At 41.0% G+C, this 1,153,433-nt stretch overlaps 4 protein-coding genes and 1 long non-coding RNA gene across 13 annotated transcripts; 4 read left to right on the plus strand and 1 right to left on the minus strand.

Annotated features, from left to right (window-relative positions):
* Positions 1–96,974: 96,974 nt before the first annotated feature.
* Positions 96,975–97,472, plus strand: FERD3L (Fer3 like bHLH transcription factor). Its single transcript, XM_073329545.1, has one exon. It carries the CDS (start codon positions 96,975–96,977, stop codon positions 97,470–97,472), a length of 498 nt encoding a protein of 165 aa, XP_073185646.1.
* A 24,553-nt stretch (positions 97,473–122,025) lies between these two features.
* On the plus strand, positions 122,026–129,403 carry TWIST1 (twist family bHLH transcription factor 1). Of its 2 annotated transcripts, none has more exons than XM_073329547.2 (2): positions 122,026–122,849; positions 129,352–129,403. In XM_073329547.2, the coding sequence occupies exon 1, from the start codon at positions 122,246–122,248 to the stop codon at positions 122,804–122,806; it is 561 nt and encodes a 186-aa protein (XP_073185648.1). In that variant the 5' UTR covers positions 122,026–122,245; the 3' UTR covers positions 122,807–122,849; positions 129,352–129,403. The 2 variants fall into 2 exon arrangements, with proteins under 2 accessions (XP_073185648.1, XP_073185647.1); XM_073329546.2 differs by lacking the exon at positions 129,352–129,403 and adding an exon at positions 123,619–124,195.
* Positions 129,404–171,995: 42,592 nt separating this feature from the next.
* HDAC9 (histone deacetylase 9) lies at positions 171,996–876,853 on the minus strand. The gene is made up of 28 exons (XM_073333773.2): positions 876,615–876,853; positions 825,760–825,888; positions 728,266–728,400; positions 526,870–526,932; positions 452,998–453,239; positions 451,807–451,957; positions 449,966–450,086; positions 447,481–447,602; positions 427,135–427,266; positions 421,940–422,055; positions 412,772–412,894; positions 409,981–410,191; positions 409,333–409,550; positions 395,235–395,504; positions 352,044–352,221; positions 342,909–343,042; positions 330,192–330,312; positions 324,138–324,187; positions 305,108–305,215; positions 292,871–292,926; positions 292,539–292,626; positions 288,213–288,332; positions 287,802–287,899; positions 241,422–241,540; positions 201,172–201,305; positions 189,117–189,201; positions 183,648–183,801; positions 171,996–172,773 (listed from the first exon to the last, which is right to left on the minus strand). Exons 2-28 carry the CDS (start codon positions 825,779–825,781, stop codon positions 172,734–172,736), a joined length of 3,411 nt encoding a protein of 1,136 aa, XP_073189874.1. The 5' UTR covers positions 825,782–825,888; positions 876,615–876,853; the 3' UTR covers positions 171,996–172,733.
* An 85,107-nt stretch (positions 876,854–961,960) lies between these two features.
* SNX13 (sorting nexin 13) lies at positions 961,961–1,120,696 on the plus strand. 8 transcript variants are annotated; one of them, XM_073333775.2, is made up of 27 exons: positions 961,961–962,153; positions 1,003,290–1,003,402; positions 1,016,276–1,016,378; positions 1,020,951–1,021,040; positions 1,027,279–1,027,400; positions 1,033,992–1,034,113; positions 1,034,292–1,034,393; positions 1,039,687–1,039,775; positions 1,040,698–1,040,781; positions 1,051,939–1,052,077; positions 1,052,766–1,052,854; positions 1,054,356–1,054,455; positions 1,055,846–1,056,039; positions 1,065,581–1,065,685; positions 1,067,792–1,067,924; positions 1,072,285–1,072,322; positions 1,077,420–1,077,489; positions 1,084,832–1,085,004; positions 1,091,703–1,091,810; positions 1,093,558–1,093,668; positions 1,095,673–1,095,834; positions 1,104,304–1,104,375; positions 1,107,522–1,107,667; positions 1,112,969–1,113,037; positions 1,116,342–1,116,454; positions 1,117,038–1,117,281; positions 1,119,062–1,120,696. In XM_073333775.2, the coding sequence occupies exons 1-27, from the start codon at positions 962,142–962,144 to the stop codon at positions 1,119,159–1,119,161; spliced, it is 3,003 nt and encodes a 1,000-aa protein (XP_073189876.1). In that variant the 5' UTR covers positions 961,961–962,141; the 3' UTR covers positions 1,119,162–1,120,696. The 8 variants fall into 8 exon arrangements, with proteins under 8 accessions (XP_073189876.1, XP_073189877.1, XP_073189880.1 ...); XM_073333776.2 differs by having other exon boundaries at positions 1,084,865–1,085,004; XM_073333779.2 differs by lacking the exon at positions 1,093,558–1,093,668.
* Positions 981,818–988,111, plus strand: LOC140907562 (uncharacterized). Its single transcript, XR_012157540.1, has 2 exons — positions 981,818–982,501; positions 985,007–988,111. It is a non-coding gene; the product is annotated as an uncharacterized LOC140907562 (long non-coding RNA).
* Positions 1,120,697–1,153,433: the final 32,737 nt, after the last annotated feature.

The raw sequence follows: 1,153,433 nt of genomic DNA on the forward strand, positions 1-1,153,433 counted from the left end.
GGCAAAATGAAATGGCAGTTGATAAAAGCACCAGACCATTTCCTCTTTGCAGTCAGCACTCATGTTGTTTAGCAGGTGTCTTTCATACCAATTCCTTCAACAGTGCCATTTGACAATAGCTGCCATTGGGCAAAATCCAGTGACGCCACATGAAAATCTTCCACTAACATTCTTGTGAGATAATTTTGTGTATTCTCTGTACGCCTCTCCCTATGTGTTTCACTATTGGGGACGTTTGTATGGAAACAGGACGTTTATTATTAAAGGCTACATTTTAAAGCATTTTGGCTTGCAGTTGTGTCCCTCATTTATGAATGCAATGACCACCGTTGCATATGCAAATGAGATGATTTTACATGCAAATGGCAGTGTTGATTATTTGTATGTACAATCACCCACTTTTCACATACAGTCATGGTAATTCTACATGCCAGCTAGTCATATAAGTGTTCACACACATTGCCTATGCTGCTGCATGCTTAAATGATTTTAAATTCTGACTTGAGAGTTAATCTTTCCCGGCTGCTTATTCTGCACACAACTTTATATATGAATATTTCTGGTAAGAAAATAATGTGATGTCTGTTTGTGTCTTCATAGTTGTTTTCTGTGAGAGTTATGGTAATGTTACTAATAGAATAATATTGGTCAAATTCACCATAGCCAGTATGAATTAGGCCCTATGACTTTAAGTGAAGAATAAGCAGTGAGGGCAGACCAATCCTTAGTGATAAATACCGTAACTTCACATATGTATCCCTAATAATTTAAAAAAACAAGCAAGAGACATGTAGAAAATATATTAACAGGATTCTTTTGAAATCCATTTGGCTGATATAGAGCCTTGAGATCCTAGGCTGGAAAGGGTTATATAAGTGGAAAGTTTTCTCTGATGCATCAGCAGCTCTTTAAAGCATAAGGTAACAGAAGTGAATAGTTATCTGCAGTGGTGTTGTAGCCGTGTTGGTCCCAGGATATTAGAGAGACAAGGTGGGTGAGGTAATAGCTTTTATTGGACCAACTTCTGTTGGTGAGAAAGAGACAAGCTTTCGAGCTGCTCTCTCTCACCAACAGAAGTTGGTCTAATAAAAGCTATTACCTCACCCACCTTGTCTCTCTAAGAAGTGAATAGTGTCTTTTTAAGGAAGATAAGTGAACCGACTGCATACTTGCACCTGTGACTGCTGCTTGGAGCAATTTCCAGTGCCCCTAAAGGTCAGCCCTGGGTTTTATATCACTCCAATGGCTTTGATGGGGTGACTAGAAAGATTCCTGTAGTCAGGCGATATAACCGACATATATTGGTAGACTTTAAGAGAAATGCATCCTCGACCCTGCAAAACAGGCAAAATGAAGTGGTCTTTCATTACTGTACACTGTGGTCTACTGGGCTAATTGACTGTATTCATAGGTGGTGGTGATAAAGCCAATGTTTCAAACTGGCTGCATTTAATGGTAGCTAAAGCTAAGAACAAGAGACAGACATCGAGGTTTGATGTGAAACTGTAGAGAATGTATACGTCTCGCTGTTTATCCTCACGTCGCAAAGCTGTGGGAGAAAGGCCCAGATCAGATTTCTTTCCTACATTCTACCTGACTTTGAAAGTACAGCATTGCCTTTGAGTCCAAGAATTATAGGGAAAGAGTGGACTCCGTCACAAACACGTAGATTTGATTGTATGCATTCTATTTATCTGGCATACAGCTGCATCTAGGTAAACAGATGGAGAAATACATCATTTCAAACATGCTTTAGAAAACTGAGTTGTAAATACCTAGCATGCCTGTATTCTTTATGCCTTCATGCCTTGTTTTGTTAAGCCAAGAATTTCAAAAATAGGAGCTTAAAGTTCAGCCCCTGAATCCTTATATTTCGACCCCCTTTTTGATTAAAAATGTACTGAGCATCCAACAGCTCCATTGGCGTGATTGGGAGGCAGCATTTTTGAAAGTCAGACAGGTGCCTAGACATAGATTTAGAAGCCTAACTTCAAAGCTTCTAGTTTTGAATATCGTGGTCTTAGAGAACAACGTCAGTTTAGCATTTCTCATTCACTGTTTCATCTAAGGTGGGTGAGCATTGTAGGGTGATTTCTTTCCCCCAGGACTATCAAAGGCAATGGGATTTTAAGACAATCTGACACAGAACTTCCTGCTGTAGATCTCTCCCAAATTTTACTGTATGCAACAAAGGAAAACACTGCATATGCTACACATAAAACATTCGATTGATTTCTGTGGCTGTTCCATGCATGGTACAAGCATAGAGTATGTACTAGAGAGCAACATTATGGTTCACAGAAGAGCAGTTCATTCATAGTATTCACAGCACTTTTGTATGAGATTTTTGGATGCATCTTTTAGTGCTCATGAAAAGCACCATATTGACAGTCCTAGAGATTTGCATATATCCTCTACTTATTAGGCAGAACATGTACAGTATGGGCAAAGTGCAACCAGGCCTGGGTCCATGCTAGCTACCAGAAGCTGAAGGTTCTCTATGCCATTAACAAACTGTCCAGTTTCCCAACATTATTATTTCTGAAAACTTAGTTCTTAAACTGACATATGACGGGGGGTCAGAACCCATAATGAGCATACTGGCACACCTCTCTGCTGCTGCTATAACCAGGCCAAGCCCAATAAATAATTGCTGGGTGTTTTTCTTTTCTAGCCTGGCCGTTGTTTTGTTTTTTAAAATGTACCATGATTAAAGAAGTGTATACTAGAAACTGACTGCTCAGGCTAATTGCAGTGCTGCTCTCCAAGCTGAAGAGGAGGAAGAATAAGAGAGCCAACTGCACGCCTACAAAAATAGCCGAACACCAAACTGTCCTTGAAATATTTCATATGGTGTTTCTTCTAACAAAAGTGAGAGGACAGTTTTCTTAGACTATGCAAGTATGTCGTTTTATATGCATATTTAAAAACCATGTATGAACAGAAGAAACACATGGTGTTGTTGAGATTACTTTTCATGCTCTTTCATTAAAATAACTCAGGTAAATTTATGTAAGAAATCAGGATGATTACCCATTAAACCTTATTGAAATATCTCATTGTATGTACTGTTCTTTACACTGTCTCCTCTCTTTAACTTTCTAATTCTCCCTTCTAAAGCAGAGACCATAGGTGAAATCCTAGCACCATTGAGGTCAATGGGTGTTTTGCCATTGACCTCAATGGGACCAAGATTTCACTCTAAGACCAAGTTCTGCAACGCCCTGATTCCCATGTAACCCCTCTGAAACCAATGGTGATGTAAGTCACTACAGAATCTGGCCCAGTATAAACTCATCATTAAGACCCTGAAGCATGGGGGAGGGGCATTTAGCTTATCTCCTACATATATTGCAGAGGTTTCCCTTTCATGAGACTTACTTGCTCTGAACTACAGAGCTTTTGGTTCTAGTTGGTGCACAGAGTGTAGGGTTCAATGGGCTCTTCATATTTCAACTGTGGTTTAAGAACAAACCAATTAAAATTGTAATCAGAACTCTGTGGGTGGTGTGTTTATTTAATTTTTCCTGACTATTTCCTTTATTCCTTTCCCTCCCAATAGTTTATCATCTTTTTCTTCCCCTCTTCCAGCTTCATTCTGTCACCTGTTCATCCGCACACCAATAGATTATTCTGAAAAATGTGTTTTCACCATAGGGAAAGATTTATAGACTCCTGAAGGGAATCTCCATTGCAGAGCTTGGTCTCCTGGAGAAATCTATCTCTGCACTTTTCAGCTACAGTGACTGTACCTGCTCCTTATTTCCATTGCCTTTCTTCTCTCTACCTTTTGGTTACCTTGTCTCCATAATTTTGAAGCTCTCACTGAGGTGAGACATTTGCTTCCACTCCTGCTATACAATGAATCTCTTTTCCAATGTGTTACATTTTCTGCAGCCGGTGTTTCCTGTCAGTCATTGACAAGGTACAGGACAACTGGACTAGCAGGAACAGCCTTAAAAAGTCACCATACTGTCAGGAACCTCTGCAGAGTGTGTATGGGTGTGGGGACTCAGACACAAAGGACACTTCCAAGTTGCTGAAGTTCTGTTCCTTCCTTGGGAGATAGGTGATGTGGATTCAAATCCTTTCTCTGCATCAAATAGAGAGAAGATTTGAATCCATGTCTTCTACCTCACCAGGCTGTAGAGTCATTCCCTTGCTCACTCTCTTTGGCCAAATTGATATTTATGTTTTCAACAGGAGATACCGTGAGCAGTATAGCCTGGTGATTAGGGCACTCCCCTGCTAGTGGGGGAAACTTGAGTTTAAGTCTATGTTCCAGTGAAATTTTAAGTATTTATACAGCATGGAACAGCTTCAACAGGAGAGACGGAAAGCAGCTCACCCTAGAATGGCCTGGTGGGTAGGCTCTCTTAGGAGGTTGAGTTGAGTTCAAATACTCTGCTTCAGCATGGGGATTTAACCCTGCCTGTCCTGTGACACAAGCAAGTGTCCTAATCACTGAGGTAAAGCTTATAAAGGGACAAACATGGTTTTCTGAATGTGGCCTGGAATGAAAAGTTTTGTATAAGCCAAAATGGATTTTTCAAATTTGCTGACAAATTTTGGACATTTTCCCATTTTTTGGTTTCCTGTCCAAACTGAAAAATCAACTATTCCCCCAGCTCTACTTGAGAGTTCTATAGACTGATGTCCTGCATTCATTCATAGGAAAGCTTCCTCATAACCCTTCTTCCAACTTGACTTGGAGGGAGAAGGTGAGTAAGACTTTATGCTTGTTCAGTCCTTTGCCAAGACTCCCAGGACACTGATTAGGGTGGGGATGGTGCTTTTGGTAAGGTGCCCACTAATGTGTCTACTAAGAAGTGGACTGAGACCACCAAACTTCTTTCACACAGGACCAATGTCTATTGGTTGATAAAACTGTCACCATGTATCATTACCATTGACTTGAATGGGCTGTGGATCAGCACTCTAGGGTTCTGCAGAAATCTATATAGTTTTTAGAGAGTGGTATGTTTTGGGGAGCTTTTTTCCTCCTTGTGCACTTTATTCTGTGCAAATCCTCTGTACATACTGTGAAGAGCCTTTGTATGCATTTATTTTGTCCTACAGGCCCTTGTGTTTTCTTCCATTCTCTCTCTACTTCCAAAGGCTAGCTTTGTTTAGCAAGATTACTACTGTTCACGCAGCTATATTGTTTTGATTACTATGTCATGGTGTATATTCTTTAACACTAAGTCAATTTGTATTAGCCATGCAATACAACAAGCCCAAATACATAGAAAGCTAAACAAAGCCCCCCTCAGCACTCCCACAGATCTCTTTCCAAATGTACCTTAAGGGGAAAAGTCTCTACCCTTCCAGTCCCTCCATTGCCTTCCTGTACTCACTGGTAATGGCCTCGCTCTCCTCATAAACCAAAACAGCTGATCTGCCCTCTCTTTCAGCCTAATAGTTATTTATTTTTCAACAATGGCTACATTTTATCACACTTCCATAGTATAAACGTAGGGAAGGTTTGTTATTTTGCCTGTCTCTATGCTGCTGTTTGATTATCCATTCCCCACTTTTTGCAGCAATTCCATTCCCAGCCTTCACTTTGCCAATGTGTCTATGCTTCAGGGACATACACATCCCTGTTGAGTCAGGAGTCAAGTGTGTTGTCTGTGTTTCTGGAAGGGAGCCTCAAAGGTCCTTTGTATGTATTCTACTGGAAAAATTAGCTCCAGTAGCAATGCCTCTATCTTTGATTCAGCATGGCGAGAGACACACCTCTCAACTCATGAAGGCCCAGAGGTGGGACGCAACGTGGGTGACATGAGAATTTCATTTTTTTTAAAAGAATGTAACTTTCCAGCCCTGTGCAGTAAAAGTTTGAAATTGAGACCCCTAGAGGCTCAGAAACCCTGGCCGATAAAAAGAACTCCAACATTAGTGTTTTTCAAAACGCTATGATTTTAAATCAATCTGATTGTTTTGGGAGGCCTGGCTCATGATTTTTGAACACTTGGGTTTGTCAGTCTTGCAGCACATTTCTCAAGAGCACCTAGCTTGGGGATTTCTTGGTCCCTACTGACACTTCTCAGTGCAGTGTTGTTCTCTTCTAGAAACTTTCCCATCAAGTCTTTCTGGGACTGGGCGGCTAAATTTGGCAGAACCAAGCAACTGCATCTGTAAGGTGGCCATTTTGCAACTGCTGTTTGTGTTCACTCTCTTTCTCTCTTCCTTTCTTCTTTCCTCCAAGCTGGCAAGTGCCAGTTATGTTTCCCTTTCCTATTATTTAGGCAATGGGACCTTGTCGCAAGGAGAAAGTGCCAGAGAGGGAAAGGAAAACAGAGTTATATTTATGTAGTGGGCCTGGCACTGTGGAATACGGCACCCCACAAAAAGTTGGTGCTCAGAAAGGACCTTTTACTTTAATTTAATACTTCATATGAGTTTTATGGGGACTAGTATCTCACTCCCCACTTTGAGGGCAAATACGGGGCCTAACTCATCATGTCCTATTTTCTTTACTGAATAAGGCATTTTGAAGGGAGTTTTGAAATAAGACCATGATCTTTCTACTCTAGCAGCTAACTCTGGATCACCATTAAAATGGTCAATATATATATTTTTATTTTTTCCAATATGCCAATAGAATTACTTCTTTTGTTTTACTAATAAACATCCCATCTGTTCTTCCTGCAGAGGGGCTGCTTTTAAGCATATCAGATGAAAACTGTCCTTTGATTTATTGAGGCTAAAGACAACTCAGGATTCTGATTTCCTTTCCTTGATTGTGTTGTGAAATAAAACAAGGCCCAGTGATCAGAACAGCAGAGGACTTGCAAGTAAATAGAGCTGCAATCCTGCAAACTCACGTGGTTCAGCCTGGGTACCTGGGTCTGTATGTATAGATCTCAAAGCAGAATCGGGGCCTAAATGCCTGTGGAAAAGAAAAATCTTGGCAAGTTACTGAGATATCAGTTGGTAATGAACATCATTCCTCACAGTTCCCTAATTAGAAGTGTCTCCACAAATTAAGTAACAGGATCCCTTGAAAAAATGTATCAGTTTTTAATTTAGTTTGTTAGTTGAGTTTGATACTTTTCTGATTTTATGAAATTGGCATCTGACTCTGGGAACAATAGTACTTGAGTATAAATAGGTTTTCTTCTAAAATCACTGGCTAATCTAATGTTTAATTGAAATTCTGCATTTGTTGACTTCATTAGGTTAATAGATATAATTTTAAAATATTTTCCCCTGTTTTGCTTTGCTGTTTAACAAACCCAAATGAACATTAGATTGACTGGAATTTATTTGCTAGTTTTCAGAAATGTCTGAACTCTCTCTCTCTCTCTCTTTTAATTTCAAATGTAATGCCTCCCCTGATAGCAGACTTTGTAATTCATGGCACCAATTCAAAAAGGTATATTAACTGCCTGCATACTGCTTAGCATCACATCATTCACTGGACTGAATTGTGCTTTGGTTTAATATTAATTAAAATAACTCCTTTTCTCAGTGTGGAGTTATAAGAGATTGAGATGTGATGTCTGTCTTCTGAGCTCCCACACCCAAACTAGGGCAAAACACTAGAGGCCCAGAACAGCACATATATGTCCCTTAAAATCCTATAAGAGACCCTCAAGGAAATGGTTTCTTTCATTCTCAGCCAGCTAGAGATAGATAAACAGGTAAAAATGTGAGGGGGGAAAAGACCATTTACTCACTGTAGCAGTAGGAAATCAAGGAAAGAAAATAAACAGGGCTTGAATTCTGGGCCTTTAACCTGTTTGTCAGACAGTTTTTCTACAGTTTCATTCTGTGTGCATTTGTGTGCTGGTCAATGGTGAAGGGGAGGTAGAGGAACTGAAGGCTTCTGGGATCCCTGGGACTCCCACAGCTACAAGCACAGCTGTACAAACACATGCAAGCTTTGTTAAGGTAGGGTGGGCAATCGGCTGAAACTGCTGAGCCTATCTGACCTACAAATCCCTTGCAAAAGCTCTGCCTGAGAGAAAGCCAGAAGTTATGTGTAAATGTTTTACCCAGCCAATGGTTATTGGTTCTCTTTTAAAAAAACCCAACACACTCTAATGTCCTGGCTAGATAATTTTTATGTACTATATTTTGGTGCTTTAAATAACCCTCTGAATTGCTGATTATCTACCCAGCAGGGGAAGGGGGAGAGTAGAGGAACTAATAACTCAGTGACTCATTCAAATGAATTCAGAGTTTTAAAGGGTATGTGATAAATTACACAAACTGATGCTGGGCCAGCAGTTATCAGAAGTTTATAGAAAGGTAATATGGACATCCAGCAGCTGGTACTGAGGACTAGGTTGGTATGTCATCACATTTAGTAGCAAGAAAATTCTAACATCACCTGATCTGAAATGGACTGATAGCCCCCTGAAATAGCTCTAGTCTGCAGTTACAATTTAGTGCAGGGAAGCAACATTGTTACTCACTGCACACTATTGTGAATGTATATGCCATGACAGAGTATAGCCTGACAACTACAGAATGACAACTACAGTAGAAGTCACATAACTACCCCCCCACACACACACATAGGGTGGTTGTTGGTTTTTTTTTTTTTTACTTTCTCAGGCTTTTTTCCCCCTTTTCCAAACATTTCTGAACTCTGCATGACCTCCTTTAAGACTGAGACCAAGCACCTCCAAACACACAGCAGAGTTAGATGGTAGAAAGCAAGGATAACATGTGAAAAACTGAAGGAAGCTAAATAAAGTAATGGTAAGTGAAACAAACAAAGCTTAAGATGAAAATTGGCCAGTCTAAACTTAAAGAAAGTTAAAATAAAACACATGGAGTGGAGTATTAAAACACTGCAAGCCATGCAGTCTTCCCCATATATCCTCCCTCCACATCCCACTCCAATACAAAACCTTCAAAATATAGGGGGATAACATCACACCTGGGATTTATGAAGCAAAATCAATGAGACCAATGGGAGTAATGTCACCCTCGTAAATGACTGAAATCCACCAGTTACAGGAAGGTGCTAATCCTCATTAGACACTGTTGCTGTGGTGACAGCATCTGAAGTAAAGTCACCCTAGCAGTGTTCAAAGACATGTCGTTCTGGTGGCATTCAAAGAAGTGGAGATATTTCAGTTGAGCCCACTGCAGGCTTTGGAAGAAGAGGTGAGAAGGGAATGGATAGCAGAGAATGAGGGAGAAAGAGGGATTTTTTAAAATGTTAATTCATACATTGTATGAAATAAAAAGTCTAGGAAATGGTGAATTATGGGGCTGGAATTTCATCTCAGGATTCTGGTGCACTTGCTACAGAAACTACCGGAGTTTTTCTCATATGGTTTTTAACATCACCCCATCAGTGGTGTTATTCCTCCATAGTTCAGAGCTGCTGCTTTTTATGCTGTATATTTTATGCTTTCAGATGATGGAACCCTCAGTTAAAGCACTGTTAATTCTGTGTTTGCTACAGAGCACACTGCAGGCATTTCTAGCTTTACTGCCTAAACACCAAAGGTCTTGTATGGCTGACAAATCAGTCTACTACAGTCATCAAGCTCTCTAGCTCCCTGTTTTGTAAACTAATGACTTCAATTGTCATTCCACATGCACGGGGTTTGCAGAATTGGCTCGAAAGGAGAAACAATCAAATAAAAGGCCAGAACATAGTTTCTAAAGGGTTTTCCGCACTTTCTCTTTCTTTAAAATCCAAAATAATTGTGTGTGCTACTCTGTGTGTGTGTGTATATCTGTTTTGTGGTGTGGTTAGACAGTTAAACAAGTATATACTCTTTGCTTTAGCCACAATTAATTTCCCCCACAAAAATTTTTCTGCAAGTGTAAATTGTAGGCAGGATAGAGACTGGATAAAATCCTGGTCTTATAAAAGTCAGTGTCCTCACAAAACTATACGCACCTGCAACATAAATAAAGGAATTCCTTATCTCTGGAGGTACTGTCAAAATATACTTTCTCGTATTAATATAGAAAAAAGACAGCTGGCTGGTCTCCACTGGTCATCTTAAACGATGAGTGGAATTAACTATTGAACTATGGCAGTTCGGGCTCAGATTCACAGAATGTAGGGGCTCACCATATTTAGAGTCAGAAGGAAATTCTGTTGAAATTGATTGGTTTTTAACCATTCCTAAGGGTGACTAGTACATGAGATAGCTGCCTCATGTATCCAAATAAATAAATATATGTAAAAACTAGACTGTGCCCTAAGAAATGTAGTAACACAAATCATTAAAAAATCAGCTAGAATGGTGATAACTTTTATATTGGGATGAGAACTCAGGACTACATGGATCACTGTTCTGTGCTTTTTTCTGAAGATTGCACAACATTCCTCCAGATGGCCTTGGATGAAAATGATCCTCACCATCAGTTGTATCTGTTTAGCAGATTTCTGACTGTAACTCTGCTTTGTGTATTGAATGTGAGAGAGTGCCATAGCTGGAAAAAAATGAAGAGGTAGCTAGTGGTACATTTGGCATGGGATCTCAGCTGTAGCTATTGTAAATCCCTTTGTCTATTTGACATGCAGTAGGTGCCACAAACAAGACAGCTGCTGTGTAACCAACTCGAAGCAGCAAAAGGAGCCAGAACTATGAAGCTGTGAAATTTGAGGACAGAGTTATTGTATATTGGGATAACTTTTATTTGTCAAATATATTTTTTTCTTTTCCTTTCCGATGTAAAGACCATCTTCTCTTTAGGTATTAAAGGAATGAAGAAGATAAATTAAAATGAAAAATCTTAACTTGATTTATGAATGATTTTGGTTTTAGAGGCAATGACTTGAGATTTGTATTAGTTTTTTGAATGCACTGGACACAGTGCATTTTTCCATCTCTGCTGTTCTCTAGTCTCATCATTGTTCGTCCACAGTACAGCACAGCAACACAAAGCTGTGTGCTCTTCTGCAGGCAGTAATTTCATTATAAGAAAATTTGCTGATGGCAAAGTCACATCCTTTCTTTAATCACACTAAAAATATTTTTGTCTTTTCAGAACATCGTCCGTTGGAAGCTTGTGCAACATTAGGAGCAACTGCTGGCTTGCTAGCAGAATGGTTATTATAAACATAGTTGAAATATGAAATTGTGCAAGGTAACAGCTTAAACCATTTAAGCTAAATTAAATGCCATCCAGGAAATAAACCTGGTATGCCAAGTACCTTCAGGCCCTGATTCAGCAAACTGTAGGCACATGAGCAGTCCCACTGACTTTAGTGAAATGACTCCTATGCTTAAGTTAGGCAGGTGCTTATATACTTTCTTGAATTGAGGCCTCACTTCCAACTGAGAGCACTGAGCAATTCACAGGATTGGCCCCTAAATCATAGTAGGCTTTTATGGCTGAGTCTTTGGAACATAAGAATGGCCATTTTAGGCTAGGTTAATGGTCCATCTAGCCCCGTATCCTGTCTTCCGACTGTGGTCAATGCCAGGTGCTTCAGAGGCAATGAACAGAATAAGCAATCATTGAGTGATCTGTCCCCTGTCATTCACTTTCTTATTCACTTTTTCTACAACTGTCATGATTTTATAGACCTCTATCATATCCCCCCTTAGCTGTCTCTTTTCCAGGCTGAAAAGCCCCAGTCTTTTTTAATCTCTCCTTCTGAAGTTAGCTAACGTGCCTATATGAAGCACTGAGTCCCTGTTCCAAATGTATTGGCAGGGTAAAGTAGGCAAGAAATTAAGGACATTTTGTACATTTCCTGCATAGTTCTGTATGCACAATTTTTCACTTTGTATGCTATGTTAGTGAAGCCTCATCTCTATAGTCTGCTGATATATATAATGAAAAAGTATCAAATAACGATAAAATTAGGCTATAGTTTCCTTTTCAAAAGGCAGGTTCAAAAACATCAGCCCAAAGTGCAGTTACAAAGCTGTAATGCTACTTATGCCACCATTGTTTCCATTCCTTTCTGTAAAATGTTATCAAGTATTATCCAACAAAACCATCTGATCTGCTGATGAAAATCAGTGCTATCTGCTAATCTGAAGAAACAAAGATCTAATGAGGGTGGATTATCCCTTTCCCATTTGCTTTTCTCTACTGCACGAAACCAATAACTCTTTTTTAAAATATGAAATAACTTACTGTAAGTATAACATGGTGGCACAGAACATGCTTGTGCCAATCAATGTCCCAAAGATAAATCTTACACCTAGTCTGGAAGACAAGGGATGAAATTCTGATCCCATTGAAGTCAAAGGCAAAATTCTCATTGACTGCAGTAGGACTAGGACTTTACCTGAGGCCTAGCAGTGGCTCTGGTTCTAGGGCTGGTGTGAACACTGCCGCCACACATGCAGCCACTGAAGGTCCCCAGAATATGGGGAATCCAGCCCACCACGTGTTATACCAATAAATTAAAAACCAGCAGGATCTTATTAAAGGGAAAAAGGTAAAATACCACATTTATTGTGAATACAGAAAGAATCATAGTAAGCAGTTAGTTATAGCTATAACATTCCATTCAATCTCATATTTATTTACACATTCATTCCTACAAACACACACACACAAGTTCTGCAAGGTTGTTATCATAGTTACCAGCCTTAGAGTTGCTCCTGCCAAGCCACTGGCCAGGTGGCCTGGACATGAGGAGGGAGCAGGGCCTTGTCAGATGCCCATCTGATGCTCCTGGAAGTTGGTTTGCAGAATCAGACCCCTAAGTTCTCACTTTCTAGAGTCCATTTTTATAGGAATTTCTTCCTATGCCAGTCTATGGGAATTGCTTCATCATGCTGTTGCTGAATCAATCAGCAGATAGCACATTCCTGACGGCTCCGTGCTGCCAGATGTTATCTTGTTCTTTGGTTCTCCCATTCTTTAGGCTGTTGGGTGGATTCCAGTCTGCTCTCCGGGGGTCCTCTGGTTATTTCCACTTGATGCCTTCTTCAGCCGATGGACACTGCATTCTTAGGCTGGCACCTCCCTGATCATTCAGTTATTATCCACACCAAGCATCCATCCACATACATCCTCTATCTCTATTTTAATCACAATTGTTAATACAACAAAAGGGCGGGGAGTCTCTGGGTGCTGTTTCTGTTGTTACAGAGTATTGCTTTGAGTCTCTCTCTGTGTGAATTGCTTTGAGAACAGACTCTGTCTTAGAATGTACTAACGCAATTAGCAGCTTGCAAGTTTCACACATAGAGGGATAGAAACAGTACCAAAAACCAAGAGACCTCTTAATTAGTAATACCCTGGAATTTAAACTATGGGGAATCAAACTCATTTGTGATTTTAATACAGAACTTCTTTAATATGATCCAACACAAGGACAGATGAATATGCTAGTTACTAATCATGCTCCAGAGTTGCTTGGGGTGGAGTACAAACTGCTTAATGCTGACAGTGCTCTGTGCAGATGACTTGAGATCCCTGGAAAAAAATACACACACCATTTCTATACATATACCCTACTGCCATGCCATGATGCCATCCAAAATAGGGTTCACTTTAGTGGCACATAGCCCTTTTGTTGTCTTATGCCCAGAGGTAAATTTCACCCCTTGAGAAAACTCTTGAAATAGGAAAATTCAGTGATATGAACATTCATAAAAACTAATAAAGGGGGTTGTGAATATATTGAAGCAAATTTGTGGTTTTAAATCTAATGAGTATTAAAAAATACTTGATGACAATATTTATCCAGATCTTGTGAAACATACTATTTTTCAAATTATTTCAGTGTTTAGTAATATAGAGAATTATTAACAGTATGGATAAAGACAGTAAAATAGAGATTTTTTTTAACTCGAGAGTCCCTTAAAGATAAGTGACAAAAAAATAGCTACTGCTTTTAGCGTCCCCAGGAAAATGGGGGCTCTCCATTTTTAAAGCCTTTCCCAAGCTACTGTACTGGAATCAAATATAGCAACTGTCATGCTTCATTCTTTCTAAGCAATTGAATAAAGACAGGAAGTAACTATGTTTATAGAAATGATGAATAAGACCCCTAAAAGTGCTGTGAAATGACAGATAGTGAGGTGAGCACATTAAAAATATATTAACGTTTTTCAAGGGTCAAGTTTCATATAAGAAGTGATGTTTTTCTTGGGGAACTTTAGATGGACCAAATCACTTATGCTGTTTGAAGTTCTCCCTGAGATCCATGTGCCTGTCTACACTGTTAATCTCCTGCCTACTTTGATGTTTCACCATGACTAGATTATGTGGGGTCCCCAAGCCTTTTTGAGATCATTCAGAATTCTAATAAAAGATGAGAATGTAAAATGATGCTTTCTCTTGGTAACCTGTTCAGAAATGTGCTGACAGAACAAATGAATACAACATATAGTACAACCCTATTTGTACAAGTACTACTTAAGTAAGACTCTTTCTTTACCAAGTCACAGAAAAGTGCTCCCCAAACCACAGTGTAAGTATCTTTCTCAACTCTTCCCCAAATGATCTGAACCTCATTTGTTTGACCAGGTTTTTTGATGTCCTGGAAATAGACTGGTAAAATCCAAAATCAGAAGAATTCAGTTTAATCATTAAAAAGCTGTAAAATTAATAGAACAAGATCCCCCCGCCCCCGTCCTCCCACTGTACTACAAGCCAAATTCTGGCTGTGGGCATGGAAGTATGGGAGAGGACAAGAACTTCCTTCTCTTGTACTGCTGCCCAGGGCAAGCCAGAATCCCTTTGGGGAGCACAATATCTGCTGCCTGCTAGAGGGTAGCTAAGGAGAGTTTACTGCAAAGAGCTCTTTACTAGCATGTCATATGAATAGCTCCATATAGAAACAAAGACAAACACCAGGAAAAATATTAGAGGCTTAATTCTCCTCTCATACTGATATAAATCTGGAGCAATTACAGTGAAGTCAGTGGAGTTATACTGATATAAAACTATGAGCTGACACTCAGCAGCCTGAAAAGACCAGCGCAAGACTGAAATTAATGGCAGAAACTGGTGGACACCCTGTGTATCCGAGGGTGAAGGAAAAGAAAGAAAGAAAGAAAGAAAGAAAAGTCTGAGTAAATGAGAGGAAAATCAGGGCCCATAATAGTATGTAAAGATGCTATGATTCCCTTTCTATAGATCTGAGGATCTGAACATGTGACATAAGGATCACCTTGGGTTGAAGTTAGTGCAGAACTTTATTCCCAACTCCTCTACTGTGTTGCTAATTTCTCCTCATGCCACTTGCAATTGTGAAACAACCGTCTATGCAAAGGAGTATTGGTGAGAAAGGTGTTTTAATACCAGAAATGCTGATACAATAATATGGAGTCATCAACAATGTGCTGATTCTTCATGAAGTATTTTAAAACATGATGTATTAACTTTGCTGTGTCCACAGATAAGAAAGCAAGGTACCACTTATCCACCAACAGTTAGTTCAGAGTAGCACAATTGTGTGTAATCTTGCAATCTGTAAGGCCTCGTTTACACTACAAATTTAGGTTGACATAAGCCATGTTAAGTCGATCTAATAATGTATGTATCTACACTACCGAGTCCCTTCCACCAACCTCGGTGGCCTGCAAAGTCAACTTCTGTACTCCACCTCTGCGAGAGTATATGCATCTTACTAATGGACAAAGCAGCATACAGGACATCCAGCTTACTAGTGTCAAGGAAATGGAATGATTTAGAAAAGAAATATATTGGGGCAAAAATCAAACAAATGATTGAGACAATAAAAGCCTTGAAATCAATGGGAGTTATGTCTGAGAAAGGTCCGTAGAGCTAGGCCCCACAGAAGTATCAGCTGAGCAAACAAGGATAGGCATAGTCCAGAACTGAATCCTGGTTCAATTCAGAGCGAGTTTGGATAAAGTAAGAAGAGGGCTGACCCTGGATACAAAACTCAGAAATAACTGATTTGAAAAAGTTATATTTATTTTAAAATTTTGGCACAACTCGGAATTTCCTCATTTCTTCTGGAAGCTGAAGTGCTGAAACGCTGCTTAAAAGTCTGTTCCTGAAGTATCTGCAGCCTGCAGAAACTAGCCATTTCTGGAAACCTTAACAGAAAACCTGATCTCATAACAATTGCAGCCCAATTTTCAAATCTAAGGTAAGCCAACGAGTGGGGATATCCAGCTGCCAAATCTTTTGAGGCTCAGCCCTCACCGTTTTGTGTTCTGTTTTTCTTTTGGTGAAGAAGCTCATGACCTGATTCATCCTTCAGTAGCCCCTGTGTATTCTTCCCACACATCTATGGAAGATTTCAGAGTAACAGCCATGTTAGTCTGTATTCGCAAAAAGAAAAGGAGTACTTGTGGCACCTTAGAGACTAACCAATTTATTTGAGCATGAGCTTTCGTGAGCTACAGCTCACTTCATCGGATGCATACTGTGGAAAGTGTAGAAGATCTTTTTATACACACAAAGCATGAAAAAATACCTCCCCCCACCCTACTCTCCTGCTGGTAATAGCTTATCTAAAGTGATCACTCTCCTTACAATGTGTATGATAATCAAGTTGGGCCATTTCCACCACAAATCCAGGTTTTCTCAAACCCCCCGCCCCACACACACAAACCCACTCTCCTGTTGGTAATAGCTTATCTAAAGTGACCACTCTCCTTACAATGTGTATGATAATCAAGGTGGGCCATTTCCAGCACAAATCCAGGGTTTAACAAGAACGTCTGGGGGGGGGGGGAGTAGGAAAAAACAAGGGGAAATAGGTTACCTTGCATAATGACTTAGCCACTCCCAGTCTCTATTCAAGCCTAAGTTAATTGTATCCAATTTGCAAATGAATTCCAATTCAGCAGTCTCTCACTGGAGTCTGGATTTGAAGTTTTTTTGTTGTAATATTGCAACTTTCATGTCTGTAATCGTGTGACCAGAGAGATTGAAGTGTTTTCCAACTGGTTTATGAATGCTATAATTCTTGACATCTGATCTGTGTCCATTTATTCTTTTACGTAGAGACTGTCCTGCACATCCACCAATGTGATATATGCCATCATGTGCTAGCAATGCCCCTCTGCCATGTACATTGGTCAAACTGGACAGTCTCTACGTAAAAGAATAAATGGACACAAATCAGATGTCAAGAATTATAACATTCATAAACCAGTCGGAGAACACTTCAATCTCTCTGGTCACGTGATTACAGACATGAAAGTTGTGATATTACAACAAAAAAACTTCAAATCCAGACTCCAGTGAGAAACTGTTGAATTGGAATTCATTTGCAAATTGGATACAATTAACTTAGGCTTGAATAGAGACTGGGAGTGGCTAAGTCATTATGCAAGGTAACCTATTTCCCCTTGTTTTTTCCTATACCCCCCTCCCCCAAGCTGTTCTTGTTAAACCCTGGATTTGTGCTGGAAATGGCCCACCTTGATTATCATACACATTGTAAGGAGAGTGGTCACTTTAGATAAGCTATTACCAACAGGAGAGTGGGTTTGTGTGTGGGGGGTGGGGAGAGAAAACCTGGATTTGTGCTGTAAATGGCCCAACTTGATTATCATACACATTGTAAGGAGAGTGATCACTTTAGATAAGCTATTACCAGCAGGAGAGTGGGGTGGGGGGAAGTATTTTTTCATGCTTTGTGTGTATAAAAGGATCTTCTACACTTTCCACAGTATGCATCCGATGAAGTGAGCTGTAGCTCACGAAAGCTCATGCTCAGATAAATTGGTTAGTCTCTAAGGTGCCACAAGTCCTCCTTTTCTATCTATGGAAGAATTACCTTTGGCTCCCTGGTAGTAATGTGTAATCAGGTAAATATCTAGGTTGAGCGTCTCTGCTGCACCTCTAAGGAAGGGGCAGCACAAAACTTGCTACCCAGAGGGAGAGATAGCTAAAGTGGCTTTAAGCCACCTTTTGCACTCTTCCAATCTGGATTGTGCTAGGAGTTGGAGAAGCCCCCTGCTGTAATTTAAACAGCCCTAACCACCTATTTAAATTACAGAAGCCTCTCAGTGCTGTCTTCTGGGTTCCAGCACTTCCAAGAATCTCCACATTGCTGCTTGCCAGGGACAGGCAGTGCAGGTTTAAAATCAATACTCTATTTTACAGGTCAAGAGGCAGGGAGGGATTAATATGATTAGTGTTGCTTAAATGTGCTGCTGCAACAAGCCATCTATCTGGTTTAGGTATTTGTACTATGAACCACCGTAGATCCATGTTCTACAATATCTATGCTACCAGTCACAGAAACCATGCTTACACTATGGGTCTCACCTGAGAGTTTCCTCTTGCAGACTTTTCCAGATCATTCTTCTAAAGGGACAATGGAACGTGCATGGGGGCTCAGCTCAAGGAGTCCAATGATTTCCCCAAGATCCATGCATTGTGATGTCGAAGTTGTTCACAGTACGAATGTATCTGATGATCATTACTATTTATTTGTTACAATAGCACCTACAAACATAGTATGCTCCAGTTATTAAAAAATCCAGTAATTTCATATTATCCAACCTAGAAAGTGCATGCACTATCTGCCTTTTTTCTTTCTGTGATGGATCCTGTGCATCACATACAATTGCCCTCCCCCCCAAATTTAAAAAAATCTGTACGCACACAGCAGAACTCTTGCTGTTTTAAATCTCCTGTATTTTTTCAACTGCTGCTAAGTATAAGACTTTACATTTTAGATTTTCAAACCGAAATATACAGTGGCTTTGTGAAAAAAAGATGTGGAGCATGCAATAAAGTGCAGTATGCCAAAAATATAGTGTTTCCTCAGATATTCTTCCCCAGGGACTGCATTTGCATTGGTTCTGGGCTATATTAACTTTGCTTTGTTCAAGTATTTCCCTTTCCACTGTCATTTGACCATTTGTTGAAACGATTTTGATTGGTTGACATCTTTTTTTATCACCACCTTTGCTTGAAGGGATTCCGTTCCAGCTAACACAATACTGGGACACAGTATCAAGAGATTCATAAAACCGTAACTCCACTAATTCTAAGACACTTCAGGCAAATTATATGTACTGGAACATAAAGTAGTATGCTATGCATTATTGGAAAAGGTTTCATTGACCTGGGAAACATGTATATCACTCTAGTTCCTAGTTTCCAGGGTATGACAAATAGCAGCATGGGATATGTTTACAAATGGCATGAAAAATATCAGTTTAAAACTGAACAGGTAAAGCGCACACTCAGCAGCAAGTTCTGGGCTCAGCGCAATTGTTTAACATTCTAAAGCTATGATGTCATTTTTAGCAAATTGTAAGGGAATGGGCTTTGAAGTAAAACTTCAAAAATACTGAGTCATTTCCTGATTAAAATATAAGTGGACTTCCAAAGCTGTCACTACCTAAGTCAGCCATGGGTGCAACCACATGGCAAAAGCAATTCCTTATTTGAATAGATACACAATACAAACAGACACAGCCATGGTGACAGAGTATTTATATTCCAAAATAATATGTTTCAGGCACTGTGACATCAAAGCAGGAAATAGTCAATACATTTTTTGTCAATACACTGGCACAAAGCAAAATACTTCACATTGTGATTTAACAGTTTGGGTAATATGGAGAGATTATTAGTTAATAATACTAACACTGAGGACATATAACAATACTTGGCCTTTTATAGCACTTTTCAACCAATGATTACGAAGCGCTTTACAAATATTGCCTCACACAATACTCCTGTGCTGCAGATACGCAGTATCTTAGAGATGGAGAAACAGAGACATGAGGGCAGATCTAAGGTTGGTGTCAGTTGTCACAGCTTGATTGACTTCAGCAGAGCAGTGACACCAGCTGAGAATCGGCCTCATGGAGAGGTGACGTGGCTTACCCAGTTCCATATGGCATATCAGCGGCAGAGCCAGGATTAAAACTTTTTCCTACTCTCACATCCACAAAGGACCTGATCAAAAGCCTACAGATCTCAATGGAAAGATCTCCGTTAGGCTATGGATTGAGCTCAAAGTATATGACGATTACATTATTTATTGATTAGCTATTTTATGGCTACAGTGACATTATAGGCATCAGTGTTACTAAGATTATTTTATGACTGAAGCAAGTAGTTAGTATGTTTCAAACGGATTCAAATGTAACATCTCTATCATCTTATTAATGTCTACTCTTCTCTTTCTGATTTCTTCTCTGTATTTTCTCTACTGCTCTTAAGGTTGCATTGCATTTAGTTGTTTTGCTATTTGGTTACCTGTATTTAGTTAGTTGTTGACATATCTGTGTCACTAATCATCTTATTATCTAAGGGCCTCACAATATTAAACATGTATTCAACTATCTCTAGACGTGTGTTGCCAGCTTTCATGTTTTTATAATGAATCTCATGACATTTGGTGTTTTTCTTAAAGGCCCAACTCCTGAAATCAAGCGACTATGTGAGAAACTCAGCTCCCTGCTCTTTCATCCCTCCCACCCCCATTTCCAGCCCTTATTCCAGCCTTGGAAACATGAACCCAAAAGGTTCAAAAACCCAAAGGCAAATAAAAGGAACCCCAAATGTAATGTTATTTTAAAATCGCATGAGTTTTAAGCAAATCTCAAGATTTTATGTGACTTGAGTTGTGATTTTTGAATGCTTGGATTTGGTAAAACTGGCAGATTGTTGACCATATATCTCTCTTCTCTTTCTAAGTTTCTTTCTTACACTGCTAGGATGGTTGATATCTTCTCTGTTGGATTTAATTACTACGTGGTTGTCTGACCATTAGCTATAAGCAATCTAATAGTGTTCCCTCAATTCCCATTTTTAAGAGTTATAATATGAATGAATGAACTACAGTAGTTTGGAATAAAAAAGAAAGCCCCCCCCATTTAGCTAATTATCCCTTTCTAAAGCCAAACCCATTTTAAACCAATTGAAATATTCAGTTACCTTATTTTTCATTTTTACACTTCTCCATACAAGAACATAAAATTCTGAAATATAATGAGTGGCAGTTCTTGCCTGATCAAGATAAGGAATTACTGAGAATTGCACATTAGCCTGTTCTCATGAGATTTTGAGCTTGGTTTTGGAGGCCTGAAGGTTTAGTTATCCATGTGAAATTTTGGGTGCTTATGTGAACCAAAACCATTTTCCAATTTTTTACATTCTTCTGTCATTACAGTAGTTTATAAACTGGCCAGAACAATGTCCACCAAGCTCACTGCTGTCATTCATTGGTGAGACCTGAAGGAACAAATAACACATTCAAAATTCTGCCCTGAAATCAAGATGACAGTTCTGAACTCTAATATTCTGCTTTCAAAACTTCAAATGCACATACCTGGGATTCTGTGCATGTTGGACAGCAGACTACCAGCTGGGATCTACTCTGTGGACCTGAGAACAGCAGTTTGTTCTTTGAATGCATTTTTAGTCTGGATATTTCTAATTGAAGGTACAAGTTAGCTAGTGGCATCAGTGAAGCAATTACTGTGAAGACATTACAGGACATGAATGTCTAACAATAAGAGAGAGGCAAAGTAGGTGAAGCAATATATTTTACTGAAACAATTTCTGGTCCAATAAAGGATATTACCTCATTCACCTTGTCTCTCTAATATCCTGGGACTGATATGCCTACAATTGCACTGCATATAAAAATAAGAGAGAAGTATTTGTTGATTAATACCAACATCACAACCGTGACAGAGTCATAAAAATATGCACAGTGAGAAATATTTATTAGACAGGATCTCTCATTTGTATTATCCTAATATATTGTTACTATATTTATTATAATCTATGTTAGTGGTTTTCTGTAGCACGTAGAACCATAATATAATCCTCAATTGCTGCATATTAAGCTTTGCTGGGTTAGGTAAAAGTATCATCCTTCCACAGAGATCAGGAACTTACTGCATCATGCTTTGACTTATCTCTTAGGAAAGCAAAGGGGGCATGGGAGGTGAGGAGGACAGGAAGTAAAAAGCCAATTATATGCTGATTTGCTAATGTTATTTTTCAGATTAAATGCCACTTTGAGTTACAAAAACTCTAGTACTTCAAGCTGTCAGTTTTCTGAATGCTTTCACATGAAGCACTGTCACAGCAAACAGAATGTTGGATAGTCGGGCTCCTTAGGGGAGCAACAAAACTTTGACAGAGGTTTAACAGGCCTTGAAATTATATCCCCAAACCTTGGAAAGCCTGCTGGTTTAGTGGGAAAAGACATAAACCAAGCAAGTTATAAATAAACTCTTTTATCACAGGCAATGGTGTCTTGGTGACTTCAAAGAGCAGGCAAAGGATACTGAGTTCTCTGAAGTTCCATAGACAGTAAGAACTTATTGTACTGCACAGGCAAATCTTTGACCAGAGCTGCAATTTGATCATGCTAAAGTTTTCTCTTTATTTCCCTCCTCTTGTCCTGTTTTGATATCTTAATTTGAATTTCTGGTAAACTGAGATCACAGAACTATTTCAATCTACATTTTATGTCCGATCTGGTTGTGTTAGTTTTGCACTTTGGTTTCCTGTGTAGATTTTCTCTAAACTCAAGGCCAATAAAAAAAATCTGAATGTGTAGTATAAAACAAATCTATAATGCCATACATGACTTCTCACTGTCACAACTTCTTCTATAGGTGAAACTGACATGATGAACTTTACAAGCTATGAACTTTATCTTATGTCATCAGTACCAACACAGGACAGCATTACATGTTCTGGCAAAGAAAATGTAAGCCTGTTACTAGCGTAGCTAATATTACATCCATGTGAAATATTCTTTAATTTCTGTTGGATGAGTTCTGGAGACATTAGATAATATTTGAAATTATCCCAAACTTTCTACTTAACACAATATTACCTGATATATAGGCCAATTGGAATACTCAACAATTCCTGAAAATCAAGCCATTTCAAAGTGTCACAGGTTGAGTAACCAAAAATGGAGGGACCTAAAATCTCATCACTTTTTGAAAATCTTGGCTGTACTATGGGACATTTGTGCTAAAAATATGACACTTGACGTCCATTCTATAGTGCATTTGATTTCTCTAGGCAGGGTCAGATTTTCAGATTTCAGCTCATTTAGCATGTAATGAGCTGAAAAGTCTCTCCCATCATAGATAAATTTGCTTTTTTCTTTCCAGAGTGATGCTGCTTCTGGTCAGTAGGCTATCTTTTCATGAGATGCTACCGTCAATGTGGAAAGGGTCAAATCAAGTAGAGGTATGCATGTCACTTGCTGTTGTCTTTTGTGGGAAAGAACACGTGCTTGTTAACCAGTTGGAGAACTAGCAGGTTTCCACTGAATGCATCCGATGAAGTGAGCTGTAGCTCATGAAAGCTTATGCTCAGATAAATTGGTTAGTCTCTAAGGTGCCACAAGTACTCCTTTTCTTTTAGCAGGACATAAAGACACATAAAAGAGATCAGGACAGCATCAATCTGTGAAATAACTGGTATCAGGGTTCTGTCAAATATGTAGGAGCACATTGTGGTTGATGCAAGAATCCAATCATAATTTGAGAGTTTTGTCCTCCTTCCCTTGTTCAAGAGATCCTGACAAAGGAGAAAGACAATCCTGGATTTAACAAAATGAATTGTGACATCCCCGAGTCAGTCTCTACTGCAACATTAGCTTGCATAATGTCTGCAGGCAACTTGTTTTACTCGTACCAGAGGACTGTGTACTTTTCTCTGTGTTCAAGGAAAATCGTGTCAGACACAAATACACAAAGGAAACAATGAAGCACAGAGTATTGTCATTGGCGAAGCCAAGGAAAGAAGTTGACCATCTGCCAGTATGTGCGGAGAACCAACGGAAGGAGCTTTACTCCAAAGGACACAGGCTGTGGAGTACAGAGGTGCTAGGATCTTTCATGTCAGACAAAGACAAAGAAGAAACATTGCACCTGTTTCTTGTGCCAAAGAAGCAGACCTAATTTTGTTTTGCACAGTGGTAGATAAGTACCAAAGGGACTGTATCTGTATCCTAGACAAATTCATACCCTCTCTAGTACAAACTTATTCCTACCTGCTGAAAACAGCTAATGTCTTATCACAGTAAAAGCAAACTCAGAGATAGACTCTAAAGCAAACAACATAAAATAACATCTGTACAAAAAGCAATTTATTTTGCCAGTAATTTTGTGTTCTCTTTCTTATTGTAAAGATAGACATAGAGATAGATCGATACGGATATATCACACCTTGTCTCCACTGTGTGATCCTGATGTTATGCTTCTTTGTTTATGGTATCATGTTGTGTTACAAAGAAATTATTTGTTTCAGAGTAACAGCCGTGTTAGTCTGTATTCGCAAAAAGAAAAGGAGTACTTGTGGCACCTTAGAGACTAACCAATTTATTTGAGCATAAGCTTTCGTGAGCTACAGCTCACTTCATCGGATGCATACTGTGGAAAGTGTAGAAGATCTTTTTATACACACAAAGCATGAAAAAATACCTCCCCCTACCCCACTCTCCTGCTGGTAATAGCTTATCTAAAGTGATCACTCTCCTTACAATGTGTATGATAATCAAGTTGGGCCATTTCCACCACAAATCCAGGTTTTCTCACCCCCCCGCCCACACACACAAACCCACTATCCTGCTGGTAATAGCTTATCTAAAGTGACCACTCTCCTTACAATGTGTATGATAATTAAGGTGGGCTATTTCCAGCACAAATCCAGGGTTTAACAAGAATAGCTTGGGGGAGGGGGTATAGGAAAAAACAAGGGGAAATAGGTTACCTTGCATAATGACTTAGCCACTCCCAGTCTCTATTCAAGCCTAAGTTAATAGTATCCAATTTGCAAATGAATTCCAATTCAACAGTTTCTCGCTGGAGTCTAGATTTGAAGTTTTTTTGTTGTAATATCACAACTTTCATGTCTGTAATCGTGTGACCAGAGAGATTGAAGTGTTCTCCGACTGGTTTATGAATGTTATAATTCTTGACATCTGATTTGTGTCCATTTATTCTTTTACGTAGAGACTGTCCAGTTTGACCCATGTACATGGCAGAGGGGCATTGCTGGCACATGATGGCATATATCACATTGGTGGATGTGCAGGTGAACGAGTCTCTGATAGTGTGGCTGATGTTATTAGGGCCTGTGATGGTGTCCCCTGAATAGATATGTGGGCACAGTTGGCCACGGGCTTTGTTGCAAGGATAGGTTCCTGGGTTAGCGGTTCTGTTGTGTGGTATGTGGTTGCTGGTGAATATTTACTTCAGGTTGGGGGGCTGTCTGTAGGCAAGGACTGGCCTGTCTCCCAAGATTTGTGAGAGTGTTGGGTCATCCTTCAGGAGGCTCAAATAAATTGGTTAGTCTCTAAGGTGCCACAAGTACTCCTTTTCTTTTAAAGAAATTATTGTGATTTCACCACAACTCCAGCATTATGAGGACTCATGTCAGTGCTACTACAGAAGATTGATGGTGAGAGAGAAGACTTTTATTTAAATACAAAATGCCGAAGATCCATAAAAGCAACTAGTGAGTATGGATACCTCCATACCTGGGTGGCTAATTTGAGACATCTTAAAAGGGGGCGATATTTCAAATGACGGGTGTTCAGCACTTTCTGATGCCCCTCGAAATGTCTCAAATTTGGCACCCAAAAATTTGAGGTACCTAGAGTCACCAGTTACTTTTGAAAATCTTGACCAAATATTTTTTCCTAGCAAAAGGCACAAAAGACACGTGAAAGATGGACTCATGTAATTTTAAAATTCAATGCACCTTGTAGGATTTTCAAAAGCACCATCTGCGTCTTTAGGCATCTAAATACCTTTAAAAATCTGGCCCAGATTTTTAGATAAAAAATATCTAAATATCTGTAATTTGATTAACCTTTCTCAGTTACCTTAATTACCATCTATTTGTCACAGAAGTGGGTCTCACAAGGGCACAGAAGGAAGAGACTTTCCCCAGGCAAAGTAAATACTTTAACTGATAGAGATCAGCCAGAAGTGAAATACTGGGGTTTGGATCTGGATAATGACCCCTACAATGTTTGGAGCTGTTCAGATCCAAGGTCTGGGCTCTTGACATTAATTCCTTTTTTCCTTTCACAAGTTACAGTGCTAAAGGGAGAATTCTTGGTGTTGGCTGCGAACCTTCATACATTGCAGATGGGACTCACCTCTGGTTTATGCTAGTAGCTGCGGGTACCAGTGGCAGCTGTTGGTCCATCGGGGATAGATTAATAACAATAAAAAATATTGCAGTTGGACTTAGAGGACCCAAATGACACTGGGGCCCCACTGTGGTAGGCACGTTGCAAACACTTAGTGAAAAATGTCCCAAAAGGTGGCCAGTAATGTGCTTATTCTTTGACAGCCTCCATTGGTGGGGCTCCTGGTATGAACTAAAGTTGCCTTTTCTTGACATAACCTGTGAGGGAAAGCAGACAGTGTTTGTTCCTGAAGTGCACACTGGTACACAGTCCACACTGGTACACTGAGATGCAGGCTTCACCTCCTTGCTTCAGTCAGAATGAATATGGCCTAATTTCCTTTTTCTATATCCAACTCACACATCTACAGAGAGGAGGAAGATTTATGTCTTAAGGAGAGGCAGTATGGCCTAGTGGATCGCACACTGGAGCGGGACTCCAGAGATATGGGTTCTATTTGTGACTCTGCTATTGGCCTCCAGGATGACCTTGGGCAAGTCACTTAATATCTCAGTCTCCCTGTCTTTAAATGGAGATAATGACACCTTCTTTGTCAAGTACTTTACTTGGAGCTCTACTGCTGCAAAACTCTATGTAAGAGCTATTAACCCCTCCTCAGAGTTGCATAAATATCAAAACTACAATATCTTCTTGGTTTTGCCATGGAGAAGTTCACATTACTAATACACTTATAGACAATTATTACTATTATTATTTATTACATTATTATACTATTCATCATCTTTTTTGAGTGCCTAGAAGGCCCCCTCAAACCATGTAAGAACATCATCCCCACCTTGAAGAATGTCAGTCTAAATTTAACCTGACATTCACAAGTGGATTATAACCATAGAGTCGGGGAAGGGGACAGGAAAGACAAAGGTAGCAACAGTTTCATGGTGTGGTTACTCAGCAAGACCAGCACACAATCAACTGTTCAGAGTGTGCTATGACTATTAACAAATGAATCCTCAGAACGCTGCTGGGTGGTAGGTCAATACACATTACTATGCCTGTTAGACAGTTGGGCAAATGGTGGCAAAGAAATGAAGTGATTTGCAAAAGGCCACACCACACCACAAGTGAGTCGCAGAGCTGGCGTTAGAGCTTGGGTCTGCCTGATTTACAGTCCAGTGCTCATGTGACCAGCCCATGCTGCCACCACTAGCTTTTATCCTTTATTCTCAACGATTCACACCTTGCTTCCGATGGTATCAGCTATGTAGGCCCTGATCCTGCACTGAGAATTGTGCAGAATTTCAGTGTGTGGGGAGGGATGGGCGTTGGCCTTATGGGTCTCAATGCAGAACTGAGGCCTTATTGTTAGAAACAAACAAACAATGAGAATGCTTCCAATAGCACATTGTCTCTCTATCATAGGTACCTATATGGTCAATGTGTCTGCAGGTCTCATAATCATTAATGTGTTTACCTTCAGAACACCCTGGTGAGGCAGGGGAGAGCTATCATCCCCATTTTACAGATGGAGAACAGAGACACAGAGAGGCTAAGAGACGTGCCAAAGGTCACATAAGAAGTGTGTGGCAGAGCAGGGAATTAAATGCAGGTCTCCAGCATCTGAGAATAACAATCTAACTCCTGAGCCATCCTTCCTCTTTTTTCGATCACTTTCCTTGCTTTCACCATTGCTCTCAAATGTTGGGTTTGGAGGGGTGCGTGAGTGGGTTATAATCACAGTTGCCAACTTTCACGCGGTAAATAAGCACTCCGACTTTCACAGTAAGCCAAAAATCAAGCTAATCCCATTTCAAAACAAGGCCAAAACAAGCCAATCCCTAAGAACCCCAACACTATATGTGACTAGATCACCCCTGTCTGGGACTATGGTGGGCCCCCTGTACACTCTTGACTCTCTCTCCCCCTTGTCCCTACTTGCCCCTTGTCCCTGCTTGCCAGGAGCTGATTAAAAAAAAAAAGAAGCAACAAGCCACAACAAGCTACAAGCCAAAAACTAGCCAACAAGCAACTCACAAGCCAATTAAGCCAAAACCAAGCCCAATTTCTGAGGTTTTTTCATGGGTATGGCATGTCTGGTTATAATACTGCTAATTAGTAAAGGAGGTCTCAACATTAATAGTTTCACACTTTCAAGTTCACTTGACTAGTTTGCCCCTGTGGTCCCTAAGAAAATTCTGCCCATTTCTTGTTTATAACTGGCTAGGGGAGTAGCACTAAGAAAGGCTGGTTGGGGTGTGAGGGCTTTCTGACACGTGTGCAAGCTTTATTCATGGAACACTCTGTTTCTCATGTAAGTTCTTTGATGCTGAACAATCCATTTTATTCAGGGGATCACGTTTCACCTCTAATATACTTAAGTTTTGTACGTGGTTCAAGAATCACTGTTAGGGTTGTTGCTTTTTCAGTGTTTTGGTCTTGGAGACCTAACAAATCTGCAGCCAACAAAAGCTCATTCTTTCTGTTTCATGCCCAAAAAATATCATCATGTAACTAACAAATATCATATTTTGGTTACAGTATCAGATGGGCAGAGCTTGTTACCTCCCAGCAGATTAACCTTTGAATCTGTACCGATTCATTAACTGTGCATATCAGTCACCAGATTGTAGTAAAATTTATTGCAATTAAACGTTGCTGCACTGTAGAGGCTGAATAGGATTCTCCGTTATCAGCACTGTTAATGGCTTTCTGAACTGTTGCCAGTTCATTCACCCCACCCAGCCTTCAATAATAAAATAATTTTGACATAGGGCCCATGTTTCAACATTTTTAATAAAAACAAAATAAAAAATCCATCCGTAGCAGAGCAGTAAAGTTTCCCCTCTCTTTCCTCTTTGCCAAAACTAACAGAAAGGAAAATGTCAGCCTGGCCTGACTCCAAAAAGGGAGGAAATTGAATGGTCTTAGTTCTGATTCTTTGACTAGTAGCATTGTGTACATAGAAGACTTGAGTCCTGGGCTCATTTTGATGGATCTGAAACACAGATAAGAACATAGAAGACTAGATGCTGTAATTTATAGCCAATGATTCTGTTTAAGATCTTTCAGTACCACATAACAAATCAATGTGATTTAGAAAATAACATGGTTTCTGCCATTGACATAAGCCATATGTGAACTACTAAGCTACTATGTAAGCCACAGTTATAAATTTTAGTCAGTAGGAGGAGATGCTTTATATTTTTGTGCTCAAAACAATTTAATCCATTATCAAAATTCTGAAAGAGCACTTGCTAAATTGCAGTCTGGAAATGTACTGGAAGTTCTCTCTTACACTAAGTGAAGATATCAGACTGTCTTCCAATCAGTTTCCTATGCAGTTCACTCAGGAGAATATGACAGTAGCATCTGTTTTAACAGCACAACCTTTGTATCGTTCAATATTGTTACTGCTTTATCACAGCACATTAGCAATACAATCAAGAGATTAAATTACATATGGTGTATTTCTGATATGGATGGCAGGGGATGCAGATCTGTAGTGAGTGGGACAGCTAATTAGCCATAGCAAGACTCAAATAGCAGATAAATGGGCCTGAATCTTCCCTGCAGTTATTACCATTTTTTAAAACAGAGTTTTTAGCTCACCCTGAACTTCTTGCTGGGAAGGATCATGACTGCTTGTCCTGATCATGGAAGTCTGACATTTCTGGCAGTTTTGATGGCACAAATGAAAAATTAAAGAGCCAGCCCTCAGTATACTGAACTTGATTTCTGATGTGGTATCATGTCTCTGAGCTTGGGTAAAGATGCTACCAGCTGATTCCTACAGGGCCATGGTTTTCAAAGCACCATGCAAAATTTATGTGCACCCACCATGTAGGCAAAATCCCACACTTTCACATATAAATAGCCATTTGCAAGTGTAGTTGCCTGATTTACACACACAAACATCAAGCTACACAGGCAAATGTGGGATTTTGCTCATTTAGGCCTAGGTTATGAAGCAGTCCTATGAAACTGCACATGAAAGGAAAATGCCATTAGACTAGACTACAAACCTTTGCACCACAGCCCACCCTGCTCTTCATTCAGGGTACGGGAAGAGACCAGGGACTAAGGTCCAGACTTTCAAAGGTATTTTGGCATTGCTTTGTTCAGCATTGCAATGCCTAAGTCTCATTTTCAAAAGTGATGTAGTCATCTAGAAGTCTAAATCCCATTGTCACTGGTGCCGAAATCCCTTTTGAAAATAAGACTTCTGGCATTGCAACTCTGAGTGCAGCAATGTCTAAATACCTTTAAAAATCTGTGCCTAAATGTTCCCTACTCTCCACGTAATGGCTCCATCCCTACTTGTCTCGTTAATGTGCCGGCCAGCAGAGCTCATTGGACTTAAAGGGATCATGTGCCACATCTGGTAGCGGATCTACACAGCATATTCCCCTGCTTGTGCAACAAGAGACCCAGAGGAATTGTCACTCTTCAGAGCTGTCTAAATCATAATTCCTTGGGCACCACACCCTTACTCAAGACCAAGTAAACGTTCAATCTGACTTTTAACATGAACATACACATTCTCCTGCTGCATGAAAAATTGATCTGCTAACTTCTTTATGGAATTAATATAAAATAAACAGCAAATATATACTCAGGGAATATTTGGCATTATATACATTCGTTGTATAACTTCTAAAATATCACAGCTTTTTGACAATGTAAAGTATTTGGAAGCAGATTTAGTGCTAAGGATAGGAGCAGATTTTCAAGGTGAAAAGACTATATAAAAGGAAACGAATCCACTTTTTTGACTGCACTTTTAAACAAATAATGGCAGGAGTTGAACATTTCTCCTTCTCATCATCAGTCTATGAAGTAGGCTTAGAAAAATGTGTTTGGACTGCCCTGCCAAAGTGTTACTACCCCTGACAGTTAGCAAAATACTGGATCTTAAAGTGTGGGAGTCAAGTAGTTTATTAAAATATTTGCATGTGTTATTGAATGTTAACTATGTTCAACTTCAATAGTTCACAAAACCTAAAAGAAAATTAACATTTGTACCTCCTCAATGAGTCTCCCTCCCAGCAAAACTGTCTGAATCACATGCTGTTGTTGACATCATAATTAGTTCCTGTTTCTGCCAAAAAGAGAATTCACCAGGACCAGTAAAGTGGAGAAACTATCAGACTTAGGGTAAAATTTGCAAAAGTACCTAAGTGACTTAGGAGACTTTGTTCCAGTTTCAAAAGTGACTTGAGTACTTAAGGCCAGATTTTTAAAGGTATGTGGGTGCCAAGAGATGCAAATAAGCCCCAGTGGAATTTTCAGAAATACTTAAGAAGTTTAGGTACATAAATCCAATTGAAACCAATGGGAGTTAGGCACCTAACTTGCTTAGACACTTTTGAAAATCCCACTAGATACTAACCTGCATCTTAACTGCCTAAATACTTTTTAAAATGCATCCTTTAGGTGCTTTTGAACATTTTACCGATGAAAACAGATGTGTAAATCTGGAGTAAGATGGTAGGACTTCTGAAACTATTAAAGTTTTAGTTCCTATTCAAATGAACTCCCAAATAATCAATTACACAGCGAAAGTATTTTAATAAATTTGTGACATCCATGCAATGATCCATGCCTGCTGATAGGGGGGAGTCGCAGAGTGAGGGCAGCTGGCTTCAGCAGTGTTACTGAGCATGATCAGTCCATACGAGCATGCTCACTACAAGCCAAGTGTAAGGGGACTGTTGCCCCCTTACTAACATTCAGTGGAGGTGTTTTGGTTGTCTAGCTCCCAGTACTAAGAAGGGGGAAGGGTCAGTGGGGAATCAGGACCCTGAGACTGACAGCCCCCAGGAACAATGTGGAGAGGCCAATGCTCCAGGTCAGCCTGAATGACAGGGCGGGCAGGCTAATCAGGGAGTCAGGAGGCCAGGGAGGTCCCATCCTCCGTGTGAGCTGGATTTGCCTGGGTCAGACAGAGTGGGGCCGAGCTAAGGAGAGAGCAGGGGCCCAAGCTGAGCTGGGGAGCAGAGCTGTGCCAGATCCAGAGGGACCAGAAAAGCAGCCCAGAGAGAGCAGACCCTGTCCTGGGAGCAGAGCTGCAGCCCCACAGTCAGAGGCACAGCCCAGAGAGAGCAGACTTGCCCTGGGAGCGGTGCTGCAGCAACCAGAGGCAGAGGGGCCAGAAAAGCAGCCCAGGACACAGGTCAGTGCTGGGAGCAGAGTCACAGAAGCAGCCTGCAGAGCTGACCTGTCCTGGGAGTGGAGCTGTAGCAACCAGAGCCAGAGGGGCCAGAGAAGCAGCCCAGGGAGCTGGAGGCAGAGCAGCAGCAGCAGTGCAGAGACCGAGTGGTGGAGCTGGGGCTGGAGCGGTCTGGAGCTGGGTGCGGTGAGCAGCTGGGGAGAGCGAGGGGGACCCTGGACAGCGGGCCCAGCACAGGGAGACGCCTCAGCCAAGAGGCTCTGCAGGCCAGGTTTGGATTGTAACCCCAACAGGACGGGGGCGACACTGGGAAGAAGGGGCCTACCACTTAGAGCCTGAGAGCGTGTGGCCACCACCAGAGCAAGTGTCCAACCCACAGCATCCCTGCAGCACAGCCAGGCCTGAGAAGAAGGCCTGGGACTTACAAGGAACAGACTGTGAACTGCCCGGACATTCCAGAGATACTGTTTGTGATGTTCCCTGCCACAGAACGGGGTTATGTGTTTCCTTTAACCTTTCCCATTTTTCCTTATTCTTTTTAAAATTAATTAATTAAATAACTTGCATTTGCTTTAACTTGTATGTAATGGTCAGTGGGTCAAAGAAGTGCCCAGTGCAGAGAGAGTACCCCAGAGTGGGGACACCCTAGCCCCTGTCCTTGGTGACTGCAGCAGGGTTGGGGGTTGAGCCCCCCAGGAATCCTGGGCCCAGCCTTGTTGGGGTTACGAGGACTCTGGCAGACAGGAGAATGGAAGGAAAGTCCTCAAGGGCAGGGAGGCCACTGGGTAAAGGAAGTGGGAGCGAGGATCCTTTTGCTAGCCCACTTCACCGGGGTAGTGCAGAGGCCAGGAAAGTACCCCACCATAGCAGGACTATTTCCCCGCTTACACAAGCAGCAAATGGGGAGGGAGGGTCAGGTGACTCTGCATGCCTCCTCCCACGTCTCCTCTGCATCCATGCTTAAAGAATACTGTATTCATTCTTAATACCATATTTTTTCCCTTTCTTCAATTTCAGCCTGTTTTTACTAGACAACATTCTAATGTATCTCTAGATTTAGAGATTATGAACTTCATTCTCATTTATACTAAGTCTCTTTGACATCACTGTGACAGTGTAAAGGGGCCTTAAAGTGGTCCCAGAGAAGTTTAAAGAGACTTTAGTGAAAATGAAAATCACGCCTCGTGTTTTTAAAAATTTTCTGTTATATGAGAACCTCAAAAGTTGAATGGAGCTACTCTGGATACTCGAACTGGTGTAACAGAGAGCAGAAGCTAGCTCTAGATTACATCAGCCATGACTAAGATAAAAGAATGCTGATGTTCCCCCATTTCTTTGTTGGAATCTGTGGGTACCATGTTTTAGGATCTAAGGGCCAGACCTTTAAAGGCATTTAGGCACCTACATAGGCACCTAATGGATTTTTAATAGTGCCTTGATGCCTGATGCCCGTGAAAATCTGCCCCAAAACCACCACTCCTAGCAGATCCACAATTCTGTGCTTTATGAGCCAAAAGAGAAGACTCCACTGGTCTTACGTTGCTGAGAAGCTATAAAGATAGCTATGTAGCTAACTCTGCCTAAAGAAGGAAGATATTGGGCTACATCCTGCTCTTATTTCAACTATACTAAATCTGGATTAATTCTGTTAAAGTCAGTGGAATTACTCCAGTCTAAGTAAGAGCAGAACTTGGCCCCCGGGTACCATATGTTCTGTATTTACTTCTCAACATGATTAGAACAGAAGTAGAATGTTGATAAAATCTGCCATTTAAATCAATAAGGGACTATAATGACATGTAATTTCTCTAGTAGTCACCAGATTTTCCTAAATACACTTTCCCTAGCTGAAGCGCTACCAGCAAAATGTAGAACATCATGTCATGGGAATAATAGTCAGCTTTCAGGCAGCTGGTAACTTATATCTCCCAAAGTGCCTGCCCTTCTCTCCCACATTGTTTTTAATCCAACTTTAGGTTCTAGACAAGCCAGATAACTAAATGGTTCATCTTAATTACTATTTCATGGTCAATATATGATGTAACAACTGTCTGAAAGTTACAGATTCATGTTTCAGTTTTATGCAGTATTGTGGTCGTTGGCCTCCGTACTAAAACCAAAATAAATGTGAGCATTTTTGGACCCTTTACTACAAGTACACCATGCATTCCTTTCATCTTTCTTTCTGGAGACATCATACAATAGTTTCCTTGTTTTAGACCTTCAGCATTGTTGACATTAATGCAATTATTTTTGACAAGTTGAAAATCTTCTTGTAATTGAGTTTGTATTTGACTTCAATGTTTGCCCCATTTGGAAAGCCCTGTTAACAGATTTCAAGCTGTGATAATAATATTTCCTTCCTCGATTATCAAACATCCTAATCTATTTTTTTCCAGACCAGCACGACTCAAAATGGCTACAAGATATTTTTAAAGGTGGAAAAGGTCTTCTTTTTAAAAAGCCTTTTGGATTTGTATCATCACGTCCAGTGTTTTCCAAACAAAACGAAAGAGAGTATTAGTACCTCAAACTAATAGTCTGTAGTTAGAATTTAACAGAGCTGCGGTCTGTGCAGCTTTACAGAAAGTGTTATATTTTTTGGAAAATACCATGTAATATAAATGTATTATATTTATTAACAAAGATATAAATAAAGATACTTGCTTCTAATTTATTTGTCTTTTCAGCTGGACCTCCTCCTCCCAACCTTTTCTGACTCAGGTTATTTTCTTTGCTTGTTTGAAAAGTCCGACTTCCACACGCAAAGACAAATGAAAGCTTGGAAAATGTAAAGGCTTCAGTCTTACCAGTCTTGAACTGCTTTTCAGAGAAATTACTATTCACAAACTTTCTCATTTAAGGCACACTGACAGTGAAATTATCGTTTTGGTTTCAAATTGATTTTTTTTTCCTGGCAGAACAGTTTCTAGGCATTTATTCTGAGCTATCCATGCCAGGGATCACATTACTCTTAAAAATAGAATCTGGGATTTTTTTTTTTTGAGTATCTGATGGTTTGGATTTAAGAGATAAATATCAGCTTCTAGTTCTCCTTTCAACACTGTTTATATAGATATTTAAAGGCCAAAGTTGCATTCTTCTTGTACCCACTGCTCCTGTCAAAAAAATTAAGGAACAAAAGGCAAGGCATTTATAGAAACTCTGCCAAAACAACCAAACAATGGGAATTTACATGGAGGATCATTTTTAAGACATGCCCCTCTAACCACCTCCATTCTCAGGTTATATCAATTGTCTGCCCCCAAGACCACCAGGTTCGGCAATGATGTCCACTACTGGTCCTCAGATATTGAGGTTAGGGAAGGGTGTGTGCATATGAAGCCTTATTTAAAACATTGTTCCGATTTCATTATAGATTTTTCAGGATGTATAGATGTTAAATTCCGATCAGAGCGATGATAATGGGTGACCTCAGATATTCCTGCGTTGATGTAATCATTGGCAATTGCACTTACATCTTTTCTCTGCAAAACTCAGGGGCAAGTCCTGTCTTTCCCAACTGGAGTGGAAGGCTCAGAACCATAACTACAAGGGCGCAATTAGGTTTATCATCTGCAGTGGAGGGGCTAGGCTTTTGTCATAAATATAAAGGGAAGGGTAAACCCCTTTGAAATCCCTCCTGGCCAGGGGAAAGCTCCTCTCACCTGTAAAGGGTTAAGAAGCTAAAGGTAACCTCGCTGGCACCTGACCAAAATGACCAATGAGGAGACAAGATACTTTCAAAAGCTGGGAGGAGGGAGAGAAACAAAGGGTCTGTGTCTGTCTGTAGTCGTCTTGGCCGGGGACAGAACAGGAATGGAGTCTTAGAACTTTTAGTAAGTAATCTAGCTAGGTATGCGTTAGATTATGATTTCTTTAAATGGCTGAGAAAAGAATTGTGCTGAATAGAATAACTATTTCTGTCTGTGTATCTTTTTTGTAACTTAAGGTTTTGCCTAGAGGGGTTCTCTATGTTTTTGAATCTAATTACCCTGTAAGATATCTACCATCCTGATTTTACAGGAGGAATTTCTTTATTTCTATTTACTTCTATTTTTTATTAAAAGTCTTCTTGTAAAACACTGAATGCTTTTTCATTGTTCTCAGATCCAAGGGTTTGGGTCTGTGGTCACCTATGCAAATTGGTGAGGCTTTTTATCCAACATTTCCCAGGAAAGGGGGGGTGCAAGTGTTGGGAGGATTGTTCATTGTTCTTAAGATCCAAGGGTCTGGGTCTGTAGTCACCTAGGCAAATTGGTGAGGCTTTTTACCAAACCTTGTCCAGGAAGTGGGGTGCAAGGTTTTGGGAAGTATTTTGGGGGGAAGGACGCGTCCAAACAGCTCTTCCCCAGTAACCAGTATTAGTTTGGTGGTGGTAGCGGCCAGTCCAAGGTGTAATATTTTGTACCTTGGGGAAGTTTTGACCTAAGCTGGTAAAGATAAGCTTAGGAGGTTTTTCATGCAGGTCCCCACATCTGTATCCTAGAGTTCAGAGTGGGGGAGGAACCGTGACAGCTTTGCTTTTCCGGAGGTTTTCTGCCCTTGTGCGTAAAGGAAGTGGCACGTTCCCAAGAAGATGCTAGACTGTTAGTTGTGAGACTACACAGATTCCCCCTTAGCGATGGTCAGACGGGTGTTACAACCCTGAGGCTGTGGTAGCTGCTGTGGAGACATTCTGTTGCTGCCTCTTGAGATAGGCACAACCCGAACCACCACCACCAGTTCCCATGGACCTTCTTAGCACACAGGCGCTTTATTAAAGCTGTGCACCAAGAAGAGCATTTGTGCCTGAAGAAGTAACAGTCCCCATACAGATAAGCTATGGGTTGTCTATGGGTTGCAAAAAAATGTAGCTGTGAGACTTTTGATGATAGGTGGCATTGCAGACCTCTTAAGCCAATGACAAAACAGTGTTTCACTGCTATCTGGGTTCCACTAACAGATGTTAATAGAACTTGTTTCCAATTTAAAAAAAATGAAGAATTGCCTATTTACTAGAGCTGGTCAAATAATGAAAAAAGATTTGCAAATATAGTCATGAATAAAATACTCAAAATCAGTTTGCTTCTCTTTGGGGTTCTTGTTATTTGGTATTACCAAATATTCACACTGTGCTCCTGCTGGTACAGTATCCATAAAAAGCTTGATGAATCCCCAAAGTTTCATGAACAGGTGCAAGAAATGTGGTAGCGTTCATTATTTCCTCTCTATTCTCCCTCTAAAAAATATAATTAATCCCAATCAGAGAGCAGGAAATGTGACCAGTTGCATGATATGAATGGCAAGCAGGGGTTTCGCATGCCTGAAACTTGAGGGAATGGAAAGAAGGTGAAAACCTGCAAAGAGCAAAACCATGGAAAAAGTGCAAATGAACCCTGTGTGATGCAAAAATGCTGATTTTCACAGGACTCTAGCATTGGTGCTCAAGGCATTTAGCTTAGAACATAGACAAATATACGAAAGATGTGACTTGTTATGATAGGGGGGTTATTAAATATTTTGTAATTGATAATTTGCCACCATAACTCATTGCCTTGTTCTAAATCAGTCTCTGAGGTGTCATGCTCCCTGCTAAAAGCTCTAACAACATTCAGCTCCAGCTAGCTCTAAATAAATCTATAACTTAGCATTTAACTATAAATTGCATTTAAATATCAAAATTCCTAATACCAGCAGAGACTGCTTTTTGAGCTGAAAAGTACAGGAAGAGCACCTAGACTTGCAGTGTCTGCTCAGAGTCATAGTAGCCACAGCAGCTGTGCTGGCCTGTCATCTGCCCTTCCCATTAAAGGAATACTGCTGTGGGTAATAGGCAACAGGATAAATGGGAATGGATCCCAAGTGAATGAGTATCCGCGTAAATATGATTCAGTGGCAAGTCATCTAGCGCCTTCTAGTTCGCTCAGTTACGGTAATAATATATACATTCAACTGCTTAATCTTTTACTGCAGCGGTTCTCAAACTTCACTGCACTGCAATCCCCTTCTGACAACTACAATTACTACATGACCCCAGGAGCCGTGACTGAAGCCTGACCCCACCGAAGCCCTGCCGCCCTGGGTGGGGGAGGCCAAAGCCCAAGCCCCACCATCCTGGGCACAGGGGCCAAAGACCAAGGGCTTCTTCAGCCTCAGGCAGGGGACTTGTAACCTGAGCCCTGCCACCCTGGGCTGAGATGGTGGGGCTGGGGCTTGGGCTTGGGCCCCAAGCCCCAGCAAGTTTAACACCAGCCCTGGCAACTACATTAAAACGAAGTTGCGACCCACTTTGGGGTCCTGACCCACAGTTTGAGAACCGCTGCTTACTGTCAGGTACTAAGGCGTATGATATGGTTATGTGCTTAACCCTTTTTTATTCCTTTCTTTATATGAATGGTTTGTTTTCTTTTTATATGTGAAGATTTACTGACACAAACTTGAGGGACTGAACTAGAGTATGGATTCCAATTTTGCATCTGTTTGTACTATATAAATTGTCTTATAATGTCATGTGCCTTCTTAGGCACTTTCTAAAATACCCGCTTCTGAGAATCTTATGAGAGGATTCCCTGGGGACGATTCTAGTTCTCATACTCACTTATTTAGTACAAAGAATGAAAGCTGCAAAGCTATTACAAGGCTGTAGTACTTCAAAATTTAATCTGGTGAAATTAAAAGTGTAGGACTTGAAATTCCTGATATCAAGTATTTCAGAGACCCATTTGATGTATTATCAGTCTAATCTTATTATTCAATCAGACTAGGGATTGAAGGTCAACTCATCAACCAGACTGATGAGTCAGCATCAAATTGGGTTTCATATATGAAGGCTTGGAAGGATTAGATTTTTATCTGTAAATGTTGGTAACTATCAGTGTCACCACTCACAAACAGAAAAAAAAAATTCTGTTGATAATAATCAAAATGTGTAGATATGCAAAGTAAAAAAAATGCTTCTTGAGAATTTATTAAAGATTGATTTAAGGATGTGTTGCTTTGTATATTTTGATATGTGATGTTGACAATTTGTGTTTTAATTGGCTATAAAGTTTTAATTTTTTTTAATCTTAACGTCGACTCTCCTTAAATAACTATTGTCTGACTGCCCCACACATAATTTCCCACAACTGTGAAAATTTAAATTGGTAAATTTAAATAGATAAAAATTGTAAAAAATACTTTAAAATAAACAGTTATAATATCAGTCAAAAATATAAACAAATAAAAAATAGAATTCTGCCAATCCTACGTATATGGTCCTGTACATAAAAAAGATAATGTGAACAGAACAAAAAATACCCCACTGAAGTACATTCTCTCTGTTTAATTTTGTGTTATCTGGATGCACGTGAGTGTAGCGGAAACCTAAATGATAATGTGTCAAACAATTGTACTCATTCTGCTGTATTCCATCCTAGAGGAGGCTGCATTTGGTGTTGGATGAATTACACAGCATATATACAAAAATCTGCTTTCCCCCCCTTATTCCCATAAATGAACATGCAAGACAAGGTGTTTTTTAGTAATAGTTTGCTTAGCTTATTTTTATCCTGATGCTCAGACACTAGCTTACTGATATGTGATTTGAAATTAATTACAGATTTAGGTAACGTTTAATGTTTTATATTTTTATAACTGATGCATAGCAATAAACAAGAAATGGAGAGAAGATAAAGAAGGAAACTTTAGAAATGGAGTTCTCTACATATTGTAGCAATGAAAGTGATTTACCAATCTTGCCAGAAAGAAAAGGAGTACTTGTGGCACCTTAGAGACTAACCAATTTATTTGAGCATAAGCTTTCGTGAGCTACAGCTCACTTCATCTGATGCATCAGATAAAGTGAGCTGTAGCTCACGAAAGCTTATGCTCAGACAAATTGATTAGTCTCTAAGGTGCCACAAGTACTCCGTTTCTTTTTGCAAATACAGACTAACACGGCTGCTACTCTGAAACCAATCTTGCCAGAGTAGCACATTTTATTTGATGGGAGGGGGAGCAGGGAAGGTTATGACTGCATTGGTTTAACATTTGTGGGATGGGATGTAATTGCTTCCATTATTGAGCTTTGCCACTACATTCTGACTCATACCTGCACATGCTACTTTCCATGTGTGAAATTTTCAGTCACTCCTCAGCCTCTGTGAATGAACACATGCTGAATGAGCAGATTTAGGACCTCTTTCTGGTAGTCTTAAATACAATAGAGTCCACAGCAAGAACATAACAACGTAAGAATGGCCATACTGGGTCAGACCAAAGGTCCAACTAACCCAGTATCCTGTCTTCTGAGAGTGGCCAATGACAGGTGCCCCGGAGGGAACGAACAGAACAGGAAATCATCAAGTGATCCATCCCCGGTCGCCCAGTCCCAGCTTCTGGCAAACAGAGGCTAGGGACACCATCCCTGCCCATTCTGGCTAATAGCCATTGATGGACCTATCCTCCATGAATTTATCTAGTTCTTTTTTGAACCCTGTTACAGTCTTGGCCTTCACAACATCCTCTGGCAAGGAGTTCCACAGGTTGACTGTGCATTGTGTGAAAAAATACTTCCTTTTGTTTGCTTTAAACCTGCTGCCTCTTAATTTCATTTGGTGACCCCTAGTTCTTGTGTTATGAGAAGGAGTAAATAATACTTCCTTATCTACTTTCTCCACACCAGTCATGGTTTTATAGACCCATCATATCCCCCCTTAGTCATCTCTTTTCCAGATGGAAGAGTCCCCGTCTTATTAATCGCTCCTCATACAGAAGCTGTTCCATACCCCTAATCATTTTTGTTGCCCTTTTCTGAACCTTTTTTTATCTTTTTTGAGATGGGGCAACCACATCTGCAGTCAGTATTCAAGATGTGGACATACCATGGATTTATATAGAGGCAATATGATATTTTCTGTCTTATTATCTATCCCTTTCTTAATGATTCCAAACATTCTGTTTGCTTTTTTGACTGCCACTGCACATTGAATGGATGTTTTCAGAGTCACCATTAAAGACATTGTTTACAAATGGTTACCACACAGCTTGCAGGGATTTCACTTCTGGCACTGTACCTTTTAACTAGCTTCTTTGTTTTTGTGTAGTCTCCCTTTCTGAAATGAAATGCTACAGTGTTGGGCTGCTGTAGTGTTTTCCCCACCACAGGAATGTTGAATTTAATTATATTATGGTCACTATTACCAAGCAGTCCAGCTATATTCACCTCTTGGACCAGATCCTGTGCAGCACTTAGGACTAAATCAAGAATTGCCTCTCCCCTTGTGGGTTCCAGGTCTAGCTTTTCCAAGAAGGAATCATTTAAGGTGTCAAGAAACTTTATTTCTGCATCCCATCCTGAGGTGACACGTACCCAGTCAATATGGGGATAGTTGAAATCCCCCATTATTACTGAGTATTTTATTTTTGTAGCCTCTCTAATCTCCCTGAGCATTTCACAGTCACTATCACCATCCTGGTCAGGTGGTCGGTAATATATCCCTACTGCTATATTCTTATTATTCGAGCATTGAATTACTATCCATAGAGATTCTATGGTACAGTTTGGTTCATTTTAGATTTTTACTTCATGTGATTCTACGCTTTCTTTCACATATAATGCCACTCCCCCACCAGCATGACCTGTTCTGTCCTTCCAATATATTTTGTACCCTGGTATTACTGTGTCCCATTGATTATCCTCATTCCGTCAAGTTTCTGTGATGCCTGTAATATCAATATCCTCATTTAATACGAGGCACTCTAGTTCACCGATATTATTTAGACTTCTAGCATTTGTATATAAGCACTTTAAAAACTTGTCACTTTTTAGCTGTCCTACTTCTTTTATTTATTACTTATTTTTAATAAATTGTACCGAAGGCAACTGGTTCTTCAAAAGGGCATCACCAGTGGTCTGTGGAGCCCTTCATGTTAATCTACCCAATAAAATACGTAGGGAAGTGGAAATGAGAGATTGGCTGGGATGCTCTCCTTGCAGGGACCTGGGACAGATAACCAGCTGCAACCCTAATCCCTCTGACTGATGCAGGTTTCAAAGGCCTCCTTCCCAGCTAGTAAGTAATGATGAACCCTTTGTTGTCCTTTTCTCCTGACTTTCTGCTCTTTCATTCCTCACAATCTCCAGTTGCTAACTGCAACTTATCAGAAGAGAAAAACTTTGCTAGAGGTCTAAATAGCAAACTGGTATAGTGGGGACTTTGTGCTATTTGAAAGAGAAGGAGGATGAATTTGGTGGGATCTTTAGTTTTAGAACTTTGTCATGATTCAGTCAGTTGTGGTGTTGATGGCAATGAGAGACGCTCCTACTGAGGTCAAGGCGGTGTTTGGCTCAGTGTGTTTGTCCATAGAGGGTATAATGGCTTTTTATTACTTTCATTTTTAACAACCTGTTGTTACATTATTGTAAGTGTTCATCTCTCAAAGTGTGACCGAGTGCTGGAAGATAACAGGTGAACAAGCATTCTAATCATTTAGGCACCAGTCAGTTCTGCTGGAGATGGCTGATTGGGACTATGCAGTTAATTAGCCTGCGAGGGCTGATGAACCAATCAGCCATCAGCTGAGGGGTATAAAAGAAGATACAGGCTGCGTGGGGAACTTGGGTTAGCTGGGCCCAGTATGCACTGATAGCTCAAGCAAGGGAAACCTCTGGGCCTGTGGAAAAAGGCTAATGGGCAGAAACGCTGTAAATACTTAGCTGCATGTTACTGTATTGGTGTTAGTGATGGGAATATAAATAAAGTTGCTACCTACTGACAGAACCTGAGAGGTTCCTAGGACATCAGGGGATGGGGATGGTGCATACCTCATTACACAGAGTAGTAACTATTACTATTAGTACTAAATGTTTATATTATGAAAGCATCAAAAGGCCTAGTGGGGACTGGGTGCTGTACAAAGCCCTGAAGTGTTTACTCCCCTTTTAACTTTTCCTATCTCCTCTTATTGGTATTGAGGGAAATCGGTGGAGTGATGATGATTTACATCAGCTGAGAATCTGGCCCAAACTATTTTTGAGAATGGTCTTGCCTTTGGCAATTTACTGTGCCCTTTTGGCAAATATACAAATATTAGACAGAAATGCAGGGCATAGCTTTGAATTTGGATTCTCAAGAATATTTATACTGTTGGTTCAATATAACAATTAGTGCCTAGCTGTAATGCTAAATGGTTAATATGCATAAAATACTGTTATGCACTGTACTCAGGTGCTGATTGCTTATTCCATCACCTCACCTACTTCATAGCTTGAATATCATTGCGAGTCCAAGCAGTGCTCAGTAAGGACATAAGTAGCTGACAATGACTCATAAAATAGAAAGGAGAGAATTCTAACCCTGGAACTGACAGGGGAACATTGCTAATCTTCATGTGTTCCCACAGCTGGAGAGTCAACATCTTACATAACTACAGACTCTGCAAGGATGCCTCATACCCGGTTGCTGAAGTGGCTTTCCTGTAAAACACAGAATGGTTAAAAACACTCTGCAGATCCTGCACAATCAAAGGCCGTTGGCTTTATAAGTTCACTTTACTGCCTGAGTTTGAAGTTTTCATTTTCAATGCCAGACAAGTTCAAAAAGAATGTCTGTTTTCATTTCAACAAGCCTAATCCCTACGTAACATCCTTTCCCACTATTTACTAGACTGCAGCTATCAAATGCAGATATGATGTCTGTGTTTGGGTTAGTTAGTTTAAATTCTAATGACCATGATGTAATCACTATAATCAAGCAGAGCTTGTCTGTCTTTGCATTTTGGTCTCTTTGCCATCAGCCCAATGTGTACTCTCTAGCCTCATCATTAAACAAACCACAATTCTGCCTAATTTTCAATTAGCAGTAAGCTTGCTATACAAAGCTGTGTGGCCCTAATTTAAAGCTTGTTTCTTAGGGTTCTTTGTTCTTTCTTAACAGTTTACTAACATTAGTAGCCCTAGCTGAACTGAGCTTTCACTGATTCCCCTCCCTCACCAAAACCACTCATTAATTCCACTCACATTCAGTGCTGATGAGACTTCTGAGTAGAGTTGCCTAGGAAGGGCTTAATTTAAATCAATACAGAAATGTCCAAGAAAAAGCAAAACAAAGCTCTTTTAATGTGCAATTTACCGTGTGTGTGTTGCTGGTTAATCAGAATTTCCAAAAACACATTGGGGGGAGGGATAGCTCTGTGGTTTGAGCATTGGCCTGCCAACCCCGGGGTTGTAAATTCAATCCTTGAGGGGGCCATTTAGGGATCTGGGGCAAAAATTGGGGATTGGTCCTGCTTTGAGCAGGGGGTTGAACTAGATGACCTGCTGAGGTCCCTTCCAACCCTAGTATTCTATGACCTTTATCTGGGAGAGCAGCAAAGATCAACCCACTGCAGCAGGAACTCTGAAGTGATAGTAACCCCAAAAGGAGGAGAAAGGATAGGGGATTCAAACTGTTATGCTGTTTAGCTAACAGTTTCTTGAGCCAATGGCTAATAATAGATTTCTTACATTTGAAACTGATTAGCTGTATTGTCAAAAGCAATTTTACATTGCTTCCCTCTAGCTTGATCAGTCAGATTGTGAAAGCAAGGTATGACACACAATAGTTTTACATTAGTGTTCTCACCTGGTCAAAAGATTTTAGTGTCAAAAACTATTTATTGTCAAGCCATTGGCTGAGAGAGTTACATGAACCTGTGTCCCAAAGCAGAGAAGGGCAAAAAAGCCCTGTGCTTGGAACATTTATATGTATCTCACAACTTGTGGGGGGGGGGCAGTAATATTCTACTACAAACTTTAATTTTAGTTCAGTTTAGTGGCTCCAATTTATATCTCAGACTGCTCTCATATGATATCACCTACAAAATTCCATGTAATTGTGGGCTCCGTGTGACTGGAAAGATGTAAACAAACCAGAGGGAAATCAGCTAATAGTGGCAAAGGACTTGAGGAAATATTAAAAGTATTAAATGTGTGTGGCTTGGCAGATCTACAGTTAAGGGCATCTTACAGATATTTTCAATGTAAATATCAAGGAGGGAAGAAGGGGTTTGTTTTTAGTGTGATAGAGAGAGGTACAACTAGGACTAATGGGATGAAACTAAATAAAAAAGGCAAATTTAGGCTAAACATAAAGAAAAACTTCCTGACAGTGAAATGTCTGAGGACAGTACAGTAGTCTCCATAGGGAAGCAGGGGAAGCCCAATTTACTGGGACTTTTAAAACTACATTGAAAAAAAGGGACAAAATATGCTGCATGGAATAATCCTACATTAGCATAAACATGGACTGGTTGATATAGTATACTTTTATAGGTGAAAATAATTTCTGTCTATTATTCTATCTACTATATTTATATGCATTCTATATGATCTATACATTAGTGTGATATTTCCTTACCTATATTCTGCCCTTGTGGAGTTCACTAAGCTCCACCTACACCAAGGATGTCATGGTTTTCATAGTAATTATTGTACTTTAAATAGAAAAAATGCTTAGAGAATTTTAAACCTACAAAAAGGGACAAATATGTGGACTAAACAAAGTGTGAGAGGGTGTTATGGTATAAAATTTGTATTGCAACTTGTTTGGGAAGCCCTCCATTATTCACGAGTGAATAATGAGGTCATCACAAACTTATGTGGATTAGGTATTCTCTCAGTATGATAGATGCAGCTTTCTTCAATCTAACCACTGAAAAGTAATACATTTTTAAGGCTATCCGAGGAAGTGAAAAGGGCTTATTTGCCAAAGATCAAATTTCTAATAGTTTGCTTTAACTTTAATTCTGATGTCTGACTGCCCTATATTATCCTTTATCCATGTGAGAAACTGCCATTGATATCAAAAGGATTGTCAGAGTCACTGATACTCATTTATTTGTACACTTAGTAAATTTTGTGTCATCTTTATAGCTGCCTAATAATCTGCTAGAAAAATTAAGAAGCTTGAATATTAATATCAAGCCAGAGGACAGCTGTAATAAAAATGAGCTTCTGAACCTAAGCCAACCTAAAACCCATTAGACCTTTAAAACACATGTGTAGAGAACGGCATCTATATTGACGTTTGTAATCCGCTGTGTGAATTATCACTGATGATTCAGCCATACATTATTGCCCTCATGTCAGTAAAAACTGCACTAAAATGTTCACAGTGAAACCCAACAGTATATGAAACTCATTTGTTTTCGATCTTATTGCTGCAACTGCTCAAAATGTAAACCAGGTTCACAAACCTTTTGAGCAAACATGGGGCCAATTTTTGGTTTTGTATTGAAGTCAAGGAAAATCTGCTGGTTCACATGGTATTGATAAAAAGAAAAGGAGTACTTGTGGCACCTTAGAGACTAACAAATTTATGGTGCCACAAGTACTCCTTTTCTTTTTGCGAATACAGACTAACACGGCTGCTACTCTGAAACATGGTATTGATAGAAATTCAGCAGTTTTGATTAAGTTTTGCATTGCAGTTTTTAGATTGTTCAAACCCCAAACTTAGGAGTGTGAAACCAAATAAAATGTTTGCGCAGAGAGATTTATCCCAGCTCTAGGTATGCAGATGTGGAAAAGAGCAGGAACTAGATGAAGAAAAAACACAATAAACACAAGAGGTGAAAATGATCCATGCAGAGGTCTTTACACTAAGTCAGAAGAGCTGCATGCTGTACATTAATACCATGTAACCATGATTTACTGAACACTTGTTAAGTGGAACTCCCAGTTAACCAAAGCTTTGTAATGCCCCCAAGGGTCATATTGAACTCTTCACTCACTTCTACATTTTCCAAGCCCAGAGCAAAGTGAAGAATTAGAAAGCCAGCCAGCCAGCAAAGAAAGCCTGCGTTCCAGATTACCCGGGCCCAGAGCAAAGTGAAGATTCCAGCCCAGCCAGCCAGTAAGCCTCTGTTCCCAGTTCCTCCCATCTGGAAAGCAGTGAAGATAGTTGCTTTGCAGACTGGCCAACTTTAAAGCAGCTGTACTAGCTGGAATACAGCCCTTTTAAAACTGACCAGAACCCTCTGAAATCAACAGGGTACCTCCCCTGACCTTCTGAATCCCTTCTGTCTGAAAGTTTCTACAGCTCCTGGACACCATAGGTCAATCAGGGTGGTATTGTACATGTATTTGATCTCTTTCGTGTAATGAAGGCATATAGCTGGCTGTACACCTTCTTAGTCTCCTTGTTTTGACTGTGATCTCCCAAGCTTTTGACCTTCTCATGACGTCTCCTGAGCTTTTGTCTCACTGCCATACTCCCAAAGCTGTGAGATGTTTCCTTACATTGTATGTGCTGGCTCCTTTTAGCTCTCCTCTCTGCCCTGCAGAAGTCCGCCATCTACTGAAAGTTGTAAGAGCCGAGAGCACAGCAGCTGGAGCTCTGTGTGAGTGGAAAGGAAGTCAGCTGGGTGGGCTGACTTGACCAGCTACAACTTGCAGTGCCAAAAGCTCCCCACTAGTTATGGCTGCAGTAGTGCAGAGCACAAGAAATTGTGGGTAGCCCCTTTCAGAGTTACAGTAATGGAGAGAAGGATAGTGAGGCAAGGTGGGAATTTGCAATGCTACAGAGGGGGGTGGGGTTGAAGGAGAAATTGCTGGAGGATATTTAGAGCCTCAAGAAGCATTTTTGTGGGACTTACCTGGACCACTTAACACATGCTTTACACATCTTCAAATATAGCTGCCACTCTTCTTAAATAAGCTGTACCTTCCTGCATTATTAATTGGTCTCTTAAAATGTTTGTTTAACCTTTAAAAACTCTTCTCTGGAGCATGCTGTCTCTCTAACTTTGTATTTAATTTTATTTCTCTCTTTTTTTGAGGAGTGAAGTGTAGCTCGGCTCCTATATTTCTAGGAATATAGGCACTCCCATACTGGATCAGACCAGTGTCCTGTCTATTCCAGTATCTAGTCCCCAGCAGTGGCCAGTGCCTACCTATAGGCAAGCACGGAGCAATCTGCCCACACTACAGTTTCTTCCTAGCCCTCCATTAGTTAGAGATTGGCTTATGCCTGTTTCAATCCCACTGTTTTCCTTCTGCCACTTCTAGTCTCTCATGAGGCATGAATTTTTTATTTTTATTTTTTCCTGTTGAAGCTTTAGAGATTCGTGTATGTTGCCTTTTATTCTTCCAACTACCTGAGTCCAAATGCTAATGAGAATAGCTTCCCAAGAGCATGAAATAATTGAACAGAAATGATGTAATGCTGTGTAAATATGTTCAGACTTTCACAGGTCACTGTCCTGCAAAAAAAAAAAGGCTTTCCTCCCAAATTAAAAAATATAGATGATGAAGGCTGCTGCCTACCACCCGCAGCCACCCACCCACCCACCTCCCCAAAAAACTTGTCAACAAACGTTACAGTGAAGTACCTGATGCTTTAACTACTCCAGTAAACAGTAGTGTCCAAGTTGTCTGAAAGGCAGATTGCATGACACTTCAGGTATAAAGCAAATTACATACAAGGCCACTACTTTGCTTTAGGATTATTCTAACATATAAAATGACATGTTGGATGTGGTTAATTAATGTGTTCACTCAAACTTCATTCACCTATGGTCATCTGTTGCATGGAATAACATAACTATAAGCCAAACTAATATGAGGAGGGAAATATGCTCATTCATTTTAGGGAAACCTAAACTTTTTTTAAAAAGAGAAACAAGGAAATACTTACAATTGCTCTCAGTATTAGAGCCAGCAGTAAAAAAACAACAAACCTAAACAATCACAACAACCAAAAATTCAGATGTTAAAACAAAAACTGTGATGTTTATGAAGAATAGCAACTATTGAATGAGCGTAAAAATAGAAAAGAGCAATGTTTAACATTTTTGCCCGTTCTTATTTTAGAAGATGACTGCACAAAGCAAACTTAGAGTGGGATAGGATTTCACATTTTATTGGCATTTGGGGAAACTTTATACTCTGTCTCTGGAAAATCAGAAAGGGAAGTGGTTGCAAGGAATCCACATAATAATGTATGGGAAAGCCAACTAGAATTTACAAGGGAGTGGACTGTGCTGGTAAATCAAAGGGTTGCCAGATCACATGGTTCACAATTAATAATAGTGGGGTGCTTACCAGCAAGCAGCTTCTCCATTTTCTTCTCCTTTATTACTATTTTATTCCCACTAAGCCATTAAATGATTTTTGCTTAACTGTTGGTGCAAAATACATGTTATTAGTAAAACCACATTGTGTATAAAATGGGAAAAAAACAAGCCTATTGCAGTTTCATAAAAAGGCAAAAATGTTCCAAACTGCAGAGTGTTGTGCTTTGTTTTGCTGGGAAATAATATTTTATGGCTGAATGTTCTGAGAGACCAAGTATTCACAAAGACTAGAGTTTCTGTAGCTTGGTTTTGAGGCTCATTTTAGGTATATGGAACTAACTTAAAGTGTTGGCTATTGACTTAGCTCCAGTTTCCCAGCTGTGACTCCCAGTAAAGGAGGTTTATAGAAAACCACTGACAAAACAAGCTTGAAAGTTTTTTTCTGATGTTCTCCAAAATGCCAGATATCACATAAGCTAGCATTGTCTCACACCATGTGACTATACAGCACTCAGCTGAAAAATATGGTAAAAAAAAATTGCCTTATAAAGCAAAAAGGAATGCCAACTGTCTAGGTAATTGACGTCTCAAAACATGGTTTACCCTAAAACCTCCCAATTTTGGTTTGTTAATCCTCTTCCATATTTAATTATAGTATGGCTACCTAGAGGGCTTTGTAAGAGAACAGACTGGTAAAGAGCATTCTTGCCGCTCACATTTAGAGGAAAGAAAGGGAAAGAGAAATTCACCAGAAACTATGCATATCTTTGAACTATCCCTAGAAACATCCAAAAGAACTCGAAGTGTTTTACCAACTAGGAATTATAATGCAGCCACTACTGGGGTAGAATGCTGCAGCTGTGCATAGCAACATCTCACATCAGTTAAGTACAGGAAGCTTCACTTTATAAAGTGTGCATGGTGACCTAGCGATGTATAAGAAGATAAGATGTAAGATTCAGTTTGATTTTCAATTTGAGTTCAGTGGGAGTTTGCCCTGTGAGGATTCAATAAAAAGCAAGTAAGAAGCTCAGGATTTAGTCCATAACCACTAGAGTTGAAGCTTTAATAAATAGGAAGCATGAATATTTTAGGATGGATGAAGTGAATGCAAAATGCCATAAGAAAATTTGATTGCAGTTGACGTAGGGAAATATAGTAAACTATCATCATTAAAGAACAGTTCAAACCCCAGAGGTAGAAGCTTAATATAAGTATAAAGAAGGATTTTAGTCAGAAATATTTCACTCAAAGAATAGTAAATATATGGACTATATTGGCAAGTAAAGCCATTGAAATAAATAGTTAAATGAATCTGAGACATCTAGACACTTTTATGAAGAGAAAAGAGAATAAAGGAGTCACTGACAAAGTAGAGAGGTAAAGCTGAGATAAACTGAAAACATACAGGCCTTGTAAGCACTCATTTTATAGAAATCTTACATCTTATGCATGACTTGCATACCATTCATAGTACTGAAAAGCTATTCTACACAGCTGCTGAAATGAGAATATATATAAATAAGGGAAATTGTTGACTATATGTCCAGAATCTTGTTGGACATACTGTGTAAAAAAAAAGAAAAAAAGTTTATACTCGCACAAAAAACTCAAGAAACCAGGGTATTTGTCTTAAAGGGATAAGACATCGGACAATAGGATATCTTTAAATAAAGCACTTCACTACAATGGTGCATGGCTACCAGCCTTGGGAGGGATTTTCCAAAGCACTCCAGATTGAGCAACTCTGCTCCCATTGAAGTCAGTGAGAGGAGAGCTAAGCTGTGCTGTGTGCTTTGGGGAATCCTACCCCTAATATTCACAAACGCTGAGTGCAAGGCCACATGTCAGAATCCCCTTCCCACTCAGCACAAATAGACGCATCCACAGATTAGCTCAAACCTTCTCCCAAACTGTCTCATTTGATCATCATCCCAGTGCTGATTGCTGGACTTTCCCTTCCTCCCAATACTTCCCTGGTACCTGCGACAGAATCACTTCAGTTGCTGGATGAGGTCTCACTGTTTCCTTGTGCCACCTTGGTTCCTGAAATGCTGCTACTATCTGGGAGGAATGTTTCTAGATTTGTCATGAGACAAGTCTCTTTCACTCTCTTCCCCCTTCACTCTCGCCCTCCATTCTATTCCCCGCTTCCCTCAGCCAGTGCCCTGGACTTGTTTTCCTTTTTCTCGCCTGTGCCTGGATGGCAACCTGTGAGCGATTTGGCAGGGAAAACTCTTCTAATAAGCAGAGGGCCGACGGGCTACCAGGCCCCAATGCAACATTCAGCTCTTTGGGATTCTGCTGAGTTTCAGTTGGTGGGGTTTTGTTCGGTTGCTTAGGTGGTGATGGTGGTTGTGGTTGCTCTGTGTGTGTGTGTGTGTGTGTGTTGTTTTTTTCTCCCTAATGAGGGGAAAGGCAGTAAAAAGTCACCCAAAACTCCCAGAAGCCACAACTTCTAGTGGCTCTGGCTGATCTGAAAAATCATCCCTGGAAAAAAAACATAGTTCCCCTCTGTGCTACCAATGCAGATCCCCTTACTCCCAGTAGATTCTCTCTTTTTCCAGCCTATTTTCCCACCAAGGGCTGCTCCCCACCATTTGTCCCATCTCTCTCCCGTTGCCTGGGCTTCTTTTAGCTCACATAGAGTGTGCAACCCCCCCAGCTCCTCGCAGGCTGCTGCTGTCTACTGCATGCTGAGCCTGGCTTTAGGGGTAACTGAAGGGGATCAAAGCTGACAAAAGCAGACATTAGGGAGTGGAGGAAGGGGCTGCTGAACACCTGCCTTCTGCACATTCCCAGAGCATTGGCTGGGCATAACCTTCACCCTGCCAGGGCCTAAATGTGGGATCCAGTATACGATAAAGACCCAAAATGAGGAACACATACAAAGTATCCATGCAGGAAGCTTGGTGTGCTGTCAGATTAATTCCTTCCTACAGATAGTGCTTTCTGTACCCGCCAATGCAGGAGTCTTCATTTCTGATGTAAATAATTTCAGCAATGAAAATGAGAGGACACCAAATTTGTATCATGGAATGTAGGTAACTCTAGGACTCAGATGAGTACTAGCCTCATAGCCACTTTACAACTTTTATGAGGCTCACTGATATGTCTACGATGCAATAAAACACCTGCAGCTGGCCCATGTCAGCTGACTTGCGCTCCTAGGGCTAGGGCTCTGGAGCTATAAAATTGCAGTGTAGCTGTTTGGGCTTGGGTTGGAACCCATGCAGTGTAGATGTAACGAGGTATTTGGCTAAGAGTGGTTTCCCAGGATGGGTTTTCAAAACCCAGGACTGCCCTGACTGAAACATGACTATTGGTGGGTGTGTTGGTTGCTACCCTTCTCTGCTCCCCCTCAGACTTCCTGGAGGGATCTGTGCTGGGAGACAAAGGGGAAAGATGCCTCTACTGGGTCTTTGGGAAGAAGCAGACTCATGTGCAAAGGGTCTTCATATAATGGCAAAGATTATACAAATCAACAGAGCTCCATTATATTGAAGTTTTAAGTAATAAGAATGAATTATGTCACAATTATAATCCTATCAAACACACCTCTAAGGTGGTTATGGGAAGGAGCTGTCTGAGATCACCTGTTTCAAGTATAAAGAAGGCAAGTGAGAGTCTGCGGGAAAATTTACAAGAAAAAGAAAAGTTCAAATTCAAAAGTTCTTCAGAAACCAGAGGGAATAAAAATTTAGATGGAAATTGGCTGTATATAGGTCGATATTTCGTGCCTCCATCACCAATTCTTCATGCACAGCCCTTTGATTGATAGAGATTTTAGTGCCAAAAATAGGGCTGCTAGCACCCAGTCTCATGATAGCATGGTACAACACATAGCCTCAGCTTAAGTCAAGTAGCTGTTGTTTATGACTTTAAGCCAAGCACACTGGAGTCCTTATTTAAACAGAGATGCAAGTTTTGTGGAATGCTTTTGGCAAGGATAGTGCTTCAGAGGTAAATCTTAATTTCCATGTCGGTGAAAGATCTTACAAATATAACATTTGTGGTAGCTAGTTTACAGCAGAGAACCTTAAGATGCATTTTGAGACTCTTAAATAATACAAAAGGCCTCTCATTCATATGACTATAAATCCAGAAGCTGACCATCTGTATAATGTTCCCACTAGCAATGGCATTCTGTAAGATGACCAGTCCATCATTATGTAGCAAACATGTAATTGTGGGTTACAAACTTGTTTTGACAACACTGCTCGCATTGGTGAGGATTGACGTGCTCCCGAATCTCTTTTCTTCAGATGGTCTGAAAAATTCATAGTGTCACAATATGACAATTCATATTCAATTGACAACTTATCTGGGAAACAAAGGCAAATATAAAAAATTTGACACGGTTACCAGAAACCAAACAGAAATTGTGTTGGCGAGCTAGCAGCAGTCCTAGTGGCTTTTGTAGAAGTGGGAAAAAGAAATATAGGTAAGGAGGGATTTCAAAGTTCTATCACTTTGAGAATACAAGAAAATCAGCAAGAGAGTCCAATGTATCAACTCTATCCGAGTCCAAAGTCCTCCAGAGTTACTCAAAAGTATATTTCTACCCACAGTAGATATGGCTCATGCAAGATTCAGTTCTGGCCCCCAAGAAATGCCTAGTGGGGAAGCAATAGATGTGACAGATCTTAATTTTAGTAAGGCTTTTGACACAGTCCCACATGATGTTCTCATAAGCAAACTAGGGAAATGTGGTCTAGATTAAATCACTATGAGTGCAAAGCTGGTTGAAAAACTATATTCAATTATTAGTTATCAGTGGTTCACTGTGATATGTGCATACATAGCTGGTGGGGTCCTGCAGTGGTCTGTCCTGAGTCTGGTACTATTCAACATTTTCATTAATGACTTGGACACTGGAATGGAGTAAAATTTGCAGATGACACCAACGTGGGAAGGGTTGCTAGCACTTCAGAGGACAGGATTAAAATTCAAAATAATCTTGACAAATTGGAAAATTGGTCTGAATTCAACAAGATGAAAATCAATAAGGACAACTGCAGAGTACACTGCTTAAGAAAGAAAAATCAAATTCACAATTACAAATTGGGGAATAACTGGTTAGGTAGTAATACTGATTAAAAATATCTAGGGGTGATAGTGGGTCATAAATTGAATATGAACCAGCAATGGGATCCAGTAGCAAAAAAAGACTAATATCATTTTGTGGTGTATTAACAGGAGTGTCACATGTAAGACACAGGAGGCAATTGTCCTACTCTACTTGGCAGTGGTGAGATCTCAGCTGGAATACTGGATCTAGTTCTGTGTGACACACTTTAAGAAAGACGTGGACAAATTTTGAAGAGAGTCAAGAAGAGAGCAACAAAAATGATAAAAGATTTAGAAAACCTGATCTATGATGAATTGTGGGGTTTTTTTTAAAAAAGGGGGCATGTTTAGTCTTGAGAAAAGAAGACTGAGGGGGAACCTAATAACCGTTTTCAAATATATTTAAGGGCTGTTACAAAGGGGATGGTGATCAATTTTTCTCCATGTCCATTGAAGGTAGGACAAAAAATAATCCGCTTAATCTGCAGCAAGGGAGATTTAGGTTAGCTGTGCAGGAAAACTTTCTAACTCTAAAGGTAGCTAAGGACTGGAATAGGCTTCCAAGGGAGGTTGTGGAATTCTTGTCACTGGAGGTTTTCAAGAATAGATTAGACCAACACCTGTCAGGGATGGTCTAGGTCAGCGTTTCTCAAACTGGGGTCCATGGACCCCTGAGGGTCCATGAGGGAACTCCAGGGAGTCCGCAGACCCCACCGTTTAACCCTTTCCCCTCCCTCCCAGGCAAACTCCCTACCTGCCCCGGTTCTGCACAGCTCCCAGAAGCAGCTGCCAGATCCCTGTAGCTCTAGGCACAGGCGCACCCAGGGAGGCTCCGCAGGAGGGGTCCTCAGGTTGCTAAAGTTTGAGAACCACTTGGTCCTGCCTTAGCACGGCAGGCTGAGCTAGAGGACCTCTCAAGTTCCCTTCAAGCCCTACATTTCTATGTTTCTATGCCACTACTTTGCTTCCACAGTTTTGTGGCCCTGCATGGGTAGAAATAAGAGCTTTTTAATATTGGGAAGGGAAAACCCCCAGATTCTGGATGGGATCCAGCACTCTAGCCCTGGTATGAAAAAATGTATCTAGAAAAAAGCTATTTTGGGTCTTATTTTATAGATTTTCGTTTCAGCCTCTGAACCTTGTATAGTTGGACTTTATAGTAATGAAGGCACATAGCATTACTATAGCCCCCCAAAATTTTTAGACATTTAAAAATATTTATAAAAACCCTTTTTGCCAGCATTGTGGTGTATACAGAATAGAGTAGTGAGGTTGAAAGGTTTTATTGGTACTCATTTGGGATGACTAGAATAATTCACTCATGGTTTTTCTACTCATAAGGAATTTGACCATTCCAAACTCATATCAATAAAGCTTTTATACCACATGACACCATTATGTATTTGCTAGGCATATCATTCTCTTATGGTCACTTGCTTTTTGTCTCCCTCTCATCCGTATGTGTGCATTTAAGCCAGTTCTACTTCTTTGAACAACATACTATGATATGGTAAGACAGTCAGCTTTTAAACCCAGAAGTCACAGTGGCAGGGCTAAAAGTGGCAGCTAGGTCAGTGAAAAAGCAACATCAGAAGATCAAACACACGCACAACTACCATTTCCAATCCTCTTGTCTCCTGAACTGTAAATCGGCTTTCTTACCACATAGGCTGACTCTGAACTGATTTCCTAAAATTCTGTTGTCGCGGTACTTTTTCTGTTTTTGTTTTGTTTACATTATCTGAAGTGAAGTTAGCATCCAGGAAAGCTGCAGGAGATGACATAATTGGAACGTGAAGTCCTGTATTCAATCACAGCTCAGGTGCAGCATAAGAAGCAGCAGCGTGCCAGTTGTAATGGTGTTTTTCATAATGTGGACGTATTTTTCTGGGAGGAACTGAAATGGCCAACTGACTTTAGATCAGATTACAGAAAGTGATGTGGTTCTACTGACTTATGCCAAGCCATCATTTTGACCTCCTCTCCTTTTCCAAGCCTTCGTTGTTAACAAGCTGCTTTCTCCTAATGAAAGATACCCCACAAAGCCACCTTTATTAGAAAAGAGAACCGTCCATTTAAATGCCCAAAGTCTGTGCTAGCAAAACATATAGACTCCTTTTTCTGAGGAGTCTCCCTCCACTGCTTACTCTGATGTTAGCAGCATCAGGTGGGCTAGTGTTGAAAGTCTCCCATGGATAACACTATTTTGAACACCATGTTGTTTAGACCTTCCTTTAAGCTGGGTTAGATGACATGGTGTTAAAAACAATTGCAGCTCTGACAGCTTTGCCTACACTAAGGCTCCCATATGCAAACATTGATGGAGTGGCACCAGTATTAGCAATGATGGGAGATATTTCAGGGTAATGCGTACTGCAGCCCCCCTTCCCCAAAGAGTTTTCTTGGCTAGCAACTAGAAAAATACCAGTTTTCACTTTGTGCATATTCCTTTGCAAAATCTAGTGTTTTTGCAAGTATTTTTATAAGATAGATAGTCTGATAAAGTACCTAGATAATAAAACATAACAGGACACTTAACTATGGCCATAGTATCATGATATGTCTCTCAGATCTTGCCAATTATACTATATATACACTCAAGTTCTTTTTTACACTACAAAATTAAGATGCACGTGTTAATGTAGCACTCTGGTAAGTACTTTAGAGTTGAGTATACCTCTGTTCGTGGAAATGTTATTCTGTATTGTCCCTTGTGTATTCCTATTGAAGACACTTGTTAGGTAGCATGACCTAGTGGTTACAGCTTGAGCTTGCGAGTCAAGAGAGCTAGGTTCCAATCATGCCCTGCTACTGCCTCACTACGCAGCTTTGGACATACCATCTAAGCTCTGGCTCAGTTACTAAATCTGAATTATATAAAGATCATAAGAGAAAACTGTATCACTGGGGTGTTGTGTGAATTTGGTTAATTTTGCAAAGCATCTGGAATGTGCAATTCAGTTATTATTGTACCTAAGCATGGTACATGTACCCTGCTAATTATTATTTCATTATCAGTTTGGCCCATTAACAGGTGTGTAACTGCCACCCCTCCAGCTGCATGGTGCTAGAGAAATGGGAGGCCCAGCAGGAACTGCAAGGGTTGGAGGAGGGTGAGGAGCCAATCTGACTGGACTGTGATGTTGTGTGGAACGAAGCAGGACGACGTAGGCAGGCATGGTGTCACAAATACCCAGAGGCAAAGGGAGCAGCAGTGGGTAGAGAATGCTGCCAAATCCCTTCCTCTCTCCCTTGGAGAATAGCTCCCATTGCTGTTTGATGGTCTGAAGCAGGGGAGCTGAGAAAAGCAGCTGTTCTTTGAAAGGGCTCAAGCTTCTTGCCTGGGAGCAAGCATGGGAAGCTACCACTTGCCTAGCCACCAGAAGTATTAAATGGGAGTCTTGAACAGCTGGAAGGTTGGCAAAGAGGAGAGGTTGCCACAAGTTAGTAACTCATTGTGACATAATGGCAGCCATCAGCTACAGGGGAGAGGAGGAGGAGGGCAAAGAGAGAAGGTGGTAGCAAAGTAGCGATGAATCTGGCAGCCACCTGGTGGGAGGGGAAATGGAAATGGAGGGTGGTAGCCTCTATGACAGTCAGAGTTGCATGGGCTAGGATAGACATTTTGGGTGAATGAGGAGAAAGGGGCAAACTCTGGGTTGGGGAGCAGTGTGAAGTTGTGTAGGGAGAGGGACCTACTTTTAAATTTTGCTTGGATGGGTTCATCCAACTATCATTTTGCTCTGGCCCATTCTGTCTGTTTAGAGACTCATTCTCTTATATATTAATTGGTCTTCACTCTACCTCAGGCACCGAGCATTAGTAGGTAACCAGAAGGGTGAGTGAACAAGTTGAGAAGCTAGTAACATTCAGACATAGGGAGAGAACCTGGACATGCAGGCACATCTTGATAGCTTTGAGGAAGACAATGAGAAGCCCTGAAGTAAAGACCCCACATTTTGGCCAAGAAGAGGTGGGTAGTTATTTTAAAGCTACAGGCTGGAGCAAATGTGAGCACGGCAAGTTATGAAGTGATGCAGCTGGGGTGCAGAACACAGGCACGACCAGCATTGATGACATAACAGGGAGTTTCTAAAGTGTAGCTGTAACATATCGGATTCTACTAGCTAAGTTATCAGAATGCATGACATAAGACAATGCACTCCAGTGTAGTCCTGGGAAGGAGTACTGTACTTACGCAGCCATGTTACCATTACCCTCTACATCATGGTGTTCCATTACAAATGAGAGTGGAAATTAATTAAAAGACCTGGTGGTCCAAAATGTGCACAGAGAGCAGTCACAGAAGGAATTACTTTTATTAGGAGTAAAATTTTTGGTGTAATGTAGTATTTCCTAGCCTCATTACCAAAAGGGCAAATTGAGTCCGAGTGGAAAACACAACTATATGCTGTGTGTATACATCTGTGTGCCTCTGCATGTGTGTCATATCTTACCTGCACACATACAGAAATAGGTTATTATATAGTAAATATACAGTATAAAAAGGATGTCTGTAACGGTTGCTCAAAATCTATGGGAAATTTTGTCAAATCCTGCAAAATTTGGGGGCTTGGGGTTTTTCTTCAGATTCTGAAGAATTTTTTTTGAAAACGGGCAAGAAAATCAATGTAACTTTTTTTCAATTGTGTCCCAAAAATATAATTCAACAGCACAAAAGGATCACAAAATACACATATTACAATCTACGTGTTCTATAATAAAATAGAATACATCACCACGAAGATAAAGGGGCTCAGTCTTGCTGCCACTGAATTTAAGAGAAAAACTCCCATTGACTTCAGTGAGAGCAGGTTCAGTACCAGGAAGGATACATTTTTCATGCACAGCCCAGTCACAGTCCTTTTTCCCACCTCACTCCTCCTTTAGTTCATTGTATTTCAGTATTTTTCAATATTGACATATGAGCAGCAGGATCAGCACTAATGTAACTACAGTCCTAGCGGGCTCCACCATCACAAGGCCTCTTCCAGCTGCCTCCTATACCACCCTACCCATCACAGAGTTTTAAAGGCCCTCACCCAACCCCAGTACTCCTGGCAACCCATTTTTACAGTCTCTAACAGTTTTCTTGATGTCAGAGGCTGCATCATTCACCCATGATTCTCTGGATTTGATCAACTAATTGATTTTGTAGCTGCATTTTTTATTTTTGTTTAATTAATTCATTACTTTCTTGTATTGTATTCAACATAATCAAAAAGAGGAATGGTTACATAGGAATCTGAATGTACCCCATGTTGGTATATCAGAAAGCAGAAGTCAGTGGAAACTGTTTTACATTATGAGGTACTCAGCTTATATGTCAATGCTTAGTTTTATTTTTCATTTAACTAATTAACAATATTTATCACAATTTAAAATCCTACATAGATGGATGTCAAGGAATCCTATTAATCTTCAGTATAAATCTAAATATCAGATCATAATATTATTCTTGGAAACCAATTGATTGGCTTGAACACCCCTCAGGTATCTTTAGAAGTTAAAAGTGGTAGTCAATTGATTTACTGTTTTGTGAAGTCCCAGGAGTCTGCTGGGTATATTTGTGTTTATAGAAGCTTTCTTTTTTGGTTTTGATATAGCATGTTTTTTTCAGTAGGTAAAGGTAGGTTCTGAGTTCATGTCTGCAAATCTGTAATGTGGACTTTGTTGGTACAGTCAGTAGATTTATGATAAGCATTTTTTTCAGCATAAACATTTTATTCTGTACTTAATTTTTTTCTTATCAATGCCTGCATTTTAAAAATAGGCTTTTTAGAATTTTATCTCATGGTCAGTCACCTACACTTCTCACACCCACACATACATTTATCATTGCCTTGAGATGGCTCTTTGTTGCAGGCGGAAAATGTGTCATGCCTATCACCAGTTAAGGTTAAAGCCCTGCAGAAATGCCTGAAAGTACTGGATATTTCATTTTCCATTATCTGTAGTTCTCTGTTGATAGCAATGATTCTGTCTCATCCTGAATATGTTTCTGTCTTGGTATCTTACTGAAGAAAGGATAAAGGTCTTTTATTTTTGGTGAAGGGGATTGGGTGGGGGAGGTTAAGCAATTACAAAATACAGTAGTTCAATTAACAGCAATAAAGAGACTTGTGTTTTTGGACTAGCAGTGTGCAAGCCTTAGGGCTCTCCTTTCAGTCTCCCTCAAGATGACCAGAAGGCAACTAAATTTCATGTCCTTCCCTCCTCAACAAAATGAAAAGGGTAGTTATTTGTGAAGTCCTTTTGTAATAAGGGTGCCATCTCCTCTTGGCTGACTGTTTCTCTATTTCACTGTGCCTTAAAGAAGAGTGTTCCTTTGTCAAGAAAGCTGGAGTAGCTCTGTGGGGATTATGAAAACTGATGGGCAATTTATGAGAGACAGGCCCAAGAAGAGAGGTATACCTAGAAAGTTTATGTCTCTGTATCCCAAAAGTAAGCTCAACCCTTTTATTTAGGTGGAAATCCCTTAAGAAAAGGGCTCAAGATTTTCCAAAGTGATTAGTGACCTTAGTTGCCTCATATTGTAGGTCCCCAACTTGAGTCAGTTTAAAGGGGCCTTGTTTTCAGAAAGTGCTGTGCACCTATTCTCTGAAAATCAGCCCACTTTAAGGAATTCTATCATGTGACTAGCCAACTCTTCTCAGACCAAAAAATGCTATATATTAAACTGGTGCATTCTGGGATATAAGGGAAAGTGTTAATTTATTCAGTAAGTCATCCTGACACAACACTCCGAGATTATATTATTTTTTTTGGAAGCAACTTGGTTATAAAATTAGTTGAAAATGCATTTTGGAGCAAATATTCATTTTAACAATTTTCAAAAAGGTATTGAAGTGGAAAGGACCTACTGGGCTAACTGTACAAATACATGAAGCGAATTTGGGCATGCAAAACAGGCAATTTGGTGTGCAAAAGGAGACAATTGGGAAGCCAGTTACAAATTCCACAATAAAAAAGTGTAGATTGAGGAGCTAAATATTCTGTATGTGAAGTTGGATCTTTTGCATGTGCACCTTAGATACATATTTCTTTAAACTCAGCCCACTAAGTTATCTGTTCCATTATCTTGTCAATAAAAGATTGGGTTATTTGTATGACCCCAATCTAGCAACATAGGTGCTGAAATTAGGTTGTGGTGGATGCTGCACCACCACCCCCTGGCTTGAAGTGGATTCCATTATATACAGGAAAAAGAAAAGGAGTACTTGTGGCACCTTAGAGACTAACAAGCCCTCCTTTTCTTTTTGCGGATACAGACTAACACGGCTGCTACTCTGAAACCTGTCATTATATACAGGGTTTCAGTTTGGTTCAATGGCTCTCAGCACCTCCACTATACAAATTGTTCCATTGACTAAGAGTCCTGAAGCGAATCACAAAAGTCACCCAATTTGCTTAAAGTTACAACAAAGCACATGGGTGTATCAGGTCTTTCACTGGTATGTACTTTATCAAGGACAGTTCAATACTGGATGGAAAGGGACTTCCTTATTTTCCTTCATAGTGCAAATTTGAATAAAAGATTTTTTGGTGTTGATGCTATTGGGGTTGGGGGTTGGTTTTGCTTTTGCTTTTTGCTATGGTTCAGTTTTCAGTATTGAAGTTCTACAACAGCCAAATGCATTATTAATCACAAAACAGTGGAATGTTTTGAGGTGCCTACCTTTTTAGCTTTAATTTGCTGTATTTTTTTGCCAGCACTTTGCCTTCATTGTTTCAAATAGCAAAATGATGATGATAATAATAATGGCTTTCACATAATTCTTTCTTTAAAACATTCTGAAGGCTGAATCAGGATATGGGAGATCTGCTTCTGGGTCACTGTGGCATGAGGGGAGAAAGAAATGCCATGATAACTAAGAATGAAAGTCCTACACAAGTAGGTGAGCCCAGAAAAGATAACTAAGAATTCATTTTGAAATGAAAGTTTGCTTTTCATTATGATTGTATCTGGAGGAGTTGGGGACGGATTCAAAGTTTGCTACAAGGCTGCACACTGTCAGACATGTAACTAAAACCTACTCCCGCTCCTACTGAAGTCACCAGGAGTCTTGACATTGACTTTACTATAAGCAGGGTCACCATGCCTCTGGTGATGACAACCACCCTACCAAGCTTTCATCTCTGTTTAGTCTCCTTTTGGGGGATGAGGGTACAAAGAATGCATATTCCTTTCAGATGATTTAGTTAATTATTGCTGCTTGCCTTTACAAAAAAAATACCATTGTGCTTGGGAAAATACGCCAAGTAAAAGCCTGAGACAAATCTGTTTGTTAAAGGCATACAGGGAGGTGACTTTGTTTAATTTAATAAACTTTATTTTATTATATTTCAGAATTAGAGAATTCAGTAAATCTAGAAATAAATCAGAACACATGATGATTGTTCATTTGTCCCTTATAAAGCATAGGTGCTATGGTTAAGTTTTTCAAAAGCACTAGGCTCCTAAGTCACTTAAGTCTCATTGAAAGTCAGTGAGAGTTTGGCTTCTAAATCCCTCAGTCACTTTTGAAAATGGAACTTAGGATTCTAAATCACTTAAGCGCTTTTGAAATATTAGCTCATGCTTATGCATTTCTTTTAATGTCTGTGTCTCCTGGTGAACATGACAGTACATAACTCAGTTAATTCAGTTCCTCTTTTTCAAGTGATTTATATTACTTTTCCAGTGCTCCTTTAGCTGTGTTTTTGTAGAGAAATATGTCTGCATATAGAGACAAGTAAGGACTTTCACAAATACGTAATGTCTAATCCTCTACCCAAATTCCTTATTGCCTACTTAAAAATCTACATGTGAATTGTTCTCAGAATCCTATATACAGTAGTTCTGAAAGAAACTCAGAAAGAATCTTCACCCTGACATTTAATCTGCAAATTAGTGGAGTCTAATCATTTGCTAACCATATAACAAAGGTTCACAGATCTTAAGTGGGAGAAATTTCCTGGGACACTCAGTCCACCTCCGTACTTGAGCATTCATCTGTCCTGTTCTTCTGATTTCCCCTTGGACTCCGCAAGTGTTAGTGCCTTGATGACTTCCCTGGGTATATTATTCCATATAATCCTCATGCCTGTCTAATTTCAGGCCATTATTACTGTTCTTGCCTTATTTCTCTATCCTGAATTTTGTCCTTCAATTTACCCGCAGTTCCAACAAAAACCTGCCTGGTTTATTGCCAGTTTGCTCACCCCAACTTCTAGGCAGCAGATACCCCAGGGCTTCCAGGTCCACAGCTCTGAGGCAACCCATCAGCTGGGCTGCCTCTGAATCAGAGACCCTAGGGCATCCAGGAGCTGTAGGTCCAGGACAGCATACCAGGTTGACTGCCTCAGGCCAGGGACCCCCATGCAGGGTCATGGCTCCAGGGCAGCCAACCATGCAGACAGCCCCAGACCTGGGACACCACCCTCTTTCACAGGAAATTTCAAAATTTTGGGGTTTAATTCCAAATCAGAACAAAACCATATTTTGAAATAGCAAAATACTCCACAAAACAGAATACATCTCTCCGCCCATCTCTACTTTTCAGTTCTTGGTTTTGCTATCTTAATAATATTCTTTTAACATAGCTGTTTTGGGTGTAATTCGTATTGAAGGGCCCTAGTAGCATTTAGGAAACATGTAGACTTCCTTTCTCCTCCAAAGGGGCCCAAGCCACTGCCCATTCTCCTCTTCATCAGATCTCTCTTTCCGTTACCAAGTCAAGCCCTGCTTACTTGCAGTAACTTGTCACCTGGACGGGGAGTTCTGATGGCCTTTTAATCTCCTTCCAATAAGAGTTCTGCTACTTTCCTCCATTAATTTTGGATGAATAGAGCTGCGTGAGTAATAGGATAAAAATACAAAAGACAGACGAAGCTCCATTAGATCTGGTTCTGAAAGTTCTTCCAACTTAGGTGGGGAGTGGAAAAGATCTCCTGCGTTGGCAAACCCCAGTGTTTTCACAGTATATGTGTTTTGCCAGAAAACCTTAAGGTCTACTTGAAAAAGTGCTGGGGTTGGCCTGGGAAGACTTGGGTTCAAATACCAGCTCAGCCACTGACTTCCTGTGTGACCTGGTGGAAGTCACTTAACAAACCCTGTGCCTAGGCTCCTGCTCTGTGTAACTGGGATAATAATCCTTCTCTTCCACACAGGGGTGTCAGGAGGTGAAACTGTTAAATCTACTGATGATTGTGAGGGGCTCAGACACTGAGGGCAGATGGTGGCTGCCCCTTACACAGCTGTGTGGGGAGGCTGGCATAAGGAGCCTGGATAGGGGCCAGCTGCAGCTGAAGTCTCTGTGCTCAGGGGAGTGCATGAGCTGCTTTAACCAATTCACTCCCGGTAGTCCCCAGCACCCCCAATGTCATGGGGAGGAGATGTGGACACAACCTCACCCTCCTTTACGCTGGCCCCTAGAACAGGCTACACTACACTAAAGCATAGTGACCTCTACTCATCCCCTGTGCACGCCGGGGAATGATTGTGCTTCCCTTGTATTTGGGTGGTTCTGCACTATAGCAATGCAGGGTTGTCCGTTAACTACCTGTCCTAGCCGTAACTGTGTGGTGCTGACCAGAAACTTTTATGTTCAGAGGTCAGGACTCAGACAATTAAACACAAATTAAGTGTTTAAACTTGGGGCAGAGGGATGGGGGAGAAATCATTGTCATCATATAAATTCATGAAACCCCATAAATAGTATTTACACGTCACAGCTAATCTAACTTTTTTTGGCCCTTGACTAACTCATCATTATAATGAAGTATATTTTTGGATACTTTATTTTAGTTTGCTTTTTTACAGTTCATATTTACCAAGTCTCTGGGGCCTGAAATTACCTCCGTCTTTTCCTTCAGATCTACCGCTGCAGTTTCTTGCCATCACTATAGCAACGCTTGGAATGCAAGCATTGTGTTTGCTTTTCTGTTAGGAAAATAAGTGAAGTTAAAGTAGCAACTACCACCAGGAGACAGATAAATGCCTTTATAAATGACTGTAATTAAGAATTTAAAGTTGCATGGTTATGTGGAATACAAGAATGACTTCTGAGTACTTTGATATTCTAACAGGCAGTAAGTCAGCTACAACACATGGCATATTCTGTCGTGCCCTCAAAATAGAAATTCAGCTAGGTTTATCATGTAAACATCAGCCAAGATTAGTTTACAGAGTTTGTATGGAAAAGAATTATTGGCTTTTCAGAAGTGACTAGTTATTTTTGGGTTCCTCAATCTTTAGGTGTCCAATTTAAAAAGCCTAAAAGGGAACTGAATTTCAGAGGGTGGGCAATCAAGTTTAGCCTCCAAAAACTGAGGCACCCACAATCACTATTCACTTTGAAAATCTTGGCCCTTGTCTTTTTTAGGATAGAAAAATCTCACAAGAAGAATAGAGCTTTTTTCCTGCTGAGCCAATAATCATATCTTTTGGATCATGCCAAAAAGTGAGGTGGAAGGAATTGAAATAGCTTGAAGGCCTGGAGCTGATAGGATTTGGCTTTGGATAGTCCTCTAGGGTCAATCACATTTTGTTGTTGTAGTGCCATATGACTAAAAAACCCTGTAAGTATAGTGTATTGATAATTATCAATGGTGCTTTACTTCTTCATTTGTGTTGCCTTTGCTGTGCATGTATTTAATGTCAAGGTCAAACAAATAGTAGTGTCAAGTTTGTTATTAGTTGGACAGAGGAGATATTGTTCATACTTTGCATTTGAAAACAGAGATAAACTAATGATCACATCTCTGTTGTTAGCATGGCTCAGCTAATATTACTGTTCTCTTTGGACTGACAAGGTCATGGGCTCGAATTTGAAACCAGGCCTTGGACACAGTAAATGCTGACATTGTAGCACAGAGGATACCAACCCCCTAGGAACACAAAATGTAACACCGACAGACCCCAGTCATCAGGAAGTAGGATTGGACCTCTAGAGCTAAATGCTTGAGCCTCTACTGCATGAGCTAAAAGACACATAGCTCTTAGCTAAGGCTGTGGCAGACTCATTTATCTCTAAGTGGTCTTGGTGTGGGACAGAACACCACACCCAGGAGGTGTGTGGGTTACATACTTCCCCCTAGCTGAGGAAGCATGTCCTGAGCTTCTGAGACTTCCCAGTTGATATCCTGGGCAAGCTCCCACTTGTAACACAGCGGGCGGGATTGAACCTGGGAACCTCTGATGCTAAATGCATGAGCATCTACTGAATGAGTTAAAAGGCAAGGGGCCATTAGCTAAGGTTGTAGCAAACTCATTAATCTCTAAGTGGTTCAGTGCCACTAGAGAGGACAGAGTAACACTGGTTATTTATCTAGTTTTGAATTTTAATAATCAGCAATGACATCTGTTAACAATCTGAAAATCGTGTGTCCATTTGATGAACCTGATTGGGCTGCTAGAAGAAATGTGGAGAAAACACCATTACATTTAGCATCACTTGGCCATATATAGAGATGGGCCTGAGCTGCAAAGCTGGTCACAGCACTTACAACTTCCTCAAAGTTCAAGGATTATTTGGATCCAGGGGGTTGGTATGGTCAATTACAGGATTAGGGCATCTCCACACAAGTCAGATCTGCATCCAGATCCAAACTTCCCCATAGATTGGGGCTGTTTGGATCCAGAGATTTGTTTCAGGCCCACCTCAGTCATATCAGCGTTGGCTTTACCATACATACCAAACAGAAAGCTATCAAGGCAATCAAATATGCAGGGCAGCACAATGTTCAGTAGCTCTTAGACGGTCAAATTTTTCTGGAAAGGGACTGTCTTTTACTATGTCTCTTACTAGCACCATAGGGCCCAGATCCTTTGGAGCTGTTGCAGTTCAAATACATACATATTAATTGATAATAATTCATAATACATGTTTGGGTGTGGGGCAAATATTTTATGGATTACTTACAACAGCATCTACAACTTGCTCAAAGCCACAACATTGATAAGGGAAACAAAATTATATATTCGAACCCCTCCCCCTCCCATTGACTTCAATGGCAGCAGACCTTAGATCTTTTAATTTATAACTACTATATGAAAGTAAACAACACAGAATCATGCTTAATTCCAGGTGACAGCTTACTAGACCCCTTCCCTTTGCTGACAGGAAGAATAGAAAATAGTTATTAAAATTACATCCATTTGCTTGGCATATCATGTCTTCATTCAAAAAGGCTGGGACAGACAGGGTGAGGAGCAGGGCCACGACACACACACACAAGGCTAAATTCAGATCTTATTTACTCCATTAACTTCAATGGTATTACTTTGCATTTATGTTGGTGTAAATGAAATCAGAATCTGGTCTTGTGGGGCCATTGTTAATTAATATTTTTTTTTGTCACTGCTGGACCATGTCACCATTACAAATTGCAAATAAGGTGGAAAAGAATTTACTTTCCCCATAGTTCAAGTGGGTAAGTATTTACATATCCATGCCAGCAAATAAATTAAAGAGGGAAGCCAGCCACAGTATTGAGTACTAAGTCAGCTGGATCAGATAACTCTGCACTCTATGATAAACCTATCATAAGGGACTTACTTACCTATGATGCCTAAAGTACTGCCAACCATACACTGATTCTAATCACTCTTTAACTTGGTTCCCAAGAATGTTTGAAGAATTTGTTTTGTAATGTATAAGATCTTAGTTCAGGGGAAAAAAATCAGACTGTCTCTTAATTTTCAGAGAGACAAGGTGGGTGAGGTAATATCTTTCATTAGACCAACTTCTGTTGGTGAGAAAGACGAGTCTTTACATAACAGAGCACTTCTTCAGACCTGGGAAAGGTACTCAGAGTGTCACAGCTAAATACAAGTTGAAACAGATTGTTTAGCATGAGCAGTTAATACATATTCTTAGGAACCATTCAAGGTGAAGTGGCCTGTTAACACCCCTGTAGTCACTGGACAAAAAAGGCAGATTAGTGGGTTACAGATTGTTGTAATAAACCATAAATCCAGTGTCTTTATTAAGGGCATGACTACATTTGCAGATGTAGAGCGCTTTGAGTTAAACCAGCCTTTGGAGAGTCCAGTAGGGAAAGCGCTGCAATCTGTCCACACTGACAGCTGCAAGCACGCTGGCGTGGCCACATTTGCGGCACTTGCAGCGGTATTGGGAGCGGTTCATTATGGGAAGCTATCCCACAGAGCACCTCTTCCCATTCTGGTGCTGTGGCTTGTGGGAATGGGGTGGGGGAGGGATTTTGGGTCCTGTCCCAATGCCCCGTGATGCATCGGTTCGCATCCCAGCAATCCCTGTCCACATTTGGCACCATCTTTCAATGTTTTTTGTACTGTGTGCTCTGTCTTCCCTTTTGGTCTGTGGGAATGGAGCCCGAAGTGCTGAGGAATATGCTGACGAGTCTTGCCAGCACATCACGTTTGGCAGTCAAGTTACTCCTTTAGATCCAAACTGACAGTGAGGACTCTGACGATGATATTGACTGCTTGTGGCATTCACGGACATGCTCACCACAGTGGATCACCACTTTTGAGCTCAGGAAACAAGCACTGAATGGTGGGATTACATCGTCATGCAAGTCTGGGATGACGAGCAGTGGCTGCAGAACTTTCGGATGAGAAAAGCCATTTTCATGGGACTGTGTGATGAGTTCGCCCCCACCCTGCGGCGCAAGGACACAAGATTGAGAGCTGCCCTGATGGTGAAGAAATGGGTGGCTATTGAAATCTGGAAGCTGGCAACTCCAGACAGCTACTAATCGGTCGCTAACCAGAAAATCTACCGTTGGAATCGTGTTGATGCAAGTTTGCAGAGCCAATGATCGCATCCTGCTCAGAAGAACAATGACTCTGGGTAATACGCATGACATTGTGGCTGGCTTGGCACAAACGGGTTTCCCTAAATGGGTTTCCTTAACTGCGGAGGGGTGATAGATGCAGCGCATATTCCAATGCTGGTACAAGCCCACCTAGCCTCTGAGTACATTAATTGGGAGGGGTGTTTCTCTATATAGTTCTCCAAGTGCTTCTGGATCACCATGGGCATTTCATTGACATTGGCACAGGCTGGCTCGGAATTGTGCATGATGCACACATCTTTCGGAACACTGGCCTGTTCAGGAAGCTGCAAGCTGGGACTTTTTTTCCAGACCAGAAGATCACCATAGGGGAAGTCGAAATGCCCATTGTGATCCTTGGAGACCCCGCTTATCCTTTAATGCCATGGTTCATGAAACCCTACACTGGGAGCCTTGGCAGCAGCAAGGAGAGGTTCAACAACAGGTTGAGCCAGTGCAGAATGACTGTGGAGTGTGCTTTTGGCCATATAAAGGGCCGCTGGTGCTCTCTTTGTATGGGAAGCTGGACCTGGCCGATGACAACATCCCCGCGGTTATATCTGCGTTCTGTACTCTCCATAATATTTGTGAAGAGAAGGGTGAACGATTCACTCAGGCATGGAACTCGAAGGTTCAACACCTGGAGGCTGAATTTGAACAGCCAGAGAGCAGGGCTCTTAGAGGGGCCCAGCGCAGGGCTGCAAGGATTAGGGATGCCTTGAGGGAGCAATTTGAGGCTGAAAGCCACCAGTAATGTTTGGTGCCCTGCACGGGAGTGAAGTGCAGTGATTCCAATGTTAGTAGGAATCTGTGTTTGCAACGTTGACTTGCAGTGCCTGTTGCTTTTCTGGGCTAAGGTATCTTTTACTTTATGGAATAATAAAGAATGTTTTCAAAGCCAAAAAATCCATTTATTGAAAAGAAGATGCATTTATTGAAAAAAACACAACTGCCTGGGAAACAGAAAGGGCAAGGGGGTGGGGTGAGGAATGGTACAATCACAGATTTGCGTATGTCCTGTTATCATACTCAATCTTCCTGTCTGGAGTGCTGTGCAATAAGTGCTGCACTTCAGGATGGCTATACTGCATGGTGATGGGGGTTGAGTGCAGTGGGTAAGGGTCATAGTTTTCAGGGCTGGATGGTGAAGCTACTGGTGTTGGAGGCAGCTGGTGGCAATAAGAACCTGGCTGTTGGGGAAAGTGGGTTGGAGGTGACATAGGGGCACAGGGGAAAGAGTTTTGGGACAACGGCTGTGGGTGGGGGTGGGGGGAAGCTGGTTGTTTCTGATTATGAGCTTGGTGAGTTTGCGGGGTTGTTTGAAGGCCAGAATAGGGCATTCAGGAAAGCTTTCTTTCAGGATGTGGTCCCCATCAAGTATGGGCTATAGTTGTTTGATGATACCCCATATGGTTTCCAGTGAGAATTTTGGTGACAACTAGGGGTGTGCAGTTGGACTGAGGGTGGGAGGTTCTGTATTGAAGCAGGTTCTCTTGGGGTACTTGGGTGCCCGGTTCCATGATGCAATCTACTTCTCTAGTAGAGTGTCCTTGTTTGGTGAAGGTGGTTTTAAGTGTGTTAAGGTGTGTATCTCTGATTGTCTCCTTGGAGCATATTCCATGTATCTGAGTGCCTGGCTGTAGGTAACAGATTTCTTGGTGTATTTGGGATGGTTACTGGATCTGTGAAGGTAGGTGTGGAGATTTGTGTGTTTCTTGTATATAGTTTTCTGGAGGGTTGAAGCTGATTGTGGTGTCCAGGAAGTTGATGCTAGTGCAAGGGGGACATGCAGGGTATGATTCTGTTCCCACTGAAGTCAATGACAAAAACCTCTAATTGATTTCAGTGAAAGCAGGATCAGGCACATACTCTGCAGATGTATCTTTAACTAGATATCAGCTTTCTAAAACTTTGGTGAATAATAAATAACTGGCAATTATTCTATATCTCCAAAATGGCATACAAACATCAGTTAAACCTCACAACACCCCTTTGGGGTAAATGTTCTTACCTACATTTTTAGATGGAGAAACTGAAGCAGGGAGCTGATCTGATTTACCCAAGTGCACATAGTGTTTCAGTGGTAGAGCAGCAAGTAACTCACAGGAGTAATACAGAAAGATCAGCTTTATTAACTACTCCTTGCTCTATGGAAGCTTTATCTCCTTGTTCAATAAGTAAAACTCCCAGAGTATTGTCTCCCAGCATGCACTGGAATTTAGGTAAAGCCTAGAGTGACTTCTTCAGTGTTTCTAGTTTTGTTTTTCTAATGCCCTTGAATAGAACATAGTGGGGATCTTTCATACATCCCACACTACCAAGATCTCTTCTATCCTCCTACCTTTTGTAAACAGTCCCATTGAAAGTGGAGTCCAGTTCACAAAAAAATCACACACTGAGTAGAATATACCCAGCAAGCTTCAGCTGTCCCTGCCTCTAGACCTTCCTCCACTCTTCTTTGGTTCTGAAGCAAAAATCTTAAGCATATGAAATTCTATTCCTTTACACAGCTCCTTATCACCATTTTCATGCCTAGGAGCTTTGATTACATGACCATGTAGCTCTGGTCAGTGGGACAAATGTTTATTTTACAAATATTCATTAGCTAGGCCAAGAACAAAGACTCATTTCCTACACTAATTTCAGTATGTTATCAGATTGTACAGGTAAATTGACATCTGAGAGGTTCTCTATCAGACAGGCCTATCTTAATATATATTCACAAGGGATCCAAGATAAAGGAGATGTGGGAAGGGAGATGTAAGAATACTGATGGTGGGAGACCAAGGAGAGAGGAGAAATCTTATCTTTGAATTTCCTGACCTCTTTAGGGTTAGATCTCACTCTTAATATTCCATCCGTGTAGCATTTGGGGCTGAATTTCCTTAGTTGTAATTTCATTTTAAGAAAAGAAAATGCAAAATGGTGAGAGAGGAGAAGGAAAAGATAAGAGAGCAAGCAAAGCAGAAGAAAGGTGATAGGAGAGAAGAACGAGACTGATATCTTCCTAAGGGTATATCTGCATTGCAGTTAAAAACCATCAGCTGGTCCCACTGACTTGCACTTGCGGGGCTTGTGCTAAGGGGCTGTTTAATTACAATACAGACATTCGAGCTTGGGAAGCCAGGGCTCTAGCTCCCTGGGGGGTGGAAGAGTCCCAGAGCTCAGGCTGCAGTTCAAGCCCGAATGTCTACAACACAATTAAGCAGCCTCTTAGCCTGAGCCCCGTAAGCCTGAGTCAGCTGACGTGGGCCAGCCGCAGGTGTCTAATTGCAGGGTAGACATTCTCTGAGGCCACGTCTACACTACCCGCCAGATCGGCGGGTAGTGATCGATCTATTGGGGATCGATTTATTGCGTCTAGTGTAGACATGATAAATCGATCCCTGGTCGCTCTGCTGTTGACTCCGGAACTCCACCACAGTGAGAGGCAGAAGCAGAGTCGACAGGGGAATGGCAGCCGTCGATCCTGCACCGCAAGGACATGAAGTAAGTGATTCTAAGTCAATCTAAGATACGTCGACTACAGCTAGGCTATTCTCGTAGCTGAAGTTATGTATCTTAGATTGATTTCCCGCCACCTCAGTGTAGACCAGGCCTAAGTGTTCACAGTAGAGCTACATGCCCCCTACAGAGCGCACAGCTTTTCCTTCTGCTAGGGAATGGTCAGTATGCTTATGCAATAGCAGCAGCGTTGGGAACCCTCTTAAAGGGTTACATCGTGTTGAATTTAATGGCCAAACTTCCATTGGTTTCAATGGATGCAGGATTGGGCTTATCTACGGTGCCTCTATGTACCATGGCCATAATTGGCCATCTTTGTAGCAGTGCAACTGTTTTGCTTTTTTATAGCTAGCATTTAAAAAATTAATGTCACAGACATAACTAGGTGTGAAATTCCACTGTGATCAAAATCAATTTGATGAAGTAAAATAGCCTAGGGAAGGTGCAACCTGTTCCTTTCTCTGTGGTTGGCCAGTCTCCAAGGCCAGAGTAGAGAGGAGTGGTAAGGTGTGTTAAGGCAACCCAGTGAGTTAAACATCAAATTAAGGATTATCTTTATTTTCCAACACTATAATTACCTATAAAAAATGTCCCATCCATCTCAATTGTTTTATGTGGCCCATATGACGTATTCAGATTGTCCAGAATCTCTGCTTTCTTTTTTCTAAGAAGAATACTTTTACCTTATAAAGTGCCTTGCATTCAAGAATGGAAATTCAGGGCCAAATTAATCAGTGGTCTATGTGGGAACGATCTAGTGACATCAATGGAGTTGCACACTTGGTTACATTAATATGAATATGAACCTTAGTGTTTAAACCTTTTCAGAATGAAATCACGCAATCCTGTTAAAATGTTGAGCTGTCACTTAGTAGATGCTGGCAACTTAAATCCCAAGCCGATTAAATCCCAATAATGCCAATGTATGAGCTAAACGTTCCACTCTTTATTCGTGCAAATAGAAAGCCTCAAAGAATGTTATAGAAATTATTGTGCAAGATTTCCATGGCTTATTGTCTCCTAATGCTTAACAACTAAAAAATGGTCGTTCAAATACTTGCAGGGCCAGACATGCCAGCATATGTGAAAGTTAAGGGACAGAAGGGTTAAAGGAAGGATGTCAACCATATCGTTGAAAAAAATAGCTGCAGTGGCTCGCCAGAAAGTGTTATGCCTGACAATCTCCATCATTATCTTATTTCTTAGTATCTCAGGCTGTAATTAGGGTACAGTTGCTGGGCTGAGAAATATTTTTCCACTGTTTACAGAAATCAGGGAAGTACTCCTTCAAAACCTAGTTTGGCTTCCAAATAATGTTTTATTCAAGTTACATGCTAATTTCCCTAGATATTTTTATTAAGAGAGATTTATAGGCTCTTAAAGCAATACTATTTATTAGTATGCATGTATATTTCCATATTTATATTTACCAGTCTCAGCAAGGCATAACATAGGTGCCACTAGGTAAGAAATATCATCCTTGTCTTGTGAAATCCTGAAACTGCTCAGATGCAGCTATAAATTTGTTTTATGTGGCGCACTATTTAAAATTACTTATTTGGCATCGAATTATAAAAAGACATATTTTATGTTACAGCTGGAATGCTACATCTTTGTTGTGGTCTTTCGACATTCATTTGCAGGCATCATTTTTGCCAGGGTATTATAAACCATTTTTATTTATATGAATATAATGTCAAAAGAGTAGCAGCAGAAAAAGCTAGCCTAAAACACCTTAAAGCCCCCCTACAGTACAAGACATGAGATTTATAGTACCAGAGTGAGCTCACATAAACACATTTACCATATGAACTGTCTGACAAGCAGATAGTGTTGCCTAGGACAATTATCAAGGGACTCCTTATATTTTTTTTATCATGTCCCAAACTGTATCATGTCTCACAAATAATGAAACCACAGCAATCCCTGCAGAGTCATTGACGCAAGAAAATAATAGAAGCAGAAAGCATTGGTAAATCCTTTCTGTAAGTTAAAAGTTTTGCAATTTGGCACAGACTTTACAAGCAGTGATATAATGAAGTTTGTACTTACATGATACATGATCTAAAAGAAAGTCCTAGAGTTAAGAGCCTACGTCTTTGGGGGACTAAATTTCTAGGACTTTCAAGACATGAAGAGTGAACAGCCCGACTACTGAAATGTGAAACTTAACATTATCATCATGCATATCCATCACCTTTGTTTGTTAACCTATTTGAAATGAAAGCAATTAAAGGGAGGAGTGGTGGTGAGCATCTGGCATGTACTAGAGTAGCCTAACCATCTTCAAAAGAACCGAATCTTGAAGAGAACATATTGACAGAGACAAACTAGCATGAACATGAACTCCTTTAAGTTATAATTCAAGCATCAAGTGTCCAATTCAGTAAAACATGTGGAGTCTGTTTGTGCCCCTCTGAAGCCCTGATTTTATGATTCCAAGCTTACACAGGCTTTTGAGCCACAAAGACTTGATGTATTAGGCCAAATCCTCAGCTGAATTGGTGGTGGTGAAATATATGCCAATTTATACCAGCTGAAGATCTGACCCAGTATTTGGAGTATATATGGGCTTGGGCCCATGAGAAGTTGAGCACCTCCTGAGAGGTGCTTATTGCCCATAACTCCTACTGAAGTTGAGGGCGCTCAGCACCTCACAGGACTCAGCCCTTTGACCGTATCAGAATATATAGCAAATCCACATGAGCTGTTTCGTTCTTTAAAGCCTATTTAAGGATTATAGCAGAGAACACTTGACTTTCCAAGAGCTCTGTCAGAGGCAAATCCAGCCCCAGTCCACTGTGGAGGCTCCTCAGACTGGGGCAGAGTCAGTGCACAGAGAGGAGGCTGGATGTAGTAGTGCTCATCCCGTGCAGTGTGAGCCTCTGCTCTATGCAAGCCCCTTGAGAAGAAGCATGAAGGCATGAAATAGATGGTGCCACACAAGCCCCTGCTACAGAGACCCTCTGATCTTCTGCCCCACGGAGAAGCCATGGAAAGGCTTATGAAGGCTAGTCCAGCCATTGGAGATGTTGACATTTCAGAGCTGGTTTCACAAGATTTTGGCATCAAACTGCATAAATCTCATTCCACCAGCTGAGCATGTGTGGTTTCTGCTGTCTTGAATTGGGGAAATTGCATGAGCTGTTTCCATGAGATTACTGCATCCTGGAAACTGCATCCATGCTAGAACCAGACAATAAGCTTTTTGGTTTGTATGGTCTGGGATCAAACCCAGAACCAAAACCGTAAGGGCAAGTTCAGATCTAGGGATTCAAACCCAAACCCCCGTTGAATCAAGTTTCAAAGTGTTTGGTTTGACTCATCTCTAGTGCTGAGGAAGCTACTGTTCCTGATGCAACAAAATGTTGATGCAGCAGTAGTTGGTAGGCTCATCAACAGAGCGATTAAGAGGTGCAGGTCAAGTAAGGACTTCTGTGTTACCATTTATGAGTGCTTTGAATGCATACCTAAGCACTGACATTGTCAAAAAAATTAATAAATACTCTGAAACTGAACCCACTTTATTTTACCACTTTGATGTCATGTGGCATCAAAACAAGGTTATACAGGTTGCATGTGTTATGGTTCCATGCTTTACGTACATCTTTTTTATTGTTTCTGATGCCAAACATTGCTAGAAACGTTGCTGATAAGGAATATCATTGCCACTATTTTTGACAATAAATTAGAATCCAGAATAAAGAACATGCCAGAACAGACTCTCAAGAAATCACACATGGCCACTGCAAGCCTATAAAGTTCTTGTGACAAAACTGTAAAGCAATTAATATCCTGAATCACCAACAGGGGTGGATAAAAAGCTCATATTGTAATTATGAATCTCCGTTACTGAATAGGGAGCTCAGATATTGTGGGTGATGGGCACCATAGGAATGAATACATTGGTGACCCTGTTAAATGGCGAAAACACATCACTGTTAGTCCTCAAATAGTGCTCCTCTCCTTCATTGGGATGCAATAAATCTGATGTTATTGTTTTTACGTAACATATACTTCAGTAGTGCCCAGAGGCAGAATCTGAGCCCCACATCTCAGGTGTTGTACAAACACACAAGAGACAGTCCCTGCCCCAAACAGCATAAAATCTATGATAATTTCCAGTGCTGTGACTTGTTGAATAATATTCTGAAGAAAAACATGAATAATGAATAGTTATGTGAACAAAAATGTTATTTGCTTAACAAGTTAAGATAGGTACCAAAAATCTAGCCAAACTAGTAATTACAAATTCCAACCTACCGCAATGATTTACTAAATTATAACTCCTCCTTTTAAGAAACACTTTTAAGTGTTTTAAGAAACACTTTTAAACCGTTTAAGAAACACAGCCCTTCAAGCAGATCTACAACCCATTAAAACTGCAAATTTTTGAGTGAAAAATCTGAAAGGTTAGAATTTTGTCTTCAAGTCAAATATACTGTTCATTCCTTCCTAATGAATAGCTATAGAAACCTTTCATCCACATCTTTATCTCAAACAGTAGTTCTGTTTTCAAGATCTGAAGTGAGAACCTTTTCTACATGTGATTTTATTATGCTTCTGAGCCAGAAACCAAGACATGGAAATACAAGAAATGTTGGTTTCTGTCATAGAAACCTGTTTTTTGTTGCTTTGTTTGTTTTTAAACTATCTTGGATCTAACCCAGTTTGTTTGTGTGCACATCACAGCAGAAACCTTAAGGACAAAAACCTGTTACATTTTTGCCTGGGACCCAAATCTCTGTAGTTCAATTCTTTTAAATATTGATGGGCCACTATCAAAAGTATGAGTTTGATTGGGATAAGCATCCAGAAGTACAAATTCTTAACCTATAGGAACAGACTCCATATGGAGTCCCCTTCCTTTCATGTCACAAAAGTCATCTCCCACACAGGCCCTTCCCTTCTACCTGGGTCAGCCAATTACATAATACCCCCATCCTCTGTTGTTTCCAGCATAGTTCCTTTTTTCCTTCTCTTCCGGAGGGAATAAAGCACTTATCTTACAGAGCCACTACTTTAGCAGAGCAACGTTATACTCTCTGTGCTTTGTGAATTTGTTCTCTTCAGTTACCGGAAAGATGTAATTCATCTTCCCAACAGTCAGCGTGATGTGTAGTACGGTTTTGCACACTGTGCCAGGGTGGCATGCAGTACCCAGGATTCAGTAGGCCAATTTCTGTGCTCTCACATTGCTGTAAATCTGGAGTAATTCCATTGAGATCATAGCTGATATCAGAATCCTGGCCCATTAATGCCATACGAAACTATGGCAACTGAAAGTATTGCTCCTGTGAAAAAGCCAGTTCATTCTTGTGCTCTCTCTGTCTTCTGTCCACAGTATTCTTGTTCGATACATGTCAGAAGCTCACTATAATGTGTTGGTTACAAAGAAAGAACTAAGTGCTTCTCACTGAATTTCATCCTGGACTCTCATGTGCAAATATTTCCTCAGTTAACACATATCCCAACTCCCACTAGGATTAGATCACTGTACCTCTAATATTTCACTGCTGGTTTGATAAATTGAAAAGATGGCATCTTCTTTACCACAAAGTCCTTTGCCCCACCAAAGAACCAGGCTGTAATAAATAATAAATATACAGTACTGCTTCTGTAGCCAGATTCCAAGAATTTTATATGCTGTAATTTAATCCTTAGAAAACCAGAGGATATTAAATGAACTAAACTGTCTTAGCCAGAAATCTCTGATTTGGGCTGCTCTTTGATGTTGGTTTCTGCAACTCTTTGATGTCTTAAAATTGTTTCAGAAATTAGAAAAAAAATCTTGACTTTGTAAATCATTTTGGGATTACAGCAATGGCAATATGATGATGAATGGCAGAGAGTTTGAAAAAAGAATAATTTCTCTGAATGTTATATTAAGCACAAAACCAAGACTGTCTAGCATTAGTTCCTGGTGACTTAGCGATCCTTTGGCATTCCAGATGCACAATGAAACAAAAATAGTCCAACTTTATTATGAGCACCTTTCCACATCTGCAGTCCTGTTATACAATAAAGTCTTGTTCTTTTGTTGCAGGATTGCACTGGCTCTTTATGTTTTTATTATCATTAATTTAAAACATGTGGGCAGAGGGTAATCCAGTAAACCATAGGCATTTCATATCAGAGCTTTCATACAATCATATGTAACATCAACCATCTGGGTGGATGGCTAGATAGAGATTGCCTTGTATAGATAGATCATGAATGATAACAAGGTAGAGAGACAGCAGTGATCAAATGGATATAAAGTATGTATGTGTATTTATTCACTTATATACATTAATTATTACATAATTATAATTCATTTGGACAATGTCCCATATATGGAACAAACAGTTCCTTTCTATTAAATAAAATAGCAAACACATTTATTTATACACATAAACATCTATGGACCCAATTCTCATTTAAACTAAGGCCACTTTATGCTGTTCCAGCAGTATAACGTAGTCTTCAAGAGGATGTAAATTACATTTCTTCATATATTACACAATGTAAAAGGGAATAGGCCTATGTTTGTGTGTGTGTGCACACACACAAGTAAATTATATTTTATATATTTCATAGTGTAAAAGGAGATAGTCCTCTGTATGTCTGTGGTCTGTGCATGTAAAAGAGAAAGAGATTCCTGTAAGCAAAATATTTTTTTTATGATTGGAAAAACAAATTCCATTCTTAAAATTCCACAAATCTTCTGGATGATTCAGCTGACGAGAAATAAGGCAATAATTTTCAGACAGGATCTCTGCTTTAGTTTTCAACAGACAAAAATTATTATCTCTGTGAATACATTCATTTATCACCTATTTCCAAAGAGCACTTCAAAATGACCAAAAAAAAAAGTGATTGGAACAGAGTAAAACAATCATTTAACAGATATCTGAAAGGGATAAGATGTATTTCTCTTTTGCCTTTTTGCAATCACAGGATATCTTACAGCACAGCCTTATGGAAACAAATAAAGGAACATTATTTTTTTATGATTGATAACCCTATTTGGGAGTTTTGTGAAAACCTGGTGAAAATTCAATAATTTGCACATCAACTCAAAATGGACTAAAACTGACCACCAATACAGACATTTTCTACTTCAGTTATTTATAGTACTGTGAAATCCAACCTGCAAATGGGTGGAATCTTGCATATGATTTTAAAAGGGTTGCACATTACAAGGTATGGAAAGAAAATAGTAGTTGTATCTGAAGATTTGTTCCTTTCTGAAGCAGAAAGGAAAAATATATGACCTATGAAGTACCTGCTGCAGCATGGTATGCATTAGTGAGTTTCCAGTGTGTTTTGTAGGTAATATATCATCTAGTCATTAAGTGTACTCCAAGCGGATATGTTGTTTTAATTTTGAATTTCTGATACTCCCTATTTCACTATGGAACCTGTGTCCATACTGGCACCTAAAGTAATGATCTGGACACTAAAGAGATTCTGGCGTGGGTGGTTGAAATGTTTAGCAAACAAGTCATCTCAGTCAGTTCCTGGAGACTTTTTGTCTCCCAAATGACTTGCTTAAATCATTATTGATTTGACTGATTTATTTACTTTTACTCATGAGCTTTGAACATTCAGCCCCGGCCCCCATAGAGAACACACGAGAGAGAGAAACATTTTAAAGAAGGAGTAAGGCAAATCACTTATGCACATGTTTAACTGAAAACTGTTATGGGACTTGAAGTTAATGGGATTACTCATCTGTCTATAGTTAAGCACGTGAATAAGTGTTTTGCTGTATTGGGACCAAACTGCTGGTTTTGAATCTGTGCTAGTAAAGTAGCAGGCACATAATTTTAATCAGTGTCAAAGCCAGTCAGGATTAGAATCCGGGAGTTCTTGGCTTCCAGCGCCCCCATAATAGATGTGTATATATAAACATTCAGAGTTCAGAATTTCCACCAATACCTAGGCACAAAGAGCCAGACCATCTCCACCCAGTGACTAACCCAGGGGAGGGAGACAAAAAGGCTGGCAAACGCCTCAAGGTTCACATGTGGAGTTTCCTTTTAATGCTTCCCGCAGGAGGAAGAGATTTGCAGGGTCCAGAACTTTGAAGCCCACGAATCTAGAGGGAACATTAGCAGTAAGTCTTGTGCAGATATCTGTCAGGAGGGCTCACACAGTGGAATGTGGCTACTCTTGCCTCCCCCCTCTGCTACTTCCTGATCTGCAGAGTTCAAGGCCATGTTTACACTTACCAGAGATGGACACTGCTGTGATCGATGCAATGGGGGTCGATTTAGCGGGTCTGGTGAAGACCCACTAATTCGATGGCAGAGCGCTCTCTGGTTGACTCCGGTACTGCACTGGAACGAGAAGAGTAAGGTAAGTCAATGGGAGAGTGTCTCCCATTGATGCAGCGCAGTGAAGACACCTAAGCTACGTTGACTGCAGCTGCGTTATTCATGCAACTGGACTAGCGTAACTTAGGTTAACTTACCACGGTGGTGTAGACAAGGCCCAAGTGGAGGCAGGGCTTCCATCAGCTTGGGGGCAAGAGGGATAGCTCATCTTGCTATCCCCCCTTTCACAGAGCCACCTGGTGGCTCCTCGCTGCTACATTTTTTAACTGTGGTACCCTATTATGCTGTCCTTGCAATCTATCATGTATTTATCCTCACAACAGCCCTGTAAAAAAGCATTATTATCCTCATTTTACATATGGGGAAACTGAGGCACTACATGACTTGCCAGGGTACCCACAGGAAATCTGTGGCAAAGCAGGGAGTTGAACCTATGTTTCCTGAGTCTCAGTTAGTGCCCTAATCACTGGACCACCCTCCCTCCCTTCCTCTATCACTGTTGGAAAACTTTCTGTTGTAACTGTGAACACTTAGCTTCTGCTGGTTTAAATCAGAACTTCTCTTGCCCCTACATTTTGAGTCCAGCAATTTCAAAAGTGGGAGTCTAAAATGAGCTACCCATCTTTGAATATCTTGGCCAGAAAACTTTGTATTGAATTTTATCTATGACTTGGAAAATATAGCAGGATATGATTTTAATGCAGGTGTTTTTATCCCTGTGCACATAAAAAATCAGGGCTGGTGTATACTAGGAACTTACATCGGCACAGCTACATCTCTCAGGGGTGTGAAAAATTCACACCCCTGAGAGATGCAGCTATGCCAGCCTAACCCTGGTGTAGCCAGCACTGGGTTGATGGAAGAATTCTTCTGTTGACCTAGCTACCACCTTTCAGGGAAGTGGATTACCTATGCTGACAGGAGACCCCCCATGTCAGAGTAGGTGGTGTCTACACTGAAGCATTACAGCAGTGCAGCTGCAGCAATTTAAGTGTAGACAAATTCTCAGTTGCAAAAAGTCCTAATATGTGACCTTGGGATCTGTCATGGGAAAGTATCCTGTATCCACTGATATTAGCCAAAATGTGTCATGAGGAATCTGTTTAATAATAGTACGCAACTTCCTAGGTTTGGGAATGAAGTTGTTTTGTTTTCCTCCATTCATTAGTTTTTAACTTAATTAGTGATGGGATTATTGATTTGAGTATTAAATAGCTTTTGACGAGGACCCTTTGTTCCACAGACTTTTTTTTTAAATACTCGCTGGGTGTGTGACTTGCAATAACAATAACATTAAATTAATACTTTTAACCAAATACGTGATGTAATTAGGAAAAACGAGTGCATTAGTTAAAATGTCCTAAAGAAGTTTCTTCTAGCACTAATGATGAGGGGAAAACCTCACAACTGATATGGATTGCTTCTGAATGCATTAAGAAACTCCCTTTCAACACAGGCTTAAGGGAATGAGTCAAGAAATCCTGGAAAAAAATCTCTCATGACACTAAAGACTAAACCATAACCATCGTGGCTATCTCTAATGTCCTAGGATACTCCGTTTCAATAAACAGTATGTACTGTATGTCAGTAGCTTAATTCACAGGGCTGGTTTTATAAATGTACCTGAACTAAGCAAAATGGATTTCTATTTCTTTCTTTTCTGTTTCCCTGAACGCTGAAATAAATATGTCCATTTTTTGCTGTCTTTCTGGAGCACCAAATAAAATGGGACATCTCATCCCCAAATTTCTTTTTGACTGGATCTGACCTCGCTTTCCAAATCACATAATCCTGCTGAGATTTAGTACCTCAAAGGTACAAGTTACTGATTTCCACTGCAGTTGGGAAGTAGCATTGCCTAGTGATTAAAGCAGCAAACTGATATTCAGCAGCTAGTGATTCTGTTCTCAACTTTGCAACTAACTCATTTGGTTGATGTAAGGTATCATTTAACCTTCCTGGGTCTCAGTTTACCACTTTGTAAAATGTATCATGTACAATATATTTAGGTATTACTCAGAGGCATTGTGGCCTATGAGGTCAGTTTAGATGTTTGAATGAAAGACCCTACAAAAGTGCAAAGTAATGTAATATTATTAAGCTATGTAACTATTTTTATACCAGTCATAACCAAAAGATTCCTATGCTGTCATTAAGGCCCCGTGTATTCCAGGATCATGTAAACTAATGTGTAACTGCAGGTTATTTTTAAACTGCTGCATGGCATTGACATTTTTTAAAAACATATAAGGGCTGGATTCTTCCTCCCATTATGATCCCTGTATGCCAGTGTACGAGGACCAGAGCATCTCTTAGCTGGCCGGGAGAAAATCCCTGCAGTGCGAGCATTGCATAGAACAGCTATAGGTTGTTTTACACAAAACCCCACAAACTCTGGGGTGGGGAGTGTGCTGGGGTGGGTCTAGAGCAGGAGGAGCATGTCCAGGATGGGAGGGAATGCATATAAAGTGCTAGATTCTGGGACAGCTCTGGGTTTTGGAACTGCTCATAGGCAGCACAAGGGAGGCTGCCATAACTTCGAGCAGCACATGGACTGCATAACTTACACCAGGGACCATTCTGGCCCCCAACCAGCCCAGAATCTGGAGATCCTAAAGCTACATTAATGCCACCTTTGCTTGCCCTTCCCTTGGCTGTCTGTGTGTGCTGTGTCTCTTAAAGGGATAGCACGCAATCCCACCCTCAATCTCTAGCCCTTGTGGTTGCAGAGAGAACTTTTGAACTGTGAGCTGAATGTACACTGATGCAGCTATCTCTGCCTGAGCCTGCAAATGGCCTGAAACAATAGCCCTGAGAGAAGTGTGAACAGTTAGTATTATGACAATTCTCAACTGGCTCAATCAAATAATGGGGCAGCCCATTTTGCTAACTCTGTACAAACACATGGGAAGAGATGGTCCCTACCTAGGCGATATTATAATCCAGTGCAAAACAAGAAGCAACAAGGGATTAAGACAGACAAGAGGCAAGATGGAGGGAGGACAAGGCTAATAGAATTAAGTTCAAGCGGTTACACTGGTCAGATATCTGTGCAGCTTGGTGGTCCATTTAAATAAATAAATAATACTCAATTAAATATCAGCTGCCTCTCAGTCTATCCATTACTAGCTGTCTGATTTCTTGTAGGCATTGCAGCAGAAGTGAAGAGCTAGGGGGTAGCTAGTGAAGAAGAAGGGTGTAGTGAGTTTATTAGCCAGTTCAGAAAGAATGTTCCATGTTTAAGTGAAGGAATCTTGGGAGAAAGCACAAAGATAATAATGGGTAGCCAAGACTGGCATCATTAGAGGACTGCAGGGGACGGGACAACACAAAATGGGCCTGGTCCATTGAGGTGCCCATTCACTTCAGTGGGCTTTGGGTCAGGCCTAAAGCGACAACAGCGGATAAATTGTTCGGGGCGGAGCAAAGATGTGAAGGGTCTTGAAGATGAAGGTCACGAAATTTGAATTTGCCCCCAGGGAAACAAGGAGCTAGAGGGTAGAATCAAAGAGGGGACTAATATGGTCAGAGTGATAGGCCAGGCATATGAATTTTCAGATGTCTTTTGTATCTCAATGGGCATTCAGACTGAAGTTTAAAATGCCAATTTAAATGCCACCATTAACTATTTCAATGCAGGTCATTTTAACAAAAATATCAGACTAGGGTGCTAATCCATCATTGTTTGATGTAATGGCAGATTTTGGGGCAGATGTGGTAGGACAGCTAGTTGCTTGGAAGAATTGCCGGTGCGAGGAAAATGAGGAATTCATATTCCCACAAGAAACCATTTAAAGTAACCCCAGGTTTTCTAACTGGGAGAGGAAAGAAAGAAATGTACCTGCCCACCAGTAAGAAAAGCTTCAGCTGCTTCCTGGATAACCAAAACCGCCTCCCAGGCCTCTCTGGGTGCTAAAAGACCCAATTTCCCCCTACTCAGCTGTGAAGACTTCCAGCTTTGTCGCTGGCAACTTCCACAGTGTAATTACTTGTACTTGTACTTTGTGCTTTTCAGTACAAAACTGCAGCACACTGCAAATTTAGAATTTGGCATAATATAAAATAGCAAACTAAATAACATGAGGGGCACTGTACTGATTGGACTGGTGTGGGAAGAAGGAGAGGTCTTGAGATGACTGTGCTGCATAATTCCAGGGTCCTGATCCATAATTTAGGTTTAATGTTCTCTACAGGACATAGTGCATGAGCTATGCTGGTTTGCTATCACCTAAAACAGAGGAAAATTAAAACAGACTAGACACTGTACTGTGTGGATTTCAATCAGGTGATTTGGAGGCAGTTCCATACATTTTCCTTTGCTGAATAAATAATGCAACCACAGGGCCTCCAAATTAGCTGGCAATGCATTTGTAGGGGAAAGAAGGCAAAGGGAGGTCATGAGAGATGTAGACGTGTGAAAGTCTATACGTAAATTCACCAAGAGATAATGAATCATGTAATGGGGTAAGGTGAGCCCAGGCCAGAATTTTAAAAAGCCTGATGCTCCCCTCTCCCGACATGTTTTCCCTCTTCCTTGTCCATCACTGCTGGTTTGGAATGTGGTCCCAATGTACATCCCTCCATTAACCATGCACCAAAGTGGGACTGTCCAATCAAGACAGTGGGGATGAATGGCTCACATGAAAACCAACAAGTCTGGGATCTCGGCTGGATCTACTCGATTTCATTCTGTGCCTCAGGAGGAATAAAGGCAGCTCAGCTGGACTCAGAAAATACTACAGAGCATCCATTAAGAGGTTCATAATACTCTGTCTCAGACAGGGCAGACTCAAGCTCTCTGTGTGTTATTAGCCTTCATTGTTCAATATGAAGAGATTCACACAGGATCTTAGAACATGGTCATAGCTTTCCTGAGGGTAGTATAACATTGAGGCTAGGGGATGAGACTGTAGTGAGATTGAGAATGCACTAAAGAATGTGTGACAAATGGCAATGACAAGGTAGCCTGTGAAGCCATGAAATGGAACTCTTGCCCAACAGCACAGAGTTCAGCCCCCAGAGTAGTACAACCAGCAGAGCCCCTGCACCTGCATTTGAAAGTCGAGACTACTCTCACGAGAAGAATTCAGTCTGTTTTCACAAGCAAATACCTCTGAGTGATATCAAGGCTGCTGCTGGCCTTCAGATCAGGAAGCTGTAACCAGCTCCCTGACAATCCCTAAACCCTCCCCTCCTGCACTGAGCATGGGAGAGAATTTGATCAAACACCTCTTTTGGTCTTCAGAACCAGTAGCAACACCAGAAGTGAGGGTGACCCACGCTTACTGAGACTGATCCTGGGTGCAGCCATTATGTACTTGAATCCTTGAAGATTGAGCATTTTGCAGAATTCGTACACTGTTGCCACCTACGGGGCAGGCCAGTAGGACAAATAAATCTGAAATAGAAATGAGACCATCTCACAATAAGGAAGTACACAATCTTAGCCATACACAAAGATTTTTCCCCTGTTGTTCTTCTAGAATAATAGAGATCCAAATGGCATCCCATAAAAATTAAAGTGAACTTTTCCTTCTTTGGATTGCCACACAAAACAAACCAACAGAAATGTGTCTTTACTACTGACATCAAATTAACCCAACATTTCTTTTTTGTGGAAGGATTTGTCACACAATTAAAGGTGTCGAAACATGTCACAATGAACTATCCTTGGGATCTTCACATACTTATTTTGTAAACCATTTAACAGATCACCTTGTCTCTTGTCCACTCGCTAATTCTAATCAAGTTGCAGAAAAGATTATGCACCCAAAATCTAATGCTTCTACTTTGGCTGGGATTCAATACTTCTTTTTTTATTATTAACAGGTCCAGTTAAAATGAACACATTTCAATTCATATTCTTTATCAAGGAAATGGCTTTTCTTGGCTAATCCAGACATATTAAGCTCATTTTATTTAAAAACTTGTTGTAAAATATTGGCATATACCTATAACTTGTTTTCTGTGTTCTCCCCAGCTGTTACACTCAACTCCTTCTAAATACCTTTTAACCTTACAGACAAAATATTTGTATAATCAGAATATATTAGTATGTAGGGTCTAATCCAAAAGTCCACTGAAATCAGTGGAAAAGATTCCCCAAGGCTTTGGATGGGGTCTGTGGAGACTAACGATGATATAAATGTAGCATTGATTAGTCAAACATTCAGAAAACTACAAGGTCAGAAAGTAATTATTATTTGATAAAAGATAAATCCAGTACAAAAAATAATATATTTCTTAAATGCTGTTGAGTGCAGTACAAGCTGAATGTATTACAGGAAGCATGTGAGTACATACATACAAAATAAACTATATTTCCATGGTGATTTCAGTATTGCCAACCCAAGCCAGTCAAATATTATGAATCAGTCAGGCCTCTCAAAATTGTGCAGTTGACTTAAATATCATTATATTTTTTAAACAACACATTTGGGGGTTCTTGTCATTTATCATCTGGTTTCTGAGCCTGTAGGGTGCACTTGGATAACATTTTCCAGTTTTTCTGTGCAGTAATGAGGGCTAGAAACTTACTTTAAAAAAAAAGAAAGCTGAGATTCCCATGACTCCGAGAGCTGGGGGCTAAATCCATAAAGGGACTTAGGCACTGTAAGGCTGAACATTGCAATACCTAACTTCTACGTGTCTAGCCACATAGTGAAATCCAGCGCCCCATGTTAGGTGCTGAGGCTCTCTATACAACACATGGGGACAATTAGGCACCTAAGAATGGGAGCTACAAAAGCCAGCACACTGAGCAGGGAGCTGGTTAAGCAAGCCAATAGCTCCACCCCTCAAAGGGACTTAATCACCTAAATCCAAGATGGAGGGAGGTGCCTATCTTTGCTTGGGATTCCTAGCTGTGAACCCTCTCCTGGAATTAGGTAACTAAGCAGTTCCTTGCAAAAAATACCAGAGGAAGAGGTAATGGTGCCTCCTCTTATAAGTTTTAGCCCAGCGGCTAGAGCACTCACCTGGCATATGGGAGACCTGGGTTAGATTTCCCCCCTCTGTCTGATGTAGAGAAGATCTTAGTCTCCCCCCTCTCAGAATACTGCCTTAACCACTGGGCTATGGGATATTCTGTGATATGTTGCTCTTAAACTCTCATGTTGAAGCTGTTGCACCATGTACAAAAAAACAAAAATGCATTAGGCCTTTGAGAATGAATGTATATCCCAATGGTCAGAGCATCCACCTGGGATATGGGGTTCCAATTCCCTTGCTCCAGACTGGGACTCTGCAGAGGTGCTGAAACTAGGACTTGTGGACGAGGCTACTGGGACTGGAATGAGAAGTCTGAGGAGTGGAGACTAGGACTAGTGAGGTGAGGTGAATGGGACTGGGATGAAGAGCCATGCAGGATTGGGACAGGGAAAGGTTGTGGGGGGGCAAGACAGAAGGAGGCAAGCTTGGAGGGAATGAGTAGAAGACCCTGTGCCCACGAGAACACAGTCCCCTCCAGACTTCAGAATGGAACCCAAGATTTCTGACTCTCGCCATTCCTCGCCATTCCGGTCAGTAAATGCTTGTGAAGCTCACTGACAAAGTGTCCCATCCCCCTCTACAGCTGGTCCACTTAGAGAATAACAACCTACTATTACTCTCATTTATTTCATTAGCTCACGTGGCAGAGGTCTGTGTAGTGGATCTAATGGCTCCTGTTGATGACCCGTGTGGGTGTCAATCTGATGTCACATAATGGAACTTCGGGGTGGGGGGTTAGTTTGCTTTTTAAAAACCTAGGAAATTGCATACACGCAAAACTATATTAAAAGACAGTCTTAATGTTGCAAAGTTAAATATTCAAAAGTTAAGAAACGCCATAATTAAGGTTGCTTGTGTAACCTTAATTCAGCCCCCTTCCCCTTTGTGCATATGCATTATGATACTGTCTTTAATTACATGATCACATACTATTTTTTCCACAAGGCCCTTGCTTGATTCAGTGCACAGGATGAACTTGTTCTGGGGATGAATCAGGGTTGTGTGATGAAAGAGGCCATTGTCTATAGGATCCCTGCCTTATTTGCTGCAGAAGCTGAAAGGTATGTAGTGAATGAAGCAGGGGATATGTAGGGAGAGAAAGAACAACCTCATGGTTAAGGTTATTGAATGCTGCCCTGGAGAATTAGATTCTTTCCTGGCCCTGACACAGAGTTCTTATGTGACATTGAGCAAGTCAGTTTTCACAGGTGGTCAGTAATTGTGTGTTCCTCATTTTCTGGGTGCCTGACTTGAGGCATTGGGCTTTGATTTCCAGAAGTGCAGATCGCTCACAACTATAATTGAAGTTAATGGGAGCTGTGCATTAAACGTATAAAGAGCTTCTAAGTACTCTGAAAAGTCAAATCCGAGATGTGTCAGATTGGGCACCCAAAATTAGTGGATAGTTTTGACAATCTCTTGAAGCCTCAGTTCCCCATCTGTAAAATGGGAATAATAATACCCCTCCATCTCAGAGGCGTGTTGTGAAAAGAAATTAATTAACATTTGTGCAGTACTCAGAAACTATAGTGATGAGTGCCACAGAAAAACCCACTAGAAATTTAATAATTCTTTCTTCAGAGCAGTATTTTAATAGTGTGCAATAAATTGGCCCACATACTGAGTAATAAGGATACAACAAAATATTGAATAGCTGCTCATTAAGTGAGCACTGTCCATTCTGTGCACTGGAATGAGGCATAGTCTAGTGGAAAAAACAGTATGTGATCATGTAATTAAAGACTATATCATAATGTATATTCACCAGGGGACCAAGTTAAGGTTGCACAGACATCCTTAATTCTGGCATTTCATGGTTTTGAGTGCTTGACTTTACAATCTTAATTATATTCTTTTAGCACAGCTTATTTTTGGGGTGGGACTTGGGGGTGTGGTTATGTTTTTATATGTGTGTGTGTTTCAAGAGATGCTTTCAAGGTTTAGGCAGAGAATTTAAGCTAGCTTCATTGCTACAAATTAATCATAAAGGTTCTCCTCATACAAAATATTTTTCTTGAAAAAACAAGTCTACTGGTCCATTGTGAAGAAATAAAAACACCAAAACATAAACAGTCTCTTGTTTTGTAAAACCTCTTCTGCTGCTGCTTCAAAAGGCTAATTCTGTTCCCAAAGCAGGGTGAAAATTGCTGATGGTGCTGTTGTGCATGGATTGTTTGGGATGATTAGGTGGTGACTAAACCAAATGGGATGTCAACCAATAACAGATGTCAGTTTCTGCTCTATTCAAAGCACAAGGAAAACTCCACTCTGAGGCGGTAACTGTGATGTAGTGGACTGAACATATATTTCATTAGGAATTACACATGCACAACTGATGGGACAATCAAACCCTCTGATTCTAATTATTGCTCTGATACTAACTTGCTATGTGACCTTGGACAAGGCTTATTCAAATGAGTAATGTTGTAGGATCCCTAACCTCTCCATGTCTGAGCCTCCCATCAGTAAGATGATGATATGTGTTTATCTACCTACCTCCCAAACATTTTTTAAGATTAAGTGATAATTAGTTAATGTCTGCACACTGCTTTGAAGATGGAAAGTGTTAAGTTTTCCTACTATTATTTTATTGCAGAAGGGAAAGAAGCAAGATGGGCATGGAAAAAATATTTCCAAACTTCTAAGAGGGTATCAAAAACAATGGTGAGTGAGACAACTGGCTGGCTCAGTGGTTTCGCCAAGGAAACAGAACCTTTGTGTCAAATCAGTTCAAATCCCAGCCTACTTTGTTAGTGGCAGAAAGTAAATGCCATGTGATGGATGAAACAAGCTTGTGGTCTTCCTCCCTCCAGTTCTCAGTGGAGAAGTCTCCATATCACACCAAAACAATAATATTGTAACTGTCATATGAGCAAGGACAGTCTCCAAAGAATGACCAGAAATTAAGCTGGTGTAAAGACCCGGTTACCCATTCAGCCTAGAGATGGTCCTACCGGATCAAGGTTAAGGCACATTGGTAGGGTTGGTTGGTGAATCTTTCTCTGCCAGTATTTGTGCTGTACCTGATCTGATGATAGATAAACAAAGGACTTCCATCTCCAGAGCATTCAATCTGGCATTACCCTCACATTCTTTCAAAGGTGAGGGGAGAAAAAAACTATAAAGAAATAATCATTTATATCATAATAAAATTAATTATTATAATAATGACATGGGGAAAAACATTCCACTCTCCTAGGTAAACAATATATGTTTATATTATATTTCAGTTTCCACAAATAACAATATAGAGAAATCAAGATGAATGAAGCTATGTTTAAATTACATCACAGTTTTCACACAACCTGATAAAAAGCTAGGAAATTCAATAATACATGCCCTGTTCTTATTTCCCTCAGCCCCAGGTTACGGACTAAAGAATAAAGTGTCATTCATAAAACTGTGCACACATGATGAATCACATCACACCCCAACCTCAGCTATACAATTAATTTGTCTATGATTTACCCAAAACTGAACTTTTGACATTCATTCTTGGTCGTTCAGTCCCTTCTGGGGAAATATCAAGAAGTATTTTCTTAAAACCTTCCAAATGCTGTGTAATAGAATTGTAAATGGAAATGAATTGAACATTATTGGCAGAATGCTCCCTGCTTTAATTTCTTTTGCCCAGAATGCGCATTTTGCCCCTGGCTTCTTACGTCAGGAAGCTGCACTGTAGTGAATGTCACATATCTCAGGAAACTCCCGATCCTGCAATCTGATCTGTTCAAGCAGATGCCTATATACCCTTATAGAGTCCTACTGACGTCACACTGGAATGTGGTGGTCCATCCGCCATCGGGACTGTGGGATAAGTGCCTAAAATGGTCTCAGGGACCAGACTCTGATGTCAATAAGAGTGTTAACTCCTTTAAGTTCAATGAAGTTATTCTGGATTTAGGCAGAGATCAGAATCTGTCTCCTGGGCTGCAACTCCAATAATTCACTAACTCTGAAAACAGATGGTGCTGAAAAGATATGTCATCAACACAAGGAATTTATACTGCATGTTAGGGTCAAGCTTTTGCAGAAAGCTAATCTGAATCTTGGGATTTCAAGAGGTCTCTTACAGATTCCAAGTTCCAATCAATCCAGTTCAACAAAAACTCTGAAATGGTTGCTTTTATTTTTTTCAATAAGTTGGAATGCTTACACACAAACTCCCAGCTCTGTGTCTCTATTTTGTCTTCCCCAGATGGTGTAGTCAAGCAACTCACTTGGTGTGTGGTGGCAGCTTGCAGAGGGCTAGTTGCTTGAGGCCCAGACAACTCAGCTCTCTCTCTAGACCCTGTCTTTAGGCTGTGTCTCTAGCCTGTGTGCTTCTATTTCCATAACATTTCAAAGGCCTTTTCTGGCTCTCTAGATTGCCAAGGGCCTCCATCATCTTGCATACTGACTTCTATATTCTCCTCTTCTCTGGTCTTTATGCCAGCTACATTGTCTCCTTCACATCCATTCAAAACACTGCTACTAGGCTCATCTTCCTGACTCATTGCTCTGCCCACATCACCTGAAGCTTTTGGTCACTCTAGGCTTCCACTCCATCACTGGATCAAACACAAGCTCTTTGTCTTCGCCTTTATGATCCTTCATCATTTAGCCACTCCCTAACTATCATATCTACTAACTTATGAAGACATCAGCCCTCCCCTTCATTCTTCCAGGAATGCCAGCCCCAATTGCTTGATTTTCTCCATCCTGCCCTCTATGCACAAGAAAAGTTCTGTTAAAATCTATAAAGCTGCCTTCTATCCTCATTTACATCTTAATGCCTACTCTGTGGTGATCCCTGCAAATCACTCCCATCTGCCATTTGTAAGGTGTGTGACGAGCTGAGAGTTCTGCTAGACGCTATTCATCATTTTATTGTAATCTCTAACCCACACCCACCCTTCTTGGCTGTTCTGTCTGTATGTTGCATTCTGTCTGACATGTGAACTGCAGACTGTCTGGAATAGGGGCTGTCTTGTTTATTTGTACATCACCCAGCACAATGGGGCCTCAATTCTTGATAGGGTTCATGAGTACTACTGTAATGTTCAACAACAATAGACAAGACAGAGGTAACATTGGAGAAAGCAACTGGAATATCTAGTGGAGACTACATCAGCCCTCCCAGATTCCAAGAGCGCCCCTAACATTTGATATTCAGGGTCACAGATTGAGAGTTGTGTGAGACCTTTGGCAGATCCTAGATCAAGTGTAGCCAAGGCTACTTTTCTCCATGTGAGTTTAGGAAGAAGGTTGGGGCCTTTTGTTTGGATGCAGAGCTACCTACATTTATCCATGTCTTTGTCACTTTAAGATTAGACAGTTGTAATGCATTCTGTACAGTATTGCACCTTCAAAAACTTAAGGTAGTGCAGAATGCAGCTGCCTGTCTATTAAATTGCATTTCACAAAGAGTGCAGGTAACATGAGAACTTTGGGATCAACACTGACTTGCAATTAGTTTCCAGGTATAATTGAAGGTGTTGGTTTATAGCTACAAATCCCATAATCATTTGAGACCTGGCTCTCTGAATGACCCCTTCCTCCTGGTGCCACACTGTGCCAGTTGTGATCAGCAAAATGGCTGACTGTCAGCATCCTGGTTTAAGAGGGAGGCAGCGGGGGTATTTCCATACCAGTGCCTTGAGCTCTAGAACTCATCCACCCCATTTATTTTGGTTTAAGAGACACCAGATTTGCTGTCTGAGTGAGAAAGCTATAATTATTTTGTTGGGAAGCTATATTTTTTGTAGGTCGGGATGGGTTGGTCAGGCAAGCCAATTTTTTGTGGGTTTTAATCTGCATATTTTCAATGATTCATACAAGCACCTGGACTTGTGGTGTAGGTGATTTTAACGAAATGTGAATAACTAAATGTTTGCACAGTTCTTTGAAGATGTAAACCATCTATCTACAAGTTCTAGATGTTGTTTTTAAACTATGTGGTGTCTGTGACTGAAAAAAACCCAGCCTTTGACACACAACAAGCTGAGGTTCAAAAATTAATGTGAAGCACTGACAAAATTTCAGAGTACTAGTTTAAATGATCACTGAGCAATTACTTTGTCTGGTTCAAACAAACATAGAACATAATAATCTAAGGTTTCATCAACCACAGAGCTGTTCTGGGAAGGTTTCAAAGCAGCTTCTTACAGAAAAGTATCTTCCTCCCCCCACATTATTTCCGTTGAAATGGAATACCTCTATACAGAAGTTTTGCATGGACATTATATATTTCATCCCCTCCATTTCTCTCAAGCTGTTACAATCTGCTGCATTCAAAATGTGTTAAAATATGTCTGAAATGATAGCTCACTGAATTTACTTTATGCATCTTTGAAATAAGAATAAAATTAATATTTTAGCTTACGTTCTTTGGAAAGAGCTAAAAACAATCCTACAGCTGAACAGAAATTGACAACAGGATGCCCTTGGATTATACCCATGTACCTTTTCCATTAGAACTTCTCATTTGTCCAATCAGAATACTATGTTTTTATTCAAACCTTAATAGCAGGTGGACTCTGTAATAATCTTTCCCTGTGTATGTTACTGTATTCTGTACCCATTGTGATGCAAGCATCGGGGTTTGGTTGCTTTCTTGCTTGCTTTGCTCTTTGTGTTTTGTCTCCTAAAATTTTTAATTCAAAATTTGGACCAGAAACCAACAAAAACCTCCAAGAACACCAATCAGTGTTTCAGGAGCCTAGGCTAATCATCTGATACTTCTTCCGATCTATTTTAGCTTCATACGTCAGTGGAAATGTTGAGGAGATGTATATAGTTGAAGATTTTCAATCCCCATCCCGGTTGGTTTCATTTTCTAACGTAAATATATTCCTGATAAGGAACTTTGCAATGGAAATAATTTGTTGTCAGCTATCCCTCTTGCCAAACAACTTTAAACTATTTGTACCTGTATATCTTTAAACAAAACAGATTTGAAACGATGTAAAATGGAAGAGAGCATGGTTAGTTCCTTTTCAGATAAATCGCCCTATGCGTTTAATTGCTCATCTTCGCTCTTCAGACACTCCTGAACAATTTGAACTCTTCAACTTCTTGTGTTACAGTTCCCATAGTGCTCTGTGATGATCTTGGTTTACAGCAAATGTTTACTTAAACATATGCACAATAAATACCACACTGTCGTGGTATGTTCTCTCCTTTTTAATGTAAGCCTCCTAACCACATTAGTGAGAGTGAACAGAATCTCAGCGTTATTTCTGTTTCTTTATTATTAGATATTTAGTTAAGTAATTTAAATGCACAAAAAGCCACTAAACTTTGAAATAACACTACTAATAATGCGGGTGTAATAAGATGCTGAAAAAAGGGGCACTTTAATTTGTGAGTAAAAGGGCAGGAAAAAAAGCACCGATTGATTTGAAAATGGCGCATTTTGCCTCTATTTTATACTAATTGGCACTCAGACGGTGAGTACTTGCAGAAATATTGCTTACCTGTTGGGTCGCTCATGAACGCTCCTGAGTTCCGGGAGCTGTCCAAAGTACCTCTCTCCTTGTCGCTTTACCTTCAGGGTGGTGTCCCAAACTAGGTGATGTACCAGACGCCTCTGTTCTCTCCTGATCACATCTAACTGTGCGGAATAGCTCTTTCCATTTGTCTTTGGAAGCCCTGAATTGCTTCATATAAAATATATGTAAGGAAGAGTGAGAGAGTCATGTGGGAGACATAGTTCCAGCCTCATCGTTCACAGAAAAAGATATTTGGTTTGCAGCAGCTACTCAGTGTGTTGGAAATAGGAGGAGAGCTTTGCCATCGACTGGCAATGTTTGCAGTCCTGTAGCCAAACAGGAAGGATTTTCCCGGATTGTTTGTTTGTTTTTGTTTTGTTTCTGGGGATTTTTTTTTCTGGGGACGTGTGATGGGGTTTGAAATCCCAGCAAAAAATTAAAGGCTAAATAGCTCCAAAGCGGACGTGGTGTGCTGATGATGCATGATAAGCATTAAAGAAAATGCCGATACGTTTGCTTTTCAGAAATAAACTCCAGTCAAGGACAAAAGGTACCCCGTGTACCAACGATGTACAGTAGGAAATCGATAAAGAGATGCAATTCCAATTAAAGAGTGGTGGGTCTCACAAATGATTATACCTCTAGGGGTAGTGTGCATATCTAAATACAGTAGGTGGTGTCTGAACTGAAAAATACGACCCTCCTGCCCCCTAAAAACGCTAACTCGGCAAGTCAACGGTAGTCAGCAGGATTCCGATTTAAAAAATCGTATTGTTCTCATTGCGTGACTTTAGCTGGTTTCGAATATGCCCAGGCGTTGATTAGGATTAAAGCCTATATTCTTCTCAAATGCAGGAAGAAAGAATTTCACATCAAGTGCTTTGAGACTGGCTGAAACAAAATGGGCTTTACAAGCCAGTGTTTTACTGCCCCGCTGGATAGATGTTTGAACTCTAGTTGAAAGGGGGGAGAGGAGGGAGCCGATTCCAACAGTTACTATTGGGAATGCAATATGGGGTCCCCTACAATGCTTGCTTAGGCTAATGGAGGTCCTGCCTTTCAGCTCTCCTTGCACTGGGATACAGGGTAAACATTTCCCCGGTGACCCTTTGCATGCAGGTCCCCTCTTCGGGACATCATTAAAAGCCTACATGTACTTGTCTGACATCAATTGTCAGGCACGGTCGCAAGGTGCAGAGATCCGTGCAGCGAGCAGGGAAGCTAGCCCAGGGGAGAACAATCTTGGCCGCTCGGGCTTGAAAGAGGCTGAAAATCGCTCGGTTGCGGGGGTGTCGGAAGAGACAAAAGCGCGCAGCAGGTAAGAGCTAGGGACGGTTGCCAAGAAGGAACTGCCCCTGATCGCTGTGACAGGATTGAAGCCCTGGGGACCTCTCTCACTGGAACATCCACGCGTCCCCGAGGGGCTGCCTGTCTCCTCTCATCAGCATCGAGGGGAAACAGTTCATAGCCTTCCTCTTTGGTCCAGCTAATCCGGTTATCTGCTGGGTTATAAATATTAATGCCCTCGCGCCGTTGGGCTGGGGATGGTACCAGCCAAGCCCTCTGTGGAGTGAGATATCAGCCTCTTCCCAGCCCGCACACGCCCTGGGAGAATCGATGAAATACCCAGCCGAGCCCAGCAAATGGCGTATCAGGAAGGGCCGGTGGGCGCCTCGGTGCTGGACTTCGTGGCCGATCTCTCCCTGGGGTCTCCTGAGTGCCACCCCCGAGGGGTGCCCAGCCTGGACCTGTACGATTTCTCCTCCGCACCTCCGTTTGGGGAGAGAGCCCTGGCTCTCCGAGAGGGCATGGCCAGGGGGCTGCCGCTGGCCCCCTTTGATGATGGAGACCCCGAGGAAGAAGAGGAGGAAGAGGAGGAGGAGAGAATGAGGGGCACGTCTCTGCTGGACCGACCCAAGAGAAAGCGAGTCATCACCTATGCCCAGCGCCAGGCTGCCAACGTACGGGAGAGGAAGAGGATGTTCAACCTCAACGAAGCGTTTGATCAGCTGAGGAAGAAGGTGCCCACCTTCGCCTACGAGAAGCGGCTCTCCCGGATAGAGACCTTACGCCTGGCCATAGTCTACATCTCCTTTATGACTGAGCTCTTGGACAGCTGCAACAAGAAGGAGGCGAGCTAGAGAGCCGAGGACGCAGGGCTTCTCCATCCAGGGATGGAGGCGGACAGCAGCATCCCAGCCAGGGCAGGGGGAGGAGAAAGGACGGGGGGCGCAGGTTAGCAGGGGCAGCGCTCCTGGCGCTCAGGCTAGTGTCCGGGGTCACGCAGAGGGTTCAGGGGACGATGGGATGAGATCAAATCAAGGGGCACTCCGGGAGGGCGGGGCAGGGAGGAAAGCGCCACCATCTGTACAGTCGTTGATATCTAATGGGACTTTTGGCAAGAAAAAAAGCGACGATGATTTTTGTTTGTTTCTTTTTACTTAAAACTTTTGCAGCCTGCTGCCTTTGGGGGAAAGGTCTGAGGCTCCCCCGCTGACATAGACCTGGTGGCTTTCAAAGGGATTTTCCTTGGAGGCATCCCTGCCTTACAGAGACGGGGAGTAAATGCTTTCCACGTGCTGCCTATGGGCTCAGTTCATGTTAGCGGGGTTCGCCTGTCGAAAGTCCTCACTCTTTTCTCCTAGCCGGAAAAGGCAATCTAATGCATCACATGACAACTCACGCGTCGAATGGACCATTTGAACAGAGCTGGGAATTGGCACGGGGGCTTCCAGCAAGCCCAGCAAAGTTTCTTGGGAAAGGAGTGCTGGGAAAGGACGGGGCCGCGGGTAAGGTCTGGGAGAGAGTCCAGCCGCGTCCAGGCGATGTTGAAAAGTCCCCGAAGGAAAGAAAGAGACAAGGGGGGAGGGGGACGAGCCTGGGGGAGGGGAGCCAATGGCTCCCGGGAAGAACGTGCCCTAGGAGCGATCCGTGCTCCGGGTGAGCAGGGAAACACACGCCCCTGGGCCCGATCCCCGGCTGGCGTCAATCAGCCGGCCTCCCTGGGCTCACCGCCGCTGAGGCACTGCGATGAAGGAGCCGGCCTGGCAGCCAGCGAGCGAGGCAGGCCAGAGGGATCCTGGAGGGGTCCCTGTTCCCCCCGTCTCTGACTCGGCTGCAGAGGCCGGCTCCGTTCGCCTCCCGCGGGCACACAGCTGAGCGCAGCGGCCCGGCGCCCCTAGAAAGCCCGGCGCGTCCTCCGTTGTGCCCAGGCTAACTGGCTTGCGCTAGCCCGCTCGCTGCCGTCTCTCCGCCTGCAGGTGGGGGCGGGCGGAGGCCCCGGCGAGGGGCGAGTTTAATTATTTTGGCATTATCCGAGAGCGCCGCCGGGGTCACCCGCTCCCATGTGCCCGGGACCAGTGGCAAGAGCCAGCGGCGAGTGACGAGATGAGCAGCGAAGGGGAAAAGCCCCCTGTCCTCCCAGCTGCCCCGCCCCCCCATCTGCCCTTGACTCGGGGCTGCTTTCCCCGGCAATAGCTCTGGCCTTTGCCCTGCGAACTGAGTCCCCTGCAGGGGCTCCTGAGTGCTTTCTGAGCTCAGGTCTGGCCTGGCTCTCGCGCCTTATGTGCATTCCAGCTCCTCTGCCAAAGCAATGGGGAAACTGACCGAGATTAGTCACCCCTGGCCATTTTTACATCCAGCCCGGGTGTGTTTGTAAAAGATCTGTCCTAGGAATTATTTTGGCCTGAGTTATGCAGGAGGTCAGACTAGATGATCACAATGGTCCCTTCTGGCCTTGGACTCTAGGAATCTGCCTCCACTATTAGTATCACTGGAATTGCATCTGATCTGGGGAAAGGAGGGTGGGCAAATTGGGGCCCCTGGGAATGAAAATTTGACTTGTCTAAAAATAAATTTGAGATTTTGAAAAGTTTTTTAAAAATTGGCTAGCCCTAAAGGTGATCTGAAAACAGAAGAAAATTGTAATTTTTTTCATTTCATTTCCCCCCAATTTTTAAAAATTTCAGAATGTTGCAATTCAGAAAATTCCAAACACCTATAATCTAAATCTGGAACATCTATATCTACATTGCGGACAAGTTTCTCTCTCTCTCTCTCTCCACATACATTTCTAGTGTTCCTGCTCCCTCTCACCTTCATTTCTCATGGTTTTCCCTTGTTACTTCTTCTCCAGTGAGATAAATAAAACAGGTTTATTTACCCTGACCTTACATCAAAAGCATCTTAATAAACAGGTTAGGGTCTGAGTGTGCCCTCACTGAAGTCAGTGACAGAACTCCCTTTGAATTAAGTGGTATAAATCTGCAACAGTGCCAATCAAAAGAGTGTCTCTGGATTTTTGCCAATATAACTGAGATCAGAATCTGGCCCAAGTATCTATGATTTATAGTCCATGGTTTTGTTAACTCCCATAAGGATTGTTATTGCTGTTTCTCATTATGTTTATTATTTACTATTAATATTGCTATTAACATTTGCATTGCCAGATGCTTATTCCTTACCTGTGCTGACCTTCCTAATTCAGATATCAGTTGCTTTGCAATATATCTGCTTTCTGAGTTGAAATATCTTTTCTAAGAGAGGGTGGGCTGGCTAATACAGGCCAGACCTCACTATAAAACTGGGGTGCTTCCTGTATTAGAATATATTCTGCTAAAAATGAAAAATTTAACTAGAAGTGAAGATTAAACCCCTCAAATCAACAAATGGTCCAGATGTATATTGTTATTACCACTGTATAAAGCATCAACATGAAGATAGATTCTTTAAGGACAATGGAGTGTGCAATTAGATTTTCATTTCTTAAAACTACTCTATATTATAATTTTTATATAACTGTGCTCTCCATAGAAAGGCTGTGTATCTCTTCATGAGTGTTCTTTTCTGTGTCACTGGATAAAATTAGGTCTCTATAACCCATTTTATTTTAAGCTAAGAGCTTCAAAATGTAAACATGTCTGTGTCAGATAATTCAGAAATTATTGGTTTTCTCTTTTTTTGGCTTAATAACAAAACATTGGAACATTTCAAGATCCAAATTGTTTTCATACTTGTGTTAACAATTAGGAAAAAGCAGAAAGCAAAGTCTGTGTTTTATTATTTATGTATGACCCAAAATCCTGATCCATTATAATTAATTATTATTAAAGAATTCACTGGAAATTTAACAATGGTAAGTCAGAGCTATAGTGAAATTCCTGTTTGAATCATTGATTTTGAAGAAAAAAATGCCACTGCAGTTTATGCCAGAGGAGAAAATGTATAAACAGCTCAGGGCAAATGTCAAGGACCTCCACTGGTGTAAATTGCTATCACACTATTGCCTTCAAGGGAGCTCCTCCAATTCTGTGTTGATTTACATGAGGGGAGGAGCTGACAAATGTCTTCCTACAAACCAACTATCAAGTGCAAGTGTCTGGCTTTGCTTGCTTCAATTGATTTATCACTGACTTGGATGACTTTATAAAAAAAAGCATGATCTGATGCAATCGCATCCTTGGTGCAGAGCTCTCTTGGGCTCCCATCAACAACAGTAACTAGATCTGTTCAGGCAGACCCCTTCACCCCTGTGGGACTGCACTGAAGGCAGTGGGATTCCACATGGGCTCATCCATCTGCCCCTGTTGATCCAGTTGCAATACTGGGGCCATGGTGTGCCAGACATGTAAACACATTTTGGAACCATACTGGGCAGGTTTCCAGCTGCAGTATAATCCCTTCTCATTGCAATCAAATGTACAATTGGCCTGATTCTCATCTCACTTACCCTGGTCTGATTCAGGGGTAACACCACTAAAGTCAATGGAGTAGTATAAATCTGGTATATCTGGGATCAGAATGGGATCCAGTGAAATCCTGGCCCTATTGAAGTAAATGGCTAAACTCCTATTAATTTCAATGGGGTAGGATTTTACCCAGTATATTTAAAGGTCTCCAAAACACAGCAGCCTCCAATGCACAAGCTAATCACAGCTATTGGTTCTCCTAAAGGACCATGCCTTTATCACCGCATTAAAAAGAAAAACTGATGGTGTCAATTATTCCTGGGAAAAGATAATAATGGGGTTTTTTAAGTCTTAGAGCTGTTTGAACAAATACCATTTTTAGATCTTGCTCTGAGGCGGGTTTGTTTATATTCTCTTTGCTCACTGAAGGCTGCCTTTTGGTAAAAAGCTGAGTTCCCTCATAGCTATCAGGTTACTCTTAGTATTCAGACATGTAAACCAAAAAATAAGTCTAAATGAAATCATATTTGAAAGACATTACCAAGCTTTCCAAGAGAAGGAAAAATAATCAAAAGACTTTACAATCTATAGTCAGGCTGATCTTGTTTTACAACTTCCCAACCTGAAAGCAGATTTAAGCAAATTAGTGCTGGAAACAGAACAAAATATTATGATAGCATTGAAAACTCCTGCATCCACATTCTGACTAGCTACTAAGGCTCCATGATTGGTGTTTATTATCACATTTGTCAGCATTTCCATTATAAACACACTAGTGTGGAGGGTTTATAACTCAGCTATAAAAATTCCCTCCAGGATGAAACTTGATAAGTGAGGACTTGCCCAACAACTCTTTTTTTTTTCCTTTTGCAAAATTTAAAAGAAATTAGGTTTTAAAGTCACAGGGGTACTAAGCAGAATAGATGGGGTGGAGGCTTAGACTTTTTTTATTTATTTTTTTTTGGTACTTCTTTAACTTCAGATCAGCTGTGTTTCTTAAGATGATTTTCTCTGCAGCTATTTTGCTTCTTAATATGAACTTGAACCCTTTGATATTTTTTTAAAAATTGCAAATAGCTGAGATAATGAGGTTTAAAGGGTGACTGCTCCATATATGTAGGACCGGTTTTCATAAGGATCTTTTTCTGTGCGTTGATATTAGTGAGCCATAATAATGAAAGTGCAGCAGGCCTCAAGAGCACCGGTTTCATATACTAGCCCTGTGCATTACGCCTGCACCATTGGTGGCACAGACTGCCGTTCGAGAATAGGACTTTTTAGCCACTTGTGACACTTCAGCACGTTACCGGGCTTGTCATCACGTGCAGCCCTATAGCAGCACTGCTGTACTGGTGCAGCTGCACCACTGTAGCGCTTTAGTGAAGATGCTACTATGCCGACTGGAGAGCTTCTCCCATCACTGTAGTTAATCCACCTCCCCGAGAAGCAGGAGCTGTGTCAACAGGAGAAGCTCTCCCATCAACATAGCATTGTCTACGTTGGGGCTATCTCAGTATAACTCCATCACTCAGGGGTGTGGATTTTTCACAGCCCTCAGCAACGTAGTTATACCGATATAAGTCTGTAGTGTAGATCAGGCCATTGTAACTGCTTTGGCGCTTGTACCATCATCTTTCGAGAAGGACAGTTGTAATCTAATAGGGCAAACCGTGCTTTTGCTAGTATGCATACACCATAACAGTTGCAAAGGCTGTTGGGTAGGATGAAAAGGTTGTTAACAGTTCTACACAAAACTTTTTAAAGAATTGCTACATCTGAAGCATTCTCATTTAGGCCTTGATGCAAAAGAACAGACTGATCCCAAACAGCCTCGACAATTGACAGTATGCCCAGGTAAAACTACCAGTGACTTCAATGGGATCAAGAATTCAATTGCAATTGCCTTCAAGACTTTGTCTGTTTAAGGACTGTAGGATGGAATCCTTAATGGAATATAGACCTGGTTGATAAAAATTCCTTAGGTAGGTCTTTATGTTAACATGATAGACCTTAGAATGTGATTCAGCTGAATAACATATGACCTTAAATGTTGTCTGAACCTCTTTACAAATACTTTTGTTTCTCACCTTTTTCTCCCCTAATTTCAGAGGTGACTCTCAGGTCTGGTCTACAGCAGGCTTTTATCCTCTAAAATTTTCTACTGTGGCTCCACTGGAGGTAAGAATAGTGAGAGTCCAGTCCAACAATCCTTGGCCATTTGAAATTCCCATTGATTTAACCAAAGAATTCAAAGTTAAAGGGGTGATCCTTAGTTTTGGGATGTATAATGTTAATATTTACATGTGTATATATACTTGTAAGAGAACATATGAACTGTAAAGGTATTCAAATCTTTATGTATATTATCTTAACTTTAGAATTATTTACATACATTTTAATGGCTTTAATTGTAACATTCTGGCATTCGGATCATCTTCTCCCATAGCAAAGCATTTAAGAGGAGGAAATTTCTACAAAGATCCCTTCATGGAATTCCTTCCCATTGCAGGAGCATGGACCTCACTGCCAAGGAGTAGACCAGGGGGTTTAATGCCAAATCTGAATGATCCGAGGATGGCTGGTTCTCAGGAATCCATGGGAGGCCAGGGCCATTCATGCCTCTGCACCAGCTCTGTCACCTGCATATTCTCCCTCCTTCCAGAACTCCACAGAAGATAGAGTAGAGCTTCATGCTGTATCACCTTTCTCACCTCAGCTCATGGGGCCAGAAGGAGACCATGTGTGTCCACTCCCTTTTCTGAGCCACCGAGTCTCTTCCCCCTAACCCTGCATGAACCCAGGACCCCAAAGGTAGGGAGTGATGCTACAAAGGCAGCTGACCTTTCACAGATGTCTACATGGCAGGGGGGAGAACTGTGTGTAGAGGGTCCTTTTCCATGCACAGATCAGAAGTTGATGATCCAAACTTTGATATATATTTTTTCTACTACATGTTACTTAGTGTAGCATCCTTCACTTCGTTAATGGCTTTATTTTTTAAATCTGGAATTCCATAGGTCAGAGGGAAAGGGGGACAATATTTCTTATTAATGATGACTGTAATGTAAATATATAATCTCAAAATCTTGAAGCCAAGCCCCACCAGAGCTTCTTCAACAATTCTGATTCATCCCTAATGTTGCAGATGATTCTTTCTCATTAGATTAAAAAAAAATAGTCAAAATTTTCAAAGGTGACCAGTGATTTTGGGCGACCTCCATTTTTGCATGCCCAACTTGAGATACCTTACAAAAGTCCTGATTTTCAGAGGATGAGTGCTCAGCACTACTTGAAAATCAGGACCCCTTAAAGAGTCCCAAATTGGGCACTAGTCACTTAAGAAAATGTTGGCCTTTATTCCAAATAATGAACACCCTTCTACACTCAGGCTCAAATGGATGTGTGCAGGTACACTTGTACGCTTCTGTATGTGTGTGTGAAATGCCTAGTACATGTGTGTAAGTCAGGCAAATGCTAAAGTGTGCAAACACACTGGAAAGTGTGGGGCTCAGAATCTGTGCATACCGGAGCTGATGTAAATTTCTGCCTTGCACAACAAAGATTCTATGGAATCTGGTCAGCAGGAGCCATCAATCATAGATACTTTTGCTCCACTGGATTAAAGGTTATCATTTCTTCTTCACTCACTGTCACCATTCTCAACGTTTGCTGTTCAATTAACAAACATGTTCAAAATGGATGGAATGCCAGCATGTATTTTACCTTGCCCTAATGAACTACATTAACTAACCCTTCTACCTCCTCTGGAGATCAGGGAGGGAGCAAGCATGGGGTATGTGTAGGGTGGGGAAGAGCCAATGGCCACATGGCTCCTAGAACTAGTGACCTGGAATGATTTGAAATGGAACATTCCATCCTGAGTAGTTGCTCCCAAGCTCCACCGCCTCACCCACAACCCAACACAATGAAACAGAACCTTGGCCAGACACTATTTATCACGGGGAAGGGGAGGCTTCTGCAAGCTCAGGGGACTCATACAGCATAGTCTCCCCTCTTCCAGGGCAAGAGGGTCTTTGAATTTTTTTCCTCACTGCTTCACTCCTCTTTACACCGTCAGCAGAGGGGAGCATAGAGCCCTTGAAGGGTGACTAACGTTAATTGAAATCTTTTAAAATAAACACGAAACCCCTTAGGGCTAAATCCAGCAACAATGCATGAGATCTCATGTTGCAACAGGGGTCAGATGTCTGTGCAAACTGGCATGAGTGCCCACATGCTGCCACTCAGCCCATTCTGTGTAACTGCATTTCCCCCGCCCCCTCATAAGCCAAACAAGTGACGATCTGAAAACAGCCCATTCATTTAGCTGACTATCTGCCAGAAATCAGACATCTTCTAAAATGCAGAGATCCATCTGTTGTCTGCTTCCATGCAGGGAAGTGGATTTCCAAAGAGAAGTGGGTGTTGGCCCCAAATGGCTGGAATTATCCAAATGCCAAAGTACTTCATAGATTATTATGTTTTCAAGGAGCGTTTGGACCCAGTCTTGGCCACCTAAGTTACAAGTGACGTCTTTACAAATAATGTATACAACTGATCTGTGTAGCTAATGGAGCTGCTGAATACATACTTTTTAAGTATCTTTAAGCTGATTCAGAGATCCTAATGTGAGATCTAAGACTCAGGACTATTCCCTGGAACACTTGGGAGTCCTTAAATGTATAAATGGTTTACACTGCGTGGCTTAAAAAGATTGTTGTAATTATATATACAAAAGAAAAAAGTAAAGAGCCATAACAGCAGATCACATATTCATTGAATATACAGAAAAATTGAGGAACCTTTAAATCCCCATTTTAAAAGATGTGTTAGAATATGTATGAATAGCATTAATGAAATGATTCCACAGTATCCTTCAACCTTACAATGAGAATCATTAAATCCAAGAGAAGTTGGAGGAGGGTGAATAACAGGCAGGAAAAAGAATAAAGTGACTGAGAGACAATGAAAACTATATTTTTCAGAGGTCTTCCCTTGTTGTACTAAGGGAAGCTCTGAATTAATTTTATCCTATGTTTGAGTTTGTTTTTAATTTCCAAGTCTTCTCAGATATCTTGAAGCATTGCCATTAAGTTGATATTTTAGCTCTTCATAAAATGCTGTCCTATCCATACATAGACTCCAATTCTTAATTGTGGGTGGAGGTGGATTTCTCCATCAGCCTAACAATGTGCCCTTCATGCCTTGTATTGCAAGAGCAAGCCTTGGTTAGATGCAAAAGATAGTTCAAACCTTTAACATTATTAACAATATCAAGCTATTAGATCTAGCGGTATTTTCCCCACTACTCTGTCTATTATTTTACCATACCAGCTGTACATGCTTCCCCAAACGGTGGGTCAGTTCTCACAATTATATGTTTGATACCATAAGTAACTAACGGGCTTTATGAAGGCCACATTGATTGCCAGCTCAACAAGTGGGCAAACCCCACACCCTGACAACATGGTACCTTGGAAACGCCACAAGTTTAAATGCATGAAGTTTCCGAGTACTGCCTTTGCGAGTTTTTCTGCAGGAGGGCTTGATCTGGCCCCATATTACTGGCAATACACTTGCAGATTTGAAAGTACCTCCAGAGGTATTGTGGAGGTTTAGCATATCTTTCTTGAACATGGCTAAAAACATTAAAGTGTTATCCACATACAAGTCTCATATGCACTTGGGCTCAAATCCCCTCCCCAGGGCATAACCCAAGTAGTTGACTAGGGGTTTCTTTGGGGACAAGGGTTAGAAGTCTTCTCTCCAAGCTGTAGAGCCAAAGCGGATAGTTAGAAGCAGGGGCAGGGGAAGTACTGAGAAGCAGGCCCTACAAACTCTTCACAACCTCCACAGGGCCACTATTTGTGAATATGATTAGAGTTGCCCTCTCAGGGACATCTGAATAGGGAAGAGCTCCTGACACACAGCCCCACACCCTACCCCGCACTAGCACCCAGCATAACCACAGTGGTTCCACTGAGTCTTGGACCTCTGTATGGGTAAGGGTGGAAGGATTTGTGCCCATATTCCTGTCTTTTACATTTTATAAATGTCACTTGCTCTGTTTTTCTCCATTTATTTGAACAAGAGTTGTTCCGCATAGAGAGGTTTAACATTTCTATTAGGTGCAATCCATACAGAGTAAACATACTGCTTGTATTGGGAAGATTTTCTAACTAATGCAGTGAGAGTGTGAGCTATTTTGGCTTCTGTCTCCCTCTAGCATTCCAGTGCTATGATAGTGTCATGTCATGCATGTATTAGTTCCCCTGAACCATGAGGATTTTTTAATGGTGTTTAGTCCAATCTTGACCTCAACCTCACATTTTAAACTGTTTTTTTTAAAATATGTTTGAGCAACTTTTACTTGCAACTTTTTAGCTATATAGTCATTTAGCTATAAACCTGAGTTAGAGGCAATGTCAAACCTCTTTGCTCCAGAACAGTGTCTGAAGAAATACACTACTCCTGTAGCTTCGGGGACTACACAGGGAAAGCATGTGCTGCACTATCCTTTAGAACGGCTCAGCCTGCTCCCCCTTTACAGTGAGCCTCTGCAGATGGTCAGCTTTGCACATCCAAGGTAAAGGGTATGGCCTGCAGAACTGGTTGGCTGAATTGGTTACGGACCCACTCATCTGCATCCCATGGGGGTGTGGTGGATTTGCACTCGGATTGCCCCAGTGTTTGCACAGAATGTTTAGGTGAGTGTGAAGGGCCTTCCCCCTTCCTTGCACAATTAAACTAGGGTTAGGGACTATCTAGCCCAGTGGTTTTCAACCTGTGGTTGGCAGACCCCTGGGTGACTGAAGACTATGTCTAAAGGTCCATGAAAAGTTGTGACAGTGGTTTTCAGCCTGTGGTCTAAGGACCGAGGATACACAGATTTTGTCTAAGATTTCCAAAGGGGTCTTCACCTCCATTTGAAATGTTTTAGGAGTCCACAGATGAAAAAGGTTGAAAACTACTGACCTAACCCATAATTTTCTAAACACAATTAAACTGTGTTTCAAACACCATTTCCCCTCCCCCATTTTCCCCCTTAAATGAAAATTTCTGTGCACAATTTATTGTTGGTTCGAATGGAAACATTTAGACATTTAACTAGCTGACTTCCTCAACAGAACAAGCACTTTGACATCTAGATGGAATCATTTGTTCCTGCAATTAATTGCAGGCGAAAAGAAAAGAAAAGAAAAGAAAAGAAAAGAAAAGAAACCAGGCACAATTATTTAGGGTTGAAAGATTCTGCTTCCAAATTGGAAGCCAAATTCAGCCTCCACTAAAATGCAGCCACCTCCAGAGGAGATTCCAGGAGATGCTTCACCATGCACAGCAACACTACACAGTAATTTAGGACACAAAGTATAGAAAATTACCACGGTTCTTTGAAATGTAAGCCAATTGGACCATACCATAGCTAAGCAACTATTGATGTTAAATTTAAATAGACAAGCTGTATTATCCATAATAGAATTTGGCCAAGGCATTGGGGTTAACACCTTTACTCTTTCAAGGCTGCTCTATGATTTTCAATGACCAAAAGAAGTCTGCTGCTCAGTTTAAGATCTTGACTGATAATGGCTGGGTTGAGGGGCATTTTAAATGGGATTGTATATTTTATCCCGCTTCCTCACTCTTCATATGCTACTTTCCTTTTTAGACTGTAAGGTCTTCCTCCGATGCAGACAGCACCTAGCTGTGCACTTTACTATAATGCAAAGAATATATAATCATCATCAGTGGCACCTCCACAACCATATATTCTACTATCATGTGAGGACATTGAATCAGCACTGACTCAGAGAGGAAATGCCACATCTACTGTATCATCTGTACCACTTCCTCAAGTCCTGTGGATTTTTGCTAGAGGTCACCCATCTAAGTAGAGATCAGTCCTAACCCTCATTAGCGTTTCTGATCCAACAAGATCACAACATGAGTTTGTATGGCTGCAGGCCATGGAAAGCTATGTGACCAGACACATATTTATCTGTAATGAATGACCATAGCATCATAGAAATGTAGGGCTGGGAGGGATCTCAAAAGAGATGTCGTCTAGTCCATCCTCCTGCGCTGTGGCAGTACCAGGTACACCTAGACCATCCCTGACAGGTACTTTCTTAAAAATCAATAAAGGGGATTCCACAACGTCCCTTGGTAACCTATTCCAGTGCTTAACTGTCCTTATGGTTCCTAATATCTAACCTAAATATCCCTTGCTTCAAATTAAATCAATTACTTCTTGTCCTATCTTCACGGAATGTGGAGAACAGTTGATCAGCATCCTCTTTACAACAGCCCTTACCATATGGGAGGATGGTTATCAGCTCCCTCCTCAGTCTTCTTTTCTCAATGCCAAACAATCATAGTTTTTAAAAGATTTCCTCATAGATCAGGTTTTCTAATATTTTTATCATTTTGTGTCCTCTGCACTCTCTCCGATTTGTCCATATCTTTCTCAAAGTGTGGTGTGGACACAGGACTGCAGTTATGGCCTCACCAATCCAAGTAAAAAGGAACAACTACCTCCCATGTCATAGATATGAGGTAATACATATAACACTCCTTTTAGTACACCCGAGAGAGAGATTAGCCTTTTTTGTAACTGCATCACATTCTTAGCTCATACTCAATTCATGATCCACTATGAATCCAAGATCCCTTTTTGCAGTACTACCACTTAGCCAGTTATTTCCCCATTTTGTATTTGTGCATTTGATTTTTCCTTCCTAAGTGTAGTACTTTACACTTGTCTTTACTGAATTTCATCTTGTTGATTTCAGACCAATTCTCCAATTTATCCAAGTACTTTTGAATTCTAATCCTGTCCTCCCCAAAGTGCTTGTAACACCTCTCATCTTAGTGTCATCTACAAAATTTAGACGCATACGCTCCACAAAAAGATGGACTAGTACCAGACCCAGGACAGACTCTCTTATTCGTTATGACTTTCATTGAATAATCAATGTTCAGCAGAAACTCCAGGAGACATGTTTCTTTCAAATTACCCAAACTTTTGGGATAAGGAGTAAAAACAACCAACGTTATGACCCTCAGTCTGGACATGGGACACAATGGGGTAAGTGTTGGGGGGTTGGAATTTGGATTTATAATGGTTTTCTTTTAATATGTGTATTGCTATCCCCTATGTGTCGCTGGGGGGAAAAGGATTACTGACCCAAGAGATGACATAAACTTCACTCTGCTTCATTCTGGAACTCTTAGTACATTCCATTATAGATTATTTACCTTCTAATTATTTACAACATTTGCTATCACCGAGGGCTGTATTAGCCCATTTGCAAAATGTGTAACAGCAAAGAAAAACATTAAATCAGACACTAGAAAACTTCATGACCTGTCTGAGTATGAACACAGACATAAACTTGGAAATATTTCAATGGCAGGAGAATATTTTGGAATGAAGTCCCTGCTCCACCTCTGGCAATCTAGGTCATATCTTACAATTTAGGACCCAGCCCATACACATATCATTGAAATAACACACCCTTTGCACTTACTTGACCAACATACTTTGAAAACAAAGTTTTAAAGCACTAAGGAATTTTCAAGTTCTCAAGAGTGCAGTTGAGCCAGAATTTTGATCAAATGAAACATTTTGTTCACTCCTGGAAATTTCATCAACTCACTTTAACTAAAATTAAAATAAATATTAATGAACAGTGGGTGAGTACTGGATGGACTAATTTGCACCCTGTGCTCCAAAAGGGACCTCTCCAAACATTTTTTCACCAGCATCAGTCACCTATGAGCCCCAGGAAAGCCCCTGTTTCCCTGACTGATCCAGGCCACATGTCATTTTAATTTACACATGCTAGGGCCTGACCTAAAGCCCTTTGAAGCTATTGGAAACACTCTCACTAACTTCAGTGGACTGTGGATCAGGCCCATTATGATCACTGACCGCAAATGTCTTAAAAGAAGAAACAAATATTTCTCTGCTCCTGCTGGTAATTATTTTTAGTGCAGCAAGGTTGAATAATGGACTTGGATATGAAAGTATGTTCAGTACAGTAGACAAATTTCAGGGTAGAATCTGTATTAATATGCTATATATATAGTCATGCTGTCAGGAGTGGTTCACAACCATGAGTGTGAACCTCAGGGCAGACTGTCAAAAAGCAGAGCAGAGACCCCATCGTAGGTGTATGTTCTATAATTGCTAGATTTCACCAACTCAGTAACAAATGTGAACTCCTGATGCACTGTAACAGTCTTACTATGGAATCACAGACTGTGGATATATCTACTCCAATCTGTCTTGCCACCCAAGCAAGATGGATTTAGTGACAAATTGTCACTTGCACCAAAAAACACAAAATATTCAGGTAGCTCCCAGTCCTAAGAGACCAGTTACTCACCCCAGGTCATCTGTACCTTAGATCTCACACCAAAGACAATGCTTGTAGCCAATCTTAGGATTGTAGCCAATCCTAACTAAGGATTTATTAACTAGGAAAAAGGAAATTGAGAGTTATTTACAGGTTAAAGCAGGCAACATATATACACAAATGAGTTACAGTCTATGGTTCCAAAAGATGACAGAGTTGTAGTAATCTGTCAGCACCAAAATGTCTTTTAGGGCTAACCCATGCCAAACAGCATGGGGATTTCTTGCACGTGTTTAGGAATTGTTGCCATCAGAGTCCAGACAGCCTAAAAGATGGAAAATTTTCATGTCAGCTATCTTTATTTCCTTCTTTCAGAATTCAAGCTGATGGGACAAGCTTTCTTGCAGGTGGCACCTTCATGGGTGTGATGGGGCAATTAACAAAGCCTTTGTATTGTAATGTAACACTGGCCAATTTGGATTCAATAGTCCTTCCTGATGAGCTGAAGAGAACACTTTTTGTAAATATTCAATGTTTTGTGTTAGCAAGTTACATAGTTTGGAACAAACATTTTACAGTTATGGAGTAAACACTTAAGCATTACCTGATAGCATGGGGTACAGACACTTCAAGCATTTAATAAAATCTAAACACTAACAACATTGTTTTAAGTCCAGTCTCCATCCTAACTATGCTAACACATAGGTGAGCTAGACTGGTTTCCAACAATACATTTGTCAGCGCTCAGCTGCGGCCTAAAAAGCCTTGGCCAGAGATGGCACATGGTATGCCAGCATCACATATATATAATGCTAATATGCCACTAGCCCTTCTAGAAAACATTTTCTTTTAACTCCTGTCGAACTGTGAGTAGTGAAAGATGGTATCTCAAAATAAATTGTTGTGGATTCATAACTCCAATATAAAATAAATAGAACATATTATTTATGCCCAGAATTAAGCCATAGTCATAAACAAGCTCCATATGCAAAGAAGTTTCCCTGGCTGAGTATCTTTCAAGGACCCTGTGGAAGGAAGTAGGTTCAGCATGAAATAATGTCTGTGTTTGTGCCTCTAAGATGTGCAGCACAGAACTCACAGCCAGGGGGGGTAAGGGTCTTTTTAAAGCGATCTCTGTACCTTCAGTCCTAAACTCCTAAACTCCAGGGGGCTGGAAAGGCCCCTGGCCTTATCTTAGAAAGCCCTTGGGGCCTGTCTAAGTTACAGCAGCCTTCCCTGGCTGTCCTATGGTCGCAGCACTGCCCAGGATCTCCACAGTACTGCATGCTGTGGCCCCAACACTGACATACCTTTCTCACCCCCCCAGCACATCCCCTACACCGGGATGTGTGAGGGTCAGGGGTAGGCAGCCTACAGCTGTCTCCTGCAGTGCGTCTTATAGTGAGATCCTCCCCTCACTGCATAGCAGACTTTCAGGGTCTCTTAATTCGATTCCTTTCAGACAGTGTAAATGGGACAGAGCCAGGGGAGGGTTTCACCTCTTGTCTTCTAGTTGTGTACATCATCATAAACACTTAGGGTTAAATTCGCCTCTGTGCAGAGGGCCAACACAAGGCATATGAACCACTTTTTTGAGGCTAGAGTGGGATTTAAGTCAGACTCCTTTTTCTTCCCATCCTATCAGACACTGTGAAAATCATACTGCATTGAGGGGTAGCAGTTAGTATTCTGTGATGGCTTGGACAATGACAGAGTTGCACTCTCCCATCTACAGAGACTTTATAGCTTCTCCTTTCCACAAAGGATATGTCTACCCTGGCATAAAAGGGATATGTTAAATATCCTGTTACCGAACACATTTATTTACCCACAATTTAAAACCCTAATGTAGACGAGCACGTTGTATTTTGACATGAGTTGGCTCGTGGAGGTGAACTCTGTACTATTGGTCCTAGAATACTAGAGGAAGGTAGCTTGTGATCCCATAACTAAGTGCTGTAGTTATTCCTTGTGCAGATCTCCCACTGGAATCAATAGCAATCTTATATGTAAAGAGGCTGCAGGATTGGGCTCTAATGTATCATGGTTTCTTTTCTTTAAAAAAAAAATCTGTGTTCAACTAATGATTAGGACCTGATCCTTCCAGGGACTGAGCATGCTTACTCCCATTGATTTCAGTGGGATCTGTGAGCACTGAGCTAGTCACAAAAGCTACTTAGCACCCTTTGGGATTGACCCCCTTGAAACGAAGGATGATCTTGTGGCTAGCGCACTGCACAGGGAGCTGGGTAACACGGATTCTGTAACTGACCTACACTAGGCTTCTTGGCTGGCTTTGGGCAAGTTACTTAATCTCTCTGCCGCCATCTGTAACATGGGGATAATAATATTATTAACCCACCTCACTGAAGGTTGTGAGATTAAATTCATTCCTGTCTGTAAAGCACTTACAGATCCTTGGATTCAAGGTGCAACATTACATAGCAATGGCAATTGTTAGCACTCTAGCTAGCGAGCTATCCTCTAAGTTTTTACATTAATAAATAAGATTTCATGCTTGATTAGTGGTAATTATTTACTCACAGAGCATTTGATTACCGCTCCTCTATTCTAAAGCGAGGTGCTATGTTTTGTTAGCATTTGGACTACAGCTGTTATAAACTTAGTCTCTGTCCTTCAATTGTCCAAGACTCTTGGACATTAATTCTGTATTCACTTATTACCATGGTTTATATTCTACAGTGCCCCAGTGGTTCAAACAGATTTAATCGGGTCCCGTATACTCCATTCAGAACACTCTTTTATCACCGTTTGATTAATTAAGATATCAGCATGCTAAGGCAGCAATAGTAGTAATGTAAACATCTCCTTTCTGTGTCCCTTTAAATTGGTGGCAACAGCAAAAGGAAACAAGTGGCTGCACATTCCACTGCTGAACTATGAGGAAACTCCTGGGCATCACATTTGGACATTTCCACTGCAGCACTGAGCAGTGTGGCAGGGTTGCACAGAACACAGGAGAGCAGGAGGTTATACTTTGGTCACCCAATTCAACGCGCTATCCAGAGGCAGGCAAATGAGATCCAGGACCATAAAGTGATAATTGGGTTGCATTTAGAAGTTATGCTCCATTGTAGAGCCTCAAGGTGTCAAAGCAGAAGGCCCTACACAGCACAAAATATTCATGATCTTTTCATCTACAGAAACTTGTTGATCCTGGCACTACTGTCCCAGATAGACCTAAAAGAAAGGATAACCTGACACAGATGCAAACAAAACCCCTTCCCTAGAGCTATTCCGGCCCTAGAAAGGAATCAGACTGTCCTGAGAACCAGGATAACTAGGGAAAGTATGAGGTACATGTTCATTTACATAAGCTTTGACTTCCCCTAATCAACTCCTCTCATCCACAGGGCTATTGTAATCTCCTTTTGTGGTTCCTGGGTGGGAGGAGGAGATGGATGGGATCCAACCTGGCTTCCAATCAGCCAGACTTCCAATCAGGAGAACACTGCTATTGACCTAGGAGAACATACATGTATGGTGGGACAACCTTCCATTCCATCTCACTCACACCCACTTTTGCTGTCTGCTTTAGCAGAGGTGGGGACTCCACTGACTGGTGATCTGCTGCAGAGTCTTCCCAGTCACTGTCCTTTCTTTTATGCCTCCTTTCTTCATCTCCGTATCTCCCTCCGTGCAGCTATCAGCCAGACAGAGAGACCCTTTGGGCAGCAAGTTCTTGATGTTCTCCTGCAGGTGGCTACTGTTGTCTTAGCAAGGGAAGAGACTCTCACCCTCACAATTTGTATGATTCTAACATGAATCCCATGGGCTCTGGGGTGAGTCACAGAATCCACATCTTAAAAGGAAAAAGAAAAGGAGTACTTGTGGCACCTTAGAGACTAACCAATTTATTTGAGCATAAGCTTTCGTGAGCTACAGCTCACTTCATCGGATGCATGCTGTGGAAAGTGTAGAAGATCTTATTATATACATATTTATATATATATGGGGGGGGTGAGAAAACCTGGATTTGTGCTGGAAATGGCCCAACTTGATTATCATACACATTGTAAGGAGAGTGATCACTTTAGATAAGCTATTACCAGCAGGAGAGTGGGGTGGGAGGAGGTATTTTTTCATGCTTTTTGTGTGTATATAATAAGATCTTCTACACTTCCCACAGCATGCATCCAATGAAGTGAGCTGTAGCTCAAGAAAGCTTATGCTCAAATAAATTGGTTAGTCTCTAAGGTGCCACAACTATTCCTTTTCTTTTTGCGAATACAGACTAACACGGCTGTTACTCTGAAACCTATCTTAAAAGGAGAGCATTTGTGCAATGCTATATCCATCATCTGTGCCTAAAAAAGAGAGGAAATTTTTCCTCCTTGGACAAGAAAGTAGCTTCGGTGGCTGAAAAGACCAGGAGTCTCAGGGTGTTTCCAGGAACCCACAACACTGAAGGCTGGGGCCTAGAAATCTGAGTAAAATGTGAGAACAGTCAGAATACAGAAAAGGAAATATATGGTTTAACAGCGGTGAAAGGGAAAAAAACCAAAAAGATTAAAATAGCAAATAAGATGCATTATTAACATAAATAACCATTTTCCTCTGGAATATATAAACTCTCGGCAATTAAGCCAGTTTTTAATTGATACTCTACTAAAATTTAGACATAAAACCACATACATAAGGTTCACAACTATAATTAGGAGTTCTGCCCCAGTGTAAGAACCATTGCCACAGGACTGTGGGCTTAATTGTGCCTGGCCCTACATGAGCTTGCAAGAGAGAGAGGGATGAGAGTGAGAATCTGTAAAGGGGAGAATACACAGATGCTGTTACACACTAGGGCTTTCTTCCCCAGAGAGCAAAGGACATGTGGGAGTGCATGCTCTCCCAAGGCTCCTGTAGCCTTGAATCCTAATGCCTCCTGGAACTGCACCCCCGTCCTGCTAGATATGGCTCAATGCCACAGCTGAGTCCTGTACGTGGAACATAAATCAGGACTGATGGTCAACAAACAGCCCATTATCCTGGTTACCTGCTATAAGCAAATAAAAACAGAGGCAATGTACTATGATATACTCTGAGAAATATGACAAACCAACATTTGGGGGCGGGAGTCCCGCTAAATGAAGCTACGACAGTGTTTTAAAGCAGGATGTCTTCACCCGTAGGGAAAGCAGAGCCCAACACAAATCTGGTTCTGAAAATACAGTGATTGGCTTTTTAAAAAAAATCAAAGTCCCAGAAAAAATAGAGATCAAAATGGAAGGGGAGTGAAAGGGAAATAAACACTGTAAAAGGTAAGCACATGTTGAAATGAAATGATTTCTGTTCAAAGCAGGAGAATCAAAGGTGCAGTAACATTCTATTCTGTACAGTGGATCCACAGCTAGTCAGAATTTTAGTGACTCAAAAAACAGATAGCAGAGTTCCATTTTTTTTAAAGTCCTGTTTTGTTTCTTTTGGCCGTTAACTAAATTAAATGACTTGATTTCCTTCAAATTTTCAACAGGTAAAAAATTACTTTAAGCGAAAGAAAAATATTAGAAATGTCAATGGTTTCATTTCCATGTAGAGGTGTCCGAACATAGATGAACAACTTGGAAATGCCTCATAAGCAATCACTAAAGTCTAGCTCATGGCATCACTCATTGGTACTTGTAAGAAAAAGCAAATTTGCATTTGAAGAGGGCGGTCGTGAGTTTGTGGGACTAAGAAGAAATGGTGGTGGTGAATTAAAATATACCCACTCTGACTTACTGTACCCCTGAGATTTTGATGTTCTTCAAGCCCAATGTTACTAGAAAGGAAAAATACAGGCTCTAACTCTGCCCTCAGACACACCTGTGTAAATCCTATGTAACTCCAATGAAATCAGTGGAGTTACTCTGGATTTACTCAACAGCAAATAAGTATATTTTTGCATATTTTTATACCAACATTTCAAGTAGGAAAGAGAGGTAAATTATTACCATTTCCTCCACTGATGTCCTAGTTAAGCTCTTCCTGAGCTACCTTTATTTAAAACGGGGTTCTATAGGAAATTGTGCCCTCTTGTGGTATTAGCATTACAGCACAATACCTTTGCAAGTAATGTATACTTACAACTGGATAAAAAAAATCACACACTTTTGAGACAGTGTCCCAAGTGAACAGAAGTTGAACTCATGAATCTTTGCTCCTCCAGAGCAATCACGAGACTACCTGAATTTTAAAGTTTATATAGCGATAGTTTCTGAACAACAACAACAATAACAATGGAAAGATTGAAAGGTGGCACAGGGTAAAAGAAGAAAGGAAAAAGAAACTGAAAAATTGTATCTGTCCTGTTCACTTATACTTTACCATATCTCTCTGGTTTGTGCTCCTCTGAATCTGTCTGTACTGTAGCATTATAGAATTTATGCACATTTTCCCTCTACACGCTTTGAACATAGTATTCAATATGAAAGTAGGTGGGTGAAATCCAGGCCCTATTGAAGTCAGAGGACTTTTGCTATTGACTTCAAAGGACCACAATTTCACTCTCTGTCTTTAGGATTAGAATGTATAGGATTGACCACAGTCTATAGAAACCAGTGGAAAGATTTCTCCTGATTTTAATTGGCTTTGGTTCAGGCCCTAAACGTACAAAATATCAGGAGATTCTACATGTAAGGCTTTTCACATCATCATTAATGCAGCCACCTTGTATGTGTGTCATATGTCGCATTACTGGACATCCTGTTAAATCTGTGCTTGCATGTGTGTGTAATGAGTTAACACTGGTAGAAACATTACCTTTCTAATTCATTGACTGTGTGTTTCAATTTGTATGCGCTCTTATTGAATTTCATTGATTTAAAAAAATGTAAACTAGAATTCTCACGGTTCCATAACTTGTAAATGAACACTGAGCCACTACACCTAAAAGCAGTGGGGTTATCTATTAAGCTAAAGGAGAATCTGATTTTATTTTTCAGTCTGGGGTAGTCCTACACTGGATTGTGCCTAAATTGTACACATGTTTCACAGACTCTGTTCCTTTTGAGGCCTTCCATCCAAATACTAGCCATGACCACCCATGACAGTTTTTAAAACCCAAATAAGATCAAGGTCATACTGACCAGCACAGACCTGATCTTTCAACCATCTAGTTGCTGCAAACTCAACTTCCTATGAGCCCCATCATTTATTCATTTCAATATGCACTTATACATCTGTAATATATATTTTAATATTACAGTTTTATAAACTCTGGCTCAATAAGGAAGTCATTTTGCTGCTGTGTGCTAAGCAGTGTTCTCTCTCAGTCTAAGATCCAATCTCATAAATGCCAAGGAACTGTCTCCTTCAGTCCTCGCTCAAGCAAACCTCCCATTGAAACCACACGCTCCTGAATCCCAGTTGGCAGATTTTAAATAAAGATAGTTTCATGTTATCTGAGCACACAAAATGACCAAGATATCTTTTTGAGTGGAAAACCCCCCGCAGTTGCATAATTCGAAAATACTGAACTGATTCTCTTTGAACTTTACACACACAGAGAGAGGAACCTCTCACCTTTGGGCTGAAATCAAGAGAACTTTCAAACTTCAAAAGGCTATTTCTGAAAACGTTAAGACCAGCTGAAAAGAAGGGTTTGGAATGGAAAGTCCTTCCCAGTTTTAACTTGTCTGCCTAGCAGCTCGCTTACAATACTTTCGCATGCTGTGAGAAGTACACATTCGATTTCTAGACTTCTTCTTGTGCTGGCAGTACCTGAAGGGACTTAGCTTAATTCTCTTTCTAGCAACTGATTTGTGGCTTATTAAAAATCAATCTGATGTCGATTGTTGGGTGGTTATAGCAGATCGGAGGGTATAAATTACAGATAATGCAACTGCTGGCTGACAATCCCCTGTGCAGTTAAGAAAACAGGGCATTTCACCCCAGTTGCAATAAGAAAATAACTGAGCTTGGCAGACGTCAGCAACCCCATAGTTAGGAGATTTTCTTTCTTTTCTTTTCTTGACCATGTTTAACATTTATTCTGCGAGCTATGGCCATTTGCTTGCCCTGAGTTTTTCATTAGGTAGAGAAGAGTGACTCCGAAGTCCATCCATCCACAAAGATCACTTTCTCCCCAGCCACTGTTTCCGTTTTCTTTGAGGTGGGAAAGAAAGAACGTTTCTTTAGGCTCCTCGCATGGATTTTCCTCTCACCGTGTCCTTTCGATTAACCAGTAACACGCAGACTAGACTCTCCCGCCCCATCCACCACCGCCACGCGCTACGAAGCGCGCTCGAAGTTCAGTGCTCCGGTGAAGGAAGGGTGCCACTTCTCTTACAACCACGCCCCGGGGATCAGCGATTCCGCAGGCAAGGCTGTTTTGATTGTATCCTTTTAGGCTAAAGCCTTTTACTCTTTGACTAGCTTACTGTGGACTCTCTGCCCCTCCCCACCACCTTCCTTCACCATTTTTTCCTGGCTAGATAATATTTAGGTTACATTTTGCCCTCCGATACCACGCATTTTGCAGTTTTACTGCCTGCATCATAGTGAAAGAAAGAAAGAAAGAAAGAAAGAAAGAAAGAAAGAAAGAAAGAAAGAAAGAAAGAAAGAAAGAAAGAAAGAAAGATGTTATTGTCATCCTAGCAAAGGTTACGCTTGCATTGCCAGCTGCCATCAAAGCAGAAGTACTAGATTACTTCTAATCTAGAAGTTGGGCAGATCTTCCTTTGGGAACAAATGATAAAATGGTGCCACCCAGGCAAGCCCTCATTCTAAGGGAGGGTGACAATGTCAAAGGGGAAAGGCCTATTGGTCACTGTAGAGTGACACACGCGCAAAGCCAATGGCATTATGACAACTAGCGCTTTGCACCTGCACCTTGCCAATGTGTGCGGGGCAGCTCTTGGAGCTGGGTGGCGCCTTTATCGCTTCTCAGTGAGTAACCCATCTGCTTTTCACACCCCATCGATAAAGGATCGAGCAATTTTTTGTTTAAATCAGTGGGGGAAATGCAACCAGGAGACCAACCTCATTGTTCGTAACTATAATAAAACAACAACGAAGTAGCCAGTTTGCACAGTTATTTCGAAACGCCAGCTAGAATAGTATCTAGTATGCATGCCAACGATGAAGATTCAAGCCATGCATAAAGAAATCAGGGCATGGGATTCCGATTTTTATCAATGAAAGCTTCCATCGCAAACGGCCTCAACACACCCAGGAGCAGATCCTCAGCTGGGGTCAATTGCCCCAGCTCCACTGAAGTCAAAGGGACTATGACAATTTACACCATTTGGGGATCTGCTGAGGCTCTCTGTGTTTCTTCATAGTAAACAGTCTGAGACGGGGGGGGGATAAAACTAAATTAAGTCATTAATAAAACAAGTCACCGTTGTCTTCAAAAGTGTGAGCTTTCCCCCTTTCTTGGGATTTTCCCCCATCCATCTTTCCTGTTTAGAACAGCCGTATTAATATTCTGGATTCCTTCAGTCTGTATATTTCATCTTTCTTTTCTTCTTCTAACCCAGTACGTGCGGGGAACAGAGCAATGTAAATTCGGGACTATAACTGTACTGTCCCGTGCTTTGGCTTTCGACAAGGTACCCAGACAGACACTCAAAAGGTTGAGAAGCGAGAGCTAACAAAGTGTTGTGTAAACCCTGCATTAAAGCCTTGCGCTCTCCAGATACCGTGATCTAAAATATTGACTGGCCGCATTGCAACTCCTCGCCTTCGAACTCAGGCTTTCTACGGTTTGCAGCTGAGATGTTGTGAAAAATGCACAGCACCTGCCCTTTTCTGGTAGGGAACTGGGAGGGGAGGACCAAGAGCGGTGTATGCAAACCTAAAAAACCAAATGTAAAACAGATTGGCGCTATGTTCCCCCTCCCCCCCCCTCCAAAACACATCTGGGTGAGGGAAAACTTACTGCCTGATCACCAGTAATGAAATCTCAGCAGTGAGGAGTTATACAACACAGTCTCCTCACTTACTTCCCTCTGTATGCGAAGTGTTGGATTGTCAGTACTATGTCAAATATGTGGGGGGTAGGGGGTTTCCAAGTCAGAAGAAGAACTCCAGGATATGCGTGAAATGAGCTACTATCAGCATTTCTCCATATTTACATAGAAGAAGGCTTCCCCCTTGCAGATTACATCACCCCAATAGGACAGACCGCCCAAGAAACCCTTGGCTCCCCCGGAAATGCAGCCCATACAGCAGAGGTGATGGGAGCGAGCGGTGTGTGTACCAGCACCGCACACTGCGTCTTCTTGTTAATTTCTTCTCCCTCCCTTAGTTCTGCAAGCCGTTGCCCATCGCACGGGGAACTTGGGAGAGGGGCAGACTGCCCCAGCTGGGACAACCCGCCCTGTGCAGCCCGAACAATAAGGGCCGTGCTCCCAATTATTAACGGGGCTCAGGGCGCAGTGGCAAAGCCCTCCCCCCCCCCCCCCCAAGCGGTCGTGTAAACGGGAAGAGCCCGAGCGGGAGGGATGGACGAGGGAGGGGGGTAGATCTCTTGTGAATGGTTTGGAAACATAATTGGGGGAGGGGGGGAGCGGAAACGTCCCTATAAAGCTCAGCAAAGTCCCTCCTCTCCACGTCAGGCCGATGACACCGCCGCTGCCCCAAACTTTCCGCCAGCAGGAGCTATAAGAGCCTCCAAGTCTGCAACTTTCTCCCAATCCCAGACACCTCGAAGGGGCTCCAAGGAGGGATCGGGAGGGGTGGGTTGTGGTGGGTTTTTTTTTTCTCCTGGATCCTGATGCCATCCCCCCACCCCCCGAACTGAGGTCCTCCTCCCTCTCCTCCTCCTCCTCGCAGGCCCGCAAGCCGCGATCCAGGGGGAGCTGGCGGGTTAGGTGCCCCCCTCTTCTCCCTGCCCCCCTCCGGGCCCGCGTCGTGTGTCCCCCCCCAGAGATGATGCAGCAGGACGAATCGAGCTCTCCAGTCTCCCCGGCCGACGACAGCCTGAGCAACAGCGAAGAGGAGCCCGACCGGCAGCAGCAGCCCAGCGGCAAGCGAGGGGGGCGCAAGCGGAGATCCAGCCGGCGCAGCACAGGGGCGGCCGTCGGAGCCGGGGACGAGCCGTGCAGCCCGGCCCAAGGCAAGCGAGGCAAGAAGTCCGGCGCCGGGGGAGGCGGCGGTAGCAGCAGCGGCGGAGGCAGCCCCCAGTCCTACGAGGAGCTGCAGACCCAGCGGGTCATGGCCAACGTGCGGGAGCGCCAGCGCACCCAGTCCCTGAACGAAGCCTTCGCCGCCCTGCGGAAGATCATCCCCACCCTGCCCTCGGACAAGCTCAGCAAGATCCAGACCCTCAAGCTGGCGGCCAGGTACATCGACTTCCTCTACCAGGTCTTACAGAGCGACGAGCTGGACTCCAAGATGGCCAGCTGCAGCTATGTGGCCCACGAGCGGCTCAGCTACGCCTTCTCCGTGTGGAGGATGGAGGGCGCCTGGTCCATGTCCGCATCCCACTAGCAGGGAGGGGCCCCCACCCGCACCCCCAGGGAAGGAGACCTAGGTAAGGGAGGACGCGGCACGGGGGCGAGCCCATCCCTGCGCGCGTGGGGCTGGGAGGTGGGGGGGCGGGGGGGGGGGGCGGAGAGCGTGGGGGGATGGAGCCGTGGGGCAGAGCTGGGAAATATCAGGGCTTGGGCCTGCACCGAGGGAGCCCAACGCTAGTGAGCGGAGAGGGCTCCGCTTGCTGGGTGCCCAGCGGGAGACGTCTGGAAGGGGCCTGCTGTTCAGCCAGTGCCCAGCCAAGCGCCCCCCGGCCAGGCCCCTGGGAGAGGGCTCGAGCCGGGCACCAGAACCACTCGGTACATTTGCAAGGCGTGGGCGGGTGTAACATACAGACGGCTTCCCGTGCGGGGGGCGGGGAGGGGGGGGGGACGCGGTCGCTTCGGCCAACGTTGCATGAGCGAAGGTGGGGGTTCGGATGGTTTCCTGTCCTTGCTCTGTGTGTGTGTGTGTGAGAGAGAGAGAGATTATTCGTCCACCAAACCTTCATTGTAAATTCGCTTTTTAAACAGAGGAATCGGTGTCTCTGGTACACTTCCCAGTGTGCGTTTCCCAATTCCTTTCCCCCCTGCTATGGTCCCCCCTACCCCACCCCCACCGCCGGGTGCTTTAATTCCTCCTGATTGTTTTGCTGTGGTGGATCACGGGCAGTTGTGTCGCATGCAAAACAGCACAGCTCACTCGCTCTCTTTCCCCTTCTGCATACATTTTTTTTTTTAATAAAAAGAATCAGTAACAAACCTTTCCTCCCCCTCTCTGGGTTTTTGCAGATGACATTGTTTCCAAAGAAGGAGAAAATGGACAGTCTAGAGACTCTGAAGTTGGATACCATTTTTTTAAAAAATAAAAAAAAAATATGCCAAGGATTTTCTTGGAAATTAGAAGAGCTATATCCAAATTCAAAGCAGGGCGTGGGGAGCACTTAAAGAAAGAAAGAGGCAAGGGTGCTTGGACAGTGACCACCCAGATAGGCATCTGCACAATCCACACCTCTCTGCATTCTGATAGAAGTCTGAACAGTGGTTTGGGTTTTTTTTTAATTTTGACGAAGAATGTTGGAATTTAATTTTTTTTTTTTGCATGCATGCATTCCCAAGAGGTCGGGCCTATGATCCATTGAGAAAAGGAAAATACATTATTGTGGACTTTCGCCGTTCTTGAATGGTCATAATGAAAAACAAAACAAACGTTAGAGACGAACACTTTTTAGGGGGAAAACAAACTGGGCTCAAACTGTTATACACAAACCTACCCGGTTCCTACTTTTTATTATTATTTTTTCCTCTGAGAAAAAAAATAAACATTTTATTTATTTATTGATGACCCATGTTAAAATGCAAATAGATCCGGTGTCTAAATGCATTCATATTTTTATGGTTGTTTTGTAAATATCATTGTATATTATTTTTCTGCAATAAATAAATATGATTGAAATTTTAAGAACCTTAAAGTTTGGTCTATATGAAAACGCTGGGCTGAAGCTGGAGATAAATACCTGCTTGTAGAGCTGTAAAGACACCCAAGAGAGAGGGGGCACTAATATAAACAAAGGGGGCGAAAAACGCAAATAAACTAGCTACTGGCAGACACCGGGAAGTTATTTATAGAGACAGCTTTATTATTCTACTTTAGTGCTCATTGGACTTTGGGGTCGGAAATTCTCTGTGTCTTTTTATTTTAATCAGAACTCCAAATAATGTTACAATAAGTGAAGAACGGAATTGTTTTAGCCACCGATCTAAAGTAATGGCATTCTTTTTCCAGACCATTTGCCTCCGACATGTAAGCCAGAAAGATGGCATATGCCCCCTGCCATCGCTCTGTGCACAGCAAATTGTATTGATTTAGCTAAAAAAGAGTCGAGGACAGAGAGCGCATCCGTTTTAAAGAGGCCCATAAACAGACAAGGCGAAGGCAAAGAGAGGCTGGAATAAGAAACCAAATGGATATTTGGGTTTTATGAAGAAGGTGTTGTTTTAATATTTGAATTGCAAGGCTTACAAGCCTTATTTTTGGTTGTAAAAAGGGGTGGGATACAATAACCTCACGCTGGTTTCCTTTTCTAACTATAAACAGGAGGGCTTCGCCATTTAGGAAGCATTTTTGTCTCTATTTTTCTCCGCTTTTATGGTTTAAAATCTAATGTAGGGTAAAACTGCAATTGTAAATATCTTCGGGCTTCAATGATCAAAGTAATTGTGGAAGGGGCAGCTATTTAAAATACTAAAAACAGCCAGTCTCTCTAGTATAGTCATCGGTACCATTGTATTTGTATTGTATTCCACAGATTAATATACACAGCTAGCTATAGCTGTTGTTTTTATTTAAAGCAAACCACAAAACTGACAAGCAATGCTTCGTTTATTTTATTTTGTAAATTACAGGTTGTGATCAATATGCTCATACTAACAGGAAAGTGGGCGGTCACTGCTTAGCTCCTAAATAAGACTCTAGATCAAATCGTAGTAACTCACAAAAGGCGTGTGGGTTGCAAACTATAAGTTCCTTTTGCTGAACAGATTCAGTCAATGTCTAGGGTAAATAAGATGGTGTGTTTACTCAAAACAAGTCATGTTTGCTTAGCCCAGGTTGAGTTTACTTTATTGCCTGACTGTTTTTGTTTCCATATCCACATATTACCATATATTGCTGACATAACAGTATTATGAATTTAATATCGTGCATATTTTAGACCAGCGCGCAATGTTTACAGTAGAAAGCCTGCAGCGTTTGTTTATATTAAAGGATTAGCGAGGACTTTGAAAATTGGATTTGGGTTGTGGTGGTCCCAGCACTAAGCATCGGACAGAAGGGTGAAATTTGTGTGTGTGTGCTAGAGAGGGATTCGCTATTTTTGGTGGTCCTACAAGTGGATTTCTGACTCTCTCCATCAAGGTCTGATCGCTTGATATTCAGATTTCTTGAAAAGCTCCAGCAATGATGAGAGCCCACCATCAAGGAGAAGGTAATGCTTATCTCTGCTACCTTTGCTTACGTAAAGAGATGGTGAAAAGAGGAATGTCTTGTACCTTTTGCTGGTTTTCTCTTAGAGAGGGGAAGGCTCACCAGAAAATGTGTTCAGTATCATGACAAATGCTAAAGAATAATTTGTCCTAAATTTGCAAAAGAGAGAAATAGGTAACTAACTGCTGGGTAATTTTGAAGGAAAGGGGAATTTACCGAACAGATTATTTTATTACTAAATATAAAAAAGCAGACCAGTGGATAATAACATGGGGGAGGAGGGGGGAAGAGCAAATTCTGCTCCCATTTTACTGGTGAAAAATCCAGACTAAATCAGCTGAGTTGGACGTCGTTTGTCCTGATTGACACCATCATAAGTGAATGCAGAATTTGGCCCAATCTACATCAACTCTTTCCAGCAACTTGCAATACGCTGAGGAGGGGCGGGGGATCAAGTCACTTCCAACATTTTTAATTACTGCATATACTATCCTTACTTGCCTTGTATCTTTCCTAGGAGGAAATTTAATCTGTATTTTGCAGTGATCACTATAAAAAGGTGGCAAATACCATATACCCAATATTTTTATTGTTCCCATTACAAAAGGGGTCTGTTTTATTTGTCTAGTATCAATCGTTATCTTTATTTAAAAAAAATAACAGGAGATGATCCTGATTTAAAACTACAAACGTGACCTTTCCCGTTTGGTACTTTGTTACTGTGTGGCCCCCTACACTTGAGTCAAGAGCTATTAACTCAGATTCAGCCTTACTGAAGAAAAACATGAATTCCTCTTCTGGGAATGTTAAGCACTGCTGCAATCAAAAACTGACTCTGTCTTTGAAAGTTATGATTTCTGATTGATTCTTTTTGCAAGGCACAAAGCTGGACAGTTTATTTCCAGAACAAAATGTAGCATAGATGAGGTTCCCGTGCAGAATGTTCCCATGTTTTGTTACCCTAGCTATGAACACACTAAACGTGTTCTGTTGGCAATCCATGGATAGTTGTGCAGGCTAACAAACCCAATGCCTGTTACAAGGAAAGCCAGGGAACAAGGGGCCGGATCCTGGAACTTTTACTCACGCCTGTAGGCTAATAGAGCGAGGAAAGGTTCCAGGATTCAGGCCCAGATGTATAGCTGGTATCTCTCTGCCCCACGCAACAACCTCACGGCTTTGCAATTTTGAGGTTCAGTTTATTCCATGGAGATTCTTAGGACGCTACCCTCGGCCTTGTGCAAGAGAGTGGAGCATTTTGCACATTCCACGGTTTGGCAAGCTCAGAACTAGCGATTTTCTCTAGTCCAGTATCAAATTCTTCTCAGGCATATGATTTCACTTGAAGTCCTGCCCAGGAATCCTTCAAAGTGAGCGTTTGTCCCGCTCTCATGATATCAGGCGGTTTTCCCTGCATCTGTAATTTTAAGAAAAACAAACAAACGTGTGGGGGAACAAATGTGACGGAAATCCAAACAAAATTCAGTAGAGAAAAGGGGTTCACTTGCGGTGTGGGTAAACAGCACTGCCCCTGCGTGTGGATAGGGAGGACCTGGCGGGTAAATACAGTGCCGATCCCTCCCACATGGGAACCGCAGTTAGCAACCGATGCTGCAGCTGCGACAAGCTCTCGTTAAAAGGAGACCAATAGATACAGGATAAAAGATTGTAAGAGATGGGGAAGGATCCTGGTCCCTTTGCCGTCAAAGAGCGTCTATGGGGAGCAGGATCGGTCCCTGAACCCTCAGAATGTATCGAAAGAGAACTGTAAGGAAACAGAGGCGGAAGCGACTTTGGGGCCATTCTTCAGAGTCCTGTGTGCCCTTGTTCACACGATCAGTCACTTCACCTGCATCCCTGCAAGCTGGGAGCAGACCCCTTGTGAAAAGCGGGCTTTGCCATAAATTAGTATCTTTTGGAAGTCGGGGGGAAATGATCCGAATCAACTGCCATGGGATGCATGTGGCTAAGAGCAAAGAAGGCGCACACATTTAGCTCGCGCCAGAACTTGTTTTATTTGCTGAACAACACACAATCTGCCCGCAGTAAACATTGCACAGGGTGCATTTTACATTAACTTCTGCACCAGTTTCTTTAGACTTCAGTCCGCTTAATGTTCTTAGCAAATCAAAGCACGTGTCCTTTGAAGAAGGTGTGTAATTGGAGTTTAAGGCATGTATGGAATTCCCAGATGTCTATAAAATAAGAAAGAGCATTTGGCAGGTCACTTGAAGGTGGAGCAGGTTAAAATCACTTGCACAAATTCCCCCCCTTGCCCTGTTTTTAAGAGTCTACCATTTAAAAGGGCCAAGTGATAAGAATTCTGGAAGACTTTGCACACGTTTAAAAAGTAGGAATAATAAAGAGCTACAAATAGTAACACACGTTTTAAAAACCCAAAAGAAATAGTAAAATAGTTTGGAACAGCCCAGTGGGAAAACTGCAGTGAGACCCTGCCCTGCCTGTGTCTAATGCCCTCCTTGCTAGGATTATACCGTTTTTATTTCCATCGCTTTGTCGTATATAGTAACCAACACGTCGGTAATGACTTTTATAATGTGATCTGAAACTTAAAGGAACTGAATCAGTTGAACTCGCGCTCTTTGAGAACACCTACAAGAGACTGGGGTTGAGTTTCATTCCCAAACCATCTCGTTGCAAAACAAGTCGAAAACATTATCATTAATAGCAGAATAAAAGTGTCTCGCTTTCGGATTTAGCCGATTAAGCTATCAACACCTGGCCTGCGGAGTGTTTCCTATAAGGAAGAGTGCAGGGAAGATATTAGCATACGCCAGAATTGCAGGGGTGTGTTTTGTTTCGAATTCCGTTATTTGGTCCAGAGCAGAAACCAACGCACAAGGATTGCACTGGGATGGTGTGAGATGTTACCTTTGGTAATCCAAGCAAAAGTTGGAATTTTGGGGGGTCAAAGCGGGGGGGGGAGCGAAAGTATTGGCACTTTAATATTTTAGGGCTAGGATTTATTTTATTTTATTTTTTTTATTTTATTTTATTTTTTGCATTGTGGGGGAAAGCAGCGCACAAAGCAGCCGTGGAGGAAAGGGGAGCTTCAGAGGTGGAGGGCTTTTGACATGTGAAAAGTTAAGCAGGTACCTGAAAGAGGTTTATTTTGACCAGATGTTGGAGCTTTTAGGAAAACGTCACGTGAAGGGAACAGATGTACAATCGCAAATGGAGCCACGCCTTCTAACTACACGGAAGGAAAATCGAACATAAATCAGTCTTGCCTTTTTCCCCCTTTATAAATGGGCTTTATTTAAACATTAATTTTTGTTTGTTTGCGGAATGGAGGACGCCCATGTGTGATCCAGGGGCCCTCTGTCTGAAGATTAGAAGTCTTTTAAACTCCACCTTCTCTCTCTGTTGTTGTTGGGGTTTGGGGTTTGGTTGTGTGTGTGTTATTTTCTCTCTCTCCGCCCCCCCCCCCCCAGCCCCTTTCAGAATCGTTTGATCCTGAGAAAAGTATCGGATCTCGGTTGGGAAAAAGCTGAGACTAATCAATTTTTGTTTCGAAGGTGGGTAGCGGCTGATAAGAAGAGTGGAGGAATGCCTCTCCGGACAGAGCCTAAATTTCAAACTCCAAGGAGGAGACTCCAGGCTGGAAGGGAAGACAGGCTGGTATGCTACTTCCAGGCTGCAGAGCTCTGCCCATTCTGTCGCGCGTTTAGCCTGGCTGCCACTGCCTGCGGTCTGCTTGCCAGGAGCAGATAAATATCTGGCGTGAGTGAACGGCAGGTCTGGGACAAAAGAAGTAACGCCACGACTATGCAGGAAATCAAAAGCTGCCCAGAGGTTGACACTTCAGCAGGGCACTATCTTTCTTTGCCACTTGAAAGAAGTTAAAGGACAAATGCACAAATCCTTCGTTCTAGGCAGAATTCTAACGTTAAAAAATCTAGGTATATTTTAGTGTAAAGGAGAAAGTCCTGTTAAACAGGCACTGTCCTGTAATTTCACAGGGCTTATTACATCTTATGGATGGGGGGAAACCGCAGTTTTTCAGTTGTTGTCGCTTTAAAAAGCTAACAACCTGCAAAGCCTAAACGAGGCGTCAATATCAATTCCAGTCCAGGAAAGGAATCATTCCCTAGATGTGTGTGTCTTCCATAGGTCTGGTACAGCCACGGCTTATTCTTTTGGCGAGTTGCAGAAAATGGCAACCAACTGTCCATACTCCTTATTTATTTCTGCACATATATTCATATACTCAGGCGAGTATCCAGAGCGAGTCTATCTTCTGTCTTCTGCATTTGGGGACAGACGCTCTGTATAATGTGGGTCTCTATTAAATAGTTCTTTGGTTGAACTGCGACATCGGGAGTCTACAGAGGTAGTCATAAATGCGCCCAGATTTACTGTGTCTTTTGAACGATAAAAAAAAAATGTAATTGATCACATTAGCTTTAGGGATGACAATTTAGGTATGTATAATACCAGATGAATAGTCTGCTTTGCTATGCACTGTTTATAGTCTATAGCATCAGTCTAAAAATCCCTCGGGATTCTTAATCTAGATTTATTGCCTTTGAGTCCCTCTCACATGATCTCGTAAAAAGTTTTAAGCGAACGCACATACAAGATTTTGAAAACAAAAGATTAACTCTGGGGTCTTTCTTCCTTGTTATCCACCTCATAATATAAATGATGCACTTCAATTATGCAGTGACGCGAAAGCCAACTTTCCTTACAATACATTATATACTTGACAAAAATATGGCCGAGAAGCTTTTTTTTCTTTTGCCTTTTAATTTAACAAAGAACTAAGATCTTTCTTCGTGCGTAGGTACCGTGCACTCTCCCTCTTTCTCTCTCGGACCCTGGAGCTATCAAACACGTTTAGTGACAGAGTGATGTGCTGTCTATAAAGGGGTTGTTGATGTAGGAGCTAAATTAGTGTTAATTTCAAACAGGCGGCTAATTCTTCCATGGAACCTCAGCACTTTCAAAATGTGTTGATGCGCTTCAAATTTAATTTCTGTCGATGGAAAATATATCCTTTTCCCACGTGGATAGTTACATGGTTAATTATTTAATTTTGCGGTTGTGTTGGCTCTTTCTTTCTTTCTTTCTTTCTTTCTTTCTTTCTTTCTTTCTTTCTTTCTTTCTTTCTTTCTTTCTTTCTTTCTTTCTGTTTTCATGCATCTTGGAGCACCTTTCAACTTTAATTTTTTTACACCAATATAAACCAGATCCAAAACAGAGACTTTCCCCACCCACTTCAGATCTAAACTTAAAACATATATCATAGATCAGTTTTCATCCAACGAATTTAGGCATAGTGCTCGACCTGTACTTTCAAAGAGAATCGAAGCTGGAGTCTGCAATATTTAATCCAGTCAGCTATTAAATGTCCTCCGGCTTGAACCAAGAATTTAAACAGGAATCTGTATCGGGCATAATGACAGTAAAAGCTGGGGGAGGGGGAGGTTGGATTAGGGGGAGCCACAAAAATAAGACAACTTTTGTGCCTTTGATTTGGAAAATCCCTGATTTTAGGAGACCTGTCAGAGTAATAAAGAGAAAACATGAAAGAAAATCCTTTGTTCAAGGATATGGTTTTAATGAAAATTGTCCTATTAATACCTGACAATGCCTGCTTCGGCAACTCCACTTTCTTCCCAGCCCCCAAATTATGATAAAATACGTATTTGGTTTGCCCTCTTCCTCTCTATAAATATTCCGCTCCTTGGAATGCGTGTAACGGTGCGTTTCTCTGATCATTCCCTCATTTCGTTCCCATCAGAAATCCTCCTCTGAGGCCTCGTGTTCCCTCTTCATTACTAGACTCATTTTTCATTTCCAAGGGGCTGCACCTTGAGCTCATCTTGGCGCAGTGTGGGAGTTAGCTCTGTGGCTGAAAGGGGCACTTTAGACCGAGAGGGCATTTTTTCAAACCTGGCAATCAATGTCTAGAGTTACTCTGAAAGATGATTTTAAGAATATGGGGCATTAATAAAATCTAATCAGGCTTCAATGGGAGGGGAATTAAAGGGGGACGTGGGAAAGAGGGTTAGGTTTGGTTTTTATGAAGAATATGTCTGCTCCTGCGGTTAAGACAATTAAAACTCTTTTCTGATCAAAGGGCTGCATAAATCACCAGAAGAAATGGATTGGAAAGAGGCATTTTGTCTGTGTGATTAGGACCCGGGATCAGGCTTTCGTCTGCGCCTTTTGGATACTGCCTTTAACTTACACTGCCCTCAGTGCTTCTCATTTCGAGAGTGGATTTATGGCACTGGTTTTTGTTGTGTTTGTTTGTTTAAAAAACAGCAGCAAGAATGGGAAACCTTCCTGATCACTAGTGATAATAAGACCCTGTGCACAAGGAAGTTTTGTGGGAAAGAAAGAAAGAAAGAAAGAAAGAAAGAAAGAAAGAAAGAAAACCTAAAACTGGCACTGTTGGCTTTTGGATAGAAGATAACAATACTGATAGCCAAGGAAGAAAATACGCAGAAACCTAATTCCCTGGTCCCTTAGAATTAATACCTGCGCCCTGAAATATCTGATATAATTCTTTCTCAGGAGAATAGGGCCATGTATTTGGATTACATTGAACATGTGTAAACCCCTGTGCTGAAGCAGCTTTGTCAGCTTTGTTGACCGCCCCCGCGCCGCCTCCCAACGCACACAACATAGAATAATTTTCTTTTGCCCCATGGAGGGCTTGTTCTGCCCCAGGGCTTTTTGATTCTCCTGGAGGGGTGGAAATCTAAGGCATCTTTAAAACGTGGCTCCTCTGACCGTCAGGGTGGTCTCCTCGCCCAGCTTGTATCTGAGCATAGGGTGGGAGGTGGGCCGAGGGCGAAGCGTATACCTCTGCTGAGTAAACGCGCAGCACCTTCTTACCACCAAGGTCCCTGCAAGGCGAAGGCAAGTTCGCTGCAAGGTCTGTTCTGGGCGTTCGCCGGCTCGTGGCGTTTCCTAGCTGTGGGGTTCTGCGGCTGTAGGTTTCAGGGGGGTAGCCCTATTAGTCTGTATCAACCTCCCTCCCCCATCTTTACTCAATGCACCCTCTCGATAAGTCGGCCTTTGCATATAATAGGTGTTTATGGCTGGAGGGGATGCTCTTTGATCTAGGCATTTGGAGGTGAACCTCTTAGGGGTCTCAAGGCGTTTGTCTGACTTGAATGCTTCTCAGGGTGATTTATGGCTAAAGGCTCCTTCCTGACACCTCCAGATGCCAAACCTCTTACCTTGCAGGAATCGGGGGCGGGTGTGTGTGCGTGTGTTTGTGTGAAAACCTGTTTCCAATAGCCAGGGCGAGTGATGGCTGCTCCTTCAGTAGCTGGGCTGGGTTAACAGGAGGGGCACCAGCTCTGCAACAGATCACTAGCAAGAGTGGTCCGAATAGTGTCTTCCAAACATGCACGTGCTTGGTTGGTGTCTCTTCGGTTAACACCCGCGGAACTGAACCTGTCCTCATGGAGCCATGAAAGACGACGGCCCCTTCACGCATAGGGTGACTTTCCTTAACACTGTTCTGGGCAGTTCATAGCCCTCTCTGGGGCCTGGTTGTGCATTTATGAGTTGTCTACTTTAAAGAATTCGAACCCCATGATCACATTACCACAGGAGTTCCCAAGCCAGGCAAACCCAGGCGTTCTCTGCCCAGCAATCCCTGAGGCAATCTAGTCAGTGCCAACCTGGGCAAAGGAACTGCAGGGGACCCACATGCATTCAGAAGGCACCAGGCAACATGAGGCATGTAGGAATGCTAGTACTGCACTGGAATCCCAGGAGAAATCGATTGTGGTTGAATTACTGATGACCCACTAGTTTAATAGGTTTGTCCAATTGCAGAGAAATGGGTTAGATGAACATCCACAGTAAAACACTGTAGCAGTCCTGCTCTAATGCACTTCACAAAGACAATGAGCAGCAGCTGCATTCCTTGTTCAGCCCAAATTCCCATTGATATCAATGGGAGTGAAGCAAGGGAAAAAAACTCACTAAGAGTAAAGGACATCAGAATCTGGCTCAATATTTGGAAGCTGCATCGGATTTCTTGTAGCGGTGAAAAGGTGGGAGAAGACAGTTGCCACCCACTCCTTGACTTCTCTCAAAGAAGAAGAAATTCTTCCGTCTGAAATGTTATGCATACTACCAACACTGAATAGATCAGAGACAACAAGGAGCCCTGAGTATTGAGAAGAATAGTCCAGGAGGACAGTAATAGCAATATACAGACACTGACAGTTAGGATTTGTAATAAGAAAAGGAGGACTTGTGTGGCACCTTAGAGACTAACCAATTTATTTGAGCATAAGCTTTCGTGAGCTACAGCTCACTTCATCGGAAGCTTATGCTCAAATAAATTGGTTAGTCTCTAAGGTGCCACAAGTACTCCTTTTCTTTTTGCGAATACAGATTAACACGGCTGCTACTCTGAAACCTGTCAGTATTTGTAATGGAAATTCTGGGGCCTGAGCCTTCCCCCATTGAAGTCAATGGAGATTTTGCTAATGGGATTAAATAAAAAGGTTACCAGACGATCTAACGTCTCACGCTGGTATCATCAAATTATTACAAAGCTTAATGCTATAAAAGATAGCTGTCCAGGCACCTAGATAGATACAACTACATTTGATTATAGCGTTCCGAACCTATATTACAAGCCTGTGTAATGTAGCCCATGTCAGTTTACCTGCTATTAGTTTATCTGCAAATTCACAGATAAAGTTTTACTGGGTAGAAGGTAGAGAACAGGTTAGTTGGGAGAGGGGGACAAACAGTCTATATAGATTTAATTTTCTCTCAGTATGCAGATGGACCTGTTTTTTCACCTGGAGGATGATTGCGGGACTGAGTCAGCTTTTACTGGCTTGCGGCTAACAGCTCCTTAGTGTAAAAACCTTAATCACAGGACAAAAGCCAAGTAAATGTAACTAAAAATGGTGTTTGGCCTTAAAGAAAAAGGCTGCTTCTCCCCACCCCCATTCCCATGTTTGCCAACCAGATCAAATGGCTTGGATCACTTTTGTCCTGCTGCATGTATATTTTCAAGAAAATTAAAAGAAACTCCCCTAAACTTCAAACCTATCAAATGTTTAGCAGCTGAAGGATATTCATCTTTAGGAGGTAGGCCAAAATGTCAATAACAATTTAATTATTTCTGAAACATATGGGAGCACTTACAAGACCAAACCCGTGATAGTAAGTATTGATACTGGGAGGAAACTCAACAATATACTCTCATATTTGCTGGTCAAGACCCTGTCCCCCCAAAAGGCAACACAAGCCACTGAAATTGTAATTAATCCTGACAGGGCCTCTAAAGCTGGTACTAAAGATAGATCAGTGACCATGGAGGTTACCTGCATACTGCTTAATGATAGATTGATGCTGAACATCTATGTGCAGAGAACAACATGTGTTTAGCATTTATTAGTATAGTCAATAGGAAAAGAATATTTGCATGGGTGAGATTCTTGCCGTCTGAAATGAGTTATCTCCTTTGTGTATGTGGGCCTAGGAAGAAAGTGAAACCAGGAGACAATCATTTCATAGTGGAATAAAAAGCAAGGCCCAAATTTTAAAGTTAGAAATAGTTTCAACATAATGATTTTTCAAAGGTATTGTCAAGCAGGGGATTGTTTTCCAAGGGCTGGATCTGACGGCTGTTGGAGTCTTCCACTGACTTCTGTGGGTGTTGGATCAGGCCCCTGGAGAGTGACATGGCATAGCTAAGACAAGGCATTGAATAAAGGAAAGAGTTGTGTAAAGTTCTTCTGGCTTAATGTAGGAGGTTGAGATAAAATAGTTTGAGAAGGCCTTCTCAACATTTTCATCCGTGAATTCTTATATGGCTCCTGGGCCTGCCATATTCTTCAGAGCCATTCCACTTCTAAAGAGTCACTCTTTCAAATTTAAGATTGCAATCAGATTATACATGCCAGAATTAGCAGGAATAACACTACATACACATCACTGCTGTCACTGTTTTAACTCCTGTATTTTAATAGACTGCAAGTAAAGCGGGAAATAGTAATATCACAACTGTTACAACATATACATTTGCACCAACACAACCCTTTCCCCCTTTCATCATGTGGTGGAGACATCTATGTGTTAAATTGCAAAGCTGTGTGACAAATTGTTTTTAATCATGTTTCTTTGATTGTCTCACCTTCACTCTGCCCAGTAATCTGTCTACACTGGGGCTGTTTTCAATATTCCAGATATCAGCTTCAAATAGGCATCATTACAAGCAAAAGAAAAACAAAACACTGCCAGACAAATTTGCCTTTCCCTCACTGTCCCCCTCCAATCCCACAAAGATGACATCTAAAACCAATCCAAAACAATGGAATGAGGTACAGTTCAGGAAATAATTAGGCCTGGAGCAATGGCAGGTTTATAGTCTGATATCACTGAAAAACACAGTTTTCCAGCTTTCCAATAGAATACGGCACTTGCTTCTAACCTGGCAGGTCCTGAAATAGTGGACAAATTGTGACATTATGTATGAAAAAAGTTATTTTATTTAGTGTGTCGAGGTTTCTAACATTTATTAGCTATCACCTTTCTCTTCCTTGGAGACCTGTACAGTTGGATTCATGGTAATTAAGGCAGCCTGGCTTCACAGGAGCTGCCTTAATTGCCAGGAATATGAAAAATAGACCCCTCCCCCCCAAATGTTGAAAACACTCTAAAATATCATTTTTATTCCAAACATGTGGAATTAAGGATACATGATGGTCTGGTATGATATAAAGGTTTTATTGATGCCCATTGTGAAGCCCTGCACCAGTCATGCATAGATTCGTCATGCCTGAGTAATGCAGCCATCCCAAATTCATGCCAATAGAATCTTTATACTGTACCATGGCATCATGTATTGTATGGACAAAGAGAAAGGCTAATCTGGTACTTAAGGGAGAGAGTTAGGAATCGTGGGATATGTTTTCCCCCCTCTAGTTCTGCCATAGATTTCCTGCATAACACAAGCAAGTTATTGGGGGCAATACTGATTAATTAGTACTGATTAATCTCAAAGAATGATGCAAGGCTTAATTCATTAATATTTGCAAAGTGCTTTGAGGTCCTCAGCCGGAAGATGCTGTCAGTGCAAGGTATTATTTTACTATTCTCTGTCTCAATATATATTACACCAGTGGGAACATAATCTATAGGTTTTATAACCTATGGGTTATGTACCCATGTGTAGATATTTAGCTAATTTAAAGCAGTCAGCTATTATGAAGATTCACAACAGAAGATGACTATGCCATTCTGAGTACTTCCCTTTATGCCCCCCTATATTATATAGCATGCTTGTGTTACATTAAATATTTTTATTTTCTTCCTAAACTCCTGGTTTGTTTAATTCTTTCTCCTTTCCTAAACTGAAATGAAATCTAGTTCAAGCTGAACCAAACAGCCTGTGTTGATGTTACCTTTATCTGTATTTGCTGTAAGCAAAATATAACATAAGGTACGAGAGGGCAGTAGGGGGGTGTTTCTCTGGTTATTTTATGTAGCCAGTCATGCAGCATGCTATACTTACTGGACCCTGCAGTGACCCCTTTACTCACATTGAGTAGCACCTCACTCCATAAATAGGCCTACTGAAGCCAATTGAGCTATTCATGGAGTCAGGTATGAGGACTGTCTTTTGGTTCTGTATTTGTACAGCATACGGCGTGATGGGGGCCTGATCCATTACTAAGGCTACTACTTGCTACAGTAATGCAACTAAATAAACAAATAATAATTCCACATGGGCAGAGGTCTTGGAATCTGGCCCTTAGAATTTCTTGCTTCTATTTTTTAGAAAAAGAATTAAGATCCACAAGAAATGGCAAAAATTCGCATTTATTGAGGGCTTTTGGCAAGTCAGAATAGGTTTCCAATGCAAGAGGGAAAAAATAGATTCACAAAGTAGAATGTGACTGGTGGAGTGATTTTTGTGCATCACCTTGCCAGTAATAACATGTCTTCCAGTCATAGTAATGATCTTGTAGCATAAAGTGAATAATTCTTGCAAACAGAGGGGTGGCAGGGGGAACGATGACCTTTTTACATTCTTTCCAACAGAAGTAAAAGAATAATTATGGGAGTTCAGCTTCAGCTAGGAATATTGGAACAAGCTCACATGTCATTATTTTAAAATGAACTGTTAATATTTCTAATTAACTTATTCATTTCTCCTGGGAAAACATTGCTAATTCAAGGAAGTGGTGTTTGTATAACTTGTTTAGGCTGGACATCACACAGGCTCATGGCCTAAAGTGAATTTTGCTTTGCAGATGTAGATGGCCCAGAGCCTCAAAGGCATGTAGGCACTCTTTGTTTGTGTGTCTTAGCAATTGTAGTCCCTCCTCTTCCCTTGAGACCATGAAGTTAGGCAGACTCTTCTGACCTGCAGTATTACTTCATTGTCATACACTGTAAGGAAATATGAAAAAACAATGAATGTGACCATCCTCTTCATGCCCATATCTTCCTACTCCTTCACTCATTCCTGGATGGAGTGAGGAAGCTGAATGTTGCTCTTGAACCCAGTCCACCAGACAGTTCAGCCAGCCCACTGTTCTGTGGTTTCCCAGATTGCTTCCTGGACATATTTTGGATTAAAAGCTAGGCTATGATCTTGCCTCTGGATCACTGTGGGTGGACTCTGATGCCTAGTGGAGCTCCTTGAAGTCAATGATTCGATGATATACGCTTTATAAACAGGAAGCTTCTCTTTCTGGTCACAAATTAACAGTGAATGTTTCTAATTGCTCAGCAAATCTATGATGTGAATAATAAAAGGAGCTTTTCAAAATGGCCATGAGAACAAGCCCAGTGTAAACACCTTGATGCAGATTTAGCTGTGCTACTTTTCCCCGCTGTTTTTGCTTCCTGAAAACAGTCTTGTGAACAAACACTCCTTCTCCCAAATGTTTGCAAATAAGCAAAGATATTGCAGGCACCAACAAAGTGAATTATTGGGCTTTATGCACAATGGGTGAAATTCACCTAGGGTGTGGATGGCCCAAACAATATTCTCTGTACCACTAAAGCCCCATTTTCAGCATATGTGGACAGTCTGCTGACAGTGATTGCAGCAGGGATATCTGCCCACCCTCTATGCATCATGGAAAGAGAATGCATTAGTTCCGCATAGGCTGACAGACCAGTCGTAGGTGGGGGCAGGTAGGAAGAGGAGCTATTGATCCACATTTATACAGGTCCAGTAACTTGTTCAGTTGGCATACAGGGGCTGAGGTCATTATTTTAGCCCAGCGGTTGAAACAGCACGCTGCAGAAGGCTGGTCCTTGGTTGGGGAGATAGATTTCACCTCTTCAACTCCCCGGGCTTCACCCACATAGAGTTTGGCTCTCTGCAGGTGGAGTAGGTTTCACCCAATAATATCAATTAGCTCTTTGAAAACTCCATTCACTCAGCTCTAGTAAATTGCAATATCAATTATCAATCTTGTTCTGTTTCCCTTCCATGGGACTGACAAAATACGGATATTTAATTAGCGGTAGAACCAAACAGCAATAGGAGCCTTCTCAGTTCTGTCTTTTCTTCACCACTTGACAGTAATAGGATTTATCCTCACTAGTCAGGATACATTTGTTATTCAGCAGCTCGTTTTTATCTTGTGTATGTATGGGAGGAGGGCAGTGTCTCCGATTGTTTGCATGTATGTGCAGCAGGAGACAAAAAGCTTTTGCACCGACAGGCAGAGATGATGTATTTGGTAAAGTTTATTTGCAGCTATGCTTCATAAAGGTATCAGCCATCAGCTCCACACTGAACTTTCCTTTCCTATGTGTAACATCAAAGTCGAGGTTTAAAGCACTATAACCTTTTCTTGAGAAGCGCACTCTCGAGTATTTCTGTTTCTTGTTTTGCTTTGTGGTCACTAACCACAGGAGAAATTTGTCTTTTTTACATATGCTGGAAATAATTTACTGCCCTTAGAAATATTAAACCACAAAAAAAAAAAAACACCTACATTAAAGTAACGTTAAGGGTCTGCCTAAAACCCACAAAAAGCCAGGAAATTGAGAGTTAAAGCTGAAATGCTGCTCGGATACTCCAGCCTTAATTTACCTCATCATGCCTAGGTACAGCTGGTGTCTCAAGCCAGTGAGTGACTGTTGTCGTGTAGCATACCCTGTATCTTCTGCAACACCTAAACACGACAGGATAAGTTAAATAAATATTTACTCTTCATAACCCACGTATATTCTGGAGTAAGAATGTGAAGCACGCACTCCCTGCAGCCACTGTTAATTCCATTACGAGCAGCACTAGCATCCTTAGCCTGCAACCTGGTTTTGGCCAGCAGATCTGCCCATTTGCAGGTACACAGGCTTCCATTCCAAATCCTACCTCTGCAAGATGCTCAGAGATTTGCAGCTCATGCCCAGAGAGCTTTGCTTCGTTGCACCCAGGGAGTCAGCAATCCCCCTACATGATCTGCCCATGCCCTGTTCTGTCCTGTGCTGCTTTCACTGCATTTTGGATGTTCTACAACCCTTCCATGCCTGAGAAAATTCTCACACAAGGGTCTTACTGACAGGACAGTTATTGATAAAGGGGAAGGACGGATCCCTCTGTGGCTTGTCACCTGCTTTGCTTTTCCAGGACAGCTGCATTTCCTACACCCTAATCTACATCATTGGCCCATCAAAATGACAACAAATGGCTGGATTCTGGTTGATTGTAAGAAGTGGCATGGAACTGCTCTGCCCTGGGGGCAGCTTTGGGAAGGAAAGCTAGACTGGTGCTCATCTTACTTAGCTGAGTAGCCCCTCCCTTGCTTGTCCTATTGGGTTCTTGGTCCTCAGCTCCTGCTGTCTGGATACACTGCCATATGAGCCAGTAGGTAGGGACCGGATGGAGAGATCCCGTGGGTGGGTGGAGCCTTGCTTTTTGTTCTCCCCCCAACTCACTGGCCAGAGTAGCTGGGGAGGAAGAAAGCGGGGACTAAGTTGCACCCTTTCAAGGTGCAAAGGGAAGAATTGTGCCAGAGGGGAGTGTCTCTGAGAACTACAATCTCTTGGTCTGCTTCTGGGGTCATGCAGCTTACATACCAACCCTTGTTCAGGGCCATGCCTGAAAGCACCAGATCGTCCAGAACATTTAGAGTGCAATTCAGAGTGGCCTGCTACAGGGGTTCTCAACATGGGGTCATGAACAGGGCTCACAAGTTACTCACCTTCCCTTTCCCATGTTGCTAAATGGGAAAGAAATCCTGGGTAGACTGGCTAGGTAGAAAGGTGGTTTGAAGGGGTTCTGTTATGAAAAAGATTGAACCCCACTAGTCTTTTACACAGGTTTCATCCTCTCAAACAGGGTTATCCAAAAGGCACCTGTATGCTCCGAATCCTGCTTCCAGTGAGGTCAATGGCAAAATTCCCTTCGGTGGGAGCAGGCTTGGGCCAGCTCAGTAGAATTTTATAATGCCCTAGTGCTAATGAAATGTTCCCGAAATGAGTGGAGCGGGAGGGCTGGTAAGGTATGTAATCAATACTGAATATTTAAAATTACAGCATGTTCTACCCCCAGATGCATTATCTTCTATAATACATTAGGCCACTGATAATGTTACCTCTGCTCCTCCTCAGTGTGGAAAGTTGATCTCTGCTACAGAGAAGCCACCAAGCTGTTGAATCTCTGGGGTCTAACTTGTGCTGTACACAGATAAAAGGCCTTATGAACATATCAGGATTTTAACTCCTCCCACTAGCAGTATCCTGTGAGGGGTTTTTTTTTTTTAAAGCTTTTGAGAGGCAAAAATCCTAAATACCTCGCATGGAAATGATAAACTGCCTGTTGTGCCTTTACGTTGACCGAGTTCTCCTGCAGAGTATCATGTTTAAATAAATTGCCATTGAGTGCAGCAAGCAACACAATCATGCACGTTCAGCTGGAGTCTTTTGATCATATTCTGCAATGCAATCAAGACTCACATGAGGATTCAAGTACACACCGGCCTCATTCTATGCTAAATAGGTGATAGGGAAAAAGGAGTATTAATTGTGGATTATGACTAATTGGCCGATGCATTACATCTGTACCCATAGAACCTTAAACTAGTTACATACAGTGCTGTATAATTGCAAAGGGATCATATTCACAGCGCTGTACTACAAATGTATGGTCATTCACCGCTGAAAGATTATTAACATAGATTTTTGTTCTGTCTCAGCTAAAAAAAGGACTTGGGGGCTTTTAATCCACAAGGCACATTAGGGTCACCAACTGGGAATTGCTAACTGATGGATTAATTGAGGAAACTTATGGATGCTGTTGAACTTCAGCCAATAATTTAGCTGATGGGTTTAAGTAGAGGCAACAGATGTGGAGTGGAACCTTTCAAGGAATGTACTACATTGGTAGAGTGGTATCTCTGCTCTCATTTAAATTACAAATAAGAAAAAAAATCCAGTGAGAACACTGAGAGCTGATGCTGTCTGAAAATATTACCTGCTTGACAAAGATGTGCAGTTTGGAGAACAAATTCTTTGCATGATCACATGGAGATAGGCTCTGCCAGCGATAACAGCCTTGCCTTCCCTGTTTGTCTGCCTTGCATACATTTCTTGGTGTATTTCTTCCATGCTGTCTCTTATGAATGATGTGCCCTCCCTGAACTGATCTGTAAGGCCATTTTTCTCTCCTACCTCTCTTCAAGACCCACTTCTTCCAGGTTTCCTGCAAGAAGTTAGCCAACTAGCACTGGCTTGGGTTGAGGGGCATTTGGAGAATGTTGATGTTTCTTTAATGTTTGAAATGAATACATTTTTACCTCATGTTTTATTCATCTTCTCCATCCCATTCTTTGTCTTCTGAAGCTGTGAGCTTTTCATGGCAGGCTACGGGTCAACTCAATGGCACTGAAGTCCTGTTGAGTAAGTGGCAAAACTCCCCTGGACTTCAAAGGGGCCAGGGTTTCACTCTGTGTCTGGACAGCATCAAGCACACAGGGATACCATGATAGTACAAATAAAGGAGTAATAATGGGCCCAGTTTTACCACTCTTATCCACACTGAGTAGTACTTTACTGTTGGATGGTGCTGGATGCGGGCATGGAGACAACTTTTTCTGGCTCAGTCCTCAGTAGAAGGGGAATCTCTGCCATTCCTGTTCCTACTTAGCCGGGGACAAGAAAAGTGTCTTTCACAGGGCCTTCTCTCATTGCCCTTCAGTGAAGCAGATCTCACTCAGGCTCTCCTTCTTCTCGTGCTGAAAAAGGAAAATGGAAGAGGAAAGATTCCCTGGCTAGCCCAGTCTGGCTCTTGTTTTCCTTCACTAAAAAAGATGGGCCAAACTTAGCCCTGGCATGAATGGGTGCAGCTCCATTGACTTCACGTGGCTCCATCCCAGCAACATGTAATCAGCGCGAACTGAAGGGATAACAACAGCTCTGCTTTTTGCAGAACCAATAAATAATTGTTTGCTATGATGGCTATACACTGCTGTAAACATTTAGGAACAGAAAGCATGACATGGAAAGACTTTTCAGCTACATGGTATTTTTCAAGCATCATTCATGTGTGGGATTCTCCTCGGCTTTACTTTTCTGTGTTTGCTGGGTTTTGGGGGATTGTTTCTTAAGAAAATTCCAACAGCGTATAATAGGCCCTCTCTTTCAAATGGCCCTCATTCCCCAACTCCCAGTGTAACCGCCACTATGGGACCCAATCCCATTGACAGTAATGGGAGTTTTGCCATTGATTTCAATTCAAGCAGGATCAGACCCATAAACAACACTATGTGCAACTTGAAGCCCTACCTTCAAAGCTGAGGAAAAAAAATTGTCTTTTGGAAATGAGTTACCTTGACTTCATCTGCATTTGGTTTCAGGAATGATCAGCAAAAAATTCCTGGGGTCCATGGGAAAGGCACATTTAGTGTCAGAGCTGTAGCATCTCTATATCCTGCCATCAACGCCAAGAGAAAGGAGAAATAGTTGAAAAGAAATAATGTTGTGTTTCTTATTGGTGAGGAGGAAGGAGTAAAACAGCTTGATTTTTTTTTGTTATCCTAAGAGAGATGTATTTAAATGTCTCTGTTGCTGAAGGCTATTTGGCAGGCCCACATTGTTAAATTTACATTTGTTCTTAGACTTAAAAGGGGTTATTTCATATTTGAAATATTATTCACTATTTCTTGAGCCTCCTGAGAAGTTTTTGTTAGATTGTATGATTGCTGTTTTCTAGGTAATAATTCTGCTGCATCTCTCCAGCGGTGAGGTCATTTTCTTTGTAATCTTTATTGCATTTTTCTGGAAATTCTTAGCAAATCAGATCAATTCCCTTGTCTCTCTGTAGTTCTGGGAAAGCATCTTAATTTCTCACTACATCTGATGAACTGATTATCACCCACATTGGACCTGTAGTTCCATGTTCTATGTATGTTAGGTATTTATGTGAACACCTCACAATCTTTGATGCATTTATCTTGAAAACAACTTTGTGAGCTAGGGAAGTGCTATTATCCCCCTTTCACAAATGGGAAACTGAGGCACAACTGGACTGGACTTTTAAAAGTTATTTAGGCACCTAAAAAGGCAGATGGATGCTTAGTAGGATTTTCAAAAGCACTAAAATAAGTTAGGGACCCAATCTGTTCAGGAGCTTTTGAAACTCCCACGAGGTACACATTTAGGCACCTAAATACTTGGCCCTAAGTGACTTACCTGAAGTAGTACCATTGAGTAGTTTGTCTATGTGCTGCCCTTGTACTCAAACCACTAGACCATCCTTCCTCATAGAATCACAAGGGCTTAACTTTGTAAAAGTCCACTTGTACACACCTGCTGGTACACAGGGATGCATGTTCAGTGTACCTATCCTGTACATGACACTGGTTTGCACAGTCCATCCTATCCCCTTCTCAAGTCTGCCTGCAGAGCAGGGAAAAAAATGGTTGTGTTTGGGTGGAAAGGGATGGGACAGGGCCTAAGAAGAGATTCTTCATATGCTGGATGCCAGAACTGGCTGCTGTTAGCTGGGACTGCAAACTTTTAAATATTAAAAATATTAAAAATAATTAAACATTAAAAATAACTGTCCTTATGCTGTTAAGCCCCCACTCCAGTAAAGCATTTAATTGTAAGTATGTGAGCAAGTCCATTGATTTTACTGGCTCATTAAGACTACTAACATGTTTAAAATTATGTTCAGAGGGGTTACTGCATCAGGGCCTTATTTCTGATGGGAGTCAAAATATATATGAGTGTGTGACATTTCCCAGTTCACAGAAATGGGTACACAGGTCCAGGGTTCCTATCTGAGCTCCAAGCTAGAAGGCTTCCTAGAGGCAGCTGGGACAAGCCCATCAAATCTGCAGTCATATAAAGGGAACCCGGGTCAATGTACTTGTGCACACATGGAGCGAATGTGTCTGTCCTAAAAGCATGGGATGAAGTGTTTTTAGTTACCGTCTTACGGCCACACAGCACCCCCTGTACTGCTGATGCTAGTGCTAGCCCTGGACTAGCTGATGGCAAGCCCCCTCCCCCCTCACCTCAGTAGCTTTAAAAACATTTATACCTATTACTTGTGGTGGACATTGTTCTTCTGAACTGGGGCCTGTATAACCTCAGACTTCCTAGCCTGCATCTGGTTCTGTGGCATTGTTTTTTCTGAGGGGATCCATCTGTAATATTGGGGAAGGTTCCATTCTGACCTTTACCAAATGATAACAAAGGAAATGTCTTGAATTTTAAAGAACCAAAAGAATAAAAATCTATATGGGTCTGCCAACCCCTCTCCTGCTAGCTCCAAAACTGTGGTTGGTGGAGGACACACCTTGTTCTGAGAGGGAAAGAGAGAGAGAGAGAGAGAGAGAGAGAGCACATCTTCCCTAGCTAGACAACCCTCCCTCAGGCTTCTCACAGCCAGATGTGCAAATATTAAGCTTCAGAGTCTGATACCCTTGATCACATTGAGTAGTTTCTTACTCCACATTTAATCCAATTGATTTATCACCCATGAATTAAGCTACTACATGTGTATGGAAATCTGGCCCAATAGCTAGTTCTAGGACTTCTGCTGATGGCGATATAGGTAGATGTACCCAAGCACCGGGCTACTTGTTTGTAAGGGAAGTGTTGTTTGTAGGGACTGACAAATCCTGACAGGAACCCACCCCCCAAAAGAAACAAATGAAAAAGCAGCACTTGCTGAAGAACTCATCTTCAACTTTAGCTTCTGAATCTGGGATATCACTGGTGGTCAGCTGTGAAGTTATTTATAAATCCACTTCAGATGACAAAGTCTTGTACTATATGAATGCAATAAACAAAATAAAAGGGAAATGCAGCAGGAGAAGGGCAAACAAATATTTACACCTTCCCCAGCTCTCTGTCAGCTGCCAAAAGTGCTTCTCTAACTGCTTTTTTTGAGCGCTACATCTATCATGCATCCAGCTAAATTTGGAGGGTAATAATTTGTTTCCCCCCTTGATGTTAGAGATGCTAGAAACTTCTTGGAAACTCCGTTTAAGGAAAGGGATCTCTCGGGTGAAACAGGTGTTGAGGGTGAATCATTTTACGTGACAACTTAGATCCCTGTAACCTTGTCTGGGAAAGCGGGATCCAAACATGGAACAACACAATTCTAGATTCATTTTCATGTTGGTTGTTGCCTGCAGGCTGGTTATTTTGTTGTCTTTTAATATTTCCCTCTCAAACAAGTGGTGCAATGAAGAAGTGTCTCTTTTTGCTTGTAGCTAATATATATACAAGGGTTAAACTAAGGGGGCTTTAGGGCAGCACAGATCCCGTCCTCTGCTATAAGCTTCCTTTCTTCTCCTGTGCTTGAGTAAACAGTGATCCCTCATAACTCCCCTTCTTGCTGCTAACGGTACACCTCCCCCTCCTGTTTCAAGGTAATTTAACTACTGTATATGCATACAATGGTGCTAGATTGTGCGGATGCACAAGAATGGGGCCTCCCTTTTACTCCTGCACTAGAGCTGAGTAATGGTCAGAGTCCTGAGACTCACCTGAACAAGGGTAACACTGCTACTGGCTCTAGTTGTTTTAAGGAGGCAAGAAAGAGGCAGGGTCACAGCCCAACCCCCACCTCTGCATATGCCGGCTGCAGAGGGGCGTGTACAGTGCACCTTTTTTAAAGGGTGGCACGACAGCCTAACTATGTTAGACTTCTAATCAGCATGGAGCAGCGCGCACCTGGCATGATCCAGGCTAGTGTACACAGCATCTATGAGCATTTAGATTTGCGTGTGTGTGTGTGTGTTTAGCAAATAAGGGTGTTTAGAACTTTTTTAAGGACTTATTTTCAATGTGGGCAGAAGCAGCTGAAAGCTTTCCTCAAAATTGCAGCTGGCCTAGAAAGCATGGCCCCTCTATTGGATTCTGTCGGAACACTTTCTTTTTCACTTGGCCTCCTTTGGGAGACACGTCACTGCATATTTTGCAGCAGAGCTGTTACTTTTTTGATCAATTGCTTGCATGGCAAAGAATTTTTATTAATTGATCTCTAGCTGTCCTGAACGTTTCTTGGCCCATCCCAGCTGTTTGCTGGGAAAGGCTCTTTCTCCGGGAATTCAGTTTGATAATAGCATAATCATCTTAGCTTCAGCTACAGTAACCCTGAGTGTTACTCTCTGTTCAAAGCTATCATTTGATCTATATTTAGCAGGCCAGATTCACTCTCCCAGACACAGGGGTAGCAATTTATGTGCCTGCCCCTTCCCCCCGCCCCACACACCCATGGAGCAGCTGCACTAGAGAAGGGATTCATTCCAGGTGAGAGCAAATCATGAAGCTATTATTGCTCTTCCCCTGGGCTTCTGTTGGGGGAGGAGAGCTGTAAATTCTAGCCTGGGCTCTTTAGGGGCCCTTCCCACGGAGACTGCTTGGGAGTGGCATGGAGTGAGAGCATCTCCCGTCCCAGCTGGCCTGGGTTTCACCAGTCCTCTGCCATCTCCAACCCATTGTGATGCTATGCAAGTCAGCCACAAGCCCTCTAGCAGAGCTAGTGCGGTGGGTAGTTTACATCATTGTGCTTCTGCTCTAGGTGGATTTTCTGTCACTGAGAGCCCAGAACGTGGTTACCTCTGGCTTGGAGCCATGCAACCCCTGGAGTGAATCTGGCTGTGTTTCTGTTATCAAGCCATCATTTAATCACCTTCAGAACATTGCCAGACTGAGCCGCAGTCTAAACAGGAAAGATGTGAAATGTTATGTGAGACATTCATCCTTTCAAGGACAGATTACTGTAACCCACTGCTGGATCTTCCACAAAGTGTCACTGACAATTTGCTGAGGCTATGTCATGCTGCTGTGGTGCTGTTACTGGCGGTGGGTGATTCGGTCAGATTACTCCACTGGATGTGTGACAGCAGGAGAGAAATGAATACGTGTGCACAGCGATCTGTGCAGGAGAACTTGATATGTGATATGGGCTGCAGTGCAGATCTAACACCAGAACACCCTCCTCTCTTTGCTGGAAGGGTGGGTGAAGACTATAGCATCATATGATGGAATACAGAATTAGATGGCATATAAGCAATGTGTTTGAATTAAGGCTGGCTTTGGAGCTTTAACTAGAAATGTCATGCTCTTTTGGGGACAGGTCCTGGCCCCTTGTTGCAGCTGCTTGGGATTTGGCTTAGCTAGCACCTCAAGTGTTCCTCCAACATAGGGGAAATCCCTGGATTAGCTGATTTAAGGCTACCCTCTCCTGGGCTCCAGTATATGGGATAGTTCAGGAAAAGGGGCTGCATTCTGTGGCCATTATAGCTGAGTGTAAGCTAGAGTATCTCTGAGGTTGCTCTGACTTGTGTTGGGGGCCAAACTGGCTCTAGAATTTGTAGGTGAACAAAGCCCACATACCGCAGCCTTTACCCCACCATTCTTTGTGCCCTGCACCAAACGGAGCTCTGCCAAACCAGAAGATTGAGATATTTGTGTTTAAAATATCTACTTTAACCTTACAATAAGAAAGGATTTTTGCTGTAAGTTTTTTGGGGGGAGTGGTTTTGTCTCTAGGGATTTTCATGTGATTTGGATAAAAAAACTGCCTGGATCTCTTATTCAGATCATATAAAGGCTTATTGCCTTTTTGCCATGTGGCATGCATTCCAAGAAGCTTGGAAGTCACATGAAGGGAGTGTGGATAGTGAATAGAGGTCAGCGATGACATATAAAGGGGGGGGGGAAGTTGTCAACATGAACAAATTGCACGTATTTTCCCCTCTGAAAACGTTCCCAAAATATATGTGCCTAGGGCAAAAGCTTGAGAGAAGAAAGCAAACGATCCAGCACACTTTGTTTCTAATATCTGGCTTTCAAAGTAGATCCAGACGTTGGCCAAAGAAAGTATATAAATTCTGGGTTCTATTCAGTGGGAGGTAGGAATCCCTTTTGGATTCATAACTCAAACTGAAAACCATCACTCATGGAATCTGCTCCATTTTGTGAAAAACATTCTTTCCATCTCTATTTTCCAAAAAAATATTTAAAAAAGCTCTATCCCAGACTATTTTGTATTTACACACCAAAATCCATATGGATGGATTTGAAACAGAAGTGAAACTAGTGAGCAATTATTATGAAGCTCCAGAGCTAAGGGGCAGCATACAATCTTGAGCTATCTTGATTTGGGCCATAGCTTTGTTAGCCTGTCCTTATGAATTTGTGTAAGTAAATTGAACATAGTCTCGTATGTTTATTTTGGAAAATAGAGTTGAAAAGAATTAATTTGCACTAAAAAGGAGGGCATTCTGGGAACTATTGTTTTCATCAGATAAAGTTTTTCTTGGCCAAATTTAAGTAACACAATAAGCTTGGTCACAACACTTAGCATCACCTCACACCATAGCCACTGTATTTATTTAATTAAAATTGCTACTTTATAGGATATTCATTAAAGTTAGCAACAAGTAAAATCACCACCCATTGCCAGAGAAAACAGACACTTATGGGAATTTGGTCAAATTTTCTGAGTGATATTTTGGCACAAATGTTGGAGAGTTCTCTTCTACTTATCCTCAAGCTTTGAAATTTCCATGGGCAATTTTCTTTCTTCTTTTTAATTCCCATTCTTGTTGGTCTCACTAATATCAGAAATCAATACAAGACAGAAAGATTTCAGATATTTGAGGTATTAAATTCAGGTTTTTTAAATTGTACCCTAAGTAAAGATAATCTCTGGGCCAATTGGAATCTATAGGAAATGCTGATAAAACCTGGAGAAATTTCTCAGCACAGTTCTGTGGAATATAAATTTAACAGAATACTCCATGATATTAGAATATTCCACTTCATACAGTGAACTGCTCTGTAGTCATATTTATAATAGATGCAAAAAATTGAATGACAAAGGATAAAGACCTGGTACCACTGAAATCTATGGCAAAATTTAATGTCATGTAAATTTGCCTATGAGGGTCGATCCTCAGCTGGCTTTGACTCTGATGGAGCTATGACAATTTACTCCAGCTGAGGATCTACTCCCTATTGTTTAGATACTGCGATGGTCCAGATAGCACAGTCATTGATGCAGTATGTACAGCTAGACATAGGTAGACTTACATAGAATATTTTAGCACTCTGGGTCCCAAATAAATTGTGATGAATGTGGGTAGCTAACCTAAATGTGCCCAGGGTGGTCTGGCATTTATCCAATAATTCCCTGGTTAATTTGCTTCATTTCCAAGAGAAAAAATTTTTTTTTCTAACTGCCAGACCTGCAAACTCAATTTTGGATCCGAAAGTCAAGCTGTTAGTTCTCTCACATGAATTATATGTAACTGTAATAAAGAGTCAGCAACAGAAAGGCAGAGCTAAATTGTGACCCCTTTACTTCTACTAGTGAGGAGTTACTCCCATGAGTTATCCCACTGACTTCAATAAGATTGCTTGTGGGCTGCTGATCAGTGGGAATAAGGCATTCACAATCTGGCCCTAAGGTAACAATTTTGTCTATGATGCTTGAAGCAGTGTAGAACATAGTTCTGTCTCCCACAGATGTGTTTCTTCTCCAGGGCTGACAGGAATACATATTTTTCAGAGTAGAATAGCACTTTAAAACTAATTCAGCAAACACAGTTTCCCTTCAGAACACTTCAGGCTGGTTCCATAATCAGAAAGGATTAAAAACTGTATTTTTTTTTAAGGCACAACAGTTTCTACAGAACATCCAGGTGGATTTCTATTCTATTATCCCCACACTCTCTACTCACCTCATAACACACTTAACATCCTCACCTTCAGTTTACACTTTTAAAAATGATTCATGTTAATTCCTTTGTGAAGCAACATTTGTACAAATGGAAAATGGGTCAAGACTAATGTCTGCTCTTCAGATTTACTGCAATACATTACCGCAGCCAACCACAGTACGTCTTGAGGCAAAATAATGCATGGAGATATAAACAATAAAAACACAAAACTGGCACATCTGGGAATATCATATTATAGAGGGCACACTCTAAGTAGACCTGATGAAGAAAGCAGACAGCAAACTGAGATAAAAACGATGATGCTGAGACAGAGTGTATAATGCAAGTGATACCGTGACAGAAATAGGGCAATGGACAACAACATATATAGAAATACCACATCCGATGAAGTGAGCGGTAGCTCACGAAAGCTTATGCTCAAATAAATTTGTTAGTCTCTAAGATGCCACAAGTACTCCTGTTCTTTTTGCGAATACAGACTAACACAGCTGCTACTCTGAAACCAGAAATACCACAGTTCATATTGTTACATCCCCATAGAAACTCACATTGTACATAAGAGAGAATACACTTTCTCCTCTTACGTGCACAAATAACTCACCTCCTTGTAGATACAAATAGACATCACGTTAGGCACCTTAGGAAATTACTCAGCAAAATATATAATATGTTAAATTTCATTGACAGCTGCATTCGGTAGTTCTTAAGTCTTTCAATAGCCATGGAAAAGATAGCTATCTGCAGCATTTGGAGACGCAACCCTCCGATCATTTGGGGCCTGATCCAAAGCCCATTGAAGTAATTGGAATAAGACTCCCATTAACTTCAGTGTGCTTTGGATGAGGCCCTTGGCAATACTGTGTACTGTCTCTCTAACAGTAATTCTGCAAGCTCTTACTCTGGCATGTAGCCATGTTGAAGTCTCTGAGATAGTTTGCATGAGCAAGGAAGTTTCTGTCAGTCACACTGACTGCATTCAAGAAATGAATAAACACATAATAAGAATAATGTTGGTTACAGAGATGTGCTAGTGTTACGGGTAAAAGCAATACTCTTAAACACCCTTTTCTCTCTTTTCTCCTTACTTGTTTTGACTTAACTGATCCTTGTGTCTGCGGCAACCATTTTGAAAAAAAATTTATGCAACTGCCCACTTCCTGTTCCCTGTGTTGGCTTATCTGCCATTCACCAGTAGTGATGTGAATGGGTGGAGTTCAGGATCAAGATACATTTCCTTGTTCAAATACAGAGCAAGCTGTAAATTGCTATGGGTTGTATGAAGACTGTGTTGCTACTGCCCAGATCCTCAAAGATATTTAGACGCCTCACTCCCATTGATGTCAAAGTAACTTAAGTAAGAACATAAGAATGGTTACGCGGGTCAGACCAATGAGCCATCTAGCCCAGTATCCTGTCTTCCGACTGTGACTGTGCCAAATGCTTCAGAGAGAATGAACAAAACAGGGCAATTATTGAGTGATCCAGCCCATCACCCAGTCCAGCTTCTGGCAGTTGGAGGTTTAGAGACACCCAGAGCATAGCATTGTGTCCCTGACTATGATGGCTAATAGCCCTTGATCAACCTACGCTCCGGGAACTGAGCTAATTGTTTTTTGAACCCAGCTATACTTTTGGCCACCCCAACATCTCCTGGCCACAAGCTCCACACTTTGACTCTGTGGTGTGTGAAGAAGTATTTCCTTACGTTTCTTTGAAACCTGCCGCCTATTAATTTCATTGGGTGACATCTGATTCTTGTGTTATGGGAAAAGGTAAATAACCCTTCCCTATTCACTTTCTCTGCACCATTCATGATTTTATAAACCTCCATTCACCCTACCCCCGCTTAGCACTCTCTTTTCTAAGCTGATCACCCCCAGCCTTTTTAATTGCTCTTCATGTGGAAGTTGTTCTATGCCCATAATCATTTTTGTTGCCCCTTTCTCTACTTTTTCCAGTTCTAACGTATCTTTTTTCTGATGAGGTGACCAGAACTACATAAACTATTCAAGGTGTGGGTGGACCATGGGTTTATATAGAGGCATTATGATATTTTCTGTCTTATTATCTATCCCTGTCCCAGTGATTCCCAACATTCTGTTAGCTTTTTAAGCTGCCACTGCACATTGAGCAGATGTTTTCCAAGAACTATTCACAATGATGCCAAGAGCTCTTTCTTGAGTGGTAACAGCTAATTTAGACCCCATCATTTTGTATATATACTGGGGATTATGTTTTCCAATGTGCATTATGTCACATTTATCAACACTGAATTTCATCTGTCATTTTTGTTGTCCAGTCACCCAGTTTTGTGAGGTCTCTTTGTAACTCTTCACAGTCCACTTTGGACTTCATTATCTTGAGTAGTTTTGTATTATCCTGCTTCTGATGTACTTAAAAATATTTCGTTGTTAGTATTTGCATCTTTTGCTAGTTGCTTTCAAATTCTTTTTTTGGCCTACCTAATTGTACTTTTACACTTGATTTTGCCAGAGTTTATGCGCCTTTCTATTTTCCTCAGTAAGATTTGTCTTCCAGTTCTTAAAGGCTGCCTTTTTGTCTCTAACTTCAGCTTTTATTCTGTTGCTTAGCCATGATGGCATTTTTTTCGGTCCTCCAATTGTTTTTTTTAATTTGGGGTATACATTTGGTTTGAGCTTTTGTTATGGTGTTTTTAAATGGTTTCCGTGCAGCTTTCAGGCATTTCATTCTTGTGACTGTTCCTTTTAATTTCCATGTACTCATTTTTTGCGTAGTTTCCATTTTTGAAGTTAACTGCTACTGTGGTGGGTTTCTTTGGTATTGTCCCCCCTGCAAGGATGTTAAATTTAATTACATTATGGTCACTGCTACTGAGCAGTTCAGCTATGTTCACCTCTTGGGCCAGATCTTGTGCTCCGCTTAGGAATAAATCAAGAATTGCCTCTCCCTTGTGGGTTCCAGAACTAGTTGCTCCAAGAAGCAGTCATTAAAGGTATCTAAATATTTTATCTCTGAATGGGTACCTGCCACCTCAGGTCAGGAGTCAATGTGGGGATAGCTGAAATCCCCCATTATTATTGGATTTTCTGTTTTTGTAGCCTCTCTAGTCTCCCTGAGTAATTCATGGGCACTGACACTATCCTGGTCAGGTGGTCGGTAGTATATTCCTACTGCTGGGCTCTTATTATTCAAGCATGAAATTTCTACCCACAGAGATTCTATGGTACAGTTTGATTAAGATTTTTATTTTATTTGACTCGATGCTTTCTTTCATATATAGTGCCACTCCCCCACCAGCATGACCTGTCTGTCATTCCTATATATTTTGTATCCTAGTAGTACCATGTCTCATTGATTACCATCATTTCCCCAAGTTTCTGTGATGCCTTCTATATCAATCTCCCCATTTAATACCAGGCACTCAAGTTCACCCACCTTAGCATTTAGACTTCTAGCATTGTACACAAGCACTTATAAAATTTGTCAATATTTAGTTCTCTGCCTTCCTGTGATGTAATTGAATGGGATTCTTTTTCCTTTGACTATTTCTGTTCTGCTTCTACCTGTACTTTATCTATTTCTATACTCTCCTCTTTACTAGGATGTTGAGGATCCGCTTTAATAAATCCTCCCATAAGGGAAGTGTCTGTCTGAGCCATGTGCTCCTCTGCACCTGTTGGCATTCCCCCCAGCCCTTAGTTTTAAAACATCTCTACAAACTTTTTAATTTTACATGCCAGCAGTCTGCTTCCAATTTTGTTTAGGTGGAGCCCATCTTCCTGAATAGACTCCTCTTTTCCCAAATGGTTCCCCAGTTCCTAATGAATCTAAAGCCCTCCCCCAGATATCATCATCTCATCCACACATTGAGATCCTGCAGTTTTTCCTGTCTAACTCATCCTGCATGTGGAAACTGGAAGCATTTCAAAGAATGGTTTTAGAGTAACAGCCGTGTTAGTCTGTATTCGCAAAAAGAAAAGGAGTACTTGTGGCACCTTAGAGACTAAGCAATTTATTTGAGCATGAGCTTTCGTGAGCTACAGCTCACTTCATCGGATGCATACCGTGGAAACTGCAGCAGACTTTATATACACACAGAGAATATGAAACAATACCTCCTCCCACCCCACTTTCCTGCTGGTAATAGCTTATCTAAAGTGATCATCAAGTTGGGCCATTTCCAGCACAAATCCAGGTTTTCTCACCCTCCACCCCCCCACACACAAATTCACTATTCTGCTGGTAATAGCCCATCCAAAGTGACAACTCTCTACACAATGTGCATGATAATCAAGTTGGGCCATTTCCTGCACAAATCCAGGTTCTCTCACCCCCTCACCCCCCTCGCACATTGTGTAGAGAGTTGTCACTTTGGATGGGTTATTACCAGCAGGAGAGTGAATTTGTGTGTGGGGGGGTGGAGGGTGAGAAAACCTGGATTTGTGCTGGAAATGGACCAACTTGATGATCACTTTAGATAAGCTATTACCAGCAGGACAGTGGGGTGGGAGGAGGTATTGTTTCATATTCTCTGTGTGTATATAAAGTCTGCTGCAGTTTCCACGGTATGCATCCGATGAAGTGAGCTGTAGCTCACGAAAGCTCATGCTCAAATAAATTGCTTAGTCTCTAAGGTGCCACAAGTACTCCTTTTCTTATTTCAAAGAATGCTACCATGGAGCTCCTGGACTTTAATTGTTTACCTACCAGTCTAAATGTGGCCTCCAGGACCTCTCTCCTCCCTTTCCCTATGTTATTGGTACCTACATGTACCACAGTCACCAGTTCCTCCTCAATACTGTTTAGATGTTTCAAGAGGTCTGCAATCTTCACACCCAATGGACAATTCACCATGTGGTTCTCCCAGTGATCACAAACTCAGTTATCTATATTTATAATAATCGAATTCCCCATTACCTGTCTTTTCCTAATAACTGCGGTTCCTTAGAGGATATCGTGATGTCATCTGGAAGGAGGTTTCCCTTTGCTCCAGCTTGATGTTCTGCTTCCCCAAGGCTTTCATCCTCCTCAACAACAAAAGGCTGTCAGAATAGGGTGGGACTGCTCTACTATGTCCTAGAAAGTCTCATCTATGTACCTCTGTCTCCCTTAGTTCTGCGAGTTCAGCCCTCTGATCTCAAGAGCCTGTACTCACTCTCTGAGGGCCATGAGCTGCTTGCACCAAATGCACAAATATGCCACCTGCCCACAAGGCAGGTAATCATACATGCTGCATTCAGCACAGTACACTGGATAGCCTCCATTCTGCTGTTGGACTTCTGCCTCCATGATTTTGATTCTTGTAGGGTTCTTTTTGTTTGTTTGTTCTTTGGGATTTTTTTTTGGGTGGGGGTGGGGTTATTGGCCTAAGTTTAGAGTATGTTTGTTAGGTGTATCTGGCTCATGCTCCCTCTCTGAACTCTCTCACAAAACTCCCCTGATTGCTGTTGCTGTTTGCTTGTTTTGCACAGCAAACGAGGCAGCACACAACAAACAATCTAACAGACAACAAAGTCACCCCGAGGGTCATGTGGTTGCTTCTCATTCACTTGGAGAACGTCCTTGCAAAACTGCCCTGTTTGCTGCTTCTCTGATTGCTTAGGAGCTGGCTTTTATTAAACCCATTCTCTCTGAGTTAGACCCGCTCCCTTGTCAAGGGATCCTAAAGGAATTAGGGATCAAATCATAGCGGGCTAGAGCCTCATTAGGAAGCTCTCAGCCTTGCCTAGCAGGTCACTAGGCTCAGCACACAGCCACCAAAACAGTCCAGAATACCAACTTCAATCAAGGAGGCACATGGCAAGCAAGCACAAAACAAACTCATGGACAGGCAACAACATTAGGTACCGAAATAGCTTTGAAGGTCTGGGCCTAAGTCACCAAAGCACTGTGCAATGTGTGTGGTTTTGTATCTCTAGTATCACCTCAAGCAGTAGAAGTGGAAGTTTGTGCAGTGCTGGATCATCAGGAAGAGAGGTTTTAGTGCCAGGGCCTCCTACTGTGGGGTGGCACCCACAGGGAGTATGTTCTAGCTTACCTTCAGTTCTGGGGCATGTAGCTAGCAAAGTAAGGATAAGTGTAAATTGCTTATGTTGATTGATAAAGATAAAAAGTAGGTGTTTTCTTCACCAATTTATGTATTTGTTGGTAAAATGTGCAACGAGATAACTGCATCAATACTTCACCCATTTGTATAATTTACAGTCACAGGGTCTGATTCATTTTTGCCTTACGGTCCCTTAGCATCAGCTATCATTGATGCTAAAGGGCTGGAAAGCAAGTGTAAGGACCCTTCCCAGTGACTACCATTGGTGCAGGAGATCTCTCCACCAGGCACAGAGTTGGTCCTGCCCACCCTGGAGAAGCTCCTAGCACAGGAGATGTCCCAAGGCAAATCAGGCTGAGCAGGGTTTGCGTTAGGTGTTTCTAGGGAGTTCATCTTAGCATCCAAAACAGCTTGCACCTTGATTTCAGCCTAGCAGCCAAAACAGCCCTCCACTGCATCATGACTGGGAAGGTGCAAACCATCCTACTTCTGTCTCTGTAAGGCCTCAGAGCTGGCTCTTTCCCTGAGAGATCAGGAGATGGAGCAGCTGATAAAGTCATCCACAATGAAAAAAGAAAGTTACTCATAAACACACAAAAAACCCAGGCAAGTCTCCTAGTCTTCATGTGTGGCAGAAGGAGATGGAATGAAAGGGAAATACAATACTTTGGTGTATTAAAAGAAGTAATTTTAACTTGGTGCTAAGTTGAGGCAAAAGGCATAATGCCTAACTGAAATTATAGTTCCCCAATTTTGGAATTGTCTTAGATTAAATGCAGCCAAATCCCTGCTGACTTCAACGGGAATAGGAGTTGGCCCAACATCACTATGTAGTTGTTAGGAAACTAAATTTATTTTAGCACCAGATATGACAACCTTCTGTTTGTGATGGCTCTCCATAGAAGAGATTCCCGTAATAATAAGAGCTGACTTTGGTATTTCCATTCTAGCAAAAGTACTAGACACAGTCTACATAGTTCAAATTGTGCTTAAGTCATTTAAAAAAAACAGGATACCACACCCAGTTCATAAACCAAAGATTCTTAACAAGCTACCCTTTTAGGCACTCACAACGATTTTCACTGTGAATAGTGGTTGCTAGAAAGCAGTCCTGAGACTCCTTTTTACTGTTGCAAAATTGTACAGTATTTTAAGAGGTTGAATATAGTGAATTGCGGGAATCATTTGAACATATTTTTGCTGCTGTTGCTATCAAGATGTTGCCTGACATAAAGACTGGTAGAAACTGGTAAACTAAGTGTTTCTAATTTTAGTTAGGGAAGCTTTGTTAAGGCTGTACCTGCAAAAACACACATACAGTACAGTACTTTTCACTGTAGCTTTCTCACTGAAATGATGGGGCTGAGATTCTGAATGGCAGCCCTATGCAGCACTTTACGCAGCCAATAGAAGCCCCAGTGTCCAATATAGTTTCATAGAGTTCCCAGTTAGTGTTTTATAAACATGCAGCCTGTTGGCAAATTAATCTAGCATGATGAGCTGGTAAAGAGTTACTTGAAAAGGTAAATAGACATAAAAGTGAACCTTGTAAATAGTACTTATACAACGGCTTCCTGAAAAGATGTCACTTGGACTTCTCTGGAGCTCTCTACTGGTTTTTTTTGGTGTGCTCTTAAAGGTCTCATGCATTTCCCCAGCCAAAGCCTAGCTCTAAGCCATCTTAGTACTGCAATTTGAGGGCTGCCATAACATTAAATTACACCCACTTAAATAATTACATCTCTTGAGCTACAAATGATAAAATAAACGTATCAGGTTTAGTGCACACCCGTTGCCTGCATTCATACAGCAGTTTACACATAACAATTTTCCCAAAGTAAGTTGTGGGGTGGGGGGGGGGAACCCTTTTGGAAAGCTTTACCAGTCTGTTAACATATTTTATTGTGGGAATCAATAGCTCAAACAAGCCAAAAGTTTTGGTGGAAAAATAAACTAAATCAAATGGGAATAAACTACAGCTAAAAACTGACAAATTTCAGTCAACATGCCCTTTATTTTAATTCGTAACCTCAATTAACTGTTTAAGGGCATCTGCTTGTTAAATGATGTCGTCTGTTGACTTCACAAGGTTTATTATACATGTTTGCCCTTTCAGGGCACATAAGACTTTGTCTCTCATTCAACTTTATGCTTGGGATCATCATTCATTGTACTGAAATATGACAAAAGATGTGTGGGCAGGAGAAAGCAGATGGATAATTGGATGCCTGGCTGTAGTTAACAGATTTTTTTGTATGTCAGGGGTGGTTGCTGGATCTGTGGCGGTAAAGTGTGTTGATCTGTGGATTTACTGTATATACTCAGTTGTAGGGTTCCATTGCTGAAGCTGATCGTGGTGTCCAGGAATTTGATGCTGGCGTGGGAGTGTTCCAGAGAGTTTGATGGATGGGTGGCGGTGGTTGAAGTTGTGGTGAAAATTTATGAGGGAATTCTAGAGGATGAAAATATCATTGATATATCTCAGGTATAGTGGTGATTTTGTGGTGCATTTCTCCCCCCTCCCCCAGAAATTCTTCCTTGAAGTGGCCCGTGAAGAGGTTGGTATTTTGAGGCACCGTCCTAATACCCATGGCTTGCAGAAAGTGTTTGTTGTTAAATGTGAAGTTGTTGTGGATGAGGATGACATAGATGAGTTTGGCAATGTGTTTAGGGTGGATTTCCCAAGCATTGTACATTATCTCGTAGGTATTTGAGACAGACAGTGATGCCATCATGGTAAGGGTAGTGTTCAGAGGGGAAGGGGGAAGTTGGTGAAGTTGCGGTAGTGTATTCAGGAAGCTGGCCTGTAGCTCACGAAAGCTTATGCTCAAATAAATTGGCTAGCCTCTAAGGTGCCACAAGTACTCCTTTTCTTTTTGCAAATACAGACTAACACGGCTGTTACTCTGAAACCTGTCTTTATGTAGTGAGTTGTTTGAGGATGATTTCTACAAGTCCCGATATTCTCTCAGTGCCATGGCCCAGCTATGATGAGGCTGCCTGGGTTCCCTTGTTCATGTATCTTGAGAAGCATATAGATTCATGTGGGATTCATATGGGATGAGGCTATAGAGTTTTTTGTGGCATTGGATTTGATGGTATATTTAAATTCCCATGTGACCTGGAGTGAGGGGTTTTCCCTGAGTTCTTTATAGTAGGTGGTCTCAGAGAGTTGTCCGTTGGCATTATTGACATAGTCATTGTGATTAATTATTTTTTATTATTATTAATTATTCGCTCCTATACTGTCCTTTCCTAAAACATATGCATATTATGGAGAGATGACAATGTCATCATATGTATGGTTTGCAGCCTTATTTTTAGTCCTATAATTTGGTGCTTCCCCTTTTCTCTTGGCCTTCAGAAACCCTTTTACCCCATGTACCTGGGCTTGGAGCTCAGCTGGTCAGGAAGCACCATCTGCTTGCACAACAGTCCATGGTTCCCTCTGGACTGCTTTGATGCCAATCTGCTATCCACACACAGGGTTAATGATTCATTCCTGATTGGAGCTGGCAGAGTATCTTCCTTTTCCCATCGATTCCCCCACATGCCTCCTCTACTAGGGGATCATTCCAAGAAAATACTGCAAGATGAACTTTACAGAATTTCCTGGACTCTCCAATTCTCAACCCGAGTGTTTTACCACAAGACAGCAAGATATTCCCTTTGGAGAGGTTTGGTCTGAGGAGCCAGCTTGTACATAATATGGGCAGCTTAAACAAATGGCATCCTCAGAAATACACAACGCAAAGGAAGCCGAAACAATCAGAAACAGGCATGCGGAGGGAATTCTGCGAAATCAGTTTCCTACAGAGAAACAGGGTTTTATAAAGCTCCTAAGGCCTGATCTAATTTCCAGAATCAACACTCATCCCTAGGGCCTTGCACTACCTTCTACTATGTTGTGATGGTGCATGTAGTTTGTATCTGTTATGACTTGTGCCTGTGTACTGCATCTTTAAGGGTAAAGAGCACCCTTGCCCCGCCCCTCCCCCTCTCCCACTTGTCTGCAGGGGCATTCCCCATAAAACCATTCAAGATGATCTTCTTGCTCTCAATGTAAAATAAAGGCCCTTTGAGACTGAAGGGCTATAGTCTTGCAATATTTAGCGTATATTTGAGCCCAAGCTCCTGGAGTCATGTTATAAAGTGAGAATCTCAGATTTCTTTTTTTTTTTTTAAAGAAAAAAAGCTACTATCTGCAATGGCTGCAAGGAAAAGATTGAAGATGTGAACTTTGAAAGTTCAAAAACCAGAAGGCCAAATAAATAAATCATTTTAAACATTTTATTTTTTATTTTTAAGCCACTCTTGAGATTTTTTTTTGTGTGTGGGGGGGGATTTTTTTCTGAATCATGACTTTTGAATGCTTGGGGTTTGCCCACCTATGGAGATGCAAATAGAGAGGCCATACAGAGGCTGCTTCCCCTTCCCCTCCATCCCTCAAGCTGTGACCCACCATGTGGGAAAGCAGGAGAGGGGGAGTAAGGCAAGTGACAGTCTTGCCCTATTCTCTAATTATATGTACACCTGAAAGGATGCTGTTGATCCAATTTCCTTTCAAATCCCCAAGTGTACTGACAGCAGCATTATAGGAGACCCGAAGTAGTTTGGTTGCCATGATTAAAAACAAAGGCAGTATTTAATTATATGTGTTTGTTCTTCATAACAAAAATTCAAACTATTCCTAACAGTTTATCTAATAAACTGATGGAATTATCTAATTCAGTATATTTAATTCGGTTATTCCTGCATTTCGTACACAGCCCAAATAGTTCTTTTTTGGTTTTCCTGCAGATCATTCTAAAAAGGTGGTAGTTAGAAAAAACAAGAAAACTACAGAATATGATTTATATAAATGCCACATCTTCCCTATAAGCTCTTAAATTCTTCTTTACTCAAGAACAAAAGCTTTATTTTCAATGTTCTAGTTAGCAGTTGGCTACCCTGGCTTTACACATACTAGAGACCAAGGGGGCTCAAAAGGGGGAGCTAAAATTAGAGGAAGAGGAACATTCAGTAGCTAAAGAAACACATCTAAAGACCCATATGAATATATTGCGGTGGAAGGATGGAAGTGGCTTAATTGGGCATTAGATTAGGTTTCAGGATTGGGACTCAGGAGCTTCCTGGATCAGCCACAGACTGACCTTGGACAAGTCCCTTAACTCACCCTATTCCCCATCTGTAAAATGAGGCTAATACTTCCCCGCCTCATTGTGTTGTGAGGATAAAAATCTATTAATGATCGTGAGGCACTTGGGCCGAGAGCCTCACCAGAATTAGGTACCTAACTCACATTGAAAGCAATTGGAGGTAGGTGCCTAAATACTTTTGAGGATCTGGGCCTCGAATACTACAGAGACAAGGGGCATATAAATAGATCAATATGGTCCCATAACTTTTGCCCAATGAGAGCAAATGTAATTGTGACATCATGGCTGTTTTGCTATTCAAAAGAAAGCAAACTACAGGGAATATGAAACTAAGCAACTCCTACTGGTGTTGAACACCAGTTGAGAGCTGGTGCACACTGCCATCGGAAAATGTCTGTTTTGCTACATGAGCTAATAAAATGAGGGAATAAAAGTGATCCATGTGCAGAGGGGGATTGTGGCAGAGGGAGCTGCAAGAGGGACTGGGACTCCCTCCCAAAGGCCAAATTCTGCCGTCACTTACACCTATGTAGCGCCATTGGCACCAAAATTTCCTGTCAGCGGGGTTGAATAGAAATAGGTGTAAGTGTGGGTCGTTTGACTCATTCTGTCACTTCTCAGTCATGCTGACAGTATAGCGCCACTGTTAGGTGAACAGGGCAAAGCGTGGTGGTGAATACTGTACTAAATAACAACCTTTAAAAAACATTTGAAGCTCTTAGTCTGTGATCTTTCCTTCTAGGAATCAAAAGGAATGTTGTCCCCATACAGCAATGTACTTGCTTGGATGCCCTTTGCCACTTGGGGCCCATTTAGAGGTTTGGTAAAACTCGTATGCATCCCTTTTGGCCATGTTTAGCTACACTAAAGAAGAGCGTCAAGACCTGAATGGGGAGGTTTGAGGTGTGTGGTGGATGATGATTCAACTACTCTTTATCTTCCTCAACAAACTGACAGACATAGAAAGAGACACTCCTAAGCAAAAGAAAGGGATGCCATCATGAATAAATACCCCAATTGCCTGTCTACCCACACCAAGAGGATTCAGCAGGACTTAACTGACATCACCTTAGATCCACAGCCCAACTACAGTGCAGGCCTCAAAGGCGATAGTATCAGCTTCAGGTTAGGCCTATGAAGGTGTAGTTTTCTTCCTTGGCATCATATGTGCACCAGAATGTCCCTTAAAGGCTCCAAAACTTACATTTTAGACAAGAGTCTGTCACTGCACTAATCCCAGTCAAGGAGTGATGTGCCTGGACATGCTAAAAGACAACTGGAGTGCAGCACTATTTCTGAAGTTCTCCTCTCCACCTGCTCCCTTCTCACAGATTGCACTGCTGCTGCTCCCATGGTTGGAACTATTATGCCTCAGTATGGGCCTAATCCAAAGTCCCTTACATTCTCAGCTGGAAATGTTTTTCAGGAAGGGGAACTGAAACTATAAAAAAGAGGGCCAAGCACCCAAAGACACCTCTCCCCTCTCTCTCCCTGTCCAGCTCACTCTTTGCACCTGACAAAAGAAGCAGCTATTGGACTCTGGGGAAGGGGTCCTGACCTGAAGAGTTTGGTTAGTAATGCTGTTGGAAGCCTGTGGTGAGAAACTTTGCCTTGAATCTAATATAGTTTGCTAAGTTAGGTGCTAGAAAGCATTTTATCTTTATTTTCTTTTGTAACCATTTCTGACTCATATGCCGCTTTGCTTGTACTCACTTAAAATCTCTCTCTTTGTAGTTAATAGTAGTTGTATTGTTTTAGTTAATCCAGTGTGTTTAAGTTAAAGTGTCTGGGTAACTCTATTTAAGATAATAAGCTGGTGTATGTTATTCCCATTATTATGAAGGAATAATGGACTTAATATATTTGGACTGTCCAGGAGAGGGCTGGGCTGTGCAAGACACATTTTTTGGGAGGGAAATCCAAGACTTGGAGTGTGTTGGGGGTCACCTTGCAGTGTAACCCAGGCTGGTAAAAGCCAAAGTGTAAACCAAGTGTGGCTGGCAGGTTGCAGTTACACACAGACACTCGGGGTGTGGTGGCATGCTGCAAGGGTGTTTGTGAGGGGCCGAGGTGGGAGCTACTGCAGCAACGCATTGTAAGGAATCCAAGGTTGCAGGGTAGGGGTGACATACCCCTTTCCTGGTCTGCATTGTACCCTGGGATGTCACACCTGCTGCAAGTAACTTAAAATTAATGTTCCTAAAATAGTGTTTTCTGTAAGTAAAAACATCATTCATTAAAAGTTGTTGTAGTTAGTTATTAATAGTTGATCATTATTAATTTAGTTATGGTAGTGCTCACCATGTGATGGGTGTTTGCACACTTGTTAGAAGAGAGAATCCCTGTCTCAGAGAGCTCACAGTCTACGGGCAAAGAGGGTGATAGCTGCACAAAACATTGGCACCAATAGCTAGCTCTGCCACATAGGGAATCTCATCCAAGCCTTGTAATTGGGTTTACTCAGAAACTGGCCCCCATGCAAAGCCAACCCCCACATTGTCCCCAGACAAAGTGCAATAAGCATGGAATGTCACACATGGATCCTACATATCTCTTACTTCAAGCATCCAGGCTACCTGTGGGGAAGGCAAAATGACCCATAGTGTCTAGTGAGGGGAAAAAGTCCTTCTCAGCACCCTTTCCTTTCCCCCACCACACACACACAATGATGATTGGCATAATACTCACAGCATCCTCAGAAATTTGATGTCACCTTACTCTGGTTGGAGGGGAGGGGAAAAGCAAGGTATCAAACATGAATGCACAATGTGGACATACACTCCAATCCTTGAAGGGCTATTTATCTCCTCTGAGGAGAAGAAAGGGGCCAGACAATTCCCTCTACCCCTTTCAAAGCAGCTGGTGGGCTGTGATTGTTGAGAAGAAAACCTCTCCCCAGCTAGGAGGAATCCAAGAGGAGGTAGGGAGGAACTCATTCCCAATGGCAGAAGGATCTCAGGAGTGTCTTTTACTTCTGCCAGTCCACCAGAGCACCTCCCTTTTTCAGACAGAGGAGCATTTCTGTGGCAGGTTGGTTTTAAAACAGAATTGGTGTCTGTCTGAAGTTTCTCAGAAGTTTGGAATGTTAGAACTAGTCCATGGGGAGATGGTCTAATGCACAGTGTGCAGGTGAGGCTGCAAAAGGAGACTGATGAGTGTAATTTATCACATAGCTCTGCAGTTTTTCATATGGATATCACTAACTACAGACAACCAGAGAAGCAGATAGATGAGACATATAAGCTGTTTGGGGGCATGGAACATTTTTTTAATATTCCATGTAAATTATATGGCTACAAATATAAATGTTATATAATCACAATGTGTTGTACAAGGCAGATTTCCCCCCACTCCCCCTCATCAGGATGATTAAGAAATAAAAAGACATTGAATTCTGGAGAACTAATTTAAACTGAAATAAGGCTTTTTTTTTGGCTTTTTTTTTAAATGGCCTCTGAAATAGTGCCTGCAAAATCCCCATTTGTGTAGGCAAACAGGGATTTTCCTTTGCAAATCAGATACTTGTGCACCCAACTAGCCATTTGCATGCTAGATTTTCCAATTCTGTGAGCACAAAATACCACACACAGGAACGGATTTCACAGGCCTAAATTCAGAGGCCTCTTTGGATTATGTGAATATGATGAAAATTTATTCCAAGTTAAATATGACATTTTTTATTTATTCCACCCTGGTCTTTAGCTCTTAAATGAAAACTAGTATGCTATCACACAATAGTAAGCCCCCAAATTATAGTAATATGGTAGTACACTGTAGTGTTTGTACTATTACAGTAGTATACTGTATATTTCTTCCCCAAAAGGAGTAGATTCTGAAGACCTTTCAAAACAGGGTGTGTGATAATACATATTTCAATAGTGGGAGAATTGGGCCCACTGCAAATTCCGCAGTGCCTCAGAACAATGAGCAAAATTAAGTACAGAATATGAGCTTGGGTTTTCAGCCTTAATTCTGAGTCTTTTTTGCCTTATGTGGGTTTTAGTCTGACATATAACATTACTTTTACATTAACGTTTGCGGTTCAGTTTTTTATGCACTCCAGCTTCATCACACTCAACCCTTTATGTTTTATTAGTCAAATTCCTCTGATTCAACCAGGGTGGCAAGTTCAGATGCTGAACATCTATTTAATCCAGATTTTTAATAACAGAAAAAAAACCCGCAAAACCAGAGCAGAGTATGAAACAATCTTATTTCAAATAGCCTTTATTCACACTAGAACAAGATTAATAGTCAAATAATTATACAAAACGCAAGACAAAAGGAATTTTCACAACTTGATTGAAGTCTACTTACACCAGTCCAACGCCTATATATCTACAACCAACAAATTTTTGGAGCACAACACTACTCAAAGTCACCCAATGGATGCTTTCAGATACAAAAACGTATCAGGACTAATAATGATCCACTGGCTCCTCTTAGTTGCACAGCAATATTAATATTAACCTTTTATTCTAGAAGAGTTTTGCACATTTGGGATGATCCCACTGCTTTCCAAACAGGTTTGGCAATTTAAATTTTTCTCAGCAGCTCCTACGTTAATGAAGCTGGAAAGATAAATGACCGATGAAACTTTTAAAGCAGAGAACCCAACGTATCGCTTTTATTATAGAAACAGATAGCGAACAACAATTTAAACTAAAAATTGACATTTCAACTGTGCATCTTTAGACCAGAGAAAAAAGCAGCATTGTTGACATACACAGCAACAAGCTTGTTCTGAAAGATTTAACAACAAATGTACCAGGTGTTGCTTTTTGTTGTTCTACTGCATCCTTATTTTAAAATGTTAAACCTAACAGGTAGTTTAACATGGTAATAAATAAAGTAGCAAGGGTGAGGGGTCTGCAGAGCAGGACTGGCTCTAGGCACCAGCAAAGCAAGCACGTGCTTGGGGCGGCACAATTCCGGCCCTCCCCCCGCACCCTTTTTTTCTTTTTTTTTTGCTTGGGCAGATGTGCACGTTCAGGCATGTTTGGATCCAGAGTTTAGGTCTGGATCCAGCGCTGCTTAATGGACCTCATCCAAAGCACATTGAAGTCAATGGGAGATGTTCCATTGTCTTCAGTGGACTTTGGATCAGGCTCCATGCAACTTTGCCTTTGCAGATGTGCCTACAGGCAGCGAATATCCAGAAATACCCTGGGGAGTACCTTAAAATTCAGGAAAAGCATTTGGAGATTTAGCAAAGAAGAATCACCTCTCACATAATATAGTGACAGAGCTCCTAAGGTTTATGGTTCATATTTCTGCGGACCTTATGCACACTCCAAGTACTACATGACTGGACCTACAGTGTTACAGCTTAATCATTCACATTCAGCTTTTAAAACCAAGCAGCCTCATATGCAGAATACTTTATAAATGGTCATAAAATGCAGAGCTGCAGAATCCAGCTCTATGAGGAGGGACTGGAGAGTACATACAGTATATGCAGTACCAGCTGGAAAGTTCTTTTTGTTTTTAGCTTTTCTCTTGTGGTGTGCTAGTTACTAGTGCCTAAAACTTCGCTTCTGCTGAGCTGGTAGCAAGATGCCATGGAACAAAAATCCCCCTTTCGGACCAAATGAAAATATTACATTGCTAGTCCCCAAATGGGCCATTTTTGAGGTTAGAAAGGAATGTTAGTTTCAAAGTCACAACAATCAGCAGACAGACAGTGAAATCGAACTAATAAAATACTGACTCCAGTTTGGATCTGTTACAAAACTAAGCATTTAATTGCAAATAAAGAAGACTGTTTATTCTGTGAGAAGTGACGGAGATAAGTTATTCTTATTCCCACATCAAGCATAGAGGCTTCTGTCAGAACTAACAGATTTTGTACTCTGCAAAATAAAGCATAGTCAAAATGAAACACATAATAAGTGAAGTGAAAAGTAAAAGCTAAAGAAACAACAAAATCCCCAAACCCTTCCAATTCCAGGTAGCAGAGTTAAGAGAAATTCTTTCCCAGGAGGCTTCCCCTATCAACATATTTATTCTCTTTTACCTCCATATGGAGTCTGAAAAAAATAACCAAAATGACCCCTCTCCCCTCCCCCCACACACTTTACAGTGGTTCACCAGGTCCTATGAGCGACCTTTTAAAATAAAACAACTGTGTTTACTGTTATTTAGGCCCTTGGAAGGACCACTGGAGCAGAACCTTCTATTTCTCTATAGTTCTCATGTTAGACAGCATCTCTTCTCGAGGCTTGTGCATTTTAGGTAAGAGGGATGACTACATGGAGCACATTTTAAGGGCAGGGCACCTAATTGTCGCTATTCTTTTTTTACTTTTTTTTTTTTTTTTTTGGAAGGGGAGAGGAATTTTCAGAGGTGTAGATGGCAGTTAGGCACTTTGTGCTACAAGTTAATGGGGCTTAGGTGTCTAATTGCCATTTGTGGCTGTGGCAATCTTCCCCTGGGTTCCTCGTTCCAGACAGATTGCCCTGGAAGTGTTTAGCTGTATGTCTACACAAACTAGTCTGTCTCCAGTTCTTGGTCTCTGCAGTACCTCTGGAGTTGGCTTCAGCACAAACTTTCTAATATTTCATCTCCAATTATGCGTCCCAGCTTCTAAGGGAGTCTGTATTCAGACAAGATATCTGCAGGAAAAAAACCCCCAAGATATTCCAGTCAGAGAATAATTTTGCCACCTTATCCTTAGCTGTGCTTTGTTGGGGTTTTTTTTAATATAAAAGACAAAGTAAGCTTTGCTTATATAAGAGTTATTTTTATTCTCTAGTTATTTTATTAGTTTTATATAATAGAGGTTAGTGGGTTTTTCAGGTTTGATTTCCTCAAACTAGTTTCCTCACTTTCATGGTAAGTAAAATTAAGTTGGTATGCAAGCAAAGGACCCATCCTGCAGTCTTTACATTGGCTAGACTTCTGTGGGCTTAGATTACTTTTATGGGAAGTAAGAACCACAGAATCAGGCCCATAATTGCTGCACCTTGTACTAAAACAAATTAGTACACATATGATTCCCACAAGAAAAGTTAGAAAATGAACCACAGGATACACTGAGTTATTAGCGGTTGAATATTCATCGTTATTTCCACCCCAGTCCAGTAAAGGTATTATAGTGCAGAAAAACAAGTTGGTCTTGATATTATGCTACATGCTATCCCCATCTGGTTTATCAGATACAGGGGCTTGGAATCACTATGAGTTTCGATTCTGAATTTCCTGCAAGGTCTCCCACCTGAACCATGAACACCTATAGAAATGACAGGGGAGTGATTGTCCCCAAAACTGGCTGAGGTTCTGACTTCCATAGTAGGTAAGAGAATCACATGGAGGTCCCAGGCCTCTGTATGCCTCCTTTGACTCCACCTTCTCCATGACATAATGGCTCCCATATGAATGTCCCATTGTATGAATATTTAGGCCCACATTTTCAGAAGTAATCTAATTTTGTGAGCCTCATTTTTTTGGTGGCCAACTTTAGACACTGGGGACTTAATTTTCAGAAGTGTGAGTCATGTCCAACTCAAGTTTAAGTCAATGGTTGCTACAAGTCTGCCATTCCTCTGCAAGTCAATTCTTACATGTCTAAACTTGGAAACTGAAAAATGGAGACACCTAAAATTAGTGAACACTTTTGGAAATTTGGGCTTGATTTCAATTAAAAACAAGCATTTTTAAGTGGGTGGGTGTGATTATTGACCAAGAGATATGGCTAAAATCTGTGCTTAAATGGGAGAGAGTCAAACAGCATCCCATGGGGAGCTATTGTTGGTAATCAAAATAAAAAAAAAAAAAACAATGAAAATAAAACAGCAGCAAGTGAAACTGCCCTCTCAGAAAGCACTGGTTTGTTTTAAAGAGAGTGTTGATATTCTCCATAAGCTTCAGTCATGTCCCACAGGGCTATGCTGTATCTTGTAATGGTATAATCAAAAAGCAATGGTGCTCTGAACTTGCAAATACAGGGCCCAATCTTCCTTCCACTGAAATCGATGAGAGTTTTGTTATTGACTTCAGTGGGAACAAGAGCAGGCACAGTCATATGTCATTAATCCTATGTGTAGTTTATCTGCACATTTGCTTCTCCAAACGATTCTAACTGGAACCAACAGTGTACAGTCTCATATATGAATATCTGTCTATAGGAAAGCATGAATGTGTGATTGCTTTAATAATGTATTTTTAATCCAAATGGTCTTGGAAATTGTAAAATGATTCCAATTACCAAGACTGACTTAGCTGATGCCTGCACATTTCCCCCCATAAATACAGAGTTAAATTAGTGTAGATCAGTCATTCTTATTTGAATATATGCTAGAAAATGCAAATAGATTTTTAGGTTATTTTTAAATCCTCCCAATTATGTATCCAAATAAAATATTACATCACATTGTTTTAAATCAGGACAACTGTTTTAAAATACCCAATCCATCAGCCATGGTTCTTGGTTTCCTTGGAGCACAGTTTCTTTGATGATTACTAGAAAATTGCAATAACTGACAGGTAAGATTGTCATAACTAGCTCCTTTGATAATACAGGACCAAATCCTGATTGCTTTATTCATCTGAATAGTCCCATTCAAGTCAATGGACCATATTCAGCTTTGGTTTAATTCCATGGGAGAGAATTACACCTGAATGAATTTAGCCTGTTGGGACTATTTTCATTAGTAAAACAAGCAGGAATTAGCTCATAAAAGGTGTGGGCAGAATTTTATTTTATTTTAAAAATTAATGAATGGTATATATCCATTTTAACATAACTCTTTCAAAATAGAAGTCTACTTCATGTTATAGGAAATTACATTCCTTTTAGATTTCCTATTTCAAAGAGTGGCTCAAATTTCCAAGATTTCCAAGAGAGTTTTTGTATAAGTAATAAAAGTCTTTAAAATTAAAATGCTAATTGTAAACAAACCTAAATGCATGAAAAATATAGTCTGACTGCATAACAAAAGAGAATTATATAATTCTATTTGAGTGAAATCTTTCATCTTTGATTTACAGGTTTGAGTCCCCTATAACTGAAACCATATTGTTCCATATCTTTCATATCATGGCATTCCCCAAAATCTTGTTTTAATTAAGGTTTCTTTGAGATTTTTGAATAAAAAGCATGACAGTCTTCACTTATGGCTTTAATATATCCTTTGAGTTTGGAAAATATATAAAAAATGAACATCACTTACTTTCAAAAGCAAAGCCAGCTTTCAAATACTGCAAGTAGAATTCTTCAAGGTAAGTAAAACAGCTCCCAGGGTTCACTGGTGTGGGGGTTGGGGGACATTGTAAACAAAACTAAACTTGCTGTATCACAATTTGTGTTCATTTAAAGTATTCTACATAAATGCCCTGTTCCCTTTTACCTTCTGACAATAAGGCAACATGTGTAATAGTTTAAGTGTTCATTATCTGCTAAAGGCACAGTTCTATATTACACTCTCAAACATTAATTTAAGGAGTTAAAGTCACTTTTCAAGGACATTTTGCTACTTTTAAGGATCTAAAATATAGACTAAACCCTTTGAAACTTTTTAAGCAACACTAACTTCTGTGAGTCTGCAGTAATGAAAATAATCTGTTTGCATTCAGATGGTGACGTGTAAAAAAACCTCTCAACAAATTATCACTGCAGAAACACCTGAGCTTCCAATAAGCTCACACAAATACTTAAGCTTTCTCTTCTTAGAGTCAGGATGCAAAACAAACTAAAACAACTTTTGAAAAGTCATCCATTTTTCAGAGACTATATGAGTCTCTAACGCACATATGCTGAAAGCTACTGTCAACTCTGCAGAGTGCAGCATTTTTAAAAAGGCAGAAGATCACTCATTGTAGAGAACCTTGATTATGGTGTTATTGATATAAAATTATACATTAAACATGGATATAATTCTAGAAAGAGAGAAAATAAAACAACACACCACTAAGCACAGGACTTTGGGGGACTTAAAGTACAGCAAGCAGTGCTTTCCTTTTAGCTAAAATTCTCTCATCCTAATTTACACGTCTTTAATTTATCCAAACAAGAATTCAGTACATTGCCTTAAAAAGACACGGTTTATGAACTATCCATTATTTCATTACACAAAGCACAGACAACAAGTTCTATTAACAATTTAACAGTGTGAAAACGATTACCCAGTAAAAAGTTTTTCAGAATGTCAGAAAGAGTGATTCGTGGAGTTTCCCCAGAATTTTGCTGGATGTTGCAATTTTTGTAGCTATCAGTAATCTATCATGTAAAATATTTTAATATTTCTATTTCACAATTTATGTCAGTGAGTGGGTCACACAGCATATTAAAAGCATGCACTAGGCTCTTTCTCTCAAGCCTGATTTATGGTAACTTTAGAATTGTAGCGGTTACATTTAAGGAATCTTTAGGGCCCTTTCAAGTCCATCCAAAGAACAAGTGAAGCTGCTGTTCAGAGGTTTGTGCCCAGTGTTTATGTTCCATCTGATCTGTGCCACCCAAGCAGCAGACAAGACATGTCTGAGGGTGCTTTGGGGGGATACACAATGATGTCACACACAGGAAATATCAGGGAGGACTTGGCACTTCACAAGGCTGGTTCTTCTTCCATGGGCTCGCCAGCAGCTCTGTAAAAATAAACAGGCAATCAGAATACAGCGCAAGAGTACACAATGACATTGTAGATTTTCATGCATAATCAAAGCTGATTTTTCAACTCTCTCTGATGTTTATTTGTGTTATTCAGTTATCCATAAATAGAGTTTCTTTCTTAGGAAGTATAAACAAATGTCAAGTGGAAAAACATTTTAGATCTAAGCAATCACTGCAAATGTTCCTGTTTATATTAAAATATGTCAGAATATTTTATAATGTCAGGTTCAAAAATGTACATGCGTTGTGTCAGCAGAGTCAATTAATTTAATGAAAAAATTAGCTGGAATACTTTTATTTTTCAAGCATTTGCAACTAAAAATTAATTACTCTTCTTCAACTGGGACCATACCATTAAAACCAAATAGTCACCATGTAGTTAGCTGACATGCCAGTCCTCTGATTTTTGCTTCTGCACTTTCGTAACTACAGTGGTTGGTTGCATGCCTTCCTAAAATTTCTAAGACCAAATTCTGAATTTGATTAGCAGATCACTGCCATACAGCAGGCATCTATTAATAATATATAATCAGATTAGACACCTATCCTTTATTAGAAATCATCTGGGAGACATTCCACTCAGGCAAAACCAAAATCGACTGTTAAAGATGTACAGCTGGTATAAACTGTCATAGCTTTACGACAAGTTACACCAGCGGAGGATCTGCCCCAGTATCAGCATCCACTATATAAGGGATTGTCAAAGATTATATTAGAAACCTCATTGTTGAAGATCTTAAGAATTTGGACATGACCATTTTTTTTCCTAAGAAATAATTTGACAAACAATATCTAAGCTTGGAACTTCAATTGAAAAACAAAAAAGGCAGTTCAAGCCATTTTTTTACATGAGAGGAAGGCTAAACCAAAAAGAGGCATTCACCAGTAAATCTCACTTAACGTTTGGATTCAATAAAACCTCCCCCAGGAAGTGGAAGCTCTCATGCAAGCCCTAGAAAATTAATTATTTAGGGCTTGCATAGTCTTACACGGGTTTCTGCAGCAAGGAAGCCAAAGAACTTTAACTGAATCTGGACTTTATTTAAGGCTCCTCCAATGAAAATTCAGCAGTGTCTCTTTAAAGGAATTTATACAGGTTATTAATCCAATCACTAATCACTTCTGGTATTTTGAAAAAAATAAAATAAAACGAGTGTAATATGAAAAAGCAAATATCTTGTAACTGACTACTTTCCATAAAGATTTTTACAATGTGTTTGGATTATTAATTCATAAAGCACAAATCCTTCCCCCTTCCCCACGCTGTGGAGGGTCTCATATGCAACGTAACCACTCACGTTCTGCTGCTCCTGGGAGTTGAAAGGGAATGGAATTTATGGGAGCTCTACAGAAGTGTACTCCCATGCATACAGTTCTGTGAAGGTATGTTTGAAAATGTGGCAGGAGCAGGGCTGGATAGGATTGGTGTATCTATTTCCAGACAGACTATTGCCACACATGGAAGGGGGCATAAGCATATGCCCATGTTCATGGACATTTTAGGGAAAAAGTAGGTTAAATTTTTCAGTGGTATTTTTTAAATGTTTCAATGAGCTACGCAGCCATTCTGTGGCCTGATGAAGGCGTCCCAGTCCCCTCTTGAGATCACTAACACATGGCCCACTACTCAGTGTGGTGCACTGAATTCCAGTGATAGGGTATAAATGCCCCACTGACTCTGTGGTAAATATGCACTCATCACAACATCTCGAAGTGAGTCATCACTGTGTATACAACATGTATATTAAGGCTAACAGACAAAATGTACAAAAATCAAGCTACAGATAGATAAATTATCTTAGGATGGTTGATTTGTGTGAGAGAGTAGGGATGTGTTGTATAACATAGGGTTTTCATAGCATTTGCCCCCAAAAATGCACATCATTGTCAACAGAAATGGGTCCCAGAATAGAAGCTACTAGGTTCTGCCTATCTGCTACCAGTGGAGGTGAAGAGAGAGCCTCCTAGCATAACCTCTCCACAAGGCTTATCATAGCATTCCTATGATTCTATACTTGATGTATTGGCTTTTCTATGATTCTGTGATTCTTGACTGTCTCACCTGAACTCTGCTAATCCATCTCCCCAGAGGATGCATCTAATATTTCAAACTTCTGAGCAGTTTCAAATAGCTGCCATTTTGTGCTACAGACAACAGGCTGGATAAACACAGCCATCTTTCCCACAATGTGAATTCGCCCATATTCTAATTTATCCCTCATCTGGAAGGATCAGAGCCTATACCAGTGACAGGCTACAGGTCTATTAGCTTCCTAGCCTTCAGAGCTTCCCACCAGTTCCAAGGGGAGAGTCCCATCTTTTCACTAAATCCACTTAGAGCCCTGGAAGATCACAAAATATCAGACTATAAAGTCATGCTATTTTTATGTATAGAAAAGTTATTAGAGAATAGTTTTTAGGGATTTTGACAATTGTGTTGATTTTAACAGACCGTTTTCTTTCCTTTATATTCATGCAAACCATTGACTTCAATAGGATTGCAAGGATTAAGCTAAAAGCAGAAATTGACCATATTTTACATATATATATAATATATGTGTCTGTGTATATATATCATTACACACACACACACACACACACACACACACACACTCACCTAAGTAGAAGTGATACCCACATGCCAAATTGAAAATCCATGGATTCTTAAATATATTATCCTGCAACTTTGACCACTTCACCTGGTTTCTCTGCTCACTAATCCATCTTCCTTTGAATTCATTCTCACATCATAATCTAGGAACTGACATACGGAATCAGACTTGAAATCCATCTAGTCCAGTGTTCTGTTTCTGAGAGTGACTGGTAGTAGATCCCTCCAAGAAGGTGAAAGAAGGCGACTGTAGAAAGGTCTGGGATAATCTGCCCACCCCACCTCCACCTCCCAACACACATATACGCACATTAGGTCTCATCCTTGTCTCTTAGAGTTAGAGATTGGCTTGAAACCTGAAGAATGAGGTTTGGAATCCTTTCCAAATTTTGTTATTAATAACGATAATGTTGGATATTCTTGCTATCCATATAAATAAACAATCTCATTTTGAATCTTGTTAAATTCTTGGCCTCAATGACTTCTGTGGCAATGTTTAATACATTTCCTTTCTCAGTTTTCAATTTTTGTCTTTGTTCTTGTATTTTAACAAGGAGAACTGAAGATCCTGATGTACCTTCTCCATACCATCATTGTTTTATATGCTTTATCATGTTCCCTCTTACTCGTCTCCCTCTAAGGTCAAGAGTCCTAATCTTTTCAATCTCTTTTCATACAAGTATTTTTCTGTGCCCTTGCTCACTCTCATCACCGTTCTCTGAGTCCCCTCTAGTTCTGTAATTGCTTTTTGAAGATGGGGTGATCAGCACAGCACACAGTGCTGCAGATAAGGATGCACCACTCATTTATATAAAGGTATTATACTATTCTTTTTATTATTTGCTATCCTACTCCTTATGCATCCTAACTTCTTGTTTGCTTTTTGACTATAGCTGCACATAGAGCAGAGGTCTTCATTGAGCTGTCTATAATGATCCCCATATTTCTTTCTTGAGCTGATACCGTTAATTTAGATCCCTGAAAAATGTCTGAGTAGTTCAACTTTTTCCCTCCAATGTGCACTTTATCAGCATTGAACTTCAGTTCCCATCAAGTTGCTCATTCACATAGCTTGTTTAATTCTCTCTGAAGTTCCACTCAGTCCTCTCTGGTGATAACTAACCTAAATAACTTTGAGTCAAATTTTGCTACTCATTATTCACTCCACTTTCCAGATCATTAATAAACATATTAAATAACACTGAACCTACTACACACCTTTGAGGCACCCTTTGTTAACTTTTGCCATGATAAAAATTACTCTTTACTTTCTGTCTCCGAGCCAGTATTTGATGCATTACAGCACTTTGCCTCTCACCCCATGACTATTTAATATCTTTAGTAGCAGTCAAAGCCCTTTTGAAAGTCTAAACCAATTGTGCCAGCTGTTCTTCCTTATCCACTACTCTACTGACATGTTCAAAGAATTCTAAGCGATTAGTGAGACATGATTTTCCTTTGCAGAATTCAGGCTGGCTAGATCCTAACATCTTATGATCTTTCAGATACTTTGTTATTCTGCCCTTAATGAACAGTCTGGTTTTCAAAAATCAGCCTGCTGAAAAAAAAATCCTCCTTCTGATCCCAAATCTGGAATTAAAACATTTATTTGGAATACTGTTTAAAATGATTTGTTTCTATATTTTTTCATTCACTGTTAAGAATACAGGAGAAAAAAATTGTATGTCACCAAAAAAGTGTTTTCCTCATTTTAGAAATTGGAATTACACAGATTTCTCAGCTCAACATCATCACACTGAGATTAAAAATAAAAGTACAAGGTATGGTTCTAAGCAACAGAGGACTGTCAAATGCTCAAATAGCGTAAGAACATAAGAATAGCCATACTGAGTCAGATTATTGGCCCATCTAGCCCACTATCCTCTCTTCCAACAGTGGCCAATACAGGTGCTTCAGAGGGAATGAACAGAACAGGTAATCATCAAGTGATCCATCCCCTATCACCTAATCCCAGTTTCTGGCAAACGGAGGCTAGGGACACTTCAGAGCATGGTTTTGCATCCCTGCCTGTCCTGGCTAATAGCCATTGATGGACCTATCCTTCATGAACTTATCTGGTTTTTTTTAATGCTGTTGTAGTCTTGGTCTTCACAACATCCTCTGGCAAAGAGTTCCACAGGCTGACTTTGAGTTGTGTGAAGAAATACTTCCTTGTGTTTGTTTTAAACCTGCTGCCAATTAATTTCATTTGGTGATCCCTAGTTCTTGTGTTATGAGAAGAAGTAAATAACACTTCCTTATTTACTTTCTCCACACCAGTCATGAATTTATAGACCTCTATCATATCATATTAATCTCTTTTCCAAGTTGAAAATTCCCAGTCTTATTAATCTCTCCCCATATGGAAGCTGTTCCATACCCCTAATCATTTTTGTTGCCCTTTTCTATACCTTTTCCAATTCCAAAATATATATTTTTTTGAGATGGGGTGACCGGATCTGAACACAGTATTCAAGATGTGGGAGTACCAGGGATTTATATAGAGGCAATATGATATTTTCTGTCTTATTATCTATCCCTTTCTTAATGATTCCCAACATTCTGTAAGCTTTTTTGACTTCCACTGCACATTGCGTGGATGTTTTCAGAGAACTATTCACAATGACTCCAAGATCATCATTTGGTATATATAACTGGGATTATGTTTTCCAATGTACATTACTTTGCATTTATCAACATTGAATTTCATCTGCCATTTTGTTGTCCAGTCACCCAGTTTTATGAGATCCCTTTTTAACTCTTTTCAATCTGCTTTGGACTTAACTATCATGAGTAGTTTTGTATCATCTGCAAATTTTGCCACCTCACTGTTTACCCCTTTTTCCAGATCATTTATGAATATGTTGAATAGGACTGGTCCCAGTACAGACCCCTCAGGGACACCACTATTTAGCTCTCTCCATTCTGAAAACTGACCATTTATTCCTACTCTTTGTTTCCTATCTTTTAACCAGTTACCAATCCATTAGAGGACCTACCCCTCTTATCCCATAACACCTTAGTTTGCTTAAGAGCCTTGGGTGAGGGACCTTGTCAAAGGCGTTCTGAAAATCTAAGTACACTATATCCACTGGATCCCCTATGCCCACATCCTTGCTGACCCCCTCAAAGAATTCTAGTAGATTGGTCAGGCATGATTTCCCTTTACAAAAACCATGTTGACTCTTCCCCAACAAATCATGTTCATCTATGTGTCTGATAATTCTGTTCTTAACTATCATTTCAGCCAATCTGCCTGGTACTGAATTTAGGCTTACTGGGCTGTAATTGCTGGGATCGCCGCTGGAGCCTTTTTAAATAATGGGCATCACATTAGCTATCCTCCAGTCATTTGGTACAGAAGCTGATTTAAATGATAGGTTACAAACTGCAGTTAGTAGTTCTGCAATTTCCCAATAGAAATGCATTCTTAGGAACAGGTTTTCTGGTGTGGTGTGGCTGTTTCAGTGCCCAGCAGAATGTGGCCCTCGTCTAGCTCAGCTGTGGAGGATCACTACTGTGTAAAGGTGATTTCTGGTATAAGGCTCTTATCCTTGCCCTGGAATAGCAGGACAAGATAGGCAAGAAAGGAAAGGGCTTGGCCAGAATACCTTGTGCCATGCCAATCCTAGAGTGTGGTTTCCTCCCACTCGCACTGTTTACAGTTGGCATAAATTAGAGCAGCCCTCACGATACTCTAATTTGATGCAGGTGGATTAGTCCTGCGCAGAGATGACACTAGGGTCAGAGGAGTGCAAAAACCAGCATTATGCACCTCTGCACATACACCCCCCACCATGACTGGCAGTCTACGAAAAACAGCTGCATCTCAGGATCTGGTCCTTAATCTTTCCAAAAGAAATTATAACATGATGAAAATCCCAATCCTTAGTTCAGAAACCACAGAATCCTCTAAAATGGATTTTAATCCAACATCTCGGAATTACATTTCATATCTCAGGTTTCAGAGTAACAGCCGTGTTAGTCTGTCTTTGCAAAAAGAAAAGGAGTACTTGTGGCACCTTAGAGACTAACCAATTTATTTGAGCATGAGCTTTCGTGAGCTACAGCTCACTTCATCGGATGCATCCGATGAAGTGAGCTGTAGCTCACGAAAGCTCATGCTCAAATAAATTGGTTAGTCTCTAAGGTGCCACAAGTACTCCTTTTCTTATTTCATATCTCATTTCTAGTTGGATAAAATCTATATCCAGGTAAACCAGGGGCATGAATTTAAATTCTTTTAAATGTATTCCTAAAATTTATAATGACTTGCTGTAAAACAATTAAGTACCAGATAGCCTTTGCTCCTTAAAAAAAAAGAAGTAAAAGAATCAAGGAGACTATTGTACTGAACTTTTTCAAAACAAAAGATTTGTAAAACAATTGTTGGCCACTACAAAGCTCTAATCAGTTAAATGTGTATCTCATTTAGGTAACAAGTAGTTATCAACACAAACAATGTGTTGTGGTTAAACATGTTTATAGGACCATGGCTGTTTATTTAATTGTCTCTGTATTTAAATTTGTATTTGCATCATTCATATTTTCCCTTCTGTCCTATCCATAAATCACTTCTCCCTTATCTATTCTCTTCTGAAGTCTACAATTTCGTTTCAAATGTATATTAAAATGCATAGAGTATTTTAACAAAAAAACACCAAGAACAAAAATAGCTTTTCATAAAGTCTGTTTCACTCAGCATGTCAGGGCCAATCAAATTGAAACAACTGTCTACTTTGTGTTGTCATTTACCCCCGCAAAAAAAATAAAATAAAATAAAAGGGAAAGAAAGAAAGAAAATGAAAAAAAATACTTAGAATGGTTCTTAGCCAGGAGCATTTTATCCTTTATTCATCAGTGGTAAATGAGTCAGATATGAGTTGGCCAGAAAAAGAGCTGCTTTACCCAAAATCTGAGTTTAAAATGAGTCATCTCACTCCAAACACCAATATATCCTCCAACATAACTGGCAAGAGTTTCCTACAAAGAGACTCTCCTGCTATTGCTCTCTTCATCTGGGAGCCTGATTCTACACAGCTGAAGTCAGTGGGATCTTTACCATGGATTCAGTGAAGCAGGATTGAGTCCTTAGGATGCCCCTCCTAGAAGCACAGCAAAGAAGCTGTAGGCCAGATGCCTGTGTACGTGGAGGGAGGAAGGGAGGGGATTTAAGCCACCTTTGCATCCTCTCCAGTTGCTCTGAGCTGTGGAAAGGCTCTTAGCATAACTTATACAGTTCTGGGGGCCTGTCTAAGTTACAGCACCCTCCCTAGACTGTCATGTGGACTGCAGCACTGTGTGCTTTGGCCCTACCTTCAACATGACCTGGCATACCCTGTGTACCAGGGCTTGCCAGGGGATCCTCCGATGGCAGCCTTACAGTTCTCATCTTTAGTGCCAGTTTCAGTGCAATGCTCACTCAGCTGAAACCAGAGCTTAGAGGGGCCCTCTACATCTGCCATAAACGTCCTGGAGCAGGGGTGAGGCTCTCTTACTTGGTCTGTAATTGTTATATGTGTTACTATCCTGTATGGGTCTGTCTCACTGCAGTGCTCCTTCAGTTTTATGCTGCTGTACTTCACAGAACTTAAGGGAGTTAAGATGGGGTAAAATTGGAGTAATCCAGTGGTAAATCAGGCCCTTTGTTTCTAATACTGCTTTAGAGTTCCTCCATGCCTGTGCTAAGCACACACAGTTCCTCTCAGGAGGTTCCCAGCATCTCAAAGAAAGCAGGCCCTAGAAAGCAGATTTTAGAAGTAACTATTTTTGTTTGTCTCTGTTAAGAGGAAGGTGCGGGTGGGGGGGAGGAAACATGGTGGCCAAAGCTACTGGAGAACCTGGCTATCAGTTTGGTCCAACAGGACAGGTCCAAAGGTGCCCCTGTCATTCACTTATGGAAAGGCTGGTTTTGAGTGACCACTGTCCAGGTTATGAATGTGGTAGTGTAATCAGCAATGTAGGCATGCAAAGGTTTTATTGTGCTGCTGAAAAACCTCTGCAGCACCACAAACGATATTTCAAGTGGAGCCATTTTTCCACAGAACAATTCATGACAGATTCATTCCTATTACCGTCCAGAACTGATGAAGTGTAGTGAACCTGGCAGCCAAATGAATTCCATTTGTATACATATCAGTACATCCGTTTTTCTCACACTCCCTTCAGCTGCACTCTCAATTCATTCCATGTCAAGAAGGGGTAGAAATTGCCACAGGTTATCAGTAGTCAGGTGATATATTTACATAGCATTAAGAATATACGTTGTTCGCAGAAGTACTGCTTTATTGAAGTGATTATAGAATCAATTACTGTGAAGTAGCTATAGTTTTAGATTAATATAGGTTTATAACATGACTTTTAATTACTGATTATTCTAACCTATGTAATTTTATATGCAAAATTAATTACATTTTATTTAAGAGAGCCTAAAACTTGGCTTTATTTCATCATATTAATTAGTTACCAAACTCTAAATTATAGTCCCTTTACATTAGCCCCTCACTCATATGTGGAAAAGGTTTTTACATCCTTGGCTAACAAACGAGAGCACTAATTACCACACACTTAGATTATAAACATTTGGGTTCATTCCTTAGCTGAGGGTTAATTGACAATGTTGTGGATCAAAAATAAGATCACTCATATGGACCAACTGTCTGTCACTGAAAGAAAAAAATGGTTCCTTCCTATGCATTTATGTATTTGTAATAATAATAACAACAATAATCATAAAAAGAAAAGGAGGACTTGTGGCACCTTAGAGACTAACCAATTTATTTGAGCATAAGCTTTCGTGAGCTACAGCTCACTTCATCGGACGCATTCTCTAAGGTGCCACAAGTACTCCTTTTCTTTTTGCGAATACAGACTAACACGGCTGCTACTCTGAAACAATAATCATAATCTATTATTCAAGTGCAGATCACTAGATCTGTGTCTTTGAGTCACAGCTGCTTACTTTACTGAAAAACCCAAGTTTTTACTCTTGTGAGAGCCGATACAACTACAGAAGATTCTACAATATTCTGCTGAGTTCTATAGTTATCCCCCTTGTGCATCATCAGTAATATTGTCAGCTGAATTCAGATTAAAACAGCCAGTGCAGGTTTTGAAGGGACTAGAACCTTACCACTCAGCCCACAGGCAGCAACTGCCAGTACATTCACATAAGTCATGGATCCATTGGCTACACTCCCACTGCTCCTTTGGCCCACCCACAACTCTCTCCTCCCTTCGATGCTCCTGTGGAGAGAGCTGTCATGGAGCACAGCTTCACAGTGCACAGGGAGCTGAGGAGTCCCCTTGTAGGGCCTCCCTATCTCCTGCCCCTTTTTCCTCTTGTCCAGTGGAATCAGAAGGTTCCACTGCATTTTTGGGTCTCCACTGCAGAGAGGCCAGGCGCGTTTGGCGGTGAAGGAGAATAAATAGGAAACTCCATAATGTAATTTTTATAAAGCGACATTTCTGACTCCAACAATTCCTTAAAGAAACATTGTACTGCATATGGCCCTATTCAATAGACATCAGTGCTTCATTTTGAAATACAGTATTGACAAAAGCGCATTGGCAGTTATTGTTCCATTTTATAGAATTGTTACATTCACATCCAAGTCGGTCTTACTGGATCAGTGTGAAATGTCAGCTGACAGGAAGGGAAAATCAGCACTCTTTATTTGATGACCTATCTTCATCGTGGTACACTAAATACAGTTGGCCTGATTCTCCACCGTCTTACTCCCGTTTTACATCATGTCATACACTGAATTCAGTGGAATTACATTAGTGTAAAACTGAAGTAACACAGTGGTGATTTCAGTCTATCATGACTAAGTCTGTCTGAAAGCAGTTTAAATGTATTTTTATAAAGTCAAATCTAAAATAGGTCTGAATGGCCTCTCAGGAGAAGACCATGATCAACTATGCTTTGGCAATTCATGATTTTTTCACATCAGTATTTTGCTTTTTAATTTAGTTTTTGAGGGGGGAAGGGAGGAATTTAGTAACTGTGGATCTTAATAAATATTTATACACACATTTTCAAAGGTGATTCCCTCATATAGGGTGACTCTGTTTTTTGGATGCCCAACTCAATATACTTTCCTAATGGTCTCAAGCTGGCGAGTCAAAACCCAAAGCACCCAAAATTATCAAATGCTTTTCAAAATCTGGGTTCTGGTTCTTACAACACCAGGGTACAAAATTTTGCCATCTGGGTTTCCAACAATGTCCACTTACCTGTTGCCTTCCCGAGAAAAAGACTGTTCAGCACCCACTGACAGTGAGGCCATCGCAGAGACAGTCTCCGTCTCCTCTCTCTCTTGTTTCTGAGTCTCAGCCAGAGCACAACCCACTAGCACAGGATACGGCTTCACTGACTTCCAGTACTTGCCTACAAAAAAAAAAAACCCACACATAATAATTTATGGGAATTTTAGCTAGCATGGTGGTATAAGCACAGTAATCACTTCGGTCCAGCGCAGAGTGATTATAAGTTAAAATCTGTACTGTAAGCAGTTGTAATTGGGATTTCAAGCTGCCACGGATCTAAGAATGCCAAATTGGAAAGTGCTCTCATTCCAAGGACTGTGTCACACCCTTCCCCAGAAGGTAATAAACTAAAGGAGTAACACACAGCCTAACGAACTCTTATTATCAGTCAGACTGTTGGCTATATCTATGGTAGGAGAAGGAAGTTCAGGGCAGATAGGTATGATAGTGCCGGGCAATAGGTGCATTTGCAACAAATGGGAATAGAAAAAGGAAAATAATTGTACAAAATTCTCACATAGCACTGACTTGAGGGGGTGGGGGGTGGAGTCATGAATGCCAGCATGGCCTGCAGTTATGTTGCCAGAACAATCAGGTTTGTTAGTCCTGGATGTTCTTTCTCGTCCAACCTCAGGGTGTGTACTAGAACAATAATTTATTTAAAACATTCATATATGCACTGGCTTTTGTTGGAATGCTACTAGGTATTATAAGAAAGACATTTTTCTGGTTTTGGGGGTAAAAACACACCAGTGGAATAAAAGTGTGAGAGAGTAGTCAGCCTTCTGCCTGCAACAAAAAAGACTTTGAAAAACTTCCCAAGTGAAGCAAAAAATAAAGTGTAGGTGAGTAGGAATGAAAAATAATCACTCAGTAATATGCTATTCAAGAACTGGGGTCAATTAGTGGTAACCAGGTGAACAACTTAAAACTTGCATACATATTCCTCATAGTATAATAATCCATAGAATTCTTACTAAATTCCAGGTGCATGCCACCTGGAAAGTAGGAGCTGGAAGGGGGCTGGAAGGGAGTTTGGGACCAGCACTTATCCAGTGGTTAGCAAGAGGCTTCCAGCCGCTGGGCCAGCGGCAGGGTCAGAGCACTTATTTGGGAATTAGTGGAAGGGTTTCAACAGCTGTGACAGAGGGGGGCTCAAGTAGGGGAACTTTTCCAAGGACTAGGAGGAAGATTTTGGCAGTTGGGAGGTGGGTTGGGTCAAGGTGCTTAGCTGTGGGATAGCTGGAGGGTTTCAACAACTGGCAGGCAGGGCCAATTGTACTACTGTGTATTCTGGACTGAGTGTTAAAAATTCCTTCTTTGATAACATGGCATATAACACCATTCCAGGCTTTTCAAAAGATGAGTGTTTTTAGTCAAATGAGACAGCAGCAGTCAATCAAGATAGCAATAACCTTATTTAAAATATACTCAAAAGATGAAAGCATGAGTCAATCTCCATGATCGATAGGCAGCATGGAAGACGGGTGTTCCTTTGAACCCTAGTACTGTGCATGTTTGAATAGTTAGCAGGATCTTTAAATAATAGGGATGGGGGGGAATAAAATCTAAAGTGTATTAAGTATACTACAAAGTTAAGATTAAGTGTTAGAAGCTGGATTTTCCTCCAGACACATGAGAGCCATGGCTAAAAAACTATGCACATAACACTAAACCAAATGGCTGCGGCCTGGCAAATTCTATAAAAACAAGACAAAAATATTCTATGGAGACCATATTCTCTAGTCTTTAAAATAAAAAAAAATAAAAAAGTTATTTAGGCATTCCCCAATGTTCTCACAGCAGTTATATGTAAAATCAGACTGTGCAATATACATGGGATAATTTATGGGCTAAATGTTCACAAGTGGGCAGGGTTTTTGTTGCAGAAACAGATGTGCAAGAAAATCAGATCTGTTGGCATGGGAATAATACACAGTTTTGCCCGTAAAAGAAATGAACCCATGTTCACTGCTGGAGTTTTCAAGGGCTCCTATTCATAAAATAAAATAGTAGTAACTAGCCACTACTGTGCTGCTCTCCTGCAGCAACAATAAAACAGCATCGGAGAGAACTGCTACATCAAATACACGCCCCCCACACACACACACAGAGCAGCTGCCCCCTGCCCCTGACTTTCTTCTAACACTGAAACTAACAACCAAATTCAAGCATATCTGTTAGCACTGAGTATCCATTTTACCTTCCACCCCCTGTGATCATTCATTACCCTCTCCCCTTCCCTTTCCCTACACTCAATTAACATTATGAGAGGGGGTTTGGAGGTGGAGGGGAATTGCAGAGCAGGGACAGGAAACAGGTGGCAGTATCCAGGTAGTGGTCATCGCATCTAGGTATTGATATCTGGGGGATGGAATGAGCAGTGTTTGGGGAGGCACTTCTGAAGTAGTCCCCATTAGGGACAGCATCCAGTTAGCAGAGGGTACACTAAACAGGCTCATGGACTAAGTGCTCCCTGATAACTTACAAGAAAATATGAGATAAATTTCTTAAAAACACAAAGCTGTATCCTATGCCAAGATGACTCTCTTTGGAAAATGAGACCTGTAGGATTGTTTTTATAACAATGGGATGACCAACACTGTGCACAAAAGGCATGTGTAATTTATCACCTATTTTTCATGCACAACTACAAGTGAATGTACAAATTGGGCCTTTGTGTATTTTTGACTACCTGATTTGCATGAACAGTCTCAGCAATTGTATTTGCATAGTGGAGGCAATTGCACAACTACTTTTGCTAGCAGCCCAAATCAGTATTAAAATCCATCTCTGTCTGAAACAAAAGCACCAGGGACAAACAGCTCACAACTGACATTTTCACTTTCCAAGGCAGAAATGTGAAATCCCCCTAATCTTGTTATATTTTCTAATAAGAACATTTGGGAGTTTATGAAGTGGAATGAAGTGGGTTGCTGGTCCCATACATGCCCAGCTTGTGGCATAGATTACTTCTAAGAATAAACTATGAAACCATATAAGTAATCTAGGTATGCTTTTGTTTGATGTATGAAAAAGTGCTCAAGTCTCCAATAAGGCAATGGGAACATTTCCCATTCACAAAGGAAATAGTAACAGTGAATGTTTATATCATGTAGTTTGGTTACAGACATTTCAAACTTCCTTTAAGTATGTGGGAATGTTGTATGTGGCTTAGGATGACATTTTCCATGTATAAAGAGCTCGGTTCCGGGGTGGTGCCTAAGCGAGTGAGAACAACTTATTTAGAAATACATATTGTATGGTTGTGGGGAATACTACTTCCAGTTGTATCGTATTCCCATAAATACATGATACCATTGTCACAAACAAAGAAGTTTATACAAATTCCATTCTACTTAGAAACAATTTGGGTTTTCTCTTTGTCTGATCTAAAATCTGCAATTTCCAGCCTGTTTTTGAAACAGAGATGGAGCAAAGGCAATCCTTGGACTAAAACACTCATCAGAGGTCGTAACATTTAAATACTTGACATCAGAGCTGTATCACAGAAACATAAGCATTAAGTAATGCACATGCCAAAGCAGAATTTGTCAGTATTTTGTCCTGTCTAGTTTTAAATGTTATATGTGATGGATTTCCCCAGGTTATAATTCTACAGTTTAACACATTTCACCCCCAAAAGTTGTCCCTGATATTCAGCCTATATTTTCCTTCTTTTAATTTCATCCAGTTGTTCCTACTGAACTAACTCCCCCATGTAAAATTCATATTAGTTCCTCTCCATCACTAGTGTTTACTCCTTTCAAATATGAGTAGACTGTTATATCCTCTCAGTCATCTCTTAGCCAAATTATGCAGATTTGGCTCTTTTAAGTCAATTCCTCCAATCACTTCCATATTAATATGGCTCTTCTCTGAACTCTCTCCATTTTGTCAAGATTTTTCTGGTTATAAATTGTACAGAACTAAATGCAAGATTCAGGTCACATCAGAGATCTATAGAAAAAGACTATCGCCTTTGTGCTCTGTGATGAATATGGCACCTAAGTTGCTTTGATATTTTTGCTGCCATATTACCTTGTACATGCATGTCTCATTTTTGTCCACTATCATCTCTAGGTCTCTTTCAGCATAACCGCATTCCAGATTTCTCTTTCCATTCAACTGTTTTCTTTTTCTCAAATATTTTTTCTCTCAAATTGAATTGTGTTTTGTTATTTTTTGTCTAGGTTTCTCATCTCTCTAGCTCTCTATGTATTATTTCTCTGCCCTCATTAGCATTTGCAGCTTACCCAGTTTTGTATGGTATGTGATTTTCATTAACAAGCTGCTTACTGTCTCCTCCAGATCGTTAGCAGAAGATATTAAAGAAGATTGAACCTAGCAGCAGCTCCTGCAGTTCTCCACTACACATATCTCCTCAAACCTGACACTGACATTTATCCTGAAGTCCTGAAGAAAGCTGATTTAACGGCGACATTCATTTACCTGAGTGCATAAGTGGGAGCAGGGTAAACTTATCAGTTATGTCGCTTCACATGAGTTTTCCAGTGTCTCTTCACACGTGAAGAAATATATAAAGAACTAACCAATAATTCTGTATTATGCACATTTTAAAATATGGTGAATCTGCTTTTTTTTATTCACCTAATACTAGCAGAACATCTGGTACTCAAACCAAATCTAAATCTAAATGGCACCAGAGGGTGATGAGAAAGAACTGGCAAATGATAGGTAGGAAACAGGAAGTCTCCCCCACCCACCCACTTAGCATGGCTTGAGGTAGCACATGGTGGCAAGTGGAGGAAGGTCTCTATAGCTGAGTTGAGGCAACTGGGAGCAGGGCAAGTTAGGAAGGAGCAGGTGGAAAACTTAGCAACAAAAACTGGGTGGCAGTAGAGGGCCACAGAGAGTTTATGTGGGGAAGGTTCAGGACTGGTGTGGAGATGCATAAGTAATATGCATAGAGAAGGGGTGGTGGGAGGGAAGCACTGAATATTTTCCATGACTATCCCATGTGGCAGCAGCCATTTTAAATATCCGGATGTACTGTAGTTTTAAACTCACGTCCATCTCAACATGAATACACTGAAAAGATATTTGTCTACAAATTGAATCCAAAGAGACAATGTCATATCCCTAATATACCCACCATATATCTACACACACATATTTCTCTCACTGGATTGCAAGACTAAAATGCTTGAAATGAGAGTTGTGCAAATGAAAGATTTTCAACTATATGGGAATAGGAACACTTTGATTAACGTTAACAACTCAGCATTTTAAGTGTTAAATCATCAATGAAACAAAAGATGCGCCAAAGAAACAAGAGCACAAGCATACATGTGATAAACATATATCGTGAATATGCTCAGATATCATATTTTTGCTTAGTCTTTACTCTGTAGCAAAAGTTTAATCAGTTTTCTCTGACATTAATTAATAATGAGAAAAAACACTGAAACATACTTTGAATTTCAGTGGTCTTTTGTAAAGAAGCCATTGCATTCATATTAGGGGTTTGGTGCAGCATATCTTCTGGGAGAGGCTCCAGCTGCAAGAATAGAACAGAATAATATGAGCAGAATATTATGAATTTACTATAAGACACATGGAAATAAACCAAACTGAAACAGCCTAATCCTCAAGAGAAGCTCAGCCCAAGAACTAGTTAATATTTTGCTGGTATCACTTCTAAAAGTATAGCCACAATTTTGTTTTTTGTTTTTCAGCCATGTAATTGAATTCCAAGGGGCTTTTCTATTGGCTGCAAGACTAATCTATGGAGTCTCTGAAGCAGGTGCATGTCTGTGTATTATTCATTAAAAAAAATGTTAGTTATTTGTGTAATTTTTGTAGGTTCTTCACAAACCAAATTCCATTGCGTCTGTATGTGCAGCTGGGCACTCCAAACAAAACCTTGCTGAAGCCGCATTGGGACTAAAGTGTGCACTCTATTATCTTTATTTTTCTAGTGTTATTACATCTAACCATCTTACACATTTCAACATTTTACAGTGGAAAACTATAAAACACAGCTGCTTTTAGTAGTCTTGCGTTAATTTCAAGTAAAATAGTAGACAAAATGCTTAAGCATATCAACAATAAAAGTCATATAAATTTTATTTGGGCTCCGCTGTACTTTTAACTGGCTACATTTACTTTCAATACCCTTTAGTTTGTTTATGTGTTTGAGTGTGCACATGCATGAAACAAAATGCCAACACTTATATGTTGTTTTCCCTATAATTCCATTTTCAATGGCACTAACTATTCTGAAAGGAGAGCTAGTGCGGTGGTTAGGGGCCTAACCAAAGCCTTTATAAACCTAGGTTCAAGTCCCCCATAAACCAACAGATTTCCTGTATGACCTTAAGCAAATCACTTAGTGTCTTGCTGCCTTGGTTCCCCATCTGTAAAATGGGAATAATAGTACTGCTCTATTTCATACTGAAATGGTAGCTAATAAGTACCTTGGATAGAGAACCTAATATATCAGACATGAATGGATCCTAAATTAAACACTGGGACTTGTGAAATATCAACATGTCATGATATTGAGCACTGACATGATGACATTGTATCATGATGCATGATGATATATCATCACAAGAGCTAAGCAAAAAAGGCAAATCATGTTCCACGTACATTCCTTTCAATTTTTAAATGAATTCAGCTGTGCTTATGCCCCTTTCTGTATACCTTCCATTCTACACATATTAGGGCAATTAAGTTTTACTGGCACAAATACTCACAGCCATCTGTGTGAGTTCTCATGGAAATAGCAGCTGAAATTTGTACACATAGATATTGATGGCAGAAGTATTTGCATACCCATACAGTCAAAGGGCTGGAATAACATCATGTGAGTCATCTGCCCAATCATGACTAAGAAACTAGCTCTTCTTTTGAATATTTGTAAACTAAGTAAACAAATTCAAAAATATATTTGTTGAATAAATCTGTATGATGAATACTCTGGAGAGAATTTCAAACTTATATGGATATTCCGTGGGCAGAAAAAGAGGCAAAATTGTCTCACTTATTCATTGTCAATGATTAGATCAGCTCTAGTCATTAAGTCAAGGAGGTTAGCCTGGATTATAAAGAGGTGACAAACTAAGCAAATTTACCCAAAGTCTCAGAATTGCTGGGATTCAGGTAAAATGATCAGCAGAGAAATATTTTAATGCTGATGAAATTCCAATTATCATCAGGCTTTTGGGTTAATTCTCATGAGATGAATGGTGCTATTCATACTTCTTGTTTTTATCTGCCTATAGTCCTGCATGGGGAATCTACCTGGAAGATTTTCTTTGAAACCATAAGAATTAGCAACATAATTTATATTAAGGTAATATAAATGTTTAAATTCTCTGGAATTCAACAGGACTGCCAGAAAAAGGATGGTACAAATATCAGCCTATACTAACTCCAAAAAACCACTGAGGATGCCAGATTGTAATGGTGGATTGCCGCTATTTTAACTGATGCATTAAGACATGCCAATCCAGCTTTAGGATTAGAGCTAGTTGAATAATAAAAATCAAAGTAAGTGATATATTTGAAATTAACAAGTCAACTTTGCTTCACTGGTCTTCATAGGTCCTAGTATTCGCTTATTTGCAAGCACTTGGATGAAAGCTGAGGATTTGTGAAAATATTCACAAATCACTAATTTCACAAATTTTAGCACAAGTGATTATTCATCTGAAAATTCATACCGGAAATCAGGTGTTTGTTAATAACTATTATTCATTTCTGTCATACATTATTCTCTATTTAAAATGTTTCAGGCATTTAAAATGTTTCAATCCAACCAAGAAGCAGAAAAAATACTATGGGCCCAATGCTCAGGACCAGCTGGGCTGAGCTCAGCACAGGTCCACAGGCAGGAGAACAAAGGTGGCTTAAAGCCACATTCTTACATTCTTCCAATCCTTATGGCTACTGGGACCCAATTTAGCTTCTGGAGTAAGTTAGAACAGAGTCAAGGCTACGCTAACCTGCACCTCTGGGAGCCATCGCACAGGCCGTGGGATTGTCATAGTGCAAGATGCTCCAGCTGTGCCTTGCTCCATCTTCAACATACCCTTCCTGTCCCCCTGCACACTCCTTCTCTTGGACAGGAGCTGGTGATGCAGCCATAGCTATTGTAGCTCTATGCCAACCAGTGTTTCTCCTAATCAAAGGGAATCTCATCCATAAATTGGTTGGACTGGGGTCCAATGACATGGCCTTGTGTTATTTAGGAGGCCAATCACACACCTTAATTAGCCAGCAACGAACAATTAAAGTGACGAGTTCACAAATAACTCATAGGCTAACTCATCTAAAATGTCTGATCAATACTTATGAATACCAAATACATGCACAAAAATCAGGTTAGGTTCATGAATCAACCACAGACAGAAAAAAGGGCCAAATTCGCAATCATTATTATGCAAGATGAACATTTTGGTCAGCTCTTGTAACAGACCAGTATCTGACATGGATTTTCAGTGTTTGTTATCTAAACTTCTTCCTCACCCCACCCAAAAAATAAATTAAAAAAAAAAACCCTCCCTGTAACTATTCCAGCTTGGTTTCAACTGTAGAAATGTGCTCTGTCTCCATATTCTTTGCAGTAGCCAAGCAGAATGCTGGATCCTGTTCCATATCAATAAAACCACATCAGACTCCAGACATAAGTTCATTACATTGTATACCCTGTTCAACCCTGATGCACTATTGTTACAAAAACACTGTAAAAATAAAGACAGTGGATTATTACAGCTATTTCTATACTCCTTTGGAACATGGCCTTCTGCATCAGGGAGAATAATTTCAGTTGGCAGTGATCCACTTTTTGGATATAGCTACATAGACATAGGGGTGTCCCTGGAAAATATCAGGACACAGACCCAACAGTGAACAAAAGAAATCACTCTACACCTGACAGTCATAGCACCATCACCTTCACTCCTACACTTCTTGGCATTCAAATCATGCAGTTTATTAGAACTGGAGCCGAAGAGAATAGAAGTCGTAAAGAGCACTGGAAATATATTTGCAGAACAGAATCTTTCAGAGAGGAATGACTCAGGTCAGTGCAGGACCAACAAAGTCACTTAAGGGGGAGCTTGGATCATTTACAGAAGGCAAAATTTTCAAAGGGTTTGCACCACTAAATTGGGCTTTTTTGTGCCCAAGGGAACGTAATGGAATGTGTGTCCAATAAACATTTTCAAAGGAAAAAAGCAACTTGTGCACCACATACTTTGGGTAGTCAAAAGTTGCCATAACTGAATTGTGTCCTATCAGCAAGTGGCATAAAAATACACCGCCTATCAAATTTTCACATGCTTGGAAGGTGGCGTAAGTGATGGTAAGGGTGTAAGCAGTTTGTCAGAATTTGAGACAACTGTCATCTGCACTGGATGAGCAGCCCAGACTTGGTACCTGACTGCACTGCCTCCTTAGCCCTGCCATGTTTTAAGGAGTAGAAGCTAGATTTATTCATGGGTGTTGGTGAATTTGTTTAGAGAAAAAATGACACCCAGGAACATTTTAGGCAATCTCAGGCTTAAAGCAAGGGTTCTGGAGAAGGAGATGGTGATGGTAATAGATACGGGGTCCACAGATCCCATGGATGCCTGAGAGTCAACCATACACTTCAAAGTGGGTCTACAGGCCATGGGGGGTTTATAGATTTACTGGAGACGGGATTTTTCTTTAGTACAGGTTTGACTTGATAACCATTTTACAGCTCTGTGAAGTGGAGCCAGAAGGGTATGTGGAGACTCACACACATAGGAGCCATGACTGAGGTGGTCAAAGTGGCAAAGAGTCCTGTGGCACCTTATAGACTAACAGACGTATTGGAGCATAAGCTTTCGTGGGTGAATACCCACTTCTTCAGATGCATGTACTCTACATGCATCTGACGAAGTGGGTATTCACCCACGGAAGCTTATGCTCCAATACGTCTGTTAGTCTATAAGGTGCCACAGGACTCTTTGCTGTGTTAGTCTATAATGTGCCACAGGACTCTTTGCCGCTTTTACAGATGCAGACTAACCTGGCTACCCCTCTGGTACCTGAGGTGGTCAAAGTCACCATTGTTCTGGGTAAGTCATAATAGCAGGCTGTTTGCTGCTTCCAACTCCATTCAACAGTTCTGTTAGCAATTCCCAGGAGTTTTAGTAATTATATTGACTTCACTAGGGGCAGACTTGACCAACAGTAGGTTCATGAGAAAGATCTTTGACCCAGCACAGCTCCTATTCCATCCTGTGTAGATTTTGACCTCTGACAATATTCCAGTGATCATAATTTTGCACTTTTGATCATTTAGCCCCTAAATATAGGGGAGGTGATAACAGAACTGAGTACAATATCTGCAGTGAGAATAAACACACCTGAAATTCATCCCCTTTCAAATATAGAAAGCTTATACCCACACTTTTTTTTTTAAAGTGTGACTCTTAATCTCCCCTGTTTCTTCCTCTAAAACGGCTCAAAGCTTCCATTTGAGGTCCTGTTCCTTATACTACTCTTTATTTGGATACCTTCCTTTGCTTGAACCAGCTTTTTAAATATTAGAAAATCCCTGTTAGGAGCCACGCTATGTAGTAAGTATGTAGACATAAAGCTGTGCCCTGATGATAGCTGTAGGTATCCCCAGGTTGTATCAGAATTGGAACAATGCTGTTCCATCTAGTCTTTCAATCTAGGAGAGATTTCATTTAGGAGTCATATATCCTTCTTGTTTTGAATGTTAGGAATTTTCTGAATATTTCTATATTTTAGGTTTATATAGAACTATTTTTAGGTGGAAATTTTTCAGTGATCCATAACTGTTATGTACAACATGAGTAAATCCATTTTCATTAGGGAGTATATTTTAAAGGTCTTAAGGGTGGTTAGGAACCTAATGCCCAAGGACAGTCAATGGGAGTTAGGCACATAACTCCCATTTGTGCATTGGAAAATCTCTCACTAGTAATATATCAATTTTTAAACCAGTTCCTCTTCAGTCTGCTTGGCCAAGCCATCTCCTGGCTAGCACTGGTCACTTCTGGGACTATAATGTCACCCTATTGGCACATACTTTGCACTATTGTAGACTCCTCCCACAGCCGACTTTTCATTTTTGGGCCCCTTCTCCCAGGTTTATGCCAGCCAGAGTTGACATAAACCTCAGGTGAACCAATGATTGTAACTGTATTAATTATTTGGCAATAATAACAAACTCAGATTAACAATGAAGATATGAGCTGTGACCAGGCTTAACTTTCAATTTAAAGTTGATCTCCGGCAATTTTCACTTATATGTATGCTATTTGGGAAATATTTCCATTTTAGAGAGAGAAGCATTTACCTATTCTGGCAAATCACACTCCTCTCCCCACCCCTCCTTTTTTTCAATGCCGTGTCTGCATTCTTAGCAGAGCTCTTTGCATAGCTGGCAAGCTTCCCCAGATTCACACCAAATTCTGCAAAAATGGGGAAATGCCAACTTTTCATCATCTGAATGAAAGCTGCAGAGCACTAATTTTCCATTTAAATGGCCACACACACCCAAACCCAAGATCCACTAATTGCAAGAAAGCAGCACAAATTTCACACTTTACAACAACAGTGTCCAGTACAGATTTTTAAATGCATGTGGTAGCCAACCAATCATGATGTTTTGTCAGATTACGCTTCAGAAGAATAATTCAAGCAGGAAGAATATTTACTAGAAGATGTTAAATTTAGCCATTGAAAAATATTTTCCTACTTTGGGCCAAATCCAGCCTTGGCCAGCACAGTAAGAAAGAGCAGACACACTTCCTGGTGTGTCCTCTGCTACAAGGATCCCGCTGAGTGGAATGCACAATGGACTACACTTTGCTGCTCCCTCTGAGCAGGAGGACATCTGGTACTAGTTAGCATTTGCTACAGACTCTGGGACACTTGCTACAGCATACGGGGCTGGCTACTAGATACCTCCCTAAGCCACAGACCATTTCTTCTTGGGGACAAGGTGCATAGGGTACAAGTTAGCACTTGCTCCAGACCATCGGGCTAATAGTTAACCCAGAGACCATTTCTTTTGTGGGACAGGGTTCGTATTGGTTTGACTGTGAGCTATGGGGAGATCCTGTATGGCTGCTTACAATGGGGGTTGGAAAGGTTGTTGTGGAGAGAAGAATTAAGCCTATGACTTCAAACCAAAGTAGTCTGGGGAAAGAAGGTTTAGCAAATCCGTCACTGCACTGATATATTATTAGCCATCACCTACCAGGGCATGGTAATGTAAGGGCCAGAGAGGCTATTCTAGCTCAATGACTGTATTTGAAGCCATGGTATGGGACCACTTTTACTCCCCAGCCTGGGCATAAGATTCTCACCACTACCACCCTCACAGAGATGCCCAACACCCACTCCAAATACATATATAGTAAGGTAATTCACTTAATCGGTGATGGAAAAATATGGATTAATCCAGGGGTGCCCAACCTACAGCCTGTGGACCATACATGGCACACCAGAGCATTTCATAAGGCCCATGGCCTGCTTCAACACAGTACACTAACAGCTGATTCATCAGTGTTTTGTCCTCATGTTAACATCATTTTAGTTTACACAAGTGTGTATACAGACACTACTGTACATAGAGACAACCTATCTAAATACATACAAAACAAGAGGAACTTAAAATATAAATCGATACAGGTGACTTTAAACCTTATTAAAATATGTAGAATGTGTTTGGCCCACACAAGGTTTGTGCTTGGGTTTGTGTGGCCCTCCTGTGTAATAAGATTGGGCAACACTGAGCTAGTAACGGAAGCCAACAGGGGAAAAGCCACTGTTCACAGAAAATGCGGGAGCTGAATTTTCAGTGTAAGGTATCAACATCTCAACAGCTTCCTGGTTTAAAAGTAATTTCTCTTTTCTAATTAGCTGAAACCATCTTTTCTTTTGTTTTGACAGGTGCCCATGTAATGGATGTGATCTAAAAGCACTAACAGAAGATGTCTAGGACATTTTACAGCAACTTAACCACATCCTTCTTTCTGTACCTGCAGGAAGGATTTCACTGTTTTGATTTTGGATTTCAGGGGAATCCAATTGCTTAATCACTTCTCACCTCTCGGGAAGATTTCCTTCCTAGGAGGCTACCCAGGGTGCTTCTAATTAGCTTTGCATTTAGTTCAGTAAATTGTCCTTAAAAGAAATTCAGGTTTTTCTTTTTGTGTACAAAAATCTGAATGATAAAAACTGAAATCTAGATATATTTATGTCTACAATTATGTCTACATTGTTTAATTTTTGCTTCATTTATTGTCTGTACAAATAAACAACTGCTACGCTAAGTCTTTCTGATTAAAAAAAAATGCCAATGGTGTTTATTTTGTAGAGTTCCATATATGTTTCTGTGGAATTTCCAAAATTAATGGTCACAACACTTCTGTGGAGAAGTTCAAAAGTATTCATCACCCATTGATTGTGCTGATAACTCATTTAAATGTTGAGGTCTTCCAAGAAAAAGAGACCTTCTGAAATGGATTTTTTGGTGAGTCTTCAAAGTCAACATTTGCATGAAGGACTTTCCTTTACCATGCTCAAATTATTTAACAAAGTTAATTCAATAGCATATTATTTCATATTGACCCAACTCATAATTATTAAGGGAAAAGTAAAAGCTATCTTCCTTAACAGATCACTTTCATGAAGGCCACATGTAATTAAAAGCAAGTTTGGGTTTGGGTTTGGAGTTGAGGGATTTCTTTTGGTTTTGTCGTTTTGGGGTGTCAACATGTTTTTCTTGCAGAGAATCAGACACAAATGAGTTAAAGCAAGCATTTCTACTTTGTAAGTCTGTTGTTTCATCTGCATGTCTGACTGGCTCCTCATGAAAGTTGGAAGTTACTGCTAATTTTACGGTTACTCTTTTTGTTAAAAGTTATTCTGCTGATAAGAAGACATACGTAGCAGTGTATTGCTCTACTGACAGGTCCTGGCCAAGAACAACATAGGCAAAGAAAAAAGAATTTAAAAAAACCCTACAAAATGTTTATGAATTCTAATCCTCAGCACATGAATAAATACAACTGACAAACTGCAGAGTACCTTACAAAGGCCTTTCCTGACCTTTCTAATTTGAGTTCAATTGCATGTGCAGTGTTTAGAAGCCAAAGTTGGTCTTGCCAATGTTTTTAAACTACGGTTGCAATACCTATCATTATTTGTAAAAGTGAAGTGCCAGATAATAAGTTATAATTACCCTATTAATCACCTGTAAATAATTGCGTTCAAGGAAGAATGCATCTTCAAATTACAATAATTGGTGACTTAAAGGAACCGATTTTTTCTGTCCTTGACTGGAGGAGACTTTGTAGTTGGCTGTGCAAATCTACAAGTATTCTGTTGAAATGAGGCAGTGTACATCATATATATGCTATGGTCCATATCCTCATCTAGTATTGATTGGCATAACTCCATGGAAGTCAATAGATCTGTGCCAATTTACACAAGGCCCTATATCTATATGCCCTATATCTATATGCCCTTCCTTATCAGCCTACCCATCTCATCAATAACTTTAGTCACAGATTTTCTGTGAGCAGTTTCTTATGGTGGTGATAATGACATAGTTTCTGAATCTTCCATCTCCAAAATTAGCGGGAGCAGTATCTACTCTCTCCTTCCTGTAACATTGTTCAGTTTTGGTTTGGAGATGTGTGTCTGCCTGTTTCCTGCATGTCCCTAGTTAGATTTAATACTTGGAAAATAAGCATGCTTGTATTATAAATCATAATGTAAGTGTACATGGAAGAATATTTCTTGTGTGAGAGGTTTCAAGATCTTAATGTTCATGTCTTTCCTCAAGTGAATTATAATGCACATGCACTCACACTTGTCTTCATCTTCCATTATTAAAAGTCCTTCCTTCATTTATTACGCTATATTTTGCAAACAGATAAACCCATTGAATCACCCAGCCTACTTTATTGGCCTCAGATTACTGGTCTCCCTTAAGTGCCAATAGAGTTAGGTCAATATTTCAGCACACTCACACATAACTCACAGTGAAATACATTTCATGTCTATTTCCAACTGTAGATATTTTTCTGAGAATGCAGAGGGTCAGCAGCTGTAGAAGCAGTAGCAGGGGTGATCCAACATTAAAACAAAACGAGGCCTTTCTCACAAAGAAGCAAAGTCACCAAATGGTCATCGTTGGCTGTAGAGAGTCAGGCCCCTGGCATGGTGGTTGGAGCATAGTTTCATTAGCATTATTTGTCTCCCCACGAGGCTGCAAACCTCAGAGAGATATTACCTTAAATGTGTCCAAGCTAACCAAAGCCAAGCATAAATCAGGCTGACACATCTCCAGGCTAAAGCTGGGCAAGATTGCACCATGAGAACATTGTTGTTGTGGCTGATTTTGGAGGAGAAGGATTCAGAGGATATGCCACCATCACCACCACAGGAAACTGCAGTGTACAGATATGAAGTTCATGAACGATGGTGTGGGTGAGGATGGGCAGGAGGGCAGGCTGATCAGGAGGGGCAACCAAACCTTATGAATAAGATTTTCAAACAGAGGTGCCTGAAGTCAGGCTTCTAAATTCATATTTCAACACCCAAACATTCAAAAGTGTTGATCATCCATCTCAAAAGGAGACACTGGATGTTCAGCACTTTTGAAAACTTTTCTTTATGGGCCATATCATAGGTCACCCAGCATGGAACTCAAATAGGCCTGAATATTCTGTTATGGCACACCTGTTCCCACAGAACGCAATGGGATGGGGAGAGGAGAGACCTTTCCAGCTACTCCAACCCCAACCAGCAACCCCAACCACCTTCACACAAGGTAGCATTTTTCTTTGCTCACCCCTCCATGGTGGCACTCCCTTAATGTATTAATTCCTACACTGTCCCTGGTGCCTGCAAGGGAGAAGGCTGAGGAACTGTTTGGGCTTGCTCAGAAGAGCTTCTTTGCATTAATTTCCTGTTCCCAAGAAGCTCTATAGTTCCTTTTCCTGGAAGAGGTGCCTTGTACCTTCTGAATCAGTCTACTTGTTCTCAAAACAGGCCATTATGATGCAGAGCTAGCATATGCAGCCTGTTGGGGCATACTATGTTGACATGTAAACTAAGTTCAAGACTTGGCATATAGTAGATTTTCCTTAACCTGCAAAGGAAAAAAATTATGAGCTTGTGTCCTTTATTGCTTCTTTGTGATACATAAAGAAAGCCTGAAAGGTTTTGGTTCAAAGTAGGGGGGAAAGGCTTAGGATATGGGGGTTTCCTGCTTGTTTTTAACACTACAAATTCATGTCTTTTCTACTTTGGAAGTTTCTATGGATACTGGAGAATTGATAAAATTGAGACTTCACCAGAGCCAACAGATAGAAAACTGAGCAGCTGAAAGGGGGAAAGGATTTTTAGACAAATTGTTTAACATTGTTTTTTTTTAACATGTATTCAACTCAAATGCTTGAAGAACATTTGAGAGAAAAGATATCTTTGTTAAAGGTTCATTACTATTACCCTTTTGATTTAGGTTTGAGAGCTCCCAATACACATCTCTGAGATGCTCAATAGGTTCTCCAGAAAAACTAGGGAAGGCCTCATGTGACATTTTTGTTATCTATAAAGTAAAACAAGCAGAAAAAAACCCTTTCAGGCATTCTGTATGCATCATAAAAAACAAAACAAAAAAGGGCACAAAGGTCTTTACAAAGTCGTTCATAGGTGATCTTACAGGTTATAAGCAATTTCCACTATAAGAAACAGCACTTCACACCAATCTAATAGACATAAAATGGTGCCCTGAAAAGGAATTAGGAGACTAGTAAGTGAGTAAGTACGCTAAAGAATACTGATTATTGTAGCTGTCTCAGTTTCCAGTAAAAATAATGACTTGCAATACTGCTCCCCACAACAAGATTTCACAGACCACGGCATGAGAACATGTGACAGGGCCACAATTTAAAGTAAAGATATATTGCCTTTATGTATTTGATTCTTGTATGTGCCTTTAGCAGGTTTACCCTTTATCATTTTCACCACAGAGTGAGCATATGCAGAGAGCAGAAATTTGCCAGTGAATGGTGGAAAGAGAAGTTTCAAAACAGGCATGAAAATGTGCTTTTGCTATTTTCAGTCCAAGAAATTACCAACGATCTTGCAAGAAGAGCCTGTTTTTCCATGATAGCTCACTCGAAGACTTGATCAATGATGAGCATCAGTGACCCCCACTGATGTCAAGGCAGGTTCTCAGCAGGTTCTCAGCACAGCATATTGAGTCCTTCTCAGGATCAAGATTAGTTTTGCAAACCCTAGAGATTCATATAAACATCTGATGGTGGGGTGCTTATCAAAACCAAAATAACTTCCAACTCTTTTGCATTTTGCTCATTACTAAGACATGTGCAAAAGGCACTTAGTTCTACACACAGGGAAAATTAAAAGAAAACAAAAAGACAGAACTGTTCGAAAACATGGATTGTCCTCTGAAACTCTAGGACTTGTCTTTTACCTCATTTCCTAGAAGGGCATTTACACAGGCTTCAGACGCATCACAGATGGCAGTAAGGTCATGTCCTCCCTCCAGTGCCAGCACCACACGACCAGCTGCTAGCTTCAGCAACTGCTTTGTTAGGTGACCAAAACCTAGCATGCAAAGACAGTAGTGCAAATTATTAAAGCAGAACAAATATTAATGATGTATTTTGCATCTGTTGTATCAGAAAGTAGGAAACATGAGGCTATTGCACAAAAATATAAGATCAGGACCATGGTTCATCTATTTCAGTAACCTGGCTCCAACATTGGTCAGCCCTAAATGCTACAGAAGAAAGTGTAACTCTGACCCTAGGCACCTCTGTATTCACACCCTACTGCAATGAGATTTGTACAAAATATGCCTTGTGAGGTACCATACGAAAGCTAATAACACACTGGTTATTAATATCATTGTAAAATGATACACATTCACATAGTTATATGTGAAGCTGTGAATTCCCACTGTGTGACATTACTAGAACATGTTTACGACCAGACAGGCTAGCCTAGGTAAAGGTGATGAACAGGTCTGTCCTAGAAAAGACATTGCAGATTTACCCCAGTTTACATATTAGCAGTAAACAAAACCATGAAGCTAAACCAGTGGCATTTATCCTGATCCTGAACTCAAGAGGTAGAGATTTAACACGATTCCTGTATCCCGGAGAACACAGGAGACTAAATCCCCAGGAGGTCTTCCTAACCTGCAAGACATAGACATTCCTTTGGGGATATAAGGAACACAGAGAGAATCCACCTTTATCCTTCACCATAGGAGACAAAAAACAAAAACAAAACCAACAACAAGTGATTTGAGCTCTGTGATGGATCCTGGCCAGGCAGGCTAGTAAAAGCTGAAAATGAGCCTGTGGGTAAGAGAAACTATCTTGAACAAAGACTGTATCTTGCTAAATTAAGTTTTAGACTCTTAGATGCATTTTTCACTTTGTACAGGGACCAGCACAATGGGCCCTGATCTTAATGCACTACCAAAGTGTAAAAAATAAATAATACTATATGTTACATTTTGGTGTTTGTTAAAGCCAGGGCACTAACAACAATCTCTGGAATCAGGCTTAGTGCAGGCTGAAACTGTTCAAGGTTTACCAGACAGCTCTGCTAGTGTTCCTCAGTCCTGATCCACAACACTCTGTTTCCCTGCATCACAACCAGAGGCTCCCAATGGAGTTCCATTGTATCCAGCTTTATGAGGGTATTCAACTCAGGTAACACCACCACTTAAATTTCATCTGAGATTAAAGTTCGGTGAAATTCTTTTATTTTTGTTTAATCAAATTTCATAAAAAGATAGATAATTTGGGGAGGAAAATTTTGAAAATGGTTGTGTAATTTCCAAGGGCAGTTTTTGCTTTTGCTTGACCTCCCTTCCAATGGTTAATGGCAGGTTAGGCCTTGAGACTTTTTAAGCTAAATTCAAAACACACTTGCAGCCTGGGTCTCACACTTCTATCCACTCTGTTCTAGTTGCTCTTCCGCCAGTGGTCCCTACCATCTCCAGAGCACCTCATGTCCCCTTGGTTTAATAAACAGATTGGAAAGACACCCAGGGGTCTAGGGCTCCAGAAAGACATTTTTACTGTGCTCCAGTGAGAAAGGAATGTAGAAATTCGACATTGCAATAAATGAAAAAAATATTCTGGAGAAATGTTCTGAGACACAGCCTGAAGCCCTGACCCTGTAAGCATTTACACAGATGCTTAAGAAGTAAGCACACAAGTAACCCCATTTACTTCAATGGGACATATAGTTAAGCATGGCTATAACTGTTTGCAGGATCGGGTCCTTAATTATTCCACATTTTGCCTAATTGTTCACAAAATTCTACTTGCCGCTTGTCCCAGGGCTGATCCCAGAACACTTGAAGTGAAATGTTAATTCTTTAAACCGTTTCACAGCCTAGTGTAGCTCTGTAAGAACTGCAGTGTTGACTCTACAGAAGCCACTATACTGTGCTTCAAATTACACATGGTTTGAAAAACAAGCAAAAATTTAAATCTCTCATTTAAGCTCAACCTTCACTCACAGTGGGGGAAAAAAAAAAAGCTTTGCAAAAGACCAAATTTAGTAGGATAATAAAAGTGAAGGAAGAAGTGGAATGAGGATAACCTTTGATCATTAGCCAGTTTCCACTTTCTTTTACCTAGAGGATTTATTTCTGTCTGCAGACTACACATGGGATCTTCAGACTTATATCAAGACAGTGCCAGCAGTGGTACCATGAGATGAACACATAGCATTCAAAGGAAATGAAGACGAATGAATAGTTCCTGGGCTCCCCACATCCACATGCTGTGTAACTCTCCCTTCAGCTTTGTGGGAAGTGCAACAGGACTTTGAGATGCGATTATCCCTCACTTCACACAGCTTCTGTCAGGAAGGGAAAGTTCTACTGAATCCAATACCCTGCACAGTTTGAAAACGATATACGAACACAAGGGTCACTGCAGCCACACCATAATTTTCTGGCAATAAATTCAGAGACTCTCCCAATAGATTTTTCTTCTTTTTGAAAATCGTACTCAGTACTTGTGACAGAGATCATTACCAGGTTATTTCATTTGCTTGCTTTCCTCAAACTACTAGCAAATATCAATGTTACAATATTGCCAAATAATGTCAAATAATTAAGGGGTATGGGGGAGGAAAGGGAAACAAGCACTGTGAAAAGAAGCAGTCATCTCTCCTGGTATAAGGAGACTGAGCATGTCTCTAAATTCCCAAGTGACCAGAACTGGGGTGACTGGGGCAAGGAAGGGGTCAGACAATCCAATTTTTAATCCTAAACCTTCAGACTCACCCGAATCCTTAAAAACCAGTGGCAGATTCAATTCTTGGCCTCTTTCCTGACATTGCTGACAATGGTGCCAGTTGTGATGGTGGCTTCAAAAAACAGTTTCAGTTTGGCCTTGCCATACTGTAAAAGGGTCTGCTTTTGTTGCGGTGTGTAAGATGTATAGTATGGTAGCATTTTATGCGAACAGAACAGGTTCCGATAGAGGTTTAAAATGGAAAGTCATATTAAAAATACTAAGAGCTTGATTTGCAGCTTAGCCTGAAATGGGCATCCCTTTTTGAGCCTGCAATTTGGTGGACAGAAATAATTGCAAGGACAACTCAGGCCATTTAGACATCTACGTACATTAATTGGTGAGTGCAGTCCATTACATAGATGCGTAAATGGCTTAATTGTGCCCACAAATACTTGCACCCATGAGAGAGGGTATAAAAAGAGGATGTCATTTTGAAAACATCCATCCCTATGGATGTTAACAATTGATTGTTTCAAGTGGATAAATAATAAGGAAAAGATTAAACACAGGCTGGTATTTCCCAAATGCTACCGTGAATGTGCTGCATCAGTACATTTCTTAATACTTACACACCAGTAGCCAGATTTTTTAGAATAGCCTTTTTTTTTTTGTGCCAGGAAACTGTGAGCATGGTTTTGTGTCAACAATTATTTTCAGGCACCCTGTTTATAATTCATACATTGAAGTACTTGTTTCCCTCTCAAATCCAGTACTTAGATATACAGGGGGTGGTTTGCAAAAGTGCCCAGCATTGGCTAATTATGAGCCTATTGTATTCAATGATAAAACTTCCATTGACTTCAATGGGACCACAGTCAAGATGATGCGGAGCAGTTTCTAGAAGCCTGCCTCCTAACTGCCTTAAATTTTGCCAACAAAAAATCGTGGGTGCCAAACTGTGCCAAATCTCTAGACTCAGAAAGGAAGGATAGATTATGGCCAGGTTGAAAATCAGACTTTATAAACCAAATTTTTTTCTTTGGAATCTGTAGAAATTATAAAAATGTTGAGTAGTAGAACTAAACAGCAATGGTGTAAACAGCAAATTGTAAATTTGACACTGACATACACGGTTAGCAACATACATCAAGGCTATGCACTTGATGGGTATTCTTAACTACAGACCCATGCCTGCAATGATTGATGCACGTTTAACTTCACACACTACAAGTGGCCCCATTGACTTGAACTAAATGTCCATATTACTCCCCCACTCCCTCTCTCCCTTCCTATCCCCCATTTTCTGATTAAATATAGTGCTGGTTGGAATTTTAACAAAATTCCAAATAAAAAAAAATTACAAATTATTTTCCCTTCACCCCCCCCAAGCTTTATATTTTAAAGTGGGCCCTGTTAAGGGGTGCTGGATTCTACTGCACCAGACAGCATACAATCCTAGGCTGGGGTGAACAGCCTGCCGTACTGCTCCATGATGAAGGTCAAAAGCAGAGTATGCAAAGTTACCCCCTGGAGCGGAGACTTGCACAAATGAGCTAGCTACCTGGTGGTCACCCTCAAAGCACTCTGACGTAATGAGTTAGTGAGTAGGGAGCAAAGAGATAAGTCATTTCCTAATGTTAACCCATCCATAGGATAAATCACATATTGTATTCCTAGATGCCTTAAAGTAAAATCTCTCCTATAGTCACTCTGAGAATGAAATATTCAAGAATATATTGTATCATAAATCGTAACCATGGAAGAGACCATAAGGAACACTTGTTAATACACTGTGTTCAGTGCTCCTCTCTCCAAGCAGATGGGAGAGTCACATGTGGAAGGGCTGCTCCAGGCCAGTATTGTGCTACTTATGTTTTCCATAAACTGTAACATGCACAGTCTCTATTCTCTCATCAGTGCACGTGCAAAACTTGTATTCAATAGGCTCTTGGTCCCAAGGCCAAAAGGAACCATTGTGATCATCAGGGAAATCCACTGGTGGGCCGGGACGGTTTGTTTATCGGCAGCGTCCGCAGGTTCGGCCGATCGCAGCTCCCATGGGCTGCAGTTCCCCGTTCCAGGCCAATGGGGGCTGCGGGAAGCGGTGTGGGCTGAGGGATGTACCATTGTCAGGATTCTTTTGTATAATAATACACTTTTTAAAAAATTAATGGGAACTGTGCTTGCATCTGGGAGCATAGCACCTCTACTGTATACAAGGAAGACAGTCCTATCTTGTACAGACATTGCTCCCTGCTAGCTGGGTAAAAAGGTGGGGTGAGGTCAGAGACGTGGTCCCCCGCCTTTCCTGAGGAGGTGGTTGGTGGAAAGAGGAGGGGACAGTGCAGCCACTGAAAGGGTGGTGGAGCTGCTAAGTTACCCAGAAAACCTCTTGAGAGCTCCGCTGCAGCAGGGTCTTTGTGCACTTCCCCCCTCTTCCCCCCCCCCCCGTGCTGCCCCCCCCCCCAGCATAGTCAGTATCTTAAAAGCCACAATCTGACCCTAAATTACTAGCAGACAGCTGGTGATCTCCTCTGGCTATTCAGCACAGTACAGAAAGAAATACTCCCAAAACACAAAAACTCCACAGTCTCTGTCCTGGACCTACAGGCATGCATTTAACTATTATTTACCATTTAATCATGTCATTACTCTCTAATTTACTTGAGAATGTGTTTTCCTCTCATTAAAACTTTTGTGATGGTCACTGCCAAGAATCTACCCACCAGTGTTCTGCACTCTATCCTTGCGGTTCTTTCATGACTATTTGATTATTTTTCATTGATATTCTTCCAACAATCGCATCTAAAATTAAGTGGGTCAGTTTTTACATAACTTCCTGAGTCATCAGGCTACGTGTCCTAAATAAATATCTCCACACAGGAGTCAAATGACAGTTGACCCTTCCAGTGCTGGGCTACAGCTAAAGCACTTTGCAAAGCTTGTCCTCTGTTTGGAGAACAAGTTATTCTTTTAGGGTTTGATCCTTACTTTTACTCAAGCAAAACTTCCTTTGAAGTCCATCAGAGGTTTGCCTGAGTCAATAGGATCTGGACTTTGAGTGAATGAGGGAGAGGGATTCTGCATTTAATGCCAAATACATTCTTATGAAAGGCACTTTCCAAATGGCAGAAGTTCTTAATGCCAGTACTAAAATACCTGAGTTTACAAGACGAATATTTGACCTCCCGGCAGAGCTGGTAACTTCATGGTTTTAATACTACAGAAAGAAGCTCAGCTTTAAATTACATGTCGCATGCAGGCATTTAATTTAGATTAAATTAGACAGTAGTTGTTCATTAAATAAATACCAGCATTCTCAGAAATGCATTTTTTGAGGATTAACAATTTCTATAATAGATGTTTTCCTACACAGTTGTTAGTCCTACAGTAGTATGTTTTTCATAATTAATTGGTTTTTAACTGCTACCGTGTACCTATCTTACGTTATCAAACCTCTATGGTGTACATACTTGAGGAGACACAAGACACCTAACTGAAAGCCAAGTAATATTGACCCGTCTCACCAAATATGTGCTGGAATGAGGGAGAAGAGTGGGGAGTACAGGAGCTAGCCTTCCCCATTGGGCACAATGGCTCGGGCTTCAGAAGCCATGTGCACTGCAATGCCCCCGTCTTTCTAGGTACTTCGACGGTGGCCCACATCCCCTGAATGCCTCCTTACTACTCCTTCTGTAAGAAGCAACTTGTGCACCTCTACCACAAGGCGGCCCCTTTTGGATAGCGCAGACATGTCAGCCAACTTCTCTCCAAGAGGCAAAGGTAGTGCATGAGGGAAGAAGCAGTTCCCCCCACCTCTTCCTTCAATTATCTTTTGCACTGTCTATCTCTATGACTGTAATACATAGATAAAATTAATGGAAAGGTACAAGATAAGGGAACTATTCACTTTTAGTGCTGTTATAACATTTCGTTTGTAACTAAATACAGTGGAATAATGCAATGCATTTTATCGTTATGTAGTATCCAAAATACAGAGTATGGCTACAACTTTCACAGACATATTTATAGGGCTAAAGAGAAAATGAAGGTTTTAAGAAAGTGTTTAAAGAGCAATTGCCGCAGTGGCTAAAAGAGAAAGAGAGTTCTAGGAGGATCAGCCAGAACAAGAGGGAGTGACCTCTGAACACTGAACAAGGGTCCACATTCACAAGGAGGGGAAAGAGTTGCCAGAACTGGAGAAATGTATAGGAAAGTACTGCACGTGGCTGTGAAGTCAGAGAGGTAGAGTGGAAGGGATAAATGGAGAAGGTCTAAATACCAGAAAACTTGGCTCTGTCACTGAGGTCAATAAAGCTTTGGGCTAGATCTTGGATTTTATGCCACAGCTATGTGTAGGGGGATGTTCAGAGCCACACCAGCCCAGGAGAGAGGCAGGCACACTAAGTAAAGTCATTAGGCTGGCACAGATTGCTCCACCCAGTGAATTGGCTTAAAGGCTGGGCTTCCTGCTGGCCCCTTCTCAGGTGAGTTGCTTCTCATGGGGAACCATGAGTGATGTCAATGGAACTACATCAATTTACACTAGCAGAGGATTTGGCTCACCCAAATTACTGGTCTAATCCTGCAAGGTGTTATGTATCCCCTGTGACTTGCCAAGGGACCTCAGCACCCACTTATTTAAACTAGAATTGTAGACTATTATGATCAAGGAGCAGTTAGAGGCAAAAAGGCATCTTTAAAAATTGGCAGTGAAATCATACTGAGGAAAATAGAAAGAAGAATAAACTCCAGCAAGATTTTGTGGTTTCTGAACTGATTGGGATTTTCATCATGTTATAATTTCTGTTAGAAAGATTAAGGGCCAGATCCTGAGATACAGCTGTTTTCCAAAGAGAGCCAGTCATGGGGGGTGCATAACACTTGGCTTGCACTCTTCCACCTACATTAAATTAGAGCAGGGGTTGGCAACCTTCGGCGCAGACCACAGGAACGTGCTGGCTGCCACTTCCCGCAGCTCCCATTGGCCGGGAACGGTGAACTGCAGCCACTGGGAGCTGCAGGGGCCTGTGCCTGCGGACAGTCAATGCAAACAAAATGTCTCACGGCAGTGTATTATCCTGATGGGCCACATGCCAAAGGTTGCCGACCTCTGAATTAGAGCATCTTGAGGGCTGCTCTAATTTATGCCATCTGCAAACAGCTCGACTGGGCTGAAACCACAGTCTAGGATTGGCATTGCACAAGGTATTCTGGCCAAACCCTTTCCTTTGCCCATGCCTCTCTTGTCCTGCTATTCCAGGGCAAGGATAAGAGCCTTACACAAGAAATCACCTTTTCCCAGTAGTGATTCTCCACAGTGGAGCTAGATTAGGGCCACATTCTGCTGGGTGTGTGGCACAAAACAGCCATACCATACCAGAAAATCTGTCCCTTAGAATGCATTTCTATTGTGAAATTGCAGAACAACTAACTGTGGTATGTAACCTATCATTTAAATCAGCAGGTCTATAAAATTGTGACTGGTGTGGTGAAAGTGAATAAGGAAGTGTTATTTATTCCTTCGCATAACACAAGAATTAGGGGTCACCCAATGAAATTAATAGTCAGCAGATTTAAAACAAAGAAAGGGAAGTACTTCTTCACACAATGCACAGTCAACTCGATGCCAGGGGATGTTGTGAGGGCCAAAACTATAACTGGGTTAAAAAAAGAACTAGATAAATTCATGGAGGATAGGTCCATCAATGGCAATTGGCCAAGATGGTCAGGGGTGCAATCCTATGCTATGAGTTTCCCTAGCCTCTGTTTGCCAAAAGCTATGACTGGATGTTAGGGGATGGATCACTTGGTGATTGCCCTGTTCTGTTCATGCCCTCTGAAGCACCTGGCATTGAGCACTGTGGAAAGAGAGGATATTGGACTAGATGGACCATTGGTCTGACACAGTATGGCCGTTCTTATGTATGAAAATTAAGTAAAATACAGAGGGCCAGATCCTCCAGTTAGGCTGAATGGTGCTTGGGGCAGGACTTGTGAAGTGGAGGGCAAAAGGTGACTTGAAGCCAACTTGACAGCCCCAGAGCCTGGGATCAGTCTCCAGTGTCAATCAGATGAGCTTCAAGGCTGCTCCCATCTGCATCAGCTGTTGATGGTTCTCAGGGGCTGCTTTCACAGAGATCCTCAGGAGATAAGGAAAATCCTAGTGTGCCCCTTATCTAAGCATCTGCTAATTTTTTTTCCGTGGTGCTCCCCAAAGATTCTGACTTAAGCCCACGGCTCAGAAATTCAGAACGGATTGGTGCTGACTGGATAAGGTCTACAGAATTCTGCCAAAAAGGCAGAATGGACTAGATATCTTCGATCTGACCTTTTCACAGTGTGCAGATCTATCATTCTGTGAACTAAGGCTCTCACTTTGTCATGTATTTACCCAATCACACCTACATAATCATTAAATTCAGGGACAAATCCTCAGCTTATGTAAAGCAGCACATGCCGATGAACAGTAGCTGAGGATCTGGTCCCCATATGTAAAATAATGCACCATGCTGAGATTACGGCAATACCTACAATGGGTACAGCAAGGATGGGTTTTCAATGATCAGGTAGCTTCAGGGTTAATGTTGAATTTCCTGGCTCAAATTGGCACCCACTCTACCAGTGAAGTCAACATGAGTTGTGGGTGCTTTGCATTTCCTATGAGTTGGTCCCTTATGTTTAATAAACTCGATTTCCTACTAGCAAGAGGAACTCAAGGAAGTGCATTTCTAAGGGATTACTGGGTAGTTAGTCACTTTGTCTCTGGCTTTATGCCTTCAAACACCACCTGACACATGTTATAATAACCCAAAAATGCACTGCCTGTCATTTATTATTGCAGAAGCAGTGTGTAAAATTCAGCAAAAGAGAGGAAACTGTCTTGAAACTGGGTTTGGGTTTCAATAATCGTAATTTCCAAATTAAATACACTGAGCACCATTCTGCTGTAGTCTGTTAAAAAGATATATGAGAATGAAGGGTCAGATTCTGCCTCATACGACAGCACTTTGTGCCTCTCTGAGGGTTCAAAGGGGCTGTAAAGGATGCTCTGAAAGGGCAGGTAAGGATTCCCCCGGTGTGAGGAAAATCATGGATGGCATATGAATGACATAGCTGAATCTATACCACCACCTCCCAGCTCCCCTAATGTAGGAATCATGTTAGAGTCTTGTCAGGTACATTGTTATCAGACAGCAGAGGGAGGAAGAGTCCTGAGGCTGGACTAATTTATGCCAGAGGCAAAACCAGTTCTCAGCTGCCCCAGGGAATACACAAAGGTGGCATACAGCCATCTGGGCTCCAACAGAGGACCTTTGCCCCACAGAGCCAGTCCGAAGAACTGGGACCAAGGTTCAGAATTTACTCCACTTTATTGTGATTCACAGTCAGGTAAACACAGTAGAAAATGACAAGGAGTCTGGTGGCACCTTAAAGACTAACAGATTTATTTGAGCATAAGCTTTCATGGGTAAAAACCCCATTTCTTCAGATGCATGGAGTGAAAATTACAGATGCAGACATAAATATACTGACACATGAAGAGAAGGGAGTTACCTCACAATTGGAGAATCAGTGTTGACAGGGCCAATTCGATCAGAGTGGATGTAGTCCACTCCCAATAATAGATGAGGAGGTGTCCATTCCAGGAGAGCCAAAGCTGCTTTTGTGATGAGTCAGCCACTCCCAGTCCCTATTCAAGCCCAAATTAATGGCGTTATATTTGCAAATGAATCTTAGTTCTGCTATTTCTCTTTGAAGTCTGTTTCTGAAGTTTTTTTGTTCAAGTATAGCTACTTTCAAATCTGTTACAGAATGTCCAGGAAGATTGACAGGTTTCAGAGTAGCAGCTGTGTTAGTCTGTGTCCGCAAAAAGAAAAGGAGGACTTGTGGCACCTTAGAGACTAACAAATTTATCTGAGCATGAGCTTTCGTGAGCTACAGCTCATTTCATCGGATGCATTCAGTGGAAAATACAGTGGGGAGATTTATATACACAGAGAACATGAAACAATGGGTGTTACCATATACACTGTAACAAGAGTGATCAGGTGTTCTCCTACTGGCGTTTGTATGTTACCATTCCTGATGTCCAATTTGTGTCCATTTATTCTTGTACATAGGGACCGTCCAGTTTGACCAATGTACTTGGCAGAGGGGCATTGCTGGCACATGACGGCATATATAACATTAGTAGATGTGCAGGTGAATGAGCTTCTGATGGTGTGGCTGATGTGGTTGGGTCCTCTGATGGTGTCACTAGAATAGATATGGGGACAGAATAGGCAATGGGGTTTGTTTCAGGGATTGGTTCCTGGGTTAGTGTTTCTGTGGTGTAGTGTGTAGTTGCTGGTGAGTATTTGCTTTAGGTTGGGGGGGCTATCTGTAAGCGAGGACTGGCCTGCCTCCCAAGGTCTGGGATCGTTTTCCAGGATAGGTTGTAGATCGTTGATAATGTGCTGGAGAGGTTTTAGCTGGGGGCTGTACATGCTGGCCAGTGGTGTTCTGTTATTTTCCTTGTTGGGCCTGTCCTGTAGTAGGTAATTTCTGGGTGCCTGTCTCCCTCTGTCAACCTGTTTCCTCATTTCCCCAGGTGGGTATTCTAGTTTTAAGAATGCTTGATAAAGATCTTGTAGGTGCTTGTCTCTGTCTGAGGGATTGGAGCAAATTCAGGGGTATCTTAGGGCTTGGCTGGAGACAATGGATCATGTGCTGTGTCCTGGATGGAAGCTGGAGGCATGAAAGTAGGCATAGCGGTCAGTAGGTTTCCGGTATAGGGTGGTGTTTATGTGGCCATCACTTATTTGCACTGTAGTGTTCAGGAAGTGGATCTCTTGTGTGGACTGGTCCAGGCTGAGGTTGATGGTGGGGTGGAAATTGTTGAAATCCAGTTGGAATTCTGCAAGGGCCTCCCTCCCATAGGTCCATATGATGAAGATATCATCAATGTAGCGCAAGTAGAGGAGGGGCACTAGGGGACGAGAGCTGAAGAAGAGTGGTTCTAAGTCAGCCAATAAAATGTTGGCATACTGTGGGCCCATCGGGTACCAATAGCAGTGCCACTGACTTGAATGTATAGATTGTCTCCAAATCTGAAATGGTTGTGGGTGAGGACAAAGTCACAAAGCTCAGCCACCAGGTGTGCTGTGGCCTCATCAGGGATACTGTTCTTGACAGCTTGTAGTCCATCCTCATGTGGAATATTGGCATAAAGAGCTTCTACATCCATGGTGGCCAGGATGGTGTTTTCAGGAAGATCACCAATGCATTGTAGTTGCCTCAGAAAGTTGGTGGTGTCTTGAAGATAGCTAGGAGTGCTGGTAGCATAGGGTCTGAGGAGAGAGTCCAAATAGCCAGATAATCCTGCTGTAAGAGTGCTGATGCCTGAGATGATGGGACGTCCAGGGTTTCCAGGTTTATGGATCTTGGTAGCAGACAGAATACCCCTGGTCGGGGCTCTGGGGGTGTGTCCATGTAGATTTGTTCCAGTGCTGCAGCAGGGAGTTTGTTGAGCAGATGGTGTAGTTTCTTCTGGTACTCCTCAGTGGGGTCAGAGGATAGTGGCCTGTAGAATGTGGTGTTGGAGAGTTGCCTGGCAGCCTCCTGTTCACAATCTGATGTGTTCATTATGACTACAGAACCTCCTTTGTCAGCCCCTTTGATTATAATGTCAGAGTGGTTTCTGAGGCTGTGGATGGCATTGCGTTCTGTACGGCTGAGGTTATGGGGCAAGCGATGCTGTTTGATCACAATTTCACGTCAGTGGAAGCATTCTATGTAGAAGTCCAGTCTGTCATTTTGACCATCAGGAGGAGTCAATGTAGAATTCTTCTTCTTGTAGTGTTGGTAGGAGGGTTCCTTTGGGTCACTGTTCAGTGGTGTCTTGAAAATATTCCTTAAGTTGGAGACAATGAAAATAGGCTTCCAGATCACCGCAGAACTGTATCATGTTTGTGGGGGTGGTGGGGCAGAAAGAGAGTCCCCGAGATAGGACAGACTCTTCCGCTGGGCTAAGTGTATGTTGGATAGATTAATAATATTGTTAGATGAATTGAGGGTACCACTGTTGTAGCCCCCTGTGGCATGTAGGAGTTTAGATAGTTTAGTGTCCTTAGTCCTCTGTAGAGAAGTGAAGAGTGCGTTGTAAATGGCTTGTCTTGTTTTTGTAAAGTCCAGCCACGTGGAAGTTTGTGTGGAAGGTTGGTTTTGTATGGGAGTCTCCAGTTTTGAGAGCTCATTCTTGATCTTCTCCTTTCTGCTATACAGATGGCGATGGTTCCTCAGTTTCTTTGAGAGTGTACGGCACAGTCTCTCACCATAGTCAGTGTAGTATGTCGATCGCAATGGATTTTTTACCTTCAGTCCATTTGGTATGATGTCCATCTGTTTGCACTTGGAGAGTATGATGATGTCTGTCTGTATCTGTGTGAGTATTTTTTGAGGTTGATGGATTTCCACTCCATACGGCTAAATTTAGTGTCTTGCATGGTGTCAAGTATCAGGGGGGTAGCTGTGTTAGTCTGTATCCACAAAAACAACAAGTCCAGTGGCACCTTAAAGACGAACAGATTTATTTGAGCATAAGCTTTCATGGGTAAGTTCTTTCTTGCTACTTCCTGAAGTAAAACATGTGACTGCATCACCTCAGATGCTTTGGATTTTAGAAAATCTAGAGCAAGGGTTTTCTTGCTATTTCATTCAGTAGACATGTACATGAGAATAAAATTCTTCCACAGAACATCCCTCTCCCACCCCCCAATATATGGTGCTCAAATGTTTCATTCTGTGCACTACTGAAAACCAGTGGCTCCAGGGACCACAGTTTGAGGACTGCTATTTTCAGTATTTAGAGCTTTGTCTGGAAATCCTCATCCATTAGTTTTCTGGTTTTCCAAAGGGAAACTTTGAAATAGTGTTGGCATCCAGTTACATATTCCCATAGGACCCCCGCATGAGAAAGGCCTTGAGGCAGATCAGCAATTGTCTGATCCTACCCTCTGGGTCTCGCCACTTGAGTTGCTGCATCTTCCCCACTAGGCTCTGCAGATAGGTTAATGGCCTCTAGCTATCTAGGCCCCTGTCACCATAGTATTGGAGTAGCATCACAGGCAGCTGACAGATCTCTAAAAAGAAATCAGTGGGATGCCTAATCTTCATTCATCAGCAGAAGGATCAATCAACAGTGCAATTTCTGTACCATACCCAGCCCTAAACCCAAACAGATTGGTATTGAGGTGATCCGAGGAATCTAGATATTGCTGCAGCTGCAACCTCATAATCTTCTCAGTAATTCTTCCTTAGAGCAGAAGATTCAAGATGGGGCAATAAACGGAGAGTTTCTCTGTGTTAAGAGATGGTTTCTTCAGCAACAATAACAATAGCTTCCTTAAGGGAAGAAAGCATCTTGTCTGCGGCAATCAATTACAATAATAGCCACTGTGTCTCTCCTGACTTTTACTAACTAGGAGGGACAAGGAGCTAGCTCACAGATCCTGAAGATCTCCAACAACTCCAGGACCTTCTTGAACAGCATGTACTGAACTGCAGCAAAAAAGACTGCATTTGTCCCCTAACAGACACAGCTCTGCAGCCACAGAAGCTGAAAGCTCAATCCAAAGCTAAGCAGTCCTATTTGCAAAGCAACTCCAAAATTCCTGACAGCAAGAAGTCTTTGACTCTCTCACTAGGTACAAACAGACAAGATCAACTGAATTGTTCTAAAACTGGAGCAGTTCCACAGATCACAACTTTTCAGATGTTCTACTGCATGCGGGGAAATTATTTTTCCCTTCTCAGTTTTGGCAGAACTCCTTAGTTTCTTTTTATGAGAAAGATAGGCAAGAACCAAAATTCCAGATCTAAACACCACTCTGCTATTCAGATCCAAATGTCACAGCTGGACCCTAGTGTAAGACAGAGAGGATGTGGATGTGTCAGAAAAGGGATAAGTGTGTGTGGTGTGTCAGTGAATGAGTATGACAATGAATAAGTGTGTGTGTTTGTGCCAAAGAGACAGTATAAGCATGTAAGGGAGAAGACTAGATATCTGAGTTCCTGTGTGGGTGAGCAACAGTAGAAATGAATGTATGTATGGGGCCAGAAGGATGACAAATTGTATTTTCCTGTACTGTATATCCCATCATGAGATTTGGAAGGAGGAGGGAGCAGAGAGGGCTTAGAGATAAATCACTTCCCTCTACAAACAGAGGGGACCTAGAGCCAGAGAATCTCCCCAGGGGGATGAATAAGGGGAGATGCTTTGGTAGCTCCTTTGTAGGTGCTTCACATGGACTGAGTAATGTGTGTTTACAGGAGGTGGGCTGGAGAAGGAGGTGGTGGAACCTGGGAAGGGGTCATGAGTGATGCTTTCTGCAACATTAGATCTCACAGGCCCATGCAGCATCCCAAAGCAGGATAATACTGACCCAATCCAGCACTGTCTTGACAGTGTAGATCACTACACAGTAAATCACACTTTCTGAGGGAGAATTCAGGGGCAACAATCAGCAGGGAAGTCCATGGAGCTGTGCTGCCATAGAGCCTTGAGGTCAGTGTTGAAGTATGGTGCTCCTGTGGACCTCGGAGGATGTGTTTAGGGACCAAACCCCCAGCCAGTTCCATGGGAAGCGCAAATCCCACCTCCCATGAAGACAATTCCAATATAACCTTCAATGTAATCAAGGAGGACGTTCCTGTGAAAGGCTGATGAAAAAAAGAGAAAAAATAAGTAGCAGTGGATCATTTCTAAAACTTTTATGCCAAATATGTAGCTCGGCTTCTGATTTTACACAGCAGAATTTATTGACCATTTTTCTTATTCACTTTGGAAGGGTGAGTTGATATCAGTCATTGTTACCAGTTGTTTGCTCAACTCTCCTTGATATCCCATCCAGTGTGGGGAGTGCTCCTGGACCCAGGGCTTGGCTCATGCTGTCTTTGACCAAGTGTGAGAAAAGTCCTGATCAGATACATCCATTAAGTCTTTAAGGGTACGTCTTTACTGCAGGGTTAGACCGGGCGATCAGCACCAGGCAACCAGGTTAGCCTAACCTGTGTCTGAACAGCCAGACTGCAAAGTCATACCTAAGTCACTGTGTCCTCACCGGTGCTGAGTGATCTTCTGTCTGATTTGGCAGCACTACTGGGGCCATTGTCCATGGTTCTGTGTGCTGCAGTAAGTTGCTCTCTTTGTCCGTGAATTCTGGGAGAACTCGTCTGTCATTCTGGGCACATGGGGGGATTTGGAGGACTGGACTATCAACACTCAAGCAGCTCAGCCTGCATCCTCACTGCAGATTGGGCAAGTTACCAGCCTGAGTGAAAGTGGAACCTGAGCTCTAACCCACACCCCCAGCTGTGTCAACTAGACCTGATTCAAAGCATCTCTTAACGCAGGTGAGGAGTTAGTCTGTGTAGCTAGGAGGCGGGTTGAGGAGAACACCTGAGGAAAAGGCTGCGGTGAAGCCATAGCCTAATAGCCAGGCCCTTGACAAAAAGCATGTGGCCCAAGAGGAGATCTCACCCCTTGTCACTGCTTCAGCTACGTTTAGTATCATTGCTTCAGTCATGTTAGTCAGTGGGGGCCAATGTAAATCTGAAGTAATCCCATTGACTACAATAGAGTTATACCTGTGTAACAGCGGGCAGAATTTAGCCCAATAATTGCAATATCTTCCCCAGTAATCATCACAAAAATAACCCTAGAAATTGTGTGTAACATCTACATTCAAGCCAAAAGGACAGAGATGCATGTTTGGAAGCAGAATACAGACTATAGCAATCACAAGGCATTAAAGATTTTCATAAGCTTCTGTAATTACACCTAAACTAGACAGTACTTAATAGCATCCAAACTGTGGTCCTACAGTTCTGTAGGGCAGCTGCTCTTTCAAACTTGTCATCATGTATGTTTTTACATACTGTGTTTTGTTCTGATGGTTTGTCCAAGTGTTGAGGGCAAGAGGGCAGGAGGTGCAGGGCCAATATGAGGTGAAGCGAATAGTAAGGAGTCATGAGTGGGAGCAACATAAAAAGGGAGAGGGACTGTAAGAGGATGAAAACAGGAGCCTGTGGAGCACAGGGGAGGGCATGTGTAATTTGTTGGGGATTTTTTTAACCTTTTAACCTTGTAGGCACAGCCCCGCACTGGGGCCACATCATCTTCGCAGGAGCTCACACCCCTTTACAGGGTAGAGCACACTACCCCAGCCAGACAGCACCACTGGTTAGCTGGGTGGCTGAGTGTGTGTGTGTGTGCGTGTGTAGTGAGGCTCTGTGGCCCGGTTTCCTCCCGGCCCCCTTTGGGATACTCTAGGTACTCAAGGAAGCAGGGAAGCAGCCGTGCCTGTGCTCTTTGAAGAGGAGGGGGCTGAATTTCTTCCTGGTTCTTATGCCCTCTGTGCTGTGGATATCACCTCATTACCTCATATCCTTGCCCTATTTTGCACCGGGATAAGGCCCAGACAGAATTTTTCTCTTTGATTTGAATATTGTCAGCCCTGCAGGACTAGCACAGGTCTGGGAGAGTGAACGGAGTTATTTTTTGCCTTGCACATTATCAAACATTTTTAACTAAAGTACATTGGCAAGGCCACCTGTGCAGCCCTACTTTCACCTTCAGATTATCACCTCATGGATCTGTGTGCAATTAGACTGTCTTCAAGTTATGCACACAGTTAACCTGGCAACCCCCACAAAAACACTACTAACTATAATAGCTGCTAATAGGAGAAGCCTGTTATCCTAGGGGCGGGAAAGGCCCATTGATACAAAGTCCTGGTGCTGGTTGTGGAGGAATCCAACCTAGCTCTCTCTCCCCCGACCTGTGAGATGGAGGAACTCCTGCCCCCATAGGGGAGAAGGGCTGCTGGGGCCCATGCTGGGTCTGCTGGTTGCTGGGGGGGAAGCCGGCCCAGCATTCATTCTCTCTCTCCCATCCACTGGGAATTGAGGGAACTCCAGCCCCACATGGTGTCCCCAGAGAAGCGGGAGCATGGGCCACTGGGGCACACATGTGCCACTTTCTGGGGGAGCCTAGCTCAGCAATTTCTCCCACCCAAGTCCAGCTGGTCTGGCAACTCCCAATGCAGTGTCTGCAGTTGCTGTTTTAGTGGTAGCATGGGTCTAGCTTTAGGATGTTCATGGGTTTATTTTGCCCAACTGCTAAAATTTTACTGAAGAATGAAAGTGGGAAAAGGGAAATGCCAATTTTTAAGTTATATCTCGTCTGGTATATATTGTCTTAGCTTAATGGATCCACAAGCAGATCTCAGCAAAAGCTGTACGGAATTTTATGGGACAAACAAGAGGCATTTCCCTAGACTGAGGGAGTTTTTGCTGCCAGATATCAAAAGTCTGCTGCAAAGAATGGAGCTGTGAGAGCTTCTCAAAGAAAAGATCAGAGGAATCCTTTATAATGGAAAGTGTTAGGCAACCTAAATAAAGAGGTTGCTGCAGCTCTTCCTCTAATTATGGTATTTATATAAGAACACAAATAATTGTATTTATTCTTTTAAAAGCAGTATTTCAATTAATCTTTAAAATCTTTTCTTTCCTCAGTGCAAGAACATCACTTTCATTACACTGCTAGAAGTTGCGCAAGTGCACTGAAGCAGTGATAGACCTCTCTGTTTGGGTATGGTTCTTCAAGCCCTTACTAGAAAATTTACCATGAATAAAAATGTAGCTGCTAGATCAATAGTGCCCACCAAAAATCTCTAACGGTCCAGGACCAAAGAGAATCTTGGGTTGTCCAGCGGGTTTTACATGGGAGAGGAGAGAAAAATTAGCTACCACATAGTAAATATCTCAAAGTCTGCAATTCACCTTGAGATATGCTACAAATGGTGCCCAGCCTGACAGGCTTTTGTGCAATACGAGCAGCATGCTGTTTAAGGGCCCAATCCTGCTCTCATGGAAGTCAGTGGTAGTTTTTTCCCATCGACTCAATGAGAGCAGGATCAAGCCTTAAATGATTACAGCTGATTAAATGATTCATTTGCAAATAAATTATCTAACACATTTAGCTCCGATTTATGTTCATAAATGGTTTGTGAATGCATTTGTTAGTATTTGCCAAATAATCTGTTCAACAAACTTCAAACTATAGATTGTTTGCTAACTGTTCGCTTTGACCATTCACCAGTAGTAATTCATGGCACATGGGTGATCACCAAACTTACATGGTATTGTTTCTGCTCCCTGAGTGGCGCTTTACACACAGCAGAATAGTGACTAGACAAGACAGAGTAATAAATACAAATATTCCTGTCCACACACATACCCAGGTAGTCATACAAGGAACAGCTGCTCCTCACACATTAAAGGGAACAAAAGCTTGTGCTTGTAACTATTTTTGAATAGGAAATAAAAAGGGGGAAGAAGGTGGCTGGAATGGGCAGAGGTTTGAAACTCAAACACATGTTTGCTGATTAAAAAAAGAGCACTCACATTTAACCAGCTTTAACATTAACCCGTGTCACTAGCCTCCATTTCAATCCACTACCTGATGAAACATAAAGAATGTGCTGATAAAAGTAAAGACAACTTGGCAGAAGAACAGCAAATGATAATTCTACAAGTAAGTACTGTTTAATGAAGGACACACCAAAGGCCCCAACATTGTGATTTGATACATGCAAATGGACTGGTACACCCACATGGAGCCCTTCAAGGTGGAGACAGGCAGATATGTCATTTCCTTTGAGAACAACAAACTGCAGGATAGGTTACAAAGAGAGTAACAGAAAGTGCATCTGTAACTAGGGCTGGTCAAAATGTTTCAAAATTTGAAGGCTGGGGTTTTTTTATACAACACCAGGAAATTTACACAAACATTTTTGTGAACAACTTATCCCATTTTTTTATCCAAATCTATCAGCCTGGAAAACATATTTAAAACCTTGTTTTTAACTTCATTGCTGCACTTCCATTTTTTATTTCAATTCTTTACCCTGGCTACCAAACAAAACCTTGGCAAACTGTGATTTTTGTTCATATTCACAATCAGACAAATCACTGAAAAGCTTCATTTTCTTCCTTATGTTCCTGTCAAACTTCAAAACAGCCAGATACCGGTGTTCAGACATATTCTGACAACGTCTCTTTCTCTATTTTTTTGGTCTTTACCATGGTGAAATTGCCATGTTTGGTAAAGTAAGATCAAACCAATACAGCTGATTTACAAAAAAACAAAATACACACCCTTAAAGGAACTGAATGCATAAAAAAACAATTTGGGGGCCACATGGGAGTTTAAACAGCACATTTATTTACATCTAATTTTTGTGCTGTCACACATCAGCACTGAAGGCCTGATTCAGAACACATGCAATTTCCCTTTGAAGTTTTGGCTGCTTTTTTAACAGTGGCAAAAAAAGATATAGAGAAATTAAAGTACAACACATATTATAAAACTGGGCTTTCGTGCTCTTGATTTACAAGCTGTTATTATCTCATGTTTGTAAATAAACAAACAAATAAATTAAATAAAATAAAAACACCACACCTTTATTCCCAATAATCTTTCACAGGAAAAGTCACTGATATATCTTTCTACATCAAATCCTTCTCTTCTGAACTTAGTTCTCTTCTTTTTTCCTCCCTGAGTCATTCTGCTTTTATTTTAGTTCACTGAAAACAGTTTATTTTAGTTTTCTGAAGACAAAAAGGGAGTAGAAAATCTGCAGCATCTGCACATGTCAAACCCTTATTGTGTCAGTGTTTACTGTACTCCCTGTACGGTGTCCTGACTGAATTTGCGGGGTAGTTGAATGAAAAAATAGTGTACTCGGTCTTCTTGGTCAAGTTACCTAGCAATGGCATTTTCCAAGGCTGTGCATGACAGCTGATATTTATAGCTATTTGGTGTTATTGGTGTTGGCTTAATGATGCCATCTATATGGCTTTGAAGCATATCTACATAATAATAATCTATGTGCCTCTGAAGGCTGAAAATTTCAAAGGGAGAGGAATTATTGTTTAAGGAATATCTATGGAGATATAACCAGGAGCAATTTCAGAATAAATATTAGTTAAGTTTAAGTGGACCACCCTCCCAAAGAAAGTTGTACAAGCACCATGACTAAAATAATTTAAAATGAGAATGGAAAAAGCATTCAGTAATATGGTATATAGAGGAGGGAATAATCCTGCACTAGCAGAACAGATCTTTTCCATCTCTGACTTCTTTGATTATGTCATTATTTATGGTTCTTCTCCAAAGCAGTCTCTTACAAACATGAGTTTTTCTTAAGAGTGATGCAAAAACCTGAGCACAACCCAAATCACATGTGGTATGGCCCTCCCACTGTAAATTTGATAAGGCACAGTGCACCTGCAACCATAACATGCTGACAGTGTTATTCATTGTCATAAACTACGTAGAATTGAGTCAGGTCAACAGGATGAAAAACCAGACTTCCAAGAAAAAAGTGGGTTATTCAGGAAGTAGGGTAGGTGATTTAGTCTGTGGCACTCTTCCCTCTGAATCAGTATTGATTTAATGCCAAAGGTGTGCTGGAGGAGCTGTTATCTTCTGGATGAGATATAACAAAAGCCCTGACTATTAAAGCATTGAAAATATCTCCTCCCAGTTTTTGCTTAAAGTAAGTTTGTATTTACCTTGGTATCCATTTTAATGGTAATGCCATTTTAAATTGCAGAAATTACTCCTCATTTCCCCTCTTTAAAATAATGTGCAGTGTGGCAAATACAGATTGGTTGACATGTACCCCCACAGAGGAGGTTGCTTTACAAAAGTAGCCAAATGCTCTCTGTGTATTATCTGATATGTCCTGTCCTGTTTTCACTGAAGTCAGTTGCAAAACTCCCATTGCTTTAATGCAAAAAAAAAAAAAAAGAAGTCAGGTCAGTGATCTGTAAAGCACTTTGAAAGCTTTCAGAACAAAAGATGCAGCTTATCAATATTTTTTCTTTATTTACTATTGATTTCTATTTTTAACCATGAAAGTCAGACTACATAATACTCTCGGGGGATCTACTTGATCTTTAGTACATTGTTTAGAAGACAAATGGGTGATTCATTGTATGTTTTCAGTGTGTATGTGTGTGTATTTCCCTCCAAACTTTACTATGTCTGCGATAAAGCATTAAATGTGGTCCAGCAGATTTAATTTCCCGTTCTCTTTAAAAGCACTAGGTAAAAACTTATCTTCATTAAGTGCCACTGGGAGTCTGGCACCACATAACTAATCAGAGAATTCAGTAGCTTCATGTCCATGTGATACCTCAAGTTCAAAGGGGACCAAGACATCCTGTTTGGTGTTTTGTTTCACTCAAGCTATTAAAACTGCCCAGGCCTCCTTAAGTGTATTTTTAAGGTAATCTTCTTTACTCCTCATCAATAACACTCACCATTATAAAATCCAATGTCAGCCTAGATAATTTTCAAATTTGCAACATGATTAAAAAAGATCAGTAACCATCAGTGAAATGGAAGGTCAGAAACTCTTGATGGATACTCCCATTTCTATTCTATTATTGTTTTCCATAGACCTCTAAGCATTTTGGTTCAAACGTTGTGACCCTGATGCCGCTACACCAAGATGTAGGTAGGCATGCTGGGAAATTTGCCAGAGATGTATGTTGTATGCAGGAACGAACACATCCAAGAAGGGTCAAACAAAAAAAAGGTATGTGTCAGTACACTTACCCTCTCCTCTAAAGTGCTCTTTTAAAACAACCATTAGTGGTAGCTGATACAACTAGAAAAACAAAGTTTTACACAAAAGGTCACTTTCTCTTCAGAAGGTATAGAAACATCACAATTTTATACACTCTTCCTTTGATCTAGTTACATTAAATTATGAGATTTGAATCAATATGTTATCACTCGATTCACAGATTTACTTCATTCTGTTCCCAGGACCTGATTAATACTGTGTAGCTTTAGCAAACTTGCTCACTTATTTATGTTTAGTTTAATAAGAAAATATTAAATGCATCTTTTTGTGTTAATTTTTATATACTAAAATGCATATATACTAAATGTGAGATTAAATACTATGTACCACTTTTATTTCTTACACTAAGTGTTCTGAAATATTGAAGAAAATGGGTACGTACATGTTAAAGCTGCCCCCAGATGCTGCTTTCTTCAAATCTTACTGAACTTGTTAGCATTTACAGGAATCACGTTCAAACAAATAACTTGTTCTTAAGCTATTTCTCCAGTATATGGAAGTTCAAAAGTTCTCATTTGGAGTAAATTATGAATGGTATTTGAAAATAAAGGATTTAATTTACAAGTCTCATATCTGAGACTATAGGTAATGGCTATCTTACTAAAGGAAAGAAAAAAAGATAGCATTAGTAACATCAATAGTTAGCATGCCAGAAGTTGGAAAGTGTGAAAAAGCTTGAAAGAAACAAAAATTGCTCATTTTTTCAAAAGTTTTTTTGTGGAAATCTTCCATGTCTTTTGATGGAAAAATCAAAAGGGTTTTGTTTTTTTCACTAAAAAATAAAAATATGTACAAGGAACTAAAATTTTCCATGAACATCTTTGATTGGAGAAAAGGCCATTTTTTACTGAAAAAAAGTACTGGATGAAAAATTTTAACTGGATCTACTGGCAGCATGAGAATCCCATGCAGAAGATTTTAAGTTAGGGTTTTTTCCATGCTTTAAACCTGATTTGACATAGAGAAAAAGAACCTTAGAACTGGACTTTTTAAAGAAGAGTCGATGCAGAACTGCACACATACATCGTCTGTGCAATCACACATGTAATGTGCATGACTGCAGGCACAAATTGGGTTATAGTATGTATACAAGTGATTATCTGATTCATACCCAAACACAGTAGTGACATGTGCAGATTAGGCATGCAATTGTGCACTTACCACTTTTAAAATCAGACACTTTATGTACAAGGAAATCATATAAATGTAGGACTGGAAAGCACCTCAAGAGCTCATATAGTCCAGCCTTCCAAGCTTGAGGCAGGACCAAATAAACCTAGACCATTCCTGACAGGTGTTTGTCTAGACTGTTCTTAACCTCCAATGATTGGGATTTCATAAACTCCCTTGGTAACCTCCTATAGTACTTAGCTAGTCTTACAGTTTTTCCTAATATCTCACCTACATCTCTCTTGATGCAGATTAAGCCAATGACTTCTTGTCCTACCTTCAGTGGACATTGAGAACAATTGCTCTCTGTCCTCCTCTTTAGAACAGCCCTTAAAATATCTGAATATCCGCCCCCCGCCCCATTTTTTAATGGTAAAGTCTTGTGTGTTTTTTAAGATTGCGAAGCAAGTACAAGTAGAACTGAGGCTGCTTCACAAACGCATGCATCACCATCAATTTGCACTACCCAAAGGATGGTGTATAGGCAGATGTTTGTTTTGGAAGTTTTTGGCAGTGCAGCCAAAGAGCCATCCTTCCAGGATGTATATAGGGGATGAGGCTGAGAAGGCTACATGATAAAAGAGACAGAGAAAAACTCAATAGATATCAGTAATTAGTAAATATGAGCAACCAGAATGGAAGAGAACTGTGATGGATTGGCAATATTTAGTTGTTTTTGTACAGTATCTTATTCTTGGCTTGCTCTTACTTTACTGAACAATCTTTCAGCAATCTGCCTTTTGGACATATTTGTGCATGTTGTTTGAATCTCAATCAATGGGAAAAACGGAATCTAAAAATGTGCTTCTTTTTTATGCATTTTAAAGTACACTGCTTTTTATTAGGAAAACTGCTTCAGCTGCTTCCAAGTTATCTCCATGAAACTGAGGGAAATATTAAATCATTTTAATATTTCTCATGTGATTTCTCATGTGAGAAGGAATGTGACATTTTCCTCCTATAGTGAATATTTATATATTATATTAACACTTACAAACCTGGTGCCTGTTCCCAAAATTATTAGAGTACTCATTTCAGTAAATCTTAATCATGCTAGTAGAGTAGTCCCACTTAAGTCAGCAGGACAACTCAAGTGAATAAGGATTTGTGGAATCTGACCCTACATTCTAGCACGTCTAGCAGTTTACGGTCGTTCATTGATAGAAGCATGAACCATTTCCTTTTGACAAAATATCTTTTAAATATTGATAAAAAGTAATAATTTTATCATGTTCTGATATTGCCAACTTTCATGTTTTGTTGCAAATCGCATCAAATTTGGTACTTGTATTAATCTCCAACTGCTGGAATCAAGAAATTGCATGAGAATCTCAGCTTTCCTTAAACAGAAAGTTTCGAGTTTTCATGGTTGCAGAGAAAAGCTTGAAAATTGGAGCAAGCATATGTTAAGAGTTCACAAACAAGCAGACAAAAAAAAAAACCTGCCGCCAAATTTCTTATTTTTAATATATCTAATGATTTTGGGGGACTTGACTCAAGATTTTTTAACTTTTGGATTAGCAATACTAATGTTCTATTTTAGTTATTGGTTAAAATTCAAGCATAATGCACAATATTGCACATAAAGTAGATTTCTGCAACTATACTGTCCTGTGCAGGATTGCAGGATTGGGCCCCATCAGCGAATGTTCAACCAAAACAACTCCAATTATAATTCCATGGGTTTTTCTTTTCTATTGAATCTCTAAATGGACACAAAAAACTCCTACACCTTTGTTTTAAATTTGATATCTGTTTGATTTTGAATGTTTTACAAAAATAACAGAAAACAAGACAATTGTTTGGATCAATGTAAATGAGTCTAGAAAATATCATTAGACAATTGAGGGATCCCTGTTGCTGACACCAGTCAAGCATGAAGTGTACTTGATACTGGGACAGTGTGAAAGAGATGAGTTTTCAGACCAGAAAACAGATGGCCCCTTATCACCCCCTGAGGCTAAACACACAGCAGCAAACTTCAGAGATGCCTTTACCTTTACCCTGTCTGTCCCTATCAGGATAGGATCTGTTATATTAAGGGTTATTGCCTCTCTAGCCCTCCCTGTGATCAGCTTTTGAAGTCCATGGCCAAGAGGCCAGTGTGAGAATATCACCACAGATAAGAGGTGTTTGCTTTGTGAAATTTTCAGGACAAGAATCCATGGAACCCTTCATAGTCCAGTAGGGAACCACAAACTCAAGTTAATATCTTCTAATCCCCTGTTGGTTTCAGAACTACCCACCATAAAAAGCATAACTGGCTGTTCATTTGTGCAGCCAAGTGATAACGTCTTAAAGTTACAATCTGCCTTAAGTAGTGGGGATATGAAGCCCAAGAAATGAACCATCCAAGCTCATAATCAAAATTGTGTGTGCTCTCTCCTTCTCTGCCTAATGAAATGTAAACATTTTGGCCACTAATTCTTTTTTTGAATATTAATCAAATATAGTGGTCAAAAATCACAAAGGAGAGCTCTGCCCCCTAATTAAATGGCTTGCGTTGTAGTTTTCTGAAGCTTTGGACAATATGTTAAGAAATGTTCCCATGACACAGCCAAGTAAATACTTGTGGCACATTTCTATTTATTACAAAGAATACTTCAATTCTAAGACATAAGTCATGCTCTTCTAATAAAGGCTTTACAAATTCCCAAAGAGAAGCTGAATTCCCAATGCACCAATGCTGCAAAAGATCAGACCCTTCCTTTTATGTAGAAATTCACATTTTGGAGACTGCTTTCAACATTCTCCTCTCAGACAAATGCCAAGAAACTCATGCAAGTTGCTGAGCACCCTCAACACCCTTCAAATAGGCCCTAAAGCTTAACTGTTATCGGTTTTCTTTGCCTCACAATTTTGTCAAGTTTAAAATATCCTGACTGGAACAAAATCCTTCTCCATCTTCCTCCCTCTTACAATGGATTACCCAAACCTTTTTGATATCAGGCAAAAGTGTGGATTGATTGAGTTTAAGTTACAGAATCTAGATAATACAACACCAAAATATTTATTGCATGGGTTGTATTAGTTATTATCTCATCATCATTCAGTGCCTCTATCATAGCACAAAGGGAAAAATAATGTGAGTGGGAAAAGAGATAAAGGAAGAGCAGTGAGAGGGAAAAATGTTTCTTAATGGTGCAGTGGGTTCTCTTTCCATTGTAATCTATCCTCCTCCCTGTCACCAGCAAACTACCTTAAATCAAGTAACTGGCACCTGATGTATTCTGCAGATGGGTCAGCACTGTATATCTGGAACACAGTATACAGGTGGTTTTTCACTTGTGCTTGTTAGTTAACTAGCTAGAAGACACATCTTCTTTTGGGGGGCTGCGGCACTTGGAAAGGAAAATATCTCCTGGATGATTCACAAAAAGTAAGAGTAAGTGAAGGAGTAGATCCATTGAGTGTTTATCTATTAATACATTTAGTTGCCTTCACTTCCTCCTTAGGCAGACACTTCCTGGAAGCAGTAAGTGACAGTTGCAGCGATAAAATCTAAGTACATTAGATAACCAGATGAATTTTTGAAAATGTGGACACAAAAAATCAGTGCTAAGAAGAGTTATGTATAGTTCAGATATGCTTTGGATAAGTATCCAGTTAGGGGCATGTAGTAAAACCACCAATTTATGAAGTTCTCCCTTCCCTAGTTCTAGCCAATTGTTTACTTCCTTTACCTGAGGATTTCTCTCACCTTGGCATAGTAGGTAAAATGTTCAGAAAGAGCTCTGGCTGTCAGCCCTCGGTGGCTGGGGCTTGTGCTGAAGGACCATGGACACCTGGGAGGTGGGGATAAAGGAGAGAGCCGGAGCCCCGCCATCTGGGTTGGGCTCACCTCTCCCCCAACCCCAATTCCTCACCTGGAAGTGGCGGGGCTCCGGCCGTCAGCCCCGAGGTGATAGCAGCAGTGCAGAAGTAAGGGTGCCAATGGGGCACTAAGTCTGCTGTGAAAAGTGATATTGCTGAATATCACTTTTCACATTAGAGACTAACAAATTTATTTGAGCATAAGCTTTCGTGAGCTACAGCTCACTTTATCGGATGCATCCAATTAAGTGAGCTGTAGCTCAGGAAAGCTTATGCTCAAATAAATTGGTTAGTCTCTAAGGTACCACAAGTCCTCCTTTTCTTTTTGCGGATACAAACTAACACAGCTGCTACTCTGAAACTTTTCACATTGCCACCCTTACTTCTGTGCTGCTCCTGGCACAGCTCTGCCTTCAGAGCTGGGCGCCCGACCAGCAGCCACTACTCTCCACTCTGCCTTCAGAGCTGGGCACCCGACCAGCAGCTGCTGCTCTCCGCTCTGCCTTCAGAGCTGCGTGGCGATACATGTACTTAGGGGGTGTGGGGCTGTAAATGATTACAGACACAAAAAAAGAGGGCCCCGGTCAAATAAGTTTGAGAACCACTGATCTAGTATACAGCTAACTCATATATCAGTTCCACCTCTAAAACATCTAACAGAATATGTTTCTCTGTTCTGATGCAGATATAGTTTTGGAATCTTCTATATTTCAGATGTATTACACTAGAAATGCAGATTACGTGTCTGATCCTACACTCACGGAAATCAACAACAAAGCTGTAACTGATTTCAGTGATGTAAATTCAGGCCTTAGAAATGGAAGGTGTGGATGACTGATGGAATGCTGCCAATAAGCTTGGCAACTGCTTTGATGAGGAGAATCTACCACCCACTCTATAGCATGCAATAATTCAACCAGTATTAAAGAAATCACTGCAAGAGATCTCACAAACTCCCATGGTTTAACATCCCTTTCCTAAGCAAGCTAATGGAGAAGAAGCCAATACTGCAATTATCCTGTATCTTCCTTGAGCACGTCTGGGTATAGTAAAGGAACCAACACTTGTTGCTTTGGTAGATAACCTTCTCCTGTCTGTAACAGGGGAAGTACATCCAAGTCATTCAGGTGGGCCTCTGTGGAGCCTTTGATACCATCAGTTACCAAGTACTCCTGACCCGACTCCAAGAGGCAGCAGGAGTGAATGGAAATTCCCTGGCGCAGCCACCTTCCTCTGAGATTGATATTCACATTATGGACAACTGTTCCTCCACCTCCAAGCTGTCACCTGCAGAGCTCCTGTACATCAAAAGTAAACAGCATTATATGCTTTCCAACCCAACTCATCCTTTGGATGAAAAGCAGCAGGCTAACAGGGAATCCAGAAAAAATGAGGTAATGCTGAACTCTCAAAGCTCATATTTTGTTGGGCTGGCTGTTTGCTTGTAGAGAGAGGAAATTTGATATGGCATCAGTGAGACACAATGACCCTGAAACCCTACAATTTACAAATTTTTGTAAACTAGAACTCCACTTAAAAAGATACCAAACCAACATTCATTTTATATGCTATCTATCATATATTTATATGGGCTTCCCTTGCCTGTCTCCTTTATAATAACATTATGTTATCTGTATATTACAGTAACTCCTAGAAGACCCAACCAGGATTGGAACTCCGTTATGCTAGGTGCTGTACAAACACAGAGGAACACATGGCCCTTGACCTAAAGAGTTTACAATCTATCTAAGGTACTCTGTATCAGACTGTACAACATTCTCTTGTGAGCCCTCTGGACAATGCAAAGTACGTCAAAAGACCACAGAGGATCAGTTATTGGAATAGCCAAATAGTTACTGAGAACAATATATCAATCCTAGTGAAAGCAAGTATCAAAGTCATGCTTATAGAGACAAGCCTAAGTCACTAAGTTTAGCTCCAGATCAAAAGTCCCCCAAAGATTAAGGGCTTTAGTTCAGATCCACCCCTTTTAATCATATTACAAATCTAATGCCACAGACAAACTGAAGAGAACTTCATGAGATGATGTAGCAACTTTGAACCTGGGAAAAAACTTCAGGAGGCCACACATGACTGAAGAGACACAGAGAAAGAACCAAATAATTTATTTTGATGTAAGAAATGAGCACCCAAAAAAGAGCATAAAAATATTATTTACTACTCCCTGCGACTTCATAGTTTCTAATGTCAGAAGGGACCATTATGATTTAGTCTGGCTTCCTGAAGAACATATGCTCCGTAGAATTTCACCAAGTAATTCCTAGAGCAAGTCCATAACTCCTGGATGAGCTAGAGCACACCTTTTAAAAACACATATAATCTTGATTGAAAGGGTTCACGTAATGATGGATCTATCATACTAGATAAGCTGCTTCGAAACATGGGTCTTATTTCTAGTCTGAATTTGTCAACTTCAAACATTCGATTTTAGATTAAAGACCCCTCTACTGGCAGACATATTTTCCCATGTAAAGCATGTACACTGTGATCAAATATCTGAAGAGCAGAACAGAAACTAGGGTTCAAATTGCCCATTCTCCCTCTGAGTTCTGAGAAGCACCACCAGGACCCAAAAAGCATGAGGGCTTGATCTACAGGATGTGAGCACAGCTAATCCAAGAAATGGGAGCTGCAGAGCAACCCTAATTTGCACATTAAGTTTTACAGCAGAAGGCAATATGTCTCTTGGAAAAATATTGCTGCTTAGGATGTTAGTGAATCCTGTGCTGTGATTAATGAGACAGGCCCTGTGCTGTGATGAGAGGGTGCCCCATTCCCTATGCTGTGAATGGTGGGATGCGTTCAGTGCTTTACAACTGATTTTATTAGTCACCATTCAAAGTATTCGATAATGCAATATTTATTTCAACAAGCTTAGAGAAGTCAATTTGATTTTCTTCAAGAAAAAAGCACAAGGAAAGCAAACCAACACATCATGGGCAATATAATGGGCCTGCAGCACATTAACTTAGAGTGAGTTGGAACCCATCGATTCCATATACTTGAGCAACCGTGCGTCACTAATTTGACACAGCAGTAAGTAGGTATCCAACCTGACACTGAATGATTTACTCTTTAAATGCCTGCAGTGGCGTCTTTTCCTACTGCTAATTGTTGATCTCATTTTGCACCCTGGTGTCAAATAGTCTCCCTGGGATAAGAGAGTAAAAGGACAGGAAAACTTCAGCAGATCATTATAGCTCTTAATGAAATGCAGTTGTCAAAGAAGATAACAGACCCCAAAACATCTTAAGTCTTGCTTGACACTTCTCTGTTTACAGTTTTTATGGAATGATCACCATTTAATGACCAATTGCCAATAATCCTTACTTAAGTGGGAAAATGATATAAGGGACTTTAGTGCAGACAGTATACTAAGGACTATACTATAAGACAAAAAGAAAGCAATTCACATAAGGATAATATTACAGGGAGAAATTCTCTATTTATAATCGCTAAATTTGAAATTGTTGCTTTTACTAGATCCAACAAACTGCAAATTTATGACCAGATCTGACAGTCCTTTCTTAGATCTGTGTGCAGAGTACATCAAATGGCATGAAAATATGACCTAGCATAGGCTATAGAAATTAACTATAAAAGAAAGTACAGGACATACCAGCTACATCTCAGCGTTCCAGATAAGGCTCAGCAAGCCAACCCAAAATCTTAGAATACCATACTCTCAGCATCATTTCTCCTTCCTCCCTTTCATCCTTAATGGAGATATTTTCATTACTCCAATATCAAAAATGGTATTTTATGCTCATATATTTTTTTATAATATACTATATATTATACTGATTTTTTTATGTTACATTATTGAAAGTTTAATAAAAGGTTAGCCATAAAAGAGAAATACTAAGATTATTCAGTAACTGATATGGGCTTTCCCCTTAAATGTTTTTGGATTGTATTAAAATGAACACTCATATACTGCACTTGATCCATACAAAGAACTTCCAGTAATATCAATAGTTGCTCTGTATGAAAATCAAAGGCAGCAGTATATGGTCCTAATTTTGGTAAATCTTTTATTGAGTGCTACAGTAAATGGCCAATGGAATATCAATAGTAGTACATTGTGTGATGAAAGGTGCGACAGAAAATGCTCCGATTGTTAGATAACATGTATAAGTTTATACAAGCTGAATAGACAATCTATATGTTTGTTTTGCATTTTTCATACAACTGTGTATTGTGCAACAAATTAATTTAGAGTCAGGCTTCAATATTACTTTTCTTCAACCCAATAATAAATACACACATACATACTTGATGGTGGGGTGTACAGATTTGATTGGCATGTGTTTAGGGCATGTACCTGGTTACCATCTCACCTCTATTTAAGCTTTTGGGCCAGATCCTCAGCTGAGGAAAACTGGCATAGTGCCACTGACCTGGGGATATACCATTTCACCCCAGCTGAGGATGGTGCCCTTAGATGTTTGCACATATATTTACAAGTAGCATCGTTAAAGAAATAATGCCTGTTAAGCCAGTAGAGGCTGTCAGCTGCACAGGAATGCCATTCTATCTGGATCATGATAGCTTGCTGAAAGAACAGCAATACAGAGAGAGAGCCTCCCATTGCACAGGTCCTCTCCACAAACAGTTTTTGTAATTGATTTAACACACCAGTGTGGATATAGTTATACCAGTACAAAGGTGTTTTGTAAACTCTCTGCAGAAACATTATGGGGTTTCACTGATTTAACCAAATGATTTTTCTATCTATCAATTTAGTTGAATTAGTACAAAACTGTGTGCAGACAAGCTTTTAGTAACTTCAGCATGAGAGTAGTGTTCACATGTACCCCGGTTCAGGAAGGAACTAATGCATGTGTATAAGCTCATCCCTGTTCAGGAGAGCACTTAAGCACATACGTATGTATTACATTTAAGTTTAAGGCTTCAATTCTCTGTATATGTGGATTCAGCTCAGAGATAGTAACAAGTGTCAGCTGCAGGGAGCTGGGTGTGGGTCCCTGATCCTCAGCTGCCGGTCCCAATAGAAGCTAGAGAACTATGTGGCCTACTCTAACTTCTACTGCTAACACAAGATCCATAACAGGCCCTATGCCAGTGGAGGATCAGGACCACGGCTTCCCCTTGACCAGGCTCCCTCCTGTTATGTCACATAACTGAACCAGCCCCTTCCCTTTCCTTACGCTGGAGGTGGTGTAGCTCTGAGAGGAGTGGTGGGTGAAGGAATCCTCCCTTCAGCAGCTGGCAAGATTAACTGGGGCCACAACTGCAGCCTCAAAACTGCAGAAATACCTGTGGTCCCTCTGAATCCTCTTCATAGGGTGTTTTAGGCAGTGGATCCACATGGCCCCCTGGTCATGCCACCTCTCTCCCTCATTGCCTTCAAAGCCCTTCTATAGAACTCCACTTCATGGTACGGCTTCTCCATGACTCAGACCCCCCATGAACTGCAACTGTGCAGTTTGACTCCTTTGACACCTTTGACTCCTTCCACAGCCTTTCAACAGACTGCTGGATTTGGCTCATAAATACTTGGTAAGCTAACCAAAGAAGGAATAGCTCTAGCTGTGGACTGTGCAATAAGTTAGTCTGGTGACAGATCCTCCAGAACCAGCATTACTATCATCAGAGGACTTAACTGTGCCTTTAAACTGCAGTGCTCTATTAGGCACGGCAAGGAGCACCACCACCCCAGGGGAATATCAGGGAAAGACTCTGCTTCATGGGCCATGCCTGGTATTGAATGGGAGCCAGCTGAAAGGGTATGGAGTAGTCATTTGCTGCTGATGTATTCATTTACTGTTCGGAAGCTGAGACCGGGCAGTGGCCCAGACTACACTTATTTTAAATAAAGTAACAGGCAAAAATGTGTGATTGCATTAATACAGGCTATAAATTAAACATGCTTCCCAAAATAACAGACCACAATCATTGGACACATAGCTGGTGAGACGAAAGCAACTGGGAGTCTAAGGGAGTTAGCCAGCTGAGTTCACCAGTGGAGGAAGGTTTTTTTATTTTGTTTTGTTTCCCCCCCCCCTTTTGTTAACTTGCAGGTAACTCCACAAGGAAGAACCCACAATGGGAGGAAAATAGTGTGTTGCCAACGCCACTGCTAGCTCCTTCTTTTCCTGCACCTGTGGGGTACCTAGTCAGACAAGCATCCTGACCTGGAGCCTTCTACCAAGATCCTGTTTTTGACTTGCTTGGAATGCAGCCTTCATGTCTGAGCCAATGAAAGCCAGGGAAGGGAAATCACCTGGTGTGAGAGGTGTCTGTTGGTGGAGTCCTTCAAGAAGGAGGTAAGAGAGCTGAAGGAGGAGGTGGCTAATTTGTGTAATATCTGGGAGCGTGAGGACTACATTGACAGGATGCAAATGGAAACATCTGGGATGAAGGATGGTAGCCAACTACAGATGACTACAGCAACACCAAAGGAGGAAAGAGAACTGGCTGCTCTGTGTGGAGGAAATTGGCTGCCTGCCACCTAGGGTAGGACACAGTGCTCCATCCTCCATGCAGGTCTCATTTCCAACGTGGTCAAGAACCAGTATGCTGTACTGGCAACAGGACGTGATGCCAATAACAGAGGAGAAGGAGCCATCTGCCATGAAGCGTGGGAGGCTCACGGCCACAGCACCTAACAGGAGGCGTGCTGGTGGCTGGGGACTCCCTTCTGAGGGGGATGGAGATATCCATCAATCTGACCTGTCATGATGCCCCAGGAAGTGTGCTGTCTGCATAGAGCCCATATCTGACACATAAAGAAAGGTTGTTGAGGCTCACTATCCCTCTGATCACTACCTCATGCTGCTCATTCATGCAGGCACTAACAGTATGACCCTGAGCAGATCAGCAGTGACTACAATGCTCTGAGAGTGATGGCAAAGGAGTTGGGGTGCAGGTTGTGTTCTTGTCCATCCTCTGAGTCAGGGGAAAACCCAAGGCAGAGACGCACACATCCTGGAGACAAATACATGGCTGCACAAATGGTGTCAGTAGGAGAGATTAGGCTTCCTTGACCATGAGATGCTGTTCTGGAAAGGAGGGCTGCTGGGAGGAGATGGGGTCCATCAAAGAAAAGGAAGAGCATCTTTGCCCATCAACTGACTAACCTAGTGAGGAGGACTTTACACTAGGTTCAAAGGGGGCAGGTGACAAAAGCCTACAGATAGGCATAAAAATGCAACCTTGACAGCTAGATGTTGTGGGGAACATGGAAAATTACAGTAGGGTCATAGGAGCAAAAAGATAGAAATCAGTGGGGGAATCTGCTCAATATCTTAGTCTATACACAAATTCAAGGAGTATGGGTAATAAACAGGAGGAACTATTAGTGCATAAGCCATAGGACGTATTAGTGCATAAGCCAAATTATGACTTAATTAGCATCACAGTGACTTGGGAAATATCATGCTGGAATATTCATACAGAGGGGTATATCTTGTTCAGGATGGACAGGAAGGGGAAAAAAGGAGGAGGTGTTACATTATATATCAAGAATATATACATTTGTTCTGAGGTCCAAGGAAGGAGGTGAGGGGCAGACCACTTGAAAGTCTCTGTGTAAAGATAAAAGGGGGGGAAAATAGAGATGATATCATGGTAGGGGTATACTGTAGACAATGAAATCAAGAACAGGAGGTGGATGAGGTGTTTTTAGAACAAATAACAGAAATATGCAAAACATAAGACTGGTAGTAGTGGGGGAATTTAAGATGTCTGCTGGAAAAGTAATATGGCAAAACACAAAATTTCCAATAAATTCTTGGACTGTATTGTGATCAACTTTTTGTTTCAGAAATTGGAAGACATAAGGACAACAGGACAGTCATTTTAGATTTTATTCTGACCAGCACATGAGAATGGGTTATGAATCTGAAGGTGGAAGGCAATTTGGGTGAAAGTGATCATATAATGATAGATTTCATGATTCTAAGGAAAGGAAGGATTGAGATCTGCAGGGACAATGGTTAAAAAAAACAGACTTTAAAAAACCCAGAGAACTGATAGTTATTTCTGTTTAAGAAGAAAATCTAAGGGAAGGAGTTTGGAAGAATTGGCAGTTTCTCAAGGAAGCAGTATTAAAGACACAACTTAAACTATCCCAATGTGAGGAAAAGGTAGGAAGAATAGTAACAGCCCAATATGGCTCCATCTGAAGCTCTTTAATTACCTTAAAATAAAAAAAAATAATCCTACAAAGAGTGGAAACATGGACCAATTGCTAAGGAAGAATGCAAAAGAATAGCACAACTATGCTGGTACAAATCAGAAAGGCTAAGGCACAAAATGAGTTAAACCTAGCAAGGGACATAAAAGCCAATAAGAAGAGATTCTTTAAATATATTTGGAGCAAGAGAAAGATGTAGGAAAGTGTGGGTCCTCTACTTAGCAGGAAAGGAGAGTTAATAACTGACAACATCAAGAAGGCTGAGGTGTTTAATGCTTATTTTGCTTCAGTCTTCAATAAAAAGGTGACCAGATAATCCACACCAATTAATATCGACAAGAAGGAGGAAGGAATGCAAGACAAAATAGGAAAAGCAGAGGTTAAAATCTTTTTAGATAAGTTAGATGTAGTCAAATCAGCAGGGCCTAATGAAATCCATCCTAGTATACTTAAGGAACTAGCTGAAACAATCTTGGAACCATTAGCAATTATCTTTCTGAACTCATGGAAGACAGGTGAGGTCCCAGGGGGCTGGAGAAAGACACAAAGAAGATCCAGGGAATTACTGACCAGTAAGCCTAACTTCAATACCTGGAAAGACACTGGAACAAATAATGAAATAATCAACTTGTAAGCACATAAAGAATAATAGGGTGAGAAGGAATAGCCAGCATGGGTTTGTCATGAACAAATCATGCCAAACCAACCCAATTTCCTTCAGTGACAAAGTTACTAACCTAGTGGATGGGGCAAAGCTATAGATGTGATATATCTAGATTTTAGTAAAGCTTTTGACACAGTCTCACTTGACAGTCTCATAAGCAAACTAAGGAAATATGGTCTAGATCAGGGGTTCCCAAACTTGGTTTGCAGCTTGTTCAGGGTAAGCCCTTGAGGGAGACGATTTGCTTACCTGAGCATCCCAGTGGACGCGGTTCGCCATTCCCGGACAATGGGAGCTGTGGGAAGCGGTGGCTCAGCCACCTTGTCTAGATGAACCCCTGGCCTAGAAGAAATTACTATAAGGTGGGTGTGCAGTTGGTTGAAAGACCGTACTCAGAGTAAGATATCAATTGTTTGCTGTCAAACTGGGAGGGCATATCTACTGGGGTCTTGCAGAGGTTAGTCCTAGGTATAGTACAACTCAATATTTTCATTAATGACTGGAATGATGGAGTGGAGAGTAGGCTTATGAAATTTGAAGATGACACCAAGCTGGGAGGGGGTGCAAGCACTTTGTAGGACAGGATAAGAATTCAAAATTACCTTGACAAATTGAAGAACTGGTCTGAAATCAACAAGATGACATTCAATAAAGACAAAGGTAAAGTACTTCACTGAGGAAGCAAAAATCACATGCACAACTACAAAATAGGGAATAATTGGCTAGGCAGTAGTACTGCATAAAAGGTTCTGGGTATTATAGTGGATCACAAATTGAATATGAGCCAACAATTTGATGCAGTTGCAAAAAAAGCTAATATCATTCTAGCATTTGTTAACAGGAGTGTTGCACGTAAGACAATTGTTCTGCTCTGTTCAGCACTGGTGAGGACTCAGCTAGAATACGGTGTCTGGGTGCCACACTTTAGGAAAGATGTAGATAAATTGGAAAGCATCCAGAGGAAAGCAATAAAAATGATAAAAGGTTAGGGTTAGGATAAAAGGTTTAGAAAACCTGACCTATAAGGAAAGGTTAAAAAACTGGGCATATTTAGTCTTGAGAAAAGAAGATTGAGGGGAGACCCGATAAAACTCTTCAAATATATTAAGGGATCTTATAAAGAGGATGGTGATCAATTGTTCTTCATGTCTACTGAAGATAGGACAAGAAGCAATGGGCTTAATCTGCAGCAAGAGAGATTTAGATTAGATATTAGGAAAAACTTTCTGCACTATAAGGGTAGTTAAATTCAGGAATAGGCTTCCAAGGGAGGTTGGGGAAAACCCATCATTGGAGGTTTTTAAGACAAACACTGGTCACGGATGGTCTAGGTTTACATGGTTCTGCCTCAGCACAGGGGGCTGAACCTGATGACCTCTTAAGGTCCGTTGCAGCACTATATTTATATGATTCCATGAGTACAGTCGAGTTACACCAGGGATGTATTTGGCCCAGTGATTTTCTCATTTGGATCATCTATCTTCATCCTTTTTCTCCCAGCTCTTCAGAGCCATGACTTGCTGTTCTGTTAACGCTTTACAGCTATTCCTGTGTGACTGTGCTCTGACTGAAGGCCATAAAATGCTCTCCATCAATGGTGCAGCATCTCTGTATTGCTTCTTTACCAAGCGGGGAAAATAGTCAAAGAATCAGTTTTCCTTTTTTGATGTAAATGTCTTAATTCTCAAGTGCAAAGATTGTATTGGGTCATTGGAAATCAGGGAGACCAGTGTATTAAATGGGTTCAAAACACTAAAAATATATAAATGAAATGACAATAATCATTTGGCTACAAGCTACAGTTTGGCCTGCAAAAACATGTTAGAATTTCTCTGTGCACTTGCTTGTATTGTACGTTTTACAAGTCTGAGAAGTAACCAATGATATTACTGTTTCTTCATGGATCCACATTTAGATTATCTTTGTACTTCTTTAATATGGAATTTGTCTCTCAAATGTTAGGTGATTTTTTTTTAATAGGCAGTATGCACTTTTCTCTATACCATATGCAGGATATATGCTCTAAAAACGTATGGTGAAATGTTGAGAATTTTGGTTGAGGGAAATAATAAAATCCTTTGGCTCTGTACAAAGGACTTTATTCGTCCTTTAGATACGTGATTATTATCTGGGCCTATATTTGCTTTTCCTTTAATTTAAACAAGAGCCACTTACTGTAAATCAACTTTTTGTTTACATTTATACTGGTGTGTATGTGTGGCCTCTTGTACTAAAATTTTAAGACAATTTCAGGTTCTGTATGTGCTACGCAAAGAGGGTAGGGTGGATTCAGAACACAGAGCGGATGAAGAAAAATTTTCTTCACTGTCAGGGTGAAATTCACTCCATTCTCCTTCTCAGTGTTGCGGGGGGGGGGGGAATAAGATACATCCTCCAATATACTGGTAAGGTGTGGAATTGCTGCACAGCCCATCCTGCCTGGAACAGCAAGTGGTACCTCTCAAGCCCACTGAGCAAGGGTTCCTAGCTGTGACATCCAGGTAAGTAAGGATCCCTCTGAACCAACAATTTTAGAGTCATTGTGAAGCCCTCTTGCCCTGCACACTGGGAGTGTTGAGCTCATGCAATCACAGCTCTACCCATTCACCTTATTTGTAAAGGATAATAATAAGGACTGTGCAGCGTGGAGGGACTTGCATGAGCCCTCCGCCAAGGGGGGATTTCACCCCCAGTGCATATCTTTGCAGAAGAAATTTAGAGATATAATAAATTAAAGGTCATTTTTTATTTGCACTCTGCGTGCATGTCACAATGCAGATAACATCCCAACCTTGAAGGAGATGGCAGTTAAGCTTCTGTGGCTGGTCAGCTCCTCACCATGGCCATGTTCTTGTTTCCTCTCCATTCCCACTGCAGATTAACACATCCCACTGGCATGCAAGGACTCATTGAGCTGAACCTTTACACAGTGCTCCCTCCTTTGCACACCAACACACAACTCCCACTGACTCCTATGGAGTGATTTTAAATTACACTAAATAAGGATCTGGATTAGAAAACAGTCTATTTTGTATTCCAGCATAGAATGTCAACAGTGTCTTATATATTGCAATGCTACACTGCGCATTGCTCTACATATTGTTTTTGGGCCAGATTTTTAAAGGTATTTAGGTGCCTAAAGATGCAGCTACCTACTGTAATTTTCAAAATGACCGTGTCACCTACTTCTTACTGATTTAATCAGCACATCCCTCGGGCCGCGCCACTTCCCGCAGCCCACATTGGCCTGGAGCAGCGAACCGCGGCCAGTGGGAGCCACGATCGGCCGAACCTGTGGACACGGCAGGTAAACAAACCGGTCCGGCGTGCCAGGGGCTTTCCCTGAACAAGCGGTGGACCGGCTTTGAGAATCACTGCGTTAGGTGCTTAAACTGGGCATCCAGAAACTGAGGCACTGCACATCACTAATTTCTTTTAAAAAACTTGACTTTCATGAACAGTGGTGTAAATCAGGAGTAACTCATTTAGTGGGTTACAGTAATATAAAAACAATGTGAGATCAGAATTAAGCCTCCAAATTTATCATGTTCGACACAGTTTAAAAATGACTAATTTATTACTTCATTTGGAAGTGGGGCCTGTTGAAAAAAAGCATGAAATCTCTGAAAGGTTATTTGAATGCCAGCAAAATAAAGCTTTCAAACCTATACAGAAATATGCCAAGAGGCTCTGCAACAAGGAGTGAGCTAGAATAGCTAAGATATAATTTTATTTGTATCACATTCAACTGGTTCCTGCGAGTTCTATGGCTACTCAAGGATATTAACTAAAGGACAAATTCTTCTGTCAGTTACACCAGGGCAATTTTATATGTGTATAAATGAGGACAAAGTTTGGTTCTAAAATGAAGACCTGTCCCAGAAGGACAGAAAAAAATAACCACTTTATGACTATACATACATTTAGCTGTGACTTTGTACCCGCCTAATGGAGCATCGTGGCCTTCCACAGCATCAAATCCCGCTGATACTAGGATAATGTCCGGATCAAACTCTTTGGCAATAGGCATAATCACAGTCCTGCAGAATAAAAAGGCAGCCAGTTACAAACTACAGCTCACACCTTCATTAAGCATACTGCTTGGCATGATCCCCAAAATCCTCTATACAAAAACAAAAGTCTGGGCATCAAAATCATTAATATCTTCCTTTAACTAAATTCATCATCATTGTATTTAGTCAAAAAAATCCAACTTTTCCCATCTCTGCTTTCATTCTTTTTCTTTTCCAATTTTCTAGGGTTTTTTTTAAAGTACAGGTACATGTGAAAACCTCTAATATTACACACACATCTGTGCCTGTTTTATCCCGCTGCCTATAAAAAGCTGTCTCTTCCAGGGGAGTGACTAATGGTTTACAGAGAATATTCAAAGCCTCAGTGGAAACCTGGACGGCTCCAGTGAGTGCGAACTTGGTGTAAATTTGAACTATAAATTTCTTTTGGGAAAATGTTTGCTTTCCAAACATATTTTTTCTTAACATTTTAAAATGTTTGTCGAGGTGGGGGGTGACTCTAGCAAAGGAAAAACATGAAATTCCCTTAATCAAATCCAGGCTACATTGTCAAGCCTTTCCAAGGTCAAGCATAGCAGGAATGTGACAACCACAAAATAGTGACAGCAACCCCTGCTGGTTTCAGTCAGATAATTCAATGCTTCACATTCCCAAATGTTCTCGTTTTTTTAACCCTTTCCTTCACGTAGGTTTTATCCTGGGTTAGGATTTTTATTATTTAGCTTAGCTTTTATCAGCATTTAAAGATTTCTTTAAAGCAAATTTATTAAAGAGAAGGTAAAGCTCAAACTGGATTCACAAATATTTTCTTTGACTTGACTTTTCAGGATTCCTGCTCATACGTTGGCTTAAAAATTACAGGTTCAAACGCTGATACTTTATTATTGTTGACTGAGTTTAATTCTGAAGGTCTTCAATTATATTAAAAGTCAATTAAGATGCTAATCTAAATTCACTAACTCCAGACTTCAGACTGAAATTCTTCTTAAAATGGATATCTTTATATATTAACTATGATAGCACCTGCCTTATTTCAAAGCATATGTCCATTTCCTTACTGATACTGCACATAGGAGAAAGAAGAGCATGTTAAGGATCTAGGTTTCATGTTAAATAAGTTAGACTGTTAACAGTTCTTGTCCATTCTGTGTGATTTTTGTTTCTGCATTTTAATTTCCTTTGTTTTGTTCCAAATTCCTCAACAGTACTTTTAACACTAGTGACCATATCCTGCACTCTTTACTCCCCCAAAACTCCACTTGTGTTGCAGTCAGTTGGAGTTTTATCTAAATAATGAGGGTAGGATCAGGACACTGGAGAATCAAATGGCTGTCAAGTTAGCTCAGAAAAGAGGAGAGTTCAGCTTTACTGCAGGTCTGTTACGCTTATTCCATTGAGATTGCACTGAAGCACTACAATGCAAGTATGCAGACAATTCCATAAAGACAGAACAATTATTATGTAATTACCTTTAAAGAAAGCTATGTTGAAAGAACGTTAAGTTTGTAAAGCAAGTAGTCAAAAGTTAGGAAATGCCTGGGCAGCCTTAATCCAGCCCCCCCCCCCCCCGTGCATATTTATTATGAGACAGTATCTAAGTCCATGATCACTGCCTCATTCACTACACACCTTCCAACTTCTGCAACAAACAAGGCAGGGGCCCTAAAGACATCAGCCTTCTTCATTGCACAGCCCCAAATTCTCTCTGAGAGCATTGTGCATCCTGTGCACTGAATGAGGCGGGGATGATGTGAAGTCCCAGCCCAGGTAATGCTTCTAACTCCCTTCTCCCTCATACTCCCAGCTCCTGCTCCTGACCTACTGCACTGCATCTCTCCTGCCATCCTACCACCACCCTGGTTCCTCACCCCTCTGCATTCCAGACAGGCTGCATATTCCTTATCCAAGCTGACAGCATGCCAGCAGGGGCAGCATTGAGAGCACAACAAAGAACAATTGCAGGGGAAGTCCTGCTCAGGCCCGTAGTCTCTGTGGGGAAGGTGCATGAGTAAAGTCCCATGTTTGTCGCAAATGCAAAATAACACAAAATGAAAAAGAACATAAAAAATGGCATAAAACAAAAATGCACCCTGCAGTGGCAGCTCCTGCAGCTCTTGTCCTTCAGGGCTGGATCCAGATCCCTGCTCTGGGTGTTGCAACCTGGCACATGGGATCACAGTGCTGCACAGGTTTGCCCGGGCCCCACTGATGAAGGGGCAGCTGGGTCAAACCTGAGCAATGCTGCGAACCCATGTCCAAGTAACAATGCCTGGCATGGGGAACTGGGCCTAGACCTGCAGGACAGGAGCCACTCTTGCAGAATGAGTGCGGGTGGGCTTTATCTGCAACCCCTTGGGGCCTCCCAACCCCAAAGTGCAAGACCTGATCTCTTCCCCCAGAGTTTTCCACCTCCTGCGGGCAGGACCCAACCCCTCACTAGGTTCCCCCTCACCCAGAGAACAGGGAAAATATATAAGGAGGAATAAGTGAGGGGTCCTCAGGACTAATGGGGGACCTGGGGGGCTGGGACTCAGCAGGGGAGGTGGAATATTTAAGGGGGCTAGGGAAGGGGTTTCTGGGCCTAATAGGATTGGGGGGCTGAAGGTCAATAGGAGAGGGGTTTGACAGGTGTCAGCAGTAGTATTCTGATCACTGACATTGCTGTAGCTTGGAGAAGGCTGCAGGCCCAGCTGAGGGCAATTACGCATTTTCTGATGGGGGATTGTGAGCCCCTGGGTGACAATCACTAGGTTAACAAGGTAATTGGGGAGAATATAAGGAGAGGAAACAGGAAGCCAGGGGAGCTCAAGAGGTGCCCAGAAGGAAGCTCCAGAGAGTCAGCCTGAGCTGGGCAGTGAGGGCTGCAGGGGAACCTACCATGCTGTAAGCCTGTATTGCACAAGTACTGTTCTGTAAGAGGGACATAAATGCACACCTTGGTGAAAGATAAACAACCCAGTGTGTATGTTTGTGATGGTGAAACCATCTGAACTGGCCAGGCTGCGAGATTCACCAGGTACTGACGGAGGCGCCCTGTTACAAGGGGGGATATATAAGAGGGCATGAGGGTGCCTGGATTAATGGGTAAAATAAAAGAACAAGAAATTCCTAAAACAAAACAATTATAAAAAATAAAAAGAAGATCATGGGTTCTACAGTTGAGCAGCCTGGTCATCAAATAGTATCTGTGAATGGATGGAGAATGCTCGCTACAGATTGAATCTTTGGAAAGTGTAGCTCCCATATTCTAACAGGTTTCTAGTGAGCATATGCAAACTGAGGCTATTATTATAACTTGACCACATTTGGTCACAGTTCCCCTGGGCAGCCAATAGGCTTATCCCTGATATCAGGGCATCCCACCCCATCTGCTGACCGCTGTTCCCTCTAAGCTGTGCGCATGTGGGCGCGCACACAGATCCTAAACCCCGTGCACACAAATATTTGCACAGAAGAAATTTTTTGCGCACACAGCCTGTCAAAAATTAGAGGGAACACTGCCGCGGACCAAATTTCAAGTCCCTGCTCCAAAGCCTGGAGACACTAAAGTGTCTCAGTGAAATGGCTGTAAGAATTTTTTAGCTCAGGCAAAACGTGTTTTCCTCTAATCTTGTTCACAGAAACAGCTCAAGCATTTTAGCTGAAACGTCCCAGAAAAATTCAGACTGAAGCAAAAACGCAGCATGGGAAATTTCAGCTGAAATGGTTAAATTATGGGAAAGTTATAAGTAATGAAAACAGCATCTTACAATTGGACATGTCAGGCAACCATACTTAACAGGCGTCACTATTTAGCGCCACCTATAATGGTAGTAAAAAGTCTGTCCAGAGAGGATACATGGAAACCTCCAGACAAAAGAAAGAGATGACTTTTACAATGATAGTAACTGGAAAGGTGGGGGTGACATTTAGTACGGTTCTGTCAGTGATAGCTGAGACTATAAGGTTGAGTAAATGCCTTAAAACACTTTTCTGAAAATTAGCAAAAAGAATGAGAAATTCTGCTTTTGAGAATGCAGATGTAAAGCATCAACTTGGATGAATGTATTTCACACCAGAGCAGTACCGCCACTCCCTCCACAAAACAATGAAGTTACTTTACAAACTGGCAGACTTTTGCTAGTACGATTCAGCATATTGCACACAGAGTTGGCCTATGAAGACCAGAAAACCTGTGTCATTGCTTCCCCTCCCTTTCATCCCTCCAAATCTGGAGGTAACTGGAATATCAGGCTTAATCTAATTCATCTTTCATGTTTTAATAATAAAAATACATGTATAGTTCTTTTCTTTTCAAAATACTAAGGAAAGTATAATTTGATTGCTAGGATAGAAAGTTAGTCCCTATTTTCTTCTAAAAATCATTAGTTGTTTATGGTTCTCACTACAGCAGCCCAAGGCTGGTCTTTGGCCTCCAAGAAAACCATGGCTGCAGGTTCACTGATTTTGGGGAGGACTCACATGGTAATGGATTCCAGTGCTCCATAAATTGCTGCTGATAGCACTAATGTCGCTCTCTCCCTCAAACCTAGCAACATGAATCTAAGCTGGTTACTCTGTTGAACAACCAATATGTCTGTAAACATGACGGGACAGTTCATCATGAAGGTATAATGCGCCTCGTCTAATGGACTACATGTAGAATTGAAAGCCAGGGATGACTCCTCTCTATGTCCAGCTCTGACAATGACTCCTTCTATGGCCTAGGCAAGTGATGGAACATCTCTGCTTACATTCCTCCATCTATAAAACCAAGACAGTGATACTTTCATACCCCATGGGGTTGCTGTCATGAATAATTTGTTTGACTCAAATATATAGATAATGCATTTCACCAGAATGCGCACCGAACCCTGTGGTCACAGTGGCTCTCACAGACCCCCAACTTCCTTGACTTGTCTGGACAACTGTCCTTTGCAAAAGCTTTTAGAAGTTGACCACCATGCAGAGCCCTGTTCAAGCTGCACTTCATCAGGGCTGCACTTCATCAGGAGGCTGGGGACCCCTTGAAGATCCATCCCTTTCCCCCGCCCATACTTGAGGCTCTGTTCTTCCCTGAACCCAAGTTTTGTTTAGCTCCGGGCAGAAGGAACAGTCAGAGAGCAGGTTACAGCTCCCTGATCCTGTGCTGGCCTGGCCAAGCATCAGAGAGAGCAGCCCTGGGACCCTGCGTTAGTGAAGGATCTGCATCACACAGAGAGCTCCATCATGATCTACCCTCCCTCAGGCACACCCATGACACCAGTGTGGGGTGGGGTAGTTGGCCCATAAGCCGCTTCACTGAGTTTGCACCAGAGTGAGTTCACCCACGCCATGGCAATTCTCCTCTGGCCTGCTTCAGCCAAAATAAGTCTGGATCTGATAATAACAGAGGGAAAAAAACAATAAAATTACATTTGGGTGTATTCTAAAGAATCATTTTGTTAGCCATCCCTAATTCCTCAGGACATACCTATGCTCAATAGCATATCACATCTGACGGGTTCTGGTTATGATGAATGTCAAAACACTTCTTACAATCCCAACAAAAATACTCTAAAAGTCTCTGTAGATAGAGGCTGTATCCAAGATTAAGACTCAGGATAGTTATTATTTTATCTGGAGGGGAATTAAGAATTAGATCCAGGCAATAGTGCACTAGGGGCCAAATTCTTCTATCAGATGCAGTAGTGCAACCCTATGGAAGCCAGCTGGGCTGCATGAGTATAACAGAAAACAAAATCTATTACTAAGATATTTCTGAGACTTTAGATGGAAATACTATTGTCTGACTAGATCTGAGTTTTATATTTTAACTATTAGTCATACCCTCCTTCCCTCGCTAAAGAAAAGAATCCAAAAGAGAGACTGATTTTCTGTTATCCTGTGTCATACAGAGCCATAATTATTGGATATAAAGTATTCAGATGAAAAGGATTTTAGGGACTTCCCTGCTCTTTTCTTCCTTTTGCTGTGCCACTAATTGCATGTCACATTTTAAAATCATGAGCAGTCGGGTCATGGTTTATCTCACACCAGAGTTTACTTCACTCCATTAAGCCTTACAGCTATAGTGGATGGTTTCAGAGTAACAGCCGTGTTAGTCTGTATTCACAAAAAGAAAAGGAGGACTTGTGGCACCTTAGAGACTAACCAATTTATTTGAGCGTAAGCTTTCGTGAGCTACAGCTCACTTCATCGGATGTGACTATAGTGGAGTGACTCAAGACAATGCAGCCCCTCCTTTAGTTTGATGGCACTGGCAGTAGAGCATGTGCCTGGGAATTTGAAGAGATTAATTTTAGTTCCACAAAAGAGATTTCCCCATAGAATTAATGCATTCAATTTGGGTATGCTGCTGTCTGCAAAGAAGCCATGGGATGGCTTCCAGTTGGGTGTAGTCCTAGAGAAAACATCAAGCATGTGTTCTTTCCCCTCCCCAACAGTATGAACATCAGATGCAAGACATTATAGAGACTTTACCATTTACTTGATCTCATTCCTTTTATTCTTCTATTCTATTTTTGTGGTTTTACTGCACATGGGAAGCATGCTCCCAAACATTTGTTCTCCCAGAAGACATGCAGAGAAGTACCCAAGCCAGAAATTCATCGGGATGTGCCACCAAATAAAGCCAAATATATCCAGAGAAAGGGCTAAGTTGACATAAATGACCACTCTACTTTGATAGAGTTTATAATTTTAGAGGAAGCACAGACAACCTACACAGAACATTGAGGGTGGTAATTAGTATAACTGAAGGGCAAATCCACATTTTTCTGAACCTACAGGGCATAGTGGTTTAGTAACATCAATTATTCACACTGACTACAAAAAAGTAGCACTTTCCACCCACAGTTCTCAAAGCACTTTATAAATGTTAACTAAGAAACACAATGATCCACATCCTCAGCTGGTGGAAATCAGCATAGCTATGATCTGGCCCAACATCCCTTTAAAGTAGGCATTATTATACCCATTTCACAAATGAATAAACTGAGGCAGAGGACAGGTAACTAACTTGCTTAAAGTAACACAGTGATCATTAGGAACCTGGACAGACAACAGAAATAAAGAATGCATGTCCACTGTTTTAGTTACTAGACAACACTAAGTATTATTTCAGAGTAGCAGCTGTGTTAGTCTGTATTCGCAAAAAGAAAAGGAGGACTTGTGGCACCTTAGAGACAAATTTATTTGATCATAAGCTTTCGTGAGCTACAGCTCACTTCATCGGATGCATTCAGTGGAAAATACAGTGGGGAGATTTATGTACACAGAGAACATGAAACAATGGGTGTTACCATACACACTGTAATGAGAGTGATCAGGTAAGGTGAGCTTTTTCCAGCAGGAGAGCGGGGGGAAAAAACCTTTTGCAGTGATAATCAAGGTGGGCCATTTCCAGCAGTTGACAAGAATGTTTGAGGAACAGTGGGGGGAGGAATAAACATGGGGAAATAGTTTTACTTTGTGTAATGACACATCCACTTCCAGTCTTTATTCAAGCCTAAGTTAATTGTATTCAGTTTGCAAATTAATTCCAATTCAGCAGTCTCTCATTGGAGTCTGTTTTTGAAATTTTTTTGTTGAAGAATTGCCACTTTTAGGTCTGTAATCGATTGACCAAAGAGGTTGAAGTGTACTCTGACTGGTTTTTGAACGTTATAATTCTTGATGTCTGATTTGTGTCCATTTATTCTTTTACATAGAGACTGTCCAGTTTGGCCAATGTACATGGCAGAGGGGCGCATGATGGCATATATGACATTGGTAGATGTGCAGGTGAACGAGCCTCTGATAGTGTGGCTGATGTGATTAGGCCCTATGATGGTTTCCCCTGGATAGATATGTGGACACAGTTGGCAACGGGCTTTGTTGCAAGGATCGGTTCCTGGGTTAGTGGTTCTGTTGTGTGGTGTTTGGTTGCCGGTGAGTATTTGCTTCAGGTTGGGGAGCTGTCTGTAAGCAAGGACTGGCCTGTCTCCCAAGATCTATGAGAGTGATGGGTCATCCTTCAGGATAGGTTGTAGATCCTGGATGATGCGTTAGAGAGGTTTTAGTTGGGGGCTGAAGGTGATGGCTAGTGGCGTTCTGTTATTTTCTTTGTTGGGCCTGTCCTGTAGTAGGTAACTTCTGGCCTAATCACATCAGCCACACAGTCAGAAGCTCGTTCACCTGCACATCTACCAATATGATATATGCCATCATGTGCCAGCAATGCCCCTCTGCCATGTACATTGGCCAAACTGGACAGTCTCTACGTAAAAGAATAAATGGACACAAATCAGACGTCAAGAATTATTACATTCAAAAACCAGTTGGAGAACACTTCAACCTCTTTGGTCACTCGATTACAGACCTAAAAGTGGCAATTCTTCAACATCTATCTATTACTTTTACGCATTGTTTTTATGTATGTTTTAATATAATATCATGTAAGTTACCTACTTACATAAAAGAAAACTATGTTGCATTCCCTCCCCCCACCTCCCAGAACTTCAGGTTAATTTTTTCTGTATTATGTAGTACAGTTATCTCTTCTAATCAATCTAGCTAACCTTGGATATGGCACTAAATCAGAATAAATGGGGTTTTAAAACAGGAATGAATCTCTAGCATACTTAAGGGACCTTCCCTTCTTAGACCCCAATCCTACCGACAATTAACCAAGTGCTTAACTTTATTACTGTGAGTAGCCCCACCAATTTCCATTGAATCAAAAGGTTTAAAGGCACCCTCAGCTTTGCATCTTTTATTTTTCTTTTTATTTATTTATTTATTTTTGGCTTTTGCCGCTTACATTTTTGAGCCTGAGATTATTATTCATGGGTTTCTTTTTAAATGAATAATGATTTAGGCATCCTGCCTGAAATTTTCCTAAGTTCTGTTACAACTGGAATTGCAACATCAACACCAACCAAAAAACATAAGAAATATTTACTACAATGTGTGCTGATCCTTCCATTTTTAAAATTATTCTTTACAAAGGTGGTTTTCATGTAATTACAAGGGCCCTTCTACATTTGATCTATGGCATGCCTAAATCTGATCCACTGAATTAGTTCAAAAATAACCAAAGATGGGGAAAATAAATTAGCAAACAGGAGGAAGTTTAGAAAAATATTACTTTGAAATTTTCAGAAACTACAAAGAAGGAGCTTATGGTATTGTCACATGAAAATATCCAACTTCTAGAAGCTATGACATACAGACATCCACAATGAGAATAAATATCTATATTCAGATTTCAGTTTATTCACAGCTTAGCAGTGTTTAGATATAGGGTTTTAAGTTTGGCCCAATATGGAGACAAATTTCAGAGAAGTTTAGATCCATAACCATGGCCAGGCTCCAGTGTTCAAATATGTGGCTTTAGTCCAAACCCATCCAGAATTTGCTGCTGAACTTAGATGCCCATCTGCGTGCAGATACAAAGTGATATGTGGATGATATTTGAAAAGAGGCCAAGAGAACACATACAATAGTATGCCCCCTTAAAGAGCAGTTTTATTCTGAAAGGTCAGTATGTAAAATAGCACCTGCTTACTCAACAAACCTGCTCCTACATGTATTCATAGTCATATGTGTTTACGTATTTTAGTGATAGAAATAAGTGTTTTTGGCCTTCTCCTCTGCAGAACCAACACAGCTAAAAACTGATCAAGTTGGATATCATTCCATCTTATAGATCATAAACAAAAGTATTTAAGTTTCTTTCAGCTGTGGACCATGGTACTGACAAGTGTGACTGCAGGATTAATTTGACCTTGAAGATCTTTATTATTGGTGAAGATGCACAAGAAGCAAGAAATCCAGCTTAACTTCTAGATTCTGCAAGGCTGGGGGTTAAAAAAACAACAACATCGTGTTACCTGTAAACTGAACACAATGACTAAGGAGAAGCAGAAAGATGATAAACATGAAACCTTATAACCACACTAACATACATTATGCACACACACAAATACCCCACAAAATTTTGCTCTCAGGAATACCTTAGCCCAGAATTTAGCACATGTGCCTATTGGAAACTCGTTTACTGCCCATCTGTTATTACTTTATTTTATATATATATAGACACACACACACACACACACACACACATATATATATATATATAATCCCCAGAAGTTTTTCTGACATAAAATATAAAAGTAATAATAGGGATTAAAAAAGAGTTTTCTATTTTAAAATTTGGATGGCGTGCAATGTGGAGCTTAACACTCATATTTCACTTCTATAAAATCTGGGTACAGTACAGCATATCCTTTTTGTTAGGCTTAAATAGCTATCAGTTTTGTCTTTCCGTTAAATCATTTCTTTCAACAGAATTTTATCACACAAATCAATGGACTTGGCCTAAATCTTTGCCACAATAAGCCAACAATACTACTAAAATCCCCACAGTAAACCTAAATATTACATACTAAATGTGGTTGTTCCTGACAAGTAAAAAAAATCAAAATTTATAATAATAGAAATAAGTAAATGGAGAGGTCAGACTTTATGGTAAGTAAATGTAGTGTGGTTTATGGAATGCACAAAACAAATGATAGCTTGTCTATGGAATTGTTTGTTTCTATGGAAAAATTTGTATTTTCAATAAAGACTACCTTTTAATGTGGTCTTTCCAAAGCATTTGACATCAAGAATTCCCTAACTACATAATAATCTGAGAATGGTAAAACAGAAAGGATAATTTAGTAGCTAACTTACATGCCAGAAGAATATTGAACAGGTGGGTAGGGAGAAGAAGGCCAAGGGTACTGCTTGGAATAAACTAAAAAACATTCTGCCTTCATGACCCAATGGACCCTTTATTTGTTTCAGAGACCATACAAAGCAACAGGCCAAGCCACAATTTAGAGCCTAAAATTCCCCAAAGTTCAAAAGGTATTAGGGTATGTCTACACTGCAATCATGGGTGGTAACTGCAGCTCATGTATACATATCTGAGTTAGCTTTAATCTAGCTAGCTTGAGTAGCGGTAGTAATGAAGCGATGGCAGCACGGGCTAGTTGCCCTAGTAATTACCATGGATTCTCAGCAGGCTTAATCCCAGATCAAGTTTATGAATATTTGTGAAAATATCACTTTTCACATCCACTAGTCAGGAACAGTGTTATGCATGGAACTTAGTTATCTTTTTACATTTTTTCCCCATATTTCACATATTCATTTTCCTAGATGTAATGAAAGCTGTGTGAAGTGAAGTTGGAAGTGTCCTCAGAGTTTATCTAGTCTGGCTCCTAGTATACTTAGCATAGCTTCTAAAATGTAGTTCCTCTGCTTTTTTCTTTCTTGCCTTTAAAAGCTCTTGTGGTAATGATTTCACAACTTTTCTGGGCAGCCTTATTCCATTGCTCACTTTTCCCTTGAACTGAAGGAATTCAGAAGTTGCTTTTATGTGCTTAAGCTGATTTTGTCAACTCTTAAGAGTTATTACCTCAAAGGGAAGAGGTATGTATATGTTATTTCCTCCTACTTTGTCCTAATGTATAAAATGAAGCAATTGAGAAGAGTGACATGGAGATTTCCTTACACCCAGGCCAAATTCACTATGAGGGAGTCTCTCTGAGATGCTGTTGTCCGGCTATACCAAAAGAAGGACAGGAGACACTTGATATGAATTTAACCAGGCTGCAACTTTATTATTAGATGTCTGGGACTACCCGGTGGATAAAAGTGTACAGTGCAGGCAACTCCATGTTCATGTTCATTCAAATAACTACCCAGGACTTCCATCAGCCCTCCTTCATTCTCCATCCAGGTCCCCCAGCCAACCCATAGCTTGGACCTTACCATCCCCCCTGGTAGGAGGGTTAAGGTGGGCTATAAGAAAGTGGGGTTGACTCCTTGCCATACCAATCATAGGAGCCCTGAACACCACCCTCTATTCTGTTCCTTTAACCAGCACCTATTTTTTTATTCCTTTACCAGGCCATTTATCTGGTCACTGGATGCCTTCCCAGTGGAGTACTTGCACTGGACACCGGCCACAAGGAGGTGCCAGCAATTAACTTGGCTGCTCCCCTCCACCCCAAACCCAGTTGGGTTCCCAAACATCTCCCAATGGCCTCTTTTATAGCATCTAAACATGCCAGCCCTCAAGTCTGAGAGGTGAACCGCCATCCTCACAGAATAACTCAGTTGCCCCTTGCATGATGTCAGGATTGTCAAGGACACCAGCAGCTGGATTGCCAACGGCCATGTACTGCAACACCTGCCCCGCTCTGATGGGCCATATCGGTGACTAGCATTCCAGATCCTGAAATTGGAAGAATTCATTAAAATTTCCTTCATAACTCAGCCATGTGCCCGGAGCCAAGGATCTCCATAGCACTGGCAACATCGTACGCCGAGGCTCCGTAGTGCCAGCGGCATCTGCTCGGGTTCGTTGCTAGCTCCTGGTGCAAGCTCCTGATATCTGTGGAAGTGAAAATGAGACAAGGCATCTGCTATGCCATTATCCACCCCAGGAATGTGCTTGGAAGACAAACAGATGTTGAGGTTTAAACATTGTAGCACAAATGCCCTCACTAACATCATAACTCTGTGTGACCGGGACGTTTGGTGACTGATAACATGTAGTACCACGGCCATGTTGTCACACCAGAAGCACAACCTTTTATTCGCTAACTCTGGTCCCCAGATAACCACTGCAACTAAAATGGAGTCAAATTTCAGGAAAGTCATGTCATGCACTACCCCGTTTTGCATCCAGATGGCTGGCCATTTCTGGGAACACAACCTGCTTTGGTAAAACACCCCAAAACCCATATCCCTGAAGCATCTGAATGGATTTTCAAACCCGCCTCTAATAACCATTCCTCCCTCCATAATGACACCCCATTAAATTGACTCAGAAACTGTTCCCACACCTTCAAGTCTTCCTACATCTCTCTAATAACTCATATATAATGATGTGGCCTGGCTATTTTCACTGTTGACACTGCAAGCCTGGCCACAGAATGCCCCACAAATATGCCCCATCTGCTTTATTAGGGTAATCCCATAGGAGAACCATTAAAACCTCTGGCCTATCTGGCATTGGTGCCCATGTCCATTGCACCACCCCCAGCTTGGCCCCCCTTCCCCTGCTTGTGTTCTGTGCGCCATAACCTGCTCCAACCAAGCCAAACCTGAGGTTGCCACTTGACACACCCCCCCCCACCATCCTGTTTCCCCCTTGCAACCGTCCCCTACCCCTCTGGCAAGAACGGGCTGAAAGAGTTGAGAAAAGTGACATGGAGATTTCCTTACACTTAGGCTATGTGGGAGTCTCTCTGATCTACAGCAAGATGATGTTGATGCTACAGACAGTGTCAGTGTCTAACATGTCCCTTTTAGGAGACGCAGGATGGTTGGCACTTCTCTATCTCAGCAGGGCTATGAACCTTTCACTGAAACCATGACACAATATTGCCAAAGAAAAAACCATTACATCACTATATTCTTTTCCAAACATGCATTTAAAAAGAAGCAGGATTTCACACCCACAGTGCTACAGCTAGAAGTGAGCTGTAGCTCACGAAAGCTTATGCTCAAATAAATTGGTTAATCTCTAAGGTGCCACAAGTCCTCCTTTTCTTCTTACAGCTAGAACAGACATTAATGAAGTACACAAACCAAACACCAATTCTGCTAATATGGGCTGTGCAGAATTCTGCATAATTAGACATTTAGTAGAGTCCCAAGTCAGGTCCTTACAGTGATGTGCTGTAATCAGTACAACTTTTTGGCCTCTTGTTTGTTACACTACATAAACCCCCTTTCCCTTGTTCATGGGACAAGGCAGAATGCTCATAGTAATGCTACAACCTCTAGATACTACACAGTGTTAGAAACTACTACTGATTCTGTAAAAGTTCCAGATACTGTTCAGCTAGAAATCTGACCTGTTTTGGCTCTGGATAACACTGTTGTCCTGCTTTTCTCATTTTCTCTTTTTCCCTCTCTCTTTTTGCTCAGCACAATAAAAGAAATTATAACAGATCCCAAAGTAGTGGGGAAATTCAGTGCCAGTGATCACAAACCAACTGAAGCAGGTATATTAAGAAGGGGTGGTATCACAGACAGCCAAAGGAAAGCACTACACTTCAAAAAGGAGGAGACTGCGAACCACAATGAGCAATATCAGATTGCTGGCATATTAAAACATAAGTACACCATCCTGCAAGGTGTTCGTGGTCCTTGTATATCACACAATGTGCTCACCATCTAAAAGGATGGGGTCAAAAAAGGTAATTGGAGGGATGGGAGACATTGGCAGATTTGCGGCCTGTTTTTGTATAGTTGAAATGAATAGGAATTTTGCCATTGATTTCAATGAAACCAAAAAATCAATCTTTATCACTGAAATATAAAAGAAAGAGATCTCATAAAGAAGGAAATCCAGAATAGAAAAGAAACACTGTCACCAAAATGAAGTTTCATAAAAGCCCAATGTCACTGAAATGATTTGCTTAAAATTGTTATCTAAAGCAGAAAACAAGATAGAGGTCAAGAGATAAACTGGGAGATTATGAGACACTGAAAGAAAATCAATGAAAACCTGTTGACTAAACCAATGAATGGAAACTAAATGTTTTTCTCAAAGGTATCAAGCAGAGAAGAAAGATTGAAGACAAAGTAGGACCTCTGAAGAATGAGGATGGAGAGCAATAACAGAGGAATCAGGAATGGCAGAACGCCTAAATAAATATTCCCCAGTTTTTAACAGGAAGGAATGGGGAATAGACATATACACTGGGGAGGTCAATACAAGAAACAAAAAGGGAAAATACAGAGCTAAGTGGCAATAAAATGATGTTAAATAAGTATTTAATTAAACTGCTGTTGACTTCAATGAGATCAGTATTTCACCAAATGGGTTTTATTAAGGCTCTGCCAAAAAGGGGTAAGAGATGCATTGTTAATGCATGCGGCCCTGTGGCATTACACCTGTGAAAGCTAGAGCAGACATAATTCTTCCAGAAGTACTGTGAGATGGAAGCTTTGAGCAGCACCACCAGCAGATTCTGGACAGAAAGCCAGGACATCTGGCACTGGGAGGTTTACAATAGTGCAATGGGGTGGCATTTGTTCTCCTATACAGAGTAGGGGGCAAGTTCAGAGGAAAGGGGCATGGCAGGATTTGCACTAGCATCCAACGTCACTTTAAAAATGATGTTGCTGAATTTGCCTTTTATTCATTCACTCACTTACAAGATACTGCATTCTTCCTGTGAAGCGAAACTGCTCACACCTCTTTCAATCATTTTTTCATTCCCATTTGAAGTGATATATTGGGTAGCCCCTTTCATGAGCATTTTTTAAGTCGCATGAAATAAGAAATACTTTTTCTACCATATGTTATAGTTAAAATACTTAAAGCTGTTTCCCATTATTGGCTGGTCCATCTTTGTGTCGTCAGTTGCCTTGGGAACTGAGATTGATCATAATTTCAACATTTAAGAATGAACTGAATAGCATATTTCCGTATGCAATGTGCAGCTACATTTATATTATATGTTGGAACTGTTGGCAGTGCATGCAAATAAGCATGATTTCCACTTTTACCTACGTTTTTCACTCACTTGTCTCCCACAGTTACAGACAAAATAACATATTGACATAGATTAAATACATGAGTAAATGACTATAAACTTCCAATAATCTATTGGGAAAACACTGTAAGGAGGATGTATAATTCTAATTACACAAGACTTGTTGTATACCTGTTAAATCCTCATTTTCCAGTTTGAATCTCTGAAGCCCTTGTTATCCAAAATCTTTATCTGGTCTTATGTCTGAAATTTTCATCGAAATCAAATTTGGTTTTATTTGGTTTATTTGATTTTGATTTTCCAAATATTCCGGAGGTCCTCCAAGACTTTCACAAAATTGGGGAGTTACGTGTACACACACTCTTCAGTTACATAAGCTCCTTCATAAACATTTATTAATCCTGAACGAGGAGTTGTATTTATAGGCTTCAATGTGCTTAAAGAAAACAGGAGAAAAGCAAGCATTTGCTTTGTGACACAGTTTTGCCATTTTAAATCCTTTGCCATGGAATAGCCAGTAAAGCTTGTAAACTGTGCTCAAGAGCAGTAGTTTTCAAACTGTCGTTCATGAACTACCAGCAGTCCCCAAAGTATTTGCTGCTGCTCTGAAAAATCTGGCTGCTGAAAGAGAGAGCTCTTCATTTCCCACCTGCCACAACGCATTTAAATATAGGCAAAAATTCAATTCCTGTATTGTACCAGTTCCTCAGCTGAAGTGAAGCACTGCCAATTTGCACCACCTGAGAATCTAACCCATATATATTTCAATAAAATGATTTTTTCAATGAAAAGTTACCATAGTTGCCACAGGGAAGTTAAGCAATTACAGTGAGTGGGAAGGTGTTCTATGTGATCACAAATGGATGGGGAGACAGTCCTCGAGATAATCTAGGTTATGGCCCACACAGTGGAAAGGACTGAGGACTTCTGCCTCCAGAACTAAGAATTTGTCAGCTGTTCAAGATGAATAGCTATGGATTTAGTTCTGTTTTACACTTTTTATTCTTTGTTTCATTTTTCTTTAAGAACAGCCCAGGAAATTATATTTTAAAAAACCAAATGACCCTGCATATTAGTACAAAAACTTAGGTGATTAAAGGTTACAAACAGGATACACAACATGGCCAAGTTAAGGTTGCTTTTGGAGGGGTCACGTTAGCATATTCTGACTTTTGTGATTTAAATTTGAGCTGATCAGATAATATCCAGAGTTGATTTGGTCCACTTTTCCTCTTAAATTATTGACAAATAAGTTTTCACATTATTCAACCTGCTGCATAAGCAGGTCAAATATTATTCATCAAGTGATTTATATGATGAATTTGTTCCTACCATTAGTTAAATTATTTTGAATAGTTTGGATGTTTATTGGCCAGTTTTAACTTCTCAATGTGTCTTTCACATCTCAGCAACCTGCTTTTTGCATTTGATGTACGTCCTCATTAAGTAATTAACAATCCCTTTACATTATTGTACACCTTGAGTTCAAATTAAAAAATGGTGCTGTTAAACTGTAAAGCTTAAACTTTAAGGTCACATTCCAAAGACAATTAGTTCCAAGACATTTGCAAAACCCTGGCAACTTAGCAAACCAACTGGAGACCCACAGTCAGGGAGGAAATGGCTATCTTTGAGGAGACTTGCTTGGAAAACCTGAAACTGGAAGAGGCTTGCTTGTTACAAGACAGAAAAAATCAGCATAATTGTCCCATCCACTCGCCGGTCTGTTTTGTTAGCTGTCAGAAATATACAGGGAAGGGTAAACACCTTTAAATCCCTCCTGGCCAGAGGAAAAACCCTTTCACCATGTCAAGGTTCCTTCCCCACTCTGAACTCTAGGGTACAGATGTGGGGACCTGCATGAAAACCCACCTAAGCTTATTTTTACTAGCTTAGGTTAAAACTTCCCCAAGGTACAAACTATTTTACCTTTTGTCCCTGGATTTTATTGCTGCCACCACCAAGCATCTAACAAATTTATAATAGGGAAAGAGCCCGCTTGGAAACGCCTCCTCCCCCCAAATCCTCCCAAACCCTACACCCCCTTTCCTGGGGAAGGCTTGATAAAAATCCTCACCAATTTGCATAGGTGAACACAGACCCAAACCCTTGGATCTTAAGAACAATGAAAAAGCAATCAGGTTCTTAAAAGAAGAATTTTAATTAAAGAAAAAGTAAAAGAAAAACCTCTGTAAAATCAGGATGGTAAATACCTTACAGGGTAATCGGATTCAAAACATAGAAAATCCCTCCAGGCTAAACCTTAAGTTACAAAAAGACAAAAACAGGAATATCCATCCCATTCAGAACAACTTATTTTATCAGCCATTTAAACAAAACTGAATCAAACACATATCGAACTAGGTTGCTTACTGACTCTTTACAGGAGTTCTGACCTGCATTCCTGCTCTGGTCCCGGCAAAAACATCACACAGACAGAGAGAACCCTTTGTCGTCCCTCCCCTCCCCCGCCTCCAGCTTTGAAAGTATCTTGTCTCCTCATTGGTCATTTTGGTCAGGTGCCAGTGAGGTTGTCTTAGCTTCTTAACCCTTTACAGGTGAAAGGGTTTTTCCCCTGGCCAGGAGGGATTTAAAGGTGGTTAGCCTTCCCTTTATATTTATGACATTAGCTAACAAGGCAAAAATGGTGATGAGGAGTACCAAGAAGCAAACAATACTTTAAAAGAAGCCTGTCCTGCAAAGACTGGTCTTATCCTCCCCCTGACTCTTCTCCGTTCTCTTAAAATGTCCTTGAATCTCTAAAGGTGTGCTCTGCCCTGACTGTGGAGAAAAAAAATCTGGTAACTAGACCAACTATTTCCCCAGAATCAAAAGTACTCTGCCACCTGTGATCTGAGCAGCATAATTTTTAGCTGTATTGTTGAGTACTGGTGAAAATTTATCAAGAATGGCTTAGAAGGAATTAGGAGACCGTGCTATAGTTTTAAAAAGTGAAATACCACTAAAAAGTAAAAAGACATACAGTACAAATGAAAATTTAGAAAATGGAATGTGACATGATGTTGTTACATCAACCATAAGGTTTAAAAGAATCTTCTATTTGTCCCCCTCTTTAGGTGCAACTGGGTTAAACTCCTGACCTACATTTCCTGTAGTATTGTTGTGTGCTCTTTACCAGTTGCTGCACTGTACTCCAGAGGTGGCTGCATTTTAATGAAGAAGTAATTGTAAAGATAGATTACAAAAGTCCTTGGGATTCTTTGGGCTAAAAGTCACCAGGCAAATATAAATTATGGTATATTTTTAGGAGACAGGAAATTATTCTCAAAATACATAATTATGAGACTGGACTGTTGAGAGATAAAATAGATATTTGGTGTTGTGGATCAACTGCTTGAAAATAGGTTGTGTTTATGTATTTTATACATATGTTCAATTTTAGGTTCAGCTTAACTTCAAGAGGAAGTGTACATTAGCAAAGGACAGATCTCAAGAGGTTTGGCTTGACTAAACATGTAAATGTTTTGATGTTTATCTGAAGCTCATCTATGAGGGGTCACCAATATCATCAGAATATCCCTCTCACAGTATCTCTTTTTCCGGTCCCAGGATGAAGAGGTTCACAATAGTTTTGTTTTAAGTTTCCCAAACTTTTTCAAATCTTGTCAAAGATTTGGTTCATTTTGAAGTCTGACTGAAGGTATGCTTTGGTTTTTATTTTATCCAGACTAGTTCTTCCATCCCTTGTGTAAATCAATGTGTTCTTGTCTCTCTCACTTCATTGGCTTTTTTTGCCTCCATCTGTTTTCTCTCATCTTTTCCTCTCCTTTCCTCTGCCTCATCTATGTTCTCCCTCTGTTTTCTCTCATCTCTTTGCTCATTACTGTTTCCCCACTCCTTGCTCTTCTTGTTTCCCTTTTTTCTTTTCAAGTCTCCTGGAGCAGATGAAGACGAAGGACTCAATCCTGTAAGGTGCTAAGTTCTTTCAACACCAATTGACTTCTTTTAATGACAGTCAGTCAATGACTGTCTTTTAATGACTGTTGCTTCAATATAAATGAAGCATTTGAAGTCACTCATACTATGTAAAATTAAGCATGTGCATAAATCTCTTCTGGATCAGGGCCTAAATATCTATATTAAATTATTGGTGGTGACCTGACACTGTAGGCCAAATTCTGCTTAATATGTCACCGATGCAGCACCATGTATGCTGTGATTTGGATGGCAGAATCTGTCCCACCATAAATGTGCTAGAAATAATCCTTAATCTGAATTCAATCTAAAACCCAAATTAGAAGTCACTATAATTTTTTCACTTTCTTTCTGAAGAATAACTATTAACTAACACTACAAAATCCTGCAGCTGTCAGTGGTAGGAATAGGATATTGAACTTTAAGAAGCACAGATGTGATCACCATCCACTTGGAGGGATTCACAACATTTGCTATTTGTGCACAACACCTGGCCTTCACTAATGATACTCTGAAGATATTGTCTGAGCACCTACAACTTGCTAGCGTCCACTGAAGTGGATGGGATGCATCTCAGGATTTGGCCCATCATTTCCACTTGGAGCAAAGATTTCCCAGAGCATTACCTATGTGTTTATATATCTCACTCATTATCACTCTAGTCGAGCACCTAACAAAGTTATTACCAACACAGTAAGATTCAGACATTATTATTATTAAAAATTAGTTGTATTACCATAGTGCCTAGGAGTCCTTGTTATGGATCAGGACCCCATTGTCCTAGGTGCTATACAAACACAGAACAAAAAGACAGTCCCTTCCCCAAGAGTCAAACATGGTCTACTTTCCTCTCTCCTTCCCCTGCGACAGCTGGTGAAGCTTCTAACTGCCATATCGAACAGCTAAAAATACTTCATATAAGGAGCCAGTTTTTGTTTTGTGGGACCCACAAGCTCTGCTCTGGTGCCAGTAGTCTGTATGATTCTGGAACCTTGGCTCACTCGCATATGGAATTTACAAGCTCTGCAGATCCAAAGAGCACAGTCTGCAGACACTCCTGAGCCAAAAGGGGCAGCTCAGAAAGCATGACCACTGCTCTGCTCTGGATGTTCTATCAGGCATTGGGTAATTCCAAAATGTTCAGGAGGTTCCAAATAGGTTTTAGAAAGGAAACTGTTTATCTTGAACCTGGAGTTGCTATGACAGTTCCATAATTATGAAAACTTTCAAAGATTTACCCCAGGGACACAATGGGCCAAGTTCTCCCATGTACAACAACTCCCACTGAATTTCCAAGAGCTACACTGGTATCAGTGGAAAGAGAGTTTGACCATACTAAATTCTACACAACAAAGATAGCTTGTTTCATTCTATCTTCCATGACATATCATATTATAGTGAACACTAGAATTTAGTAGAAACTAGGGCTACTACTAATTGTCAGTGTAAGCATAGCTATGTGCAATGGAAGCAGTAACAAGCATTTTACATTTTCAACGAGGCACAATCTGAAAGTGCCTCTTGCAATAAAATGTTGGACTCATGAAACTGAGTAATTTGGCAAAACCCTATTTATAAACAGTTATTCAGGACAACATTTTTGGAAGGCAGCCACCAGAGTGTACTGTATTACAGAATAAATCACACTAAAAAGACACACTCTGTCAAGCTGCAGATGATCTCAGAAAATGTCAATTACAGAACCTATCACATGTATGTGACTGTTTCTCTCTTTGCTCATGACACAAGCTTATTTCATACATATCATAAGATCCCACATGATTTCTCATAAGATTTCACACTGATCGCTGATTTTAGTTCTGTTGGAAAGGACTTGTTCATTCAGTAACATGAAGTATAACTAAGGCAAGATCTTCATTTGACAGATCCCATCTATCTCCCTGAGGAATGTGCTGCTGTTTAACTATTTTAAAAGACCTTTCTCCACTATTTCAGCCTCTCTGAAACTCATATAAATATTATCAGCTGTGTGTACAGTCCCTTTGTGAAGGTACTGCTCAGGACGGGCTATAATGCAATCTCACCCCACAGTTTTATTTTGTTTATCAGTTGTTTTCAGGTAGTGCCTAGTGATCCCAGTCATGGATCAGGGCCCCATTCTGCTAGGTGCCATAGAAATACCTAACAAAAAGACATTCCCTGCCCCCAAAGAATTTACTAAGTACCTGACCCGCCAGTTACTTACTTCATCAACGACCTGAAGTGGTTATCCTGTCTAGGTAAGGGAGATGGCTCTGTCCTCATCCCTACCTTCACACTAGCTTACTCTTGAGCCTCTCCTGTTGGACCCCGTGTATAATGGCAGCATAACTGCACTCCTTTTCAAAAATCATCCCATAATTGTGCTCTAGAATCCTGCCATTCTGGCTGTGAAGTTAACTTTTAGCATGTGGAGCAAATATAAACTGGATGCAGTGAGGTCCGCTCAAGTCTCCTGATGGACAGCCTAAAATATTAGCTCTGAGAGAAGTGTAAAGTACTCCCATTATCTTAGACCTCAATTCAGGAGTAACCCTGTTCAGGACAGCAAGTTTGACTTAAGTACAAGCTTAAAGTTAAGTATATGCATAAGTATTGTCCTGAACAGAGATGGACTACAGCAAGTGTTGAAATGTTTTCCTCTATCAGGACCTAAATACAGTGTTAAATCTGAAGCCTAATGATCTCATATTAACTGTCACCAATGTTAACTATTTCAAACTGAACAGTTTAGCAGAAACATCAAGCTAATATGCTTACGGTTATTCATAGAGTCCAAGATCAAAAGGGACCATTGTGATCATCTATTCTAATCTCCTGAATAGCAAGCAGTAGAACTTCCCCAAAATAATTTCTTTTGAACTAGTGCATCTTTTGGAAAAAACATCCAATCTTGATTTAAAAATTGGCAGTAATAGAGCATCTGCTACGATCCCTGGTAAATTGTTCCAATGGTTAATTACTCTCACTGTTGAAAATTTACACCTTATTTCCAGTCTGAATTTGTCTAGTTTTAACTTCCAGACTTTGATTAGTGTTATGCTTTTCTCTGTAGATTCAAGAGCCCATTATCAAATATTTGTTCTCAATCTAGGTACTTATAGACTATGATCAAATCACCCCTTAAACTTCTCTTTGTTAAAGTAAATAGATTTAGCCCCTTGATATAAGGAGTGTTTTCAAATTCTTTAATTATTCTCATGGCTATTCTCTTCAATTTATCTACATCCTTCTTGAATTGTGGACACCAGAACTGTGCACAGTATCCCAGCAGCAGTCACACCAGTGCCAAATATAGAAGTAAAATAACCTCTCTACTTTTACTTGAGATTCCCCTCTTTATGCATCCCAGGATCGCATTAGCCTTTTTGGCCCAAACGTAGCCCCAGGGGCTCATGTTCAGTTGATTATCCACCAACCCCAACCCCGCCTCCCCATCTTTTTTCATAGTCTCATAGACTTTAAGGCCAGAAGGCTAGTTTGGATTATCTAATTTGACCTCCTGCACATCGTAGGCCACAGAACCTCACCCACCCACTCCTGTAATTGACCCATAACCTCTGCCTGAGTTACTAAAGTCCTCAAATCTTGATTCAAAGACTTCATATTACAGAGAATCCACCATTCACTCTAGTTCAAACCAGCAAGAGACCCAGGCCCCACGTCGCAGAGGAAGGCAAACCTCCCCCAGAGTCTCTGCCAATTTGACCTGGGAAAATTAATTTCTGATATCAGATATGGCAATCAGTCAGACCTTGAGCATATGGGCAAGACCCACCAACCAAGAACCTAGCTCAGAATTCTCTGTAGTAACTCAGAGCTCTCCCCATCTAGTGTTTCATCCTCGGCCATATATATCTGCTCATAGCAGATGTAGATAAGCCATATGCCTTGTAGGCAACCTTATCATACTATCCCCTCCATAAACTTATGAAGCCCAGTCTTGAAACACATTAGGCTTTTTGCCCCCACTACTCCGCTTGGAAAGCTGTTCCAAAACTTCACTCCACTTCATCTAATTTCAAGCCTAACCTTATTGATGACCAGTTTATATCCATTTGTTCTTGAGCCAGTGTTTACCCTTCACTTAAATAACTCCAGTCCCTCCCTGGTGTTTATCCTTCTGATGTATCAATAGACAGCAAACATATCTCCCCTCATCCTTCATTTTTTTATGCTAAAAAATCCACGCTCCTGAAATTTCCTCTCATAAGGTAGACTCTGCATTCCTCTGATCATCCTAATAGCCTTTTTCTGCACCTGTTCCAGTTTGAATTCATCTTTCTTGCCTGATGCATCCTAGGATTACATTGCCCTTTTTCATTGCTGCAACACACTGGCGGCTCATAGTCATCCTGTGATCAAGCAATACAGCCAGGTCTTTCTATTCCTCTGTCGCTTCCCACTGATACGCCCCCAGCTTATAGCAAAAATTATTTGTTTTAGTTCCAAACTGCATGACCTTGCACTTTGTATTATTGAATTTCTTCCCATTTCTATTACTCCAGTTTTCAAGGTTGTCCAAATCTTCTTGTATAATATTCCAGTACTCCTCCATATTGGCAATACTTCCCAGCTTTGTGGCATCCACAAAATTTATTCGCTCACGCCCACTTTTTGTGCCATGGTCATTAATGAAAACATTAAATAAGAGTCATTGCTTCCCAGGATACAGTTCCTCATCCTGTAAGTTTGGCCTACATTCTTTGCCCTTAGATGTATACATTTACATTTAGCTGTATTAAAACACATATGGTTTGCTTGAGCCCAGCTTACCAAGCGATACACACTGCTTTGTATCAGTAACCAGTCCTTGTTATTATTTACTACTCCCCTAATTTTTGTGTCAAGTGCAAACTTTATCAGTGATAATTTTATGTTTTCTTTCAGGTCATTGATAAAAATGTTAAATAGCATAGTGCCAAGAGGCAATCCCTGCTTGATGATTTCCCATTTACAAATAGATTTTGACACCTATCAGTTTTTAACCATTTTATTGCATGCCATGTTAATTTTGCATCATTCTAGCTTGTTAAAATAAATGTCATGTGGTATCAACACAAACACATTCCAGAAATCTAAGTATATTACACCAACACTATTACCATTGTCAATCAAACTTGTAATTTTATCAAAAAAGCTATCAAGTTAATTTAACAGGATCTATTTTAAATAAACCTATGTTGATTGGCATTAATTATGTTACGCTTCTTTAATTCTTTATTAACCGATTCCTGTATGAGCTGCCCAGGATCGATGTCTGACTGACAGTCCTATAATTACCTAGGTCATTCGATTTACATTTTTAAAATATTGGCACAACATTAGCTTTCTTTCAGTCTTCTAAAACTTCCCCACTGTTCCAAGACTTATTGGAAATTGACATTAATGGTCCAGTGAACTTCTCAGCCCCTCTTTTAAAATTCTTGAATGGAAGTTGTCCAGACATGCTGATGCCAACTAACTTTAGTAGCCGCTGTTTAACTTCATCCCAAGATATTAGCGGAATGGAAAGAGTGTCATCATCATATTATATGACTACATCATCTGGCTTTTTCCCAGAACAGAAACATTTATTGAACACTTCTGCTTTTTCTGCATTATTATTGATAATCCTACTATGTTCATCTAGTAATGGAATAGTGCCATTGTTAGGAATTTTTTTGTTCTTTTTGTTTGTGTTATGAGAAGTAGTAAACAACACCTCCTTATCTACTTTCTCTACACCTTCTTATTGCCCTTAAGTACTCTGCAAGCTATAGATTTTCCCTTGTGTTCCTTTGCTTCCCTTATCAATTTTCTGTGATTCCTGACTTCTCATTTATATTCATTACTATCATTATACATAAAATAGCTGTCTTTACTTCCCTCTAAATGAGGTCAGTTTTTCAATCCATACAGCCTTCTTCCTTGATGGTGAATTTTTGGGCATTTAGTAAAGTGTCCTTAAACAACTCCCAATTATCATTCACCTTTTTCTGACTAAATTCTTCCTCCCAGATGATCTGGTTGATAATTGTTTTCAGCTCTTTGAAATTGGCCCTTATAAATAACCAAGGATACATACTATTAGTCTGGACTTTATTCTGTTTATACATTACAAATGTGATCAAGTCATAATCACTTGTACCTAAACTACCATTAATTTTAAGTCTGTGATCAACTCCTCTTTATCTGTCAAGACAAGATCTAATATAGAATCCTCCTGTATTGGATGCAACACTTTCTGAGTTAGAGCAACAAGAAATTCCAGTTCCTCTTCTTTGTTGCCATGGTCTCCTAGCATTGTCATGTAGGCCATTAAAGAATTGGGATTAAGAAAGAATTTATCCAAAAGACAGCACACCATCCTGTTCTTTGCCTGTCCCTTGCAGAATGTTCTTTCAATTCTTCTTTGTACAGAATCCGCATCAAGGATCATCTGTCTTCCTTAAATGGTTGGAGATCTCTGTGGGAAAGCTTGCTTTTCTTACAGGTTGGCTGACAGAATTGCCAGGCAGCCAGCTGAGGCAGAAGAAGATGCAGGCTGTAGCAAAGGCTAGCTAGCGTGAAAACAGGCACACACTAGAGCAGAAGCAAAGCAAGGGCTGGCTGCTGCAGGAGCAGGATCAATGGCAGTCTATCAGAACTATAGGCAATAGGAGTGTTCCCATCCAGGTAGCGATGTTGAGCAGACTGAATAGACGGCTTCTCTTAGGAGTCTATAACCTGCCTTGGCTCTCTTGTGGATTGACTAAACCCTAGTTGAATTGTGTAGGGCCTGTCACAAGACCAGCAGATAACGGACTCCGATGACTTATCACACTCTCTGGGAGGACTCATCTGGCGTAAACAGGCTTAGGTTCAGAGATAACTCAGCGTTAGGCAGGCTCAGGCTCAGGGGTAACTCAGAGATGAGTCATCACATCAGGCCAAACAGCAGTCCGCAGGTGTGTCCCATACATCTCTCCGTTCTCTTGGACCACCTGGATTTTGAGAGATATCTTCCACAGTTTCCATGTTGAGGACCTAGTATTGAGTGTAAATTCCTAACTGTGTGAAATTCCTCCTGGTCCTTCTTCCTCTGGTGGGCACAGCCTGCCCATCCTTGTCTATCTCCAGCTCTATAGAATGCCATTTGGCCTCTTGCCTCTGGAGATTATGAACTGCCAAACCTCCTCTCTGACTTCCCTTCTCTCTGACTCCTTGGTGCCCCATTCCTTTTTTCCTTGAACTTGGGGTATTGATGTTTCCTGAACCTGGCTGTCCAGGAACTTCTCTGATTCTCAGTAGCATTTCTATCTGCCTATCCAATCCAAGAATCTTTTCTTCCAGCACAGCCACCAACATGCACTTCATCTACAGGAAGTCCCTTCTGGCTTTAGGCAAGAAAGAAAATATGGCACATCTGCTGAAGGTCACCACCACTATTCCATTGCTGGCCATTGTGGAATCACACTCAGAGCTGGACCTGGAGGGAAAGTCTCTTATACTATATCTCCAAACTCCTTCCGAAACTCTCCTGTTAGCTGCTTCTGTTCATGGGTCTTGAGTTTGTCGAGCAAGTGCCTTTTTATACCCAATCTTCCCGTTTAGTTCAGCTCCACCCCACCCCTCAGTACTAGGGAGCAATTAACCACTAAGAAGTTTCAATCAGCAGAGCTGATCAAAGGTCTGAGGGTCAAAGCCACATGGCCTTCACCAAGCGACCTGCCTCAGCTTACTTAGGGACCCACAGCCCAACATACAGCCCATACACAGAGAACTAAAAAATAGCAAACAAACATCCCACAGATGGACTAACTGCACAACTCCCCAAATCCTGCTACCTCCAAGCACTGAGTCTGCCCCTAAATCCTCCAAAACTTCCCTTTTAGGTGCCTCTGTTTGCAGCTCCCAAGTTTGCCTAGCAAATAACATTTTATACTAAGCCTCCCTGTTTAACTCAACTCAGCTCCACCCCTCACACCAGGGAGAGATTAACCACTCAGAGACTTCAAATCACAGGGTTGATCAAAGGTCCAACGGCCAGAGCCAAACAGACATACCAAGACACCAACAAGCAGAACTGTTACTCCATCCTCTCTCAAGGTAGAGGGGCATTTAGTAGCTGTGAAGCTTTCCTGGGGTGAACAATGCAGAATTCAATTCCTCTTCCCAAATATAAAGTCATCTTTGCCCAAAAGCAAAAGGAAAGAGGAGGTGAATCCCATCCCCCAGATCAAATTCTTCAACTAGTTCCTGGGTGCCAAAAAAAATCAAAAACACTTCCCAAGCTTTCCTGAATGCTAGTAACATCCCCTACGCAGCTGCCAAAACCTTAGTTTCCTTCTGATGATTTCTACATTTATGCATTTTCAGTTAAAAAATCATTGGTAAATCTGGGCAAGTAAACAATTTCATAGTGATGTAAATAATCAACACCAGGGGCACTGTACTGGAAATGGAGTAGTGGTCTTTTAAATTAAGGATCTCTGCCACATAATTTAAGTCTAGAATGCTAAGTAGAACATAGGGCCTTGCCTCAATGATTGAAGCAGCTATTAGATAAAAACTGGATTTACTGCTAATCTCATCTGAATTATTGCACTCTTTTTTTCGGAGGCTCAAGAGAGGACGCCTCACAAACATAAACCATGGCTCTAACGTAAAGATAGAAAAACAACATTTCCCATTTGCTAAGATTTTTTTAAGTATAATAATAAATGGAATCTAATAGGAAGTCTCTTGCCATTTTTAGCTTCTTAAAGAAACTTTAAATTCCTGGATGTTTTCCTGAGTTTCATTACCATCCTATCAATCACTGCAGTTGTACATATGAATTAAATTAAAGCAACTCAGTACATTAGGAGAAAACACGGCAACAAAAAGCACCCCACGCTTTTTCTTAATCCCAATTTTGACCTGGTTAACAAGCAGGTGTAAGTCTTCACACCACCACTACAAATAATAAAGAAGCGTGCTATTCTTTAAACCACACTAGCTACCATTTGTTTTGTGTGATGTTCCCCATTATCCTTTTTGTTTTTTCACATTTACTGTAGTCAGAAAGGAAAAGTACAGTTCTTTGATCTCCTACATCACACAAAAGTAATCTTTGAGACTGCAGCATGTGCCGTGGTATGAGAAATGTGTCCCAATGGAATTCCAGAGTCCAAAGTATAACCTAACTAGAATATCCTCTATGCACGTTTTCTGCAGTGAATTACTCCCACTGCTATTACTGAGTATAGCAATGAAATATCACAGCCAAAAAAAGCCACATTTAATACATCAGCTAGATAATTTCCTTACATTATAGTAACTCTTTCATTCTCCCTTAGCAGCACAAATATACTGTTGTTTTAAGGTAATTTGGAATTAGAACAACAGCTGAAGCATCCACACTCCAGTAGTTAAAAAAAAAAGAATATTATATTATGTTTTATACTTACTTAGAGAGGTGAATTAGACTGTGTGTATTAAGTGGTTTTCCTATTCAATTACTACAGGATACACTTTGACAGTTCTGTATTTGGTAGGGTCACACTAAATGTTGGTAATGCACTTCAAAGATAAAAAGTTCTAAGTAGATATAAAACATAATAAAATATACAAAAATACAAATTAAGCACTTTACATGTAACGTCACTGGCACGTGTAAAAGAAGAATAATTCCACTGAAGTCAGTGAAGTTACACTGATTTAAAGAAAGAAGAGAAGCAAACCCTAAATTCAGAAAAAGTCGGAAGGGGAACAGGTTGCTACATCAATACATAAAGTGAACATGGAACAAAAGGATTACTACTAATCATCATTTTTAAAACTATTGAAAAGTAGGACATAACAACAACAGTAATGTTCTGAGCATAAAGAATAGTCAGGAAAACTACTTGGCCTGCAGGAATCAGCATAGAGTTGGTTATACTTCTAATCCTGTCTCTGCCAGTGATTCATTATGTGTTCTGTTCAGTGCTTTAAACATACACAGTGTTACAGAAAGACCGTTTTACTAATATTTTTATTGTGTTTTGCTTTTCAGGTTGCAGTCTTAAAAAAATGTTTTTTTCACAAAAATTGTTATGGTTGAAAACATGACTTAGTGAAGTGAGAAAATTCACCAGAAAATTACCATTTATATAATGAACACTCTACTCATTTTAAAAAAGTGCTGTAAAGCCTGGAAATGAACAGAATGAACAATGGAATGCTTCATTATCACTCTACCTGACTTACATCATTCATCCACCCTTAACTTTGCCCCATAAAATTTGCAAAACTAAATGCAAAGGTCAAATTAAATTACTAGTGGATTATAAAATCAAATCACCTATTCAAAGGATCACTGTCCGATACAGTGTAACATTAACAAATACTACACAGACACATTCCCTAAAATCACATTAGTTGCTACAAAATACAGTCAATATAGTTAAAAGTGGAGACATGCAAATTTTACATACACTTGAACACACGCAGCCTCCTCACAAAGGAATATCATTACAGCAAGCAGATCAGTCATTCCAATTCTATTCATCAAAGTATTCTTCTGCTTCACCAGTACATTACAGGACGGGTATGATCAGGCTTCTATCTGATTTTGTTACGGGATTCAAACTGCATCTTACCTGGGCAAATATGAGTCCAGAATATGTTGGTTTGCTGAAGTGGTAGTTTAAACTATCTCTTATATCAAGTATGGGATCAAAGAGGAAGTCTCTTGCATTTTTTTAATTTAGCCACTAAAAATGAGAGCAAATAAAATCTGCTATTTAATAAAAAGCATAACATCTGTCCATCTGGAAATATTATCTACTGAAACTTACAACCATTCACTCTATGACACATAGAGCACATTTTCTCATCAATTATATTATTATTATTATTGGATTGTTCTGTATTAGAAGAGAAATCATTATATTCTGAATATTTTACTGCATTATCACTAAATAAATGGATATTTTGTCATCTTATTGCATAGAGTTTTACATGCAAGTTGCTTATGAATGATAACAAAATCTCCATCAAGATAAAAAAGCTCTCTATAATGCTACCTATATATTGATCATGCTAAATTCTTCTAAGGTATTGATTAGACTCAGACAATGCTGATTATCTTTAAAGCATTACAAAACTAAATTATTTTCAGCGGAGTAAAATGCATTAAAATTATAGAACATATACAGGGAAAGAAAAAAACATGCTTCTTATACATGGGTCATTTGCGGTAAAATATTTTTCAGTTACAAGTAGCATGGCTGCATGCAGAGTATTTGAGGTATATCACAGAATGGCATAATTCCAGATTACAGTGTCTTGATGCATATAATATTGCTGGATTAACAGAGGATCTATGCAATGTATAAATCCCAGCTCATAGATGTAACATTAGAACATAAAAAAGATTCAATTCTTTCCCCCAATGGAATCTAAAAATGTTGAGAATATTAAAGAACCCAGGAATAACTAAAGGAGACCTTGAAATTCTGGGATCCACAGTTTAGTTTGCATGCACAATTTTGTCCTTTCCTGTTTATCGAAAGACAATTATTTTAAGGGGCTCTGAGTGTGTTATGATGATATCTACAGTCACTGCGCACAAGTTTTCCTAACAGTAGCCCCGGTGCTCATTTGGCTGGAGAGAGAGAATGATCACTGAAATGCCACTTGGGTGAGGTGTCTTTGTTATGCTCCACTAAAAAAACAAAATAGATGCCCTCAAAAGTGACTCTTCAGTCCCTTATAACTTTTTTATTTTTATTTTTCTGCATGTGTATTTTTTTGTGGGGGGCCAGGGGGACAGGGGAGGAGTCTGGATCTGGATCTGAGCTTTGTAGTTTGGACCCCGCCTCCAATTAATATTGCTTTTATAACATGCCAGTGGTGGTAATATAAAATCTGGCTCAAATTTGCCAACAGTAAAGACTTTTTTCTTGAGAGGCCCAATAATGCAAACGTTTATGCAGATGTGTAATTTTACTGATGTGAGTAGTCCTATTGACTCTAACAGGACTATTTGCACAAATAAAGTTACACACTGTCTAAGTGTTTGCAGGGTTCATTCCAGGCTTCTTAAATGCTATCTTCCCATTGACCTCAATGGGCTTGGGCCTTAGAACACTCCCTGCTTTGGTGTGCCAAGATCTGGACACTCATTGATTAGCATGAGTGCAGATCCTTATTTATCCAGCAGCACCAGCAGCAGAAGCAGCTATGGGGCTAGGACCATACTCTGAAAGCAACCATCCTTGAAAGAGTAACTCACAGCTAACAGTGCTGAAATGCTGCAGTTGTTCCTGTGAGCTACAGTATTTCACTTTTAAAAGCACAGATGTGCTCTGCATTCACTGTAGGGGTGTTCACAGGATCCCTTTTGCTTTTGCAGAACACCTTTGCATTCACTCACGTTACCCTGAAGATATCAGGCCAGATATAAGGGAGTTGGTTCTTTAGGGTGTCAGGTCTGCAAACACACCACAGGGGTTTCCTCACTTATTTCCACTTCAAAGAAGCATTAAAAATAATTTCACTTTATGACAGATTTTAACTAGATTTCTTTCCTCTGTGATGATTAATTAGGCATTTGTTATAATTTGCCATCTTTGCAGCCCGAAAAATAAATGTGCCCTTCTGCAAATCAGGCACAAACAAAATGTTTTGAAAAGTAATCACTTGTTAAAAAAAATGGAAATTGGGCTTCTGTGTTGTTAGGAATGTACACACATAACAGAGTGAAATTTAACACTGGTAAATGATCTGACTACCTCAAAGTGAAGTTTTTGCCTTCCTACAGTGGCCTTTCACCCTGCCCTTTCCTCCAATCTGAAGAGAGCTGATGTTGATGGAACATATAATGGCTCCTTTCCTGTGTAGTAAAGTCAGCAATAAAGCTCAGTAATTAAGGTGACCGGGGAGGCCCAGCCCAGCAGGCTAGTGGTGTGGCGAACACTTTTAGAACTTCAAACAATATCAAAGTCACTGAGAAACGGACCTAGTTCAGGACTGGTTTGAATTAAGCCTCACTTCCACACGCACTTTTCAAATCCAAGCTCAAACAAGAAAGCCAAGGCCTTCTGGATTTCATTAGAGCCAATTATCTTATCTGTTTCATCTCAGGCCTGACCCTAAGGCTGGCAAACAGCTATTCAGTGCGTTTGTGTGGTTGTTTGAGAAAGCCTCCAGCCAGCCAATGGCCTGAGGAACTGCTAATTAAAACACTGTTGCCCCCTGCCTCTAGTGATTAAATATTTTCAAGCTTTTGTAAATAATTTTTCCATTCTTTGCCCCAAGCCTCGGAGGTCCAATACATTCAGTAATTTATTTAGTTTGTCAGAGAATACTGCTGGAAATCTGACTATAATACAAATTTAGGAAACTTTTATACCTCTCAACTTCTGAAAGTGACATTTTATAAACGAGCAAACTATGTATACTGTTTCTGATGTAATTAAGTCCTAATGACCTTATTCTGTTTGAAGTGATATAGTGTATAACAGGGCTTACATTTTGTTGATGATCATCATATTTCCTCAAATGTCAACACGATATCTAGGCTCAGGGGCTTAATGAGATCATACATATCCTACAATTGATATTGAGGTACATATATGGTCTTTAGAATTGTAACTAAAGGGTGGGGTCAGTGTTCCAAAGCCTGACCTGGGAAGGATTGTATCCCAAGACACCATATTCAAACATAAAAATCTGCCAAGCTAGCCTGAGAATACCTTATCCATTATTTATTATTATTATCATTACTTGTATTACCATAGCACCTACAAGCCCTTCTCATGGACCAGGACCCCGTTGTGCTAAGTGATGTACAAACACAGAACAAGACAGTCTCTGCCCCAAAGAGCTTATAATCTAAGTATAAAACAAGAGATAACAGATGGATACAGACACATGGGGGAGCAAACGAAACAATTTAACACAATATTGGTCAGCATGATAGGCAGTGGTATCAGCTTACCAGTGGCCTAACCATGGTCAAGTTTTTTTGTAGGCATCACAAGGAAAAGCTTTAAGGAGGACTTTGAAGGAGGATGAGATGGTTTTGTGGATGTTTACAAGGAACTCCTCCTAAGCGTGAGGGGCTGTTTGTGGGAGAAAGCACAAAGGTGCTCATGTGAAAATGTAACAAGTGGGCAATGGAACCTGACATCATGGGCTGCTCAGCTGAAATTTTGATACTGAATTAAAGACAATAGGTAGGATGGGGATAAGCCATGATGGGCTTTGAAAGTGAAGACAAGCAGTTTATGTCTGATGCAAAAGAGACAGGAAGTCAGTGGAGGGATGTAAAGGTGGGTAACATGGTCAAAGTGACAGGCTAGGAAAATATTCATTACAGCAGCATTGTGAATGCATATGAGAGGGGCAAGGTGGCATTTGTCAAGACAAGAGGAAAGGATGTGGCATTACTTGAGATATGAGATGATGAGAGCTTGGAGTTTTAGCAGTGTGCATGGACAGAAAAGGACGTCTCTTAGAAAGGTTATGCAAAAAGAATCTCCAAGGTGGATATATCCTAGATGTAAGGACCTAGAGAGAGGTCCAAGTCAAAGAAGACATATTGGTTAGGGGCCTGAATGACAGGCAGAATGATTATGTTAACCACAGTGAGTGAGAAAGGAAAAAATGGGGAAGACTTGGGGGGAAGATTAAGAGCTCCATTTTAGCTATATTAAGCTTAAGCTGATGGCTAGACATCCATGAGGAGATGTCAGATGGGCCAAGATTTTAGTTTGGACAGAAGGAGACCGGTCTGGAGTAAAGAGCATACCATAGAGATGGTAGCTGAATTTGTGTTTGTGGATGCACTTACCCAGAGAGAAAGTGTATACGACCAAGCCTTGTGGAACCCTCAGTGAAAGATGAATGAGAGATGAGGAGGATCACCAGAAGAACACACATGATTAAAAGCAATTAGAGAGGTAGGAAGAGAACAGAATCACGGAAGCAAAGGGACGACAAGATTTCAAGAAGTGTGTCAAAGGCAGCTAACAGATTCTGTTCACCAGAGTGATGAGGGTCGAGGATGGAATTGGAAGAGAACAACTCCAGATAGCGATTATATGCAGCGCACTCAATGAATTTATAGATGAAAGGGAGAAGGGGCGGTAGTTGGAGGGGCAAGTGGAGTCCAAGATAGGGGTTTTATGATGGGAGAGACTAAAGTATATTTGTATTGTGCGGGGAAAAAGACAGAGGAGAATGAGAGGTTAAGGAGAAGAGTAAAGGAGGAGATGAGAGTGGATGTGAGGGAGATCAGATGGGATGGGATGGGGTCAGTGGGACAAGTGGATGGTTTAGAGGAGGCAAGTAGATGAGAAACGTCTGTGTTTGTGACAGGGAAGGTGAAGAGAGTTGTAAGAGGGAAAGGAAGGCAAGCAGATGCTGTTTCAGAGAATTTAGTGAGTGCTTCTAGTAAAGAAAGAAATTTGAAGGGAAAAGGGTGCAGAGGAGTCTTAGCAAATACATTTCCATTGCTTAAAGGAAAAATGCAAATGACTTGTTCTAATCATTTAAATAGCTAAATAGTCAATATATATATTGAAAAAATAAATGTTAAACCAGAGGGCTTGATTCTCCCTTTCACTTCAACTTTTACAGGTGCTTTGGATTGGTGTAAATGACTGCACATCTTACTACCATTCTTATTTGGTAACATTTTACACCCAATTGCATGGTGTAAATGACAGAGAATCAGGCCCAGAATCTCCATTTGTTGAATGGTGTCTTTCAATGGTAGCTGGCATTTTGCTGATCCTCCCTAAGAGTGCGTCTGATGGTGCAAAGTAGGAGTGAAATAATTGCCTTCCTTGTCAGTTACTGTTAGTCATTAGACAGTATCCGAGCTGTTGTAAATTCTCTATTTCTTTTTGAGTTAGCATTGATTATATGAAAAAAATTATAGCAACAATGTTTAAACTGTTTGATTTTCAGGGTTATTGGTGGTTGGTTAGTTTTTTGTTTCTTATTGAAGAAAAAGCATTTATTGTCTGATAAATGGATATTGATTGTCATTTGAAAAACTGAATCAGCTGTAGCTCACGAAAGCTCATGCTCAAATAAACTGGTTAGTCTCTAAGGTGCCACAAGCACTCCTTTTCTTCTTCCCCAGGGAGCTAGTTAGTGGAGGGGGAGTGGGGGCAGGGCTGTGCTGATGCTCCTAAGCTCTAGGGAATGATGATACCTTATCTTGTGAGAATGGAAGTGGTGGAAGGGGAAAGAGATTATCATATTCATGGCCACAGTTCCTTCATCCAGACACCTCTTGCTGGGTATTTGTGAATAAACCCACAGAGTTCCTTATCAGCCCAATAACTCAGGATCACTCAGCATAGGATGGAGAAGTCAGACAAAGCTTGTAGCCTTTACAGTGCTACTGCTGTCTAATGCATTTTCTTTATTGTCATTCTTTTTTTGACATGTTTGTATTTTTAAATGTATTGTTAATGTGTCTACAGAGACTCAGATAGGCAAATCATATAAGTTAAATAAATAATTAAAAGGACAGCAAATTATTTCAGCATATGTTGATGCAGGTGAATGCTTGCGCATTATTTTTTTAACTTTCGTTACTTGAACAGTTGTTTAAACATAGCTAAAATAACTAATTTAAAGCCAGATTCTACCACCTTTACCCTGTTAGTAGTTCCACCACTCACTAGCATTAATGAGATTACTTCTGGAGTAAGCTGTTATTCAGTGTGAGTAAAAGTATCAGAACTCAGTCCTTAGAATATATACGTATAGAATTTACCCTGTAACAATGCCTTCTTACGATACAGCTGATTGATTCAGTCCTATGCCCTGATCCTCAGGTGTGTGGATAAAACGGAGGCCCATGTTTGCATCATCAAAAATAGACGACGGTAGCTTGCTATCTGAGCCTTCTTTTATTACTATTTGTAAAAAAGCAATTAAACTTTAATACCTCATTCTAATACACTACCTCACACTGAGGAGCACCTTACTCTACAAGGAGTTCTATTCACTTCAGTGGGGCTGTTTGTGGATAAAAGCAGTATAGCCAATTTCAATAATCATGAGCCAGGTGCCCCAAAAACATGAGACTTAAAAACAAAAGAGGGTTCTCTTTTTTGTAGCCTGTTTACGAACCCTTAGGGATCATGTTTTCAAGATTTTCTGCACAGCCATGTAGACTACAAATTTATGTTAAAAAAATAAAATAAAAGCTGAAATTCTCACAATCACAGGATTCCAGGTGCTGGGGCTTTTAATAAAAATACTATATCGTGGGACTCAGGATAAAAATCACAAAAATTGGAAACACTGAGTCAATTGCTTCTCAGCATAAGACAGTGTGTTAGAATATGTCCCTTAGAGATTTATTCTTCCTTGGAATGACTGCACAGGCATTGTTCATAGTGACCTGAAGAAGAGTTCTGTGGCGCTCTAAAGCTTTTCTCTTTCACCAAACAGTTGGTCCAGTAAAAGATATTACCGCACTCACCTTGCCTTTTTCATGTATAGGTACTGAGTAGAATGTATTTTGTATGAGAAAGGACGGAATTATGGTATGAACAATCTATGATACAACCACTCAATTCCTCTAGGATTAAAAAATACAACCCCAAGAAGTTTGTGCCATTAGTGCACATATGAGTACATACACATACACACCACAGATGGACACACACTGACATACACACTGACACAGGTGCTTGCACGCACTTCTCTGCAATCCAAATCATGTTTTAATGGAGGCAAATACTAATTCCACTTCTTTTTTCTTCTTGAAGTATTTAAAAAATGGTGGTGATCTCATTAGCTAAACTAACTAAAGAAGGTATGAAAAAGAACTATGTAACTGAAAGGCCTCTGTTGCTGCTGTTCTTGAAATAACACTTCTGTCTGATTCTGGATAATGGGCTTTTACTAAAAATATCCACCAAAGGAAAACAATTAAACAATACATAAAGCACTAGGGTGCAATCTAGTGGTTCTGTTACAGTCTGGAGCTCTGGAGCTGTTCCAGAGGAGAACATGTGGAGATAGATAGATAAATAGATAGATAGGCTATAGTATAGTTATCATAAGTTATTAGAAAGAAACAAAATTTTAAATTAGGGCTGGACAACTACACAATAAACCAGTGTTGATGCAGGACTTTACCTTCAGACCTGAGGTTTTGCCTGCCCTAAATACTACAGATATTTTGACTATCAAGAAAAATCCTCTAATACCACTTTTTCTATTTAATTTCTTCAAGGACATATGAGGTGATATTTCTTACCTCTTCACCAGAGTATTCAAAAGTTGGCAAATTCATTCTCCATATATCCCTAGTCTTCCATCTTTTTGGCTTGACAGAAATTGGAAAATACTAATAATGCTACAAAAGCGCAGGTACATTCCTGCTCTTTGAAAACCATGGACATTGCATGGCTTAGGGTTTTAATCAAATAGTTTTTAACCTGAACCCCATAAACTTGACACATGCCATATTTTATTATCCTTTCTCCCCTACCCCCTAGTAGGCCATGTTAATAAAAGAAACTGTGCATCTGTAGGAAAGTAAGCCGACACTAATTAATTTCTATAATGAAAGGTTCCATTTCTGTAGTTCCAGTAGGTTAAAGGAGCTTCATCTGCAATTTTAAAAAGCTGGTGCAGTTAGGGAGACAAGAAGATTTAGAGTGTTTTGGTGAGAAGTTGGGATTTCCAAATAAAAATACATAAGAGGGAAGAACAAGAGGTCACAGGATATAAGCACTGTTGCCACTTTTAGTTTGATGGTAAACTTTGAAGTCCAACAAAATGATGAGAGGCCATTTTTGCACTGTTTCAAATGACTCCCTTCTCGATTCCAGAGCAGAAAAAAAAAAAAAAAAAAAAAGAACAACCTCTCCCTATCTACCAATGCAAATCTAAATGTGAAATGGCACTGGTCACTCTGGAGTTCTTCAGATCCAGAGGGAATGTCAGGAAACAAAGAAAACAGCATAGCTCCAAAATTTACCACCCACACTTTCAAAGATGTTACTAGAAAATCTCAGTCCTCATTCAGGACAACTGAATAAACCACATTAGAAGCTCATATATTAAGCTATTTTGAGAGAGAGCATTCCAAACAAACATTTACATAGCAAAACAGCTCTGCATTTTAAAACCTTCTCTCTCACAGATGCTTTGTCCAGTTACCTTTACATTTTCCCCAAAACATTTTCTCTGGCAGAAGAACATACATGAGAAATTGTTTATGTGGTTATTTTCCCTTTGCACAAATTCATCTGTAAAACTCACTCCTGCAATGCCTTAGTATGATGATCCACAAAGTAACAAAATTACATATTCTTAGCCTGAATAGAGGTGTGACTACTCTGACTATAGGAAAAAAAACAGGAGTACTTGTGGCACCTCAGAGACGAACAAATTTATTTGGGCATAAGCCTTCGTGGGCTAAATCCCACTCCCATGAAAGCTTATGCCCAAATAAATTTGTTCGTCTCTGAGGTGCCACAAGTACTTCTCGGTTTTTTTGCTGATACAGACTAACACGGCTACCGCTCTGAAATCTGACTATAGAGTTATTTGTGACTCCTCTGTATTGTCTTTCTAATTTAGGGTTACATTGTGCAATTTACACAGAAACCAGTATATGTATCTCATCTATTTATACTGTAAGGGATTCAGGATTGAGACTATCTCGGACCATATGCCTGGCACAATGGGGGGTCTGGTCTCAGCTGAGGTCACCAGGCAAGTACATACAACAACACTGATCACTCTGGTTACAGTGTGTATGGTAACACCCATTATTTCATGTTCTCTGTGTATATAAATCTCCCCACTGTATTTTCCACTGAATGCATCCGATGAAGTGAGCTGTAGCTCACGAAAGCTCATGCTCAAGTAAATTTGTTAGTCTCTAAGGTGCCACAAGTACTCCTTTTCTTTTTACGGATTAAAGGATATCTAGTAATAATTTTCAGAAGAGGCAATTTCCTCTACAGAGGGATATCCATAGTGGAATTGATTCCATGTAGTCACTATACTAATGTCCTAATAGTTCACTTACTTCTAAGTGTAGCTAGGGAAAACATTATCTGTTGTCTCATATTTTATTTTCTTATTTTATCCAAAAAATACTAATTCTCAGCTAGAGATTTACACAGCATTGTAGAATGGGCATACTACTTATTAAATAGTACCATAATAATATTGAAAATATTATACAACCATTATATAAATCAATAGTACGCCATCATGTGGCATGTTACGTTCACTTCTGATCTCAAAGATGACATTGCAGAAAGAGAAGGGCTTCAGAGATGGGTGACGAGTTTTCATTATATGGGTAGTTTGAAGAGTCTGTATTATTCCATTACTGAAATATTTAGGGTTAAAATAAAGTCTGACATCAGGTGCTAAATTTCTTGAAAGACCCATTATTTAATTAATTTTAACTCTCAAACTAATTAATGGATTTACTTGTAAATTCTCTGAAAATTCAGTCTATTCTCAAAGAATAAGTGCTGAATTTTTAGGGGGAAATGTTATATTTCTCATATCTAACTAAGAGGATGGGTGCCTGCTTTAAGTGCAAAACTCAGCTCAACCTTAAATCTGAAGCCACAAACGGCATCTCTGTAATACTCAGCTATGTGCTGGTCAGCCAAAAGGTCTGAAAAAGGTAGTGAGCATACAAATATGATATGTACTTCATACTGACCAATAACTTAGACCAACATTTCCCAAACATGAAAGCTGAACCTCACTCCTCATTAAGGAAAATGAAACCAATCACTTCAATCCTTCTAGGTTAGCAGGGTAACATGGAGGAAACTAGCATTGCCATGACTCCTCACTCCATACTTTTGGAAAATGCTGCCTAAATGAGATTCTCTTCTTCCCATGAGTGAAATATCCTGAGAACTCTGGGGATAACTAACTTACTGATACTATTTAACACATGGGGCACATACTTTTAGGTAGTTTTGGAAAAATGAGTCAGCCATGAAGTAAGAAACTACATGTATGAATGGATACAGACATCTAAGTACTATTTTAATAAACAATTAGCCAATTTGCATGTACAACTGAATAAATGAGAGAGAGTGTCAGGCCTCATATTTATCCAAATCTGTCCCTCAATATTATTAACAGTTGTGTTTAGTGATGCCAAAACAAGCAAGCATAAAATAAAAACTAGTTGGCAGAATGAAAACTCTGAATTATTTTCAACATCAACTTTCCTACTTGTGTTATAGAAAGCTTTGTCCTTCTGTCTTTTAGCATCGAGCTAAATTTTCCACTTATCTCTTTGTGGTCAACAAATCAAGCACTTCAGTATGTGTTAAACTTAACATGAATAACCATACAAGCAACAGTCTTAGCAGAAATGCAAAAGAAACTGAAGGAAAAACATTTTCTTTTACACAATAGAGAAAGACATTTTCAAGCTGGCTGCATACATTTAAAACTTTTGTTTGTATTGAAAAAAATACGTGATCTGAACTCTATCTGTGCTGAAATGTGTTTTTGTTTTGTTTTGCACATAAATGAGTGTCTGTCAGTTTAAAGAAGTGATAAAACAGCATGAAACCAACATGGCAGCCACAAGCCAGCATGGTGGTTTTTCACAGCTCTCCTAGCACACCCATGGGAGCCACTCATCCAGCACACTTTTAAAGTGACTGCTCTGTACTAGGCTTCTAGCTCATCTGCAACTGGGTTCATGGGTTCTTATACATGGAAGGTGGTTTGTTTTCACTTCTTCTGTGAATACTACAGGATTTTCCTAGGTTGCTTTAGAGGGAAAAGACTGAGATTTACTCTTGTTCAGCACAAATAAGACATGTTAATTGGATTCATCCGGTGATAGATCAGCATATCAGACGAGATGTGCATTTCTGTGCGTGTGAGTGCGGGTTCCTAAGAACAGATATCTACATAAAGCATTACATTCATGACATCGAAAGTATCAATGAAGGCCGAATACCTGACTATAAAACAAAAATCTAATAGAGGGAAAAAAGCGGGTGTCTGTTTCTATGGCCATTATTGTTTAGAAGGGCCTCTGTTGTGAAATTAGTGTCAATCAAGCAATAATTGGCACCCTACGCCATAGTTGCCAACATTTTAAAAAATGAGCCTATGGCAATTCTGGGAAGAAGCCAGAGCTCTGAGGGCTGTTTGTATTACCGCTATCGGAGGGGGATTTGCTTCTACCCTGTCACTGCCTTCATTATGTTGGGTGGCACCATCTTGGTCCTCTGTGTTGCTCATATACCTCATTTTTTTCATTTCTCAACATCAGACCAGCTGACACCTGATGCTCTTTTTACATCCTCTTGGTCCTGGCTTTGGCCCTATCTGTCTGGGTGTGCCAGCTGACTGCTGCTACTCCGACATTGTCTTTGGTTTTGTCTCTATCAGTGTCCTGAGTCTGTTGCTACTTCATACAACCTGTCCCATTGCAACTTCAACAGTTGCCTTTTGCCATTGCTTTTGGACTATAGGACAGCTGGACTCAGACCTGCTCACCAGCGTGTAACAACCTCAGGTCCTCGGCTTTGTTGTAGTGGACTACCCGCTTAACTTGGCATTCTCTTAACTGTTTCTGTTTACCTGTTCTGCACTAGTGGTTGTTATTGTTTTGATCCTTTCCCTGAACATTTAGCTGCCCTTGCTATTTGGAGGCATTTCTCTAGGGATTTCTCTGTTTCTCTCAACAATCATTTCTGTAAGCTGAGAACGGGTCTTTAATTAGGGAATGTTTAATGTCACCAATGTGGATGCCACAGTTCTCAGCTCTGTAACCTAAGAATTTATCCCCTCTTCTGCTTCTTGGTTTCAGGTAAAAAAAAAATCAGAATCTTTCTACATTCTCATTCTGTTGGGGTCACAGCACTCATCAAGCACCTTTGTCAGCTGTTCCAGTGTTTCAGGCATTATTCCAGGCAACAATATCTTCGTGAAAACCCGGGGGACTGTGGACAGGCCATTGGGAAGAGCGGTGAATTGGTAATGAGTCTGGTTTACAATAAACCTGACAAATCATCTGTGGCCACAGAAGATAGAAATATAAAAGTAAGCGTCCTTCAAGTCAAGGGCGGATCCAGGGAGGGAATGACAGAGGCTAGGAAGAGCATGCAGAACCTCAGTTTCTGAGCTATCTCTTGAGGCAATGCAGGTCCAGGATGGGATGAAGGCCCCCATTAGCTTTGGGATTAGGAAATAATAGGAGTAAAACACCTTCCCTCTCAAGTTTTGAGGTACCTCCTCCACAGCCCCCATCCATAGGAGGGTCTGCACCTCCTGGAAAAGGAGTTGCTCATGAGAAGGGTCCCTGAAGAGGGACGGGAATAGGGGTGGGAGGGAGGGGTAGATAAAAATTGCACAGTATAACAAATTGCCATAGTATTTAGAATCCAGTGGTTCAATGTTATGCAGGACCATGCTGGGCTGACGTGGGGCAGCCAATCCAAAAATAAAGAGGAAGCAGGATCTGAAGCAGGAAGTGGTATAATACCCTGGGGTGCACCTTCTAAAGGCCTGCTTGGACCCACCAGAGAACCTTTGTGATCCCGACGGGAGGTTGAGGTGGATGGAAATAGTTGACAGCACTTGTAACCTCTCTCTTTTCTCTGATAAGGTTCCTGTCTTGGAGGTGGAGCTGAGAAGTATGGCAGCTGTTGGGGCCTGAAGTGCTTCGTCGAATCAGATGGAGCACACTGGACTCAATGATCTCAGCAGAATCAATGGTGCCACCATGGGACCGGGGATGGAGGAATGGCCCAACGTGGGTCGCACTCCATCACCTTCCCCTTGCTTCCCTTTCTTTGGCAGCAGCGAGGCACCCTCTATCGGTGTGCTGCTTTTTGTGCTTCTTTCTTGGCACCAGGGATGGAGAGCAGTGCCGGGATGCACACAGTGGCGGAGGAGCACTTTGCACAGAGGCTGAAGTGCTGAATCCAAGGGGCTTAGTTCTGAAGCCAGTCTAAGAGCCGCTTCCATCAGGATATCCTTAAGTCTGATCACTCTGACCTTCTTTGTGCAAGGTTTAAAGTCCCAACAAATTTGGCAGTGGTCTTACATATGAGATTCTCTCAGACACTTCAGACAACTGGGGTGTGGGTTGCTCATGGGCATAGGCTTCGCAACCATCACGGGCAGTAAGAAGGAACTGAGAGGGTGTGGAGCCGGCAGTGCCCCTTATACATGTGCATAAGCGTGCAGCACCAGAGGGCATCAGAGCTGGCCCAATGAATATCACTGAGAGAAAAATCTCTGGCAACAATCTGGCAAATCATCTTAGGTGTTCACACACCTAACATGGAATGGACATGAGCAATCACTCAACGAAGAGCTAAACTGGCTCTTTTTTAAGACAACTATATACACAGATGCTGTATCTGCAGCTAGCATTCAAGCCAAGAGCACACAGACTGACTTTGGTGCCTCCTCCAAACTCCTCCTTCCTGAAACCTGCGCTCCTCCCTCCAAATTCCATTCAGGTTGCTATATTGACAACTATGCTAAACCATCATCACAATTAGTACTAATTGTATTCATGATGGCACTCTCAAAAGAGAGGCAAAGATTACTGAGGCAAATAGACTGAATTATCCTCTTATTCTTATTCCTATTCAGGGAAGGTTTGAGGCACAGGGGTGTGGTACTGAAGGGACACTTTTACTACTACACCTGCTCTTTTAGATAAATGGAGCACATCAGTATCCATTACAAACAATCCCATGCTGTTTAGTAGCATCACATTCACAAAAAGAGTTTCAAAATAAAATAATAATAACTGTAGAACAATGCAGAAGTGGTATCCACATTATTTGGACATAACTATGGGTTTTAAAGGGACACTGTTAGAATGGCAATACCAAATTTTGACATAACAGCTAGATAAAATGAATTAAGCTGCCTACATTTTTATGTGAAGGCATAGTAGTAAAATTAAATTTATAAAAGTCTGGTTTTTTTTTCAAAGTTGGAACAAGTTGTTATTGTATGGTTGCAGACTTGCTAAAATTATTTATTCTTTAATAAATAACAATATTTTTCTTTTTCTAAAATTTGCCTTTCAAAGTCTGAAGTCCTCTTTTTAGTCATGACACCAGCACAGCATGGACAGGAGCAAAACAAGCTTCTCCACAGTGTTCATGAATGTGCCTCAAACTTGACCTGTGGGGAATAGATTTAGGCTGGATCATTAATTTCCTGTCTCTGCTGTCAGTGATAAGTATGGCAGTGGTCTCTGTGATGTAAACTTCTACCCATTAAAAAGGGCTGAGACCACCAACTCATTTCACATAAGCCATAATATGGTGACAATTTCACTCACTACAAACCTGGGCTGGAGTTGAACCAGGAACGTAGAGGTGAGAAGCACTATAGCCCAGTATTAGTCCTGAGTCAGCCAATCTCCTTGCTTTTATAAAATCTCAAACAAAGAACAAGACTGACCTTGGCAACAGAGTAAATGAAACTTTTAAGGGAGTCAAATTTTGGGGCCTACCACCTCGATAATGTCCCTTGAAATAACTGGCTGTTTGGTTAGACTGTTTTAAGTAAGGCAAATGGTGTAAGTAAAATTAAAACCCTTTTCACAAAAACAGTAACAGATCGTAATTTTCTATGTTTAGGGTTTAGGCTTTGAATTCAGTTGTGTGATGTCTAAATACAAAACCTTCTTGGATACTGTACATACCACTTCATGGACCACCCAAGAGGTGTTACAGAAAAAAAAAAGTTTTATATGTTTGTGGTATATTTGCTTTATCGTACAGGTTCAGAGTTATATATTTTAGATAAACCATTTCAAATTATAAGTCTTGACAGGGTCAGAGGTACAAGTTAGTGGACTCACTGCCATTTTTGAACTGCAGCCATTACAAATTGAAGCCTGGTATTTCCCAGCAGTTACAGTTTGCCCAGTCTTGACTGGCACTTGTTCACCAAGCCCTTCCACAGCAATAAGACCAAATGCATTCTGCTTTACTGTGAAAGGAAATGATGTATGAAATGTAGGGCTGCTGGAAGTAAGTACAGTAGGGCATGTTTTAAATAGGTTCTTTCTCCTCTGGCCCCATGAAAACAGATTATCAAAAGCCAATGCTTCATGGCTGAAAGAGTGATCCGTCATTTAGAATGAGATATTTCACTGATATTATGTTTCACAGGTACTTATTTTAAAGCAAATAACACCTTATTGTATTGCACAGAAGATACCATTCTTGGCCAAATCCATGAACCTTAGTAGGAGTTTTACCTGAGTAAGGTGTGAAGGATTTGGCCCATATTATACTTTACTGGTATTTTCTATACTTCTATACAATTACAATGCAGTTAAAACTACGTATTTTTCTCATACCGAGTAAAATTGTTTACATTTAACTTTAATAGTGGTACATGTGAGGAGGTAGATGTAAAGTTGGTTTACTGCTATCGTATAATAATGATGTTTATCAGTGACTGATTAAATTATCAAACATTTTCTTGTATATTTTGAGTTGATGGCCAGAACAAGTAAATTGCTTGTTTATTAAAACCTATAATGTTTCCAAGAATCATAAATTTTATAAAAAGTCTAGTTTTATATATTTTGTAGTATATTTGCTATATAGTGCCGGTATAAAGTTGCATATTCTTGATATAACTTTTCAAATTGCAAGTCTTGACAAACGTCAGAGGTAAAAAAGTTAGCGGTCTTGTTGCCATTTTGCTTAAACAGTTATTTTAAACTAGTTCCACCATGGGTCATTTTTTATGTCTTTCAGGATTACTATAGTTGTTACTTGTGTGAGCTTTCACTCTACTGCCAGTTTTGGCACTTTTAGAAGGAAACAAATACCAACCTGAATGCTGTTAGGTACTCTACATCTCCCATGGGGGGATCCAAGCCACCTGTCCAAGCAATATTTACATTATATCCTTTGCCAAGGCCTCTTCCAACCTGAAAAGACAGGGGAAAGTGCCAAAGGGGGAGGGGAGCAGGAAAAGGGGAGATGAAAAAAATAAGAAAACATACAAATGTGTGCTTTTGAAACAAACATCAAACACCATGTCAAATCAGCCCAGCCTTGTTTGACAGGGACTGTTCTGGGTTATACACTTGTTCTCTACTGGTCCTCCAGTCCCAATGGGCAATTTGGTAATCTGGTGTAATTTAAAGCACCAGCGAAGGACGAGAAAATTAGGGGTAATCATGCAAAGCAATTACCTGAAAGATGCAAATAAAAATGGGTCTCTAAAGAAATAAACCTAACCTCATTTGGGGCTCCACTGCCAGGGAAGAAGTTGCCTTCATCATAGCGATGGAGGGAAACATACAGGATGCTGGGGTCAGCATAAAAAGCCTGCTGTGTACCATTGCCATGGTGAACATCCTAAAGGGGAAATTAAATAGATGACAAATGCAATAATGTCCAACTCGGTGAGTAGAGATAAGTTCTTCTCTCTCTCTCTCTCTCTTCCCCTCCCTCCTCTTTTCTCTTTCCCACTCCCTCCACCACCCCTATACTTCCTGAACTTTCAGGCAAATTACTCTTTAATGCACTCATTTTTTAAACTGGCTTCTAAAAATCAGGAAACCACAGTGAGCGTGCCCTGGAGACTCCAGATGAGCAGTCATTGAGAAATCCCAGTCCTTTTGTACAATTAGATATTTATACACCGGCTCTTTGTACTCCTTGCCTCAGTGATGGAATCTAGCATCCTGTTTTATGGAGGAATTTTATGACTTATTAACTGCCAACAGTTCATAACCCCTCAGGCTTAATTAACTAGCCTCACTGGCCTCTGAAGAAAGACTAATGTTTAAACTACAAACTAGTATTTTGCAAAAGGATCTATGGTTTACAGAGCATTTTCGCAATTCTTGACAGAACACTAACCATAAGTGCGTTCATTGATTTGCCAAGTTCCACTACTGAGGTCAAAGGCTTTGCGACCAGCTGAGTAAATTGGCTTTCTTGAAACATTCAGTTCAGTTAGCAGTCCCTCAGCAGTTAGATCCACATCAAAAGATGCCAGATGCAGAAGGACTTCATACTTCATTTTTGCAAAATCATGACGGCAACAGTCAAAGACATAGCAGTATGATCTCATTAGCTATTAAATCATCTGGCAGAGAAGAGCTGATAGTATGGTGCCTTCCACAACCAGGGAATGACCATAGCCAATTTGCATATTTCAAACATTATATAACAGCCCGAACACCAGTGCACAGGAAATCTCTTTCTTTAAATAAAATATTTTAAAAAATATTTAGAGAATGAGCATACGATAATGGATAACGGTTTAAACTTTTCAAATTTCTTTTTTGTTTCTTCACAATTGTCTCATTGTACAGTATATGGTTAGATACATATGGGGTTTTATAAGTGAAAAGGGAAAACCCAGGTGCACTGTGGTGGAAGAAAACTGAAGGGTTTGGGGTTTTTTTCTAAACTTCCACATTGAACCTTATAAGAGGCTGAAAGATTTCAGATGTTGATTCTGCTTCTTTACTCCATCTGAGTAAAAATATAGATTTCAAGAAGCTATACCGCAAGGAGAATAAACAAAATATTTTGAAAAGCAACCCTAATGCTTTGACTGCATTTTCATTACAAACGAGTGTCCTTGGGTCTGGGCTGATATATAGTCTTCAAAAAATATTTTATTCAAAACCTCTCAACAAAATTGCCAGCTGTTCATCATTCATCTATTCACTGTGATCTCTGGGCACCAGATACAAATTAAAGGAACATAAAAATAAATGATATAAAGGCCTGTGCTCTCCATTCTTAAGTTGGCTTCTACAGTCATGGGGTTTGATTTTTTTAATATGTTCTTGTTCCAACAATTTTTAAATTATAGGAATTAAAATAGACACTTGGGCCTTTTATATACTTCTTCATCTTCTATCCTGCAAAAAATAATTTTCTATTGTAAACTTAAATTTTGCCAATGAAAATAGTCCGGAAATGCCATTGAGTAGACAAAGATATCTGCATGGTAAGGATAGTGTATTCTACTATTAATCAGTTATATGGTTTGTGTATGGGCTGGGTTCTGAGCCTATCCTTCTTGGATGAAATGTATAACTTATTCAGAAACTATGGATCAATCCAAAAACTGAGATTTATTCATAGGAAGGAATGAAAAAAGAAAAGCAGAAAGGGAGGTGTTTTTTTCCCCTGGCGTAGACGTAGAAAGTTTCAAAATGAAAAACAGAGAAGTTAAAGTTATATATACCAAAGCATTTCTGAACTTTAAGGAATGCACTGGACTGAATATTATTAATTATTATTACTTATTATTATTATTATTGTAGTAGCCCCTACAGGTCTCAGTCAGCTTGGGGCCGCATTGTGCTCGCCACTATAAACATATAGCCTGGAAGGTCAATTAGAAATCCCAGGGTACATCTACACTTGAAATGCTACAGCGGCACAGCTGCAGCGCTGCAATTGTGCCTCTGTAAGTGTGGACCCTGACTGCATCCACGGAAGGGATTCTCCCACTGATGTAGTTAATTCATCTCCCCAAGAGGCAGTAGCTAGGCTGATGGGAGAATTTTTCCTAATACTGCGGATTAGGTCAGCATAGTAACATTTTTCAAGGATGTCGATTTTTCACGCTCCTAACATCTATGATTCGATGTTATCTTTCAGGTGAGACCACTAAGGGCAGTTCTCCTTTGCTTTGAATGACAGGTTTCAGAGTAACAGCCGTGTTAGTCTGTATTCGCAAAAAGAAAAGGAGTACTTGTGGCACCTTAGAGACTAACCAATTTATTAGAGCATAAGCTTTCGTGAGCTACAGCTCACTTCATCAGATGCATGAATCTGATGAAGTGAGCTGTAGCTCACGAAAGCTTATGCTCTAATAAATTGGTTAGTCTCTAAGGTGCCACAAGTACTCCTTTTCTTTTTGCTTTGAATGGACATTATTGCTCTCATAGGTAATTAGTTACATTTGGATTGTGGCTTTGCCTCTATGTTCATAGAAGGGGCAACACGTTGTTGCATTGACCCTGGAGGAGATCAGAGACCAGACTGTGACTGTTCCAGGGGTGAAGTCATCTGTGCCAGCCCTCCGTACCAGCTCAGCTCAACATGTTTGTGGAGGAGAGCCAGAGGGGAGCTGAGCGTTACTTGCCATTCAAAATTCAAGCTGGGTTTCTTAGTGGAGATTGGTCAAATAGGCCTCTTGTTTATAATTCTCTTCCCGGACTGGATGACAGTAACACTTATAAGCAGATCTAAACTTTACATAGGTTTGCTAGGAGTTTATAAACTTAAAATTTACTTCATGATAGTAAATCCCAATCACCTGACTAACCCCAGTGAGCAAATGGACACAAAATACAGTGGAAGTGAATTTGTTCACAAATCCTGATGAGTTTCTGCAGAAATATGTTTGCGCTGTTCTTTCTCTCCATCAGTGCATTCCTAAACCATAGGGTAAAACTTCTGATAAATATTTGAAAACTATTCCAAGAATATCAATATTACTTTTATATTTATTTTAACCATATATTTCTTCATTTGCTATTTCTCTTGCTTACACTTTCCCCTCCCCCCTCTCTTTTTCCTTAACTACTAGTATGCACACTTAAGTAAACAAAAGTGCTAGATGGTAAGGCCATGACTTCACAATAAGATTTAATTATGAGAGCAGATATGAACAAGATTTAGACTATTAAGCCATGCACTTCAAAAAACCTTTAACATATTTTGTCTTTAAATCTTTTATCACCTGCAAAAATTAATTAAGTGCAGATGTAACAGGTTAGGTTTTGATGCCAGGGTTCATTTCCTGTCTATGCTTTGTCAGACAACCTATTACACCTCCTCATGAACTGTAGGCAAAACAAAAATGGTGCTCATAAATCAACATTCAGCTTTCTCTAGGCTGTGTATTGAGCTGATCCTTTAAGTATGAAGCAAAGCTCCAATTCATTATTCATGAAAATAATATAGACAACATGCCAAACGTCATCTGTATTTAAATAAACCATCTGTTAAACAAATTAGAACTCTATTGTGTAAGAATGCATTCTATTAAAATACTAGATTAATCCAATGAAGTTGACTTTTAATCATTTTGCTCTCCTGCAGGGAATCATCCAAAGCTGGCATATATGATTTGAAAACTTTTCAGAGAGAATGACTTGTTGATTTGTTTTAATAATATCAATGTTACTCAACAAGCAGATGGGGGAAGTGGCCAATTTGGTTACCAAAGCAACAGCATTCTTTAAAGCATATCAGACTATTTAAAGTCTGTATTCTGTAGGGAAAAGTAAACTTGGGTTCTGTTGGGTTATTTTAACAGTGGAAGTATCAATTCATTTAAGGACCATAAATGTTGCCCTGATCTGTGCCTTCTTCTCATTAAGTTGCAGTTAACACCATTAAAGTGAAACATAGATGTTTATAGTTTCAGTACTGCCATCCTGGCTTTAATGAGTTCCCAAATTCAAAGGAAATACACACTTTTATTTCTTGTAAGTATTAAAGGCAGGAAAGCCTGACATACAAATATAAATTCACTATATTTTATCAAGATGCACTGAAAGTGTGATGCTTGCCAAGAATACATACCAGATCTACAATCAATATCTTGCCTATATTTAGCTTGTCTCTCAAGTATTTGGCAGTAATTGCAACCGAATTAAAAAAGCAGAACCCCCTGTGGAATAGAGAAGAACAGAAATAAGAAAGCAAATCAGTCAGGAAAACAGTTATAAATAATGTTCAGGGCATTTAAAAAAAAACCCTATAAGATCTCTGAAGCCATAAATCTGCTTCTGGGAGTACCTAGAAAGCCTTTTCAGTCATCTGCTAACAATTAGAGTTCTTCAGAGACATGCACAGTGCAGGTGATTGCCAGTAACCCTAGCACTCCAAGATGGGCAATATTCCCTGGTACTTACATGGCTGTTGATTCTTCAGCATGATGGCCTGGGGGCCTTACAACAGCAAAACCGTTCTGTAAGAACAAGATAGGTTTTCAATTATCAGATTTTTTTGGAAAAAAAAGCTGGTTTCTCTGTGTAACACAGCACAGCAGGCAAACAGAATTGGATTCTACCAGAGGCTCTTGAGCACGTTTTGCTGCCCCCATTACCCTTTCATAGAATTAGCAGAAACAATATATGTGATCAAAGCTGCATGTATATCATAACTTAAAGAGAAGCAAAGAGACAGACTCTAATATAGCCAGGATAACAGTAAGATATTTTGGAGCTGTACAGCACATAGATGGCAAATATACACAATAGCTATTGTTCTGTACGACACAAGCATAACTGATTTATTCATTTTAGTCCAGAATTCATAGTTGGTAGAGAGAAAGTATCACTGATCCACCCAAATTAACATTTCATCCAAATTAAATTGCTCCCTGTTGATCCATTTCAGACTATAAAACAGTAGAAAGGAAAAAAGCATTGATATTTACATACAATGGTTTGGAAATGTTGGCTCTACCTTCTGTGTAAACTAAATGATAAATTTACACTCGCACACAGAAAAGGCAATTCCTAAGAGTAGAAAAGGAGGACAATGAAAATCTCATTCTTCTCCAGTCTATAAATTAAGCTTGGAGGCCTGCCAAAGCTTGCAACTTTATTGAATTCCCTTAGTCAATTTCTAACACACATTCTGGAGTTTTATAGAACATTTTCATACACAGCAGCTATCAGAAGTAGTGATGATCAAGGAATTCCTTAACCTACAGATTCACTGCAATGCATCACGTAAAAAAAAAACCATGAAGTCCCCCCTACATGAAGTAAAGGAAAGATCTATAAATCCTTGCAGGACAGCTGCTGTTCAAAAATGTAGGCTGGATAGTCATGAAAATAATTTGCTATCATAAGGAAAAAACTGTTAATCAAAACCTGGGCCAAATTCCACTCCCTCTTATACCAGTGTGAATCAGGAGTAACTCCATTACTTTAGCAGATTTACTCTTGGTTTACACAGATGCGACGGGGAGCAGAGTTGGACTCTTGTGTGTTCAACTACTGCTTTAAAACCATAGCCAATGGAGATTTAAAAAAATGAGGTTCTAATCAATGCATAATTCTGGCAGCCAAACCTATATTTTAAGTAGTCAACAAGGAGTGCCCCAAATCTCTCATACAAAATGCAGCAATGGATTTTAAGAAAACACTGTAAAGTACTGTTGAATACATATGCCTTTCATTGATAAATTATTCTAATTAGAACTAAAGAGGCTAGTTAGGTTGCAGTGCTGCAGTACTTATCCAGAAAAACAACTATGAGAATCGATGGACCTGATTGTCCTTTCACTTCCACAGGTGTAAATAATGAGTAACTACAAGTAAATCAAGGGAGCTACACTGGTGTATGTGAGATCCATTTTCTTAGACAAAAGTGCCATTGAATGTAAAAATAGCAGTTGCCTTACTGAAGGCTAATTTAACAGCCAAGCAACATTACAATAGCATCTCATATAACCTACCGGCTAAACGCAATTAGAGAAGCCAACTACAATATTTTCTAGAGTCTAGACTATTGTGTTATCAGTCTAAACGGAGCCCAAGGCAGCTGCAAAGGAAGTTCCACTGACCCTCATTTAGAGACTTCAGGACACTCGGCAGCATCTCTCATTGTCATACTCCTCATTTGCATATAAATGTTCATACTTTATCAAAAAGAGACACACACGTCAGATATATGTGTCAGTTCTGAGCTATATCTCCCTTGGCAATTGAACAGAAATTGCCTGTTGATTGAATTCACCAGCAATGAAAACCAAAAACCAAGGCAACTACATAGCCATTAGAGAGGAATATCCAGGATTGCCTACACTCATCGGGTTTGTTGTTTTTCATAAAGCTTCAGATCTTGGAGTCAGGTGATTAAAAAAAACATTTCTAGCCTTCATAATTGCTGAGAAAAACTTGAAAATGTAACCTTTGAAGGCTCAAAGGCCAGATGGCAAATTAAAAGTACCCCAAATTTACTATTTTTAAAAAAATTCATCATTTTAAAGCCAATGTAACGGACCATGGGGGATCTAATTCATGATTTTTGAATACTTAGGGTTGGCAATACTGAACAGCACTGGCTGTCTAAAGTAATTAGTCTGCTGATTGTACTTAATATACAGTATAGTGAATCAGAAGGAGGATGGGCTAGCCTATAGCTGTCAAACCAAATATTGCTAGCTAAAATCTTAGTACTTTTTGCGGCCTCTTTTTTCACAAAATATGTTTCACAGGGGAGTGTAACACATTTCATTCTCATTCAGACAAATTCTGAGATGTGTTTCTCCCCTCTATCATTTGTGAAAATCTAAATAATATATACATTCAAGTACATGTAGGTAGAGAACCAAGAGAACACATAGTCAAGGAGGCATCACTCATCAAGTTATGACGTGTATTTTGCTCTTTCAATCCTGGAAAACAATTTGGAAATATCAGTGCAAGAATTATAGCTGCCCCTGCTCAGTTCACAGATCATTATTATCTAACCTTATCAGTATTCCCAAAAGATAGATATAATTAAGATGATTATCTCTCAGAGTACATCATGGGGATATCTAAAGGGGAGAAAATGGGACACTTTCCTGTTTTTGACAGCATGACAAATACATTGTACACTCCTCTCTTCTGTTTCTTTACTCTGGCAATCCACAAAGGCAAGGAGAATTGTTAGAATGATCCATTTGGAGATCTAGTTTCCTTACCAGTGGCTAATTTGGGACATCTTGGGGTAGTTAACCCTGTCAGTCCCCTATGAGCATCCAAAATACCTATGTGACCCCTCTGGAGCATGCATTATATATCCGTACATTACACTGAAATACAGTGCATTACAACAGGCATGTGGGGAAACATTTTTCTTAGGAAAAAACCCTATGCTGGTGATCAAGCAGTTAATTTAATCTAATCCATATTGAGCAACACTGAACAGTGATTATCAGCTAACACACAGTATTAAAAAACAACATTCATGCAACTGATAGAACACTTCACATGTCCTTTAGCTTCAAGCTTTGCACAAACATACTCTATATTAGCACAACTGAATGTCAGCTCATTTATTTAGGCAATATTTAAATACCAAACTGTGAGCTCTGAACAGCTCTGGCTGAGGGTTAGACAGAAATGCAAAAATACACTGTAGAGATAGACAGAGTAACGAAGAACAATATGTTGAAAATGAAGTGAACACATAAATTCAAAACATTTTTTACATACACCTATTTATACTAGGATACAGAAACCATTATATGTAAACTGACTGACATAAATGCACATTAAAAGAAAGATTCACGTCTGTGGCATTATATACTTAGTTCTCTGGTTAAACTTGAAGATAAGGAGTAGACCTGCAACTAAGATGGTATAAAGCAGTGGCTCTGAACCTTTCCAGACTACTGTACCCCTTTCAGGAGTCTGATTTGTTTTGCATACCTCAAGTTTCACCTCACTTAAAAACTACTTGCTTACAAAATCAGATGCAAAAATACAAAAGTGTCATAGCACACTATTACTGAAAAATTGCTGACTTTCTAATTTTTACCATATAATTATAAAATAAATCAATTAGAATATAAATATTGTACTCACATTTCAGTGTATAGCATATAGAGCAGTTTAAACAAGTCATTGTCTGTACGAAACTTTAGTTTGTACTGACTTTGCTAGTGCTTTTTATGAAGCCTGTTGTAAAACTAGGCAGATATCTCAATGAGTTGATGTACCCCCGGAAGACCTCTGCATACCCGCAGCATACGTGTACCCCTGTTTGAGAATCACTGGTATAAAGTCTACACAGGCTCAAACTGGGAATGAGAGAGGAGTCATATATTCAAACTTTCAATTCACAGAGAAGATGCATTTTCGATCTATGTGATCCTGTCTCCAGGCTACTGGGGAGAAAAACAAGGAGAATTCATTCTCTTCCTGTACTAAGGTAAGTATTCTGCTCCCTTTCAATGCTATACATGTGGCTGGATGCCTACTTTCCAAAGAGTAGCTGGGAGATCAGTCATGTATGCTAGCATTCTTTTCTTCAGTATTTTACTTAATTCCTTGATGCTATGCTATGCTATGCTATGCAACAGCACAATCGGACATCCATCCTGTTTCTGCTGAAATGCGCAGTCAAGGATAGTTTCCATCACATTATTGGGTTCTCTGCTGTTTATGTACAGGTTATATGCACTGATCTTCTATGGTGGATCCACGGCATAATGAGGTAATATAGGCCTAAGAAGCATTTTGCCACAATGTGAATTTGTCCATTCACAGCAATGTGAGAACAAGATCATGGTTACTGATGTTCTTCTCAAATATCCTGTACCCATCCTCAATGATTCATGTGTTTATGGACACATTCCTACAAAGTGCTGAATGACTTCTAGAGGTGCTGAGCACTATCAACTCTCATTGGCTTCAAAGAGAGTTTAGGATGATTAATAACTTGCAGTCAGGCCCTGAGAGGGTAACATTGATTCAGCAGTTGAAACCACTGCCAGCCAACTTTGACTAGTTAATTGATAAATATAACTTTTGTATTAAAATGAATGGTATTTAGTATATTATGTCTTGTTACAAAAAACGTACAGCATTTGTAAAATATATTTATTGCGGCAAGAAGCAGGGGTTCCTTTGGAAAAAAGACATCTAATCCTCTTTTGCTATCCTCAAGTTCAGTACAAAACTGGTACTGTATGATATTTATAAGCCCACTTGTGCATTGACTGAAAGCACCTTTTGGATCTTTACAAATGAGTTTCACATGACTTCACCCTACAGGACAAATAAATGCTCCCCAGAAAGTGTTCCAGTCATTTGCAGTGTCATGCATGCCGCTGCATCCCAATGGGACAACTTGTGTGAAAAAAGCTAGCCCTGTTTTTTTTAAAGACACAGCTTGGCTGTCTAATTTTGAAAATTTAGCCTTCTTTGTCTTTTGACTGTGTAAATAGGTAAAACAGTGTGATGCTGGGACCTAAGGCTTAACAATAGTAATATTCAAAGTGCCATTCTTGGTCATCAAAACATCCCTTTGATTTTAATAGGAGGGCTTTAGCTCTGTTTTAACAAATTTTCTGGATTTTTACATAGTAATTGGGTGCACAAGTCTTCTGGATCAGGCCAATATTGACATAAGACACTACTACATTTCTCTGTTTAGACTGCACTAGTTGGGTATATGACAAGTTCACCATGCTTTCATAAGTAAAATCCTTTACAGTAGCATACTTTAAATACCTTTACTTTTAATATAGTTGGCCTATGTGATTTAAAAAAAATAATTTTGTAGCCATATTTGCAGCTGTGCAGGAGTTCCATTCAGCCAGCCGATGGGAGGGGACAAAGGTGGCCTTAAAACACCTTTGTGCTCCTCCAGTCTCTGATACTGTCAGCTCCCTGGCACAACATGGAGTAGCCACAGGGCTGCTCTAAGTCCCACCAGCTTGTAATAGTCCCTTTGAAGCTATTATCCTGGATGAGAATCACTGTGTTCCAATCATCCTGCTTCAGCATGACCCCAAGACATGCCATACCTCATGGTGGAGGGAACAAGAGTGTAAGAGGTAGGGGAATCTTCAGGTGTCTGTTTTAGGGTAGCTTTAAAGGCTATTTGCCAGAGCAGGAGCTAACATCTGGCCCTTGGTGTCTAAGAATGCTGTGTACAAGAACTCATGATATTAACAGAGCAGTACAAGCAGCATGTAGATTTGCCAAGAAAACTATAACGAACATGCAGGAATGCCATTATTTCTTACAAAAGAAGCCAGCAGAGGCCAGAAACACAAGAAATCGCCATTAAACATGTAACTGTATGATGGAAACAGAGTAATACGCAACTGCTTGTCTGCATCCGTGACAATTCTGTAAAGATGACAGCATTGGAGAAAACTGGAAACGTGGGACTTGTAGTCTAAGATGGCTGTACCTGGGTTGGCCTGTCTAGCCATGTATATTAACTACCCTAGTGAAAAATCAAACAAACAATAGGAAGAGAAGGACAATTGCTGTGAAGTTCAAGTGAATAATTCAAGTTGTATTGTTGTATAAAATAATAGCAATCACTTAGCTATGAACATAGCCATAATTACTAGGAGAAAACATCTAAGAGATGTTTTTGAATGCATTTTTTAAAAGACTAAAAGTAGAGCAAATAAAGGAAATGGTGTTTATTTAAAAAACCATACTAGGTAATTATAGTTGCCAGCTTTTATAAAAACAATACAAACAATATAACAATAACTATAAACAAAGCAATTCTGATGATAGCAATTTACTCTGTGTTTGTCTTTTTTCTTCTTTCTGTTTAACTCAGTGTGCATAGATGCTGTTGCAATAGGCACAGGGAGAGATTTTCAAAGGTGGAAATGACAGCTAAGCACCTAATCCTGAGTGTCAGTGGGAACTGGGCACCAAACCGCCCTATGTGCCTTTGGAAATCTCTCCTGCCATGGACATTAATTCATTCATTAGGAAGATGAGAGCTGGTGGCGGTAAGTCCTTCTCAGATAAGTGGCTTGTGTTGCTGCACTCCCACAGAGCTGGCCAGCAGAATCCCAAATGTGAGTGGGGCCACGGCCACAGGAGCAGGCAGAGACAGATTTACTGGGGGCTAAACTAAATCAGTCTCTGCTGAAAAGCCTCTGTTACAGTGGAGCTGGGATTGAATTTTAAAACTGCCATTCCCCAGCGGAACTCCTTGGGCAGAGTAGCAGTGGTATCACCTCTGGAACAGTTACCCCAGGAGAAGGTGAAAATTGCATCTGTGGGGTTGAATCTGGCTCATTTTCTTTCATGCTTCATACCTTAATATTTCTTACTTACTTCAGTGTAGTTCAACAGGGATGCATTTGGGCATTGTTCTTCATTTCCCCCTTTGCTATACATCTGAAGTTGCCTTATAGAACTACTTATCAGTAAAACAGTACCACACAAATACCTGCTAAAGTAAAGCATAAACCATGAAGCAGTTCCTTACATAATCAATATATAACTGCATATGTAACACATTAGGAAGATTGGTACAGATGAAGTTAATATGTCATATTACTAACATGCCTCAGTCATTTTATGTGATGTAACAAGCAGAAATAGTATAGTTCTTTGTACCCAAATGGTATAACTTGTCATATTACAAAGATGGGAAGAAAAAAAATAAATCATTTCCCCCAGTATCTATTATGCACACCAACACACATTCAAGTAACACAACTAATTCAACTCTTTCATGATGATTGAAACAATATGGACATTACAACATCCCACTCTATCCGCAAATCAGCTGGTATCCAAGTTCAGTGCTGGCAAAAATATCTGACAAACTGTATGGCACATTTTTTGCATCTCATGCACTTAATCTTGTCTGACCGTATATTTTATAGACTGAGGTGAGACAGTGGTTCAGAGACCAACACCATATTCAAGCATATGGGTCTAATTCAAAGCCCACTGAAGTCAATAGGAGTCTCCAATGAAGTTTAAATCAGTCCCTATGTTCCTAGAATAGTCTTTTAAAGAAGTTTTTTTCCTAATTGTTTTTAAGAGATCAGGAGTAAAGCTCTTTTCGTGCTTCTCTTCGACTGATTTCACAGACTTTTATAAAGATGCTTTGAAGCAGAAGCAGAGCCGTATTCCAATCCATGTTCCGCCCATCTTTTGACAACTAAATAACTATGCCGTCTTCTGCTATGTACAGGCCTCAATACCTTTCTCCCACGGTAAAGTCTGAACCAACTTTTTCCCTGCTTGCCTAAACTGGATTTTAGCAATACATCTGAACTGAGGGTATGGGCAATTAAAAAAAATTTTTTTTAAAGAGGTGCATTATTGAAGGGGGAAATGAACAAATATATGCCTCTCCTTTTAAAGAGTAACAAAGAAGGAGAATATTTTGGGACAAATTGTGCTTACCCTCCTCACATGAATAATATCACTGATTTTATAGTGCTAGTTCCATGAGCATGACAGGCAGGATCTGGCCCTGTATGACTTGAGCCTTGAGCAATATCAGTATCCAAACTTATTTGGAATGACAATTTCAAGTTCAATTCCAGTTACCCAGAAATAGCAGGGAAACAGCACAGTAACAATGACTGAATACAGCAAATTTATTTTGTTCCTGATGTGTGCTGACATATTGCAAAGCACCACCCCATAAAAGGATACAGTTTTTGTTTCTGAGGATATTAATTTCAAACTGTTTTAATTCAATTAAATGATCCCTGTCTAGTAAGAGGGTAATTACACCCACCCACACACCTGAAGATATGGGAAGGGGCTTGTGTTTGTTTTGGTTCAGTTTAACTAGATGCTCAAGATAGTATCGGACCTTGTCATCTTTTAACTGATTTGGCCTTTTTCTTGAGTGTCCTTGCACATTACTGCCATGGAAACTTTTAAAACAAAAGGGAATAACCAGACAAAATCCACCAGTTCTTCACAGTTGTTTGCAGAGGTCTCTTCTGTTTCATATTTGTCAAATTAAAAATATATGGTGCTTATGTGTTTCTCGCACAGAATAGAGTGTTGCCATTGCCAATGTTGACATATTTAATGAATATAAAAATAAAATGAAGAGAAATCCTTATTTTGAGTATTGTGCTTAAAATAATTAACTCCAACTTATAGTAGCACTTAATAGGGATATTGGAAACTGCAGAAAAGAGTATCAGAAATGTTCCTGTGGATTCCAAAGGCCCAGTTGTGCAATCTTACTCACATTGAGTAGTACTTAATTACAAAAGGCCCCCCACTGCAGAATTAGTCCCCAAATTAGGCAGCCCCTTTCTTCAGCTACATTAGTTCAAGAATTAACCCATTTCAGATCTGTTAATTTTTCTGTCAATGGGAAGGTGTGACAGGGTTGCCAAAGAAATCCAAGGCACATTACATAACCGGGAAAGACACTCAGAGATTGCATTTTCACAAGATACTATCCAGTAAAACTAATATTGCAGCATCGAAAAAGTATTTTTAAGAATAATATTACTGAGCAATGTGTAAACATAACCAATTATAGTATTAATTTACTTATTGTTATATACTTATAAATTAATTTTAGAGCCTTAAAAGCATTACTAATATAATGAATAAGCACTGACAATAAATAATAATAGTAAAATATCTGGTTTTAAAAAGTTACCAGTATTAATCATGACAATTTGGTTATCACTAGGGAAATACCAAAGACCCAAACACTATCACAGAGAGCAATTATTGGCTCCATTAAACATTAAAGGGTGAAATTCTGTGCTGTGCTGCTAAGAGGTGCAGCACAGAACTTACAACCTGGAGGAAGAAAGCAAAGGTGTGCCCTTTTGATGCTGGGCTGCTCCAGGGACTGGTGAAGTCCCGGACATAACTTAGGCTATCTCTGGGAGCCTCTCTAAAAATATCTCTAGACAGCAATCGGGAGTTGTGACTGCAGTATGTATAGCCATACCGAAACTAGCTTTGATCTAGCTAGTTCAAATAACAATGGCAGCATGGGCAGCGGCATGGGCCAGCTGCCTGAGTACGTACAAGAATCCCGGGCAGGCTTGTACTTAGACAGCGCCACAGCTGCATCACTATTCTTATTAGAGCTACCTAGATCAAAGCTCCTCCGGGTTTGCACACATGTGCTGCAGTCACACCTCTGATTGCCATGTAGCCCTCTCCTGAATTACGGCAGCATTCCTGGGTGGTTGTATCGGTTGTAGCACTGTGTACACTGACCCCACCCACACCACAATGCCTTGTACTCACTCCCAGCATGCCTCTTCCCTCCCACTACACCAGGGCTTGCACTGAGGGAATGCTCCCTCTGGAGGACAAAGGTCTTCTTCCACAGGAATGTTTGGTCCCTTTACTTGTCTTAAAGGGCCCAGCATAGGGGTGAGGATCTCATCCCAAAAGCCTAATTCACCAATGAAGTCCATGGGCCATATTTGATAAGATCTCACACATATGAAGAGCTATACACAAGAAGTTATTTGTAGTGCACAACTACTATTGGTCCTAAAACCCGCATGAACTATGTTCTGTATTCCTGAGCACCATCTAGTGAACCTTATCTATTAATTATTTACCTAGACATCTCTCATCTACAGAGCACTCCTGTAACAATATTCACCTAGGTTTGACACTGGCCTCCGCTTACATACACCCAAGTTGAGGGTCCATAGCTGAGAAAAGTTTACCAGGAATTGTATTGTAGTGCCAGAAGTCTCCACAACCTTCCCACCACTAGGGGTCTACAGTCAGCCAGTGTAGTGCCAAAAGTTGATGGTGCTGAACAGTGAGAGGAATGGGGGATGCAGCAGGGCTGGCTGGGGAATGTGCTGATTCAATACATCTAAGGTGCAGACTTCATCAGCAGGGTTCCTAACAATTGCATTTTGTGTCTCAAACAAATGTATGACAATGTTTTGAGTATCTAAATTATAGACAAATTCAATTTTCAATTTACTATTTAAAAAGTAAATAGCAGATTAGCACTAGATTTAAAATATTGACTTCCAGACTGCAACCACTTCAGTGGTAACTGAGGTCTTACAGTGGCTTACACTTTATTCTTCTCAGCTACTCATTACATACAGATAAACAACCAAGAAGAATCACACAGTGTGCAAGACCCCATAAATCCGTGGAGATAAGCAATAAAGGTCTTGCAGCAGATCCTGGTCATGTCAACTGCACATACAACATATCTGTTTATTCTTATCTAGTCCTCCTTTTAAACTCTGTTAAGTTCTGCAGGGCAACCTACAGTCAACAAAGATAAAAGCTTGCTAAAAATCTCTACAGGTCCCTCATTGGTCCCTCTGGCCAGGAACAATGCACTGTAACTGTATGCACAGTACTAAACAGGGCCCAATTTTCAAACTTCTGTGCATAAAGGCCTGACATTTAGTCAGCAGGATTACTCTTCAACCTGAGTAGAGGGCTCCACAATATGGTCATATGTTTGGGTGCCCCAATTCTTCATTTGGTGCTTCAAATCACAAACACTTATTATTTATTCATTTATTTATATTATCAGACCACATAGAAGCCCTAGTCATGGACCAGGAATCAAGCGCTGTACAAACGCAGAGCAAAAGAGCTTACACTGCCCACTCTAAGTAGAAGACAAAAGGCAACAGATGGATACAGACAGACTGACAGGAGAGTACAAGGAAACTGTCAGACAATAATCATGATTTAAGCACCTAATTGTCAACATCCAGGTTTGAAATTGAGCTAAAAAGTACTGTCTTAACTGAACTACGCTATCTAGGGTATAATTGAAATACTGACGGAAGTAAAATTGAGATGAAGGAAATTCACCATAATTCACCATAATTTCATTCCAACATACATGGTTGGTCCTAAAATATTTACCTCCTACCTAGGCTTTGATCACGGGACTAAGTCCACCAGTATTTGGACAAGAAAATGTATACGCAGTTGCATTAAGAAGCCATGTTAGCTCCAGCAATATTTATTGGGGTAACTCTGCATTCAAGAAGAGTTATGGTGTACCTTAAATAGAGGTGTTAAAATACCAAATAAAATGTCAAAGTCTGTCATGTCTGGAGCTTTTATAAATTGTTTAGACTGGGAATAATTTGGGTTTTGTACATCATTCTGTTCAGATCATGTAGAAAAGAGAAAAATAAGGTGGGAGAGGAAGAACAATGAAGCATAGTCAGTTTGAAGTTGTTTGATGGAAAAGTATACCCTGGATCATTACCTCCCTAATCAACAATTTCCCTATTCCTCTGTAACTTGCAAGTCCACTAGTTACCTTTCCTCTCTCTGGGTGGTATTCTGAGGCTACACATCCTACTCAATAATCATATTAAAAATCACTTCAAAAGGGAATTCCAGTACAGCTTGCCAGATATGTACATACTATGAGTAATTTTAACTTGGACTGTAGCTCCCTAATCACCTCTGTGTTAAAAAAAAAATACTACAGTATACCGACAGCAAACCTTTCCCTTGTGAACAGAAGGTTTTGAGTAATAAAATCTGCCAACTACCTAGCAGAGTATTTAGATTACCACACCTTAGTGACCATCTTTCCCACTCTCTCCTCTTCCACGCTCGCCACAACTCCAGAAAAATAACATCTCTCTTTCAGCTTCTTCCCTCGTTTTCCCACACACCACGCAACCCAGACCTCACCTTCAGCTCTCCAGAGGCTACTTTGGAAGCCAGTTCGATGACACAGCCAACAGCCATGCGTGCAGCGCCGGACGAATGCAGCTCATTCCAAATGGTGTCACTGTCCACCTGAGCAAACAGTCAGTAGAGAAGGAAAAAAAAAAAAAAGAAAGAAAGAAAGAAAGAGAGAGAGTATAAGAGAAAACAAATCAGTGAGGGAGGGCTGGCAGGGTGACAGCCAATGTACAATAACATTAGTCTTCCGCCTTGGCCAGCTGAAAAGGCCTTCTGGACATGGCTTTGCTTATACTTTTTCTCTACACTGACTTCTCCAATGGAAACACATTCCTGTCATGCCTCACTGCCATTCCCTGTTTAGATTTCTCATTACAAACAGCATTACATAGGCCGGATCTGGCCTAGTTACAGGCCTGTTAGACACCAGGCTCAGTAGTAGATACAATATATCTACTACTTAGAGGGCCCTTAGTTATACGTGAAAATGAGTTTTGCAAGTGCCAGTACAAAGAAAGAATTTAAAAGAAATTTTTGACTACAGGCATTAGGAAAGCAAAAGTTTGTGTTATTAAGAAATCAGTAGCACATATTCTTCGCAAGACGACAGCTACCGTTCATATTCCTTAAATAAATGGAAGGAAAATTTTAGATTTACTGAGAACACTCAATAAAATCATTTAAAAATTAGAACTACTAAAATAATAAATCAGATAAAGAAAAGCATCCTCAGGATAATCCCACATTTTTATAATCCCAATCCTATTTTCTATATGCTACTTTGCTAGGATTTGCCTAGTGGAAAATAGAAATATAATCAAATAGTTTGTTAGATTTCTGAATGCAAACTATACATTTATGATTCATTTGATTCATGCTTGAGATAGGAGCAAAATAAGGAAGAAATACAATGTGAAAAATTAATCTCTGCTGCAATTCCACTGAATTTGATGCAGTTATATCAGGGATGAATTCGGACCAGTTTGTTTTAGCTACTAACATTTAATTAAAGATTAACAGGATTGCTGACTCTTCAAATTATTTTCTATCATAAGTATTAAATGAGATCCTGCCACCTATTAAAAAAAATAAGGGAATACAGCAGACATGAGACAGCATAGATTAAGAACTTTAGTAAATATGTTTAAAAAGTTACACTTATGAAATACTTCTGTTTTCAATAATCCATTAAATGTGCTTGCATAAAGTAATGAATGCAAAGCAGAATAAAAACTAATGAATGAAAATGGTGAAGGGTTGCATTTACATCGTATGATTTCATACCAAGCAGACACATTAGTATGAAATATTTGAATCTGGCAAATATGCAGCCTGCTTTGATGCTCTATAGGAAGTACCTTTAAATAGGAAAAATATCACACAAGTCCACTATGAAAATAAAAAAGCTTTAGAAATACCAATTCTAGGTGGCAGATACTATTTTTTAAAGTTTCCAAATACACTGAGACATGTTTTTAATTTGAATTTCTGTTCTTAATTTCTCAAAAACGAAATCAGGTAATTGAAAATAGATGCAACTGTTATTGACTCTGGAATTTCTGAGGAATTCTCTAGAAATAGTAGAAATAGAAAGAAATTTGATCTTCTATACACCTGTCAAATGTGTTCATCATTGATGTTACATTACTATTAAATTTCAAGCTGTCGTAATGATCTCATTTTTCAGTGTATTGCACCTGATTCCTCTTTCTCTTTCACCAGGTTACACTGGTATAACACAACTGACTTCAAGTGTGTCAGTCCACATTCTCATCAGTGTGAGAGGAGAATTAGGCCCTTTGAATAGTAAGACTTGCATTTGCTTGTCAAGCTTAGTAGAATGAAGATATTTTGTATTTTCATCTGAGGATGTCAAAGTGCTGTACAAACATGAATTAAGCCTCACAACACAAATAAGTAATGATTTATTATGCTTCTCTTACAGATGGGTAATATTATTTTTTAAGAAATTAAGCAGCTTTTCCAAGGATACACAGTACGTCAATAGGTAGATCGCAGAATGAAACCAACAAGCACTAAGTCCCGAAGCTTCAGCCATTAGACAACACTCCTGCGGCGTTTGTCTCTAATGCTTCATATGAAGCAGCTGTCATTAAGATCTATTTTAAGTCAAAAATGGAAAAAAAATAGAAGATATTTGTTAAACACAATAGAGTAGGATAAACACAGTATTGTATTCAATTTGAATGCTTATTAAGAGAAGGGCTAAACAGGAGCCCTTTCCTACCATGTGCATGGCTAGCAAATGAAGGTTAAAAAACCAAAGCAGTGGTTGATGAAAATGATTCAACTGCAGTTCAACGTGCCAAGATACAAGCAAGCAGGGAACCTACAGCCTTGGAGGGGCTATGATTCATTTCCAGACTTGCTTGTTGAGTCAAAAATTGTAACCACAGTTTGTGAATGTATCCGCCCTTCAAAATGGTTGTCTCCTCTATAACATGAGAAAAGGATTGCTAGCAGCTGAGCACTATCCCTGTTGCCCAGACTGTTTATTGTGTTAACTATTTTCTGTGTTCTACTGTGGATAAGGAGAATGAATTGGAACAAGGCCCAATATTTACCACTGGAAATTTCCCTATGAGCTCTTGACCCACGAGAGCCTAATTTTAAAGGGACTTGAGATAATAATGGGAAATTGGAAAACAAAACAGCATGTTTCTCCTGCTGATAATAGCTCATCTTACCTAATTAGCCTCTCATAGTTTGTATGGCAACTTCCAACTTATCCGTATGTATATATATTTCTTCTTACTATATGTTCCAGTCTATGCATCCGAAGAAGTGAGCTGTAGCCCTCGAAAGCTTATGCGCTAATAAATTTGTTAGTCTCTAAACTGCCACAAGTACTCCATGTCTCAAAGTATTTTCAAATATGACTAACAGAGAGTATAAGGGAAATTCAGCACTTTAACAGATGAATTGGGGATGGCACATATCATGCATTTGGATCTCCCAAAGCAACAGGTGCACACTTCCAGCTGTGGAACTGTGTGTGCTGCAAGAAGGGTACAAGAAAATTAACACACACACGAAAAAGGGATGATCAACATGGGGAGATACAGCTTTACATTTTACCCCTTAAAAATTAAATTCTGGAGTCCACACTCCTGCAAATCTCTATTGAACTCCATGGGAGATTTCCCTGAGAAAAAACTAAAGAAGATCTTGGCACATAAAATTCAACTCCTGAGGTCAGGAATGGAGGAGGAATCATCTATTAGATGATCTAGTTCATCCCTCTATCAGTGCAGAATTGTTTCTTTCCCTATTATTACTAGTTTTAAATATCTCAGTTGCTTGGACCTAAGACATTTTCTTAGAGGCAATTTACTCAGTAGTTTATTCAGCAGCATGCTATTGAACTACCACTGTATAAAAAGGCAAATGTGAAAGTTATGTCTGTTAGTTTTCCTAGATTTCACTCTTTAATTGCAATACACTGGGATGTAAAAGAAAGCAGAAGGTAGCCCTATGTATCTTCTTGATTGCGCACGATGGGCCAAATTCAGAGGTGTCATAAATAGGCTGGACACTGCAACAACCTAGTGTCTGAATGTAAATGTATGTGTGTTACTACTGTAAGAAATTGGAGAGGAAGGAGAAGGTTGTAGTAGAAAAAGTAGCCAGAATGTAAGAGGATGGGAAGCTTCTTTTTGCTTTTATGCACCTCTTGTTTATTTTTTCTGTTCCAACCCCACTCTTCTGTGTGTTTTAATGCCACCTACATATACTCACACCAATGTACCGGGATGTAACTTATACCACGATCTAAGTATCTTCTGAATGTATCATAGTCTGAAAGAGGTATTTGATGAGAAACAATTCTAACTAAATTGAAGGGCAATATTTACAATTATTTCGACTCTACAGATAAATGATTATTTATTAAATAGGTAACAGCTCCTCAGAAAATGTCTCAAATGCAATCCCCTGAAACATTTAAAACTACACAAATGATGTTTAATTTAAATATTTTACTGGGTGTTCCCCAGTGAAATGTGAAGACAACTGCTGTGTTAAAGTCCAGTCAGGTATACAAGACTAATTTTTGTTTGGATTACTTGTACAAGATGAATACAACAGGACAACATATATGAATAAGTGGAGTAGGATTTGAGTCTTTGTGTAGTCCATCATTACTTCCTGCCTACCTCAGGTCCACCTCATGGACAACCTATATACTTAGTGCATAACATTCTTGCTAAAGATGTCATAGTTTCTTTATGGAAAAGTCCTATAGAATTTAATAGAAAGTGATGCCTTTTCCATAGGTGTTTTGGACCATCCTATAGACTTTAATAGAAAATGTTATCCCTGTTAGATATTCCTACAGAATATTTTAAATAAAACCCTATATAAAATTTAGCATTTTATACTAAATTCGATTGGTTTCTAGCACAGGATCCTTTCACTTTAATCCCTATTAATGGTTGTTTATTTTCCCATGAGGAACATATGCTTTGGATGTTTTGAAAATTAACCTAGAGCATTCAGTATCTTGATAGAATAAAATATACATAACATAAAACAAAAAGGGGTTTTAATAGAATTTTGATAGCACCAAAACTTCAGTATTAAAATATAAGTATACTCAGTTTTTTGGCATCAGTGTTCTTATCATTTATGCAGACCTTCAAAGAATAAGAATAATCTGTGATAATGCTGTGAGCCAGAAAACACAACCCCAGTCTGAAGAGTAAAGTTTTTAAGACCCATATGAATTTACTTCATTCAGAGTTTTCTGAATGAACACTGTACTTTGCAGGCTCTTTCAAGCACATCTATCGTAGCTCAACCATTGGTATGAATAGCAACACTAATACTCTGTAAAGCTGCAAATGATAAAAATTAAACTACTTATTCTTGACGTAGATGTGACGATATTAAAAAGGAAGAGAGAATGACTTAAATGAAAAGCATTTATACTGTCTAAAAGCATCTAATGCTTCAAGTGTTGGATGCACTTGAAATGCTATATCTTATACTACCAAAAGGAACTTGATAGGAATGTATTTCTTATGATCAATTTATATCGGATATCTTGAGGCCTAACAATGAAAACCTTAACATTCCAAAAGCAAGCAAACAAACAAAAGACCTCACAGCAACACATAACAGTCCAGTTTATAGGGTGCTTGTTACAACAGCAAGACTGGGACACTCTGTGTTAGGCTGGATTGGTTAGTAGCTGAAAATAGCTGTTACCACTATAAATTACGGCCAGATGCATTGTGTGGGGAGAGGTGGAGAGGTGAGGGAAGATACATTTGGGTGGGTGGGGGGGACTGTTTATCTTAATGGCTTTTTTAATTACAAAAATCTGAAATACTATATGCCTAATACTGTAAATATACACTTATCTTTGGTGGCCTGGATCCTATCTGAGGGATGGGGAGAGTGATGAAAAAATTCTAAAAACAGTTAAACATTTTTCTTGCAACTTTTCTCTCTTCTCTCTCTCTCACCCGTCACATATCCCAGCCCCCACCATTGATCTCTATTCCAAACTCTCTCCCTCCTTAAGAAGGGTCCTTTCAAGATCCTGGCACCAACTCTACCCTGTGGGCATTTGGGATCCAGATTTTCTGTTCATAATATAACAATATAAGTGTGTCATTTCCAATTATCAGAGAGAGACAGGAAGGCAGGCAGAGTGTTCTACAGCTTATCTTCTTCTCTGAAACTAAGCTCAGTCTCAAATTCACATATACCAATAACCGGGAAATAATACAAGACAAAGGCAATGATCAGGGCCATTCTTTAGGTCCCACACTTACAAGCTCTGTAGGTTCTTCTGATTAATCAAACATGTCCGAGTTGGAGGGGCACAACTGCCACTGAATATTATCCTTTAAAAATCAGAGTGCATTCAACTCAAATTTTAAGGTTGGGGGGTTTGTCTCAACTGCAGCGTTAGCTTGAATGATCTACTCTCTAGTTAACAGCTCTTAAGTTAGCCTCACTCTAGTGAGAGCAGTCACACTACAAAAAAACACTCAAGCCGCTCAGAGTGATGGTAGTAGCAGTTCAGAGTAGCTGAGTCCCTAGTGAATTAGTAGGTCCTGCATCAGCAGCTCTTGAGCTTGAACCCACACCCCCTAACAGGCCAGCTAGCCTGAGTTTAAAGTGCCACTTAACTGGAGCTATTAATGTGTATCAGTTAGGAGTCAGTTAGGGGTAACACTTGAGTTACACCTTGAGCTAAAACTGCAGTGAAGGCAAGCTCTAGATCTCAAATGCAAAGGGCTAGAATATCTGCTTGGTACCCTCTGACTCCTAATGCATCTCTCTCACACGCACATATTGAATTAAAATGTATGCAGCTCCCCCAGTAGGATCATATGCCGGTTGGTGGGAACTGTTGGCAAAAGATGACCTTTTAATGGCAGTTACTGTATATTATATGCACAGTATCTTGGGCAAGAGCAAAAACGGGTAATTGTGGTTCAAAAGTAATAGCTCTTCGGAGCGATTTAAAGGGACTTCCCTCTCATCCATTGAACCACTAGGAGTTGTGCTAAAATATTCTCAGATGGAAGTTGTACCAACATATATTTCAGGGGAAATCGGTAGCTTAACACATACTCTGGAGAACCCATTACATTGATTTTATGTTGTGGTCAGACACGGTAAATATAAAGATGGAATGCAACAGAGTAATATTAACTAGCTAAGTTATTGGCCTTCATGGAATGGACCAACAGAAAACTGTAAGAAATACACTCGAAATCACAGATTTCCCAGGTGACCATGTGATCCGCAGGAATTTGTATGTTGCTTAGTGAATTTTATGTGCCTTAGCAGGTATAAAAGTTTTCAGAGTCTCACACTCTGTCAGAGCAAACATGTTTCCTTCACTGTTTTTTGTTACTGGCATGTAAGTAGTAACTGAATATTTTCCTGAAGCATTACAGCCTCTAAAACGTGTGTGTGGCATTTTGATATGTCTGCCAGCAACGAGCCTGTCATCATTGGAATGAGCTAGTGCCAAAGAGTGTTAATGCACTAGCCTGCAACAGTGTGCTCATATCCATGCCCAGTGCTACACTCCAGCTGCCATGCTAATAGTTCCCGTCTCCTATCCATATGGAATCACTGGTCACAGTGATCATTCATCACATCCATGATTTCACTAGGAATCAAAAGAGCCTCTGTCTTGCTTCTCTGCTTCTGTTTCATCTCACCATGACTAAAGAAGCTAAGGTGTGTACATCATAACCTAGAAACGATCCTTAATAAATGGCCTGTCATCCATGTCTCTCAATAGTGAACAAAGGAGAGAAAGTATGTGTGCTTGGCCTGGTGTTTCCTTCATAAATTTCGTTTATCTGAAGCGTGTGAGTAGGATACTTTAGAAAGAATATATTCCAACACTGGCATACTGAGCTTCTTATAATATTATAATTACTTATAAAACTGCAGCTGTTTACTAAGATTTTGCTTTGATAATGGTTTTCCTGATATACGAGTACTCAGAATAGCAGCTATTCAGGAATGTACTTGTACTTCCAGTGTGATTTATAAGGAAATAATAAATATGCAACCTTTAGAATCTGAGCTAGATAAATACCTCAAAATATTTTCACAGTTACTTAAAAAAACCACGCCAACAACCTGAATTCACTTGGGCTGTGTTCACTCCCCATTTGTGTTTGCTCCCTGATAATATTCTAATAAATGAGTCTACTGGCTGGAAAGTCCACGGAAACAGCAAATTTTAAGAAGATTTTGGAAAATGTTTTCAGTGTTGCAATAGGTGTGTCGGTCCCAGGATATGAGAGAGACAAGGTGGGTGAGGTAAAATCTTTTATTGGACCAACCTCTGTTTGTGAAAGAGACAAGCTTTTGAGCTTACACAGAGCTCTTCTTCAGGTATTATTGGAGACTATAGCCAGAGAGTGAATTTTGAATTTAGAAAGGCAACTATTTGCACAAGAAATGTTACTATAATGGTATGTCTACACTGCAGGCAGAGGTGTGACCACAGCACTTCTAGAGGTACCTGAGCTAGCTTTGATCTAACCAGCTTGAATAACAACAGCACAACAACAACAACCATTGCAGCACCGTCCAGAACTCTAGGTATGTATTCAAGTGCCTAGTCCATGCTGCCACCTGTTCTGTCTTGGTTTCACTGCTGTTATTATTTGAGCTAGCTAGGTCAAAACAAGTCGCAAAGTCTCGCCTCTGATTGCAGTAGAGACATACCATAAGAGTACGCCATATATACACTTGGAGCTAAGCCACTCCAAACAAGGAACAGAAAAATGCCATGTTACCTATGCGTTCCCTAATCAAGACTTCTAAAGTTTGGAATAATAAATACAAGTAATTAGCTACTCATGAATGACCTACAGTCCAAAATTTATTTAGAGAAAATATTCCTGCTGAAGGAAAAAAAAAGAACGTCAAGGGCCCTATTTTGCCCTGTTGCATTGGTGATTGGGCTTAAAGTTCCATTGTGAATTCAATTTCTGAGCCATAAATGCCTGAAGAAGCAAGCTTGTAACAGCAGTGCTGATAGATTTTTAAAAGTGAATTGGAAAACATTTCATTTTTTTAATTTTAAATGATCTTCTTTGGCTTTCAAATCACTAACAAAACTGTATAGATATAAGTGCAAGAAAAGTATTAAAATAATGTTATCTTTAAAAGAAGTAGTTGAACTTAATAACCCACCTTAAATTCTTGGAAAGATTCAAGTTCAGGGTTCTGTATGTCTCTTGCAGCAGCTGAAGATATTATAAACACCTCACAAAAACACAAAGTCTTGAACCCAAATTTGGATGGATATAATAGTGGTGGTAGAAAGGATGGATTAGAATTTATTTTTAGAAAAAGATCATAAATAATACAGCTTGGCACAGATTCAAGTCTCAGATATGTGGCACATATCACCAGATGCTGGTAAAAAAGTTACTGCAGACCTCGCCCTAAGTATTCTATTAATTTAACTCTACATTTGCTTCAGTTTTCAATGTATTTGTGTGCAAAAATCCATACGCAATTGCCTCCCTGTATTTGATGATGCAGTTCCTATGAGTTCATGTGCAAATTGAGCCATTTGTGCATGCAATCACAGTAACTGCAGATACTTACATGTAGAACTCAGGCCCCCTCTTTGAAAAGTTTGACCTCTTACTACAGAGTTCATTTTTCGGATGCATCATGTTTCAGCCCTCTTCTTGGACATAGATGATATTCTTTCTGTTAGGAGTCACTATGGAGCTATTATGGAGCCTTGGTATTTACTATGATAAAAATTACAGGAAAAATACAAAGAAGTTCTTGTGCCAATTCTGGAGGCTGAATTCCATCACTGAAGCATGTCACAGTGGAATTTCAAAGTACAAATGCAGAAAGCTAAGTAGTTTCTATCAAAATCTCATGTGTGTGCGCATGTGTAAGCTTGTTTGGGGGCTATGAACATATGTATGTATGTTTGTAAACCGTATATAATGTAATATAAAATTATTTATAATTAACTTATGTGTATAATGTTCAATACCACCCTTATAAATAAAGAGGGATTCTCTGTTTTACATAATACTACTCTATACTTTGCAAGCTTTGGGATACTTGATATTTTTGTGGAAGCCACAAAATGAAATAAAATCCTCAAGGCATTGAATTTATGACACTTTATCAGCTTCACATTCATTCTCTGCGTTCCAGATGACGTTTGGTGCTTTATAATTTGGGTTGTCTTAGTACCTGTGAAATAGTGAATGCAATTAAGAAAGAGCTTCATTATTAAAAATGAGGCAAAATAGATCTAAAGGGACAGATTCTTTGCTTTACCAAGATTCCACCAGGCAGAAAAGTTGCGTTGCAAAGGGTTACATCTCCTCAGTTTTCTGTCCAGTCCCCAATCAGAGGCCTGTACAAGACTGAACAAATTGAAGCTCTTCTAACTTTTACCCATTGGCAACAAAGCCAAGGGACTGTCTGCTAGTTAAACAACACAGGACAGCTCTCACTGCCCCCAGCATGACTCTGTGCTGGGGCTTGTGGGGGAGGGGGATGGCATAGGAGTGTTACAGAGGGAGAAGACTGGAACAGAGTATCTGCTCTTAAATCTGTATAGACTGGGGAATTGTGCTGTGGGCAGTGAACTGAAGGTAGAGTCTCAGCACCATCTGTTCAAAGGGGAAGAGAAACAGTTGCGAGATCCCGGACTCAGCAGATTTGGTCTATGTCCACAGGTTTGTCAAATGGCTGCTTCAGGACATGAAAAATATCAACATTATCACAATTACATAATGTGCCTTCCAGATTCCTTCTTTGCGCCTCTACCCAAATAATGTCTTATGTGTACACAGTTTTGTTCTCTTATTTTCTTTTTCACATACATTTCATGCTTGAGAAAGATGCTACCCTGATAGCCCTGAAGAGTGTAGTCCTCTGTGTGGACTGCTTGAATTTGCACAAGTCCAGCCCTGTCCTGCAAATAATTACTCATATGACTTGTCCTCACTAACAGAAATAATACCATTGCCCTAATAAAGCAAACTCACGTGAGTAAGGACCACTTACATGACCCAGGATTTTCAGAATTGTGCAGCCACCAATCCAAAAGATACACTAATAAACCACTATCAAGAAGTAAAGCTGTATCACTGAGAGATACGATAATACCAATCAGACCACGACATTAATTAAAACCAGAGAAAAAAAGAACAATACATAAACAAATAAATTATTCACCAACTTGATTCAGTATTTTAAAAGAAAGTAACTTTAGGGGGAAAAGCTGCATGCATTTTTAAAAATATATTTATATAAACACACACATCTACACTTTCTTCTTCTGGGTAGTCAGATGGTAAAATTCTCTATTGGTGTAAATGAGCAGGACTCCACTGCAGTCAGTGAAACTGCACCCATTTACACCAGCAGATACTTTTACCTATGGTTCGTATATATGAAAGCAAAGTTACAAGGAATTCACCGTGCATATACGGAATAGTCCCAAACCCATTGTGCACAGCAGAGAGTGGCTAAACTGATCAAACTACATCAATATTTATTACATGGACTACTGTTCAGTTAGTCCTCTCAACATTGATGCTGTGTAAGTCTGATTTCATGCAGAGTATTGTTTTGACTCTTCCACAGCTCCTCCTCTTCCAATTTAAAGATCTGACTTTGCACATCGCAGGGTGGTGGTGGTTGTTTTTTCTTGGTATTGGATGACTGCCCTATTTCATGATAAAAGTGGAATTCTCTTCTGTCTGCAGGGCAGTCCCCAGGGATCAAAGTATGAAACCCAAACTTAAATAAAATCATATCCTGTTTGCAAACATCATATTCCCTTTGCTATTCACTAATCTGGACCCATAAACCCTAGCACAGCTTGAGAGCCCATTCCTCATCTAAACAAATGCCATAAGCCTCTTTATACTTTTACAACCATGTCAGAAAATAATATTGACTGCCAATAGTGATGTGATCGGAGTTGCCTCCTCTGAGCCATAAAAGAAGTGGTCTGTTATCAATTTCTCTAAATGTATCAAGGGAACTATGGGTTGATTCAGTTCCAAGTTATAAATGACAACTCAAAAGCCACAGAAGCTTTTGAAGCTGGGAGCCGATGATGACATTATCATAAAAGCCTGCTCTTCCTTACTTTTGTGGGTTTTTTGCCTATCAACTGGACAAAAAATATAGCTGAGAAATGATTTCAAGATTTCTTCACACAGCAGCAAGTCAGATGGGCAGGAAAACAATCACTATTTTCAGTGACATACTGGGGGGGAGATAAATTTGCCCACATTAAAATTAGTTTCTGCTTCCCATAATTATCAACTTCATAACACAGTTCATAGGGAGGTGTTGTAATAAATCAATCGCATCTCAGGTGGCATCATGTAATGATCAATCAGATCTCAGATGGTGATTAAAAAACTGTGGAACCCTTTGATAATTATCAGAGGCACAAGATAATTTGCATTTAGAATCCCCTTTTGGCCATCTCACCAACACTTTATTCATTTTTCCTGGGATACTCCGAACATCCGAAACCTCTGATCAACTTCAGGGAGTCATCATTTATTATTAAAACCACTGGCCTTAATACAGTCTTTTTCTTTCTCCAACATGTGCAATTTCTCCCCAAAATTACAACAGCATGAGGTATGGAATTGATAATAGTCCAGGAATAGTATAAAGTCCAAAAACGTGCATCTCTGAAAAAAGAAAATTAGGAATATTACTGGAAAGGGGAGATTCCCAGCCATTCAACAGTTTCAAACTGCTAGTTCTGGAAGGGCCCTGGATATAAAACCTTAAAAATTGAAATATTTGTGTGAAAGAACCTATTTCAGGCAAAGTTTAAGAGGTTAGAATTAGTCATCATTTCTCTCTCCCTGTGAGACCTGTACAGTTCAGCTCGTCGTATAAGGCAGCCTGACTTTATAGGAAGAGGAATAGATTTATTTCTAATACAGTTTCTTGTAAAACTCTATAAATATTTTTAAAATATTTTTTCTGAAAAATATTTGGCACATACAGAGTCCAATTCACCAGTGACCTGTACTTTTTATGATCATTTTCACTACAGGAAAGTGAGGGCAAAGTGGATATAAAATGCTTACAAAAGGTAGCATTTTACACCTATTTTGCTTCTGTACAAAAGGTGCAGGGCAAAGCTGAATCACAGAAAATATGGGCTTCAGTATTTATTCTGGCCTCCATTTTGATTATAAGATCTTTGGGACAGGGCCTGTCTCTTGCTATGTCTATACATGGTACCTGGCACAAAGGGTCCCTGATCTTGGTTAGGACCTCTAGGTGTTGTAATAATACACATAAGAATTTGACAGGATAATGTGTCATGAAGGTTGTACTGGCCCCCATTTGGGATCATTTGTAAGTAATCCAGGCCATCCCAAACTACTACTTCTAGCCTTAGCCCTATCTATATGCATCAGCTCTTTGAGTCACTCTTCGCCATTCCAGTCTGTCTTGAAGCAGTTCCTTGGAAAGTCTGCAGCTAATCATATCCTTTTGTATGACATCCATCCATCTAGGTTTGAGTCTTCCACCCCTTCTCTTACCCTCCACTTCTAAATTTAACACCCTGTTTCCTACATATTTTTCCAATCTTCTTTTCACACTCCCAAACCATCTGAACCTGGATTCTCTCAACTTTTCTACCATCTTCACATCACCTCTAATCCATTAACTCCATGGTCCATCCTTGCAACTCCAAGCCTCCATCCTAACATCTTCATTTCTACTGCATTCAAGATCTGCTCCTGTCTCTTCCTCAGTGCCCAGCATTCAGAGCCATACAAAAGTGAAGGCCTAATTACCATCTTGACAGGTTTCAGAGTAGCAGCCGTGTTAGTCTGTATTTGCAAAAACAAAAGGAGTACTTGTGGCACCTTAGAGACTAACAAATTTATCTGAGCATAAGCTTTCGTGAGCTACAGCTCACTTCATCGGATGCATTCAGTGGAAAATACAGTGGGGAGATTTATATACATAGAGAACACGAAACAATGGGTGTTACCATACACACTGTAACGAAAGTGATCACTCTTGTTACAAGGTTCTCGTTACAGTGTGTATGGTAACACCCATTGTTTCATGTTCTCTATGTATATAAATCTCCCCACTGTATTTTCCACTGAATGCATCTGATGAAGTGAGCTGTAGCTCACGAAAGCTTATGCTCAAGTAAATTTGTTAGTCTCTAAGATACCACAAGTACTCCTTTTCTTTTTGTAATTACCATCTTGTAGATCTTAATTTGCAATGAGATAATTCTCCTGTTGCAGTTCATTCCACTCAATTCTCTCCATTTAGTCCATGTCTTTCCTGTTCTGCTTATTAATTCATCTCTGAGTTCATCATTATCCCATACAATCAAACCTGAAGACTTAAACGTCTGTTTGTAGTAGTAGCTGACCCCTCAAACTTATGGTATTCTTTGTCTTCCTGAAAGGTATCATCGAATCTACAGACCATATAGTCTCTTTCAATGCTGCTAATTTTCATGCCATTTCTTTCAGGTACACACCTACATCTCACTAAGCTTTCTTCCACTTCCTTTTTGCTGTCCCACATAGCACAGCATCATCTGGAAAGAGCATGTGCCAGGGTGCCACTCTCTGGATGTTTTCTGCTAGTGCATCGTGAACAAAAAGGGGCTAAGGACTGAGCATTGATATATTCCAATTCTTACTAGAAACTGTTTAGTTTCTCCACATGGCCTTCTAACAGTGGTAACAGCACCCTAGTACATGTCCTGGATAAGTCTGGTATAGGCTATGTCCACATTTACGACAGCATGTTGTGTACAGGCAGTACACGTGTAGTTACCTGCCATACTGAAAGGCAGGCTGCATCAACACTTGCCACTGTGGTGTGTAGCTACATGTCACAATGAACTACTCTGGCAGCGGGAGACAGCTGGGTTAGGTTCTGCAGCGGGGAAGCAGTGAGGAAAGATTCTGGCAGTGGGGAGCCTTTCCCTGCTGTCTCCCCCAGCCAGAACCTTTCCTCACTGCTGGAGCCTCTCCCTGCTTCCTCCCCCCACCAGTGCCTTTCCCCACTGCCAGAGCATTTCACTGTGGTGGGGAAAGACTCCAGCAGCCAGGAGGCAGTGGGACATTACACTGGTGAAAATAGCTGTGCAGACACAAAAGACTGCTTCCGTGTGTAAAGAGCCTATGTAGGGTATATACCCTGGGCATTCAGTTGTGTAGGGCACTTTATTCTCCTTGCTTCACCTAAGCATGCCATGCTATTTATACCATGCTAGCTGGGTGTTCAGTGTTTGTACTCTACATGATGCCATAAATTTAGACATACTTACAGTCTTCCAGTATCTGTTCCAGTCTCATAAGCCACCAGATTACTTCTCTCTGAATGTGGTCATAAGCCTTCTCAAGATTGATAAATACCACATACAGCGTTTTCCTCTTTTCTCTATATTTTTTCACAAGCAATCTCAATGCAAAGATAGCATCCAATGTTGAGTTGCCTAGCCTGGATCCAAACTAATTGTTACTGACCTTTACTTCTGTTTGTAGTATCTTATCAATAACTTTTTCCAGATCTTCATCATGTGGCTCATGAGTTTAATGCCAACGTGGTTACCAAAGTCTTGTACGTCTCCTTTTCTCTTTAATACTGGTACTAATGTGCTCTTTCTCCAGGCATCAGGCATTGTCTCAATCCTCATGATACAATTAAACAGTTATGTCAATATGTTCATGTCTGTTGCTCCAGGCACTTCCATACTCTGCTGGTATGCCACCAGGGCTGAGATTTTTCTTATTTTTCGTGTGGCTCAATGCTTTTATAACTTTTCCTTTTAGGTCTGGTGCTACCAGACCTTGGTTTGGTTTTATTATAGGGCATGGTCCTATTGGTTTCTCTCCATTCATTAGCTTTTTAAAGTAATTTCTCCACTGTTCCTTAACCTGGTTCTCCTTGATTAATTATAGCCACTTTCATCTTTAATTACTTTGATCTCACTACTGTCTTTAGTTCACTTATCACAGGTCTTTGCCAATGAATATATTTATTTCTCACCTTCCTTCATTTCAAAATGGGCATTTAAAATGGGCTTCCATGGCTTTAGCCTTAGCAGCTGCTATCTCTTTCTTTGCCTTTTTTTTTTCTTTGGTTGTTTTTGGCTTTTTTATACTTCTGAAAATCCTGCTGTTGGAGCATTGCTTGCCAAAGTTTAAAACACTTTTTCTTCTCCTTCTCAGCCTCTCAAACTTTCTCATTCTGCCACCAGATCTTACTGGGGACAAAGGTTCTTGCTTCTGTTCACCAAGCGGGCTCTGTGCACTTTCTTGAATTTTGCTTGCTACATGAATCTATCTTTGATTCGTATTTTCTCTTAAGCCTTCTAAAGAGATCTCCTCTAACACTTTCATTTTAAACTTCCTGCTAACTTTTTAAGCTTACACCACTTGGTTTTCTGTAGTGCTTCGGACTGTTTTCTTCTAATGTACTAGATGTATCCATAGTCAAGACCCAGCATTCTATGTTGAGTTGCAGTGCTTTTCCCTAGGATGACCTTGGTTCACCAAATCATCATCTATTCCCTATATTTTAATGCAAGAGGAGTTGATAAACTTGGTAAGTATCAAGACAACTTGACAATTTTCTATAAGTCACTAACTATAATAACCCACTCATAGACTTAATAAGCAAAGCAGCACAAAAACAATTTCTTTTGAACCAGCACCAAAACAATATTTAACTTAATAAAGCTGGCCACTATGGCCCCAAGCCTACCAAAAATGATGCACCTACTTAATTTTAAGCATGTGCACAATTCTTTGCAAAATCAGGGCTTAAATTCCAAAAATACTACAAGGGAGGTCAAAGTAAAAATGTGCATCTTATCATTCTCTCCCCTGTGCAAGGAACTAGGCTTAAAAAGAGGTTAGCCATATTATTATAGTAGCATAGAAAGGAAAATCACATAAACCTTGCTAAGCACCCTGTGCACACTCAAATAATAAATAAAATAATAATAATAATAATAACAGAAAGAAAGGGGAAAAGCTACCTTCTTCGAATAACACCACTGTTTATAATATACTTTGAATGAGTGAACTTTCCCTGAGCTAGACTCTCAGCTGGTGTCAATGGACTTCAATGGAGCTACTGCAATTGACGCCAGCTGACAATCTGGCACCAGATATTTCCATTTGCAAGTCATTTCTGATTATTTATCAACGCCCCAAACACAGAACAGAGAACTTCACACAGGCTCAGAAGATCTTCTTAAAGAAGGGGATTCTTTCATATATTCTTTCCCACTATATTCTCTGCTACAGAATACAGACTTGAATTTCATTTTCATACAAGTAAGCAAAAGAAAATAAAGATCTGCTCACCAGCAAATGAGAAAACTACATTCGAAGTCATCCATCCCATCACATAAAACATTCAGACAAGCAGTATGCTGGGTTTACTGCATTATGCAGTACAACCCCCTCCTCCCCCCTTATCCCAAAAGCTATCAAATAACAATGACCCTTCACTACTTCCACCCTCATAATAGAAAGAGCTCGTTTTAACTAAGAGACAACTAATTCAGCCAAAAAAAGGTCTCCTCAACTGAGCATTTACTCTGGAAAAGGTCATAACCTCCCCTCTCCCTCTCTACAAAGAGTTCCTAACCAAACACGAAAATAAAATAAAAAGAGGCAAACTAACTAGCGGTACGCTAAATAGAGGGTGTAATACAACAATAAATATTTCTGTTTATATGATTCTGAATCAGAAATTAGTCAAATGAGTTTGACAAAGTGCAGGTTCCTCTAAACATCTGAAAGAACAAAGGTTGGCTGAGTATTTCCTGACCTGTGTTAGTGCAGAACAGCACACATGCCTCCCATTTCTAGAAGCACTGCAAAGCCCCTTTCTCTCTCTCTTCACTGATTTTTCTCATTGCACACATTGGTCAATATCTTGATGACCTATTTCTCAGAAGTAAGATTTTCCAAAATTGTACCCTCCAAAATAATGTGAGCACATGGCAACCTACTTTCCCATGCTCTCGAGCAATCAGGCACCTCTTATTAACTACCTTTTGCTCATAAATGCAGATAACATCTCCTGAAGTTATTCCTCATTTCTTGCTCAGTCCTTTCTCAAACAAAATTCCCAATAACTTCAATGACAGTTTTGCCTCAGCAGGACCTGATTTGGACACACACACACTCACAACCTGAATATATATAGCATGTCATTACCATTAGTCGCTAGTCTTACAACACTGGACCCAATCCTCAGCTTATATAGCCACATTGATTTACATCCTCTGAGAGTCTGTTCCTTAATTCCTAGTAGTGAAATCTTTAGAAATTACCAAATAATAACAACAATTATAAAGTGAAATTGATTGTTTGTTAAAGCCTGGTAGCCTGGATATGCTTTTTGTCAGGTTCAAGCTTCACGATAACATCTCATAATAAGAAAAACTCACAGCAAAGATTACAGTGGAATGGAAATTATCCTATGTGGGGGACAAAAGCATATACAATGTGTTGGCAAGCTTCAGTAGAGAAAAAGCAAACTTGTAGTATTTCAATGGAAGTTGGCCTCTAGTTCCAATTGCACTCTAGAGACTGTGGTTTCACTCCCGAAGACAAAAACAGTGAAAGGAAGCTAGAACAAATGTGCAACTCTCAGCCAGCATATCAGTGGCCAATAATCTAAGCATTGCACCTTAATTTTATTGACAGTGATCGTTTACAGTTCCATTTAGACCACAGAACATAGGGTAGCTAAAGAAAGCACCAGTGAAGAAAATTGTAGATGGAAAATTGTTTCTAACTGTTAACGACCTTCATCAGCAAATTATAGGAGAATGGTAACAAATGTTGATAGAGCTCTCTTCTGTGGGGGATTTTTTTTTTAAATTTTGATTCTTTTCCTAATATTGGAACAGTTTCTCCTAGAAATCTGGACCCACTGGCTCAAAATGTAGCAGAATAAATAGTTTCCATAATTTGGTATTAAAAAGGTTGGTCAAAAATTCTATTTAATATTTTATTAACAAAAATTATGCCCTGACAGTTAGTAAACAATGCCCATTATGCAAAGTGCTATTTGTGTGTACTTTATTTTTTTCCTTTTAGTGGAACATAGTGCTGGATTAACTATTCAGGACTCTTTATCAGGCTTTCGCTATAGCTAAGAACATTTCACTACAATACAGCCCCTCTAATTATCACATTACTTTTCTCAAAAACCAACGCACTAAAGAAAATATGTCCAGTGACAGACAAGTAACATACCTCCTATCAGGACAAAAATATTGCCCTGTGATGCTGCAATCTCAGATTATGAACATACACAGTATCTAGAAAAAAATCAGTATGGCAGTACGACAAAAGCTTCATTTTTATTTTCTGTCATTGTATATTAGCTCCTCAAGTGTAGGACCCACCGAACATGAGTCTGAAGACGACCAATAACTTTAAAAATCTATTTATGCTGTACAGATTACATTGGAACAGCCTCTACTTACCCCAAGTCCCCCACAAGGCAACAAGGAAAAGATTTTTTGAGACACGCTGCCTATATGTTAAAGAGAAAAGACAACAATAAACATAAAACTGAAAAATAATCTTCATTAATTCAATCCTAATTTATTAATCTCTCTCAATAACTAGTCAACTAAAATACAGTTTGCAGTGTTGCTGTAGCCATGCTGGTCCCAGGTTATGAGAGAGACAAGATGGGGGAGGTAATATCTTTTATTGGACCAACTTCCATTGGTGAAAGAGACAAGCTTCCAAGCTCCTCAGAGCTCTTTTTCAGGTCTTCCTGCAGAAGAAATCTGTGGCGCTCGAAAGTTGTCTTCTTCATCCACAGAAGTTAAACAAAAATACTATAACTTTAGAGTAACACTGTGATTTGTACTAAAAAGATCAGAATCAGTCTTTGGATTTTGGTGTCAAATTTTGAAACACTAATAAAGCTGTTAAACTGGTTAGGCTGGGATTTCCAAAGGAATGGGGGTTAGGCATGAAACCTCACTGAAAATCAACGTGAATGCCGGTACTTTTAATGGTCCAGACAATTACAGTATGAGCTCATTTAAAGTGTAATTATATCAGTATTTTAATAGCTTATAATTAACATAAATAACTGTATACTTCAGCAGTACTATATGAATTGATAGCATTACTATACCAAATGAAACTTAGACAAAGAACATACAGATAACACAGTCTAATGTATTACTTTCCTTAATTTACACAATATGATGACTCACTGGATCCTGCAGTTGTTACTTAGTTTTAAGTCAGTCCTATATTCAGTTTTTATTACCTTTGAACTTAGTTTCAGAGTAGCAGCCATGTTAGTCTGTATTCGCAAAAAGAAAAGGAGTACTTGTGGTACCTTAGAGACTAACCAATTTATTTGAGCATAAGCTTTCGTGAGATGAAGTGAGCTGTAGCTCACAAAAGCTTATGCTCAAATAAATGTGTTAGTCTCTAAGGTGCCACAAGTACTCCTTTTCTTTTTTTGAACTTAGTGTTTGCCTTATTGAGGACTATGTTAAAACTAGGTAAGAATTTTAGAATTTGACCCATTCACTGTTGGAGTATGTAATTTGGCTCTAGGCAAATCTTTCCAGGGCAGTTGTGGAAGAGAACATAGATTTCCCCCACTGTACCACTGAATTAGTTTTGTAACTTCAACACAGAGGGAATGCTAGATGGTGGATCAATTCAAGCTGCCTAGGAAGTAGCAATCCATTGCTGAGGAAGAGGCAAAGGCTAGAGTTACTTGTGTTTAACCAGTATAAATGAAGTGTATAAAAAAGATTATAAACTATAGTCTTTCAGCAGTGAGAGACCAGATTGGAAAGTTGGAAGAAAGTGCCTTAGTCTGATAGTAAAACCCAAGACACACTGAATTTGCAGCTATTTCTAATCAGCAGAACAGGGCATATTGATCAATTAACATAGGGTGAAAATCATACAGGTAAAGAGGGACTAAACAAAGCCATCTGCACCAATTTAAGAGCTCCCATGTGACTATGCAAGGGGATTGCACATGCAGTAGCTGTACAGAATATTCTCTTACAGTATGCCATAGAGGGATGATTACCCCAGATATACCAGGGTAGGTAGATGCTCTGGGGCATGCAAGAAAGGGGATATGGAAGGGGGTCATCAGGTCACTTGCAATGCAGATCCAGTGGTTGAGGTGGATGGCACTTTTTCACATTTTTCTGAGGAGATGATGGAAAAGTCTGGGAAAGGGCACTAAAAATACATAATTAAAAATAACAGGTTTGAGGTGCTGTCAAAGTATTAATGGTCTCAAGTTGCAGTGGGGGAGGTTTAGATTGGATATTAGGAAAAACTTTTTCACTATGAGGGTGCTGAAACACTGGAATGCGTTACCTAGGGAGGTGGTAGAATCTCCTTCCTTAGAGGTTTTTAAGGTCAGGCTTGACAAAGCCCTGGCTGGGATGATTTAACTGGGAATTGGTCCTGCTTCGAGCAGGGGGTTGGACTAGATGACCTTCTGGGGTCCCTTCCAACCCTGATATTCTATGATTCTATGATTCTATTAGGAGGGGGTGACTAAAGTTTCATGAGAGATAAAGGATGACATTTTGAAAACATTGTATAACTAGAATTTTTTTCAAGAAATCCAGTGGCTAACTGATGGAACGTGAGAGAGGAAAGATGAATTCCCAGATATCTTAATCCTAGATGCATATAGGAATTGTCACGAAAAGAGAGCAGATGGTGAAGCAAGATGTAGAAATCCATCAACAGACAGTATTCAACACTGAAGTATTGACACAGGGGAAAATATGTACAAAGACTTTTCAACACATCAAGAAATTTACCAGAAACACTCATTCCCTATTGCACAATTGTCAGAGAAGCAGATAGCAAAGTGATAACAGAACAGGAAAAACATCAAGATCTCTTTGAAAGAACAGTATGAAAAGGTTTTGCTAAGAGGGAATAGGACGGTCACCTAATGATCGTCATAGCAATGAAAGAACCTCCAGCTTTGTTGACAAAACAAAAAGACACACCAAAAAAAGCAACCCAAAACCAGCAGTAAAAATGTTCAAAATGAGACAATTCAAGAGGTCCTAATGATATTTGGAAAGATTCAAAAGTACTTGGCAAATGCCTACTACTTGATTTTTCACAAAATGTATCAAAGGAAAAAAAAAGGATTGGAATATACCAGATTAGGTGGAAGGAGAGTGAAAATTTCACAATAAGTTCTTCAGTCTTGCATCAGAACAGGTCTTGTAAGATTGAGAGCCAAACACTTGAAGAAAATGGCCATCAGGAGAAGATCTGAGGAATATGGTGTTTCAGCGGCCTACTCCATTAGTCACGGATACAATATAGAGCACAAATAAAGGAATATTAAAATAGGAGAATCACAAAGATTCCCTTTTCTGATATGTAAGACCACAAAGGAAAGGATTCTCTGATGAACTCTCATACAAAGGAAACTGTTTGGAGGAGAGGGTTATGATGCAAAATTAAGTGCCACGTCAGCAATCCACATGGATGCTGCAGTCTGTGTGAGTGACTCACAGTGCAGGATTGAGGCTTTGGTGAGCAAAAGAAGAGGCAGCAGCAAAACAGGACTTTGTGGAAAGATGGACAATCTAGTAATACTGGATGAAAGCTTGCAGAACACAAGGGAGGTTTGGGGACCTGAACTGTTTTCCAATATCAACCCTCAGATTGAAGAGGGTATTGCTAAGTGATCACATAGGAATGCACAAAAATTGGAACATACTTACATATGCTGTCTAAATGTATCTTTTTGTTCCACTTAAAATGAAGCATATGAGCTGACAGCAAATTTTTCACATTTACAAATTTGTGGTAATTGGAAACTTTACTTTTTTAGAAACATTTTCATAATGACGGCAGGAGAGAAAAAATTCACACTGAACTTGTGGGATCTACATGGAAATGACTGGTTGTTCTGCATGTTAAAAGAGGTTTGAAATGGTGTTTCCTGTCACATTAAACCATAACGTAATATGACACATCATCTCCTGTATTAATTTGCATCACATCAAGATGTAATGCAACATGCCATGTTGTTTAACACACTGTAGTGAAACATGAGTAATCAAAAGCTTAACGTCTGAATAGTGCAAAGTTACATAATTTCTAAAGAAGTTACATAAATTGTAAAATGGTCATTTGTAATAACTGAACTCTTAGGCCCTGATTCAGGAAAAATGTAACCACGTGGATAAATCCATCCCTCTTCAGGAAAGCACTTAAGCACCTGCTTAACTATAACCGTGTGCTTAAATCCCATTGATTTATCAGGACTTAAGTATGTGGCTAAGCACCCTTTTTGAAGAGAGATGTTTTCCTGAATCAGGGATTTAATATGTAATTTGTAAAACACGCACTTAATTAGCTAGTACTCCATTTCTCATGCTAGATTTACCCCATCTCCTGTAAGTCACTTTTAACAGTAGCGCCCTAAGTGGTATCTTTTTTTATTTTTAAGCTACAGAGAAAGGTTTGGATATTTCTGAATATGAAACAGTTTAATGCCATATAAATCTGTTGTTTCCACCAGGCCTACGGTCTGCGGTGTTCCACTGAAAAGTGTCTACTGTGCATGACTGTGTGAACGGTCGATGAGGGTGGGGAACAAAAGAGTGTATGATTTTGTCAACCATCATCTTTCCTTCGAGTTAGCACATGAAGCCAAATGGTAGAGCTAGTCAAAAATATTTCAACAGAACAGTTTTCTGTCAAAAAAATGCAGTTTTGTTGAAATTGAAATGCTTTGCAGGAACTTATTGATTTCATGAAATTTTCAATGGGAAATATTTCACGTAGACTTTATAATCTCAATTTATTTTGCTTTGACATTTATATATTAATTCATTATATTACATTACATTAAGGCTTGGAAGGCATACATTTTTATCAGAGAATGTTAATAAGCACTGATTTACACTGTATCACACAAATCAATGAAAAAAATATTTCCATCCATAATAATTGATATTTACAGCTAGGTAAAGTAAGAAAAACGATGATTGAGAACTTATTAGAATTTGATTTAAGGATATTTACTTTGTATATTTTGACGTGATGATGACAATTTGTGTTTTAACAGTTATAAAGCTTTAACAGTTATAAAGCTTTAACATTTTTAATCTCAACATGTACTGACATTAAATAATTATTGTCTGACCCCCATTGTGTGACTTTCCCCATAATTTCCTGCAACTCTGAAAATCTAAATCAATAAAAATAAAGAAGCTTAAAAATAAACACTATTATCCCTCAAAATTATAAAAAAAATTCAAATTCTGCCAAACCTAATTACATATAATGTTTAATATTGTGTGTATATAACATATTACAATTAATACAGTACAAAAGTCAAAACGAAATTGATCAAAATGATAGGTTTCAGAGTAACAGCCTGTTAGTCTGTATTCGCAAAAAGAAAAGGAGTACTTGTGGCACCTTAGAGATTAACCAATTTATTTGGATGAAGTGAGCTGTAGTTCACGAAAGCTTATGCTCAGATAAATTGGTTAGTCTCTAAGGTGCCACAAGTCCTCCTTTTCTTTTTATCAAAATGATAACATCTCAATGAAATATTTCAAATCTTCAGGGGTCTAGAAGTGATTCTATTTTAATGTATTCTATTTTAATGTAGTTTTATTCTATTTTAATGTAGTTTTAATGTAGTTGTAGAAATAGTTATAATGAATCTCTGGGGGAAAAAAAGCTTTTGAGGGGAAGGGCATGTTATAAATATAAAGCTCCATGTCTTTTACTGGGTGAAAAAATAGTAGCTAAGAACTCTAATGTGTAGAGTGCAACATTCACTATTGTAGGTTTGTCAAGATACTTTGCCTTGTGCACTACCTATCTGAGATTTGAATCTAACCCTACCGTTCCTAAAATTAAAGTATATGCTCAGCACTGACCATGCATCCGAATATAATTCTTGAGACGCATCAGTGCTGATAGCTTGTTTTTATTTTTACATATCCATTAAAACCATTTAAAACTTTAAATATGATTTTATGTTACTCAAAGATACTATACACTGCATACTGCACAATTACACAAAGTTCAATTATCAGCAAAATCTGATGAATGGTATCTATATTCAACCCGACCGAAATAAAGATTAAAATAAATAAAATGAATGAGAACAGCAGAAGAACAGTTTTGACAAGCAAGTGTATTTTTAACTCTTATTTTTAGATTAAGGACATAAAGAAATAGAAGATCTATTGCATTCCAAATTTCCATAGTTACTGACTTCTGGCGGAAATGACTTAAAGGGTTAATATTAAAATGATGTAAAAGCAAATGTGGAGAAACTTCCATTGTTGTTTTCCAGCCAGTGCATTTTACTAACGTATATTGGCTTCCACTGTAACATTCTCATTTCACTTAGCAATGCATTTGGAAAAAGTGAATTTTTGTCACACTGCTTGCCAAGTATTTTAAACTGACACCAGCTATGACTAATGACAGTGCTGGAATGTGCTGTTCTCAATAGAATAGAGGCCTGTACAGACCTAGGAGTTTCCTGGGGTCCAGCTTCTGTCTGTTCAGGGGGCTGGTGCCATATAGCAGTGAATGATGTTCAGAGTGAACCAGCTGTATTTCCTCCAGACTGGCTTTTCGACCTCGAATTCGCTGAAAGAAAACAGCAGAGGCCTACAATATTCCACTGACAATATTTAGGGGGGGAAAGTAAAGGTCCAAAATAACATTTAGTATGATTAATAATGGGTTGAAATTGCGTCATGCAGGAATGTGACACTGATTTGTTTATTAAAGTATAGTAGATGAAAAACAAATGCATGTGTGGTTTATCACAAATGCTGTGCTTGAGTCTTAACTTATAGTTGGCAAGATACAGTATTTCACATAAGAAAAAATAGAAGTCTCTCTCTTTCTTACAAGCCAATAAGTGTTAGAAAACAAATATAAATGTGTTTTCTATAGAACCCAATCCACTTTGAATATCTGTGTATTAAAGAAAACAGTGTATTCACACCTGGAAGCCACAGATGAATTTTGAAATAAAGATCACTGTGTTTTGCTAGGGCCACTATTACTTACCACAGTATCAATTTATTCTTCTAGAAAGGAAAATATAAAAATCATACATTTAAAGGAAGCTAAAAGTACTTTTTTTCTTGAATTTAGGGTTGGTCTCCATAGAGTTTCATTCTGCCAGACTCAGATTCATTTGCTGCCTCTTTTTTATTTGTATTGCTTCCTTACATATTGTAACTGGAGTTTGGCCCTTTAAATACTTACCCAGCTGTTACCCTTCCCGTACAGCTATGTTAAACTTCAAGGACTATTCTTCTAGCTCCAGTAAAGTACAGTCAGTTAAAAAAACTGTAAAAATGACACTTGCTTACTCAACAGAGCTGCTCCCTGTGTGTATTCAGTTATATTTGCTTACTACAGTGACATAAATAAGCATTTACTACTTTCTTCTCCTGTTAGTACTGCACACAGTTGATACAGCTACAGCAGAGTGAAATGGATTTTATTCTTGTTCATGCATAAACAGCAGCAAGTTCTGATCACAATATCTTTATTACTGTAGAAGCAGAAAGAAAACAGCTCAACTTAAAAATCCCCGGTTTTATTTGCAGTGTTGACATTTGGAAACAGCATGGGTCAAATCCTCAGCTGGTGCACACTGTCATAACTCAGGCTGAGGATCTACACCCATCAAATATGTTCTGTATGTAAGTAAATAGATATGAAATTTACTGAGGGACAATACACATGTAACCCCCATGCTATTTTCATGGAGTCATTTTTCAAAGTATGTACTTCCATGCTTTGGATGACTCTTCTTTTGGATAATTTCCATTTCGGAACTTTTTTTTTTCCTGGAGGTAAATTTCTAGCACTCAGTATTACATAACCACCCCCCCCCCACACACACACACACACATTGCAAAACACTAAACTCTTCTCTTCACCAGGGCACAAATGCAACAATTACATATATTTAGTGTCCTACCAAATTCACGGCCATGAAAAACGTGTGACAGACTGTGAAATCTGGTCTCCCCCGTGAAATCTGTATAGTATAGGATAAAAGTACACAAAAGTTCAGATTTCACGGGGGAGACCAGCATTTCTCAAACTGGGGTCCCAACCCAAAAGAGGATCATACAGGGTGTTGCAAGGTTATTGTAGTGGGGTTGCAGTATTGCCACCCTTACTTCTGTGCTGTTTTAAGAGCTGGGAGGCTGGAGAGCAGTGGCTGCTGGCCAGGCGCTCAACTCTGAAGGCAGCACCCAGCCAGCAGCAGTGCAGAAATAAAGATGGCAATACCATCCCATGCCACCCTTACTTCTGTTCTACTGCCTTCAGCATTGAGTCAGGACCCCTACAGTTACAACACCATGAAATTTCAGATTTAAATATCTGAAATCATGAAATTTACAATTTTAAAAATCCTATGACCATGAAATTGACCAAACTGGACCATAAATTGGGTAGGGCCCTACGTATATTTGAAGAGAGCAAGTTTTGAGGGAAAAGAGGTGTCCAACCAGACTGGGCATAATTATACTAAGTTAAGCAAAGGCAAATTTTTCTGAATAATCAGAAAAATATCCCTAAAAACTAGATCTAGGGGACTGTGGAATAGTCTCCAAAAGGAAATGGTGGAAATCCTATTTGGTGCATAATTTAAAACTAGACTGGACACAGCAATGGAAAATAAAATTTAGGGAACAATCCATGGACTAAATGACATCAGCTCTTTTTTCATCTCCAAGTTCTCCAGGCCTCTCCAGTCTCACGTGAGACTTTGTAGCAGCACCTTCACATCCTTTTGACACAATGTTCTACAATCAAAATCAGCACATTATGTTTCTGCATGGAGTCAATGATAAAAATATTTTTTCTTCACAAGCGTGGTGACTGGTAAGATTTGTTCATTCATCCATTCTCTCTAAAAATTGTATATATTTCTATCAATTGTTTCACAACATATGTACACAATTCTCTACAGAGATAGGGAGGGAAGGATAGTTCTTAGGTCAGCTAAAAATGTTTTCTAATCAGATAGATAAACAGATGTGGTGTCATTTTATCAGAATGAGCTTGGAATGGCTGTATTAGTCACAAGTGGCAAAGGCCCAAGTGCAATAAGCAGGTCATCTCAACTAGGTGCATGTTCATACACTTAGATCACATAGGGGGCTTGTCCACATGCCCATTCAGTTTGCAGCAAGTCTGGGTTTAAATCCACCCCACATCAGTCTGCCATGCAACAACTGTCCAAGTGAACACTGCTGCCACACACTAACAGTTCCTTAGGGCATGTCTACACTGACCGGTAGATCGGCACGGCTGCAATAGATGCAGCGAGTGTTGATTTAGCAGGTTTAGTGAAGACACACTAAATCAATGGGAGAGCAATCTCCCATCGATCTGAGTACTCCACCTCCCCGAGAAGCGTAAGGGAAGTCGCTGGGAGACATTCTCCCGCTGACACAGCTCAGTGTAGCCACCGCGGTAAGTGCCTCTAACTACGTCGACTTCAGTTATGTTATTCATGTAATCGTAGTTGCGTAAGTTAGATCTATTTACCATAGTACTTTAGACTAGCCCCTAGTGCACTTTGATCTACTTCACTTTGAAATGGGACTAGATCGCAGTGCACTAAAGAACTGTTAGTGAGTGTCAGAAGATTCCACATAGTTAATGTGCGGCAAGCTAGTGCAGGGTAGATTTATACCCCAGCTTGCTGCTAACTAAATGTTCATGTAGACAAGCCCACAGATTATAGATAAACTATTTTAGAAATATTTAAGAGGGTTAGGTTTTTTTTTAACTGCCATTAATTGTTATAACCTTTTGCCTGTAAAGCCAATTTCTATAGTACCCAAACTCCAACTACTCAGGACTCAGGTCAGAATAATGTCAAGTTTTTGAGGTCCAATATGTCAAGACCTACCAAGGTTATATAAGTAAATGCTGTAACCCCATTATAAAATTTGGAGTCTCAGTTTTTCCAATGGTGCAAAGTTCCTGTTTTAAGTCCGCATAGGCCACAAGATGTCAGACAGCATAATATAGGCATTTCTGTATCTTTAAGTATACACAAATATAATTTATTTGTTGGGGGATAAACAGAGAGATGTGAACTGCTTTATCTGTGTCCCCTAATACTTTCAAGGTCTGAAATATGGCCAATGTAATGTCCTAATTAGTTCTGATTGGCCCTGAAGGTATCTCAACCTTTAGTAAAATACAGTAAAAGATGTAAAATCATGATAAAGTACACTTTTGTTAAGGAATTAGCAATAATGTAGCAGAGCAGATGGATTGCATTGGTTTTGTATTATGGAGAATTTGAAAGGGCTCATTTTGGGGTAGATCCACAGCAAGGGCAAACTTCTCTTCTCTGAACTCCACGATATTCTGCTTCCCCATCATGGTTAGTTCCCTCACTGACATCAGCTTGGAGGTATGCATATGTCAAGGGAGTAGAATATTGAAGTTGGGTAACGGGAAATGTCCACCCTAGAATCAGCCAGAATTGGAGGAGCCTACATCTTCTCCATTGTATTAAACTAAAAATAATTGATAACATGGATTAAACAATATTTATCACTCAAGTCTCTCAGTATAAGCAGTTCCTTTATCACAGCGACATGGAGGGATCTGCTTCCTCTAAAATTCCACTAGGTTCTCTAGTCTGCAAACATACAAATAAACAAACAAACAAACTAATGGTCTTCACAGTTTTCTCATCTTTCTTGGGATTTTTCACAGTGGTTAAATTCTCTCTCAGTTCCTTAAAACACACACACTAAAATGACCTGTTGCCCAGTTAGCACATCAGGGTCTCGCTCTTGCTCTCATATGTGCGTATCTTTCTCTTAAAAACACATGCACACAAAGACATGTTCTTGTTGCTCTGTACATACCTTCGTCTTTCCTGGTCTTTCGGTATCTCATGTGAATGCGTTTGTCATTAAAAAAAAATGTTTTTAAAGTGCCCATACAGCTCTCCCTCCTGATGCCCTATCACTCTCCTACTCGCACTTTTGCCTTTTGTGTCTCCTTTAGAGTTAAAGTGAGATTATGAAGAAGGAATCTTTATTTCAAAGTTCAATAATAAAAATAATCCAGGAGTCTCAGACTTCTTTAACAAAACTTCTTCTCCTCCCCCAGAAAGTTAAAGCTCATGAACTGGCCAACGCAGCCATGTAGTAAGGCAGTAGTACCCACCCCGACAGCATAAAACATCTCCTTAATCCCCTGTGAAAGCACTGCAGGTCACATTGTGAGCTGAGAGAGCAGCCAGGACCGGGTCCATGGGCAGCGTGTATAAGAGGCGTGAGGAGGCTAAGCCTCCCTAAACGGGGAAAGAAATGCCAGATGTGGCAAACCTCCCTTTGGAGGTGTGAAGTCCTGCTGCCTGTGGAGTGTCACTGCTGGACGCTCCTGAGAAGTGCCATGCGAACCACCGGCACCCAGACTGGGGTTCCGCCCCGAGGCCCCTCTCCCGCTCAGCCTCTTCCCTCACGGCCCCACCCGCACGGCACCTCTTCCCGCTGAGGCCTCGCCCTTGCTCTGCCTCTTCCTGCCCCCACTCTGTCTCTTCCTCTGAGGCCGTCCCCACGCCCGCTGCTGCACCTTTCCACCGCCTCTCCCCCACTGCTCAACCTTAAAGCAGGATGGGGCAGAGAGGAGCAAGCAGTGGGTGGGGAGGCCTCGGGGGAGGGGTGGAGAGGAGTGGGGGGCTCAGGGGAGGGAGGAGCAGGCAGAGGGGCCTTGGGGGAGGAGGGAGAGGTTCCTCAGGGCAGAGTGGGGGTGGTGCCTCGGGGGAGGAGGCCAAGAGAGGGCAAGGCCTTGGGCTAAAGAGGGGGCAGGGCCACAGTCCAGGCACCGGTGGCCCTCCCACTTTTAGGGAGCTTCCAGCACTCACGTCAGCCTCCCCGAAACACAAGAGGTATGTGCCACTTATGGCTGGGTCGCTACTTCCCATCTCATGCTAGGGAGGGGGGGAATAGCTGCAGCCTTGTCTCTACTCTCTTCCCCCCACGTGCCAGCCAGTGTAGCTGAGCCAGCACATTTGGGGATGTACTCTTCTGTGCCAGCAAAAGAGTTGGTACAACTTATTCCCCACACTGAAGCAAGTGGGAAGCAGTAATCAGACTGTTATTTGTGAGTCACAATTCAGTCACTATTCTGGCTCCTGAGGCAGCACAATTCTGCACTGCCCTGATGGTATTAATTTTGATGGACTATATGGGGACAAAGAGTTAAAGGTGTCAACATGACCCTTTCACTGTCCAACTTTAAATAGTTTTAAATAAGGTTCGGGGTTTGGTGTATAGAGCTCTTAGTCTGCTTAGCGCCATGGCAAGTACACTACTAAAAATCTTCTTAACTTTTTAGAGTCTTTGGAAGGAAATAACCCTAGTCTGACAGCCTCTTAGATGGTAGTAATTGTCCTTTGCGGAAAAAGAGAAAAAGTTAGTTGAGATGGGTTGGAGTTGTTAAAATCCAAACCTATTTCCTAGAAGACAAAACAAAACAAACACACACAAAAGGCGAAAGAAAAGAATAGCAAAGATAAAAGCTGCAGCTTCTGTCTCTTGTGTTGATATTCACTTGCAACCTTGCTGCTGGAATAAACACGTGCATGGCACACAGTTGTATTAGTCACTCTGAAAATTAGCAAATTTGTGCCAACATCAGGCTGTTTAGGGAATTGCTTTTAACTGCCTCTTTGATTGCAGGCTTACACCAGTGTTGCAATATATACAGTCTTGTCTGACTGAGTCAGACTCTGACTAGGCAGAAGACAAATGGAGAAGGAATGAAAAGAGAATAAGGTGAGTGTAATATTTTGGGGTGCAACCCAGACCAGTGAGAGGTTGTGTCACCGCCTGCTCTGTAAACCCAGGTGCCTTAAATGCTCTGCTGCTGTGCTCACAGCCTGTACACCAACAGCCAGCAGACAAGCATATAGTTCCCTGTGTCTCTGTGTGCGCTGTGCAACACTGATTCAGCACTCTGACCCCAGCAGGCTGCCTACAATACAACAGCTCTACCCTGGTCTCCAGCAGCCTCGGTGACTACTTGCTGTACACTCCAACTCCCAAATTTCCATCTGCTCGGAAGTCTTGAGCCCTCTCCTGGAACACTCAGAGAAGTAGTAAGGTTCATTGAGCCTTAAAAGAGATAAAAGTGCAGTTTATCATTTTGACTGGAGTGAACAATCTTTTCAATTCAAACAGGGCACTGAGCTGGATTATAGTAAAAATAAAGCAAGTTTATTAACATAGGTTAAGTGATACCAAATAGAAGGGATTGAAGCTAGAATGGGTGAACAAATGAACAAAAGTAAAAATACACTTTCTAATGACTAAGACCTAACTTAACATGGCTGACCAGATGCTCTGGCCAGGACCCAACACAGGGACCACAAAGCTCTAGGTTTCTTTGTCTCCTCAGGTGTCAGATAAAGATGGAGTCTCTCTTTGACCCTTATGTTCCAAAGGAATTGTCTTTGTCCTAAAAGTCAGGAAGGTCTCCTGGTGAATCAGTCTCCTGTGTCTCTCTGGGATGCAGGAACCATGTTCATTCTCTGTCTCTCGAGTACAGTTTCAGGATAACCCCTGCTCATTTAGCTTGATGGCTTTGTTTTTGCTAATATATGAACTGAGGTCAACCCACATTCCTTTGTTTATGACAAACCTGTTTATTACTTTTACCTGGGTTAGGCCGTCTGGTTTTAAAGATGTTCTACTAACATTACACAGAGACCATTCATAACTTTACATATGATGTGGTTACATTCATTTTGTAATGATATTACTGACCAGTGTGTTATTAGTTTTCAAATGATACCTCACAGGGCATATTCTGTATAAATATCCTTGCTGTAGTGTGTAGTATGTGAATACACGGGGACCTAGGTTCACAGTGGGGAAGAAAAACGACACATGAAGCGCGGCAATGACAAAGTTTCACATCCCAGGTGTGGTTCAGGTTTAGCCAAAGCCGGTGGAGGTGATGATGTCTTCTGGTTTCCCCTCTCTGGCCCAGCCTGGTCAGGCCATCTTTCAGGATCAGAATGACAGAGGCCCAGCAGTGTTAAAGAAGATCCCAGTGTCCCACGAGATGGTGCAGGTGGCAACCATGATGTTGAAACTTGCTGCAGTGGTTGCTGGCAGACAACTTCTTCTTCTTCATTCCCCCAACCACCCCCAAGACTTTTCTTTTGAGATCCCAAAAGGGAGAAAGACTAATTCAATCTTTTTGTCTCCCATTTGCACATTTTCCCACCAACATTTATTGCTATAGGCTATTGTGTCATTTTATAAACTTTCAGTCACTTCTCATAGTTGAGCTAATAATTAGGGTAAATCTGTAGGCCCAATTATCAAAACACTCCTTACTTAGGATAACATTGCAAAGTCCAATCTAGCAGCTAGGTAGCACTCTGCAACTTTCAGTTGCTCAGTTCTGATGTATCACATGACACTTACTCAGTTATCCTATGTCCATAGACCTTTGTCAGGCAGGGTAGGTGCATCAATAAATGCACAAGCAACAGCTCATCTTATATGAAAATATTATGTCAATGTTTTACACACAAATTGAAGTCCCCAGTATTGCAAATGCTGTATAAATTATTCCATTCTAACCCTCTGTTTTTAGTCACTAATAACTTTCTAAAACTCACCATTCAAACTAAAATTTTCATGGTTTGGTCATGGGCTGAATGGGAATTCTTACTTTTCTTTAAGTTGATGGGGAAATGATCCAGCCATTTTGGAGTAAAAGCAAAGTGGAAGGAGTAAAAAACAAACAAACACCTGCTCCATTCAACACATTTTTTTTTTTGCAAATCTTTATATGAACAGCTAAAATGTCTACGGGTAGCCCAATGCTGCAAATGCTTTGTTAAATAAGGTTAGACTTAAGCATATGCTTAATGTCAAGTATGTCCTTAAGATGCTTTGCTGAAACTGGGCCTTAGAGTTCATGAAAAGTAAAAGACAGACTGGACTGTCAAATGAAATCCTCTCTTGAGACACAGAACAAGTTCAAGACAAACACCTGCAATGTGCACTTCCCTTCATCTCCCTATCAAAGCGCCTCAAATTTATATCCCCTCAGATTTCACTTTATTGGATGAAAAGGCTATTTTTACACTGGAACCATTACAATACCAATTTCGGAATAGTTTCAACAAAGAAGCCATTTTCCTTCAAATAATTAAACATGAATATACAACAAGCTATGAAATGTCATTTGTAAAACGTAAGTAAGCTTTCACAAAATGCTTTCTTTGAAACACATAGGGGTACCAAATTAGTTGAATGCAGCTTGAGTTAAACTGCTTTGTTTCCTCAAAGCTCCTGCAAACTTACAAGATCCTACAAGATCTGAAAGGCTACATTTTAACTTCTAAAATAACTAAATTGTAGGGGAAAATCTTATATATTTAATATGAAAAAGGTTATTTTGGCCTAATATTACACATAATAAAAACATAACATTTTTTTTACCTTTAATTGTATTCAGACCTATAAAATGTTTGGGGTCCCATTATATCACCCTTGCTAACATTGAGAACTAATCAGTGGGATGATTTGTGAAGTAAAGTGCTATAAGATCAGAGTTAGAGCATCTGAATCTGGACCTTAATGATTTACATAACAGTGTATACAAAAGAAAGGAAACCATGCAGACCACACATGACCAGACAACTATTATGGCAGCTGCTTTGATAGTGTTTGTAAACAATAAGGCTTTTTTCTTTTAGATGTCTCTCTGATTATTTTTTACACGCTGCTTGTTGCAGCTTCACGTAACCTGTTAACATGCCAGTTGCATTATTCTGTACATTTTCCAGTATGGGTCTGAACCACAAAGTTCCAGATCCAAATTTCCCAAAGTTTTAGAAGTGTTCAGATCCAAGGTTTGGGATTGGCTTATCACAAAGGTAGATAGGGGGCCACTCATAACATTTCTATCCAAATGTAAGGGGACTGTTGCCCCCTTATTAACATTCAGTGGGGGTGTTTTAGTTGCTAGCTCCCAGTACTCAAAGGGGAAGGGTCCATGGGGATTCAGGACCCTGAGACTGCCAGTCCCCAGGAACAATATGGAGAGGCCAATGCTCCAGGTCAGGCTGAATGACAGGGCGGGCAGGCTAATCAGGGAGTCAGGAAGCCAGGGAGGTCCCGTCCTCCATGTGAGCTGGATTTGCCTGGGTCAGTCAGAGTGCGGCCGAGCTAAGGAGAGAGCAGGGGCCCAAGCTGAGCTGGGGAGCAGAGCTGTGCCAGATCCAGAGGGACCAGAAAAGCAGCCCAGAGAGAGCAGACCCTGTCCTGGGAGCAGAGCTGCAGCCCCACAGTCAGAGGCACAGTCCAGAGAGAGCAGACTTGCCCTGGGAGCAGAGCTGCAGCAACCAGAGCCAGAGGGGCCAAAAAAGCAGCCCAGGAAGCAGGTCAGTGCTGGGAGCAGAGTCACAGAAGCAGCCCACAGAGCAGACCTGTCCTGGGAGAAGAGCTGCAGCAACCAGAGCCAGAGGGGCCAGAGAAGCAGCCCAGGGAGCTGGAGGCAGAGCAGCAGCCGTGCTGTGGTAGAATGGAGCTGTAGCTAAGACAGAGTCGAGCTGGAGCTGGAGCTGGGGTTGCAGCAGTCCGGAGCCGGGTGTCATGAGCAGCTGTGGAGAGCGAGGGGGGACCCTGGGCAGTGGGCCCAACACAGGGAGACACCTCAGCCAGGAGGCTCTGCAGGCCAGACTTGAAGGGGAACTGGTAACCCTGACAGGGCAGGGACAACGCTGGGAAGAAGGGCCCTGCTACCTAGAGCCTGTGGCCACCACCAGAGCGAGTGTCCAACCCACAGCATCCCTGCAGCACAGCCAGGGCCTGAGAAGAAGGCCTGGGACTTACAAGGAACAGACTGTGAACTGCCCTGACATTCCAGAAACACTGTTTGTGATGTTCCCTGCCACAGAGCGAGTTGATGTGTTTCCTTTAACCTTTCCCATTTCCCCTTATTCTTTTTAAAATTAATTGTTGATTAAATAACTTGCATTTGCTTCAAATTGTATGTAATAATCAGTGGGTCAGAGAAGTGCCCAGTGCAGAGAGAGTACCCCGGAGTGGGGACACCCTAGCCCCTGTCCTAGGTGACTGCAGCAGGGTTGGGGATCGAGCCCCCCAGGAATCCTGGGCCCAGCCTTGTCGAGATTATGAGGACTCTGCCAGACAGGAGAGTGGAAGGGGAATACCCAAGGGCAGGGAGGCCACTGGGTAAAGGAAATGGGAGCGAGGACTCAGATCCTTTCGCTAGCCCAGTTCACCGGGGTAGTGCAGTTCCCCACAATAGTGGGACTATTCCCCCGCTTACATAAATCCAACTTCCCCAAAGACTGGGAGTGTCAGGATCCAGGGTTTCAGTTTAGGTACATCTGTAATATGAAGAGTAAAAGCAGACTCCATGATATGCTGTTGTAATGAGATATGCCGTTGGAACTTCAAGGGTTCCAGAAAACTACTGGACTACAGAACTATAATGTACCTCAGGCATGTGACACTTATACCTAAGAATCAATTTATACCACATTATAGGTGCTGCCTTTCCAAGATTCGACACAGTTTACTGATTAGTAATGTCAGCTTCTTGACTGCAGAGATTATGTAACGAAAATCCACACTGCATCTTACTTATGTTCTTTTGTGTTCACTATGACCCTGAGTCAGCAAAGTAATTAGGCCTCAAATTTAGCAAAGCACTTAACTAAGCATGTGTTCATGACCCATTGTAATCGATGGAACAACTCCTGCTAGAAGTTACACATGTGCTTGAGGACCTTGCCGAGTCACAGCCTACTAAAACATTAAAAAAATGAAAGCAAATGAAAAAAACAGCCTGTTAGAGTGTTGCCATTTTGTTAAATTAGTGTATATAACAAATCCATTACAGTGCTTGTTACTTCATAGTTCTATGTGCTCAGTTCTCTACAGAGCAAAAAATCTCTGTGAATAGTTAGTGTTTCCTGAAGAAGTGACCTACAGTGCTAGTTCATGTGGATTTGCAAAAATATTAGTAAACAACACAATTGTAATGTGAAAAGCAGAGTATGTGAGCCAAGGAAATGACTTGATCCTGCAAAACGTAAGCACCTGCTAACTTTACTTATGGGAGTAGTGTGCATTGAGCTCTGCTAGGGCCTGCTCCTGAGAATCAGTGAGCACCCACAACTCCCAGGGACTTCAATAAGATGTGAGCATGTTCAGCACCTCTCAAGAGGCATTAAATGCCTTTCAAGACTGAGCCCCTTGTGTGTGTTTCCAAGATTTGCAAAATGATGACTGTAGGCTGTTTTCAGTCCACTTTTAATTAACTTATTATGCACTAATACACAATCATAAAATCATAGGAATGTAGGGCTGGAAGGGACCTTGAGATGTCATCTAGCCCAACCCCTGTGTGGAAACAGAACCAAGTAAACCTAGATCATCCCTGACAGATGTTTGTTCAACCTGTTCTTAAAAACCTCCTATAATAAGGATTCCACAACCTCTGTCGGAAGCCTGTTCCAGAGCTTAGCTTCCCTTATATTGAACAATGTTGTAAATGTAAAGGAAATTAAAATATAAATACATTAAATGCCAAAGTTGCCCAGATATTGTCTGGAGAATTGGGCTTCAAGTGTCTTGATTTTCTGACCCAATGTCCATCTCACTCCTGGGACAATAAGAAAAGCTTATGAAAGCAAGTTTTATATGCAGAAACATGACAAGGTGAAGCATGCAATTATGAAGACAATGGAGATGATTAATGAATAACACAAATGTTCTTATGCTGTTACAAAAGTGAAATTGTTAGCTGTCTGAAGAAACAATGATCCTATTGGAAAGATTGTAACTCCCTTTTGATCGCTATCTATCTATCTATCCATCCATCCATCCATCCCTTCCATCCTTTACATTATCTCTCTCTATGTATCCCCAGGTGGAGAACACAGCTGAAGTCTGGATTTCATGTTATGGTATTACAAGTAGAAGAAATTTACACAACTACAGGTGGAAAAATTAATGTTAGTGTGCAGATCCCATTTTAGGAGAGGAAAGGAGGCATCAGAATGTGCAATATTTTAGTAATGTCAACCAATCATTATAGAGACTATGTATTCTATTATTACAGAAGTGACACAGATTTAGGATTTATTATTTTGCCGTTTGAAGCTACCTGGTCTTTATTACCTCACACTTGTTTAGCAGCCCAGTTTCTTGCAGCCTTGACCAGATGCTTTGTATTCTTCCAGCATGCTCGGGATGGTTGGCATAGTTGCCACACATGCATTGGTGCTTCAGCATTAGACTGTCATAGACAACACCTTCAGCATAAAGACAATACAACAAGAAAATAGAAATAAAACTGAAATACAAGTTATATTATTCTATACATAGTGCTTCCATCATGAACAGATTTTATTTAATACCCAAATTGACCAAAACCAAATTCCCAGATCTGAACATCCCTTAACTTTGGGCATATCAAAATATGGATCCCAAATGTGCATATTAATTATTATGACAGTACCTAGGGTCCCCAGTCATGGACCACGCTCCCATTATGCTAGACACTGTACACACACAGAATATCTTGTCCCAGCATAGAAGAGAAAAGTAGAATCACTGAGAAATAATGCTACCAGACCACGTAATCTGCAAAGAATTATATTGAAAAGTACCTTGTGAACAGTTTTGAATAAGTAGCATAATTCAATTGAATTACTGAATCATTTATTTACAGTTTATTCAATTGATATTTTTTGTGGCATGGGAAGGGCATATATTTATTGCAGATTATGGGGAAATCACTCACACAGCTCCTGAAAGTTTGATTCAATGTGTTGAACATAATAGAAAATAAAATGTAGATTTTAAACATGCTGCATATGACATTTAAGTGAGTGGTACAAACACAGCAGCTGGAGCCAAAACCCTTCTTTCATCAAAGAAAAGAGTTATACCCTGCATGAATTTATGACCAAATTTTGCTGTCAGGTCCAAATGCAAGGCTCCCTTTGAATTTGGTTTACTCATACATCCAAGGCCAGAACAATTTAGTACCAAACAACTCTCAGTGTCATGTCAATTTTAGTTGTATCTTGGGAGCAAGAAGCTTTTAGGGTATTTTGGTCATTGGGCTCAGTGCTAGTCTTTCATTTCAAGGCATGATTTAAAACCAAGTCTAAGCCCTGGTCTACACTAGGACTTTAGGTCGAATTTAGCAGCGTTAAATCGATGTAAACCTGCACCCGTCCACACGATGAAGCCCTTTATTTCGACTTAAAGGGCTCTTAAAATCGATATCCTTACTCCACCCCTGACAAGTGGATTAGCGCTTAAATCGGCCTTGCCGGGTCGAATTTGGGGTACTGTGGACACAATTCGACGGTATTGGCCTCCGGGAGCTATCCCAGAGTGCTCCATTGTGACCGCTCTGGACAGCACTCTCAACTCAGATGCACTGCCCAGGTAGACAGGAAAAGAACCGCGAACTTTTGAATCTCATTTCCTGTTTGGGCAGCGTGGCAAGCTGCAGGTGACCATGCAGAGCTCATCAGCAGAGGTGACCATGATGGAGTCCCAGAATCGCAAAAGAGCTCCAGCATGGACTGAACGGGAGGTATGGGATCTGATCGCTGTATGGGGAGAGGAATCCGTGCTATCAGAACTCCGTTCCAGTTTTCGAAATGCCAAAACCTTTGTCAAAATCTCCCAGGGCATGAAGGACAGAGGCCATAACAGGGATCCGAAGCAGTGCCGCGTGAAACTTAAGGAGCTGAGGCAAGCCTACCAGAAAACCAGAGGGGCGAACGGTTGCTCCGGGTCAGAACCCCAAACATGCCGCTTCTATGATGAGCTGCATACCATTTTAGGGAGTTCAGCCACCACTACCTCAGCCGTGTTGTTTGACTCCTTCAATGGAGATGGAGGCAACACGGAAGCAGGTTTTGGGGATGAAGAAGATGATGACGATGATGATGAGGTTGTAAATAGCTCACAGCAAGCAAGCGGAGAAACCGGTTTTCCCGACAGCCAGGAACTGTTTCTCACCCTGGACCTGGAGTCAGTACCCCCCGAACCCACCCAAGGCTGCTTCCTGGACCTGGCAAGCGGAGAAGGGACCTCCGGTGAGTGTACCTTTTAAAATACTATACATGGTTTAAAAGCAAGCATGTGAAAGGATTAATTTGCCCTGGCATTCGCGGCTCTCCTGGATGTACTCCCAAAGCCTTTGCAAAAGGTTTCTGGGGAGGGCAGCCTTATTGCGTCCTTCATGGTAGGACACTTTACCACTCCAGGCCAGTAACACGTACTCGGGAATCATTGTACAACAAAACATTGCAGTGTATGTTTGCTGGCATTCAAACAACATCTGTTCTTTATCTCTCTGTGTTATCCTCAGGAGAGTGAGATATCATTCATGGTCTCCTGATTGAAATAGGGTGCTTTTCTTCAGGGGACATTCAGAGGAGCCCAATCCTGCTGAGCTGTTTGCCTACGGCTGAACAGAAATGTTTCCCACTGTTAGCCATGGGGAGGGGTGTGGGTTGAGGGGGTAGCCACGCGGTGGGGGGAGGCAAAATGCGACCTTGTAACAAAAGCACATGTGCTATGTATGTAATGTTAACAGCAAGGTTTACCCTGAAAGAGTGTAGCCACTGTTTTATAAAATGTGTCTTTTTAAATACCGCTGTCCCTTTTTTTTTCTCCACCAGCTGCATGTGTTTCAATGATCACAGGATCTTCTCCTTCCCAGAGGCTAGTGAAGATTAGAAAGAAAAAAAAATGCACTCGTGATGAAATGTTCTCTGAGCTCATTCTGTCCTCCCACACTGACAGAGCACAGATGAATGCGTGGAGGCAAATAATGTCAGAGTGCAGGAAAGCAAAAAATGACCAGGAGGAGAGGTGGTGGGCTGAAGAGAGTAAGTGGTGGGCTGAAGACAGGGCTGAAGCTCAAATGTGGCGGCAGCATGATGAGAGGAGGCAGGATTCAATGCTGAGGCTGCTGGAGGATCAAACCAATATGCTCCAGTGTATGGTTGAGCTGCAGCAAAGGCAGCTGGAGCACAGACTGCCACTACAGCCCCTGTGTAACCAACCGCCCTCCTCCCCAAGTTCCATAGCCTCCACACCCAGACGCCCAAGAACGTGGTGGGGGGGCCACCGGCCAACCAGCCACTCCACTACAGAGGATTGCCCCCAAAAAAGAAGGCTGGCATTCAATAAATTTTAAAGTTGTAAACTTTTAAAGTGCTGTGTGGCATTTTCCTTCCCTCCTCCACCACCCCTCCTTGGCTACCTTGGTAGTCATCCCCCTATTTGCGTGCTGAATGAATAAAGAATGCATGAATGTGAAGCAACAATGACTTTATTGCCTCTGCAAGCGGTGATCGAAGGGAGGAGGGGAGGGCGGTTAGCTTACAGGGAAGTAGAGTGAACCAAGGGGCGGGGAGAAACAAAGAGAACTTTCACACCGTAGCCTGGCCAGTCATGAAACTGGTTTTCAAAGCTTCTCTGAAGTGTACTGCGCCCTCCTGTGCTCTTCTAACCGCCCTGGTGTCTGGCTGCGCATAACCAGCAGCCAGGTGATTTGCCTCAACCTCCCACCCCGCCATAAACGTCTCCCCCTTACTCTCACAGATATTGTGGAGCACACAGCAAGCAGTAATAACAGTGGGAATATTGGTTTCGCTGAGGTCTAAGCGAGTCAGTAAACTGCGCCAGCGCGCCTTTAAACGTCCAAATGCACATTCTACCACCATTCTGCACTTGCTCAGCCTATAGTTGAACAGCTCCTGACTACTGTCCAGACTTTCTGTGTACGGCTTCATAAGCCATGGCATTAAGGGGTAGGCTGGGTCCCCAAGGATACATATAGGCATTTCAACATCCCCAACAGTTATTTTCTGGTCTGGGAATAAAGTCCCTTCCTGCAGCTTTTGAAACAGACCAGAGTTCCTGAAGATGCGAGCGTCATGTACCTTTCCCGGCCATCCCACGTTGATGTTGGTGAAACGTCCCTTGTGATCCACCAGAGCTTGCAGCACTATTGAAAAGTACCCCTTGCGGTTTATGTACTCGCCGGCTTGGAGCTCCGATGCCAAGATAGGGATATGGGTTCCGTCTATGGCCCCACCACAGTTAGGGAATCCCATTGCAGCAAAGCCATCCACTATGACCTGCACATTTCCCAGGGTCACTACCCTTGATACTCTTGCCTGCCTGGCAGAAGATGGTACAATATGACTGCTAGCCATCCTCATGTCTTGCCTGCCCGGCAGAAGATGGTACAGTACAACTGCTAGCAATCCGTATCGCCTGCCTGCTCACCATAAGACGGTTCAATAGGACTGACTGCAGGACTAAAGAGAATGACCTGGTCAAGTCACTCCAAAGTTAGTCCCTGCGCCCATGTCTGCCCAGGCGCTCCCGGCCGACGTGGCCAGGAGCACCTCGGACACGACGATGACGGCTACCAGTCCTTTTGCACCGTCTGCTGCCAGAAGGCAATGGGTTGCTGCTACTGTGTAGCAATGCCGTACCGCGTCTGCCAGCATCCAGGAGACATACGGTGACGGTTAGCTGAGCGGGCTCCATGCTTGCCGTGGTATGGCGTCTGCAAAGGTAACTCAGGAAAAAAGACGCGAAATGATTGTCTGCCCTTGTTTTCATGGAGGGAGGGAGGGAACGGGGGCCCGATGATATGTACCCAGAACCACTCATGGCAATGTTTTAGCCCCATCAGGCATTGGGATCTCAACCCAGAATTCCAATGGGCAGCGGAGACTGCGGGAACTGTGGGATAGCTACCCACAGTGCAACGCTCCGGAAGTCGACCCTAGGCTCAGTACTGTGGAAGCACTCTGCCGAGTTAATGTACTTAATGTACTTAGAGCATTTTCTGTGGGGACACACACACTCGAATATATAAAACTGATTTCTAAAAAACTGACTTCTATAAATTTGACCTAATTTTGTAGTGTAGACAAAGACACTGACAAGTCATTTTTATTTATTTATTTTAACTCTGGTGTTTGTATTTCCCTCAGAAATGACTGAAATAAAAAATATGTTCCTAACCACTTTGGATCTTTTTCATTTGGAAAAACTTTGGATTTTTTCCCCCTTACATTTGGATGGGACTGAAATTAACAACTTTGGTAAATTACACAATTCAATGCTTAAAACCTCCCTCTTATGCACCAACATCAGGGGAGGGATAGATAGGTGGTTTGAGCATTGGCCTGCTAAACCCAGGGTTGTGAGTTCAATCCTTGAGGGGGCTATTTAGGGATCTGAGACAAAAATTGGGGATGGGTCCTGCTTTGAGCAGGGGGTTGGACTAGATGACCTCCTGAAGTCCCTTCCAAACCCTGATATTCTGTGATCACTGAGGATGCCAATACATTTCTGGTAAAATTGTATTAGCCTGCTGTTTTTGAACAGTCAGCCAGGGAGGAAAATATAAAATTAAAGTTCAGATTCAACAAAGCACTCAAACACATCATTCAGCACATGTGTAAATTAAGCACAAGCTTAAGTGGTTTGCTGAATCGGGGCCTGTTTGCACTATGGGCAATGCAAAGTTAAGGTTCTATTTAAAAGGTAGAGCATTCCAAATTATGGTGCTTCTGATACCTTAATTCTTCTGTATTACCAATCCTGTGCACTTTAAACCTGATCCTGTGCTGGAAGATCTTCTATTCACTTCAGTGGGTATGAATGTAGGATTGCACTACAAAATGATAATATGCTAGTAAAGTTTACATATAACAGGAGCAAGAAAAACGACCTATATGCAACATAGCAAAATTCATGCTGATTGAGCATCCTTGATCTAACAAACTTAAAAGTGCGTTAATGCTAACTTTTTGTATTGACTTACCTGGTTTGTTTTCTTTTAAAGGAAAAAAAAGGAAAAAACAAGATCTGGAGGTAATCATCTAATATGGCTTAAAAGCTCTGCTGGCATTGCCGATACAGTTTAGAATTTCCTTTCTCTACAACTATTTGCATTTCACAGTTAACAAGCTTTCCTGCTTCATCATCGGGGCTTATAAATTCTCAGAACCAACAAATGCACACTCATGTAGTTGCATACTCACATGCTCTCTTCTGTGCCCATATAGCTTTATTTTTTATGCTCAGTGTACAGCTTTCCAGTGGGCATTACTTGGTTAAAAATAAAGCACAATTTTTTTCAGACTGACTAACACCATATGTCTCTGGTAAGTACTATGGCCAGATTTTCAAAAGGTATTTAGACACCTAAAGATGCAAGTAGGTACCTAATGAGATTTTCAAAAATCACCGAAGCAAGTTAGGTGCCTAAGTCCCATAGATTTCAGTGGTTCTGCTCACAGTGCCTAAAGTTAAGCATCTGCAAAGTCTTTACAGGATCAGGGCATATAAAACGTATCCCTCCCTCCCCCGGGGATTTGTCCTGATTATGCTAGTTCCCAAGAGGGTCTCCCAGAGTAACCCCAATTCTAATCAACAGAAATAAAAATACTATTAAAATAAATTAAAAGGTGCTGTGTAATAGTAACTTTTTTGGAAATGATATAGACATATGTGGCTTTGACAATTTTGAGGCTATTGGTTGATGATGCCTAGCAATGCAGATAACTATGCAAACATTACATTTTTAGAGGTGGCAATAATGTTCCATTAGCATGTTCTCTAATACAGAGTAAAACAAAAATATAATTTTTATGGTAATTGAGTTATTTTCTCCAAATCAAAAAATCAGTTCAGTTTGGATGAGGTAATGGGTCACTCCTATAATTTTACGATGGAAACATCCACCCCAAAATTTTAAATGGTAAGATATTCACACCACCAAGTGCATAATTTTCTTCTAAATAGGATTATTTGGTTTAAAAAGAGACTGAAATACACATTTTCATTTACTGAAAGCATCTAAATTGATTTAGGATGTGCAACTAATTCAGTGACACAAAGCACATGTGTTTGGTACAATACCACAATGCAGCAGCAGCGCTCACTGCTAAAAATAGCCTGTAGGATTTCCCCAACAGGATTCAGCCAACAATCTCCCCACCCCCACAGAGGAAGAGACAACTGTTTTCAATTGCAGGCTGCTGTGGATCATTAGCAAAAGACGGTTACTCTGTCTTTCTAGAAGAAATGCCTCGGGCCAGATTCTGATCTCATATGCCTTTGTGTAAATCCACTGAGGCCAGTAGAGTTATTCAGGATTTACACCAGTGTAACTGAAGTTAGCATCTGGCCCTTGGTGACGGAATGGAATGGTGACCTCACTCAACCATGCAATGAAAGATAAGGGACCAAAGAAATCTATCTTTCATTTGTGTCAGAAAAGGTGAGTTGCTCCTAGTCAGGATTGCATAAATCTCATTCGATTCCAAAATTCCTTATCTGGAAGAACTTTTTTAATACCATTTGAAACAATGGGGGGGACACCTAAATTGTGGCTAACAAATATCTTGATAACAATGTTTTCTATGAAGCTACAGCCATAAAAAGTCATTGAGAACAATAATACCTTCAGCAAAGCTCAAGAGAAGGGGTTCTAATAAATTAAACAGCATAACAATCTAAAATAAAAAATGTCAGAAGTCTGATATAAACTGACCAAATGAATATACATCAGACAATACCGTCATTCTCCATCTTTAGCTCACAGTCGTGTGCCTAAATACTGCAGAGCTTGCATGACACTATTCTGAATCCCAGGATTTTGCTAATAGCGTTCTCTCCCACATCTCACAGACCAATGGCAGTTTTAAGTCAAGCATTCAAAGGTTTGGAAATGCCAAAATTAAGGTTGACTCTGCAACCCGAATTCAGCCCTCTTGTGTGTACGTATTATCCCAGACTCCATGCCGAGCAGCACCTATCACCTATCACACTTATAGCACTCCCAGCATTATCTATAATAACAACTCCCTCACACTATTGGCATTTGCTTTATTGCTGCTGCTCATTGCAGGTTTATACGCATTTCTTTTGGGACATCTACAAGCTTCTTACTCTCCAAGAGTGAGAATCCTACACCAAGGATATCTTTGGAGAAGGAAAAAATGCTTAAATTGTTATCTCGTTTCTCTGAGGATGTTGTCTTGCAGTCATTAACCCACTCACACACTTCCCCTTCGTGTTTACAGGTTACCTTCTTCAGGTGTTTTTTTCTTTTGCATCTTTTTCATTTTTTCTCTGAGACACATTTTTCTATATCATGCTGATCACCTCCAATTGTCATTTCTCTCTGTAAACTTTATTTCCTGCATAGTCAAGTAAATGAAATATTTGGAGGGCAGTGACTATACTTGACAGGCTGATCAGTGGTGGCCATTAAGGGGTCTGGCTTGCACTCTGTTCCACTACCCTGCCCTCAAGAATTATAAACTTTAAGAGCTAGGGTAGCTCTGCCAGTCTCATGCTAAGGAGCTAAGACCCAAGAGAGAAACCTAAGAAATAATATTTTAAGAGAAGCAAATTTACAAGTCATTTTCCCTTTCTTCCTATCAGAGTAAGCAAAGCATGATTTATCTCCCACTTATAGGCACACACTGTATTTTTAGGCCAAGACCTATATTCCTATAGGTTAGATTCTATTTTTTCTGATTAGCTGCAATTGGGGAACCAGGCTTTCTGTTTAAGGCATTTTCTTCCTATTGTTGGAGACTTTCAGGCCCCTCAATCTTTCTATGGATCATATACGGATGAGCTGCTCATTGAATGTCTGGAATAGATGGTGACTGCCCAGCAAAACCTCTCCACTGATAGCTTTCACACAAAACTGTTAAAAGACTTCAAGCCTGTAGCTGACATCACTGTCCCGTGACTGATCACCTCATTTGTGCTGCCAGGACTTTGTTTTTCATAGTGAACAGCAGCACCCCTGCAGGACTGAGTGACATTCCCACTGGAATCAAATGAAGATGTTGAGAATCATATCCCAGCCTTGACACTTACTGGTGGTCTCTTTTCAATGCATTGGTGGTCTCTTTGCAAGAACATGAAGAAGAGAGGCAGAGGATGGGGAAATGAAAGAAAAAATTGTAAATGACATAAAGACACCAAAAATGCACCTGTTGCTACATTGCCAGAGTCAGTGGACAATAATAATTTATGACTGTGTGAATATTAACCCTGTGATTTATCAGCTGCATTGGTTGATTTAATTCCAATAAAGCATCATAAAACTCAGTAACGGTGAGATTAAAAATGAATGCATTGCTACAGGAGATATTTAAGGCATTTAAATCAGTTGACCCCAAATGAACAGTGCATTCACTCTGCCTATTAAAAGAGGTCCTTAGGGAGTCCTACCAGTCATGTAGACAGGCTGGATGGGCCGGTCCATTGCTGGATGAGGTAATGTGGAAGCAGCAGGGGAAGAATGGGTCCTGGAAACAGGTCGATGTTTATCTAATCCTGCCATGCCAACTGTAGCCATCTGAGCCTGGTACATTTGCAACTGGTGGATACGTTGATGCTCCAGGATCTGCTGTTGCCAAGAAAACAGCACAGTAGAAAGAAATGTGAGAAGGGATCAAGTAAGACACTGAGAGAAACATGTCAACAAATTAAGTTCATTAGGTCAGGGCTGTAATAAACAGTGTGAAAAAAAAAACCACCTAAGACCTCGTCAATAAATCCATTCAACAGATGTTTTCACACTGACACTGAGGGGCTGCCCGCATTGCTGAATAGTATGTGATGGCAGGCAATCTCTCAATTCTCACTGATGGAAAGAAACAGCTCTACCCACAGAGAGTAACATTTGACTGAAGACTTTTCTAATAAGTTGATAACATAATATTAAGCAGGCTCTGTACTGTTATAAGACTATGTGAGGGAGAAAAAAAAATCTTCCTTTAGTACCTCATTCTAAGAGAAGGATTCTGAGCACTTGCACTTAAAATGTGTTGAATCTAGTGGGCCAAATTTTACAAAGGCCTCAATCTAATTTTCATCAAGATGGCTGGAAAATGAGTAACATTTTAACAGAAATATTTGTGAAAAATTTAGGAACATAGGAATTGCCAGGTCCATATAGTCCCGTAACCTGTTGCTGACAGTACCAGATGCATCAGAGGAAAGTGGAAGTACCACACAGTAGACAGATGTGGGAAGATAAGGGAAGGTAGATGTATCCCTTTTTTTTTGTTTATCAAAAAATGTGGAAATGCAAAATTTTTCAGTGCACTCTTGGGTGAAATTCTAGCCTTACCGAAGTCAACGTGAGTTTTGTCATTGACTTCAATATAGACAGAATTTTGTCCCTAGTCTTAATTTTTTATGCACAGTCTTAGGCCCACAACTGATTGCTGATGCAAAACTGATGGTGCAAAACTGAGATTTTTACAAAAATATTTAGCTCTAAAAATAACTGACATATAGACCTCCATTTTAGGGCTATAAGCTGCATTTTTCTTTTCTAGGCACTTATGTTTACCGATTTTCTTTGGAACTAAGCAACATATAATCAATGCATTGGCTCATTTAGTACTGCTGCAGACCTGGGTGCAATAGCAAGTTCAGTTTGCCAAAGGCCTGGCCTGCCATGGAAGGTATTTTTCAATGTTCAGAGAGTGGAAGCAGAGTTCAGTTTGTACACAAAAGCAGGCGGGAGTACACTATTTCCCCTAGCTAGCTATAGAATTAATCCAAGATCCTGTGAAATGTAAGTGGTGGTCCTGTGGGAGAGGGAATTAAAGCTTTTCCAAGGGACAGATGCTCAAAAGAGGAGTATTCAACATGAGATGAAATGGGAACCAACAGTTAAAAGACATGAAAGCCCCCTCACCCACATTAATACCCAGAGTCACCACTTCAGTGAGATGATGTTGAGTCATAGAGAGGATAAACTGCCTAGTTTTATTGCCATAAAATGACTCAACATAGAAAGAAAATGCAAATAAATAAAAAGAGCTTTTACCGAAAGTTGCTTGGTTTCAGGTCATGAACTATTTTTTCCCTTCTTTTCTTCTTTCAGTGGTGGTGGCATAGGGTGTTATAAATTCCCAGAGTTACTTGGTAATAGCTCAAGAAATCACTGCACCCAACTCCTTCATGAACATATCACAGGTACCAGACATTAAAAAGAATCCCCCTTGCCAAAAATGCTTAATAGTATGTTGTTTTAACACATCTGCTGAAGTTGCATAATGTGTTAGTGAAGATATGTGTTGTACACCAGATTGAATGTGTCTTTTGTAGCCATAGCTGTGTGAAGTGGTCATCGAAGGGAAGGAATAGTTGTGCAATGGCAGCATAAACAGGAAACATTCTATCTGTGGAGGACACAGGCAGAGTCGATCTAAGTGAGTTTATTCTGTTCATATCTAGCTGTGGTTTCCTGGAAGAAAGCAGGAGCAAAGTCTGAGAACCTGGATATGTGAATTCAAGAGGAGAGGGACATTGGACATCCAATATTTTTTATGTGCTTTTAAATAGTTACAGTACTTTTGACCTCACTGCACTCTATATTTGTGTTTGATCTACATGGTATCTATAAAGGGTACTGTTTTCAACTGTAGCCAGAAGGACTGATTTTAACACGTGTATTAAGCTGAGTGTATTGTATCTAACAACTTGTTTTTCAGATATTTTAGCAAGAGTTTCTGATAAAATTTGCTGAAGACCGAGAGAGGAGCTAATTCCTGGGTTTCTTATCCTGCCAAAGTTTGTCCCCACATAAACCTATACAAGTATCTAGAAATTGCAACAACCCTATTTGACATAACCAGTTTAGAAAGAGGAATCGTGGTAGGATATTTATTTTAATAGCCACTGCTCTACTGCTAGGTTAACACTAGAACTAATAATCTGGGCATATCTTCTAAAATTTGTTAAAATAACTTGTAGTAATTTGTATAATGGGAATTCATTTTGGGGTGGATTATTCTTTCAAGATATCACAAAGCCCCTTTTACTTTAAGAATCAAGATTTTAGATACCAAGCGGATGTCCTCTTATCATCATTGCTTCTGTTTTAGGTTTGATTAGTTTTGAGCCAGAGATTTAGGCTGAATTGCAGAATTAAGTTAAAGAGCACAGCCACTGAGCTCTTTGATTTTTTGATAAATAGCAGTGCATTCAGAAATTCCCCCTCCTATATATTTATGCCCTTATCTGTGAATAATGCTGTATCACACTGGTTAGGGGTTTAATTGCTAATGTATAGAGTAGCAGGGTTAATTAACACCCTTATCTGGTTTCCCAGAAAGTGCACCTGGACTTGGAAGGATGATGCTTAGCTCAATACTATGAATTCATCCTTGGATTCCCTGTGCCGTAGCACTGCGAACAAATGTCCATGTGTCCAGTGATAGGACAAGAGAACTGTCTGCACATCTGTAGTTAGTGATTTGTGTGAATATATCTGGAACATTTCTTAGGTTATCTGAGCCTTGTCCTCCCTGCATGAAGCCTGTTTGTTCCAGGTGCATGAGATTAGTTCATTAGAGGAGTTAGGCAATTAGGGCCTGATCCAACAACTATTCAAGGCAGTGAAAAGATATCCATTAAATTCTCTTGACATTGGATCAGCCCCTTAGTAATTATTTTGAGGAGGATTTTCAAAGCTGTCTCTAAAAAGGAGATGGGTCTTTTGGAGGTATGTAAGTTAAATTCTTGTTGTTCTTCCAGTATTACCATAATAAGTGTTGCTTGTAGGGAATCAATCTCAGTTTAGACTTGATGTGAGTGCTCCCTGTAGGGGCTTATGTATTTTTTTCCTAGGAAAGTTATATACAAATGTGATTCATATCCATCAACCTAATGCTTTGTATAGACTATGGAATTTAATGAGAGTTATTTCCTTTGTTTCCAATGGGTCTGAGAGTTGCTACCTGATGTTTAGCAAGGTAAGTCAATTTTGTTGTTGTCAGGAAGTTATAATTTTCAAGATGAGATCAGGCGTTCCTTCTGTTCGCTGTAAAGCTGATATAAGGTTTAGTACCACCTGCAGTAATTTCTTCTGCTCCGTTGATTATTTTGTTCTGTGCCTAGTAAAAAATAGGTGCATTCATGCTCTTCTGGAAGGTTGTTGTTTCTTCACGTGGAACCCTACCAGTCTACTTGCCCCTTTTCTAAACAGTTATGTAGTTTCTGTACTGTTTTATCTGTTCAATTTATCATGATAGTTTTAGTCTACAGATTTGAGTACCTCCCCTTGTCCATTTAGAAATAACACAACAATGAGCTCAAATTTCTCTTTGCAATCTTTTGTTTGTTTTCTGATATAATTATTTTATTCTGAAAACTACTTTTCAGGTTTTGCACAGGATTATTTCTTCATTGGTTTTCAGGGAAACCTTTTTTTATTTCTATCCCTATAAAATGTTCAAAATTCGAATTTCCTAAGATTGAAATCCGTGCAAATGAATTGTTGTCATAAGTCAAGCAGGTTGCTTATGCCTTTGCTTATGCTTTATAATCATCTACAGCACCTTCTACTGATGTGCTTCTAACACAGTTGTTTTCAACCTTTTTCCATTTGCGGGACCTTCAAATGGAGGCAGGGACCCCTTTGGAAATCTTAGACATTGTTCCGTGGACCCTTGGGGGTGCACAGACTAAGTGGAAAGCCACTGTTCTAGCACATGGTGCTCAGAGCCGTAACATGGGTAATGCCCAGTCATCATGTTAGCCCTTTTAAAAATGCGATGGCCTCAGCATTGCCAGCCCTGCAAGTTCAAAACTCATGTGAACGGCATAAACATGGTTTTAACCCTGTGGAAACTGCCCCTTTTTGTGCGCTCGGATTTCCAGAAACCACCTGGAAATGCACAAAAATAAATACATGCACAGGGTGGGGCCCTCCTCCTCTCACTTCTGAGGGCTGATGATGACCCTGCCTCCCCTGCTGCAGCCGAGGCTAGGCACCTTCCCCCAGCCCTGAAGGCTGTTCCTGATCTCTGCTCTGCGCCCTCTCCTCTCTCTGCCCTGCAGCCCCGCTTCCGGCTGCCTCCCCCCTGCACACTGCGCCTGGAGCGGCGCAGGCGGGGGGTGCTGGTGAAGGGAGGATCTTCTCCGCCACCCCGCGCCTCCTCAGCGCACGGGAGCAAGGAGGCTGCTAGCGGCAGCTGGCCCACGCTGGGCACCGGCCGCGCGCCCCGCAGCGCGCGAAGCCTCTGCCGCCGGCCGCCCCCCAGCTCAGGCTGCCAAGAGCAGCATCTGGCGGCGGAAGGCGGAACTGCAGCACCGGTTTCGGTTCGGCCCGGACCCCTGAGCGGCCGGCGGAGGCAGGTCGACGCGCTCCGGTGTGACCGGGGGACGCGCGGAAGGAAGTAGGACGGGGGGTGGCAAGGCCGCCACTGAGCAGCCGGGCTAGGCTCCCGCGGGCAGCGGGGTGGTGTGGGACCAGCTCAGGGAGCGATGTGTAGCCAGTTCGTGCTCGGGCGCCCAGGGAGGGCGAGCCCGGTGCAAAGGGTGTGCATGGGGGAGCCGGGCCTAATCCCTGCTGCCGGGCTGGGCTCTCTCCAGCCACCCTGTCCTGGCGAGTTTTACCAGCACCAGGGCAGAGCTTACGTGGCGCTAGTCTTCGTCTCCGCCTTGGGGGTGTCCCGCGCCCCGGCTGTGGAGTTCAGGGCACGCACTCCCCCAGCCAGCCTGGGCAATGTAGGGAGCACCTTGGGGGAGGGGGGTGGCTCTTTCCACTCCTACTGCTAGGGACCTTGGTGTGGTGCACCTGTATTTAGTAAGGAGAAGAGTCCTTTCCTCTCCAGGCTCTCTGAATAGGAGGGACTTTATGCCCAGGTTTCCCAGGGAAGGACGGGTGACTAGAAGACTGTATTTTTCTAATAAGTGACTGACAACTTCTTTTTTTTTTTTGCTTTGGATTCAGAGAGAGAAGAGCAGGAAACTTGTCCTGTCCATCTCCTTTTTGAGATTTTTATGTTCTTGCCTAGTTGTGTTTCCTGTAAGTAGGAATGGAACAAGTTACTGATTTAAATCAGCTGAGAAATCTGTTTCAGAGTAACAGCCGTGTTAGTCTGTATTCGCAAAAAGAAAAGGAGTACTTGTGGCACCTTAGAGACTAACCAATTTATTTGAGCATGAGCTTTCGTGAGCTACAGCTCGGGGAGACATTATTGCTTGCAGGAGAGAGCACCAGACTGGGACTCAGAAGACATGAGGTCTGTTCTCTGCTCTGCTGCTGACATGCTGTGATACTGAAGTCACTTCACTGGCCCATGCCTCCATTTTCTTTCCCATAAAATGGGAAGAATGAGACTTTGTAAGGTGATTTTCAGATCTACTGATGAAAAGCACTTTGTAAGAGCAAGGAATTATTATCTTTTCTTACACAGGCCCCTTTGTGGACCTGAGCCAAAATCCCGGATCTGAACAACTCCAAACTTTGAACAACTGTTAGAAGTTTGGAGTCAGGTTACAATCCAGGACTTGGATCCAAATTTCACAGCTGAGCCCTATCTTTGTCTTTCCAGAAGAAAGTTCTAGATGCAGACACTCCTGAACAAGAAGGTTTATTTAAAAAAAACAAAACAAAATAAACCCAAAATCCTATTTGCACTTAGAAATCTTGCAAAAATAGGTTATGTGCTTATTTATGTGCACAAATACATTCACAAGCAAGAGTGCACAAATATTCTTCACACAAGTGACTTGTCAATGCAAAACTACATACAAGTGGAAACGCGCCAGGAGCCTTTAATAATGTAGATCTTAAGGTTACATTTTTTAGTTGTCCTATCATTTGAAAAACCACATATAAAACTGCAAAACCCCAGGAATCCCATTGTAAAAAAAAAAAAAAAACAAATACAAAACTGAAAATTTCCATCATTTTAAAGAAAACCTCAGGAATTAACCATTTAAAATATATGTATAGCAAACTACACATAATTTAAAAATAAGTAAATACCACATTCACAAAAGGAGGGACAGAACAAGATTGGGGCCCTGACATGATGGATGTGAAGGAGTCAGGCTTGTGGGAGAAGTAAAGAATAGGAATCTCTGGTACCTTAACCCAAGAGAGGCAATACTTGATAGAAATGGAGGAAACAGGTGTGTGGCCCTGACTGTGTGAAAAAAGGAGGCAGCAGGAAAGAGTGGGACTAAGACAGTCACTAGGCTGAAGGCAGACAGAAATGAAGAGGAAAGCCACAGTGGAAAGTGGTGTCTGGGAGTGACAGAGAGATACTGTGGTAAGATGGCTCCAAAGCCACCTGGGGGCTGTTTTTGCTTCCTGCTCTGTGTAAGACCTGACTTTTCCCCATAGGTGTAGCTGCAAGTATTTGACTTGTCATCTTTACCAGAATACCAGCTTTACGGAAACTGAACACACCACACACTCAAGTAAATATGGTACTTTGTCTATGGTTGGATTCCTGACTCAACCTTCTCATAACTATTTCAACACTCTGGAGGTAAAAAACAAAACAGAGTGGAAATCTCATGAATAAAAAAAAGTTGTACAAGATTTCTGGTACCTTCTCAGGCTATATATAGCACAAGGATCTCTCTCAGTATTTTGATGCTTTCCATACCAGAAACAAGATATGCAGAGATGCACAAAAGTGAACTCTACTAGAAACTAATGTATCCCCATATTTTACATTCAATTCAAACTAGAAGAAAATACATATTTAAGATGCATATACAAGGCTCTACATGTACTAGCACATAAATAATATTGCCACATAACCCCAGCAGCATTTAAAAAAATTCAGATAAGAATCTGGTTCGCTAACCATCTACAAAAGCCTCTTGTCCACCCGTTCATAGTTGTAGGAAGCTTGTATTCTCAATGCTCTCCAAAAACCCTGTCAAACCAGTACGAATGGGTTATTTTATCTGAATCACTTCATCCCTGATCATAACCTACAGTCCTTTCATTTTTGTTTCTGCTCAGTTAATTCATTTTTGGTATTATAAATATGTTTTAACAATGAGCACCATTTTTTTTAAAAATAAAAATATTTGGCCCTCATTCTGTGCAGAAAGTACAGTGTATGGACTAAATTCAGCAATAGGCCATGTGCTCTGATGACATACATGGCCTGATTCTACTTTTACTTCATTGCTTTTATACAGGTGTAACTCCACTGGCTTCAAGATTTCTTGTGGTACAAACGGGAGAAGTCTCAAGCCCCATTGTATGAAGGAAATGCTGGGAACTCTTTGTTCAATATACTGCCACCATACATATGAACGCACAAAGGACCAGATTCATTGTTGCCTTAAGGGAAGCATAAGCCCCCTAGCACAGATTCTCTTCTGTCCTGTGCAGAAGACTGCTATGCCAGGACTGCATCTCCTGAGTAGGAGCCCTCTGCTCAGAGGGCATTCTGGAGAGAGATAAGTGTGGTCAACACATTTTTACAGCTCAGCAATCCTGTGCCCTGGCCATGGGCCATATAGGTCACTGCAACTGGAGCACAAACTCAGCCAGCCTTTAGGGCTGCCATCATCTGTACGCAATTGTTTTCTGTGAATAATAAAGAAGGGCTGTTGTGTTTTTTTTTTTTTAACATGGATGTTTAACCTTAGAAATATCAGAGATGTCAGTATCTGGTCTTACCTTGTTTTGTTGGAGGACTTTTTGCGGGTTTCAGAGATGCATATTGTTAGTTCTCATGCCCTACTTATAGTGGGATTGGAATCCTTGACAGACTTTCTTTCTCCAAAATATTAGTCATTGGAGTTTAACAGGGGGTTAATAAAAACAAAAACACACACAATCCTCCCCCCCCCCCCCCAGCAGAATTTTAAACAGTCTGACTCAAAATCCCTTCCCCTCTCAAGAGCTCAGCTTTCACCTCCTTGGCTTTTGTGATGTCATCACTTCACTAGTTCTTCAGTCGTCATAAAGTCTTCCAGGACACAAGACCTGATTTTTTTCCTAATATAAATATACAGGGGAGAAAAAGACCCTTAAGAAAATAAAACTGAAAGCTTTCCAGACCTTCTCTATACATCATTATGAATCAAGAAAGAACAACTCCCCCCCCCCCCTTTTTTTTCTCACTTATAACCAACCACCAGCAAGTATCAGTTGAGGGGTAGAGTGGATGTTTAACTGAAGTGAGAACAAAATTGTACTGGAAACCTTGGGGAGAGTTTAAAATGTTCACTAAAGACCAGGATTGTCTGTTACAAGTAGAATCCTCAGGTTTCACTGTATTTAATATGAAGAGAAAATAAAACACTACCAGAGGGGGTTAATTGATTGGGGGAGAGGGGGGAAATCTATACTTGCTGATCTACAAAAAAGTAGAGGATAAAAAAAATTGGAAAATAGTGCTGTGTCAGCACATACTATATTACAGACTGCAAAATAAAGTGTAGTTTCCAATTTCTCGACTCTCCAACTGATCTTGGACCAAGGAAGGCAGAGTACATTTCAGAAATAATCGTAATATTTATTATGTTGCATGGTAAGGATGGGTGAACTTGTTTGAACTTTGATCTCACACAAACATAACATGTTTGACTCTATTAAACATTAGTCGATGCATATTCCACTTAGGACAAGACTTAAAAAAAGACTAGGGGTTGAAGTGAACCAGTGAGAGCAGTATTGCCAACTCCAAACATTAAAAGGGGGGGGGGCAAAATAATGAGATTAGCTTAAAAATCAAGAGCTGTTTTAAAATTAATATATTTGGATTTCTTTTTATTTGCCTTCTGTTTTTTGAGTCTTTAGTGTGCATTTGGGTCACATTTTCAGACTTCTAACACCCTGGGGAAAAGAAACTTACTTTTTATGTAAATGGAAGCTGAGTTCCTCACATAATCAGGCTTCTCAGAAAGGTGGGACTTTAGTACATCCTCACATATCACAAAACTTTCATTAAAATCACAAGAATTGTCAACCATTAGAGAAGCTGAAAAGGAACAAACTAGAGAAGAAGGAACAAATATATTTTTTTAAAATATTTTAAAATATACAAACACACACACCTTTCCCCAATCTAGCTTTTGGGGGTGGAGGGAAGGGACTGATTTTTTTAAAATCACTGGTCACTTTTGAAAACATAGGCCTTTATATTTCATGAAATTAGGTTGCTTTTGTTACCTAGTTACCTTAGAGAAGAAAACAGTGCTATAGTCAATGAAGGAAGTCACCTAACTCAACTGGCTACTAAAATTAAGATTCACAAAACATAATTCATCATTGTGATTTGGTTTTGAGGCCAAATTGTGTTATCATGTACGCTGGTGTAAATCTAGATTAATTCCACTGAAGCCACTAGAGTTATCCTGGATTTACATTAGGATAAGGAAGTGCAGAATTTGACCTTCACTAGCTATTCTTCAAAACAAATCCCAGAAAAGAAAAGAGAGAGTATTTCTAAAGCCCAAACAAAGTTAGAGGAAAAATGTAATAGAGAATGTTGCCTTAAGTGAAAAACCACAATTTTAACTGCATATAGTAAAAGTGAAAAGAGCCTTAAAAACCAGTCAAAGCAAAATGTTAATTCTAATTGTTCTATTTAGTTGTCCTTGATTTGTGACAGGTTTGTTAGTATGCAGATTTCCTACATGCCACTTTCCATGGGGGTGTTTACCAAGTGAAATTATGCAGACTATTTCCCCTCGCATCTCATGTCTTTAGTCCTAATTATGTTGGCCCTGTGTTCACTCAGGGTTATGTTACAGTTGTCCCCAAGTGTTCTTGATTTGGGACCAGTGACAAACTAAATCATCCGATGAAGTGAGCTGTAGCTCATGAAAGCTTATGCTCAAATAAATTTGTTAGTCTCTAAGATGCCACAAGTCCTCCTTTTCTTTTTGCAAAACTAAATCATATAGTTTATGCAGAACATTTAAAAAAAATCATAAAAAGTAAATCCTGAGATGCTGAAAAACAAGGTTGTGCTTGCTTATTCCTCCCAACAGATGTTTACCTGTTTATTGGCATTGTTCCATTATATTTCTTAATCCCTTTTTGATTTTCCTGTTCTGTATTTAGGATTTAGCTGTTCAATAATTTCACCTGGACTATATGTTTCCTAATAAAAATGTACCTGTATAACTACTGGCATGCTGCAGTCCATGGGCTGAAACCAGAGATTCAAACAGTGATGGCTAGACTGGGCATTATTGTATTCTATGGTATTTGTATTGTACTTGGATGTTCTGCCTGTGAAAGTGAAGAGCTGGTTTTATTGGTACCAGCAGACCCTGCTGGCTAATGCCTCATAGTGGACTGAAGAATACGTAGTGCTGAGTGTCCTGAGAAGCCACCATGCCCATATCTGAAGTCCTGAGTGCTGGGACAGATAGCTAAGCAGGCTAAGGAATCACTGTGGATAGTGTGATGGGATAAGGGAACTCAAACCAGGTAGTCAGGAGGACAAGGACTCATGGTGTGTATCTAGGATGCCAAGCTCAGACCTTCACCTGTGATTGCGGTCACTGGACACTTGCCCACGAAAATTAAGGGAACAAAAAAGGATCAGCCTGATTGCCATGGGGTCTGTTACCAGCATCTGACCAGCACATACAGTATTAATCAATTCTTCCCAAAGTTAGAGTGTGATTATTCAGAAATGGGTGCCTCTACTATTGTATCAATGGATGAGGCTCTCTGGATCTTAGTGATGATCTCTGTCCATACAGGTTTGGAATCCAGGCTATGGTGAACATTCACTGCAATGTATTGTTTATTTGGGAACTCAGTCATTCTGCAACTGATCATGCATCTCTGCACTGGCGTTAGGCCATGAGGACTCCAACCCCAAGATCACATACCGTGGTAGCTGGCTCTTCAGTTTTACGCCTTATCTGTTTTCCATGACGCTAATGCCAGTGTCATTGGGATAATGGCCCTTAGAAAGTTATCACCTGTCAGCTGGTTTTGTGTGTATGTGGTATACAGGTCCATTGGGGATCTAAAGGAGTGGACGAGGAGGCCTCTGGGATCAAAACCTGCATGTTTTTTTTTAATGACAATGGTGGGAGGTGGGTGCGAAGGAAACAACCTGCAGGAAATAACCAGGCACAGTGGCTACCTCCTTTCCTCTGGTTATGGAAAGGGAGAAGGCACCACTGAGTGCCAGGATGCAGACAAGGAGAGAAGCAGGTGGATCTCATTCTTAATAAAAGGAGCTGCTGTGCTCCAAAGAAAGGTGGTAGAGAGATGCCGAGGAAATGTTTACTTGGGTGAATGGTTCAAAGCCCTGGTGCTTTTTTGCAGGGCAGTGGAGGATTCAGATTGGAGTCCATTTTTGTTTGTTTTGTGTCTAGACTTGAGTCTGAGAATTTAAATAAAATATTCCTGGGGCGGGTGGCCCAGTGAACAGAGCACTAGATTGGGAATCCTAAAACCTGAGTTCTGTTTGCAGCTGTCACTGACCAGCTGTGTGACCCTGGGCATATCATTTAACTTCTCTGTGCCTTTGTTTCCCCTTCATCTGTGCTGTCAATTTAGACTGTAAATTTGTCAAGGCATGGAATGTCTTTTACTGTGCAATTGTTCAGTGTGTAACAAAGTGGGCTCCTGACCTCAGTTGGGGTCTCTACATGCTATTGTAATACAAATAATAAAATAATGAAAAAGGGATCTTTTTATTGTTGAACCCACCACCAAAAAAAAAAAAAAAAGTGGTGCATTTCTCACAATTTGTTGGCCCTCCCACAAGAATTATCTGGGGTTCTCTAGATAGGGCTAATCATATAACAGATAAGAGTTAAAAAACACATTGAGATGGAACTGAGGAGCAAGGGGAGTGGTGGAAGAGAAGTTAGATTGTTCGCTTATTATGGGTCTGACTGCAATATTCAATGTAGGTCCCATTGCTGAGAATCTGAATCCAACCGGTCTGTCTATCTCATGTGACTTGGAAATCATCCTTTAACCCAGTGCTGATGTGCAGGGTTCCCAGAATTACTTGTTTGATTTTTCAACTATGAGTGAGAAACATTTGACTTTCTGAATAGAGAGAGTATTCAAGTGCTTTTCTTTTTCTTTAAATTCAAGGGCTTGTCCCTTCTGTAACCATCTACCTGAAAAGTCAGTGCATATTTTAATAAATGTCACTGCACATCCATGTATGAATTATTGGCCTCCACGTACTATATAAAGTGTTCTGAAGAATAGCCCCTCTGCCTCACTTCAAGTGCTACACAAATCTTCAAACATAGACATTGAATGGCCGTAAGTATTAGTCTGTATCCACAAAAACAATGAGGAGTCCGGGGGCACCTTAAAGACTAACAGATTTATTTGGGCATAAGCTTTCGTGGGTAAAAAAACACTTCAGATGCAACTGAATTGAATAGTCTTGTTCATTGCAACATGATGCTTTCTGAATCTGCGGCTGGCTTTTTTCAAAGCCCCTGTTCTGATATAGCAAACCTATATAACATGGTAAAGAGCTGGTTTATTTGAAGTCTGCTAAAAAGAGATGGTAATTAAACTACCACAAACATAATGACACTGTGACAATTAATAGTCAAACAGAATCAGCTGAGAAAGCAGATCTGATTCCTTGCTGACTGCAGCTTCCACCTATTGCTGACCACAATAACCTTTTTGGGAAAAGTCACTTCCATCAGTCAGGCCACTATAGGGCACTGGCCGCAAGGCAGCAAAGCAGTACTTGGAATAATTCTTTGCAGATGCCAGGAACCGGAAGTTTCAGGAGGAAAAATGAAAGCCATTCACTCTTCCAATGACACAGGCCTTTGATACCACAAAGTCATTTGGGCAGAGAGCTCCAAGGTCAGGAAGGCACGTAAAGATTGGTGATTAGAGAAATACTATATCAGCAAAGTGTGGCAAGCTATTAAAAGAAACTGTAGCTTTTATGATTGTGTTGCTGAAGCTTCCCCAGGGCTATTTGCATTAGATATTGAGTTAAGCATAACTTATTTAGTCCCAGCATTCCAGAAAACATTTTGATGTCAGCTACTGCAGGAAAGTAAACACGAGGCAAAGGAGGAAACAGTACTGATCCCAAACAGATAAAATATTGTAATTTAATTTTATGAACCCATGCATTTCAGAGCATTAAGAATGAGGAATTTTTAAAAGGCTCTTTTAACTTTTTTTTTTTTTTTTTTTTTTTTAAAAAAGGGTGGTGGAATGAGGGAAAGCTTTTAGTCATTTTGTTGGGAGGGGAAAGGGAGAAGAGAGAAACCAAGTCATGATTTATCATCAAACATACACTAGTATCTGCCAATACATTAATGCACTTACTCTTATGAAGGATTTTATGCACAGCTATAGCTCTCTTCTAATTTTATATACTTGCATACACATAGTATTTTTTCATTTCTTTGTCCAGTGGCTCTTCTGCATGTCTGCTGATGGGGACTTACAACAAGTAAAAAGAACCTCGAAAATGGAATTGCAGTTTGGTGGAGCATGTCTGAGGAAGGAGATCCTTCTTTTTGGATTGTGCTGGCAAACACTGACTGAACACTGTTCATGGTACTTAGAGAATAAGAAGTAGTCCTTTACAATGTTGCGCACAAAATCTGGTTGCATTCAAGGCACAGTGTAGGGGTTCTATCTCCATCCCATCTGCTTCATGCTGATACTCCCAGCTGTGCCACTCTTGCTGCCAGCGTGTTTTCTGCTGTTGGTGCCACTGCAAATCCTCAACTGGTGACATTAAAATTCTGGATCGTTAGTCACTAAATTGAGATTGAACTCTCAGGAAAGGTGGTTATCCCACAGATTACCAGCTCCTATACTATACCGGAGTTGGTTTGTTTTAAAGAGGAAGCCAATAAAGCCAACAAGGAATTTTGTATATGGATTATCTATTGAATCACTGTTCTAGGATACCACAGCAGGGATACAAGGGAATCACAGACTTCAATGAATGGTCAGATTTTCCTTGGATTGACCACACTAACTGTGTACACAAGGGGGGGAAAGCTGGAACCCCAAAAGCCATACATACGTTATGGTGAAGAATACTCTCTCTCTAATACATTGGAGACACTGTCCAAGAGCAGTTTTTTTTTTTTAACATAAAGACTGACCTTGCAGTGTTGACAAAGCTTTGCTTACTGGCTATAGAATTGTTATGGCCACAAGTTAAAGGATCCTGGAAGTAGCTTGTTCACCTCACTTTTGTGTAAGATTTTTGGTAGCTTTGTGTTCATTCACTGGTGTTGCCTGCTCACGCGTGCCTCCCTTCTCTGCCTGTCTGTGAATTTACACACCTCCCCAGCTTCATCACTGTAAGCAGAAGTACAGGGTACAGAATATTAGTTTTGCTTTGATGGCCAATTAGAGTCTGATCTTGAGAGATGCTGAGCTCCTTCATTCTCATTCACCTCAATGGAAGATGAGCTATTTCAGTACTTTGTATGGAGTGCTCAGTACCTGGCATGATCAGTACAGTGCTTTGGGGAAAATTGTTCTATTGTAACAGTGATCTCTTTTGGATCACTACAATCCTCATTCAGGACTGGAAAAGAATCCTCTCAGAAGAGGACATGTACTTTGCTGGGGGTGGTTGTTTGGGAGATGTTTTATTTTTTTGCTATATAGTGTGTCCTAACTAGTTATGTAATTCCTCTCCAGTGAAAATATGATTATATTAGGAATATCCTGACTATGCAGGCAACATCTCCGTGATTAGTTCTTCCAGACAGAGGGTTGTATTCCACTTAGAAATGCAAATGCTTTGACTCCTGGTTATCAATATCTCCTTGCAAGATTTAGTCAGCATATTAATTCCTACTATGCCCACTGCCTGGAAAGATACTGATTAATAAAAGGGCACTAATGAGAAATGTTTTGAAACTATTTTATCCAAATTTAGATATTGTAGCTAGAGTAGAACCTCAGTGTTACTCCTTGGGAATGGAGATTGTTCATAACTCTGAACAAAATTTTATGATTGTTCTTTCAAAAGTTTACAACTGAACATTGACTAAATACAGCTTTGAAACTTTACCATGCAGAAGAAAAATGCTGCTTTTAACCATGTTAATTTAAAAGAAACAAGCACAAAAACACATTCCTTACCTTGCCAAATCTTTTTTAAGCTTTCCCTTTTATGTTTTTAGTAGTTTACATTTAACACAGTACTGTACTGTATTTGCTTTTTTTGTTTTGTTTTGTCTCTGCTGCTGTCTGATTGTGTACTTCTGGTCCCAAGTGAGGTGTATGGTTAAACAGTCAGTTTGTAACTCTGGTGTTGTACTATTTACCCTTGACATATCAAGTTACAATTGTATGGTAATGTCTTGATTGTAAGTCCTTCACTTTTAAAATACATTGAACTGTACTTAATCACTAATAAAACGGAAATGAGAAAAGTATGGAACACTTCAGTTAACTATAGAGTTTAAGTCCATTACTTTCAGAAAGTGCAACTGGTAGGTTTTTTGACTCAGTGGAGGCATATTTGAAATTGTTTATCTTGGAGGATATAGGTAAGTGTCAGTTTTTTGGTTTTGAGCAAGGGAGATCAGCAGGTGGGTGGCTTAACAAAGAGAAAGCAGGAAAGTATTTCACTCTGGAGCTAGCGTGAATTACTTTTGCTAATTTTGGAGAACAGCTGAAGGATTTTCCAAGAGTTTGACAGGACATATTTAAGTGAAGTTTTGTTGTGTTAGAATTAATAATGTTAAAGTGCATTTCAGTTTTTTAGGAGTTTGTGCATTTTATAGTAATCTGGGGAAGATAACATGCTCCCAGTTCTCCATTGTATAAGTCACCTGTCTTGGTCCGTATGCTCATTGGGCATAACTTTAACTTACACTGTGCTACAGTTGTGCTCTGTGGGCTGTCCTGCTGAGAATAGCAGTGTGCAGCTATTCTCTTCCTCAGTACACCCCAGGTTTGTCCCTTACTCTGAAAGTCAAGAAGGGGCTGGCATAGAGCCGTCCTGGGGAGGTTCGCTATGTTGGTGATATTTGCCAAAGCCCAAATCTGGGGTATAGTTTAGTTTTATTTAACTATTAAGGTTTTTACTGCCATGAATTCTTGTATGAAAGTTACACACTAAGAGTCAGTAATGTGTGTGACTTGCAAATTGTCTTGTCTTCATCTCTGCTCTTATTTTCCTAGGCCCCTTACACGCTCCTCGTTTCGTCTTTCATTCCTAGTGTAGACTTAACCTAGGCTACACACTCTGGGAGAAGCTAGACTGGTAGCTTCTGCATCAAGCTGCTGCCTGTGGGCACCTGTATGGAAAGTACCATAACGTGTCTTATTCAGTATTTGAGGGCGGTACTTCATGCCACTTTTTTCCTCTTTTAAACAAGACTAACTACAGTTCTAGTGAAGGAAAAATCTGCAGAAAAGTTGTAAAAGCAAAGGAAAAAATAGTAATGTATTTCATGTTAACATTCTTTAAATAGGAAATAAATTCTCCTTTACTGTTGAAAGATACTTGCCTTTGAAGATAAAATACCATTTGCAAAAACTGTAAGACCCTCTCTAATGTAGCTTTCATTATCTTCTGTGTTCCCCTCTCTCTGAAAACCAAATGACTGATGTCAAGATCAAGGGAGCCAATCAAAGTAGATACACTCCAGGACCTGGCCAGGAAATAAATCACTCTTGCCCCTATCCAAGGTAGATACTAACTAAAGGAGAGAGTTTACATGTTCACTATCCAGCTGGGGGAGGCCAAGTTTCCCAATCAGTCACCAATCAGGGTGCTTAGTATCACTTATCAAATAGGCTAATCAAAGTTTGAGATAAACCAGCTCTTGACCACTTCTTGCCCTTTGAACACTCCAGGGCCACCTCCTACCCTTAGACTTTTATCTCATTAAAGTTAAAGAGGGAAAATTAATCCATGGAAGAAAATGAGATAACAGCCATTGTAGCAGACCATCCTACAGACTGTTTGGCTTTCATCTATTGCTACCTGACAATTAACTCTTCAGCCGCACAGGAACCCTCCTTCATTAGAGATGGATCTGTCCCTTAATGCAGCTATTCTTTTGATTGTCTTTAACTCTGCTTCAGCTGTTTCATTTATTGCTCCACTCTGTAGTTCTTCGGACTCGTAATGGGTGCAGGTAAATAAAAAGGTCATCATTTATTCTGCGTTTCTCAAGCTTGACTTAGTGCTGTTTTCACTTACAAAATACAAAAGTGAAAACTGTAATTTATTACAGTACTAGCAATTCAAGATGTTTTGCTTGGATTCCGTGCTTGCAATTGGTTACCAACATTCTAGCCTCTCTTGCTTTTTTTGGCTACTAGCTTATTGCCCATAATTTCATTTCTCTCAATCTGCATTTAAAAAACAATTTAACACTTTGATTTTGTTTGGAAGAAATAGTGGTGTGTTCCCTTTGCTAATGCACTGCAAACTGTGTACTGTGTGATTGGTTGTTTTGTTTTTAGAAGCCATTAGGATTCTGACGACTCTCAAATCTAAAGACTCTTCCCTATCATCAGTTTAATTTCTCATCTACTAAAGTTTTTAGCACAGTGAATATCAGAAGTGGGTTCACTCCAGTAACACAGCAGCAGTCAGTTGCACTGCCAACGGAGAGACCTGCATTTTAAAGAGGACTTGGGAGTCCCACTGATTGTACTTGCTTCTCTTGGAAAAGAGTGCAGGCCATGCTGTTCTTACAGCAACACCTGCTGGACACTACACGGTGGTGTCCTGGTACTAGCTTCAGAGGGGGCTTTCTCAGTGGAAGTTTAGTTTATATGAAACTGAAACTGCAAGGGAGGGGAATTTAACTTTAAATCACTTCAAAGACAGATTTGCATTTTCAACATCTTTAATAGGAAACATTAGATTATAAAATCTATGGGGCAGGACAGGCCAAATTCAGAAATCCATGCATAATTCCTCCTTACACTCAGACTCCCTCTCGCCCACTGTACCCTGTGATAAACTATCTAAGTGGTGTCATTTACAGGCCGGGGAGCTCAATGTGTGATTTAAAGTAGCCCCTTCCTTACACCCACTTAAACTCCTAATCACAAAGAGAAAACTGGTCTAATTTATACTGCCTTTTGCATTACTTCTGAAATTGGCCACTGTCATGTGTTTTTTCAGTCTGTAGAAACCACACCCATCTATGGCACAACAGCCAATGACAGCCATTAAATTCCCAACAAAGCTACCTTTAATATTGCCTTGGCCTTCGTGTGTGGGTGTGTGTGTATATATATATGTGCAATTCTCCACACTTAGTATAGGGCACTATATAATACAATTAATTACTTACAAATGGCCATTGTAAAAGATAAGGCTTGATCTACTTTCATCCAAGTCCATGGGAAATCTCCCATTGACTGAAATGCCTACATTTTAGAGAGATGCCCAAACTAAGCCCCTCTACATGGAGTTATTCTGAACTTTGGGAGAATTTGAATCCAGTCAATATCTGAACTAATATATGGCCCTTCTGTCTACAATGACCTGAACCAAACCCCCAGATCTGAACACCCCCAAATGTCATAATGATGCCCTGCAATTTTCTCACAGACATTTAGCTAAGGAAACAATATTGTGGAGACTTTTAGGAGTGAGAAATTTAAGTGTTCATACCCATGAATTACTCCCTCTGTGAACCTTTTGGGCTACAAGACACCCCATAAGGAGTGGGAAGGAACTGAGGCCAGCAGTGAGGGGAGTATATTTTACCTCCCAACACCCCGACCCCTGAAGTGGTGTAGCAGCAAGGCTATTTCCACTGTGTGCAGAGTTCCTCCTAAAGCACTCATTTGAATGATGCAGCTTCACTCCACAAAATATCTGTATCTTGAAGGCATGGTTTCTTAGGTGCCAGTTAGTACCAGCTCTAGTGGTTTTTAATGTGGACAACTATCCACTACAAACTGGACAAACTACTAACTAGAAAACGTACCACAGAGAACAATTCTTCACTGGCAGGGGGATAGTTTCTATGCATTCATTTTATATAGGCCACAGTTGGGTTATAACCGATCACGGTCATGATCCACAAGAGACAGATTTGAACCTCTGACGCAAAGGCGAAAGGCTCTGTATCCAATTACCAACCTCCTCAGACATGCAGTCCCTCGTATAGTTTTTATTTCAATAACTAAATACCATTAACATTCACAGGCTACACGGCAATGTTTTCAATGGTCCTGATTCCTCATAAGTTCAAAAGGAAAGTGAAATTCAATCTTGCACTAGACTCTAAAACTTGGAGGGAACTTCTATTCCAAACAATGGAACCTCATTGATGTTTAATAATACCATTGTTCCTTATTTAAATGGGGGAAGAATAATAATAAAAGAAAAGCAAGGGCTGGATTAGGATGAAATGTACTTAGAAATGTCTAAGGATAAGACGTACTGTACTAGTGGAACACACTATCCACTGGTCCTGTGCTGCTGTTCCCACTGTCTCATATGACTGACCATTGGCAAGAGTTCTTCTGTCTTCCTTACTGGCAGTTCTAAATCTTCTACTATAATGCCACAAAGAATGAGAGTCTGAATTCCATCCAGCATCCAAAGATTAACACTGACTTGATCGTGATCTTGGTAAGCATGATTAAAGTATTTCAGGATATATAAACTTAAACAGAATAAGGCTGGGAAGACATAATATCTTAATCTTCTATTGAAAGATAAATTTGGAAATAACCAAAAATAATTTATGTTAAATAGCAGTTGGAGGTCAGTATTCATGTTGGAGGAGGTCTAGTTCTTTTTTCCCCCTTTACCTACAAGCCAAGTATCACTAAGCCAGAAAACACCAACCAGCACAGTCTCACAGTAAGAAGATATTAATAGCCCATGGAAAAATCAACATATAATTTTATATTATGCTACTTACTAGAGTCCCTGTATTTTTTTAGTTCTGAACTAACTGTAATACTAGAAAAGGCAACAAAGTGACATACGCACATCTATGCACACTTTATTTTTTAATATATTTCAAATACTTTAAGGATTTTCTTGTGTAATTTTTAAAGCACCCTTACTTCATCCCTCAGATTACAGAGGGCTGTGGAGTTTTCTGATTTTACCCCCGCTCCACCCCCCACACCTCATGTCCAATATTCAGAGAAATATGAAGTAAGCTTGAGAGTGTATAAAATAATTCTGAATTTCTGCCATGTCCCGTACCTCCCTCTCTGCCTACATCATTAATTATATGAGCCTTATTCACCCATAAAACAGAGCTGATGCACATGGAAGTATTAAGTAAATACACATGTGTTTTCATTGCATGGCAAAGAACATTTGCATTATATTCTGGGCCCTCTAGGAAGTGACCCACATACGTACAGGCATATAGCCATATCCCTAATAAGTGCCTAAAACACATTAGTGGTTTTTACCTTAACCATAAAATGACTGTACAGAGGTTTGTACATGTGGAAATGGCTAACAAACTAAACTTGTTTAAACCACCACACCATGTAAAAAATACCTAACTTAGCCACCTTCCTTACTACAATTAGTGTACTAGCATTTTCCAGAACAACTTTTACTGTTTTGCTCCCATGGGCCGATCATGTAGTATCAATAACTTGAAGTGTCCTGTTGCCATGTCCCCTAGTGGGGATTATGTGGATTAAACCTAATGCATTGTACTAAACATTCACCCCATGTGCCACAAATGTTTACAAAAACATATTTTCTTGTTTGCTTTAAATTTTTGAATCAGAGCAGGCACTTGATATCTTTTGTTGGTGAAATCAAGTGAAAATAAAGGACAGCTACAGAATCATTTGATCTCATTAATTCAACGTTAAATAGCAATAAACTTTTGACTTGTCTGTCTCCCATACCTAAAAAGACATGCAAAGTGATGCCTAGACTTTCAACCAGAGTCTTTGAATCATCTATGCTTTGCAGGAATTCAAGCTAGATATGATATGCAAAGGTGTTTCTCAATGTCAGAAGGAGTGTCAAAGAAGTAGAGAGAATGCCAAGCGAGAGAGAGGGAATACAGACACATTCTTTCTGAAGACTCATCCCCAGCAATAAAAAAAGAGCCCAAATGGGGGAGTCCATTAAGCAAATGATTTACAGGATAAGATGTTACATGGATAACTCCATTCTCACAGGCAAGTCAAGAGTCACAGTTAAAGTTCAAAGATATAGCACTAGGTTAGAGCAGAAATGTCAGGTCTTTCTAAGAACTGTAAGTCTTATTTCAGTTATGCTGTAGAGTTTAAGGTACTTTTAAAGCTACAATATGTGGAATTGCAGCCTAGATTCATGATTATATTAAACGTTTTGCTTCTGTTTATATTCTAATGCTAAAAATTCACTTTGAAACCAGATTAGGCAGTTGGAGAAATGTTGGGTTAATCTACTCCACAGGAATTCTCATTGGTCATCAGAATGGAGTGAGGTCCTGCTGAAAGGATTTAAAAGTAGGCAACAATATTGGAAACTAAGCCAAACCAGCAGTGTTGTTTCTAAAGCTCAGGACTCTGTTCCAAACTTACTATCCCCTCTTCTCAAGCAGCCTTGTCTTCAAAAATAGGTCCAGGTAGTTCTTTTAACCACCATGATTTGGTGTCAATAAATCTTTTTTTAAGGTGACAAATCAAATAAGCACCCTATGAATTGATCTACTTCACACCATCATGGAATCTGTTGTCCTATTTTTTTCTACATACCCAAGTATTTCATTCTGTTCTTTCTCTAAAACATGGAGGATTTGGATTTCTCCCCCTCCCCAGATAGTTATTGTTGGCCATCACATCAAAAGACTTCTTTTAGTGAACTCTAGCCACAGAACAAACACACCAACCAAACCAAAGGCGCCCTATTCAAAGCACAGCCCCATTTGGCAACCAATTCCTCTCATACCATTAAATCCAGTGCAAACTATAAATCTTTCATCTTGCTACCTCAACTGTGTAAAACTGGTTATTATAATGATTTTAGTAAAATGATCAGCTGCTAGAAAGAGATTGTACTGAAGGTGTAACATTTCACAGGGTTTGTCTCATATAGTTTTTTTTTCTCTCTTTCCCAAAATGCTTCGAATGCTGTTCTCCAGAAAATTTCAAACGATACTTTTTGGGGTCTACTGCTACATTCCTTTTATTGTTAAATTTGCTTATGTTTTCTACTCAGGCCCCTTTCTTTTGACAGTATTTTTTTCCTCTATGACCTCTCTCCTCCTCTGTTGCTATTATTGTTGACCTCAGTGACATAGCTTATCATCCGTATGCTACCAGCAACCATGGTACAAGTTTCTGCTTTAGGAAAGAATACCACTGTCACTGCCATAGGTGAGATACAGATTTGTTAAACTCTGAACCAAATTCAGGTCTCATTCAGAACAGGCGTCCATTGAATGTATTTAATCATGCCAGAGTTGAATTTGGTCTAGATTAGAACCTGTTTCCCCAGGTTGGTGTAAACTGAATTCTTCGTCATACTGGAGGGAAAAAATGGCAGGAAAGAGACTATCTCCTCAGGTATGATTTCCTGAAAAGTTAGGCAATTAAGCTGTACTACCCAGAAAGTTCCTTGGCATCTTTATCACCAGACAGCAAACTCCTTCCTTCCCTACTTCACTTATAAACTTTGGGTCCACCTCAGATCTGAAGCTCAGTTTACCACCAGTGCCTATCTCCCACTCACTTATGCATGCTACAACCTGTAACAGAACTTGGCATGTTGCACTAAACAAGGGTTTGAGTCACAGAGATTGCAGTGGGAAGGACCTGTCAAAATGATGGCCATTCCAGTACCAGTGGCAGAAGCTCAAATTACTAACACTGGTTCAGATACAGTGCTTGTGGTAAGAAACTCTATACTAATTATTCTGAATGGCTAGAGTGGTGATAATTTTGGAGAAAGTTACTTTGCCCATTCAGGGACTGATCCAAAGCTCATTGACTTCATGTATCCCATTGAGGATAACTGAAAGTTGTGAATGGAATATGCAACTGCTTTACAGAGGTGTGCTTAGGAACAAAAGAAGGTGAAAATCATGAATGGAACATAGATAGAAGACCATAGCTACAGAAAAACAATTAAAATTAGTATTTCCTGACCATTACCACAGTTGTCCCTTGCAATGCTTTGTAATTCTTGGTAAAAGCCAACTTGTAAATGGTAACTACTGTATATGTGGAAAGTTTCCTTAATCGTCTGTTTATGGTTACAAATGCTTTGTTGTCATCTTCAGTGCAGTGTATTTATTTTTCACTAAGTCTTCTTCCGAGTGAGCTATTATACTGAAAAAAACAACGAGGAGTCCTTGTGACACCTTAGAGACTAACAAATTTATTTGGGCATAAGCTTTCGTGGGCTAAAACCCACTTCATCAGATGCATGGAGTGGAAAATACAGTAGCAGGTATAAATACACAGCACATCAACAGATGGGAGTTGCCGTACCAAGTAGGAGGTCAGTCTAACAAGACAATTCAATTAACAGTAGGATACCAAGGGAGGAAAAATTACTTTTGAAGTGGTAATGAGAGTGGCCCATTTCAAATAGTTGACAAGAAGGTGTCAGTAACAGTAAGGGGAAATTAGTATGGGGGAAATTAGGTTTTGTAATGATCCAACCATTCCCACTTTTAGGTCTGTTATTGAATGACCAGGAAGATTGAAGTGTTCTCCTACTGGCTTTTTAATGTTATAATTCCTGATGTAAGATTTGTGTCCATTTATTCTTTTGCGTAGAGACTGTCTGGTTTGGCAAATGTACATGGCGGAGGAGCATTGCTGGCACATATCACATTGGTAGATGTGCAGGTGAACGAGCCCCTGATGGTGTGGCTTATGTGGTTAGGTCCTATGATGGTGTCCCTTGAACAGGTATGTAGACAGAGTTGGCACCGGGGTTTGTTGCAGGGTTTGGTTCCTGGGTTGTTGTCTGCAACTCAATAACAGACCTAAAAGTGGCAATTCTTCAACAAAAAAATGTCAAAAACAGACTCCAACATGAAACTGCAGAACTGGAATTAATTTGCAAACTGGACACCATTAAATTAGGCCTGAATAAAGACTGGGAGTGGTTGGGTCATTACAAAACCTAATTTTCCCCATACTAATTTCCCCCTCCTGTTACTCACACCTTCTTGTCAACTGTTTGAAATGGGCCACTCTCATTTCCACTTCAAAAGTAATTTTTCCTCCCTTGGTATCTTACTGTTAATTGAATTGTCTTGTTAGACTGACCTCCTATTTGGTAAGGCAACTCCCATCTGTTGATGTGCTGAATATTTATACCTGCTACTGTATTTTCCACTCCATGCATCTGATGAAGTGGGTTCTAGCCCATGAAAGCTTATGCCTAAATAAATTTGTTAATCTCTGAGGTGTCACAAAGACTTCTCATTGTTTTTGCTGATACAGACTAACACGGCTACCACTCTGAAACCTGTTATACTGAGTGACCTAAGTTCTGCTCTCATGTCTAGTACAGTGGGGGAAAATTGGAATAACTCCACTTAATTTAGCAGGTTATTCTGGGAGGGATATTTCCTCTAACCATGGTCCCAGATCCAGCCAAAAGAGAACTCCTTCAGCATAAGGAACTGAGTAAAAGAGCCAGCAAGTCTTAAAATGCCCACTCCACAAGCCAATGGTGCTATTGGCTACAGGGGATGGGCCAGGAGTGGAAGGGATCAGGCTTACGAAAGACTTCACTACAGTGATTAGATGTGGTGCTATCCGTATAGGCAGTTTGGCTTGAGCTACATAACATAGGTTACATTGGGCACCCGCCGCAGGGCAGAATTGAGAGGATACTAAGGTGGCTTAAAGCTACCTTAGACATAGCCCAAGGGGAAGGAGGCTATCAGTTGCTGCACAAACGCTCACCCTGTGTGCAGACACAGTATAAATGTGCATGGACTTTGTCCCGATTATATGTACTACATGCCCAAACACACTCAGAGGACATTTTCACAGAAAACATTACACAGCAACAGATTCCAAGTCTGAAGCTGTGCGGCTTCCCATGACCATTTTGTTTTAGAGTTCTCCAGCTAACCTTCTGCGAGGTTGTGGTGAGCCACAAACAGGGTGGAGATCTGTTTGCTCTCCATAAACAATCTTCAAAGGGACATTCAATCATATTGCATTTAAAAAATAAAAACTGTCGGAACTCAAAGAAAGAAAAGCAACCCTCGCAGCCATTATGCTTAAAGCAAAACACACAATAAAAAAATTTTACAGAAGAAATTAAATTCTGAAAACAAATTACATTTGTTTAGACTAATGTTATATTAGAGAGAACTTTTAATAACATTTCAGAACTAGTGGCTCGTTTATTGTTCTTTGGCATATAACTGTCCATGTAAAATCACCTGATATTGATTCTGTTCTCTGCTTAGACGGCTGGAACTTTTGAAATAGAATAACACAGAGTAAAGAATAAATACCCTCATACGTGTAGGATGCTCTTGTTCATATACAAAAATGGGCCTTTGTACCGCCATTCCTCCACATGCAAGTGTTTTAAAAAATAACATCCATTTGTGAGACTGTTCACAAACAGCAACAAAACCACGAGGCCCAAAAAGTGGATAATGTTCACCAACAGAGTTTCAAAAGTAATAGATTATCTGTGCTTACAATTTATAGCTCAAAAATCTAGCCCAAAATCCTGACAAAATCACCTCACCGTCCACCCAGGACTACTTAAATAAGAGCTGAAGTAAACAGACAGTTGAAGCCAATCCTGTATGGGCCAAATTCTGCTGTCACACTGGTGTGCAAGGTAACAACTGTGGACTTACACTGGTGTAGCAGAATTAAGCCCTGTATGGAATGAATTCAGCCAATGAATAAGTATTCTCAATCCTTCATCAGAACTACAGCAAATATATGACATCACCAAGTGATAGAACTAAAGAAGCAGAATTGGTGCAATTAATGAATGATGGTGTTCTAAGGTTGTCCAGCAAGTTAAGGACTTTAGCATGTGTCTCTTTAAGGCATATCTGTCTGACAATAGCATGAATGTGGTAATGTGTTATTTACTGCTTTTGAGTCATGTAGCGAATGTAGTGGCTCCATGGTGCAGAACTGATTAAATTTGTGAGGTTCTCCCTACAGCTATGGAGCAATTCTCTAGGTGAGTGAAAGTACCATCACTAAGGTTCATAGTATTCATGCAGCCAACCAGCTTCTCCTTTTTGCCATAGGTGGAGTCCATGGCTCCTTCCCCGTAGGAACTAGTGGATTTTAGGAAAGTGCTGAATATGCCCAGTGCCTCTAAAGACTGATGGGGAAGGCAGGTTTCCAATAACTTACTAGGTGCTTCACATCCCTAAAACACCCACTTTGGAGTCTCAGACCTTTTGATTTAGAGCTGTTAGGAGAAATTATGAGGTAATTGGTCTGTGATGAACAGGCAGGAAGAGGGAGAAAGACCACCTGTTGTCCAACACAAAAACTACTATTTTTATATTTTTAGGTTTACAGTACTTTCTGCAACTTCGTCTAAGAAGCCACTAGCATAGGTTTTCAGGGGGGAATGAACCCTAGACTATCAGCAGTAAAAGCAGAGGTCTCTACCACCTAAGCTACAGGAGTGTCTCTGTTAGCTTGCCGAAGTAGCACAGTCTCCTCTACGGTACCCAGCCATTAGAGGGGTACAAGCAAAGCTGAAACAGTAGGTTATGCGAGAATGAAAAGCAAGAGGAGGCAGTTTAAGTGGAGGATTGCTTCCATGCAAATCCCTTTCTGCAGCAAGCCATGATACTCAGAATAAATTGGTTGGTGGGACACTGTTTTGAGCAACAACAGGGGATTTACATAACCTGTATTACCACATAATGGAGGGCCAGGACTTGAAACAGGGTGTGACTGTATAACAGTCTGGTATTTAACCTGAAATACGTCTAGTTCAGATTACTAAATCAAAAAGAACTATTTCACTTGCTTTTAGTATGAAAAATTAGGCTAGCTGGTAGATGGATTAGAGATACATACAGGCATATCACACAGACCGTTAAATACAAGTAAACATATATTGTAATTTCTAAATAGGTTAAATATTGAATGTGAGAAGAGGTTAATACGCCGATGGACAGCTTTTTAAAACGTCAGGCATATAAGACCATGTGCAAAGATGTACGCAAAGACAATTCCATACCTGTTTATACCTGTTACCACAACTGCAGAGGCAAACCATCGTGCAAGTGCCTGACTTGCATATGCAGTTATGGTACTTGTGTGTGCAAATGTAGGCACTTTATTTTCAAATGATCTGGAGTTGCAAGAATTTTGAAAATCAGGCCCTGAATATCTGTCACTTGTTTATTGTGCCCACATGTCCCCAGGAAGGTCCCTTGTTTCCAGTTTAAAAAAACAAAACAAAAAACAAAACACAGCAGGGACTCCCCAGATATGCCCAACAGCACAACCACATTTTTGACCTATTGCTCACAGATATGTCAACTCTTGACTTGATTAATGTAAGCTTTTCCTGCCTGGCCTCTCTGCCTCTTCTCTTTCCCACCACCTATTCTTTCCAATATGACACAGCAAAAGCAATGGTCTCTGCTGTCTCCCTCCCCAAGCTCCAGTTGCATCACCTCTCCCTTGAATCACTTCACTGGTTTCGTTTTACTGAATCAAGCTCAAGCTCCACATCATTACACCACAACACAGTCATGCAGATTACAATCACATATTATTTTGTTTTATACCCGACTCCTGTCTGCTTGCACACTCTCACCCACAAACAGTCACTAGATCAATGTCTAGGTATATGCACACACCTATGTACAGTTGTCAGCACAGTACCTCTATAATCGATTTGCAATGACATGGTTTCACAGCATATCAATTTGTGTTTCTAGGTAAATGGAAAACAGAGAGAAACACCTGTTAATATTGTGGGAAGTGGTGTCAGCTTGTGGTTCTCAAAAACTGAGAGCCAAGTAGATCCAGAGCTCTGATTCAGAATGAGCTACTGACACATTACTCTGGGAATTACTTTACTTTGTGACTTTGGAGAAACCAGTTTGATTTCATTTGTAAGCAAATTCCACCTGAATATGCTAGGACATAGGTGCAGTATCCTACTCAAATATACATGAAAGTGAAGTCTCTAACTTAAACTGACTACAAAGCTATTAACTATTGTCCGCAGTCACACTTAACTTGTTCAGCTCTGAAAAAATGTAACATAAAAAGGCTTTCCACATATAGTAGTTTCTTAAATCAAGGACAGGTTTCAGAGTAACAGCCGTGTTAGTCTGTATCGCAAAAAGAAAAGGAGTACTTGTGGCATCTTAGAGACTAACCAATTTATTTGAGCATAAGCTTTCGTGAACTACAGCTCACGAAAGCTTATGTTCAGATAAATTGGTTAGTCTCTAAGGTGCCACAAGTACTCCTTTTCTTTTTAAATCAAGGAATTCACCTTGATTAAAGATGCTTCGTGGAACTGACACTGTGAAAGTTTGCTTTCTTTATTCTCTGTCATGAAAGATATAGCCCCAAAAGGCTCAAGTATGTATTACAAGTGGTTTTCTGGTCTTTAAATATTACTTAATAGCATTTACCATCTGTGGCCTTAATTCAAGAAAGCACCCATTCAGGATAGCACTGAAGCATGTGCTCAGATCGTACTGAAGCCAATGGAACTTAAGCACATGCTTAAAAGTTAAGCACTCTTAAGTGCTTTCCTGAATTGGGGCTTATAATGTTCAGCACCATAAATGTAATTTTACCAAATTCTAGGATTTACCACACAGATTTCTGTTAAAGTTTGTTACATATATTTCATATAACTTCTGAATTACTAAAGGTGTTTTATGAAGTTAGCCCTTATCAGGCTACTTGTGTGATGACTTGCAATGCAGTCACGCTTAGTTTTGCTTTTATAATTTCATCTTTTAAAAAGAAAAACTGAAACCTGCACCCACCAATACATGTCAGACAAGAACTAAATGCATTCTGATGGAACAGTTATACATAGTGTGGGGCAGCTGGAAAAGTCCTAACAGCCAAGTCTGAAATAACACAATGATACATGCTTTAAGTTTCTGCTAACAAAGCTTATTTCTGACCAGGAAGCTAGAGTATTCTTTTTTTTTTTTTTTTGTATATTAAACCTCCAAAAGTGACAGTTCTTCTTCATATCTTTACTATTTCCTTTTCAGCTCACCAAGGCCAAAATGTCATCTTTTTTGTAAAACAAAAAATCAAAGCCAAATGGTAAAAATGCAAAGTTTTGGTTAAACAAACAGTCAGTATTTCAGTGGTTTTATCTGCAGCCTTCAGAGTAGCTAAACAAAGCCAAGATATTGTCCATCTCTTTGACAGACAAAGAGCCTCAGAGGTCCAGAATGACATGCCCGAGGCTGGCACGTGATTGGAGTAATTAAATTAAATAGCAGGAAACATGTTTTCCATATGCCATTGCCTGGCCACACACAAACTGTAACAGTAAATCTTTTATATAACAACGGTTGGGGGGAAAGCGTAACCATTTTAGAAGTGCACGGTGCCCACAAAAATAATGTTAAAGTGAGAATAGCAGCATGTTCTGCAAGCTCCCTGTCTTTGGTCATTGTCCTCAAATGTTAAGTCAGTTATTTTTTTTAAAGGTGTGGTTCAAACTGCTAAGGGTATGTGAAAACTCAGGAATGTTCATTAAGACAAGCTGAAAACAGGTTAAAGAAAAAAGAAATCTCCACACTGAAGTCAAGGGCAATTTCAGGTATTGCTTGAAATCAAGGTGCTAACACATTTCTGACAGCATTTTATCCTAATCCAGAGCTCAACAAATACTTCAGAACTGAAAGATAAATCCCTTTTCAGACTTTTAGTAATGACGTGAACTTAAATTTCGTATTTTGTGACAACTTGTCTGAAGGATACCGCACATTTATCTCCACCTTCATATATCCAGATGAATTGCACTTGGGTGCAATTTGTCACTCTTGTTTTTGGTTGGCACTGTTGTTAGCACTATCTAGAATGCTAGTTTGGAACTAATATCTAGGAGTAGCTTTTAACTAGATGAGGATGTCAGATTAGATCACTGGTACAGTTTTTTGCACCATAGGGCCAAGACTGAAAACGGGAATGGAAGGCACTATTAATGAATGATTGTCACTATGGTTTAAATGTCCAGTCACTGAGATTTCTAGGAGATGACTAATGACAGGTAAACCATTTCCCATATATGATATTCTCGAAATTATAAAGTGTTTTTAACATAAAGAGGATTAAAAATCTGGGAAAATCCTACTTGGCACATCAAGACATGTCTTTTAAAATAATTTTAATGAAACGAAGAAAAATGTGCCCAATATCTTTTTGGTTAAGTATTTATTGTGTATTTTTGCTAATATTTTTACCCCAAATGTGTTTCTGTAGCAGCTGGTCATAGCCTCAGCAGATATTTGAAGAGGTTTAGATTTCAGGGCAGGCACTGTATTAACATGTTAGTCTTAATAATTGATGATGATATAATGAAATCAGGGTACAGTCTTCCAGCTGGAAAAATAATAGTGTAAATTTGTATTTCATAAATGGTATAACAGAGATGACAAGAGGTTGATACTGTTGGCTCTGCCTCTGGTTATTATAGTATGCACTCAAATTGTTAAATTGAGATTTAGATGTAACAAGTATAGAGACTAGAACAGAGGATAGGTTTTTTTTTCTCTACTTTTTTAATCCTGTGCTTACTGATTATAATCTCCATTACTAGACCAAGAAAATTCTTGTTTAACAATAAATCTAACATCATTGAAGGAGTCACAAAGAATAGAAATGCAACAATCAATTTGGGTGTCATGCTAGGTAGCCATAAATAGTATAGTTGGTAGAAAATTTTTGAATTTAAACTTTTTTAAACAAAAATTCTCAAGCTTCATGAATTGACTCCCTGAAAATATTCAGTGAAAATCTGTATTTTATTTATTCAACCAGCTATAGAGCTGGTCCAAATTATTAGATTTTTTGGGAAAACAGAAAAAAAATAGAAAAAAAATCACAAAATTGTACTTAAAAAAAAAAAACAGCTGTGATAAATAGTTCTCTAAACTATTACGTGTAGTAGGTAAAACCCAGGATCCTCCGTCTTTATCTATTCCAGAACTTCCCATTGAAGCAGTGATGTTATGAGGAAGGGGCAGAGGTGCTACAAATCAGTAGGTACAAAGGGACAAAACCCGCCATCCAGTTGAACGAGAGGGGATGCAGACCGGGCTAGAAGGGGTGGAGGGTGCTGCTCCTGTGCCATCTTCCTCTGTCCCATCCCTTTCTTCTTTCCTGAAGAACTTATGGATGGGCTTGGAGATGGCAGCAGGTGCTGTTGTCCTCTGTTTACCTTCCCACAGAAGTCATAATTATCCACTCAGGTACCTGGGACCTAAATTAATACTGTGTGAAGCAGCAGTAACTAGGGCTCTGTGCTTGTAACCCTTCTAGAGAGGGTTTCCTTTGTGCAACAGCACATGCCTTCCAATGACCATGTAGCCAGGAGGCAGAAGGCCCAAGGAACACTGTGGTGGGTCTGATACATCTGGGGACTTGTGAGGATATATGAACTGTTCCACTAAAACCATAGCAGGAAGCCAGAAAGGGGTGGGCTAGGGAAGTTTCTAGGCCAAAGCTCTTCAGTGAAGCAGAGGGAAACATAATAGCTTTAGGGATAAGATTGTTCTCTTTATTCTGATAAAGCTAGAAAAGCAAATGTTAGAAAGCAAATGTTCCTGTAATTATTGTGCTCTTTATCACCATAACGCTGAGGAACTCATGCTGCTTTCTCTGAGGAACACTAAGCCAGTTCCACAGTGAACCCCACACAATTGTCCAAAGGGACAGTTTGAAGAACATTTTGTGGAGTTTCCTTGCTGTTTTATCTCCCGCCTGTAGGTAACTTTAGAACTGCAGCCAATATTTAAAAAGGAAGTTCCCTCAAAACCTTTCTCCCTTGGTCTGTGATACATGATATTCTCTCTGGTTTTCCCACTCAAAATCTTATTGATCCTTTAACCTGAGCACACTATATTCTCAATCCAAATCACCCATCCCTATTCCCCTAGCCAAACACTTCTTTGACCCACCACATTTCCCCCAAAAGCTCCTCCAGAAGACTCCCCTACCTGACAGCTGTTCCTCACAGCAGCATCAGTTGTGATAGGTGGTTGTATTGTGACCTCTCTTTGTAGCAATGGTGGAAGACGGTCTGTACTATGGCCTCTGGCTGTGGTGTGCATTGTCAGATGGGGAGTGGGTCTTCTCTGATGGTGGGCTGGGTAGCTAATTTGGGAGCGAACACCTGCTGGTCGATAAGCTACTAAAAGAAAATATCTCCAGGCACACCTGTTATCTGCTAGTGTCTTGAATCCTCTCAGATAGGTGTCAGGCCCCAACACTTGTTCTGGTGGATGGCCTTCTCCTTGCATAGATATGTGAAGTACAGCTATACTCCTTCTTGACCCCTCTGAAGCATTTGATGCTGTTGATCAATAAAAACTCCTGTTCGTCCTGCAGATTGAATACAATCAGCCCAAAATGGTTTGTGTCCTTCCTCTCAGACTGAGTCCAGAGCCCTTACCTGCAGAGTCCTAGAAAGTTCAGTCTCATCGATATTATTCAACATCTATACCAAAATATTGCTGCAGTGGGTGAGACAACAGGGGTTGAAGTATTAACAGTACATACGCTACCAGCACTCCCAGCTACCTTCGAGACACCACTAACTTCCTAAGGAAACTACAATCCATCAGTGATCTTCCTGATAACACCATCCTGGCCACTATGGATGTAGAAGCCCTCTACACCAACATTCCACACAAAGATGGACTACAAGCTGTCAAGAACACTATCCTGGATAATGTCACGGCTAACCTGGTGGCTGAACTTTGTGACTTTGTCCTTACCCATAACTATTTTACATTTGGGGACAATGTATACCTTCAAATCAGCAGCACTGCTATGGGTACCCGCATGGCCCCACAATATGCCAACATTTTTATGGCTGACTTAAAACAATGCTTCCTCAGCTCTCGTCCCCTATTGCCCCTACTCTACTTGCGCTATATTGATGACATCTTCATCATCTGGACCCATGGAAAAGAAGCCCTTGAGGAATTCCACCATGATTTCAACAACTTCCATCCCACCATCAACCTCAGCCTGGTCCAGTCCACACAAGAGATCCACTTCCTGGACACTACAGTACTAATAAACAATGGTCACATAAACACCACCCTATACTGGAAACCTACTGACCGCTATTCCTACCTACATGCCTCCGGCTTTCACCCTGACCACACCACACGATCCATTGTCTACAGCCAAGCTCTGCGATACAACCACATTTGTTCCAACCCCTCAGACAGAGACAAACACCTACAAGATCTCTATCAAGCATTCTTACAATTACAATACCCACCTGCGGAAGTGAAGAAACAGATTGATAGAGCCAGAAGAGTTCCCAGAAGTCACCTACTACAGGACAGGCCTAACAAAGAAAATAACAGAACACCACTAGCCATCACCTTCAGCCCACAACTAAAACCCCTCCAACACATTATCAAGGATCTACAACCTATCCTGAAGGATGACCCAACACTCTCACAAATCTTGAGAGACAGGCCAGTCCTTGCCTACAGACAGCCCCCCAACCTGAAGCGAATGCTCACCAGCAACCACATACCACACAACAGAACCACTAACCCAGGAACCTATCCTTGCAACAAAGCCCGTTGCCAACTGTGCCCACATATCCATTCGGGGACACCATCACAGGGCCTAATAACATCAGTCACACTATCAGAAGCTCGTTCACCTGCACATCTACCAATGTGATATATGCCATCATGTGCCAGCAGTGCCCTTCTGCCATGTACATTGGGCAAACTGGACAGTCTCTACGTAAAAGAATAAATGGACACAAATCAGATGTCAAGAATTATAACATTCATAAACCAGTCGGAGAACATTTCAATCTCTCTGATCACTCGATTTCTGATCTCAAAGTGACTATCCTTCAACAAAAAAACTTAGAAAACAGACTCCAACGAGAGACTGCTGAATTGGAATTAATTTGCAAATTGGTACAATTAACTTAGGTTTCTTTTTATAATGAGTCAACCATTCCCAGTCTCTATTCAAGCCTATTTCCCCTTGTTTATTCCTCTTTCCCCCCCCCCCCCCACTGTTGCTCAGATGTTCTTGTTAAACCCTGGATTTGTGCTGGAAATGGCCCACCTTGATTATCATACACATTGTAAGGAGAGTGATCACTTTAGATAAGCTATTACCAGCAGGAGAATGGGGTGGAGGGAGAGAAAACCTTTTGTAGTGATAAACACCCATTTTTTCACGGTCTGTGTGTATAAAAACATCTTCTGTATTTTCCACAGTATGCATCCGATGAAGTGAGCTGTAGCTCACGAAAGCTTATGCTCAAATAAATTGGTTAGTCTCTAAGGTGCCACAAGTACTCCTTCCCATAGCTCTGGCATCCCATAGAAAAAAGTCCAGTTCAAGCTCTTTGTTCTGATACTGAAAGTCCTTTGTGAACTGGACCTAGCTACCTGAGCAGTTGTGCTTTCCTCAGGACAATGACCTGCTATACAGCCATGTTCCACTGGAAGAGTGAAACTGCCAGTCAACAGTGGGAAGTTTGAGAGTGCAGGAGACAGAACTTTCCTCAGAGCAGCATCTAGACTGTGGAATTCACTGCCAGATGAGATGAGAATGAGCACTGGCCTCAGTACATTGAGAGCAAGATACAAAACGTATTTCTTTGACGAAGCTTTCTCTACCTGCCCCCGCACCCCTATCTCTCTAAAGTGAAATAACTAAACTAACAGAGTTATTTCTTTGAAAGGCTGGCGTAAAAGAGACAGCCTTATTTCTAAATATGCAAGCGGATTCAAATACCGTAAGGGTGGGAGACCATATGAGCACATGACTAGAGAGATCAAGAGCAGCAATTGGTGCAGTCCCAGAGAGGGCTGAAACTTACAAGATGCAGAGTCCTTTTGGGCAGGCTGCAAAACAATATTATCCTGCCCTTAAATCCAAATGTAATGGATTCCAGTCCACCTTCATCACACATCCAAGGGTTGATTCAGTGGGATCTCTCTCAAATTTGACAAGTTTATTTTACATAAAGAGTGTGGTTGTGTCGTGTGCAGTATTCACCATCCTCTGCTGCTGCAGAAATGGTGCTCCCCTGCTCTTCCTTCCAACCCTAATACTTGGTTTGCATTGGTTTCCAAGGCTCTCTGTGCAAAGAAAATCGCTAGAACTATATATATATATATATATATATATATAAAGACTATAATGAAAACTTAGAGTGTCCTTCATGGGGCACAAAGGACATTTCTGTTAGCAAAGGGGTTCGTGCAAGTTGATATAGTCCAAATTGCTTGCCTTAAGGCAGGGGTGGGCAAACTACGGCCCTGGGGCCACATCTGGCCCTTCAGACATTTTAATACAGCCCTTGAGCTCCAGCTGGGGACCGGGGTCAGGGGCTTGCCCCGCTCCACGCATGCCAGGGCTCTGCTCGGCTCCCGGAAGCAGCAGCATGTCCCCGTTCCACCTCCTATGCATGGGGCAGCCAGGGGGCTCCGCACACTGCTCCCACAGTTCCCATTAGCTGGCAACCACAGCCAATGAGAGCTGCTGGGGCAGTGCCTGTGAACGGGGCTGCACCTCTGCATAGGAGCTGGAGGGAGAACATGCCACTGCTTCTGGGAGCTGCTTGAGGTAAGCTCCGCTCGGAGCCTGCACCCCTGCCCCAGCCCTGATCCCCCTCCGAACCCCTCGGTCCCAGCCCAGAGAACCCTCCTGCACCCCAACCCTTCATCACCAGCCCTACCCCAAAGCCTGCACCCCCAGTCAAAGCCCTCACCCCCTCCTACACCCCAACCCCCAATTTAGTGAGCATTCATGGCCTGCCATACAATTTCCATATCCAGATGTGGCTCTCAGGCCAAAAAGTTTGTCCACCCCTGCCTTAAATGCATACGATGCAAATTCTTCCCTAGAAATGAATAGATTTGAACTACTTGATGAAGTGAAATGTAATTGGAATGAGCAAGGTGGTGATGAATAGAGATCATATTTAGTGTTATTTTCTTCTTCTATCAAAACTACAGAAGAAATTGTATTGAAGATATAAGCATATGGTCAAGAATTCAGCACATTTAAAAATATCCATAAGACAATCCATCACACTACTCCACAGGAGATAAAACTTGAGCAATTTTCCATTTTGAGACAAAAGGAAACTATACAGATAAGAGAGAAGAAGAACTATAAGAGACTGTTGGTTACTTTTGGTCTTCTAGCATTTTATCTATCTTGGAAAAAAGAGGAGGTTTAGAGGGATTGCTGATGAGATAGTGATTTAGACATGAAAAACTCTCTGTTTCAGCCATGGATCAAGCCTGATATATCCAAAAGATGGTCCTGCTGGCTGCTGTTTGGTGGTGTCTGTGAAATGAGTTGGCAGAATCTGGTTGCTAAGAGATGGGTGACCAGATAAATAAAGAACTCAGCTGCATAATTAATGTTAACTGTCAACCTTACAGGCATTCTCAGCAGAGGGGGGACTAGCTAAAGGCTGAACAGTCCTGAAGAGGCCCTAGAAGAGGTCCCCCATAGTCAGGTCTGAGGTTTATCGCAGAGCAGCATGAGGAAGCTCCCCTTTCAGTTTTGCTCAGAGTCTGACAGAATCTCATCCTGAAAACACACATTTTAAATGATAACATAAAGAATAAAAGAACAAGCACTGGGAGTCACTGCAGCGCACAAGTTGTGTCACTTCAGAAGATTGACAATGGCCTGTGTTGTCAGATGTGTAACCAAAACATCCCCGCTCTAGCTCCCCCTCATGGTGCAGGGGGGTTCTGAAGACATGCTTGGAATGCCCTACCCTCCTCCAATCCCTGGACGCATAATGGGCCTTAACGGGCTGTTACCAGATTACAATATTCAGAGCAGCTTTGAGCTGCTCTAAGTAGCACCTGAGGCTGAACTGCTCCCAGGACTGAAGGGGCAGAAGATTAGTGTAATGGCAGCCTCCCTGCCTCCTGGCTCCTGTGTGACACAGACTTAAGGAGCTGGCCTAGAAAGAAGAGTAATCTCATCATTGCTGAAGGCATTGAGTTGAGCTGGTATGCACTGGAGTTTTGTACCTACACTCTTCTGGTGACACAACATTTTCTCTAGAATTCTAAATACATTCAGAAACAGAATTAGGCCTCCATCCCTTCTTGTTGTGACATTATTCTGAACACGAACGGCAGTGCCACATCTCTAAGGCCAAAATGCTGTCCCTTGCAAAAGACACAGAAGGCTCTAAATGGGCCCAACCCAGTATGGTTACACTGTGCAAGTGGAGACTTTGAAGGGGGACCTTTCTTGCAGGGCTTTCTGGTTGTGTCGCTGGGGGCTGTGAAGGGGAGTGATGAGGAGATTCAGTGCCAAGTGAATTCATGGGGTTAAAACAACTGGCCTAGGACTGGGAGCCTGTGAAGAGCTGCTTGCTCCAAGCCAGCCACTTGGTTGTGGAAGATTATTCCCCAGCCCTTCGTAGAGCCTCCATGAAAAGCTCTTTATTCACACTCCATGTGGGGTAAATGAACATTTGGTCTTAGGAGTTGTGGACTGCCCCCCTTTGAATGTTGACTCTGAAGCCCAGTAGCAACACTTTAAAATCTTAGCATTGTTAACTGTGTCTGTACACATCATTGTGATAGGCACATCTACCTGGTCTGATTTATGGCTAGAGTTTACCATTATAAGTGGTGCTTGGTTCCACACTCTCTTCCCATCCCCTCCTAAGAAGGGCATCTCATTAATTTGTACAGCACCCAGCACAATGGGGTTCTGAGCTTGACTGGGCTTCTAGGCACTACTGTGTCATAGATAAGAAACTGGCCGTTGTATTATACTGTGCTTTTAGAAATATAAGAACCATTCAGTTTTGTGATATAGAACAGAAAACAGATGCCGCTCCTAAGAATTGAAGTATACCATAAATGCCAGAAAACAGGGCTAAAAATAAATATATGCTCTATAAACATATGGCATAAAGCTAGAGCAGCACAGGTAGGAACACTGTAGAGCTACTGGAAAAATACAGACTGATATACTCTACCTTGGCTATGCATTTAGATCTGACAGAGTTAGAATAAAAAGCAAAATAAAAATCAAGTTGGGCTGAATTATACTGAAGATGAAAGGCACAAAGGACAATACACAACCAAATACTCCGATGCAAGCCTGTTACAGTCAATGGGATTGTACCAGAATAACTGAGAGGATAATTTTACCCATGGTGAACTTCTCTTTTGCCTGAGGAGGACTTCAGTCAGTGTACAGTATAATGCTCAAAACTATGATCCTCCAGCAAGCAAATGAGGTACTGAAAAAGCTCTGCCACCTAGATGATGGGAATTGCATAAGGAAATCAGAAAGTAAACAAATAAATGACAAGCAAACAACATCCTTTAAATGGATAAGTAGGCCAGGCTGCTACTCGGACAGAACATAATACAGCAAAGTTAATTTCCTCACTAATTCTGGCTGCAAATTGTGGAGAGTTCATAGCCCAGCATTTTGGGAGTAATGTTCACAAAAATGTTTACCTCAGAATGCCAGTGAAATAAAAACAGGGTACAGCTGGATTGCTCAGGATGGATATACAGAGTAAATCTTAGCGTTCCTGAAGATGATATGGTAATGATAAAGGTGCATGACTGAATTTCTGAATGGTAGAGATATGTCAGCACTCCTCAGATTACTTCTTCGCTGCTCAGAGATTCAGCTTTTAATACTATTTTGTTAACAACAAACAATGAACAGATATTAAAGGGACAAGAACTGTATAACAGCAGTGTATGGCTGAATAGAGTTTGTTTTCTCAGAGTACATAGCTTATATGAAGCATTTTTACTAATTTCGAAGTGATTGTTCACAAATGCTACATATACAGGCTTTATTTTTGACAACAGGACAGCATACATACCTATTGTTCCAAAGAAGAGACACCTTACCTCCCAAAAAAATTACATGTGGTATTTATTTGATTATAACTTTTGTTTCATCGCAACTTGCTTGGAAACATGGCAAATAAAGAAATCTTTTAGCTACACTCAGAAAATGAATGCTGTAAAATAAGCTCTTGGGTTATAGATGGAAAATGTTTAAAACTGCTATTCTGACATATTTATTAAAATAACAGGCCTCATTTCAAAATTTTTTGTCAGCAGTGTTCTCTACTTAAAGACTTTAGTTTATAAATAGGAGATCAATATGGTAAGTTGTTACAGCAGTATGGTTAATGCTAATTAACCTGTTTAACTTTTTCAAATTAAGCCTTTTACCATTATTCTTTTTAGCTAGTAAGTATTTTGAGTATAGCACTCAGATCATGGAAAAGTAGTGCTCATACAATTAACTGTAATGTAAAACTGTATTTATGGAAGCATGTTTATTCATATCTATTTGTTTTAGAAACCATTTATCTTGGTGCAAGAACCACTGGAGGTGAAAGCATTAAGAACCTAACCATTGCAGAATTAGAGAAGATGGATAATAATTCTGCCAGGCCACCTTTTCAATATCTGATTTTCTGGATGCTTTATTTGCCCTTCACACATTCTTTGTAGCAAAATTCAGAGACTCCTAACAACGAAAGTAGTTATGTATATTGGAATATGATTCCAATATATCTTCGTTAAAGTTAAAGCAAAGTTAGGGTCCAATTCAAGAAAGCATCACCCACCATTCAGCAAAGCACTTAAGCATATCGTTATAGTGCTTTTCAGAATCAATGTTGAAAACCACCCTATAATTAGTCTGAAATTCTCTCTCCAGATTTATATTTATAGGTAAACTTTGTTTTAATCAAGGTTTCAAGAGACATCCAAAACTTTCGTCAGTTGATCAACAAATTGTAGGTTATATATGAGTTTTGGAAATAGGAATGGAAATGATTTTCAAATAGCCCACATATTGGCTAATCAGGGGTCAGAAAATTTGGGTTTATCTGTATTTTATTTGTTCTGTATGGTACCATTGATAATCACATGTCCAAGACAAATGCCATGATGGGAAAATGAGCATGCATAGATATTATTTCCATTTGTTTTACAGTTTATAATGGCTGATGTAGGATCAAATAACAGACCAAAATAGACTTTGTGTAATCATTGTAAAAATAGTGTAATAAAAAATCTTGCTCCTAAAAGCTTTAATGGATTTTTTCAACAATGCGTAGCCAGCAGATTTGGTTATACAAAAAGCAGAGCACCAACTAAAACTATCAACTTTACACAAAGCCAGATATATGAAAGGGGATCTTTTAAAAAAAAGCTTTATTTGAGAAAGAAATAGACTTATATCAGAAGGCAAGAAAGGGAACATACAAACAGAATATATTTACAACACAAAACAAGAGATCACCTCCAAAGGTGTAGATTATAATAAATACAGTAGATTTAAAATGTAAGAGACATTTATCAATTAGAAATATGGTTATTCAACCCAGTTTTCCTTTTCACTGGTTCCAGGTAGTTTCTTGATTCAATTCAGAGGCTATCAAATTTGAATAGAATTAAAGTCCACTGGCTTTACTGGGGTAACTTTCCTGAATGACACTATAAAAATATCTTTTGTTGTTTGTTACACTTCTTTGAAATGATATTGTACAAAAGTCTTCTCATTTGCAAGTTCCTCTGTAAATAAAATGTATTTTAAAAGATTGACTATCCCTTTTTGGTGAGGCTAAAATTAGGCTTGGTAGGAAATGAAATATAAACAGAATGGGAAAATACATGTTTATATGCTTCATTATGTTGAATGTGCATGTTATTTTCCCTCTTTGTATTTAAGCGCGGCGGACGGGGGGGTATATTTAAGCAAAAACCATATATTGTCAATTAACAAGTCTTTCCTATCAAAGCTGATATTAATGTTTCAGGAGGCCTTTCTTTTACAGCAACTATTTAAGTAATTTAATTTGTTTGGAGACTTTTTATGGAAAAGGATAATGTATCTTTAGAAGTCGCAACATTTTATAAGGGACTTTATAATATTAGAGCAAAATGTAAACAACACATACTAATAACATATATTAGAACAACTTCTACATTTGGCAAAACAGCTATCTCTTTTGAAACAGGATACTGCACCTTAAAATACCTTAGCTTTAGAAATATAAATATTTTGAATAGAAAAAAAACTGACAGGGACTCCAGGTCAGTTTTGGATTATCCATACTAAAGAGATCTTAATACAATGAATCTTTAACTAGCTTAACAAAAGTAAACCTATAAAACAAGGTAAACATATCAAAAGGGAATATGAAGGAAATGTTTCACTGGAAAGCTTCCTTAACAATTTCCCTACTTGCTTTGTTATTTTCTTTGACAATAAATCAATTCATAGAGTGCCCTTTAAAAACAGAGTAAAACACTATCCATCCCCCCATTCCTTCCCCCACCCCCTTACATTCCTCAGTACATGAATCACTTGGACTTCCTGTTTCCATAAGGCATTTCCTGTTCACCCCCACAGAATCACTTTTCTGCAGGAGAACAGCAGGGACCTGACAAAGTACTGACTTAAATAAACAGTGCCTTCTATTGCATTCAGAGTTGTTCTGATTTTATAGCAAAAAAAAGGACACCAGCATTCTGAAAGTACCATCTATATAAGTGCATTTATCATTTAGCAATTGTTAAAATACTTTTTACCAAATTAAATGACCTTTTGCCACATTGGTGTCTTACACACTATGTCATTAATTTAGCACTTCAGTGAGACCCTAATGGTAAAGGTTATACAATATTATATGATTAGTCTTTCTTAAAAAAGTATTGACTATCAGATGATCTGTGTTTTTTCTACAATTACAGATATACCCTAATATCTGATTGGAACACAATGTTGCATATCATTCCTTGCCAATATTTGAATCTGCTTCATTTGATCATGCCTTTGTAGACAACATAATCAAATAGGGAAGAATGAAAAATACACTAAGAAGTGCAAAAGGAAAAACCTTTTAAATAGTGCCTTGCCTTGTATGTTTACTTCCACTTTGCACTCCCAATATCTCCATAATCATACTCTATACACAAACCTAGGGCCTCTGGTATTGCAACCAATATCTGCCTAATGGAGGAAACAATCCTACTCTTAACAGTGTTCAAGACTACAGCATGATACATTGTATACATATAGGTGAAAGGAAAAAGTCAAGACATCAGAAGAATTCAAAAACAGAGAAAGAATGTTTCATTGATCAGTTCTGGAAACGGACTCCAGCAACTACTGATCTCAACAAATTAGTTAAACAACAGTGAGTTCTGTTTCCCTAGAACTAACTGATGTGATGAAGTCAAGAGCAAAAACAAGTTCTCTGTATTATGCACTGACTTTTGTAGAATAATTGAGTGCAGCAAGTATTTTCTCAATTAGTGGCCTTTAAAATGAGCGTCACTATGTTTTAAGAGTGCACACAAATGCACCCACTTTTGTTAGATTCTCTGAACACTAAAATGAAATTAGCTAGATCCATGAATCAAAAGACAGTCAATCTCTTATTCAAGCCCTAAAAATGCATTTGATGTTCAAATAACAACTTTAATTACAAATCCTGGAGCTAAATCTTTGCCTATTACCTGTTGCATAAAAGAAGCCTGCTCCCCAGATTCCATTTGCTGGGTTTGATTATCGTCATCAGTGTCCAGTGGCTCCTCTTTCACTTTCACAGCCCCCACGTGCTGTCCTATTCTGTCATCCACACAAACGCTGCAGCTGTCATCCCTAATGCTGTTACCACTAGAGGGAGCTCTTTCTTCCTGCATAGCATGATCTCCATGGAGCTCTTCTTCAGCTTCTTCGAGATGATTGCCAGGCTGCTTTAGCTGTTCAATGGATTTAGAGAGCAGCTGAAAGAGAGAGAGAGAAATTTAAAGTTACTGCCAATATTTCTCCACAGATGCCACATGCTAAGGATTACTATATTTGTATTGACAAGTGAGTCAAAACTTTCCTGGCAAAACTAGTTAAGATGCAACTTTGCAGCAGAAGTTTATCTGAATGAAGAATGTAAGCTCCTCACTAACAGGATCCTATCGTCTTTCAATTTAGAAGATGCTATGTACAAATATAGCATTTTATAGTAATATTAAATGTAATAATAATAACAATATAGCAACATAGTTAACAGACGTGTTTATAAATACTTCCATATAGACATTTTTAAAAATGATGTTCTTCCTAAAATACCTTAGCAGTCAAACATAAATACGTTTTAATTCAAATATTTGACCTGCAGTTCAGTACATTTTACATAATATAGTTTGCATTGAACTTCTAACAAGCTTAACAGAATTAACAATACACAAAAATATAAAAAGGGGAGAATTGAGTCGTTAAAAGCTCATTTTCCATGTATAGCTTGCAAATACTGGAAGGCTGAAAAACAGGGTTTCTGTGATATTCAAAATTTCAGCAGCTGAAAGGTTAATATATTTTCCCTATCTAACTAATTTAGTCTGCACCTGTGGAACTAAATTTTGTGGTAAACATTTCCCCATTTATCTTCTGCAAAGCACAGAAACTTCTGCTTTTGTTAGATTCTGTGCTTTGCTGGGTTTCCCTCTTTCCTGTCATTGATGGAGCTATGCCAATTTACACCAGGGAAGGCTCTAGGGCCTTTATTTTAAGGGGCAGTTAGCTTTTAGCAGATCTTTTTGTTAAAATATTATCAGTATTGAAACATGTTTACTGATAGAAAAAAAAGAGATCATGATTTACTTTAACTCAAATAAGTAGCCCTAATAATGAAAAGAAAATTTTATGTAGTGGCAAAATTAATTTGCAAAATGTGATACATGCTAAATCTTGTGTGAATCCTGGTAGAGAACCCCAAAGTGAAGAATCTATTAGAAGGGAAGAGGAGGTGGTGCAAGAAGGTGTCTACCAGGACACAGAGAATCAATGAATTTCAAACAGTGAATAGCACTGGCCAAGATATGCACTTTGTCCCAGATCCACAAAGGTATTTAGGCACCCAAACCCCAGACTTATCTAACTGTCTAACTCCCAGTTTTAGGAACCCTTGTGATCCTCAGAAGGCTGCCTAACCCTAAGTGTTCACTGCAAGAGTTCCCTTGGTGTCTCTGTTTCCGCTTCTGAGTATGGACACTGCTACCCCCCTCTAGGCATCTGCCTATCTCCTGCCTAAACATCGGTATGATCCATGAAGTGGGGGGAAGATAGGTGCTCCGCCCCCTATTGGGCCCAATCCAGTAGGAGTGCTCAGAGACTGCCTACTGGAAAAGGTGTGTGTGGGGGGGGGGCATTCCATAACTTTCAATCCAATGGTTACAGCACTCACCTGGAATGTGGGAGGCCCAGGTTTATTTAGTTCCTTCCTCTGCCTGCTGGGGAATATAATTTGAATAGGGCTCTCCCACTTCTCAGGTGAATACTCCAACCACTAGGCTATAGAATATTCTGATGTGGGGGCTCCCTCCGTTTCTCCTATTGAAGCTGTTTCACTGTGTATAAATAAGGGGTCATTGTAGCAGGGGGACTGGACCTCCGGTCTCCCCATTTCCAGGCTACAGAGTCTCTCTCTGTCCCAATCACTCTAATTAATTATCTACCGTGGAACAACTTCAACAGGAGAGATTGAAGGGGCCCCCACCATCAGACTATCTCATAGTTCAGTGCTTAGGGCACTCACTTGAGCAGGGAGACTCCTGTTCAAACCCTTTCTCTCCCTCTTGTAGGAGGATGAAAATAGAACCTGGGTCTCCCACAGGCGAGTGATCTAACCACTGGGCTAAAATTGTTAAGGTGGACACTGGAACCACCAGCCCCACCACCTCCTCCAGCCATTTTGTGTTGTGCGAAACTGGCCCCTAGCTCTTTCTCACAAGAAATAACTTAAACGCCTAAGCCACCTGTCTCCAAAAGGGGGTAGTTCCTGGCTGTGGATCACAAGCAGAGATAGGTGCCTCCCAGCAGTTCAGACTTAGGTATCTATCTCCATGAGAGGGTCCCATTGGCTAGCTTAGGCAGCTCCTTGCTTAGCATGCTGGCTTTTGTGGAGAGCATTCTTAGGCACCTATCTCTCCCCATTCATTGTATAGGGAGCCTAAGCACTTAACTCAAGCTTTGTGAATTGCTTTGTTGTTCCTGCAGTTTTCTAGGTTCCGGAAAGTTAGCCCTTGCAACGCTCACCATCACAATGCCTAAGTCTCTTTGTGGATCCGGGCCTTCCTGTCTGTGCAGCTCACATGGAACTCCCTGTTGAAATTATAGCGAATCCTCTCGGCAGCAACCACAGAGCACAGGCATTAGTGAAAACATCGTCAGCCATCTGCTTGCTTAAATATCTGCTGCAATGTAAGAGGACTTTCTGATGCAGGAAGGTGTGTTTTGCACTTCCTTGTGTGAGTTTCTGGAATGGGGTCCAGTAACTGCACCTTTAACTTGCTGGAAAAGATGCAACTGGGCCTGAACCTGCAAATGCCTAATCACAGGACTAGTCATTATTCATGTGAGTATACTGATTTGAAGTGAATAAGAGTTTACAGGATCAAGCCCAAGATTTATCATAGAGAAGTCTTCTGTGGTAGCAGAGTCGTGTCTTTGAGGACAAAATGTAAAATATTTTCAGATCTGCACTGGCTTGAATAGAGGTTGGCAGAAAATTTTCAGTGAAGAGTCCCTCTACTCTGGAACTTATTCTCCTTTTGGTGCAGCAGAGATGTGATATTTATTTTCCAAGGGTTTGTTTTTTTGCCTCATAGGGAAGGCTTAATGGGGTATGAGTGGATTGGGAAGAGGGGATTTATGGTAGTTTGAGATATTTATCCAATAGCATTTTGTATGATGTTTAAAAAATTAACAAATAATGTGCAGGTGCCTAAAATTTGGGATTAGTGTTTTTTTTATAAATGCAAAACATCCCTTTTAGGCTATGGTCCACCTCCAGAATCATGGGCCGGTGTGAAAGAGAAAGATTTATGATGGTCACTGATTGAGGCAAGGGCAGAATTAACACCCCACTTTCACCCATGTAGACATAGGATTTATGAGCAAAGTGCTGGAGGCCATAAAATCATCTTCTATTCTATTACTAGATCCCACATGCAGATCATCTACAACACATCAGTCAGATTGTTTTCCATAAACATTAGGAAGCACCGACGCGATGTAATTGAAACAAAGAGCTACATCTCCTAGGCACTAATCATTAACACTAACCAGAGCCTGCAACAGCAAAATAATAATTAAAAGAAGTTACTTTACCATTGTTGATCCTGAACAAGTTGTGTGTGTTACAGGGATAATTGGGGTTCTGGTCATTCCCCCATAGTAGGACAAGATTACCCAGGCCATTGAAGGTGCTGAGCCTAAAAGCAGATGCGTGTACCCACTTGTGCAGCTGCATTTGCAAGCTCAGCGCTTACGTCGAATAGTACAGCTATTTAAAAAAATATGTCCATGATGAAAGTCTTCAGGCAAGAGAGAGAACCCTTTCGGACACTGGTACTGAGGGCCACAGCAGCCCACTTAAAAAATCTCTCTGTTATTCTAGTATTCATCTATCACTTCAAATGCATCTTCAGTGCTGCAGGTGGCATCGTTATAAGCAGAGGAATCCCTGCTAGCGCAACTAACGCTAACTGACTCCTTATAAAGAAGAATCTGGAAAATTTCTCAGATCATACCAGTAAATGTCTTCCAGTTATTTCTCAGGGGCTGATGCTGCCCAAGAAGGCAGTGGAGCTAACTACATGTATGCAGAATAGTAGACTATTATCTGTCTTTTTGTTAAACATCTGTTGGTGATCCTGCAGCAAAATAAAATTAAAGAGTCTGGCTGCTGGCTGGCTAGCAAGCAAACACAAGCTAAAACATCTGTGTGACAGATAATCATATACAGCTAGCATGAGTCACTGACGCTGATCCATCTGTAAAACATTCCATATGCCAGTTGTCTGACATCAGGTGGGTTACTCGGTAGGAGAATCCAAGAGAGATTGAGAGCTAGTCCACAGCACAGTTAGGGAGCATATTTCATTTCCTTATTGCTCTCCTTTCTTCTGTGCTTTCTCACTTTTATGTGGGCTTGCTCGCCTTTCATGCTACTGTATGGCACTGTTCCTGAAAGCTGATGAGGCTACTGATGCAACCCCATTGTGTCATTTGGGGAAATTCACCTAAGTATGGCACGTGCTCAAATACATTTTTGGATGACCTAATGAGTAGAGTGATGCAAGCACCTATAGGAGGGGTATTTTATTCTTAGACTACATTTAGTGGTGGCATGCATTTAAATCTGCAATATTGCTGTGTTAGGGCCTGATCCTGACTTACTGAAATCATTGGATATTTGCTAAAGACTTCACTGGGATCAAGGCCTTTGTAAGTAATAAATGTGTGCCTTGTTTCATAGATCTCAAAGTGCTTAACCAGGTGGGTATACATTGTCCCTATTTCTGGAGAAATAAAAACAAGGCAATAACTTTCCCAAGACCACATGGCAGATTAGAAGATGGAACCTTGAGTTTCCTTGAGTCCCAGCCATGTTCAGTCCACGAGTCTACAGCTACTTCCCCTCCCTCCTTGAACTTTCATTTTGTTTATGTGGTTTAAAAGAGAGCTTGGCACTATCATATTATATTGCCAAATATACCTGATACCACATGGCTCTTCTAGTCACATATATTCATCATTAATGATCTGGATGATGGGATGGATTGCACCCTCAGCAAGTTCGCGGATGACACTAAGCTGGGAGGAGAGGTAGATATGCTGGAGGGTAGGGCTAGGGTCCAGAGTGACTTAGACAAATTGGAGATTGGGCCAAAAGAAATCTGATGAGGTTCAACAAGGACGAGTGCAGAGTCCTGCACTTAGGATGAAAGAATCCCATGCACTGCTACAGGCTGGGGACTGACTGGCTAAGCGGCAGTTCTGCAGAAAAGGACCTGGGGATCATCAGTGGACGAGAAGATGGATATGAGTCAACAGTGTGCCCTTGTTGCCAAGAAGGCAAATGGCATATTGGGCTGCATTAGTAGGAGCATTACCAGCAGACTGAAGGAGGTGATTATTCCCCTCTATTAAGACTGGTGAGACCACATCTGGAGTATTGTGTTCAGTTTTGGGGCCTCCACTACAGAAAGGATGTGTTCAAATTGGAGGGAGTCCAGTGGAGGGCAACAATAATGATTAGGGGGCTGGGGCACATGACTTGCAAGGAGAGGCTGAGGGAACCCGGGCTTATTTAGTCTGCAGAAGAGAAGAACGAGGGGGGATTTGATAGCAGCCTTCAACTACCTAAAGGGGGGTTCCAAAGAGGATGGAGCTAAGCTGTTCTCAGTGGTGGCAGATGATAGAACAAGAAACAATGGTCTCAAACTGCAATGAGAGAGGTCTAGGTTGGATATTAGGAAAAACTATTTCACTAGGAGGGTGGTGAAGCACTGGAATGGGTTACTAGGAAGGTGGTAGAATCCAATCCTTAGAGGTTTTTAAGGCCTGGCTTGACAAATCCCTGGCTGGGATGATTTAGTTGGGGTTGGTCCTGCTTTGAGCAGGGGGTTGAACTAGAGGACCTCCTGAGGTCTCTTCCAACCCTAATCTTCTATGATTCGATATGTTAAAAACATCAGTTTACACTTTACTTCCTGATATTACTCCTTCAACTTGTCTGATCATTTTGTTTCTGAATCTATAGTTAAATACATAGATTTTTGATACTGAAAATGAATATGTTGTTTGCTAGCATGAATATTTAGTAATAGTTCTGGAAAGAGGAGTCCTTAATTTGAGCTCTAATGAGACTATACTTTAAAATAATGATAAAGCCATGTTTCAGTTAATGTTCTAAATTAGAATTGTACAAACTGGACTTCTCCAAAACAACATGCATACATTTTAGAGTTATTCAAATTGAGACAGCAGCTTAGAGAATGACCTCAAGCTACTGTAATCCATATTGACAGGTTTCAGAGTAACAGCTGTGTTAGTCTGTATTCGCAAAAAGAAAAGGAGTACTTGTGGCACCTTAGAGACTAACCAATTTATTAGAGCATAAGCTTTCGTGAGCTACAGCTCACTTCCTCAGATGCTAAAGCCTGCTGCAGTTTCCATGATATGCATCTGAGGAAGTGAGCTGTAGCTCACGAAAGCTTATGCTCTAATAAATTGGTTAGTCTCTAAGGTGCCACAAGTACTCCTTTTCTTTTTGTAATCCATATTGTTTCATTTTTTTGTTTTAAGGAAATTAAGCTGTAAGGAATATGCATAAGCATTTTTTAATACAAGAGTCCAACCAGAAAGGACATTAAGAGACAATTGTGGCTGCTTAGCTCTACAGGAAAACAGGGAGAGTGTGTAAATAATCTGGCCATTGAACACAGGCATTTTATAACTCTTTCCATGGCATGCATGTATCCTTTACAATGAGTAAGCTGTTGTAAAATCCGTAATTTCCTGATACTATTAAAGGTTTCAGAGTAGCAGCCATGTTAGCCTGTATCCGCAAAAAGAAAAGGAGGACTTGTGGCACCTTAGAGACTAACAAATTTATTTGAGCATAAACTTTCGTGAGCTCCAGCTCACTTCATCAGATGCATTCAGTGGAAAATACAATGGGGCGATTTATATACACAAAGAACATGAAACAATGGGTGTTACCATGCACACTGTAACGAGAGTGATCAGGTAAGGTGAGCTATTACCAGCAGGAGAGCTGGGAGGAAAAAACCTTTTGTAGTGATAATCAAGGTGGGCCATTTCCAGCAGCTGACAAGAACGTCTGAGGAACAGTGGGGGGGGGGGGAATAAACATGGGGAAATAGTTTTACTTTGTGTAATGACCCATCCACTCCCAGTCTTTATTCAAGCCTAAGTTAATTGTATCCAGTTTGCAAATTAATTCCAGTTCAGCAGTCTCTTCTTGGAGTCTGTTTTTGAAGTTATTTTTGTTGAAGAATTGCCACGAGTGACCAAAGAGATTGAAGTGTTTTCCGACTGGTTTTTGAATGTTATAATTCTTGACGTCTGATTTGTGTCCATTTATTCTTTACGTAGAGACTGACCAGTTTGGCCAATGTACATGGCAGAGGGGCATTGCTGGCACATGATGGCATATATCACATTGGTAGATGTGCAGGTGAACAAGCCTCTGATAGTGTGGCTGATGTGATTAGGCCCTATGATGGTGTCCCCTGAATAGATATGTGGACACAGTTGGCAACGGGCTTTGTTGCAAGGATAGGTTCCTGGGTTAGTCGTTCTGTTGTGTGGTTGCTGGTGAGTATTTGCTTCAGGTTGGGGGGCTGTCTGTAAGCAAGGACTGGCCTGTCTTCCAAGATCTGTGAGAGTGATGAGTCATCCTTCAGGATAGGTTGTAGATCCTCGATGATGCATTAGAGAGGTTTTAGTTGGGGGCTGAAGGTGATGACTAGTGGCGTTCTGTTATTTTCTTTCTTGGGCCTGTCCTGTAGTAGGTAACTTCTGGGTACTCTTCCACACTATCAGAGGCTCATTCACCTGCACATCTACCAATGTGATATATGCCATCATGTGCCAGCAATGCCCCTCTGCCATGTACATTGGCCAAACTGGACAGTCTCTACGTAAAAGAATAAATGGACACAAATCAGACATCAAGAATTATAACATTCAAAAACCAGTCGGAGAACACTTCAACCTCTTTGGTCACTGGATTACAGACCTAAAAGTGGCAATTCTTCAACAAAAAAACTTCAAAAACAGACTCCAACGAGAGACTGCTGAAGTGGAATTAATTTGCAAACTGAATACAATTAACTTAGGCTTGAATAAAGACTGGGAGTGGATGGGTCATTACACAAAGTAAAACTATTTCCCCATGTTTATTCCCCTCCCACCCTCCCCCCGCTGTTCCTCAGACATTCTTGTTAACTGCTGGAAATGGCCCACCTTGATTATCACTACAAAAGGTTTCCCCTGCCCTCACTCTCCTGCTGGTAATAGCTCACCTTACCTTATCACTCTCATTACAGTGTGTATGGTAACACCCATTGTTTCATGTTCTCTGTGTTTATAAATCTCCCCACTGTATTTTCCACTGAATGCATCCGATGAAGTGAGCTGTAGCTCACAAAAGCTTATGCTCAAATAAATTTGTTCGTCTCTAAGGTGCCACAAGTCCTCCTTTTCTTTTTATTTAAATGAAATGTCTCTACAAACATACGAGGTACAAAGCACCAAGAGTGAACCTGCAGCAACAGCCACTTACATTTATTTCCATCAGAACTTGATCATCTTATTTATTAATCAAATAAACACTGGAAGAGGAGGGAAAAACAATTTTCCATAAGCATATACGTTTTTTGAATCAACATATCCATGCACTTAGCGAGCTATGCTTGTAACCTGCTATGCTTGCATAACCAGTGTATTGGCCTGTTTGAAGATAGAAATTTTGTATTGAGCATGTACATAAGAAACTAATGAGTCAGCTGTTCATTCAAAATTATTTTCCAAAGTAAGCATTGGTTCTAGTTCTCAATAAATAATCTGTCTACGGCAATGCATTATTCATTTATTGTTGCGAAAGTCTTGTCCGAAAAAGTGTGATTAGAATTTTTAAACCAGGAAGTGTGTTTGGGGTTCCCTCCTCCACCCTACTATTTGCTGGACATGGTGATCACACATAAGGATATGATGGAGAGCCAGATCCTGAGCTGGAGTGAGCTCAATGGAGGTATGCCAACTCACACCCGCAGAAGATCTGGCCCAGACCCAGTTTTAGCATTTTGCTAAACAGCTGTTCATTTATTGCTTTAGTTGCCGAGAATTAGTTGACCACATTAAAAGTTCCTATTGAAAAACTCAGTTTTTTCTGTCAACAAACTCATGTCAAGAATGAGAAACCTCTAAATTATTTTCCCTCTCTTTATATGCTTTATCTCAGTTATTATCATAATCATAGAATATCAGGGTTGGAAGGGACCTCAGGAGGTCATCTAGTCTAACCCCCTGCTCAAAGCAGGACCAATCCCCAATTTTTGCCCCAGATCCCTAAATGGCCCCCTCAAGGATTGAACTCACAACCCTGGGTTTAGCAGGCCAATGCTCAAACCACTGAGCTATAATCTAAAGTACTCTCATTTCATTTCCCTGTGTATTTTTCTTTCTCCTTTTCTCATCTCACAGTCATGCCTAACCATTGTTTTCTCATCCAAGTAAAAGACTTTATGAACAGATTAACAGCCTGAAGTGAAAACTGAAGGTCAAGCCCTCCTTCTTTTATCTTTAAGTTATGAAAGCAGCATTGGGAATTATAATGTATATTGCAAACTGTCCCATAACTTGACTGTTTAGTTTCCCTCTCCAGTACAAAGTTTCATCATTACAAAGTAACACTGAACACTTAGTACAATATAAATATGTTATGTAATGACAATATGTGGAAGTGCTCCTACACTGATGGGGTAAAGTCCTAGTCCCATCAAAATCTTTGGGAGTTTTGCCATCAGCTTCACTGGGGCCAGGATTTCACTCACAGTCTGCACTGATAAAACTGCTTCTAAAGGAACAGAGCATGTTCACTTAATTCCCTCACTGCTTTAATTTCTGAGGTTTTCCTAAATTCAGACATCTGCCAATGGCCTTGTGTTTATATTAATTATGCAGAAACTACTTTTAAGTAGTAAGGTCAAGGTTCTTTAGATACCCAAATAACATAAGGAGCGAAACAGTAAGATTTTTGTTGCAATGTCAGTATTTTGGTACCTGCTACAATAAGTTTAACTGGGTTTGTAGACATGCTATTCCTTTTATTGGGTAAAATGAAGTTCTAAAATGCTGATCAAAGGACTCCACAAGGAAATAAGCTGTCATTTGGACAGAAGTGTATTAAATCTGACAACAGCAAAGCCTATCTTCCAAAAGAAAAGCCCAGTTCAGGTTTCCACACATTTGATTTTTCAAAAGCAAGGGCAAGGCTTTCCACCTACTTCTGGATGGGATGTCAAAATTTGCATTTCAGCTAGAATGTTTTGAAAAGGTCAGTGTACTAGATCCCGTAGGTATAAAGTCAGACTCTAGTGAGGAGGTGTACTATTTCCCACATCAAAAACCTGCCATCTGACAATTGACCAGAAGTAGTCCACAGGGGAATCTTCTCTTTGTTACTAAGGATAGAAGCATACCTCTTGGCTCAATGATTTGTTTCTTTTTAGAGTGGAAATGATCCAGGGAAATCTTTACCTCTGGCCTGTGTTAGGTTTTGTTTTTTATCACTCTAATCACAGCCTTGGCTTGTGGCTGGAAGTATATTTCCCTTACAAAGAAAAGGAACCATATTTTATGCCTGTAGTTTTGCAAACTATAATGCTTTACAAATCATGAGTTTAGCTGTATTGCCACTGTTTTTCCCCTTGTCACTGCTATAGCTCAATTTTCCCAATTGCCATAAAAAGAGATTCCTTGACGTTCAGGGGTTTATATCATGCCATAAAGAATTATTCCAAGCTGAAACATCAAATACAGTATTTCCATTTGCATTATTAAAAAAGTATTGATTTAAAGTTTTAAAAATAAATATGTCATGAAATGCCAGTAATTTCCAGAAGGGCAGAGTAAGAAGATGCAGGGGAAAGGGATAGTATCTTGTCCTGAGCTCATAACAACTGAGTGTTATTTTATTTCGAGAGTCTTGCCATCTCAAAAATTGCTTTCCTGGCTTTCCAAGTTAAAACTGCTAAGAAAATGCTTCAGATTATCTGATTTATTAAATAAAGTGCACCTTTTCATAAACAAAATTTAGGAAATAGAATGATAGATTTTTGGACACTTCACTTTACTGCCTTCTTACAGAAATGCAATGAGCAATAGGACCAGTGGGAAAACATTAGATGCACATATATGCTTGGGACATGGAAAGACGCTGCACTGTATTGTTTAAGAACCAAATAATACAGCTTTGCAGCCGTTTTTATTTTGTTTTAAATAGCCCCACAAACTAAAGTCATTAGTAGGATATCATGAACAGATAACTTTAACTTCAAGTAGAGCAAACTTTTAGCTGATCAACCCTATCCTATACAGTTGATTAATGCCTTTACAAATGTTTTTATCCAAAACAAGCGGACCACCTGAAGATGAAAAGACTGTTTTGAATTATTTCTTTTTAGCAAAATTTTAAGAGTGAACACAGTACACTCTGTGGTGAATAATTTCATAGTTCAGGTAAACATCAAAAGCTTATTGTAAGTGAAGTGCTGTTCAATCTCAAGCAATAATTTAATAACACAATTGTATGTTTCACTCTCATTCATATAACATTTTAAGTTACCACAGTACTCAAAATGATCACCCGCCTTCTCAGTTGTTCAGTCATCACTCTCTTCTATAGCCTCATGGTGGCTGTTCTTTAAATTTAATTTATTTATACAGGTTCTCCCTTTAGATATATGAAGATCACCTCTTGCTTTGTGTAGGTTTGCAGAGAACAGCTACATGACCAGAACAGCAGCATTTTTCAGTAATCTCTCTAAGATGTACAGTTACAAGAATGGTTTCAGAGTATCCACAAAAAGAACAGGAGTACTCGTGGCACCTTAGCGACTTACAAATTTATTAGAGCATAAGCTTTTGTGGGCTACAGCCCTCTTCATCGGATGCTGGCCCAGAAATCATGGCCACAATCTCGTGATCAGAAGACCAGTAAAAACAAGTGTGACAAAGTATTTTCAGGAGATATTGGGCCACTGAATACTATAGTCCTTGCTAATTTCTACCATAGATGTAAATCAGTGGTTAGATGCTGTTGACTGGCTGAACATGGCACAGTTAAGTTTACCCACAATAAATAAGAGCAATATTTCAGAAGCATTTATTCTCCAATGCCAATGATTAACTAACTAATTAAGTGTATGTGTCTCAAGACGTGATTAGTCCCATAAATTTTTGTTTCTTTTCTTAGAATTACATTTTAACCAAGAAAAAAAACTTCACAATGGAACCACAGACTAAACACAGCCTTTACAGTCCAGTTCCTAAGGGGTGAAATGTGTGCCTGGATAAAATTAAAAGATTAGTAATTACTACTTCAGTATCATTCCATTCTGATGTTGTTTGATTCAAGTTTCATTAGACACATTTAGGATAGACACCCCTAAAGCTCATATTATTTATCCCTAAAAGCTACAGACTGTCTTACAATAGAATCACAGGTTTATCTTTCATACAAATATAGATTTGATTCTTCATTTTGTGAAAAAAAGCATGATCATTGTTTGCTGTGGATACCTTTTAACAATGCGAAGACTCAGTCCTTTACCCGCTAATAAAAAGTTCTCTTTTTTCAGACAATTGAGGGCAGGTGAAATATTTTCAAAACCTGGAGGCTAAAAGATGTACATATGCCATCTTGATTAAACATATGGAACGCATACTCAAAGAAAAGCCAACTGGAGTCCTAGTTGAGTAATCAAAACACCCTAGCTGAGAGGGGTTAACATGCAAGGATCAGCTCTGAACTTTGAAGTTTTCTGGTCTTCATTTTTCCTAATTAAGACAAGATTTAATAACCAAACCACTGTACAAACTATGTACTTAAACTCTGGGTTTGTTTCTAATTTTGTTGGGAATTCCTAACAGATTCCAAGAAATCAGCACCCCATGAGAGAAGTTCACCAGTGAGATGGGTTGATCCTTTCTCCGATGTACAAGGGCAACATGCCTGCTTTTCATCTTATTTTCTCCCATGTGACTGACTTTCATAGATACCCATCAAATAATCCTCTGACAAGATAGAAAAAGGGAAGATGCATTGATTCACATGTGTCAAAATTATTCAAAGCAGTCTGGCAAACATACATTTAACTTCAACTCAAAAATGAGTATAGTACAATGAGTAAGACGGAAGGGTGTGCACTAAAAAGGTTTTCCTGGGATTAGATCATTTAATTACTCACATATCTCAGTATTAGAGTGTGGCATTGTTCATGGCTATAACTTACCTCTTTTATTAAACTATATTGTCTCTGCTACGAATAAAATAAGGTATTACTTTATATAAGGAAGAGTAGTAGAATTGAGCCCCAAATATATTAGTAGCAATAGTTGGTTCTCCTCTGACATACTAATCTTTTATCCTGACATGCAGGCAATGAACTTTTTATTACTTGTCAATTTTATATGGAAAGCAGTGTCTTGATGGAAGGTTATAAAAAAGTTGCTTTGGCTGATCAGTAAAGCCTCTAGATGGAAAAGGAGGTGGATTTTGAAGAAGTACCAATGTATTGCTCACCATTAATCAAGTAAGCTTAAAATATGAATCACAGGTAGCAACACAGAATTGCCTCCCAACAGCGAAATGGGAAGTAAAATAAGTCAAAAATAAATCCAATAATCTTTTGAGGAATCATTTATCAATACGACAGGAAACTGACTTAAAATGGTAATTTAAAACTTTGAGAGAATCTGGTTGCTGTTTCATTTAATTATATTCTTCCTAATGCTGATGCCCAGAGAACCAACTTTGAACAATCTTTAGGAATGACAGAAAATGGATATGTAGTCTAACATTAACACTCACACCCAGACCTGACATGCCTATGTATATATAATGTACACGTGTAGCAGGGACTTCCGTGCTGCTCAAGTACAGCATTGTACCAGATATCCACGCTATCTTGTTAGTTTTTCATTCTCTGCATGTATTGGAAAGGCTTTAGTTTGGGAGCTCACTTTGTTCATGTGAATCTGTTGCTGGTACTGTTTCTGCTTCTCCAGGAACTGCTGGTGCTGCTGCTGAATGACCAGCTGGGCCAAGGTGCTCTGAGGCAGTGGAGCTGACTGGGTTCGATTCAGGGGCCTATGACGAGGCAACTTGTGGGCAACTCTGATGCCAGGTGAGACCCTTTCCTTTGTTGCTAATGGAGACTGTGGATGGAGAGGAACCCCTCCTGCAAAACAATGACATTTCACTCATCAAATATGAGGATCAGTAAAACTAAGAAAACATAAAAGTCAGGGAGAGCTTCAGGGTCGCTGGGGTACTGAAGAACTTTGCAGTAATATCAATAAAATAATATTCCTAGCACATGCCCAGCAACAACAGGAAGTTTGATAGCCCCAAGAGAAAGCTACTACATTTTCTGCAATCATTTTACCCTTGGAGGCAGAAGCAAGAGATTGGAGCAGATCTCACTGGAAGCAGGAGAAAAAAATCAAACACCACACTGCTTCCCCTCCTGCCCCCCCACCCCCCACAAATGGCTGAGCACTGTAGCATTCATGTATTGCATTTCATTTAAAAATGAAGTCACTCTCTTGTAAAACTCCAGTTTAAAAAAAAGCTCTAAAGGACACTCCAGTGAAGCCTGTGAGAATTACCAGTCACAAGAAGCTTTTGCTGTCTCATTTGCTCCTTCAGTAACAAATGTTGCAGGAGAGCCTGATGGCTACTGTTAGGTTTTCCCTCTAGAGCAATATGAGGCTGAGCTGAAGAGGGAGGCACGTTTCCCCCATACAGTCCAGGAAGAGCCACTCCCTGCCTCAGGGTCTGGGTCTCACACTTCTGTTTTTCTTTGAGTGAAGATGAAGCCTGTGTTAAGACACATCAGAAATGTTAGCTGCTTTTCAAAGACTTGGTCCATTAGGTCTCCACATAATTAGCTGAGCTATTTATACTATAATTTAAAAGAAAATCCCCATTTTACCCTGTGTCTATTCACTGAAAATGGAAAACATGCCAGTTATTTTAACACAGTGGCATCAATGCACAGGGAACCAGAAATAAAGAGGTTGTTCTCGAAGGGCAAGACTGTGACCTTTCCTTACAATGGTGTGTAAGGAAGTGTGGCCTTCCCTAGTGCCCTGCATAACTCACTCAAATCAACACTTTCTGTACAGGGGGAAGGAGAGCAACAACGGTAACAGGTGCCTTGAATTCAGTGGGAAGCAGGTGAGCTTTGGCTTTCCACACATCTCACACAATAGATCAATCAGCAATACTGAGCCAAAGTGAGATGGAATGTTAACTACAGCTGGTATAGACCCGATGAATGTTATTTCCCCCAAAGCAATTCCTTCTCTGGCCTACTCCTGGGGCAGCACAATTATACACTGCCTCCTTACTCAGGGTGGATTATAAAGTAACAATCTTGATTCCAGGAGTCAATGGGAGCTGCTGGGCAATTGGCACTTTAAAGCCCCCTGATTTAAGTGCCTAAATACAGACTATAGGACCTAAATTTAGGCATCCATTTCAGAAAATCTTGACCAATTACCATTGCAAATCTACTTGAGATCTGTGTTCCAGTTAATGGATGCTTACATTTTCACTGAAAAATATAAACTAGATTTTTTAAAAGGGTTGATAAAAAAGTAATAAATAGCAATAATAAATATCCAATTGAGTCTTCCCAGGTTGTACATGGTTACCATTCAGTTTGTAATAGTAAAAAAAGCTATTCCCGGATTATCTGAATTCCAGATGTTCTAGTCAGGCAAACCCTAACTTTTTTCATTAAGTTTCTTGTACATACTTTTTACTTCACATTCTGCCTCTGCCATTCTCTCCTGAAAAAACACCATGGTGGGCTACATTCAATTTAAATTACACTATCTTATTCTAGCAATTGCATAAACATTACCTTGCAAAAATCAAATACCCTGTTTGTTCAATTTCCAAAAGTAGCATTTAGTATTAACTGATCTCAATACAAGCTTATATGATGTGTGTGTGTGTGTATGTGTTTTTTAAAGATAATAGCTTTTAATTTCACGTAATAAATTACTTTGACATTACTTAGTACCTGTTCTCAACTGGACAAGACATTTTTGCAGAAAGGAAAAATTATTTATAAGTAGTGCATTTTGGAATGTTACTCACTGTTACTTATGATCAGTATCTTAACTAGAATCATTTGCTTACAAGTGTCTGATGCAAGATTCCTAGAGAATTTATTTAGAGTTGCAAAATTTTCTTTTGCAAACTTCTCCAGGTGTCTGATGTTAGAAAATAGTACAATATTTTCCCTCAGAAATGAACTAAGTAACAACAATATATCAGAGATAATGACATTATATTGTATTGGAAAAAAGAAACAGGTATGATATAAAACTTGAACTAGATTTAGCATTCAAATTAAGTACTACCGTACTGAAAACCATAATAAAGTGCATATTTAAAATGAAACTTCTTGCATACTATAAAGTGACACATACTCATTTATACATGTAGAATTTATATAAATTCTACCAAATTCATAAGTCATACCACTGTGTCATAAATTAAATCTTAAATTGCAGAGATTTCTTAATAATATTCCATATTATTGTACAGAGTCATCATAAAACCTATTTTAAATCCTTATTGGCAGTCAAACTGAACTAAGAAGTCCTAGGGTAAAATTTGGGCCCCACTGAACTCAATGGCAAAACTTTAATTTACTTGAACGTGGCCAGGATTTCACCCCTAGAGTTCTGTGACTTTTTCTCAACCTGATATTCTCTTTATTAGTAAACATGAAATGTCATTCATTAATAGACTACTGTGTCTACATAGTCATGCACTTATTTTAACATTTAAATACAAAGAAATTTAAATGCAAGGGACTTCTCCAAATATATTAGCTCCAACACAGCCTGAGTCAGTATTAGAATGTCATCTTAAAGACTATTGGCTTTGGAAGGGTATTCCTGGAAGAAATTTTATTGACGATAGTAGTCACCAGTACAAAAGTAGTTCAAAAGGTCAAATTGTATGACCCACCCAGGTATCTCTCACCACTTTTGTGGCTTCAAGCATTTGTACCTATAATTCAGAAATTGTGTTTGGTACATCACTGTATGGAGCGTTATGCTTACGTTTGTTTATTCATTATTATTCAGTGTGATTATTTATTGTTTCAAGTAGTGCCCACAGTGTATCAGGTCCTGTATAACACAAATGAAGTCATGGGTCTTGCCCTGAATTGCTTACACTCCAAAAAGACAAAACAGAGATGGAGATGGCTTTTTGAGGAGAAAAGAGACCAGAGTATTCTTGTATTGTGATAGAAAGTCGACAGAAGAGTGAAAAGTTGAAGAGGAGGGGGTGGTGAAAGCAGGGATAAGGGAGGTTGGTCTCAAAGAAAAAAACATGATAGAAAAAGGACATCCTTTTAAAGTAATCACTTACACTGAGCTGGGATTGTACCGCTGGAAGTCCCAAGGTAATGTTGGGCAAAGAAGGAGACGTATACAAACTCAACAGGTTCATCGATTCTTCATGAATCAGAATACGTTGTTGAGAAACCAAGTGCTGAAACAAGAAAAAAAATCACCTCCAGATCTGTAACACCTATTTCTATTACCCTTTGGCAACAAAAGCCAGTTAGTTAGTTATCTTTGTTAGTGTGCCTAAGATGCCAAATATTGGGGAAAAGTACTTCATTTCCTGATATACTGAGTATCCTGAGTATTGGGGCCTACTAATATTTCCCCAGGATAGCTCTGAGATTCTTTTCCTGAAATGGAGACAAATATTCACCTGCCTACCATGCTGCCTTAGTTAATCAGTTAAATTCCTATGCCGAACCAAAACATTAAGGATTCCCTGCTCCATTACCTCTTCTCCCACCAACCACACATTCATTGCTATAGGGTCAATGCGAGTTTTGCTTGAGTAAATATTCAGGAAGGATTGCATAATATGTCTTATGGAACACTGATGATTCACCTCTTAATGGATGTAAGGACACATATATAGCTGTATTGGATATCATTTGGATATGCTGAGGGATATCCTCCTTGCTAGAACTAGAGCAGATAACCTAAATGAGATTTTCATTAAAATGGAAGAAAAAGTTCTAAAGGAGTATAATTCATATGCCTTGCTGCAAAACTTCACCCAATGTAATTCAACACTATTCATTCTGAGTATCTTATCCCCTTGCCACTAAATTACCATTAGGCTACAGTGTTTAATATGGACGGAGAAAGTTTGAGTAAAAAGTGATTTAGGAAGCAAATGCCATTTAAAAAAAAATAATGTTAAAATACATGCCCCCCCATTGCTGTTGGGTGCTGAGCTGCCCCGTGAAGTGCTTAGCCTCCTTAACTCCCTCCAATTTCAACACCTTGCTGGACAGTCCCCACACTTGTTTTGAAACCATATGATAAAACCGTTTATGAAGAGGACATATAATTTCTGATATGATTTTTTAAATTACCCTGCACAGAGAAACAGGTATTCTGAAAAGATCCCCCATAAGCACCCATTTTACATTCAGTGGGAAGAAGCATTAAAAGGTTACATTATCACATGCTTACTGCAAGAGGAATCTTTTTGAAGCCTCTGCCATTCTGCTTTAATGGTCATGTTTTTCAACATGTGGTCTAGTATAGTTGCTTGAATTACATTTTCTGTTTAACTCTTACTTCCCTCCCAGAACTTTTACACAATAAGAGCTACAAAGGTCTTATTAGGCTTAGGAACTCTGGCATGATATGGTCCCCTAGGGAACAACATCCCTGAAAAAGAATACCCTGTGTAACAGTATGACACAGTGACTGCTTTCTTCCCAAACAAAAAGCATATGGGGCTCCAATAATAGACCACCTCCAAGAGGGATACTGCACACTCGGGCTTTGACTAAAGTAAATATAATAACTTGTCAAGCATGTTGTGGGGAGCAGTAGATTTTCCCCTGGACAAACCTGGGATATCAATTAACTTTGAAAATACCTTGTGCTAATACAATTCAACTTCAGACTGTCACTGAAAACTAGTGCTGCACAAAAAACACAGGATGTTATTCCAAAACATAACCTTCCTCATAGTTTGTTTGGAAATAAGACCTATCACTGAGACAATAACAGTAGAAGTCTCGATGTGTAATTTTCTCTTGGTATCTTGGGAATGCTAGAAGACAGCATATGAAAGAGAAGAGATATGGACTGTATGGAACACAAGTGTAAAGAAACTGCTTCATTTGTATATTACATTAATTTCCCATTAAAATTGCGCTTGCTTGATAACATCCAAATATATACATTATTAAAATAAAGTATGTCCAAAATACACAAACCTAGTGTGAAATGCTATAAAGATCTTACCAAAAGAGATGCTGTAAACATGTAATCCTCTTTTTAGGACATCATCAGACTTGTACTGGTTGCAGCATCTATATGGTGCTGCATTTAAAAAATATATGTTTCCTTTTTGGTTTTATGATATGCCACTGTTAAATTCCAAGGTGTGAATTGAGGAACAAGAGTGAAATGATGGGATTTAAGGAATAAGTCAAGCACTAAAAGGCAATGCCATGGCTGTTAAAACTGAATCTCTCCTAATCTGTTCTGTTAACCATATGTAATAAGACAGCTGTGTTAAAAAAATTGATTATTAATAACACTTGCACTGAAATTTAACAGCATGAATATGCCTCTACAACATAGTCATTTTCTTTTAACAATCAACTGGTATTTGTTCTACAACCCTCAGATTAAGGCCATATTGAAACCCATATCCTGAAATGAGCTTTATGCTGACTCAGGGGGCCACTTGCATGGAGGTTACTGTGGAATCAGGGCCTATGTCTGTCTTTGAGCAACTGTAAGTGTTACTCTAGAGACAATTTACTAAGGCTGCTGTGCCATGCATTTACTAAAAGTTGTGCAGTGTGTGTAGCTGCTGTTTGTTGGCTCTCCTGCTGACAAAAAAACTTCTACCGCCAATGAGCAGCACTTGCCCTGTTCGCACTGGCACTTGTCGTGGCAAAACTTTTGTCTTTTCGGAGGACGGTGGAAGGGGGGACGGGGTTTAACACCTCTGAAGACAAAAGTTTTGTCTTTCAATTGCCAGTGTAGACATAGCCTAAGCTAATGGAGCATAGTCCTGTCCCCCACAACATCCATTTGTTGAGGCAGAAAATTTCCAGCTTGCCAGTGTTTTAAAAGAAACAATTCTATCAGTCAGGTTCACTTAATTCTTAAAATGTAAGTACAGTAATTAGATGTAGCAGTGTGTGGCTTTACTGTCTAATATCAACTTCTCTCTCCCTTTCCCACACACACACACACACACACACACACACACACACACACACACACACGTTATTGGAGGAAAAGGGACTATTTTCTTTTGGCTTTAAATCTTCCAAGTTGCAGACACAGTGTCTGAAGTTACCATTGCTTTGAACAGTCAGAATAAGTGGCACTCAGAAGTAAGAACTTTCTTTTATTTTATACTTCTGTTCTTTTCGTTAGTTTTAAAAATTAAGTACATTCCTTTTTCATGTTTGGATTGAATTTCAATTTCATAATGCTGGCTAGAGACTTAAAAGTTTTATCGTTGAAGACCTACTAAGTGTGCTTCTCAAAGCTGAGGTTCATAAACTAATATTATGCAAGATGGGTTTAAGAGACATTTATACCATGTGTGTTTATTTATGTCCTCCATATAATCAGGCAGTTCAGTTTCTCCTATTACCTTCAATATACCAGTCTCCAAAAGTTCTGTACACCAAATGTAAGTGGATTCTGTATGGGCCTGAATTAAAGCCCATTGAGATGAATGGGATGAATGGGATTTCATTGGGCTTTGCCTCAGGCCCTCTCTGTGCTTAGAGTTAGCACCTACGTTTGAATGGTGCCTTCGTGAGGCAAGCTGTCCCAATGAAGTCATAGGGAATCCTTGCATGAGAAAGGCAGGCAGGATTTAGCCAAGCACAGCATGTCATTTGAAAATATATGGTTTGCTCCAACAGACAAATAGTTACCGCAGTGAATCTTGAAACATCAGAGACAAAACCTAGGTCTAATAAACTTATAATTGCATCTTATAAATAAAAGTTGTTTTTAACTTTTAAGGCTCATATAATAACAGAAAGTCTTTTAACAGACTGGTTACTGAAATCACTATTAGAGAAATTGATAGCAAGGGATTTATCTGCAAGGTTTCTTACTCACAGTGCTCTTCTGTGCTTTCAGAAAATTTAAATAAATGGTTACCACACTGCCCGCTGTGGGTTAAGACACTTAAGGGATTGCTATTTAAATGATTAAGGCAGAAATGTTTTAAAAGAATCAACATTTCATTACTGATATTGCTCTAGTCACTAAAGTGTGATCATTTACAGTATTGACTCAGATTTTTACTGGTAATGATTATTCTGTCATCGCAACCTGTTTTTCCCCAGCAAAAAATGTTCATTTGCCACCATGAATACCACGGCCATACGCCCACTCGGATGTGAATACAACACTTACTGCAAATGTCACAATAACTATTAGGAAACAACAGCAGAGTGAGTCATGCAGGGTTACGGCAAAACAAGTGACATTTTGCATGATTTTAGAACACAACCTATTATTAGAAACCTCTGTACTTTGTGTGTCTGACAAAAAATTGATTAAATAAAGACCATTCGAGAGCTGGCAGCTAATGTTCAACTACAGAAGAAATATTCAGCTGTTTGGTTACTAATAAACTATTAAATAAAATCAAAATGTACTGATGTTGAGATCTATGGAAAAATGTTTGCACCCACAGGACCATAAAATTAACAATCAAGTAACCAGTGAGGTAAAGAAGTCTCTGACTGGAGCCAGAAATGGAAGCCAGTGGTTTCAGCTTCCAAGTGTTCTGCCAAAGAGCTAAGTGAGTGGCTCCAGCACATAGAGCTCAGCTTTTAAAATAGCTTTTTAGGCTCATTTCAGCCCTCATGATAGTAAGAGACTAATACCACCATTGCCTGGCACAGCAAGGGAAGATGATTTTGCGATTTAGCGTTCTAGCAATGCACAGAATACAGTCCTAATGGTCCTAGAGCTTCAGTCTTTCCAAACCTTTCCTGAACAGAGACTACCCATCACACCAGACTGGCCAGTTTTGGTTGTGGTCAGAGGGCTCTGCTCTTCCTGATGAAGCTGCCGCAAATTGGCTTTGGAAGTTCTGAATCCGCTAAGGAGACTACCGGATTGTAAACTGTGTCTGTGGTGGTTTAATGATGTGTACAAATGTCTAGGAGCTAGAATATTCAGAGTACCAAACACTGTAAATAAGCCCAAATAAGCATCATTATTCCCTTTTCTATTTTGTGGTGTTAGCATTAATGGCAAAGTATTCAAGTAGCTGTAGTATCCAATTCCATATGATTTTCCATCTAATATAGCATTAACACCCCTATTATTTGAAGTTGTGCTTCCCAAGGTGAAAATATGCTATTTTAATCCCACTGTACTGACTAGTCTGTGGTCTGAACTTTTTTATATTTTGCAATACATAATCTGAATTTCTTTACAATCCCATACGGGGGCGATGAGGCAAAACCACATGTTAGCCATCAATGTAACTTTTTTGTTTTCTCTGTGCCACAGAGAGGCTACTAATCAGTGTGCAGAGGTCACCTACCTGCCCTCTGGATCATAGTTCACACACACAATTAATTCATTATGGGGAAGAGTCCCTGCTGGAGGTTGAACTAGCCAATCCAGTTTTTTTGAGGTGAATGTCCTGCCACTGACCTGGAGAAACAGCTCCATTAGCCCAAACTCTGGTAAGTCACATTTCCGCATGCTCTTTTGTTTAATCAGCAGATAATATAAAACAATTAACAGCAAGCTAGGCCATCAAAGTAGTTATGATTATGGACATTAGCTGCAGAAGATAGGGTGGAATACAAATCTTAGCATTGAATGAGATGTCCTTTTGCATGTTTTGGCACTAATAGGGAAAAACTGCCTTTGGCATGGGTATTGCAAATATTGTATGAGGGAGGAAAATAATAAATAATTAGTACCTGCATTGTGCCTTCCATCTAAAAACCTCAGAGAGCTTTACAAAACAGTAATGAACCCTCCTCACACCTTTGTTATGTTAGGGAATTATTATGCAGATAGGGAAAACGAGGCACAGAGAGACTGAGTGACTTGCCTAAGGGCACACATGATGTCTCTGAGGATAAGACTCCTGACTTCCAGCCCTATGCTTTAGCCACATATCCTTCATTTTAATAATAACTGATAACTAATAGATTATTCAATAATGCAGTAAGGCAGGACTTTGCTTACCACAAGTTAGGTTTTCCAAATTGTAGGGGGGCGGGGGGGTGTATACATATGTAGTGTGCTGGGAGCTATTTTTTTATCCCTTTAAAGCCAGTTCATTAGGGCCTGCATTCAGCAGACCACTTACGCACATGCTTAATTTTAAGCATCCAAATCAATCAGAGATCAATTAGACTACTCACTGCTTAAGGTTAACTTGGATGTAAGTGCTTTGCTGAGTAAGGGCCTTGAATACCCTCTGCCTAACTGCATGACACTCAGCATGAGAGAAAATGACTAAAATTCAAAATAATTCAAAAAATGACAAAATCATGTTTATAAATAAAAAATGTCAGGACATTTCTGTCTAATCCCTCAAGACTTTCCAGGGCTAGAGGTATATGCTGGTTGGCCCCTGGGGAAACTAGGAAACTCCACTATCCTATAGCACTGAACTTCTGTTTGTTGTTCTGACAGGTAACAAGATATTGGACTCTACACCCACCTGGAGTGATTAATATCCATTTGGGTCTTAGGCCAACATAATTGGAGGTGGGGGAAGGGAGAATATTCACATTTTGAGGGACAGGGAACCACTTCCTTAGAAAGTTTATTTTTAAAATAACGCCAGATGCTTGACATACCTGAGAGTTTTGGAATGTTAAAAGCAGTCCTGGGGCAATGGATTAGTGGGCAGAGTGCAGGTGAGGCAGTCAATGATGATAAATACAATTTGTCACATGGTTGTCAATACCAAATTCTGGAGGTGTCAATAGTGACTCCATTATTAAGGTTATGTTGAGATATATACTTGAAGCAGGATTAAAATCCTTCTATTTCACTGAGAATTTTGTTTCCAAATAGCACAGTGAGTTTTCAGATGACAATTGAATTTTCCATAATTATTATTATTAATTTTATTTATTTATTTTTGGTAAAGTATTTACTAATTTTTACATAGGAAATTTAAAATGAGCCCCTTTTGCAATTTTTTACGTGTTGTGTGGTCCTTGAAGCTAAAGGTCCAGGGGCCCCACAAACACCCGGGTATATGCAGCAACCTTTTTGTGCCCCACTCCATTTCCCCTCCCCACAGTGTCTTACTGGAGATGTTAACCTTTTGCAGTGGAAATCTGACAGACCTGCTCAGGTCTGCTAGATAGAGGTTCCACTCTGCAGATGCACAGGAAGCACAACCCAGAGGAAGAAATTGCCCCTCTAGCATCATTCCTGCAGGATCTTAAGCTGCAAGTCTCCTCCTCCTCTCCTTGCCGTTTGTTTATAATAGAGGCTGGGACAGGGAGGGGACAGGAAGATGTAGAAAGTTATAGTTCAGGATGCCTTATAAGTGGAGGAAATAGTAAAGGTTTAATATACGTTATGGAATCGATGGGAACGCTCTCTCCATTAATAAAGCTATTAGCCCTTGTGTCTAGCTCGTACAATCTGCTCTTTGATTTCTAATACATTTGTCAGCAGTTGGAGGGATGCTAAGACCGATTATGCCTTACTGGATGTGTTGTGGTGTGTGTGTCATATCTGAAAATAAACTAAATACATTATCTTGTGAAAGGAATTTCTAAACATACTGCAAGAACATATATTTGAATGTATATCTCTATTTAATTAACAAAGCAAAACTCACCTGGCCAGCTAGTTACAACTATGATATAAAGCTATTTCACAGCTATGCTATCAACAGATTACAGCATCTCTCTTTTGTTTTTGTTTTTTTAATTCAGTTACTGGAGTACACTGCCACAAAACACCTAAATTTATTATTTTACTACCTCTGAGAAACATATGTAGGAGAACAAACAAATACATACGTCATAAGAAAAACAGTAAATGTTGTCAATTACTATATATTACTTGGGGAGTTTATGTTACGTATCTGTGCTTTCTGTTGGTCTGCCCACATTAAACAAGATGCAATACACCTGAAGTGTGCATATTGTAAGGCTGTATTTCTTCATTCACAGTTCTGATGAGCTATGCTTCACTCTTCTGGTTTATGTTTTCATTGGAAACCATCATAGCTTCACTGTGCCACTTTACTGACAGTGAGTAGTGCCTTATTGTATGAGCATTCCCATGTACATTAATGGGACTACGTAACAGTGTCTCACCACTCTGACACAGGTACGGCTGCTGCCGCCTCAGTTTCCTCAAAGCCTCCCTTTCATGGTTTAATGAGTTTAGCCCTTTGGCTAAACTGAAAATATCCTACTGTGTAAGCAAAACAAGAAGTCCACAATACAAGTCAGTGACTCTGCGTATAGCTCTCTTTTTGCGGTCTGTGTACCCCGGTGTAACCCTCCTTCCTTTGAGGAGCATAACCAAGCCCTTCTAGCTGGCACCTTAGTGCCACAGGGGAGCTCATGCTTTGGCCCTAGAAACCCAAAGAGTGAAGGTGACTGCCCACTCCAAATTCAATGGTCATTGCTTCACTTTCCCCTCAAAGCCGCCTCCTATATTTGTCTTGCCCCCACAACTCCTTTCACTTTATTCTACAGTATGGCTCCCCCGGGCTCCTTCTCTGACTCCTCTTCTGGGTGTACCACCACTGGTCTTCAAAACCTGGACACTGAAGAACCTCCCCAGCTAGCTGTACCCTGCACAGCAAGCAAAAAGGAGATCTTTTATATCCCTGGCCCCTTTCCCAGCATATTTTGTACCAGCCTACAGTTCCCTTGTCCCTCAGGGAACTACAACTTCCAGAATTCCTCTGTTCCAGACTGGAACTCAGAACAGGAATGAGTCGGACCTTAGCTAGCATAAACTGTAAAAGACTACTTACAGAGCAAGGTACTACTCAGCATGAGTAAGAGCTTGTCTACAGAGATAGTCACTCAGGAATAATTCCATGTGTAGACAAGCCCTAAAGCAGATAAAATTTAGCCCTACGTTTATACGTGTGTGAGAGCATAAAGCATTTTGCTGGAGTATCATTTGCTCCAAATAAGATTCCAAAGCAAAGTACTTTGCAGTATCCTGCGTATCAGTTGTTTATGTTAATATTTAGAAACACTGGTGTTATTTCATGGGATTTCATTATTTCTAAGATACCAATATTCATTATGATATATCAAAACAGTCATTCCACAATGTATCTCAGCACCATCATATCTCTGCCGTAGACCAGTTTCCACTGCCATCTGAAATACAAGACAGTTTCTCTTTCACACACAGTTACTGTGACTTCCAGGTGAAGGAAGGAAATCAGAGAGCAACTATGGTCTTTAAGGTGCTGTTTGGAATCTTTCCAACTTTAAAAAGCTAAAATCAATAAAAGGATTGAGTGTATTATTCTTACCTCAGCTTGAGAATTAGATGGCAAAAGTGAGGTTTCATTTTCTGTCACACTTCCAGTAGGGCCATTGCTTGGTGAGCTGGGCCCTGTTCCTGGAGAACTGCTACTAACTGATGACTCTGAAAAAAGATTAAGCACACATGAATTTACAAGTAACACAGAAATCCAGCTGCGATTATAATGAACAATATATTGCTTATGGCATAGTCTTTCTTTTGTTGAAGAATAGTTTTCCTGTATGAATGGACTTTTTACTGTCTTAAGGATTTTCTCTCAGTCCCAATTTGTTTGCAATCTTAAAAAGATAGATAGTTTCATTCTTTTCTCCTCTTGATCCCTTCTGCACAAAGGGGGAATTTATTACTTGAGTTTCCTGCAAAGATGGCAAGTTACTCAGTGGAAGGCAGAGATGTACAAACAGAACTCCTAATGAGGAAAAAGGAAAGGAAGTACTTTTTATTGCATACTCTTCTGCCTCTGTGAGAGATCAAAATGACAGAAACAGTAGACTTGCAAAGGTCATGATAACATGTCATCAATTCATGAGGCCTACTGTCATTCCCTTGCTGTTTGGGAAGGGCTCCGGAGTATTTAGTTGTGAACTAACCTCTATATGAGTAACCAATAAAAACAATACACCATTTGCAATACATCTCTGTCAGCAAGGTATGAGGGACTGTTTGCAGCATACAAAATCTTAAAATAGCATTTTGAGGGCTATAATTTACTCGGGTTTGGTGAAAAAACTCCCAGGAGTTTTGGTTAAGACGAAAGGTAATATGTTTAGGAAATGATACATCTGCTATCGGTGATGTATATACCATGGGAAGGTATTCTGCACTTGTAAAGGAATGGACTTAATGATCTAGTTGATCTTCATCACATCTTACTGTTATAAATCCTATATTGATGACGAGAGTTTTTTGTACAGAACAAGGAAAGAATATAAATAACTAAAATCAGAATTGTATGGTGTTAGCAGAGATAAGAATATTTTATAGAACATCTTTCATACAAACTATCTCAAGAAAATTAAGATAATTTAGAGAATTTCTTTAATTAGCGAGCTATCAATTTATGGCTATCACCAATTCTTTGCTCTCTTTTTGGGGTCAGTTTTCTAGGTCCCCACTCCTCTTGTCACTGAAGAAAACGGAAGTTTTGCTAGTGACGTTAAGGAACCATTCCTACTCCCAGCTAGAGTACATTTCTGCAATTCACTGTCCCATCAATAAACTAATAATATAGGTCTGGTCAGGAAATGTTTTTGCTCAAAAATATTTCAGGTTTTAATTTTTTTTTTAAATGAAATCACAAACTCATAATTCTTGCTTTTCAGATTCTAACAACTTTATGATCATTGGGGTTTTTTGTATCAATTTTACTTTAGTCAAAAAGTCATTTTCTTTCTAAAAAAGGATTCAACAGAAAATGTTTGATCAGCTGTACTTTTAGCCGATGGGGGGTTATACAAAGTATGACGGGGAAAAAAATCACAAACAAGTCAATGGCAACCTTGTAAAATTGAGTCCTGAGAATATAATTTCAGGAATATAAGCAATCATTGATAATAAATCAGTCACAGAGTCAGGATTAGAATAGAAACGTGCCAACACCCAGTCATGTACTTTAACTATGACTATAGGTAATGCTCTATTACTAAAATCATTAATGTTCTACTTTGAAACTCACTTGAAAATATATGTATCACAAAGGAATGGGCCACTCTAGAAATATATGGAAAGAGTGTCAGTAAAGAAAGAATCAGCAATAAGATGCCAACCCTTAGATCCCCAACAAATTCAGCAATTACACTTAACGCCAGTGTTTGTGAAATTAATTGGGAATATCTTGGTCAGACAGCAATATTATGGAAAGCTCTGTATTCAGTTGCTCCCTGGAGATTAAGAACAGGAGAGTGATGTTTTTTACATTTGCACCCATGTCACAATCCCATAGTCTGTAATAAACCCTGTGAAAAGCTGTCCTGAAAACTGCACTTATTGGACAGGGAACTTAATTTGTTTACATTGTGTCATATCTACATGGTGATGTAAAATCAGTGAGATGCCCTGATTTAATTAAACCCTTCCTTGACTAATGGATGCCAATATATATAACCAGCTGAGCAGTAATCAAGCACCCTTATATACACAAGGCCTAAGTCTCATCACATCGAAACAAGTGTAAACCAAGTGTGATCCAGTGGAGTTGCAGTGGTGTCAAACAAGAGCAAGTGACATCGGAATCAGGCGCAGACATTGTAGATTCTCCTATTCTATTCAGATTAATGGGCCAGGCCCTGAAAGCATCCAATGTCTGCATGTTCAGGAGTATGGATTCCAATGTGCTTGCAGAGGGGACATTTCAAAGAAAAGTTCAGCCATAATTTTCCAAGATAACATATATGATAATGGTACACTAACGCTAAACATATATAACCACTTTATGAGCATACATAATATGCAAAAGTATACTTTATTATCCAAAGATAACTGGCCTCTTCATTTACTTAGTTCAAATGTGTGGAAAGGAATTCAAAACCAATTTTAATTAACCTAAAATCTTTCACTTTGCATTTTTTTTCCTCTCTGCAACTTTTCTCCCTAAGGTGCAAAACTTTTATGTTATAACTGCTAAAAAATCCCTTCTAATTACTAGCAGCACCATCTGCTATGACTGAAAAATGTGCCAATGAATATTTAAGCAGGTCTGTAAATACTTCAAGTCACATAATACCTTGGTGAGTTCTTAAAATCAAAAACAATTAAGGCTGACATTTTCAAACAAAGGGAACCAGGAGGAGTGGTCAAACATATGATTTCAAAAAGGTTGTGAAGAGTTGCCCTCATTTCAAGTTCTTTCTTTTGAAAACATCAGCTCTCACTCATCAAAATTGTTAATCCAAGCAACACTTCTAAGGAATCAGGTATCCTCCGCCATGTTTGGAAAAATCATCAAGATGATATTTCTTATTTTGCCCATCTTGTTCAAAATGTTCAGACATTTCTTTAACCCTGGGAGATCACTCAATTCAGAGAAAGCCTAACACAGGGAAAAACATCCCAAAGACTTAGGTTGAATTTCTAACCTGCACACTCCAAAAGAAACTAAACTGTCAGATCACCCCACTATAAACTAAGCTGGCAGATACATAAGACATAATAGTGCCACTGAGGGCTATTGAATATTACGGAACATTTCCCTCTATAAAAAAAGAGTACAAGTTCTCTCACACAGCATATCTCGGTTCTCTGGGAAAACACACAAAGCCAAAAAGCAGGTGGAATTTCAATTACTTCAGTGGAGTTGTATACAGACACATGCATTCCCATCCAGAAAGCTTCATATGGTTTGTGGGTCCCTACACTTCAGAGGTCCCATGAAGGTCGTTAGGTCTCCAGCAGCATCCTCTGGCGAATGAGCTCCAGAGTTCCTTCAGTGGCTGCCACTGTACTGCCTCCCTCCCTCCACTAGGGGCTGCTGCTGAGAGCCAAGAGCACAGTAGAGCAGTAGTTCTCAAAGCCGGTCCGCCGCTTGTTCAGGGAAAGCCCCTGGCGCGCCGGACTGGTTTGTTTACCTGCCGCGTCCGCAGGTTCGGCCGATCGCGGCTCCCACTGGCCACTGTTCGCTGCTCCAGGCCAATGGGGGCTACGGGAAGCGGCGCGGGCCAAATGACATGCTGGCCGCCACTTCCCGCAGCTCCCATTGGCCTGGAGCGGCGAACCGTGGCCAGTGGGAGCCGCGATCGGCCGAACCTGCAGACGCGGCAGGTAAACAAACCGGTCCGGCACGCCAGGGGCTTTCCCTGAACAAGCGGCGGACCGGCTTTGAGAACCACTGCAGTAGAGCATCCTCTCCAGCACTGTCAGCTGCCAGATGCTTCTCAATCATTCTAGCTCTGAGTGCATGCAGCTGGCATTTGACAATGGGGAGAGCTGCAGCTGGTTACTTCAGGTTGCAACAGGGGACCAGCCCTCCTCTTGACTTAATGGATGATTAACCATGTGCACTCAAGACATGAGTATGCTTTGCATAGTCTTCAGTTAAGCAACTATAGATAAATTAAATCTGTGTCTATTACCCATGCATTAATTAGAATACTGTTATCCGGCTCCGCTCCTCTTGGTTAGAAGAGCCCAAGAACAAGCGAACACACACACATAAGAGTGTTGCAAATAATGCTCTGTCCTGTTTTAGTTTGAGAGAACATACTTATTCAGGACATTATTTAGGTATGTGCCCAAGTCCCATTGAAGTTAATAGGATTTAAGCATGTGCATAAGTACTTTCCTGAATCAGGACCTTAAATTGTATTGGCTTCAGAGCTGTTCACAAGCCTGTTAAACTACTGCTTTGATTTGTTAAAATCTGTGTACTGTTCATTCTCTACATTCCTAAAGGTCTGCTTTTCTCGAAGAGATTAATTTGGGTTTAGTATTCCCTTTTTAGCTGGGAGTATGATGAAAGCTATTCATTCATTTCTTGTTCAAATTAAAGGGACAGGAATTTTGTTTATATTAAGTATTGTTAATCTATTTTTCTGATAGTGCAACCTTTACATAGTATATATTAGTATTTTAAAAGCATTTTTTTATCCCTTTAAAGCATTATATCGGCTTTTCTATTCCCTTGCTGTCTTTTGGGAGGGGCATGGACTGCTCCTGCCTCCCTCCTTCCTCTTCCACTCTGTACATACAGCTGCCTTTTCAGTTTACATTTCAGCTTTGCTGCTGCTACTACTAAACAGCCTCTTACAGAGCCTGAGGAAGAGCTTGTACACTCTCCACAGAGCAGAACAGGAGAGCAATGCAAGACCAGCAATGAACCAGTGACACTGACTACACAAAAGTGCTACCAATCCACACACGAAACAAACAGGAACAATAGAGAATCTTTTTCCTTCTAATCTCTTTTTATTCCAACAATTCTATGGGTTCCTTGTTTTTGTACTTATTATTATAAGTAAGAAAAAGTGTCCTGATGGAAGTGTGATTTTTAAGTTGACAGTGCCCTTCTCACAAGTGAATAAAGCAAATTATTGTATGCAATTGTATCTTAAGTACGGTTGCGTTTCTGACAGAGAAATCTCTCTCCACACCTATGTTCAATACACAATTACATTTCCATTAAACTATTTTTCAGGTCTTCTAAACTAGCATAGTTGTTTCGGCAGAATCGCTCCAGTCCTTAATTACCTGTCACTTCAAACAGTCTCTTCTTGAATGAACTGACAACATTTCCATCCTTCCGCCTGAGTAAGGGGCTGCTTCTCCTTTCTGTCACCTTCTGTTTTAACCTGGAACGCACCTTCAAGTTGGGCTCTGAGGCTGGGAATTAAGAGAAGAAAATGGACAATTTAAAATTAAAAAGCTCTTTCACAAAACAGTGCTTCCTATCCTTGAAATACCCCTCGCTCAGCCCCCACCTAATCAGAGAAGAGAGAGCAATTTAATTACAGCTCCTCAGCCCCTGTTACCACTTCATACCTAAGGTCAGATCTAAACTCTGAGCAGAGCAGAGGAGGAAGGAGAAGCTTAAAATACGCTCTTCCCAGAAATGGTGCCACTCTAGAAAGCCCCCTTAGCCACCCCCTACCCCAGCCCTGAGCCAACGGTAGAAGACAGCAGAGAAAGTACTTTATTTTTATTTCCTTTTTTTCTTCTAAGCAAAATCACTGAATCTCTTTGTTTTATAAATTTCTGTGGTTATTATTCTACAGTACTTGAATGGTATTGTGACAGCGTCAGGCCAGATGGCTATAGGAGCGTAATAGAAGGCAGATATATTAGCCCCGGGCTAAGTAGGTCCCTTCTCCTTCGGTAAGGTAACAGGGAAGGTTCCAGAGCAATCAGGAACCTTCTGGAGACAATTAAGACAGGCTGATTAGAACACCTGCAGCCAATCAAGAAGCTGCTAGAATCAATTAAGGCAGGCTAATCAGGGCACCTGGGTTTTAAAAAGGAGCTCACTTCAGTTTGTGGTGTGCGTGTGAGGAGCTGAGAGTGAGAATGCGGACTGTTGGAGGACTGAGGAGTACAAGCATTATCAGATACCAGGAGGAAGGTCCTACGGTGAGGATAAAGAAGGTGTTGGGAGGAGGCCATGGGGAAGTAGCCCAGGGAGTTGTAGCTGTTGCACAGCTGTTCCAGGAGGCACTCTAGACAGCTGCATTAAACAGGGCCCTGGGCTGGAACCCGGTGTAGAGGGCGGGCCCGGGTTTCCCCCAAATCCTCCCAACTCCTGGTCAGACACAGGAGGAGTCGACCTGGACTGTGAATTCAGAAAAATGGCCAAGCTGAGGGCTGCCATAAAGCTCCAAGGCGAGCAAATCCGCCAATAAGCGCAAGACCCACCAAGGTAGAGCAGGAACTTTGTCACAGTATATATGTACCTAATGTATTAGGTCGAGATGTGCTTGAAAGATTTAGCAGCACAAAGCCCATTAAAAGTCAGTGAGACCTGTACTCCTAAAACCCTTAAGTTCTTTTGAAATTGTCTCTAAACAGATATATTCCCCATATACTTCTCCCTCTCTTTAATGGAGTACAGACCTACCACGCTGTCAAAGATATTTATAATAAGAGTGGCATTTTGGTGGGTATGTTAAAGAAGAAAAAGAAAGAAATTTCACTAGTCAGCCACTGAGTTTATTTTTGTTTCCAGTCCTTAGCGAAATCCCTGCTATTCCCTCTCTCTCTCTCTCTCATCCCAGCTGTGATACAAAGAAAAGTATCTCAACATAAGGATAGATAAAGTTTTCTATAGCAGTTAACAAACAGCAGAAATGTGGATTATTAATATGCAGTTTTATTATTAAAATTATCCAGAGGCCAAGGAAAGCTTCATTTTACTACATTCCTACTGTAGGTGAAAACTGGTAACAGTCTCATTGGGAATCCCCTTCTGGGTTTAGACTTTGATCTGATGGTAGAAATAGCAAGAAGTTTCTGCTGAGGCCTTTTGATTTCTTATAGGCATATAATTCATATCAAAGCCCATTGGGAGAGCATTTCTTAGTGAGCAGTTCTGAGCCCTAAACCTTCAGGATTTTCTGAATAACTGCACCAAAACAACTGCATTTACTGCCGTACTCTGAGAATATTGATACATGAAAATATAAACTCAGCCTGAAAAGGAAGAAGTAAGATCAAATGCCAGGAATCCTAGGGATTATATGTAATGAATTCTGGCAAGTTCTTCCACCTTTTTCCTTTACTGAATGGACAAATCTTTGAATATGAATGCTAGAGACCAGGTTTTGTGGTCTTTATTAATTTGTGGCATCTCTAATATGAAAAAATGTTTCATGTACCCATTTATCTGCTCTTCTAAGTAAGCCTGTAACACACAGACTGCTAAGGATTAGTGCAGCCACCTGGCAGGTAAATTTAGGGTAGAATTTGTTTATGTTTTTGTCTGGCCATACATCTTGGCTCATCAATATCTCAACACGTAGAGAGGGTTGGAAAACAGGATCAGTTCTCTCTCTCTCTAACACACACACAGTCTAACTATCTCTCACATGCTCTCTCTCCTGTGTGTGTGTGCACATGTGCACACACTCACACAGAGTTAGAAATGGAGGAAGAAAAGAAGAGATGAAATCCTGGCTACATTGAAGTCAGTCGCGTTTTGCCATTGACTTCAGTGGGGCCTGGATTTCTAATTCCAGCTCTCTTCTCACATGCACTGTGAAGGCATTGGTTTCCTGTTGTTCCATTAGTTTCTAAAGTGATGAGCACATTCAAAATGCCTGAGATAGATCAATGGGGGTGCCATTTTGCCTGCTCAAGAGTGGTACAAAATGTTTAGTAAACTCAGGACTGGTTGGATTTGCAATATCTCTAGCCACTGCCTCTTCTAATGGTGCTAAATAGTTCCTGAGAGAACACTGCCTCCTGTGTGGTCTACAGTGTGTGCTGCTTTCAGGGGAACTATATAACACCCTGATACAAAACTAGAAATCTTTGAAGAAAATTTTAAATTTAACTTTGATTTTACACTTTATCAGTCACTATATGACTCATCCACAGGAAAGCAAATCTGATTTATTTCTTTAGAAAGATACGGTTTTGATACAGAACTGTCAACTTACAAATTAACGTATGATAAGATTACATTGGTGTACTAGGAACATATCTATGTGTGCTCAGACCATGAATCTCATCTAGTTATAATTGCATTTGGAAGTAAGGTAACTCATATATTGTGCTGACTCAGTTTGCGGTTAGGGTTCATTCTATTTATAATTCTCCAAACTCCCAAGCTGCAGGAGATGATTTCCATACCAGTGACTAACTAATGTGATGTAAATCCTCTGGGTCCAGAGAAAGAGCTCTTCAGCGTTCACTGGGGAGAAGTTCCACTTGTATATGAATGTATTTCATGCCCAGTCACACTGATTGCCTTTCTATTTTTAACCATGTTGCCATCACACTCTGCATTTCAATCAATCACATAAACAGAGATGGCAGTCTTTTTATGTGGATATCTGAGTTTATGCGCCAGCTGAGAAGAAAACCCTTGCATAAAAGAGGAATATCATTATTTAAATGAAAACAATAAATTTTCAAATGAAGAGGAAGAAAACAACCCAGTTTTTTAATATTCCAAATAAAAGATAAAAATTAAAGCTTGAAAGAGTATGAGGTTCAGAAAAAGACTTTCTTGAATATCTGTTGTGAAATGCAGCAAACTCAGAGCACTATGCCAGACAAGACTCTTAATGATAAGAGGTGAAAACTCAGATTTTAATACAGCAAGAAGAGGGTGTTAGGGCTGATGGTTAGAGTATAGGGTTGAGGAAACAGTCCTGGGTTCTAATCCTGGCTGAGATATCAATTTGGTCTGTTACCTTGGAAAAGCCCACAGGGTAAAATCCTAGCCCTGCTGAAGTCATGACAAAATGCTCATTGACTTCAACAGGTCAGGATTTCACCCACAATCTCCACAGGCTTCAGTTTATTCTGGTATCAAAAGATTGTAACAACAGGCATCTATCAGTGTTTTGTCAGCGTTAAAGAGATACAGTCAGGTAGTTTAGACTCCAAATATAGTCTTTGTTCTTAAAAAAGGTTTATCATAGTTCAGTAGTCATATAAATGATTTGTAGAATTAAAATTTTTATTGTTTAAACTGAGTGAAATGCTAACAAGTAAACTAAAATAAAAAATAGGGAAAAGTAAATTATATGTTTACATTATTTCACTTCTGATATTCAAGCTTTTTTATTAGTAATTCTTACTATATAATTTTTAACATTTCATTGTCCCTTTATTTAATTAATGTTTATAAAGTGCTTGGAGATCCTTGGATAAAGATGCTAAAGAAGTATCAAACTTATTCAGTAGTAGGTTTTAAATGAGTATTTGGTATGATGGTTTAACTATTGGTTCTTAGAAGTAACTTTTGTTATGTCCCATTATCAGTCAAAAAAGACTTTTATGACTCCATATAATGGTTCATTGATGCATTAAGACTCTGATTCAGCATGATATTTAAGCATGTGCCTAACTTTAAGCAAATGAGCAGTCCCATTAACAAGAGTCTACAGCTAGATTCAGCCTGGCTGGTACAGGATGGCGCAAATTCCACCTTCCTGAACCAGCAGTCCCTTACATGCCAAGGAGAAGATGCATCCCTAAATCAGGGCAGGAGGTGTTTCCACAATTGCCCTTCATTGGGGAAGCTATACAGGGATAGGGCAACTTAAGTTTCTCTCAGGGCCTCCATAGCATCCCTGGTGGCAGAGACAGAAGTGGGATTATGCTGACTAAGAAGCCAGCATAAACCAGAGATGAATCTAGCTCATAGCTTGTAAAGAAATTTGCATCTGGCTCTCAGCTCCATCAAGCTTTTGGATTGCCAGTCAGCACAGCACTTTGAGCTAGATCCACAAAGGGACTTAGGTGCCTAAATGCCTCTTTAGGTACCTAATGTCAACATTTAGGTGCCACTGGTATTCACAAAACTTTCACTGTCTTGCTGCCTAGCCTGTGGGTGCCTAAATTTCTGCCACTAAAGTCCCCTATGTGCCTAAGTTTCTGCAAGTGGGCATGTGCAAAACCACCTACATTCAGACACTGCTGAGTCATTCGGTGCCTACCTCATTCCTAAGCTATGGCAGGATTCTCAAACTAGGTGTTCCCTGACTGTCTCACATGTAGGAGCCAGTCTGGTAGGAATGCTCTGAGCATGACTTAACCCTCACAAAAGACAGCTGGGTATGAGACTTTGTGGGGCTGGCTGTGTATTTCCCATTATACCCAACAGCCCAGTGGTTAGAGCACAACCCTGGGCTGTGGGAAACCTAGATCTGAACTCCAACCCTGCCTGATTTGGAGCAGAAATTTGAACCTAGATCCCAACTGTGTGCCCTAGCCACCATGCTAATGAGTATTTTAGGGTGCATTTCTCAATCTCTCCCTTTTAAGCTGTTCCTCTTGGTATAAATAATTAACTATTCATTGGGGCTATGACTTGAACCTGACTTTCCCACATCCCAGGTGAGTTCCCCTAACTACTGGGGATATTTAATTATTTATGCCAAGTGGAACAGCTTCAACAAGAGAGATAGAGAGACTCGTCTCTGAATACCCAACAGCCTGGTGATCTGGGCACTCTCTTGGGAAGTAGCAGGCCCTGGATTTAAGTCCCTGCTCCAGAGCAGGGATTTGAAAACAGATCTCCCACATTCTTGGCTAGTTTAAGTGGCTTCCTTGCTGGCTTCTGTGAATCCCTTTCTTAGGTGCCTAACTTTTCCCATACAATGCATGGAGCCTGGACACTCAGTTTGGGGCTGTGAATTCTACTGGGCAGAAGGCAGCTAGGAGTTGCAACACCTAACTCCATTTGTGGATCTAGCCCTTTGTGTCTAGTTTTGCTGGTATCTCCCCAATTTAAGGAAGGGAAAATGTATTATTCAAGTTTGCTTTGGATAAAAGCAAGCAAAAAGAGAAAGTTGGTGGTAGACAGTTGGTGGAGTGTCAAAGCACTAGAGAATCATTCTGCACATGCAACTCTCATTTGCAGTGTGTGTTCAGATCTAAAATGTTATGGGCCCTTTCAGTAATGTTGGCAGTTTAGCATCCCATTGTTATCAGTTTGCTTAATGTCTACTGAAATGCTGACCATAATATCATTCGATATTATTTCTCCAATCTATTCTAAATGGGCAACACCTAGAAATCATACAACACATGTTTTTAATTTAAACCAGCACATAAGAACTATAGGCAACTCAGGAGGTCAGCTGAGAGCAATAGCAAGAGTGCTCGAGTTCCTTCAGCTGAGAGAGGAAGGTAGTTCTGCAGAGCTGATGTTTCTGGTCCCAGAGGAAGGAGGGTGGGTTACATCAGAATGAATTTTTGGAATTTTGAGGTAGGTGGCTGTTGAGTGCCCTTGCAGAAGATGATGTTACTACTCCCTGCTATAGAGCTGTATGAACCATTAGCAAGGAAGCCAGTCGCAATGGGGTGGATCAACCAAATGGTAGGTTAAAACTTTGTGACACCCACCCCTTACACCATTGCAAGTTGCTCTCTAGGGAAATTTCCTTAATGGTTGGGTGAGACATACAACAGTTCACACTTAGGTAGCCAGTACCTGTAGGGAGACAGTACTGCAGCAAAGAGCAGCAATCCTATACTGTTGACATTAGAAAGAAAATATGACACTGACATAAGTACAGATGATTTCACTGAGATCACCCCTCTTACTCAACTGTATGATATCACAAGTAGGCCCAGTCTCTCATGAATAGTGTGATGATGTAACACAAACATGGGAGACAGAAAAGTAATACACTGAAATCATGTCACATATTACAGTGTTCTTAATTACTTGCAATGTACAGATACTGGCATTAAAGAATGCAGTCCAAGAACTGGATCACTCCCCAATGTGAAAACAAGGCTGAGATTTCTTGGATAGGATTACCTTGACTATTTCTTTAATTGAACATACTCAGATATTTAAGAATCCTGTTGGAGGAATCAAAACACCTAACATTGAAGGGGAAAGCCTTATAAAGAAAGGGTGTTTAACAGATAATAGTACACTGCTTTCTGATGGTGCCTAGAAAACAATAGTACTTTTGTATTACAAAAGTATGTGCCAATTTCAAATCAGCATTTAATGAACCAAGGCAGGAAATGGGGGATGGGATAGGGGTATAGTGAGCCAGTCCTCATCTTGAGGCTAAAACCATATATAGGAAACCTGAGGAGCAGAAAGTGAGCTTTTGTCAAGGCTTAGGATGGATCTATAGTGAAAGCACTTCCTTTTATTAGCTCATAGGCTGGTTTTAGAAAATCGTAGGGAAGCAGAGGTAGTTGACACTAACTTTGGCAATAGTGACTGTTTATTTTTTTTTTTGAAGTTTAACAGGCAGCAACTTCTGTATGTTTCCAAGATTTGTTGCATCCCATGTAAGAATGTCAAATTTGTTCCCTATAGCTCATGCTAAAATCACTATTCCTGAGTTCATTTAGAGAAATAATAATAAGGAATGTTGTGATGTGTTTAAGTCCACAAAGAGAAATACGACAAAGATAAAGAATTAGCAAACTATTTAGTAATTTTAAAAAATTGTTGGTATTTTCTCTTTATTTTCGGGTACAGATGACCATTTTATTTGGGGCATGGAGGGTCATATTTTATTTTGAATAAATTATGTGGTATTACCATACTATATTATATTGTATTGACAAAGAAATGAAATTGTTGACATGACTAGTAGTTGTATTTCTAATAATTTAAATTGTTTTTAAACTTACAGTGTTATATCGTAGAAGTATCAATAAAGGCAATAACATTTTCAAGGGCTGATTTTCAATAAGCAGGATGATGCTTTAGACTGGAGCAATTTACCAGTCAATTACTGAAATAAAAAAGAAACCTTAACATAATACAAAACTGGTTTTAATATACTCTCATCCCTAAAACAGAGTGGTTTAAAATATATAATAAAAAGGGATAACATGTACCTCTGGTACATTCTATAAAAGTGAAGGTCAGGGAAGATAAATGGACAGTCTTTTAAAAATATATATAATTTTTGATACTGAGGGCCCCCAATTCTTCTCCTAATTCTTTGTTTCCAAAAGCCTGAGCCTGCATCCTGACTTAGGTATGTTTGTACATCAATATGGGTGGGGCAGCCACAGCAATACTTGGGGAAACTGAGGCTGCTGAAGAGAGGGGACTGCTGCTATTTCGAAGGGCAGCAATCTGAAAACTACTGGGGGTAAGCATCTTTGTCCTTTTCTGTCCCCAAAGGATCCGGGGGAAGGACGCACATACACACTTCCCCAATAAAGGCAGCTGAGGGAGGAATACCTGTGTCACGCCAAGAATCTGAGTCTAAGGTGCATGCCTCATTTCACCTCAGCAGCCATTCCAGTGAAGACAGCTGAAGAAAGAGGAGCATACTTGCTTCCCAAGAGTCTGGGCAGGCAGGGGTGGAAAGAGGGCTCAGGAGAAATACACACACACACAGACAAACACCTCTGAGATAGGAGGGACCAGAAGCTCCCAAGTCCTTCCCAATAACCTAGACAGCATAGAGGGCACAAGATTACCACACCTCCATGAGCAAGAAGTAGTTGACGCTGCTGTAGGCTCCCTCCTGAAGCTTCTGGGATGCCCAGGACCCTTCCAAAGATGGCAGAGAGCTGAGGGAAAGGGGTTCAGAGAGGAGGGTTGCCAGCTTTGACTTCCTGCTCCCTCAGTGGTTTGCTAGAGAGCCACCAGTAGCCCTTACTTTACTGGAGGTGTGTGAGGATCTCAACTTCATCCCAGGGTGCACTAGGTTCTGGGAGAGGCATAAATACTCACTGTTCTGCCTGGTGGTTTCTTGCTGCTGCTATTTTAAGCTGCCCCAGCCTCTTCAGCTACCTCAGAATATTTGTATTTATTAAAGGCCAAGATGTGCCATTTAGTTCTCCCAACCCTATGATTCACTAAGTGACCTCTGTGCTTATAACGTTACTTTCCAACAAGATCCAGTAATGGGGAGTTAACTCTTTGGATACTATGGGCATCTCTCATGGTTGGCGCTCTGGGAAATGCCAGCACACTATACTAAAAGGTCACTGGCTCTTTAATTCTGATATTTTAAAATGCCATTTCAGGTTAAAGTTAGATTTATGAGAGAGAGAGAGAGAGAGAGAGAGAGAGAGCCATTTGCACCATTTCCTCTAAAGCTTTTCCAAGAACTACACGGAGCATCCATTCAGATGGGCTTGACTGTTGGGTGGTCCCAACAAGGCTAGAGCATCATGTACTGTGGTGAAGGATGAAGATGCTTTATTTTTCTGGCTTGCATCACCTAATGTGTTTTCAGCATGCACAGAAACTGTTTCCAGATCAGCCGCTTGGTTTAAAGGGAATGTTGATCACATGTGAAACCTTTTAGCCCTTTGCTTTATTTTAGTTTTGTAAAAGGTAAAATGCTTTATTTACTCAGGCTAAGGTAAATATCCAACCCCTAAATAAAAAAACAGGGTTAGTGAAACACATGTTAAAAACAGCTAATTAGATTAGAGGGATATTTCAGCCCTTTAGCTTTCTTCGGGCTATGGAAGCAGATTTAACAAGGTTAGTTGTTTTTCGTCTGTAGCCTAAAGAAGGTTCAGAACTGAAATCTCCCCTCAAGCCCATTTGTAAATTTCTACTATGCATTTTAGAATCTCCCTCACTGTTTTTCTCTATAGTCTACATATTAATGTAAAACCTGTTTCATTGGCCATCCCAGGAAGCATTAAGTTTGGCTCACTAAGTCTTTGCTGATTTAGGTTTATATATTTTATATTGTACCATATCCTCTTGCAGAGAATTAGGTGCCTTTTAAATCTAGGGAGGTGGAGCAAATGATGAACACTGGGTTGGATTCTCTATTGACATTTGGCCTCTTTGTGTCACTTGGGAAGCAAAGGCAACAGATTCTGGCTGCCATCTGCCAGAAGAGAATTCCCTGGCTATGGGGAGTTCTTCCCATGTGTGTATATGCCAGATCTGGGCCCTGCATCTGCCTTGACAAAACTCCCATTGACTTCAATGGGGCCTGGGATTTTACCTATAGAGCTTTAATACATATTATGTAGGATGCATAGACCACATTTTGTTCGGGGTTTCCTGGAGTCTTAGACATGTGCATACCTAGCTTCAGGTCATTAACTGCTCTTGCCAAAACTGAGCTGTCTCTTTCTTTCCCCTCCATACCATTCATAATTTGGATATATTTCAGCTCATGGCTTACGCACATTAATGAGGTGAGATAACTATGTAGTTTATGCAATGGAGCTATTTATTCACATTGCTTTCACATAAGTTTGTATGTAACCACTCCATGTACTGGCCTCCAATAAAAGTCAATTTCAATAAGAACTATGTGCATGAAGTGTTTCCCTGATCAGACCCATAATTCTGGTGTTAGCCTACAGAAAAGTTTGTTATATTAAGTTATGGTGTAATTCTGTGACTTACTGGCTTGTCCTAAATTTTCCCGTGGCATCACAGGGAAAGCCAGATTATTTTAAAAGAGGATCCTGTCTGCTATAAGAAACAGAGGAATAATAGATAAATTAAAAAACAGTCTTGTAATATGGTGGAGGGGGGGAAGGAGATCATGAATACTTCATAGTGAACTTCCCCACTCCCTTACCCCTCAAATTTAGAAATTTTGACCCCACTTTAACATTATGGGAGGAAAAAGGTGCAGGAAGTCAAGTACCTCTCAGTACACCTGTGTGAGGGACAGCCCTGATTTGGTTAGTTAGGGGTTGGGTCAGGCTCAGTGGTGAGCTGGAGCCAGTTCGCACTGGTTCGCTGAAACCGGTTGTTAAATTTAGAAGCCCTTTTAGAACCAGTTGTCCTGCGAGAGACAACTGGTTCTAAAAAGGCTTCTAAATTTAACAACTGGTCAAAAGTGGTGCCTTAGGCGCAAACTCCGTGGGTGCTCTGGGGCTGGAGCACCCACGGGGAAAATTTGGTGGGTGCAGAGCACCCACTGGCAGCTCCCCATCCCACCCTGCCCCCAGCTCACCTCCGCTCCACTCTGCGGGAAGCCTGGGAGGGCTGAGAAGCAGGTAGCAGCTTTGCGCTCAGGCCCAGGGAGGCGGAGCAGAGGTGAGCTGGGGCAGGGGAGCGCGAGGAGGGCTGCCTGCAGGTAACACGGGGGGCGCGCAGGGGAACTACTCCCCACCCCAGCTCGCCTCCGCCTCCCTGGGCCTGATCGCGAAGCTGCCGCTTGCGTCTCAGCCCTCCAGCCCTGGAGCACCCATGGAGTTGGTGTCTAAGCTGCCACTTTTGATGTGAACAGTGGGCGGACCGGCTGCTCCCCCTGCTCCCACCCTAGTTTCGCAACCCCACCCCTAAGGGCCAGAGCCGCCCCAGGTAAGCACCACTGGGACTCCCCACTACGGTGGTCCACGTGACCCTCCTGCCCGGTTCCGGGGGCAGTCAGGGGAGGGGGGTGGATTGGGCAGGGGTCCTGGGGAGGTGGGGGGAGGCAGGCTACGACCCCCTCATGGGGTGAGGAGGGAACCGGTTGTTAAGATTTTGGCAGCTCATCACTGGTCAGGCTCATGGCTGGCAGTGCTTGGTTTAAAGGAGATATCCCTGCATTGGATTAGCATCATCCTCTCTTCCACCCCAGTATACCCAACAGTGCTAGCTGGGAAACTACACAAAGCTACACTTTGTGTGAGTGTAACTAGCTAGTCCCACTCCCCCTAACATCCATGGAGTCATTACACTTTACACAAGCAGAATGACTCTCTCCATTGAAGAAGTGCCAGAGCTAATCCCCTTACCCTGGCACTCCAAGCTTTTGCAGGGCCACCATTTGACCCTTAGATGCTTGACTTGTAGACTGCAGAATATTCATGCTCACTTCCTCTAGTCCCCACACAAGAAGGAATTATTTAATGTGATGATTAAATCCCAGGGATATTAATCTAGGAGAAAATCCAACAGTGATAACTCATCTGATGGCAGGCAACAAACTACAACACTGTATTTTGCCAGCCTGCAGAAGCCCAGTATTAAACATCACCACCTTCTCTCCAAATTTAAAAGGACATTAATTTCCTCAGTAGATGAAAGCTCAGGAAGTCTACACTATCTAGGCATACTGCTTAGGTATGGTGCAAAGGTAAGACAGAATGTCAGCATGTAGGGAATTTGCTATAGCAGTACATGATGCCAAGAAAACTAAACACAAAAAGCAATATGTCTTGATTTCAGAATGGATAACTCTGGGCCAAATTCAGCTCTCGTATAAGAAAGTACAACTCCATTGAAGTCAGTGGAGGCTGAATTTGGCCCTGAATATTTGTTAAACATATGTTTCAATAATTCCTATGATTCTGTAGGTATGAAGGTTGATTTTGTAAAAGGAACTGTCATGTTAATCAAAGGGAGGGGAGAAAAAACCACCTGTTTAAACTCTTAATTAGGCATAGATACTGCACATCCACAATGAACTTAATTAAAACAAGTTTACTTTCAGATATGCTCTTTTTGTTCTGGGATATAATTCCAGTCCTCTAAAACTTAATTAGCTAAATATACAATGTAACCTTCCATCTGGTAGAGTAATTTAGCTGGAATAATTGTACACCACCATAACTCAACGAGACACTGAGGAAAAGCATTGAAATGCTATTTCCTTTCCTTTGGAAGAGAATTATGTACAATTTCAGCATGCTTTGCATTTCTAACAGTTAAAGCCAAAAGGGAGGTATCACTCTCATTTATATTACTTTCCCATGAGAAAATCAACAGCAAAGTACAAAGCTTGTGCCGTTATTCATGAACAACTCTGTAATAGTTATTTGGCTTTAGCCAGAACATGTTATTTGGCAGCTAAACCCTTTAATTAGAGTTGTGGGTTTGAACAGATTTTCATTGAAACTATGTTTTGTAGGAGTTTAAAGAAGTATAATCTTCACAAACCAGCATATTCTATTTTGGAGGGGCTGATGTCATGTGACTTCCAGTATTCACCTCTCTCTCTTTTGTCACCTTTCTATATGCTTTGATTTGTTTTCCCCAGTTTTCAACTTTTCCCTGCCACTGGTACAGTAGTGGTGAAATCCTGGCTCCACGCCATTGACTTTAATGTGATCAGTATTTCACCCCTCATATTTTGACTCTCTGGGAACTCTCTTATTTGTAGGGGAGAGAGTTTCAAAAGCCCCGCAAAAGATTTAGGAGCTCATGTCTCACTCACCTTACATGGGATTTGTGCTCCTAAATTCCTAAGGCTCTTTGGAAAATCTTCACCTATATGTATGTATTATGCGATATATTCTATACTCAAGCAAGTTTCCCTTGGCTTCAAAGGGATCTTTGCCTGAGTAGAGCATGTAGAGAAAGTGGCCCAATGTCTGCTGTTTGCTTTTGATGCAAAGTATGTTCATATTTGAAAGCCTTTTTGGAAAGCTTTCTGTGTAACAAAATCTGCATGTATCATGTTAAACAATTCACAAATGTAAAATACATAGGGTGCAGTTTTGACTGTTTTTCTACTTAGTAAACAAATTAGTGTGAGCTCAGAGAAGAGTAATACAAATGATAACAGGGCTGGGAGGACTGATGTAAGAAGAAATGATTATGAATATATTGCCATCTGTAAGTATGGGTCTTTAGAGATGTGGTAACCCAGTTTCCTTTGCTGAGGAACTTACAATTTAAGGACCTGATCTTGCTGAGGCTTATGGCTGTGCTATTTTTAGTCATGAAAAGTCCAATTGGCATCAGTGGTTATATGATTAAAGGTAAGCATAAGTGTTGATCCTGCACCAGAACTTACATTAGATATCACTCAAAATACATTGTTAACTGAGAAATCAAGTTTCTCATGTGTATTTCCTAGCAACTCAATCACTTAAAATCACCAAAGTAATATCCAAGCCAGTCTCCATTCATAAGACTTGCCATCCAATCATCAAAAAACTCTGCAGCACTCACAATTCAGAAAATGAAGGAGACAAAGGGAGCATTAACAAGACAGTACGTGGACTAACTTTGCATAGTTTGTCTAAATGATGACTAATTGGGGACACAGTAATCATCTATCCACTAAGGAGGCAGAGGAATTATTCAGTGTAATACAAGGTGATGTAACTATAAGTAATGGGACTAAATTAAGAAAAGAAGATTCACATTAAAATATACTGGGGGGAAGGGGGAAGCATCCTGAAAGTGAGCTAGAATAATCATTTAAAGGGAACCCTTTTGTTTGACACACTGAAAAGTAGAGTGTGTGAATAAAATACATTACAAAAACAATCTTCTGCAGACAGGGGGATGAACTAAGGGTTTCATCCTGCTGGACTTTAAGTATGGATCAAACCCTAATAGGGTCCTTTCTGTGACGCTGTCTTTCGGTTTATTTTAGCATATTGTTATTTTTGTGTTTGATTATTTTGCAGTGCTTCACAGACTAAACTGCAGCAACACAACGTTTACAGCTCTAACTCAGGTAGCTACAGAACATTAATAGTACCAAGTAGATTGCAACAGTATTAGATTTCTTCAGAGCTATTGGGCTCCAGTACAAATTGATTGCAACTTTCCTCTAGTCTGTTCATTATATAAATCCTGAAGAAGCTGTTAACGTCAGTTTGCTTCAGATTCATTCGTTAATCAAAAGTGAAAGTCTCCTCTGTTTCTCAAACCTATTATTACTAATTATGCCCTCCAAACTTATCAATAGAGACTTTAACAAGGCTAAAAATTCCACCTAGTAATTAGCTGTTACAGGAGAAGAAGAGTCTCAAAGCAAATGGCCTGGGAATCAGGAGATTTGACTTTTATTCCCAGCTCTGCCAAAGATTTCCTGTGTCTCCTTGGGCAAATCAGTTAGGGCAAAATTCTCAAGAGTGTCTACTAAATTTGGCAACCAGTTTTGGGGAGCCCTGGATTGTCAGCACCTCAAAGTCAGATCACAAATAAGGAGAAGTATGTTTTCTTTGCTGTATTTTCACTGTTTTAACAACAAATATGCCCTTGCCATTTAATAACAGTGTACACTGTCCTAACCTTTAAAGTTTATGTATATGCCCAAAGAACCTGAAAATAACTCCCTTCTGGAAATCTGGTAATTGAAGATTTGGGCCCTTTCTAGACTTTTTAAATGGAAGATTTGCACTTAGGAGACCCAGAAGAAACCTACAAATGCAGTCTTTTCCTATAGTATTACTTCATGCGGGAGGGGCGGGGGTAATGTAGAAAATGTAGACAGAGGCACAATGAGGTGGGGGTGTGGGTCAGGAAGGAGAGGAAGAAAAGACTTTCTCACACAAAATGTTTTTCTTCTCAACCGCAGTCACTCCTGCAGATTAGTGAATCCATAAGCATAGCAGAAACCACAGTAAGGAACAAGTTTAATTACTTTCTTTAAAAAATACATTTGCTGAATTCTGATACAAGAATCTTCTACCTCACCATAATAAAGCAAGATTACCTGCTAAAACTGTGTTGTTAGTATGCTACCTAATTAGGCTAGTCCAACGTGGTCCTATTGTTTTTGTGTTTGGAGCTTCACTGTACACAGCACACCTCTCCTCTCCTTTACCACAAATGAACTCTTTGCTTACACTAGGTTTTTATTTTCCAGTCTCAAATAATATAACCTAGCATCAAAACAGCACCTTGTGCAATTACTAACTAAACATACCGTTCTGAGTTTCATCTGTACACACTTCCAATATTTGGCTAGTAAGCCGCAAACAATTTTCTTAGATCGTACTAAACCACAGATGAAAGTCTGCAGTTGAGTCCATAACAAAGTAAGGCACTAAAGACACAAAATCTAGAGAGCTCCTTACAGAAATAGAAGTGTTGATCAGTAGCACTGGTTTTCAATGTCTGCTTCAGGCATTTGTGCTGTGGTGCAGTAGTTTTCAACCTTTTTTCATTTGCAGACCCCTAAAAAATATTGAATGGAGGTGCGTACCCCTTTGGAAATCTTAGACATAGTCTACAGATGCCCAGGGGTCTGTGGACCACAGGCTGAAAACCACTGTTTTGTGGTAATGACAACCTTTCATGGACCTCTTAGATATAGTTTGCGGATCCCCAGGGCTGTGGAGAACCACCGCTGTAGAGCTATTAACTTGCAATTTATGCTCAGTGTGAGGAAAATAACCTCCAAAACATTAGTCGTTAGCACTAGCTGGCACTCAGGTGAAACACAATCTATAACTCTAGAAAAATGAAAACATTATCCTCAGTAACAATTTCAAGGATAGCACCATAACTAACAGTTTATAAGAGCAAAACACAATTTAAATATGAAAGTAACATGCAGAAAGGATAAGAAGCTCCTATTAGAATGTTGCAATATAAAAGGTATTCAAAAGTCTAGTCTTTTGATTGCCAGATTAGGACTCCAACCCATGGTGGTGTTCTCTGGAATTTCTTCCAACGAACGCCAAGAAATGATGCAAAATGAAGGCAGAGGCTCCATCTATAAGCAACTTTTAAAAAAGACACATGGCTTTAGTTAAAACAGTGGGCTAATCTTCATTTGGAATTTACTGGCTTTTACTGGTTTGCATCAATACTAGAGCATAGAAAGTGAAATGTTACAGTTCCAAGAAAATGCAAACATTCTGGCTTTATGCCAGAATATTTTGTATTGTTTCAACAAGGTGAAAAGTAAGTTTTGTAGCGAACAACTCCTCCTCCATGAAATCCATCTGGTTTGTTATATTTTTTATTCTTATTCATTTTAAAGGAGCCTAGTCTAAAGATAACATCTTCCCAGTTAGACACACAGAGAATTATGGTGTTCAACACCAAATGGCTTTCAAATAGACACCAAAATATGTGACCAGATTTTCAAAAGAGATCAGTTCCCTTTAGGCCTTCTAAAAATGACCTGACTTTCAAAAGTGTTCAATATTGAGCAGCTTCCATTGAGTGGAATTTTCAAAAACACCTGAGTGATTTAGGAGCACAAGTCCCATTGGAAATCATCTAAGTCATCTAGGTGCTTTTGAGAATTGCCACACTAATCTTAATGGGAGCTCCTGGGCACTGAGCACTTTTAAAAATCTGACCCTACATATTGTAGGCCAAATTCTGCTCTCAATTACACAGGTGTCACTCCTCTACATGGTAAATCTAAATCCATGTGTCTAACAAAGTGATGGCTTCCCCAGTCCTCCTCCTGCTCAGCTCCTTCAAGAGCCTGTCAACAAAAAGCCTATCACAAAGTGATCACTCCATATCTGACCTCCCAGTCCTCGTTATTACAGGAAACCTGCACATCACCTTCAAAAGATGAGCCTGGAAACTTAAATTCATAATTCGGGACACCAAAAGCCATGGTATTAACAGAGACACTGGTTTCATGGCTTATTACAACAATTTGTAACACACCCTGCTGCTTTCTATCCTCCTTTATCCTATCACTGCAGTAGTGATAATTGCCCACGTCATTTTAAGTTGTTTCCTACAACATATGTGAACCACTTATGCTTAATAATCTGTCTCAGCTTGTATTTGGCCTGGACATTATGGTTCCCTTCTCTAGACCTAAGGAAGAGCCCTGTGAAGCTCAAAAGCTTGTCCTTTCCATCAACAGAAGTTGGTCAAATGAAAGATATCACGTCACCCACTTGCAACCAATATGGCTACAACAACACTGCAAACAACAAATGTGAATGCCATTGTGCAAGGAGCTGCAATCCTTGTCCTAAAGACCGCAAACTAGTGTCAAACCCCTGTGCACTAGAACTGCACCAATTTTACTACACACAGGTCCCTCTACACCGGCTGGGGAAGGAACAATACATGGGCTCACAGTCACTGCAGTGGGGTGATTACTCTGGAATCTAATGATGAGCATGTAAATATCAAGACTGCTAACTAATTAGCTACAATATCCAGTTATTCCGGATTTTTGTGGCTTGTAGGCAGAATTTGAGTAGAGTAGTTCTCCCTTTTACAGTCTGACCTTTGAATACAGTTGAACAGATTTAGTAGCAAGACACCATTTCTCCATGATGACAATGGTGGGATGGGGAAGGGAAGGTTGGGGAAACATTCTGCTGAAACAAAAAGGAGGAAAACCTCATGACTTATGTATGTTTCTTTCCTAACACTGTGTTTCTTGTTCACAGTTTAGCTGTTGGAATAGCATTTTTCAGCTTTGCTTCTCATTCCTATATGCTGAATCTAAACTAACTAAATATAATCAAAAGTATCCTTTGAGGGCACCATGTAAATGTAGAGAAGAGAAAGACACCTCTTGATTTTATGTTAAGAGCATCAATAAGAACTGGGGAAACAAATCAGAACTATTATTAAAAACTAACCCTTAATTTGGGTTTTAGGTATCCCTTTCTTAATGTTCAACAGAACATAAAGGTTCGTTTTCATAGCAATTGCTGACTGCATGCAAGTTCAGAATAACAGAATTCTGCTAAAAGCCAGTGGCAATAAGCATTCATAGCCCCAGGAAAAGGCTCACCCTGATGGCAAAGGTCAGATTTCTGCAGGCAGAGAGCCTGTCTATATATATGAATGTTCCTGGGACATCTTTGTCTGATATGGTCCCATGAGGATGACACAGGCTCCACAATGTCCCCTCTGCCTAAGGGATGGCCCTATAGCCACCCAGATCAGTTTGGGGTCATTTGACTTGTGTTGTTCCAGTTCCTGTTGATTTTACTCTGAACCTGGGGAACAATCATTGGAACCTTTGTGGAGCTGTTGCTGAAGGCTTAAATTAAGACTCTTCTGCTATTGGGAGTATTTAATAGGTAAACAAGATATTTATAAGAGTTGTTATATTAACAGATATAGCTAGCTATCAAATAGAGTTCTTGTCTAAGAAATGACATACTGAACATATCAGTAGTTTACATAGCAGAATGTTGAAGTAAAAGTATCAAACACTGAAGTGACAAAAAGACTGCTACGCTAATGAATATATCATATCATTATTTGTCTATTTATGTTGTGTGTATTTTTTAAAGAGAATTATACTTATGAGTTCTATTTGTAACTGATGCACTGCATGCCCAAATATTTGGGATAATGTATGGAAAACATCTGCATTTAATTATATTATAGTCTTCTTATACAGACAATGGGAATTGAATTAAGGAATATTTTGAAACCCCCACAGAGATATAAAAGTATTAACAGCTGCACAAGAACTTTAGTGTTACAGTGTTTGAAAATGTTTTGTTTTACAGATCAACAGTCTGACACATCATAAATATCAATCATACTATCTAAAATATGTAAAAATGGAAGGAAAATTAAAACCTGCATTTTGAAAATGCAGAAACATTCACAGCATTTTAGAAGGTGCAGACTCTATTCTTTTGTTTTCCAAACCAATGTAAACATATAGCATGTTGGCACAGAAAATACATCTTGTACAATGCCATTAAGCAAAGAACTGCAAAGGGCTTATTATGACAGAATAGCCTCAGCAAGCTTTTTATAGGATCCTTATATTGCCACCATGGTGTACCAAAAGCAGACTGAATAATTCAGACGGAATAAATTAGCAGTTTGTTTTTCATTCTTTACAAAAACAAGCACTAAACTATTCTTGTGAAAACATTAGGGGATATAACATGAGCTCTGAGTGTCTGTCCTGAAGAATTAGATGTAGATTGGATTTTCTTTCTGGATGCTTACTGGTTTCAAATGCCACATCTCTTCTATGTCAGTACCAGTTCTGCAGTTAGTTTTCAATCTCCCAGTGATTGAAGCACATTCAAAGGCAGTTAGCACAGCAGGGGGGTAGACTTTCTCTCAGAATGTAACTATATCACTCAACAGCAGCCGCATGCAATAAGGGATCTAATGTTTTCTTTTCTCTTCTCCCTCACCCCCTTAATGTCTCCCTGCATTCTTGGATGCCAGTCACCTCACCAACAACCTGGAGCAAGAGGCACCAAGTCTCCATCACCAGCCCCTTAACATACTCTATGGTGTAGACAAAGTCAAGTCTACACTTCACCGATTGTCAGGAAAAGAGGTTGAGCTAAAGCTTGTTTTCTAAGTGAACACTTTCTTTTAAAATATTTCACATTTTTATTTGAAGGATTTTAAAATAGATATATTTAACCTTGGCAACCACCCAAAGAAAATGGTCTGATATAATACTTATCTACCTCCTCCCAAAAGAAAAAGAACTCTGAAGACCTTAATGTAAGTGCAGTATATACTGTATGTGAGAGAGAGAGCCATGATTGTCAAATTAAACTCAGAATTAATATTAGACTTATTAATAATACTGCACAAGTTCCCCTGATATTGTGAAATATTAACAACAAGTACATATGTCAGGACTGCTAGCATTGGGAGATACTGGTTCTTGACACCACAGGGTCCATCTAAATTGGAAAACTATACACTTAGCACCTTTGAACCTTTCCAATGAATCATGCAGCTGAATAGGCTTTTCGGGTTATGATATATACCTTGCTAAGCGACAGCCTGATTAACAACCAAGTGAGGCAGAATTGTGGGGTAGGAGATTAGAACAAACTTCTCTGACTCACCAGTTTTTCGAAGTGGAAAATCATCCTTGGCATCCTGTGCTCCTGGTAAAGTGTATTTGTATGATGGAGAGGCCCCGCTCAGGGGTGGAGAGCTTTGATCCAGTGAGGTATGGTGGGCAGCCCTGTAGCAGACACAGAGAGGTCATGAATTAGCAGTAAGTGAGGTGACCAACAGTAACCATCTACACATGTTGTCCACATGTCTCAGCTGTGTTTATGTTCTTACTCCTCCAAGTGTGCACAAACCACAGGCTCATGTAACCAATTTCACTTTTACAGTAAGTTATGGAACTGCTCAGGATTCCCAAGAATGCCCTTTTTCACTTATCATAAAAGTCACAAAGGATAAGAGTCATGTTGCCCCACAGGGATCTGTACCAGATCAGGGAATTGAACATTTTAGGTTGTTGCGTTTTTTTAAACTGTACCAGCTGAAGCAAAGCCATTTGATTCCTGTTTATTAAATACAAATATAAATTTAAAGTGGCCTTTACTCTGCAGTTATCACTTTTTGTAGGGCAATTACCCAATATTTTGAAGAGGAGGTGTTACTCCGCTGGAAAAATATAGATGAGTTTGCCAGGAGTCGTAAAGGAGAAAGCAAAACCTTGTCTTTAGTTTGGGCAGCAAATGAAACTTCATAACTGCAGTACTTTGCAGCACGTAAAGTTAGTGTCAGCAGTGAACTCCCACACTGGAGAGCTCTTTCTGACACGTGGGCAATGCAAGAAAAACTGTGGGCAGCTCTTTCAAACCATAAATGCCCAAGGGAATTGCATCATTTGGCTCAAGGACAACATAATTTACAGAGCTTTTTTCTTGTGGGGCCCTTCGTGGAACCTCATATCTACCCATTTTACTCCTGTCCTCTTGGCTGCTGGGCCAGAAATTTTAAATAGTTAGTAGAATAGTGCACATTATATAGCACAAACTATTAAGTACAGTACCGCCATCGGAAACAATGTAATTACATATTAAAACATGTTACCAGGATTCTCAAAGAGTACAATACAGTGAAAACCCCAGAGGGAAATCTTTAATAACTGTTTAAAAAGAACTAACTCCAGATCAAAATGTTTAATCAAGGAACATCTAGGTGTCTTGGTAGATTGCACAACAGACTATCTTGGTAGGAATCTTGGGTTTGCTCCTCAGGTCTCTAAGCCTCTCTTGGGAAGGAGGTGAGACCAGCATGCTCCATATATTTCGCTCTATCCAGGCAGACTCAGGAATGGTGTTGAAGTCTCTTGGAAACATGTCCACTATCCTGTTTGCAGGATTGTTTTATATTGATACAGCTGCTATGATAAGGATGGCAGAAAAGACTGGACTGAAATAGTGAAAAAAGTGACCAGAGGAATGTAAGAGTGTAAACCCTTAGGCTACCTTGCAGCCATTGCAATGCTTAGCAGCATCACTATCTCAGTAACCTGAGAACCTCATCGTTAAGGTCTCTCTCTGAGATCAATGTGCATTCTTGGATACCTAGGGCCAACAATTTCAAAAAGAATGGTGAAAAAAGCTTAGAGATCTTTTACCACTTCTCAATATGCTAGAGAATTATTTCTAAAATCCCACACAACACATTGGACCGAAGAGCAGCATTCTACAATATCTGTTAACTTCATCTTCTACAATATCATGGCTTTGCATTATACCTGAGGCTAAAAGGAGGCTATTTCATTGTCTGAGTCTTAATCTGATAGACTCAAGCACAAAGCCATTCCCAATGGAAAAATAGGTCAGATTTGCAAGATCGCTTGAGATTTTATATAAATGATATAGCAGAAGAGATTACAGACAATTAAAACTTCAGAAAAGTTGAAAAGAAATCTCCACCCCTCCTAGATCCTCAAATTACATCAGCTTCCCTTTCTGGAAATGGGATGGCTCACCCTGAGTCTATCAATCTGTTATCCATGTTCTCCATGAGCAGGTGAACCACAAGGCCACAGCAAACTTTCATAACCAGGTCTAAAGCCAGACAAAAATTGCCTAGCATCATTATAAACACTAAACTTGGCCCAGGTTCACAAGCTTTTTAGCCAGCCTGAGTCAGCTTTTGAGTGAACCTGGGAAAATTATGGGTGTGGGTGGAAAACGGATGCATTCACATATTCTGTCTCCAAATGTGACAGTTTTGGCTGAGCTCTGCTTTGAGTTTGATAGGGGATGGTTTGAATGTGAAACTCAAGGTGAGACACTTGCGACTTGAAATAGGAAAAAAAAATACAAACTCCTGTGAATTGAAACCACTTTGTTTTGAAAAGCTCTAAGTACATCACTTTGAGTACAGGTTCTCAGTACTACTCCATTCAGTAAGAAGTGTTTTTATTTTGTTTCTTTATTAATGTTCTTGGGAGAATTTTTACTTTGGCCTGGAGACAGGTTCTCAATATCCCTGTTGGTGAGGAATTCGGGTGCCCACCCTTAGCAAGTATATCGGTGAGACATGAACACATCTTAACATAGAACAAACGTGTACCAGAGCTTGGGGTGGCGGCTCGTGGAATGATTCTTCCCATTAGTTGGAGAGTCTTTTGTTGCTGATTTACTCAACAGGAACTCTTGAAGTTTCTGCTTCACTTCTGTGCTTGCCACTGCCCCTAAAACACATAAAGATTGAAAGCTCTTCCCATTCTCCACAACACCAGGGGGGAAACAAAAACAAAAAAGAGCCAACGGCTTGTGGAAAGTGATGGAAAATAGTAGGAGCCCTGGTGGAAATCATAGTCAAACTGGGACAGAGTCTAAACTAAATGTTCACTCTGCAGGACACTTCTCTTTCAGGGCCTGATCCAAAAGCCCATTGAAGTTAATGGGAGCATTTAAGTTGACTTCAGTGGGCTTTGAATCAGGCCCTTTCTCCTGTGAATCCTTTCCAGGTACAGAACCAACTCTTAAATATCCCCAAATCATTAGGAAAAAGAAATGCTGACAGAAATAAAATATGGTCTGAGTCCCTTTGAGTTTGAGTTACCCACAGATAATATCTTCACTGAACTAAAGCAATGCTAATAGCCCCTCAAACCTGTCCTCTGCCTACTGCACTGACCCCTAACAGAATGCTGCATGACGCCTCAGAGCTAAGTCTTTATTTTCAAGGCACTTACTGACCTAGGCTTGCGATCCTAAAAGATCACCTAATGATAAGGCCTGTGGTTGACAATTTTGCTCTTGACACAATGGAACTTTCCACAGTAAGAGTGAAGCTCATTTGTGCTGGAGACAGCTTCTTGTGGGCCAGTTGGGACAGCAGAACAAACTGCCCCAAGGTATGGGAACTCACCCACCACGTTCCATTTCAAGTGCAAGCCATACTTTTTCAACCTGAAAAATAAGAGCCTGAATAGAAGAGAGGAAATCTTTTGAAAACACAATTTCAGAGACAAATTTTGCCTTCAAACACTTGTGTGCAGTTTCCACTAACGCGATGGGAGTTCCAATGAGTCTTTAGTTTTTAAAACCAAAAACATATTATAGATGCTCCTGCAAAACTGGTACTATTTTCCTTATAACTAAAAAAGGCTGAGGAATGTAAATCCTGTGGGCATGGTATGCAGATCTCTTCTGGTTTGCTCTTTGTGCTCCTTCAGCTGCACCAGCAGTAATATCTCCTTAGAGCAATTCCATTTTGAATCACTTTACATTTTTGATACCCTGGAACAATCTGGTTTTAAACTGACCTTACTGAGGGAATTATTTGTATCTGTCTCCCTCTAGTGAGCATCACATTCCAGCAATGTTCTTTCTATCATTTGCCTTAAAGCCACACTGGAGCTGGAAACAGAACTCTTGGGTACATCTCGGGAAGCTGCATCAGCAACACTGATATGCCCGTCTGAAAAGAACTAGTGATGTAGCTAGACCAGATGTGCTCACTTGAAATACTCTTAAATGCTATATTAAGTTTTCCATCTTGAAATAATGTTCAAATGAATTTCTTTGCCAGCAAGCACCCTGCTCTTTGGTAGTGCACTCCGCATGAGGTAATAAAGAAACTATCTGAGAGAGAAGATCTCAAACGAAGCTTTGTGCTTTCAAACTACATAACATTATATTTTTAAAAAGGCAAGGTAGGTATCTGAGAGGAAGATATATAACCATGGTGCAACCCCCCACATCTGCATAAACTAACAGTGTGGCTGAGCCGGTGTAACAGGTGAATCTGCATTTTTGCAGGCACACCACTTACTCCTGTGGCTGAATATTTAACGTTGAATAGGACCACACTTATTAGCCTTGCTCCTGGCCATTACCCATTGCAGGGGGTGGGGGAAGGACATATAATCTTTTTATCCTGAGTCCTGGTACCGTGGCTCTTACTTTCTCGGCCTCTTTCTTTGCCTCTGAGGGGAGGAAGTTGCTGTTCCCTGCGATGTCTCTCTAGTTCCTGCTCTTGCCTCTGCTGCTCCAGTTTCTGCTCCTTTTCAAGGAGTTCTTGCTGTTGTTTAATGGCGAGGAGTTCCTGTTGTAACTTGCAAAGAATAAAAGACATGAGCAAATGCAGTCTGCACCACTGTCCAGGTCAGTGTTGGCCAAAATAACCCACTTCAATAGCTGATATAAGAGCTTTCATCTGTGCTCATATTACTCCGTAACCCACTTTTCTATTCTTTCAAGTGGAATATTATGTTATCAGCTGCCACTAAAATCAGCTCTAATATCACAAAGTAGCTGGCTGCATTGGTTTTGCTTCTTTTCTTTCGCCAAATGTGGGTATAACCTGCACATTATTGTCACTCTCTACCAATGCAGCATCAGACTCGAGATGCTATTCTCAACTGGATTTGTCAGTCGCATCATAGAAGAGCTCACCACATTAGCAGAGCAGCAGTCTAAGATATTTCAGAAAGAAAAAGAAAAAAAACAAGACCATAATCTCTCAGTCAAAAAATCTACTTCAGTGTTTCTTCCATGACAGGTTTAATCCCATAAATCAGTTTGTTTCATATTCTGTGAGGTAGCCTAGAGAAGGGCAAAGTGCCAAATTTGCAGCACCTGTCCCCATTTTTGCAAATGTCAAAAGGCAGGAGGCCTGTCTATGTGATTTGCGGACACAGACTCAAGCAGGTGCAAAAAAAAAAAAAAACAGTCACATATACTAGGCAGATCAAAATCGCTCCTACAAAAAAGGCAGTCATATGGAGGCCTGACTGAAAATTTGGTTAAAAATGTGGACTTTGATTGACTGAGAAGGTCTCATCTGAATGAGACAGAGTATTCTATTCTAATTCAGAGTGCCTTGATTTTCTGCCTGTATAGTACAACACTGCAATAGCCTCTACCAATTATGCTTGACCATCTTTTTTTAATAGCCAAATGTTATCACCATCAAATCCAGTGTGGGTTTCCATCACTTCTCTATACCATGCACATGGACAACAATAATCACTCAAACAACATCTTTAAATCACAGTAAAACTTCCAGGAGAGGAGCACACCCTTTGCAGTATTCAGCTGAGAATATTTAGCTTACTGTGGAGGAGCCCCAAGATAAATGAAAGATTTTGCTACCTTTATGTGCTCCTGGAGCTGGGCCTGGTGCTGTCGGGTCAAGTTTTCATGCTGTTTCTGAAACTCCGCAATCAGAAGTTGTTTCTGAATTTGCTGCTGCTGCTGGATCAGAAGTAGCTCCTGCTGGAGCTGCTTTTCACGCATAATTGGGTCCACCATGGGAACCATCATCCTGAGATCTGTTCGCAAGTCCAGTGGTGTGATGGGCTCCAATCCCACAGGAACCTCTGACTTTACATCCACTATAAAATAACAACAACAAAAGGAAAATATATAAATGAATGCAGATAAAAATGAATTTATGCTGCATATTGGGGAGAACTAATTTAATTTCACCCCAAATTCCTTCAATTTATCAAAAAGAAAAGGAGTACTTGTGGCACCTTAGAGACTAACCAATTTATTTGAGCATGAGCGATGAAGTGAGCTGTAGCTCACGAAAGCTCATGCTCAAATAAATTGGTTAGTCTCTAAGGTGCCACAAGTACTCCTTTTCTTTTTGCGAATACAGACTAACACGGCTGTTACTCTGAAACCTGTCAATTTATCAAGTTAGCAAAATGCCTGTCATTGTAAGCCATATGCAAAATCTAGTCATTTCCACTAGCAATCTAACACATTCACACACCATCCTATTACTTTCCTCCCATTTTTTAAAGAAATCTCCCCCTGAGGAATAATGAGAACCCCAGCTCCTACAAAACACTGCACAACAGGTCAGAACTTGCCAGTTTGCAAACTTAGCATTATTTAGTTTAATTGGTGAGATATTACTGGGTATGCAGTGCTGTGTAACAATACACATTTAGTATACTTGTGGTATTTGGCATAAGTTGAAAGCCCTGGAGTTGTAAGAGTTCTTATTTTCAGTGGAGAAAGCTTACATTCAGACTGACTGCATATGATTTTACACCTTTACAGATATTCTGCATTATGCAGTGAGAGCCATAAATGTGCTACGCACAGAGGAAGACGCACAGGATTATATGGGACAATACTGGGAAAAATATATTTTTAAAGTTTTAAATAATGAACACTCACATGCTTACAGGAGATAGAATGTGGCACATACAATGCATTACTCATCAGAGAATGAAAAGATCTTGCTAAAAAGACTGTTTTAATTCATCCTCAGTAATGGAATAAACTGCTAACACAACATCGAACCAGGTAATGAAGAATCCCTTGATCTTTTATTCCCTGAATTCAATCCAAGGATATATACAAACTTAATGATTTTCACTATGCTACACAGCAGAGCCATTTGGGTTTTCATACCAACTGAGGGGAGTAGAACACAGATCTATCTGTTCCAAAAAGGCAGAAGTACCCACCACTTGTGCTAAAAGAGAATCTCCATTGGTAGTTAGCAGTATAGGGTCTGAGCAGTTCTCACTGAGCAGAGTCTGAGCAGTGTTTCGATTCACTAAAGGGGAATTATACACAAACACACTAGTTCACTGCAACTATTTCTACTGAAAAAAATTTAGTGGATATAAATACAGTGTCTCAAAATGATGAGCTGCACATACTTCTATGCATATTTTCTCTCATGTTTTATTTACTTTTATTGTTCCCTTGGTTCGAAACAAAGAAGAGAAGGACAGAATACAGTAGAAACATTCCAACACATAGTAGTTGTATGCTGGCTGTGACAGCTAAAACTCACATCCAACATCTTCAGCTGAGTTCTAAGCATATGCTAAAATCTGTTGGGTATACTTTGGCATCTGACACATGCGAAATAAAAAATAAACTTTTTTTTTTAAAGAAGACATGAGACACCAAATCTTTCCCTTTTTATTATATTCTCTTTGTCAATAAACTGGTAACATCAAACATTTAGTTTTACTCCTTGAAACAGTGCTTGTAAACCTCAAAGTATAATTTGACTTCTTAACCTGCTATCCCAACAGAATGATTATGCCTAACTGCTTGCTTTTGTTCTGAGACTAATCACTAAATTGTAAAAAATCACCCTTAACTTACAAAAACTACTCTTGATTATAAATAATTGCCCCAGACCAAGAGAAAGCAGCAGTCAAGAACCCAGCCTTTCATCCAAATTATTCAGCTGCAATCCACATTCCATTTGTCTAGACTAAATATAGCAGCATTTATACAAGAAATCAATAGTGCTTCCAGAGAGCAGAGCAGAGACATGAATATTTCATCAAACTCAGAGAGAAACGGCAATCAGCAAACTGACAGTTCTGTGTAGGTTGACTGGCCCTCCAGATAAGTCCCTGTTACTTGGACAATGGCTCATCGCCTGCAAGTCACAATCTTATCATAGGCACTGTTCTATTTTTAACATTACTTGTGTTGTAGGTGACAAAGGCTTATGATGTTTAAAGTGGAGGGATGGATTTTCATACATCTTCTGTGACAGGATAATAAGCCTCACCAGGGGCAATAATAGTAACTAGAGCTGTGGAAACCCTGCGGGGTTCAGTTTGCAATAGTGTTTGCAAACTGAACCCTGCAGTTTGGTTTGCAGGCACTGGCTACAAACCAATCCCTGCATGTTTGCCTGGTGATTCAAGACTGATTATAAATCGTACCTCCCAGAAGCATCCCACCTCTCTATCCCCAGAAAACCCCTATCTGGTTAGGGTGAGAAAGTGAATAGATTTTTCTAACAATGGACATTTCCCTCTCTTAATCAGCAAAATGTAGCAAACCTGAAACTCACGCTCACTTTGAAGGGATTCAAATTCTTGCTGCAAAGAATTCACACAGCTCTAATATTAGCTGCATACTGGTAGCTCCACTTCAGCAAGTTCAACTTACCATCCTCACTAGTGGGGAGAAAATCAGCCAGTGGGTATTCAGAAATAGAGACTGTGTAAATCAGTACACAATATTTACAGTGGTCATTGTTAAAGAGTCAATATTTTCCTATAAATTCGCATGATCCTGGAGACAATGCAGATATTTCCTGTCAAAAGTATTGGTAGCAATTGTGTTATCTCGGATTCTGCTGTGCAGTAACTATTGGTACAGTGATATTGACTTTTTAATGGCAACCACTGTACTGAGACCGCATCCCTGGTAACCTCATCAACCAAAACCTCAGAAATGATTCTGAACAAAATGTACATGAAACCATTAATTAAACAGACTGCTCTGGTGCTGGCTGTTGTATAGTCTTGGGCCATTTTCATTATGGTTATTTCCTACCAATTCATGAGGATGACATAGAAGGAGCCAATCAGTGTAAAAGTGGAATAATGGCGTTCAAGTGTATAAGAGCTTTGACATATTATGGTTGAGGTTCCTTTCCCCCCACCATTTTCATTTTAGAAAGATCAAAGAAGGCACAAAAATGTTTATTCTGATCACACTTCATGTGTTATGCACAGCCACATCACAGTAGAACACGTGTGTTTTTCAAGTGCACACAAGGTGCCTTAATTTTCAGTGTTTGCAACATGTGCACAGCTGAACTAGGAGTGGGAATTTTTAAACATCCCAAGAAACAATGGGTTCAGGTCTCCCATCTGAGGACTTACCAAAATCATTGGCTGAAGGAGTGGGAAGATGGGCATAAAGAAAACAGTAAGCTTTGACATCCTGCTGTCTGCTGATGAGACAACTAAAGATGTTACTCTAAGCTCCAGCGATTCAGGAACTATGCCAAAATGTTAGAGGAACAAACACTCAGCAAGTTGCAAAAACAAGTATATTGGTTTCCCTTAAGAGCTTCTTTTGCCTTAATCTTAAAATATAACAGCACAAGGGTCACAAAAGGGTCTCTATACAGGCTGCATTCAGTATATGGGCCTTACGGCAATGTTTTTGACACACTAAGGCAAATATTAGCAACACCTGCAAAACAGCATGGTCCACATGGAGCTTGCATATCCATGTATAACAATACAGAAGGTCTGATTTTAACTGACTGAGGCTTTGGTTCTTGAAGCCACTCTTACACGTGGGCATCAGTGGAGGAGCACAGCTCCTTTGTTGAAGGATGCCATTTCAAGCTGTTTCCAGTGACTCATAGTTTAAATTTCCGCTGACTGGCCTATTCAAAGATCAGGGTCTTACTCACCATTTTTGTAAGAAAACATCAGGAAAAAACAACAATCAGTGGCATTGACCACCATTTTCTCACAAAAGGGACAATCTTCCCATCCTTTGGCAATTACCTTCCTTGGTACACAATTATGTCATTTTTAAATACAGGAACTTTTACAAGAGATGCTGTAATCTGCTGATCAGGTTACCATTTGTCTGCTATTCTTTATTTGAAATTTAATGAAGAATTCTAATAGGTTTGCTTACTGTAACCTGTTTGATTCATTTACAGTTCTGAGGCTAGAGGAACTGTGTAAGTGCATTCATTGGCCGTATAGAAATTCAAGTTAATCCCTTCATCACTGAATTTCCTGGGCAGCAGGTTGAGTTGTTCAGATGGGAACGGGTGGCAGACAGGTTAAAGAAGCTAAGATCAGGTCAAGTTTTTTTGGTCACCTTTTTTGCCGGGGAGAGGGTAGCTGAAGCATTTTAGAGTTTGGAGGAGTGGCTCTTCTTCTGTGGGGAGAAGGAGGGCTGCAAAAGCTGGTGAGCTAAAATTAAATGACACATTGCAACAGGGAATATGTAAAAGACAACAGGTAACCGTCCTTTTCCTAAAGCTAGCAATTTTAATGTTGAGAGGTAAAGGAGGATTTCTGAAAACTTATAAGATTTATTAAAATCCCAAAGAAACAAACTTCAAAGAAAGGGACACAAACTATTCAAAGTGTCAGCCCAACTTTGAGACACAAGGTATAAAAAATAGACAATCCTTTCTATAGGGCATCATTGGGAAAATGTTAGTGCTACTCTTTTTAATTATATTCTCCAAAAGAGGTAATTCTTGAAATTATTACTAAGTTGTGCAGCACCATCCACAAGCATTATCTTCACTTCATAAAACGAAAACAAAAACAAACTAGAACATAATAAAGAGTTATGAACATTCAGAGAAGATAGAAGTCTTAAATTAAGATTCAAAAGTAGAGGAAAAATTAATGTACAAAATTAATATTTTTCAATGTGGAAATAGAAGGGATCGGTTGACCAGCAAGAAATCATCACATGTCCATAACCAAAGTGCTGGAGAACCCACAGAAATTAGTTTAAAATGGTAAGAGTGTGGTGTGGTGGGAAAGCTTAAAAAAATCAGTTACAATGCTTTGAACTTACTTCTTACTTTAACCCCTGAACTTTGGGATTTACGTGCAGAAAATCTAGGAGTTGGGAGGAATCACTGAGGTAAAGGCTGGGTGTGTTTTCTCCTCAGGGATTTCTGCACCACTGCGGAATGCAGAATTCATGCAGAATTAATGTTCTGTGCAGAACTTTATTTTTCCCCTGCAGAATTGGTGCTGCAGAGCTGCTGGCCACCATTAGGGGCCACTGGACCCAGCAGAGCCCAGTTCTCCAGCTCACAAATAAAGGACACTGCCCGGGGGGAAAAAGGAGGGGAAGGGGAGCTGGAGTTCCCAGCATGTCATGAAGGAAGGAGGCAGCGTGCAGGAAACTCCATACAAGCCTGGGACCCAGCATCAGGCTGTTTCTTTCTCTGGATCCCTGGGCTCTAGAGTGTAGGGGGATGGGTGTCTGGGCTGGGGGGCATGACACAGCAGGGCTCTGGTGGGTTGGGGGTGTGGGTGTCTGAGCTGCATGGGCTCCCCATGGTTGAGTTCTGGGGGGGGCGATGTCTGAGACTGGTGGAGCAGAGTTTTCCCCCAAGATGTGCCCAGCTGGCACATGTGACACATCCAGACTGAGGTGCCCAACAAAAGCATAAAGATAAACAGGAACTAGGTTGTCATATAGTTTTCTTTAATGCTCTACTCCTGGGGGGAATCTCTTTTGTTGTCTGTATTGTTACAGACATACTTGCTGACAGGTATTTTGAAATAAAGTTCCAAAATAATTGAAACTGGTGTGATTATGTAGTGTGATTTTAACAAATAAAATATACAGAATTTAAAATATTGTGTGCAGAATTTTTAATTTTGGGGCGTGGAATTCCCCCAGTGCTGTGATGTCCTGAAGCAGTGTGTGGAGGGGGTAGGAGAAATGGAGTGCTAGGGGGTTGCAGAAATGAGATATAGGGGGACAGTGGGGGAAGGTATAGAAGTAGTGGGCCACAAGTGGGAGTTGGTAGAACTATGGAACAGTGCAGGACAGGCATGTGGGGACTGAGTAAGAGAAGCAGGGTGAGGCAAGGCCACTGGGAGAGGGTGCAGGCTGAAGAAGATCTGCCCATGCAGGGAGATCTTTGCAATCATCCAGAGACAGAGTATAGGGAGAGGGGGTCAGGAGCTCAGAGTCAGTTGAGGAAGAAATTTCTCCCTGTTGGGCAACAGAATTACAGGAACATTGCATACCTAAGAGCAATCTAAGAGCAGTTCTGGCATGCTGATAAAGTGGTGTGGCAGGACCACACAGCCAATGTAAATAAACAAATAATGGAGTGATGTGTCAGTAGTGAGAATACTGGAAAATTAAGAGAGCAGCATGGTTTTGAACAGCCAGGGATAGAGGAAACATGGAGTCTGGCAAGAAAATTATTGAAATGGTCCAATGTGAAATAGTTACACAATAATTCATCATTTTGGACATGTTCCTGAGAGAAGCTGAGTGCTCACAACTGTCATTCGCTTCAGAAGGAGCTATTTGTGTTCAATGGATCTCAGGATTGGACCCATACATTGCCGAAGGGGGCTAGAAGTTTTGATTTTTAAAAGTATTGAATACATAAAGCCAGACAGTCCATGAGCAATGAGATATAGTCAAATTGAAAGGGATGCCCAGGACCAGATTCTCAGCTTCAATGGAGCAAAGTTGATTTACCCCAGCTGAGAATCTGGCCCCAAGACCTTAGCCACTAGTACCAGAATGAGACGAATCTAGACGGCCTGGGGAGAATCTCATTTTAATTATCCTTCCAGGGACACCAGCATCCTCATTTAGGACTAAAATTTAGGTTTTGTAAAAAAGGGTTTTACAAAATGTAAGATCAGTAGGAATGATTCCCTACCATCACAACTGGCAAGTGAAGGCACTTGCGCTGTAGATCATGGAGTGGTCACTTAACAGATTTCACTGTAATATTTTCTCTAAGCAATTTACATGAATTACATTTTCTCTATCATAGTCTGTCCTCTGGACATCAAAGAAAAAATGGAAGTGTAGAAAAAACCGATAGTATACACACAGGGAGATTTTCAAAGCATAAATGGCACAATGACTTTCAATGGGAGTTAGGTGCCCATTTGTGCCTTTGAAATTCTCTCCTCCTTTGTATTGGCCTGGAAGGGAAAGCACAAGAAATTAAATAACAGTTATTTTCTTCCAGAACATAAATTTATACTTAGATCACTCTTAAAGGACCATTGTGAACTGGAAATATAAATGAATTACCAAACCTGATGAGACACTCATCTAATGTTACAGTACCCAGCAGCAGAGTAATAGATTGGACTAGAAATGTATTCCCCCTTGTTCTTCATAAGGGATCTTACCATGATTATACCTTTTCTCTCTTTCTTTTAAGCATTTGCATACATGTCATAAATGAGAAGTAAAATAAATGCAAACAGCGTTCTGGGCTTTGATTTACCATTCTCTTATTTCCCAAGGGCCTGAAAAGGAAGCTCAGACAACCACAAACTTCTAAAATATCAGTGAGAGGCCTTGAAATACCAACACTGAAATAAAAGCTAGCTGGCTGGCTGTTTTAAAAATCAAAGACTGTATTATATTGATTTACTAAATTCAGACTCTTTCTCTGCAAATATGTTTTTGAGTTAAACAGTCATAACAAGCCATAATACAAACATGAATTCCACATAATTTGTAATACCCAAAAAGTTCTTAAATGTTTTAGTGTTTGCTATTACTTCACTAGTGAGTACTTAGCAAAAAGCTCCATTTATAAGCGTTCCAGTTTTCTTGCAAACATCAAGCCAACATCTTGCTGTTAACTAGCAGGGGTCAGAGGATTACAGGCAAATGAACACAAGATGTTACATTAAAATCTGAAACAAATTCAAAATCTGTTAAAACCAAAACCATGATGATATGTTATCAAAGTCAGACCTGGGCTATATTTGGATTTCCATGTTGCTCTATTTATGCTTCTGCCAGTACTGTTCTTACCCACAGATTCTCTACACCTGCTGACATATGGGACTATTCATTTTTCAGAAACTGCCCTTTTCTTACAGGGAATCTGAATGGTCTTAATTCTAGATACTTCTCCTGCCAGCAAGATAAAAATATGCCAAAGATATATTTTAAAATGCAGAATCTCTCCCCAACCTTTGAACTTCCTTCACAGCTCCAATGTCCATGCTATACCCATGGTGACAACTAATTAATATAATATAATATACACACAGTATAAATGTTATGTGTAGACACGTCATATCTGTATCTACCTGGCCAGATTGTGCCTGACCGCTGCATATGTATGCAAGAAAGGGAAGGTGAGAATACAAATGGAATAATAGAATCCTAGAAATGGAGGACTGGAACGGACTTCGAAAAGTCATCTAATCCAGCCCCTTTCGCTGAGGCAGAATCAAGTAAATCTAGACCATCCCTGAGAGGTGTTTGTCCAACCTGTTCTTAACAACCTCCAATGATGCAGATTCCACCACCTCCCTGGAAGTCTATTTCAGTGCTTACCTATCCTTATAAAGCTTTTCCTAATATCTAACTAAAATCTCCCTTGCTACAGATTAAGCCCATTATTTCTTGTCCTACCTCCAGTGAACCTGGGGAACAACTGATTGCAGTCCTCTTTATAATGACCCTTAACATATTTGAAGACTGTTATCAGATCTCCTCTCAGTTTACTTTATTTAAGCATTCCTCAACCCTTATGTCCCCCATGCAATGACCAGACACAACTGTAGCCCTGTTTTCCTGTCTTTTCTTGATCATTACTGAAGACTGGATCTAATGTGACACCATTGTCTGCAGAACTAAATACACATGTATCCCCGACTCAATACAGTTTATCAATACCCTTGTTTAAGATCATGTAGCCAGTTTTCAATCCATGTGACATAAGCAACAGAGTTCTAAAGTGTAAATTAGACAGGAGCATATCACTGGCTGTGTGTCTATGTATACACACAGCCACAAACATTGATCTGAATGAATCCTTGGTGTTCAGACATGCACGCACATATCCTGTCATATTTGCAAAAAGTAAAGGATAGCTGTCATACACTGGGCACATGCTTTCCCCATCCTCCTTTCTTTCAAAAATATAAAAACCTGGACTGTGATTTCAGCAATTCTGCGGTTCCCATCTCAAACTACTGCATGTAATCAAAGAAGGCAAAAAAAACTCTCAATGACTTTTGTTCAAAATCTAACAAAGAAGGATTTTAGCAAACACCACTTTGAAACGGTCAAATGAATGTAATGTAATTCCTAAAAGGTAATTTTTACTCCCAGTCACTGAGATTGAATAGTAAAAAAATCATGGGCCAGATTCCCTGGTTTACTCTGAATAGGCTCGGAAAACAAAGGGATGGTTATGGGAGACAGGCTGCGGGAGGGTTACACAGCTGATTACGGATCACTGATTCTGCCACCTGGCTCTGATGGCTCTCAGGGCTCCTGTAACCAGTGCTAGCTGCCAACACGCCCAAGGGACTGTCTGCCAATAAAACTTAGCCAGAGCACACTATGTTCTGACGACTCCTCCTTACTCCATCATTCTCTTGCGCTGGAGACTGCCTGGTCCAGTCCACACAAGAGATCCACTTCCTGGACACTACAGTGCTAATAAACAATGGCCACATAAACACCACCCTATACCGTAAACCTACTGACCGCTATTCCTACCTGCATGCCTCCAGCTTTCACCCTGACCACACCACACGATCCATCGTCTACAGCCAAGCTCTGCGATACAACCGCATTTGCTCCAACCCCTCAGACAGAGACAAACACCTACAAGATCTCTGTCAAGCTTTCTTACAACTACAATACCCACCTGCAGAAGTAAAGAAACAGATTGATAGAGCCAGAAGAGTTCCCAGAAGTTACCTACTACAGGACAGGCCTAACAAAGAAAATAACAGAACGCCACTAGCCGTCACCTTCAGCCCCCAACTAAAACCCCTCCAACGCATTATTAAGGATCTACAACCTATCCTAAAGGATGACCCAACACTCTCACAAGTCTTGGGAGACAGGCCAGTCCTTGCCTACAGACAGCCCCGCAACCTGAAGCAAATACTCACCAACAACCACATACCACACAACAGAACCACTAACCCAGGAACTTATCCTTGCAACAAAGCCCGTTGCCAATTGTGCCCACATATCTATTCAGGGGACACCATCACAGGGCCTAATAACATCAGCCACACTATCAGAGGCTCGTTCACCTGCACATCCACCAATGTGATCTATGCCATCATGTGCCAGCAATGCCCCTCTGCCATGTACATTGGTCAAACTGGACAGTCTCTACGTAAAAGAATAAATGGACACAAATCAGATGTCAAGAATTATAACATTCATAAACCAGTCGGAGAACACTTCAATCTCTCTGGTCACGCAATCACAGACATGAAGGTCGCTATCTTAAAACAAAAAAACTTCAAATCCAGACTCCAGCGAGAAACTGCTGAATTGGAATTCATTTGCAAATTGGATACTATTAATTTAGGCTTAAATAGAGACTGGGAGTGGCTAAGTCATTATGCAAGGTAGCCTGTTTCCTCTTGTTTTTTCCTACCCCCCCAGATGTTCTGGTTTAACTTGGATTTAAACCTGGAGAATGGTCAGTTTAGATGAGCTATTACCAGCAGGAGAGTGAGTTTGTGTGTGTATGGGGGTGGGGGGGATGTGAGAAAACCTTGATCTATGCAGGAAATAGCCCGACTTGATTATGTAAAGAGTTGTCACTTTGGATGGGCTAGCACCAGCAGGAGAGTGAATTTGTGTGGGGGGGTGGAGGGTGAGAAAACCTGGATTTGTGCTGGAAATGGCCCACCTGTTGATCACTTTAGATAAGCTATTACCAGCAGGACAGTGGGGTGGGAGGAGGTATTGTTTCATGATTTCTGTGTGTATATAAAGTCTGCTGCAGTTTCCACGGTAAACATCTGATGAAGTGAGCTGTAGCTCACGAAAGCTCATGCTCAAATAAATTGGTTAGTCTCTAAGGTGCCACAAGTACTCCTTTTCTTTTTGTAGGAAGGCTAGTGGCTATAATAGCTTTCCATCAGTTGACCAATCTCCAGCATGGGGATAAAACCAGTTTCCATCAAATCACAAAAGTATAGGAAAGGGGCCAAGAATTTTCTCCTATCACTGAGATCCCAAAGGAAGTATCACTTGAGTGGGCTGGTAGCTGTGTCCCCTAATACCATTTGCTACCAAATGCAGCTCATACAGTAGGCAGACATGTGCAAGTAAACTGTCCACAAATAAAGCTCAAACATGGGCTACCCATTGCCCATGAAAATATGAGTGAGGGCTATGTCAGGCAGTCAACTCAGTGCAAACCTGTCAGAGGACAGCAGATAACATAAACTAGAAAAAGTATATAAAAAACAAAGACTCTAGAATTTACATTTCTAAAAGGCATACTTAGAAAGCCTCAGCCTTTTGAATTTCTACAGCTACGTGTAAGTTGTTGAGATATGAGAATGCCCAGGTTTTATCACATTGCATAGTGTAACTTAATGTGCCACAACTCACTGAGCTCACAACCTCTTGAGAAGTCATTATACCCAGGAAATTTAAAAAAAGACACTTGATTATTTCAATGCCTTTAATCAATGTTTTTGGAACACCCTGGTCTTTGACAAGCAGGGGGCTAAACATGGTTTCTAATCACAGAAACAGAAAAGGGGAGGCATTGAACTGAACCTTCCTACAGAGGAGAAACAAAAATCCTGAAAGGAAGATAATATCTCTTTAGAAGTCTTTTGCAATGGGGGACTGGATAAACTGGTAATGAGATACATATTGAAACCTGAACTGCTACCCAAAGAGTAAAGATCCTGTACATACAAGGTTGTTAATTACTGTTTATATTTATTAGTAAAAAATGATATATTTCATTGTATATTTTATCTCTATCTTCCTCCACCTTTAATATGTTCCTTGTTTTCTTAGACTGCATGCTATTCAGGCCAGGGACTGTGTGTGTGGGGAGGTGGGGGGAAAGGAGTGGGTGTGTGCACGCATGTGTACACATGCCACACCTAGAATATTTTGGGTACTACTAGAACACAAAGGGATACAACATAAATGCAAAGAGACCACCATGATAGCAGACACATGCCATTCCAGTTCCATATTTTTGTGTGTGTCTGGTAGTGTAGCTGACACAAGGAAGACAAATGCATTGTTGAAGCAAATAAGGTGAGTGGATAAAGGGACAGGAAAATTTAGGGGTAGACTGAAGGGGGAAATGAAAGGGGATGACTGATGGAAAGGCCTCCTGCAGTGAGGCAGCACCAGTTAGGCACACCTGCAGAACATGCTTTACCCAGAGAAGTGGAGTTTAGAAGGGCGAGATTAGCCACAGAAGGGGTGCCGGGGGGCAGTTTTCCTAAGAGTAGAGAGGCTGCCAAGGACTACTTGTGATATCCGGTAGCAAGGGCAGATCAGCCTGAGGCAGTTACTAAAAACTTTTCCTTCAACCACCCTGTTTGGGGCAATCTAACACAATAAACTCAATCTGAGCGAAGGCCCTGGAGAGCTGCTTCTAGCCAACAACCTGTGGTGGGTTCTGGGAAATGCCACCAGGGAATAGATTCTAGGGGACTGTAAATTGGACTCAAAAAAGACCCCAGGAATGACTTGAACTCCTGCTGTGAATAATAAGTTTGCTCAGGAAAGGGCAGCTCCTGTAGGGGACCCAAGGGCAAGAGACTCAAGACACTACAGCTGAGCCAAAGCGGAGGGTCAGCTGACTACAGGGGCTCAGAAGAAGCGGGGAAAGCACAATGAGCAGACAGCATGAGGCTTGGTACGATGAAGAGCTGCAGTTTTAGGAGTGGAGTGGGATGATGGGGACAAACAACCAATGGAAAAATTATACAGGGCTCAAGATACAGAACTGAGATGATTTTGATATTAGAAGTCAGCTACTGCTTCAGTTTCCCATGAAGAAGGGAAGGGGAAACTACTGGGACTTGCTTCCTGGGAGGGCCCCTCTAGGTCTGGTGAGAGGATTATAGAGGACTGGATGGCCCTGATATACCCACTGCACCCTCTCCTGCAGCTGGTGTATACTTTGGAAAACAATCCTGGATTGGCTTTGGGATGGACTATATATAAATCAACAGATCTTTTCCACCGCTGGTGTTTATGCTTATAAGAGAGGAGCTTCAGAGTGAGGGATTACACAAAAGGACACACAACAGAAAGTAAAAAAGGAAATCAAGGAAGTACCCATCAATCGTCATGGACACTTAGTGCATGCCACTGCCTCCCAAACATGAAGACATTTTGGTTTTACAGCATCCAAATTCAAACCACAGCAATTTATGGAAAATAATCCCAAGTCAGCCTTTTTTCCCCTCTGCTATTAAGAATGAGTATGGGGATTGCTTAAGGTAGAGAAGAAGAGAAACAACACATATTCACAGTTCTACTCAATCAACATTTTATAGGACTCTTTCCACTGTAAACAGTGAGGTCTACTTGGCAAAGTCATACTTTGTGGGTTTTCTTTGAATATCAGATTACATTCTTGAGCTGAAAACAAAATTAAGCTGCTGAGAGATCTAATATTTAGTTCACACAATTATGTGACTTATCTAGCTTCCCTAATCTATTATACTGTGTATTTGAACGCTTCTTTTTCTAATTTGGCTTCTTTGAACACATGAAATGGTTTAATCATAGAATCATAGAATATCAGGGTTGGAAGGGACTTCAGGAGGTCATTTAGTCCAACCCTCTGCTCAAAGCAGGACCGATCTCCAATTAAATCATCTCAGCCAGGGCTCTGTGAAGCCTGACCTTAAAAACTTCTAAGGAAGGAGATTCCACTACCTCCCTAGGTAACGCATTCCAGTGTTTCACCACTCTCCTAGTGAAAAAGTTTTTCCTAATATCCAACCTAAAGCTCCCCCACTGCAACTTGAAACCATTACTCCTTGTTCTGTCATCTGCTACCATTGAGAACAGTCTAGAGCCATCCTCTTTGGAACCCCCTTTCAGGTAGTTGAAAGCAGCTATCAAATCCCCCCTCATTCTTCTCTTCTGAAGACTAAACATCCCCAGTTCCCTCAGCCTCTCCTCTTAACTCATGTGTTCCAGTCCCATAATAATTTTTGTTGCCCTCCGCTGGACTCTTTCCAATTTTTCCACATCCATCTTGTAGTGTAGGGCCCAAAACTGGACACAGTACTCCAGATGAGGCCTCACCAGTGTCGAATAGAGGGGAACGATCACGTCCCTCGATCTGCTGGCAATGCCCCTACTTATACATCCCAAAATGCCATTGGCCTTCTTGACAACAAGGGCACACTGTTGACTCATATCCAGCTTCTCGTTCACTGTAATCCCTAGGTCCTTTTCTGCAGAACTGCTGCCGAGCCATTCGGTCCCTAGTCTGTAGCAGTGCATTGGATTCTTCCGTCCTAAGTGCAGGACTCTGCACTTGTCCTTGTTGAACTTCATCAGATTACTTTTGGCCCAATCCTCCAATTTGTCTACGTCCCTCTGTATCCTATCCCTACCCTCCAGCATATTTACCTCTCCTCCCAGTTTAGTGTCATCTGCAAACTTGCTGAGGGTGCAATCCACACCATCCTCCAGATCATTTATGAAGATATTGAACAAAACCGGCCCCAGGATCGACCCTTGGGGCACTCCGCTTGATACCGGCTGCCAACTAGACATGGAGCCATTGATCACTACCTGTTGAGCCTGACAATCTAGCCAGCTTTCTATCCACCTTATAGTCCATTCATCCAGCCCATACTTCTTTAACTTGTTGGCAAGAATACTGTGGGAGACCATGTCAAAAGCTTTGCTAAAGTCAAGGAACAACACGTCCACTGCTTTCCCTTCATCCACAGAGCTAGTTATCTCATCATAGAAGGCAATTAGATTAGTCAGGCATGACTTGCCCTTGGTGAATCCATGCTGACTGTTCCTGATCACTTTCTTCTCCTCTAAGAGCTTCAGAATTGATTCCTTGAGGACCTGCTCCATGATTTTTCCAGGGACTGAGGTGAGGCTGACTGGCCTGTAGTTCCCAGGATCCTCCTTCTTCCCTTTTTTAAAGATGGGCACTACATTAGCCTTTTTCCAGTCGTCCGGGACCTCCCCCGATCGCCATGAGTTTTCAAAGATAATGGCCAATGGCTCTGCAATCACATCCGCCAACTCCTTTAGCACTCTCGGATGCAACGCATCCAGCCCCATGGACTTGTGCACGTCCAGCTTTTCTAAATAGTCCCAAACCACTTCTTTGACCACAGAGGGCTGGTCACCTCCTCCCCATGCTGTGCTGCCCAGTGCAGTAGTCTGGGAGCTGACCTTGTTCGTGAAGACAGAGGCAAAAAAAGCATTGTGTACATTAGCTTTTTCCACATCCTCTGTCACTAGGTTGCCTCCCTCATTCAGTAAGGGGCCCACACTTTCCTTGACTTTCTTCTTGTTGCTAACATACCTGAAGAAACCCTTCTTGTTACTCTTAACATCTCTTGCTAGCTGCAACTCCAGGTGTGATTTGGCCTTCCTGATTTCACTCCTGCATGCCTGAGCAATATTTTTATACTCATCCCTGGTCATTTGTCCAATCTTCCACTTCTTGTAAGCTTCTTTTTTGTATTTAAGATCAGCAAGGATTTCACTGTTAAGCCAAGCCGGTCACCTGCCATATTTACTATTCTTTCTACACATCGGGATGGTTTGTCCCTGTAACCTCAATAAGGATTCTTTAAAATACAGCCAGCTCTCCTGGACTCCTTGGGCTATTACCAGCAGGAGAGTGAGTTTGTGACTGGGCGGTGGAGGGTGAGAAAACCTGGATTTGTGCTGGAAATGGCCCAACTTGATGATCACTTTAGATAAGCTATTACCAGCAGGACAGTGGGGTGGGAGGAGGTATTGTTTCATGATCTCTGTGTGTATATAAAGTCTGCTGCTGTATCCACGGTATGCATCCGATGAAGTGAGCTGTAGCTCACAAAAGCTCATGCTCAAATAAATTGGTTAGTCTCTAAGGTGCCACAAGTATTCCTTTTCTTTTTCCCCCTCATGTTATTCTCCCAGGGGTTCTTGCCCATCAGCTCCCTGAGGGAGTCAAAGTCTGCTTTTCTGAAGTCCAGGGTCCGTATTCTGCTGCTTTCCTTTCTTCCTTGTGTCAGGATCCTGAACTTGACCATCTCATGGTCACTGCCTCCCAGGTTCCCATCCACTTTTGCTTCCCCTACTAATTCTTCCTGGTTTGTGAGCAGCAGGTCAAGAAGATCTCTGCCCCTAGTTGGTTCCTCCAGTACTTGCACCAGGAAACTGTCCCCTACATTTTCCAAAAACTTCCTGGATTGTCTGTTTAGCTCTGACTTTGCTCATATATTTATTTATTTTGCTAAGGGTCCATTTTGCTTCTTTAACACAAAGTTGTTTAACGTTTCTTATTCAATTTAGAATATTGTGATGATAGACATAATGAGCACTAAAAATATGATCCATCCGACACTCAGAGAGAACATAGATATTAAGATCTTTTTAACAATGAAATCCAAAAACACTGTACGTTATTAGGCATACTCAACATTCCCTATACCAAATAGATCTATGGCTAACATCCGCTGGAATGTAAAGCTATTATTTTAGCCACCAGAGGGAGTCTATTTTTAAGTCAATAAAAACACATTTAGAATTAAAAGAAAAGAAAATACAAGGGAAAGAGAATGCAAACAGACTCCCTGGTTTCTATCAAGACATATATGAATGGGCAATTTAATTAAAATCAGGTTGAATTTAGTGTGGTCTTTACTTTATCAAAAATGAAGAATAATCCTGAATTGTTATTAGAAATGTTTTCCATGAATAGAATTTCTCTTAATATAATCTTTCATGTATGACTGTAGAGTGATCAGGTTGATCTAGAATGATGTTCTAATATTCCCATTGTCAGGACAATACCCCAGATTTCCATTCAGATTAGCGTTCTTTCCTTATTTGTCTTCAAGTCACTTCCATGAGTCTTAGTCCAACTGTTTTAGACATGCGCTGGCTCACCTAACAACTGTAAACACAGCAGATTGTCTCCAATTTACTTCTGATTAAGTCATCTTGTGAACAAGCACAGTTATGGTTTTTAAGATACTGGGTGAGAAAGAAATTAAAATTTCCCTTCATTTACGCAAACGTTTGCCTTTATAATTTTTAATCACCAAGCAAACAAACTATAGGATTTTTTTGTGATGGCAACTTTCCAGGTACTGCTGCATTAGATAGGGAAACGACTCTTATTCTGAAAAATCACAGAAAAATGTTTGTATGTTCCATAATACTCTATAACCTAATTGCCTAGACAAATGAATCACTTCTAAATATATACAGAAATAGGACCATTAGATGAAGTAACTACACAGAACAAGTTTGTACAATGCTGCTAGGAAATAATAAGTAAAGTATCACATCTGATTCAGAGAAACTGAGACAGAAATTATAACCCATTAATTGGTTTTCTGCATCTGTGCACATCAATTTATATATAGTGGGTTGCTTCTCTTTTCCTCATATCTGACAGGTAACAAGTCACTCCAGTAAGAGGATTTTTGGTACATTTTCCTCAGATTCTCACAAAAGATTCTTTTCCCCAGCAAGATTTTCTATAGCTGTAAGACTGCAGTAGGCCCGACCGTAAGGGACTTCCATTGATTTTAGTAGGCTTTGGATCAGACCCAGTATAAACACTCAGGTTGGAATTTTCAAATGAGTCTAATTAAAATTCAAGGATCCCAGCCTAATCAACCAGACACTGAAAGAACTATTTACCACATTAAAACTAATATTTCTAGGTTGTTTCTGGTCTGAACTAATAGTTACATGAGACCATCTTAACATAGTTCATTGTGAAAAAAATTGAATGGTGTTAACTGAAATTGTAACCTAATTGAAGGGGTCATATTGTGATACATAAAGACTATGACCAGGTAAGAATTTCTATTTCTGCTCTCTCAGGACATCCTCTACAACTCATGGGACCTGACTCACAATCCCTCATGGAATTATTGCATCTGATATGGTACACCAAGAGCTAGGTGAAGAACTAAGTGGGAGTAACTGCTCTAAACACCAGTCATGCTGGCAGACATGAAGGAAAACTTTAAAAAGGATAGGGCTACGCGGGGGTCACAATTAATGGCTGGGCTGCAATTAAGCAAGAGGAAGGATGGTTCAGTGATTAGGGTGATAATTTAGGACTTGAGACCTGGGTCCTATTGCCTACTCTGCCCCAGACTTCCTGCGTGACCTTGGGCACATTGCTTAGCCTCTGTTCCCCATATGTAGAATGAGGATATTAAGAACATAAGAGTGGCCATACTGGGTCAGACCAAAGGTCCATCTAGCCCAGTATCCTGTCTTCCAACAATGGCCAATGCCAGGTGCTCCAGAGGGAATGAACAGAACAGGTAATCATCAAGTGATCCATCTTCTGTTGCCCATTCCCAGCTTCTGGCAAAATATTACCCTACCTCACAGGTATATGGTAAGAATAAATATATTAAAGATTTTGATGCACTCCAATACTACAATAATGGGGCCTATAAGTACCTCAGATACAAACCCAGCCACTACATTAAAGGGACAACTTTGAGATGGGTGGATTGATGGTGAGTTCGCATTTAAACTAGAGGGCTGTAATTGGGTGAGGTAGTATCTCTAAAATTGTGTTTATTAGTGAAATCCCATCAGTCAGCAAAGATACACTCAAAACCTTTTTTGAGATCACATTAAATCTTGATTGTAAAACTAGCTGATAGTGCTTAGAGAAAGCATCCAGGGAGGAGAGGACAAGACCGCCTAGATATTTTGGAAGCCATATGGGTTGCCAAGGGGATCATGCCACGTTTCCAGACATTTTCAGGAAGGAATCAAAGATAGTGAACAACCTGTAGAGGCAATAGTTCTGGGGAGGGGAAATTCAAGTGGTTTGTGAGAAAGATGATAGTCATAAAGGAGGAGAGGATATATCTGTGGTGGAGGAGGTCCTCGGATTGTTTCCAGAGGCATTCAGAGGGATGAGAATAGGAGCAGAAGATATGGGCTGTGAGCCAGGGTTGAGAGTCCGTGAGATGGAAGGTGCATTGGGGAGTGGTGAAAGAGGGAATGGAGTTGAGGGGACTGATTACAGATTAAATGGATTGAGGAAGAAGAGAAGAGGGTGCAGAGCTCCAGGGAAGTCAGGGTTTAGATACTGGATTGATGGGAAGAAGTATAAAACCCTAAGATATATACACTTCAGGTGCTTATCTAATTAAATCTCTAGCCCTTTTGATGTTTACTAGCCATCATATAAATTACCCTAAAAATACACAACAAATAAAAAAAGCATAGTCAAACCTTAATCTCTCAATCACTGCCTTACATCTCCAGAAGCCTTCCTTTGATTCATTAGTGCAAGTAGAATATGTAAAACCTGGTTTTAGAGCTTGCTAAAGGAGATTTCTGACAACTTTGAAAATCCTTTAGAGAAACCAAATTCATTTCCACCAAAGAACCTCTTTCCCTAAAAGAGAAGGCTGACAGGGGACATAACAGTTTTCTAATACATAAAAGGTTGTTACAAGGAGAAGGGAGAAAATTGTTCTCATTAACCTCTGATGATAGGACAAGAAGCAATAGGCTTAAATTGCAGCAAGGGAGGTTTAGATTTGACATTAGGAAAAACTTCAGGGTGGTTAAGCATTGGAATAAATTGCCTAGGGAGGTGGTGGAATCTCCATCATTGGAGATTTTTAAGAGCAGGTTAGATAAACACCTGTCAGGAATAATCTATATAATACTTAGTCCTGCCACGAGTGCAGGGGACTGGACTAGATGACTTCTCAAGGTCCCTTCCAGTCCTATGGGTATGTCTACACTACGGAATAAGGTCGAATTTATAGAAGTCGGTTTTTTAGAAATCGGTTTTATATATTCGAGTGTGTGTGTCCCCACAGAAAATGCTCTAAGTGCATTAAGTGCATTAACTCGGCGGAGTGCTTCCACAGTACCGAGGCTAGAGACGACTTCCGGAGCGTTGCACTGTGGGTAGCTATCCCACAGTTCCCGCAGTCTCCGCTGCCCATTGGAATTCTGGGTTGAGATCCCAATGCCTGATGGGGCTAAAACAATGTGGTGGGTGGTTCTGGGTACATATTGTCAGGCCCCCATTCCCTCCCTCCCTCCATGAAAGCAAGGGCAGACAATCGTTTCGCGCCTTTTTTCCTGAGTTACCTGTGCAGATGCCATATCACGGCAAGCATGGAGCCCGCTCAGGTAACCGTCACCGTATGTCTCCTGGGTGCTGGCAGACGCGGTACGGCATTGCTACACAGTAGCAACAACCCATTGCCTTCTGGCAGCAGACGGTGCAATATGACTGGTAGCCATCATCGTCGTGTCCGAGGTGCTCCTGGCTACGTCGGCCGGGAGCGCCTGGGCAGACATGGGCGCAGGGACAAAATTTGGAGTGACTTGACCAGGTCATTCTCTTTAGTCCTGCAGACAGTCCTATTGAACCGTCTTATGGTGAGCAGGCAGGTGATACGGATTGCTAGCAGTCGTACTGTACCATCTTCGGCCGAGCAGCCATGAGATGTGGATGGCATGCAGTCCTTCTGCACCGTCTGCTGCCAGCCAAAGATGTAAAAGATAGATGGAGTGTATCAAAACAAGAAATAGACCAGATTTGTTTTGTATTCATTTAATAGAATCATAGAATATCAGGGTTGGAAGGGACCCCAGAAGGTCATCTAGTCCAACCCCCTGCTCAAAGCAGGACCAATTCCCAGTTAAATCATCCCAGCCAGGGCTTTGTCAAGCCTGACCTTTAAAACCTCTAAGGAAGGAGATTCTACCACCTCCCTAGGTAACGCATTCCAGTGTTTCACCACCCTCCTAGTGAAAAAGTTTTTCCTAATATCCAATCTAAACCTCCCCCACTGCAACTTGAGACCATTACTCCTCGTTCTGTCATCTGCTACCATTGAGAACAGTCTAGAGCCATCCTCTTTGGAACCCCCTTTCAGGTAGTTGAAAGCAGCTATCAAATCCCCCCTCATTCTTCTCTTCTGCAGGCTAAACAATCCCAGCTCCCTCAGCCTCTCCTCATAACTCATGTGTTCCAGACCCCTAATCATTTTTGTTGCCCTTCGCTGGACTCTCTCCAATTTATCCACATCCTTCTTGTAGTGTGGGGCCCAAAACTGGACACAGTACTCCAGATGAGGCCTCACCAATGTCGAATAGAGGGGAACGATCACGTCCCTCGATCTGCTCGCTATGCCCCTACTTATACATCCCAAAATGCCATTGGCCTTCTTGGCAACAAGGGCACACTGCTGACTCATATCCAGCTTCTTGTCCACTGTCACCCCTAGGTCCTTTTCCGCAGAACTGCTGCCTAGCCATTCGGTCCCTAGTCTGTAGCTGTGCATTGGGTTCTTCCGTCCTAAGTGCAGGACCCTGCACTTATCCTTATTGAACCTCATCAGATTTCTTTTGGCCCAATCCTCCAATTTGTCTAGGTCCTTCTGTATCCTATCCCTCCCCTCCAGCGTATCTACCACTCCTCCCTGTTTAGTATCATCCGCAAATTTGCTGAGAGTGCAATCCACACCATCCTCCAGATCATTTATGAAGATATTGAACAAAACCGGCCCCAGGACCGACCCTTGGGGCACTCCACTTGATACCGGCTGCCAACTAGACATGGAGCCATTGATCACTACCCGTTGAGCCCGACAATCTAGCCAGCTTTCTACCCACCTTATAGTCCATTCATCCAGCCCATACTTCCTTAACTTGCTGACAAGAATACTGTGGGAGACCGTGTCAAAAGCTTTGCTAAAGTCAAGAAACAATACATCCACTGCTTTCCCTTCATCCACAGAACCAGTAATCTCATCATAAAAGGCGATTAGATTAGTCAGGCATGACCTTCCCTGGGTGAATCCATGCTGGCTGTTCCTGATCACTTTCCTCTCATGCAAGTGCTTCAGGATTGATTCTTTGAGGACCTGCTCCATGATTTTTCCAGGGACTGAGGTGAGACTGACTGGCCTGTAGTTCCTAGGATCCTCCTTCTTCCCTTTTTTAAAGATTGGCACTACATTAGCCTTTTTCCAGTCATCCGGGACTTCCCCCGTTCGCCACGAGTTTTCAAAGATAATGGCCAATGGCTCAGCAATCACAGCCGCCAATTCCTTCAGCACTCTCGGATGCAACTCGTCTGGCCCCATGGACTTGTGCACGTCCAGCTTTTCTAAATAGTCCCTAACCACCTCTATCTCCACAGAGGGCTGGCCATCTCTTCCCCATTTGTGATGCCCAGTGCAGCAGTCTGGGAGCTGACCTTGTTAGTGAAAACAGAGGCAAAAAAAGCATTGAGTACATTAGCTTTTTCCACATCCTCTGTCACTAGGTTGCCTCCCCCATTCAGTAAGGGGCCCACACTTTCCTTGGCTTTCTTCTTGTTGCCAACATACCTGAAGAAACCCTTCTTGTTACTCTTAATATCTCTGGCTAGCTGTAGCTCCAGGTGCGATTTGGCCCTCCTGATATGATTCCTACATGCCCGAGCAATATTTTTATACTCTTCCCTGGTCATATGTCCAACCTTCCACTTCTTGTAAGCTTCTTTTTTATGTTTAAGATCTGCTAGGATTTCACCATTAAGCCAAGCTGGTCGCCTGCCATATTTACTATTCTTTCGACTCATTGGGATGGTTTGTCCCTGTAACCTCAACAGGGATTCCTTGAAATACAGCCAGCTCTCCTGGACTCCTTTCCCTTTCAAGTTAGTCCCCCAGGGGATCCTGGACATCCGTTCCCTGATGGAGTCGAAGTCTGCTTTCCTGAAGTCCAGGGTCCGTATCCTGCTGCTTACCTTTCTTCCCTTGCTTCCCCCCCGCGCCTGTCTAGGGGACTCATTCCTCTAGGTCACACTGCAGTCACTCACAGGGAAGGTGCAGTGAGGTAAATCTAGCGACGTATCAATCAGAGGCCAGACTAACCTCCTTGTTCCAATAAGAACAATAACTTAGGTGCACCATTTCTTATTGGAACCCTCCGTGAAATCCTGCCTGAAATACTCCTTAATATAAAGCCACCCCCTTTGTTGATTTTAGCTTCCTGAAGCCAACCCTGTAAGCCATGTCGTCAGTCGCCCCTCCCTCCGTCAGAGCAACGGCAGACAATCGTTCCACGCCTTTTTTCTGTGTGGACGCCATACCAAGGCAAGCATGGAGGCCCCTCAGCTCACTTTGGCAATTAGGAGCACATTAAACACCACACGCAGTATCCAGCAGTATATGCAGCACCAGAACCTGGCAAAGCGATACCGGGCGAGGAGGCGACATCAGCGTGGTCACATGAATCATCAGGACATGGACACAGATTTCTCTGAAAGCATGGGCCCTGCCAATGCATGCATCATGGTGCTAATGGGGCAGGTTCATGCTGTGGAACGCCGATTCTGGGCTCGGAAAACAAGCACAGACTGGTGGGACCTCATAGTGTTGCAGGTCTGGGACGATTCCCAGTGGCTGCAAAACTTTCGCATGCGTAGGGGCACTTTCATGGAACTTTGTGACTTGCTTTCCCCTGCCCTGAAGCGCATGAATACCAAGATGAGAGCAGCCCTCACAGTTGAGAAGCGAGTGGCGATAGCCCTGTGGAAGCTTGCAACGCCAGACAGCTACCGGTCAGTTGGGAATCAATTTGGAGTGGGCAAATCTACTGTGGGGGCTGCTGTGATGCAAGGAGCCCATGCAATCAAAGATCTGCTGATATCAAGGGTAGTGACCCTGGGAAATGTGCAGGTCATAGTGGATGGCTTTGCTGCAATGGGATTCCCTAACTGTGGTGGGGCCATAGACGGAACCCATATCCCTATCTTGGCACCGGAGCACCAAGCCGCCGAGTACATAAACCACAAGGGGTACTTTTCAATAGTGCTGCAAGCTCTGGTGGATAACAAGGGACGTTTAACCAACATCAACGTGAGATGGCCGGGAAAAGTACATGACGCTCGCATCTTCAGGAACTCTGGTCTGTTTCAAAAGCTGCAGGAAGGGACTTTAATCCCAGACCAGAAAATAACAGTTGGGGATGTTGAAATGCCTACAGTTATCCTTGGGGACCCAGCCTACCCCTTAATGCCATGGCTCATGAAGCTGTACACAGGCAGCCTGAACAGTAGTCAGGAGCTGTTCAACTACAAGCTGAGCAAGTGCAAAATGGTGGTAGAATGTGCATTTGGACGTTTAAAGGCACGCTGGCGCAGTTTACTGACTCACTTAGACCTCAGTGAAACCAATATTCCCACTGTTATTACTGCTTGCTGTGTGCTTCACAATATCTGTGAGAATAAGGGGGAGACGTTTATGGTGGGGTGGGAGGTTGAGGCAAATCGCCTGGCTGCTGGTTACGCGCAGCCAGACACCAGGGCGGTTAGAAGAGCACAGGAGGGCGTGGTACGCATCAGAGAAGCTTTGAAAACCAGTTTCATGACTGGCCAGGCTACGGTGTGAAAGTTCTGTTTGTTTCTCCTTGATGAAACCTCCCGCCCCTTGGTTCACTCTACTTCCCTGTAAGCTAACCAACCTCCTCTCCTCCCTTCGATCACCGCTTGCAGAGGCAATAAAGTCATTGTTGCTTCACATTCATGCATTCTTTATTCATTCATCACACAAAGAGGGGGATGACTACCAAGGTAGCCCAGGAGGGGTGGTGGAGGAGGGAAGGAAAATGCCACACAGCACTTTAAAAGTTTACAACTTTAAAATTTATTGAATGACAGCCTTCTTTTTTTTGGGCAATCCTCTGTGGCAGAGTGGCTGGTTGGCTGGTGGCCCCCCCACCGCGTTCTTGGGCATCTGGGTGTGGAGGCTATGGAACTTGGGGAGGAGGGCGGTTGGTTACACAGGTGCTGTAGTGGCAGTCTGTGCTCCAGCTGCCTTTGCTGCTGCTCAACCATACAGTGGAGCATACTGGTTTGGTCCTCCAGCAGCCTCAACAATGAATCCTGCCTCCTCTCATCACTCTGCCACCACATTTGAGCTTCAGCCCTGTCTTCAGCCCGCCACTTACTCTCTTCAGCCCGCCACCTCTCCCCCCAGTCATTTTGTGCTTTCCTGCACTCTGACATTATTTGCCTTCACACATTCGTCTATGCTCTGTCAGTGCGGGAGGACAGCATGAGCTCGGAGAACATTTCATCTCGAGTGCGTTTTTTTTTCTTTCTAATCTTCACTAGCCTCTAGGAAGGAGAAGATCCTGTGATCATTGAAACACACGCAGCTGGTGGAGGAAAAAAAAGGGACAGCGGTATTTAAAAAGACACATTTTATAAAACAGTGGCTACACTCCTTCAGGGTAAACCTTGCTGTTAACATTACATACATAGCACATGTGCTTTCGTTACAAGGTCGCATTTTGCCTCCCACCACCGCGTGGCTACGCCCTCAACCCTCCTCCCTCCCCGTGGCTAACAGCAGGGAACATTTCTGTTTAGCCACAGGCAAACAGCCCAGCAGGAACGGGCTCCTCTGAGTGTCCCCTGAAGAAAAGCACCCTATTTCAATCAGGAGACCATGAATGTTATCTCACTCTCCTGAGGATAACACAGAGAGATAAAGAACAGATGTTGTTTGAACGCCAGCAAACATACACTGCAATGTTTTGTTGTACAATGATTCCCGAGTACGTGTTACTGGCCTGGAGTGGTAAAGTGTCCTACCATGAAGGACGCAATAAGGCTGCCCTCCCCAGAAACCTTTTGCAAAGGCTTTGGGAGTACATCCAGGAGAGCCGCGAATGCCAGGGCAAAGTAATCCTTTCACATGCTTGCTTTTAAACAATGTATAGTATTTTAAAAGATACACTCACCGGAGGTCCTTTCTCCGCCTGCCGGGTCCAGGAAGCAGCCTTGGGTGGGTTCAGGGGGTACTGGCTCCAGGTCCAGGGTGAGAAACAGTTCCTGGCTGTCGGGAAAACCGGTTTCTCCACTTGCTTGCTGTGAGCTATCTACAACCTCATCATCATCATCTTCTTCGTCCCCAAAACCTGCTTCCATATTGCCTCCATCTCCATTGAAGGAGTCAAACAACACGGCTGGGGTACTGGTGGCTGAACTCCCTAAAATGGCATGCAGCTCATCATAGAAGCAGCATGTTTGGGGCTCTGACCCGGAGCGGTCATTTGCCTCTCTGGTTTTCTGGTAGGCTTGCCTCAGCTCCTTCAGTTTCACGCGGCACTGCTTCGGGTTCCTGTTATGGCCTCTGTCCTTCATCCCCTGGGAGATTTTGACAAAGGTTTTGGCATTTCGAAAACTGGAACGGAGTTCTAAGAGCACGGATTCCTCTCCCCAAACAGCAATCAGATCCCGTACCTCCAGGTGACTCTATCATGGTCACCTTTGCTGATGAACTCTGCATGGTCACCTGCAGCTTGCCACGCAGGCCAAACAGGAAATGAGATTCAAAAGTTTGCGGTTCTTTTCCTGTCTACCTGGCCAGTGCATCTGAGTTGAGAGTGCTGTCCATAGCGGTCACAATAGAGCACTCTGGGATAGCTCCCGGATGCCAATACCATCGAATTGTGTCCACAGTATCCCAAATTCGAGCCGGCAAGGCCGATTTAAGCGCTAATCCACTTGTCAGGGGTGGAGTAAGGAAATCGATTTTAAGAGCCCTTTAAGTCAAAATAAAGGGCTTCATCGTGTGGACGGGTGCAGGTTTACATCGATTTAATGCTGCTAAATTCGACCTAAAATCCTAGTGTAGACCAGGGCTATGATTCTATGATTATGCAGGACCTGATCTTGCTCTAACTGAAGTCAATGATAAAACTCCCATTGACTTCAATGAGAGATGAACTGGGCCGCTATTCAATAGATATATGGTAAAACTGAATTGCACGGGGAATACACTGAGAATGACCTTGAGCACTGTTATAACTATATTAGTCCCAGAATATTAGATATTAGGATATTAGTGAGACAAGGTTGGTGATCGTGATCGGCTCTTTGGGGATAAATGCTTCTAGAACTTCAAGTGGGCATTTTATACCATATTATTTGCAGTTACATTAATTTTATTTTTCAGAAATGTGCTTTCCTTAGTTAGCTCATATTAAAACAACATTCCACAGCCAAAAGATGTTAGATTTGAATTTGAAATCTTCACTGTCCATTTTGGAAAGTTTAGCAAAACAGATTTTGAATTTTGGGTGAACAATCAAAAAACTACAGGCATCTAATCCTTCAGTCTTCACCTCATTTCAACAAGCAGTCATGTTTGATAACTTCTGGAAACTAAAGTTAGTTTTCCAGCCAAAAAGCCATTGCCCACTGATCACACGGATTCTTTTGACAAACATGGCCTAAAGTGAAACTGCTGTTATTTAAGAGGAGCTGGTTTTCCCTCAGGCATATTTATCTTTTCAAATTCCATCATCAAGCAGTTCAGTAAATAAACACACTACAGCAAGAAACTGCTTGAGTAAAGAAAGAAAGAAACTGGCTCTGGAGCTTCCTTGTCATGCATGCCAGATACCTAAGGTGACCAGTCATCTTGATATTATTGGGAATGTCCCAATATTAGGGGATTTGTCTTATATATGCAACTATAACCCCCATCCTCTGAAAAAAAGTGACTCGATTTTTCACACTTGCTACCTGTTCACACTCCACACACCTCACCCAACTTTTAAACATTTTTCCCGATGATATTAATCTATTGATTTTGAGCACTGCTGTTTAAAAAGATACAGCAAAATACTCTTAGTAGCTTACACTTACTGTAACAATCCCAAAGCAATATTAAAACTGAATAATATTAAAGACATTAAAAGCAAAATTAAAATAGTTTATTGTGGAATCCACAGTAACAATGGTGTCAAGGTTCCTCCCCCACTCTGAACTCTAGGGTACAAATGTGGGGACCTGCATGAAAAACCTCCTAAGCTTATCTTTACCAGCTTAGGTCAAAACTTCCCCAAGGTACAAAATATTCCACCCTTTGCCCTTGGATTGGCCGCTACCACCACCAAACTAATACTGGTTACTGGGGAAGAGCTGTTTGGATACGTCTTCCCCCCCAAAATACTTCCCAAAAACTTGCACCCCACTTCCTGGACAAGGTTTGGTAAAAAGCCTCACTAATTTGCCTAGGTGACTTCAGACCCAGACCCTTGGATCTTAAGAACAATGAACAATCCTCCCAACACTTGCACCCCCCCTTTCCTGGGAAATGTTGGATAAAAAGCCTCACCAATTTGCATAGGTGACCACAAACCCAAACCCTTGGATCTGAGAACAATGAAAAAGCATTCAGTTTTCTTATAAGAAGACTTTTAATAAAAATAGACGTAAATAGAAATAAAGAAATCCCCCCTGTAAAATCAGGATGGTAGATACCTTACAGGGTAATTAGATTCAAAACATAGAGAACCCCTCTAGGCAAAACCTTAAGTTACAAAAAAGATACACAGACAGAAATAGTTATTCTATTCAGCACAGTTCTTTTCTCAGCCATTTAAAGAAATCATGATCTAACACGTACCTAGCTAGATTACTTACTAAAAGTTCTAAGACTCCATTCCTGGTCTATCCCCAGCAAACACAGAATATAGACAGACACACAGACCCTTTGTTTCTCTCCCTCCTCCCAGCTTTTGAAAGTATCTTGTCTCCTCATTGGTCATTTTGGTCAGGTGCCAGTGAGGTTACCTTTAGCTTCTTAACCCTTTACAGGTGAGAGGATTTTTTTCCTCTGGCCAGGAGGGATTTTAAAGGGGTTTACCCTTCCCTTTATATTTATGACAAATGGCTATGCTTTATCGGATTATTTTAAAATTATATATTGTTAATATTAGATTTATATTTATTTAAAAATAGATATTTAGACTATGGAGGAACTTTACCAGTCAAGTTACTCGTATGACTACTTAGGTATAATCATTCTTAGGCTGAGATCATAAGCTATTGCTAGTTTTAGTTAGTGTTACTTTAAACTGTACATCAGTTTTCCTCTCTATAGTAGTAATATTGGATGACAATACCTAAGCCCATATTACTGCACTCTTATGGTCATTTATTGAATGTAGAATTACTCACACCATCTTCCAATCTAATAAATAGAATCTTCTGCTCAAAAAAATCCAATTTATATTTCCTCTCTTCTTTGTGTGTCAAATTCCAAGGGTTTCTGGGCTCTAACTACTGTCATAACAATCACATCATATATCTTGATAATGACAGTCGGGCTCAGCTCCTGGTCCACCAAACTTAAAGCTCCGCTGGCTTTTCCAGTTGTGACGTCAAGAGTCTTAATAAGCTAAAATGGTCTATCAAACTGCCTTCCACAACTTCCTAGTGCAATTCAGCTGAAACGTTTTTCCATCACAAATTCCCCATTATCATTATGAGAAAGAAAAAACAAATAACCATTATTCATTCTGAAGCAAATGTCAGTCTGACCCAAGAAGTAAAACAAATTTTTATATAGTTAATGTTGCTCAATTCTAAGGACTTGCATGATTCACTTCCTTTGGTATTTCAAGACAACAGGTTTTTTTTAGAAGATATCTATTTATTCCCCAGCACATCTCACAGCTCTTGTTTCTACACGAGAATCATTTTGACACAGAGTACACAGGCACAATGCAATAAAATGTACTCAATCTCTTATGAAAGTAGGTTTCATTTATTTATACGCACAGTGTTGGTTCGGCGGGTTCCAGGGATAGACGGCAATGCATTTAGCCTCACAAAAACTAGTGCTTAAAGAAAAGGAGTACTTGTGGCACCTTAGAGACTAACCAATTTATTTGAGCATGAGCTTTCGTGAGCTACAGCTCACTTCAAATAAATTGGTTAGTCTCTAAGGTGCCACAAGAACTCCTTTTCTTTTTGCGAATACAGACTAACACGGCTGTTACTCCAAAAAACTACTGCTTGTGACCTTGCCAAAATCAAAGATAAAAAATAAGATGCAGCGAAACAGTAGCAATGATTGTGTGCATTACTTTACAAGTAATTTCTTACCTATACTCTGCCTGCTTTAAAACAACATCAGGAGATACACTTTCCTAGAAACCATATTTGTAGCTATTTATTCTCTGATAGATTACTGGACCTTTGTTTCATGCATTAATGTCACATTGGGTTACAAAAAAACCCCACTGGTATATGTTACAGTAATTATGACTGATGATTTTATATATTATATATATATATATATATATATATATATATATATATATATATATAAACACACATAATAAATGACACACACAGGTTAGAATGCAAAGTGCCAATAAGTCCACTCAGTATACAGCTATTACCCATCTCTTATTATGGATGAATACTATTTTCTACACAAGCTAAACAACATATGTCCTATCTCATACAGCAATATTGGGAGCAGCAATGTATGCAAATAAACAATCTGACTGACAAAACACAGAGGATCGCAACACAGACAGTGCCAAAGGAGTGGCAATAAACAAGGACTTAAATGGACACCAAATTTAACTGCAATGTATTGGATAATTTAAAAAAAAAACTATTATAAAAATTTCCTTCCATATCATGCTCTCTCTAAATCTGTGGGATCAGAATGGCATGTAAGCAACATCTCCAACTACTAATCTGATTGTGGAACCTTATTGAGACTAGCCATTGATCTAGTGGTATTTATTGGCCTTGGAAGGAGTGCAGAGATGCTGTAACTCCTTCTTTCTGTGGTTTCCTTTTCCACAATCAGCTACACAACATTGCAAGGTACATTCGAGACCAGTATAAACTTCCTGCTAAATGACTGTGGTTCCCGACTATGGGCACCAAGGACTGAACCACAGTCTCTGGAGTAAAGAAGTATTAACACACTTCTTCAGTTGCTGAGTAAAATGATTAATGTATCCAAATACCTGTATTTTCTAGCACCGTTTGTTCCTAATGGTTTTACTAGGCTTTTTGGAATCTATAGCTTGCATTGCTGTTAAAAAAAAAAAGCCCACTTAAGGTTTCTTTTTGAAATACACGATTGCCATGATTTATATTGCACTGGATCTTTACATGCCATTAAAACTTGGTCATTTAGTCTTCAGAGTGACTATAATCTTCTTTGGGAAAAAAGTACCCTGAAAGTAGGATTCTTGAAATCTTTATTTTGTAATAAAACCTGCCACAAGCAAATAAACACAGTTCTGAGCTAAAGCTGCAGAAGCATTGGGTTTCAGTGCTATCATAAAACAGTCAGTCTGGGATGGGAGATGCTGAAGAGGAAAGCAGCCTCAGCTCAGCTACCTAGACTTACCAAAAACTCTCTAAGACTTCAATCCTGCAAACCCTTACACATAACAATCATACATTGTTCACAATTATACATGTGAGTGGTCCCACTGAATGTAAAGTTAAACATATGTGAAACAGAGCTGGATTACGGCACAGGGACTACAGGTTCCATGCCCAGGGCTGCAGCTCTGAGGGTTATGTGATTACGTCAGAATCTAAACTTGCTTTCTTTCTCTTTCTTCTGTAACTTTCTAGCCTCAGGTTGTGAAGGAAAGGTCAAAAATGTGACCTAAGTATAAACAATGCAGTAGCATCTGCCTGAGTCTGAAGAGAGCCTGAAACAACGCCTCTGAGAGAAGTGAACTTCCCCCATGCATCCCAGTGTAGCATCAGGGCCTTAGAAAGTTAGGCCCCAATATTATGAAGTAAATGGGAGCTGTGTGCACGCAAAACATAGAGGGATTAGAATTTCCTCAGGCATGAATTTTTATCATTGTATGCTTTGCTTGGCTACAAATACATTAGCAACTACCTACTGTAGTTCTGTATTTAGCACCAACTACTTAAAACCATATTGATGCTATCTTAAAACCTAAGAAGTTGGCTGGTCTGCTGGCTTGGGAGCTCTTGCGTTCAGGAATGATCTAATCCTTTCTACATTTGGCAGAGATCTGACATAGCACAGCAGTGACACACACTTCAGCGCAGGGGGTGGCACATCATAAAGGCTGATGGCTGCTACACAATGACACTGCGAGCCGTTTCATAGACCACCATCGTGTGTACTGGAAGATGGGGCCACAAAGTGCGTGGATGTTTCACAGTATGGATGGGGGCAACGATACTTAGTTAAAAGGGATACAGACATGGACAGAATTCTCACTCACCATGCAGGGGGAAGTTAAACTGCTTTATTGAGCCTGGCTGCCACATGGGGTCCATCACTGGGGAAGTGATATCAAATGTCACTTCCCTTCCTTCACTGCCAGACAGGTCTCTGTCTCCCTGTTGAGACACTACAGTCCCCTCTCTTTTTCCATTCCCTGCTGGATGTGCCTGCAAAGCAGGGAGCAGCTAAATCTAGCCAGGAAGAGACTGGCGGGTATTCAAGAAACCAGCGCAGACCTAAACAGAACCCAATAGCCTCCCACCTCAACACACTCTATAAGGGTGTGTGAATTAGGTAGGAACCCCAGAAAGAGGGAGTACATAAAACGTCTCATGATCTTTAGCCTGTGAGAAAGAGGTAGTAGAAGTGCACAGCAGAGGGGAGGGACAGAGAGGAAGGAAGGAGATAAGGCAAGAGGGATAGCTGGGATTGCAGAGAGGTAGGAGAAAGCTGCAAAGTGCTAGGAAGGGGTGGCTGGGCCTGCAGACTGCCAGAGTGGTAGAGCAGGCTTCAGAGTACTGGGAAGGTCTGAGAGAAGTGTCCTGTGATTGATGCTCCAATCTTCGGCATGTGATCCCCATCAGGGCAGATACTGGACTTCTTTTTAATTTTTTTTTTAAATAAATGGAAGAGCTAATGTAACAAGGGCTGTTTTTCCATCTAGGGAGGGCAGCCAAGGCTGCCTAAGAGAGAGAACAAGACAGTCTGCTGCTGCTTCAAGCAGCTGCTTCCCTTGCCTCAATGTACATGAGACTATGGCAAACAAGGAAGGAGAGCCAATACCATATACAAAAAATCCTAATGACTCGGCAGGAAGAGATTTGAGTGGGACCTATGGGCTTTAAATCTCCCCCAGCCCATAAGTATGTACAAAGACTGGAACTGAATTTATTCACACTAGCCTTCACTTGTGATTAGTGAGGTTTTTAGTTCCCAGCCCCTAGCTTGCTTACAACAGCCATTAACCTATGTAAAAGTATTTGGCCAGTCAAACTGACTTATCTTATCAGTCCTATAGCCACTGCATACTATATTGCTTTATGACCTCTGAGCACACATCCAGGAATGCTGCTTGGAAAAGTGAACATTTTCTAGGCCAGATACTCACAGAAAATCCCACAGGGGAGAAAAAGATGTTAAAAAATAGTTATGAGTTTACCTTTTTCAAGTGAGCAGGAGGCTGGGCCTACAACCCAACTGATGTGTCAAGATCTGCAAGAAAATCCCATGAACCACACAGTATTCATGCACGGCTTGACATTTGAAAAACATGTTGGGCTTTCCATGCTACTCCCTGATCCTCCCCTCTCCTCATGCTCTTGGCACCAGGGCTCTATTTGAAGTCATGTGGCCAGCACCTTACTGCTTACAGCTGGCCCCCCTTCCTACTTCCACCACTCACTCCTCTAGGGGATTTGCAGGCAGCACTCACATGTCCAAGTTTTGGAATCTCTCACCTGTGCATCTAGAGTTGAAAAAATAGAGACACAGAAGTTTGCACATGCACAAACCAAAATCCGATTAAGCCCTTGGAAATGTCAACATTACGACAGCTTAATACATTACTTGGTAAGTGAATAATAAATTGGCATGTACAGAGAGCACACTTTCTTTTAAATGACAGGTTTCAGAGTAGCAGCCGTGTTAGTCTGTATTCGCAAAAGGAAAAGGAGTACTTGAGGCACCTTAGAGACTAACCAATTTATTTGAGCATAAGCTTTCGTGAGCTACAGCTCACTTCATCGGATGCATTCAGTGGACTGAGCTGTAGCTCACGAAAGCTTATGCTCAAATAAATTGGTTAGTCTCTAAGGTGCCACAAGTCCTCCTTTTCTTTTAAATGTATCTCTTGGTTTTGCACTGCATCTTTAAACAACTCATGGCATTTATTACTTTGTCACATTGACAGTTTTTGTGGACATCGTATGATTCTTTGACATTCCAATAGCTACAATGCAATAGTATTTTTCTTGCAAGACTGATATCATACAATGATAGCTCTCTTGTAAAGACTGCCTTGTGATTTGGTATTGACATCATACTAAGTAATGTTTCACTGGATTAAACTTGATCATTCACTATTTGTTATGCTGCTAGCAAACAGCTGGGCCATGGTAACTTCAGCACAATTTATATGTAACTTAGTAACATATTTATTACTGATCTTCTTAAAACTAAAAACACAGCCTGAAATCTGAAAGTCTAATTTCATGTGTTGTTTATTTATAAACACTTTCATCTGAAAACACTGCCATATTTGTTCATCACATTTGTGCTAGCAGTTATGAAGGTAGAACACAGCAATCGGGTCTACCACGAACATACAGATATAATAAAAGACAGCAGATAATACCTGCTCAGAGTAGTATACATATAATACAAGCACGAATTATATGTTGGATACAACTGTCCTTCAGAGGGAAATGATCATACAAGACAGGATACATTTCCCTCTCCAGATACCTAATAAGAATATATGAACAAATATCTGTAGTACTCTTTAAGAATGTATCATAAAATGGAAAGATTTAAGAAAGTCATCCAAAGAATCATCCTCTACTATTTCAGTTCTATTGGCAAACCATGTAGTTTCCCCCCTATAAATACTGCATGTGAACAACAATAAAGACAAAGATTTTTAAAATAGTTCACCTGGGTTAGGAACAAGCAGCATTGTGCAGGTGGGAATCACCTATCTCTGGTACAAGTGCAGATTATGTCCATATTCGACACATAGGAAGTCTCTACCAATATAAATCAGCTGTCATCACCACTTAGTGAATTCATGTCACTTCAGAGCACAGCACAAATCCTTGATGTTGGTCTGTTGTCTCATGCGACATATTACCATGTCTCGAGGGAGGAAAGAGTCAGGAAATATGAACATTTTGAATGTGGAATGTAAAAGATAGATTTGTGATGTGTGTCTACAACCAGATAAGACTGCTTAGTACTGATCATCACAGATAACAGCTATGGAATACAGACACAAATCACACAGAAGAGATAGATTTCCCATTATTAGGAGAATCAGTCTCAATGGCTCAGCACTTACTAAATCGAAACTAAACACTGAACAGGATATGGAAGTGCTTAGTGCCCCCAAAGAGTAATAACTCCACAGCAGCACTGCTTACAGCTACACTCTCATGTGCCAGACGAAAAGGAGAATTGTACGGCTGCTTTTGAGAGCTTTCAGTTTTGCAACCTTTACTCACTTATTTACACCATTTCTGGAGGGGAGTACACAGCAGAATTCCTTTGGCCATGACCACACCTTTTTTCAGAAGTCTCAATCACTTTCCCAATATGCACCCAAGATATGAACAACTCATGCACCTTGCTTTCTGCCCCATCCCACAGATGCATGGGGCACAGCCTTTAGTCTTGTGTCACTCGCTCATTTCTTTGCAGTAAGTCTGACAAAGAACCCAAAATGAGCAGATATGAAAATGAACCCATACTATCACTCTAGTCTTTCCATGCTTTTTGAAGGCAGATAGAAGACATTATGGCTCAATAACATGGAACAGCAGTGATGTGCTGCAGGGAGCAAGCTGGAGCTACTTATTAAAATGTCACTACGAGGGGATTCCTCCCACTTCTCCTACCTGGGTCTGTTAGCAAAGAAAACATGTATTAAAACCTTACTCCTGTGAACCAACTGGTTGGGTTCCTGTTCACAGTCAGAAGCTGATTCCTCACTGCTTCCACTCTCCCTTTCTGTCCTCCACAGCACAGGAGCGAAGGAGCAACAAGCATAAGGAAAGCACACAAGAGGCTGCAGGGTGCTTCACTTGAGAGCAAGACACCTCTCTATCCAACTTTAATTCTTCAGCATCTATGTTTGAAGGCCAAGAAGAGATTTTCATGTGGGAAAGGAGACCCAGGGGAGGATAAGAAACCATCCGGGGAAGGGGGACTCTGTGAGAACAAGACAGTGTAGAAACCCTCTGAGTGACAGGCACATTCAGAAAGCAACATGTCAGTAAGAGACTCTGAAGCAAGAGACTGGATTATGAAGCTAAATAAACAGAGGCATCTTGATTTGAACTACTTTTTTTCATTCTCCAATTTTCTTCTCCCTGACTTATTTCACAGCCTGACATTTTTGTGGTCATTTTTGGATCCAGTCGTACAAGGTCCTGAGCATGATCAACGCCGGGTGGCTTAACTGGCTCTTGTCACACTGCAGGGCAAGTCCCTCTGTGGCTGTCATGTTCTGTAGCACGTAACCGTGAATGGTAATTTGAAAAAAAAACAACTTGCTTGAATGGAATTTGCCATCCTTTCTATTTGTCTTCCAAGAACATTGATAGGAGTGGTATTTTTCCCTTTAGAAAAAGAGAAAGGAAGGATAGTTTTCTAGTCCAGGCACTTACGATTTCCCTCTCTGCTTTCTAATAAGAAAATGATAACATGTACAGAGCCTCAAGGATTCACGTAGCTTTGCAACAATGCTATTCAAATGCATCCTCACAAAGAACTATGAACTGTTATTTATAGCCAAAGCATATTTGCTTTAATACAAAAATAAATCTGCAGTTAGACAATTAAAATCAGCTCAAGGTTTTTTGATATATATACACACATAAACATATGTAAAGAGAATCATGAAGACTTGACTATTTAAAGACTTATTTCAAGAACTGAGGGGGTCCTTCTACTGTTTTAGAACCTTGACCAGCGTGCCATGCTGCCAAGGGCATCCTCTCCTGGCACACAGTGGAAGGCACGTGTCCATACACATTAGCAAGTGATCAGATGCCAATGGAAAATCATTTCACAGTCAATTTACTTCATGAAAAAGAAATTTCTAAATCAAATCAGTGTCACCTGCTACACTTTCTAAGCCATTTTCCATAAAATCAGATTTCTTAGCTGTCTAAAACTATTTAAAGCCGTCTACTTAATGCAACATATTATGGGTTATTTTTTATTTATTTTTGCAACACACCAATTCATTTAGACTAAAGCTACATAGAATCTGATTCTGTAGCCCTTGAGAAGCCATGAGAATTCCATGAGAAGCCAACAGGACTGCAGAACCTGAACAACAAAATTTCAAAATATCAAATTTTGGGGACTCATTACATACACACACACACATAAGTTATGTTAAAGAACATTATTAAGGTTGCAAAGTTAAACACTCAAAAAAGTTAGGAAATGTCAGAACTGATGTTGCCTATGCATATGCATTATGATACAGTCTTTAGTTACATGATCAAACACTATTTTTTTCCTCTGGACCCCTGCCTCCTGTCCTCTCTTCCCCCAGCTAGCTCCCAGCCTCTCCCCCATCATTTCCTCCTTGGCTCCCAATCCCATTCTCCTTGCCCAGCCAGTCCAAGTCTCCTGCCCAGCCTCCCAGTCCCATTCTCCCCCCTTCATTCCCAGTTCTTTGTCCAACCCACCAGTCTCCAGTCCCACTCCTCCCCTAATTCCTTGTCCCAATCTACAAACCCCCTTAAGTTCCAACTCTTCTGCCCTCTGCATTTGAGTCAGGTAGCTTCCTCCTCCTCACTGCCTGAGGATCAGCAGGAAGGCTTTGAGAGTACAGGAGAGAGAGGCTGCCTGTTCTCAGTTCCACTGCCCAGACTCAGCATAGCTCAGGCTATCCAGGAACTGCAATGGCAGGGAAAATCCTGGACAACCTTGGGCTGGAGTATGCCCAGTGCAGTTGGAATCTTCAGGGAACTAAATTACACAGCTCTAGCAAGTCTGTCCTGAGCATGTGTGATTTTTTTTTAAAGGCCAAATTTGGGTGGGTTTTCATGGGAACAGTGAACGGCATATCCTGACACAAAGGCCACCCCTGCCAAATTTCAAGTCCCTGCTCTAAAGCATGGGGTGGGGGGAATACATCTTATTGAAAAAGCTGCCAGAATTTAACATTGGCAAAACAATGAATTTTCCCTAGCCTTCTTATCGGAAATGGCTGAACTGTTTTGGCTGAAACTAAAAGAAAAAACACCAAGAAAACAAATCAGCCTGGGGCAACACATAGCATTACAACAGGGGTGGGGCAAACTTTTTAGCCCGAGGGCCACATCGGGGTGTGAAACTGGATGGAGGGCTGGGTAGGGAAGGCTGTGCCTCCCCAAACAGCCTGGCCCCCACCCCCTATCCGCCCCTTCCCACTTCCCGCTCCCTGACTGCCCCCCTCAGAACCTCCAACCCATCCAAACCCCCCTGCTCCTTGTCCCCTGACCACCCCCTCCTGGAACCCTCGCCCCTAACCACCCCCCAGAACCTCCCCATCCAACCCCCCCCAGAACCTCCACCCTATTCAACCGCCCTCTGTTCCCCCCTGATTACCCCCCCAAACCTCCATCCCCTGACCCCTGACTGCCCCCCGGGACTCCCTGCCCCTTACCCAACCCCCCAGCCACGGCCCCCTTACCATGCTGCTCAGAGCAGCATGTCTGGGAGCCGAGCCACCCACCAGCCAGAGCTACACACGCTGCTGCTTTGCCCTGCAGGAGCGCACAGCCCCGCCTCCCAGAGCGCTGCCTGCGCGGTGTGGCGTGGCTGCGGGGGAGGAGGGACAGCGGGGGAGGGGCCAGGGGCTAGCCTCCCCTGCCAGGAGCTCAGGGGCCGGGCAGGACGGTCCCGCGGGCCGTTGTTTGCCCACCTCTGCACTACAAGCAGTTAAATCTCTACAGAGGGGAAGAAATGTGATAAACCGTGGGCTGGAAGACAGAGTGAGAGCAAAGATTAACCAGCGTCAGGACAAGAGTAAAATGCCCTACTTGGGAGAAAAATGCAAGTAACATGAAAAACTGCATCCCAAAGTGTAGTAAATGCTTTTCAAAATTTGGCCTTTAGTGCATGGAGGTAATTTAGATTGGTCCAGATGAAAGTTTGACTTACAAAATTCCTAGAATCCCCATGAATATAAATAATTTTAGAGTTCATGGCAAATGTTTATGTTTGTGCAAACATGTTGGACAATGAAACCAAACCAATGTCACTGTTTTTGTCATATCAGTGTTCAGTTCTTATAAATTATCTCTTTTATATTATTGAAGAATTCAATTAAATCCTTCTGGCATCCCCACTTGGTAAATGATGCTTCTCCTAAAATAAAACCTCTTACAAATGTTTTACTGTACAACTGGAGAATAAAGGTAAGATTATAATCAATTTTACTATTACAAATATCTAAAGGATGTCCAAGAGAGACTACCCGTTGGATAAAGTGACAGATAGGTAGCACTTCAGATTAAGAAATCTTGTTGAAATTTCACATTAGCCTTGCTCCTTTTTGGTGCCTAATCACATAAGTAAGGTCACCTCTATTCTTCTCTGACATTCTTGTCTTTACCATTTCTAAGTGTCTTTGACTAGTGAAAAATCCCTTCTTCCACAGTCTCAGAATGGTAGCTCAATAATTTTGACGTTAAATGTAACTGACACATGAGTTCCAGGAAACAAGTTCAGAAATCCCTCTTTGGAGACTTAAGGGGCCTGATTCAATCCTGAGAGTCTTTCCACTGATTTCAGTGGGTACTGCTGGACCAGGCCAAATCCTGCCCCTTACTTTGCAACCACAGAGGACCCTGACTAAGCAGAAATAGTACCATTCTGCAGCAAAATCAGAAGGCAGGAAATGGAGACCTTATGCAGAAGGTTGACATCCACTGCATGCCATGGAGCTGTAGCTCACAGGCTTGCCTTTACTGTATTCACAGCCTTGCCTTCATTATATTTGGCTGGTTTTATTATATTCAGCTGTAACATAAGAAACCTACAGTATCCTGTAAGATATTAGCTGAAGCACAAGTTAGTATAAGTGTGGTTAAGTAGGCCATAACACTTGGCACAGGTCAACAGGTACATTTAGATTTTAGGAACTAAGGAGGGCTTGCTCAATGGTAGGAGGTAGAATGTTCCAGTAAGTGCTATTGCAAGGAACATGGAAGTATTAACTGCAAAGTTTAAGCAAGGGGTGATGGGTATGACCTGAAATGGTATGTACATGTATCAGTATACTAACCTATAGAAGTAGGACCCTCAACATTAATAGGATGATGAAATACAAATAAGGAAAAAGAGAAAAACCCCTACTGAATATGCATTAGATACAACAGCATCAGTGTCACATAGTATAAAAGCTGCATCCCAGCCTGTAAAGACAGGAAAGAGAGAGAGAGATGTAGCCCTTGGAAGAGGCCAGAATGACAATCACTGGTTATAAGGAAGAAGGTGATGGCGATGAGGAAGATAACGGCTAACATTTTAGGTCGTCCTGCAATGGATGGATAAGTATATGGATGTGCAAATATACATTCTGTAGTCTCTCTATCTACCTTACTGAGTTAGAGTGTTTGTGACTTTGCTAAATGCATTAATAAACTATTTGGAAATATAAAAGAGTTCCTATAGTGTGAGTACTGCAATTGTGCACATTGGGGTTCCCAACTATATAGTAATTTTAACAATACCAGGCCTGATCTTGGGACAAGAATCTGTCAACACTCAAAGTGATAAATGGGATTCCTTAGTAATCAATATAATTAATTAATCTATGGACCAGGCTACAGAGCCCTTCTCCACAGAGGCTCCTTATGCTTTACTGCACAGAAGGTTGGAGGAGTATGTGCTTATGGGTGGGCTATTCTCCTCTGTTCCCGAAGCCTGTAGTGGAGGCTGTGTTCCATGTGGAAGAAGGGTTCTTTCACTCCCACTCTGCAGGGCTCTCCACTGCAGATCCCACCCATTTTGGTTGCATACTGGTTCCAGGACTTGGTCCTGTAAAGTTAAGCATCTCTGGATGCTTAGCTTTAATGTGAAGAACAATGCTGATGTAAGGTTTCAGGTTTCTTTGTGACTGTATATATTCAAGTGATGCCAACATCTACTGGTTGCACCTTCCATTTCTCTCCTCATTTTCTTTTAATACTGATCAGCACGCTTACCTCCACAGATTCAGTAACTACCCCAGACACTAAAAAAATAAAAAATCTGCTCTCTACAGCCAAGCACTCGGATACCATAAAGAGTCACGCCACCAGAGAAGTAGACTGCATCATGGAATGGGCCACCTAAATACCCTGGGAGAACCTACTTCAGTGGGTGGGGGGTGAGAAACAGCCCTACTTGTCATCTGCTACCCCACACAGGAACACATACAGAGGATTATCAAAGAGTTATAACTAATACTTATTGGGGACCAAATCCTGAAAAAATCTTTCCCAAACCTCCTCTTCTGGCCTTCAAATAACTGCCCCAACCTTGCCAAGCTCATCATTAGAACCAAGCTCCCCACAGACTAGCACACACCAACTCAAAATGACACCAGACCCTGCCAGAACAACAGATGCAAAACTTGTGGACATGTCTCCACTGCTACAATGATCCACACCTTCCACAACACACCTTTCAAGATCCATGGGTCCTATATATGCCTATCACATGTGGTGTACGACCTGCAGTGCATCATATACCCCAATAACAAATATGTGGGTGAAACCAGACAATCACTATGCTCTTAAATGAACTCACACAGGAAAATGATAAAAGACAAAAACACCTGTGGGCAAACAGTATTCACAGAATGATCACTCCATAACTGATCTTTCAAAAGAAACCTGTGCAAACACTTTCAAAATGCGAACCTGGGAACTTCAATTTATAACTCTGCTAGACACTGAAAACCATGGACTTCACAGGGACACTGGTTTTATGGCTCATTACAACAATTTGTAATACATCACATTGCCTGCTAACCTTAATTGTGCACTTCAAACCCTTTATGGATAACAATCTAACCCCCAGTTGCCCACTTCATTTCAAGTAACTGGCTCCACCTGTGTTACCTCTTCTGCTTAACAATCTGTCCCAACTTGTATTTGGCTCAGACACTCTGATTTCCTTCTCCAGACCTGAAGAAGAGTTCTGTATAGCTCAAAAGCTTGTGCCTTCCACCAGCAGAAGCTGGTCCAATAAAAGATATTATCTCACCTATTTTGTCTCTCTCAACCTCTTCTAAAGACATTCTGCCTGCATGTCTTATTGGATAGACACTACACCTAAATTCAGTCCAGGCCTTTGAATTAGTTACTGTCTCAAACTGCTGACTGACAGTGATCCCATTGCTTTCCTTTCAGGGTGCTATATGCAGCATACCTCTTTAAGTTCCAGTTAGCCTCCTTTCTTTTACGCTATGTAGGCCATTCATATCCTTTGTACTACAAATAGAACTGATATAGTTAATTGAAGGCTTCCCTGCTGCTGAATTTAGCTTGTTACTCTGTCGTTTGAAACTTCAGAGAGAGTTCCTATAATACAGAGCCAAAGGCGACTTCAATTTCCTCTGACCCCATTATGGGCAATAATTTTTTATAGTAAGTTTTGTGATGCAATAGCAAGCAGTGGTTTTACCCACCCAGCACTTTAGTGCATTACAGCAGTTACTGTCTAGCACTCCACTGGCTAGAGCTATAACTTTATTAGTATATACATACTGGTAGAACCATTTTGATTCTCCAAAATGAGAATTCCACCTCAACAGTCAGAGCAACATAAACAAGATATATAACCATTCTAGGTCAGATTTTTTAAAGGTATTTAGCTGACTAAATGTGCAGATAGATGCTTAGTGGGATTTTCAAAAGCTCCAATAGGAGTTAGGTGTCTTTCAAATAGGAGGAAGCATCATCATCCCCATTAGATAAGAAAAAAAGAGACACAAAGAGGTTAAGTGACTTACCCAAGGTCACACAACAAGTCAGTGGCAGAACTGGGAACAAAACCAGGGTCTCCTGACTCCCAGTTATGTTGCTCATCCTCTAGGCTGTGTTCTTTTTGCTTGGCCTTCCACTGCTGTAACTTAGACTCATTCTATATCCATCCCATTTTCAGAGTTTCATAACTTATGCTACTGTGCCATTTTGCCCCTAAGTGAAATTTAGTGCAAAGGTCTCAGCCCTAAATTTAATATAATTTTTTACCAAACTTGAAGAAGGAAATAAAGTGGGGGCTGTTTACAAACATTGCTGTTTTATATTTTCTAAAATAAATTTCTTCTGCTCCTATGGTTCAGTAATGGCTTTGTCTCTGGAAATATTTTTTCCAAGCCATTAAACCATTAAGAGCAGTGCTGCCTTTCAGTAATTAAAGGGGTGAAAAAAAGCACAAATTATAAATGACTGAGATATTCCATTTAGAATATGCATTGATTGCCTCCCACAAAAATTTCCTAAGGATTACAGAACAATATTACATCTGTATCAGGAAGGCTGTGCAAGACTGATGAAGCCGAGCCTATTTATTGAAACAGGCCTCAGTAAGGATATGCAGTAAGTAATAATGGGGCTTTAACTAACCCAAATTTGCCTCTGTAGCTATGGGTCTTAGAAGTTTCCAAGAGACAAGGAGAAAAGGGAGCCACCACAGCAGAAGGTAGGTGAGGAAGAGCTGAGATCTCTCCCCATCTCCCTGGTATGCATGCTTCTCTCCTTCTTGACACTACGCAAAGGTATAACTCCAGCCCTAAGACTAACATCTCTTATGGACTGTGCTGCGCTAACAGGGGATTTGTGGGGGTGAGTGTTGGGGGTTAGGGGGCTGATCCAACAGAGAGGTGAAGTGTATGGGAGTTTATGGATATTTTTATGTGAGCTCTCCTTTCACCCTCCCCCGGACCTGAGCGGTCCATAACTTCTTGGACACAAACTTGGGAGATTTTTGAGGCATTATTGCTCTTCTGCAGTAGGCCATAGAGTTAACTATGGGTATAAGAGGGCGATGGGAACTATAGCCTTCCCACACTTGGACATCCCAGACCCCTGCATTGGGTACCATAGGAACACCTTTTAATAAAAGCACATCGGATATTTATGTGAATAAATATTATTCAGTTTATAAACACCTACCAGAGAAAAAATAATTAAAAGAATGAAATTAAATGCAAAACATGATGGGCTTGATGGTTGTGTCACAATGGCTTTACACTAACATAACTCCACTGTCTGCAACTGAGTTGCTCCCAGTTGGCACAAGTGTGAGTAAGATAAGAATCATCACTTGTTTACATAATGTTAAAACACACAAAAGGCCCAGGACAATGACAGTAAAGTCTATCACTCACTGGAGCCTTTTCATTTGCTAGGTCTTTTATTTTTCACAACAGTGTGAATAAAGGGATGAATATAAGTCACAGCTGTGCTATTTAGTTTATGGCCATCTATAGCTAGTTAACATTATGTAACACAATTGATGTAGTTACTGTACTTAAAGGCAATTTGTCAATAGAAAAGTTAGCACAACCGGAGTCATACTATAAATACGTTAACTAGGTATTTGTAAGTGATTTTTGCATTTATATAGAAAAACCCAAATAGATATATTTTTACAATCTTCACTAAGTGAGGCAAATGGGCTAATCATTTTTACTGTGGAAATAACATGTCCTCTAGGCCCTAATCCTGCAAAGAGATCCAGGCGGTGGACCCTTAGGCTTACAGTGAGTCCACTGACTCTCACACATGTTAACTGATTAGGGCCTTGGGGCCCTAATCAGTGGCAAATTTTGGACAGAATAATTGTATCAGACCAAACCAGTGTATCAGTCAGCTTCCTCCTAAGATTTATAGAGGTTTCCGTCTAGGCTTCAACTCAACCAGCTAGAATGTGCTAAAATACAAATGCCTTTTGCTCTAGTCTACATATACCCTTAGAGATCCATAAAGGTCCTAAATTAACAGAAAGTGACAGGAGAGGTGATGGGAGGAGCTGAAGGAGCTTTGGATAATATTTTAATTCAGGCAGTATTACGCAACTATGTTATGCAAGCTTTTTATTTTATTAGTAGTGCTCTTAAAACTATGTTTTGACGTGGAAGGCCACTGGTTTTCCTTTGTTAGTTCATTACTACTTTCTCAAAACATTTTCTTCCCCTTGAAAAGTTACATAATACTATGAAGAGGATGGAAGGAGCTGTGACTTATATTCATCCCTTAATTCACACTGCTGTGAAAAATAAAAGACTAAATGAAAAGGCTCCAGTGAGTGGTAGACTATACTGTCATTGTCTTGGGCCTTTTGTGCATTTTAGCATTATGTAAACAAGTGATTCTTATCTTACACTAGTGCCAACTGGGCAGGGCTGGCTCTAGGCACCAGCAAACCAAGCACGTGCTTGGGACGGACTTTTCAAAGGGTGGCGCTCTGGCCCCTTTTTTTCTTTTTCTTTTTTTTTTTTTGCTTTGGCGGTAGTGCTTGGGGTGGCAAAAAACCTAGAGCTGGCCCTGCAACTGGGAGCAACTCAGTTGCAGACAGTGGAGTTATGCTAGTGTAGAGCCATTGTGACACAACCATCAGGCCCATCATGCTGGCATTCATCAGAAGTTGGCTTTATGCACATTTCTGAACAAAAACATTTCAGTCATCATCACGAGTGATAGACTAAGGAAATAATACATTATTTCAGAAAGAAATGGATTCCCTCTCAATGAGGAAAATTAGAGAGGATGACACTATTCTAAACATTGCCTTTTCCTCATAAGACATCAGTTTTCCTATAACTGCATTGGTCAGTCTCTAAGGTGCCACAAGAAGTCCTTTTCTTATAACTGCATGGTATCCATTATTGTTCAAATGGCTTGTTCTCTCCTGATTGGATTCCACATCATTATTTTTGCCAAAAAGAAAGGTTTGCTGTGTTCTTAAAATAATTAGGCCTGACTGCAAATCAAATTATCCAATTTCAAAGCTCTATTTTCCTCTCTGAAAATGCCTGTTACAGAAAGACGGCAGATGACTAAGCCTTGTGTCATCCCATGTCTTTATTAGGAAAATGTTCTAAGTCCTTCACTTTCTATGTAATCAGAACTATAATTTCTTCAGTTATTTTAAGACCCAGCTATGGCTAAAGCAGGAAACTCAATTTTATTGTGCGCTCCAGACACATTGACGCAGCCAAGCTGGGCTCCAGTTTTATAGGCTATCTTCTTACATAAAACCTAACATTGGTATGAGACTAGTACCCCAAAAGATGCACTATGCTACCTAGTATCAGATAGCTTTCTATTCATGGAGCAAGACATTAAGGGTAGTACAATCTGCTTACAAGTCACTTACTCTAGAAGTGAAATAGGCCCAACATGGCCACTGCCTTTGTCTCTTCTATTTATTTTTTAAAACTTTGAAAAACAATCCTGTACACAAGGGAATTAGAAGAGCCATAGTAACAGAGATGTACCCTGAAACCGTGGAACAGTAAACTCAAACTATTCAATTCCACTTAGTTCTTGCTCATTGTTATTGGTATTTGTTTCATGATAATTCTAGTAAGTTATAGAATTAATTCTACTAAGGCATCCTGTTCATGCTAAGACACTAATCACGCTGTAAATAGTTATATTAATAGTGTATAGCATCACTTCATAACAGGTAAAATCATCCTTAAGAGCCATCTACTTTCAGTGAGCAAGTACATCTAACTACAACACTCAAAAGAAATACAACAAACTTTAAAAAAAAAAAAGAAAATCAAATCAAAGTGCAATGAATTGTAAAAGCAAATTAGCTGTGACACTGCAGCTACGAGGTCTTCTTGGGGCTGTGGAAAAAATAGAACATGGTTAGTACTACACTATTTTTCAACAGCCTAAAGAAGGCCTTGCAGCTAAAATGTCATCTTGCATCTGATTTTCTGCTGCTAGGATATAATTTAATTAACTCTTACTTTTTATTATTTTGCTATTTATAGCCCCTGTAACCCCTGCATTTGCTCAACCCCTCTATCTCCCACCCCCCACCCCCCAAAAAAATACAGATAGAAGTCCCAGATAAAGAAAACTTTTGACCAATGCCTCTGGGATTACCCAATTGCCAACGTTTTCATTAGATTACCTACTTCATTGCTCTTCTTTCTTCCCATTTCTCCACCTTTCTCATTTCCCTCCACAAATGAATCTCATCTCACCACGCTCTATTTATCCTCTTTGTCTTTTCTTCATTTCTTTTATGCTCCCTCCTGTTACAGTGCACTGAGTTCTCTCTCTCTTTTTTTCATTCAAATCCATCCTCAGAACTCACTGGGAAGTACACAAACACTAACCCAGATTAACAAAAGTACCACGAATCACCTTTTGCCTTCCCACCAGTAGAAATGTTGTTCTAAAGCAGAACATTCAACTGGGTCCTCTAGGATGTTTTTGCCTATCTTTCTATTTAGCCTGTAAGTTCCCCAGGAAAGAGATTGTATTTTCTTCCTTTCAAATTACATATTTTTTCCCAATTGATCAAACATTTTAGATTCGTCAACAACTCTTGTTGGTTTGTCTGGCCTATTCTGAATAATAATATCATCCATTTATACAACTAGCATTAACAGGGATTGTATAAAGCTTTACAGAAGAAGGGCTCGACTATATCTGGGACTTACCTGAGTGCACAAGGGACAGAGAAAAGTAGAACAGAGCTCTCTCCCCCTACACCATCCTTACCTCCCATGTGCTGTTCAAATTTTGAATTGCAATTGTCACTCACATCTGAAACGTTTTCTCCATTACTGTAAAGTTTAGAAACTTTTAAAAATGAAAATATTAAACCTGCAGTTTCTTTTCATGTAAGAAATGCTGGTATAAGGTACTACAAAGGACATGTCTGATTCCAATCCACTTATACAGTTCCTCCAAATCTGTGTAAAAGTCAACGAATCTTAAAGGTACAGTATTTCACATAATGAAGAAACACTCCAATCCTAGGAGCAGTACCGGATATACAATGTCACCTGCCACGGCGCCAGGCCCACACTCAGAAGGGTCCCAGCCTGCTCTGCTTGTGCTGCACCCCGAGGCCCTGCCAGCCTGCTGGCTCCTCTCCGCTGCCCACTGCTCGCTCCTCTCTGCCCCTGACCGGATCCCAGTGTGGCTCTGGCTTTGGCCAGTCTCAGCCAGTGTGGAGGGGAGGGGCCAGTGTGTGGGACTTGGCTGAGCCCCTCCAGGCAAAAGGGTCCTGAGGGACCCCGGTTTGGGTGGGGTCAGGCCTTGGCCTGGCCGATTGTGCCACTCCTGAAGGACCGGAATGATTCCCCGCCAGGAACCAACCCTGGCCGCACTGCCCTCTCAGCCCAGCAGACACAGCCACTTCCCAGCAGGACCTGGGCAGTGGACGAGATCTGTCTGTGTTGGGGTGGTAGGAGTGGGGGTGCTGTGGGCGGTCCTGAGCAGTTGTGGTGGGGTGTTGGATGGGGTGGCACTGGGCAGGGGTGATGGTGCGCAGGGCACTGTGCATTTGTGGGAGTCTGGTGGGGAGGGGTGCTGGGCATAGTGGGTCCAGGGGCGCTGGGCATAGGGAGTCGGGGGGTGTTGGCCGGGGGGTGGAGGGAGGGCTGTGTGGCGCGGCATGGGCCTGCCCCTGAGGGGAAGGAACATGCTGGTAGCACAGGACCGGGCAGGCCAGTGTGTTTCTGGTAACTGCAGGTTTGTAAATAGTGCCCTGGCACTGGGCTGGGGCGGAGCAGGGCCACTCCTGCCATGCCAAGCTCCATTGCCCCTGGCCCGTACCTCACTCTGGGGACTGACCTCCCTGCGCCTTCTTCGATTGCCCCCCTGGGGGCCCAAATATATATTTGGTGCCAGGCCCACAAAGAATTAATCCAGCCCTGCCTATGAGAAATCCTTCATAGGCCAATCTATTAGACCCCAGTTCATCAAGGTACATACACACAGGCTTCAGTGGGACTACTCATATGTTTAAAGTGAGGTACATGCTTGAGGCCTTAATTACCTGGAATAGCTACGTATTTTATATGTCACCTTTATAATAGCGATATTTACCATTGGTTTGTTTAAATGTTTTTAGGAAGATCAGGACACAAGAAAGGGCCACTGTGATGCTCAGAGGCATCACTATACCACACATTTGGTTAAATCAGATATTTCTTGCTGAGTTTGACTAAAACATTTGTGAAATGAACAATGAATTTAAAGGGATACTGTATCAACCCCAGACATGGGGACCTAGTTGCATGTCAACTGCTGCATCATCTCCATTCAGAAAGTAAACCAATTCTGAAAAACAAACAATACAGAAGACTGCTATCCCTGACCAAAAGAAAACATCATCATCTGACTTGATCTTTAGCAAACAATAGCAAATATTTCATTCAGTTTCCATTGACGCAAGGCCTGACACAAATGGCAATATTTCTGGGTCTAGGTAAAACCTGAATGTATTGCCCGGGAAGATAATCATCAAAGGCAGTGAGCAAACAGGCCATTTCTGCCCTCTACACAAATAGTAAAGAGAGAGTTTATACCACAGTACTAAACTAAGGTAATTTTTCAAGGGAGCAGCTGAGCAAACTAAGGATGAAATTGTCTTTTCTTTCTTGTCTTTAATTTCTACATGTTAGAAGCCCAGAGGTCAATAGCATAAAATCACTCTGGGGATCTCTGTGGCTGACCATTAAGAGTCTTAAAGACATGCTGGAACATTTTGAATCCCTCCAGCTTTCTCATGCTCAAAATTAAAGCTGTAAAATTACTGTTCAATATAATACAAGATCCAGACGAGGTTTACGTATCTGATTCAGTGTGGATTGAAATAAAGGTGCAGAAATAACATTTATGTTTCCCCTTTACAATAAAGCAAGTTGCCTATTAAGACCAGTGGTTCTCAAAGCCGGTCCGCCGCTTGTTCAGGGCAAGCCCCTGGCGGTGGTTTGCCGCTCCAGGCCAATGGGGGCTGTGGGAAGGGTGGCCAGCATGTCCTTTGGCCCGCGCCGCTTCCCGCAGCCCCCATTGGCTTGGAGTGGCGAACTGCGGCCAGTGGGAGCCGCGATCAGCCAAACCTGTGGACGTGGCAGGTAAACAAACTGGTCCAGCCCACCAGGGGCTTTCCCTGAACAAGCGGCAGACCAGCTTTGAGAACCACTGGATTAGACAATTTACTGAAGAACAGCAAAAAAACTATTGTACCTGTCAATACTGTGTACTCTTAAAGAACCAATAATTCAGCAGTATTCATGATTAAGAGCTAGGTGAACCCTGAAGGGTTTGGAATACGGGAAGGTTTACATGCTGAATTCTGCAATTAGGTTTGTCGGGATGCCAGTAAACCAATCCCTTCATGTTCACTTGGTGGTTCAAGGCCGTAAACGTTGATTTCTAAGAGACAATTTCTTTCTTCTCAACTCAACATCAATCAACCCCTGGAATTACCCTACCTTCCATTATTCTCCTCAGTGGACTTAGGGGTCAGGGAGATCCTATCCTGGACTTCTAGCATGCCTGATTGCCCCACTCTCCTATCTTCAGGGGTCACCAGTCACGGCCACTATTCCACAATTCCAGGTGTCTTCCAGGGAGACTAAAAAGTATTCTGAGCACCCCCAAGAGTACCAAGAGAGGGAGGACTTCCTTCTCATCCCTCCCACTCTTGCAGTAGCAGCTCTGAACTGAGCTCATTGGCATTAAGTGCCTTTTAAGGTCTTGCTTAGTAACTAAAGAATGCTTGGAGGTTCTCCAACAATTGCGTTTTAGAAATTAGAAGGCTTTCCTTCCCAGTGCATAGTCTCTAGACCTAGAGACAAGGGAACCTGTGAGAAGTCCCTGGATACTGTCCTAGAGTTTATGAAAAGTTGCATATGAAGAGCTGCACAAGCAACCTTAGTTTTGGCATTTCCTAATGGTTGAGTGCTTGACTTTGCAATCTTAATTATGTTCTTTTAATGTAGTTTTTGTGTGTGTATTACTACTGATGGCTAACTTTGGATACAGTCGTTAAATAAATGAGTGAACAACTGAGTAGTAAGGCAGAAAATTACCTAAAACAACACAAAACGCTTTGGCAGAGAAAAAGAGATGTGCTTTGTTTGCAGAAGTTTTTCTGAGATCAGAGCAGCAGGTCAGGAAACTTCCATTTTGCAGAAATGCTACCAGAAACAAATAAATAATAATAATAGTTCAACAGGTACTGACATAAGTCCCTGTATCCTATTATCTTCTGCATTTGGTTTCTCTGCTCTCGCTGTCTCTGTCTTTTGTGACGTCGTATCTAAACACACTGTAACAAGATCCAGACCAGTGATATGCTGGAAGGGATATTTATGACTCCCAGGAACCACACAACATTTTTGCCTACTTGAACAGAAAACTGGGGTAATATTCTCTGCTGTTAATCAAGGACACTCCTCTCTGGATATGGCTAAATACTACATGGCCTTAGAAAAATATGCATGAAGAACAGATATTTTGTCTTTAAAATAAATCAAAACAAATTCAATATACAGTATAGACAAAAACCTACATTAAAAGAACATTATTAAGGTTGCAAAGCTAAGCACTCAAAAGTCAGGAAATGCCTGAATCAAGGTTGTCTGTGCAATCTTAATTCAGCTCCCTTGTGTGTATGCATTATGACACAGTCTTTAATTACCTGATCAAATACTATTTTCCCCCACAAGATCCCGTCTGGAGCAAATGAAGCAGGGGTCCTATGGACAATAAACTCCTTCATAATACAATTTTGATTCAACCCCAGAAAAGGTTTATCCTGTGCATTGAATGAGACAGAGGTCCTGTGTGTTTTCCCAAATCTCCCCCAGCCCCCTCACCAGTTTGCACACATGCCTCCTTCTGTTTATACATTGATCACTGTGCTGTATTATACTAATAATATACTCAGCATATTTTTCAGGAACAAAGTATAAACATTTCCATGAAATATATTTAATATAAGTTTGTTTAACAAATGATGTTGCCTCATTGGTCATGAGAAAGTTTCCGATTAATTTCTGTTTAAATAATAAAACAAAGGGTTATCCAGTCCCTCTTCTCTCTGCAACCACATGCTCCCCTGATGAATGGGGTCTCCCATACAGTGCTGTTTACAAGCAAACTGGAGTGTGTTGAACCACAGTTATGACTGGGTAATTCCACTTAGACCTGGTATGAAAGGTATAGCCTTAATCCAAGGGCAACAGACAACAGGCAAATACACTGCACTGAAGGAATGAAATAGCCACAGCTGATGAATGAAATATCATACTGGATCTCTTCCTGTTAACTGCTAGCTAAAACTTGGGGGAAATAGATGATGTCAGCAATTGGACTTGATAATCTTTCCACCTTGATTTCAGAGGCATCCTAAATTACACTTTACCTTCCCAACTAAAGGGCTTGAATAATGTAATTCCAGGTAATTGATAGCTATGCATTTCTGAAGTCCCAAGCTCATAAAAGGGCCACTCCTGCAAGTTACAATATAGCACCGTTCGTTGTCCTGGACTAGGCACTTTATATGTACGACTGTGTCTAACAGTGGTACTTTACCCTTGTACGAAGATTCTGGATGTGTGATGTAGTAGAATATTATAGACTATCCAAATACCTGATTCAAGGTTACACATGGTCTGGCAAGATTCACTCCTATCTAAACAAATTCTCAATTCACTTCACCTACAAATTCTGTGTCAAAATGAAACCAGGGATGAGAGAATGTATTAATTAATTTCTCACCATGCAACAGGTGCCACTTCAAAATATTAATTTCTGTTTTAAGACAAATTATTTTAATTAAAGCAATATGAACACAACAGCACTTTTACATACGTGCTTTTCAAAGGAAGAAAGAAACTCACTTAAGTCAGCTGACCCTAGTGGAAAAGTTCCACAGAATTTAATAAAATATTGTAAACTTGCTATAGGTTTCTGAACTGTCCTACAATTTAACAGAAAATCATATCTTTGCTATAGACTTTGATACCATGGTTCAAAAACCTACAGCAAATATCTCATTCTCTAGAGTGGTTTCTATGGAACTCACTGACTTTTCTATAGGACGATTCATTTAAACAAATCTTTTCCTTAAGAGGAATCAACTGAGATAAAGTCAGAAATGGTTCTTTATTTTTATAGGAAGGGGTCTCTTTGCTTCCATTTGGTGTCTTATGTTCAGTCCAAGGAAAGAGGCAACTTTAAGGCTTCATCCAACTTCCAGTGAAGTCAATGGGGAGTATATATCTATTTTTGAAAACCTAACTAGTATCTGTGTCATGAATACTTACCATTAGATCCCAAGTATTTCCAGAGTCAAAGGACATATCTGGGGACATATCCACTAGGTTAACAGAAAATAATTACTTTTATAACTTTACCATAGTAACTGTAAATACTCTGTTAGCAAATTATTATTACAAAACAACTATGCAGCACTTTAAATTTTCACAACATAAAGAGCTATCTCCTGACCTGAAGAGCTTACAACTGAAAGACAAAAAGATTTCTGCCATAATATACTTATGAAGTGTGGTCAAGTTACTGTTGCAGTGGTTGCCATTTCAAATTAGTAAGGGATATGGGGTTTGACTCTGCAAAGTGCTGAATGCTCTGGCCCCAGTCCAGTAATGTACTTAAACACATGACTAACGTTAAGCACAAGAGTAGTCTCTTTGCAGGATCAGGGCTAGACTACTCAGCAGGATATTTCCCATGATGTACCAAACATGCACAAAACACTGTTTCACTCCTCACTTATTTCTCAGCCAATTCTTACAAAACTTGCGTTAGCCATTCATTCCACATACAAGTCAGGACACTGATCCTTCAGTGAACTCTGCACAGGTTGACCCCAGCGCCTTCATTGAGCCCACATTAACTACAATGGAATAGGTAGCTCTGCACAGCACAGGGCTCAGCGCACATTAATTCCTATGGAATACGTAGATCTGCATCGGAACTGGGGTCAGCAGTGCATAGCTCTTTGAAACATTGGAGCCTAGATTTTTAAAAAATAGGCATTTTTGAGTTATCTCCAAACTCTCCAAAAGTCTGAAGAACATCTTAATACATGATTTTATTCATGTTCTGGCAACTAAATATTGGACAACTGGCTTTTACACACATGTGCACAAAACAAGGATGTGAAGTTTCAAGCCAAAGAGTATTTTTTCAGGAAAGCTATTGGCACATGAAAATAGGGATTAGAATGAAGGTGCCTCCTTTAACCCCAGTACCATATAATTTCAGCCATTAACACACAGTGTATAGATTTTCATTTTGTAGAAACAAAAAACCATTTTTCAGATTATTTTGGGCAAGTTGAACACAGTCACATCAGTGATAAATGCTAATTAGGTTTCTTAATGTCCATCATTACTTAAGAATTCAGGGTACTACTGAAGAAGAATATAACAATAAAAACAAATATAGTGGACTGGAACTGAGGCCCAGAAAAGGGCGGGGAAAAGAGTGTATCTACACGATTTTCAAGCAACTAAACATGTCCTTGGAAGTCTGGCAGAAATCTGAAATTGACTATTATATGTATAGGTGATCTGTGCAATTTGAGCTGATTCTAAAAACTGCGTATCTACATAAAATGCAAACAAGTCATGACTCATATTTTTCAAGTTTTAAATTATTTAAAAACAGCTTGTTTGGTTGGTTCCCCCACCCGCTTCTCCCAAGGACAGATTTTATAACTTTCAACAAAACATAATTCAAGCATTCAGAAAATGTAATTAAATCCTCAGCTCTGGGTGAGCAGAAAATGAAAAAGGAAAAAAACTGCAAAGGAGAAATATTAATAAAAAAATTGAGTATCACTTCTTTAACTTTGGGAAGATCTATATGAAACAAGGATACTGTCAATCAAGAACATGAATAAACAAAATGATAAAGACTTTTACAGTATGAGACAGCTGCTTCTTGGCAGAGAAAATATATGAAAACATTTATGGACAGCTCATTCAAAATGTAATAAACATTAAATGATGAAATGTGCCAAACAACATGCCAGAAAATTAGATTTTCCATATTCATGACATTTTCACTTATTTGAAACCTATTGGATTTTAGATCCCTTTATCTAAAAAAGAAACATCAAATGATGACAAGGCCCTCTTCAGATGGTTGGGAAATGAATAATTTTGGTATCAGTTTGATTTAGTGGCCAATTCTCGTTAGTATCAAGGGGGAAAAAAGCCAGGACTATCTACTGTAGATTTTGTTATTTTTTTAATACTCAAGGGCAACAACAGTAATAAAATTGTACCTTGAACTTATTTTGCACCATTCATGCCTAAAGATCCCAAAGCAAGTTACAAAACCTTCTTACTTTCCTGAGTCACACAAGGTAAGTGGGATCATTGTGGAGCTAGCAGATTGGTCCTTGAATTCTCCTGGCTGTAGAGTGGCTCAGGGAAGCCAGAAGAGGAGAACAAACATGCTCTGGAGAATACCTAACTGATCTTCCAAAAAGAAGCAGGAAGAGAAACCCAGAAACACTCAATTTTTCTATAGGCGGCAAGCATGCAAATGTACATTTTATGCAAATTAGATGTCTGGTTTCTTGATGGTCTACTGTAGGCACATATGGTCTCATCTGACAGGCAGCACCTTCCTCAGCACAGTTCCTTCTAACATCATGCTGGGCACTTGTGCGTTAGACTAGGAGGTAACAGTACCACCTAGTGAATCACCAGCACACAGCACTACTTACTGCAGCACCTCCCTCTGAGATTCAGTATCCATAATATAGGGGAGGGAAGCGGGGCAAATTACTCCAGGAGGTGTGGCGTCCCTCTGGCCTTCCTCTCAGGGAGAGACGATAGGCCACCAGTGCTTGCCCCATGTTCTCTCCCCATTACTGCTGCAGTCTGCTACATACCATGGAAGAAATAGTTGCCATCATTCAGCTTTCCTGGGTAAGTAATGTGCAAAATAAAATGCCTCAGTGCCTCTGTTGCAGAAAAAGTATTAGACAGAGGCAGAAAGCAGCAGTGGGGAAATTAAGTGACAGAGTGAGTAAACTGCACTCTTGTCCCACTGGAAGTTATCAGTTTTGCACCCATTCCTGTAGGCATTTTACTGCTATTATATGCTATATTCTAGTTAACATAAAATCATAGATAAGGCTAGAAAAATATATTAATGTCACCCTTCTAACCCCCCTCAATTCTGCAACTCTTCTCCCTATGTTACTCCACTTAATCCTGATCTCTTGGTGAATACCTGCGGTGATGGTTTTTCAGCTTCCTCCCTTGGCTGGTTATCTATGTCACTGCTCTCAATTGCTCTTACTGTTATGAAAAAGTTCTTGCATCTTTCATCAGCTAAAATTCCCCATCCCCTCTGTTTCAGGCCATCATTTCTTGTTTCACCACCGTCTGAGAACAAATAATTCCCTCCCTTCATTTATATTGTTACCTTGAAGTTATTTATAGCTTGTGCCCAGGGCCTCCTGAGTTTTCTCCTTTATAGGCTATAAATATAGCTCCCTTAATCCCGCTTCATATGTTTTATCCTCCCAACTTTGCATCAGTTTTGTTACTCTTCTTTATGTTTCTCTAGCTTTTAAACTGTTGAGACTCAAGCTCTGCATTTGTGCAGTGACATAATTACCTCACTAGTTTTAAAAGCTATACCACTATAGTTTTGACCACTACAATTAAAATCAAAATACAGTTTCTGTTTTAACTACTTTCCCTTTTTCAGTTGCTCTTTCTAAAACAAATTGCTTTGAGGCTAAAATTTCCCATGTTTTGTTTCAATCCAGAGATTAATCTTGTAAAGTTTCAGCAAAATACATTCAACCATTTTTGAATTATGTATGTGTGCAAATTGAGAGAGAGAGATGCCCTTTCACCATATGTTCTCTCAAACTTTATCCCCCACATAACCCAACAGCTAAATCAATTTTGTTTAAACATGGCTTGTTTTGATCTTATTGACATTTACAGAACAATTCAAGTTTGAAGGAAACTGGTTCTGTAGTTCTGTAGTAATAAGCTTTGACTTTTTGCTATACATGTTTGTTATACAACTTTGGGGCATTTGAGGCAATGGATCAAAAAAATAGGTCTAAAGGAGACAGGAGCAGAGCCTCAGCTAGAAAAATTGTCATAGCTCCCTTGACTTCAACCTGCTTCCAAAAATGTATCTGGACTTTCAAAAAACCTTTCACAAGATCCATCACAAGAGGTTATTAAGGAAACTAAGGACTGGGCACCTGTTGACTTCTTTGGATCAGGCTTCACTTAGTCATAGGCTGAGAGTTAAAGTTTTATCTGGGATCAGAAACTATTTTAGAGTTTAAAAAAAAGAGAGTAAGAATAAACCATGGTAAAACATGGTACAAGGTAGACAGTGGCAAGCCACAAAGTTCTGCAACAGTATTATGCTTTAATATATTTATTAATGATGTCAAAAAATGGGAGGAGGAACAGTGATCTGGATAAAACTGTAAGTGAAAAAAATTATTTAGGATAGTCAACGGAAGACTGTGAGGAACTCTAGGGGTCCTAGCACAGCTATGTGATTGGGTAGCTCATTGGCAGATTAAATTCACTGTTGTCATGTGCAAGATACTTCCTATTGGGAGGCTGTGACTACCTGGGAAACGTTCAGTACAGTCTATGAATACTGTGTGAGATTATGAACTCTCTGTATGTATCTTTATCAACCTGCTATCCCCATTTTGAATGTTCTGCTCCTTTGCCTTCTCTGTTGGCCACAGGACTTCATGAAATTCCAAAGGCTAGTGGCAAAAGAATAGCAAAATACGGTCTTTGATATTAAGCGCTGTTCCTTTGAAATGGAATAGCTCTAAACAATAGACAAGCTCCCAACCAGGAGAACTGGATTGTCAGGGGAGAGTTCACGAAGTTCAAAGGTACCTGAGAAAGCTGATCAGGACATCCCTGACAGCGGGGGGCTAAAAGCAATAAAAGGGCAGGAACAAACTGGTCTTCTTCAGGGCCATTTTTCTCCTGCTCAAGAGGAGGGCAAAGCAACATAGCATATAGGATTCAAATGAGTCAGGGGACCCTGCCCACCCTCCGGAACACAGGCAGTCTCCTAATGGAAGGATGAGCTAGTGACAGGCATTGCATTTAGAATGTTTACTGTGTTCTACATTATCTGTACCTTCTGTGTGATGGAAGAGCAATGGTGCTAGAATCCTATGTAAAGTGTTTCTATCTCTGTGTGTTAAGTGTTTACATCTACCACATACTCCTTGAAGAGGTGACCAGAAGGTTCACACCTTTGAGTGGAGTTCTGGGACAGGATGTGCTTATGTTACAGGGATGTCTGAGGGGTCAGCACTGAGTCCAGGGGCTAAGCAGCTGGACAACAGGTTCCAATTCTCAGAATTCTCCGCTAGGCAGAGGATCCGTGACTCAAGAGTGAGCCCAGGGACCCTAAAATGGGGCCAGTGCCTGTGTTCCATTTTGGCTCTGGAGACTTAAAATACCTGGGGATCCAGCATCTGGGCCCCCTCACAGCAGTGACCAAAAGAGGGTGGTTGACTGGACCCAAAACAAAGGCATAATTTGAACTGCACCTTGCTGGGCTCTATATTACCTTTAAACAAGACCTGGGTGGCATTGTGGACAACTCAATGTAAACAGCAGGTCAATGTGCAGCAGCCAGAATTTGAAGAAAAAAACAAAACAAATTTGGGAAGTATAAAGAATGGTATAGAATACACTAGGAATAGAGCAGTTCCATGTATATCAATGGAGCATTTTTGCAAGGAATACTGTGTTCAGTTCTTGTCATCCCAACTCAAAAAAGACAGCAAAAATTTAAAAAAAGGCATAAATTGGATGAAAAAATTACCAGAGATATGGAAAAACTTCCAGATGAAGAAAGAGTGAAAAAAGTATAAATCTGATTCTCATTTACACAATACTGTGGCACTGTAAAGGGGCCTTAAACTGGGAATAAACATAAGAACAGTAAAAGGCCAATATGGCTGCATCAGGAGCTCTTTAATAACCTGGGAATCAAAAAGGAATCCTACCAAAAGTGGAAACAGGACAAATTGCTAAGAATAAATACAAAGAATAGCACAGGCATGTAGGGACAAAATCAAAAAGACTAAGGCACAAATGAGTTATACCACGCAAGGGATATAAAACACAATGAGAATTAGTTCTATAAATACATCAGGAGTATAAGGAAGTCGAAGGAAGTTGTTGGTCCACTACTTAGCAGGGAAGATATGCTAATTACAGATAACATAAAGAAGACTTGAGGTGTTTAATGCCTGTTTTGCTACAGCGTTTTCTAAAAACATTAATTGTGACCAGATGTTTAACACAATTAATATTAACAAGGAGGAAGGCGTACAAGACAGAATACGGAAAGAACAGGTTAAAGACTACTTAGATAAGTTAGATGTATTCGAGTCAGCAAGGCCTGACAAAATTCACCCTTGGTACTTCAGGAACCAGCTGAAGCAATCTCAGAACCATCAGTGAGTATCTTCAAGAACTCCTAGAGGATAAGTGAAATCCCAGAGGCCTGGGACAGGCCAACATAGTAGCCATCTTTAAAAAGGGAAACAAAAAGGACCCAGGGAATTACAGACCAGGAGCCTAACTTTGATACCTGGAAAGACACTGGAACAAATGATTAAACAATCAATTTGTAAGAGGATAAAAGAGTGACATGGATTTGTCAAGAACAAATTATGCCAAACCAACTTAATTTCCTTCTTTGACAGGATTAATGGCCTTCTGGATAGAGGTGATATTGTAGACGTAATAGATCTTGATTTTAGTTAACCTTTAGACACTGTCCCACATGACATTCTCATAAGCAAACTAGGGAAATGTGGTCTAGACGAACTTACTATAAAGTGGGTGTACAACTGGTTGAAAAATCATACTCAAAGGGTAGTTATTAATTGTTTGCTGTCAAAATAGGAAGATGTATCTAGTGGGGTCCTCCAGGGGCACGTCCTGGCTCCGGTACTATTCAATATTTTCATTAATGACTTGGGTAATGGAGTGGAGTATGCTTATAAAATTTGCAGATGGCACCAAGCTGGGACGGGTTGTAAGAAATTTGGAATTCAAAATGACCTTGATGAATTGGAGAATTAGTCTGAAATGAACAAGTAAAACAAGAAATTCAATAAAAATAAGTGCAAAATTCTACACTTAGGAAGGAAAAATGAAATGCACAAATCAAAATGAGGAATAATTAGAATAAATTAGGAAAAGCATCTGGGGGTTAGAGTGGATCACACATTGAATATAAGCCAACCATGTGCTGTGGTTGCAAAAAAGGCTATTCTGGAGTGTACTAATAGGAATATCAAATGTAAATGTGGGAGGTAACTATTCCTCTGTACTCAGCACTGGTGAGGCCCCAGCTGGAGTACTGTGTCCAGTTTTGGGCACCACACTTTAAAGAAGAGTGGGAGTAAAGAGGAAACTGAGCTCTTTCCTATAGCAGGATGAATTTTTGAGCATATCACTAAGTTTGTGTTTCAATTCTTCTCTCACCCAATTCCATAAGCAGGCAAAATGGTTATTGTTATTATTAGTTTTATATGTCTATGTTTCCCATTAGAGCTTTGGGAAAGCTAAGACAAAGAAGTGCATCTTGCATTTTGCCCTGACTGTGGTTATCCTCAGCTCGTGTGGAAGGGCGTTCCACCACAATGGGCCAGCCACCAAAAAGGCTTCATCTCCAGCGCTGACCAGTTTAACACACTCTGCTGAGAGTTTCGCAGGGATGAATATAATTGTCTTGGGAGGTCTTGGTAAAGGAAGAAGTGCGGTTAGTAAAGGTAGTTTAGGCACAATCGACTGACAGCCTTGAAAATCAAGATTTGGGCATTAAACTTGACCCAGTATTCAGCTCCAACAAATGGTGCACTACAGTAATATGGCCCTTTTGACTTGTGTTTGCTGATATGTGGGCTGCTGATGTAACCATCACTTCAGGGTCAATACAAAAGTAAGCTATTATTATAGTCTTTTCTTTTTACTGGGACATCCTGAAATTTAGCCTATGGACAATGAACGGTAATGGTGCCTCTTTAATCAGGACAGTATTAGCACACATTCCACTTAATGGGGAAGTGCTATGTAATTAAGTGGTGTTTAATACAGTGTTAATTAGGTGTGAAATACTAAGCTCTGGTCTTTTCATATACAAATTACCAATTAAATTTTGAGAGGTGCTTTTTCTAGGCACTCAGGGCTTGTCTACACTTGAAATGCTACAGCGCTATGACACTGTAGCACTTCAGTGTAGATACTAACTCCATAATCCACCTACCTAAGAGGCAGTAGCTAGGTCGATGGAAGAATTCTTCAATCAACCTAGCAGTGTCTACACTGGGGGTTAGGTCGGTTTAACTATGCTATTCCAGGGTTTTGATTTTTCACACCCGAGTGACATAGTTAAGCCAACTTAATTTTCTAGTGTAGACTAGACCTCAGTCAAGAGCAACCTTGGTCAAGGGCAGCAGAGTTCAGGTGACTCAGTGAGATCTTCCAAAGAGACCATTCCTCAAAGAGAAAGCAAGTTGTAAAGTCCTAGTTGAATACAAAGGAGTTTCTTAATACAAATCCTTCTTGGTTGAAGCGGACAAAATCTTAGACATAAATGTAGCCAGCAGATGATGGAGTTTCACAGCTGAGTAGAGTGTGTCTCTACTGTATACTGCCATCAATTTTGTTTCTCCTATAAAATAAAATAAAATGAAAAAAAACCCCAAACCCTGACTTCCAAATTGGGAAGCTAGACTGGGGAATGAGGTGGAATTTTTCTACCAAATTTGAAAAGAGTTGGCCGAGGATTGTTATGGAACCCTAAATAAATCACTTTGTAGCAAAAAAGGGGAAAAAAGGAGAAAGCAGAAAAGAAATAAATATTAAATTTACTGAACTCCTGCTACTGAAGTTTGGCATAGCAATAAAATGTAGTATATTATTTATTAATCTGTGTTTGTATAGCACCTAAGCACAATGGGGTCCTGGTCCATGATTGGAGCTCCTAGTTGCTATGGTAAAACAAATAAAAATAATTATCAGCACCACCACCACCCCTCGAAGGAAACAAATTAGGCCAAACTCCTTGAGATCCTTATGAAGGAAGCTTTTCATAGAGTCATAGACTGTAAAGTCAGAAGGGACCACTGTGAATGTCTTGTCTGACTTCCCATATAACACAGGCCATAGGACTTTTCTGAATTAATTCCTGTTTGAACTACACAATACCTTTTTAGAAAGATATCAAATTGTGATTTAAACATTGCCAGTAATGGAGAATCCATCACTGCTACAGACCTCAGAATATGTGCAAGTGGAGGGTGATGGGGGACAGAACAGTAGGTTTATGGCGCTTCCCCCTTCCTGTTGACCTACTGAAGCCTGCAGAATGGGAGAACTACCAAATAACCTTAGGAGAATCATTGGCCCCACTCACAAGCCTTAGCAAGCTTGTTTGAGCTCACCTAACCCTTGAGCCTTAGGCTACATCTGCACTGAACCAAGGATGTGATTTGCAGCCCATGTAGACGTACCCATAATAACTTTAATCTAGTTAGCTCAATAAAAAGAGCAGTCACGATGTGGCAGCACAGTCTGCACAAGCCTGCCTTACCCCCCAGGGTACATAACCACTTGTTCAGCCCACAATGAAGTGCATGCTGCTATGTCCTCACTTCTATTTTTAGAGAGCTAGCTAGATTAAAGTGAGCATGGGTACATCAATACAAGGTGCAAACCACACCCCTGACTACTGTGGTGTAGATGTGCCCCCCAGAGTCTCTTGCATTTCCATGAACCTTTGTAAGGTCAGTATCACTACCATTTATTCATCTGCAGTAAGAAGAAAACGAGTACTTGTGGCACCTTAGAGACTAACAAATTTATTTGAGCATAAGCTTTCGTGACCTACAGCTCACTTCATCGGATGCATTCAGTGGAATTCACTGAATGCATCCGATGAAGTGAGCTGTAGCTCACGAAAGCTTATGCTCAAATAAATTTGTTAATCTCTAAGGTGCCACAAGTACTCCTTTTCTTTTTGCGAATACAGACTAACATGGCTGCTACTCTGAAACCTGTCATCTGCAGTGTCACTCTATTAATCTTAGTTACAGTAGCTTTCCTTGTCTCCGTTTCCACTTTGCTCATGGTTTTTCTACTGTTGTCACTTGCAATTTCCTTGCTTCCTGCATAAAGTTTTCCGATTGCCTCAGTATTAGCCTTTATGTATTGAAATCAGCACAAAAATAGCAAATAGGTGCAAAATTCTAATTGGCCAAAAAGATGAAGGGGAGGAGAAATGAGTGTAAGTGTTCTGGTCTAATTCTATGTCCCCACAAACCTATGCAGAATCTGCTCTGTAAGTGCTCTATGAATGCCAAGGTGCATTCCAAGAAGGAGCCTAGGGATGTATCCCACACATTGTGACACACGTAACGTGCCCATAGTCCTATGCACCCCACACTAGACGGGTAACTAAGGGCTTGTCTAGATGAACAAATAGGTTCATGGTAAGCTGGGGTATAAATCATCTACTCTTGTTTCAAAACAGAGTAGATCAAACCACATTACGGAACTTTTAGTGCATGGTAGTAGGGACCACTCGTACAGTTAGTGTCCACATACTTACGCGAAGTAGATTTACATCCCAGCTTGCTGCGCACTAACTGTTCATGTAGATAAGCCGGTGTTGTTCTGCCAAAACACTATATGTGGTAGGGAGAAGGATGCCTGAATATTGGCTCAGAACTAATTGCTTTTGTGCCTTAATGTACAACTGTTTGGGAGAAAATCAACGTGTGTCTGAATTTGGCCCTTACAACTTTTGCTTATTTCATAATGTTCTCATTTTTTCCGTGTGTTCTTCATTATTTTCCTTTTTTTGTATAGATCCTCTATTCTTTCAGTTAAACGTGGCTATTTCAGAATAGTTTTCCCCTTCCTTATTTTAGGTACACTTTCCTAGCTGGCTAATGTGTATTTCAATCTCCCTTTTCCACTTCCTATGCAATTCCCTTTCATTTTCAGTTCTTTCACCAATCTCCCTGGCAGCAACATTTAACATTTTCTGGAGGTGCACCTACAATGTTAACCTTTTTGCTCCAAGTACTATGTTTCTTAACCTCTCTCATCCTTTTCCAACCACTTTCCATCTGGGGTCTTAATCTATCATACTACCTGAAGAAATATACATGAGAGCTAAATATTATTACTGAGGCTGAAATTATTTCAATGGAAACTATTCTTAATCTTTAAAAATGTACATTGTTGTCTTTCTCTGAAAAAAAGTCATTGGATGGCAAATGTCTTAAAGAAACAATGACACGAAAGAATGGCATAAACCCTTAAGGAAAATATACTATACACCTGTCCTGCTACTTTTATTAATAAAGACATATACTGGCAATCTTTTCTTTCTACCTCATACATTTTTTCTTGTGCGTCAAGATATTAAATCTCTCTGACATTAAATTATTCATCTCAGAATAAACTCCCCAAAAGCCTGTGTTTAAATGTATTTAATCTTTTTTGTTGTTGTTGTAATTCATACATTTTCCGCATGCATTTTAAACAGTTTCAAGGTCATTTCTAACCGATTCAAATTTGACTGTCAAAAACAACAGTCTAGAAGATTGGGATTGGTTGTTTAGATTCTTTTAGACCCATGAAAATATAATGTTGATCCAGTTCAAGGAAAAAGCCATGCCTTTCAAAATGACTGGTGAACTAAGGATCACACAGGTGGATTAAGAGGACTAAAAAAATATTCTCAGTAGACAGTGGAGTTATGAAGGACTAAGTAATAAAGTCAATTGCTAACATATTTACTGTGGTTGCATGCAGAAGAAGCACAAACCAAACACAGTTACTGCATAACATTTGGCATTTAGAGGCTATATTCCCTCATCCCTGCAGTATTGTTACTGCTCAACACCAACAGGGCGATGGCCTCGGGCACAAAGAAAGAAAAAGGAAACTTGGATTAAGAACAGAACAAATGGGGGAAATTATTAAATTAACATTAAGCTTTCTCATTATTCCATTCCAGGCTGCACATAAATTGAATAGCTATCATTCCTCCCTGGGGTATGCATACCTCCAGCTGCACGCACCCTGGGAGAGAACAATAACCTTTGATTGTAAAAACATGATTTTGAAAATTGGCATTTTGAAAGAATTCATTTTGTGCTCGGTCTTGTCTCATTTTGATTATACTCAGTCTCAATACCAGAAGGAATGTGCTATCATTAGAATGAACCATCCTGCATTTCAAGCACCCTCATCAACAAAGGGCCTGAATTCTTGAAGCTCTTGTCATGTTTATACGCTTCCCGAAGCAGTAAGTGGTTTATAATCGGGAGACAAAAACAACTAAAGCAGATGTATCAGCTATGTTCAGATGATAATGCCAAAGTAGCCTTAAAGTAGTGTACAAAACTGTATATCTGACAAAAACAAACTCTTGCTTATCCTATATTATATGAGTTAAGCATTAATGCAGCGCTGCCACATCATATCATGGATGCTGCCATTTTTTCAAGTATTTTTAAACACTTGCATTCCAAAGTGGATATAACCCAGGGACATTTTGTTTAGTCAGGAATGTGCACAGAGGTCACAATAAGCTGTTTAATTTGGGGGGAAAGTTTGTTAGACTGTTATGATATTACTGCAGTATATTTCACCAGCTCCCTGAGCAACACGTACCTATAGATCTGTCACATTATCTTCATTCTTTCTTCTTACATTGCCTACTAAAGCTACACTGAGCCTACTACTGCCCTTCATTTCACCTGTGCAACCACACTAACTTCAGTAGGGTTCTGTGGGTGTAAGCAAGTGGAGAATTTAGCCCATCATAGTTATGACCTATAGCTCTCTATGTAGGATTTGAAGCTGTACAGGTAATCATGTATGTTTTAGGGGCAGTCGGAAGGGGTTTGCTAAAATGTGTCAAAGAACTGAAGTTGCTGATTGTGTCTTTGCATAGAGAATTACAATGCACATTGGCATGTAGATGAATTGAAGATGTTTCTATTGTGGTTAATGAGTTTTCACTAGAAGGGTCGAAGCTGGAGGAGCTGTATATGTGTGACATGTTCGCACTGAACACGGAGCTTGACAGTGCTTGCCCCTAAAAATAGAACCTGAATGACCCTTGTTGTCTTTGTCAACCGAAATCTTGTGATCCCTGTGACATGGTGTGTTAATCTGGACCACTTTCTCTGCCTGTGGAGAAGAGAGCGCTATCCTAAGGCATCTCTTTTTAGTTGAAGTAGTAGCGATAAAAGGGATGTTGCATCTGCTACAAGCACACATTTTAAACGATATCATCACCCCTTAGCAGGCTGTTATCATGTTGTTTTGGCAGCAGGAAGGAATCTGTGGTTTTTCTTGAATGTTGCTCTTCTTTATTTAAACTACTAGAAATAACCCAAAAATGACAGAATGCTCTGTCTATAAATAATCATTCCGGTGTAGAGTTATATTAGGAGGTAACTCAGATGGAATGATAACGCCTAGCAGGCTAATCTTAGACCTGTAATGCCACAAGATGAAAATAACTAGGCTAAGAATAACTGACCCATTGGAGTCAGCCTTCTGAAGAGATCCACAATATAGGGCATGTTAGATTTTCATAGATTTAACAATAATCTGTCATCTTCTTTCCTCAGAATGCTTTTGGGTTATTTTGTGTTTTTAATCAGAAGAAACAGTATTTTTACTCGGTTACCATGTAATGCCATCTGAAACCTCACATGGCAAATACACACACACACACAGAGATGTGTATTAATGTTTTATACTACATGGTCAGTCATTCTGCCTTCTCACAGCTTTTGCTTTCTCCACAAACACTGTGCAAGAGAAAGGGAAAGAATGGTTAATGCAGAAATGGAAGTTTGATTAAAGCTATGACAATGCAAATTGTATATTAAATGGGGCGAATTCTCTCCTTGCACTCAGTGCATGAAATCAATGGGTTCATACACAGGTATAAATTATGACAGAATTTGGTTCATACTATCTGCTTTTAAGTGCAATACATACCAATCTATGGAGTAGAGCTGAAGATTTTAATACATGTGGCTAAAATAATATAACGAAAAAACCAGAAAGAGTTTAAGTCCTCCCCTACTGAAAGTTATCATGCACTGTACGCTACAGAGTTGTTGTTGGTATCAGAGAGTACCTGCAATTCAGTCAAGGAGCAGCTGCAGTACTTTCAATGCCAAGCATTCGGAAATCAAGAGACTGGCTTAAAAGTTTTTTTAAAATATTACATATTGGATTGTTTTTATCTGAATCTGGCGGGGGGAGGGGGTTGTGCCTTTAAGGGTTTGTATTTTCACACTTTTCTCCATAACCGTGAGAACTAGAAATTTAAGGAAAGCTGAGATTTTCACATAATCTCAGGTATCCAGGAGCTAAGGCTTTAAGAAAAATATCAAATATCGCAAGACACATGATGGAATGAGAATTGGCCAAATCCATGCCCTCTTTTAGGAAAGGTAAAGTCCAAAAACAGTGTCGCTCAGAACAGGGCCAATCTAGCAGGTGCTTTCTGTTCCCCTTGGCTGTTCACACAGCTCATTGTAGTATCAATGTCCAGTCTTGCAGCCCTAGAGCAAGCAAAACTTCCACTGAAGTCAATGGAGTTTTCACTGCATGAGGACTGCAGTATCCACAGTACTTTGGCTCTTCTAATTCCATTAAAGGTGATGGCAAGCCTCAGAATTTAAACAGCCGTAACACTGAATAGATCCTATTTTCTCCCTTTGAGTCTGTGGGACAGAAATGGATTCCCTTGGCAGCAAAATTCTGGATGCTTTAAAGAGTTTATGGGTTTCATATCTACAGCAGCAAAATATTCTCTGCTTCTTGGAACATGCTTAATGCTCAGCTTTTCTGCTTATCCTCTTTCCAGAGCTCTAGAGAGAGCCAAAAAGCACAAGTTCAGGGAAACATCAAGCGTTCTCTGTCACAATAGTGTTTTAACAGCCACAGTGCCATTGCCTCAAGATCACAAGATCCATACAGCCCCTTACCAATATAAAATGCTATATGGTATCTAACTGAAATGGACAAATAATTCAAGTTTTCCATGAATATTAGAGATGGGGTTCTCAACCTTTTCCTTTCTGAGCCTCCGCCCCCCCACCCCCAACATGCTATAAAAACTCCCCGGCCCACCTGTGCCATAACAACTGTTTTGCTGCATATAAAAGCCAGGGTCAGTGTTAGGGGATAGCAAGCAGGGCAACTGCCTGGGGCCCAACACCACAGGACCCCCACAAAGCTACATTTCTCAAGCTTCAGTCCCAGATGGCGGGGCTCAGGGCCCCAGGCTTCAGCCCCGTGTGGTGGGGCTTCGGGTTCCTGCCCTGTGTCCCAGCAAATGTAATGTTGGCCCTGCTTCGTGGACCCCCTGAAACCTGCTTGCAGCCCCCCTGGGGGCCCCAGACCTCTGGTTGAGAACCATTGTATTAGAGCAAATCTTCAAATGAATTGGATTCAGCCATCCTTATGATCATTTTGCATTCACCATGCAAGAACATATGAGCAACTGAGTTTTCTTGGCCTTAGGAAGTGGATTTCAAAGTCACACATGCTAGTATTTGCAGTTGACCATTCACATACTTATCTAACCACAGAACAGAAACAACAATGATTAGGGGACTGGAACACATGAGTTATGAGGAGAGGCTGAGGGAGCTGGGATTGTTTAGCCTGCAGAAGAGAAGAATGAGGGGGGATTTGATAGCTGCTTTCAACTACCTGAAAGGGGGTTCCAAAGAGGATGGCTCTAGACTGTTCTCAATGGTAGCAGATGACAGAACGAGGAGTAATGGTCTCAAGTTGCAGTGGGGGAGGTTTAGATTGGATATTAGGAAAAACTTTTTCACTAAGAGGGTGGTGAAACATTGGAATGCGTTACCTAGGGAGGTGGTAGAATCTCCTTCCTTAGAGGTTTTTAAGGTCAGGCTTGACAAAGCCCTGGCTGGGATGATTTAACTGGGAATTGGTCCTGCTTTGAGCAGGGGGTTGGACTAGATGACCTTCTGGGGTCCCTTCCAACCCTGATATTCTATGATTCTATGAACAAACATGATTTATTCCACCACTCACCTCTAAGCAATGCAACTTGAATTTCTTGATCAAACCACAGAATAAAATATTTGAAAATACATGCACTGACTAGATTTCAGGAAATTGCAAATCTTTTGGAAGCAGATAGAGAGGCTACGTTAATCAAATACGTCATTCTGAATTATTTTACTTCACGGGGAACATCCTTGTGAGCCTGATAAGTAAGAATTATTTTCCTGATTTTACGGGAAAAACTGAGATGTACCAAGTTATGTAACTTGCCCAGGGCCAGCAAGTCAACAGCACATTTAGGCTTAGAACTCAAGCTCTTTCTTGAGCTTTGACCAGGCTTGTAAGCACAACACAACAGTATAGGATCAGAAGAGAAGAATTCTTTATCCAAATACAAATGCAGGTAGAGTGCAGGGAGGAAGAATGCAGGAATCCATGTTGGAATATGGCCAGGAAAGCAGGACCAACATCCCTACCCTTCTTAAAAAATGGCAAGGAATATTTAATGAATAAAAGGATTCATGATCTTGGGTTTACTTCTCAAAGCCATGTATCCTCAGTTCTCACAGCATGGTAAATCTACGTCTCCCCTCTACACAAAGGCCAAATTCATCACTGGTTAAGCTCCATTTAATCCAATTATTATTGTTCAGTGCAAATTTTTGCCCTGCTCTAAAAAAGCTTAGTAGTATTAAACATCAATTATTATTGTTCTGGGCAAATTATTTGCCTTGCTCTGTTAAGCTTACTGGCCTTTCACTAGAGATCAGCTTGACCCAACACACTTTCCCCATTTTCAGTGGGGAAATTAACAAGACAAAGTATTTTTTCCTTAGAGAGAAAGAGAGAAGTTCACTTTCTTTTGTCTAAAATACATAGTTGATACCATAATTTTAATCAGTATTGTCTTGTTAAAGAAACCTGCCGAGTACGTGGTAGTGCATTTCAGAGCAAATAATACCATACATTAACATATAGTACAGTCTTTTTCAAGATCGCTGATATTCTTATTGTCTGACATAGGGTGTAGGTGTTTGTAATTATATACCTTCTTGATTTGGTGCCTATCTGGATTGTCCCATTCATGATTATACTTTGATTGGTACTTATCCAGATCATCCCATTCATAAGGTGATTTACAAGCTGAGATGGAGGCAGGCAGGCAAAGCAGTAATTAAGGGAATACCAGAAGTGCTGTTTCACATGACAGGAGTATTTCATATGCCTGGTATTCTTAGAAATTCCTCAGAGAGTTTGGTTTGCGAATACATATCAGATGCCCATTGGAAGTGTCTCCTTTGGGGTTGACTCCATCTATCTTAAAAATAGAGCTGAGGAATGCATGCACAGTGAATCTGGAGATTTGCAAATCTAAAAATCCATTAACTGAGTGCTAAATTTGTGCTAATTCCTAGATTTCTGAAGGATTAAGGGTGCACAGTGTAAATATTTAGAGGTCTAGTCTCTTATGATAAATATTCATAGCGCATTAATAGGAATGGAAGTTACACGTCTACATGAGAAAACAGACCACTAAGCTATTAGTGTACACACACAAAAAACCACTACAATTAGCTGACAATTTAGCCACCCTGTCTAACAAAGCCATATAGCACCCTAGCAGCCTTAGAGGAGCAACTCCTCTCTCCTATAAGCAGTAGAGCAGGTTCTGCTGACACAGATGTCTTTCACAAATTTCAGAAATGTGGGGGGTAGGGGTGTTTTCATTTTAAATCACATTAAGGTACAGCAGCATCTCATTTATTATTTGTTGCATAACAGTGTGATAAAATATTATAGAACAAACGGGAGGCACCTTTCCAGTTCAGAAATATATGGATCCTTAGTGTTTTATTAGATTTCATCGATTGATGTGACATTTTTCATAAGTTCTGTAAAACATGAGCCAACATATAACACTGGACCCTCTAGTCACACATGTGATGGATTAAACTGCAGACTATGTAAATTGTTAACTAGTTGTATTTTATTTGTGTATTTTAAAGGTCAGCATAAATACTGAAAAATGTTTTTTGTTTTAAACAAAGTAACTTTTAAACTGTTTAAAGCCTTCAACTGGAAGACAGTCTTTTGTCTCCCAATTAAGAAAGGAAGCCATTAAAACATTATCTATTGATTTAGAAGAAGTTTTATGTGTTACATGGATCTAACAATACCAGATAAAAGACAGATGTTATCTGACATTCTTGTCTCCAAGGAAGGAAAATAGAGCTATAATCTCACAGAAAAGTACCAGCTTTTCTTGGGTTCCAAATCAGATAACTGCTGTTATTCAAATGGCACTGACTGGTAGTTCAAGGAAGCACAGGGTTATGCACTAACTTTCCACCTCTGTAAAACTGTGTTCAAAATTGGCTTTTTTGCAAATGAAAACGAAAAGAGTGGTCCTAGTCCGATCTCTGGGTTATGTCGGTGCCTATTACAAAACCACCATACACCTATTAATCTGTGCACAGTAGGCCAGTGATTATAACAACAGGTCTATGCTTAGGTGGCTTGGCAGAGTTGTGAGAAAGCTTGAAAGAAATTTCGGAGCTTAGCCTCAGTCTGAGCCGTGGCTTAAACCTTTACACTTATGAACAAATTTACCCCCAGATTTTTTTTTAAACAAGGAACCTGGCACGAGTGGTACAAAACCTATTCCCAAAACACAAAGAAACAGCTTTGGAAATTCTTGAAGAGGAGACCAAAAACTGAGTCACAATGGGAGGGGAAAAAAGCTTTACAACAGAGAAAACAGACAATACTAAGCAGTACTGGTCAAAAGTTCCCTCTCCCATACCATTATCTCCAGGCTTGAGATTGCATTTAAGCACTTCTTCAGTCTTTCATCACTTCTCTCAATGTATAATTATTCCTAGGTGGCCTGGGTTTTCTGCAACGGAAATTATTTACTGTGCTGTTAAGACATGTATATGCCTTGGCTGAATCATAGAATCATAGAATCATAGAATATCAGGGTTGGAAGGGACCCCAGAAGGTCATCTAGTCCAACCCCCTGCTCAAAGCAGGACCAATTCCCAGTTAAATCATCCCAGCCAGGGCTTTGTCAAGCCTGACCTTAAAAACCTCTAAGGAAGGAGATTCTACCACCTCCCTAGGTAACGCATTCCAGTGTTTCACCACCCTCTTAGTGAAAAAGTTTTTCCTAATATCCAATCTAAACCTCCCCCACTGCAACTTGAGGCAGGCAGGCATTCCCAGTTGACAAAAGAAAAGGCAGGCATTCCCAGTTGACAAACTCTCACAACATTACAATTTATTTTAATATCTGAAACCAATATTCTGCTTCTCAGTTCCACCCCAGTATGAAACAAATACAACTCTCAGCTTATCCCTGTCCACAAAACAGGAAAGGAAGTAGATATCAAATATATATACTAATCATAGAAGGTTCAACAGGTGGACCAAGGATATGACCATTAGAACAGGCATGTTGCGAACCAGCAAAAGGGTTTTTTCAGACATGCTCACACTTCGGAAAGTGGGAAGCACTGCCAAGTTTTGTGACTGTTTCGGGGGGTTAACTAAGATTGAAGTCTATGTGAGCAATTCACAGCAAATTTCACATGCAGGTCTTATGCAAAGCCAACTTTACAACTACTGTAATAAAGGAGAACCAGAAACAAGGAGTTGAAAGTGCATAAAGCAGATAACATTGTGTCCCCAAACATAATGAAGTTAAGCACTGTAAAACCAAAGCCAGAACCTCACAGTGTTAACCAGAGAGAGACCAAATTTGACTTGCACTCTGGGTTATTTTACTAAGTTATCTTGTTAAACTCTTGCAACGTAATTCAGTTTCAGTGCATCATTTGCAAGGTCTAAAACACAGATACTACAGAAACTAGAAAATACAAGGTCTTCAAAACTGTGAGATAATATCTGTTATTCTGTAACTGCAGCTTTAAAACACCTGCTTTAAAAACACATCCAACTTACATTTTCAGTGAGTCATCACATCTGACTGGCACTGCCAAGGTTCCCAAATATGTTTAAAGGTACAAACAGGTTTAAAGTAAAGTAATATGTTTAAAGTTACGGGAGCCCTATGTAAGAAAGACACAGATTTACTTTAGAATAATCAAAAATGACAGCATTATGAAAACAGAAAAGGACTTTTACAGAAAACTCTGTCTGTAAATTGAGAAAAAGAAACTTACAAATTGACCTATTCCTGCTTACAAAATGATATATGAACAAAACTGACTAATATGAGTTATATGAATTGCAGCCTGCTGATACGGTCTTGTTTGATGGAGTCTCATTCTGACTGAGCCTGCAATCATTGCAAGCCCCATTTTGCCATCACAGAAAAAGAGAGAAAAAAACCCCGCACTGCATTTTACTTGCTAGTTTTCTTTCTGCTTGGAAGCAGCAGGCTTAAAAGAAAACCACAACAGCAGCAGCAAGTGTTCACATAATATTGTTGTAGAGATAATCATTTAATAAAAAGCAGAATAAAAGAACTTGAAATAGAACCAACTCCTTAAAGCAGAAGTGCTTTACTGTGACAGTTTGTATTTCCTGAGAAAGTCATCCTCCAGACAGAGAAGCCTTAGTTATTGAACTGCCTCTTACCTGAGCTGATCATACTGTGCATTCTTTGCTGAGCAAAGAGCTGTTCACGTCCAGAAACTCCATCTGAGGAAAAACACGATTCGCTCTCGTAAATTGTCTGCAGCATATTCCAATCAGTCTGTACTTCAGCTACACGAAAGATTCATCACTGTATACAGGGGTGTCAGGAGCTACCCTCTCTAATCCTACCTCCTTCACGGGGGGGGGGGGGGTTGGAGAAATAATAGACTTTGGTAATTAACAATATTTAAGCATTTGAATAAATATCTATTTAAAAAACAAAAGAACAATCCATTTTTGCTCTGCCCCAGTCTGCTGCAAAATAATAAGGAGGACTCAGTGGACTATGCACCTCTGAGTTGGAATAGTTGTGTTCTGGAAGCCAACAGCAGGTGGATGAAGAAATGTATTTGTGCTTCAGGCTTTCTTGTGGGGTGGTGGTGGGGAGAATAAAGCCACTTTAAAAAATAAAACCAAATAAGCACCGTTTCCAGGGACTTCAGCCCCTAAGGGCTTAGTTTCAATTACCCTCAGCCTTGACAAGTGTTTCTGTCTCTGTGCCCTCCTCCTTTCTCTCTCTCCTCTCCGTCTCTCCTCTCTCTCTCTATCTCCCTTTCTCTGTGTCTCTGCAAAGTTGGCTGAAGCTAGTGATAACTCATTTGCATATGAATCAACAACAGTGTGGCCCACAGGCAACAGAAATAGAACAATGGCCAGCCTGAGCCAAAAATAGGTCAAGCATGGCCCAGTGATTGGAGCCTGCATTAATGCACTTAAAAATACCACAGCAAACACAGCTGTCCAGTCTCTGTCTTTCAAACTGCAATTCTCTTGCCAATCCTCAAAAGTAATTAACCCTTTCCCACTGTCAAACTTATTTGTGCACAAATGTATGTTTCTGAGCAGCTTTTCAAGCAAGAAAACAAGAAGGGAACTATAAATTAAAATTCTAGATGTCTTTTATTTCTTTCTTTCTTTCTCCTCCGATCCTCCCCATGGGTATTTTGTGAAAAGAGAACAAAATGAGAAGGGCTCTGGATTGGTTCTAAAATAATACTGGAAGCTTTCGCTCATAATGTGGTTTCTGCCTCACCCACGCACAGCAATCCTGGCATTCTATTTTTGTTGCCTGTTTCTCTGGCTACGCTGCACTTGGCTGTAGCACTAGAATCTTGCTGCTGTCTTTTAGTTTCAGGTCCTACAGTACGCTCAGAAGCAGTGGCTTCTGAAACCAATCAGACTGCGGTGGGTGGGAGGCATATTAATGAGGGATCCATTTTTTTCACTTTCATTATAAGCAGTTTGTTCATTTTTAGGATGATTGATATCGTCCTAATGTCTGTTTTCAACTGCAGTACCGCATATTAGAGATGCGCTATTCCAGTTATTTATTAGTCTTTGGACAAGAGCTGCACTCGTCTGCCTCTCTCACAGCTTCAGCTCTAAACAATTTTTACTGCAGTTATCTGAGTTTAAAAGGAAACGTGGACTCAAAATAGCAGCTTTTAGACTTTCATAGAAACGTTAAAACTACATGTTGCTGTGCATCTTGCAAGCTACTGTGTGATGCAATGTCAAGTGTAGCTGTTGCCTGCTCTCTTCTCCCCTTACTCCCAAGAACTGTCTATTTGCATTTTAAAAGGTAGGTGCAGATTATATTTGCTAACTAAGTACAAAGGTCTTTATACGTGCACACACAGAAGTAGATACGTAAATCAACGTTACAGATGATACACCTGGTTTCTTTTGGTTCAGTATTGCTATATAGAGTTTGCTATATGTACGCAAATAGTGCACCATTGTTCTAGCCAAACCATATCAGCTTTTTAATAGACCATATAAAGAGTATAAACTAGCCACAAACCTCTCAAGAGGTACATCAGAGTATTCCAGTTCTGAGAAGGGGAAGGCAACCACAGCAGGTTAGTAATTACGCTACTAGAAAGTCAAATAAGGCAGCAGATGCACATGTTCAATTGTCCTTATGAGACTCAACTAATCTCTGAGCCATTTCAACCATACCTCTTTTCTCTCTTGGAGGTGCAAGGTTACTAAGCTGAACTATGGATTCAATTCTGCTTTTAGGTCAAGTGTAGAGAACTGAATTGTTTGTCACTGAACTGACAGGATAGAACTAGTTTCAGCACAGACAGTTCAATGCATCCACACTAGTCATGCTGATTCGGTCTAAAGACCATTATAGCTGTAAACACAGATTCACATTAGCATTGTTCTAAATGTTTCCGTTGCAATGCCCTATGGGTAACCATCCTGTAGTTCCCCACACTGCTCCCAGAAGTGGTTTCTGGGACATTTATATAGACCATGGATGCACTGCAGGTCAGTAGCGGAAGGCCTGCTGGAACAATTTAATCCTGCATCTGCAGTCTGGCTGCCATTCTGATCAACCTTGCTTTAGGGTCCATACAAGGTTTTATTGTGGATTCTGTATCTCAAGACCATACATTTTAAGAATCTGCCTGATGATGACCCTCTACCACTGTTGAGCATATTGAAATATTGACTTCTCATTCCACCTTCACCACCCCCCATAATCATTAAAAGAGTTTGCATGATTTGGGGCAAAGAAAATCAAGGCAGAAGAATTCTAATAAGTGAAATGCAGGTATTTAACATGTGCAATATCATCAATAACAATAATATTTGAGTAATAGGTGTACATGAGGATGAAAATTAGGGGATAGCATGGACCTCAATTATCATTTTATATAGTGACCACTCTTTTTAATGTAAAAAATATTCAACACATTATATATATCAACAAAAGAACAACAACAAATGGAATCATTATAAATGATTACTAGTGTTCTCTCTCAATCAAACTACAGTTGAGTGTCCGCATATGAGTAATAACACTGACTACTTGTCATTGTAGTTTTCATCTGCAAATGCTAATGCTGATTTTTTGAAATCATTGCAACACAATACACCTCCTTGGCATGCACACAATATGATTGGGACTGTTACATCTACTTCTCATAGACTTACAAGGCATATCACTCTCACAAGAGTACTTTATTAACTCCAAAATATATGGAGGAGAACATAAGAATGGCCACACTGGGTCAGACCAAAGGTCCACATAGCCCAATATCTTGCCTTCTGACAGTGGCCTATGCCAGGTGCCCCAGAGGGAATGAACAGGTAATCATCAAGTGATCCATTCCCTGTTGCTCATTCCCAGCTTCTGGCAAACAGAGGCTAGGGACACCATCCCTGCCCATCTTGGCTAATAGCCATTGATAGACCTGTCCTCCATGAATTTATCTAGTTCTTTTTCTAACCCTGTTATAAGCAAGCATGACATTGTCTGGTACAGTTTTTGAAAACAGAGACTTGGAACTGTCATTGTGCATCCATCCATACTGCAGTGGATCAAGTGCCGGTGTCTCTGGATTCAAAGCACTTTTCCACACACATGCTTGAAAATGTACTCATTTTACAAAAAGAAAAGGAGTACTTGTGGCAGCTTAGAGACTAACCAATTTATTAGAGCATAAGCTTTCGTGAGCTACAGCTCACTTCATCAGATGCATATCGTGGAAACTGCAGCAGACTTTATATATACACAGAGAATATGAACCAATACCTCCTCCCACCCCACTGTCCTGCTGGTAATAGCTTATCTAAAGTGATCATCAGGTGGGCCATTTCCAGCACAAATCCACCTGATGTATTTTTTTGCGAATACAGACTAACACGGCTGTTACTCTGAAACTCATTTTACATTTACTATAAATGCTTCAGTTAGTGGTAGGAAACTGAGATTTGGTGTTGACATTTGCCATTTTTTGCTACCGATTTCTACCATGCTTCTGACATGGTGGCACAATTTGATTGTCCGTAGCATGCAGCCATGAATTTCAATGACATCAGGCATTGCTGCACTGAGTCATCCAGAAGAGGGAGGGAGCATCCAGCTCACAGAAACTCAAACATAGTGCTTTTGCCGAGGCCGAAATAGGAAACTACTGTATCACCTGAGAGTGCATGGGCAGTTAACAGTCCTGGTACAATGTTCTGGTGTTGCTCTGCAGGAGCATGGATGTCTATTACAGCTCTCTCTTGTACCTGGGTTCCAAAATCACGGAAGAGGTTAGACTCTGTTCAAGGCAGTGGTGCAAAAAAAAGACAAATACATCAGTGTCATCTGATAATAATGATATTACCAACTGACTATGTTTTGCAACCATCACTCTTTGTTGTGCAAGGATGTTGTTGGCTTCCTCATGAGAGGTGGCCATATACTCTCTATTGATCACTACATCTCCCTTGTTTATTTCAGCTGTGGTGTTGTCACTGCCTGTGATGACTAGCTTGTGCTTTAATGTGTGTCACTGGTGAAATTTCTTGTCTTGTTAATGAGTTTGGTACAAACTATGCCAATCATCTGTGTCTTATTTTCAGTTACTATCAAGTAACCTTTCTGTGGAGGAAGCTGTGTACTTGTACTCAACTGACACACTCTGCTTGTTTCTGTAGCTCTGCTAAATCTTGTGCTGAAGTCTTTGTACCTGTCAAAGACAAGGTATACATCGCCTACTGCTGCCTTGTGTTTAATATAATCTCTGAAACTGGTCACAAGTCGTTGATGATACCTCTTGCTGGCTAGTGTATTAGCCAAAGAACTACGGAACTGTCAATAATTGTGCAGGTTATCTCTTGTGAAGTATGCCTAGTTGACACCTCTGCCTGCAGCTGATTCTATAGGTTAGACATAGCATGGGTAATCCTTATGTCACCAGAGCCAGTGAACATTGAGGTTGATACAGGAGCCAACTCACATGACAAAATATTCTTGATGCTCACCCTGGTAAGTGTCTTGTAAGCCTCTTGAACAGATAAGGTTAGTATCAAATATCTTTGTTGGACCAATCTGCACATGCTTTTTTGTCACTGCCAGTTGCTCTGTTATCCTTAGTATTGTGTCATAGAACTCTTTGGTCAGCCATGTTCAAATTCTTGCATTTGGCGAATTCCAATTTTAAGAGTGTCATGTACATTGATGGATGGTGGTGTCATTCCACCACTGACAATGTTTACCATTGACTTTGGGTGCTTAGTGGGGTGTAAAGGATTGATGCACAGCTCTAGTTTCTTACTAGTGGCTTCTCTGTCCCCACATCTGCAGCTATCCTTGACTTCATTTCTTCTTTGTAGAGCTCTTGTATTTGTGCCTCATTGGTGCTCTTTATGTTTGCAATGTCTTCTACCAGCCAGCTGCATATGTGGAGGCTACGAATCTAAGTCTTCAGGGTAATCCAAATGATGCCACTATGGCTGTGGCCATAACTCAAGAAGGTAGTTTCAATGTACATGTCACTCCATCTGCCATTTCATATTCCTGGAACTTGGTGCATGACATGTTTACCCTTCATAGACCACTCTAAGATGTTACCTGACATGGATTCCTTGGATCACAAGTAATTGACATGTCCAACTACAAAGACACAAAGCAGCATCAGTTTCACAGCTTCTAGATGCAGTGGCCCATTTCCTTTTCTTTCTGCTCTTACCTATATAATGATGTCTTGGTTTGGGGGGATAAGAGGAAAGTACTAATAAGCTATACGGTTTATACAGACACTAATACAGATATATCATCTGTACCTCCTAGTTAATTCTGTTCTATAACAAAATATTAGTGTGAAGTGTTCAATAAAATAATTGAAATTTAATTAAAGTAATTTCACTGACATCTGGCTTGTGAATCAGGAGGCGGTGGTGTTCTTATTCCAGTGACAAAGTGTCATCAGGGAATTTCTTTGCATTCAGGGTCTTGAAATCCATAATGCACAAAAACATTGTATGGACACTAAAACAAGATACTGCCAAAAAGTGCATTAAGCTGCCAGACTATACTGAAAAAGAGCAGTGCAAACTGACTATTGAGAGAGCAATGATTCTTAAGACTTGTGGAAAGCAAGAATAATCCATTTTTTTGTGGAACACGCGCAAAATGAAGTATGGAGCACGTTTGTGTGTGGGTGTGAGGTGACTGACAAGTGGGGTTGGGGTTAAAGTCTAACATTACTTAGAATAGAAAATTTCTCTAGTGTAGAAAAAGCTTTTGTCACACATATGTATGTCACAAAGCCTTTGATCCACTCAGAGTGTGTGGCTCAGTTTCCTAATTCAGTGCCTCAAATCAACAAATTCTGTGTTACAGAATACCACCTAAAGGGTAAGTTAAAAACGGTATACAGTATAGAATGTTCATAATTTTCAAACCTTGCTGCCTAAATTCGTATTTAGGCTCCTAAATAAGTGGACTGGACTGATTTTCAGTGGTGCTGGGCATTCACAGGTCCACTTGACTTCAAACAGAAGTTAGGGAGGCTTAGTTAGGAAAAATCAGAATATTTTGTAGGAGTATAAATATGCACTTGAGTGCCTAACTTGAGGCAACCTTAATTTTTAGCATACATATATAAAAACATAAACATACTATACTATCTAAATTATTATACCAGCGATCATCAGTATTGTATCTGAGCATATATAAGAATACACATTTTAAATTTTATATATAAAACTAAATTAAAATGTTATTTATTGCAAAGTCAATTTTTTTTTTTTGCAAAATCAAGGAATAAGTTAGGACTTTTGCAACTTTGATTCTTCCCCTTTGTGCACATGCATTATGGCTGTGATTAAACAAAGCGAAGAATCACAGAAGTGTAGGACTGAAAAGGACCTCAACAGGTCATCTAGTCTAGTCCCTACACTGAAGGCAGGACGACATAATAAAAGACCATTCTTGACAGGTGTTTGTCTAACCTATTCTTAAAAACCTCCTATGATGGAGATTCCACAACATCCCTAAGCAATTTCTTACAGTACTTAACTACCCTCATGGTTAGGAAGTTTTTCCTAATGTCCAACCTAAACCTCTCTTGCGACAATTTAAGCACATTGCTTCTTGTCCTATCCTCAGAGATTAATGAGAACAATTTTTCATCCTCCTCCTTGTAACAACTTTTTATGTACTTGAAAACGGTTATCATGTCCCCCCTTCAGTCTTCTTTTCTGCAGACTAAACCCATTTTTTTTCCAATCTTCCCTCATAGGTCATGTTTTCTAGACCTTTAATCATTTTTGTTGCTCTCCTCTGGACTTTCTTCAATTTGTCCACATCTTTCCTGAGATGTGGCACCCGGAACTGGACACAATACTCCAGCTGAGGCCTTACCAGTGCAGAGTAGATTGGAAGAATTACTTCTTGTGTCATGCTTACAACATGCCTCCTAATACGCCCCAGAATGAGGTTCACTTTTTTTTTTTGCAACAGTGTTACACTGTTAGAACATAAGAACATAAGAACAGCCATACAGGGTCAGATCAAAGGTCCATCCAGCCCAGTATCCTGTCTGCCGACAGTGGCCAATGGCAGGTGCCCCAGAGGGAGTGAACCTAACAGGTAATGATTTAGTGATCTCTCTGCTGCCATCCATCTCCTCCCTCTGAGGCTAGGGACACCATTCCTTACCCATCCAAGCTAACAGGCATTAATGGACTTAATCTCCATGAATTTATCCAGTTCTCTTTTAAACCCTGTTATTGTCCTAGCCTTCACAACCTCCTCAGGCAAGGAGTTCCACAGGTTGACTGTGCACTGAGTGAAGAAGAAATTTCTTTTATTTGTTTTAAACCTGCTACCCATTAATTTCATTTGGTGGCGCCTAGTTCTTTTATTATGGGAATAAATAAATAACTTTTCCTTATTCACTTTCTCCACACCACTCATGATTTTATATATCTCTATCATATCCCCCCTTAGTCTCCTCTTTTCCAAGCTGAAAAGTCCTAGCCTCTTTAAACTCTCCTCATATAGGACCCATTCCAAACCTCTAATCATTTTAGTTGCCCTTTTCTGAACCTTTTCTAATGCCAGTATATCTTTTTTGAGATGAGAGGACCACATATGTATGCAGTATTCAAGATGTGGGCATACCATGGATTTATATAAGGGCAATAAGATATTCTCTGCTTATTCTGTATCCCTTTTTCAATGATTCCTAACATCCTGTTTGCTTTTTTGACTGCTGCTGCACACCACGTGGACGTCTTCAGAGAACTATCCACGATGACTCCAAGATCTTTCTCCTGATTAGTTGTCGCTAATCCCCATCATATTGTATGTATAGTTGGGGTTATTTTTTCCAATGTGCATTACTTTACATTTATCCACATTAAATTTCATTTGCCATTTTGTTGCCCAATCACTTAGTTTTGTGAGATCTTTTTGAAGTTCTTCACAGTCTGCTTTGGTCTTAACTATCTTGAGCAGTTTAGTATCATCTGCAAACTTACCACCTCACTGTTTACCCCTTTCTCCAGATCATGTATGAATATGTTGAATAGGATTGGTCCTAGGACTGACCCTTGGGGAACACCACTAGTTACCCCTGTCCATTCTGAAAATTTACCATTTATTCCTACCCTTTGTTCCCTGTCTTTTAACCAGTTCTCAATCCATGAAAGGATCTTCCCTCTTATCCCATAGCAACTTAATTTACGTAAGAGCCTTTGGTGAGGGACCTTGTCAAAGGCTTTATGGAAATCTAAGTACACTATGTCCACTGGATCCCCCTTGTCCACATGTTTGTTGACCCCCTCAAAGAACTCTAATAGATTAGTAAGACGTGATCTCCCTTTACAGAAACCATGTTGACTTTTGCGCAACAATTTATGTTCTTCTATGTGTCTGACAATTTTATTCTTTACTATTGTTTCAACTAATTTGCCCAGTACTGACGTTAGACTTACCGGTCAATAATTGCCAGGATCACCTCTAGAGCCCTTCTTAAATATTGGCATTACATTAGCTATCTTCCAGTCACTGGGTACAGTAGCTGATTTAAAGGACAGGTTACAAACCATAGTTAATAGTTCCACAATTTCACATTTGAGTTCTTTCAGAACTCTTGGGTGAATGCCATCTGGTCCCAGTGACTTGTTACTGTTAAGTTTCTCAATTAATTCCAAAACCTCCTCTAGTGACACTTCAATCTGTGACAATTCTTCAGATCTGTCACCTACAAAAGATGGTTCAGGTTTGGGAATCTCCCTAACATCCTCAGCTGTGAAGACTGAAGCAAAGAATTCATTTAGTTTCTCTGCAATGACTTTATCATCTTTAAGTGCTCCTTTTGTATCTCGATAGTCCGGGGCCCCAATGGTTGTTTAGCAGGCTTCCTGCTTCTGATGTACTTAAAAAACATTTTGTTATTACCTTTTGAGTTTTTGGCTAGCTGTTCTTCAAACTCCTTTTTGGCTTTTCTTATTACATTTTTACATTTAATTTGGTGGTGTTTATGCTCCTTTCTATTTACCTCACTAGGATTTGACTTCCACTTTTTAAAATATGCCTTTTTATCTCTCACTGCTTCTTTTACATAGTTATTCAGACACGGTGGCTCTTTTTAAATTCTTTTACTGTGTTTTTTAATTTGGGGTATACATTTATGTTGAGGCCTCTATTATGGTGTCTTTGAAAAGCATCCAGGCAGCTTGCAGGGATTTCACTCGAGTTACTGTACCTTTTAATTTCTGTTTAACTATCCTCCTCATTTTTGCATAGTTCCCCTTTCTGAAATTAAATGCCACAGTGTTGGGCTGTTGAGGTGTTCTTCCCACCACAGGAATGCTAAATGTTATTATATTATGGTCACTATTTCCAAGCGGCCCTGCTGACTCATATTTAGCTTGTTATCCACTGTAAACCCCAGATCCCTTTCTGCAGTACTCCTTGCTATGCAGTCATTTCCCATTTTGTATATGTGCAATTGATTGTTCCTTTCTAACTGCAGTACTTTGCATTTATCCTTATTGAATTTCACCCTATTTACTTCAGACCATTTCTTCAGTTTGTCCAGATCATTTTGAATTTTAATACTATCCTCCAAAGCACTTGTTCCTTGTTTAAAAAAGCACTTGTAACCCCTCGTAACTTGGTACCATCTGCAAGTTAAATAAATAAATGCTTAACTTATGCTTAAGCATAATACTTAAGCATGTGTGTAAATCCATCCCTTTTCAGCAAACACTTAAGCACATGCTTAAATCCTATTAATCTCAATGGGATTTAAACACATGCTTAAATGCATTGCTCAATCAGTGCTTATAATACAATCTTTAACTACGTTGTGATCACATCATTTTATATACATCTTTTATAGCCCCCAGAGGGGAAGGATAAAGAGGAAAATCTGTTTCATATTTCTAAATCTATGCATGTTTCAATCTGCCTTTTCATGCAGGAACATGAGTTTTCTATTCATTTTTCCCCCCAGGCATGTCCTAAACCTAGAGAGCTTTAATGACACTAGTCTTAAGAGTACGCTCTTGAAGTGACATAATAGTGATGAGGTGGCAAGAAATTCAGCAACACTGAAGAAACTCCAAAGCACTCTAGCAGCACTGAGATCTCATTACAGTGATTTCACAATGTTGTTCTCTCTTTGCCCCTCTAACTTGAAATAAATAAATAAATACAAGTAAATTACATTAAAAAACAGCATTAATGCCATATTAATGTTGATAAATCAAGCACTCAAAATAAGGAAGTGTTAAGGCTTCTATTACATGAATAACTCAGCCACATTGTAATTAAGTAGTAATTTTTTATTCCTGATTTCTTTGTTAAATGCAAACAATTACTGGTTGTTTTTTAATCTGCACTATTCAATATACATGCTATTTTTTAAGATGGCTTAATTAATGTTTCAGTGAAGCCTTAACTTTTCGAATTTCCATGCTTGTGAGTGCTAGACATCTCCGCCTTGATGTTCCATTAATGTAAGTTTCACAGCGTATGGATTTTACATTTAAAAAATGAAGTTAAAAGACTGCTATTTAGGTTGCAATGTCATGCCCCTTGGAAGTTAGGAAATGTCAGGTTTATGGTTGCCCATGTAACCTTAATTTGGTCCTCTTATGCGTCCTTCCTTTGCAGAGGAATGAGGCAGCAGTTCTGGAGAAAACAGAGTATGTGATCATGGAATTAAAGACGGTATCATAATGAATATGCACAAGGGGCAACCATAAAATCTGGCATTTCCTAACTTTTGAGTTCTCAGCTTTGCAACCTAACTAACCTTCTTTTAATAAAGTTCTTTTGTGTGTAATTTTCTAGGACTTTTTTTTTTAAAGAAAAAAGTTTTAAAAATTCTATCCTGTGCAACTTTAACGCCTCCGCACCCTGTTACAAATCATTTGCAGGGTGTGAACCTAGCACCTTCAGCATTGCAGCTACCACCTAAGCTACATTAAGACTAACTACATTGGCTAGCAGCAAGAGAAAGTTGTTTTCCCAGAGGGGTGGATGGGTTACTGGGTCGGGGAAGCCCAGTTGGCTTGGTGCGATCTCTTTCTCCTCCCACTCCACCGCCCCTGGAGTTAGGGGAGCTCCTTCCCCACATAGTGCACCTGGGGAAGTGTAAATGGGTGTGGGCCATATGCTGGGTTTGGGAGTTTACATGTGGGGGCAGCTCAACAATTCCCCCATTCTTCTTTCCACTACAGCTGCTCCAGCGGCTCACTGGTGTCCCAATGCACTGTGTGCTGCTATTATTCTTTGACATTGCCATGAGCCCACTCACAAGGTGTTCTGCAATTCTGGGATGTTGGTAATTTCTTACAAATGAGAGAAGGAAAATAGTGATTTGTAACATTTTTTATCTCAATCATATCTGAATGGAATGTCCTGGGACAAAGAAAAGGTAGTTCTGTAGCCTCAGGGGGCTGCATAGTAAGTCTGCTGCAAACAGTAGAGGTGTGAGAGCTTCTGGAAGAAAGCGTTGCAAGGATCCTTTGTAGTGGAAAGTGTAGGGGCCTCTACCAGTCCCCTGTATAATAATATAGAGTCTTTTAATACTGTTGTCTTGTTATAAGATTGTATCATTTTGAATAAAATAACACACTGGGGCTTTTTGTAACTTTCTTGAAAATATCTGTTAATTTTTGAACAATCAACCTCACAACAAAAATAAAAATCAGTGTTATCAATATATTTACTGGACTGATGATAAAGTGCTTGAAAATCACAGGACAATCTTTTTAAACGAGATAATTTGATGCTTAAATAATGGCTAAGGCTTCTCACTTGCACTGCTAAATTTTTAAATAAACCAGAGTGTATTTTCTATTTAATAATAATGATTAAAAACAGCAAACAAAAAGCAAAATATATCTTGTTAGGAAATACAACAACAACCCAGCTGAAAGATTAACCCATGGCAAATGGTTAACATAAAACTTTGAAAGAGGCACTGTTTAAATTGGTAGATTAACAATGTGACCTATTGTACCAACTATATTTCAGATGGTAGTTACATGCATTCACATGCCACTTTTCCCTGCTGTGATGTTGTGCTCTCTGATCGTCTTTTCTGCTTTCATTATTCTACAAACTGTATTTATTGCAGAGCAGACTAGCACAGAGAAATAATATTACACATGCAAACGTACCTCTGATAGCAGAGACAAACTTAGCACTCACTGCTCTATTATTAAAAAGTCACATCTAGAACCTTTCAATACTTTCATTATGGGACCCCATGAAATCCCCCTTTCCTGGGGAAGGCTTGGTAAAAATCCTCACCAATTTGTACAGGTGAACACAGACCCAAACCCTTCAATCTTAAGAACAATGACAAATCAATCAGGTTCTTAAAAGAAGAATTTTAATTAAAGAAAAGGTAAGAGAATCACCTTTGTACAATCAGGATGGTAAATACCTTACAAGTTGATCAGATTCAAAACATAGAAAATCCCTCTAGGCAAAACCTTAAGTTACAAAAAGACACAAAAACAGGAATATACATTGCATCCGATGAAGTGAGCTGTAGTTCACGAAAGCTTATGCTCAAATAAATTTGTTAGTCTCTAAGGTGCCACAAGTACTCCTTTTCTTTCAACTGGCATACATTTTCATAGCTACATGGACAGTTGAGCATCTATCTACCCCTTACTGTTTCATTGAAAACCAAGCAAAACATGAGAGGTTAAATCCTCATGAAATAAATGCAAATCAGCAGAGGTGAGATTTCTCCTGAGGAGTTCAGTAAATTTAATGTTTCTTATTCAAACCTCAAATAAAAAGGCTGAAAACCCCAAATAAAGCAAAATAAAAGTAAACACAAATCACTGAGCTTTCCAAATTCTGGATAAAACTAGGGCAAAGGTTGCTTGTTTTCCCCCCTGCAAATAAATCTTTAAATGTGCAGGCTACACAGAAAAAAATTACTTTTACTTGTAACATGCTGAAGACCAAATTTTGGCACTACCAAATCACAGCTTGGAGCGGCTTCTTGATTTTTTAAATATTTGTATTCAACATTTTAAAACTAAACTTAATAGCAGGCCTTATAATGCAGTACCTGGAAAAATACAGAGAACTGATAATTACAAGGGACTATGGAAAATAATGAATTACATGCACTGTATTGTCCTTGTTCAGACAACACTCCCATTTAAGTCAGCTATATATAAGCGGGGGAATAGTCCCACTATTGTGGGGAACTTTCCTGGCTTCTGCACTACCCCAGTGAAGTGGGCTAGCGAAGGATCTGAGTCCTCGCTCCCACTTCCTTTAACAAGTGGCCTCCCTGCCCTTGAGGACTCCCCTTCCACTCTCCTGCCTGGCAGAGTCCTCGTAATCCAAACAAGGCTGGGCCCAGGATTCCTGGGGGGCTCGACCCCCAACCCTGCTGTGGTCACCTAGGACAGGGGCTAGGGTGTCCCCATTCTGCGGTACTCTCTCTGCACTGGGCACTTCTCTGACCCACTGACCATTACATACAATTTAAAGCAAATGCAAGTTATTTAATCAACAATTAATTTTAAAAAGAATAAGGAAAAATGGGAAAGGTTAAAGGAAACACATCAACCCGCTGTATGGCAGGGAACATCACAAACAGTGTCTCTGGAATGTCAGGGCAGTTCACAGTCTGTTCCTTGTAAGTCCCAGGCCTTCTTCTCAGGCCTGGCTTTGCTGCAGGGATGCTGTGGGTTGGACACTTGCTCTGGTGGTGGCCACACGCTCTCAGGCTCTAAGTGATAGGCCCCTTCTTCCCAGCGTCACCCCCGTCCTGTCGGGGTTACGATCCAAACCTGGCCTGCAGAGCCTCTTGGCTGAGGCGTCTCCCTCTGCTGGGCCTGCTGCCCAGGGTCCCCCTCGCTCTCCCCAGCTGCTCACCGCACCCAGCTCCACCACTCGGTCTCTGCACTGCTGCTGCTGCTCTGCCTCCAGCTCCCTGGGCTGCTTCTCTGGCCCCTCTGGCTCTGGTTGCTGCAGCTCTGCTCCCAGAACAGGTCTGCTCTGCAGGCTGCTTCTGTGACTCTGCTCCCAGCACTGACCTGTGTCCTGGGCTGCTTTTCTGGCCCCTCTGGCTCTGGTTGCTGCAGCTCCGCTCCCAGGGCAAGTCTGCTCTCTCTGGGCTGTGCCTCTGGCTGTGGGGCTGCAGGTCTGCTCCCAGGACAGGGTCTGCTCTCTCTGGGCTGCTTTTCTGGTCCCTCTGGATCTGGCACAGCTCTGCTCCCCAGCTCAGCTTGGGCCCCTGCTTTCTCCTTAGCTCGGCCCCACTCTGTCTGACCCAGGCAAATCCAGCTCACACGGAGGATGGGACCTCCCTGGCCTCCTGACTTCCTGATTAGCCTGCCCGCCCTGTCATTCAGGCTGACCTGGAGCATTTGCCCCTCCCCATTGTTCTCAGGGTCCTGGTTTCCTATCCACCCATTCACCTTTCAGTACTGGGAGCTAGCCAACCAAAACACCCCCACTGAATGTTAGTAAGGGGGCAACATATTTCTTCCTTATGAACTTTTCAGCAGTTGACAGACACATTAACTCTTTGCAGTTCACTTTTATATGTGTTTTTGCATTCATGAAAGTTGATATAGTACCCACAATGGGTGAAATCTTGCCCCATTGAAGTCAATGGGAACACTCTCATTGACTTCAATAAGACCAGGATTTGACCCATTACGCTTTAAATATTCTCAGTGAGGATGCTGAAGGAGGAAGTTGGCAAAACTCAGGCCACCATGTAAAGGGGAGTCCAGGAAAAGAGCTATTTTTTTTAAAGAAGAGCAAAGCCTTAAACCCATAATTCGCAACAGAGTTAGTGTATCAGACATGGGCTTGAACCTCACAGTGATCAAAATCTGGATCAGAACTTTGTGGCTTGTCCCTACCTCTAATAGTAATGCAGGCCTCAGTGTATCATATAACACTGGTACTTGGTAAAAGCAGGTGGGAAGATATTGACAATACTGTCAGGAAAAACACCTCTTAGGCCAACCAGTCAGAGCTCTTAAATGCTCAGATCACATATTCAGTAATGTCTGAGCTAGCTTGCTTCTGAATTCTCTATCTGCAGAGATGGTGCCTCAACTTCTTCCCTCACCAGTCTATTCCACTGCCACACTGATTGGAACATTTTCCTAAGGTCCAGCATAAAACTTTCCTTCCTAAGCTTCTGACTATTGCTCACTGTTTTATCAGTTCCTAAAACCCATCCGCTTACCCTTAGACCATGTCTACACTTGGAAAAATAGGTGTGTTTTGCAATGAGATAGCGCACATGCACTAGCTATGACACTGTAAAATCCTAGCACAGACAGGGCAAGTTGCAGTTTTACCTCAGTGTTGCTGGCTGAAGTGAACCTCAGAGGAATGTGCAATGTGTTTGCTGTCATGTATATCATTATGAAAACATACCTGTTTTTCCTAGAGAAGACATGGCCTAGTGTGCTCATGGATTTCCTGAGTCCTCCTTACTGTTGCCCCTAGTGCTGTCAGGATTCATCATGGGCTGATTCACAGCAAATCAAGAAACAAAGATTGTATCATTAAGAAAATGTGTCTTGAAAAATGTTTGTTTGGAATGGGTGAGGAAGTCTTCTCTGTCTTGGGAGATGAGTGAACATGCCCAAAAGATGTCCATGGTTCTACCTTTGTTTAGTCTGATTGGGGTAGCAAAACTGGGCACCACCCTGACTAAAAATAAATGTGTTCAGAACAGCAACAAGGCTGAAAACCACACAAGCAAATAACCAAGTGCTATGAAATTGGAATAAACCTGCAAAAGTTGTTTTTCACAGCACAGATCATATGAATTCTTCTAAAAAATAGCATTGTTATACTTCACAATTCATTTTCCTACCATCCCCAGTCCATTTCTTTCTCTATTTTCAAGTTGTGTGCATAAAACAAGATAGATCTTAGATTTCACAGCTATTGTCTGCAATAAGATAAGAGGGCCAGGTTTATTTGGTCAAATTAAAATAAAATGCTATATTTAAACTTTTGAATCATGTCACAGTTTTTATATGAGTACGTATCCACATACCATTAAGGATAAAAATCTCTCTCCCACACACACTGCACAGTACATGTTCACGTACACCACGCAAACCATGCATTTTTAGCCACTGGCATTCCAAGACCCTGAAGTTCCTATACAGACACATGAAATGAGAGTGTATTAAGGCCTGGATTTAGCAAGGTACTTAACCACGTGCTCAACTTTAAGCATGTGAGTGCTTAAATACTTTGCCGAATTGGAGCCTAAAACATTACAATCAGTTTCGTTAAAGAATTCACAGGTACTCTTCTTTCATAAATTTTCAGACACTTCCAAATACAGCAGAGAGCCACTGACCAGCAGGCCATTTTGCTATTTTATGTCTCATCTAGAAATGAAACAGCTGGCAAATATCAACTATCTAGCCTCCAAACAAGGTTCCAAAACACATTACCTACTAGAAGACCCCACAGACTAGCAATATTCTTGGAATTGCTGCCAACAGAAATATCCATCAAAATCTTTTCCTGTGGAGTTATCCATTTAAGTGTCACTTTGGAATGCAGTATTTCCAGGAAGGGCATGAAATAAATTGTGTGGATGACTCCTGAATCAGAAGGTAGCCCTGGCTCCAACCCATCTTGCTCTCGTATTATTACAAAAACACAGTTTGTGGAAACTCCAGATTCTTTGCAGTATCTAATGACTGCATTTTGGGACTGTCCTTTCTGTTGTGTGTGACACTGCTTCTTTCTGGAGAAGAATTTTAGGATTTTCAGCATCATTCCCTTTGGTCTCAAGGCTCAGCCAGCATTAAACTTATAACTACTGCCTCATGACTCGTTGTTCTACTTATTAGCATTAGAATTACAGTGACAGAAGTTCTAATGATCTTTCATATTGTATTAAACTGTTCCACTGAAGTTATCTTTAGGAGGCTCTAAGAGGATGACATTCTTTCTAGACAATCTATATGTCTGAGAGTCCCAGGACAGTATAACAAACATCCCTTAAAGATTATAACTCTTGGCATATACAAAGCAAATAATCAGTCTTTGTTTTAAAAGTTATGAAATATATTTAGGACACAGGTTGCAAAGCATTTGAAAATCAAAACCTCTAATAATCCCCCAAAATTAAAATCATGGTCAGTTTTGACAGCACAGGTCTAAATTAAATTATTTTTATGCATAATCATGGACCAATTATTTTTTTAACATTGAAATTTTCTCTTCAGTTCATTAAACATTTCTTACATAGGACCCAGCTCTATACATCATAACTCTGCATATCATCCTATTCCAGGTGTATGGAAAACAGAACGTAGGGTGAAACCATTTCTACTGGATTTTTACCAACTTCAGCCTTTCCTTTCTATAATTTCAAACTGAGCTGATTTTCACTGCACTAGCTCACAGATCTTTCTCTTGTTCCCATTCTTGCTGCATACACGCACATATACACATGCTTCTCTGCAGCCTGTAATTTTCCTGTCCTGTGTCCTACAAGAGAGAACAATGGGAGCGTACCATTTGTGCAGTGAGAGGACAGAGTGACATTTCAGACTGTGCTGACGTCACTGGAAAGGCTGATAAACAATCCATACAATTTGGCTGCTTTGTTTGCTAAGCTTTGTATTGATTTTTTTTCTTTTTAGTAACTGTGTAGGAAAAAGTGGGTAAACAAGTGGTTTTACTATAAGTAACAGCTGTACATAAATGTGAAATTAACCAGAATTGTCGATCTTCAGATTAATGAAGGAGTCTAGAATTTTTAAATTTTAATTTTAGATACAGATATGGCAGCATTCAGTCTGATTTGAAAGATATTGACCTGCATCCATGATGTCTTTTCAAAGGCTTGTTTTTGCAAGCTGAACAAACCAGCCTGAATGTGACTCATTCTCCCCACTATTATCCTGAGCCAATGCTCTATTCTGCAAGCTAGCAACAAGTAACATTAGTTACTTCACCTGAAGCAATGACATTCTGTACTATGTCAGCAAGTGCGGCCTGCAGCAGTTGCGTTTGGCTGTGCCAGAAAGGAACCTTGAGTTCCGTTCATATACCGGAGGGCAAATATTCACTAGTAAATTACTGGTTATTTTTAAGTTTGCAAGCTTCCATTTTTCTTGAGTAACACAGGTAAAGAACATACATAGCAACAACTTTTTTTGTATGTTAATAAGGCACTGTAACTATCCGCGAAGCCCCTATTTGGAGGGCACTGTTAATGGCTATTTAATATATTTATTATAATACTTAATATGAGAGAAAAACAATCCAAGAGAGGAAGGATGATGCAGTGGTTAGGGCATTAACTTAGGACCTGGAAGACATGGGATCAATTCCCTGATCTGCCATGGAATTCCGGGGCAAGTTAGTCTTGTACATCAGTTTTCCATCTCTAAAATGAGGATAATAGCACTTCCCTACCTCTCAGTGGGTTTGTGATGGCAAATATATTAGAAATTGAGGGACACTCAAACATTGTGGTAATGGGGGCCATATACATTCCTTAGATTAGAGTATAAAGCATTAACATCTCCATAGCACCTTTTATCTATTTATAATAATTTGTAAGCTTCATTTTTGCCACCTAAAATTGGCAAACTGCAGGAGTCTACTGTAGTCTTTTATTTATTTGCATTGTTGGGAGGTACAATCACTGTTGAAAAGACAACCCTACATGATCTCCCAGTACCACTGAGCTAGGTGGCTTCTACTTAAACAACATAAAGAAGGCACAAACAGCATACACAAGTTTTCCTTTTTAAAAAAATGTTGTCCTTATGTTATACTTAATCCAACCTCCCACCCTTCAGAACATTTGAAGTCATGTTGTTCCACTTTATGAATGGGAAAATATCTAGTAGAAACACTGAGGAGAAAGAAGCTTCTCTGCTTGAGCATCAATTCTAAAGTAGCTTTTTAAAAATATTTTAAATTAATTTCCCAAATACAAAAAATATACCAAAATATAAGATTCATCATAATACACAAAGTAAATAAAGAGGTTAGGACAAAGGGAGGGAAGGGGAAGTGACCTATCTATCTTCAGGGCCTCCGTTAAACATAGACTTCTAAAGAGTCAGCATAAATTTACATTTTTTGGGCAGTTGCTTTCTGTGGAATGCTGGTGATTTGTTAGCTGCAAGATCAGTCATATCACTGAGCCAGGCATCAATATTTGGTGGGAATCAATTTTTCCATTTTTGCAAGATTAATTTTTTAGTAACCAAAGCTGCACTTTGGAACCACACTACCTTATTACCAGGTGACCTCCAGGTATCAGGAATATATATCCAAGAATGAAACTCAAGGAGGAGGGCTACAACTTACCATCCAATATCAAGTTGGTTCTTTGACCCACCTCATACCAGAAATTCTTGAACCAGAAGCATTCCCAAAACATACAAGCTAATGTAGCACAAAGAGAATTAGATTTTGAAGAGCTGTCAGCATTTATGAGGCCAACTAACATTAGGCTACGTGGTGACTGGTATATTCCAAAAAGTGTCTTTTGGTGAATAAGCCATTTTCTCAGCTCTATAGTAGGTTGTTTTTTTGTTTGTTTTTTTAACGTTAGATACGATTGTATTCCCTGGGTCAGAAATATTTGTGTATCCAAATTTCTATTCCAAGCAACTCTCAAATTATCAATCTTTGGCACAGTTTTTCAGGCCAGAAAATCATAATAGGATACTGCTGGCTAAGAAAATCCTGGAAGTTCCTCCAAAATAATAAAAGTTCTTGAGGTTCTCGAGCTCCCAATGCATCCAGTCCAAATACATTCACAAGTAAATGCTTTAACTGGAGATATTTCCATGCTCCAGAGCAGGGCAAGCCAAATTGTTGTTGAAAATCTACAAATGGTTTAAATTTATCATTGGCAAATTAGCTTCAACACAGTCATAATTCCTCTCTCCAGCCAATCCCGCCACATAAAGGTTTTAATGATAGGATTGCTCCATACTATTGCTTTTACATGGAAGAATGGATGGAAGCAGAACTATTTAGCCACATTTGACCAAGTTTGTCTCACAGCCATGATTGTAGGAGCTCTTTAATCATCAAATCGATAATAATTTGATCCCACAGTGCCTGGAAGGAAGAGAGGGCACACAAATTATCATTCAACTGTACCCAAAGTGGGGGTCTGTGTGGTCATATCTAACAGCCACAAAGATGCCTGGCTTAACAAATAGGAGATATGATAATTTTCCAAGTTGGGAAAACAAAATCCTCCCAGAGATAGGGGTAGCTGTAATTTGTTCAGAGCCTGTCTAGGTTTCTTACCTGTGTTCCAAAGGAACATTGTGAAAATATTATTGAATTTCTTAAAATAAGTTTGAGGAATAGAAATAGGGAGACCCCTCTGGATATATAAAATTTAGGAAAAACATTTATTTTCAGTATATTAGTTTTAACCCTCAAACTGAGGGTTAACAACTCCATCTCCCCAAATCATTAGCCACATGGGCAATAATTGGTTCTATATTTATCTTAGTGATGTCCTGAATATTTTTGGGAATCAGTATTCCTAAAAGTGTCATATAAGAGGACTGCCTTTAAGAGTCCCAATTTAAGAAAAGGCCTTTGTGGACATATTTGCCAATGCCTAATATTTTCTGATTTACCCTAATCACTTTTATATCCTTAGATCCTTATATCCTTAGTCCAAACTTACTAATAATGGTTGAAAGATTAGGAATGGTAACCTTGGTCTTAGATACAAATATAGGAGCATCATCTGCATAGAGAATAATGTTGTGCTCTTCTTGGCCCCCCCCCCCCCACACCATGAATCTGCTGATTTGCTCAGATGGCAATGGCTAAAGGTTCTAGAGCTAAAGCAAACAGAAGAGGAGAAAAGGGGCAGCCCTGCCTCACACCTCTCGGTAATAAATAACACCATTGGTAACTACCCTAGAATTCAGGTTACAGTATAAAATCTTAATCCAAATCTTGCTAACACATGTAAAAGATAGTCCTTGGCTATGCTGTCAAAGGCCTTTTTGGCATCTAAAGAAATGACAGCTGTGAGTCCTTTATAATCTCGCAAGTGGCAATAATATCAATCAGCTGACTTGAACAATCCGAACCACATCTATTACAAAGGAAGCCTACTTGATGTGTGTGTGTATAACCCTTTTGCCTGTCAGAGTTGGCAGCAACAAGGGCCGAGTTCAGTATCTAGGGGTTCCATTCCAATAACACAATGCAAAACCGGCTCGAGCCCCCACCCAGTGACCTGGGACAAATATATACCACCCCCGCTGGGAGCCTCCAGGAGGCAATACTTCCCCTCTCGCAAGCACAGAGTCTGAGTATAGCAAAAGCCTTTTAATAACAGAGAGAAACAATGTGGCATTATGTTGGGGAAACACCACCAACAGGATTCAGAACACAGCCAATGAGCAAAAACCCACCCCAAGCAAATTGGGGCATGTCCTTTCCCTTTGGTTCTTGAGTCCAGCAACCCAAAGTCACCCGAAGTCCCAAAAGTCCAACAACCCAAAAGTCTCTGTCCCTGGTCAGTGCAGCGCCAGAGTTTGAAAGTTTATCTGCAGTTTTACCTCCCAACCTGGGTGGAGATGGGGGGGTTAAGGGGGCACCTTACGTGGTTCAAAGTCGATTGCCCCCACCTCTCCATGGGCTCCACTCTGCCAGCCACCCCCATGAACCACTCCAGCCATCCCACAAACTGCTCCACCAGCCGCTCTGCTCGGCCGCTGTGCCATGAGCCGCTCCAGCCATCCCATGAACTGCTCCACAATATAGCTTCAGCCCCCCCCCCACTTAACACAACACTCAGTGATTTCACCTCTCAGTAAGTTTCGCTCTTTTGTGCTTTCAGCTTGTAGTAGGGAAGCCTCAGTGCTGGTGCACCATTGGCCAAAGTGAATTCAGTTCAACAGCTTGTAACTAGACTGCTAATGGAATCAAAATTAGCTCTAATATTTCACAGTGGAGAGAGGAGGAGGTGCAATTAGCATGTAAGGCCCTCACCAGGGGGTCCATACCACCAGGTATTAATACCTGTCCCCAGGCTCTCTCAATTCACTGAATTTTGGAATCCATGTCCCTTGCTTAGCAAGTGCTACTTAGTTGATGGCGAGTCCCTCCATCTTAACAAAAGGCCAAGTACAGTTCCACTGTCCTTGATTCACATAATCAGGATAATAACAGATTATTCTTCCTGCCCCAATAACAGAGAAACTGGGGATCTCACAGCAGACAAAGTGACCATGTGGACAGCTATGGGCTCATGCTTGGCGGGATGGGTGTGCCTATGCAAATGAGATCAGCCCCTGAAGTTCTTTTCCACAACTTGCCACAACTCACCACCAGATGTCAGGGTGGAGCTCATCCTGACTCTGCTTACATGTGTAACGTGTGAGAGAGCTTTGTCCAACCGCATAGTAAGAGCTTTAGCTAAACTCTTAGCATCACAATTGATTAAAGAAACTGGCCTGTAATTACTACATAGTCAAGGTCTTCCCCAGGTTTAGGAATAACTGAAATTACAGTTTCTATTAAAGTAGGCAGGAGAGTTTGCTCATTCTTGGCCTCATTGAACATATTCAATAACTCCTGGGGAATTTTTGTGTCTCTCTGTAGGTTACAGACATACTTGCTGACAGGTATTTTGAAAAACATGATGAAAGTGGAGGAAGAAAAATTCGCTGTCACCCAGAGAGCAATGGAAAGGCAAATGTGTAAGATATCGTTCCATGATCATATACCAAATGAGGAGATCAGAAGGCGTACAGAGGTGACTGATGTAGTGCAGGCAATGTACGATGCAAAGTGAAGATGGGCAGGTCATGTAGTCCACAGGCAAGACAATTCGTGGACAACCCCCATCAGTGACTGGATCCACAGAGACCACAAGCGACTGCTGGGCAGACCAAAAATGTGCTGGGCTGATCCCATGATGAAACTCTTTGGCTAGTAATGGAAAGAATGTTTTCACAACAAAATGGAATGGTGGACGGAAGAGGACAAGCTGGATAAATGTGACAAAGGTGATTTTGAAATCATTTATCAAAATAATTGAAACTGGAGTGATTATGTAGTGTTACTTAGACAAAATTTGCAGAAATTTAAAATATTTTTAGAATTTTTAATTTTTTGATGCAGAATGCCCCCACGAGTAGGTGTTTCAATGCCCCTTGCTTTAAAATTAAAGTAACTAGAAAACGAGGCCTACCCGATCTCTATTCAGTTTACAAACTTCAAGTTCTGTCAGATGCATCTCTTGGCAGATGGCAATACCAACATTCTCTTTTTTAAACATTGAATATATTTGTTTCTTTTATTAGGGTTATCAAAACCCTCTATATTCCAGGACAGATAATTATTGGAACCATTGTTGTTAATATATACTGGATAAAATATAAAGTCACTTTGTGACTAAATGAGAAATTGCAAATTTTCCTGAGCAACATACAGTTCTTGCACATCTCAGTAGCAAAATTTATATAATCTAGGAGTAGGGTATTGCTTCCCAGTACATATTCTATGGGAGTGGAAAGAAAATTCCCAGAGTTGGACAGTAACAGGAGGGGGACAGAAAGAGGAGTTAAATAAGTGAAAAAAATGAAACAGCAAAGATAATAGAGAGAGAAATATACATTAGTACCATACAATGAAAAGGAAGAATCTGTTTAAACAGTTCAAAAATACACACTTGGCACCCAGATCAGGTGGCTGGATTAGAGATCCTTACTGCTGTTGAGGCCCCAAACATTACAACTATAGTAATCACATATTACCAATAGAACCTTCATACATTAGTCCATAAGGAAACGCCATCTAATAAAGCAATGATTTTATATATATATATATAAAGTTCCTCCTGTGCCTTGGTGGGTCCTGCGCTTATTGGCAGATTTGCTTGCCTCAGAGATTCATGGCAGCCCTCAGTTTGGCCACTTTTGCTAGTGGCTCAAACCTGCCATTCACTCAGCTAACTTCATCACTGGCCAGCATGGGGGAAAGGAAGAAGAATAATCCCTGCAGTCTGCTGATCCACCTAGTGGGTAGGGGAACAGGCCAGGGACCTTCCACTCTGGTGGGACCCAGAGTCCAAGTCAACTCCTCCTGTATCCAATAGGGAGTTGGGGGGATGGAGGGATGGGGGGAACCCTGGCCCGCCCTCTACTCCGGGTTCCATCCAGGGCCCTGTGGATTGCAGCTGTCTACAGTTTCTCTTGTAACAGCTGCGTGACAGCTACAACTCCCTGGGCTACTTCCCCATGGCCTCCTCCCTTAAGGATAAACACCTTCTTTATCCTCACCTCAGTACCTTCCTCCTGATGTCTGGTAACGCTTGTACTTTGCCGTCCTCCAGCAGTATGCCTACTCACTCTCAGCTTCTTGCACCTCTTGTTCCCAGCTGCTCGCACTCACTTTACTAACTGAAGTGAGGTCCTTCTTAAAACCAGGTGCCCTGATTAGCCTGCCTGTCCTAATTGATTCTGGTAGCTCTTTAATTGGCTCCAGGTATCCTAATTACCATGCCTTAATTGGTTCCAGAAACTTCCTGATTGTTCTGGAACAGCCCATTAGCCTACTCAGGGAAAAGGGACCTGCTTAATCTGGGGCTAATATATCTACCTTCTATCACTCTCCTGTAGCCATCTGACCTGACCCATCACTCTCTCTATATATATATATATATACACACACACACACATATATAATTACCAATCAAATTATAGGTTTTACTTCAATGATCCTTTTTCATGAATTAAGGCAATAGGAAGTAAATTGAAAATAACACTTTAATCCTTCAACCGCAATGAGAGAGAAAAAGGAAAAGAAAAGGAACTAACGTATCAGTATCAACTAGCACCCATCAATTTGTTTAGAGCAGCCATATCAGATCTCAGAGAGCAATACATAAATTCCATATGGTTGGATGATTCCTAGGTGTCTCCTGTTGCAAGAGAGGAGATGGAGATTTTTGAGTAATTTTTCTGCCTCCTGAGGAGAACTGAATGATACTATATTCTCATCATTCTTAATGTGGAGTGTTGCCAAGTATTTAATACAATACTTCAAGTCCATCTTCCTGGCCAGTTGTTTTGCTGATTGCAACCATATCACAGGGATAATCTTGAAGGGGCAGTATTTTAATTGCTGGTTTTCTCTATAACAGCTCCTTTTTCTTCTCTGGATTTCTGCAATATAAGCTCCGTAGTGGTAAACTTCAAGAACTTCACAATCAATGGTCCAGGACCACCTCCTGGAGCTGGCTTGGGGGCAAGAGCCCATTGTGCCAGTTCTATATCAAAACAAAAATCCACTGGCAGATCCAACAACTTAGTTACCAATTTAGGAACAAATTCAGAGAATTTACCTTTCTATGTTCCCTCAGGGACATCCACAATCCTGATGTTATGTCATCTTGAGTAGCCTTCTAGATCAGTGGTTTTCAACCTCTTTTCATTAGTGGACCCCTAAAAAATTTCAAATGGAGGTGCGGACTCCTTTGGAAATCGTACACAGTCTGTGGACCCTCAGGGTCCGTGGACCACAGGTTGAAAACCACTGTTCTATGATAATAATAACCTTTTGCATATGCCTTAGACATATATTGCGGATCCCCACAGGTCCGCAGACCACAGGTTGAAAACCACTGTTCTAGATCAATTAGCTTGATCTTACTAGTCTTGATATCATTATAGTTCTTCATAACCTGTAATTTGCTCTCTTTGAGATCATCTTTCACTTCAGAAATTCTGCCTTCTGTTTCACCCATCCATCCGGATAGAGCTTGTAGTGCACTCCCACTCACAGTCACAGTGGTCTATAGGGTGGACACTGTAGATTTAATTTCAACAGTACTGTGGCCATCAGCTGCATTCCATGAGGCACCATTTTGTTTGTATAAGTGGGAGAGACAGGTCTCCTCTTGTCTTTTCAGCACTTTCAGATTTGAAAAGGGAGACGTAGAGCTAGAGGGCATCTTGAGCATTTCAATAGTCCAGCACATTATTTCTTGAGGTTCGATGACGGGTTTTAGGGTACAATGTTGGGGATTCCCCATGGGCTGCTAGGAACTCAAGCCAACTGCCTCCACCTCGCAGCACTATATGATGTCCTGAAAGTAGCTTTCAGAAGTGATGGTCAAGCAGAGAAGCCTTCTTACCCTCTGTCTCTCTAGCTCCCCAGTTTTCCTATTAGCAATCCCCCCATTCATAAAGGGGAACAACATGACTGAGAGGATGCCTTCAGTAAAAACTCTTAGCAGGAAATGAATCCAGCTAATGTGCATATTAAATACCTAATATGCAAAAACAAAATAAAAAACCAACCCTTTTTATATCTTAGGTGGAAATGACACATTATTTTTCAACATGGGGGTAAATATCTTGGTCTTTAAATCTGCATCACAATGACTTGTTGAGATTGAATGGAGGAGTCATTTTTATGCCATTCAGCTGTAGCTTCCTTTGTGGTCATAAGCACCTGCTCTGCTCACTTCATCTCCAACATGGGCCAGGCATGGACAGCTAGTTTTCCTTCCATTTTGGGCTGAGGATACTTCAACAATGATAGACAATGATGAACTGCATCTTCTCCACTACATAACTGTCTGGCCAACCTCCATCCATAGCACCCCTGACTCTGGAACCACAAGAGATCTATCCATATCGAGGTACTTATTTCCAAGGACTTTTCAGCTGTCCATGGAAGATATTTTTGCACGGCTGGAGGCTCCTGGTGTCCCTAAACCTCCAACCTGCAGAAGCTGGGACTGTACAACGGGGGATGGATCTCTCAAAACTGCCCTGTTCTATATCAAAACAAAAATCCACCAGCAGATCCACTGTCAGAAGACAGTATATTGGGCTAGATAGACCATTGTTCTGACCCAGTATGACTGTTCTTATGTTCTTAACTTCATCCACAAACACAAATTAAAGTGCCATCTCTGTGTTGAAGACTCACAGATCCACTTCCCTACTCCAGACATGTCTCTTTCTGTCCAAACTAAAATCTCAGCCTTTCTTTCTGACATCTCCTCCTGGATGCCCAGCCATCAGATCAAGCTCAACATAGCTAAATCAGAGCTCTGAATTCCACTCACCCCCCCAAGCCTTCCCACTACCTCTTTTCTCGATCACAACCTTGATCACGACATCTCTGACTCAGACCTCTCTCTCTAAATCTTCACATCCAGGTTATATCTACATCTTGCAGATTGTTTTTGCATAACATCTTTAAGACATGGCCTTTCATAGAATCATAGAATCATAGAATATCAGGGTTGGAAGGGACCTCAGGAGGTCATCTAGCCCAACCCCCTGCTCAAAAGCAGGACCCATACCCAATTAAATCATCCCAGCCAGGGCTTTGTCAAGCCTGACCTTAAAAACTTCTAAGGAAGGAGGTTTCACCACCCTCCTAGTGAAAAAGTTTTTCCTAATATCCAACCTAAACCTCCCCCACTGCAACTTGAGACCATTACTCCTTGTCCTGTCCTCTTCTACCACTGAGAATAGTCTAGAACCATCCTCTCTGGAACCACCTCTCAGGTAGTTGAAAGTAGCTATCAAATCCCCCCTCATTCTTCTCTTCTGCAGACTAAACAATCCCAGTTCCCTCAGCCTCTCCTCATAAGTCATGTGTTCCAGACCTCTAATCATTTTTGTTGCCCTTCGCTGGACTCTTTCCAATTTATCCACATGCTTCTTGTAGTGTGGGGCCCAAAACTGGACACAGTACTCCAGATGAGGCCTCACCAATGTCGAATAGAGGGGGATGATCACGTCCCTCGATCTGCTCGCTATGCCCTTACTTATACATCCCAAAATGCCATTGGCCTTCTTGGCAACAAGGGCACACTGCTGACTCATATCCAGCTTCTCGTCCACTGTCACCCCTAGGTCCTTTTCCGCAGAACTGCTGCCTAGCCATTCGGTCCTTAGTCTGTAGCTGTGCATTGGGTTCTTCCGTCCTAAGTGCAGGACCCTGCACTTATCCTTATTGAACCTCATCAGATTTCTTTTGGCCCAATCCTCCAATTTGTCTAGGTCCCTCTGTATCCTATCCCTGCCCTCCAGCGTATCAACCACTCCTCCCAGATTAGTATCATCCGCAAATTTGCTGAGAGTGCAATCCACACCATCCTCCAGATCATTTATGAAGATATTGAACAAAACCGGCCCCAGGACCGACCCCTGGGGCACTCCACTTGACACCGGCTGCCAATTAGACATGGAGCAATTGATCACTACCTGTTGAGCCCGACAATCTAGCCAACTTTCTACCCACCTTATAGTGCATTCATCCAGCCCGTACTTCTTTAACTTGCTGACAAGAATACTGTGGGAGACCGTGTCAAAAGCTTTGCTAAAGTCAAGAAACAATACATCCACTGCTTTCCCTTCATCCACAGAACCAGTAATCTCATCATAGAAGGCGATTAGATTAGTCAGGCATGACCTTCCCTTGGTAAATCCATGCTGACTGTTCCTGATCACTTTCCTCTCCTCTAAGTGCTTCAGGATTGATTCTTTGAGGACCTGCTCCATGATTTTTCCGGGGACTGAAGTGAGGCTGACTGGCCTGTAGTTCCCAGGATCCTCCTTCTTCCCTTTTTTAAAGATTGGCACTACATTAGCCTTTTTCCAGTCATCCGGGACTTCCCCCGTTTGCCACGAGTTTTCAAAGATAGTGGCCAATGGCTCTGCAATCACAGCCTCCAGTTCCTTTAGCACTCTCGGATGCAACTCGTCCAGCCCCATGGACTTGTGCATGTCCAGCTTTCCTATTCATCCACATAGCTAAAACTCTCACCCAGGCCCTCATCATCTGATGTCTCAATTACTACAACATCCTTTTCTCTGCTTTAGCAAATGTAATATTCCTCTGCTAATATCCATTCAGAATGCAATTCTGAAGGTCATTTTCCTAGCCCATCACTTTGATCACCTCACTCCTCTGTTTGCATTGCTCCACTGGCTCCCCTTTCTCTATAACATTAAATAAACTGCTTGTCTTCACTTTTAAGGCCTTTCACAGCCTATCACAATCTTGCCTATTATCTCTCATTCAGTGTCAAAATGAGAGATTCCTGATATCAATCAGCCCATGATGCCAGCCTCCATCACCTACTTCTTAAACTGTCAAGCAATCACCTTAGTGCTTCCTTCCTCCATGCTGCCCTTCAAAGTTGGGAGGAGCCCCCCATAAACATCCACAAAGCCACCTCATTATCCACCATCAAATCCCTCCTCAAAACTGTCCTTTGTCATGATGCCTAAAAAAAACTTGACAAGTGCTACACTGCTGGTGTGCTGAGACCACTGTCTGTCATGTCAACCAGTGCTGTCTCATTGTTTCCCCATCTATCTTTCTGTGTCCATCTATAATCTCTTGTCTTCTACCTAGTCCCTGCCTCAAAGAATTTAAAAGCTATCTTTTAGTTCTGTATTTGTACAGCGTCTAGTACAATGGTTCATGATGAGTGCTCCTAGCCACTTCTGCAGTATTAATAAATAATAGTAATAATGGTCGATGTGTATTATTTGTAGCCATCTGTTCCTGATACATAGAAAATGTGAGTCTGTTACAGCCATGGCTCTTTAGCTCAAGTTGTAGAAACTCACACTTTTAGCTCTGTAGGTGTTTGGTTCAATCCCAGGATCCACCAAGAAGGCATTGTCACATCTGGAATCTCCTAGAACCTAAAATGACGTGATAGTTCCTTTACTCCATTCATCTGGGCTTTCTTACTAATGGTACAGTCTGCCATCCAGCAGTATACCCAACTAGAGCATCAGGGGCACTGCTTGGAGTGTGGAGACCCCCCCAATTTGATACAGATAGTCATTATAAAGAAACTGTTGGCCATGCACAGACTGAGCAAATATGTTATTATTCCCATCAAACAAACAGAACAGCCCGTCCTTAAAATAAAATGAAACCTTTGTTTTTTCACCTTGCTCTATTATCTGTGACTCACACAACAGGATTCCATCACAGAATCATGTATTGTCTCAAAACATAGATTAACAAACCTCTGAAGAACTCAACCTTTTGAACTGAGTTATCACAAAAGTTCTTACACTTATTATGGGTTGGAAACCAGGAGGGTATCAAAATTTGCTGTGGCAAATCAGTTTTCACTCCTCTACTCAGGGATGTATCCAAGTTTATTTATTTGGTTAGTTTGTTAACTTTATTTTATTAAGAGAATGTGATAGGCCAAAAGTCTGAAGCTGATTAGACTATATGTGCACTAGGTTTATGCTAGTAGAAAAGAAGGTAGATTTTGCAACAATTTTTTTATTATGGTTATCAACATAAAGTGGCCCCTTAACAGACATGAATTTAGGGATCATGGCTCTATAGCCCTAATTATAACGCTATTCTGATCACTGCAGCTTCAGTACTACTTTGTTGTTAATCCAAAATTTCTGCTACTCCCAAGAATACCACCAACTGCATTCTTTTTGTAGGAAATGCTCATTTGGATGAATCCCAGATCGGTTTGGGGAGCACCTTGCAGTAATTAGAAATGGCATTTGTTTCCAACCTATTGTTCACTGTTTCACATAATTGAGAATTCCATGATCCCTGTCTGTGTTGAACTCCAGTAATAAATCCAGGGCATCTATCAAGGAACAGCTGACACCAAATATATTTGTCTAGACTCCCATTGTTCCTGATAAATAAACATCTTTCCCATACATTTTCCTTTCACTTTTCACAGCTCTTTTTCCTCTGATGCTTGCTTTCTCTATTTTTTCATATTTGCTCCATTTTCCATAAAGTTCTTCAGAATCCCCCTCCCAGTGTTAACTATGATTAACACTTCTCAATTCTAATCTTCTTAGCTGCCTAAAATTATCACATATTTCAGAACAGTTTTTACTCTTTGATCCATTAATTCGTATCTTACCCCCAGTCCCTTTGTTCTTCATGTATACATCCTGAATAATTTTTCATGTTGTACTAGTCAAAAACACTTCCCTCACCCACTTGTTTCCATGTTGTACTCACAGACTTTCATCTTTCCTTATACTACGTACATGCTTCTCTATGACTCAATGTCTTTTCCACCTACTGATACGCCTACTTTGAGTTCCCCAGCCAAAAGAAGACTTCAGTCACAGTCAAAAAACACTTCTAATCCTCTTTTTTCCTCGTTTTTGGCAGGGTGTATGACCCAAAAGCACCCTTAGAGTCACACCCTACACATTACTTTCATTATCTTTGTACAAAATACGCTTGTGAGATATCATTTGAAAACTAATAACTCTCAGGTTGATAATATCATGGTGAAATGTTTGTAGCAACATTATCTGTAAAGTTATGAATTCCCCCTGTATGATGTTACTTGTTCAAAACAGACAGTCCTGCCTATGCAAATGTTGTTAAAAGGGCCTATCCTAAGCAAAGGAATGTGTGTTTACCTCAGTTTACATATAAGTAGTAAACAGGGACAACAAGACAGCAAGGGGAGGAGATGGCAGGGAACAGAACAATTTGCATTTCAGCAAACACAAGTTGGGGAAAAAAAGAACATGGAGCCCCTTCACCACAACTCCATGTCTTCTTCCTCCCTACCTGAATAGACTTTGCTTGGAGGGGTAACCTCCAGAAGAATCCATTTCAAAGGTTCACTGGACTATAAAAGAACAGGACAGAAAACCCCAGTTATCTCTTTCACCTAAGAAGACAGAGGCACCAGCACCATTGGGCGTCTGCAAGAGATCCTGACAGAGGATAGGGTTAATCACCTTCTTGCTGGAAGACTGTAGATGAGAAAGGCAATTTTGAACAAATCCTTAAGCCAAAATTTACTAGATTAAATTTTAGACTTTTAGATCAGAGGTGGGCAAACTGCAGCCCGCAGGCCACATCCAGCCCATGGGACCATCCTGCCCAGCCCCTGAGCTCCCCACCGGGGAGGCTAGCGCCCGGCACCTCCCCCGCTGTCCCCCATCCCCTGCAGTCACACCGCCGCGCAAGCAGTGCTCTGGCCCGCTGCTCCTGTCAGGCAACGTGGTGGCGTGGCTGACTCTGGCATGGTAAGGGGGCGGGGAGCGGGGGAGAGGGGGTTGGATAAGGGGCAGGGGGTCCCAAGGGGCAGTCAGGGGACAGGGAGCATGGAGCAGTTTGATGGGGCGGAGGTTCTGGGTGGGGGACAGTCAGGGGACAGGGAGCAGGGGGAGTTCGATAGGTGCTGGGGTCTCGGGTTGCAGTTAGGGGTGGGGGGTCCTAGGAGAGGATGGTCAGGGGTCAAGGAGCAGGGGGGGTTGATGGGTCAGGGGTTCTGAGGGGGTTGGGAAGTGGGAGGGGGTGGATAGGAGGCGGGGGCCAGGCTGTTTGGGGAGGCACAGCCTTCCTACCCAGCCCTCCACACAATTGCGCAAGCCCAGTGTGGCCCTTGGGCCAAAAAGTTTGCCCACCCCTGTTTTAGATGCATGTTTTAATGTTCATTTGCTTGTATCTAACTTTCTATCTTATATCTGAATTCAGTTACAATCCCATCTGTGTTTGTTAATATGCTTGCTTGTTTTACTCTCAGTCTAAACCAATAGTCCTGTGTTGGTACTAAAGTGAATGTCAGCTCCAGTTAATGTGCTAAACTGGTATGTTTTGTCTCCTTCAAGTAGCAAACAAGCCATATTATGTCTCTGAACTGTCCAGGAGAGGTCTGGAGATTGCAGAGCACACAGTTTTGGATAAAAAACCAGGACTGGGAGTGTGTTGGGGGGGTCACCCTACAAGTAGTAACCAAGTCTGGAGGAAGCTAGAATGGGGGCTCTGGGGCTGTAGACAGGCTGCTTGGGTCAGAGCTGCTGACCCAGGGCTGTCTAGCACACATACTCTCAGGGTTTGACCTGCCTGCTGGCAGCTGGTTCTGAGTAGTCCAGCTTGGGATCTACAACAGCAAAGCATTGTGAGGCACCCAAGATTACAGGACAAGCAGTGAACACAACCCCTCACTGGTGTGGATTGCACCCCAGTACACGACTGGGGGGAGGGGGATTGTGACGTGTTATAGATTCAGATAATTTCATTTTTGATTTTGTAGAAGCTACAATTTTGTCTCTCATCCTTCTCTGAGAAAATGTGGTCCTTCATATGCAACTCAAAGACTTTGAGAGATCTTGACCCACTTGTCATCTACTCAAAGAACAAAGGCAACATCTCCTGAGTTGAACAATTTTATTTCCCAAGCCAATGTAAATCCAGTGACCAGACAAGAGAAATAGAAAACACCCAAAGGGCACCAAATTGTTACGATTCTGAGGACTCAACATGTCAGAGGCTAAAAATACACTGAGAACATAACAGGAGCTTTGTGTACTTGATTTCCATAGTTTGTGGTCATCTCTTTTTAGCCAGTTTCATTCCATGCCATTTGGGAAACAAATGGGTGTGAAAGCACTGTTTTTAATGGACATCACACTAACTTAGGCTTTTTTTAATGAAAGAGGACACACTCTGTACTCTGGGAAAGACTGGCTAAGAGAAGGGACAGGAAGCTGCTGAATGCGTAACAAAGAAGAAGGAGTGATGAGGTAGTTCCCAAACAGAAATGGGAAACTCTTAAGAAACCCAGAGAAGCCTGCTAGTAAAACAAACAAATGTGGCACTTCAGGAAAAAAAACTAAGACGGACCTAAATATGATGGTTTCATAGCATATGATCAGCGTTACCAGACAACACTCATCATGGATCTTAGCGATAAGCTTGCAAAACATAAAGCAAGACTCTGCAAATCCAATTGTTAATTAGTTTAAAAGCTCTCTCTCTCTCTCTCTCTCTCTCTCTCACACACACACTCTTTCAGTATTTTGTTCGCTTTCTATGGATGTGTTCGTGGTTCAGCTGTACCTTGCTTAAAAGGTACTCAGGAAAAGCATCAGAAGCACAAGTAATACTGCTCAGTTGCCTGATTGAGCAGATCCTCTGGCTGTCAACAGGGCAGCATCTGCAACTTCACTTTCCATTACCCTTTCACTACCTCTCTCTCTGTTCTCTGGTATGCCCGCTGCCTGCCTCATGTTGAAGGCACGTGCTGATCATCCATACACTTCACACTTTTACAGTCCCATTATTTGCTAGTTGATTCACAGTGACAAATGTCTACACAACCCCCCATTGCGTCATTTCCAATGTAACTCCTCAGGACAGGGCCCACATCTTATTTGTGTCTGTAAAGAGCCAGGCACAACTGTGGTACCATACAAATAACAATGGCCCTGATCCTCCAATCACTTAAGACAGGCTTAACTTTACATACACAGAATGTAATGTGACTGTTCAGTGCATAAAGTTAAGCATATGTGTTTGCAACACTGAGTCCAGTATGCCCATTTGTTATTTATCAAATAATGCTATGCACCATTTAGCATGTCAGAAAGCATGAAGGAAGGAGAATCAACAGCTCACAAATTAAAAAGTAAAAAATAAAATAAAAATCAGCACTCATCTCAGTGGCTCAGTCTATGTTTACGATAAGCCAAACTTTATAGAAGTAACAATAACAAATATGTGTGAGGTCTATCATTCTACTAAGATGTGTAACACTAGTGTTTACAGGTGCCTTCTGCCAGTTTAGCAAAAATAGCAAAGAAATTACTAGGTTATATTAAAAGATGAGTTTAAAATAAGCATCATGAGCTTATGCAATGCACTTAGTTAAGTCACACCTACAGTGTCTTATTGCCTTGAGCTCTGGCAACTCCTTTGCTGAGCTCTACAAACATGCTGGTAAAGATGTAAAGAAGAGAGTCAGCAATAACTATAACATCAAGTCAGGAATCTCTCACAACCTTTTGCTTTCAATATGTGATAAATATTGCTACAATTTCCTCTTTCTTTCTTGTTTTATAGAAAATTCTGATGCTTATGTTAAGGCAGATTATATCAAACACGTGACTGATTTCTTCTGTTTAGCCACGTGGGAATGGAGTTCAGTTATGTCAAAGTTCCTTCCCCACTCTGAACTCTAGGGTGCAGATGTGGGGACCTGCATGAATACCTCCTAAGCTTACTTTTACCAGCTTAGGTTAAAACTTCCCCAAGGTACAAACTATTTTATCCTTTGCCCTTGGACTTCCACTGCCACCACCAAATGTCTGACCAGGTTTATTTTATTAGGAAAAAGCCCATTTGGAAACGTCTTTCCCCCCAGAAGCCTCCCAACCCTTGCACCCCACTTCCTGGGGAAGGTTTGGTAAAAATCCTCACCAATTTGCATAGGTGACCCAAACACTTGGATCTTAAGAACAATAGACCCAAACCACAGACCCAAACACTTGGATCTTAAGAACAATAAAAAAAAAGCATTCAGTTCTTGAAAAGAAGAATTTTAATAGAAGTAACAATAAAAAGAATCACCTCTGTAAAATCAGGATGATAAATACCTTACAGGGTAATTAGATTCAAAACATAGAGAATCCCTCTAGGCAAAACCTTAAGTTACAAAAAGACACACAGACAGGAATATCCATTCTATTCAGCACAGCTTATTTTCTCAGCCATTTAAAGAAATCATCATCTAACGCATATCTAGCTAGATTACTTACTAAGTTGTAAGACTCCATTCCTGTTCTGTCCCCGGCAAAAGCATCACACAGACAGACACAGAGAGATTTGTTTTCTCCCTCCCCCCCAGCTTTGAAAGTATCTTGTCTCCTCATTGGTCAGTTTGCCTGTGAGGTTATCCTAGCTTCTTAACCCTTTACAGGTGAAAGGATTTTTCCTCTGGCCAGGAGGGATTTTAAAGGTGTTTGCCCTTCCCTTTATATTTATGACAAGTTAATACAGCAGACTTCACCTTCCCAAGGTATACTCACCCTTATTGTTCTTATATTAAATATATAGCTAAAGATATGATCACGATTAGCCCCCTCCCTCTCTCCACCCACAATTTAGACACTCACAAAGGATGAAGTGGCATATCTAAATTAGAAACACGTCACAGCTATGCTGTTTCAAACACTGAGCCAAACCTTGAGAAGTGCTGAGCTCCTCTGGAGAGGTGTTGAGGCACCCTCAAATCACATCATCTTCAATGGGAATACAAAACAATGGGATTTGAGGATGCTCAGCACTTACAGGATTTGGCTGAATGGTTGATCAAAAAACAACAGCAAAATGAGAGACCTTGTAGAATGAAAGGGGATTTAGAATGCCCTATTGCTGAGGTGCATTACAGAGTTGCACTATAGAGTGCTATCTATTTATATGTAGCACACACTTGTCCAAGGCAACTTGTTCAGGCAACTATCACAAGTTCTCAGTAGCTGGTACTAGGGTAAACCTGACCTAAATTATAGGGCTCTCTCTTGACCCATAGTATGTGAGATCAACACCTATTCAAAATGCAAAATGTGAACACTACTCCAAGATGTTAGAAAATGAAGGGGAAAAAACCTTCTAAACAAAACTTGTGGAACTGACAAGACATTTGTTAAACCTCACTCCTTGGTCACCTGGCTTTTTGGCCCATTCCACTTTACATCCTTTTTCTCTCTGCTTCTGTTTAGAGGGCAGGATCCTTGTCTACATACCCATCTGTAAATCAACTAATATGCTCTGAGTGCTATATAAATAATAACTAATTAAATAAAAAGTGATAATTGATGATGATGATGTGTGTTAAGGAAGAAATCTGGTATTTAACTGTAAATTTATTTCAAGGCATGTTTTAACATTATTCATTTTTGTACATTGTTATTTAATCTTCGATGGATTTTAGAATACACGTTAGATTAAAACGAGGCAGAAGGGAAGTGGCACTGCTGTAGTATGAGAGATGAAACTTCTTTAGAAAAGATATCAGGTCAATAGAGTCATTATGACTTAGATAAGTTTTCTCGCGATTGGATGCAGGTTACTTTGCCTTTAAGGCAAGCCAGACTCAGCCTCACCTGTGAGCAGACAGCTATGCCGCAGCTGAAGATGATGGATACAGTTATAATGGCTGACCCCAACTATGAGGGATCAGAGAGAGAGAGAGAATGAACTACTAAAACTATGCTGTGAACACAGTTTTTAGGAAGGGCCAAGGAAGCCAGGCTGGAAGAGACTCACAGGGCTCAAGCTCTGAGATAGGACCTGCAAAGAACAAGGAGGTCACTGATGTAAACTGCTGGAATACCTGGCGAAGGATCCATGGGGAACTGGTTGGGTAAAAGACAGCTTAGGAGGGCTAAGCCATATAGTGCTCAGATAGGGTACATCTGTCCCTTGGGGTTGGGGGTGATTCCCAGCTGAAGTAGACATACTTGTACTAGCTCTCATTGAACTAGTATGGTAAAAATAGAATGTGGTTGCAGCAGTCTGAGCTGTGGGAGGTCTAGCTACCCTGAGGACATACCCAGGGTCTTGGATGGACACTTGCTTGAGGTGGTTACTCCTTCCTGTAATTTGTACTATGGTGGTCACATTCTGTTTGTTAATTCACCAGCTCAATGAGAGCTAGCTCAAGAATGTCTTCTCAAGCTAGGAATCACACAGCTCAAAGTGTAAACGTACCTTATCCGAGTGTTCTGTAACCTGGCCCTCCCAAGCTGTTTCTTACCCAACACTGCCCCCTTCTCCACAGACTCATAACCTATGCCTACATTACAAGCTAGGGGGTGTGATTTCCCATGATTGTGTACACATACTTAGGATAGCTCTCATAAGCTAGCGCAAGGATAAATAGTAGTGGAATGAAGATAGCAGCACCACAGGCATGGCTTAGCTGTGCGGAGTACAACCCTCCCTGAAACGGGGTACATACTTAGCATGACTAAGCCATGTCTGCTCACCTGCTACCCATGCTACTCTGGCTACTCTGCTATTGATACTTGCGCTAGCTTGATGAGAGCTAATGCAAGTGTGTGCACATGAGCAGGGACATCACACTCCTAGCCTATAGTACAGCTGTAGCCATAGAGATGGTCCAGCCCCGGCACGCCCAGGGCAAGAAACAGAGGTGAGGAAGTGGTCAACACATGGTACTGCACTGCTGTGTCCAGGCATGAGGGGGCATCCTGGAGTTGAGGGCGTGCTATAGCAATGCCAAGTAGTTGCTTGATCAACTTTGCTACCTTGATTGTTTCAACAGCTGTTTTGTTTAAAAACAAACAAACTATATTAAATGTAATCCTCTCAGATAGGCTGGCAAAAGCTACTGAACTACTACTCAAAACACCTGACTCCAAAGAAGGATTGTGAAATGCTATAAATGTGTATCAGACTTCATCAACATGTAAAATACCTGGGGTGAAATCCTGCTCCACTGAAATCAATGAGAGTTTGCCATTGACTTCAGAAGGGCCCGGATTGCATCCCTGGATCCTGCTCTAAGGAGCCTACAATCCAAATAACAAGGAATACTATAGCTGTGTGAAACGCACACACTTATCTAACAGCATCAGGTGCTGCAAAAAGGTATGTAGACATTCTGATTATGTATTGTACTTTAATATAGGTATTAACCTTTAAATGTGCGGAATAAAGATAACTGTTCCAATGTTTTTTATAGGAGGACTTTAAAACTCTACTAGCCTATTTACCAGTAGCAAGCAGTGTTCACTGGAGTGTGGGGCCATCAACTTCTGTAGAGTTTGAGCTCTCATTACAAATAATTACATTTCCAGCACTTATGGTAGGAAGATACCCTTATATATGTGAATTGCTGTAGTGCTGTCTTCCTGAGCCATTAGAAAAAAGGTCATTCCCAAGCATCTGCTGCTGCATCATTGGTCCCAAGCACAATGAGACTGAAACTGACAGGACTGTGATCAATTTCCTGGCTGTTACTTAGACCCCTGGGCTGCTTGGATATTCAGGTGATAATGTCAGTTTATTTCTATTGCTTCCTGGGAAAGGTGGGAGAAGTGGAGGTGGCGGGGCACCTGGCAGACTCGGCTATGAGTACTACAACTTCCCAAACATAAAAAGGTAAATTCTTCACATAGGTTTCTTTTCTCCCCATCACAATCTGATGTACAATAAGACTTTATATGGTCTCTAGGTAACTCATAGGAAATTGCTTACAGTTGCCTACAACTGATAAGCTCCAAAAATAGAGTGAAACTGATCCCACAGGATGGACTGGATTGGCTGAAAAAAATAGGAAAAGAAATAAACTTTATTTCCTTTGAAAGGTTATGAATAAAAAATCTCCAAACTGTAAAGCAATGAAATCTATGTCCAATCCAAATGTTTTGTTTTCCCACCTGGAGATAGGAGCTGACAATACAATTGTTAACAAAATTAGTGCTTTGTTCAGAATATCACTATAAATAGGCCTGTAATAAAAAACAGGTGCACTGCCTATTACTGTTTTAAAGGCTTATCAAGCCACTAAAGGCCAAGTTTGTTGTAATAAAAACAACACAAGAATGCAGTGGCTAGATAACTTATTATGCATAGACAATCCAGGAAGTTTTTGGAAAGCGTAGGGGACAATTTCCTGGTGCAAGTGCTAGAGGAGCCAACTAGGGGGGGCGCTTTTCTTGACCTGCTGCTCACAAACCGGGTAGAATTAGTAGGGGAAGCAAAAGTGGATGGGAATCTGGGAGGCAGTGACCATGAGTTGGTTGAGTTCAGGATCCTGCAGGGAAGAAAGGTAAGCAGCAGGATACGGACCCTGGACTTCAGGAAAGCAGACTTCGACTCCCTCAGGGAACGGATGGCCAGGATCCCCTGGGGGACTAACTTGAAGGGGAAAGGAGTCCAGGAGAGCTGGCTGTATTTCAAGGAATCCCTGTTGAGGTTACAGGGACAAACCATCCCAATGAGTCGAAAGAATAGTAAATATGGCAGGCGACCAGCTTGGCTTAATGGTGAAATCCTAGCGGATCTTAAACATAAAAAAGAAGCTTACAAGAAGTGGAAGGTTGGACATATGACCAGGGAAGGGTTTAAAAATATTGCTCGGGCATGTAGGAATGATATCAGGAGGGCCAAATCGCACCTGGAGCTGCAGCTAGCAAGAGATGTCAAGAGTAACAAGAAGGCTTTCTTCAGGTATGTTGGCAACAAGAAGAATGCCAAGGAAAGTGTGGGCCCCTTACTGAATGAGGGAGGCAACCTAGTGACAGAGGATGTGGAAAAAGCTAATGTACTCAATGCTTTTTTTGCCTCTGTTTTCACTAACAAGGTCAGCTCCCAGACTGCTGCGCTGGGCATCACAAAATGGGGAAGAGAGGGCCAGCCTTCTGTGGAGATAGAAGTGGTTAGGGACTATTTAGAAAAGCTGGACGTGCACAAGTCCATGGGGCCGGACGAGTTGCATCCGAGAGTGCTGAAGGAATTGGCGGCTGTGATTGCAGAGCCATTGGCCATTATCTTTGAAAACTCGTGGCGAACCGGGGAAGTCCCGGATGACTGGAAAAAGGCTAATGTAGTGCCAATCTTTAAAAAAGGGAAGAAGGAGGATCCTGGGAACTACAGGCCAGTCAGCCTCACCTCAGTCCCTGGAAAAATCATGGAGCAGGTCCTCAAAGAATCAATCCTGAAGCACTTGCATGAGAGGAAAGTGATCAGGAACAGCCAGCATGGATTCACCCAGGGAAGGTCATGCCTGACTAATCTAATCGCCTTTTATGATGAGATTACTGGTTCTATGGATGAAGGGAAAGCAGTGGATGTATTGTTTCTTGACTTTAGCAAAGCTTTTGACACGGTCTCCCACTGTATTCTTGTCAGCAAGTTAAGGAAGTATGGGCCGGTTTTGTTCAATATCTTCATAAATGATCTGGAGGATGGTGTGGATTGCACTCTCAGCAAATTTGCGGATGATACTAAACTGGGAGGAGTGGTAGATACGCTGGAGGGGAGCGATAGGATACAGAAGGACCTAGACAAATTGGAGGATTGGGCCAAAAGAAATCTGATGAGGTTCAATAAGGATAAGTGCAGGGTCCTGCACTTAGGATGGAAGAATCCAATGCACCGCTACAGACTAGGGACCGAATGGCTAGGCAGCAGTTCTGCGGAAAAGGACCTAGGGGTGAAGCTGGATATGAGTCAGCAGTGTGCCCTTGTTGCCAAGAATGGCATTTTGGGATGTATAAGTAGGGCATAGCGAGCAGATCGAGGGACGTGATCATTCCCCTCTATTCGACATTGGTGAGGCCTCATCTGGAGTACTGTGTCCAGTTTTGGGCCCCACACTACAAGAAGGATGTGGATAAATTGGAGAGAGTCCAGCGAAGGGCAACAAAAATGATTAGGGGTCTGGAACACATGAGTTATGAGGAGAGGCTGAGGGAGCTGGGATTGTTTAGCCTGCAGAAGAGAAGAATGAGGGGGGATTTGATAGCTGCTTTCAACTACCTGAAAGGGGGTTCTAAAGAGGATGGCTCTAGACTGTTCTCAATGGTAGCAGATGACAGAACGAGGAGTAATGGTCTCAAGTTGCAGTGGGGGAGGTTTAGATTGGATATTAGGAAAAACTTTTTCACTAGGAGGGTGGTGAAACACTGGAATGCGTTACCTAGGGAGGTGGTAGAATCTCCTTCCTTAGAGGTTTTTAAGGTCAGGCTTGACAAAGCCCTGGCTGGGATGATTTAACTGGGAATTGGTCCTGCTTCGAGCAGGGGGTTAGACTAGATGACCTTCTGGGGTCCCTTCCAACCCTGATATTCTATGATTCTATGATTCTATTATCACAACTAACAGAAAAACATGTACAAACCTGATTTATAACATACATATTTAATGTTAGAATCCCACAAACGAATCTATGGAGAAAGCATGTATTTAGGTGGAAACAGCTGTTTTTGTCAGGTATAATCCTTTTCCTATTACTAGAAAATACTGACAAATGCGAACAACAATACTCCTCTGTTAGTGGGTGAAACAAGTCTTTTCACAAATACATTTTATTTTTTTAAGAGACAGATCACAATTTTCAACACTTTTTCCCCAAGTCACACTGAAACACCAATGTCAATGTCAGCTGTATTGAAAAATGTTAGCTACATGCTAGGGAATTAGTCTTAAATTAGTCTTAAATTTACACTCTTGACTTTCATACCAGTTGTAATCAGTTAGTAAAGTAATTTTAAATCACCCTGATGAGTATATTTCAATCTTTTCTACCAACCGTATTTTTTACCTTTTCCTCTTGACAAAACAAACCATTTGCATTGTTTACTGAATAGACGCAACAATGTTTTTACTAAAAGTAATCTAATTTTGCTGTAATTTTTCTACCACCCTAATCTAATATTCTATGTCTAGCATTTTTTGTAACTCTTGTTTATTTTCTCAGTCTGGCATAACAAGCAGTGTAGCTGCAAGTGCTAGCAAGGAGTTAGCATTGGACTGTTTTGACTATTGTTAAAATAAATCCATCTTTCACTGCATTCATATAAGGGTCTCATAAAAATGTCCTATTGGAACTTATGCATATGAACAGTTTCATCGTAGGGAAATCCCTTGCTGAAGTGCACAATGTAAAGATATTATAAACTGTTAAATATAAAAAGCTGTGATTTTTGCAAACACAGCCTGATCTCTGATGTGTCATAACTCTACAAAATTACATGTAACTTCAGATAGGAATTGTCTGACCTGAACTGAAATCTAGTGAGACTGCTGCCAAAAGCAACAATGTTGATTTCTTTAAAAAAAAAAAATACATTGTATTTAAGTTAAAGGATAAACACAACTGAAGCAGAAACAGGATACTAAACAGTGCTGTAAATTATGATGGTTTGTGAAGAAGTTCACATACAATACTGTAGTAGTATATTTCCTAATGCAATGTTTTTGAAGGTTCATGTTATTTAGATTTAGCATTTTATAATGTATCTTGTTAATGTGTGTGCACAAGTCTGATGCTATTTATCAGATGAGTAAGCAACAAACTCAGAGACCCTGATCCAAAGGCCATTGAAGTCAAAGACTCTTGACTGGATTCAATGGGCTTTGGATTAGACCCTAAGTGTATATAATTTTGGATGTTCAGAGTGATCAAGTGTGAACTACACTAGTATGAAGAGATGGGCCATATATAATTTCAGAGGTATTTTTTCATGGACTTGCAAAAAGGTGTCAGATTTGACTGAGGACCTCAAGAATTTCATCAATCACATTATATCTTTTTCTGAGATGGGGAACTCCATTTTTTCCTATTATTGTCATTTCAGTTTTATTGTTCGTTCTCATTTTGTATTGCAAATATTTCAATCAGAGTTGAGCCAGGAAAATGGTGCTTGGATGTCACTTTGGTATGCTAAATGTTTTGGAATGTGTATTTGACAGTTAATCAAAGTTAGGGTTCAGGTTTGGATTTCATACCAAAATCTAATGACATTCTTGCAAGATTTTATCCCCAAATGGCAGAATCTTGTAAAATCAGATAACGTAGTGAGATTTCTGCCAGTACAAACAGTAGCGATCACAACACTTTTGCCATCTTGGGTGAAATCCTGGCCACATTTTAAATCAGTGGGAGTTTTGTCACTCACATCAATGGAGCCAGGATTTCACAACCTGCATGATGTTCTGAGTTTTCATCTATATCATCGCCAGCACAGAGGAAAGTCTTTTTCTCTTTTCGATTTCACCTCGAATCCAAAAGATACAAATTTTTTCTTTTTTGGATTTCACCTGGAATCCAAAAAATCTGAACCACCTGAAATTCAACAGGGATTGAGATTTGAAGTTCCTGTTTCAGCTATCTGTAATATTTCATAGATATGCAAACCCAGTATCAATACTATCAGTTTACCAAAGAAGGGCTGGTAAAACCCAGAGCTGGGGATCATAAGATTTCTCTTGTGCAAAACTTATATTCATAAACTTGAAATTGTATAAGTGAAGTTTCTGATTGAATGGAAAAGTCTCTGTCAGAGTGACAACTGGATGCAAGACACAGAGGAAACCTAGGTAAGATACGGTAGGTAACTGGACTGGGTGAAATAGATGAGATTCAGTAACAATCATACAAAGTCCAATATCTGGGGAGAAGAAATGAATAATACAGATAAAGGCAGAGGGACAACCAAAAAAGACTCATACGTGATGGGTAGGCGATAGCACAGTAAAAATGATCTTGCAGTGTGATGTCATTGCAAAAACCAGTCAGTTCCAGTTTCATACATATATTGCATATAGAAGAAGAATAATATGTAATCATACCATATTTTATAAACCTGAAAAAACATGTTCAGAATGGTTAAGGAAATGTGTACACAGAATATTTTTCAGTCTCCAAGAGGTTAAAACAATCACTCGTGAATAAAATGAAGCCACTGAGAAGATTTCAATCAAGAACCTACCATCCTGTTCTACAGACAATCTGAGATTAAGATGCACTAGACTAATGCCTGGGAGTAACACACTGCAGCACAGCCCATCCCCATTTATTTCTCAGCATCACCAGTCAGTGAAAGAAAAACTGTCCCCATAATATTATACTAACAACTAACACTGATACCTTGAGAACCCTATAGTTACCAAGTCCCCTCAGGGACAATGAATTGCATATTTATAGTTTTAACCAGGGAAGTGGTTGCCTGGTAGCAGGGATGTTCACACCTGTTATAAAATGATCTCAGAGAACCCCAGGAAAGACTGAGTAAAAACATAATACTAAAAGCTTTATAATCACTTACATTAAATTCATGGACATTCAAGATTTCCGCTGAATTAATTTTTTATTTAAATTTGTATTTACATATTTTTTGTATGCCTTGTGAATTGTTTTTAAATGTTGCACATATGCCACCATGGTTTTGGTATTAAGGGGGGGGGGAGGAGAGAAAGCGGGTGGGGGAGAGAGAGAGAGAATCTTTTCAGTGTAGTTTATATTCTGCTTAATGTTGTGCAAGTGCATTTGTAAAGGTAGTATGTGCCTGCAAATAATCAAGTGTAATCAATTCCATGTAAGTAAAGCTAGTTCTCAGGAGAAAAGACCATAGTCCAGAAAATTGTACTTAATTGTTGTTAAGCACTGAAATCACTGTCTGTACCACTGAATCTGCAATGGATACAAAGATAATCCCCTACGGTATTTTCCTCACAGGTAATCCCCAGGTTAACAAAAATACATCTTAACTACCCTCTTTTGGTCTAAGAATGACTAGATGTGGCTCCCAACACACATCCTTGCCAACTCTCACAATTTTATCATGAGTCTTGTGATATTTGGTTTTTTTCCCTTCAAGCTCTGCCTCCTGAATGCATTTGATTAGGTGAAATCTCAGCTTTTATTTTTAAAAAAAGTTTCTAGCCCTCAAGGTCACAAAGGAAAGCTTGAAAATGTGACCCAAGTGTAACCTAAAAACAGAAATCAGAAGGCAAATAAACAGAACCCAAAATGTATTTTAAAAAATAAATGATATTTTAAATTATTTTTTCAACTCTCAATATTTAAGCCAATCAAAAGCATTTGGCAACACTGAGACTGGTAATATAGCATCATTGCCCAGTAATAATATGCCTTAACTGGACAACAAAGTCATAGCTGAATAACATGAGACATCCACATGTACCTCCTCCCAGGAATGAGAGGAGAGGATAGGCCTGGAAATTGGACTCATTTCTCCTGCACAGCAGTGCAGGTCTGGCCAATAAGGCCACAGAATCATAGAACTGGAAGGGACTTGGAGAGGTCATCTAGTCCAGTCCCCTGCACTTATGGCAGGACTAATCAACTAGATCATTCCTGACAGGGGTTTGTCTAACCTGCTCTTAAAAATCTCCAATAATCGAGATTCTACAACCTCCCTAGGCAATTTATTCCAGTGTTTAACCACCCTGACAGTTAGGAACTTTTTTCTAATGTCCAACCTAAACCTCCCTTGCTGCAATTTAAGCCCGTTGCTTCTTGTCCTATCCTCAGAGGTTAAGAAAAACAATGTTTCTTCCTCCTCCTTGTAACAGCCTTTTACATGCTTGAAAACAGTTATGTCCCCTCTCAGTCTTCTCTTTTCCAGACTAAACAAACCCAATTTTTTCAATCTTCCCTTATAGGTCATGTTTTCTAGACCTTTAATCATTTTTGTTGATCTTCTCTGGACTCTCACCAATCTGTGCACATCCTTCCTGAAATGTAGTGCCCAGAACTGAACTCAATACTCCAGTTGAGGCCTAATCAGCGAGGAGCAGAGTGGAAGAATTACTTGTGTCTTGCTTACAACATTCCTGCTAATACATCCCAGAAGGATGTTCGCTTTTTTTGCAACAGCATTACACTGTTGACTGATATTTAGCTTGTGGTCCACTATGACCCGCAGGTTCCTTTCCACAGTACTCCTTCCTAGGCAGTCATTTCCCATTTTGTAAGTGTGCAACTGATTGTTCCTTCCTAAGTGGAGTTCTTTGCAGTTGTCCTTATTGAATTTCATCCTATTTACTTCAGACCATTTCTCCAATTTGTCCAGAGCACTTTGAATTTTAATCCTATCCTCCAAAGCAGTTGCAACCCCTCCCAGCTTGATATCATCCACAAACTTTGTAAGTGTACTCTGTATGCCATTATCTAAATAATTGATGAAGATATTGAACAGAACCGGACCCAGAACTGATCCCTGCGGGACCCCACTCATTATGTCCTTCCAGCATGACTGTGAACCACTGATGGTTATTCTCTGAGAACGGTTTTCCAACCAGTTTTTCACCCACCTTATAGCTTCATCTAGGTTGCATTTCCCTAGTTTATTTATGAGAAGGTCATGTGGGACAGCATCAAAAGCTTTACTGATATCAAGATATACTATGTCTACCGCTTCCCCCCTATCCACAAGGCTTGTTACCCTGTCAAAGAAAGCTATCAGGTTGGTTTGACACTATTTGTTTTTGACAAATCTATGCTGACTGTTACTTATCACCTTATTATCATCTAGATGTTTGCAAATTGATTACTTAATTATTTGCTCCATTATCTTTCTGGGTACAGAAGTGAAGCTGACTGGTCTGTAATTCCCTGGGTTGTCCTTATTTCCCTTTTTATAGATGGGCACTATATTTGCCCTTTTCCAGTCTTCTGGAATTTCTCCTGTCTTCCATGACCTCTCAAAGATAATCACTAATGGCTCAGATATCTCCTCAGTCAGCTCCTTGAATATTCTAGGATGCATTTCATCAGGCCCTGGTGACTTGAAGACATCTAATTTGTCCAAATAATTTTTAACTTGTTCTTTCCATATTTTAGCCTCTTCTGATCCTACCTTCACTGGCATTCACTACGTTAGAGGTCCAATCACCACCAACCTTCTTGATGAAAACTAAAACAAAGAAGTCATGAAGCATAGGGCCAGCCAAAACAAAATCATTTAAAAAAATCAGACAACAGATAATACTCTAGAGCCTTAGGGAGGAAAGTTTACTTCCCCTTTCGGTTCCCCAAGTAACAGCTCCCCAAGCAACATAGCTATACATTTAAAAAAAACAACAATAAATTTTGGTCCATCAAGCAAAGTTTGAGCAAAAACATATTTGTCCATGTTAATTACCTAGTGGTCGGTAACAAGGAGCTTCTTCCAACAGTTAATAGTGTCTGGAACACCCACACCGATAAGACACTGACTCAACTACGGGGCACATTCTTACCTATCTACTTAAGTTTGTAGATAAGTGTATCTGTGTGGTGCATGCCTCCGCTAGTTATGACTCGCCCAGCAGAGAGAGTTGCTCAGCTTCACATTACTAAATGCAAATCAAAATACTGTTTGATTTCTTCCCTGAGGTCCCAAAATTTTCAAGCAACTTATCACCAGAATTTCAATCAACTCTGGGAAATAGTTTTGTGCTGGTAACTGCACAGAGATGTGCCTTTATCTCCCCTTTATTTACATATGCATCCTCTCCAATTTATGCTATTGTATATAATTTGCTGGAGATTGTAACACGGTTTCTACTGCCTCTTTCTTTCTCTGCCTCTTTAACTAAGAAGAAAATCAGCAGCAAGTAAAAGCTCAGTTTTAATTACGCTAGGGCCAAGATGTAATTTAATTTAAATAATACACCTTTTCTTTTCCAAATCTCCTTTAATTCCCCATAGATATCAGTTGCAGTTTTTCATACACATCTATGAAAACCACTAAGAAGAGCTCAAAACCTCTTTGCATTTCAACTCTATTAGCAGGACAAATAACGTCTGCCTTCTCATTTTCACTACATCTGATGACAGTTAGCTACCGTAAACCCTTCCTCTCTGGCCTTGATGTCAGTCATATTTGTCCTCCTTGAATAAATTCTGCTGCTAAGATCATCTTCCTAGTTTATTATTCTGACCTTATCACACCTTTCTTTTTATCCCTCCACTGGTTCCTCATCCTTCACCACATCAAACACAAGCTCCTTGTCTTTGCTTTTAAGGCCCTTCACCATTTAGAACCACCCTACTTATCAAAGCGACTAGTTTATCAAGCCATCAGCTCCTGCCCACTCCTCCACCAGCACCTCTGTACTTTTTTCTATGCTACTGTTACACATGGAAAATTTTCACCAGGAAAAATCACAAAATCTTTTCATGCAGACTATCATCATGATTTCAACCATACATGTGCGTGTGTATATATATATATGGGGGGAGTGGGTATACTTTTATATCATTAGATCGCATTTATTCCTTCTTTTTATTATGCTATTTGCTTATTGAAACCATGAGGGCTTTTTCATACTGAATTTTTTTGAGCTTTCTTTTGAGATTTAAAAAAAGATGTGCCACATGTTAACACGGACAGCAAATAATGGGCAGGAATACATTTTGCAGCACAGAAACGTAGTTCTGGAAATTCACTGCAATATGTCTAAAATGATAGGGATTCAGTGCTTTTGTACCACTTCTACAATGCAGGCAAATGAGCTGGAGTGAGAATGATCATAGACAGCATGTAGAGTGCAGTAGCAACAAAACTGAGGTTAATATCGTAAACCAGATTTTTGGCAATGACTTTAGGAAATGTTTCTGCAAAATGTAGACAACACCATATAAAAATAAACTGCTAAAAGCTATTGCTCCTTTAAAAATATCAATAAATATGTACAGAAATCACCCTAAATTCATGCCCTTTTAAATAACTGCTTATATAGCACACTCATTTACAACTGTTGAAAAATAAGGCTAAAAGTAAGGGATACTTTGTGCCCAGAGTTCTCCTTCAGAGGTCAGAACACACTAAGCCTGAATCCTGTATGCAGTGCGCATGGTTGGACACTTGCTCCCAGGTGGAGACCCAGCAATTTACATGGAACTCCATGTGTACAGCAGTCCATCTGCACACATCATGGTACTGGATCAAGACCTCATTCGCATGTAGGAATTGCAATGGTTGAATTTAAATGGGTTTTTAAACTGATTTAGTTAACCTGGAGCAAGTGTCTGTGACCACCTTTACTTTAATTCTATTTAAGAGTGACTTCTTTTGGTCTAGTTAAAATCTGTCCCAGATTTTTAGACTTTTAGACTTTTTTTTTTAGAATTATGCTAAACCAAAATAAGACTAATTTAATGTGAATGTCCATGCAGGGGTTAGACGTAGTTTAAGTAAAGTGGTTTAAAATCATATTGTAAATTGAATCAGTGCCATTTCCTTGTGTGAACAAACACTGTTTGATTTCCATGGAGCTAAACTGATTTATGCCAGCTGAAGACCTGGCCTATTTTGATTAATCAACAGAGGGATTGCTAGTTTGCCTAAACTATTCAAAAGCAAAAATTCTGAAAAGGGATAAGAAAACCTGTAACCAGCTGGCTTGCTCCATGGGCTGGAGAGCGTGGGTCTCAGCTAGCCCTGATTTCAGTCTGGACTCTACCTGAGAGAAATCAGGTATTTCTTGTATAAAAGGAGCCAGCTTTAAGTGCTGAGAGGGCCAAGGTGGGGAAAAGCTAGAGGGAAAAGACTGCAGGGAGCAGGGAGGCTCCTGAATGGTCCCATGGGTAATGGGACCAATCTTATTTAATCTTTTTATTACTGACCTTGGCACAAAAAGTGGGAATGTGCTAATAAAATTTGTGGATGACAGAAAACTGGGAGGTATTGCCAATACAGAGAAGGACTGGGATATCATACAGGAAGATCTGGATGACCTTGTAAACTGGAGTAATAGTAACAGGATGAAATTTAATAGTGAAAAGTGCAAGGTCATGCATTTAGGGATTAATAACAAGAATTTCTGTTATAAACTGGTGACACATTACTTGGAATAAACAGAGGAGAAGGACCTCAGAGTACTGGTTGATCACAGGATGACTATGAGCTGCCAGTGTGTTATGACCATGAAAAAAGCTAATGTGGTCTTGGGATGCATCAGGCGAGGTATTTCCAGTAGAGATAAGGTTTTAGTACCATTATACAAGGCACTGGTGAGACCTCATCTGGAATACTGTGCGCAGTTCTGGCCTCCCATGTTTAAGAAGGATGAATTCAAACTGGAACAGGCACAGAGAAGAGCTACTAGGATGATCCGAGAAATGGAAAACCTGTCTTATGAAAGGAGACTCAATGAGCTTGGCTTGTTTAGCCTAACTAAAAGAAGGCTGAGAGGAATATGATTCCTACCTAGAAATATATCGGAGGGATAAATACCATGGAGGGAGAAGAATTATTTAAACTCAGTACCAGTGTGGACACAAGAACAAATGGATATAAACTGGCCATCAGGAAGTTTAGACTTGAAATTAGACAAAGGTTTCTAACCATCAGAGGAGTGAAGTTATGGAACTGCCTTTCAAGGGAAGCAGTGGGGGCAAAAGACATATCTGGCTTCAAAACAAAGCTTGATAAGTTTATGGAGGAGATGATATGATGGGATAGCCTAATTTTGGCAATTAATTGATCTTCAACTACTAGCGGTAGATATGCCCGATGACCTGTGATGGGATGCTAGATGGGGTGGGATCTTAGTTACAACAGAGAATTCTTTCCTGGGTGTCTGGCTGGTGGGTCTTCCCACATGCTCAGGGTTTAGCTGATTGCCATATTTGCGGTTGGGAAGGAATTTTCCCCCAGGGCAGATTGGCAGAGGCCCTGAGGGTTTTTCGCCTTCCTCTGCAGTGTGGGGCATGGGTCACTTGCTGGAGGAGTCTCTGCACCTTAAAGTCTTTAAACCATGATTTGAGGACTTCAATAGCTCAGACATAAGTTAGGAGTTTGTTACAGGAGTTGGTGGGTGAGATTCCATGGCCCGCGTTGTGCAAGAGGTCAGACTAGACAATCATAATGGTCCCTTCTGACCTTAAAGTCTATGATTCTATGAAAAGACTGCAGGGAGCAGGGAGGCTCCTGAACAGTCCCATGGGTATGTCTACATTGCAATAAAACACCCGCGGCTGGCCTGTGCCAGCTGACTCAGCTATAGAAGTGCAGTGTAGATGTTCTGGCTCTGGGACCCCATAAGGGGGAGGGTCCCACAGCCCAAGCTTCACCCACAGCCTGAATGTCTACACAGCAATTTTACAGCCCTGCAGTCTGAGCCCCATGAGCTCAAGTCATCTGTCATGGGCCAGCTGTGGGTGCTTTATTGCAGTGTAGACATACACTGAGTGATCAGGTGGGAAGTGGCCCAGGGAAAACTGCCATGTGGGTAGAGGATTTGACCTAGTTGTGCAGTACAGGGACCTGGGCTGGAACCTAGAGTCAAGAGTGGGATGGTGTTCCCCTACTGGCCCCAAAGAGGGGCCATACAAATCCTTCACAAGATGAACTGAGCTCAGCAAAGGGGCTACAGACTGAACATGACCTAGCAGAAGAAAAGCCCAGAGAGGGTGGAAGCCTTTTGTTTCTGTTAAAGAGTTTTGAACTTCACTTTGGACCAGTGGTGGGCAACCTGCGGCCTGCATGCAGCCTGTCAGGGTAATCTGCTGGCAGGCCGCAAGACAGTTTGTTTACATCGACCATCTGCAGGCATGGCTGCCTGCAGCTCCCAGGGGCTGCGGTTTGCCATTCCTGGCCAATGGGAGCTGCAGGAAGTGGGTTTGGGCACATCATTTTCTATTAATGAAATGATAGATTTTCTATGAGCTTGTATTGTCCAGGAGGGTGCAGGGCAGTGCAAGATGCACAATTCTGGGGACAAGTCTAGCACTGAGAACTTGCTGATATCTCTCTGTAATATAATTCAGGTGTGACTGGCACTCATATCATTCCACTTGGTCCATTTTTTGCATGTGGGTGAAAAGAGCAGGAATGGTTGTTCTCACAGAGAAGCAGTGTAAAAGGCACCCCAGGTTGGAGAGTTGACAATACAAAGCTGTTTAAGAGTCCAGATTGTATCGTGGGTAATGTCACACAGAGAAACCACCACAGAGCCGGAGTGACCATCAACAGGAGGCACTAGGAGAGTGAGGCACTGCGACTGCTATGCACCCCTCCTGGCCAGGCACAGTGTAAGTGGACTCTTACAAAACCCCTCCCTATTCAGGGAATAAACTACTGGACAGGCCCAAAGAACATGGTTTTCTTGCCTCAAAAATACTATTAATCCTCAATTTTAGTAAAAGTACTGGACAGGTCATGGGCAGTAAACAAAAATTCACGGCCGTGACCTGTCCATGACTTGTACTATATATCCCTGACTAAATCTTGGGTGCTCTGGGGTGGGGGGAGGCCAAGCAGCCTGGCACCCCCCACTGCTGCTAGGGGGTGGTGCTGGTGGCAGCACGTAGCTGGGGATCCCCGCTGCTGCTGGGGGGTGGGGCGGGGGGGTGGGTAGGCGGAGCCCAGGTCCTCTGCTGGTGCACAGGAGGGCACGGCGGTGGCCACTGCAGAAGTCACAGAGGTCCCAGAAAGTCACAGAATCCGTGACTTCTGTGACCTCCATGATGGACTTGCAGTCTTACCTATGATTTTCAACTGTTAAACAACATAAATTATAACTGATCAAAAATATTCACTTGAGAAATTGTTTTCATGCAAAATGACCTTTTTTGCAAAATGAAATATTTTGAGGTAACTTTCTCTTTGAACTTTCCTTTATTTGACAAAGAGTTGACAATTTTGGCCTTCATCCTGCTGCGTCTGTAGATTTTTTTAAGAAGCAAAACAAGACACATTTCTTTCTTTCTAATTTTTTTGTGGAAAATATTTATCATTTTCCTACCCGTTCTAGTACAACCATTTATCCATGGTTGGAGGTTGAAAATAGCCATAGGACTGAACGTTTTGTAATACACAGAGGCAAACTGTGTGTTCAGAGATAGCATTGCAACCCTAAACGTTTTCACTAGGGTTTTCACAATGCAAAGGAGGGCATCCTGTGGCCTACAGGTTTTTAGGATGGAATTTTTGAAAGTGTTCAGCATTGGTCTAACTCTGCTTCCTCTGAAGTCAAATCTAATTCAAGGGGAGCCCAATTTAGGCCAGAGCATTTTTGAAAATGGCACCCTTAATAGTTTTGAAAACTGCTAGCACTGAAAAAATTTAAACTGATTTAAAACTTTATTAATTTTTTTTAAAAAGGACTTTGGAGAATAAATTCAGTTTTTTTTCTAACCTTGGTCTAAATAGAAATAGCTATATAGCCAGATCCTGAAGCTCACAGAGTTATACCAGTTTACAGAAGCTGAGGATCTAGCTTGAAATGTTTAACATTAATCAAGCAAGCAGGCTATCCTCGAGTGAGAAACAAAAAGTCAGTTCAACCCAATGACACAAACCTAAAAGCTGCTACTGAAGAACAAAATAACATTAACTTGTCTATAAATGGTCCCCGGTTCAGCAAAATCTTCAGTGGACAACAATGAGGTATTAAGTGGCAAAATTAAAGTAACTTACTCTAATTAGATTTAGGCTACTACTTAAAGAAAGTTTTGACTTGACACTAATAACTAATTTTACCTTCCGTGATCAGTGCAAGCTGATTACAGCTGATTAAGTACATAATCTGTTGGCTGTGACATGATTGTTGTCTTAAAAACTGCATTATTCATTTTTCTGCAGCTGCAATTTTCTTCTAACAGAAATGCTCAGCACACTGCAAGCTATTCTGTAACCCATATATTATGGGGGACCTTTGGATTATAAGGTGATCACTTACACTCTTCTACAATTTGAGAAATTAATTGCTGATCAGAGATTTAAAAAAAATATTGGTACTATTCATTATGGACCTGATCCTGAGATGTGAGGAACATCTTCAGTTTCAGGGCATATGTTCTCAGAGGTAGGGAGAGAGAGCAATTCAGCAGATTCAGGAGTCTGGAAGTTCCCAGTAAATAATTCTATCTGAACACAAGAAATAAAAATAAAAGTTATAAAACTCTTATCCTTGAGCTGATAGATACTTTGGTTCCAAAAGGGCCCAGTGAATAAAATGATATTGAAATTATCCACCCACATATCCCTCTTCATTCAGACCCTATTCCCACTCAGTCCTAGCTACATGAACAAGGTCATGGCAGGACAATACAAAAGGCAGTTTGGGATATTTATAGTAATTCAGTGGGGTTGACAAAGAAATATCCTATAAGGCCAGATTCTGATACCCTGACTCACACTGAATAGTACCATATGCCACAAATGGTCCCATTGACTCAACATGAGTAAGGGGAGCTGGCCCCGGTGTTTTCCCCATTTAACACACATGTTGCTATATACATCTATTTGAATGTTGTTGTGATTAGTTAGCTAGTATCATCCTGGAATAGGTGAATGGTAGTAACATGTACTTGTATTTAGAGAATGGGGGCCAAAATCTCCCTAAATTCCTCCATCTTCAATAGTTGCATTCAATATAACAGAGGTGAGAAGTTGGCCCGAAATTTACATTCTAAAACTGCAAAGTCAAAATGAAATAAATTGGAAAACACTCATATAGACACCCCTCCCTCTCCCATATATTTCTCTTTTGAAAGACACAGTAAATGAAATCTCATTGAAAATTGTAATGCCTGTTCTCTATACACTGAGCCTATAAAGAATGCATATTAAAAGAATCTTCACTGTATACTAACAAATTCAAGCATGAAATTTGACAATCATGTCTTTGTCCACGACCGCTTGAAAACTGAAAAAGACTTGAGACTTTCCGAAAACCGGGAATGATTCCGTTTTGTTGTATTCAGGTTTTTTAGTAAAATTCCCCACCCTCCATACACACTTCTTCATTATACAGTGAATGACAGGCCTTTTTAATTATTCTTAAAGTAACTGATTGTCCCTGTTGGTGAGGATCTAGTAAAAATGTCATCAGACTGATGTTCTGGGTGATTTTTTCATGGCTAGTGATGAGCACTTGCTGATTTGATTTTGTAGTTTGTTGCAGAAAAATGTTCCTCTTAGAGCCTGTTAGTTTCCTGTCTGTCCATTTGCAGTAACTGGCTGATTTTGGGATACCCTTTGTATATTTATGTAGCATAAAGTCAATGTCAGCTCTCTATGTAAGTCAGTGAAGTTGTGCCTACTCTCACCAAAGACTGAATTTGGTATCTGAATGGGTCATAGAGGGAACATGAAGATCACTGTGATGGAAAAGCTGTTCTTATAGACTCTTACTAGAACACTGAATTTCTCAAGGCCAGAGATCCCCCCCCCACTAAAGTAAATTCAGGTGTAGGGCTTTGGCAGTGGGAAGTCCCTAATGGAGAATTTGCAGCATCCACATTTCCAAGGGGGTCATAGCAGGCCAGCATAGCCTCGAAGTGCATGTAGCTGGTTGGAAATTTGTCAACAAACTTTTTTGGTTGGAAAATCCAGATTTGTCAGGAAAAGTTCCTCAGGTCCAGAATGGAATTTCTGATCAACACCACAGAGAAACAGCAAGATGCCAGAACAGCCAATAGCTCAGTGATTAGGGCACTCACCAGGGATGTAGGATACCAGGGTTCAAGTTCCTACTCTGAATCAGATAGAGCAGGGACTTAAAGCTAGGACCCCCCACTCCCAAGTGAATGCCCTAACCACCAGGCAACTGACTACTCTGGGGTGGATCTGGGTGTGTGGTTTGTTTGTAACATTTTTTAAAAAGATTTTGTCCCAGTGTACAATGGGAATTTTATTTTAAATCTCAAATTTTTCAGGATGGCAAACTGTTTCCCACCAGCTCTATTTGGAACAGGCTTGGGCAGGGTGGACAGCAGCCATACTGAGGCAGCACATCCCCTCAGCAGACTCTGCTGATAGGGATCCAATGGAGCTGTAGTCATAAATTAAACATATTTTGTGGTAGAAAACATGAGGAAGATAATGGTGGCAATGCAGCCTGCCAGGCTTTAGTGAATCTGTTCCACAGTTCATATTCTATATGCTCACACATATGCTTGTGTCTGTGTGTGTGTGTGTTGCTAAGAGGCTAGGGTTGCCAACTTTCTAACAGCACAAAACTGAACACCCCATCCCACCCCATGCCCTGCTCCTTCCCAGAGGCCATGCCCATGCCCCACACCTTCTCTGAGCCACACCCCCACTCGCTTCATCCCCTCCCCCCCCGTCACTTGCTCTCCCCCACCCTCACTCACTTTCACAGGGCTGGGGCAGGGGGTTGGGGTGCACGGGCAGGAAAATGAGGGCTCTGGCTGTGGTGGCCACGCTCTGGGTGGGGCCAGGAATGAGAGATTTGGGGTGTGGGAGAGAGCTTATGGCTGGGGGGCGGGTACAGGGTATGGGCTCTGGGAGGGGCTTTGGGAGTGGGAGGGGACTCCGGGCTGGGGCAGGGAGTTGGGGTGTGGAATGGGGTGTGGGGTCCTGGCAGAGCTTACCACAGCTCCCAGGAAGTGGCCAGAGAGGCTCCACAGCATGGCGTGCTGCCCTCACGCCCACAGGCACCTCCGCCGCAGCTCCCATTGGTCGTGGTTCCCAGCCAATGGGAGCTGTGGATCTGGCACTCAAGCAGCGCGTGTTGCCTCCCTGCACCTAGTGGCCGCAGGGATCTGGTGGCTGCTTCTGGGAGCCGTCTGGAGCCAAGGCAGGTAGGAAGTCTGCCTTAGTCCCGGGCCCCTGCTGTGCCGCTGACCGGACTTTTAACGGCCCGGTTGGCGGTGCTGACCAGAGCCACCGGGGTCCGTTTTCAACCAGGTATTCCAGTCCAAAACTGGACATCTGGCAACCCTATAAGAGGCTAGTGATCTTCATTCATGTGTACATAGGAGCATACAGCAAGACACTTAAAGAACAGGGAAAGGACATCTGGCCCAATATGCTTGCTTTTTATGGTTTATTCAGTGCTGTGCAGTTATTTTTTATGTAGAGTTTCTTTATTATCTAGAATTTTCTGCAGCTGGTTTACTGAATATACAGTAGGATTATACAGCTTCTGTCTCACACTGAATGTAAATGGAGTATTTCAATCATGCCAGTATGAATGGAGTATTTCAGTCATATTACTTCAGATTTATAGTCTTATAATTGAGGATCGAGCTCAGGCTCTCTAAGTGTAAATAATCAGAACCCCTTTGTTTGTGTCCCTTTTACTATGTATTATAACTTCAGAGTGCAAGGCTGTTATTGTGGTTTCCTTCCCGTAGGGCACATATATTGGTCTGCGGTCTACAACTGAATTTACAGGGGGAAAAGAACTTTATAATCTTTCTGACTAAACTCCCAAGATGGGCAAGTTCTATCAGAATTCATTCAAGTTTCAACTGGGATTTTAGGCAAACACAACATTCCAAAGAAACACGTAGAGGACATAAACTCCTGCCAACTGCATGCACTGATCTGAGTTCAGTAAAACTGTCTGAAGTGAAACTGACCAGTTTCCCTAAGTCCAAACAACTAATTTTCCTTTGCTAATTTAAGCAAGTACCTGAAAACTTCACCTGTTCGCAATCCTGTCTCATCTGCCACCTGCTGGAGCCCTACATATTAACTCTTCAAAATCTGCCTGAACTTCCAAAAATAAATCATAAACAATCTTACTATTATTAGTATAAGTAAATATACATCAGAAAAGGGTGAAGAATGGTGTAAGCTATTGTCATTCATTCTGATGACCTAGTATAGTGATCTCACTTTTATCTCTCCTTTGATCTGATGCAACAGTTAGGTCAGCATCCAAAATCATGAAATATGTGCCTCATAAATGGTGTACTGAATATCACAGTAAAAGCTACAGGGCCAAATTGCAGTCTTAGGTACAAGGGGGCATATCCAGAGTAACTCCCCTGTTGTCAACTGAGTTACTCTGATTGTAATTGATTCCAGACTTTGTCACATTATTTTCCTGTAAATTTTTAAAACAACCTGAGTGCCAAAATATTTAGAGCATGGGAGTCACATATTGTAGGAACCTGTAAAAGACATGTGCCTTTTAGGAACCTGTAAAAGGGGTCTGTATATATTAGACAAGCATGCAAATATCTTTTCAGAGACAAATTTAGGTATAGTATTTCCAGACATGCCATATCTCACTGTAAATTGAAAGAAACTTCTTCCCTTTGCCAAATGTACCAATGTGTCAGTCCTCATGAAAGGCCAGACTCACTTCTGAATTATCGTTACCAGGGCAGGCTGCATATTGTAAACTGCAAGGATAAACAACAATTTTAGTTAGGCTACTAGACTTCCTTAACCAAAGCAATGAGACCTCCTTACACAAAGCTTACCTCCTCACTGTAAGATGAGAGGAGACATTTCTGGACCCATGTCGGCGATGCTTACTCCCAAGACAACCAAGAAGGATATCCTTTTTACTGCTTTTGGGCCAGGCAGGTGTCTCCTCCGTGGAGTAAGGGCCTAGATTCTTGTTCTGAACATTTGGCACTCAATCCTGAGAAGTTACCAGGGTCTTAAATGGATGTTGGGGATGCTGACCGCCTCACAGTATGGGGACTTTTGTGTGTGACCCTTTGAACCTGCATTCCCAAGTTTCTGGGATATTATAGATGGCACAAGTAGCGAAGACTATAGTTAAGGTTGCCCAAAACTTTTCGTTATATGACCATGGTTTTTTTCATTTGATTATAATTTTGCCAAAGTTTAACTATTTGGGCTGTAATTTTCCATACTATGTGTCTGCCTTAGGCTGAATTTTTGGGAAAAGTTGCAGCTAAAACAGTTCAGCTCTTCCTGAGAAGGAAGTTGGGCAAAACGATGTATTTTTTCCTTTGTTAAAAAATTCTTATAGCAGTTTCATTGAGAAGCTTGAGTACCTCCAAGCTTTGGAACAGAGACTTAAAATTTGGCTGGGGAGTTACCCTATGGTCAGAAATAGGCCTTTTGCCATGCCCAGTGAAAATTCACCTGAATCTAAAAAATCACTTAAAAATCACTATTTGGACATGCTGCATAGAGGCTAGTCAGCAGGCAGAAGCTGGCAGTGAAGTTTCCTGAGCATTTTGTTTCTACTGAGCACGTTCCACCCTCACAGTGTGCACTGAGCATGCACACTCCAGGCCAGGGCTGAGAAAGACTTTTCTTGTAATTGCACCTTTGGGCTGCAAGGACTTTCCATGGCACTAGACCTATGAGCTAAATGACTGTCTGTCCTGTACTTTCTATGTGGAAGGGCAAAATCAATTCATGTGATAGATTTTTTTCCAATTTGTGTTTAAAAATTTAGAAAATTACAGGCAAGAAATCATTTTAAAAGAATGTTAAGGTTGCAAGCTCATGCACTAAAACATTAGAAAATTGCCTGTGTAACCTTAACTTGGTCCCCTGGTGTGTATGCATGATGACAATACAGTCTTTAATTTACAAGATCACATACTATTTTTTCCACAGGATTCCTGTCTCTTTCAGTGCACAGGATGGATGGTGCTCAGGAAATGAAACAACCGTGAAGTGAATGTTGCTGTAGAACCCCTACCTCACTTATTGCAGAAGTTGGAAGGTGTGTAGTGAATGAGAAAAGAGAGTGCAGGAAGAGAAAAGTGGTCTCCTGGCTAAGGCAATAGAATACTGCACTGGAAAACTGGATTCTGTCCTTGCCTTTGCCACAGAGTTCCTCTATGTTGTTGGACAAGTCATTTAAAACAATGTTTTCACAAGTGGCCACAGCATATTCCTCATTTTCTGAGTGAATGACTTGAGATACTTGGGGTTCTGATTTGCAGAAGTGCTCAGCCCTCCGAATTGCATCTGAAGTTGAGTGCATGGTTCTATGAATATACAAAGTGCTAAAGTACTCTGCAATATCAGACTGTAGGCTTCTAAAGTTGGTCATCCCAAATTCGTGGTCACTTGATAATTTTGGCTTTAATCTATGTGTCTCAGTTCCCCATTTATAACATGGGGGGTGTCATCTCACCTTTCAAGGATGTTGTGAAAATAAATTAACTAATCTTTGTGAAACATTTAGATACCCTGGTCATCAGCATCATAAAAAAAAAATAATTCTGTGTTCAATGCAGGATTTAGATGGTGTGCAATAAGGCAGCCTGGGGCCACACACTGAATGAGTAGAGTAAAAAGAAATATTGAATAGCAACCTATGCACTAGCAATGTCCATCCTGTGCACTGTTTAGGCAGAGACCCTGTGGAAAAAATAGTATGGGATCATGTAATTGACTGGTACATAATACATACGCTCAAGAGGGGAGAATTAGATTGCACAGCAATTTTAATGTTTTAATATTTTTGTTACATCTTATGTATGTATAAAGTCACAATAATTAAATGTAATAATTAAATGTATTATTTTTGTTACATCTTATGTATGTATAAAGTCATAATAATTAAATGTATTTTATATATTTCCTCTATTTCTACCTGATTAGTTTATATTTATGCTCTTAAGCCTATTTATGGTATTTATACCAGGTTTCTAAAGACAAACAAAAGCAAAAATCCTAATTTCCTCAGTTAGGATATTAAAGTTCTATTTATGTAGAGAGGTGCATCATTACATCTCATTCCGAACCCATTAGGCACAGAAGGTTAGCCCTATTTATAGATGGGGGAAGCACAAGGTTTTTTGGCATGAGGGTGTTAGAGTCCTCTCCTGATTTCAGATTTAAAATGACAGATAACACAAAAAAAAAAGTAATTATTCCCCTCAAATAAAGAAAATTACCTTTTCTAAACTCAAAGGTAATCTGTTTTAATTATAAAAGACTTAAACAGAAGTGTGTATGTACACACACACACGCACACTACTTACCAAAGATTATTTTAGTCAGAAATCCAAATGGAATTGGGGCTAACATCAGCTTTAATTAAAATCAGCTCAGTAAACCTGATACTGGATTTCCAGTGCTAAATGGAGGTTTACAGGGCTTTAATTAGGATATAAAGTCTCTGTTTCCAGTGGAATAGATCCTCCCTAAACCCCTCTGCTATTCCATTATCCCCAGCCCAGCATGCATCATTAGATGCCTCTGTCTATTTTAGCCTTATTAATGTGTTTAGGCACATACATCAATGAATTAGCTCAAACTGGTCTAGAGTTTCAGCACTGGGGAGTCAGTCATTTCCATCGCATCAGCTTTACCTCTCACCCTTCCAGAAAAATAAATACCACAACCCACTCCTGGTAGTTTCCTTAGTTAACTACTTTAGATATACAACAGGTTTCATAATAAAAGATTGCATTTCAGCAAAGGTTTATATAACAAATACAAAGTTTCTTTAAGAAGGCATATATAGAGCAAATAATCCATTGGTATTCTGATTTACAAGAGAGACTTACTGTCAGGACATGGGATATTTCAACCTTCCAAATGCAAAGAACTTCAAGAAAAAAGTTTACTTTTAAAATCAAAGTACTCTTTTCTCTTGTTGCTATAATTCCATCAGATAAATATAGAGCTACAACTATTTATCAGGACAGATGGAATTCTTACAAGAACTATTCTTAAATTGCTTTCCTGGCTCACTTTTTGACCCAAAATACTCAGCAGGGACCCCGTAGCCCTTCTATGGGGAGAACTTTTCATTGACAGGTAAATGTTAATTATTTAGCTGAACATGACAATGATACACCAGTCCCCCAAAAGTAACTGAACACACTTTACTTAAACTAAATGGACCAGTTTATTTTATCTTCAGACACACCAAATTAAGGGCTAGGTTGTATCATTAGACTCCGCCCTGAGTAAGGGGCAACACCCAGCTGCACCATCCAGGAGGAGCTTCAAGGACTATGACCCAGTCACAAATCCTCCTGTTTCTTCATTGGTCTGAGGAGGCCAGGCAGGGGGAGTAAATTCTGACACTATTTTTCAGTATTTTCTATTTTTCACTATTTCCCCTCAACTGCTCCTGGAAAGAGTATCAGGCATGTAGCCCCTGCTCTTCTCACTTTTACCCAAGCCACATGACGAGTCCCTCCCCTTAGTCCCATGTTGGCAGCCTAGCACAGCCACTAGTGGTAACATGGCACAGTAAGTCTGCTACCAACTGAACTATGGATGGCCCCTATGCACAGGTGCAAGAAGGAAGAAGATTCCTTGCATCTTCTCTATCTTTCCCGCAGCACCTCTACCAAGCTCTCAGTTTTGGGTCAAATGCTATGCAGAGAAATCTATTATTTCACTTCAGAAGGATTTTTTCCTGAGTGGGACTGAGAAAGAAATTCAGAATCTGGTCCTACATTTGTCATTTTAGAAGGAATTGTTCTGTGCTTTGAAATGAACACAGAACTAGTCTCACTCACTGAGATAATCTGAGTACCACTGTAACAGTGAACACATAGTTACCACTTCTGCAGCACAGTATTAAGCATCATGTTTAAAATAGCTAGACTCTTGGGAATCATAGGTTCAGGTTCTGAGGGGGTCAGCTAAACCTTAATTGGCAGATACTCTGTGACATGCAGTTTACTGGATATGGACTATGTGTTGAGACCTTAAAAACCTAGTCCAAAATTTTCAGATTTGAGTGTCTCTAGTTAGGCACCAAAATCAATATTTAGACACCTACATAAGAGGCTTAATTTTCACAGGTCCTGCGTACACAGAGCTTCCTTTGATTTCAGTCGGTGTCGTGAGTGATGGGTAGAGTTGTGCAGATAACTTATTTTTTGGTTTGCTGGAAGTTATGGAAAAATAGTTTGGGATTGAAGAAAACATTTTGTTTTTATTGTGGGCTTTTTATGCTTTAAAGTCTTTTTAAAATAAAATTGAAGGACATTTCTAAACAAAAAGTCATTTTGAATTAAAAAATAGAAACATTTTATTTCACAAATGTCACAGTGGAATGTTTTGGGGATTTGTTTTTTTGGTTTTTTTTAACTGAAACAGTTTGGTGAATTTGACACTAAATCACAAAATGTTTTGGTCAACCCGAATCTGCATTTTTTGCCCCAAAATTTTGCCCAGCTATAGTGCAGAGCACATCTACAGTGAAAGCCACTCTTATTTAGTTGCACAAATATAGATTTAGCTACTTATCAATAGAAACCAAAGTCTGAAAAATTTGACCTTACCGTTTGTTTCTAGCTTTTCTCTGCAATTATCTTAAAGATCCCATGGCATTTTTCATATGAGTAGAGGTTTGCACAGAAGTCCTTGGTCAAAATGCCCCCTTCCTGTATTAGCTGCTTGCCAGGCTCAACACCAAAGACAGCTGTAGTTCGGTGGTGGTGAATGTGTAGAGCTTATAAAGTGTTTTGGAATCTTTTGGGATAAAAGGTGTATCTAAATATAAAACAGTGTTTGTGATCTTGTCAGTGCTGCATGTCATTCTCCATGACACAGCTTTGTGTTCTCTCTGAAGAATGAACCTATTATTCAGTCCGATAGTATGGAATTACTTCTGCAACTATGATCAATAAATTCAGAAATGTTCATCAGATAATAGGCCAAATTCAGAGGTGCTGGGTAGAATGGTATAAGTTACACAACAATAAGGAACAATGATTAGATTTGTAAGGAACACTTTGTTGGCTAATCTTATATACTGAGGGGCTAGAAGTGACAGGAAGGTATAATGACAGGTTTCAGAGTAAAAGTTAAACTTGAGGGATGAGGCGGCACTATCTTAAACCTCTCAATTGCTGCTAGATACACATCTTGTGGCCCCTTCTCTTGGAAGTTACACCAACATAGACTCTACGGAACCCTCTTTTATGGACACGTAGAAATCCTGTGAATTTGTTCCATAATTTCTTTGTTAACATAACCCAATTTCTCTGTATTTCTTGAGAGAAACAGTCTATATTTGGGAAACCCACTATATACCTGGGAAAGGAGATTTTGCTGCTTTCTTGAATCGTCCTGTGACAATTAAGGGATGGGCAGAAGCAAGACTTATCAGCAAGCCAGTTACCACTGAACATGAAGATGTCCTTATGAAGAGTAAGGTTGTATCTCTAAAACCTGCTGAACATGAGCAGAAGAATAGATGAGTGTTTGTGGAGGGGGTTAAAACCTACTACTATTAAAAAAAATTTGTTTGCGTTAATTTAAGATTTTGTTTTCAAATTTCCTACTCTTTCCTACTGGAACACAATGCCAGAGGCCCAAAGTATAGCCAGTGGTCCAAATTCTTCCACCTAATAACGTAGGCTTCAATGGGAAACAAGGGTACATCTGGGCATATTTTGGCCCAGTCACTTATTCTTCATCAGTATTTTTTATAGTCTAGCTCACAACCAACATTTTGTGCTATCCAATTAAATGACTAAGTAAAATAAAATAAATAGTTGAAACTTTTTAATATATACTTGGATGTGCAGTTATATGTCAATAGATCCCTGTAAACTGATTTTATTAGCAGAACTATGGTAGTGCCTAGAGGCCCCAACTGAGATCAAGATCCTATAGCGCTAGACTCTGCAAACACAGAGTGAGAGAGAGATTCTCCACCAAAGAGCTCACAGTCTGAACAGACAAAAAGAATAAAGGAAACTGAGGCATGGAGACGTAAGATGGCTTGCCCAAAGTCACTTAGCGGATCGATGGCAAAGCTGGGAATACCACCCCAGTCTCCTGAGTACTAGTCTAATGTTCGACCTAGTGGACCACATTGCCTCCGAAGGTTGAAGGTGGAAAGCAGGGCATACACGGCTGCATAGGGCACCCGAAAATTTGGGGCACCACTGGGACCATAAGTGATGACTTCTCATCTTGTCAGGGGGTGCTTGACCCCCCCCAACTCTGCTCCAGGCCCCAACCCCATTCTCCCAAGCCCCTACCCCACCTCTTCCTGCTCCTACTCCACCCCCACCCTACCTCTTCCCCACCTGCTCCCCTGAGCAAGCCCCATCTCCGCTCATCCCCCTCCCTCCCGGAGCTTGAACGCCGCCAATCAGCTGTTTGCTGCACTCTGGAAGTGCTGGGAGGGAAGGGAAGGAGTTGGTAAGCGTGGGGCTGCTGGCGTACGAGAGGCACAGGGAGAGGGGAGCGGAGGGGGAAGCTTGGTGCTGGTGGGTGCTCTGCACCCACTACATTTTCCCTGGGAGTGCTCCAGTCCCAGAGCACCCATCCACGGAGTCTGTGCCTATGACCGGAACAGCAGTTAAGAAAGGGTCGGCTCCCGCACACCCAGCACATGCTGCAGTCTCCTTATTAGACAGAAAGCAGGGGCCATATTCACAGAGCTGAATGTGCCAGCATAGGGGCACCAGTATAGGGGCAGTATGGGGACACCAGTATTCACAGAGCCGAATCTGCAGGTGTAGGGGCACCAGTTTAATAATACTGCGTAGGGCCCCATAAATCCTAAGGATGGCCCTAGTGGAAAGTGTTATGTACAGTAAATTCTATGTATTATTAGTTGAATGGTTAAACATCAGCTTTTCTGTTGATCAGCTATAATAATCAGATAACATTTACAAGATAAGCTTCATGAGGACGGTGGATACAAAATAGAGTGGGAAAGGCAACTGGTAAACTATACTCTTAGTAATACATAGGACCAACTTTTAAAAATTTAATTTAAGCTGTTTTGGTAACCAATCCATTTATATGATATGAAATTACACTGAAAATTGATTGACAGACTCATCAAGAGGCTGTGGAATCAGCTCAAATCCCTCTACTCATTAACAATTCTGTCCTTTTATGAATCCAGGATATAAATGTGCTCTTTATTGTATTCACATAGGAAAGAATAGAAAAGGTAAATATTTTATTCCAGCTACTGTGAGTGTGACAATGCATTGTATGAGCCTGACAAGAATATCTGATTTCATGCATCATACTTGTGTGGAGTAGTCGATAAGATGTTATGAATATTCAATTATTGCCAAAAATCCATGGAATTTTAGACAATAATTTTAAATATTCTATTACCTACTAAACAAAAGTCTATTAGGATGCTGTCATGGCTGTAGAGGCTGCTTGTTAGCTTTCCGGCATGGCAATAAAGCTTGGGCAATGAATGTAATTGTACTGGGGATCAAAGAGTTGAGCTCCTACTGAGAAGCAAGTGTATATACTGCCAATATTTCATCATTCAGGGCCACCTTTCCTCCTCTACCTAATATGAAAGCTATAAAAACAAAACAAAAAAAGCCCCTGAAACTGTTATTGTTAAAGCCAAAAACTAATTAGTCATTGCTTCCCAAAGTGTTATGTGAAAAGTCACTAGAAATAATGGGCTCCATTCTCAAATTTTATAGGTTTACTGAGTCTAGTGTTCTCTGGTATTTCCTGTTTCCCTTGCTAGGGAAGATTGAGTAAAGTTTACAAGTCATCTTGAATAACACACAAACCTTTCAATAAAGGCAATAATTTGTGGATTCATAAAGTGTACAACTACTCTTGAAATAAAGACAAGGGCGGCAAATAAAAAAGCAATGGTTGGATTTTTGTTTGTTATGATTTTAGTTACTCACAGTGTCCAGTAACATAAATCTTCTTTAGACAGTAAATGCGTTTCCAGACTTGAGATTAGGTGACAAACTTAATAATTGTCCTTGTGAATATTTTTGTTTTTGATAAGATATCAGTATTAGGTCCAAAGTTTACAAGTCATCTTGAATAACACACAAACCTTTCAATAAAGGCAATAATTTGTGGATTCGTAAAGTGTACAACTACTCTTGAAATAAAGACATATTAGAATTTGATTAAAAAAGTGTCCTGTATAAGTTCAGACTCTCTGTGTACATACACAAGCTTCATAGCAATTCTAGACTGCTAAAAATATGTTAAATAATGAACAAAAAGAACCCTGACATATTTGAGACATTTCATCTAAAAGTCCCAAAGCACTCAAGAAGCTGATAACAACACATACTGAGACTATTTCACCCATATTTGAAACGCACAACCTTGGCACTCAGTCGAAGGATATTCAAAGCCATGAACAGTGCATGAATAATGCTAGAAAACAGTTAATAACAGGAAGTACAGCATACCTTCTTTTCCAATAGAAGCTATAAAAGAACCAGGGTTAAATGTCATTACTCTTGAGAAAAGTACATGGGTGAGTGAAATCCTGACCCCATTGAAGTCACTGCGAGTTTTGCTAATTTTTTCAGCAGTCGGGATTTCACCTATGAGATAGTTTAACGATCCCATATAGTCAGGACTTTGGTTTTACATCTGAAAGACTCTCTAGCAGAACTGTGAGTCATAATGTTGTGGCTGGCCATTGGTTTAGTGTTGACTAAAAGGGAAAAGGGCCATCTATTGAACAGCCAATAATAATTCTTCCAGCACCTGGGGCACTGGACAAGCATCCCAAGCCTGCTTATGAGATCTAAAAAGATCACAGTCCAAGGGGCTCTGGCTGTTGCCATTTGGTTCTTTGTTTTGTTTTTAACATTTCATTTTATTTTGCCTTCAGCTGCATACATTTACACAAATCTATGTATATTTTATGCAAATTAGGGGCAATGCTTGAGGTCCTGACAAGTTGTCTACATGACCATTGGTGCTGCAAAGATTGTGCCCAACTGATGTTGAATAAGTTAAGTCTCTTATTCCTAACCAGAACTGCCTTCATTTTTTGATCTGGCACAATAAGCACATTCTTAATGTGTGACAAAAAGTCATTGTCATAAAATGTCTCTCTATGTATTGTTTTTAACACAGAGAGCTTTTTGGTTTTAAAAGTTCATAAAACATATCAAAACATTTTTAGAAAAGAAATCCAAGATACCTGTTTTGAATAAACTGCTGTGTTCTGAGGTAACTGGACTGTAAAAACAAATATGAGTATTAATAAAAATGTTCCATCAGTTTAAGCCTGTTGTGATTTAGTAAAATACAGTATACCCACCCACTAATGCTGTGCTATAAAGTTACTTTGGACCTAATACTGATGTATTTGTGGCTGAATTTGTGGCAATCTCCATTAATGCTGAAATTCTTTTTGATCCCACAAATAGTCCTGCAGAGAGATGCTGGAATTATTAATATCAGTTAAAGATGGGTGAGTTAATTCAGGACAATAAAACAGAAAAACCCACCGAGAACATGTACCTATGCCCCTAGCCAAACAATGATTTTTTTCTTAATGGGGTAGAGATATTGATTTATCTAAGAACTTGCCTTTCCCCTGACTCTCAACAAGCTATAGACATAACTGCTTAGGGGTGCCAACATAGAGGTGGTGGCCTGTAAGGTTTAAAAAGATGCTGGGTACTACTAGGACTGCGGCCATTAAGTTCACAGGAAGGATCCTGCAGATTGTGGAGTCTCAACACTGAGTGATTTGAACAGCTGTGGCAGTTGGTGTGTCCCTGAAAAGGATCTTTCTACCTGGAGGATTCTCCGTGCCACAAACCTGAAGAGGAATGGGGAAAAAGCACTATCTGAAATACAATAGACCTTTTGTCCTTTCTCCCTGTACTCCAACAGACGACAACTCCCTCCCCACTTTGAAAAAAACGTGTTGAACCCGGTATTAAATGGAAAACTATTACAGCCAGTGACCTCCCCGGGAAATGTACAGAATGAAACTGTCATAAGCATGAAACAGGACCTTGTACTTTGGGGATAGTATATGAAGATCACAGAGGAAATAAAAGGTATGTTGTTTTGGTTTTGGTTTTGTTTAAAGTCTGGTTTTCCTTGCACTAGCTTCAGTAAGTGTTTGTTCATGGACAAAGGAACAAAAGGAAGCGCAGACCTCATGGTAAAGAAAACCATGCCACATCCATGAGAAAACAATTTGGGTAAAACTTTCAATTATTTCACAAGGATGATGATTATCTCCATAAATCTACCACTAAGTTTCACACCTCATAAGTTAGTGAGGTTTTTCACTGATGCAGCCTAATTGGACCATGGATGGAGTATTGAATAGTCACTCACAGAATTAGGGTTAAAAATTAGCTTGTCTTTTCTTGGTTATTGCTTTCTATCTCCGAATATTTGGCAGAGTGGCTATTTCTTTCTGGGCTACCAGGCCCAGCTTTATGTTAATTATAATTATTCTTTACATTCTTTGAAATGCCCAGATATGGTGTCAGGGCACAATATAAATAAATAATCCTCAGTTGTGTTCCTCACTGGATGAAGAATGAAGTGACACGAGAAGCAGTGTCTATTGAGGTAAAAAAAAAAAAAGATCAGTTTCTTTAAAAGTACGTGAGAGCAACCCTAGGAGGATAATAATAATAATTAACTCTTATATAGTGACTTTTATCCATAGAGAGGTTTTGACAGGGCCTGATGGGAACTGCTCAATGCCAAGAAGGATAGAAGTAGAGGAACTGTTGTGCTGTGGACCCTACTGTGGGAAAGGAATCTGTCCCGTATGCTACCCTAAAAGTGAGAACTGTCATCTGAAAGGAGGTGTTTCCCCGAAAGACTACTTCAATTAGCCCAGTTAATTGGTACTAAATCACTGTGACAGTGATCAGTGATTCACAAGTGAGAAACGGTTAGGGAGTGGTCCAGGCTGCAGATGACATGCATCCACCCCCAGTGGCCCTGTATAGTTCCCCATTTAAAAAAAAAAAAAGTTAATACAGCTCCAAGCTATAAAGTTAATGCAGCTCCACAGTGCAGATTCCCTTGTTAATGGGGGCCTATAGGAAGCGGCTGGCTGCTTGGGGTCTATTGGGAGTACAGAGACAAAATGGAGGCACAAGACATCTAGAAAAACGTATCCCTAGTCTCCTGAATGATCTGGGAGGGTTTGCTGTTGGGTCCCACAGCCTGACCCATGAGTGTGAAAATCCTGCTCTCCTCCCCACCCCGCGCCCAAGATGTAACAATGGAGATGCATATTGGCCAGGAAAACCTTACTAAATTTTCTCTTCCTTCCCATGGTGATTAGGCCCTCAATTTTTACTCAGGCAAACTCCGTTGCTTCCATGGGAGTTGTATCAAATAAAATCCAAGAAAGGAGCTCTGGATTTGGTGGTTTTAGAGACATGGCAATAAGATGGATGTTGTGATGGTCAATCCCAACAGCTGTTTTCACAGGAGTACAAGGACACAAGTAGGAAACAATGTGTTTTTTTTAAAAAAGATGTAGTAAATTTAAACAGCAAACCAAACAATTAGGGCAACAAGCCAGGATCAATTGATGAGTGGTAGGACGTTCATTGCTCTTTCATTACAAATGTATTTGGGGCTTGCTCCTGATAATGAATTTATTTTGTATTAACACAGATGTCATTGCCCTTGCATAAGAATTCACTTGTAGCGCCGCACTTGTTTTATGTACCATTAGAAATATAATGGTGATGCCAAAGGGAAGCTGAAGGACAACAAGATGAAAAGTCCTAGCTGAAAGGAGGAAGTAGGAATTTGTTTGGTCTGCCAATCAGGAAGCATAATTCAAACAGAGACCAAATGACTGATTTTACTATTCAAAATGAAAGTGTTTAGGGAATGTGGATCCTGATTATATGAGTTAACCCTCCCTTTTCAACATCAGATATCCGGAAAAGCCAAGGTTTTTGCTTTGTTCATTTATTCATTGAAATGAGAATACAGGGAGTATCAAACATTCCTGCATCATCTAGCAGCATGTTTTACAAATAAATTCCTTGATTATATAAAAAAAAAATGTTTAAAATCCCTTCAGTTAAGCCCATGCAAACATCTAATTTAGATGCACCTTAGTTTCCTTAATTTTTAAAGACAAGCTAGTCACTGTTCCGGAGCCTGGGGTAACTGCTGTTTGTGGAGCCCCTCCCCTCCCCTCTTTCCTCTTTCCAGCAGTAAGGAATCCTGCTGTGCCCTTACTCAGGAACTCTCAAGATAGGGTAGAGAGATGGACCTATCTGCTATTCTCCATCTTTCTGAGCTGTCTGGCTCTCTTTTAAACTCCTCCTCCAGCCGGAGAACACTCCGCAGGTATGATGACCAAAACTGCTCTTTAACTCCTATCCCAGAGGGGGAATTTATATACCCCACCACAGTTCTGAAATAGGCCATTTTCTGAATATATGAGGAATAGGACTTATGAGGATTTGTTTAAATTATTTTACAGTGTAAGGTTAAAATCTCCAGCACGTACAATACAGAAAATAAATATCTTTAAATCAAGCTCTAAATTCTCAAGCAGCCTTTTTATACTTTTCCTATTTGTAAATGTTGATTATTTTCAATGGAAATTTTTTTCCCCATTGGTTTGTGTGTGTACAGTAAAATCAATATTTACCGACAAATATCTAATCCTTCCAAGCCTAATTATACTATTTTGCATAGTCAGATTAAGGTAATTTATCCCCAAATGCTGGTAACATTCAACGTCATGTAACTTTTTTTAGAATTATTGAAGTAGGGAATAAAAATTGGTCACAACTAAAAATACCACTGGCCTGATCCTGCTTTCAGCTACAGCAGTATAAACCAGGAGTAATTCTATTGCAATCAAGGGAGTTATACCTATGTAAAACCTGTATAAGTGAGAGGAGAAACAGGTTTTGTACATATTTCTAGACAAAAACTATGTTAAAATGAAGTTAGAGTTAAGAACATAAGAATGGCCATACTGGGTCAGACCAAGGGTCCATCTAGCCCAGTATCTTGTCTTCCGACAGTAGCCAATCCCAGGTGGCCCAGAGAGAATGAACACAACAGGTAATCATAAAATCATAGAATATTAGGGTTGGAAGAGACCTCAAAGCAGGACCATCAGGTGATCCATCCCCTGTCTCCCATTCCCAGCTTCTGGCAAACAGAGATTAGGGACACCATCCCTGCCCATCCTGGCTAATAGCCATTGGCGGACCTATCCTTCATGAATTTATCTAGTTCTTTTTTGAATCCTGCTACAGTCTTGGCCTTCAGAACATCCTCTGGCAAAGAGTTCCACAAGTTGACTGTGTGTGTGTTGTGTGAAGAAATACTTCCTTTTGTTTTAAACCTGCTGCCTATTAATTTCGTTTGGTGACCCCTAGTTCTTGTGTTTTGAAAAGGAGTAAATAACACTTCCTAATTTACTTTCTTCACACCTGTCATGATTTTATAGACCTCTATCATATCTCCCTTTAATTGTCTCTTTTCCAAGTTGAAAAGTCCAAGTCTTATTAATCTCTCCTCATATGGCAGCCGTTCCATACCCCTAATAATTTTTGTTGCCCTTTTCTGATACACAATTTTTGAGATGGGGAACCACATCTGCATGCAGTAGTCAAGATAGATTTATATAGAGGCAATACGATGTTTTCTGTCTTATTATCTATTCCTTTCTTAATGATTTCCAATCTTCTGTTAGCATTTTTGACTGCTGCTTACACTGAGTGGATGTTTTCAGAGAACTTGACAGTCATTGTCAGTAATTTAAGGTAGAATGTAACACAGGGCTGTTGTAATTATTCCAGAAACAAACATTATAAATCCAGGAAATTCAGAGTTAAACCTAAAAGAAATTCAGACATGTTATGCTACTGAAATGCACAGTTAGGGTACCCAGACAACCGTAACTCTGTCCTGTAGAAGTTCCCTAGGGAAGGAAAAAGAAATGAAAAAAATCAAATGTGTTTGGAAAAATTAGTTTAATCTAATCTGGGAACACAAACCCTAAAAAACCTTGATCATAAGCGTATGGTTATTGCATCACCCTTCCCCACCCAGCTCTGCGCAGCAGATCAGGAGGCAGGCTCCCAGTCCCAAGCAGCATGGCCAGCAGCAGCTTCATGGTGGTGGGAGGGGCAGGGGCAGCGCAGCAGCTGCAGATAGCAGCGGGGCAGGGTATAGAGTTGCCAGTTTTGGTTGGACATATTCCTGGAGGTTTCATCACATCACATAGTCTTTAATTTGAAGATTAATCTTTAATTCCTGGAGACTCCAGGACAATCCTGGAGGTTTGGCAACCCTAGCAGGGCAGTGGGGGGAGGTGGAGCAGCATCTTCCCTCCTGCTGCAAACTTCACCCAGACATGGTACCAAACTTGCAAGGGGGAAGGGCAGATGTCCCTCCTGTCCTCTCCAAATAGAGCCCTTCCCAGGGGCGCCGAGTTACTACAGAGAATTCTTTCCCAGGTGCCTGGCTGACAGGTCTTGCTCACATGATCAGGATCTAACTGATCACCATATTTGGGGTTGGGAAGGAATTTCCCCCGGATCAAATTGGGAGCAACCCTGGTGGGTGGGGGAGGTTCACCTTCCTCTGCAGCATGGGGAATGGGGTTACTTGCAGGTTCAAACTAGTGTAAATGGTGGATTCTCTGTAACTTGAAGTCTTTAAATTATGATTTGAGGACTTCAGTAACTCAGTCAGAGTTTATGGGTCTATTACAGGAGCGTGGGTGGGAGGGGAGGTTCTGTGGGCTGCAGCGTGCAGGAAGTCAGACTAGATGATCACAATGGTCCCTTCTTGCCTTAAAGTCTGAGTCCATGAGTGTAACACTATGGTGGCTTTATCACTGTATATATCAGCATACAAGTCATATCTAGATGGAAACACACACATTCTCCACAACCAGGTTAAATCCATATCTTTACACAGTGGGCAAATGTCTGTGTTTGTCACCCAAAACATGCAGAACAAAGAATGAGAGTCATTTCTAGCTTGACAAAGAAAAATGATACATTACTGACAGGAAGACATAGTTTTGACACACTGTAATTGCACCACGTATAGCAGGAGTTGCTGTGGATCTACTGAATAATCTCAAAATATCTCCTGATAATTTAATTTTTTTCATAGGAATCAAATGGCAACGTCACAATACCTAATAACTCAACTGATAATTGAAGATGAAGCTGAACCAAAACAATGGATCTGAGCACCTGGGCACTTAGGTGAAATTTGCATCTGAATCCAATGTGTGTGGCTCAGGCCCCTTCCAAATACTACTGAATAAAAAAACTCAGCCACTCAGGAAATTCATAATCTATATCAGGGTGTCAAACTCCTGGCTTATTTATTGTATTTTAGCTGGCCTCCAAGAAATATTTAGATTCTGTTGAAATGCAGCCTTGTTTGATAGAGATGTAATTATATATTAATTTATCTTCACAATCATAAGAAATATTATAAATATAAAATATTCCTTGTGATTTTGATATATAATATTCTTTATGGTCATGAAGTTAACTTTCTAAATTTGACTGACGCAAATAGGGATGACGCAATACTATTGAATTGACGCAATACTATTGAAACAATCTGAAAAATAGTTCTACGATATATGTGAACTACCCCTGCACATTTTATTGGGGTGCTAATTCCGATGCCTAATAAGGATATTCAAAACTCATACTTTCAAATGATCTTAGTATGCAATTGTATGCTTAAGTTGTACATGTATTAAGGGCCAGGGGCCAAATAAACAAAAGACAGACATCTTAAAAGAGCTCTGCATCATTTTTTCCCCCAACTGTATGAAGCTGGCTGTAATAACAGTTTTATTAAATTTAGAGGCCAGCGCTAATTTAGGACACTTACTCAAGCTGAATAATACCTTATTCCAAAAGTAGAAAGACAGAATCAGGCCATAACGGTAAGCAATTGCAGAGGGCTGTAGCCTATCCTTCAGTCTTTGTGCAAGCCTCCCACCCTCACCATCAGGAGATCTACTGTGAATTAAGGGCAGCATATGGTCTTAAACTTTGCAGCCACCAATGGACAATGATAAAAAATGTCGCTACCCAAAGACCTGACTACTGATCTAAATGGGTAAGGAAGAGCTTTCCTAAAGTTCTTGTCCAAGGCTTCTGTCTGTCAGTTTTACGGTAGCTGTGAAAGATCGCCAAAAGCCTCAAAAGGTAGAATGGGATCCCCATATTCCATGGTCAGAGCTATTACCTGGTAAACTGAGTTAGCAAGAGTAGGTCAGGCATGTCTATCCTCACTGACTCTTCAGACTTGAGAACTTCACAGATAATAGATTTTATTCAATAGAACTGCGAGGATGGATGAATTTACCTAGTAGATATAAAATCGAGATTTGCTTTGGCTTAACCTTGTCAGTTGGTGAGGTGCTTTCACAATAATGGCTCTTTCTTATATAAAATGGTAACTACACATTAATGAAGAGACCCAGTGAAAGACACTATTACCAATAGTGAAAAAGCTGAATGCAGAGAGTTATATTCATGTTATTCAGGAAGAGCAGGAGGGGAGAGAGAGAGAGAGAAGGAGAGAGAGAGACCCCAAGAGGTTTCAGATGTTTTCATAAAAAAACCTAAATCTGTTGTTCTGCAAGTCTGAGCACAATTAATTCTTAAGTGCTGTGTTTCTGGGTAAGAGACACCAGAGATTAGCGTGGTATGTAGTCATTTGACAATATGTGTAAAAGGTGCTCTACTTTGACAAGCATGACCAGTAAAATTTCTATAAAGGCAAAGAATGTGCTCATAGTGGTTGTGTAAGAGATATACAAAAGGGAATTGGGGACATGCAATGCCAGCAACCAAAACATAGCTGTCTTTTTTGCTACTCCAGGTTTGTTTTATTTAAACTGCCTTGGGTGATGTTTCTTTGGAAGAAGAATTTCAAATGTACTTGCTTTGAAGAGGTTTGGCTAGCATTAGCCAAACAAACCTAATTTTAGTGAAGATGCTGCAAAACATTGGACACACCCCTACATCTCTTTCCAGCCCCTTTCTTGTACTAATTTTTCCACCACTGTTAGCTGAATTATGCTTAGAAGCTAAAAGAAACTCTCACAGAAAACTGAGCGTGGTATTTTTAGTAGCATGGAGGTGATGCATAAAAGGATAGAGTCTGTCTGAGATTATTTGTATTACAAAAGAGTTGAAGCTACTGCTCCAAACACCAGCAACCAAGGCATGGAGGATTGATCTATTTAAAACACCTCTTTGATCTCAAAGATGTAGCTGTCTTCACTGAATAGACTAAAGAACTACAAACAGATGGACAATATGGAAAATAAGGCAATAATTCTGAATTTAAGTATTCTTGATGTTGCAAGAAGATTAAAATGTAGAGAAATTACTAATTTTATTTTTATTTGTTTTTTTAAATGTGTGAATGCCTGCTATCTTTGAAACAGTTTTTGATAAACTGTCATGCTCTATATCTGCAAAGATGAACTGCATAACCAAATTGTTAGACCTTAGTATCTTGTCCTACTGGCAAGCCAGAAACCAAAGACTATTTATTGCAAGATTACCTCAAGAATTTGTGCTGAAAGAATCCTAAATCTCTGCTTTAGCCTCAGATTTTACCCTGCACTTGCTGAAGACAGCATCAACTTTCAGACATGAACAGTAGCTCTGAGCATTAGGACATCATTCTGCTGTCTTAAACACGTCCAAAGTATTTGCTGACTCAGTTGACCAATTGTATATTGAGCCAAAAACATTTGCAACAAAGAAATGGGAGATACCAGAGAACACTTCATTGTATGTGCTATGTGCTCTAGATATTTGTAAGGTGTTCTATGCTTGGAGTCTTCCATTAGAGCTGTAAGAGCATTAATGATGTCTAGGGGCAGGATCTTAGCAGCCATGTGTTACTTGTTAGCGTACTAGAGCTTGCCAAGCTGTACTTTGCTAATCATACACTTTATAATTCTCTCTCTCTCACACACACACACACACAGACACAGAGGACTTCTCAGAAAAGATTTAATAGAAGAATGATGTAGTGAAGTGTAGCATTACTAAGCCTTAATTATTTGCACTACAATACATTTACTAATATATTATGTAGCATTATAAGTGGTTAAAATTAGAATAGACTACTGCACAGGTGTCTTGATAAATGGTATGTTTTGTGATGCCTTATCCTTGTTTTTTCAATATTTATCTACTTGGGCCTGATCTAAAGCCTATTTAAGCCAATGGAAGAACTCCAATTGTCTTTTCTGGGCTCTAGCCAGCAAAATTCATACAAAATACTCTTTGAATCTACAGTAACTCTGAGTAAGGTCTGATGGATTTGGTTCTTATTCACTAATATGCAAATTTCAATAATTAGCAGTGGGTCTGACATTTATTAGTACACATTGGGGAGGGTCTCTCGTGTTGTTTGATCAAGAATTCTTGGATGTATATTGCTTTATTGTGTTTTTTCCAACATTTTAAGAGAGAACACCTGCAAACCTGGCAGCTTAGTTAGTGAGCACACACACAAGAGAGTGTAACATCGGCCTTTAAAGGTCCAAATATTGATTGGCTGCTTCAATAATACAAAATACATAAATAGTTTATAAAGAGAAGAGACAAGAAAAATGGATGCTTTTCATGAACAAATAAACAGTGTTTAACTGCCGCCTCATTCAGGGTCACTGTTCTACTGGAAGGATACACAGAACTTGAACTATTCTTCCTTAGATTAAACCCTTTGTGCCATATAATATATCACAGATGTTCTCTTGGATGGATGGACATTCCCCTTTTCAGGCTCATTGTCCCCAGTCTGCCTAACTCTGACCCTTTTGGGGATTTACACACACACTTATTATTTGTACAGCTTAGTGAGATCTCAATCAGATAAATGCATCAAGGAGCTATTTCTCAACAAGAAAAAACAAAAGTGTGTTCTGTCCTTTTTATACATCTGAAACCAAAACCACAGCTAGAAGTGGCCTATTTATTTGCTTCACAACATATACGGTGTTGAAAACAATGAGTATTATGGGCTATAACTATTTGTAGATGTTATCTCCTGCCTACAAAAACTATACTGGCCCCAAACGTTCATGCTTGCTATGCTACTGAAAAAAACACTTTTGTGGTGTAGGAAACAAATGTGATATGGTATTATATTTTTCTGTGGCAAGGCCCTTTTAAGATTTATGTTTAGGCATCTTATTTAGATATGGTTGAAACAAAAGAAATGACCCATTCAGCTTTTGCTTCAGCAGTTTAAGGCACGTTTTGCATATGATTGCTGGTATTATAATCATTACTGAGATGACACTCATTTTCGGCAAACGTGTTTCATCGACCCCGAAACATCAGATGACAGCTTAGCTACCCAGGAACTTTAAGAAAAAAGAAATGGAGGAAGTTTCTTGATTGCTTTAGTTTTTTTCTCAAGTACTTTAAGTTTGTCGTGACTCTGAAATATGTAAATGATGGATGCAATAAGCCATATTATTTATGGTGTAAAGAATACTAATGACTGAATCATTCCTTCCTGTGGAAAAATACACTTAAGAGTCTTGCCACATTCTCCTCTGTAGTAGGGGTAGTTTTGGGGCCCAGCTTGCTAGTATCACAAATCCTGGGAACCCATGGGGAGGAGGATTAACAGATGCATGATTGGCCACTTCTCCATACTATTACTCCCCCCTGCAGGCAGCATGGTTCCAGCAGGGCCCACATTGTCATTGGTTGATTGTCCTAGCTGCAGCATAGGGGACCTCACAGGAAGCAATGCTGCCTGAGTCAGCATTAATGCCAGAAGGTGTATCCCGTGGGCCCAGTTGGGAGAAATGCCGTGAAGAGTGACTGGTGTCACCCCTTCCCTGCCATGATCTCTGTTGATACCTGCTCTAGGGCTCTGTAGCATGACTCCACAAAATGTCTCATGGAGGGACTTCCAGGAGGTTCTAGGAATAGAGTGACAATATCATGAATGAAGCATTCTTTCTCTGCCATACCCTAAAGGGGCATTTTGCCTACGTTGGGTCTCCTCCGGTTACATAAAAAAGGGGATGATATGGGCCTAGGTCATTATCTTCTGTCTGATACCTGCTACTCTGTTAATTTACATTGAATGTGGTGCTATGACTGGACAGAAAACAAAGGCCAAGAGACATTACCTCTCACTAGTTAAAAACAAACAAGTTAATCTCATTTAGAGACTTCTCAATTAATTAAATAAAAATGCAGCCACCAGATTTGTATTGGGGGAAGGAAGTTTTTAAGAATGTTTCTAATTCAATACAATTTTAAAAAAACTTCACAAAAACTGCTTTGTAACATTTTCAAGAAAAGCTTTCCAAGATTTCAATTGTTGGTTTTAGTGCACGGAAGGGAGCTGGATTTTTGAAATGTAAAGATACAAAGGGCTGTTTACCTTATGAAATGAAAAAAGAGCCAATAGCCATGAACGGAGTCCGAGTTTAGAAGCCAGACAGAATTCTAACAAGAATCAACAAAATCAATCATATATGCACTTGGGAACACAGTATGTCTACACAGAGAAGGAGTTTAAGAAGACATTTTAAGACAGTAACATCTAGACAGCTCTGCATTCACTAAGAAACATTTCATTTAGCAAACAGTTGGGAGAAAGAAAAGGAGTACTTGTGGTACCTTAGAGACTAACCAATTTATTTGAGCATAAGTTTTCGTAAGCTACAGCTAGCTCATGAAAGCTTATGCTCAAATAAATTGGTTTGTCTCTAAGGTGCCACAAGTACTCCTTTTCTTTTTGCGAATATAGACTAACACGGCTGTTACTCTGAAAGTTGGGAGAAAAATGATCTTCTAAAATATCAGTGTAAATTCACAGGCAACTCTCTCTCTATTATCCCATTCAAAACACAGGTTTAGGATTCAACTGGGGATGATGTTTTCTCCTCTTCCCCCATCCCTATTCCCTTATGTATGTGATCAGATAAGTATAATTACTCCTGGGAAAAAACATAATGGACATCACTGTCCATCTTTTAAGGTTGCTATGATTGATCAAAATAAATATAGGCTTAGTGAACTGAATGCACACATTTCCCTCTAACAATAATTACTGACATTTAAAGAATATACATGAAGAGGGCACATTTTCAAACCCAGGCCATACAGTTCAATTGTCCCTTTTTGTGGAAAAGTCTACCAGAGACAAAAAATATTCTGCAGCCTCTGCAGGAAGAGCCTCACAAAGCTCCCTTTAAGAATTCTGTGAGGAAACCAGACTGTATCCCTCAGGGATCCAGAAGCAACCAACCGGAGCATCCCCTAGCTGAGCAGTGTGCCTGCAAGGGCTTCAATTATATTCTTCCTAAGTTGTTATACCACCTTCATCACCCCAGTACAGCGGTTCTCAAACTGTGGGTCAGGACCCCAAAGTGGGGGCCAGGGCTGCCATTAGACTTGCTGGGTCCTAGGGCTGAAGCCCGAGCCCCATCGCCTGGGGCTGAAGCTGAAGCCTGAGATCTTCAGTCCTGGGCAGCTGGGCTCAGGTTACAGGCCCCCCGCCCAGGGCTAAAGCCCTTGGGCTTTGCCCCCTCCAACTTAGGTCGGTTCAGGCTTTGGTACCCCCTCCTGGGGTAAGGTAGTAATTTTTGTTGTCAGAAGGGGGTCGCGGTGCAATGAAGTTTGAGAACCACTGCCCTAGTGTATCAGTGCCTTCCATTAATGCATTAAAGAGACAAGCTGGGTGAGGTAATGTCTTTTGTTGGACCAACTTCTGTTAGCGAAAGAGATAAGCTTTCTAGCTACACAGAGCACTTCTTTGCTTGTCTCTTTCACCAAAAGAAGTTGGTTCAATAAAAGATATCCCACCTACCTTATCCCTCTAATATCCTGGGACCAATACAGCTGCAACAACACAGCAAACATTAATGCAGCAAGTCATGTGACTACCATCTAACCAAGAACTGTGTTCAACCCAGGGGAGAATTGTGCTTGCAATGCAGTGCTATGTTTTGCTAGGATTTTTGTTTTGAGGTTGGTTGGTTTGTTTTTTGAAGTATAAACACTGTTGTGTTAATGTTAAAGGAGGCTTGCATTTGGAGCAGAAGGCAGTGAGTTATTTCCTGTGAGAGTCTGTTCCATAGTCCTAGATTGGCTCTCAAGAAAGCTCTGTCTCCTGTACAGGTACATTTTACATTTATGATAGGACATTCCATTGTGCTTGAGGAGCAGAATTGTTGACCACAGTCCTCATCACAGAGCAGTAGGTGATCTTTTATATATCCTGGGCCCAGGCTATGGAGCATCTTGAAGATAAGGACCAAGACCTTGAGCTTGATCTGATATTTTATGGGAAGTAAGTGTAGAATGGAAGACAGGGCTGATGTGTAATGGTAGTCCATGTTGCAGAAGAGACATACGTCTGTATTTGCTGTGCTTCTGTGCGTGTGGGGTTGTAGACAGTCCCAGCCTAAATTTCCACTTCCTTTTGCTCACCTCTGCCAGCAGAAAGCGAGGGGGCCTTCAAAATTATGGACAAAATTATGGACAAAACAACAGAAATTTAAGCTCTGAACTGATGGGTGCAGTTAGGTACCACACTGCTTTTGTTAGGCCAAAAGAGGTACCACTGAGGCTAATTATTTTTCTGTGTTTCTGTCCATAAGCATTACACTTTTCAGTGTTCCCAGAGAAAACCTTTAGTTAATGAGATCCATAAAGATTCCTTTATCAGCATATATTGTGAAGGAGTATTAGAGTCTCCACTTTCACAACAGGCACATGAAATATACAGTTTTATGATATATTACTAGCATGGGAACTCACCTTCCCCTCCCCCGAACCACCTGCAATTTTTAATAGTCATGTATCGCCAGGGTACCAGAAACCCATAAAAGTTTAACCTGCCAATTAACAGCTAGGTAACGTTCCAGCCTTGTACATTTTGATTGATTCCTAGAGCTACTCACAAATATAGCAAAGATTCCCTTCAAACCATCAGCCAAAGTTTTGATCTGATCTAGTTCAAAAAAAAAAAAAAAAAAAAGAACAGGGCAGTGGATCATAGAAGCAGCAAAATAACAGTAGATAGAAAATTGCCTCTTTTATATAGCAGAAACTTTCATTCAAATATTTCCTGTAAGTGGGATACACAAAGAATGGATAGTATTCAGATGTTAGAGATCTCTGTTAATCACGATGTGAAGTACTGTAAAATGCTTCTCATGCTATTGTTATAGATATACAGTACATATACAGACACTAGAAAGAATGGAGGATAAATTGAGTTCCTAATAATTTTCTTAGTCCTGTTTCGTCAGTTAAAACCATGTCAGTTTTCATGTGACATGAAATGTGTTTTAGAGTTGGATAAGAAAGTACAGATCTCAAACTGTGTTCAGGAACATATCAGTAAATGTAATCTAGCCAATTGGGCTCAGGACGCGGAAATCAGGATTCCTGATTCTAATCCTGGCTGTGCTGCTAACCTGCAGTGTGACCATGGGCATCTAATTTCACTTCTCTCTATGTTTTCCCTTTTATCTGGTTAGGGTAAGACCTTCAGAGCACAGACTGTTTCTTCCTGTGTGCTTAAACAGTACCTAGCACAATGGGACCTGGTCTCTAGGGGTACTGAGAGGGTAAAAACTCATAGTCCAATCTCTCACCTTCCCACAGCAGCCTGCAAAACATAAGATAGCTATACTATGATAAATATTAGCCATATGCCCTAGACACAATGAAGTTGAACTCTGGTGCAACTCTGCATTGCCCTTAGATCAACAATTACTTGGATTCAGGCGTCAAAAACTCCAATATGGGGAGCTGTATGCAGGTTACCTGAAGATGGATTAATAGCTATGGAGGTGCCCTACACACTCTGCCGGCAGGCTGGGGTGCATTTCAATCCCCCCTCCATCCCCCTTTTAGACTTTGCAGAGAAAAGAGTCAATTTCACCCCATCAGAGAGGTTTTATTTTACACTATTTTTACTGATGAAGGAAATAATAAAATTTACACAAGAGTAAATTTCAGTGCTGCTAACTCTCAACATTTTATCACAAGTCACGCAAGAATTGCTTCTTTTCTGATTGACTCCAAAACTGAGGCTCTCTACTACATCAGAATCTTGGCTTTCATTTTTTTTTTTAAATTAAGTTTCTTCCTTGTTTGGAGAATGGCTAAAAAACATGAACCATAAAGGGAAATATAAAGACCCAAAATGTATTTGATTTTTCTATGTTAGGGGTTGGCAAGATCAAAATTGTGTGTATTCTGCATTTTCATTAAAATCTCTCTTAAAAAATGTTTTCTCAGAAAACACTACTATGCTTTCAGCTTGCAGTGAACTACCATTACTATTTGACACCTCATGAAGGGAAATAACACAAATGTAAGGAGTGACCACAACTTGTGCTCTCTTATCAGGCCATAAATTGAGTGAACAAACAGCAGTGCACTTCATGACACTTTCAAATATTCCTCCATCATTTTATTAACCAACTGTCTGGCTTTTTCCTGCACACACAGATTTCATAATGTGTTTTGTATCCCTTTCTTGCCTTATGAGCAGCGGAATGAAACCAACATTTCTCAGTGTGCTGTTGTTGTTGCTTTTGCAATACAGGAGTAAACAAAAACAAAAAAACCTAGTAGTAAAATCCATAGGCTAAACTTTAACATTAGGTACAGGCTGTACAGCCTGACTAAAATCATTTTGATTCCATGTCATTTTTGTCTCTTCCTATGTCTCATTTGCTTAAAATCTCTCATCAGTTTCTGGATTATTTTGATTCAAGTTCCCCCCTCCCCCCAATAATATAACAGAAGTTACCATATTACTAGGGAATCCATTCCACCCCAATTCAATGGATTACAAAAGAATACCATCTTCTTGTTCACACTACACCATACTGTAGGAACATGCTCCAAAATTAGGCCTCAATCCTGAAAGACTAAACTCATGCTTAACTTGATGTACTGTGACCAGTCCCATTAAAAAGCTTACCATGAGTGCAAATTTTTGCCAGAATAAAGCCATAGGTAGGGCCCTCTCAATTCTAAGGAAAGTACCATCAGAGGACTCAGGGAAGCGGGGAGCATGGCTGCCGAGACAACCATGGTGCAGGATTGGTGGATGGGCACTGGGCCTCCATGCAAATATCCGGGATTTTCAGCATCCTGAGATGTGTGGGATTTCCTCACAGACCTTGCAATATCTGGAATTAGAAGGGCTATGCTCTTTATTGATTACGCTGTGGTGAAAAAATGCATATAACCATAATTAAAAGTTATTTTTGGGGTGTGGGAATTTGGAGGCTGGCTGAGGGTCTAGACAGGTAATGAGCCTGGGGAGCCAGTCAAATCATCAGACATACTTCATTTAAGACTTCCCACACCCAGGGAAGAAAGTGTAACCATTGCATAGCGCAGAGGAAAGTTAGCAACTTCACTTGTCAGTCCTCAGATTTTATTATTGCAAAGACAGACAGTATTAGAAATCCGGGGCTATATCCTCAGCTGACATAAACTGGCATAGCTCTGTTGAAATCAATGGAACTAGTCAATGGAATCAACATAAGCAAAGCACAAATTATGCTGTACAGCAAATATAGCCACCTTGCTTATTAGATAGCATTACACAAGAGTTCAAGAATATCTTTGGCGCAGGGGAGCAATAGCTCAGTGGTTTGAGCATTGGCCTGCTAAACCCAGGGTTGTGAGTTCAATCCTTGAGGGGGCCATTTAGGGAACTGGGGCAAAAACTGGGAATTGGTCCTGCTTTGAGCAGGGGGTTGGACTAGATGACCTCCTGAGGTCACTTCCAACCCTGATATTCTATGATTCTATGATCATGAAAAGGGCCTACAATATTTCCTGTACTAAATATAGTCTGATATTTAGTATGTTCAGACTTTACAATCATAGACATGTAGTGTTGGAAGGGACCTCAAGAAGTGATCTAATCTAGCCTCTTGTGCTGAGGCAGGACCAAGTAAACCTAGACCATCCCTGACAGGTGTTTCTCCAACCTGTTCTTCAAAACCTCCAATGAGGGTGATTCCACAACCTCCCTTGGAAGCCTATTCCAGAGCTTAACTGCCCTTATAGTTAGAAAGCTTTCCTAATATCTAACCTAAATCTCCCTTGCTGCAGATTAAGACCATTACTTCTTGTCCTACATTCAATGGACGTGGAAAAAAATTAATCACTGTCTTCTTCATAACAGCCCTTAACATATTTGAAGACTTATTAGGTTCCCCACTCAGACTTCATGCCCATGGTCAGATTTTTTAAAAGCTGTTACCATTTTTGTTGCTCTCCTCTGGACTCTCTCCAATTTCTCCCCAACTTTCCTAAAGAGTGGTGCCCAGAATCGGAAGAAGTACTCCAGCTGAGGCCTCACCAGTGCCGAGAAGAGTGGGACACCTCCCATGTCTTACTGATGACTCTCCTGTTAATATACCCCAGAATCTTAGCCTTTTGTGCAACTGCACCACAGTGTTGACTTATATTCAGTTTGTGACCCACTATAAACCTCAGACCCTATACAGCAGTACTACCGCATAGCCACTTATTCCCCATTTTGTGGTTCTACGTTTTATTTTTGCTTCCCAAGTGAAGTACTTGGCACTCGTCTTTACGGATTTTCATCTGGTTGATTTCAGACCAAGGTCATATCCCTTCCTCTCTCCTTCCCCCCCTTTCCACTTTTATCTTTTTAGACAGTAAACTCTTTGGGGCAATGACTATGTGTTAGCAGAACACCCGATTGGAGGCTTTTGGCACTGCCCCAATAATAATAGTTTACATAAAACCCACTCCCCAGAATGCAGCTGTGGTTTTCTCTTTCTCAACTCTGAACGAAGCTTGCAGTCCACATAATCTAAAAATGTGAAATTTTACAGTTTGAATTTTGTAACCGCCAAAAATCCATCAATAAAATCTAAATCAACATTATAATTATTTGTGTAATACCAGCTTAATACATGTGAGATGTGCTACACGTAACAATAAGTAATAATAAAATTACATTCAGCAGCAGCCTCTGTGTTTCTACATTACAACATACATGAAGGGAATGTAGGCAAATGTTACACAACTTAACATCCCCATTTTCCCCAACAAGATTCCACACATGTTAAATCTATTACTGGGGAAGGAGGTGCGGTAAAAAGTCTCCCTAGGAACTCTGTCAATTTTTGGATACCTTCAGTATTCTCTGGTGTCGTTTCCAAGAGTAATAATTATATTGGTCAGGGTCTGGGACAGATCCTCAGCTGGCATAAACTCTCGTTCCTCCACTGAAGTCCAGTGATTGAAACTATGACAATTTACGCTATTGCAATTTACGCCCTAAGGCTCCTCCCCTTTGAATCCGCCCCTAAATCAGGCATCATCTTAGGTGGCCAATTTTGGCATCACACAGACTTTGGCAGTGGACAAGAGGTAGCAGTTTCAATAGCTCCAGAGTCCACAAAACCCATGGAAGGAAATTTGGGCCAGATAAATAGTTCCCTTGTTGCTATAATAACCCCATCCAGTTTATATTACTTACACAAGAAGGCAAATTAGGCATCAAAATAACAGTGTCAAATAACAGCTCCTTTTCATATTGTTATAACATTTTGTTTCACACTGATATTCAAAATTTATAATCAGCTGGATTCTTCCACATGCTGCAGTTTTGATTCTGCAGTTGATTTATCTGGCTTTTTAGTTCTGAGGGTCATAGGAGACTTTCCTGTTTGCTGCCTCTGAAAATGCCCTTTTTAATTTCATGATTGCAGGGGAAAATGGATCATGCAGTCATACCATATTGTTTTACTCAATGCTACAGAAATTAGCTTTGTCACACACTAGTGACCTGCCTAGTCATTTTTCAGCTTCATAAACAAGTCAAAAGGAAAGGAAATCTATTTTTATTAGCCAGCTTCTAAAACTAAAGCCATTTATAAAAGCTCTGTACTTCACTCCATTGAGACCACTAGTCAAAGGAAAAGAAAGCCAACTGCAATAAGTTTACCAGTAGGTTGCTTTATTAAAACCTATAAGGTGAAATTTTTCAACACAATCAAATCATCATAAAATATGTTATGTATTTATGGTAAATTAAACTGTTATTACACTCCTTCCTCTCTATGACACCACCCGAGGGGGGCGGGGGTGGAAAGGATTTTGTAGGTTCCAAATGTGTTATTGTAAGGTGCTGCTCTAGTTAAGGTTAACTTGCATTTTCCATTATAAATGCTTATTTCCAGGGATTTATTACTCAACCATAAAAATCTGCTTGGGGCTGAAATATGGTATGTAAAGACAGCTCAACAACAATTTCTTTTTTCTTCCCTCTCTCATTTTTTTGCACTGAATTTAAAACAAAAGAAAAGTAAGAAAAGAAAACCTCAGTTTAGCTATTTTTAAATCAGACAAGCATCAACAATTCCATACAAGCAAGGATCTGAATTGGGATCCAAAGTATGCTACAAAGATCCTAAGGATGACAGAGGATAGCTCAGATAGCTCAGAGGATGTATTTTGTTTATTCACCTTATGTCAGTCACAAGCGAATTACTCCACCTAACATGCTAGTCGTTCTGTCCAGACTTTCTACTGCCTGAGCCTGCACCCACTGGAGTCAATGGCAACATTGGCATTGACTTCAGTGGTGCAGAATCACGTCCAGAGGCTAGCAGGAGGAACATCATGTCTGGCGTTCTTCAGCATGGTGGCAGATGTTCAAGAAAGGAAAAGGATCCCCTCTTTCCAATTTCTTTTTAAATAAGTATTATTTTATTTTATTTTGCATTTGTATCACTCAAATATAACTTCAGTGTCAAGCAGGCAACTAACCCAAAATTTGATTTGATCACTTTTAATACTATGGGGGAAAAATAAAGTGTCTCCTGTGGAGGGGTATTTTATTATGCATTAGAGTCCTAGAAGTTAATAGGGCAAGACCTTGATGATGCAGTTGCACTACTCTTGCATTGCTAGACTAAAGGTGACAAGACCAACTGCATTATAATCCCAGAATTTTCATCTCATATCAATTTCTGGAAAGAAGATTTTGAGCTGAAATTTCTCTGGTTATTCTTGATTGAAATAAGATTATTTATTTTTAGCACACGAAGTACAAGTTATTCGGAGCCGCTGTAGTCCCCATTGTAGACACAAAACCCAATTATGTTAAAAGAACATTATTAAGACTGCAAGGTTAAGTACTCAAAAGCTGGAAATGTGAGAATTAAAGTTGCCTGTAAAACTTTAATTTGGCCTTTTTGTGCACATACATTAAGATACAGTCTTTAATTACATGAACATACACTATTTTCCCCACAGAACCAAGCCTAATTTAGTACACAGAATGGACTATGTTAATTTGAATAGCTGCTCCTCATTTGTTTTTTCCTCATTGTTCTATGTGTAGCCACATGCCTTAATTATTGCACACTAGTCAAACTCTGCTCTGAAGAAAGAATTATTAATTTTCTCATGGACTTTTCTAGGACACTCATTACTAGACTATCTGAGTGCATTACAAAGATTAATTTATTTTCACAACATCTCTGTGAGATGAACGGCTCGTATTATCCCGATATTAGAGATGGGGAATTGAAGCACAGAGAGATTAAACTCAAAAGTATCCAGTAATTTGGAGGGCCCAATTTGAGATGTCTACGTCCTGATTTTGCAGAGTACTTGGCATTATATAACACTTTATATGTTCAAGCTACAGCTTCCATTGACTTCATTTGTGGCTATGAGTGCTCAGCACTTCTGACAGCAAGTCAGAACCCAGGTATGAAATCAGGAACCCAGAAAATAAGGAACACAATTAGTGACCAGTGAAAAGTTTGTTTTAAGCGGCTTTCCCATCATCGAATAGGAACTTTCAAGCAGAGACAGGGATAGAATCCAATCTCCAGGGCAACATTCAACTGCCTTAACCAAGAGACCCTCCTTCCTCTCCTTGCAATCCTCTGCCTCATTTACTACACACTTTCCAGCTTCTGCAATAATTGAGGGAGGGGGTCCAACTGACAGTAGTCTCCTTCCCTGCAGGTCGGGCTCTGATCCCCTCTACATCTGAATAAAGCAGCTTCCTTATCCATGCTATCTGGGGCCAACAGGGGGTCAGAGAGAGAGCATAGGAGAGATAGGTTCCCTGCTCTCAGTTCAGGTGTCCAGACCTGGATGTGGTGCAGCCAGTAGTAGCCCAGAGCTGCAGCTGCAGGGAAAGTCCTGCTTAACCCTGGGCTGGAGCACATTCAGTGTGGATGGAATCATCAGGGAATTTAGCTGCTAAAATCTAAGAAGTCTCTACTGAGCATGTGCAAACTGCAATTTTTCAAATGCTTATAACTTTGCCAAATTTGGGTGGATTTTCATGGGGATAGAATAAGTCACATCCCTGAATGTAAGGCCATCTCTGCCAAATTTATAGTCCCTGCTCCAAAGCATGAGGACACTAGAACTTTTCAATGAAGACGTTTGAATTTTTTTTTAACATGGGCAAAACAATTTTTCCCTAGCCTCATTCTTGGAAACAACTGAACTGTTTTGGCTGAGGGAGGAGAAAACAGCCTGAGGCAGATACCCAGCATGGAAAAATTCACATCAAACAGTTAAAGTTTGGCTAAGTTATAAGTAACTGAAAACAGGGTCTTATATTGGAAAGTGCTACCAGCTCTGCTGCCTTTGATAAAATTCTATTAAAAATGATCTTTTCTTTTCTCCTCCCCAATAATTTTGCTAGGAAGTTGAAAGTGAAAAGTATCTATATTCATATTAATAATTATACAGATGTACATATATAATATACACACACTAACATTTCAATGTATGTGAATGCATAAATGTCAATGTGTGTGTAATATAAAGTACATGCTTGTAACAGGTCACTGAGTGAATGACTGACAATTATTTTCCATGGTCCCATGGAGCTAGTGTCTTGAAATTTAGCACATTTATTAATTTTGGTCCACTGAATTTAAGAAAAATTATAAATTTGAACTCTGGCCTTTCCTTCCCAGGTAATCAGCCATTTCTATCAGATTGTGCGTGGGACTGCTTAAATGCTTTTACGTGTATACTAGCTTCAGGTGACAATTTACAAAAACTGCATGTTTATCATAGAATCATAGAATATCAGGGTTGGAAGGGACCCCAGAAGGTCATCTAGTCCAACCCCCTGCTCGAAGCAGGACCAATTCCCAGTTAAATCATCCCAGCCAGGGCTTTGTCAAGCCTGACCTTAAAAACCTCTAAGGAAGGAGATTCTACCACCTCCCTAGGTAACGCATTCCAGTGTTTCACCACCCTCTTAGTGAAAAAGTTTTTCCTAATATCCAATCTAAACCTCCCCCACTGCAACTTGAGACCATTACTCCTCGTTCTGTCATCTGCTACCATTGAGAACAGTCTAGAGCCATCCTCTTTGGAACCCCCTTTCAGGTAGTTGAAAGCAGCTATCAAATCCCCCCTCATTCTTCTCTTCTGCAGGCTAAACAATCCCAGCTCCCTCAGCCTCTCCTCATAACTCATGTGTTCCAGTCCTCTAATCATTTTTGTTGCCCTTCGCTGGACTCTCTCCAATTTATCCACATCCTTCTTGAAGTGTGGGGCCCAAAACTGGACACAGTACTCCAGATGAGGCCTCACCAATGTCGAATAGAGGGGAACGATCACGTCCCTCGATCTGCTCGCTATGCCCCTACTTATACATCCCAAAATGCCATTGGCCTTCTTGGCAACAAGGGCACACTGCTGACTCATATCCAGCTTCTCGTCCACTGTCACCCCTAGGTCCTTTTCCGCAGAACTGCTGCCTAGCCATTCGGTCCCTAGTCTGTAGCTATTTATTTCTTCTGTAAGCCATTGATGCTGGGTATGAGGCCTCCACTTTGGGGAAATGAAGGACATACAAGGTAACCGTTTCTATTTATGGATTTTAGACAGAATAACTTCCATATGATGTTTCTGTGAGTTATTATGGTTGCAAGCCTTGATACAATCTAAATAGCAAAGTGTTCCAATTGAGAGGCTCTAATAGATTGCATAGTGTAATACAAATATCACTTATACTTTGTATATCCTGGAGTTTTAGCCACATGCATCTAAGGTAAATACCTAGTGTAGACACGATTTGTGCTGGTGCAGCTTAATCCAGTTTGGAACCATATGTTCACTAGGCACTGCACAAGTACAAATCATCTCCACACCAAAGGTATGCAGTGGTACAGCTGCAGTGACAGCTAAAAAGCCAGTGTAGACAAGACCTTGCTCTCAATGTTTTCTAAGCAGTATCTCGAAAGACATTGTCCTTTAGTACAAATTGAAACATATTGGGCTAGATTATACACAGTGTGAGGGCAGCTTTGCCCCTCTTTGTTAGTGCTACAGTACCATCAAGCTGCTCAAGCTCCTGCATAGTGCTGACCTGGCACAGTGTAGCCCTGGTTTAAAGCTTCCTTTGCATTTCCCATCCTGGGTCACCCATGTATTCCTCAATCAGAGCTGAGGATCCGGGCCACAATGTTCACTATTAATTAACTGTCAGAATGAACACACACATGCACACACAGAGTATATTGTGATTATGCAAGACTACACAAACCACATAAAACTTTGTGCTATAGTAGTCATAATAGGAAGATTCTTCCCACTCCCTCAACATACACACCCCATTCACAGTCAAAATGTGATTTCAGGTATCCTCTTCCTAAAGGTTTTAAGGCCCCTTGTGAAAAGCTAAGTGGAGATTATTTAAAGACTTAAATACACAGAAACCCGACACACTCATTTTTAATGGGCAAGCAGACTGTTTATTTAGTTTTTGAAATCTAGTCTAGATTAGGCTTTAATAAAGAAAAGAAAAAGTCTAGGTTTCAATTAACAGATTGAAGGGATAATTTGAACTTGAGTGAAACATGTGTATGAAGTAAAAATAAAAACAAGCACTTCCTCAAAATGCATACTGCTTTGTATCAGTCTGGTTATCTGTGGTTTTGTGTTCTGGTTACATTTACGCTGGAAATTGACATTGTTAATAGATTTTTTATGAGATATCAGTCAACATAAAACAAGAATGATTCTTATTCAAAATCACTGCCTAAAATCAATTGTTAAATCTTTTAGCATTGTCCAGGTTATTAATAATGCCCCGCCTAAAGAAATCAGAGCAGTATGATCAGAATAGTAGGAACAAGAAAAGTTTCCATAAGGAACATGTCAGTGGAAAGCAGTGAAATGGAAATATTATTGTAAGAGAAAATGATGTCCCTTTCTAATGTTACTGTCAAATTTGGAAAAGCTCTGACTTCCATTGTGCAAGTTACTGACCTAGACCAGTACTTACTAGTGCTGGGAAAAATACTCTTAACAAAATGTTATAATGAAAATACATTTTCTCCAAAATCCTTGCTTTTCACAAAACAAAAGCAATTTTTTAAAAATTCAAGAACTTCCCACAATAAAAATTGTTCAAATTCTTCGGGTGAGACTCTGCCACCATTACTCAAGTGCATTATCTGATTAATAAGGCTACGACTTCATCACAGGCATTTTTAGTAAAAGTCATGGACAGGTCAGGGGCAATAAACAAAAATTCACGGCCCTGTGACTTGGCTTATACTATAAACACCCCTGAAAAAATCTTGAAGTGCGCTGCTGGGGATGGTGCGCCCCAGGGGCCACTGCTGGGGAAGGCGGGGTGCTACGGGGCCAGCAGCACTAGCTGCTGGGGGCCACTGAGTAGAGGCTGCTCCGGCAGCCCAGGGCTGCTGAGCAGCAGCTACTCTGGCCACCCCAGGGACCATTGCTTGGGTAGTCCCGGGGCAGCTCCAGCGGCAGCCAGTGCGGCTGGCTGTGGGGCCACCCGAGCAGCTGGCTGCAGAGTTGCTCCAACAGTGGCAGGTGTGGCTGTCCCTGGGGCCACCCGAGCAGCAGCCCTGGAGCCAGCTGCTTGGGCAGCCCTGGGGTCAGCCATACTGGCTGCGGCAGAAGCCACGGAAGTAGCGGAAAGTCATGGAATCCGTAACTTCCATGACCTCTGTGACAGACATGGAGCCCTACTTATTACACATATAGTCTCACTGAATTCAATCCAACTACTTGCAGAGAAGGGTACTGCTCAACAAGAGTAAGGCTGTCAAAACATGTTCTTTTGTTATAAGGACTAGGAAGAAGGCACATTAATCATTGGGGGGGCAGGGCTGGGAATTAAGGTTAGACTGAGTGAGAGTGGTCTTGGGATACTGATTTTGGTGATACCGTGCCAAGCTGCAATGGGCAGGAAATATGCCAGTCGTTTTGACTCATTCTTTGAGAAGTGGCGTAAGAGAGGAGATCTGTGCACTGCTTTCTGTTGTAGCTACGCATGCACCTGAAATCAATCCAGGTTTTTAACTAAGGTTGTAGCCTTCTCAGGCTGGTCTCCAAAAACACTGGATGAAAAAGTGTTTCTCCACTGAAGACACAAGAAAAATTATAATAAAACAATAGCTTAAATTCTCCCTCCTTAAAAAGAACCCCTCAAACTGTTTGTACGTCTCAGACGCTTAATAACATAGTGGGTTGGCATTAAATACAGTAAAGTGCTTTTAAGTACAAAGCCACTGAAATGAGGTCCAGTCAGGAAACACGGAATATGAAGACTACTGATTCATAATTAGTATGAATGTTTTCTGTGATACAACCAGTCATAGGGTTTGCTTTACTATTCCTTTAATCTATTAAGAAGATAAATGGGCCTAAACCACAAAGTAAGATCCAGATCTGAACTACTCATCTCTGGCTAATGTCTACTCAGCACTTTTTGAGACACAGTGCTACATAATTGTTATTTATTATTATTCTGCTTCGGTTCAACATGCTGGGGGAAACCATTAATTTATTAGTTTGGTGAACAGATCCTATGCAAAAGGATGAATGATAATTATTTATTCAGGGTTTTTTGGGATCTGCATGTACATAGAAAATGTGGAGTTGGAAGAAGCCCTGGCTCTCCTCAAGCCTGAGAGCTAACAGGAAAATGTACTGAACTGAAAACACGATTTGTTCACCTTGCAAACCCTGAAACTAAAGCACGAGGGTTTTTGTACTGCTGATACGTTTATATTACCTTGTAGGAAAGTGTAGTTATAAATTTTAAAACCATTTGTATATATAAAACAAGCTCAACTTCCTGTTCGCCTCCAATTTTAGGTTAAGGGTCAGAGGTCACTCCACTTGTTCAAGGAAAATGCTTTGTTGTTTCAGCTCTTTAAACTATCTTACATCCCTTCTAATTCCCTAGTGTCTCCATTTAGGCATTCACTTTTTGGGGGGAGGGGAGGGTCTTGCTTTGAGGCCCCTTTCTTAGTCCTCTAAACATTGTAACACAGCTTGGAAAATACCTGATTGCACAGTAAAACACATTTGCTGTATGTGGTTCTCTAACCCTTCTTTAACTGTTACTCATGCATATAATCCTTACTTAAATGAGTATCCCCATTCAGTAAGCCTGAGTGTTCTACGGAGGTTTAAAAGAGTATCCCATTCAGTGTAGATACTCATCTGAGTAAGATTGCAAGATCAGGCCTAAAATTCTAACATACATAAATGAATATTACACGATACCCTTCCTTACACTGTATCCTCAGGAAGTCACACCATCTTGTATATTACCAATGAAAACTCTTGCCTCTCTTTGGGCTACACTGTCCCTGGTCCTTGGTCAAGTGCACATGGGGACTTCTCTGCCCTTTCGCACCCTACACAGAAGCCTGGAACAATGTGCTCAGAGAAGGACAGAGTTGCTCTCTCCTCGGGATCTGACGGGTGCACATTGCCCCACATGGCATTCAGACAGCATGTTGATTAGCAGAGCATTAAAAGTTAGCTAAAAAGCAAAGGGTCAAAAGAAGCTAGGGTCATTTGCCTCACATGCCCTATCCAAGTGAGAGCAAGCTGCCTTATCCTGTGCCATGCAGAACAAAGGGAAAGAGTGTGCCTCCCTGACAGCCCAGTGTATCATGAACAGCCTCCATCATATCAAGCTGTGAAATGGTGTGCCAAGACATGCATAAAAAGGGGACTCTAATATGGGGGACCTTCGTGTTTCTGGGTGGTAGATGGAACTTACAATTTTGCTCAGCTTTGGGGCCCATTGTCACAAGTGACTGCAATTTACAGCAAGCTGCAAAGGTAACCAGTGTCAACTGTGAACTTTTCATGGGATAAATAATTTCTGCTTGAACACAATGACAACTGCATTGCCAAAAACTGCTGAAAAAAAATCTAACAGAAGTTCCATTTGAAGGCTTAGTTTGCATACTAGCCAACCCCAACCTTTGCCAGTAGTAGCTCTGATGGCTTTGTAATCCAGTGCCCAAAGTGAAGGGGCTTCCTGTACAGAGGTTTGCATCACTGCTGACTGAGGCCTCCCTTCCCTAGTGGCCTTCTCCAAGTTTTAAGTCACGTGAGGCAACAGCAACAAAAGTGATGAATGTTCCATTCTATCAGAAACCTGCCTGGGCTGGGGCAGTAGGCACTGGGCTGGAAGTCAGGAAGCACCGAGTTCTAATCACAGCTCTGCCACTGACTCACTTTACCTCTCTGTCTCGTAACACTAAATTCACAGCAGCATGGGAGGGTTAAATTAGTTACTATGTGTACTATGGTTTGAATATGTATAGCTCTAGGTAAATGCTTAGTATTGCTGGGCCAGATGGCTTCTGTTGTTCAAGCTAAGAAAAATGCAAAAGGTAAAATCAGTAACAAATTAGATTTACAAAATACTTTCACTTTAATAACTGAGGGTGCTATTTTGTTGCATGGAAAGAATTTTAAACATATAGGGGCTGAATTCTCTGCCGCATCAAACAGTTCATAATGAGATGTCTAAGTCTCCAGTTACTTTTCCACCTGCCCTCCTGTTCTGTGGCTGCCCTGCAAAGGTTACATGAGCCAGCACACCTCAGCACCCATCAGCTGAGGATTCCCCCTCATTGAGATTCTTTGCCTGCCCATTTAAGGCAGCTTTAAAGTCACTTTGACCAGTAAGGTGGCACAAAAGCCCATGATTTGGCCCATATGATTTTCATCCCCGCAATGTCCTTTTTTAAATTCTATTACACCAGCTGAGGGGAACAGTAATGAGTTGGGGGGTGGAGGGGAGTCATGTGTTATGGTATGCAGCAGAAATTTTCATTAGCGGTGTGCATCTATGGTAATCAGGGATAAGTTTCACTGTAGATTAAGAAAATTGATTTTGTCTATAGGTCATAGTCCATCTAGGCATAAGACACCTATGGCAGATCTTAAAAGCATTATACATTTTAATACAGCTGATAATTGATTAGTGAGGCCTGGAATGATGAGAGCCGAATGTGGGATTTTTTTTTAAGAAAGAAAAGATCTTCAAGTTAAAAATGAAATATTTTTGTAGCTACCTTTGATTAAGTTATTCACTGTCCTAGTAATTTATTTTCAGATACTAATGAACAAGGGCCTGATTCTGATCTCACGCTGGTTTTTTTTTACCAATGTAAATCAAGTGACTTCACTGAAGTTACATTTGATTTACCCTAGCATAAATAAGATCAGAATTAGACCCAAAATCAGAGCTTAAATTCAGCCAGAGCTGCCCGGAGCAGAGCTCCGGTAAATATTTTCAAAACCGTGGGAGCATCCTGTGGGGCAGAAGCCCTGGCAGCACCTTCTCCCCGCCATGGTGCAGATAAAGCCCCGAGCCCTGGCACCGCCCCCCCCCCGGTGGAGCTAAAGCCCCGAGGAGTCCTGACTGCTCCCCCTCAAAGCCCCAAGACCCCCTGCCCGTGAGCTGAAGCCCGGAGGCCCGAATGCGGGGGGGGGTGGAGGGAGGACGGGAGGAGAGCGCGGCTCCGGGAAATAATCTGTGAGAATTTAAGCCCTGCCCTAAATGTATAATGGCTTCAGAGTTACAGAATGAGCGGAAGACCATAGAGAATAAAAGAGAAAGTACATGCGCACACTCACAAATTTATGACACTAAAAAAAAGTTTGCCAAGAAGACAAAACAGCACTCTAGTTTTCTAGCATGCACTAGAAGGGAACATTATAGTCTGTGCCACCTTGTACCCAGAAAACAGAATTGAGCTAGCTAATTAACTGAGTCACCACCACCATTCTGTAGATGAATTATTGTTACTTCTAATGAGACTCAACTGGGTCCCTAGTGGTACATAGGCAGCATTTCTGCTGGGTGAGCCAAAATGAAGCCTCCCTCCGCCAGGTCAGTAGGAGCTGTGAAAACAGGTCTCAGCTGGAAGTTGCTCTGTCTATCTTACATATCTAACCTTACATTTACGTTCCTTAAATTTGGGATTGTAATTGGGGAAGCCTGCAGAGTGTGCATCTGGTTCTCTACAGGAGATGTCAGTGGCAAACAAAGTTAATCTGACACAGGGACACTTGCACTTAACACACAAATCTGTGTGTGTCTCTCTCTCAGGCTACTGCTGTATTGTACACCTCGTGCCGTGGTGTGTACGGTATGTGTAGCTACACACTGCAGTGAAAAGCAGGCTGCGTCCACGCTGCAGTGGATGCAATGTCATTTAGAAGGCTCTGGCAGGGGAGATGGCACAGAAAAGTTTAACAGTGGAAAGTTGCTGGCGTCTTTCCCCACTGTCTCTCCCTGCCAGTCTTCCACTGCAGGAGGAAGAGGGGAAGCAGGGCTAGACTTAGGGAAAATGGCGCCCTGGGAGAACTTGTATTATGATGCCCCTGTCCCCAGCTGCCTTCCAGGGCTCCCCACCCATCCCCTTATGGCTCCTGGCCCTCGCTGCCTCCCCCAGCCCCCTGCCCATCTCCCCACGCTCCCCCCGACCTATTTCCCCATCTCTCCTGCTGCCTCCTTGGGCTCCTCACACACCCATTGCTTCCCCGCCATTGCCCCAAGCTCCCTTCCATGGCTTCACACCCCAGGTCAATCCCGCTCCTTGCCTCTTGACCACAACACCCCCCTGACCGTGAAGCCCTGGGCATTCGCCCACATTGCCCACCCATAAGGCCAGCCCTGGGGGAAAGGCTCTGGCAATTTCCTGAGGTCGTGAAAGGTTCTAGCATTTCCCTGTGGCGGTGAAAGGCTCCAGCTGCAGGGGGCAGCCAGAATCTTTCCCTGTGGTTGGAGCTTTTCCCTGCAGCTAAAAATAGCAGCGTACACAGGAGTGGCACTTGGGTGAGAAGAGATCTTGTAGGGTACATAGCCCTAGAGGGTTCAGGCATGTGAGGGTCTCGCCATCTACACTGCACCGCTTGCAAAAGCAATCTCTGGTCACGAGACTAGCCCTACTGAAGTAATCGAAGTTGGGCACTAGATATTTATTTTATGAACCATACTCATATTTTAGAGGAAAACTGTAGTTTGAAAAGCTACAGCTTTTTTTAAATGCTGTTTGCTCCATGAGTCCCTCCTCCCCTAATCCTTTGTTTGCAGATTTCAGTTATCTTGAGTGGAAACTGGCCACTACCACCTCAACAGCAGTGTTTCTAGTGTTCATAGGGCTCTCTAAAGGGTCTGTGGAAGGGGAGGAAATCTCACAAAGGAGAGGGGAGCTGATGGCAGGCCCAAGTGGCACACAGAAATTACAGAGGAAAGATCATACGGCCCCAGGCTTTGGGGATTCCACATTAAGGGGAAAAATAAATCAGCCCCGATGACGGATTTGTGGGGGGTGGGGGGGAGAGATCTCCACAACAGCTGCAGAAGCCATGGAGCCTGGCTCTATTTGAACTGCAACAGCAGGGAATGCAGTATCTGTCCAGGGAACATGGTCTCAGCACAAATGCTCCTGGCTTCCTGCTGATCACTAGTGATCCGTGCAGTTTGTGGGTCACATTCTGTTGTTTGGGGGAGGCAGAAGCAGCATACCTTCCTCACCTACAGTGTAATGATCAGAGACAAACCTCAGATTTCATGCCCTTTAGTCCCCTCCAGCAACTTTTATTGCAGGAGGGGGTGATCAGGCCCATTGGTTTTTATTCTTTTAGGCATAGCATTAGTTATGGGTAGAGTTCCTTACTTGTTAGACCAGTTCAAACAGAGTCAACTAAAAATATAACTTTATATACACATAAGACATTTAAATTAAGTTATGATAGTTATTGTACAATAGTGCTGGAAGTGCTGCAAAAGTCACACTGTGCCACAGAACGTTCTACAGAATCCAAGCTGTTATTTAAAAATGTTTCTGGCCTTCATGGTTGCAAAGAAAACAATGGGCTTATATTTTCAAAGTTAAATGAAGCAGTGCTTTGTTTTTGAGTCTGCAGACAGCCAGCAACAAATGAGATGAGAGCTATGAGCTGTCTCACTCATCTTAAAGGTGATAGCTCTGAAACCTAATGATTGCAACACTGATGTCAACACTTAATCATTTCTTTACTGCTAATTTTCCTCACAAACATCCTGCTAGGGATTGTGCTCCTGTGATCCCAACCATACCTCACCTGGTGACAAAAGCCCCACGTATCCTCTGCACAGCAGCCAAAACCTCCAGCTTGCTGATGATAACTTTTATGATAGGTTTCAGAGTAACAGCCGTGTTAGTCTGTATTCGCAAAAAGAAAAGGAGTACTTGTGGCACCTTAGAGACTAACCAATTTATTTGAGCATAAGCTTTCGTGAGCTACAGCTCACTTCATCGGATGCATGTGGTTATGTGTTGTCAATACAAAAACAATGGCCCACTGAAAACTGACATTGCAGAGACAGTGAAAAAATAAACTGAATGTAATGCATTGATCAGGTTAGCACATTTTCATATATAATTTATAATGCTGATTTTTAAGAATTTGAATCTGCTACAAGTATTTACAGAATTTCCACTCAAATACTGATTAATCCAATGAACTTGCAACAGACTTGCCTCAGAACATATGGGGCTTTGGTTATTTCTGTAAATTTCTATTAAACTTTTATGAGTCAGTTGAACTAGCACAGACAGGATCTTTTTCTTTACTGTAGGGTGGACATATATTTCTAGAGGCCCTTATATTGTATTGGGACTGTGGTTTTAAAATATTATTTATTGTTTAAGGCAGTGCCCAGAGGGCCCATGTGACATCAGGGCCACATTGTTCTAGGCACTGTTCAAACACTCAGTAAGAGACAGTCTCTGCCCTGAATAGCTTTCAATCTAAATCGACGAGGAAAACAAAGAGTGTGAGAAACGGAGTATTATCCCTATTTTACAGAGAGAGAACTGAAACACTAACGAGATGAAGTGAATTGTCCAAAGTCACATGGACAGTCAGTGGAAAAGTTGTGTACAGACCTCAGAAAGCCCAAGTCCCAGCTAGTGCCTTCAACACAAGACCATCCTTCTCTATGAATTCAAATGAAGTTATTTTCTTTTTTAAAATAAAAGAGTGAGAGAGCATAAGTTTCCTCTTCTACAAGTTGTTCTGTGTAGGAAAACTCACGAAGCTAATGGGGCACCGTGCAAGTAAAGGAATCCGTCTGTGTGGAATAACTTGTACGACTGATTTTTGTTTTAAAATCTAAATGGGAGATAGATCACTGGCCAAAACAGATCTACAATGCCCACCAATAGTCTGTTGAACAAAATGATTTGCTCTCCAGTTGCACAGAAGGACCCAGACTCATCCTTCCCTGAACTGTTCTAAATCTGTGAAACAAAATCAGTTCCTATGCTATCAGCCTGGTATGTGCTACTGATTCAATTAAAACATTGTATGCTATCCCCTTCTTTTCTCCCAATCTTTAAGAAAACATAATACCAAAGTGTCACAGTAGTTTGGCATTTCAGGAAAAGGCCATTGTACAGCTGTTTAAAAACATCCCTAGAGACATAGGACTTCAGATCTGATCTGATTGCAGACTGAGTCATATTCAGACTATACACTACGACAGTAATAATTGCTATGTGTTAAGAAAATGTTTTTTATAATTCACATGGCATACTGTTTTGTGCTGTCTGTTTTAAAACATCACAAATATCTGTGTGGTCTACTGAAAAGCTAGTTGGATTGTCTAGTTTTTAACATTCATCCCTGGTCATTCCAGTACTGAGCCATATTCACACTGACACTGTTATAGCGTTAGTTAAATGTGTCAGTTTGAAAGGTATTCTAAAACTTGACTCTTTGGAATACATTTTCAAAGGCAGGCACAATTAGTGCACCCCATATTGTGCATATTGTACAACTGTGGCAACTGCATATTCAGTGAGCTCGGTGTGCAAATATGTATTTGTGTATGTGAACATGTTTGAAAGTCTGTCTCATTAATTATGAGTCCCTAAACACACACACCCCCCATATATAATTACATACAAAATCATTACATTGTAAGATTTATTTAGGTTGCCTTCATGCACCATTCTTTGTTCTGAATGAGGCAAAGCACCCGTAATCATGTAATTAAAGACTGTATACATAATACATATGCACAAGGAGACAGAATTAAGGACCGATGGGCAACTGAAATCTGACATTTTTTAACTTTAATCTAAACCATGGTCTTTTTTGTGTAATGTTTTGTATATAATTTCCTAGGGATGTGGGGGTGCGATGGGAGCATTGTTTTTAAGAAAAGGGTAAAAATCAAATCCTATTCTGTACAACCATAACAACCCCCACATCATGCATCAGCATTTGAACCTAGCACCTTCAGCCCTGCAACCCACATTTCTATCACATGAACTGAAGGACTAAAGACATTAACTGGGAACAGCAGAAGGCAGTTATTACATGGGGTGGGAGGATGGGTCACTGAGGTCATGTGCTGAGGCTGCAGGGATGGTCGTGGGAGCCTAGTTCAGCTCTCCCCTCACTACCCCACAACAGGGGTAATGCATAATTTTTTGTCAAGGTCCAAATTTTGTGGTCAAGGTATAATAAAGGTCCAGACTTCAGAAAAAATAATAAAATATTCAATAATGATAATAAGTAAATAAAAAGATTTTGTGGTCCATTCAAAAGCATCTGGTGGTCCAGATTTGGTCTGCCTATTGACTGCCCCGCCACAGGAATTGGGTCGCTCCTGTCCCATGAGACACTCCAGGGGAACGGGGTCGCTGGGTACATGTGCTGGGTTTAGGGGTTAGACAGAGGGGGAGTCCTGCCTGCCTCTCTCTCTCTCTCTCTCTCTCTCTCACCTCCACCACTGATACAGCTGCTCTGGCGGCTCCCGAGCATTCCCACCAGCCAACTGCTGCTGCTGCTTGGGCAACGCAGATACCAGCTCTTTAGAATGTTCTTGTTCGGTGCATGCAAACAGGAAGGAAATGGCCATTTTTAAACTATTTCTATTTTAGATAAACCTGAATAGAAATTCATGGGATAAACAAAAAGGCACATCTCTAACCAGAGGGCTTTGTCCCTGCTGAATTTCAAAGGCCTGCTGCAAACAAGAACTTCTCAAAAGAAGGTTGCAAGAATCTTTTATAATGGAAAGTATTAGGTAATTTAACTGTAACGGTTTTCTACCAGCTCCCTCTATAATTATGTGTATATACACACACACACACTATAGACATGCGTACATCATAGAATATCAGGGTTAGAAGGGACCTTAGGAGATCTTCTAGTCCAACCCCCTGCTCAGAGCAGGACCAATTCCCAATTTTTACCCCAGATCCCTAAATAGCCCCCTCAAGGATTGAACTCACAAGCCTGGGTTTAGCAGGCTAATGCTCAAACCACTGAGCTATCCCTCCCCCCATGCTGAGTTGGGATGTTTCTGATGGCAACTTCAGAAGAAACACAGTCTCGTCAACAAACCACTACCAAACAACAGTCTTACATCCAGAGTTTTGCCCCAGTGATTCTAAATATCTTCCCCTCTTTTAAACAACCTAAAGTCATTTAGATCATTTTCAATTTAATTTTTACAAGTTAAAAAACAAGAAAATATTTAGCCAATGGGGCCTGAATCCCATGAGCTCCAGGATAGTACCACGGCTGTATTTTAAAAAATTTCTGGAAATCCATAAATACCGTATCAGAAATAAAAAAGGATTGTCATACACCGTTATTAGTGAGTTGGAAAAGCCAAAACAGCAACCCAGTGGGAGAGAGAAATGTTAGACTGATATGATTATGAGTCAATACAGTTTTGCTTGAATCATGGCCATTTATTTGAAAATCTGCTGTCCCAAAATGTTTCCTAATTTGCAAAGCCTTTATTTTTTTAACTGGAGATCTTTTATATAAATTTGTTTCCATCACTTTATTCTCAGGAATTTTTCATGTTGGCCCTTGTGTAGCATGATGCCAATAACATCCAAAACAGAGGGCTCCAGGATGTCTGCCATAAGAAAATATACTGGCTTTCTTTATTTTTAAATGTTAATACAGTTGGCAACCATGAGGACATGAATGACATGATTTACAAGTTTGTGGGCCAGACAAAGAAGGATCAAAAGATTATCTGCAAGCAAAGAGTCAACGTTCCAAATGGAGGAAATAGAAATAGAAAAGGCCTCAACTGTACCCAGCCCAAATCTTTTCAACAGTCAAAGGTAAAACAGCAGAGATAGAGTGAAATCTTCTACTCTAGCTCCCTCTAAAGGAGTTAAAGTGTAATCATGTGGGAGAAAGAAGAAAATTAAGGCTAACAAAACCCTTTTTTCAGATCATTTTGTCCAGCTAGGACACCAGTGCAAAATTGGGTACTCCTCTGTTGTCTGACAAATAGATAAAATTAAGAGGATGATTCCTGGCTATTACCTATGCAGTAAAATTGAAATTAAGACAAAATCTTCTGGACACAGAGGAGTCCTTTTAACCTAAAAAAAGCTTGACCAATCTTTTCACACCTCCAGTATTTCTTCCCTTCCAACTCGTCTTCCCTGCTGTTTTAACTTTCTTCAGCTTTCTCCCTTGTTGTATCTAATTTCTCCTTATTACCTCTCCGCCTCTCACTTCTCTGCCAATGAAGTATAGAATAGAAGTATATACACTCACTATCCCTGAAGTCATCCTTTCTCCCAGACCCTTAAATAAATCTCTCTCTGCTATTACCTTTACAACATGAGATAGGAGGGAGACACTGCAGACAGACACCTTCACCACAGTGAGTGGTAGGGACAACTGGTCACAACCCAACCAAAAAAAATGGAATTACTATGTCTAGTTTTAGTTGTAAACTCAATCTTTGCAGGAAAGAGTCACATTATAGAGTCTTTGTCCTCTAGGTCAGCATTTTTCGAAGTTTGGTGGCAACCTAGTACTGGGTCACGGCATGTAAGACACTGGGTTGCTCTGGTCAGCATCGTCAATTGGGATGTTACAACTGCCCTGGGCGGTGCTGCCCGGCTAAGGCAGGCTAGTGCCTACCTGTTCCGACACCACACTGCACCATGGAAGCAACCAGCAATAGGTCCAGCTTCTAGGCAGGAGGGCCACAGGATTCCGTGTGCTGCCCCCACACTGAGCACTGGCTCCGCACTCCCATTGGCCAGTTCCATGGGCGAGAGCCACGCAGAGCCGCTTGCACGCCTCCACCTAGGAGATGGACCTGCTGCTGGCCACTTCAGGCACAGCGCCATCCGCGGGGCCAGGACAGGCGAGAAGCCTGCCTCTGCATCCAGGCTGTGCCGCTGACCAGGAGCTGCTGGGGGTAAGTCCATGCCCCAACCCTGCTCCCCAATCCCCTGTCCCAGCCCTGAGCCCCCCCCCCAACCCTGAGCCCCTTCTGCACCCCAAACCCCTCATCCGTGGCCCCACCCCAGAGCCCTGACCCTCTCCCACACCCCAACCCTCTGCCCCACCCTGATCCCCCCAAAACCCAGAGCCCTCCTGCACCCCAAGCCCCTCATCCCCAGCCCCAGCCCAGAGCCTGCACCCCCCAGCCCAAAGCCCTGACTGCCTCTTGCACCCTAACCCCCTGCCCCAGCCCAGAGCCCGCTTTTACACACTGAACCCCTCATTCCCAGCCCCACGCCACAACCCTCACCCCCACACCCCATACCCTTCATCCCCAGCTCCTTTGGGTCACAGGCATCCACAATTTTCTTCAACTGGGTCTCCAGAAAAAAAAAGTTTGAAAACTACTGCTCTAGGTCCTAGGTCACTGGGTTGAATGCAGCATTGGCTGGTTGTGACAAAGCACTTAAGGGGCTGTTAATTGCCTTTGTCAGCTTAGTTGTTTGCCTCTGTCTTGTCCCTAATGAACAGGTGTTCACAGTTACACTTGCTTTCAGTGCCTACAGAATCTGTAAAAAGAAAAGGAGTACTTGTGGCACCTTAGAGACTAACCAATTTATTAGAGCATAAGCTTTCGTGAGCTACAGCTCACTTCATCAGATGCATATCGTGGAAACTGCAGCAGAGTTTCCACGATATGCATCTGATGAAGTGAGCTGTAGCTCACGAAAGCTTATGCTCTAATAAATTGGTTAGTCTCTAAGGTGCCACAAGTACTCCTTTTCTTTTTGCGAATACAGACTAACACGGCTGTTACTCTGAAACCTACAGAATCTGTGTGGAGGAGAGTTTTATATTACCAATTCTGAAGAAGGGTGTGTATATTTTAAAAAAAAGTAATCTTCTTTCCAGCTACTTTTACAGATCTCCAGTCTCTTCTTTGCGATTAAGATCCTGGATACCTGAAGAAGCAGCTGGAAATGAGGAGGAGGAGATACCATCACTTGAGCAGCCAGCCTCTACATAGCTGCAGTGGTCCATGGACTATGGTTTGGGAACTAGTACTCTAAAGATTATCCCTTACACTAACTTCTTTCTTTGACAGACACATCTGACTGCTTTCTCTGCTAACCCCATGGGAAGAAATATTTCTGTCATTCTCTCCCCTAGCTCAGCAAGGAATGTGAAGGACAGTTTTTAGCAGGGGAATGGAAAGGAGAAAAAGCAGGAACTGGATCACAATGGGAGTAAGATGGAATATTATGGGAATATTCAGCCAAATCAAATACCCTCTGGATATCATAACAGTGCACAAGTCCCCAAAACAAAAGTAACCTAATGCTGAACATGCAACCCTGCAGATTTTATGAGCTGTACAATGAGGATCATGCAGGTATCCCTTCAAGGACATGTGCCATTTATGAATACAGCATTTGAGTTGTTAAAAAGAGCCATTACAATTTTAAATTAACACCTACTTTTAAAAACAGTTCTCCAAGTGGACTGTTGACACAATACAGGGCTCACATTTCCAGATTTCTCCTTTTTCTGTACCCAAACGGGCATTTTCTGAATGCAGTGACTGGGGAAACTGGTCTTTCCCTGGAGCTCTGCAACCGTTTATACAGGCAGTCCCATCCACTGAATAATGAAAGGTCTGTGTTTATGGATGAATTGTTTAACCAGATGGGCACAACTTCAACCTGCAGCTCTCTCTACCAGCAAAGTCAAAAGAAGTTCAAAAAAACTGAAAAGGCAGAAAGTGAAATGGTTTTTGAATTGAAAAGCACCAGGTGTAAAAAAAAAATTTTTTTCCACCAACAACAGCAACAGTTCTATAGAAGTGCAGAAACTCATATTCAAAACCGGCAACAGCCTCTAAAGAGTGGTGACAGTGACACGGCACCTCATAATATAGCTGATCAGTGGACAGCAAGGGTGCTGCTGCACGTGCCCCAAAGCCACTATTTAAAATATTCTACTCATTTTAAAATTAATTTTAACACGCATTATACATTTTTCACATTTTGTGATATAAAATGAAAGATAAATTCTGCCTTGGCTGCATGTACAAGGCCACCATTAACTTCAAAGGGAGCTCAATGAACACATCTGAGAGCAAAGGATTGTTGTTGTTCTTGTTTTATTCACAACATTGTGAAAAGCTTTCAACAACAATAAACCACAAGTGCAAAGGGTTGGGGTTTTATAATATAGTACACATACATACCAGGTGTGTTCAAATACAAATGCGCGCACACACACACATTTATCTATCAAATGGCTGTGTAATTTATCACATGGATATTATCTCCAAATGCGTGTGTATTATACACACATACATATGTGTAACGCATACACATTTTTAACATGAAGAAAAGGAGGACTTGTGGCACCTTAGAGACTAGCCAATTTATTTGAGCATAAGCTTTCGTGAGCTACAGCTCACTTCATCGGGCATCCGATGAAGTGAGCTGTAGCTCACGAAAGCTTATGCTCAAATAAATTGGTTAGTCTCTAAGGTGCCACAAGTCCTCCTTTTCTTTTTGCAAATACAGATTAACACGGCTGTTACTCTGAAACCCATTTTTCACATGTGCACTCTAATAAACTAAGTACAGATGAATGGATCTTATTTTTTAATTGTGGACAAAATACTCATCGAGTGAATTTTTATGCTAGAAACTTTTCAAATTATATCTATTCAAATTATAACTATTCAACTTTTCAACTCAACTCTTCCAAAGTTTTTACAGAAAATGAATGGTTAAATCCCCCGCACTGCTGTGAAAATCTCAACGAGCAGATAAGCAAATGGAAGTGAATCATGAATGGATGTCTATATTCAGATCTTCCAGACACAACAGATACTGGACAAAATCTCATTGCTATTTGATTTATGCTCTTATATTGCTTGGGTACTTCAACCAAATGTTTCAAATTATTTATAATAGATCATTGTGGGATCCTTATTTTTATGATTTCACTAGTTGTTGACTGCAAAAGTGATATATGCGATTTACTTTACCTTTTTGCAAACTTCAACAGAAAAAATGGTTATTAAAATTCACCCAGCTGTAGACTCCTCTTTATTCTAATCCTTCTTAGTGTGTCCTTAACCTAAGTTCAAAAGGTATGAATCTGACATTTGCATTATGTAAGAATCTTTCTTTCATTAGATCCATGCAGGAATTAAAGGGGAAAAAAGCAATACTATATACACATATATTACTGTATATGCACTACTATTTATATAGAAAGTCTACATGCTTATTTAATCATCTCAGGAATCCTGTACACAATCCTTTGAGCATCAGTATACTGGCAAAGAGGAAATCTATGTTTGCTTTCATAATATTGCATAAATCTAACTCTAGGGACATACCAAAATTCTTTATTAGTCACCTGCAAGTTACTGTAATATATTAACCATATCAAAAACAAACTGTCTTTAACTATACAGTCTCATTTTCAATTCCCTAGCTTCCAGTCACTAAATATGAACCAGCCATAGAATAAACACTCAAAACCCTACAAACATCAACTATTCCAAAGCTAGCTTTGGTCTCTATTTTTCCTAATGCTTAGATATTAGTTGTTTCATTTTTGCTGACTGATCATTTAAACTCATATCTATTAAGTCTTTGGGCTTTAGGAGTTTCCGTTCTAACTACTGAGGAATCTGAGATCTCCTTTAGGTTTCCTGGAATGAGAGGTTAAATATTTTTCAAGAGGTGTGAAAAATGAACCATTTCCTTTAGCCTGTCTGTGGATAACTCTTCATCTCTTACCAACAAAAGCAACAGGATAAAGCTTCACCACACTAGCATTCCATAGTCTTTAAAACTGAATTACACAACAAGGAAGTAAGAAGCTTTACACTTGTAAAAATGCAGATCTTGGCAGGTAAGGAAAAAAGAACATATTGTTATTATTATCTGTTTTTTATCTTAAATCCATCAGTATATCTTTTCAGTAGTACATTCAGAGAGCTACACACATGTTTCTAATTACAATGATTGATAGTTTAGTGTAAAATATTCACTAAGAAATTAATGAAAGTCAAAATTTGAGGTTTTCCCCAAAATGGTCCAATTTCACACACACAAAAAGTTTTAAATGAAGAACAGGATAACTAACAAAAATGTAATCATACTACTCAAAAATGGCCTAATTTTAAAGAAAAAATTATGATATTTTAATTCAATTCAGAAAATGATCCATTTTCTTTTCAAAAACATGTGCCCAAAATTGAATGTTTGCATATTTTGGTGCCAAAATTCCATTTTGTGAAATTTGTGAAATTTTATAAGAACACAATTTTGTGGGCATGATATCATACATTTTCACAGCTGCAGTGAATGTTGGGCATGTGTGTATATTCCATCATAGAATATCTATCTACGTATTATCATTTATATTATTTCAGGTCACACTAACATGAGTATCAAGTCTACAGAATTTTCAGATTCTCAAGGATGAACATATTCAATGTAATTCAATTACAGGCCATACCTGCAGATGTCCCACTGCACCACCGAGTCCGGATACAGTCGCTGGGGTTCTGCATGGGCGCAGCAGCATATTTGTGCATTACCAATTTCAATGTCAGAACCCCCATGTAAAAAATGAGTTCTATTAATTAAATTAGGATGTAATCACACAACTCTCATTTGGTTTCAACAGGACTCTTTGCATGTGTAAGACCTACTTTTACAAGTCAGGGCCACATGATCTAGCACTTTCATTGTACCGCTCCCCAGTGCTAGAGATCTGTCATTTATCTGTAAAGCACCAGGCACATCTACTATACTGAATAAATTATAAATAAATAAATAAATAAATAAATAAATAAATAAATAACAGAATTTATTATATAATAAATCACCGCGGGTGAAATCTTGGCCATTTAAAGCCAACCACTGAAGTCAATGGCAAAGTCCCATTGACTTTAATGGAGACAGGATTTCTCTTTGTATGACTACTTGCCTATTTGTTCCCTAGATCAAAGTAGTGGGGCTAATACTCTGTTCCTTTACACTGGTTTTGAAGTCTATGAGTGCTATGCTGGTGTAAAACCAGTGTAACAGAATGGAGAATCAAGCCTAATAATTAACAACATTGATCAATTGTCATAATGTAGATCAAATTCAATAGCCACTGCAGAGGCAGGAAGAGTTTGCACATAGGAGTTGCAATAAAATGACATAACTGGGTGAGCTAAGATGGAAGTGAATTATGAGACCCTTTCAGTAGAGGACTTAAGCTGTCATCTTTAATTCTGGATGTCTTCGGTTTTATGGCAAATTTTAAGTCACACCCTTGAAGCTTTTTAGCACAGTTTTTATATTCAACAAGATGAGAAAAAGACCAATGAGTTAAATATCTTAAATTCCAGTGTAATGGTTTTCATATATATTTTTAAAAGGAAAATGTTGCACCACAAAACACAGGTTGGTAGGTTTTGGCAGAACACAACAATACCAAGGCTATAAATTTGTTTTAAAAAAAGTTCAATTACTTACAAGAAGTGTCATGATCTTAAAGCAAAGAATATATACACCATCATAACCTCATCCATAGATAACTGAAATTTCAAGGAACAGCTGAAGAATGTTAATGATCAATAAAGAAGATTTACCTCACAGGTTCAAAGTTGGAGAGTGGTATTAAATATATGGTCCTTGCAGAGCTAATTTTGTTTCACTTACACTTTGGTTCTGAAAGGACTGGTATAACACAATGACATTTCAATAGCATGACATTGCATTCATTTGCCACAAAACTACAAAAGGCATTGCTTTTCCGAGAAAAGGAACTCACTGTCAAGAACCTGTAGTAGAATGAAAGACAGTAGATAAACTCTAAGAATTTCGGTGCCAATTTTAATCTTGCTTTAAGGTTTACTGACAGCCGTACTAGGGCTTGAGTAACCGATGAAGCATCTGTTTCCACCCTTCTATCATCCATAATGTAAACGAGCAAGATCTATAAAAATCTATGCAAGTCTGAGACTCCCAGTCTGACACAAACACATAATTATGTCTGCAGCTACACAGATAGAAAGTTAGAATGCCTTTCTTAACTACATCTAGATATTGACACCCTGCTGTTAGTTAACCATTAGCTAACTGTTAAGGACAACTGGTCTGATTCTATCATCTTCCTCAAAACGTTCCTTTTAATTTCCTTTTTAAATTGATACTTTAAAATATTAAGGTCTATTTTGCCATATCCAGGAGAATTTCTTCTGTCCTTTCATTTAATTATCTATTTCAGAAGTACTGTATGTGAGTCACATGAATCTGAAGAATCAATAAAATATGTAAAATAGTTGTTATTTTAGTGCCTAATCTGAATAATCTATCTAATAAGTAGAGACGGTTCCAGGCTGCAAAGTTTGGAACAGAGTCTGAACTTCTCAGAACTGAGGGCTGCTCAGATCTAAGGATTTTAGCTAATGTTCATCTTTAGCAGCAGTGTTTTCTAACAGCTTTAAGATACTGAAAGCAGGTGGAGTACAGACCTGACATGAATGCCTCATACACAGGTGCGGTACCAACTAGCTCCTTATACACCCGTCAGGTAAGATAATGGACTCAAAAAGAAAACAGTTTTGTTCTCAAAGACATCCATTCAACCCCATTAATGTTAATGGTGCTGCATGGTGTTATTTGAGAGCAAATTTTCACCTGGGTTCTAAATTGGAAATACTAATACAATGAATCTCTCCCATGTCTAATTACATTATTTGGATACAGCACGTTGCATTTCTGGTATTACATCTATCATGATATGCCTTACGTTATTTCTGACCAGCAGAAGGGCAACCAGAATTTTCATAGAGCTCTCCCTCTGCTGCCCTCCACCCAGCACCCCACACTTCCCCCTACCTACTGCCACTGTACCCAGCCTGGAGCTCTCCCTCCTACACCCACATTCGCTCCCCTCCCTGCTGCCCCACACTCAGACCCACTCTCTCCCCACTCCACCCAGGTCCACACACACTCCCCTCCTGCTGTCGCACACTGTGTCTTATGCTCTTCCCCCCGCACAGACACACATTGCCCTGCACCCAGCTCCGAGCTCTCCTCCCCGCACCCAGTCGTGTGGTCTCTCCTTCCCACACCCAAACCAGATCTCTTACCCAGAGAGGTGATGTGACAGGACAGTTTGCCCCTTAAAGGCATAATGGTCAGCCCACCACATCATGTGGCATGGCATGGCTGCTAAGGGTTTGAAAAGTCTGATTATACATGAGGACCCAGGAGACATTGGGAGAGAGGAAGCGGTCCTGGGAGTAAGAAGTGTTTGGGAGGAAATCCCATTACTATTTCTTAAAGGACTCCGGGGCCAGAAGCCTTGCAGGGAGGGCAGGGCAAGGCTCCCCCACTCTTCCCTACCAACTGGGGATAAGTTGGGGGAGCCTTATCATAAAGGCTGTCTCCGCACTCAGAGTGGATACCAGCAGGGAAAGCTGGCCTGCTGAGCAGCCTGAAGCCTAAGAAAAGGGGCCAGCTGGGGGAGAAGCTGGTTAAGGCCGCTCGGCTGGCTAATCCACAACTCAGCTTCAGAGAGTTGAGGGGAGAGCTAAGGAGAGACTAGAACATAAGAACAGCCCTATTGGGTCAGACCAAAGGTCCATCTAGTCCAATATCCTGTCTTCCAATAGTGGCCAATGCCAGGCGCCCCACAGGGAATGAACAGACAGGTAATCATCAAGTCGCCCATTCCTAGTTTCTGGCAAACAGAGGCTAGGGACACCATTCCTGCCCATCCTGGCTAATAGCCATTGATGGATCTATCCTCCATGAACTTATCTACTTCTTTTTTAAATCCTGTAATAGTCTTGGCCTTCACAATATCAAGAGAATCTAATTAAGAGAACTTGGGAGACTCCTGAGTAGGAAGAAAGTGCGGGACTAACTAATATAGCTCAGTTCTAGACAGGAGAGCTGGGAATTCCTGCTTAAGGAAGGACAGACAGAAGTAACCCAGAGAAAGAAGTAAAAAGGTTTCCAGAAACAGAGTGTTTACAAGCCCAGGAAAGAAGAGTCTCTTGAAGGAAGACCAGTAGTTGTATGAAGCCTGAGACGATGAATGCCCCAGGTGTAGCTGAGAGCACTTGTACTTACACTCATGGCTCTTGTAAATAAAGGAGACTCTTGGAAGGGGGCACTCTTTGATAAAAAGATCTGCCTGGACTTGTTTATAACTTGGGTGAAGGGAAGTGAGGCAGGACTCACAAGCATTACCATTCCTGACTGAAAGGGGGAACACGAGGGTGGACACCACGCCATCACAATGTCATGCAAATTTGACCCAGTCGCCCCTCCATCACACCAGCCAGGAAGGGGCTTCACCATTAGGTACCCCAATCCAGTTGATGCCAATATTATGCCCTTACTTTTCAGCTCTCTATTTAGCAAAAACTGACAACTCGTTGAGACAAGCAATTCTAGAATGGATACACAAAATGTTTGGGGGTGGGGGTGGGGTGTATTCCTTACCTATTTTAGGCCCCAGTGAAGCAAGATAAATAAGCACATGCCTAACGAGTGAGTAGTCACATTGACTTGTATAGGACTATTCAGAAGCTTAAAGTTTGACCCGTTTATGTAAATTGCTTAATATGTATTTGGACCAAAATGCAAACAGACACCCACATTTTTATATGAGCAAGGGAGTCAGATAACGTAGGTGCCTCAATCTGCAAGTCCTATAATCATTCGGGATGCATCTGTTCTGGTTTATTTATTTGTTCCTGTGCAGTGAATGTTTTTCTTTAACATTTTTTTTAATACTGAAGTTTCTTGAACATATTTTTACTCTTACTAGTACATCTGATTATTTTTAATTCCTCATACCAAACCTCCAGGCACCTTTGCAAAGAATATCTACAAACAGTGTTTAGAACAGATTGAATACATTCTAGGCAATTTGTCCTAAGGCATGCAAATACTAAGAAGTAGGATACACTCAGACAGATTCCTTCTCTTATTGAGGGGTGAGGAGAGGGTACTGACTTAAATTAAAAGTATCCTCTGGAAAGAGGAACAGAGAGTGTGGCTAAAGCAGTCTGCAGTTAAAATCACAAATCGTCCTGTTCTGGACCCTGAAATCCATGTTAGCCAGTCTCTTTCTGCAGCTCCTAACTTGTTTCTTTTTGTACCTCAACCTCCTACAGGTCCTTTATCCTTAACATACTCTTTTACCCATCCTCATACACCTATTTTCTACATGCGTTTGTAGAGCAATATGATACCAGCATTAGCCCAATGCAAAGCACATCCAAGAAATAAAGTGGTTGTTGAAATCTTTCCTTGTATTAGGCTGAAATGCAATACAAGTAAATGTTTGAATGAGAAAATCTTTACAATAATAGTCTAACCATTATTAATTATTATATATTTATTGTAGTAATATTAATTATGACAGATAAACTCATTTGTTAATAATGAAGATGCCAAGTGTACTTCAATGGGATTTTTTTGTTCAGTATTCATTAAAAGGACTATTATTTTAAACGGCTTCCAAAAATATTAATACATAATGTTAAACTGAAATCCATACTTCAGTTATGTTCGTGAAGCAACTGGCAAGGTTTGCTTAAGAAATTTCATGCCCGAGCTTTAGAAGTGTGCACCCTAACCTTCTTTGACACATAATTCAAGATAAACACTTTCTTCGTGACAGACATTTCAAGAGATCAAAGAGTGGAACAAAGGCAGACGGTGACATGAAGCACAAGTTCTGGACCATTAAGATGAATGGATAGATTAGCTGGAAAATTCATGATGACACATTGGGCTGGCTGAAGTGGCTCTGTTTATGTAATTACAGCTTGGGTGCCTAGGGGATATGATGCTGTAAACAACAATTTTACAGTACTGCCCCTGTAGGAGAGCTCCTGCAGTATTTCAGCAAGCCCGTCCATCAGTGCCAATCAATGCAATTCACCTCACATCTCATTACAGGTTTTAAGCACTTAGATGTCATCTAGCAGAGGACAAATAGTTCATTAGAAAAACTGTTATGGAACAAATACAACCTTTATGCACAACATTCCAAACAACATTCAAGTGTAATGCCAAATAGGGCTAAATAAAAGTCAAACAAGTTAAATTAGCTATAATGGAGTGCGCTCTTTGTATAGCCCAATCACCCAACCGGCCCATGTTTATGATTTATTGACATAGTGTTCTGCTTGCCAAACACAAACGTGTTTTATAACGCATATCCCAGATACAGAGAGTGAGATTGGGAGTGTTGTTTTCACCTCTGAAGCTTTCTTTGTGATGTGAATAAGGAATAAACCAATGATTTGTTTTGTTTGCTGAAGCTCAATGTGTTCAGCCCACCATCTAAATTAATGTTTTCAGCAACGTTGTAGACCGTAAGACGGACTTTAGAGCATGCCATGACAGCAAAAATCTGGCCAAGGTTTCTCTTTCAATGGCAGTTTGAAAGGATATGTAATTAATTAAAACTGTGATTTATGAGATTCTAAGTGGAGCTACACTCACTGATTTGCTGACGATTACAGGAAGAAAGCTATCCACACAGCTGGCAAATCCTAGAGTGCTGGAATATAGAGATAGTGGGGTGGGGGGAGGGGGAAAGCTAGGGTTTCTTGAACTTGTTCACAGGTGCCTTCCAAACAGTTGCACATTTCTTTTCATGCTAGGAACTCCACTGCACATTTCTCAGAAAAGCAGAAGGTCTCCTCTAAAGCTAGAATTCCCTCCCCTAGAAATGAAAAAGCACAAGTGATAGGGAGCTACCCTGCAATGGCAGGAAGATGAACTAGCTCAGTCATTCCCCATATTTTTTCTCCATAGGGTGGATAACATGTTAATAGAGAGTTTGTTGCCTGTTTGCAAACACAGAGACCACCTTCCTTCTCAGTCACAGTCACAGCCTCCATGGCAAGAATAGCAACTGCTTACTTGGAAAGGGAATATATGAACAATAATGTATTTTTAGATCCTTTAAATGCCATTTAACAACTGGAAGCAAGGAGGATAATCAGTACCATGATGAATGCCAGCGAGTGTGCCAGAGAGCCCAGTTTGCATTCTAGTCTAGAAGTTCGCATAGTCTGCGAACTGTTGCACTAGATGTCCTCGTTGGCATTTCTCATTTCTAATTTTTTTTATTGCTATTTTGTCATTGTGGGTAACATTTTACTATATTAGCAGGATTTAGAGGTTATAGTGGACAAGCAACTGAACATGAGCTCCCAGAGCAATACTATGGCAAAAAGGGCTGATGTGATCTTTTGCTGGAGTAGAAGTATGCTTTTACCTCTGTATACACCGTTGGTGAGTACACTGGAATCCTGAATATAGCTCTGGTGTCCACATTTTAAAAAGGATGATGAAAATTTGGAGAGCGTGCTGAAAACAAAAGCCACAAATATTATTTGAGGACTGGAAAAAATGCCTTTCAGTGAGAGACTTAAAGAATCTGTTTAGCTTTTCAGAAGGAGGGCTGAGAGGCAACTTGATTACAGAATATAAAAGTACTATCCTGGGGAGAAAATACTGGTATTAAAGCATTTTTTAATCTAGCAAAGAAAGGCATAACACAAACCAATGGCTGGAAGCTGAAGCCAGACAAATTCAAAATAAAGATCAGGCACACGTTTTTAACAGTGAGGGTGATTAACCACTGGAACAAACTGACAAGGGAAGTGGTAGACTTTTCATCTCTTAATGTCTCCAAATCAAGACTGGATGCCTTTCTGGCATATATACTTTAGCCAAACATAAGTTATGCTTTAGTCAAACACAAGTTATTCGGCTCAATATAGGGGTAAGTGGGTGAAACGTAATGGTCTGTGCTATACAGACTAGATGATCTAATGGTCCCATCTGGCCTTAAGCTCTATGAATCTCTATAGTAAGAGAATTAAAGGAAAAATGGCAGAATGCCAGTTCCAAACACCAGTGTTAAACTGAAGTGACCATACAACACATTTCCAGTTCTGGGTTTGATCTTGGGGCCACATTCTAGCTGCTTCATTGGAACAGGGAAGCCCTCAGCTTGGTGGATCAGGCCCCTGTGCAGAGGATGCCAGTGCAGGGGCTGTTGCCAGGATGAAGAGGTAATTGCCAGGACTCCCCTACTCCCAGGCTCCCTTAGGAAGCTGAACCAACACAGAGCAGCCCCAGGCATCTCTGCATAAATCCCTCCTAGCTGCACTGACTGCTCCACAGCCATGGCAGGAAATCTGACCCTCTGTCACATCAAAAGCACACTCTCCTTCAAGACTCTGCCCGGGGCCACCCCACTTACATCTCTGCCCTTGTGTCTTACTACAGAGCCATTAAAGTTATATATTTTGTCAACTGCAATCACCTTACAGTCTCTTCCAAGCTGTGCTCCAGCAAGCTTCACTGATGTAAAACATAAATTAGAGCAACTCTTAGGCTGCTCTAACTAGCAAGGCAGAAAATCAGCTTAGAGGCACATATGCCTCCCCAGGAGTTGTGTCAAGCATGACTGGCACAACTAAGGATTGCTCAGAACCTGAAAAGCACTTTCGGCAGCTTCAGGATAAAAGGTGCTATATGTTGTAAAATTAATATATTATTTCCATCAGTATTAAGATTTTTGTCCTGGAGAAGCCATCTTGTCAGGGTTTGAAACCAAGGGTACGTCTACAGTATGAAATTATTTCGAAATTATTTTATTCAAATTTTTGTAAGTTATTTTATACATTTGGTCTTCTGTGTCCCCACTAAAGCGCATGAATTCGGCAGATTGCATCCACAGTACCAAGGCTAGCATCGAATGTCGGAGCGGTGCACTGTGGGTAGCTATCCCACAGTTCCCACAGTCCCCGCCGCCCACTGGAATTCTGGGTTAAGCTCCCAGTGCATGATGGGGCAAAAACATTCTCACGGGTGTTTCTGGGTGTGTGTCGTCAGAAAGCTATGGCAGACAATTGTTTCGCACCTTTTTGGCGTGCAGATGCCACACTGCTTTCAGCAGACGGTGCACCGCTGCTCTCCTGCTACTATGAATTCACCTCTCCAACTCAACTCTGCTCAGCCATCGTGAACCGAGCAGTACAGCTTCCGCCGCCAACTCTCCTCTCCCGCTATTGCCGTGCTTCCAAGCTTCTCCATGTTGTCTGTCCTGGGGTCCCACCTCCGTGAAAGCCACAGAAGACAACCATTTTCAGCCTTTGTTTGGCTACCGTGAACCAAACAGCACAGCTTCCACTGCCACTCTGCTCTCCTACATTTCACGTCCTTTTTCCAGGATTGCCTGTGCAGGCGCCATAGCCATGGAGCCCGATCAGATCTCTGCTGCAGTTTTGACCATTGTAAATACCTCACGCGTTATCCAGCAGTATGTGCAGTACCTGCAAAAGCGGGCGAGGAAGCGACGACAGCGCAATTACTATAGTGATGAGGACATGGACACAGACCGCACGGCATGTGGTGATTGGGAGATCATGCTGCTGTTGGGCCAGGTTCATGCTGTGGAATGCCGATTCTGGGCCTGGGAAACAAGCACAGACTGGTGGGACCACATTGTGGATGGCTTTAATGCACTGGGGTTCCCTAACTGCGGCGGGGCGATAGATGGAACGCATATCCCTATCTTGGCCCCAGAACACAGGAGTGGCCAGTACATAAACCACAAGGGGTACTTTTCCATGGTATTGCAAGCACTGGTGGATCACAAGGGACATTTCATCGACATCAATGCGGGATGGTTGGGAAAGGTTCATGAACGCTCGCATCTTCAGGAACTCTGGTCTGTTTGAACAGCTGCAGGAAGGAACTTACTTCCCAGACCAGAAAATTACTGTTGGGGATGTTGAAATGCATATAGTTATCCTCGGGGACCCAGCCTACCCCTTAATGCCATGGCTCATGAAGCTGTACACAGGCACCCTGGACAGTAGTAAGGAGCAGTTCAACTGTAGGCTGAGCAAGTGCAGAATGGTGGTAGAATGTGCGTTTGGATGTTTGAAAGCGCGCTGCTGCAGTTTACTGACTCAGTTAGATCTCAGCACAACCAATATTCCAATTGTAATTGCTGCTTGTTGTGTTCTCCACAATATCTGTCAGAGTAAGGGGTAGATATTTATGGTGAGGTGGGAGGTTGAGGCAACTCACCTGGTGGCCAGTTTCACACAGCCAGACAACAGGGCGATTAGAAGAGCACAGCAGGGTACATTGCACATCAGAGAAGCTTTGAAAGCCAGTTTCATGACTGGCCAGGGTATGGTGTGAGAGTTGTGTTTGTTTCTCTTAAAGTTACCTGCCCCCTATATATATATTAAAGGAAGTAAAGTCACAATTGTTTAAAAACAGTTCTGTATTATTTGTTGCACAAAACACTGAGAGAAATCAGAAGCTAGACGGGGGGGGGGGGGGTGGATTGGGGGGGAGTGGAGGAGGAGGGAAGGACAAGTCCAGAAACCAAATAAAAATTTAGGATATGCCAGCTTTCTGCTGCTTGTGCAATCCTCTGGGGTTGACTGTGTGGGTCCCTGTAGCCTCCCTCTCCGTGTTCTTGGGCGTCCGGGTGAGGAGGCTATGGAACTTGGGGAGGAGGGAGGGCGTCAGGGGCTGCAGCGGCAGTCTGTGGTCTTGCTGCCTTTCCCGCATTAAATCTACCATACAGTGGAGCATGTCAGTTTGCTCCCTCATGAGCTTGACCATAGCATCCTGCCTGCTCTCATTGCACACGTCCCTCCTCTCTTTGTATTCATGTAACGTTTTACAGGACTCCATAATTATTTGCCTCCATGCATTCAACTGGGCCCTATCAGTGTGGGAGGACTGCATGAGCTCGGCAAACATGTCGTCCCGAGTTCGTTTTTTCCGCCTTCTAATCTGGACCAGCCTCTGGGACGGAGTCGATAGGGGCAGTGTTGAAACATTCGCACCTGCAGGAGGAGAAAAAGGGAGGGTAGTATTTTAAAGATACATTTTAGAGAACAAAGGGGACACTCTTTCTCAGTGAAACAGGCAATTCATAGTACACAGCACATGTTCTTTCTGTACAAGGTCGCATTTTGCCTCTTATATTGAAGTGCCTCCCACTTTGGTGTGAGTAAGCCAACACATGCAGCCAGGGAACAGAATTCTTCTTGCAGGCAGTGGCCAGGCAACAGAATTCATCTTGCAGGCAGCCTAAGGGCTCTCTGGGATGATCGCTTCACACAACACCCTCTCCCCACACACAAACTGTGGGGCTCCAATGAGGCTCTGAGCAGGGATGAGCCCTTTAAACTAAATGTGAACAGCCCAGCGCAGCTCTGGTGAGGCTCTGAGAAGGGATGAGCCCTTTAAACTAAACGCGAACAGCCCAGCTGTTTCCCCCCACCGTGTGGCTCCAATCAAGCTCTCACTCACCAGAAGTGCCTTCTCCAGGGTCATGGTCTGGGAGCATGCTTTGGGAGTAGGGGGAGGCTATTGGCTCCAGCGTTAAGAATAGTTCCTGGCTAGGGGGGAAAACAGATTCCCCACTTGCCGCCTGTGCACTGTCCTCCTCCTCTTCCTCTTCGTCTTCCAAAAACTCATCCTCCTCAATCCATGCTACTCCCCCCTTGTAGGTGTCCACGGACAGTTGTGGGATAGTGGTGTCATCACTCCCCATAACTGCATGCAGCTCACGGTAGAAGCGACATGTTAGGGGCTGTGACCCAGAGTGCCCGTTCACCTCCCTGGCTTTTTGGTACACTTGCCTGAGCTCCTTGATTTTTGTATGACACTGTTCTGTGTCCTTGGAGTAGCCTCTTTCCGTCATGGGCCTGGAGACTTTAGCATACGTATTTGCGTTCCTTGTTTTGGAACGTAGTTCTGCCATAACATATTCATCTCCCCAACATGCAATGAGATCCAGTACCTCCCTTTCAGACCATGTTGGAGCTCGTCTGCAAATCCGGGACTGCGTGGTTACCTGTGATGGTGGACTGTACTGATGGTCACCTGTGATGGTGGTGACCAAACAAGAAATTCAAAAGTTCCCGGGGCTTTTACTGCCTACCTGGCTAGTGCATCGGCGTTCAGAGTGTTGTCCAGAGTGGTCACAAGGGAGCATTCTCGGATAGCTCCTGGAGGCCAATATAATCGAATTGCGTCCACAGTACCTGTAACCCGGAACTGCGATCTCGATTTTAGCGCTACTCCACTTGCCGAGGTGGAGTACAGAAATCGGAGTAAAGAGCCCTTTAAATCGAAAAAACTGGTTTGGTCATGTGGATGGAACCAGTTTTATTTCGAGGTTACTCAGCTAATTCCAAAATAACCGCGTACTGTAGACCAGGCCCAAGAAAGAATGGATGCAAACACCATTTAATTACTTCATGTGATATTACCATAATTCTGTTACTAGTATGAGAGATGCTAGCTGCACTACTTATGTTGATAACTTAGCATACTTTTTATGGATCATATAATTACCCTGTAGAATGAACTGCCACAGGATACTATTGAAGCTAGTTATTTAGTCAAATTGAGAAAAGGATTATACATATATATGAATAAGGAACAGCATATGATGTTGTTCTAGCTACATTAAAACATAAGCAATATCAGTCCTGTTGCTTCGAGTTATAAACTAATTGCCATCTGAGGTTAGGTAGGAATATCTTGCTCATTTCATATTTGGCTGGGTGCATTACCTGGTTTTTTTTACCTCTCTGTGACTCATCAGTTACAGTATGCACAACTGCCTAGAGACATACAAAAATAACATGTTTTAATATTTTGTGTAAAACATAATACACATTAAACTTGCCCAATATCATATCCTTTCATTGTATATTATCCTTTAATACTCTGGTAAGTGAAAACTTTTTGTTGCTGTAAAATCTAGGAAGAACACTGAGAGAACATGATAAATACAACATGTAATTTGGTAGGATCATACAGGACTCAGTTCATCATTCAATAGAATAAGTCAACAGCAGTCCTAACAGTTCAGGATCATTCTTCACTGCAAAGTCAAACTGCATGCACAGGATTTTAATTTTCTAAAGTAAAATGTTGGTCCATTCAATTACTTTTATCAGTAGCATACCCTGGTATTTATTCTACTTTTCCCACATTTTTAGACCAAATTAGTCCAGAAGTAGCCCTCAAATTCATGAAAGCAAAGTTTATCTGAGAATTCTATTACTATACAATACCATCATTAAGTTTAACTAATTTACAATGATTCATGTTCCTGTTTTGAAAATGACAAAGGTTCTCCAATTTATAAATTGTAAAAAACCCTTCACTGTGCAGGAAGAAACACCTAATGAAGAGCGATAGAATAAACCTAGTTTTGTGCACACCAGTAACAGATTGTTTCTGTTTACATCGTATCTATATTTAGAAAAGGGGAAAAAAGTAAGCCAGACCAGCTAGTCTGACCTCAGTGGTATGTAAGGTTTTAAAACAAACTGTAAAGGAAAGAATAATTAAATTAATGGATGTAAACAGTAAAGGGGATGTAATGCAACTAAGGTAGATCATGCCAAATCAATGTGATTTCTGTCATTGAGAAAATAACCGACTTTTTAGATTAGGGATGTGCAGTAGATCTACCGGCCTGTCTATACTTAAAACGCTGCAGCAGCATTTTGTAGTGCTTTAGGGACAGACAGTTTACCTACACTCCCGTCAACGTAGGTAAACTGTCTACACCGGGGATTAGCTTGGTTTAACCGCATTACTCAGAGGTGCAGCTATTTCACACCCCTGAGTGACGCAGTTATATTGACTTAATTTCCTACTGTAGACCAGGCTTAATATAATTGGATGTAAGGGTATGTCTACACTACGGAATAAGGTCGAATTTATAGAAGTCGTTTTTTTATAAATTGGTTTTATATATTCGAGTGTGTGTCCCCACAGAAAATGCTCTAAGTGCATTAAGTGCATTAACTCGGCGGAGCGCTTCCACAGTACCGAGGCTAGAGTCGACTTCCGGAGCGTTGCACTGTGGGTAGGTATCCCACAGTTCCCGCAGTCTCCGCTGCCCATTGGAATTCTGGGTTGAGATCCCAATGCCTGATGGGGCTAAAACATTGTCGCGGGTGGTTCTGGGTACATATCGTCAGGCCCCCGTTCCCTCCCTCCCTCCGTGAAAGCAAGGGCAGACAATCGTTTCGCGCCTTTTTTCCTGAGTTACCTGTGCAGACGCCATACCACGGCAAGCATGGAGCCTGCTCAGGTAACCGTCACCCTATGTCTCCTGGGTGCTGGCAGACGCGGTACGGCATTGCTACACAGTAGCAGCAACCCCTTGCCTTGTGGTAGCAGATGGTACAGTACGACTGGTAGCCGTCATCGTCATGTCCGAGGTGCTCCTAGCCACGTCGGCTGGGAGCGCCTGGGCAGACATGGGCGCCGGGACTAAATTTGGAGTGACTTGACCAGGTCATTCTCTTTAGTCCTGCAGTCAGTCCTATTGAACCGTCTTATGGTGAGCGGGCAGGCGATACGGACTGCTAGCAGTCATACTGTACCATCTTCTGCCAGGCAGGCAAGAGATGAGGATTGCTAGTAGTCGTATTGTACCATCTTCTGCCAGGCAGGCAAGAGATGAGGATGGCTAGCAGTCGTACTGTACCATCTTCTGCCGAGCAGCCATGAGATGTGGATGGCATGCAGTCCTTCTGCACTGTCTGCTGCCAGCCAAAGATGTAAAAGATAGATGGAGTGGGTCAAAACAAGAAATAGACCAGATTTGTTTTGTACTCATTTGCCTCCTCCCCTGTCTAGGGGACTCATTCCTCTAGGTCACACTGCAGTCACTCACAGAGAAGGTGCAGCGAGGTAAATCTAGCCATGTATCAATCAGAGGCCAGGCTAACCTCCTTGTTCCAATAAGAACAATAACTTAGGTGCACCATTTCTTATTGGAACCCTCCGTGAAGTCCTGCCTGAAATACTCCTTGATGTAAAGACACCCCCTTTGTTGATTTTAGCTCCCTGAAGCCAACCCTGTAAGCCGTGTCGTCAGTTGCCCCTCCCTCCGTCAGAGCAACGGCAGACAATCGTTCCGCGCCTTTTTTCTGTGCGGACGCCATACCAAGGCAAGCATGGAGGCCGCTCAGCTCACTTTGGCAATTAGGAGCACATTAAACACCACACGCAGTATCCAGCAGTATATGCAGCACCAGAACCTGGCAAAGCGATACTGGGCAAGGAGGCGACGTCAGCGCGGTCACGTGAGGGATCAGGACATGGACACAGATTTCTCTGAAAGCATGGGCCCTGCCAATGCATGCATCATGGTGCTAATGGGGCAGGTTCATGCTGTGGAACGCCGATTCTGGGCTCGGGAAACAAGCACAGACTGGTGGGACCGCATAGTGTTGCAGGTCTGGGACGATTCCCAGTGGCTGCGAAACTTTCGCATGCGTAAGGGCACTTTCATGGAACTTTGTGACTTGCTTTCCCCTGCCCTGAGGCGCATGAATACCAAGATGAGAGCAGCCCTCACAGTTGAGAAGCGAGTGGCGATAGCCCTGTGGAAGCTTGCAACGCCAGACAGCTACCGGTCAGTTGGGAATCAATTTGGAGTGGGCAAATCTACTGTGGGGGCTGCTGTGATGCAAGTAGCCCACGCAATCAAAGATCTGCTGATATCAAGGGTAGTGACCCTGGGAAATGTGCAGGTCATAGTGGATGGCTTTGCTGCAATGGGATTCCCTAACTGTGGTGGGGCCATAGACGGAACCCATATCCCTATCTTGGCACCGGAGCACCAAGCCGCCGAGTACATAAACCGTAAAGGGTACTTTTCGATAGTGCTGCAAGCTCTGGTGGATCACAAGGGACGTTTCACCAACATCAACGTGGGATGGCCGGGAAAGGTGCATGATGCTCGCATCTTCAGGAACTCTGGTCTGTTTCAAAAGCTGCAGGAAGGGACTTTATTCCCAGACCAGAAAATAACAGTTGGGGATGTTGAAATGCCTATATGTATCCTTGGGGACCCAGCCTACCCCTTAATGCCATGGCTCATGAAGCCGTACACAGGCAGCCTGGACAGTGGTCAGGAGCTGTTCAACTACAGGCTGAGCAAGTGCAGAATGGTGGTAGAATGTGCATTTGGACGTTTAAAGGCGCGCTGGCACAGTTTACTGACTCGCTTAGACCTCAGCGAAACCAATATTCCCACTGTTATTACTGCTTGCTGTGTGCTCCACAATATCTGTGAGAGTAAGGGGGAGACGTTTATGGCGGGGTGGGAGGTTGAGGCAAATCGCCTGGCTGCTGGTTACGCGCAGCCAGACACCAGGGCGGTTAGAAGAGCACAGGAGGGCGTGGTACGCATCAGAGAAGCTTTGAAAACCAGTTTCATGACTGGCCAGGCTACAGTGTGAAAGTTCTGTTTGTTTCTCCTTGATGAAACCCCCCGCCCCTTGGTTCACTCTACTTCCCTGTAAGCTAACCACCCGCCCCTCCTCCCTTCAATCACCGCTTGCAGAGGCAATAAAGTCATTGTTGCTTCACATTCATGCATTCTTTATTCATTCATCACACAAATAGGGGGATGACTACCAAGGTAGCCCAGGAGGGGTGGTGGAGGAGGGAAGGAAAATGCCACACAGCACTTTAAGCACAGCACTTTAAAAGTTTACAACTTTAAAATTTATTGAATGACAGCCTTTTTTTGGGGGGGCAATCCTCTGTGGTGGAGTGGCTGGTTGGCCGGAGGCCCCCCCACCGCGTTCTTGGGCGTCTGGGTGTGGAGGCTATGGAACTTGGGGAGGAGGGCGGTTGGTTACAGAGGGGCTGCAGTGGCAGTCTGTGCTCCAGCTGCCTTTGCTGCAGCTCAACCATACACTGGAGCATACTGGTTTGGTCCTGCAGCAGCCTCAGCATTGAATCCTGCCTCCTCTCATCACGCTGCCGCCACTTACTCTCTTCAGCCCGCCACCTCTCCTCCCGGTCATTTTGTGCTTTCCTGCACTCTGACATTATCTGCCTCCACGCATTCGTCTGTGCTCTGTCAGTGTGGGAGGACAGCATGAGCTCGGAGAACATTTCATCGCGAGTGCGTTTTTTTTTCTTTCTAAGCTTCACTAGCCTCTGGGAAGGAGAAGATCCTGTGATCATTGAAACACATGCAGCTGGTGGAGAAAAAAAAAGGGACAGCGGTATTTAAAAAGACACATTTTATAAAACAGTGGCTACACTCTTTCAGGGTAAACCTTGCTGTTAACATTACATACATAGCACATGTGCTTTCGTTACAAGGTCGCATTTTGCCTCCTCCCACCACGTGACTACCCCCTCAACCTTCCCCCCTCCCTGTGGCTAACAGCGGGGAACATTTCTGTTTAGCCACAGGCAAACAGCCCAGCAGGAATGGGCTCCTCTGAGTGTCCCCTGAAGAAAAGCACTCTTTTTCAACCAGGTGACCATGAATTATATCTCACTCTCCTGAGGATAACACAGAGAGATAAAGAACGGATGTTGTTTGAATGCCAGCAAACATACACTGCAATGCTTTGTTCTACAATGATTCCCGAGTACGTGTTACTGGCCTGGAGTGGTAAAGTGTCCTACCATGAAGGACGCAATAAGGCTGCCCTCCCCAGAAACCTTTTGCAAAGGCTTTAGGACTACATCTAGGAGAACTGCAAATGCCAGGGCAAAGTAATCCTTTCACATGCTTGCTTTTAAACCATGTATAGTATTTTAAAAGGTACACTCACCAGAGGTCCCTTCTCCGCCTGCTGGGTCCAGGAGGCAGCCTTGGGTGGGTTCGGGGGGTACTGGCTCCAGGTCTAGGGTGAGAAACAGTTCCTGGCTGTCGGGAAAACCGGTTTCTCTGCTTGCTTGCTGTGAGCTATCTACAACCTTCTCATCATCATCATCTTCTTCGTCCCCAAAACCTGCTTCCGTATTGCCTCCATCTCCATTGAAGGAGTCAAACAACATGGCTGGGGTAGTGGTGGCTGAACCCCCTAAAATGGCATGCAGCTCATCATAGAAGCGGCATGTTTGGGGCTCTGACCCAGAGCGGCTGTTCGCCTCTCTGGTTTTCTGGTAGGCTTGCCTCAGCTCCTTCAGTTTCATGCGGCACTGCTTCGGGTCCCTGTTATGGCCTCTGTCCTTCATGCCCTGGGAGATTTTCACAAAGGTTTTGGCATTTCGAAAACTGGAACGGAGTTCTGATAGCACGGATTCCTCTCCCCAAAAAGCGATCAGATCCCGTACCTCCCGTTCGGTCCATGCTGGAGCTCTTTTGCGATTCTGGGACTCCATCATGGTCACCTGTGCTGATGAGCTCTGCATGGTCACCTGCAGCTTGCCACGCTGGCCAAACAGGAAATGAGATTCAAAAGTTCACGGTTCTTTTCCCGTCTACCTGGCCAGTGCATCTGAGTTGAGAGTGCTGTCCAGAGCGGTCATAATGGAGCACTCTGGGATAGCTCCCGGAGGCCAATACCATCGAATTGTGTCCACAGTACCCCAAATTCGAGCCGGCAACGTCGATTTAAGCACTAATCCACTTGTCAGGGGTGGAGTAAGGAAATCAATTTTAAGAGCCCTTTAAGTCGAAATAAAGGGCTTCATTGTGTGGATGGGTGCAGGTTTACATCGATTTAACGCTGCTAAATTCGACCTAAAGTCCTAGTGTAGACCGGGGCTTAGTAAAGCATTTGATGCAGTACTACAAATTCAGGCTAGAAAATAGAAGGTTTCTAACCATCATAGAATATCAGGCTTAGAAGGGACCTCAGGAGGTCATCTAGTCCAACCCGCTGCTCAAAGCTGGACCAATCCCCAATTTTTGGCCCAGATCCCTAAGTGACCTCCTCAAGGATTGAACGTACAGCCCTGGGTTTAGCAAGCCAATGCTCAAACCACTGAGCTATCCCTCCCCTCTCATCAGAGAGGTGAGGTTCTGGACTAGCCTCCCAATAGGAGCTGTGAGGGGGTGGGGGTCAAACAACTTAATTAGTTTTAAGAAACAGCTGGACAAATTTAGGAGTCCAACTGTATTATGGGGTTGCTTCTGATGCTAGGGGGTAGGTCTCAACAGGGCTCACTTCCAGTTTATGTCGAATATTCCTAAAAGCTCATTCTTCAGGGCTTGAGCTGGCCACCTACAGGGGTCAGGAAAGAATTCCGCCCCCCCCACCCCGAATGTATTCTGAGAGGGTTTGTTTTAATCCTTTCCTCTGAAGCATCAAAGGTGGCATGGCTGGAGATGGGCCATTGGATGGGGAGGGCCAGTGCTGTGAGGTGGCACTGAGCATTCTCCCTCTCAAGTGCTAGGCTGGCTGGTTCTTGCTCACATGTTCAGCATCTAACTGATTGCCATATGTGGGGTCGGGAAGGAATTTTCTCCCAGGTCAGACTGGCAGTGACCTAAGGGGGTTGTCGCCTTCATCTGCAGGGTGGCAGTGCAGTTCATTTGTCAGGCTTATCTGTTTATACTTCACTTAACCATTTCCCGGTCATTGCAGGGCCTCTCACACCGGTGCACCTCAGTCCCTCCTAGTCTCTGCCTGTGGCACACAATACTCTAGTCTCCTGAGGGATGGAATACTTTGATCTAATTTCGGTTTGGGGTTTTGTGTGGGGCGCTGGGTGGTGTTGGCGATCTGTGATATACAGGAGATCAGACCAGTTGATCTGCTGGTCCCTTCTGTCCTTAAACTCTAACACTCTATGACTCTCTAACAAGATCAATCATTCACCCAGTTCCCGAGAGTCACAGGAGGCACGTATGCTGGTCTGCTGCACAACAAAACACTGGGGGGTTAAGTAGCCCAAATTAAAAGGTTAGATTGTGCAGCAGTTTAACAAATCAGACTATTCTCTTGCAACCAAAGTGCTTCAAACTAGAAGAACTATAGATCCTTTGGGACTTTGCCTGGAGCTCTAGTTGGTCGACTCATGTCAACTCCTGTAAAAGCAGGAATGTGCTCCAGCTAACTAAAGAGCTAGCCAATGCTGAATTAGCACTTGCATTTGGACCAAAGTAGAAGAGGAAGGGAGAGAATCTCTCAAGAACAACAACCAAAAAATTGGCTGCAAGTTTTTTGCCTCTGTCAGTAAAGGACTGGCAAAAAAAATTCTCTCTCTGTGTGAAGTAGAAACGACAGTGCCACATTAAATTGCCTTTGTAAACCAGATATTTTTAAAAAACCTTGAAGGCAACATTTCTTCAAATGGCTTGAACTTAACTCTTCTGCTCTGTTAACAGAGAAAGTTAAGCTGAAAAACAAGACACAGGTCCCTAAGCCACGCAAATCTATACGATTCTTTGGATCTTGAGTTCAGTTACCTCCTTTTGAACACTGCTAGGTAGGCTAGGCCAGAAACAACATGTGATTTCCTCTTCCCGGATCAGAGGAATTTGAGTTTAGAGTTTGCAAAAGGTATAGCCTGAGGATTCTCATGCTTGAATTTGATTTAAAGATGCAGTTTAAATTTGCAGCTGTTATTTAAAAAAAGGAAAAACAGTTGACAGGCATAAACTCAATGTTCAATGCTTCTGGTTAAACTTTCACTAGTGATCCAAGCTCAGTGGTGCCAGGTCCTACCATGACAGCTTGTCTGATTCCAGCCCTTCTTTCCAGTGACCGAGGAGCCAGTTGGCTTGTTAAACTTTCCATTAGATTAGGAACAATCTACTCTCCAAATCACATAGGTACTGTAAGTGATGCCATTAATTTAGTCTGCCGTGCAGTTCTTTGCCTTTTATTGTGCCTTTTACTTCTATAAGCACTCAGCTAAAAGAAAGACAGTGGGACTGATTCTCCATTAGCGTACCCTATATGTTATCATTCACACCAGTGCAAAGTGAGTGTAGAAGGCGGCCATTTTCATTTAGTAGTATTTACGCCCACTTGGCTCTGGTGTAAATGACTGCAGATCATGCAGGTTAATGGAGAAATGGCCTATTTATACATTACACTTCCTTTTGAGGAGTATGTAAAGTTGAGCATAAGCTATTCTTTCCTCTCTTTAATTCAAGATGTGTTACGTTACACTCACTAGCCAATTGCTTATCTGATTTTAAAAGGTAATCCCTAATCAAAAAGGCAATAATGTTCTGTTATTCTTTACTACCAGTGGCAATATCCCCCAGGTGGTGAACTCAGGTACATAAGAAGTACCTCAACAGATCCCTGAAGGTGGATGGGAGTGGATTTAGGGTCACATAAGCTAAGCAAGGAGTCTCCACAACATTTGGATATACTTTAGGTAAAAAGCATCTCGACTTCTGGGTGCTAAAACACATTTCATTTACAAGGGCCTCATGCAAAGTCTATTGAAATGTTCACTTAGCACTAGTTTCACTGACATATTTACTCTATACATATTTACTCTAAGTTAGTTTTTTGTAGCCATAGACAGTTTTAAAGGAATTGTGAAAAGCAATCAAATTTGAGGTGTAAGTTTTTACTTTAAAGGGAATTGAGGGCTTTAACAAAAGAGTATAATGTTTCTTTAATATTTGTCCTTATAGCTAGCTTATTTCACATTGCAAATTCTACGATCCCTATTATTCCTCCTAATAAAAAACAGTGCATTTCCCTCTAGAGGTAACCTGGCAAAAGGGCTCAATCTGTTGGAAATTCACCAAAATAAATAAGATCACATTTATTCTTTAAGTCTTTGAGTATTAGACTGGTAAATCACTGGTGTTTTCCAACTCTCCCTACAGGATTTTACCCTCTTTGGTAATCTCCTAATATAAGCAGAAATGATAGCAATAGAAAGATAACACAAAATTGTCTCTGAATGTAAGCTCAATGATCTGATGCAGGCTAAAATTTTCCCTGGGGTTTGTTTATATTTTAATTTATTAAAAGCTGAAGTTACATGGTCAATGGTGCTTGCAACACATATGCAACAGATAATCCTCAAGGAAAATATGCTCCACGTAGTATCCCATTTTCATCTGACATTTATATTTATCATTACCCTGCTCTATGTTTTGAAAAAGCATTTAAAGGACATTTTATTTTTAATTGATTTTTTTATGATGATGGTGTTGCAGATACAAATAAGCCAGATCTAAGCCACAACATTTGGATTTGAATGTCTCCTAAATTGGGAAGCGTGTACTTGGATCCAGAGGTTTGGTCCATTTCCAGTTGTGGCAGCAAAGACAGCCATTTAGAAAAGGCACAGTAACACCTGTTGTGCAATGTAATTCCCTAAAGTCTCATTAGTTAGAATCTCTCAGGGTAAGTCTTCACTACCCACTGGCTCGGCAGGTAGTGATCGATCTATCAGGGATCGATTTATTGTGTCTCGTCTAGATGCAATAAATCGATCCCCAAGTCGATGCCTGTACTCCACCTCGGCAGGAGGAGTAAGTGGAGTCGACGGGGGAGATGCCGTGGTCGACTCACTGCCATGAGGACTTATGTGAGGTAGGTAAGTATTAACCCCATTTTACACCTAGAGATAGGAGGTGGAGAGTTTGTGACTTTCCCCAAGGTTGTGGAGAGAAAGCAAGTGACAGTCAAGATGAAAACTACAGGTCTTACAGCACTTTCAGGAAAAAGAGAGGATAATTCCAGTGTCTAGGCTAACCCTCACAGGTAAATAGGCTCTAAAGCCCAAAATATGGTGAGGGCACAACAGCTGTCTCATTTGCCTACATAGTCACTGTACTGCAAGTATGTAACTAATTGCATCCAATGCCTTGAAGTACCTAGACATCAAAAAGGTCCTCTGTCAAATCTACTTCTATTTTATTCTTTACCTGAATGTCTAGATATCTCCATTTTCAAACAGTCATTGGGCACTGGAATTTATCAGCCATTACACAGGATGATGGGATAGAAGATTAATTCAAAAGGTATTTTACTACAGATAACCACCTTTGTTTATGAACAGGTAACAAAATTCATTTTAAAATCTGAAGGAGATTCATGAACACTACCAAGGTCACACACCACACACTCTATAATCACACTCAAGTTCTGTCTCTACTCATAATGAACTGCAATGTAGAGCAATGGTAACATGGCTGCATTACTGTATCGTGTAATTGTGTATGAAAGGTATAAAGCTACTTGGCATCTTGTGGGTTATAATGCATAATGAAATCAAGCTAATAAGCTAAACCAGGGTGTAGCTTATTAGCCACTTTACTTTGAGTCAGTATTTTAGAAGACAAGGTTTCCTTTCATTTTCTCCATGTATTTATACTGTGACTAACCTTTTTCAGCATTAAATCTGCAGATGGATGCATCATCAAGCTGCACCCTCCCCAACCAAAACCAAGAGAACCATCAACTGTTCCAATAGACATTCATCTAGCATGATGCATCTGGCACCCTTCTGCACTAGCCCCCGCCTCTGCCTTTAGAATTCACGTCTGCACATTAGCTACTGTCAGTCTTTTTCTCCCACTTTCTAATAGTGTGAAGTGAAGTTTCATAAACAGTGAAGTGTGTTAATTCAAACAAAATACAAGACAGCAGTTCTTTCTAGGCGGTAAAGCCCTGTCTGCATATTTCAGCTCTTGCATAATTGTTACCTTTAGCCCATAAACTTCAAGGTCAATTCAAGGTCAAGAAGAAGTGGTTAGCACATGTAACGGGAAGGAATGTAGCTAGAAAGAACACATTTGAGAAAATACAATGATTGTTTTTGAATTTTTTTCAAATTTTCTTCACAATATGTATTGTTATACAGTACTTCCAAGCAAAATGTATGCATGTATATACTATTATATGTACAATAACTGTATATCTAGAATACAAGATTAACATATCATTTCTATATGCCAGATTCTTTTACTTTCCCCTTTAACCTCCACATCAAGTGTTCATGTTTATGGTTGTGGAAGGGCAGAACTCAGCTGGCCATTCAAACATTGATCCATTTATTCATGGGGGCCATGTCTGACCATTGAGGGTCCTTATGAAGACAAAACACTATTGAGACTGGCATTCCAAACAAGTTCCTCCATACTGAAATAGCTATAGGTGTTTTACAGTACATTTAAAACCAAGTACATACAATTTTATTTAATTTATATTTCTCTCCATCATTTCTAAATGATTCTATATGCCAGCCATAGCTAGGACAAACTTCTCATTACAATATAGATATTTGCTCCCACACAAAATAGCAACACATTGTATAATCATGAAGAAAACATCCCAAAATATTTAAAGTATATTACTGCGTGTGTGAAGTAATAATGTGTGTGAAGTAAGTAATCGCTTAAATTTCTGCTAACATGCAAAAGTGGTTTCGAAAGTTGACTGTTTTTATGCTCCATTTTCACTTGCATGCTTGTTGATACCCAAGATACAGCAAATAATGTCATCAATTTCCTTACAAAGGATTAATTTGCTCCCTGGGAATACAAGGTTGCGACAGTAGCTTTTGGATCACTTGACAACAGAATCCAGCATTTATAACGAGGCTCAAAAGCACAGGGGAAGGGGGCGAAAAAGTCATTTACTTAGCATTCTTTAATTCTTTGAGGTATAACAAGAATATGTCATGATTTATGATTGAATAGCACATTTATTTTGCTCACAAGAAAAGCCTTTCATAACCTGCTCATTTTTGTGGCACTTTAGAGTTATGAGATCTAAGTCCACTCATAAATGTGGTGTCCTGCTGAAATCTATCAGATAGCCTTTCCATTCCAAAAAATAGTTGTATGTACTGCAAGGTTTCTAAGTCTCTGGGTTAAAAATTCTAAGTACCAGAGTTTGTAAGTATGTATCGAATGATGGATACAATTATTTATTGTATTACTTGTTTCTGAATATGGGGTCATTTATTTCTAATTAAGCATTCTTACCCTGATTTGATTACATAAAGAGCTAGTTCTGTAACACAATAGCGCATGAAGGTCAGTATGGCTAGAGAAGAAACCTTATATACTGTGACAAATCCAATAACCATCAGGGTATTTGGTTCATAGAAATACAGCATTTCTGAAAATATTTTGCTGATTCGCTAAGGTATTGGTAGACATTTTGCTGACTGTGGAGCCTGACCTACATTGAAAGGCATATAGAATATAGCGAGGCTGTCAACAAATTTGCTTATGAGATGAAAGTTTTCACTTTGGGGAAGCTAAGGGTATACTGGCAGAACAAACAGACGTGAAGACACAGGGGCTGCTGAAAGAAAGGGAAAAAAATGAAAAACAGCTACTTTTCGTCTCTGATTTCACATCTCTGCCTATTTGCAGAAACTGGAAAGATTGTGTTGGGCTTTCCCTTTGCTGGGCACCTTGAGAAACATTTTTAGTGTTGTTACATTTAACCTTTTTTAATTTTCATTAACTTTTAGGAAACTTAAAGGCATTAAGGATGTTAATTGCCATTACATTTCAAGAAGTTAAAACATGGTTGTGATCAGCAATGTATATTTCAGTCTGTAACTTGTTGGTACAATTGAAAAATGTATTTAAATACGGTATGTTTAAATCTCAAAATAAAAAAAATTAGGAAAAATACCATCCCAGAGGAACACACACTAACTTATTCCAGAAATTAGTTTCAATTCTCTGTAAAAGTGTCTCAAGTAAAAGCAAAGCTACCCCCCTCCCTGCAAAAAATGGTAATAATAAGACTTTAGCTCCCTCTAGAGGTTTCTAGCTTGTAGCCTGCCTTCTTTCCATTTATGTTCATTTAAGTTCTATTCCCTGATCAGGGAGAATGATTTCAGATGCACTAAGCTAGGTTTCAAATGCTTATTGATTTCACATTTTTAGGCGTATGAGACTGTTAGAAGAATATCAGGAGAGAGATGCAGTCAAAGTAATGTTTGTGCTAGCAAAAATAACTGTCACATCACCATATTGTTCTAACCGCTATAAAACAAGTTAACACAGCCTGATGCAAAGGCCTTTGAAGTGAATGATTCTTTCCATTGACTTCAAAGGGCTTTGGATCAAGGCCTTACTGTTTTGCGTATCACAGCATGAAAATGAGATGGGGCATCAAGCCATTTACATTTACATCAGTTTTAAAAATGTAAGGGCCAAATCCTGTTCTTAGAGCACATTCTGGGGAAAGCCATTGCCCTCTCATGTCAAAGTGGTATTGATGTATACAGTACATATCCACTAGCCTGGTCCCTACATTTTTCCTGCATACTGGGCACTGCGGCACAGAGCGTGGACCATTTGTGTGAATCACTCAGGTTCCCCTGTGTTCTCCAAGAAAAGGGCAAGTCAGCAAGTATTTTCAGCATGATTAAAAACACTGGTTCTCATTATTCTAATGACACTTTTTACTGGCAAACGTACATGATTTGTTTAGTTTTAATCAGATTTCTATACAATGGTAAAGCTTGGAAGACAGTCCAGTCCTCTCCAAACCATTGCAGCTCAAAGCTGAAAAACAGGTTAAGAAGAAACATGCCAACAACAAAGCTACTGCATGCATAGTCATAGTACTTATGGGTATTAGTGGTGGGTCAGGATCCCATGGCTGCACCTGCAAAGCTTGACACTGTGATATTAGTTAATATCCTGCATAGATTATATTCCTTCTGTTTTAAAAGCAAATAAAAAATAGCTGTGTGTGTTACTAACCTGTATTCCTGGGAAACTTGTGTAGTTTATCTTTATGGCAATGGACTATTCCAAACCAACCCCTTGTGGCAGGGCTTCTCCCTATTGTTCAAGTAGAATGGAAATTCAAAGCTCCCACCATCCTTTTTTTTTTTTTTGGCTTGGAGGGGGTTGGGGTTTGTTTTGTTTTGTTTTTTTAAGAAGGGGAAAAATCTAAGAGCATGAAATCAGAAAATTCAAAAAGACATATATGGTTCACTCTGCATGTACTGTATTCAGAAATAAAGAGAAAACTGAGCTGTCCACCTGTTTACACTGTTTGAATATTTTTGATATGTCAAATAATGATATAATATACAACAAGCCAAAATTATAATGCTGGATAGCAAGGGCCTTGTGCCTTTGATCTGGGTTCAGGTTATGAAGCCAGATCTGGATGTGAATTTCACCCTAACTCCTGTTTTAACAATGGATTAAATATATCCAAACACCCATGAGCATAGTTGAATTGAAATTCAAATCCAGATCTTAACTAGTGGGTAATAGGCCTCAGCCACAAAGTATATAGATGAAGAACTTGTAAATTTTGTTTGCAAAAATAGAAGATTCGGTCAATTATTTCTCAGCAGCAGCTCATAAATCACAACTAAACAGTGTGTTTGTATGACATTCATATACTATATGGAAATAATGGTGATCAAGGATGAAAATTTTTCCTTTCTGATGACTTCCCAGAATCAGTACCATATTGTTTTTACGTCCTGGGAAAAAATGATCCCTCAAAGTATATCTGCCCATGATAGGTCATGAAATACTCATAATCTAAAAAAAATAACATAATTCTGATCATGCTGCTTTCTTCTAACCTCCAATGATTTTAAGTAGTCAGTATCCGATGAATTGCGACATTTAGAGATTAAAATATTGGGTTTTTTTAAACAAATCATGAACAAGTCGGTGAACCACACACATGAATAGCTACATTAATTGTTACTTGTGCATGCAACATGATTTATACACCTGATTTATTCAAAAATCACTTCCTTAGTCTTTTTGTGACTTGAAAGATTTTAAATTGTATATTACAAAAGCACTGTTTTCTAGCTTTAGCAGTTCTGTTGACAGTACCTTCTAAAATTATATTTGAATTGAAGTGTAGGAATGAAGACACAAGAATGCAATCAGAATGGTATGGTTTTATCATCTTAACTCAAGCTTTTTGGTCTGGAAACAACTGTAATTGACTGTTGAAAGATGAGATCTCCAGTTTTCCAGAGGTAGATAATAGTCGTTTCTTGCCTTGATTATTTATGACATACCCAATGTCCAAAATGTCACTGGTCCCTTGGCATAAACAGAACTTTTTTTTTTTTGGCACTGCTGAGGAATTCAATATAGCAAGTCCCTAGGCTGGTATCAGTTTCATTTGCATTCCAAGATACTGACAGAGCCTCGTTGCCTTGTTTTTCACATGTAACGAGAAGACTGATCTCCCAAATTTTCTAGGACTATGAGGGAAATATGTGTTTTAATATGGACCTGATCTAATAGCTGCACCACATACAGAAAAGCTCACTGACTTCATAGGACTTCTGTGCACAAAACAACTGCATAAATGGACCCTAACCCCTACTGGGAGTAATACTTGCATTTCTGACCTTCCACAACAAGGCCAGTTTATAAAAATGCAAATCAGTCAGAAATGGAACAGGAATCTACTTTCATTTTGACACCAAACAACAGAAACAGTAGGATAAATGGGCAAAGAACAGATAATATGCAAATTAACCTAAATCAATAACAGCTAAATACACACAGAAAAATATGTGCTGTTCTTTAAATGTTCAAGGTAAATTAGGATTAAGGCTGATCATGGTGGGGCCACGAGATATAAAATATTCTGCCTCCCAAGACAGTAAAGACTAGGGAGTATTTTTCTTGATACTGGGTTAATGAATAGCTAATAAAAACTGTATCTCTATAGTTCTAATGTATTATTTTCTATTTGTATTACAGGTGCACCTAGTGCCAAGCCAATAGCAGGGCTCCACCGTGCAACAAACACATAGTAAAAGTCCTGTACAACCTGTACAAACATATAGAAAAAGTCATCCCTGCCTTGGGTTTTTATTCCAAATAGACAAATCAGACAAAGGGAGGGAACAAGGGGAAAACATACAAGTAGACTACTGGGAATTGAGCCACACAGAGGTCCAGTGAGTGGCCTAGAATCGGACTTAAACCTTGTGGCAGATCTGGGAATATCACACAGACTTCTGAATCCCAGTCCAGTGTCTTAACCACAAGACCATTTCTCCTCCCTCTAGTTTACAGTGTAAATCAACACTGGATAGTAAAAATATGAAGGACTGCTGAGCAGAGATGGAGTCCCCTATTAAGGAAGGGGAAAGAGTATCTTTGGATACAGAGTGGCTAACCTAGTTAGGAGGGCTTTAAACTAGGTTTGATGGGGGCAGGAGACAAAAGCCCACAGGTAATTCAAAAAACATGGAGACCTGGGGGAAGGGTCGGAATTTGAGGGGAGCATGGGCTGTTGTAGCAGGGATAAGGGAGAGAAGAGAGGGAACACAGAGAGGAAATCAAATCAGTATCTTAGATGTCTGTATGCAGAAGTATGGGGAATAAGCAGGAAGAACCAGAAATGCTAGTTAATAAACACAACTATGACATAGTTGGCATTACAGAGATTGATGGGATAATATACATAACTGGAATATTGGTATGGAAGGGTACAATGTGCTCAGGAAGGGCAGGCAGGGAAAAAAGGGAGGAGGTGTTGCCTTATATATCAAAGATGTCTACACCGGGACTGAGGTTGAGATGGAAATAGGAGGTAGACTTGTTGAAAGTCTCTGAGTAAGGATAAAAGAGGTAAAAAAACCAAGGGTGATGGCATGGTAGGGGTCTACTACAGACCACCTAAACAGGAAGAAGAGGTAGATGAGGCTTTTTAAAACCAACTAACAAAATCATCCAAAACACAGGACTTGGTGGTGATGGGGCACTTCAACTACCTAGATATCTGTTGGGAAAATCGCACAGCAAAGCACAGATTATCCAGCAGATTTTTTGGAATGCATTGCAGACATATTTTTATTTCAGAAGGTGGAGGAAGCCACTCAGGGAGAGGCTGTTCTAGATTTGGTTTTGACAAATAGGGAGGAACTGGTTGAGAATTTGAAAATGGAAGGCAACTTGAGTGAAAGTAATCATGAAATGGTAGCGTCCATAGGTCTAAGGAATGGTACAAGGGAGCTGGTAGGTAACATCCCATGGGAAGCAAGTCTAAGGGGAAAAACAGTAAAAGAGAGTTGGCAGTTTTTCAAAGAGACATTATCAAGGGCACAAGAGCAAACTACCCCACTAAATATGAAAGATCGGAAGTATGGCTAGAGACCACCCAGGCTTAACCAGGAGATCTTCAATTATATGAAACTCAAAAGAGAGTCCTTACATGACCTTCTCATTAAAAAAATTAGGGAAATAAAATCTAGATGGAGCTACTATAAGATGGGTGCATAACTGGTTGGAAAACCATTCCCAGTGAGTAGTTATCTGCAGTTCAGAGTCAAGCTGGAAGGGCATATCAAGTGGGGTCCAGCAGAGATTGGTTCTGGGTCCCGTTCTGTTCAATATCTTCATCAATCATTTAGATAATGGCAGGCAGAGTAAAATTATAAAAAGTTCGCGGACAATACCTGCCCTGCCCCTCCTCCAGGAGCCCCACTCCACCTCACCCCTTCTCCAAGGCCCCACTCTTCACTCATTCCATCCCCCCTCCCTCTGTCACTCACTCTCCCCACTCACTAACTTGTTCATTTTCACTGGGCTTGCTCAGGGGGTTGTGATGTGGGAGGGGGTGAGGACTCTGTGGTGGGGCCAGGGATGAGGGGTTTGGGGTGCAGGAGGGGGCTCTGGGCTGGGACCAAGGGGTTTGGATGGCAGGAAGGGGATCTGGTCTGGGGCAGGGGGTTGGGGCACAGAAGGGGGTCGGGTGCAGGCTCTGGGCGGTGCTTACCTGCACTTGGAGTGGGGGCACATGAGGATCTGAAAGGGGCACATGCCGCTGCTTCCAGAAGCCATGCGGAGCCACGGCAGGCAGGGAGCCTGCCTTAGCCCAGCTGCACTGCCGACCAGACTTTTAATGGTCGCCTGGGTCCCTTTTCAACCGGGCATACCGGTCAAAAAAGAGACACCTGGCAACCTGGCTCATACGCAGGAGTGTTGTATGCAAGACACAGTAAGTGATTCTTCCTATCTACTCCATGCTGAGATAGCCTCAACTGGAGTATTGTGTCCAGTTCTGGGTGCCACATTTCTGGAAAGATGTGGACAAATTGGAGGAAGTCCAGAGAAGAGCAATCAAAATGATTAAAAATCTAGAAAATATGCCCTATGAGGAAAAATTGGATCTGTTTATTTTGGAAAACAGAAGACTGAGGAGGGCCATGATAACAGTTTTCAAGTACATAAAAGGTTGTTACAAGGAGGAGGGAGGTAAATTGTTCTTGTTCTGAGGACAGCACAAGAAGCAATAGGCTTAAATTGCAGCAAGGGTGGTTTAGGTTGGATGTTAGGAAAAAACTTCTTAACTGTCAGGGTGGTGAAGGACTGGAATAAATTGCCCAGAGAGGTTGTGGAGATTTTTAAGAGCAAGTTAGATGATCACCTGTCAGGGATGGTCTAGATCATACTTAGTCCTGCCTTGAGTGCCAGGGACTGGATTAGAAAACCTCTCAAGGTCCATTCCAGTCCTACAATTCTGTGATCTTGGATTAAAATGGGTCCTTTCACTGAAGCACTAAAATCCATTTTTAATCAAGCAGAAGCATAAACGGGTTACAGGCTTTGTTTTCCCTTCCAAAATTCCTCTGAAATTGACTGAATAAATGTCTTGCTTGACACCTCCAATGCGCGAGTTTAACATAGATCTTCTGTGAAAACCAGAGCAACATCTGACACCCTTCAAAATTCCAATCCATCCTCAGGCACAAACAAATTTTATTGGAGCTCAGCAACTGTAGTAATTTATTCCTGTAGTAGTTTTATTGATAAAAATGAAGAGGGCCAGTTTCATTAGGGTTATCTGAAATGAGAGCAGGGGGATAAGAACATTAAACCCTTACACAAATGCTAAGGCCCCAGGGTGTCCATAAGACTAGGTTGTATGCTACAAAACAAGCTGGCATTAATGCTTTGATTTACAGTACCTCCTCACTCAAGTCAAAACAATACATAGTGTGTTTCAGTCTTTCCCACATGAACCTCTTAGTGCTGGGATCTGGGACTTTTTTTATGCAACACCCCTCAGTAAATCTATAATATAAAACAACAACAACATATACTGCAGGGAGTAATCCCGCATTCTCAGATAAATTACTTAGATGACGTAATACATCTTTTCCGTCTCTAATGTCTGTGCTTGTTTAGTGTTTCGGCACTTAAAGTGTTCATTGGAACCTGGGTTTTTCACAATATGTGAAGCATTAAGTTAAACCTGATGCAAAGTTAAAATCAAATTAGAATACTATTAACACATGTTCTGGAAAGAGCTTCTAGTTTTAACCTGCTTTGCTGAGTAAGCTCCATAGATAGATTAGTGAAATTAAAGATGCACATTTGACATGATCTCCGTTCCCACAAGTAAAGCTAAATATTAACTAAATATAGTTATGGAATTTAGGTTCTAGGACATCAGACCCTTCTTAGCCTACGTCCAGAAAAACCTGTGGATTGTCGGATATTGCCATCTGTCTGTTCAGCTACAGAAAGGGAGGAGACAATCCAGCCTGCTGGAAAAGAAATGTATATGAAACTTCAAAAATTGAAGCTTGTGAAGCTAATGGCACTACAACCCTTTTTTTTTTTTAAACCACACAGGAGGCAATATGGGCCTAGAAGCAGAAAATGAAAAACATTTAATCTTTAAATGAAATGTAATCCCATGAAATAACTACCAGTATAAAAGAAGGCAGCAAAGGATGGAGTGGGGAGTAATGCTAGAAACAGCCGAATTCTTGGTGCCTTCAATTCTTCGTGTCTAAATTTTAATTACAGTGTCAATGGAAATAGATGATTTTTCTGGGTTGTGTATGTATAGATATGCATGCCAGTATGCATATAAATATATATAATCACACACACACACACTTATTAAACAAACAATTCGGAAGACTTCATTGAATTTTGTGCTTTTTTTAAAAATGATTTTTTTCTAAACAATGTAGAACAAATTACACCGCACTGGGAAAAGAGATCTCCCTCTTAACCAAGCACACAAAAGTATTTAAATATAGCTTTAATGCCTTTTAATATAAAGCCTCCTCCAGCACTTACTCATTTAGAACAGCTTTGATCTATTTTTTCCTCTTAAATTAACAAAGAATTTCTAGCAGTATAAGAAGCAGTGAAATCTTATGCATACATTAGTATATTATACAATATAATATTAAACTTTGCTGTTCACTTTTATCACATCTGTAGCATAAATGATACTACAGAAGAGGCTGCTTTGAAAACATACTCAAACATATTATTTGGAAAACATTCAATAATGTGGTCAGCAGGGGGAGCCATAATGCAAAAATAACTAGTCCAACTGCAGAATAAGTGAATAGTATAATATTCAGATGATATTTTGATTCATTTGGGTAATGTTCAGGCATCCAGAAGCAGTTATTACACTATACAACCCCTCAGTCCTTTCTAAGAGACCTTCAGCCCATACCCCAGGATACAGATATGTCCAACACAACCTCTTCTGGAGAGGTTATTCAGTATGTTACAAACCTCCCCTCCTGCTTCAGTTCACATTCCACATCCCATTCCTCCTCTCAAGCTCTTTATGGGGTGAGGACTTTCAAATTATTTTTTAGAATTGGGAGAGATCTTCCCCATCTCATAGCATCTGATAGGCAAAAGTTCAGTCACTAGGCTAAACTAGCTTGGGAGTTGTGATGCAGCATAAACACTGTTTGATGGAGTAACAGAAACCTGTAGTTGTAACTAGCTACATCATTAAAAATGCTTTGCTACCACATTTAAGTCTTTCTGATGTATCTCTCAACCCCATATCCCGTGTAGATGAGGGGCTGGACTAAATGTCAACCTCACAACTGCAGGGTTGGGTGTGGCAGCCTGGAATCCTCCTCCCAGTATAACCTACCTGTGGCTTTTCAGGATGCTGGAGACTAAAGAAAAAGCAATACATGGGAAATAAGACTGCCAAACCCATCTATTGGCTCAAGCCCGCAAAAAGTTCTTGGTGAGTAGAGGAGGGACATTTCTGACAATACTCCATGTTATATTTAATCTTTCATGAAAGATTCATTCATTCATTATAATCAATAGTGTAATCCAGGGTTATATATATGGTATTTTTTTATTTGTGATTACCTTACTCAGACACACTTTGTGCAAAGCACTCTGTACAATTATTGCACCAGTTTTTAATTTGCACTATTCTAACTAAACAATTGTGCTGCATTATTGCATGATTTCCTTTTTCAATTTGTAACACTAAAGCCCTAATAATTAGGATCAACAAGACTCACATATAAGAGGATAATTATGCACAAATCAGGTAAATGCGCACCTCACCATTTGATGATCCCAGCAACTTCACAGGCCAGCTGGAAGCATGACCTTCTTCCATTTTGTTGCACTAACAGAAAATATGAGAACCAATTCATCACCAAAATAAAATACCTGAATCCTCAGAGATGTTAACTAAATAATGTTTAGTCTAATGCATACAGTCTCTGCTTCATATTTCACAGATCTTCACAAATCTAGAGCAATGAGGGACTCAGTGGTATCATATGCAGTCCCCAGAAGTGACATAAAATTCTCCTTTTTTACATTACATTTTATTTATTATGTAGTGTCCTTGAACCAAAATACTGAAGAAGAGTAATAGAAGGATACTGCAATAAATCAACAGAACCCCCCCCCCCCAAAAAAAAAGAATCCACAACTGGTGGTCTTGAATGAGAGCAATATATTAAGTTCATGAGACGACTACCAGGAAAAGAACAGGAAGTTGTGTAGAAACTGTAATTCTTCAAAATGGGTCTCCCTACGGGTGCTCCCTTGATCACAGATTTCTAGCCAGCAGTGTCCCCTTGGCCTGTGCACACACCCTAAGACTCCTTGTTGCAGACATCGAGGCTATATAGGAGTGTGCAGATGAAACACCCTCTTTCTCTACCCAGGCATCCTCTCAGGAACAATCAAAGTAGAGGGGAAGAAGAGCACCCATAGGGACCCACGTCAAAGAACTCCAGTTACTGCACAGGGTGAGTAATTCTTCCTTCTTTCTCAAGTAGTGCTCCTACAGGTGCTCCACCTCAGGAGACGTCCAAGCCATACCCCTCCAAAAGAGGAGAGAGCTTTGGAATAGAGTCCAGAACTGAAGATAGTACTGCGGAGCTAACTGCAGCATCGGATCTGACGGCATGGAGCAAGGCATAATGCTTTGAAAATGTATGAACTGAAGTCCAAGTAGTGGCTCTCTATATATCAGATACTGATATATTCTTCAAAAATGCAGTAGACGTTGCCTACAATCCGGCTGAATGTGCTCTCGCCCCTTGAGGGGCTGAGCACATGCAGACTCATAACAGGTAGAGATAAAAACCGAATACCCATTTTGAAAGTCTTTGAAAAGAGACACGAGCCCCTCAAGATCAATCTGCGAAGGAGACTAAGAGTCTAGGTGATCTCCTAAACTGCTTAGTCCTATTCAGGTTAAAGGCTAAGGCCCTTCTAAAGTCCAGGGTATGGAAATAGGATTCCTACTGAGAACTACGAGGTTTTGGGAAAAAATCTGATAGATGGCTAGATTGATTAAGATTAAAATCCAAAGTCATCTTCTATAGGATTTTAGAATGTGAACATAAAGAGACCTTATCATTAAAGGACACTGTAAAGGGAGAATCTGCCATCAAGGCTCTAATCTCTCCGATCCTATAGGCCAACATGACAGCAACAAGAAGACAGTCTTCATAGATAAGTGAAGTAGGGAGCAGGTTGCCATTGGTTCAATTAGAGGTCTCGTGAGGGTAATTGAGGACCAAGTTGAGGTCCCAAGATGGGGTGTGGTGTCTAATGAGGGGGAAGAGATTATGCAGACTCTTAATAAATCGGGACAATACTGGGTGAGCAGAAATGGAGCAACCCTCAACTGGGGAATGAAAGGCTGACATGGCAGCTGAGTACACCTTGACTGAATTGATGGATAACCTGGATGTCTTCAGATCTAGCAGGTAATCTAGGACCAGGGAAATGGGAACCAATTCAGGCCGGAGGTATCTACGACTGCACCAATGACAGAATCTCTTCTTTTCTGCAGGTAAGTAGTGTGGGTTGATATTTTTTCTACTGTTTAATAACACCTGCTGTATATCTGCAGAGCAGCAAGCCTTCATTCCCGAAAATCATCCAGGAGCCATGCCCTGAGATGCAGAATCATTAGATTGGAGTGAAGCATGAGACCCACATCCTGAGACAGGAGATGAGGAAGGGTCGAGAGCTTGATCAAAGTTTGGACACAAATCTGAAGCAGGAAAGGGTACCAAGCTTTTCTATGAGGTACTATGAGGATAACTCTGGCCTTGTCCTGTCTGATCTTGCTCAGCACCCTTAGAATCAGGGGTGTTGGAGAAAAGGCAGAGAACAGACTCTTCTCTCCAGACATCCCCACCCCAGGAAACAATGACCCAGATCCTCCTTGAACAGAAGAGAGGGCACTTCCTGTTCTCAGAGGTGGCAAAAAAAGATCCATCTCTGGCTGTCCCCATCTCTGGATTATGCTGTGGAGAACCTAAGTGTCCAGCTCCCATTCATAGTCATGGAAGAAGTGTCTGCTGAGCGTATTGGCTGTTGTGTTCTGGATGCCTGGAAGGTAGACCGCTGAAATCTTGTTGTGCTATACACTAGTTCCAGAGCTTTAATGGATGTAGAACATGCAGAACATGTTTCCCATCATGACCCCGATTGCCTTGCTCCTAATGAGGCGCAGGAAATGGGGACAAGCATTCCTGACTGTCCTAAGCTCCAACAGATTGATGTGCAGACTGGCTTTGTGAACTGTCCATCTGTCCTGAACCAAGATGGGCTCCCCATCCTAACAGGGATGCATCAGTAGTCAGAGTCACTGATGGGTTTGGGTGACAGAAATGATGCCTGAGTTGCTCCTTCCACCAGTTTAGGAAGTTCTTTATGTGCAAGGGGCTGGTCACCTGCCTGTCCAAGTTGACCCTGCTCAGAAAGTAGGTTGTTCTGAGCCAATCCTGGAAGCAGTGGAAGCATAGCCTTGAGTGATTGGCCACAAAGGTGCAAGCTGCCATATGGCTCAAGAGTTGAAGACTGTTCCTTACTATGATCCGAAGGCTTCCTTGAATTGTCCCTACTGACAATGTCACAAATCTGTCTAAAGGGAGATATGCTCTGGTTGTCAAGGAGTCCAAGTACACCCCTATCTGTAAACTTTGTACTAGTACCAGTGTGGATTTCTTTACATTCAACTGTATGCCAAACTCCTGGAACACAGCGAGCGCTGTCTTGAAGGAGCAGCCCTTGAGTAGCTAGTTGTCTAGGTACAGGAAGACCAGGATCATTTCCTGCCAAAGTAAGCCGCCATTACCACTAGATCCTTCTCAAAACACCCTTGGGGCAGAGGATAGGCCAAAGGGGAGCACGCGGTCCTGGAAATAATCTTGGCCTCTGGTGAAACATACGGTAAGTATTTCCTGTGTGATGGGTGTATAGTTATATGGAACTAGGCACTTTGTAAGTTGAGGGCCGAAATCAACCCTCTTTTTCTATTAAAGGAATTATAGTTGCCAGGGTAACCATCCTGAACTTTTGAGGCTTTACAAACTTGTTCAACAGTCTTAGATCTAAGATCTGTCTCCAATTTCCATCCTTCTTTAGTACTAAGAAATACTTTGAGTTGAACCCCCTGCCCATGAGGAGAAGGAACTGGTTTTACTGCTCCTAGTTGGAGTAGAGAGTCCACGTCTTCTTTAAATTTTAAGCTCTCTATCACATCTTTAATTCTAGCAGAATGCATAATTAAGTAGATGGAGGTAGTCAATGAGCTAGTTCAGTTCATCACTTTCCTCATTAGCCCACTCCCAACACTCAGTCAATGACTGATCACAGTGTACAAATAAACCTTAATTAAGGTCAATTAACCCTTCTCTTCTCAAGCTCCTTCTTCTGTGTTACCTTAATTACAAAGAAAAACAAAAAGATCTCTTAGGAGCCCACCAGAAGATACAGAAAGACTTATCTTGATTGCATACATGTCTAAAGATATGGCAAAGGAAATGTTCACTAACACTTCTCCTATTCAACGGGAGCAATCAGCAAAAACTTAGGTACATACTAACCACCCAGACCCCAGAGTTACAACCCCTTCCTTTTGTTCAGTAACTAATGCCCTTGTTTTAAGTCCTGAATTGTGTATATGAATATGGTCCTGAATTGTGTAAGATGCATTTTGTCACCAGAAAACTGCAGGAGGAAAAGAGCAGATAGGTTTTAAATAAACCTGAATCTTCCTATAACTCCTGTGCCTGCCTCTGCTGCCGCTCATATGTTTGCTAGTCAGCAGCAGCAGCATGAAGCTAACATGATTATTAAAGTTTCATGCCACTCACAGGGTTTTGAATAGCAGGACTGAAACTGAGCAGTCTTGTAAATTTCACTCTGTTGCAGTAGAAGCTGTGGCATGGGATCTACCTGTCTGAAGATACAGCAAAATAATATTGAATCAGTTTATATTCCTGTCACAGTAGAAAGGGTTCTTTATAACCACAATGGATAGATTTCTTTTTTAAAACAAAAGGTTATGTTCTGCAAAAACTGGTATCTTAAGCCCCCACATTCACCTGGGAAAGCTTCCCATTTGCCACTGGCAAGTAGATTTTTCTAACTCTGTTCTGTGACTTATCTCAGATCTTATATTAAACTAATTTTAGTGTGTTTACCACTTTTAGCATCATAACATTATTGCTGAGGATGATTTCACAGTCAGAGATTGTCAATGCTCTGATTCAGGCTTGTATTCATATCCAAGACACTCATTTCTCTCAGCTTTTCCTTACCTGGGAATATTACAAAAGGTATGTCAACACTGCAATCACAGGCTGTGACTGCAGCTCATACAGACACAACCGAGATAGCTTTAATCTCGCTAGTTCAGGTATCAGAGGAGTGAAGGCACAACAGGCTGGGCTTCAGTGTGATCTGAGTAATTACCCAGGGCTCCAGGTGGACTTGTACAGCTTGCACTGAAGGCCATGCTGCCACGACTTCACTGCTAGCTCGGTATTACAACTTGTGTAGATGTAGCCAAAGAGTACTAACAAGCTCCTTCTTACTTTTACTTCTTTCTTTTTTGTCCATCTGCATAATGGGCAGACACTTTATATTGGAGCAAAACCTCAACCCCAGAAGGTTTTTTTTCTCTGCATTGGTTTGGAAATGTTTTTGGTACTTGCTGCACATGCAGTCTACTTAGCTGCCTTGCACCACGACAGTGGCTTAAAGGAGAAGTCAAAGTTTACAAGATTTAGTCCCTCACAACAGCGTTACTAGTGATTCTCCCATCTGCTAAGCACTATGGACCAGATCTATTGAGCTATGACAGTTTATACCAGCTAAGAATCTGACCCATGTATATTGACACAAGACATGACAAAAACAAGGACATACTAGACGGCAATAAGATTTTGTTAAGAAAACACTGCATAAAAGCCATAACATTTCAGAAGATTACCCATTTATGTTTATGTCCATGCAGGAAAGATTATCTTCTCTAGAGATTTAATTGGGGTTTTTGTGGGGTAGGGAAAGAGAGGAAGTATTTTGCTAGATCTGGGCCTAAATGCACAGAAATTACTACATCCCTAGTCAACAAGGCAAACAAATGCTGTAACATGTAAACATGCTGTAATCTTGGAGATGGGGCATCCTCCATGGATGGCCTCATCTCTGTGAATCACTTAAGAGCCATGTATGCCTTTGAATTTTTTTTTAATTTAATTATATTACCATTTATAAAACTGTGCCCCCTCTCAAGCCTCTAGATGTAGGTATAAACTCAATTTAAAAACCAAAGCAATGTATCAGCCAACATGAACACATGAAGACAACACAATCATGAACCCACAATCACCGTTCCTAAGCAAAGGCCTCAGCCAGAGTATCAGGGCCTACATTGTTGCCAGCTCCTGCAATTTTAATCATGAGTTTCAGGATATTTGATCTTTCTCTTAAAGCCTCAAAGTTCTGGAGTCATGTTGTGTTGTAAGAATTTCAGATTTCATTTAAGAAAAGAAAAAAGTAAGCCCTCCTGGAGAAAAGCTTGAAAACATGGCTCTTAATGGCTTTAAAAGAGGCAAATAAAAACAAAAAAATTAAAAATCTCAGAATTTCTAAAGTAATCTCATCATTCTGGGGTCCTGACTTTTGGCAGAACTGAGTGATTCACAGAGATGAAGGCTATCCATGGAGGATGCCCCATCTCCAAGACTACAGCATGCAAATCTGTGGACTGTTAGATGAAATGCACTGGCTGAACTCAGCTGCCACACAGGGTGACAGCTGGTCCGAGACCCACACCAAATAGGACTTGATAAATCATAATCAACACCCTGAACTGCACTCACAAGCCAGTGGAGACTCCAGAGATAAGTTTTAATATGTCCTCAACAGTTTATACTGTTAGGTAAATGAGCAGTGTTAATCTGATCTAGCTGAACCATGTCCCCATTTGCATTCTGTGGCATCACACTCTTAGCAGCAGCAGGAAGGTTAGGGCAGAGCAGGGCTAGCTGTTCCAAAGTTAAGCAGATCTACCGCCCAAAAAGTGTTCTAAAGTCCTATGTATGTGTTGTGACAAAGTTCCTCCTCTGCCTTGGTGGATCCTGTGCTTATTGGTGGATTTGCTTGCCTCAGAGATTCATGGCAGCCCTCAGTTTGGCCCCTTTTGCTAGTGGCTCAAACCTGCCATTCACTCAGCTAACCTCATCACTGGCCAGCATGGGGGAAAGGAAGGAGAACAATTCCTGCAGTCTGCTGATCCACCTAGTGGGTCGGGGGGAACAGGCCAGGGACCTTCCACTCGGGTGGGACCCACAGTCCAGGTCAACTCCTCCTGTATCCAGTAGGGAGTTGGGTGGATGGGGGAACCCGGGCCCGCCCTCTACTCCAGGTTCCATCCAGGGCCCTGTGGATCACAGCTGTTTACAGTGTTTTGTGTAACAACTGTGTGACAGCTACAACTCCCTGGGCTACTTCCCCATGGCCTCCTCCCAACACCTTCTTTATCCTCACCACCAGACCTTCCTCCTGGTGCCATATAGCGTTTGTACTCCTCAGTCCTCCAGCAGCACACCCTCTCACTCTCAGCTCCTTGCGCACCCCTCACTGACTGAAGTGAGGTCCTTTTTAAACCAGGTGCCCTGATTAGCCTGCCTGTCTTAATGGACTCTAGCAGCTTCTCAATTGGCTCCACGTGTCCTAATTAGCCTGCCTCTTCTATCACTCTCCTGTAGCCGGCTTCGCCCGCCCATGTCCCGGATCCCAATAGGATCACTCTCCTGTAGCCATCTGGTCCGACCCTGTCACAGTGTGTACTTGCGAAGGGATCACAATGAGCATGGACACTACCACAGAGCGTGCTCCAATGCTCCGCTGCTGTCACAGTGGAGGGGGACAGTTCCCCACTCAGTGTTCACTCCCTAACATGAATTCCAACAGCTGAAGCACTTACATTCAATATCACTTCTGTGATTCCACAGACCTGTAGATGCATTTTCCACTTTTAATCTTGGAGGAGTCTCAGTAAAGGCCAGGGTTGGTTGTGGCAAAGGGATGGTTGTGCTGGGGTGTCTACCCCACACAGGCATAGGTGGGGTTAATCATGCTCTGACCTGGAAGGAGTGATGGAGGTGAGTCTTTCAAGGCCAGGAGGGGCTACATGAAGTACACCCAATCAGGGGGGAGTTGCAGGGAGCAACCAGTCAGGACCTAGCTGGCTCAGATAAAAAGGGAGCTGTAGGACAGAGTAGGGTCAGTTGCTGCTTGGAGCACAGGGAATAAGAATGGTATCCCTGGAGGGCTGAGAGAATGAATCACCTTGGAGAGCAGCTGCTAGCAGGGACTGGGGGAGCGAGAGGGAGCTCCTAGCTGAACAGCTGAGTGCCCTGAGGTAAGAACAAAGAAAGTGCTGGGACGATGGGGAAGTGGCCCAGGGAAATATAGCAACATTGACAGAGGCTTCAGAGGACCATCAGGAGGTTGCTATTTACAGGGTCCCTGGGCTGGGCCCCAGAGTAGTGGGCAGGCCTTGGTCCTGTCCGCCCACTTGCCACTGGGGAAGTGGCTGGACTGTTGGACAGAGATGCCCTCCCCTCCCAGAAGGGGGAAACACAGACGACAATGTAGGCAATGTAGACAATGAGGGCTGAGTCGCAAAGAGGATGCTGCTGTTCTAGGAGCTGAAAGAGGAGCCATAGGCACAAGCAGAGACCGAGTGCCAATGTGCAGACCACAGGCATGGGTGTTGGCCTTGAGCTAATCCCCAGCATGACCAGGAGGAGGCACCAGTCTGGAAGTGAGGGCTGCACCCCATGACAATGGTAATCATGGTAATCCAACTCACACAACACATGGGAATAAGAAAAAGAGGTTTTAAAAGAACGAGGAAAGAAAAATATTTAATAAAAATGGGACATGAATGAACTCCCCAAAGATCCCAGCATCATCCAAAACAAAGTGTCAATAACATAACAAACCAACCTCAGAGGAACTGGAGCCTGCTCCCCCTTTACTAAGACACTTTTCTAGATAGGTAGGACTAAGGAGAGTGCTCTGACAGTGTGACGGAGGATGAGGAGGCGTGGCTAGGAACAGCTCATTGGAGAGGATGGAAGCCAGACTGGAGTGGATTTAAGAGGGAGTTAGAAAAGACCAGCTCATTGCAGTTGTTGGAATTACCCCATTTAAGCAGCACTGGGTATGTCTACACTTCAATGTAAGCCTAGCATTAGTGGAACTCAAGTTAGCGGAGCCTGGGTTCAGGAACCCAGGGCTTGAACATCTACAACGATTGTCAACCCTAGGTTAAGAATTTTCTAACCTGGGCCCAAAACCAGGGCTCTGGCATCCACACTGCAGTACAGAGACCTGAGTCCAATGACTCATATCCCAGACTTCCTCGTGCCCTCCCTAAATGTGGACACTCTAGCCCTTTTTTCTTGGTGCAGTGTGGGAAAACTTGACTGTTCACCAAACGTAACTGTCCAGAGAACAAAGAAAGTCAGCCTGTAAGATTGTGGGATACTTCTGATGGACTCCCAGAGCACAAGTCCAGTGGGACCTAGTCTACACTGCAAAGCAATAGGGTTGAATCCTGGATCCCGGCTTGGCTCAAGCTTGGACACTCCACCTCTGTGGGGTCCTGGGACCTGGGTCCAAGCCCTTGGTTAGTGCAATTTGTGTGTAGGCGAAAGGAGGGTTAGACTTGAGCTCAGTTCAAACTCTGGGCTCATACTGCAGTGTAGACGTACACTTACAGGCAAAGGGAGAAGGAAAATGGGATAGCTGCTGAAGAGAGAAGTGGGTTCAAGATTTTTGGGTAGGGGATATTCATATTTTCTTGATTTTTAGGGTGGAGACACCAGGTCCTGCTTGTATACATATGAAAACGCACTTGACGATAAGAAGGTGAAAGGAAATAGGAAGGCTGGAATGAGTGTAAGATATAGAGAAGACAGTAACCAGGAGGAGATGAGGTTCAGGATGCAGGTGGAGGATTGAAGGTGAGAATAGGAAAGATATCTCAAAGTGACTGAGATAAAGGAGAAAGTATATATGGATGAGAGGGAGAAGGAAGAGGTGTGAGGCAAGGATGGGGCTTGGGCAAAGGACATGTTTCATCTTGTCAGCCTTCTTGAAGAAGTCAGAAAGATATTGGGCAAAGACAACTATGTAGGAATTAAAGATGGTGGAATAGTGGAAAACACCATCCTGGCCACCATGGATGTAGAAGCTCTTTACACCAATATTTCACATGAGGATGGACTACAAGCTGTCTGGAACAGTATCCCCGATGAGGTCATGGCACACCTGGTGGCTGAACTTTGTGACTTTGTTCTCACCCACAACCATTTCAGATTTGGGGACAACTTATACCTTCAAGTCAGAGACACTGCTATGGGTACCCACATGGCCCCACAGTATGCCAACATTTTTATGACTAACTTAGAGCAACGCTTCCTCAGCTCTCGTCCCCTAGCGCCCCTCCTCTACTTGCACCACATTGATGACATCATCATATTGACCCACTGAAAGGAGGTTCTTGAAGAATTCCACCTCGATTTCAACAATTTCCACCCCACATTCAATCTCAGTCTGCATCAGTCCACACAAGAGATACACTTCCTGGACACTACAGTGCAAATAAGTGATGGTCACATAAACACCACCCTCTACCGGAAATCTACTGACCACTAACTTACCGACATGCCTCCAGCTTCCATCCAGGAAACATCACACGATCCATTGTCTACAGCCAAGCCCTAAGATACAAACACATTTGCTCCAATCCCTCAGACAGAGACAAACACCTACAAGATCTCTATCAAGCCTTCTTAAAAACTACAATACCCACCTGCTGAAGTGAAGAAACAGATTGACAGAGCCAGAAGAATACCCAGAAGTCACCTACTCCAGGACAGGCCCAACAGAGGAAGTAACAGAATGCCACTGGCCATCACATACAGCCCCCAGCTAAAACCTCTCCTGCACATCAGTGATCTACAACCTATCCTAGAAAATGATCCCTCACTCTCACAAACCTTGGGAGGCAGGCCAGTCCTCGCTTACAGATAGCCCCCCAACCTGAAGCAAATATTCACCAGCAACTACACACCACACCACAGAAACACTAACCCAGGAACCAATCCCTGAAACAAACCCCATTGCCTATTCTGTCCCCATATCTACTCTAGCGACACCATCAGAGGACCCAACCACATCAGCCACACTATCAGGTGCTCATTCACCTGCACATCTACTAATGTGATATATGCCATTGTGTGCCAGCAATGCCCCTCTGCCATGTACATTGGCCAAACCGGACAGTCTCTACATAAAAGAATAAATGGACACAAATCAGACATCAGGAATGGTAACATACAAAAGCCAGTAGGAGAACACTTCAATCTCTCTGGACATTCAATAACAGATTTAAAAGTAGCCATCCTTCAACAAAAAATCTTCAAAAACAGACTTCAAAGAGAAACTGCGGAGCTTGAATAGGGACTGGGAGTGGCTGGCTCACTGCAAAAGCAATTTCCCCTCTCTTGGTATTGACACCCCATCAGTTACTGGGAGTGGACCACATCCACCCTGACTGAATTTGCCTTGTTAACACTGGTTCTCCACTTGTAAGGTACATGTTTCAGTATATTTATGCCTGTAGCCGTAATTTTCACTCCATGCATCTGAAGAAGTGGGGTTTTTTTACTCACAAAAGCTTATGCCCAAATAAATCTGTTAGTCTTAAAGATGCCACCGGACTCCTCGTTGTTTTTGTGGAATAGTCAGTAGGACCTATCAATTTCTTCCCAAGAATTAATTTTCCCAAGTTCCATACCTCCAAGGCACCAAATAATGCCATCTCCACCCTTGTATTCTCTCCTTCTTTGCTTAGATTGAGCAGGTTACTTCTGCAACACCTGACTTCCTGCCCCCCTCCCCGCCCCCGTCCCACTGGCCTGGAGGCTTGAGTCCTAAATTCACTTCCCAACCCAAGTCTCACACAAAGAAAGCATTTGTTTCTGGAACGTGGTTAGCTTTGTGATAATCACAGATCATAACAGCTAAAAGGAACACTTCTGAAAGCCAAAGAGCTGAAACTGCTAAAAAAAAAATCTGTGTTAGTAACAGTAGGTTTCAATGAGCTGATCTGGGAGAAGCTGGGGAGCTAATTTTCCTTTCAACAAAACATTAATGCAGCAAACATTTCAAATGTAAATATGCTGAAAGAGATACAGTGCCACAAAGGACAGGCATTTCCTTATTTTATTGATATCATATTATGACTTTATTTTACAAGGGGATTTAAAAGAGTTGAAAGGGCCCTCAAGACAAGCTAGGGCTCCTTCCCCCTTTTCTTTTTCACATATTGAGCTCTTTTAAACAAAGCAATATGAGATACAGGAAGTGCTTATCTCTCGCTGTAGTCATTTTGGATGAAACCAAAATTTAAATAGGATAGAAAACTACTTGAGAAGAGAAAAATGACTGAGGAGAGGAAAAAAATAAGAGTTGTTTAGTTTACCATATCAAAAAAGAAATTATATCTGCGATTACTCTGCATCCTTGGCTTAAAGCTAAGCAGGAGAGATCCTTGCTAGTAAACATCATCTAGCTCATTCTTAAGAGGCTTAAGAAATGCCATCAAAATGTTTTGATGTAGATTTTTGCAATAACTAACAAAATGCACACATGTTAAATGCATATTTTAAGTACTCTATTGGAAAATTTTATTTTAAACATTTGAAACTAAATCACTCTGCTCAGAGGATTTTTTACCCAAATCCTTCAAGATACACCTTTGGACTATCCGTATGGATATTATTGTGAAGAATCGAGGGGAAAAAAAAGATTCTCTCTTCTTGTGACTTCCTAAATGCTGCATGTTACAGGACAGAAATGGATTTCAAAAAAACCCTCAGTGCCTCAGTTTTCTACCAATAAACTGTTAGTTTTAAAATGACAGCAGTGGATTTATCTCTATAGCTGTGATTATTGCTAATGGTTGAATAGACGTTAATTTCCTTATCAGATATTCAGAGACTGGTGCAATATTTTATTCATGGATAGCCATCAAAGATTATGGGAGGAATTCAGTCATTCAAAAGTAGTTTATCAAGCTGGAAATGATGATGTCACTTACACTCTGCAATATTAAAAAGAGGTGAGGTACAGGGCTCCATTGATCCCCCATGCTTTTCAGTGGGAGTTGGGAATGCTTCTTAGGGGGCTGGGAAGAGAAGACCGAAATCAAAGATGGTACAGGGAAAGGTAGCTGAAGGTGGCAGAGTGGGCCTAGAAAGGAGAAGAGCCTGCTGTCAAAGAACTGAATCACCAACAAAGAGTGCTGCAACCCTTTGAGAATCTTATCAAATAATTAAAAAACCCCAAACAGCTGAAATATAAACACTTATCCAACAAATACACTGAAACCTATAACCGAATTCTATACCCTTAATTCCCGTGGGCTCATATATAAACCAAGACAGAGCAGCCATAGCTTTACAATTTATTTTAAACACTGCATCAGATGTTATCCACTACAGCACACTATGTTCTTTTTATAGAACTAAGTATTCATGTGTCCCAGAACTATGCAATCAATTTACACTAGAAAAATAACCACTGTGTCCTCTAAAGACAGAGGCCAGCACAATTACAACATATTGGAAAATGGCTCAAAGGTGCTTTAAGCCAATTTCAGTGTAACTCCCCCTTCAGAGGGAAAGAACAAGTAAAGGAAGGTCACATTTTGTTATAAATAAATTGCAGAAGTATGGAAAAGGGACACTTGAAAGTTGGCTGGGTTTTCAGTTCCTCTTTAAAAATCCACAAAATGTAATGTAGAAAAAAGTCTAAAATTATTTATATATATAATGCTAACATAACAGCTAGTCTTTTTATCACATTGCTTTGGTTTGCTGTCTGAACACTACGTTGATGCTAATCCTGTACACCTTGAAATTACAACAGAATCAGAGTAAATGGATTTTCAAAAAAAATAAATATGGTAATTACTTGAATAATTTAATAGCCACCCTGATTATTAGTTTGGCCTTATCAAATATTTAACACTTAGTATAGCGCTTTTCTTGACTAGATCTCAAAACGTTTTACAAATGGAAAAAGCATTTTTACTCCCATTTCAGAGGGAACTGACTCAAGAAGAGGTAAGTGACTTGACTATGGTCATATAGCACATCAGAGGCAGTGAGCTGTAAGTCCCATGTCTCCTGGCTCCCAAACCATGTTTACTATCCATTAGACCTCAGCTGACTCCTTTGTCAATATTCATTGGCAGAAATATCTAGTCATCTTCCTTGAAACAAAGGGCTTGTCCACACGGAAAGTTAGTGTGTGGCAAACCAGAGTGTGAATCTACAATAGACTAACTGGCCGTGTGGACCCTGCTGCCTCTGACAAAAAGTTCTATGCCTTTTGACGTACTTCCATTTGAAACAGCAGTATGCCGAAGTGGACTATGGAACATTTAGTGTGCCATAACAGGATCCAAATGGCCAGTAAGCTAGTGTGCTGTAGATTCACACACTGGCTGGTCGTGCATTCTCTCCATGAAGACCAGCCCCTAGGTTCTGACAGCATAGCTTTACTAATATAGCTTTACCAGCAAATCCTCCTATTGTAGATGCATCTTCAGTGTTCAGAAGTGTGCCGGAACAGGTTATACCAGTTCCCCAAATGAAATAAGCTATATTGGGAGAAGCACTTTTTGGCTGGTATAACAGTAGGTACACTAGGGCATTTGCAGGTATACAAATATAAAAAATAAAAACATGAGACCCCAAACCAACATTACTGGCAAACGTTTCTAGTGTAGTCTTGGCCTTTATCTTGAAAATTTCATTTGCCTGCCATTTCTGAAACGTACACTGATTTATGCCAAACTGAACTTCCTAAAGTGACAGTTTTTCCAAGGTTATATTGTGCCAGCAATCCCTGTATGTGCCTGTGAAAATATATACTTGATGTACACAATGACCTAGTTGTAGGTGCAAATGCCAGTCTTTACAAAAATGCCAGTTCAATGAGCATGCACACATATTTTGCAGGTACCCCTTAGGTGTTAACTTTTCAAAATATGGCCCTCAATTTTCTTAAAGTGATACTGCATGATTCAACAACATTTCTGTCAATAAATTTTGTGTTAAAAGCTATTTAAGTCCAAAATATTGAAGACTATTTCAAAGGCCCACTATATTTTAAAAATAACTGTGCTTGAACACCCACTATTCACTTCCAGTATAGTGCTTAGAATTTTTTAACTTTAAATGTTAAAAATATATGTATATTTCTTCTCATTCCCCACCCCTTTTTTTACCAGCTCTACTTCAAAACTTTTGTATATTCAATATTTATTTTGATACTGGATCTGAGAATGTCTCTATCTGTTTATTATTACTATTATGTATCCAATATTTCTCCCTTTGGGTCTGAGCCAGAACTGGAGTGGGATTTTAGTTAACTTCTTTCATAAGGAACACAGTTTTGCAAAAGCAACAGAACCACCTCTCTGAGTTATCCTAGTGCCACCCTTAGGATTTACAGAAAAGCCAGAGATAGTTCTTTATCACATCTGTTCCCTTTAAGAAACCCAAAGACTTATTTTTAATACAGAATGATTTTTAGACTGCTACCATGCTTTTCTGCTGCTGGAGAAGTGGAACCCGGCAGCTTGTACTGGGGTCTAACTCCACAAATCTCATTCACATACCGCACTGGCCTTACTTATATTTTTTCCACATTTGCTCCCCTCTTCATCATCAAACAAATCAGTTTCTAGTGGGGTCCTGCAGAGATCGGTTCTTAGCTCTACACTATTTAACATTTTAACCTGGAAGAAAACAAAGTCATCCCAGATATAAAATTTGCAGATGACCCAGAAGTATGGGAAGTGGTAAATAATTAAAAGGACAGGTCACTGATACAGAATGATCTGGATCGCTTGGTAAACTGGATGCAAGCAAACAATATACTTTAATATAGCTAAATGTCTATATCTAGGAATAAAGAATGTAGGCCATATTTACTGGATGTTGGACTCTATCCTGAGAAGCAATAACTGAAAAAGATTTGGGGATGATAGCAGATAAACAGCTGAACATGAGGTCCTAGTGAGATGCTGTGCCAAAAAGCCAGTGCTGAAATAATGTATTTAGTTCTGGTGTCCACAATTCAAGAATTACATTGATAAATTGGAGAGGGTTCAGATAAGAGTCACAAGAATGAATGAAAGACTAGAAAACTTGCTTTACAGTGACAGAATCAAGGAGCACAATCAACTTAGCTTAACAAAGAGAAAGCTAAGGGGTGACTCGATTACAGACTGAAAGTACCTACATGAGGGAACAAATACTTAATAATAGACTCTTCATTCTAGTAGAGAAGGGTATATAGCATGATCCAATGGCTGGAAAATGAAGCCAGACACATTCAGATTGGAAATCAGGCATAAATTTTTACTGGTGACGGTAATTAACCATTGGAGCAATTTACCAAGGGTCGTGGTGGATTCTCCATCACTGGTAATTTTTAAATCAAGATTTTATTTGGGGGAAGTTCTATGGCCTGTGTTATACAGGATGTCAGAGTAGATGATCATTGATCACAGGGGGCCCTTCTGGCCTCGGAATCTATGAATCGTTGGGTAACCTCCTGCCTCTGCTCTCCACAGAACTCTTCTCACCTGGAACAAACCATCATCCCATGATCCCAGCCCACTGAGAACACTGTAGCTGTGGTTCCCAAGAGCAAATAAGAATGCTTTCAGTTTTATAGGAAAGTGATTTTCAGCAGTACTATATTATTCTTCAGCAGCTATGTGAAACTGATGAAATTTAGAGGAAGAAAAGCTAAACACCCTGTTAAAAAAAATGGCAAACAATGCAGAAGTCATAAATAAGATATTTCCAACTACACACCCAGGACAGGAAATGCACAATTAAACTGCTCCTCTCTTAATACTCAGTCCCACCCCTCCCAGGAGCCATTAGGCACTATTAATAGTTATAATTAAATGGTTTTGGTCCGTCAAAGTCCCTTACAATAATTCTACTAACTATTTAATTACTAAAAACTCTTCTTGCCATTATGCTAACAGTTGAGATTAATAACAAAAGCACAAGATAATTAAACAAGGATATTTTAACCAAATGGAATTCATGCATTTATTACACACTTGGTTGCCTGACTAAAATTAGGCAACTAATCTGAATATGACTGATGAGAAACAACAATGAAAGAATAAAAACAATGTGAAGATAAATGCAATCATTTTTCTCTTTTTAGCCTGAAGTGCCATTTCTATTTCTGATTATAAAAGTGGCCTAATCTGATTTCCTATTTGGTTTATCATTACAGGCCAAAAGCAAAGCACACTGTTAATTAGTCAGCACAAACTATATAATTTGTTTTTATTTATCTCTAGGCTTTGATCTTAATTTCTCTTGTGCTTCCTGTCAGAACTGTTTGTCATATTTCTGCAAAATTCATGAACCACAATGGATATGCTGATCTTATATTGAGTCCTTTACTTCTGAGTAATCTTCCTATATACTCTATTTTACATAGTTGTATTTTTAGGAGATTTTTCCATATGGCTGTATTACTGAAGCATTTGCCAGTACAAATGAACATAAAGAGGTGTCCGTGGCATCTGCTTTTGAGGGTTACAGTTTGCATACAATAATGCTCCATAAGCTACGATCTGGCATACACCATCAGGTAATGCCTTAGAGAAAATTCATTTTACAAAATGTCAAGGGAAAATCAGTTTGGCTATTCTTAAGCTATAGGAATGCAAAATAAAAATAGGAATTGGTGGTTTCTGGAGCATTTGTATAACTCAAATCTGGGTTTTCGTTAGGCTTGCATTTGTGTACTTCTGTGGATTTGTATCTTTAAGTTCTGGGGCATTCATGCACAAATGAATAATGAATGAGCTGTTACACTTAGGAAAAAGTAGCTATCACCTATGTGTAGGACATCATGCCAGACAAGCATTCGGGAGAAGCCATCGCTATTTTTTGCCTAATTAGAATAGGAGCACTATACTCTTTATATATTACATATAATTTAGTAAGTTATTTCAGTTCTCTCTGCCCATCCTAATCACTTGCTATTTTCAGAGATGCTGGCACTTCCAATTCCTATTAAGATCAATGAGACTCTAAAAGGGTGGCAAGATCACTGTCAGTAGAGTGGTTGTCCCACTCAGTTTTAACCCTGGAATGGGCTGCAGACTCAATCTTCGATCATATGGCCACCATTACTGTATGATCTGAGTGACTCACAACCTTTAAGAGTATTCATTAAACACCCAGTCAGGTAGGGAAGTTCTATTAGCCTTGCCCAAAGCCAAAAAAAGTCTGTGGTGGAGCAGGGCATTGAATTAATGTCTTCCAAGTTCCAGGTTAGTTCTCTAACCACTAGATCATCCTTTTTACTCACTGTATGGTGATTCTTCCTGACTTACTGGGTAAATGTGGATCGTTAATGTCACCATGGATATAAGGGAAGTTGGAAGTAGCCCTCTGGGAAAAGCAGCTAGGGCCTGGGGAAGAGGCTTGGGCTTGTTTTGTTTTTGAGTTACCTTGTACGAAAGCCAAACTGTAGGGGGATGGGGGAAGAGGAAGAGACAGTGCATGTGTTTTTTTCCTGTGCGAGAGCAGGGCAAGCACACAGATCATACACCGGAGCTTTGAGGATCTCAGCACCTCTGAAAATTGACAGGGAAAAAACCCTTAATATCCACACAATCAAAATGTAACAACAACAAAAACCCTACCCATATAACAAGATCGTAATCCCCACAGAATAAATGGCACTGTAAACCCTTGAAATAAGCCCCCAACCTTCAAATCACCCCCCTTCAAAATCTCAGGAAATAAATAGTTTGGTTTGAAACTGGGGTATCAGTTATTTAGGTCTTTTGTTTTGGTTTTGGGGAGGTTTGTATTTCTAAAGGAAGGCTGTACAAAACCTAATATGTAGAAATATTTTCAGAACATTCTGAAAAACTTTAAATATTAAAAAAAAAGTTAAACATTCCTCTGTACATTGTGAATGTGAACTCATCAGCTCTGCACTAATGCATGAAAACTGGGAAGTGAAACTGAAGCAAAAGAGAAAGTAAATATTCTTGAACAGAACAGGCTTGTTTCCCTGTTCAAGTTGAGGGAAGTGTGAAGAGCAAACAAAAAAGCATAAAGGGTAAAAAAGTAAATGAGATTTTTACAATTCTTTCTGTTTTAATTATCTGTTTTAAAATATGATTTTTATGTTGCTGATATCCTGCCAAAAAGTGGTCTCAACAATCTATAAGCAAATATTTTTATTCCATCATTTTAACTAATGTTACAAAAAAATGGGGAAAATGTAGTAAAAATAGGTTCAAATAACTTTAAGGGCTTGGTTTAAATAAATATAAGCCAGGAAGTGCAGTTAAGATTGACATTCTCGTCATCCTACTCTGTTGTGGCCAGTTAATGAAGCTTATATGATCCTCTGAGGAGTAGGTAATTTTATATATGCTGGCAGCAATGACACATTAAGGAAAAGGGTTTTAGTGTTTCTGGCTTCTCTCAGTTTAAGCCAGATCTTTAAATACTATTTTAACGTAAGTTTGTATGTGTGTGACTTTCTTCCCTTGTGTATGCATACTTTTGTACTGTTTGTTTCTAAGCTTTGGTGTTGTTAGGTTTTATTGGCAGGTTTTTCCTCAGTAAGAATGCGTTCTTCCTTTACTTTGTACCATAAATGAGCTGTTTGGTGGGATTTCCTCCTTGTTAGAGATTCTGCGATTTGAGGGCAGGAAGTCAACAATTTATTTTGTTCACGAAGAGTTTTGATACTTCATACCAGAAAGTAAGCTCTACTCGCTTTACATTTTTTGTTGTTGTTTCCAACGTTATATACCTGACTCAAGAGAAATATATCTTTGCAGCTACTGAGTAATTTAAATAGCTCTATTTTTGTCGACATACAGTAATTTAATACAAAGCAAGCAAATGTACCACCACCTAACCAAACTGATTTTACAACAGGCATCTAGATAATGTCAATTACAATAAATCCTGTAATACCACTTTCTCATATGCATATTATTTATCATTAGATTTAGTAATTAATATGCATATTAGAAAGAGGAAATAAAGGATTCATTTAAATTTCAGGAATATTTTACAATGAACTTTTCAAGGTAAAAACTGACTTCTAAATTTCTCCAAAATACACAAAATTCTAAGGAAGGCTGCAAAATGAGGTACTTTACGAATGCCACACTTGTATCACCCAAAACCCTTGTTTATATTGAAACTTTGCATCATGGTAACATGCTTTAGAAACGGAATGTTAAACACACTTTTGCTCTTTATCTGGACAAAAACAGCCATGTTTACAAACGTGTTAGCTAGTCATGGTTAACCCTACGGGTAACATCACACTTAACACAGGGCTACTTAAAACGTGTTAGCTTGTTTTCTAACATGATGCATTTAAACAGTATAGTACAGGCAAAAGTGCAGCCACGGGTAAAGCTCTTAGGGTATGTCTGCACTGCACCTGGGAGCGAGCCTACCAGCCAGGTAGACAAACTCATGCTAGCAGGGCTTGTGCCAGCACACTAAAATAGCCATGTGGACGTTGTGACACCTGTGAAGGCTTCAGATAGCCACCTGAGCTCAAGCCCACCTTACCCCCGGGTCCAAGCACAGGTGGATAGTTCAAACCATCACCAGTGCTGCAATGTACGTATAGCTATTTTTTTTGCAGGCTACATGGGCCCTGCTAACACAAGTCTGTCTACCCAAGCTGGGCAGCTCACTCCCAGCTGCAGTGTTGACATGCACCAGGCGTGGTGCAGGATCAAATGGTTGGAAAGGGAATGCAACCTGGTAAGGCAACTGACTGGAAATGCTATAGAGAAATGCTAAAGAAACCATCCCTGCACGTCAATAGCACAAAGGAAGTTTTAAAAAAATATATAAATACACCCACCCCATTCTATCCTTAGTCAACCACAGTGTGCGTAGGCAGTCCAGGGATTAAGGTTGCCAGGAGTCCGTTTTTTGACCAAGGGACCTGGCAGCTCCGGTCAGCATTGCTGACTGGGCCCTTAAAAGTCCGGTTGGCAGCGCAGTGGAGCTAAGGCAGGTTCCCAGGCTGCCCTGGCTCCACGCAGCTCCCAGAAGTGGCTGGCATATCTCTGTAGCCCCTAGATGCAGGGGCAATCAGAGAAGCTCTGCGTGCTGTCCCTGCTCCCAGCTCCGCAGCTCCCATTGGCCAGGAACCACAGCCAATGGGAGCTGCGGGGCTGCACCTGCGGGCATGGGCAGCATGCAATGCACAGAGCCGCCTCTCCATGCCTCTGCTGAGGGGCTAGACATGCTGGCAGCTTCCAGGAGCAGCACTGAGCCAGAGCAGGCAGGGAGCCTGCCTTAGCCCTGCTGCGGTGCCGACCGGGAACCACCTGAGGTAAGCGCCGCCCAGCCGGAGCCTGCACCTTGGGCCTCCTCCCACGCTCCAACCCACTGCCCCAGGTCGGAACCCCCTCCTGCATCCTAACTCCCTCCCAGACTCAAAACTCCGCACACCCACCTGCGCCCCAACCCCCTGCCCCAAGTCGGAACCCCTTCCCAAACCCTAACTCCCTCCCAGGCCCCACACCCCAACCCTCTGCCCCAGCCCTGAGCCCACTTCCACACTCCAAACCCCTTGGCCCCAGTCCAGAGCCCCCTCGTGTACCCCAAGCCCCTCATCCCAGCCCCACTCCAGAGCCTGCACCCACAGCCAGAGTCCTCACCCCCTCCCGCACCCCAACCTCCTGCCCCAGCCCGGAACCCTCTTCTGCACCCTGAACCCCTAATTTCTGGCCCCATCCTGGAGCCTGCACCCCCAGCTGGAGCCTTCAGCCCCTCCGCACCCCAATCCCCTGTCCCAGCCCAGTGAAAGGTGGGGAGAATGAGCAACTGATGTGGGGGGGCAGGGCCTCAGGGAAGGGGCAAGGGTGTTTCATTTTGTGCAATTAGAAAGCTGACAACCCTACCAGGGATCCCAGAGCAATGGATGGATTCTTCCTGCCACAGGTGCTATAATATCTAGAACAACAAAGAGTTGAAGATGGAGTAGCATCTTCATACAGAATTTAGGCCTTGAACTTGCAATGAGCTGAATGCAGGCCAGTTCCTGTGCTTGTGTGGAACCCCCAAAGCACTGACCAGAGGGGTCTGCCTAGGAGCTCACTGTAGGATAAGAGTCTGTTTCTTCTAGAGTCTTTTAAAAAGGAGGCCGCAGGTCTGTGCACAAATGTGCACTGTATTTTTACGCAAAGTTACCGTGACTGCATGTGCAAAAATATATGCTGCTGATTTAACTGAAGCAAACAAACTAAATGAGATATTAGTTAAAACACGAAATACAATTACAGTTGAGCAGTTGACATGTAAACTGCACTCCTAATGTCTGCTCAGTGAAAGTTATAACAACTGTATTGTAAACCATTTAAAAATAAAGATTATAATGCGAACAAGTCACAGATCCCCCAGTATAAAAATGCACATAGGCATAATTATAATTAAAAAATGTAACCTTGAACACATCCACTTCCACTCCAGTTATCTCTACAATGTTTGTCCATTTTATCTACTCAGTAATGTTTTTGCTATTCTCAGCAACCAAGGCTTAACACAGCGGAAGAAACTGCAGCTGCGTTCACTCTGCTTCATAAATCATCATCACCAGTCAGAGATAATGACAAAAATTTCTGACTTTTCAGTGTTTGTTTTTATATAAAAACTGCATTAAGTTAGAAGTAAGATCCAAGTGAAACCCCAAAAATGGCAAAAAGAGTCAAGTTAAGGTTGAAATTAAATGTTCTCTTACATCAAGGCACAATATCCAGGCATTACATTCAGTATGCCTGAATTCTGGAGGACATATGGTATATTTTTACCTTAATTTCAAATGTTCTCACCTTTATGGGTTTTAATTAGATCTTTAATGTTAAACTACAACTATTGTAAGGTAATTTCTTTTCATTTGAGTATTTAAAGGGACCAATAACTTTTTTATGAAGTTTCAGTTTTATCATTTATATTCTCATTGTTAGTAAGAGCCTTAAAATAGTTTTAAACAGCTTTCTTTCGCCTCTGATTTTCTTCTTTTCTAACTGGAGACATCATTTTCCCTGTATTTTGAAGGGGGATGGAATTCTCATTATAAATGATTTCCGAGTGCTCAGAATTGTGCTATGGACTTTAGAGAAACATCTCTGCCCCCAAAAAGCTAAACTCTAAGATCTGATCCTGAAAACACTGACACTCCTGAGTAGTTTCTATTGAAGTCACTGGGAATACTCATGGGTATAACTTTACTCACAGACGTAAACCTTTGCAGGACCAAGACCTAAGTTCTAATGTGATACAACAAAAGAGGCTAAAAGACAAACCATGAAGAGGGAGGGAAGAGGGAGGACAACGGTAACAATAAAATCATGTGGTTACTTGGTTAAGGCACATACACATCTTGAGGCTTCTGGGATGTTTTAGTTTATTTACATACAAGAGCTTGGGATATCTCGCTGATTACCTTGACTAATAGCCATTAATGGACCTAACCTCCATGAACTTACACAATTATTTTTTTAACCCAGTTATACTTTTGGCCATCATGATATCACATAGCAATACGTTCCACAGGTTAATTGCATTGTGTACAAAAGTATTTACTCTTGTTTGTATTAAACCTGATGCTTATTACATTAATTAGGCGACCCCTTGTTTCTGTATTCTGGGAAAGGGTAAACAACACTTCTCTATTCATTTTTTCCACACCATTCATGAAATATAATGTCTTAATGCACTTTTCACACAACAAAGAAGTGAGTTTTTAGGGATTTGAATGAAGGGCTCAGGGTTAGCAAATAGGATTGGGAGGACTGTGTTTAAAAAGGCACAGACAGGAGGAGGAAATGGATGAAGAGGACACTGAGAATGGAAGTGATTGACGCAACTGTTTCATTGAACTAGCCCCATGTCTTCAGCTTCCACAGAAACAAGGACTGGTGACTAATCTGGGTAAAATAAGAAAAAACGGCTACTAATCTTTCTGTAACTGTTGTTCTTTGAGACGTATTGCACATGTCCATTCCACTTTAAGTGTGCACATGCCACATGCACAGTAGCCGGAAATTTCTTCCCTCAGTAGTATCTGTTGGGTCAGCTCTAGCAGCCTCTGGTGCCGTGAACTCATGAGCTGATATAAGGCGTCTGGCCAACCCCACATCTGCTCATCTGGATGAAGGGAAAGCAGTGGATGTATTGTTTCTTGACTTTAGCAAAGCTTTTGACACGGTCTCTCACAGTATTCTTGTCAGCAAGTTAAGGAAGTATGGGCTGGATGAATGCACTACAAGGTGGGTAGAAAGCTGGCTAGATTGTCGGGCTCAACGGGTAGTGATCAATGGCTCCATATCTCCATATGGCTCCATATCTAGTTGGCAGCCGGTATCAAGTGGAGTACCCCAAGGGTCGGTTCTGGGGCCGGTTTTGTTCAATATCTTCATAAATGATCTGGAGGACGGGGTGGATTGCACTCTCAGCAAATTTGCGGATGATACTAAACTGGGAGGAGTGGTAGATACGCTGGAGGGGAGGGATAGGATACAGAAGGACCTAGACAAATTGGAGGATTGGGCCAAAAGAAATCTGATGAGGTTCAATAAGGATAAGTGCAGGGTCCTGCACTTAGGACGGAAGAACCCAATGCACAGCTACAGACTAGGGACCGAATGGCTAGGCAGCAGTTCTGCGGAAAAGGACCTAGGGGTGACAGTGGACGAGAAGCTGGATATGAGTCAGCAGTGTGCCCTTGTTGCCAAGAAGGCCAATGGCATTTTGGGATGTATAAGTAGGGGCATAGCGAGCAGATCGAGGGACGTGATCGTTCCCCTCTATTCGACATTGGTGAGGCCTCATCTGGAGTACTGTGTCCAGTTTTGGGCCCCACACTACAAGAAGGATGTGGATAAATTGGAGAGAGTCCAGCGAAGGGCAACAAAAATGATTAGGGGTCTGGAACACATGAGTTATGAGGAGAGGCTGAGGGAGCTGGGATTGTTTAGCCTGCAGAAGAGAAGAATGAGGGGGGATTTGATAGCTGCTTTCAACTACCTGAAAGGGGGTTCCAAAGAGGATGGCTCTAGACTGTTCTCAATGGTAGCAGATGACAGAACGAGGAGTAATGGTCTCAAGTTGCAGTGGGGAAGGTTTAGATTGGATATTAGGAAAAACTTTTTCACTAAGAGGGTGGTGAAACACTGGAATGCGTTACCTAGGGAGGTGGTAGAATCTCCTTCCTTAGAGGTTTTTAAGGTCAGGCTTGACAAAGCCCTGGCTGGGATGATTTAACTGGGAATTGGTCCTGCTTCGAGCAGGGGGTTGGACTAGATGACCTTCTGGGGTCCCTTCCAACCCTGATATTCTATGATTCTATGATTCTATGATCTCCTCCTTGCCAGTAACTCTGACAGAGCGGTAGGACGGTGGTTCGTGGAATAGACATGTGCAACACATTTTGAAGAACAGCAGTTACGGAAAAGTTAGTAACTGTTTTTTGGTCTTTGAGTGCTTACACATGTCCATTCCAAGTTAGGTGACTCCCAAGCAGTACCACAGGAGGTAGGATTGGAGTTCATGGACATGCTGACCGCAACACAGCTTGACCAAAACCGGCCAAAACCTTACTATGTGATGGCGTAGTGGGATGAAAATATATGTACCAACGACTAAATCGCGGCTCTACAGATGTCCTGAATCAGGACCTGGGCCAGGAACACCACTGAGGAAGCTTATGCCCTTGTACAATGAGCCATCAATATAACCAGTGGTGGAACCCAATACCTGCTCACAGCATATATGGATGCACAATGTGATCCAGGATGAAATCCTCTGAAATAGGAAGGCTAGTGTGTAGAGATATTGTTCCTGCTCGCATGTGGTTTCAGGAAGAAACCCGGCAGGCAAATAGCCTGATTACTGTGAAATTGCGAAACCACCTTTGGGAGGAATGCAGGGTGAGGACGAAGCTATACCTTGTCCTTAAAGATGACCATGTATCGGGGTTCTGACGTAAGGGCCCTGATCTCTGAGACCCTCCTGGCTGAAGTGATAGCTACCAGAAACGCTGCCTTCCAGGAAAGGTACAAGGGACATGTTGCCAGTAGCTCTAATGGAAGACCTGTGAGTTTTGACATGTTTAGGTCCCACAGGGGACTGGGTTCCTGACTCTGTGAGTACAGTCTTTCTAGTCCCTTGATAAAATGAATGGTCATCTCATGCAAGAAAACCAATCGGTCATCCACTTGAATAGGAGAGCTCCCAGTGTACTTTAACTAATGAATCACTGCCAGGTGTACTTTAACTAATGAAAATTGCCAGACCTTGCTGTTTCAGATGTCCCAACTACTTCAGAATGGTTTGCAGTAACAACCGGGTGGGTGAGAGACCTTGCTGGAAAGACCAAATGGAAAAGCGCTTCCACTTGGCAATGTGTGTAGGCTCTGGTAGAAGGCTTCCTGCTACCTAGCAGAACCTGGCAGACTTGCTCCAAACAGATCAGCTCCTTGGCATTTAACCATATCGTTCCCAAGCTGTCAAGTGAAGGGTGCTGAGGTTTGGGCGGAGCATTCGACCATGGTCCTGCAATATCAGGTCCGGGAGGAGAGGGAGTGTCATTGGAGTTGCTACTGAAAGACCTAGCATTGTGGCAAACCAGTGCTGGCGAGGCCAGGCTGGGGCTACAAAAATGACTCACATTCTGTCCTGCTTGCTCTTCAGCAGAACCTTGCGCACAAGAGGAATGGGGGAAGCAGTAGAACAGGAGCCTCATCCAAGGGAGCAGTAAAGCATCTGTGAGCGAGCCCAGGCTATGGCCTCACAGGGAGCAAACTGGTGACATTCTCTATTCTGCCTGGTTGCAAAGAGGTCTAACTGGGGAATCCCCCACTGATGGCAAACTACTGTTACTACAGGGACCATTAGACTGGAGAAATACCTGCTGAGGTGATCTGCCAGCTCATTCTGGGCCCCCAAAAGGTGAGATGGATAGAGTGCATTATGTAGAACTCCCAAAAGCAAATAGCTTCCTGGTACAGGGAGGAAGGGAAAGCCCTTCCTTGCCCCTGTTGAGGTAAAATATGGCATATTGTCCGTGAGCACTAGCATGTTCTTGTTTGCAATGTGGGGTAAGAACACCTGACAGCCAGGCATTCTTTACTCCTTGACATATATATGCAGGGAGAGCGTCTTTGATGGGGCGGCAGAGCTGAGAAATGGGTGAAGTGCTGGAGCCTGAAGTACTTCCACAAAGGTGCTGGGGTGTAGAGACCCAGAGGCTTGAAGGTTGCTCTGGAGTCTTTCAGGCCATGGAGCTTTGCATCCGTTTTCTCTGCTGGACCTCTGTTGGCCGTCATGTGGACTGTACTTTGCCAAGTACTCGGGGGTATCCCTGCACCCAGATCCACAACCAGATAGAGTTGACTGGGGGAGGAATGGGGTACTGGCTGAGGATACAACGCCACTTCCAAGTCCAATGACAAGCCTTCCTCTGGGGACCCATCGGTGCCGGGGAACAGTACCAAGAGGGGACCTGTGTCGAGACCACCAGAGCCAGTCTCCCTCTAGGCAGTAACAAGATATGCTCCCTTCTGCTCACTGGCACAGTCGCTGCTAACTCCCCTTCTGCTCACTGGTACAGACGCTGCTAACTCTTGTATTGCCGGCGACGGCTGTACCGAAAGCACCAGCAAGTTCCTTGCCAAACAAATGCTTCCAGGGTAAATGGAACCGCGATCCCATTGGTGCCACATTGTCCCTCCGGTGTCAAAGGTTGGTCTGGGACCAGACTCAACAGAGCCTGCATACAGGACAAAGTTAACAGTACTGCCCTCGGAGCAGGGGCAGAAGAGTGGCCAGATTCAGGTCATACTCCACTGTGTTCCCCATATTTGGCTTTCTTTAGAGTCGGGCAACACCCCCTCTCAGCCAGCTGCTTCTTACGTTTTTTCCTCGGCACCAGTGAAGGGGAACAGTGCCAAGAGATGACACTCTGGTGGGAGGAGCACTGCATCATGACAAGGTACTCGGTGCCAAGTCTAACTGGCTTGGTTCCAATGAGGGTTGGCGCACGGCCTCCATCAGGAGGAATTTCAGCCTGGCCTCCTGGTCCTTCTTAGTGCAGGGGTTGAAGTCCTGGCAGATTTTCCAACAATCCCTGATACAAGTCTCTCTCAGGCACTTCAGACAACTGCAGTGCAGGTTGCTCATAGGCATAGGCTTGCCGCAGGAGGCACAGAGCTCAAAACCCAGAGACCAAGGCATGCCTTGCACCAGGAGCGATGAAGTCTCCGCTTACACAGCAAAAAATGCCAACTATAGACAACAAATTGACAACAGTCCAAATGAGATATAAAGAACTGGGATGAAAGAAACAAAGGGAAAGGTAGTAATCTAAGACCACTTGAGCCATTCCAGCAACTGTCACAGGTGGTAAGAAGAAACTGAATGGGTACGGGGTCAGGCAGAATCCTTATGTTGACGCATGAGAGCACAGCACCAGAGGGATACCACCAAAGGAAAAAAATTCTGGCGACTTTGCACACGGCACGTGCACACCTAAGATGGAATGGACATGGGCAAGCGCTCGAAGAATAACTAGCAGTTTTACTGTAGGTTAAAAATATTGTATTTGTTGTTTGTGTTGTTGTTTAAAGTTCCCATGCACTCACACTTTCTGATTTCAGCCAAAGATAAAAATAGAAGTATCAGAGATACTTGGGTTGGGGGGGAATATTTCTACCCTCCTGGTACTTTCAACCTCAATTCCAAAACATCTTAAGAAAGAAAGAAAGAAAGAAAGAAAGAAAGAAAGAAAGAAAGAAAGAAAGAAAGAAAGAAAGAAAGCTATTTTCTAGGGGTTCCAGTTTCATTTATTGACCAAAGAGGTCTGATAAATTTGAATAAGCTTTTTGAATGTTCAGTCAAACCAAATATCTGAGTCATTTAAGGCTCAGCCTTCATAACCTGTACAGCTTGTTATAGTGTCCAAAGATGTTTGGGTTCAGACATCTCCAAATGAGCTATCTCTTGGACAAAGTTTGTTCATTAACTTCTGTTGCAGAGAAAAAAAAATGTATGGTTCGGTATGGTCTATAGAACTAGTGGTTACACTGGATTGCTGCCCTGCCCCCATATTTCAGCAATGAATTGTCAAATTAAAAATTAAAAGTAGTTAGGTAAAATTCCCTGATTTTTAATTATCAAATTATTACAATTATAAGGCTATTTGGATCTAAAAACCATAACAGTTCAGTATTGTTTAATGGTCTGTGTTAGTTAAAGCTGATTTAAATGTAGTGGTGATGACAGATACCTCATGGGTCGCTGGAGATATAAAAGTTTGTTACAGGGTTTATTTTGTTTTTCCTGAAAGTTAAGTCCTTGTTTTGTTTGTTTATAACTGAAGCATAGCAAGTTAGCTGTTTGTTTTCCAATATTACGAGTTTAGCAAGTAACTACAGTTATGGCAGAATAGTTCCGAACATTAGAGAACTGAGCATCCCAGTTCAACATAGAATGATCATATTTTTATAATAGTACTGATGCTGAATGATCTACAGCAAACTACCACGTATAGTTTTGGGGTAATCTTAAAGTACCTTGCCATAAAATACACTGTATATTCTGAAAGAAACCAGGGATTAAATAAAACTAGTTCCAAGACTTCTTTCCCTATGAAACAGTACCAAAATAATAAAATAAAACAAGAACTTTTCCCCAAAAAATTTAAAAAAGTTTTGGGGCAGCTGATTTAGTTTGAAAGCTTGTAAATTAAGGATATTTTGTTTGCTATTTTATATTTGTTTTGCTGGGTTTTTTTATGTTCTGCTCTTCAATTTACAACTCTTTATAGCAGTGGTGGGCAACCAGCGGCCCGCAGGCTGCATGCGGCCCATCAGGGTAATCTGATTGCGGGCTGTGAGACATTTTGCTAATGTTTACCGTCCGTAGGCACAGCCCCCCACAGCTCCCAGTGGCTGCGGTTTGCCTTTCCTGGCCAATGGGAGCTGCGGAAAGCAGCAGGCTGCAGGGGCATGCAGGCCGCCACTTCCCACAGCTCCCAGTGGCTGCAGTTTGCCGTTCCTGGCCAATGGTTTATAGACATCTCTCCTCCTCCTTCAACACTTATTCTAATATACTTCTCAAGTCTATATGTATGAGGGAGACTGGCTAGATTTCACAGTTCCTAGGAACGTCTCTCTCTCTTTCTCACAAGCATTGAGTATTTACAAATTATGACTCTCAAATCCTGTATATAAAATTAAGAAAGCTCAAGTCTGCTTTCAGCTAAAAAGCTGTCCAAATAGAGCTGGAACAAAATGTGACTGTTAACACTGTTTTAATGTACTACAACACAAGTGAAGTCTGTCACATTACAATCCCAAGGCACTTTATAATTTTTAACAAAAGCCGACAAACCCCCATTAGATATGACAGAGAAAACAGATGTTTCTTAAGCATCATCTTGTATACTAAAATAGTATCTGAATCTCAAACAAAAGAAGTTCAAGATCAGAGTAGTACTACAACTAAAAATATGAGACTCCCCTCCTCTTCTCCCCAGGTCTTAAATCTGGGGCTAGAAGTTCTCTTGGTTACCTCAGGACAAAGGAGTTGGGAAGTGACCAATAACCTCAAAGAAAGTATCCCAGGCTCATGTGTTGTCCACATTATCTGACTATTCACAGAACACAGTTAACATTCATGCAGTATGGCAAAGCCCTCTAATGACAAGAGCTAAGTACCAAGACACATGGATAAACTAATATGATCAAGACAGACCAGTGGTTCTCAACCTATTTACCACTGTAGGTCGCATATGCAGCTTTCTATGTGTTATGTGGGCCGCATCCACACAATATATATACTCTACCCATATGACCCTGAGGATATCATGTAGGCTGCAAGTGTGTGCTGATTGGGCCGCATGCATGCCGCAGGCCACAGGTTGAGAACCACTGAGATAGACAGATCTATATAAACAGCAGCAACAAAACCATGCTATTCCACTTACATATCATCCATGCTTTATATACATCTGGCCTTTATGTATGTGTTTGCAGCTTTATATGCAGAATGGTCTGTATAATATTTATATGGTCAGCTCCTTGGGGCAATGACTACATTGGCAATGACTGTATTAGTACAGCACCAAGCACATATAAATAGATATAGAAGTTTACATATCAACAAGTTCATCTTTCTTACAAAGATTAGGGACCCAATTCTGTTTCTACGGATATCAATGGCAAAACTGCCACTAACTTCAATGAAATCACACTCAAAACCATATGGTCTCTATCCCCTAATGGCCCAAAATACATCCCTAATATATAAGAGGATTGGCAAGTTAGATATTCTTCCCAGACTTATACTAATGATAAAACAATACAATTTACAGAATCTTTAACTCAGAGTTCAAAAACTGATTTGCAACTACGTATAAGGGTTGCATTTCACTGTTGCACAAAGTATTTACCTTCTGAGTGAAAGGTGAGAGTTCCTTCACAGTTCATAGCAATACCGCCTAACAGTTCAAGACAAAAGTGAAGAATCCAGTTAAAAGTGCAAGAGGCAATTTAGATATACAGAATTTAAAACTGCACCTTCTCTCCCAGACAGAAACATGTGGAAGATATGCTGAAGCTATATCTACACTACAGCCTATGCCAGCATAGTTATAGTGGCATAGCCCCATAGCGTAGATGCAGCCTACACCAACAGAAGGAGTTTTTCGGCTGGTGTGGGAACACCACCACTCCACACAATATTAGCTATGCTGCTGATGTAAGCAATCTTCCATTGACAAAACTGCACCCGCGGGGATTTTGTTGGCATAGCTATGTCAGTCAGATGTGTGTTTTTTTCATACCCTTGACCAATGTAGCTACATCAATTTAAGTTTTAAGTGTAGACCAAGCCTGAGTAACACTCCAGTTTCTGAAACACTGCAATACTCAAGTACTACATAAATATAGGTTGGTGACATCCCAGCTTATTTGCCTTCATCCTGTTTCGTTTGGGTGTTTTCCATGTTAGTTTAATCATAAATTACTGCCTTTGGTAATTTCTTGTCTCTTCTTCCTCAGAACAAGAGGTTTCAATTTTCAAACTCAGGAACAGATACACACACTCACTCCATATGTCCTTTACACAATTATTTAATCCGGTAACTAAAGGGTTATGCACCTGTCATAGTGTATGCACGCAGGCTAAGATGGAGCCCACATGAGCCCTTATGCTGCTATTGTCTAGTACAGTAAAGGTGATATGCTCTTGTAACCAGTGTTGCAGCCCCAGGGTACTCAAATGTTTTCAGAATATGGCCATATCATAAAACAAAGATATTAGCCTTGATTCTTGAGCATGTAGCTGGTTGTGGTTCCCTGCCTTGGGGCTGCCCCAGCTTCTCACAATTTAGAGCAGGAGGAATCCTACTTTAATTTACAGTGCTGGTGTAAGGATAAGAAGCTCAGCTCTGTCACACCTCCCTGCTCCTGACACACCCTCAGCCCGCACATGACAGTGCTCTTTCTTACATGGAGTGGAGTGTGGGGTCCTCTATCCTAGCAGGGGAAAGCTCTGCTGGAAAACTTCAGCCAGTTTAAGGCCACTTTCTACAACATGAATGTGAAGCATAAACTGGCCTTAGCAGAATAATTAATTTGGGTCATTTTCTCTTGGATATCTCCTGTCCAATGTCTGATCACACTTTCAAACACAGATCAGAAGGGAAGTGACCTAGCATCCCTATGGCAAATACAGCAATTACCTATATGGCAAAGTAATATTAGGATAGTATTTGATTCACCTTGTGATTCTTTTACTGTGACTTAACAGCTGGAAATAAGGAGGAGAGCTGACACTGTGACTATCCCCACAGGCCACCAGCAAGATCTATGTGGTCCACTAGTGGACCGTGGAACACACCATTTTGGAATCACTGCTCTTTTTGTTCTGTGTCTGTACAGCACCTAGCACAATGGGATCCTGGTCCATGGCTAAGGCTCCTAGGCTCTACTACACTACAAATAACAACAACCACCACCACCTGCACCTGTGTTAATTCTATTAAGGCAGACCAATGCAGAAAAGTAGCTGGGGAGCTACTACTGTGCTGGCTTTTGAAGATGTTTAGTCTGTTTTTATCGTGGTGCTACCTGGAAAACAAATCTTGGTTTAGTCTAAGTTTCAGGGATGAAATCCAGATGGGTGCTTCATGATTCTTTGTTTCACAGGAAGGTAGTTACATGCTGTTTTCAACTAGGAACCAAAAGATATAGTAGGCACTGAAAAGGAAAGAAATTATCTCACCAGCTGGAAATGTTAAACTCCTCTTTAAGAACTAGGCTACCCATAGTAAGCAGAAGTATTTAAATCTATGCCCTACTTTTGGGATGAATCCCAAATAAGAGACTCAAAACTGCAAAAATATGCTTACCCTAGACCTCTATACCAACAAACTTCCAGTTAAGAAAGTAAGGGGCTTGTATTAAAATCTTCAGTCATGAGGTTTTGAAGGCAGCTCTCTTTCCCTGCATTTGCTCGTTCAAAAGTAGAGAAGCTGGTTTAGTTCAGGGTCATGAAGCCGGTTTTTGGAGTGTGCATGCCTGACATCTGTAAAACAGCAGTGCTCCTGAAACATTCATCCCTCATTTAGCGTATCTGTATCACTCAACCACTGTCACAATATTGTAGGACTTCCTGTCTGGATCAGCTCTCGGGGCTCTGCTGCCATAGGCAAGCCAGGAATGGTCTGCACCCACTATAACAAGTTCACATGCTACAGACAACTGATACAATCATTATAAAATCTAATGAACATGTAAAGCTCGGACCCAGGACTAGACTCCTCGTACTTCTGCTACAGAAACACAGAGTTCTACCACTCCTGAGCAGAGTAACTGCTATAGCTCCTAGCAATAGGTCCTCTATCCCTTTTGTGGACCTGCCTCCAGGGGCAATATCACTCACTTATTCACAAAGCCAGTACATTACACTGTCCGCCTGCACAGTTTGGGAACATTCTGCTGCCCTTGGGGGTGTGTGATTAAAGCCATGATGATTTCTGCAGCTCGCTATAAGACAATGCAATGGCACCTCCCAAAATAATGATAGCTCCACCTGGCAGGGAAAGGGAGGTAGAGTGGCTCTATTCAGGTACATACACTGAATGCAGAAGGCAAATAGCTACACTGGAAGACATATTTTATGGAGCCACTTTCAAAGCTGAGTGAATTTTGGGGAACAGAAGGGACGGAAACATTTACACAAAAAGCAGTTTAATCTACCAATATGTTTTTTTAATTTAATTTTTCAGTATTTCAGGTATTAGTGTTTGTTCAGCGTGATCTCTCACCCAGTCCTGCCCCACCTTCAATCCAATCCTGCACTGAAGACAGAAAACAATGTCTGTGATCTCAGAACCCGTAGACATGGGAATTAACTATTAATTACAGGGGGCCAAATTCAGATATCCCGAGGCAAGCAAAGACCAGCTTGAGTAGAAGGAAATGAGCCATGAGGAACTCAACTTGTGATCAAACATGTATTTTTGGATCACTCACAAACCCATCCTTCACTCCATAACCCCACAGCAAAAAAAAAACAAAAAAAAAAACAAAGCCACCAAACAAACACCCTAAAATGTGATCAAATTTATTGTTAAATCTGATATAAGTGACACGTTGTGAAGTTTTTAATCTCTTAATAAAATTAATTATAAGAAATATTATGCAAAATATTTTTAGAAAAATATCCTACTCAGTCACTGATTTGTTCTACATGCAGGCAGATTATTTAATACATAGATTATGCTTTTGATAGCAGTAGTAACTCTTCTTCCCCTGATTCTGAAATCCTTTTCAAGAGAAAGGTCCAGATTCTACTTCACTTGCACTGGAGTAAATCAGTAATTCCACTGACATTCACTTATACTATTGTTACAGTGAACAGAATTTCGGTAAAGACCACTTCACGCTAGTAGACCAGGCTGTCAAGGATACAGGCAACTCACATTTCAAAAACTGCCAACTGAGAACAATTACTACCAGATTAAATAAAATAGATTCTAGATGCACAGGACCAGATTCTGATACCCTTATTCATGTGAAGTAGCACCTTACTGCATGAATCATTCCACTGATGTCAAGGAACAGCTTTTGGAGTAAGGTGTTATTCAGCACCAAGAAGGTTATCAGAAGTTGGCCTACAAGGGGGGAAAAAAAACAAAAAACCAACACGACCTTTTCTCATTTCATCCTGATCAGTCAAGAAGGCAAACTATAACAGGTTATGCACTTTTTTTTGTTTGTTTTTAAAAGTACCAGCAGCTAACAACATGAAGAGCAGTCAAGCCATATATACGTATTTCTACCTGGCTGGAGTGTACGCTTGGTTTATTTCTGTCTTTAGCCTGATGCTGTTCATACTGTCTGTGGTGTGACATTTTCAAGATTACACAGTCTTGGAGCCATTAATGCTGCATGTTCGTATATTTATATTTGGTGCTCAATAATAGGAAGCACATGAAAAGTGCTTTAAGAGGACCATTTAATTTGAAAAGCACAGTTTATCAGAGTATTCCATGGAATTTAGACATACTCATGTAATTTTACTAATTTCTGTAGCGTCTAACAGAACAAAAGAGAAACAATTAACCAAAAGCTAAACAAAATGCTTTGCATCATGCCCAGAGCCCGGCAAGGCTACAGCTTTGTTGAGCTGCCTAGGGAAGCAAAAACTATAGACGCGGGAGGGCGGGACCTCAATTAAGAAAGTATTGGAAGACATTCTTTCAAACTTACTGATAGCAAGTACTTAATCTTCAGTGCTGTGGTAGGGTACAGAGTGAGAAGAAGATCTGTCAGTTAACTGATTCCTGGGCTGTTCAGGCCTTTGAAAATCATCACCAGCACTGAACTCTCTGCAGAAATGAAAAGGTAGCCAAAGCAGAGACGTGAACACAGGTGTCATATATTCACAACTTTCTATCTGCTACTCTGTTTCTATGGTGCCTAGCATAATGGGGCGTCATTCTTAGTTGGTCCTTAGACACTACCATAATGCACATGATCAGTAATAATGAAAACTGTGCAAGGTCTGCATTTGAGAGGAAAACCCAGTCTTCTGTCCAGTAAATGAAATCAATTTGTAGGTGCAGGTACTGCTACTATATGGTCTAATAAGGAGAAATCACATCATCGATGGTGTAGACATAGCCCCTTCCAAATAATTCCCTACCAACAGACTTCGCTCCAGAAGCAGCCAGAACTTGGCCATTACAATGGTGGGCACAATCAAAAAAAAATCTACCTTAGACACAAATAGGCTGAGTCAGAGTCGGTTCACCTTACATTGATCCTACTTCAGAAGCTCTGCCAATTCTCATCTCTTTGAAGTGTGCATAATAATGTTACAGCAAAGTTTATTATAAAGAGTGGCTTTTGGATAACACCATTATGAGCTAATAGTTGTTGGTAGGTTCAGTTTCATTTCAGGGTCCATTTCTACACAAAGTCTGAGAACATTTAGAAACGGGCTCAACTGTCATACACAGCAAGTGCAATAAATATTTCATTCTGTCTTTGGACACAACACTCAGAATCAAAGAGAGCAAAGAAAAGGAAATCCTTTAAACAGGCAGGTGATGTGGTGAGTGCTGATGACCTTTCATACAAGAGAGGAGAAGGATGCAGCATGCAAACTACAGGTCACATCAAAATCATCACGCTTACAAAGAAAAGACAATTACCAAGACAGTTTAAATAAGCATTCAGGTCACTCTCAACTTAAATGCATTAATTTTTTATAAACAGGAATGCCCTGAAGTCAGATTGCCAGTATTTTTCATTGTAGTCAGTCCCTCTAATATTGCTGCTTTGCAGCACTTTATCTGGTTCATTTTTACATGACCTGGAATGCAAACAGTCAACAAAAGGCAGTAGAAGTAGATCACAAAAGACAAATATGGGTCTTCAAGAAGGATCCATATGTGTAGGGGAAAGAGGTTATGAAACCTGGACCTCTCAATATTCTTACTGAACTGATCTCAAAATATAATCTCTCTTTGCAACCTAACCAACGGCCAATGTAACATTGACATGATTTATGACAGGCATTGGTCCAAACAAATACTAAAACGTATTCTGATGGTGGCTGGCCTGTTTATCTTACTTCGGTTCTCAGGTCCTTTTTAGGGACCTGATCTAAAGCTCATTAAAGTCAATGGAAAGACCCCCATTGACTACAATGCCCTTTGGAGCCTACTGAATTGCACTGAATGCACACTACAAAACCAGCTCTTTCCTCATTAAAAAAAAGTTTAAAAGTGTTATCTTAAAAAGGGGTCTAAGTTAATGAAATATACTAACACTCTTGAGTAGTTCAGCCCTTCCCAAATCAACTCCTGAGCAAAACTGGATGTTTTAAAAGTCTTCTGTTTGTGTATGGCAAACAAAGCTGTGAAGCAATGGCCAGGCAATAAGATAAAGAGATGACGAGAGGTGTGTGATATGCAGCAAGGTCTCATACCATCTACCTTGCCACAGGCAGGAAGTTCACTCTGTCTTTAAACAACAGTTCCACAAATAGATACAGACTTCTTGCCTTTTCTCAACAGTGTTTTTAGTATGTGGTTTAATAAAGTGGTTCTCTGAGAAAACAGATCTGGCACTTACAGCAACTAGCAAAATACCATTGAGTATCTTGCTGATTATAAAGCTAACCAAACAATACAGTTACCAAATATTCTACTATTTTTTCCAAGTCTGCCAGTAATAGATACTTCTTCTACATCACCCTGAAAACAGTGCTCCATTCTTTTATTGATTTTTTTCAGCTTATCAAACCTGTCAAAACCTAGAGCTAGATTCTCTGCAAGCATCAGAGATGGGCTGCTGGAGAGCTGGCTACAGCTAGCTGATTCTCTGCCCAGACCAAGCCGCACTACTGGGAGCTGCTCTAACTGGGAGCTGCTCTGTTGTCTTCTGGCTACAGTCCCTTCAGCTGAGTGTCTGTCTTTCTGCAGCTGGGTGTGGCCCTGCCTGTGTATGTGCTAGAGGAGGCTTAAGAGCCTGACTCAGCAAGATTGGGTAAAGGTAAAGCCTGGCAGAACAGGAGGGTTCAGTGGTATCCCAGTACATCAGGTGGCACTTTAAGGGGGGCAACCTGTCACAATCCCTTAGGAAAAATGGTGTGCTAGGTAACTCGAGATAAGGTCCTAGTGAAGACAGGCCATTTGCAGTTGTCACACAAGTTAGAAGGTTGAGTGAAAGATCTGCTAACTCGTGTGAAAACTGCAAACGGCCTTGTCTTCACTAGGATTTACCTCAAGTTAGCTTACTGGAGTTAAAAACACACCTTTTTTTTCCAAGTGAGGACAAGGCCTAAGGCAGACTCAGCTGAAGGGACTTGCCCCAGCACTCAGGTGCCCACCTCCCTTGGATTGTAGACTCAAAGGTATATTGTCTTTCACTGTATAGAAAGAACTGCACAACACAAGCTCATAAAAATTCGCCCTCTCCCTCAATGTGAAGAGAGATATGCACAGCTTCTTTCCCTCCCAGATATGGATTGCACAAACTGGGTCTAATAATAAAGAAAAACAAGTTTATTAACTATAAAAGCTAGATTTTAAGTGATTATAAGGGATAGCAAACCGAACAAAGCAGATTACCAAGGAAATAAAACAAAACACGCATACTAAGCTTGGGATCTTAAAGAAACTGGTTTCAAGAAGCAATTTCCCACCCTAAATGTTATTTTAGGTAAGTTGCAGAGTTTCAGTAGCTTCGAGTTCCAGTTATTTCTTCTTACAGACTGGATCCCTGTCTCAGCCTGGACTCACCCCTGCCTTTCACTTCAGGTTAGTACCTTTGTCCCTTCAGGTTCTTTCAGCAGTCTCAGTGGTAGCAGATGACAGAACAAGGAGTAATGGTCTCAAGTTGCAAGTGGGGGAGGTTTAGGTTGGATATTAGGAAAATCTTTTTCACTAGGAGGGTGGTGAAACACTGGAATGCTTTACCTAGGGAGGTGGTGGAATCTCTTTCCTTAGATATTTTTAAGGTCAGGCTTGACAAAGCCCTGGCTGGGATGATTTAGTTGGGGATTGGTCCTGCTTTGAGCAGGGGGTTGGACTAGATGACCTCCTGAGGTCCCTTCCAACCCTGATATTCTATGATTCTATGATTCCTTTTTCTTGGGTTGGCAATGGAGAAGAGTCCAGATCAACCCCCTCCCCAGTCCTTAAAAAAGGATTTACCTAAGGCGGGAATTCTTTGTTTGATCCCCAGCCCCCTACAGTGGAAAAGTACCAGCAGTGTCCAAGAGGCGACATCACCACCTGACTTTGCAGTGTCAATGAAGCATCTCAGGAGGATTGCCTACTCTCTGGTGGGCATTCCCCCCAAGTATACACAGAGTTCAATTGTTACATAATCAATATTCCTAACTTTAGATAAAGAAATGATACATACATACAAATTGGATAATCACATCAGTAATTCATAACCTTTCCAATGACATCTTACATGAGCCATCTTGCATAAAGTATACCTTAGTTATGCCATATTCATATCATAACAATATTTCTATGAAGAAATGTGCGTAACATCACAGGGATCATCCACAATTGCGGGATACCTGCAGCACATCAACTTCTGGCAGTTCCTCCTCCAAACCATGACTTTGATCTTTCTGTCCCAGCATGCCCCCTCCACTAGTGGCTGCAGGAAGGAAGGCATAGGAGCCGGCTACATCAGCTCTACATCTGCTCAGGACTCCCCCACACTAGAGAGATATGGGCAGTCTCTACATCAGTGTTCCCCAAACTTTTTCTGTCATTCCCTTACCTTTAATGGAATCTGTCTGCACCTCCTCCCCCAGGAGCTGTGGCCACAGTCGGGAACCAGGGACTGAGGCGGGGGCCGGAGCTGTAGCAGGGAGTGGGACCGCAGGCAGGGCCAGGAGCTGTGGGCCTCGGCTGGGGCTGGGGCTGGGCGCAAAATCCGGGGTTACAGCTGTGACTATGGGTGGGGCTAGAGCTGGGGGCAGAGCGAGGCGGGGTGGCACTCTCTCCCTGCCCCTCAGGTGAGCTGGCCCTGGTTCCTCCACATCCCGCCTTGAACGTTCCTCCCCGCACCCTAGGGGGACATGCCCCACTGTTTGGGAACCGCTGCTCTACACCCTTTCCTGTAGAGGGGTGCTAGGAGAGCAAAGGCAGGCTTTAAAATTCCTCCACTGTTCACTATAACAGAAAGAAAAAAACAGGTTGGCTTTCAACAAGGTGAGTAGGGATCTATCAGCACAAACCAAAATGAGATTAAAGGGGGTCAATGGACTAAGACCCCTGTGCATGTTACATTTGCTATTCCCCTGTCACTCACTCATTTTTCATTCTACAATCTTCCTTAACATGGAAAATATAGTTTCCATTAATTGTCCCTTCCATTATGATTTCTTTGTTTGTTTGTTTAAATGGAACAATTTTCTAAAAGGAAATACTACCATCTGGGAGAGTCTCACACTTAACTCCAAATTTTTGGCAGATCTCTATATAATCCGGGCAGCACCACTTTTAGCAAATTGGCAGTTCCTCCTGTAGTTACCATACTGCAGTTCTAAAGCCCTCATTAGAAGATTAGGACATTCCAGTGAACTCAGATTATAAAACAGATCTTTCCTTAGGATGCATTTTATCTCAGAAGGATGTGAGTAGCCAAAGGAAACAAAAGAAAAAGACCAACGTTGTCTAGAATTGCAGTCCCTCCCCACTAACTCCTCAGCAGAACCAAATGTTTAACAACTTCTGCAGCAAATATTACGGCATGTAAATCTGATTGTTGGAGCAGTCTATTTCTGACCTGGTGGGTGTTAATAGCTAGTCTCAAATTAGGTGACAGACTGAATTTTGGGGGCATTGGCGCTTTTTGACCTAAACAGCTTGTCAAAATTTGAGTCTGTGTGTGTGTGTTTCAGTTGAGAATAGAAATTGGTGGTAGCCACGTATTTTTAGTTTGATGCAATCTTGTTTACTTACAACAAATGTACGAAGTCCTGTGTCTCTGAAAGCAGAAGGAACCAAGAACAAAAATGAGCAGTTTCTTAGCTTACCAGTGCCCAAGCCTCTCTCTAGCTTTTTTTCCAGCGTCACATAGGGGTCAGCAATGTGTCCGTACACTGACACAAGTGTCTGTGATAAAAATGTTGAGGTACGTGGTAATTTTTTAAGAAACGTTGAATGGCTGAATGATGTAACCCTCCCAATGCCCATCATTAAGTACAGTAATTTGGTCAGGTGTCCGTCACACAACATAGTGGTGCCAACCTCTGGCGTCACACTGTGCTTCCAGGCTCCTGCTTGGCTTTTTATTGCCTCTTTCTGTTCTTGTCTGTGACTTTGACATCAGTATCTGTGTGTTCTCTCACACTCCCATTTACAATTGTGCTGAAAGACCAGGATCCCAAAGATCAATCTAAAAACAGTTCCATGAGGGAATGTGTTAACATAAGCAGGTCAACTATCATGTAACACTTGTGCAGTTCATGTTTACTGTAACTAAGAAGTCAGGATTTGCATAAAAGCTACGGGTAATGAGTGTTTGTGGTGTGTGTGCAAGTGAAAAGCATGTTAAATATCTGTTTTGACACTTGTGGCATGCTACACAGGCTGTACAATGCTTCATGGTTTTGGAGAGTTGATAGTCGTCATCAGTACATAGTCAAAAAATGGGAGACAAGTCTACCACCTCCTTAGCATGCCTGTCACATATTGGTGAAACACCTCACCTCTTGGATGAAAAATTTCCATTGTGCTGCATACTCTTGCAAGAAGTTTGAGAGCACCCAGCTTTTTCATCCCCAAAGTCTAAAGTCTCCAATAATGAAGGCAAATTCATTTCCAGATATATTTCTTAGTTAACTCTTTTTGTGAATACAGACTAACATGGCTGTTACTCTGCAACCTGTCATTAGACTACTCCAACTCCCTTCCGAAAAAGCATTTCTACCAAAAGGCCTAATCCAAATCCTAATCCTCCCCAGACAGAAGTGTTAAATTAATAATAGAAATTTCTCTCTCTCTCTCTGCAAGTAAGACAGAAAGAAAGAGGAAATTGCCACAGCTAAACCCCACATCTTTTCAACAACACCCCTTAGTAGTTTCTACATAGATTATTCAGATGGTGAGCTCTTTGAGGAGAATATCTTGGGCCAGATTCTGAACAGGTGTAAATTGGTGTCCATTGATCTCAGTTAACACCTTTGCTGGTGTCATAAATATAAAGGCAAGGGTAAACCCCTTTGAAATCCCTCCTGGCCAGAGGAAAAGCTCCTCTCACCTGTAAAGGGTTAAGAAGCTAAAGGTAACCTCGCTGGCACCTGACCAAAATGACCAATGAGGAGACAAGATACTTTCAAAAGCTGGAAGGAGGGAGAGAAAGAAAGGGTCTCTGTCTGTCTGTATGCTGCCTTTGTCGGGGATAGACCAGGAATGGAGTCTTAGAACTTTTAGTAAGTAATCTAGCTAGGTATGTGTTAGCTTATGATTTCTTTAAATGGCTGAGAAAAGAATTGTGCTGAATAGAATAACTATTTCTGTCTGTGTATCTTTTTTTGTAACTTAAGGTTTTGCCTAGAGGGGTTCTCTATGTTTTGAATCTAATTTCCCTGTAAGATATCTACCATCCTGATTTTACAGAGGTGATTTCTATTTACTTCTATTTCTATTAAAAGTCTTCTTGTAAAAAAACTGAATGCTTTTTCATTGTTCTCAGATCCAAGGGTTTGGGTCTGTGGTCACCTATGCAAATTGGTGAGGCTTTTTATCCAACATTTCCCAGGAAAGGGGGGTGCAAGTGTTGGGAGGATTGTTCATTGTTCTTAAGATCCAAGGGTCTGGGTCTGTAGTCACCTAGGCAAATTGGTGAGGCTTTTTACCAAACCTTGTCCAGGAAGTGGGGTGCAAGGTTTTGGGAAGTATTTTGGGGAGAAAGACGTGTCCAAACAGCTCTTCCCTAGTAACCAGTATTTGTTTGGTGGTGGTAGCAGCCAATCCAAGGACAAAGGGTGGAATATTTTGTACCTTGGGGAAGTTTTGACCTAAGCTGGTAAAGATAAGCTTAGGAGGTTTTTCATGCAGGTCCCCACATCTGTACCCTAGAGTTCAGAGTGGGGGAGGAACCTTGACAGCTGGCCTGACCAAATATATTCATAACTTCCTGTAAAGTATCTGCTAGTGCCATATAAATAATAAATAAATAATCATGTGAATTGGTTATGTAAATATGACATTTCTAAAATGTCTAGACGAGACTAATCTCTGTACTGATACTTCTTTTATTCTCCACACTAAACACTGGCTCCTTTTACCTTTAATAATGCCTCCAACCACACTAAAGAGGTGTCCTGAAAGTGCACTGTATGGTGGACAACAGCAATTTTTGCCAGAGCTGACATCTCAGATCACAGTACAATTGGTTTTCAAATATATAACTCACAGTGGAATGACAGTAAAAATTGTCAGGCTCAACATCACAGCTAATGAAAACTAAAGTTTTAGTGGATGGACTGTAGATTAAGTATTTGGCATTTTAAATACTATTTGGCACAGTATCTCTCTTCCCCAAGGAATCACTATCATAAAACAGTTAATAAAAATGCTGTACTATCAGGAGCCTGCAAATCTTGATGGTGATAAGCACCCCTTTTAATATTAAAACCCATCATCATTATGTCTGTTTTTCTAAAGTAGTTTCTACCTATGCCTACCATTCAAAGAGCAAAACACTGTGATCTCAGAAGACTGACAACAGACAGTCTTCCGTTGTGTGACCCTGCTACAATTACAGGATGCTGACTTTTATCAAGAACCTTGTTGAGATGTGCATTGAATATAGGGTTCACATTAACAAGACCTGAGAAATTAAACAGCCTTAACATGTGACAATCAGGGGTCAAAGTATAATATTTTCATGAAAATGGACTTTCCCATTTACCATTAATAAAATAAAAAATATATATACCATGCACATTTAAATCATCTGCATTTCAAAAGGCTTATTATTGTTTTCTGTTCAGAACTGATACTTTTTATTGTATTTGAGATATGTGGATGCAGAGAAGACCTTATGCTTTGTTTTATCCTCCCACCTGCCTATTCCACACTGAGAAAGTTCAAGTAAAAAATTATGACTCTGATGTGAAAAGGTAGAGGAAGGTTATACAGGAGCATGCTTCTGTTTACATATACTTAGCATAAATAATTATCTCTTGAAGGATAAAACAGACAATTATATGAACTATAAGAACTAAAGTTTAATTCATTTTGAGATGTTTCTACATTTTGAGATGTAAATCCATCTTAAAGGAACTTGTTCCCATAATCAATGTTTACTTGAAAGTCATACATTATATAGGATGTATTCTGTCAGTAGCCCAAGCCGTTTTTATTTGACACAATTTTTTTCAGCTATTTTATCCATTTTGTTAAGAACATTAGAAATTTCTGCTACATGTCTGTGCATGCAATCAAACTTTAAACGGTCACATCAGATGCTTCACTGCCTTGAAACATTCTAGCTAACTCAAAGCACTGCTTAATGGCTAGGAAAAAACTGCAAAAGAGCAATGGAGGAAAATGGAAATTCTGTTAAAGATGCATTAAAGTGACAGGATTTACACAACGCTGATTTCCATGACAGCCTTCTGCTCTTAAGTGATGAGATCTATCACATACAAAGCAGTATTTGGACTCTGAAATATAGCTGATTAAGTAAATTGTCCTTCTTCAAACTGGAAAATCCTCTCAGTAAAAAAGGACTGGTCATTAAAAACTATTGACTTCATTGCATAGTTCATTAACAAACACTGAATATCATGGACCAAATTCATCTCCACTGTAATTCCAACAGAGCTAATGGAGTCATCCTAGGTTAAATTTGGCCCTGACTTTTCAGCAGGTCAAATTGTTTTAGACCATTTTATTTGTAAGTGTTAAACATCTGTTTTGTGTACATCAAAGCTGAAAAACATACCACAGGAATGCAAAGTTAGGATGAGCTTATTATCCTTGTTTATTCAGACTACTTCCTCAGACTATTTCAGAGTATATAGGAGCTCCACAGATAAGATACATCCAAACGTATAAAATAAAAGGTCCATGATAAGATAGTATTAGAGACCTTTTAAAGAATTCCTAAGCATTTGCCATTAGTAGCTCATCTAGGTTCTAGATTTGGGTGCATTAGAAAGAGGCACAGATGAGGAGTACTTATCACCACTTCAGTTATGATCAGACAGCTGACATTTATAAGAATATTTTATACAGTAATGTGCATAGTCCAGGTAATGATAGAGTGCTGTCCTGGCAGTGACTTGTGGTGGATAGCTACTTGTGTTAGGCCATCAACCCTTGGAGTCCAACACTGAAAGTCAACTTCTCAATCTATTTAACAAAGGTACTTTTAGCTTTTACTAGGTGTGTGCATACGTGTGCGTGTGAGAGGATATGTGCATATGCATGTGTGCAGTATCTAGAGATTAGCATCCTCTTCCCTTTTTTTCATTGGGGGGGAAAAAACAGTACTATACTTTCACCTGCCTCTACACCACCTGCAGGCTACAGGTACTGTTAGGAATCTCTACTGTGGTCTGGGTGGATACCATTTCAATCTATCACCATAAAAACAAACCTGACACTAAATATTTTGTCTGAATTTATGCCCAACGTTAAGAAAGCACCTACTTCACTTACAAATAACGAAACTATAGTAACTTCCTCAGAAATAGTGTATCAGTGATCATTTTATAACACAGGCATAAGTTCTACCTTCTTTTCCATGCAGGGTCTGATCCAAAGCCCATTGAAATCAGTAGAAAGATACCATTGACTTCAATGAGTTTTGTTGTATTAGGCACTTAATCCTCACTTATTTTAAATCTGAGAGCAAAATTTTCTGTTTTACGGTGTATTATCACAGTGTGTGAGCACTGATCAAAAATTAACAAACTGAGCATCACAACATATCTATGATACACACACACACAAACCCCAGGGTGCGTATAATTAATCCCATTATACCAATTGGGAAACTGAGGTTAAATGGCTTGCCCAAGGTCACACAGGGACATCTGTGGCAGAGCTAGGAACAGAATTTTGACTCCCAGTCACACATCTTAACCACAAGACAATTGATCAGTTATAGCTACAAGAGAAAATGACATTTGTTAAAATTCATTCAGCATTGGGTTCTTCATTGTTCCCCTTGCAACTTCAAAAATGCCAATGAGGTTGTATGAATAGGCAGAATTTGGCCGAGTGTTTTGCACTAATTACTGTAAACTCTCTTAGTTAAATCAAAATAGCACTAATTGGGTAGGATTGGCTGGAAAACAAGAACTCTGTTTCACAAAAAAGTTTTGAAGTTTCTAAATAGGTTTCTGAACCGCACTGGAAAAAAAAGAAGAAAAAAAAAGCTTTTTTGAAAATTTGGGCCAAAACAGCAACAACAAAGCAAAAGGGGGAGGGATACACACATACCACCTGGGGGTTAGTTTATTCACCTGGGATGGGGCTGACCCAGGTTCAAGTCCCTGCTTTTCCTGATTGGCAAATGCCCAAACCACTGGGCTAAAGAGTCAGTTTCTCAATCTCTCTTCTTGGAGCTGTTCTACTTTGTATAAGTAATTAAATATTCATTGGGCCAACAAGATACTGACTCTATAGCCCAGTAGTTAGGGCACTCACTTGGAATGGGAACTTGAACTTGTGTCTCCCAAATTCTTCATGGGGATGGCTGAGTGTTCTGCCCTGGGCTACTGACTATTCTGGGGGCTGTCTTTCATTTTGACCAGAAATTCTACCCTGGACCTTAGAACCCATCTCAATAAATCAGATTTTCTGATGAAAAACACTTCATCAAAACATTCCCAACCAGCTCTACTCATTGGGACAAATTCTGCCTTGGCTTAACTTTACTCCCATACGGAAGTCAATGGACTTGGGCAGAATATGACCTTTCAGTGCTTATTGGAGTGTGGAAAAATACATCCACTATTATGGCTTCAAGAACAAGGAACAAAATATATATTTTTTTAAATAACAAAGAAGTGAGAATATTTTTTCTTGCTTATGGATCCATACGTCCTTTGCATATAGAGCAATAACCCTCAAGATCATCTGCTCTTGTCACAATATTGTGACTAGAAAAGATATGCAGCAAACACAACAGTCAATGACCAAAACAAGCCCTAAGTCCCATGCATTCCACTGTACCAGAGAAGCATCTGAATGTGATGTTTTCAAAAATAAGATCAAATCTACCTCTTTCCAATTTTTTCCTAGCTCAAAATAATTTTGAACTGAGATTGAAACATTTTCCCATCTGTCAAAATATTTTAAGTAGAATAAAGCTGGTGGTAATTTGTCAAAATATTTAATTGCTTATAGTATCTAAAATTAAGCAAGCAGGTCCCTGAACTATTTAAAATAAATACGCTGACAAAGAAACAAAGCATTTTTAGAAAAGTTTGCAGGATTTTGCTGTATAACTAATGAGGTTATTTAAATTGACATGAAGACTGATGAGAGTAGTAAAATGTATACAGAGAATGCTGGGCTTCATTTTCTGCCTGGAGGTTCCGGGCTCTAGATCACCATATATACATTAGATTATGAACCTTACTGGAGAAATGCTTAGGGGGATGGATATGTATCACCAGATGAGCTTTCTTTCTGCTTTCAAATCCTTCATTTAAAAATCAAATCTTCTTCTTCCACAAAGACTTTCAAAAACACCCACCAGAAATCAAATAAAGCAAAACCATCAAAAATGCAGTTTCATGGCTCTACTTTCAACCTACTGATTTTATATGTATTTTATAAACACACAAAAAATGTGTTAAAAGTCAAGCACTCAAAAGTTAAGAAAATGCCAGAATTAAAGTTGCCTGGACAACCTTAATTTTCCTCCCTTCTGTGTAATTTATCGTGATTAATTGTGCTGTTAAACAACAACAGAATACCATTTATTTAAAATAATTTTGGAGGTTAAATACATTTTAAAATATATTAATTTCAATTACAACACAGAATACAAAGTGTACAGTGCTCACTTTATATTTATTTTTATTACAAATATTTGCACTGTAAAAAACAAAAAAAATGTATTTTTCTATTCACTTCATACAAGTACCATAGTGCAACCTCTTTATCACGAAAGTTCAACTTACAAATGTAGAATTATGTACAAAAAAACCTATATTCAAAATAAAACAATATAAAACTTTAGAGCCTACAAGTTCACTCAGTCCTACTTCTTGGTCAGCCAATCACTCAGACAAACAAGGTTGGTTACAATTTGCAGGAGATAATGCTACTTGCTTCTTGTTTATAATGTCACCTGAAAGTGAGAATAGGCATTTGCACGGCACTGTTGTAGCTGATGTTGCAAAATATTTACATGCGAGAGGAGCTAAAGATTCATATGTCCCTTCATGCTTCAACCACCATTCCGGAGGACACGCATCCATGCTGATGATGGGTTCTGCCTGATAACGATCCAAAGCAGTGAGGATTGACGCATGTTCATTTTCATTATTTGAGTTAAATGCCACCAGCAGAAGGTTGATTTTCTTTTTTGGTGATTTGGGTTCTATAGTTTCTGCATCAGAGTGTTTTTTCATAAATACTAAGGTCAGAAGGGACCATTACGATCATCTAGTCCAACCTCCTGCACAACACAGGCCACAGAATCTCACCCACCCACTCCTGCAAAAAACCTCTCACCTATGTCTGAGCTATTGAAGTCCTCAAATCATGGTTTAAAGACTTCAAGGAGCAGAGAATCCTCCAGCAAGTGACCCGTGCCCCATGCTACAGAGGAAGGCGAAAAACATCCAGGGCCTCTTCCAATCTGCCCTGAAGGAAAATTCCTTCCCGACCCCAGATATGGCAATCAGCTAAACCCTGAGCATATGGGCAAGATTCACCAGCCAGATACCCAGAAAAGAATTTTTTGTAGTAACTCAGATCCCACCCCTTCTAATATCCCATCTCAGGCCATTGGGCCTATTTATCATGAATAGTTAAAGATCAATTAATTACCAAAATCATGTTATCCCATCATACCATCTCCTCCATAAACGTATCGAGTTTAATCTTAAAGCCAGATAGATCTTTTGCTCCCACTGCTTCCCTTGGAAGGCTATTCCAAAACTTCACTCCTCTGATGGTTAGAAACCTTTATCTAATTTCAAGTCTAAACTTCCCAATGACCAGTTTATATCCATTTGTTCTTGTGTCCACACTGGTACTGAGTTTAAATAATTCCTCTCCCTCTCTGGTATTTATCCCTCAGATATATTTATAGAGAGCAATCATATCTCCCCTCAACCTTCTTTTAGTTAGGCTAAACAAGCCAAGCTTCTCAAGCCTCCTTTCATAAGACAGGTTTTCCATTCCTCGGATCATCCTAGTAGCCCTTCTCTGGACCTGTTCCAGTTTGAAATCATCCTTCTTAAACATGGGAGACCAGAACTGCACACAGTATTCCAGGTGAGGTCTCACCAGTGCCTTGTATAACAGTACTAACACCTCCTTATCTCTACTGGAAATACCTCGCCTGATGCATCCCAAGACTGCATTAGCTTTTTTCACGGCCATATCACATTGGCAGCTCATAGTCATCCTATGATCAACCAATACTCCAAGGTCCTTCTCCTCCTCCGTTACTTCTAATTGATGCGTCCCCAGCTTATAACTAAAATTCTTGTTATTAATCCCTAAATGCGTGACCTTACACTTCTCACTGTTAAATTTCATCCTATTGCTATTACTCCAGTATACAAGGTCATCCAAATCTTCCTGTATGATTTCCCGGTCCTTCTCTAAATTGGCAATACCGCCCAGCTTTGTATCATCCGCAAACTGTATTAGCACACTCCCACTTTTTGTGCCGAGGTCAGTAATAAAAAGATTAAATAAGATTGGTCCCAAAACCGATCCCGGAGGAACTCCACTGGTAACCTCCCTCCAGCCTGACAGTTCACCTTTCAGTAGGACCCACTGTAGTCTTCCTGTTAACCAATTCCTTATCCACCTTTCAATTTTCATATTGATCCCCATCTTTTCCAATTTAACTAATAATTCCCCATGTGGCACGGTATCAAACGCCTTCCTGAAATCTAGGTAAATTAGATCCACTGCGCTTCCTTTGTCTAAAAATGCTGTTACTTTCTCAAAGAATGAGATCAGGCTGGTTTGGCATGATCTACCTTTTGTAAAATCATGTTGTATTGTGTCCCATTTACCATTGACCTCAATGACCTTAACTACTTTCTCCTTCAAAATTTTTTCCAAGACCTTGCATGATACAGATGTCAAACTAACAGACCTGTAGTTACCCAGCTCATTTTTTTTCCTTTCTTAAAAATAGGAACTATGTCAGCAATTCTCCAGTCATACGGTACAACCCCTGAGTTTACAGATTCATTAATTCTTGCTAATGGACTTGCAATTTCATGTGCCAATTCCTTTAATAGTCTTGGATGAAGATTATCTGGGCCCCCCGATTTAGTCCCATTAAGCTGTTCGAGTTTCGCTTCTACCTCAGATATGGTAATATCTACCTCCATATCCTCATTCCCATTTGTCATGCTACCATTATCCCTAAAATCCTCTTTAGCCTTATTAAAGACTGAGGCAAAGTATTTGTTTAGATATTGGGCCATGCCTAGATTATCTTTGACCTCCGCTCCATCCTCAGTGTTTAGCGGTCCCACTTCTTCTTTCTTTGTTTTTTTCTTATTTATATGGCTATAGAACTTTTTACTATTGGTTTTCATTCCCTTTGTAAGGTCCAACTCTACTTGACTTTTAGCCTGTCTCACTTTATCCCTACATGTTCTGACCTCAATAAGGTACTTTCCTTGTTCATCCCTCCCATCTTCCACTCCCTGTATGCTTCCTGCTTTTTCTTAATCACCTCTCTGAGATGCTTGCTCATCCAGCTTGGTCTACAACTCCTGCCTACAAATTTTTTCCCCTTTCTTGGGATGCAGGCTTCCAATAGCTTCTGCAGCTTTGATTTAAAGTAATCCCAGGCCTCCTCTGCCTTTAGATCCACAAGTTCTTCAGTCCAATCCATTTCCCTAACTAATTTCCTTAATTTTTGAAAGTCAGCCCTTTTGAAATCAAAAACCCTAGTTGCAGATTTATTTTTGTTAATCCTTCCGTTCAGTTTGAACTGAATTAGCTCATGATCGCTCGAACCAAGATTGTCCCCTACAACCATTTCTTCTATGAGATCCTCACTACTCACCAAAACCAAATCTAAAATGGCATCCCCTCTAGTCGGTTCAGCAACTACTTGATGAAGGAATCCATCAGCTATCGCATCTAGGAAAACCTGAGCCCTATTATTGGTACTAGCACTCGTCCTCCAGTCTATATCTGGGAAGTTAAAGTCTCCCATGATCACGCAATTTCCATTAGTATTTACTTCATTAAAAACATTAAAGAGGGCTCTATCCATAGCTCAGTGGTTTGAGCATTGGCCTGCTAAACCCAGGGTTGTGAGTTCAATCCTTGAGGGGGCCATTTAGGCATCTGGGGCAAAAATTGAGGATTGGTCCTGCTTTGAGCAGGGGGTTGGACAAGATGATCTCCTGAGGTCCCTTCCAACTCTGATATTCTATGATTCTATATCCAAATTAGATCCCAGGGGAGGCTCTAGTAGTTTTCTTCCCCAATGTGATTTTTACCCAGACGGACTCTGTCTTATCCATTCCATCGCTTCTTATTTCTTTACATTCTACCTCATCATTGATACACAATGCTACTCCACCACCTTTACCTTTATTTCTGTCTTTCCTAAACAGCACATACCCTTCAATACCTGTAGTCCAGTCATGACGACTATTCCACCATGTTTCTGTTATCCCTGTAATATCTGGTTTCACTTCCTGCACCAGTAGCTCTAGTTCCTCCATTTTGTTACTGAGGCTCCCCACACTGGTGTACAAACATCTTAATTTTTGCTGTTTGGCCTCGCTCACATTCTGTACCCTATTAGGCACGGTCATTCTACAGCCAGTATCACCTATTAGACTGGAATCCACACTACCCTTCCTCCTTATGTCCATTCTCCTACCCACAACTGTATCCTTTCTTACTTCATTTTCTTCCCTCACAATGCTAAAATCCGGCGTGGAGATTACCTGGACATCTCCCAACCATCTCCCCCAAATTGCTAGTTTAAAGCTCTCAATCAGTTGTGCCAGCCTCCATCCTAGAAGTCTATTTCCTTCCCTACTCAGATGAAGTCCATCCCGAGAGAACTGTCCTCTGTCCATGAATGCCTCCCAGTGGCCGTACATTCCAAAGCCCTCCTTATAGCACCACTGCCTAAGCCATCTGTTGATAGTCATAATCTCGTCACACCTTTGTTGCCCTTCTCTAGGAACAGGCAGAATCCCACTAAAGATCACCTGAGCCTCGATTTCCTTAAGCGTCTTCCCCAGCCTAGCATAATCTCCCTTAATACTTTTCAGCGAGAATCTAGCCTTATCATTTGTTCCCACATGAAGGATAATTAGGAGATTCTTTCCTGCTCCCTTTACAACCTCAGGTCTACATCTTAGCACCTGGAAGACAGCACACCCTTCTATTCTCTGGATCAGCTCTGGTTACTCTTTTAAGACTTCTAAAAGCATGCTCCATACCTTGTCCCTCTCAGATTTTGGACGGCACTTCAGATTATTAAACCTTGGGTTGAGTGCTGTCGCTATTTTTAAAAATCTCACATAGGTACCTTCTTTGTGTTTTGTCAAATCTGCTGTGAAAGTGTTCTTCAAATGAACATGTGCTGGGTCATCATCCAAGACTGCTATAACATGAAATATATGCAGAATGTGGGTAAAACAGAGCAGGAGACATACAATTCTTCCCCCAAGGAGTATAGTCACAAATTTAATTGAAACTTTTTTTTTAAATAAGCATCATCAGCATGGAAGCATGTCCTCTGGAATGGTGGCTGAAGCATGAAGGGGCATACAAATGTTTAGAATATCTGGCATGTAAATACCTTACAATGCTGGCTACAAAAGTGCCATGCAAACTCGTGTTCTCACTTTCAGACGACATTGTAAATAAGAAGCAGGCAGCAGTATCTCCCGTCAATGTAAACAAACATGTTTGTCTTAGTGATTAGCAGAATTAAGAAGTAGGACTGAGTGGACTTGTATGGGCTAAAGTTTTACACTGTTTTGTTTTTGAGTGCAGTTATGTAATCAAACAGAATTTGCCTTTGTAAATTACACTTTCAAGATAAAGAGATTGCTCTTCAGGACTTGTATGAGGTGAATTGAGCAGGAGAGTGAATTTGTGTGGGGGGGTGGAGGGTGAGAAAACCTGGATTTGTGCTGGAAATGTCCCACCTGTTGATCACTTTAGATAAGCTATTACCAGCAGGACAGTGGGGTGGGAGGAGGTATTGTTTCATGATTTCTGTGTGTATATAAAGTCTGCTGCAGTTTCCACGGTAAACATCTGATGAAGTGAGCTGTAGCTCACGAAAGCTCATGCTCAAATAAATTGGTTAGTCTCTAAGGTGCCACAAGTACTCCTTTTCTTTTTGCGAATACAGACTAACACGGCTGTTCCTCTGAAACCTGTCACTATTTCTTTTGTTTATCATTTTTACACTGCATATATTTGTAATAAAAAATAATATAAAGTGAGCACTGTGCACTTTGTATTCTGTGTTGTAACTGAAATCAATATTGAAAATGTAGAAAAACATCCAAAAATATTTAATAAATTTCAATTGGTATTCTATTGTTATAAGTGTGATTAATCGTGATTAATTTTTAATTGCAAATTTTTTTTGCATTAATTGCATGAGGTAACTGAGATTAATTGACAGCCCTATCAGTTACTCAATATTTTGTTTCTCCTCATTTTTCAGTGTGTGGCTCCATATCTTATTTATTGTACACTATTCAAAACACTGCTTGGATGACAGAATTATTAATTTCCTCATGGGCTTCTTTGTGGTGCTCATCAATATAGTATGACTGCTTTGCAAACAGTTCTTGTCTCCAGAAGCCCCGTGAGGTTAAGGAGTAAGGTATTATTCCCACTGTAAAAAAGTTGAGGCACTGACAGATTAAGGACAAAAGTTTCCACTCATTTTGGCATATCTAGGACTTGTTTTTTCAGAGTACTTAGCATTCTGTAGCACTTTATATGTTCAAAGAACAACTCCCACTGACTTTAGTCCCAGCTGTGATCACGCAGAACTACTGTAGTGCGTGCCACAGGGTACTAATTCAGGTACTCAAAAAATTATGAACATGCAATTAGTGACCACCTCTGAAAAGTTTGGTTTAAGTAACTTGCCCAGCACTACACAGGAACTCTGACGTGCTGCTGTCCAAGATCTGTCTCTTCCCCATTCCTTGTTCCCACGCACATTCTTTAGTACTCAGGCTTCTCATCGCAGTCTTGGTCTCCCCCTCTGGGCTTTCTATGGTCCCAATCCCTTTTCTCACTCCCAGCCTCACCTACTCCCCACATTCAGTTCTGACCTCTTTACCCAGCCAGTCCAATTTCTCCCCCGCCCATCTGTCTCTCCTTTCTCTTGCCACTAACTCCCAGTCCCAGTCTCCACTCCTCAGGCTTCTGATTCCAGTCCCAGTGTTCTTGGCCAGCAAGTCCTACTCTCACCCCTCTGGAATCCTCATCTAACCAGTCTTTCCCCCTGTCCCAATCTCCTTGTCCTATCTCAGTGTGCCCCTTCCCAGCTAACTTGTCCCAGTCTCTTTGCCCAGCCAGTTCTACTTCTCCCCCAACATCCCAGCCCCCACCATTAGGTCTGTCTTCCCTCTCTCCCCCAACCCTCGTGGTTATCAGTTCCAATCTGCTTGTCTAGCCATTATCAGTCTCCCGCAACTCTCTGTCCCAGTCTCCTGGCCCAGCCAGTCCAAGTCTCCCTCCCCTCTGTTAGCCTCCGACTCTTATCCCCTCTGCAATCTAATCTGGCAGTTTCCTCCTCCATACTACCTGGTCCATTAAGAGTGCAGGAGAAAGAGGCACTCTGCTCTCAGCTCAGGTGCCGAGACCTGACATAGCGCACACAGCAGTCCAGAGCTTCAATTGCAGGAAAAACCCTTCTCAGCCTCACACTAGAGCATGCCCAGTGCGGATGGAGCCTTCAGGGAATTTAGCTGTTAAGGACTTGTTTCAAAGGCTTATCACTTGGCCAAATTTTAGTAGATTTTTCATGGGGACAACAAGAGACACAATACTGACACAAAGGCCACCCCTGCCAAATTTAAAATCCCTGCTGCAAAGCATGGAGGTGTTTGAGTTTTTCAAAGAAATGGTTGCCAGAATTTTTTACCTGGGCAAAATGAAGTATTTTTCCTTATCCTTGTTCTCTGAAACAGCTGAACTATATTTTGGTAATTATTCTCCCACTCCCCACAATATCCAGCTTGAGGCATTAAACTAGCACGGACAATTTCAGCCCAATGATTACAAGTTTGTCAAAGTTACAAGCAACTGAAAACATGGGAAGTGTTGGGCAACTTTAATAATAGACTGTGCTACCAGCCCTGCCTTGCACATGCGAAAGAGAGAGTTTATATGTAACCTGTCTGAATACATTGTCCGTGTCATTCAACTGTAAGATCCTTGTGGGAAGGGGACAGTGCCTTCCTCTATATTTCCACAGTGTAATCACATAGATGGTGCGCAATAAAAAATAATAGTAACAACAAAAACATTACTATCAGATTGTTCCTTACCTTCCAGTCATGAAACCACTGTCTACTTTTTCCTCTTAGACAATATTCTAGTAAGAATAGATTGGAAATCCATGCTTTCTTCTTCTTCTTCTTCTTTTTTTTCCTTAAACAAGGGGCAGATTTACATGTCCAACTCTCATTAATACTTGTGTTATATACATTGAGAAAGAAATGAATTCCTTTGTAATCCTGCAGGATCACACCATTTTTCACGCACACATTGTTACACACCGCACTGTAACAGTTGCTCTCTCCATAATCCTAATGCAACTCCCTTTAAAGACAATAGAAGGATGATCATTGACTTCGATGGGACTGATCCAACTCCAACGTGACTTGATGTACCAGCAAATCTAGTAAAATTACACCTTCATGTTCCATTCTTCTGGAGTGAATAATGGCTAGCACATCATCCCCTTTACCCAGGCTAGCTTTCACTCCTCCAAACCCTTTCCAAAGGAACAGGGCCACTTCAGTTGCTTCAGCAGATCTACAGATGGGCTAGTAATTACTAGGGAGAATATTGTCTGCAAACAAACATTTGGAAAGGATTGTGGTGCTGGAGTGTGTCAGACTTCAAAATTTCAGTTCAAATGAAAGGCCTTCCTGAGAGATGCAAGACTGCCCTATGGTTAAGACAAAAGATTGGGAGTCAGGAGTCAAGGCCACACGGCAAACTTTGTGTGTCTTTGGCCAAGTAACTTAGAACTAAACTATGATTCAAAATATATGTAACTGCACAAAAGAAGCAAGAAGGATAACAACCTCCCATAGGCCCCTACTGATGCTATCCAGACCTCAGGCAAAATTCTGAGCTGTGCCTCTAAGAGGCGCAGTCTGGAACTTGCAGCCCTGAGGCAGGAGAGGCTAATGTGGTTTAATCCACCTTTGCGCCCTCCTGCTCTGGGGGATGGAGAAGCCCCTTGCATAATTCAGACAGGCCTCCCAGGGCTGTCTGAGTTCCAGCAGTCTTCTCAGGCTGTCTGATGAGCATCAGTACTGCCCAGAATCTACACACCATACATGCTGCAGTCCAGCCCCAACACCCCCCCCCACCATTTCCCAGCCCCACTCCTGGGACAGCCTCTAAACTGGAACTTCCAAAGGAGTCCTTGGAAGGCAGATTTATGGCTCCCTACTGCAGTATCTTCACCACGGGACTCCTCCCCACATTGGACCAGGGCTTTTTAGGCCCTTTTACGTGGCAAAAAGTGGCTAGAACAGGAGGGAGGATCCCACTCATTAGGTCCAGGTGCACAGGTGTAGGTGGAGCTGTCTGTCTGTTTACTCCTTTCCCAGAGTAGAAAGTGGTCGGGAAGGGACAAGGAATGGGGGGGGGTGAAGTACAGTTTTGGTTCAATGCCTCTAATCTGCTGGCCATTGTAGTTGAGCCAACACAGAGAGCACGGTCATTAATTACTGGTACAGTTCAGCAGAAAATTAATATTCCCTGGGAGCAAATGTGATTCAGTTACATCTCTGAGGCCCAGTGACTACCAGTGCTACTTTTGGGGTTTACACACTATCCCTTGTTCAGGACAGTACCTAAAGGTAAACTCTAGCCCTTAATCTCTTTGTGCCTCATTTTCCTCAACTGTTTAACAAAGGTGTGGAAGGCTTAACTCATTCATGTTGATAAAGTACTTTGAGATCATTGGAGTGAAAGCACTATGTAAGTGCACAGCAGTATTATAGCGATCAAGTGTGCACAGAGAGAGCTCCTGTAGCCTGTACAGGGCATCGTCAGCGGGGATTTGCCAGAGACTTCACTAAGAACAGGATTAGGCCCATAATCCATGGAAGCTACATTTTAGCTAGTACTATCGCCATGTATCATTTTAATAGATCGTTCCACTAGGTGACATTTTCAGTACTAGTAAAATATCCCTGGTCTATAACAATGACTACAGTTGCATGATCTTCTGAATAGAGCTAAATTTTTACTACTTCCTTGCTTAGGTATATAGAGTGTTTTTCTTCTAGACTTCTCTCTCGAGCTATTTTCAGATAGCCAAATTTGTATGTGCTTTTATAACTGAATTATAACAGCATTTTATGCCAACGGGTTAAATTTTTTAAGCTCTCAGAAAAGCTGCTTAATAATGCTTAATAACATAAAAACAACTGCACGGCTAAATGAAAGAAATATCTATAAATGGGTGGCCCTTGGGTGTTTCCAGCTATTGAAGAGCATAAGTGAATTTTATTGGTAAGGAATTAGGAATTACTGAGGTGTACTCCAAGCAATACAAATCAAGTTACTGAGCAATATATTTGCTTGTGAATGGACTGAGAAAATATTCTCAGGTAATTTATAATACAACACATTTGTTAAAAATTCAGAAGTCAATCACAAAATTAAAAAAAAAATACCTAAGAATAAGTAATCAAAAATAAAACACACAACAACGCAGAAACAGTAAATTATTCCCAACATATATCATCCTAGTGTGCACAATCATACAAAAATTTTACTCATGTCTGTTGTTCTCAGACAGTCTGAAATTTGATATATTATCTTGCAGTTCAAGTAACTATGAAAATGTGCCATATAAATACAAACCCTCTCAGACATATCCATCGTAGGCCTGATCCTACATTTCTGGCTCTGCCAAAACTCCCACTGAGCAGAATGATAGGGTGATGGTGCTTAGCACCTTGCAGAATAGGGCCCTAATTTAACTGGACTGTGCTACTGGTCAGCCCAAAAAAAAAAATCTCATTTTCAGTTGCACTCCTGAATAATTTCCCACAATAAGAATGGGAAAGTCCTATCAAAAATTAAGCCAAACATTTGATAACGTGTCAAGTATTTCCCCTGAACTTACTGCATTTCGTACGAGTTTGTCTTGACAAGAGTGAAGGTATAATTTGATAATACTGCAGGTATACTCCAGAACAGCAATCTCACACTTTGCAGTTGTTGCCAGAGAATTGTGTAGCTGCCAACTTTGATATAGCCTCAGCATCCTTATGTAATGACAACTTATTCCCTCAAGTGAAACACAACAAATCTGTTGTCCAGAATAAGTTTTCCTACATATCCAAAATTAGCTGGTCACATTTGGAAAACTCACTCATAACTGAACATTTACTTCTGCCTAATCTAGAAGCCCTCTTTTTTACTCTCTGTGGTATTTGTGAGCAAAAAACATTAATTTATAAGATTGCCGTCTCATTCTAAGCAATTAGCTTGCGAAAATAAAATGTTAGTAGTGACAGCTATATTACTATTTTAAAATATAGTAAAAACAAGCAACAGAAAATTAAAAACCATCAACACTGGACTATTTTTTTTAAACTTGCTTCATTCATTCTCATTACCGAGCATGAAATTGCTTTACAGTATGGATGAATGATCTTAGAATACCATATCTTGGTCTCAGAGGAGAAAATCCAATGCAAAGAGAAAAAATATATTTGTCAAACACTTGTGTCCTGTGTTAAAATGTATTTACATTACTTACCATAGCCCCAAAGTCTATTCCAATACATGGTGGGGGATACCGTAGAATGACCCCTCTGCAGGCGTCCAAATCGTTCTGGGTAGTTAAGATGCTTCTCATAAGAGGCTTCTGTAATGCATCCCAAACATTTTCCATCTAAATCCATTTTAGCGCAAAGTAAGAAAAACACTAAGTACAGGAACATGAAACACAATTTTGATTATAGTCAACTTTCTCTACCTGAATGAACAGTTGACATTATGTTCCCCCCAAAAGCATTTTAAATGTAGCAGCCTCACACAAATCCATAAGAAACAAGAGCTATTATGCAAAATAGTGGATATGCTAACAATGGCTATACAAAATAAAACCCCAAAATTCAGTCTTGTGACTTTCAGCTCAAGAGAGAAAATGATCATTTTAACCATATTCCACAATGGAAAATAATACTGTGATAGATCTTAGCGTTTATTTTAATTACTTACTACAAATTAGAAGTGATATCCTTGTCAAAATGGTATTTCTTGTCATAAAAATCATTTCAGAAAACACCTACGCGGAAAAGTAGGGCTTGTCTACACATAGAACGCTGCAGTGGTGCAGCTGCTAAGGTTCCCAGTTTTGGTTGGACGTATTCCTGGAGATTTAGTCACATGACATAATTTTTAATTCACGATTAATCTCTAATCCTGGAGGATTGGCAACGCGAGCAGCTGCACTGATGCAGGTGAAGGCACTCTACACCAATGGGAGAGAGCTCTCCCGCCGACATAATAAAACCACCTCTGCAAGAGGCAGTAGGTATGTCGGTGGGAGAAGCTCTCCTGCGAACACAGTGCTGTCCACACCGGTGCTAATCTCGGTGTAATTTATATCGCTTGGGGGTGGTTTATTCACAACCTGTGCAACATAAATTATGCTGACATAAGCTGTAGTGTTGACATCTTTTTTGTCTTTTCTAACTGTAGCAAGGAAATACCAGTATTTAAACGGATGTTGAAAACAATAGGCATATTACTTTAATTGGACCTAATTATTAAATTTACTTGACTGTCCTAAGAGGGAAGTATTGGCCTTTTCTTCATTAATTTTGCCTTCTTGTTTTATTCAATCAGGCATTAAAACTTTAGACTTGATGTCAAGTATGATAACCATTCACTATAAAAAAGGCTGCCACTATAAGCAAGACTGATATTTTTATTTATACAGTCAAAAAAGCTAAACTAAACTACAAGGTTTATGTGCCTCTTAATGGAAATTATAGTTTGCCTTTTGCTGCTTCATAAGCATCTAAGGTCAAGAACCCCGGGAGGTTGCTTTTGGTTCCAAGCGGTATCTCTCTTGGCAGCAAATATGCAAAGCCAGACCAAGTACTTCCTTACACCTTTCAACCCAGGAGTGGAGTCACAGAGCTGGTTTACAACGAACAGTGACATCTGCATAGCTATGTCTCTCAGGGGTCTGAAATATCCACACCCCTGAGGGACATAGTTAAACTAACCTAACCCCCGGTGTTGGCAGCAGTAGGTTGACAGAATAGTTTTTCCTTCAGCCTCGCTACCACCTCTTGAGGGGGTGAATTACATACAGCAACAGGAGAACCCCTCCCGTCACTGTAGTAAGTCTCTACGCTTACGACACTACCTCAACACAGCTGCAGCTGTGCCACTGTAGCATTTTAAGTGTACTGTATAGCCTAGAATCTACCTAGGCTAATACAGATTTATTTGAATTATATTGGTGATTGGTAGGTCTACCACAATGTAATAACTAAGACAATTCTTCCTTGGCTGCTTTGATATGGAAGAAATTTTAAAAGGTCTTCAGGCTCTTCACAGCTGAAAATTTAGAAACAGAATTAGAGAGACAAGGTGGATGAGGCAAATTCTTTTATCAGACCAGCTACTGCTGGTAAGAGAGACAAGCTTTCGAGCTTATATGGAGCTCTTCTTTAGGTCTGGAAAACATACTCAGGGCATATCTACACTACAAAATTAAGTTGACATAACTTACATCAGCATACAGCTACAGCAGTAGTTACATTATTTGTGTGTGTCTATACTTTGTACGCCTGAGGGAATTGCATGCCACTGCGCAATGCAGAATTTGCACAGAATTAATGTACTGTGTGCAGAATTTCATTTTTCTCCACAGAATTGGTGCTGCAGAGCTGCTGGCCACCACTAGGGGCCGCTGGACCCAGCAGAGCCAGGACACTGTCCAGGAGAGCGGGAGGGGGAGCTGCAGCTGTGGTTCCAGGCACATCCTGAAGGAAGGAGGCAATGTGCAGGAAATGCTGTACAAGCCTTGGATCCAGCATCAGGCTGTTTCTTTCTCTGGATCCCTAGGTTCTGGATGGAGGGGGGCAGGAGATGTGGGTGTCTGGGCTGGGGCGGGGGGTGCCCTGCAGCTGGGCTCTTTGGGGGGATGGATGTGCCGGTGTCCGGAATGGGGGTGGATGTAAGTGTCTGGGCTCGGGGGGCAGGGGCACAATTGGGCCCTGGGGAGTATGGAGTGCAGGTGTTTGATAGCAGAGGGGCAGAGTTCTCTCCAAAACATACCCAGCTGACATGTGACACAACCAGACTGAGGCATCCAACAAAAGCATAACAGAGAAACAGGAACTGGATTGTCATAGGGGTTTCTTTAACTCTCTACCCCGGGGAGCATCTTTTGTTGTCTGTATTGTTACAGACATACTTGCTGATAGGTATTTGAAATAAATTACCAAATTAATTGAAACTGCTGTGATTATATTGTGTTATTTTGACAAATAAAGTATGCAGAATTTTGCAGAATTTTAAAATATTGTGCACAGAATTTTAAAGTTTTTGGTGCAGAATTCCCCCAGGACTACCTCCTTCTGTCAGTGATGTACATCCTTACCAGGAGCGCTTGCACAAATTGAATTGTCAGTGTCAGACATCATGGGATTGATTCTAAAAGCCAGCAACAGTCAATGTAAGCAACACAGTGTCTATATAGACACTGAGTTGACCTAAGTACATTGACAATGACTCTACACCTCTCATGGAGGTGGAGTTATTAAGTCAGTGTCATGGGCGAATTATACTGGAGTGAAATTTTAATGTAGACACTTAGGCTATGTCTACACTGCACTTTTGTCGTTAAAACTCTTGTCACTCGGGCGTGAAAAAAACACCCCCTGAAAGACAAAAGTTTTAACAATAAAAAGCACCGGTGTGGACAGCCCCTTGTTGGGGTGATTTTATTTTGTCATCAGGAGAGCTCTCTCCTGGCAACAAAGAGTGGCTACACTGCCTATCTTACAATGGTGCAGCTGTGGTGGCACACTGCACCATTGTAAGGTGTGCAGTGTAGACATACCTTAGAATTAGGTTGATGTAAACTGCCTTGCGTCGACCTAACCTTGTAGCATTGACCAGGGCTCATAGTGTCACAGCTAAATACAAGATGGAACAGATTGTTTAGCCTAAGTACTTAACACATATTTCAAGAGCCCATTCAAGGTGAAGTGGCCCATTAACACCCCTCCAGTCAAAGGGTGGGGGAGAATAAAAGTGAGAGCGGGAGGCAGCTGGGGGGAGTTTGTTAAACAATCTGCTCCACCTTGTATTCAGCAGTCACATAGAGAATGTTTTCCAGAGCTGAAGAAGATCTCTGCAGGAGAGGGTACTGATGTCAAAAGTTGGTTTAACACTTCAACAAACTCTGTTTCCAGGTTCTTAGTCAGTGACTTCCAGTAGTTCAGTGGTCTGACTTTCTTTAAAACTTGGCAGAAAATATGTACTGCTTAATATTACTTTTTGTATTTAATTTAAATTATTTAGGCCTTAAAATGGGTTGTCAAAAGTAATTTAAAACAGATTATTAAAAATAAACCTATATTTTATTTAAATAAAAAAATTAAACAAATTTCAAAGATCCAATTTAAATTAAAAAATTGATTTTTATGCTCAATGGTGTTCGCTTATGAGATCTCCTTTTCCAAGCACCTTTGCAGCCCACTGATGTGAAGCTGTGTGGTGTTGATTTTACCTTTTGTGGCAGGCAGAGTTTGCAAATGGATAGGTTAACCCACACAGAGGCAGAGGTACTAATTTTGGTCTTCTGGGGCCCTACTAGTGTTGCTGGGCATCTGGTTTTCACCTGAAACGCCCGATCGAAAAGGGACCCTGGCGGCTCCAGTCAGCACCTGTGACTGGGCCGCTAAAAGTCCAGTCAGCTGCGCAGCGGGCCTAAGGCAGGCTCCATGCCTTCCCTGGCTCTACGCAGCTCGCAGAGCTGGTGGCATGTCCCCACTCTGGCTCCTAGGCTCTGGGAAAGCCAGGGAGCCCTGTGCGCTGCCACCGCCCTGAGTGCTGGCTCCACAGCTCCCATTGGCCAGGAATCATGGCCAAAGGGAGCTGCAGGGGCGGCACCTGCAGGCAGGGGCAGTGTGCAGAGATGCCTGGCCATGCCTTTGCCTAGGAGCCGCAGAGACGTACTGGCTACATCCAGGGAGCCGCCCAAGGTAAGCACTGCCCAGAGCCTGCACCCACACTCCCTCCCATATCCCAACCCTCTTCCCCAGCTCTGAGCCCCCTCCTGCACTCCAAACCCCTCAGCCCCAGTCCGTAGCCCCCTCCTGCACTCCAAACCCCTCATCCCTGGCCCCACCCCAGAGCCCGCACCCCCAGCCAAAGCCCTCACTCCCTCCTGCCCCTCAACCCCCTGTCCCAGTCTGGTGAAAATGAGCGAGTGAGCAAGGGTGGGGGAGAGTGAGCAATGGAGGGAGGGGGGATGGAGTGATCAGGGATGGGACCTCGGAGAAGGGGCAGGGGTGGGGCCTCAGGGAAGGGGCAAGGGATGGGGCATGGGTTTTCAGTTTTCTGCAATCAGAAAGTTGGCAACCCTAGGCCTTAAACATCGATACTCAGCTAACTACACTGTGTTATGACCTTCTAAAAAAGTAAGTGAAAACTTGTCTTTGTAACAAAAAGAGACTGATTAAGCTTTACTAAGTCATGCCATCTGACTTCAAGGGAAGGCCTTTTTTTTTAATCAGCCAAAGTTTGCTGGTAAAGTACCTCCAGTTGATAGAATGTAGTATTATTAAAATTTAGTATCATTAAACACAGGTCTGTATCCGAGGGCTAAATTAGGCAGAAGTAGTGAATAAACTAAATCTTTAAATGTGATAAGGTCCATTTACACTCCTAGATGAGATTACTTTTCTCTACATTACCCAAAGGTACTTGCAAAACAGAGGGAATATATTATGCTGGTGTTAAGCAGAACTTTTTTTTTAAAGTAGGTCAAATTTTTAAAACAAAACCTTAAAATCTTATGCAGTGTTACCAAGAAAAAAAATCTTGAGAGCTGTACTACCAAGGTGCTAATCACTTTTTAAAATATAAAAAGACTTACTTTTGCATAAACATTAAATGTAACGCTTTGAAATGCATAGTCACACACCTAAGGCTGTTCTTTCACTGTCATTTTAATTTAGTGTTTAATAACCAACTGAGTTTTAATTAACTCCATTGTTTTATTCATTTATATTTCTTGCACTTCACAAAAGACTGATTTGATGTCTGACATGCATATTTTCTGTCATCCAATTGCCCCCTTTCCCAAATAGTCACAAAGGGTTTGGGCGTTGGGACTAGTTTAGTTTTTTGGTGGGAAAGTAATAAGTGTACTTTAGATTCAAGATATTGCTGCCTTGCTTATTTTCATGTACCACATGCACATTGTTCCTGTTAAACGAAGATGGACAAAGCAGTAAAACTAGTAACAAAACGGAGACAGAAATAGCTCCACTGCCAGCGCTCCAGAAAACACAGCTCTAGCTTCAGGTTCCTTGCACACAGAGTGCTGCGCAAACCCAGACGCATGCAAATCTCTTCGTAAGAACATCGTAAGGGCCATCATTCCAATGCCTGGTCAACACCAGGAAATTTACCCATTGCTCACAACATGGCCTGTCTACATTAACCAATTTCAGAGCCATAATTCACCACTGGTGCAATACATTCAGGTTCTGATCCTGCAGCATAGAAGTCATTGAAAAGTTTGCCCTTTACTTCCATTAAAGTAGAATTAAGTCCTTACAAGATGCAGTGTTAACCTCCGGCCTTGCTCCCATGAGTCCTATCTATATTACAGCTACTATTGGTGGGACTCCACCGGTGCTGGATTATGACTATAAACTTCACTAGCATAGACAGGGGTCAGCAGTGGGTACAGCTAAATCAGTTCTGAAAACAGTCAGTTACTTAGGTGAGACAAGACTTATTTTCAGAGAAATTTGATGGAAAGAAGGAGGCAGCATACTGAGAGTGTAGGCGAGATGAAGCACAGGAACAGTTCTAGTGTCTATGTCCCTGTACCATATGAGATTCAGAAGGGAGCAGTGGGAAGTGATAGCCTTAACACTGTCAGTGTATACTTTAAAATTGGACAGGGTGGGAGAACTGAGATCCCAAATCCCTTGTGGTTAGCAATTCAGGAAATATTTAACAAAAAAAGGAATGGGAACAATAGAACTTCTCCAAAATAATCCCTACAGCAGATCTTTTAGAAAAACAACCAACCTTGATTTAAAAATTGTCGGTGATTGAGAATCCACCATGACCCTTGGTGAATTGTTCCAGTGGTTAATTACTATCACCATTAAAAAATATGCCTTATTTCGGTCTGTATTTGACTAGCTTCAACATCCAGCCAATGTGTTATACCTCTCTCTGCTAGATTTGAAGAGCCCATTATTAAATATTGTTCCCCTTCAAGAGGGTACTTAAAGACAGTAATCAAGTCAGCCCTTAACATGCTTTTTGTTAAGATAGACTAAGCTCCTTGAATCTAAGGCCTGGTCTACCCTACGAGTTTAGGTTGAATTTAGCAGCGTTATCTCAATTTAACCCTGCACACGTCCACACGACGAAGCCCTTTTTTTTTTTTTTTTACTTAAAGGGATCTTAAAATTGATTTCTTTACTCCACCCCTGACGATGGGATTAGCACTGAAATCGGCCTTGCCTGGTTGAATTTGGGGTACTGTGGATGCAATTCAAAGGTATTGGCCTCTAGGAGCTATCCCAGAGTGCTCAGTTGTGACCGCTCTGGACAGCGCTCTCAACTCAGATGCACTGGCCAGGTATCCAGAAAAAGACCTGTGAACTTTTGAATCTCATTTCCTGTTTGGCCAGCATGGCGAGCTCACCTGCACAGGTCACCATGCAGAGCTCATCATCACAGGAGACCAGGCAGTCCCAGAATCGCCGAAGAGCTCCAGCGGGGAGACGAATCTGTGCTGGCAGAACTCCATTCAAAAAGATGAAATGCCATAATATTTCAAAAAAGAAAGCTCCAATGGCAGGAAGGACAGAGACTATAACAGGGACCTGCATCAGTGCCTCGTGAAAATTAAGGAACTCAGGCAAGCCTACCAAAAAACCAGAGAGGCAAACGGCCTCTCCGGTTCAGAGCCCCAGACATGATGAGCTGCATGCCATTCTACGGGGTGCAGCCATCACTACCCCAACCCTGTGCTTTGACTCTGTCCAAGGAGTGGGAGGCAACATGGACACGGGTTTTGGGAGTGAGGAAGATGATAATGGTGAGGAGATTGTAGATAGCTCACAACAAGGAAGCGGAGAAACCGGTTTCCCCAACAGCCAGGATCTATTTATCACCCTGGATCTGGACCCAGTAGCCCTCGAACCCACCCAAGGTGGGCTCCCAGACCCTGAAGGCGGAGAAGGGACCTCTGGTGAGTGTACCTTTGTAAATATTATACATGGTTTAAAAGCAAGCGTGTTTAATGATTAATTTGCCCTGACATTCGCTGCCAGTACAGCTACTGGAAAAGTCTGTTAACGTGTCTGGGGATGGAGCGGAAATCCTCCAGGGACATCTCCGCAAAGCTCCCTTGGATGTACTCCCAAAGCCTTTGCAAAAGGTTTCTGGGGAGGGCAGCCTTATTCCGTCCTCCATGATAGGACACTTTACCACACCAGGCCAGTAGCACGTAGTTGGGAATCATTGTAGAACAAAGCATTGCAGCGTATGATCCCAGTGTTTGCTTGCATTCAAACAACATCAGTTCTTTATCTCTCTGTGTTCCCCTCAGGAGAGTGAGATCATTCATGGTCACCTGGTTGAAATAGGGTGGTTTTAGTAAGCAGGCATTCAGAGGTACCTGCTCCTGCTAGGCTCTTTGCCTGTGGCTGAACAGAAATCTTCCCCGCTGTTAGCCACGCGGTGGGGGGAGGGGTGAAGCCATCATCCCAGACAATTATGGGGGGTGGGGGTGGGGGGGGAAGAGTTAGTTGGGTTTCTGCTGCACGTGAACCCGGAAACTGCAGCCCCTCCTTTTAAATTGCCAACCCATTTTTAATGGCCAACCCAACGGCTACATCATATGGGAAATGAGGGCGCTGCTGTTTGAAACCATTTGCACATGAAGGTTAAAGAAGCCAAAAGACTGTGGCTTACCATGGCTGCCTGCAAGCCGAATTCTGTTGCCCAGCCCTGCGTGAGTGATCTCTCACACCAAACCGGCATACCCTCAATAAGAGGCAAAATGCGACCTTGTAATGAAAGCACATGTGTCAAGGTTCCTCCCCCACTCTGAACTCTAGGGTACAGATGTGGGGACCTGCATGAAAAACCTCCTAAGCTTATCTTTACCAGCTTAGGTCAAAAACTTCCCCAAGGTACAAAATATTACACCCGTTATCCTTGGACTGGCCGCTACCACCACCAAACTAATACTGGTTACTGGGGAAGAGCTGTTTGGACGCGTCCTTCCCCCCAAAATACTTCCCAAAACCTTGCACCCCACTTCCTGGACAAGGTTTGGTAAAAAGCCTCACCAATTTGCTTAGGTGACCACAGACCCAAACCCTTGGATCTGAGAACAATGAAAAAGCATTCAGTGTTTTACAAGAAGACTTTTAATAAAAAATAGAAGTAAATAGAAATAAAGAAATTCCCCCTGTAAAATCAGGATGGTAGATATCTTACAGGGTAATTAGATTCAAAAACATAGAAAACCCCTCTAGGCAAAACCTTAAGTTACAAAAAAGATACACAGACAGAAATAGTTATTCTATTCAGCACAATTCTTTTCTCAGCCATTTAAAGAAATCATAATCTAACACATACCTAGCTAGATTACTTACTAAAAGTTCTAAGGCTCCATTCCTGGTCTATCCCTGGCAGAAACCAGCATACAGACAGACACAGACCCTTTGTTTCTCTCCCTCCTCCCAGCTTTTGAAAGTATCTTGTCTCCTCATTGGTCATTTTGGTCAGGTGCCAGCGAGGTTACCTTTAGCTTCTTAACCCTTTACAGGTGAGAGGAGCTTTCCCCTGGCCAGGAGGGATTTCAAAGGGGTTTACCCTTCCCTTTATATTTATGACACGCCCCCCAAATCTCAGCTAGGGTGAAACACTGGCTGGGATTTCTTCCTGGAGCTTTAGGAAAACAGAGTTAATAAGACACATGCATCTCTAAATATACTACCAAGTACATAAAGACTAACAATATTTTCTACATCTCAAGGACGATTTTAACCAGTTGATTCTGGGAAACTTTCACGAGAGAGTGCATCAGTCACTTTGTTAGAAGCTCCTGAGATGTGTTGGATGTCGAAATCAAAATCTTGGAGAGCTAAACTCCACCGAAGAAGTTTTTTGTTAGTTTCTTTGACGGTGTGAAGCCACTTTAGTGCAGCATGGTCGGTTTGCAGGTGGAAACGCCGTCCCCAAACATATGGGCGTAGCTTTTCTAGAGCGTAGACAATGGCATAACATTCTTTTTCAGTGACTGACCAGTTGCTTTCCCTCTCAGACAGTTTTTGCTGAGAAACACTACAGGGTGGAATTCTTGATCAGGTCCTTTCTGCATTAAAACTGCTCCCACACCACGCTCGGATGCATCTGTGGTTACTAGGAACGGTTTGTCAAAGTCTGGGGCCCTTAGTACAGGGTCAGACATGAGTGTCGCTTTAAGCTTGTTAAAGGCCTTCGGACACTTTCCGGTCCACTGAACAGCATTTGGCTGTTTCTTTTTGGTTAGGTCTGTCAGTGGGGCAGCGATTTGGCTGTAGTGCGGTACAAATCGTCTGTAATAACCGGCCAAGCCTAAGAAGGATTGAACCTGTTTCTTTGACTTTGGGACAGGCCACTTTTGGATAGCATCCACTTTGGCCTGTAGGGGGCTGATAGTTCCTTGACCGACCTGGTGTCCAAGGTAAGTTCCTCTGTTTAGGCCTATTTGACACTTCTTAGCCTTAACAGTTAGTCCTGCCTCCCTTATGCGCTCAAGGACTTTTTGTAGATGTTCCAGGTGGTCTGCCCAGGAATCCGAAAATATGGCCACATCGTCAAGGTAGGCAACTGCATATTCTCCTAATCCCGCTAGGAGACCATCTACAAGTCTTTGGAAAGTGGCGGGTGCATTTCGCAGCCCGAAAGGGAGTACATTAAATTCATACAGCTCGAGATGTGTGATGAAGGTTGACCTTTCCTTGGCAGATTCATCTAGCGGTACCTGCCAGTACCCCTTGGTTAAGTCCAAGGTAGAGATGAACTGGGCCCGTCCTAGTTTCTCTAATAGTTCATCTGTGCGTGGCATTGGATAGTTGTCTGGGCAAGTTACAGCATTTAGCTTACGGTAGTCCACACAAAAACGTATTTCCCCATCTGGTTTGGGAACTAGAACCACTGGAGATGCCCATGCACTTTCAGAGGGGCGGATTACACCCATCTGTAATATATCCTGGATCTCCCGTTCTATAGCAGTTTTAGCTTGAGGAGACACCCGGTAAGGTTGGACCCTAATTGGGTGAGCATTACCTGTGTCAATGTGGTAGTGGTATGCCCGTTCAGTCAGTCCTGGGGTGGCTCAGAACGTTGGCGCGTAGCTAGTGCACAGCTCCTGGATCTGCTGTCGCTGCATACGCCCAAGGGTCATGGAGAGGTTCATCTCTTCCACACCACCAGCACATTTCCCTTCGTAGTAAACACCTTCAGGCCACTCAGCGTCGTCTCCTCCCTGGGCTGTAAACTGACAAACCTTTAATTCTCTGGAATAAAAGGGCTTTAGAGAATTAATATGGTACACCTTAGGCTTTCGGTTGGAGGTGGGGAATGCTATGAGATAATTAACAGCTCCCAGGCGCTCCTGGACCGTGAATGGCCCATCCCACGATGCTTCCATTTTATGGGCCTGGAGCGCCCTTAAGACCATGACCTGGTCTCCTACTTTGAAGGAACGCTCTCTGGCATGTTTATCATACCAGGCTTTTTGCTCTTTTTGAGCATCCTGTAAGTTTTCTCTAGCAAGGGCTAAAGAGGTTCGGAGGGTGGTTTGTAGGTTGGTTACAAAGTCCAGAATGTTAGTTCCTGGAGAAGATGTAAATCCCTCCCATTGCTGCTTCACCAACTGCAATGGCCCCTTAACCTCACGGCCATATACAAGTTCAAATGGGGAAAACCCTAAACTGGGATGTGGTACAGCTCTGTAGGCAAAGAGCAACTGCTGCAATACTAGGTCCCAATCATTGGAGTGCTCATTTACGAATTTACGTATCATGGCCCCCAAAGTTCCATTAAACTTCTCCACCATGCCATTTGTTTGATGATGGTAAGGAGTGGCAACCAAGTGATTTACCCCATGAGCTTCCCAAAGGTTTTTCATAGTTCCTGCCAGGAAATTAGTCCCTGCATCTGTGAGGATGTCGGAGGGCCAACCTACCCTGGCAAAAATGTCTGCTAGTGCCTGGCACACACTTTTAGCCCTGGTGTTGCTTAGAGCTACTGCTTCCGGCCATCGGGTGGCAAAATCCATGAAAGTCAGTATGTACTGCTTTCCTCTGGGTGTCTTTTTCGGAAAAGGACCCAGAATATCCACAGCTACTCGCTGAAATGGAACTTCAATGATGGGGAGTGGCTGGAGAGGGGCTTTGACCTGGTCTTGGGGTTTTCCCACTCTTTGGCACACCTCACAAGACTGGACATAGGTAGAAACATCCTTGCCCATTCCCTCCCAGTGGAGTGACCCCCCCAAACGGTCTTTGGTCCTGTTCACCCCAGCATGGCCACTAGGGTGATCGTGGGCTAAGCTCAAGAGCTTGGCCCGGTATTTAGTTGGAACTACCAACTGTCTCTGAGGATGCCAGTCTTCCTGGTGTCCACCAGAAAGAGTTTCCTTGTATAAAAGTCCTCTTTCTACAACAAACCTGGATCGATTAGAAGAGCTGAGAGGCGGTGGGTTGCTCCGTGCCGCCGTCCAAGCTCTCTGGAGGCTTTCATCTGCTTCCTGTTCAGTCTGGAACTGTTCCCTTGATGCTGGAGACATCAGTTCCTCATGGGATTGTGGACCTAGGCTTGGTCCCTCTGGAAGCGATATAGGGGATGGAGCTATTTCTGTTGACTGTGAACCGCACTCCGCTGGTGCACTATGTTGGGATTCAGGCTCCGGCTGAGCCTCTTGTGTAGGGTTATCGGCTGCTGCCAGTTCAGGTTCAGTGGGGCCCTCTGGTGTTGAGGTTGCAAGTCCTGGATTCAGTGCTGGCACGGGGTCTGGTGTTGGTTGTTTGGCTGGTTCCGGTTCTGGGACTGGTTCCGTCTGGGTCTCTGGGACTGGATCCACTACTGCTGTTGTAGACATTGGCCTGGGGTCCGGGTCCATCACCTCTGACTGGGTCCTGATAGAAGTTTCCGGAACAGAGCTAGGCCTCACGGCTTGTTTAGCCTGGCTGCGGGTGACCATTCCCACCCTCTTGGCCTGCTTCACATGATTGGCCAAGTCTTCCCCCAACAGCATGGGGATGGGATAATCATCATAGACTGCAAAAGTCCACATTCCTGACCAGCCCTTGTACTGGACAGGCAACTTGGCTGTAGGCAAATTGAAAGAGTTGGACTTGAAGGGTTGAATCATCACTTGGATCTCTGGGTTGATTAAATTGGGGTCCACCAAGGAAGTATGGATAGCTGACACTTGTGCTCCGATGTCCCTCCACGTGGTGACCTTCTTCCCGCCCACACTCACAGTTTCCCTCCGCTCCAAGGGTATCTGGGAGGTATCTGGGCCTGTGGACCTCTGGTGTGATTCCGGTGCAATGAACTGTAATCTGTTGGGGTTCTTGGGGCAGTTGGCCTTTACATGCCCCAGCTCGTTACACTTAAAACATCGTCCAGCTGACGGGTCACTGGGGCGAGGAGGGTTGCTGGAGAACGGGGTGGTGGGACAATAAGGGGTCTGGAGAGTTCTTTGGGAGGTAGGTGGGGCTTTGGGCGGCCCCCGGTAATAGGGTGTGGTCTGGGGTGGTCCCTTCTGGTCTCCGCTCCAACTGCGACCAGTTTTCTTCTTCTCTGCCACCTCCACCCATCTGGCTCCAATCTCTCCTGCCTCAATTACAGTTTTGGGTTTCCCATCTAGGATGTATCTTTCTATTTCCTCAGGAACACCCTCTAAGAATTGTTCCATTTGCATTAGGAAGGGCAAATTTACTGGAGATTCAACACTTGCTCCTGATATCCAGGCATCCCAATGTTTCACAATGTGGTAGGCATGTCAGGTAAATGACATGTCTGGTTTCCACCTTAGGGCTCGGAACCTCCGACAAGACTGCTCGGGTGTTATCCCCATTCTGACTCTCGCCTTGGATTTAAACAGTTCATACTTGTTCATATGTTCTTTAGGCATTTCAGCTGCCACCTCAGCTAAGGGTCCACTGAGCTGCGGCCTCAGCTCTACCATGTATTGGTCAGTAGAGATGTTGTACCCAAGGCAGGCCCTTTCGAAGTTTTCTAGGAAGGCCTCAGTATCATCGCCTGCCTTGTAGGTGGGGAACTTTCTGGGATGGGAAGTGGTACTTGGAGAAGGATTACTAGGGTTTGTTGGGATATTCTGCTGAGCCTTTATCTTCTCCATCTCCTCCACATACTTCCTCTCTTTTTCCTTCTCCTCCAGTTCTTTGTCCCTCGCTTCCATAGCTCTCCTGTGAGCAGCCGCTTGGTGTTGTTCTGCCTCCCTTTCTTGTTCCTTCTTCAGCTGCATGAGTTCTATCTGTCTTTCATGTTCCCTTTGTCTTTCCTCAGCCTGAAATTTGGCTAATTCGAGCTGTAGTCGAGCCGCGGATTTTGCCATTCTAACCTCTCTGTTTTTACTAACTTTACACCCGAGGTTTAGAAATAAACAAACAAAACTTGGCTGTAAAATTTTGCTGTGCTGGAATAGAATACCTATTCTCTGATAGTGATTGTCAGCCTACAGAAAAAGACAATTCCCTTGTCTCTGCTCTGGGCCCAAATTAAAGTAAAAAACCTCCAACTACTTGGAAACCTGCTTACCCAGCCCAAAGAAAAAGCAAATGGGTAGAACACACACCCCCTATTTACTTTTAGGAAGAAAAGAAAAAAAAACCTCTGGGTTGGAAGACTGTGAATTTCCCTGCAGGAGTTAAGTACCCTGCCTCCAGGCAAAGAAAACCTGCAATTCACAAGATAATCCCCTTTTGTCTCTGCTTGGCCACAAAACAGAGAGAAACCAAGCTGCTTTCAGTTTCAAAGCTGCTTTCTGGACTTCCTAAAAATTCCTTTTTAAAATCTGTATTTCTAGTTCAAAAAATCTCAACTGGATCTCAAAATGATTTCAGGTTAATCCCACCACTGTGCCACCATGTCAAGGTTCCTCCCCCACTCTGAACTCTAGGGTACAGATGTGGGGACCTGCATGAAAAACCTCCTAAGCTTATCTTTACCAGCTTAAGTAAAAAACTTCCCCAAGGTACAAAATATTACACCCGTTATCCTTGGACTGGCCGCTACCACCACCAAACTAATACTGGTTACTGGGGAAGAGCTGTTTGGACGCGTCCTTCCCCCCAAAATACTTCCCAAAACCTTGCACCCCACTTCCTGGACAAGGTTTGGTAAAAAGCCTCACCAATTTGCTTAGGTGACCACAGACCCAAACCCTTGGATCTGAGAACAATGAAAAAGCATTCAGTGTTTTACAAGAAGACTTTTAATAAAAAATAGAAGTAAATAGAAATAAAGAAATTCCCCCTGTAAAATCAGGATGGTAGATATCTTACAGGGTAATTAGATTCAAAAACATAGAAAACCCCTCTAGGCAAAACCTTAAGTTACAAAAAAGATACACAGACAGAAATAGTTATTCTATTCAGCACAATTCTTTTCTCAGCCATTTAAAGAAATCATAATCTAACACATACCTAGCTAGATTACTTACTAAAAGTTCTAAGGCTCCATTCCTGGTCTATCCCTGGCAGAAACCAGCATACAGACAGACACAGACCCTTTGTTTCTCTCCCTCCTCCCAGCTTTTGAAAGTATCTTGTCTCCTCATTGGTCATTTTGGTCAGGTGCCAGCGAGGTTACCTTTAGCTTCTTAACCCTTTACAGGTGAGAGGAGCTTTCCCCTGGCCAGGAGGGATTTCAAAGGGGTTTACCCTTCCCTTTATATTTATGACAACATGTGTTATGTAATGTTAACAGCAAGGTTTACCGTGAAAGAGTGTACCCATTGTTCTATAAAATGTGTCTTTTTAACTACCACTCTCCCTTTTTTTTCCCTCCACCAGCTGCATGTGTTTCTCCTTCCCAGAGGCTAGCGAAGATTAGAAGGCAAAAAATACACACTCGCAATGAAATCTTCTCTGACCTCATGCTGTCCTCCTACACTGACAGAGCACAGAAAAATATGTGGAGGCAAACAATCTCAGAGTGCAGGAAAACACAATATGATCACGAGGAGAGGTGGCGGGCTGAAGATGGTAGGTGGCGTCAGCTAGCTGAAAGAAGGCAGGAGTCAATGCTCAGGCTGCTGGAGGATCAAACTCATATGCTCCAGCGTATGGTTAAGCTGCAGGAAAGGCAGCAGGAGCACAGACCGCCGCTACAGCCCCTGTGTAACCAACCGCCCTCCTCCCCAAGTTCCATAACCTCCTCATCCAGGCACCTAAGAACGCGGTGGGGGGGGCCCTCTGGCAACCCAGCCACTCCACCCCAGAGGATTGCCCAAACAACAGAAGGCTGGCATTCAATAAGTTTTAAAGTTTTAAAGTGCTGCGTGGCCTAGTCCTTCCCTCCTTCCCCCCCTCCCAGGCTACCTTGGCAGTTATCCCCCTATTTATGTGATGAATAAATAAAGAATGCATGAATGTGAAGCAACAATGACTTTATTGCCTCTGCAAGTGGTGATCGAGGGGACGGTGGTTAGCTTACAGGGAAGTAGAGCGAACCAAGAGGGGGTGTTTCATCAAGGAGAAACAAACAAAACTTTCACACTGTAGCCTGGCCATTCCTGAAACTGGTTTTCAAAGCTTCTCTGATGCACACCGTGCCCTCCTGTACTCTTCTAACCGGCCCGGTCATAGAATCATAGAATATCAGGGTTGGAAGGGACCTCAGGAGGTCATCTAGCCCAACCCCCTGCTCAGAGCAGGACCAATCCCCAACTAAATCATCCCAGCCAGGGCTTTGTCAAGCCTGACCTTAAAAATATCTATGGAAGGAGATTCCACCACCTCCCTAGGTAACGCATTCCAGTGTTTCACCACCCTCCTCATGAAAAAGTTTTTCCTAATATCCAACCTGGTGTCTGGCTGCGCATAATCAGTGGCCAGGCGATTTGCCTCAACCTACCACCCCACCATAAATGTCTTCCCCTTACTCTTACAGATATTGTGGAGCGCACAGCAAGCAGTATTAACAATGGGAATATTGGTTTCGCTGAGGTCTAAGCAAGTCAGTAAACTGCACCAGCGTGCTTTTAAATGCCTAAATGCACATTCTACCACCATTCTGCACTTGCTCAGCCTATAGTTGAACAGCTCCTGACTACTGTCCAGGCTGCCTGTGTATGGCTTCATGAGCCATGGCATTAACGGGTAGGCTGGGTCCCCAAGGATAACTGTAGGCATTTCAACATCCCCAACAGTTATTTTCTGGTCTGGAAAGTAAGTCCCTTGCTGCAGCTGTTGAAACAGACCAGAGTTCCTGAAGATGCGAGCGTCATGTACCTTTCCCGGCCATCCCACATTGATGTTGGTGAAACGTCCCTTGTGATCCACCAGTGCTTGCAGCACCATTGAAAAGTACCTCTTTCGGTTTATGTACTCACTGCCTTGGTGCTCCGGTGCCAAGATAAGGATATGGGTTCCGTCTATAGCCCCACCACAGTTAGGGAATCCCATTGCAGCAAAGCCATCCACTATGACCTGCACATTTCCCAGAGTCACTACCCTTGATATCAGCAGTTCAGTGATAGCGTTGGCTACTTGCATCACAGCAGCCCCCACAGTAGATTTGCCCACTCCAAATTGATTCCCGACTGACTGGTAGCTTTCTGGCGTTGCAAGCTTCCAGAGGGCTATCATCACTCACTTCTCAACTGTGAGGGATGCTCTCATCTTGGTATTCTTGCGCTTCAGGGCAGGGGAAAGCAAGTCACAAAGTTCCATGAAAGTGCCCTTACACATGCGAAAGTTGCGCAGCCACTGGGAATCGTCCCAGACCTGCAACACTATGCAGTCCCACCACGCTGTGCTTGTTTCCCGGGTCCAGAATCAACGTTCCACACCATGAACCTGCCCAATTGACACCATAATGTGCACATTGCAGGGGCCCGTACTTTGCGAGAAGTCTATGTCCATGTCCTCATCACTCTCATCACCATCCTGCAGTCGCCTCCTCGTCACCTGGTTTCACTTTTCTTGCAGGTTATGGTTCTGCATATCCTGCTGGATAATGTGCGCGGTATTTATAGTGCTCATAATTGCTGCGGTGATCTGAGCGGCCTCCATGTTCCCAGTGCTATGGCGTCTGCGCTGAAGAAGGCGTGAAACAATTGTCTGCCATTGCTCTGATGGAGGGAGGGGTGCTGACAACATGGCTTACAGGGAATTGAAATCAACAAAGGGGGTGGCTTTGCATCAAGGAGAAACAGAATGGCCCCCTCAAGGATAGAACTCAAACCCCTGGGTTTAGCAGGCCATTGATTTCACGGAGGGAGGGAGGAAGGGGAGAAAATGAATACAAAACAAATCTGATCTATTTCTTGTTTTGATCCACTTCATCTATCTTTATACATCTTGCTGGCAGCAGACGGTGCAGTATGACTGCTGGCCATCATCGTCTCCTGGCTGCTCATTAGAAGACGGTGCAGTACGACAGCTGGCAGGACTGAATCACCATGAGATGAAACTTAAAAGGGAAATGACCTGGCTGAGTCACTCCCAGGTTTGCCCAGGCGCCCCAACCAACCTCACCGAGGTTGGCTAAAAGAGCACCCTGGAGTACGGCGACGATGGCTTCCAGTCATACTGCTACCAGTCTGCTGCCAAAAGGCAATGAGCTGCTGCTGTGTAGCAATGCAGTACCGCATCTGCCAGCACCCAGGAGACATATGGTGACGGTGAGCTGAGCGGGCTCCATGCTTGCTGTGGTATGGTGTCTGCAGGGATAACCCAGGAAAAAAGGTGCGAAACGATTGTCTGCCATTGCTTTCATGGAGGGAGGAAGGGAGGGAGGGAAGGGGGGGCCTGGTGATATGAACCCAGAACCACCTGCAACAATGTTTTTGCCCCATCAGGCATTGGGATTTCTACCCAGAATACAAATGGGCAGTGGAGACTGCAGGAACTGTGGGATAGCTACCCATAGTGCAACACTCTGGAAGACGACACACTCTGCCAACTAAATGCACTTAGAGCATTTGTATGGGGACACACACAGTCGACTGTATAAAAATGCTTTATACAAAACCACCTTCTAAAAATTCAACCTAATTTCATAGTGTAGACATAGCCTAACACTGTAAGGCATGTTTTCGAATTCTTGAAAGTTCTTGTTGCTCTTCTCTGAGCCCTCTCCAATTTATCAACATCCTTCTTGGATTGTGGGCACCAGAACAGGACACAGTATTCCAGCAGCCATCGCACCAGTGCCAAAAACAGAGGTAAAAGGAAAATGATTAGGAAAAGTAACACATTTTCAGTCTATAATGCTAATGTAGAGTTCGAGTCTGGTTCTTCTGAAGTAGGGGCTGGTTTGAAGAGAGAGAAAAAAAAACTTTTTTACCTCAAGTTAATTGATTGCCATTTAACATATTTTTCACAGTGCTAATGTGGACACTTCCCATGTCTTTAATCTGGGCTACAAATTGAGAACTAAGAGCTGGTCTACACTGGGAACTTACACTGGCAACATCCACACCCCTGAGAGATGTAGCTGTGTCGATTCAGCCCCCCCACAACTAGACAGCACTAGGTCGACAGAAGAATTCTCCCATCATCTAGCTACTGCCTCTTGGGGACGTGTAGTAGATCCAGTGGTGGGAGAACCCCTCCCATCAGCGTAGGTAGTGTCTGCACTGAAGCACTACAGCTGCGCTGCTACATCTTTTTGCCCTTTGCCCAAGCCCTTACTAACTAGAGGTAAAAAAGGTCTGGGGTAGATATACCCCAAGTTTTGTCATTGACTTCACCAGGAGCAGGATTGGTCTCTTAATTTAATCTCTACACTAAAAACTCTTAATAGATATGCATTACATATTAGAAAGAGATGGATGAAGGCTTGATCATACACAAAAAAGAATTTTCATAAGATGTGCTTTGTTCCTCCATAGGAAAAAATGGACTTGGAGAGGATGCAATTAATTAAAATTCTTGCTAAAGGACTGTTACATAATGATACTATTTGTACATGTCTAAATTTAACTGTTAATCCAAACCAACTGACTAGATAAAAGGATAATTCCACTTTACACAGTCAAATGCCTTATCATTAACCAGGGAAAACATCACCACAAAATCCTGCCCCCACTAAAATGAGTCAGTGACAAAACTGCCATTGGCTTCAGGGAGTCCAGGAAAAACATCCCCAATCCTGCATTGTCATAGAGTTTAAGCCCAGAAGGGACCACCAGGTCATGTAGTCTAGCCTCCTGTTCATCACAGACCACCACCACCACCCAGCACCACACACTAAACCCAACAACCGAAATTAGAGCATTAAATTAAATTAAATTAAATTAAATTAAATTAAAGCATTGCAGCCCTCAGGAAACTAAACTATTATGTTCCACTGGCAAAAAATAGGAGAGTCTGAGGTGCACCAATGTCCAAGGCCCCTACAACAGTAGGGAAATGATTCAGTGAGATATACCCAGACAATCCTGACAAGTGACCCACACTTCACACTGCAGAGGAAGGGGGTAAAACTCCAAGGTCACTGTCAGTCTGAAGAAAGGAATTCCTTCCCAACCCTACATATGGCAATCAGTTTGATCTTGAGCATGTGAGCATGAACCAGCCAGCCTACCACCTGAGAGGCAGAACATTCTGTGCAACCTCAGAGCACTGGCCCATCCCATCCAGTGTCCCATCTCCAGTGATGGGCATCTCTGAGGCTTTGGATAAACAGACACACACACACACAAATCTTGGCACTAGAAATGGTTGAATATTATTGATAAACATTATTCAGCAAACTTTGCTGTTTTTCTTCAAATGATTTATTTGATGATTTTTTTAAAGTATTAGATCAGCTCTACTGAGCCCTGAAGCTTTTGTTTCACTTATTCTTATCTATATATTTGTAAAGAATTGCATAGCATTTGCAAACTGGGGTGGTGTGAACAAAGTAGTGGCCCTTTGGGTTATACAACCTTAGCAGTCTCCTAAGTTAACAACAGTAATAATAATCACTTGGATATCTAAGATTTGATCATTTTTAAAAGAAAAATAAAATTAAGACTAAATAATAAACTACAGTAACAGGATGGTAAATTACAAAGTAGCAGGATTAATTTCACTTCTGAAGCCAAAAGTAATCATGAAAATGAAATAACAAGAGCTCCAGTGGCAGGCTTGCTTAAGAATATTAAATGAGTAACAAAGCTAAGCACAATTTGAAGATTTCAACAGCACTAAAGGATAGGAAGAGTGAAAATGACTATCAGCATCTGCTGTTTCATTGCAAGATTAAAAGAAATCTGTCCCCAAATACAAAGCTGCTTAAAGCTTTCTGACTAAATTATATGCAGTATATTGCCTGCTCTATCTAATTTTGACTGGAGATACACGAAGTTTGGGAATCATCATTCCCAGAAGTACAATACTTGCACAAAAGAACCAGGAATGGGATTAAAGTGATTAGCCACCACTGATATTTCATGAGTGATACTGTTCTGGAGAGGAGTTCAAGTAACAGGATAAAAACATTGAAGCCTCCACTCTAGAGCAACCTCAAGTAGGTATTTAAAAACACAAACATACACACAACCACTCCTATGATTCACACATCTCAGGATTGGTTTATTGTACAGCACACCTTTTGTTTCCCTAGAATTGGGTAGAGAAAGAGACCCCAAAATGAAATTTATTTGGTCAATCATGCTAGTCAATCCCCAGTGTATTTAACTCTCTCTACTGGCTCTTTGAATGTATATTGCAAGATTACTCTGTTGAAATCACCTTGATTCTCTGGAAGCTTGCTTCCAGCTGTCGAAGTGTTCAGAAAAGCTGCAATATGCAAAATATCTTTTCTAAGCTGCCACTCTACATACTATAAAACACTTAGGGAAATGACACTGGAAAATATAGCTCAGGCACTTCCTTCAGTTCTTACCCTCCAAAAAAAAATTACATTTACACTAAGATACACATAAATTGTGTATGTGACACTTGCATGCAGCCTTACACTCACAATTGCAAGGGAAAAAGAATGAATCGTGGTCACAAACTTGTACCTGTCAAAATGAAGGCCAAGTCTGAAAAGCAGGCCCCATATCTGGGCTTGGAAAAATAGATTTTCCATATCTCAGAAGCAAAAGCATACCAAGAACTTGGTAAGATTCAGAAAGGGAAATTATGTTTATATGGATAACACGAATATCCAGAGTTATAATTAATAACAAAAAATCTGAAAGGGATATTATACCTCATGCTTCAGGGATTAAGCTAATACCTAACTATTAGAGATCAGGATAGGATCTAATGCATGGGGCAGACAAACTTACTAACAGTTCTGATGCCTTCTTCTGAAGCTCCTGGTACTAGACACTGTCAGAGATAGGACATTGGCTCTGATCTAGTACGGCAATTCCTATATTCCAAAAGAGATTAATAGTGAGCTGCCTTAAGGAACAATACTAGGTTCAGTGCTGCTCAATTGATGTATTAATGATGCTGAAGTGGAGGGTGCATACAGTATTGCCAACCTCAACCATGAGGGCTAGAAAACTTTTTATTATTATTATTATTTAAACTAAAAACTCAGATACTCAAATGATTCCAGTTGCGGCTTTGGGAAAAAACAGCAACAGCCAGATCCTTAATTTGGGTAAATCATCATAACTCAACTGAGGTTAATGAAGCTATGACAATTTACAGCATCTAAGGTTCTGACCCCAAATATTGCAGTAGTCGCAACACTGAAGAATGAAGAGTCAAAATCTATTTATGACACACATAATATTTTGAGGGATTAGGAAGAACCATGAAGATTTCCAGAAGGAACTAACAGAAGTAGATAACTGGGCAAAAGAATAATAAAGAAATTCAATGTAGAAATTCAATGAAGAAAATCAAGGTAATGCACATTGGGTTTATCAATCTCCCCTGAAAACAGGCCAGATGAGCCAGCCAGTTTTGATTTGTGTGATAGCTCAGTGTTAAATTATTTTATGACAAGACTGTATGTCTCTCCACTTCACTCAGATGAATGAGACCAATGACCTTAAACAGTAATGCATTCTGCAGCCCCTGCTACTGCATAACTTGTTCACTGTAAGTATTGTTATCACAATGTTTTGTTCCCTTACCTACTGGATTTAAAATGTGCTTCTTTATGGCAGTGCCCTCTAGTGCCATTAATGGTATAGATACTTTATGATTAAGCTTCTGTAATAAAATATTGGTTTATTACAATATAAGAGCCCATTATTCTATAGCTGGCATATAACATTTTGCTCTTGGCTGAAACTTGAATCACAGGTGCCCACGTTTTTTTCTTGGACTAACCATAAACTAACCTGTTTAAATTATTTCCACAATTTTTCAGTGAGAGAACAGCAGGCAAAGCAAGCATGTTTAGTGGTTTCAGATGCTGTTTTACCTTCCTGTACTACATCTGTTTGTTTTCATTAAGTTTCCAGGTGATTTAGTGGAGTGCTTTCACTATTTAAAACAAAAAAGCCAAGTATAATCCAGTCAGTTTTTGTTTTTTTTAAAGTGATCACTCGCAAAAGGAAGAAACTACTTTAAAAAAAAAAAGTAGGAATCTGAGAGGGTGATGAAGTAACCACACAGACTATAGAGCTTAACATCTGTGCTCACATACCAACTGAAGTGACTCCAGGATGGCATTACTGTGGATGATGACTCCTAAAAAGCCATCAGTTTATTTTTTGTCACACATTTTTGAAAAAGCTTTCCCCAGGAACAACACTCATAATTAAATAAAAATACTTGATCATATAAATTGACCCATCCCTGTAAACTAGCAGCCCAGGACAGAACATGCCATTTATTTTGAATTTGTTTGCTTTTTTATAGTTTTGTTTGGGGCTTAGATACTCAGATCACAGGTGCTGTATTAAAAAAAAAACAGCTGAAACTCCATTGTCAATATTTGTGCTTGTGTATTTAGGATCCAATCCAACTCCCACTTAAACCAATTAAATGTAGGATCAGGGCCTTAAATTGCAATGGTCTCCAAATAGTGGGTAAGCCTAATGAGGTAAGTTAAGATTAGAGTTTCAGCCTTAATTATATAAGTCTAAAATAACATTACTTCAATTCAGGTTATTTAGTGCTGGTCTCACCCTCCCAGCTTTAGTAGACAGACAGAAATACACTAGCGCTGTTCAAGTTAGCATGCTAAAAATACCATTGTAGCTGGGGCAGGATGGGTGGCAGCTTGGGTTAGCCACCCAAGTATGTACCCAGGGAATCCAGGTGGGTTGCACTCAGGCAGCTACCTGAGCTGCTACCCATGCTACCCCTGCTTCACTGGTATTTTTAGCACCCATCTGTCTACCCATGCTGGGAAGCATGCTCCCAACTGCCATGTAATCATACCCCCCGAGAATGAAATCCTCATCAACAAGGTACACACCGGGCAGAAGCAGTACTAGTGTGATATATCTCCACCACGGATGGGGTAAGAGGATGGTTCAATATCCATTCCGTGGCCACTGCTTAGACAAGCTACAAGTTTTCAAATTACAATAGAACCTCAGACTTACAAACACCAGAGTTACGAACTGACCGGTCAACCACACACCTCATTTGGAACCAGAAGTAGACAATCAAGCAGAAGCAGAGACCAAAAAAAAAAAAAAAAAGGAAATGCAATACAGTACTGTGTTAAACAAACTACTAAAAAAAATAAGGGGAAAGTTTAAAAAAAGCTTTGATAAGGTAAGGAAATTGTTTCTGTGGTGTTTCATTTAAATTAAGATGTTAAAAACAGCATCTTTCTTCTGCATAGCAAAGTTTCAAAGCTGTATTAAGCCAGTGTTCAGCTGTAAACTTTTGAAAGAACCATAACATTTTGTTCAGAGTTACAAATATTTCAGAGTTATGAACAACCTCCATTCCTGAGGTTCGTAACTCTGAATTTCCACTGTAGCATCAACTGTGGTGATGTTCCCTGCTACATGAACACTTATTTACTAGGAACTGGATTGAGACCACCAAATTAGACCTAGCAAACAGCCACCAAATGGTTACAGGAATAAATGAGGCTGCATTCAACCAAGTGACATGGGGGCAAAGGGCTGCACACAATGAAGTACTAATACTTAACATTTACATACGGATCTACATTTTCAACTCACTGCAAAAAGATCAACTAATCAATTAATCTGTTTATCATTTTCTACTCTCCCCAACTCAGGATTGTCCCCCAACCCCCTCCCCACCTTTTTTTTGTGTGCTCTTAATACTTTGAAGAATAAACAGCATTAAGAAGAATCAGTAGTTAAATATACATTTCCTCATCACCTCGGCAGACAGCGTGACCTCCCTTTAAGTCAACTTGTTATTTTAGCACCTGTATCTATGTGATCTGCATTTTTCTACATAACACAATCCGTTATACTGTATTTCAAATGATTATCCAAAGGCTGCAACTTGTAAAACAAAGTTTTTAACATTGCACTTAATTTCCACTTTAACCTTCACCTTAGATCTTAAATAAAATTAACTTACCAATCCGAGTGTACATTTGTCTCATTTATATAGCTCACAGTGGTTTTGAAAACTAGCAGGGCTCTGCTAATATTATAACTGACCTAAAAAATTACAAGTAACAATGAAGGGAAGTGGTTAGTCAACTAGCTGTTTTTATTACTACTCCCTCCCACTGTAACAGTACCTGCCGTAGACACATCATTCAACTTTCCAACCAAGTTCCTCCTTTTGGTTGTTTTAAAATATAACTAGTTTTCAGGGGGTTATATTCAGTGCAGGTGTTACACGACTATGGCCATGATATGGCAGAAGAAACTAGATATAGACTGTCCAAGCAGTACAAAGCTTCAGTTTCCCAGGATACAAGCTCGTAAATTTATCTGTTAAAGTACCAATTTATAGAGTTATCCCTAACAGTATCTACCCTCTTTGCTGCTTAGAATTTATGCCAATAAAATTTGGACCACTTTGGGGGTGGAAGAATGTGGTATTGTGTATTATTTATTACTGTTCAAACTTGGGAGTCAATACAAAATTTAAAGACCCTCCAACTAACAGGAACACAGGCATGACCCCATTTTCAACATATATATTGCACAACATTGTGTGCTGTAGCATGGAGAAAATCAGGGATTGCTGACGCCTCAGAGGACAAAACTGAACCCCAAGGATCAGGTTCAGCTATGTAAATATCTTCCTTTTACACATGCAGGTCAGCATTTTGAAACAAGAACATAACTCTCTGTCCAGCTGCATATTCATATTACCATGGGGAACACTGATATGTGTGTTTTCTGCTGAGAGCTTTAAGAAGATGGGGATCATTTTTAGCAGGAAACAGTGTATTGTAAAGCAGATTTTCCATCATTTCCTGCAGAATCTCACAAATTCTCCTCACGCAAAGTCATAATCCTTTACAATCTTAACAATCAGTTGCTGACAATGTTATTATGAAATCAAAATGACAAAGAGGATTATCAGTTAAAGCAAAGAATAAAAAGCGTGAGCAGTTCGATTTCTAAGAAGCAGAAGTTTCTTACTCAAAATAGAAAGTGTGACTCTCCCCTGCCTTGCACTTAATGCAGCCATTTACATGTATGCAAAGTGAGTGCAAAATGCATTTTACACCCATGTTAACACAGGTATAAATGAGTACTGTAAGTGCAAGGCAAGGCAGGGTTGGCTCAGAAGATGCACAAACAAAATTATTTCTGAACAGAACATTTTTCAAAGGTTTCTGAAAGCCATCTTTGCACACACCTTTCCTGAGCTGCACTGTGTTCTCCTTGGCTTCTGCCAATAATCTTGCCCACTATATCTTAGCAAATGCACTTTAAGGATTAATATGCAGCGTTCCATTAGATCATTTTATGGCATTAATTCTTAGACTATATACTCACCAGATTATATCATACAGTGCAATTCTCCCTCATCCACGCCCTTTCCCTGCCCAGGTGTGCTGCCCACTGAACTCACAGGGCTCTTATGTGGAGACTGTGAGCACGGACTTCCACACAGTAGCAGGAATGGTGAAATGGTGGCACTCTGAAGGAAGGGAGCTGAGCCTGATAGATTTGGGGCTGTTTTAGAGGGTCTTCCATGACTTTCATTGCTTCTGCAGCAAAACGCAGAGTGTATAAGCCAGCCCTTAGCCAGGACACAGGCCCCAAGAAAGTTTGTTCTTTTAACAGGTTGCTCATTTTTTTAAGATGTTCATTTCTAAACAAATTATAGCAGTGGTGCACACTGCGAGCCTCCGTCACTGTATAAAGCACCATTGCTGTCACGTCTAGATGCCACATCGACCATTTATGAAAAAATCATCCTCCAAGAAAACCCTATGCTCCTTTCTGCTTTCAGATGGAGGTGGTCAATGAGGCTTTTTGCATGTGTAATCTAAAGCAGAAACTGGGCCTCTGTTTTTTGCTCTCTTTTTATATTTTTTGCCATGTGACTTTTCACAATATATTTTCAGGTTCTTATGTTTACTGAATCCAAATAACTGCTGGTCCATTAAAATCTCATACAAACAATTGCCATTTTGAGATACATTTGATTTTAATTATGTGTTCTTATATACAAAATTTCCAAGACATGGCACATTACATAAGTTATACCTAGAGAAAAAGATAGAATAATAACAAATTCAGGACATCTTGAATTGCTATTTTCCTGAGTATCTGTTATTCACACTGAGCAAATTTTAGTCTTCAAGACAAATGTTTAAATACAGTGCTTGATCTATGCTTAAAAGGCTAAAAATACCGAGTATTGCATAAGGTGATCGTTAGATAGGAAGGTGTTTAGAATACAGTTAAACAAAAGCTAAGGTAATTTGACTGTTAAGATGTACAGTATAGCCAGAACAATCCTACACCTGCCTTTTCTTCAATGAAATAAATCTGGTGCAATGCTTTTATATATATTATATATGAACACAGAGTCAATCATATCAGGAGTTATCTATGTCAGGAAATTATCCGGCCTTATTTACTTTCCTCCCATGTTTCGCAAATAGACCAGGACTTCAGCTGTTGTGTGTCATAAAAAGAAGTCCAAAGGCACTTAAACTCAATGGGCCAGATCCTGAGCTGATGTAAATCATCATGACTTCAATGGAACTGCACTGACTTACACAAAATCAATCCTAATATTTCACAGGTGTATGTAAAATAGGTTAAGACTGAACAGTGAATTGACCACTGTTCAGTGTAAAATTTACTGCCTTCAGGGACAGTGGATTAATTTGCACAGTCTAGGACTTAATCTAAAAGTAAACATGACTTAGGTGGAGGTGAACATCATGGAAGCACAATACTTTTTACATCATTACTCCCCAGCTGCACTTCAACAGAACTATCTACCAGCATATTAACTGCTGTGTCAATATCACCATCATGCAAGTGCCACTGCAAGGCATATATACCCTATTAAACCTTTCAAAAGGTCAGTTAAGAGGTTCTCTCAAAATATTTCCCCAAATGTAAAATGAAAAAGACCCAGCAACCCATTAACCCCAGCTATCCCCCACAGAATATAAATAGCCCTCAGGTCAGCTCCCCAGCCATTAAATAAATTCCTCTTCAGCATCCACACCAAAATAATCCCCATCAAACCCTCTCATCATGAAAAACCTGAGACTCTTTCAGAGCATCTTGAAGATTGCCAAATCTGGGCTCTTTTGAACCAAAGAGAAAAGCAAGACCCAGAGCATGAAAATAATCCAACCTGAAGGCAACTAAAACACAGTTAATAATGTTCCAGGTCTGTGTCCACATAAACTGGCTGCTACCTGCTTCTTAACAGGAGACAATAAAAAGTCCTCAACACCAGCTGAAATCCCAACATTCAGGAAAACCTAGGAATACAATATACTTAGTTGCAGAAACTTGGAAACAAAGTATGTATATATTCCGCTCATTTCGGGATACTGGGATAGCATAATGACTATCATTTCTTCTTCTTCAATATACAATTTAGGGTCAATATCTCAACATCCACCAGAAAGTTCATGTTCATATTAGTATCACAATGTTTATATCCATCCCCTATCCACACCATTCAATATACACACACAGCTGCATTTATTCAACTGTTTCTGTTCAGTTAATAACAATGTAACAGAAAAGATTTCCAGACTTTTTAAATTTAAAATAAAACCCAGTGAAAAATAAATATGTTTGCTATTTTAGGGCTGTTTATTTTTTTAGTAGATAAATAATTGTTTGCTGTGCTGACATAAGTAACATATAACCCTATGATTTCAAGACAGATATCTAAACATTGCTTCATCTGCTCTCTTGAGAAATCATTACATGCTCCTTCCTATTTAAAAAAATAAAAATAAAGAAAATAAAAATATCTCAACTGCTCCAATCCCCTTTTAGACCAGTTATGCATTGCTGAAATTCCTTGAGGAAGTGCAACTTTCAGAAGTTTGGACAGCTTGTTTCATTTCCCCACGCTGTTTCTTTTTAATATTTTTGCCTAAGGAAAAAACAATTTTTTTCAAGAGACAAACGGCCATGTTCACAGAACATACATTGTCTTTTTAAAACTGACTTTTAAATATTACTAGTAAATCAAACTACTATAAAACAATTATCCTATTTTAGTGTCCTATCCTATTTTAGTGTCTTGCTTTCTAATGTACCGGGAGAAGGTTCCATGGTTCCAAGGTTCCATGGTTTTTACGAGCAAAATTATTTTACAATCTGTTCCACGTATGGGGCAGCAAGCAGCTGTGTTGCTCCAGAAGCAGACCAGGAAACAGATTGTGAGAGTCACAATCTACCTCCTGGTTTTCCTCTGCTTGGCATAACACACCCTGTGCCACAGCACCTATATCTGGGACAGTGTACATCTCCCACTGCAGCCTTGTTGGTTGGTGAATTGTGGGGAGGGAAGTGGAGCTACTCCTTCTAATTCACACTCCATCCACCCACATGTACAGAGGGGACAGAGTCACCCCACAGAGATTGAGTAGATGGCACAAGGAAGTAAGAAAGCACCTTACACCCCTAAAAAATTCCCCTGAAAGGTGACGGAGGAAAGGCCACAATCTGGCTCTATAAAATGACTTCCCTCAGGCATTATAGAGGAAAATGAGTTTTATTTTTACAGTTGAAACATTTACTAAATTTTTCATGACATCAAAATGTCTTTACCTGAAAGCCTCAGTGTTTCCATGTCCCAGTGGTCAGCACAGAAAGGCCTGCACAGTCTAGGCTTTTAGTTGCTCCTGAGAAGCAGTGCTTTCAATGTGAGTGAAAAGAATGTTCTAACTGATTGGAAGGATCTGACCGTCCTAACCAATATAGAATTGACTTGGAAGGATTAGATTTTTTTTAATCAGTAATGTTGGTAAACAGCAATTTCACAATACACTTGCAAGCCAATGGAAAATAATATATAATCAAAATTTACAGATAAGCAAAGAAAGAAAAATGTTTCTTGAGAACTTGTAGTCTGCCTTAAGGATGTTTACTTTGTATATTTTGACATGTGATGTTGACGTGTGTTTTAACAGTTATAAAGTTTTAACTTTTTGAATCGCAATGTCCACAATAATTAATTTATTGTCTGACCTCCCTATTGTCCTATCCCATCCCTATAACTTCCACATCTGTGAACATTTAAATTGATAAAAATTGGAAAAAAGCAAACCCCATAATTCTGCACAACTGTGAAAAATAAAATGGATAACATTGTTTTTGAAATCCTTAAAAATGAAAATTGATATTATCCATGGAAATTATTTTAAAAAAATCAAATTCTGCCAAACCTATATACAATTATCAAGGTAATATTAATGGGCCTGATCCAATCAGCAGGCAGAACTCCCCTTTTTCCATTACGTATCAACTTACGGCTGAGATGGCTAAAAATTACTATAACAATTCCTGCAGTATTTTGCACTTGCCCCTATTACAAAATCGGGGAGTTTTTGTAAGATCCTATAGAATTTGTACACCCTCCATAAACAATTGTACCAGAGAGACTGCTTTAGTTGTCTTCATTGTATTTTGTGGGAAAAGATATTTTGAGCCTGATTCTCATTTACACCAAAGCCCTTTTACTCCACTCTGGCAACACAAAGGGGCCTTAAAGCCTGGGTGAGATTCTGTGCTGTGCGTCTAGAGTCTGGACATGGACAAGACCACAGCACTAAGAGATGCCAGGAAGCTCTGCCATCCGTGGGGCAGCCTGGGAAGGCTTTAAGCCACCTTTGCAGCCACTGAGCTGCTCTGGGGGCTAGAGAGGCTTCCAGTGTAATTTCGATAGTTCAGGGGTGGGTGCGGAGGAAGTCTGTCCATGCTATGGGAGATTCCTTAGCTGCCCAGAATCTCTGCAGCCCTGCACCTGGCATGAACAGGTTTGCAAGGGTATCCTCAGAGTGCAGCCTTACAGCTCTCTTCCACAGGAACTACACCAGGAAAATCCTACCCAGCCAGACATGGGGCTTTTAAAGCCTCTTTATGACACTCCAACTCTTTCACACATAAAGGGGCCAGAGTGAGGGCTGTGGTATAAAGGGCCACTGCTGTAGACGAGGATCAACACTCCCCATTTTTGTTCTTTCACTTTACAGTTTTCTAGCAGGTTCAAATTTTAGTGAAGTTTAAAGAAAAAAACGTTCCAAAGGTTACAAAAATAAAACACCCAGTCTCTGGGTCAGTGCTAGTAGCTTGGGTGGAGCCTCTTCATTCAACACTGCATGCTCCCCACTCCCCCAGTAATCTCATTATGCTGTTTTGCCGTCCCTAAGGATTGAGTAGAGACCACATTTCCCAGTTCTATGTTCCTATAACATGGACTGAATGTGTTGGAAAAGGCAATGAGGATCTCAAATCTTTGCAGACACCTTAATTTTCTCAGCAAATGTCTTTTCTCATTATCTAACATCTCTGCATTGCCCTGTGTGATCTGGTCTAAACTCCACAGCTGGATTTAGAAACTGGAGATGAGTTCAGCACTAAATGTCAAACTATTATGAAAGGTTTCACATTTCAGTAAAACTCTTCAAGTGCTACGTTCTATCAGGATGACACTAGTCCACTTTTTCTGTAAATTAAGATTCTGCACATAGACCTGTCAAAACCCACTGAGATCAGCATCTCATGCGCAAGACCAGCCCTTTGATGGCTGAAGTTTAATGGTTTTCCTATCTGCTGTGCCGTGCTCTCTCATTTACAGGAACGTTTGTGTAACGAAAAGCCTCAGCTTCAGAGTTTTCCACAGGCATCTGAGCCTGAAATGATAATAAGATCTTTTGCAGCACCTCTTTCTTGTCCACATACCCTCTATACTACTTTCTCTCTATTTTCAATACTCTCGGTATGGAAGAAGACAAGTTGAACACTAAAGACTGTGTATAATTCCATTACTAAAATGACTATTGGAGGCTGCCTGGGGTGAAAGTTTAAAAATTACTAGAACCTCGAGGATGAACTCTCTGGCCCTCCCCCATCTTAGAGATCTCAGAATTAAAAAGGGCCAAGAGTGGAAATGGGCCAAAATCAAAATAGCTATATTTGTAAGTCAGATCTGGAAAGCATTTCCCACCAAAGGATAAGAACTTTAAACAAGGTCAAACAGCAGGCTAAGATAGGTTGCCAATGGGCCTTTAAACTTTCCTTTAGCTTTTAGAAAGTAAATTGAATTTGAGGTGAAGTATGAAAAGTGGCACACTGGACAGCAAATCTAAAACATGGTAAGTACAAGTGGCCAATATTTTCAAAAGTTACTAGTAATTTGGGGTGCCCCACCTGAGATGCTTTAAAGGAGTCTGATGTTTAGAGGGAGGGTGCTCAGCCCTTTGCAAGTGCCTCAAGTTGAGCACCCAAAATTCAAGGCACTGAAAATCACTAGCGTTGGAACTATATGTTCCTAAATATACTAGTCCAGTATATTTGGGAACATATAGTCATAAAATAAAGAGTGTGGGGTGGGAGTTTTAATTCAGATTGGGTCTGCTTTTTAGTATGAGATGTGGGTGGGGAAGGACAAGTGCTGCTGCTGCTTTGATTGACTGCATAAACTTTTCTTGATCGTACCTTTAATGTAAGTCAAGGGGGCTCAGGGCTCAGGAAGAGTGGTCTTTGGGATGGAACTTTTAAAATCTAGAATTAATTAATTAAATAAATGAAATAAAGCATATTAGAAAAAAAAAGTGCAACACCGTAGAAACTGGAAACTTCTGTGTGGAAGAAATATCCGACGCTGTGATCACTCCTATCGGGGGCCCTCTGCATACTAGACAGACCCAAGGATCCTCCACTTTTTCTCCATATCCAGTACCCAAAATGGCTCATTTTATCCGAGGAGGACTGCACACTGCCTGGAACCACCCTTGGATCTAATCAGTTTTGCTCTTTAACTGTCCAGAGGTCACTATTGGGCAGTGTTATCTAGTGGTTAGAGTAGGAAAGTGGAGTTCCTGGGTTTTATTGCTAGCTCTGCCAATGACTCACAGTACAGCCGCAGGTAAATCACATAACTGCTCAGTGCCTCAGTTTCCCATTCTGGAGAACACTTACCTCTCAGAAGTGTGTGAGGCTTCATTAGTGCTTAGATGAAAGATGCTACATAAATGTCATTTAGGAGCTGAAATCAAGGCCTCCAGAGCTGGGGGGAAGAAAAAATCAGGACCAAAATCAAACCCAGGCCACCAGCATTAAAGACAACTGCCCAACCATAACTAAGTAGGTTGTGTAAATGAATCATTTTTTCCTTAAAAACAAATACACCTCTACCCCGATATAACGCTGTCCTCAGGAGCCAAAAAATCTTACCATGTTATAGGTAAAACCGCGTCATATTGAACTTGCTTTGCTCCACTGGAGCGTGCAGCCCTGCCCGCACAGAGGGCTGCTTTACCGTGTTATATCCGAATTCATGTTATATCGGGTCACGTTATATCGGGGTAGAAGTGTACTTAATTTTCATTTTGATTATTAAGGCTTATTTTTCTCTCAACAAGGCTATACAAAAAATGAATGCGTAACACAGCAAATATGAAAATGCTAAAAGTTCTTGGGAATGCAGTAAGGTCACTAAATTCACCTTAAACACTACTACTGTACCTCTTGTGATTAATAGAAAGCACCAAAAGTGTACCAGATGCTAACAGACCAGTGTGCCCCCATCCCAAAGCATTAATAGACATAAATAAGGTATTCCACTTATCTCCTGTATGTTCTTCTTTGGCAGTACTTAATATAAGAGAACCAGACCTCCCTTTCTCAGGGAATCATAAACAAAGGAGCTGCTGTTGTTACTATATTTACCTTGTGTGACAGGGCTACAGGAAAGTGATGGAAGGCAGATATATTAGCCCCAGATTAAGCAGGTCTCTTTTCCCTAGGTAAGGTAACGGGGCGGTTCCAGAACAATCAGGAACTTGCTGGAACCAATTAAGGCAGGCAGGCTAATTAGGACACCTGGAGCCAATTAAAAAGCTGCTAGAATCAATTAAGACAGGCAGGCTAATCAGGGCACCTGGTTTAAAAAGGACCTCACTTCAGGCAGCAAGGGGTGTGCAAGGAGCTGAGAGTGAGAGACTGCTGCTGGAAGTCTGAGGAGTACAAACACTATATGGCAACAGGAAGAAGGTCCTGTGGAGAGGATAAAGAAGGTGTTGGAAGGAGGCCATGGGGAAGTAGCCCAGGGAGTTGTAGCTGTCACACAACTATTACAAGAAACACAGTAGACAGCTGTGATCCACAGGGCCCTGGGCTGGAACCTGGAGTAGAGGGTGGGCCTGGGTTCCCCCATTCCCCTCCCCACTACTGGATATAAGAGGAGTTGGCCTGGACTGTGGGTCCCACCAGAATGGAAGGTCCCTGGCCTGTCCCCTGACCACTAGGTGGATCAGCAGAGACTGCGAGGATTGTTCTCCTTCCTTTTCCCCATGCTGGCCAGTGATGAGGTTAGCTGAGTGGATGGCAGGTTTGAGCCACTAGCAAAAGTGGCCAAACTGAGGGCTGCCGTGAATCTCTGAGGTGAGCAAATCTGCCAATAAGCGCAGGACCCAACAAGGCAGAGGAAGAACTTTGTCACACTTGCCTCCTGCTTTTTTCTCTTTACAGAGAAAACTTTTGGGGGGATTTCCTGGTGGGTATATTTTCCCTCCACTCTCTCCTAACTTCTCAAACATTCTCCAGTCTGATTTTGTGGAATTTTTCTTCTCTTTCCCTCTCTGTTCCTTACTACAATCCTGCCAAATAGCAGCAACACACGTGGTTTACACCAGCTACCATATACGTTCTAGCCTCAAGGATTTTAACAAAAATAAAAACACAAAAGGCAGATTGGGGATTTTATGCCACTTGTCAACTGAATTTTCTCCCCCCAAGATTTTCTTCAGATACCCACATGACCACTATCACTTGCCAACATCTCTCGCCAACATCTCTCCCAGTTATGGTACATGAGACCTGCATGATCATATAGGTCAGTGGTTCTGAAACTATTTTTTTGCGGACCACTTGAAAATTGCTGAGGGTCTCGGCAGATCACTTAATGATCTTTCCAAATGTCGTTTGTACCGTTAGCTAACTATTATAAAGCATTTGGATAAAAGCACTGTATTAAAAAAACCTTAATAATTAATGTTTTTTTGTTCTACAAAAAAGCACACAACTCATATTTTAATATCAGTAGTCTTACCTTTCTAATGTGATGGATGTGCCCTCTCTTTCCCGCTGCAGCAGTCCCTGAGCTGGGACTGGGAAAGAGGGGGTAGGGGTCTCTCCCCCGAGCAGAGCCACAGAGCTGAGGCTGGGAAGGAGGGCCATCTCTCCCTGGCAGCCACAGCCCCAGAGCTGAGGAAAGTCACCTCTTTCTCTGGCCGCTGCAGCCCTCCACATCCCAAATTTTCCCCCACCCCCTCTTCTTACCCCACTGTGCCCTCCCACCTACTCCCTAGTCCCCCCAAGGCCACCACCTCACCTTACATGTACATCTTCTCCAGGGTCCAGGCACCTAATTAGTGGAGCCACACCTGCACGGCACCACTAATTAGGTGGGTGACCCTTCATTTTTGTGTGCGGCCACCAGGCACAAACCTTAGAGGGAACTATAAACAGACCACCTGAATGGAGCTCGCACACTACAGTTTGAGAACCTCTGATCCATGTCATACAGATTGAGAACTGATGACACAGCAAGTGGAATTTCAATTTTTGGGATGCATAGGGTACAGGAAAACAGAGAAATTTCCCTCTTCCCAAACCCAAATGAAAATTGGCAAAAAGCTGTCCCACCAAAACATTCAAATTTTTCAACCTGGCACTAAAATCCTCTGAAAAGCACATTATAAAAACTGCATAGTCTGTGCATATTTTATTTTAGACAACTTCTACTGTTATTAAAACTTTGGGAGCATCAGACAGGGCTTTATGCTGAATGATAAGACCTTAAAAAGCACAGCAGTCTGTAGCTCAATCTCATTTACAGGGGTTTTAGATTTTAAGCAATTCTAGTTATAACAATTCTGATTGTAATTTGATATCTTCTGTGACTGTATTGCTCTGGCGTAAGACATATGTAAACCAGCTCTTTAACTGGTATGCTCTGTAAGAGGCTTAAAAGGATCACTGATCAGATAACATAAGGATTTCTAGAGCAGAATGTGCACGTTCATGATGGCTAAATGGATAAAGGGATTGGTGGCTATTTGTCCCTTATTTACTCCCAGAGCAAGAGAATCCCAGAGTTATAGTGTGCTAGAACTTTGCTGAAACCAGCCATGAAGTAGAGTACTTTCTATGGCACTCCCCGGAAAGAAGTATTTTAATCCTCAAAACACTGCTTTAAACCTCAACTTTATTGTAACAAGAGCAATTTTGCTGCATTCAGTGATCTCTCATCCACTGAAGTGCACACTCCCTTTGAGCTGGGTCTCACAAGTGACTATGACAGGGAGTGTTTTATCTTCAAAAACCAGGGTTTCTCAGCCTGTGGGTTGGGACCCATAACTGGGTCACCAGAATGTTTCAAAGGGTCACGTGGCAGCTCCTGTGGCTCCTGTCTCACTGGACTGGCTGGGTTCACCTTCTGGCTCCATGTACTGCAACCTCTGGGGTCCCTGCACCACACAGGTTTGGCCGAGCCATCATGACAACAGGTAGGCCAAATTTGAATGAATGGCACTGCAATCCCATGAGCCTGGTCACAACTTCACAGTCACAAATTTGGTCCAGTCAGAGGGGCAGGGCCAAATCTGATCATTACTGCAACCCCAGAGACTGCAACACCCAGAGCCAAGGGTCAAGCCCAGCCAGCCCCACAGCAGAGGAGCTGCAGGAGTCACTACTCTGGGGTAAGTGCCAGGTAGAACCCAACCGAAACCACCCCAGGATCTCCACCCTCAGACTATTTACTGGGTTGCGACAGGCCATAAACACTTACAAATGGGTCCTGGGCCCAAAAAGGTAGAGAACCACTGTTCTAAATCACCAGACTCTCTGTGATAAACATTGCTTTTAAACCTTCCCCTTTCTGTCCTGGCCCTCCTTTGATTGAGCTCTCAGACCTATATAACTATCTCTCTTACTGGCAAATAAATTATAGCCAAAGTCCAATTTCACAATGGAAAACTGAATATTATATATACACACACACACACACTCTGACTAAATCACTTTATAATCATTAAATAATGTGAAAATGGTTCTACTCAGAGCTCCTCAATTTTTTTCCTTGATTGATTCCCAGCTAAAACTGTTAAATGCTCAGTTCTGACATTCAGTAAGAAGTATTTCACTCCAAATCAGAATAAATTATATTATGGTAGACTTTCTTCTGTGTCCTCATTTCAGAAAAGCATCCACATTCAGAAAAGCACTTAAGCCATTCCTAAATCCCCTCTATTTCAATAGGATGCTATAATCTAACCCTGTTCAGGAAAGCATATTAAACACATGCTTAAGTGCTTTCTTGAACTGGAACACAAGTAGGGTTGCCAATTTTGGTTGGATGTATTCCTGGAGATTTCGTCACATGACATAATCTTTAATTAAAGAAATCCTGGAGACTCCAGGCTAATCCTGGAGGCTTGGCAACCCTAGGCATAAGAGACGCACAGTTGTATTTGATGACATGATCTGAACATGAGGCAAATAGAGTGTTCCACAAAGCAACTTTTGTACAGTTCTGTAAATGAAAACTATGCAATTACCACTGTATTGCCAAATCTAAGGAGAGAGCCATTCATTTTAATGCAATGGCAGGCTATCAAGTATGTATCTCTAAAGCAACGCAAATCTTACAATGATAGTGCATCTTTAAATCCCCCCATTTTTTAAGCTGAGACAACATTTAATGACTGCTTCTAGCACAGAACTTAGAACACTAAGCTACTGATCCTTCTCATCAGAAATGTATATTTAGATAAGCAATTTATTTTATCTGTATACCAGTTTCTCATTATTACAGAACATAAGTTCTTCCTCAAAATAACTTGCTATTTTTATATCATCACTCAGCCACATACTTCCACAAAGCTGCAAGTGTTACTTCAGATAAACTTATTGGGTTTTTGGCTAGTTTCCATATTACTTTAGACCAACTTTACTTACAAGAAGATTAATTTAAGGAGGCTTGTTTCCGGTACACCCTCCACCATTACTTGAACTAAGAAAGAATCAAGAACTGATTTCTTTGTCAGTCCTCAGAAGATCTTATGCAAAATGTGAGTTTTATGTACATTTTCCCCCTAATGGAAATTCTTGGGTGAAAACAAATCCAACATCAAAACCACTCATCTGGCTACCTTTTATTGCAATGCATAATGTTTTCTGGACATAGGATGGTAGCATTCCCAATAACAATATTATCCTGCCCTAAGAAGCAATTTAAAAGAGTGCTAAGAAAGAGTTAGATCTCCTAACAAAATTGTTAGTGTAAAATTCTGACAAACATTTTTCTAAATCTGTGTTCCCCAGTTGATTTTTCTGTCATGCATTTAGCTGGAGCAACTTGAATTATTTTAAAAATACTTCAAATTTAATTCAGTGACCATACGGCATTTGAACACCAAGAAGTCAGCTAGTGCTACTTTAACAAACATACACACTCTCTGAGGTTTAGGATCCACAGAAACTTTGAACAGCAACCCTCACAGTCAATGAAACATTTTATTTACTCATTCACAAGTATCATGGTGTGACATATAACACTATGGCAATGCCAAAAAGAAAGCCAAGGTGTATGTTGAGCTCCCCAAATCTCACAAAATAAATATTTGCAGCCTGATAGCATTCTTCTTTTGTGATGCTAATTTTTTTTGTTTAAGACTGCCCTACACATCTTATAGAAGCAGTAGTAGCTATATATTTCCACTGTTCTTTACAGGAGATACTAACTTGTCTTCCGTTCAGGTCTCTTTTGATAAAAATGGCTGCATGTGAAAATCTCATTGAAATAAATAGGAGTTGTGAACTCAGACTGACAGACATCCTGCATAGTGCCACTTACAACTATCATGACTGATTTAGATCATGTACTGATTTAGATTGATTTAGATCAGTAGATATATACTGATAAAGAAATGCATGGAAACACAGATTATCTACAAGTACCATACTGTACTATAATATTTTTCTTCTTTTCTCTTCTAAAATATTCTAAATAGCAAATACAGGAATATTTACACATTTCTTACCAACTATGCACTTCTTTATTTACATAGTTACTTTGGGCCATATCGTGCAATCCTTACATAGAGTAATTCATACTCGTACAAAAAAAACCTTACTAGTTCGAGGGGACCATTCACAAATTCTACACAATGTGAGTAAGGATTACATAATCAAGCCTTTATTATTTAGGCCTAGAAATAGTTTAAGAGCTAGAAATATCTGGTAATGAGTTAGTGAAGAATTTTGACTCAAGTAATTTACTGAATACAGTTGAGCTCTGATTTTACACTGTTATGCATACAGGTTATGCTGAGCAAGTTGGCCATGTGGAAGATGGATGACTTTCTTTCTCTATAGCTCTGCTCCTGGGAAGAACAGTAAGATCCACAGGAACAGAGTTTGAAGCGTGTACCTTGGAGACAGAACCAACCTTCGATTAATCATGAGTTTTCATTAACCAGAGTTCAGTACGTCGGGATAAAACTGTGCAAAACCAAACTGCTTTTCAGAGCTTTAGCTCACATTAAATTCAATGGAGTTGTGGACATTCAGCAGCTCTGAAAATCAAACTCTGCATGCCTTACAAATTGCTGTTCAGGGTAGGGATTGTTTTATATTATGTGTTTGTTCAGCATATAGTACAATGGGACCCCCCCAATCCTTATGGTAGCCTATGGACACCACTATAATACAAATAAATAACACTGAACAACTTGGAAAAAACTAACATTCTTGTAACTTTCACTTACACGTGGTTTATTACAGTCCTTCATTTTTATTTCTATACCTACTTTACCAACCGTTCTTTCTGTTTACAAAAAAAAAAAATCTTTCTTCTGGACCAAATTCTGTCCTAAATTACATATAAACTTAAATATTACTGCCAGGTATAACCAAAAGTGGACTCTGCCCCTCTGATTTTAGCACACAAAATTAATTGAATCTACATGCTTAGAAAAGGAGGCAAGAAGGAGTCTCTTCAGGGTTTTACTGCAGAGGGTGCTGTTTCAATAATGAAATGGTTTGACACATCCAGAGAATAAAAAGGTAAACTCCTAAATTTAAGGTACAAGCATCTCTTTAACCATATGAGTAGATGCTAATATAGCATTTTCTGTATTCTCTTGTGATTCCCTCTAAGATCTCTTCCTTTTACACTGCCCTGTATGTCTGCGAGCCTAGCAAAGAGAAAAATCCAGTGATCTATAATTTATTAGCACCTGCAAGACTGAGTGCATACTGTGATGAATGTGAGCTACACAGAAGCCAGTAATCTGCCTCAGGAGACTGTCCCTCATCTCCCTAATAGTTCTGGATGGTGCAAACAATTAACGATTAGATTATTTACACCCGACTGTTCACAGATATTAGAACCGCAAATACGATTTAGTGCTAGAGCAAAGTTACTGAGCTGGAGATGCAGTTTTATCAACCTGCTCATCTGAATCTCTGCTGCACTTGATCTAGGTTTCCCAGTGCTGATGGTTGTTTAATTAGCTAAATCGTAGCCTATTTCTAACTAGTCAAATTCTACTCTGGAGTTCTATGGGCCTGATCCAAAGCACAATGAAACCAACAGAAAGACGAGGCCACATTAAAGTTCACCAGCAGCATCTTGCCCCTCTGAAATACTGGCTGAAGAGAAAGGGTCTCTGAAAGATCTTTTAAACAAGCTATTTTAGTTCTTCATATAGATGCTAAAACTCTGTTTCTTCCGTAGAGGAGAAAGGGGGTCAAGTTCTGGGATGCTGATAGCCTTATATATATTCAAGTGTTTCCAGAAATTAGTGGAGAATAGGCCATATAGAATCTGATCTTAAAAAAACAAACTTGCAAGATTATTTATTAAAAATAACAATTTGCTAATTAAAACTGAAAGCATCTGAGAACCAAGTCAAGGTTTAAGACAGCCATATCCTGGGAATTCTACATGATGTTGATCTTGAGTCCATGCCATAGAAAACTCCATTCCAACTCCTAAAATTGCACACTGTACTGTGGAGAGGAATTATAAAATCCCTACACTCAAAAACAAAACAAGAGAACAATAGAAGCAGCACTATTACTGCAACCTTGTCCAACACAAGTCGCGGGGAACAAATTCTGGAAGCATCTTAGGAATAGCCATTTATAAAGTTCAAGTTACTGTTTTTCCTTACCTGAGCACCATCACAGAAGCATATCCGAATGAGCTTGCACCTCTGAAATTGGCATGTGAACATCCAGAAGTGCAAACAGCTATATTATTCCCTGAAAAATCCTGGGTTATCCAGAAAGAAAAATTCTTAGCGCCAGGTTCTCAGCTGGTGTAAATCAGCATAGCTCTGTTGCAGACAGTGTTGCTATGCTGATTCATACCAGCTAATAATCTGACTCTGTCTTCTGGGACATTAATTTGGCTAAAACTGTAGTGGTAGAGGTCCAGAAAGCCAGCCAATCCTGCTTCTTGGAATTCTCAGAAGTGGAGGACTACTTATATGTTAATGTTTTAATCATTGTTCAGTGTAAGAAAGATGTGTCTGAATTCCCCTTGTTCCTTACCCCCACTGAATTTGCTGTCCATCCTTCACTGGAATGCCTTTGATTTTATAATTGTATTCAGGTGGCACTACACAAAGTGAAAGCCACCAGGCCAACTTTTGTGGATCCTAACAAGACAACTTGTCAGTTTTCATCAAAGGTAGTTTACCATTTGACCCACTGTGCTATAAAAATAAAACAACTCTCTTTTTAGACAAGAATCTTTATTGTATTCGCTAATTAACTATGTATGTGATATAGGGATATGACCTGAGCTTAACCTTTGTAGTTGTATGTGTTATCCCATTTTTTAAAATCTGAATATGACACATTACAATATTTTACATACATATTAACAAAAACTATTTAAGAAAATAAATATAGCCACCCTCAAAGGAACGTTGCTCAGTGATCCTACATTTGTAGTATGACACTGCAAGTTTAAATGATTGAAGCATACTATTGTAAGCATTTCTAGTGGCATTGGACTGCAAATCTGTATATAAAAAGCATATTATGCATGAGCATTTAATTTCATAAACTGGGTCATATTTTAGTATATTAATTCAAGTTCAAGGATATTGCTGGATTGTCTTTACATTTAAGGATACCATGGTAATGGGCAACAAATAAGTGCTTGTAGTAACAAACAACAACATCATCATTATAGTCCATTTATCAGACATGCAACTTCTACCAACATTGCAGCCCTGTTTGCATCTGCACTAAAAATAAACTAGTTTCAAAAACGGTTTCAGAATGGTGTGCTAATTATGAAGTAGGATAGAAAAGAGAATCAGAAAGGAGGAGACAATACCATGTACTATACTGCATATAAGAGGGTTCTGAACTGAGAAAACTGTTGCAATCCTAAAATCTTACTGATATTGAAAACATGGGGTGTGTGTGTGTGTGTGTGTGCAGTTAAACCAAAAGATTAGTCAACTATGAAAAATTTCCTATTTATAATATCATCAATATTGACTCTATTCTGGAAAATTTGGAAGTCATTTAGTTTGAAATGCAAGGAAATATGAATAACTATACAGTACTTGTATATATCCAAATGCTAATGGAAAAGATGGATACTTAAGACCTGCCATGGGAGAGGAAAAATCTCACTAGCAGTTGCAAGTAATCAACCTTGCAAGATATTCAGTATAATATAGTATTTGGAATTTATATGTAAAAGGTGAGCCTACTCATTTTACTTGTATATTTGCACATCACACACTAGAATTTCTTCTCTAATTTCTGGAAAGTTAAACTATTTTAACAAGTTTGCTACACTCAGCGTATTGTTACACAGTATCTGATCAATACAATTAACCGTGTTACTACACGCTAGGATTTTAAAAAATCCCCATTTCCTATCAATGAAGGTGAAATAAAATAGCGAAGTAAAATCCAGAATTTGAAACCGAGATTAGCAATATTAGTAAATTCTTCGAAATTAATAAGTAATCTTATCTCTCTGAGCACCCCCGGGACTTGCTGAATGAATGCCTACAAGGTATTTGCATTTCTTTTTCCTCTAAATTGTTAACATTTCCACCAGATTAGAAAACCTGAACAGGAATTGAAAGATATGGAAACTCAATTCCTATGAAGCTATTTCCAACAAAATCATTTTAATTTATTCAGGATAGAAATGCAAATAAATCTTTTGAACACATACTGAGCACAGAAGATTGCCCTGAGACTTAAATATAATTATTCTGACATGAGGGGAGAAAATTGAGAAAAGTATTAGCATGGCAGCTTAGAAAAGAAACATTCAAAGCATGCAATTCATCAGATAAGCACTGACACGGGTCACATTGTCACCAAATCAAAGAGTACCAGCAGTAGTTTTCAAACTACAATCAGAAATCCAAGAGAAACAACAGAACTCTTTAACATAGAAGCCTGACATGCAAAAATGTAGGATAGTAAAAAAAAAAAAAAAAATTCATAATATTTTTAATGGAGGCAAGGTGACAGTAAGCAGCATGTCTTATTGTTACTTGATGCTGAGCAGGTTTGGGGCTGGGTGGGACAGCCTTATCATCTTCCTTTTTTAAAAAAAAAAGTGCTTTTCTCATGTAAATTTGGGAGACTGTTTTATCAGATGAATTAGGCATTTTACTTCCACCTGGGAGGAACTGCGATAATGATTAGCTATTCAAATATTTTGACCTTTATATACAGCTTATTTTCAGAGAGAGAGGTAAAACTGCAGCATAGTATATTGTGGAAATGTTCATGCCAATCATCAAAAGGACCAGTGAAGATCAGTTGAGTTTTAACCGGAATATGCCTACAGAAGATTTAAACACCTAATATGTCAAGGAAAAGGCAGAAAAAGCTGACCCTTTCCTCTTCTGCATCTACCAGCACAAGAGTCTTCGGTCATTAGAATAAAAAGATCCCAGAAATAACAAAGGAAATAACGTAGACTATTTCCCATCAAGGTGACATTTTGTTATTTATTAAAACATAAAAATAATTTTGTCCCAGGAATTCCACATCTTACTATTAACAAGGTGTACGGAGGAAATAAATTCTAAATTACTTAGGAAAAGTATATTTGAAAGTCTCATCAGACTTCAACTCAAATTATTTTAAGAGAAATTTGCCCACATAATGCAGTATTAGGTATTCTGAATCCTAATTACTACCCACTTGCCTGATTTAATTTATACTAAAATTGCTTTGTTTGTTAAATTTTAATCTGAGTTTTTGTCTAATTTCTGTATGCCCAATTCAATGTAACAGGGCAACTGCAGTATCCCTCAACAATGAACTGAGCCATAAGATCAACATCACTTCTAACATGAAGAGATAAGAACAAAAATTATGGGAAGCCACATTATAATACTAGCAGTCACTTTCAAGACCTTACAGAGGCCCAGAAACAAAATCCCGCAAATACCTATCCATGTACATAGATATTGAACGCAAGGTAACTCTATGGATATCTCTTATTATAAATTATATAAAATGTCAATAGTTCACTAGAAAAGGGACTGACACCCCCAGTTAATTTCTTATAGGTCATCAAAAGGCAGCAGATGACAATGACACTGCACCCATACCAACATTGGCTCAAATCAAACTAGAGAGCTAGAGATGAAAAGACAGACCATATTCCAGTATTATCAATCCCCTAAATCTGAAAGGGTCATTAATTCCTAGTGATGTTTAATAAGAAATACAATATTGGATTTTACATGAAAATGGACCTCTGAAAGCCCTAAATCCATCAGATTATAGTGAAAAGATAGAAGAAAGTTATAAATGTACATCACAATATTCCATTTGTTCAGTGATTATCCTTGTCTAAATTTAAGGGCTGGAAGCAAACCTGTGTGAAAATTATTGCTAATGACAACTGGTAAATCTGCAAGAGGAGGAATCTAAATAACTGCAAAATGTGTAAGTGCAGTTGATGTTTAGGAGGGGCTAGGTGTTTAAAAAAAACAAAAAAAAACCCAGTGCAGCTGTTCTCAGACTTGGGTCTGCAACTCCAAGATGAGTTATGAAACTGTTTTCTGGGTGGATAGGGCAGGTGCAAAAATGTTATAACTTGAAATGATTTGTAATAGGATGTTCCTAACCTACCCCACCTGGTTTCAAAGATAAACTTCCAAAGGGAACTGAGATAATTGGATGTACCAGATTGGGGAATGTGCAAAATATTTTCAACCAAAATACACAGGGTGAATCTGTGCCATTTGGACAAAGCCTTCTGTACGGGGAAGGGGAATGTCAAGGAGGTGCACCACACCTCAGGGAGCCTCATCAGTGATTGTGCCTCAGGTGCAGTTACTCCTAAGACTGTTCAGTGTACACAGGGATGATGAAAATTGCCCCCCCCCCCGTACGTTGGTCTCACTGTGCACGCCAATGTGGAGGACATATGGGACTGCTGCCTTACCTTCTCTCTGCCTCCTTTTTGGTTAAATTTGGGACAAGAGAAGGAAGAGCAAGGACTGAGGAGTCCCTTTCTGTGTGATCCCAATCTGCCCCATAATTTATATGCTTTTCCCCATATACTGTAAATAAAATATCAACATTAAATGCAGAGGACCAGTTCTGCACACAGCTACAAAGCTTCACATTCAGAGTAATTCCATTGGCTGTAATGGGATTACTCTGGATTTCCAGAACTGTAAATGAATGCTGAATTTGGCTCCCTGCATGTCTGTACCTACTTGAGCGATACATGGCACAATGAGCTTAAAATATCTAGCATGTTATGTATTATAGCACTTTTAGAAATCTTGACTGACATATTGCAAATGATTCTGGGAAATGGGATCATGGGAGAAAATCCTGGGTGGTTTTAGGAGCACAAATATTTAGTATTTCCGCTTTCATGTTTAGAGTCCTCAGAATTTGTCCCAAATTACTGCAAAACTTGATATTTTTTAGAAGCAGGACATTTTAATTAAAACTAATCATATTTTTAGAAAGAGAGCAGAGTTTGTTTGTACTAAAAAGGAGACAAAGATGTACTCCTGGTAGAATAATAAAAGTAATTTCATTCTACCAGTTTCGTATTTCTTTTTCTGTTCATCACTAGAAGGAGGATTTCCTGCTCAGTCTAAAATCAGTTAAAATATTCAATATGCAGAAGTGCTTGGACACTTATTTTTATGTGAGAAATATAGAAATCTGTGTTTCTGTTGAAAAGTCTAAATTTAGCTGCAGAAAAAGAGGTAGTGCAAGTGTGAAATCTGTGGTCATCTTGGAACTTCCACAGCGTTTAACTTCTTTCCTTGTCTAGATAAGGGTGTAAACTAGCTTCAGACACGTACAACACAGAAATACTTCAGTTCCATTTGCAAACTTGGGCAAGCTGTAAAATACCAAACTGATCTGCTACCTGCAAGAACCTCCAGAAGGTATAGTTCATAATAGTTCCTAAGACTTTGTGTGGCAAAAAATAATCACCAGTGAGAAGGCAGAGATGCACCAGGGATTGGGAGGGAGTCTGAGTTGAGGGGTAGTGCTCAATTCTGAGAACTTCTGCAAGGTGCTGGATACCCTCAACTCCAGTGTGATCAAGACCATATGTCTTAAAGCCTGATGTTACACTGAGTTAGTTAAATAGGGGCAACTGTGTGGACACGCCTTCATCAATTTAAACCTGGCTTACCGCAGTTTGGCATGCTGCCATTTAATAATGGGGTAAGAGTCACAATTCCTTCCCTATTCATAGATGCATAGATTTCCAGAAGGGACAATTATGATCATCTGGTCTGATCACCTGTATACCACAGGCCATATAACTTCCCAAAAATTATTCCTACAGAATCTTTTAGAAAAACAGCCAATCTTGATTTTAAAATTGCCAGTGATGGAAAATCCATTGTGACTCTTCGTATATTGTTCCAATGGTTAATTACCCTCACTGTTAAAAATTTATAACTTATTTTTCCAGTCTGAATTTGTCTAGCTTCAGCTTCAAGCCACTGGATGCTGTTATGCTGGATGTTTTCTCTGTTAGACTGAAGACTGTTATCACTTATTTGTTCCCCATGTGGGTACTTATAGTCTGTAATCAAGTCACCCTCTAACCTTCTTTTTGTGAAGGTAAATAGAGACTCAAAGAGCTCAATCACAATAAGGCATGTTTACTAATCTTTCAATCGTTCTTGTGGCTTCTCTGAACCCTCTCTAATTTATGAACACCCTTCCTGAATTGTGGATAATGGTAGCCCAGCAGCAGTCACATCAGTGCCAAACACAAAGGTAAAATAACCTTTCTACTCCTACTCAAGATTCCCCTGTTTATTTATCCAGGGTTTTGAATTAGCTGGTTTGGCCACAGTGTCACTCCGGAGCTCCTGTTCTGCTGATTATCCACCTCAACCACCAAATCCTTTTCAGAGTCCCTGTTTCCCAGGATAGAGTGTCTCCCTCTGCCCCTCCATCCAGTAAGTATGGCCTACATTTTTTGTTTCTAGATGTATTCATTTAGCCACATTAAAATACATATTGTTTGCTTCCGCCAAGTTTTCCAAGCATTCCAGATCGCTCTATAACAGTGACCTGTATTCTTCATTATTTATCATTCCCCCTATTTTGTGTCATCTTCAAACTTTATCAGTGATTATTTTGTTTACTTCCAGGTCATTGATAAAAATCTTAAATAGCGCAGGGCCAAGAACTGATCCCTGCAGGACCCCACCAGAAACAGCTGCTCAATGGCATTTTCTTGTTCAGTTATATTTTGAGACCTATCAGTTAACCAGTGTGACAGACCCAGACCAGTGGGGTACAGGAGTCAGGCAGAAGGCAAATATATTGGCCATTAGATGAATAGTTTTCTGTTCCCTGAGTGACCAGAGCAAGGGTTGCACTAGAGCAATCAGGAACCTGCTAGAATCAATTAAGACAGGCAAGCTAATTAAGACATCCGGAGCCAATTAAGAACATACTAGAATCAATTATGGCAGGCAAACTAATCAGGACACCTGGTTTAAAAGGACCTCCCATCAGTTAGTGGAGGGCATGCAAGGAGCAGGGAGTGAGAAGGCATGGTGCTGGAGGACTGAGCTGAGGAGTACAAGCGTGATCAGGCTTCAGGAGGAAGATCCTGTGGTGAGGATAAAGAAGGTGCTGGGGGGAGGCCACAGGAAAGTAGCCCAGGGAGCTGTAGCTGTCATGCAGCTGATACACGTGATGTAGACAGCTGCTATCCACAAGACCCTGAGCTGGAACCCGGTGTAGAGGGCAGGTCCTGGTTCCCCCCCAACTCCTGATTGGACACAGGAGGAGTTGACCTGGTCTGTGAGCAACACCAGAAGGGAAGGTCTAATTTAGAAAGGGATCTGGCCTGTCCCTGACCCACTAGGTGGGACAACAGAGACTGCGGAGCTTGTTCTTCATTTCCCCCATGCTAGCCAATGATGAGGTTAGCTGAGCGAATGGCAGGTGTGAGCCTCTAGCAGAACTGGCCAAACTGAGGGCTGCCATGAACCTCTGAGGTGAACATATCTGCCGAAAAGCAAAGGACACATCAAGGCAGAGGAGGAACTTTGTCACACTGGTGGCAGGCTTGGGTTTGGGTGCACAGTGTGGTGGAAGAAGGAGGTGTTTGGTTTGTTTGTTTGTTTAAAGAGGGCTTATTATTTTTCTTCACCACAATGGAGGACGTAGTGCAGGCACTGATGCAAGCCACAGTTGCTCTGTAGGAGGCTACCCGTGTCCAGGCAGGTGCCCAACAGGAGGCAGGGCGGCTGCATCAAGAGACCAATCACCTGTTGAAGGACCAGGCCGCTCAAGACAGTGCTATGTTGTGGGAACTGGTAAATCAAGTGAAGGCCCTTACAGAGCTGAACTGTAGCCATGATCGGACATGGGTCATACGGGCCAGCAATTGGCTGCAGAAAATGACGCAGGAGGATGACGTAGACGCATACCTCCTGGCCTTTGAGAGGACAGCCCTACAGGAGGCTTTGCCCAAGAACAGTGATCTGGCATCCTCGCTCCATTCCTGTGTGGGGCAGCCCAGAAGGCGTATTATGATATGTCTGAAAAGACTGTGGCAGACTAACCCCAGCTGAACACAGAGATCCTGGCCAGATCTGGGGTAATGACTGCAGTGAGGGCCGAGAGGTATCACGAGTCGAGGTACCAGGAAAACAAAACCCAGTGGTCCCAATTATATGACCTCATCCATCTCGCACCAAAGCGGTTACAAACCGAGTCTCAGAATCCAGAAGAGATACTAGAGGTTCTGGTCATCGACCGGTACATGTGAGGATTACCGCCAGACCTTCACACCCAGGTAAGTCAGAATGACCCCTCCACCTACAACGAGGTCGCCGCCCTGGTAGAGAGGCGTAGGACAGCAAGGGAACTGACCCGACCAGTTGAGGAAGAGGCGCCCCAGATTAAACTAGTGGCACCAACCCCTAGACCTCAGGCAACTGAGCCCCCAGGAAGGCCCAGGTGGAAAAAGAAAGGGTCTGAAGGCCCACCAGAGGCCACTAGAAGTCAGAGCACTGAGGGTGAAGAGGATTGTGATATTAGACTGCCCAAACCAAGAGGCCGGGGAAAGCCTAGGGCCCCATACAGATGTTACGCCTGCGGGGAGTGGGGACACATAGCTGCACAGTACCCCAGTGCTGAGGAGTCTGTGCAACGTAACCTAGGCAACTGGGAAAACCCATGCTCCCTAATTCACATTGTGGGGGTTGCACTAACCCCACACAAATATACCAGGCCACTGGAGGTTAAATGGAGTAGAGATCACAGCACTGATAGATTCGGGGAGCACCATCACGCTCATCTCAGGAAAGCTCATGAAACAGTCAGTTACTACAGGTAAAACGCACAGGGGTGACATGCGTCCATGGGACAGTTAGTTATTATCCCACCATCCTGGTAAAAATTGAAATCCAGGGGAACCGCTACAGAGGTAGCAGCAGGTGTAGTGCCTAAACTCCCTTACCTGGTGCTCATAGGGAGGGACTTCCCAGGATTGGATGATTTACTGCCAGTAGGTGAATCAGAGAAAAGGGAGGACCCTGCAGCTAGTGAGGAGTCCACGGCAGATAGAGTGTCATCCCCCAATTTTCTCTGAAATTTCCCCAGAATTTTTTCTCCACTCCCAGGCGGGGCAGAAAGACAAAAAGGGAAAGAAGGGCAGCTAAGGCCTTGAGAGCCGAATACTGACTCAAAGCCAGAGGGTCACCCTTGTAAGTAGGTGGAACCGGGCAGCTGAAAAGGAGGCTGCCCAGGAGGGAAAAGCACCTGAGCCAGACCCTAATGCCTCTGAACCAGCAGAAGCAGTAGAGACCAGTCCCCTAGAACTTGGGCAGACCAGCCCCGGGAGGAAAAATTTCGGACAGGACCAAGCCAAAGATCCAAGGTAAGACAACATTAGGAAGGAGGTAACAGAAATAGATTGGGTCCCTGTGGAAGGGAAAACACAGGGACCTGGCCCCTACTTCATCATAAAGAAGGATCTCCTCTACCGGGTTGCACCAGGACAGGGACAGAAGGTAGAGCAGCTCCGACTGCCTCACAAACACCAGATGGCTGTATTAAGCCTCGCGCATAGTCATCCTTTGGGGGGGCATTTAGGGGTAGAGAAGACCCTGGCAAGGATCCTACAAAGGTTCTTCTGGCCTGGGATGCACAAAGAAGTGTGGAGATACTGCGCTTCCTGCCCAGAGTGTCAGCTGCACCATCTCCATGCCCACTTGAGGACACCTTTGGTACCTCTTCCCATCACAGAGGTCCCGTCTGAGCAAATAGCCATGGACCTAGTGGGACCCCTAGAGAAGACTATCTGGGGCCACCCATATATACATGTCGTTCTGGACTATGCTACATGGTATCCAGAAGCCATCCCCCTGTGGAACACAGCTTCTAAAACAATAGCCGAAGAGCTAGTGGGGATCTTTGCCTGTGTGGGGCTACCAAAGGAGATACTGACGGACCAAGGAACCCCATTTATGTCAAAACTAATGAGGGACCTATGTGTCCTACTCCACATATATACCCTGAGGACTTCGGTCTATCATCCACAGACCGATGCACTGGTAGAAAGTTTCAACTGAATCCTGAAGGCTGTGATAAGGAAGGTGGTAAGATGAGATGGGAAGGATTGGGACACCCTACTACCATACCTTATTTTTGCCATCCGGGAGGTACCTGAGGCCTTAACTGGGTTTTCTCCCTTTGAGCTATTATATGGGTGCCACCTCTGGGGCATCTTGGACATAGCCAAGGAAATTAGGGAGGAGGAGCCCAATGAGGGGAAGAATGTAATCGAGCACATGTTATAAATGAGGGACCGGATAGCGCGGGACACTCCCATTGTGCAGGAACACCTAGAAGAGGCCCAACGAGCTCAGTACAATCGCCAGGCCAAAGTTCAGCAGTTCCAGCCCGGAGACCGAGTCATGGTGTTAGTACCCACAACAGAGAGTAAACTTTTGGCTCAGTGGCAAGGACCCTATGAAATAGTTGAACCCGTAGGGGAGGTAAATTACAAGGTGTGACAACCAGGACGTTGGAAACAAGAGCAAATATATCACATCAACCTTCTAAAACCCTGGCATGCACAAAAGCCATGTGCAGCTGTCCGAAAAGACCTACCGCAGGAAAACAAACCTTCCAAACAGGTGACAGCGTCTCCCAATTTAACACCAGACTAGAAGAATGAAGTGTCTGAGATGATCTTCCAGAAGCAAGATGTGTTCTCGACAAAACTGGGTCGAACCACTGAGACATATCACCACATCATCACGAACTCTGGGGCCAGAGTAACAATGAGGCCCTACCAGGTGCCAGCGGCCAAAAGGGAGGAAATAAAAGCGGAAGTAAAAAAAAAAATACTGGAGTTGGGGATCAAAGAATCCCACAGTCTGTGGTTCAGCCCAGTTGTGCTGGTGCCCAAACCTGATGGCACCACAAGATTTTGCAATGACTTCTGGCAACTAAATGAGGTATCCCAGTTTGACACATACCCCATAACTTGCATAGATAAGCTAGTGGACTGTCTGGGCAATGCCCGGTACTTGACTACCCTACACTTGACAAAGGGGTACTGGCAAATTCCCCTTGCTGAAGATGCAAAGGAAAAGACTGCATTCTCTACACCAGAGGGTCTTTTCCAATATACTGTCCTCCCTTTTGGACCACATGGGGCCCCAGCTACCTTCCAGCATCTCATGGACAAGCTATTACGCCCCCATAACAATTATGCTGCTGCCTACCTGGACAATGTGGTCATCCATACCCCAGACTGGGAACCTACCTAGAAAAGGTGAAGGTAGTCCTCGATATCTTCAGGGGAGCTGGCCTTACAGCAAACCCTGCCAAGTGTGCTGTAGGATTTACGGAGGCCTGTCAAGGTTCCTCCCCCACTCTGAACTCTAGGGTACAGATGTGGGGACCTGCATGAAAAACCTCCTAAGCTGATCTTTACCAGCTTAGGTCAAAACTTCCCCAAGGTACAAAATATTCCACCCTTTGTCCTTGGATTGGCCGCTACCACCACCAAACTAATACTGGTTACTGGGGAAGAGCTGTTTGGTCACGTCTTTCCCCCCAAAATACTTCCCAAAACCTTGCACCCCACTTCCTGGACAAGGTTTGGTAAAAAGCCTCACCAATTTGCCTAGGTGACTACAGACCCAGACCCTTGGATCTTAAGAACCATGAAAAAGCATTCAGTTTTCTTACAAGAAAACTTTTAATAAAAATAGAAATAAAGAATCCCCCCTGTAAAATCAGGATGGTAGATACCTTATAGGGTAATTAGATTCAAAACACAGAGAACCCCTCTAGGCAAAACCTTAAGTTACAAAAAAGATACAGAGACAGAAATAGTTATTCTATTCAGCACAGTTCTTTTCTCAGCCATTTAAAGAAATCATAATCTAACACGTACCTAGCTAGATTACTTACTAAACGTTCTAAGACTCCATTCCTGGTCTATCCCCGGCAAAGACAGAATATAGACAGACACACAGACCCTTTGTTTCTCTCCCTCCTCCCAGCTTTTGAAAGTATCTTGTCTCCTCATTGGTCATTTTGCTCAGGTGCCAGTGAGGTTACCTTTAGCTTCTTAACCCTTTACAGGTGAGAGGATTTTTTTTCTCTGGCCAGGAGGGATTTTAAAGGGGTTTACCCTTCCCTTTATATTTATGACAAGGCCAAATATCTTGGCTACATTGTGGGAAAAGGTCTGGTAAAACTCCAACTGAATAAGTTAGAGGCCATCCAAAATTGGCCCCAACCAAGTCACAAGAAACAAGTCCGGCATTCCAAGGTTTGGTGGGGTATTACAGACTATTTATCCCCCACTTTGCCACAAGGGCAAGTCCCCTGACAGACCTAGTGAAGGCCTATGGACCTGATCTGGTGAGATGGTCTGATGCAGCAGAGAGAGCGTTCACAGACCTACAGGCTGCCCTCTGCAGTAACCCCATACTGATAGCCCCAGATTTCACCAAGGAATTTATCCTGCAGACAGATGCATCAGAAGTAGGGTTGGGGACTGTTCTATCACAGATGGGGGGGCGGAACTCCTTCCGAGGGAACAAAAATATGCAGTGGTGGAAAGAGAGTGCCTCACCGTAAAATGGGCGATGGAAACATTGCGCTACTACCTGCTTGGGCATAGATTTGGCCTCATGACCGACCATGCCCCTCTTCAATGGATGCAGCAGAACAAGGAGAAGAACACAAGGGTGACCAGGTGGTTCTTATCCCTCCAACCTTTCCAGTTCCGTGTTTAACACAGAGCAGGGAGCCATCATATCAATGCCAATGACTTGTCAGGTGTGCACTGTCTGGTGTCCCAAGCTGCCGAACCCCTTGATTTTGAGCAAGGGGGAAGGATATTTGACAGACCCAGACCAGTGGGGTACAGGAGTCTGGTAGAAGGCAAATATACTGGCCACTGGATGAATAGTTTTGTTCCCTGAGTGACCAGAGCAGGGGCTGCCCTAGAGCAATCAGGAACCTGCTAGAACCAATTAAGACAGGCAAGCTAATTAAGACACCTGGAGCCAATTAAGAACATACTAGAATCAATTATGGCAGGCAGACTAATCAGGATACTTGGTTTAAAAAGGACCTCCCATCAGTTAGTGGAGGGCATGCAAGAAGCAGGGAGTGAGAAGGCATCTGCTGGAGGACTGAGGAGTACAAGCGTGATCAGTCTTCAGAAGGAAGATCCTGCAGTGAGGATAAAGAAGGTGTTTGGGGGAGGCCATGGGGAAGTAGCCCAGGGAGTTGTAGTTGTAACGCGGCTGATACAGGAGATGTAGACAGCTGCTATCCACAGGGCTCTGGGCTGGAACCCAGTGTTAGAGGGTGGGCCTGGGTTTCCCCCATTCCCCCAACTCCTGATTGGACACAGGAGGAGTTGACCTGGTCTGTGAGCAACACCAGAAGGTAAGGTCTAATTTGGAAAGGGATCTGGCCTGTCCCTGACCTATTAGGTGGGACAACAGGCTGTGGAGATTGTTCTCCATTTTCCCCCATGCTGGCCAGTGATGAGGTTAGCCGAGCGTACGGTAGGTTTGAGCCTCTAGCAGAAGCGGCCTAACTGAGAGCTGCCGTGAACCTCTGAGGTGAACAAATCAGCCAAAAAGCGCAGTACCCACCACGGCAGAGAAGGAACTTTGTCAAACCATTTATTGATCAATTAATATGTGCAATCTTAATTTTACATCTTTCTAATTTTTCAATCAAAATGTTGTGCAAGTCAAATGCCTTACAGAAGTCTAAGTATATTACATTAATACTAGTATCTTTATCTCATTAGAAAAAGAGACATATCAAGTTAGTTTGGCAGGATCTATTTTCCAGAAACCCATGTTGATTGGCATGTATTATATTAGCCTCCTTTAAAGCTTTATTAATTGATGTCCTATCTGCTGCTCCATTATCTTGCCCAGTATCAATGTCAGACTGACAGGCCTATAAATTAGGTGGGACATCATATTTACCTTTTGTAAATACTGACAGAACATTAGCTTTCTTTTCTTCCACAACTTCTCTGGTGTTCCAAAACGTATTGAAAATCAACGTTACTGATCCAGCCAGCTCCTTTAAAACTCTTGGATGTAAGTTCTCCAGACCTGCTGATTCAAATATGTGTAACCCAAGTAGCTGCTGTTTAACATCCTTCTTAGATACTAGTGGAATGAAAAGAATGTTATAATAAAATACAATTACATCAGTAGTTTTTTTCCAAATACAGAATAGAAATATTTATCTGCCTTTTCTGCATTACTGAGAATTTTATCATTTCCATCTAGTAATGGGCCAAGACCATTGTTAGGATTCTTTTTGTTCCTAATAACTGTAAAAACTCCTTATTGTCATTAACTCTGCTGGCCATAGATTTCTCCTTATATTCCTTTGCTTTCCTTATTTTTCTATCCCCTTTCTTCCATTTGCCTTTTTTTTTTTAATAGTTGCCTTCACTTGTCCTCTAAACCTGACAATTTGTGTTACTCAGTTATGGGATTGTGGCTGTGGTGGGCATTTAGTAAAGTGTTTTTATATAATTCCCATTTATCATTCCCATTTTTGATCACTTGTACCTAACCTATCATTAATTTTTAGTTCTGTGTGCAGTTCCTTTTTGTCTGCCAACTTGAAGTCTAACATTGAATTCCCCCATGTTAGATGTAACACTGAGCAGGAAATTGTTAGTTATAACATTCCCTATTACCCCGCTGCTCCTGGGGCGATGAAATAACTTGCTGTAATTACTGAGTGCAGCCTACTTCCCTCCTTGTACTGGCTCAGGTCTGTAGGCCAACCCATCTCGAGTAAAACCAATGCTCTGTCCAAAACCAGCCCCTCTCTACCCCCTTCTACCTATCTGCTTAGGGGGTTGGGTAGAATGCTAGCTATTCAACCCCTACTCTCCCTCCTCCACCTGCAGCCAGAATGAAGGCTATGCAAGGATCATCAGGGGGCCTTACTCCCCTGTATGCCCGTTTAGGGAATGGGGCCACAATCATCCCTTACACAAATAGTTTCCAGTCCATTTACTATCACTGACTAAATATTTAAATTAAAAAAACTGGAGCAATCATACTAATCACGGAACTGCTCCTACAGCTGGGGTGATCTAAATCTGGAAACTCATCTGTTTAAGACCCCATGTTGTGCAACCATGTATATATCTACTTTAAAAATTACATCTGCGTAGTTTTATCGCTGCTCCTGTCAAAAACTAATAAACACTCCGTTTGATTTCCCCTTAAGACATCTTAGAACTTGACTACAAGTGGTACTATTTTAAGATCCACTTGTAAGTGGAACATGCAATCACATGCAGGAGATGTCAGACCTGCAAGTTTTAAATCACTTGTTTCAACCAATGATAAAAAAAAATTCTTTAAAAAACGAATTCATCCACTTCTAAGTCACTTTTGAAAGTTATTTTCATGCTTTTATATTGAAATGCGTCCAAAAGCTTTTGGAAATTGTAAAATTCTGCTTAATATCAGTTAGTACAAAAACTTACAGGCCCAATAAAGACTGATTAACGTGATTCTTCTGCATTTCAAAAAAAAACCCCAAACCCATCACTTGTGATGGATGCAGAAGAATTACATGTCGAGGAGAGAATGGCAGTTTCATCAGAGATGACCAGTACCTGCTGAGGGGTGTGGGGGGGGGAGGGGCGGGCAGAATGAGGGTGGCAGATTCAACAGATGTTACTGAGCATGCTCAGTCCATGTGCGCATGCTCAGTATAAATCAAGCAGCAACTCTGGGGGGGCACGTGACCCTGTATGGCGCCTCCCCTCCCCCGACGCATTGCCTCTGATTTCAATCTACTTGTGTGGTAGAAACTGTAGTTGTGGCACTTAGTTTTTTGAGTGAGGGTGTGGAGTAGAAGGAAGGAGTAAAGATGCTGCTTGCTGAACACAGAGGCACAGAAAACAGTTTTAAAGTAGGGGAAAGGAGTATTTAGGTCTTCTCAATGAAGTAAAATGCAACAGCTAAAATTAATTAAAGCAAATAGCAAAAGTTAGGGTAGAAATTGCATTCCAAACCTCAAAAGTAAAAGGAAACTGAACATGAGATTTAAGAAAAACCTTAATGCTCTAACAAAACAAACTTTCAAAGAAAATGGAAGGAAGTGATGGGACAAGGGTATGGAACTTCACTTTATTTAAGACCCCTCTCTTTGAGCCTTGGACATAAAGGGTATCTGTGTTCAGATACTATCAATGTTTTCAGATCCTGCTACCATGTTTCAAGCAAGTGCACAGTTTGGCTGTTGCCATTATGGCTCCTACAATAAGCCTACTTGTTTCTCCCCAGGAATTTGTCTTATTCCATTTCTCTCGCTTTAGTTAAAAAAAACAACTGTTTATTGTAGAGGTTATTCTTACTTTGACCGTTCTTGGCTCTATAGTATTTCACTTTTTCTTTTCCTATACTGGGACCTGTATGATTCATTATATTTGTCAGACTTTGATTTGGCTTTCATTTTAATGCATTTTATACAGTTCTTATGATGTACATTACCATGAGTTCTTTGACAGTTAGTTCTGTGTGTGATAAGGCAGAAAATATTCAAATCTGTACCTGCAAGTACAATTATAATGAGATGCTCAGATTCTACACAGAGGAACATTTGGTATAATACAGCATTAGGATTAGCCACAGAGGCGTACTGAAACATGTTTAAGCTCTTTGAAACAGAACTTGCGTATGTATGGCACCTATTATTTGAGTTGACCACCAGATGACAATTCTGTTTCCCAGCAACTTTTGAAATCAGTTTTCATTCCACATCTGTGAAAATGAAAACAAGAGAGAGGAGAGCGTGTGAGAGAAAGAGATACTATACCTGGGTGGTCTTAGAGTGCTGGCCTGGGCTTTCCACAATATTTTCATTGGGAAAGTCTTTGGGATGGGTACAGAGCAGGAGAGTGTGTCTACAGGTGGGCAGTTTGGATACCAACCTGTGATGTGAGAGAACCAGGTTAAAGTCCATGCTCTGCCTGATTCATAATGAGATTACCTTCCCAGATCACTCCAAATCAGGGACTTCAATATTAATCTTCCACATCACAGGCCATTACCCACCCACCCAACTGAGTCTCTCTCACACTCTTTCTGTTGACCTGGACCCAGAAACCTTCCCAACAAAAGTCTCATGGAAATTACTAAGTCTCTGTGAAACATTTCAGCAAAAATGTTCCAACTACCTATACCTGTTACAATGGGGACCCGATCTTGATTAGGGTTTTTGGGTACTATGCTAATATAAATATTAGTAATTATCTTAGGCAAGATTCTGATACCCCTACTCATGTTGAATAGTACTTTACCCTTAATACCTTACTCCACAAGCAGTCCCTTAATACCTTACTCCACAAGCAGTGACTTCATTGGGACTATTCATGGAGTAAATTATTATTCTAAATGTGCAAATTTGGCACATTTCAAATAGGGCTTTTCTTGTGAACATATATGGTATGTTCTTATGAATTTAGCATTATGAAACCATTCTTTGACTTACCCATGTGGGGAAATATTAAAATAAATTAACATTTTTACTGGCTCTCTAATTGGTAGTGTCTGTTCTAAACAAATATGTTTATCAAACAGTTTGACTGACAAAATATATTACTATAGCTGCAGTTACCCAAATTACATGCTGTCTAAAGCAAAAAGGGCAAAAGCCATCTGGCTCATATAACTTACATTTTCTAGACAGCTTGCAGCTGGTTCTGATTAAGCAGCATCTCAAAACTCTCAGAGATCTATTTTTATCTCTAAGTTTATTTTTAGGGCTCACACATCCAAGGCACATGGTGTTTACATTAATAAATGAACAACCGCCTACAGTTAAGAAGTTTGTGCAATTCTTGTGGCACAGGAACTGTTCAAGATGGATAGAAGGCTGAATAAAATAGCTTGTGGCCCAATTAAAAGACCTGTCTGTTCCCTGACTCTTTACAAAATTGCAAGGAGTAACTGGAGAATTGAACAACGAAGGAAGCAAAACACTCGTGAAAAAACCTGAGTTAGATAACTCTATTAAAGCCTTTTTTCCCCATGAAGATCTTTATTCATATAGTTTACCTCCGTAGTGAAAATTGATTTGGTTGATCTTTGTCTCCTTAGGACATTGGTACCAAGCAAAAAACTACTGTACAGTTCAGAATGATTGGCGGTCTCTGTTCAAGACAAACCCCAGAACTGTAAGGGTAAGGGTGTTACTCCTCAATCTTTACTTGCATTAGCAGACCAATATGCAGAGACCTGTTAAATTTAAAGCTTTCCAATATTATCAGGCCTTAATTTTCACACATACCAAATGCATGCAGAAGCCAAACATTCAAGCCAGGACATTGAATTTCATATTTATTACTGTATAATACAGACATACAAACTGACCTCATCATTATATATTCAAAAAATCAAGCAGACACATAGCTATAATAAAATGCAGCAAGAACTAAAGTCAACCAGCATCTCTGCATATGCAATTTGATATTGCAATATTTGTTTCCTTAAGAACAGACTTTTTTCACAGAAAGAAATTGGTATGTGGCACTAGAGTACATACAGTACATGATGGGAGAATGAGCAAAACAAATAGAAATAAGTCATCACAATTAAGACCTGACCTGAATCACAGTATGATCTTCAAATAATTGTGGCTGAGTTTTGGACAAGACATGGAAAATTGCAGAAAATTAATAATGGACCTTTCTTAATAGCAGTAATTTGGAAAAGCCACAGTAGACCTACTGGTTTAAGAAAAAAATGCTAGAATGATATAAACACTCAACTATTATGCTATGCCTGCAAATTTTTTGATAACCAGAAAATCTGGTGCAACTAGATCACATTCATTTAAAAAGAAAGACAGCTTAATTATAAAATTCAGAAGACTAAAAGTCTAAACACAACTGCTGTAGAAATCGAGTCTAGTCACTTTAGCCATTTATATTTTACAGGCATTGAATGTTAGTGCAGTACACCCTACTACAATGGTCTCCTTCATGCCCTGTCTTTGCTTTGTGAAGATTTGTCCGTACCGAGATACTGCACACTCAGAATCCACAGAATTAAGATCGATAGTGGTTGCTTTGCTGTCTCTGCTAACTCTGGAAAATGTTGTAGAACTGAAGGTGAATCCCAAAACTCTCCAAGATCATTTAATGTTCTAATGAGGAAAAAAGTGTGTGTGCTCTAATGAGGAAAAAAATGTATGCAAAATTGTGGGCTGTGCAAAGAAACCTAACGTTGTGGAATCCACCATTTCTGCAATATCGCAAGTGAAGTAGAACCTTAATCGTGATTTATATCCTTCCAATACATAAAGAGTAAAACTGAATTTAATCTTTTAGTACTTCGGTCTGCCTTGGTTTTTAAAATTCCAATCAGTTTCAGTTCTGGAATGAACATCCAATGGAAGTGGTAAACAGCCCTGTACAACAAGAACTGTTGAGATGGAGTGAAAAGTCCCTCCCACAACAAACATGAATTCCGAAGCCCAACTTGCCAGAGTGCCTCCAGAAATCTTCAATCCGAATAGCTTTGTTTTAGAAAAATTAATTTCTTAAATCTGTCCCTTTAATTGGGTTTATTTCAGCTTTCAACTCAGGGAAAAGTGAAACAGCACGTTCACATTTATGCTTTTTCTCCCCTATTTTAAACCTTTTTTTTAAAAATGTATAACTGAGAAGTGTTGGTATGGCATACTCAACTATACCCCTAAATTAGAGAATTAACATCTAGAAGTTGTATTGTCCATTATGCATTAAGCAATTCAAAGAATAATATAAGGTAGACAGTGCTAGTCATGCTGTATATTATGTAACTGAACCAAATCAAGCAAGCAGCTTATTCCCGTTAGACGCACCTCACTTTAACTTCCATGTACTTCCACTCTACTGGTAAGTCCCTTCCCTAACACATCATTCCCTTCTATCCCTTTGATGTGTACTGTTATAATGTTATTACATAAATCAATGGTGCGGCCTCATCTAGAATACACTGTGCAGTATTGGTCACACACTCCACCTCAACAAAGATATTGTGGAATTAGAGATGGGCAACAGTATGATCTGGGGCACAGAAAACCTCTCATGTGGAAAGAGACTGTTTTCCTTTGAAAGGAGACAAACGGGACAAAGTAGATTGGGATCATTGGTTCGCGCCACATCAGGAACTACTCTAATTTATGGGGGCTGTCCACAGCTACCAATGGCCTGCTCTGCAATCCAGAACTGATGGTGCACAGAGCATTCTGGCCACTCCCACTCTGGGCCCCAGTCACACTGCCATGCAAGGGGCTGTGATGGGGGGGGGGGTCACACGGGTGGGCAGCACTGCCCCAGCTCTGAAGATATTCCCTAGAAGCCAGTCTTTGCAGCTGAGCTATAATAAAGTCACCAAAATGGCACCCACATTGGGCTGTCTGTGCCTAAGGGAGTCTTAACTGATGCTGAGATTTCCAGATGAAGGTGTAAATTGCACCAGCTTTGAGTCCCTCATTTCAACTCAGATCTCAGTTGGACCCCATATTGGCCTGTAAAGTGTTTGGGGCTTTATTCTCTTTATTCCCTCCTCTTCAGAAAACAAGCCAAACCCATGCTACCATAACCCAGCACCTGTCTTCTGGGATCAGAGCTGACTCACAATCCATTTGCCAGCAGTTGCACCATGAGACAGAGTGCTCCTGACACCCAGTAATGGTTGCTGCCACTGCACGGAAGAATAGCCAATCTAAGAAGTACTGCAGCATGGAAACAGAAAGCTGAATATGACTTCCCACTCCTGACTGAGAAGGTGCCATCAGAATACCTTGATCTTTCTATGGTCTTCAATACAGTTATAAAAGTCAACTATTTATAGTACACCTATGGTAGGGGAGCAATCTGAATCACTAATCAGTTTTTGACTTCACTGGGGTCAGGCTTTCACCCTGCGTGCTACTCTTCTAGGAATGTGAGCTACTTGATTACTCTGATGCCCTCACTGATTTCCTTATTTATGACAACAGATTTTTGACCACTACAGTGAGTGATGTAAGGATACTCTGTAATAACTATTAGGCAATGGTTTCAGAACTCTGGACACATATTAAGCTCTCTTAATGTTCGGCAATGTCATATCCATGTCACTGTTCATGAACCCAGTGAATGCACAAGTTTAGTATTTTAACCTTATTTTACTTGGAGATCCAATGTCAGAATTATAAGACACTTCAAGGGTTTATTATACTTCTGAGATGAATAAAGATCTTCATGCTTTTCAGCATCATGCAACAAATGAAATATTTACATATATATTGCAAGTTATGCACATTACTTAAGAATACCAACCATGTTTAGCATTAGAGTACACTATTTCTAAAGAATAGAGGTGTACTTGATTAAAAATATATTATTTTTGTCACATTTTACCATTAAGGAGTCAAATATAGATATTTTTGGAGACAAATATCAGGAACTGGTATTTTGGGGTTGGGATGAGAGCTAGGCAGTTTACCAACCAATCTATGATTTGTGCTGTATTGCTCGCTTGAACAATGCATGTTAAAATCCAGATGTTTAAAATATGTTTCACAGGATATGGCAAGAACAAGGTCATAACTGCTGCAAGGGTGTGTTTGCATTTGAAAGATTCTCAAAGTCTGTAAGAAAACTGTTTTCCTAAACCTGTTCTGCATGGAACATCCTGCAAACTACCTAGCAAACATCTAGACTATAATTTAAAAAAAACAAAAACAAACCAACCCCCCACACACACACACACACGCACACACAAAATCCCTCCTCTCATCTGGATGGCAAATCTGCTTTTAAGAACCAAGGAACATAAGAATGGCCATACTTGATCAGACCTATGGTCCATTTAATCCAGTATCCTCTCTCCAACAGTGGCCGGCACCAGATGCTTTATAGGAACGTGCAAGAAACCCCATAGAACTGGGATAATTTGCCCTCCATGAAAGTCTCATGCTAATCTCTAATAGTTAGTGATTGTTTTAAGATCTGGAACCTGAGATTTTTATCCCTTCCAAGAACCTCATCATTTTAGTGTACATCTAAATGCCATCTCAGTTGCAATAAAATATACAGCATATACAAAAATCAGAAAGTTCTTTATTAAATAGCTGCTAAGATTGTCTCACCCAACCTAGTCCTTTTGAGCTGCCCCAGAAACAAAAAAGATCTGGAAGCTAGCTACATTGGGCCACTTGAGAATTCGTCCAGCAGAGAAGCTCTGAGTTGGCATAAAGTCAGCATACCCAGCTCCCACACTGCTCCCTGACATAGCATAGGGTGGGTCTCAGCACATGAGAGAATCTGGTCCAGGACTTCTCATGACATCAATATCTGAGGGAGCTTGAGGCATTTCCCCATAATTAGGGCCCTACCAAATTCATGGCCATGAAAACCTCATCACTCCCATGAAATCTGGTCTCCCCCTGGGAAATCTGGTCTTTTGTGTACTTTTACACTATACTATACACCTTTCACAGGGGAGACCAGTGTTTCTCAAATTGGAGGTCTCCAAAAAGGGAGTTGCAGGGGGGTCAGAAGGTTATTTTAGGGAGGGTCATAGTATTGCTACCCTTACTTCTGCACTGCCATCAGAGCTGGGCAGCCGGAGAGCAGCGGCTGTTGGCCGGGCGCCCAGCTCTGAAGGCCACGCCCCACCAGCAGCAGCACAGAAGGGTGGCAATATCATACCATGCCACCCTTACTTCTGTGGCAGCGGCTCTGCTTTCAGACCTGGGCTCCTGGTCAGCAGCCGCTGCTCTCCAGCTGCCCAGCTCTGAAGGCAGTGTAAGGGTAGCAGTACCGCAACCTTCCCGCAAAGTCCTTTTTGGCTCAGGAACCCTACAATTACACCACTATGAAATTTCAAATTTTAATAGCTGAAATCATGAAATTTCTGATTTATAAAATTCTTTGACCATGAAATTGACCAAAATGGACTGTGAATTTGGTAGGGCCCCCTACCCATATCTTTTTAAAAATTATTATTACTCTTGCCTATGTGGGTACTTCAGTATCGTCCATCTCTCATCTTCCTCTCTCTCTCTTCATCTATTTCTTTTTCATCTTCCCCACACTCCTCCCTCATTCTATTTTTTCCAGTCTCTTTCATTTGTCATCTCCTCTTGTTTTCTGTTTCATACCTGAGTTTTCCTCCTCTTCCCCCTCCCCTGCTTTCTCCCATTCCTCCCTATATTTCTTTGCTGTTTCTGTCTGCCTCTTAGGCCTGGTCAACACACAGATTTTGCACCAATATAACTATTTTGGTTAGGGTGTGATTTTTTTTAAAACCAAGATCATTATACCAGCACATCCCTTACTGTTGACACAGTTATGCCAGCATAAATGTGGCTTATGCCAGTACAGTTTATTTCCCTTCTCATACAGTGGGACTGAAACAATTTGTATAGTGGGGGTGCTGAGAGCCATTGAACCAAACGGTAAACCCTGTATATAATGGAAACCACTTCCATTACAGCAGCACCCCCTGTTCCAGCAACTATGTTCTCATATGAGAATAAGCTATGCCAGTATAACTCTGCTACATGGGAGGGAGAAGGGGTGTTGTACCACTTTATTATACTAGTATAGTTAAAGCATGGCAGCGTATGGTCCCGACGTTTGCTGGCATTCAAGCAACATCCGTTCTTTATCTCCCTGTGTTATCCTCAGGAGAGTGATATCATTCATGGTCACCTGGTTGAAATAGGGGGATTTTATTAAGGGGACATTCAGAGGTGGCCGTTCCTGTTGGGATGTTTGCCTGTGGCTGAACAGAAATCATCCCCGCTGTTAGCCATGCGGTGGGGGGAGGGGTGAAGTGATCATCCCAGAGAATTGTATGTGTGTGGGGGTGGTGGTTAGTTGGGTTTGTGCTGCACATTAACCTGAAAACCGCAGCCTCTCCTTTTAAAGGACAAACCCATTTTAAAGGGCCAACCCAATGGGTACTTGGTATGTAAAATGAGGGTGCTGCTGTTTGAAACCATTCCCAACATGTTATGAAGGTTAAAGAAGCCAAAAGACTGTGGCTTACCATGGCTGCCTGCAAGCTGAATTCTGTTGCCCACCAGCCCTGCATGTGTGATCTCTCACACCATACCAGCAGGCCCTCAATATAAGAGGCAAAATGTGACCTTGTAAAGAAATCACACGTGCTATGTAATCTTAACAGCTTGGTTCACTGTGAAAGAGTCTACCCATTGTTCTTTAAAAGTCTCTTTTTAAAGACTAATCTCCCTTTTTTTCCTCCTGCAGCTGTAAATGTTTCATCGCTCCATGTATCATCTCTGTCCCAGAGGCTATCAAAGATTAGAAGCCGAAAAAAACGCATTTGCGATGAAATGTTCTCTGAACTCATGCAGTCCTCCCATGCTGAAAGAGCCCAGCCCAATGGATGGAGGGAGACAATGTCAGAGCCCAGGAAAGCACAAAATGAATGTGAGGAGAGGAGAGGAGGGATGAGCAAGAGGAGAGGTGGCAACAGCGTGATGAGAGGAGGCAGGATGCAATGCTGAGGCTACTGGAGGATCAAACTGATATGCTCTGGTGTATGGCTGAGGTGCAGGAAAGGCAGCAGGAGCACAGACCGCCACTGCAGCCCCTGTGTAACCAACCACCCTCCTCCCCAAGTTCTATAGCCTCCTCACCCAGACGCCTAAGAACGCGGTGGGGGGACCTCCAGGCACCCAACCACTCCATCCCAGAGGACTGCCCAAGCAACAGAAAGCTGGCATTCAACAAGTTTTGAAGTGCAGTGTAGCCTTGTCCTTCCATCCTCCCCTCCTCCACCACCCCACCAGGTGCTTCCCTTCTCCACCACCCCTCCCGGGCTACCTTGGCAGTTATCCCCCTATTTGTGTGATGAATTAATAAAGAATGCATGAATTTGAAACAACAATGACTTTATTGCCTCTGAAAGCAGTGATCAAAGGGGGGAGCGGAAGGGGGGTGCCTTACAGGGAAGTAGAGTGAACCAAGGGGGTGGGTTTTCATCAAGGAGAAACAAATAGAACTTTCACACCGTAGCCTGGCCAGTCATGAAACTAGTTTTCAAAGCTTCTCTGGTGCGCAGCGTGCCCTGCTGTGCTCTTCTAACCACCCTGGTGTCTGGCTGCGTGTAATCAGCAGCCAGATGATTTGCCTCAACCTCCCACCCTGCCATAAATGTCTCCCCCTTACTCTCACAGACATTGTGGAGCACACAGCAAGCAGTAATAACAATGGGAATAATGGTTTCACTGAGGTCTAAGCGAGTCAGTAAACTGCACCAGCACACTTTTAAACATCCAAATACACATTCTACCACCATTCTGCACTTGCTCAGCCTATAGTTGAACAGCTCCTGACTACTGTCCAGACTTTCTGTGAATGGCTTCATGAGCCATGGCATTAAGGGGTAGGCTGGGTCCCCAAGCATAACTGTAGGCATTTCAACATCCCCAACAGTTATTTTCTGGTCTGGAAAGTAAGTCCCTTGCTGCAGCTGTTGAAATAGACCAGAGTTCCTGAAGATGAAAGCGTCATGTACCTTTCCCGGCCATCCCACGTTGATGTTGGTGAAACATCCCTTGTGATCCACCAGTGTTTGCAGCACCATTGAAAAGTACCTCTTTCGGTTTATGTACTTGCTGCCTTGGTGGTCCAGTCCCAATATAGGGATATGGGTTCCGTCTATCGCTCCACCGCAGTTAGGGAATCCCATTGCAGCAAAGCCATCCACTATGACCTGCACATTTCCCAGAGTCACTGCCCTGGATAGCAGCAGGTCAGTGATCGCGTTGGTTACTTGCATCACCGCAGCCCACACAGTAGATTTGTCCATTCCAAATTGATTCCCAGCTGACCGGTAGCTGTCTGGTGTTGCAAGCTTCCAGAGGGCTATCGCCACTCGCTTGTGAACTGTGTGGGCTGCTCTCATCTTGGTATTCTGGCACTTCAGGGCAGGGGAAAGCAAGTCACAAAGTTCCATGAAAGTACCCTTATGGATGCAAAAGTTTCACAGCCATTTGGAATCGTCCTAGACCTGCAACACTATGCAGTCCCACCAGTCTGTGCTTGTTTCCCGGGCCCAGAATCAGCATTCCATGGCATGAGCCTGCCCTATTGCCACCAGGATGGCCACACTGCCGAGGCCTGTACTTTGAGAGAAGTCTGTGTCCATGTCTTCATCACTCTCCTCACCGCGCTGCCGTCACCTACTCTCCTGTTTTTGCAGGTTCTGATTCTGGTTCTGCATATACTGCTGGATAATGCAAATGGGGTTTAGAGCAGCCACAACTGCCGCGGTGATGTGAGCGGGCTCCATCCTTGCCATGGTATGGCGTGAGCAGCAGAGCAGAGTGGCAGCAGAAGCGGCAGGTGTATGACAATGCTGACAGCAATATGGTGCCTGCACAGAAAAAGGCGCGAAATGATGATTGCTTTCATAGAGGGAGCAAGGGGTAGGCTGGCAGCAGACTGTGCAGTACGATTGCTAGCGGACATTGTCTCCTGGGTGCTTGCGGTGCTGCTGGCTGGGAGAGCAGCCTGAGACAGAATGGCCTCCTCAAGGATTGAACTCACAACCCTAGGTTTAGCAGACCAATGCTCAAACCACTGAGCTATCCCTCTGCCAATATTCCAGGCAGGACTGAATCTCCATTAGACAAAACTTAAAGAAGAGAATGACCTGAGTCACTCCCATTTATGTCCAGGCACCCCTGACAGACCTTACTGAGGTTTGCCAGGAGCATGATGTCTGCCCAGGCGCCCTGACCGACCTCACTGAGGCCGGCCAAGAGCACCCAGGATACGACGATACAACCAGATACCAGTTGTACTGCACCATCTGCTGTCACAAGGCAATGAGCTGCTGCTGTGTAGCAATGCAGTCCCACATCTGCCAGGAGACGTACGGTGATGGTGAGCTGAGCGGGCTCCATGCTTGCCGTGGTATGGTGTCTGCACGGGTAACCCAGGAAAAAAGGTGTGAAATGATTGTCTACCATTGCTTTCACGGATGGAGGGAGGGAGGAAGGGATGGGGGGCCTGACGACATTTACCCAGAACCACCCACGACAATGTTTTTTGCCCCACCAGGCATTGGGATCTCAACCCAGAATTCTAATGGGCGGTGGAGACTGCGGGAACTGTGGGATAGCTACCCACAGTGCAAGGCTTCAGAAGTCAACACTAGCCTCGGTACTGTGGAGGCACTCCACGGACTTAATGGTCTTAAGTGGGGACACACACACACAATCGACTGTGTAAAATCATTCTAAAAAAATCGACTTCTATAAATTCGACCTCATTTCGTAGTATAGACATACCCTCAGGCTAGTGGGACAACCACCACCCATATGCCCTCTAGAGGAATCTGTGATAAATATTTGTGTAAAAACAAAAAAGAACTCAATCAGAATTTCTGAGAGGTAAGGTTTTAGGGTGAAATCTTGGGTTGATTGAAGTTAATATGAATTACCTAAATACAGCTTAATAACCATCAGATTTGTCACCCTTAGTCACACTGAATATCTCCAATGAACTACAGCCCTGGAGTCTTTATTCAGGCACAAGTCCCACTGTGCTCCATGCAGGTTGTAGCTGAGTAAAATCAACAGGATTTGCCGAACATTCTTGGGAGGAAAAAGGACTACTAATGTAGTCCCAGAAGCTAGTGAGCTTGTTGTTTCCTGTAATAGTTAATATTTCTTTTTTGATTCGCAATGACTGATTCACAGAACACAGAGGCAACAGGATGAGTAACAGGACTGTGCACCTACAGAAAATGCAGCATGTCTTTGCCACATCACTTTCCCCAGGATTAGTCATTCATAAATCTTATACTCATGGTTGCAAATATAGTGTTATTAAACAGGCATAATATTAATGAATAAGCTACCTCTGTAGTTTTACTTCTGTGCATTTATACTTTCTGCAAAATTGAAATTCTGCTTCAACTATTACCTTTCCCCAACGCTTTGTGAGTGATGAAAAACAGTTCAAGTCCCGAGCTCAGGCAATGAGTGCACCTGGAAAATGGACCAACATTTAACCCAGTTAAAAAAAAAAAAAAAAACAGGTGATGGATGTGTATATGTTAATTATTTTCATTGATAACTTCCTACACAACACACAAGATTCCATAAAGCCATATGAGAACACAAAACATCAAAATGTGGCTTTTGACAGACATGGTAATGCAAAGATCTTACAAGAGCGTGAAATTATTTTCCTTAATTTCCTTCGCATAAAGAACCTTCTGTAACAAGTTTAATGTTTCACCATTTATGGCATGAGGCGACTTGGGCAAAGATAAAATCTGTGTCTAAAACTAGTTATGAGTAAAGTTCCGAGGTAGCATGCTTAAAATTAACTAATAAGCCAGCATTCGTGTCACCTTCTAGAATATGATGCTCAATACATTGTATCCTTTTACACTACGCTGTACAGTTTTAAAATTGCACCAACTTCCACATCAAGGTGCTACAAAATAGCCCCACTTTGTGAGAGTTAATCTGCAAATTACCTGTTATAAGTATTCTCATTATCATTACAGAATCACTTATTCTGCAGACACATCTGGGCTGCCAGAGACAAACTTAAGAAGTGGTGTGTGGGTAGAAAAAAATTAAAAGTTCTCAAACATACTTTCCTTGGTCGTTCAACTTAATCTCTTATTCCAATTATTTCTCCTGATATTTATGCAGCTAATTAGTGAATTCAGAAACTACAGAAAAAGTTTGCGATGCTATAACACTTTTTACTTTGTATTTATTTAGGGTGTTTTGTGAAATTTTCTGTTTAAAACATCTTATTTCTGCAATTATCTGTGTATCTGTAGAAATACACGTACACTGACTATGTGTTTATGACATCCAGGTGCTGAACTGTAAGTCCCGGTGATAAAGAAAAAAAAATGCATTCTGCACATACCTTTAGCAGTTTGGTGGTGACTGGAGCTTTATGAACCTTGCGGGATGTGTGTGGGGTCTAGAACATTCTGTGTAGCAGAGTTCAAAGGACTTGTCATTTGGTAGCCACTGCAATTGTTGTTGGAGAGGGAACCCAAGAATGAATGATGTAGTTTGTACATAAAGACCCACATACTGGGCCATATGACACTTTTTTGTTGTTACTGTGTTTTCTTGCTGTTAGTCTCATCCATGAAAAGACTTTGTAGTTAATTAAAAAGAGCATGATTGTCTTAAAAGGATGTAAAGATATAATACACTTCATGTGCACCTTGCCCATTAGGATTACCTGTGACATGCCAGCACTCTGAGCAGCATCAAGCAACTGGCTCCTGCTTTTTCTTTTAAACAACCTGCCAAAGAAGTGTTTCCTTTTTCCACCATCCGCCATGATCCAGGGCAGGCAATATTCATTCTTGGTAGTTCACAGCCTATCTGGGATAGGGGCTTTGTAATGTTGGGCAATTCCTAGTTCTCTCTTTCCTGGTTGCAAGAAACGCAGAGAAAGTTAGCAATACCCAAGCCTCATTGCCAGGTCCCTGGACTTGGCTCCACTGGCTGACAAAAAATCTTCTCAATTAGATAGAAAACAGATCAGCACTGACCTGGGAGAGTCCTTGGAAGCTGGGTACTGAAAAAGCAGCTCCTCCAAGGGCAGATGTCAAGCTCAACAAGTACAGAGGACAGGTGGGCAGCTGAGCTATCAAGTTAACTTTGTACAGCTTGGGAAGACTGAGCTGTAGCTTAGAGACTGTCCCATAGAGACTGTCCCTTAAGGTTAAAAAAAAATAAAAAGGGTCTTGGAGAGCCTATTATGGTGCATACCAACTGTAGTGGAAAACAGAGAAACTCTACCCAGGGACATGGACAGAACTGGACAGTCAGGGATGCTAGAACCGAAGCCACAGTGGAGCTATAGCAACCAAACCAGCCCAGAGTAGCCAAGAACCACCAGAGAGAGGTGTAGCTACTTCAGGGGAGTTTCAGTACCACAAAAACTCTAATGGGCTCCATTATGGTTTGCTAAATCATTGCTCCAAGATCCAAAGGACATGCTGGAACCTGCCCAGAGGTTGTAAAGCCATCCACAGATACGAAGAGCAGGAGCCACAAGTCAGCACAAACCTTGGGGCCAGGGGAGGGGTGAGACAGAATACAGAGGACATTTATTCCAGTGAGCCAACCAGGGACCAAATACCAGAGGGGTAGTATTAGACCCAAGACATCCCGGACCAGCAGACAATAAAAAGAAGGAAGCATTTAGGAAAAGAAATGTAGTTGTTCTGAAAAAAAATTTCAAGTGAGATTTTTAAAAGGACAAACATAAGGATTTTTTTTTGGTTAGTTACAAGGGAAAATTGTATGGGTAATTAACATTTGCTTAATCTTATTAACACAACGTGATTGTTTCAACAAAGCAAAAATGTTTTTGCTTAAAAAAAATCCCTATAAATTTGCTGTGCATGTGTGCGCCCATGTGTGTAAGAGTCAGATTGCTGGGAATCAGAAGTAATATTTATAAATTTAAAAGTGTGTGAGAAATAACATGGCACAATTGGAGTTGGCTGAAATTTTTTAAATTCCAGAATTAAAACAATTGTGAATATGTTGTCATCGCCTTGCTGGTAGTTTCTCTTACACCTGCACAACCAGCTCCCCCATTCCCTGTAGGGGTTCTCCTATCCACTGGCATGGAGAAAGTTGGGTATATGTTGCATTCTTATGGAAGGACCTGTATCACCCTATTACCTCACAAGCCTTTAAGCTCTTGCTTGCCGCATTCAGCAATGGATTATCTAGCAAGTCTGAATGCATCTGGGAGGACTTCTGGATTGGAGACCGAGTACCTGCATAATCATGTGACAACTTTGGTGCCAGGCTCTTCTTTGAAATAACCTTCAGGGGGCCAATGAATACATCCTCTCTCTAAGATCAATCAGAATGAAACTGGGTGAATACAGTACTATGGGAGTGTGCAGAGAGAAAGCATGCCCTGGTAAGGCTCAGAGAAGTCACCTTTCCAGTCCCCTGACTTGGTCAGGCTTCTTCGTGGACATGGCAATTTCCTGACCAAGGTGCGATTAACTGCAGTACCGCAAAGAGCTATTGATTTTAGTGGGTTGAACCTCAAAGACTTTGGGATGCATTGTTTAATCAAGTTGGACACCCTAGTAGCTCATTAAGATCAGTCTTGCAGGATACAATCTGAACATTAGTCATATGTGAAGGTCCTGCTAGAACAAATAGAAAATTCACTAGATGGTAGTAGCCACAGCACCATCCATTGGGCCCAGCAAGAGGATTGGATCATAGCTCATTATGTGTGTGACATGTACTAGGATTATAAAATGTTGTGGGATCATTTTGCTAGCCTGGATCACTCTTAGATCCTGACTGTTCACTGAGGGAAGAATGATACAGTTATAAGAGCCATGGCTTCTTGTAATAAGGCTAGGCTTTTTAGCTGAAGGTCAAATGGGATGTCATGCAGTGGTAGTGACTCTCTTCTGGAATAGAACAAGACTCTCTCAATTTGAACAGCAACACAATATTGGCCAGAATTGCATGAGACAGCTACTTCTGTCTTCACTTTTTCCACTAAGTATTTGTTGGGAGACAGGTCATCAAGCATAAGGGCATCAATCTACAGCTAGAAGCTGCCCTCCTCCCCGGGAATTTTTCAGGAATTTCATTTTATTTCATTTTATTTCCCCCACCCCCAGAGGGATAAAACAAAATAAAATTAATTCCTGAAAATAAAAAGAAAAATTATAGAAGATATTAATTTCACAGGACTCTACCTATATAGCTCGCCAAATTTGTTGTAGCATGCTGATATCCATCTGGCTAGCACAGGGGTTGATGATGTATTTTTGTCAGATATTAAAACCCAGTTGAAGCAGTTTCCAGTTCCCTGACAGGACTCGGATTTGAAGGTCAGATGAGATCATTAAGACAATTTTGACCTTCTATATAGCATAGGCTAAAAAACCTCACCCAGTGAGCTCTACATCAAGCCCTCTTTTATACCATATCTTTTAGAAAGACATCCACTCCACTTTAAAGGACTTAAAACTGGTGTTGAATCCATTGTATCCCTAGGTAAGTTGTTCCAGTGGCTAATTACCACCTTAAAAAATTACACACAATTTCTAGTCTGACTATCTAGATTCAGGTTCCAACAATTGGATCTGGTTATGCCTTTTTCTCCTAGATTAAAATGCCATCTCCTATCAGAAATCTCTTCTCCATGCAGGTGTTTTTAAATTATGATCAAGTCAGCTCTTAATTTTCTCTTGGATAAATTAAATAGATTGGGCTTCTTAAGTTTCTTACTATAAAGGCATGGTTTCCAGCCCTCAAATCATTCTTGCAGCTCTTTTCTGAGCCCTTTCCAGTTTTACAGCACCCTTTTTGAAGTGTGGACACCAGAACCCTCTAGCTATTTCATATGAATTAATGTAAATCTGGACAGAATATTTCAGTAATGTTCTCACTAATGAAGTACCCAGAAGTAAAATTACCTCCCTACTCTTACTTGATATTCTCCTGCTCAGACAGCCGAGGATCACATCCATTCTCTTAGCTACAGCATCAGACTGGGAGCTCATTTTCTATTGGTTATCTATTCACGCCTGTAATTATTGTCACTGCATTCCAGGATTCAGTCTTGTAAGTGTGACCTACGCACTTTATTCATAGATGTATGATTTTACATTGGCTGTATTAAAAATGGAGTTGTTCAAATGATCCCACCTTATCGAGCAAACCAGGTTGCCCTGGATAATTGACCCGGGCCATTTTTTTTTTTTACCAGACCACCAATTTGTCAGCTACAAAATTTAGTGAATTAATTTTCTTCCAGATCATTAACATTCAAGATGTTAACAACATTAGCAGAGAAGAGATCCTTGCTGGACCACAATAAAAATACCTCCATGGCTGACAACTCACCATATACAATTACTTTAAGATCTATCAGTTAACCAGTTTTTAATCTATGTAACATGGGCTATTGATTTTATTTAGTATGTTGGGGTTTTATAAGCAGAATGTCATATGGAAGTACATCAAATTCCTGACAGAAAGGTAAGTATATTATATCAACACAATTACCTTTAACAAATTTGTGATCTCATCAATAAAAGATAACATCTTTCACAAGACTTGCTTTCCATAAAACCATGTTGATTGGCATTAATTATTTTACCTGTGACAGATATCTGACCTGGGAAGCATGATGTCTTCAAAAGATTATTTGTGAAGGGGGTGTTCACCCCACACCAGAAAGGAAAAGGTTAAAAGCAGCTTAGGGAGGCTACACGGGAGCGGCCAACCAGAGAGAGGCTGCATGGAGCAACCAATCAGGGCTCATTGGGCTCACATAAAAGGGAGCTGCAGGGCAGAGCAGGGTCAGTTGCTGCAGGGAGCCCAATGAGAGAGAATGGTGTTCCTAGTGGGCTGCATGAAGATAGCACCTTGGACAGAGCAGCTGCTGGTATAGACCGATGGAGCAGAAGAGAGCTCCTGGCTGGCTGCTGGGACCCAATGGCTGGAGGCCCTGGGAAGAGGGTACAGAAGGTGCTAGGGCCACGGGGAAGTGTCCCCGGGAACTGAAGCAGCACTTGTGGAGAAGTTAAGGAGAGGCAGCAGGAGCTGCTATTTATAAGATCTGGAGTAGTAGGCAGGCCCAGGTTCCTCCCATTTGCCACTGGGGAAGTGGCTGGACTATAGAACTGGGAGATACTTTTCCCCCAGAAGGGGGAAAATACAGATGGTGGCACGGCCAGAGGGCTGAGTTATGAAAAGGAAGCTGCGGTTCCTGGACTGAGGAGAGCCTACAAGAGAAGGCAGGGAGAGAGGCACCACCAGGAGCGGGCGCGTCAGCTGAGAGAGCTAGTCCCCAAGGTGGCCAGCAGGAGGTGCCGCTCTGGTGAGTGAATTCCATCACACTATTATATTGAAATATGCCACATCTAGTTGTATTACTGAAACCTGGTGGGATGATTCACATGACTGGAATGTTAAAAATAAATGGCTATAGTCTATTTAGGAAGGATTGAATGGGAAAAAGGCAAGGGGAAGCAGCACTCTACGTCAAAAAATGTTTCCAACTCAGAAGAAAATTAACTTGAATGCCTATGGATTAATATCCTAGCAGATAAAGTACATGATGGGGTATTGGTTGATCTGTTAAACCAAAATCACACCAGGGAATAGGACAATCAGTCCCCATTTATAATATGTAGTAGAAAAAGCTCCGTGATCATGGGGGACTTCAATTTGAGTGATATTTGAGGTCTGATGCTGCTAGTACTAAAACATCCTTGGAATTTCCAAATATAGCAGATAATTTCCTAACTCAAAAAGTGTTACATCCAACATGAGGGAATTCTACATCAGATTTCATCTTGACAGATAAAGAAGAACTGGTCACAGAACTAAAAATTGATACCTGATGTACAAGCGATCATGACTTGACCAGATATATAATGTACAAACAGAATTCAGTCCAGACCACTAATATATTGTGATGAGCTGGGTGAAAATTTGTCTGGGGCGGGGTTAAAACTCCCCTGAGGTTGGTAGGTGTGAACTCTTCCTTCAGTTAAAATAAGTTTAAACATGCCCCAAAACCCACAGTTTTACAGTAGAGGAAGAAGGCTATATTGGTTAAAAAAAGACTTGGTTTAGAGGGGAAGTTAAGGCAGCTATAAAAAATAATATATAACAAGTGGGGGGGAAATAGGGAAGTTGATAGTAACGAATACAGATCAAAAGCTAGGAATTGCAGAAAATTGATAAGGGAGGCTAAGGGACACTAAGAGAAGTCTACAGCCAGCAGAGTTAAGAACAAGAATGTTTTTAAAAAAGTGTATAATGAACAAAAAGAATCCTAACAAAGGTATTGGTGTACCATTTGATAGAAATGGTAGGATTATCAGTAATAATGTAGAATGTGTTCAATAAATATTTGTTCCATGCTTGGGGGGCAGAACGGGGGTTGGGGGAAACGGTGTTGTAGTCAGATCACATAATGATAACACTCTTTCCATTCCGTAGTATCTTAGAGTGTTAAACAGCAACTACTAAAGTTAGACATTTTTAAATCAGCAAGTCTGGATAATTTACACGCAGCAGTTTTAAATACTGTGTCCAGTTCTCGTGTCCACAATTCAAGGAGGACGTTGATAAATTGGAAAAGGTTCAGAGAAGCCACAAGAATGAAAAAGGATTAGAAAACATGCCTTATTGTGACTAAGGCCTGGTTTACACTACACTGTTAGGTCGAGGGATGGCAGCTTACGTCAACCTAGCTGTGGAAGTTTCTTCACTTAATCTGGCTCCTGGTGATGTAAATGCCTCTCTGTGACAATTTACTAACACCACCTCCCCAAGCAGCGTAGAGTTGGGGTCAGTGTAATTAGATCGACAATATTAATGTTCGCAAAAAGAAAAGGAGTACTTGTGGCACCTTAGAGACTAACCAATTTATTTGAGCATGAAGTGAGCTGTAGCTCACGAAAGCTCATGCTCAAATAAATTGGTTAGTCTCTAAGGTGCCACAAGTACTCCTTTTCTTTTTGCGAATACAGACTAACACGGCTGTTACTCTGAATATTAATGTTGACACTACGTTACTTATATCAACTGTTACTGGCCTCCAGGAGCTGTCCCACAATGCTCCACAGTGACCACTCTGGTCACTGTTGTGAACTCAGCTATCAGAGGTCAGGAAGACAGGAAGCCGCCCCTCCCCTTCAAAGTCCCACAAATTTTTTTAAATTTCTTTTCCTGGTTTCCCGGCTTGGCAAGCCCACCCAGCAACTCTCCGTTGTTGTTTGCAACGTCCCAGCTGACCATGATGACTACACGCTCCAGACACACTCTCCTGCCTGGAACAGACAGGAGGTATTGGATCTCCTGTGCCTGCGGAGAGAAGAGGCTGCGCAGGCACAGCTCCGATCCAGATGGAGGAATGTGGACATCTACAAGCACGTTGCTCAGAGGATGCAGAAAAAGGGCTACAACCAGGGACCAGCAGCAGTGTCAAGTGAAAGCCAGTGAGCTGTGACAGGCAAACCAGAAGGCCAGGGAGCTACCCCCAAAGTAGCAGGACATCTTTTGATTGATTTATTTTTACTTTTGCTAGAAGAAGTACTGGAACAACCAAGAGAGGTTGAGTTGCTCTGCTTTTCATTCCCTTCCAAAGTTAGGCAGTAGGGGTCATGTGGAGCAGTTGTTTATGTGCACCAGGATGTCCTGTGAATCCTCTGTAGAGATCAACTTTCAAGCAGGTACTCTGCAATCCACCACTGAAGGTTTCTGGGGAGGGCTGACTTATTTCTTCATCCACAGAAGGACATTTTCCCAAGCCACTCAGCAATTACTTCAGCAGGCACCATTACAGTACACACACTAGCAGCATACAGGCGCAGGAAGAATTGGGATGCCAACAGAAGCTGTGCTCTCTTTGCCTCGGTTACCCTCAGGAGTGAGATATCAGCTAAAATCACCACTGTCTGTGGAAAATGGTGCCAGTTCTATTGCCTATACAACTAGAATAATGCAAGCGACCTAGTCCCTCCTCATGTCCCAAACCCCCTGAGGGCCACACTCACCATGGCTGCTGTGACTGGCACCATGCTCTATCAATCTCAAGCAGAAATGAGAATGGTGCTTACAACTTTTCGGGCACAAGGGGAGTCAGTTCAGCATCTTAAGTTTTGATTTCCATCATGAATACACTGACAATGGTACCTCTGTGTTTTATCTGCAGTTGCTGCCATTGTGGCCTTCAGGGTCTCCCCCTCCACACCCACAGAATGCCTGAACCAGAAAAAGAACAGAAAGAGGACTTTGGATGAAAAGTTCCAGGAGATACTGCAAGCCTGTGCTGCATCAGAGACTGAGCAGAGCCTGGAGGATCACCCTTGCAGACAGCATGGACAAGGGCAGAGTGGAGAGGAGAAAGGTGCAGGAAAAGGAGAGGGACGTGCACCAGATGCTTGTGCTTCTCAGACAGCAAACAGAAATGCCAAAGATTCTGGTGATCCTACAGGTTCAACAATCCCATGCTCGTCTCCCTCTGCAGCCCATAAAGAACTCTATATTGGGACCTTCCTATATATGCCTCTCAACATTCCATGTGGCATCAAAGGTCGGTGCATTACCCTTATCACTCCATCCAGGGGGACATTAAAGATAATCTCAGTTTCTTATACACTGACCTGAGAAAAACACGGTTGGTGTATGTGTATGGAAAGTTCTAAATGTCTTTTTAATTGCCTGGTTCATGTTACAGAATACAATTCTATTTTTTTAGAACATAAATTTATCTTTATTAGTTCACAACATATGCTGGCTGTTGATGAGCAGATCTGATAGTGATCAATTTCCTGTTAGTGCAGTGTCAGAGAACCCACAACCTCATTCACGAACAATATTAAAAGGTGCATTGACAATGTTATATTCCTACATACCTAGCAATCACTACAAGATTCATTCTGCTCCCCAAAAGAGCAAGGCCAGAGAGAGCATACTACATCAACACAAACCACTATCCGCAAAAAGAAAAGGAGTACTTGTGGCACCTTAGAGCTGTAGCTCACGAAAGCTTATGCTCAAATAAATTGGTTAGTCTCTAAGGTGCCACAAACCACTATGGCTCACTATTAAAAGGGCCTTTCAATGCCTCCTTGAGCCATATAGTTCTGTACTGAGCTCTTCTTATAGCCCTTGTATCTGGCTGTTCAAATTCAGCAGACAGACACACTACCTCTGCCCTGGTGGAAGCTTTTCCCCTTTTGCTTCATAGATATTACCCAAGACACAGCAGGCAGCTATAACCATTGGGGTATTTTTTTCCACTGAAGTCCAATCTTGTAAGTAAACAATGTCAGAGACCCTTTAAATAACCAAAGGCACATTCAACTGTTGTTCTGCACTTGCTGAACCTGTAGCTGAAGTGCTCCTTGCTGCTGTTGAGGTTGATGTATGGTTTCATGAGCCATGGGAGCAAGGGATAGGCTGGGTTGCCCAGGATCACTACTGGCATTTCAGTGTCACCAATTGGAGCTTTCTGAACAGTCCTGTGTTCTTAAAGATGTGTACATCATGCACCTTCTCTGATCAGCCCACACTGATGTTAAACATCCCTGGTGATCTACCAGCACTTGCATAACCACAGAAAAGTACCCTTTTCTGTTGATGTACTCTGTGGCAAGGCAGTCTGCTGCTAAAATAAGAATATGCGTGCCATCTATTGCCCTGCTGCAGTTTGGAAACCCCATTGCTGCAAAACCATCCACTACATTCTACACATTGCCCAGAGACACATCCTGCATAGCAGGGGGTGATGAATGGCTCTGCACACTTGCATGACAACAGCCCCTGCAGTGGATTTCCCAGCTCCAAAATGAATTCTGACTGACCGGTGGTATTGCAAGTTTCCACAGTGCAACTACCATTTGCTTCTCAACTTTCAGGGCTGCTTTCATTTTGGCATCTCTGTGCTGGAGGGCTGGGGTGAGTTTGGCACACAGATCAAGGAAGGTGGCCTTGCACACCTGAAAGTTCTGCAGCCACTACTCATCATGCCAAACCTGCAGGACAATGCAATCCCACCAGTCAGTGCTTGTTTCTCGGGCTGAGAACCAGCGCTCCACCATCTCCTCCATGAACGCCACCAACCTTGAACTGTTTCATTCTATGTCCCACAGCAATCTAGCCTCCAAGACACTGTCATGCACTAAGTATGCATTTAAAAACTGAAAAATGAGCATGGAAATCAACGGTAAGGAATCTATAAGCATGCACCAAAAGAACTGCACAATAAGGGCAAGGAGTAGGAGAATCTTACCGTTTGATTATTTGTTTTCTGTGAAAAAATGTGTGAATTGTTTCCATATGGAAATGTAAATGAATTAAAAGGTCAATTAAATAACTATTGATAATGTGTGTGCATGCATGTATTAGGTAAGCAGGCTTCTAGTCACCTGTTTGAAAGCTGCTAAAATACTTCTGTGGGAACTGAAGGGAAAAAGCAGCTGAACAGACATAAAAAAAAATGCAACATCTTCAACCAAATCTTTAATTCATACTCAAGTTGTTATTCAGGCAAACTCCCACACTGTCTGAGTAAGGACTTCAGGGTTCAACCCACTATGAGAGAAAAAGAAAGATATATATACTCTATAAACAGCAACTTCTTTCAGACCTCACCAAGGGACAAGTCAGGTTGCACAGTCAGACTAAGGCTATTTTGGATGTCTGTAAGGAGATTTGAAAGGTCAAAACACTTGAGTTTGTGCATTGCATTTAAAGTTAAAAAATGAATCTTCCTTTAACCTAGTTCAATCTGCAGGAGCTTACAGAACTTATCATCTTTTAATATACAGTGCAGATGCAATAGCAAGCCAGACATGAATTCTGTTAAGCCATAATAAGCATCTATTCATTTGGATAATTACTGGGCCAAATTCAGCACTGGTGTAAATCACTGCAACTCCCTTGAGCTCACTGGTCTTACACTAGGACTAAATTTGGCTCAGGTTTTATTCAAAGGTACTTTTGCATTCCACCTCAAAATGAAAAATCATGGCAAACCACAAACACATTTGATTCCCTCAATGTGCAGTTAGGCCCCAATTCAAGAAAGTGCTCAAGCACATGCATCAGTTATATTGACTGCAATGGAACTGACAGCACATATGCAATTGTGCTATATATGTTCTGCGTATTAACAGAAGACATTCTCCAGTTCCATCCATCAAGCATCTTTTGTGAGCACTAAATTCTGAAATATTTTCCAAAATGAGTGAAGATGATTACCTGGGAGGATGATATATTAAAAAGTGGCCATATGCAGTCTGTCCCTCAAACTTCCTCTGGTTTCATCTGTCCATGGTGTTTGTTGCTGGGTCTGATAATATCAGCAGGCTGGGGTTACCCACCTCTACTAGTGGGATGTTTTCCTTCCTCTACTGGTGAATGTTAACACTGGATTAAGGTACATTTTCTACACTGTAGGGACCATAGAAAAGATTTTAAAAATAAAAGCAAACCAGAACAAGAAAACAGCTGAGGACAGGAAGAGTAAACAACTGAGAAACATGGGAGTGGGCACTATGAGGAGGAGATCAAGTCAAGCTATTCTACAACAGGAACATTAAGAATCAAGACTGCCACCAGAGCAAAAGAGCAAGGTGGCACAGAGGAGCCGCAGAAGTGGGAAGAGGAACAATTCAACAGAAGCCTTCTGTCTGTTTTCAGAGTCCATCAAGAAAAAGTCAGATTCTGATGAACTCTTGTAACAACAAGAAGCTCTTGCAATGTATAAAAGCCTTTGAAAGGTTAACACTGTTACTGGAGACCAGGCAGGAAGTGTGGACAAAAGCACTAAAGAGGAGGAAAGACCAGAAGAAATCCTAGCCAGCCAACAGGGACTTCTACATGTTGTTCCCAATGTTGTTCCTCCAAGGGGTGTCACTGTAAAAACACCCTTGTCATAAGTCCTTCCATACCAAACCTGGAATACAACACATACAAAAATCACAGAAACATGAGATTTTGGTCAATGAGAAACCATGTGTTTCAACAGTTTGTAGTTTGAGTCATGGGGAATTTTATTTTGTAGAAAATTTACTTTCACTGTTTAAATAGCTACTGACATCTCATTAAGTTAGAGAATGAGAAAGTGAAAGGAAGTAGGGGGAAGGAGAGAGAGAGAGAAAAGAAAAGTCACAAAGAACGAAGCCAGGAATCAGGAACTGAAAAGGACCCTGAAAGTGTAGGTGGGACAAATATAAAATAACAAGACGATCATATAAACAAAATGATGTGGAAGCATTATCTGAAGGGGGAAAAAAAAACCCACCACCTGCATTTTAAATGTACTTAATTTGGCCTACTACAAGCAGGCCCCACAGCCAAAGAATAGTGTGATCAGTAAGTTTGGCTTGAGTGAGAAGTATAATTGCCACTTCCTAGATTGCTGGGGGGGGGGGGAAATCATTGTACTGTACTCTGCTGCTAAACCAACAGGCATCACTATAAAAGCCAGATTCTTTATGCCACCTGTAGACTGTTCCCAGTTGTTGTGGCTTCCATAACCAAAAAGGAATCTAAACTAGCAAGCTAAATAGGGAATAGACGAGTTTTGCTATAACTTAGAAAAAATAAAATGGAGAACAGAAAAACAACACACCCAGAGGTGAAAGTAAGCCAGTATACCCCAGTACAGCGTACCGGTAAGAGCCGGTGCGTTGTACCAGGACCAGCTTTCAGAGAGGGCAATTTAAAGCCCTGGGGTAGCGGCGGCGGGCTCAGGTGGGGATTTAAAGGGCCCTGTGGCAGTAGCAGCGGCTGGAGCTCCGGGGCCCTTTAAATCGCCACCAGAGCCCCGCCACCGCTACCCCAGGGCTCGGGCAGCAGGGCTCAGGCTGGGATTTAAAGGGCCCTGGAGCACCAGCCGCCACTACTGCTCCGGGGCCCTTTAAATCCCCGCCTGAGCCTTGCTGCCGAAGCCCTGGGGTAGCAGCAGCGGGACTCCAGAGGGGATTTAAAGGGCCGGGGCAGTAGCAGCAGCTGGAGTCCCAAGCCCTTTAAATCCCCGCCTGAGCCCTGCTACCCGAGCCCTGGGGTGGGGGGCTCTGGTGGATTTAAAGAGCTCCGGAGCTCCAGCCACCCCTACTGCCTCGGCCCTTTAAATCCCGCCGGAGCCCTGCTGCCAAAGCCCTGGGGTAGTGGCAGTGGGGCTCCGGCGGGCATTTAAAGGGCCGGGGCGGTAGCGGCGGCTGAGCTCCGGGGCCCTTTAAATCCCCGATGGAGTCCAGCCACAGCTACCCCAGGGCTCGGGCAGCAGGGCTCAAGCGGGGTTTTAAAGGGCTCAGAGCTCCAGCAGCCGCTACCGCAGCAGAGCCCCAGATCCTTTAAAGCTCTGCCAGAGCCCAGAGCCCTGGGGTAGTGGTGGCAGCCAGGAGCCCCCAGGGCTCCTCAGTGATTTAAAGGGCCCAGGGCTCCGCTGCAGTAGCAGCTGGAGCCCTGGGCCCTTTAAATCGCCCCCGAGCCCCATGGTTCCCAGCCGCCTCTGCAGCTGGTAGCTCGGGGGTGATTTAAAGGGCCCCAGGCTCCCAGCCCCGCCACTACCGCAGCTGGAGTCCTGGTCCTTTAAATCAAGATTTAAAGGGCCCGGGGATTTAAGGCCCTGCCTCTTCCCATTGAGGCCATGCCTCTTCCGGTTGAGGCCACGCCCCTTGCTCAGGACTCCGGCGTACCAGTAAGTCCTCTAACTTACTTTCACCCCTGAACACACATGAATGTTATTAAGGCCACTGCCTTTCAGTGAGGAAAGAAATGGAGGAAACAAGCTGAATAGTACACAGATAGGGGGAAAGTCCGCTTACTCTCATAGACCCTTGCCTAAAGTGGAGAACAATCACTGCTTCCAGACTGGTGAACTGAGGATGCAGAAAATGCAGCAGTTAAGGTCAAAGCCTATTTGTAATAAGAGCATGGAAAACAGCCTGGGACTGCCACACTAACTGTAGGCTGGGCTGTGCCTGGGGTGGGTTTGTACTGGAAGGGAGGAAGCCTGCACACAGCCAGAGATAAATGTAATGGTTTTTGAACGGACATAAGAACGGAATTGCTTCCTATAAAAAGAAGCCATCTAAAATTGTTCAAGAGGCCTCTCTTCCCATATTTCAAATTTCCTTTCCCCCCCTCTAACCTGAATAAGCAGATTTGAAATATAACTGGGGGCATTACCTATTAATAACACATGGTGGCAATGACAATAACCTTTCATGTAACTCTGGATAAACCAGCATCTCTGTGCATAAAGGAAGGGTGCTCAGGTTATTTCTAATTAAATACAAAAACTATGTTAATGGAACATTGAGACTTCACAATTAATAGGCATCAGGTTTAAAATGAACACAAGGAAGTATTTCTTCACACAACACATAGTCAACCTGTGGAACTCTTTGCCAGAGGATGTTGTGAAGACCAAGACTATAACAGGGCTTAAAAAAAGAACTACATAAGCTCATGGAGAATAGGTCCATCAATGGCTATTAGCCAGGATAGACAGGGATGCAAAACCATGTTCTGAAGTGTCCCTAGCTTTTCAGCATTTGCTCACAGGCTTTTGGAAAAGGGGCATGGTTCTGGGGGTGTAGAAAAACTCTTACTAAACATCCTTTTATATATTGATCAGTAGCTTTCACATGTGCTACAGTGAGAATAAAAAAAACCTGCTTAGTAAATTTACTGTGAAATTGGATAAGAAGTAGTCAGCTTTATATTGAATTGTGCTATGAGACACCTTGCCCACTTTTCAGAAGTTGGTAATTTCTAGAAGATCAAGACCCTTGACAGTTCAGAATCCACCCATTTCCCTGTCTTCAACATGTAATGACATTAGTCACACCGCTCTCTCCAACCACAAGTGACTCCATCCTATCCCCTTCTTCTCCTGGCCTCGAAACAGCTCCAAACCCTTTTTTTTAAAAGTTTCCTCATAAAACTGATGTTTGCATCACTTTCCTTCTTTCAGAATAAAGTTTTCATTGACAGATGGAAATTAGGGCCACTATTTTTAATATCATAAAACTTTCAAATAATACATTCTGCTGATGTAAGAACTTTTTGAGTGACATACTGGTTCAAAAAAAAATGGGGGACAACAATAAAACCTACTGGGGGAAAACCCAGTGTTTTTACATAACCCTGCTTTTTGCAGGCATATTAGAAGTATGTTCCTTTTTGCAGGTGTGCACATATTTCTTTCCCTTGAAAGTCTGGACAACTGCCTTTAACATAAAATAACTACCTTTCATTGTCACCCAATTTTATTAAACTGTTCTCCTGAGACTTATAAAAACAGCATGTTGGCAAGAGATAGAACCATCAGAAACAGAACTGGCATTCATCTGATGTAGACAAAGCCCCAGCCACAAAACCATGGATTATTATTAAAAAAAAAAAAAAAAAGAGCCAGCTCTCAGCTGATGACTATGTATTATGAAGTAAACACAAACACCACGAAGCATCTCTCGCCATAAAAAATATCCATGTATATATTAATCCACTACTGGGGGTTTTGCTTATTTAACCACTATTGGCAAGCAAACAAAGGAGGAAAAGTTTTCCACAAACAATACCAAGTTAACCACACCCTTTAAGAGCAAATATTTTCTTTTTTCCCCCCCCAACACTTTTATGTACGTGGATTGGTTAAGAACATGTAACAGCAACAGGATGTAAACACTTCCTTAATGATCTTACAGTTTATAACAAGCAAAGCAAACAATCAAACACAGGCATTTTACCCCCTACTGGGATTCAGCATTTACTTTATAGCTACATGAATTAGTCACTCATTTAGCCAGGGCCTGGTCCCTAAAGGTTCACAGAGCTGCTTTCAACTTATTGGGTTATGGTGTTGTTGTAAGTAGATGTTGCTACACAGGAGGCCTATTTATTGCATCATGCAGTGTAAGGAAATATTTATTATGTGTATTGGTTCTGGAAACAAAGCCTACCCAAAGAGGTTCCTTGGATATCATCTGGATAAAACATGTACAACTCTTGCTTGGTCCACATCTGTTCTTTCAATGGTTTTGTTGGACAATGAGTTTACAAACTCAATATAAAGGGAAGCCTGTTAAAATACAGCTTGTCTAAAGAAAGTAACTATTTCCTCCTCTTATTGCTCCAGCCCTCAAAGTTTCTAGCAATACCAACGCCCAGAACGCTTCCACAGCTCATGTTCTGAAATTATAAATGAGTTTAGCAGAACATTTTACACTTGAGCAAAATCTGAAAAGATGTTAAAAGAAGATTAATAAATAATGAGTATCCCATCTATAAAATGGATCAGCATGGAACATTCACTTACATACCAGTACCACTTAAATGCATAAATGACACCACAGTGACAAACTGATATTTCACTTATTATTGCTGTCACCTTCTATGTAAATAGCATGTGTGTTATTATTTTTATATAAAAGATAAAATGTAAACTCAAACGCGTTATCGGCAACTTTTCTCTACATCTACACCAGTGGCTCAAACCACCACCAATGCCAATAGCATTCCTGCAGTTCTTTCTAACCATGTGTGTAGAATCATAAAATCATAGAATATCAGGGTTGGAAGGGACCTCAGGAGGTCATCTAGTCCAAACCCCTGCTCAAAGCAGGACCAATCCCTAATTTTTGCCCCAGATCCCTAAATGGCTCCCTCATGGTGGGTTTGTTTTCAAATGAGGGAGCATTCCATTCCTTCACAAGGGAAAAACAACAGTACTGTAAACCTGACAGATTAAGTCCAACAATCATTCCCTATTGAAAAGTGATTTAAAATCCTTCTCAGCTTCTGGCTCTATTTCAGAATAGCCTTTCCAGGGTCAGACATGGGCCCCTGGAAGCGTCTAGGCCACCGGGAGCGGTAGTGCAATGGGGCAAGCTACCCGCAAGCCCTGTGCTAGCCTACTGTAGCCCGATTCAACACGCCTCCGGGGAGCCTCCACCAGTCAGGCAGCTCTGGAGCCCCTGACAGAACTTAAAAGTGGCTTCCTCAAGGTGCAACTGCCAAGGGAGGGAGCCCGTAGTACTACTGCTGGCCACGCCCAGGGATGGATTCCACTGCCAGTATAGCTGCACCCACTGGTAGAAGGGGATGCAGTTTATGTATGTAGTACCATCTGTAACGAAAAAGATGTATGCTCCTTCCACCTTGAATCCCAATGTTGCCAACCGCAAGCCATTCAAAAATCACAAATCAGCCCCCCTCATCACGAAATTGACTTAATCTGATTTATCTTGTGACCCTTAAGCCTCTAGGGTTGGTGTTTTCAAGCTTTTCTCCACAACCATGAAGCTTCCTTTTTTCCCCCTTTTCTTTTTTTTTTCTTTTTTTTAAATAAAAGCTGAGGTTCTTTCATGTTCACGTGACTCCAAGACCCGGGATTTTATGAAAAGCAGGAAAATTTGCAAGGGTTGACGACAATGTGTGCAAGCAAGTATGCTTATTAACACAGAGTTCCTGTTTTTTAGTACTAAGTGAATACACTATACAAATCCATGAGTTCAACATCACATACAGATGACAGATAACTGTACGCTATGGGTAGGCAGAGGTCCAGCACAAGGTCCTCTATACCACACATGGGGAACAGAAGTTGGAGTGGATGCACAGGACTGCCTATACGCAATGGAAACTATATCTGCACAAAGCCTAGAGGGATGTAGGCAAACCAAGAGTAGGCCAGGAAAGGAAGGTTCAAAGGATCCACGTAAGCAAAAGGACTGAAAACCCAGGGGTAACTCATGCAGTAGGGTCAAGGTTGTTATTCCAGCCCACTGGCTGGAACAGCAACTAAGAATGGGAAGAGGTAGCAGTCATGGGGAAGGTGGGGATTTTCAATCAGAACTAATACTGGCATGGGGCGGGGTAGATTTAACCTTCCTAACTTCTCTGCATTCCAGCCTAACAAGAGCCTGATCATAGGGACTTTATTTGGGAGGAGCAGATTTTAGCCTTCAGGAATAACAGCATAAATCAGCAAATCACAAGTTATCTATTTGCAGCATTTAAATTTACATTCTCATTCTCTTATGTTTGATATATAGTACAGGAATTATGTTTCTAAAAGCACACTTTCTTTTTATATGAACTTTCTTAGATTTTTGCTGCTACCCTGCATGGTGCTGAAGCAGCTACAGGTTATAAATTGCTTTCCACCTGCAGATAGGTCATTCTAAACATATATACTCTATTTGTTAAAAAAAAAAATTAAGTCAAGTGGAACTTAATACTACTAATTTATCTTATTTTGTTACACAAAGCTTGAAGCAACACAGCCATAGGCACAATTACTGAAAGTTACAAAGGTGTCACTTCCACCATCAGTTGGAGTCATGTTTCCCTCGAGATGAGAAACATTTTTTAAATTAAAACCAAGAATGAGTCTTAAAAAACTATCCATTGTAGCCTTCTTAATTTTCTTCCACACTGCCTGTCCCCTGCCAGAAACTTTCACTGCAGAGGGGAAAGGCTGCAGCAGCATGGAGTCACCAGGACCCCACACTGCTAAAAACAATGTGGGCTCAGGCATGTAAGGAGACATGTGGGGTATAAACACTAGGGGGTTCAGGTGATTAGGCGCTCTACTCACCTAAGCCACGTCTCATCACCTACACAGCTACTTATACCTGTGCTAGCTGGGGATGCAGTGTCTGTACTCGAAATGCCACCGTAAGTGTAGACCTACCTCTAAATAGTAAAAAGCAGCCTGGTCACAGGCCGGGCCCTATTGAAAGCTGGGATCAGGTCAGCAGTTTATTTTAAGAGCTCCTTTTTTTTTAATTATTTCATTTGTCAAATTTTAAAAGAACTAGTCCCATGAAACACTGACCAACTATTTTATACTTTTGTGTCATATCATAGTCATTACCATATTACCTGTAATTGTTGCTTGTTACACTGTCTGGAGCAGTGGTTCTCACACATTTTTTTTTGGCGGACCATTTGAAAATTGCTGAGGGTTTCAGCAGATCACTTAATGATCTTTTCAAATGTTGTTTGTACCATTAGCTAACTATTGTAAAGCGCTTTAGATAAAAGCGCTGTATAAAAAAGCATCAATAACTAACTTTTTTTGTTCTACAAATAAAAGCACATAACTCATATTTTAATATCAGTAGTCTTACCTTTCTAATGCGATGGATGTGCCCTCTCTCCCCTGCCACAGCAGCCCCCGAGCTGGGGCTGGGAAGGAGGAGGGTCTCTCCCCCGTCACAGCAGCCACAGAGCTGAGACTGGGAAGGAGGGCCATCTCTCCCCGGCAACCACAGCACTGGAGCTGGGGAAAGTCGCCTCTTTCTCTGACCGCTGCAGCTCTGCATGTCCCAAATTCACCCCGCCCCCTCTTCTCACCTCACTGCCCCCTCCCACCTACCCACTATTCCCTCCTCCCCCTCCCAAAGCCACCACCTCACCTTACATGTGCATCTTCTCCAGGGTCCAGGCACCTAATTAGTGAAGCCACACCTGCGCGGCTCCACTAATTAGGTGGGTGATCCTTCATTCTCTAGTGTGCGGCCACCCAGATGTACACCTTAGAGGGAACTATCAGTGGACCACCTGAATGGAGTTCGTGGACCACAGTTTGCGAACCTCTGGTCTAGAGCTCTCACTGTTACCTTATACTCCCACCCCTCCACCTGTCTTTTGTATCTACCTGCTGTCTATCATCTTAAAACTCAGCCTGTACGCTCCTCTGGGCAGGGACCATCTTTCTGTTATATATTTGTATAGTGCCTTTTATAGTGGGGCCCTGACCTCCAGGAGCTCCGCCAATAAAAAAAAATTCAAAATATTTGACCTAAAGAAGTCAGTGCCCCTGTATTGTCTAGATCTGGAATCTGATCATATATTCACAGTACAGGAAGAATGATACCTGCATAGCAATTATGGCCCAGAGTCCAGAACTGCATGGACGCATGTTGGGCCAGTTTGTGGCTGGCCTGCCATGTAGGTGGTAGAAAGGGTAGGAACAGTAAAGGTAGGCTGCTTTCCTTTCCCTTTCCCCTACCTCTACTTCTCCATCTCCTTTCACAGAGACAGGTGCAAATAAACTCCCTCCTAAGGCCCCTCAGGGAGAGTTGCCACACAAAGGTCAGAGCTGGTCACCCATGCAGCATTGTATCTACCTAAGGAGCAGCAAGGTCTCACTATAGGCCTGAGCACACTAGGAGGAATCACACCTCATCCAGCATCGTCCAGTGAGCATGTGGCATGGCTTCACCTATCAGGGACATCAAGTGTAGACTAAGGAGGTAACTTGAGCCTGTGTTTAGAAGCCAGGACTGTTCTCGGCTCTGCCATCATTGACCATTTCACTCCTTTGCATTCTCTCTCCCCTTCCCCCCCCTCGTCCATTTTGACTATTTAGACTGCAAGATCTATGTTGTTATACACCATCTAGCACAAATACGGCCCTGAACTGGATTGGAGACCCTAGGTACTATTGTAATATAACCAGTAATAGAAATAATTAATAATCCAACCCCCACCAAAGTCAACAAGAGTCTTTCCAATGACCTCAACAGAAGTTGGATTAGATACTATGCATGTGCAATTCTGAAAAGTGAAGCCTGTGGATATTTTTATTAACAATAGTTCCATAGGATAACGTGGCAGTCTAGTGGCAGCACAAAGCAGTGCCATAAAAAGATACCCATTTAGGTCTCCAGCACCAAGGCCAGAAGGTTTTTATGATGTCAGTAAACATCCCAATCCACTAACACACACGCAGTAAAATGTAATAGCACCATCGTTCACTCTCTCCCTTTTTCTCTCTGAATTAAGAAACATATTTCCTGACCCATCTCCAGGGTGACAATTTGGGACAAATGAATTATGTACACTTAAAAGTGTATTATAGGCAGGGCTAGTAGTTCTGCCATTATTAAAGTTGCCTGATACCTCCCATCGTAACTTTGCCAATCTTTAACCAGTTGGAATGAAATTTTACACACTGTGTGTCTCTGCCTCAAGCTGAATTTTTATGGGGAGGGGGAAGAAATCAGCAAACAATCTAGCTGTTTCAAGAATGAGGCAGGGGAGGGGAAATATTTTTGCCCACATTAAAAAAATTCTAGCAACTTTTTCTTTGAACAGCTCTAGCACCCCGCATTCTGGAGCATGTATTGAAATCTGCCAGGGATGTCTTTCTGTCAGATATGTGCCTTTTGCTGTTCCTGTGAAAATACAAGTTACAAGCCTTTGGAAAAAAAATCTCAGTTCACACATGCTCAGTAAAGACTTACCAGAGTCTCACAGCTAAATTCCCCAAAGATTCCATCTGCACTGGGCATGCTCCAGCCTGGGGCTAAATAGGATTTTCCTGCAACTGCAGCTCTGGGCTGCTGTAGGCAAGGCCAGGGCTGGACACCAGAACTGAGAGCAGGCAGACTATTTCTGCTGTTGTCAAGGTTCCTTCCCGACTCTGAACTCTAGGGTACAGATGTGGGGACCTGCATGAAAAAAACCCTAAACAAAACTGGGGACAAGGAGCTAGGGAGAAATAGGAATGACTGGTCAAGGAGACTGGGACTAGGATGAGAAGTCTGTGGAATGGAAACTGAGACTGACTGGGATGCAGAGAATGATACTTGGGACAAAGACCAGGAATGGGGAAGAGGGACAGAATGGGGAGAGGACAGCACAAAGGAAGTTAAGCTTGGGGAGATGGGCAGAAGAGTCTATCCATTAGAGCAGAGACCCTCAGAGTCTGGAATGTAACCCAAGTAGGGTGACCAGGTGTCCGATTTTCAACAGGAACACCTGGTCAGAAAGGGATCCTGGTGGCTCCACCCAGTACTGCTTACCGGGCCATTAACTGTCTGGTTGGTGGCGCCACGCAGTGGGGCTGGCAGGCTCCCTGCGACTCTCTGTGCCGCGTGGCCCCTGGGAAGCAGCCAGCATGGCACCTCTCCAGCTCCTAAGTGTAGGGGCAGCCAGGGGTCTCCGCATGCTGCCCCCGCCCCAAGTGCTGCCCCCAGAGCTCCCATTGGCCGGGAACCACATAGCCGCCTAGCCACGCCTAGGCATAGGAACAGGAGGGGGACATGCTGCTGCTTCCAGGAGCTGCTTGAGGTAAGTGCCGCCTGGAGCCTGCACCTCTGAGGTCCCCCCGCATCCCAACCCCAGCCCCAGCCCTGATCCCCCTCCCACCCTCCGAACCCCTTGGTCCCAGCCCAGAACACCCTCCTGCACCCCAAACCCCTCATCCCCAGCCCACCGCAGATCCTGCACCCCTAGCCAGAGCCCTCACCCCCCACCCATGCCCCAACCCCCTGCCCCAACCCTGATCCCTCTCCCGCCCTCCGAACCCCTTGGTCCCAGCCAGGAGAACCCTCCTACACCTCAAACCCCTCATCCCCTGCCCCACATCAGAGCACGCACCAGCAGCTGGAGCCTGCACCCCAATCCCCTGACCCATCCCAGAGCCCCCTCCTGCACCCCAGATCCCTCATCCCTAGCCCCACATCAGAGCCCGCACCCCTAGCCAAAGCCCTCACACCCCAAATGAGCAAGTGAGTGAAGGTGGGGAGAGCGAGCAACAGAGGGAGGGGGGATGGACTGAGAAGGGGTGGGGCCTGAGCAGGGCCTTAGAGGAGGGGTGGTGCAAGTTGACAACCCTAAACCCAAGATTCCCAAGTCTCACAATTCCTCTGCTATCAATAAATATTTTTGAAACACAGTGGCAAAGCATGTTTTATCCCCCTCTATAGCTAGTCTACACTGAAGATGATAACTTACTACAGCTATCAGTTACTCTGTTAGCTCAAGTGGCAGAAGTCTGTGTCGTGGATCAAAAGGTTCCAACCCTGCTGATGACTCATGTGGGTATCAATACAGTGTCTCATGTGGAATTTCGGGGTAAGGGCGTGTTCCAGTTTGTTTTTTTAAAAACCTAGGAAATTACATACACTCAAAAAACCTTTGTTAAAAGAACATTAAGTTTGCAAATAAAGCATTCAAAGGTTACTAAATGCCACAATTAAGGCTGCCTAGTCAACCTTAATTTAGCCCCCTGGTGCATATGCATATGAAGGAGTCTTTAATTACATGATCACATGCTGTTTTTTCCACAGGACCCCAGCCTCATTCAGTGTACAGAATTAACAGTGATTACTTAATAAGCAGCTATTCAATATTTTGTTTTCTCCTTGATGTTCAATGTGAAACCCCATGGCATTAAAAAGCTACTGAATGAAATCCTGGCTTCATTGTAGTCAATGGGAGTTTTGCCACTAACTTCAATGGAGCCAGGATTTCACCCAGTGTAATCTCAATATAATCTTGGTTAAAGCACAAGAGCTTTCCCGTGGATGAGGCAGGGATACATTAAGGTGACAGGTACCTTAGAAATACCATGGATCAATCTTGCCTCCATGTAATTTTACAGTATTGTATGTAACCCTTCTGCCCGTCAGAGTTGGCAGCAACAAGGGCCAGGTTCAGTATCTAGGGGTTCCATTCCAATAACACAATGCAAAACCGGCTCGAGCTCCCACCCAGTGACCTGGGACAAATATATACCACCCCCGCTGGGCGCCTCCAAGAGGCAATACTTCCCCTCTCGCAAGCACATAGCCTGAGTGTAGCAAAAAGCCTTTTAATAACAGAGAGAAACAATGTGGCATTATGTTGGGGAAACACCACCAACAGGATTCGTAACACAACCCATGAGCAAAAAAACCCACCCCAAGCAAATTGGGGCATGCCCCTTTCCCTTTGGTTCTTGAGTCCGGCAACCCCAAATCACCCAAAGTCCCAAAAGTCCAATGACCCAAAAGTCTCTGCCCCTGGTCAGGGCAGCCCCAGAGTTCGAAAGTTTATCTGTGGAGCTTTACCTCTCAACCTGGGTGGAGATGGGACGGGGGTAAGAGGCACCTTACATGATCTGAAGCTGACCGCCCCACAGCTCCATAGGCCTCCGCTCTACCAGCCGCCCCACGAACTCCTTCGCTCAGCTCCGCTCCGCTCCGCAGCCCACAAGCAGCTCCCGCCGTCCCACAAACTACTCCACCAGCTGGTCCACAAACTGCTCCGTGTCCGACCAGCAGCTCCCGCCGTCCTACGCACTGCTCTACCAGCCTGTCCACAAGGCACTCCAGCCGTCCCGCAAACTGCTCCACAATATATCTTCAGGCTCCCCCGCTACTTAACACAACACTCAGTGATTTCAGCTCTTAGGTGAATTCAGCTTGTAGTAGGGGAGCCTCAGTGCTGGTACACTATTAGCCCAAAGTGAGCTCAGCAGCCTGTAACTAGACTCCTAATGGAATCAAAATTAGCTCTGATATTCCACAGTGGAGAGAGAAGGAAGTGCAATTAGCATGTAAGACCCTCACCAAGGGGCCCATGCCACCAAGTATTAATACTTATCCCCAGCCTCTCTCCATTCACAGAGTTTTAAAACCCATGACCCTTGCCTAGCGAGTGCTATTTAGTTGATGGTGAGTCCCTCCATAATAACAAAAGGCCAAGTACAGTTCCAAGCACAGTTCCCATAATCAGGGTAATAACAATTTATTCTTCCTGCCCCAATAACAGAGACACTGGGGATCCCACAGCAGCCAAAGTGACCATTTGGGCAGCTATGGCCTCATTCTAGGCGGGGTGGGTGTGTCTATGCAAATGAGATCGGCCCCTAAAGTTCTTTTCCACAACTTGCCACACCTCTCCACCAGATGGCAGGGTGGAGCTCATCCTGACGCTGCTTACATGTACATAAGATAAAAACAATGTGATCTCATACCCTGCAGATTTACAATGTACAAAGATGAAGATTAGAACAGATGAACACAATTTACAAATGCTCCATATATATGAAGGTAAGAAAGAATTAACCATTTTCTATCATCCATTTGGAATAAGAACTGAAACCACTGAAGAGATAATCCATTTATACACAGGTCAAGTGCACTGAGTAGTTCATACTGTATTTCTTGAAAAAGTCAACTGAGAGAGGCACTAATTGTTCATTCAAACCAGATACAATCCAGTCGGCTACTCCCAAGATTTTGCAGTGTTTTGGTTTTTTTCCCCCACTCATCCTTTGATTGTGTAGCCCAACAGAAAAAGGAAGGAAGCTATGCAACTTGGGGTTATAATAATTGTTAGATATGAAACTTTTCAATTTTTCCACTTTCCAATTGAATGCCATAACTGTGGGCAGTGGAGCATGACTGGTAGTTTCAATAAGTCATCCACAACTTTTGAAAATCAGACCGTGCCTTTTGGGTACTCTAGAGTGCTTGTACAGTACACCCTTGCTATAACACCCTTCATTATTACAAAACTTCAGCTATAACAAACCTGGTCCCTGGATCCCTACTGCAGTACAATACCGTACTGTTAAATAAATAAATAAATATGTTGCACACGCATGCACAATTTTTATCTAGCCTCATACGTTGGGGCTAGGGCCAACTCCTCAGTTTCTGCCCTTGAGCCCGTCTCCCTCACTTCCCAGGGCTGAAGCTAAAGTCCCAGGCCCAGCTGTCCAGGGCTGACAGCCTGAAGCCGAGCCCCAGCTCTACCACCCATTCATTTTAATTGTCCTTTTGCAGTAATGAACAAAAGGCTTGGGTCCTGACAGGTTCATTATAGCGAGGCTGTACTGTAGTAAGATTAGTGCTGTTTTAAATTCAACAGTGATTCCATTTTACAGATAGCCATTTTTGCCACAAAACAATTTTACTGAATGACCTAATTACAAATAGTTAGAGACACTAGATTACCATACGGTGACTTCACATTCAATTTTTTATAAAAAAAAAAAAACAACCTCTACACAGAATGGAAAGATTTCTTTATATTAGGGGTGGACACAAACACCAACCACCACCCAACAATGGCTAATTCTTTTAATAAATCAGAGTTCCAGTTTTAGTCTATTAGGGGTAAATATTCAGCATGAGGCACGGTCATAAACACACAACTCTTAACGTTAATGGAAGTCAGTTAAAGACCCATTGGGAGTTGAGTACTGTGCACCTAGCAGGAATAGACCCTACAAACAGAACTCATATCACTACTACCCTGCTCATCAAACTGAAGAGGTCTCCTTTATGGCATTTGGAATGACAGTAGAAACTTCAATAGGCACCCATAATCCTCTTCCTCCTAGTAACGAGGGTCAATTTGACACCTTGCATTAAGAGCCAAATCATCTCCAACTGGAGTAGAGAGTTACACCAGGAATAAATCAACTAAAGATCAGCAATATACATTAGAAAAGCACCATGCAAAGTGGAGGGCTGTAACATGTACGGTATATGAGAAAAGCACAGTAATACATTTCATATTTGTTGCCAAGGGGACACATACAAAACCATGAGACTACAGAGCCAAAAAGCAGAGCACAACTCCTTCAAGAAAGCAGAAGGAGAAGTCAACAACAGCCTTAACGTTCAGATCATCTAGTCCTCTTCTACAAAATTTGTTCTGCTCAGACCCAGAACAATAGTGACTTGATTTTTAAATCAGGCCTCCATTATCGGAGGCATATTTTGTATCCACAATAAATTACGTCCATCAGTTTTGACCGCAGGTCATTCAAGCTTTTTCCTGACAATTATTGCAGATGCAAAATTGTGTTTGCAAAAATGGAGGCCAAGTTTGAAATTCAGGCCACTTTTTGAGGCACTAATGTGGATACCGTTATTCCTCATTTCCATCACAATATCTCTGATATTGCTTTTAAAAAAAAAATCTTAACTGAAAAACATTCCTAAATTGAGCTGCATGATATCCTCCACAAAAAATTCAGTTAAGAGCCCTGCTTATTATTACAATTTCTTTCTTGTTTTATGCTAATTATTTTCACAAAAGCCAAAAGCAGACATAAATAAAATCACCTGCACAGTGTTATGTTTTTAAAGTGGAGGTGAACTGGAGTGTGGGCTATATGGGACATTGTGCAGATATGATTCTCACTCCTCAAAGCAGTGGAGAGTAGGCGTGTTCCATATTAACTTTTCTTTCTCTAGAACGATGGGTATTGGCTGTACCGCTCACAGTTCATCTCCTGCCAGCTGAACCAGAACTAGCTCATTCTACTGACATCAGATAAAGCAGGTGCTCAGACTTATATTAACTAAGCATGTGCCTACAAAGAAAAACATAGCAGAGGATGACTGCGTGGGCAAGTATCCTTCCACCATAGGGATATGATGAGCAATGAAGCTCAAACTCAGATTGTTCAAACACGGCTATAATGTAAAGGTGCACAGTAATTTAATGCACAAGTATACAAATATTAAGAAAGAATAAAAATATGTTAAATATGTCTATTTGTGTTTCATTATGATTATTTGGCTCCTAAACAAGTCATATGGAAAACATTACACAAGAATTACAGAATCATTCAGTTTGTAATCGAACTGAGATAAAATATCCACACAATATAATTTCTTCATGCATACTCCTGTATTTCATTTCATATGACAGTCAAATCTTAATTACATGAAACTGGCATATGGGTCACTTGCCACCTCTAGTTCGGCTTTGAACACAGACACAGAATGAAGAATTCTGCAAAATTACAACAAATGTTAATATTCTGTGACATCTGAAAAAACTGACCTGGCTGTGTTGTGGAGCTCATCGTTGCTGATGAAACGATAAACTGTTAACAGATTGAGCCCAAATCTCGGCAGCAGTAGACCAGGCTGTAATGTTCTGGCCAAGATGAAGTGAATCTGAAGATGAAATCTAAAGATGAAAAACATAGATCTGTGCATTAACAATATACTATCCGTGCACACTTTAGCCAATTCTTCTAAACAAAATTTCTTCTACAATCACGCTCTGTAGGTTCAAGTAGCTATGGCCCCAAAAAACAAAACTTTAAAACTAAACATCCTCAAACTTTAGGAAAGTTCAAATTCATCTAAATTTGCAGCTTAGGCCCATCTCTAGTTTCAAAATTAGCTTGGAAAAAAAAAGTCAAAGGCATGATTTCTCTTACCATGAGGTCAGAGGATTAACTGTGGAAACTGAAAGGCCTGAGGATAAAGTAGGTGGATTAGTATCTTTCAGTTAAACAATGGCTAATTCACAATCTGTTTCCTAATTTAGGCTTTCGGTTTCTGAAACAGTTTCACATTGGGAACTCTTTCCAGCAAATATACAGTCTTAATTTCTAATGTTTACCTTGTTTAGAAATAGACAAATTTCCTTGTTGAAATGTGTAGCATCACTGAATGGATCTCTTACTACTAACTAATGACATCTATGACACCGTCAGGGAAATGCCGCTAGTAGGGTGGGCTGGCTTGAGAGTAGGTCAAGAAAGTTCATAGAAATCATAGAATATCAGGGTTGGAAGGGACCTCAGGAGGTCATCAAGTCCAACCCCCTGCTCAAAGCAGGACCAATCCCCAACTAAATCATCCCAGCCAGGGCTTTGTGAAGCCTGACCTTAAAAACTTCTAAGGAAGGAGATTCCACCACCTCCCTAGGTAACGCATTCCAGTGTTTCACCACCCTCCTAGTGAAAAAGGTTTTCCTAATATCCAACTAAACCTCCCCCACTGCAACTTGAGACCATTACTCCTCGTTCTGTCATCTGCTACCACTGAGAACAGTCTAGATCCATCCTCTATGGAACCCCCTTTCAGGTAGTTGAAAGCAGCTATCAAATCCCCCCTCATTCTTCTCTTCCGCAGACTAAACAATCCCAGTTCCCTCAGCTTCTCCTCTTAAATCATGTGTTCCAGTCCCCTACTCATTTTTGTTGCCCTCTGCTGGACGTTTTCCAATTTTTCCACATCCTTCTTGTATTGTGGCGCCCACAACTGGACACAGTTCTGCTGTTAGACTGAATTTTTTCATACCCTTCCAGAATATTACAGTCAGAGCAAAAGCAAAAAGAAGCAAAGCTTTTGTAATACTTTACCTACTAAAAACTGAAAGTTGCAGATATGTTACACTTTCAGAGGTATATTTTCATTCCAGCATGATACGAATAGCATAATGCACAACCTTCTATCTCCAGTTGCAGTGCTTTGTAACTGTGACTACCTTATTCAATCAGTGCTGTAGATGTGTCTGAAGATATTTTAATGCTGTATTTTGTCAAAATGTTTTTTTAGACACTAAGGGGTTTCAAGCAGAGCTGAGATGAATTTCAGCTAATAAATTAGAATGACAAAATTTGGTAATTTTGCATTATCAACATTAGCTATGCAGGGAGAGAGAGTCTCACCTGTTTAGATGAAGAACCTGTATTAGTGTCACCATTAAAGACATAATTCACACAGATCTGATACTTGGATATACCTGGCATTCAGATATCTAATATTCAGATAAGGTGGTGGTGGGGAGAGTGCAGCACAACGTTATGAAAAGCTAAAACTTTCCAAAATTATATTTGAATCAAAATTCTTTACCATGAGTCACATCAAGAGGCAAGTGTCCTCAACTCAATGAAGGCTGCTACTAAACCTGAATAGTTCCTAAGATTAGTCTGCGCCGTGTATTTTTTCTCCATTTACAAGGCTAGAGTAAATGCTACTGTGGGGAATCACTGTACTATCCAAGATCGAAGGTTTCACACAAAACAAAAAGGCAGTGTCTTGGATCAGAACAACTATTATTCAATTCATAGAGCTAACAAGTGTGCTAGTGGCTCCATAGCAAAGAAATAAAAATACAATTCCTGCCTCAGAAAACTAACAAAGTTAAGCATAAAATTCTGCAAACACTCAGATATGAACTCCTACAGCAAATACTCCTATTGACTTCAATACAACTGCTTAGATAGCTAAACTAACATGCATAGAACGTTAGGCCCTAAATTTCAGACAAACAAGGAGAGGATAGAACAAGAATGAATGAGGCTTACAGCACTTATGGTCAAGAGTCTGTCACAGGTATTTTTAGTAAAAGTCAGGGACAGGTCACAGGCAATAAACAAAAATTCACAGATGCCCACAACCTGTCCCTGACTTTTACTAAAAATACTCAGGGGAGGGAGGAACACAAAGAAAGCCCTGCCAGGGTTTGCAGCTGCTCCAGTCCACCACTGCCCCTGTGGCAGGGGGCTGACCCCCAGCCACTGCGACAGTCAGCTGTTCCAGAAGTCCCAGGACTAGCAGCTGCTCCAGCCTTCCCCCAGGCGGGGAGGGATAGCTCAGTGGTTTGAGCCTTGGCCTGCTAAACCCAGGGTTGTGAGCTCAATCCTTGAGGGGGACATTTAGGGATCAGGGCAAAAATTGGGGATTGGTCCTGCTTTGAGCAAGGGGGTTGGACTAGATGACATCCTGAGGTCCCTTCCAACCCTGATATTCTATGATTCACAGAAGTCCTGGAACATCACATACCATGACAGAATCATAGCCTTAATTATGGTTACATAATGATTCATTTTAAGTGCATGCATATCTTAGTAGTTTAGATAAAGTTTCTCTCTTTGGGGGGAGGGTTCCTTGAAATAACTACCATAATGGTATAAAATAATAAATTGTAATGACTCATTTACTGTGGGCATTATCAAAGGAGTCCTAGATATGGTGGCTGAAATAGTGCTTTGGTAGTGTTTTCAAGGAGGGGTTTTAAATCATGCTTTGAAATGAAATAAAACAAAACAATTGGGGTCTTTTAATTTGCTCCAAATGTTACAAAAGCACTATTTCAGCCACCATAACCACTAGGGCTACTATGTTAAATTTTATATGATGTGCTGTCCTGATCCTGCTTAACACTTGGGAGAAGGCTGACAGAAGTCATGTTTTTAATTCAGTAAGTGACAACTCCACCTTGTTTACAAGGAATGTCCACTGAACTACTGAAAGAAAAAAGCCATCCAAAGAGGAAAAAAAGTTTACCAGAGATCCAGACACCATTTTGGTTATCACCAGCTGGGAGAAAAATGCCCATCACTTCAGAATGATGGATCTGATGGGTTGAACGGGCCATTCAATTGCATCTAATATTAGAGGCAAAACCAAAAGGTGTTTGACTTTTTCCCCAAAAAAAGGTTAAACTACTTTTTGTATTTGAGAGAGTTTTACCATTAGTGTCAATTTACATGTACTTTGCGACACCCAATTGTTTAAGTATTTAGTTAACATTCAGTGCTTCATCAGTAAAAGTTAACAATTGTGGTTGTCTGCATTGTGGAAGTCATTTCACCGACGTTCATTATTAAACTGCTTCTTTTTAGAGCCTTGATATGAAATGGAAAACCCTTGAATTCCAAGATACTGATAAAGAGAATCAGCACTGAATATTTATTGGAGGATAGATTTGCTGAAAATAACTCTTGTATAACTAAGTATTTTGCTAGGATCCTTATAAAATACCTGCATAGAAGTCTTTTATAAATTCCTCTCCACTGGTAATATATTTTACAAAATGACAAATGGCATCCTGCCTAAAGAGACAGTATATTTCCATTTCTTTCTTTCAAATACAGAGTTTTTATTTCTAATATAGTACAATATTTGGCTTGAAGAGTTGTTAAAATCAAACCCGGACAACAAGATTCATGTTTTCAGAGCTCCCATTTAGTCCCATGAAACATACCAGACCATCACTTACAGAAGTACAGATGCAATCCAATCACTCTCATTCAAATACACTTACATTTTAAAAGCGGGTATACTTCATTTCTCTTAGTGAGATGGGATGTGCAGAGAAATACTGGAGGGAATATCATATTGTGAACTACAGTATAAAGTGCAGTCCCAGATGTATTTTAGTGTTGTGTTTGAACTGAAGAGAATCAGAATAGTGCTGGCATTAGGTCAACATTTTATGTGCGGCACTCTAATTCTCCTTGAAGGGTAATTCCATCTCCCCAACTCCTCCACACCCACAAGTAGAGGTGCAAAGGTCCTGACCCCAGCAGAACCATTAGTGTTCCATGTGCAAGGAGTGGTTCAGGATGCTAGGATCCTATACAGATCTGCACTCTACATGCCCCAGGATGGTGGGTGGTGGTGAAGGATAGCTCAATGCAGGCCCAGTGGATTCACCAGCCATTTCCTTCATAGAGGGAAGACAGTGGAGCAGGTGCTGCAAAGGTTAGTGCCATCCTGACCAGCCTCAGAGGTGATAGATTTCCTTTCCCTATGGTCACAATAAAGCTTAGATGCTTCTTGTGATTGTAACTAGGTACAACATTTTTAGACAGAAATGTGAATTTCAAGTTAACGTTGTTCCTTTAAGCACTGTCCTCTTCTTTCACCCCAATTCCCCAGACCACTCACTCACTCCCATTCTTTATGTTGTGCCTATATTGCAAAATTTGAGAGAATATGGTTTCTAAAATAGGATGCACTGAATAGAAATTAACAGAATTTAGATAAAATAGACGTATCTATTTCCAATCCCTCCCACCCCGAGCAGATGAACATTTGTGTGTGTGTGCGCTTTCAAAATGCACCCAGTGGCATATACTTTTGAAATAATTTCTTAAGGAGGAAATCTCCAGAGCCCCCTCCAGAAGGATTTTACACCTTTCTCTAAAATACTTCCCTTTGAAAAGTGTATGAGGAAATTATGCATAGATTTTACAAAAAAAGATACAGCATGCTGTACTCCCTGAAATTATAAACAGGTTGGCATCCCTCATAACATGTTAAGTAATCAGAATCTCTTTCCATCTATTTTTGCTTTTCTTTTTCTTTTTACAAGAGTAGCTTCTGTTTATCACTTGCTGCAAAAGTTCTCTTTTATTTTGACCTCAAATTCTCTGGCCCTTTGACCTCAAGTAGCACAGAAAATACCCTTCCTCCTAAAGCTGTTGTATATGAATTTTTTAGACCCAAATCCTTTGTTAGTACTGATAGAGTCCATATTGTCCAATAATATAATGGGTTTTGCAGTGTGCTATAGTTGGAAATACAGTATTAAAAAATTCTATGGCTTCAAAAACAAACCCTACCCTCTTATCACCTTCAACAACAACTATTCCTACAGGGCAGCAAGAACAGGCCTCTTCAACATAAAAACGGACTTATTCCAAATTATGGAAGTTAACACCATAATTATGAAGAGGTATCAATGTCATATATGGTGGAACCTGCTCATAAAATACTCTGATACAGTGAAAATCTATTGAAGATGGATCAAATTGACTGCAACATTGTATAGCAACAGAAAGACCACAATTCAGGTTACAGCAAACTTTGAAACTTAGATAGCGGTAAACTGACCCCTGTGCAGACAGACAGCACTCCAAGTCTACACCACTCAAGTCCTGCATAAACCATAAAAATTAGACTAGGAAATAAGATGGTATAAGGGCATGGAGACAAACAGTTCCAGGGTAGAGGTCAGGAGTCTAAAGAAATGCATACGTGAAACTGAAACAAACTGGTTTTAAAAAACACCTGTGTTTATTTTGGTTTTAGTACATTTTACATTTATATATTAACAAAATTAATACAGTAAGATAAGAATGAAGTATGTGTAAAGCCATTAGGCCTGAGGCCTGTTCATAGAGTGCAATATGCATTTATTTCTAGCTCTAAAAAACAAACTATGGCCCAAATTCTGCAATGACCTCTGGGCAATCAGATTCTTGCACCTGCACCTTAGTCATTGTAGGATTGAGGACTGTAGCAGGGTGGTCACCCCGCTCCGGCCCTGAAGGGGTTAAAACAGCCCTGGGAGAGAGCTTCCCTGGGGCAGCCAATAGTAAAAGCAGCCCTGGAGAAGGCTGTGGCTGGTAATGAGAGGAGTGAGAACAGCTGGGGGAAGCTGACTGTGTAGCTGACCACAGCTGTATCCAGCTCAATAAGGGCCCAGCTGGCCCTTATAAGAGGGCTGTGGGCCAGAGGCAAAAGGAGTCTCACTCTAGCCCTGGATGGGAAGGGTTAGCTGCCTGAGAGTAAGGTACCTGAAGAGGAGCTGGGGAGGCCTCCAGCCTGATAAACCCCAGGCTGCAGGCCTTAGTGAAGGACTACAAAGGTACTGGGGGGGCCTGAGGATAGGCAAAGGCAGCAGGTCCTAATCCCTTGCCAGTGATGAGTGGCCATTACACTACAGTCTGCCCCAGTGCATGGGGGCTAGATGATGACTGGCAGTAGCCACTGAGGCAAGGTGGGTTTAGAGGGTTGGGGGTTCCCCAGGGAGGGGAGACCCAGAGTGTGGGGATACTGCTGGGGCAGAACCCCAAGGTAAAGGGCACTGGGGTCTGGGAGGGACATGGGGCCAGCAGCAAGCGAGATGTTGGCCTACAGATGGTGCTCTGTAAGCTGGAAAAGAGCTAATTCCCAGATGACCTGCAGGAGGTGTCGTACCAGTGAGTCATCACCTCGCTACAGGGACCAAAAACAGGGTAAGAGGTTGGTAAAGAAAAACATGATCCCACTGAGTGTGCACATTATGTCTATAAAATAATAAGAAGCTGGTAAATATACATTGGGTATGACTAAAAGTAGGGCAGCTCCTCACTAGGGAGTCAAGAAATGCACATCTCTCTCTGTGTAACTTATGTCATTGTACTTTCCCCTTATCTTGCATATAAATTGGGGAAAGAATGAATTTATCACTATTTGAACAACCCACTCGCCCAATCATAAGTGGGGAAAATACTTGATTTCTATCTCCTCAGCTTGACTTTTAGCTTCTAAAATATATACAGGGATCTATCCCTGTTTGACAGCATTATTTCACCCTCTCTTCCTAATACACAAAGTGCATGGTGGTTGAATGAGTGTTCCTGCTACTGAGGTAAGAGGACTTACTCCCAGTACTGACTCTCATGCTTAAAATTTAAGCACAAGTTTAGTCCCATTGAAGCCAATGGAACTACTCACATGCTTAATTTAAGCTTGTGTTTCAGCACCTGTCTGAACTGGGGCCTAGACACATTAGACAGTGGGGAGGGTGCCAGCGTGGGGAGAGGGGGGGGGAGACACAACATCCAGAAGATCCCACAGGATTTGTGGGCAGTTCCCACAGCATGTTCCCAAATGGAGGCACCCCAGTCTCCTGACAACAATCAGGAAGAAACTTATGCAAGCTGAACCTTGGAAGAGATGTTCTCTGCTGTAGTTCCCTTCCTTGAGTTTCACACCAAGGAGGAAGAAGAGGTAGGGCAGAGTTGGCTACTGAACTCAATAATATTTTACAAATAGATTATTTTGAAAGAACTTCTGGTATGAAGAACTCTATGTATCTTTTTCTTTCCCCACTTTGCTTTTCCAGGAATCAGGCAAAGCAAGCACATTGCACCAAGTCTGGACTGAAGTCCAAGGAGCACAACTCCACCTATATCAACAGAGCTCATCTGCTTACACTCATGCTGAGTTCAACCTAATTATCCTCTCCTTTGTCTGGAGTTTGCCCATTGCCCTAAAAACATAGGATTTCTGAAAAATTAAGAGGAGACTAAATATCATTTAAACACTGATATTGTGTTTATTACAGTAGGGCCTAGGAATGAACCAAGATCAGGATCCCCTTGTACAAATAAAGTAGTTGACAACCCCTTCCCCAAAGAGCTTACTCTCTAAATAGGCAAGACAGACACAATGGAGGGGAAAGGGATATAATTCCCTATGCCTAAAAATGTAGGGTCTTAGACCAGAACATTAAGGATTTACACAAACTGAATAAAATCCCAACAACAGTATCTGTCTAGAGCAGTGGCTCTCAACCTTTCTGACAACTATACCCCTTTCAGGTGTCCGGTTTGTCTTCTATATCCCCCAAGTTACCTCACTTAAAAACTACTTGCTCACAAAAAATCAATGGGAGCCGTGATCGGCCGAACCTGCAGACGCGGCAGGTAAACAAACCGGTCTGGCCCGCCAGGGGCTTTCCCTGAACAAGCGGCTGACCGGCTTTGAAAACCACTGGTCTAGAGCACTAGCAAAAAATGGTAGTTTTAAGGAACTGGAAATGGATAGGCAAATTGAACTCTTTGGAACAGTCTAATAGATAGCAACAGACACACAAAATAGTGTGTTACCCTTGGCTCATCTTTTATATCAAAAGTTTAGAAGCTTTTTTTTAAAAAGAATTAAAACATCTTTTTTAGATTAAAAAGAAAAGGAGGACTTGTGGCACCTTAGAGACCAACAAATTTATTTGAGCATAAGCTTTTGTGAGCTACAGCTCACTTCATCGGGTGCATGCAGTGGAAAATACAGTGGGGAGATTTTATATACACAGAGAACATGAAACAATGGGTGTTACCATACACACTGTAACGAGAGTGATCAGGTAAGGTGAGCTATTGCCAGCAGGAGACAAAAAACCTTTTGTAGTGATAATCAAGGTGGGCCATGATAACGAACCTCGATGAGGAGTGTGAGTAGCTAACATACAGCCCAGGAAGAAGGATGAAGATATTGAGGTGACATGATTTTAATTTCATGATCTCCTTATTCGTTTTATCCCTTTGACTTAAGAGGTAGTTTTTTAATTATGTATTTTATTACATTGTACTCTGCCTGAGCACTTCAAGAAGGATTATGAACAACAATTATCTTTATGAGAGTCAATAATGTTTCCAATTGTTGTTTTTTTAGTAGTTCTTCCTCATGTGTAATAATCTTTAGTGTTATCTTGCTTTAGACTTCATTGCTATCAAGAGTGCCGCCTTCTCCCCCTGCCCCCGCATACTATCTCTGTTCCCTCCTGCGTTGTTAAATTTAATACAGAATTTTCAGTCCTTCCATTTACATTGATTTTTCAGAAGTGCTCAGGTTTGGCCTAACTCTGCTCCTTATGAAGTCAACAGAAGTTTTACTGCTGTTTTCAATAGGAGCAGAGTTGGACCAAGGCTGATGGCTTCTGAAAATCCCATGCTAGAAGCATAAAAATAAATATATTTCTCTAATTTCAGTGCAACAACTGTAATGATCTTGGAGTTCATTAAATAACAAACCAATGACTGAGCAAGGAATAAAACTTCAAAAAAACAAACTAGAGAACGTCTTTGGTGAACTGCTTGCACACAGCCAGGCGGCGTTCCCAACTCCTGCCTCCATTTGCATCTCCAAATACCTATGTTCATAATACTGTCCCTTATTAGGGAGCATCTCTAAATTATGATCTTCTACAAATCTCTCTACAACACCAGGTAAGTGTTTGGGGTTTTTCTGGTTTTGTTTTTAATATAGCTATTTACAGAGCTGTGCTAAATTCAGTGGTCTTGATATGCAAAGGGTTTAATATATTTTTGGACAGGTTAGTAGATTCATGTGCATTCACACCTAAGTTTTGCCTTGAATTTGGAATTTAATTGAACTGCAGAACAATGTGAAACAAGCATATCTGCCATGGTTTACACAGTTTGTCTGAAACCATGATACCCCACCAAAATACTCATTGTTTGAATGAAACTGTTATTTCTATTAAAGTAGTGCCAAGAATGCCCCACGAAGATTTTGAGCCCTTTTCTAAGAGATCATTTCTGCCCCAAAAAGCTGACAGTGTAAACCAGCTAAAGGACGTGGAAATCACAAGGCTACCCTTTCTCTCTATAAATCAATATGAAATGTCATGAAGGGGAAATTTCATTTTATAATACATGGTCATACACTGCGGGCCTGCTGTCTGAGGACTGAGAAATAGTTTTCATAAGCAGAAAGGCAAAGTAAGTTGAGACTCACCCTTAGCAAATGTTTCAAACTGCCCTGCCTCCCCATTAAAGGAACTATCTCCAGTCCTAGACACAGCATCCCTTCCACGTTATAGAACAAGATTTTTCAAATTTAACCTAATTTAGTTTGGTATGATTGTTTCTTTCTGGCTTCTGGAAAGCTAGAGGGGCACTTATTTCAGCTGGATATTACTGCTGCTGTTTCAAAGAAAACAGAACATAATATTGATATGCTGTAAAATCCAAACTGACAATGAGTATTTGGATTTATGATTCACTGGATTTTGTTCTTTTCATACTGAATCCGAGAATCTCTATCTAAAATTTATATCCTATTTTAAAAACTTAGGAAAATAGTTTGACATAAAAGAAAGCAAAGGACTCAGAACAGAGTCCTGTGGGACTCTGAGAAAATGATGGAATTAAAGAAGCTGATGTGGCTACAGGGCAGAAACTGCTTGCACAGAAAGATAAAACATGAACTAAGAAAGAATAGTCTGGTACAAGTTGTCATGTCTCAAAATGTTTACCAAGGAGTGAATGGCCAATTACTTTTATTTTCATATTACAATAGCATGTAGCCGCCTCAACTGTTATCAGGGCCTCCATTGTATTGGGTGCTGTACAAACACATAGGACAGGGAGCCCCTGCCCAAAAGAGCTTACAACCTAAATAGACTAGACAGACAAAGGGTGTGAAAAAGGAATACAACGACAAAAAACAGTCGGTGATTGCTGTCAAATGTCATCTTAAATGCATAAGTTTTTAAAATATTGACTTTGTTTTGTTCATAATGTGTGCTTGCTTTTCTTCCCATCTCTTTTTCTTAAATAAGAGATGGGTTAAGTCAAAAGGAGAAGGACATTTAATAGAGGGAGAAAGATATGAGAAACTGTTAAGGAGCTAAATTCTGCCCCCAAACTACTGGCACATACAATTCCCATTGACTTCAATAGGAGTTACATACCAGTAACCCATATGTGAAATTTTGTCCCAATTTTCAATCTTAGAGGAATGTTTCATATGCTGTAAACAATCAATAGCTACTAGTCAAAGTATTTCCCATTGATGCTTTTATTTAATGGAAAATTGGGTTTTTGACTAAATGACAATTATCACAAAGTGGGGGAGGGGTTTTGTTTTGGTTGTTTTTGAGGAAAGCAAAGATTACTTGATCAAAACTGAAAACTCAAAACCTCCCAAATTTTTGGTTTTCAACAGTTTTTGGCCGAAACTGTGTGGTTGTTGGTTCCTAGAAATGACATTTGTTTTTTTGACACAGTAGAAGTTTATTGGGGAGAGACATTTTCCATCCCGATCTATTAGAAATGCCTCAGATTATTAACAGTTTAAATTTTTAAAAATTCAACCACTTGTCATTAGATACACTCTGCGTTTAATTCCTCTAAACAGGGAGGATGAAAAGCTTTGTCAGCTTTTATTTATAATCATTTTCACTTTTGGATTCTCAGTGCTGCAGTGTTTGAAACCCAAATGTTGCAAAGGAAAGTTTAAAACTTATAAATAGTTGTGGTGTAAACACAACTATTTGCATTCAATTTGTTTAATTGTAGAAACATCTATTGGTCTTATTTAACATAAACCTTGGTCTCTCAATTTAAGTTATGGAGTAAATATAAATTAATACCCCTTTAATTGTGGGTTTCTCTGCAGTAGTTGGCTTGTGTCTGAACTATAATAATCTAATCATGGGACACAGGTATAGGCTGGGGGAGGCTGTCCCTCCTCAAACAGCCAGGTATGGCCCCGTCTACCCTCAGGCCCCCTTCTGTCAGTTCCCCTGTGCCATGGTCCCAGCTAGGGCTGGGGGCTGCTTCACCCGCCCTCCTGGCACTCCAAGGCAGGGGGCCATGCTGCCCACCCTCCCAGGGCTCCAAGGTCTAGGGGCTGCACTGCCCACCCTCCTGGTGCTCCAGGCAATAGCTGCCATGTAGGGGGACGATGGGCTTCCCAGCAGGGGGCATGCAGAAGGGGTGGGCCTTCAGGCAGAAGGGGTGCAGCTGGGGCCTAGCCTCCCCCAGCTGGCTGTTCACACTCTGCCCATGATTCTAATATAACTTACTGTATGCTAATAGCTACTTTGGCAGGCATTAAGTAAGACAGGAAGATTCAATCAATGCTTTGGCATGCCAGCCATGGAACAGAAGCAAAGAAAATCTAAATTCCAGCAGCAGGTAGTTAAACTGATTTCACTGAGATCTGGAATAATGCTTTCAATACAGAAGGAAATTTCTGTGAATTCACCCCTGTGCATATTAACATTTGGGATTTCAATATTTTCTCATAATTTACAAGTTCTGGAATATTGCAGATAAGGTAGCCTTCAGTCAGCATTCATTGACTCTAATGGGTACAGTATCAGGCTTAATCAGAGGACTCCTTTTGACTTCAATGGGTGCTGGATCCAAAAACTGAGCAGAACTTAAATGAAAAATCCTGTGCCTCTGCACAAGTGCAAAAGAGTGCTTTGGCAGCGTTCCTAGAGTAGGGCAAAATAACAAAAGCAGACATTGGATTCAATAAAAAAAATTAAACAGGAATATAATGCCAGTAAACATGGTTTTATGGAAAACTGTCAAAGCTGATTTTTTTATTATAATTTTGGTGTTGTGTCAGTGTGCAATCACCTCTTGTGAGCATCTCCTGTTCGTTGTGTGCAAACCTGCCCTCTGTGCTCGCTGTTGCCCTCGTTGGGTGGGTCAGTGGCTCAGACATCTGGCTAAGTCACACAGTCTCAACACATGAAAACTGCTTCTGGGGCTAAAGGTCTAACAGGGCCTATCCCTGTACCCTTCTTACTATCTTTAGCCCTGCCTGTGGGCTCAAGCCTTAGCCCCGTTCTGGCCTTGCTTTAAGTCTGTGCCTGCCCTGGTATAGTGTAGTGCCCCCAGGGCTTTCTCCCTGGAGACTTTAGACCTTTACCAGTTCTCTGGTGTCCCTTTAAGTCTTGCCCTTTACTTGGGCCTCTAAACAAACCTTATATCCTTCTTGGGGCTTAGGCCACCTCCCCAGTGGCTGGTGGGAGGATTCAGGCCTACCCTCTGATCCAGGGATCCTACAAATAGCAGCTATGCGCTGCTTCATGTAATAGGTGCTACTGCTGTTCCCTGAGCCACTTCCCACATAGCTCCTTCCTCTTCACTCTTATTTCAGGGCTGAAGTTCTTGCTCCTTCCTCATGGACTAAGTGTCACCATATTCTGGTTCTCCCTTGAGCTCCAACCACCATTAAGGAGCAACCTTCCTTACTCCTCTGGTAGTAAGGGTCAGACCTGCTCAGCCCCTGCAGCTCCATTTAAGTGAACCTGCTACACTCTGGCTGTTTACCTGCAGCATCTTTAGGTAGGCCTGGAGGACCCACCTTCACTTGTCCTTTTCTGGGGTGGGGTATAATAGGGCCTCCAGCTGGGGGCCTCAAAGGGCCTGGTACCCCCCCATCACAAGTTGGTCAATGTAATTGCAAAAGTTATATATTTAGACTTTCGTAAGACATTTGACTTAGTACCACATGATAGCCTGATTTAAGAAAGTAGCACTAGACAATGTCAGTACCACACATCTTAAGTGAATTAAGAATTGGCTGATGGATATTAAAGTAGTTGTCAATAGGGAATCATCTCTAAATGGGGGTGTTTCTAATAGGGTTTTTATAAGGATTCATACTAGGCTTGACATTCAATGATCTGGAAGTAATTACAGAATCACTGCTGATCAGCATATACATGGATGACACAGGTTGGCAGAGCAGTAAATAATTGACAGAACAGTCTTCGATCACTTAAAAAAATATTGTTTGCATGGATCCTGGTTAACATCTAAGAACAGAGAATGCAGACCCACCATGCCTACAGAATTGGGAAATATGCCCTGGAATACAGAGACTCAAAGAATTTAGAGTATCAGCCGTGTTAGTCTATATCCGCAAAAAGAGAGTACTTGTGGCACCTGAGACTAACATTTATTTGAACATAAGCTTTCATGAGCTACAGCTCACGTCATCAAATGCATACAGTGGGGAGATTTTATATACACAGAACATGAAACAATGGGTGTAACCATACACACTGTAACAAGTGATCAGGTAAGGTGAGCTATTACCGGCAGGAGAGGGAAAAAAAACCTTTTGTAGTGGTGATCAAGGTGGGCCATTTCCAGCAGTTGACAAGAATGTCTGAGGAACAGTACAGCGGGGGGAATAAACATGGGGAAATCATTTTACTTTGTGTAATGACACATCCACTCCCAGTCTTTATTCAAGCCTAAGTTAATGGTGTCCAGTTTGCAAATTAATTCCAATTCAGCAGTCTCTCGCTGGAGTCTGTTTTTGAAGTTTTTTTTGTTGAAGAATTGCGACTTTTAGGTCTGTAATCGAGCGACCAGAGAGACTGAAGTGTTCTCCGACTGGTTTTTGAATGTTATAATTCTTGACCTCTGATTTGTGTCCATTTAGTCTTTTACGTAGAGACTGTCCAGTTTGGCCAATGTACATGGCAGAGGGGCATAGCTGGCACATGATGGCATATCACATTGGTAGATGTGCAGGTGAACAAGCCTCTGATAATGTGGCTGATGGGATTAGGCCCTATGGTGGTGTCCAATGAATAGATATGTGGACACAGCTGGCAACGGGCTTTGTTGCAAGGATAGGTTCCTGGGTTAGTGTGGTTGCTGGTGAGTATTTGCTTCTGATTGGGGGGGCTGTCTGTAAGTAAGGACTGGCCTGTCTCCCAAGATCTATGAAAGTAATGGGTCATCCTTCAGGATAGGTTGTAGATCCTTGATGATGCACTGGAGAGGTTTTAGTTGGGGGCTGAAGGTGATGGCTAGTGGCGTTCTGTTATTTTCTTTGTTGGGCCTGTCCTGTAGTAGGTAACTTCTGGGTACTCTTCTAGCTCTGTCAATCTTTCTTCATTTCATCAGGTGGGTATTGTAGTTGTAAGAATGCTTGATAGAGATCTTGTAGGTGTTTGTCTGAGGGGTTGGAGCAAATGCGGTTGTACTGTAGAGCTTGGTGTGGTCCAAATAGTTTTTCCCTGAATATAGCTATTCATCCAAGAAATACTTCCATTTTAAGTATTCTTATAAAACCACTGGTTTTGTATTATCTCAAGTCCTAGCCTCAGAGGCAACACTCAATTAAGCTGTGCCCACAAAACTGTAACCATCAACCGGACACACAATTTCACATCCTATAAATGCAGAGTCTTGCCTGTAGTAAGGATTCCTGCATCTCAGTCCACAAATATGAAAAATACTGGGCTATTCCTCTTCCTATTTCAAATGAGACAGACATATTTTGGCACTGACTGACTCAGTTTCCCTTCCAGTTTTGACTAGGACTGAAAATAGCAGTCTGCACAATTATTTCAGTTTCTATCTATATGGGCTTGTTCCCCCTCCCCCAAAACTTAAAGGTTAATAAACCACAATCTCAAAAAAAAAAACCTAAAAAAAACTGACAAGTTGACAATTGACATGTTAACTACACATACAATCTATTAGCTCCATTATGACTATTACATTCTGATCTTAATCACTTCAGTGTGAATTCCGAGTAATTCCATTAATGTGAATGACCATAGCTCAGAACGTAAAACCAATACTGAAGGAGTTAAATATTGGTATTAAATACATGGTAATAAGTAATTCTCAGGTTATGAGGGAACCATATTAACTATATATTCTTTTTTGGTTCCTAATGACAGCATATTTGCTTTCCTTTTTAAACCAGTTTGTTTTGTGATTCATTTTATAGATGAATAGACAGACACAGGAAGTTAATTGATTTGCCCATAGTCACTCAGTGAATTAATGGTACAACTGGGAATAAACCCAGCCTCCTGACTTATAGTCAGGGACTATCCCTTTAGACAGTGTTGCATCCAGTAAGAAACTGTTCAAGTGTTGGAAGTGGCATTTCATATGGCCAAATGTAAATATTAATTGTAATTAACAAACTATAACCATATTACCACAGCTGGTGCCTTGAATATATAGGATGAAGTTTTCAAAGGGCAACAACCCAGCCCTACAACATTTGTGGGCTTCAAGTACTGTAGTTCAATCTCTTTATTGTGAAAGTAACTTACAAATGTAGGGGTTTGTTGTTACATAACTGCACTCAAACAAAACAATGTAAAACTTTAGCGCCTACAAGTCCACTCGGTCCTACTTCTTGTTTAACCAATTGCTAAGACAAACAAGTTTGTTTACATTTATGGGAGATACTGCTGACTGCTTCTTGTTTACAATGTCACCTGAAAGTGAGAACAGGTATTCACATGGCGCTGGTGTTGCAAGATATTTACATGCCAGATGCGCTAAAGATTCTTATGTCCCTTCATGCTTCAACCACCATTCCAGAAGACATGCATCCATGCTGATGATGGGTTCTGCTCAAGAATGATCCAAAGCAGAGCATGTTTATTTTCATCACCTGAGTCAGATGCCACCAGCAGGTGGTTGGTTTTCTTTTTTGGTGGCTCGCGTTATGTAGTTTCCGCATTGGAGTGTTGATCTTTTAAGATATCTGAAAGCATGCTCCACACCTCATCCCTCTCACAGATTTTAGAAGGCACTTCAGATTCTTAAACTTTAGGTCAAGTGCTGTATCTGTCCTTAGAAATCTCACATTGGTACCTTCTGTGTGTTTTTTGTCAAATCTGCTGTGGAAGTATTCTTAAAATGAACATGCGCTGGGTCATCATCCCAGACTGCTATAACATGAAATATATGGCAGAATGCAGGTAAAAAAACAGGAGACATACAATTCTCCCCCAAGGAGTTTGGTCACAAATTTAATTAATGCATATTTTCAAACTATCATCAGCAGCATGGAAGCATGTCTTCTGGTGGTTGAAGAATGAAAGGACATATGAATCTTTAGCACATCTGGCACAAATACCTTGCAAAGCCAGCTACAAAAGTGAAAGTGAGAACAGGTGTTCACATGGCAAGTGAATAACATGGCAACTGTAAATAAGCAGTCAGCAGTATCTCCCATAAATGTAAACAAACATGTTTGTCTTAGCAACTGGCTGAAGAAGAAGTAGGACTGAGTGGACTTGTAGGCTCTAAAGTTTTACATAACTGCACTCAAAAACAAAACAATGTAACAAAACCCTACATTTGTCAGATACACTTTCATGATAGAGATTGTTCTACAGTACTTGTATGAGGTGAATTAATACTATTTTTACAGTGAAAATATTTGTAATAAATATAAAGTGAGCACTGTGCACTTTGTATTCTGTGTTGTAATAAATCAATATATTTGAAAATGTAGAAAATCCAAAAATTTATAGTATTTAACAGTGCAATTTTTAATCACTTTACAGCCCTAATTTTTATTACATCACAGGAAATGCCTTAAATTAACAAGTCACAATGAATGAAAAATTCAAATATGAAAAAGACACACAAACATTAACTGCAAGACATCATCATGTAATGAAACAAAGACTATCAGAACTCCAACCCTCTGACTTTAACCCTATTTGTTTATTAGGGAAACAGAATTAAAGCTATGCACACACAAAATTAAAGGTAACTCCAGAATAAGCAGTTAAACTGGGCCACAGTTTAAAAGGGTTGCATGATTCTTCAATAAAACCTGTTTCCCAACCTCTGTGTATGCCTGAAGGTCCTGCATGAAATGAATTTGTTGGCCTCGTCTCACTTCTGGGGATCTCAATCTATTTAAGAAACCCACTCTGAAATGTTGAATAATGGTTAAACTTCAACGAAAAATCAGACTCAAAACCAAGCACCAAGAAACTCTAATTTGTAGGGAATTCTCTAAGTAAAGACTGACTTCCAGGAGAGAGCAGTGGCCAGGCATGTTGATTGTAATAGTCTACCTCCTAACTGATTTAAAAGACACACACTTTACTTCTCTCAAATTATCACAGACTTTGTCAGGAATAAACAATGTTTGTGAATTTCAGAGAGAAGCTTAAAGGAGAGACCCAGAAATACCCTAAAAAAAATCACATATCTAACTTTTATAGAAGGTGTGTGAATACTACTACATATGTTTCCAGAGCTTGATCCTAAACTCATTGACGTTAATGGTGCAGGATCAGGGCCACAGTGCCTAGCATAATGATCTTGTGATTCCCCCATTGGCCTTCCTGATGCTTCCATAACACTATTATTGAATTAATAAATAAAAAAACTGAACAGTAGTATACATCACTCTAGATATTCCAAGAAATGCAGAAAATAGAAACAAACCTCTATCAAAGGCACAAAAGAACCTCCCCAAGGCTCACATTCACAAATGCACTTTATATGGCATCACAAGAGTTTGATGGGAACCATTCGTAAAGAGAAGTAGTATGATCTTTTTTAAAACAGGAAAAAGTTCCAATTGTGGACAGTCAAGAGGAGAGACGAGGTCAAAGTTGCAGAAACAGAGCAAATAGGCAAGAAAGTAGGTGGATAAAGGTCAAAAAAATTCACTAGAGTAAGTCCATGGAGAGAGTTCAAAAACAGAAGGACAATTCTCAACTGTATTCTGAGATAGGCCTCCAGCTGAGACAGTCAATGATAATGTAAGAGGACAAGGTAGAGAAGTAGGGAGTAAGACTTTAAAGGTTTCAAACATGAATTTTCATTCACAGATTAGAGGATCTTCACAAGTGGAGGAAATTAGTGAAAAGGGTTCATGGCAATTTGTACAGTAAGTGAATCAAAGCATGCATGGTGTCCTGCACCTTTTTGATGTTAAATGGAACAGTACCACCAATGTCTCAGTGTTCATCGATGGGAAGATTGGAGGAAAAAGTGCTTTCGGGGAAAGCAGAAGTAGAGCAGATCAATAATCTGTTAATGTATTAAAGCTTCATCCTATGCCCATTGAAACTAATGACAAAGCTCCTATGACCTCAGTGGTGCAGATCAGAGCCTTAAGCAGTAAGAGCCGTTTGGACCTCATAGTCTACAGAGAATTTAGAAGATAAGGTGCTGAGCTAACTATAATCCCAGTGGATGGTGATCTTCAGTTGCCCCACTGTCTCCCCAAACACCAGCAGCTGAAACTGAATTCATGGAACTGGGCAAATAATAGCCAAAAGATAAGGGATTTGGGAGGGGGAAAAAAGACATAAAATGTAAATCAGTGGCTTCTCTGAAATCATAACTCGAAACTCTCTCAAGATAAATGTTACAGCCCATAGTGCTTAATGCTTCAACATACACTGAAGCACATGAAAAAATTAGATTAGAACCAGGGACTATAAAAACATAATTTACCGTTTTTTAATGCTGCTCATTTCTCCCAACTTGAACAATGAAAACAGAGGAGTTAATTTCACTTTCAGCTTCTCTCACACAAAGCTGAAGCTTGTGAGTTGCAAATACTGCATGCAGAAGAATGTTTAAAAAATTGTTTGCAATAGAATTTTTTAAATTAATGGAAACATTTCAATTGGCCTTAGGTTTTGTGAAAATAAGATTTTTATAAAATTTAAGTTTTGAACCAAGTTTGTTCTGAGAATATTCCTTTTATAATATCCTGATTATGAACACTTACAGCTGAAAAGCATTCCATATTTCAGATCTCCATCTGGCAACAAATACAGTCTATAAGAGCTTTGGCCACAAGTTGCGTGCCCCTAGTGCAATATTGCAAACAGACATTGTCTTGCTTTCTCCACAAAAGGAAAAAATTGGGGTGTAGGGATTGGGAGTATGGTACCACTTTTAGTCTGTTAGTATAGTTAAAGCAGTACCACCTCCACACCCCAGCTAATACAGGTAAAGTGACACACTTGGTAAGGGCAGGAGGGGGAATAAAGACACTTCAGTGATTAATAAGTCATGTATACAATAGCATAAATATAAAAAATTGCGCAAGTTACCATGTAACCAAATTGTGTGATTACTTCTAGTTTCATAACATTTTAAGTGTTAACTGACATAACAATTATGGACAATAAAGAACGTGTACTGTTTGCTTTATCTAACTGTTTCATTAAACATGAGGTATTACAAGGAAGGATTACCCCATTATGAATAAAGAGAAAGTAAGAGTTTTTGTCCCCTTGTTTTCTCCCCAACACCCCCCACCCTGCCATTAGTAAAATAAGTCTTTATGGAGAGGTACTTACCAAGCCAACAAACCGAGAGAGAGAGAATCTCATGTGTTCTTTTGTTTGTTTTAGCAGTCTAGTGAATAGTGAACAATTAGGATTGCGCCAGGAAAAAGATAAATAAACACAACAGATATTGAGAACTTATATTTAAAATAACTTTTCCAGATGCACTAGAAAAACTACATATAACAAAAGAATTCAATTAAAGGTCCAGAAGCAAAAATAATAAATGATTAATCTAAAATAGTAAGTCTTCTGTAACTCAGAAATAGCTTGTTAAATCTCTGCCAATAAGCAAGACACCTTTCTCACAAGATGGAGAAAATTTAGGGACCTATATTTAGCAATGGAAGTCACAATTAAATATAAGTGTCTGCCAGAAAAAAGGCATGAAACTATAGCAGCTGCTTTGATGAAAAACACCTTCTATTATTGTTTCCCTGCCGAAGCTAAACCTGGGTTCAGATAAAGAGGCAAAGCTACAACTCTGTTTTCAGAAAATGAGATCAACTTAGTCAATATCTTACAATAATTAAACTATAGATTCCAGATTTAACACCTCCAATTGGAATTTTCTTCACTAGTGCTTTGGATACCAATTAGCGTAAGAAATAAATATTTTTATAATATTTCATTAGAGGCTCTTAAAACATTTTAACATTAATTTAGCCCAACAAATTACTAAATTCTCTTGAGAGTTGGGAAACATGAGGCAGACCAGAACCTATCTACATCACTGTAGTTTCTGATTGCCTCACAATTTGTATTTATCCTCACAACACCCCTGTGAGCAAAGGAAATATTATTATTCCTATTTTACAGATGGGGAACTAAGGCAGACAAAGTGGTTTACCTAAGAACACACAAGCAGGGTTCTATAAGTTCCAGGTTAGCACCCTGACCACTATAATGTCCCTAGAAGGCAGAGACCTGGTACAATGGCTGATTAGCTGTGAAACACACACCCCTTTAAAACACCAGGTGATGCAGATCACCACTAGCTGTAAATCAGGTTACTAGATTATGGGTCTGATCCAACACCCTCACCTTAGACCTTAGTTCTCCTCCTGTGCCACTGACATGTTGAGTAGTCCAGTTCCTCCACTGATTATGGTCTCTCTCTCTCTGGTTGTGATACTTCTTCCCAAGTGAAGATAACACGTTCATGATCCTCTATCACAGTCTTTCACTAGTTCTTCCCTTGGCCTTCCTCATTTTCTCTTTCCTCTTTCAGATGCCCAGTTCAATACTTGCTTAACATGCCTCCCATCTTCCATACAGTGTACATGTCCCAAAATACCTGAGCCTTCTTTCTCTGATGATATTTTTTAATATGTCCCGCTGTGTCAGCAGCCTTACTCTCACAGTTATTATTTGGTCTTTCCATGACATGTGTAATATCTTCTTCAGCCATCTGTGATGGGCAGCCTCCAACCTCTTTTTGTTAGCCACTGTGTAACATGGTGGCACTCCTCTTCCGAGCACCCCCTGGCCAGGTGTGTGTCTGCACCTCTGGCAGTCTGTGGTGATAGCTATTGTTAGGATATAGATATTCAGGCCTGTCTGTAAAGGCCTCTACTCTAAGAATTTAGGTGTATTCTTATCACTTAGCTAGTTATAGAGGTATAAAAGAGAGAATCAAAATCAATGTCTGCCGGTGTAAGGTCCTTCTCTTACTGTGACAGTCTGAGGCCCTGTGCTTAGGCTAAGATCTTTGGCTAAGCAACAGAGGCAGCCATAAGCTGGGAAGTGAATGGTCATATCCTCACATTCCAAACTAGTCACATTGAAATAAGGTGCTATTGGGCTGTTAGGAATACAATCCTGTCCTGATAATGCCTATCGCCTCCAGAGAAAGGGAAGTGCCTAGAAAATGTAAAAGGAAACTTAGTTTGATAGCATCCTGTCTGGCAAGAACTCACTTATCAAGAGCTGGGATGTGAAATCCTCACTTCTGTATTGTTTTGTCATTATAGTTCCCACTTTGCTATTGTTTGTCTGTATAATCTCTGTCTGGTTCTGTGATTGTTTCTGTCTGCTGTATAATTAATTTTGCTGGGTGTAAACTAATTAAGGTGGTGGGATATAATTGGTTACATAATCATGTTAGGATTGGTTAGTTAAATTTCAGGAAAATGATTGGTTAAGGTATAGCTAAGCAGAACTTATGTTTTACTATATAGTCTGCAGTCAATCAGGAAGTGTGTGGGTGGAGGGGAATTGGAATCATGTTTTGCTAAGGGGGGGAATGGGAACAGGGACACAGGTAAGGCTCTGTGGTGTTAGAGCTGGGAAGGGGGACACTAAGGAAGAAAACTGGAATCATGCTTGCTGGAAGTTCACCCCAATAAACATCAAATTATTTGCACCTTTGGACTTTGGGTATTGTTGCTCTCTGTTCATGTGAGAAGGACCAGGGAAGTAAGTGGGTGAAGGAATAAGCCCCCTAACAGCTATCTGTAGTTTCTCAGGTGGTTTCAGTGACTGAGCCCTCTGGCCAAGTCACAATCTGTGTGAAACAAACAAAGCAGACCCCTTCCAGGATCAACAGTCCACAGGGCCTACCACAAAGCCTCTAAGTCTTTACACAGTCCCAGCCCTGGTGTGGGGCTATGCCCCCAGGAGGCAATAGTTTCACCCTTTCTGGGCCCTTCTGGTCCCAGCTAGGCCGCCCACAGGTCAGATCCCCTTCTTAGGGGATGTCAAAGTCCAATATTCAGACTACTTCCCCAGTGACTAATGGGGGGACCCAGGCCCACCCACTACTCCAGGTCCAGCCCAGGGACCCTATGAATAGCAGCTGTCCCCTGCATCCCTTTGACCACTCACGATGCTTCTACATTTCCCTTGGCCACTTCCCTGCATCCCCAACCATGGCTTGTCTATCTTCAGTCCCAGAAGCCAGCCAAGAGCTCCTTCTTGCTCCCCTGATCTCTGCCAGCACTTCTCTGCATCTGTACCTCCCTTGGGTCAGCCAGGAGCACCATCTGCACTCTAACTCCAGCAAGGAACTAGCTATCTGTAGCTCTGCAGCTCTTTTACATAGTCCTCCTGGGCTCTGTACATGGCTGCTCCCTGCAGCCTCCCTCCAATTGGCTCCCCCCCACAACAGCCCCTTTAGGTCACTTGGAGGATTTAGCTCCACATCTCCTTTCTGGACAAGGTGTGGTAGGACACTGAGGCCTCCAACACCCTGTCACACACCTCCCCCCCTCACACATGATCAGGGTGCTGATTCTGTTGCAGGTAATGTCCCGTCTTACCCAGTGCCCCACTCTAGTAGGGTCTTCTCCCTCCCTATCTCTATCTGGAGAGCTATTCATAGTTTCTATGCCCTTTTCAAGCAGGGTCCTTTTTCTCTGAGGACTCTCCACCTTGAGAGTTCATCTTAGTCCTTGCCCCCTTTTTAATCAGAGCTCTCTCCCGCAGACTAGTCTTTGCCCTGGTCTCTCAGGGTCCACTCTCCCAGGCCTTCCTTACCTGGAGAGCATGTCTGTAGTCCCTTGACTCACTTTCTTCTCCTGGATTTGGGGGTCTCTCTATGCTGAGCCTCTAGCTGTGTCTCAAAATCATATACCGCATAGAGCAAGTGCTGTTTTTCCATCCTCAGTTAACTCGCTGCTGCCTCAAGTCATTTTGCCAGGCCATCACCCCTTAGGAGGGAGCTTATAAAACCTGCCTGCACTACTCTCTTCCCTGTCCTAATGTTCTGTTTTCTACTCCAGCCCTTCTATTTCACCTGTCCCTGTTGGGAAGATTCTGTCTGGGCCTCTGTGCTCGTTAGCAAAATGGGTATTTTAGCCTGGGGTCCCCCAGTATCCTGCTGAACTCGGAAATCTGTCTGGGTCTCTGTTGTAGCCCTCTGAGTTTTCTCCCACTGGGCCTGGGCCAATGCTTCCTGTAAAGCCAAGCGTTGTTTTCTTTGTCTCAGCTTCCACCTGTCCTCAGGCCAACTCCTGTTCTATCCTGACCAACTGGCCAACAATTTTCCCTCATGAAGTGTTAGCCTTGTCCAACTCTCATTAGCACTGTCCCAGCTGTTACCTGAAGTCTTGGTCATTCTGGTATCATCTCTGTGTTCTTTTCTGGGGTCTCTTTACCCTGGCTCCCAGTGCCTCTGTTTCCTTTCAATCACATGGTATAATCTGACCGTTAGTTTGGTATAGACACTTCTGTTTCACCAGATGTTCACCAGCAAAAGTGGTGTTTGCTTTTCCCAATCTTGTATGAATCTCTTTATCATAGCCACCTTCAAATGTCACCACTCCCCAGACAGCATCTCTTCTTCCTGTTTGATTTCTTTTCCATCCTTTGCATCTGTTGTCCAGTTTCCTACCTTCATTATCTCAGTTTTCTCTGTATTTACTTTCAATCCAGTATTCGCTGCTTCCTGTTCTACCTCTAACAAAAATGATTAAGGGTACTGAACAGCTTCCATGAGGAGAAATTTAAAAAAAATACTGGAACTGTTAAGCCATTGACACCAGCTATGTTAAGGTCACGTGGCCTGACGTAGGCTCTAAAGAGTCGTGCCCTGGAGGGATCGAGCATCCATAGCTCTGCTCGAGCTCAATACCAGTTGAGTAGCATGTGGATGGTGAAGTGACGTCCCTCACTAACACCAGGTCTGTCAGGATTGGAGACTCCGGATCTGTATATTGCTGGGTCCTTGAGCAGGGCATGCCGAGGTTTAGCTAGAGGAGAACAGGTAGAGTCAGTCTGGGATCCATCGGTGCAGGCTTGGGAGCACAGTGTGGTACTGCTGGTGATATAGGGGCTGAGTGGTGTTTAATGTCCTTTAATGCTTTGGCTGGCAATCTTGGAGCACAGGAAGCTCCTGTTATTGTCGATGCCTTCCCCCATTCCCTATGAGCTCCAGGCACACCAGCTCCAGAGTGTGGAGTTTTGTTCAGTCCTGAGGGAAAGGGGAAAGCCACTCATCATTGATAGGATTTGTCTGACCTCTTACAAGGGTGCCTCTCCTTACTATCATCATGCTTCCATTTCATGGAATCTTTGGGTCTGCTAGAGGATTTCAGCAATGCCGGCAGGGCATTGCTCAGCAGCTCCGGCTGATGAGGTGGGTCTCAGATCTGAGAAAGGTTTCATAGCAAGCTCCATTAGGTGTCAGCAGAGACTGAACTCCTGAGACTGCCTAATGCAAAGGGGGAAAGAGCAACAGAACTTACAGTTCAATGAGATGTGTGATTCCCTGAGGCAGGTTTTGTCCAGGTTGCTTACCAGGAAGACCCAGGGGCGGGCAAGACAAGGCTTGAAGCTCGAGACCATGGGCATAAGTGCCCTGGCTTTGATGGCGAGAACCCTCCAAACCCCACTAACTACACTAAGATACTAAAAAGTGCTAATTAAACAATTCACAATATTTATAGGGAGTAGAGTTTTGAACAAGCTGGAGAGTATGGACACAAGAGGATTCCATCCTAGCCCGCAAGCGGTAGAAGAGGAACTGAAGAAAGGTGGGCAGTCCATACTGCCACTTATGCTCTCAGGTTGCAGCACAAAGCAGCATAGCATGCAGGTGCAGAACAATGAACACTGGCATTGAAAAATTTCCAGTACTGGGCACACAGAGCACATGCGTACCCCACAGCGAATGCCTAGAGGGCCTGGCACTTGAAGAATTGCACCTGCAAAATATTCAAGTACAGCCATTATAAGTACACAATCCTTATTTTTAAGTACAGAATACAAACCTGAAAACACAAATGTTGATTTGCATTCTCAATTACCCAACATGCGTGGGCTAAGTGATTGTACTCATACATTTGAAGGAGGCAATTAAAGGGCCTGCCAATAACCTTTTTTAATTATTATATTAACTATTGGAAAGAATTTTTCAATGCCTTAAAAAATAAGGTTGCTATAAGAAGTGAGTAATATAGAGGGGAGGATTAAGCCATGACAAGGAAATACTGGCCAGATCTTGTCCTACGCTGTTTAAGAAGTTTTATTAAATAATTTTCCTTCAGTGGCATATTCTTCCTTCCAACCCACACACCAAAGCACTCAACTGCTTATTTACTGGTTTTCCAACCTCATGATTTCCACACACCTCTCCCCTTTCCCCCCCAGTAGCTCCCAATCTTTTGGATATTCCTCACCTATCCCATACCTGTGTTACAACCTCAACTCGTGGACTTCTTCGTGGATTTTCATAAGCACTCAGCCTTGGCCTAACTGCTGCTTCAGTGGGACCTGAATTAAGCTAAATGCTGAAGTGCTTTTGAAACGCCCACCAACAGCAGTTTAATTTAAAGACCCCTTGACAGCACCTCTCCCCCCAATTATTTTTAATTAGTTTTACTGTATATTAAAGATAATGGGATTGACAATCCCTTGGACAGAAACTGCTTATTTTTACACAACAGGGACAATATCAGTGCAAGTGTCTCTGCACTGTCCTGACAACGTGCCTCAAACCTAACCTGATGGGTAAGTGGTAAGAAGCTAGTTTAGTCTCCATGGTGATTCAGGCTGTAAATGCTAACTGGTGCTGAATATGATATTGGTTTTGTGATGTGCAGCATTAGCCACTCAGAACAGGACTGAGATCATTAATAAAAAATTAAAATTGCATACTACTATGACTTTGCTCTTATTTAGTGCCTCCTACTTCAGCCCTGTGAAGAAGAGGGGAGGGAAGGAAAGTGTTAGCTTGTTTTAAACTGAGAATGGAAAAATATATATATTATGGTAGTAAAACTATATAAAGCCATTTTGTTAGACCAAGTAAAGCTTGAAAATGGAGGTGAAATAGCTGCTATCAGTAACGTGATGAGCAATCACTTTTATTGTCATTGGTGTTGCTTAATTTCTGTCCTTACGCCTGATGCTGTGAGGTTCTGAGCAACCGCAGTGCGCAGGCGCCTAGAACAAAACTTGACCAATGTCAGTGAAAATACTACTGATTACCCAACACATAATTGGATTTGGGCCCAAAATTCCATGTGCTTGCTTCACCAGACAATATTGTTTCAGACATCTTCGGTGTGCTTTTCTCTGTGTTAGTTACAAACTTTAATATAGCTAAATCTTGATAGCAGGCCTGAAAGGAAATTGCTGCCAACATGATCTTGCTACTTCAGTTTTAAAGTACAACTAGAGTCTCCACTCCCTTGATATTAATATAATTTACTTTCTGCAAAGTATACTGAAGATGGTATGGTATATATTCTCAAAACTAATGTGGGTACTGTCTGTGGTCCCAACTGGTTTCTATGCACAAGATTCTTTTCTTCTGGAATAGACTATTACGATTCAACAATAATTCAGTGCTGCTATCCTTAAGTGAATAAACTCCCACTGAAGTCAATGGAATCTGTGTGCATAAAGACAGGATATATAAAGGTGCTCGGTTTTGGATGGGAAAAACTTCAGGCACTTATAAGCCTGACTTCACATCCACGTCAGAGTGTGATGGGGAACAGCAAATAAGAAATCCTCCACTGCTGCTGGTAGAAGCCTCTAAAGCAGTGATACTCAGATCTCTAATTCCGGAGCCAAATCAGTGATCAACATTACCCAAGAGAGCCAGAGTAGCGTGAAATTGTTGTTTCATTTACTATTTATATTACTATACTATATAGATATAGATATAATGTATTATTTTATCAACTACAAACAGTTAACATTAAGTAAATGCATCCTACTTGGTTAATAATTAAAAAAAAAATCACACAATGCTTTAATATCATGGGCTATTCAGAGTCACAGGACACACACACACACAAAAAAAAAAAAATCACTTGCGTCTTGCAAGCCAGTCTCAGTATCACTGCTCTAAAGGTTTGGCCCTTTGTGCTCTTAATGTTTTAAAAATGACTAAATCAAATGTTTGTACTCATTTCTTTTTGGACAGCTTGACTGCTGTACTGAGTAAGAGGCTCTATTTTCCTCTCGGAAGGTTCTACTCGGTGTTAACTTTCTATGTTATGTTTGAGTGTGTTCTCAAGTGGGCTTTAATTTTAGTTCATTTTGTTTCTACTTTTCCACTGCAAGGTATTTTTATGGTGCATTTAGATTCCCTCTGTTCTGTTAGCAGTGTGCTATCTTTCCTTTATGTAAGTTGCGCATTTATTTTGCTGTGCCCTGATTTTGTCCATTCAGCCTGTTTGTAGAAGAACAAAAAAATAGCAGCTGTAATGGTTACTATGCATTTTGAACAAGCTTCACTTATTGTATTAGTGTACACAGTACAGGTCACTGTGCTATGTATTGAAGTACAAACACCCCTCCCCACCCCGCCAATGGGGTTTTATCCACAAGTTTTCAGGATGAAAACATTAGACTGGATTCCTGTTGATGCTGAATCCAAATATAAACTAGATATGATCTCCCAGACAAACCCTCACTTGGATCCTATTTGCCATTCACAGTGCCTCCTTAACACCTATAAATCCCTACTGGTCAAGGAAGAGAATAATTTAAAACATTCTTCTTGTAACACTTTTGTCCCACAGATGCAACTCCTACCTGACACCTCCTACCCCCATTTTCATCCCATGATTCCTACCAGAGACTGCCTAGGTCTGCAGTATCCAGCATCTGGGCTTTTCGTAGCCTAGTAAGGCTCTAACTACAGTTCCATTTCCCAGGAAACCATGGAAAGCAAGCTTGACTTACATAAATCTGATAATTGTTGATCTCTTGCGCATAGCCCCACTTGTCTCATAATCAGACTTGAGAAAGGAAGGAAGAAGTGGTGCTAAACAACAAAGAAAAAAAATCTACAGACAAGAAGGAAAGATGTAGAACAATATCATCATCATATGCGATCCCTTGATTTGAGGATGATAGCTACCATGGATTTACATACGAGTCCTGAGATGACTCAGGAGTCTGATCCTGGAACCATAGATCCACCCGCAGTAGGTACAGACAGTTCCTGGCAGGCCAGATGCCTGCTGGGAGAAAGTTCTCTCTTTTTCCTTCCTTCTCTCTTTCTCTTTAGCTTTGTGGGCAAGGCACTTCACCTCAAAGTGGGCCACTGCCTAACGAAGATGTGGCATCACTGGGGTTGGTTGGTGGCTTGTTCCTCCCAGCTTGTGATGTCCATGTCAGTTTTCTTGAGATACGCTTTCAGTGTGTCTTTGTAGTGTTTCCTCTAACCACCATAGGATCTCTGACCATGGGTGAGCTCAGAGTAAAGGACTTGTTCTGGGAGGAGAGAGTCTGGCATCCACACACAATGTCCAGGCCAGTAGAGTTGGTGCATGAGGATCATTGCTTCATTGCTGGTGACATTGGCTTCAGTGAGGATTCTGGCGTTAGTGCAGTGATCTTCCCACTTGACCGTTGGTGATACCTCTCCAGACTCTTGACGTGCTGTTGATGAGTCACCCGGGTTTCACATCCATAAAGGAATGTAAGGATAACAGTTGTCTTATAGACCTGGATCTCAGTGTCCTGCCATAGGTCATGGTCCATGAAAACGCGTCAGAGCAATTTCCCAAAGGAAGCACTTGTGCACTGGATCTCACTGTTGATTTTTGTGTTTTGAGAAAGTTGACTACCGAGGAAGCAGAAGTGCTCAACCATCCCCAAAGTCTGTCCCTTGATGGTGATTTGTGGTGGGTCATGTGCAAGGCCTGAAGCAGGCTGATAAAGCACTTTAGTCTTCTCAATATCAAGTGAGAATCCTAGGCTTCTGTAAGCTTGTGCAAAAAAATCCAGTGTGGACTGAAGGGCATTCTCAGTGTGTGCAAGGATGGCACAGTCATCAGCATACTGAAGATCAGTAATGGACACCCTGAGGACTTTAGACTTCGAATGGAGACGAAGATTAAAAATATGTCTGAGACAGGAAATAGACACCATTTCTGGTGTAGAGTTACTCTGCATATCTATAGGGTTCTGATTTAATCTTTAATCATAACCATATAGATACACAGAGTAACTCTACACCATCAATGGTGTATATTTCCTGTCTTAGACATATTTTACAATTTACTCCTGGGGAAATCCTGCGCCACTGTGCAAGCACAGAATTAATGTCCTCCACAGATTCCTCCGCTGCAGAATAATTGATTCGACTGCGAGGCAATGGGAAGCTTCAAATACACCTTTCACACATCAGGGGCTGATGTGGCACCAGAAAAGAGAGCAGCTGGCTCACAGGCTGGAGCACCCAAATGCGGAGAGGGAGGGCCAGAGGCTGCCTTCTTCACAGTGCCCTGCCCATGGGGTCAGGTGAGGAGGCATGGGAAAGACAGAGCAGGGCATACAGGGCTGCTGGGGGTGGTCACACTGGACAGTGCCGGGACACACTGGAGGGGTCATAGGAGCTAGTGGGATGACAACATTGAGCCAGATGCTAAATAGGAGTGGGGATGCAGGGACACATGGGGATGGGGAGTGGCTGAGTGAGGGTGCAGGGACACATGGACAGAGGGACACCTATGCCTGGCTGAAAGTGCAGGGATACATGGGGACAGGGAGGTGGGGGTGCAGGGACACGAGCAGATGTGCCTGACTGAATGGGAGAGGCTAGGGATCAGCCAGGGTCCTTACCTATCCATTCCTCCGCCCTCCAAAAAAAAAAAAAGTTCCATACTTCTGCTACCCAAACCCAACAACCGTCCAGGTTCACTCCCAAGCTCCTCCCCAGCAATTACTTCTCTCTCCCTCAGCTCCTCCATTACCCTGACTCCCACAGTCTTTTGCACTGCTTCTGAATGGAACCCATGCATGAATTTCTGAAACCATGGTAATCACATCCATACTGTGTGGCCTATGGACACAGAATCAAATTCTTCTGGTATCATGGGATATTTTCATACTTCTTGCAAGACCTAGAGAGAAGTTGCACTGCCATTAGTGATTTTTAGAAATAATGTCTTGGGGCATTGTGGCATACTATGTGTTAGAAACGAGATATTGTGATGAAATTAATGGACCTGTGATGCATTTGGAGCTTCTCTGTAATAATTCATGAATACCATATGTTGACATGGTTATTGGCCTGTTTACTGTACAAATATATTAGTTTAGTTTAATTAGGGGCTATTGGAAAAACAAGCAGGAAGGGGGAAAAAAGCTCAAGCCAAGCCTTAGTATACACATGAGGGTTGTTAAGTGCCAATGGCAGAGCCATTGGCTCTGAGGACTTGGCCTGATCTCCTCCTGAGTGTTCAGGATTGTTTCGGTCCAGAAGGACCAAAGCAGGAGAACAGAGCGGAAAAAAACAAAACAACAACAGCAAGGTCCAAGAGGAACTCTCTCTCAAGAACCAGACAGAGCACAGGGACTCGCTGAGGGCGTCTGAAGAAGTTAGGCCTACTGGTGTTACCCTCAGGGGATGGTAAGCCTTTAGATAAGACAGACGTGTGTAAGTCTGTTTCAAAATCCTTTTTGCTAAAAGCTTTGTTCCCTGTTAAAACAAATAATACTTTGGTTTGAGAAGGCTGTCTGTATACCGCTGAAAGAAGAAAAGGAGGACATGTGGCTCACTTCATCGGATGAAGTGAGCTGTAGCTCACAAAAGCTTATGCTCAAATAAATTTGTTAGTCTCTAAGGTGCCACAAGTCCTCCTTTTCTTTTTGCGGATACAGACTAACACGGCTGCTACTCTGAAACCTGTCAGACTAACATGGCTGCTACTCTGAAACCTCTGAAATCACTGGTCACTGATTCATGAAGGAAAGAATACCAGAACTCAGTCAGATCTGCTGGGTTGATACACAGGGTACAGTAGTCCAGGACCTGGTCCAAGAACAGGAGTTTTATGGAATTTCCACTCCAGGAAAGGTAAAGGCTTTATACGACTTGTGTTCTCTATTTACAGCAGGATGAGAATGCCATCAGTTCTCATACACACTATGGCTTTTTCCCAGTATATTCATCATTAGTTGCCTGAACATTTCACCGATGTGTTATAGAACAACAGTTATTTTTCCCTTCTACAACATAGAGGATCCTAACTCCCCAGGAATTCCCCAAGGAAGAGTGGTAAGATTTGGAAACCCTATGAGCAGGGCTATTTCCCCATACACCAGAGAACAGGTTTGCAGTGGTTCTCTAAATCCTATCAAAATGGGTTTAGAAGCAGGGACAGGTGGATCTGATTACACAGAACCACTACCTATTATTTCTTGGAGTGCAGGAAAAGCAAAAACTAATGTGGTATCAATGCAGACTGACTGTGCATTCCCCAGCCATCTCCAACCCAATTACCCAGACTGCACTGGCCACAGGCTTTAGATGATAGTGATCAAATGCAAAGCCTCTAGTTTTTGTTTTCCTCCTCCCCCATCTTTTGGAACATTTAGTTTTCTTTTTGGTTGCTCTTGTAATGAGGTGTTTTGCAGCTTTTATTATTCTGCAAACAGTTCTTTGAATAGCAGTCACACTTTCTCTCCTATGCTTAGTACTGCAAGAAAATGCTAATAGTCGCTATTAATATCCCTATGTTGTAAAAGAAAATCAATTAACTTACTTTGAAATATCAGCATTAAGGCTTCTAAAGGTATTATTAGGAAATGAGATCCCATTGTGCTAGGTGCTGTACTAACATGCAGTTTGTGGCCCTAAGTGCTTCCAAACCTATTCCAGTTAGGAATTATCTTTTACATTCTCCTCTCATACTTATCTCTGTTTTAAATGGCATCAGATTTCTCAGTATAAAAAACCAAACACACACATTTTTCCAAGATGGAAACTAAGAGAAATATAAGTGGTTACAAGTGGTGTTTGAGACTTAACTTCAGTGATTCTTGCATACATTCAGAGTATCAAACTTTGGCCCCAAACAAGTGACCCCTGGCAGAGAGTTAGACCCACTTGAATTCCAAGAGAATTATTTCCTCTAGCTGAATTTGGCAGGAGAGGAGAACACACCATTATGCTGTGTGGTAGCCAAGACGCACCCTGATATAACACAGCAGTATTAATCTGGAGTACCTCTGGAGCAATACAGCAACATTTAGCCATAAGGATACTCACAGCTAGCAGTCCACTGCCCTAGTAAACATGCAGCTATGTTTCAGGTAATGCTGATTTAGTCTGTCTAAACAAACAGGGCTTTGCTTTTAATTCAATAGAAATTTACATTATGGCTGAGATTTTCAAATGCTGCCTATGGGATTTAGAAACCCAGTTCCCATTAAAAGTAAGGGCATTTGTATGCTGAATTTCTATAGGCAACTTTGAAAATTTCATCTTACATATTCTGATGAGTTAGACAATGTATGGCCAAATATTCCATAGCTTGGATACAAGAGAACGGAACATAAGCAAGAATGAAAACAAAATGGAGATGATGCAGTGACACCAGAGGACGATTAACAATACCAGCAATGTTAGCTCCCCCACCCCCACCCCCCCAAAAGGCAGGGGGACACGAGTAACTTTATGCATATGTAAGTCCCATGCAGTAAAATTACTCATGTGCGTAAGTGTTTTAAGGATTAAAGACTATGCACCCATGATGGGTGAGGGAGTTGTGGATTTGACTCCATCCTACTGCCCTTTGGCGTGAATCACATTTGATTTCCCAAGGAGTTTAGAGTAAGATAAACAGTTTAAAACTCAACTCTGTCCTTAGATATGTGCTTAGAGCTCCCATTGACTTCAATGTATAAAAATACACTTATCTGGTGACAGAATTTGGCCCTTAATATCTTCTGTTTTACATGTCTGGATCAAGATGGTGGGTAATTACATAGTATTCTCTTTCTCAAAATGCATTAGTATAAAATTATATTCTAGAAACCACAAGAAAAGGCACCTTAAAAATATCTGAAAGACAGAATCATCTGATATTTTAATAAATACCTCAATATCTTAAAACTAACCAATTTCATGCAAGAAAATGGGCTTTCACCAGAATAAGCAAGGAGAACTTGCCCCCAAAAGAGGTTTTAAAAATCTAATTTACTTTTCACTTGTTTGCCATTTATATTTCTGTCAGCCTCAACCATGTGAAAATAGACTTACTTTTACGTTCTCAGTGCTGCAGTATTTGGATTGCAAACACATCAGAGCATACAGATTTTTTTTTAAATTCATGGAAACATTTCTATTGCTCTAACCCAGAAGTGGGCAAACTATGGCCTGCAGGACCGTCCTGCCTGGTCCCTAAGCTCCCGGCCAGGGAGGCTAGCTCCCAACCCCTCCCCTGCTGTCCCTCCTCCCCCACAGCCACACCACTGTGCGGGCAGCACTCTAGCCCGCCTCTCCTGTCAGGCGTGGCGGCGGTGTGGCTGGCTCCAGCATGGTAAGGGGGCAGGGAGTGGGGAGGTTGCATAAGGGGCAGGGGGTCCCGAGGGGCAGTCAGGAGACAGGGGGCAGTTGGATGGGGTAGAGGTTTGGGCGAGGGGGGGAAGGAGTCAGGGAACGGGGAGCAGGGGGGTTGGATAGGGAGCAGGGGAGGTTGTATGGGTCGGGGATTCTGAGGGGAGTGGGAAGTGGAAGGGGGTGTATAGGGGGTGGGGGCCAGGCTGTTTGGGGAGGCACAACCTTCCCTACCTGGCCCTCCATACAGTTGCTCAACCCCGATGCGGGCCTTGGGCCAGAAAGTTTGCCCACCCCTGCTCTAACCTGTCATTTCTGTTTGTAAAGCCTAAACTACAATCCAAATTTCACCACTCCAGTTTCTTTTTCCTGGCATAAAGGAGCCAGAGGACAAGGAGGATCTCACCCCCTTTAAGTCAATGGTAGAACATCTGGTAGAAATCCGGGATCACATTTGTCACAGTCTCAACATTAGTACTATACTGTTTAAAACAATGTACTGGGTAGCAAGTTACTAAACACACTGTAATCCGAGTATTTTATAGAGTATAAACTGCTCACATTAACTCACATACAGATTTCTCACCTTATCATCTTCCTCTGTAACTTATTTACCTATCTGAAAAACTGTGCCAACAACATACATTAGGCTGAGAAAAAGAGAGAAAAGGTATATCAGTTATTTGAACAACAGTGGAACAAATCTTATCACAGCTATGGGTCCAATTCACCATTGGTGGTGCTCCTGTTTTATCCCAATGCAATTCCACTGAAATCCATGGAGTATAAAGCTACAGTAATGCAGTGATGAATCACACCAGCCCCACATCTCTTTCTCTACCAACAGTTCCTAATGAAAGCCTACTGGTCCAAATATCACTGATAACTTTATTTCCTAACTTAAGGATGTTTGAATCTTATTGTTGCATGATAACTGAAGTATATTGAAATGTAGTGATAGTTTAATATCTGGTGATCCTGCTCTTCTTTCAGTGGGGGAAAAAGGGTAGATTTAGTGAACACTCATGGTGAAGGAATGATTAAAAGTAAAGTCCAAGTGCAGAAACTCTGTGCTCCTCCATCTCACTATTTACATATTAATCTAGTCTTAAAGAAGAGTTTTTTCCTCTAGGTGTTCCTTGATTTAAAGCTCTTGCTAACATGAGGCTAACATATTTTCAATAGTTGGAATTAACATGCCTAAACACTATACTCAATTTTTGTGTTACTTCATATCAAACGGTGCTGTGTGTTATGCACAAAGCATCCACCCTAAACTAGGAACACGCTCATGCAAGCCAGACCCTGCTTATAAAATGGAGTACATTATATGACTTAACTGAGGGATACCCTGAGGTATATCATTAAAAAGTGATTATGGCTTTCAGTAATTTAGACTGACTTGCTCACCAAACTTCACTAGCATTTGTACTGCTAGTGTAACACCATCCGTTGGGATTGAACCTGGGGCCTCTGAAGCTTAGTGCATGAGCCACTACTGCATGAGCTAAAAGTCATATGGCCCTTACCTAAGGCTGTAGAAATTACCATTAATCTCTCTCTAAGTGATCTTGGTGCCGCTAGACGGGACAGAGCACCACACCCAGGAGGTGTGTGGTTTACACTAGCTCAATGGCTGACTTTATCTGATTCATGGTTGTTGGGGTTTTTTTTGATGTATGTAGTTAAACGGCAGTTATTTACCTGGAAAATCTCTCTTTGATATCAATAAATCCCTCTTTGATATCAATAGTTTAAGGACTGCAGTGATTAACTGCACTTTAGTCAAATATTACATTGGCTCTATTTGTCAATTCTTCCACAATCACCTTCATGCCTTGTACACTGGCTTTGGTGCCTGGAACATCCTCCCTGAATTAAACCATAAACCTTATACCTTCTCTTCCTTCAAATCATTCCTCAAAACCCTCTTCTTCAGTGACACATACAAAAACATCCAACCAAGAATGGTTTGGTTGTACTTCAGTTGGAGAAACATTGAAAATGACAAACATACCCACTTGAAACCATCAAGCTGCTTTTAGCTGTGCATATAGCTTACTTTGTAGAGCTATGTGAAGTTATTTGGTTATCCTCATCCCTCTTCCCCGTTTGCTCCTTATGTCTGTCATACACGCACTTGTTACATCTTTTCTCAAAGTACAATCACTATCTGCACTTGCAGTTCTTAGTACAACAGAGCCCTGATCCCAACTGGGGACTCTAGGTGATTCTATTTATTACTTGTATTGCTGTAATAACCCGAAGTTTGAAGTGACTAGGTCTACTACCTTACTTTAGCCAAACTACAATTAAACATTTGTTTTAAAAAGAAAACTAAATTAGTTTCTCTAAGACTGAATTATTGTAGTGTCTGTCGGTGAGAACTAAAAGTGAAGTCAGCTGACAAAGCAGCATATTCTATCCCCAGTAATCCACATATAAATCAAGGACAGTATAAGGCTCTGTAGGACTTACCAGAATGCGATAAGGAGCACTTCAGACAGGGGAAGAAGGATCCCCACAGAAGCTGTTAGACGGGGTTAGGCAGAGAGGCAGCACACTCATCTAAGGAAGGCTGAAGCCTGGAGTCCCCCAGGTCACTTGAAAACATTCAGATTTAAGGGGAGTTTCTGTTGGCATGCAAAAAGTGAAAATCATCCCACAGAAGGGAGACAGTAAACTGAATCTGGGGTGTAGTTCACTTGAACTGGTTTCAAATTTAGCCAGCTTGACCTACATTGACTGAATGATTCATGAACCACAGCACACCTGAGCTGTGTTTGTGATGGAGGACAAACAGATGGCTACATTATGAGCTATTACCCTAATTAGGAGGACCCAAAACAACTTCTTCTCTTCGCTTTGCTACAAGCGGGAGATGGGATAATTTAAAAGTTAGCCTGACTTCATTTGCATGTTGTAACAAGGGGAAAACATAAATTTCCCATAAAGATATTTAGTTTTTTCAGAGAAAAAACAAAAATGCATTTTTGAAACACAAAAACATTTGGGTTTTGACAAAAATGTTCATTTTCAAAAACTGAAACTTTTAAACTTTTTTATTATTAATTATTATTATATTATTATTAAAGAAAAATGTTTTGGTTGTTTCTGGTTGTTATTTTTGGTGAAAACAAACCAAAAGTTTGGCAGGGCTCATGCCTGTAAAAATATTGGGAACCACTACCATAGGGAAAGTTTATTCCTAACCCTATCCATTATTAGTTGTCTTATATCTTGAAGTCTAAGGATTTATAGCCCTTAAAAAAATCTTTGTATCCTATTTAATGTAACTGAATATCCTTATTATCCCTATAAATCTCCAGGTTATTTGTAAGTCCTGTTAGGCAATTCAATATCTTGTAGAAATGAGTTCCACAGGTTAAGTATATGTTGTATATAGAAGTATTTTTGTTTATTAATTTTATATTCATTGCCTTTCACTGTCATTGAATGCCTCCCATTATTGTATTATGAGAAAGGGTAAATGTCCCATCTTTTTTTGTCTTGTCTCTACCTAAACGCTCCAATCTGTCATCATAAAGAAGTCTCTCCTTGGCTCTAACCATTTTTATTACTGATTTTGGAACCTCTTCCTATTTCTACTACACATACACAGGTTGACTAGAACTGAACACTATTTTCCAGGTAGGACATGCTATTGATTTAAACAATAGTATTATAATATTATTTGTATTATTTTCTATCCCAATCTTCAATCCGAACATATCCTAACATTTTCTTTGAGTTTTTGATGACCAATGCACACTAAGCAAGGTTTCATTAACTTGTCTAACAATGGGGCACCCCAATGTTTTTGCCATGATGAACAAACCATTTATTTCTACTGTTTGTTTTAGACAGAACCATGTTCAGATGGAAGAAGAAGGATGGCTCACTGGTTAGGGGCACCAGCCTAGGCTATGGAGATCCAGGTTCAATTTTCTGCTCCTCCACAGGCTTTCTATGTGACATTGGGTAAGTCACTTAGACTCTCTGACTCTCAGTTTCCAAACCTGTAAAATGCAGACAATAATACTTCCCTACCTCACAGTAGAACTGTGAGGCACTCAGATACTACAGGAAGAGGAGCCACATAGTTATGAAAGATGGGGTGCAGAATGACTTAAATGCTTATTTCCTTGCTGTTTGCACTAATGCAATATGCAACCTAGAAACATTAAACATAATTGTTTAAAAAGAAATATTTTGGGAATGAGTAGGGAGGGAGGATTATAGTAGCTATATTCTGACAACTAAGACTCTTTGCAATCCACTCTACAAATCCCCTTTAAATGATACAGAATGACTATATGCTCTGATCAGCTTCTATTATAGGCATCTATACTCTGATGTAGACTAGACAGTCTCCATGTTTCAGAAAATTGGAAAGTACAATAAGTAGACAATTTGCAGCTGCTTCTCTTATACCAGGGGTGGGCAAACCTTTTGGCCTGAGGGCCACATCGGGGTGCGAAACTGTATAGAGGCTGGGTAAGGAAGTCTGTGCCCCCCATACAGCCTGGCCCCGCCCCCTATTAACCCCCTCCCACTTCCCGCCCCCTGCCTGCCCCCCTTGGAATCCCCGACCCATCCAACCCTCCCTGCTCCTTGTCCCCTGACCGCCCTCTCCCAGGACCCCCTGCCCCAATCCCCCCCCATCCAATCCCCCTGCACCCAGTCCCCTGACTACCCCAACCCCTATCCACCCCTCCTTGACAGGCCACCCCGGGACTCCCACGCCCTATCCAACCCCCCCTGTTCCCAACCCTTGACCGCCCCAGAATCTCTGCCCCATCCAACCACTCCCTGTCCCCTGACTGCCCCCCGGGACTCCCTACCCAACCCCCGCCCCCTTACCATACCGCTCAGAGCGGCAGGAGCGCACAGCTCTGCACAGCAGCATGACTGCAGGGAAGGGGGGACAGTGGGGGAGGGGCCAGAGCTAGCCTCCCTGGCCCAGATGTCAAGGTTTGCCCACCTCTGTCTTATACCTGCCTTCTCCTAGGGCCCCTGTTTTGTGGAGGTTTAAAAACATTCTCTTAGGTAAATGCTAAATCAGTAAAAAAACAAATCAAAAGTCACTACTCAACTATTGATTATTATTTTCATTTAGATTCACTGATCCTTTCATTCATACCATCTTTTCAAAGTTTATTTAATGTGTCCATACTGTAAATATAAAAAGAAAATGGTAGTTTCAGTTTCAGTGTAGAATACCTAGCTTTCAGTTTAAGGAATCCATAATCTGGTTTGTTAATTCATGGTGGTTGTATGATCTATAGAATAGGGATAGCTGTAACGTTAAAGAAGTAATTATACCTACAGCATACTGTCAGGGAACAAATACTTTGGAATATTAAACATTTCTTTTAAATCAGAATAGCATATAGAGCCTCTGGAGAAAACATAATTAAACAGAGCAGACTTTATTAAGGGTACGTCTACACTACAGCAGCGTACCTATGGCACTTCTGCTGTGATGCTGAAGTGTAGACATTTCCTATATCAGTGGAGGGGAGTTTTCTGTCAATGTAGGTAATCCACCTCTCAGAGGCAGTAACTAGGTCAACAGAAGAATTCTTTCGCTGACCTAGTTGCAGCTATAACGGGGGTAAACCCAACTACACAGCAGAGGGTATGAAATTTTTCACAGCCCTGAGAGATGTAGCTAGATCAACCTAAATTTTAGATGTAGACAGGCCAGAGGAGGAGTGTAGGACTGAAAAGGTTCAAATTTTCTGTGCATACACTGACAACTGTTTCCAAGTGTTACTTGATTTCAAGTGTTACTTCAAGTGAATCAAACAAATTAAATACCAGTCAGTCATTTCACACCCATTTATTATTTATTTAGTGCAGTTGGTTTGTGCGTGCCACATGAGCCATATTTATAGCTGTTTAACTCCAAGGTTTGCTTTCTATTTGGGATTTATACCTCCAGTATTTTTCCCCCTCCTTCTTGGAAATATTATACTCTTGCCTCAAGCTAATCCATCTCTCTTGAAAACAAAGCTTGAGTTTAACAGCTTTGCCTCTTCGAGGCCTAATGATAGATGTCAAAAAAACCCTGAACAATTAGGGTTTTGTTCAGTTAAACACCAAGGCTTACTGCAATGTTTGTGTTATGCAACTTTCCCGTTTAACTTTTATAAAGAAGTCATAGTACTGTATGTAAGGAGCTTCAAAATAAAATTCCTATGTCACACCACCTCATATTACAAGGTAAAATGATTAAGGAACCATTACATGCCAAAAATTATCAGTGCATTTGAGTTTCCTGTAGATAAGATGCACAAATAAGTCTCCAGTGGAATTTATTATGAACTTTTAAAATCAACTTTATGGGTTTCAAGGAGCTGTGGTTTTGATCAATGCCATAATGGTGCATTATCTTGTACCAAATTATTAATCTATTTACTACTTGTCATATTCATCAATGTGAAGTGCTGTGCTGAAGTGTAAGGAAGGAATGTGTACAGGATTTTTTATTTTAACTGTATAGTTCATGTATAGAGTGCTGAAAGGCAACAGAAGTAGAGCAAAGCAATTTTTCAACAAACATTTTTCAGCAAAAAATGCATTTTTCAGGGCTCCAAAACTATTCATAAATTCAGGTTAAATTCAACATATGTTTTCAGCCAAGAAAAAAACCTGAAAGTCAAAACATTTCATTTCAGCAATTGTTTCATTTTGACTTTTTCCTCTTTCAAAATAGTATTTTAAATTCAAGTCTGGCCAATTAACCCCCCCCCACACACACACACACACACACACGGTGGAAGACACCTGAAAATGGCCAAATTCACCAAAACATTTTTGTCAACCCAAAATGAATAAAAATACTGAAAAAAAAATTGTGTTTCAAATTGACCCAAAACATTTCAGTTGACGTGGAACCAAATTTTTAAATTTAAAATAGAAAGTTTTGGTTTAAAACAAACTAGATTTTGATTTTTTTTTTTTTTTTTTTGGTATTTGGTCCCAGAACTGAAAATCCATTATTCACTCAGCTCTAGACAGAAGAAAGCATAAATCAGGAAAATCAGACTTTCAGTTTGGAGTGACTGAAGAGACTTGCCTGATCCAAAGTCCATTGGGCTTTAGATCAGTCCCCTAGTGCTAACCTTCCATCGGCCACTTCCTAAAAAAAATTAAGATTAAAATATTAATTGGAGAAAACACCTCAAAAATGAACAGCATTTTATATGTACATTTGCAGAGTAATCCCACGGTTGTGCAGTTAGGACATTTAGGCTATGTCTTCACTGCAGAGTAAACTCCTCTCAAGTTAAAAAGAGAATGGCCATACTGCAAAAAGACATTTGAACTACATACACAGCAATATACCTACACAGCAATCGCAGCTCATATAGACATACACGAGCTAGCTTTAATCTAGCTAACACGGATACTGGAGCACCGAAGTCTGCTACTGCCGTTTCACCATGGGATGTACTTGCCCACCCAGAACCCTCATAATTACCCCAACAGAGTATGCCATACAGCAAAAAGGACTTTTTTGTCAATATAACTGCATCATAGGGCTTTTGCCAGCACAGCCATGTCAGGGGATGGGAGGGAATCGCACCTCTGACTAACATAGGTATGGGGGCAAAAGTTTAAGTGTAGACCAGACCTAAAATCATTATTTAAAACAATTTAGTGAAACCAGTGAAACCCCTGATGTGGGCACTCATTCCTTTCTAAAAATAGAGTAAGATGACTCAAAATAAACCAACTCTTAATCAATTTACAATGAACCAAAGAAAGCTGGGTTCAGACTGAAATGAGTGTCTATACTGCTTTAACTGAATCTTTAAAAAAAATAATTTGTTTTTAAAATCACAAGTTAAATGAATTCTCAACTTTCTTTCAACAGGCAGTGTAACCTGGATAGAGCGCTAGACTGGGACTCTGGAAATCTGAGTTTCGTTCATAGTTCTGTGACTGGGTACCATTGGGCATGTCATTTCCCTTTCTGTGCCTCAGTTTTCCCCCCATATGTGAAATACAGATAATACTTATCTCCTTTGTTTTCAGATCTACTTATAAAAACACTCTATAAGAGCTAGGAATTATGATTTCTTGTGTAGACAAGGCTCAGCTGTCAAAAGCTCACAGCAGCAAATCCACTCGAGCAACTCTTCTTGTGTGAAAGTCTATGATGAACTGAGCAGACAGGAGAGACCTGAGACAGGCTATTTACTCTTGGGTAAGTTACTCCCTCCTGCCTCTGGCCAGCACCAGGAAGAACCTTCAGATAATGGAAATTTTGAACATTTGAGTATGTAACAGCATATGTCATCCCCTTGCACCCCTTTTGCAGCCCAGTCTGGGAATGTGGACATGCCCTGCCTTAATTTCCCTCAGTTGGGGTAGTAATAGGTTCACTTGAACAGTCCAGGGTAAGGTGAAGCCAACACACATTAACAAAACAGCCTATCCTGTTTTAATAAGATTTCAGGAGAGGAGCAATGACAATAAATACTTCATCAGGTCCTCACCTCAGGACCCTGGTTCAGAGCTCCCAAACTTAAAGTCCACAAAACAAAATCCCTGAGTGTGATTAGGCAAGTCTCCTGGAAACAGAGAGAAATCACCATTCACTGCACCTTGCATGGCTTCTACTCCCCTCTCACTTGCTCAGCTTCCTGTTCAGCATTCTGGTGGCACTGGGGGAACATCAACCACTGCAGGCTCTACAGACCTAGGTTCTAGATCCCAGCTTCTTAAGCATACCTAGTGCTCTTCCTGTTTAAATAGCTCAGCTCTAGGGTAGGGCACAGCATCCTTGATTACACCCCAGAGTGTTCCGACCTGTCCCTTAAAGGCATAGTACATTCCTTCACAAAGTGTTTCTTTTGTTTTCTTTCTTTCCTTGCCCCAGGTTAAGCAGGAGGTAACTGTGGGAGCAGGAAGGCAGGAGGTGATGTAAGAGGGAACCTTTATCCCGGATTACCATAAGGAATTGACAAGTCATGGTTACACTGGTAGCAACAAGGTCAACTAGGTAGAGTTTATATTTTTAAAAATGGAACTAACAATAGCCAAGTAGAGTGGAAATTGCAGATACTTTGTCATAATAAATTTTTTAACCGGAATTACCAAAATTTTGCCAGTGATCACGCTCATCATTTTGCTTATACAAAATATTCCTTTCCCTTATCCTTCCATTTCTTGTCTTTTTAGATTGTAAAATCTTCAGGTCAGTGACTTTGTCTGTTTGTTTTGTGAGTCATCTATTGTGCCTTCAAGGAGGTATAGATAATAAGTAATCAATTATTACAATTTTTCTCCTATAGATTTGTGCAGTTGAGAGATCATCCATATCTTCATGCAATTTCTCAACATTCTTGTCCTTTAAAAATAATACAATTTTTATCATAGTACTTGATGGAAATTTTTCAAAAACATTCTAAAATGTGTTATGTCGCATGAGAACTGTGTGTGCTGTGGGCTTATCTATGCTGGGAAAAAAGGTGTATTTTTAACACGTTGCCCAATGTATTAAAGTCCCAATGAAGACAAGACAGTTGTAGTGTTAAAAGGTGTTATCTGGTCAAGATAAACTCTAGACTCCCCCATAAGTTTTACCTTGACCAGCTGACATGTTAAAACTATGATTGCCTTGTCTTCATTAGGACTTTAGCATATGTTAGCTCATGTTTAAAAATATACCTTTTTTCCTAGTGTAGACATATACCCTTTACATACAAACAGGCTAACACTAGGGATGGTCTTCTTCACTCAAGAGTACACAGATTATTTGCAGGGGACTCAAAGCAGAAGTTGGAAGATTCACCAGAATAACATATGCATGGAAGATATTTTCATCAGTTGTTTTATATTCTCCTCCCTATCCTAGTCAGTATACAGTCCATTATTCTCTATTGCTGTAATTTGTTTTTCTTTACTTCTGTGAAGGTTATTCACAAATGGCAAAGGGACAGTGTAACTTTAAGCTAAAGTTTGGGTTCAATTTTTTAAAAACTGTATTTTTGCATAGTTCTGAGAATTCCAATGAAAACCAGTCTGCTGGTTTTTAAATTTAGCTGTTACTCCTGCAGTACTGGACTTCCAGAAACAATGAGATTTTGCTACACAGAGGTTCTTACACTTATTTTCATAGTGTGGACCATATCTGCATAGAGATTTTCCAGTGAACTGCCTCCATAACCGTTCACAAACACTGACAGTTACTTTTCCATGTAAGTAATATGAAGCAGCAATGTATTTGTCATAAATATAAAGGGAAGGGTAAACCCCTTTGAAATCCCTCCTGGCCAGGGGAAAGCTCCTCTCACCTGTAAAGGGTTAAGAAGCTAAAGGTAACCTCGCTGGCACCTGACCAAAATGACCAATGAGGAGACAAGATACTTTCAAAAGCTGGGAGGAGGGAGAGAAACAAAGGGTCTGTGTCTGTCTGTAGTCGTCTTGGCCGGGGACAGAACAGGAATGGAGTCTTAGAACTTTTAGTAAGTAATCTAGCTAGGTATGTGTTAGATTATGATTTCTTTAAATGGCTGAGAAAAGAATTGTGCTGAATAGAATAACTATTTCTGTCTGTGTATCTTTTTTGTAACTTAAGGTTTTGCCTAGAGGGGTTCTCTATGTTTTTGAATCTAATTACCCTGTAAGATATCTACCATCCTGATTTTACAGGGGGGATTTCTTTATTTCTATTTACTTCTATTTTTTATTAAAAGTCTTCTTGTAAAACACTGAATGCTTTTTCATTGTTCTTTCAGATCCAAGGGTTTGGGTCTGTGGTCACCTATGCAAATTGGTGAGGCTTTTTATCCAACATTTCCCAGGAAAGGGGGAGTGCAAGTGTTGGGAGGATTGTTCATTGTTCTTAAGATCCAAGGGTCTGGGTCTGTAGTCACCTAGGCAAATTGGTGAGGCTTTTTACCAAACCTTGTCCAGGAAGTGGGGTGCAAGGTTTTGGGGAAGTATTTTGGGGGGAAGGACGCGTCCAAACAGCTCTTCCCCAGTAACCAGTATTAGTTTGGTGGTGGTAGCGGCCAGTCCAAGGATAACGGGTGTAATATTTTATACCTTGGGGAAGTTTTGACCTAAGCTGGTAAAGATAAGCTTAGGAGGTTTTTCAAGCAGGTCCCCACATCTGTACCCTAGAGTTCAGAGTGGGGGAGGAACCTTGACATTATTCTATCTGTCTTTAATTATGATTTAGCAGCTGGATAAAAAGACAGCACCATGTGACATGTTTGCTCTCCCCAGACCACCAGCAAGTGCTCCATGGACTGCAATTTCAAAGCCACTGACTGTGTTAGCATATAGGAATCAGAAAGTTAAACTGACTAACCAACCCAGTCTAGTTTCACTGAACAAACTAAGTGAGTTGAAAAACAAACAACATAAATCAAAGTACCTCATTTTGAATGAGCCAAGATATATATCTATTTTATTTTGACTGTCATTTCAGTGAAACAGAGCTTTCTCATGCGAAGACACCCTTCTGCAATGATACAGGTGACTCCTTCCAGTTTTTACCTACAGATGGAAGTTGACCATTTTCTCCTCCACAGATCAGACTGATGGTTACCTCCCCTGCCAGGAAAACAATGTTGTCCTTCTCATGCTGGTCTACACTCCAGAGGTAGGCCAGTTTAACTACATCACTCAAGACTTTGAAAAATGCTGTGCCCCTTACAATGTAATTAAGCCAACCTAAGTCCCACTGCAGACACCACTAGGTCAACGGAACAATTCTTCCATCAACCTAGCTACCATCTCTTGGAGAAGTGGATTTACTACAGCAATAGAAGAACCCCCTGTGCTTCTGTACTATTTCTAGTGCAGACATAATCTTGGAGTCCAATTCCTCTATTACGGTTCCGGTCCCAAACTCCATGCCATCTACCTGTGAGTTAACAATCATTCCTCTTCAATTCCTGTGCCCCAGTTCCAGAGCCTCCACACCTATGGCAGTTCTTCATGTTTCTTGTGACTCTTTTTCCATAGTTCACAATTCAAGGCTTCTGCAAGAGGGCTCCCCACAATGTTCCACCTCCAGGCCTCCATTGCCTGCAAGTACTACCTTTGCTGAGCAGTTGCTCATAAGAGTACTTGAACCTCCCTCTACAAAAATATAACCCTCTTTTTTTCTGGGCTCAGCCTGCCCCAACTGGGCTGATTCTCCCACTTTGCCCAGAGGGAGACATGAGCCTTCTACTCAGTAGGTTCCCCCAACAGTCCAATTCTCTCAAACAGCTCTCAACCACAGCACTCTCCTATTAGCTCTGTGTACTGTTACCTCAACTTCTGCGCTCTCAGGTGTTATACAGGCAACTCCCTACAGTTTCTCCCTACTCCCCTTTCTCAACTGCTGCCTGATTCCTTACAGAAGCCAGGTGCCCTCAATCAGAGCCCACTGCAAAGCAACTAACTAGTCATAGGTTGAACTTAAAAGGGCCAGTCACCCTTGCACACAGTTTATTAGCAAACAAGAGGAAGATTTTGCTTCTTTCTGCAAAATGCTCCACGCTTCACTCTGAATGCACTGACTTAAATGAGAACTTTGCCTGGGTAAGGAGTGCACTCTCATGCAAATCCTCTTGCCACTGCCCATCCTGGGTAATCAGGCCACATTGTGAGGGGGACCCTGAGTACCCTGCTAGATTCCTCCCACCAAAGACAACAGAGCAACAGATGAGCAGCTCTAGGGCTAGTGGCCAATATTGCAACCTCAAGGCTGAAGAAACCAGAGGAGAAGCAAGTGAATCGGTGTAGTCATGGATCCACCAGCCCTGCAGCTGCTGCTGCTCCTTGAAATCCCCTTGCATGTGGTGGCACAGGGGAGTACAGCTTGCCACTGTAGTCCCTGTGTGGTGCTCCTGAACCTCACACAAGCAGACTGTATTCAAGGCCTTTCATGGCTACAGGGAAGGTAGTCAGCATTTGCCTACTAGCACTTAATCCTCTAGTGTAAACTCAAGCAGTACCACTGATTCAGTGGGCCCAATCATGGTAGTAAACACTGCATGTCTACACATGGAGTTGTTCCTGATTAACTGTTCCTACTTAACTCCATGTGTTAACACTCCTATTCCACAATATGAATGTCTTTTCCTGTTTAGCTTAACCCAGTAGTTTAACTCCTATCATTTTTATTCGCTTGCAATGATCATATTATTATAAATGACTATTAACCATTCACACTACTATAAGTGCTTGAATTTGATCGTGGTTCTCTGCATGTGAATTATATCCTTTAGCAATACCGGAAACCTTCAATTTAAATTAATTAGAGTGCTGGGATAAGTAAATGATTTCTCATTATTAGAATGTTTCTGATGTCCTAATATTTAGACATTTTCTTTTAAAATGACCTTTTTTATATTATTCCCCCTCAGAAATTTGAAATGTTTTAAATATTTGACCTTAAGACTTTTCATTTTGTTTTTCATATTTAATTTTTTTTTTTCCATTTACAACTCCAAAAGAAACATCTGTCTCAAACATATAAAGTCAAATCACTATTTCACTTTTGTTTTAGAATCTTCGTGACAGATGAAGAAAGGTGGTGGTAGTAAGTTAAAAGCAACTTAACAGGAATTACTGTTCCTCCAGTCTTTAGTGGAGTTTTCACTAAAGCCTGCTACTCATTTGTGGATAAGTACTAGTTTACAGAAGGTGAACAGTAGGCTAGGAGTCATTGGTTCCAAATACTAAAATTGGTATTTTAGTCTGGATGAAAACCTGCATCTCTATGTGCATTTTTAAATGATCAGAATGAAATGGAATATGAGACAGAGAACAGTGTTTTGAGTAAGGTTAACCTTACTCAACCTTTAGTGCTGTAAGTGAGAGTACCTTGACAGCAGCAGAGGTAGAATGGAGTGCTTTTCTCTGCTGCTGGAGCCTTTCACTGCGGGGAGGAAAGACTCTGGCAGGCAGGAGGCAGAGGGAAAAGTCTGAGCCTTTCCCAGTGCCTCCCCTCTGCCAGAGCCTTTCCCTGCTGAGGGAAAAGGTTCCAACAATGGGGAGCTGACAGAGCCTTTCCTCACTGCGGGAGTATTGGAAGGGGCCTAGTATCAGGGAGCTGCTGGAGACTTTCCCAGCAGCTTGCCTGCTGGCGGAGATTTTCCCCACTACCAGAGTCTTTTTCTGTGGTGAGGAAAGGCTCCAGCAGTGAGAAGACAGTGGGACATTACACTGCTAAGAAGAGCAGTGTAGACAGGGACGCACAGATTGGGCAAGTAGAGAAGCATGTAGGTTATGTACTCGAGTACAGACCCACAACCTTCAGGCATGCCGTTACTCACCTAAGCTGCACCTCACTGTCTTTGCTGCTATTTATATCCATGCTAGGTAGACTATATATGAATGTACGCTACACACTGCCAAAAGAAGGGTGCAGCATAGATGCACTCATAGAGCAGAGATATTTCAATGTGTACGTGAGGGGGCTAGCCCCAATGGCAGGCACAATACAGCTGGGGTAAAGGCATGTTTTTTCTAGGGTTGGAACAGGTCTGTTTGCTGATACAGTCAAAAGGAGGTGTGAAAATGATGTATTGTTATGTTAATTTTACAAATGTGTTGATTGAGTTATATATACACTTGTGAACTGTATAATATACATCTGTAAAATGATACAACTTTTCTGTGTGAGGGCAGCGAATTGCCTTCCAACAATATTACTTTGGTACTGCGTTAGAGCATGATTCTGAACTAAATAGGAGTTTGGGGTACGAAGCAAATGTGGGACTGGGCCCTTCCGAAAGGAATGGGTAGGCTTGTCACAGAAAATTTAGAAAACAAAACAGGATGAAAATCAAGAGTTTTACAACTCAGGCAGATCAAGGAAGATGGTGCTGAGAGGAAAGAGTTGGGAAAGCCTTAATCTGAATTGCTTTTCCTCTATTGCTCATAGAGTTTACGGTAAGGCTTGCAAGCCCTTGTACTTCACAAATGTATTAAAACTGCTTTACGTGCTTGTCCCAAAACTGTTCTTACTTCTATCATTTCATTAAACTAAATGTGTCATAAAGTAGACAGGCAAAAATATATATGAATTCCTTGATTTACATTATAATTTTTATCTGTGTTGTTTATGACAAAGAATCATAACACCTATTGCATTAGAAAAGAACGCTAAGACCTTTTCAAATGTCAAAAGGTTCCCAAAACACACCTCATTAAGCCTGTTTTAGGCTTGTTTTAAATATTCCTTCCATAAATTCATTTCATTCTTGTATATTTTAATAACACCTTTAAGTTTTGAAACTGCTGCATGGCTCTTAAAACTACAAACTCCATCATGATGAATGTAAATCTTTCAAGGGTGGATACATTTTCTGCAGTATTCACAATCATAAATCCTATTTTTCTAAAGTAACTTGAAGTATAAATTATCAAGTATTACTGTTATCATCTATTTCAGACTGTACAGTAATATACAGGAAATTTAGGCACATTTACACTGTTTGCAAAATATCAAAACAATTTTACCTTATTCTAAAGAGCCAAACTAGTCAGTCATTCTAGGCTTATTTCAGTTTCTTACAAGCTTTTGGGAGTCGAAGTCACTCAACCACTTAGTCATAAAAAATAAAAACTCACACCTTCCTGAAATTAGGGGTATAAGAGTCTCAAATGAGGATTCAAATTAGCATCAGGAAATGCATCTTTACTTTTCCTATCACTGCATCATCCAAATACTTCTAAAATAGCTACATCTGGCCCATTCCTATTATTTAACCAAATGTCTTATTACACCAGGAAAGCACACCTTAAAACAAAATCCGTATAGGTTACAATGACTGAAAAAAACCACTTAATACTGTGGATACAGACATGAGCTCTTCCACCTGTGCAGTGGGTAGCAAAACATCTCCCACTGTGACACCCCAGTGTAGGTTTTAATTACCCAGTTAACCTTAACGAGCATATAATTTCCTATTCACCTTCCACCGGCCTAGAAATTATTTTTGTCAGCTCTTGAACTTTCATGAAAACCTGGCTGTTTTATTAACATTGTCGCTGGATAGGGCACTGCAGAGCACAGTGACAACCGCTGCTGGAGACGAAGGGAGGCAGTCAGGAAGATTTCCCTCCCAGTACAAGTTATATTATTAAAAGAAACTTCTCATTATGTATCTGCTCTCCAAAGAGATAAAAATGCGTTGGGGAATAATCGTCTCCAGCAGCAGATCCTCATGCCCTGCACACACACACACCCCTCCCTCCACACCATCAGCACCACCCTAACATGAAAGAGCCATGCAACTAGCCCACCAGGCTTGACCCAACCAAGAGCTGAAGTTCTGACAGCCCAGTGAAATGGTCCTAAAAATCCAGCTGGCGTGGGAGACCCAAGGGACCGCCTGCCCGGGCACGGATGGAGAGGGGGCCCCAGGGAAGAGCTAGCCCTTGGCTCGCAAGACTGGTGGATCAGAGGCTTTTGCAACCTGGCTAACAGGAGCCACCCAGCACTGAGCCCCCGCCGCTCCCTGGCATTGATGCCACTCACCTTCCCTGCCGCTGCCTCTTACCGCTCCGCTCCCGGGCTGCAACTTCCAGCCCTTCCCCAAACTGCCATCTTCCAAGGGCGCGGGAGGGGAAGGGAAAGTTGCCGCGGCTGCTGGAGGCTAGCGGGCCGTGGCCCGGGCGGCGCGCAGGCAGCAGCCGGGGCTGGCTCAGTGTGTGCGGGGCTGAGGGGCGGCAGCGCGCGGCGAGGGAGGGAGGGAGGCAGCCGCGGCTGCAACCAGCGAGGGGCTGAGCAGCGAGCACAGCCCGTGGCGACACAAGGAGGATTTGCTAAAAATAGCCCCTCGCTACCGGGAGGAGGAGAGGCCGGCGGGCTGAGCCAACCCGCCCCGCCGCTGGGGGGGCGAGCGCACGGACGGGGAGGGGAGTGGAGGGGGAGCCCGGCCCGGGGGTGATGGTCCAAGAGCGGGGGGAGGGAAGAGGCGCCCTCGGGGGCTAGGGCTATGCAGAGGGGGCGGCTGCCTGGCGCCTGGCTTTCTTGCCACGGGAGCTGGGTCCCCGGGGCGTGCAGCCCTGGCTAAAGCCCTGGAGTCGGGGGGATGGGGGGCTTGTTCTGCAGGGTTCCTTGGCTGGAGGCACAGCCCAGTGTAGCAGGCTGCTCCCCAAGTACAGTGCCCCCTCCCTCCCATAGCCCCTAGGGTGTGGGCCTGCCTGGCCCTGCGCTTTGCAGCGCCCAGGGGACAGCCAGGGGTACCTAAGGAAAGCGGCCTGGCTGAGGGCAGGTGCACTGGGAGTGGAGGCCTTCCTTTGGGATATCATCCCATCTTCCTTCCCACTAGACCCTGTAAGGGAAAGGGAGGGCGCTGACTCAAGTGCCACACAGTTCTCATTGACCTCCCCTGGGAACCTGATTTACCTTGGCTTTTTGTTGTCGTGTTTTTTTAAACCCGACCCTCTCTTTGGTGAAGTCTGATGCTCCATTACCCGCTGGCTTTGTCTATGCTGCGCTTTCTCTTCATGTATGGCTTGATGGTGGTACCCACGGTGAGAGCGCTAATGTAAAGTAGGCACCAGCAGCCTCCCTGCTTTCCCCTACTGCCTTATGTCGACCTGCACTTTGCAGGATTACATGGGATGATTTGCAACGCTGCAGCTGGCCCCCATTAGCATTTTGACCAGTGGTGCAACCGGTGGAGCTGCGACAGTGGGACGTTTTAGGGGTAGAGCGTAATGAAGACCCCAGTTGCCAAAGGAGAAGTCACCTCCTGGGTGGCATCTTCCACTGGTTCTATCCGTCTCTGACTTTCTAGTTCTGGAAGAAGCACCCATTTTAGCCAGCTACTTTGCCTTCCACTACAGAGTAGATAACTTCACTCCCCTGGGCCTTTATGCCTGCAGACCTTTTCACCTCCCAATTTTGCCTCCTTTTCTCAGGCTCAACTTTATTCTTTCTGCCAAACTGGTATGTTTGGAACAGTCTTACTATTTTCATCCACAAGATGCCCCTCTTCCTCAAAAACTTTTCTTAAATCTCTCCTTTTCTAATAATTAATAATCCCCACAGCCTCCCTCTCCTAAAATATTATCCTATATATTGTTTTATATGCACTAGGAGCTCTTCAGGGGAGGGAATGTGTTTTATTTATGTTTATATCTTAGCCTCTCTTTTGCTTAGAAAAAAAGCAAGCTTCTACTTTTTATTTCTTCCCTTGCAGAAGGAGGATAGCCTCAAAGCAGTTTGGTCCTCAAAAATTTGAACAATCCAAAAGCTCCTCAAATTTTTCACTAGCCTCAGCCTGGATACAGGCTTTAGAATTTTAATTTGGATTTATATTTGTTTGGTTTATTTTATTGAGGAGTTCTCAAGTTCCTGGGGAAAACATTTTATCTACATATTTATGTTGATGATTAGAAGAGAAGTTTCATCTATTCTGGTTGTTTCTATTTGATTCTTACTTGTTTTCTTGTAGCTTGTTTTCAGATTTTTTTTTCTTTATGTGACAAAAACGTTAAAAGCTTCTTGCTATGCCTTATTCTTGTTTTTGTCTCTGACTCTGCCTGAGAATTGGTTCAGGTAACCCCTAGTTGTAGAGAAGGGGAATTGGAGCTTTTTGGCATGAATGTCCATCACATACACACAACCCTGCGGTGGAGCTCCCCTCTCTGAACACTCAGCAGGCTGGGGCCAAACTCAGCTGTGTTCTGTATGCTCTTTTAGCTTCCTGAGCAGGGGCCACTGTCTCTCACTCTGGGTCCCTAGACAGACTGTCAGGGTACAGATCCTCTTCTAGTAACGCCTTCTCAGAGTTCAGATCCCCACAGTCGGGGTGAAAGAGGTGCTGGAACTCAAGCAATTAGGTGCCAGAGCTCAAGCAATTTTTTTACATTAATTGACGCAGCAAGCCCATATGTGCTGGGGCTATGAACTGCCAAGCACAGAGGGGCTGGGGCTCAGTCCTGGCAAGCCCTGGCACAAATTAAGCACTAGTCCATCTGCCCAGATCCTCAGTCAAGAGCTAGCTTGTAAAAGGTGCCATTACAGCACACCCCTTCATAGAGGGCCATAGCAATACAGCAGCTCTCTGCCTCAGCTTCCCCACATGGTCCTCAGCCCACTTTCGCTGTGGATGTGACTTAGCCCTCAAGTCAAATTGCTTCAGGAAGTTCAACCTCATCTGGGGTAACTGACGCTATGTCTACAGTGCACACCTTGCAGCAGCACAGCTGTGCCAGTGTAAGATATGCAGTGTAGCCTCTCTTTGTTGGCAGGAGAGAGCTCTCCTGCCAACAAATTAAAACCACCCCCAACAAGGGGCGATAGCTTTGTTGGGGGGAAAACATCTCCCACTGACAAAGTGCTCTCCATACCAGTGCTTTTCATCAGTACAACTTTTGTCAGTCAAGGGAGTGTTTTTTCCACACCCCTGACTGACAAAGGTTTTACCGACGAAAGTGCAGCGTAGACATAGCCTGAGTCTTTTATTCAAAATTCAGCAGTGGTTTCACATGAACAGATAGTGATAGTGTTCCCCCTAGCATTTCATCTATTTGCTTCCCATCAGTTATGACGTCTCCATTAAGAGATCTGAGAGGAGCAGTCTCCTTGACTGAAGGACCTGTTGCTTTCTTGATTTCATTTTACATACCTCTTACATACCTCCAATCTCAAAGGATGTTTGTATCTTCTCGCACAGATGGAGACAGTATGACTCAGCATATTCCTTTGCTTTTCATTGCAATGTGCTCTTGCCCATGCTGAGGTTAGCAAATGCCTCAGGAGAGGGGTTCATGTTGTGGTGGAGATATGCTGTGCGTTTTGCTTCAGCTACTGGAAGCATATATTCAGAGTATGCTGCAAACCAGTCTGTATCTTCTACAGACTTTTTACTAAAAGCTAAGGTTGCGGCTGTATGGATATTCATTCTGAGTGTGTTCCATGCTGCAGTGGAATTCAGGGGAGGTACAGTCGATGACATAGCTTCCCTGAGATTCATAGTGAATTGGAGACATCTTCCTTTATCTTTTGTGTTGTTGATGTTAATGTGTGGGCGACAGCTTTGTTTGACATTATGGGATTTCTGGGTTTTGCAGGGGATTTCTGATTTTAGTTTTTAGCATACAAGTGTGTGGTCTGTGTCACACTCTGCACTGTGAAAACTAAGAGTATGGGAAGATCCTATGTTTTCTGCGGGTGGCAATTAAATCCAGTTGGTACCAGTGTCCAGATCTGCGCTGTCTCCATGAGACCTTCCAGCGATGAAAGCCTTGGAATAGGTATTGGTAGTGCACAGTCCTTGCGGAGTGCTGCATTCCAGTAGCCTTTGCCCATTGTTGTTCATTTTTCCACCTCCATGGTGGCCACATCTCATGATCTGAACCAACTCTAGCATTGAAAGCTCCCAGTAGATATAGTTGCTAACTCAATGGTAGCTTATTGATAATGCTGTCAAGTTGCTAATAGAACAAGTCCTTCTCTTCAGAGACGAAGGAAAGTGGTGCGGAATATGCACTGATGATATTGGCAAAGCCATCTGTAGTAAATATTTTTAGTGACATGATATGTTCTGATGTTGCAACAGAACATTAGAACATGAGTGTTAATGAGTGTTTTGAATGCAAAATGCACTCTGTGTTCACAGTGGTCTTTCTCCATGCCAGAAAAAAGTACATGCATCTTGTGTATAGAGCCTGTACAAGTCAGGTTTCAGAGAGAGTGGCTACATAAATGTCTAACTTCTCCATCTCTCTATCAATGTTGACAGACTTTCTTGAGTTATTGACCTCCTCTAGATAATTTGACATACCGGTGAACATTGTCTTCATATTCCAACGAGCAACTTCGAAGAGGGAGACCAATGTATACAAACCTTTGGCATGTACGCCCAGGCAGAAAAAATAAGGAGCCAGATGCTTGCCTTAGGATCAAAGCCTTCCCTTTTGTGGTACCGACTTACCCCAAAAGCTTGGAGACCAAGACATTTGGAAGTCTGCATTGCTGCAGGAGATGCTGGAGGACAGAGCTGAGTTGCAGTGCCAAATACCTGACATTTTCTCTGCAGTGGATTTGATTCAGGATTTTCTCCCCTAGCCTTTGTTCAGCCAAGAATTACCTACTGTAAGGCAGCAGCACCAGATGGCATCATTCCTTTGTGGATATTGTTTTTCATTCCAATGGGTATCTGGTAGGGGATTCATGGTTTAGTTGCCAAGTGCCTGATCCATGGCAAGTTGTACTGGGTTACGTGGTACCAGTAGCAGGCTTACATGCCTGACCTTATTTGAAAATAGACACAACAGACAAGGAATTAAGAGGGAAGGTATATAACAGAGTGAACAAATGCAAATGTCATGATAGTTCCACAGTTTCTGTTATTGCTTTCTTTCAGTGTTCTTGTTTTGTTTGTGTTTATTTATTTATTGGGGGAAGGGGCTTGGGAGGGGTATTAGCTGAACAGTGAGACTAAGAAGTAGGGACAAGGAAGATAGGGGAAAAGAAAAAAATGATAGAAGGGAGCATGGAGATAGGTGGAGTGATGTGAAAAGACAATGCAGCAGGGGATAGGAGGGAGTTGGACCCAACAGCTAATCAGCAGGGGAGAGAACGGCCAGAGTAACTCCTGTAAAAAGCAGTCAGGCACTGCTGACATAATCAGTGTCTACAGGTCCCTGCATGACTCCTTCGCTCTGCTCCTGCTGGCTCAGTTTCAAGAAGGCCTCTTCCAGAATTTTTTCGTCCATGAGATCACATTGCTGGGAGAAGAGGTGGGTCCATATGAGGCCTGGTGTCCCTGGAGAGGGACTCTCCCCTGCATAATTCAGTGTCTTAGAGCAAGGGGTATCCCCAGCTTGGTCTTGGCTCCCCCTCCCAAGTTGGAGCTGTTAACTGCTGCAGCTGTTTGTCATTGCTCCTGCTGGCTCAGGCACAACTTTCATTGGCTTGGTAGCGGTGCCTGGGTAAGGACTGCAGGATGCTTCTCAGGAGTAGAGCCAGCTGGAAATTTTCTGACAAAACTGATTTGTAAGAACAAACTTGTCACTGAAAAATATTGCTTTTGACAAACCTTTCATGAGAAGATTTATCAGATCTAAGATAGACTTTTATGTGAGCAAGAGACCCAACCCTATGGTAAGGGCATTCACCTGGGCTATGGGAGACCCAGGATCAAGTCCCTGATTTGCCTAATTAGGTGCAGGGACTGTAACCTGGGCCTCCTTCATGTCAGCTGAGTGACCTGACTACTAGGCTATGGAGTCAGTTTTGTTGTATCCCAGTGAGTATTTAATTACTTATTCAAGTGGAATAGCTCCAACATAAGAGATTGACTCTTTAGGCTGGTGGATGGGGCACTCAGATGGCAAATGTGACACCCAAGTTCAAGTTGCTGCTCTGAATCAGGGTCTCCCACAACCCAGGTGAGTGCCCTACCCACTGAGCTATTGGCTATTCCTGGGTCTCTCTTGACCTCATTTTCAAAAAGTTTTGCTTTCCTTCTGATGTAGAGCCACACATTTTGAAATCTCAAAAAAATTGTGAAATTCTTGTTTTCCAGCCAGCCCTACTAAGTAGCATTAGAGTTCTCAGCTTCTTTAAACAGCTCCCTACATATGGCTTCAGTTTGTAGGGCAATTTGGTATGAACACTAGTATTTTACAAATTCATATATATTATTATAAGTTGATGTGGATAATGAAAATGGAGTAATTGGAATAAAATATTGTCATGTGATTGGGTTCTGTTTGAAAAATTTCAGCTCCCTTTTGGAACTCACCTACCATCAACAACATAATATTATTTACGGAAAATAATCAATTCCATTTACATTTTATCTTGAAAAGAAAATGTTTGTGTGACAGCGAGTGAGAGAAGGAACAAGCCATCATCTCTGTTTTTTGTGATTACTGCCCACAAATCTTATCACTTTTTACTTTTCAAAAATATTCTCATAAAAATATTAGTACTCATAGTACAGTATGCGTATGTTGTTAGAGTATAAATAGTGCAACTCAATCTTTGTAGTCTCACAAGTTTGCTAAGGGCTCAATCCAACGACTTCAGTAAGACTTGAGAATTCTGAACAGCTTACAGGAAGCACTCAACACATGAAGGACTGGGCAATATATTAACGGCCTAATCAAAGGATGTACTAAGCACCATCATCTCTCACTGAATCTAGTGGGAGTTATGGACCTCAGCACCTTGCATCATCAAACTCTCAGTTTTCAAATGTGTGTTGAAAAAGAGCTCCTTTTTATGTTGCATTGTGCCACCATTCTAGTGAAGGTACAAAACACCACTTTCAGATTGTTCATACAGTGACCAAAAGGTGTCTGCTTCCTTTAACTCTTTACCAGATTCATTTTTATTACGTGAAGTTTTAAAGAGGAAATTCATCAGACAAGAAAAATAAGAACACCTTTTTAGTCTGTAGTAGAAACAGGCCTACCCTTAAGTAGTTCCTGAGTTCCAAAAGTTAATACCAATAAATGCTAAAACGTACATTGCCATCAAACAGGGGTACTATGTTTAATAGCACCAATAGTTTAAAGTACAATGCATCACAAACTCAAAGCTACATTAAAAACCAGGCTACAGACAATTCTTAGAGACTCAACATAAAAAAAATGTTGAAGATGTCTGACAAAAGTGGGCACAAACATCTGAGAGGAGGACAAAAAACTAAAGACTTTCAAAAGAAAGATCAAGATCAAAATTAACAAAGGATGTCTTTTACTTTGACAGAAATCTCATTGATATTTGAAATATTTAAATATTGCATAACTTTGTGTGGTTCACTGGGTAGTTTTGTGCTTTTTGTCACAATTAGTATCTCTCTGCCCTAAGAGTTCCATTTTCAATTCAGTGAATATTCCTGGACAACAACCTCTGATTCAGCTTTTATCAGCCTTCTGTGTACAATATCTTCTACACTAAACTGAATAACGGTGTAGAGGTCACACATCCTCATTGTACTGCACGAGTGCCCACTTTCTGAAAGATTTCACAAAATGTAATAGGCACTTTAGATTAAAATATATATGCCCATTGAATACGACCTATTCAGCTGGAGTAAAACATTCAGTGTGTGTATGTATGTGAGAGAAAGAGGCAGATTCAGAATTACGTCTTTGTTCATGCTAACCCTTGAGTAACACTGTATTATGCATTGAAGGTTATAAAATAAAATGTTATAATACTGTTTCATATACCTATCCTGTGTGCAGCTGATAGCTGCTTTGTGTGCGCGTGTGCATGTGTGTGAGATTTTACCTCAACAATTATTAAAATTCCTAGAAGAGGAGGTTTAGGGTAAAATGGAAATTCACCTTGTGAGTAATCTTTGGTGTCTAAGAGATTTTAAACTTTTTCCATTGCACTGAATTAAACTACTAGAATTATAGGAGAATATGAGAGAATAGAGAATCCATTCTCTCTATATCCCTGTCTTTTTCTTGTCAGGCAGCTGAACTATAAGCCCAATCTCGATGTCCTTTATTCAGGAAATAATTCTATTGAGGGAGTGCCTGAGTATAAATGTAAGGTCTTCAGAAGGGAGTTCATTAAGGAAAAATAAATACCAGTAAATAAGCAAACGGGTTGTTAAACTCACATTTTCCCTGTACATAGTCTGTTCAGATTAAACAAGTGTATATTACTCTATTCATAAGAAATACAAACAAGAGATTAAAAACTCAAAAGCTGACTTTAAATAAATCTCAGATGGATTTACTGGTGAGCTTTTAGAGAAAATATAGGTTTATTGATTTTGATGTTTCTTTTTGTTTGCATTTATAAAAGCCTCTTTAGACATCCATCTATGCATTGAATGTCCATCCCATATGTTAAAAATGTATATACAAAAATATATACACAAATAATAACACAACCTAAAAGTGTGCCTATCCCATCCTGACATATAAATATTCACCAGCACATATATAAAATAAAATCAAAGTTCTCTGGTCCTTAACTCACTCTCCCACCCCAATAAACAAGTCTTGGCACCTAGATTCCAATTGTGTTTTTGATGAAAGATCAGTTGCCCATTCTACTAACATGGCACATTTTACCCCTATTGCTAAAACCCAGCAAAGACTTTCTTAATACTGATCTCACTTTCGCAACGTGATTGTAAGATACTGTCAAAAATACTTGTGAGCAGACTACAAAAAGATATAGGTACTATAACCCCTCAAGAGTAAACAGGATTAATAATGAAAATATTTGAAGCTGACTGCATTAGTACCCCATTGGTTAGAAAGGAGCTGTTCTCATGCATTGTTTTACCTCTCAATGACTAAAGCGTTTGATAGTGTTGAATTGAATCATCTTTTTAATACAGTGTATAGAAATATGCACATTTAATACAATACTAGAAAAAATGGATTTTATGCCAATTTTATTGTGTGTGTCCAAATACTATACAATAACCAACAGGAATCCAAACCCAGTTCAGCTATTTCAAATTCTTTGAAGTTAACTAGAGGCAAAAGGCAAGGCCTCTCCTTTCCTCCAATATTGTTATTGTGACCCTTGAATTTTTGGAAACAACCATATGAAGCAACCTTCAAATTCAAGCTGTGAGTGGTCAGCATGATGGTGGGAGAATACTCCAATTACATTTGCCCTAAAACTTGTGACATTTAAAAAAAAAACAACACTACTGACAACTATTATGTGTCCAAGTTTTGTGCCAAAGAGGCCATAATTCCATAAAAAATTAATGGAAGAGGGCTTGGAATTATAAATTACCTTTAACAATGTCCTATGGAAAGATATTATAAGAACATATATAAAGCCTTCACTAATATAGGGGGCAGGGACCTATCTGATTCAAAATCCTAATGTAACAGTATAAGTCAATTTTCCTTTTAGGAGACACTGAAGGCTAAAATAATCAACTCAGACAACCAGTGGAGATGTAGTACTAGTCCTGGGTGCTTATGCCAACACTTTAAACTATAGGCAGATAGAATTAGGCAATAAATCTACATTAGTACGTTACTAAATAAACATCGTCTGTCCCAGCTGGTGACTTCATAGTTCCTTTTAACTTCAGTGGGAGCTATGAGTGCTCAGCATCTCTAAAATCAAGCCACTTGTATATAGGTGCCCAAAAGTAGAATTAGAGCTCAACTCAATGAAGAGCAGCTCCTGGTTCCAGAGGGCCCCTGCCTGGATTCTACCCTCTCAAGAGCTGACGTCAGGGAGACAAAGGTTAAGGGAGGGTGGGGTGGTATACGCTCCCCTCCCCCAGTGGTAGGGCAGCCTCCAAATGACCTCACATGCCACAGAGGTGATGTCAGAGAGCCTGGAGAAGGGATGTTTTTTACATTTCCCTTGCCCAGGGGAGAGCATGGGTTGGCTCCAGATGGCCTCTACCAACAACCTGACCCTGGGGAGTGGGAATAGTGCAGGGAATTATAGCCTCCTTCTCTGCAGTGGGGAGTGGGTGCCTGCTTCCAGAACACATACATCTTTCCAATTTAAGAACAGTGAGGTGGGGCTTTTGGATTTTGTAGAGTTTGGATACCTCTGCATCTGTATAACTTAATTAAATCTTGTTTATGCTGAATGACCATGTGTGAGCGTAAGAGCCCCTCAATGCCAACTGGCAAAGAGTTTGCTGCTATGTAACAGCAATGTCTGTCTGGCCTGACCAACTCATTATACCTAACACCGCTGTCATGGTATTTATCTACAAAGAATATTGTGTACGGTATCAAACAAATACCTATATCATGTTGGTCATCATGATAATTGTGTGATGTATGTACAGACAACAATTAAATAGTTGTGTGTTTATACTGAATATATGTTTAAACCTAGCAAACCAAGGATGGTTGATAAGCAAAGGTTTCCCAGACAAAGGAAAGTTGACTTGTCTGTCTGCCCAAATCTTAAATGTACATGGAGCAAGGTTGGCCAGAGATAATGGGAACTGTATTTGCATATTGAGTCAACAGGAAAACCAAATAATTCCTTTTTAGGCAGCTAACTTTCCCACTGCATTATATAGGGATCCTGGGTGCATAAGTCAGGATTGTGAATTCCACTAGGAGGAAGGGTGCCTGAAAGATAGATACTGCAATACTCAGCATTGCAACACTTAAGGGCTTGGTCTACACATGCAGTGCTGCAGCAGCGCAGCTGCACCACTTTAGTGCTTTAGTGAAGGAGAGCTTCTCCTGTCAGCATAGTTAATCAATGCCTGGGACAGGCAGTAGCTATGTCCTGTCAACATAACTCTCCTCTCAACATAGTGCTGTCTACACTGGGGGTTAGATCAGTATATCTACCTCGCTCAGGGCCATGGATTTTTCATACCCCTAAGCAATGCAGTTGTACCAATGTAAGTTTGCAGTGTAGACCTGGGCTAAGTCCCCTTTTGAATCTACCAATAAATGGGGCTGAAACTGAAGAGAGATTTTGTCTTTCCTCACAGTCACATCACAATAATATTTGTTGAACACTGTGGCTTAGGGTGTAGAATTAGCCGATAAATACGCCAGTGCCAAATCTATAATTTCTATAACTACTTCTGAAGTCATTAATCTTTTTTGTTTGTTTTAAACAGTGGAGGTTTCTCAGGAGAGCAAACATTTTGTAATAAATTATTTATAACAAGAACTCATGGATTGAATGGTTAAAAAGGAAACAGAATATCAAGCAGAATTTATTTACACACAGGGTGGTTGAACATTAAATAAACTTCTGAAGTCAATAATAGACAAAGGGAACGTGCTATAAATCAGTTTGATCAGCTGAGCAAATCAGAAGAGATTAGCATGTTGTAGATTTTAGCAGTTTGTACATAGGTTGATTTGTATATTTCTCAAGAGGTTTGTGGTCTTCTTCCCCTTAAATATTCCTTTGTACAAGTGAATTGATTGAAAGGAGGATGGCTGAGGGCATATAACCCCATGGTCAGCCTTTGTAAGGAAACTCCAAGGTGCAAGATGTCAGTCCATGTTTCAAAACAGTATTTGAGTAGAGTATAAATGAACTGTCTGTTGTTTCCCCAAATGAGGCAATAAATGCTGATGTCTTGAGAAAAATAGAAACAGTACATTTGTTTTCACATTTGTGAAGTGGTAAGCATTTAATTGTATGCATGTAATTAGGGCTAAGTGAATGGTCTGTAACCAAAACAAAATGAAAAAAATCCCCCAAAATCCCTCCCTTCAAAATTCAAGGGCTTTAATTGTCTGAGCCAAGATAGAACTTCATAAATATTTCTAAATGTTTTATGATCTTTAGGAATGAGCATGAGTGCATCCCTTTCGTAATTATATAACACTATCACTTCTATGACAGTAGAAAGTACAAAACTTCAATGCTCTAAAAAGCATAGTATAACTGCCCACAATGTTCCAGTTTTGGGGCTCAATTCTCCAATGCACAGAGCACTTTAGCCCTGATCCAGCAAAGGACTTAGGCACCCACTTAATTTTAAGCACTTAAGTTGTCCCATTGACATCAATGCAACCTGGCCCCCAAACTGTTGTCCTACTTTTCAGGATGTAACCAACTACTTTTAACTATTTAGCTATTTTTAAAATGTCTGATATAAATACTTCAGCTAAATAGTAGGACCACGTTGTGAGACCTTGATGCTATATGTCATCGATGACCTCCCTATTTCCCGATCTCTGGTAAATGGTTGAATTACACTTAACTATCTATTTCACTGGGTTTTTGTGGAACAAAATTCACTCGTACTAGACTGCGGGCAATCATACATGAATTGTGCAAAGATTGGGAAAAGTATGGTAAGGATACTTCTCCCTGCCCATTCCTGTTCAGGGACCTGTCCAGGAATAATTCAGGTGTTAGGGAGTATTGTTAGCACTTTTCATAAGTAGTGGTGACTCTAGCTTTAGAAAAAAGGGGGTGGGGTGATTGCAGGGCTCCACCCACTCTGCCGGCACTGGATAACAGAACTGGACTGGTGCAGGTGGGCAGGCATGTGCTACATTCCTTTAAACTGGAGCGGTGATGTTGCTCCAGTATTTGCTCCCCAAGAGTCCCAATGACAATTCAAGCTGACTCAGCCAAAATTCTTTCTGGGGTTCCACAACAATGTGATCCCCTTGTCACAGTTACAGGGAGACATGCACTTTAGACCCCTTTTAGTCCTTCTCGAGTGCAGTTCTCTGGAGTTATATTTTGCGACCTTGCTGGGTGGAACCACCTGGTCCGACTACTTTTATATGGGATCACTAGGCTGCAGTTTCTTGTTTCCCAATCATGTTAACCTGAAAGGCCCAAATATGTTTGGCACATGTAAGCCCTTTTCCTCCAGGAGCATGCCACAGCAGCTGATTAAAGTGACTCAGAAACAACTTCTGCAAAACACAGCATTATTTATTCACCCAGAGGTACATAGCAAGCAGAGCAAAGGGTAAAAACAATCTTTACGATTTTAACATGCCTTTTGACCAGGCCTAGGAACAGTAAACCTTCCCAGCCTGGTTGGAGACAGGCAGGAACATTTTCCAGTTAATAGTTCCCCCCATTATTCCCTTAGGGAGTCTTCTCTATGTCTTTGTTTAATTTCCTGTTTGCTTCCTCACCTTCCTCAACAGCCCCCAGCAGCCTCCTTTGACTTAACTCTAAGTAACCAGACAGGATAACATCAAACAGTTAAACTGAAGAACGTATCATACTCATAAACAGTACCACAGATATCTCCCTCCTGCTCCACACGCCTCTTCACATCCTTCTCCCTGCCATCCGTTGACTTTTTAGCATAGGCAATGGTTTAAAATCCATCATCTGGTCTGTAATCTTCTCAAACAGTTTGGTATTGTCAGATGAAAAATGCTATATGATGCACATGGTTATTATTAATTAATTAATTTTTATTATTATGTATAGTTACAGATCTGACATGATATATGGGGCTTAACATATTATTCCAGCATCTGTGTACATCACGAAGCTTCCTCCTTCTCTTTTTGCTGTTTCACTCACTGTTATTTGCTTTCCTGCTGTCTACCCATCCATGCATAATATGACATATTTTCAACTGTAATCTCAGTATGAAAACACTCAGAGCTTTAAAACTTTCATACATCTCCAGAGCACTGTAGCTTACTTTTACTTCAGATTATATTCAGATGACTGTCATGAAGAACATTAAAGTGAAACATCAAATGCTGTAAGTATCAGGAGTTGCACATGGTAGATGCAAGATTCAATGCACAAAGTAACTCCCTCTTAATAAACAAGCAACACAATGTAAGGAAAATTTCCCTGCATATGAAATTTAACTGCCAACCATCCACATCCTACACATAACTGTCATAAAGGATGTCTAAATCTGTCCTTGTTTATAATACATGTTGTGACAAGATTTGACACAGAAAGATTTGATTTCTGAAAGAGCTATAATTGCTACCTAAACATCCAGCATTTTGTCAACTGCGATCATAGTTAGGGAAAGCATTTATTTCACTTAAACACACACACACACACCAATTTTTTTTTCCTTCCTGGAAGATGACAATTTTTTTTTCTTCTGATTAGTGGTTGCAAGTCAGGTTTTTTTTTCATTGCACTACTTTTCCAGTGAAGGAAGTTGGAACTTTTAAAAGAGGAATGCAAAATGAGCAAAATGTAATGTCAATTAAAACAATTTAAGAGGTACTTCTACAAAGACACTGGTACTTCTGAGAGTTAATTAGTGTTTTTTGACCTGAGGAGCTGATTTAGGCGGGTACTATGCTGTCTATCACAGGAGCAAGGGTGAGAATGGGGAAATAATGTCTCAGTGTTTGACATTTTGATACACTTGACTGACAGTTATGTAGCAAACCCATGCGGGTTTGGGGCAGGGTTTGGTGTTCCCCCCCCCCCACTTACCAGTAGATTATAATACTGTTGTACAAGTTTTACTCAAATGTGCAGAGTTATTCTACATATACATTCATTGCTACAGGGTTGAAAGTTGTCATTTCAGGAGGCACAATGTTCCTGCTAAAGGAACTGTGATGTTCCTCTCATGCAGTAATTTTCTGCATAGATGAAACTTCTATTAATCTAAAGCTGATAAACTTTAATTCCCTCTGAAGTATTATAGCAGAGCACCAGCTCTTCTATTGTTAAAGTTAAGTCTGTTTAAAGGACATTTTTTCTAAGTGCTCTAAATATGCATGCTTACTTGGATTGTCTTGACATTTGATTTTCCTCATTAGTAGTGTTAGCGGTGCAAATCTGGGTTCATTTGAGCAATGGGTTCCTGAGATACTGCCTTACAAAAAACAGCATTTTACAAAATCAACAAATCCTTAATTTTTTAATTGCACACTCCTGGGTTTCAACCTCTGGCTCTGATTGTCCCCAAAACTGATCTCAGTCAGTTGACCTTTACCTCATGTAGTGCATGGCACGCACTGCTCCTTTCGGGAAGCAATATTGAAAGTGTTATTAAAGGAAGTGTGTGGCTCTCAAGAAAGTTATCTGCCAAACACTCATGCACCAAAGAGATCGAAACGTTCATATGTAGCAAGACTAGGTAAGAAGGTTTTTAAGCAGCCCATCAGCATAGTAACTGGATGGCTCAATGGGACATGTTATCATTGAATCTGAGCTACATCCATGCACAGTAAATCTGAACCATACCCTCAACAGAAATCTGTAGGCATGTTGCTATTATCTGCCTCTGTTATGTTGTTGGGTTTTGTTTGTTTCTTTGTTTTCTTTTTTTGAAATGTGCCCTGATAATTTAGAGAGTGCTGTTTTCTGAAAAATAATAAATTACACATGCACTGGGCAGATATATGAGAATGATGCTGGGCATGTTGATACTTTTCCACCTGGAGTCAGCGTTTTCTATAGGACAGATGAAAGACAGGATAATGTAATCATGTTTCCTGAGCAATGGGATTGAGTGAGTTTATGGTCAAGGGGTTCCTAATATACAGTCCTCTGAGGTACTCAGAAAACTTTTAGATTTTTATAACTTTTTTGGTGGAGATCTGGGGAATATGGGGGACCAGAGCAGCGAGGGGGAAATGAGTGTGTGTGAGAGAGAAGCGCTGTGGGTGTGAGAGTTGGGATAGTACAGGGAGGAGAGATTTAGAGGCCAAGGAGAGGCAGGGCCTAGGGCAGTGGAGTGCAACCTGCAGCCCACGGCCATACGCGGCCTGTCAGGGGAATCTACTGGTGAGCCGCAATACAGTTTGTTTACATTGACCATCCGCAGGCACGGTGGCTCGCAGCTCTCAGTGGCCACGGTTCACCGTTCCAGCCCAATGGGAGCTGTGGGAAGTGACAGCCAGCATGTCCCTGCAGCCCGCCAGTGGATTACCCTGATGGCCTGTGTGTGGCCCATGGACTGCAGGTTTCCCACCACTGGCCTAGGGGGAGAGAGGTTTGGGGCTGTGGCAAGTTGCATAAAAGGGGATGGATGGTAGGGGAGTGGAGAGCAATTGTGGGGAGGCCAAGGGTAGGGGATTGGGGTATACGAAGGACACGGAGAAGGGACATGAGGGTGAGTGGCAGGGGAAATAGGAGCAGGGGATTAGGGGTAGGGACTTGTGAGCCCAACATTCTCTCCTCTTGTGTGAGTGCTAGGATCTAGGAGGGCCCTGCCAGTTGAGGGCAGGGAGGGGCTGAGCCCCATTCCCTGCCCTGTGTGTGAGCCAAGTTTGGGGGCCTGCCCTTATGTAGGGTCTGAGCCTCTCTCTCAGTGCCCCATGTGTGTTCTGGGATCTGGGGGGGGAGGGCCTGCCGCTCTTCAGTAGAAGGTATAATGTAGCTCAAAGCCATTAAAAGCAAGGCTATATGCAGCAATAACAAATATTCTTGTGGACAAGAAGGAAGAGAAATGGATCTAACTTATCAGGTTTAAAATAGGACCTTGTGTTAAATATGAACTGTACTTATCCATGAGGCTATTTTTCCAATGAAATGCAATGTTTCACCTTACATATATCAACTGCAGAGGTGACATTCAAAGCAAATTTAGTGCCAACATTTTGTAAAGTCATCTTTTTATAGTCACAAAATCCCAGCTCCCCTGTATTTAAGAATAAGCAACCTCAGCTGCATTCTCTGATGTGAAATGGCTAAACAGAAGGTAATCCTGGTTTCAAATAGCAGCTCACTCATACAACAATGGGGAAAAAATAGACTTTTTAAAAAAGACAAACAGCTTGCTGAACTACAACACTGATTCTTTTCCTGATGGCTAAAATGCTTTTCTTATGTGCAGATAAGGGGTTTTGTGGCCTTTGTGATGGCCTCACTTGGTAGCATTTGGAGCATCCACTGTTCTGATGCTACATGATGTCAGGGCTCAGTTCAGCTATTAGTTGAATTTGGATCATTTCTCTCTTTCCTTTCCCTTCCAAGAGAAGATGGTATATGGTAGGGAAGTTTGGGGGGGATGGGAGGCTAGGATATGGTGGTTTCATAAGGGAGGAGAGAAGGGGATATGGGTTGTATTTAGGCAAGGAGGTTGCAAAGACTGATCTGGAGATGTCTCAGAGAGGAAGTCCATCAGGGGGTCTATTGAAAAGAAAGTTATAGAGAGAGGGGAGATGGGATCTGATGGGTCTTTATAGGAGAGTAGGGTACTGAAGGATGTGAGGGAGGGGAAAATGGAATCTAGGTGGATCTCAAGGGTGGAGAAGATGTGATCTGGAGTGTACCTTGCAGGTAGGGGAACAGGAAAGGAAGTAGACTATGGTCTCATTTATGGGGAATATTAGGGGTTGAGCAAAGGCACCATTTCAGATTTATGTGGGGGACAACTTTAACTGTCATTCCAGGGGATACTTAGACACCTGAAAACTCGAGGTTTTTTTGTTTGTTTGTTTTTTGCAGATAATAACTTAGAAATTAGCTGACAGGAACACTGTGTCTAATTCCTCAGCAAGATCTCTTTTCATAACAGGATAGCAGACACCAGACTTTAAAAATTCTTGAGTGCTCTTGAGAACATCATGTGTAGATGACCGACCCAGTGTACTAGAAACAAAAAAACAAGGCCAGCGTGGAGGATATTTTGTAAGGTTTTATTGCTGTGCTCAGCAGTTGTGACCGCCTGACCTGGAATAGCAATTTCAAATTCTTTGGCAATGATTTCAGCTTCACCACATAGCTCCTTCCATTTGCTCTCAGATGCTCTCATTTCTTTAAGAGCAACAACATTTCTTGCTACTAATTCCATGGCACTTGACAAGTTCAGGTTTTCATTTTGCAATTCTTCTGAAGCACTATTCAAAATCTCAAATATTCTTTACAAAACCAAGAGCCTCAACAGAAAGGAATAGCTCTTTATCCTTGCCATCAAGACCTTTGCAGTGCTAGCTCATGGTCAATCAGCTTTCTGAACTATAATGGGTTCCAGTGTTTCCACTACAATGCCATATCTTGAATGCAGTTTTCAGAGGAAGTTATACTGGCACGACCAGTGAGTTTCACACAATCTACTTAGCTCAAGTACCTTCTGGCCTAGCTCCTGCTGTGCCTTAACAGACAGTTCATGGTGCTTGTAACTACGGCTAGGTCATTAACTAGGAGAGTGTGCGGTCTTGAGGGTAGAGTAGCAGAATGGGGATCAGGGCTGAGATACATTTCTAGCTTTAATACTAACATGCTCTGACACCTGGTGGCAAGAAACTTAAGTGACACTGCTTAGGCTTAAATTTTAATGTATATTCTTACCTTGTTACTAGCTCTTGAATACAACAATTGTAGAAAAATCTAGATTACTTTTTATCATTTAGGCTGCTTACTTTTTGCAGTTCACCAAGCTTGGAATAGATCATTTAACTTTTGGAAACATCCTACTAGGGCAAGGCCCCATGAGTTTATACTGCACCTGCCAGTGCTCTAGAGGGTGTTACCCTACTACAAATAATAATAGACTAGAAACTGACTTTAAACAGAAGTGAAACTGACACTTTCAAGTCACTTTCACTTCTGTTTAAAGGCTAGTCACTTTCCAGAAGGCTCTTAAACACAACACTAGAATGACTGAGTTGCAGTTCTCACAGGAGAATATTTAAAACCAAACATCAAGAAAATTCCACATTTTAAAGTTGAGAAAAAAATGGAGTCTTGTTTATTATTTAAAGTTTGTATATATGTTTCTTTAAAGTACCATTCTGTGTTTGGACACTGTGTCTTAGTTCCCACTGTTGTAAAATGGAATAATAATACTTTCCTGCCTGCCATCTGGAATTATAAGGATTAGATTGAGATCTGTTGGGCAGTGTGACAGGGTGGATTAGGTCCAGAGGCCCCCTGCTGGAGGCTTCATGGCCCTGCCTCAGAAAAGAGCAGAGGGGAAGTCCTCCAGGCAGCCTAGAGTGGCTGCAGGGGAGCAGCCAATCAGAGGGGTTGCTGGAGCAGCCAATCAGGGGCCAGAAGGATCTTATAAAAAGGGGCAGCAGAGGCTGTGTAGTTAGTTGCTGCCAGGAACTTGAAAAGGGAGACCTACGCACCTGGGTGCCTGGAAGAGCAGCAGGACTGTGGACAGCTCACTGCAAGCAGGACTGAGCCCAGGTAAGGCTATTGAAGACTGGCTAGCTGGAAGAGCTGCAGGACCATGGACAGGTCAATGTGGGTAGGCTAAGTCCAGGGGACTGAGCCCAGAACCTAGCCAGACTGGGCGAGGGTACTCTAATGGGCCCTGATGGTCTGGCTGAAGACTGAGCCCAGGTGAGGGCTGCTAAATTGACATCAACTGAGGGTACTAAGATGGGCCCCTGTTGAGTGATTAAAGAAGGCACTGCCTCTGGGGAGGCAGCCTTAGAACTATGGCCTCATATGAGGGCTGTGAGCAAGAACTAGAGACTATATGCCCCTCAATGGGGGACAGTGTGTGTGACTCAGCCAGAGGGTTGAGTCACTGAAGACCTGCCAAAAGAACTATTGGCTGGGGCGTGGGCAGGCACTCATGAGAGGCAGGTGGCACTGTGTTGTAAGAACTGGGAAAAAACAGGCTCACAATCCCCCAAGAAAGGGGGTGCCTGCAAAAGGTTGGTGCCACCTCACTCAAAACTGAGTGATTGCAGGCACATATCAGCCAGAGAGGGGGTGCTCATGAGAGGCAAGTGCTGATGCTGTTACAGGCAGGAACTGAGCCATCTTAATGATTTATATGGTGCCTAGCACAATGAGGGACTCCTATTGATTAAGGTCTTTGAGCACTACTAGAACATTAGTCAGCTGTTGAGATGCCCGATGGTAGCTGAAGGGACTTGCCTGGTGAGTGGGATATTGGTGGCATACAGGTTGATCTGTGTTGGCCAGATGCTGCAGCACAGCCCTCGTCCCCTGTGAGCTCAGCACTTCTGGCAGAATTTGCAGCAGAGGGTGAATACACACCTGTCCTTGAAGCCGCAACCACTAGTGCACATGATGGCTCTGGACTGGAAGGGTCTGTCCCCCGTCTCTTCCCAGGGAGAGGTGAGGGTACTCCCTGCTTTTCGGAAGACAAATGGACCCCAAGTCCCTCTTAGTGCCTCCTAGCCCCCACCCTTCTTCAGCTCTTGCTCCCTCCAGATCTTTGCCCCAGGGATTGTTCCCCCTCGCTGCTTCTCCCACACTCACTGCCCCTCCCTCAGGGCACAGCCCTATGCCATCTCTCTCTTCCCCTGGGAACTGACTTCCCTTTCCCAACCCACTATCCCCCCAGACTCCAACAACTGCCCTGCCACTAGTGCCCTGTGCCCCCCTCTTCCTACTGTCACCATAGGGAGCCCTACATTTCCTCTGCTCCCCCAACCGCCAGGGACCCTCGTCTTCCTTCCCCTCTGGGGCTCCTGTGCTTTCCCCCCTCCTACCCACCAGTACTGGGGACCTTGTGCTCTCTCCCCCACTCCGACTGATCCCTTCCTTGCCGAACTCACTGTTACATTACTCAGGGTACAATTGTCACAACCTCAGTGGTTCCCCTGGGGAAGGCAGATCAGCACTGCATGTTGCTAACACTGTTGCAAGCATCGCAAAGCATTTTGGTGAGGGTCAAAGGTGTGAGTGAAGAGTGAAAGATACTTTTGCGGGCTGCAAGAGACCAAAGGGGGAAGGAGAAAGAGAGCAGAGAATGGGTTAACTCAACACTGTAGCTAGCAAGCTCAGTCCAATGATAAGACACTGGCCCCAGCCCAAGGACACTGCTCACAACCGAGACTTGGCTGACAGCCGAGAAAGACAGGGGCGTGAATGTGCTGGAGCAGCCATGAGAGAGAAAAACCCAACTGTACAGATCTGCAAGGCCAGCAAAGTAGGAAACAAGGTCTAAGACTGCAGAGATTGAAAACACCGGTGAGACGGCAAGAGGGGGAGCCGAGCCTTGCATCCCTGGAGCTGGGGTGTTTTGAGAAAACTGAAGACAACATGGAAAGCCGGTTTGGACTGGCACCCTCCCTCCCACAAGGAGCCCAGGACTTAAAACCCTCCTGAGAGCTGGAGCAACTTGGAGATCACAGCGGACCCTGGATGACCTGGGCCCAGGACAGAACTCCCATCCACCCTTCTCCCCTCTTCTTACGTTACACCCAGGCCTGGCCAGCCTCGGGTAGTGCGTGTGTGAGTATGAAAGTGGGTTAGGGCTTGGGGCACTAATGCTTTCTTCCTTCCTCTGAGTGATGTTATTTTATTATTTTATCAATAAAGCTTTAAAACTCAGACATTTGGTGTGTTCCGTTATCTCCTCCCTTAACAATCCTGTGGCCTCAGACTGATCACCTGACGCTTCAGGCAGATTAGTAACAGAAATCTGTCACACAATCTGGACCAATGAATAGCTGTGTCCCCTCCGTTCTCCAACCTGGGGTGCCTTTTGCACTGCTTCACTGTGAGAGCAACTACTCCTGGGCCTCCCCACACACAACCTCTAGCATGTAAGTTTTATTCCCAGCTATGCTGTATGAGAGCTATAGTCAGCCACTCCTGAATTACACTGCAGAGCAACCCCAACAAATACCCAGCCCCAGACTTTCCCCAGAAATGTACATCTTGTACTGTCCTGCTCTCTCCAGGCCAATACAAGCTCATATAAAGTCCATCATGTCATTAATAGAAAATGATTTGCACAAATCCTGTTATCCCCAATGGAGTTTCCCAAACTCTTCCATCCAAACAGAAAAATCAGTTAAACAAGTTTATTAACTACAGAAAGATAGATTAAGTGATTATCAGTAATGAGGCATAAAAGTCAAAATTGGTTACAAGAAAATAAAAGTAAATTGCAACTAACTTAACAGGCTAAGTGAATTCAAAGCAAAGGTTTCCCTCTCTCTCTCTCTCTCTCTCTCTCTCTCTCTCTCTCTCTCTCAATGTTTCAGCAATCTTACTGGCTGAATCTCTCAGTCTGGATTTCTTCCCCAGTCCAGAGCTGTTGCCTTTGGTCTTCAGGTGTTGTGGATGCTGTGGGGAGAGAAAGGGAGACATAATTTGGGGCATTTGCTCACCCTTCTTATAGCTCTCTCTTTGAGAATCATCTCCAGCTGAGGTTCAGGAGACAGTCTATGTGGGTGGGAATGCCAACCTGTTTCTTTCTCCAGGTGTAGATTTTTTTTCCACCCATACCCTCTCTCCTGCTAGAGAGTGGCCACTTAACAAGGTGATGGTCCATTTGATTTCATTGGCACCTCATGGAGGCATTGGTTAGCCTTTTATCTCTGGTGAACTGGTTTGTGATTGCTCTCCAGATGTAGAACATGTCTTAGTAATATCCTACAATAGAATCTTAACCTTACATATAATGTTGCCACAGATTTTACCATGACAATAATGATCAGCAAATTGAGTTTTCAAATGATACCTTGCAAAATCTATCATAGTTTTGTAAAAGGGGGTGACCCCCTTCTCTTTACCCCAGGCCAGTTAAGTCATTCTGTATCCTCTCAGCTGCTGGGGGAGGCAGATGAGGGGGCAGGGTGGGTGAGCTAGCACAATGGAGGAAACTGACCATGGAAGCCATAGCTGGAGAACCATGACAGCTGGAGAACCATGACTCCTGGAGGTCTGATGGTGCTGCCAGGTAAGAGCTGGGGCATGTGTCACAAGCAGACCTCCAGTATGAAACCTTTCCCCTTTCCTCCCTAAATGGCATCCCTGGGGTTGGGGGAAGAAAATGCACAAGTCTGGTCAGGTGAAAGAATGAGAAAGTGTTAGGCTTAGATCAATGGTGGGGAAGAGAGAGAGAGCCCCAGACAAGAGGGGACGTGTCTGAAAGAGAGGAATGGGATTATTATTGGTAATAATCAAAAGACCTATGCTATGTCTATACTACAGAGATTATACCATTGTCAAGAAGCAGGGCCTGCAAAAGAGCTAGTGTCCAAGCAACCTTGTCAGTACAGCTGGCCTGCTGCAGGCTGCCTGAGTGGCCAAAGGGGCCAGCAGACTGGCCCTTAAGCCAGCAGGAGCTCACTGCCTGTTCAGTGCTCATACCTGCCACTGTAACTGCTCCTGTGTTACCTTGTTCCTGCAGCTCCTATGATGCCCTCAGCCTTGCTTTGGTTCTGCCCCTGCCTTGAATCACTCTTTACCCGCTACCCTGGCGGCTCCAGTGCAAGATCTCCACTTTGACCCATGGCTCTGGCTTCTAACTACTGCCTCTGGCTGGACCTTCAGTTCTGGTATCCAGTTCCTGCACTCTAATTTGAGCCATGGCTCTGGTCTCTGACTACTGACTCTGGTTCTGACCCTAGTCCCTGGTTCTGATACTTGGTTCCTGCTCTGACCACTAGGATAGACCACCCTCATCCTGGTTACCTGACAACCAGCATAGCTATGTTGGTGTAGCTGTTCAGGCATAACCTGTAGTACAGATCAGTGGTTCTCAACCAGGGGTACATGTAGAAGTCTGCCATTAACTCATTTAGATAGTTGCCTAGTTTTACAACAAGCTACATAAAAAGCACTAGTAAAGTCCATACAAACTAAAATGTCATACCATGATTTGTTTATACTGCTCTATATACACTGAAACATAAGCACAATATTTATATTCCAATTGATTTATTATATAATTATATGGTAAAAATTAGAAAATAAGCAATTTTTCAGTAATAGTGTGCTGGGACACTGGTATTTTTATGTCTGATTTTTGTAAGCTAATAATTTAAGTGAGGTGAAACGTGGGGTATGCAAGACCAATCAGACTCCTGAACAGGACACAGCAGTTGGGAAAGGATGAGAGCCACTGGTATAGACATATCCTACACAATGGAAGTGGGGTTTCTCTTGGTGTAGGAACACCACCTCCCCAAGCAAACAGCTACATTGATGGGAGCATTCTTCTACTGACATTGCTGCATCTACATAAAGGGTTAGGTCAGCATCGCATGTGTTAGTCAGTGTTTTATGTGTATTCCACACCCTTGACTGATGTAGCTATGTCCACCTAGCTTTTTAGTATAGACCAAGCCCTAGCTTTTATACAGTGCTTTCCATCCCTAGATCTCAAAGAATTTTACATCATTATCCCCCTTTTACAGATGGGAAACTGAGGCACAGAAAGGTGAAGTGACTTGCTCAAGGTCAGCCAGAACTACGAATAATCCCAGGCCAGGGGTCTTTCCAGTATGCCCTGTGGTTGCTATGTGTTTCCTTGATGCTCCTCCCTCAGCTCCTGTATGCTTTGTTATAGTACAATGGGGATATGGTTGTGCTTTGAAATGTTTGCAATGTGTGGTTGCTAACAGGCCTGGGGAGAGAAATCTCATCTGTGCTCTATATCCCCAAACCTTGATGCCTTTATTACAAGGTCATTACAGTTACTTGAAGCATGAGAGAGAAGACTGGTGTGTGTCTTTCCTTCTCCATCCCCTGCCCCATCATTCCCTGCAACTTGTAGCCCCCTGCCAACATTTCCAGCTCCCCTGACCCTTCATGTCCCATTAAGCCATTATTTGGCACAGTAGATGCCATTAACATGTAAGTAGAGCTCTACAAATCTGTGGATAACCACTTTATATCCATGGATAGCCACATCTGTAGATGCCGATATCCGTGGACCATTTTTGTGGATAGCACCTTGGCAGGGACATAGGCCGGGGGCTACTCGGGGGGCCCCCCGCCCAGGCCAGGTGAAGGGTCTGCCATGGCTCCCAACACCTGCCTACCCAGCTCACCCTGACCTGGCTGGGGGGAGAAGGTCTTGGAGCTACAGTCTGACCATGATGAGAGCTGGGTGAGCGGGCCCTCCATCTGCCTGTGGGGTGGGGGAGGAGGGGCTGAAAGCAGACCCTGGCAGCATCCCTGCCCCCCAGACTCCCTGCCCGGGTCCATGATGGCTTCCCACAGCTGCCTGCATAGCTCTCCCCAACCTAGTTTTGGTGCATGGGGGTGTGCCTCAGAGCCTCAGCCCAGCCACTGTAAATAGAGCCCTGCAAATCCACAGACATCCACGTGACCTGGTGTGTCTGGGGCAGCCCCCACTGGAAATGCCACGGTTGGGGAGTTTAACTTCAGGGTTACTCACCAGTCTTAGAAGCCTAAGGCTTCTAAGACTGGTGAGTAACCCTGAAGTTAAACTCCACAAACTGTTCTTCTGATCCCCTCCACTGGTTATCAAGAAGCAAAAAGGGAAATCACCCCACCCCCATTGCATTCCAGTTATCTGGCTCCCAATCAGCACCTAGCTCCAGCACAGTGAGAAATTATTTAAAAAACTCTGCTCACATATACAAAATGTTCTTCTGACCTCAAAGGGCCAGCCACATACCAGTTCAGAACAGGTTTCGATCTTGCCCAAAATACCATGCTTCCAGCCAATCCTTAAGTGTCTGAAACTAAAGGTTTATTATAAAGAAAGAACAAGAAGAGAGTTGTTAAATGGTAAAACAATCACATACATACAATGACTTCAAAGTCCTCATATCAGTTTCCTGGCAGTATGGGAGAGTTTGCTGGCTTGCAAGTCCCTCTGGAACACATCCACACAGCTTGGATGGGTCATTCAGTCCTTTGATCAGAGCTTTGTTTGTAGAAAGGTTACTCCAGAGGCAAAAAGCAGGCCTGAAGACAAGAAGCAGGAGATGCAGCTGCCTTTTATAGTCTTTTGCCATGCAGCTTGATTTCCTTGGTTTCAAACACAAGCTGCCCAGCACATGGCCTGGAAGCCTTAGAGTTCTGTCCATGCATGCCTTGCTAAGTCATAAGGTATATCCCTTGCCTTCTCTCAAGGGGTCAGTTGTGTAGCTGATATCCCTTGATGCAGGGTAATTCTGAATATTCTGCTGTACTCAGATTAGATTGCTTTAAAAAACACACCCAAACATCACAATATGAAGAGGCCCAAGGCAGGTTTCAAACTTCAAAGTTGCTAATGTCAGGGTGCACTTAATGAACCTGTTCTCAGAGCTGTATCTCTGGAACCCCTTACTCAAATGACCCCACATTTGGATCACTAACCCTACCCTAAACTCTCAGGTGGCATAGCAAATGTCAAGACAATCCATTTAAACACAGCTCTTAGATTAGAGTTGTCCTTCAAACAGGAAAGGCTTCCCCACCTAAGCTAGAGCAAAACTGGTGCTCTTTTATAATTATGCTTGGCAGAATTCTGTTAAATGCTACATTTTTCTATAAATTTAAATTCTGTTATGGGAACCTCTAGGAGAGTCAGACAATTTATATAATAGATCTTGAGATTCAAAAAGGTAAAGCTTTGTAACTGTTAAAATACAAATGATCAACAACACATGTCAAAATACAGAGAAAATATCCTTAAATCAAACTCTAAATTCTCAAGCAGCATTTTTCTTTCTTTGCCCATCTGTAATTTTTGATTACTACTGATGGAAATATTTGTCCTCCATTTGTGTGTACAGTGAGATTGATGTTTATGGACACTAATTCATAAAAACCTAATCCTTCCAAGCCTCATTATACTACTGTATGAAACTAAAAGGAGAATGGAGCAGAGGGTCTCTACACATCCATCAGTAGCTTAGCAGATTTAGAGAGGTGTGAAGTGTCCCAGTCATCTCAATGTGATATTCTTATCTGAAAGTGAATACCCAGGGGAGATGAAAATAGCCTGAAATACTAGATCTGAGATATGAATTGCTCCATTCAAGTCAGTGGGCTTTCTCATCTCCCCTCCCCAGGACTGTAGAGTTTCTGACATGCCCATTCTCAGCTCCCCACCTCCCTCAGTAGTGCATGCTCTGGGCATGCCTGTTCTAAGCCACTCAGAGGGCCAGGGCTTCCCCAGATCCTGGGGCCCTCCCAGGAGATAGTGGGGGGAGGGGGCACAGAGGGTAGTCTCAGACACCTCCAGAAAAACAAGGGCCCCCACTTGTCTCACATCAGGGTGGGGCAGGGATAGCAGGTCAGACTGCCTCAGATAGGCAGCCCCACATAGCCTGGAACAAAGGGGACAGAGACTCCTACTCCCAACTCACATAGTAGGGGTAAGGGGAGGGATTCAGATCTCCCTCTGACAGGCAAGCCCCCATAACCTGGATCACATGAGGGACTACACCCCTGGAGATGAGACAGGAGGAGAAAGTGGCTCCAACAAGTGCCCCAGCCCTATTTTCCTCCAGATCCCCTGTCATTCACTCCCATATACCTCTGTCCCATCTTTCCTTCCCACTGCCCCTAGTCCCCATCACCTGATCTCACAACCCTTCTCCCTCATTCCCACTAGCTGTTCCAACCCAATCATACTTTCCTCCCAGTGAGCATTTGTGTAATCTATTTTGTTTTCAAAAAATAGTTTCAGCACCTTTTGAATATTCTGTTGTACTGATTACATCTCCCCAAAATAAACCCCCCCTCAGACAGGCAGTTTGGAGGAATATGTGGGGGGTTTTATTTCAGATTTCTTCCCTGAGTTGAATTTGAATTCAGTGTTTGGGTGGGTGGAGTCAATGCCATGACATATCTCAGAGCCACACACCTCCTGGGACGTCAGAGTACTTTTCCAGATAGTTAGCCTCTCTCTCTGTGCACATGTACAGTATAATCCACTAAGTGTACAAATAAGCCTGAGCCTTAGAGCTGCTCGGCGCACACCTTACCATAGAAGTAAACTCTTTTTCAAATAACATTTTAATTTAGTTTCCCCCAAAGGGCTTGGTGGGTGATGTGCATTCTTTTGGGGGTAACGCTCCAGCTTCTGAGACCTTGATTCAATGATTAGAGCCCCACTTTGAATTCTACGTGGGCACAAAAAAGGTTGCCAGAATGTGTCCACAATTTAAAAAAAAAGCTGTTTTGGGAGGGGGCTGTATCTCAGAAATCCCTTGGTCAAATGACCCTTTAACAGAGTGCACTCAGCACTAGATGCCCCCTCATGGCCTTGTGTGGCATAGTAGCTCTCACAGGGCTAGCACCCCCTGCCAATGATCTGTATGGCACTGTGGTGTATGTGGTTTTGTTTGTTTTGGTTTTGCTTGGTAACTCAGCCATTGAGCTGGGACTTTAGTCTACCCTCTTTAAGGTCACAATTGCCCCAAACTAAAAGTCCAAGAGTATCTTTAACAGAAACAAAATTCCTTCTGCACTCTCTGGGGCTCTTTCTCAGCATGTTTTCAGCTCAGCCTGCTGGGCAAAACCACCCTTACAGGTGGGGCTTATTCTGTAATCAGGTTGGTTTAGCCCAGGCTCTCCAACTCCCAAGGCAAGCCACACTGTTACAGACTCCCAAATCTGGATCATTGACAGTACCTCACGCTCCCACAAGGCATGCCACATTTCAAGGCAATCCAAGTAACCAAATGGATTTTAGAGCACTTGGAAGCATCACATTTTAAACAGGAAGCTGGTCTTAGTTCAACTATAGTTAAAGTTATCGCTCTCTTATATAGCAGTGGATAGTTTCAACATACAACCCTCCTCTAGCAAACTACCTTTTCTTTTTGGACTTTTCTAGAGCAGTTGAATGTGGAAGTTACATCTGAAGACAGATAATATTGCCCTTTTCCCCATCCTGAGCCCAGGTTTTCTCTAACCTCTTTTCCCCTTTTCTGCATTCTTCAGAAAGCATTGCTCCATATTCCCTACACCTTCATTAGCTTCTCTGGTACCATGACAGTATGACAAAATAGATATTCCATAAAATTCCACATGTGCGGTTTAGTCTCTGATGAAGAATTCTGTGGTGTGTTTTTAATGAAGCATTCAAAATCTCTGCTCTCCCACCCTTCACCCCCATTGAAATGGTAATAAGCTTCGTGGTCTGTTAATAAGTGTCTCTCATTTAGTTACAGTATATTGTAAAAGCAAACAGCTATGAACTTCCCCCTCCCCATTTGGAATCTAAACTCCCAGACACATTTTGCCTTTAAAGGAACTGGAACCAGTGAATTTAGTTAGTAAATGTGGTTTTGAATTAAAGTTTAAGGTAAATTTACCTTAAACCAGATTTCAAATATGCCACCTTTTCATGCTGATCTCTGTAGAACAGTTTAATTGCTTTCGCTTCATGGAAATGCCTGCCACTGAGGAATAGCTTTTTTTAAATCTTAAATACAATATTTTTGTTGGTGGTTTTAGTTTCATGCCTGATTTCTGAAGAGTAAAAAATACCACTGGTATTTATTTTTTTTTAATTCCTCAGTTAGTGGCCATCCTGACTACGCAGTGATAATGTTGCATACTCCATTCAGACTCAATCCTGATATTTGTTCTCTAGGACAGGAGAGATTTCCTGAAAGGAATTTACTACCTAACTTTGCTCAACAGTGAAGCCTCTGGGCAAAGAAATAATGGCACTGTCATATTCCAAAGGGTAGCCTCCTGGAAAGATGGCAAATGATACAGGGGTTGAATGGAGGGAAATTAAAGTGGGTAGACCAGGCCTGTATTAAGAATGGAATTGTTTTCCCTACAGAGTTAGGTTAAAGAAAGCTGCCTTAAGTCGACCTGTTAATGTATGTGTCTACACTATCGGGTCCTTTATGTTGAGCTAAGTCACCTCTGATGTATACTTCTGTAATCCACATCTCTGAGAGGCGTAGCACTTAGTTTGATTTTCATGGGCCAACTGCGAGGTAGTGCAGACACAGCATTGTGTAATTTGACTTAATTGGCCTCCAGGTGGTGTCCCACAATGCACATCTGTGACCACTCCGTAGATCATTCTCAACTCTGCTGCACTACAGCCAGGTACACAGGAAACAGCCCCTCCCCTGCTAAAGCCCCAGGAACTTTTGATTTTCCATTTCCCGTTTGATCAGCATTGGGAGTGTGCCACCTTGAGGACAGCTGATCATGGAAACTAGATGCCCCAAATGCGCTCCAGCCTAGTCTGCACAGTAGGTGGTGGATCTCATCGCTGTGTGGGGAGACGAGTCTGTGCAGGGAGAGCTCTGATCCAGCAGAAGAAATGCTGACATCTATGCGAAGATCGTTTGTGGAATGGGGGAGAAGGACTACATGAGGAATACACAGCAGTGCTGTATGAAAATAAAAACTTCGCCAGGCGTACCAGAAGGCAAGAGAAGCAAATAGTCATTCTTGTGCTGAACCCCACACATGCTGGTTCTACAACGAGCTGCATGCAATTCTCGGGAGTGACCCTACCAGCACCCCCACCAGCAATGTGGACACCTCAAAGGTGTGTGAGTCTAGGGACAACAGGGAGAATTATATGGTGGATGAGGAGGATAATAGAAGACAGGTGAGTGGTGGATCCTTTCTCCCTGAGAACCAGGAAATATTTTTAACCCTGGAGCCTCACAGGACATCATGGTGGCTGACCGCGATGCTGGGGAAGCACCCTTGGTGAGTATACAGTTAAAATGAAAGTCCAGTTAAACTTTAGCAGGTACACGCATTTGGTGGTATTACATGTTTACTGTGAAGAAAAAGCGAGGTGCTGTGGTTCTCTGCTTACAAGAGACCAATCCAGCTAGGCAGAGAGTGGCCCCCAGAAAAGACTGTTTATGTGGACTGGGATAGCCCAGGAGGATTCTGGGAACTACAGGCCAGTCAGCCTCACCTCAGTCCCTGGAAAAATCATGGAGCAGGTCCTCAAGGAATGAATTCTGAAGCACTTAGAGGAGAGGAAAGTGATCAGGAACAGTCAGCATGGATTCACCAAGGACAAGTCATGCCTGACTAATCTAATTGCCTTCTATGACGAGATAACTGGCTCTGTGGATGAGGGGAAAGCAATGGACGTGTTGTTCCTTGACTTTAGCAAAGCTTTTGACACCGTCTCCCACAGTATTCTTGCCAGCAAGTTAAAGAAGTATGGGCTGGATGAATGGACTATAAGGTGGATAGAAAGCTGGCTAGATTGTCGGGCTCAACGGGTAGTGATCAATGGCTCCATGTCTAGTTGGCAGCCGGTATCAAGTGGAGTGCCCCAAGGGTCAGTCCTCGGGCTGGTTTTGTTCAATATCTTCATTAATGATCTGGAGGATGGTGTAGATTGCACCCTCAGCAAGTTTGCAGATGACACTAAACTGGGAGGAGAGGTAGATACACTGGAGGGTAGGGATAGGATACAGAGGGACCTAGACAAATTAGAGGATTGGGCCAAAAGAAATCTGATGAGGTTCAACAAGGACAAGTGCAAAGTCCTGCACTTAGGACGGAAGAATGCCATGCACCGCTACAGACTAGAGACCGAATGGCTAGGCAGCAGTTCTGCAGAAAATGACCGAGGGGTTACAGTGGACGAGAAGCTGGATATGAGTCAACAGTGTGCTGTTGTTGCCAAAAAGGCCAATGGCATTTTGGGATGTTTAAGTAGGGGCATTGCCAGCAGATTGAGGGACGTGATCATTCCCCTCTATTCGACATTGGTGAGGCCTTATCTGGAGTACTGTGTCCAGTTTTGCGCCCCACACTACAAGAAGGATGTGGAAAATTTGGAAAACATCCAGTGGAGGGCAACAAAAATGATTAGGAGACTGGAACACATGACTTACGAGGAGAGGCTGAGGGAACTGGGATTGTTTAGTCTGCGGAAGAGAAGAATGAGGGGGGATTTGATAGGTGCTTTCAACTGCCTGAAAGGGGGTTCCAAAGAGGATGGATCTAGACTGTTCTCAGTGGTAGCAGATGACAGAATGAGGAGTAATGGTCTCAAGTTGCAGTGGGGGAGGTTTAGGCTGGATATTAGGAAAACCTTTTTTGCTAGAAGGGTGGAGAAACACTGGAATGCATTACCTAGGGAGGAGGTGGAATCTCCTTCCTTAGAAGTTTTTAAGGTCAGGCTTGACAAAGCCCTGGCAGGGATGATTTAGTTGGGGATTGGTCCTGCTTTCAGTAGGGGGTTGGACTAGATGACCTCCTGAGGTTCCTTCCAACCCTGATATTCTATGATTCTATGAATCCTCCATGGATATCTGTAGGAAACTTTTGTGGAGGTACTCTGCAATCCTTTGCAGAAGGTTTCTCGGCAGGGCAGACTTATTTATTCCACCATAGTAGGACACTTTTTTCCACACAAACTCCTGAATTAATTGTGCTGGCATCATTGTGGTTCACAGCATAGCAGCCTAAGGACTGTGTCTATACCCAGACGCTTGCAGCATCTCCTTCCTTTCCGACTCTGTTACCCTCGGGAGACTGATATCACATAGGGTCGCCTAGGGGAAACAGGGGAAGTTCTCATTAAAAGTGCTCTTACACAGGGGAAAAAAGGGCATGTAGACCCCCCCCCCACACACACACACATTCTGGATCGCCAAACTACGTGGCCGCTAATGTGCCTTTACTGTGCTTGGCATGGGCTTGTACCAGGGCTTTCAGGACATTGCTATGTTTCTCGTGGCAGACCCTGCTTCAGCTCTGGAAATCCTTCAGGAGAAGGCATGAGGTGTTTGAGATGCTCACAGCAAGAGCACAGAACTGAGCAGGCTCCATGCTTCTGGGGTTATGGCATACAAAAACACAGCGGTTTTAAGGCGCGAAAACCACTGGGTTGTTTGCCATTGATGTGAGGGAGGGAGCAAAGGGAGCAAAGCGCAATGTTCCCATTCTCCCCTGCGACAATGTGTTGGTCCCATGGGGCCCTGCACAAACTTCCCAAAACACACTGCGGCAAGTTGCACTTTAGGATAGCTTGCATCGATGCAGGCAGTGCTAGTGAGGATGCACTCCATTGAGACAACAAGCATAGCGTGGCCATGCACAATCTATTTCATTAATTCAGGGGCTCAGGGTCAAATTAGATAAAGTAGACTTAATTTTGTAGTGTATACAAGCCCACACTTTCTGAAAGTGAAGGACCCCCTTGGAGAGGTCACATCAGCAGGTGACAGAACTCCAGGTATGGGGGATTAGCAAGCTTTGATGTATTTATATGAATAGAAACAATCTTTTTTTTAAATTTGTGAACACAACTTGATAGGCTAATTAGTCATGCACTACAGCACGGCCCTTCAACAATTTATTTCCATCAGCAGTATTAATCACTGCAAAGCAGATGTATTAGGGACAACCCAAGGTTAAAATAAATTATACAAAATAATGAACTAGAGCACAACGTGATAACCTGGAGAACTTCTTGATTTATTATGCTGCAAGAGTCTGCTGTGGGCTTCTGCAGCAATGTTATGCAAATCTATTTCCCTTTTAACCAGATAGGATCACCATGATCAGAGATCAGAGGGGTAGCCGTGTTATTCTGGATCTGTAAAAGCAGCAAAGAGTCCTGTGGCACCTTATAGACTAACAGAAGTATTGGAGCATAAGCTTTCATGGGTGAATACCCACTTCGTGCATTAATTTTATCTGCCTTTAGAGGTAATGTAACTGTGATAAGAGTCCATTAGTTTTGCACCATCAAGGAGGACAATGAAATGTGACTTGGCAAAACAAAGATAAAATGAACCATTTGTGTAAATGGGGCTATTCATTGTTGTTTTTCTTGAAAAGCTTATTCTGTATACGTTCAGCTCCACGAACTAAATAACAGTTGAGGATATGTAAACTTACTCAAATAAACATGTTCTGGAATTAACATGACACTAGTGTAGTAGTAACATTGCCCAGTAATTCAGGGCTAACTTTCCATAAGCCATTAGATCTCTGTCTAAAGATTGTATTTCACACACCTGAATGTCTAAGTGGCACAGTGAGAAATGAACTAGCAACAAGCTTTTGTAGTCTGGGCTTGCTAAGTAAGAAGTGAAATGAGCTGATGGTCTCAGTGAATTTTGGGGGGGATATAACATAAGCACAACAACATCATCTTGTCACAACTGTCAATGTGCATTCACTGCTTCAGAGTGAGCCTGTACTGGAATTTCTCACCAGGGTGAAGCAAACTTAAACTGTTTGGTAGACAAAAATGAAAAGTTATTTCTTATGCTATAGTAATACTGTGCACCACTACAGAACCGATCATACAAATAGTTTTACATAAACCATGCATCACAATGTTCCTGTGATGTAGATAACTGCTATCCCCATTTTACCAGGGAGAAAGGCTCATTTTAGAGCGTTAGCAGGATAATATTATGATCATATGTCCATGATCATAATCTGTACTATATTTCAGTAAGAGAAACCCTTTCTAAGTCCTTGTGACGTTAATTTAAGGCAGGGGTTTCCAGTGAAGTCTATGGCAGTTTGGTGCCTGACTCCTATTGAAATTTAGTAAGATTTGGATGCCTATGGCTCCTTTTAAATTCCCAGCCCAAAATTCTGCTGCCATTAGCTCTAGAAAAATCATCATCTGAAGTCAGTGGAGTTACTCCAGATTTATACTAGCATAAGTGACCTTGCAATTTGACCCACTTTTTAAAATGGGTTTCTTGTGTTTTTTTCCATAGCTCTGTATTGTTACTGTTGGCTCATAACTTTTGTTTGTAGTTATTTTAGTAGTTAATAAATTAATAAATATTTATTTATTTAATATTAATTGATATTAATGAATTTTGGATCAGCCCCTTAGTGAGAGGTCATATGTGCCTCTCTGCTGCTGTTTGGCTGTAGTTCCTCTCTTGAGGACTTCTTTGAATCAATTTGCATAACTAATAATTTCATACATCTTAGGTTTTTGCACGTTCAAAGCCCCCATTGAAACCATTGGGAGTTATGGGGTTGTGAAGGATGCAGGATCAGGTCCAATAACACACGGCAGTTGGATAGAACATAAAGGACTTGTAAATATGACATTTACAAAAAAAATACACAAGAAACAAACCAGCAAAAAGATGAAAATTAATCATTTCAGATATAGAACATTTTCATCCAATGGCCTGATTAGGTCCGCTAAATAGTCTTGTTTCCATAACAGAGTACAGGATTAACTGCAATGGATAGCCTCAGACTAAGAATACTGATCTAGGTAGAAGATAATTGTTTCTCAGTCTAGTGTTTCTGTACTGAGGTGTAAGTAAAGAGTCCTTCAGGTTATGAACTTCTTTATTCTCTTATTATCAAATCTATTTTTTCCAGACTTCTTTTAGAACCATGGACTATGAGGCTATTAGAGGAATGGGATATTTTACTAAGACATCTGGATATAAGCTTGGGGATCTGCACTTTCTGAGAGACTTCACACTATGGAAAAAGGTACTCTGATACTTGAAGTAAATTATTTTATTTGCCTGGATGCTTCTATATAGATGTCAGTTCCGAAACACACACATCCAGCTGGTGCTCAAATTCTATAGTGCAGGCATAGAGATAACATGGTGATGAGACACATCAGGAAAAACAAGATAGATAGAAACTTAGACACAAGATAATTTTGAATTGCCATGTATATTTAAAATGAGTTTTTCTATGGAGATCTGAACCCTGGTTGACCATCCCCTCATTTTAAAATTTGCTGTCTTCTACATGTGGTATTTTGAACTTGCACCATTCTTTTCAAAATCTGAGTAAATAGAAAGTTTTAAATTGCTTCAAGCAAAGGCACCCACCATCGCACTGAAATGGTGAGGCAATTTTAGCAATTTAATATTAATATTTATAACAATTTTCATCTGTAGATTTCAAAGTGCTTCACAGTGGTGTGTAAACATTATGTCCATATTACAGGTGGGAAAAATGTGGCATGAAGTTAAGGTCTGAATATTCAGATGCAAGTATCCATAAACTCCAGGTGTCTATGATTTTGAGCACTCAACTTCAGAAACCTACTGTAGGGTCAGATTTTCAGAGGTTGCTAAGAATCTTCAATTCCAATTAAAGTTGATAGGAGCTGCATGTCATTAGCAGCTCTCAAAATCAAGTGAATTAGTTGGGGGCACAAAAAAGAAGAAATCCAAAGTTAATGGAAATGTTTGTATCGGTGATTTAGCCAAAATCAGAGGGTCAGGAATGGAACCTTGGTCTCCTGGCTTCAAGCCTGTGCTCAGTCCACTATACCACAGTCTTGTTCAAATCATCTTGATCTTTTTATTTTCCAGCACATGTGCATGTATTTAAGTGACCTGGGGGGTGAATACCAGAGTTAGGGAGAACTGATGAAACACTAATTAAAAGATACATTATTTATAAGAGTGTAGGGGGTGGGAGAGATTTTTAAATAGAGAAAGCAAGAAAAGGAACAATCATTGTGTCCCACCCTATGGAAAACTCTGAAAACATTCAAGCCAAAATGTACAACCTGGGATTTTTAAAGTTTTATGCAACTAAACTCTCATTGGGTTCAATGGGAGCAGAATCAGGCATTCCGGGGCTTAATTTGTGCCAGGGCTGAGTCCTGACATCTCTAGGTTTGGCAGTTCATAGCCCTGGCACCTCTGGGCTTGCTGCATTAGTTATGAATGTAAAAAAACTGCTTGAGCCCTGGCATCTCTTCCATTACAAATTAAGCACTTAGACCTTCCATAACTGACCATAATCCTCTGTTTCTGACATTCCAGTTGGTTGCAGTGGAAAAGGATTGAATTGGGGTGGGGTAGGGGGGAGATTAATGACCTCATGTATGGAATAAACAGTAGGAACAGATGATATGATTCTGCTTTCATGCAAATGATCTTAGCAACAGAGTACAAAAGGGAAGAAAGCAGAAAGTGTTTTTTCAAAGCTTTCCATAAGACATCAGCACTCTTTAAAGACTTTCTTGAGCATCACAGAGACTAAGACCTGGTCTACACCTAAAACTTAGGCCAACCTAGCTCAATGCCACTCAAGAGTGTGAAAAATTCACACCCCTGAGAGATGTGCCTAACCCCACCATCCTATATAATAAAAGATAGGTATGTAAATAGCACAGACTGGTAGCTTGTATTCCCTCAGACTGGCCCTATATCTACTTTATTTCTTAGATTATTTGTATTTAATTTCAATTTGACACAGATAGTGGGCTAGATCTTTATGAATAAAGAAATAACAACTCTGCATTTTTGGAGCTCTAGCCATGACAGCTGCAAAAAGTAAATTACTCTTACAGTAAAAACTGTCATAACAGAATATTAATGTGTACTAACAAATTACAACTTTTAGAATCTTCACTTCAAAACTAAACAAACTTGAGAATTACAGGCCACTGACAAAATACATTAGGTCTGAATTATTGTCCCATGAGAAATTCTTCAGTGCCCTTATATAAGTTACAAATGTTCCACTTTGCAACAGAATATTATCTTGGTTTAAGCATTTTCCTCTGCACACGTAGAATCTGACAAACTTTCTTTCGAGCATTGTAATTGTGTGTTATGATATTGAACTAAGCTTTTATGTTGTCATGAAAATTTGGACATTGATTTCTCACCCTTTGTGAACACTTTTTTATTAGCTACTGAAAGAGCAAAACCTGCATTTATTAGCCTCTCTGTCAGTTAGATATGGGTGTTTTGCTAGCTACTGAACAGAGCACTGCCTTATCTTCAGGAAAACAGCATGGGTACCAAAAATACTCTCGGGTAATCCAGTGAAAAAACACATTACCCAAAAATGACTGTCTGCGGTTGCATGAACTATTGATTCAGAATTTCTGCTGTAGCACAAAGGATAAAAACACAAGCTTATGGAGGGGAGATACTATTATACAAAGTACAGTAAGCAAAAAAACCAATGCTTAAGTCTATGCTGTGGATTCATCCCAATCAACTCTAAAGCAAGCAATTAGCATATGGTACAGCCTGCAAATGGATAAGGTGAAGCACACATTCCCATCTGACATCATTTGTAGGCCTGATCCTGTTTCTATTGAAGTCAGTATAGGTTTTGCCACTTCCTTTGATTGGAACAGGACTGGTCTGTTTAGTAAGTAGTTCACTAAAAGCAAAACAAGCCAGACTACAGAATGCTGCTGTTAAAAGCCTCTTTCTCTCCTGGCATTCAGATAGGTTTCAAGAAGGGAGTAACATTTTCTTCTAGCTTCCTTTTTCCATCAACCTACTACCTAAGTTCTTCCTAAACCACCCTCCCAACTAGTCATTTCATATCTTTCCAGCCAGCTCCTAGACTTAATCTGGCTTTGTATGTCTAAACTGTACTGAAAATCCAATTTAGAATATTACCTCTCATGAACAGCAACCATATCTACATACATACAGCACCAAGTACAAAGTCATTGTTCCATAAAAAGCCAGTTTTGATAGGGCTGTTTGATCATCCACAGTTTCACACCCAGAGAGAACGGTCCCAGTTGACCCATCTCAGTTCTAACAATATGCTCAGTGCTTAAGAGTGTCATGCTCTACATTTGCTTTTTGTCTATGGCACAAAGCTGAGTAATCAGATTCAGACTAATTCATAGATTTTTTTTTTTCAACCCTAAAGGAAGGGGGGATAGCTCAGTGGTTTGAACATTGGCCTGCTAAACCCAGGGTTGTGAGCTCAATCCTTGAGAAGGCCATTTAGGGATCTGGGGCAAAAATTAGGGATTGGTCCTGCTTTGAACAGGGGGTTGGACTAGATGACCTCCTGAAGTCCCTTCCAACCCTGATATTCTATGATTATATAATTTATTCTTACCTCAGTTGTCAGTCATGAAACATTTGCTCTACATTAGGGGTAACCAAACTGTTTAACATTAGTTGGTCTTAATTTAATTTTGTATTAAATATCTAGTTTAAAATTTCTTAGGGTGTGGGCCATCTACAGTAAATATTGTAGGCATTTCCCTCACTGAGGCCTTGGCTACACTTGAGAGTTACAGCGCAATAAAGGAGCCCCGGGCACACTAGCTCACTACCCGTCCACACTGGCAAGGCACGTAGAGCGCTCTGACTCTGCGGCTACAGCGCTCCTGGTACTCCACCTTGGCGAGTGGAATAACTTTTGCTGTGCCCCTACTGGAGTGCCGCAATGCCAGTGTGGATGCCCTGGTCTGTTAGTGCGCTCTTATCGGCCTCCAGAAGTATCCCACAATGCCTGTTCTAGCCATTGTAGTCATCACTTTGAACTCTATTGCCCTGCCCTCAGGTGACCAACCGTCAGACCCACCCTTTAAATTCTCTGGGGAATTTTGAAAATCCCCTTCCTGTTTGCTCAGCCAGGCGTGGAGTGCTCTCAGAGAATCTTTCCTGGTGACCATGCCTCCATGCGCCAGGCAATCCCAAGTATGGAGCAATGGCGAGTTGCTGAACCTCATCAGTGTTTGGGGGGAAGAAGCTGTCCAGTCCCAGCTGTGCTCCAGCCGTAGGAATTATGATACCTTCGGGCAGATATCAAGGGACATGATGGCAAGGGGCCATGACTGGGACACACTGCAGTGCAGAATTAAAGTGAAGGAGCTGCGGAATGCCTACCACAAAGCCTGCGAGGCAAACCGCCGCTCCAGCGCTGCCCCAGCGACCTGCCGTTTCTACAAAGAGCTGGATTTGATACTTGGGGGTGACCCCACCTCCACTCCAGGGACCACCATGGACACTTGAGAGCCCAGTGCAAAAAGGCAGGAGGAGGAGCAGCAAAGCGGGAGCGAGGGTGCTGAGGTGGAGGAAGACACCCCAGAATCCCCAGATGCATGCAGCCAGGAGCTGTTCTCAAGCCAGGAGGAAGGTAGCCAGTCGTGGTGGCCAGTGCTTGGGGAAGGACAAACACCAGAGGAAGTTCCTGGTAAGTGGCTTTTATTTTGGTAAGGAAATCATTCGGTGCGGGCTCTTGGGGCGAGGAAGGTTAGGGCTGCATGCATGCCTAGATGTGGAATAGGGTGTTGATGTGCTCTCTCACATTGCGGTAACTGGCCTCAGTGATCTCTTCAAAGGTCTCATCCAGAACTTGGGCAATGGGCTTGCGCAGGTTTCTCGGGAGAGCCACTGTGATCCTTGTCCCAGTCAGGCTAACTTGTCCGCGCCACTGTGCCATGAGGGGCAGGGGGACCATTGCTGCACACAGGCAAGCTGCATATGGGCCATGGTGGAAGCCGCATTGCAGTAGAAGACTCTCCCTTGCTTCCCAGGTCAGCGAGATATCTTCCTATCTTCCAGGACGAACTCCTGTAGAAAATGTGGGGACAGTATTCAGTATAGAGGCCCCCTGCCGCTGTTGCTTCTCCCCAAGGCACAGAAACCCAGAGGACAGTACAGCCATGAAACCATCAGTCACGCTTGACCCTGTGCTTACTCACCATTTTGGGGCTCCCGTGGGTTATGTGCACTCACTTTGGGACGGGCAAATTATGCTATTGTGTAGACTGTGCTTGCCCTTAAGTAAAGGGGAATCATTACTGTGCCTGGTGTGAACAATGCTGCCTCTGTTAAGTGTTGCATTTTGCCTTTACAGATGCAACCTTGAGATCTCAGCCGTCTGTGTTATCACCGGCTGAAAGACTCCAAAGAATTGGAAAGAGGCCACGTAGAAGCAAGGAAGACATGTTTCATGAAGTAATGCAGCATTCAAGTAATGAAAATCAAAAAGTGCAGGAGTGGCGGGAGAGTGAAAGGAGGGTCCGCCAGCAGAATGCGGATCGCCAGCACCAAAGCACGAAGCAGCTGCTAAGCATCATGGAACGCCAAGTGGACTCGATACAGGCGCTCGTAGCAATGCAGGTGGAGCACTACCATGTCCGCTTCCCCTGCAGCCCTTGTCCCAAAACTCTTTCCCTTGTGCCCCCATGTCACCTCCAAGCCACTTTCCCCAACATCCAGGTTCTTACCACCACCAGCTGCCTCCAACACCTGTAGCTTCACCACCCAGCCCTGAAAACTATGACCCTTACCCACTGCACTCAACCCCATCACCATGCAGTATAGCCATCCTGAACTGCAGCACTCATTGCACAGCACTCCAGACAGGACATAGACAAATCTGTGATTGTACTGTTCCGCACCCCCTTGCCCTTTCTGTTTCCCAAGCAGTTGTGTCTTTTCAATAAATGGATTTTTTGGCTTTGAAAACATTCTTTATTATGCATAAAGTAAAAGATACCTTAGCCAAGAAAGAAACAGGCACTGCAAGTCAGCGTAGCAAACACAAATTCCTACTAACATTGGAACCACTGCACTTCACTCCCGTGCAGGGCACTAGACACTACTGGTGGCTTTCAGCCTCAAATTGCTCCCTCAAGGCATCCCTAATCCTTGCAGCCGTGAGCTGGGCCCCTCTAATAGCCCTACTCTCCAGCTGTTCAAATGCAGACTCCAGGTGTTGAACCTCTGAGTTCCATGCCTGAGTGAATCTTTCATCCTTCCCTTCACAAATGTTATGGAAGGTACAGCACGTCGATATAACCGTGGGGATGCTGACATCAGCCAGGTCCAGCTTCCCATACAGAGAGCACCAGCGGCCCTTTAAACGGCCAAAAGCACACTCCACAGTCATTCTGCACTGGCTCAACCTGTTGTTGAACCGCTCCTTGCTGCTGTCAAGGCTCCCTGTGTAGGGTTTTATGAGCCATGGCATTAAAGGGTAAGCGGGGGTCTTCAAGGATCACAATGGGCATTTCGACTTCCCCTACGGTGATCTTCTGGTCTGGGAAAAAGGTCCTAGCTTGCAGCTTCCTGAACCAGCGAGTGTTCTGAAAGATGCGTGCGTCATGCACCTTTCTAAGCCAGCCTGCGTTAATGTCAATGAAATGCCCATGGTGATCCACAAGCATCTGGAGAACCATTGAGAAATACCCCTTCCGATTAATGTACTCGGAGGCTAGGTGGGCTGGTGCCAGAATTGGAATATGCATGCCATCTGTCGCCCCTCCGCAGTTAGGGAAACCCATTTGTGCAAAGCCAGTCACAATGTCATGCACATTACCAAGAATCATGGTTCTTCTGAGCAGGATACAATTAATGGCTCTGCAAACTTGCATCAACATGATTCCAACGGTCAGCTTCCGCACTCCAAACTGGTTAGCAACCAGTCAGTAGCTGTCTGGAGTTGCCAACTTCCAGATTGCAATAGCCACTCGCTTCTCCACCATCAGGGCAACTCTCAATCTCATGTCCTTGCGCCGCAGGGTGGGTGAGAGCTCCTAACACAGTCCCATGAAAGTGGTTTTTCTCATCCAAAAGTTCTGCAGTCACTGCTCGTCATCCCAGAGTTGCATGATGATGTGATCCCACCACTCAGTGCTTGTTTCCTGAGCCCAAAAGCGGCGTTCCACGGTGGTGAGCATGTCCGTGAATGCCACAAGCAAACTCGCATCATATGCGTTACTCGAGTAGATATCAGCATCGGCGCCCTCACTGTCACATTGAGGAATAACTCGACTGCCAAACATGATGTGCTGGCGAGACTCATCAGCATACTCCTCAGCAATTCAGGCTCCATTCCCGCAGATCAAAAGGGAAGACAGAGGGCGCAGTACTAAAAACATTGAAAGATGGCGCCAAATGTGGACAGAAGCAAAGGGGATGCTGGGATGCGAACAAATGGATCATGGGGCGTTGGGACAGGACGAAAATGCCCCGCACTCCCCGCCCCCTTCCCACCAGCCACAGCGCCAGAATGGGAAGAGGTGCTCTGTGGGATAGCTGCCCATAATGCACCGCTCCCAATGCTGCAGCAAGTGCTGCAAATGTGGCCATGCCAGTGCGCTTGCAGCTGTCAGTGTGGACAGACTGCAGCGCTTTCCCTACTGCGCTCTACGAAGGTGAGTTTAACTCTACATCTGCAAATGTAGCCATGCCCTGATTTTCTCTGTGCCAGGTTGTCTTTCCTGTGGGTAGGTTTGTCTGTTTATAACCTCTTAATGTCTTTTATTGCTGATCCTCAATTCATATATTCTTCACTTGAGAATTCTTAGGGAAATTAGAGATTTCAAATGAGAGCCCACGTTTGCTTTTTTAAAATGTTAGCTCTTTTCACTTTTTTTCCTTCCCCAAAATGACTTGTCTGTGGTATAATTTTATTTAGATTTTTTCAGAAATATTTGTGCATTTGATTCTTATGCCAATGAAGATTAGTAAGTAGCTCTAGTTCGTCAGTTTTCATCCAAATATCCCCATGTAGAGGCAAATCTTATGGCCAAAATCCTGCAGAGTGGGCAGCAGCCATGCAGCTGTATAAGCATAAAGCATGTCCAATACCAGAAACATCCAGGATACCACAGGCAGAGCCTGGTCTTGCAAAAATGCTCAGATGTTCAAGGCTTGTGTACAGTACTGCTTCCAAAGTCAGGAGCAACATGCTCACTATAATCATGGCAGCATATGTGATCACAGGATTTTGGCTTAGCTCTATTCCTTTTTCCTGAAACCATGCACCTAGTAGACACTGTGTGAATGTCCAGCCACGCTGGTTAGGAATTTCCTCTAGTGCTCCTGGATTTTGTCTCTTTGCACAGGTGCAGAAAGTACAAAGAGGGGATTGACATAAGCAGGAATTTATTCACACTGACTGTGACATATGGAATATGGGGGACCACTTATATTATCGATACCAATGTTACAAAACTGTAATAAATCCTATACCAGAATTGCCATGTAAGATATTGGAAAAGGTATGATTTGCTAAATATGATAAGCTTGTTTATATGTATGTATCATCTTTGTATCATGAGTTATAAATGTATTGTATACTGATATCTCAAACTTGTGCTATGCATCTGGCTGATACCCCCAGATTGGCATCAGCACTATCCAGCCTGCTTGATGGGCAAGCGGATGTACAATGAACTCATTGAGAGAAGCTGGGGGATACATCTATAAGTCAGCTGTGACCCATGTACTGTGAGTTTGTGTTTGGGACAAAGGATGCACATGGCAAAGGATATAAGAAGGAAGCTGCATCTTCATTTTGTCTTCAGTCTTACTTCTCACCTCCTGGAGTAAATGTTTTACAAACTGAAGCTTTGAACAAATGCCTAGTAGATCCATCCAGGCTTTGGATGTGCTCCAGCACGACTTTACAAGTCAGCAAATGCACCACTACTGCTAAGAACCTGATATATGGACTCTGAAGTCATATGTATATATCTGATTGTTCTTGTCTAATAAACCTTTCCTTTTAGATACTAAAGGATTGGCTGGCAGCATGGTATTTTGGGTAAGATCCAAATTAATACTGATCTGGTAATGTGGCTGGTCCTTTATTCACATTACAAAATATTCTTCTAAGCCTTAGAGTTTTAAGTAACTTCTCACTTTAGTGGACCTATTTGATTGGGAGCAACAGAATGAAATGCAATAAGGGGGCTGTGTGGTTTTTTTTTTTAAGCTTCTTGATCGCCTCCTCCCTGATCCCCCTCCTCCCTGGTTATTAGGAGCACAGTTTGTGACTGGCTGGTGAATCTAATTATAGTGTCAACCATCAGTTCTGGGAGAATCTGCTCTTTTTTGCAGCCTGCTCTGGCCTTGGCATTTTTCAGTGTGGGATACCCGAGGCACCTAAGGTCACATTGACTCTGTCAATGATGCTTACTCCCTGAACTTTGCCAATTATGCCACAAACTTATAGGTGCAAATTCTGCAAACACTTACACTGTAAAGTAATTTACACACAAGTAGCCAACTCAGGGCTGTTCTACAGCTGAGTCTAGTGCAGTGGTTCCTCAACTATGGTTCATGGACCCTTGAGGGTTTGCACATGTTACAAGAGGTTCTCAGAAAAAAATCCATAATGGCAGACAGAGCTGTCCCTAGGGACCCCAGGCAGGGCCAGCGGGGGAAATCGGGTGGCATGAGGGGCAGAGTGGGAGGGGGAGCCACGCTGTACCTGCGGGGCCATCCCTGGTCTTGCACCCCCCTAGAGACAGCCGTGATGGAGGAAGAAAAAGTGGTTGCGCATCAAACCAGTCACAACCAAGGTCATTGTAGCCAATGTAGTGGCGGTAATGTCCCTCAGTTAGTCGATACTCAGTCATTCACTGTGGAGTACTGTTTTGCTCCAGTGAGAGGTGAGTGAATCTTCTCATTTACTAGTTTGTTCATTTGTTAGCATTCTCAGTCTGCTTTTATTTGAACTGTTGTACACCCAATAATGGACAAGTGGCTGAAAATGCAAAGTGTAAAGACACTAGAAAACAAACGTTCGACTTCAGCTAGTGTTTCATCATGTCCAAAGTGTAGAAAATCTAAGTCAAATGATCATGATGGACCTGGAAAGTTGCTTATGAAGAAAAAAAATTACTACAATTATATAAAATATGGCTTTACATGCATTGGTGATCAAGAGCATCCAAAACCACAGTGTGTAATTTGTGGTGATGTTCTAGCAAACAGCAGCCTCAAACCTTCTCTATTTCGACACCACTTAGAAACTAGGCACCCCGCACAACTCAACAAGCCTGTCGATTTTTTCAAGTGAAAATTAGCCGAGTGGAAAAGTGACATTACCAGTTTTGTATCCAAAGCAAGTATTGATAATGAAAATGCACTTGAAGCGTTGTACTGAGTAGCAAAATCATCAGACGCCCATACTGTAGAAAAGATCTTGATTGGTCTATGTATAAAAGACGTAGTTCATTGCATGTTTGGAGAAAAGTCTGCAAAAAAGATAGTACCTTTGTCCAACAATACATTGTCGCAGAGAATTAATGACATGTCAAGTAATGTAGAGACCACAATTGTACACAGAGTGAAAAATAGTCACTATTATGCTATACAGTTGAATAAATCAACTGATGTTGCTACTGTTTGTATATTATGTGACTGAAGGTATGGTTGAAGACGACTTGGTGTTTTGCTGACCATAGAAAGAATGTACAACTGGATAAGATATCTTCAGTCTGACTAATGCATATTTTCAAGACAAGGAAATAGATTGGTCTCATTGCCTAGGCACTTGCACTGATGGGGCCACATCAATGATGGGGAAGTATACCGGATTTTTAGCTCAGACAAAAAAAGTTGCATCAGATGTCTCTTGGACTCATTGCAGTATCCATAGACAAGCCCTCGTGGCAAAACGCATGCCTGAGGGACTGAAGAAAGTGCTGGACAATGCAGTGAAAATGGTGAGTGTCATAAAATCATGGCCAACAAATTCCAGAATATTTTACATACTTTGTAAAGAAATGGGTAGTGTACACAATTGTCTGTTGACCCATACAGAAGTTAGATGGCTCTCACGGGGCAAAATCCCTGTGTGCTTGTTTGAGCTTAGAATGGAAATCCAAGTTTTTTTTTTTTCAACAGCCACTCTTTCTACCTTGTCAGCTGTATGGAAAATCATGTCTGGCTCCAGAGCCTAGCTTATTTAGCAGACATTTTCTTGAGGATTAATTACCTAAATTTCTCTCTTCAAGGCCTCAATATAACAGTTTTCAATGTGCAAGACTGAGTTGAATCCATGATAAAGAAGTTGCAGTTCGGGGAAAGGTGTTTGGAAAACAATCAAACTGAGTGTTCCAGTACTCTTCATGACTTCCTGGCAGAACATAAACTTCAGTTGGATCAGTGCACTAAAACCAATATAACTGCATACCTAAAAACTTTGTACAACATCCAGTGAATACTCTCCAGCTATGTCAGGTGATAATGACTGGATTTGCAACCCTTTGATGATACCACTTACTCAATGCAGTTATTGAGCACTGAGGAAAAAGAGAAATTGATAGAGATCTCCTGTGATTACGAACTGAAAAGTAGTTTTAGAAATCTGTCATTGATCAACTTTAGGCTGATTTTTAAGAAATTAGTATCCCCTTCTGGCACAAAAAGCTATACAGTTTTGTTACTGTTTTCAACAACATACTTTTGCAAGAATCTTCCTCGAATGCAAATTTGAAAACCAAATATCAAAGCAGACTCAATGCCAAACCAGACCTGAGACTTTATCTTTCTCCAGGGTTCTGGACTTCCAAGACCTATGCAGATCAAAGCAAGCGCATCCATCACATGGAGGAGATTTAAACTTCAAGGCTCCTTCTGAGAAAAGGAAAGGGATATGTTTGGTGTTAAAATTATAGTCTACTAGTGTTTTAAAATTATGAAGAACAAGTTTAAGCTTTGTTGTAGTCATGCGTTGTTTGCCTGGACTCCTCAAGACCTGAATGCTTGTGTTGGAGGAACTCTTTATTTGAGTTGGTTTCTTAAATACCTTCATGCTGTTTCATGTCTGATACTCCTTGATGAAACATAGGAGCCTTGTCCTATAACAGGCTTAATCAAAGTGATCCAAGATTTCACTTTGGTAGCTTGTAAGAGTGTTGCCGTTTTCATAATGTAATAAAATGAATACTGTAATGATAAATAAGTGTGTAATAAGCGTGTCATAAAAAACAAATTTTATATGTCCAAGATCACTACTTTTATAATTTATGCTTGGGTAAGGGAGAAAATCCCTGGAAATATTCATTTTTAGGAGGGGGTTTGCGAGATCTGACATTTTTGTGAAAGGGGTTCATGGGTTGTTAAAGTTTGGGAACCACTGGTCTAGTGCAATGTAGTCTGACTATGACCCCTTCCTTCTCCAGTATGTGCCCTGCACAGGCGACTGTAAGGGGTGGAATGACATGCAGGAGTCAGAAGGGCAACACAACTATTCCAGCATCTGTACAATGCCCAGGCAACTCCTTCATGTCAACAGTGTTTCGTAAGGGTTTTTTCCACCATTTTTGCTTACTCCAGTAGTATGAAGGTACTGCAGTGGAACACAACCTGTCCCATCTACTACAGACAAGAGCATAAAAACCACCAATAGAAATAGGTGGTGCAGCAATAGAAACAAACAGGCAGCTAAAAGCAGCCGTAGCTTCCCCACTACCTGACGAGAGCCAATACAACCAAAGATTGGATGGACCTGGCCAGGAAGAGTGTAGACCAGTTGTCCCCAAACTTTTACGCTTACCTGGTCCATACCAGTCAGGAACAGGACCATGATCAGGAGTGGGGCCAGCACTGCCAGCGGGGTATACCCCACAAGTTGGGGACCACTGGTGTAAATAGACCAGTCTGGGGATGTGCTGGTTCAGTGCATTCCCTCAGCAGCTTCTATCAGTAGTGCTCTTTTGGAAGCCAAGAGGAACTACCAAAAAAGGGCAGTTAGTAGATACCTGCAGTGAATCTCTGTGGGGGACTAGGGGCCTTGCTAGTAGCATCAGGTGTAACTTACACCTCCAGAAAGTCCCTTCTGTGAAAGTAGCCCCTATTCTGTGCATCCTGTAAGAATACCTGACCTACACTTCTTTAGTGTATGCTATAAAAGTTAATATGAGGTTTTAAATTACTTTATTTACACTATCTGCAAATGAAGACATTGGAGGACACAAACTTAAATAATTTAGTTCAATAATATACAATTATGGTACAAGAATTGGCTTGTGGTTGTCTTGAATATGCACCATGATATTAAAACCTCATAACGCTTAAAATGACATTTGGGTGCCTTACATGTGACCCTTTTTCTAGATTAACCAAAGAAAACTTGAGTTTATAGAAAATATTCATCTTAAATTAAAATCACATTTCTGAGCCAAATCCATTCCTCCTGTAACCCATTCGCTTCCAAAACATTACACCAGAGATGAATTTAGCCATTCAGCTATAAAATCAAGATAGCAAATCGGTGTAAGAGTCTAGTTTTCTTTTTAAACATTTACATTGTAATGCAAAAGCTTGTGAGTCAATATTCTGCAGCCAATATTTGTTTCACAAAAGCAATGGAATAAGCTGCCACCTAGAGTTGAAGCCTAGGATGATACTAGTATTGTGTTATGACTACTCCAGCATTACGATATTTTAGGAGCTATGTGCCACTAGTCAGCACTAGGCTTTGAATATTGGCAAAGGATTAGAAATTTGGTACTGAGCACAAATAAATGTGAGTTTGATGTGAATAATTTCTTGACTGATATCAATCTGTTTCAAAGACACAACAGGATCGGGAATTATTTTTTAGAATCTATATTTCTCAAACAGTTTGGATTCCAAATGTAACAGCTGATCAGCAAAATGAACCAATATTTTAAAAACAGGCAGTCATTTTTCATTTCTTCATGCTGTAAATTTCAGTCTAGTGGGATTGGACGTACACATATGTCACGACCTGACAATTTCATCAGCTGCTTATTTTTTTCCCCATAGGTGAATTCTGAAGCAGAGATAGTCCTACGGGCTTCTAAATCTACTAAATAAGAAATCTGAATATATGCATTCATATGTAAATGAGACATTAATTATGATGTTAAAGGAGAGGGATTATAAGTGTTCCCTACAGCCCACACAGGTTGACAATTTATTGCTGTTGGAAAGTGCTGTATAAATTTGTGAAAGTCACCAGAATACACACAATCTTCAAGTAATGGGAGCATCTGGCTACCTCCTGAACGCCAGCTTTTTGGACTATTATCACATGCAAAATGATTAAATATTCAAAGTGAGCTTGATGCTTGGCCTGGGTGTTTGTGTAACCCAGGCCTGATTGGTGTGGTGCTCTGTCCCCCTCTAGTGGCACTTAGTGAGCTAGACATTGAGTCTGTTACAGCCTTAGCTAAGAGACACAAGGCTTTTAGCTCATGCATTTAGCTCCACAGGTCTCTTGTTCAGTCCTGGCCGCTTATGACCGGGGTCTGTCAGTGTTACACTTAATTCCTTTTTGGGGCCTCAGGCCAGAACTCCTGGGAGAGGGCAGATGGGGTCCTCTCCTTAAACTGGACCATGCCGAAGTGGAACAAGCCACAGCTGCCTTCCATTCATAGTAGCAAGAAAAGATTATAGATACATTTCTTTGAAATGTTCTAGAATTTATATGCATGAGATACTTTGCCCATTTTAAACAAAGGTGTTTTACAAAGATGGACCAGTATTATCTGCATTTGGGGAAAGGGAGACAGAGTGGTTAAGAGACTTGCCCAAGGTCATACAGCAAGTCTATGGTAGAGTGGGAAACAGACCTCAAGTTTCCTAAATCCCCCTTCTCTGCTCTACCTACCAGAACAAGCTGCCTTTCCTGCCAAATACAATAACTTTATTATGGACACCATTATAAGTAAAAGATGGCTTTTAATTCTTTGGCCATTTTATCAAACAGCAGCTTTGGACTGTATCACTTACAATTATAAAATTCAAAACAGCCTAATTCATAATCATATTCTACCAAGAGTACATACAAATCACAGTTTGGTGTGCATGGTATATAATAACCAAGTGTGTGAAATCTAGTGAAAAAGTATTTGTAAAGAAGTCATGCCAGCAGGGAAATGAACCAGGGACCTTTTGCACCAAACACAGGACTAGTTATTGAGCGAAAAGAGAATCTGTAGTCCTCTGTAAGTCTTGTAATCAAAGGCCAACGAGGATACCAAAGAGTACACTGGTGCTCTAGGAGTCCCCTCTGACAGGTCATTAATGATGACTAGAAGTGTGTATGTCCTTAGACTTTGGCCTGTGAGTTGGAAGAGTGATTATTTGTGCATGGGTCAAAAGGGGCATTCTGAAACAAGTATTCTTTGTATACTTTTGCGGGGGCAAAGTGCTTTGCTCGCATATTTACAGAAAATTGTTGTGGAACTTTTTATTTTATTTAGAGAACTAAATTATAAAGGAAAACTATACAGAATGAGCTCACGAAGATAAAGGCAATCTATCAGATTGTCATCCTTGTTTAGTATCCCAGTATACTATTATTATGATAAACAGTAATGCCTCCTATTTAGCTTTAGTCTCAGTTGTACTTACAATAATCAGTTAACACAAATCTAGGGCCTGATCCAGCCATTCTAAGTCAAACAAAGCTCCCATTAACTGTCATTGATGTAAACACTACAATATCAGACCCACACTGGCTTCAGGCATTGTATAGTAAACTGTTTATACCTGTGTCATCTTTCTCCCAAATCAATATTCTTACTTTTTCAGATATTGTCAATGAGTGTCTTTTGGGGATTAACATTTAAATTTTTGTGCATGTCTCTATCATTTTACCAAGCTTGAAATGAACAGAAATGTTCACATGATTCTTTAAACGTTCTTTCTTGTACTTTCAAAACAAGAATCAAACTGTTCTTATTGAATTTTTTAAATCAGCAACATTGATCTAATACATAGATCTACCATGTGAACTGACTGTAAACCAGAGTGTAACTGAGCATTCTGGGCCAAATTCTACTTTCACTTCGGTGTATGTAATTTCACTGACCTTGGCCTTACATTCATTGTCCAAATGCAAAAAATAAACAATATATAATATAAGGAAGTTTGAATTTTTCAAATGATTGATGTTTAAATAATCTAAGGCAATAGTTTCCAAATTTTTTCAGTTGCGGACACCTACAAAATTTCAAATGACGTGGCGGACCCCTTTGGAAATCTGAGACATAGCAGGTTGAAACCATAGAGAAGTCGTTAATGACAATCTTTCATGGACCTTTTGACATAGTCTGCGGACCCCACAGGTTGAAAACCACTGATCTAAGATGTTGTTAAATGTTTACAAATTTTTGAATATTTTGACTCTTGGACCTATTATTTATCATTCTTTAAAAATTTTTATTGTAGTAACATCTAGAGACCCCAGTCCAGATGGTTGCCCTATTGTGCTAGTTGCTGCACAAACATATAGGATGACATGGTCCTGTCTCAAGGGCTTTATAATTTTCTGCCTAAAGGTCAAGGGAACACAAGTTATGTTCTTATGAAGGAGTTTGTGATATTCTTTGGCCTGTACAGGGAATTGAGCTGAGTGGACCCCTGAAGCTCAGAATGAGCTTACCGTGCTATGGTGAGTGTATAACCTACAACCAAGCAGTGTAGCACTGTAGTGTTGGCTGAGCCATCTAAAGGGGTTGATGGGCCTCCCACAGTCTTGGCTAACAGGGCTGGACCTTTTCAGTCAGGCACATAGAGCCTCATGCTTTTTGAGCCAAAGGTCTCAGGTACACACCCCACTGTCAACAACCCACCCAGGGGCATGTTACCTATGGAGAGTTTGTATTTAACACTTAGATTATTTTTTTATTTATAGATTGCATAATGCTAATACAACAGGCTGCGTTGACTGCATCTTGCAGCTCTCTGCCTTCCGTGATATAGAATGGAGGTTGGTCTCTGTAGTCATACCCCACATCCTGATGTAACACTGGCAGCTACTCTGCACTCAGATGAAGTGCAGACCTCCAGTGCTCTATTGCTTTTCAGTAGAACTTGTACTCCTAAGTACTTAGATGCTTGTGAAAAGCCACTAGATAACTGCAAGCATTAAAGCAAATCCAGAGGTTTGTATAAAGAGTAAAGTATCCAATTTGCATCTAACATACGTATTATACAGTACCTCTTTAGAGTCAAAAATACCTTTTGCTACTTATCTTGCATTTCTGAGTACAAGAGTCAAGTAGCAAGATACTAATGCAAACTATGGGACTGACCGACCCCCAGAGCTCCAACCCATGAGTTAGACCACCAAAAAATTATGATTGTCTCAATCAAAGCTTTTTAAAAAGAAGACCGTAGTGTGGTTTTGGTTGTTTTTTGATTTTTGAACTCCCCCTGCCCATCCCCTGTGTGTGTTTGTATGAGTGCGTGTGTGTATTAGTGCTGTCAGCACTTCCAATTGTATTGAGTAAAGTGAATTTGTCTCCTGCTGCTGGAGCTCTTACTGGCTGCCAGCTTATCCCTAAACTTTATAATTTTAATTAATTGTGTGTCTTCCCCACCTGACACCTGCCTATCCTCCAGCCAGCAATTAATTCTGGTCCCGCAGCATCCACATCAATTATTCTGCCTCTATTCCCAACCCCCCACATCAGTTCTGCCTCTGTATCAATTCTACCTCATAGGTGCCACATCTTTTTGTCCCATTCCCACCAGCCCTACCTCTGCTTCTCTTGGGGCCCTGCAGGTCTGGGGGGCAGCTGAAGAGGGTTCACTTCTTGTCTTTCCGGGGCTGGGGAGCAGCTGCAGGGCTCTCTACCCCCTCTCTCCCTCCTCAAGGCAGCTCCAGGAGCTCTGCACCCCATCCTCCCTTCCTAGACCCAGTGTTTGAGGGAGGGTGAGGGCACAGGACCAGTACTAGACAGAAGACCACAGGGCTATGGCCTGCTGACTGGAAGATTGAATGAAGAGGTTATAACGCTGTTTCCAGTAAAAGGGTCTATGCCTAAGGGCTGGGTTAGACACTGTCAGTTCATCTCTTTATCCTTCCTAAAGCAATTGTGCCTAGGGTATTTGCACCTCCTCTTCTGAGCAACCCTAGCTAAGAAATTCTTTGGTGTTTCATCACACACTCTGAATCTTTTAGGAACCCACTGCAGGAACTACAGCCTGTAGAGCCTCGTGCCTGGAATATCGACAGCTTTTGCCTTTGAGCTTCTGTTATAGCAAAGATGCTACCAAACATGTAAGGGACTAGTACCCCACAATACTCGCAGTGACCCCCCTGCAAGGGGGTTTGTTACACTGGTGTAAATCTGGAGTAATTCCATTGACTTGTATCCTTGTAAAGCAACAGAACTTGGCTGGAGTTTGAATAATTCAAACACAGAGATTTCCAACCTGTGGGGAAACCTACTTAGCGGGCGTGGAGGAACATTCCGGGGTCGGGGGGGGGAGAGTGGTGACACCAGGCAGCTTGGGCCAGCCCTGCTCAGGGAGGGAGCGCCACTTCCACCTCAACTCACCTCAGCGGGCCGCCCTGCCTGTGGGTCAGTGCCAAAACCTGCCACGGCTGTGCTGATTTCTGCCCCCGGCAGCCTCCGCCCCCAGTGCTTGCTCTGCCCCCAGAGACCATCGCACACACCTTCCCCAACCCTGAAAACCGGAGGGGGAGGGGCCGGTATTGGGGGAGGGCACAACCAAAAATTGTAACTTAAGGGAGGGAGGGGGCGGCGGCTCAACTCAAAGTTTGAAAACTGTTATTCAAACAAATCCCTCGGTTATGGTATTTTAGAAGTAATACACATCTGCTATGCAGTAATCTACAGTTAAACTGCAATTAACATGTTATAACCACACTATCTAGTTGTCTCTAAAGCATTTCAGTTAGAAAGAATAGTGCCATTTTGAAGCATTCAGCAAGTTACTATATAAAAAAACATCTGTAGAGGAAGACAGGATGTTGCTATAGATCAGTGATCACGGTTTGTGTAGGCTTATGATGTCATGCTCATCCAAGCAGTAAATTACTTTTTGGACAGAATTAATCACCTCAGAGAGTTGTAGCTCTTTTTGAAATAAAAGTATTGACAGCTCACAGTGTTGGAAGACACATTGCAGTTCACTTTACATCAAATATAATTATTTTGCATTTGATAGCTATACATAACAGTGACAAATGATGGCTTCCTTACTTTTACTGAACTCCTCTACTATACTTTTCAGTCTGTTTCTTCCCTCTCCCACGCACATACACACTACATATTCTTGCACTCCCTTTAATTTTATATAACCTGGTGACATCAAAAAGAGATTTGAAAAGCTGCTGGCAGACAACAACATCTCATACATTTGGAAGTGTTTGTCAGGTTTCATTGCTTATCAATAGCACATTTTTTAAAAGTGGTAGTAGTATTATAAGGGAATGTTTCTTCTGTCTTTTTAATGATTAGTTTAAGGCTCTATTCTGCCCGTTAATTGTACCTGTGCACCTTAAAGGCTGGCATAATTTAAATGTTATAACAGTGGTTTTCAAACTTTTTTCTGGTGACCCAGTTGAAGAAAATTGTTGATGCCCACTGTAGCAAGGCAAAGACTCACTGGCACGGTGCCTCCTGCCGGTCATCTTGGGAATTAGCTCTTTTCCACCATACAGAGCACCCTCTGCAGGCCGGTGTCTCGTCTGCCGCTGGCCCCATGTCCCTCCTGGACCCCAGTACCCTTTACCTCAGGGGTGCTGCCCCAGCAGTACCCCCACTCTCTGGGTCTCCCCTCCTAGGGTAACTCCCTCCCCTCTAAACCCACCTTGCCTCAGTGGCTACTGCCAGTCATCATCTAGCCCCCACCCACTGGGGCAGACTACAATCTGTAATAGCCACTCATCGTTGGCAAGGGGTTAGGACCTGCTACCTTTGCCTATCCTCAGGCTGCCCCTCTGCAGCCCCAATACCTTTTCATAGGCCTTCCTCAAGGCCTGTGGCGTTACCAGGCTGGAGCCCCCCAAGCTCCTTTGCCTTGCCTTGCTCTGGGTACCTTGCTCCTAGGCAGCTAGCCCTTCCCATTCCAGGGCTAGAGTGAAACTCCTTTAGCTTCTAGCCCCCAACCCTCTTATAAGAGCTAGCTGGGCCCTAATTAAGCTGGCCACAGCTGTGGCTGCTTCCCCAATCAGCCTACCTTGGCTGCTTTTAACCCTGTTTTACTGGAGTGGGGCAATTGCCCCACTACACCTGTGACTCAAGGGAGCTGGGGACAAGGGATTTGGGGTGTGGGAGGGGCTCAGGGCTGGGGCAGAGGGTTGGGGTGCAGGAGGGGGTGAGAGGTTCAGGGTGTGGGAAAGGGCTCTGAGCTGGGGCAGGTGGTTGGGGTGTGGGAGGGTCAGAACTCTGGGCTGGGGTTCAGGCTCTGGAGTGGGGCCAGGCATGAGTGGTTTAGGATGCAGGAGGAGGCTCTGGGTTTGGGGGGGGCTCAGGGCTGGGGCAGGGGATTGGGGTATAGTAGATGGTCAAGGCTCTGAGCTGGGGATGAGGGGGTTTGGAATGCAGGAGGGGGCTCAGGATTTTGGTGGGGCTGAGGCTGGAGCATGGGGTTGGGGCATGGGCTTTCCTTCGGTGGCTCCCGGACAGTGGTGCAGTGGGGGTGCTAAGGCATGCTTCCTGCCTGTTCTGGCACCACAGACCACGCTGTACCCTGGAAACGGCCAGCAGCAGGGCCGGCTCCTAGGTGAAGGTGCACAAGCAGCTCTCGCCCACAGTCCCCGCCCGCCCCAGCTCCCATTGTCCGGAACCGGAGTGTGGAGCTGTGCTCAGGGTGGGGGCAGTGTGGGGAACCCTTTGCCATCCTCCCCCCCCCCCGCACCTAGGAGCTGGACCTGCTGCTGGCCGCTTCCGGTGCACAGCACGGTGTCAGAACAGGTAGGAACTAGCCTGCCTTAGCCGGGCAGCACTGCCAACGGGACTTTTAACGGCCTCGTCGGCGGTGCTGACCAGAGCCGCCATGACCCAGTACTGGGTCGTGACCCACCGTTTGAAAACCACTGTTCTATAAGGTATTCTCCTTTTAAGAATTATGTATATTTAGGAGCATGTGGGTCTTTGGGAGCAGACTAGGAGCATGTGGGTCTTTGTCCCCCTCTAATGTCTGGTCCACATAATGTGTTTCCCGCTAACAGTCATAGCCCTCAGTTACAAAAGTTATGCTCAGTGCGGATGCTGAAGTCTAGTAGACCTCAGATACCTGGAACAAACATCCCCGGCTAGGGAAATATATAAGCCACACAAGGATAGTGTGGATCTTTGTCCTCCTCTAGTGGCTGATCCACATAAAATTTTTTATTTTGCTATGGCTTCCACCTGAAGGACTAGGGCCAGATTTTTAAAGATATTTAGGCACCTTAAAATGCAGATAGGTTCCCAGTTGGATTTTCATTGGCAGTAGGTGCCTAGGCACTTTTGAAGATTCCACTAGGTGCCTATTTGCATATTTAGGTGCCTAAATACTTTTAAAAATCTGGCCCTAACTCCATTAGCTCACATAACAGACTCTCATATTTTTAGCTATGTAGGATCTGGGTTCAGTTCCTACTGATGAGCCAGATGGTGTTGGTCCCATAAACTTCCTGAGAAATTGCTGGGTGTGCATAAGTATAGATGTTCATTTTAAAAGGGAAGAGAAGGAAGTAAATAAGGATTCAAAGGGTAAACCGATTCAAATGACCAAGTCATATAGGGCCACTATCTCCTTCCAGTCACACTCCAGCAACACTGCTTACTTTAATGGAACTACAGTAGTGTCAATGGAAGGAAAATTTGGCCCATTCTCTAAGTTTTTTGAACTCAGAAAAATTGAAAGTGTACATTAAATCTGCTTCCAGAAAGATGGAGGGGGGGGAAGAAGTAGAACTGATAAACACACAGGGTTAAATGTTGCAATCAATTATGCTTACAGCTGGTCAGGAATTTTCCAGTGGGAAATGAAGTTGACCCAAAATCAGAATTTTAATTTTGCTGAAAATTTTCAATCTAATGAAACATTTCATTTTGAGTCTGTTTGACATGAACTGGAATATTTAGGGTTTTTTAACTGACCTGTTTAATTTCAAATTAGCTCATCAAAATGTTAAACTGAATTTCTCTATCAGGGTACATTGCTTTATGGTTGTAGTTCTGATCCCTGTTCTCTGAAATGGGCTGAGCTCCTGGAGGATTACATCTTCCTAAGGCAATGTTCACTGATTTCACTCTGACCAAGCTGTGTGGTATGTAATAGGAGTCACATGACTTTGGATGCATTATGGGAGATGCAGTACTGCCAGGGAGACTGGGCCATAAGGACGAATGGGGGCATCAAGGTCTCGAATGACAGTTCTGATAAGGCAATGCACCACCATAAGGAAATACAGCCTGTAATGTTGACATGAATCTAAACAAAGTTTTTTGGATCACTTCAGCAAACTGAAACAAAACATTTCAGTTTTGGGAATATCTAAATATTTAGTTTTGTTTGAAAATGTCAAAACAAAACATTCCAGCATTTCTGTGCAGATTTTTTTTGAATTTCTGTTCTGCAGAAAATTTCTACATTTCAACTTTTTGTTCCGTTTCAGGATAAAAACAAATGTTGAAATATCAGAATGTCCTGTGGGATTAAAATTCCAAATTTTGTACAGTTCTAGTAGTTATGCTGGTGTAAGTTTAGTGCAACTCTGCTGAAGATATGAAATTCTTATGGACTCACACACCATTTTAAATGAAAATGTGTCCCTCTATCTGTCAGACACACAGGCTGATGCTTACTTGTCTATGAACTTTTCTTTGCAAGCAAGAGCCTGGCAGAAAGCAAACATGCATTTGCAATTAAGGCATAAAAGTCAATATACATCCCTGAGTATTTACTGCAAAATTCAACAAATGAAAGGGAAACATTACAAAGAGAAGTTTCATTACAGACAAGAACATCTATTCCTGCTAATTTTGATATCTTACAAATAAAAACCCTAGCCATATGTACAGTACCCTAAAACAATTACTGTGTTACTAAACTTCACATATTGGGCCAACTTCATCATTTATCTCCCACAAAATCAATGTGACTTCAGAGACGGCCCTGTGTGGAAGAGATTTTATTGTATAGTATGGATACAAGGTGTGGCTACAAAGGTCAATAAATGACCCTTCATATTGGAATTTGGGACTCTAGATTGTTACTACACAGCATAACAGACAAGCTGCAGGCTGAAGTCAATAGCAGGCTCTGATTCCTGGTGCTAAATTTATATAGTCTTAATAATTTAATTGCCAAAGAAAAACTCTTTGCTTTATTGGGAAGAACAAGGTACCCACTGTACTAACACATACTTCCGCTTTAGAATTTCAAAAGTCTATTTAAAACACTGAAAAAAAAGTACAATTAGTTTGTTTAAATAAACCCTTTCTTAAGGGGCTAAGCAAAGAAGCTTTTGTACCTAACTGCACAAGGCAGGACAGGATCTGTTTTACCAAGCATAAAGTAGTACAATGTTATCAATTAATAATAATATTAAAATTTTGTTGGAGTTCTTACTTAAGCCTTTAAATAAAATAAACTATTTAACAGTAATGAGTAATTTAGATAAACCATCCTCTGACTGGCACAGAATGGGAGAAATTAGATGCTACTTGATGTGTAATCCTGATGGTACAAGACAAGATTTCCACAAGACGGACCAGGAAAATGCACCACAGGCCTGATTAAAATGGGGGTCTTTCCACTTCCCCATGGCACACTTTTTTGTCCCTCTTAAAAGGAAGATGTACTCCAGAAACTGATGAAGCAGTGTAACACTGAAAGTAACTATATGGTGCTCTTACAGATTATCCTACATGTTGTTTGGCTGCATAGGTTGTTAGGTTTTGGAGCAACTGCTTAGTAGTAATGAAATTCTTTATTGGAAGCTCAGCATATTGCCAGTTGGTTCTCCCTGCCTTCATCCCTCTGACTGAATCATTTAGTAGGAGCAGAGCTCCTGCCTACAAGTTCCACACAAGCAAACAAAGCCTATACAGTACCTGGTATCAAGTTGCATATAGACTAAACAGATGCAGGAAGGGTAAGTAGATATACCTTGTCATTGACAGATGGGGACATGGTATATTAGTTAACTGTAATTTTCACACAATCCTGACTAGCTATTTGTGGATGGGTGGGTGAGGAGGAAAGTGGTGAAAAAATGGCCTTCTAAAGCTTCTGATTATGCCCCCTTTTGCACCAATGCTGAATAGGGCAGAATTTAGCCCCAAAGTGGAGAGATTAGGATAAGTGATTCTGTCCAAAATGTCATAACAGGAAGAAATCTTCAGAATGTATGAACATATTTTTGTGTTATTGTAATTTGTCAAATCTGGAAACAATGGAGATAGATTGTTAACTTGTACATTACATCTTATTATAAAACAATTCTATGATAACATTAATTTTGCTAACCCACAATTTATTTGGCACTTCTGCAGGAGGCAGGGGAAACTAGTCTGAAAAATGTATAATTAGATTTAATTATCTGTATTGTTGTATTAAAGAAGGAAGACAAGTCTTATGTTTTGGCACATTCCAAAATGGATTATTATACACTGAGGAACTACATTTCTTCAATACCTTATTAAATTGGTTACTTTTTGCTGAATTGCACACAGTAAATAGATCAGATGTCATTATAATTCATAGCCCCTATTAAGGCCAACTTTTTCTGTGAAGCCTACAAGAAATTAGCCATCTAAGACTTTGTTAAAAATAAAAATCTACATAATACCTTTGATTCACCTTGCTCTGCACTAGCTCTCAATGAGTCACTGTTATTTTACTGGTACCTCTGTCCTTCTTCCTCCCTTCTGTTTTGTTATTGTCCTCATTTAGAGCATGCCAGAACTTAGGCTTGGTCCACACTACAAACTTACTTTGGTATAACTATGTCACTCAGAGGTGTGAAAAATCCACGCCCCTGAGCGATGCAGTTATACCAACCTTAACCCGCTATGTCAACAGTGCTATGTCATCGTGAAAGCTTCTGCCATCTACATAGCTACCGCCTCTCACAGAGGCGGAGTTGTTAAGCTGATGCAAGAGGTCTTTCCCATTGGCTTAGAGCATCTTCACCAGACATGCCACAGTGGTGCAGCTGCGCTGATGTAAATTTGTAGTGTAGATCTGCCCTTAGTTTGGAAGCTCCTTGGGACAGGAATCATATCTTTTATTTGTATTGGGAAGTGTACTTTGTAGCAGGAAAAATGTTGTGTGGGTTTTTCAAAAGCGCTCAGAATCAGCCTAACTCTGCTCCCATTGAAGTCAACGGTACAGGATTTTACTTTAGATAAGATAAGAGGGGAGGCAAGGTCACTTTGAGGTCTGCTTAGCCGCAAGGGTCTTCAAGTGACTGATCAGTCCAAGCTGAGCCTTTGTGGCCTCCTGCATAATACAAGTGGTCCTATAGAGCAGTGGTTCCCAAACTTGTTCCGCCGCTTGTGCAGGGAAAGACCCTGCCGGGCCGGGCCAATTTATTTACCTGCCGCTTCTGCAGGTTCAGCTGATCGCGGCTCCCACTGGCCGTGGCTCGCTGCTCCAGGCCAATGGGGGCTGCAGGAAGGGCGGCCAGTTCGTCCCTCAGCCCCGCGCCGCTTCCAGCAGCTTCCATTGGCCTGGAGCAGCGAACCGCGGCCACTGGGAGCCACGATCGGCCGAACCTGCGGACGCGGCAGGTAAACAAATTGGCCTGGCCCAGCAGGGGCCTTCCCTGCACAAGCAGCAGAACAAGTTTAGGAACCACTGCTATAGAGCATTATGCTAGCCCTCCAATCCTTGGACAAGACATTACCCAACTTGCTCCGTATATCTGGTAACAAGGCTCTTAAGAATTATGCTCAGCAATTTATCTAACATCATTAAGAATGGGCTCTACTATGGCTATCACTCAGCTGGGAAAGACTTATAAAGGCATCACAGACCAAATTAACTGGGATCTCCCTGCCTGACAGTTCCTTGCTAGAGAAGGGGCATCGCAGCCAAAGGTCTCCCTCTACCTTTCCAAAATAAGATGATCAAAGAAACACCCTCCTTTCCCCCACATACATACACAAAGCAATCCAGGATGGAAACTTGCCATCTCCCCAACATCATGAGGGCTATAACCTCCCTTCAGGCTCCCCAAAAGAGGTTTTAAAATAAAGTTTAAAGTGTTCCACAGGCTGAGCCATGAGCTATCCGTTCTCATCTAGGGGATGCACAGAGGGAGTTAGTGTGGCCCTAGAATTAGAGGAAGTCCTTCAAATAGCATAGTCCCCAGCCTAGTGGGAGTGTAGGGAGACACATGGAACAAAACTCAGAAGTATTGTGATGAAAGCCTCAGCTGGTATAATTAAAGAGCCATCTTGCCTCTGACATGCTGTCAGTAAGAGAACTTCAGAGAATTTCTGACAATTTCCTAAAAAGATAACTGGACACTTGTATACATTTGTAACCATTACCAGGGCAACCTGGGACAATGAGCATGAAGAAAGAACTCTTCATCTCAGATGTTAGTTGCTCTTTACATTTTAGGATGGGCTGTGGGTTTTGTGCTTCAAGAGATGCTGATGAAACCCAAAGCCCTATTTGTGCCAAGTAATTCTAGAAATACATAAAGGAGAATAATTGTTAAACAGAAAATAAAGATATGGTCTCTGCACCTAATAGTCTGCAATATAAGGGCTCAGTCCAGCAAATACTTACTTGTGAATAACTTGACTCCCATGCATAATGTTGTTATGATTGGGACATTGTTAAGTAGTTCTTTGTTTCTGTGCACCCCATTGTAAACAAACTGTTAGGTGCAATAAACAGGAAATGATATGTTACATATTATTAAAATATTTGCTACATTTTGACCACTGAGCTTTCAATGAAGTGAGTTGTCAAGACGCTTTGCAAATGAAATTTTTAATATTTTCAGCTAAAAAGATCAGAATGGAACAAGGAATATATATCTAGTATTAGAAAGACACCATGAACGATCATAGTGAAGGAATTAACATAGGAATTTTTATATAGAGATATTTAATCACTTGTTTGTATAGTATTACAAAAACAGGTATGCCTAAAGAAAGAAAGAAAGAAAAAAAATAAAATAAAACAGCCCAAAACAAAAACTCTCTCTCAAGTTGGTAGTTCTGTTGCATACAATAGTCTCCAAAATCTTTTGATGGCATCACACACATAATAGATTTTGTAGACCATTGGTGGGCAAACTGCAGCCCATGGGCTGCATGTGGCCCATCAGGACAAGCCACTGGCAGGCCGCCAGACCATTTGTTTACATTTGCATAGCTGCCTGCAGCTCCCAGTAGCCGCAGTTTGCCATTCCTGGCCAATGGGAGCTGTAGGAAGCGGCACAAGTCGCAAGTTGCCCACCACTGTTGTCGACTGTCTCACGTAACAGAATTACCATTTTGGGATTATTTCTGCGGGGTTCCTGCACTATAAAATTTAGCACTACATCACTTCCAATGAGCCTTTCAAGTTGATGCAACTCTACTGGAAGTAAATGAATGAAGTTGCATCACTGTAAGAAAGGAGTAATGCAATGGAGACTCAAGCCCAGTCTTTACACCTGAACACACAGTTTTGCCCAGGGAAAAACTTGCAATTTGCTTTGCATTTACCAATCATGTGGCTGGGCACCAAATGCAAACAAGTGTCACAAATACCCAGACCATTCTCAATAGTGCATTCTCTGTCTCACAAACCAAACAAGGATCCATACTGCCAGCGAATTAAAAATAAAATAAAATAAAACCCGAACACTTTCTTAAAACAACGACATCCTCAGCACTTTTCAAAGATCCTGATAGCTAGTCCATTTTACATTACTAGCTAAGTTATGCTATGTGTGATTCCATGTAATAAAAATGTTACGTGACCTAGATTAAAAGCCAGCTCTCACCAACATCTGTAACATCTTCTGAGTTACACTAGGTGGATAGGGTTTGATCCTACCCCATAAGGAGCAAGAGTCACTGCATGTTCCTTTTTGGGGTACTCTATAAACCCAATTTAGCTGGGTTAATTTGATCAGAGCAGGTTGATAATCATTTTCCATTGTAAAATACTGTATAGGAGCTAGAGTGCACCAGTGAATCTAGCCTAATTAGGAGAAACAAATTCTAACAGAGTAAAGAGAATACTTTTGATCAGAAGCTGCTTCCCATCCTGTCCTGCAGAACTCCCCAGCCTCCACAACCTTCCCTGGCCTCCTCCTTCTCCATCCCCAGTGCCAAGCACCCGCTTCCCATCCACCCTCCACAACCTTCCTTCAGGGACCCGCTCCCAATCTGTCTCCTCAGCTCTCTCTTGGTCTCTTGATCCTCCACCCCCTAGGACCAGGGACACTACCCACTCACAACCTTTCCCCTGAGCCACACAGCTGAATCACAACAGAACCCAGGTAGCCCCAGTACCCCTCAAAAAAAAAAAAGAGGAGAAGGATTTGAGGCTTGATGGTTTTTTAAAAAAAATGTTTACATTAGAAATTCAGATCTACTGTGGAATACTCTTGGTGATCAGGGAATCAGAGCCTAGCTTAAAGGTCTTTGGATCCAGGCCTCTAGTGAAATTACAATATAAGAAAGAAAGGAGGCAAAGATGAATAAGTGAGAGGAGAAGGGATTCATGCTCAAATTATTTTTTGTTTGAGATAAAGATCAGTTTAACTCCAATGTCTAAAGAATCCATAAGAGAAAGGTTACCTTTGTTAAAGATTCAGTACCCTGCTCCTTCAGTTAAGATCTCAAAACAGCTGAGCTCTCCTGGGTAAGGGCACAGTCCCACTCCTGTCTTCTTGCTCTGTCTACCGTTCAGAGATCCTCCATTGTTAAGACACCACTGTGTAGCTTATTTACATTGCTCTTCCCACCATCTTAACTGATCTATATACCACATCATTTACAGCATCAGTTTCTCCTCTGCCAAGGAAGGGAGAGATCTCACCACCGAGAAAGCCTTCCATAGTGCTGACTCTGCTAGCCTACACCTTCTTCCTCTGCTGCCTTCTATCCGCTGTGTTGATGGGCTAATTAGCTCTTTAGTCCTGCCCAGCACAGTCTAAGCCATTAATTAGGCACAGCCAGGTCCACACTGGAGGGACTTAATTGGAGTTTAAGTGATCAGAGTGCTGGCTCAACTGTTGCTTCCCAGCATTCTGTCACACACCCACAAAAAGTTGACATTCCTAAGGTTAAAAAACCTAGCCAAATACCTCAAATACTTGCAAGCCTTCATTTGCATCATGAAGTGGTAAAAAAGGACAGAAGCCCAATTAAAATAAATTATTTGCAGATCACTTGTAATTCTTCTATTCCACTGTTTTCATAATGTTTTGAATATGCAAGGAAAATATTCTGGCATTTAAGGACCAAATTTTGTGGCAAGGAACACTGGCTTCTGTTGCATTAATAGGCCAGTTAGATAATCCTGACCTGTACAAAAGTATGTGATACCAAAAAAGGGCCAGGTGTTCAGCCCCTTGCAGGATAAGGCTCTGAGCAAACGCTTCTAACACAATGCCCAGCCTACTGAAATACTCACGATCTAGCCACATAGGCAGCCCACTGTGTGCAGATCTTTTCCATGTAGCGTAGTCGGTCAGCCATGTCCATGGCACAGCTGTCCTGTGTATAGGGAGGACTGGAGCATGGAATGATATATGCATTGCAATGATGTGACTTATCCAACTTTGTCTCTGTCAATAGAACTGTAATTGCTTTCATGTATGAAAACCTGTAGTCGTTCTTGCTGCTTTCCCATGCTTTCAACATTAGTATAGTGATATATCAGGCTTCTTCATTTTGCCAACTTGTACAATACTCTGTCTGAACTTCCTTTATTACTCACATTATCCTTTTTTTCCCTTTCCTGTGTAAGCCTGTAGGGAGTTAATTTGGGGTATTAAATCCTCCATAATATGACTCTACCCTCACTGCTCAGTTTAAGAAATGACTACAAATTAAAAATAAAAATCTATACAATCAAACGAGGAAGTTAGTAATAGGTGCATGCATCTGTAAAATTATTTAAAAGCAACGAAGTCTATACATAACTGAGTTAGCACCTGTCAAACAGACAACAATGACTAAATAACACAATTACTATAAATTTTCTTTCTATTTCTGTGAAGCATTTAGTGTACTTTTGGGTGCTCAAAATAATTACTACAACAAAAAATATACCTTTAAAATTCTGAAGTAAGATTAACAAGATGGAAAAATTGTCAAGTCAATGTTTATACCTAAAGATATTGAAAGTGATCTTTTTGAGACAAATTACAATCATGTACAAGCCCATGGAAGTTGTATTTTCCCTTGATCTTCATCTTACTTTAGTGCCAAATCCAAAGCATACCAAAATCAATGGCAAGCCAAAACACACAGTTTATCTCATACTCTAGAAAGAAGAGAATAAAAATAAAACCAGAATGACTTCATTTTTTTATTGCGCTCAGCAGAAAATAAACATTATTACTGAAGCCTTTAAAATAGTACAGGAAGTCAAAGATTCTTAGGCTTTCTCACATTCTAAAATCCTGCAAATTACTTTATGTAATTACAGTACTAGTAAAACACACCTGAATCTGAACCACCAAGCTATTAACTTAAAACTGTTTAAATTAAATTTCTAATTGGAAAAAGCCCTCCACAAAGTGCCACTCAAAGGACCTAGTTCACTCTGCTTGTTCACAAAAATGCTGCTTCTAGCTCCCCACTCTGCAATCTTTTAATCGACAACCGAACTCCTCAATGTGATAAGAATGTTGACTGCAAAAAAGACAGAAAATATTTTATCATAATAGCAGAATTTACATATCCTCATTGTTTGCAGAGTTGAGGCCAGACATTTATTCAGACAGTATATGCAGGCTACTCACAGGCATGAGTATTTACAGCATCACGCCTTTGTGGGCATGACAGTAAAGATTCTGAATGCATTTACAAAGATAGGTTTCAGAGTAACAGCCGTGTTAGTCTGTATTCGCAAAAAGAAAAGGAGTACTTGTGGCACCTTAGAGACTAACCAATTTATTTGAGCATAAGCTTTCGTGAGCTACAGCTCACTTGTAACTCACGAAAGCTTATGCTCAAATAAATTGGTTAGTCTCTAAGGTGCCACAAGTACTCCTTTTCTTTTTACAAAGATAAAGACAGCTAGTGTGTATCCAGCTAAATAGCGAATAATGTAAAACCAGGATTTCACTTACAACATTTTTACCTACATCAGATAAGAAAAGAGTATTTTTCTTTATATAGTCTCAAAAATAAATCACTTCAGCAGTCACTGGATAGTAAAATTAAGCATTCTCATAAGTGTTTTCAGGATTTAGACACTATTGACTAACAGAGATACATAGCTGTTGAATCCGGGGGGTCTTTCTGACCCTGCTCAAATCAGTACAGAAGAGCTTCAGTATTGCCAACCCTCAGTGTTCAGAAATCATGGATCAGCCCCTAAAAACACAAGATTGGCTTAAAAGTCACAACATTATTCAAAAATAAGTTTTGGGTCCTTTTATTTGCCTTCTGGTTTTTCATAGAATCATAGAATATCAGGGTTGGAAGGGACCTCAGGAGGTCATCTAGTCCAACCCCCTGCTCAAAGCAGGACCAATCCCCAATTAAATCATCCCAGCCAGGGCTTTGTCAAGCCTGACCTTAAAAACTTCTAAGGAAGGAGATTCTACCACCTCCCTAGGTAACGCATTCCAGTGTTTCACCACCCTCCTAGTGAAGAAGTTTTTCCTAATATCCAACCTAAACCTCCCCCACTGCAACTTGAGACCATTACTCCTTGTCCTGTCCTCTTCTACCACTGAGAATAGTCTAGAACCATCCTCTCTGGAACCACCTCTCAGGTAGTTGAAAAGCAGCTATCAAATCCCCTCTCATTATTCTCTTCTGCAGACTAAACAATCCCAGTTCCCTCAGCCTCTCCTCATAAGTCTGTGTTCCAGACCCCTAATCATTTTTGTTGCCCTTCGCTGGACTCTCTCCAATTTATCCACATCCTTCTTGTAGTGTGGGGCCCAAAACTGGACACAGTACTCCAGATGAGGCCTCACCAATGTCGAATAGAGGGGAACGAATAGAATAAAGCACTGTCGGATGCAACTCGTCCGGCCCCATGGATTTGTGCACGTCCAGCTTTTCTAAATAGTCCCTAATCACCTCTTTCTCCACAGAGGGCTGGCCATCTACTCCCCATGTTGTGATGCCCAGCGCAGCAGTCTGGGAGCTGTCCTTGTTAGTGAAGACAGAGGCAAAAAAAGCATTGAGCACATTAGCTTTTTCCACATCCTCTGTCACTAGGTTGCCTCCCTCATTCAGTAAGGGGCCCACACTTTCCTTGGCTTTCTTCTTGTTGCCAACATACCTGAAGAAACCCTTCTTTTAAGCCTTTAGAATTCACATATTTAAGCTCTTGTCTGCAGCCATGAGGGATAACAAAAAAATTGAAGCTGAGAATCTCAAATAATCACATGACACAATGAGCTGGAGCTTTAAGAAAATAAGAAAAAATATCACAAGACTTGCTATGATGTGAGTTGGCAACACTGGATAGTTTTTGAAGGAGCAGGGAGGACATTTCCTCTCTCAATTTGAGCAGAGGGAGACTGTCAAATATAAAGGGAAGGGTACCCACCTTTCTGTATACAGTGCTATAAAATCCCTCCTGGCCAGAGGCAACATCCTGTTACCTGTAAAGGGTTAAGAAGCTCAGCTAACCTGGCTGGCACCTGACCCAAATGACCAATAAGGGAACAAGATACTTTCAAATCTTGGGGGGGAAAGGCTTTTGTTTGTGCTCTTTGTTTACATGTTTGTTCCCTCTTGGGACTAAGAGAGGCCAGACAGAAATCCATCTTCTCCAACCCATCCTAATCCAAGTCTCCAATATTGCAACCAGTATAGGTAAGCCAGGCAAGGCGGATTAGTTTATCTTTTGTTTTATGGGAATTTTCCCTGTGTTCAGAGGGAGGTTTATTCCTGTTTTCTGTAACTTTAAGATTTTGCCCAAAGGGGGAATCCTCTGTGTTTTGAATCTGAATACCCTGTAAAGTATTTTCAATCCTGATTTTACAGAGGTGATTCTTTTACCTTTTAATTAAAATTCTTCTTTTAAGAACCTGATTGATTTTTCATTGTTCTTAAGATCCAAGGGTTTGGGCCTGTGTTCACCTGTACAAATTGGTGAGGATTATTATCAAACCTTCCCCAGGAAAGGGGGTGTAGGGTTTGGGGGAATATTTTGGGGGAAGACGTCTCCAAGTGGTCTCTTTCCCTGTTCTTTGTTTAAAATGCTTGGTGGTGGCAGCATACTGTTCAAGGACAAGGCAAAGTTTGTACCTTGGGAAAGTTTTTAACCTAAGATGGAAAGAATAAGCTTAGGGGGTCTTTCATGTGGGTCCCCACATCTGTACCCTAGAGTTCAGAGTGGGGAAGGAACCCTGACAGAGACAATAGTACTTCCCCTTGAATTAAAGGGAATGGGAGAAAGGTCAGAGGCAGAAGGGGTTCTTGCAGGGGCACTCCCTTATCCCTGGAAATGAGACCTCTCCTCAGCCAGCAGTGGGTGATAGAAAGCAAGTCTCCTCTGCCTTCTGAGAGCATGCTTCCCCCACAGAGCCTGCACCCTACTGGGGAAGAAAGAGTGGAGACACTAGCCAGAGTCCCTTCCCAATCCAAGGGAAGAGAGGTAATTCTGTGAGGGGAAAGGGAGATAGCTTGCCCTATTGGGGGGACAAAGATGGAACACAAATGTGCAGTGACTGAAGAAGGGGACCAGAACAGGAGTAGAATGTAAGAGGGTTCGGTGTTTATTGTCTCTAAGTATCTAAGTCATACCAGAAGAAACATGTTTAGTTTGAAGCTTTGCAAACTCACTCTGGGCATTCAGAATCCAGAAGAATTCTACTGCAGGCCGAATGTCATCTTCACTTAATCCTGAGCAATTCCATTGTCTCCAAATGATGTCAGCAGTGTGATTGCAAAGGTGTAAGTGAGGATATCATTTGACTGCAGCATCTTTATTTCTTGTAATGATGGGTGACAAGTAAAGATCTCAGACTAAGTTTGCTGGGTTGGTAATTACAGAAGAACCTCGGTTTATTATTAAAATGAATGGATTTGATATAGGAGCAGCAGGACACTAACACTGAATCCTATAATGCTATTTTAGGGTAAATCTTCACTACAGAGTGTGAGCAGCCACACTTCAAAGCCCTACCTGAGTTATTCTGTCCTCAGTAGTGCTGTGTTCCTCTGAGTTACCACCTCTGGGGCATATCCCATGGTTCTTTATGCTGCAGTAAACTGAACAGCTCTGTGATTCTTTACCAAAAAATTGTGGGAGAACTTGTCTGCCCTTCTGGGTACATAGAGAAAATTGTAGGAAGACACTACAGGAGTGGATGATCAGTAGGCTTGGAAGGATTAGATTTTTATCAGTAAATGTCAGTAAACATTGATTTCACCAAACACACACAAACCAACAAAAATATTTCCATCAATAATGAAATTTACAGATAAGTAAAGAAAAATGTTTCTTGAGAAATTCTTAGAGTTTGACTTAAGGATATTTACTTTGTATATTTTGATGTGACATTGACAATTTGTGTTTTAACAGTTATAAAGCTTTAACTTTTTGAATCTGTGTCTACTGTCATTAAATTATTCTCTGCTCCCTTGTCCCCCATAATTCCCCACAACTGAAAATGTAAATAGATAAAAATAAAAAATGCTTAAACCCTATAATTTTGTACAACTGTGAAAATTTAAATAGATAAAAATTGAAATAAGGTGATCAGCACGACTTGTAAAACCTCTAGTGCAGACAAAGCCGTGGATACTGCTTAGGTCTGAGTAAACAATTTACAAGTTATTTGCTTTCAGATAAGTCAGTGACTATCGTTACAGGACAGTCTTTTCCCTAATTTATTGCAAACTGTCACCCAGTTCCAGATTTGTCTCTTAGGATTTCCAGAGGTTTTGATGACTAAACTTAAAAACATACAAACAACTCTGACCTTATGTTATTATTTTGTCTGTCTTTATTGTGATTTTTTGGCATAAATTCAACCTTGATCAATTTTTGCTAATAGTGCCAAATGGGAGGGGTATCAAACCCATGGGAAAACAGAACCAAACTGCAAAGTGTCCTGAAAAGAGTGGAGCAGTGGGGGGCTTGAGGCAATAAGGGAAGATACATTACAAATAATAAACTTCTCTACTCGGAGACAGGAAATAAATAGTAGAGAGACACATTAAGAGAGGCTTACAACCAACCAGCTATAGTCATAACAACTAGTGCTGCTAGTTCTCCCAAGTTTATTGCAACCCTCACAGTATTTGGTGTATTTTCTTAAAATTTCAGATCCTGGAGTCATGTAATTAGGAGATATTTTTTTCCTTTAAATGAAAGCCAGAACTAAGTTTCTAGCCCTCATGGTTGTGGAGAAAAGCTTGAAAATGTGACTTGAGTGAACCCTAAGAGGTTCAAAAACCACAAGGCAAATAAAAAGTAAAAAAAAGAGATTAAAAAAAAATAAATGTTAAGACCTGACTAATGATCTGTGAATGCTTGGATTTGGTAATGCTATGGTTAGAAAGTTTTTTCATCTTGTCTAATTAATACTGTCCTAATAATACATTTTCTTGTACACAGGAGGCAGGCTAGTTGCCACAGGAAAACTGTGGATTCTAGATTAGGAGTTTGGGACAGGAGGTGACCCATAGTATAAGAAATCTTGAAAGTCACTGGTATGGATTAATATTTTCCTTTTCCAGGATGATGAATTTATGTTCAAGGAGCTAATCCTCTACTCAGCCTTTCTTAAACTCATTTTTAACATGTTTCCTAATTAAGAACACTTTCTCTGATGAAGTGTCAAAGCACTGAGATTAATTTTTCCTTACAGTTCTAACAGTTTTCAGGATGGTGTTTACAGCTGATCTTGCATAACAAGGACCTTGTCCCTTTCCCGGCATAAGCAGGACTACAGGGGTGAATCATGCTCCCCATTCTCCATTTCCTTCTCTTAACACATAATGAATGGCTTGGTTCTTCACTGTCTTTTTTTCCCCACTGGTCCCCCATTGTTAAACCTTTAGCAACCACTGCTATTTTTTACAGCTGTTCCTAAGCAATATTTCAATTTTAATAATAGTTTGGCATAAGAATACAGATACCCTGATTTGGATTTTGTCATCCAAAAAGTTTAGATGACTATCAACATATACTCTTATTTAAGCTGCTTCCAGAATACAACCAGTTCCTCTGTTCTCGGGTCTTTCCTCTTTTCCCTTTCTACTAAGAATCCAGTGTTTTCCTTTTAAAATGGTAAAATAAAATTTGGGGTGGTTATATGTTTTACCAACTTATTGATGTTTCTCTCAGAGCGAGGCTATGTCTACACTATCACTTATGTCAGCAAAACTTATATCGCTTAGGGGTGTGAATCCCCCAGCCCCCTGAGTGACATAAGAGGTAGTGTGCACAGCACTATGTTGGAGGGAGAACCTCTCCTGCCAACATAACTACTGTCGCTTGTTGGGGATGATTTAATTATGTAGACATGAGAGCTCTCTCCTATTAGCATAGAGAGGCTACATGAGAGATCTTACAGAGGTGCAGCTGCATCGGTACAGCTGTGCCACTGTAAACTCTCTAGTGCAGACTTAGTTTAAGACACCTTTTCTTTTGGCTCCCTCTATCCTTGGGTCATTCAGCCATTAATGTGACTCTGTCTTCCTTTCTTTGTCAAATTTATTGCATTGATTCAGTCTTTCATTCCCATCCAAGAATCTCCCAGTTCCTTTAGAAATCCTGGGTAATCCCTACCTACAAAGCACTAGTGTCAAGGTTCCTCCCCCACTCTGAACTCTAGGGTACAGATGTGGGGACCTGCATGAAAAACCTCCTAAGCTTATCTTTACCAGCTTAGGTCAAAACTTCCCCAAGGTACAAAATATTACCCCCGTTATCCTTGGAATGGCCGCTACCACCACCAAACTAATACTGGTTACTGGGGAAGAGCTGTTTGGACGCGTCCTTCCCCCCAAAATACTTCCCAAAACCTTGCACCCCACTTCCTGGACAAGGTTTGGTAAAAAGCCTCACCAATTTGCCTAGGTGACTACAGACCCAGACCCTTGGATCTTAAGAACAATGAACAATCCTCCCAACACTTGCACCCCCCCTTTCCTGGGAAATGTTGGATAAAAAGCCTCACCAATTTGCATAGGTGACCACAAACCCAAACCCTTGGATCTGAGAACAATGAAAAAGCATTCAGTGTTTTACAAGAAGACTTTTAATAAAAAATAGAAGTAAATAGAAATAAAGAAATCCCCCCTGTAAAATCAGGATGGTATATATCTTACAGGGTAATTAGATTCAAAAACATAGAGAACCCCTCTAGGCAAAACCTTAAGTTACAAAAAAGATACACAGACAGAAATAGTTATTCTATTCAGCACAATTCTTTTCTCAGCCATTTAAAGAAATCATAATCTAACACATACCTAGCTAGATTACTTACTAAAAATTCTAAGACTCCATTCCTGTTCTGTCCCCGGCCAAGACGACTACAGACAGACACACAAAACCTTTTGTTTCTCTCCCTCCTCCCAGCTTTTGAAAGTATCTTGTCTCCTCATTGGTCATTTTGGTCAGGTGCCAGCGAGGTTACCTTTAGCTTCTTAACCCTTTACAGGTGAGAGGAGCTTTCCCCTGGCCAGGAGGGATTTCAAAGGGGTTTACCCTTCCCTTTATATTTATGACACGCCCCCCAAATCTCAGCTAGGGTGAAACACTGGCTGGGATTTCTTCCTGGAGCTCTAGGAAAACAGAGTTAATAAGACACATGCATCTCTAAATATACTACCAAGTACATAAAGACTAACAATATTTTCCACATCTCAAGGACGATTTTAACCAGTTGATTCTGGGAAACTTTCACGGGAGAGTGCATCAGCCACTTTGTTAGAAGCTCCTGAGATGTGTTGGATGTCGAAATCAAAATCTTGGAGAGCTAAACTCCACCAAAGAAGTTTTCTGTTAGTTTCTTTGACGGTGTGAAGCCACTTTAGTGCAGCATGGCCGGTTTGCAGGTGGAAACGCCGTCCCCAAACATATGGGCGTAGCTTTTCCAGAGCGTAGACAATGGCATAACATTCTTTTTCAGTGACTGACCAGTTGCTTTCCCTCTCAGACAGTTTTTTGCTGAGAAACACTACAGGGTGGAATTCTTGATCAGGTTCTTTCTGCATTAAAACTGCTCCCACACCACGCTCGGATGCATCTGTGGTTACTAGGAACGGTTTGTCAAAGTCTGGGGTCCTTAGTACAGGGTCAGACATGAGTGTCGCTTTAAGCTTGTTAAAGGCCTTCTGACACTTTCCGGTCCACTGAACAGCATTTGGCAGTTTCCTTTTGGTTAGGTCTGTCAGTGGGGCAGCGATTTGGCTGTAGTGCGGTACAAATCGTCTGTAATAACCGGCCAAGCCTAAGAAGGATTGAACCTGTTTCTTTGACTTTGGGACAGGCCACTTTTGGATAGCATCCACTTTGGCCTGTAGGGGGCTGATAGTTCCTTGACCCACCTGGTGTCCAAGGTAAGTCACTCTGTTTAGGCCTATTTGACACTTCTTAGCCTTAACAGTTAGTCCTGCCTCCCTTATGCGTTCAAGGACTTTTTGTAGATGTTCCAGGTGGTCTGCCCAGGAATCCGAAAATATGGCCACATCGTCAAGGTAGGCGACTGCATATTCTCCTAATCCCGCTAGGAGACCATCTACAAGTCTTTGGAAAGTGGCGGGTGCATTTCGCAGCCCGAAAGGGAGTACATTAAATTCATACAGCCCGAGATGTGTGATGAAGGCTGACCTTTCCTTGGCAGATTCATCTAGCGGTACCTGCCAGTACCCCTTGGTTAAGTCCAAGGTAGAGATGAACTGGGCCCTTCCCAGTTTCTCTAATAGTTCATCTGTGCGTGGCATGGGATAGTTGTCTGGGCAAGTTACAGCATTTAGCTTACGGTAGTCCACGCAAAAACGTATTTCCCCATCTGGTTTGGGAACTAGAACCACTGGAGATGCCCATGCACTTTCAGAGGGGCGGATTACACCCATCTGTAACATATCCTGGATCTCCCGTTCTATAGCAGTTTTAGCTTGAGGAGACACCCGGTAAGGTTGGACCCTAATTGGGTGAGCATTACCTGTGTCAATGGAGTGGTATGCCCGTTCAGTCAGTCCTGGGGTGGCTCAGAACGTTGGCGCGTAGCTAGTGCACAGCTCCTGGATCTGCTGTCGCTGCATACGCCCAAGGGTCATGAAGAGGTTCACCTCTTCCACACCACCAGCACATTTCCCTTCGTAATAGACACCTTCAGGCCACTCAGCGTCGTCTCCTCCCTGGGCTGTAAACTGACAAACCTTTAATTCTCTGGAATAAAAGGGCTTTAGAGAATTAATATGATACACCTTAGGCTTTCGGTTGGAGGTGGGGAATGCTATGAGATAATTAACAGCTCCCAGGCGCTCCTGGACCACGAATGGCCCTTCCCACGATGCTTCCATTTTATGGGCCTGGAGCGCCTTTAAGACCATGACCTGGTCTCCTACTTTGAAGGAACGCTCTCTGGCATGTTTATCATACCAGGCTTTTTGCTCTTTTTGAGCATCCTGTAAGTTTTCTCTAGCAAGGGCTAAAGAGGTTCGGAGGGTGGTTTGTAGGTTGGTTACAAAGTCCAGAATGTTAGTTCCTGGAGAAGGTGTAAATCCCTCCCATTGCTGCTTCACCAACTGCAATGGCCCCTTAACCTCACGGCCATATACAAGTTCAAATGGGGAAAACCCTAAACTGGGATGTGGTACAGCTCTGTAGGCAAAGAGCAACTGCTGCAATACTAGGTCCCAATCATTGGAGTGCTCATTTACGAATTTACGTATCATGGCCCCCAAAGTTCCATTAAACTTCTCCACCATGCCATTTGTTTGATGATGGTAAGGAGTGGCAACCAAGTGATTTACCCCATGAGCTTCCCAAAGGTTTTTCATAGTTCCTGCCAGGAAATTAGTCCCTGCATCTGTGAGGATGTCGGAGGGCCAACCTACCCTGGCAAAAATGTCTGCTAGTGCCTGGCACACACTTTTAGCCCTGGTGTTGCTTAGAGCTACTGCTTCCGGCCATCGGGTGGCAAAATCCATGAAAGTCAGTATGTACTGCTTTCCTCTGGGTGTCTTTTTCGGAAAAGGACCCAGAATATCCACAGCTACTCGCTGAAATGGAACTTCAATGATGGGGAGTGGCTGGAGAGGAGCTTTGACCTGGTCTTGGGGTTTTCCCACTCTTTGGCACACCTCATAAGACTGGACATAGGTAGAAACATCCTTGCCCATTCCCTCCCAGTGGAATGACCCCCCCAAACGGTCTTTGGTCCTGTTCACCCCAGCATGGCCACTAGGGTGATCATGGGCTAAGCTCAAGAGCTTGGCCCGGTATTTAGTTGGAACTACCAACTGTCTCTGAGGATGCCAGTCTTCCTGGTGTCCCCCAGAAAGAGTTTCCTTGTATAAAAGTCCTCTTTCTACAACAAACCTGGATCGATTAGAAGAGCTGAGAGGCGGTGGGTTGCTCCGTGCCGCCGTCCAAGCTCTCTGGAGGCTTTCATCTGCTTCCTGTTCGGTCTGGAACTGTTCCCTTGATGCTGGAGACATCAGTTCCTCATGGGATTGTGGACCTAGGCTTGGTCCCTCTGGAAGCGATATAGGGGATGGAGCTGTTTCTGTTGACTGTGAACCGCTCTCCGCTGGTGCACTATGTTGGGATTCAGGCTCCGGCTGAGCCTCTTGTGTAGGGTTATCGGCTGCTGCCAGTTCAGGTTCGGTGGGGCCCTCTGGTGTTGAGGTTGCAAGTACTGGATTCAGTGCTGACACGGGGTCTGGTGTTGGTTGTTCGGCTGGTTCCGGTTCTGGGACTGGTTCCGTCTGGGTCTCTGGGACTGGATCCACTACTGCTGTTGCAGACATTGGCCTGGGGTCCAGGTCCATCACCTCTGACTGGGTCCTGATAGAAGTTTCCGGAACAGAGCTAGGCCTCACGGCTTGTTTAGCCTGGTTGCGGGTGACCATTCCCACCCTCTTGGCCTGCTTCACATGATTGGCCAAGTCTTCCCCCAACAGCATGGGGATGGGATAATCATCATAGACTGCAAAAGTCCACATTCCTGACCAGCCCTTGTACTGGACAGGCAACTTGGCTGTAGGCAAATTGAAAGAGTTGGACTTGAAGGGTTGAATCGTCACTTGGATCTCTGGGTTGATTAAATTGGGGTCCACTAAGGAAGCATGGATAGCTGACACTTGTGCTCCGGTGTCCCTCCACGCGGTGACCTTCTTCCCACCCACACTCACAGTTTCCCTCCGCTCCAAGGGTATCTGGGAGGTATCTGGGCCTGTGGACCTCTGGTGTGATTCCGGTGCAATGAACTGTAATCTGTTGGGGTTCTTGGGGCAGTTGGCCTTTACATGCCCCAGCTCGTTACACTTAAAACATCGTCCAGCTGACGGGTCACTGGGGCAAGGAGGGTTGCTGGAGAACGGGGTGGTGGGACGATAAGGGGTCTGGAGGGTTCTTTGGGAGGTAGGTGGGGCTTTGGGCGGCCCCCGGTAATAGGGTGTGGTCTGGGGTGGTCCCTTCTGGTCTCCGCTCCAACTGCGACCAGTTTTCTTCTTCTCTGCCACCTCCACCCATCTGGCTCCAATCTCTCCTGCCTCAATTACAGTTTTGGGTTTCCCATCTAGGATGTATCTTTCTATTTCCTCAGGAACACCCTCTAAGAATTGTTCCATTTGCATTAGGAAGGGCAAATTTACTGGAGATTCAACACTTGCTCCTGATATCCAGGCATCCCAATGTTTTACAATGTGGTAGGCATGTCGGGTAAATGACATGTCTGGTTTCCACCTTAGGGCTCGGAACCTCCGACGAGACTGCTCGGGTGTTATCCCCATTCTGACTCTCGCCTTGGATTTAAACAGTTCATACTTGTTCATGTGTTCTTTAGGCATTTCAGCTGCCACCTCAGCTAAGGGTCCACTGAGCTGCGGCCTCAGCTCTACCATGTATTGGTCAGTAGAGATGTTGTACCCAAGGCAGGCCCTTTCGAAGTTTTCTAAGAAGGCCTCAGTATCATCACCTGCCTTGTAGGTGGGGAACTTTCTGGGATGGGAAGTGGTACCTGGAGAAGGATTGCTAGGGTTTGTTGGTATATTCTGCTGGGCCTTTATCCTCTCCATCTCCTCCACATGCTTCCTCTCTTTTTCCTTCTCCTCCTCCACATGCTTCCTTGCCTCCATTTCCCTCTTGTGGGCAGCCTCTTGGTGTTGTTCTGCCTCCCTTTCTTGTTCCTTCTTCAGCTGCATGAGTTCTATCTGTCTTTCATGTTCCCTTTGTTTTTCCTCAGCCTGAAATTTGGCTAATTCCAGCTGTAGTCGAGCTGAGGATTTGGCCATTCTAACCTCTCTGTTTTTAACTAACTTTACACCCGAGGTTTAGAAATAAACAAACAAAACTTGGCTGTAAAATTTTGCTGTGCTGGAATAGAATACCTATTCTCTGATAGTGATTGTCAGCCTACAGAAAAAGACAATTCCCTTGTCTCTGCTCTGGGCCCAAATTAAAGCAAAAACCCTCCAACTACTTGGAAACCTGCTTACCCAGCCCAAAGAAGAAAAAAAATTTCTTTTCAAACCTGTGCTCCTTGTAAAACAAACAAACAAAAAAAAATCCTAAAAAAAACCCTGCCACTTTTGTCTCCAGGCAAATGGGTAGAGCACACACCCCCTATTTACTTTTAGGAAGAAAAGAAAAAAAAAAAAAACCTCTGGGTTGGAAGACTGTGAATTTCCCTGCAGGAGTTAAGTACCCTGCCTCCAGGCAAAGAAAACCTGCAATTCACAAGATAATCCCCTTTTGTCTCTGCTTGGCCACAAAGCAGAGAGAAACCAAGCTGCTTTCAGTTTCAAAGCTGCCTTCTGGACTTCCTAAAAATTCCTTTTTAAAATCTGTATTTCTAGTTCAAAAAATCTCAACTGGATCTCAAAATGATTTCAGGTTAATCCCACCACTGTGCCACCATGTCAAGGTTCCTCCCCCACTCTGAACTCTAGGGTACAGATGTGGGGACCTGCATGAAAAACCTCCTAAGCTTATCTTTACCAGCTTAGGTCAAAACTTCCCCAAGGTACAAAATATTACCCCCGTTATCCTTGGAATGGCCGCTACCACCACCAAACTAATACTGGTTACTGGGGAAGAGCTGTTTGGACGCGTCCTTCCCCCCAAAATACTTCCCAAAACCTTGCACCCCACTTCCTGGACAAGGTTTGGTAAAAAGCCTCACCAATTTGCCTAGGTGACTACAGACCCAGACCCTTGGATCTTAAGAACAATGAACAATCCTCCCAACACTTGCACCCCCCCTTTCCTGGGAAATGTTGGATAAAAAGCCTCACCAATTTGCATAGGTGACCACAAACCCAAACCCTTGGATCTGAGAACAATGAAAAAGCATTCAGTGTTTTACAAGAAGACTTTTAATAAAAAATAGAAGTAAATAGAAATAAAGAAATCCCCCCTGTAAAATCAGGATGGTATATATCTTACAGGGTAATTAGATTCAAAAACATAGAGAACCCCTCTAGGCAAAACCTTAAGTTACAAAAAAGATACACAGACAGAAATAGTTATTCTATTCAGCACAATTCTTTTCTCAGCCATTTAAAGAAATCATAATCTAACACATACCTAGCTAGATTACTTACTAAAAATTCTAAGACTCCATTCCTGTTCTGTCCCCGGCCAAGACGACTACAGACAGACACACAAAACCTTTTGTTTCTCTCCCTCCTCCCAGCTTTTGAAAGTATCTTGTCTCCTCATTGGTCATTTTGGTCAGGTGCCAGCGAGGTTACCTTTAGCTTCTTAACCCTTTACAGGTGAGAGGAGCTTTCCCCTGGCCAGGAGGGATTTCAAAGGGGTTTACCCTTCCCTTTATATTTATGACAACTAGATTACAGCATCTTTGTGTGTGACCTGTCACCTGTGCTCTCTCTGTCATATAGAGGATCACTAGATACTCCTTCCATACTACCACCCCATCACCAATTTCATGACCTGCTGACATGAGTACTCTGGCCCCATACTTTATTTTAATAAATGGTATTGTCCATATCTTCATAAGGAGAGGGGTGCATGTTACAAAGATTCAAACAAATCCTGCTTGCTAACCACTGGAACAAATAAAGCCCATCCCTCTCTTTAGCTCCTCTGATCACTGACAAAAGAAATAGCCTGGGCAAACAAATATAGGCTACAGTGTGTACTAAAAATGGTCATGGTCAAATGGAGCTCAAGAGGAAGCAAATTTCACAGCTGTTGGCCCTTCACCCACAGTAACCTGTCAGCCACTGGCAGGAGGAGTTCAGACTTTAGGACAAAGAGGAAGAGCATTCAAACATTTCACAAGAGGGCATAGGAGAGACATTGCTCAGACATTCAGGTCAAAGGTCACTTAGATTTGTATAGGTAATACCCAATACCTTGATAGGGACAGGGAGCATTTGCAGAGCACAGAGATGTATGCCTGTAACTCCTGACCCACTTCTGTGACATGTGGCCACATATTCCATACTAACTGAAGTGTCTGGCTTCAAGGAGGATTTCACTTTAAAATGAAAGCAAACAATAAAAAATGATCTTTTAAAAGTCCATTTAAAGAAAAAAATACTAATGAAAACAGGCCAGTTAAAATACCTATTTTCCCAATCATGCTGTCTACTCTCTTTCATTTACTTGTTGCCCATAGCAGCAACAGCGTGGTAAGTGGCGCAGGAAACACTCTGTTTGCATGCTGTTCAGATAATGAATGGCCACAAGCTGAGTGACTGATGCTTGCGTCATTGTTCTGAAATGATCTTAGTCACGGTCATTATAGACTAATGAAACGATTTAGTCTCTAAATTATGCTGTCTCCATAAAAATAAATCCATTTTTCTAAATGCAGAAGTACAATCTAGCTCCTGAATGCTCCAAATAAGTAAAAATAGTAAAGAAAATCTAGAACCTTTGGGCTCATTGGAGTAGTCCAGTGTAGCATAACGGAGCTGACAAACGTATGTGTAACTGTAGTGAGATCTATATCAGGGAGGAAATGCCAAACATGATGAAAGGCACTTAGGCCACAAGGAGCAATGATAATTCCAAGAAAACTGCTAAAATATTGACAGGAAGGGTGGGCATTGCATCCCCCTTACAACGTAAGAAGCAATGATAACACCTGTCATTTCCTCAAGATCAGTAGTTCTCAAACTTTTGTACTGGTGACCCCTTTTACTTAGCAAGCCTCTGCATGCGACCCCCCCTTATAAATTAAAAACACTTTTTTATATATTTAACACCATTATAAATGTTGGAGGCAAAGCAGGGTTTGGGGTGGAGGCTGACAGCTCATGACCCCCCATGTAATAACCTCATGACCCCCTGAGGGATCCCAACCCCCAGTTTGAGAACCCCTCCTCAAGATCCTTTCCTCTAACTGCCGATATCAACCTTGTCTGGATTGATCCTTTCAGTCATGACCTCTTGTGTTACACCAGTTAGTTTTCCTCTTATACCTTTTCTCAGCTAAACAGTGGGAAACCAAGGAGAGGGAGGTATCTCTATTCAATAAGCTGTAGTGCTGATTCTCACTTGCATACTGATGGCACAGGAGCCCAAAACATCCTCCAGTCTTCTCTAATGGCCTTCCATGCACACTAAGCAGGAATAGGTGGCAGGAGGGAATCCTGTGAGATTTGGAATATGAGTGCCCTGAGATATAAGTAGCATCACAACCCTCTGGGTCCTCTTTTAAAAGAAAAGCACAGTCACTTTAGGCAATCAGGTATTAGCAACAGTATCAAATCTTGAAAACGGTCTCACATCAACAGCTATTCCATCACATAAGGCATTTGATTTGCTATGTATAGATGGACATTTTCCCAACAGACCACCAGAAAGGGTCACGAAAACAACAAAGGTGGCTGAATAATTGAATCAAGTCAAACTTGGATCTATCCATTCCTAAACTACACAATCTGTCAAAATAAAAAGTGAGGCTGATCAATAATATGTAAAAGTAGGGAGAAGTTCTCCTACCAAGAAAAGTGGGAAATTTCAGATTTTGTTTTTGATGATTTTTGTTCTAATTAGAAAAAGCCTAATAACTATTAAAGCAAAGAGCTGTATAGAACAAACTGTGTCTCCTCTTCTTTTCCTATTCTCCACTTTTCTTTTGTAGACCTTTTTCTTTGGTCTGGCCTTCTCCACCTCTTGCATTTAGTGTTTTTCTTCTCCTGTCTCCTCCGTGTTCAGATCTTTCCGCTTCCCCTTGGTCTTCTCTCCTGTAATTCGGAGTTTCTGGGATGGAGCTGGAGTATATGCCCTCTCCAAATGCAGATGACCAGTGATTTGCTGAGTTTGTTGGGTTTTGCCTTCCAGGTGGGTTGACAGCTCTGCAACCACCACTGTCCTCCTTTTAGTTTCTGAAAAATTAATACTTTCCCTTCTGTTGTCTCATTTTCAGGTCAGAGCAGCATCTCTTCCTTCTACTGCTGCATCTTTTCCGTTTGATCTCTTTCTTTACACTCCACCCTGTTCTTCTATCATCTTTCTTCCTTCCTTTGGTCTTTCCTGTGTCCTCCTGCCCATATCTGAACTTTGTTGAGGGGCAGATAAATTCAATGTTTTCACAAACTATAATTTACTAGAATCACTGGTAAATTTCTCAATGTATTCAGGGGTGCACAACAGATCTAAAGGAACAGAACTGCAGGACTCTCAGATTCTCTTTTCTGCTCCATCCCCTGGTGGTGTATGTGTAGGCTGCAGGCTTAAAAGCAAAGTTCATCAAGGAATACATTAAATATTGCTTTGCAAAGTCTCAGTGCCGCAGGACAGGCAAAGAAAATCAGGGACTGCCCTTTGGGCAAGCTTGGATCAGGAAAAGCTGTGGATGATCTTGTGTGGTACACCAAACCCTTTTGGTGATATGCAAAGTGTACCATGAGTTGGAGAGATCACACAGGTGATCTTGGCATTTTGTGAATGATTCCTCAAGCCTAGTATCAGGATTGTTCCTTGAAGTTGGTTCCTGTTGAAGAGCAAATAAGTGTTTTGTCCTTGGGTTTTACGCGACAGGGCTTGAGCTTATCTTTAGTAGTTTTGTTGAAGGGACCATCCATATTGTCATCCATTTATCTAGTGTGAATGGCCTTGTTTCCAGACTGTCTTATACTGCCACAGGAAAAAGCCAGAAAAAATGTGCATAAGATGTGCAAATGTAAACTTCTGCATTGCAGTAGAACCTCACTGCACAACTTCTCATAATCCACCAATGACCCACGCAAATGCAGTTCTCTCCATTCCTTACACTTCAATTCTAATCTCAGCAGGCCTTCCTCTCCTAATTCCTCAATTTCTACTCTCCTCCCAGACCTTCATTTCTCTTCCCCACCACATACTCCCACTGCTGCCCGATGTTAATAACTCCTCTGCTAGGGGGTCTTCTGTTCCACTGTGTAAATGCCTTTGTGGTCCTACCCTCCCTTGCACCCTCCTTCCTGCGGTTTGCAGCCACATTATTCTTGTCTTCTGAAGTCAAACTACTGATAACCTAAAGTTAGAATACTATATTATAACTTTCATAGATGATAATTTTTGCATCAATATTGATGTTTCATGTCCACGGAATCCTTGTTGATATAGGGATAAAGAACAGTAGTGAATACACTATTCAGTAGCTTCATTGCACCAGTACAGGAATGTTAGGTGGTTCCCTGCACAGCATGTTGTTTGCCATTGCCAACCGTCAGGCAGAAGAAGGAATAGGTTTGAAGACGTCAGGCATAAAGTATTAGTTAGGATTTGTTTTTAATGACAAGAAAAAATATCTATATATTTATATAACTAAACTCTGGTTCAATAATTTGAAAATGATACATGTTGCATTGAGGCCAATTCAAGCTTCCCATCTGCACTGAGCTCAGTCAGGAAGTGCTACTTGTACTATGAGAAGGAAGAGGAGAGAGTTTGTTCAACTAAGCCAAGATTTGAGGTTAAGGATACTGTTCCAGAATTTGGGACATCTGACACAGTAGCATGTACAGTTGCCCAGCCTAATATTCTACTCTTGTAACATTGACAGTTGGGATTTTCAAAAGTGCTTAAATGAGTTAGAAGCACAAGTTCTGTTGACTTTCAAATGGATGTTTTGTTTTATAAGAACCAAGTGTCCCTTCTTTCTGCACATAGCACACTTAAGAAATTAGGGTGGGGTTCTCAAAAGTGTTTTTTCTTCTTCAATAGGACTTGTGCTCCTAATTCATTTGTTTATTTTTTAAAATCCCACTCTATGCTCTTAAGGGCACTCAAGATGCAGAAAGAGGAGAGATTTGATTGTAATCACAAAGTATCCATTTTACTAGAACACCATCTATGATTCAATTACAGCAAAACACAATGACCCTTTCTCTATATATGTTCACTTAATCCCTACAGTTGCACTTCCTGTTTCGCTCATGATTTCTCCCTACATTTTATACACTGTAATTTATCTTATCATTTGGATAGTTCCATACCTCACGCACAGAGAACACACTAATGTCAGCCTGTGGATGTTACCTAATTTGGGTACAACCAATATAAAAATAGCTATGTAACTATGTGCTTACATTCTGTTTTTGCATAATTATACAACTGATAGTTTACCAAGCACTCTGGTATACTATTGCCCCCTTTAGAGCTGTCTCTAAGCACAGTGCAGCTAATTGGCTGAGTGCAATTAGATATGTGATGAAGACTTGAATGTTGTGAATGCAGACTTACTGCTATGCATAATTTTTTAGTTCTGGTAAACAAATATCCTTTGTGTGAAAGAAAATTAAGCTATGATAGGTTTCAGAGTAGCAGCCGTGTTAGTCTGTATTCGCAAAAAGAAAAGGAGTACTAGTGGAACCTTAGAGACTAACCAATTTATTTGAGCATAAGCTTTCGTGAGCTACAGCTCACTTCATCGGATGCTATGATAATTCTTTTATGTCCTTTTTTGTAACATGTAAAGAAAATCCAAATGCCTGATGCAGTGGAATACCTATGCTCAAATAAATCTGTTAGTCTCTAAGGTGCCACAAGTACTCCTTTTCTTTTTGCGAATACAGACTAACACAGCTGCTACTCTGAAACCTGTTCATTCTAGAACTCAGTAGTCCTAGTGGAATTCTTCATTACCCACTCCCACTCACCCCTCTACTATAAAGAAAACAGGTTTCCTCCCCTTCCCAAGTCCAAACTAGACCAAATATAAAGTCCCCTGAGCTCTTCCATTTCTGGTTCCAGGCTTTCTCTAACTTCTACTACTACTTTTCCCTTCATGCACATCACGAGACCTGTGATTCAATAACCCTTTATCCACTCCCCCCTACACTTTACTTACCCATGCCTAATTTCACATACCTTGAAGATCTGCCAGGGATCATGGAGTTTTGCTTTCAGTACAAACTGAAGGCTTTAATAATTTTAGTACATATAAAACTGGACGAATACTGAACTGTCAAGACAGATTTTCCTGAAAACAGGGATATGCTGTCCTTGTTTGAAATTTAAGGTCCTGATCCTGCAAAGACTGGTGCACTTAACTGGGGATTATCATTCCTACAGACTTCCGTGGGACTGTTAACGTGGGCCAAGTTAAACATGTGTGTGTTTTTGCAAGAGCAGGATATAAATACTTTTATGCGTTTATATTTTTGCTTTCCTAAAAGTGCAGCAAAATCTGCGAAAGTTTTACACAATTTACTCCCCCCCCCCCCCCGACGTGTGCTAATCGTCTAAGAAAATACTTGCTGCCTTAAAAACTGATGCCAGAGAGCAGTTAAGCCCCTAGGAGATCTGTTGTCCTAGGCGTTTCTCAGGTCCAACTGCACCTGCAGGCAGCAGCCAGCTAAGCGAGCAAGCGAAACTCAGCAGGAACAGGACCAAACCCAAAACTCAAAAGGAACCAGCTAAGTAAAACAAAGACCAACTTTCTGGAGCGAGAGCAAGCTCCCAGTCAAACCACCCCCGCCCCGCTGCTGACACGTGGGGCATTTCAAGACCCCCCCCCGCCATACCATCCTCATCCCCGAAGTTGTTTGCATTCAACCCCTGGGCTGGGAGAACGCGGCGCGGCTCACTGAGGTGCATTTCCCAGCCCAGGCCCTGGCTCCACGCTGGGTCCTAAATTCCCCGGCTACTGCTGCAGCCTCAGGGCTACTGGCCATTACCCTGACTGACGAGCCCAGGCTGCCCTGCACGGGGGCGACCCCTATGGTGGCTGCTGCTCTGGTCACGTCGCGCCCATGCCTAGGTGGGGAGCGCAGGGCCAGGGCCAGGGCTAGGGCCAGGCCCGGGCCCGGGACGGAGACGGGCCAGGTGGGGGCGGCTCCCTCCCCGTCTCTCCGCACGCTGCGGCCCCAATGGGCTGGCGCGCCGGCGGCGGCTCACGTCGCCCTCCCAAGATGGCCGCCGCTCCGGATCGAGCGGCGGCGGCGAGGCTGAGGGCAGCAAACGGCCGCTGAGGAGGTCGGCAGGGAGCCGGCAGCCGCCCGCCGCGCAGCGGAGCGGCGGAGTCTTTCCCGGGCTGCTGCGGGCACCATGCAGCGGGGCTAGGGCCGGGGGAGTCCGCAGCGGGGCAATAATGTTAGCAGAGGTAAGAGCCCACCGAGGCCGGGAGGAGCAGCCCCAATCTCCCGCTGTGTGGGTCTTCCCAGGGCCTTGGTCCCCTTCCCACCTCCGGGCTGGGCTGAGCCCATCCCACACAGCAGCCAGCGGCTCTCGTCCCTTGAGCTGCCCGACACGGGAGCTGGGCCCCTCAGCCCGTCCACATCGTTAATCACCTCGGTAACCAGGAGCGGCGATTCGTCCCTGCCTCCCTAACGGCTGCGAGGGGCTCTTGGAGGAGCCGCTGGGCCGGCCCCGCTCTGGCCTGGGGTGTTACGTTGTTATGAAGTGCAGTGGCCCCTGCTTTGGGTTTAGTCATTCAAGAGGCCGAGGTCCCTCAGCCTAGCCTGTCCAGAGATCAAAGTGCCTCCCCCAGCCCCACACGATTGGGCTTCAACTTCAATATGACCCCATCTCTGTTAAGCACCCTATGTGAGATCACTGGTGCACAGGCTTTGCCTTACTTACTTTTGTATTTATTAATTGGACATTGAGGCTGATTGGGGTAAAGGGCTGAGAAGCAGGAATTCCTGGGTTCCAGTCTTGCTCTGCTGTTGCCTTGGTGCATGGCTGTAGACACTTCCTGAGACGTGTTTGCCTCCGTTTCCCTATGACAATTTGGGGAGTTTTGCCTTCCTTACAAGTGTGTTTTGATGCTTAAGGTAATGTTTAAAGTAATAGCACATAAAATATAATGTAAATCTAAAGTATCTGATGCCCAGTCTACACTAGAAAATTAGGTCAGCATAACTACGTCACTCAGGGATATGAAAAATCCATATCCCTAAGCAGCATAGTTAAACCACTCTAAATCCCCATGTAGACAGCGCTAGGTCAACGGAAGAATTCTTCTATCAGCTAACTACCACCTTGCAGGAAGGTGGATTACCTATATGTAGGTAGTGCCTATGCTGAAGCTACCGTGGAGCCATGCTGTTCTAGAGTTTTAAGTGCAGACAAGCCCCGAGTGTCATAAGTGTGCTTGGTGTTGTGTAAAACATAGAAAAGATATGATTGCTGCACCAAGAGGCTGGGAGTGCAGTGTGATGTCTGGCATAGTTTATCAAATGCTTTAAGTGACAGGGGTTTCATACATTTGTAAGTTTCCTTTCTTTAAAGGATTATTGATTATCTGAATGCTAGCAGTGTGCTTAGTGTACAAACATTTATAAGGCATGATTCCTCTCCATTGTCCCTGTTCATATTTTGGTCTGTCATTTAAGTCCACCTACCTGCAAGGTGGGCTAATTCCTCTAAACAATATATAGTTAAATTTTGTCACGTGTTCTTATGTGTAGGAAAATGGCATTAAAGGGAAGTGACACTGCCTTTTGACAGCTGAAGCATCTGATTTTTATTGGCCATGAAGGCAAACAGATATTTTAAGTTCTGATTTGCATATCTTTTCATTGAGATGTAAGTTCCTGAGTGGGGAAGGTGCAGTGCAGTATTTGTGGGAAGTGTTCATGTTAATGTAACAGGACAAGAACTTGCAGACTAAATAATACGTATAAAATAAAAATCCTAGTTTGAACGTGAGCTATGTGGTGGTATTTTGTTTGGAGTAAATGGACTACTTTGAGTAATGGTCAATAAGTGATTTGTATATGTAATGCTTTATGTGCAGTATTTCAGCAGTAAAACCATATTACCGTAGTTTTTTAAAATCTATGCTAAATTAAAGTAAATACAATCTTGGGTGAATGATTAGTACAAAGTTCATATTTAGCATGTTTTTCTATCCAAGGGGCTTTATATCTAAAAGGGTTTACTGAGGCAGTGAGCTGCTTTGAGGTTGAAACTTCTGCTTATTTTTATGATATCTCTTGGTGATATTTCAAGGTACATCATCAGAATTCATACTAATAGTTGCTTATAATATTTTCCAATTTGAGTTGTGAAGTGAAGAATGCTACACCAAACGAATAAAGATTACCAGTTTTTCAAACTTTGGGTTTAAATTTGATTTACTGATTAAAATCCTACCAGCAAAACAGAGTTATCCACAAATACTATATCCTAAAATTAATACTAAAGAGATTCATACAGCTCCAGGTTTCCCCACTGTCCGCTTTATGCTGCTCATAATCAGTTTCATAAAGAGGCCATTGCTGAAGACTTCTAACTGGAGAGGAAATCAGTAAGTGACAGAAATGTGTTGTGCCTTTTTATTTGCCAAAAGAAACTCCCTAAAATTTTCAGGCAGTATCAAAAACTGGGAACTTTAAGAGTAGCCCACCTTTCGTGAAGTTAGTGTGTAAAATTAAATAGTATAAATTATTTTGCTAAGTAAGCAAAACATAACCTTTGAACCAAACATATGACTTGATGTTGGGGTCAGAAGGAGATATTTGTAAGTGCCATGTAGATCAGTGGTTCTCAAAGCCGGTCTGCCCCTTGTTCAGGGAAAGCCCCTGGTGAGCCGGACCGATTTGTTTACCTGCCGCGTCCACAGGTTCGGCTGATCACGGCTCCCACTGGTTGCGGTTTGCTGCTCCAGGCCAATGGGGGCTTTAGGAAGGGCGGCCAGCACGTCCCTTGGCCTGTGCACAGCCCCCATTGGCCTGGAGCAGCGAACCGCAACCATTGGGAGCCGTGATCGGCCGAACCTGCGGACGCGGCAGGTAAACAAATCGGTTCGGCCCGCCAGGGGATTTCCCTGAACAAGCAGTGGACCAGCTTGGAGAGCCACTGATGTAGATGATTCTTCTTGATCTTGGATTGTTGTTTTTTGGGTTTTTTAAAGAAGCATCATTCCTCCTTCAATTTCAATAATCCATAGTTACTTACATTTAATCAAAATAATAAAAACACTTTGAAGGCTCAATTTGCATTCATATACTCGTGTTCTTAAATAGTTTTCTGTTATTCTTATTAAGTATTACCAGCTTGTCAGTGAGCACCCTCTTCTCCCTCATATTTCCCCCGAACAGACCCACTTTAAATTGTTAGTGTTGCTCTTTCATTTCCTTAACTTTTCCGGGATTATGTTGCTACATTCATGATGCTTTTTATAGATGATACTCTAAAAATATAATTTTTTATGTGGCCCAAGTATAGTATATCTCTTCTTAAGCAGACACTAGATTCCACTTTATAAAATGTGTTTCATGTGGATGCTATTTAGACAGTCATGTACCCATATGCCTTTTCTTTTGGGAAAACAAATATTCTATATAGTTTGGCCTAGTAATGACAAATATAGTCATGCTTCTGTAAGGTATTCGACTTGATACTACAGCTCATTTTGATTAAAAAAAACCCCTAGAAAGATATAAAATTAACATGGCACACATTAAATGGATTAAAAACTGGCTAACTGGTAGGCCTCAAAATTTAAATGTAAATGGGAAATCATCATAGAATGGGTGTTTTTAGTGGAGTCCCCCAGGGACTGGTTATTGGCCCTCTGCTATTTTACATTTTTATTCGTAACGTGGAAGAAAACAAAATCATTACTGATGAAGTTTGCAGATGACCCAAAAATTGGGGGAGTGGTAAGCAATGAAGAAGACAGATCACTGATACAGAGCAATTTTGATTACTTGGTAAACTGGGTGCAACCAAACCATATGTATTTTAATACTATTGCATCTAAGTATATACTTCCAGGAACAAAGAATGTAGGCCATACTTACAGGATGGGGGAACTCTATCCTGAGAAACAGTTGTGGCAGACTGACAACTTCCTGCAGTATCCTGAATGAACTTTGTTGAATTATTAAAAATGCAATTGTCTGTGTTGTTGTGCAATTGTCTGTATTTCCATGGAAGGATAAAAAGAACAGCGGGGGAGATTAAGAGATGTAGTAATATCTTCAGAGAAGAGACCTTTACATCTGCCCCACACTTCCTGAAAGGTATGCATATACTAGTTCAAACTGGATTCTCCAGGCACCAACAGACACCAAAAACGTTTTTGGATAAATAGCTTGGATTTAAACTGGTTTATGGCCTTCTTCCTGATCAGACAGGACCCCTTATCCACACAAGACCACAGTGCTTAGGGTAGGATTGGAAGACTGGGACTACTGAGGTTCAGGAGATTGAGTGCTTGTTTTCAGATGAATCTGTGATGAAGTGGTAACTGGAAGGAATCCCATTAGATAGTGGAGTTGAAGGACTGCTCCTGCTAGGGTGACCATATATCCCGTTTTGCCTGGGACAGTCCCTTTTTTAAGCCTGGTCCTGGCCGTCCCCACTTTTTTGGCAGAAATGGGTATTTGTCCTGTTTGCTCTTGCTGACTTGATCAGTTAGCAAGAGCAAATGGGACAAATGACCACTTTAAAAAAACAAACAAACAAAACCAAAGGTGGAGTGCGGTGTGGAGGAATGTGTGGGAGGGGGATGAGCAGCCATGCCAGCCCTGTGCAGGGGGAGAGGCAGGGCTCAGGTAAGCAGCGACGCCAGCCCCAGCCCTATGGGTTGCGGTGGTGGGAAGCGGAGCTTGGGCCAGCCCCATGTGGGGTGGGGGGTGCCTTTGGACCAGCACTCCGTGATGTCCCATTTTCCCTTTGGGAAATATGGTCTTCCTATCTCCTGTCAGAGTATGTTAGGGTTGGGGTTAATTCTGGTAAGCTTATTAGCATGCATTCTTTTAATGTTTTAATATGTTTTCTCGGTAAAGCTTTTTAACTTAATAAAATGGGCTTTCCTAGAAAGTGCTGTGTGGTTACCTTATCACTGTAGAGAGTACAACTGCTAACCATCTCTGAAGAGAAAGCAAGCAGGCATCCCTGGGAAACCTGTGCAGGGAAATACATGATGAAGGAGGAGGCTGGGCAGCCTGGAAACACCCTGGTGACAAGGGAGAGGGATGTGTGTCTCCACTCAAGAGAGGCAACAGCTGTGGAGCTGGAAGCCTGAGAGTGGGTGCCCTGGCTGGTCCACTGGGGGGAAATACAGGTGCAGTTGCTCTCAACTGTGCCAGCAGACTCTGAAAAAGATTTGTGGTCATGGTGGATAATAAGTTGAACATGAGCTCCCAGTGTGACACTGTGGCCAGAAGGACTAATGAGATCCTTGGATGCATAAACAGGGAAATATTGAGTGGGAGTAGAGAGGTTATATTTGCCATTGGTTCAACTGCTACTGGAATACCGTGACCAGTTCTGGTGTCCACAATTCAAGAAGGATATTGATAAATTGGAAAGGGTTCAGAGAGGAGTCAAGACAACAATTGAAGGATTAGAAAACATGCCTTATAGTAAGAGTCTTGGAGCTCAAACTGTTTATCTGATAAAAGAGAAAGTTAAGGGGTGACTTGATTACAGTGTAAAATATTTAATAATTGGCTCTTCAATCTAGCAAAGAAAGTTATAACACAATCCAATGGCTGGAAATTGAAGCTAGGCACATTCAGACTGAAAATAAGGCATAAATTTTTAACAGTGAGAGTAATTAACCATTGGAACAATTTACCATGGGTTTCTGGTGGATTCTTCATCACTGGCAATTTTAAATCAAGATTGGATGCTTTTCTAAAAGATATGCTGTAGGAATTATTTTGGGAAAGTTCTATGGACTGTTATACAGGAGGGCAAACAAGATTATCACAGTGTTCCTTTCTAGCCTTGGAATCTAAATGATGTAGATTTAAATGCGGTAGCTCATTTTTTCTTTCTCTTAAATCTGTGCTGCAGATATCTTAAAATGTATTTAATGTTTGCAAAGCACTGTATAATTTGTAAGTGCTGTAGTGAGAGCAACAGTGACTAGAGTGGCTCCAAATCCTACAAAGACTTGCATATGTTTAAATTTCTGTACTGCGAGTAGCCCCTTTGTCTTAATTGGGACTACTTATACTGAATAAAGCGAAGCATGTACATAAGTTTTGACAGTTAGAGGACTGCAGTGGTTTCCATTCCAGTCTCCTTTATAGTTTCTTACAACTTTCTGAAACTCTTCATTATTTTAGGATGAAATTTTCCAGGCTTGGGTTCTGCTAAAAAGGGATTCTTTTTTTAAAGTTTGTGCAAAAACAGATGAGCTGTTTATTGAGTTGTGAAAAGAGTGTGGGTATATGTGGAGTTGGACGTTACAAATTCTTGCTAAATAATTTTTGAACAGCTCTTCAGCTGAAACACCTGGGCATAGAAAATTGAAACATGGCTGGAAATAGTGCTTTTTGAGAAGTGTTTTTGAGTTTTCTGGTGAAGATTAGGTTTGATTTGACTGAATTATGACTCTAAGAAAATTGCATGCTTCCTTGCGTGCTTCGCATTTTGCGCATGGTTTCTTACTAAGCTTGTGAAGTAAGCGGTTATGGCAGTCTATGGTGCATATGTATGTGTCTATGCTGCAGTGTAAGACCAGGGTTTGAACTCAGGCTCAAGCCTAACCCACTTCCCATCCAAACACAACACTAACCCAGGGCTAGGACCCAGAGCCCCAGAGGGGGCTTGTCTAATCCTGACACAAGCAGGACCCATGGTTCAAGCCCTATTGCTTTTCACTGTAGACACAGCCACACTGGATTCATGCTCTGGGAGTGTGCCAAAAGCATCCCACAATCCTAAGGTCTGAATTTCTTTGTCCTCTGAAGAGTCAAGTTTGTAGACAGTCGAGTTTTCCCACACGGTGCCATGAACAAAGAGCTAGTTGCCACATTTGGGAGGGCCCTCGGAAATCTGGGATATGGGTGACTGGACTTGGGCCATGCAGTGTAGGTGCTAGAATCCCAGGTAGGGACCAAGGGTTTAACAATTCTTAACTTGGGGTTACAAATGAGTGTAGCTGCTATTTTACTAACTCTTGGATTGCATTGCATTGTAGATATATCCTTAGAGCCTATCTATACAGGAAGTTAAGCCAAATTAACTACACTATGGGACTATAGTGGCACTATGTATCTACACTATGGGACTATAGTGGCATTGTTAGGGTGCCCTAGCTATGCTGGCATATCCCTGTAGCGAAGATGCAGCCTACAGCGACGGAACTGGCTTGTCCATTGCTGTAAGAACACCACATCCCTGAGTGATGGTAGCTAGGTCAACGGAAGCATTCTTCTGTTGACCTAGTTGCATGCACACCAGGGGCTAGGTCAGCATAGCTATGGTGCTCAGAGGTGAGGATTTTTCATGCACCTAAGCACAATAGTTATGTCAACTTAAAATTTAATATAGACCAGGCTTAAAGATGTGACTTCAAAGTGTGTTAGTTAAATTACATTAAACTCCTGAGTGGATGATCTCATTTAGAAGTAAAGTGGCCTTAGTTCACTAAGGGTTTGTCCACAGCTGGCACTTTAGAGTGCTGCAACTTTCTTGCTCAGGGGTGTGAAAAAACACTCCCCTGAGTGCAGTAAGTTTCAGTGCTGTAAAGCGCTAGTGTAGACAGTGCACCATAGCTGGGAGCTATGCCCTCGTGGAGATGTTTTTTTTAAGAGTGCTGGCAGAGCTCTCTCCCAGCGCTGTGCTGTGACTACACAAGCCATGTTAAAGTGCTGCTGTGGCAGGGCTTTAATGTTGCCAGTGTAGACAAGCCCTAAGTGAATTAAGCTAAAGCAAAGCCCTTAGTTATTTAGGTAAAAGTGTACTGGAGGTGCAAAGGGATCTGCTAGAACTGCTGCTCTGAAGCACCTTGCGAGTTTCACAATAGAGCAATGCACCATTCCCAGTTATGCAGCTTGTAAGCAGAAGGGGACTTCTGTGGAGCTCTTTAGTATGTGAGAGAGTTCCCATTGCAACAAGTCAAAACTTCCAGAATATTCTTTAAAGCCAACTTTGCTGTGTGTAAGGGAGCAAATCTCATTTTTATGGCGGGGAAGGGATAGCTCAATGGTTTGAGCATTGGCCTGCTAAACCCAGCGTTGTGAGTTCAATCCTTGAGGGTGCCATTTAGGGATCTGAGGCAAAAATTGGGGAATGGTCCTGCTTTGAGCAGGGGGTTGGACTAGATGACCTCCTGAGGTCCCTTCCAACCCTGATATTCTATGATTCTATGGATATGTCTTTAAAAAATAAACAAAAAACCTCAGAAGTCCCTATATTAAACTATATTAAGTAAAATCTATATTAAGTAAATGTTAAGCTTACAAAATTCAGTGTTCAGATCAAGAAATGCCAAAGTTAAAGAAGCACAGTAGTTTTCTCAATTCTCCAAATATGGTAAAAAAAGGACTGTCCTTGCGAAACCTCAGATTTATGGAGGAAAAGTTGTAAAAAGTCTTAGGGTCTTTTATAGTTGGCTCCTGTTTAATGGAGTATAGGATTTTGACCCTGGTATTTTGATGGCTTTACATTTTTATTGTGAAATAATTGATTTTGAACTGAAAATAATTACTGTGGGACTTTTCTCCATAAATGTGTGTTTTTGCAATATTTACCATGTTAGCCATATTTTGCTATGGCAAGCAACCAGCCTTATTGGCTATTAACTTGCTTTGAAATAGTCACCTTTATTAATATGTTGCAGTTTACCACCTCATTGCTATAATACTAGCTCGATTCAGAAATATTCAGGAACAAGTTTAACATACAGACTTGTTTAATTTCTTTTGTCTATTCCTTGATTTGCAGCTATGAAAAGTTGAAGACTAGGTTTTCCAAAGGTGGCTTTGAAGTTTGACATCATGGTTGGGTTATAAATTGCTGGTAGATGTAGGCCTGGCTTGACATGAGTAACTGGACATGGGTGAAGCCTTATTTTTTGGGAGACAACATGAGGGAGTTAAATGGATCAGCAGGCTGGAAACAGAATGTCTTTAGGAGCTAAGATAAGGGAAATATTGCACAAATATGTCACTGTTATTGCATTTTACCAGTCTGCACTTACCTAAAAAATTGTGCCCACTAAAAGTTAGTAAAATATAGTTAAAAACTGTTTTTTAAAAACTTTCTAAACCAAAATGTTTAAAAATGCATAAGACTGGTAGAGTTGGGGGATGGGTACATTAAAATAAACTTAATAGGATTGGCACAAAACTAAACTGTTTGTTTAAAACCAGCATCTCATTGTAAAACCAAACTGACATAGAAATGCTGTGGGAACATAAGCATTTCAACAGAAGATAGCGACAAAAGTAGAGCATCCATTGAATGAGCAAAACCAAGGACTCCTTAATAAAGCTTTAACTATATATATAATAAACATAACATTGTAATTGCTTTACAAAAGTATAACATTAACATAAGAACATAACATAACAGCCGTACTGGGTCAGACCAAGGTCCAACTAGCCCAGTATCCTGTCTTCTGACAGTGGCCAATGCCAGGTGCCCCTGAGGGAATGAACAGAACAGGTAATTATCAAGTGATCCATTCCCTGTCGCCCATTCCCAGCTTCTGACAAACTGAGGCTAAGGACACCATCCCTACCCATGCTGGCTAGTAGCCATTGATGGAGCTATCCTCCATGAACTTATCTAGTTCTTTTTTGAACCCTTTTATAGTGTTGGCCTTCACAACATCCTCTGGCAAGGAGTTTCACAGGTTGACTATGCATTGTGTGGAAAAATTCTTCCTTTTGTTTGCTTTAATTCTGCCGCCTATTAATTTCATATGGTGACCCCTAGTTCTTGTGTTAGGAGTAGTAGTAGTAAATAACACTTCCTTATTTACTTTCGCCACACCAGTCATGATTTTATAGACCTCTGTCATATCCCCCGTTAGTCGTCTCTTTTCCAAGTTGAAAAGTCCCAGTCTTATTAATTTCTCCTCATATGGTAATATTAAGTCAATATGTTCTAATAGGAATATTGTGTAGCATGTAGGAGATACGTGCTATACAAAGTAAAAGTGGCCAAGTTCTATGGAGCAAAAAACCTTGCCTTTTATCACCACAGAAAAGTTAAAACTTTGGTATAAGAACGGTAATACCAGTTGGTGCAAGGTAGGAAAATTAACAAGGGTCCAGTACCACGACGTTAAATGTGAAACCCATATGATGTGGAAGAAGTTTGTTTTCTCTCCTCAAATACTGTTCCAAGATAATGCAAGGTCTGGAAAGCCTCAGCCTTGTGCTGCCATTTGCACCTGGTGGACACTTACATGTGCAGGTGTAATGTCTTATAGACAAAGATGCTGGCAAGTGGATTCACGCTGGGGGAACAATCTCCAAATTGTACAGTACAGTTGAGATACTGGATGTTTGTAAAATAAACATTGCATATGCTAGTGATAAGTATTCTGTAGTCTCTGAAGAGGGCCACTTCTGGTATGGACCAAGGGGATGTTATTTTAATTGGCCTATGGTTTCTTTCACACCTAAATTGCCTCTAGAAAATGAAAAGATTATATTTTTAGCCTTTTTACAACATATAAAAACAAAGTTAAAATTATAGAAGGATGCTTTAAAGGCACTGCAAGCTTATAATGTGGAATTATACCCTGGCGGGCTATACCATAAGAGATAAGCTTGTACCCCCCAGTTTGTACTTTAAGCCTAGTATCAGTGGTGGTTCAAATAATTACAACAACTGTGATCTTGAGAATGTGTTGCAGGGCAATGAACTTAAAAAAGAAAGCACAGAAAAATAGATATACTGAAAATAAAACCCATTCTAATATAGAAAAGAAAAACAAAAGCAGTGGAATGTAGGCCTGGCTTGACATGAGTATTTGGAAGTGGGTGAGGCCTCCTTTCTTGGGAGTCTGAGTTAGGGAGGTAAATGAATCAGCAGGTTGGAAATAGAATGTCTGTATAAGCTAAGATCATTTACAATGGACAAGATAACAGTGGATAAGATAAGTTAGGAATGTAAAGATGAGGTAAAGAGTACATGGACAGAGCATTCTGTGCAGGGATTGGTCCCTACAAAGTAACCAAGCCAATCCCAAAACATGATGCAATGTGTAGTACGTGCAATGTAATGTGTAAATGTATGTAAAAGAAGAGGTTTGCTATGTAATATGTGTGATATGTATGTATGATATGTCCTATACCCATACCCTACACTTGCATCTGATCAACTCAGCATAGCTTTGCTGTATGCCAAATAAAGGACTCTAAATGATGAGACTGAAGTCGAACAGAGTGGAAGAAGTCTTGGGGGAACCCCCAATAAGAGAGATATTTTAGAATATGAAAATAAGTCAGTTGGGCTGTGATCCTGAAGTTATAGGCAGAATGACCCTCTGTGGAATTTCAGTGACTTCACTGGGACTTTGTGCATGTTCAGGATCCACTTGTGGAGATCTGATTACAGAACCAAGGTGTTAGTTTGTAAGCTCTTCAGGGAAGGGGATTTCTTTCCATGAGTGTTTGTACCAGGCTTAGCACAGTGGAACTCTGTTCCTGATAGGGGCTCCTGGGCACTACCTTAGCAAGGATTTAATGATTTTATCTTCTGTAAGCTGCCACTGGATTCTACAGTCCCATTTGTTCTAACATTTCTTAGACAATTTTAAGAAAGGTAGGGTTTTACGTGTCCAACGTAATTTACATCTTTGCCACACAATATATTAAAAATATTTTACAACTGTATTAAAGGACAATGATTGAAATCTCCAAAAGAATAGCCTAGAATATATAGTGGGCCTTAAAATAATTTGGTTGTAGTGTAGCCACCTTGCTGCAGACTTTTGTACTTGGCCTTATTGGACAACACAGATGAACTAAGTGCATTCAAAATAGCTTATAAGCTATACAGTAAACATGGTGTTTTGATGTTTTCAGATTCTGAGGTGACTGGTGTAGTAGAACCTGTATGTATAGCTTGAAGAAAAAGCAAATGTAAAAATTTGTGAGAAGTGGATTAAAATGGTGGGTCAGTCAGATGTGAGCAAATAGATAAATAGACCATAATTCCAGGTGGTCTGTAGCACTGAACTGGCTCCTAACAGAGACCTTATGCCTTTGATCCTAGTTTTTGCTCCTCTTTTCCCCTCCCCACACAAAGATGACATAGCATGCTGTACTAGCAGAGACCATGAGGAGAGCTGCTAGTATTCGCTTTAGCTTTAGACACAACATACTAGTAGTAACTATGTTGCTGGTAGCACTTAAAGCATTGGCTAATTAAAGTACTTCTAGCATCTCACACTGTTGCTTGGGTGGAGGTTGCAAGGTTGGTATGATAGAGAGATCAAAAAGTAGAAGAGGAAAGAGAGAGAAAATAGGAGTGATAGAGTCCCAAAAAGCACTGGTTCTGGTTGGAAACATTTTATTTGTAGGTCATAGGTTGGAAGCACTGCCTCTAGAAAAGTCAGGTCAGATGTTGTGATGTAGAAGGGGTCATAAAGTAGGGCTGAATCACCTGACCTCTGGTAGTGGTAAAGCAATTGGTGTCTGAATCTTTTCAATATTTTGATCCTTATCTTCAGTGTTGGGATGCTGTCCCACTTTGAAAACATTTTGAAAATTTATCTTGGCAGGGCTATGGATGCTCTCACATAGTTGTTAAATTTAATCATATAAACACACTTGACAGTTTTAAAATGACCACTATTTCAATGGCATAACTGTGATCTTATTACGGATAAAATTCAGTACTTGCAAATACATACCAAAACTAGGCATTGTGAGGTAGCATAGATTGGTAGGCATGTTGGGCTGAGTTGCCTTTTTCTGTAACTAAATCTTTGTGCTTAGGATAATTTTCAGAGCTTTTTTGTACCATGCATATGAGCATTGAAGGATATCTGTGAATCAGTTGTCTTGTTTTTCTTCATGTTTTGTGTAGCCGTTGACTAAAATTCCCAAGTATGTTGCTGCATGGCAACACCAAGGCCTGTACGGTTTGTGATAATCAGCTGCATGTTTTTTATTGTGGTTGAAATGTCACCTCAATGCTACAGTTCAAATAACCTGACCAAATATAGGCCCCAAAGTTGTTACTGTTTTTTGCATTATCGACATGTATACAGGGACTTAGGCATTATGCTAATATGAAATAAAGACAGGCCCTTTCTCCCAAAGAGCTGCAAACAACTGTTCCATTCAAATTGAGCCTTAATGGGGTTTTGCACAGGTGAGTGATCAATCCATGCAGAACATGTTATAGGATCAGGCCATAGTGATTAGGCTATTAGTTCCTCATATTGGAAACTACAGGATTGTCTGACTATACCATCACCATCAATTTTGTCATACCTCACAAAGGAAGTGTGTGACATGGCTTGAGAAGAGCGTTAGAACCATTTCTGATAGAATTGTTGGGGATCATCAGGAGTTGCTTCATCTTGTGTATATGTAAACATGAGTTTTTTCAGATGACTTAAGTACTTCAGGACTAATGCGTAACTGCTGTTGGTATAGTGCTTTTTACATTTGTTCAACAGCTAGCTAGGGTTGATTCAGAGTTAATAGTGAAAGTGATGGATAATACTGGATAATAACTCTGTTAAATGTTCTTTACATCAATATTGGCTATGACATTAGATTCTTAAAACACTTATTTTACTTCCATATGTTTATAGTTAACTAGATTTTTGCATCAGTGGGTAAGGAAGCTATACTCAAAATTTTTGCTTTCTAAGAGCATTTCTGAGCTTGTGACTATTTAATAACTGTTAGGAAATGCTGCGGACAGGTTTGGCTTTTGCATTTTTCTATGATTATGGGAGTAAGGCTTTACTGGAGTATGTTTTAGGGTAAGCTCTGATCATAATATATTTGTGTTCATAATCATGCCAGTATTCTTTTAAATTCCATCCATTTCAGACTGTGCAGTATATCCCTCTAGTTTTAAGGAATGAGCTGTATTAAAGATTTTTGCTGGTACCTTAAGGCCATTCCACGTTAGCAAGGCCATTGTTTTTGCCAGGTTTCAGAGTAGCAGCCATGTTAGTCTGTAACCGCAAAAAGAACGGAAGTAGTTGTGGCACCTTAGACACTAACAAATTTTTTTGAGCATAACCTTCCGTGGGCTACAGCCCACTTCATCGGATGCATGCCGTGGAAAATACAGTAGGACGATTTTATATACACAGAGGACATGAAACAATGGGTGTTACCATGCACACTATAACGAGAGTGATCAGTTAAGGTGAGCTGTTACCAGTAGGAGAGAAAAAAAACCTTTTGTAGTGATAATTAAGATGGTAATAGCTCACCTTAACTGATCACTCTCATTATAGTGTGCATGGTAACACCCATTGTTTCATGTTCTCTGTGTATATAAAATCGTCCTACTGTATTTTCCACTGCATGCATCCGATGAAGTGGGCTGTAGCCCACAAAAGCTTATGCTCAGATAAATTTGTTAGTCTCTCAGGTGCCACAAGTATTCCTATTATTTTTGCTGTAAAGGAATGAGCTTCAACAGGAAGTTTGAAGTTGCTACACATCCTTCAGGATATTCTACATTTCCATTCTTCCTGTTGACTCTCACAGACATGGATCGACTGCAGAAAATGCTCAGAAGTTCATTATCAGACTTGTTTCAGATGACCCACTGGCTATGATATAGTGACTCAGACTTCTGGGTTGAATTTGTTACTAGAAATCTAAATACTGCTCCTTTAGTTCCCCAGAGCGTATGGATCATTAATGATGCAAGATGTCCAACCTCTCACTCTAGGAACAGAATGAATTGACTCTACCATGCTGACCCACAGAATCGGGGCTGCATTTGTTCCATACTGGTGGGTGCTTCCACTCTGCTGATGGTGTAGCTTTTCTGTTTGTGCATCTCTCGCCGCCCCACAGATGTTTTTCTTTTCTCTTGTGTTTTTTTCTTCTTCTTTCCTTTCCCTCACCCAGGAGTATGGCAGGACAAGTTGCAGAGTGAAATCTTCTACTCTGTTAGTCAGTTTTCTTTAGCACAGCAGGATGAGCAGAGTGGCAGAGTGAAGTATCTCTTTGAGTGTCCCAGCAGTTGCAGGAAATTTCCTGTTTGACTCTGCCACTCCTTCAGGTTATTATGCCTGTAGAGTTCTGAATGAAACTAACTAGAAACATTGCTGGGCAAACACTGTGGTTGCGATTTTCAAAAATACTCTGAACGGGCTGTCCACACACTTTCCCTTTAATTTTAAGGACACCTGGATCCCATATACCTTAGGTAGCTTTGAAAATCTCAGTTTGTGTCCCTAAACAGAAGCAGCATCATGGGCATAACGCTTGACTGCAGGTGGCATGGGAAAATGCAGTATTCATGATCTTTGACTGAATCTAAATCCTTGGAGAGGTATGAGGCCCAGATCCTGTGAACACTTACACAGCATGAGTAGTTCGTTCCACTGAGTTAACTGGGACTGCTCACCTGTATGATGTTACTCCTAAGCTTTGGGGCCCTTAGTCTAGCCCTCTAATAAAAAAGAGGGGAGGTAGGAGTTCTGTTTGTCAGATAATATTGGTGCCTGGCAGTCTAGGAGCAGTGGTTAGTTCTATTCATAAAGATGACCTTGTTGTCATTCTTCGACAATATGCCCAGTGTAACATTTGTTACTATTTGCTCAATTTATTTCAACTAGGATTTTCTGCTTGAAGCACAAGAAGAGGTAAGAGTTTCTTGCTTCAATATTAAGTGAATGTGCTACATTGATGCCTCATATGATTAGGAAACATGATGTACATAAGTGGCACATGCATTGCCACCTTTGTAATTAAGTATTTAACTTCAGTAAAGCGAAGCTGACGACAGCTAGGAACCGAGATAAATTCTTAAAAGTAGGTGCATCCTATTGGTTAACATTAATGGGATTTCTTTGTGATCCATGAGGGAAAAGTAGGATTCTTGATATAAATTTAAAATAAAAAAAATTCATTGAATTAGTAAATTTTTGATGTTTTTGAGAGGGGGTACAAGGAAATGTTTGGTGACAAACAAACATAATATGCATGTTGTGGAGGATCACTGGGATACTTTAAGGAGAGAAATGTGTTGCAATCCAACATACTCTCTTCCTCTCCACTGTGCACTGCCCCCACCCATTTAAAGTGTATCCTAATGAAGACCCTGATTTATCAAGTTTCTTAAGCATGTGAGTAGTCCCATTAAAGTCAATGGCCCTATTGATTAAGAACCTTATTAATCAGAGCACAAGTCATTTTGGCAGAAGGAGAATGCTGCTGGAGGGCTGCTCTCTACATAAGTTCTTGCTGAGCTATTTCAAGAGGTCAGTCAGAAGGATTTGGGAAGAAGGAATAAAAAATGCTTCTTTCTAGGAGACAGTGATGTATACAATGACCATCTGTACCTTAACATGGGGTGGGTGAAGAAAGTAGACTACAATTGATGTGTTACTTAATATGTGCTTTATTTTTCTTTGAAAAGTTGTGGGATATTGCGATGTTTCCTCGAAATGTTTTCTCTACAGATTTTTACTTAAAATGTAGATATAACCAAAGAAATTTTCACTAGAAATCGAACATTTAAAACCTTGAAAGTGACTGCCCCCTTTGAATCGGCACATCTCTGAAAATCAGTCGTTGATGTTTTGACACATGTGGTGAAGCCAGCCATTTGTCTTGTGGGCACATCTTTTAGCTCTTGCAGTGGAGGGTGGTAGGGCTGTCTGATATCAAAAGCAGTCTGTCTTGGGTGCTCCCACAGAGTGGGAGTTGGCTAAATATATAATCTGAACTTCAGAACTGAAAAGTGTGAGGATAGTTTACAAAGTGTTTAAAAAGCCCTCTTACACTTAAAATAAAATAGCTTTTAAAAACTGTTTGCCTTTAAATTGATTTTTGCAGTATCTACTTTAAAATGGTATTACATACGCATAGCTAAGCAGCAACATCATTTAACGAGTCACACAAACATCTTTACTAATCCTGAATCTAAGAGGTATATTCCCTACCCCTCAGTTTTGAAGTCTTCCTGACTTGTCTTTATTTGTTGTTTTAAGATATAATTTTTGTTAGTGTTATAGCTTCATTAACATACATAATAATGTATTATGTATTATGTAATATGTATTATTATGTATGTTAATGACTGCCCCATCCAACCCCTCCTCCCCCACTGCAGCCACAAACAACATGACTTGAACCCCTTAACACCTAGGCTACAGCTTGACCAAATAACACCATTGTAAAGGTGTTAAACTATGTCTATCTTAAGTGTCTATGTCTATCTTAAGTGTTAAGGGTTGTTTCAAAGACATGCTGGCTAACATGATTTTAGAAAGCATCTCTTTTTATTGTCTAAACAATAGCATTGAACCACTTTACTGTGCAAACTAAATGGTTGTAGGACTGTACCCTTGCTCATCTATGTAATGGAGCACAAAATTAATTGAACTGTTAAAACATATCTAACATCCTATCATAGAACTATTATAGCTTGAATGTATTTTCATAGGTGAATGAACTCAAAAGATATTTTTTTTAAATGTGAAGTCTGCAGTTACCACAACTAAGCACCAGTTAAGTCAGCTATGCAGGTGGATGTGATAATAAATGAATACCTCAATAATTCAGTTTTCATTTGATAATTATGTTGTAATTCTGGTAATTGCTTCTTTCAGTAACAAGCAAATTGGAAACTAAAGAAATAAAACTGGACTTTCACATAATGTAGTATAAAGTTAACCAGTAATTAAAACCAAGACACTTGCTAAAGGAATAGATGTAATTCCTGCACAAACTTTTTGCAGCTTGCCATCTTAAAAACTGAAGATATTGTAGTAGCAGCATTTGCGTGGGGGGGGGGCTCAGTTCCACATATGCTCATATCCACAGAAGTGTTTCTTGGTCATAAGAAACTGTAGATCTGGCTTTAGATTTTGATGATTTGTCAATCTAATATTTAAAAGAGAAGCCTCTTGTAAACAGTTTAAGAGTTGTATGTTAAAAGAATCTTAATCACAAACCTACAAATTAATTGAGAGAGAATGAAATGTCTTAAATTTTAATGTTCTCAAATTTATGTAAAATTTGATTTGAATAAATAATCACTGAATTAAACATGACAGGTATTCTGGAGCATTGTATCTTCATGTATGATAAAAAAAAGATGCAATACGCTTCTCTTGTGCTGTATGAAATTTTCAAATTTCCATAATTTTACTAAGAATGGAAACTTTATGGTACTTCAGTGTCCCTGTCATTGACTTCCTTATTTGCTTAAAAAACTGAGCTAATTTGTCACAATTCACTGACTTTGTGGGACTGTCACTTTCTAAGATTTTAGGAATTTTGTAAAGAAAATGTCATGTCAGCTTAATGATTCCCCTTTTCTTTAAAAAATGGGAAATTTTGTAATGTAAAGTCTTAAGAAGGTGAAATCATTAAATACTATTCTCGCTGGCTTACTTGACTGGTGTACAGGTGGTTGTGAGGGATGTTTCCGTAGCATAGATTGTAACTATCTATGTGAAACCTGTCAAAACCAAAAAATTCTAACTGAACATCAGGTACAAGAGAAGCACAGGTGTGTGTGTGTGGGGGGAAATCAGTGCCTGGTATTCTAAATAGCAAAGCTATAACTGGCTGCAAAGAGCTGGAGTACTTGCACACGTGGAGAAAAACACTGGGTTATATTGGATTAAAATTCTAAATGTGCAACTCTACGGCCTAGAAGCCCAATTTTACTTTAAATAATATTTTAAATTCTACAGAGGTAGGTTTAGGCTTTATGCTCCTCAAGATGGGGATGGGGATTGTTAAGCCCTGGTGGAGGGTTTTTTTTTTTTTTAGTTTAAAGAAAGATTGTCATCTCTTTATCATCCAAAGGAAAGTAAGCTATAGCAAAATAATCATGTTTACACATTTGAAATACCACTTATTCCTGGGACAATACAGCTCTCAATACATCGCATGTCCTTTGAGGCATGTAAAGTGTATATTGTTGGCATAGATTAAACTATTGACTTTGCCTACCATTATGTAGAAATAAGATAAAATTATTCGTACCTGGGAATTTATGTAACAACTTGCGTATAGTAGCTAAGACTATTTACCTTCTTAAAAGCATTTGGAGTCATCTGCACTAGCTACACTGTTGCTAGCAAGTAGCATACACTGTTGAGGCAATTTATAAATCATCATATCACTGTCACAGTGTATAGGATATTTTAGATGAAATCAGTACATCATTGTTGATTTGGTAAACAGCATGTTGAATATCAATAAAAGGACTAGATTTTCACTTTTGTGGTGCAGCTTATCAACTTTTACGAATTATCTGGCTTGGCCTGTTTGAATAGCAGTTAAGTCAAGTCTCCTCCTTCTTGGTCACATGCTTCATCACCATTTCAGTAGTTGTGCTGGAAACTGATAAAATGTGGCTCACGCTGTGAGAAAGCAAAGCATCAAGGTTGTTGCATTGGAGTTAGGCAGCTTGTGTGCTGTGCCAACATAAGAAATATCTTTTCCATATTCTTATGGAATTGTAAATTTTTCTTTCTAAAGGGGAAATAGTCTGTAAGCTTAGAAAAATTCAAGTTTAAGGGGACCTGCCAACCATCAGCTTCCCCCCCCCCCCCGCCCAGGAGTTGGCCATATGCTGTACCCAACTGATTCTCATATATTTAATAACTTCTCAGGGAGAGTGCAGACTGACAGGGCAGTATGCTGTAGAAATGGGTTCAAGGAGCAGGTGGCTATTGCTATGAAGCAGAAGGGTAAATGAAATGTGCAGTGCAGGTGTGTTATAGGGGAATGAGCTAGTTTGCTGTTGGCATTCCAGCCTCAGGGCACATTAACACAAACATAACCACCATTTGTTTTACAATACCACTTTTCATCTTCAAGAAGTACAGCTACTAAATTGTGAAGAAAAGTTTGTTATAGTTAAAAGAAAAGGAGTACTTGTGGCACCTTAGAGACTAACCAATTTATTAGAGCATTATTAGAGCAGTTAGTCTCTAAGGTGCCACAAGTACTCCTTTTCTTTTTGCAAATACAGACTAACACGGCTGTTACTCTGAAATTTGTTACAGTTGTAAGTCATCTTGTATGACTACCGGTGCTGTGATAGTTCTGACGGAGCTTAGCACTCAAGTTTTAAACCTGGTAGAATACAAATAGTCTACTAGAAATGATTTTTGTAAACGAAGGCTGACCTAATGAATTGGTGCTGAATTGTATGTTCGAAGCTGGAGGAAGTTTAAGTGGTTCAGACTATCCCAGACTGTCAGGACTGGCTAAGAAAATATAGGTGAAATAAACCATTAAGTAATTAATACAGAATTGCAATATTATTGCAACATGAAAACAGTAGAGTTTCAAACGTATAGTTGCTTTTTAAGCAGAACAAAGCTTAATGTTGGCAGATGTGGTTTCTTTGTGTTTTTGTTGTAGGAAATGTAAAATATAGCCATAGTATTATATTTACTTGAAGAGAAATGTTTTGAAAATTCTGTTTCAGTGCAGATCCGGGAAATACATGTAATTTATTTATCCAAAGGCCAAATACAGGATAGTTCAGGAATAGTACAAGTTTATTCCATTGGTGTGAACTCAGCCTTGTGGAAGGATCACTGTGTTATCCTACACTGAGTGGGTAGGTAAACTTTCCCTATGCTTGTGTGGTTCAAAGTACTTTGTCTGACTCTTTATACCCCCTTTAGTTTTACTTATTTCCTTCCTGTTTGCACCTTTCTGATTTAAATCACCAAGTGGAAAGTCTTGATTTAAATAATCAATTTTAATAAACTTTTTCCATTTGTACTTCAGTTAAAGAGAGTTGCATTCTCAGTGGTTGAAACATTGATTTACAGCTAAACAGAGCCTTTACACTAGATTTGTTATCTTTTTTTTTTCTCCCTACGAGGGTATGACTATAACTATATACATTTATTTAAGCAGTTATATAGTTTAATATTTTCACACTTATATTAATTGTACATTTTATTTAGTATGTTAGAAAATGGTGAATGATATATTGCTTATTTATTAATTAAATTTTGCTCATGATTTGTGTCAAAGCTGCATTAGGATGCTAACCGGAATTGAATTAAATGCATACAACAGCATGCAAAATTTATTTTTATTAAACAAAACAACCTTAAATGTTTTGGATATATATATTTTTCTGATTCAAAATGTTTCTCATTTATAACTAAATGATTTATTAAACAGTGGGAAAAACTGTAGACAGTGAATTAAACTGATTTCAGGTCAGCCTGGGAAAACATTCAAATATGCCTACGTGAAAGTGACTTGAGCTTAAGTTCCTACTTGCCAAAGTCTCTTGAAAATGAGACTGTCACCTAAGTTACTTAGGCTGTCTTTCAATCTTTGAAAACTAGTAGTAGATCCCCTTTCTCCATATTTTTATTCCCAGACTGGAAGGGAGAGACAAGTTTTTCCTGTTTTTTCAACACCCAGTTCATTTCTCAATATTGAGTGAATTAGTTCAAATGAAAAAAATATTCCTTCTGTGTCTGCAGAAGAGGTTACTGCTTTCAAAGGCTGGTTTAGCACTTCACCAAACTCTGGTTCCAGGTGCTTAGCTAGTGACTTCCACCAGTTAGGTGGTCTGACTTTCTTTTAAAACATCAGCAAATATGTTCTGCTTGAATGGTTCATTTCCAGCCCTGAGATTTATTATAGTTAGAATGGCTGAAGGGTGATTATTAGATGCCCATGTGCAGCAGTTAAGCATCTACCTCGGTACTTTGCGTTGAGAATATTGGCAGGAAAGTAAGGTGCAGTACAGTAGTTGATCAGTCTGCTTCTTTACCACCTGCAATTTAACTTTGTTGTTGGGTATTCCTTGGAATGTCTCTTGAAGTTCTTTCCAAATTTCATAAAAAATACAGCAGCAGCAAACTTTCTGCAGTTTGTCCAAGTATATGGAAATAGATTTTAGTATATTCACCATATCTTCTACATTTTTCTTTATCCGAGGTTGAGTACTTTGGCTTTCATAGTTTCATATATTTTATCATGATTTCTTCACAAATTGTCATCAGAATAGGCCAGTTTTTAATAAACAGCTCAAAACCGTCAACTACTGAATTCTATTGTACATCTTTGGGAGAATTAGTTTCTTCCTGCTCTCTTCAGTGAAGCTGAAGCAAAGTGGTTGTTAAAGTATTTTCCAATTTAAACAACATTTTCCCTTTATTCTTGGAGTTGTACTTAACCCTTTGGCTAAAAGATGCATTAAATGATCACTGCAACCCGATGTTGTTAGTTTCAGGTTCCCTTCATTATCTTCTTCTCGATTTCTTCTTATCCTTGCTACATGTGCAGCATTTTGTGTGACAAAGCTAAGTGCTTGAAATTTGAATTTTTGTTCAGTTTGTTATAACTTTTACTGCTAAACTCAGTTTAATAGGGAAAATAAGAAATCATAAAGAGTATCTAAATCTATTTTAAACCTGATCTTTAGCAACATACCAAACAGCATGGGAGGAAAAAACCTTTTTTTAAATGTTACAATTCATAAATGGCTAATACCGCGTTACTTTTAAACAGGAAGTCTTCACCTAGAATGTCTGATTATATTAAGCAATAAAAAATAATTTCAGAAGTCCAGCAACAATAGGAAAATTTATCAATTATATTTGTACTCTGACAAATAAACATAGCAATTATATTTTGAACACTGTCATTTTGAAATTCATAAGTAATCCACCCACAACATAAATCTATGATGATCTAAGTTATAATTTACTAGCATAAAAAGATACAGTGGCAGCCCGTAAGAGTGGTGCAAAAATAAGTTTACTATCCACATTGTTCAGACATGTCCACATCATCATCATCGTCAAAGTTATTGCCATCCAAAGGGCATTTTTCATAATATTGTTTCATCCTACAGTGTCCTGCTTTGACACCAGTGTTGTTCATTTCTGGTTTCACACTCTGCTTTTTCTCCCTTGTTATATAACTCCACCGCCCTAACCTCACCTCCAGAAAAACAAAAAAGCTAACAGCAATCCAAAACTTCTGCTTGTGTAATTCTCATGCCTTTTGCACTATAGTATTTTATTTGTTTTGAGACAGAGAGGGGAGGAAGTTGAGAAATTAATGGATTTCTGTTTTTGTATCTCTGCAGGGGGACAAAGCAAGGCCATTTCCTTGAAGTGCTCAGAACCGTCCAGAAGCAAGGGCTTGTAGTAACAGGGCAGATCAGTGTTTTTCCATGAGTTGGAGTGTACATTTCCATGCTTGGTGAAGTCAAAAATATTAATCATTTGGGATGATCAGAGCTCAGGTAGGGAGAAGAGATAAAGTAGGAATCTGAGACCACCCAGTTAGGCTCAGCAGATGATCCTGTTGAGATACATGATGGTGTCTCCTGGAGTCAGAGCCTGGGCCCCAATGTCTGTTATGGCTAAGGCTACATTTTAGTCACAGGTATTTTTAGTAAAAGTCATGGACTGGTCATGGTAGTAAACAAAATTTACGGGCCTGTGACTTATTTTACTAAAAATACCGCTGACTAAAACAGTAGGGGACTTGGGGAGTGCCGGGAAGCTGGGGTGGGCTCCTTACCCACCTCCTGGGAAGCAGCGGCCCCAGCTCCCTAGCTCCATGTGCTACCTCTGCTCTGTCCCAAGCCCTAGTTCTGCAGCTCCCATTGGCTGGGAACTGTGGCCAATGGGAGCTGCAGGGACGCTGCCAGCAGAGGCAGCATGTGGAGCTAGGGGAGCTGAGGGAGAGAAACCCCCTGCCCTCCTCCCAGGTAAGCAGTGGCCCAAGCCCTCAGCCCCCTACCTCCCCCAAACTCCTGCTTCTGGGGGAACCCTGAGACTGCTCCAGCAGCAGCCAGTGCAACTGACTCAGTGGTTTCCTGAGTTTCTCAGGTGGCTCCTGGACCAGCTGCATGGAGCTGCTGCAGAAGTCATGGAGTTCACGGAGTCCGTGACTTCTGTGACCTCTTTGACAAACACAGAGCCTTAGTCATGACTAAGCCAGTAGCACAGCCCCTGGATCTCCCACAGGAAACCTGTCCTTAATACAGTACATGACCTGTTGTGCCATATTTATAAAGCTTGACTTCAAAAGTTGGGTGGCTTTTCCCCCTGATTCTTTCTTTATCTAGAAAAGTAGCCTCTCTAATTCAGTTTTTGTTAGAGGCTCATGAAGTCAGCATATTTATTTTTTATGTAAATGTTTTAAGAGATTATATTAAGTTTAAGCCTTAACATATTTTGTATTACATTCAGGTTTCATTTTAAATGAATATATCTTTGAAAAGAAAAACATAATTTAAATAACAATAAAAAATTCAATTTGAATTAAAAAAAAGATTTTTTAAAAAAATTGTCAGTTTTTTTTATCCAACCTTTTTACATTTAGGTTAGTTTTTTAACATTTGGTGCTATAAAGCTGGAAAATACCATTTTTGAATGGGTTACAAGTTGGTCTCCTATGCCCAAATTCAGGGAAGCATTTGGGCAAGTGCTTAACTTTGAACATATGCTTATATCCCATTGTTTTCAGTGGGACTTAGCATATCTTCAAGCTCTTTTGTACATAAGGATGCTTTCCTGAATCAGGGACATAGTGCAGTTTGTGATCAGAAAAGAGATTTTTCAATTGGAACATGAATAAGTATTCTGCTAATATAAGGCATAACAAAATCCAAGATCTCTTTCCCAAACTGTTGGTTCTGCATCACCATATCATTTAATATCTTATTTATTAGAAAATAAAATTAATATGGCTCAACATACTTACTCCATATGCAAGGAATATTTGCTTTAAGTGAAAAGGTGCCATTTTTTCATTGTTTCTCTTACTGAGGACGATGCATGTGTCAAAAAGAACAAAGTTTGACTCTCAGATCCTAGCTTCAATTGACAATAAAAGTGTGTGTGTGGGGGGGAGTTGTTTTTTTCTTACAAGTTAGTAGATTTGATATGGACATTATTTAATATTTTTGATACTACCACCAATGTGTGTGTTCCTTTTGGAATAGAAAAGAGACATTCCTTTTCCTGAGGAGCTTGCAGCCTAAAGCTATTAGGATAGTAAACATAGAACCCAATTACACTACTTTTAGTCTCTTGTCAGATTATAATGGATTTAAAAGGATCTGCAAAAGTAGATGGGTCTAATTTATTTTATAATCTTGATACTTCTACTGAAAAAATCAGTGTTTAAAGGGACACAGTCAACTCAGTACCATTTTTCCTACTGTTGTAACACCTAAAATGATTGTAACTTGAAAGATCAAAGGGAATTAGTTAAGTCTCTTTACCTGATGTCACTTTGTGTATAGATTCTCCCCTGGCCGATTTTCCTTTGCAATATGGGAAAGGTAATGAGAGAATTGGGTTACTGTGCATGCCTTGCTGTAATTTTTCACAGCCTTATAGCTTCCTAGGATGAAATGGATCACAGAAGTGACTTTTAAAAAGACAAATTGTTAAATCTTGATAGTTGTGTTGTGTTATTACTACAGTTTAGCACAGTTACTCGCCTCTCTACGCTACTAAGAAGTTGGGAATAAGTAATTTGCAGAGCTGTGACTCTGCAAAGCTCCACCTGACATCAGTTTCACTTTGTTGTCAAGACCTTAAGTCATCGAGGTGTAAAGACTTCAGCAGTTTATTTCACGTGTTATGATTGTTGTGCCTCACTGACGTTTTTTTAAAGATATATGCTGTGTAAATCAGAGTTCTGGTTCCACCTACAATGTTCCAGATTCTAGTTGTCATGCTAGCTGAAGTAATTTAAATTCCCAAATAATTGTTTTAATCACTAAAATGACCTCTACCCTAATTATATAAAGGTGTATACATGAACAAATTTCTATTGCTCTCGGAATTGGAAACCAAAACTTAAAAGGCAGATGTGTTCGGAATTAAATATTTAAAGTCAAATGTGTAGGTTAGTTGTCATACAATGTCTGATAACTACTGTATGTGCTATAACTTACCCATCCATTGACAGAGTTTTCTGTCACTCCAGCAGTGATGCTAAATATATTAGGCAAAATTTAGCACTGTATTTCTTATTTAAAAACTAATACACCGATTTGATAATTCTTTGTGCAAACTGAATAGTTTTGTCATTGCTCTATAGTAGCTACTCATAAACTACACTAAATAAAACCATTGCCTAAATGGAATTTAATTTAAATATTATAATAGAACTGATTATTCAAAATAAATGATTGTCATGTAAGTTTCAGAGTAACAGCCGTGTTAGTCTGTATTTGCAAAAAGAAAAGGAGTACTTGTGGCACCTTGGAGACTAACCAATTTATTTGAGTATAAGCTTTCGTGAGCTACAGCTCACTTCATCGGATGCATACCGTGGAAACTGCCACGGTATGCATCCGATGAAGTGAGCTGTAGCTCACGAAAGCTTATGCTCAAACAACTTGGTTAGTCTTTAAGGTGCGACAAGTACTCCTTTTCTTTTTGTCATGTAAGTGTTTCAAAGAAACCCTTGCTGCCACCATGCTGTAGTGAGTAGATACGTCCTTCCTGCACACTCTCTCAACTCCACTGCGTGGGAAGGAGAACTATGAGAATCAGTCTGTTTCTTGGTGGTGGTAGGATAAGTCTTAAGTTACCACAGCTGTAATGGGGGTAACCCATTCTTGAAGTCTTGAGGTTCAGGTAAATGATTCTGGAGCTGAATCTTTATACCAACTTCCATTAGATTTTTGTTTCCCTTTATAAAAAAAAACAACAACTTAGAAACGCTGTCAACAAAGTTCATGCTTCTGTCTGATATATTTTTTTACTCTTTATTATAAGTAATGCGTGGGTTATTAAAATGACAGTATCAGGGATTTTCTTTTCCACTTTCACTGTGCATCTGACAGTTCTTTCCATGTAAGTGGTTTCACTTCCTCATTTCCTATTTTAGTATGAAGATGGCCATCTCAAACTGCTATATGGGGCACCCAGTTGCCTACTCTCCCTTTGGCAATGTGATTTTTGGTCCCTCATAAGCATTACTGTTACATCTTTGAGACTTGCTGTTTGGAAAAACAAGTTTATTAAATCACAATCTGAACTTCTTGGAGCTTACACACGCAGAGTCTTCCATTCTCTGGACCTAGGCAAAATGTCTCTCACAGTGCTTTGCATCTCAAATACACTCTAGAATGGTGCCACACCCTGTTCTTAAAAGGATAGCTCCAATTAACTAAAACACAGGTAAATACACTGAAAAATGCGTTTAGTTTCAGTCAAAAAAACCCTGAATAAATAATATTTTGGAAATGTTGAAATGTGTCACTTCGAAGCAACGTTTTTTCAGTTTTTCATTTCAATGAGGAAAAACCAAAAGTTCAGTGTCTGTTCAAAATGAGCCGGATTCTTTTTTGGATTTTTTTTTTGCTTCAGCTACAAAACCAAAACTGTAATTATTCACTCAGCTGTATTTGTAACACAGCAGTATACTCTGTGTAAGGCCTGCAACAAACACCTCCACTCTATCAGCCATCTATCAGCAGCAACCAACCCTTGCTCCATTACCCATGACCTGCTGTGGACACAGTCTACGGGAAGTCCCTTCTCAAGGAGTCTGACAGACAAAAAAGTAACCTCATGGCTCCTTATTGGCTCCCCGCCCTATATAAACCCAAAGGGTGTTCCAGGAAGTATCTAGTCAACAGCATAGGTGTCCTGTAGTTGCCACGTCCATTCCTGCTTTATGCTCTTGAACTCTGGGCTCTGACCTAAGCTTGGTTTGGACCTTGCATTCTAACTTGGACTCTGATTTTTGGTATTGATCCCAGGTTGGAACTTGACTACAAACTTGTCCGCTACTCTTGGCCTCAGGTTTCACCCTGTTCTGACTCTTGGTCCCAGCCGCCCTTGTTAGGATCCTGACACTCTGGGTGTCAGGATTCTTGGTCTTTTTTTACCTGGGTCTAAGAGTAGACTGTGGTGTTAGGAGCTAGGCAGCATAGCTAATGTAACGGTTCTCCTGTGAAAGTTGTCTGTGGGGATTGAGATGTAAAAGCATGAGCATCACGAAATCATGTGAAGGCTGAAGCTTTTGCAGTCTTCCCAAGACCAGTTGCAGCAGGGTCCAAAATTACATTATTTGTGAGTTGGCAACACTGTTAACTATTTGGCTCGTTTTGAATACGGCTAACTCCCTATCCACTTACCTATTTCTTTCCACACTTTCCAAACAAGACTGTCTCTACCCTCAGAATCTGGAACTAGTGGAATTTGAGAGCTGGAACAAATAGCTGATGATGCCGAGTCTTTCTCTCCTGAAAGAAGCAGGGCTTTCCTACAAAGCTACAGGTCCAACTGAATTTATGTAATTTAAAAATATGTAACTTGTAAAACAGTTTCAGAATCGCTGCTTTATATGCTCCTTGTGTTAATCTTTGTTCAGTTATTTAAAGGGAGGAAAGTTCCATTTCAACGTGCACTTCTCACTTAATACAGAATAGATTCTTACAGTAGCAAAATATTCAGTAACCTAGTCTGCCATTTTTGTGTTTTTCAGTTTCAGAATTACCTACTCCCACAGATATGGAAAAATAAAAACTCCTGTTATGGGATTTATGCCATTCTAAAAATGTAACAAAAAATTCTATTTTTACATGTACATCTTAAAAATCTTTTGGTATGCCTCTGAACTTGCTAGTTCAAAAATGTGGAAAACTAGTATGTTGCAGAAAAAACAAAATTGCTGGTTTTTACTAATAACTTGTAACATGAATCATTCTGCAAAACCAGAAATTCTTACACTCAGCTTCTAATACAAGGAATATAATTTTCACAATGTACCTTTTTAAAAAAGTTTGGTGCATTTCCCTTAATGACGCTAAACTTTTGAAATATCCTTCTTTGCAATCTAGCTTTTTGGAGGTTTCTGAGAAATGAAGTCTATCACTTTGCTGCAGTGGTATAGAACAAGGTCTTAATGTGAGTATTTTATTCTGCTTTTATGAGAACAAAACAGTAAAAAGGCACTTTATCCTAGGTGCCCATTGTCCTTCCAAATTTTTTAAAACTTAAAGATGAATCCAGGAGCAAACTCTGTGTAAAGCAATAACTAAACAGTGAAAAATTGAGACATTACATCTGCTAAATATTGTCTTGAGCAACACTGCAAAACTCCCTACCCAAAAGACTATGTAAAAAGGTGTATTTTGCATTATGCTATGAAAATCAACAAATATGGGCTGTTTTGGAGCAGATTCTGAATTTATGGGTCCATCATGCTAGCATCTTCTTCCCTTTATATTAAGGGAGTCTGGCTTGCGTACCTCTGCTGGTTTCACTCTGGCATTCTGGCACAGGAAAAGATAGTCTCTTAAGAAGGTGTGCCCAAAGCCATTATGGGCTTCATACCATAGGTCATAACCATCAACTTAAATTTCACCTGGAAACCTGTAGACAGCCAATGCAAATTACAGTGCCCTTTTTAATAACAAGTTCATGGTGAGAGACTTCGCTTAACAAATGGTAGAGAATGCACCAGCCTAGTCTGTTTCCAAATGAATTTAAGATGTAGCTCCCAATAGAGTGCATTGCAGCAATCCAGTTTTGTGGTGACAAAGGAATGAATTATGGTAGCAAGAGAGAACGCCACAACCACCTCGTAAAAAATTGGAATATCTTTTCACTTAAATGACACCCCAGGCAGGATGCAAACCATACAAGCCTTTCATGGGCAGGAGGAAATCCATAAACAAGCTCTGCTATTATTGTTAAAAAGGGAAGTGGGCACAACCCCCGCTTAATCAGTTTCACGAGACTTGCACCTGTATATCACTTGCTTTTCTTCTCCTAGGCTTTCTACCCAGCATAAAAAGCACAGCCCTCCCCACCCTCTAACCTCTCAGTGAGTATCTTAGTTTCATACTAGGAGAAAGTAGTAGCAGTCACCATTCTTGTCCTTAAAAAAGAAACAGGGAGTAATCTGACCAGGAGGCAGAGCTGAACGATCAAGGAGTGCCTCTAAACAGTCCTGTCCTATCAGCTCTGTCTGTGCCAGCCATTAACCTGGCCCTTCCCTTCTCATGTTTATAGCAACTTTACCCTTATTTAGTCTATCCACTACGTGGAGAGGAGGCAGGTATGTGGAGGTGAGGGAAGTAGGGGGAAAAACATAATTTCTTGTTTCCCCTCCCTTACAAATTGCTGATGCAGCCAGTGGCAGGATGTGTATGTCTTCTGTACTTTTAGAAAGGAATTATTTATCTATAATTGCACACTGACCCATCTTCCTTCCCTGGAGAGCTGGATCATGCTATGTTCTTAAATTGGGACCCAGAAAAAGAACAAACTATAGAACAATACGGAATTCTGTGAAACTCTGAGCTATGTTTCAGAAATAATGTTTATGGAAACCCCCTTTCTGGGTAGCTGTGATTATATTTTTTCATAATTTTTCATAATTTTTTCAATTTAGGTTTCAATCCCGCAACCGCATTTGCATGCTTAATTGCAAGTGAATAATCCCACTGAACTGCTTAAATTAAGTGTGTTTAAGTCTTTTCAGGACTGAGGCCTATATTATATGTTGGAGTCTAAGTAGCTTTCTATAGGATGTCTATGCATGTATATACAGGATGTGTATACATGTCTACAAAAAAGGTACAGTAAAAATTCTCAGTCATTGAGATTGAGGGAATGCCAACACTGCAAAAAAAAACAACAACCCTACAGCAGTGAGTCTCAGAGCCTGGGTCAAATGACTATGGAGCTAATAAAGCCGTGTAGATGTTCTCATTTGGGCTGGAGTCCAGGATCTGAGACCTGGTGAGAAGGGAAGCCTAGGTTCCAGCCTGCATGGGAATGTCTACACTGCTATTTTTAGCCCTGTATCATGAGCCCGTGACAGTTTACCCGGGCTCTGAGATCTGCTGCTGCAGGGTTTTTTGCAGAGTAGATGTACCTCGAGAGTCCTAGAGAAATGCCTCCATCTAACAACCAAAGCATAACCTTCTTTCCTGAGGGAATCAGTTCACAGGTCCCTCTAGAATGAATAGTTTTCTCTTTAAAATAAATATAGTAGAACTAGAAATACTTGAAAAATCTGCAGAATTGTAAATTACATTGATTATTTACAGCAACATTAGCAGTAATGTCCATCTTCAGCATTTGGGTGGGAGTTGAAAAATATTGGCATTTGAATATTAGCTGCTTACGCTAAAGTAAATAATTCTGCAGCATTTTCTACTAAGCTGGTATTATGTGTTTTGTAGCAAATTCTCCTGGAGTTACTCCTTATGCTAGTCCAGTAGAGTTATGGACTTTCCTTGCATTAAGTCTTTTATAATTTCAATAGCTGATAGATAAATTTTAAAGAAACAGATGTAGTTGTGAGTCTTAATGCTGCAAACTTTGTTTAAAATTGTTCTTGGGAATTCCATTATCAAGCAGCCTAAATAGTACCTTTCTAAAGATTAGCTTTTTTGAGTAGCTAGAAAACAATAAGATTATGTACCATTTCGTAAAGCATAGAAGAATTTGGGTGAAAATCTCAGCTAAAATTAATACAGTGGTACCTAATAGTGAGAGAGCTATACAATTGGGTCAGTTAAATTTTAGTCTTAAGAAATCCGATTAAAATGCCTAATGAGATTTGACTCTTGGCAGCTGTATGCTACATTACAAAAAATGATATGGGGTAGAGAAGTTCACTGTTCTGGCTACCCAGAAAGTTTTGAGGGAGGTGTATTTGATAATTATAGAGAAAGTCTCATATCTTCTCAATGTGAAGTTTTCCCCCAGACTTCTAAGATTAGATCTTGCAATCCATGTTTAATAAAGCCTCAGTATAAGCATTCTGTATGACTTTAAAAATGATAGAGAAAATCTAGTGTGATTTTGTATTTATAAATTTTGGTCCCCATATACCCTGACTTCTGTTTGTCATGTCTTCCCTTGCCCTCTCTTGTTGTTGTAAACTATTTGGAGTAGGGCCCATGTCTGTTTTCTAGTTATGGCATCTAGCACACTTTTGAGGGCACAGTGAATGCATTTTCTTTTCTGTAAACTTGGGGAGCTCCTAGAATTGGAGGAACCTTGTTTTGCCATATTGTGTAATGGAAACTTTTGTTTTTGTGTTCTTATTTTTAAGACTTTTATTTCTGACTTTGCTGCTAGGCCATAGTGTTCTGCTCAAAGAGAAAACAGTTATATCTTGAACTGAATTGGCTAGAAGAAGATTCCATGATTAGTTAGTATCAGTGCCCTATGTATTATGTGACCAGGAAATGTATTTCTTGTCACAGAACTGTTCTTCAAAATTTGAACTGTAATATTTTTTTGAAATATCTAACCCTAGTTATGATGATACTACTGAAAACACATACAGGAAGATATACCAGAATAATCTGTACAGGAATAAAATGACTAGAAGAGGCAACCAAATCCTCAAATCTCTAGGTGACTAAAGTTGAGAATATTGGCCAGTGTTTTTATCCCACAATCCCAAACTCTCTGTTCAGCTGCCAAAGGCCCCAATTCCAAAACATGGCAACTTCCATACAAAAATATGTGGTGTACTGAAATATGATGATAGTGTAAAATAGAATTTAACATAAGTGAAAGTAATACAGAAGAAATTGATTAACAAACCTATCTTTTTTTAATTCAATGAAGCTGTTGTAAAATTTCCAGACTGCTGTGTATGTGATACAAAATTTTGGTCCACCTTTCTATGGTGCACACAGGAGCTTGCTTACAATAAGGGCCACTGGAAATGCCAACTTTTAGGGTGGCAGAGATCTTTGCTATTTCTGGTATTTTCTGCAGAATTTAAGCTTTTGTAAAAGATGCTAGTCTCCTGACACAAGACATGCTGCAAAGTGAGAATTGCCATATTCTTTTCAGTGGGGGTTAGTTTTTACGCCTTGTGATGACAAGTTAAATCAACATAGCCAAGCATTTCATTTTGGATAATTTGATGGCAGAAAGAAGAATTGAAGAATCTGTTTTTTCATTAGAAAACGTTGGGGAAAAAACAGTGGTTTTGAAATTGTAGATGAAATATAACTTTGTTCTGGTTATTAAAGGTAGAACATAAAGAATGGCCAAATTGGGTCATACCAAAGGTCCATCAAGCCCAGTATCCTGTCCTCTGACAGTGGCCAATGGCAGGTGTCTCAAAGGGAATGAACAGACAGGTTATCAAGTGATCCATGCCCTGTCACCCAATCCCAGCTTCTGGCAAACAGAGGCTAGGGACACCATTCCTGCCCATCCTGGCTAATAGCCATTGATGGACCTATCTTCCAAGAATCTGTCTAGCTCCCTTTTGAACCCCGTTATAGTATTGGCCTTCACAACACCCTCTGGCAAGGAGTTCCAGAGGTTGACAGTGCATTGCATGAAAAAATACTTCCTTTTGTTTGTTTTAAACCTGCTACTTATTAATTTCATTTTGTGGCCCCTTGTCCTTGTATTATGAGAAGGAATAAATTACACTTCCTTATTTACTTTCTCTATACCACTCATGATTTTATAGACCTCTGTCATATCCCCCCTTAGTCGCCTCTTTTCCAAGCTGAAAAGTCCTGGTCTTATTAATCGCTCCTCATATGGAAGCTGTTCTATACCCCAATCATTTTTGTTGCCCTTTTCTGAACCTTTTCCAATTCCAATATATCTTTTTTGAGATGGGGCAACCACATCTTGACGCAGTATTCAAGGTATGGGCGTACCATGGATTTATATAGAGGCAATATGATATTTTCTGTCTTATTATCTATCCGATGATTCCCAACATTCTGTTCACTTTTTTGACTGCCACTGCACATTGAGTGGATGATTTCAGAGAACTATCCACAATGACTCCAAGATCTCTTTCTTTAGTGGTAGCAGCTAATTTAGACCCCATCATTGTGTGTGTGTGTGTGTGTGTGTGTGTGTATATAAATAAAATTAGGATTATGTTTTCCAATGTGCATTGCATTTGCATCAACATTAAATTTCATCTGCCATTTTGTTGCCCAGTCACCCAATTGTGAGATCTTTTGTAGCTCTTCACAGTCTGTCTGGGACTTAATTATCTTGAATAGTTTTCTATCATCTGCAAATTTTGCCACCTCACTTGTTTACCCCGTTTTCCAGATCATTTATGAATATGTTAAATAGGACTGGGCCCGGTACAGATCCCTGCGGGACACCACTATTTACCTCTCTGAAAACTGACCATTTATTCCTAGCCTTTGTTTCCTATCTTTTAACTAGTTACCAATCCATGAGAGAACCTTCCCTCTTATCCCATGACTGCTTATTTTGCTTAAGAGTCTTTGGTGAAGGACCTTGTCAAAGGCTTTCTGAAAATCTAAATACGCTATATCCATTTGGATCTCCTTTGTCCGCATGCTTATTGACCCCCCCACCCCCAAGTTGATCTACCTGGAAGGAGACTGGGAGCTGGAATTGTGGATTTTTCATGATAGAAAGATGCATGTATGGTCTGAAGATCAAGGGGAGAATGAGAGATAAAATAGCTTGTCATTTTCTGTGACAAGAATAAATCTATCTAGTAAGGTCAAAGCAGTTCACAGCCAAAAAAAATCTGTAGAGGTTTCAATTTTCAGCTACTAGATTTTGAATTGTATTAATGTTTTAATTAATATTTATCTATAAAAATCTCTGATGTTAGAAGGAAAAATGTGTCTTCCAACTCTTGAGCCACCCTGCCCTCCCTTCTGCAAATGACTGCATCTTACCATAGATACTGGGACACTTATTTAGGTGGCTAGTCTCTCTCTTAGGAAGAAACAAGTAATTTTAACCAATAGGAAAGCAGAACTTCACTCTTAACATTCCAATAGGATTTAGAATCACATATAATTCTTTATATCTTATAATAGATTGAGACACCTACTCACCCAGCAATCTATCCTGAGTGGTGGAAATTTTTTCTTTTTTCCTCCAGAAAGGCACAGAGGCCACTCTATTATATCTGTTCTTTTGGGTTATATGGCTTTTGACTCTCCTAAGGGTCTAAATACCTTTTCTAGAAAGTGAGCTTTCTGACTTGCATGCATAAAGTCGAAGCCAAAGTGTGTAAACTCTGAATATTCTAATCACTCTTTTCAGAGAATAAGAATTAAAGATAGACTTTTCATCGTTCTTTGAGGAGAGCCGGCTGACAACATAGTGCTGGATCTCCTTTTGTTTTACTACTGTCAAACCACATTAGAAGACAAGTACATTAAATACTTAATGACAGGTTTCAGAGTAACAGCCGTGTTAGTCTGTATTCTCAAAAAGAAAAGGAGTACTTGTGGCACCTTAGAGACTAACCAATTTATTTGAGCATAAGCTTGATGAAGTGAGCTGTAGCTCACGAAAGCTTATGCTCAGATAAATTGGTTAGTCTCTAAGGTGCCACAAGTACTCCTTTTCTTTTTGCGAATACTTAATGTTATTCTTCCCTGTAGGCAATTGCTCGAATTCCCACAGGGATGTCATTTAATTACTAGTAGAAAAGGTGGTAAATTACACACACTCTGAGATGTATCCACACCCAGAAAAAGTTTGAGAACCCCTTAGTATTGCAGAACTCTTGGAAAGCCTCTAAATTCTTGCCTGTATTAATTTTATTTAATGCTTGGGATCAGGTTAAAGCATGCTTTCCATATTTGGCTGTAGACTGGACTGATCTATGCTTTAACTATGTTCATAGGTCATGTTGCAGCATTGCAAAAGTCGTGACTAGTGTAGTAAAGTTTGTAGAGCCTTGTGTGGATACAAAATATCACATATCCACATTTGGTCAGCATAAATTGGCTGCAGATAGCTGCAGATTTGCAGGGCTCTACATAAGAGCTCCCCAAGTCACCATGCAGGGAGGCTACATCCCACAGGGTGCTCGGTTGCTCTAACACACACAGTTAGCACGCGGTCGTGCTCTCTTTTGGGAGTTGTCGTTTACCTTCTCCATTTGAGCAAGCTGGGGACTATAACACCCAGAATGCTCAGGTAGCTATTGCTGCTGATGTGTGATTCAGAAAGCAGAGCTGCAGCTTCAGGGCTGGGTGACAACCTCTCTGTTCTTGTGAGTGTGTGCCACAGAAGCCTGCGTGGATAATTGTATCCGCATCCAAGTTGCGAGCTGCAAAAATGGTCTGTGCATATAAAGCATGTATCTTCAGATTTTCAGGGTTCTACTGTTTGGTCCTATCTCCACTGTTATACTGAACTTTTAAAACTGTATCTGGGGGCTACTTTGTTGCTGGGGGACCCTGGGTACATATTAGAAATTACAGTGTAAATACTAGTTGAGCATTGTGACAACGTAAATCTCATTCCACTATTCTGGCAATTTCTTCATGAGCAGAAAAAGGTGAAGAATTGTCCATTGAACTATGTAAAGTCTAGAATTAATTTACTTCTCAAATGCTCATTAGATTAATATACTAGGCTTCATCTTACAATGCTGTCAGCAAATGATTTGAGCAAGAATTAAAATTTTCTGTTTTCTATCATATGCTACTCTATCTCCTGAGTGTTCACATTGGAACACAAGCAGTGTAACATAGTAATATGTAGGGTATATATACACAGCAGTTAGACACCTGTGGCTGGCCTGAGTCAGAGCCTTCAGACCCTCAGAGCTTGGATTGCAGGACAGCATTTGGACTTGGGGTGGATCCTGGGCTCTGGGACCCTCCTCCCGGCCACACTCCCCACTGACTGAGTCTCTGCTATAGTGACGGGTCTTGTGAGGTGGTGGTTGAAACATACGTCCCTCAGTGTTTTATTCACATTCTATTTATTGAGCAGTTTCTCATAAAACTGTTGCCACTTCTAAATGACCTCACTGTCTTCCACCAGTACTCTCCTCTTTTTATCTTTGACATACTTCACAGCTCCCAAGTCTTTTGTGCTTCTTTGCCTGATCTTGGCTAATCTATATATTCGTTTCCATAGTTCTATATATTCCCCACCCCCCAAAAGAGTTTTCGTGGTCGAGGTGGGTTTCACGCCCTAGAAAATGCTTCCTGCAGCTGGTGTAATATATATATCCTCTGACAGATAAACTGCTACCACTTTTCTTTTTGTGGCAGAGTCATTCTTAATTGAAAGTGGGGGGTGGGAAAGGCGAGTGTCTGGCACCTTATAACCAGGCTGCTCCAGACAGATGGGGCTCATAAGCTGTCGTAGGCAGTCCACCTGGGTGAAGGAACTTGATTTGAAATCGGAGAACATCAGGCCTAGCCAATGGATTTGTAAAAGTTGGGCCAATCACACATGCTCTATGGGTATGTCTACACAGCCTGTGGAAACAAGCCTCCCAGCCCAGGTCAGCAGACTTGGGCTAGCGGGGCTCATGCTAATGTTCTTAAAAATAGCTGTGTAGACAGTGCTTTGAAGTTGCTGCTCAGGTTGGACCTTGGTCTCTGAAGCTTAGGGAGAAAGGTAGATTTCAAAGGCCAAGCTCCAGCCAGAGCTGTAGCTTCAAAGCCCTGTATACACTGCTATTTGTAGAACACTAGTGTGAGCCTCGCTAGCCCAAGTCTATTGATCCAAGCTAAGAGGCTTTCTTCCACAGGCAGTGTAGACATAACCTGTGGGTCTTCGTATTCAGGGAGTATCAGTACAAAGTGAGGGCATCCCCCAGAAATCGTGCATAATTGCTTTGTCTGATGTCTGGGGAAATGGGAAGATGCTACTGCATTCCAGGTGCATTCGGCTAAAGAAGTGAGCCCACCAACTATATCTGGCTTCCCTGAACGTGGGAATGATGCCTGGGAAATGAAGAGAAGCAGATGAGATTTGAAAAGGAGAGTGCATGTTTTCTGCATACAAGACACAAAATGGAAGGATCAAAATCCATGAACATCAGGGTGGGTTACAAGAAGTATCATGGCTCTGCATCAAGGAGGAATAGAGTAGGAATAATTGTATCAGAAATATTACAGGATAAGGTTGTGGACATCCAGAGGAAGAGTGATTTGCTGGTGAAAGTCAAAATAGCACTGAGCAGAGAACAAATATTTAATGTTATATGCAGATATGGTGCTGCAGGTTTGTTGTGTATTGAGGGAGGATGAGGAATTCCAGATAGCGTTGAACCAAGTTATAAGTGAAGTACCGCAAACTAATTACTTGATTGTTTTAGCAGATCTCAACAGGCATGTGGGAGAACGCAGTGAGGGCTATGACAGTTGTCATGAAGGACGAGCCTTTGGAACCAGAAATGAAGCTGGTGAGGATATGTTTGGGTTAACCAGCCCAAGGCCTGATTGTTGCCAATATATACCTCATAAAGAGGGAGGAGCACCTAATTACATACAAAAGTGGTACCATCAGGTCCCAGATTTATTACTTCCTGACAAGAGGAGGACGTCTAAAAATTTGAGACTGTAACGTGATCTGAGGAGAGCATATTGTGGAGTAACATAAATTGCTTGTAATGGACTTCTGTGTGGGTATTGGTGGCCTTTGATATACAGACTAGATCTGTCCTTAAATTCTGTGACCCTGTCATTGAGAACTTGACACACACAATTAACTTAGCCCTCCAAATAAGCCTTCAACAGAATGTTTGATGCAGCTCTTGGCCAATGCAGTGGTATTAGTGGAGGATGGACCATTTTGTGTTGGTCCCTAGTTTAATATAATTCCTTCTGCCTAAATGAAGGAGTCGCACTTATTGGCTATGGAAGGTAGTGCACAAGTGGAAAGATAGTTATTGTGTGACCTGAGCATATACTTTCTGTGACACAGACTCCTTGGCAAAGGACTTTTACCTCAGACCTGACAAACGTACTCAGCCAAACATATCTTGCGGAATATGTATCCATAAGGTATCTACAGAAAGCTTGTAACTTGTCAGGATTCATAATCATTGTAAGATGTATGGACGGTAATATTTAAGGAATAATATATTTATAGTGAAAGTATACTTTGAGGACATGGAGTAAAAGTTAGTCTCCAGGATAGTTTGTCTTGGTGATTGCCTATTCAAGGAGGAAGGAGTTTTCACCCTGTCCTGGTTAGTTGATGATATAATGCAAGGCTCAATTATCTAGCATTGTTCCGTCCCAAGACTTTCAATGGAACACCACTAGAGAAACTGCAAACAATCGAAATCACGTGGAGGTAAAAAAGGAACGCTGCAACAGACAGAGACTCACGCTGCCTATGAATAAAGACAAGATACTGTTTCAGCGTAACACAGGATGAGGATCCTCTGTATCCATTCACCGAGGAAACATCTTGTGTATTGAGGTTGTGTGACGGGTTCCCTTCGGGGTGCCACCTGGGAATGAGGTACCACTGAGCCCGCCTGATCCACCAGCCTGGGCTCCCTTTACACTGTATTGCTGAGGCAAGCCAGTCAAGCCCTCCCTCAGGCTTCAGACTGCACTTTACAAGCACACATACAGGTAGGGACGCACCCAGCTACAGTTCTACACACAGATGCTGAGATCAGCTCTGCATGGGAAGGCTCAGCTAAGGAACTGCCCAGTCACTCAAGTGCACCCCTCCCCTCCCCTGAGTATAAACCCAAAATTCTACCATCTTGGCTGCACAGAGAACTGTACAGCATAATGACAGGTTTCAGAGTAACAGCCGTGTTAGTCTGTATTCGCAAAAAGAAAAGGAGTACTTGTGGCACCTTAGAGACTAACCAATTTATTTGAGCATGAGCTTATGAGCTCATGCTCAAATAAATTGGTTAGTCTCTAAGGTGCCACAAGTACTCCTTTTCTTTGTACAGCATAAGCTCATGAAATTTGCCCCCTCCTTCAATGTGGAGAGATATACAACAGCTTTCTGCCCCAAGTTATAATTTCCACACACACTGGTTTTAGACCAAACAAAAGAAGTTTATTAACCATAAAAGATAGATTTTTAAGTGATTATAAGTGAGGCTATGTTTTTTTCTGGGTATTTTTAGTAAAAGTCATGGACAGGTCACTGACAGTAAACAAAAATTCTCAGCTGTGACCTATCCATGACTTTTACTAAAAATACTGGTGAATAAAACTTGGGGGGGAGGGACTGCACTGGGGCCCCATGAGTGCTGGGGGGACTCTCTACCTGCTCTGTGCCTTCCCCCTCCTCCCAGCAGCAGCAGAGTTTGGGTGTGGGAGGGGGTAGTGCTATCTCTGAGAGGTTTCTATTGTAGAAAGTTCCTGGCGTAATCCCTGTGTGTGTATTTTCTCAATGAGCTATTAACATTGTTTTGCCTTTTTACTGTTGCATCTGAAAGGCTCCTTGTGGGTGTTTTTCAACCTCACATTTTTCAGTAACACATACACAGCCAAACTTCAGAACTTCACATACAATGATAGCACATACAATCCAATGAGAGATTAATATCTAGCAGATCAAGACTTTTAGAATGATACAAGGCATACTTTGTACAAAACTTATCCTAATTACATGACAGTGGTGAATATTGGGGTGCCAGGATGTCAGAAATGGTTTTTCTCATGAGTTTGGATCCTGGTTCCTGTGAAGCCAGCCAGTTCTGCAACAGATTGCATTGTGTGTGTATTTGGGGGGGAGGGGATGGGAAAATTAACTATTAATAAATGTAGACCCAGGTTTGCATTTTATGATTTGGTTTTGTATTATGACCATTTGTTTCCACTGCACTCTCTTGTTTCCAATTAACTCGCAATTCTTTCTTAAATAAACCTACTCTTGTTTTATTATAAGTGCTGTGTGATTTTACAGAAGCAGTGATTTAAGGAAAACTATGGTGCACACTGCTCCTTTGGGGCCAGAGGATCTGGGATTTCTGAGTAGCTAGTGTTGGGCTGGAGATCACAGAAGATCACTTCAAAGGGCATTAGGGGCTGGAGTGCCCCTATTTTTAATCTGCAGGACGAAGACAAAGCTGGTATAGCCCGGAGGAGAGTGCATGAGTGGCTAAAACCCAGCCACAATGGCCAAGGCTTCCTCTTGCTGGAGGCAGGGGGTGACTCGCAGTCCTGGGTTACCTGAGAACCATCACGCTTCCCTTCTCCAGAAAGTCTGAGACACATCAAAAGAGGTGTACAGACTGTAACAGAGGAGGAAGAAGTAGAAAGTTACATGAAAATAAGAGGACCCAAGGAAGAGAAGTGCACAAATGCATAATCAGAGTAGGGATGACAGTGTGTAAAGGAGGGAAGGACATGTAATATTTAATTTTTGCATGGAAGGGAGGATTAGTCGCTGAAAGAATCATGCAGACGGATTGTTGGCTAAATTGGATTGTCAGCCCAAAAGTATTCAGTGATAAAAACGTCCTTTCTGGTACTTTGGAACCTCTTCTCTTTATGTCAAATAAAACTAAAACTCTGAAAACTAAATGGAAATGGGCAGTCATTATGAAATCTTTTAAGACATTTCAAATACATTAAATTTAATCTACTAAAAATTCTCCAAAACGTACAAATATTGTATTAATTATTCCTGTTCTGTTTTTTATTTCAGACCAGTCTTTCCATATGGGGATGGGGAAGCCTTGGTGTTGTGCTCTTTCTAGTAACTTTTGGACCGTTTGCTATATTTTACTTTGCGTTTTATATCCTCTGCTTTGTGGGTGGGTAAGTATACTCTACTGTGGATTATAGTGTATTTTGTAAGTTTAATTTAATTTACCATTTAAAAAGAACACATGAGAACTAAAACTGAGAAAAAGGGTAGAAATACACCAATAGGAAGCTATCAAGCCATGAAGCATATCCTACATTTTCTCAGATGCTTCACGTGTTCACAGTGGAGTACATTAATCTATCATTTTTTCTTTGGCTAATGGAAAAAATATCCTACTTCTCTTATTAAATAAATGAAGAAAATAAAATTATCCTCTGCTTCCTGCTTTCTTATTTACTTCATTACAGTATTTTACATAGGTGATAAATTTTTACTTAAGATATTTATTTCCGTTCTTGAAAATTTATGTACAAACTATTATGAAATAAAAAGGGAAACTGGAAATAAAACAAACAGTACTTTATTTTCCACTGAATGGTGCTTATTACAATATCTCCACCCAAGTTTGAGTAGTAACCATTTCTTTCTGACTCATGACATGTCATATTGATTTCTTACATTTTAGCAATAAACTGAAAATAAATAGCCATGCAATGACTGACTTTACTATCTTCAGTTGATCATTACCTTCAATTACTGTACTGATTACTTGGCCAAGAACCATGAGATAACTGTACTTTGTCCATTTCCCTTATCAAAATCCTATTTCCCCGGTTTTTTATCTATATGCTAGTTAACTCAGCAACTCCTATTTGAATGCCAGTCTTCCTTGGCAACCACACTTTCAGCTGCATATCCAAAGAGATGGAACGAGAGTGTAATTTTGTCTGAGGAAAGAGCTGGTGATATTTTAATTGTGTTTAGCTCCAGTGTTATAGTGGGCATTACAGCATGTGATATAATTAAGGTTGCAATTTGTTTTTATTTCTATACTTGTATGTAAACCAAAATTATATATTTTGTTAATGTATATCCTAAACTATATAATACGTGTTGTGGTAGTAACCCTGTCTGTTGTAAACAGCCAGGAAATTCCCCCTTCCTTTTTCAATTTATGATGTTGCATTAGTGCTATATGTTTTTTGTGTGTGTGTTTCGATATGTATTGAGTTTTAGTCTGCTTAGCATATTATCAACTGCAGTAGTCTTTCTGCAGGATGTTTTGGCAGTAGGTTATATTGACAGGTGTAGTAGCTTCTGATAGGGTGCTTAGTGGCTAGAGTAATTAAAAGTAGGGCACAGTATTTCTCCTAACCGTTTTGGAGTCTAGATCCTTTGAGAGCACATGAGGGTCAGTTTTATGGAGTTGTACAACATGGTTAAAACTGAATTATTCCCAGAAAACACTTCCTAGAAGGAGTGGGTTTTTAGACATGTATGGCTAGAGTATTTTTTTTATTGGTACTTCCAGTGAAAGTGGTACTTCCAGTTGAGCGCTGATATAAAGAAACTAATATTTTTAAGTTTTGTTATGGGTTCACTGCTCAATGCGTAAGATGATCTGAAAAGTTTTGTCCAGCTATACTGAAAGAAGGACAGGAGACACTTTATATGGTTTTAATGAAGCCTCAACTCTACTATCAGATATCTGGGACAAACTGGCAGATAAAAGTGTACCCCATGTTCATTCAATATCTACCTGGGGAGCTTCTGCCAGCCCCACCCCTCCTTTTCCATCCAGGTCCCCCAGCCAACCCATGGCTGGGACCTTACCATCCCCCAAGGTTAAGGTAGGCTGTAAGGAAGGAGGGTTGGCTCCTTGCTGTACCAATTGTCAAAGTCAGATTCAGGACTCACATAATTTGGCAGACCACTCTGTTTATTAGGAAAGCGCTTTGCCAGTGCACCCAGATATGTGAGCCCCTCTCTGAGGCTCAAGCTAACTTATTTATACAGCTAAGCCAAAGCCAATTGAGACAAAAGGAAGCAGAAACTGACCAAATATACATACATATCTTATTTGCATACTAACATTTGCCAATCTCCTAGCTCAGTAGGAGCTCTAAGTTAATTAGTTTGAGGACCCATTGTCTCACACTCCTTAGAATCATAGAATATCAGGGTTGGAAGGGACCCCAGAAGGTCATCTAGTCCAACCCCCTGCTCAAAGCAGGACCAATTCCCAGTTAAATCATCCCAGCCAGGGCTTTGTCAAGCCTGACCTTAAAAACCTCTAAGGAAGGAGATTCTACCACCTCCCTAGGTAACGCATTCCAGTGTTTCACCACCCTCTTAGTGAAAAAGTTTTTCCTAATATCCAATCTAAACCTCCCCCACTGCAACTTGAGACCATTACTCCTCGTTCTGTCATCTGCTACCATTGAGAACAGTCTAGAGCCATCCTCTTTGGAACCCCCTTTCAGGTAGTTGAAAGCAGCTATCAAATCCCCCCTCATTCTTCTCTTCTTTAGGCTAAACAATCCCAGCTCCCTCAGCCTCTCCTCATAACTCATGTGTTCCAGTCCCCTAATCATTTTTGTTGCCCTTCGCTGGACTCTCTCCAATTTATCCACATCCTTCTTGAAGTGTGGGGCCCAAAACTGGACACAGTACTCCAGATGAGGCCTCACCAATGTCGAATAGAGGGGAACGATCACGTCCCTCGATCTGCTCGCTATGCCCCTACTTATACATCCCAAAATGCCATTGGCCTTCTTGGCAACAAGGGCACACTGCTGACTCATATCCAGCTTCTCGTCCACTGTCACCCGTAGGTCCTTTTCCGCAGAACTGCTGCCTAGCCATTCGGTCCCTAGTCTGTAGCTGTGCATTGGGTTCTTCCGTCCCACGTGCAGGACCATGCACTTATCCTTATTGAACCTCATCAGATTTCTTTTGGCCCAATCCTCCAATTTGTCTAGGTCTTTCTGTATCCTTTTCCTCCCCTCCAGTGTATCTACCACTCCTCCCAGTTTAGTATCATCCGCAAATTTGCTGAGAGTGCAATCCACACCATCCTCCAGATCATTTATGAAGATATTGAACAAAACTGGCCCCAGGACCGACCCTTGGGGTAATGTTAATGTTTCTCTTAATGTTTCTCTTCCTGACAACTATACTTCAACAAACCTTTCAAGTAGCATTTCTTTAATGAATTATAATTTCAATATAATTTATTCTATTTTCACACATTCATAGGAGCCCCGAGCCTCCCCCCATTCCGTTCCTTTATCCAACTCCTCCTTTTTAAGTCCTTTACCGAGGCATTTGTCCGCTCACTGTATACCTTTCTTATGGAGTACGTGCACTGAATATTTTTGCTCCATGCTTATATAGTAAGTTGTGACATATAGCCTAACTCCCTTCATGCCTCACATCAGCAAAGCCCTCCCTGAACCTGCTGTGGGGAAGGCGAAACCCCACTCTCCCCCAGACCAATCTGGTGGTGAAAGAAAAATTCCTTCCCAGCTCTTCCATAAAAAGGGGTGGCTAGAGTAATGCCCACAGCAGGTCCTTGTATATTGCCACCTAAGGCGGAAGGAGGAGGAGTGCTGCTTCTCCTGCTCTGTGGAAAAGGGCTTTTTCTGCCCGGGCTTCCTCTTTTCAACTCGCCTAGGCTTCCTCTTTTCAACTCTTCCAGTCCCAGGGGATGAGTGAGCGTGGCCACATTGACCCATTTCCCCCTGTTGCAGTAGCTTCTGACCCCTCCCATCCGCTGCCCCCGTAGAGCACTGTTCCCTTTCCTTCGGCCAGCTGGACATCATCCTCCCCCTTTAAAGGTGTGGTGAGTATCTTAAATCTATTGTCTTATCAGTATTAAGGATGTTGGTCCACTGAGTAAGAAGTACTGGCCCACAGGAAAGCACACCAAGTGCTGTATGGCTCCTTCACTTGAGTAGCTTATCAATATTTTGAGGCAGCATGTTTTTGCTTTTGACAACTTTGTCTTTGAAAGTTTGAAATCATGTATGTGTCGGCTTCCCCCTTACCACTGATATTTGGGGCAGTAAGTACAAAATGTGTAAACTAGTTCATTTAAAAAATCTATTTGCAGCATGTTAAAATGTTTATAGACAGTTCCTTCATTTATTACCACTTCCTTATTACAATGTAGTCTGAGAAATTCTCAGAAATGGAAACTGCACTAATCTCTAGTTTGTGTTCAGTTTCAGCTCCCAGGCTGAATTGCTTGGCTTGTCAAACCTATCAGACTGAGGAACCAAAGACAACTCCTCATGCAGTCAATTTACCATCTTTGATTATTCATTATTGTAGGTAGCTTGGCTGCTACATCTTGTACATTTCACCAAGTCTCATCAATATCCGCCTTAAAACTAATTTCATTTTATGGTAATATCCGATGAAGTGAGCTGTAGCTCACGAAAGCTTATGGTCAGATAAATTTGTTAGTCTCTAAGGTGCCACAAGTCCTCCTTTTCTTTTTGCGGATACAGACTAACATGGCAGCTACTCTGAATACTCTATACTGTTATAGCATATTTTTCCAGATGTCCTCCTGGTACTTATTTATTGATGTTGGTAGATGTTAAATCTGAGACCTCAAGTGGAATGTTATTGCTTTGAATTTTCTGTGCACGAGGTTTCCTGTCTTTCTTTCTACCTATCCCTACTTAGTGGTGTTAATCTTTTCAGGAGCATGATACTTGCTTAAATTAAACTGTATCAATGTGTGAGGAACAGAGCTATGTGTATGGAACAGTTGAAGCTAGGTTGTATCTGAATTGTTCCTGTCTGCGTTTTCTTCACTAATTGGTTTGTCACATTAATCTGATCCAAATTATGTAAGATTCCAAATACTCTTCCTCTGACACAAAGGTATGTAAGTACTTGTCATGATTCATTAAAGTAAACAAAGTTTTAAGCTGTTGTTTAAGGTAAATTACTCATCTATACTTAGTAATTAAATAATATGCTGTGTAGTATATCTACCTTTATACCAGAAAGAAACAAACCTTAATACTTTGGGAGGTCTCCCTACACCCAATTCATCTTTATCATCCTGAACAAAACACGTAGCACAGAACAATTTTGGGTATGGATCTTTGCTTGATTCCTGTATATTTATATCTCTGTTTTTTCCTATTTGGCATGCACAGTCTTACCAGTTTGTATAGTTTTTTCCTCACAAGTATTTCAAAGCCTATATACTTAAGCAGTACCATTATTTATTTTATGTATTCATGTCCCTTCAATGTTGATGTCAGAACAGTATCAATCTTTGTCTATTTCTTCATTGTATATGCTAGTTAAATAAAAATGCTTTCTTAAATCATGGCAATAGTTTCCTTTTAAATGTGATATACTCTAGCTAACATTTTATTTTATTTTATTTTAGTATGCTGTAGTCAGGTTACAACCGTTGTTCTTCAGCACATTTGTGGAATGATATTGGAACTCTTATTTTTATACATATGCATAGCTATAAGTCTGAAGTCCTTTTCTGCTTGATATTTATTTTTTTTTATTTGCAGACTGATTTACAAACATTTAGCTTTTTTTTGTAGTACATCTCTTCACCAATTCAGGATCAGGTAAGCTATCACATTAGGAAATTTGGCATTTCCAGAAGCAAGAGGCAAAATATTGGTATCATTTATGCAAGTTACATAACATAAAACCATAGAACATCTCAGTTTCCATGAAATATTTTTTGCCTCTACTTCAAGTATTGATAACTCCTTTGACCTATGTGCTGGACCCTAATTCTACCACCTCCCCTTTCTTTGAACAACATGTGAACATCTGTACTCCTGGGGGAATTGTGTGCCGCTGCACAAACACAGAATTAATGTCCCTGCGGATTCTTCCCCCCTCCCCCCCTTTTGCCCACCGGGTCTGATGTGGTACCAGAAAGAGAGAGAGCGAGCGAGCAGCTGGCTCAGGGGCTGCAGCAGCCAGCTGAGGAGGGGAAGGGGGCAGAGGCTACCTTTCTCAGATTGAGGTGAGGAGGCACAGGATATGGGGAGGATGAACAGAGCGGGGCACATGGGGTTGCTAGGGAGTCACAGACTGGGCTTCAGAAGGGCTAGTGGGGGGATGACAGACTGGGGAGGGGGCATATGAGCTAGTGGGGTGACAACACTGAGCCAGAGGCTTAATAGAAGTGGGGGGAGGGTGCAGGGCTACATGGGGATATGTGCAGATGTGCCTGACTGAATGGGAAAGGCTGAGATCAGCCAGGGTCTGCATGGGGGAGGCTCCCCAGCTCCCGAACAATCCCTCCGTGCTCCTCCCAAATAAAACCTGTCCCATACTTCTGCCACCCACACCCAACAGCCCTCCTGGTTCACTCCCAGGCTCCTTCCCAGCTATTACTTTCCTCTCACTCAGTTCCTCCATTGCCCCTGACTCTTGCAATCCTTTGGACTGCTTCTGAGAGGTGCAGGAAATACATTTCTGTATTGTAGTTGATATAAATTAATACTCAGAGTTCTGTACTAGTATGCCTAGTAAGAAATTTGTTTATCAAAAAAACATTTCCTGAATCTTTTTTGTTGTCTGTATTGTTGGACATACTTGCTGACAGGTATGTTGAAATAAATTACCAAAATAATTGAAATTGGTGTGATTATGTTGTTGTTTTGACAAATAAAATATGCAGAATTTTGCAGAATTTTAAAATATTGTGCACACAATTTTAACTTTTTGATGCAGAATTTCCCCAGGAGTAACATCTTTCCTCAGTTTTTTCCTTTGGATCCTAAGTGATGCTAGGCAAAATGGCAGTTATTTGCTGGAATTGAATTTTAATTGTGTAGACATAGAGAATAGATGTGACGAAGCGGGACTGTTCTTAATGTTTCCTCTGAATAGTGTGGGGGTGCCTCAGTTTCCCCTGTGTAGTTCTTAAGTATCTAGGTGGTGGGATAAGGGTGTATGATCGTTGAAGAGCCCTAGAGGGCAGGTGTGTGCAGGGGTCTGGACACAGAGAATGGCCAACACCCTGTTTCCTGGCCACTGATGGCCTGGCCCTTCCCCCCTGCAAGGTGAGAGCTAAAGGGTTGGAGAACAAAGGGATCAGGTGACCTCCTGGCCTGGGAAAGGGACAAAGTCCAGAGGAGGAGGGGCTGGAGAGAATTTCATTTTGGGGCTGGCTGGGGACAAGGAGTGAAGTGCAGATGTGGTGGTCTGGCTCACGGCCCCCAAAATGGACCCGGCAGAGGGGTCCTGTTCTCTGCACCTACAAGCTCTGTTTTAGACCGTGTTCCTGTCATCTAACCTTCTGTTTCACTGGCTGGCTGAGAGTCACGTCTGACTGCAAAGTTGGGCTGCAGGATCCTCTGGCTTCCCCAGGAGCCCGCCTGGGCGGACTCGCTGTGGGAAGTGCATGGAGGGGCAGAGGATGCTGAATGCTCCGAGGTCAGACCCAGGAAGGTGGAAGTTGTGTGAGCTGTGTGTCCTGAAGACAGTCTGCTCAAAGAAAGGAGACTTCCCCAGAGTCCTGACTGGCTTCGTAGGGAGCAGTTCCAGAGCATCGCCTGGGGACTCCGTGACAATAGGCTTTGAAGCTAACATCTTGGATTTCTTTTGTTCACGTGCTTGGATCATCTGACTCTTACTTTGTGGCTGCAGGGAATGTCTTCTGGCCCATTAGGCCTACCTATCAATATCTTATCAATGTGTCCCTTTTTGTTGCTGGGATCTTAAATTAAAACTGTTGTTTGCCTATGTTTTTAGATGCAGCCCAAATTGGGAATGATGCTGAAGCTGCTTTTGATCCTTAAATAGTCTTAATTTGTTGTTATCTCCTTTAGGGCTATAATTCCTTAAGGGAGAGAATAGTCCAGATAAATCTGGAGCAAGATGGATGAGAATTTCAGCTCCCATCACTATTCTGTTTTAAACATTTTTCCTGAAGAGCTAGTCTTGCAGTTTCCTTTATGACAGGGTTACAGCTCTCTAATACTTTTGAATGTAGACAAACCGTAGGGTCTCCCCATTTGTATTCATCAATGTGTTTTCTGTGGTGTCTGATAAGGAGTTGAGGCAAACATTACTTTTTACAGTGCGTCAGTTAGTGTCCTTTTTAACTTATGTAAAACGGTGGCTGCTTCATATTGATAAAAGGCTGAAATTATCACTCTGCATCTCTAGTAACACAATGTGGGCACTTTTGGACACCATTTGCTGTCCCCACTAGGTGGGCATGTGAACCTCTACCTTTGCTGTTAAGCTTCAAACTACTGTGGAATGGATAAGTTCCCTTCTCTGTTTATGGCATATTGCTATTGAAAAGAGAAGACAAAAACAGCAGTTAGCAATAGTTTGTGGTACAAATGCTCTTTCATACTCCTTATTTGCCAGTCTATTGCCCACATGCCTCTCTCATGCTTGAAGTTTTTAACTGGGAAGTGCATTCAACTTAGTCACATAGGAGTTGTCTTATTGGATCAGGCCAGTGATCTGCATAGTCTGTTGACAGTTGCCAATACCTGATGCACCAGAAAAAGATAAGAATGCATATCCGTGTGCACCTAATCAGTTTGTCCAACACTTTATGTAGGTGTGAGTAGACAGGATTTCTTTCCAATTCTTTATCTCATTTTCCTGAAGTTTAAGATTTTAGCTATATATATTCTATTAACTTCTAGACATGAGTGATAAGAGTATTATGTTTGGATGAGTAACTGCAGTCTACTGCATCCTCCTTCCAGTACAGTATGTAGGGCCAAATTCTCTAAAGCAGTGCTTAACTTCTGAGAAAAAGAAACAAGACAAATTTACCTGAAGATCAGTATAAAAAAAAGAGGGGTTATGAGACTCTGTGTATATATCAGCTTTCATCTGTGAGGATCTCAAAATTCCATTACAAAAGTCTATAATTATTATCCTTAGGTGCCTGTAAATTCAGAAATATTCATGCAGTCTGTATTTGCTGCTCAAGTTTTTAAAGAAAGGAAGGCCACTGAACTGGTAGAATTCAATGGCCAAGCACAGGGAATCAGAGTTTCTTGAAGTGCTAAACCAGTTTTTGACAACAGTTGCCTCTTGTACAAGTGCATAGAGAACATGTTCTTCATTTCAGTTTATTCAGCTAGTTCAGTGACAAGTTCATTCAAAGTTGAGAAACTGTTTGGAATAGAAAAAAACAGGAAAACTTGTTTTCCTTTTCTAATGTATGAATAAAAACTTTGTGAGAGATATCATCTACTAGTTCTAATATCTTGAAGGACATGGTGACCAGAAACAGCCAGTTCAATTTACTAAATACTTCCCTTGTTTTAATAAATCAGTTAGCTTTAAATACAAAAACTGTTTTGCATTTAACTTTTTTCTCCCTTATGTATCCCAGCACATTGCTGGTAGTTTTAATAAATAAAACTAATGTTAAAATGCTGTTTTTGTGCATTTGAATTGAATTCCAATATCGATACAAATTACAAATAAAAGATTGATAAATGCGTCATTCACCATTTCTAACTTAATAAAAATTAAGAATTTGAATAAGTATAAATCAAGCTATATAATTGCTTAAATAAGTGTGTGTGTGTGTGTATATATATATATATATATATATATATAAATATATAAATCAGCAAGTAGAAAACCTTGATTTAATAACTGAATTTAATCTTGTTTTTCATTGTACTTTTTAGTTATTTTCCTAAACAAAGATTGGATTCTCACTGGCTGGTATAATTTGGTATTACCTTTTGTTGCCAGTGAGAATCCAATCTTTGTTTAGGAAAATAACTAAAAAGTACAATGAAAAACAAGATTAAATTCAATTATTAAATGAAGGTTTTCTACTTGCTGATTTAAATCATGATTAAAATCACTTTGATTTAAATTAATCTACCCTGCTAAAACATGTTGTATTTCTGGGTTTCAAAATTACTATTAATGGTAACATTAAAAAGTTGTTCAGAGGATATTTTTAATTATAAAATCGTATTAACACTTTTCTCGGTTTGAAAATATCATGGTAGTCATATGATTTTAGTAACTTACTTTAATGTGTCATCTTGGATTTTCTAACAGATTTGAAACAGAGCTATAATGTATGTAGTTTGTCTGTTACTTCCATGCACAGAAAACTGTTAATTTTGATTCTCTTTTGATAGAGTATAATAGAGAAATTTTGAAATTGGTTATTTTTCAAGTTAAAACTAGTTTATCATGCATAAAACCTTATATGCATCATCTTTAAAACATAGTTGGTTCCCTTCCTTTATAAAATGTTGCTTTAAAATTCATATCTGCAAATTTGCCTTTTGGAGAGAGGATTGATAATGGATAACTGATGATCATGATTGGCAAAAGTTGTCTGTTTATATAGTCACCGTTTCAATTATGCTGTGAAATTTATTTTGGGGAAATTGTTTTAATATAGTCTAACAAATTTGGGAAGGTTCTAAGAAAGATATTTCAACTGTTAATTATGCTAATTGTCATTGACAGTGCCTATAAAGTACAGTTTCTGAAACCATCTCTGCTTGCAGAGAGCAGGACACTGTAGAGCTCAGTTTTTTTTATTGGCCCTCAATGATTTCCATATCAAATATGCTTACTTTGGGAGTGAAAAGATATGTTCTAACTGCCAGTACTGCAAACTCCACCTGGGATGTATAAATCAAGCTATGTTCTGCCCCCCAGCCCTTCCATCATCTACAGTAATAAAGGTTCTGCATTGCCAAATATCCATAGTTATGCTGTGCAACTGTGTTGTCCTCCATGACTTTTCACAAGTGTAACTGATTGGAACTTAGTAAATCATCATATTGATGAGCTTCAAAAAGGGATAGCATCAGTCTCCCTGCTTCTTAGTTATATTGTTTCTGGAGTGCTTGCAGGAGTAAAAAGCCTTACAGTTTTGGGATTAAAACCTGCAAATAGATCTGCTTGAGTGTACCCATGTGTTCAGACAGATCCATTTGCACTAATCAGCCTCTATTTTATTCATCAATGTAAGCATTCCATATATGACCAAACAGGGAACAGATCTGATCAATAATGGTATACTATTTTTTTATAGTTACATTTCAGTGTAGAGCAGCACTTCAGGTTATCCATATGGCCATTAAAAGCCTCCAACTAGTTTACCTGAAATTTGCAATTTGCCTTTAAAACTTTGTGTATGACTAACATGAGCAATAATAACTTTCACCTTCTCATTCTCCTCCAGTTTAATTCTTTTTCAAAGGCTGCTTTTTTGATTTCACCCATTCCGAAGTAGAAAGAGAACATACAATACAGCTTTTTGGGTTTCATCCACTTCCTATCAAAAGCAGCAGTGTTTGTCTTTCTGCTATCGTCCACCAGGGTTAAGTAGTTGATTCGTTATAAAAAGCAATTGAATTTGTCATCATCACAACTGAAACCATTATTTTTTTTCCTGCTATCTTCATTTTTACCAGGATGAAAATGTGCAATAATAAAATTAGTTGCACTTCTATTCATCTTATCATTGTAGAACAGAGGTAGGCAAACTTTTTGGCCCGAGGGCCACATTGGGGAATAGAAATTGTATGGCGGGTTATGAATGGTCACAAAATTGGGGTTTGGGTGCGGGCTGTGGGGTGGGGCTGGAGATGAGGAGTTTGGAGTGTAGGAGGATGCTCTGGGCTGGGATCGAGGGGTTTGGAGAGCGGGAAGGGGATCAGGGCTAGAGCAGGGGTTTGGGGTGTGGGGAGAGGCTCAGGGGATGCAGGCTCCAAGTGGCACTTACTTCAAGTGGCTCCCAGATGCAGTGGCATGTCCCTTCTCTGGCTCCTACACGGAGACGCAGCCAGGTGGCTCTTCATGCTGTCCCATCTGCAGGCACCGCCCCTGCAGCGCCCACTGGAGCGCGTAGGAGCCAAAGTGAGGCCATGCCACTGGTTCCGGGAACTGCATGTTGCGATCCCGACCCTGTGCCCCATCTGGAGCGCCGGTGCAGGGCCAGGCCGCATGGTGTGGCCCCGACTCAGCGCCCTGGCCGGAGCCAGGCCACGTACCCTCACCGGAGCAGGGGCCAGCTTAAAACAGCTCGAGGGCTGGATCCGGCCCGTGGGCTGTAGTTTGCCCACCCCTGTTGTAGAAGCTCAAGAAGAGCCAAAAGTTAATTTCTGATAAAACCTCATTTTCTGCCAACCCATAAAAAAGCTTTACAATGTTCCTTTCATTGATTAAATTGTATATTTAAATAAAAAAAATAGTAATAAAATCACTTGCTTACCAAGCTCTATCATCACCACCTCAGGCTTTTAACTTAGCTTTCTTTTCTTATCCAAGCTACCTGATAAGTCTACTAGTTTGACCTTACATCTTAACTTACTGCTCCCTTCCTGTTTCAGCTGTCATTATGCTAATTTAAGTAATGAGTTCAGTGTTACTATAACATAATATAGTTTCTTCCTGGTAAAAGTTATTCTACAAAGAGTTATTTTCATACATTTAAATGTTTGTGTCCATGTCTTACACTTTCATGTTGCGGTTTGAGTGCATTTCTAAAGAGATTAGTGCTTTGTAGAGTTTAAAGAAAATATATACATAATATATGTATTTATTTATAATGGCTCGACTGCCTCTAAACCTACTTCATTTTGCTAACATCTCTGTGAACATAAATACTGTGGGTAAATTTACCATCTTTAGTTCTGATCCTGCATCAGGATCCACTAGTATAGACACCGGCCCTGTGCAGAATCCCCATGTGGAATGAATCAAAACATATCCCAGTGCTGGATAGCGGCTAAAGATTTTACCAGTACAAAGTACACTGGTGGCATTAAACGGGATGTTACACAGAAGTAGAGTTTTCATGGTTCTTTTTAAAAAAATATTTCTTGAAAAATATAGAAATTCAGCTTTGTATACGGTGAACAACAGTCACCTTTGGCAAGCGTTACACAATGTGTGTAAACTTTTGCTAGAAAATATTGCTTACCAGATGCCTTTGAATTTTTAAGTTTTAGATTGAACATCTAAGTTGAACATTTAGAACATGGAAGCTGATTATTTTATTTTGTATCTTTTTTTAGGGGGTTTGTGGTTACTCTCTTATTTGGAAAAACAAATTCAGAAAAGTACCTTGAACAGTGTGAACACTCATTTCTTCCTCCTACGTCTGTTGGGGTTTTTAAGGTAAGCAACATAAGGAAAATTTACAAAGCATTGTAGCTTCAAGATCAGAATCCATAAATTTCAGACTTTGCCACTTGAGTCTTTCAGTATGTTGTACTATCAAAAAAATTGAAATGTATCAGTTTAAGTGCATATTTCTCAAGATAAACATTTATATTCTCGGAGTTTGAGCCAGGTTTTCTTCTGCTACAAAGAAATATAATAAATGGACAAACTCTGCACTGGCCTTTCAAAAACACATTTTTACGAAGTGTGCGCTACTTTAAAGAAACAGCTTATTTTGATTATATTTTTCTGGCTATAGTGTGAGAAGCAGAATAACGTATATACTAAGTAGTTTCTTCCTATGTGCAATCTGTATAGTTTTTTCTCTGATTAACTTTTATAATTTCCTATGTATTCATTTAATAAATGTTTGTGTCTTAGTCTGCAAAAATGCAGAGACTGGGGCTCCTCACTCACTCCAACAGGATCAGCATTGCTGTTTGATATTTTTTCCATTCCTAGGATCTTCCTCTCTGCATCTTCAGTTTGATTCCCTCTGATCAGAAGGGCACCTGTTAGCTTACTTTTCTTGCCTAACTTAGTTGAGAAAGATTATTGAAGATTGGGTCTGGAAAGCTTGATAGGATGAGAGTCTGTCTTGGCCAAGTCAGAGAAAGCATGGTAAATGATTTACAGCTAGGGAAACTGTGAAACCATCTCCTCAGCTGTCATGTTTTCTGAAGCTAGTGACCTTTCTTTGCTCTGTTTAACAACCTGGTCTTCTGGTTGTGTGAGCCTCCTTTCAAGACTCTTCACTGGGAAGATTTTTTTGCATCTCTTTACCTTGAAGGTAATGTAACAAATACAATGGACAATGGAAGAGGTATTTCATGCTCTCAAGTAGGTCTCCATATTTGATCTTCTATGGCAGTGGTTCCCAGACTTATTCCACCGCTTGTGCAGGGAAAGCCCCGGCCGGGCCGGGCCCGTTTGTTTACCTGCCACATCCGCAGGTTTGGCTGATTGTGGCTCCCACTGGCTGCGGTTCGCTGCTCCAGGCCAATGGGATGCGGAAGGTAAACAAACGGGCCCAGCCCAGGAGGGGCTTTCCCTGCAGAAGTGGCGGAACAAGTTTGGGAACCACTGTTCTATAGTGATAAGTGTTCCTTTACACTTGTCTTTGTTAAAAACTAAGATCCTGTCCACCTAACAAAGTTTTCAGAGTTTTGTTCCTTAAGTGAGGAATGTTGAAGCCTGGGCCTGAAAATGTGTTCAAATATATCTGCAGCCTTCAGGGGACTGGATCCTCTTCCAGGTTTCAAGGAGAAGCATCTAGGCTTCTGTATACATCATGGCCAGATGAAGGTTTGTAAGGCCACAGAAGGAAGTTCATTGTCTCATGAGGTTTAGAGAGACCATTCCATTAGAGCCAGAGCTCTGGCTCTGGGCTGAAGATGGACAAGTATCAGTGGGGAAGCCTTGCAAAACTGATACCTGTTATTCCATGCTTTTACTAGTTACTATTTGAATGTGCAGGCACCTACAAGTGCTATTCTACAATGGATGAGTGCTTAGAACTGGGCATCAGTTTAACATTCCTTTGAAGGGAGTGGGGTATGGGACTAGAGGTTGCCATTTTCTTCTCCTCAGGCTCTTCTGTCTAATTCAGCCGTGAAGTTCATGGTTTTCTATTGCAAACTGACCCACAGAAAGCATTATATACTAACTTATCAGCCAACTTGCTTTTTGTGGCTTTGGCAAGAGAGTGAAGGCTTCCACCATACCAGGCCTTCCAAAGCCAGGCTTCAACAATAGATTCTCCTTTGTTAAGGAGGTAGAGCAGACAGATGCCTTTTGGGTCAGAAGGAATCAAACTAGAGAGAGTGATGAGGGAGCCTGAGTGAGTGGAAGAATCCTGGGTAGTGGTTAGTTGTCGTCCTGTTTATCAGCAGGAATGAGGAGGAGGAACCACCCCAGAGTCTTTGCTGTCTTGATGGAGCCACAGAAAACAAATTAGCTACTAAAAATTTGCCTTAAGTATCGCTGGGTCACTTCTATACTTTCAAAAGTCCTTCTACTGCTCTAATACTTAGTTACTCCAAATTTTCTTTCTTTGGAGGTGCTTACTGACTTTTGATGTTGTAAACACACATTGCACATTCAGGTTAATTTTGTCTATTCATTACATACAGGTTAGTCAAAACTCTGGGCTCTTGTGTGTCTGTGTGTTGAGGTATGTTTATGTTTTAAAATAGAGAAGCCCACACAACAAAGAAAGGGGAGTGTTGATGAAATTGCAGAATGTTACGGTTCCAATCTATACAACCCTATCCATCTTCTTTCCCCTCAGAATAATGTTTTCCATGCATTGCATAGGGTTTACAGCAGGAGTTGCTTTTCTTCTTTCCTTTCAGAATTTTTTAGGCAGATGGCCAGCAGGGATTACTGCTCATTTGTTTATATCTCTAAAAATAAAGAAACCAGAAAACTGTGCACATGTGTGGATTGTGATACCAGGTGTGCCCATCACTATTACCCTCATCCTCCCTTTTCCTATTATTTTTTTTCTTTCTGGTACATGCACTTGTTCTATTTTGTCTCTAAACCAAACTTTGTGGGACAGGAGCTCTCCCTTAGTAGGTGTTTGTATGGTATCCAGCACAATGGGAACTCAGTCTGAATGAAGCCTCTGCATGCTTCTGTAATGCAAATAATGAGAAGCAAAACAGACAGTATTGTAAATGGCACTCATATAGTGCAAATATTAAGTATTTCTTGCCTCATAATGCTTAAAGCCATTGGTCTCATTGGTTCAGATGTCTAAATGAATCTCAGCCTGTTGATTGTGTGCACTTCAAGACAGAGAAGATCCTTGGTGGCCCAAAGGCCTCCAGCCAAATTTAAACAACCTGTGTTTAGTTCTAACTCCTCAGTCTGAGACAGGGAAATGGATCAGCGTTCACTCCCTATCAGTGACCGGGCCACGGAGCTAATGAGCCAACCAGCGGACCAAATTCAGTAATGAATCCTTGTTATGTACCACCTGAGGCTTGTTGTGCATACACTAAGAAATCTGAGACTGTTGCTTTCTCCTTGTTCCTCTTTGACTTGTCCTCCCTTATTCCCAATGCTTCAGTGGAGGCACAAGCTTATTCCATGGCATCAAGATTGCACATTTTAAAAATAAAAAACTAGTTGTGGGCTTCTAGCAGGTCTGTGTTTTAAGGGTATAAACTTCTCTTATCTTCAGAAGCTGGGTCGTTGGCCAGTTGGTTACTTATCCTCTTGTGGCAAAGTTATTTAAACCTATGGGGGTATCATCTTAGCCTGAAGTATGAGCCTAGTACTCAGAGCTCTGTGTATGCCTCCTTTTTTAGCCTCTGTTTAGTTTCCATGAGAATGTTAAACCATAAGGTTTTATTTTTAGTTGCTGCTGTTGCTGAAGGACAAATCAGCAAATTAGTGACACAGTCAATCAATAGAAATTTCATGTTTTTACTACGATAGGCTGAAAAAAGGAAAGTTCTAATGTTTGAGGGTGCAGAGTTGCTGTCTATTCTTTAGTGCATACAGTGTATGGTACTGCGTAAGCAATACCTCTGCTTCTCTTAATCTGCCTCTGTGAGCAGATTTTTGAGAAACTCTGCCTTCTCTGATCTCACCCTCAGTTTTTTGTTTAAATTGCTACTTTGATCAATTTATGTGTGGACTAACCTTACTTGTAGAGCACTTTTCCCCCCCTTATAAATGACATTCCTATGACTGGTTTCAGAGTAGCAGCCATGTTAGTCTGTGTCCGCAAAAAGAACAGGAGGACTTGTGGCACCTTAGAGACTAACAAATTTATTTGAGCATAAGCTTTTGTGAGCTACAGCTCAGTCCTCACAACCTTCCCTGATGCTTTTACTACTGGTTTGTATATTGGTTGCTTGTGCATGTGTGTCCTCTTTTAAACTGTTAACTGGTCTGTGTACTGAAATTTTGTTGTGCAAAGTTTATATGCATTTTTATAGTACCCTATTTAACAAAGAAATCTTTATTTTTGATTTACAGGCTTTATGGGGTTTATTATATAATAGTTCAACATTCTTTTAAGTCATTTTCCAAATAAGTTTAATTTTGTATGCTCAACACAACACAGAGGGTGAAGTGATTTGCTCAGGGTTGCAGTTTCTAATGGTCAGGTACAAGTCACAGGTCTTTACTGTCAGTCCTGTCTTAATCACAGGCTATCCTGTCTCCTTTGACTATTATGACATTTCAAAGGAACCAATTTTTTCACCATATGGGCAGAGTTTTTCTAATATTAGTCCCTCAGCTCATTTCAGTACATAGTACAAGGGGTGGAGAGGGGTGGGTGTGTGTATCTCTCGTGTGTGTGTGTGTGTGTGTGTGTAAATATACACATACATAAGATATACATATTTTCAAATGATTTTATGTACTATATAACTAATGATTATAAGTGAAATACTGTAGTGTAGGATTTTTCATTAAGAAATATTCATATACCGTGAACAGTAGATGCAACAATTTTTATTCATAGTGAAGATCGGGTTAGTAAAATTGTCCTAATCTATTTTTAAGTGTACAGAAGAAATGAAATGTGAAGCCAGGCCTATTAAGATTGACAGAAGATTGACAGGTGCCAATATAATTGATGAACCTTTGCAACAAGTGAGTTTTAATATAAAATATTTGAATTTTTTTTCTTGTATTGGGTGTGGTATTTTTGTGGCCTTCATGACTAAAATATTTACATGATCCACAAAACGGGTAACTGTGTATGAATTGCAATAATTGAATACTACTTTAATATAAATTGCACAGTGCTAAACCCACTTGAAGACCATTCTAAATAACTCTAACAATTCCTGTCTCATTTACAGGTTGGAGAGCTCACTTTTAAAATATCAAACATTTTCTGTGTGGAAGACCTGAATTAAATTTTATACTTACATGGTGGCAGAATGTGTTGTTAAATCCTTAATTTTTACTTGAACTGTCTTACTTATTTGGCAGATTTTATTCAAAATGATTAATGTGGACAAATGCAGCATTTTCAGTTTGTCTTTTGAGTAGTGGTTATAGTCAACACAATAATGACTTGCAGATAGAACATTATTCACAATATTTAACAAGAAACAAGTCTAAGAGGTGTTCAGTTGAGCCTCCTTTGACATTTTTGTTTACTTATAGAACAAATATGACACGGGCAGTGGCATTGTAAGTTTCCCTACATTGCCTTGCCTATATGCCTCTACCCTAAGACGAAAGACTAAAGGTTTAAAAGAGTTCATTCAATCACTATAAGTAATCTAATCTTGGTCTTTTTAGTGAAGAAAGCAAAGAGTTAATTATAAGTTTATAACTGTCATAAACGGCATTTAAAGTGATTTATTATAAAATGTTACCGAATTATGTACATTTCACTTTTTAGAGCTTAGCTAAAGCATTGTTTTCTGCCCCCAAAAATGCTGGACATATTTAAAAAATATACTTGCTATAATAAACCTGAGATGCACAGGCTATCCTTCAGGCATCAGATTGCAAATATCTTGAATTCTGAATACAAACTCTCTGCTACAAACCCATAGTTGTTCTATAGCAATATGTTAAATACTCAGAATAAGGTTAAGCCTCTAGCATACCTTTGGTACTACCTACATAATTAACAATGTCATTTTCAGGAGGTTTTTTTTTTTTTTATTTAAGGTGACTTATTTTAAAAATGTTTGTTCTCCCAAAGTAAATTTAATGATAGCTGACATAGCCTAGGTATAACATACATCTCTTCAAAAGTTTTGGATCCTGTGCTTAATATTGAGTAGTGGCAACACAGGAAAAAAGGTGCCTGATTAAAAGTTTAGTTTTTACTTCTTCAAAAAAGTTATAACTGGTTTTCAAACCCCAGTACTAGCTCTCAAACTCTGTACAGCAAATAATTCTTAGAGAGTACTTACTTTATCTATATCCATTCCTCCCTAAAACGCATCTTTTAATGGTACTCTACAACTCACCATTCCCTATCTAAATTAGTACAAATTAGGTATTATGTATAGTACCAAACTAGTATGTTTCAAGATGCAGTTAAAATTGTCATCCTGATCTCTATCATATCAACTATACAATTTATGAGCATGTCTCTAATTTGGCCTTTTTTGCAGAAGGTTGAGAAGGTGAGGGGGCAACTTTGGAATCATTTGGAGTCCTCAAATTCCATGATTTCTTTCTATCTAGCTTTCAGCCAGGGTGTGGAGCATTTTCTCTAACTCCTTCTTTCCCCATCAATCCCTGCCCCCAGAATACTTTTGATTCTGGAGGGATGACCTATGGTGCTCCTTCCAAATTGCCTTTTTAAAAAAAAAAAAAAAGTTCCTTCTCTGTGAATATCTCCAGGACTTACCTCTACTTCGGCTCATAGTCATCTCATACAGAAAAAGTGAATTTGATGCTATTGTGTGTTTCAGTCCTGCTCAGAATCTTCATTTTTTTTTTTTTTATTGCTTGGGAAGTCTTCTGAACCACAGAACAGGCACTAGAGTTGTTTGTCTTCAGATTCAGGAAGGCAGCACTTAATCTGTTTACACTCTGTTCTATTTGGAAGTTATCTTTGCAACTATGTAGGCTTAGAAACTTTTTCAATTTTAAAAAAAAGCTCAAATTCTTTGTAAAGTTACTTAGTTCACCTTCATTCCCCTATATCCTTTATAGGAGCTGATAAATGAAACTTAATCCCTATCTTTCTCAGCTGTTGACTGACCATGGAGAAGTTCACTTGCAACAAAGCACAGTCAGGAAAAATTCACAACTTGGATTCTTTGTATGCCAAATCACTAAGTACTCTCAGAATTCTATTCCCAATGCTTAGCTTTCCATAGACAGCAAGGATTGTGTGCAACAGATAAATTGTATATCCTTCTGCCTCCTCTCTCTGATCTCCTTGCAAAATTCAGACTAAGCAAATTGCAGTTGAAGCACTCTTCAGTAATTCAGAAAGCTGCTTAGAAGGGAAAACTTAAGTGAGAGCTATTACCACCCTCACATGTACCTAACAGTTCTCAAATGTTGAGCCCAGGCTCAAGGCTGTCTTCACTTCCCCTTTCCATTGTCTGAGAGATGTTTTTATATCTATATTAAACCCTACTAAAAGTGTGTCTGTGTGTGTGGGGGGGGGGGGGGGGGAAGAGGTTTTACAAGATTAGTTGTGACCCTGGAATACTCATTTTGACATGGTATTTATTGCCAGCTTGCTGTGTTTTTATATATGTAAAGTAGGTGTCAGAATGTGATTGTTGTGGCTATGAAAATAGTTCTTGAATGATGATGCATTTATTAAAAATTATACTTGAATATTTCATAATATTTGTATTTATAGTTAAGGCTAAGATTTTGTCACGGATATTTTTAGTAAAAGTCATGGACGGGTCTCAGGCAAGAATGAAAAAGTCACAGAAGCCTGTGACCTGTCCCTGATGTTTACTAAAAATATCCATGATAAAATGAGGAGCCTGGGCAGCTGCAGGTAGGCTGGGAGCTCCAGGGTCCCCCTCTGCTGGCGGCTCCCAACTCCGGGGGTTCCCCCTGCTGCCAGGGAGGCTGGGAGCTCCGGGGGTCCCTCCTGCCGAAGAGCTGCGGGGGTCCCCCCTGCCGTCTGTGGTGGCAGAGAGCTCTGGGGGCCCCCTGCTGCCTGCAGTTTCTGGGAGTGGCAGGAGGTCGCCTGCCAGCAGGGGACCCTGTAGCTCCCAGCTGGGGGTGGTTGAAGTCTCGGAGGTCTTTGGAACTCACGGAATCTATGATTTCTGTGACCTCCATGACTAAATCGCAGCCTTATTTATAGTTTATGGATGTAGTTTGACTCCTGGCAATCTATCTCCTTTGTAAAAGTGCAAGGAGTCAATAAACTACAGTATAGAACTAGACCATTAAAAAGAATGGTGGCGGCTGCTCAGCATAAGTAAAGTAGTGTGAGCTTTGCAAGAGAGACAAATGGATTGCCACCTTTTGTTACTGTGTTTTTTCATGCAAAATCCATTACTTGCTATGAGTGCAGAGCTGATAGTATAAAAAGAGGAAACTTGCCAGTTTTTCACTCTTTAAATTTCTTGTTGAAATTGATATTCTCCCCATTGACACAATTTTTGCTATGATGATGCAGGGCAAAATCATACACTTTAGTACATGTTAAATCTTGTGCACTTGCCAAGTACTCCCACTAAGCATTATATGAAGATTTAAAGATTACAGTATGTCACGTTGTCTGTAGTGGCTCACAACCATAAGTGCTTACCTCTGGGCAGACACCACAAATTGGTGGTATGTTCTATAATTAGATTTTACCAAGCCAGTAACAAATGTGAACTCTTGGATCACTATATCAGTCTTACCATGGAGTCACAGGTTTCAGAGTAGCAGCCGTGTTAGTCTGTATTTGCAAAAAGAAAAGGAGTACTTGTGGCACCTTAGAGACTAACCAATTTATTTGAGCATAAGCTTTCATGAACTACAGCTCACTTCATCGGATGCATTCAGTATAAAATACAGTGGGGAGATTTATATACATAGAGAATATGAAACCGTACATGTTGTAACGAGAGTGATCACTTAAGGTGAGCTATTACCAGCGAGGAGGGGGGAACCTTTTGTAGTGGTAATCAAGGTTGGCCATTTCTAGCAGTTTACAAGAATGTCTGAGGAACAGTGGGGGGTGGGGAACACCCAGTCGGAGAACACTTCAATCTCCTTGGTCACTGGATTACAGACCTAAAAGTGGCAATTCTTCAACAAAAAACCTTCAAAAACAGACTCCAACAAGAGACTGCTGAATTGGAATTAGTTTGCAAACTGGATACAATTAACTTAAACTTTAATAGAGACTGGGAGTGGATGGGTCATTACACAAAGTAAAACTATTTCTCCATGTTTATTCCTCCCCACCCCCCCACCCCCCACCCCTCGCTGTTCCTCAGACGCTCTTGTCAACTGCTGGAAATGGCCCACTTTTATTATCACTACAAAAGGTTTCTCCCCACCCCCCCACCCCCGCTGGTAATAGCTCACCTTAAGTGATCGCGCTCCTTACAGTATGTATGGTTACACCCATTGTTTCATGTTCTCTCTATATATAAATCTCCCCACTGTATTTTCCACTGAATGCATCCAATGAAGTGAGCTGTAGCTCACGAAAGCTTGTGCTCAAATAAATTTGTTAGTCTCTAAGGTGCCACAAGTACTCCTTTTCTTCAAGGAGTCACAGTGATGGACGGTGGAGTCACTTCTTAACCTGTAGAGTCTATCTTGCCACCAAGACAAACTCAACTTACTGATAAATGGTCACTTACACCAAAAAATCACACAATATTTCAGTTGCTTCCAATCTCAAGAGACCAGTCACTTACCCCAGATCAAATGGTACCATAGATATTATACCAAAGACAAAGCTTGTAGCCAATCCTGTAGTAAACAATCTGAAGTTTTATTAACTAGGGAAGAGAAAGAAGAGGGGTGTGCGTGTGTATATATATATATGTGTGTGTGTGTATATACACACAAAGCAAGCAAATATGCACAAATGAGTTGCAATCTAAATTCTAAGAGTGACAGAGTTGTCGTGATCTGTCAATTCAAAGTGTCATTCAGGGCAAACCCAGGGGCAGCCCCTGGGGATCTCTGGCTGCAGTTTGGTGTCTCCGGCCATGTGAGTGTTCAAACCGCAGAAATGAAAAATCTTCACATCAGCGATTTTTATTTCTCTCCTCCAGCATTCAAAGCAATGGGATGAGTCCTTCTGTATGTACTTCTCCATGGTGGATGAAAGCTTTTTAATGGCTCAGTTAAATTTTGATTGTTGTCCTTGGTGGGCAGTTGGGGGATGGAATTCCCATGCTTGGGTTCACAAGTTCAGAGCAAACATTTAGAGAGTTATAAAGTAAAACTTACATATTTTCTTATTGCATGGAATGTGGACATTAGAAGTAAGATTAATGCATACAGCAATTTACAAGCATTTAATAATCTAAACATTAAATACATTCTTATAAGACTAATACCTATTTTAAGCAAAACTAACATAGAGCTGAACTGGTCTGGTCTCCAGCTATGAGTTTTTCAGTTCTTAGCTAATGCCTGCAGTCTTGGCAAGAGCCTCATCTGCCAGCATCACACCATGCCTTTAACCATGTCTACAACACACAGGTCATAGAGAACAAGAGTTATGATTTGCAGATTAAATATTTCTCCACCTTTCTGCAACCATAGGGCATGGTACTTATATGTCTGAGCCACAGCTATAATAGTGATGATTAGAGGCTGTGGTTTGCACATCCTTCCTTTTTGCGGGCAGTAGATCTCTGTAGTTGGTAAATCCACTGTGGGAACATCTCAACACCCCATTGCTCAAACAATATGGAGAGAGTAGCATTTTAGTTGCAAGGAATTGTGGAGTCCCGCTGCATAGCTTCTCTGCTTATCATTCCCCCAAGCCAAGCAGTACAATGGTGTTTCACTGTGTTTGGGGCCTACCACAACTGCAGGAAGTCTGAGAATTTCATGTAGTGGTGAGTAAATTTGCATAGTCTAAGGTATGTTTCATGTCTGTATAAGCATAACAATATATTGGTAAAAGCAAAGATTTCAGGGATTGTTTTTTGATGCTCAGCCTTGTCTCTGTATGTTTTGAAAGATGCCTTGGAGTTTTCACCATTGTAACAATAGAGAAGGGTGAATGTTAGTCAACAGTAGAGAGACTGAGTTAAACATAAACAACGTTGAGGTTAAGTTATCTGTATAGCGGTGTCTCAATCACCGTGATGTAAAGGATATGAGAGAGCATTCTTTATCATATGAACTTTAAATGACACAGCTATTGCATCTTCACACGCTAAAAGATATTTTGTATCCTTTTTTTAAATTTTAGGTAATCCAGTTTTCACTGAGGGACTATGTCCAGTACTGGTATTATACACTAAGTGATGATGAATCCTTTCTTCTTGAAATCAGGCAGGCTCTTCAAAATGCACTCATTCAGTTTTCTACTAGGTAAGACAATTTGTGTTTCTATAAACATGCGTTTAAGCCAGTACAAAATATCATCGGTAGATTGCAGTATAACAGCTGAAGTTTTAAAAAAAATATACCGATGCATACCGTGGAAACTGCAGCAGACTTTATATATACACAGAGAATATGAAACAATACCTCCTCCCACCCCATTGTCCTGCTGGTAATAGCTTATCTAAAGTGATCATCAGGTTGGGCCATTTCCAGCACAAATCCAGGTTTTCTCATCCTCCACCCCCCCACACAAATTCACTCTCCTGCTGGTGATAGCCCATCCAAAGTGACAACTCTTTACACAATGTGCATGATAATCAAGTTGGGCCATTTCCTGCACAAATCCAGGTTTTCTCACATCCCCCCACCCCCATACACACACAAACTCACTCTCCTGCTGGTAATAGCTCATCCAAACTGACCACTCTCCAAGTTTAAATCCAAGTTAAACCAGAACATCTGGGGGGGGGGGGGGGTAGGGTAGGAAAAAACGAGGAAATAGGCTACCTTGCATAATGACTTAGCCACTCCCAGTCTCTATTTAAGCCTAAATTAATAGTATCCAATTTGCAAATGAATTCCAATTCAGCAGTTTCTCGCTGGAGTCTGGATTTGAAGTTTTTTTGTTTTAAGATAGCGACCTTCATGTCTGTGATTGCGTGACCAGAGAGATTGAAGTGTTCTCCAACTGGTTTATGAATGTTATAATTCTTGACATCTGATTTGTGTCCATTTATTCTTTTACGTAGGGACTGTCCAGTTTGACCAATGTACATGGCAGAGGGGCATTGCTGGCACATGATGGCATATATCACATTGGTGGATGTGCAGGTGAACGAGCCTCTGATAGTGTGGCTGATGTTATTAGGCCCTGTGATGGTGTCCCCTGAATAGATATGTGGGCACAATTGGCAACGGGCTTTGTTGCAAGGATAAGTTCCTGGGTTAGTGGTTCTGTTGTGTGGTATGTGGTTGTTGGTGAGTATTTGCTTCAGGTTGCGGGGCTGTCTGTAGGCAAGGACTGGCCTGTCTCCCAAGATTTGTGAGAGTGTTGGGTCATCCTTTAGGATAGGTTGTAGATCCTTAATAATGCGTTGGAGGGGTTTTAGTTGGGGGCTGAAGGTGACAGCTAGTGGTGTTCTGTTATTTTCTTAGTTAGGCCTGTCCTGTAGTAGGTAACTTCTGGGAACTCTTCTGGCTCTATCAATCTGTTTCTTTACTTCTGCAGGTGGGTATTGTAGTTGTAAGAAAGCTTGACAGAGATCTTGTAGGTGTTTGTCTCTGTCTGAGGGGTTAGAGCAAATGCGGTTGTATCGCAGAGCTTGGCTGTAGACGATGGATCGTGTGGTGTGGTCAGGGTGAAAGCTGGAGGCATGCAGGTAGGAATAGCGGTCAGTAGGTTTCCGGTATAGGGTGGTGTTTATGTGACCATTGTTTATTAGCACTGTAGTGTCCAGGAAGTGGATCTCTTGTGTGGACTGGACCAGGCTGAGGTTGGTGGTGGGATGGAAATTGTTGAAATCATGGTGGAATTCCTCAAGGGCTTCTTTTCCATGGGTCCAGATGATGAAGATGTCATCAATATAGCGCAAGTAGAGTAGGGGCTTTAGGGGACGAGAGCTGAGGAAGCGTTGTTCTAAATCAGCCATAAAAATGTTTGCATACTGTGGGGCCATGTGGGTACCCATAGCAGTGCCGCTGATCTGAAGGTATACATTGTCCCCAAATGTGAAATAGTTATGGGTAAGGACAAAGTCACAAAGTTCAGCCACCAGGTTAGCTGTGACATTATCGGGGATAGTGTTCTTGACGGCTTGTAGTCCATCTTTGTGTGGAAAGTTGGTGTAGAGGGCTTCTACATCCATAGTGGCCAGGATGGTGTTATCAGGAAGATCACCGATGGATTGAAGTTTCCTCAGGAAGTCAGTGGTGTCTCGAAGGTAGCTGGGAGTGCTGGTAGCGTAGGGCCTGAGGAGGGAGTCTACATAGCCAGACAATCCTGCTGTCAGGGTGCCAATGCCTGAGATAATGGGGCGCCCAGGATTTCCAGGTTTATGGATCTTGGGTAGTAGATAGAATATCCCAGGTCGGGGTTCCAGGGGTGTGTCTGTGCGGATTTGATCTTGTGCTTTTTCAGGAAGTTTCTTGAGCAAATGCTGTAGTTGCTTTTGGTAACTCTCAGTGGGATCACAGGGTAATGGCTTGTAGAAACTCGTGTTGGAGAGCTGCCGAGCAGCCTCTTGTTCATATTCCGACCTATTCATGATGACAACAGCACCTCCTTTGTCAGCCTTTTTGATTATGATGTCAGAGTTGTTTCTGAGGCTGTGGAGGGCATTGCGTTCCGCATGGCTGAGGTTATGGGGCAAGTGATGCTGCTTTTCCACAATTTCAGCCCGTGCACGTCGGCGGAAGCACTCTATGTAGAAGTCCAGTCTGCTGTTTCGACTTTCAGGAGGAGTCCACCTAGAATCCCTCTTTCTGTAGTGTTGGTAGGGAGACCTCTGTGGATTAGTATGTTGTTCAGAGGTATTTTGGAAATATTCCTTGAGTCGGAGACATCGAAAATAGGATTCTAGGTCACCACAGAACTGTATCATGTTCGTGGGGGTGGAGGGGCAGAAGGAGAGGCCCCGAGATAGAACAGCTGCTTCTGCTGGGCTGAGAGTATAGTTGGATAGGTTAACAATATTGCTAGGTGGGTTGAGGGAACCATTGCTGTGGCCCCTTGTAGCATGTAGTAGTTTAGAAAGTTTAGTGTCCTTTTTCTTTTGTAGAGAAGCAAAGTGTGCGTTGTAAATGGCTTGTCTAGTTTTAGTAAAATCCAGCCACGAGGAAGTTTGTGTGGAAGGTTGTTTTTTTATGAGAGTATCCATTTTTGAGAGCTCATTCTTAATCTTTCCCTGTTTGCTGTAGAGGATGTTGATCAGGTGATTCCACAGTTTCTTTGAGAGCGTGTGGCACAAGCTGTCAGCATAGTCTGTGTGGTATGTAGATTGTAATGGATTTTTTACCTTCAGTCCTTTTGGTACGATGTCCATCTGTTTGCATTTGGAAAGGAAGATGATGTCTGTCTGTCTATCTGTACAAGTTTTTTCATGCAGTTGATAGATTTCCACTCCGTACGGCTAAATGCAGTGCCTTGCATAATGACAGGTTTCAGAGTAACAGCCGTGTTAGTCTGTATTCGCAAAAAGAAAAGGAGTACTTGTGGCACCTTAGAGACTAACCAATTTATTTGAGCATGAGCTTTCGTGAGCTACAGCTCACTTCATCGGATGCATGCCGTGGAAACTGCAGCAGACTTTATATATACACAGAGAATATGAAACAATACCTCCTCCCACCCCACTGTCCTGCTGGTAATAGCTTATCTAAAGTGATCATCAGGTTGGGCCATTTCCAGCACAAATCCAGGTTTTCTCACCCTCCACCCCCCCCACACACAAATTCACTCTCCTGCTGGTGATAGCCCTACCAGCAGGAGAGTGAGTTTGTGTGTGTATGGGGGGGGGGGGATGTGAGAAAACCTGGATTTGTGCAGGAAATAGCCCAACTTGATTATCATGCACATTGTGTAAAGAGTTGTCACTTTGGATGGGCTATCACCAGCAGGAGAGTGAATTTGTGTGGGGGGGTGGAGGGTGAGAAAACCTGGATTTGTGCTGGAAATGGCCCAACCTGATGATAACTTTAGATAAGCTATTACCAGCAGGACAGTGGGGTGGGAGGAGGTATTGTTTCATATTCTCTGTGTATATATAAAGTCTGCTGCAGTTTCCACGGTATGCATCCGATGAAGTGAGCTGTAGCTCACGAAAGCTCATGCTCAAATAAATTGGTTAGTCTCTAAGGTGCCACAAGTACTCCTTTTTATAGAGAATCAAGTGGTAGTGACAGTGATTTGAGGAAAGATTAATATCTGTATTTAATTTGCCTACATTTCAAAAGTAAGGGTTTTATTGCCAGTTACTCCTGGGGGAATTCTGCGCAATTGCACAATGCAGAATTTTACATTGTGCATGCAGAATTTCCTTTCCCCCACAGAAATGGGCTGCAGTGCTGCTAGCCACCATTGGGGCCAGTGGACTCAGCAGAGCCCAGCTTGCATATAGAAGACACTGCTGTGGGGAGGGAGAGGGAGCTAGAGGGTTCCTGGCTGCTGTAGTTCACAGCATGCCCTGAGGGAAGGAGAGGGTGGTGCGTAGGAAACTGTGTAAGCTTGGGACTGAGCATCAGGCTATTTCTCCCTCTGGATCCCTGCGCTCTGAGGGGGAGGGGAACGGGTGTCTGGGCAAGGGCGGGGGTGCCCACAGCTGGGCTTTGCGGAGGAGGGGTGCAGGTATCTCGGCTGGGGAACCCCAGCAGTTGGACTCTAGGGAGGAGGTGGTTCGGGTGTATTGGGGGTTCAGGTGGGCTTTGCGGGGGTGGGGTTGTGTGTGTCTGCCCCCACGGCTGGGCTGTTGGGGGGAGAAGGGGGAAGAGAAACAGGAACTGGGTTGTCATAGGGGTTTCTTTAACTCTCTACTCCTGGGGGAAATTTTGAGTGTGTCTGTATTGTTACAGACATACTTGCTGACAGGTATTTTTAAATAAATTATCAAAATAATTGAAACTGGCATGATTATGTAATGTTGTTTTGTCAAAATTTGCAGAATTTTAAAATATTGTGCACAGAATTTTTAATTTTTTTGGCACATAATGCCCACAGGAGTAGCCAATGGAGGTGAAAAATAATGTAGGGTGAACAGTGGGATGGAACTAGAATAATGGGTGAAATAGATGCGGAAAATTAGTCTTAATATCAAGAAGACGTCTTACCATTGAAATCTGTTAGGCTATAAGATAGTGGAAACTTGCAAATGCTGTCACTTGGGACGCTTAAAACCAGACTAAACAACACGGGAGGCTGTGTACTGTGGGAAATAATCCTGCATTTGCAGGAGATGGATTGCAGTTTGCTTCCATCTTTTAACTACTATGATTCTGTGCAATTACTTAATTGGTTTATTTTTACAGGGAGGGAAAAAATTCACAGATTTTTGAGCGCTATTTGGCTATAGGCAAAAAATGTAACAGCTTATAGGAGTGCTAATTAATTAGTTATGACTAGATTGACCTGCTTTGACGTTAAAGTAGAACTTGCTGTCCTTGTAAGATTGAGAAGATTGCATTTATTCATTTCTTATCTTTAAGAACTTTATTTCATAGAATTGGTGCAAAGCCATCAATAGGCTGTAACTCAAAAAAAAAAAAAAAAAAAAAAAAAAAGGCTGCTCAAGTTTGTTACAGTGGTTATAGCTTGGTATACAGCTGTTCTGTAGGTAGGTGGATGATTTTTTGGCATAATTCTTTGTTTTCTTCTTGGGAGATGCTTGTCAGAGGAATTAGGTAAGGCTGCCACCTAATGTTCTTTGTGTGATTATTAGGTACTTACTACAAGTGAACAATTTGGCTGCTGAGTCATAGCTTTGTTATACTCTTCAAGGTGTAATGCTTTCTATTCATATTTTCCCCCCAGTTCATGCTTCTAGACTAGACTTTGCTGTAGGCTCAACCATTTGTAAAGTTTCTTGCCTATCTTGGTGGGAAAGCTGTTCAGAAACCAAGGTGGTTTTACTTAAGAGTGTTGTAGTGGGGCCCTTTTAGGCAGAGTAGGTACCAAAGTAGTTTACTTTTGCTCTTTCAGTTAAGAAAGAACCCGTACTGGGAATGCCTAGCGAGGAGGAGCTGTGATTGCCTACCTCCTGCTTTACTAAAAGCAAAAGGGAGGAACTTCCTTCAGTCTACACAATTAGAAAGTGTTTTTTTCCCTAAGAGCACTAATGAAATGTTAATACATAAATATCATAAAATGGTGGCTGCTATTTTACCAAATGTATAATATGTCAGCAATATAACTGGCTCCCTCACAGTTCATGTGATTTTTTTTTTAAATGATTGCTTGTTTATAATATTGAACTTGCTTATAGCTAATGTGATTTCTAATATGATTACATATTGCAAGGTGTGAGAAGAAAATAATTTGGCAACATATTTTTCACAAGTAATGTCACAGATCTGTCTGAGAGGTCTATTAGTATTACACTGAGACACAGTACAAATGTTCAACCTTTGTTTTCTTATGCTTAGTACAATTTATGAAAAATGCAAATATGCTCATTTTTAACGTTCTGATGCAAATGTTGAAATTACTGTTGTACATTATACGTTATAGTTGATTTTGTAAATTCATTTATAGCATGTAAGAAATCCTACATTATTTAAGGTTTTTCTTGTCCTCCGTGTGTGGTGTTTTTGTTGATATAAAGCTTTCTAGTGTTGTACAATCAATCAATCTAAACATGGAAACATGTTTGAGTGTGTAGCCTTCTGTAGATCTTCCTGAGCTGATAAGTTACAGCAGGACCATACTGTTGATTGTTCATATAGTAATTGTATAGGCTTTCAGAAATGTAATACCAAATTATAATTCTCATGTCCTTAGATAACTACTGTTTACAATAGCATTAAAATAAATTAGTGTTTTATTCTGCTTTAAACATTTCTGTTGATGTATACTCTATTTTCTGTAAGATCAAAAGAAATGGACTGGCAGCCTTATTTCACCACACGACTTGTTGATGATTTTGCCACTCATCTTCGAGTATTCAGAAAAGCTCAACAAAGGATAACAGAAAAAGATGATCAAATGAAAGGTATTGCCATAATTTAAAATGCATTTGACTTTTTTGTTGTTGACCCTGCATAGCAAATTTCTCTATTCTATTTCTCTATTCACTTCATCCAAACGCTTTTTTTATTTGTATTCAATTACTGGTGACTTACAAAAGAGTCTTTCGTGTACACAAATATCTTCTAATGTCTTTTGTGTAGGTACAGCAGAAGACCTTGTAGATACATTCTTTAAGGTTGAAGTTGAAATGGAGAAGGAAGTCTGTCGTGATCTGGTCTGCACTTCTTCCAAAGATGAAGAAGGTTTTTCTAATGATTTTCTAAATGTTGTGTTGCTACATTAAGTTATGTTAGAAATGTTAGTTACAGCATCAGCCAATAACATGGAAGAGATTCAAAGCTAAGCTGGTAACTTTATTGCAACCAGTTATGACGTGATATTTCATATATTTCTTGATTGGTGCATATCAGTATTGTACTTTTAGTGGCAGTGACAATATATATAATGAGGGCTGAAAGAATTTGACGGAAATGTGACTGTATTCAATTTCATGGTATCCCTTTATAGGTGGTGGTGGGAGGAGGGAGAGGCTAGTTAATTCTACATCTAATATCAGACCATCATCTGATTGAGGAAACAAGGATCTGTTTTGTTTAAAAAAAAATAAAAAATGAATAATAGTTTCAAGAAATTTTATGCTATTAATAGTACAGTTACTGCCTGATCTCCCTGGGCAATTTATTCCAGTGCTTAACTATCCTGACAATTAGGAAGTTTTTCCTAATGTCCAACCTAAGCCTCCCTTGCTGCAATTTAAGCCCATTGCTTCTTGTGCTATCCTCAGAGGTTAACAAGAACAGTTTACCTCCCTCCTCCTTGTAACAACCCTTTATGTACTTGAAAACTGTTATCATGTCCTGCCCTCAGTCTTCTGTTCTCCTGCCTAAATGAAACCAGTTTTTAAAATTTTTCCTCCTAGGTTGTGTTTCTAGACTTTTAATCATTTTTGTTGCTCTTCTCTGGGCTTTCTCCAGATTCCCCACATCTTTCCAGAAATGTGGCACCCAGAACTGGGCACAATACTCCAGTTGAGGCTATATCAGCATTGAATAGATTCTTGTGTCTTGCTTACAACACTCCTGCTAATACATCCCAGAATGTTTGCTTTTTTTGCAACAGTGTTACACTGTTGACCTGTATTTAGCTTGTGATCCACTGTGACCCGCAGATCCCTTTCTGCAGTACTCCTTCATAGGCAGTGATTTTCCATTTCGTATGTGTGCAACTGATTGTTCCTTCCTAAGTGGAGTACTTTGCATTTGTCCTATTTACTTCAGACCATTTCTCCAGTTTGTCCAGATCATTTTGAATTTTAATCCTATCCTCTAAAGCAGTTTTGTATCATCCACAAGCGTAGTAAGTGTACTCTCTCTATGCTGTTATATAAATCATTGATGAAGATGTTGAACAGAACTGGACCCAGAACTGATCCTTGTGGAACCCCACTCTATATGCCCTTCCAGATTGGCTGTGAACCACTGATAACTACTCTCTGGGAATGGTTTTCCAACCAGTTATGAGTAGTTCCATCTAGGCCAGCCGTCCCCAAACTTTTGAGGGTTGCGTCTCCCCGGAGCTGGGGCCGGGAATGGGGCTGCAGCTGGGGTGGAGTGAGGGGGATGGGAGTAAGAGGGTTGCAGCTGGGAGCGGGTCTGAGGCCGGGGCTGCGGTCAGGTGCAGCTCCACTCCTGGCCTTGCCTCCAGCCTTGGTCCTGGGCTGGGAATGGAGCCATGGCCAGTGGCGGAGGCTGGGGGCTGGCATGGGGCCAGGAGCGGAGCTGCGCTGCGTTTGGGTGTGAGGCCAGGCGTGAGGTCGGGAGGCAGGAATGCGGCTGCAAATGTAGAGAGGCTGGGTGGTGCTCCTTCCCCGCCGTGCACCTATGGGCATTGCTCCCCGCCCCCCAAAGGGGTGCGTGCCGCACACTTCGGGAACCTCTGATCTAGGTTGTATTTCCTTAGTTTGTTTATGAGATGGTCTTGAGAGACTGTATCAAAAGCCTTACTAAAGTCAAGATATACCACATCTACTGCTCTCTCCCCTCTTCCCCCCTGGCGACAAGACTTGTTACTCTGTCAAAGAAAGCTATCAGGTTTGTTTGACATGGTTTTTTCTCTTGACAAATCCATGCTGGCTGTTACTTATCACCTTATTATATTCTAGTGTTTGCAAACTGATTGCTTAATTATTTGCCCCACTATCTTTCTGGATACAGAAGTTAAGATGACTGGTTTGTAATTCCTTGAGTTGTCCTTATTTCCCTTTTTGTAGATTGGCAGTGCTTTTTCCCATTTTCCAGTCCTCTGTAATCTCTCCCGTCTTCCAAGACTTTTTGAAGATAATCTCTAGGTTCAGATACCTCCTCAGTCATCTCCTTGAGTATTCTAGGGTGTATTTCATCGGGCCCTGGTGACTTGAAGACTCTAACTTGTCAAAGTAATTTTTAACTTGTACTTTTCCTGTTTTAGCCTCTGATCCTACCTCATTTTCACTTGCATTCACTTTGTTAGATGTCCAATTGCTACTAATCTGTTTGGTGAAAACTGAAACACAAAAGTCATTTAGCACTTTTGCCATTTCCTCCTCCTCCTCCTCCCACATTGAGTAAGGGGCCTACCCTTTCCTTGGTCTTCCTATTGCTTCTAATGTATTTGAAGAATATTTTCTTGTTACCTTTTGTGTGTTTAGGTAGTTTAATCTTGTTTTATGCCTTAGCCTTTCTAATTTTGTCCCTACATACTTGTGTTGTTTGTTTATATTCATTCTTTGTAATTTGATCTAGTTTCTACTTTTTGTAGGACTCGCTTTTGAGTTTCAGATCATTGAATATCTTCTGGTTAAGCCCAGGTGGTCTCTTACCGTACTTCCTATCTTTCCGATAAAGTGGGATAGTTTGCCCTTAATAATGTCTCTTTGAAAAACTGCAAACTCTCTTGAAATGTTTTTCCCCTTAGACTTCCTTCCCATGGGATCTTAATGACCAACTCCCTGAGTTTGCTCAAGTCTGCCTTCTTGAAATCCATTATCTTTATTGTTCTGTTTTCCCTGATTCCATTGCTTAGAATCGTAAATGCTACCATTTCATGTTTGCTTTCACTCAAGCTGCCTTCCACTTTCAAATTCTCAACCAGTTCCTCCCTATTTGTCAAAATCAAATCTAGAACAGCCTCTCCCTTAGTAGCTTTCTCCACCTTCTGAAATAAAAAAAAAATGTCTCCAATACATTCCAGGAACTTGTTGGATGATCTGTGCCCTGCTGCATTATTTTCCCGACAGATGTCTGAGTAGTTGAAGTCCCCCATCAACACCAAGTCCTGTGCTTTAGATGATTTTGTTAGTTTTTTTTTTTTTAAAAACAAATCATCCACCTCTTCTTCCTGGTTAGGTGGTCTGTAGTAGACACCTACCATGAAATCACCCTTGTTTTTTACCCCTTTTATCCTTACCCAGAGACTGTCAATAAGTCTGTCTTCTATTTCCATCTCAAACTCAGTCGGAGTGTGTATATTTTTGATATATAAGGCAACACCTCCTCCCTTTTTTCCTGCCTGTCTTTCCTGAGCAAGCTGTACCCTTCTATACCAATATTCCAGTCATGTATATTAATCTGTGATGCCAACTTGTTATACCAATAAAATAAAAAACAGCAGGATCTTATTAAAGGGGAAAAGGCAAAATGCCAAATTTATTGTGAATACAGAAAGAATCATAGTAAGCAGTTAGTTATAGCTATAACATTCCATTCAATTTCATATTTATTCACGCATTCATTCATACACACACGCACACACAGGTTCTGCAAGGTTGTTATGCTAGTTACCAGCCTTAGAGTTGCTTGTGCCAAGCCACTGGTCAGGTGGCCTGGACACGAGGATGGAGCAGGGCCTTGTCAGATGCACATCTGACGCTCTTGGAGGTTGGTTTGCAGAATCAGACCTCAAAGTTCTGAGTTTCTAGAGTCCATTTTTATAGGAATTTCTTCCTATGCCAGTCTATGGGAATTGCTTCATCATGCTGTTGCTGAATCAATCAGCAGATGGCACATTCCTGACTGCTCCGTGCTGCCAGATGTTATCTTGTTCTTCGGTTCTCCCATTCTTGAGGCTGTTGGGTGGATTCCTGTCTGCCCGCTGGGGGTCCTCTGGTTGTTTCCACTTGACGCCTTCTTCAGCTGATAGACACTGGATTCTTAGGCTGGCACCTCCCTGATCATTCAGTTATTATCCACACCAAGCATCCATCCACAAACATCCTCTATCTCTATTTTAATCACAATTGTTAACAAAGCGAGATAAATACAACAAAAGTGTGGGGAGTCTCTGTGTGCTGTTTCTGTTGTTACAAAGTATTTCTTTGAGAACAGACTCTGTCTTAGGATGTACTAACACAATTAGCAGCTTGTAAGTTGCACACAGAGAGGGAGAGAAACAGTACCAAAAACCAAGAAACCTCTTAATTAGTAATACCCTGGAATTTAAACTGTGGGGAATCAAACTCATTTGTGATTTTAATACAGAACTTTTAATATGATCCAACAAACCGTGTTTATTAACTAGCATTTCAAATTCTTCCTGCTTATTTCCCATACTTCTTGCATTAATATATAGACATCTAAGATACTGATTTGATTTCCCTGCACGTTATCTCCTGTCTCTCCCTTATCCCTGCTATAACGGCTCATGATCTCCCCCAGATTCCAACCCTTCTCCCAGGTCTCCGTGTTTTTTGACTTACCTGTGGGTTTTTATCACCTGCCCCCATCGAACTTCGTTTAAAGCCCTCCTCACTAGGTTAGCCAGTCTGTATCCAAATAAGCTCTTCCCCTTCCTCGATAAGCAGATCCCATCTCTGCTTAGCAGCCCTTCTTCCCAGAACAGCATCTCATGGTCAAGGAAGCCTAAGCCCTTCTGTCAACTCCATCCTCGCAGCCAGGCATTCTCTTCCAGGTTCACGTCTCTGCTCTGTCTGATTCAGAGCAGGGGTTTGAATCAGGGTGTCCCCACATAAGTGGTCCTGACCACTGGATCATTAGCTATTCTGGGTCTTTCTCTCATATCCTGGACCTGACAAACTTCCCAACAAAAGTTTAATGGAAACTGATTCATTCCTGCGAAGAGTTTGTTTCAGCTAGCTTGCCTTTTCCAACAAAAAATGTTTTGTTTGAAAAAAAATCCTGAAGTGCTCTATGCGTAAGTATGAAAAAAATGCACTGAAGGGGAGTAGCTGCTTCTGTGAAAGTTAAGAGAATGCACACATCCATTCTAGTCAATATATATAAAATCAGTAAAGTCATTTACAGCCTAGATTAAGTCAGTCAGGAATTACTGCATTGTAAGATTTGAAGACAGATACATATCTTCATATAAAATAGAAAAACAAAACTTAAAAGTTTGAGCATCATTGAAAAGTATATTTAATGCTGTCAAATTCAGTCCATAAACTAAAGCTTTTTTTGTTACATGAGAATAATGGGAAGGAACATGTAGTGTTGTCACTACTCTATATTGGATTGATATTTTGTTATTGTTTTTCCCTAGGATTCCTAAGGGATCTGTGTGAGGTGTTACTGTATTTATTGCTACCTCCTGGAGACTTCCAGAACAAGATCATGCGATACTTTGTCAGGGTAAATTTTAGGATTTATATTTCACCCTAAGATTTCCAGTCGTATATAGTATAAAAGAGATTTAGATATAGGTCACTTATTTTATGTGTTGTATAAAATGCAATCATCAGCTATTATATTAATACCAGATGATACTTTTCAACATAATAGGTTAGATACATGTTTCATATGGAGGTGTTGACTTTTTATATGACATTGGTGAACAATTCTAGATGACATTTGTTAGAGATATGAGTGACTTTTGGATGTGCAATAGTCACTGTTAAAAAGTCAATATTTACCTACTGATATCACTCAGTGGTTTGTGTGATACTGTAACTCTGATATACTTAAAATGGAAAATAACTGAGACTGTAGATACTATAGAAGGTAAATGTTTTTCAATGGTCACCATTGTATTCTTGTCCGACTAATACTAAAGTTCTTAAAATCTTATGGGGATGAGTGTTTCATTTGTCGTATTTCTCTAAGGATCCTATTGCGTGGGTCTTAGCCCAAAAAAAGCTTATCCCCAAATAAATTTGTTAGTCTCTAAGGTGCCACAAGGACTCCTCATTGTTTTTGCTGGTACAGACTAACACGGCTACCACTCTGAAACCTGTGATATCTAGGTTGTCTTCCTTGAGGTCAGTTTCTGTACTGGGCACACAGCAGACTAAGAGAGCTAACATTCTTTATTTATCACAAGAATTTACCTTTGGGTGGGGAGAGTGAGTTCTGAGAAATAAATCTAATTTTCTAAATTATTTGTTTCAGAATTTGTTTTTAAGTTTGTTCTTAATATGCTTGAAGTTTCACTTGTTACTCAAATAGAAGCTTTACGTTGAATTCATAGTAAAATTTGATAGTTTTTTGAGTAAACTATTTGTCATTTTTTAGATACAAAGGACAGATTTCAATTGTATTACATTTCATTTTTCAGGAAATCCTCGCCCGAGGAATTCTTCTTCCATTAATAAACCAGCTCAGTGATCCTGATTATATTAATCAGTATGTCATATGGATGGTAAGCTTTTTAGTGCTTCAGTAGTATTTCAAGAATATTCATCTGTAAGCACATTCCTATTCTCTTTTCCTATGCTCTCTAAGCATGGTTGGTTTAGCGGAAATACAATTTGTAATAGTACATCATTAGAGTAAAAGGGGTAGTGATGCTATCGTTGATGTTGCATAAGAATTCCCATTCTAATCCCCTGCTTTGGTGGTTTTATGACTTTCTCAAACTTTGTTTTTTCAGGATGATAGTTTCTAAGCTTGCTCTCTACCTGCTGGTGAACTTTTAAAAAAAGTTTGAGTAAAAGCTGAGTACAATCAAACTAAGGAGGAAAGTAATTTGTCTTCAAGAATTTATTTTTCATGATTTTTATAGTGAAGTGCAGGGGTCAGCAATGTGTCTGTACACGGACACAAGTGTCTGTGGTAAAAATGTTGAGGACTATGTTAATTTTTCAAAAAAATTGAATGACTGAATGACATAATTGCCCCACCCCATGTCTGTCACTAAGTACGGTAATTTTGTCAAGTGTCCATTGCACAACATGGTGGTGTCGACCCCTGGTAAAATGTTTTGAGAGGTCTAGTTCTGCAGTAGTCAGTATTTCTTGTGGAAATGTCTTAATTAAAAAATGCTTGTGAGAGTTGCATCAAAAATTTAGTTTTGGATTGGAATAGACACGACACATCTTAAATCACACTTTGCACATTCACAATACTTTCCTAATCGTGATGCACAGCTAAGGAAGTCTGCACTTGCACACAACACAGTGAAACATTTAGTTGTGAGCTGATATATAATTTAACATGCATCCTGCTGTGAGGTTAAAGCTGCACAGTTCCTAAGGCTCACAGTAGAGAGGTCACCTAAATTATGCACAAAAGGGCAGAGGTAAAGTGCATATGTAACCTTATACTTTTTGTTTCTTGACTTTTAAGTGTTTAACTGCAACTTTAATGTTCTCAATCATTTTTAATGGAATGAGAGTAGACACATTTTTTATGGAGCGACAGAATTTGGTTGGTGGAAAACTATATTTTTAAGAATTTTGGGAATTGTTTTAGCCTTACATGGAAGATAAAAACAGTAACATTAGATCATAATACTATGATAAAGATGAATTCAGTAACTTATCAGTGATTCTCATAGCATGTCTCCAAATGAAGTAGTTTTCTTAAGGGCTTTAAGAATGACAGATGAAACAAAAACTAACAGCAGTTCAAGTACATTAGAAGCAGTCAGCCTGCAAAACCATCAGTGGGGCCACTGGATGATTGAAATGCTAAAGGAGCACTCAAGGGAGACGGTCGTTGCAGAGAAGCTAAATTAATTCTTTGCATCAGTCTTCACTGCAGAAGATTTGATGGAGATTTCCACACTTGAGCAGTTCTTTTTTGGTGACACACATGAGGAACTGTCCCAGATTGATATATCGTTCAAGGTGGTTTTGGAACAAATTGATAAATTAAACAGTAATAAGTCACTAGAACCAGAAGTAACTCAAATATGAAATTGCGGAACTACTGATTGTGGTATTTAACCTGTTGCTTAAATCAGCCTCTGTACCTGGTGACTGGAGGATAGCTAATGTAACAATGATTTTTAAAGAACGCTAGACGGGCCATCTAGACAATTACAGGCTGGTAAACCTAACTTAAGTACTAAGAAATTGGTTGAAACTATAGTAAAGAACAGAATTATCAGGTACATAGATGAAAACAACATGTTGGAGAAGTCTCACAAAATTAGTCTCTTTTGTAAAGGGAAATCATGCCTCACTAATATATAAGAATTCTTTGAGGGTATCAACTAACATGGACAAGGGTGATCCAGTTGATATAGTGTACTTGGACTTTCATAAAGCCTTTGACAAGGTCCCTCATCAAAGTCTTTTAAGCAAAGATATTAAAAGATGATAAAAGATATTACCTCACTCACCATGTCTCTCTAATAATATGGGACAAACATGGCTACAACACCACTTCATACTTAAGCAAAGTAAGCAGTCATGGAATAAGAAGGAAGGTCCTCTTATGTATCAGTAACTGGTTAAAAGATAGAAAATAAATGATAGGAATAAATGGTCAGTTTTCACAATGGAGAGAGATAAATAGCATAGATATTAGATATATAGATCCTCAAGGATCTATACTGAGATCAGTGCTGTTCAACATATTTATAAAAGATGTAGAAAAGGGGTAAACGGTGAGGATACAAAAGTACACAAAATAGTTAAGTCCAAAGCTGACGTGATGAGTTACAAAGGGATCTCACAAAATTGGGTGACTGGGCAACAAAATTTCAAATGAAATTCAGTGTTGATAAATGCAAAGTAATGCATATTGGAAAACGTAGTCCCAGCTATACATGTAAAATGATGAGGTCTAAATTAGCTGTTACCACTCAAGAAAGAAATCTTGCAGTTATGGTGGATAGTTCTGTGAAAACATCTGCTCAGTGTGAAGTAGCAGTCAAAAAAGCTAACAGAATGTTTGGAATCTTTAGGAAAGGGAAAGATAAGACAGAAAATATCATCATGCCACTATATAAATCAAGGGTACTCTCTATTCCTACTCAAGATTCTCCTGTTTATGCATCGCAGGACTGTATTAGTTATTTTGGCCACAGCGTCACACTGGGAGAGTTCATGTTCAGCTTATTTATCTACCATGACACTAAATTTCTTCAATGGCACTGCTTCCCAAAACATAGTCTGTCACCCTGTAAGTATGGCCTGAATTCTTTGTTCCTAGATATATGCATTTACGTTTAGCTGTATTAAAATACACATTGTTTGCTTGGTAAACTGGATGCAAGCGATCAAGAGTGTTCTGCATTAGTGACCTGTTCTCTTCGTTATTTAGCACTCCCCCAATTTTTGTGTTATCTGCAAACTTTATCAGTGATGATTTTTGTTTTTTTCTGGCAATAGATAAAAAAGTTAAATAGTGTAGGGCCAGGAACTGATCCCTATGGGACCCAACTGAGAAAACATCTGCTCAGTGGTGATGATTTCCCTGTTTACAATTACATTTTGAGACTTATCAGTTAGTCAACTTTTAATTCATAAAATGTATACCATGTTAATTTTATATCATTCTAATTTTTTATCAAAATGTCATGTGGTACAAAGTCAAAGTATGTCAACACTATTACCTTTTTCAATTACATGTATAATCACATTAAAAAAATCAAGTTAGTTTGATGAGATCCATTTTCCATAAACCTATGTTGATTGACATTAATTATATTCTCCTCCTCTAATTCTTTGTTAATCGAATAACGTATCTGCCACTCCATTATCTTGCCCAGAGTTGATGTTAGGCAGAAAGGCCTATATTATAAATTGTCTGAAATCAGACTCTTTCCAAATAAGTATTTCCAGAAAATAAGTAAATGGCATGCTTTCTGAGAAATTTTGATTTGTTTAGATTCCAATCAGGTTAAAAAGATGAATTTCCAATTTCTGAGACCAAAGTTGTGCTCCCCACTTTCTGATAGAGTTAGAAAGCCCATCCATGGGATTTTATTAACTTCAAAATGTTTTTACTCTTGATTATGATGGAAGTTCATGATGGATGTTTGTTCCACTCAGTAAGGTGTCATCTATGAAGACAGACAGCTTTAAATGAAAATCTTCCTGAGCTTGTCTTCCACGCTACACACGTTACACACACACACACACACAACAATACATTAAAGTTCCAAAGTCACACGCTGAAAAGTTAAGAAATGTCAATATTAAGGTTGCTTGCATATGAATTATGACAGTGTTTAGTTTCATGATCACATACTGTTGTTCTACAGCACCCCACATAGCTCAGTGCACAGAATGGATGGTATTCACACCTATGTAGCTATTCAATATCTTTTTATTTTTTTCAGTTATTGAACTCCTTGTTCAATTCATGGTTCCATGCTTCGTTTACTGCATGCTATTCAAAACCTGTGCTTAAGACAGAATTATTAATTTCCTCATGGACTTTTCTGGGGTGCTCATCGCAATAGCATTCAAGTGCATCACAAACATTATTTCATTTCTTTTCACGATACCCTTGTGAGATGAGGTGGTATTACTATCTCCATTTTATAGATGGAGAGTAGCGGCACAAAGAGATTAAGGTCAAAAATAGAATAGCTTGGAATGGAAATTCTGGTTCCCATGGGAATTCTGACACTTTGAAAGATATCGCATTCTGATTCAGAACAAAAATCTGAAATTTCTGGCAAAATGAAAATTAAAAAATGCAATTAGGGACCATCAAGACGTTTTGTTTAGTGTCAAAATGCAACTTTTCAATACTGTCATTTTGTATAGACTTTCTATATTATATTTAGTATTTGAATATAAAATAAAATAATTTTAATATAATAATTTGAAACAAAAAATTAGACCAGCATTGTCAGTTGCAAATTTTTTGCCTTTTTGTTGACAAAAATTTTCAGTCTCGCAAGATGTTTCAATCTAAACTAACTGCATTTTTTCAAAATAATCAACTTCTATTGAAATTTTTTTGATCCACTCTAGTCAAAACTATCCGCTAATTTCGGAGGCCCAGTTTGAGACACCTACAGCCTGATTCTTCTGAAGATGTAGCACTTTATATGTTCAAATCACAGCTCCCATTGACTTCAATTTTGACTATGAGTACTTAGCACTTCTGTTAATCAGGTCCCAGGCTTTCAAGTCCGGCACCTTAAAAATGAAGACCATACAGTTCGTAACAACCTGTGAAAAGTTTGTTTAAATGGCTTGGCCAGCATCACAGAGGAGCCCTGTGGTAGAGGCAGGGATTGAATCAGTTTGTCAAAGGCAGTATTCAACTGCCGTAAGCATTAGACTGCCCATTCTCTGCTTTCATCCCTTCTTTAGGGTTGCTCAACTTATGGTGCGCAGACTGTACATCACCCACCAGAACATTTCATAAGGCCCGCGGCCTGCTTCAACATATACTAATGGCTGATTCATTAGCATTTTGTCATCATGTTTACATCATTCTAGTTTACACAAGTGTGTAAACAGACAATGTTTCTATGTACAGAAATCTGTCTACATACGGAACAAGGGGAACCTAAAATATAAATCAATACAAGTGACTTTAAATCTTATTAAAATATGTAGAATCTGTTTGGCCCACACAGTTTTGCTTAGGTTTGCTAAGGTTGTTTTTAGGTTTATTTGGCCCTCTTGTGTAATAGAGTTGGGCACCACTGCTTCATTCAATATACACCTTCCAAGGCACTTAGCCAGTACATGGGGTTGCCTATCCTTCATGTTCCCCATTGTGTGCTACAAGATGTGAGGGCAGCCTTGCCCCCTGCTTCTCTTGCTTTCCTTGAGCAGGTCCTGTGGGAAGGTACTTCTCTCTCACCCATGGATTTCTGGAGCTTATCGTTGCCTCCCTCATTCCCCGGTACACAAGCTGAGCAGTCTGGAGGCCATCCAGCTGGTCTGTCTGTGAACTGCATCTAGAGAACATCTGTATGCACTCATGCTCCATACCATTCAATTCCTTGCCCTCATGTCCCACCCTGACATTAAGTGGTGGAACCTGCTGCCACCTGTGGAGGGTGGGAAGCCCTCATTGATTCATAGATATTAAGGTCAGAAGGGACCGTTATGATCATCTAGTCCGACCTCCTGCACAATGCAGGCCACAGAATCTCACCCACCACTCCTGCAATAAATCTCCCCCCTATGTCTAAGCTATTGAAGTCCTCAAATCATGGTTTAAAGACTTGAAGGAGCAGAGAATCCTCCAGCAAGTGACCCATGCCGCATGCTACAGAGGAAGGCGAAAAACCTCCAGGGCCTCTTTCAGTCTGCCCTGGAGGAAAATTCCTTCCCGACCCCAAATATGGCCATCAGCTGAACCCTGAGCATATGGGCAAGATTCATTGATTGTTATCCCATCATACCATCTCCTCCATAAGCTTATCAAGTTTAATCTTAAAGCCAGATAGATCTTTTGCTCCCACTGCTTCCCTTGGAAGGCTATTTCAAAACTTCACTCTTCTAATGGTTAGAAACCTTCGTCTAATTTCAAGTCTAAACTTCCCGATGACCAGTTTATATCCATTTGTTTTTGTGTCCACATTGGTACTGAGCTTAAATAATTCCTCTCCCTCTCCAGTATTTATCCCTCTGATATATTTATAGAGAGCAATCATATCTCCCCCAACCTTCTTTTAGTTAGGCTAAAGAAGCCAAGCTCCTCGAGTCTCCTTTCATAAGACAGGTTTTCCATTCCTCGGATCATCCTAGTAGCCCTTCTCTGGACCTGTTCCAGTTTGAATTCATCCTTCTTAAACATGGGAGACCAGAACTGCACACAGTATTCCAGGTGAGGTCTCACCAGTGCCTTGTATAACGGTACTAAAACCTCTTTATCTCTACTGGAAATACCTCGCCCGATCCATCCCAAGACCGCATTAACTTTTTTCATGGCCATATCACATTGGCCGATCATAGTCATCCTGTGATCGACCAATGCTCCAAAGTCCTTCTTCTCCTCCGTTACTTCTAATTGATGCGATCCCAGCTTATAACTAAACTTCTTGTTGTTAATTCCTAAATGCATGACCTTACACTTCTCACTGTTAAATTTCATCCTATTGCTATTACTCCAGTATACAAGGTCATCCAGATCTTCCTGTATGATATCCTGGTCTCTCTCTAAATTGGCAATACCTCCCAGCTTTGTATCATCCGCAAACTTTATTAGCTCACTCCTGCTTTTTGTGCCGAGGTCAGTAATAAAAAGATTAAATAAGATTGGTCCCAAAACTGATCAATGAGGAACTCCACTGGTAACCTCCCTCCAGCCTGACAGTTCACCTTTCAGTAGGACCCGCTGTAGTCTCCCTGTTAACCAATTCCTTATCCACCTTTCAATTTTCATATTGATCCCCATCTTTTCCAATTTAACTAATAATTCCCCATGTAGCACGGTATCAAACGCCTTCCTGAAATCTAGGTAAATTAGATCCACTGCATTTTCTTTGTCTAAAAAAAGCTGTTACTTTCTCAAAGAACGAGATCAGGTTGGTTTGGCACGATCTACCTTTTGTAAAACCATGTTGTATTGTGTACCATTTACCATTGACCTCAATGTCCTTAACTACTTTCTCCTTCAAAATTTTTTCCAAAACCTTGCATACTACAGATGTCAAACTAACAGGCCTGTAGTGACCCGGATCACTTTTTTTTCCTTTTTTAAAAACAGGAACCATGTTAGCAATTCTCCAGTCATACGGTACAACCCCTGAGTTTACAGATTCATTAAAAATTCTTGCTAATGGGCTTGCAATTTCATGTTCCAATTCCTTTAATAGTCTTGGATGAAGATTATCCCCCCCGATTTAGTCCCATTAAGCTGTTCGAGTTTCGCTTCTACCTCAGATATGGTAATATCTACCTCCATATCCTCATTCCCATTTGTCATGCTACCATTATCCCTAAAATCCTCTTTAGCCTTATTAAAGACTGAGGCAAAGTATTTGTTTAGATATTGGCCATGCCTGGATTATCCTTACCCTCCACTCCATCCTCAGTGTTTAGCGGTCCCACTTCTTCTTTCTTTGTTTTCTTCTTCTTTATATGGCTATAGAACTTTTTACTATTGGTTTTCATTCCCTTTGTAAGGTCCAACTCTACTTTACTTTTAGCCTGTCTCACTTTATCCCTACATGTTCTGACCTCAGTAAGTAGCTTTCCTTGTTGATCCCTCCCATCTTCCACTCCCTGTATGCTTCCTGCTTTTTCTTAATCACCTCTCTGAGACGCTTGCTCATCCAGCTTGGTCTACAACTCCTGCCTATGAATTTTTTCCCCTTTCTTGGGATGCAGGTTTCCGATAGTTTCTGCAGCTTTGACTTAAAGTAATCCTAGGCTTTCTCTGCCTTTAGATCCATAAGTTCTTCAGTCCAGTCCACTTCCCTAACTAATTTCCTTAATTTTTGAAAGTCAACCCTTTTGAAATCAAAAACCCTAGTTGCAGATTTATTTTTGTTTATCCTTCAGTTCAGTTTGAACTGAATTAGCTCATGATCACTTGAACCAAGGTTGTCCCCTACAACCATTTCTTCTATGAGGTCCTCACTACTCACCAAAACCAAATGTAAAATGGCATCCCCTCTAGTCAGTTCAGCAACTACTTGATGAAGGAATCCATCAGCTATCGCATCTAGGAAAATCTGAGCCCTATTATTATTACTAGCACTCGTCTTCCGGTCTATATCTGGGAAGTTAAAGTCTCCCATAATCACGCAGTTTCCATTAGTATTTACTTCATTAAAAACATTAAAGAGGGCTCTATCCATATCCAAATTAGATCCCGGCGGTCTATAGCACACCCCAAGTACTATCACAGGGGAGGCTCTAATAGTTTTCTTCCCCAATGGGATTTTTGCCCAGATGGACTCTGTCTATCCATTCCATTGCTTCTTATTTCTTTACATTCTACCTCACCACCACCTTTACCTTTATTTCTGTCTTTCCTAAACAGCACATACCCTTCAATACCTGTAGTCCAGTCATGACGACTATTCCACCATGTTTCTGTTATCCCTGTAATATCTGGTTTCACTTCCTGCACCAGTAGCTCTAGTTCCTCCATTTTGTTACCTAGGCTCCTCGCATTGGTGTACAAACATCTTAATTTTTGCTGTTTGGCCTCGCTCACATTCTGTACCCAATTAGGCACGGTCATTCTACAGCCAGTATGACCTATTAGACTGGTATCCACACTACCCTTCCTCCTTATGTCCATTCTCCTACCCATGGCTGTATCCTCTCTTACTTTGTTTTCTTCCCTCTCAGTGCTAAAATCCGGCGTGGAGATTACCTCATGGGCAAGCCTGTACTCCACCCTGGTCCCACGGGCCACTGAGGATATTAGTTGGTGGCTCCTCTGTGCAGCTAATGGCATGGTTCATGTAGTCTCCTGAAACCTGCCCCTTCTGTGTTGTGCCCCAAGGTCTCCTTCTCATCTATGAAAAGTGCATCAGACTGCAGCCCCTCTTCTGACTCCTCCAAAACCTCTTGCTGAGGTTTTGGCTGCATTTTTTCCAGTATCACCTTATATTTGCATGTCCTATCCATGGCTCCACAAAGCCATGAGACCTCCTTATCATCCTCCTCCTGATGCTGCCCAAGATGACCACCTACCAAACTAGGAGGAGCAAACTTGTGGCACCTTGGACTCCACTGAGGAGCAGTGGGTGCTGTCCGGGGTTCTCAGCTCAGTGTCCTCATCTGGATCCCCCGTTTTGACCCTATGACCCTTGCTCCCTTCACTGTTTTTTTTTTTCATTTGTTGTCTCCCTTAAATCTGGGCTCAGTGATTCCTTCCCCTTGGTTGAGTGGATCGGCCTGTAGTTCGGGGGGTTGGGGGGTGTCTAGGCCTCCCCATCCCAGTACCCACAGTGGATGCACACCTTCCAACCTCTGCAGTAATTGTAGCAGGGGTCAAACAGACAACAGTCTCACTTTGCACCCCTGATTCATCCCCAGAGCAGCTCCGTTCTGGGCTCTGAATGATGCAAAGAAACTGTTTAAAAAAAAAAAAGTTGTCATGCAGTTGAAGACTGTATCATAATGCGCACACACAAGAGGGTCAAGTTAAGGTTGTACAGTGAACCTTCATTCTGGCATTTTCTAACTTATGAGTGCTTGACTTTGCAACTTAATAATCTTTTAATATCATTTTTGGGTGATGTCATAGGTAAGGGTATGATTTAATTATGGAGGTCATGGATTCCATGACTTTAATGAACCTCCATGACTTCTTCGGCTTCAGCCTCTACCACAATGTGCTCTTCCCCCCTTTATTTTTAATAAAAGTCACAGACAGGTTGCAGGCTTCGGTGAATTTTTGTTTTGTGCCTGCAGCCTGTCCCTGACATTTACTAAAAATAACAGTGACAAAATCTTAACTTAATAATAGGATTTTAAAAAAGCAAAGTCAAACAGAAATTCCATCATGTCATGTTGACACTCACAGAAGTAATCAACAGGATTGGAACCTTCTGATCTTTAAGATCCTCAGCCACTTGATGTCATGGTGTAACTGATAGTGGTAGTAGTAAGTTGTCGTCTTCTATGTGGAACAGCACTACATGGGGATGGGGTTTGGAGATGTTTGCTCACAGCAGAAGAATGGTGAAACTCAGGAATCTTAGTTTCCATTCCAGGCTCAGGATGGGAGTGTTGCCACAGACTCTCCTCTTTTCTCTTCATTTCTTGTCCCAGTGAGCGCCACTTTCATCACCTTGCCAGCCCCAGTCTCCACTCTTCAGATGTCTCATCTTTGTATCATCCCACTGAACTCCCCATCCCAGTCTTCTCGTCCCGCCAGTCTCAGTTCCCCACGTACTTGGCTCCTTGTCCCCAGACTCCTTGCCCAGCCAGACTCCCTGTGTCATTGTCTGCCCCACCCTTTCTGACTCCTTGTCCCAGTCCATGCCCCTCATCCTCCTGCAGGTCTCACTCTTGTCCCCTCCACTTTCTAATCAGGCAGCTTCCTTCTGCATACTGTCTGGGGCCAGCAGAGGGATCATTGACCGCACAGGAGAGAGAGTCTCCCTTGACTCATTTCAAATGTCTGGACTTGGCACAGCAGCTCAGAGCTGCAATTGCAGGGAAAGCCCTGCTTAGTCTCAGGCTAGACCATGTGAGATACTAAGAACTTGCAGTTCAGGGGGAGGGTGAGCTAAGGCACCTTAAGCCACCGTGTTAAAAAAGTCTGGTGACGTTTTCTTTGAAAGTCTCTCCTGCCCCCTCCACTTGCTTTGGAGCAGGGGCTTGAAATTCGTAGGGACAGACATTGTTTTAGGGATGTGCTCTGGGTTGTGTCTGTGAAAATATGCCTAAATTTGACCAAATTATAAGTCTTGAAAATGAAAGTTTGAGTACACTCAGTAGAGACAACTTGGATTTCAGCAGCTAAGGATTTATTTCTCCATAGACGGCATAATCCTGAGAAAACAGTTTGAATTTCATGGCTGCCATGAACTGTGATGTTTTTAAAGTGATGGCACTATACAGTATATGTTAAATTTACAATTTTCCCTTAATTGTCGATTCCAGTTCACCATGAAGAAGCATACACTATGCATAGATTTTTCTCTTCTGCATAATTTGGGTTGTAAATTTTCCGACTATTTCAGATTCGTGATTCCAATTGTAACTATGAGGCCTTCATGAATGTTATTAAATTAAGTGACAATGTAGGGGAGCTGGAAGCAGTAAGAGATAAGGCTGGAGAAGAACTGCAATATCTTCGATCCTTAGATACAGCAGGAGATGGTTAGTATTTTTATTTTAATGAAGAATTAAAATAAACAAAAGCTAACAAGATTTTTTTTTTTTGGTAATTACAGAAGAGTGTTAAAATGTGAACTCTTACCTTACTAGTGTTAATCGTGAGTGCTATTAAAAATGTTATGTGAAAGATTCAAACCTGAGTTTTCTCTGATGTGCAAGATCCAAGACTGATTGCCTCCATCTGTATTCCCCTTTCTGTGATGGCTGTTATCATGGTTTCTAACAGTAATTATGTGTCTTGATAGGTTTTGTTCTAACTTTCTATGATTTTGTTCTATCTTTTAATAAAAGTCAAATGTCCCCGTTGAAACCTGCCTGACTGGTTCTGACTTTCAGTAGTGGTTCATCTATTGATGATGGACTACTCACAACTTTTTAAATAATAACTGAAAGTTACATTGAGAACGGAAGGAAAAAGACTACTTAACTGCAATTCAGTTCTTTCAGTAGAAATTAAATGTATTCAAAACAAAACCAAACCACTTCACTGTAAATATTGACAGTCATATTCATTCTGGTAGGTGTCCTTACATAAGAACAAAACAAGAAAAATGATATGTATCTTTTAAAAGTGTGTTTAAATTGTTAATATACTTCATCAATTGTTTGATCACTAGTTTGTTTCTACTTAAGTCCTCTTTAGTCTGAGTTATTGTTTTTTTTTCTCTAGATATCAATACGATAAAAAATCAGATAAACAGCTTATTATATGTTGTTAAAGTATGTGATTCAAGAATACAGAGGTTGCAGTCAGGAAAAGTAAGTAATACTTTTCTATTAATACTCTTTCTGATGTTTGTTTTAATCATAAATGATAATGTGAAATTGTCGAAGACGTGCTAGCGATTGTCATAAGATCTCTCTAGTTCATTAAGGGAAAAATATGACTATAGCCCTTGAGTTTATACTGTGTAGTATATATACTGACTATATTGAACTGTATACTGAGTAATTATGTAGCTAAAGTTGCACCTTCATACTTCCAATTTTATATGGAAAATTCACCTACCAGAGCTTTTGTTAGAAAATGTTATCCATTATATATATATTATAAATATATAGCTATTATGCTACATATTACTATTGCATATTTCAGATTTATTTTCAAACCTTTAAAAATCTGGAATATATTTTTAAATGATCTTGGTTTTAAACTCTTCCAATTAGAAAAGAACTGAAGTAAGCTGCATAGCTAACTAATGAAGTTAAGAATTAAGAGAACAGTTTCTCTGACACATGAGTTCAGCTTCTCTACATCATCAACTGAATTCCTGCCTCTGATTAGGAAGTTCATGCAACACGCAGCTCAGTCTGGAGGCCCTTAAACCAAGTCCCTGTTTTTCAGCTGTAGGAGTTTATAACGTTACTGCCTATTTATTGGTAGTAGTGTTCTCTTTTGAAGTACAGTTTGTTGTTCAGACTGTCACTTGTTTAAAAGTACCAATGGTATTTTGCACTGCTTGGAAGTTCTTGTGTGTCAGAAATTCGTCCGACTTGCTTCCTCTGGTTTAACAGCCTCTCCAGTTGCCATCTAGTCTCTAGCCTCTAATTATTGTTACGTTTGAGAAACTGCTGACATTCTTACTGTAGCATATCTGACTTTGTCCTGTTTCTTGGGACTACATCAGTTGAGCTTTAAGCTTGGATGGGGCATAAAGATGATGAGGGTTGTGCTTATTGACCAACACAGTACCTAATATGTAGAGCTCTGGTCCATGACTGGGGCCCCTAACACTACTGTAATACAATCAATAAAATAACTAATGGAAGTCAGATATCAATGGAGACAGATCTATATCATATTCTATATCATGTAGTGCTAATGAATTGGCTGCAGAATTTGAGGTGGTTTCAGGTAATTTTTAAGATGGCTCTAATAATTTCTTTAGAAAATATTTCAGAAGGTTGTGATGAACGTTTTCTTATCTACCCACTTTGTGGCCACTTGTGAACAGCTAGGTTTAAAATACTTGCACACAGGAATTCTGGGGCAGGGATAGAATCCAATTCCCTGGAGGGCATGAATCATCTATGCTGTAAACAAACACTGTTATAAGTCATTACACAAACAAAAAATTGTGGAGATAGCAGTGATCCAGTATACTAACATTTTAAAAACCAAACCAAACAAACCCCAGACAGGTTGCTGTAGTTAAAGTAAATCTGTTTACATTATATAAACACTTTTTGGTAGTAATTTAAAAATATAAAAATTAATAAAAAATAATATATTATCAATGCTGTATCCCATATTGTACAGGAAATAGATACTGTGAAACTGGCAGCAAACTTCGGAAAACTTTGCACAGTCCCTCTGGACAACATTCTGGTAGACAATGTTGCACTACAATTTTTTATGGGTAAGAAAATGTTAACTTTGGGGGGGTGGGGGAGGAAGATTATTTTTCATGAAGTAAGAACATGCCTGTGAACGAATACAAATTTGTGTCGTGTGCCATAACTGTACATGATCCTTTTCGGAGGGAATTGAAACTTAGTCTTTGCCATGACGAGTGTAGGTTAAACTGATATTATTCTTAACTTCATACTTTATGTTGAAGTCAGCTTGAAAGAGTTTTCAGACATAGTGATTTAACTGCAAGACTGATTCAGTGAATGTTTACAGTGGTGTCACTTAAGTTTCTTTTGAGAGATTCTACCGGTCTGAGAGATTCCTTCCCTGTTAAGTAGGGAATATTGCTGGAGCTAGTAACATCTCTTAAATTGAACAAATTTTTTTAATTATGACCATGTTGCTTCAGAGATGACTAGTACCTGCTGATTGTGGTGGGGCACAATTTAAAGGTTCTCTCCACCCTCTCCCCACAACACTTTGAGTCACATCCCCTCTTACCCTTAGTGGTCCCTCCCTGCAGTTCCCAGCTATCTTGCTGCTGCCTTTTCCCACGGCTGCAGCTTGCAGCTCACCAGCTCCAGAAGCTGCCACACACGAAGGGGGCTCAGCCAGCAAAATCTGGCAGAAATCTGGCGAGGACGGGACATGACCCCACATGCACCCCCATGTGTTGCCTCTGCATTGCCTCATACTCTAGGTAGTCCTATTGAGACTACTTATAGTAGTATCCACTATGCCAGAATTTGGAGGATTGCAGGACTTGTAGAAGGCTCAAAAAATGTCCTTTGTTTAAAAATACTTTTAAAAAGCATTAGAGTTTTAATATCTCTAAAATGTATTCATTTGCAAGAATAAGAATGTCTGTTTTTAGATTGTTGGATTCTGCACTAAATCACAACATTGATAAAGGAGTGAAGTTCATTTACAGGTTCCACATAGTGTCAGTTTATTCTGTTGTGCCCTGACATTGCGAGGATTAAATAAAAGTTAACCTTTAGACTTCTGTGAAGGGACTCAGTTTTACCCCAGGCTCAATTTCCTCTTGGCTCCTACCATGCTGCACACAGTCCTGTTTCATCTCGTATGGCTGTGGCTACAATTAAGATGTGTTCATTTTTTAATATAAAACACAGCCCTACTTCTATACTTTCCTCCAGACTTTGCTTGTTGATCAAATCTTATGAGTATCCTATTAGGCGTGCTGGGGGGTGTTTCTAACAGTGACTCTGTGAGTGTCAATGTTACAGTTTTATCCAAAACCATAATCAAATCCTGAAGCTTATTCCTAATTTAATGTTTCTGACCTAGTTGTTTTTTACATCAGGATGTGTGATTTCTTAAGATTTTTTTTATCCTCACAGGTATAATTACAATAATGATGATTGATTTTGTAGATTACATGCAGCAGACTGGAGGCCAAGCGCATCTCTTCTTCTGGATGACAGTGGAAGGGTACAGGGTTACAGCACAGCAACAGCTGGAGGTGTTACTAAGCCGGCAGAGAGATGGAAAACATCAGACTAATCAAACCAAAGGCCTATTAAGAGCAGCTGCAGTTGGAATTTATGAGCAGTACTTATCAGAGAAGGTAAGAATATTCTTTTTTAAATACTTTACTAATTTTTGAATTCGTAAGTATTTGTGGAATGTTGTTTTAAAATGTACACTGCAGTTTCAGAACTCTTAGCTGAATTTAGAACAATCAGAAGCTAACTTCCTGTGAAATAGATTTGGTGAAAAACTTGTTACAAGAAAACAGATGCGTTGCAGTTGATACCTGAATGATTTCACTTGCATCAAGCTTAGGGTAAATAGTTCTTGCTAGCAGGTCTATAAAACGCAATGCATATAAAGTACTCAAAAGTTGGTTGACTTAAACGAAGAAAAACAAATTGAAAACCTAAAAGCTGGCATCCTCTGCTCATTCGAGCTCCACCTATAACCAACTGGGTGGTAAGCAGGCATTCTGAGGGTGTGCTTTGAGGGTGACCTAGCCTGTGACCTGGATCCTGCTCCCCTGTTGTTTTCCACCTGTCTGTCCCCCTTCCTCCCTGCCTGGGCCTCTATAACATCGGACCGGCGGGTCATCTGCACAGTAGCAGGGGGATATACTCTCCAGTTTATTTCTATCCCTCCCCGTCCCTCTTCAGAGACCCTTCTCACAAGCATCTGCTCGTTCAGGAGGTGCAAGGCCTTCTCCAGGTGGGAGCCATCGAAGAAGTCCCACTGCATTTAAGGGGCAAGGAGTTTTACTCCTGCTATTTTCGATGCCAAAGGGGGGTCATGAGCTTCTCCCTAATCTCGTGGTCCTCCATCTCCAAGCTTGGTTCCTAGATGGTTCATGGGAATAAAATCCACCTGCTCGACAGGAGTATAATTAGTATTACTAAACATTAGAAGGGAGTCAACTTGAATTACTTTCAGAAATGGAAAAGGTTCAACCACGGGTGTCACCACCACCACCACCTCTGCTCTCTGCCATCTTGGATTATCTGCTGGACTTAAAAACAACCAGGTTTATCAGTTAGATCTATTAAGGTTCATCTTGCCGCAATATCAGCATTTCAGTCCCTACTAGGGGGGTTTTTCTATTTTTGATCACTCTGTGTTCTTGAGACATAGTAAGGATCTGGGGAATCTTCTACTCACAGGTTAAGGATACTACCCACTTGATCTCAGCCTGGTACTTAGGTTCAAACTGAGGCTCCGTAAGGTATCTATGTAGACGTACTCCTTGCTTCACAAATCTAAAAAGACACCCTTTCTAGAAGCTATCACATCAACCCACAGGGTTGGAGAAATTGAGTCTTGAAGTCAGACTGCACACTTGTATTTTTCAAGGACAAGGTCTCCCTATGACCTATCCAAAGTTCTTACTTAAGCTGTTTGATTTCCATCTTAACCAGTCTATTAATCTACTAGTATTTTTTTCCTAACCCACATAAATCTCAGCAGGAGATGTCCCTTCATACATTAGATGTAGGCTGGGCATTGGCCTTTTATTGGAATAGGACCAAAAAATCACCTAAATTTTGTCTGCGTCGCAGAAAGATCAAAAGCAACTTCCACAGCCTTACTCAAAAACATTTCCATGTCTGAGATATGCAGACCTACTACATGGACTTCAATGCATACGTTTTCTAAACACTATACTAGGGATCAGCAGTCTTTGGCACGCGGCCCGTCAGGGAAATCCACTGGTTGGCTGGGACAGTTTGTTTACCTGCAGCGTCTGTAGGTTCGGCCGATCGCAGTTCCCACTGGCCATGGTTCGCCGTTTCAGGCCAATGGGGGCTGCGGGAAGCGGCGTGGGCCGAGGGATGTGCTGGCCGCCACTTTCCGCAGCCCCATTGGCCTGAAACGGTGAACCATGGCCAGTGGGAGCTGTGATCGGCCGAACCTGCAAACATTGCAGGTAAACAAACCGTCCCAGCCCGCCAGCGGATTTCCCTGATGGGCCACGTGCCGAAGGCTGCCAATCCCTGCACTATACCTTGGTCCAGGCCATCAGTTCTGATGTAATACTTGGTTTTGTTGTACTATCTTTAGTTTTGGACTTGATTCCAAACCTCCCTTCCTCCCTCCCATTCTGTGAGGATACAGCTCGGGAGTCACCTGAAATGGAGCACCCATAGGTATTCTACTTGAAGAAGAAAAGGTTACTGTCCTTGCTCTGTAACTCTGGTTCTTCAAGATGATTGACCCTGTGGGTGCTCCACTGCCCACCCTATTTCCCCTCTGCTTTGGACTGTTCTTGTTGGATCTTCAGATAGAGAAGCAACTGAGGGTGGTTCACCCACGCAGTCCCTATATACCCTTGGAGTGCGGCATGAGGTTGTATATAGCGCATGCGTGGGTTGAATGGACATTGGTAGCAGAAAATCTCCAATCAAGGGCTTCAGGCACCTGGGCACCTCATATGGAGCACCCACTGAGGGAGGGAGAAGGACACATCTTGAAGAACCAGTTACTGCACAGTTAACTTTCTGTACCCAGAAAGATAATGGAGCAAATAATTAAGTAATCAATTTGCAAACATCTAGAAGACAATAAGGTTATAAGTAACAGTCAGCATGGATCTGTCAAGAACAAATCGTGTCAAACCAACCTGATAGCTTTCTTTGACAGGGTAACAAGCCTTGTGGATGGGGGGAATCGGTAGACATGGTATATCTTAACTTTAGTAAAGCTTTGATACTGTTTCACATGACCTTCTCATAAACAAACTAGGGAAATGTAAACTAGATGGAGCTACTATAAGATGCGTGCAAAGCTGGTTGGAAAACCATTCCCAGAGGGTAAGTTACAGTGGTTCATAGTCATGCTGGAAGGGCATAATGAGTGTGGTCCCACAGGGATCAGTTCCGGGTCCGGTTCTATTCAATATCTTCATCAATGATTTAGATAATGACATAGAGAGTAGATTTATAAAGGTTGCGGACAATACCAAGCTGAGAGGGGTTGAAAGTCCTTTGGAGGATAGGGTTATCATTCAAAATGATCTGGAGAAATTATCTGAAGTAAATAGGATGAAATGCAGAGCGCTCCACTTAGGAAGGAACAATCAGTTGCACACATACAAAATGGGAAATGACTGCCTAGGAAGGAGTACTGCGGAAAGGGATCTGGGGATCGTAGTGGACCGCAAGCTAAATATGAGTGAACAGTGTAACACTGTTGCAAGAAAAGTGAACATCATTCTCGGCTGTATTAGCAGGAGTGTTGTAAGCAAGACACGAGAAGTAATTCTTCCACTCTACTCCGTGCTGATTAGGCCTCAGCTGGAGCACTGCGTCCAGTTCTGGCCCCCACATTTCAGGAAAGATGTGGAGAAATTGGAGAAAGTCCAGAGAAGACAACAAAAATGATTAACAGTCTAGAAAACATGACCTATGAGGGGAAAATGGAAAAATTGGGTTTTTTTACTCTGGAAAAGAGAAGACTGAGAAGGGGCACAATAACAGTTTTCAAGTACATGTAAGGTTGTTGCAAGGAAGAGGGAGACAATTGTTGTTCTTATCCTCTGAGGATAGGACAAGAAACAATGGGCTTAAATTGCAGTAAAGGAGGTTTAGGTTGGACATTAGGAAAAACTTCCTAACTGTCCAGGTGATTAAGGACTGGAATAAATTGCCTAGGGAGGTTGTGCAATCTCCATCATTGGAGATTTTTAAGAGCAGGTGTCAAGGCTGATTCCCCACTCTGGCACTTTGAGTGGAGAAGGTGGGGACCCTCAAGGATTTTAAAAATTAATACTTGCCGCTCCCAGCTTGTATTAAACTCCCAAGATTACAGCTTCTCTCTGACCTTGGGTTGGTAAACGCTGCCATCACCCAAATGCAAAACCCCTTTTGGAACTCAGGAAGACTCACTTGGGAATTCCTTCCTGTGAGGTACCCTCAAGCCCTTTCACCTCGCCTCCGGGGAAGAGCTGAGAAAGAAAACAAAGGGTGTTAGCTGTTGTCATCAGCTAATTAAACAACACAAACCTCTTAGGGCACCAAAAATCCAATCCTGTTCTTAAAAACGGTAAATTTTATTAAAAGCAAAAAGGAAAAAAATACATCTGGAACTTAGGCTTTTGCTTGATTGTTAAAAGAGCAATTCTAAAAATCAACCACCCAAAATAGCTTTCTTGTGGGTTCACCTTAAAGCAGGGGTGGGCAAACTTTTTGGCCTGAGGGCCACATCTGGGTGGGGAAATTGTTTGCAGGGCTATGAATGTAGGGCTGGGGCAGGGGCAGGGGGTTGGAGTGCGGGGTGTGGGAGTGGGTGCAGTGTGCAGGAAGGGGCTCAGGGCAAGGGGTTGGGGCAGAGGAGGGGTGTGGGGTATACGAGGGGGCTCAGGGAAGGGGATTGGGGTGCAGGAGGGTATGCACAGTGAGGGAGGGAGCTCAGGGCAGTGGTGCAGGGAGGGGTGCAGAGTGTGGGATAGGGCTCAGGACGCGGTTGAGGTGCAAAGTGGAAGAGTGTTGGGGTGCATGTAGGGAGCTGGGATGCATGCAGGGAGCTTAGGGCAGGGAGGCGGGGTGCTGCAGGGGGTTGGGGTGCAGGGAGGGGTGCGAGGTGCAGCAGGGGGTTGGGGCAGGAGGGGTGCAGGGTGTGGCAGGGTGCTCAGACCAGGGAGCTGGGGAGCAGGAGAGGTGTGGGGTGTGGCAGGGGGTTGGGGTGCAGGAGGGGTGTTGCAGGGGGCTCAGGGCAGGGAGTTGGGTTTAGGGTGCTGGAGGGGTTCGGGCTCTGGCCTGGCCCCGCTAACCTGGAGCGGTTCTGAGGTGGCAGCGGCGCGCACTGCGGCTGCTCCGGGAAGCAGCCAGCACCACGTCCCTGCGGCTCCTGCGGGAGAGGGGGCAGAGAGCTCTGCGCTCTGCACTTGCCTATCGGTACCTCCCCCGAAGCTCCCATTGGACGCGGTTCCCCGTTCCTTTTCACTATGGTGAAAGGGCTTGAGGGTACCCCACAGGAAGGAATTCCCAAGTGAGTCTTCCTGGGTTCCAAAAGGGGTTTTGCATTTGGGTGATGGCAGCGTTTACCAAGCCAAGGTCTGAGAGAAACTGTAACCTTGGGAGTTGAATACAAGCCCGGAATTGCAAGTATTAATTTTTAAAATCCTTGCGGGCCCCCACCTTCTGCACTCGAAGTGCCAGAGTGGGGAATCAGCCTTGTCATGGTGGCAGAGTGGTGGGATCATTTTGAACCAGAAGCACAAACCTAAGGATTTTAAAAGGACACATTTTTCCTTTTGGGTGCTTGAAAGCCAGGGAGTTCAACAAGCAGTTCTATATCTCTGCTCTACGGAGAACCACAACATCCAGACAAAGGGAAGTTTTTTCCCCATTTTAAAAATTTCTAGCCTTCCCATTGGCTCTTTTGGTCAGGCGCCCACTCCTTTTCCTTTACCTGGAGGGACTTTAACCCTTTACAGGTAAAGCAAGCAGAGAACAGCCACCAATAGGGACTTTATAGCTAACTGGCTGGCTGTGTGTCCATAAAAGGGAGCTGCCCCCCTGCTCCCCCCCATTTATCACAGCCGGTTAGACAAACATCAGTCAGGAATGGTCTAGATATTACTTAGTCCTACCATGAATGCTAGATGACCTCTCAGGGTCCCTTCCAGTCCTGTGATTCTATGAGTAAACTCTTCGTATGCGCTCATAAAATTCACCCCGCTGTCCCACAAGATGTCTTCAACAAATTTCTATCCAAATCTGTTCTGTAATATTTCTTTATCAGCATATTTTTTCGTTCAGTTATATAATGAGTCTTTCACTTCTAAGTTACTTGTTTTCAATACATGCCAGGTTGATGTTGACAAGAAATTGTTGCCTTTTGAAGCTAATTGGTGGGCAGATATGAACTGGTAGCTGTAGTCCAGGTTGGATACACACAGAAAATACCTCTGTCATTATTAGAACCCTTCCATGTAGGAATCAATGACTGAATTGACTTGGAGACAGTTAGTCTTTCCCCTGAGACGCATTTTCTCTATGGGATATATTTATATTCTTGTTGACCATCTTGTACAATAATTATTAAGAAGACTTCAGTTTCCTGTATCCTCCAAGTGGGATATTTCACAAATAGCAAATTCACTTCAAAAACATGAAAATTAATATGTACTTCAAATTTTTTTAAAAGTATGCCTTAGTGTTACTTTCAAACTGTTTTTGTAAAAAGTAAAGCATTCTCCACATTTAATACTGGATAATATTTCGGAAAGTTTCACAATACACAAATGAAGATATTGAGAGGAATTTGAACTGTCTGTTCTCCCCTTACAATCATAGACTCATACGAGTGGAAGAGACTTCAAGAGGTCATCTAGTCCAGTCCCCTGTACTCATGGCAGGACTAAGTATTATGTAGACAGTTAGGAAGACCGTATCAAAAGCTTTACTGAAGTCAAGATATACCACGTTTACTACTTCCCCCCCATCCACAAGACTTGTTATCCTGTCAAAGAAGGATATCAGGTTGGTTTGACACAATTTGTTCTTGACAAATTCATGTTTGACTGTTACTTATCACCTTATTATCTTCTAGGTTTTTGCAAATAGATTTCTTAATTATTTGCTCCATTATCTTTCCAGGTACAGAAGTTAAGCTGACTGGTCTGTAATTCCCCGGGTTGTCCTTATTTTCCTTTTTATAGATTGACACTATATTTGCCCCTTTTCCAGTCTTCTGGAATCTCTCCTGTCTTCTATGACTTTTCAAAGATAATTGCTAATGGTTCAGATATCTCCTCAGTCATCTCCTTGAGTATTCTAGAATGAATTTCATCAGGCCCTGACAACTTGAAGACATCTAACTTGTTTAAATAATTTTTAACTTGTTTCCCTATTTTAGCCACTGATCCTACCTCATTTTCAGTGGCATTCACTTTGTTAGCTGTCCAGTCACCACCAACCTTCATAGTGAAAACTGAAACAAAGAATTATTAAGCAGCTTTCCCATTTCCACATTTTCTGTTCTTGTTTCCCCCCCCCCCCCCCATTGAGTAATGGGCCTACCCTGTCCTTGGTCTTCCTCTTGCTTCTAATATGTTTGTAGAGTGTTTTCTTGTTACCCTTTATGTCTCTAGCTAGTTTAATCTCATTTTGTGCCTTGGCCTTTCTAATTTTGTCCCTACGTACTTGAGTTGTTTTTTTATATTCATCCTTTGTAATTTGACCCAGTTTCCACTTTTTGTAGTTTTCTGAGTTTTAGATCATTGAAGATCTCCTAGTTAAGCCAGGGTGGTCTCTTGCTATACTTTTTAGTTTTCCTACACAGGGGGATAATTTGCTCTTGTGCCCTTAATAATGTCTCTTTGGAAAAACTGCCAACTGTCTTCAATTATTTTTCCCCTTAAACTTGCTTTCCATGGGATCTGACCTACCAACTCCCTGACTTTGCTAACATCTGCCTTCCTAAAATCCATTATCTTTATTTTGCTGTTCTCCCTCCTACCATTGCTTAGAATCATGAACTCTGCCATTTCATGATTGCTTTCACCCAAGCTGACTTCCAGTTTCAAATTCTCAACCAGTTCCTTCCTATTTGTCAATATCAAATCTAGAACAGCCTCTCCCCTAGTAGCTTTCTCCACCTTCTGAAATAAATAATTTTCTCCAATACATTCCAAGAACTTGTTGGATAATCTGTGCCCTGCTGTGTGATTTTTTTTTTCCCAACAGATGTCTGGGTCCTTGAAATCCCCCATCACCAACAAGTCCTGTGCTTTGGATGATTTTGCTAGTTTAAAAAAAAACCTCATTCACCTCTTCTTCCTGGTTAGGTGGTCTGTAGTAGACCCCTACCATGACATCACCCTTGCTTTTGCCCCTTTTATTCTTACCCAGAAGTTTCAACAAGTTTGCCTCCTCTTTCCATGTCAACCTCAGTCCGATTGTGTACATTTTTGATATCTAAGGCAACACCTCCTCCCTTTTTCCCCCTGCCTGTCCTTTCTGAGCAAGCTGTATGCTTGTATACCAATATTCCAGTCATGCATATTCTCCCACCAAGTCAGATGCCAACAGTCATAGTTGTATTTACTGGTATTTCGAGTTCTTCCTGCTTATTCCCCATACTTCTCGCATTAGTATACAGACCTTTCAGATACTGATTTGATTTCTCTTCCTCCTCCAGCCCCCTCGAGTTCTGTCTTGGCTCCCCCTTATGCCTGCTATAACAGCCCATGCTCTCCCCAAATTGCAACCCTTTTCTCAGGTCTCCATGTTTTTGACTTATCTGTGGGCTTTGGTCACCTGCGCCCTTCAAACCTAGTTTAAAGCCCTCCTCACTAAGTTAGCCAGTCTGTATCCAAATATGCTCTTCCCCTTCTTTGATAGGCAGACTCTATCTCTGCTTAGCAGTCCTTCCTGGAACAGCATCTCATGGTCGAGGAATCCAAAGCCCCCCTGGCAACACCATCTACGCTGCCAGGCATTCACCTCCAGGATTCATCTGTCACTGCCAGGGCCCTACCCTTTACCTGAAGGATCGAAGAGAATACCTCTGTGTTCCCAACTCCTTCACCCTTAGTCCCAGATCCCTTTAGTCACTTCTGATCTGCAGAGGGTCATACCTTGCAGTATCATTAATGCCCACATGGATGAGTAACATGGGGTTCTAGTCAGAGGGCCGGATGATCATTGACAATCCCTCTGTACGTCTCCGATACGGGCCCATGGCAGGCAGCATGTCTCCTGGGCTGCTATGTCAGGGCAACTGATGAGTGCCTCCATTCCCCTCAGAAGAGAGTCAACAACCACTGCTATCCTACGTTTCCTCCTGGGAATGGTGGCTGCGATCCTCCCAGCCTCGGGAGTACATGGCTTCTCCTCCGCCTTTGGGGGTGATTCCTCATTGCTTGTTGCTAGGGCATCATAGAGTTTTCCGTCACCATGGTGGATGGGTTCGGAGTAGGGGTGGAGTACTGCCTGCTGCCAGAGGTAACCAGCTGCCAGTGTCCTCCCTGAGACAGAGCCATATCCTCCTCCCCCGGTGGTGTGAAAGCAGTCCTTTGTAGCTGGATGGTTTGCTCAGCCTTGAATGTCTCCATATGAATACTCTCAAGGAATTGCTCATGGGTATGAATGCTCCTCAGCCTAGTCACCTCCTAATGTAGCTCTCCTGCTTCCTGAGAGATTCCACCAGCAGGCACCTTTCACACTGGATGGTTGCCCCCAGCCTGGCTTTCTGAGAGTGGGAAATGCAGGCCATAGTCTGTGCAAAGCCACACCAGGATCTGGGTAGAGGCATCCATGGTTAGGCTGTCTGTCAGGATACAGGTGCAGGTGGAGGAAACAGAAGCAGCGCTGGCATCGACGATGCAGCCCTTCCTAACCATAGCAATTATATTATGGCTTCCTCCCACCAACCTCCCTCTCAACTCCTCTCTTAGCGGTCCCCTTGATTCATATAACTCTCTTTAGCTAAATAGCAGCTGTATGCATGCATTAAAGAGTAAAATGCCACAGGGTATTTTTAGGTTTGATTTCAATCACTGATGCAGAGTCATTACTTTGTGTTTCTTATTTATAGCCCTATTTTGTATTAAGGTCGAGGTTTAATTTTTTCAAATGGAGTGGTGTTGGTTTTTTTAAGTTAAACACTACACACATTGATTTAGATCTCTGTGATAGGCATCTCCAAGAGTTAATATTGATGACTCCTTGGTAGCAAAACTGGCAGAAACATTGAACCATGAGGAACCAACACCTGAAATCTTCGATGACATTCAGAGAAAGGTATAACATGGTCACTCTTTATTTAATAGGAATTATTGAGACTTATTACAGCAAGGTGGATTGATTTAAATCAAAGTGATTTAAATTGCTGAATTTAATAATGATTTAAATCAGCAAGCAGGAAACCTTGATTTAAATAGTTGATGTTAATCATGTTTTGCATTTGTATTTTTTAGTTAAGATGAAAAACAAAAAAAACCCCACATTGATTCTCCTTTGTAGTAACCATTAAAACATATGGACTTGCAATTGAATACAGCCTTTACACTAAATTCAGTGGTACTTGTTACCAACCAGGAAGATATACTATATCTATACTCATTTATTTAAGTAGCTATGTAGCTTGACTTATATTTATTCAAATTCTTAATTTTTACTTTTTTATTGATAGAAAATGATGAATGATCTGTTTTTATTAATTTTTTTTCCTGTGTTTTTTTTGTCCAAACAGCATTTTAATTTGTTGAATTAAATAAAACTACCTTAAATATGCTGGATACATAAAAGTTTATCAAAAACTGATATATTAAAAGAAGTATTATCCGTAGTTAGTGAATTGAGCTGATTGTGTCTGGTCACCGTGTCCTTCAGGGTTTTAGAACTAGTTAGCTTTAATCCTCTTGGACCTCGTTTTTTATTCATAGAATAGAAGAAGAAGAAGAAGAAGAAAACAAGCATTTCTGCTTTTTCAAATCCCGATTGGTTTCTTAACTTTGAATGGATTAGTCATTGAACTGAAGTAGCTGAATAATCTGACATGAAGAAAATATTCTTTCTACCCCTGAAACTATTGCTACAAAAGCTGGGTTAGCCCTTCATTTAAGGCTGGTTCCAGGTGCTTAACTAGTGACTCCCACCTGTTCAGGGGTTTGACTTTCTTTACAACTGGGCAGCAAACATACTGCTTAATATTTATTTTTGTGTTTAATTTAAATGATTTTAATAATTATAATAAATTTAGGTCTTAATGTAGACTATCAAATTTAATTATGAATACCTTTATTTGATTAAATAAGCCTGTAATTTAATTTAAATACCAAAAAATATTAATTTTTATTCCCTTCCCCCTCCCCCGCCCTTCTACCGAATTTATTGGCAATAATCAAATTTTTCTTCAATTTTCATTAAAAAATGAGTCACTCCAAAGTATCTAAGATTCAAAGTAGTCATCCTATGCTGTTTTACAGTTCCAGTGCACAGACCTCATAACTGGTTCATTGTTTTAAAAGCAAGTGGAGAAAAAAGATGTACATATGATAAAAGAAAAGGAGTACTTGTGGCACCTTAGAGACTAACCAATTTATTTGAGCATGAGCTTTCGTGAGCTACAGCTCACTTCATTGGATGCCACAGTATGCATCCGATGAAGTGAGCTGTAGCTCATGAAAGCTCATGCTCAAATAAATTGGTTAGTCTCTAAGGTGCCACAAGTACTCCATTTCTTTTTGTGAATACAGACTAACACCGCTGTTACTCTGAAACCTGTACATATGACAGTAATTTTTTGGCATTGTTATAATTAGGGTGATATTGATATCTGTGTGTTAAAGCTCCAGTTTAGGAAAGCATTCTTACTGAGGACCACATTTAAACATGTGCTTAAGTCCCACTACTTTAATAATATCATCAAGGTAAGGATGGGTTGGTTAGATTTTTGTGCCTGAGCTAGGAAATTTTTAGGCAATTTTTTTTTTCAAGGATGTTGCTATTGCAATGAATAACTTCCAGAAATACTGATAAAATATTAGATGTGAAAAAGTTAATTGCACTGCAGTTAACAAGGGAAAATATATATAGAACAAAGGGGGTGACATTTTTTAACCTTTTTACTGGTAAACAAGATTTTGTCTGGTTGAGCAGATATTCTCTATACTTTCAAAGGGAAATATTATTAGAACCAGTAATATCAAACCTTGTTTTAAAAGTATATTATTAACTGTGCTTCATGTACCAAAACATTTGTATAATACAGTAACAAGATTTAAAGAAAACCCCCAAAAGGGAGTGTGTGTGAGATGTTGTGTGCACGTAAACAATGTCATGTAGATTTTAATAAAAATATGTATTTAGAAACTTGCGTTAATCTTGGTATTTTAATTCAATAAGGTGTATGAATTGATGCTGCGGGATGAAAGATTTTACCCTTCATTCAAACAAAATGCACTGTATGTGCGCATGTTAGCTGAACTGGATATGCTGAAGGATCCTAGTTTCAGAGGATCAGATGATGGGGAAGGAGGTGAGGTCATGAACTGTTACTTTTCCTTTTTAGCTTTGTATTTCCACATAAATATTAAGCAGTCAAGCAACCAGAATTTTCAGTCTGACTTTTCAAATAATAAATGTATATTGGTTTGCTGTATTGCTTTCCCACATTCCGTTCTACATGGTCACCATGTCCTTCAAGATTTTAGAACTAGTTAGATCTCGTTCTCTTGGACCTGTTTTTTAATTGATGGAATGGAAGAGAAAAACAAGCATTCCTGCTATATGTGGAGTTCTGAAAGAGTTACACATTTTATTTAACTTTATTAACTGATGTTAAAAAGTATTTAGATTAATTTTATTAAATTAAATTAAATGTATACAGTATGTCACAGATGACAAACTTATAGATAAATTGTAATCCAGTTACTGGTATGTATTTAATAGCTATCAGTGATCCTTGTGATGAACTGAAGCTTGAGATTTTTACATTTAGATTCCTGATTTAGCTGATTTTATATAAAGGTGAGTGAAAGCTTGCCCACGAGAGGCCCTGGATAAAATAAATATCTGGCTTTAGCTCAGATTTTCTCCAGATGCGTTGCATGAAGGAGAGTGATGAAGTTTGCCAAGTCACTTCCAAATGTAATCAACCTCTATTGTGATGTCATTATGTCCTGACATATTAAGCAATATGGCTCATTTTAAGAAAGTGTGTACACTGTTGTGCACATGATTATACACTCATTGTGTGTGTACCACTTATTTGTGAGTATAAAATGTGTCATGAAAATGCATGCGATGTGGAATGTTCTGAAGGCTCTCTCAAAATTTAAAAATGATCACTACTGTAGCCACTTCTAAACAGGAAGTGCTAGATTCCATTGAGGAATAAAGCTCTTAATTCAATAACTAGTTAAAAACTTTGTTTTTATAGCTTCAGGCCATTGTTCCTCATCTCTGTATCATCTGGCCTGGGAATGTCTCCCAATTTTATTTTATTTTATTTTATTTTATTTTATTTTATATTTTTATCTCAGACTATGATCCTGTTTCCTGAGTTGTCTTTTTCTAGATTATACAGATTTAGCCCTGTTTCTCTTATGACTTATACAAAATGATACAGGGTTTGAAGATAGATAAACTTACATCACATTTTATCCTTACCAATATAATGGAGGCTTTTTTAAAAAACAATCTAGATGCTAAAATTTATATACATATACACAAAGTAGAGAAACAGCTAAAGATGAAAAATGTAATTGTTGTGTACTTTTCTGCCCTCTAGTGGTGTTCTATAGCAATGTCTATAGAAGAATAAATTGGAGACCTGTTTGATGTCATTTATACTTCTGCCAAAATAGTTTTTCATTACAATATATTGTCCAATGTTTGTCCAGTTTTAAATAGCTCAGTTGATGGGGCTTTCCCTCCTGTCTTTGAGAAGGTCATGTCAGTCAAACACAATCCAGGGTATTCTGTCAACTTTTCTTCTTCATCCCCAAACTATTTGACATACTCCTTTATATCTACCCATTGTTGTGATTTCGAGTTTGCATGTTTATTATATCTGTTTTAGTTATTTGACCCAGCTTTACAATCTAGTTCTTACAATTCATATTAGTGACTCTGTTCCAATAATAATTTTGTTTCCTCAGAATTCCGTTCAGTGTGGACATCTTTCTATTATTGAAATGCTCCACGAATGAACGTAGTGTTCAAGGTGTTGTCTCCGTATAAACAAGGAACTGTTATTTCCAAATTTGATATTGAATGCAGTTTTGCTAGCATTTTATTCTCTTTATTTAGAAATTGGACAATACCATGTTTATATTTTTTCTATGGTTCCAGAATAAAATTCTTTATTTTAAAATCTTTGTTTATTTGTAAACTATAACGATGAATAGATTTCAGAAATTTCCTTTACTGATGTTCTGATATTGTTTTGGCATTCATTGAATCACATTCCATGTTTGGTTTTTGCTGCTAAGACTGTCCAGATATTTCAATTCATGGCTTTCTCGTGGTACAAACAAGGTGATTTTTTTGTCCTTGTATGATGAGGCAAGAATAACAAAGTAAAGAAGAGTTAACATTTCCAGGTAGACAGTAGTATGGGACTTCCTTTGTGTGTATGCTAGCCCCAAACAAAATCCTTTGTTGGTGGGATGTACACTGAGAAACTTTAAGCAAACATAATTTTTACATGAAGTAAATAGCAGGTTAATGCAACTTTCAGACACATGCCATAACAGCCAAACATCACCCGGATCCAAGTGCATTTGGCTATTCACGTTCATGATAAAATCCCTTGCATTTCTAACATATAACCAAACACAAATGTGCGTGTCAAAGGGTGGTTATAGAGAGGGTGTGATGATGTGTGTGGGGGAAGGGGGATGGCAGGTAAGTGAGGAATGGGGGAATTCGGGCTTTATGTATGAAGTGGGGGAAGTGGTGCTTTGTGTTGGGTGACAGGTAAAGGATGGAAAGGGAAAGAGGAATTGCATTTTGAGGCCAGGTCTACGCTACAAACTTACATTGGTATAACTGTGTTGCTCAACGGTGTGAAAAATCTACACCCATGAGCAATCCAATTATACCGACCTAACCCCCAGTGTAGACAGCGCTATATCAATGGGAGAAGCTTCTGTCAGCATAGCTACTGCCTCTTGCAGAGGTGGATTAACTACGCTGATGGGAGAAGCTCTCCTATTGGCACAGTGGCATCTTCACTGAAGTGTTACAGCGATGCAGCTGTGCTCCTTACATGTAAGTGCAGACCTGTCCTGAGGAACTACTGGATATTTGAGCGAAGTTTCTCTCTGCATCACCATCCCAGACTCCCACTTCAAATCTTCCTTTTTCCCTTGTAAGCCCCAGCTTCCCTCTCAGTCCCACCCCTGCCAGTACCTCTGTATGCTGTTGTATGGTGTACCTGGGGAGCGTATGGGAGGATGCGGGTTGGGAGGAATGGGTCAAGAAAATTGGGGACTTAAAGGATAGCCTTATCCCTAAGTGCTCAGCCCCCCAACCCTGTTTCCTTGCTAAGTGCTGCCCTTGTAAGAATGATGGCGTAATGCATAGGGAACTGGACTAGAACATGGGAGGCCAAGGTTTGGTTCCTGGCTCAATCACAGACTTCCTTTTGAGACCTTGGGCAAGTCACTGAGGGCTTAACTGCACAAACAATTAGTGTGTGATAAGCTGTGGTGTAAATCTCCCATAGCCTGCTGCCATTTGATCTACTGCCATTTCAAAACAGAACTTTTAGTGTGTGGTAGCAGGGTCCACATGGACAATTAGCATGCAGCAGGCTAACGCAGGGTACTTTTACACAACAACTTGTCATGTGCTAACTGTTTGTAGAGATCAAGCCTTTAGTCTTAGTCACCCTGTGGTACCCTGATCCTCAGTTTCCAATCTGCAAATTGAGAGGAATACCTTCTTATGTCACTGTGCTCTTGTGAGAATAATGTCCATTAATACTGGCAAGGCGGTCTGATACTACAGTAACAAGGACTGTATGAAAACCTAGATAGAGGCACCAGAGAAATAGTCAGTTTCAATTCCCTTGAAATTCTCAGTATTACGAGAGCTACTCCTGATGCTTTTGTCTAGTGCTTCTTGGAGCCGAGGCAACAGCAGTGAGCATTGCTTCTGTGCCCTCCTACCAGTAGGTACCACAAAAGCATCTCATATCTTATGCTCTTCAGTATCTCTGCTGAGCAGAACTGGTAGTAGCCACCAGAATATTGGCTATTCCTTGAAATCAGATCGTTATATCAAACAAGGGAATGATTCTGTCTGTGTTTAAATTTTAAAGGGGGCCTGGATTTGATGTATGTTAGGAAGGTATATGGAATATCTGGAGATTCTAATGACCGATTCTTCAACTGGAACTGACCAAAAAACATTTTTTATGCAAGGTAGTAAACATTTGACCAAAGAAAAGCAGCTCTGTTGTCCGAAGCAAAGTTAGTATGTTATATATGGAGACTAAATTCAATAGTTAATGTAAAATATATAGGGATTTTAGTCAAACTTAAGGTCACTTTCATATCTACACTTTTAATGCTTGAGCATCTATGATGCCTCCATAATTAGACAACTTAAAGTGATACCCTGAACCTAAAATCACAGATTGTTCTGTAGTGTATGAATACTCTGTTCTTTTCTAGCTGCAGGTGCACACGCATTTTCATTTAGATGTTGTGGTTGGAGCCTTTAGGAGCTTAGACACTTGGAATTGGGTGTGTGCCACAAGTTATTCATTTTTTTAAATGTTTTGTTGTGTTTCAGCTGAGATGATTTTATTTCTATTGCGTGACTCTTAGATGCAGCAACTGTTTAGAAAGTATTTTCTGAATTCTAAATTGATTTTTTTCCTGCAGAATCTTTTAATGGGTCTCCTACAAGCAGCATAAATTTGGTAAGTGCCTTGGGCTTTTTTCAACGTTATAGAAGCCTTCTAAAATAGTTTAAAATATGTAGACATGAGGTTTTTGATTTTACTGCAGTTGCTTTTCTGAAAACATAAGCATACCTTCCTTTTGAACTGATTAAGCAAACGTAAAACTGTTCATTTATCCACAGAATACAGATTTACTTTTCAGCCTTTTCCCTGTGTTTTAAAACATGAACAATTTATTATTCTGTCTCTCATGGAAATGGGACACATTCATCTACAATTATGTTAATTTATGTAGAAACGTACATTCATTCCTAAATGATTTCTTAAATAGGTATGGGCTTAGGTGAAAATGAAATAGCTCTTAAATTGATGGAGTACCTTGAAACCATGCAAATCTAAAAGGAATAATTTTTTGAAAAATAATGCACCTATGAAATTGCAAGGTTGCCAGAGATTATTAGCTTTCACGATATGGCTTGAACAAATTTAGTAGTTTGTAAATGAAATTCTAAATTCTGATTTACATTAGTTATACAAATAATTGTTTGAAATACATAAATATCAATCTAGCAGATTTCAGTAGTTCAGTATTCCTTTTAGAATAAGTTTTGAAATAGTTAATCAGAACCAAAGAACCAGTTCAATTATTTGACTCCTCTGTAATTTTTAATAAATACTTGTAGCTATGAAGTTTGTATGTGTTCCCACATATGTGAAGCTAATAGTCATATGATAAACTCGTTTATCATACACTTTTGAGCACTTGACCTGCCCTTTTGCCACTAATTTTTTCCAACAGGACTTATTCTAACATTCGAAATCCCTAAGCACATTCCACAGCTTCAATCCACAGCCATTAAAAAAAAAAAAATCAGCCAGCCCAAGTATGCTTCCTCCTTTTCCTCTCAGTGTGTTCCCCCTAAATTACACCTGGCTGAGGCCCAAGCAAAATTCAGCTGCACTCCTGTGACTGCTTTCTGTATGTAAGTGTGGTGACTTTGAAGCCCATCTCTCTGTTCTCAAAAAGATGGGAACCTTGTACACTGGGTCTCAGCCCTTACTTCAAGTCCGGAAAGGCGTGAAATCTGAATTTGAAGGCATTACATTTTCATGCCTAGCAAATGTTCTAGGTAGTTCTTTAGGGGATTCTCTGAGTCTCTACACTGTGATTAATTGTAACCTAGTTACCAGGCTCTAAAGGCAGAGGGATACAAACACTAGTCCCCACAATTAACTTGAAAGCTAGTCAATTTTAAAAAGTGAATTGAGAGTAGTTTATTGTTCTACACATATCTTGGAGTTCCCATGCCAATTTTTGTGGTTTTATAATCATATTTTCATTTTCTTCTTCTTCTTCTTCTTATTATTATCTGTTATATAAAACACACAAAAACAGGGGAAACTGACTAATCAACTGTAAAAAGGAAATGGGCTATACATAAAGTGCCATCAAATACATAAAATAAAAACTAGAGGAAAATAGTTCATCTGAAGTAATCTTACTGTAGCATGTACAGTGTAGATTACAAAATTTCACACAACTATGATTTCTATACCTTTTCTTTAAAAAAAAAAAATCAAACATTTCTGCAATAGTTTTCCTGTATGATGGTGGTGGTGGTACTTTATTAATATTGGCAAATCCTGAATACTTGATGAGGGGTAAGGAATGGTGGATTTATTAGTCTTTATGCTTACCTGCATAACTTAATCATAGCTTCCCCAACCATAATTAGTGGCCACCCCAAACTAAAGCAGGTATAAAACCTTGATAGCTACACAATTATGTATTATCTGCATGTTATGTGCATTTGGTATTAAGCTTTTAAAATATCATTTACTCTTTGATTACCACATTTCATAACCTTATTGTAAAAATGATTTGCTCATAGAGTGTAAAGGACTTATTATGGTGGGATACACTATTATAAGAAAGGTCTGCATATGTGGAGGAACTGTTTACTTTGCTGGGTTTGTAACATTTAATGCTATTTCTGGTTTGCAATGCTTGTGCAGGTGCTTGAATACTAGTGGATTTTTTTTTTTTCTGGCTGAGCTCCATGCGTGGAATATATGCCTACTCAAATAATACAGCTCCCTTGTGTCACTTAGTTACATAAAACAGAACAATCTATGAATAGGAAAAACGTTACTTCTGAGGTCGCTGACTTGCAATATTTTGTAGCTCATGGCAATACATTAACTGTCCTGGTGTCAAATATTTTTTTGCATTTGGATTAATTTGTGCTTCGCTAATGTAATTTGTATAAATTTTTTTATGTAAAACTACTTCTAATTTTAAATGTCCTAATATCTCCAACAAAAAAAGCCAAACAACCCCACCCAACACCCCTACACCTTCTTACGTATTGTGGTAAGTAATCATAGAATAACCATAATGTGTTCAGTTTACTTTCATTAATCAATGCACTTCCCAGCATGGCCAATCTAGTTAAGTGATTGCTACCATTTCCATTATAAAACTACGTTTTTAGCAGTTTATAACTTGATCTTAAGAATGTATTTCAGACTTATTTGGAGGACAGTCTCAGCCTAAGAGCTAATTTTTGTAAATCAGTTGTTTTAGATTCTAGATGGTTAGAGCAAAGTATATTTTTGTACCTTATGTTTAAGATAATTTTAAAATACAATACTGATGTATCTTAACTTTTTGCAATTGATTTATATTGTAGATGAATCTTACCTGATATATTGAAATATATTCTAATGATTTGAGATGATGTACAGAACCATTGCAGTACATGCACAATAACTATTTTTCAAGTTGTTATACAGATATTATCTAAATGGGTCCATAATATAGAATTTACACTGGTGGTGGTGGCTTTTCACATCATATCTCTTCCAGAAGTGTATGCTCTTGTGCCTATAAAAATTGCACAAATATTAGCTTAATGGAACTAAATCAGGTTTCAAAGCTAGGCATATACAGTTGTGAACATAAACTAGATATCTGTGCAAACATAGCTGTTCAGAAGTTTAACTGATTATTGGTTTGTATAGATGAATAATATGCACATACACATGTACACCTAATGTGCACATTTATTAGTTAGGGATTTGAAAATCTGAACATAATGTCCAAAGGAGGCAAGGATACCAATACATGTAAATACCTTTAACGTACGCTTTCTGTCTTCCCTATTTTTAAAAAATACATTAACATTAAAACTTAAAATGTCTAGAGCTCCATTCTCTCTTTTTGTGAACACAATTGTCCCCACACTTTTTGCACTTGCAGATAATTTGCAGTCCCAAATCTAGTTTGTTAGAAGTCTATACAAGAACAAATAAATTAACTGGGTAATTACTAATATCAAATAGCTGTAAAATATATTCTTAAAGAAAAATCCTGAAAACATGGTGTGATGGGGTTCCCTCTCCATTCATGGTGCCTCCTGCTGTTCACTCTGACAGTTAACTCCGTCTTGTCCTGCGCTCTCCTCAGTAGTCTCTTCATCCATCGTCTTCTCTCTGTATGTGCCTCTCTCACGCTTGGTGCTGCCGCTTCAGGTCCATGGCTTAGTCCTCCAGCCAGATCACAATTTCCTCCCCCTTCTAGGGAAATCACAGTCTTTCCAGATCAACCATCTATCTGGTGTCTCCAGTGCCCTGAGCCACTACCCAGTGGCTGGTAAGGAAACCCAGGCCCACCCTCTACATTGGGTTCTAGTCCAGGGACCTGATAAGATGCAGCCTAGGCCTGAAGTGCCTTTGACCTTGCTGCTGTTTCCCTGGGCTTTTTCCTGCTTAACTGGTTCTCCCTTTCTCTGGGTTCACCAGCTTCTCCACTCCCTCCTCTCAGGGAATCTGTGCAGCCTGCTTTCCTGCAGACTCATACACTCTTCCCCCTTTCCAGAGCATAACTGCCCTTCCCTAGGTGCCAATCTCTACCCTCTTGCTAGCTATCTGGCTTTCTACAGACCCTGCCTGTTCCTGCCCAAGTGAGCCCATTCCTCCTCAATTAGCTCCTGGCTTGCAGCCTAATTAGTAGCTTGGATCCATCTGGCTCCACCCAGCTCTTGCTGGGCCAGTTTGGGGTCCATACCCCAATACACATGAGCACTTTTGGGGCGCACCAGTTGTGAACTGGGAGACGAGGACAATATACTCCTATATATGACATAAGGACAAAAATCTCTTGCTGAGGAATTTTTTGAAACTGTCTACTCTTAGTTCAATTAAAGTGATGCAGTTCTTTCATCCAGTTCATCAACTTTTGTGTAATATTTTTTACTTATTTTGATAGAAAAGAGAGTAATGCAATCATGTGAAGCAACAGTATATAACACTTATTAATTCTTGATACCAATATCTACTATGTCCATAATATTATTTTGCATTTGCAAATGCTCTATAAAAAGAGCGTACATGTAGATCAGATATAAGGCTAAGATTTAATGGATATTTTTAGTGAAAGTCACAGGTCGTGGGCAATAAACAAAAATTCACAGCCGCATGACCTGTCCATGATTTGTACTGTATATCCATGACTAAAGCTTGGATGTTCTGGGGGTTCCGGGCACTCGCTGGTGCTGAGTTGGATGCTTCTGGGTGCCCACTGATGTTTGTGGGTGATGGCTCTGGAGCGCCTGCTGCTGCTGGGGCAGGGGCAGTACAGCTAGCCCTGGCAGCAATATGGCTGGCCCTAGAGTCAGGCGCATTGGCAAGCTGCAGAAGTTATGGAGGTCCCGAAAAGTCACGGAATCCGTGGCCTCCATGAGAGACTCGCAGCCTTAATCAGATGAAAACCTAAATCTGGGTTAATTTTTTTGGGGGGGACAGGAATAAGGCTAGTAGATGAAGGTTTGACAAACGTGGGGGTGGGGGGTCATCAATTTTTTTTTTAAAGATAGCAAAGATCTAATAGAAATTAGTAGAAGTGAAACTTCTAAAATAGGGGCTCAACATAAAAACAGAAATTATAGTTATCAGATACTGGAAATATTTATAATTTTAATTCTATTTATATTTATAAAACTGTTTCATTCAAAACTGTGAATTAAGAGCTTGAAAATTAAATGAATAGGTGAATAAGCAAAAATCTCTTTCCTATTAGAGGGATTATACCTATGATCTTTTTCTCCCTTCCAGTCCTTAGATGACCTTTCAAACGTCTCTGCTGAAGAGTCAGCACAGCTACATGCATATATTTCAGATACTGGTAAGTGATTTTATTGTAGTGATGGCTGACTTGTCTTTTTTCCCCTGCCGTTTTTGAGCTTCCGCCATTTAATATACATTTTTTATTTTAATTAATTCTAGTGTTCTAATGTTAGTGAACTAATTATAGGCCCCCTTAAATCTTAATGCTTTCTCTTTCCTTTCTGTATCTTAAACATTTGTTTTCATGTTTGCTGCTGATGAAATCATTGTAATCCAGAGCCTCCTCAAATTCATATTGTAATTGTAGACAATGCACCTAATGTACTAAAATAGGAGACTTAGTTGTGCAGCATATCATACATTTCAAAGTCTCTCTACCACTAATAATTAGATGACCATCCATTAATTTTAATTCACTTGACTAATGCACAATACCTTACTATGCTCAATTTGAATTTATTTTAAAATTTAATTTATCCACTTCTAGCAGTTGTTGTCTCTTTTTCAGTCAAGCAAATCCTGTTCTCAAGTATTCTCTTCTGTACTATAACATCTTCAGCAATCTTGTGGTAAAGATTAAGTGAACCAGACTTTCACAGATATAGAAGGGGCTAAATCTTATGCTGCAGTAATTGTTAAGAATGGCTCTCATATCAGCTCTTCAAAAATTAATGAAAGTTTAATTGCTGTTACAATTAAAATTTAGGTGTTCAATAGGATTGCTCTTTGGTGGTATCAAATGCATCATATCTTCTCTTCATGTTTTGCTACAGTGGTAAGATTGTCATTGTTTCTTCATTTGATCTTATTACAGTACTAATATTTGATTTTTGGCATGGTATCAGGGTGCTATTGGGAAAACTTAGTATTTTATTCTTTCTTGGCCATGATTTCAGACAACAGTTTCCTCAGTGCATTTGACGGTTTCACTATATGGATACTAAAACTATTGCAGTGTGATATCTTTAAAACCAGAGATGACAAGTGTGTATTTTTGTATGCCCTTTAGATTGGGTTATTGGGTTGGGAGGTTTTTCTGTGTGCCTATGTAGACTTTAGTGAAATTCCCCTTTTATTATACCAGAACACCAGCTCCACTATAGTTAGAAAAATATCTTTTTCTTTTACATCTTGATTTCTATAAGTGCTCTGAAATCCTCACAGTAACTCATATTGCTCTGAGATTTTGTTTTCCTCATGGGGGGAACGGGGATTGGTCAATGATCCAGTTTGGAGGCCATTTGAATAGGGAGTTCCTGAGGGACAGTCTCCTGAAAGAACAACTTAAAGTGGTCATGTTTTGGTGGTGATTTTTTGTATCCCAAACACTTGAGTTACTCTAACATAGTGCATGCCACACTTAGCGGTTTTGGGAAAATCAAATTGCAGCATTATTACCCAAAGAGTTTGGTTCTTGGACATGTCAGATATATAAGTGCTTGGTGGCACACCACAAAGTTTATGCTGTGCATGCAGAGAGCGCAAAGCTAATTAGCTTGTTAATGTCTGAGTTACAGGAACTGAATGGCTCAAAGGGGAATGTTCCAACCATCAGACCTGAAAAGCATCCAAGCACTGAGAGTTCAAATCCAACCATTGGCAGAAATCTGAAATTATTAAAGGAGGCATCTGATTCTATCAAAGGTTTTGTTTTGAGGAAAAGTAGTCAGAGTACAGCAGAATATTCAGAAGGTGCTGAAACTGTTTTTGAAACAAAAATAAATTACATATGCAGATGTTTTCTGGGAGGGGAAAGTGATGGGGTGGAAGAGATTTGGGAATGGGGGGGAAAGGATTTAGAGTGCAGCAAGAAGAGGGGGATTATGGAGAGGGGTTGGGACACTGGGAAGTGAGAATCCCCAATATGGGGGACTTAACCTCTTGTGGGGGGTCAGCATTTCTCCTTGCCCCACCTCTGTGAGCTGGGGTCTAGATGGTCCTGTCCCTCAGTGGATCTCTGAGCCCCTCTCCTTGCCTCTATATAAGCCAATATTTTGGGAGGGAAAGGCTGAAGGTCATGTAGATTTAAATATCTGAATTCCAGAAAATGAGTAGTTAAGCTACACGTCCACGCTATGTGGGGTGGGGAGGGCTGGTTAGAGTGTACGGAGGAGGGGTGAACTGGGAGGGCCTGGCACATGGCTGGGGAGGCCTGGCAGAAACAATGGCAGGAGTGTCCCAGCTAGGGTGGGCAGTGGGAGTGAGGGGTCTATCTCAGTGTGCAACTCAGGCCACATAGCCGAGGTAGTTTGTGGCCCTCTAGTAAACTGCTCTCTATAATGAGTGTACACAGTAGCATAGGGCAGAAGACAGCAAGGAGGAACTTCTTAAATGGTAATAGCTTCTAGAGTGTCAACTACTGGCTTAATGAAACGGAAAGGTGAACTGGAATTGAGGATGGGCTGCATGGTGCGGGAGGAGATACAGAAGAAGACACACACATCAGTCTTCTCTCAGTTGCTTAAAGTTATTGTAACTGCCATGTAATAAAACTGTCAAGGTTTTGGGACGTGAACTGTGGATGAGTTTCACTGTTCCTGTTAACAATTACACATTGTAATGCTTAACCATTATCCCTTTTTCACTCAAACAAAATGTACAGGATGGGGGAGGAGCATTGAGGAATCACATAGCAACAGTGTGGACTGGGACTATTACTAGCTTTGTCCCTGGCCTGCTGGATGACCTAGGACAAGTCATTTCACCTCTCTGTGCCTTTGTTTCCCATCTGTAAAATGGGGATAATGATGTAAAATTCTTTGTGACATAGTCATGAAAATCACTATATTAAATTACTCCTGAGGGAATTCTGCGTCACTGCACGTGCGCAGAATTCATGTCCTCTGCAGATTCTTTTGCTTCGCCACAGAAACATGATTTTCTGATGGGGAAGCAAAGGAAGCCGCAAAAGCAGTCATGAACCGCTTCCCAACAGCACAGGTGTGTGGTTTTGGGTGTCCAGAGCAGCCAGAGGAGAAGTAAATCACTGGGGGGAGGGGATGGGATGGGGCACCCCGACCAGTGGCTCCTGCCCTGTGCCAGGCTCAGGTGCTAGTCCCAGCTGGGCTGGGGAGGATGGGACTTCCTCTTCTCCTGCAAGGAGTAGCCAGGGCTGAGTCAGACCCCCCACCCCCTACGAAACCTCTCCAGCTGCAGGAAGCTCTGTACCCTCCCCCCCCCCCCGCCGCTTCCGGTCCCCATCACTCCTCAGCCGTAGGGGGGGAGGGATCACTGTACAGAACTTGACCCCCAACTGACCCCACTGAGCCCCACCGTGCCAGCACCTGGACACCCTCCCACCCACCGCTGAGCCCTCCAAACCCAGACTACCTCTACTGAGCCCCAACCACCTTCACCTGGACTCCCCTGAGAGTCCCTTTGCTTCTGCACTCAGAACCCACCCCCCAACGAGGTTCATCCAGATCCCCCCCGCACTATCCACCAAGCTGCACCCAGATATCCCTGCACAGAACTCTCTCACACCACACCTGGATCTCCCCACACTATGCCCCTTCACACTTGGATCCTGCTGGGCTGAGCCTGCCTGACTAGTGTGCTTGGCATGGAGGGACAGGGCCCTGGGGTGTTTCTGGGGCAGTCCTGGTCCTGCGCTGTCAGGTGTAGCCTCACTGCCAAGTCCATGTCCGGGGGCAGGGGAGGGGCAGCCGGTTTGCATGGTGATCTCCCACCTTTGTGCAGTTAGTGGCCTGTGCTCCCCACTGCCATGCTGGAGCCTCCACATTTATTTATTCTCAAATAAAATTTGTAGAATTTTGCAGAACTTTAAAATATTGTGTGCCCAATTTTTATTTTTTGGGCACAGAATTCCCTGTGGAGTAGTGATAAAGCTAAGACTTTTTGATTATTATCTCGCCACAGTAGCAAATCTGCTGCAAACTAAGTGAGAACTACAACTGCTTAAATGACCACTGACTCCTACCAACAAACATTTCTCTTTCTGTTTAAAAAGCTAGTAAATTCAATGGCAGAAAACGTCGTTAATACAGAGTTAAGGTTGCTGGGTGATAGGTTGTGCTCTTTCAGAACATTCAGCAAAACTCAACCTTCTGAAACCTGAGTACTCATAACTGCAGCTGAGGTCAATAGAAGCTCTGTCCTGAACATATGAATTTCTATAAAATGTCAAATAAGGTTTCTCAAATAGGGTACCCAAAATTAGTTGATACTTCTGACAATATTGGCTTTAATGTCAGTGCCTCAGTTCTCTGTGTATAAAATAGGAATAATACCTCCTTATTCCACAGGGTTGTAATGAAAATAAATTCACATTTATTAAGGCATTATGATGAAAGAATTTCCAATGAGGAAATTAATATTTCTATATTCAGAGAGGAGTTTGGATAGCATGCAGTAAATAATGCTACACTCTGAGTGATGAGGATAAAAGAAAATATTGAATAGTTTTCCATTCAGTAAGCACGTCCTTTCTGTTCATTGAATGAGGCAGCAGTCCTGTGAAATAAATAGAATGTGATCATGTAATTAAAGACTATATCATAATACATATACATAAGGAGGCCAAATTAAAGTTGCAGGGGTAACCTTAATTCTGATATTTTGTTGCTTTTGAGTGCTTGACCTTTTGCAACCTGAACATTCTTTTTACATGTTTTTTTTAATCTCATTTTCTAGTTCTAAAATTGTAAAAAAGATTTTAAAAAATGTCATCATGTGGAAACATATTGACTCTCATATGGGCCTTCAGCAATGTTGGAATCTTTAGATCCACCACATTGTTCTCTAACACTGGGGGTAATGGAATAACTTGTAGCAGTAGAATGCTGTTTTATGTGTGTACCCTGTTACTAAAGTGGGCTGGAGATGCACGATTTTCCAGTGGGTTTCACAGCTGTTTTCTAGACAGCAAAAAAAAGTTGAGACTCGGGAATAGTACATTCAAGTCCAGATTCTGCAGGGATGCTCTAGTAGTAGTAGATCTTTTGCTCCTTTTTCTATCCCCTCTTCACCCAGCTTCTCCCTCTCTCCTTTTGCCCCTGTCCCAAGGGCAGTTCCTGCCCTGTTTCTGGCCACCTCCCACCCCTCATCCCATCTTCCCCGCCCTTCACTGAGAGCACAGGAAAGACAATGTCCCTTCTCTTAGTTCCTGTGCCCAGTGCCACAATGGCTTCTGGCAACTGGGAGGAGCAATTGCAGGATAAGTCCTGCATAGCCCCTATTATCCCTGGATGGGGCATACTCACGTATTCTGTGGGAATTATACATGTGCAGTCCGCGAGGTCTGTTGGGGCTATGGGGGGATGGGGCACATGAAATCATACAATTTAGCTTTCAAGCTCTAATGGGTTTCTATTGATCATGTATAAATTGTAAATTTTTTCCAAAGGTTTGTGACATAGCCAAATTTGGGTGAATCTTTGTGAGGATAACAAAAACTGCTTCCCTGACAAATGCTACCCCCTGACAAATTTAACGTCCCTGTTCCATGGCATGGCAATGTTAGAGCTTCTTGATGAATTGTTGTAAGATATTTTTTTAACATGGTCAAAATATTTTTTCACTACTTTGTTCTCAGACGCAGCTGAGCTGTTTTAGCTGAAACTTAAAAAAAAAAGTTCCAATCCAGATGATCTAAGTTTGGGAAAGCTATAAGTAACTGAAAACAGGGTCTTATAATGGAAAGTGTCAAGCAACTTTATCTATAGGCATCACTATCTGCACCCTGCCTATAATTGCGTTTCATCTTGAGCTACTTGACTCCTATTAGCTCAAGATATGGCAGCTTTCAATTCTGATGGCAAAAAGTTACAATACAATATTTTCATTTCAAAATGCTTTGAAAACTACTATGACTTAAAACCTTTTACACTGCCCTCTAGAAAGTCATTGGTTGTGACATTTAATTTTAAGACTGCTTCTCTCCCTGTGTTTTAACCTAGTGGTTGAAATCCGCTGGGGAACAAACTCATAGTTCCTAGTTATTGTTCTAAGGCACAGAGGCAGGATGTTCTCAGTTAAAGATCTTTAAATCTGGAACTTCCTTGCTTAACACATTCACTCCCCCCACCAGTCTTCAGAGCCAAAGTTTCTTGACCTACGTAAAGTTACCTATTTTTCCAAATTGGAAGTGGGGGTTCCAGCCTTATTACCTACTGAAAATGCATGCTTCAATGTTTCTTGATCAATTATCTCCAACATAGTCTCTTTAAACAAAACCCTTGCCATGCATGTTTTTTCTGTGGGTTGTATATAATTGGAAATAAGCGGGACTAGTGTGATAAAAAGACTATCATTTGGTATGATAAAGTATTTTTAAATGCACAACTGAGTAAAGTTGTCAGTTAAGATGTGTTCTCTATTTTTGGAGTCATTGATTAAATGAAGCTATGAGTTTTGTAGGATGAATGTGCCAAGGTTTTTGATGTTTTCTAGGGTGATATGTGGAACTCAAAGTTCTGTTGGCCTCCTAACATAGCATTCTTTCTATTGTATGTTTAAGTACAAACTTGGCATTGTTTCTAGGCTTTCTTAACATTGTGGATTTTACCACTGATTGATAAGTCTTTACACTTTAAATCCATGTTAATGTTTTTACTTGGAAATTCTATGACTGTATCTCTGGCATAGTGGGCTCAAAATTATTGAACTCAATACAGGGGTAACAGGATGAAATTTAATGGTCTGTGATATACAGGAGGTCAAACTAGATGATCTAATGTTTCCGCCTGGTGTTAGACACTATAAATCTATGGGTGGAAAGGGAAAAGGGGGAAGGAAAGGTACAAAATAGATTATTGGAATTATAACCACTTTGAGAGAACCTACACTTCAAAAATATATTGGTATCTGTATCCTCGGTGTAAACAATTATAATAATCTGTAATAAAAGAAGAAGAACAGAATAACTATACTATTAAATATTATTAAAAGTTTTAAAATGTTTTGCTTGGTAGTATTTTAGCTCTGTGTGTACCCCAAAAGAAGAAATCTGCAGAGGCAAAAGAAAAACTTATGGTATGTTTAGAGAGAAGAAACTACCTGAACATGAGTGCTGAGTAGTACTCTTTCTAGATTTACAGTAGAGTCCTTCACCCATTCCCTGGGATCCGCAAGGCTAAAATAATATTTGTCAATCAAAAAGATATTCAGTATTTAAAGATCTGACCACCTTATATACTCCTTGAGGCATATATATTTTTTATTTCATACATCAGTGAAACTTGTATAATTTTCTTCTAAGCTAAAGAATCATGCTTACACAATATGGGAGTCTCCGGAGGATGCTATCTACAGAGGGTTTATTCTTCTGCTTGCATCCATTTTTGTCTCCAGCTCTGTCATTTCAGATGTTTCCATTTCATGTCTCCTTTCGTCTTCCTCTTTGTTTGTGTTCCCTCTTCATTTTTGTTTTAAATTACTAGTCTATGCTGACTATAACCCATATGCTGTGGCAGGAGTATGCAACGACCATGGCAAGACATATGCACTGTATGCGATCACTGTACATCGGAGAAATCCAACTAGTGAAGAGATATGGAAAACGTATCGTCGCTACAGTGACTTCCATGACTTCCACATGAGGATAACTGAACAGGTAACGGATCCTATAGAGACTGCTTAATCTTATGAGTATATCTTTGAAAGGCATGGTTGTGTCTTAGCAGCTATCACATTGTTTAGAATTGGCTACTAAAAGTTTATATTATTATAACTTTGTCACTTGTGTGGCCTTAATTCAGGGGTGGCCAAACTTTTTGGCCCAAAGGACACATCTGGGAATAGAAATTGTATGGACAGGCCAGGAATGCCCATGAAATTGAGGTTGGGGTGTGGAAGGGGGGGAGGACTCTGCTTGGGGCTGCAGGCTCCAGGGTGGGGCCAGAAATGAGGAGTTCAGGGTGTGGGCAGGGGTGTGTGTGTGAGGGCTTCGGCTGGAGGTGCGGGCTCTGGGGTGGGGCTGGGGATGAGGGGTTTGGGGTTCAGGAGGGTGCTCCAGGCTGGGATCGAGGGGTTTGGAGGGCAGGAAGGGGCTCAGGGTTGAGGTCCGGGAAGGGCTCAGGGGTGCAGGCTCTGGGTGGCGTTTACCTCAAGAGGCTCCCTGAAGCAGCGGCCATGTTCCCACTCTGCCCCATCCGCAGGTGCCACCCCTGCAGCTCCCATTGGCCGCAGTTCCCGGCCAATGGGAGCTGCAGGAGTGGTGCTTGAGGTGGGGAGAAGCATGCAGAGCGGAGCCCCCTGACTGCCCCTACACGTAGGAGCTGGAGCAGGGCCATGCCACTGCTTCTGGGAGCCACATGGAGCAGCCCCTGACCCTTCTCCCCAGCTGGAGTGCTGGAGTGGGGCAAGCCCCAGACCCCTTTGTGTATAGGAGCATCACTGTTGGGGGAGTTCAGGAAAAAACATGGGGTGAACACAGAAAGGTGCATAGCTCAGTGACTGGGTTCCCGCAGCCATTCTTTCACATAGCACCAGTTTCACTAACAGCTCTATAAACCAATTAGTTGCACATTAAGGGCAAGGTTCACCAGTGCACTTTGGCTGTTTGAGCTGTGCGCCAGAAGAGAGCAATCTGTCCATAAGTTAAAATAAAATAAAAAAATTAAATGGTTAGTACTTATGTTCAAATCATTAGAAATATTAATGAGTAGCGTTCTGTTTCTTTGTTTAATGTTCATACATGAAACTTACAATGATTTTTAAAAAGGAAATACTAAGACAAAAAGCTATTGTTAAAATGGAGTTAAAGTTAAGAGTATTAGTTACTTAAGGGCAAAAAACATTACAGGGTTACTGTAATTAACTGAAACCCAAGTGTTGCAAACCCAGGAAAATCAGAATTAAGGTTTCATTTAAGAGATTCATATCCACATGCTACGGTGTGGAAATTACAAATAAGGCAAATTCTACCCTGTAGTCTCCCAGTAGACTAAAACACAGCCAGCTAATGTGGCTAGTCTGCATCTTAATGAAACTTTTCAATAATATTACATTAACCCAACTGAACTGATATGATTGAAAATTTCCCCTTTTATGCCTGTGATGATAGTGCTTTAAAGGTCATTAGAATAAGCAATATCAAGTGTATCACCATGAGTGGTGTAAGACAATATTGTTCATACCTGGAGGGTAAAATCAGTCTAGTATGGGCAGAGATGTCTGCTTTGGTTTTGGTAAAGTGTATATGCTGTGTTAGGATTTACACAGGTCAGTTTAGGATGACTATATTATTTGGATTACTGTAGGGCATAGGAGCCCTAGACCCAATGTACCAGATGCTGTACGAACAAAGAACACAAATGAAGGAATTTGCATATTAAATCTACAGTCCACCTTGCTTTCAACTCTCCTCTTACCATATCATAAAATCGTAGAATTTTAGGGCTGGAAAGGACTTTAAGCAGTCCCCTAGTCTAGCCCCCTAAGCTAAGACAGGACCAAGAAACCTATACTGTCTCTGATAGGTGTCTGCCCAACCGGTTCTTAAAAACTTCCAGTCATGGGGATTCCACAGCCTCCCTTGGAAGCCTCTTCCAGAGCTTAACTACCCTTATCATTAGAAAGATTTTCCTAATATATAACCAGAATCTCTCTTGCTGCAGATTAATCCCATTAATTCTTGTCCTGCTTTCAGTAGACAGGGAAAGCAATTGATCACAGTCCTCAATATATGCTGGTTCTCCTTTTTAATGTAGGTGACCAGGATTTATCATCGAATTTCGTCCGCTGGTTAGACCATTAGCTTCCCCGGCCTGGGCTGGGTACTGATTGGGAGCGCAACATGAACGCTGATCCATGCCCCCCCCAATATATTGGTAGCATATTGCAAAACTTATTCTATAGCATGAACACCATTTCCCTAGCTTGTCAGGCAAAACAAGTGTTCATCAAGTAGGACTACTGAAAACTGTTGAAAATTGTATTAGATAATGAATTTCAGTTATTTGAATTGATGTGCTCTTGTGTAATATATAACTGCATTTTCTCATGATTAATATGAAGAAAGATTTGCACTGAGCCTTATACTTGCATATTTTTAAAAATAAAATAGGTTTTTGTATATTAGTGATTGAAGCCTTTGTATTTCGTCAAGTAAAGAGATGCTTTTTATAGGTGTGTTTAGAATTAACCACCAAAAGAATAATGAAAAAAAATTTATCTTCAGAAAGATTTGGTTGACCTGTTTTAATTTTTCTATGGAAAGTTAAGTAATGTTCACAGTAGAAGTGTAGTCGGTGTGGAACAGTTCTTTAGTTCATTTGTTGTATTTGTCACAGAGCTTAAGAAATAAAAACTGAGCTTGGGAAATGGGCCATTTAGGTTTTTAAGTGAAATGCTAAGGATCTGTGAGGTCTAGGAAGGGGACAGCTGTTGGCAGTTCTATATACTATTAGACAATCTGCCTTTTATTGCTTTGCCTGTATTCTCATACTCTTAACCCCCATAAAATAAAAGAGAAAAATGCAGACTTGTAATTCACCAGCTGGTGCAAAGTAGAACCTGTTCACATGAATAAGTGTTAACAACACAATGCTTTTAAAGGAGTCAAATGCTTTTGAACCACATCTTAGTAGCGGTTGAGATTGACTATATAAATCCTTTAACTACTCTAAACTGTTGCTCTGTAATATATGTTTACTCTATTTTTTGGTAATAGAAGTGTAAATAGGTTTGAATACTCTGAGAGTTATCTGTGACCATGTTCTTATAGGGTCAAAATAACATTTTTAAATGGAAATGGCCAACTTCTTGAAAAGTAAGCATATATCAACCGATAAGCTCGATGCTTATCGGTTTCAGTTAACGATTAAACTCGGCTGCCCCCACATGCTTGGGGTCCCAGCTGCTGGGACTCCACGTAAAACATGGGGATGCTGCAGCAGCCTCCCTCACCTCTAGTTCCCTGGTTAAATGTTTAACCGATATAATTTTAATAGGTTACAGAGTTACTTTTTTTACATGCTATTTACATCCCTAATATACACATACATATACTGTACACATACCATTTATATTTAATAATGTGTATATGCACATTAAATATTTTTTAGATTATAAAAACTATTATCAGAGTTGGACAACTCTGACTAGCAGGGGATATAGAATAATATATTTCAGTATATCAATTCTGCACTCCTTCCTCTCTGCAGGATTAATATCTATTTAAAAAAAAAAAAGACGTATCACACCCTGAAATCCATGAAGGTGAAACAGCTGTGTTAGGTCTCTTACATCAGTGGGTAAAGATGTGTAGTTGTTGTTGGCCCCATGCTGATAAAATGTATTGTAGAAAAGTGTAGTTTGTACATATAGACACACAGATTAAAAGCCCTGTGGAAGTCAGTGGTAGCCTTTCCATTCACTTCAGTGGGTTTTGCCTTAGGTTCTAGATCGATCACCATAGTTTGTGCTACAGTTTAAAGCAACAATATTGACACTTACAAATTCTTTATTGAGTTTCTTGAAGCTGCAGATAAATACCTATAAAATGTAATTATGGAAGTGTGTACAGAACAGGCTGTAAACCTCAGTTCAACGTTATTGTGTATTAAAGTTAGCTAACAAATCTTGCTCTTTCACAGAGTATTTCATTAACCTGCATATCTTCCAATTGTGTAAACTATAAATATTTGCATACTGTGGCCTTTCTTTTGAATCCACTTTTTAACCTTTTATAAATAATGCATTATCTGTTGGTGTTTGCAAGATCTAAAATCTTGAATCTACAGATTTAAAAAGCAACACTACCGTGTATTACCACACAGTGAGATTTGCTATTCTAGCCATTTGGAGAAAAAGAGATATTTTAGATGCCGTTGTGTGGTAAGTAACTTGTTAGTACCTATGATGTTGATGTATCTCCTGTGCTCTTCAATATGGGAGTATGCGACAGTGGGTGTTTGAACGAGAGTTCTATTACATCTATCCTCTTACACTAGTGTAAGGTTCTTAAAGGACTTTGCATCAGTGGCATAAGCTAAAGCAGCCCCTCAGGTGTTCTCACTTGTGCAGGGGCTGCCAATGCTAGATCAAGGATCCATAGCTAGTGACTTACAGCCCACCTACACCCTGATTCACAAGCACAGCTTGTACATGCAGGAAACCTAGTCCTGTGGTTTTTGCCTTTTTATATTTAATTTTTAGCTAGCAGGAAGAACCATCACATTATTAATAGAGACTCTCTAAAAATAAATGACATCCAAAGCTGGGGTTTAATAGTGAGGAAGAAGTAAAGCTTTAATTATCCTGAGACAGTTAATCTCCTCTGTAGTGCAATGGTTTTAGCTGATTCAGGGAAGGGGTACTTTACACTTCCCTGTGGTAGCTTTGAATTAGGCCCAATATTTTATTATAAATAAGAGCCCAGAAATGAGTCATAAGTATTTGAGCCTTCATAAAGGAGGGTTGGGATGTTTGGTAACTCTTATTTTTCTTCAACTTTCACAAAGCTGGCTTGTGGCATTGGTTTCAGACTGAGCAACCCACCCTAGAAGCATGGGGCAGAAGATTTGTAGTGGGTGGCTGTGTAAGACAAGAAGTGGGAGCTCAAAGTTCTTCTGCTACTGAAACCAGCTTCTCTGGGTGCATTAATAAGAATATCATCTTCAACCAATAGGGATGTAGAAACTAAAGATTAGCACTACCTTTTGTAGGATTGCAGAAACTCAGCACTTGATCGTGACCTTGAACTTCGCTTTAGCTGTGTAATTAACTTTTTTTGTGATGATAGTTTGTGTCTGTTTGAAATGTAAAGAAGTTGTGAATTGGAAAGTTGCTGTACATGAGATACAAATTTATAAAGATGTCTTTGTTATAAAAAAGTGCTTAAAGCTCTGATATTAATTTAAAACAGTTTGTCGGACTATAAGATAGTATAGATATTTACTTTTTAGTGCTTTTTTTTTTAGGTTGAGCTTCTGTTAGCATTTTTTGTTTTCTGACCTTGGTGTTGCATCTTGAAAATACTATAGGGTTGCTTCCCGTTTCTAGAAGTTAGTATTTTAATGAATTCTGAGACATGCCATTGAAACCAACTAACCATGCTTGATAGCCTATCTTCCACTTCCAGGGCTTCTGATTAGTATAGTTCTAACAGGATATTTTGTGTCTGTCTCTCTAGTAGTCTTCCTATGTGACGTGCATTTTTAGAGTGAACTAGACTTAAAGCCAAAAGGGAAAATGGTTCTACACAGCTCTTCCTACACATTGTAATTAATTTAGAGCTGTGGAAACCTTGCAGGGTTTGGTGGTCTTCACAGACTCAACCCTGGAGTTCACATTGCAGGAACTGGAAATGAACCAACCCTCCCCTGTTTGATTGGACTTCACACATCCTGAGAACAGTCGTTCCCTCACTCCCACAGGTGGTTCTTAACTAAATTCCACTTACCCCTTCAGAAGACACAGGTTCCTACCAGTCTCTTAAATGTTTCTAGTAGAAAATCTGGGCTTGCTGAGCATGAAGAGCACTGTCTGAGTCTTCAGGTTCTATTTTTACAACCTTAAATATTCTAGGGTATTGCCATGGGAAGACACTATCTCCCTAAAATACAAGGTCTCTCTGGAGGGTCTAAAAAACCCCTCCTCCATATAAAGCAGTGGGACAGAAAAGCACTTTAGCCTCACCAATATGTGCTGCTACCCTAAGCCCAAGGGCATATAATGGCCTCTGAGGTTTAGTGTGATAACTAAGGTTAACTCTGATTCCCAGAATTCATATGCCAAGAATTTGAGACTTGATTGCCTAGCATATGAATGCTAGAGAAACTGTGGATTCCTTTGCAAGTGTGCTGTGATGTGCCTATCTTGCTCTGCGTTTAATGTGACAGTGGTCACTTTCAGGTCTGGGGGTGTTTCACTTTTCTAACTGGTGTTGCTCCCCCAGAGATACAGTATGCAGTCAGCCATGTGACATCCCAAAAGCTCTTGGCATAGGTCCAGACAGTTAAAGAATGGAAGCAGCAGTAGTAGGAAGGAGGCCACTTCCCCAGAAGACTACAGTGGTAAGCAAGGCCTCTGAGGACTTGTGGAGAATGGCAGCAAGCTGGCTGACTTGGAGAGGAGGCAGGAGGACGTTTTGAAGGGGTTTGCAGATGCTCCCAATGTGCAATATTCTATGTGAATATTTTGTACAGTTCTAATTTAAAAATAAGTGGTTGCATCAAGTTGACACGTTATGCAGGAGTTCAGAATAGGTGATATAATGGATCCTTCTGGCCTTCCAATCTATTTTTTTTTTAAAAATCACAATAAAAAATATTTTTAACCTCCTTTTTTGTTTGTTTGTTTTCCTAGTTTGAAAACCTAGCAAGTATATTGAAGCTTCCTGGTAAAAAGACATTTAACAACATGGACAAAGAATTTTTAGAGAAGAGGAAAAAAGATTTAAATGCATATTTGCAGGTAAGTTCTTGACTAGTCTAGTTTCAAATTTTCCTTCATAGTTATGGCTGTCTGCCTGAACTAATAGTTCTCCATCAGGTATTCAGTAAATTCCACTAAATGTTAATTCAGTCACCATGAGATTGTCTTAATAAAATACCCTGATTTGGAACAACACAAGTATGTTGTAAATGTCACAGCTGAAGGTAAATGCTAAATTTAACTCTGATCATTTGTGTTTCAGTGACCAGAACTTAAATAATTGAAGTATAAGTGGGGGATGCAGATGCTCAGTTTTATAAGGTGTTAATAACCCAGTTTTGAGTTGGATTAACTGAAGTAGTTTATCCTAATGACTGAAAGTGGTTTATTGCTTAAGGAAGGGTATCCCTCCTCTTATACCATAAATAGAACAGTAAAACTTTATTCTAGCTGTTAAAGTTTCCCCTCCTGTTAGCTCAGCATCCTTCTTCATTTTCCCCACTCCCAGGTCAACTTTCAAACTTAGTCTACATCTACACTGCAGTTGGGGGTGTGATTTGTAGCTTGTGTAGATGTACCCATGCTACCTTTATTTTACCTATTTTGCTAAAAATAGCAGTGAGGACATGGTAATGCAAGCTGCACAAGCCTGCCTGACGCCTCTGGGTATATACTTGCTTGTGCTGCCTGCACGGAAGTCCACGCCACCCTATCCTCGCTGCTATTTTTAGTGAGCTAGCTAGCTTTAATATAGCATAGGTACGTCTACATAGGGCTGCAAATCATACTTCCAGCTGCAGCGAAGATATAGTCCTGGTAATTGTGCTCACTTGACTGAAACAATATTCCTGTCTTTTGGTCATTTTTTTAAAAAAGTGTTTAACCACTCTTTTCTTCCATTATTCTGATGCTGAATTCAGTTGTCTCATTTCTAAGTGACTCACTGAGGAGAATGGTCTCTAAACTTTTTGACTCAACAGGGAACGGTTGTCTGAGAAATTTTTTTGTTTCAGCGGGCACGTCTTTACTGGCACGATAAATCGGTGCTGCTGCTGTTGAAGCAGCAACGTCGATTTAGCGGATCTGGTGAAGAGACGCTAAGTTGATGGGAAAGCTCTCTCCCGTCAATGTCTATAATGCACCACAATGAGAGGTGGAAGCTTTGTCATCAGGAGAGCGTCTCCCATCGACATAGTGTAGTGTGGACACCACTGTAAGTTGATCTAAGGTACGTCGACTTAAGTTACATTAGTTACGTAACTTAACTAGTGTGCCTTGGGTCAACTTATAGTGTTAATGTAGACCAGGCCTAAGTAAAATTCTAAGAGGGAGTGAGAGTAAACAAAATGCTATGAAATCTAACAGCTATTTAGATTGTTTAACAACCTGCATTTGTAATATGTATGGTACCTTATTTTATTTCAATATTTTTCCCAAGTGTTGATTACAGTGTAACTACTGATTTTAGACTCTAGTTTCAAGATAGCCAAAAAAGATGCATTTTACAAATAGAGTGGAACTGATAGATCCTTCTTAAAAAAAAAATTAATTATGCAATGCTTATTTCCCTCTCTGTAACAATACTCATCTTGGAGTAATGTTTAGAGAGAGAATGAAGAAAATACATTCAAAACTGACACTTCTTTGTACAAATATGTAAATTTAGTCGCTGCATACAGTATTAAAAATCTTTATCATATGAAAGGAAATGATATGACTTTTTTCTAAATATGGTATTGTATTTTGGAAGAAGCTGAAAGTTTACAATTAATCTTTTCTTTCTTAGTTGTTGTTAAATCCTGAAATGATTAAAGCTTCCCCAGCTTTAGCCCATTGTGTGTATGACTTTCTGGAGAATAAAGCTTACAGCAAAGGAAAAGGAGATTTTGCTCGAAAGGTAAGAATGGCATTTAATATTTAGCAGATTTTAGTGATGCGTTTGGTGCCATAACTTATTAAATGAATTGAACATATCAGTAACTGACTGCAGACAGTTATAAACCATAGTGTTTTATTTCATGTGCAAGCAATTTTTGAATTTGCATTGTATTTGTAATGTGTGTTGTCAGAAAGCGACAATAATATATCAGGAAATAAGACCAGTATAGAATTAAGAACTTAGCCATTTTTAAAATGTGTTTATTTGTAAGTCAAGGAAACCAAATTTCCAAGAAATGAGTGGGTGTTGAATATGCTACAGAAGGCATTTTAATTCTATTGTTGACAAGTTAACTTCCCATCAAAGATTCCTGTTCTCCTGTTCCTTTCCCAATCTCCTACCCACCTCCAACTGAACACATGGCTGCTGCTATCATGACTTCCGCTCTCCAGCCCAAAATATGTAATGTGTTTACCTTCTAAGGCTGCTGTTAATGCTGTTTCACATTCAGCCAGCAGAGAATACATGGAGATAAGCACCAAAGTCATGTGTCCACCGTTAAGCCTGCACAAAAAAAAATTCTCAGACAACTGTTCCCTGTTGAGTCAAAAAGTTTAGAGACCAGTCTCCTCAGTGAGTCACTTAGAAATGAGACAGCTGAATTCAGCATCAGAATAATGGGGGAAAAAACTCAGTTGTGTTTGTGAAATTGGAGTCTCTGCAAATAGATACTTGTGTTTACAATTGCCCATTTTGCATGGGCAGCTGCTTTTGCAAATTAGGTCCTCATCATTGCCAGATTTCCAGTGACCTGCATGTCCAACATCTTAAACTATTCAAAAAGTTACTTTTCAGTTATTTAAACTGCATTCTTTAAAAATTTACGTCCGTAGAGTTGACTGTAAAACATCATTCTGAATTTATCTAGCTTTATGTAATGTCCACAAAAGAATAAAGATTTAGTGTTCTGCTTTCCAAATGTATTGGTTTTTTCATAACCTTATCTTTTCCTTTTGTAGACTATTACACTAGGTAGTGTGCTTTTGCTACTTGCACTGTTCTTAAGAAATAGTGTGCATTGAAAATATCAGAACACTCATAATTAGTCTCCATGAAATATTTTACTAAAAATAATTTAAATGTGTGCGCCTAATGCTGAACATGTTAGACTTAACAAATCACCATGATGCTATTTAGACAAGATATGGGACAGTGAGTCAGGTTGGAGATGAGATGAGAACGAGGGAGGTAGCGCTTCTGGAAGAAGTGAGTTCGGAGGAGAGAAAGGACAATTAGTGGGCAAAAAATTGAAAATGCTTCAAAGCATAAGGGAGTGCTATGAATGAAGGCATGAAGCTGAGACTGAAGAAGGAGCAATAAATGAGGATTAGATAGGTGTAGGCAGTTAGAGTGGGAATGTGAGGAAATGGAAACTAATATAGATTAGACTGAAGCTAAAATGTTTCTCTGAACTCAGTGGGAAACAAACTTCAGCACTTTATCGCAATACATAGAAATGTTGCTTAAAGTATAGTTTTGATATGCACATGGGGAAACTTGTCCATATATTAAGATAATATGATACAAAGATATCAAACAACTGCATATAGATTTCCCAAACATTTCAAATATACATGATTGTAAAAAATAAATGCAGAATTCATTTTAACTAATAAGTCTTGGGGCAGAACCTTGAAGACCTTTTAGTAAAACATGTCTGATGTCTGATTTCAGCTGGTGAAATTCCTTATTCTGTGTTTAACACATTGTTCCAAAATTTTAAGCATTGATAGCCAATTAATTTTTGTCCACATTAGATAGTGTTTCCAGTATATCTGAGTGAAAATACTGAAGTAAAAATACTTAATCTAGTGCGTGTATCTATTGAATTTTTATATTCAAAGTAAGAGTTGTACTATAAATCGGTTTATTCTCTAGAACAGTGTGACTTTTTTTTTACTTGATGGTTGTACTAGTGTCCTCCGTAGGATATGCAATCGTGGTAAATGTTTTCCCCTTCAGATGGACACATTTGTAAATCCACTGCGTAACTCCATGAGAAATGTTTCAAATGCAGTCAAGTCCCTGCCTGACAGCCTGGCAGAGGGGATGACCAAAATGTCAGACAACATGGGCAAAATGTCAGAAAGATTGGGACAAGACATAAAGCAATCATTTTTCAAGGTAAGAATGTATTGGTGAGGTAATATATAGTAGAGTCTAACAGGAGATGACATTCAGGTTTGGGTCCCCTTATCTAAAAACAAATGTTAAACACCCTATTGAATATAAAAGGCTAAGAATAGCGAAATGACTATTATGCAAGGGTTCTATTTACTTTGGAAAGTTGAAGAGTAATTGGAGTTCCAAAAGAAAGCAATATACAAGGTAATTAATGATATAGAGAAGATAAAACAGACACCTAGTTACTTTTAAACTACAAAAAAAAAGAAGGCATTAGGTAAAATTAAAAGGCATCATATTTCAAATTGATGGAGATATTGTGCAAAAAATTACATATTGCCCCATGATTTATTTAGGCCAATAACTCCGCAAAATCTGAAAAAGGAGTAGACCCAAAGCACAACTGGCATCCCATTTTTTACTGACACTCTCTTCGAAATAAGGTTTACGGTAAATAAAAGTGCTTTTATGACCCAAACCAATTTTTAGATGGCCCTGATTTACTCTTTCTTGCTTCCTTGATGTTTCTAGGAAGTTGATATTTCTAGGAAGACCCTTCCCCACTCCCCTCCCTGCTGAAATTGCTAATGAAGTCCCTCAGCAAGGAAGCAACACTTGCTGTTTGAAGAGAGGAGGCAGGAAGGTGCTAGTACTTCATACAGAAAATCTACAGGGCAATAGGCAATCCTGTGCATTTTTATCCCCTGCATCTGGCAACTGAGCATCAGGAAAGAGGTGAAGAAATCCTAAGCTCCACAGACATTGAAAGCAGACAAGGGAGCATTGATAAGGAGCTAAGTCTAGTGCTGGGATTCCTGCTTCTGCTGCCAGGTTTTATGATGGCTTCCTGCCAGTGTCACCTAAGCTGCTGGCTCCGCTCTCTTCCCCACCAAGTCTGTGGTGTTGCTGGGAGGGAAGACGAAGCTATGGTGGTCTTCTGTACACCACCCACTCTTGACCAAATCTCCCATCGGGCATGCAATTTATTTTTCTTCCTTAGAGGGGCTGCCTTGACAACTGAAAGGGTAGGAATAGAGGAAAGTATTCTACTCATCTGATCCTGCACTAGAAGTGGGAAAACTCAACAGTGATTTAATTGCCTGCTTACTGGCATTGGTCCTATCAGGGCTCTCTTTCTTCTCCTTGGCTAACTTATATCTTTGGATAATTTGAACTTCTTTCCTGATCTTACCCACCCCTAGTGTACCAGGTATCTAAGGTTGTAAGTAGGGAGTGGGAACTCTGCTTCCTTCTTTGACTGATTGCACGTGAGCATTCCACTCTTGGTGTGTGTGCATCCCAAACCACAGTTGATGGAAAACTTTCCCTCACTAGTACCTGTCAGTGCAGCTTGAGCTCCTTGTGCTGCCTCACACTGCTGTGTGTAGATATAAAGGGCACAGATGATTCACACCCCCACTTTCATTCTTATCACCTGTGACTAATGTTGGAATCTGTTGGTCTTGCTTTAGCAAGTGCTCTCAGCATGGTTTTTTTCATATATGTAGTTATATATTTGTGTAGTTATTAGGGTCAGTTAGTGTTTGAGTTAGTTTTAGACTTAGTTTTTCCCACATTTGGAGTTCCATTAGCAGTACCAAAGAATGCCTTTGGAAGTATCTTGCCTGGCATGCTCGAAGTCCATGCCTGTGAGTGACCCACACTCTAGTTGTTTGAAATGCTTGGATGAGTCACATATTAGGGATCAATGAAAGGACTTCAAGCCTCAGACCAAGGAAGATGGAGAAGCCAGGCTGAAGTTTCTTTTGATGGAAGCCATTCTGAAACCACCTTCAGAACCTTCTTGGTCAGAGAGGGTACCAAGTACATCAGCATCTGAGAGATGTGTGCCTTTGATACAGACTGAATCACTGTGTCCAGGAAGAAACAGAAGTCTTTCAAAGACGCTGCTGGGAGAGGCAGCTCTTCAGCCCCAGAGTCTGCCAGGAAAGGGGACAAAGTGAGTAGAATGCAGTCATAATCGAAGCACTCCTCCACTTATTCATCAGCTAAGTCGACCCGTTGACTCCTGCACAGAGGCAGGCACTGTCAAGTCTAAGGCCCGAAGAGGTACCTTCATGGTTGTGGCACCATCTAAATCTCTTGCACACCAGTCAGAGACATTCCTGGTACTGTCCATGCCAGACACATTTCAAGCTGCAAGGGACTTGCTAAGCTTATTGGTGCCAGTGTCCCCAGCGGTGCAGGAGATCATTCCTCCAGTACTGGTAAACCACTTGGAACCAGTGGAGGGCCCAGTACTGAGTCAACCTCCTGGGTCCTGGAGCTCTGCCCTCCAGTACTGTTGAGGAAGAAGCCAGCATTGATGGCTTCTCTTTGCTCTTCCCAGGACTCTCAGTCCCTGGCACTGACTGGAATGGCTCCTCCATAGTCAGGAGAAGGCAATTCTTCTTTTTTAACTTGGGGTTGCCTCCTATGTTTCCCAGCTGCAATGTCTCTTGTCACTCCCTTCCTAGATCTTATCTCCTGGGATAATTGTGAGACCCTGTGTCTAGTGCTGGCCTGCATGCGTGGTCTGCATGACATTGGCTTCAGCGTCTATTCAGTGGCCCTTCTGCAATCCATGAAGGTTTTCCCATTTCCAGATCCTCACCTCATCAGTGGCATTCAGTTTCCCTGGGCTAGAAGTTGAGAGTCAGATTGTTAAGCTCCTCCTGATCCCAAGCAGGAAGATGATGTTCAGGAGCATTCAGTGGGACAACTAACAGAGGAGGCTCATCTACCTCAACCTGTGCTAGCTTCATCGGGTCCAAATGAAGCAGTTTCCTTGGGGGTGTCTTTGCCCCTTCTGATGATTACAGGAGACATCGGCCTTGGACATTCAGGTAGAAGAGGTTAGGGAATCTTCTCAAAACCTGCTATTCTGGCCTCTGCTGTTCCATCTTGGGTGGCACCGCAAATAAACGAACCCATCAAGACTCTCTGGCAAACTTCCTCCTTTCTTCCTCCTGCATCAAAGCAAGCAGATATCTAAAATAGATAAAGTTTTGCATGGTCATGCTGGCTTCCATTATTCTCTCCCTGGATCCTGGAGATTTGTATGTTGCCCTTGACTTAAAGGACCCCTATTTCCATGTGATGATTTGTCAAGGCCACAGGAAGTATCTCAGGTTCCTAATAAATTAATCTCGTTACCAGTTTGCAGTGTTGTCCTTTGGCCCCTGGGCAGCTTCCCGGGTTATTACAAAATGTATGGCAATGGTAGCTACCTTTCTGACAAGATTAGGAGTACATGTCTGTCCCTACCTGGAAGACTAGTGTTTGAGGCACCATTCCACAGTTCAGATACTCTTTAGTGTATCTCTCATTCAGTCAACTTTCAAGTCACTGGGTCTGTTGATTAACTCAGAAAAGTCTATCTTCTCACCAATTCAGAGGATAGAATTTATAGGAGCAGTACTGGATTGTATCCAAGCCAGAGTTTCTTTCCAGAGTCAAGGCATCTGACAATTTGATCCATCATTTTAGATTTTAAGGTTTATCCTTACAACTGCACAGAATTGTATGAGGTTTCTGGAACATATGGTCTCTTGCAAGTATGTGGTCTGGTATGTCAGATTGTGTTTCAGGATTCTACAAGATTGGCTGGCCTCAGTATTTTTGCTGAGCCTTCACCATTTGAACACTGCTCAGAGTGCCCTCTCACATTTTATTGCCTGGACTGGTGGACAAACCCTGTCAAATTTGCATAGGAGTTCCATTTGTCCTCAACCATCGCTAATGTTAGTAATGGATATGTCTTTCCTGAACTGGGGGACTCATCTGGATTCCCTTCAGTCATAGGGGTTATGGTCCACAAAGGACATGATTCTTCATGTAGATGTCAGAGTTGAGAGCTAGCCATCTGCCGTGCCAGGTTTTTCTAACTCATATCAAGGGAAAAAAACCTGCTCGCTCTTACAGACCACACACAGTCAATGTTCTGTCTCAACAGATAAGGAGGGGCCCACTCGTCCCAGTTCTGCTATGACACAGTTATCTATGGGATTCCTGTATTACCAACACAATCGATCTCAAAGCCTCTTACCTTCCCGGGATGCAGATAGAGCTGTCAGATCACCTAAGCAGGTCATTTTTGAGTCACTAGGAGTGGTCTCTTCATCCAGATGTAGCCAGGTCCATTTTCCAGCTCTGGGGGATTCCCAAGCCACTCTGTTTGCAATGAGGTGCAATAGGAAATGTCCACAGTTTTGGTCCCCAAAAAGTCACAGTCTGGGTTCCCTAATGGATGCTTTCTTGTTGTCCAGTCTTTTTAATCTCTCCTCATATGAAAACTGTTATGTGCCCCTAATAATTTTTGTTTCCCTTCTCTGTACCTTTTCCAATTTTAATGCATCTTTTATGAGATGTGGCAACCAGAACTTCACACAGTATTCAAGGTGTGGGTGTACAATGGATTTATGTAATGGCATTATGATATTTTCGCTTATTATCTGTCCCTTTCCTAGCGGTTTCTAACATTCTGTTAGCTTTTTTTGACTGCCTGTGCACATTGAGCGGATGTTTTTAGAGAACTATCCACAATGACTCCAAGATCTTTCTTGAGTGGTAGCAGCTAATTTAGATCCTATCATTTGGTATGTATAGTTGAGATTGTTTTCCAATGTGCATTATTTTGCACTTATCAACATTGAATTTCATCTGTCATTTTGTTGCCCAGTCACCCACTTCTGTGAGATCTTCACAGTCAGCTTTGTACTTATCTTGTGTAATTTAGTATCATCTGCAAACTTTGCCACTTCACTATTTACCCCCTTTTCCAGATCATTTATGAATACGTTGAACAGCACAGGTCCCAGTACAGATCCTAGTATTTATCTGTCCATTGTAACAACTGACCGTTTATTTCTACCCTTTATTTCCTATTTTTTAATGAGTTACTGATCCATGAGGGGTCCTTCCCTCTTATCTGATGTATGCTTTGCCTGGTTGCCTGCTCCACCCAAACCTGAAGGCACTCCATTTAATGGCGTGGATGCTCTATGGTTAGAGCTGGGAAGGAGTCGTGTTCAAAAGAGCTTCTAGATGTGCTGTTGAATACCGAAAACTATCTACTAGGTTTACTTCCTTCTCTAAGTGAAAGCATTTCTCTATCTGGTCTCATTAGTCTGGAGTTTTGCTGATTACATTCTTCAATCCAGCATACTTGGACTGTCTTTTGTACCTGAAACTGCAAGAGTTGGCCATAAGCTGCTAAGTGGATCTTGATGAAATTATCTCGGCCTTCCATCCTCAGGTGGATAACAGTCTGTCTTTTCTAATTAAAATATCAATAAGATCTTTGAAAGGCCTGGAAAGATTGTACCCTCAGGAACAAGATCTGTTCTTCTATGGGACCTAACCTTGGTATAGTCAAAGCTTATGGGTCCTCTTTTTGAGCCTTTATCTATCGGTTTACTGCATCTTTCAATGAAGGTGGCATTTCTGGTGGCCATTGCTTCTGCTAGAAAGGTAAGTGAGCTGCAGACCCTGATGTCTGCTCTGCGTTATACTGTTTTCTTTAAAGACAAAGTTTACCTGTATCCTCATGCAAAATTTGTCTTGGAAATGGTATCTAACTTCCATATCAACAAGGTGATTTACCTATCTTCATTCATTCCCAAACTATCTTGAATAAAGATCAGGAAAGGCTGCTGCATACTCTGGATATCTGGAGAGCGTTGGCTTGTCAGGTCCAAGCAGTTCCATCAGCCTTCTCAGCTCTTCTTGGCAGTCAAAGACAGTGTGACACAGCTCCCAGTTCCTTCTCAGAGAGAGAATCTTGGATACTCTCATGTATTTGCTTGTGCTTCAGTTTGGATAATGTTATCCCGCCAATCAGTGTGACAACACATTTGACAAGATCATAAGCAACTTCTGTGACCTTCCTGGGCAAAGTTCCTATCCTAGATATTTGGTCTTTGGTGCACATTTGCTTCCCATTATGTTATCACTCAACAACCTAGAAATAATGCTAGATTTTGGTGAGTTGTCCTTCCGTCTTTGTTCAGATAGGCTCCAATCCCATCCCTTTCATGGCTTCTGAGTCACTAAGAGTGGAATGCACATATGCAATCACTCAAGAAAAAACTGTTACTTACCGGTTGTGCTTCGAGATGTGTTGCATGTGGCCATTATATGACCTGCCTTCCTATCCCTTTGCTTGGGAGCTTTTCTGACAAGAAGGAATTGAGGGAAGTTGGGGCCAGCTCCACCCTTCATATCTACACGCAGTAGTGCACAGCAGTGGCATGCTCAAGCTGCCCCAGCAGGAACAGATGAGTGATCGTGTTTTCCATCCTAAATCCCATGTAATTTCAACCTCATGGAAAAGTATTCAAAAGAGATAAAAATCAACAGGCTCTCCTAGATGTTTTAATGGGGTTCTATAGGAATTACTCTACAAACCTGTAGAATTTAACAATGAAAAGATACTTACTGTATAGTGGCTTAAAAATAATATAGAGACTTTATCAGAGATTAGAGTGACCAGACATCCTGATAAAATTGGGACTATCCCGATATTTTACTCTGTGTCCACGTCCCGACGGATGACTTGGACGCCATTTGTCCCGATATTGTAAGGTAGCCCGGCGATGGCGTCCAGTTGGCGCGGGGCTGGCAGGCTCCCTACCTGGTTCCGTGCAGCTCCCTGGAAGTGGTAACATCTCCCTCTGGGTCCTCTGGCTCTGCCCCCTGTTCCTGGCCATTGGGAGTTGCGGGGGCGGCACCTGTGGGTGAGGGAGTGCACAGAGCCACTTGGCCATGCCTCCGCCTGGCCATGCCTCCACCTAGGACCCAGCGGGAGATGTGGCCAGTTCCAGGGAGCTGCCTGAGATAAGCATCAGCCCACATACACTCCTGCACCCAAACTCCCTCATGGAGTCAGCACCCTGAACCACCCCCCCCCCCAGCGCTCCCCCAGTTCTGAGACTTCCCCCTCGCAGCAGGGCCAGAGCTAGGGCCCTGCATCTCCCACTGACCCGTGGCTTGCTGCAGGGCTGCGCTTCCCCGATCCATGGCAGGGTCCGGGCCCAGGGGCTGCTGTTGAGGCTTTGTGACATGACCCCTAGCTTATGGCAGGGACTGCTACCCCGACCCATGGCTTGTGGCAGGTGCCGCGGCCTGGGGCTGATGTTGGGGCTGTGCACCCCGACCTGCAGCTTCCTTGGGCTGTGCGCTCCAGTGGGGGCTGTGAATCATGTGTCCTGATATTTTATTTTTGCCATCTGGTCACCCTGTCAGAGATACAATTCTATATTCAGTTTAATACAGCTGTTTAAAAATATATGGAAAGTTTATAACTTTCTACAGGGCTTTTGTTGGAACAGTTCTTTCCCCAGTTTTCCAAACAATCTTGCTTTCCAGCAAATTGCTCTTTATCTGCTCCTGTTCACACCTGATCTAATACCCCTAAAATATAGCACATTTTTAAAAGTATAAATATAAAGTGGAACAAGATGAATGCCAACCATAAATCCTATGAAACTATTTTGTTTTCCCTCTTGCATCCTTATCCTTTCTAGTCTCCTACTTTTTTTTTTTTTTTTGCAAATAATTAAGATTGTAAGCTCCTCAAAGCAGGTACTTTGTGGCTTTATGTCTGTAAAGCTCACCTCTAATATATCTATAGCTATAGCAAGAGCCGAGGTGAGGGCCCTTCTTCCTCAAAACAGGAATGACAAGACTGAGTCTGGGGTCATATGAAATACAAAACTGTTACTTGTAAAAAACATAGATTGGACCTCACCCTGAGCCTCTCTTTTTGGAAAGCTTCCCAGTTACATAAATAAGGATAACACAGTTATACTCACACAGAGAGATCTAGGATCATGAATCCTCATGCTTCAGTCCTGAGATCAGGAAGAAATGGGGGAGGGATAGCTCAGGGGTTTGAGCATTGGCCTGCTAAACCTAGGGTTGTGAGTTCAATCCTTGAGGGGCCCATTTAGGGATCTGGGGCCAAAAATGGGGATTGGTCCTGCTTTGAGCAGCAGGTTGGACTAAGATGACCTCCTAAGGTCCCTTCCAACTCTGAGATTCTATGAAATGTCCACTGTTGGCTCTACAGTATGGATTGATTGGTTTTACACCTTTCTCTGAAGAATTAGCCGCTATCTGAGAGGGGATATAGAACTAACCATCAGTTTCTTCTGGTTTGAGAGTTTCTGTGATAATTTTTAATATAAATGTGCATGTGGGTTTTTTCTTGAGGATATTCGTACAGTTTTGATAACTATATTGGGAAATGTTTCAAGCTGTGCTGGAAAATAATTCCATATGCAACCATTGATATATCTTGATATGTCACTATCTTGGAATCAAAATGCGTGATAGTAAGTCAGTTATGAAGATTGTATCTGAAATTTTGAAATTGGTTCTGTCATAATTAGAGATTCTCTTTGATGGTTTCCTTGAGACCTTTAATTTTCCCCCCATAATCACGTCTTTTTTTTATTTTGAGTATAGGTGCCTCCTTTAATGCAGAAAACTGATTCAGATCCTGAACACTGCCGTGTTGCAGCACAGCTTGATGACAATGTGAGTCTGACTTTTATTTTAGATTTGTTTAGCTACTTAATTTTAAAGTACCAATGTGTGTGTTGTTTCATATTGTATTATTTACTTGCTCTATGCTATACTTTATTGGCATCAGAAATTACACCAGAGGGAAAACTGGAAACAGTACTTTCAGAACATTTTAAATTTTTTACTTTAAATAAAATTGACATATTTCATTCTAAAATGTTTAGAAGCCCTTTTAATACAAAATTGTTTGCATGGTAATGTGGTAAATGTTACCTACCTATTATTACTTCTGTAACTATCCTCAAAGATAGAATAGGGTTGCAATATGAATAGTATTCAGCTAAATCTGATCCTGAGATCTTTAAAACTAGCAAACATAGTCAGTATTGGTGATCAGAGAGAATTGTTTTAAAGAAAACTTTAAAAAAAAATTCCTAAACAATAAATGTTCAATCTGTGGACCCTGAAATATATAAAGGAAAAAATATTAGAAACGTGATAGTGAAGTTTAAAATGTTAAGCTCTTGATGTTCTCATAAGCTATGGTATTTTCCCAGTGTTCTGATTGATACACTGATCATATGTGTGAAACATAGTTGAATAAAATCTTTTATCCGTAACTAGGACTGAAGGCCCTTAAGATTACTAGTGATTATATGCGGATTTGTCATGGTTATAAATCTGCACCTGTTCCACACTTCACATTTTTATTTGTCACATCAAAGCATTCCAGTTTGTCTTCATGTGCATAACTGCTACCAGGACTCCGGTAAATGACGTTTTGCTCAAGTAACATAGGCTTCAGTTCTTTCGTTTTGCAGTGATTTCATCTAATACAATTGTTTATCTGTTTACTTTTGAAATTCTTGTATTCTGAAACACTGAGCTCAGCCAAAACAAATTAACATAGAAAGTATGTGTACACCATTTTAGCACTAAATGAGCAGAAGTTTGAATTACTGTATCTCCCTTTTTCTGCAGTTCAACTTTTCTGGAAAAATATAGCATCTACTTAGTCTTAAAATTTCATTTTGAAAGAGTAGTGTTTGGAAGTTTGAATTTTGCACCATATTTTAGGATATTTTACATTTAGAACTTTTCCTGAACTTCACACAATGCCAGGAAATTCATAGTTAAACCTTTAGATAATATAATAATACTGCATTTCTCTTCTGTTAGCATTGCGAATAATCAATAGTATAAGGAAGATTTAGTTGGCCTATATCTCACTAACAAAATTGTGAACTAAGGCTAACATTTTCAAAGAGACACTTAAAATTACGTTTCAAAATCTATATTTAGGTTCCTGAATATGTGGCCAGACTTTGAGCACCCAACTTCAGTAATTGGTGCTGCATCCTGAGCACTTTTGAAAATCTAGCCACTTACTTAAGTGTATAGATTTAGGCTGGGATTTTCAAGGGTTCCTTAGGGAGTTAGGTGCCCAACTCCCACTGAAATTCAGTGGGAATTGGGCACCAAGTCCTTTAGGCTCCGTTCAAGCATAAGGAACTATTTTTCAAATCTTCGCTTTAGTTCCAATTGCATGTGGAAATTCTGCTCTCAACTATAGTTGTGCAACTCCATTGTTGGCAAATTGTGCCTTCTGAAACACCTATCCCATTGAATATAATGGAGTTGCACAGGTGAAAACAGTTTGTCTCTGCAGTTAGAACCTTGTGAACTAATTTTCCCATAGTTGTATTGACTCTGCAATTGACTTTTGCAGGAGTAGAATATAGTAATGTTGTAATATCAGTTAAGGAAGTAATTCCATTTAAGAGGAAAGCTGTACTGTAAAATATTTAAATGTGACTGAATAGTATGCTTAGTTTGAAATTTTTGCCTGAAGCAAAGTGAATTCACCCTTTACGCCAGAGATTTACAGAGGAAAAGTTTTCAGTAAGTTTTCTTATGTTCCATGCCGGTACAGGTTTGTTAAAACAATACTAATTGGCATAAAAACCAAGAAACTCAGTTAATATTTGTGCATGGATTTCCTTTGTTTTTTAATAACCACTTTTGGCTGACTCACAATCTAGTATGAGTTGACTTCACATGTTGAAATGGCTGCTCTAGATAAGTTATTGTCTTACATGTAAATGTATTTGATAAAAATGAAGTTATTTACCTAATAGTGTCAGTAAATCTGTAAACTTATATTTTGGTATATATAACATACAGCACATGGATAATAGATCCTACTGCTCACCTATAAAGAGACATTTATTATCAGATTTTACAGATTGTTTTTGACATCAGATACTATAATGATGGATATCAATATAAAATGCTAAGATAAAAATTGAAAACAACATATTTTAAACATCAATATAAAGATTGACAGTTACTGCAATTTCACAATAGCCTCTTAAGTTAAATATCTAGTATTTTGGAGCTATAAATCTTTTTGCAATATCTCTGTAAATATAGCGTCACTGTAAAATAGCAGCCTATGCAACTTTTAACAATAAACACAATTTTTACTACAGAACCACAGTGAAGCATTTGAAAATAACAGACCTTTCTCTCTCCCCACCACTAAGTTAAAAACACAGGTCCTGTGGAATCATCTGACACTGACAGCTTATTTCTGCATCAAGATCAGATTGAACTCAAAGAATAAAAGTTTGGGTTCTGTAGCAATGGAAGAGTGGTCTGCAATTGGGCACCTTCCTTTCAGAGCCACTGTTGCTACTGCTACATTCAAAAGAAAGGGTATCCAGACGAAAGCCACTCCTTGAGTTTCCCATCAGCTCTGCTCTTGGAAGCACTGTTGCTATCTGAAGAAGAGAGGAATAAGAAACTCCTCTAAGTAATACTGCTGCCACCTTCTGTAACTGGTTCTGAACTCTACCATTCTGGCCTCAGTAATGCAGCAGATTCTTCTTTTAGGACATATTTTTAAAAGACCATACTTAAAAATCTAGTTTAATTTCAAAATAAAAACCATGAATGATTCCATCCTGGGGAAGAGAGATTTCAGACCATAGGAAACTCTTTTAATTATTGACTTCTTTCAGAAAGACAGTGCGTATGATGTAGTGTGGAAGAACTAAGACTCTTAACTTTAACAATTGTGGTAGATGCTACCTTAATTGCCTGAGCGGGAATTGAGGTTTTCTGTTTATACTTTGCCTTTTACTGTACATATCTAGGTGGACGACAATATTCCTCTTAGAGTAATGCTGCTCCTTATGGATGAAGTCTTTGATTTAAAGGAGAGAAATCAGTGGTTAAGAAGAAATATAAAAAATCTACTTCAACAGCTTATTAGAGCAACATATGGAGACACGATCAATAGGTACCAGCTTTTTTATTCATGCTCAATTGCTGTATGAGAGTTTGTGAATCATGTCTAGAAAGTTATCCTTTTATTAGTTAGTTGTAATGTTCTACTGATTGTGCATCTGCAAATGTAAGCTCACTGCTTAAGTGCAATTTTTTCTTTCTGAGATTATACACAGATCATTAAAGATGGAATGAGATGGAAGCAGATTTTTTAAAAAAGTCATTTTTAGTGTCTGTTGCATAAGACATGGAATGCGTCTTATTTAAACTTCTCTAAAAATTTGTAATTTCCAAGAAAATAGTAAGCTCTTGCATATGTTTATAGAAGTATGAATTCATTATATTATCAACTAATGTTGACATTGTGTAAGCTTTTTGTCAACTTTACTTTTTATAGTTTGCAACTGTTTATAAGATTTATTACTTCTTGCACTGTTTAACAATTGAGGCAATCAAATGCTCATAAAACTGAAGCCCTACAATCTACCAGACTGGATGTATTGTACATAGTTATACAGTATGTGTTAGAACTGGTGTCAACAAGATGTTTTTTGTTGGAAAATGCCGATTTGTCAAAGCTCAAACTTTTCATGGGAAGGGGGTGGTTTTTGATGAACTTTGTGACTCAAAAATAATTTGGAAAAATAAATCATAATGACAATATTTCATTTTGATGCTTTCAAAATGAAAAATTCCAGTTTTCCCATTTGAAATGGCTGTTCATTAAAAAAAATAATATGGGGAAAAATTAAATGGTTGAAGTACTGTATTTAGAAATTACAGAAACAAAATGTTTTGGCTCAGACTGAAAATGTGTTTGATTTTCCATTCATGAAAGTATGAGATTTTGACTTTTCATCTGATTTGGGATGGGACAATGTTTTGATATGTCCAGTTTTTGTGGGATGGCAAAACTGTTCCCCGCTCAGCTCTAATAAGTAATGATATGGGAACTTACTGTATTAGTTTTTCTACTTCAGCATTTTAAGCGGTTTATTTAAGACCACCAAGACTTTTGTTTTATAATTATATTAAAATGTACATGAACTGTTATACTTCTTTTAAAAAGCTTAATCACTTTAGAGACAAACTCAGTTCTGTTTAATCCGTATTCTGTCTCGCAAATAGTTTCAAAGATGGGGGGGGAATAGCACTATTCTAATCTCCTATTTCCCCATCCCGCTAATAGGACACTGTTACATAATCCATGACTCCACCCACCAAGAAGCAGAAGACAAAGCAAATTGTAAATTATTAATCTTGTATAAGGAATAATTTCACTTACCCTCTTCATCCTAGAAGCAGGAAGACTATAGCTATCTCCAAACATTTTTTGTGCGCTTGGAGGTAGCAGAACTTGATGAGTGATGTGTTTGTTCTCTGCAAATGGGCTGTGTAGCTGGGCATGGGCCCCTGAGTAAGCAACTGAGACAGGTGTGTGTTGGTGCCTTGGTAAGGGCTGTGTGCTTTGACCCTTGGACCTTTGATCAGCCCTGCTGTTTGAAGTCTGAGTGGTTAATCATACCCTGGTGGTAAGGGGTGAAGCTGAGGTAAATAGGGAGACTTAATATAAAAGGTCATTTGCTAGGCAAACTTGAGCCGCAAACAAAGGCGGATAACAGGACAGTTTCAGAGGGAGTTTGGAGAGGGAGCATGTGAGTCTTTCCTTTCAGTTCCAGGTCTATGTATGATTCCACAATGGCCAGCAATGGAACCGTGGTGGTGACCTGCAACAGACATGCCATATTTTCTTGCCTGCCTGAAGCCAGGAGGTACTTCCTCTGTATGAAGTTGGTGGCTATAATGGAAGAAAACATTCTTGGATTGGAAGGTGAAATAGAAATGCTACTGAGAATCAGAAAAGCTGATGAGTTAGCTCCCAGGTACAAGGTTGGGCAGTTCATAACCACCAGAAGTAAGAGGTCAAGGTGGCATTCTATGCAACTGCAGATAGATGAGGATGGCAAGCAGTGAGAAGAGGATCAGGAGGAATTTCACACAGCTAGAATCAATTGGAACCTTCTAGTTGTGTGGAATTCCTCCTGATTCTCTTCTTTCTGGTGGCCACAGCCTACCATCTCATCTGTCTCCAGCTGTATAACATGTCACCTTGACCTCTTCCCTCTGGTGGTTATAAACTGTCAAACCTCCTCTATGATTTTCCCCTCTCTCCAATTCCATAGTGGCCAGCTCAGTGTAGAAACTGTACAATATATCTCTCAAAATCCAGCCAATCCAAGGAAACGGGGAGAGATGAGGGGGGACATGGATGAAAATCTGAAAGAAAATCAAGCTTGCCCACCGAGATCTCCAACCATCTAAGGCAAAACAAATTATCCTTGTTGGGGATTCAGTACTCTGAAGAATTGGAAGCACATTCTGCAAGGTAGAGGTGGACTACAGGATGGTGTGCTGCATTCCTGGAGCCAAGATAGGAGATGTCGCTCTAAGATGGGATAGGCTTTTGAAGTTCACCAGCAAGGATCCATTACTGATGGTTCATATCAGCATTAATGACACTGCATTGCAGGATATCTTGCAGCTAAGATGACTCTAGTGAACTCAGAAGTGTGGTGAAGAAGAAAGGAGGAGATATGAACACTCATTACAAAATCGAGGTGCTGAGAACAAAATTAACTAACGAATCAAAGAACATGAAGAAAAGAAAATTTTTAATTGCTTGTGCACCAGCGCTAGGAGTTGCTCATTTGTGAGCATAAATTCAGTGTAGCTGGTATTATTGAAACCTGGTAAGATGATTCATGTGACTGGAATGTTAAAAACAATCAATATAATCTAGTTAAAAAGGATTGAGTGGGCAAAAGGGAAGGAGGAGTGACAGTCTATTAAAACTGCTGTTACTTGTTTCTGTGTCCTGCCTATACTGTGTAAGGGGTGGGGGGGAGGGGAAGCTTCCCCCAACATGCTATAAAAACTCCACGGCCTACCTGTGTCACAACAACCGTTTTTCTGCATATAAAAACCGGGGCCGGCATTAGGAGGTAGCAAGCTGGGCAGTTGCCTGGGCCCTATGCCACAGGGACCCCTGCAAAGCTATATTGATCAGGCTTCAGCTTCAGCCCCATATGCCAGGGCTTTGGCTTTCTGCCCTGGGCCCTAGTGAGTGTAATACTGGCCCTGCTTGGTAGCCCTCCTGAAACCTGCTCACGGCCCTCCATGGGGCTCCAGATCCCTGGCTGAGAACCACTGCTTAAAGGGGCCAATTTCGCAAAGCTGAAAACAGTTGAGCCAAATCAATTTGCGAGGAACAATTTAACCTGAAAAATGTGATTAATGATTGGGAATTATTTAAGAACACTTTAAAAGCCAAGTCCTACAATCAAAAAAAGAAGGCTGTATTAGTTAAAACCAACCAGGTTCAGAAGGGAAGGCAGCTTTAAACATTAAAAAGAATATATAACAAATGGAAGAAAGGGGAAGTTGATAGTAATGAAAATAAATCAGAAACTAGGAATTGTAGAAAACTGGTAAAGTAAGTAAAAGACCACAAGGAGATATCTATGGCTACCAGAGTTAAGGATGATAAGGAGTTTAAGTATATTAGGAAAAAAAATACTAACAATGGTATAGGTCATTTATTAGACAGAAATGGGAGAATTATTACTAATGCAGAAGAGTCAGAATCGTTCAATACATATTTTTGTTCTGGAAACAAGCCAGATGAAGTCATACTGTATAACAACACACTTCCCATTCCACTGCTGTCTTAGGAGGATGTTAAACAGCAGCTACTAAATTAGACACTTTTTAATAAATAAGGAGGTGCAGGTAACTTGCATCCAAGAGTTTTTAAAGAGCTGGCTGAAGAGCTTTCTGGACGGTTAATGCTGATTTTCAGTAAGTCTTGGAACAGTGAGGAAGATCCAGAAGACAGGAAGAAAGCTAATGTTGTGGCATCATTTAAAAAACAGTAAATGGGATGATCTAGGTATTTATAGGCCTGTCAGTTTGACATCTATCCCAGACAAGATAATGAAGCACCTGATATGGGATTTGATAAACAAAGAATTAAAGGAGGGTAATATATTTAATGTAAATCAACATGGGTTTATGGAAAATAGAACTTGTCAAACTAACTTGATATAACTTTTTGGTGAGAGTACTAGTTTGGCTGATGTAATAGACTTCTGTAAAGCATTTGACTTGGTACTTAACGACGTTTTGATTAAAGTAGAACAATACAAAATTAATAAAACACAAATTAAGTTAGTTTAAAGCTGGCTAATTGAAAGGTCTCAAAGTGTAATTGTGAATGATCATTAAAAGGATGTGGTTCTTGGCCCTATGCTATTTAAAATTTTTGTCAATGATCTGGAAGAAAATGGAAAATCATCACTGGTAGTTTGCAGATGACACAAAAATTGGGGGAATTGGTAATAAGAGGATGGGTCACTGATACAGAGCAATCTGGATGTTTCATAAACTGGGCACAAGCAAACAATTCTAGGAACAAAGAATGTAGGCCATGCTTGCATAATGGGAACTCTATCCTGGGAAGGAGTGACTCTGAAAAAGATTTTGGAGTTATGGTGGATAATCTGCTGAACATGAGTCAGATGCTGTGGCCAAATGGACTAATGTTATCCTTGGCTACCTAAACAGAGGAATTTTGGGTAGTAGTAGAGAGGTTTTACCCTCTGTATTTGGCACTGCTGGAGTAGTGTGTCCCATTGTGGTGTCCACAATTCAAGAATAGACTCAAGGAGCTCAATCTATTTAATCTTATCAAGGAGAAGGCTAAGGGGTGACTTGATTGCAGTCTATACATACCTATATGGGAAACAGAAATTTGATAATGATCTCTTCAGTCTAGCAAACAAAGGTAAATATCAAGTGGCTGAAAATTGAAAATTCATTAATTGCTCTGCTTTCTGCATCAATGTGATGTAATGATCTAATGTTCTGTTTGTAGGATGGGAAAGAGAGTAAATTACCTAATGGCAATCTGGGTTGTATGCTTCTTCTCTTCTCCACCCTTCTTCATCCTTTTTCTTTCCTATTTCTGTTGGGGTAAACCTATTTAACTTTAGAAGTACTCAAAATGAGGAAGGAAAATGAGTGAATTTAAACCTTAAGTGAGACTGAGAATGAACAAGAGGCTTTCTGGTGTGATAACTTGATGTAATCTGTGGAATGGTGAAAAGGAGAGATGATGCACTTTTTTGTTTTTTCTTGAATATTGTTTGAAGTTTTAACTACTTTAAAGCACTCTTTACTTAAAGAACTCTTCTTCCTGATGCCCTTTGAAAAGTAAAATGAGAGCAATCACTAATTCGTCTCGCTTTGATTTTAGAAAAATAGTTGATCACGTTGACTCGATGACTTCTCCTGACCAAGTAGCAGATGCAGTGAAACGCTTCAGGTGTGTTTTATAGATACCTTTTTTATTTTAAAAGTATATTAAACTTATACCGGTATAGGCCAACTAATATTTAATGATTGTCCTCCTACCTCAGCAATGGAATCAGTTTAAGCTGTCAGAGACAGTAAGTCCACTTCACACCAGAAATTCTGCCTCTGTACAAGATTCAGATAGGTAGTTTATATCCTGATTTGTAAAGATTTTATGATATATAAATTATTCATTACTTGAACAGAGAATATTCTGTGGCTAGTCTCTTTAAATTTTTCTTTTTTGGAAAGGGGTATCATAAAATCATAGAATATCAGGGTTGGAAGGGACCTCAGGAGGTCATATAGTACAACCCCTGCCCAAAGCAGGACCAATCCCCAACTAAATCATCCCAGTCAAGCCTGACCTTAAAAACCTCTGAGGAAGGAGATTCCACTAACTCCCTAGATAATCCATTCCAGTGCTTCACCACTCTTCTAGGGAAAAAGGTTTTCCTAATATCCAACCTAAACCTCCCCCACTGCAATTTGAGACCATTACTCCTTGTTCTGTCATCTGCTACCACTGAGAACAGTCTAGATCCATCCTCTTTGGAACCCCCTTTCCGGTAGTTGAAAGCAGCTATCAAATCCCCCCTCATTCTTCTCTTCTGCAGACTAAATAATCCCAGTTCCTTCAGCCTCTCCTCATAAGTCATGTGCTCCAGCCCCTTAATCATTTTTGTTGACCTCCACTGGACTCTTTCCAATTTTTCCACATCCTTCTTGTAGTGTGGGGCCCAAAACTGGACATAGTACTCCAGATGAGGCCTCACCAATGCCGAATAGAGGGGAATGATCACGTCCTTCGATCTGCTGGCAATGCTCCTACTTATACAGCCCAACATGCCGTTAGCCTTCTTGGCAATAAGAGCACGCTGTTGACTCATATCCAGCTTCTCGTCCACTGTAACCCATAGGTCCCTTTTCTGTAGAACTTCTGCCTAGCCACTTGTCCCTAGACTGTAGCAGGGCATGGGATTCTTCCATTCTAAGTGCAGGACTCTGTACTTATCCTTGTTGAACCTCATCAGATTTCTTTTGGTCCAGTCAGGTTCCTCTGTATCCTATCCCTGCCCTCCAGCGTATCTACCACTTCTCCCAGTTTAGTGTCCTCTGCAAACTTGCTGAGGGTGCAATCCATGCCGTCCTCCAGATCATTAATGAAGATATTGAACAAAACCGGTCCCAGGACTGACCCTCAGGGCACTCCGCTTAATACCGACTGCCAACTAGAAATGAAGCCATTGATCACTACCCATTGAGCCTGACAATCTAGCCAGCTTTCTATCCACCTTATAGTCCATTCATCCAGCCCATTCTTCTTTAACTTGCTGTCAAGAATACTGTGTGTTTCCATATCAAAAGCTTTGCTAAAGTCAAGGAATAACACACCCACTGCTTTCCCCTCATCCACAGAGCCAGTTATCTCGTCATAGAAGGCAGTTAGGTTAGTCAGGCCCTTGGTGAATCCATTGCCCTTGGTGAATCCATGCTGACTGTTCCTGATCACTTTCCTGTCCTCTAAGTGCTTCAAAATTGATTCATTGAGGACCTGCTCCATGATTTTTCCAGGGACTGAGATGAGGCTGACTGGCCTGTAGTTCCCCCGATTCTCCTTTTTTAAGTTATTCACTACCTGTTCTAAACTGTTGCAAAATTGTTGTGTACTTTTAAACAGTAGTTAAATTTCACTCCATTGATGGGTGAAGTGGCTTGTTTGTGTTCATGCAAGTGTATAATATGTTATAGCAGGAGCAGCAACAATTACTGTAGTTAAAACCTTGCCACAGGTTATTACTAATATTTGTCTATACATTCATAACATTTGAACTTTCCTTTGGAGCTTTCAGCCCATTGAGTAATCATCGGTTTTAAAAAAAAAATTATGAGCTAAAGGAATCTATTTGTACTACATCACTTTTAGAATGCTGTCTTTGTAGAAGCCTCAAGAACATGCTAAAATAGTCATAAGATATGTAGGATGAGCTCTCCAGAAATGTGGTTCACAAAGATTGCCTGTTTAGCAAAGAAGATGAATATCTGACCGGTATTTTCATCTGAAGAGAGAAATACCTAAAGATGTAAAGGACAGCACTAACAGACCCCATAACAAAGGCTCTGTGACATTAGTCTTCTGGACACTCTTCCAGTCTGTATAGAAATGGTCAAGACTGTATTTGAAGATGTTGCAGAAGTTTCATCTCTCACTGGAATTTCTGAGTGAATTTTATAGCTTCTCCAAAGGTAGAATAGATCCCCAGACTGCGATCCATGTTTTATGTGCGTGAATGCAGTTATGTACCAAATTGAAACTGCTTTGCCAGCAATGTAAGAGCTCAAAAAGTGGATTTTACATTGTTCTGACTCTGGTCATAAATAAATAGCATGGACCCAAGTGTGAGGTAACTTCAGTATTTGTCATTTTATCCAACAGAGCAGTTGCAAATAGACTAGATAAAGTCAGATTGGCTAGGCAGGCAGACAGTTACAGAGACTGGAACTTTCAGTCCATAAGTTTCCTTAGATAATGTACTTTTGAAACTAAGAAGTTAACTTTTTTTACAAGCTTAAAAGTAAATTTTTTTCTTAATAGACAAAATTTTAAGGCAGTTTTCATTGATAGGATAGCAGGATTGTCTACATTTTCCTCATTTCTCTCCTTGAATTGTCCAATTAAGAATACTGAGAGTCTATATGTCCTCTAATTGTAAATAGAAATAAAAAGAAGCCCAAGGTTTGGACCCGTTTTAAAAGTCAAAAATGCAAGCAGCACTGTTGTCACACAGATTAAACATTCCAAAGCAAGTCATCGTCTTGTGTCTTACTACCAAAAAATTTGAGCCTAAGTTGTTACTAAAAGAGAGAGAGACTCATTGATATAAAGTGATTTGTAGACAAGTTACATATAGCTAATAAATTCAGCTGTATTTGGATGTTTCTGGCAGAGAAGGGGTGGGTGTATAAATTTTTCCAAGAGGCTCAAGCAACAGACTCCCATACTGGAGTACATAGAGAGTAGTATGCAACTGTTAGTAACATTGCTGAGTTATGTTCCTTTTAAAGAGAATTGACAAGCAAGAAATTCTTATTTTTTGTTCTACCGGTTCTGAACTACACCTCAAATGATTAACAAAAGCATTTTGAGTATTAAAGATTTTTGCAGGTTAATGTTATCTCTGAATGCTTTCAGTTCACATTATGCTATGAGGTAGCTCACAGGGTTTAAAAAATAGGTGTTTTTTTTAAAGAACTTGTTTTTGTATTTGTTACAGAGATGCCTTTTGGCCCAATGGCATTTTAGCAGAAACTGTTCCACGCAGAGACAAAGATATTAGAATGCGAACGAGAGTGGCAGGAAAAACTAAACTCCTGGAGATAATGCCAGGTGAGTGAGCTTTGAATATTTTTAGTATTTTTACTAATATTGTACATTACTGGATTTTATATTGTTACTGAAGTTGAAGTATGGGGGTCCCAATCTTTATTTAAAAGTGAAAGAAGCTAAAGTACTGAAATTAATATCCTATGGAGTAATTAAATATCTATTTGAACCCATATTTTTAACGGATTATCAGAAGATTGAATATTTTTGGTTCAGTCTGACAGCTTGAGGTTTCTCTTAGAACCAGTTCAGTATTAACTTAAACTAAAGATTTAATTTTTAGGTCTTGGACATGCATACTGCGTGTAGATACCAAGGGACAGTAAAATGTATAGCAGCATTGTTTTGCATGTGCGTGTGACTAGTAAGTAGAAGTGCACCATCATATTCAGAGATCTGTACTACTGTAATGGAACGACTTTTTTTCTCGCCTCCAAGCTGCATTCCTTTTAAACCCTTTCCCATAAGGTTCTGTCTGAATATTGCAATGGTTGATTTACAAGGAGTTCTACCTTTCCTATTAGTTAACCTATATATACTTAAAATATGTATAAAACTACTTCTGTAACTCTTGTCATTTGTGTAGATGAACTGAAGCACATCATAGGTGCTGAGACAACACGGAAAGGCATTCTTCGCGTCTTTGAAATGTTTCAGCATACTCAGCTAAATAAGAGGATGGTATATGTCTTTCTGGAGGGCTTCCTGGAAACCTTATTTCCACAATATAAATTCCATGAGCTCTTCAGCAAACTGCATTCACGGTCAGAGCAGATGCAGAGATACAAGCAGAGACTACAATCTACTCAAGCGCCTTCCTTACAGAAAAGGTGACACTCCAAACTATTGAGCTCGTGTTTGTTTGTCCAGGACTAGTGTCATGGGCATTTTCTCTGGGGCTTAAAACTCACTTGCTGTTGTTTCTGCACCAGTCTTTTAGTGTCACATATTAGATTATTAATACATCCATAAGACCTGTGGATCTTCTCATCCTCACTTATATTGCAACCACTACCACAATGGGATTTGTGTCTCAAATGATTTGGTGCATCTTCATGCAACATTGAGAAGAATATTGGCCAGTTATGTAAGGAGTGTCAGTTTCTTCCATTCCTGACTGAATTGGTGTTTGCAAGCAATGAAAAGTGTCAGACTGTATTTGCTGAGGGCTAAGGAAAGCACAACTACAGTAACCATGAGGGATTTGACTAGTTTACCACTGGGAGATTGTGCAATGTGTGAGAATCAGGTGGGGTTTGTTTTGCATTATGATTGTGGGTCTTGATCAACATTTGTGTAAAGGTTGAGCTTTGGAATAGAAGTCTTTGGAACAGCTGGTTTCTGGAAAAAAATGTTACAGTATGTCCCCAAGAGTACACTCACTAAGTAGAGGTTGAGGTAACGTGGCTTTTACACCTCCATTAACTTCATCTTTGTTTATTTTGAAAAAATAAACTAACATTATATCTTGGTTTGTTTTGTTTTTCAGTGGTGCAAGGCAGAGGTGTAGTAGAAAATAGACCCTTTATTCTGATGAATTTGTAGCTTTAAGGGCCCTCTTCTGTTCTTATGGCACATGGCATACAGTTTGCATGCAATTTAAATGGAAAAGGGGCATACAAATTTTATTGAAATTGTGCAACTGGTATTATCATTGAAGCATATCTCAAGTAGATTGGCAGTGACAGGGGATGGGATACATGCTCCAAGCAAGATAGACACCAAACTAAAAGAGTAGAAATTTGCAGTGGAGAGCAAGTTACACACAACTTTTCCCAGTAAAACTAAGAATTGTTTTTAAAAGCCCACTGTGTTGTACTTCATTTAAAATAGCCCCAGGATAGCTATGTACCCCTCACATGAAAAGTTGCTAGAATTTCTTGGTGCCTGACTTACACAAGATTCCTCTAGACTTCATTAAACAGTCATGTGCAAACATTTGGAAATTCCTGAATGCATCACAATGTATATATGAAAATATAAAAAGGAAATACAACTACAATATTTTTTTAAATAACAATCTTTTTTATTTTTTGCATAATGTAAAATTTTAATAAATAAACCTATTCTACACAAAGGCCCCAAGTCTATCCATTTACTTCCATAAAAATTAATGTCTGATCAAGAATAAAGATTAATTACACTTGTTTGACCTTAGTATATGACAGTTTGCATCCTACTTTTTGGACTCCCCTTCTATCTTGAGCTCCACCATCTAGGGCAAAGGATGGGAACCATACACACTCCATTGTCTATTTTCCATTTTTAAAAATGTTTACAAATATTTTCTAAATACTAATACTAAATACGAAGTAGGATATTTAATGGATCACTGAACCAAGGTCCTCAGGTGAGATGAGAACAAAATATGGTTCCATTGTCTGAGGGATGGGGAAGGGGACTTTTATGGGAGCGTTCTGAGGGGAGGAACCAAACAAGCCCTCATGGGTTGGGTGTGGAATCAAAACAGATCAAGTTTCCATACTGATTTTCTTTTTTCTCTTCGATTCCAATCAGATTTTTTTCATCGTATTTCTCTTGTAGTGAGTATCACTGTCATTGTCATATGGTATACATGTGCTCAAGTGCACTTGTTTTTCTTTTTTGCAGATCTACATACTGTAAATTAAGTCCCTTCCCTTATGATTTCCAGGAAGGCAAAGACAGCACATGTGGAAGATTCCTTCCCCATTGCCCCATCTATGTATAGTTTACGAGGTTCTAAAGAAACATAATAATTCACTGCTGTTGGAATTAACCATTTTTCCTCACATTCTTATATAAGGTAATAGATATGGCCATCGTTGAAATTCCTATTGCTTACATGTCACTCTAAATCTTATTCCCATGTCAGTATGTATCACTTAAAATCTAAAGGACAAGATATCATGCAGGCTTTGTGTTTGGTAGTCCGCACAATACATCAACTATTGGAAGGTGATGTTTCTAAATACATACTAGAAAAGAGACCTAAAAATAATTATATAACCATACCAAATTCTGTTTTTGAGTTAAATTTGTAAATCACTTAATAATTACATATATACTTTGAAATCAGAAAGATAATACGGTAGTCTGTGAAACTTGTGATGCCTCTTCTCGACCGGCACCCAGGCTAGACTTCTGGAAGAACAGTGGTCATGCTCATATTGTAGGAGATTTTACAATTACTTCTTCAGGAACACAAATTGTACATTGTGTACCAGGCTTAATAAAGTCATTACACTTAATGCATTTACTGCATATATATATATATATATATATATATATATATATATATATGGCTTTGTCTTCTACTATTTTATTTCAGAATGTGGTTTCTTAACTGTGGGCAGGAACCATCAAAGATAAATAATTTTTATCAATGTTTGTGTGCTGTTTAAATGGTTTACATGTTGACCATTTAAAATAATCAACCCTGCCAATCTGTGTTATATATTACCCTGTAAATGCCCCAAAACTGAATGTTAAAATACAGCACTTAACTGGGAAGGTCTATATCCTAACATTTGCGTGCTGTTACTAGCCGCTGAAAATAATTGTGCCATGGACCAACAAATGCACTTATTTTAGCCTTAATTCATTTTAAGAGAAAATGAACAGTTGAACATTTCATTTGGTTCATTCTAAGCTTGTGTTGCTGGTGTTTGCTAGAACAAAACAGTTAACTTTAATGCTACCAGAATGTGAACCAAATTTTTTAAGAAGGTAAAAAAATTAAAAATTCCACAATCTAAATTTTAATTTTGTGCAATATTTTCATTTAACGCATGTGTATTTGAATAATTGTAAAATAAATGCATTTTTAATGTTCTGAGGTCTAGGTTAAGTTGTCTCCTTAACCCAACAACTTACATTCTGTTGTGGTGCATCAGTTTATTTAAGGACTTGTTTTAAAAGTCTTGTTTGACACTCCTTGTAATCTCTCTTGTTATCAGTGATCTTTGCTCAACTGAGCATGGCTCGTATAATACAAGGGAAAATCTAAAGAGCACATCTTATGAATATAGCTGTTATAAATGACTTGTGCATATCATTGTACAGTAAGTGTCAGCTGTGTGCCTAATTGTTCTATGATATTCCCGTCCCCTCCTTTTGACTAACAAAGAACGAACATGAATCAGAATGTTATGGTCATTTTTACTGAACGGCAAAGGACTCTAAATTTTTATTTGGAGTTTGCATTATGCCCTGTCCAACAGAAAAGCTGAAAAAATATTACACTAATAAAGAATTAACAATATTTTTTGCTGAGTCTGTAATTGGTTTGTTTCAAAATAACCTTCCCATCAGAAGATGAACATTATATCACATGTCAGTCTGAAAACTCACTACTTGGTACTACTGCTTTACCTAGTAACATTAGGAGCTTGAATAATTTGTAACTATCTGCCAAAGGAATATTTTTGTTACAATTGCCAAAGGTAGTGCTGAAGAAGTCTGCAAAGTCATTGCCATTGGTAAATACTGGGTACAGATTCACTTCTTAAAAAAAAGTTAATGGCACAGTTTCATATTCGCACCTACATTCTAAAAAAATTGAAGCAATAAAGCCATGTGAGATACAAATAACTGCAGGCCTTCCTCAAACTATTCTACATGTTTGGACCTATATTAGGAAAAAAAATCTTTATCCTTTGGCTTTTTCCCTTGGGTTTATTTTCACAGCAGCTGAGTCTGCAATGGAAGCACAATTGTTACCTTTGAGAGAGAGAGAGATACATACATATATATATATATATATATATATATATATATATATATATATATATATATTCCAGCTGTTCCACATTCATTATAAAGATGTTCTGAGATCTTGGAGCCACAAAGATATCATTTGATTGACCCTGTTGTAAACTATTTACTGTGGCTATTTTCAGCTAATTTACACTTTTGTTACAGAATGTACACTTCAGGGATTTCATTAGCTGCTCACTGACAATTTATATGCATGTTTATTTCAGCTACCACTACTGATAGTAAGACTTCACAACAAAAACTTTAATTGTTTTAGATTACTCAAAATAAAAACACTTGCCCAAGAACTGTTTTCTTTAAAAAGGTATTCCTTCTGTTGAATCTACAAAATTATGCATCTGCTTGTTGCTACATTAAGATGATATATGTATGTATTTTATTTTGTTTTTACCCTCCAAGATACCATATTATGTCTAATTTATATGGTCTTTGATCTCTGGCAAAGGGGGAGGGGAGCTGGTATTTATATTATGCACAAACCATGACTTACTTTGACTCTTCTAATTTCAAACTTCTTGCTGTATCCCTTAGAGAAAAGAAAATGAACTTACGTAATGAAAACAGTGTGACTCTACTTTTACTAAATATTTCAAAATTAAGGTTTAGTTTCATGAAATATTCCATTTGTACTATTTTAGTTTTTCCTCCCCAATTCACCATATTTGGATACTTTAGTATTTAAGTATCTCCAATAACTAGTTTTCTTGCAAAGCTTTTTTTAAATTCCTATGGTTCATTGAGGTTAGGAATTGTTCACATACAACAGTTTCACGTACTAATTTCTGTTAATCATTTTGATACCTTACTTCAGGAAGGGCTAACTGGAGTTTTCACTTGACATAGTTTTAGGATCTGAATGGGGAACAATTTAATTCCAAAGGATAGATTTAATTATACAATTAGATCCCTGTGTTTATGCAGAATTGCCAATTCAAGGCACTGAAAAAATCATGGGTCTGGCCCAAAATAAATAAGGAAGCTGGCTATAAAAACATGAGTGTTTTTTTTTTAAAGTGTATGTGTTGACAAGAGGAGGTATTGGCCTTCTGATTTTTTTGAGCCTTTAGGGAGCACTGAGGTCATGTTTTCAAGCTTTTCATTTCAACCATGAGAGCTAGAGATTTACTTTGCTTAAAAGAAAGCAGAGATTCTCATAGAATTACCAGGCCTACAAGACAATACCCAAATATCATGAGATTCATAATATTGTGGGTTAGCAACGCTGTTATGTTCATTAAGGGTTTGATCCCACGCATGCCCTCAACTGTGAATGACGACATGTTTTGCTGTATCAAATGAGCAGAGCATAGGAGAAAACAATTTTTTCTTGGTTGGCACAACTTTCCTTGTGTAAGCCCTAAAGGATGCAGACATAGGAAAATAAACTTCAGGCAAACATTTTAGCTGGAAGGCTCCTTGGAAGAGTCGTGAACTGGAGTGGAAGTTTTCTGAGCATCAGGTGAAGGGGATGGAGGTGTTAGAATATTCTCTTTTATAAAGATTTTAAAGTGGCAGGAGCTTAAATAACAAAACAGCAAAATCACAGCAAAACACCTATTTATTTATTTATTTAGCAAAACATTGTCTACAAATCCACTTTCCCTCTCCCTCCCTCAGATTTCAGGTCTTATGCAGTCTTATATCCACTATACTCCTGCAAGGATAAACAAGGCCTTCGATTTCTAATGTAGAAACAATAGAAAAAACTTGGAAAAAAATTAGGGGCTTCAGTCTCTGTTGCCCTCCACCTTGTGTAGTTATTTACACAAGTGCAGAGTGGGTGTAGGCTGCTATCATTCCAACATGTTGGTGTTTTACACCCATTTTACTCTGGTACATATGGCAACAGAGAATTGGGTCCCAGACACACCCCAAAGTTTTACAAAAAACCTCACCATCTGGCAGTAGCTGTTAAGTGATCCTAAGAATTCCATTTTATCCAGTCCTCCGGAGGATCTGTTAGGTATCATGTCCCAAACGTTCTGCTCACCGTAAATTCAACCAGTGAAAGAGAATTTGGGGAATGGGAATGAGGGCAGCTGACTACTCAGGAAAAGTTAGTGTGAGTCCTCCAGAAACAAGTGCATCTCCAGAAACAAAATGTGTGAGATGGGTCTGTTTTACTATGGCTGACTTCCAAAAGTGCCTGAGCCGTTAAACTAGTCAGACAACAGAAACACGTTACATATTGGGAATAGATTAAAGGCAGCAGTTCTTTAGCCTGGGAGAAATTGCTAAAAGGGCAAAGGGAGAAATTCAGTGACAATGCCCACAACTCCTGAGGTGAGGGGCAAGCAAGGTATTTTAACGTCAAGTGCTTGAAGAACTAAGAGTCCAGCCAGATGGTTCAGCCATGTATCTGCTCAATTGCCCTTTTTGATTCTCATTAGGGAGTCACAGCACATTGTCCCAGAGTAAAATCAGTGAGTTGGGAACCATAATAAAACCAGGAATTTAAGCTGTGAGACCTTTTTTGGCTAGAGTGACTTAGATAACCTGTTCCTAGTAATATTCTGCACATCTATAGCAATCTTCAACTTGAAGATATCAGAACATTTTATGGCTTTTATGGAAGTCTCAATGTCCCTGTGATGTGGATAAGTTAATAGTTTGGGGGACAGAGTTGAACGTCTTCCCTGTGGAATGATGGAATCGTTTGTTCATTGATCCACAGACTGCTTGGTATGAAAGGTACATTATGCACTTATGTAAATAATGCTGATAGTTCAAGGAACAGATTCTTGGAGATAACATAAAACATAATAGGCTTAGTGCATAGATTAATTTAGAAAATATCATAAGATGCACAGGGCAGGGCAAAGATTGAAGAGCTAGATAGCTATTTAACCAAGCCTCTGACTGCCAGACCCTGGGACTGGTTAATGGGATTGATCACTCAATAATTGGCCTGTTCTGTTTGTTCCCTCTGGAGCACCTGGCATTGGCCACTGTTGGAAGGCAGGATACTGGGCTAGATGAACCATTGATCTGACCCAGTATGAACATTATTCTTATGTTTTCGTTTGAATCAATTTCTAGTTTCAAATGGCTGTCTACCTGACAGAAAGGTCGGAACTGGCCATCCACTATCTTATAATGAATGCTTAGATGTAAGAAACTAATCCAGGCATATGCTGAAGTCATTCTCATTGGCATCTGTTCTGCCAGTTGCTTGTCTAACCATCTGGCAAACGGAAGACTGATTGATGTAAAGAATTAACAAATTATTTGTCAAACAGAAAGCATGTAGAAATAGCTTCCAAGTCTCTTAATACTCAGACATAAAAGTTTGATTTAGTTACCTTATAAATAATTTTGTAATACAGATGAGGGAAGAATTTTAACTTAGTGTATTTAGCTGGCTAGACTGTGATTTGCTTGACATAGTTTGTCTCATCCACCTGTGTTGTCGTATCCTAGATAGTCCTTGCGCTAGAGAGTTAGTGTTTTATTACACATCTCCACAGTGCTTTGTACAATGAGATTCTGATACTTGATCTCCTTTGGTGCTACAGCAATACAAATATTAAACGATATATGAATTTAGCCGCTACCTGCGGAATGAGGTTAAATATGAGGCTCCTTATTTTTTAAAATGTAGTCATTACTGTCAATATTAGGTGGATTGTTTTGTGAATGTTATTACAATGGATTGATCACAGACAGATCTCTGTATCTGTTTGAGCTGGTTAGTTTTGAGTGGTCAGTGAAATCAGTCACATGATACTTCTCTCTTATTGAATGCAAATGGTCATGCGTGTCATTTTGAAACTTTTGTGAATGTTCATGGCAGTCAAACTTGATCATACAAATGTTTGTAGAAAGTGAATAAAGGACATGGAGATGGCTGAAGCGAATTCATTCAGCTAGTGAATATTAGCAGGCTGTTTTTTCAGTGCCCAACTCTATTCTATAATATGTCATCTGTCTCTTACAAAAAGGTAATGAATAGAAAGGGAAGAGTATTCGTGCCATCTCTAACACTGGGAAGTCCCACTCTTTTTTATGAAGGAAAAGCAGGCTCATGCTGATTAAAGGAGATGGTTTCCTAGCAAAAGCAGTAACAAGTATTGGATGTTTTGACCTAAACATAACGCAGCCACCTTACAAAGACTTAAGCACTTATGACGTATATTTGAATCACAACTGTCAAACAGTAAAATCAGCAGCATTCGCAGAAACAGAAATAACCAACCAGCAACTGAAACTCAGAGCTAAACAATAGCCCATCTGATACACAAGTACCAATCTGTATCACACCCTTCCCTCCCTGAAAGCAGGAGTAAATAGAAGAAGGGTTTTGCAGCATGTCCTGGTTGTTTGAACCAACTGAAATAGTGAAACCAGAGAGAGCCAGCCTTGGAGGTGTTTAACCCCCTCTTAGAAACCAAGAGGCCTCCAGTCCTAAGCACCTCTGCTGGAGGCAACTGCTGCAGGTATCACCCAGGGAGAGAGGCAATCACTCATTGGCAGAACCCAAGTGATTTAGGGTGTATAAGGCCAAACCAACAGGCAGCCAGCACTAGAGGACTGGCATCATGTATTCCTAACAGAAAACACCTGCAAACAAATGGGCTGCTACATTCTGCACTAGCTTCATCTTCTGAATGGATTAAAGAGGCAGCCCCACGCATAATTCACTACAATACTCTGTGCTGAGCAAACAAAAAATATATTGACACTAGTTATCTTGTATACAACTTGCAAACACCCATCTAGACACAGATTGGTGGAAAATCTCAAACTAGCTACTGCTACTAACCTGATCATCTCACAACAGCTGGGGATCTAGCCAGGCTCCCCAACTGGGAACCTGAGTAACAAAAGGTGGACACATGCAACCCATGTCAGTGGGACGTTTAAAATCCTCACCCCAACTTCCAGTTGTTTCCCTCCATCCTACCAGGATCTTTTATCCAGTCTGGATCGTAGCCAGCCATGTCCAATTGCAGTTATATATATGGTAAAACATTAAGTGAATCAGATGGATTAGGTCAGATTAATAATAAGTTTAGCATACTGAAGGCCCCATAGCTCACATTTCCTCACTAGTCCTTCTAGCTGCCCTATATGTGCTGGCTAAGAGGGAAGACCAAATGGAACCTCAAATGAGAATGTCCTTAAGGAGAACAAATAATTGCACAAAACTGCTCTTTGGGGATGCTCAGCAGGAAGGAACAAAGTTGCCCCAAAGCCTATACATTCATTCCTGTTGAGATATGCAAGCAAGTCAGCAATATCTCATGACCAGTTGTCAATAGGAAAGGTAGGTTTAATACTGGCATGGACTGTTGGGCCAAGATTTTCAAAAATGGATGTCTAAAGTTAATTGCTAAAATTGGTATTTAGAAAAATCAAGCCACTTATTTTGGTGCCTACATATGGATTACTAACTGCAGCTGCTCATTTAAAAAACTTTGCCCTGATCTCCATCCAATGTTTAAAGTGTGCTGTCTCAGACCCAACAAATAAAAGCTCTAAAGAGCAGCCTGGGTTTGTGAGGGGTGCATATGTTTAGTACAGCCTGGGGGGGAACCCCTCTAGATTCTTTCCCCGCTTGCTTGCCTCCTGGGGATGAACAGTGAGTCAGGGCTGCTGCGAGAAACGTGCAGAGTGCTCTCCCCGTCCCCTCAGGAGCAGACCCCACTCTCATGAGAGGCAGGAAAGGGGGAGGAGAAAGACCTCAGCCTCCTCTGCCCTTCTCCTGCAACACCCAACCTGGAAAGAGGCAAAGGGGATCCTACTGCAGTCCACTCAGGCTAGGAGAGAGGGGTGAGGAAACCCAGGAGGAGCAGATGTGAGTCTAGAAGGCAGAATTAAAGGGGGAGCTGCAAGGAGCAGAATAGATATGGGAGCAGAATTTAGCGAGGGATGTGATTTGGCAGTTGGGGCAGAATTAAATGCTGGACAAGGGGATGAGCAGCTGTGGGTAGTGATGAGGTCATCCCACTTTTTTGTGGGGGCTGATGATGTCCCCCCACTTCCATAATCTGCAGCTAGGTAGAGAACATTCACCATTGTGACCAGTGTAATTTCCATACCATTCTCATCTCAGCACTAAGACTGAAGACTTGATACTGGATGTTGTTTGGTTGCACTGTTTGGGTCAAGCAATAGTTTCCTGAGCCAAAGCCCCAACCCACTCTAAGGGAGTCATTATTGTCTCTACCAACAATGGACCTATGTCTTTCCCACTGGCCTTCGACATCCAATAAATGCATGGGTTGGGTGCCCTTGGTGAGGCGAAGTTTCTGGCACTGGATGTTCCCAGTGTCTCCAGGACCCTGGGATCAACTCAAGCAGAGCAAACTTAGCATTTTCCCCTTCCCATGGGTGCAGAGTTCATTTCAAATCCACCTACAACATTACATGAAATTTCCTCAAAACAGGAAAGAATTGAATCAATTGAGTAAAGAGTCAAGATTAACCTGGCTATCCACAACCTGAATCAAATCTGTTGTGAGGTTTTGTAGATGTGATGGAGGGAGACATGCAGAATAAGATGTTAATAGCGGTGGGTTTGTGAAATAATGGACCCAAACCTTTGACCCAAATTCAAACTGGATCTTTCTTGGGGTTGAACATGATCTTGGAGGGGCCTTTGCTTGCCCTTGTTCTAGCTGAAACACTGTAATGCAGGAAAAACCTATAAGAGACAGAGCTCAAGTTTAAATTCACAAGCTCCAATTAGTATGAAATGGGTCAGACAAATTACTGAACTTTTGGATCTTTACTGAACTTCTAAATCTTTTGAAGTTTGCCCATCACTAATATGAAACAGAATTAGGGTCTACAAGCACTGAGTTTCTGAGTGTTTGGGGCTAGCACCTGCTGAGAGAAATTTTAGGTCAATAGAGTTCCTTGTTTTTTCAGCAATTTTATTATGGTTCTGTTAGACATATTCTACATCAGAAAAATACTAGAGATGAAGTATTTCTTGATTGATTTTACCCTCCTTTCTGCCCCCCACCCCAACCCAACCCACACACATTTTGGGATGCATCATATTTAAACACACTTGCCATTCAAACATTCTGTCATCTGTTTTCAGGCCCAATGACTTTTCACTATTTCTCTTGTTGATCATCTTGAGGGGGATTGGTTAGAATTACAACTCAGTTAGCCAGTTTGGCTTTCTTAGATGAGCAAAGTTGTTGTCTTTTCATGAGAAATTAAGATAGTAAAGAGTAAGCAAGACGTTTAAGCTTTTGCCTCTGACAACATATGGTTTTTCTCTATAGTATATTTTCTATTGCTTTTTCCAATCAAATAATTCAAAAGACGGACTTCTACCATTCTCCTATTCCACAGTCAAAAAAATTCAACCCATGTCTATTATTCTCCTTCCTTGATGTTCAATAGAGCTGGTAGAAAAATGTCAATTATTTTTCAAGGGAAATTTAAAAAAATAATTGTCCATTTCCTGTGTTAAAATAAATTCAGCTTTAGAATGGAAAACCAGAATTCTGAACAATTTTAATGAAGAAATATGGTTTCACTTTTTAACTGAAAAAAACCCACCAGAAAATACACTCAAATGAATTTTTCCACAGAAGTTTTGTTTTTGACAGGAAGCCATTTTGTCTTAATTACTTTTTATACAAATTGACTAGTCCAGCATCTTCACCCCTCAGATAATTATCACACAGCACTTCTTAGCTGTTTGATCAAGCTCTACAAATTCAGGTTTTTTTCCCCTTCCTAACAAATTCCTCTTCACACAGAGGTCGTAATTTTCAAAGGAGCTGAGCACACTACTCCCCTAGGCCCCTTTGATAATTCCAGCCTAAACATTTATCTTGCTTTCCCTGAATTGCAGTTCCTCACCATTTCTCTGGTTATGAGATAATAGTAAAATCAAAATACTAAAAAATGTGGCATTAATAGATAGAAATAAGACTTGTTAAATATTTCCTATACCTTATTTTTGAAAGGAGTGATTTAATGGACTGACAAACAGTAGAATCAACCTGAGTTTTAAACCTGATTCTGATAGCAACTTCTCCTTTGGCTTTAGTCAAGTCACTTACCACTTATGTGTGTGCCTGTTTTCCCCATCTGTAAAATCAGGGCAATACCTCACAAGAACACAGTGAAAATGAATAGTATTAGTATGGTACTTTGAATTTTTTTTTTTTTTAAAAAGCTATGAATTACTTTGGTGGAGTCTAGCACTGTACAGGATATCTAAGGGTATACCTGTGCTTCAAGTGAAGGTGTGATTGTAGTGCAGGTAGGCATATTTGTGCTAGATTTAATCTATGCCTACGTATGCTAATATGCCTACCTGTGCTACAATCACACCTTTGTTTGCAATCTTGACAAATGTAATCTCACTGATGTTGTATATTCCCCCATAATATGGGACACATTTTTATGTGTGCAACCCAAAACTGGGGTGGTATTTGGCATCTTTTCACTGACCTTGCCACCAAAGTTTAACCTCCTGAGACTGCTGCCTCTAATGGCATCATTCAGAAATTTCTTGTTGGACTTATTTGCTATTAACCCTCTGACTGTGCCTCAGTCTGAGCCATTCCTCTCTGTATACAACTTCTTAGGTCAAATGACACAGCATGATGAATCCTCAATAGTGTGACTTCTGTTTTAATGATAACGTAAGCAAAACATTATTTTGGCATGTCTTAGTCACTCATTCTTCAGGCATGGATATGGGTGAAGCTATATTTAATGCATATATATATGTGTATATATAACAAACAATTTTGAAGAGATCCCTATATTTTACCATACATAAAATTATGGTATTTTATTGTCTGAAGGTGACAGAGATCAGGAATGACACAAAATGATGGATTTTCTGGAATACATTCACAAAAAGTCTGTTTGCCAGCAAAAGAACTGTCAGTATAAGCTGTCTCTCCATCGGGGGTGTTGCTGGTATAGCTAGGCTGGTGTAACTAATCAATGAGGCCATTGAAGCAATTGTGAAAGGGAATCTTTTCAGAAATGTATAGGAACCAAAGTGTAAACATTATAATTAAAACAGAAATAGGTCAAAACTGGAACTTCATATGAAACACCTTTTGAGTTACAGAGGAATGATTGGGCCTATTTACTTCAATTAGATTGTTCATATGAGCAAGAGCTGCAGGATTGGACCCATGGATTTTAAACCATTACTGTCACTTACTGTTTGTTCTGATTGGCCGTCTTTATTTTATTCCCCGACTTAAGGTTGGCTTTAAACTGGAAGGGAGCTGTCACATCATTACGAGTCAAGTCTAATACTACTTTAAAACATAGTGTTTAGAACTACGTAGTGTTTTGCAGCTCCAAATAGTTTGAGTGTTAACTAGTTCAATCCCCCTGGCACCCCTGCGAGAGAGGCAAGAAAATGTTATCCTCATTTTCCAGGAAGCAGAGAGCAAATGGGCCTGATCCAAAGCTCTCTGAAGTCAGTGGCTTATCCAAGACTGAAGACATGAACAAGATAGTTGGGAGTTCCTTCTTCACAGTGCTCTTGGCCATTCAATTGGACCTCTAAATATTTACCAGCCTATTATTTGTTGATTTTAGTATTTTTTGTCCAACCCTCCCCCCCTCCAAAGCATACCACCGCATTGCTGTGTTTTGGTAAATGTAATAATAAGGCAAATAATTATTTGACTTTACCAGCAATTCCTCAGATAAAGCCAGTTTTATCCTTTTCAAAAGAATTCATTGTTACCAACCCAGCTCTACAGTAGTTGGGATTTTTCTCATTTTACTCCTATGGAAAATCTTCTAGCTGCAGGTGTTTTTCCTTTTTTCAGGAGGGGGAGGAGGCGGTTCATGGAGGTCACAGAAGCATGAAATCTGCCCTAATTCAGCTTAGCTGCTAATTACATAGAGAGAAAGGAAAGTGTGACTGAGTATTGAGTAAATGTCAGTTGGCACCTGTTTTCACCATCTCAATTTGTTTTTCTTCTCACAGCATTTTACACCTCTTAATTTAATTTGTGACTAACCTTTTCTCCTCCCAGCTGTCCCTGGCTATAGAGCACACATTCCAGCTGGTGTTATCAGGGGCTTAAATGGCCCATGTACTGAGCCAAGCAAATTACCAAAGTTGCATAGAACCCTGGGGTCCCAGCTCTGGCTGCCTTATCTCACAACTTGCTGGTAACTTGAGTCTCAGGATCTGAAATGGAATAAGCATATTTCAAATACCTCCAGAAAGTCTTTCCCATCCTAACTATGTTGTTTTGGGATTAAAAAAGACTTTAGGTAACCAAGTGGCCCATTCAGTGGCTTTGCAATAATTACAATGCTAATGTTGATTTAAGTTTGTTTTTTAAACATAAGGGTTCCTAATGGTATTTGCAGAATAGTTCATCTGAGGAACAGGCTGCTTTACAGCAGTACTGTTGAAATGTGTGGCGTGTAAGAGTTACACTTGACACATCAAAACAAAACCAAAAAAAAGCTGCAGGTCTGGAGAAATGGAACATTCCACTCTAGTTCCCCAGGAAAGTTTAAGGCAGTCCCAAAGTGAGATACAGAGCAGTAGCAAATTTAATTTCTTGGGCCTCAGGATGTGATAACTTAATCCCTCCCCTCTACCACAGCTATCTTCCACAGTAAGATGTGTGACTGTCTGGAGAAGTTAACAGACTGGAAGACTGAAAGATCATGAATGTGCAAGTTACAGAAGCCAACAATATCCCCTAAGCTTTGTCTATGGAGGTTCAGAGCATTTCAGGCCAATACCGGACAAACAAGCCTGACTCTGTTCTCTTTCTGAGCCAACATTTCTGATGTGCTCCGAGTCCTGTGACTTTTCAGAGATGAAGTTTATAAGCAGCAGTGGTTCATTAAATAGGTTGCTAATTTGTCTGCATTACAAAAATAAATAATCTGTTTCAAAACAAACAACTCTTTCTGTCACGGCAGCCAAATAACTTGCTCGAGATATTTCCATTGTGATGGGCCTGTCAATGCCTGTAAATGCCTGTAAAACAGCATTACATTATTGTCACTTTTATAGTGGGGTGGGACTTGTGAGATTTCTGTTATAGAAATTAATATGCAAGCCTCCTGTACAGTGTTTTCCTCTTGTGTTTGACATGACTTCCCCCACTCTCCACACACTACATTTATTACCCCTGAGCAGCAAATAATCTCTTTGCCTTTGTAAAATATACACTTGGCTGATACATTGCATACAGAACATGCTTTTTGAAATCGGGCCTTGGACTGATGAACTGGGGGAGAGATGGAGGGTTAAGAGGCTTCATGGGGGAACTCTAGGAGGCATTCAGTTTGGCAGCGGCTCTATTGAGGTCATTCCCTAGTCATGGGTGGTGCTTTCTGTAAGGCAGACCCCATCGCTTCTGACCCTTTCGGCAGAGAAGTCAAGGATTGCATGGCCATGACAACTTGAGCTACGAGTCCCACCAGGTGAGGAAGCACATAGTGTGGGGAAGCTCTAATGCTGAACAACTTGTCCTCCATAAAAAACGAGAATCCTGTTTATGTTCGAGGGAAGGAACTAAATTTGAAATTTAATACAGAGTAGGGTCCATCTTTCAAACCCGTCTCTCTCCATTTTAGTTGAGGAGTGTTCAAATTTGATTCTAGTTTTCCACTAACCCTTCCCCTGCCAAGCGTAGGGGTGTGTTGGGAAGTCACCACCATTCTGTTAGTGTTTAATGGACATAGTACTGATATGTGCGAAGAACCTTTTACAAGCCTCTTTCAAATTAGAAAGGGAATGTGAATATCAAATTGTCTTTCCAGAGCATGATGAATAGAGGAGGCTTTCTTAGTGTGGAAATATGCACCAGGAAAAAGTCCTGTTTTTGTTTTTGTTTTTTGGAAAGTAATTTTTGTCTTGTCGTCCCACCAGTCAAGCCTTAAAGGGAAAAATAAAGTTACTGGGAGAGCCCATATGCAGGACTGCAGTGTTTGAGTCTCCAAGACATTGGCATATGTGGCCTCATAAAAACCTAAAGCCTACCACCACAATTGGATTTTTCAGGTAACAGATCTTCCAAGTATATTTTTTTGAGTAAACAAGCATAAATTCAGTATATTTATAACAGACATTTATCTAAACAAGTCTGGAATTAGGGATTCTAGTAACCAAGAGAAGTCTATATAATTCTTGAGTGAATTCAGGGTATCCAACCATGTATAATTAATAGAGACATAGGGTGTACTCACATCATCTAGTCTGTTCCTTATCTACTGCAGTGAAGGCAACTGAGGTCGATTTGGGGAGTGATAAATGATCATGCTCATTGTCTGTTCATTCTTCTGCTGCCTCTTGTCTCACATTTGACCCCAGCTGTTTGATTGTGTGCTTCAAGTGAAAAATCAAAATTACCTGCAAATTTTAAATCAGGAGGAACCCTCTCATTCCAGTGAATATTTACAAAATAGAACTAATGGGCAAGGGAGCATTTGAAAAAGTTTGGCTAACCTTTTGTTCACCTATATTTTCTTGTACCTGTGATTTCTGGTTTCAGCTAGAAGCAAAAGTACCAAAATATCACAAGAACCTGATTGCAGCCATCATGAGCCAGGAATCTCATGAGAACAGCATCTTTTGAAAGATTTCCAGTTAGATTTCTAGAGCCAAAAAATTTGCATAAGGTGCTGACCCAAATTTGGGAAGGGTCACCTCCCCCCCCAACCTTTACTGCTCTTTAATCCTTTCAGTGACCCTATCCCTTCGAAAAAAGACGGCTTGTGAGTTGGTCTAATTATATATTTCTCATACTGTGGTAGTCAACAGCTGATGACAGAAGTGTCTGGGAAAACTCCAGGGGATGTGGTGCTTAATCTATGAAAGCAGCTGAATTTTTCCTACATTTGTCTCTTAGGAGGAGAAGCTGCTGTTTAAGAGAGAGTCACAGCAAGACAAAAGATGAGACACTAGAAGTGGGGGTAGGAGGGAGGGAAGCACTGGGAAAATGCATTTGTTTAGTCAGTACTCACACGAGGTCTGGGGTCAAAGGTCACTCTAGCTCTTGGCAACTTTTAAATTTTTCTCAAACCAAAGATGGCTGTAATAAAGCCACATAATTAAGGAGAAAAGGAGTACTTGTGGCACCTTAGAGACTAACCAATTTATTTGAGCACGAGCTTTCGTGAGCTACAGCTCACTTCATCGAAAGCTCATGCTCAAATAAATTGGTTAGTCTCTAAGGTGCCACAAGTACTCCTTTTCTTTTTGCGAATACAGACTAACACGGCTGTTACTCTGAAACCTATAATTAAGGAGTAAGCTTTCAACCCGGGCTCAGCACTGGGACCGCCAGAAACTGATTACAAGACTTTTGTGGGGAAAAGGAAGTGCTAACCCCTTGAGCACACCCAAAAGGCATTCTTCCAGAGGGGTCGTGATTTCAGGGTCTGGCACAAAGCACCGCGCTGTCCTTTTAACGTGGGAGAGGAAACATTCACTTGGGAGGAGTCACAAGTTCAATAAAACAGATAGTAAACAAGAGGTGTTTCAGTATCTGCAGGTACAGCAAAATACACATCCATCCCAGGTGCCAATAATTCAGGTAGCTCTGGGTTAAGCCATCCAAATGCTAAACAAATAAAATGAGGTACGTTGATTAATGGATTTGCTTCCTTATTACAGAGTATATAATTGTTTCTTGATATATTGTTGACCCTGCAGCATGCGTGTTAATTTCCTTCTCTGTGTCAGGTGATGATTTCGGTTTTGTTCTAAATTATATTATTTACATTTTTGTTCAAAGTGCGTCTCCCCCTGGAATGTTCATTCTGTACAAACCCACCCATGTGACAGCAAACATATTGAGGGGAGTTAGGTTTTCTTGGCATGAGTGTCTAGTTACTCATCATGACCAATCCCCAAATGGGTTTTAAGTGGGTCACCCCAAAAGAGTGCTAATGAAACCTTGATGCCATCCCATTATACCTACTTTGTCACACACAATCTGATTTTAAATCCAATCCTGTGATGGGATCTATGCAAAAAGGCGCTCAATCAAGATTTTTTTCTCTACCATTTTCTTACTGAGACATTAAAGATGAATTGTAAAAGAGAACAATGTTTAAGGTCTTTTAAAATACATTTTAAGGTGGGTGGGGGGAGAAGGGATAGAGGCGGGTAGGTTTGGAAGCCCAGCTAGCTTTTTACATTTAGAAATTTTAGAAATTCAAGTTTTAGGTACCTGGAAGGCAATTGGAAAACTAGTGAAATTCTGGCACCATAAGAGACTAAAATTGAATAACTGAGAGCGGAAGGGATTTTTAGTTTTGAAATTCTTTTGTTTAACTTCTATTTAACTCTAGTGCTTAAAGAATGCTTTGGAGACAGAGTGCTTATGATAAAATTCAGCCGTCTTACTTCTTTCATATGACACTTTGAAATCCATGCTCTTTTGAGACCCCTTGAATTTTTTCATTACAACTGGGGAAAACCAGAAGTGACAATCCTGCTATTTCTAGGTTATACAGGCTGGAAAACAAAACCTTATAAAAATAAATGAGCCTTCAGCCTGTTTTATATTTGATAAAGAATCAAAAATGGGCACATACCCTTTTTAAAAGCCTTTTGGAGGTCACCTTTAAAAAATGGTCCCAGTGTAACTATTTTTCAAGGCTAAGGCATTGTAAAGATAAAGCCCATGCAGACTGGGCCCATGTCCAGCCAGTTGAAGGGTATTTTGAGTAGTGACTCAGATAGGCTTTTTCATGTTCTTTTAAAACAAAAATCAATCTTTTAAAATTGTTTTGATAGAGGCAGGAAAAATAAGGTCTGTTTCTGTGCATGTGTGGGAGGGAGAAAAAGGATCAATGTCTGAAAAGCTTTAAACAAACCTTCCTTTCATTGTTCTTGGGCACAAAGAGCTTGTTTTGAGTTCTGGATACTTACGGCTTCCCTTCGTATTTCTCATTGTTTGCTTGTAAAACAGTCTGGTTGACCGGGGACGTGGGTGCTGTGGTAATCTCTTCCGACTGCACCTGTCCGTGGGCCAACATTAGTGTGTTCAGCGTGTGTAAAGTAGCACTGTCGATATGGTCTGAGCAGAGATTTCATTTTTCCAAGGTCACACGCTCATACCTTGTCATTGCAATTTGTTGCACATTTTTGCGTGTCACTGAAGTTTTGTCTTCCCAACCAACTGCCTTAGGTTCCTAGTCTGGAGTAAACTATTGGCCTCATTCTGAGAGCTGCCATGTACCCCGTGAGTGCTAGTGACTTCAATGGGAGTTGTGGTTGCTTCATAACTAGGCCCCATGGATGTGCTGAGATCTTTGAGCTATCAACCTTCTTCCAGTATGTCACTTAAATAATCATATTGGTCAAACTATTCATACTGGGCAGTGGTAGCACGGAATTCTGCTTTACATGTTAGCAAATATCTGCTCTTATTTGAGACCAAGGCCGTGATCCAAAAATGAGCTTTCACGGGCAGCCCCCTGCACCCATGCCGAAGTTGATGAGGCTCTGCTGGTGCATAGTCAGGGATATGCCCTTGCCCAGGGCTCCAGCTCCTGCAGCCATATGTTTACTTACCAAATAAATAAATAAATAAATAAAGCTTGAGAATGTTATTTGAACATAATCCCTGCAGTGATGTCTGCTCAAGAGGTGGGAGTTGCCCATGTGTCTCAATGGCTTGTTAACACAAAGCCCCATAGCTCTGGGAGACACTAGCCATAGCAGCCCAACAGAGGTCTGTGTATGGTGGGTGGGGAAGAGTGCAGTGGACCTGGTTCCCCTCAGCTGCTGGGATATATACTGTGGTTCCCGCAGTGGCTGCTCCTGAGAAGGAAAAGGAACCCTTATGCTGCTGCCCCTGCCTCCTTGAGAGAGAGAGAGGCTCCTTGCCACCTTTACTGCAAGTGGGGCCTGGCCACAATGCAGGAAAAATGGGCGGAGCCATGGGAGGGAGGGGGGAGCCCTGTGCTATGGTGTGCCTAGGGCACCCAATGCCCTTAATTCAGCCCTGTGCCCACGTGGAGCTCCCTGAAGGACGGAGGCCTAAAATTGTTAATTACTTGAAGCCTGCTGGGTAGCAGTAGCTTGTTGTTGTTGTTTTTGTCTGGTGTTGCCTTTGGCTTCTTCAAAACCCACTGAAAATAAGATGCTAATTTTAAATATCCCCCCTTTGTAAGAAAAGGAAAGAAGGTGTCACATTTCCTTTACTGGCTGGGCCTTGGCAAACGAAGTCCTAGGTCCAGTCTACACTACAAAGGCTTTGCCAATATAGTTGCCAAGGGCCCTAGTGCAGACACAGCATGTACTGGCTAAAGGAGTTCTTTTGCCAGTATAGTTAACTTCCTTCCCTCTCCCGTCCTTCCCCATACCCCCCTCCCCCCACCCACCGTAACAAGATCAGCTATAGTGGCAAAAGAGACAGTGAACTGTGTTTACACTGGGAGTTTTGCTGGCATAGTTATGTCGGTTGGGGTGTGTGCTTTTTTCAAACACCTGACCAACGGGACTATGCCAGTGACGCTTTGTAGTGTAGCCCTGGCCGTACATATTGTAGCCCGAGCAAGATACAAATCCGTAATACACTCTGACCTTCATTGAAAAGGACACTGTCAACCTGAAATCTTTAAAATCTGATGCATTTAAAAAAAAAATCCAGTTTCTGACAGAACACCTTTTCCAGAGTAGGTCCTGATTGGTAGTTTTAATTGCCAATTTTTAAAAAAGGGATTTTCTGATCCCCCTAAATGGTGAAAGTTGACTACACCTAAAGTACAAAGTGGCCAGTTATCATCTTATGTTACTTTTAACTCTGACGGATACAACATTTTCAGATGCAAATGAAATGTTCACTTTAACTGTATCCTTTTAAGCCAGCATAGTGCACAAACAGATATTTCAGGTAAACAGTAGCTTCTGAGTATTTTAAAACAGCAACATGCTTGCTGGTTACCCAGAAACCAGGTTTTTTTGTTTACAACAGTGTTTACATGGAAACTAAAAACAGAGTAAAGTTATAAAAGAAACATTTGAAAAGGAATAACAGAGAAATAGGAAAATACAGTGTGTGTCCCTGCTATTGACCAAAAAGATCAGAGAAACTTTCAGGGCACAATCCTGTCAGCCTGCTAAGGTGCTGTTAATAAATAAGGATTATGAGATAGTAATGTTTTGTACTTCAGTGTGTCCTTCCATTTGAGTATCTCAAAGTGCTCTGCAATGTCATGACAGACGCCCTGGACAGGTAAGTAAATATTAAGCCATTTTACAGATGAGGAAACTGAAGGAAAGAAAGATGAAGGCCCCATTGCTGTAAAGACTTAAGTGCTTGCTTAACTCAATGCATGCCACTGAATTCATTGGGACTCTCACTTTTGAAAACCAGGCAGTTCATCTCACTGTCTCACTTTCTCCATCTCTAAAATGTGGCTAACAATGTTGATATACTGACAGGGAAGGAGTGGTGTTTGTCCAGCACTTTGGACAAAATATAAAGTGCCACATATGTGTGAGTCCAGTGGTTCTCAACCAGGGGTATGCGGACCCCTGGCGGTACACAGAGATCTTCTAGGGGGTACATCAGCTCATCTAGATATTTGCCTAGTTTTACAACAGGCTACATAAAAAGCACTAGTGATGTCAGCACAAACTAAAGACAATGACTTGTTTATACTGCTCTATATACTATACCCTAAAATGTAAGTACAATATTTATATTCCAATTGATTTATTTTATAATTACATGGTAAAAATGAACGTAAGCAATTTTTCAGTAATTGTGTGTTGGGACACTTGTATTTTTAGGTCTGATTTTGTAAGCAAGAAGTTTTTAAGTGAGGAGGAACTTGGGGGTACGCAAGACAAATCAGACTCCTGAAAGGGATGTAGTAGTCTGGAAAAGTTAAGAACCACTGTGTTAGGCTGTTCTGTTTTTATCCTGCCTGGATGCCCTTTATGATGATCAAATTAGGGATGGATCCATTACAATCTGCATCACAGTCAGCTCTTTGTCAATTCTGTCACACACGAGGCCTGGGCTTCTTCAGCTATTCAGGTCTCCATTTCATGTGTGTGTCATAATCCTAGTGTGAGAACACTGATTAAAATGACCTGGAATTCATGGGCTTCCCTTTGATCATCCAATACATAAACTAATGGCAAGAGCAGCTACATATATGCATTCCAGCAGCCAACTGCACCTTACATTTGAGAGCACCTGGTAAGTGTGGAGAGAATCCCTTTTTAAATTAAGTTGTGTGGTGTTAAGAGTGGGTTCTGCTCTGCAAGAAGGAAAGTGAGAAGTAATGTTGAGGATTTCTTATAAAAATTCAAATGGACAGTAATAAGATATTAAAATTGGCCAAAATTTGAGTCTCACAGTCCCTTAATTTTTTTTAAGGTACAGACAAAATTGGGCTGGGATGGAGGGACTCTTCTTCCCAAGTGGTGTTTTGTTTGTTTGTTTTTAGTATAGATTTCATAATTATCCAGGGATGATGTGATTTCTTCTGGCAATATTTTTAATATGCTGTACTTAGTGCTGATAAAATCTGCTTCTGGCAGCTTATGTGTTCACCAGCACCATTGAGCTGTTTGTCAGATTGTAACTCTGAGGCGTGTGGTTTGTTTTTATAACCCAGATAGAACATGCAATTTAAAGGAAGGTGTTTTCCTGGCTGCTGTGACAGACATCTTTGAAATGCCTGGCATCATGGCAGTACCCCTAAAGTGTGTCCTTGCAGTATTTGTTGTCAAAGCTACTGGGTATGCAGAAAGACACATCATCAATTCATTTTTGTCTGTGTTAATAAAGAGAGAAGAGTTATGAAAGCAATAATAGCAATCTCAAGCAAAGGGCATTTCCTGATGAATTGATGACTGGCTGGATTTAATGACCCTCAGCTTTGCTTTGGGTCATTAACTCTCCCAGCTAGTTGTTAATCCCCAGGAAATGCCCTGTGCCTCAATGATCATTGCTTAAAGACAAGACACTCTCTTTTCTTACACATATTTTCCTATGCAATGTCCAAAATACACATCCAACTGAATCTTTTTCCAGTCCAGATGTCCCAGTGTTTTTCACTCTTAAGGAGAAAAATCTTCCTTTATCTCAGTGATTTATGTTGGCCTGACATTGTGATGATTAAAAGTGGTCACTAATAGACCTCTGAGGCAGACAGAGAATATTTACACCCCTCAGTCTCTTGGCCTTCAGTCCCAATTCATTAAACTAGCAGCTAACTGGTCTGTGCAATATAATTTAGTTTTTACTCTGGAATGTGTGATTTATCAACATCATTCTCAACTCAGTCCCATGTATCTGACTGCCTTGCTCTGATGTGGAAAACAACACCCACTCTCATAGAATCATAGAATATCAGGGTTGGAAGGGACCCCAGAAGGTCATCTAGTCCAACCCCCTGCTCAAAGCAGGACCAATTCCCAGTTAAATCATCCCAGCCAGGGCTTTGTCAAGCCTGACCTTAAAAACCTCTAAGGAAGGAGATTCTACCACCTCCCTAGGTAACGCATTCCAGTGTTTCACCACCCTCTTAGTGAAAAAGTTTTTCCTAATATCCAATCTAAACTTCCCCCACTGCAACTTGAGACCATTACTCCTCGTTCTGTCATCTGCTACCATTGAGAACAGTCTAGAGCCATCCTCTTTGGAACCCCCTTTCAGGTAGTTGAAAGCAGCTATTAAATCTCATTCTTCTCTTCTGCAGGCTAAACAATCCCAGCTCCCTCAGCCTCTCCTCATAACTCATGTGTTCCAGACCCCTAATCATTTTTGTTGCCCTTCGCTGGACTCTCTCCAATTTATCCACATCCTTCTTGTAGTGTGGGGCCCAAAACTGGACACAGTACTCCAGATGAGGCCTCACCAATGTCGAATAGAGGGGAACGATCACGTCCCTCGATCTGCTCGCTATGCCCCTACTTATACATCCCAAAATGCCATTGGCCTTCTTGGCAACAAGGGCACACTGCTGACTCATATCCAGCTTCTCGTCCACTGTCACCCCCAGGTCCTTTTCCGCAGAACTGCTGCCTAGCCATTCGGTCCCTAGTCTGTAGCTGTGCATTGGGTTCTTCCGTCCTAAGTGCAGGACCCTGCACTTATCCTTATTGAACCTCATCAGATTTCTTTTGGCCCAATCCTCCAATTTGTCTAGGTCCTTCTGTATCCTATCCCTCCCCTCCAGCGTATCTACCACTCCTCCCAGTTTAGTATCATCCGCAAATTTGCTGAGAGTGCAATCCACACCATCCTCCAGATCATTTATGAAGATATTGAACAAAACCGGCCCCAGGACCGACCCCTGGGGCACTCCACTTGACACTGGTTGCCAACTAGACATGGAGCCATTGATCACTACCCGTTGAGCCCGACAATCTAGCCAGCTTTCTACCCACCTTATAGTGCATTCATCTAGCCCATACTTCCTTAACTTGCTGACAAGAATACTGTGGGAGACCGTGTCAAAAGCTTTGCTAAAGTCAAGAAACAATACATCCACTGCTTTCCCTTCATCCACAGAACCAGTAATCTCATCATAAAAGGCGATTAGATTAGTCAGGTATGACCTTCCCTTGGTGAATCCATGCTGGCTGTTCCTGATCACTTTCCTCTCATGCAAGTGCTTCAGGATTGATTCTTTGAGGACCTGCTCCATGATTTTTCCAGGGACTGAGGTGAGGCTGACTGGCCTGTAGTTCCCAGGATCCTCCTTCTTCCCTTTTTTAAAGATTGGCACTACATTAGCCTTTTTCCAGTCATCCGGGACTTCCCCGGTTCTCCACGAGTTTTCAAAGATAATGGCCAATGGCTCTGTAATCACAGCCGCCAATTTCTTCAGCACTCTCGGATGCAACTCGTCCGGCCCCATGGACTTGTGCACGTCCAGCTTTTCTAAATAGTCCCTAACCACCTCTATCTCCACAGAGGGCTGGCCCTCTCTTCCCCATTTTGTGATGCCCAGCGCAGCAGTCCGGGAGCTGACCTTGTTAGTGAAAACAGAGGCAAAAAAAGCATTGAGTACATTAGCTTTTTCCACATCCTCTGTCACTAGGTTGCCTCCCTCATTCAGTAAGGGGCCCACACATTCCTTGGCTTTCTTCTTGTTGCCAACATACCTGAAGAAACCCTTCTTGTTATTCTTGACATCTCTGGCTAGCTCTCCTCTCTCATAGAGGAGAGACTGATACTCTTGCAGACTTCCTAATGTCAGCCTGTGCTGGCAATGCCAACAATTCATCCAGTCCTATGATATTTATGGGGCAGGTGAGAAGAACTTTTCTACTTTGCCCTGTTTAGCCTGGCTTAGAATCATGATGACTGTTGCAGCGTTGCTGGTTAGAAATGACCAAGATTCTCATTTTCCATTTGTGTCATTTGATTTCTTTTAAAAATCTGAATGGTTAAAAAGCATCTCTTAGCCTCCATTTTCTGCAAATCCCCATTTGCACTACAACAGAGGAGTCTGCTGGGAGTCAGCAGCTGAGAATCTAGAGAAAACAGCTCATTTCAGCTGTCACCATTACAGATGGATACGTGCTTTAGCATTCAGAAATCTTGACAGTAAGTGCATTTAGGATTTCCCAGCTCTGTGCCCTAATTGCAAATGCATGAATACTCAGTTAGGGGAAATCTTTACACTAACCCTTGATTATTGCATAAGAGGATAAGAAGGAGCAAGATACCTTGTATAGTGAAAAGGCAGAATAGTTTCTCGCCTTAGAATTTAAATGCCCTATTTTAATCTCCTGCAATTTAAGCAGCTCTAATCAGGTTTATATGGGGTCTGATCCTACAGATTTCTACACAAAACTCCTATTGAATTCAAATAGGATTTTTTCATACAGAGGCCCATAGTTTGTAGCTGACACCTCATTTGCATTCAGCGTGCCTCATAAATAGGCAAAGAGGTATGGGGTAAATCTGTGAGTTATCCCTAGGGAATATTCACTTCTGACCAATGTAACTATCCTAATGATATCCATGTCACTCAAATGTTCCTAGAAGTGCCTTCCTCTGATATTTTACTCTGAGAAGAGGTAGTTTGATAATGATACTTCTGGCTGGTTTGGTGCTCCTTTCACGTGACTCTATCTGCAGGCTTATGGAAGAATTCCAAAATTGTATATTTAATTATGGAGGGTGGTGACTGCAGAAGAGCTGTTCTTCCCCCCACCCCACCCCCGCTGATCATTAAAGAGTATCAAGGTCCGTCATAGTTGAGCAATATATGCCTATTTCTTTCCAGTTCTCCTGGGGTCCAGTCCTAAAGTCTTTTTCTTAGGCAAACCTCTCATATAACTTCAATAAGAATTTTGCTGTGAAGGTGCAAATTCACCACTGCTATTAGCAGACAGAGGAATTGGGATTTGGCCCTCAGAGAATGAATACTAATGTATACTCCACCATTTCCTGTACCCAAGTGGGAGAGTGACCTACGCCTACGCTCCTCCACAGATTGGGTTGCTATGCTATAGCTGCAAGCTATACACCAAGTCTTTCTCTAGTACAATAATACTGATTACATACCTGGACTATGAATGTGCACAACTGTGAAGCAAGAGTGCCACCTCCTGGAAAATGCAGTGATGTTGTAGATGATGTGGGTGAGGTAATATCTTTTACTGGACCAACTTCTGTTGGAGAAAGACACAAGTTTTTATAGGAATCTTGAGAAATCATCAAGTCCTGCCTCCTGTTCTGAGGTAAGATCAAAAATACCCATCCTCAACCCTCCCTGACAGGTGTTTGTTGAGCTTACACAGAGCTCTTCTTCAGGTCTGGGCTATCTTGGTAAACACTAATGTGCCACTGGTTGCTAGTTAATTACTGATTTATGTTGCTGACTGATCCTGAGTTTTCTCTACAAACCCAAAAAGTGCGAGGTGGAGCCTCAGGGGAGAGCCATGGGGTCCCGGTATCATGGTATGAGCAGGGCACCCAGTTGCTTTAGTCCAGCCTTGTGCCCATTTGGAGCTCCCTGCAGGACTGCTGCCTAAAATTGTTGGTAACTGTAGCCTGTTGGTAACTGTAATTTGCTATTGCTGTTTGTGGTTGGTGTTGCCTTTCTTGGATTCTTAGAAACCCACTGAAAATAAGATGCTAAATCTTAAATATCCCCCTTGGATATAAGAAAAGAAAAGTGTCTGTTACATCTCCTTAATAGGCCTTGGCAAATCCAACAGTGACACATACCTTGCAACCGATTTTTGCCTATAAATAACTACAAAATGGGTCATTTGTTAAAAAGAAAAAAAAATCTATGTAATCTTTGCCATCTACTTGAAGATGAGTGTAGCAGAGGCTGTTTCTGAAGCTGTTACAACTCAAAGGTGAGTGCTAAAGGACAATAAAAAAGATGTTACGGAGAAGCAGATACAATCTTGGAATCTTTCTTCAGCCCTGACTCAGGCAAAATTTCCAGTGATTTCAGTGAGAGTTAGGCTTTGTCATTTCAGTCCAAGATTGCCAGTGATGATGATGAGGACTCTACAACTAGACAAACTGAAGCACCTTGCCAGGGATTCATCTGGGTGAGGTGCTCAATTTACAAGGAGCACACATCTCTTTAGGATTTGCGATGATGACGATGATAGATGGTTGGTTGGTTGATGATGGTTTCAGTCCTGGATCAGTTCAATGGACCAATAGGTCTGTATTCTGACTCTGACATGGCTCAGTAGAAGAGGATTCAGAAGCAGATTTAAGCTTTCATAAGGAGCAATGAGACGGTAACTTAACTATTGCTGATGTTTCTTGCCAATCATCTGTATTTGATGCTTGTTCTGAGTTTGCCGGAGTCAAAATGGAGTAAAGGCCTTAGTTAGGTCCACGGCACATAAAGCATGTCTTCTAACCTGATGAACTTGTGAAGGGGCTGTTTCAAAGTCAGCTGCATGTCCTCTAAAAAGCACTGAGCGGAGGCTTTGTTAGTAGAGAACCCAACTGTGGACCCTTTACCATATTTTTAAAATTCATCTTAGCAAACAGACAGGACACCCCGAAGCTAAGTGCTATACAAAAGTTATTTATGACAAGTGTACAGACGGGAGCTCTGATAAAATGACTCAGGTCTGGCTTTTGCCACACTGATCGCCCCATGAATAACTTGCCAGAAGCCCAATGGCTACACCATCTTCCATGTTCATGAGCATACTTTTAAAGTAAAACCAATGTACGAAACAACCACACAAAATCACATTTGTATCTGCTGATACAGCATGAACAACCAATGGCTTGTAACTTTGTAGCTGATTATCTTTCCCCCTCACTTTGTTTGAACAGGGAAAGGGTGAGTGCAAGAGTGGGAAGCAGGGTAGAACTCCACAGGCCCCTGTGCTGCTGTTGGGTTGCCCTAAGCATTTTAAATTTTTTTCCCTATTGCCAAACTTTTTGCCAGCACTGTTTTTATAGCTACCATTGTCTGCAGTTCCATTTTCATTTGGAATGCTGCTTTTGCTACTTCACACTATGCATACAGATAGAGCTTCTTAGGTGACATTATTCCCAGTGCCTAAAAACTGGTGGATAATTTTAATTTGTGTTGTATTTACCTTTTTGTCTCTCTCTTGCAAGGATGTAACATCCATGCTATTGTACACGAGAACACTTCTTTAGAGAAATCTGTCTGTAGGAATAAGCCACACCATTCCCCATGTGACAATACAGAATGAAGACTTGCCAAGATGTTGCTATGCAGTAATACAAAATTATAGCAAGAAAGGACATGCTTGTGAAAGAAACCTGTTGAACAAACACGTTCCTTAGGGTCTTCATCAAAGTGGAGGCAGAAATAATACCAGGAGGCCTTATAAATCTACTGCCTATTAAAGAAACAAAAACAATAAAGCTTTACAGAGTTAGACATTTCCAATGCTCAGTGATAGCCTTGAGCCAGCAATCAGTGTAGCTGCACCTATGAAGGCCTTATCTAGAGTAAGATTTGGAAGGTTTATGTGTAATATGTGTTAAAGGTCCAATGCCTTGTCTACACTGAGCTGTTGGCATGTGCTGGCTAATGTGTGTTAGCTAACAGCTTCTAAATCTAACACACAGTAGGCAACATGTGCTAGCAGCTTAATGTAGGAAGGCACTATGCCTTTAAAACATGTTAAACATTGGTCATTGGAAAGGTTATGATTTACTCAATATGATTATCCTATTTGTATGCACGTATCATTTTTGTATCTGAAGTTAGGAATATTAGTTATGTCTCTGCAGTTCAAATGTGTTTACACTTGGGGAATGCCCACTAGACAAAAAGGCTCTCAGTCCAGTTGGCTGGCTGGGAAGGGCCCATTCAAGTTAATGAACCATTAACAACAGGCCTTAGGAAAAGCTTCTCTCTCACTCCGAGGGAGCCTTCCCGAGGATGCTGCTGACAGCCTCTGAATAATGGCTGCTGTGACACTACAGGGATATGTGACCAGGTGACCTGGTGCTGGACTCCATCTTGGGATATCAGTATTTTTCCATTGATTGGCGTGGGAACCAAGCTTTGAAACAAAGGGTTCCTACCATTTGCAAAAGCTATATAAGGCCGGGGAGTGACATCATTGTGGTTCTTCACTGACTCCCCACCCAAAGAGACTCCTGAAAACCCCTGAGGAACACTGAACTGGGGGAAGTGCTGGACCCAGGCTAAAGGGATTTTTATCTTATGAATGGAACACCTAGGGATTCCAAGCTGTAAGCAAGTGCAGCTTGCCTCTTAAAAATCTGCAGCCTGCTTGTATCATCACTTAGGGTGAGAATTTGCTATTCATATCCAATCTCTTTAGTATATTAAGCTTAGTTTGCATTTTTGTTTATTTGCTAGGTAATCTGCTTTGATCTGTTTGCTATCCCTTATAATCACTTAAAATCTATCTTTTGTAGATAATAAATTTGTTTTTACTTTGTCTAAAACCAGTGTGTGAGATTCATAACTCGGGGCAGAAAGCTGTTGTATATTCCACTCCACATTGAGGGAGGGGGTGAATTTCACGAGCTTATGCTGTACTGTTCCCTGTGCAGCACAAGATGGTATAATTTTGGGTTTATGCTCCGGGGGTGGGGGGGTGCCTGTGTAGCTGGGAAGTACTTTAGCTGGAGCCTTCCCATGCAGAGCTGATCACAGCGTCTGCATGTAACTGTATGTGTGCTGGAGAAAGTGACAAAAACAACCCTGGAAATGATTTAAAACCCATTTTTGTACATTTCTCCCTCTTAGGCCCTTTCCTCACCCCAGAGAACTGGCCACTGTACTTAGCAGCTTTGGGGTGACGGTGTCTCTCCCCATGCCCTGAGTCTTTCAATAAACTCAACTGTATAAATCAAACCCCACAGTTTAAAAAAGACGTAGAATGTGTTTTTATCACTGACTGAAGTCATAAAGATTTGGATTCTGACATGCCCGTTACAAAGGACCAGACACTGACACCCTGAGACTCTTGCTGAGTAGCACCTTACTCCTTGAGTGGGCCTATTGATGTAAATGTGTAAGTATAAGGATGTCACAAGCTGTCCCTGGATAAGTGTGGTATGTGCAGAATTGCTGGTGCAGCAGCACAATAAATGACTTGTGAATATTTTCACCAATTAATGTGGCAAATTTGCTCTGCCTTCATTTGTGGGATAATTTTTGTTTTACAGATGACTGCTGGTTTATTCAAGGAAATGTCTGTAACCAGTGGGCAAACATTTAATGGACTTTAGTGTACAGATGGTTTATGCTACAAGTACATTGTGAGCTATTTAATAATATTTTTTCAAATTTCTATTGTGGTAGCACTTTGGAGCTTTCATCTGCAGATCTCAAAGGAGGTAAGTATTATTATCTGCATTTTACTGATAGTAAAACTGTGACACAGAGGTAAACTGAACTGTCTAAGGTCACCCAGCAGGCCAATGGCAGATCCAGGAATAAAACCCACGTTTCCCAAATCCCAGTCCATCGACCTATCCATTAGACCACACAGCTTCCCTTAGTTATTAGTAATTTTCCTATTTGAAAAGTTTTGTCATCTCCAAAGGGAGCAGAAACAATCCCACGTGACCCTATGTGACAAATCCCAAACAGCTAGTGCATGAAAGACACGGTCGAACCAAGCTGCCTGTGAACAGTGCATGGAACAACTGCAAACCACTTCTAGGGGCAAAAAAAGTAGTTTAGTTTCCATGTCTATTGAATCCTTGGCCTCGCTACATATACTGCCAACGAGGCGTTTCTGGTAGTTTGCAGACATTTTTCTATTGGGAACTGGATTGAGTCCACCCAACCAACTTTGCAAATGTCATTACTGGCATCTTGTATCTGTATCAAACACATCACAAAAAGGTAGATTTTCCTTCCTTGTCCTTGGAGAGCTTTAAATTAGTGAATCAATGCCTATTAAATTAGATCTTTTCTCCTTTTCCAGGATTTGTTAGGTTAGACTGAAGAACGAACTTCTGTGACATGCAGACTCACTCAGTATTACTGCTTCTTTGGATTTAGAAGCTTTGGAGAAAGCTGCCAGCTAATTAACACAGACCAGCAGCTTAGCATTCTTGCCGAGTTACGACTCCACTGAGAATATTGAAAGAGTTAGTTCTAAATGCCGTGATGTTCTGTGTCTTTTACTAAACTTCAGATATGTGAGCAAGGAATGAACTGGAAAAAGCACATACCAATAAATATTTTAAAGGAACTTATGAAGTGCTTAAAGGCACCTGTTCCTTGAAATATTAATTTGTTAAAAAAATCAATAACGGGGAAAGCCCTAGGAAATATACTATAGGATAGAGTCCTTCATTTTCAGGGCGAGTAACTGGATGGTTTATTGAGGGTATTCCATCTCTAATATTCTAAGATTGTGACACCTTCTGAGGGTCAGATTTTTAAAAGAGCTCAGAACCAGATTTACTCAGTTCCCATTTGATCACCTAAATAAGGACCAGAGTTTCAGAAGTGTTCAGCAGCCATTGTGCTAAACCGTTATGAAAGTCTGGCCACAATAATCAGTCTGGGACCACGTGTAATTCCATAGGCAAATTAATGATAGAAAGGTAAGGGAAAATCTACAGAATCAAAATCTATAGAATCACGATTTCAATGATGTCACCATCTGCAGCGTGGCAGGGGGACTTGCTTCTGCCCTTTCCCCTCCCCATCTACACCTTCCCTGGTTCCCAACTTCAGGTCCTCTGGTTGTGGAAAGTTATGATAAATACAGTGTCATTGGAAATTGGTCAAGCTGGGTATCACTCAAAAGCCCTTTCTCCCATGAACACAGTGGTACCAAACCAAGAACAATCACATAGCTATATATTTGAGAAAGTGCTTAAAAATAAACTTTTTAAAAGTCATGCTTTAACACAGGCATGTCAAACAGGCAGCCCTTGCCCAGTTAAACTGTGGCCCCTGACTGATAGTACTCTGTTAGTAGTTAATGCTCAGAACATGATACCTGATTAATTTATTTAATGTTATAGATTACCGTAAATGGAAGGAGTGCTTCAGGATGAGTAGCCATCATCTTCAAATAAGAAGTGGTTCAGCGGTATTGATTCTCAGCTTTGTTCCTTATGCCAAAAGAGTTGTAATGAGGCACTGGCTAAGACCTCAGCATCGAGCCAGGACTTAGTAGAATCCATCCCCAAATGGTATGTACATAGTTACATAACATAATTACAATCACAAAATAATTTACTATAAATTTTTTTTTTATTTTGGTCTTGACCGTTTTTAGACATCAATTTGGAGATGAAGAGTAGCTGAATCTTTGGAGAATACCACTGCCAAGGACCTGGTTAAATGCAATGCTTGATGGCACCTTACGTGATATAAGAAGTGTACCCGTAAACTGAATTTGGTAAGGTTGGAGAGGAAGTAAATTGAGAATTAAGGAAAAGTTGAAGATGTTAGGACAAGTGCCAGCTGTGAGGAGAGACTCGCCTTCTACAAGGTTCCATGGCATGTGTTTCAAGAAGAACACCTGCTTCTTCTGTGGTAAGCCAGAAGCCTGAAGGCATCCATTAAGTGCAATTTCAATGTCTGAGACAGGTGAGAAATAGTATGAAGCAGTCACACTTAGTGTGATAAATGAAGGGGGAAGGAGTAGCTTCCTTTTATGGACACCCAGCTAGCCAGTGAGCTATAAAGTCCATCTTGGTGGCTGTTCTCTGCTTGCTTTACCTGTAAAGGGTTAAAAAAGTCCCCCACATAAAGGAAAGGGAGTGGGCACCTGACCAAAAAAGCCAATGAGAAGGCTAGAACTTTTTAAAATGGGGAAAAACTTTCCCTTTGTGTCTGTTATGGTTCTCCGGGACAGAGGGGAACAGGGAGCAGTTATGCTGTAAGAAGCTTTAAGCCAGATATAAAAATCATCAGATCATATCTAGAACTACTTTTAACAACCCAAATGTGTAAGTAGATCAGGAATGTTTAGAAAGGTTTATTTCTGATTTTCTTATGGCTAGTGGACTCCTCTGTGCTAACCCCAGATGCTTTTGTTTGCTTGTAACCTTTAAGCTGAACCCCCAAGGAAGTTATTTTGGGTGCTTAATTTTTGGAATTGCTCTTTTAAAATCTAGCAAAAGCCTAAATTCCAGATGTATTTTACTACTTCCAACTGTGCAACTAAGCTGGAGTTCTTAACTTGCCTAGAAGAGGCACTAATGGCTGATGCAGAGGGTAATTACAGAGAAATATGTGCTCTGAATGGGATTGAAGAGAAACAAAAGCGTAGCAGAGAGACTCTTAAAGCACTTATTGAAGGTGAACTGTGGGATATGGACATCGTTTTTAGCAAATCTATCCACAGAAATGAATCACAGCACATTAGGGTTGCCAACTTTTTACTCGCACAAAACCAAAAACCCTTGCCCTTCCTCTGCCCCGCCCCTTCTCCGAGGTTCCCCCCCTTCTTATTCCATTCTCCTTCCCGCCCCCCCCCCCCTGCCCCATCACTCACTCTTGCTACCCTCACTCGTTCATTTTCACTGGGCTGGCTCAGAGGGGTGGGGTGGGGGAGGGGTGAGGGCTCCGTCTGGGGGTACGGGCTCTAGGGTAGGTCCAGAAATAAGGATTTCAGCGTGCAGGAGGAGGCTCTGGGCTGAGGCAGTGGGTTGGGATGCAGGAGGGGTGAGGGCTTTGGCTGGGGCCAGGGATGAGGGGCTTAGGGTATAGGAGGGGGCTCCAGACTGAGGGGGTGGAGCCAAGGGGTTTGGAGTATGGGAGGGGGGGTTGCGGTGTGAGTGGGGTATGGGCTCTTGGCTGGGGGTGGGTTCTGGGGTGGGGCCAGAAATGAGCGGTTCAGGGTGTGGGAGGGGGCTCTGGGCTGGGGCAGGGGGTTAGGGTGGGGTGGTGAGGGTTCTGGCTGGGATGGAACTGGGGATGAGAGGTTGGGGGTGTAGGAGGGTGCTCTGGGCTGGGACCAACGGGTTTGGAGGGGGGGAGGTGGGGATCAGGGCTGGGGCAGGAGGTTGGGGCATGGGAGGGGGTCAGAGGTGCAGGCTCTGGCTGGTATTTACCTCAAGCAGCTCCCAGAAGCAGCAGCATGTCCCTCCCCTGGCTCCTATGCAGAGGCATGGCCAGGCAGCTCTGCGTGCTGCCCTGTCCACAGGTGCTGCCCCTGCAGCTCCCATTGGCTGAGGTTCCTGGCCAACAGGAGCTGTGGAGTTGGCGCTTGGGGTGGGGGCAGTGTGCGGAGCTCCCTGGCTGCCCCTATGCATAGGAGCCAGAGTGGGGGGGCATGTCGCTGCTTCCAGGATCTACATAAGACTGTGGGGAAGTAAAAGTTCTCTGCCATACCACGATAAATGTTTGAATGCAATGGAACATGGCATATGTACCAGGTGAAAAGCAAACTAATGCACATCTTGCATGATCTTCCTAAGCCAGCACCTTTTAACAATGTGACTTGCATCTTATGCCATCAGAGGCCTTTCAGCATAGATGGTATGGCTGAGGCACAAATGCTCAACAAAGCAGAAATTGTTAACTGTTGAGATTTGGCAGAACACTTTGTTAGGAGGCTACAGAGAAAATACTGGCCTTATGGCAAAGCCAGTCTTGTCTTTGACATGTATGCAGAGGAATCAACTAAAAAGATGAGATAAAATTACTAGAAAGATGAGACTTCATGGTATTGCACTTGTCTAATACAAAAATCATTGATTCCACATACATCTCTAATATCGCGGTGAAGAAGCTACTGTCTCATACTAAGACGAAGGCTGAGTTAACTCACAGGAAAAAATGTTTCAGCAGGCAAAGAATTGCTAAAACAATTTACAGAGTAGCAGCCGTGTTAGTCTGTACCCGCAAAAAGGAAAGGAGGACTTGTGGTATCTTAGAGACTAACCAATTTATTAGAGCATAAGCTGTTGTGAGCTACAGCACTTACAGAGCTACTACGGTGGATGTTTTCTAATTAGCATGCATCTGATGAAGTGAGCTGTAGCTCACAAAAGCTCATGCTCTAATCAATTTGTTAGTCTCTAAGGTGCCACGAGTCCTCCTTTTCTTTTTAAAACAATTTAGTCATTGTTATGAAGCTGCTACCTTGGACTGTTCAGTGGAATGACTTTGTAGTTCCCACGAGCAGGCTGACACTAAAATTATTTCACGAACCATCAATGCCGCAGAGAGGTGCTAATAACTCTGGATTTTTGCACCAGACACAGATGTTCTAGTTCTCTCTGTGAGACCTAAGACTTGTGCAAGACTGTTTGTGCCTGCTGCTGGGGAACAGAATTACTGTATATCCCAGAGGAGTTCCCATCACTCTGATGATTAAAAGCCACTGCATTGCCAGGTTTCCATGCCCTTTCAGGGTGTGACACGGCTGGAAAGAACAAATTATCTTACTGGAAGGCATTTGATTCAGCCTCTAAAGACTCTCTTCATGCTCTGAAGATGCTTGGAATGGCTGAGACAGTCCCTGATGAGGTTATAAATGCACTGGAGGTGTTCATATGCCAAGTTGAAGATGGACATGACAACACTTATAGGGCTACTATGGTGGATGTTTTCTAATTAGCAGATAAACAAAAAAAATGCCACCGACAAGGGATGCATTTATACTTAACAAATTACCAAGCAATGGAATGACTCGGGGATGATCGAGCACATTCAAAACTACCCTCCCCTATTGCGCATGGATGGGTCTTGGATGGATTAATCTCACTAGTCGTGTGAAATACCAGGCGCTCCTGAGTCAATCCTTCAGCTAATCAAATTCTCACATGCAAAGACCAGATGCTCCCCACCCTGTAAATGTTTGGCCCGCAGCCAGCCTTGTCGTGGGATGTGC

Source organism: Lepidochelys kempii, chromosome 2 (assembly GCF_965140285.1).
Source record: "Lepidochelys kempii isolate rLepKem1 chromosome 2, rLepKem1.hap1, whole genome shotgun sequence".
NCBI lineage: Eukaryota > Metazoa > Chordata > Testudines > Cheloniidae > Lepidochelys > Lepidochelys kempii.

Coding starts and splice junctions, on each gene's coding strand:
- HDAC9 (XM_073333773.2), bottom strand. CDS start 825,781: ATGAGCTCCACAACACAGCCAG. Junction 450,087..451,806: donor CAAAGAAAGAGGCCGAGAAA/GTAAGAGCCACG, acceptor TATGTGTTTTAG/GGGCAGTGGCAAGCACAGAA. Junction 409,551..409,980: donor GCAAAAGCTTCTTGTGACTG/GTAATTCTCACA, acceptor ATTGTTTTGCAG/GAGGGGTTCCTCTCCATCCA.
- FERD3L (XM_073329545.1), top strand. CDS start 96,975: ATGGCGTATCAGGAAGGGCCGGTGGGCGCCTCGGTGCTGGACTTCGTG.
- TWIST1 (XM_073329547.2), top strand. CDS start 122,246: ATGATGCAGCAGGACGAATCGAGCTCTCCAGTCTCCCCGGCCGACGAC.
- SNX13 (XM_073333775.2), top strand. Junction 1,027,401..1,033,991: donor CTCATTCAGTTTTCTACTAG/GTAAGACAATTT, acceptor ATTTTCTGTAAG/ATCAAAAGAAATGGACTGGC. Junction 1,091,811..1,093,557: donor ATTTAAATGCATATTTGCAG/GTAAGTTCTTGA, acceptor TTTCTTTCTTAG/TTGTTGTTAAATCCTGAAAT.